A 1,153,433-nucleotide genomic window follows, 5' to 3' on the forward strand; every position below is an offset into this window, starting at 1 on the left:
TGTGCACGGGGGAGCGCCTGTGAGATGGGAGGACCACGCTCAGGCCAGTTCTTGTCTACTTTCCTCCTAGCTTGAGGCTCCTGCTGTTCGCTCGGTTCCTGAGATTCTGGGAGGCTCGCCTCTCTGCCTCTCTTCTCTCCATAGCCTCTCTAGGGTTATGAACCAGGCCACAGCTTCTGGTTTTTATGTGAGGCACGGCGAGCTGAATTCAGACACCCAGCATTGCACAGCGGGCACTTTACCACCGAGCCACCTCCCAGCCCTTGTGTCTTATGTGGGCGTTTTACACACCTGTCACCGATGCGCGTGTCCACACGGAGGAACGAGGCTGTTCAGAAGGAGCGTGCATGGGTGCGTGGCTCTCGTGGACGCCACCGAGGTGCTCCACTGACCCAGACGCCTAGCAGGGCCCATGTCTTCTGAGCTCACGCCTCGTGCTTGTCCAATTCACCTTGTCACGCAGGAGGGTGTGCAGGGGCGGGCAGCGGGTCGCCTTGTCTTGATCTATGCTTCTGGATGGCTGTGGACGGATACTTCCATGTGACCGTGGGTCACAGCCTTTTGTTATACTCTGTTAGATGCCTGGTATGGCCTTGTTGATTTATGGATCATCGTCTCTCAACATCAGTCTTTTCTTCTCTTTTTAAAATTATTTTTATTTATTTCTTTGAGAGAGAGGAAGAGACAGATAAAGAGAATGGGCCCCCCAGGGCCTCCAGCTGCTGCAAAGTCCAGACTCACGTGTCCTCTTGTGTATCTGGCTTATGTGGGTCCTAGGGAATCAAACCTTGGTCCTTTGGTTTTGCAAGCAAGTGCTTTAACCGCTAAGCCATCTATCTCTCTAGCCCAAAATAGTCCTGTTATTGTTGAAATGACTTCCCTCACTCTGGGGCTTGCCTTTTTCTTTTTTTCTTTTTATAACTAGAAATTACATGTTTATGTATATGTGTGTGTGTGCATGTGTGTAGTATTGTGCTATGGCATGTGTGTGTGTGTGTGTGTGTGTGTGTGTGTGTGTGTGTGTGTATGTGTGTTACTATTTTGAATGTAACTCAATTCATTTACCTCTCAGAGGTGGCTTCCCTCCACGAGGTGGCCACAGTCCCTTTCCACAGCGTCTGAACTTATCTAAATACCACAGGATATGGACCCTTTTGCCTTTGGCTCCTTGTGTGTGTTGAGGGAATTCACCCACGCCATGTGTGTTTGTATTTCAGCTCAGTTCTTCATCTATCTCTTCATGGTCCTGTTTGAGGAATGCTATCTAGCTCAATAACATGAGAGTACTCTAGACTTTCTCCTAAACACCTTATTATGTATCTTTATGTTGAGATATAAACTCTTCCTGGGGTTTTCATTGTGTATTATGCAAAGTAAGGATATTTCATTTCTATTCCACCCTGTGCCATGTACTGAAAAGACCATCTTTTCCATACTGCAACATAGTGCCACCTTTGTCCTTAAACAACTCATTTTTCTATATTGAGTTTCTTAAATTTTTACTTTTTTGTCTTTTTAAATTTTTTTTTACTTTTATTTAGTTATTTGAGAGAGAGAATGAGTCAGAGGAAGAAAGAGAGAGAGAGAGAGAAAATGGTCATACCAGGGCCTTCATTCACTGCAAACAAACTCCAGACATGAGCCACCTTGTGCATCTAGCTTACATGGGTCCTGGGGAATCAAACCAAGGTCCTTTGGCTTTGCAGGCAAGCACCTTAAATGCTAAGCCATCTCTCCAGCCCTGTATTGAGCTTTTTATGATAATCTTATGACTTCACGTTGGGCCACATCCCCAGCTCTCCTTGAGTTGCAGGCTGGATGCATCTGCTTAAACTATAGCCTCTGAGAAAAAGCTGGGTGCAGAAGTTAACTTTTAAAATCTTTGTTTTAGTGAGAATTCTCACTTATCTTTGCCCAGCACTTTCTTTTCTCGATCTGGCGTTGTGTATCTAACTTATTGAGGAATGGGGTTCTGGAAATGCTGCTTAACATGGGAATAGAACTGTGACCCCAGGACCCTGTCTTAGGACCATCCCTGGTGCTGCGTACCACAGTGGCATGGCTTTGCTCACCTTCACTGTTGCTGGGCAAGCAGCTGTTGTCACGAGGAAACAATTTCTGCAAAAACAAATGCATCATGCAGAACTGAAGCTGCTGAAAGGCCATGTGTCGGTCACACTCGTCCTTCAGACCTGGGCGCTGGTTGCACACACCTTTAATCCCAGCACTGTGGAGGCAGAGGTGAGGAGGATCACTGCGAGCTCAAAGCCAGCCTGGAACTACAAAATCAGTTCTAGATCAGTCTGGGTAGAGTGAGACCCTGCCTCAAAAACTCGCAAAAAAAAAACAAACCTCACATATATCATGGAAAGGAAGATCATTGTATATGTATGTGTGTGTGTGTGTGTGTGTGTGTGTGTGTGTGTGTGTATGCATGTATGTATTCCAAACCTGTCAACCAACAGGAGCATAACCCAAAGGACACCCCTAGCCAATGACCCCCCTTGTGGGCTCCTCATAAAGAAGCTTCAGGCAACCCTGGCGTCCCTGAGCGTCCCTTTGGTGGTGCGTCCTAACGTTCACTATTGCTTTGCTCTTAGTAAAGATTCTTGCTGCTTCACCACTGTGTGTGTGTGGCCTTTTCTTCACTTCTTTGAGTAAGACACCAAGATTCCAGAAATAGCCAGTGACTCCAGGTAACACGTGCCACATGCCAGCTCCCCACGGCGCATTTCGAGAACCAGTCAGCCTCGGAGGCTGGCAATGGAGGCGTGGCTTTTCCAGGAGCTTCGTCAGCATTCCCCGTGGGCTTGGCAGGGGCTTGCTGAGCATACTAGGTGTGCACACAGGTGTGGTGACTTGGGAAACGGTCCACTCTCCACATCCACATGGTGCCTGGCCTACAACAGCCCCATTGACCGTGGTTCAGCTTTCCGAGGGTGTGACGTGTACCCGCATGTAGTGGTTTGAATGTAAAATGTCCTCATGGCTTTCTTTGCAATTAAGCCTGGGCCTTAATCCCCAGCTGGGGGAGCCTTTGTGAAGGGAAGCCTTGCTGTGAGGGGTGTGTTGCTGGGTCCGTGGGGTGTTCTAACCCAGCCCCTCTTGCTGCAGCGAGCTCATTCTCCCCCCTGCTGAGATGTGGAGACGGGACACCTGGCTGGCGGCTCCCGCACCACCCCACGCACACACCCTCGATGAAGCGTCCCCTTGAAACTGTGCCCAGGAATGATACCCTTCCTTCCATCTACGGCTTCTGGTCGGGTTCGACCCAGCGGGGAGAAGGTGGCAGAGGGAAACTGCTCCGCTGTGCAACCATTCTGTTTGCCCCTTTCAGTGCAGCACTGGGTACATGGCATGAGATGGTCAACTGTCTTATTTGAAAAGAGCCATGTTAGGTGATTTTGCCCAGCTATAGACTAAGGTAAGTGTTCCGAGCTTGTTTAAGCTTGCAAACATGAGCTATAATGCAGGTTGGGTGGGTAGCATGCATTTTTGACTTACAATATTTCCACTTTACAAGGCCCTGGTTGTATGTGACCCCACTGTAGTTGAGCCTCATTTCTTTCCCACCTCAGTCCTTTCTAACCATGTGTCCTCTCTGCACCTTATGGAAGAGACCGCTGCTGTTGATCTTTTACAGAGGAAGGACCAGCTCTTAGAGAAGAAAACATACCTTGGTCAAGGTCACCCTGAGGGGGAGCAGCACATGCAGGTCTGCAAGCTGGCTGTGAGCAGACCCACTTGACTCACGGCCTGAAGGCTCTGGCCCCCGAGAGTCAGCCCCCCCTCCACCCCTGGATTCCTGGGGTTGGGATCTGTTTCTCAGTCTTCCATCTGCTGGCTCCACCGGCTTTGGCCAGATGGTGACGTCAGCTCCGGCGGGGCTCATTGTCTTCTGGAAGGGTGCAGAGAGGCCTGTCGTGGGAGTCACAGAAGCAATACTGTGGGGCACATGGGGGCTGTGGGTGGGGCTGGAAGTTCAGAGATGGGCGATCCCTAGAGATACACACGGTGGCACCACAGCCACACAGTGCTCCAGACGGGAAATGAAGGCCGGGTCACCTCTGATGCATCGAAGGCCCAGGGGCTGACTTCAACAGGCAGACATGGGATTAGGAAGCCAGGTGCAGGCAGTTATCTTCTCATTGCAGGGACAAAATGTGGGACCAGAAACATCTTATGGAAGGGAATGGTTTAAACAGGAGTGACGTTTGAGGGGCAGTCTCCCCTTGACAAGGAAAGCGTGTGCAGAGCAGCAAGCCAGCGTCACACCGCAGCACAGGAAGCAGAGGGCAGCAGGCAGAACACACGAGCTTTCGGGCAACATTTTATAATAAACCATCACACCGGGTGTCCAGAGGTGCCATCACCAGATGATGCTGTCTGGTGTCACTGAGGTAGAGAGTCTGAGTCCCGCTGTCTCAGTGGCCCTGGATAAGCTGGGCTTTGCCTGCAGAGCAGCCAGCCAGCTCCCACCAGGGACAAACAGCCCCAGCCTTCCAGCTGTGCAGGCTCACAAGGCTCAGGGGCCACCATGGAACTGCTGCGTTCACTGTCCCCTCCAAAACTCCTGCTGAAGTGCTGTCACCTTTGGGACCTTAGGTGGTGATGAGGTCACAGGGACCGTGAATGAGGAAAAGAGGAAGGTTGCCACCGGGGTTGCGAGCTTCTTATGAAACTGTGAGCTCAGCAGCGGGCTGCTCTCTGACCGGAACCGTGACCCAGCACGAGGGCCCTCTTCCTATGCCCTCTTCCTGTGCCCTCTTCCTATGCCCTCTTCCTGTGCCCTCTTCCTGTGCCCTCTTCCTATGCCCTCTTCCTGTGCCCTCTTCCTGTGCCCTCTTCCTATGCCCTCTTCCTGTGCCCTCGTCCTGTGCCCTCTTCCTATGCCCTCTTCCTATGCCCTCTTCCTGTGCCCTCTTCCTGTGCCCTCTTCCTATGCCCTCTTCCTGTGCCAGTGCCCTGTGCTCAGACTTCCCGGGCTGCAGAGCTTTCAGAATCAGACTTCCGGGCTGGGGAGATGGCTTGAGCCTGAGTACTAGGGTTAGGACCCCCAGACACCACATAAAATCCAGATGCCATGGTGGGCTCCCATAATCCCAGAATGAGAGGTTGAGAAGGGAGAATTTTCTGGAAGCTCATGAATAGCCAGCCTGTTGCAGCAGCAAGCAACGTGGAGAGAAATGAGGCAGAAGGCAAGGATCAGTACCGGTTGACCTCAGGCCTCCACAATGCTCCACGGTGTGGGCACTCACACTCACACACGTGGACACGCACGCACATACACATCACACACACCCCAAAAGTAAATGAAAATTAAAAAAGAGAAATTCATTTGTCTATGAATTTCCCTGTCGCTGGCAGTCTATTATAGTACAAAATGGAGGAACACAAGCGACACTATTTTATCTGCATATCCCAGGACCTTCAAAATCCACCTTCCAGGGGCTGGGACTGTGGCTCAGTTGGCAGAGGGTTTGCCTAGCATGCATGGGGTCGTAGGTTCAAGCCCCAGCACCCCATAAACTAGGTGTGGTGGTGCATGTCTGCAATCCCATCCCTCAGGGGGTAGACACAGGAAGATTAGAAATTCGAGGTCATTTCAGCTAATAGCAAGTTCAAGGCCAGCAGGGGCTTCGTGAGAACCTATTTCAAAGACCAAAGGGCTAGTGAGATGGCCCAGTGGTTGCAGTGGTTTGATTCAGGTGTTTTCCATAAACTGAGGCGTTCTGACTGCTAGGTTCCCAGCTGATGGATATTTGAGAATTAACGATTCCTGGAGGCAGTGTATTGTTGGGGGCGGGCCTTATAGGTGTTACAGCCAGTTTCCCCATGCCAGTGTTTGGCACACTCTTCTACTGCTATTGTCCACCTTATGTTGGCCAGGGGGTGATGTCCACCCTGCTCTTGTCGTCATTTCCCTGCCATCATGGAGCTTCCCCTCAAGCCTGTAACCCAAATTAAACCTCTTTTTTCCCATAATCTGCTGTTGGTTGGGTGATTTCTACCAGCAATGTGAACCTGACTGCAACAATAAAGTAGTACCGAGGAGTGGGGTTGCTGCTAGACACCTGACTGTGTGGCTTTGGCCTTTTGGAGCTGATTTTCAAGAGGAATGTGGGAGGATTTGAAACCTTGGCCTAAGAGATGCCTTGCAGTGCCGTAAGTACAGCTTGATGGACTATGCTGGTCAGGGTTGAAAGACCTGAATGCAGTAAGAACTATGGACTGTGAGGTTTGGCTTATGAGGGTGAGATAGAGCTTTGCTTGGACTGGGCTAGCAGTTTATGTGAGAAGATTGTTGTTATGCCCATGTCCTGAGAAGTTGTGCAGGGTTGCTTTGCATAGAAATGAACTGATGTGAGCAGAAGGATATGGCACACACACACAAAAATCTTTGGGTGAACTGCTGCCTGTTCAGCTGCGATTGAGAGATTACAACCTTTGAGACTGGGCCAGCTGACCTGCACTGGGGCAACAGAAAGAATGCCGATTCTTTTGAAGGGGACTGAGTGCTTAAGGAGTGTCCTGTTCTTCAAAGTCTGCTTTATTTCCCCCCTGGATTAACAAATTGGCACCATACCTGGTATTGTGGAGTATAAGAAATGCAGGAAAGAAAGGGTCATTGAGTTTGCAACACACAGTCTTGTGTTTTGGAAATTGCCATGTGCAGTGTGAAGCAGGTTTATTGGATGCCTCCATGGAGACCCTATGGGGCCATGAGTATGAACCATGGATTACAGTGGAGACCCAGTGGAAATGCCGGGACCACGAGATGACTGCTAAGGAAAGCTGCTGGCCCTGATGAAGTTTTCCAGGACTGTGAGTAGCCTAGCTGGCGGGGGGAGGGGGTGTGTGGAATTGGAATACCAGAGACTTATTGCTGGTTAGAATTATTGGACTTGGAGATTTGTCACTGGCTAGAATTGTTGGACTTGAAGTTACAGACTTTGATGTTTGCTCTGGTTGTTTTAAATCTTGTATTGGTTGAATATTTCTTTGCTATGCCCAGTGCCATCTTCTGCAGTATGAGTATTTATTTCGCCATTATGGGTTTTTTTTTGAGGTTATTTTTTGATATTGTGGCTCAGTTAAAAGATCTTGGACTATGGGGATGTTTGAATATCATTGGGATTGATAAAAATTATGGGGACTTTTAAAGTTGGACTGAATGTATCATATTTTACATCAGTATGGGTATCATTTTATGGGGGCCATGGGCGGAATGTGGTGGTTTGATTCAGGTGTCCACTATAAACTCAGGTGTTCTGAATGCTAGGTTCCCAGCTGATGGAGATTTGAGAATTAATGCTTTCTGGAGGCAGTGTGTTGTTGGGGATGGGCTTACGGGTTTTGTAGCCATTTTCCTCATGCCAGTGTTTGGCACACTCTCCTGTTGCTATGGTCCATCTTATGTTGGCCAGGGGGTGATGTCCACCCTCTGCTCATGTTGTCATTTCCCCAGCCATCATGGAGCTTCCCCTCAAGCCTGTAAGCCAAAATAAGCCTCCCTTTCCCACAAGCTGCTCCTGGTTGGGTGATTTCTACCAGCAATGCGAACCCGACTGCAATAGTGGTTAAAGGTTCTGCTTGTAAAGACTGCTAGCAAGGACTGGATTCCCCAACACCCTCATGAAGTTGGGCACAAAAAGTGACGCACGGATCTGATGTTGGTTTACAGCAACAAGAGACCCTGGCATACAGAGAGAGGGAGAGGGAGAGGGAGAGAGAGAGAGGTGCAAATAATAAATAAAGTAAAACCAAAAAAACTTCAAAGTCCACCTTCTGGGACTCATGGTGGGGATCCAGGAGTCTGGGAGGCACTACCTGGAAAATTGTCATGTATTTCGTATTCGCTTAAACCTGTGGACTCACCATCCGTTGATCAAATGGCTGACTACCAAAAGTTTACATTGGTTCAAGTCAGTAAGAATCCCAGTACTGGGAGGAAGCTATGGAGACATGGCAGATGGACAGGAGCTGAAATGGCACTGTGGGAGCCCCTACGCCCAAGGGCATGTGGCTTAGACCCTGCAGTGACCCTGCAGAGCCAGCTTCGTCCTCTTGCTGACCCAGCCGCACACCTTCTGCGCTGGAGCAGGCCCGAATCTGATGGACCCTGAGCCCGGGACTGTGCTTGCCGTCACCACAGCAGGCCTGCCCCATCTTCCTCAGGATCCAGGCCTGGCCTGCCAGGCCCCTGGCCCCTGCCTGCACATCCTCCTCCAGGGCCTGCCTCTGGCTGTGTCAGCTAGCAGCCTGGGTTAGGGTCATCTGCCTTCATTACTGAAGGTCTGGACAGGGCCAGCGGCCAGGGCCTGTGTGACAGAGCACAGGGAGGACTTATGGGAAGAAAGGCTGGCTCACCGGGCGGGGTGGCGCACGCCTTTAATCCCAGCACTCGGGAGGCAGAGGTAGGAGGATTGCTGTGAGTTCGAGGCCACCCTGAGACTCCATAGTGAATTCCAGGTCAGTCTGGGCCAGAGTGAGACCCTAACTCGAAAAACCAAAAAAAAAAAAAAAAGAAAGAAAGAAAGAAAGAAAGAAAGAAAGACAAAGGGCAGGCTCCTTTGGTCTCACCTTGCACTGTTCTTAGACACTGGTGCAATTATTGTGCGTTCGTTTATAACCTACTGAGCATTAACAGCACCTCACAGAGAGGCGCCCAGATGACACCTGGTTTAATCAGTGATTTAGCTTACGTTTTTTCCACCTGGGCTCTGGTTCCAAATCCAGACATGGCCCATGGGCAGGAACGGCAGCTCTCCACCCCTTCGCCCAGCGTTGACACACAATTTCTTACATTATGCCCATTATTACCCATAATGAATGGAGGGCCTGTGGCTCTCCAGCCCAGACATAGTTGAGGATGTCAGGATCACCTGGGTGTTGATGACTTAATTTTCTCAGAAACTACTGCATCACCTGTCATCGCCCAGGAAAATGAGAAGCACAGGCCTCTGCCTACTAGGGCGGTCACTTCTAATTTGGGGTGGGCAGGTACAGGGGGCGTGTCGGGATCAGGCTGGATCAATGTGAGGGACAGACAGTGAGGAAGACTGCTAAAGGCTGACCAGAAATCTGGTTAAAATTCTCCTTGCCAGAGCATGGTGGGACCCCCAGCTGTGCCCCCCCCCCCCGTGGGCAAAGAGCCTTTCTGGGCCACTTGCTGATCAGTGAATGTCCATTTGCTCAATAGGGCCACGGGGTGCTGGGCAGCAGGGCAGAGCTTGAAGCCGGAGCACTCAGTAGCGCATAGACAAGGCTCCTCTTGAGGATGGCTCCCTCCTTTGTAGCGGGGAGAGAAGCCAGCTTAGCCTGGGACGTGGCCTGCCTGGGGTCTGTGTTAACCTGAGCTAAAGGCATCCAGATGTGCCCGCTGGGTCGCAAGGTTCTTACCTCAGGCTTGTGCTGGCGGGTGGCAAGTGGTCAGGTCTGCCCTGGAGCCTGCGGCCTGGGGGGCCAGGCTGAAGTTTGCTGTGGCAAGAGGTGCTGGCTGTGGCTGTGGCCCTGTGACCACTCTCAGTGCTGTGTCCATTGTTTCATCCTAGCGAGAGGCTGAAAGCCTTCATGCCATAAGCACTCCGGTGACAGTTCCAGGTGAAACAGAGTTACAAGCATGCCTTGGTCCCCCAACACACACAGGGAACTAAAACTACTTGCAAAAGCTCAGGACATGTGGTCATCTACAGGAAATCAGGCAGGACAGTGCTCGGGAGAACTCCAGCACATGTCATGGGTAACAGACAGCTTCAGGTCGCTGAGATGGACTTCCAGACCAGGCACAGTGATGGAGGAAGGGGTTTATTGAAGCTTACAGATCCAGGGGAAGATCCATTGGCAGAAGAAGCTGGCCTGCCTTCACAGGTCCAAGCAGAGACAGAGAAGCACAAGCCAAAAGCCAAAAGCCAAAAGCAAAACCACACAGCACACTTCAGGAGCTCCAGATGGAAGTGGACATTTTGCATATCCTTAGATTGAAATCTCAAACCCACCACCACACCTTAAGATCCACCCAGTAACACCTCCTCCAGCCTGGTGGCTGCATATGCAAACTACAAACTAATAAAACACTGAATATATTGAGGGCCATCTATTCAAACTACCGCGTTGGGTTTAATAGGGTGCAGACGGAGACAAAAGCTCAGGGCTCATGGTGCTGAACATTGCGCCCCTGTTTTCTCCTCGTATCCCCTTCTCTTGTTTTCTGGGGGATAACAAACAGCAACCATTTTCTCAGGTTTCAAGCAAAAAAGCCTGTGTGACTAGCAGTCCCAAGCAATTTCATTATAGTGACAGTGTGATGTATGAAGGCAGCTACACAGAATTCTTCCTAACACAACAAAATAATCAGGTGCCCCAGGGCCTGGCAGAGGGAGGCTGGCTTCCATGGCTTGGTGGCTCCCAGCAAGGGAGTATTTTAAGACAGGTGTAAAGAATATTGCAGTTGTCAAAGTGAACAAGAGTGAGACAGATCCCCATGTAACAACATTTCTGGGGGTAGGAGACGGAGCACGGATGTACAGTATTGGAAAGGGCGAAGGACATCTGACAGGGAAGGACTTAACTCTGTAAAAGCTCTAGATAATTCATTTCTTGACAGAAGATCCTCAATTTACTATGGCGTCATGTCTGGATAAACCCATTGTAAACCAAAAATAGCATAAGTTGAAATGCATTTAATATATCCACTCTACCAAATGCAGAAGTTCAGCCCAGACCACCTTAAACAGGCCCAGCTGGGCAGTGCTATCTGATACAAAGCCTGTTCTATGGTAGAGCATTGGAACTGAATGTACTGACTGAGACCCATATGGTCTCTGTGTTAGTATCTCACTTGTTTCCCCTCAGGATCCAGAACTGCTACTACTGCCAAGCATCTCGGGGGGAGGGGGCAGTGTCATGATCTCCAGACCAGGGTAGCAGCTGGAGGCCCTGGCACACCCATTTTCTTCTATCTCTCTCTCTCTTTCTCCATCCCTCCATCTCTCCTTGCAAATAAATAAATAAAAATAATGGAATAGGTGATGTGATCTTATTTATAGGGCATAATAGACTTTAGGGAACACTATGAGAAAATACAACGGATTATATTTGGAGGAGGGGAGCCATGTTCTTCATGCTTGGAACAGGGAGGATAGGGAGGTAAGGAAAGTGGTTTTGGAGAGGAGGTGTGGGGAGGAGGGAGACAGTGGATGAGATCCTCTAGAGTTAAGTGGACTTGTCTGGGGAGTGGATCTAAGCAGACTGATTTCTCCTTACTGTTCTGAAAAGATTTCTACTTAGGCAATGGTTAGTCTCTGTTGCTCTGATACTGATGGGGAAACGAGCAGAAATAGTATTCAAACACAAATACCTTCTGCCCTGGCTGAAGGACATCTAGAGGGTCTTGGGATGGCAGGAAGGTGGGGTCCATGCAGGACTGGTTTGGACTGCTTCACACATGATTGTAGCAGAGAGGATCATGGGATAGTGCATGCTCAGAAAACAGAACATGATCTAGGGATGTCAGTCACATATATCAGGCAATAAAAGGGCCACCTCTGTGTTCCTGAACCCAAACTGAACTGGTAACATTGAACTTGAAGTTAGACTAAAAGGTGGAACCCTCAAGAGGACCTTAGGTGGAGCACCCGAATCAAAGGGCCCTGGAGAGGGTGAGATGAAACCTAACCTCAAATTTCTCCTGTTTCTCTTTCTTCTTTGTCTTTTTCTTTTCCCTTGGCTCTGGCCTACAATTCCCTGTACCAGGACGTGGTCTATATCCACAATGAGCTCTTGATCAGAGAGACCTACTTGATCTCCCAAAAGAAACAAGACAGCCTTCTGTCAGAGCACTTGATTACCCACCAGAGGTTAATGGTAAGACCCTACTGCTGAAGACACTATACACTGTTGGCACAGACCATGGAGAGATCTGGTTGGAACCCAGAAGTGAGCGAGTCCCCAGACAGCCCCTCCAGTGCTGGAAGGCGCCCCATGAGCTACCAGGGAAAGTGGCCAACATCCATCCAAGCAACTCAAAGTCTAAGCGACTGAGAAGCAAACAACCTGACTTGATGCTCACACAAGTGCAATAGTGGCATACAGCTGTGGTGGGTAACCAACTGCTCTTGGATTGGCTAACAGATCTGCTTAGTGGAAGCCACATCTGGAACTGGGAAACAAGTCAGAATCATATTCAGATAATGATTCTGCTTACCATTGTCAAGCTCCCACTAACCTTAGACTATAAGAGGGTCTACATCCTTTTAATTCACTCTGAATTAATAATGGTTAATCCATTTAACTGGTGCTGACTTCATTCTCCATTGGAGAATTTGAGGGGACAAATGCCCCAGTGCACTACACCCTGGCCCCAGCTGAAACCACAGAGGAACTGGGGAAATGAGCAAGACTGCTGATTTCTTGATGAATCTGACATCAGCACAAGGGTGAAGGAGATAGACAGTGAGGACATCAACACCTACCAAACCAGAGATCCAGAAGCTTCTAAGTGCCCATCACTGAAGTAGACTTAAAATTCTCCCAGCATGGCTCAGAGAATTTTTTTTATTTTTTTGTTTGTTTATTTTTATTTATTTGAAAGCAACAGAGAGAGAAAGAAAGAGGCAGAGAGCAAGAAAGAGAATGGGTGTGCCAGGGCTTCCAGCCACTGCAAATGAACTCCAGACACGTGTGCCCCCTTGTGCATCTGGCTAATGTGGGTCCTGAGGAATTGAGCCTTGAACTGGGGTCCTTAGGCTTCACAGGCAAGCGCTAAGCCATCTCTTAAGCCCAGCTCAGAGAATTTTGCAGAAGAGGGGGTAGAAAGATTGTTAGACCCCCAAGTTGGGACATTTTGCACATTTTCCCTCCCCCTGTAATGCATGACCTGCAATCATTCCCAGTGAGGAAGGCCTCTTCAGAAAAGGGGCATGGAGGAGGGAGAGGATGGTACCAAATGTGATATTTACATTCTAAATATGTCCGTATCCAATAAAGAATGAAAAAAGGGCCACCTCATCTGAGAATGCCTCTCAGGGGGGAGGGGGATTGAATGTAAAATTTCCCCTGGCCTGGTGTGTTAGTGATTAATTCCTGCCCTCGATCCCCAGCTAGTGGATCTACCTTTGGGAGGTGGAGCCTTGGAGGAGGAGGTATGGACCTTGAACTTTATTTGTCCAGCCCCAATGGGTGTTCATAACTCACTCTTGCTGTTCTTCCATTTTGATTAAAAAAAAAAAAAAAGACATGACACCCAGCGGTCTGCTCTGCCCTGCTCCCCCACGATGGAACTTCCTCTCGGGTAGAAGCCAGAATTGAACCCTTTTCTTCCATAGCTGCTCCTGCTCTGGTGTTTTGTCCTGGTAATGAGAAGGTAACTGCTGCCATCTCCCATCCCTTTGTAAATAAAAGTCCCTGGGCCTGAAACGTGGGCTTTGGAGCCGCGGGCCGGCTGGGCTGGCTCCCACTCCCTGAAACCTGCTTTCACTTTCACTAGCAATGTAAAAACCCATGCTTCCCAATGTGTGTGTGTGTGTGTGTGTGTGTGTGTGTGTGTGTGTGTGTGAGTGTGTGTGACTTGCTCATTTCTTTGCTTATGAGGCAAAGACTGGACTATTCATCATGCCAGATGCCCGAGACTCCTATGGCAATGGCTTGGCCTGGCTCTTCTCTCAGTGAGAACAAAGTGACAAGGAACTCAGCAGTTGCTACTCCCTGCCTTAGTGCCCAGGTTCTACTCTGGGCCGTCTAGTATCTGCACTCTTTGGGTGGGCTGGGGATTACTTATCTTCTCTACAGATACCGACATTTCAGATAGACCTTCCAGCCTTCTTTACGGTCACATGCCCAGGCTCTGCCAATAGGGCTGCCTGCCGCGATTCCCAGGAGAAGCCTCTGGGATGCCGGGGCCAGGGATGTGGGACTCAGGACATTGAGCTCAGGGTTGATGGGATGCAGGGAAGGCTGGGGCTCATGGGTGTGGGGACTCAGGATGTTGGGGCTCACTTACAATAGGTCTCAGAGGTACTGGGGCTCAGGGGTGTGGGAACTTGGACTGCTGAGGCTCAGGAAAGCTGAAGCAGAGGGAAGACTGGACCAAGGGATGCTGGAGCCTATGGCATCTGGGGATCAGTGGCCTCTTGTATTTGAGACAGGCAAGAGCCAGCCCTATCTCTCACTCTGGTGACAAGGACATGGAGGCTCACACAAACTCTGCCACATGTGGCAAACATGTTAGCAAATAGCACAAACCACGGATGCACCCCGGCTCTCGCCTTCTGCAGACCTCCACCTCATCTTCTCTGTGGAGAATAGCCAAGTCGGACCTGAGAAGAGCCCAGACCTTGTCCCTGCTCAGTGACCACAGTCCTCCCTCCCTTTCTGAGCTGTGTCCTGTCTGCATGCGTGGATGGAGTGGTGCCTTCTGGTGGTGTGATGGGACAGAAATAAAACACAAATCACTGACCAGCATTTCCCACGCTAATGGATCTTTCTCCAGTATTCTTTCACCAAAATTAGAAGGATTTGTCATTTTCTTCCTGTGCTTGCAACTGTCATTAACTGCTCCATCAAGGCATGCACAATGCCCACCGGAACAATCTGGAAGTATTGGCTTACATGTCTTAGGAGTGTTTAGGGAATGATTTTCATTTCTGTGCATCACACTGGGCACCAGGCAGGCCTCAGGTAAGGCAGTTGGCACACATTCTCCTCCACTTCCTGAAGTAAGGGCCTGGGAGCCGCATGGGGGGTGAGTGGCTCACCCAGGATGAGGCCATGGGCGGCAGAGCCAGGGTGAGCTGGGACCCCCTTCCCTGGGTTGTGCTGTCTCGGGGTCTTCACTGGTAAGGTTACTGCAATCAGCCAGAAGGCCAGAGGCCCTGGGCTTTGAATGTTATGTGTGTCTGAGAAAGCTCAAGGCGAGACTGAGGAAGCCACTGACGAGTCATGAATTCTCTCTTATCTATCTTTTACATCGTCAAGGGTGTGGTTCTTCCTGCGGTGCACAAGGTCAGACCAGGACTTGGGCACGCTGACGAGTGCCCTGCCACTGAACCGCACCCCAGCAAGGGCGCCGCTGGGACGCAGCACCGTGCTTAATGACAAAAAGCTGGACCAGGGCCCGAGGAGATGGCTTAGTAGGGGAAATGCCTGCTGAGCAAGCATGAGGACCTGAGTTCAATCCCTCTTGCCCACATATGATGCCAGATGTGGTGGCAAATGCCTGTAATCTCAGCACCGGGAGACAGAGATTACCCGAGGCCATCTAACTCGGTGAGCTCCGGTTTCAGCGAGAGACCTTGTCGCAAAGAACACAGTGGAAAGTGGATGGGGCAGACCCGTGACCGTGACCTCTAGCCTCCACATGGACCATTTACATACCTATGTGCACACACACACATGCACCTACACACACACTAACATGCAAACACACACATACAAGAAAAAGGTAGAATTCCCATGACAGAAATGAGACAACGATGCTTCTTTGTCACTCCAATTACATGCTGTTGCTCTGGAGGTCAGAGCTGTCTTAGTTCGTTTTGTGCTGCTGTGACAGGATACTGCAGGCTGGTTAGGTTATAATAAACATAGCTTTATTTCTCACGGCTGTGGAAATGGATTGTGGGTCCTTATGTGGCAAGGGTCTTCTCTTAACACAGTAGAAAGGCCAAGAGAGGGGGAAACAAAGCAGAGCTAAGCTCCTCCTTGGATACGGAGCCCACTTTGTGATAGCAGCAGCGATGTCCCCACGACCTGTCACTTATTAGAGGGACCACATCTTACCAATATTGCTCTTCTGACCATGTTTCTACCATGTGAACTTTGGAAAATACATTCAACATGGGATAAGTCAACACAGTTATTAAATAGAAACACATTAAGAATATGAACTTGATTATAATTTGGAGGTTAGATGGCTGTACCATGAGAAAATTCAAGATGATCCACCCCCAACAACCAAACATCAAGAGAATTCGAGAAGGCATCAGGGGGCTGGAGAGATGGCTAAGCAGTTAAGACTGTTGACTGCAAAGCGTAATGACCCAGGTTCGATTCCCCAGGACCCATGTAAGCCAGATGCACATGGTGGGTGTTGCAGTCCGGTTTGCATTGCTGGTAAAAATTGCCCAACCAAAAGCAGCTTGTGAGAAAAAGAGGTTTATTTTGGCTTACAGGCTTGAGGGGAAGCTCCATGATGGCAGGGAAAACAATGGCATGAGCAGAAGGTAGACAATAGCAACAGGAGAGTGTGCCAAACACTGGCAAGGGGAAACTGGCCACAACACCCATAAGCCCGCCCCCAACAATACCCTGCTTCCAGGAGGTGTTAATTCCCAAGTCTCCATCAGCTGGGAACCTAGCATTCAGAACACCTGAGTTGATGGGGGACACCTGAATCAGACCACCACAGTGGCTCATGCAGCTGAAGTTCATTTGCAGTGGCTAGAGGCCCTAGGGTGCCCATTCTCTCTCTCTCTCTCAAATAAATAACTAAACACTGTTCAAAACAAAAGAAGGCAGCCAGGCTGGAGAGATGGCTTAGCAGTTAAGACACTTGCCTGTGAAGCCCAAGGACCCAGGCTCAGTTCCCCAGGACCCACATAAGCCAGATTCATAAGGTGGCTCATGCATCTGGAGTTCGTTTGCAGTGGCTAGAGATCCTGGTCTGCCCATTTCTCTCTCTCTCTCTCTCTCTCTCTCAGATAAATCAATCAATCATCAATAAAATATTTTAAAAAGAAAGCATCAGGCTACAAGATCATAATGTAGAATCAATAGCTTTTATGGACCAAACACAACCTGCTTGGTGGAAGAAATGACAACCTAAAATTCAAAGTGATGAGAGATAAGTACAATGAGGAATTTATAAGATATATATAAGAAGTGCCTTTAGATAACCCAAAGGGTACAAAAGACACTTCAGATGGGATCTGGTGCATCCAGGGTGGTATGCCTGTAGACACAAGCCACTTCAGTGAGCAGAAAGCTGCATGTAGCCTTGGGCCTGAAGATGTGCCCTCCACAGGCACCTCTGCAGGACACACGTTTACTGCCTGAGCTGCAGAGCTGATGTCACATGCTGCTCCTCAGAGCTTGCTCTTGCATATGGCGCTGTCTCACCAAGACCACTCTCTCCCCAAGGACAGCCCCTCACCAATGGATGATCAACCAAGGGCACAAAAACACTGCCCAAGTGGGCAGTCTGAAGGGCCTGGCCAGGCTCATAGACCCAAATTAGCTGAGGTCTTTCCCACACTTCTCTGCAGTTCACCCATGCTCTCTGATTCCCTGTTGCCCTCAAAGAAGTGGGCCCCAGGAGAACACCTTAATAAACTTCCACATACAAATCTCCATGGGGTCTATTTCATGGGGAACTGGATACCATGAGGCATCATTTCCCCCCAATATAATTTATAAAGTTAATCCCAATAACCATAATGACTTAAACTTGGGGTTGGATTAATACAGGGAGGTAGGCAAGATTTTTATTATTATTATTATTTGAGAGCAACAGACAGACACAGAAAGAAAGAGGCAGAGAGAGAGAGAGAGAGAGAGAGAGAGAGAGAGAGAGAGAGAGAGAGCCAGGACCTCCAGCCACTACAAACGAACTCCAGACAGGTGAGCCCCCTTATGCATCTGGCTAACATGGGTCCTGGGGAATCAAGCCTTGAACCGGGGTCCTTAGGCTTCACAGCCAAGTGCTTACCCGCTAAGCCAGCTCTCCAGCCCAGTAGGCAAGATTTTATACAGCAGACATGACATAAAGCCAAGGCTTCCATGTTAACTCAAGCCTGGAGTTATATGAAGAGAACATAACAGGGCATTCAGAAATAGGGCTGATGTCATAAAGCAATGCACCGTAGCAAACAGGCGGGAAACGGATCCTTCACTGGATCGCTGTGAGACACTCTAGCTGTCTGTCTCCGCATACCGGGTCACCCCATATCAATCTCCAGGCTACGATGACCACGCTTTGTTTCTCACAGGGGCTGTGGGTGAGAAGCTCACCGATGACTTCGATGGGTGGCTGTGGCTTGAGGTGCCTCATGAGTCACGCTTGTGCCTAGGGCCTCAACTGTTTATGGGCTAGAGAATCAGCTTCTGAGGTGCTCTCTGGCACATATACCCAGTCCATGTGCTGCTGCTGGCCTCCTGGCCAAGTGACTGCTTCTCAGGGTACCCGAACACTAACCCTGACCCCTAACCTAACCCTACTGGAGGGTTTGCAGGTCACTGCTTCTTGTGTGCGTTCAGATTTCTACCCAAAGAACAGCGGCTCAGTGCCAGTCACCCTCCCACAGCCCCTGCAGTCCCCGGGCGATGCGCAGGCGGGGAGGCATCCCTGTGCAGCCAGCAGGGGATGCTCAAGATGCTAGATCAGAGTCCTGCGTCCCCAAGGACACAGGGGCTCTAAAGGACAGGATCTGTTTTAGTCGCCACTGCAAACTTTTAACAAGGCAAAGGAAGTCAGAGAACTGAAATATTCATGGGAACACTTCTTTAAATGCCCGGAGGAACGATAACAACCCCCACTGGCTTCCTGGCATGCTTACTAAGATAAAAAATGTTAATATATGCATGTTTTCCACAAAACGGAAGGGGATGTGACTCCTTTTCTTATCCTCACTTTTCCATGGCGGATGCACATGCCACACTGCCCATCAGCACTCACTTTTGCCAGGCTTTACCCTCAGGGCATGCTGGGCAGGGGTGGTGGGGCGAGGCACAGAGCCCGCGAAGCTTCAGCCCCGCCCAACCCAGGCAGCTCCTCTTCCAGCTGCTGCTCCGCCAGGCTTCCATGAACTTTTAGTTAGCTTAATTGTTTTCATTGCTATTTTATTTTGGGAACATAACTAAAATTAATTTTTAAAAGCTTAGTAGTATTTGAAAACATTTTTATTCATTCATTTATTTGAGAGAGAGTGGCATCTAGAGAGGAGTATGGGTACGCCAGGGCCTCCTGCCACTGTCAATGAGCCCCAGAACTTGCACCCCATTCTGGCTTTACAGGCCCAGGGTAATCGAGCCCTGGGCCATTGGGTTTTGCAAGCAAGTGCCCTTAACCACTGAACCATCTCTCCAGCCCCATAGTAGTATTTTTTAAAAATATTTTTGTACATTTTTATTTATTTATTTGAGAGTTGCAGACAGAGAAAGAGGCAGATAGAGAAAGAGAGAATTGATGCGCCAGGGCCTCCAGCCACTGCAAATAAACTCCAGATGCATGCGCCCTCTTGTGCATCTGGCTAACGTGATGTGGGTCCTGGGGAATCAAGCCTCGAACCGGGGTCTTTAGGCTTCATAGGCAAGTGCTTAACTGCTAAGCCATCTGTCCAGCCCCCTTCGTAGTATTTTTAAAGTCATAATGTAACCAGCCCCTATTTGATGAATATTTAAATTGTTTCTACTTTATTAAATTGGAATTATTAAATCTAAAAATTATTTAAATATTTAAATGTATCATAAATTATTGAGTTATAATCTGATCTTGTGTGTCGGTGCACATGTGTGGGTACACATGTGTGGGTATGCAGGTGTGGATGCACATGTGTGGGTACGTGGGTGTGGATACATGTGTGTAGGCTAAAGAACAACATCAGGCATCATCATTCCTCAGGAATGTCATCCACCTTTGTGTGAGATTGTCTCTCACTGGCCTGGAACTTACCAAGCAGGTAAGAGGAGAGGAGCTGGTGAGGGAGCTCTGGGCTCTCCTCTCTGTCTCTGCTCTCCAGCACAGGGTTGCAGTGCACACCGCCATGGGTCTCTGTCTTTTCACATGTTTTTTTAAAATTTTCTTTTGTTTACTTATTTACTTGAGAGAGAGAGAGAGAGAGAGAGAAAGTGGGCCCACTAGGGCCTCCAGCCACTGCAAAGGAACTCCAGATGTATGTGCCACCTTTTGTAGCTGACTTACATAGGTACTGGGGAATTGAACCTGGGTCCTTAATCTTCACAGGCAAGCACTTAACTGCTAAGCCATCTCTCCAGCCCTCACATGGGTTTTTAATCCACAGCCAGGTGTGGGCCAAGGATCTGGGGGAATCACAGGTGATCATGGAATGGCGATCAGATCAGCCAAACCCTGCCGTGGAGCCGGCACCTCTCTAACCCAGAGCTCTGTGTTCAGCCTGACAAGGAGTCCCTTTTCCGCATATATTAGTGCGTCCTAAAAGTCACAGTGGCTGCATCTTCCTGCCGTGGCTTGAGCTGCTGTGAAAGACTACCACAGCAGCCGGGCGTGGTGGCGCCCGCCTTTAATCCCACCACTCAGGAGGCAGAGGTAGGAGGATCATCATGAGTTTGAGGCCACTCTGAGACTACATAGTGAATTCCATGTCAGTATGGGCTACAGCGAGACCCTAACCTAGAAAGAAAGAAAGAAAGAAAGAAAGAAAGAAAGAAAGAAAGAAAGAAAGAAAGAAAGAAAGAAGGAAAGAAAGAAGGAAAGAAAGGGAGGGAGGGAGGGAAGTAGGAAAGAAAGAAAGAAAGAAAGAAGGAAGGAAGGAAGGAAGGAAGGAAGGAAGGAAGGAGAGAAAGGAAGAAAGAAAATAAAGAAAAAGAATCCCATAGACTGGACGACAGCATGAGCAGAAACGTATGTCTCTCCCAGCTTTGGAGGTTGGTCATCTAGCACTGAGGGCCTCCATGCTGCCAAGCAAGGGCTGAAATCACCCTTACAATGGTCCACTCTGCAAACCAACCTTAATCCCTCTTTCATGTTCTTAAATACCCCGCCTCCCTACCGCAGTGCAGCGGCTCCAGCCTCCAGCACCTGGACACACCCAGATCATCACAGTGCTCTTAAGCCTGCAAGTTCCTCTTACGGTCTTCCTTGCGTGGTGGGTTTCTTTATCTTCAGTGTTTGGGGCAGACGCGGAATGCTGAATACAACACAGGTTACCAGGTCATTGCATCACAGGTCAAGGTCCTGGCGCCGAGTCTGATTCTGGGTCTCATACAGTCCCACAACTTGCAGGGACTCCGTTCTGCATGCTTCTGTCGCAGGAGACTCGTTCACTAGGATTAATGGACTGTGCGGAGAATGGGGCGCCTGGTGAACATTTGGCCTTGTACCACATACTCCTCTCCTGGCCAGTTTGCTCTGAGCCCTTCCTTGTGGTGGTGGTGTGTGGGGGGTACGGGTGAGCTGACCTTGTTAGTATGGGGAAGTCAGGACAAGGGGATATCATGGGGTCATAGGAGAGAAGTCCCTTCACAAATGGGCCTTGAACTAGTGTGCTGGTTTTTGAGGCAGCCTAGCTTTGGGGCTCAGAGAGCTGGGGAAAGGCCAGCTCATCAGTGTCCCCCATCAGCAAGCATGCGCTCTCTTACTCTCAGGGCGTATATTGACCTCCGGACACAAATGCTCCATGTGAGACCGGCCAGCGCCAGCTGATGTGTGCAGGAGATTCTGAGCTGCGAGAGCCACGGAAGTCAGACAAGGCAGCAAGAAGCTGCCCGGTGGCTTTCCACACTGAGAATCGTTTACCTGTGGCTCCCTCTGAAGCCAGAGGCATCGGTATGCCTCAGGTGACAAGCCTCCTTCCTTCTAGACCAGCCTTTGCTTGTCCACACAGTGCCACTCTGTCGACGAGCCAGAACCTGGCTGCTGCTATGAAACAGTGAGGGACAGCAATGCTCCCCAGGGGTGGCTTCGACTTAGTGGACACATAACTTGGGTGGATCCCTTTGTCCTGTATCTCTGTAGACAGCCCAGCCGTAAGGTCTAGATGGGAATCTTCAAAGGCAGCCGGGGGGAGGGAGGCAGAGTTCCCTACTGCACCTGGCTCCACCAGTGACTCAGGAAACAGGGTGTCCAGGAAGGGCCCAGTTGCATGTGGTCCTAAAGCTCCTCCTGACCCTGCCGTGATGACCACCATACACAGGAATGTCAGGGAAGCCATGCCGGTGACGTGGTTCCTCACCATGGCCATTGAGTTGAAGCCATCCCTGGCCTCCTGCCTGCCAGGCCTTGCCCCACCCCCACCCCTGCGCTGATGGAGGGCAGCACCTTCTCCCTGCTCAGTCCCAGCACATTCCCAGGAGAGTTGTAATTGCTCCCTTAGGATTGAGCAGTAACTCCTAGAAATGTCACAGAGTCCTGGATAGGCGAAGGAATAAATGATATTGTCACTTATAATCCAGAGGTGAGAGAAGTTTGTTAGTCTCCAGGGGAAAGCAAAAATAGACTGGTCTCATGGTGGGCTGAAGAGGAGCAGACAGCCGACTCCCACACCTCGGCACCTGCTGACTGGGTGAAGAACCATGTCTACGCCAACCCCAAGGCTGAGGGCGGCTGGGCGCTGTGCCCCAAGGGCCAGCAGTGTCCCCCTGTGTTTTCTGAAGGAAGGTCAGGCATCATCAACAGACAGAGTTGGTCACACCCTCTGGTAACCACAGTGCCAGGTGCTGCCCATTGGTAGCTCCTCTATGCTACCTCTGCAGGAGAGTTCCCCCTTGCACAGAAATGGCCCATTCTTGCTCCCTCTTAAAAAAAATGGAACTGGAGAGACGGCTTAGTGGTTAAGGCACTTGCCTGCAAACCCTAAGGACCCAGGTTCAATTCCCCAGGACCCATGTAAGCCAGATGCACAAGGTGGTGCATGCATCTGATGTTAATTTGCAGCAATAGAGGCCCTGGCACACCCATTTTTTTTTTCCTCTCTATCTCTCATTCTGCCTGTTTCTGTCTCAAATAAATAAATAAATAAATTTTTAAACAAATTAAAAAATATTTAAAATATATGTGTGGGCTGGAGAGATTGCTCAGCAGTTAAGGTACTTCTCTACAAAGACTAATGACCTGGGTTCTATTCCCTAGAACCCACATAAAGCCAGATGCACAAAGTGGTGCAGGCATCTAGAGTTCATTTGCAGCGGCTGGAGGCCCTGGCGTACTAATTCCTTTTGTTTGTCTCTATTCTCTCTCTGCTTGTCTGAAAGTGCCTCTTTTAAGAACTATCCCTTCTCCATGAGGGACACTGAAGAGGACCCAGAAATAGAAAGCCATTCTGGGTTTGTGGGTTGGAAGAACCCCCCCTTGTTAAAATGTTCATGTTATTCTCAGCAATCTAGAGATTCAGTGCGAGCCCCATTGCCGCACCCCGTGCTCAGTAGAAGTCTAGAGGAAAGCAGATCAGTGTGCTGGATCGACTTCTGCAGTCCCACGCTTACTTCAAGACTGCTCACAAGAGCCAAGGTATGGAGTCAACCCATGTCTAAATAAGGAAAATATGATGAATATGTACAAGGAATATCACCAGGGCATTAAAGAGGAATGGGGTCCTGCCATGTGTAGAAACACAAGCGGGGCTGGAGAGTGTTGTGTTGACTGAAGGACGCCTGGCCCAGAAAGACAAACACCACACACCTTTACTCATTCATGGAAGCTAAATGAATTGGTGGCATAGATTTCGAGAATGTAATTTCATACAGGCTTGGAAATGTAGGCAAGAGGGAAGATGGAGAGAGCTTGTAATTGGGAACAAAATAGGTAGGACTAGAGGTTCTCATGTGAGCATCCCAAATGTATAGGGTGACCCTGTGGTGGATTCTGACATAGCTAAAAAATCATATTCCCAACACAGAGTCTGCTTGAGAGGATGGACATGCTAACTACCCTGGGGACATCACCACACATTTATATCTGTGGTGAGAGGACGCAGGGTGGGCTGGGGAGATGGCTCAGCTGATGAAAGTGCTTTCAGTGCAAGTATGATAGCCTGAGTTCACACACCCAGCACCCACGTAAGCCAGAAGCAGTAGCACACCCATCGCTAATCCCGGAGGGTCATGGCAACAAGGAGGGTGGACACAGGAGACCCCTCAGAAGCTTGTAGGCCAGCTAGCCAGTGTGCACGCAGCTGAGAACAACCGGAGACCCTGCCTCTGAATAGCTGTAAGGAGAGGACCAGCACCGAGGTCGTCCTCTGACCACCTCACTCTCACCACGACACATGTGAGGACCAGCACCGAGGTCGTCCTCTGACCACCTCACTCTCACCACGACACACGTGAGGACCAGCACCGAGGTCGTCCTCTGACCACCTCACTCTCACCACAACACATGTGAGGACCGGCACCGAGGTCGTCCTCTGACCACCTCACTTTCACCATGACATATATGAGGCTGTACTCACACACATGTACACACAAAAACTAAATTAAAAAAAAAAAGAAGGGCTGGTGGGATGGCTTAGCAGTTAAAGCTCTTGCCTATAAAGCCAAAGGACCGTGGTTTGATTCCCCAGGACCCATGTAAGCCAGATGCACAACGGGGCATATGCATCTGGAGTTTGTGTACAGCTGCTGGAGGCCCTGGCATGCCCATTCTCTCTCTCTCTCTTTCTCTCTCTCTTATATCTCTCTACTTGAAAATAAATAAATAATATTTACAAAAGAAATGTTGTAGTAGAATGAAATATACCGACGGCCTGAAGAACTATAAGAAATGTTGGCATCCCCCCATTGTGGGCCTGAAGGGCCGTACTGAGTGGGTTAAGTGGAGAGAGCCATTGCGCAGCCTGCACGAGGTACACAGCGTCTCTCCCTGCCCCGGGGCTGCCCTTCCTCCCACTGCTTCCTCAAACAGCTCCTGGGACGGCAAGGGGCCTGAGTTGAGCTGCGCCAGGAGTAGGAACTATGGCAAGAAGTGGCCCCGCTAAGTCCTGCTCCCTCCCACACTCACCTACTCCTCAGACGGCAGACTCCCTCAGGAACACTCCTTAAACCCGACGTACAGCCTCCAAATGGTTTCTTAAATGTCATCTTACACCCGTGTACAAATGCTGCCAGGGAGCGTTCCCTCCTGCCCAGCCCCCACAGGTAGCCTCCCCTCTAGCAAGAGGGAGGGTGGCGGTGGGGGAGCGGGACATGGTGACATTGTTGGTTCACGATGCGCCTTCCAGGCTGACTGCTGCTCGGGGCTCACACGCCAGTGTGTCTCAGCTGGATGTTTATGGGAAGTGTCACAAGGCTCTTTTTTCTCCTTGTAATGCTTGGGTCCAGGCAAGCACGAGATTTGGGGCTGGCAAGTTGCTCTTTGCAGTAAAAATGCATGTTCTGTGCCTTACATAAGGCATCAGGGAGAGCAGCTGCACCCCTTGAATATTTATGGTCTCACAGCTTCTTCTATTAATAATGCATGGCGCACAGTCATGTCTGCCCGTCACCAGGACTGCATGACAAGGAGAGGGACAGAGGACATCCCCTCCCCCTTGCCCTGGAAGTCCCTGGACCTGGAGCAGACAGATGGGCACCACATGCCTTGCTTGGATCACCCTGTGAAAGATAATAAAACACACTTTGCTGGAATTTTCTGTAACAAACCTTGATTACTTTAATAAACCACAGGGGGAAACCATCAGGAAACAAACATGACTTTTCCAGCTGGACTTCAAAGAGGAACGTTGGGTTTCTTTTGTCATTATTGGGACAACGGTTGTTGCTGGTCTATTGGAAAGACATTAGAAAGCTCCTTGTCTATCAAAGTTAGCTTTGGCCCCAGCTCACTTAGCTTTCAAGATTACAAACACTTCTGTTTCTGACTGAAATTCTATTCATGTCACAAGTACCAGGAAATAGAAAAAAGTGAAAATAAGAAGTCACCTGTTGAGATAAGCACCATTCTGTGTTGCGTGTGTTTTCACATGTGTGTGTTCATGTGTGTGTGGACATGTATGCAGAGGCAGTGGACAGCTTCATGTCATCCCTCAGAGACACATTCACGTGTCTTTGAGACAATCCTCCATCCCCGACCCTCCCACTGCATGGATTACAAGTATGTATCACCATGCTCTTTATTTCATGTGGGGGTAGAACCCATGTTCTCCTGCCTGCAGGAGCCTGGGATGAGACCTGTAGAAAGGGTAGCTGCCCACGGGAACTGGGGGAGGGGCTCTGGCAAGCTGGGGTGAAGGCTGAAGTAGGATTGTAGCAACCATGCCAGTGTCTTTGAAGAAGTGGGCGAGGTGTGGGGACCAGCTCCTGCCACCAGATGCAGATACACCCCTGTGAGGACACCCACCGCTCCACCTTCTGCAGCCTCTCACCAGAGCCTCCGTGGGTGAAGCAGAAGTGTCTGAGGGTCTCCGCTCCAGCCAGCCTGGGCTCCATGAAACCTTGTCCCAGACAAAGCAACAGGCAACTCTGTCAGAGGGGCTGGCTCAGCAGTTAAAGGTGCTTGCTTAAAAGCCTGATGGCTTGGGTTCAATTCCCCGATACCCACATCAAACCAGATGCACAAAGTGGCACATGCATCTGGAGTTTGTTTGCAGGGGCAAGAGGCCTTGGCACACTCCCCTCTTTCCCTCTCCTTACAAAGAAATAAATAAAATATTTTTTCAAGGAAGGGCCCTTTGGAAGCTGGGCCTTATGCAGCAGTGTGCATACTGCTTGGTGAAGAGACGATGGGAACAAGAGGCGCTGCTTGGGCCCTGGCCTGACCCGAGCAGAGCACTTCCTATTGCCAAGAGCTGGTTCCACGCTGCAGGACTCAGCTGAAAGGCTTTGGTTTGGCACCAGGTCCAGGGTTCTAATCCTGGATCTGAATTTAGTAACTGGGAAAGTGACTTAATTTTTATAAGATTCAGATGACTTAATGTTAATCTCTACAATATCTCAGAGGGGTGTTAGGACTAAACGTGGGTCAATGTCAAGGTTCTCGGCACACTGTCCTGTAGATAGGTAGTGTTTAATAATTAAGGGTGGTTGCTCCCAGCTCAGCATGACCCCTGGCACTGAGGGGAGCTGCTCTCTAATTGGGTGCCCTGAACTTCCTGCTTTCAAGTCCAGACACACTGACCCAGCAAGCCACTGGCTCAAATTCTGCTGGAGAGACTATGATGGATGGAGTTGTGGGCTTTAACGTTGAAACTGTAAAGAAGGTATGATGGTTAATTTTCATTATCAACAGCCCTGGCTTTGTATCTAAGAGATACACTTCAGTGTGTCTGTGTGGGTGTTTCCAGAGAGGATTGGCTGAGAAGGGAAGACCCGAGCCAAACAGGACAGCACCACCGCACAAGCTCGAGTGCAGACATTCCAAGGAGCGAAGGGGAAGGCTGGCCGAGCGTCAGCCTCTCACTCTTCACTTCTTTGTCTTCACAGTTGTGAACACGCAGCCTCACATTCCCGCTGCCACTGCCCAGCAGCTCCCAGTGTCTTTCCCACTATGATAGACTGTAGCCTCAAATATGAGGCAAAATGTATCCCTCCTCCCCCACCCGTTAAGCTGCTTCTTGTTAGATACTTAATCACAACAATGACAAAGAAACTGCAAGAAGGCAAGTCCTTTCAGAAGGACTTCAGCAGAGACAGACTAGCTGGGGCAGAGCCATGGAGACCCGCAATTCCTGATGGCACCCCCCCACACCGTGCCCACAGCAGTGGAGCACATCAACAGGGGTCCACCTCCTGGGCACTGGTGCATGATGAGGACAGGAGGGGTATTCCCGAGGGCACCTTGCAGATGCTAGCAAAACAAGCAAACATCACAGACGCAGCTCAGCAGCAAGTCAGAGCTTCACTGCTGATGTAGAGGCCCCAGGGGAGCAGAAGCAAGGGCTCTGCTGGCCTAGCATGGGGCAGAGGTGGGGCCACCACCCCCACCTCCCTCCACTCACCAGCCCCTGACGAGCCGTCGGTCCTGGGAGGGCTGTGGGCTCCATCTTTTCTGGACAGAAGAACTGTATGGCATCGTACCCCGTGGGCTCCATGGTGGTGATCTGCGCATCATGGATCCAGGACAGCCAGCCTGGAGACAGAAGTGCTCCTCCTATGAGGAGGTGATAGACAACACCACGCTCATGTCAAGAGAGAGTTCCGTGGGGCAGGAAGACGTAGAAGCAGAGGACGGGAGGAGTGCTGTGGACACTGTCTTCAGACACAAAGAGGCCATTGCATTCATGACCTCACAGTGGCTGTGTTACCTGCACAGTACTGAGCCCATCAACACGTCATCATGGGTGGTGGAGGAGGGCAAAATATCACATCAAAGTAAAGAGAAACTAGTTGTAAAGAAGGTGGTCAGTAGATGCTGGGTGAAGAATAAGAGAGGACAATGGGAGGAGATTATGATCAAAACACATTATATACCTCTATGAAAATTGTCAATAAAAATGTTTCAGGCCAGGTATGGTGGCATATTCCTTTAATGTCAGCACTCGGGAGGCTGAGTTAGGAGAATCACCGTGAGTTTGAGGCCAGCCTGGGTGAGCGTGAGACCTTGCTTCAAGCCCCTTACTCCAAAAGAAGAGAGAGAGAGAGAGAGAAAAAAAAGAGTAAGTTTTATGAAATAATCCAGTGTCAAAATAAGGAACATCTACTCCCTTCTCACTAGCATGCAGGGCATCACACGACCCTTCGGGGGTCATCCAGAGAGCAGCCTGTAGTGTGGCGGCTACAGGGAGATCAGAACAGTTGCCTAGGCAGGGTGTGCAGAACTGCAGGTGGGGTCCTACTCACCACACAGAAGACTGAGGGGACGTGCGGGCCACCCCTAAGCCTCTGTGTGATGAAGATGGCCCTCCCTGGTGGCAAGAGACGTGGGCTGCAGTTCATGATACTCACCTCTGTGGATGACTGATGTGCATTGCTAACGTGACAGCACATTAGCTGGCAGGAGAAAAGGAAAGCATCCCACTGGTATTTCAATTGCCTGAAAGAGGTACAAACTCAACCAACACTTACATCTTGTTGTTATCAACATATCTCTGTATTGAGATGGAAGCAAAATGCTTCATTAATTTCCACTTATTCATGCTTACACACCAAGTGCTTTCTGCCCTGGGTAACATAGGCAGAGTGTTTATGTCGTGTGTGATTTAAATGCTGTCTTGGAGATGTTAAATTCATCCTGAAGGGAAATGATAGCATACTGATTCATGATATAAAAGTAAATGGGGGCTGGAGAGATGGCTTAGCGGTTAAGCGCTTGCCTGTGAAGCCTAAGAACCCCGGTTCGAGGCTCGGTTCCCCAGGTCCCGCGTTAGCCAGATGCACAAGGGGGCGCACGCGTCTGGAGTTCGTTTGCAGTGGCTGGAAGCCCTGGCGTGCCCATTCTCTCTCCCTCTATCTGTCTTTCTCTCTGTGTCTGTCGCTCTCAAATAAATAAATTAATTAATTAAAAAAAGGTAATGGGAAGAAGCCGGATGTGGTGGCACATGCCTTTATTCCCAGCACTCGTGAGGCAGAGGTAGGAAGATCGCCATGAGTTCAAGGCCACCCTGAGACTACATGGTGAATTCCAGGTCAGCCTATGCTAGAGTGAAAACATACATGAAAAACAAAAAAAATAAAAATAAAAATAAAAATAAAATGTATAGAAAGGCTGAGTGATGTTTCGGTGGGTAAAGGCAAGGTCTGAGTGTCCATTCCCAAGACCAGTGGAAATACCAGGCACGGAGGTGAGCTCACAGAACCCAGCAGAGACAGGGGTTCCCTAGTATTCAATGTGGAAATACCAGGCACGGAGGTGAGCTCACAGAACCCAGCAGAGACAGGGGTTCCCTAGTATTCACTGTGGAAATGCCAGGCACGGTGGTGAGCTCACAGAACCCAGCAGAGACAGGGGTTCCCTAGTATTCACTGTGGAAATGCCAGGCACGGTGGTGAGCTCACAGAACCCAGCAGAGACAGGGGTTCCCTAGTATTCACTGTGGAAATGCCAGGCATGGTGGTGAGCTCACAGAACCCAGCAGAGACAGGGGGTCCCTAGTATTCACTGTGGAAATGCCAAGCATGGTCGTGAGCTCACAGAACCCAGCAGAGACAGGGGGTCCCTAGTATTCACTGTGGAAATGCCAGGCACGGAGGTGAGCTCACAGAACCCAGCAGAGACAGGGGTTCTCTAGTATTTGCTGAGGAAATGCCAGCCATGGTGGTGAGCTCTCAGAACCCAGCAGAGACAGGGGGTCCCTAGTATTCACTGTGGAAATGCCAGGCACGGAGGTGAGCTCACAGAACCCAGCAGAGACAGGGGTCCCTAGTATTCACTGTGGAAATGCCAGGCATGGTGGTGAGCTCACAGAACCCAGCAGAGACAGGGGGTCCCTAGTATTTACTGTGGAAATGCCAGGCACGGTGGTGAGCTCACAGAACCCAGCAGAGACAAGGGTTCCCCTAGCATTCACTGTGGAAATGCCAGGCACGGTGGTGAGCTCACAGAACCCAGCAGAGACAGGGGTTCCCTAGCATTCACTGTGGAAATGCCAGGCACGGTGGTGAACTCACAGAACCCAGCAGAGACAGGGGTCCCTAGTATTCACTGTGGAAATGCCAGGCATGGTGGTGAGCTCACAGAACCCAGCAGAGACAGGGCTTCCCTACATTCACTGTTTCATTAGTATGGCAGAGTCAGTGGGCTTTAGGTCCAGCAAGAGACTTGGTCTCAGTAAACTCAGTAAAGGTTGGGTAAGGTGGTGCACTCAGGAGGCAGAGGTAGAAGGATTTCCATGAGTTCAAGGACATCCTGAGACTATATAATGAATTCCAGGTCAGCCTGGACTAGAGCAAGACCCTATCTCAGGATACCAAAATAATAATAATAATCATAATTTGAAGAGTGATTGAAAAAAAAATCCGAGGGCTGGAGAGATGGCTTAGCAGTTAAGCACTTGCCTGTGAAGCCTAAGGACCCCAGTTCAAGGCTTGGTTCCCCAGGTCCCACGTTAGCCAGATGCACAAGGGGGCGCATGCGTCTGGAGTTCGTTTGCAGAGGCTGGAAGCCCTGGCGTGCCCATTCTCTCTCTCTCCCTCTATCTGTCTTTGTCTCTGTGTCTGTCGCTCTCAAATAAATTAAAAATTAAAAAAAAAATCAAAAAAAAATCCGACATTCTCTGGCCTCCACATGCACAAGCCCTGACACATAGACACATATATACACGACACACACGCACACACACACACAAAGAAAACAAAGAAATCTTCTCAAATATCCTATTTGGAAATTCTAATTGATATAATTTATTATGTACAATATAATACAGGTATATTTTGTCTTATAAATCAGAGAGTATTATAATATACAGTTTTTAATTTATGCATCCAAACGATTAGGGACACAGAAGACAACAGGGAACTTTCTTGCTCAGGATCTTTTGAGAATATGGCCAAGAATTTTTATTTAAATTGAGATGATAAGAGTGAAGTCACCATGTAGTGTTAGAAACATGGTGGAGTTCAGAATCCTTTGGGGTGGTGTCAATGAAATAAAATAACTAGTGTGAGTGTTTATCACAGAACTCCATGGCCACTCACCAGTAGCTGCTAAGGGGGAACAGAGGAGAACCGATCACGAGCAGATTTGGCCTTGTTCCTCAAACTTGTCACACGAAGGGCTCCTGACTGAAGGGAGAAGACAGTGCAGGCCTGTCAGCGTTCACATCATCACGACTGGGGGAGGGGCTCATGAGGCCCCCTCCCCCCTTGGGAGCTATATTGGCAGCTCGTGGTCACTGGGTTTCTTCAGTGGTGGGGCCACTGATACGTCACCCATGCTCCAGCAAATCACACCCACCCGTGCTCCCAGCAGCCTTGCTTAACTCAGCAGTCACACACACATGACAGGACAGCGGAGATTATTTGGGAAAGGAAGGGTACGTAGGAGAGGGAGAGGAATAAAGGAAGGTAATAAGGGGTAAATATGAGCAACATATTATATACATGTATGTATAAACTGTCATAAAAATTAAAAGAAAAAGGTACAGTAGTTACGGGTTAGAATATTTTTCAAGCATTGTTTTCACAGGATTCAAAACTCAAAAATAAAAAAAAATCCTCTGCTAATCTCTCCGTCGTGGTCAAGGTGAAAGCCCTTAGTCAAATAATGACCAAAACCATGTCACACAGGACAGCTACAGATGTGCGAACTCTTCCTTCCTGGAGACAAGGTCTCCCGCTCCCTTCCCATCCTGGCTCAGACTGAGCCCCTGTGGTAGCAGGTGTGACCATTCCCAAGCAGTACGGCAGGAGAGGGGTCCCAGGATAGTGGAGAGCGTCGCCTTTATTAAAGTCAAAGTCAAAACTCTGAGGGTGAAGTAGTCTGCTTCTAGGCAGCCGAGGGGTGACTGACGATCTCTGCAGTAAGCTGATCGCCTCCCACTCTGAGGGCCAGCAATGGCTCTTCCATAGTTGTAAAAAGCATCCCCATTGCAGATCACTGTGTTTTAAAGTATTGATGATTTTGCTTGTTTTAGGATTTTTCTGGAGACCAGCATCCCGAGATGCTGTCATAATTCCTCCGGTCCCAAGGTTCCTGGGGATGAAACAGATCATCCTCACTTCTTGGGAGAAGTCTGCACATGGTTCTGGAAGATGATCAGCTGCTCTTTCCTCAAATTCTTCGACAATAGTTCTCAAAGCTCTGTAGTTTTACCTCTGGAGGTGTGGGTGCACCCAGGGTTTTCTATGATCGTAAAAACACCGTGGGTCATTGAATCATCTTGCCTCACCAGTGACACTGCCCATTTGACCAAGGCTACATACATCTGGCCCTGTGCCTTTCTCATGACTTACCAGTCTTGTCTCCTAGTCAGCGTTCACACAGCAGCCAAACAGCAGTTACCAAATAACTGGTGTTGCAGTCAGGTGCCCATGGGGTGCCTTTGTCTGCCGATGAAGCTTCATGGCTGTCACTGACCTCTGCTTTCATGATCCAAGCACAAAGCTTTGCTCCCAGAAACATCGGAAGGAATTTCAAACCCATAAAACTTATAGCAAATAAACAAGTTGACATAGTCTATGAAATTACTTTTCTATATTTGCAAACGGCTCCTTCCAAATGGAAGGAGGGTTCATTTAGCCCACTCCAAGTGTGGGGCTGACTTTGGGAGTAAACTAGCTAGCTGGAATGCTTGCCTCTCATACTGCTGCAAATATGTAGTTTCCAGGAGCAAAATTCTTAAAGCCAGGAGTCACTATTCTCACAGGTGGGGCTGTGAACTTGTTCAGAACAATATTTTGTGTTCAAACATTAGGAAGCACCTATCAGGAATGGGCCACTTACATCCCACATGTGTAGATGGCAACATCATGTCACATGTCAATAGGCTAGACACCCCGCTTGGCCCTATGTTATAAGACAGGGTACACTATGAAAATGAAGGCTACCCTAGATGTTTTGGGGGTGTCTCATTATGTAACTCAGATTGGCCTTGAACCTGCTATGTGGCTCTGGCTGGCTTCAAACTCGCCATCCTCCTGCCTCCGCGTCCCCAGAGCTTGGATTCCAGGTGGGCAGCAGGTGCCATGCCCGACACTAAGTCTTATAGTTCTCTCGCCCTCTCTCCACCTGCCTGCATAGTTTCACCCTGTCCATACACCTCTCGCCTGCCTTGTTGGGCTTCTCTGGGACAAGGCGATGGCCACGCTGTAGTGGAGTTGAGGAAGGAACGGACACTTAGACCAAGCCTGTGGCTGCTGGTGCCGTGAGGGGGAGAAGACAACTTGGCACCTGAGCCCCAGGGCGTCTGGTGAAGACGTTGTCTCGCCCCCAATCACAGAAGCGTGGTGAGCTGAGCCCTGGGATGAGCGAGGAGCCCTTGCAGGATAGATCTGTCGGCACGGCCGCTGGGCGGGCTGTGCCAGCTCGTGAGACTGGATGGTCCTCTGAGCTGCGGGAGGAGCTCCATCTCAGCCCGGCCTCTCCTCAATGCTGCCTGGAAAAGAAGTTCTTGAAGGCGCTGCTGTAGTTCTTGTTGAAGGCCGTGTAGATGAGGGGGTTGAAGAAAGAGTTGGAGTAGCCGAGCCAGAGGAAAATGCTCTCCCACACGGCAGGGATGTCCCAGGAGCAGAGGGGACTGACAAGCTCAGTGACGAAGAAGGGGATCCAGCAGAGAACGAACACCCCGATGAGGATGCCCACCATGAGGGCCGCTCTCTGCTCCTTCTGCTCCCGCCACGTGTCCCCTTCGGTCTGGAAAGTGACGGTGGCATGACGGACCGTGAACACCATCTGGGGCTGAGGTACCGTGTCCTTCACCTGCGAAGCACAAACAGACACTCCGTGAGGAGCCGGCTCTCCACTCCTGCCAGGCGTAGGCCAGGCTGAACCCAGATATGGATGGACCTGAACCCCACATAGCCCCTCCAAGGGGAAGTGCTGGATCTGGAGCAGGAGCCAGACAGACTATGGGCTCTAGAAATGACAAGCAAATGCTCCTGGCCAGGGAGTTACAGGTCAGGAAGTTAATGCTCCTGTTTTGCTAAGTGGACACGATATGTCCATCAAATTGTCCTCTAAATGTCTTTAACACCCACAGATAAGTGCTGCCATCAGCTTGGGTCAGAGAAGCAACTTTTAAAAACATGTATTTATTTGCTTAAGCATATGAGAGAGAGACAGATAGAAAAAGAGAGAATGGGTGCCCCAGGGCCTCCAGCCACTGCAAATAAATCCCAGACTCATGCATCACATTGTGCACCAGCTTTATGTGTGTCCTGGGAATCAAACCTGAGTCCTTTGGCTTTAGAGGCAAGGGCTGAGTATTCTCTCCAGTCGAAGAAGCAACTTTTATTTTTTTGAGGTAGCGTCTCACTCTAGCCCAGGCTGACCTGGAATTCACTATGGAGTCTCAGGGCGGCCTCGAACTCACGGTGATCCTTCTACTTCAGCCTCCTGAGTGCTTGGATTAAAGGCATGTGCCACCATGCCCAGCTTCCCAAGAAGCAACTTTTTTTCTTTTTTTTTTATTAAAATATTTTTTGTTCATTTTTTATTTATTTGAGAGTGACAGACACAGGGAGAAAGACAGATAGAGGGAGAGAGAGAGGATGGGCGCGCCAGGGCTTCCAGCCACTGCAAATGAACTCCAGACGCGTGCGCCCCTTGTGCATCTGGCTAACGTGGGACCTGGGGAACCGAGCCTCGAACAGGGGTCCTTAGGCTTCATAGGCAAGCGCTTAACCGCTAAGCCATCTCTCCAGCCCAGAAGCAACTTTTCGCAGTGAGCAGTGGTTAACTACAGAGACTCCTAACTGGTCCAAGTGCTGGGAATGAGGGATGGCCGAGTGTGAGGCCACATATACAGAACGAATCGGTAGCGCCCCCAGGCTCAGAACAGAGGGTGGGAAGATGCGTGAGTATACACACATGTAGGTGAGGAAGAATGCCATCTGTGGAGCACCCCTGATCTCACAGCACTTGTAATTGCTGGCACAGGACCTGCACAAGATCAAGCCTGCCAAAATCCTGCTGTGGAGGGAAGACCCGAGGGCCTCGCCCTCCCTGAGTCCTGAGAGGCGGATAGCAGTAGCTAAAGGGCAGCGACGCTCATGAGCCCCACCTTCACCTAGTTACTGCAAGGAGAGCAAGAGGGCTCTTCAGTCTGCGGCCCCTGGTAAGGAGCCATGTTCCTGTAAACAGCCCTTCGCCTAGCACTCTCTGGGCACCACTAATCAAATTCATTTAGTCACAGGCTAGAGAGATGGCTTAGCAGTTAAGGCATGTGCCTGTGAAGCCAAAGGACCTCCATTCGATTCTCCAGGACCCACGTAAACCAGACATACAAGGTGGCGCATGTATTATGAATTCATTTGCAGTGGCTGGAAGCGCTGGTGGGCCCATTCTCTCTCTCTCTGTCTCTCTCTTTCTGTAACTCTTTGCCTCTCTCAAATAAATAAATAAAAATTAAAAAATATTTTTAAGAAATTCACTTCTTCATGAAAGAAGATAAAAAGAAAGAAAGGAAGGAAGGAAGGAAGGAAGGAAGGAAGAAAGAAAGAAAGAAAGAGGGCAAGAAAGAAACAGAAAAAGTCATGAAAGTAAAGGGGGGACTGGTTGGGAAGAGGGAGCCGAGAACATGAAAATGTCATGAATCCCATTGTTACGGACAATCAATACATGCTAATTAAATGCATATGTATATTAAAAATATTTTATTCTTATTTATTTGAGAGAGAGAAAGAAAGAGAAAGGGAGTGAGAGAGAGAGAGAGTGCATGCATGCCCGCCTGGGCCTCCAACCATTGCAAATGAACTCCAGACGCATGCACCACCTTGTGCATCTGGCTTATGTGGGTCCTGGGGAGTCAAACAGAAGTCCTTTGGCTTGCAAGCAAGCACCTTTACCAGTAAGCCATCTCTCCGGCCCCTGTATATATGTATATTTTTAAAAGCAAGATAATGGCATGGCTGCCTGAATCTTGGAGAAGGGAGGGAAGCAGGAGCACACAGACAGAGTGAGGCGCGGGGGCTGCTGGTGTCTGCTCAGCAGAGGGGATGGCAGAACAAAGCAGGTCAGGGAGCGTGGGGATTGGGGGTAAAGTGTGCATGACAGGTGTGCCTTAGTTCATGAGGGGTTACCTCTTAATAAGCTCATTGAGAACTGAAAATACCATGTTGAAAATGCATTTACCGCATCTGCCCTGCCACACGTGCCACCCAGCCACAGCTCACTTGTAGAGGGTGACTCCCCTCTGCTGAGCCGAGGGCCACTGGAAGGTGCAGCTCGCGGGCCTGCCCAGTGTCGTCAGAGAGGACCTGCCGAAAATTATAGCTGGGGAGGAAAATCAAAATTCAAGACTGGGCTGGAGGGGTGGCTTAGCAGTTAACGCATTTGCCTGCAAAGCCAAAGGACCCAGGTTCAATTCCCCAGGACCCACGTTGGCCAGATGCACAAGGGGTGCAAGTGTCTGGAGTTCGTTTTTAGTCACTAGAAGCCCTGGCATGCCCATTCTGTCTCTCTCTCTTTCTCCCTCCCTCTCTCTCCCCACTTTCCCTGTCAAACAAATAAATAAAAATAAAATAAAATATTTAAAAAAAATTCAAAAGTGCGCTTTCTACTAAACGTGTGTTCCCTTCACTCCATGGTGAGTCAAAGCCCAAGTCAGGGACTGCATCAAAGGTGGTGTGGTTGGATAGTCTGCTTGGTGTCACAGATACAGAGAAAACAGAGGAGAACCAGGATCCAACAGGCCCGACCTGGCTCAGGGGACGCAGCAGAAGAGAGGGCGGAAAGATTGTCAGAGTCACACAGTGCATAGGAATATCCTTAGGCCCAGTCCCCCAATACCCCACAGGGGCTGAATGAGGCCTTCATGACCCCACAGTGAAGACCATAACCCCTAACTATGAAGGAAGTTTGTTTGTCTTTGCATGTGTATGCATGTTCATGTGTATGGGGTGCATGCACATGTGTGTGGGGTGTATGTACACATGTGTGGCGGCCAGGGACACCTGAGGTGTCATCTTCAGAAGCACCATCCACTTCTTTTCCAGAGGGTCTGCATCTCTCGTTGGCCTGGAGCTCACCAATTAGGCTACACTGACTGGCCAAAGGCCCCAGAGACCCACCTGTCTCCACCTCCCCAGGGCTGGGAGCCACCTCACTAGACTTTTACGTTGGTCCTGGGGACGGAACTCAGGTTCTGGTGCAAAGCAAGCACTGTCTCCACAGAGCTCTCTCCTCAGTCCTGAAGAAGTTTTGATGGGTGGATGGACTACATTAGAAAATCAATCCACCTGACCTCACCCTGGACAGCAAAGGGCCCGGCAGCCGTCACTGGTAGGAAAGACGCCCTCAGCATCACTCCTACAGGCTCCGGCATCCCGCGCCCCCACCACCTGTTGAAAGGAGAAGCGCTGGGCTTGTCCTCAAGCAGCATGCATGTGACCTGCTGGGAGCAAGACCGGGCCAGCCATTCTAACCAGCTCAGTCCACCCAGGTGTCCCAAAGCTGCATCTGCCAGGGGAGACACAAGGAACTAGCTTATCTGACCGAGGTGGGAACCGGAACACCATGGCCAGCACTGCGTGGTAACTGTGTGGATCATTAGATGTGTGCAGTCATCTCATTGTCCAGTACTTGGAAATCAGTGAAACGTTGACTGCTATATAACTCAAAAGAAGATGAATTTTAAGGGGAATAGTCCAGAATTATAGCACAAACTAGGATGTAGAAGTTCCACTGCTACCCCCTCCCCCCCGGTCAGAGTCAGAACTACCTGTTTGGACTCATTAAAACATATCTGGGAATGCATTTCAAGTGATTTATTTGTTAAAATGCAAGTATGGTACTTAGCTGAATTTTCAGCAATAAGAAAACAGAAAAACCAAGTAATTTCCCAAGGAAAACTCAATCTCAAAACGACACGAGGGAGAGCACTTTCCCTCGTGTCCAAAGATGGTGATGAAAAAGAATTGTGTCTGGGCTCTTTATTCCTCAGGATGTCTGCTTCCCTCCTGGCACTTTTCATGGCTGACACCGGGCTGCGGGGACACGGGGGGCAGTGGGGTCGCTGACAGTGCCAGGAACACGGGTGTGCTTTGCAGCAGGAATTCTCTGTAGCTTAGTCGCAGAGCTCTGTGTTTCCCAGCAAAGCTTTTGTCTGTCTACTTGTGTTTTTCTTTGTTTTTTATTTTTGGTTTATTTTCATTTATTATTTCAGAGCGACAGATAGGAAGAGGCAGAGACAGAGTGGGGGGGGGGGGAGAGAATGGGCACGCCAGGGCTTCCAGCCATTGCAAACGAACTCCCCCTTGTGCATCTGGCTAACGTGGGTCCTGGGGAATTGAACCTCAAACCGGGGTCCTTAGGCTTCATAGGCAAGCGTTTAACCGCTAAGCCATCTCTCCAGCCCAGTGTTTCTGTTTGTTTTACCTCCATTTTGGGTCCACTTTCACTTCCACACTTGGGTCACTTTCCTGGGCCATCTGTTGTGCTCCATTGCACACCACCTCACTGGTCGGAGCAAGGGGGTTTGAGGGAAGAGCTACCTGGGCGCCTACAGGGTCTAGGTGGTTTGAGAACGTCAGGACTGTCTGCCCACTCTGGCTTCTTTTTTTTTTTTTTTATTTTTAAAATTTTTATTTATTTATTTGAGAGTGACAGACACAGAGAGAAAGACAGAGAGAGGGAGAGAGAGAGAATGGGCGCGCCAGGGCTTCCAGCCTCTGCAAACGAACTCCAGACGCATGTGCCCCCTTGTGCATCTGGCTAACATGGGACCTGGGGAACCGAGCCTTGAACCGGGGTTCTTAGGCTTCACAGGCAAGCGCTTAACCGCTAAGCCATCTCTCCAGCCCCACTCTGGCTTCTTGACCTAAGGGCTCCTCTGTTCTCAGTCCTTGGAAAAGGAACCACTGAGTAGCCCGTCTTAACTACCACTGAATGCGCTCCTTAGCCTGACTCACAGAAAGAGAGGGAATAGGGGCAAGTAAGTGAGCATTTTGGCCAAAAGAAATGCATTTGAAACACATTGCTCACAATTTGAGCCTCACAGAAAGTTCCTAAGTTTGTATTTAACCTCTTCTCTCTCATTTTTCCAAAAATACTGGCCCGTTGATTGCGGGCTCCCCACAAATGGGCTTGTTCTTACCAGGCAGCGCCACCTCCTCATTAATGCCACCCGTAGTCAGCTCGTGCCCATGGCACTGCTGAAGAAGAGGACACAGGCTGTTCCTCGGAAGCGTGTGCTCAGGGGACTTGCAGGATGGACCGGCTATGGCTTGAGCACAAGGTGTGTCACGTGGGCCAGAGAGCGCGCTCAGGATGTTCAAGCCAGAGACGGACTTATGGGCTAGGGGACAGCTGCGGAGATGACAATGAGAACGTTCCCAAGCTGAGGAGAGGCTCAGCGGGCAAAGGCTCATGCTCAGGCACGAGGGCCTGCGTGTGGACCCCGGGGCCCGGCGTAAGTCCAGACTCCATGGCAGGGGTCTGCAGTCCCTGCCCTCCTGTGGCAGAATAGGAAGTGGAGACAGAGCAACCTCTAGAAGCCTGGGCCAGCTGGCCTGGTGGGCCCAGCGACAAGACTGGTGTGTCCAGCGGGCAAGACTGCCTCAAGCAAGATAGAGGCTCAGGACCAACAGCCTGAGGCTGTCCTCTCACCTCCACCTGTGAACTTTTACACACACACACACACACACACACACACACACACGTTTTTAAAATGTTACCACAAACTTAGGGAAAGCCTGGCTGTTCTGTAGCTATGGTAACAAAAAGGCCTGTCAGTTGTTGAGAGCTCTTAAACTCATCAAGGACACTGCGGTTCTGGGAATGCACACTTACAAACCGGCCAGTCCCCATCCTGCCCTCCCCGCTGACAGCCAGCCAGCCAATCAGCATCATACCTCACCTGCAGCCAGCCAATCAGGTCAGAATCAAGCGGGCATCTGCCCAAGTACCCAGTCGGCAAGTGATGTCAGCTCCCTGCTCCTCTGAGCGACCTCCAGCCCCCCTGGTCTCCCCAGAGCTGAGCCACCCCCGCCTCTGCCCCTGGGTGGCTGAGTGACACGGAGGCTTTCTCTTACTGCCCAGGCCATAAAATCAGCTTCTCTTTTTGTCTCAGCCTCGGTTTTACGCCCCTCAGCAGAGAATCCACCCTAGCATTGCAGCATCAGGACACGCTACTGGCACCCCAACTCCACGTGGATTCTGGCTGGACCTGTGGGGTCTTGCTAATCAAGGTTATTTTGTTATCCTAGGTTTGTAACCAAGGCGCCCGTGCACCGCGTCACTACAGGGAGGTCGTTATGTCACGTCACTAGAGCTCTGATTAGGACACTTACCATTAGGGAACCGGTTAGTCCTTTGCTCAAGGCTGTGGCCCTCGACAGCCCACACAATCCACTGGAGCTTGTCTTGATTTTCCTGTGGTTTGTCTGTATGTTCAAAACCCGCATAAGGCATTCATTCATCCTGAAATGCATTTTCCTGACTACCACGAAAGGACTCATTTTCCAAGGCACAGGATCAGCTCAGGATGCTTCCAATCCAATGCCAGTCAGGCTGGGGATTAGCTCTGGTGTGAGGACCAACTTGTGAAAACGCGGCTGACCAACACTCGGCTTTGGGAAAAGCCTTGCCAAACTGAGGAGAGCCTCCTGTGCTGTTGATTTGTGAAAACGTGCCGCTGTGGCCAGCTTCTTTTCTAGAGCCATGACAGTTGCTTAGGATGTGAAATGTCTCTCACATGCTCACCTGTTTGGACACCTGGTCCCCAGTTAGTGATCCGTGGTTTTGGAGGTTGTGGCGCCTGTAGGAGGTGGGTCATGGGGGTGGCCCCGTTTATGGTGCCATTGTCTATTTCCTCATCTACGAAGCTGTAAGAAGCAGCAGCCACATGTTCCTGCCACCACTATCCCCTCCCCGCCACGAGGGGTCACAGTCCTTGAAATCACGAGCCACATGGCATCTGTGCAGCGTCGTGTCACGGTGACGAGACAGTAACTAACACAAGCAGTATGTGTGGTCACCTCGTAGCCAAGCTGCTTGTTTGTGAACTTGAGACTGCTTCTGTGCACAGCTTGTTCACAGCCTCAGAGGCAGCTTCCGGGCTCTCACAGGCGCCACCTCTCCTGCAGGGACTTACTTTCTGTCCCCTGATGTCCCTGACATTATCACCCTAACTCCCACACTGTTCTTCACAAATGCCCTCCATTCTGTGGCTTCCTTCTCCACATAATGAAGACAAACCACAATCAATAAATTAACATTGTTAAGAGGCGCTAGGACAATTAGGAGACCAGCAAGCAGTCAACAGTCAGCTTCCGTAACTGACGCCCAGAGGCCTCGCGGTGAAATTCTCTGTCTCAAAGGTGTTGTCACCCTCCCAAGCCTGTCCCCTCTGTCTCCGTCTCTGACAACTTTGTCTGCCTGCCTAAATGAGTTGTTCTTTCTTCAAGGTTTGTTCTGAGAAACACTCACATATCGTAAAGTTGTCACACATAAAGTCAGCTCTATAAGATGTAAAGTTGAGGCTGGGAAGACAGCTCAGCAGTTAAAGTTGCTTGCAAAGTCTGCCATCCCTCCGCCATGGTTTAATCACCCAACCCACAAAAAGCCAGATGCACAAAGTAACACGTGAATCTGGAGTTCGTTTGCAGTGGCAGGAGGCCCTGGCACATTCTCTCTCTCCCTCTCTCTTTTTCATAAACAAATAAAATATTTAAAGTAAGTAAGTTATCTGAAAGGTAAATTGGTTTGCAATAGGTTTGTTTGGCGGGGGCTGCTCTTCCAAGGTAGGGTCTCTCTATAGCCCAGGCTGACCTGGAACTCACCCAGTTGCCTCAGGCTGGTGTTGAACTTAAAGTGTTCCTCCTACCTCAGCCTCCCTAAAAGCTGAAATTAAAGGTTTGCAATAAAGGCAAAGATTTTTATTTGTTTTTGCATTGTTCGCTTGGTTGGTTTTTTGAGGTAGAATCTTGCTCTAGCTCAGGCTGACCTGGAATTCACTGTGTATTCTCAGAGTGGCCTCAAACTCAAAGCAATCTTCCTACCTCTGCCTCTCAAGTGCTGGGATTAAAGGCAGGTGCTGCCATGCCCAGCCAAGGATTTTGTTTTTATGTGGGTTGGGGGGGGGGCGGGTCTTGTGTAACCCCAGCTAACCCAAAACACATTATATAGCCAACTTCTGATTCTTCCACATCCTCCTCCCGAGTCCCGGAATTACAGGTGTGCACACACCGCCTTGTCCACTTTATGTGGTACTGGGGATCAAACCCAGAGCTTTGCACCTGTCAGCAAACCCTGCCAACTGGACGATGTTCCCAGCCTAACACATACTTCTTAAATGGACAAAATCATGTGAAGCAACGTTCAATCTCCCTCTCTCTCTCACTTTCATTTTGGGCTTAGTGCTGGAGATACATGCCAGGGACCTGCACGCTCCAGGCACACGTTCCACCACTGGGTTACACCTCACCCTCAGCACACAAGCACAGCAGCAGATCACAACTTCCTCTCCAGGACACCTGACAACCCAGGTGGAAACCTGGACGGCCCTCAATGACGCCTCTGTAAGCTTTGGCTGAATGAGAAGCAGGAGAGAGAGGACTGAAAACGTAACGCTTCCACGAAGTCTCTGCTCCAGGGATGCATCAGTCCACTCAACAGCCACCAGAGTGAAAGCTAGACAACAGCTGCTCACACAGAGGGCATCAGTCAACATGCTCCTCATTGGCCCAGGCCTTGACTCCCACACCTACTGCGGCTGGTTTCTTGTTGCCGGGACAAAGCGCCAGACCAGAAGCAGCTTATGGAAGGAAAGGCCAGTGCTGAGGGGAGTTTCCATGGCAGCAGAGGAAGCGTGGTAGGAGCAGGAGGCTGGCTCTCATCCTCATGCACCAGTGGCAGAGAGGAAGCAGCAAGCGGGAGCAGCTAGCATGGCAAGTGCCCACCCCAGTGTGACACACCTCCTTCAAGGCTCTGTTGCCCAAAGACCCCCCAGCTGGAGGTAAGCATGAAGCTTATCACAAATGCATGGGGCTTAGGAGGGACACTTTGCATCCAAACCACCACAACACTGCTCATCAGGGCATTTAAGATGATCACACCAGGCTGGAGCAATGTTTCCATGGGGAAAGTGCTCACCACATAAGCATGAAGACTTGAGTTCCATCACCAGGACTCACATAAAATGCCAGGCATAATGACCATGTCATAATCCCAGTGGGGAGGCTGAGACAGGGAATCCCTAGGGATCACTGGCTAGCTTGTCTCAGTGAATTCTGCGTTCATGTGAGAGACTTTGTCTTAAGGAATAAGGTGTAGGGCTGGAGAGATGGTTTAGCAGTTAAGGCACTTGCCTGCAAAGCCTAAGGACCCATGTTCGACTCTCTAAATCCTACGTAAGCCGGATGCACAAAGGTGAGGCAAGCACAAGGTTGCACATGCCCACTAGGTGGTGCAAGTGTCTGGAATTTGATTGCAGTGGCTGAGGCCCTGGCATCTTATTCTCTCTCTCTGTTTTTCTCTTGTGTGCGCTCACTCTTGCTAAAATAAAAATAATAAAAAAGAATCAGAAGTAAAGTAACTAAAGAGGAAAGTTGACATGAACCTCTGGTGTCCGTGTGTATGTGCACCTGCACATGTAAACACATGCATGAGAACATACACGCACGCATACCACAGACAAGCCCCCTACACATGAACACATACATACACACATGCATGCCACAGACAAGTTCACACACACAAACACATGCATGCACACACACATACCACAGACAAGTACACACACACACATGAACACATACATACATTCATACATGCATACCACACACCCCAAAACACACCCACCAAGGTGAATAATCTGCCCTGCTCAGGGTGGTGGAGACTGCCCTGCCAGGACGCTGTCCCTCACTCCTTCAGTCTTGTGAGACATTCGCTTCTCCTTCTGGTTTTTGATTCTGGTCTTTAGTAGTGGTTGGTCTATCCTGTGTCTCTAGTTTCCATCTTTGTGTCTGACACAGCCTAGGGCCGCAGTAAAAGTCAGAATAACACCCGGCAGAGAACAGAGCTCCCGGGAGAAGCGTCATGTTTTCACTAGGTAACACAGTCAGCTGGTGACGGCATCATATTTAGAAGCTTTGACACCCACTGTCAGGAAGCTTGGTTTGTAATTAACTCTTCGACATAGCATAAGGGCAGAAGTAGAGGTGGTCGCATGTTTTATGCAGAGCCCTGGGTCATGTAGAGGCCTTGCAAAGCCAAGGCACCCACTTTCAAAGCAATCAGGCAAAGAGCGGGGCGGGGGGGGGGTAAGGGAGGGAGAGGAACATGTGTGCACATGCATGCGCAGAGATGCCACATGCTTTGCCCCTGCTGTCTTGAGGTGACAGCAGCTTCATCCTTTCACATGAAGCCCTGAGACATAGAACTGTGTGTGCAGCGTGGCTCATGAGCCATGTTTGCCTGGGTGGGCATCTTGGCACTGGAGGCCCCTGAAGGTGGTCAGTCCTCTTGCCCTTGGCTGGGGCCTGGCTGGATGCACAGGAGGAATAGGACAGAGCTCTGGGCACTAGAGGGTCAGTTGTAATATGCTTAGCCATGAGCACTTCTTGATCAGTTTAGAAGTCAAATAGACCAGAGTTCCCAAAATTCAGTCCTGTGGAATTTTGATCCAAGTGGTTTCTTGTTGTGGGGTCCACACCATCCTGCGCTTGTCCCGTAACACCCCGATCTCCATGCACAGGTGCCATAGCAAACCACCCACTGCTCTTAGTGGAGGGAATTCATGCCTGGTACTGAAAAAACTCATCAAAAGCCTATAGTTGGGGCTGGAAGGATAGCTTAGCGGTTAAGGCATTTGCCTGCAAAGCCAAAGGACCCAGGTTCAATTCCCAGGACCCATGTTAGCCAGATGCACAAGGGGGTGCATGAGTCTGGAGTTTGTTTGCAGTGGCTGGAGGCCCTGGTGTGCCCATTCTCTCTCTCTCTCCTCCCTTGTTATCTGTCAAATAAATAAATAAATAAAAATAAAATATTCTTTAAAAAAAGACTATTGTTGGGAAGGTCATAAGCCCTAGGGGGGAAGCTATGACTACTGCTGTTTGGCTAAATGGATATTCTATGCCCAACACATTGCCTTCTAAATATTTAGGTTAAGCACATATGTCGCTCTCACTTTCGGTTAGAGAAGCTTCTCTTTTCAGATAGTGGTGACCATTAAGGAGACTCAAAATTCATTAAAGTGCCGAGAAGTGATGGTTGAGTGCTCCACACTAAATGAAACAACTCTCTCTCACCCTCCACGGCTCAGGGATCGTTGTGGTCTTTAGGGGTAAAGATCATTCTTTATCCTTTTACCTTCTATACCATGCCCATACAATGGACTCAGTACCTAATTAAACTTACTGTGCTGTGTCAGAGCCAGAGGCAGGTCACAGGGGCTGTCAATATCAGATCGAATTTCAGTAGGTGAGTGAGGGCTGCACTGTCCACGCACAGTGGATCACCTTTCCTGTAGGTTCAGAGAAGTGAATCATGGAGGCAGATCATTAAGAGTTAAGGAAAGGCAGGAGAGTTTGGGGGGTGGGGAGGAGAAAGGAGACTTCCTGTGGGACTGGCCACCTTGCACTGAATTCTGGGTGTAGGGAGATTAATTTCCTCCTGCAGGGTTTCTCATGATCAAGAAATCAGACCTTAGCCACTCCTGTGACCTGATGGGGCCCTGGGAACAGACCCAGGAAGTAGCGCCACGAGGAAGCGGACACAGACAACAAAACTCAAGTGCCCAGACTGCAGTAAACAGCACCTTTAATTATACATGGAGGGTGGTAGAGCGACAGCAACCTAGGAGGTTAGGTGGTATGCAAAAGCAGTCGCTGTCATTTGCAAAGGAAGAAATGGCCTGCAATCAAACACAAGCCTGCTGTCGAGATGTGAGCCAAGTCTCCTATCAAGCATCTGTCTACCTTCCTCTGCCTCGCCCCGGCACTCCCATCACCAGTGCAGAAAGCCGAGGGCTTCTCTTATACCTCCCTGTAGCCATCCTGCATCCCAAGACACCAGCTTCTCCCGAAGCTCTTTTTAAAGAACATTTTATTTACTTATTGGAGAGAGTGTGAGAGACTGAGAATGAAAAAGAGAAAGAGAGAGAGAAAGGGGTGGGGGGAGTTCCAGGGCCTCTAAGCACTGCAAACGAACTCCAGATGTCTGAGCCACTTTCTGCACCTGGTTTATCCTGGGTACCAGAGAGTCAAATCTGGACCAGCAGACTTTGCCAGCAAGAGCCCCGAACCACTGAGCAATCTCTCAAGCCCTTCTCCAGAAATTCTAAGGAGTGTGGTTTATCCACAGGTTTTCGGCCAAAGGGGATTCTGACAACATGGCTCAAAGTGCTTATTTCCATGTCAGGAGACCTAGGACATGGGCAGCTCTAAGGTCCCGGAACCTGGAGCAAAGGGAAGCTCTGGTGCCCAGTCCTCCGCTCAGTCCGCCCCTCCCCAAGGCAAACAGTCCCACTTTCTACACCTGGGGGCAGTGTGCTGGGGATGAAGCCTTCACACACACAATAGAGTGCTTTTTTTAAGTGCTCACTGTAGCACCCACCTCCACAACTTCGGGGACGGGGGAGACGCTGTTGGTCTTCCGGGAGCCCAGGCGGAACTTGGAGGCCTTGTAGATCTTCCAATAGACGAAGAGCACCACGCAGAGCGGCAGGTAGAAGGCGCCCACGGTGGAGAAGACGGCGTAGGAGGGTTCGCGGCTGACCTGACACACCTCGCGGCGCTCGGAGTACGTCTCCCCCCAGCCGAAGAGCAGCGGGGCGAGCGAGATGACGGCCGACAGCGCCCAGGTGAGCGCGATCATCACGTTGGAGACGCGCCTGCGGGCGCGGAGCGTGTACTCCAGGTGGCGGGTGATGGACCAGTATCGGTCCAGGGCGATAGCCGTCACGTTCCAGATGCTGGCGGTGCAGCAGAGCACGTCACACGCGATCCACAGCTGGCACAGCCGGCGGCCCAGCTGCCAGCGGCGCCCAGACATCTCGTGCACCAGGCTCAGTGGCATGACCAGCGCGGCCACCAGCACGTCCGAGGTGGCCATAGACGCCACCAGGTTGTGCGGCACGCGGTGGAAGGTGCGCACCCTGAAGATGGTCGCCAGCACCAGCAGGTTCCAGGCGAACGTGGCGGCCACCAAGAAGCCCAGCAGGGTCAGGACTAACACGCCGAAGACCGAGGGCAGGGGCCGGCTGGGGCGCGGGTCTTCTGCGCCCTGGCTAAGGTTGGGCTCCAAAGAAGACGGAGTGGAGAGGGAAAGGGCGGTCAAGTTCGCAGGTGAATCCATCGCTGGCCCAGGACACCCGCCCGGGGCGCGGGCACAATGGTGCTCAGGACTCAAGGCGGCCACCACCGAGCTGGAGCCTGTGAATGTGGCCCCAGGCTCCAGCCAGCGAGCGTCCAGGAGGAAAGGAGAGCTCTGGGCTACCAGCCGCGCAGTCCGGAGTCCTTAGAAGTTAGGAGGGCGGAGAGTCAAGGGATCAAGACTCGCAGCGAGGACTCGCCTGAGCTGTCACTCGCCCGGGGGGGTCCTCACCTCGCCAGAGACCGCTGTTTGGTCGCTCGCAGCGAAGCATCTTCCGGGTCGGCCCGTGGGTACCGGGAGCCGGCTGGTGCGTCAGAGCAGTGGCGGGTCCAGGCGAGCTCCCTGCCCGCCCCTCTCTGGCCGCAGCTCAGTGATGGGGATGCCAAACAGACACCTGCTTTCTGGGTGATCACCTTCCCCCCGGCCCGTTCTCTCCGCACCCTGTCTGGGGCTACAGCTCCCGAGAGGCACCTTGGCGCACCCACCCGGACCTGCCTTATTGAATTGGGGATCCAGCGCTACGTAAGGCGTCAGCTGATAAGGCCTCTCTCCACCCCCGGCTCCGAGCTGCTCGCGCTCTCCTCCCCGCGGGGATCCCAGCGCACCCGCCTGCTCGGCGCTGTCCACGGTGCTGCCGCCTCCCCCGCGCGCCGCGTGGTGCTGTCCACGGTCCTGTCGCTCCCCCTGCAACCGGGGAACCCTCGCTTGGCGCAAGTTGTCCAATGCACTTGCTTGCGTCTCTCCTCTAGCACCCGCGCCACCTCCGGAGGTGGTCTGGAGACCCCGAGCCGTGTCTCGGCTTCCCATGGGTACTGTGCTCTGAGTATAAGTGCCCTAGGGTCTCGAGAGATTGTTCTCCAAAGATTTCAGAACATCATTGCTTCCTGCCTACGCGCCATGCACGGGCCTGCCTTAAAGGTCGTCTTCCTCAGTGGAGAAAAGAGGATGGCCGTTTCTGCCGTTCCCAGAGAAACCTGAGCCATGGAGCGCAGATGCCGCTTTCCTCGGACCAGAACGAGGCTGCGCGGTGTAAACTTGTTCCTGAGAAGGCAACGCTGGATGCACATCCTCACAGAACCCCTGTGTCACTGGAAAAACAGAATTATTGACACCCCGCAGCACACACATAAACAGTCTGCACACAGGCAGGCGTGAAGAAAACATCCAAGGATTCGACCCAGAAGTTCTGGTTTTGATGTCAGTGCTGGAGTTGGGCCCGAGGGCCTTGTGCATGCTCAGCAAAGTGCTCCACCCCTGAGCTATGCCCCAGCCCCAGAAGCTATGACTTAAAACGTCCCACAAAGGGACACATGATCTAGTATGATAAGCCAAACTAGGGGGATGGTATGATAGAAAGGAAAGTGGGTGGCAGTCAACATGTTTCCAGCACAGTTGTCTTGAAATACTGCATGTCAACAATAACTCTGGCCAGAAGCTTGTTTACTATTTGAAAATGATAATATGATCAAATTACAGTATATTCTCAATAAAAAATGTTTAAAAATGAGGACTTTATTTACAGTCATTTTTTTTCTTTCTTTATTCCTCCTCATCCTCCTTCTTCTTTTTGAGTAAGGCCTAGCTATAGTCCAGGCTGACCTAGAATTGACTATGTAGTCTCAGACTGGCTTTGAACTCACAGTGATGCTCCTACCTCAGCCTCCCAAGTTCTGGGATTAAAGGCATGCATCACAACACCTGGCTACAGTCATCTTTTTTAACAGTGTAAAAAAGAAGCAAGACAGAATGCATTGAAACAGAGATGTGGTGGCACACACCTTTAATCCTAGCACTGGGGAGGTGAAGGAAGGTCACCATGAATTTGAGGCCAGCCTGGGCCACAGAGAGACCCTGCCTTGAAGAAAGGGGGAGTGGAGGATGGTTCAGTAGTCAAAGGCACTGCTTGCAAAGCCCGGCAACCTGGGTTCACTTCCCAAGTACCCAAGTGAAGCCATATGCATAAAGTGGTGTATGCATCTGGAGTCCATTTGTAGTGGCAATAGGTTTTTTGGTGTGTCCGTTTTTATTCTCTCTCTTGCCTTGAAAATAAATAAAAATATATTTTTTGAAAAAGAAATAAAGCAGAAATTCCCTCCCTGGGGCCCAGTGGAAAGAGAATCAGAAGAAAGCTTAGTGTAAATATTATTAATTAAATCCGGGGCTGGATGTGGATGCAGCTCAGCTGCCATAGCACTTGCCTAGCATGTACGAAACCCTAGGTTCCATCTACAGCCCTTCATAAGTATGGTATGTTGGCCTGTGCCTGTAATTCCAACACTTGGGAAGAAGAGACAGGAGCGCAGATGCCGCTCACGGTCACCCTTGGCTACTTAGGGCTAAAAGACCCCATGTCTTCTGTGAGCAGTGTTGCTGGGCATGGCTCTAACTGGGGACAGACACGCTTACTTGGAGCACATCCTGTTATAGGGGCCATGGAGTCACTTGGACTGAGATGTGAGCTTTGAGCCCTTTTCATGAAAAAAAAAATCCCTAAGCAATCCTGCATTGACTTTCCATGGCTCCATGACCTGGGTTACATAATGGTGAGCTGTGTGCCTGGCAGGTGAGCCTGTTGCGTGTGTCCACACTGACCTTGGGAGATGCCATGAGCTCTGACTACAATCCGCACTGGTGCTGCATGACACATCCCACTGAAGACGTGCTCGAACGCGCAGTAATTGGCCTAGGAGGGGAGTATGGCGGTTAATGTTGCCAACCTGACAGAACATGAATCACCTAGGAGCTAAATCTAGGGGCATGCTTGAAGGGAGTTTCTAGATTAGGATAAGTGATGTGGGAAGACCCACACTAACTGTATGTGGCACCACCCGTGGGCTGGCATCCTGGACTGAGCTAAAGAGGAAAAAGCAAGCTGTGCATAAAGATTCACCTCTCTTGTTTCCTATGGACTGTGAGCCACCTCCCACGCCTGCTCTATGCTTTCCCCACCATGACAGACTTAAATAAACCCTCCCTTCAAGTTGCTTCTTGCCAGGTATTGGATCACAACAACAAGGAAAGCGATACACGGATCAAGTTGACTATAACTAAGAATATTTTGGGAAACTTGTATTAGCTTTTCATTGCTCTGACAAAAACATGAAGGAAACTATTTGAAACAAGTAAAGATGCATTATGGGTCATGACTCCCGAGGGCTACCTCACAGCTGGCTGTCTTCGCTCTATTGTTTTAGGCTTGTGCTGGCACAGGAATTCCTCTCAGAAGTGCATGATGGATCAAAGCTGCTCATTTCGTGGTGGCCAGGAAGCAGAGACACACAACAGGAAGGGACTGAGGCCAAGGCATGCCTGTCAAAGGTGCTTTCCCAGTCACCCATTTCTTCCAATGGGACCCCATCTTCCACAGCACCACCATATCCCAAAAGTCTATTCACATGTTGAGTTCATCAGTGGATTAAGTCACTGACTAGGTCAGAACCTTCTTGACCTGACTTTCTCTGGAGACACCTAGCTACACACAGGTGTGCTCACTAATACCGTAGGCAGATCTCAAGGCAATAGTTGTCAGTCAACCATCACAAATATCAGGAATCTGGATAGAATGCTCCAGAAGGCAAGATGGAATGAAGTCTTTCAAGAGAAACAAATTCTGATCAGACGTTCTCTTAGTCATTTATAGACATAGATGACAGATCTGAACATTGCAGTTACTTGAACCTGAACCCAACTGTAGTTGAAAAAGTACAAAATTCCTACTTATCATAAAACACTCAAAAATGGCAACATTGGTACTATAATTTCTTTCCAAAATATTTTATTTTTAAAAATTTACTTGAGAGAGAGAGAGAGAATGGGTCTACTAGGGCCTCCAGCCACTAGAAACAAACTCAAGATGTACACTCCACCTTGTACATGTGGCTTTCATGGGTCATGGGGAATCAAACCTGAGTCCTTCAGCTTTGCAGGCAAGTGCCTTTACCACTAAGCAATCTGTCCAGTCCTTTGTGTTTATTTTTAATTTTTTATTGATAACTTCCATAATTATAGATAATAGACCATGATAATTCCCTCTCTCCACTTACCCCTTTGCAACTCCACTTTCTGTCATATCCTCTCATATCTTTTCAATTAGTCTCTTTTATTTTGATGTCATCATCTTTTCCTCCGATTATGATGATCTTGAGTAGGTAGTGCAAGGCACTGTGAGGTCATGGATATTGAGGCCATGCTGTGTCTGGAAGAGCACACTGTAAGGAGTCCTACCCTTCCTTTGACTCATATGTTCTTTCTGCCATCTTTTCTGCAGTGGACCTTAAGCCTTGGAAGGTGTGATAGAGATGTTCCAGTGATGAGTAAGTACTCTTCTGTCACATCTTCTCAGTGCTATGGTGCCTTTGGAGTCATCCCAAGATCACTGCCATCTGAAAAGAGAAGGTTCTCTAAGCAAAAGTGAGAGTAGCATTAATATATGGGTATGGATGTTAGGAGAAGTGCTTACTGGGCAGTTTGGTGAGAATAATATATACATTTAGCAAGATAGCAGCAGGCATTATATCCTTAGGGCTCATTACCTCCCCAGTCATAGGTTTTCAGTACCAAGCATGTATTCCCTCCTGTGGAGCAGGCCTCCAGTCCAATTACAGAGTGGTTGGTTTACCCCACAACAGACATACCACTATTGCCCCCATTGTCTCATTTGGCCTGGCTGGCAAAACTTAAGGCTTGTAATGTACACTGTTTATTTCCACTGATGACTTCTCTCTCTCCCATAGAGCTGCAAGCAGTGTAGCTTTTTCCAGCTTTCTGTCAGTTGGTCTACAGGGAAGAGGTTTTCAGCTCAGCTTGATTTCACAGTGACTTTGCAGCCCAAGCATGTGCAATCTTCAGCAATAAGGTCCCTTTGCATTTCTTTTTATCTCCATAACACAGCCACAGGCATGTCTCTACTAATTAACCACTTTTTATGTTTTCTGTAAAACTTGCTTCTTTCATACTCCAGGTCTCTGGCACTAGGCCAGGGCTCTGAGCTCTGAGACTTAACAATAATAAGACTAGTCCAAGATAAGGCATATAAGTTACACCTACAATCAGGTCCAGACTTTGGGAGAGATTCCCCTGGGCCCACACTGGCATGAAAATAAACGGACTCTCCACTCAGTCTCTGGTACCAGTTCTGTAAGCCTCAGTTTCCCATACCAGCTTGGTGCAGTGGATGGGAAGCTCGTGTGCGCTCTGAGCCCACGGAGCAGGCTGGCCTCTGGTGCCAGTGGTGTGCAGAGCTCAGCTGTATCCAGGAGCAGCCCGAGGACGCCTTGTGACAGCACAAAACCACAGTGTCATCCCAAAAGACTGCAGTACAGGACATGACCGGTGCCGAGGTTTGTCACAGCGCAGGACATAGCCTTGGGCATGAAATTCCCTTACCTCAATTTCTATCTCAGTGTCTTAAGAGCTGAGTGCCTCACATCAGCTAAGAACAAGCATGCTGGTAACAACACACATACAATGCTGACAAATCGATACTTTTTATTTTCAAAGGATTCAAAGAAACAAGCAGAAGGGATTTTCAACCCCTCCCTCACTGCCTTCCACACACTTGTTGCCAGCTTGAGACCACTGCCTATATTGCTCTCTGGTCCAAGGAAGAAGATAGGGCCACACGGGCTTGGTTAGTGTGCACATACAGCGGGGTCAGGACCCCCCACTCCAAGCAGTCTTGCGTCCGTAAACTGCTTGCTACATTAGGTTAGCTTGGTCTACTTGCTGGAGCCTGCTCTCAAGCTTTCCCCCACCACGCCTTCCTGAATATGCGGAGCTGTTCTCAGACCGCCTGAGCCAGTTGAACTGTCTGAGCTGTAGACAACTCATTAGGTGGAATAATTATCTCTTCCGGTCAGAAATCTTGGCTGACTTTCATAAATATTTGCTGAAAGAAAGAAAATCTTTTCAAACATCATCTTTCATTAGGGGGAGACATTTGCTTTATTTATTCATTTATTTTTGGCTATCTGTGAGCAGAAAGACAGTATGGGCGCTCTAGGGACTCTGGCCACTGCAAACAAACTCCAGGTACATGTGCCGCTTTGTGTATCTGGCTTTATGTGGATACTTGGGCCCAGAACCCAAACCACAGGCTTTGCAGGCAACCACTGAGCCACCTAGGTTCATGCTGTGGTAAATAACCCCTATCTATGCTCATGCAAACAACTCTAATTACAATCCGTGGGTCACAGAAGAAGACATTAAAGCAGAAATGGGACTAATTGAGAAGGAGCTCAGCGGGAGGGTGCAGGGAGGGAGAAAAAGAAGGCAATGGGAAGAGATTGTGATCAAAATGCATGATATGCACGTATAAAACTGTCAATAAATAAAGATACTAAGGTTTAGAGAGACTATCAGATTAAGTGGAAGAAAAAGGAGGAAGTACAGAGAGCTCCTGCCATGAGGGCGAGAGGGTAGAGTCAAAAAACACAAATTTCACAGGCTGCCTCATAGAGGTGGGTCTGAGACTCTCGGCTCTTAGCCGGCTCCTTGGGGCTCCTTTGCACTTTCAAGTGCACATTGAATATTAACCTTGTTTGAAATCCGTCCTCCGGGTCCTACTTCTTGAACGCTCTCACTAGCACCCCACACGGCTGCTATTGGTGACTACAAAAGGAGTTTGTGTAAACAATGAATAATCTGACTCAAAACTAGGCTTCAGCGCTGGTCTGCGCTCAGAGCAGCTCTCTGGGTCCCATCTCCCCTGGGCCCAAGGCCTCCAAGAGGTGCCCCAAGTTTGCAATATTATGCAAATAAGGAGACAATCTTTCCTTTATCATCTCCTCCCTTGTATAGTTGGCATGCTCACCGTCTATCACAAATTTCCAGGGGAAAGTTGGAAATCTGTCTTTACTTAATCACAGTCCAATTGATAATCAACCTCTTATATTATTATCAAAAAATTTCCAGGTGTGGTGGTGCATGCCTTTAATCCCAGCACTCAGGAGGCAGGGGTAGGAGGATCGCCGCGAGTTCAGGGCCACCCTGAGACTACATAGTGAATTCCAGGTCAGCCTGGGCTAGAGTGTGACCCTACCTCAAACAACAACAAAAAGATGATTCTGTTATTATCCTTCGCCTTCCCTCCAAAAAAGTAAATAAATTTAAAAGGAATTTTTAAGTCTTTCTTCTATAAACTACTTGGCTACTAACTGTCAAGATAAGCAAGGGTGTTTAAGTGGTAACATCATAATATACAATTAGTTTAATCTTCCTGTGAGAACCTCAGAGTGAAACAGTTAGTCTAATGAAGGCAAAAACATTATAAATGAATAGATATTGCTGTTGAAGGCTTATAGCAAGAAGATTGGAAAATGTCCCCTGGTGGACAACATGGGATAACTCCCACCATTGTTGCCCAGATAGCAGCCTCAGTGAGCAGAGGACTGCTTGACTTACACACTAGAAACAAACCAGGGCTGGAGGGATGGCTTAGCGGTTAAGGCACTTGCCTGCAAAGCCTAAAGACCCAGGTTCAATTCCCCAGTACCCAGATGCACAAGGTGGTGCATGCATCTGGAGTTCGTTTGCAGTGGCTGGAGGCCCTCGTGTGCCCATTCTCTCTCTTTCTCTCTTCCTCCCTCTGCCTGTTTCTCGCAAATAAATAAATAGTAAATTAGAAACAAACTAAACATGGGCAGTCACTTAATTTAATGGGGAGTTTCAACCCCCCCCCCCCATTACCAACCTGAGCTACTTCTCCAGCTGATGGAGGGTCCAGGTGCCCAAGGAAGGGACCTACCACACAGGTGCCCCAGGTACATTTGGAGAAATAGTCTCCAGCCTTCTCAAAGAATGACTGGCTCCTAACTGTGCACCCAGACCTTTTGAGAGCTGCTGGACACAGCTTGAATAGGTATTAGCAGTCAGGGACCCACAGTAGCCTAAATCTGGAGAAGTGACCATTGGAATCAGTTAATGAGTACATTCTGGTCTAGGTCCACTCCTGACGGTGCAACAGGCCAGTGGAGTTCCCTACCAGGGCCATGCCTCCCCACAGACTGGTCTAGGTCCACTCCTGAAGGTGCACAAGGCCAGTGGAGTCCCCCACCATGGCCATGTCTCCCTGCAGCCTGGTCTAGGTCCACTCCTGAGGGTGCACCAAGCCAGTGGAGTCCCCCACCACGGCCATGTCTCCTGTTCCCATCGACATCACTGGAATACGCATTGTGAATATTGGCAGAGCCCACACTGGTGCTGTGGCCTGTGGTGTAAGAGCTATCGAAATCAGGAAGGACAAGAGAATTTTCTAGGACTGCCCCTCCTGCACTACCACCAGAAGCCACGAAGAAAAATAACAGCCAGAGCGATAGTGTGCCCAGGGGAGTCTGGGGGAAGATGGCAGGAACTCCTGCCTCCCTGTTTTATCCACACTAATTCATGACAATAATCTCTTGGATGGAGACAAGTGAGTGATCTACCGTGAACTATCCAAGTGTCAGCCACAGCTGTGCCCGAAAGAAATAACACTGGAGCGAATTAGCACCGTGTGCTCCAGCCACTGAGCTGGCCGCTCACTTCTTTTGCACTTCTCTCAGAAAGAGGATGAAAGCCAGTCACATGCCGGGGCAGACACGGGCCAGCGTGCTTGTCCTTGCTGCGCCCACTTGCCTCCCTCTGTCTCAGGGCATCTGAAGAGCGCAGCTCATGGGGTCGAGTGGGCTCTACCGGCCCCTTGCACTGGTCTGCTTCTGCCACGCACAGCAGTAAGGTCCTGGTAGCTTTGCTCACCATGTTAACAAGTGCACAGATGGTGAAAAGGTGGTGTCGCGTACACCTGCACACGGACTGCCGCAGTGGCAATAAACTGGTGAGCGCCTCAGGCTTCCCCCAGCGCCACTGTCACTCCCCAGTGTCCTTGAGGATGCAAGCGAGTTACTGATCACACTCAATCGTGGCCTTTGAGTGTCCATCCTTTCAGTGCTCTGTAACAAACTGAAAGTGCATAAAACATGTCCGATACTGAAAATGTTGCAGAAAGGGGTTTATGCAATGCTATATGTTTTGAGCTCAACTAGAAGCCTCTTCAATGAAACATGGTTTTTCACTTGAAAGATCTATGGACATATAAACTGTCACTCAACACTTGGCTATCTGGCCGACGTTTTCTTTAAAACGGGTGAAGTGAGCCTTTTAAGGAAAACAGCTGCCAATATTTATCGTCCACAACAAAATTTGAGCTTGCCCATGGAAACTATAAGTTTGGAATATCATAATCCACCCTGCAAGGCTGATGACTTCCACACCCTGAATAAGGACCTGGGTGCTAAGGTTGGTGGTGGGGCTGCAAAGAATGTAGGAGGCAGAGGGAGATTCGTGACCTCACAGTGGCTGTTACCTGCGCAGCATTGGGCTCCTTAACACTCCAGCATGTGGGGTGGGGGAGGGGACTAGTTGTAAGGCAGAAGGGGCTCAGTGGACGGGGAGTGGGATCAAGAAGAAGGTAATAAGAGGGGGTAAGATAAAAACACATACACGTGTGAAAATTGTCACTAAAAAGGGTCTTGAAAATTTATATGTATTTATTCGAGAGAGGGTATGTGTATGGACATGCCAGGGCCTCTAGCCACTGCAAATGAATCCAGACACATGTGCCACTTTGGGCATCTGGGCTTACGTGCGCACTGAGGGCTGTCATGTTTTACAAGCAAGCACCTTCAGCGGAGAAGCTAGCTCCCCACCTCCCAGAAAGTTTCCTTAATTAATTTTATTTGTATATATTAGAGGAGTGCTCCAGGATTTCTTGCCACTGCAAATAAACCCCGGATGCATGTGCCACTTCGTGTCTGGTTTTACATGGGTGGTGTGGAACTGAAGCCAAGTCAATAAGGCTTTGCAAGCAAATGTCTTTAACTATCTCCCCAGCCCCTCAATAATTTTTTTTAATTTTTTTGGTTATTTTTATTTATTTATTTGAGAGTGACAGAGAGAGAAAGAGGCAGAGAGAGAGAGAGAGAGAATGGGCATGCCAGGGCCTCCAGTCACTGCAAACAAACTCCAGATGCATGCGCCCCCTTGTGCATCTGGCTAACATGGGTCCAGGGGAATCGAGCCTCAAACAGGGGTCCTTAGGTTTCATAGGCAAGCGCTTAACTGCTAAGCCACCTCTCCAGCCCCTCAATATTTTTTTTAAATTTTTTATTTATTTATTTGAGAGAGACAGACACAGAGAGAAAGACAGATAGAGGGAGAGAGAGAGAATAGGCACGCCAGGGCTTCCAGCCTCTGCAAACGAACTCCAGACGCATGCGCCCCCTTGTGCATCTGGCTAACGTGGGACCTGGGGAACCAAGCCTCGAACCGGGGTCCTTAGGCTTCACAGGCAAGCGCTTAACCGCTAAACCATCTCTCCAGCCCTCCCTCAATAATTTTTTAAATGTGGTTTTTAGCCTGCTGTGGAGGCAGAGGTAGGAGGATTGCTGTGAGTTTGAGTCCAGCCTGGGACTACAGAGTGAGTTCCAGGCCAGCCTAGGCTAGAGTGAGATTCTACCTAGAAAAAATTAAAAGGGGCTGGAAAGGTGGGCCCGTGGTTAAAGGGGGTTGTTTGCAAAGTCTAATGGCCTGCATTCAACTTCGCAGTAACCATACAAAGTCAGATACACAAAGTGGTGACCATGTCTGGAGTTTCTTTGAAATGGCAAGAGGCCAGCCTAATCCTCCCATTCACCCCATTCACAATCTCTCTTTCTCTCTCTCCTTGCAAATAAATCAATAAAAATATTTTAAAGTGATTTTTTGAAATTGCATTATGAAATGTCTCAACAGCTGAATAATTCAGTGACCTAGTACCATCCAAATGAGCAGGACATGATGTTACACAGTCCTGAATGGTCCTGAGGACCTTGGCTCCGACTAAACTGTGCTTCGGGCTTCCCTGGGTCCTCTGCTTGCAGATGGACTGTCTTGGGACTGCTCAGACTGTAGGACTGCAGCAACTCAAGTCTCCTGATAAATCACCTCCCCTCTGCCTCTCATTAATCTGTCCTACTGATTTCCTGTCTCTGGAGAACTGGCGGAAGGCAGGAAAGGGCTCAACCTGAGGGCCTGGCTCTGACTGGCGAGGGCAGGAAAGGGCTCACCAGGAGACAGCGCTGAGGTAGGGCGCTGGCTCTGATTGGTAGAGGGTGGGAAAGGGTTCTGATGGCTTCTTTGTGCCCAGGAAACCCACTGCTTGACCCCCTTAGCTGAGCCTGTAATGAAAAAAGTTTCCACATGGGTTGTTTTTCTTTCTTTTTATAAACAGCAATTAAAGAGTGGCAGTCTAGGTGCTGGCACACAGTGGTGCCATCTGCAACAGAAAATGCCAGTTGAATAGAGGGTTGGGTGTCCCTGGCTCTAGAGACGAACACCTGAGCACAGGGAACAAAATGAAACCAGGCCCAGCTGGTTGATTTCACACCTTGATTTCCAACTGTGGCCTCCATAATTGTGAGAGAATAGACTTCTGTTGTATTAATTGGATACAGCCATGCTGGAAATCTAAGGCATGATTGTAGCAGAAATTGGCAGCCTGACGGGATGGTGGGCTGTTCTCTTAAATATGCAAACACCCTTTTGAGACCATGCTCTGCCGTGGCACCATTGCTGTCTGTGGAGCAAATCCAGAAGCCAAGAGCCTTGTCATGGGACCCTGCCATCAACTACTCTGTGTGGATCTGGGAACAGCCAATGAAAGCAAGGTGGCTGTGTTTCCTGCCCTTTCAGATTACCATCCGGAGAAGCTGTCCTTGTCCATGCAACTTTAGCCTCTGCGGGTCTGGAAGGAATGAAGTTCCCAACAGAAGTCCTAGCAAACACTCATTCACTTTGGACTGCTCATCCCAAGACAGGCAGGCAGGGCAGGAGTCCTCAATCTCACAGGTAGCTGGCCACGGGAAGGTGGTAGGCTACCGTGGTATGGTGCCTCCGGTGGCTCAGAGAAGGACGATTCAGCAACGAGATGATCCATTGGCATGTCGTGGCTTTGCAGGATATAAGCAGGTAGTGTAGCAGCCCTGTCCTAAACGGGCCAGAAAGCAGCAGGCCAGCCCTGCAGGGCTGCAGATCCAACCCAGTGGGGGATCCTGACACCGAAGTGCACATCCAAGGGTAGAAGAATAGGGACAAGCAGCGAGGAAAGGAGACGATGAGTATTCATAATGTCCCTGAGAACAGCTGGACAGCGAAGGCTTGTCCACCACCATAACCCTGCACGCTCTCTCTCTTTGACTTCTCCAGCCTCATGCATCGTGTGCTCTTGCACAAATGTCCTGCCTTGCCACAGGCCCAAGAGCAATGGAGCGCTATGGCTGATGACCACTGGTGGAAGACATGACTAGAATCCAGCAGGAGCAGGCTGGGCCTGTAGCTCAGGAGTACAGTTTTGGCCTAGAAGCCACCTCAGAGTCCAGAGGCAGAGAGTGGCAAAGAGCTTACTTAGCACGTGTAAGGCCCTAGGGTCCATCCCCAGTGCTGGAGGAATGAATGAATGAAGGAATGTCTCCATGAAACCAAGGAAGAACAGAACCCTGGGTGAGAAAGACTTGCAAAATAGAGTAGATTTGGGTATCATAAATGGACTTTCAGGTCTTCTCCTCTGCCTTATCCTACCTTCCCTAGAGGTTAGGCATTGCCTGGTGAAGGCTCACAGGTTCCCTCTTGGGGAACTGAGCACCCCCAGAAAACTGTCCATGTGGGCTATCCCAGTGAATGACCTGCCTCCACGGTGCCTGGTGATGTGCGATGCAGGGTCTCAGCCCCCTTACCTCAACACGGAACACTTCTGAGAGGCCGTTGGAGGATGGGCCCAAGCCCCAGTTACAGGCGCGGGTTAACCAGGCTTCACTTTCTAGCTCGGCTCACGTCTCTTCCTTAAAGGCTCATCTCCCAGGCACATTCCCAGTAAAACTTGCCGCGATGCTCTGCTCCAGAATCCATTTCCAATCTAAGACAGTGCTCCAGTTCAGGTCATGAAAGGGTTATTGAAACGAGGGTCCTGAGCCAGGGGTTGGCCTAGAGCTTGCATGCTCCAGGTCTCAGATTCAATCTCCAGCACTATAAGAAAAAGTGGGTGCCAACACCCATCACAGCATTTGGTGAACACACGCACACTAAAACAAACAAAGCCCAAAGCCCGTGATAATTAACTTTCTGAAGAAGAAAATTCTGATAGCTGTTTTGCTATTGGATAATGTTGGACAATACTTTTGAGATAAGATCATTTGATGAATCCAACATGAGAAGAGCCAAACAATTTTATTTGTTTGAAATTTCCTGCAGTGTCAGGAAACAAATATGAACCCCCAAATTGCTATGGCACTTGTGAGATGAAACTATTATCTTGGAAACCTTGGCAAGTATCCTTCACTCTTGGAACAGGTACCAAAGCCCCTGTGGGCATTAGTTTGCTCTTTCCCATCACATTCCTTCGGCATCTGAACATGAAGTCACCGCCATGCAGGAGGGGGGCTGTGAGGGTCACGGTGCTTTTACCTGCTGCTGACCGGGGGGCGGGGTCCCACTCTGTAGCCCAGGCTAGCATGGCACTCTCTCAAGCTTGGGGCAGTCTTTCTGTCTCAGCCTTCCAAGGCTGGGTGATTACAGGTTACACCATGTCCACTTCCCATGGCTGATTCTTTAAGCGGGTCAATTAGCTGTCTCAGTGGTTTGTCAGGTGTGTTTTAGAATGTGTGTGTGTGTGTGTGTGTGTGTGTGTGTGTGTGTGTGTGTTATCTCAGAAATAGGGGTGGAGAGAGAGAGAGAGAAAATGAGACTCGTGCCAAGGTCTCACCACTGCAAATGAAATTCTACTTGGTCAGGGTGAATGATCTTTTTGATATACTCTTGTATTCTGTTTGCCAATATTTTGTTGAGAATTTTTGCATCTATGTTCATGAGGGAGATTGGTCTGTAATTTTCTTTTTTTGTTCTATCTTTGCCTGGTTTTGGTATCAGGGTGATGCTGGCCTCATAGAAGGAGTTTGGTAGGATTCCTTCTTTTTCTATTTCCTGGAAAAGCTTAAGAAGCAATGGTGTTAGCTCTTCCTTAAAAGTCTGGTAAAATTCAGCAGTGAATCCATCCGGGCCTGGGCTTTTTTTAGTTGGGAGATTATTGATAACTGCTCGGATCTCCATGTTTGTTATAGGTCTATTTAAGTGATTAATCTCATTTTGATTTAATTTAGGTAGGTCATATAGATCAAGGAAATCATCCATTTCTTTCAGATTTTCATACTTTGTGGAGTATATGCTTTTATAGTATGTCCCTATAATTTTTTGAATTTCTCTGGAATCTGTTGTGATGTTACCTTGTTCATCTCTGATTTTATTAATTTGTGTCTCTTCTCTCTTTCTTTTGGTCAGATTTGCTAAAGGTTTATCAATCTTGTTTATCCTTTCAAAGAACCAACTCTTTGTTTCATTAATTCTTTGGATTGTTCTTTTTGTTTCTATTTCATTAATTTCTGCCCTAATCTTTATTATTTCTTCCCGTCTACTACTTTTTGGTTTGCCTTGTTCTTCTTTTTCCAAGGCTTTAAGGCGAAGCATTAGGTCGTTTACTTGCGACCTTTCTAATTTCTTAATATAGGCACTTAAGGATATAAATTTACCTCTTAGAACTGCCTTCATTGTGTCCCAGAGATTTTGGTATGTTGTGTTCTCATTATCATTTGACTCTATAAATTTTTTGATTTCCTTTTTGATTTCTTCATTGACCCACTCATCATTTAGTAGTGTATTGTTTAGTTTCCATGATTTTGTGTATGCTCTATAGCTTTTCTTGCTACTGATTTGTAGTTTAATTCCATTGTGGTCAGATAGAATGCAAGGAATTATTTCAATTTTCCTGAATTTGTTAAGATTTGCTTTGTGTCCTAATATATGGTCTATTTTAGAGAATGTTCCATGTGCTGCTGAAAAGAATGTATATTCTGCAGCCTTTGGATGAAATGTCCTGTATATATCTGTTAGGTCCATTCCTTCTATGACCTCATTTAGTCCAGATGCCTCTCTGTTTATTCTTTCCCTGGATGACCTGTCAATTGATGAGAGTGGGGTGTTAAAGTCACCCACCACCACCGTGTTTGGTGTTATCTGTGACCTTAGTTCTAATAGTGTTTGTTTGACGAATTTGGGAGCCCCCATGTTAGGTGCATATATGTTTAGGATTGTAATGTCCTCCTGTTGGAGTGTGCCCTTAATCAATATAAAGTGACCTTCCTTATCTCTTTTGACTAACTTCGGACTAAAGTCCACCCTGTCTGATATTAGGATAGCAACCCCTGCTTGTTTTCTAGGCCCATTTGCTTGAAACACCGTCTTCCAACCTTTCACCCTAAGATAATGTCTATCCTTTGTAGAAAGGTGAGTTTCTTGAAGACAACAAATTGTAGGATCCTGCTTTTTAACCCAGTCTGCAAATCTATGTCTTTTCGTTGGGGCATTGAGACCGTTGATATTAAGAGATATTATTGAAAGGTGTGTATTTATGTTTGCCATTTGTGTGTGTGTGTGTGTGTTACTTGTTCTACCTGTGCTCTCTTCTGTTAACTGGTATTTGAGTATGGCTGGTTTTTTCTAGGTTCCTTATATGTGTGCTTTTCCTTTTGTTCAGCATGGAGGATTCTATCAAGTATTTTCTGTAGAGCTGGTTTTGTCTTCAGATATTCCTTTAACCTGCTTTTGTCATGGAATGTCTTTATTTCTCCATCTATTTGGATGGATAACTTTGCAGGATAAAGTAACCTTGGTTGACAGTTGTTATCTTTCAGAACTTGGAATATATCACTCCAGGCCCTTCTGGCTTTAAAAGTTTGTGTTGAATAATCTGCTGTAATCCTGATGGGCTTGCTTTTGTAGGTAACTTGATTTTTCTCTCTAACTGCTTTCAATATTTTTTCTTTGGTTTGTGTGTTTGGAAGTTTGAGTATAATGTGGCGAGGAGAGTTTCTTTCTGGGTTTTGTCTGGCTGGGGTTCTAAAGGCTTCCTGTATCTGTATTGGCACCTCTTTCCCAATTTGGGGAAAATTTTCCTCTATGATTTTGTTGAAGATGCCTACTATGCCTCTGGAGTGGAGTTCTTCTCCTTCTACTATGCCCTGAATTCTTATATTGGATCTTTTCATAGTGTCCCGAATATCTTGAAATTCCCACTCATACTTTTCTATAAGTTTGTCTTTCTCTTTGTTGGACTGCATTAGGTCTGCCACCTGATCTTCTAGCTTAGATATTCTGTCCTCTCCCTCATCCATCCTACTGGTGAGATTTTCTACAGAGTTTTTTATTTCATTAACTGTGTTCTTCATTGCTAGTAATTCTGACTGGTTTTCTTTATTATTTCTATTTCTCTATTTATGTCTTGTATTGCCTTCTTTATTTCATTAAATTGGTGTCCTGCCTCTTCTTTGATTCCTTTGATTTCCTCTTTGATTTCTTCTTTGATTGTTTTCATGTGTTCTTTGACCTCTTTGAACATATTTATAATTATTCTTTTGAACTCTTTCTCAGGCATTTCCTCTAACTCTTTCTCACTGGAGGACATTTCTGATGCATTAATACTTTTAGGTAGATTTATATCGTCTTGCTTTTTAGTGTTTCTTGTGTTATAATGTATATATTTTTGCATCTTGGATTAAGTTAATGCTTGGATTTTCTAGCTAGCTGTGTATTCTTAGCTGTATCAATTGATTTGATGTAATATATTTTCAGGGTAGGACCTTAAGGTATTAGGTGTGGCTCTTAAGACTCTCAGAGTATCTACAAAGATGTTCTTAGGGGTTGAGTTTCCCTGCTATAGGAGTATTCAAGCAGGCTGAGTGGAATAATATACTGGTAGATTCTAAAATTTAACTAAACACTGTACCCATTCCATCAAAAACAGCCCCGAGTATGTATGCAAGAGTAGTTATTATAATGACCAGATCCTCTATCAACAAAGAGGTTTAGATTTCTGGTCTGTTGAGGTATCCAAGTCAGCTTGTGACCAAGTGAGACCCTTCCCTGGTACAATCCCAGTTACCTTGGGTGATTGTGGTCTCAGTCAAGTTGCTGCCTGGGTCGTCGGGCTGCTGTTCTGATTTCTGGAACTGGGCACTTGCTTTTCCTATGGGGCAAACTGAGCCGCTGCTGCCGCCTCTGCAGCTGTTGTAGCTGCCACCCCCGGAGCCCCCACTGCTGCTGAAGCTGCCGTTGCCGTGTCCACCGCTGCTGCTCACCCCGAAGCCGCTGCTGCGGGATCTGCCACCGCTGCCACTCCTGGGTCCGCTGCTGCTGGGGCCACTGGTACCAGTGCTGGAGCCGCTGACGTTGCTGCCGAATTCTGCTCCTGCTTGGATCCCGCTGTCAGCCCAAGTTGGCGTGGCCGGTCCCGGGCCGCTGCTGTGTTCGCTGGAGCTGGGTTCAGGCGGCGGGGGAGGGGAGGGAGCCGCGGCTGCTCTGGTTGTATCGTTTCTCCACGTGTGCTTTTACCTCGCGGTCTGCTCCTCCCTCCGTTGCTCGCTGCCGCTCTCCCCTCACGTTTCCCGAGTTGCGGAGAGCACGGTGTGAGGGGAAAATCCCGCACCTGGCTTGTCCTGCGGCTCGAGCCGAGAGTCCGGCGGTTTTCTGCCGCTCCGCGGTTGCGGCGGGTAGCCGAGCCGCCCCAGAGCCGCTGTTCCCGCCTGTGCAGGCTCTGGATGCTCTATAACTCTTCCACTTCTCTGCTGCCGCCTCAACTTCCTATACACCTCACTTTTTAGTAAAAGTGTGTATTTTGCTGAGTTTTTTTTGGTCTTTCCCCCCCCTAGGCTGCTTTGGCGTGGTACCTACGCCGCCATCTTAACCGGAAGTGCAAATGAAATTCTAGACACATGCACCTCTTTGTGCATCTGGCTTGACATGGGTACTCAAACCTGGGCCTACAGGCTGTGCAAAAAATTGCCCTTAACCATGCATTCCATATTATTTCTTCTCTTTTCCCACCTTCATCTCTTCCTCCTCTTCCTCCCTTCTAAACTTAAAGGTTGAATAGAGTTAGAGACACAGCCGGGTGTGATGGCCCATGTCTTTAATCCCAGCACTCAGAGGCAGAGCTAGGAGGATCACCATGCGTTCAAGGCCACCCTGAGACTACACAGTGAATTCCAGGTCAGCCTGGACTAGAGTGACACTCTACCTTGAACAAAAAAAAAAGAAAAGAAAAGAAAAAGAGAGACAATTAGACACTTATTGCCTTTCCTGCTTCTTTGTTGCCATATTATATTTTGTCTGTAATATACAGAATTATTTTGTGAATAATAAATCCACATTTATTGGCATTTTTCAAGAGAATGTTTTGGAAAAAACTGAGAAAGTATGCTTATTGAAAAGAATCAGAAAATACAAGAAGTTCTGGCTTATATAAAAATGCTTCAGTTTAAAATTTTCTTTGGGACGTCAGTCTTCTTTTAAGCTTGGAGACTGGCTATGTGTAGTTTCTTTCCCTGGGAAGGGATTAGCTTTGGGAACCTTTTCACAGTGGCGGATGATAACCAGCAGCCCTTATGGATAGAGCACGGTGAGCCCAGACAGTCCGTGTGGTGGGCACTCCACGGACGGGTTTGGCATTCCTGACTGAGCACACCCTGTGCTCATGCTGCCCATCAGGCTGACTCGCTGCCTCAGGACTCTGAGCTTCAGTGATGTCACTAGATCCCCATGTGTCATGGGGAGGTCTCCAGCTTCCTTTGGTCTCAACCACAGGGGCAGTCTTAGTTCAAAAAGTGACTTTTTGAAAGTATTTATTTCTTTTTCTGTGACAAGTTCCTGTGCAGCCCAGTCTGGCTCTGAACTCACAAAGTAGCCACAGCTCTCCTTGAGAAACTCCTGATTCTCCTATATGCACTTCCTGAGTTCTGGGATCACAGGCATGTACTGCCATGCCTGGCTAGAAAACCTCTTTTAAAAATAGCTGGAGAGATGGCTTAACAGTTAAAATGCTTGCTTGAAAAGCATAAGGACCCAGGTTTGATCCCCCAGTACGCATGTAAGGCAGATGCATAAGGTGGTGCATGTTTGTTTGCAGTGGCTAGAGGCCTTGGTGTGCCCATTCTCTGTCTGTCTATCAAATCAATAAATAAAATATATAATTTTTAAAACAGCATTTTAGGGGCTGGAGAAATGGCTTAGCAGTTAAGTGCTTGCCTGTGAAGCCTAAGGACACTGGTTCAAGGCTCGATTCCCCAGGACCCACGTTAGCCAGATGCACAAAGGGGCACATGCATCTGGAGTTTGTTTGCAGTGGCTGGAGGCCCTGGTGCACCCAATCTCTCTCTCTCTCTCTGTCTGACACTTTCAAATAAATAAATAAATAAATAAAACAAAAATAGCATTTTAGGGCTGGAGAGATGGCTTGGCAGTTAAAGCACTTGCATGTGAAGTCTAAAGACCCAGGTTTTATTCCTAAGAACCCACGTAAGCCAGATGCACATGGTGCCACATGCATTTGGAGTCCACAGTGACTGGGAGCCCTGTGTGCCCATTCTCATTCTCTCTTTCAGTAAATAAATAAATAGTTTTAAATAAAAACTAGCATTTAAAAACCTCTTTTAAAAGTAACTGTGGGGGCTGGAGAGATGACTCAGCAGTTAAAGGTGCTTGCCTGCAAAGAGTGGTAGCTGGTTTGATTCTCCAGTACCCACATAAAACTAGATGCACAAAGTGGTGCAGGCATCTGGAGTTTGTTGTGGCAGGAGGTCCTGGTATACTCATATTCTCTCTCTCTCTCTCTCTCTCTCTCTCTCTCTCTCTCACACACACACACACACACACACACACACACACACACACACTGTCTCAAATAAATAACAAACAAATAATATTTTTAAAAGTAGCAGTAGGGAGCCAGGTGTGGTAGCACATCCATTTGATTTTGGGAGCACTTGGGAGGCAGAGATAGGAGGATCTCCATGAGTTCAAGTCCAGCCTGGGACTGCAAAGTAAGCGCCAGGTCAGCCTGGGCTAGAGTGCGATCCTGTCTCAAAAAAAGAAAGTAGTAGCCAAGGAAAGCATTAGGGTGTGTGACAGTTTGTGGGACCAGAGCTGTTTCCAGGTACTAAACCCATCTGACTTTTTGAAGAGATCCTCAAACTTAAGTATCTAAGTGTGCACGGGGCAGGCTCTTCAATATAGCTCCTCTTTGTGGAGCAAAGGACATGCGGTCTTGAGAATGTCTGGAAGCCTACAACAACAACATTCCCTAGAAGAAAGCTGGCATGTCCTCCAGGCTGGAAGCTACCCCAGAGGTCTCACCCACCCCAAATCTGTGCCCCTCTCCTCCTGGCCTCACCACTGCAAATAAAATCAAAGGACTGAGGGTGGGGATGCTGCTTGAGGTGATCATTGCCTAGCACGCACAAGGCCCTGGGTTCAAGCTCGAACTGGAAGAAGATGAAGGGTCAGATCCAGCCTCACCTGGACCACACACAGGCTGAGAGAGTTGCGAGGACCACCTGGCAGGCTTCTGCCGGGGGAGAAGAGGCTGTAGGGTTGGCTTGGAAGGAAATGGATGAAAATAGAGAAGGAAGAGCGCTCGGATGTGGCACTCGTCAGGACACAGGACTCACTGCCCTGGCAAGGAAGCCGGGGGACCTCTGTTGCTAGGGCAGTGATTACAAGACTGGGGACGGTGATGGTGACATGGCTGTGGAAATCCTGAGCTGCATGGCAGGTGACAGAGGAACAGATGAAAGGCTGAGTGAACGGGCTACAGAGACAGCTCAGATGCTAAAAAGGCTTGACCAGAGTTCAGTCTACAGCCCATATTAAAAAAAAATCTAGGAATCTAGGTGTGGTGGCGCATGCCTTTAATCCCAGCACTCTATTGAGGCAGAGGTAGGAGGATTGCCGTGAGGTCGAGGCCATCCTGAGACTACCCAGTGAATTCCATGTCAGCCTGAGCTAGAGTGAGACCCTACCTCAAAAAACAAATTCCGAGTATGGTGCCATATGCCTGTAGTCCTGGAGCTGAGGAGGCCAAGTCAGGCAGACGCTGGAGCTCACTGGCCAGCCAGGCTGGATTAAGTGAGTTCCGGGCCAGGTTACTCTTTCTCAGAAAAGGTGGACAGCACCTGAGGAACAACACCTGAGGTTAGCCACTGGCTTCCACATGCATCTGTATACACACACACACACACACACACACACACACACACACAGAGAGAGAGAGAGAGAGAGAGAGAGAGAGAGAGAGAGAGAGAGAGAGCAAGCAAGCTGAGTAAAAAGGGTTTTCTGGACTAGAAATTGCTGGGTATTGAATGTACCCTTCAAAAATTGATGTGTTGAGCACCTCATCCCCAAATTGCTACACGGATGGTGTTTGGAAGTGGCCCTCTGGGAGGTGAGTGGGGCTAGATGAGGTGGCGCGGGTGAAGGCCTCATGACGGCACCGTGAGGAGAAGAGAGGCTGGGCGTGAGGCTCCGAGGCAGAATGCTTCCCTAGCATGTGTAAAGCCCTGGGTTCAGTCCCCAGCCCTTAGAGAAAGAGGAGGAGGGACCTGAACTGGCTTGCTTGTTCTTTTTTATGTTTTTGTATGTGGCGTGTGTATGTGTGTGTGTGTGTGTGAGAGAGAGAGAGAGAGAGAGAGAGAGAGAGAGATCCTCACCAGAACACCACCCATACCCACTTCTTTTTGAGACAGACTCTTTCATTGGCCTGGAGCCTTGCAGTGGCTAGACTGCCTGGCTAGTGATCCCAGAGACCCGCCTACCTCTGCCTCCTCAGCACTAGGATTGCAAGTGCGTGCCACCATGGTCAGAAGTTTTACATGGTTCTGGGGATCAAACTCAGGTCCCCATGTTTGAAAGGCAAGCACTTTACCCACTGGGCTCTCCTCAGCCCATATTCTCTTTTTCCGATTGTGTGGGACCCTCACATGCTGTGGCATAGCAAGAAAGCCCTCTCTTCTTCATGGACTAGGCAGTCTTGGTGTTGTGTCATAGAAACAGAAGAGTAACTAAGGCAGACGCACAGTGTCCACAGCCAGAGGATTCCAAGGACTGTTTCCATGACGGAGCATCACCCTCAAGGGGCCATCAGGGGTGAACTGGTGAGAAGCCCAATGGAAGATCTCCCCTGAGGCCAGGAATGATTGAGGCACACTGCGGAATGTGGCTTACACACGTTCACCCAGTTGAGGAAGGCAGCAGCCGGAGCTCACAGTGACAGCAAGGACCAAGGAGGTGTGATGTAGGCTGCTTGACCCCTGGGCAATGAGGAACAAAACAGGGAGAGACAATCAGCTAGGGACAGCCGAATCTCGACAAGCCAAATCAGAAGCACCTAGGCGGGAGGCCCAGAGGCTGAGGATCATCAGCTGAGCTGGAGCCGCTGGCTGAAGCGAAGCCCAGGTGCTGGGAGCAGGGCCCTGCAACGTGCATGGAGCCCCTCACCTTGTCCTGTGCCAGAGGAGTGTGAGCCACCACACCTGGCTCTTCTGAGCTGCAGTTAGAGAGCTCGGAGAGCTCTGCCAGGGTGTTGTTCAGAGATGGACAGGGAGCAGAAAGTAAAACTGACCTGGACTCCCCAGATAAACTGAAATCACAGGCCACGGAGAAGAACTTAGCTGGGGAAGAGAGATATCAATGAGGTTTAATTACAGCCTCTCAGCTGGTGGCTACCCGCTCTTTGGATCTCCAGAAAGGAAATAAAGAAATGCACTAATGAGGTGTCTTAAAATAGAAAGCATTATAGAGCTCGTGGGCAGAGATTCAACCCAAACTGCCACAGTGGGATTCCAAAGCTACCCTCCCATTTCCTGGTTTTCCCACAGGGCCTTTGGATTGGGGAGTAGGCTGGGTTTCTTTGAAGAGGCTCCCTAAAATGTGACTATCCACGATCTTCCTTCAGCCAGGCATAGTTACGCTTGCCTGTAATCCTAGCACTTGGGAGGATGAGGCAGGAGGATTACCACAAGTTTAAGGCCAGCCAGGGCTACAAAAATAAAATCTCAAATAACTACAACAAATATCTTCCTCAGGGGCTGGAGAGATGGCTCAGTGGTTAAAGGTACTCGCTTGCAAAGCCTGAAGGCCTGGGCTGTATTCCCCAGTACCCACATAGAGTCAGATGCACAATGTGTCTGGAGTTAGTTTGCAGGGGAACTAGGCTCTGGAGCACACATTATCATTTTTTCTCTCACTACTTGCAAGTAAATAAAATTATTTTTAAAAATCTTCTTCAGAGTCTAGACCCCTCTAGACTCTGCCAAGAAGGTCCCTTCTGTATATTGTCCAAGCTATCCATCCTTGAGAATTCTTATAGTTGATAACCCTCAATACCATGTTGTAAAGTTCATGTCTTCTTCCTTCCTTTTAGTTTACTCTTTAAATCTTATTACCTTTGTGTCTGTGTCCAAGGTAGAGTATTTGCTTCATCAGGTAAGAGGTTTATGTTTTCATTTTGTCAATATTTGAATTCCTCTGTATCTAGAAAAATCCATGGCTTATACCATAAAATAAAAAAGTGAGTAAAGTTAAAAAAAAAAAAAAACAACTTCTTCAGTTCTTGTTAGGGGAGACTGCAATCCTTTGTCAGGGCTCAAGAAGACACACGATCCTGTGCCCAGGAGTCCCTGGTTGTGGGCTACCAGGTTGGCACCCAGCTCCAACTTCAACTGTGCTGGACAGTTCTCTGCAGATAGTGGCAGTGCTCCCTGCTGTCCCCAAATCCTGGGAGACCTACCTCACTGCACACAGAATCCTGACCAGAAGTGGGGTGGGGCTGAAGTGGACGCTGCTGGGGCAGACATGGACCAGTGGGTGTAAGAGTCAGTAAACGAAGGTCTCTGCCAGGCAGTCTCTAGGCACCTGACAGCGGACAGAAACCTGCTTGTCCCCGGTGGTGGCTAGCTCAAATGAGTGCAGTTCACTGGCACGTGCTTCTAGGCACCTCCCTCTCTCTGCCTGTGTACCCATTTCTGGTACAGAACTGAACACCAACTTCACAATATTCCCAGTGTTCCTATTCTGCTGTCTTACTCGTTTGTTGATATCGGGATCCAGACGGGTCCATGTTCCGTTTGGTACATGAGACTTTAGTCCAGGGCTCCTCAGCCCTCAGTTTTCATTCCTGCTTACTGATGAGTTGGCCACTTGCTCCTCAACTTCAAAAAGCATCCAAATCACCTAAGACACGTTTAAAATGCACATTGTGCTTGAGCCCGCTGCTCCCATGGGACATCTCTGCTGCCCTCCACAGATTCCAAAGACCCTCCTTTTTTCATTTCAAATCAATATTTCTTTTATAACAAACTTTTACTGACAACCTCCATTCATATGCACAATGTACGCTGATCACAATTACCTCCCACCATCCTCTTTTCTCTCCCTCCATTGTTCTCCCTCCACTGAATGCTTTCTCCTTTCCAACTAGTTTCCCTTCAATGTTGATATAATCATTTTCCCTCTCGTTATGAAGGCCTTGTGTAGGTGGAGTCAGCCGCTGTGTCATGAGTATGAAGGCCACGTTGTGTCTGGAAGACAGCATTGCGAGGCACTCCTCCCCTTCCTTCGGCTCTTATGCTCCTTCCTCCACCTCTTTTGCAATGGTCCCTGAGCCTCAGAGGGTGGGTAGAGATGTCTCTAGTGCGGAACACTCCACTGTCAGCTCTTCTCAGCACTTTGATGAGTTTTGGGTCCAGTTTTGGGATGCTATCACCTACTTTTATATCCAGGTTGATCCTTTCCAAGTCTCTGTTCTCCTAACACAGGGGAGTGCAGTATTTCAGTTCATGCAGCCAGCCTATCACCTCAGACCATCATTTCTTTGTGCTGGAAAATTCAAAATCCCCATTTAACTTGTTGGTTCTTCCTCCTTGGAACCTTTTGGTGACTCGTTTTTCTCCAGCAGGAATCCACATTTCTTTGTCTGTCTCATCAGCCTATCAGGAACCCCCATATACATTCAAAGGAAAGAACCCATTCACCCCATTTGTTACGTAATTTATATCCTCAGGGGGTCTAAGAAAGGCCCTCACCCTCCTCCGCTCACCATGCCGTCATCTGCTGGGGATCCCAACTTGGGAGCTTTCTGTTTTACCTTCTTTTCTAGAATAAAACCTTGCCTAGCTAGCCCTCCCACCGCGTCTGCATTCATTGTTCTTTAGTGGTCACAAGACAGGAGCTCAAGAGAAACTGGTAACACTTCTTTGAGATGAACTCTTTAGTGTCTTCACACAAAGCAGAACATGTGGTGCGTGTCTTTCTGTGTTAATGCAAAAACACAACTCTCAAAGAGAATTAGAAATAGTTTATCCTGGGGCCCAGGAAGATGGATTCAGGTTACTCCGTATACCACGTTCCTTGATGTGGATTAGGAGCGAGGTAGCTTTTTCTAGTAGGTAGTCAGCGAGGGACTGGCCTATAGAAACAGGCTCTCCCTAAAATAAATTTCATAACTTCTTTTTAAATGTAATTTATTTATTTGAGAGAGAAAGGAAGATAGAGAATGGGTAAACCAGGGCCTCTAGCTACTGCAAATGAACTCCAGATGCATGTGCCACCTTGTACATCTGGCTTATGTGGATACTAGAGAATTGAGGAGACTTCCGGTTAAGATGGCGGCGTAGGTACCACGCCAAAACAGCCTGGGGGGGGAAGACCAAAAAAAACTCAGCAAAATACACACTTTTACTAAAAAGTGAGGTGTATAGGAAGTTGAGGCGGCAGCGGAGAAGTAGAAGAGTTCCAGAGCATCCAGAGCCTGCACAGGCGGGAACAGCGGCTCTGGGCCGCTCGGCTACCCGCCGCAACCGCGGAGCGGCAGAAAACCGCCGGACTCTCGGCTCGAGCCGCAGGACAAGCCAGGTGCGGGATTTTCCCCTCACACCGCGCTCTCCGCAACTCGGGAAACGTGAGGGGAGAGCGGCAGCGAGCAACGGAGGGAGGAGCAGACCGCGAAGTAAAAGCACACGTGGAGAAACGATACAACCAGAACAGCGCGGCTCCCTCCCCTCCCCTGCCGCCTGAACCCAGCTCCAGCGAACACAGCAGCGGCCCGGGACCCGGCCACGCCAACTTGGGCTGACGGCGGGACCCAAGCAGGAGCAGAATTTGGCAGCAACTTCAGCGGCTCCAGCACCGGTACCAGTGGCCCCAGCAGCAGCGGACCCAGGAGCGGCAGCAGTGACAGATCCCGCAGCAGCGGCTTCGGGGTGAGCAGCAGCAGTGGACACGGCAACGGCAGCTTCAGCAGCGGTGGGGGCTCCGGGGGTGGCGCCTACAACAGCTGCAGAGGCGGCGGCAGCGGCTCAGTTTGCCCCGTAGGAAAAGCAAGTGCCCAGCTCCAGAAATCAGAACAGCAGCCCGACGACCCAGGCAGCAACTTGACTGAGACCACAATCACCCAAGAGGTCAAAGAACACATGAAAACAATCAAAGAAGAAATCAAAGAGGAAATCAAAGAGGAAATCAAAGGAATCAAAGAAGAGGCAGGACACCAATTTAATGAAATAAAGAAGGCAATACAAGACATAAATAGAGAAATAGAAATAATAAACAAAAACCAGTCAGAATTACTAGCAATGAAGAACACAGTTAATGAAATAAAAAACTCTGTAGAAAATCTCACCAGTAGGATGGATGAGGGAGAAGACAGAATATCTAAGCTAGAAGATCAGGTGGCAGACCTAATGCAGTCCAACAAAGAGAAAGACAAACTTATAGAAAAGTATGAGTGGGAATTTCAAGATATTCGGGACACTATGAAAAGATCCAATATAAGAATTCAGGGCATAGTAGAAGGAGAATTGAACCTGAGTCCTTAGGCTTCATAGGCCTTAACTGCTAAGCCATCTCCAGCCCTCTCAAAACTTCTTATTCTCTGAGTCCATGTTTTTTCAAGTTTTTGATAACTTGGGCAAAGACCAAAGGTTTAGAGTTCATGAGCCTGAGGGATCTCCTGCATCATTATGGAAACTTTTTCAAATTTATTTTTATTAGATATGGACATAATTAGTATGTAAACAACACATGTTGGTGCCATCATTTCTCTCATCTCTGCCCCTTTCTGAAGAGTCCCCAGGGACTTGACCTGTATCCCCAACAAGGAAGGCCCATTCACCTCTGGTGAGTAATCAAGTGCTCTGACAGAAGGCTGTCTTATTTGTTTTGGGAAACCTTGTAGGACTCTCTGATCAACAGCCCATTGTGGATGTCTCATTATGGAAATTTAATCCCTCCCAGATCTCCAGTCCTGCAACATTCTCACAATGGGATAACCATTTCATAAAGTTTTTATAATAACAGAACAAATAAATGAAATTGGACTTGACAAACACATTGGTAGAACATCAGGCAGGTCATTTACAGCAATCAGGGGGATCTCCGCTCCAGGCCTCAGGTGCCCTCTGATGACATTCTTTGCCTTTGAGTTGATGGGAGCTAGGGTCTGTCACAAAAGACTTTACCTAACAGTCCCAAGGATGTTGGTCACACAGAGGTGGACAGTGAATAGCCATTAAGGAGGCTTGAGATTCTTTGGCTTTGGACCTGCAACCCCAGCTCCCCAAGCTCAGAGTTCTATCAGTTAACCTGGTGGGATTTTTTTTTTTTTTTTTTGAGGTAGGGTCTTGCTCTGGTCCAGGCTGACCTAGAATTCACTCTGTAGTCTCAAGGTCTCAGGGTGGCCTCGAACTCATGGCGACCCTCCTACCTCTGCCTCCCAAGTGCTAGAACTAAAGGCGTGCACCAACACGCCCAGCTAACCTTGTGGAATCTTTAACCCATGTGCCACTTTTCTGGCATCTTCACCTTACATGTGCCTGACTTAGTTCACTAACACAAAAACTTTTAGTTCTGTCCACACTGCTATGAGTGAAAGAATTATATTATTTATTTATTCTGGTTTTTTTGAGGTAGGGTCTCACTGTAGCCCAGGCTGACCTGGAATTCACTATGTAGTCTCAGGCTGACCTTGAACTCACAGTAATCCTTTTACCTAGTTCTCCTGAGTGCTGGGATTAAAGGTCTGGAACACCGTTTGCAGAGGCTGGAAGCCCTGGTGCGCCCATTCTCTCTGTTTCCCTCTGTCTTTCTCTCTGTGTCTGTCGCTCTCAAATAAATAAATAATTAATTAATTAAAAAAAAAGGTCTGGAACACCTTACCTGGCTAAGAATTTGATTGTTTTAATGATTGAGTGATATTTTATTGTGTATACAAGCCAAAATTTTCCTTATCTATTGTTACTAGGGAATCAGGACTCCTTTGCTCAGACTCTCTTGGATAAAAGAATTTAAAATGGTCTCAGCGAACCTCAAGGGCCATTTCATTAGATCTGGGAAAGAAAAAAAAACACAGCGCAGGCAAGTGATAAGTCTTGGCAGCTGCCAGAGGGAGATGAATAAAAAGAAGAGAAAAAGTCATGCTTTTTGAATTAGAGATGAGTCTATGAGCAACCTCTTGGATGTGTGTGGGGAGTGGGGAATGAGGCAGGTGGATGGGTGGGTAAGGGATATTTAGAGAAAGAGTGAGGATGACCAGAATGTTGAGCAAGCTTGCTTGCTTGTGCTTGGCCACTCTCTGAGGAAGCAATAGGAAAGGGGGAAAGAGGGCTGGAGAGATTGCTTAATGGTTAGGACGCTTGCCTGCGAAGCCTAAGGACCCATGTTTGACTCTCCAGATCCCACATAAGCCAGACATACAAGGTGACACTTGCCAAGGTGATGATGTGTCTGGCGTTTAATTGCAGGGGCTGGAGGTTCTCTCGCTTGCTCACTCTCTCTCATAAAGGAAGAGGGAAAGAAAAACTTAACACCTGAAACGTTTTTTGTGTTGAAATCAGAAAAGTAGGCGGCCTCAGTAGAGAGTATCTACAAGTAACTGCAGCAAGGGACAGGCTTCTACATGGACTGATATAGATGATAAATATTCTTGCCATCTCAGCAGCATATCTTCAGGTACATAAGCTATCCTTCCTGAAAAGTAATCCCCTGACTGGGAGATTGGCAGGCCCAGTTGGACTAACTTCTTTTTTTTTTTTTCTTTTGATTTTTCAAAATATTTATTGACTTATTGGCAAGGGGAGAGAGAAAGAGAAAGTGTAGATGTACGAAGGCCTCTTGCCATTGCAAACCAACTCCAGACACTTGAGTCACTTTGTGCATCTGCCTTTACATGGGTCCTGAGGAACTGAACTTGGGCCACTAGCCTTTGGAAGCAAATGCCTTTTACTGCTGAACCATCTCCTCTGCCCAATCAGTATTTATTTATTCATTTTTCTTCCTTGTTATAAATGTGTTCATAAAAATGGTTATCAAATGTTAAAATACGTCCCTTTTGTAATAAAAATGGTTTTCTTTAATTCTTGCCACAAATGTCCCTACAATCTACATATCTATCATGATAGATGTTGGATGTTTTTAGCTTTTTTTTTTTTAAGATTACTGAATTTTTTCCATGAACTTCCCTAAAGAGGCATTTATATGTTATATCCTGTGAACAAATTTCACTAGACTTTATTCATTTTCACCTGTGCTGTGCTAATAAGTCTCAAATTAAACAGCTCCATCAAGTCTCAGCAGCTGGCACTGTCCCCCACTGAGGATCACAAACTGAAAAATGATTATTTGGGGAGGCTTCATAATTATACTAAAATGAAAATCTTGGCAGCCAGGAGATACATATTTTTCAAGATTTGAGAGAAAATTTAATGAAAGTGCCACGAATACATTACTTAGGATCATAGTTTGCAGTTAATATGAGGTCCCTTTTCTCTGTGGACTTCAAAGTCTTGACTAATTAATTAGTCTAATTCCCTTGTCTTCGTGATGGTCAAGCATTCGAATAGACCTCTGGAGGCCAGAGCCGGCCAGAGAAGTATAGAGCGCTGTGCATGGGCCTCCTGGCTGGGCAGGTGGGGACACCTGCTGGGTGTTCGTCTTTGATTATTTTATTTGCTAGTTTATGACCTTGGAAGCCTCAACCCAGTTAGTGAGCACATGCCCGCAGGCTAAGTGTGGTCCACTGCCTTGTTTCTTTACGAAAAGTTTTACTGGACCACAGCCGCGCTCATTTGCATAATTTTGTCATGACTGGTGTCATCTGAGATGGCAGAGTCGAGAAGTCACAACAGAGACTGCCTGGACCACAAACACTTAACTGTTTTCTGTCTGTTCCTTTAAAAACAACTCTTGGCCTCTGCCCTAACCTCTGTCAAGTGACTTCACCACGTAAAACAAAGTGTACTGATAAGAGCAAAGCATTAGCAGACATCAGCTTTTTATTTGTTTAAAAATGATTCCCTGTGATGAGGCCTTGAAACTGAAGTGCTGTGAAGACGGCTCAGCAGGTGTGAGTGCGAGCCCACATGCATGCAGGCGTGGTGGTGCCAAGTCGTAATTCCAGCACTGGGGGGCCGGACACAGGAGGATCTCGGGGGCTCAAGGCCCTCCAGTCTAGTCTACTTGGCGAGCTAAACCAGCCAAGAGTCCCTGTCTCATAAAGTACCTGCAGAGTGACACGCAAGGTTGCCTTTGGTTCCACACGTGTGCCCGTATATGTGCAGACACCCACATGTGCACTGACAAAGTGCGCCAACTCATTCCTTAAATATTTGCTCCTCGTATGTGCATCACGCCAGCCTTGGCTGTCCTGGCTTGGCTAAGCATCTTGGACCCACGCGCAGGCTCCCCCGTCGGATCTGTTTACGCTTGTGTATAACCACAAGAGGGGCCCACGCAGTCGCAAGGCATCAGGGACGTGTCATAAAACAGGGCCTCTGTGCGAGGCCGGAGGGCGAGGTGACAAAGCCAGCACGGCGAGGGCTGGGGGTCAGTGGAGCCGTGCGCTCTGCTGGGCTGTGTAAAGTGCGGCAGGGAGGAGCGCCTGGGGCGGGGACCGAAAGCGGCAGGAGACGTGCGTTCTCCCGGGGCCGGGTGGGGAGAAACCACTGGAAGGTCTGGAACCGGAGCTCTGGATACTAGCTGACACCCCAGAAGGAGTGGAAGTACCCTGGGCAGTGTGAACTGAACAGGACACCATTTCTACACAAAATTAACGAAGAGACCACTTTCTACTGCCCCAGTTTCACCTGTAAATTTTTTTTAAAGATTTTATTTTTATTTATTTATTTATTAGAGACAGAGGGAGAGAGAAACAGAGACAGAAAGAGTAAGTGAGAATGGGCACACCAGGGCCTCTGGCCTCTGTAAACGAACTCCGGATGCATGTGCCACCATGTGCATCTGGCTTATGTGGGACCTGAAGAATCAAACCTGGGTCCTTAGGCTTCGCAGGCATCTGCCTTAACTGCTAAGCCATCTCTCCAGCCCTGTAAAAAAAAATTTTTTTTTTTTTTGAGGTAGGGTCTGGCTCTAGCGCAAGATGACCTGGAATTCATTATATAGTCCCAGGCTGGCCTCAAACTCACAATCCTCCTTCCTCTGCCTTCCACATGCTGGCATTAAAGGCCTTTGCCACTCTGCTGGTGGCATTTGTGATTTTTTGGTAGAGAACTGAAGCAGACGCTGCTCTTTAGGAAATGTGCTCGGCTGCTGCGGCTGCTTCCTTCACGACTCTTTCTGAAGGCTTTTCACCTGGGTTCTCGTACTTGCCACCCATGGCACCCTCTCCCAGTGGGGCAGGGGTGAACTCCCAGGCCCGCTGTCCTCCAGGTTCCTGGCCAGGCCTCTCTCAGCGGCTCTTCCTTCGGAAATGGGTGCTCTTCTCCAACTCCCTCTAGCCTCCCCTCCTCAGGGAGGACCACCCAAGATACCGTCCAAAGTTCCTCTTACTTTGGACTCCCCTGCCTCATATTACTACAGCATGAGCATTTGACACGCTGCCGGTCATAGGTCCCAAACAGCATCGCCCAGCTATGCGCATTGTGCCCACATCCTCCGGTAAATGTTTGACAGTGGATTCTCTACTATCAGACACTCCATTTTACTAAACACGTAAGGTTTGCGTTTATAGTTGTGAACAGGCCTCTGATCATTAGGTGTTCCCTATGTTTCCCTGAGGTAGAGGGGAAGCCTCTGCCTGCCCAGCACTGGCTGCTCCAGCCTTTCTTCCAGGGCAAGGAGGAAGAGAAGACAAATCTGGCCACTCTGCAGATGCCGCCTCATGTCTGTCCTCTAAACACGCCGCTGCACTGGAGCATGGTTGTCCACCAAGGCTTCATATGCAGTCACACGCGACCGGCAGTCACAGGTGGGTTGGACCGCCGCCAGCCATACAGACACTGCACTTGCTGCAACACTATGTTCTGCCAGATGTTGTCTACTTGGTCCACTGACGAATTTGAGGAAAAACTACATATGGTATGATGCAATATTTACATAACAGACAAGTGACTAGATGTCAAGCTCAGAAACTCATTTACTTTTTAAAAAATATTTTATTTGCGAGGAGAGAGAGAAAGGGAGAGGAGGGGAGAAGAGGAGAGGATAGAGGAACCATTGTCTCTTGCCATCACAAATGAACTCCAGATGCCTGCACCACTTTGTGCATCTAGCATGATATGTGTCCTGGGGAATTCTGGGCCATCAGGCTTTGTGTGCAAGTGCCTTTAACTGCTGAGCCATCTCTCCAGCCTGAAATATTTTATTTATTTGAGAGATTGAGAAAGAGAGAGAGAGAGCAGTGGGGGAAGGAGGCAATGCATATGGGCATACCAGAGCCTCTTGCTACTGGAGACTCCCAAAGTTTGTACCATTTTGTACAACTGTCTTTCCATGTGTTGCAGTCCGGTTCGCATTGCTGGTAGAAATCACCCAACCAAGAGCAGCTTCTGGGAAAAAAGAGGTTTATTTTGGCTTACAGGCTCGAGGGGAAGCTCCATGATGGCAGGGGGAAATGATGGCATGAGCAGAGGGTGGACATCAACCCCTGGCCAACATAAGGTGGACAATAGCAATAGGAGAGTGTGCCAAACACTGGCATGGGGAAACTGGCTATAACACCCATAAGCCCGCCCCCTGCAATACACTCCAGGAGGCATTAATTCCCAAACCTCCATCAGCTGGGAACCTAGCTTCAGAACCCCTAAATTTATGGGTGACACCTGAATCAAACCACCACACCATGTGTACTGTGAATTGAACCTGGGCCATCAGGCTTTGCAAGCAAGCGCCTTTACCTGTGGAGCCATCTCCAGCCCTCTCATTTTCGTTACAAACACTTATGCCGTTCCATGCTTTGTGGCGCCTCTGTCCATGACTGTGGTCACAACTGCGGGCTGCTCCTCCCACCCTTGGGCTCCCCAGTCAGGCTGGCCCTGCCTCTTGAGGTCCCTGTGAGACTGGGCTGTAGACACAGAGTTGTTTCCTGCAATGCAAACGTCTAGGTTCTACGATTTCCTTTACCTTTAAATGAAGGACATACTCACTGAATTCCATCTTGTTAGTAACAACTGCGCCCTACTCCAAGTTTTTATAGACGCTGCACTTCAAAACAAATAGGAAGCAGCCTCTGCCTGTATCATGTTTCACCTCAAATTCCCTTTCATTTGCCATAGGCCGGATACTGATCCTAAAACAATGAGTGTAGGCATTGGCAAAATTCCCTCTTGTCATAAGCTTTCCAATTATTGAAAATGAAACAATTCCCTACAGAGAAGAAATCATTAAATATATAGTAAATAATGAGGTTAATTAATTTAACCCTTCTAATTAGGAAACTAATTAAATCAGAAAATTAAAATTGACACAAGACATTAAAATTAGGAAGTCCTGAATTTCGATCAAACAATTGTCTCTCCCACTCCACCCACTTTAGAAGAGTCTGTATTAGGTCCAGGAGCCAGAAATCAGTGGACTATTTTCACCTTAAATAGTAAACTACCCATAGCACAAATATTAGTCTTCAAGAGTTTATCAATCTTCTGCTTTATATATGAATTAAACCTTTCTCTTTTTAAGATGTTTAAAGATTGAATAAGTCCAAAATGATGAGTTTAATTCACACTGCTATTCACTGTGGCCATGAGTGAATCACTTAAATTCTCTGGGCCTCGCTTTTCTGAAATTCGAGAGTATTGTAAAAAAACATTTGAAGGTTGGAGAAATGGCTGTGGTGGTCAAGTGCTTGCCACACAGCATGAAGACTTGAGTTTGGATCCAGCACCCATGTAAATGTACAGACCTGGAATCCCAACCCTGAGGAGGCAGAGGCAGGGGACCCTTGGGACTCCCTGGTTAGCTGGTCCAGCTGAGTTGGTTACCTAGTGTGGTGGTTTGATTCAGGTGTTCCCCATAAACTTGGGTGTTCTGAATGCTAGGTTCCCAGCTGATGGAGATTTTGGAATTAATGTCTCCTGGAGGCAGTGTATTGTTGGGGACAGGCTTATGGGTGTTATAGCTAGTTTCTTCTTGCCAGTGTTTGGCACACTCTCCCCTTTCTTTTGTTCACCCAATATTGGCCAGGAGATGATGTCCACCCTCTGCTCATGTCATCATTTTCCCCTGCCATCATGGAGCTTCCCCTCGAGCCTGTAAGCTAAAATAAACCTCGTTTACCCACAAGCTGCTCTTGGTTGGGTGATTTCTATCAGCAATGCGAACCTGACTGCAACATATGGCATGAATAGGCCTGGGCTCCCTTTCCCTGGCTCCTGGTTCTCCCACACCCACTTCCCTTGCTTTGCTGGATTGTGTGTGTGCAGCAAGGCAGCAAGAACGGAGGAGATGACCCACCCCTTGCACATCAGCCAGGGCCCATGTGAAACCACAGGGGAATTAGTGAACTGAGCGAGAGCGCTGCTTCCATGGTGAGCCTGACAACCAGGGCCAGGGTGATGGAGACAGACACTGAGGACACTCAAAGCATACCTAAGCAGACATCCAGAAGCTGGGCTGGAGAGGTTGCTTAGTGGCTAAGGCACTTTCCTGAAAAGCCAAAGGACCTAGGTTTGATTCCCCAGGACCCACAAGCCAGATGCACAAGATGGTGCATGTGTCTGGACTTCACTTGCAGTGGCTGGATGCCCTGGTGTGCCCCTTCTTTATTCTTCTGTCTCTCTCAAATAAATAAATAAAAATAAAATATTTAGGAATCCTGAAGGTGCTGAGAGCTCAACGCTAAAGGAGACTTAAAACACATCCGTCGCAGCTCTGGGACTTTTGCATAAGAGGCACCGAGTGGAAGTGTCTAGAGGTACTGTCCTCCCGCCCCTTCAATGACTGACCAATACTCTCACAGCCCATCACCTGACAAATTTTTACACAACTGGTATATAGAATTATTGTATTAGTTATCTTTCTTGTTGCTGACACAAAAAAATCTGACAAAAACCAGTTTGCAGGAGAAAGGGTTTATTTCAGTTCAAGGTTACAGTCCATCTGGTAGGAAAGGCCTGGTGGCAGGAGCTTAAAGCAGCTGACCTTATTCAGTCCAGTGAGGAAGCAGAGATAAATGCTGCTGCTCAGCCAGCTCTTTTTATACAGTCCAGGAACCCAGCCCATGGGATGGTGAATCTCAAAGTGAAGGGTAATCTTCCCACCTCAATTAACCTAGTCAAGATAATCCCTCACGCACGCGCACGTGTGCGTGTCTGTGTATGTATAAACCTCGGGTAGGTTAGCCTCTGCTAACATTATATGCATCCTGGTTAGCAGAGGCTAACTTATTCTAGGTAATCTCTCACAGGTGATGAGCTCCTATCAGGTTGACAATCAACTTGGTGGTTTCTATCTGTGATGGTTAAGTTCCACTGTCAACTTAATCTGATTAGGAATCTACAGACATTCCTCTTCAGTGGTGGGTTTCTGAGGTGGCTTCCAGGACTCCCCCAGAGTGGGCGGCCCTCTTGGTGGTGGGCTACCTGTAAGGGAGCCCTGGGAGGAGACCGTCCCTGCTTGCTGTCTGCTGCCCTTGCCTGTACATACATCTATCCTGTCTGGCTGTCCTTCCTCAGCTTTGGAACCAAATTTCCTCAGCCTTCCAACACGGACTGAAGACCAGAGGGAAGCGATCAGTGCTGGACTGGGACTGCTGAGGCATCCAGCCACATGGACTGACTGAGCAGCTACTAGGTTCTTTGACTCTCAAGCTTGCAGACAGCTAATCCCGATCAATTCCCTGTTTAGTACAATTCATTCTGTCAGCTCTGTTTCCCTAGAACCCTAATAAACCATCACGTTGTACACATTTACTGATAATAAATCATAATTAAAAATTTCAACTCTTTTTTAGGGTTCTGGAGATTTGAATATAAGGCCATAAACATGCTGAGCAAGTGCTCTTCCACACAGCTACATTCCCAGCCCTTTGACATATCTATTAGGTATATAATTTTACCAATAATTAAACTGAAAGGAAATGTGTGTATTAATGAGATGTATTTTCACATCAGTAATTAAGCAGCTGAATATTTGTATATGGAGCACCTTAAACTTCTTTTAAATTTTTTACTTATTTGAGAGGGAGACAGACAGACAACGGGCACGTCAAGGCCTCCAGCCACTGCAAATGAACTCCAGACACTGTGCCACCTTGTGCATCTGGCTTACATGGGTCCTGGGGAATGGAACCTGGGTCCTTTACCTTTGCCAGAAAGTGCCTTAACCACTAAGCCATTTATCTCTCCAGCCCTCAACTTTTTTTCATTGTTGATATATGTTTGTTTGCTTTTCGAGGCAGAGTTCGGGTTAGCAACAGACTGACTTGGAACTCACACTACAGCTCAGGCTAGCCTTAAACTCATGGCAATCCCCTATCTCAGCCTCCTGAGTATTAGGGTTATAGGCATGCACCACCACACTTAGTTGAAATTTTACTTTAATTAATTGACTGATTAGACAGGGTCTCATGTAGCCCCTGCTGGCCTGGAACTCTAAGTAGCCAAGAATAACCTTGAACTTCTAATTGTCCTGCCTCCACCTCTCCAATGATGGGATTACAGGCGTGCACCATTACCCCAGGTTCATACAATGCTGGGGATCAAATTCAGGCTTCATGCATACTAGGCAAGAGCTGCACCAACCGAGCTACATCCCCAGTGCTGGTATTGTGATTTCATAGTCATTAACTGAGAACTCTGCTGCACTAAATGTGTGGTACAAAATGGCAGAAGTATATTTAGGGACATATTAGAAATAGTTGCAAATTCTATCCTAATTTCAAACCAAAATTCATCTCTTTTTCTGAGTGTATGTGTGAAACTCAAACAGCATTTTTTTAAACATTGTGTGTGTGTATGGGGGGGTGTGTGCACTGCTGTGTCTACTGTCTTCCTCGGTCACGCTCCACCTTTTGTTGAGGCAGGTTCTCTCACTGAACCTAGAGCTCACCGATTTAGCTAGAGTAGGCAGTCAGCAAGCTCTGGGGATCCTCCCGTCTCCACCTCCCCGCTGCAGGGATTACAGGCAGGCACCGTCACAAGCACCTCACATGGGTGCGGGAGAGCTCTGCTCAGGACCTCCTGCTTGTGCAGCAACCACGGACCCACAGAGGCATCGCCCCAGCTCTCCAAAAAGAATTTTACAGTCAAAACATTATAATATAATGCACTTCAAAGATGGTATGAATTTAATATGTGCATACTGAGTAACCTAAATTCTTTGTTTTCCACAATTAAATCATGCTCTTCTAAGAGCAGAAAGCATACATACAGGAGGAACACAGATTCATAATGTAAAGTCTTGAATCTGTGCTGAGTTGCTTCAGACAAGCTTTGTCGGTGACTGCTGCGGTGTGTGCAGTGGCAAGATGTTCAGAACTGAGGCTGTGGTGAAGGTGTGTCATGCAGCACGGGCGCGCCAGGACACACACCTTGGATTTATTATGCATTTGGGTTTGACCTAATTATTGGTCATTGCATGTTCAGAAACTTTTTACTGCTGTCAAAATTTTCTTGACTCCTTGATGGGCCCAGGACCAGCAGTCTAATGTCTATAAATTCATACTGATGATCGTACCTAACTGTAAGGTGTGTGTAGCCAAACTGAAACCACCACATATGAATCCAAATGCATTTGTAAAAAGCCACTGAAAACACTTGTTGGGAAAAAATACTTCAGTGTGATAAGAGGATGATAGGGGTGAAAAAGACCAAAATACATTATATACGTGCATGACAATTTCAAACATGAAAATAAAATTTAAAAAGATAGCTGGAGGATAGAGGCTTAGTGGTTAAGGTGCTTGCCTACAAAGCCTAAGGACTCGGGTTCAATTCCCCACTATTCACATAAGCCAGATGCACAAGATGGCACATATATCTGGAGTTCATTTCCAGTGGCTAGGGGTCCTGGGATGCCCATTCTCTACTTGCTTCTTTCCCTCTCTCAAGTAAATAAATACAACATTAATAAAAATATAGCTGGGCATGGTGGTGCAGGACTTTAATCCCAGCACTGGGGAGGCTGAGGAAGGGAAGATCACTGAATTTCAAGCCAACATGGTCTACAGAGTGCATTCCAGGCTAGCTTGAGCTAGAGTGGGACCTTCCTTCAAAAGAACCAATAAATAAATATCTAAACAACTGCCTTAGGCTTTTGTTGGTCTGTTTGAGTTAAATACTCCCAGCATTAACTTACCTTTTCAAGATTTTTACTTACTTGCACTATGTGTATATGGATGGGTACACCAGGGCCTCTTGCCCACAGCAAACACATGGCAGATTCTTTGGCTTTGCAGGCAGGTGCCCTAACCACTAAGCCATGTCTCCAGCCCTCATTTTAAAAAATAAAAATTTATTTATTTGACAGAGAAAGATGCGGGGGGCGGGGGGAGAGTGGGGGAGAATGGGTGCCCCAGGGCCTCCAGCCACTGCAAATGAACTCTAGATGTGTGCACACCCTGTGCATCTGGCTAACGTGGGTCCTGGGCAATCAAACCAGGGTCCTTTGGCTTTGCAGGCCAGTGCCTAACTGCTCACCAATCTCTGTAGCCCTTCATATAGTTTTTTCACATATTTTTATTTGGGGCTGGAGGGATGGCTGAGCAGTTAAGGCACTTGGCCTGCAAAGCCAAAGGACCCTGGTTTGATTGCCCAGGACCCATGTTAGCCAGATGCACATGATGGCACATGCATCTGTTCACTTGCAGTTGCTAGAAGCCCTGGCCTGCCCCTCTGTGTCTCTTTCTGTCTCTGTTCACAAATAAAAATACTTAACAACAACAACAAAAAAACTACATAAAAAGTGAGTTGACATTTGTCTTTAGGACCTATTTTTAGACTTCCTCCAAGCATCTATGATCCAAATGAAATCCTCATGAAGACGTCTTTTCATGAACTGGCCACACAGTGGTTTGTGGCTGAGACACTGCAGAGCTTGGTGATTGTGCCTCCAGGCCCCACTGGTGCTGGGGCAGGAAGACCCACACGTGGCCTTGCACGGGACACACAGGGAATATTAAATTCTCACAGGGGGGTGGTATAGTAGCTTTGCTTGCCCGCCACTTGCAGGCAGGGTCACATTGTGGCCCAAGCCTACCTCAAACTCTATAGGCCTAGACTGGCCTTGAACTCAGTGTTCCTCTTAGCCTGCAGGGACTACAGAACATTTCCTTACTCTTACAATTTGCATTATTGAAGTAGGGTAAGATGACCCTGCTGAATGTTACAAATTGCTTTCCTTTTTAATTTTTTTTTTCAAAGAAGGATCTTCCTAGCTCAGCCTTCTCCCAAGCCCCCACCTGCCAGAGGGATAAAGATCAAGTTGAAATTTGCAAGGCTTTTAATATAGTGACATATTTAGGGCCATCCCACCCATGCTGAACTCCAATCTTGTCTAAAGTGACATGCTTAGTTTGTTTGTGTCTAACCAAGCAAAGGTCTAGGCCACTTCATTCAAGCCAAGTTACGAACTCTACATATGGACATTTTGACTTTGAACATTAAGTGGGATAATGGCCAAGACTGTATGTATGTGTGTGTGTATGTATGTGTATGTATATGTATGTATATGTGTGTGTGTGTGTATATATATATACACACACACACACATATATATATGAAATTTTATTATTTTTTTTTTTAGGTCTCATAGCTCAGGCTCTGTAGTACCAGGCTGGCCTCAAACTCACTACAATCCTACCCCAGCTTCCTGAATGCTGGGATCAAAGGTGTCCACCATCACATCTGGCCTGCCTAAAGATTTCTGACTACAGAGCAATGTTATACAAATCTCATATGGTAGTCTTGGTTATTTATTTAGGCAAGTGCTCACAATGCTTTTGCTTTTTATTTTTTTTTCCTAGGTAGGGTCTCAGTCTAGCCCAGGCTGACCTGGAATTCATTATGGTGTGTCAGGGTGGCCTCGAAGTCATGGCAATCCTCCTACCTCTGCCTCCCAAATGCTGAGATTAAAGCCTTGCGCCACCACGCGCGGCAATTTTTTTTTTTTTTTGGTTCTGTTTTGTCTTTTCAAGTTAGGGTCTGCCCAGGCTAGCCTTGAACTCATGGTGATCCTCCTACCTCTGTCTCCCAAGTGCTGGGACAAAAGGTGTGTGCGACCACGCCCAGCTGCATTTTCTATATGTAAATGAAATTTGATAGATGGTTTTAGGTCTTAAACACACACACAAATATTACAATGAGAAAATGTGCAGGTTATCCGAATGTGCGGGTGGGAAGATGGCTCAGAAGTTAAAGGCTCTTGCGTGCAAAGCCTGCCACTGGGGGTTCAGCTCCCCAGCGCCCACATAAACCTGCATGTAGAGTGGAACCAGGAGAATCTCAAGGCAGGTTAGCTAGTCTTTGCAGTCTGGGAGTTCGTGTGCGGCAGGAGAACTGCCTCAAAGGTGGAATTCAGACGCTGAAGTTGTCTTCTGACCTCCACAGGCGAGTCGTGGCTGGCAACCCCTCTCCTAGCATTCAAACGATTAAAAAATGGGGGGGGGGGAGGGGAGATAGCTCAGCAGTTAAAGGCGCCTACTTGCAAAGCCTGCCAAGCCGGGGTTCAATTCCCCCAGCACCCAAGGAAAGGCAGATGGACAACGTGGTCCATGTACCTGGAGCTCTCTCGCGCGCTCGAGCACGAGCCAAAAAAAAAAAAAAAAAATCTCCAAAACACAATTTAGCAACAAGAACCATCCGCACGTGTCGTTCGTTTTCGCCCCAACACGGGGCTGCTCCGTCCGCGGGCCAGCTGAAACAGTCAAAGCTGTGTCCCCGACCGCCACGGGCAGCGCGCGTTTCCGTCCCCGTCGGCAGCCACGGCCGCAGCCCATGCCGGCGCGGGGACTGGGCGGATGGCGACCTGGCCTCGGGGCAAACGCTTCACCGCGGGGTCGGGCGGTCTTCACTTTCCCTAACCAGCTCCAGCCAGGCTTCCTTCCGGGCTCGGATCCGACGGGCGGGCACGTGGAGGCCGCCCGCTCCCCGAAGCCTCGGCGCGCTGGAGCTCGCCTCCGGGGCCCCGGAACCCCGCCGCGGGCTAGGCCCCGACCTCGCGCGCGCTGCCCCGGGCGCGGCGTCACCGGGTCCCGCACGCACGCACGCACTCGGCCGCCCGTCAGCCGGGACTCGCGTGAGGCTCCGCCCCTCTATGCGCACGCGCCGCCGGGCGGCCGCGGGGGCTGACGGGAGTCTGGCCCCGCCCCCGACTTCCGGACTGGCCCATTGAGGCCGCGCGGGGGAGGACGGCTTTCCCCGCGCGCTCGGAATTCCCCCACGGCGGGGAGACGCGGGTTCGGGGACTCCATTGGCCGGGGCGGCCTGGCGGGGTTCCTGTGCCCTCGAAGACTCTGGTCGCGGCGCAGGCGCTGAGCGGTGCGGAGTCCGTGCGACCCCCAGGGAGCTCCCCCCCGAAGTCCCGGCGCGGTGGTGCGTCCTCCAGGGCGCGCGCGGCTCCCGCGCTTGGGGCGCTCGGCCGGGCGGGGGGCGGCGGGCCGGGAGCGGCTGTGAATTCTCCGCGCCGGTCCCGGGCCGCGCGGTGGCGGGGGAGGGAAGGCGGGCCGGCGGTTGACGGGCGGCCGAAGGGCTCCGGCCTCGGCTGGGTCCCGGGGACGACGGAGGGCTGGACGCCTCCGCTCCGCCACGATCATGTCGGACCCGGCTCGCGAAGTTCCCCAGGACATGTTCCGCGAGGTCAAGTTCTACGCGGTGGGCGACCTCGACCCGCAGGTACCGCCCCGCGCGCGGACGGGCCGCCGGCGCCCTCGACTCCCGTCCCCGTCCGCAGCGCGGCTGCGCGCTCGGGCGCAGGACAGCGGGCAGGCCTTGGCCGCGGGGGAGGGCGCCCCACGCCGGGCACCCCCCGTCGAGCCCGGCCCCGGTCCCTTCCTGGGCTCCCGGGCTGGATCCCGTCGCGGCCGTGCCGCCCTGGGCGCCTCTCGTGCCACTTCCCGGGAGCGCATCCTCTCCCGCCCGGCTCGGCCGTGCCGGAGTGGGCTGGAGTGCACGGGTCCGAGCCGTGCAGACAGGCGGTGGGGACTCGCGAGTCCTGGCGGGGAGCTCACCCACGGCGCCGGGCGCCGCGGGGACTGCGACTGCCTCCGCCTGGGTTGGCCACGCCGTCCTGTGCGGACCGAGTGCCCGCTGCACACCAGCCCCTGCCTGCCTTTCACAGCGAGCCTGCCTTCAGTCCTTCACTTTGACTGATGTGGGTGAATTGAACGGTAGGTGTGGAAAATGGCCAGGTGACACCGTCGGGGAGCAGTGAACTTGCTCACGCCCGAGGACATTATGGATTTTCCTAAGTAATGCGTGCGTAATGTTCGGCCTGATATTACTCCGTGTTGCACACTGCATTTTGTCTTCGTGCTACTCCGTGGAGCAGTCCTCAAAACATTTCCTTTCTTAGAACTGTGCCGTTGTGTTGTGCTGGGGGCCTGTCCCAGCACCCAGTGCAGAGGACAGAGTGAGGTAAATTGGGTCCTGTAGAAGCAGGGACGGTCTTGGCCTTCCAGAGGCTTGTACTTGTATCTTGATAACATAACCCCTGGGTCCTTTTTCTATTGTGATTTGGGTGCTCTGAGACACCTTTCGTTGAAGAGTTAAACAGGTGCTGGACCCACAGTGATCAAATAAATGAGTGCATAGAACTGTGTGAGAGTGGCATTTTCCAGCGTTGGTAATCAGTCTTATCAGTATCTTCTAAAAGCTTCGAGCTGGAGCGTCCATTCTGTGAATGTAGTAAATTCGAGTTTGGGAAGGACACAGTGTGAACGCCTACTACAGGTTACCCATTGGATCAGGTACCCAGAGGTCGGAGACAAGTGGGCCTGAGTGCTGAGGAATTTGTGCTACAGGCTGTGAGAAGTGGAAGGAAACACATCTCTCCCATGGTGGGTGTTGAGTCTTGACTTAAGCAGGCTTTGATGGTGAGAGATTATTTTCCTTCATGTAGAATATAGGTGCTAGGAATTGAAGGCACTTGCATATAGTTGGTATGCATCAGGATGGTCACTGGGTGGAGCGGCAGGGTGAATCTGGTGTTCATGTTCTTGTAGTGGTTTGTCGGGAAAGGCTGGGCTGCAGGAAGCAGCAGAGCTATTCAAAGTGAGAAAGTGCTGATGGACAGGTGAGACAGAAGCAGAGGTGCTGTGGCAGAGCGAAGGCCAGGGGAGGTCTTGCTGCTCACACAGGTGAGCCTGTGGAGTGAGGCTGCGGCAGGAGATGTGGATGTGCGGAGTTAAAGATGGCTTGGGTTCCAGGGAGGAAAGAAGGGTGAGAAAGCTCATGGCTGGTGGCCATACATTTCCCATGTGTTAGAAATACTTACTCTGCTCTAGCTCCGTTGACTGATGGCCAACATACTGTTCTAAAAAGGATTCCACCTTGTGGGCAGTTTGGGGAGCATGTCACTTTCATACTTGGTGACCACCTCTTAGCTGTTTCTGACCTTGCCCTTTCCTGTTGCGTTATTCTCATACTGCTCTTAGCCACTCGCACCTGTCCCTGAAGTGTCTTCAGTGTTTGTCCTCCAGGTCACTGCCCATGCTGTGCCCTCCTTGGCTCAGAGCTTTGTCTGCCATCTGTGTAACAGCTGGGAACCATCATGGAACATCCAGGTTCTCCCCTAGCCATAACCGGAGGCCTCTCACCAGATATCACGTGGCACCAAACTGTAGCCCGGGCAGTGCCCCTACCCTCTGCTTCCATCTCATCCTCGGGGAGCTGTCAGCAGTTCTGTCTTGCCTTTACTCTTGCGGCTGCAGTCCTTCTAGTTCCTTCCTGGCCGGTTCTGTCACATGTTCTTCTCATGGCTGCTGACACTCCGTTAGCTTGGTGACCTGCTTTTTTCACCTGGGTGGTCACAGTTGTGTCTGAACTGATTTGTCTCTGGGCTCACGGCCACCTTCTGGATCTCTACACTGAAGGCCGTCTTCCCGTAGCTCTGCCCTGTGTGATTCCCATGAGTGGAGGACAGACGACGGTACCCGTGCTTTGGCTCTGACTGCACACCTCCCCCAGTGCATACTTTTGCTCCTCTGACACCTGCAAACCACCAGGATTCTACTTGATCTCTTCTTTCTCTGATGTCATGGAACTATTTGTCCCCAAGCCTGAAGGTTGGAGGCCCAGGACAAGGCCCCTGTAGAGCCCCATCTCAGCAGAGCCACTCCTGTGCCCTGCTCTTTCCTGCCCTGAGGACAACAGATGGCTAGTGGTAGTTGGCTCACAGAACCTCCCTGAGTTGGTTAGTGAATCAAGCTTTGCTGTTTGTTGTTTTTTTAACTTAAAGATTTTTCTTTATTTTTATTTATTTGAGAGAGAGAAAGGCAGAGAGGGCGAGAGAGAATGGGTGTGCCAGGGCCTCCAGCCACTGCAAATGAACTCCAGATACATGTGCCCCCTTGTGCATCTGGCTAACGTGGGTCCTGGGGAATCGAACCTGGGTTCTTTGGCTTTGCAGGCAAATACCTTAACCACTAAGCCATCTCTCCAGCCCAGCTTTGCTGGTTTTTATTGTTCCTGACCATCTTATTGTCATTGTTATTCAGAGCGTAAGGCTTTTAGCTCTCTAGGGTATGTGGTGTGTTTTCATTAAAAATTTCCATTATTTCCTATCATTTATATGACTAAGGAAAGCAATACAGTGTTTTGAGTTTTAATTCGTGTTTTTGCTTTATTTTTTTTTAGGTCATTCAGCTCCTTAAGGCTGGAGAAGCCAAGGAAGTGTCTTACAGCGCCCTGGCCTCACACATAATTTCTGAGGATGGAGACAATCCAGAGGTGGGAGAGGCGCGGGAGGTCTTTGACTTACCTGTCGTAAAGGTCAGTAGACTGCTCAATCCCGCACTCTGGCATTGTGCATTGCATCTGGAGAGGAGGCCCTGGCCTCCAGCGTCCCAGGACGTTGCTTAAACATTGTGGGGAGAGTTGCCAGAGAATCAGTGCACTTAGACATTTCATTTGCCTGCCTTAGCTTTGGGCCTTGCGGCTCCATTACAGCATGGCATGGGTTTTGTGCCCATCGTTTTGGGTCAGGTGTTGCACTTGCCGTGGGGGCTCCCATGCTCTTACTTCCCACAGCCTAGGAAACTGTCCTATGAAGTGGCCTGCTGCCTTGGCAGGTGTTTGCCCTGTTGTGGGAACATGTATCTGAGTCCAGGAGCTGGCGGCTTTCTCTCCTATGGCCCTTGGCTCAGCTGGACTCCGGGAAGGAGGCTTGTGTCCGTCACTTAGCTACCATGACAAAGGTCCAATGAGCATGAGTCACTCACTGTCCACCTGCTGGCCTTCTGGACTGTTCTGGGGGGCTTCAGCTGGTGGGTAAGCTGCTCAGATTTTGGGGCTCTGCATATGGTACTGCTCTGTGTCCATGGTGGCCAACAGTGCTGCTGGATGTGTGGTCAAATAGCATTTCTGGTCAGCTTCTGTGTTAGATGTTTCATATAGTACTGCTGTTTCCCCCCCTTGTGATATTAAGTGCTTTGACTTAAAAAAAAAAAAAAAGCTATATTCAGTTTTTCATGTTCTTTTGGGGTTAGGGTTGGGGAAATTGTGTGGGAGTCAGCTTGGGGTACTGAGGAGCTGGCTGGCTGTTAGAAGTGACACTGCCCAGTGCAGGGGTCTGTAAAGTGTTGCAGGCTTGCAGACCTGAGTTTGGAAGTCAGCCTGAAGGTGGATCTTCCTCAGGAGTCAGGAGGAAGTCCTGGTCCCACACTCATGGGGCTGCTGAGCCCAAGATGAGTGATTTGTGATGGTGAGCCCGCTGACCACTCTTGTGCACCCATACCTGCCCCGGGCTCGCTCTGGCTCTGCAGGTAGGTGGCTAGCAGTTTCCTGGGTGCTTCACCTGCTGCCCCCTGTGAGCCACGCAGTCCCCATCCTGCTCTGGTCCCTGCCCCTCCTGCAGGCTGGCTTCGTCCCAGACGGAAGCCTGGAGCTGCTGCAGCATCTGTGGCTGTGTGTCTCTTGCACATGTCGCAGGGGAAGGTTAACCGTGGTGGCATGTTAGGGCATAGGTCACCATTTCCAGGCCACTTTCAGTAGAGTGTCTTCAACTTATGTGACTCCAAACCTTTTGGGAATACATATTTTGTGGTACCCCATTAGTGTCCTGAAATGAGATTCATGTGTCAGGTAGCTTATGGCAGAGCCGGGCATGGTAGTGCATGCCTTTAATGCCAGCACTTGGGAGGCTAGGCAGAAGGATCACTATGAATCTGAGGTCAGCCAAGAGCTCCAGAGTGAGTCCCAGGTCAGCCTGGGCTAGAGTGAGACTTGCCTGGGGCCAGGGGAGCATGCGGCCGGGGCTGAGGACGTGGCTGAGTTAGTGGTAGATGGTGCTGAATATGCGGGAGTGAGTCTGCAGAACAAGCTGATCCCCAGGTGAAGATGGAAGGAGTGGTAGGAGGACGAGAGCAAGGAGGAAGTCCTTGGGACAACCACGTGTGCTGACACCACCATGTGCTGGTGTCTGGGCGTGAGTGACCATTCCGTGACCATGCGGAGTGCTTCATGGCCACAGGTGGAGCTGCTCTTGCATATGCCACAAGGACACAGAAATACCTGTGAGCTGCTCCTTGTTGCCATGGTGCCAGCTGTGTCCTCATCCCACTTTGGCTGTGCTCCTTGAACACGTGCCCCTGCTCCTGTACCAGCATCTTCATTCCTCATGTTCTCATTGGCTGGAGACAGCTAAAGGAAGGGCCGAGCTGTCTTACAGTTAAGTCTTGAGGGTTACATTCGATTATGATGGGGCAGGCCTGGTGGAGAACCTGGGAGGCCCAGCTGGCCGCCCTGCAGCCGTAGTCATGAAGTGTAGGAAATGGAGCCCAGCCACAAACCCTTAGAGCCCTGTCCTTCAGCAAGCTCCACGCCCAAAGGTTCACTACCTGCCCAGACAGCGCCACCAGCTGGCGAGCGAGTTCAAGCTGCAGGAGCCCCTGAGGACATCCATAGACACCAGAGCATCCGGGTCCTCTGTTCTGGTGGCCGCCCCTGTGTGTGAGGACTGCCATGTGCCCTTCCAGCTGACTGCAGTGGGGTTACTCAGGGCCGGTTTGCTCTTTCTGTCTGAACCTGGACCTGTCCTGTTGGCTGTGCTGCAGGGGTGGGCAGAGTGCAGACAGCAGAAGGCTGAGACCAGCCTCCCGTGGGGCACATCCCTTGGTCTGTACTTGGATGTTAAATCTGCACATTTTACAAGTGGTGCCTTCTTATATCTAGTAACACTTCATCCACCATGTATATTAATTGAATTTTACAGTGCTTAAACTTGAATTTTAAGCACCAAAACTTGTTCTTATTTTTTAAAAAGTATTTTTATTTTTTATATTTATTTGAGAGAGAGAGAGAGAGAGAGAGAGAGAGAGAGAGAGAATGGGCACTCCAGGGCCTCCAGCCTCTGCAAACAAACAGCAGATGCAAGTGCCACCTTATGCATCTGGCTTACATGGGTCCTGGGGAATCGAACCTGAGTTTTTTGGCTTTGCGGGCAAGCATCTTAACCGCTCAACCATCCCTCCAGCCCTTGTTTGTACTTTTGAAGACATTTACCTGTTTCCTTATTTGGTGTGTGTGCAGTGCCATGTTGTCCAGCACCTGCAGATCCAAACTCAAGTTCCTGGCTGCACGGCAGGCCCTTTATCCTCTGAACCATCTCCCCAGCCCAAACTTTTAACATAGGCTTTTATAGGAACATTTTTGAGGGCTGTCTTCGCTACAGATTGAGTTTTAGTCCAGCCTGGACTGTGCATGGCCCTATCTCAGCAAAGGAAATCAGTGGCTGGGAGATGGCTCAGCAGCTAAAGGCGCTTGCTTGCAGAGCCCAGTGGCCAAGGTTCCATCCCTTGTACCTCCATCAGGCCAGATTCACAAAGTGGTGCATATGCCTGGAGTTCATTGATAGCTGCAAGGGGCCCTGCTGTGTCCATATTCTCTCTCTCTCTCTGATGTAAATGAAAAAATTCTTAAAAGCAAACAAAAAGTATACGATGTCATTTTAAAAGTGATTTAGTGTGCACTTCCGAAGCTCTTTGAAGGTGTGCTTGAAAAAGAGCAGCACTGAGCAGGAGGTATGAGGGCCAGAGCCTGCATCTCGCTCACTGCATGCCCTGGCTCCTGGCACCATCATTTTTTTTTGGACATCATTTTTTTTTATTTTTTTTTTTTAATTTTTACTTATTTGAGAGAGAGAGAGAGAGAGAGAGGGAGAGAGAGAAAGAAGCAGGTAGAGAGAGAGAGAGAATGGGCGCGCCAGGGCCTGCAGCCACTGCAAACGGAACTCCAGACGCGTGCGCCCCCTTGTGCATCTGGCTAACGTGGGACCTGGGGAATCGAGCCTCGAACCAGGATCCTCAGGCTTCACAGGCAAGCATTTAACCGCTAAGCCACTCCAGCCCCCCTGGCACCATCTTTGCACACTGTAGTTGGGAGGTGAGGAGTGAGTGTGTGAGCATGCTTTGTTTGGCTGAGCTTCTCAAGTCAGCTGTTAACCTGGGACGTTACTATATTTTTAGGTTGTAATTTCTATCTTTCTGTCTTTTTTTTTTTTTTCTTTTTGAGGTAGGGTCTTGCTCTTGCCTAGGCTGACCTGGAATTCACTTTGTAGTCTCAGGCTGGCCTCGAACCCACAGCAGTCTACCTCAACCTCCCGAGTGCTGGAATTATAGATTATAATTTTTTGAAGTAGAACTGTTGGAATAATGTGATAACTTTAATTTTAGAAGTTAAATATAGAAATACTGAGATTTTCTAAGAATATAAAGTACTAGAAAGTGGTAATTCATGTGCATTTGGAAATCACCAGGTTACTAAGTGGGTAGAAGTAATTAAAAAAATATTTCTATTTATTTACTTGCAAGCAGAGAGAAAGAATGAGAACGGGCATGCCAGGACCTTTTGCTGCAGCAGACAATGCATGCACTACTGTGTGCATCTACTGGGAATCAAACCCAGTCTAGCAGGCTTTGCCTTTAACCACTGCGCCATCTGCCCAGCCCCAGAAAGTTTTTATGGTGCATAAATATTGTGTCTCCTCAGCTTTATTATTATTATTATCTTACAAAGATCTTGGGCTAGAGCGATGGCTCAGCAGTTAAGGCACTTGCCTGCAGTGCCTAACGATGTGGTTCGAGTCATCAGTATCATCAGGACCCATGTAAAGCCAGACGCTCAAAAAGGTACATGCTGCCTCTGGAGTTCGCAGTGGCCAGAGGCCCTAGTGTACCCGGTCTCTCTCTCAAATAGAATACATGTTAAAGAAAGATCTTGTGAGTCTGGACTGGGTAGAACTATGGGTACAAGGAGAGGACAGTGTGAGGGTGATGACCCCGTGGGGCTGTGGTGGTGGGCGGCTGCGGGGCAGCTTCTCCCTTTGTCTGAGGTCAGGGATGTGTGGGAAGGTGATATGCGCGTCAGGAGTGAGGTCAGGGATGTGTGGGAAGGTGATATGCGCGTCAGGACTGTTATCAACATGGTAGGGTCTGCCCTGGAGGTGGTCTTGGCTTGGGCGCTGACTGCTGGCCCCCTCCTGATCTCCTGCCACAGGCACTTGTTTCCAGTAGGCTGCAGAACAGTCTTTGCTTTCTCAAGGCAGCACTAGGGAAATCATGAATCGTGATAACAAATTGTGAGTGGTTTTTGATTTGAGTCAATCTTTTCTTTTTCAGCCTTCCTGGGTGACTCTGTCGGTGCAGTGTGGAGCCCTCCTGCCGTATCCTTTTGTGGGTTGAGGGATGGGGACAACTGTGAGTTTAAGATTGAAGTGACAGGCCGGGCGTGGTGGCACCTTTACCTAGCACTTGGGAGGCAGAGGTAGAAGAATAGCCATGAGTTCAAGGCCACGCTGAGATTACAGAGTGAGTTCCAGGTCAGCCTGGACTAGAGCGAGACCCTACCTCAAAACAACAAAAAAGGTTGAAGTGGCAGGTACATGAAGAACTGGACTTAGAATGAGGGCCGGCCGCTCGCTCTGCATATTCTGTCCCTGCTGTTCTCTATCCTGTATGAAATGGCGCCAGACCGCCGTGATTGGCGGCTCTGGCCCTGGCCAGGGTCTGGAGGCAAGTTCTAGCTAGCTCTCTTCAGCTTTCATGACGTCTAGCTAGAAGAATCATTTTAGAACCCTAAGTCTGAGACAAGTCATGAATGAGTCGAGGAGCAGTGTGGAGCAGAGGACATGTGCCTCATGTTCCAGCAAGCATCTTTGTAGTTGCATCCGCTGGGAGGTGTATTAATACCATCTGTCCTCTCAGTACTTGCTATGGGTGCTGACAAGGGCCTGATCCTGGGGCTGGGGGTGTAGCTTAGTGGGTAGAGTGCACAGCATGCATGAAGCCCTGGGTGCCGTCTCCAGCACCGTGTCAGCTGGGTGTAATGGTGCCTGCTGGTAGTCCCAGGACTCCGATGGCGGAGGGCGGAGGAGCAGGCCAGTCTCAGCTAGCTGTATGAGACTCTGTCTCAAAAAAAAAAAAAAAAACCTTGAGTTCTTGGAGAGCCTTTGCCATGGGCGTGTTGGACTGCCCAGGTCCTGAGGTCTTGGTGTCAGGACTGAGGTGTTCCTCAGGCTTGCTGCTAGGCCTGACTGCTCTGGTCAGCCTGCAAGGGCGAAGCTTCGCTGTGAGTGAGCCTGATTCTGGAGCTCCCTATACGAATATCCAGTGCTGTTCAGTAACAATAGTGATGCTTAGGCCCAGGTACGGGGTTATTCACCTGCGTCTTTCAGCAGCCATACCAGGCAGGTACTATGGGCGTGCTGACTTCTGGTGACTCTGCCAACTGAAGGGTGTGGCCCCAGTGAGGTGCTGCTGGGGACCTGGTCTGCAGGAGTGCCCTTGGAGTGTAGAGAGCAGTAGCAGCGCAGACTTGAAGTTCTAGTTCTCACCCAGAGTCTGAGAGTTGAAGGTCAGCGCTGTGTTCTCGGTGAGCAGGGTGGGCAGGCAGGCATTTCCAAAGGCGAGTTCCTGCTTTGAGCCATCTGCACATCCCACCAGACTTCCTAAGAAGCCTAAAAATCCAGACGGGCACCCCCAAGACCAGCACTGAGTTGATGTCTCCCCAGTGTTTAGAAGAAGGAAATCCCTAAGTTGGGGTCGTAGGTGGTGACAGCTTGTGTAGTAGACTGGAAGACGACATCAAGTCTGCAGTTCCTCGTGGTCTAGGAGGGCTCATAGGGAACACTGGTGAGGGCTTCCCTTGCACTCCAGTCTCTTCACCCACCTACCTCACTAGGTACTCTTTCCTCTTGTAGGGAAAGAGGACTTCTTAAACCCATTCTGACTGGACACAGGTGGTTGGAAACCAGTGTCTGCTGGGCAGACTGAAGGTCAGGTCCGCAGGATCTGCCTCTGCCTATCTTGGTGGACGCAGAGCAGTCTTCAGGCTGGCCTGCTCGCCTGGGTAGTGGAAGCAGAGCAGTCCTCAAGTCTGACTCTGACGAGCTTTTAGAGCAGCTCTTGACCTAGGGAGGACATTGGGGTCATATTTTAGCACATGCTTCCACAGATGGGAGCCTGGGGCTCCTCCTTGTCCTTCCTGAGCTCACACGATGGTGCTCAAGCCATAGGCAGGCCCTCCTAGGAAGTTGTCCCTTACAGTAGAACGGTCACCTTGGTGCAGTCATAGTAAAGTGAAGGTGTTGCACATGCTTTATCAGTGTGTGTACCAATGTATACATTCACGTGTGTTTGTATATGTGTATGTAGTTAGCTTTTGGGACGTCAGAATGTTTCCCTATGAATGTATCATGTCTATTTTATTTATGACACAGTGTTAGTGGCAGATGTATTTTAAGATGTCTTCCAGTGAAATTTGCTCCCTCCCTTCCCTACTGCCCACTGCTGATGACGTGTCCACTCTGCGGTCTTTGGCCATCATCAGTTCGCCTCACGTTTCCAAATTAACAGTGTGAGTGGGAGGGCGGGCAGAGACCACCCATGGCGAGCGGGTGTCGTAGAGTACAGGCTGCACGAATCGTTTTCATTGCAATCTTAATAACTATGAACAGAGTCAATGGTTTTTCTCCAGAGTCTTGTCAGATTTTTTTTGGGATCACTGCCTGCCTTTCTCAGGTAAGCATGGTGGTTATGAACAGCCACTCTGAGTTTTCATACGGTGGGATCTGTAACGTATCTCTTGACCAGCTTCCTAGAGTCCTTGTGCTAAGGGATGTGATGGGACTTCTGGCACACTTAGGGTTTCTGAATATTTTCTTTCTAACTTAAAGAAATTAGAGCTTTGAAACTTGGACATGAAAAACATTTCAAATGAAATTTAAAGATGACATGGAGAATTCATGTAGAACTAGTCTAAAGAATTTTCCTAGTAATTTGGCTTTTCATATAGATCAATAAGAAAATGTCAAGGCCTTAGCAAATACCCTAAGATGTGAATTTGCAACTTAGAAAGCGGCATTACTTATGTATGTCAACACATTCGGCAGACTGCTGATTGGGACACAGACACTTTGTTAGCGTGGAGGTGAGGAGGCTTGCCCCGTGCTGGTCGGGACACTGGAGACGGCTGCGCTTGCTGGCGGCGGCACCTGCCCGGTGCTTTCCTGGAAGACGAGAGCAGCGCGAGGAGCCATGCAGCATTCGCTCCGTTTCCCTGTGGTGCTCCTGGCTCAAATGCTTAGAAGTCATGCCTTATACAATAGTTCAGCTATGTAGCTGGTTTTGAATTATGTTTTATGAAAATGTATAAAGACATGGAAGGGACATGTTTGAGGTAGGAATTGCTGGATGTAACATACACCGTTACAGCAACCAAGCAGGGGAAACTATCTGAAGAGGGTACCAAAATGTTCATATAATGGTAAATTCAGCAGTGTGAGGAGTGAATATTAATTAGTCTTTGAGTGTATTTGGTCTTCATCCCAACTAAGACAAGCTGAAGCTGTGGTAATACCTAATCTAACATCCGCTTGATACTGTTTGAACGCTGCTACCATTAGATTCAGTGACTTGCTGGAATCATTGCTGAGCCCTGAGAAACACAGTGTGCCAGCTGTCTGCCGAGCGGTCCCCAGCAGTCCCATTGCCCACCTTGGGTAAATACAGGTCCTTTAGTGCCCAGAGTGGTATGTCTGAGGAGGCATCTTTCCCTCCTCTTTCTGAGAAAGGGTCAGAGCAAGGTACTGAGGAGCTGGAAAGGCCTTGCAGTAGGTCAGGGGACCAGGGAGTGCTGGGTTGCCATTGTTAGGTTGTTGGCCAGACTTAACCTTTAACTCATGATGGTACCAGTCTGAGTGTGAGCCTCCTTTGTCCAGGAATGAGTAAGTAAGCGTGTCCTAGTCATTCTTCCCTCTTCTGTTCTTGCTTTATCAATCTGCTGTAGAGCTTTAAAACAACGTTGTCTCCTTTCATTTTTTCTGTTATTTAATTTTTTTAGTGTTTTTTTTTCTACATATATATTTATTTACATGAAGACGTTGTTTAAAAGTTGGCTAAAATGAAACCTTTAAATGCTAGCTGCCATGGTTATATGTAATTTTTATTGTTTCCCATATACCTCTTTGTATGTTCCAAATTTGTAATAAGCATGCCACCAAAAATTTTTTAATTATGACATTTTATCACTATTGCTACTTATACATAAGCATGGTGTACTTTGGCTACAATATTACTTGTCACTTAATTATTCCAAACACCTGTTGGACTTCTGGGTCGCATAGGCTTAGCCTTCTCTAGAAGGGGTTCTCATTTGGTGAGAACAGTAAGGGGAAGGTGGCCTTGCTAAGCTGGATGTGGTAATGTGTGGCTTAGCAGACATGACTTGGGGAACTGAGAAAACCTAATGTGAATATAATTGTAGGGTTTTGAATTAGGTAATTAGATGCCAGTAAGTGTTCACATGAGTTGAGCACTAAGAACACTGAGTCCTAGAGCTTGTGGCTGCCTTTCCAGCGGCTGGCAGACATGCGCAGCGCACCCAGTGGGTTGTGGCTCTTACGTTATGCTGTGTGTAAGAGAAGCCAGAGAGCCCAGATGTGAGTGTGGCTTTAGGAAAGTGGGTGCTGGTCCAGCTTGAGGGGGGCCGGCAAGCCTTCATAGTGGGTTTAGAGGACAGGGTTGACTGGAGGGTGTTCCACATGAGTAGCTGAAGGAGAGATGGGCTGCTGTGGAGACCGCCAGTCAAAGGGGCTTTAGAACCATAGCAGTGTGCTGAGGACAGGGGGAAAGTTAGGTTATGTTGTCAGACAGGAGAGGCCAAGAAAACTAGATGTGAGTGGGCTTGGGAAAGAAGCTCCTAGGGTGCTTTCTTATAACCTGTTCTTCCATATTTAATTGGAAAACTTGGCAACTGGGCCAGGCGTGATGGCACAGGCTCTCAATCCCAGGCAGAGGTAAGATTGTTGTGAGTTCGAGGCTATCCTGTCATTGAGTGAGTTCCAGGTCAGCCTGGGCCTTGAGACCCTACCTTGAAAACAAACAAAACCCAAACAGAAAACTTGGAAACCAAAAAGCAGACAAGGTTAAGGCTGCTTGTGGTTGCTCTAGGTGAAACTGGCCCAGGAGCTGTGAGTATGACAAGTCAGAGTGCAGATTAGAATTCTGAATCAGCGCTGGGGTGTGGAGGGATTGCTCAGAGGTTCAGGGCGCTTGTTTGCAAAGCCTGCGCTCGCGTTGGGTTCCCACGTAAAGCCAGATGCACAAAGTAGTGTCTGCATCTTGAGTTGTTTGCAGCAGCCAGGGGCCCTGTCTTTCTCATTCCTCATAAATAAGTATTTAAAACATATTTTTGAACCAATGGAGTATTGTGAAGAGCGGGGTTCTGTGTTTGTAAACACAGCATGGATCTTACCAACAGAAGGGACCCAAAGGTCCCCAGGACCCGTGGTAAGTGCTGTGGTGCAGTCACAAGGCAGCATTGGTGGGTCTGTGCCAGTTTCCTGGTGGCTGCTGGTGCCGAAGTCCTGAACAAGCTTGGGAAGTGCCACGTGGGGGTGGGGGTGGCAGCGACGGTAAAGCAGAGTGGGGGGTTCATAAGCTGTCCAGACGCAGACACTTGGTGTGAGGAGATTCTCATTAGAGTGTAGGACACAAGCTGGACAGACATAGCTATAGAGATGGAGAGCAGAAAGCTTGGGCGTGAGTGGAAGGTGCTGTAGGACCAGGGTGTCACATTAGAAGCCGAAGGGAAAGTCAGCTTGGTCAGTTTGCCCGTTGCTGGGAGACAGCCCCTTTCCAGGCTGTGCAGCAGATGGCCATCTGTGATCGTGTGTCTTCCCACAGTTCCTGTTTTGTGACCAGGAGCAGGAGGGGGCAAAGGACGGGTGAACCAGAATTCTGACTGACCAGCTTGGTGAGCGCACAGTCAGGACCAGATTCTGTCTGTGAAGAGTCAGCCCTGGGGCATGGTGAATACCCATGAAGAAGCAACTAGATGAGGGAGCGGGGCCTGGTAGGAATCTGTGTTCTTGGACGTGAGACAGCGTCACTGATGTGCTCCAGGAGGGGCTGGGGACAGCAACAGAGCCCTGCTTGCCAGCCTTGAAAGGAAAAGCTGGCCTCTTCCCAAGCCGGGGAGTGAGCATGTTCACTAAGAAAACTTTGTCAGAACAGCCAGGTCTTTTGCAGTATTCACTGCACACACGTATTTATATAAAATTCCCAGTCCATCATGGGTAGGAGAGGGAGCTCAGAACAGTTGTTTATATAGGACTAGGGAGGAGTGCTTGAAGAAACCTGGCCGTGTTGGAGAAGAGCACCTGAGAGACCTGAGAGGCCTAGGCGGCGACTCTGGGTAAGAGTGCAGACTGCAGTCGTGAGGACCTGAGATCCATCCCCGGTCCTGGCATCAAAAGCCAGGCCTGGAACCCAGTGCTGAGAAGGGCAGAGACAGACAGATTGCTGGGGCTCCCTGCTCAGCCAGTCTGCTTGTAAAGCGGGAGGCTCCATGTTTAGTGAGGCACTGTGTCCCAGGCAAAAAGGGAGGAGTGGCGGAGGACACCTGACGTTATCTGGCTTCTGCACAGGTACACATATGTGCACACGGACATGTGTATGCCACACACGTCACACAACCTCATGTTCTATATAGTGCATTGTGGTTGAGGTGTTGATTGGGTTTAGAGCCATGTTAACAAACAAGTGCCGAGTGCAGCTAAGGGTTTCTGGTTCTGCACATCCATACTAAGTGTTCCCCTGCCGTGGGAGCAGAGCAGAGCGGCCCGTGTTCATTGTGATGTACCTTTTCCCTCAGTGTACAGGACAAGCTAGACTAGGACAGACTTGTGAGCAAAAGCTCTCTCATGCCAATTGCAAGTGTAGGCCAGCAGCAGGAGGGAGTGGTCGCCATGGTTAGTCTCAGCCTCGCTTAAAGAGTACCGATAGATTCTGCATTGCTTCAGGAATGCCCGTGTGCACGTGCCCTCCCAGGCAGGCTGTCTTTTGGTTGGTGGTTCTCAGTGACCTGTCCTCCTGTCATGGTGCTGATACTGGCTGGAGCTCTGTAGGCGTCTACTAGAGCTCTCCCAGGGATAGGGAGGGAAGGAACTGGTGCCAGGAGAAATTGGAAAGTACAGGGGTGTCTGCCTTCTGATACTGTCGAGGCCCAGCCTCTGTACACATGTGGGGTGGGGTACAGCAGAGGCTGGGGTCTACTGGGGAGCCTGGCCGTTTGGTGTCAGTCATGGCTTGACTGCCTGCCCCATGCTTTGTGCCGTACTACTTCTGTGAAAGATGAAGAAGCCAGGACTTATCTCTTACATGCAAACACATTCCTTTTATTTATAACTTTTTTGTTCATTTTTATTTATTTATTAGATAGTGACAGAGAGAGAGAGAGGCAGATAGAGAGAGAGAGAGAGAGAGAGAGAGAGTGGGTGCACCAGGGCCTCCATTCACTGCAAACAAACTCCAGATGCATGTGCCCCCTGTGCATCTGGCTAACGTGGGTCCTGGGGAATTGAGCCTTGAACCGGGATCCTTAGGCTCCACAGGCAAAGGGCTTAACCGCGAAGCCATCTCTCCAGCCCCACATTCTTTTTTTAAAAATGTATTTATTTTTTGAGAGAGACACAGAGTGAGTGTACGGGCCCACTAGGGCACCCTGCCCATGCAAACAGACTCCAAATGCGTGTGCTGCGTTGTGCACCTAGCTTTACATGGTGTGGTGGTTTGATGAGAGCATCAGGTGCCCCATAAATTTATGTGTTCAGAATGCTCGGTTCCCAGCTGATGGAAATTTGGGAATTAAAGCCTTCTGGAGGCAGTGCATTGTTGGGGACGGACTTATGGGTGTCATAAGTGCCCCCTTACCAGTGTTTGGTACAGTCTTCTGTTGCTGTTGTCCACCTTATGTTGGCCAGGGGGTTACGTCCACCGTCTGCTCATGACATTGTTTTCCCCTGCCATCATCGAGCTTCCCCCTCGAGACTGTAAGCCAAAATAAGCCTTTTTATTCCCAAAAGCTGCTCTTGGTTGGGTGATTTCTGCCAGCAGTGCAAACCTGACTGCAACACATGGGTAGTAGAGAATTAAACCCAAGCCAGCAGGTTCTGCAAGCAAGCACTAAACTGCTGAGCAACCTCCCAGTCTTTTTTTTTTTTTTTTGTTCATTTTTTATTTATTTATTTGAGAGCGACAGACACAGAGAGAAAGACAGATAGAGAGAGAGAGAGAATGGGCGCGCCAGGGCTTCCAGCCTCTGCAAACGAACTCCAGGCGCGTGCGCCCCCTTGTGCATCTGGCTAACGTGGGACCTGGGGAATCGAGCCTCGAACCGGGGTCCTTAGGCTTCACAGGCAAGCGCTTAACCGCTAAGCCATCTCTCCAGCCCCCTCCCAGTCTTTTTTTAGAAAATTATTTTTATTTATTTGAGACCAGAAAGAGAGGAAGAATGAACAGGCATGGTAGGGCCTCCTGCTGGCAGAAGTTTAACTCGAGATACATGTGTCACTTTGTGCATCTGGCTTGATGTAGGTGCTGGGGACTGAAGAAGATTGAGAAAGATGACTTTAGGAGGTGACTTTTGGAGGTGATTTTGGGAGATGACTCTAGGAAATGACTTTGAAAAGAAGAGCATTTCTCTTCATTTAAAATGCTATTGAAACTTCGGAAGATACAGAGCGTATGGAGTATATGTTTCTTCACAGAGTTCATGACTATCTGTATTAGCTGCCGCCTCTTGCTGTTGCTGACACAAGGAGTGAGCTTTCGGGTCTCTGCATTGATGAAGGGTTGCAGTAGAGGTTTTCCCAGCTCACCAAAGCTATTTACTGGGGACATAGGGTTGACCCCAGCTCTTGAGGGTGCCCTTTCCACTTTAGCACAGTGACCTGGCAGATGCATGACCACAGCACGGGCCAAGTATGTGCTGTGCACCGGGGTTTCTGCAGAAGTAAGCAGGCCAAGCCTTCTCGATGTGGCACGATGGTGACAGTTTGTCCAAGTTAGGATTTATACTTCACTTCTAATAACGAAAGTCAGTCATTGGGCTCCACTCTCGTCCTCTACCTCAATCTGAACCGAGTGCCGCAGGGAGGCTTCCAGGTGAAGCGGCCTCGGCCTGCCTGCTCTTAGGACGTGTGGCATTGAGTTCCGGATGAAAGCATCAGAAGGGGTATTCCTTTCCCTGCAGAGCAGAGTGCAGAATAACATAGGTTTGTAAAAGAGTTGAGAGTAGATGTAGAAGGTTAGATTGCAGGCAAGCCATACACTGGCATTTTAAAAAAATGATGTGTTGCTTCTCTGTATTTTTTTAAAAAGTCAACATGAGACAAATTCAGGGTTCTTCAGTATCCCAAGTCCTTAACTGCTAACAAATTTATCCAGAAAAAATTTCCTTATCTCTATTAACTTAGAGTTAGGCTCATGTCATCAGCTTTCTTCAGTGTTTTCTTTGCTAAATACTAATGTTTTACCTTCTTAGAAGTTAATTTTGACTTTCCAGAGGCCCTACCTCAGAGGGACTGTAGGCAGTGCATGTGGAGTTGGCCTCAGACACACCTGTTTAGTGCCAGCACCTCCCATTCCCAGCTGTCACTTGGCTTGGGGTAGCAAGTCGTGTGTTCCGTGGCTGTGGCCAGGGAGAGTGCAGAGCACTTGGCACAGTGCCTCACACATAGGTTGCTGGCACTGAATGGCCACAGTTGACTACTGTGGTTCCAGTGAGCCCATTGGCTAGCACAGCTCTTTTCTGGAGTCTGCTCTGCCCAGATTCCAAACATGAAAGTGCTTCCTTCTCTACTTGCCTGAGGGTGTTTTTTGTTGTTTGTTAAATGCTGACCGTGTCTCCCTTTCTCTTTTTATCTTTTAGCTAGGAGCTGTTCCTGGTAAGGAAGGCCTTGTATGACGGTGCTGGTGTACTTGCACCCTTTTAGAAATGGAGACTGGATCAGAATATCAGTTTTTTCTGTCCTTGATTTTCCTGTCATTTTGTTGTAGACTGAATAGTCCCCCAGTCAGTCTTTGGGACACAGATGCGATTAATTTTGGGGGGTGGTGCCCAGGACCCAACCCAGGGCCTTACGCTTGCTAGCCAAGTGCTCGGTCATGGAGCTTTGTCCCTCTCTGCTGTAAATAATTGTTAGTCACCTGTGGACAAGACAAGAGATTATAACATTATTGATGACAGGGATAAGGCTAAATGTGTCTCTTATTTTTTCCACTAATATCCCTAGGCTCTTTTGATCGACTAGGGCGAGCAGAGTTGCTGTCACTCTGTTGTGACGTAGGTTGGCTGCGTGGTAAACGCCGTGTTTCTGGTTTTGTCAGGTATCGTCCGAAGATAGAAGTGCCCTGTGGGCTTTGGTCACGTTCCACGGGGGCAGCTGCCAGCTGAGTCTCAATAAGAAGTGCACACACCTGATTGTCCCGGAGCCGAAGGGGGTAAGCCTCACCTGCGCCTTGCCTGAAGGCCTCTTGTTTTACTTAACTTTGTATCCCAGGCTGAGCTCCAGTTATGTAGTGCAGGATGGTCTTGAACTCAGTTCTGTGGGCGTGCGCATGCATGGGCACATGTCCTTGTAGCAGCCCGAGAACAAGCTTGGGTGTCTTTCCTCAGGCGACTGCTGTCTTGAGACAGGGTCTGCCCTTGGCCTGGGGCTCACCCAGCAGGCTGGACCTTGGAGTGGGGGAGCGCCCAGGGCCCTTTGTCTCTGCCTCCCCGTTGTGGGGCTGCAGGCCTGAAACGCCACGCCCGGCTTTTTATGTGGATTCTGGGGAGTCAAACTCTTATCCCTCCGTGCTTGTAAGGTGAGTACTATGTCTTTTGAGCTATCTTCCCCGCCTGAGAGGATGACCTTGAACTTCTCATCTTCCTGCCTCCACCTCAAGCTCTGGGACTGGGAGCAGGCATGCCCCGTGTCTGTGTGGCTGGACATTGGAGCTGGGAACTTACTTACGCATGGTAGGCAAGCCCCGCCAGCTGAGATGCATCCGCATCTTTAAAGAGCCCTTTTTCAGTGACGAGATTCTGCTCATGAAAGCTGGTTGTATTGGTGTGTGTCATTCATATCTAGACTTACTCCATACCATGAGAAGGCAATAAGTTACAGAATGGGCCAGATCTGACTTCTAATCACAGTCACTTGTGCTTGTTATATGGGAAAATAAAGTCTTTCTAGTTGTTTAGAATTCCCTGTCATTTTTTTCTACTAGTGAAAAAAAATTTAATTTAATTTTACATCCAATCAGAATTCTTTAAAATTTATTTATTCATTTATGTGCTGGGGATTAATATCCAGGGCCTGGTATATGCTAGGTGTGTGCTTTACCACTGAGCTGCACCCTAGCACCCCCTCATAATGTTTTAGAATACTTGTATCAGGTATAATTATAAACATGTACTTGTTAATACTCTGATAGATTCCCTTACTAATTGAGAGTACAATAGTATGCTGCTCTTGCTCAGTGCAAGGCCTCGTCTCTAAGCCCTGGTGAGATCTGGGGGGCCTAGACTTGTCAAGTGGCTCCTGGCCTCCTTGGAGAAGCGCTTGTCTACCTCTTCTGAGGCCTGCTTCCAGGCAGTGGTCTTTGGAAGGAGTTCCGTGTGCGGCTTATGCTGCCGAAGTTAGAGAAGTATTCTCTGTGGAGCACCATTCCTCTCTGCCAGCATGCTCCTTTGAACTTGGAGGATCAAGTACACTCATGTGGCTATCAGCCTCCACTCATTTCTTTACAGTGTTTTGACCTCAGTTCACATTGTCATCAATCGTATTCCGTCACCCGGGTTCACTGAGTCAAAATGCACAACGGAGTGCATGACCGGAGCTGGGGAGACACTGTGTGGAAGGCTGGGCACAGGCCTTGTCTGGCCACAGACGCTTTGAAACAGGCTGGTGATTCCTGCCACAGCTTGCCTCTTCTTCTGAAGGCTCCTGAGCACGAGCCTTGCAAGTGAGCCAGGAGCCATGTGCTGTGCTGTAATTGGGACTGAGGCGGCTTTAAGTCCTCAGTCAACACAGTCAGCCATATGTGTGTCTGGCATAGGCCCTGTGACTAAGTGACCACAGTGCAGGAGTCACAGCCCTTTACAGTGACTGAGGGCCAGTTGTACATTATTCAGACACAAATTGTGAAGCCAAATAGGAATGAATTTAATCATTTTATAAATCATGAGTATTGAGTAGAGACTACACATAAAATTCAGGGCTGTTAAGTCTTTTAATGAGTACGTAGAAAAAAATTGTATAAATGGCATAGTGAGGTAAGTTTCAGTTTAAATTGAGAAGAATGGAATAATTTTATAACTTAACATTAACAGAAATAATGGGTGACTATTAATTATTGGAGGGCTGGCCCATGATATCTTGCAGGCCTCCTGGCATAAATGTTCTCACCTTGGGCAAATTCAAGCCACTTTCCCAATATCCCCAGAGGTGAACTTGGGAAGAGAAATGTGGCTGCTATGGCCTTGACCCTTGGCTTGCATTGTGATCCCAAGGTCCCTGACACTCAACAAGACACTCAACAAGTATTTTCAGAATTGAGGATTTCAAATAGGTTTCTTTGCCTAGGCAAAAACATGTAAGCTTTGCTATTAAATGAAGTAAAAATTGTCAGAAACATCCTGAGTGAAGTTTGCTAATGCAGTGGCACCATGTAGATGTGCAAAAAGAATGAACTGTAACTTGTAAACTTGTAGGACCCCTGTGGCAGTCATGAGCCCTTACCCTAGCCTGACCTATCTCAAGGCCTCCATCTGACGGGGATGTGGGTTTTTCCTGTGTCCCCTTGAAAGCCTCTTCCCACAGTGCATAACTCCAGGATTTGATGACATTGATGGCTTTATCAAGTGTGTGTTTTTGCTTTACTCTCAGGAGAAATACGAGTGTGCTGTGAAGAGAGCGAGTATTAAGATAGTGACTCCTGACTGGGTCCTGGACTGTGTGTCTGAGAAGAGCAGAAAGGATGAAGTGTTTTATCATCCTCGCCTAATCATCTATGAGGAGGAAGAGGAGGAGGAGGAGGAGGAGGAAGAAGAGGTTGAAATTGAGGATCAGGACTCACAGAATGAGGGCAGCACAGAGGAGAAGTCGAGTCCTGCCAGCTCCCAGGACGGCTCTCCTGCTAACCAGCAGTTCTCACCTAAACCCAGCACAGAGCCATCCAAAGGAGAATTGATGTTTGATGATTCTTCAGACTCGTCACCTGAAAAGCAGGAGCGAAACTTGAACTGGACCCCCGCTGAAGTCCCGCCGCTGTCCACGGTGAAGCGCAGGCTGCCTCAGGGCAAGGAGCCGGGCCTCATTAACTTGTGTGCCAATGTCCCACCTGTCCCAGGAAACGTTCTGCCTCCTGATGTCCGCAGTAACTTAATGGCTTCTGGGCAGAATCTCCAGGGTTCTGAGCGGCCAGAAATGATAGCTGCTTGGAGTCCAGCTGTGCGGACGTTGAGAAATATCACCAACAGTGCTGACATTCAGCAGATTAGCCGACCGGCGAACGTTGCGCACGTAAGTGTACATGCAAGCTGCGAGAGTGTGGGTTTCACGCCTCCTTCAGTATGTGGTTTCTGCTTTAGACCTATTACTTGCCGCACGTTGGCATGTGAAAGTACTTATTTCTGAATAGCTGTTTTAAGCCCCATGTGTGGGAATTGCCTGAAGATGTGTTGCTCACATCCACTTGAAGTGGACGCAGGGAAACTGAAGACACCCTGGGTGTGACAAGAAAGTGTTCGGGGTCGTTGCACATTTTGCTGGATATGACCGTGGAATGGCTTTAAGAAGCCCCCAGTGGTGAAAGATGCTTAGGAAACCTTGTCCCGTGGCTTGAGCAGCAAGTACTGACAGCCTGTGGGTTTTGAGGGGATGGTGTCCTTTTGATAGGAGGCGACAAACTGGTGGCATGCGAGGTGGGCTGAGAAGGGATCACTGGGGAGTCCGAGGAGACTTTGAAATACTGCTTCAGAGCTTGGGAAGACAGTGCTGCTTGGCACGGCCAGCATGTGGTGACCACGGCTTCGATGGTGGTGAGAGAATAAGAGGGGCCAGCTGGAGCCGTGTGAGCTGTTAGTGCCTCTAGCAGTGGTGGAAGGGGAAGCAGCTTAAGAAAGGGTTCCTCCCTCCTGCACTGCTTCCTGTGTTGATGAGATGTTGCAGCTGACGGCCACCGGCTGTCGTGGCAGAAATGGTCTTTGCTGCTCCCTCGTGGCTGCCTAGAACAGGTTTGGTCTGGTCCTAGTCTCTCCTGCCTCTTCATGCAGGTGGAACGAGCGGCTGCGTGCTTAGATCTAGGGATCTTTACGCCTGTTTGTTTGAAATGGAAATAAGTGACGGCGTAGGGGCCAGGCTGTTTTATTTCAACGCTGCCTTCCTTCCGGAGACCCTGGCTCCATGATACAGCTGGTTGAGCAACAGTGAGGGACGGGGTGGGTCCCTTGTGTGTGTGTGGTAGGGTGCGTTTCAAGAATTTGCCAGCACCGTTGAGAACAGAGCATGCCTAGCTAATGTGGCACTTAAAGAAGCATGGTGCAGTTTTGTCTCTGATGTCACATGCTCCGCACAGGGCAGGCTGCTGTGAGGGTGGGAGGGGCTGTGCCGGGCTTACGCTACCTTCTGAGCTGCTCCTGTGTTTGGCGTGAGTTCCTGGCTTTGGTCACCCTGGGGCTTTCTCTAGTATGTGTAGAACGAAGCAGAAGATGGCTCCAGCTGTGGAAAGGTTTGGGGTGAGGCTGTCAGATGCCATGTCTACCTGTCTTTCCCCAGAGCATTCCTTGGTCAGGGGCAGGTGGGAAGCTGAGGGTGGAGGATGGCCATGGAGACATGCCACACCCCTCCAGGAGCCCCACCCCAGCTCCCAAGGACTGAGGCCTGCCTCCCATTTTGTTTCTTTTCTGCCTGTCTTTCTGTAACAGCAGCCCTGTGAGCCTGCATCTGTCAACTTGAATTCATTCACATAGTCCATTATCATTATAGCTTCAAACTTCGGTGTTTTCAAAATGGGAATTAATTTACTTGCTCTCTTGATGTTGGGGATACAAAGTTAATACATGAGGGAAATGTAATATTGCTTTGAAGTTTCCAGGCATTTAGTTGCTCTGTTTGGCTGAATACTGATCACGTGATGTGCTGTTAGTGTCTTGATTGGGAGATGATGATCCTGTTAGGAGCTGTTGACATACCGGCCCTCACTTGTTTTCTAGATCTTACAGTCCCTTTCAGCACCCACGAAAAATCTAGAGCAGCAGGTGCCACACGGCCAGCAGGGACATGCCAATGCCAGTGCCGTGCTGTTCAGCCAGGTGAAGGGCACAGCAGAGACGCACGTGCTGCAGCAGCACCGCCCCCCCCCAGCAGCTGCCTCCGCAGCGCCCGGCCCTGCACCTCCAGCCCCAGCAGATGACGCAGCCGCAGCCGCTCCCCCGGCAGCCCTACCCCCAGCAGCCGTCACACCCGTTCCCGCAGCAGCAGCCAGTCCACCCGCATCAGTTTTCTCAGCACCAGCTCCAGTTTCCACAGCAACAGTTGCACCCTCAGCAGCAGCTGCAGCCGTTCCAGCAGCAGCATGCCCTGCAGCAACAGTTGCACCAGCTGCAACAGCACCAGCTGCAGCAACAGCAGCAGCAGCAGTTAGCACAGCTGCAGCAGCAGCAGCAACACAACCTGCTTCAGCAGCAGCAGCAGCAGCAGCTCCAGCGCCTCCAGCAGCAGCAGCAGCAGCACTTGAGCCAGACGCCCCAGCAGCTCCAGCACCAGGCTCCGCCCCAGCAGCTCCAGCACCAGGCTCCGCCCCAGCAGCTCCAGCACCAGGCTCCGCCCCAGCAGCTCCAGCACCAGGCTCCGCCCCAGCAGCTCCAGCACCAGGCTCCGCCCCAGCAGCTCCAGCACCAGGCTCCGCCCCAGCAGCTCCAGCACCAGACTCTGCCCCAGCAGCTCCAGCATCAGGCTCCGCCCCAGCAGCCCCCACAGCCCCAGCAGCTTTTTGGACACGACCCAGCAGTGGAGAGTTAGTAGCCGGGTTCTTTCTGCTGTCGGGAGTCTGCTTGCATCATGCTTTTGAGGGTGTGGTGGGGATTCATGTTGAGTACTCAGCTGCGAAACTGAGTGTGAATCTTCTGTCCAACAGCTAGCACAGTTAGAATGGGATAAGTGAACGTTTTTCTGAGGCAAGGTCTCACTCTTGCCAAGCTGACCCGGAAATCACTCTGTAGCCCCAATCTGGCCTTGAACTCTTGGCAGTCCTCCTACCTCAGCCTTCCATGTGCTGGATTAAAGGCGTGCACCACCATACCTGCCTCAAGTTATACTTTATCTTTAATGATGTTTTTATATAGTAGCAACATTCCACATGTACTCAAATTACTTGTGCATACCCTATGACTAAGAGTGACTAATTTACATTCAAAATGAACTTGTCAAAATGCACTTTTATTACTGTCCATGCGTATTTATGGAGTTGTAATCTCCTCTCGTGTAACTCTATTCCAGTTCCAGAAGAAGGCTTCTTGCTAGGATGTGTGTTTGCAATTGCGGACTATCCAGAGCAGATGTCGGATAAGCAGCAGCTGGCCACCTGGAAAAGGGTGAGCTCTGTGTGGAAGCAGGGAACTGTGTGAGTGAGGCTGGACCTTGGTGCTCACCCAGCCCCATTTGCCAGGGTGCCTCTGTGTGCCCTGAGCACGACAGTGCTGCAGTGATTGATGTTCCCTGGAATGGTGGGCTTCAGTCATTCAGCCTGAAGGTACTTTAAGCACTGATATCTCTATGAGTGAAGGACGTGGTGTGCTTGGGTGTTTGGTGATCTGGGACGGCAGTGGTCCACCCATTTGAGACATTCTGATTCTTCAAAAGCATACGTTAGAGAATCCAGGATCTCTGGGCAGCAAGGCCCTCTAGGTTAGCTAGTGTGGCTGGAATGGCAGTCCATCATCCACCCATTTGCTCAGTCATTATTTCCTTAAATATGATTTTGCATGAGGCCTTTAAAGAAAAGGAAAAGTAATGCTTTTTCTTGCAAGAATGCCACAAATCAAAACTGAGTTTTAAAAACCTTTTGTTGACAGTTTTTGTACATGTACATAATATATTTTGATCCTAATCCTTTTTTTTCCTTTGGTCCTCCCCCCACCCCCTTACTGAACACTTTCTAACCAGCTTCTCTTCTATGTTGGTGTCATTTTTTTACCTGTCTTCCATCCTCTGTTACAACATGTTGATGGGCCTCTCACTAATTTTCAGGTAATGACACCTGCTGTGAGGTCATGAACGCCAGCTGCCTCATGTCCAAAGACAGCATTCCCAAGCACTCTTTCATCCTTTGGCTACTAAATTCTTTTAAAATATTTTTTATATATTTCCAACACACACACACAGAGAATGAGCACGAGCATGCCAGGTTTTTTACCACTGCACATAAACTCCAGACGCATGACCCACTTTATGCATCTGGCTTTATATGGGTACGGGGGAATCAAACTGGGGTCGTCAGGTTTTGCAAACAAGTGCCTTTAACCTCTGAGACACATCTCCAGTCTGGCTTCAGCTTACATTGTTTCTGCCACATTTAATGCTGAGCACTTGTCACTTCTCAGCACTTTGAATCACCCCACTGCTATCTTCAAAAAGAACTTTCTTTGACCAAAAATGAGTGCAATACTAATCCATGGGCATAAACATAACTATATAGATGACAATTTGATGGGCATCACCTCTCCATTTAGCAAAAAGCAGTAGTAGGTTCCCCCACTAGAGCCTATGACATTCCTAGCCATGAGCTTTTTACTAGGTTTTCCATACCAGGCATGAGTTTTCTCCTGTGGAGCAGGCCTAAGATCCGATCAGAAAGCAGTTGGTTACTCCATAACAGACGTGCCACTGTTCCACTTGTGGGCGTGTGTGATCTGTTGGGCAGTTGTGTACTTTCATAGGCCCTGCTCCTCAAAAATGCCGATGTCTTTTCTCCCCAGCAGTCCACATAGTGCTTTCCAGTGCTGTGGCAGCTAGGCGGCAGGGAGAAGCTTCTAGCTTGTTTTTAGGTTAATTTCTGAGTGTCTTGGAACAAAGCACGTGGAGTCTGCAGCAACACTGTCTTACCTGATGCTTCTGCTGGGCAGCCAAGAGCATTGCAGTGGTTTTGAGGTCACCAGGGGTTCTTCCCGGTCAACAACTCCGGGGGAGGTATCCTACCCCTGGCACTGGGATTTTCCTGTGACAACCTATGGCTTTTGGGCAGTGGTACCCACTCCAGTAGGTTCTCTGGGGTGGGTATAAGTAGGTATTGAACACCTAGTGCTTCAGTACAAGCATTCCTGGGGCTCCACTGCTGGCAGGTGCCAGGCATGCTGTAGGACTGCAGTGCTGAAGCCACAGTGGTCAGGCAGGCTGGTACACAGACAGGCTGGTGGCAGGAGGTATGGTGCTGTGGGAGAGGAAGGCCCAGGACACTGTGGGCAGTGAAGAAGGGACATAAGCCTGTCAGGTTGGGGGGCGGTATTAGTGTGGAAGAGGTGATCCCAAGACTGCATGTTAAAGGGTAAGGACGGGAATGGGGGGGATTATGGGGGGAGAGCAACTTAGGCAGAGGCACCCTTGGAGAACTGTGGGGGACTTCTGGCAAGTCCAGCCCTGTGCGGGTTCCATCAGGCAGTAAAGCAGGGGACAAAGGCTGACATGTCTGCTGAGACCGTCTTCATATTCTGTGTTCATGGAATTTGGACTTTCCTCTAAAGCTATATAGAAAAAGAAACTGAGGGAGCTTCAGGTCCACGTTGTGTGGTAAACTGTCGACTTTGAGGGACCAGGACTGGTGACTGGCACACCAGAGAGCATGACTGAGCCAGGGCAGGGTAGAGGGAGCTAGCGTGATAACCACAACAGCATAAATGTAACATTTTAGGATGTGACCTTTAGAAACCTTAAAACTTAGAACAAGATCCGGTGTGGTGGTGGCACATGGCTTTAATCCCAGCACTCAGGAGACAGAGGTAGATAGATTGCTTGTGAGTTCAAGGCCAGCCTGAGCTAGCATGAGACCTTACTCCCCAAACAAACAAAATCTAACACAAGAACTACAGGATTATGAAACAGTTAAGTTTTGTTGTTTTTGTTTTTTTTTTAAGTTGTACCCCAAGCTGGGCTTGAACACCTGATCTTCTGATTCTACCTCTTCAGCAATTTTTTACCTGTTGGCTCTTATTTTTACTATTTTGAGACAGGACCTTTATTCCAGGCTGGTCTCATACCCACCATGTTTGGAGAATGACTCTCACTCCTGCTCCTCCCACCTTCCTTCCTGAGTGGTGATTGCAGGACGCGCATGGCTGTGTCTGGTTTACGCCATGTTGGGGGTTGAACCCATTGTTTCATGTTGCTAAGCAGGCACTGGACCAACTGAGCCACATTCCCTGACCTTGAAGTTTGACTTCTTAAAGTTCGGTTCAAATTAAGAATTAGTCCAAGAGGTGCATGAGGGAAGGAAGCTACTAGTGTGCTTCTTAAGGGACGGGGCTCCAGTCAGGGACACAGCACCTGAGGAGAACTGCATCACAGCACTGAGGAAGAGCTCGTAACGCCAAGCGCCTGTAACTCTCCACTCGAGGGACACAGTTGACTAGGCAGGTGGGGCTGTGGAGTAAAGACCTGCCCGAACATCTAGTGCCAAAATGCTCACTCACCCTTAGTAGCCCAGGGAGTTCCTCAGGTGAGAGTGAGGGAGCCCCAAGTAGATGTGGGAGTCGTATAAAGGGTGATCGGGCTAGGAACCAGTCAGAACATCCTGGTGGGGAGAGACTGTCCTGTGATGGTTTCTGTTGCCCCGAGGCCTTGCAGCTTGAAACAAGAGCCTTCTCACTTCCCTCTTGGGGAAGAGTCCTGAAGGGGCTGGGGCTGCTGTGACTCAGCTGTCACCTGTGACCTGGTGAGGAGGCTTGGGATCCTGCACGTGGCAAGTCCTCACCTCACTCTCCAACTGTTTGAGAGGCCGTAGCATAGCACCTGCCTTCTTCCTCAGTGAATGGCCAAGACCAGGAGCAGAGAGGAAGCCCGTCTCCTGGTGGGGCGTGTGGTCTCTTTGTGGCTTGCACTAGTATGAGTGAGTGATTGTGAGCTGCTGTGCCTGCACGCTTCTGTGAAGATTGTAGGACTGAAACTGGGAAAGGGTCTGACAGTTTAGAAGACAGCAGGTGTGAGGTGGGATGAGGCTTTGTTGCACTGGTGAGCTGAAGCTTGTTCAGGGAAAGAGCATTTAGTCTTAGGGTGCCATGGGAAGCCATGTAGCTACTCCAGGGAGGCGACTCTGGCTGCCTGGGTTCTTAGTGCGAGGACGCCCTCAGGCCCAGGGAAACAATGGCAGGCCAACCAGAGTAGCCCTGCCACGCACAGCCCATTGGGCCAAAATTCCAGTAATCCTGACAGGGAGATGCCCAGGTGTAGTGGCGAATGCTGTGTTCGTTCTTTCTTCCTGGAAATAGACAGGGGTACAGTTGGTTTTCATGTCATGGTGCCAGGTGGAAAGTGCCCAATGATTGCCATCACGTGTCTTCTGTGGCGAAATAAGCTGTGTGAACACATTCTTTTAATAGTGGTCTTATTTAAATTACAATTCTGTTATAGCGTAATGAAACTGATGATGGTTTTGCTGGGTCTTTTCTATAGATAATCCAGGCTCATGGTGGCACCGTGGACCCCACGTTCACAAGCCGATGCACACACCTTCTCTGTGAGAGCCAAGTCAGTAGTGTGTACGCACAGGTAAGGAGCGCGCCAGCAGCAGGCGTCCTCTTCACGTGTAGCCTCAGCACCCAGTGCTCGGTGTTTGTGGAGAGAACTTCTCCCTGCACACATAGGAAAGTTTCTCCTTGCCAGTTTGCGTCCAGTCTTAGGAGAGCTTTCTGTGGATTGTGTTTGAGCAGTGAAGAAAGAACAAGGAATTCTAGGTAGAGGTGGGGAAAGGGCAGGCTCTCGCAGGCACTCTCAAGTCACTCTGAGGAAAGGGATTTGGCACCATTAAGTGGCTGTGCATACCAGGGTCCTGAAAACAAATCCCGAATAGAGCGCTAAGAAGCCCTGGCCCCTGAGCCAACCCCCAGTGTCACCTTGTGTTCCTCCTGAAGCTTTTGGTCTCTTTCATAAAAGTGCTTTTGTGAACAGACACCTGTGAGTGTGTGCCAGCAAATGAAGGTGTAGCATAGACACGTACCTGAGCTGCTTCCTGTGTAACTAAGGTAGATGGTGTGTGTGTAGCTGCTCTGTGTGGTCCTGTGTTGTTACCAGGGACCTTCACTCTCTGAGCTCATCACACTCTCAGCTGATGGGTTTTTACACATTTGCTGATAGTCAGGTTAGGTGACATGGAGCCAACTACACTGCTGTGATTTAGTAGTGAGTTGTGTACACGAGGTGGTGACATTCTCATGGGTGTCCAGACAGGTTGCATTGTCCATCCCAGTTCATATTATTTCTGGAGCTAACAACCCTGTCTTACGTTGCCAGGCGATACGGGAAAGAAAGAGGTGTGTCACTGCTCACTGGCTCAACGCAGTCCTGAAAAAGAAGAAGATGGTGCCACCTCACCGCGCCCTCCACTTCCCAGTGGCCTTCCCGCCAGGGGGCAAGCCCTGCTCACAGCATGTGAGGCCCGTCCTCTGTTCTGTTGTCCCCTTTTGGGAAATGCCCGCACGTTGTCTGGCCGTCTCCAGCACCACCCCGCCTCAGCCTTTTTGTGTGCCGTGGCCCGCTTGCGAAGTACCTGCATAGGAGATTGCCCTCTTGCTGATGCCGTTTAAATCTTAAAATGAGTTAGGTGTCTTGCCCCAAAGGCTCACTTGTGGGCAGAGCTTGGGTCAATTGTGCTCAGTAAGCAGAGTGCCCAACTGGCTGTGCTCGTGCTTACCACGCAGCTCCTGGGCCGCTCTTTCCTGCCTTCGGGAGCTTGTGCCCGCTGTGTGCCCGCGCCGGCTCCGCGCCTCACCTCGCCGGCTTACTGCTCGGAAAGTCCTCTGCTGTCCCAAATGCCAAAGGAGTCTTGAAACGGTGCATGTGAAGTCACTAGAGGCCAGGGAAGGTATATTTTAGTTTTTGTTTTTACATTTTATTTGCTCTTTTCTCCATAGATTATCTCTCTGACTGGATTTGTGGATACTGACAGAGATGAGCTGAAGTTAATGGCGTGCTTGGCAGGTGCCAAATACACGGGGTACCTGTGCCGCAGCAACACGGTCCTCATCTGCAAAGAGTAAGTTGGGCTCTGGGGCCATTTCCAGCCCTCACCTTACCCAGCCTGGGTGACGGCCTTTGTCTTCCAAGGCCCTCTTTAGCTGAGGCAGGCTTTAGACTCTGCACAGCCTGCTCTTAGACTCTTTTGCCTCTGCCTCTCAAGCGCTGGCGTCACAGGCGTGCACCTCCAGGCCTGGCAAGGGTTCCTTTTAGGTTTTTTTTTAAATGGTTTCTATATGCGTGGGAACACACATGTGGAGGCTGTAGGATAACCCCAGGGTGTTGTTCCTCACCTTCTGCCCTGTTTGAACATCTCTCTTGCTGCTGGAAGGCCAGTCTTCTCTCGGGCACCTGAGCTTTGAGATTCCTCCCGTCTACCAGTGCCACAGGCTTCATGTCTGAGTTCACATATGTGCTGGGGATCCAAACTCAGGTTGCCAAGTGCCTTTAACTGCCAAGCCATTTCCCCAGTCCCCAAACTTTGTTTCTTTTCTAAAAAATTATTTTTAATATTTTATTTATTTGCAAGTAGAGAGAGATAGACAAAATGGGTACACCAGGGCCTCTAGCCAGTGCACACGAACTCCAGATGCATGTGCCACTTTGTGCATCTGGCTGTATGTGGGTACCGGGGAATTGAACCTGGTTGTTAGGTTTTGCAAGCAGGTGCCTTAACTACGAGCCCTGCCTCTGGCCCCAACCTTTGTTTCTTAATGTATCATAATTTTGCTGTAGAAATTTAAGTGTAAAAGTCAGAGTCTATCTGTTTAGAGAATGGCAGTGGGGCTGGAGATCCCTAGTACCCACATAAAGCTAGATATACAAAAGTGGCGTGTGCATCTGGAGTATGTTTGCAGTGTCAAGTGGTGCTGGCGCCCATATTCTCTCTCTCTGCATGCAAATAAATAAAAATTAAGAAAAAGGTAATAACAGTGACATCCACAGTGGTGTCAGCAACAGCACTGCCAGGCATTTTAGGGAGTGATGCCTATGGGTTAGGGGAGTGTGAATTCATGGATTTAGGTACCAACCACTGGAAAGAAAATGTTGGGCTAGTCGGCGGTATCCTGGTTGAGTAGAAGCCCTGAAGCCAGGGATTACTGGCCAGTTTCCTAAAGCACATCTGCCACTTGTATTAGGAGTCAATTTTTTTTTTTTGACTTGCTTTTGTTAAAAATAAGTTTAAGGGAGTAGGATGGGACTAACAATAAATTTTCTCAAAAACAGACCTAGTGGTTTAAAGTACGAGAAGGCCAAGGAGTGGCGGATCCCGTGTGTGAACGCTCAGTGGCTGGGGGACATCCTTCTGGGGAACTTGGAGGCCCTGCGGCAGGTCCAGTATAGTCGCTACACTGCCTTCGACCTGCAGGATCCATTTGCGCCCACCCAGCACCTTGTGTCAAGTCTCTTAGGTGAGTGACGAGAACTGTCAGGACACACACGGCTTGGCTTTAGAGGTCTTGCTGCATTGTGTTCATTCTGTAGTTCCCGTCTGCACACCTCCTACCTTCTCCCCATGCTCTCTGCATTCTTGTGGGTTTGGTATGTGAGCCTGCATCTCACAGGCTCTTAGAGCTGGGTGGAGCACGTGAATGCCTTCTCTCTCTGTCCTGACCCTGGGGAACAGCCACCCCTTGTAGAGACAATGAGGTATCACTGTCCTGTTTTGATGACTCACTGCTTCACCCCAGACATTGCTGTGCCTCCTGGGGTTGGCCCTTTTCTAGAGAGGAACCATCCCCAGGGAAGATAGTGCAAGGTTGGGCATAATTCTGTGTTCTCAACTGAACATCATTCAGTTGCCTTAGAATCCTGTGTGATTCTGAGTGGCTTTGCTGTCCCACTTTAGTCTTGCTCTGTGGCCCTGTGCTGTCCTTGTGGGACTGCCCCCAGCTCTGGAGCCATTGCAGAAGGGTCCAGTCTAAGTATCTGGCCTCAGTCCACCCTGCCCCATAGCAGGAACTAGCTGCTCCCTTCCTCCAGGCCCTACCTACTTGTCATTCCTGTTGGCCACCTCTTGTCATTACTAGTATCTTGGGGACAAGACTGATTCCCTGGACTGGTCAGTCACTGCCTTCTAGAAACATCACACAGCAGAGCACACACCTGTGGTTTACTTGTGGCACTTGAGCCTGGACCTGTCCCTTCCTTGCCTCACCTGAGACCAGCCTCAGAACCAAAACTTAGGACTGGCGCCTGCCTGCAAAACTCTGTGCACTAAACCCTCGTCTGGGCCTCTTGGCCCTGGAGAGGCTCTGCAGGACCTGGCCTCTCTGAACAGCAAGTAACCAAAACATAATGTCTCTTTCAGATGCGTGGAGGGTCCCAGTGAAGGTGTCAGCAGAGTTGTTGATGGTAAGCCAGATCGACCCCTCTTTGTGGCTGTGACTGTGTTTCTACATTTCAACAGAGACCCCTCTGTAAATTTGTTTCTCTGTCATTAGTGAAGCCCTGGTACATGAAAGCTGTGTCATGAAGTGTGGTGCGCACTTTGGCTGTCCCCTTAACTATTGGGCTGGTTGCTAGTCATCCCCATGTGAGCCTGTGAGGAGCACTGTTCCCAAGAGTGGTTGATTTCTGGATTCAGGACCTGGAGAGCAGAGTGGGGGGAGAAGACTGCTGGTTTTCACACAACAGTTAGCTGGCAGGAACTTGGAGCCGCTGGAAGCAGCAGAGCTGGAGCCCTGCAGGCCTTGCTGTTCTTAGGAGAATGGTCTCCTAGGGTCTTTGGTGGGAGTCTTTAAAGGTAGACTGTTTTGGACGTTTGAGTGCCATGATTTGTTAGTTAACCTGAATGTACAGCCTCTCTTAGTGGTGGGCCATGTATGTTCCAGCCTCAGTGTCGGATGGGGAGAGCGCTCCTTCCTTTCACTGCCTTCACTTCTGCATTCAGGGCCTCTTTTCCCTGTTGAGGGTCTCCCTTCTTAGCTGTAACTCATCACTGCGAGAACAGCCTTCCTTTGATAGTTGGTCAAGAGCATTGTGACGTGTGGCTTAGGACTGCGTACATTATTACAAATATACTAACTTGTATGTATTTAATTTGTTTTAAAATTTTTATTTATTTGCAAGGAGGAGGAGAGAGAATGAATATGGGCATGCCAGGACCACTAGCCATTGCAAACATATTGTAGATGCATGTGCCACTTTGTGCATCTGGCTTTACGTGGTACTGAGGAATTGAACCTGGGTCATTAGCCTTTATAGTCAAGTGCCTTAGCTGCTGAACCATCTCTCCATCCCCTTAAATTTCTTTTTTTTTAAATTTTTGTTTTTTTGTGACAGTTTATCAAGTAGGTTCAGGTTGGCTTTGAACTTGCTGTGTAGCCAAGGATGACCTTGAACTTCTGGTTCCCCTCCCTGTATCTTCCAAGTGCTCGGGTTACAGATGTGCACCACCATGCTTGGCTTTAACTTGTATTTATTAAAAATCCATACCCAGTCATTTTGTGTATGCCTATAGTCCCAGCTACTCAGGAGGCTGAGGTAGGAATTCTCTGGAGCCCAAGCTTTTGAGGCCAGTCTGGGCAGCATGGCAAGACCTACACTGGATTTTGTGAGCCGGTTTGTTTCTGTCAGGCATGGGGTGATTCCGGGATTTGTGCTGGAATGAGAGTCTTTGGGGGTGGGTGTATGAGCAGAGCGCCAGCACCCACTCCTGGTCTTGAGGAAGCCATCTTGCCCTCTTGTTCCCAGTGGAACCAGTCATTGTGGTCCTGCTGACGCACAGGCAGAGGCCAGTGTCCTCCCTTGTGTGCCGAGGACGTTTGAGGAGAGTAGCCATCAGAGCATTTCCTCCCACACCAACTGGCTGGAGTTGCTGAGGCTCTGCAGACTGGTCTCTCCGGGTCCCCACTCCTCATAAATGATAAATGTGGGCTCTGAAAGCAGGAGGGAGCAGTGGTCTTCTTCATAGCTGGTGCTGGGTGAACCGCACGCCTTGCTGCCGTGTGTGGCTCTCGGCCTGTGTGCTGCAGCCAATAGCGTCCTCGCACTAGTCCCGGTTCGGAGCAGCTTAGAACCGGACTAGCTAATGAAGCTCCCGCACGCTAGCCTTGCATTTTGCCTCTGCACTGCCTCCCCGGCCCTCTGCCTTTCCTTGTCTTACCAAGTTGTTCAGGCTGGCCTTGAACTCACTCTGTAAGCCCAGGTAGACCTTGAGCTTCTGTCTCAACTCCCGAGTAGCTGCGGCACTTCTGCCTCCGAACAAGGGCTGGAGCAGGTTGTGGTGAGCTGATGGGAAGTGTGGGCCTCAGCACCTCACCTTGATCTGAATGTCGAGGTGTCTTGTGACACCTTGGGCTGGTGTCTGTGTGAGGACGCCTTGTTCGGAGACGTAGTGGTGCTGGCACCCTCTGCATTCTGAGCCGGAACTCAGGAAGGAAAGACGGAGTCGGGGTTACGGCTGCGTGTATAATGTGACCTGAGGAAAGGAGACAAAGGCATGGAAGTAATCCTAACCGAGGATTTGGGGACTGGAGAACGGGTGGGGAAGGGAGGTTCTCCCTGGAGAATATTAATTCTTCTGATCCATGAACATGGGAGATCTTCCATTGTAGTCTCAATTTCTTTTTTAGTGTTTTGTTTTTTTTTAAATTATTTAAAGAGGCAGATAGGGAGGCGGGAAGAGAATGGGCACACCAGTGCCTCCAGCTACTGCAAATGAATTTCAGATGTATGTGCCACCATGTGTATCTGGCTTATGTGGTACTGGGGAATTGAACCTAGGTCCTTACACTGCACAGCCAAGTGCCTTAACCACTAAACCTCTAAGCTATCTTTCCAGCCCTAGTGTTTTTTTATTTTATTTTATTTATTTATTTTATTATTTGTTTGCAAGGAGAAAAAAATAGAATGGGGGCACCAGGGCTTCTTGCCACTGCCAATGAACTCCAGAGCTATGCCCCACTTTATGCCTCTGGCTTGTTGTGGGGGCTGTGTCCCAGCCTCCTTCAGTGCTTTCAGCTATATAGAGGTCTCTCACTTCCGTAGCTGGGGTTGTTCTACAGTGGCCTGCTCTCTGCTTTCTCAGGTGTCAGTCAATGGCATCTTAGAGGGAATGAGCCGGGAAGGGGGGTACACGCTCTTGAGTCTAGCACTCAAGAGGCACAGGGAGGAGGATCACCACTGTGAGTTTGAGGCCAGCCTGGACTACAGAATGGTGGGCTCCATCGAGGACAGCTTGGGCTAGAATGAGGCCCTGCTTAAATAAAAGAAAAACAAAAACAGCAAAGTAAACACCCAAGAGTGAGACCATTTCTTGGACTCGGTGTGTGGGTCACTGGTGTGTAAGAACCTGAGCCTGGCTGTGTTCACAGGCATGTGTCTAGGCTTGAGATCCTGGGGAGTAAGGTTCCTTGTTGGGTTCGGAGGTGTGATTGACGGCTAACCTCACTGATTTGATTGAAGTAAATCATCTTTAATGACAGGGTGTCAGATTGCCTCCCAAACTGAAGCCGAATGAAGTGGCCAGCATCCAGCCTTCCTCTAAAAGGGCCAGGTATGTCGTGTTGTTCATGTTCTTAAACTTGGTTCTTTCACATAGCTCTTTCACACAGTTATTTTTAAGAATTTTCTAGTGAACAGGAAAATCTTTTTAGTGAAAAAAAGCCTTTTTCTTTTAAGTATTTTCATTTATTTATTTGCAAGCAGAAAGAGAGCATGAGAGTGTGGGAGAAAGAGAATGGGTACTTAGCTGCGAGTAGTGGTCTTTATAAGCATGACCTAAATGCCTCTCCAGCAGTGTCAGATGAGGTCTTTGGGAGCTAACTTTGTGTCACATAATTGGTAGAAAGAAGGTTTATAAAAGCTCCCACATTTTTCTTTGGAGAATAAAGCCTGCACGCTTGGCAGTCAGAACTGCGTGCACTGCTGCTCTCTTGCCTACTTCACGTACACAGTGTGTCCCTGTCCCTTGCCATTTGTCGTACAGAATCGAGGATCTGCCGCCTCCCACCAAGAAGCTGACGCCAGAGCTGACTCCGTTTGTGCTTTTCACTGGCTTTGAGCCTGTCCAGGTCCAGCAGTACGTTAAGGTGAAGTTTTAGTCTTCTGTAAGGGCTTTCAGCAACGCTCCTCTCCGCATACATTTACTGCAGGCCAGCCACTAACTAGCATCCAACCGGGAACAAAGCGGTCATTCCTGCCCACGTTTGTAGTAAGACCCAGTCAGAGAGAACCCTGCTTTGCTCGGGGCTGTCTCATTATTTGCACTGGTTTTCTTGCTATGAAAGCATGGCTCAGGTGCAGGGACCTTTACAAAGCTCTTTCAGCGTCATGTGTACAGACACCCGGCTTTGAAAGGTGCTGGGCCTCTTCAGGTTCTAGAATGAGTTCAGAACAGCACAGGCTCATGGGAAAGTTTGTTACTGATGTTTGGTTTTGGTGGAGAAGGGTGATGAAGACATCGGCTGACCTAAATGAGGTTGGAGTCACAGATTCCCACTTTTTTTAAAGGAAACAAAAAGGTTTTAATGGCACAATCCCAATTTTTTTTTTAGCTTTAACATGAGCACAGCTGTTACAGTATCTTTATTTTGTGTGCTGACGCATGAAAGAGAGTGTGTGTGCATGCGTGCATGTAGAGGCCAGGAAACTGTCCCTCCACCCTCCACCCCCCCTCCCCCCGCATGTCTCCCTCAGGAACATCACCTTCTTCGGTTAGACCAGGTCTCTGATTGGCCTGTGGCTCATACGTTAGGCTGTACTGGCTAACCAGAGAGATCCAGGGATCCTTTTGTCTTCTCCTTGCTGGCACTGGGATTGCAGGTGCCTGCTGCCATACCTGGCATTGTTATGTGGGTGCTGAGAATTCACAGTCAGGTCTTCACTCTTGCAAGGCAAGCACTTGAGCTACTGAGCTGTTTCCCCAGCCCTGAGAGATCTTTTACTTGTACTCATGTCTCAGGCTTTTTTCATGTCTCAGGCTTTTTTTAATGTGCAAATGGTACTTCCATGTCCTTTTGTAGAATTCATTTTCACTTGGAGAGTCTGGGCATGCTCACTGTGTACAGTGACCCCTCAGCATTCTGGGTCATTGTATTTATTCACTGTGTTTGCTGTCAGTGTGTAACATTGCTGCAGACACATCCATCTGCCCACCATTGTGTTTTCTTGCTCAGCTTTTCCTGTCACAGCACTGGGCTGGGCACTTTTGTACTCACTCACGTGCATGTATCTGGTCTGTTTGTGGCTCCAGAAGCTCTACATCCTGGGTGGGGAGGTCGCCGAGTCCACGCCGAAGTGCACACACCTCATCGCCAGCAAGGTGACGCGCACTGTGAAGTTCCTGACGGCCATCTCCGTGGTGAGGCACGTTGTGACTCCAGAGTGGTTGGAGGAGTGCTTCAAGTGTCAGAAGTTCATCGGTGGGTAGCAGCGGCGCTGCAGTGCTTTCCACACACATAAGCCATTGGGCTCTTTCCGGGAGCCGCCCGTGTACATCCAGCTAAGTCTTTTTAACTTCCTGGCAATTACTAAGGTTTATTTGATTTCACATTACAAGATTCCTTTGATTGGTATCTTTGCATGTTGCAGTGAAGTTTAAAGGTTTAGGTAATTTCAGTGTTATCAGGGAGAAAACAAGCTGTGTATTTGGCAGATAGCTTCAGGTTCGCTGAGATGAACTTCCAGACCAGGCACAATTAGGAGGAAGAGGTTTACGGAAGCTTACAGATCCAGGGGAAGTTCCACAATGGCACAAGAAGCTGGCCTGCCTACACAGGACCAAACACAGAGAGAGAAGCCAAAAGCCACATCACATAGCACACTTCAGGAACTCCAGGCAGAAGTAGGCACTTTGCGTATCTTTAGATTAGAATGTCAAACCCACCACCACACGTTAGGGCTGGGTCTAGGCTCCACCCAGTGACACCTCCGCTAGCCAGGTGGCTACAGATACAGACTACAAGGTAATTAAATGCCGAGTATACTGGGGCCATCTATTCAACCTGCCACACTGTCCTTCCTTGTGTGGTCTTGTTAGTGTATTTCATTTGGGAGTCTGACTTAAAAAGATAATTTCCATAGTGCTGTAGCATCTAAGACATGGTCACTTCGGTGCCGACAGCTCACTTATGAGGGAGGAGTGCTGCCTGCTCATGTTGAGGTCCCTCCGTCAATCAGGGCCAGTGTTTCTAGAGCCCAGTGTGGAGAGGGCATCTCCTTAGATTTCTCGATACACAGAGGGCAGGGATATAGCCCGGTGATGGTGTGCTTGCCTAGCATGCACAAGGCCTCTGTTCATCCCTAGCACTGAAGAAAGATGGGTGGATGGATGGATGGACAGACTGAAATGTTTTTAGAACCTTGGTTAATACAGAATAATTATAAGTGATTTTTTCCAGAGAAACTACATGGAGCGAGGCAGACTTGTATGTACTTGTGAATCTCTGGCAGCTCTGTCATCCATGTTTCCAGAGCTGGTGTTCTCAGGTCACCACATAGGCCAGGAATCTTGGACCTCCCCAAATATATCCTGGGTCCCCATGTGGCCCCTTGTTCTGGGTAGGGCAGGGAACAGGGCCCTGTAGCTAAGCCACTCTTCTCAGACTGTTGGTTGATCTTTGTGCCCTGGCCACATTGTCCCAAAACTGCCCTGCACTCCTTGCTTATCAGTTTATAAAAGGAAGTCCACATTTGATGGGCATTTGGATTGATGGCTTTCTTTTCTTTATTACACGGTCAGTGTCTGGGGTGTGGAACTCGGATCTACTATCCACAGAACAGTTCATAGTGTAACCTCCAAATTCCAGGTTTCTTCCAGTAATGTTTCTGGCTTATGTGAGTCTGTTTAGGGATGTCTGGATTCACTGCACAGTTGGGCAAGTGTCCAGAATCCCCCTTCCCCCAAGAGGAGGCCCCTTGTAGCAAACAGCGTGTACATCTGGGTCAGTCATCCACAGTTGAACATGCGGAGCTCGGCCTGGCATTGTGCATTCACTAGGTCTCGGCAGATGTTACATCGTTTCAGAGCCCTGTACAGTAGCTGAACTGCCCTAGAGACCGCTAATCCCAGCTGCTTTAAATGCCCTCCCGACCAAGGCCTGCTCGCTGCTGGTCCTCTACTGGCTCCAGGTTCCCTGTTGTCCAGCATGTTCTGTGGCAGCAGTGCATGCGATGAAGTCTCTGGACTGGTCGCTTCCCTTGGCTCCGCAGGGCGCTTGCGGCCTGCCCTCGTCTCTTTCCTTGGCGAACAGCCATCTCTCCTTAGCCTTCGCCTCCCTAAGGACACCTTGTGTCTGCTAGACTTTGGCAGTTACTGGTAAAGCTTCTGTAAACATCTGCATACTGTAGACTTTTAAGTGGACATTTTCAAGTTTTATAGCTGTCAGGGAGCGAAATTACAGGATTATATGGTAGGAATGTGTGGAGTTTTGTGAGAACTCTGTAGACTCTTGTCCAGGGGCCATACCATTCTGCTTTCCTGCCAGCACTTGCTCCTGTCGGTTGAGTGGGGGGTCTTGTTGCTTCAGGTTGTATTTTCCTGGTGACACTCAATGCCAAGTGTTTTTGTGTGTGCTTCTGTCTTCTGTAAGGTGCTTAGGTCTTAAGCCCATTTTCTATATTGTCTTCTTGTCCTTGAGTTTAAAGAGCTGTTTGTGTGTTTGGATAGCAGGCCTCTCAGGCACAGCAACCTTCCAGGGAGGGAGCCTTGGTGGGTGGGGTTGGGTTCCTCCCATGGTGGTCTCCTGCTTGCTTTCTTCTCCATGGAGAAGTGAGTAATGTTCAATTGTCAGCCCTCTGACCACTTACTCTTACATGCGTACCCGAGGACGTATTTCAGCTTGTTAAAGAGACTTCTCAGGAAGATAGCTGACCTAGCTTACTGATAACAGAGCTTACCCGATGCTATGTTGAGTATTTCTTTTCCTTACATGACCCATCTACCATTTTAAGGAATTTTAAAACCAGTTTGGCTTCTTAAAAAAATTTTATTAGCATTTTCCATGATTATAAGAAAAATCCCATGGTAAATGCCCTCCCCCCCACACACCAGTTTGGCTTTTTGATGGGGCGTATTCCTGAGTTCCGTGCTTGTGCTCAGCTGGTGTGTATGTTGCGCTCCCATTATCAACGGGCTTAGTCTCTGCTTATGTGAGCAGCTCAGATGCAGCCCACAGGTCACAGCACCTGGTAGAGGCCCCTGGGGCAGCACTTGCTGACTCCTTTCTCTGCCATACATGGCACTGCCTTCTTGGCAGTCCCTCACTAGCTCTTCACAGGCCTGTCAGCCTTCATTTTTACCCTGGAAATAGGTATTTCATGTGAGATAGTACTTTATTGTTTGTTAAATTTTTTTAATTTACATGTTTATGGTGTGTGTGTGTGTGTGTGTGTGCGCATGTGTGTATATGAGTGAGTGTGCTAGTCTGTTGCTGCTGCAAATGAATAATGTCAGATGCTTGCACCACTGTTTGAATCCAGCTGCATTTGGATGGTTGGGAACTGAACTTGGCTGGCAGGCTTTGCAAGCAAGTGCAAGTGTCTACTGCTTAGCGTCTCCAGCCTATTGTTGCTCATTTTAATTTCTCCAATCTTTACATATTCTTGTTTTCTTCCTTGTGAAAAAAGCTGACAAATTTCTTCTCTGTAGGTAGACTTTTTTTTTATTTTTAAAACTTATTTATTTGAGAGAGAGAGGGAATGGGCATGCCAAGGCCTCCCGTTACTGCAGACAAACTTCAGACACATGCACCTTGTGCGTCTGGCTTGTATGGGTCCTGGGAACCCAGCATATGTACATCCTGGGTCTTTTGGCTTCACTGGCAAGTACCTTAACCCTTGAGTCATTTCTCCAGCCCCTGATTTTGTATTTTTAAAAAATGAAGACACATTTCAGGTTTCTATAGTGATGTGGTTGTTCAGGACCAAAGATTTTTGCAAACCCTGGCCCATGAGGCAGGAGTAGTTTGCGCATCTCTAAATCATTGTGCTCAAAAGGTCAGGAGGTGCAGCAAGAGTAACATGGCTCACAAACCTAGAATACACACCCTCTGCCTCCGGGCCTGAAGCACGGCTGTAGGGTCCTGTGTCCTGCGCTGGTAGAGGGCTTGCCGAGCTCTCGGCGTGGTGGTGGCTGTGCCGGGGGAGAGAGCAGGCACGTTCTTAGGATGAGGAAACATTTGTAGAGAAGGGAGGGTTGTGTTCTCTGATTTTGACAAATTGCACATTTCTTAAACAGTTGTTCTGAAAACAAAACAAGTCTCTTAGAAATTCTCACAGGTCTTCAGAATCAATGGCTGCATGCTTGCTTTATTTTCTGAGCTGAGGGTTGAGTGTCCAATTGCATACTTAGGGATGAGCTGATAAATCTGACGAGTCCACAAGATTACTCTCCAGCTGGCTCTCATGTCCCTTGGGACTGGGCCGGGGAGTTGGTCCACATCAATACTCTTGGCAGTAGTAGCTTGAAGCTGGTCATGGGAGAGCTGAAACTCCTAGCCAAGGCAGTGTGGGCTGGGAGGGCTTGTGAGCGCCCCAAGCTGTGGGTTGACGGTGCAGAATTGGAGGGCAGGGTTGCACAGTGAACCATACCTATTCCTCTGGCAAAATACTCTCGACATAGATGGAGGTCGTTTTCGCAGGATATTAAGATGATTTCTGACAGACTCTATGGAAAGAGAGTGAGTTCATCAGTGAGTGAAAAGGAGAGCTCTCAGCAAAGCTTTCTCAAAGGAGCTCACAACTGGCACAGGAGAAAGACCGTCTGTCTTTTGTTTTCAGGGGGAAGTACGTGAAATGTGAAGTTGTCCAGGCTAGGTGTAACCATGAGTTGTATGTTCCACCAAGTGGGGGCGCTCTTCCTCCTGCCAGGGTGTGTCCACCTGCCCTCCTCAGAGCATACGTGTCCTCTTTTCCAGATGAGCAGAACTATGTGCTCCGAGACGCCGAGGCAGAAGTGCTTTTCTCTTTCAGTCTGGAAGAGTCCCTGAAGCGGGCACGCGCGTCTCCCCTCTTCAAGGTGTGTTGGGGAGCAGCCCGGTCCAGGTGGATAGGGTCACTGGACTCCGCCTTGCAGCGCTCTTCCTGCAGAAGAATGTGACACACATCTAAGGAACACACCTCATTATTGTGATGAAAACATTGGTACAAAGAACTAGTAAGGAGATGTGTTGAGATAAAGGATCCAAACAGTATGTCTGAATAATTTAGTTGCTAAGACATTTATGTTCATTTTTCTGCTTTTAACCTCTGGAGGACCCTGCTTGTACTATTGTCAGAAAATGTGTTTCTACTGGAGAAGACACTTGGAAAAATATTAATTGAATGCTATATGAATAATTCAGAAGTATAGATTTTTAAATATTTGTTAGATAAGAGGCTTGGAACAGTTGGGAAGTGTTTTTTTTTTTTTTTTTTTTTTTTTTGCACCAAAGAGCTAAGTAAATCAATACAGATAATCTGTTCTTTGAACTTCTGACAGAGCCCGTCTAGGAATTAGAAATGATTTGGAATACTAAGTTACAGTGCATTTCACTTAAACTGGAAATAGTCTGACTTTTAATTACTGAAGGCCACACTTCACATCGAGGGCTTCATTACTCCTCATGTACAGTTTAGGCCACTCCATGTGGATCACTGGTGAGAACAGTGCACTCATAATTCTAGGAAATTAGACATTTTCTCAAAAATCTCAGGATAGGGTTTTATGAAAAGTTAAAAACTCTAAAAGTTAAAAACACTTTAAAAGTACCATATATGTATGTTTTTGTTTTACTTTTAGGCAAAATATTTTTACATCACCCCTGGCATCTGCCCGAGCCTTTCAACGATGAAAGCCATTGTGGAGTGTGCAGGAGGAAAAGTGTTAGCTAAGCAGCCGTCCTTCCGGAAGCTCTTGGAACACAAGCAGAATAAGGTGGGCTAAGGAGGGCAAGCTGCTGAATCACTGACGTGACACAGCTTCCTTTTCACTCACTGATGAACTCGCTCTCTTTCCATAGAGTCTGTCAGAAATCATCTTAATATCCTGTGAAAACGACCTCCATTTATGTCGAGAGTATTTTGCCAGAGGAATAGGTATGGTTTCTGTTCTTGTGGTGTGGTAGCCTGTGTCAGCCTGCGTGTTTTCACACTGAGGCGTGGGTGTGTCAGCCCGCATGTGCTCTCACACTGGCGTGGGTGTGTCAGCCTGCACGTGCTCTCACCCCGAGCCGCTTCCGCATCCTGATGGCTCTGCTTGTTCCTCAGATGTTCACAACGCGGAGTTTGTCCTGACGGGGGTGCTCACGCAGACACTGGACTACGAATCATATCCTTTGAGACGAGTGGCTGTGCTGGGCGGAGGGTGGAAGCGCACGTAGCTGGATGAGGGCTGCCTGGACCTTTCCTGGCTCGCCACATCCCTTCCTGTTAGAGATCTGCCTCAGCAGGTGACAGAACGGGTCTGGCTTGTGTAGGTGTTCAGGGATTTGACGGGCAACACCGAGAATGTGCGCAGAAGTGACTGCCATGCAGACACGTTTCTTTTTATGAGCTCCTTTGGAGTTCATGGTTTTCAAGGTGAGAGGTAGCTGTGTGCAGTCTGTAGCAGAGCATGAGACGGAGAAGCGTCTTGGTGAGTCCCTCGCCGACGTGGCCGTGCTAAGCCTTCACCTTGCTGCCTCACCACAGGTGTCTGAAGGTCTCCCCAGCAGGGGAGAAGCACAGCTGGCAGCTGATGATTGTCCTTGCTAGAAATCTCAACCCGTTTTTGGAGATGTAGATTTTATTTATTTATTTGTTTGTTTTTATTTTTGAGACAATCTCATCTATAGCTCGTGATGGCTTGCGCTCACTAAGTAGGCAGGGTGGCTTGAAACTCATGGTGATCCTCCTGCTGGTATTAAAGGCGTGTGCCGCCACCCCAGCTTGTCAATCTGTTCTTTTTACATTTCTGTTCAGAAGAAAGAGTTGCTTTATGAGGTAATTGGTGACCTGTGGCATGAGCTCCAGGGCTTCTGTGCGTACCTACCTCAGAGTTGCCCAGAAGTGATTGCTGAGGGTTGCAGCTCTTGGCTTTGTTCCTGGGCCTTGGGGACTTGACCCCTCAGGGACGTGCACTGGTCGAGCTTGTGGAGAGGTGACTGCAGTTCTGCCTGTGCTCAGGCCCCGGTGTGGTGGATCCCTTGGCAGAATCAGCAAGCTGCAGTGCTGCCTCCACGCAGCGACCAGGTGTTGGGCCCAGAGCCCCGTGTGCACAGGGTGCATGCTCCAGAGGACCCTCGGTCTGGAGGGCGGCACGACCTGCCAGCTTGGATGAGTGGGGAGGGGCTGTGGCCTCTTACAGATGCAGCATAAGACTGCCCAACTCACCGGGGCCTGGCTTAGTGGTATTCTTCTGCTTTGTGTTTGAGAACGTTTTCCTCAACAAGCCCACATATAAATTTAACTGACAGCCTCTTGCGTCCTGGGAGCCCAGGGTCAGCTGCCGGCAGCTCGCACCCAGGCTTCCTGCAGGCGCGCTTGTTTTCCAGCTCTGCCTTGGGAAGAGATGTTCAAGCAGGAAAACTGAATACAATACTGCATCTTATTAAGATGTGTGATCTTATTGTGAGGAAACATAAATTATGTTTTGTATTATATAACTTTATGAGCCCACGTTAGGTCTTCTGACTAATTTACCAGGTTTTTAAATGTTTTCAGAAAACTGGGATTTCAGATACAAATAAAGTGATGTAAATAAAGACCTTGCTATCTAAATTATGGATGTTAAAGATTTGAAATGTTTTGTACTTTGATTATTTTTGTTTCTTACACTCTTTTCTTTTATATTGATACCTTGTTGGCATTTAAATAAATGTACTTTTGAACTTAGACTCAAAGCGTGAGTCTTTGTGGTTCCCTAGTCTTGGCTTACCTTAGATGATTCTCATCAAATTGGATCACATTTTAAGGAATGTCAAGGTAGAGTGTTTTCAAAGTAAATTTTCCCTGTGGAAACAGTGTTGGGGAGACAGCTGTTCTTCACCAGTGTGATAAGTGGCCCCCAGACAGAGGTGGCTGGAAGTGCTTGGCTGTCGTTTCACAGGCCCCAAGCGGCCAGAGCTGGAGATGCCAATGAGCCTGGGCCCATGCCACTTCCGCACAGTACCCGTCCTCCACTGACATCCTGTGGGGACCCCATTGCACCTCACGCCACAGCAGTGACAGCGCACCTCCAGCTGTGAGGCTCACCACGTCGTCTCATGTTCAGCTTCATTCATGCCCATTTTCTGGGTAACTTCTGACCCGTGGCAGTTTCTTGGGGGCCTCATGAACATGCACCTTCTTCTACTCTGTGTGCTTTTTCCACAGGCATTTTCCGTGGGACTGCCCACACGCTCCCAGCGTAGCTCCCTCGGCTGTGCTCAGCGCTGGCCCAGAGTGTGGTGCCTGCTCCTAAGCCCATGTGTGTGTCCCACTGGTGCAGGTGTCACTGTGACCCACGGAAACGGGAAGTGCATATGAGTTTCAGGCTCTGGGACCTAAGTGTCCCATGTCATCCTGTGACTGAGCTTTTAAGAAAGCGGACGGAGACTAAGCAGCCTTTCTGAGTGAGTCACACACCTGTCGTTTGTGCCAGAGACAGAGTGTATTTAACCAGCACATCATGAGTATGACTGGCTTGACTAATGTTTCTATTAGTGTTTTCTTCAGAAGTTGCCTGGAAGTGGTCATTCTCAACTCTGGGAGCTTCTGAGTGAGCTGGCTTGCATGGCTATTGAGCACTGATCTGGCTTAGAGGGAGTGGCAGAGTCTCCCAGGAATGATAACAAGTAGATACTGCCTGGAAATTGATTCGATAAGAAACAGCTTGTGTAAGAAATGGGGACCTTTCATTTTTTCTCACTGCTTCCTCCCCTCCCCTGATGAATTCTACCTGAAGTATCAGCCACAGATGATGAGGAATTTTAGTAGCCATAACATTTTTGAAATTTCAATAATTCCTTCATAATTAGTACATCTAAAATACGCTTCAGTCACACAGCATCTCTATTTTGAAAATAAGAGGACCTGGAGGGATGGCTTAGCAGTTAAGGCACTCGCAAAGCCAAAGGACCCAGGTTCGATTCCCCAGGACCCATGTAAGCCAGATGCACAAGGGGGCGCCTGCATCTGGAGTTGGTTTGCAGCATCTGGAGGCCTTGGTGAACCCAATATCTTTCTCTGCCTCTTTCTGCCAAGTGTGTGTGTGTGTGTGTGTGTGTGTGTGTGTGTGTGTGTATAAATAGTAAAAAATCTATATATATATATACACACACACACACACACACATACAAGGCAAATCAGAGATGAGCAGGGTGGTACATGCAAGTAGCCCTAGCAATAGAAACAGGTCACACAAGTTCAAAGCCAACCTGGTATAGACACATAGTTCTAGATTACTCAGAGATGCATAGGGAAACTACCTGAAAAAATAAAATGAAGGCTGAAGAGATGACTCAATAGTTAAGGCACTTGCCTGCAAAGCCTAAAGACCCAGGTTCTATTCCCCAGTACCCCTGTAAAGCCGGGTGCACAAGGTGGCGCATGTGTGAGGAGTTCGTTTGCAGTGGCTAGAGGCTCTGGAGCGCCCATTCTCTATCTGCCTCTTTCTCAAATATTTTCTTTCTCTCTTTTTTTTTTGTTTCATTTTTTTTTTTATTTATTTGAAAGTGACAGACAGAGAAAGAGGTAGAGAGAGAGAGAGAGAGAGAGAGAATGGGCGCGCCAGGGCTTCCAGCCACTGCAGACGAACTCCAGACGCAGGTGCCCCCTTGTGCATCTGGCTAACTTGGGTCCTGGGGAACCGAGCCTCGAACCGGGATCCTTAGGCTTCACAGGCAAGTGCTTAACCGCTAAGCCATCTGTCCAGCCCTCAGATGTTTTCAAAAAGGAAAAAAATAATACAATGAGAATGCTGAGATCCTTTTTTAAAATTTAGTTGTGTGAATGACACCGAGACGAGCGTGTGGGGATCCGTTCCTCAGCCTCACCGCTCCTGAGACGGGATCTTCTCTCCCATTCTTGGCTGCACTCGCCCTGTGCTCCCGAGCTTGCAAGAAGTTCTGTCTCCACCTTCCATCTTGCCATCAGTGTGCTGGGATGACAAGTCCATCACAGTTTCTGGCTTTTTCCATGGTGTCTGAAGATGGAACTCAGATGCTCAGGGTTGAATGGCAAATGAAGCTGTCTTCCAGCCCCAAATAACCTGTTCCCTCCCCACACACACACACTTTTTTTTTATTGACAACTTCCATGATTGTAAACAATATCCCATGGTAACTCTCTCCCTCCCCCCACTTTCCCCTTTGGAACTCCACTCTCCATCATATCCCCTCTCCCGCTCAATCAGTGCTCAATAGCCATGCAAGCCAGCTCACTCAGAAGCTCCCAGAGTTGAGAAGATGGTCTGTGTAGGTAGTTTCAGACGCTGTGAGATATAGATATCCAGGCCATTTTGTGTCTGGAGGGAGCACATTGTAAGGAGTCCTACCCTTCCTTTGGCTCTTACATTCTTTAAATCACCTCTTCCGCAATGGACCCTGAGCCGTGGAAGGTGTGATAGAGATATTGCAGTGCTGAGCGCTCCTCTGTCATTTCTCAGTACCATGATGCCTTCTGATTTATCCCAAGGTCACTGCCACAAGATACCCTTTTTTGGGGGGGGTTTTCGAGGTAGGGTCTCACTCTGGCCCAGACTGACCTGGAATTCACTATGGAGTCTCAGGGTGGCCTTGAACTCATGGCGATCCTCCTACCTCTGCTTCCCAAGTGCTGGGATTAATGGCATGCGCCACCACGCCTGGCAAGATACCCATTTTTAAGATTAGTTAAGACTCTAAAATCTAGTGTGTATTTTATACTTTGTACACAAATTCTAATTTCATTGGAAATATTTGATTTGCATTAGATTTCATAGTTGGAAAAAGTAGATTTATATATCCAGATAATTTAAAACCTAGTTAGGTATTTCTGATAATTGAATTAATTTTTTCATTGTTTTTATTTACTGACAGGAGTGGGGGGTTGGCCCGCACCAGGGCATCTTGCTACAAATGAACTCTAGATATGTGTACAATTGTGCATGTGGCTTTATGTGGGAAATAGGGAATTGGACACTGGCCAGTAGGCTTTGTAAGCAAATGCCTTTAGGTGCTGAGCCTTCTTTTCAGTCCCCAAGTATTGAAAGTTAATTTTAATTAAAAAAAAATTAAGTGTCTTGCTTGTACCTGGCACATGTCTAGCGCCCAGTGACAAACCACTTCAAGGTCCTCAGCTTTAACTGCACCTGCAAAACCCCTGTGCCACCAAGACTATGTAGCAGTCATTGGTTCCATGGCATAGGACTGGACATCCCCAGGGGTCATTCTGTACCCCCACCCCCAGATGCCTAGGTGTGGCGGCATTACTACAGCACAGGGCAGGCGCTTTCTGGGTGCCTGCCCACCTTAAGACCACCAGGAGCAAGGTTTGCCATCCAGAAGCTACAAAAGCAAGAGTTTTGGGTTCATCACAGGAATGGTGCCCTGCACCTTCCAAGACAAGGATGGCACCTGCGCCCAATGTGACTCTGTCCTCAAGCCTAAGTCACACATCCTGCTCTGAGATCTGTTTCACTGTCCTGTCAGCAAGGGGACTTTCCACACACTCCTGCCAAGTTCCCTGCCCGTGGCAGCTATAGCTGTGACTACACCACTTCCCACTTCTGCTCCCCAAGTACCAAACCATGTCAGTGCTCCTTCATGCTGGGAGGGAGGAAAGATGGACGCGTTGAGTATGAGAATGGAGATGTGGGAGAGCCGGTCCGAAGAGCAGGAACGAGGGCGCAGGAGAGCAACGACTGGTGACGTGTGCATGTGTGGGGGGTTCAAATACTGGACAGTAAAGGCTTCAGTCTTTTGCTAGCTACAGGCTCTCTCACAGCTAGCCTGCTCTGCTACTGTAGGGGGCACATTGCCACAGTTACTGAGCTGGACTCAAATACAACTGTTTATGGCCTGTGAAGCCTAAGGATCTGGGTTCAGTTCCCCAGTAGCCACGTGAAGCCAGTTGTACAAGGTGGTGCATGCATCTGGAATTTGCATTAGCTGGAGGACCTGTCATCCATTTTAAAAACTTTTTAGTGGGCATGGTGGTGGATGCTTTAAATTTTTTAAAATCTTTTATTAGTTTGAGAGAGATTTAGAAATAGGTAGAGAGTGCGAGAATGGTCACACCAGTGGCCTCAAGCCACTGCAAACAAACTCCAGATGTGTGTGCCCTCTAGTGCATGTGGCTTACGTGGGTCCTGGGGAGTCGAACCTGGGTACTTTGGCTTTGCAGGCAAGCACCTTAACTGCTAAGCCATCTCTCCAGCCCTGGTGCATGCTTTTAATCCCAGCATTTGGGAGTCTGACGTAGGAGAATAGCTGTGAATCTGAGGTCAGTCAGAGACTACATAGTGAATTCCAGGTCAATCTGGGCTACAGAAAGGCCTTACCTCCAAAAACCAAAACAATAATATATGAAATCAAAACTTTTACTTACAAAAGTAGTTGGTGGGCCAGAGTTGGCCATGCAATGTAGTCTTTGAATCCCTGAGAGAAACAGGTGTGTGCTGTGTTTTCATCCATTCTTCATTAAGTATAGGGTTCATACATCATAGAGGGATGGCTTTGTGATTTAGCACCACACCCGCGTAGTCCCCCTCCCCCACTCCATTAGAGACCCCATGGTGCTGGGGTTATAAGGAAAGTTGAAGAGAGACAATGGACTCACTGCAATAGGAAGAAACCGTTTGTCACAGACATGATAAACGGTGAGGGACAGACCTCTGAACGGGCGAGCGGCTCTGCGCCTCACCAGAGCTGAGGTGAAGCTTGTCATCACAGATCAAAGGAGCCGGGCCGGGCGGGTGGCTTCTGAGGTATTTTGTGAGAAGTGGTGCGGGGAGCATGGGTTCTGAGGTGTAACGCCCTAGAAGTTTCAGTGTGGTTAGGGGTCGTTTGTGGGTCAGGATATGGATTGATCAGTCCTCTGTGATTTGTGGGTGGCTTACGTCAATGTTTTACTTGGGTCAGAGGAGAGTCCTTCAGGGATGAGCATCCAGCCAAACTCAGTCTGATGGGAGGAAGGGGTTTATTTCAGCTTACAGACCCAGGGCACGGCAGAAGAAGCTGGCCCCTTTCACAGAGCCAAGCAGAGAGAAATTACCACCAGCCAGCAAACCCCACAAAGCAGTAAACGGGGTCCCTCCTCCTGAGCTCAAACCTCCACACCTTTGGGCTGGAATCAAATCCACCCCCTACACACACTTACGGGCAGGATCCACCCGCAGTGACACCTCCTCCAGCCAGGTGGCTGCAGAACCAAGGTACAAGTTTAACAAAACACCGGAGTCTATGGGAGACATTCGTTTAAACTTCCACACCCCCCAAGCCAAGAAAGCATTGCCAGGGGCAGAAACTGCCTGTGCGCGCCCTTCACTGCCCTTCTCCCGTGAGGCGTTCTGTAGAACATCAGCTTTTATCGTAGGATTGGTCTCTGTTTTGACTTTGTGTGGATTCACCGTGCTTCTGCACCACATGGCGCTGGTGGGCCTGACCCGCGTGGTCCCTTGTCCCCAGTCATCTTAGTGCGTCACTGCGTAACTATGAGCCTTGCTTTTCTTCCATTCTCATGTGGGACATGCACGTCGTCTCCAGCTGAACTACTTACTGCACGTCCTCTGGTAATGTTGGGAGAACTGTTGAGACAGATGAGATTATATACTGTATATTCATCACGAAATTTTCTGTGTTACTGTGATTTTCTGTTGGGGAGCCCTCCTCATACTCCCCACTAGTTCCCTAGACACAGTTCTTTCAGGTCTTTGGACTTTTAGGCTTTGTCGTCTGATTTACTGCTTCTGTCCAGTGAGTCCAGCATCTGGATTTCCTGTGGGTCAGTCTACTGACCACACTTCCATCTGTGGACAGGCCACACTTCCTGCTTCCCAGAGTGTCTTACAAACTGTGAGGTGAAACTGCAGGCTTCACCTAATCCAGCAACAGAGATGAAAGTTGCCCCGCTTGTGCCAGCGGCTGCTGGGCCAGAGGGGTACAGGGCTGGAAGGGTGCTGGGCTGCGGTGCTCTGGGCTGGGGGTGCTGGGCTGCGGTGTGACCGGTTGGCGGCGTGCTCAGGATGAGCGCTCTCGGTCCAAGCCTTCTAAGTGTTTCCTGCTCCCAGTGGCTCACCAGAGGTGTGCTTGTAGTTTATGTGGGTGCTTGGGATTGAGAGGAGATTGGGAAGAAATAGCCTAGCCTTCTAATTTCAGGAAGAATTAATGCAAGTAGCTGGCGATTTAGGAAACAGTTCTTGCCTAGTGGAAGCTGAACACTTCTCTTTCCTTTGAACAGCTCACCAGGAGCTAACTGTGCCTTCAGCCCCACCGTGGTCCACGAAGCTCCCCGCGTTAAGCGGATGGCGCTGGGTTTGTAGCCCAGTGTTCTGGGGACCCTCTCCTTCCTCCTCCAGCACCCACACCTCCCTCACCACATTCCACAGCCTTCACTACCTCCCAGGGCCAGAGTTGCAAACAGTTTCTCTCTGAACCTTGCTTCCCCATTGTTCCGCTCACTCCCTGGCCTCGCTCACTGCTGGACACAGAGGCCGCTCTGCCATGTCTGCTGCCTGCCAAGGCCTCCCACTCATGTCCCCATGTCCCTGATCTCTTGGGTTTCCTGCCACAGCGTTAGCCCGGCTGCTGCCGGAGAGGCGATCTTACCTTTCTCCGGTGCAGCGTGAGCACAGGTTCCAGGGCACAACTGGGTCTGGGCGTACCTCGGTGGCCAGGCAGCCCACAGCCGCTGGGGAATGCTGGGTGAGGGGGGTATGGAGCACAGGCCTCAGGACGCACCCCAGCTCTCCGTGTTGTATCTACACCTGAGCCAGAGGCACGTCCCTTGGGGCCCTCCGTGGACACGAGCTTGTTTAAGACCCTGTCCCCGTGTCTCGCTCCGGAGGGTTGTTTCCGAGTCCCTGACGATGCTGCTGTAGCCCACGCTTGTCTTCTCTCAGAGGCCGCGCGGGCCGGGGGTGGCTTCCATGTCATGCTGGCAGAGGGGCCTCCCACATGGGCTTCTGGAGGCCAGGTGTCCTTGCACCCAGGTCTCAGTGATTCAGTCCCCTTGGCCAGCATGTGGCCTTTGCTGCCACCTGCTGGCAGATCTCAGAGACAGGCTGGTAGGGGGCTGGAGCGCGACAGCCTTGCTGGACAGCTCCCCGAGTCAGGACTCCAATCTGGGCATTGCTGACCAGCCCCGGGTATGCTCTGCCCGCTGCCTGTGCAGCCTGGCCCGAGGTTCTTGCCCTGCCCACCCGTGCTTCTGATTGTAGGCTCTCCAGGCCCCATGTCCAACCATTTCCTTTTCCACTGGAACCCAAAAGGTTCTGAGTGACCTGTCGAGGTCAGAGTTGGGTTCCTGAGTCACCAAGAAAAAGCAGCCCCAGAACCTGTGTTCCTAGACTTTCAGAAGAAATGAGTTGACAGGAAGGTGAGCGGCAGTGCCAGGAAATGCCCATGTGAGCTCTACTGGGTGTTGTGGGCAGAGACGGTCTGCCCGCCTGGGTCTGTGTCCATCAGTGTGGTGGTAGGTGGCATCTGGGCTCTGCCGTGTTGACCTGTTTTGTTCATCGGTATCAGTCTGTGACCCTTGCAGGACAGAGGCCTGGACCTGGGGCCTCCTTGCCTCCACTCTGAGGACAGGCCACTAAGTCCTGACTGTCCCCTCTCGCAGTGCAGAGCACCAGGGACATCAGGTGGTTGCTGGGCTCTGCTAGCCACCTCCCAGGGGAGGGAGCAGAGTGGGTCCCACTGACCACAACCACCTCTGGAGCCTACCCGGCCAGCTCGAGCCTGTGCTGGGCATTGTCCTGCCAGATCGCTGGGACCCAGACCCTGTCATGGTCCCCGTCCCTCCTCAAGACCACAGCTTTACCCACCTGGTCTAGGGACCAAGAAGGGAGGCGGGCAAAGGAAATGGGCTCCTCCCTGAGTGAGGGTCCACAATGGCAGGGCCACATTGGTTTCCCCCTTTCAGGTCCAGGGCGTGGCGGTCACCAGCCCCTCACATGTGCCAGGCAAGCTCTCAGCTGGCCCACACTGTCGAGAGCTGTATGTTGTGCTGCGACTGCTTTTGTGGGAAGGCTTTCGGAGAGCCACTGGCATCGGCACAGCCGTGTCTACCTCCGCAGCGGGACACAGCCCGTCTTTACTTCCTCATTACAGGTTGTTGGTGCTAGCCTGACCTTGCACACACTGCGTGCAGAGCAGCGGACCTCAGCTTCCTCATTCCTGTATAGCCTGGCCACCCCCCACCCCCAATCCCAGGAATTTTTCCCATGTTTGATATGAAGCCTTCTTGGTTTTACATATAAACAGTGCTGGTTAGCTGGGCCTGCAGTGACTCCAGCAGAGCCTGCAGACCACCCGATCCCAGTTTTTATTACTTCTGTCTGTCTATCTTTCTTTTTCCTCTTATTATTTTATTTTTATTTATTAGAGACAGAGAGACAGATGAGAGAGAGAGAGAGAGAGAGAGAGAGAGAGAGAGAGAAATGGGTGTGCCAGGGCCTCTAGCCACTGCAAAATCTCCATACACATGTGCCACCATGTGTATCTGGCTTACATAGGATCTGGAAAATTGAACCTGTGTCCTTAGGCTTTGCAGGCAAATACCTTAACTGCTAAGCCATCTCTGCAGCCCTGTCTTTGTTTCTTTCTAGGCCTTGAGTCACCCTGGCAGGTCATGGTCTTGAGGGTCATGGCACCACACCATGTTCAACATGAGAGTCCTTACTTGGATTGCACCCCAGCCCCCTCTGGCCCTGTGCCTGCCCTGAGTTGGCCTCCACCCATCTAATTACCTCTGCAGTTGAACTCCAGGGTCCCTCTGGGCCAACAATCTCTTGTGACTCTCACCACAGTAAAATGGCCTGATGCCTGTCAGGCCCCATGGAACCCTCCTCCTCTGCCTCTTTCTTCCTTTCCAGATGAAGCATTATTGTGCCCGAGGGGAAAAGAACTTGTATCACACTGCTACCAACTGCTCAGTGTACCCGTGTCCACTCTGGGCCAAGGGCATGCCCAGCATTCTGGGTATCCTGGTCTCAGCTGTGCAGGGCAGGGACCAGGCCTCCTGTGTCTAGAGAGCTGTGACCGTCCTTTACAGAGGAGGAGCATAGGCACTTCTACACCACACACAGACTTCCACTGGGCTTCATGGGGGTCTTTCCCTCAAACACTCACCGAAACACTCACCCCCAGCCCACTGAGCCTTCCATTGTGCCATGTGAAGTCTGGGTCTCCATACAACCCAGGGAAGCCCAAGGAAAGAGGGAAAATCAGGTTGGCAAAAACAGGGAAATGCATTGCTGAAGACTCCACATGCTCAGGCTGCAGGTCACTAAGAACCCTGCTGGAGCTGAGCTGAAACCTCCTCCTTGTAGACCAGCTGACAGAAAGCAGGAGAAAACCACGCTGCATGCAGTTCAATGGGAGAGAGAGAAATCACCAGTGGATATAACGCAACAGTGAACACTGCAAACCTTAAATTTGGCCATCCAGGCCAAATGAGCCAATGGGTGCAATAGTGGCACATCTGTTACAGGAGAAACCAACTGCTCTCTAATGGGACTGGAGGCCCACTCCATGGGAGGGAATACATGCCTGATACTTAAAACCCTACGGGGGAAGTCATGAGCCCTAGGGGTGTAATGCCTGCTGGTATCTGGTTAAATGCACATATTATGCTCACCAAACAGCCCAGTAAGCACTTCTCTCAATGTTCACGCACATACGTTAAGGCTACTCTCACTTTTGATTAGAGGAGGTTCTCTTTTCAGATGGTGGTGACCTTGGGATGACTCAAAAGGTACCATAGTGCTGAGAAGAGGTGACTGAGGAGTGCTTACCACTGAAACATCTCTACCACATCTCTATCATGCTTTCCAAGGCCCAAGGTCCAGTACAGAAGAGGTGGTGGAAAGAATGTAAGAGCCGAAGGAAGGGTAGGACTCCTTACAATGGACTCTTCCAGACACAAAATGGCCCGGATATCCATGACTTCATAGTGCCTGACACACTATCTACACAAGACCATCATAATAGGAGGAAAAGGTGATGACATCAAAATAAAAGAGACTGATGGAGAGGAGGTGGTGACGTGATGGAGAGTGGAGTTGTGCAGGGCCAGTGGAGGGGAGGGAGTATCATGGTTTATTGTCTATAATTACAGTAGCTGTCAATAATAAAAAACTTTAAAAATAGGGAAATGTCTGTTCTGGTCATCTACCCCCAAGAGGTCTGGGATATGGTTGTGTGGCCCATGGAGGGAGGTGGGCAGGATGGACAGATGGCCTCTCTGGTGCTCATGGCCTCAGAGGGTTGAGGCATCAGGAGTCTGTGTCATGCAGGCCAGCTGGGACCCTGGCCTGGGAGACCCCCAGTGCCTCCTAGGGTTTGGGCAGTTTCCTGATTCTGGGTTGGGGGCATAACATCTCAGCATGTCTCTTCTGACCCCACGCCACCTCTAGTCTTCTTGCTTTCCCAAGTTCTTAGACATTAATTTTCACTGAGTCCTCACCCCAGCCTAGTGGCCATTAAGGTGCATAACATGTCTAGGTTTCTCAAGAGAGCTACAGAGATGCTCGGGGCATAACAGGAACCCGAGGACTGGGTGGGCTGGAGAGCCAGGCCCCTATCCATTGACGCCTCCCTTACAGCCCTGATAACCGCATTCTTCTCTGCTGTCCTCCCTGAGGCCATCATACCCCAAGGAGCTTACACTGGGACAGGCAACCTGTCCCAAGGGCCTGGGCAGGAGACCCAGGGTAGGGAGGCAGAGACTCAGCCCCGCCCCCAGCCTTCCTCCTGGTCAGAGCTGTCTGCACAGCTGTGGGACTCTGTCCTGTTGTGGAGGGTTGTCAAAAGATGTTTGTATCAGTTGACAAGCTCAAAACTCGGTGTCTTCAATAGCAGAAACAAACATGCTAATCTACTGCTAGGGATCCAGGCCCACTGTCCTGCTGGCCTTCCTGGGGCGAGGAACTGCCTGTGTCCTTTGCTGAGGAGGCCACAGGTCATGTTGCTGCTCTCAAACACCAGGACAGGGTGGACACTATGGAAGGACTCCTCTGTAGTGTGGGGCTCTATGTCTCTCCACCCCCACTCCTGCCACGGGAGCTCTGCCCACCACGGAGGGGCCAGCTGAAATGCTGCAGGTCCTCCTGCAGCCCAAAGGTGATGCCAGCCTCACTGTGCCCACCGTGCTCCGTGCTCTTGTGAAGTTTACTGCAGGCAGGGGCATAGCTGGACACCTTGGCTCGGGACAATGGTGAACGACGGGTGGTTTTTGGCGTGAGAGACTTTCTGTTGTTTGATGAGGTCCTCAAGGCAGTCTTCTTGCTCCTGGCCCTGGCTGGATGAGGATGAGACACGCAGCATGCAGCAGACGGCGCACAGGACATTGGTTCAGAGGTGTGTGGAGAGTTCATTCCGGCCAGGGTAACACGAGTGAGCAAGCACAGCACACATCCCGGGGGGCTGAGCTGTGGAGTGCCGGAGGGGGTGACCTTGAGAGAACACGACTTGGCTGCACATTGACACAGGACAGGGCTGGCGTCTCTGGCTCCGACACTGTCAGCAGCCCTCAGTGCAGCGCCGGCACTGTGAGATTCCATTATCTGATACAGGCCTGTCCTGCTTGTCATTAAGCTGCATTGGGCCATTTTCTAAAATGGAATGTGAAGGCCTTTGCTGGCACGCATGACCATGGCTGACACAGGAGAAACTGTGTTTAGAGGCTGAGCCAGGACCTGGGGCCACAGGGACGTACAAAGGCTTGCAGGGAACTATCACGTCTTTCCCTGGAGGGAGGTTCTCTGCACCTCTGAAGGACTGTCACTCGGGCAGTCCTCTCCTCTGGTGTCTTAGGACCAAGCCAAGGAATCCGCTGGGGCCCATGAGGGACCATTCATTCATACCTAGTGTCCTCTCTGGGGCTCAGGGGCTAGAGTAACCTATGGCCATTCAAGAGTAGCTCAAGCGCTTGCCAGCTCAGAAGGATGGGCACTGTCAGCCCGGATTGAGGAGGCAGGTGTCTGCTGGGTTCCCATGTGATGTCACCTTGGGCTCAAGGTCTCTCGGGCCTCTGTTGAAGCTGTCCTAAAGTCCCCTGGAACTGCCCCACTCCAGGTCAAGCTCCCCATGCAGCTCCAGGTCAAGTTCACCTGCAGCTCCAGGTCAAATTCCCCTGCAGCTCCAGGTCAAGTTCACCTGCAGCTCCAGGTCAAATTCCCCTGCAGCTCCAGGTCAAATTCCCCTGCAGCTCCAGGTCAAGTTCACCTGCAGCTCCAGGTCAAGTTCACCTGCGGCTCCAGGTCAAGTTCACCTGCAGCTCCAGGTCAAATTCCCCTGCAGCTCCAGGTCAAGTTCCCCTGCAGCTCCAGGTCAAGTTCACCTGCAGCTCCAGGTCAAATTCCCCTGCAGCTCCAGGTCAAATTCCCCTGCAGCTCCAGGTCAAGTTCACCTGCAGCTCCAGGTCAAGTTCCCCTGCAGCTCCAGGTCAAGTTCACCTGCAGCTCCAGGTCAAGTTCACCTGCAGCTCCAGGTCAAGTTCACCTGCAGCTCCAGGTCAAGTTCACCTGCAGCTCCAGGTCAAATTCCCCTGCAGCTCCAGGTCAAGTTCACCTGCGGCTCCAGGTCAAGTTCACCTGCGGCTCCAGGTCAAGTTCACCTGCGGCTCCAGGTCAAGTTCACCTGCGGCTCCAGGTCAAGTTCCCCCTGTGGCTCCAGGTCAAGTTCCCCCTGCGGCTCCAGGTCAAGTTCACCTGCGGCTCCAGGTCAAGCTCCCCCTGCAGCTCCAGGCTGCCTGCAGCTTTGCCAACTGCGGACTGGACGACTCCATTTCACTCGAGACTGAGAGAAAACAGAGACTGGGAAGATACATAGATAGGTAGACACATAGATAGATAGATGATAGATAGATAGATGATAGATAGATAGATAGATAGATAGATGATTGATACACAGATATATAGACACATAGATAGAGACAGAGGCAGAGTGATAGGAAGGATAAAAGAGAGTGACAGAAGAAAGCTGAGAGAAGAGATGAAACAGGAGAGAGGGTAAGAGAAAGAAAGGCAGAGAGAAAGGTGAGAGAGGAGGGAAGGGGTTAGAGAGGAGAAGAGCAGCAAGGAGAGAGAGTGTGAGGGAAAGACCAGGAGCCACAGCTCCTCTAGCCTTCTCTGAGTGTGACCTTTCAGCCCCAGTCCCCTGTGTAGGACACCACAGTGTGAGCCCCCATGTGGGAGGGTCACCACAGTGTGAGCACTACTGTGGGAGGGGATACCACAGTGTGAGCACCAGCGTGGGAGGAACACCATGGTGTGAATTCCAGTGTGGGAGGAACACCATAGTATGTGGGGGGGATGCCATGTGGAGGGCACCACAGTGTGAGCACTGGAGATGTTAGGAAACTTCTTGAAGGCAGACAGCACAAGGCTGGCTGGGAAACCTGGGTGCCGAGGTTCAGGCTCAGTGGCTGGCCAGGCAGGCAGGCAGGGGAAGCGCTCCAAACCTGGCTCCCTGGGGCAGCAGGGAGGGAGCCTGTGCCAGGAGATGATGCAGCCTGGCTGAGAAGGGCAGGACCACCCATGAACAGCAGCATCAGGCCTGGGACCCCAGCAGCACAGCTGGTGTAGGGGCCACACATGAGTATCATCGGGACAGCTCCACGGGTGACATGGAACTTGGGGAGCACACAGCCGCTGAGACAGGCCTGCGGCCTTGAATGCCCTGGTCTTGGCTAGGCAGGCGGAGCAGTGGGCTGGGAACCTCTCTGTCCGTCTCTACCGCCTCCACCTGACAGACACTGGGCTCTCCTGCCCAGTGTACAAGGACTCTTGGGCTTCGGACCTGAGGCTCTTCAAGGGAGGCCCCTTTCTGGGTGGGTGCGTTGCCCATGCCACCATAGCCTTGGCTTAAATGCTTCCTTCTCAGGGGTTCCGCAAACAGCTCCCAGCATGCTGCCCCTTCGCATGTTTATCCTGCTCTGCACATCTCATCTGGGGGATCCAGTTCACCCAAGTCTCCTGTGGGCTCACCCCTTCTCTCCCAGGTTCCCTATAGACTCTGGATTCTGGGGGCTGCTGTGCACCTTCCATGGCATGCTTGACACACTTGCTGGTTGCAGGAACAGCTGCTGTCAAGGACGCTGGGACTTCCTGAGTCTTCCCACAGGTGTCCCAGGAATCTCTCTTTGTATCCCAGACTGGGGACGACAGGATGTTAACAAGTGACATGCAGATTATGCAGGATCCAGTTCATTCTTACAGCAGCCACACTGTTGGGTTTTATAATCCCAGCTCCACAGTTAAGGAGACAGACCCAAAGTCTCTAGGTAATTTCGCCAAGTCCCGTCATCCAGAAGACAGAGAGCAAGTTGGGCTCTGAGCAGAGGTCAGCTTTAGGCACCACTTGTTTACTATTTTTCAATTTTTTTTTCAAGGTAGTGTCTCACTCTAGCCCAGGCTGACCTGGAATTCACTATGTAGTCTCAGGGTGGCCTTGCACTCACAGCGATCCTCCTACCTCTACCTCCCAAGCGCTGGGGTTAAAGGTGTGCACCACCACACCCGGCTCTATTTTTCAATTTTTTAAAATTTTTAATTGACAACTTTTATACTTTGTTAAAATTTATTTATTTGAGAACAATAGACAGAGAGAAAGAGGGAGATAGAGAGGAAGAATGGGTGTGCCAGGGCTTCCAGCCACTGCAGACGAACTCCAGACGCATGCACCCCCTTGTGCATCTGGCTAACGTGGGTCCTGGGGATTACGAGCCTCGAACCGGGGTCCTTAGGCTTCACAGGCAAGCGCTACCGCTAAGCCATCTCTCCAGCCCAACAACTTCTATATTTATAGATAATAAACCATGATATTTCCCTCCCCTCCCCATTTCTCCTTCACAACTCCGCCCTCCATCATATCCCCTCCCTCTCTCCATTGGTCTGTCTTTTATTTTGATGCCATCATCTTTTTCTCCTATTATGAGGTCTTGTGAAGGTATTACTAGGTACTGCAAGGTCATGGATATCGAGGGCAATTCTGTCTGGACAGTTGCATTGTAAGGAGTGGTGCCCTTCCTTTGGCTCTTACATTCTTTCCATCACCTCTTCTGCAATGGACCCTGAGCCTTAGAGGGTGTGATAGAGATGTTTCAGTGCTGGACACTCCTCCATCACTTCTTCTCAACACTATGTTGCCCTTTGGGTCATCCCAGTGGTCACTCCCATCTGAACAGAGAAGCTTCTCTAACCAAGAGTGAGATTAGCATTAATAAATGAATATGAACATTAAGTGTAGTGCTTTCAGGACAGTTTGGTGACAATAATATATGTATTTAGCCATAAAGAGCAGGTTTTATACCCCTAAGGCACATGACCTCCCCTGCCATAGGCTTTTGATTAGGTTTTCAGTACTAGGCATGTATTCCCTCCCATAGAGCGGGCCTTCAGTCCAATTAGAGAGCAGTTGGTTTTCTACAGAGCAGACATGCCGCTATTGTATGCGTCCAGGAATTTGGCCTGTCTGGTCAAACTTGAGGCTTCCAGTGTCCACTGTTTTCACCACTGATGACTTCTGTCTCCCATAGGCTGCATGCAGTGCAGCTTTTTCCAGCTTTCAGTTGGCTGGTCTACAGGGAGAAGGTTTTTTCAGCTCAGCACCAGCTTGTTTTTTCAGTGATCTTGCTACCCACACTGTGAAGTTTTCAGCAATAGGGTCTTACAATCTGTTACTAGTGGGAAACCAGGGGCCTTGGCAATAGCCTGTAATATTTTGGAGGCAACAGGGACCTCCCTGGCCAACAATTCACTAGAAGGTATCCCATCCCTGGCATTGAAAATTTTCTAGAATAATCTATGGCTTCTGGATGTGCCTTTGTCCAAAGAAGTAGGTTTTCCTATGTTTTATTCAGAATATCTTGAATTTTGATTGACCCTCCCCCACCCTTATCTTACTCAATCTCTTCCCAGGCCTCACTTAGGCCATTCTACTCCCTGTGATCTGTTCTTCTGCTTACATATATACAATGCCATCCCCTAAAGTCCTTCCTTCTCCTCCCTCCCTAATAGCCTTATTCCAGCTTACTGGCCTCTGCTACCGATTTTTTGGTTCCAGCTCATACACAAGTCTAAACATTTTTAGCTAGGATCCACATAGACAGAGAACATGCAATATTTGGCTTTCTGGGTCTGGGTTACTTCACTTAGTATAATCTTTTACAGATCTATCCATTTCTCAGAAAATTTCATAATTTCATTTTTCTTTACCACTACATAGGACTCCATTGTGTAAATGTTCATCTTTATTATCCATTCACCTATTGAGGGACATCTAGGCTGGTTCCATTTCCTAGCTATTGTGAATAGAGCAGCAGTAAACATGGTTGTGCAAGTGTCTCTAAGGTAGTGAGAAGAGTATTAGGATAATTGCCCAGGAGTGCTATAGCTGAGTCACATGGTAAATCTATTTTTAGAATCTCAAGAACCTCTACACTACATTTCCATAATAGCTGTACCAGATTACATTACTAGGCCCATTTGCTTGAAATACCATTTTCCATCCTTTCATCCTAAGGCCGTGTCTATCTTTTATTGAGAGATGAGTTTCCCAAAGGCAACAAATGGCAGGATCCTGCCTTTCAATCCAGTCTGCAAGCCTGTGACTTTTGGTTGGTGCGTTGATGCCATTGTCATTAAGAGATATTATTTAAAGGTATGCATTTCTTCTCTCCATTCTTCTTGGTTTGTAGTGCTTCCTGTTTTCCCTTTACTTGCCTGTTTTAACTGTTATTTGGGTATGGTTTATTTTTACTATTTCCTCATGTGTGTGTTTTGCTTTCTCTTCAGAGTGAAGGATTCCTTCAAGTATTTTCTGTAAAGCTGGCTTAGTTGTCACAAATTCCTTTAGCCTATTTTTGTTGTGGAATATCTTTATTTCTCTATCAATTTGGATAGATAGCTTTGCAGGATAAAGTAACCTTGGTTGATATTTGTTATCTTTTAGAACTTAGAATATATCATCCCAAGCCCTTCTGGCTATACCCTGAATTCTTATGTTTGATCTTTTCATAGTGTCCTAGATAGCTTGAAATCCCCAATCATATCTTTCTATTAGCTTGTATTAGCTTTGTATTTTATCTGTATCAGATCTGCCACCTGGTCTTCTGGTTTAGATATTCTACTGGTGAGACTTTCCACAGAGTTTTTTTTTTTTTTTTTAATTTGATTGACTGTGTTTTTCAGAGGTAGAATTTTTGCCTTTTTTTTTTTTTCCTTCAGTATTTCTATTTCCTTACTCATGTCTTGTAAAGACCTCCTTATTTCATTAACCCGGTTTCTTGTGTGCTCTTGGAATTACCTCAGGAGTTTGTTTTCTTTAATTTCTTTGTTTTCTTCTTTGATTCCTTTGATTTCTTTGAGTATAGATAAAAAAATCATTTTTTATTGAAATCTTTGTCAGACATTTCATCTAAAACAGTTGCATTGGGGGCTATTTCTGATGGATTTATAATTTTTGGTGTGAGTGTACTGTCTTGATTCTTTGTATTTCTTATATTATAATGTTACAATTTTTGCATCCTGAGTTGATTTGATGTTTGGGTGTTCTAATAATCTGCAGTGCTTTTAGATTTGGAAGTCCAGCTTTATTTACCTTCAGAGTAGGAGTTTAAGGTGCCAAGTGTAGCTCTTGTCCTCCAGCTGCAGAAGTGATCCCAGGTGCTGAGTTTTCCTGTATTCAAGTGCTCTAGTGGGCTAGTGGAGAAATTTACTGGAAAATTCTAAACGTTTTTTTTTTAAATTTTTTTTGATCATTTTTTATTTATTTATTTGAGAGCGATAGTCATAGAGAGAAAGACAGATAGAAGGAGAGAGAGAATGGGCACGCCAGGGCTTCCAGCCACTGCAAACGAACTCCAGACGCGTGCGCCCCCTTGTGCATCTGGCTAACGTGGGACCTGGGGAACCGAGCCTCGAACCGGGGTCCTTAGGCTTCACAGGCAAGCGCTTAACCGCTAAGCCATCTCTCCAGCCCGAAAATTCTAAACTTTAAGTGAGCAATATACACATTCAATAAATATCAGCACAGAGTATGCAAGTGTGGCCCTGAAACAAACAGACAACCTTATAAATACACAATCCCTAAGGGTGTGTATTGCTCTACACCCTTAATCCTTCAGCTGCGAATTTGAGATTTCTGTTCTGAATTGGGTTCCAGGTCAGCCTGGATCTGAATCAGACCCTGCACCCAATATTGACAGAAGCAAAAGACAAAGACCCTATGAATCTGAAAGCATCAAAGGCAACAATAGTCAACCCCCAAATACAGCTTATTTGAGAATGGTAAAGCCATTCATGAATATGTAACCTGTAACCTGCCCTGACATGGAAAGAGAGATCAGCAGTTCCAGTGCAGGCCTGTGTACCTGCTTTTTTGTCTGTTAGCCTCGTTACCTTTTGGTGTGCTTTCAAATCCCTTCAATGCTGAATACCTACCTCAATCCCTCCATGTTGTGCTGTGGAGCTGGTATTCTGATCAGCTGTGCTGGGTGTCCTGCTGATGGGGGCTGAATGTGTTCTCCATAGGGTCGTGGTTCTGATGGTTGGGGGATGGGAAAGCGCAGGAAGCCTGGAGTTGTACTGGAACTGCTCAGCTGGTCCCGCCTGTGGCCCTTTCAGCAGCTCCTTTGCGGATATCTGCTGTCTCCCCTTCAGGTTTCTTGACTTTGCAAGGAGGCTGATGAGTTGGAAAATCCCCTTGTTTGGTCTCTGCTCCTGCAGCTTGGTGCCAGGCAGGAGGTGCTGGGTGGGTGCATGAATCACGTGCATCAGGCCATCAGTGCCTCTGTGGGATTCTGGCCATTTTCTTCCTTTCTGGTGGATCTTGGTCTCTCCTGCTTCTCCACTGAGGCTAATTAAAACCTATACACCTTCATGTTTCAGAAGAAGACTGTATTTTGCTATGGTTTTGCTTAAGCCCCTCACTAGGCTAGTTTGGCATGGCTCCTATGCCACCTTCCTACCAAGAAGCCCATCAGTGGTTTACTTTTAAAGAGCCGTTTTCTTCCCACTAACTCCACACACTGAGTTTCTCATCTGCTTTTTCCTCACAGTACAACCCGAACCCAAAAGCCTCAGGTCATGCCCCATACAGGGGGCAAGAAATACTTGACCTTTTGCACCTGAACCTGTATTCTCAAGGCCACAACACCTATCATTGCCTTCCACCCCTTATTATATGAACTTTCCCCTGGCACAGGTCTCTTGCCCCCTACTCCTGTCCCTGCCAACCTTAGTACATGAAAAGAAAAGGCAGCGTGAGGTGTCCTGAATATGATATTCTGCCTTTCTGTCCTACTTCATGCAGGGTAGACTTATAGTCTTACACAAGTTCTGTTGTTTCCATGAGTGGTCTATTGGGCTCGCTGTACACCTGTAGCTGTGGAGAGACAGAGACCAGTGTGAGCGTGAGATGACTCAGGGTCTTAGGGATGACCTCTTGTCTGTGTCTCTGATTCAGATGAGTCAGACAGGAATCCCTGGAGGCACTTTTGGATGATGCTGGTCCCAGAGGCCCCAGGCAGCGTGAGGTGTCATGAGCCCACTGTGATGTTCACAGACACCACAGTTCCATCAGTCTGCCCGCCTCATAGTAGTCAAGTCGGGGATACCTTGTGTCCAGGGGAAAGGCAGTGGAGACCCAGCATGGCTGTTGCAGTCCGGTCTGCATTGCTGGTAGAAATCACCCAACCAAGAGCAGCTTCTGGGAAAAAGAGATTTATTTTGGCTCTACAGGCTCGAGGGGAAGCTCCATGATGGCAGGGGAAAACGATGGCATGAGCAGAGGGTGGACATCACCCCCTGGCCAACAGAAGGTGGACCACAGCAACAGGAGGGTGTGCCAAACACTGGCAAGGGAAACTGGTTTTAATACCCATAAGCCGGCCCCCAACAATACACTCCCTCCAGGAGGCGTTAATTCCCAAATCTCCATCAGCTGGGAACCTAGCATTCAGAACACCTAAGTTTATGGGGGACACCTGAATCAAACCACCACAGTGGCTGAGCGGTGAACTAGGGTTACTGCTTTCTCCCTTAGTTAGAAAGGAAAGAACCTGTTGTAGTCAGCTCCACAGTGCTGGCATGAACTTCCCAACAGACATAGCTTATGAGAAGAAGGACTTACTTCAGGCTTCCAGATCCAGGGGAGGTTCCGTCAATGCTGGAAGAAGCTGGCTGTCTTTCACAGATCCAAGCAGAGTAAAGCAGCCAGCAAACACGAAAAGGCAGCAAGCAAGCACCCAGCCAGAGCTGAAACCTCCCTGCACACCGTTGGGCTGGAATTCAGACAGTGAACACCCACTTGCAGCGCGAGTCCACCTGCTCGGGGCGGAAGCCAGAACCTCAGTTTTAAGGAAACGCCCGAGCCTATGGGGCCATACGTTCAAATTACCACAGAGCCCATGCCCCCGAGCACTCTCCATGCCCCTCCACCAGAGGCTGCCCTGGACGCTGCCCTGGCGTGACAGTGACAGGCACGGATAAGCTTGCTCTGCATCGCACAGAGCCACATGGGCGGGGCAGTGGGCTGACTGGCATGCCAAGACAGGCTCTGGTCGCAACCGAGGGGAAACCCCAAGGCTGGAATGTGTGGGTGTGCGGTGCAGGTGGGGTTCCAATGTCTCATTCTTCGGAGTGAAAAAGATGTTCTTGGAGTGTCTGGGAAGGATGGGGCAGAGAGAGAGAGAGAGAGAGAGAGAGAGAGAGAGAGAGAGAGAGAAGAAGGAGGAGGAGGAGGAGGAGGAGGAGGAGGAGGAGGGGGAGGAGGAGAAGGAGGAGAAGAAAAGAGAGAAGAGAAGAGAGAAGAGAAGGGGATAGATAGATAAATATATAGATAGACAGCCAGACAGACAGACAGACAGACAGTCAGTCAGACAGAAAGACAGACAGACAGATAGATGATAGATAGACTGACTTGAAGCCCTGTAGGGAGACAAGTCCTCCTGATCAGAACCACCAGAGGAGCTGCAGATGTCCCAGACCTGCAGGGGGAGCAGCTGCCACTGGTCGATAGGGACAGAATGTGGAGTCCGCTGGTCAGAGGGGTCAGGCGAGAGTCCAAGGGAGGAACTGGCCTGAGAGACATAGCCGTAAGGAAATGGAAGAGAACCAAGAAGCCCACAGTCTACCAGTTCTAGCCCAGCGACCATGTCTGAGTGCAGAATTGGCCTTACGGCTTTCCAGCAGGCATGAGGATGGTGCCCTGGCACATCTGTCCCACTACAGTGGACACTGGGAGAACAGACGTTTGAGAGTGAGGAAAGAAAGAGCCTGCATGCCTTCTGGGCACATGTGACTGGAGGCAGAGCCGGGCCAGGGTAGCTGAGACACGAGGTAGAGCCTGTAACAGCCGAGGCTCCCAGGAGGAGTGAATTGGAGTGACGGCAAGGAGTCACAGCTAAGGGGTCGTAAGGCCAAGGCTGGCTTGGCTCCAGCCCTGAAAGCAAGGGCTGTCGGGACAATCCCTTCTCCCTCATTTTCTGTCTTTTTAGGGCTGTCTGTCTTCAGTTCTGATGGGTCTTCCCCTATGAGTGGATTCTAATGAGTGTATTTTCTTTCATCCTTTACTTTTCCAGCCTGTGAGGTAGAAATGCCCAGCAGCCATCACTTACATGCACCAGGGAAGCTGTTCACAATTTCTACCTTTGGTGTGTGGTTTGAGTCTGAAATGTGGGTCCTTGTTCTCAGTTCCATCCTCTCAACCCTCAAAGGATGGAAGACCAGTAGGAAGCCCGTTACTCTGACTGTACCATTAAAAAAAACCAGAAACTATTTTACTTATTGGTTTGCAAGGAGAGAGAGAGAGAGGATGAATAGGGTGTGCATCCCGACTGTGGGGCTGATGCTGCAGAGGCCGGGCTCGACTTCCTGGTGGGAGCTGCAGATGTGGGTGGGAGTTGACATTGAATTACGGTCTGCCATCGTGTGTTTGCTCATTCGGGTTCTCACCAGGCTCGCTGGCTCTTTCTGTGACCACCTCGTGAGCTCACAGCGTGAGGACCAAGGGGGCCGCTGGCTCTGTCCTTCAGGCCTCTCATCACACCAGGGTTTTTGGTACTATTTTAATCTCTCTGTGTATATGTGTGTGAGACTTTGGGCATCTGGCTATATGTGCATACTGGGGAATCATACCCAGGCGACAGGCTCTGCAAAAAAGCACCTTCAAGTACTTGGCCATCTCCCCAGCCACACAACAGGATTTTTTTAAAAAAAAAAAAGAATTATTTTATTTTTGACAGACATAAGGAGCAAGAACGAGAGAGAGGGAGAACGGGTGCCTTAAGGCTTTTCAGCTGCTGTCACTCTACTGCTGAACTCTAGTCGCGTGCGCCCCCTTGTGAGCCTGCGCAACACTGCACGCTTGTGTCCCTGCCTCTGGCTTCCTGGGACCTGGCGATTCAAACGTGTGTTCTTAGGCTTCGCAGGCAAGCACCTTAACCTCTAAGCCATCTCTCCAGCCCACACCAAGCTTTTAAACAGGGGCTTCCTGATGAAAACCAGTCCCTTAATAAACTGATGTTCCTGGAGCCACAGGTCAGGCAGGAGAGGGGGAGGGATGCGTTTTCAGCCTGAGGGTGCAGAGTTCCTCCGTGCATGCCTCTGGGCACACGATGGCCTGTGCCCTGAGCAGGACCATGAGGCACACCACGGGTAGTGGCTGCAGTCCTTGTCTTGGGTGCTGAGGGTTTTGTAAACGCTTCAGGAGTCCCATAGCTACCCAGTTGGAAGTTACAATTAGAACTCACGTAGCCCAGGTTGACCTTGAACCGCTGGACCCTCCTGCCTCTGCCTTCCCGGTGCTGGTGCTCCAGGTAGGCACCACCAGACCCGATTTTGCAGTGTTGGGAGCAGAGCTCAGGAGCACGCATGCTACGTAAGATAAGCACTCGGTCCACCAAGCCCTACCAGCACATTCAAAAGACAAATTTAAAACTTGTTTGCTTCTAGCTTGGACCTACCAAGGAAGGCCTACTAGACTTCACACCACTGGCAAGGAGACAGACGGCTGCTGGTTGGCATGGTCTCCATAACGGCATTCTGGAGCGGAGGGGGGGGGATGGTCTTCCGAACGGGGATGGAGATATCCTGGGAGTGGCCAGTGCCTACTCTCAGCACTTTCTATCTTGTCATCCTATCTCTGGCATGTGCCCAAGTTGTAAAACGCACCTTCCTGTGTGAAACTTTAGCTCCTGAGCACGCACCAGGCTCTTCCCAGGACACACTGGGTCAGCAAAGGTGGGACTAGAGCTAGCTTCTTTCTTGGCTGGGGCTGAGGGTGACAGTGATGGGGCAGCTCCCATGGTCTCCATGGCCTCGGCTCTTTAAAGATCTCCTTAGTCTTGATTGTCAGAGGTGACCAGTGCAGCTGGCCCTGCGTAGGTGGCAGGGCTCACCTTTGTCTTAGAGACAGAGGGTCTCAGGATGGGGGTATTATGCCGTCAAGCCCTGGCTCTTGGGGTGGTGCCTCGTTTACACCAGCCTATTGAACTCACAAAAAAAGCGTACGGGTGAATTTCAACAGACATACACTTTGTCTGAAGTTTTCTAGTTGGCAATGCTATGGCCATCAAGCCCTTAGTTATTCTGTCTCCACCGACAGACCTGTTTCTTCCGCTGTGAACACAGCTGACTAGTGTTAACTTTCCAAAATACTCTCAAGGCACCTGCTACCTTACGGCTTTCATCTTCCTCCCGCTCCTCCTCCATCTCCCCTCCTCCTCCCTCTTTCCTTTCTCCTCCGCCTCCTCCTGTTCTTCTTCTGGTTTATTCCACGCTGGCCTCACAATTACTGAGTAGCCCAAACTGGCCTGAACTCCTGCTCCTCCAGCCTCCTCCTCCCACATGCTGGAATGCCAGGTGGAGCCACCACACCCAGCCCCAAGGTGGGCATTTCACCTGACATACATGGGGCTCCCATACTTTGTTTGGGGAGTCCAGTGAGTGCTTTAAACATGTCCCAAAGCCATGCCCACTTTCTAAGGTGAGGGAGCAGAGCAGAAGCAAGAAAAGATGAATCCAAGTGGTAAAATAATGTTTTATTCATGGGTGACAAGCGCTACCATGCCACGCCCCACAGCCTCTAAGTCTTGCAGCCAGAGCTGGCTTCCCTTTTCAGACCTCCTTGTCTTTGCCACTGCCATTGCCAAGCCTGGTGAAGTAGCTAGACAATGATAGGGTGGCATTTAGATCAGTCCTGGCTGTCAGCTCACGGATCCCTTCACGGATGGTGATGCGTCACCTGTAAAATTCTGGGACAAAGATCTACCGGATCTACCAAGAACCAACGTTCAAAGTCGTGTGGATGGAACCAAAGCCCCCAAACACCAAAGAGCGACATGGACACATCTCCTCTGCAGACAGGGTATCGAGGACACCCCAGCAAGACTGGAAGCTGGAGAAATCAGTATTGACATTCAGGTTGTCAACAAGTCTGAAAGGAAATGACAATAATTGATATATTTCAAACTAGCACTTGTGGAGGGGCCAGACCAGCCAGAGAGGTGTCTGCATGCAAGCCCGGTACAAGGTTAGCGCTGGGGGTTTGGGGGGGGGATGCACAAATGGCAGACACACATTCCTGGTTTTTTTATATACAATGCAATGAAATATACACTGGCAACAGTGGCTGCACATCTGGTCAGCATGTATCTTACAGCTAACAGGACCGCATCAACTCCACTGCTGTCAAAGGAGGGAGGCACCACCTCCCGGGCTAGAGGGGACATGTGTGCCCCCCACGTCACCCCACACAATGCTGGAATCACCCAACTGATTGAGGGGTGGAACCAACACATCGTCTTACGATTCTGAACCAAATGCCACCTGAAAAGACAATTGATCCAGGAGAAAGGGGGTGGCTCCAGGACACATGTGTCCTTGCCCAGCTCAGTGGAGAAAGGTTTCCTGGTGTGGTTTCTGTGAGAGCTGCTGGGGATGCCCTCACTCACACCCTCAGCGTCTGACATGCCTCTACCACTTCTGACACGGCGCTGGCCAGACAGCAGCTGCTCCCATTCAATAAAGCACAATGTGGAAAGCAAAGCAAAGAAAGAGATACCGAAAGGAGAGAGAAAACAGCAAAACAACCCCACGAGCAGACACGATGGCGCATCCGGTTAAAACCATAGAAAAATACAAAGAAAGTCTACGAGGTTAACCACTGGCAGCTACAGTCATACTCTGCACACAAAGAGGTTCTGGGGATACAGATGGGAAGTATGGACTCTCCTAAGCACAGAGGGGAGCCAGCCGTGTATGAACACGTGCAGCTGAGACCACCGTGCTGCGCTCGTCCCCACGGCACAGGAGATGCCACAGGACGCACCGCCATGAGTGTGGGCACGGTGAGCGAACACACGGGGTGGGTCTCGGTGCTACGGAGAGAAAGCTTCAATTTAAGGGCTGGTTTTCTTGGGTTCCAAGTGGGCCCTCACTGCCATCTGTCTTTCACTTTGCCCCCTGGGGGAGAGACATGGAATGTGCCAGTCACTGGGGGCCAGGAGGAGGTGATGCTGCTGAGGCGGGGTTGTGCCAGGCTGTGTGGTCTCCACTGGGGAAGGAGCATGTCCCCCCCGACACCAGATGGCCTTCAGAACGGAGACCCACATGGTGGAAGGTCAGCACCTCCACCCCACCTGCCCGTGGAGGGAGAAAGTGGCGGGGAGGTTCCTCAGTTGCATATTGTTGTAGAAGGAGCCACGTCTGTGCTTCGGGCTGGAATGTGGTTAGTCCTCCTCCTCGTCCTCTTTCGCTGTGGCCGTCGGTAGCTTGTCCTGAATCCTGAAACATTCCACGAAGAAGTTGATGATGGAGCGGTACAGGTGCTGTTTGAGGGCGGCGCTGTGGAAGTAGTGACTGTCGTCTGGGTAGATCTGTGAGGGAGGAAGGGAGACGTGACTCACCCCCAGCTCACCCTCCCGAGGGGTGACGACATGCGACAACCCAGGACCCGTGCAGGTCTGAGTGAACTTCCCAGCCATTGGAGCCCTAGGGTAAGTGATATGACCTTTGGGGAGCTCAGGGCCCCCTATTCCTGAAACCCTAGGAGTCCTCAAAATCAGGCCAGTCTCCCAAGGGCCGGTGCTGCTCCTGGACGTCTCTCCCTTGCTAAGGGCAGTGGACACTCAGCAAGAATGGGCTGGGTAAGTCAGAAACACCTCTGTCTACATCTGCTTGTCTTATTCTACTTATTTTTAAAGATTTGTTTAATTAGTTTTTGATTAAAAGTGTGCACACACACACGTGTGTGCATGTGTGTTGGGGGGGCATGTGCCAGTCTTGTAAATCACACCAACAGCCGAGTAGGGTAGGGCGTCTGTCTTCTTGTGTCTCCTGGGCGCTCAGCTAGAGCTGGTCACGGTTACACACTGTCTGAGTATCTGTGAGGACAGTGCTATGCTGGCATGCGTGGTCCCAGGTGGGTCCCTTCCATGGGCACAGGTGTGGAGCTGGCATTGCCTACACTGTCAGCACTCAGTACACATCCGGGCATGGCCTCACAGCATATGGGAGCTGTGTCCTAATTGACCAGGGACTATCATGTGTGTGAAGTACATTTGATGGTGCCAGGGCAACTGTGAGTTTATTAGGCTCTGAGCATTTTTCCCATTAAAGCAGGGACATAATATAACCGGACCATGCCATTCATCAGCCCTCAGGCCCAACCTTCCTGACCTATCCCCGCCCCCACGTGGCCACCCACAGGCTACTGAATGCTGGAGACGGGCAAATGGCTGTCAGAGCCAGTTGGGCTCCCTCTGAGAGAGCCAGGGTGACCACTGAGTCCCCATTTATCTGGACTTGAAAAGAGAATGAGGTGATGAGTGCTTTATCAAAGGAAGTAGAGGACAACAAGGAAAAGGAAGAAGCCTCCAGAATCATCCCTGTGCATTGCTGGGAAGTGAGCAGCTGGTGCCTGTGAGGACTGGCTGTGGATGTGGTTCACGGGCAGGGCAGTGCCCAGTCACTGCCACAGATGGTGATGGTATGTTAGCCACAGGTGCTGTTGTCAGCTAGCAAGAGAAGGTTCAGGTCCTGGGGTGCCAGCTCTCCCCACTGCCTCCACTTGGCACTGCTGGGGCCTAGCTCACAGTGCAGAGGTGCACGGGGCGGGGCACAGGGTGCCAATGGGCTGGCGCAGTTCTTCAGGATTTTAGCCATGGCCTGCGTGCAGAGCTGAGCTGCCACCAGACTGAGGACTTGTCTGAAGTACCTGGCTTGCACAGACAGCCCAAGCTCTGGCGTGTGCACGGCACGAGGCTTGCTGGACCCCACTCAGGTGTGTCTCCAGGACCCCCACGACAAAGGCCCTGCCTGCCCCGCACACGCTCCGCATACCTGTAGGCTGTAGTTGGCCTTCCCCTTAATGAGCTGCGTGATGAGCTCTGCTGTGTGCTGGAAATGAATTTTTTCTGTGGAGGAAAACAGAGGCGGGCGTCAAAACCGGGGCTGGGGAGATGGCTTACGGCAGAGGGCTTGTGGGTTGGGTATAAGCCCTGGAACCCACATGGAACGCCAGGTGTGGGGTGTGCGCCCCGGAGCCCAGCGTTGGGGAGGTAGAGACCGAGACTCTCTGCCGCAATCTGGCCAGCTACTGTGAATCAACTGTTGAGCTCTAGGCCAAGGCAGAGACTGAGAGTAAGGTGGACAGCCGTCGGGGAGGACACCTACTGCTGACCTCTGGACAGACACGCGTGCTTATGCCCACACACATAAGCGTGCATACCACACACACATGCCCATGCCCACACACATAGAGGGGCACACACCAACACACGCACAAGCACACACACACACAGGGGCCTCAGCCAGCGGGAAGGTGTCTCCGGCACTCACCATCAGCTGTGGCGTGGATGATGAGGAACTGCTGGCCCTCCAGCGCGGACACTCGGTGCGCCACCTTGGTCATCTGCATGCATGGGGCAAGGGGGCGGGGTTAGCTGCAGAGAGGGTTGGGGTGTGGAAAACCTGACAGAGAGAGGATGAGGGAAGCAGACACCAGGCCCCGGGAGAACTGGTCTGGGCTGCTAATATCATGCACAAGGCGGCAAGCCTCGGCCACCCTTCCCTTGCTCACACCGGCACCTTTGTGGGGGAACGGGGTGAGAAGAGGGAGAAAGCAGGAGATTTTCCAGCTACATCTGGCCGCAGAATGCCATCTTGTCACTGGGTGGCACTGAAACCTGCTTAGTTTCTCTGGCCAAGCAGAAGTCTCAACTTCGACGGCAGAGCTCTGCTGGACCACGCAGCACTGGCCATCCACGTGTGCACACTGGTGACATGCTGCGTGTGACACCCTGAGTCAGCAGAATGGCTGGGATGGAGCCAGGACTACCTTGTCCCCAGTCCCCAGCTCCCCTTCCCACAAGGAACCCAGTCTCATGGTGGGGAGCAGGAGCTAGAGCCAGCAGCTCCAAGGACAGACTCCACCACCCACAGCTTCTCAGCTCTCTCCCTCAGAAAGCAAACTCCAACATGGAAACAGACAGAACCAATGATGCGTCGTTAGCCAATTTTATAGTCTGGTGGGAGGAGGACTCCAGCGTTTTGGGGAGGGAGGGGACTAGGCCCTGGGGAGGTGGGCGTGGCTTGGAGGGACTAGAAGGGTGGGAAGAAGAGAGTGACCCCCACCACGCTCCCTGACGTGCGACACCTACCTCGTATGCTCTGTTGTCCAGCCCATGCAGGCCCAGGTACCTTTCCGAAAAGGCAGACGCTGGACAGAAGCAGAGAGAGGGGTCAGTTCTGGTCCTCTAGCCCCTGGAGGGTCAGAGTCCAGACGGAAAGGGATGGTTTGGAGCATTGGGTCCACCTTGGGCCCTGGCATAACAAGCACGGAGTTTTTAAAGCCATCCCCTACATCTCCTGGGCTGTGGCGTGGGGCGATACTCAGTGTATGTCAGTCTTTGTGGATGGCTTTTCAACAGAACAGTGAAACCAGAACCCAGTAACCCAGGCAAGTGGGATCCCACATAAACAGCTGACCTCTGGCTGTGCTTTCACTTACAGGAAAGGGCGGGCATCAGAAGAGAGGCAGCCGCATCTGGGCTTACTTGTTTTGTGTGGGGGGTCAAGGCCGTTATGTATTTGCTGCCTCTGCAAATGCTCTGCTGATGTTGATGATGATCTACCAGGAGAGTCAGGGATGGGGGCACTTTGCCAGAGCCACGGGGCTTCTGTGGAATCCTTTGTGAGTGAGCTGGTGGAGGACGAGATCCCCTAATTGTGTTGTGCAGTATTAATACACAGGTGGGCTGGGGCTGTCACTCAGTGCCTGGCATGCTTGAGGGCCTGGGCTCCACACTCAGTACCACAAAAGAAGAAAAAGAAGAGGAGGAAGGATAGGGGAGGGGAGGAGGGCATTCATGGGAGACACGGGCCAATTTATTTATGCTTGAACCAGGTAAATTTAGAATAGCATGATTAAGGAATTAAGAAAGTCTAACTGAATTTGAATAATCCAATCACGCCACATATCTTCCCACGGAGAGTTAAGGCTGCCTCCTTTCTCATCAGCACCACACCTGGCTCACCCTCCCTGGCCCTCCTCCCCACACGGTGCCCCACACAGAGGCAGGGCAGCCTGGCCCCTGTGCCTGCATGCGACCCTTCTGCCTGTGCAGCTTTTCTGAACCCACCCCGTATGAGCTGGCTGCCCATGCTCATGCCGCCCTTAGATTTTGTGAGGTGATTGGTGAGTATTAGTGGACTAACCACCCGCCCTCAAATGAATGAGACTCTCTTCTTCCTGCCCCAGTGTGCACTGGGATGCCTGAAGTTAGGATCACAGGTGCCAGTGGGGGAGGTGGGGTCATGCTGTGGGGCTCAACCTTCGTTCTTATCAAGGTCATTACCGTAGAGTTTGAAGTCGGTTATGGGAGACAGCGCCGAGCCACAGGTGAAAGTCTGACCTTGGTTTTCAATCTTGGCTGGGAGAATGTAAGTGCTCAGGTACCCACCATAGTCCTGGGGAGACGTGAGAGAGAAAGAAAGGAAGCCGGGATTGGTCAGCAGGACCAGCCTCATGCCAAGGGAGGCTGTACACTACAGTAAGCACATGTTTTCATGTTGTCTCTAATTTGACTTTAAATTTCTTAGACAGTGCAAAGCAAATGCCTTCCCAGTTCCCTTTTTTTGTGACACCATCTCCAATCACTTAAAAATTTTTTAAAAATGTTCTATTTATTTATGAGAATGAGCAAATGAATGAGAGAGAGAGGCAGTACACATACACACACACACACACACACACACACGCACACATATGAAGAGAGAGAGAGAGAGAGAGAGAGAGAGAGAGCAAGCACGCCAGGGCCTCCAGTCACTGCAAATGAACTCCAGACACATGTGTCCCTTTGTGCATCTGTACACATAGGTCCTGAGGAGTTGAGCCTGGGTCCTTTGGCATTTTAGGAAACCACCTAGGCGGCTGGGCTCTCTCTCCAGTTCCCGTTTCCAATCTTTAAATGAGTGTGCGAAAGACATGAAAATTAGGCCACTTCCTAGGTCACTGTGGGAGGAAGCCTGGCATGTGCTGTTCGGCCTATGTGTCTGCGAAGCCTCCCTCCCACGGCCTCCTCTGCAGGCAGGACCTGTCCCTTGGAGGGTTATGAGGGCGGCTGGAGGGCAACCCCGAGGGGGAGAGAACAGGCCTGTGTGGTGTCTGGCTCAGGACTTCATGAGCTGCTCAGTGTGCCCCACGAGGAGCCCACCTCAGCACGCATTCCTAGCTCATCCCATCCTCTGTGGGGCTCCTTCAGAGCTGCTCGGCTTAGTACTGCAGCCTGCCGAGAGGGTCAAGGGTCACAGGACAGAGGTGATGCTCCGCTGAGCAAGGCTGGCAGAAGAGACACAAAGGCTCCAGAGAACGGGGCGGTGAAGTGCGGCTGCGGAGGGGTGTGCCAGTGAGCCTGCTTTGAGTGTGAGGAGACGTGTACGTGTGCATGTACCCATGACGTGTGAGCATGCATGAGCCTGTGTACTGAGTGGGAACCTCATGTGTATGTGCATATGTGACTGTACATGTGACTGTATATGTGAGCATGTGTACATGACCACATGTGCATGGATGTGTGAGCATGTGTCTGGCAACATGGATGTGTGCATGTGAAGATATGTGTGTGTGAGCCCATAGACCTGTGAGGCTGTGCGTGAGTATAAGTGAAGGTAAACATATATGAGTACATAAGTGTGCAGCAGCCTCTGTTCCACATACACAGGGGACATATCTGGGAGCTGTGTCCTGTGTCCTCTGACCTGAGACTACGGGTTGTCCCTGCAGACAACCTTGGCCTTGCATTAAGTCCCTAAGACCGATTAGGAAAAATGCATTATAAACAAAAATGGAGCTTCCCCTCGAGTCTGTAAGCCAAAATAAACCCCCTTTTCCCACAAGCTGCTCTTGGTTGGGTGATTTCTGCCAGCAATGCAAACCTGATGCAACAGTAAGTTTTGTATGGCGAAGTGGGATCATTGCTGCTAGAAACCTGACTGTGTGGCTTTGGCCTTTTGGAGCTGATTTTCAAGAGGAATGTGGGAGGATTTGAAACCTTGGCCTAAGAAATGCCTTGCGCCTTGCAGAGCTGTAAGTACAGCTTGATGGACGATTCTGGTCAGAGTTGAAAGACCTGAATGCAGCAAGAACTATGGACTGTGAGGTTTGGCTTACAAGGGAGAGAAAGAGCTTTGCCTGGACTGGGCTAGAAGCAGTTTGTGTGAGAAGCTTGCTGTTATGCCCGTGTCTTGACAACTTGTGCAGGGTTGCAGTGCACAGAAATAGACTAGTGTGAGCAGAGGGATATGGCACAGAAACAATGAGATCTTCGCGCTGAAACTTCTGCCCAGTCAGCTGCAGTTGTGAGAGATCACAACCTCTGAGAATGGGCTGGCTGGTCTGCACTGGGACAACTGGGAGAGTACCGATGGTTCAACAGGGGCCTGAATGCCACAGGAGTGTTCCAGTCTTCAAACTCGGCTTCACTCCTCCCTGGATCACTAAGTTGGCACACCACTTGGTATTATGGATTATAAAAAATGCAAGAGGGCTAGAGAGATGGCTTAGCAGTTAAGCGCTTGCCTATGAAGCCTAAAGACCCCGGTTCAAGGCTTGATCCCCCAGGACCCACGTTAACCAGATGCACAAGGGGGCGCATGCGTCTGGAGTTTGTTTGCAGTGGCTGGAAGCCCTGGCATGCCCATTCTCTCTCTCTCTCCTTCCTTCTCTGTCTGTCACTCTCAAATAAATAAATAATAAACAGAAACATGCAACAAAGAGAGGATCATTGAATTTGCAACACGGTTTTGTAGTCTGGAAACAGTCATGGGCAGTGTGAACAGGCTTGTTGGGTTATCTGCATGGAGGCCCAGGGGAGCCATGAGGATGAGCCATGGGTTGCAGTAGAGGCCCAATGGAGATGCCAGGACTATGGGGTGGCTGCCAAGGAGAGCTGCTGTGGCACTGGTTAAAGTTTTCCAGGACTGTGACTAGCCTAGCTGGGGGTAGAACTGGAGCTCCAGAGACTTGTTGCTGGTTAGAATTATCAAACTTGGAGACTTGTCACTGACTAGAGTAGTTGTTGGACTTGGAGCTATAGAGTTTGATGTTTGCCCTGGTTGTTTTAAATCTTGTATTGGTTGAATATTTCTTTGCTATGCCCAATGCCATCTTTTGCAGAGTGAATTTTTATTCTATGTCATTATTATTATTTTTATATTTTTGTGTTATGGCTCAGTTCAAAGACCTTGGACTATGGGGATGTTTGAACATCATTGGGATTGATAAAAACTATGGGGACTTTTAAAGTTGGACAGAATGCATTATATTTCATATCATGTATGGTTATCACTTATGGGGGTCAGGGAGTGTGGTGGTTTGATTCATAGGTGTCTCTGGTAAACTTAGATATTCTGAATGCTAGGTTCCCAGCTGATGGAGATTTGGGAATTAACACCTCCTGGAGGCAGTGTATTGCTGGGGGCAGGTTTGTGGGTGTTATAGCCAGTTTCCTCTTGCCAGTGTTTGGCACACTCCTCTGTTGCTATTGTCCACCTGATGTTGGCCAGGGGGGGATGTCCACCCTCTGCTCATGCCATCCTTTCCCCCTGCCATCATGGAGCTTCCCCTCTAGTCTGAGAAACAAAATAAACCCCTTTTTCTCACAAGCTGCTCTTGGTCGGATGTTTTCTGCTAGCAATGCGAACCTGACTGCAACACTCACCACACCTGGAGCTCACTGATTTGTCTAGACCAGCTAACCAGCAAGCCCCGGCAAGTCCTGTCTCTACCTCCTCCGCGCTAGGGTTGCAGATCTGTGCCGTCACACCAGGTTTTTCATGGCACGAGGATTCAAACTTAAGTCCTTACGCCTGCACAGTGGGTACCTTACCAACGTGAGCCATCATCCCTCCAGGCCTCTCTGCTGGTTGACTCCCCCCGCCCCCCACAGTAGACGATCTGCCTCAGAAGCTCAGAAGGAGGCTGGTGAGGATGGCACAGCTCCGTGCCCCAGGGCGCCGGCCCAGGCAGGAGACAACCGCATAGACTCACCTTCCCGAACACAGCCACCCGCGTCCTGTCGATGTATTGCTCCTTCAGCATGGCCCTGCGGGGCAGAGCGGAGAGGACTGAGTGCCTGGGGGGGGGGTCTTCTTTGCCCCCCTCGGTCCACAGCTGTCCCCACTGTGGGCATGAAAACTCCCTACTACACTTTTCTTTTGTGTGTATGTGTGGGCATGTGGTGTGGCGGCCAGCCTCTTAAAACTTGACAGGATCAACTTGACAGGAATTAGAATCACCAGGAAAAAAAATCTCTGGGCATGTCTGTGAGGGATTGTCTAGACTGGTTAGCTGAGGTGGGTAGACACACCTAACGGTGGTGTTGCCATTCCACGGGCTGGTGTCTTGCACTGTATGAAAAGGAGAAATGGGGCTGAATATGCAACATTCCTCTCTCTTGGCTTCCTGCTCCTGGCCCGCTCTCCACCCCATGACAGACTCTATCCTCTGGAACTGTGAGCCAAAATAAACTCTTCCCTTCCTGAGCTGCTTCTGGTTTGGTATTTTATCTCTGTGGTGAGAAAGTAACTGATGCAGGTGCTGTGTGCATGTGTGTTTGGATGCATGTAAGGTGTTCACGGGTGTGCATGGGTGCCTGTGCTCACGGCAGAGGGCGATGCTGGGTGTCTTCCTCCAGCTTCCTTAGTTACTTAGTTACTTGATTAGGCTGGTCTAGCTAGCCCCTGCAATTCCCTATCTCTGCCTCTGGAGTACTGGGGCTACAGATGGGCTGCCATGCCCACCTGGCACTTATGTGGGTACCGGGGACTTGAACTCTGATCCTTGTGCTTGGGCACTTGGGCAGCAAGCACTTTACCCACCGAGCCATCTCCCCATCCCTGAAAACCCTCTTCATATACAAAGACGCTCTGGAGCTTGAAACATTGTTGATCACGGCTGCTATTATTTAGTCCCTGGGTGCTCACATTCAGAATGGGCAGAGCCTGGCACTGCCTCTGGGGTACTTCCTGGTGCATCATGCTGCTCAAATAACAAACGTCAGCTTACAACAGCAGGAGCACCTGGGAGACCCAGTCTCTTGGGGAGATAAGGCCTCTTGGGGAGACCTGGCCCTTTGGGGAGACCTGGTCCCTTGAGGAGACCTGACCCGTCGGGAAGACCTGGTCCCTTGGGGAGACCTAGCCCTTGGGGAGACCCAGCCACTTGGGAAGACATGGTCCCTTGGGGAGACCTGGTCCCTTGGGCCCTCTTGCTTGGCTCCTTTGCTTTTGTAAGCACCCTTCCCTGAGTGTTGTCCTCAGGAAACTCAGGCCTGTCCACAGTGATGGGCAGTGTGGCCTGGTAGGCTCCAGGACAAAATGCTCAGGTGGAGGAAGTTGGGAGGTAGTGTTGGGGACCAGATAGCTTTTGGGAGCTAGTGTGATGCACTGGCCTCACCGCAGGACTTCCTAGGAAAGCCAGCCTGCATTCTGACAGCTCCAAGTCAGAACACGGACACTGGTGCCCAACATCATCTGATGCCTGTGTGGCACGTCCCCTGTTTGGGAAGCCCCTCCCTGCCTTCCCCACAGTGGCCCAGCCTGGCCAGTCTGTCTCACCGCACGGCCTCCATCTGGTCCTTCTCCTCCAGGGAGCCGAGCCGCCTTCGCACTTCCTGCAGGAGCTTGGTTCCTTGGAAGCCGCTGCCTCGGCCATCACACTTCACCACCACTGCTCCATGGCTGCTCACCAGCACCGTCTCCCAGGTCACCTCAAACTTCTCAGCCACGCTCTGGCTCCCTGGGGTGCCGTCCCTGGAGTAGACAACAGCAGAATGTCTGAGAGGACTTCCCCTCACCCGGTGTCCCTGTGCCCTCGGCAGCACTAGGCTCTGCTGCACAGGGAGGGCAAGCCGGGCATCGTGGGACCCGAGAACTCTTGGGCATCAGGCTCATCTCCTATCATAGGCACTGTAAGGACACGTCTGTGGTGAGGGAAACCTCAAAAGATTCCCCAGCCCTGTGTGTGTGTGTGTGTGTGTGTGTGTGTGCGTGTGCACGCGCATGTGTGCAGAAACCAAGACACAACCTTGAGTGCCATTCTTTAGGCACCCATTGTTTATTTACTTAGGCTGTTCTAGGTAGAGTCTCACTCTGGCCCAGGCTGACCTAGAATTCACTAAGTAGTCTCAGGTTGGCCTCGAATTCACGGTGATCCTCCTACCTCTGCCTCCCAAGTGCTGGGATTAAAGGCGACGCAGGGTCTCTCACTGGCCTGGACCCCCTGGGCACCTTTACATGGATACTGAGGAGTTGAAGTAGGCTGGACTGGTTGGTCAGTGAGCCCCAGGGATCTGCCTCCCCAGTTCTGGGATCACAAGGGTGTGACACCACTTTTTCTTTCTTTTTTTTTTTTCTTTTTTTTTTTTTTTAGTATCTAAGTCACATTTCACATTTTTTTTTTTTTTTGAGGTATTGTCTCACTCTTGCCCAAGCTGACCTGGAAACCTGGAATTCACTATGTAGTCTCAGGGCAGCCTTGAACTCATGGCGATCCTCCTACCTCTGCCTCCTGAGTGCTGGGATCACAAGCATGTGCCACCAAATCTGCTATTTTTTTTTATTTTTTAGTTTTTAAAAATTTCAACATGGGTTCTATGGATTGAATTCAGGTCCTGATGCCTGTGAGACACTTTTCTGGCTAAGCAGTCTCCCCAGACCTCTCCAACCTTTCTTTTGCTGTGTGCTTCTAACATGGTGAGGGCCTTTCCTAGACCCTGGGTTCCAAACCTCAGCCTGCCTCTCCGTTTCTGTTGCATGGGCACCAAAGATGTGGAGGCTCCTCCAGTAACGTCCTGGTTTGGAAACCCTCTTGCAGTTAAGTTGGCAGAGCAGCTCTCAGGCTGTGGTGACGGCCTTCCTCCCGTGTCCCTCCTGGCATGGGGGCAGCGCTCCCTCCACTTGAAACTGCCCTCGCAGGAGAGGGGGAGCAGAGCTCTACCCTTCATTTTCCGTGCGGGGTTACCTCCCTGTGACTTAGAAAGCATCTCAGTGGAGAATTTGCGCCACTGACAATGGCCTGTGCTATGGACACTCCAAGCACAAGGCACGCTGCTGAGGGCTGGGGAGGCCCTCCCTTCCTGCCAGCGCCGGCCTGCGCTCCCGGATGCTCTGCCAGCCGTCACTGCATGATCCCGGGCGCCTGACTTGAGAAGCAGAGCCCTGCAGTAGGGGGCAAGTCACAGAGCTCGACGCCCCTCACCTCTGGGGGTCTTCAGGAGCTACCCATACACCTGCCCTTTCCTGACAGGCCAGTCAGAGCTGAGTTTGAACAGCATTTCTCTCCTGTTGATCCTGTCTTACTAATTTACTACTCATTTATTCATGTGTGCATGGGCATGCCAAGGCTGCTTGCTTCTGGAAACAACTGCCAGATGCTTGTGCTACTTTTTGCGTCTGGCTCTACGTAGGTGCTGGGGGACTGAACCCAGGCCGGCAGGCTTTGCAAGCAAACACCTTTAAGCACTGAGCCATCTCCCCAGTCTCCTGCTTATCTTTCCTTCAGGCTTCCTAAGAAAGAGGCAGCGGGAGCTGGAGAGATGGCTTAGCAGTTAAGCACTTGCCTGTGAAGCCTAAGGACCCCGGTTCCAGGCTCAATTCCCCAGGACCCACGTTAGCCAGATGCACAAGGGGTCACATGTGTCTGGAGTTCATTTGCAGTGGCTGGAGGCCTTGGTGCGCCCATTTTCTCTCTGCCTCTTTCTCTGTGTCTGTCCCTCTCAAATAAATAAATAAAAATGAATAAAAAAAATTTAAAAAAAGAGGCAGCGGTACTTACACCACCAGGAGCAAGGGATAGTGGGTCGTGTCGGTGAATGTGGCTGGCTTCAGGATCTGCATTGGCAAGTCTGGAAAGAGACAGAACACACCGGGTCAGGGACTGTGGGACCAGGAGGGGGCCCAGCATGGACCCTGGTTCTGTGTCTGTGTTCCTGTGGAGGCTGTGGGCAGGGAAGGCAGGGATGGGAAGTCCTCAGAGGGAACTTCTTCGGCCTGCATCTTAGTGACTGTCTGCTGCAGTCCTTGGGCAGGTTACCAGCTTCCCTGAGGTGGCCTCTGGCCCGCCTCTCACGTGACAGTCCATTAACCTGTGGGTTAGAGGTCCCCTCGGCACTTATTGGTGGCACAATTCTTCATGGGGCCCATCAGGCTGCTTACTGCAGGCAGTGACTGAGGGCTGGGTTGGCCACTTACTGAGGTTGGGTATTTGGGAGCAACGGTTTCAGGAAGAGAAGGGGACCGAGGGCTGGAGGCTGAGCTGGGGGCATGGTGAGAGCCCACAGGGCACCTCCCTGCCATGCCAAGTGGCCTTTCCCATTTGTGTCTACAGTTTCAAACTAGGCAGGCTTGACTTCGCTGGAGCCACGAGGAGGAGGTCGTGGGGAGGGAGTTAGGACAACACCGCCATTCCTGCGGTCATCGGGTCTTGCTGTTGGAGACATGAGAGTGTGTGGGTGCGCATGTGTACATGTGCATGTGTGGGAGAGTAAAAACCGAGTCTTCGGAGGTTGCCCCCCCCCAAGTTGTGTTCACCTCACCCAGAACAAGCCATCTTGTCCACATGAGAAATTGTTTACTGACATTAACTACAACCCTGATTACCAAAGGCACAGCAATTAAATTGGAATTAGTGGTTTCCCGCACAACGCTGAACAGTCTCCCTCCAAGCCTGGGCAGCCTCCCTCTGACACTGCTTCTCATTACTGATTGATAATGGCTTGTAAATTGGATCTGTGGCCCAGGGCCTGGCAGAGAGGCAGGCACTGGAGAGCATCATGGAAATATCCATAAAACATGGTGGGGCTGCATTCTGCACCCAGTGCCCTACAGCAGACCTACGGAAGTACTGCCTGGGGAAAGAGCTCTCTTCAGGGAGCCTTCCGGAAAACCATCCTGCCCACTGCCTACTTAAAATGCACACAGGTCAGGGGTCAATCCCTGGGCTTTCTGCTCCCAGAGGGCTGGCTTCCCATGTTAGTTCTGGGGCAGACTGCTGTACCCTCTCCTGCCACGGTGCCCAAGTTTCCTCAAGTAGAGCAATGCTGGAGGCCCCTGGAGGCAGGGCTGGGAGGCTGGAGTTGCTCTTACAGCCCTTCTCGCCTTTCCCGCCTTTCCCGAAGCAAGGGAGTGACTCCAGTCTCCAGACTTTGTGCTCACAGCAGCGAGAAGTGCAGCGAGGAGGCGGGGGCTGGTGAGACCATGCGGAAAAGGACTTGCTGGGAGGGGAGCTGGCATCCAGCCCCAGGGCCCAGGGCAGGGGGCAGGTACAGTACAAAATAGACGCTCCCAGCCTTGGTTCTTGCTCTCCTTAGTTCTTCCTCCTCCCTGAGACCTCTCCCTGCTTGTTTCCTTCCTTTATCCCCTCTCCTCAGAGCTGCCACAGGGGGCAGCTCTGGACTGGTGATGGGGAGAGGGACTTGAATCGCTGCACATCCTATTTCCAGATGCCTGTGACCTGCAGAGATGGACAGGACGCTCTGTAGGACAGCAGGGACAACATGCCTTCCAGTGGGCTAGACAAGTTCCAACAGCGTGACATCACTTGGCTGTACAGGGACCCCAGGTGTTCTGGTGAATGGGCTGGAGATGGGCTACAGGGGCAGTTGGTGACACACTGGTGGCATCTTGCCCAGGGTCCCCAGGTAGAGAGTCCACACAGCCACCTTGCAGGATGCTTCTTTTTGCCTAAGTTTATGCTCTGATGGTTCCTATGGCAACTGGAAGCTTACTAGGGTGGGGAGCCTGTGTTCACCTTATGTTCCAGTCCAGGGACCCACGGCTTGGCATTCCCATGCCTCTTTTGTGTACCCTGCCATTTGCGTCGCCTTCCAGCATGCTCTGCGTGCACCCTCTGCATCATCACAGGGCAGCCTTGCTTCCTTCCGTCAGAAGGACTTAGCCTGCAAGTAGCCCCTTCTCCAGGATGATGAGCGCAAGGGTTTCTGCTAATGCTCCAGGGCCATCAGTCTTGGTGACAAGTTCCTGTCCCCCTCAATAAGGCAGGCAGATGGAAACCTTCCAGAGATGGTGGGGGAAGGTGTCTCTGAGGCATGGAGCCCCACTTGCCCCTTCAGCATAGTCTTGGAATCTTGCCCTGAGCATGGCTCCCCTCTCTACTCCAAGCAGAGCTTGGGCAGTGGCTTGAACCAGGCTGAGTTCTCCCAGGAGGGGTGGCATGCTGGTGACCTCAGAGATGCTGGCGGGGGGATGTGAATGAAGGACTCAGGGCAGCTTTGAGGTTTGGAGATCTAAGTACTTTGCATCAAGCAGAAAAGATACATAGGTGCAGGGGAACCTGAAAAGGGAGTGGGCATTTGACACTGGGGTTCCCTAAGGTGAAGACCAGGGGACAGATTGGACTCCAGGGCTGGCAAGGTTAAACCTGGAGCCACATATGTGGAGGTGGTGAGAGCTGCTTGCTGTAGCTGCAAGCTATTTCCAGATAAGAACTTGGGGTGTCAGAGGGGAATAAGCTCTTCTGCAACGTTCCCTGAACCTTGTAGGGCACGACAGAGACGTCTCATTTCGTGTTGAGCTCTCAACAGCCTTTGATGAGTTTTCTCCTCAGTGTCTACCACCCTCGCTAGACGCCTCTGACTGGCATGAGTATTCTTTCTGCCACCTCCTGTGCGAGGCTCCCTGAGGCCTGGCAGGTGTAGTAGGATGGAATATGACCAAGTCTCAATACATTCACACACTAAAAGTCTCAGTTACAATATTTAACAAAACATGTGCAGAGATTGAAGTTTGAGAGAAAGAGGGAAGACAGCAGTGACAGGTGCTACATGGGCTGTGGAAAGGTCTCACAATGCATTTCTCCAGTTGCAAGGATGCCACCCGTCAGCCCATGGCCAGCATCTGGAGGCTGAGCACAGAAGACGTTGCAGGGCATAGAGGGGTCTTCACAGGGGAAGGTGTTCCCAGGTCGTGTCAGGACATGTTCAGCAGAGAAGAGGCAGGGAGGCACCTGCATGGGACCAGACTCTCCTGCTCTCATGGTTGCTAGCAGGTTCATGGTGGTATCAGAGCACATGCTATGCTATGCTTTTAAGCATTTTTATTTACTCATTATATATATATATATATATATATATATATATGTATATATTTGGTACATTGATATATCTAAATATATATATTCAAGAGAGAGAAAAAGGGGGGAGAGAGAGAATGGGAACACCAGAGCCTCCAGCCACTACAAGCAAACTCCAAATGCATGTGGCCCCTTGAGTATCTGGCTTACATGGGTCCTGGGGAATCAAAAGGGGGTCCTCTGGCTTTGCAGGCAAATGCCTACCTCTAACTCATCTTCTTCAGCCCTATTTTTATTCAATCTTATTTCTTGCGTGTAGGATGTATGCACTGGTGTATATTGGTGTGTGTGTGTGTGTGCACATGAGCATGTGGGCACATGGAGGCTGGAGGATGCTCTGAGGAGTTGCCCTCGGGACCAGGAGCACTTCCCCCTCTGAAGACAGGGTCTCGTTGGCCTGGTACTCCCTGATTAGGCTAGGCTGGCTCACCAGCAATCTCGTCTCTACCTCTACATTCTGGGATTACAGGGCTGTGCTGCCACCCTTGGCATTTTATGTGGGTCCCAGTGATTGAACTCACGTCCTTGTGCTTGTGAGACAAGCACTCTACCACTGAGCTATCTCCCTAGCCTGCTGCTGGACTTTCAAAAGGCAGAAGAGCAGCACTTACTGTAATCATCGACCTCGATTCTCCGGTACTCGATCTTAGGCATCTGCCGGTCACTGACGGCCTTCTGGACGTGCTCATTTGTTTCCAGGTCAAAGAGTTCTATGGGAGAAACACAGACACGTTGGATTCCGTCATCATTTACTGACAGCATGTGAGGTGAGGGTCTTATGCACAACCCACACTGGTTCTCATATCAGTCCTCCGGGTCACCAGCATTTCCCCCCCCCTGTTGTGCTGAGCAAGAAGCTGAGACACCAACAGCTCACTCAAGACGCACGGCAGGGAGCCTTGTCTCAGGCAGGGACGCGGCTCCGTCGCCTGCCCTCCCCGCGCACGGCTGTCCCGGGGCGTTCCGCACGTGTGTGCACAGGTCTCGGCGTGACCCTTCCCCAGAGTGCCAGTGTGAGGCCAGTGCTGGGTGGCTCTGAGACGTGGGTGCTGTGCGTTCTCCTGTCCTCCTGGATCTAACAGCCCACACGTTCCCCTGTCACGGGTCGCTCCTGTTTTCTTGACTTGAGGACATGGCCATCCTATGTTACTTCACCATCTCATATGGAAAAAAGCTCATGGGACTTCCTTTTCCTTTCTCATGGTGCTGTCTCTCTGTGTGTGTGTATGGGGAGGATGTGCACACGGAGGTTAGAGGACAATGTGGATGTCAGTTTTTGGAGGCCAGGGCTCTAGTGGTTTGCAGTCATGTGCAGCAGACTGGCTGGTTCGCGTGCTTGGGGGGACTCTCTTATCTCTGCCTTGTACCCTCACCACACGTGTGCTGGGATCACAGACACTCACGCAACCCATCCAGCCTTATGTGGGCTCTGGGGAGCCAACTCAGGTCGCCACACTTGCGCAGCACGTGCTTTTATCCGTCGACCCACCTTCCCAGCCAATCCTTTCTCACTTAAGCCTGCGCCTGGGGTCGACGTCTGATCTGGTATAAGAGGAAGGTCTGTCTTCCAGACACCCTCCTTGTAGCTTGTCCACCTCCTTAGTAAGATGCGTAATGTCTTAAAGAGTGAGCTAACGTGGTGGTGCTTGGATGACCTCTGCCCCAGACAGGCCCCACCCTTACAGCCTACAGGTGTGTTTGTCAAAGGCTCCACAGGTTAATTTATGCCTCATAACAAGGAGGCTGCTGTCACACGTGTTTTTATCTGTGGAGAGTGACAGCATCACATGACATTCTTGTAGAGGGACGGGGGAGAGCAGCGGAGGGTTCCCGTGCACTGATGCGCCGAGCAGTGGACATGATCGGCAAGTTGCCGGAGGACACTGAGCTCCTTCCACTCTGACCTGTAGACAGTAGCCTTGGTTCCACCTGAGTGTGTCCCTGTTCCTCACCTGGCTCTGGCGCTACTGCTCTCAGAGCAGGTTAAAGAAACGAAACAGGACAGAGAGGCTCCAGGTGCCTCAGAAAGCCAACCATCTTGGAGGCCTCAGAGTTCAAGAGCCATATGCCAATCTCTGTTCCACAGTAAAGCCAACGACATAACCCATGGCAAAGTTCACTAACTTGACTGAAGTTCTGGTGTTTGAGAGACTAGTGGCACATGTGAGTTAATATTCAAGGGCTGCTGAGGTTATGAGCCAGTTCACTGATAACCCCAGATCCATGCTTAGTGTAAGAGACCAGGGCACAGACCATCTAAAGTCTTGGCTCACTAGGGGTCTGTCATGACTATAGGAAAGCCTGTCCTTGTCACCACTCTGCCCGCCTGTGTGATGGACCCAGATAGAGAGTAGGGATGGGACCTGGGGTGTGCCAATGGGGGTCAGCTGCAAAAAACAGGACCTCACAGAGATCAACCAAATTACAGCAAGGATGAGTGCATTGCTTTCCATGTGCTTTGGCCTCCAGGGGTTATGGGGAGTTCAGCTGGGGAGATGGGCAGGTGCCAGGGCCAATTTGGACCAGCAGGCTTCAGAATGAAACACAATTGGCTAGACTGCTCAGATCTCACAGCAGCCGGTTCTGGTATCACGCAGCACCTCAGCTGCTGCCCGGGAAGGAGAGCTTTCACACTGAGTGCCAGGGCGATTTGCTGCCTACAGAACTAGGCTTGCCCAGAGTCAGTGTGGACATCCTTGCCGCCGAACACCCACTACCCATGCCTGGTCTGGGAATTCTGGCTCCAGGGGGGCGGGGGAAGCAGTTCTAATGGCTCACTGATGGCACAGGCTGCCTTTGAAAAGCTCCCTCCTCTCTGTGGAAATCCCACCCTTCACAGAAGAGCACCAAAGCAACAGACTATTAAATTTAGTTAAATATTAGATTTCTCATTTAATGACTGCCCACACAGCCGGGTTTATCAGCAGAGAACTGGTGGTCTCACAGGGGAGTTGAGTTAAGCCCTTTTATTTGTTCCCCTAATTGCATTCAAAGAGGGCAGGAGCTCAGAGGAGGAATAAGAAAAGATCGGTGTGTTCCCAAAGGACTCTGCCTTTGACTTCAGGGCAGTGGGGACCTCCAGTCTACAGCACACACATGGCCACTCCTTAATTAAATGTGAGCCCCTCTAATATTTGGTGGAATTAGCTATTATCAGATCTGGACACAGTGAGCCCACAGAGACGGATGCTGGCTCACAAGGTCGCTCCCCTGGCTGTGTGGCCAGCATCCTGTTCCCAAGCTTCCACATGGCCTTGGGGCTCTAGGCCATCAGTAGAAGCTAAGTTCTGGAAACCTGGTGGGCTAGCAGCACTGGAAACAACAGGAAACCGAAGCACAGGGGACAGGGGCTGTCTGGTTTCCATAGCCCTGCAGGCCGGCATGCTGGGCAGGGGTGTGTGGGAGCCTCTCCGGCATCTCTCTCGCGCGCTGGGCCCTCCTGCCCAGGCAGTCTGGGCTTTCCTCCTGCGGCCTTCCCCACTACTTCCCCGTGCACCTCCCCTCCCGTGCTCACTCATCACAGTGAAGCCTGTCTGCTCGCCCAGCACTGCATCCCTCGGGCTACCCGAGGACTGGACCTGGGCCCAAACAGCACAACTTTTAGGCCTGCCCACTTCAGCTGGCCCTCCCTTTGCTCTGAACCCTCGTGGTAGTTGGAATGAATGCATGTCTCCATAGCCTGAGGTGGTTTTGGTTAAGCTTGCCACTTGAGTCTCCAGCAGGCGGTGACCTGCTGCAGAAGTTGTCACTGGGGTAGATCTTGTAGTCCAGCCCCAAGGTGTGCTCAGAACAGTTTGAGCTCTGGCTGTTCCTGCTTGCTGGCTGTGCTATGGTCCATGGAAGCGAGGCCGCTTCTCCCACCAGTGACGGTGTTCCCCTGGATCCTCTAAGCCTGCAGCAAACCCTTTCTTCCCATAAGCTGCCTCTGGCCAGGCGTGTGTCCACTGGTCTGAGAACGTGAAGGTAACTGCAACCACCCTGCAGGTTTCCTTGTTGCAAGCAGTGTGACGCTTTGTGACGCAGCTGTGGCAACTGCTCGTTGTGTCGCATCCTCTCTCTTGGCTCCTCTCTGGGTTTTGATACTGAAGGCAGGAGTTAAGTGGTACTGAATACAGTGTGTGTAGGGTCGTGCTGGGCACCTTGGTGGTGGCCTGATGAGTGTTTTGCACACCCAAGGTCACTATGGTCCAGTGGAGGGCAGGCCTATTGTGCCAACCTGCAGCTGCTCTGGGGACCCTGAGAATTACCTGCACGAGGTGATACACATGGCGCTCCTCTGAGCCTCCCTGTAGATGTTCCTGATGGAGTGGGCACCTAGTACCTGGCTCACTCTCCACTTGGCATCAGACACATGCCACCAAAGACACCATGCTGAGGCCTCAGAGCCGGTGGTCAGCCCTCACAGAAGGTTGCCGGGTGTGTACTTGGGGGCCAGGCAGACTTCACAGCCACACGGACACATGGACGGCTGAGTGGAGCTGGTCTCCAGGCTTCCGCTCCACGCATATCTGCTGGCAAGTGCTGCTCCTTGCCGTGCGTGCCTTCCATATCCTTCTGTCATGGCCCCTCATACACCTTGGCTGGGCCACGCCTTTGAGTCTCTCATCTTCTTTGGGGACCCTTGCAAGTAGGTGGTCTCCTCATCAAGGACTAGGGACCACTGAGTCTGGGTTGACTGAGACAAGCCCTGGTGATGGGCAAGGACCCTTTGGAGGCACCATGGGCTTGTGGTCTTCAGTCCCTCTTGGAGTCACACTTGAAGGTGAATGGGTCAGCAGTTTTTGGCATGTAGTCTGGAAGGGTTCAGATGCAGAGTTAGCAGAAGAACTTGTTCCATTCATTTATGTGAACGCCTGTGGTGAAAACAGCCAATGGAACAGCCACGGCAGACACACAAGGATAGGCACGTGGACTCTGACACGACTTAGTCTGGAAACTTTGATGTATGCCCATTTGTACATGAACGAGTGTCACTGAGATAAACCATTGTCTTTTATGTATCCAACAGCTCTCCAAGTGTGTGGTGTGTTCCAGATATTTCAATGGGGACAACTGATAATCAAAGGAATGACGGCGTTTGGTCACAGGAACCGTAAAAACAACACTGAAAAGATTTTCCGGCATGCAGGACACCGGGACAGAGTCCTGAGGTTTGCACTGGAATGTCAGTATCTGTTTAAGGAAAGGAAAGATGAGAACTTTTTGTTCCAAAAATGTTTAGTGGAGTGAACTCGCCATGAGGCTTAGGTGCTGTGATAGCCTTGTGTGCGGCACGGAGCCTCATCCTACGTGGCCTTCCCCTTTCCGGGGATGGCACTGCTGGAATTCTTCCCACGCCCGGGTGGCTGGACTCCCCAGGCACCATGGGAGCAGACTTTGGTCTCCGTTATAATTACAGTCTTAGGGGCTGGAGAGATGGCTTAGCGGTTAAGGCCTTTGCCTGCAAAGCCAAAGGATCCCAGTTCGACTCTCCAGGACCCATGTAAGACAGATGCACAAGGGGGCGCATGCATCTGGAGCTTGTATGCAGTGGCTGGAGGTCCTGGCATGCCCATTCAACCTCTCTCTCAAATAAATAAATAAATACATAAATAAAATATATTTAATTACACTCTTAAGGAAACAGCCTTTACATAATTCAGTCACATCTGGGACCACCCCACCTGCTCTGTAGATAGAATCTGCTAAAGGGGGGAAGATCAAGCACTCATTTTCAGGGGAGATTTTTGGTTCCTGAGGATGGGGTGGGGAGAAACAACAGAGCACTCTGCAACAGTAATTCCCACTTCCCCAGCAGGGCTGCATTCAGATAGAACGATGAGCCCGTTTGCCTGCCCGGTGGCCTCTGTCTCCTCTGCTGCAGATCTAGGATGCTGGGTCCTGCTAGGCAAGGCCTCTCGTTCACTGAGAAAGCGCCCATCCCTGGATTCACTCGCCCCCACCCTGCTGCATTAGCCCAGCACAGCTCCGGGGAAGGCACAGAGGTAGTGGCCCCCCTCAGGAGCGCTGCACCCCTGCCTCAGCGCCGTGACGCACAGACACCACAGTACACTGGAACAGGTGCAGTGTGCCACTGGCCACGGAGACCGCTTCTGTGTCCTGGATCCTGGGGTCTTGGTGGCTCAACAGACAGAGCTGTGGGCTGAGTATTCCTCACTGAAATGCCAGGGATGAGAAGAACTTCAAAGTTACCATGTCTTATGGAGTTTGGAATATTTTCATGTACCATGGGATATTATGGTATGGGGCCCAAGTCTGAGCACTGAATTCCTTCTTGCTTCATGGACTCCTCACACCTCAGCCTGAATTTTTATTTTATTTATTTATTTGAGAGCAACAGACAATGAGGGAGGGAGGAAGAGAGAGAGAGAGAAAGAGATGGAGAGAATGGGCACACCAGGGCCTCCAGCCACTGCAAACAAACTCCAGACATGTATGCCCCCTTGTGCATCTGGCTGACGTGGGTCCTGGGGAATCGAGCCTTGAACCAGAGTCCTTAGGCTTCACAGGCAAGCACTTAACTGCTAAGCCATCTCTCCAGCCCAATTTTTTTTTTTTTGAGGCAGGCTCAACAGACTGGCCTTTTTATGTGACAGAGAGAGATAGAGAGAGAGACTGAGAGAGAGAGAGAGAGAGAGAGAGAGAGAGAGAGGCACAGAGAGAAAGAGAATGGGCATGCCAGGGCCTCCAGCCACCGCAACTGAACTCCAGAGGCACGCGCCCCCTTATGTGCATGTGCGACCTTGTGCACTTGCATAACTGTGCGTCTGGCTTATGTGAGATCCTGGAGAGTCAAACATGAATCCTTAGGGTTCTCAGGCAAGCATCTTAACCACCAGGCCATCTCCCCAGCCCATAATTTTTTATTAAGAATATACTTTGTATAGACCCATCATGTGTTGGCGCCATTATTTCCCTCCTCCCTGCTCCCAGTCCACTGAGCGCCCTCCTCAGTGGGATTGCTGGCGTTCCCCATGGGTCGTGGGTTATGAGCTGTGGGAGCAGCGGACAGTCATTGGTGGGAGGCGGTGTCTCTGGGTATGCCCTCCCAACCTGCGGCTCTTACAATCTCGCTGCCCCCTCTTCCACAAAACTCCCTGAGCTGTGACGGGTGTGTTTCAAGTCTATTTCAGTGATAAACCCTCAGGGGCTTCTAGATTAGCCTGGAGATAATTTCAGACAATATTGTCAGAACTTCATTTTGACATGTAAGGTCAGGAGTGGAAGTTTTCAAATGTTAACAGGTTGGTGGTCAAAAGAGTTTCAGATTTTAAAATTTTTTTGGGGGGAGTTGAGGTAGGGTCTTTTTCTAGCTCAGGCTGACCTGGAATTCACTCTGTAGTCTCAGGGTGGCCTCAAACTCATGACAATCCTCCTACCTCTACCTCTCGAGCACTGGGATTAAAGGTGTGTGCCACCACAGCCAGCTAAAGATTCCTAATTTTTATTTTATTTTTTACTTAGGAGAGAGAGAGAGAGAGAGAGAGAGAGAGAGAGAGAGAGAGAGAGAGAGAGAGAATGGGCACGCCAGGCCCTTTAGCCTCTGCCAGCCAACTCTAGATGCAGGGGCTTCCTTGTGTGCCTGTGCGACAGTATGCAATTACATCGTTGTGCGTCTGGCTTAAGTGAGACCTGAGATTTGAACATGAGTTCTCAGGCTTCACAGGCAAGTGCCTTGACTGCTAAGCTGTCTCTTTAGCCAAAAGTTTCAGATTTGGGGTTTGGGATTTTTGGTTTTGGGGTGCTCAGCCTGTGGAGCTGGAGCCACAGTGCTTGAGCTTGCAGACCTCCCACTCCTTGGGCAACCCACCTCAGGCCCATGCATGCCTCCATTTTCCTAAGCAACAAATGGACCTAGCGACAGCCCCTGCCTCACACTGTGCTGAGATAGAAGTCCTGAAGCCATTCAAGTATTCCAGACAACCCTGCCCCCAGCCCGGCCCGCCACACGCGCTCATGGCTGCCGGCTGTGCTGCTGCTGCCCCTGTGTGAGACAGATCCATGCAGACAGTCTGAAGCACGGGCACAGAGCGCCTAACTGCCGCGTGCGACGCTGCTGGCTTCTCTGCGGGCCTCTCGCTGCAGAGCCGAGAGGGACGAGAGGAGGCAGTGGAGGTGGACTGTTTCCCTGCACTTGCTTTCACTCCTGAAAACTTTCCCACAGCCTTCTCAATCACGAAAGAGCACAACTGAGGGAGGGGGTCCAGGTCCTGAGTTGGGTCTCCAGAATCCACGTAAAACAACAGTGGGCATGGTGGTGTCTGTAGCCCACAACTCCGGTTCTGGGAAGGGGACGTGGAGATTAAGTAGATCCCTGGGTCTCAGTAGCCAGCACAGTTTCTGGCCCAATGAGAGACCCTGTCTCAAAAAGGCGGGTGACACTTGAGGAGTGACACCAGCGCTGCCCCTGACTTTCACAGGCACACGCGGCACCAACACACAGGCGCACCGCGTGCCACTGCTCTGGGCCCCACACAGGCCGGCTCGCGGGCTCTGCCTCCCGCTCGAGCAGCACATCCTCTGCCTGCAGCCGACCTTTCACCAGCGCTGCCAGAGGCTTTCAGGAGGCTGTGACTGTGCCACAGACGAGAAGCTGCTGCCCAGAGCTGAGGGATGGGGATGACAGGCACCTGTGGCCTCACCCGGGACTCAGGAATTTGACAGACAAAAGTGCAAACAGCAATTTGTTCAAGGCTGTGCTGTCAGCTGGGCATTGGAGGGCTATGGTGTATTGCTAGAGGTCAGCGGCCGCACCCCAGGTTACGCACACTGGAAGAAAGCCACCGGCTCCCACAGATGGCACAGTGTCAGTCCCAACGTTTCACTAGGGCCCTCCCTTCCAGGTAGACCAGAAGTCTGCCGTGGGAGACTGGAGGCCACGAGAATCCGACTGCAGCAGGCTGGTACCCAGGGCCCAAAGCTTTGGGATTCTGCTCAGATAGTGGTGTATAAGGCAGCAGCATCCACGTGCTTGTGAACGACGCTCCTCCTGAGCCCGAGTGAACTCTGGCACCCACACATGTCGTGTTTGAGTGGCGCTGCGCCCTCTAGACTACCTGCTGGCCCTGGCTTCCTGCCACTTTCCCCAAGCCTGTCTTGCCTTCCCCCTTCTCTCCCACTCTTCTAAACATAGTTTTATTTTTATTTATTTATTTGAGAGAAAGAGAGGGAGAGAGAGAAAGAGAGTGACCTAGGGCCTCCAGCCACTGCAAATAAACCCCAGATACATGTGCCCCCTAGTGCATCAGGCTGATGTGGGTTGTGGGGAATTGAACCAAGGTCCTTTGGCTTTGCAGGCAAGTGCCTTAACTACTATGCCCTCTCTCTAGCCCCCTCTCCCACTCTTTTTAGAAACGACTTTCCTACTTTCTCCTCCCATTGATGTTGGTAGCGCTTGAACAGTCAGAATTCTGGGAGAAGTAATGTCCTAGCTGTCAGGATTATTACAAAGTAAGCCTTGCTTTCCTTGCCTGGGAAAAGCGGAGGACCTGCCCGCCCTGCCGTTCCTGTGCAGCTGCTGTGAGGAGGAGGACAGCCAACTGTCAGGCATCATCTTGTATCGTAAGCTTTTGTTTGCTTTTTGCCATGTGTATGGGTGTTTATATGTGTACAAGCACGTGCATGTGTATGTACAATGCATGCATGTGTGTGCACATGTGCATGTATGTTTGGAGGCCAGAGGTCAATATCAAGATGTTTTCCTTAATCATTGCCCACTTTGTTTTCCAGACAGGGTCTCTTGCTGAACCTAGAGGTCACCAACTCAGCTTTCCCATTCCTACCTCCCCAGTGCTGGGGTGATGGGTGCACATCACCATACCCAGCATCTTATGAGGTTCCTGGGGATCTGAGTTCAGGCCCACATGCTTGCACAGCAAGTACTCTACCCACTGAGCTATCTCCCCAGCTCCCCACTCTCAACATGTTTTTCACAAGGTCTTGTGATATTGTCTAGACTAGCTCTGAACTCCTCTGCCTCACAAATGCTGGGATTATAGGTGTGCCACAAGGTTCTCACAAGTTTATTAAAATATAGGTTTGGCAGGGCATGGTAGAGCACTCCCTTAATCCCATGCTAGGAAGAGCGAGGTAGGAAGATTGCTGTGAGTTCAAAGTCAGCCTGAGACTCCATAGTGAATTCCAGGTCAGTCTGGGCTAGAGTTAGGCCAGCTCAAAAATAAAACAACAACAAAAAAAAAAACAGACAAAAATATAGGTTCACTGTCTCTGCTCCAAGGGTCTGTTCCTCAGCTGACACTACAGGGGCAAACAGACCCCAAGAGACAGGGAGTGTGGACTGTGCTCATGGGGTCAAGCTCTCATCCTTTGTAACAAAGTGTGTTCTTGGGACAGGGCCTTCCTATGGATACCAGAATTGGCTGGAACGCAAGATCCCCCATCTCACCTTTCCAAGTGCTGGGAACACAGGCAGGCACTATTATGCCCAGCCCCTCCTTTTGATGTCCTATACAGAATCTTAGCTTTTAAAATGCAGAACCCAGGCCTCCAGACTTCCTGTCCCCCACTAGCAACACTCACCCCTGTGCACCTTGTGATACTGGGGCCTCTTGTCTCCTCTGGCCCTCTGGTCATTCTGGAGAAAGCCTGTGTGGTTTGCACAAAGGAAGCTCTGGGTGCTTGGCTCAGACCAAAGAGGCATGCGCACAAGGGCCACTCCTGTCTGGGATGCAAGGCAGCCTGCGGCCTCCTTTCCTCACTCCCTTTCCTCACAGTGCTGGCAATGGCCGCAGTCACTCACATCTGAGCTTCCTTCTTCCCAGACACTCAGCTAACCCTGTAGCCTGGAGCACTGACTAGTGGAAGTGAGGTAGGCGGTTTCTGGGTCTCCTTACAAAGACATCTCACATAGTCTTCCCACTGTCTTTCTTTCCTGGAGTTCTCGAGGGCAAAGGTGATGAGATGTCACATCCAGAGGTGCCCAGGAGTGTGGAAAAGGACTTGGTGTGCACCAAAGAGAAGCCACGTGTTGTGAGTTATGTTTACACAAGATGTTAAAGTTACAGCTCTTGGCACCCGTGAATGTGGCCTTCATCTTTACAGAGGGCGTGGTGATCAAGTTCTGATGTCAACTTGATCAGATTAGTAATCACGAGACACACCTGGAGGGAAGGTCTGTGAAGTTGTTTCCAGAAAGAAGCCACTGTGGGAGGAAGTCCTCCCTTCAGAGTGGGGGCTCTGCTGGCGGTGGACCATGTTTAAAGCGTTTTCACCTGGCTGCTGGTGAGTGCTTTTCACTGGCTGCCTCTGCTCTTCACTTTTGTGTGCCTCTAACCCTGTTTCGGCTATCCTTCGAGGACCCTGGAAGAAGTTTCCTCAGCTTTCCAATGTGGACTGAAGACCAGGCGCTCTCCAGGAATTTCCTCCAAGCCTGCAGGGCCAGACTGGGACCACTGGGAAATTCAGCCTTGTGGACAGAGCAGCTGCCGTGTTCTTCAACCCTCAGGCCTCCAGACAGCTACGGGTGGACAGCCAGCTCGCCTCCTGTAAGCGAATCCGATAAACGCCCTCTGTAACACAGACTGGTTCTGTTCCCCTAGAGTCCCTTGACCAAACAGATTGGGCCACTAGAGTGAGTCTGAATCCAGAACCACAGGGTCTTTATGAAAAGGGGAACCAGAGACATACAGAGGGTGCCACACAGAGGTGGAGGGGGGAACGCAGGTGAGACGTCTGGAAGCCAAGGAGCACCAGGACCTCCAGAAACCTACAGCAGGGACACGAGGCCAATGACAAGTCTCCCTGGCCGAGGCCGCAGTCACAGACACTCCGGAATGCTGCTTAAGCCGCCTGCACAGTAGTGTGGCATCCTGGGAAGCGCACCTACCGACCTCCTGAGAGGCTGGTGACAATTCCAGGGCAAGCGAGTTGAAATGAAAGACATTTCTCAGAATTCTTTGCAGCTAAGTCTGAACCTAGGTCCAAGCTGTGTTGAATACAGAATGGATGGAAACTTCTGGAGAGTTGTGGGAGGCCAGTACAGCAAGAGGGGGTCTCGGTGACAGGACACCTGGCCTCAACCTAATCTCTACAGTGAAGCCTACAGTGAAAGACACAGCCTGAGGAGACATACTGGTGATGACAGGGACCCAATGTAGCCTCTGAACATCACAGGACAAAAAGAGTCTCTAGGAAGTAGAGTGACCATGAGTGTCTAAGGACAGGGTGGTTGCAATGGTTGTTTTCTGTTGTTAACATTCCTTTTGGTCAGGTGTAGAAGATCATTTCCAGGACGAATTGCCTGAAGGAGAAATTCCTTCCTTCAGAGTGGTGGCCTTCCCAGGTTTGGGCTACTTGTGATGAAGCTCTGAGAGAAAACACTCTGCCTGGCTGCCTGGCTGCCTGGCTGCCTGGCTGCCTGGCTGCCTGGCTGCCTGGCTGCCTGGCTGCTGGCTGGGGAGCACTTTCCCTTGCATGTGCATGTCCTTCATCAGCATTGGAACCAAGTTTCCTCAGCCTTCCAACATGCCCGGAAGACCAGCTGCTCTTCAGAAAGCCTTCAGTGCTGGATTGGGACTGCGGAGGCATCCAGCCCCACGGACTGCGTAGCCACTGCGTTCCTTGACTCTGAGGCCTTCAGACAGCTAATTTAATAAATTCCCTTTTACTACAATTCATGCTGTCTGCTTGACTCCTCTACAGCCTCTAGTAATGCAGAGGAGGGCCTTTAGGAAGCGGCATGAGTAGCCACTGTCTCATTTTCTTTCAGCTCTTCCAGGTGCAGCTGACATCAGGGTCTCTGGGTTTTCCAAGGTCAATGACCCATGAGCCCCACCCATAGGCACGAGTCCACAGGAAGGGTTTTGGCATTGCACAGGCAGGTGGGAAAAGCGGGTGTTCAGGAGGTCTTCTTCCCCCCTCCCCCCCCCAACTACAGGTCTGATATAAAAGTTTGTCAACAGGGGCTGGAGAGATGCTTAGCTGTTAAGCACTTGCCTGTGAAGCCTGAGAACCCTGGCTTGAGGCTCAATTCCCCAGGACCCAAGTAAGCCAGATGCACAAGGTGGTGCATGCATCTGGAGTTCGTTTGCAGTGGCTGGAGGCCTTGGCGCGCCCATTTTCTCTTTCTCTCTCTGCCTCTTTCTCTGTTACTCTCAAATAAATGAATAAAAATAAACAAAAAGAAATTAAAAAGTTTGTCAACAACAACAACAAAAAAAACTCTTGGACTGGAGAGATGGCTTAGCCGTTAAGGCACTTGCCTGTGAAACCTGAAGATCTATGTTTGACTCCTTAGATCCCGCGTAAGCCAGATGCAGAAAGGTGAGGCAAGTGCACAGTTGCACATGCGCACTGGGGGGCACAATCATCTGGAGTTTGATTTCAGTGGCTGAGGGCCTGGCATGCCAATTCTCTCTCTCTCTCTCTCTCTCTCTCTCTCTGTCTTTCTTGAAAAATAAAATAAAAAAGACTACTGTTCTCTTGGAGGATGATCATGACTAACACAGCCATTCCTTCTCCAGGCTAACATAGTGGTGTGGGTTGACATCCTGAAAGAACCCTGAACCCTCTATTCACTGACCACAGGGTGTGCACCGTCAAGGTGACATACTTCAAAGTTTGCAGAAGGAACACCAAGAGACCTTGACATACAACAGGTACATAAAGGAAGTGTGCTCAAAGGAATTCTGCCTATATTGGGTCCACATTGTCCAGCTTTCTGCTAACAGAGCTTTGAAGACGTGATGGGGACGGCCCCTTCACTGGCTCAGGGACCGCTAGCAGGGACTCTATCATTTCATCTGAGAACAGAGCACTGACATTTCCAACCAACCTCAGCCTGTGTTCAGGAGACGGCATGTCTTCCACTTGTCCTCTCTGTGCCACGGAGTCACAGTCACTGTGGTGGTAAATCTCTGGTTGTGGAGGTTTAGAATCACCAAGGAAACAAGTCTCTGGTGGTGTCTGCTGAGGGGTTTTCTGGATTAGATTAGATGGCCTGCTCTGTCAGCCCTCTGTGACGGGCTCTTGGACCGCATGCAAAGGAGCGAGCTGGCTATGCACCAGCACGACCACTCTCTGCTTCCCCACTGTAGAAGGCATGTGACCGGCCGCCTCAAGATCCTGCCACCATGTCCTTCCTGCTACGATGGACCGTCACCTGGCGCTGTAAGTGGAAATAACCCCTTCCTCCCTTATATTCACTTTGGTCAGGTGTTTTGTTGTAGCAGCAACAAGTGAACTGAGACTGTCACAAAAGTGACGCCCAAACTGCCACTAGTAACACGCTTCCTAGGGGATTCCTTTATTTTTGGAATACGACTGTGGGACCTGGAGGACAAGGCAGGTCTCAAGTCTGCGCATACTCATTGCATCTGCACAGCTGGGCAGCCAGCAGGGGAAAAGAAGTAGTTGTTTATCCCCTCGCTTTAAGTATCCACACCTGCAAGGAACAACGGCTGTGAGGCAGCACAGGGGGCTCCCCTGCTCCCCTGCTCCCCTGCAGCATGGCAGCCCCCTGGGGCTCCAGGCACCCCTGGCACTGTCCACGCTGCTGCTCAGATCTCTCCAGCCCGCTGGCCAGGATGAATGCCCTCCAAAGGCTGGCTTGTGGCCACCTATGGTCACTGCCCACTGCTGATGCTGCGTGGGCTCCACGTCCGGTGACAGCGGCCGCGTGCCGTGCTCGTGCCGAGTACCCTGTGGTCAATGTGCTCTCCCACCCAGCTCTCCCCAAGGCTGGCCCTGCTCACTGTTCGATCGGGTTTCTCTTCCAGAAGTCCACCCTCCCATTGGTGGCCACAGTGTTGGGGTCCCCCAAGCATTTGGCAGAAGCCCCAGACCTGCAGCAGTGTGGCCACTGGTGGCTAGGCTGCAGAAACCAAGAAGAAGCAGTCAGTCTTCCAAGCCAGCCCCAGGCCCCCGTCCAGCCCTGACCAGCCCTGGCACTCGAGGCACCAGGCTGGAGCTCTGCCCACCCGCCCACCCCGCTTTTCCAACGAGACAGGCTGTAGCAAGCAACGGGCACCTGCAGGGGCTGCAGAGAGCTCCCTCCTCTGCCACCTAACCCTGTGATCATTCCTTACGCCAAGAGAAAATAAACTCCAAATGGCCACCCCCCAATATATATCCAGAACTTCTAGGGTATTTATGACTGCCCTTTCTGGTGGGCAGCCGGTCAGTCCTTGTGTGGACTTTCTTCCAAAGCTTTGACCCCTCTCATTTTCCCTAAGTGAAATGAGTGAGATCACTCCTCAGTGACGTACTGTATTGCACATATCTTAGACCCAGGCCTCGCCTCCTTTGTTGTCCTTACACCTGAGCCTTGGAGCCAGGAGGCAGTGTGGGAGCACAGCGATTCCTAGAGAAGAAGTCACAGGGCGGAAGATTGTAAGAGCCACAGACTGGGCAGGAACACCCTGAGGCACGGTTCCCTGATATCCCGTAGGGGTAGTGTGAGTTCTAAGTCAGCCTGACCTAGTGAGACCCTGCCTCAAAAGAAAAAAAAAAAAAAAGCCGGGCTGGTGGCACACGCCTTTAATCCCAGCACTTGTCGGAGGCAGAGGTAGGAGGATCACCATGAGTTCAAGGCCACCCTGAGACAACATAGTGAATTCTAGGTCAGCCTGGGCTAGAGTGAGACCCTACCTTGAAAAACTGTGGTGGTGTGATTCAGGTGTCCCCCATAAACTCAGGTGCTCTGAATGCTAGGTTCCCAGCTAATGGAGATTTGGGGAATTAACGCCCCCTGGAGGCAGTGTATTGTTGGGGGTGGGCTTATGGATGTTATAGCCAGTGTCCCCTGGCCAGAGTTTGGCATAGTCTCCTGTTGCTGTTGTTCATTTGATGTTGGCCAGAAGGTGATGTCCACCCTCTGCTCATGCCATTGTTTTCCCTGCCATCAGGGAGCTTCCCCTTGAGCCTGTAAGCCAAAATAAACCATTTTTCCCCCCACAAGCTGCTCTTGGTCAGGTGATTTCTACCAGCAGTGAGAACCTGACTGCAACAGTGACCATAGCACCTACTTTGAGAGGATGTGCTTGACAGCCTTCTGCTGGCTGTGACCCTTTCTGCTTTTTATTTATTTTTATTTTAATCTCTCTTTCCAAACACACACACACACAGTTATACACTATTGTCTCCTAGCCCCAACTCCTGAGGGGGCCCTCCTCAGTGGGGGTCCGGTAGTCACTGTGGGGTCATGAAGGCCTCTAGCTGCTGATCCTCCTACCTCAGCCCCGTCAACCATTTCCCATCAGTCTGTGCCACCACAACCGGCATTCTTCATGATTCTCTTAATATTGAGCAAATGTTAAAAAGGAAGAGCACACATATTCTTACTTGGGAAGCACACTCGAGGTTCTGTCCAGTCCAGCAGGGTGTACACACCAACATGACTCAGAGAGAGCTGCCACTGGGGTGTCGCTGGGGGTATCTTTGGGGGTGTCACTGGGGGTATCTTTGGGGGTGTCACTAGGGATGTCACTGGGTGGGAGCTGTTTATCAGCTTTCTCCCAGCTGGCTGCTCACTGGAGTGGGCAGACAGCAGTGGTGGGGGAGGGTGTGCTTCCAGAATTCTTAGGAGACACTGACCCATCCCCCAACCTCCTATGTGAGATTGCGGGTGAGGCCAAGCGGGCAGGGGTGCCTTCCCACCCTGCTCTCACCCTGGCCAGGGGTAGCAGCAGAAACACGTCCTGTCACCACAGCGGAGCACCGTCTCGGCATCTGTCCTGGACCTCATGACCACCCTCTGGCTTGCTCTCCTTTGCCTTAAACAATCCTATCATTGATTCATTTGTAACTTTATAATTACTAATGCTGGATTTTTGAGTTTCTAAACATTAGTTCATGGCTAGTCAGACCATCATGGTTCCAGGTGATCTAAAAGCCATCCCTTTAAGTACATCTGTTTTACCCACTTTCAGATTTTAACCATAAACTATCCATAGGCTTGACTTTCTTCCAAGGGGAAGGGTTACCGGCTGTGTGGTCTCGGTGGGAGGCCTGGGGGCACCAGGGCAGTGGATGGACAGGGCTTCCTGAGGTCTGGAGAGAGTGTAGGCCACGGGGAGGGGCCAGAGGTGACTTTTCTTTTCTTCTCAGTTCTGTCACCCTGCACACCCACCCTTTTCAACCCTTCCCATACACGCACGGTGCATGTGGCAGCCTACACGGAGGTCCTGCCCAGTGAAGACGGAAGTGCCCTCTGAGCTCTTTCAGGGACCCTTGGAAGCTCTGTCTCTCCAGTGGGTCAGACTCCTCACAATCCCCTTTGACTGGACCTTGACCTTGGCCCCTGCCTTGTCTTACTAAATATCCCATCTGGCTAGCGTAGCAAGGACGTCCTGATCACCCCTGGCTTCTGATGAAGTCCTCATCCCCACTCTTGAGGTGAGTGCTCGTGGCAAGAGTCCATCAGGTCAGCTTAGCAAGAATCCCCTGGGGCAGATGCCTCCTCTTAGTGATCTTCCCTCCACCCTTCGCTCCCCAGCTGACCTAGTTGCATTTGTCATTGAATGGCATCTTCCCCGCTGCATCAAGGACTGGAAGCAAGCCTCCTCTACTCTCTCACTGCCACCCTGCAGTTCCACGAATGTCAAGTCCCCACCCACCATGGCATAGCCCAGACCTACAGGCAGGCCGAGAAGCCTTGGAGCCCTCAGGGAGGCTCTCTCCCAGGGCGACTTTGGGGGAGGAGTCACGACCCGTACTGGCCAGTTGTCTAAGTCCAGCACTCACAAGGACACCGTGACCCTCAGCTTGGGAACCTGGCCCGCACTTCCTGGCTGTTTTGTACTGGCACTGTGGTGAGCAGGGCGTGACTGGTGCCCGGGCCCTGGGTGGGGCACGGGGCTGGATGGTCTCATAACCCGAGGGTCCTCTCCCGAGGCTCAGGGAGATTTCGGACGGCGGCGGCACTTACTTCTCTTATCCGTGGTGTTGTGCACGGTCACCGTGGGCACCCCAGGGCCTGGATGGGGAGAGCCGAGGGAAAGGAAGAGAAACAGGTCATTAGTTCCACTGAGAACAGAAAAAGAAAATGCTTTCTCTGCAACATGTAGTCCAGCTGGGTCTGGAGACCCACACAGCCAGGCCAGTTACCGCAGACACAGTTCGCAAAGATGGCGGCTCCGCCCAAGGCAGTTGATGTCATGCCAGTGCAAATGCCAGGTGCGCTCTGCAGAAGCGGCACCTTGGACTTGACCCTCTTCCAGGTTGCTCTTGCCTTCTGATGATTTTTGTGGTTGGTTGTTTGGTTTTCTGAAGCAGGGTCTCACTCTAGCTCAGGCTGACCTGGAATTCACTGTGTATTCTCAGGATGGCCTCGAACTCATGGAGATCCTCCTACCTCTGCCTTAGTGCTGGGATTAAAGGCGTTTGCCACCACACCCGGCCCTTCTGATGCTTTTTTAAAAAAGTCTTTTAAAGAATATTAAAAAAATATTTTATTTATTTGAGAGACAGAGGAAGAAGGAGGGAGAGAGAGAGAATGGGCGCGCCAGGGCCTCCAGCCACTGCAAACAAACTCCAGATGCGTGCACCCCCTTGTGTATCTGGCTAATGTGGGTCCTGGGGAATTGAACCAGGGTCCTTTGGCTTTGCAGGCAAACACCTTAACCACTAAGCCATCTCTCCAGCCCCTTGATGCTTTCACTGTGCTGGAGGCAGAGACTGGAGCTCTTGTTAGGCAGAGAACTTAAGGTGCTTTCTAAGTTTTTCTTCATGTGCATTACGAGGGATTGAACCCAGGGCCCTGCACGAGGCTCATGCTCTGTCACTGAGCTACGTCCCCAGCGCTTTATTTCTGTTCAGAGACAGACTCTTCTCATTAAGTTGCCCAGGCTGGCCTTGAACTTTAGATCCTCCTGCATACGTAGTGCATTTTTGACTTTCTGTTACCTTATTGGAACGGAACCCCACACCCCACGGAGGAGGAGGAGCAGTCATATGCATGCCTAGATCGTTGTCATGGCACAACCCATCACTTTAACAAAGCGTTGCATTCAGGCTAGAACCCCATAACCTCATACACCGAATACCACGACGTTTTCCTGGACTCTGGATAAATTACCCAGGCCTTGGACTTGAGGAGTTTTGCCAGTGTTTGCCCGACCTCTGAAGGAAGGCACCCGCCTCTGCTCTCCTGTGACACTTTGCGAACACCCTAGCGGGGAGGGGGTGTTTGCAGGCAGGAAGTTGTGCGGTTCTCCCCTCAGGCCTTTCGGCTTGGCGCCTTGCAGCGCTGTGGCTCCTGCTCAGCCGCTGCTGAAGGCTCATTTCTCCACTGCCTTCACCGAAGGGGGGACCCAGGATGAGGAAAGGACTTTCTCAGTTATTTTATGTCTGTGCACACACCTTTAGGTGGTGATGTGAGCCTTTTATTTGACGTGAGTGCATGTGTATGTGTGACACGCATGTGTGTGGGCATACATATGTAGGGGCAGGTGGCTGCCCCTGCCCACATTTGGCTTCAGGTTGGGGACTCTGCGCAGAGAGGATGGGACCTCAGAGCTGTATGACACATATCCTTGGGCATAACAATGGAGTTTCACGTTCGTGGGGTCATCACCAAACTCCCTGCATTCTCCCTGGGCCTGTGACAGAGGCTGAGCTATGAGCAGGGCTCTGCTGTGGAGCCCGTCCTGGTCCACTGACCTCCTGCCCAGCTTCAGAGGAGACACCCTTGTCCAGCTCCAGAGAAGCTGCTGCCTGTCAACAAGCGAGATGGGACAGACTCCGCCAGGGCGCGCTGAGAGGCCCTGGCTAGACTACGGGCACAGGCGGCGGTCCTGTCAGGGCAGGGAGTGAGCCCAGAGCACACTCAAGGTCCAGGAGTGCCTCCCTTCTCTAGCATACGTCAGTTATGCAAACAGTGAGGCGCATGGTGACAGTATCACGCGTGCATATAATGCTTGATCAGTCACTCCTCTACTACCTTTTTGTTGTTGTTTTTTTCAAGGGAGGGTCAGGCTGACCTGGAATTCACTGTGTATTCTCAGGGTGGCCTTGAACTCACAGCAATCTCCTACCTTTGTCTCCCAGTGCTGGGATTAAAGGTGGGCATTGCTACACTAGATAATTTTTTTTTCCCTGAGGTAGGGTCTCACTCTAGCTCAGGCATACTTGGAATTCACTATGTAATATCAGGGTGGCCTTGAACACATAGCGATCCTCCTACCTCTACCTCTGCCTCTCAAGTTCTGGGATTAAAGGTGTGCACCACTAGACCCAGTTTTTTCTCTCTGATTTTTTTTTTTTAAATCACATATGTGGAGGCCAGAGGGAGACACTGGCCATCCTCTATCACTCCTCTGCTCTATTTCTCACAGACAGAGTTTCTCACTGAACTTGGACCTCCCCATTATTTTGGTTTGAATGGCTAACCAGGGGCCACCAGCGATCCTCCCGTCTCTGCCCTCCACCAGTGCTGGGATTGTGGGTATGTGTACGGCTGTGTCTGGATTTCTACGTGCATTCTCCAGACTGAACTCAGGTGTTGGTGATTGCGTAGCAAGCCCTCTTACACACTGAGCCATCTCCCCAGCCCCAAGCAGTACTTCCAGTTGCTAATTCCGATCTTCCCTACTCAGGGTGGAGTGGTATCTGCGTTTGTGCCTCCTGAAGACACAGTGCTTCCTGAAGGAGAGGTAAGCGCTGACTGTAGTGCTGAATTATTGAGGCAAGCTAAGCTTCCTGGTTCTGGGCTCCATTTCCCCTGGGAGCCCTTGTAGAAGAGCAGAGCAGTTATTGAGAGATAAAGAGCTTACATCTACTTTCCACGTACATTTCAGGGTGAGCAAATTTGCAAACAGGGCATTCCTACACTCTTATTAATAATGTAAACAATTATTATTTATTTAGTGCCTACTATGTAAAAGGCTCTCTGCTAGATGTTTCATATGAATAATTTCTAATCCAGCCTTCACAGCGGTTCTGCAAGGCAGAAGCTTCTGGTGGTATTTTACAGATGAGAAAACACAGTTGTAAGAGCGTTACGCCTTTGTCTGGCCCGTGCAGTGAGAGCTCTGTAGGAACTGAACTAGACCTTCTCACTTTCTAATTCAGGAATGTGATATGTGCTTCCAAAAACATTCAAATACTAAAGAAAGGGACTAAGTGACAGCCAGAAAACGAAGAGACCCATTTCGGGGGGTGAAGGGATGGCTCAGCAGTTAAAAGCACTTGATTGCAAAGCCTGATGTCCTGGGTTCCATTCCCCAGGACCCATGTAAAGCCAGAGGCACAAAGTGGACCATGCATCTGGAGTTGATTTGCAGTGGCAAGAGGCCCTGGTGTGCTCATTCACTCTCTCTCTTTCTCCCTTTCAAATAAATAAATGAAAAGGACAAGATCTAATTACTGGTGAGGCTGTGGAGAAAAGGGAGCCTTTGAACACTGTTGGTGAGACTGTAACACCATGAAGGTTCCCTAACAAACTACAGGTAGAACTGTGACCTGACCCAGGTATCCAGAGGAAGTGGCACCAGGCTGTTGCGAAGCTGTACTCCGTGTTCACTATAGCGCCCTTCCCAGGGCATGTACAGAAGCCTTGCAACGTCCTGCCCTGAAGGAGCAGACCAAGAAGACCAAGAATAGCAGAATTCTATTCACCCTTCAGGTCCCTGGCATTTCCTTTTTTTTTAAAATATTTTTTTAAAATTTTTATTTATTTATTTATTTATTTATTTGAGAGAGACAGACACAGAGAGAAAGACAGATAGAGGGAGAGAGAGAATGGGCGCGCCAGGGCTTCCAGCCTCTGCAAACGAACTCCAGACGCATGCGCCCCCTTGTGCATCTGGCTAACGTGGGACCTGGGGAACTGAGCCTCGAACCGGGGTCCTTAGGCTTCACAGGCAAGTGCTTAACCACTAAGCCATCTCTCCAGCCCCCCTGGCATTTCCTTATGGATGCTCTGGGAGAACTGATCATTCAATGAAGCAGGCACAGCACGATCTCACCTATGGATGCAGAAAAGTTGGGTGTCTAGTTCCCAGGACCTTCGGGAGGAGGTTCAGGTCAAAGAATGAACACTTCCGCTAGACACACAGGAGGAATCTGTTCAAGAGACCTACTGTATGACATGGTGACTACATTAACAGCAATGCATTGTGTTCTTGCAAATTGCTAAATAAAGCCACCACCTATAGCATAACACAGCATGCCTGAAGGTAACATATTTGATACACTCTTGTTTTTAAAAAAATTTAGTTTATTTTTATTTATTTATTTGAGAGCAACAGACAAAGAAAGAGGGAGAGACAGAATGGGCACGCCAGGGCCTCTAGCCACTGCAAACGAATTCCAGATGCATGCACAACCTTGTGCATCTGGTTTATGCAGGTCCTGGGGAATTGAGCCTCGAACCGGGATCCTTAGGCTTCACAGGCAGGCACTTAACTGCTAAGCCATCTCTCCAGTGCCTGATACACTCTTAATATCTATTCTTTATTATTATTTCTATATCTATTCTTGGTCCCATTTAAATTGTATTGTTGCCAATTTTTATGCCACTTGGGGCATTAGCTCTTTACCACACTGCTATAGATTTTTCTCCTGCGTTTTCGAAAGTGCCGCCAGACTGAAGCCCTTGGCCTTGGCTGTGTGCCCCTCTACCTGCCTACTTACAGGGAGTGAGCATGGACGGCCCAGTGCTTGCAGAACAGACTAATGGCTAACAGGTGGATGGCCTTTGAAGTATGTACTTTGCTATGGCATATCAAGGTAGCAATTTTTAAATGTTTTTGTTTATTTTGACTTATTTGAGAGTGACACACACACACACACACACACACACACACAGAGAGAGAGAGAGAGAGAGAGAGAGGCAGATATATAGAGAGAATGGGCATGCCAGGGCCTCCCGCCACTGCAAACCGAACTCCATATGTGTGCACCCCCTTGTGCATCTGGCTAATGTGGGTCCTGGGAAATCGAGCCTCAAACTGGGGTCCTCAGGCTTCACAGGCAAGTGCTTAACCGCTAAGCTGTCTCTCCAGCCCAAGGTAGCAATTTTAAATGAGGCTGAGGAGAGGTCTCCTGAGACCTGTTTTTGGAAATAATTTAGGTCACTGTGGCTCTGTGCCTCTGACATTCTAAATGCCAAATACTCTCTGATCTGAAGGGAGTTCTTCCTGGGAGCCACGTGACAACTGAGCCACTGTCACTGTGGTTTTACTCCTTTCCTTCCTTCCTGACTTCAAAGTCACTACATAGCTGAGGATGACTTTCAACTTCCGGTCCTCCCAAGTGCTGGATTAGAGGCATGCTCCATGACGTCTGGGATTATGCAGTGCTGGGGGTGGAAACAGGGCTTCATATTCATAAGGCGAGCTTTTGACCAACTGAACTGCACTCCCAGCTCCAGCATACTTCATTTTTGAAGGCGTGTATATGCGTGCGTGCGTGCGTGCATGCGTGCGTGCATGTGTGTGTGTGTGTGTGGTGGCCAGAGGGAAACCTTGGACATTATCCCCAGGAACGGCATTCACCTTCCTTGAAACAGCGTCTCTCATTGGCCTGGGCTTGCCAATTGGTTTGACTGGCTGGCCAGCAAGTCTTAGGAATCCTCCTATCTCTACCTCCCCAGCGCTGGGATCACATGTGTGCACTAAGGTGCCTGGCATTCTGCAAGAGTTGTAGAGACTGAACTCAGGTCCTGAGGCTTGTGTGGTAAGCCTTTACCCACTGAGCCATTCACCATGCTACCCCAGTGTATTGCTTTAGACCAGTCAGGATCATCACCAATAAGACGACCCAGGGAGGACAATGGGCAAGTGTGATGGCCACCCTGGAGGAGCCTCCTGCATCCTCTGATTCCAGGTTCCAGACTGTACATCAGCCTTTGTTGTTGTGACCGAATTCCCAAGGAAACAACCCCGGGGAGGTTTACCAGGGCCCCGGTTTCAACCATGATCATTTTCTCTGTTGCTTTGGGTCGTGTTGAGGAAGAATGTCACGGTGGGGGCATGTGGTGGAGCGGATCGGCTCACGTCATGGTGGGCACTCGTGTGCGAGATAGGAAGAAAGTGAATAGAGTTCGACAGAGGAAGAGGAGAGAAGAGAGAGACCAGGGATGGCTCTACCCGTCCAGGCACATCCCCAGTGACCTGCTGCCTCTAAGTAGGTCCCCACCTCCTCTTGGTGCACTAAGCTGTAACCCATCAGCAGGTTAATCTATTGATGAGAACATTGCCCCATGGTCCATTCGCTGCTCAGATGCTCATCAGTTGGAAACCAAGCGCTTGTCACATGCACTTTTTATTGGTGGGGGCTACGACACGTGCAAACCTTAACGTGGTCCAAGATCAGTTCCCTTTAGAGGAGGCACGTACCCTGGCTCTAGGGCCATTTGGGTCTCGGTGCCCAGTTCTCTGCTGTCTGTGTGAATGACAGCAACACCCACCTACTTGTAGATTTCTATGGTGGCTGGGCTGCTGAAATCCACAGACAATTTAGGAAACCATGCAATCAAAAATGAGTTTCTGGGATGGAGAGATGGCTTAGCAGTTAAGTGCTTGCCTGTGAAGCCTAAGGACCCTGGTTCAAGGCTCGATTTCCCAGGTCCCACACAAGGGGGCACATGCATCTGGAGTTCATTTGCAGTGGTTGAAGGCCCTGGTATGCCCACTCTCTCTTGCTCTCTCTCTCTGTCTGCCACTCTCAAATAAATAAATAAAAATAAACAAAAAATTAAAAAAATGAGATTCCTCTCAAGAATAAAAACAAGCAGAAGAACCCTCGGCTGCAGACAGCGTTTGGGGCTTGGGGTCCCCTGGCCAGACCTGGGCTGGTATTTACCCAAAATTTCTGTAAGGGATGATGGGACAACTAAATAGCATGCATAAGTTCGTGGGGGAGTCAGTAACATATATAGGGGAACACTAAACCATCTTTTTAATGGGTCACTGTTTATCTTACTATTTTGCAATAATTTTACAGGATTTTTTTTTTCTATTTTTCGAGGCAGGGTCTCTCCCTAGCCCATTATGACCTGGAATTTCCTGTGTAGCCTCAGGGTGGCCTTGAACTCACAGGGAGCCTCCTACCTCTAGCACCAAGTGCTGGGATTAAAGGTGTACTCTACCAAGCCTGGCTTGTGTAGGTTTTTTTTTTTTTTTTCTTTTCCGAGGTAGGGTCTCACGCTGGTCCAGGCTGACCTGGAATTAACTCTGTACTCTCAGGGTGGCCTTGAACTCATGGCGATCCTCCTACCTCTGCCTCCCGAGTGCTGGGATTAAAGGCGTGCGCCACCATGCCCGGCTTGTGTAGGGTTTTATAACATAACAACGTGTGTGTATGTTTGCGTGTGTATGGGTGCCCATGTGTGTGGAGGCCAGAGGACAGCCCTGAGACAAGGTCTCTCCCAGGCTTAAACATTGTCAATTAGGCTAGACTGCCTGACTAGGGAGCCCAGGGAGCCCTCCTGCCTCTGCCTTCTCAGGGCTGGGATTACTGGTGTGTACCCCCATTCCTGTCATTTTACGTGGGTGCTAGGGATTCTGGGTCCTCATGCTTGGGAGGCAAGTGCTGTTGTAGTTACCCTCTCATTGCTGGAAAGTTACAACAACAACAATAAACCAACAACCTGAGCAGAAGCATCTTAGGGAGGACAGGGTTCACTCACGCGTCCACTCCCGGGGGAGCTTTACCACGGCAGAGGAAGCTGGCTCACAGCATCACGTATCCACGGCACACGCGGAACAGCCAGCGCTCAGGGTGGCTCTGCACACCCAGGAGGCTGCACTCCAGATCTGGCCTCAGTGACACACCACCTCCCGCAGGGCTCTGCCTGCTGGGGCCTAAGCAAGAAGCTCCATCAAGACTACCTGAGACTATGGGCACGTACGTTTACATTCAAACCACCACAGGGGCCTTGCTAACTGAGCAACCTTCCATCCCCTTAGGCTTAGCTTATTAAACAACTAGCATGCTGCCACGGGTGATGCTGTAAGTGTTGGTGGTGAGTGTCCCTCACGACCTCTGGCTTTCAATGCTTGCTCTCCAGCTGGTGAGGCTACTTCGGGAGGCTGCCTGGTACAAGCAGGGAACTAGAGGTGGGCCTTTGGCAGTGATACCTGGCGCTGGCTGTTTCCTGGCTGCATGTGTGAACAGTCTGCTAAGCACTCACCTGCCCTGGGCCAAGCTGCTCCATGCCTTACCAGCTGTGACGGTGTGAAACCCTCAGACACTGAGGGCCAAGACCAGTCTTTCCTCCCTTACGGTGTTTCTATCAGGTGTTTTGATCACAGTGATGTAAAAGTACAGTGGGGGCTGGAGAGGTGGCTTAGCGGGAAAGGCGCTTGCCTGCAAAGCCCAAGGACCCGTGTTCAACTCTCCAGATCCCTCATAAGCCAGATGCACAAAAGTGAGGCAAGTGCAAGGTTTCACATGCCCACCGGGTGATGCAGGCTTGTGGAGTTTGATTTCAGTGGCTGAGGCCCTGGCATGCCAATTCTCTCCCCTCCCTCCAAAATAAAAAAATGAAAAAAAGTACATTAGAATTTATCACCAAACTTTTAAATTAGTCTTTACTTTCCCCTCTTTTCCTAAGTGGCACACCTAGTCAGAATCTTCGTTAAGGTAGGTTTTACACGAGAGGACTTTGTCACTTTGCCATGTTGCCCATTTAGTCACTCTATTTCCTATGCACAGATTGCTATGGTTCCAACTTGGACAACCTTTCTTTGTACTCAAAGGTGGTCAGAATCCTACAGGACTTCCCTTAACTACTGCTTTTCCCACAACCAATTCTTCAGCTTACACACATGGGCTGTCAGGGCTGGGAGACGGCTCAGAGGGTACGAACAACACAAGTATGCAGGTCTGGAAGGGCCTGGGCTTGATCCCCAGGATCCCCAGAAAAGTCAGGCATAGTCACACGTGCCCATCACTCCATTCCTGTGAGGAGCGGACATAGGAGACCTGCTGGGGCCTGATGGTCGGTCACCCCGTCTGACTGAAAGCAGCAGCTCTAGGTTCAACGAGAGACTTCATATTGAGGAAACAAAGTGGAACAGTAAGAGGGGACAGCTGATACCCTCCTCCGGCCTCTGCATGCATGCACCTTCACGGAGTGCACACACCTGCATAGACACACGTGCACACGCTCTGCGGAGCAGGCCCACCCTGACCTGCGTCTGAGACTTCCATGGCCAGGACCTCCCTGCGGGATGCAAGCTGGCCACTGGCATTGGGAAGCTGGGGCAGGCGGTGCTCCTGCGCTGAGAGGCTCCGTCCTCCGCTGGGGACAGGCAGGGAGGGGAAGGCAGGGGGAAACAGGATGTCAGCTCTCCTCCCTAAGCCCACCCTTCCAGTGCTGTATGCTTTAATCAGCGGGTACGTCTGACGTGGGCTGGCAGAAAATTAAACTTCACTGTAAAGTCCTCTGCCAATCAGGCCAAATCCTCACTATCTGGTTCTACGTGTGTGCAGCATTGTGTGTATACTACTAAGCTCACATGAGCAAGCATGTGAACATGCATGTGTAGATGTGAGCATGTGTCCTGTGAGTGCCTCCGTCCCACGCTCACATTCCTCAAGTCTGCAGCAAGTCAGCCTGTCTTGAGGTGGACGCACCTCAGCTCAAGCAGGAAGCAGGCGCGTGTCAAAGCAGAAGCAGGGCTACCTACCAAGAGCAGCAGGAGCCTCGCTAAGCCTTTGCTCTCAAAGACACAATTGCACCCGACCTTCAAAAACTTTAGTGACAGATCTTATTTTGACTCATGTTCAATATCTGAGTTCCAAATTGATATCTTCCTGAAAGGGAAAATAAGCGGATAGATTTGTAACCGACAGGGAGTGGCAGTTTTTGTGGCTGATAGAAACCCCACGGACAGAGAGGGCCCAAGATTCAGGTTACATTAAATGGAAGTCTTGAGTCACATAGCAGACTGGCAAGCAGAAGATCTGTGTTTCTGGTTTACAGCATCGCTGGTTTGTACCTGCATGCCTGGGTGGAGGAATGCGGCAGTTACAGATGGAAAAGGGAGTGATTACAAAGACACAACCCCTGAAAGAAAACAGCCACCAGCATAAATAAATAAAAGGAGTTCATGGAGACGAGGACGCTTGTCTTCCTCTCATCTACATCCCCGGAGGATGCTGTGTGACAGATAATTTCCACTGCCGCTAACCTCCTCATATGTAAACAATGGGGACTCACACCTCCCAGGCAACCCCACACGCTCCCAGTGCTGATGAATGGTTTCCAGGAGCAGCTGCACGCAGGCGAGGGAGGAAGGCTCTGGCCGGGCGAGATAATTGGCACAGGCCCCGCTGCGCATAGACTCCAATCTCTTTATTTGCCGGCTCATGAATTATGTATGTCTGATACATAAAGTGTATACATCCAGGTGATATTATCATACTAATAAACAGGGAGCTCGCCAGCGACCAGAACGACTGCGGATAATTAAAATATTTGTTCCAAAGACAGTATTTCCTAGTCAACACTGTAGACGTCTTTTGTTGCTGTCTGATTTTGAAACCTTGTTATCTCTGACATCAAACCTGGGATTTAGCTCCCCGCCTGTGCCCCACAGCATTCAGTTTTACTTCAATCCAATTTTCTGTCCAAGGAACTTGAAAGTGATTTGATTTCCCAGGCAGAGGGTGGACGGCTCTGTTCGGCGGGGGCCGCCGAGGCGGCGGGTCGTTTTACACGTGCACCAGCCATGGAAGGCAGCCCAACACTGCTCGGCCTGGTCACGTCTAGCCTCTTGCTCCAGAAATTACTGGGACTCTTGAGGCACATGGCAGGCATTTTAGGAAAAGAAACCTTCCTGATGTCAACCCTAGTGAAGTTTTAATTTGTGTTTGTGCTCGTGTGTATAAGGGCAGGTGTGTGCATGTGTGCAGGTCAGAGGACAACCTCGGGTGTCTGTCCTCACCATCCAGCTCGCCTGAGGCAGGGTCTCTCTTTATCTCTGACCCTGGCTGTGGGCTTCCAGGTGACTCTCCTGACTCGGTTTCCTGCTTGCTGTAGACAGATGCACTGGAGATGCCTGCCACAGTGTCTGGCTTGTACGTGGGCTCTGGAGATCCAAACTCAGAGACCTACGCTTGCGCTGCAAGCCTTCTATCTACTGAGCCATTTATCCAGCCAAAGTGTTAACTTTTAAATAAATAGTTTTTATTTATGTATTTGCAAGCAGAGAGGGATAGAGAGACAGACAGAATGGGCACACTGAGGTCTCCAGCCACTGCAAATGAACTCCAGATGCATGTACCACTTTGTGCATCTGGTTTTATGTGGGTCCTGGGGAACTGAACTTGGGTCCTTAGGCACGTAAAAGAAAGTTAACTGCTGAGTCATCTCTCCAGCCCCAACTTTTTTTTTATTAAGTAGAAAGTTGTACAGATACATCATAGGTTATACCATAATTTCCCTCCTCCCTGTCCCCATTGTGCTAAGGACCCTCCTCAGGGGGATTGCTGGAATGATAGCATCAGTCAGTCATCATGGGGTGGGGCAGTGCCTCTGGACATTCCCTTCCACTCTTTGGCGCTTACATTTTTTAAAATATATTTTATTTGTTTATTTCGTTGAGAGAAAGAGAATGGGTGCATCAGGGTCTCCAGCCACTGCAAATGAACTCCAGACACATGTACCCCCTTGTGCATCTGGCTTATGTGGGTCCTGGGGAACTGAACTTGGGTCCTTAGGCTTTGTAAGCCTAAAGTGTGAGGTGTGAGGTCAGTTTTTATGTGAGGTGTGGGGTTAGTTTTTATGTGGGGTGTGAGGTCATCTTTTATAAGGTGTGAGATCAGCTTTTATGTGAGGTGTGAGGTCATCCTTTATGTGAGGTGTGAGGTCAGCTTTCATGTGAGGTCTGAGATCAGCTTTCATGTGAGGTATGGGGTCAGCTTTTATGTGAGGTGTGAGGTCAGCTTTTATGTGAGTTGTGGGGTCAGCTTTTATGTGGGGTGTGGGGTCAGTTTTTATGTGGGGTGTGGAGTCAGCTTTTATGTGAGGTGTGAGGTTAGTTTTTATGTGAGGTGTGGGGTGTGGAGTCATTCTCCTGTACTGGGTCTGGACCGACAAATGCTTTATCCATTAAGACATTGCTTGCCGTCATTTTTTGTTTATTTATTTTATTTATTTATTTGAGAGTGACAGACAGAGAGAGAAAGAGGCAGATAGAGAGAATGGGCACACCAGGGCTTCCAGCCTCTGCAAACAAACTCCAGGCGCATGTGCACCCTTGTGCATCTGGCTAACGTGGGTCCTGGGCAATCGAGCCTCGAACCAGGGTCCTCAGGCTTCACAGGCAAGCGCTTAACCGCTAAGCCATCTCCCCAGTCCTTGCCGTCATTTTTAATTTTTGGTGTTTTTTTTTTTTTGTGTGTGTGTGTCTTAGACAGTGTCTCATGAAGCTCAGGCTGTCCTTGAACTCAATTTGTTGCTGAAGATTAGCCTGAGCTGTTTCTCCTCTCTCCACTTCTCAAGCACTGGGATTACAGAGGGACGTTCCAGTGACATTGTCAAATGCTTCTCACAGAATTCAAAGTTTGAAGGGGGATACTTCGTTTTATTAGGAAAAGTCCTACAAGAGGCACAAGCTCTTTGGTTTGTTCCTTCAGTGGTCCAGGCTGGAATGCAGACTCTTTTGGTGCCCTTTTCAAAGGCTACTGGTGTCACCCGGACTGTTACATGCTGATGACACTGATCACAGTCTGCCACACTGTGATCCCAGAGGCTGACTTGCAATTGTCAATCAAAGCAATTGTTTCTTTTTCTTTTTTTTTTTAAATTTTTTATTTATTTATTTGAGAGCGATAGACACAGAGAGAAAGACAGATAGAGGGAGAGAGAGAGAATGGGCACGCCAGGGCTTCCAGCCTCTGCAAACGAACTCCAGACACGTGTGCCCCCTTGTGCATCTGGCTAACGTGGGACCTGGGGAACCGAGCCTCGAACCGGGGTCCTTAGGCTTCACAGGCAAGCGTTTAACCGCTAAGCCATCTCTCCAGCCTGCAATTGTTTCTTAATTGAATTCTGAGTGATAAATATATTTATGTTCCATGTTTCCAGCAACTTTTGGAATTTAGTAATCTCATTTAACTTTGGTTTTCTTTCTTTCTTTCTTTCTTTTTTTTTTTTTTGAGGTAGTGTCTCACTCTAGTCTAGGCTGACCTGAGAATTCACTCTGTATTCTCAGGGTGGCCACGAACTCATGGCAGTCCTCTTCCCTTGTCTTCTGAGTGCTGGGATTAGTGGCGTGAGCCACCATACCTGGGGTTCTTTCTGTTTTTTGAGATAGTGCCTTATGCTGTAGCCTATTGCTGACCTCACCATGTAGCCCAGGCTAGACTCAAGTTTACAGCAATCCTACCTCAGCCTTCTGCATGCTGGGATTAGAGACACGAGGCATGAGACGTGATTCTTGGATAAGGCTACTGTATTTTCTAAACCTTGTATCCTATGAAGATGCCTGGTGACTCAGCAGTAAGTCATTGGTTGACAGTTGCTGGCTAAATGAAGGAGTACATGAGTCATGAGGATATGCATTCCCCAGCAAATGGTGTGCCTGGCAAAGCCAGCTCCTGGCAAAGCCAGCTCCTGGCAAAGCTGGCTTGGAGGCTGTGAATAGGGTCTTCATGAACTCTGTAGCTGCACATGTCCTGCTTAGTGGTCAGCTTCATTTCTTTTCTCTTCCTTTTTCTTTTCTTTTCTTCTCTCCTTTCCTTTTCTTTTTTTCTTTCCTTTCCTTCCTTTCTCTCTCTTTCTTTCCCTCCTTCCCTTCCTTCCTTCCTTTCTTTTTCTCAGCACCTTTTGTAGGACTTTATTTATTACTTTTTTTTTAATTTGAGGGGACGGGGAAGAGGCAGATAGAGAGAGAATGGGCATGCCAGGGCCTCCAGCCACTGCAAACGAACTCTAGAAGCATGTGCCATGTTGTGCATCTGGCTTATGAGGATCCTGGGGAATTGAACTTGGGTCCTTAGGTTTTGCAGGCAAGTACCTTAACCATTAAGCAATTTATTTTTGTTTTTTAATTTAATTTAATTTAATTTTTTGGTTCTTCGACGTTCACTCTAGTCCAGGCTGACTTGGAATTCACTATGTAGTCTCAGCCTTGAATTCACGGTGACCCTCCTACCTCTGCCTCCTGAGTGCTGGGATTAAAAGCGTGCGCCACCATGTCTGGCTTGCTTTTTCTTTTTGTAGTTATGAACTTTCCTGCCTGAGCATATCGTGTGTTGATGAAGCATGGAAGACCTGGTGAGTACCTTGGTGCTGAGGTGTTGTAAGTCAGACCGGAAGATAACCTGCCTCCATCAAGCATGCTCCATGCAAAGGGCTGTGCGTTCCTCCCGAGTGTGGACGTAGTGATCACGTCAGAACTCCGGAACTTGTGAGCAGTAGCCTCTGCGTGGAAAGGCGGGCTCGGCGCCCTGACAGGACACACTCACTTGCATACACCGGCTTGGGTGAGTGAGGAAGTCAGGCTCTGAGGACTCACAGGTGGACGCTGGGAGACGTGGGAGTTCGTTGCTCTTAGGGCTGACCGGATCTCGACCTGGGGCTTCAGCAAGTGATAGAACCCAGGCCCATGGCGGCCAGCCAAGCTTGAGGCTGCTTCCTCGGGGACCCCCGGCTGCAGCATTCACTTTGTGAGTTCCCCGGCTTTCCCCCCTCCCCAGCAGTGTGCTGTCTGTCGGGTGGCTCCAGGCCTTCTCCTCTGGGAGTGTAGCAGGGATCCCGCCTGCCACCTGCTCAGAGTGTGCAGAGGCATGGCCTCTCTCTCAGTGTCCAGGTGGGGACACACGTACTTACAGTACAAAGGACGACTAGGTGGCCTGACTCCTGCAGTGTCCTGCACTAAGAGGCAACAACTAGAGATCCAAGTCCTTTTCCTTTTGCCCTCAAGGCAACAGAGAGAGACCAGTGGCATCATTATGAAAGCAGCCTGCTCTCCCCTCTCTTCGCCCATGCCGGACGCCTTACGAAGTGTTCTCAGCTGTGCCTGCAGAAAGTCTCCCGTCTCCATGGTTACACCCTTGCACGGCCGTGTTTCTCCTGCGTGAGCGTTCCTACACATTCTGACCATGGTCCTCTTCTGTTTAGGACGTGGGTCACGTTGCAGTCAGGTTCACATTGCTGGTAGAAAACACCTGACCAAGAGCAGCTTGTGGGGAAAAAAGAGTTTATTTTGGCTTACAGACTTGAGGAGAAGCTCCATGATGGCAGGGGAAAATGATGGCATGAGCAGACGGTGGACATCACCCCCTGGCCAGCATCAGATAGACAACATCAACAGGACAGTGTGCCAAACACTGGCAAGAGGAAGCTGGCTATAACACCCATAAGCCCACCCCAACAATACACTGCCTCCAGGAGGTGTTAAGTCCCAAATTGCCATCAGCTGGGAACCTAGCATTGAGAACACCTAAGTTTATGGGAGACGCCTGAATCAAACCACCACAGGTTGTTTTCAGGATTTATGGATAGGGTCAGTGAACATGCTGGCATGAAACACGAGAACTTCTCAGCTCTACGTCACGGCTGTGGCCCTCAGCCACGTGGATCCACACTTCTGTGCAGGGCTTTACTTGCGCCTGTTCTTCCTCCCCACTCTCCTGAAAACCCTTCCCAGTGCCTTCAGCATCCAGCCCAAGGCCACCTCTGCGAGGTTCCTCTGCGCCCTGCTCAGCCTGTGGTCACAAGGATCGCATCCCCCATGATAGGAGCACTGTGTGCTATGCATTCATTCTCCATGCACCCTGCATGTAACACTCGTGCTCACTGGGCGCCATGCATTGCTCATGCTTGTGGTGGTGTTCTGAGTGGCTTATATGCAGTAACTTCTGAGGTGTGACTGGGAAATTGCGTCCCGTTGGCTCATGTGCTTGGATGCCCGTTCCCCAGCTGCTAGTGCTGTTCAGGAAGGATGTGGAGCCTTTAAGAGACGAAGCTTTCTGGAGCAAGTTGGCCACTGGGAATGGGTCTTGAGGGTTTATAAGACTGGTCTCACTTCCTGTTTGTTCTCTGCTTCTTTATTTTATTTCATTATTATTATTTTTTTTTGAGAGAGAGAGAGAGAGAGAGAGAGAGAGAGAATTGGCATACCAGAGCCTCAGCCACTGCAATCAAACTCTAGATGCTTCCGCCACCTAGTGGGCATATGCAACCTTGCACTTGCCTCACCTTCATGCTAAGGTGGGATCTGGAGGGATGAACGTGGGTCCTTAGGCTTCGCAGCAAAGTGCCTTAACCACTGAGCAATCTCTCCAGCCCTGTTCTCTGCTTTGGTACTGGATGGAATGCGACCAGCCAACCTACTGCTCCTGCCACCATGCCTTCCTGCCCTCATCACATCTGCTGCAAATAGAATCCAACATCCTCAGAGACACTGGTAATATGCATATACAGTTTCTGTTTTCAAGGCAGGCTCTCATTCTAGCCCAGGCTAACCTGGAATTCACTATGTAATCTCAGGGTCTCCTCCCGCTCATGGTGATCCTCCTACCTCTGCCTCCCGAGTGCTGGGATTTAATGCGTGTATCACCACGCCCTGCCTGTGTGTGTGTGTGTGTGTGTGTGTGTGTGTGTATGAAACTGAGGAAACCTAAGGTGTCTTGGGGGAATAGGGTTAGACAAGTTCTTCCTTTCTAGTCCTATGGAATGGGATGGCAGGAAAAGGGAAACCGAAGCAGTTGCTGGGTCTTAGCTAATCACTGTTGTATGAGACCTCACCAAAACTGGGGTGGGGAGGGAAAGAAGTGAGCAGGAAGAGGTGTGTGTCCACGTGAGTGTGCAGGCATGTGCATGCTTGTGCACAGATGTGCCTGCGCTAGTCCAGGGCTATTCTTTAAGTTTATCCTTCAGTTGTTTTCCCATTGTTAAGATCTCTACTTTACAATTTCCTACTCATTTCTGTCACATGAGTGAGCAATTAAGAATCATTTAAACAAAGGCAGTGATGTCTAACACCACAATGAGATATTTCATAACACACCCATGGATGCTCTGTGGAGAGGAAGGAGAAGCAGAATTTGAACAGCCACACAAGTGACAATTATAATTAATTTTCTCCTGCTTTAATAGCCATGTTGTTGGAGTGTGACAGAACAGATGTTCGCTCTCAAATGCCAGCCTCCCCACAGCCCCACACAATAGTCTGCTAGGGAGAGGCTCAGCGCCCATGTGGGCTGGGCTGGGAGCGGGTGGGCTAGGCCTGTGTGCATAGCGGGAGTTCCCTATGGAAAGCAGAGGAGAGGGGTCAGCCAGTGGCAGAACAAGGGGCACCACACAAAAAGCCATCAGGCCAGAGGTGCTCCCAATAGTGTTCTCAAGACACTGGGCCCAGGGGGACTTTGTGCATTGTAATAAGGACGCTCAGGAGAACATTCCAGAAGGCTGCCTTATGCCTGAGGTGATCGTGACACTGTCCTTTGCTGGGATGTAAATATCTTCATGGACACAGGACCTCTGCCCACTTTCAGCTGCATTCATAGGCACATGAGGTGACAGGTGTTGACGCCTTCAGCTGGCTGACTTAAACTGATATTCTAGAGACCACAAGAGCAGTTCTAATGTTTGGAAAGTTAAGTAGAAAACCAGCCCTGAAAGCCAGGAGGTGGCACTTGGCGCCTCTCTCACACGCCATGCGACACCTTCCCTGCTTGGACGTGGGGAGGCCCACAGGGTGGGCGCTGCTGCCTCTGAGGGCTGGTGGCCAGGGCCTCCAGTTCTGTCTCTCTCACAGAGTCCGAAACTGTGTGTTTTGAGATTTGTTGTTTCATGTTTCTGGCTTAAAACAAGTTTCTTCAGAGCAAACCTCTTGTCAGAGAAGAGGCTCAGATGGCTGAGGAGGGCTCCGAATGGCAAGGCTCCTGAGATGGCGCCTGCTTGCAGACCCCCAGGCGGCATGACGCAAACCACGGAGATGTATTGGCTCACAGCCTGGAGACCAGAAGTTCAAGACGGTGGCCACTGCCCGCCACACTTCCTCTGACACTCATGGACTTCTGTCTCTCTCCTTCTGATGGTGGTCATTTTCCTGACGGGCACGTGAAGCCCTTCCGCCTCTGCCTTCATTGTCCCCAGCATCTCTGTCCATGGATTACTGTCCCTACTTTAGTTATGAGGAAACCAGTCATGCCGTGGGATGAACCACTTTGCCCCAGGAGGCTCTCGTGTCGTCACATCTGCAGCCACCCTGTCCCGAAGGGTCCTACTCTGAAGGCCGGGGCCGCCTCTCCAGCAGGGTTTGGAGTCACACAACCCTCACCTGAGCAGGTCTGCTTTGGCGTCCCACCGGCCCTGTTGCTCTGAAGTGCCGGAGTCCTGAACTCTCAGCAGCTGTGGTTATCCACAGGAGACCTGCGCAGGACTAGGTTCACTGGTGTTCCGTCACGGAGGAGGGGTTCACGAGGCCCACCCCTCCCTGAGCTTTCCCCGACAGTGAAGAGCTGTAGGGAGCGGCTCACATGGGCCTTCCCCTCTTGAGGAGACGTGGTCGATGGTTGCTGGGAGACAGCCACCCATAAATTGCCCATGCTTCTGTAAGGAATGCCAGTTAAGCTCACTGGTTCATCAAGATACACTTGGGTGGCAGCATTTCTTTGTTTCTTTCATTAGTGCCCTCTCTGGGGTGAGTAGAAGTTTGTTCATGTTTACTCAGAGAAAGTTCCCACAATACATTCCTATCCCAGTCCCTGAACCTTCCCAAACATATCTTTTTTTTAAATTAAATTTATTTATTTGAGAGAGAGAGGGAGAGGGAGGGAGAGAGAGGAAGAGAGAGAATGGGTGTGGCAGGACCTCTAGCCACTGTAAACGAACTCCAGACACATGTACCACCTTGCGCATTTGGGGCATGGAACCAAGGTCCTTTGACTTTGCAAGCAAATGCCTTAACTGCTAAGCTATCTCTCCAGCCTGACAATTTTAATTTTTATGTTTATATGTATTTATCTGTGGGAAATAGAGAATAAATATGAATGATAATGGGCATACCAGTGTCTTTTACCACTGTAAATGAATTCCAGATATATGTGCCACTTTGTACTGTGAAAATTGAGGCTGGGCTGGTGGTAAGCTTTGCAAGCAAGCACATTTAACCATTGAGACCTATCTCCAATCATTTTCTTTTTCTTTTTTTTTTTTTTTTTTGGTTTTTTGAGGTAGGGTCTCACTCTGGTCCAGGCTGACCTGGAATTAACTCTGTAGTCTCAGGGTGGCCTCGAACTCATGGTGATGCTCCTACCTCTGCCTCCCGAGTGCTGGGATTAAAGGCATGCGCCACCACGCCCGGGTTACAATTTTCTTTTTTTAATATTTATTTTATTAGAGAGAGAAAGAGGCAAATAGAGAATGGGTGTGCCCAGGCCTCCAGTCACTGCAAATGAACTTCAGATGCACATGCCACTTTATACATCTGGCCTGCATGGGTATTGGGGAACTGAACCTGGGTCCTTAGGCTTCACAGGCAAGTGTCTTAACTACTAAGCCATCTCTCCAGCCCCAATCATACCTTACTTAGGCTAAATTTTAGGATACACTTTGAGGCTAATGACATATAGCAGGGCAGCCACCACCAGCAGACTGGCCTGTCCCCAGTGCTCATGTCCCTGCCCACGAGACTCCCCTCAGACCGGAGAACAGCTCCAAGCGGTGTGAAGAAAGTCGAGCTCAAGCCCTGGGCCTGGAAGTCATGGCCACTTCTGTGATGGCGAGTGCAGCTTCACTTCTCAGCCCTCTATGTCACCACACTGGGGCGGTTGGACCATAAACCCCAGTGGGTAGTGCTTGGTCCTTCTCTTCACAGATGTGCAGCCTGGTCTCTGAGCTTCGTCCTGGAGTATGAGTGTGAACAGCAGTGGTGGCCAGATGAAGCGCACTTTCTCTGGAGCTCTTGCCCCGTCAGAACAAGCCCCTGGGAGGTGTTCCCTGTGGGTGAGGCTTGTGCTGCTTCCGCGGAGGTCTGGGGAGATGAGGACTGAGCCGCGCCTCAGGCCAGGAGAGGCGGGGCCGCCAGCGCAGTCTAAAGCTTGCCGGAACAGCGCGTCTCCCAATCTAGTTTTCTGTTGCCGTTGCTTTTTACGCAAGTACATTTTACATTTATTTATGTATATGTGTGTGTGTGTACATGTTCATATGTATAGGATTCATGTGTATATGTGTAACCATGGAGGCCAGAGGTTGATGTCAGGTGAATTTCTCAATCACTTTTTTTTGTTTGCTTTTTCAAGGCAGGGTCTCCCCCTAGCTCAGGCTGACCTGGAATTCACTCTGCAGTCTCACGGCCTCAAACTCACAGCGATCCTCCCACCTCTACCTCCTGAGTGCTGGGATTAAAGGTGTGCCCAGCTCTCAATCACTTTTTACTCTTTTTTTTTTTGAGGCAAGCCTAACAGACTGTCCTTTTTTTGAGAGAGAGATTGAGAGAGAGAGAGAGAGAGAGAGAGAGAGAGAGAGAGAGAGAGTCAGGCAGTGTACAAGTGTCTCCAGTCACTGCAACTGAACTTCAGACGCCTGTGCTCCCTTGTGTGCACGTGTGACATTGCGTGCTTACTTCACTGTGTGCCTGGCTTGCATGGGACCTGGCTAGTTGAATATGAGTCCTTAGGCGTCACAGGCAAGTGCTTTAATGGCTAAGCCATCTCTCCAGCCCTTTACTCTTACTTTTGAGGCAAGGTCTCTCACTGAACATGTGACTCACCAATTCAGCTAGACCAGCTAGCCAGCAGGTCTTGGGGGCCTTCCTGTCTCCACTTCCCAGTGCTGGGGTTAAAGGCCGTCATTGCTTTCATGTGGTGCTAGGGATCAGAACTCCAGTCCTCACACTTGGGCAGGAAGGCTTTACCCTCTGAGCCGCTGCCTGGGACTCGCGCCTCGTTTTTCTTCATGTTGGTTTCCACTGTGAACCCATGCTGACTCACTGGGAAGTGGGTGCTCTGAGGACACACATCCCACTGCTCCAGCATGAACACGAGCCGTGTCCTACACTGCCATCCATACCCAGACCCACTGACTGCAGGGGCCGCTCACCCAGGAAGGAAAAGTCCTATGTCCACACAGACCTTCCCTGCCCACCAGGAACTTTGGCCATTTTACTCTGAAACGTCAAAGCCATGGTTAACTGATGGTTGAGGAAACGTAAGTTGCCATCAGAAATAAGGAATAAGCTTCCCCTTTACTATAGGACATAGGTAGAGTGACCTATGGTCACTTGGAGGCAATAAGTCAGAGTTGGGGGTTCACAGACCATAGTATCATCACCAAATCACCTCATCAAGTCACCACCACCCCATCATCATCATCCTCGCCATCACCACCACCACTGTTATCACCATTACCACCACCACCACCACCGTTATCATTACCATTATCAGGAACAACAACATCAAAACCAGCATCCTCATCACCATCAACATCATCAAAATCACCACCAGCAGGCTGGAGAGATGGCTTAGCGGTGAAGGTGCCTGTCTGCAAAGCCTAAGGACTAGTGTTCAACCCTCCAGGTCCCACGTCAGCCAGATGCACAAGGTGATGCAAGTGCGCAAGGCCGCACATGCTCACAGAATGGTGCAGGTGTCTGGAGTCCAGCTGTACTGGCTGGAGGCCCTGGGGTGCCAGTTCTCTCTCATTAAAAAAAATCACCACCACTGCCCTCACCGTCAGCAGCATTAACAATGACGGGCCTTGCTGTAAGTCTATAGGTCATAAACCATGTGCACTTCATCACAACCCTCAGAAGGGGTGATATTTATTCTTCCAGATTTACAGATGAGATGGGTCAGCGAAGGCACGAGGTGGTCACTTCCCCTTGTTTCCTTCTCCTCAGTGATGGGCCCACCTGCTCCTCTATCTGCTTCTTGCCAGTAACCAAACACCCCCTTCTGAGCCCTCTAGAGCTACTTACGTCACTTGTCACACAATGCGTTATGTTCCACCCCTGCGTGCTCCTGCTGGCTCCTCCTCAGAAGTAAGTTCCCGGGGCCAGGGTCCCTGTGCCCTTCACCCTTCTGAGCTGTTCACGGATCCTCAGAGCCAATGGCTGTGTGCAGCCAGCATCCACCACGCACGTGAGACAGCCCGTCCTGGGCAGAGGTTCGGGGGACACCCTGGTGTCCAGTGTGGTCTGCTTCACTGGTACCTAGCTTTGCTCCTTCTTCTAGACCCTGGGCTGCCCGAGAAGAGGCCCCCTCTGTGTCACTCATGTGTGACCAGCATCAACCTGGTGTCTGCCAAACACTGGGCATCGTGAGAGGGCCTCCTCAAAGCCAGGCCTCAGTTTTCCATGCGCCTAGGAGCCAGACATTGTCCTGGGGCTGGGTGCAGACATGAGGAAGCCCTAGGCACTGGGAAATCAGGATCTCCACGGACCCCCAGTGTGTGTGTGTGTGTGTGTGTGTGTGTGTGTGTGTGTGTGTGTGTGTGTGTGTGGTGGGCTGTCCAGAGAGGACCAATGTGCAGGGCTGCAGCGCCCTCTTGTGCCCAGGCTGCACTCAGCACCCTGGGGTGTGTGGGAGATTTTCACAAGGGTGTTTTCATGGTGTATGCTAGATAGCCCTTGGGTCCCTGCCGTGCGCAAGGCTGGGGAGAGCCTGACTCTACAGCACGCTCTGCCCCGCTAGCTGCGTGCACTGCGTCAGATGGCCTCGTCTGTGACGTGGGGGTGGCTTGTCTCCTGGGGATTCGCAAAGAAGTCCCGGGCCCAGTTGCCAGCACTCCGTATTTGCTGGGTCAGCCCTGTGGGCTACGGAAGGAGGGGCCCCACCGCCAGCCCTGCAGGTGCCTGTCCCAGCACTTACGCGTGGGGCGTCAGGTCTCTTGGGGTCCCCTCCCACCCGAGCCCCTCCAAGGCAGTGTCTTGCCCTCTGTCCTACCTCAGCTCCCAGCTCATCGCCTGAGCAGCACGGATGGGTGAGGGGAGGGCCATGGTCAGCGTGGGGGAGAGCTAGCTGGCAGCTGGCAGAGCGGCCTCTCCCTGGAAGCGTAGCCCTGCACTGAGCCGTACACCGGGCACGACTTCACTTTTTCAGAGAGGTGGGTTTCCTTTTCCATGATAAGTTATTTCATGTGAATTTAATTTGCGGTAATGAATACATGCTTTCAGCTTACTGAAAGAAATATCAGTATGTAAAACTAGCAGGACACATGGCTGTCTTTAAAGGAGGGGACAGGAGCTCAGCTGATAACACACAGGACCAGAGGCCGGACGAGGCTCTGATCTGCAGGGAAACATGGTGGTGATCATGTGTTAAGAGGCGTTGTCATTCGAAGAAAAGCCTGATTAAGACAACAAAGTATTTCATTCACACTAACCAGGAAAGACTCACTGAACTGTGGTAAGTCTTATTTAATAGACATTTTAGAAAAAGAAACAATGGCTTCAGCACTATCTGCTGAAATTGCTTCCTGCTGAAAGGAAAGTCCCCATCCAGCTAAAGACTTTGGGATGGAGCTGTTGAGAAAGAGAACTGAGGGGGGAGGAAAGGAAAAGGAGGAAAAGAAATGGATGGGAAGAAAAGAGAGGGTACATGAGGGAAAGGGGAAAGAGAAGGAAAGAAGGAAGGAAGGAAGGAAGGAAGGGGAAAAGAATGGAGGGGAGAGAAAATAAGAAAGAAGGTAAAGATGAAGAAGGGCTGACTTTAAATTTTAACATGCGATGGACACCTTTAAGTGTGTCTGAGAGGGGATGGGTTATAGTGGGCTTTAAAAAATATTTATTTATTTATTTGACAGAAAGAGGGAGAGAGAGAGAATGGGTGCGCCAGGGCCTCCAGCCACTGCAAATGAACTCCAGACACATGCGCCACCTTGTGCATCTGACAAACATGAGTCCTGGGGAATCGAACCTGAGTCCTTTGGCTTTGCAGGCAAAAGCCTTTACCACTAAGCCATACCCCCAACCCAATAGTGTGGCTTTTATATCTCTATAATAGCTGATAAAAGTAGTATCCATTATCATTTCAGGGTTTTAAGAGCTAGCTCAATTGGTAAAGTGTTTGCCTTGTAAGCATAAGGACCTGAGCTTGATCCCAGAATCCACATGAAAAGGCCAGACAGGGCTGGGAAGATGGCTCGGTAACGACCTGGGTTCAATTCCACAGTTTCCACATAAAGTCAGACGCGCAAAGCGGCACATGAGTCTTGAGTTCGTTTGTAGTGGCTAGAGGCCCTGGCATGTCCATTCTCTCTCTCTTCTCTCTGTTTCTCTCTGCTTTCCCAAACAAACAAACAAGCAAGCAAACAAACAACTGTGCCAGGCATGGTGGTGTGTGTTTGTAATGCCAGCACTGGGGAGATGGAGACAGGAGGATCCTTGGGGTTCACTGGCCTTCCAGTCTAAGAGCTTCAGGCCAATGAGAGACCCTGTCCTAATACAGTGACTGGCAACCAAGGAATAATATCTAAGTGTATCCTCTGTCGCCCACATGCATGCCCCCCGCCACAGGAACACCCCTGACATGCACACCTTATGGAAGTACACACCATCGTTCCGAATGGAACCAAGTAACACAGGCATCAAACTTCTTGTCCCCATAGTTATGCCCACGCGGTGATGTCTAAAACAACGTCTGTGACTGGTGGTCGTGGGGTCTTCCTATTACTATCCATTTGGCTCAGTGTGGACTTAGAGTGCTGAGCTATGAAGTGAATGGCTTTCAAAATGTACTTAGAGGGCTGGAGGACAGCTTAGAGGTTGAGGTTAAGGCACTTGCCTGTGAAGCTTAAGAACCCATGTTGACTCTCCAAATCCCACATAAGCCAGACACACAAGGTAACACATGCAATTGCAGTGGCTGGAGGCCCTGGCACAACAATTCTCTCCCTCTCCCCACTTTCTTTTCTCTCTCTCTCTCTCTCTCTCATAAAAAAGGTACTTAGAGCTCTAGGTGGTCACTCAGCAACTACTGACACTTCCTTAGGGGAGGAAAACACGTAGTGGGAGGGAAAGCAGCTGACGCTTAACCAGACGCCCCTGCTGGGCTTGTTCGAATGTGAGCCCATGGGGCCCTGTGCCTCATGCCCGTTGGAGGAAAGCTGCTGTCCCACAGGGGCCCTCTGCTGTGGAAAGTTGCTTCATAAGACTCTTGTCCTTCCCTAGTTCATCTTCCAAGCCTCTCCCCTCTCCTCTAGATTCATTCTGTTCCTAGGGTGACTGTAGCATGTGACTGTTCTGTACCTGATTTTTAAAAAAATATTATTTAATTAAATAATAGTTTATTTAAGAAAGAGAGACATAAAGAGGCAGATAGAAAGAATGGGTACGCCATGGCCTCTGGCCACTGCAAACAAACTACAGTTGCACGTGCCACCTTGTGCAACTGGCTTACATGGGTATTGGGGAATCAAACCTGGATCGCCTTTACTGCTAAGCCATCTCTGCAGCCCTATACTTGATTTTTCACATCATTGCACTACACAAGTTTCAGCCTCATCCTTGAAAGGTGCTTAGAAAACTTCTGGGTGCTGATGAGGGATGGACACCCTATTCCTTGTGAGACCCTGAAAATCCCCTAAGTAATGAGCCTGGAGCCCTGGCCCTTTATCAATAATGATCACAGAACACCAGCTCACAAAATAATCACCCACAACCCTGACCCATCAAATAATGACTGAAGAATTTCACCTCTGTGACCAGATAACGGGAAGGTATCAAGAACATGGGTCCAGGGTGTTGGGATTGCCACAGCAAATCAGTATCCTTACCAGGAAGCACTTTTTAATGTGGGGCACTGACCAGAAAGACACAGCTCCTGTAATTTCTAGAAGGGAAAACACTGGGACATGAAGACAGATACTGTCTCTAGAGCTACGTTCTTGCGGCCTAATTTCACCCTCGTGATTCACTATTTCAATATGAATCTCTCAATACTGACACAAGTGGTGGACACCACTCTTCTACGGTCCTCAGCATCCCTGATGAGCTCAAGGTCAGCTCGAGTCACTCCCAGTCTTTACGGCTTTCTACCTGATGCCCATCAAACCAACAGATCTTCTGAATATAGAAGCATGACCTTGACCTTAGTTTTCTGCCATTTCCTTAGAGCACCTTGGACTAGCTTTTATTTTTTTTGTCCCTTCTTGTACTAGGTGCCAATGCACAGAATTTCAGTCATCAGCTACTGTACTGGCCAGAGCAAAATGAGCAGAATGATGTCACAGAGTGGTGGCCAGCTAGTGCACTGAGCAGGACACGGGTGGAGAGCACGGTGCTGCAGAGCGCCTGCTCGGTGGTTGGGCCCTGACTCTACGTCAACTTTCTGCGCTCCTGGGATACAGCGTTCAACGATCTGTGCATCTGGAGTGATGAGGTGGGGCCGTGGTGTCACCCGTCCCTGTTGGCATGGCTCTCCTCCTCAGTGGACCGGAGACCAGGCTGGTGACTGTGTCTCGGAGGTTACAGATACACCAGTGAGAGGCAAAGAAGGGGTCTGTGGAGCGCCATAGGCACCAGGAAGCATTCGCGACTGCTGTAGCTTGTCTCAAAGTTCTTGATCATTGAAGCTAATTGGTAAGAGGCTGTGACTTGGACCAACATCCCCCAATTCACAACTTGCACATTTTCTGTTCATCAAGATGGTCTTAGCAAATGTCATACTTGTCTCGACACTCACAACATGTCACCTTGATGCCTTGCCTGTGGAACATGGCTTCCCACTCCAGTTGAATGCTGGCCGTACCTCGCGATGGGGCAAGGGTAGAAAGCCTTGACCACCAGCCTCAAGGGCTCCACATTTTTCATTTTCTATCCTCCTCTTGCCTAGTGTCTCCTATCAGCCCAGGATCTTGTGACAAAATCGATTGAAAACAGGGAAGAAGGACTGGGAAAACAGTCATCTTTGGATGAGTAGATGGGAATGTCAGAGCGCAGGAAGCTTCCCAAATATGTTGTGCCAATCAAGTGGCCCTCAAAATATTTACACACGTGCCCATTGATTACTGATCCTCTCACTTTGGGTCAGAGAAGCTGCTCCTTTGGAAATATGGTGACTGCTGGGGAGATTCAAAACTCGTCAAAGTAAAAAGCAGTGGCAGTTGAGTGTTCAGCCCTGAAGGGGGCATCTCTAGCATACCCCCCCCCCCCAAGGCTCAGGGAACGCTGTGGAGGAGGTGGCAGAAATAATATGCGAGACACAAGATGGGAAGGAGTGCTTTGGAACGTTGTCTTCTGGATATGAAGTGGCTGTTACATTCATGACTTCATAGCAGTTGTCATTTACATAAGACCTGTATGGTATTGGACCCATCAACATGCCATCATGGATGGTGGAAAAGGGCCAAAAAAGACATTAAAATAGAAGAGGGGTGAGTTGGAAAGAAGGGGTTCAGTGGAAGAGGGATGGGGGACAAATGAAAGTAACATGAGGGGATTATGATCAAGATGCAATATGTATATGTATGAAAGTTGTCAATAAAAGAGTTGTTTAAAAAAGAAGATGGGGGCTGAAGAGATGTCTTAGCGGTGAAGGCACTTGACTGCAAAGCTCAAGGACCCAGGCTGGATTGCTTAGGACCCACGTAAGCCAGATGCACAAGGTGGAGCATGCTTTCTGGAGTTTGTTTGCAGCTGCTGGAGGTCCTAGCACACCCACTCTCCCCCTCAAATAAAAATAAAATAAAATATTAAAAAAATAAGATGGGGGCTGGGGAGATAGCTCAACGGTTAAAGCACTTGCCTACAAAGCCCAAGGACTGAGGTTTAATTCCAAAGTGCCCTCATAAAGCCAGAGGCACTAGGTGGCACATGTGCCTGGAATTCGTTTGCAGTGGCTGGCATACCCATTCTCTTTCTATTTCTACTTCTTTCTCTCCTAAATAAAATATTAAATAAATTAACCCAATAAAATATCAAATTTAAATAAAATATTTAAAAAAGAAGATGGCTGAAAAAAAAAAAAAGCACCTCATTGAACCAGAGGCATTGAGAAAGTCTTCCCAGGCTCCTTCTGTGACTGCACATGGCCTTGCTTGTCACTGAGGTCGAATTTCCCTGTGACTTCTTCCATCTGTCCAGCTGCTACAGCAGAGCCAGCAGATAGGTGGCACAAGCCACAGATCCTTATTTCCCAGGGTGCTGGAAGCAGGAGAGGCTGTCGTCCCAGCTTGTCTCCCTGCGGCAGGAGGCGGTGGGCTCCACACCCTTTCTCCACGAGTGTCTCTTCTTGTGCTCCTGCCTCCACACGCACGCGTGGCCCCCGGTACTCTCCTGTCCAGGAGGGTCCAGGATCACAGTGTCCAGATCCCTGCAGATGCTGTCCCCAGGACCCTGGGGAGGAGATGGCAAGGGGGGTGGCTGTCGCTCAGAGCTGTGGCCACCCAAGTGCAGCTTCCCTGCTTTGACGGCTGTTCACCCCGCAAGCTCCATGGCCCGCCTCCTGACGGGCAACGTGGAAGGCGACAGCCTGGGGAGCAGGCTGGGACTCACCCCACCTTGGCCACGGAGCCCCACGGCCCACGCCAGCTCAGGCTCCTGGTCTCAGCTGCCCTTGCCCTGCCCAATGTTCCAGATCTCAGAGCTGTGAAACATCACCACTTCTGTTCCTCACACACTTGACTTAGCCAAGTGTGCCACTGATGTCTGTCTTTGTTTTTCACCCTCGGTGTGATCACTCACATTTACTTTTCAAACTTCTTCGTGGTTCCTGACAGTTGGCTCCGTCCCCAGGGGTCCAGTGGTACCATGCACCTCTCATTTCCGTATTTCTTCTACCGTTCAGTGCCGGGGACGTCCCTGTGCACAAAACCACTTCAGGAAGCAGAGGGTGCTCCCTCCAACCAAGAGCACAGTCCGGCGGGGGTTTCCAGGCAAAGCAATGGGGAACAGGAAGGCCCGTCGCACCCACGGTAAGAGCAGCAGGAGCGAGAGGAATGGATGGTTCCTCAGACAGAAGGCATCGTTTACTTCTCATGGACATCAGGCCATGGCCTCTCTTCTCGTGGAGGGTACACCATCACTGCGTTCTAGGGCATCACACCAGCCTAGTGACGGGGATGGTGCCCACCACAGGGGTGAGAAGTTCTTTGCCATGGAGGTGTTGTCTGAGGAGCAGGGACTCGCGGGTGCGCGGCTGAGGCCTGGCCTTGCTTAGGAAGAGGCTGCCATCTTCTGAAGCAGTCTTGAAACTCCCGCTAGAGACGTCAGCCTGCCTCAGTGCCCCTCCCTGTCCTTGGTACACACAGCCTCCAAGGGAATGGCTCCGGATGTCGGGGAGAGTGAACAGATGTTCACACAAGCACACTGGCAGTGCTCCAAGGAGCCTCAAGCCTCGTTTTAAACATCCTCTTGGACAAATCTAAACTTTAAAAGGGCAGCCAAGGTTAATGCCTCAGAAACTCGGCGTGAGGGCTCTCCAGAGGGCCAGGCGGCTCACAGCACCAGAGCATTCGGTTAGGAATTTACTGCCGGGAAGGGAAGACACCCCGTGTGCTCAAAGCTGATGATGCTTTTGTCATGACACAGGATATTTATTATTTTTCTAGGTCTAGGCGCACTCACAGTTTACCATGAGTTACTAGAAGTAACTGGACGCAAGCAGTGTCTGGAAGTCCCACATTGGGTCAGGATTTAGACCCATACTTTTTAAGTTCAGCCAAGACCCAGCCATGGGCCTTCCAGGCCATTTCCTCTCCACTCTGAATGGATGGCTGGTTCAATGTCCTATGCCCTGGACACGCTTGGTCACCTGTGGGACGCTAACCTACTAGCTTGTGCCTGGGACCCAGGGATTCTAGTGAGCTTGGTGAGGTCTGAGAATGCCCACTCACACCCAGGAGGCATGCGCTTGGCTCACGCATGACACTGACCGTCTCCAGCCACAGCCCTGACTGCTGTATCCTGAGTTGGTTGTTTTGTCACTGGTTACCAAAGTCCTGATGGCAGCCACCATCGCCACTATAGAGACGCAGACATCCGGTGCTCCCTGAGTGATCACGATGTGTTAGGCATGCAGAGAATCCCTTCACATGCCTTATTACCATAATCCTCACAACAGCCTCCTGACAGGGGCTCGACTAGACCCCGCCCCCATCCTGGTATTTGTAATGGGGTCCTGAGCATTTAGGACGGTTAGCCCCCGTCACTGAGATAGTAAGTTTTGGAGCCCAGAGCTAAGCAGGTCTGTCCAGTGTATCCTCCTTAGTGCTCCATTACTGTGACCCCGTCTCTCTCGAGTGTGATGGCTGCCTGGTGCTGGGGACACAGGCTCCCAATGATGGTTTGGTAATAGGAGGAACAGTAATCAGGATGGAGTCATTTCAAGCAGGGTAAGAACATTTTATCTTAATTCAGCGTGAGAAAGCATGTCTGAAACTGATTGCTAGGTCTGTGGCTGAGCGCTAACTGGGCTTCCTCAGGCACAACCCAACATGGAGTGGTAGAGGGTGGAGGTCCCCAAGCACGGTGGGTCTGTCCACACCGATTGTCCTTTCTTACCCAGAACAGGAAGTGAGAGCAAAAGTCCTACCCTTGGCTACAGGAGAAAAGTGCAATTTTGAAAACATAAATCAGTGTCATTGTAAAACAGTGTGGGTCCCATTTTCCCAGCAACATTTAGATTTTCTTAGAAACAGGATTGGTCGAGTCCTTTGAGGACTGTGAAGGGCAATAAGTCATGTTTTTAGGATGCAGTTTAAAGAGAAAACACGAGATTCTGTAGACAGGCCGTGGCTCTGACATCAGGTTCTATAGTCTATCTTCTGGTGCCATACCTCCCTTGACCTCAGTGACCTCCTGTGACACGTGGTCCCTCTCTGAGATGATTCCTCTCTTGACCTCAGTGTCTCCTGTGACACGTGGTCCCTCTCTGAGATGATCCCTCCCTTGACCTCAGTGACCTCCTGTGACACATGGTCCCTCTCTGCAGTGATCCTTCCCTTGACCTCAGTGTCTCCTGTGATACATATTCACTTTGCAGTGATCTCAGAAGATCCAGATCCTTGAGACTTCTTTGGTTAAGACCATATTTATAACTCACCTTCTTATGGGTTCATACTTTATCTCTTCATAAGGTAAAAATGCAAAAATCTTCATTGCAACCAACATGAGACCCACCCAACTCTCTTGTGTATTCTGACTGAAGTGAATAAAAAATTTTTATGTTTGGGAGAAATTAATGATTTAGGTAACAGGTGCATGGGTTTGTTTTCTGCAACTTTGTATAAGCTCGATTCTTGCTATGCAAGAAGAATTGACCTTGATATTGTATTAGTTTTCTAGATAGCCCAAGTTCATCCCCGTGTAAGAGAACTCCCCCATATGGCTCACAGATGCTATTCTTTCATGGACTGTGGAAGATAACCAGCTTAGCAAGGAGACACCTCATGCTATGTAGATGAGGAGTGACTACGCTCCTGCCTCTCGAGCAGTGGCCCTGGCCGCACGTCTCACCACGGTCAGCTGCAATCCCACCGTGCCGGCCCCGCCCGCCCCCAGTGCTCCTGCCTGTGCACCTCAGCATACCGCAGTCCTGTGGGGTGACGGGGCTCACCTTCACACTGGAGGGTGAAGAAGTCCGAGTTGTGGCTGAAGGAAGCGCTGAAGTAGGTACAGTTCTCCACCAAGTCACAGGACAGGCACTGCCTGTTGAAGGTGCCCACCGTGTTGGCACTGTGAAAGCAAAGAGCACAACAGAGGTGAGGGTGCATGAGCAGAGGGCAGGTCCCTAACGCTCTCACGACTGGCACCCCTCCTGTGAAGCTGCCCAGTAGACCCTGGTGCTAATCTCCCCTCCATCTTCCCACAGCAATCCCTAACTCCAGTTCCCAGAAGCCCTCTGAATGTACACTTCCCTCCCACTCTGGAGACCTCTCAGCCCTTCTGCTCCTGAATGGTGGCTGCCTGGCTGTCCATGGGGTGGCATGCAGGGTGAGACCAGGATGTGGTTGTGCATCGTGTAGCCATGGGTGCTATGACCTTAGATGGTGGTGGATACTATTACCAACTGTGGATGTGGGTACCATTACCCAGTATGTCCTGGCACTATCCCTGGGTTGGTCATGCTATTACTTAGAAGGGTCATGGGAATATCACCTAGCACAGCCATGGGTACTATTACTTAGTATAATCATGGGGATACCACCTAGTGCAGCTATGGGTGCTATCACTTAGTATCACCCAGTATGGTAATGATACCATATGTGTTTGTGGGCACCATCACATAGTTCAATCATAGCACTATCACTTGGCATGGTCACAGTATTCCAATGTGTGGTCATGGGTGCTATCCAGTGCTGTTGTGGTACCATCACCCACTGTGGTCATGGGTGACCCTAGATATGGTCTCTCTCCAGGATTTGGAGCATGCCCCCTATATGGCACCTTCTTTGAGATCATGGACTTAAGACCGGGTGGCAAGTGCTCAGCTGACCTCTTCTCCCCTTGGCTACTGTTTGATTCCCAATCTAGGTGACTCCCCAAGAAAATACTTGGACATATGAGCAAGGAAAGGCTGGTTTGTCACCAAGAGGAGAAAATAAGTGCAGGGGTTGGGGATCCATCTGACAAAAGCAGAGAAAGGACACAAGGCCTTTTTCTGGTGACCTCAGTACTTGGTTATTTTTCTCCAGGCAAGACAGCTTCTCAGCTTTCCCTGATGCCCCCTGTCTAATGACAGTGGTGGCTCTGCCAGGCCAGGAGGGTGCTGAGTGCAGGGCACCCAGGTTACCTGTAGAGCTGGCGTCTCCGTGGCAGATCCTCTGTGCTCAGGAAGTAGCTGCCAGGAGAAAGCACACAGGGTTAGCTCCTCTGGGCACGCCTGCAAACCACCGCCAATGCTGCTCTGCCCAGAGCTCATGCCCAGAGCATGACGGGCGGTGGGGCACACCTGTGCACACACTTGGCTTGAGGTGTGTCCTGCACTGACCCTGGCCTCAGTGACCTTGGTGGGGATGGTGAGGAAGCCCATCTGTATTCAGGGGTGGGCACCAGATCTGTACCCACCTGGAGGACAGGGACCCTGGAAGACTGCTTATGAGCCATGAATATAGCCCGGCCTGCAGAATGCGCATCCGCTGATTTTCCCCTGACAGCCAGTGCTACTGTGGTCTGTGAGGCTGGGCCTCATCGGGTGCTGTGCCAGCTTGGCTTCCCCGTCTGGAGGGTGCCCAGCTTCTTCTGTTACCTATGAGCAACTGGGAGGAAGCTTAACTTCTCGTGTCTTGGCTTGACATTTTTCTTTTTTCTTCTTCTTCTTTTTTTTTAATGTGTGCATCTGTATGTGTGTTTGTTTGTTTGAGCATGTGTCTATGTGAGTTTGGGTGTGTGTATATGAGGTTAGAGGTGTGTGTATGAGTGTGTATATACGTGAGTTTGTGTGTGTCCATGTGCATGTGTATGTGAGTTTGGGTGTGCATGTTCAGATGTATGTAAGTTTACGGGTGTGTGTGTGACTTTGGGGGTGTGTGTGCATGTGTATGTGAGTTTAGGGGGCTGTTATGTGTGTGAGCTTGGGGGTGTGTGAGCTTGGAGGTGTGTGTGTGTGAGCTTGGAGGTGTGTGTGGGGGCTTGGGCATGTGTGCCATGATGCATGTGCGGAGGTCAGAGGACAACCCTGGTGTCGCTCTTCACACCCCGACTGGTTTGAAGCCGGGCTCTTTTCTGTTCATCGCTGTCTGTTCCCCAGGCCAGCTGGCTGGTGAGCCCCCTGAAGTCCCCTACTCCACCGCCCGTCTCGCCATCGCGAGAGCTGCAGTGAGAGGCTGGCTACAGCATCCAGTTCTTACATGGGCACTGGGGACCCAGATCCACCAACGCTCTAGCCTGCCGAGCCTCTTTGAAGAATGGGAATTGTCCCTGTCCCCACACAGAACCTTGTGTTCAACACAGTAATGCTGAGGACACCTTCAGCACGTGCCTAGGGCTAGCAGAAGTGGGCCCACAATGCCCGCTCAGCAACGTGCCACCTCCCAGGCCCGGGCAAGCTTTGCTCCGTCACGGTGCCATGCAGCCAAGTCGGGAGCAAGCGACACCATCTGGCAGGGACAAGGAGGTCCCTGTCCCGTGTTCTCTGGTCTATGAGCTAACGTGACCGCCCTGCAGGACATGGCCCTGGCTCTCACTCACATCTTATTCCGCTTCTCATCGTAGGACAGGATCTTGGTCACATCCCAGTCCCCGGAGGTGATGGACTGGATGTTGTCATTGCTGCTGTTGGGCTGAAATACAGAGAAGCTGTGAGGAAGGGATGGCTGGGCTTTACCTCCCACTTGTCAGCCTTAGGCCGGCCATAGCACGGTGACATATGCGTACCATCCCCCATATCCTGTCAGGCTGGCTTCCACCCAGGGTCCCCTTCTCTGGGTGCAAGCAACGGAAGTGCCATGCGGCCCTCCACCCCATCTCAGCTCCTTTGAACAAGCACCCATGCGAAGAGCCTGGGCATGGGCATGACGGGGCTTTGATATCTGTGAATCCCGTGAGTGGACTCTTCTGTCTAAGCGTCTAGAAGGAAGGCAAGTGCCAATGTGAAGAAAGAATGCAGGAAAGTAGTTGGGCTGGGACATGCTTCGTGCCACCCTCTGTCATTCATTCCCTCTAGTCCTCGCTGTCCTTGCTGGGACGGTTGGCAGTGTGGTACCGACTACCGCTCAGTTCCCGCGCAATTGCCCCATGCCCCCCCGAGTGTAGCGTTGTTACAAGACCCAGTCATGGGAGAAGAGGGTCACGGGGTCATGGCTGGTCACCCTTCTGGAGCCAAGCTGGGGGTGCTGAGGTGGGGCTGTTCTAGGCAGCAGGTACCCTGGGGCGAGTGGGGGAGCAGACGGAGCTCAACACGTGGGGCTGCAGACACACCAGTGGGTGTGGGGTCGACAGAAGACTGGCCGCGACTCTGCTTGGAGCCTCTGCCCTCGGACAGATGCCACACTGCCCCCCCCGGAAACCCAGCTATGAGCATCTGCATCCTGGGCACTGTGGGCCCTGGGGAGCAGTGGGCAGGCTCACGGCCTGAGGCCAGCACCCACAGCAGTATCTGTACGGAGTGCTGGGGTTTACCTGTGACGATGACACCGTGATGTGGTAGAACTTCCCTCGTCCCCCCTGCGGGATGGCTCTGACAAAGAAGAACTTCCGGCCATCCTTGGAGAACACAGGCTCTTCATTCTGCAGACAAGGTCAACAAAAAGCTGCAGTGGGTTGGGAAGAGGGAGAAAGTGCACCCTTGGGTGCAGTTTCTTTGTAATTTCTAATGAGAAGCAGTTGAGAAGGTGAGTGCTGTGGGTGTGTGGGGGGGTTTGTTTTCCTTGAGGAATCATGAGTCATGTGTTCAGTTTTCCAAAAGCCAAGGGAGAATATTGCATCAGGGACCAGTCTGGGCCCAGGCAAGAGCAAGGCAGCACAGTGTGCAAAGACCACTGAAAACATAGACCGGGCACACGCCGAGCACACCCAAGGACGGGCCGAGCTCTGGACGTCGGGGGCCTCAGTCTGGGCAGAGCCAGATAATAAGGTCGTCCTCGGTGTGCGAAGTCCAGTGAAAAGACAAGTTCCTGCTCAAGCCTGAGAAGTGCAGTGGCCTCCATGGCTGCCACAGAACCTCTGCTCACCACGGAGCTGCCACGGTGGCCTTTGTCATAGATGCTAGGTGAAGCGCGAGTCAGAATGCGGGCTCAGTTCTGTCTTCTTCCAATCCGTCTTTCATTCTTTTCTTCTAATAAAATCTATCTCACACCGAGTAGCCCACCAAGGAGACATGGAGCCGGCCGCATCTGTTCTAACAGGCAGACCAGAGGAAAGACCCTGGCCAGGGCCCCTCTCTCATCAGGGAGAAGCACTGCGCAGCCCACAGAGACGGTCATCTCTCCCTGGCGACACCGCCAGTGTTCTCAGGCTTCTCCAGGGCTCCAGGCAGGATTTAAAGTGGGGGGGGGTGCACTGTGGCCATCCTCTCTACTTGACCCTCCCCCACAAGCTGGCCAGGCAGCCAGTCCCTGCAGGGCTGCCTGAGGGGCAGCAAGGGACTGATGTCATAGCATTTCCACCTCTCTAAAGCTCAAACCTGGAACCTTCCATCTATGCACACAATTAGCTGGCTACAATATACATATATATACATACACACACATATGTGTGTATGTACATGTATGTGTGTGTGTATATATGAATATATATATGTCTATGCACATACCCCTCTGGAGTGATTTAGGAGCTCTTACTAATGTGTAGAGCTGAGAACCAGCGGTAAACAAGCCCCAGCTGGTACAGAGAGAACTCATTTCCCTTTAGGGAATGAGTGCAGGCAAATGTGATATGCCCAGAGAAATAAACTAACATGTGATTAAAATGACATTTAATCTTCATGAATATTTGCAATAAAATGAAACCTTTAATCTTCAAATATTGATTTTTCTATTTAGAGTTGAAGCATGGTATTTAGAAGGACAGAGAGTGGAAAGACCAGGCGTTAATTTGGCTTTCTCGATGAACCTCTGTTTGCCCACTGCAGGATGGACAAGGCAATGTTCTCCCAGTTTTCTGGGGGAAATGTTTGCACTTTGGACAGAGATTAAAAGTATTCTGATTAATTCTGGCCAGAAGCTCAGGGGTGCTAATGAGGCGGCCTCAGCATCAGACACGGCCTTTCCACTGTGCAACCCTTTCACAAGGCACCAAGGAAGATACCCATGACTCTTCAAACATCTTGTAGATGCTCCTTTTTCACATAGTGAATAGATACTTCTAATGTTTTTTTTTGTTTGTTTGTTTTTTTGAGGTAGGGTCTCACTCTAGCCCAGGCTGACCTGGAACTCACTACGTAGTCTCAGGGTGGTCTTGAACTCACGGTGATTCTCCCACCTCTGCCTCCCAAGTGCTGGGACTAAAGGCGTGAGCCACCATGCCCAGCTTACTTTTAATGTTTATTATTATTAACATCATGTGTCATACGGGTACATCATATGCTGGTACCCTCTTTTCCCTCCCACGTAGTGAACAGATTTCTAGTGACAAAACATGAGGCTTGTTGACTTGGGAACCAGGACTTGAATCCTGCAAATATGATACACATAGAGAAATAAACTAACATGTAACTAAAATGGCACTTCATTTTGTTTGATTTGGGGAGACATTTCCAGTCTGCCTGGCATGAGGCCCCGCTCCACGCGCAGGCCTGTGAGGACGGCCTCCTTTAGGCCAGTGGCACGTCCGCTTGTCCTGCCCAGAACACGTCTGTCTCCCACCACTCCTGCGCCTTCTTCTTATCCAGTGCTCCGCCCAAAGCTCGGAACCACAAAACCAACAAGCTGCTTTAAGAAGGAAGATAGCCAGAAACTGGCCCACTGGGCTGACCTCAAGCAAGCCACAGCGGTGGGTTCTATACCCAAGAGCCCCAGGGCTGGAGGACCAGTGCAGAAGCATGCCAGGATTTGTAACTCAAGGTTCTATATCCAAACGCACTGGGACCATAGGGCCCTCATGGAATGACGCCGGGGGTCTGCACTCAGGGTTCCATATCTAAAGGCTCTGGGGTGGAGGGCCCTCAAGGGCGCACACCAGCCAACTTTCCAGGCCTGACATCAGTGATGGGTGTGTGCGTGGGCAGTAGGGATTCACGATTCACGATTTCTTTAGACTGTTCCTAGAGGAGCGAGCTTTTGGTGGAAGTTCTTTCCCTATGGTTCTCAGGGCATGTCTGTGGGGTTCAGACTGAGACCCTGGGAAGGAGATGGGGGAGCAGAGTAGGATGAACCCCAGACAGGCAGACGGCTGCAGCGCCCCTGTGCCACTGGCACCGGGCAGCAGAGAAGCCAGTCAATTAGAGCCGACAGGGTTCTCCGAAACCTGCAGGACTTCCCTGGCCGTGCGGATGAAGGCTGCTGAGACACGGGACGGTGGGCAGGCCGAAGGAATGCGCTTTAGTGTGTCTGTCTGCAAGATGCCCACAGCCTCTAATGAGAATCACCCCGGCCCTGAAAAGGCAGCCAGCGGCTTTGGAGTGGCCGATGGCAGGCCTAATTTTTGGTAAGCTTCTAAGTTGGCCTCTCAGGACACCATAGTATCGTGAGGGCTGCTGAAGGGCTGCTGATGTTGAAAGTCAGGTGCATTATGCCTTTGGGGGGAAAGGACGTCATCAGAAGCTGTTTGAAATTATGTTTCTCTGGAGACCAGAGTCCCAGACCAGTCTGCAGGTGGTCTGTCTCCTGGTGGCTCGTCACTGCAGTCGGCACAAAGCACATCTGTCCTATGATACAGGAGGGGCTGGGGCAACTGGGCAGCCTGAAGAAGCCGCAGGCTTGCTATACTTAGCGTCAGAGGACATTTTGCCAGAAGAACCTGGTTTCAGAGTCCCATGGAGGTTGTCCATCCTGTGTCTGGGCTGGCGGTCCTCTCATAGCGGTGAGAGATACGTTCATAAAATATAGAAACATCAGCATATGTCTTTTAGTTTCTTTCAAGTTGCCACAGGACAGAATTGCTTCTTAAAGCTCTCATGGTCTGTGTCCTTCATTCCTTGATGGACAACCAGCTTGCTGTCTTGTCCAGGCTTCTGAGCAGTGCCTCAGGGACCATGGGTGTGCAAAGGTCACTGCGGCCTTCTGCTTTCGTTTGGACACAAGCCCGGTGCTGGGGCTGTGGGGTCACATGGTGGCTCTGTTTTCAGGTGTCTGAGGAACTGTCATGCTATTTTCATGATTATGTTCCTATCAACTGTGTGAGAGGGTTTCCTCTTGTCTTCACACTTTCTCCAATACACATCTTTTTTAAAAATTTATTTATGAGAGAGAGAGTGAGTGAGAGAGAGAGTGAGCTTTGGTGTCCCAAGGCCTCTAGCCACTGCAACCAAACTCCAGATGCATGTGCAACTTTGCACATACCCAACATGTATCTCTTGTCTATTTAATTTTTTTCTTTTATTTATATATATATAGAGAGAATGAGTGCCCCAGAGCCTTTAGCTGCTGGGAATGAACTCCAGACATGTGCGCCCCCTTGTGTGCATGTACAACATTGCACGCTTGTGTCACTGCATCTGGCTTACATGGGACCTTGAGATTTGAACACCAAGTCCTTAGGCTTCACAGGCAAGTGCCTCAACCACTAAGCTATCTCTCCGGCCCTCGTTTGTATTTTTTGTTTTGTTTTGTTTTTGTTTTTTGAGGTAGGGTCTCATTCTGGCCCAGGCTGACCTGGAATTTACTATGTAGTTTCAGGGTGGCCTTGAACTCATGGAGATCCTCCTACCTCTGCCTCCCGAGTGCTGGGATTAAAGGAGTGCATCACCATGCCTGGCTCCTCCTTTGTATTTTTGATAGTGGTTTTTCCACCAGCTGTGAGATGATATCTCACTGTGATCTCACTTTGCATTTCTCTGATGATATGTGACACTCAAAGCAGTTTTCAGATGTCTGTTGGCCATTTGAATATCTTCCTTTGAAAACTGTCTATTTAGACTTTCTGCGCATTTATAAATAGTTGCATATTTTCTTAAAGCTGACTTCTCTGTTCCACACCTATTTAGGTGTTAGCCCTTTGTCTCATGTGAGTTTTGCAAATGGTCTTTTGATCTTGGGCCGTCTCTTCACCCTGGGGTTGTTTCCTTGTCTCTGCAGCAGCTTCTATTTCATGCAAGGTCATTTATCTATTTTATTGCTTTTATTTTCAAGTTCATCTCCCAAAACAAAACTCACCACCAGGACTAACATCATAGAGCTTCCCCCAATGTTTTCTTCCAGTAGTTCTATAGTTTCAGGTCTTTTGTTTAAGTTTTGAGATGTTGTTTTAAAGTGGCATGAGATAAGAATCATCCTTCTTGCATATGCATCTTCGATTACCTCAACACCAGCTTTTCAAGAGACTGTGCACGTGTCCTTTTTGCTAGTGCGCTCCTGACACACTCATTACAGATGATTTATTCTGGGCTTTCTCTCTGCTGAGTCTGCCCATGCATCACTACCATGCTGCCTTGCTTCCGGGGCTTTGTAGCCCACCTGAAGACAGGACGCGTGGCGCCTCCAGCTCATTCTCTGTGTGGGACACAGCTTTGGCTAGTCAGGACCTTTTGTGGTTTCCCAGGCATTCTTAGCGCTTTTTCCTTCCTCTGTGAAAAGTACCATTGGAATGTAGGCAGGGATTGTGTAGAGTCTGTATACTACCTTGGATCGTAGGGGCATTTTCACAATTCTGATTCTTCCAACCCGTGAACACAGGACGTCTTTATGTCTGTGTCTTCCGTTTCCTTCATCAGTATTTTATGGTTTTTCAGTTAACACATCTTTCATCGCTCTGGTTAAATTCATTCCCAAGTATCTGAATTATTTTTGTAGCTTTGAAAATAAGATTTCCTTGATTCTTTTTGGATAACTTTTTTGCTGGTACATAGATCTTTGTATGTTGATTTTTTTTTTTTTTTTGCAATTTCTTTAACTTTATTACCCCTAACAGTTTTGGTAGTCTTTAGGATTTACTATATATAAGGTCTTCTGAAATCAGGAACAATTTAATTTCTTCCTTTCCAATTTGGGTGCCTTTAATTTTTTTTTTTCTTGCTTTGGTTGGCTAGGACTCCCAGTGTTATGTGGAACAAAAGCTGTGAGAATGGTAGAGGGAAAGCTCACCACGTTTTACAGTTTGTTATGGCATGTTATGGTATGTTAGAGCATGTTAGCTGTGGACTTACGTGTGGACATGACTGTTATAACTTTCAAAATTTAGAGAGTCTATCATGCTGCCAGATATGATCCTTAAATTGAGGTTGAACACAGGCAATATGGATAATGGATTTGAAGGTGAGAATTTTGTAAGAGGAATATCAGAATGTCGCTTTTGGGACGGATGCTTACGTGCTGGTCCAGGTGATATGAAGAACTCTCACCATGCCCCTAACTCAGTGTGCCTGAGTTTTCACTCTTTCTTTTAAAAAAATTATTTATTTATTTATTTGACAGAGGGAAAGGGGGGGGGATGGGCATGCCAGGGTCTCCAGCCACTGCAAATGAACTCCAGATGTATGTGCTACCTTGTGCATCTGGCTAACGTGGCTCCTGGGAAATCAAACCTGGATCCTTTGGCTTTGCAGGCAAACACCTTAACTGCTAAGCCATCCCTCACTCGAGCCCCTAGCTTTCACTCTTTCTTGATGACCTCTTGGCTTGGACCTGCCACGCTTGCTTGAACGAAGGGAAACACAGCAACCCCCCCCCCCCCCCAGCCATTCCCTTGTGGACAAAGTTGCCTTAAAGCAGAGCAAGGCTATTCTTGAAGTCAACAGTGCGCATGTGGGAGGCTGACACCCGGAGGTGAGCTAATTCCACAGATAAGGTCTGCATAGCTTTTAGGGGGTTAGAATGTTCTTGGAGGCCACTGGTTTGTTTTCCATAAGTGGAATCTGCCACATCAAAAACATATCTGTGTCTCTCTGCCATGTCCTTTTTCTCTCTTACTGTGTTGGGGATGGAACTTAGACCCTTGTGCATGCTAAGCAAGCGCACTGCCTCTGAGCTATGGCCTGACCTGCAACACAGTAACTGAGATCTAAATCTGGTTTAATTCTTCCTGTAAGATTTGAGGTAGATTTTTTTGTTCCCCTTGGGAGGAATGAGAAAGATGTAAGCTTCCTGAACTTCACCTGTTTTGTTTCTTATACAAAAGAGTGAAATAAGACAAAAGAATTGACAAGTAATATCAGTATTAAGAGTTTTTTTTTGTGTGTACGTTAATGAAAACATGACTGTATCACAAGACATCTTGGCTAGGTTTCTCCTGATTTCTGTTAATTGATTTTCTGCAGTGCTGGTAATTAAGCTGGAGCACCATGCATGCTAGAGAGTGCTCTCCCACTGGGCTACACCCCTGCCCCCATCTCCTTTCAGTGTCCAGCCCCTAGGGCTGTGGACGAGAAATTCCAGGGATGGTTCTGGATTCCGCTGGATTCTGGATGCCACTTCGTGGCATCCACTTCAGAGGGTACAACTTTCAAACTATTCCTACGTAGGGCACAACCACATTTAAAACCACCCCCGTACGGGCCACTTTCGTTCTCCTTTACCACTGTAGATACACCTAAGGTACTGAGATTGCTCCATAGAACTTAGGTCTTTCCAAACACTGTCCCATGGAGCAGGGATTTCCAAATTCTCTTCCTAGGAACTCGGCCTCTGTGGTACTGCCTTGCGGGCTCCTGTGAGGATGTGAAGAGTCAGGTGTGCGACCCCTGCCCAATCACAACAGCCACACACACTTAAATGACCCCAGAGCAATCCCGAATGCCTTCACTAGAGAAGTCACAAAAACCCCAACTCCCTCTTGCATTGTGGGTGAGCAGCGTATCAGGACTGGTGCGTGGACTCACCTGTCTGTGGAGCCAAGCCTCGCTTTCATCCTCGTGTTTCTGAAACAGAATCAGAGCGTTAGGTAAGGTGGGGTTTCCTTTCCACTGTGTGGAGAACAAGCTAACTTCGCCCACACAGCAGCTGTGCACACACAGGGCAGCCGTGGTGGCTCGCACAGAGTGCAAGTAACCCCTGCCCATCTCCTTGTCTCTTATTATGACCCTGTTGCAGTCTGGTTCACATTGCTGGCAGAAATTACCTGCCAAGAGCAGCTTGTGGGGGGAAAAAAAAGGGTTACTTTGGCTTATAGACTTGAGGGGACACTCCATGATGGCAGGGGAAAATAATGGCATGAGCAGAGGGTGGACATCACCTCCTGGACAACATCAGCAGGAGAGTATGCCAAACACTGGCAAGGGGAAACTGGCTACAACACCCAAAGCCCACCTCCAACAATGCACCGCTTCCAGGGGGTGTTAATTCCCAAATCTCCTCCAGCTGGGAATTTAGCATTCAGAACACCTGAGTTGATTGGGGACACCTGAAGCAAACCACCACAGACCCTGAGCTGAGCACAAGAGTCCTTGAGCAAGAAGGCCACTGTCCCTCACAAGGACAATCTATGGCAGGGAGTAGTATCCACTTGTCAAGCACAGAGGCTCGGCGTGTATCTGCTAGGTGGTCACCAGGGCAAGCTTGTGACCCCTGCAAGGCAAGCCCCGGAGGCTGCACTGTCTCAGCACTGGTGCGTGCACATGCGGACACCAGGTCAGAATTTCAGTTTTAACTCTAAGCCACGATTCTGGTGTCCAAACCTCTTTCAAAGGGGAAAGAAGGTGTGCATGGAAGCAGGTCTCCAGAGCTGTGTGCAAAGGTACACGGACAGAACAAAAACAGCTCCAAATACCTGGAGACAGCTGCCCACACGGACACTGCCGTCCGAGGTGCCAGGGCTCGGTGCTAGTGCTGGGTGGATGGTAGCCTGGGGGGGAGGGGTGGTGACTGCTTTTTAGCCTGTGGTGGGCATGCACAAGGCATGATGTGGTTGGTGGTAAGCAGTGCCCAGCTGGCCAGTCAGTAGTCCTGCCTGCCTGCCTTCCTTCTCTGCCCCTCTTGACAAGCCTGTCAGTCACCAGGATCTGCTTCAAGTGAAGTCACAGTAACAAAACAACAACAGGGCTGGGGAGATGGCTTAGTGGTTAAGGCACCTGCCTGTGAAGCCTAAGGACCCACGTTCTACTCTCCAGATCCCATGTTAGCCAGACACACAAAGATGAGGCAAGTGCAAGGTTGCACATGCCCACTAGGTGGCACAGATGTCTGGAGCTCTATTTCAGTGGCTGAGGCCCCGGTGTGCCAATTCTCTCTCTCTCTAAAAAAAATAATAATAATAAAGAAAACAACGACAAGAACAAACCCCTAACAAACTCAAGGAACTAGACGGACCAGGTCTGCCTGAGGACATCTGTAGCACCAGCAGCTCTTCGTGGGCCCTGTGGCGGGGGCTGCAGAGCACAGCCCACAATCTCAGTCAATGTGTCCAGGCAAGCCTTGTTATTCTTGGTGGATAAATAGAAACTGGTAAAAACTGAGGTTCTGGAAGAGCTTCCTGAGGTGTTGGTTGATTTTTCAAAGTTCAACACGAGGTGATCTGCTTCTTAGGGCTATCACCCGGCAGTGTGAGGGCACGCTGCAAGGTGGAGGGTGAGCCTGCTGCTCTGGCAGGGGGGCAGGGCGCCCCGGGCTGCCGTTGTGCTCCTAGACACAACGCGGACACCTCTGGACCTGCCCCCCACGGGGTGGGAACGCCTGGCGTCGGGGCAGTGGAGGGAAGCTGCAGGAATGGGACATGCTGGGCGCAGCGCCTGCCCCTCTAGAGAATCAGAGAATGATGGCACTCTACCCAGCATGGCAGTGGCCGGGGTCCAGGGACACCAAAGGTGCAGGGGTCAGAGCTACGGATTGACGCTGCCGCCCATGAAGGGTTCTCACGGCAGTACCTGACTTGTCCACCAGATGGCACCAACACCGGACTCTGGACACTGTCAGTCACCAGCCGCAGCTAAGCAAGCGCTTTGGCTTTCCCCAAGTGCTTTGTGTTTTCAAGACTGGACATTACCTCAGATGCCCACTGTCATCCATTTACCCCACGCCTGGCCCGTACCTTGGTGCAGACCCCCGTGGTAGCATCACAGAGGGTCAGGATGGACACGTTCTGTGCCCGGTTCAGCCAGGTGACAGCGACCTTTGTGCTGGTGGCCCACTTCACCATGGTGATGTAGTATTCCCTGAAAATATGAAAATGACAGAGTCAGCAGGGCCAGTGGGCACCAGGAGCAGGTCACCCCTGGTCCTGGACACGGAGGCTGCAGTTGGCATGTGTCGGTGACAAAATGCGTCTGCAGGGCTCTGAAATGGTGTTCATTAAGAAAGCACGTGAGTGCGGAGTTGCCGCGGGAAGCTGAGCATTTGCACACAGAAGTCTGAGCCCTTTGGCTGTCACCGTCACCTGTCAGAATGAGACCGCCCCAACCACATGCACCCCAAAGGGGCTGTATTGGAGCTGCCCTGTGGGTTTTGTGGTTACATGCCCTGGCCAGTGGAGTTCTATGGACCTGAGCTTCACATCACAGTCCAAGCCAAATGCATAACTCCACGAAACTGGGGCTGTGGGTGGTCAAAAGGGAAGGGCTAAGCAGGAGTGGGAGGAAGGTGCTGTGAGGGAGACGTGGGGCTGTGGCAGGGGTTCCCCAGAGAGCTGAAGTGTGCAGAGTCTAGGGTTGGGCGCCTTTGTGGTTTAAACCTAATGTGTCCTCTGTGGATTAATAAGCTTGAAGACTTGGTTATCCCTAGTTGGTGGTGCTGTTTGGGAAGGTCACAGAACCTTTGGAAGGTGGAGTTGTGCTGGAAGAAGTGGGTCACTGTAGGTGAGCCTTGAGGGATTTTATAACCCAGGAGTCCCACTTCTGGTCTGCTCTCTACTTCCTGGCTGTGGATGCGATGTGAGAAGCACCCTTTCCTTCCTTAGGCTTTTTTAGGTCAGGTGTAGACACAGAGCAAGAAAACTAAGGAGTACAGGGGCATTCATACTCTCTTATTTCCCTTTTCCTTAAGGACACAACAACCAGGAACCTCTTCCAGCGAATAAGGAAATTTGCTCTGGCCCTGCACATCCTGTGAACCTGGTTGGGCCTCTTAAAAGTCCTGTGTCTGATTTAGCCCAAACATAAAAATACCACCATATTTTCAGCCACCAGGTATTAACATGAGGATGTTCAGAAGTCTGGTGATTAAGTCTGTCAGCCAGAGCCTCCAGAAATTAGATTTCCCCACTCCACCTTTAAGAAGAAGACTAAGAAGCAGAAAACGTCAAGAAAACAAGTGCCCCAAATAAGTATCTTCAGGCGCCTTCCCAGAATATTCTAGAAGCTAGTGAGCACACATTCAATCACCTACCCCATCTTTATCTATAATGAGATCTGCTGTTTAGAGTGATTATGCTGTGGTCTTACAAGATCTTTCATCACTGAAGATTGTGGCACACTCATCAGATAATCCCTAGCAAGCTGTTCATGGGCTCACTATGTCCAGCAATTGTTTTTCCATAGAAAGGATTGAATGCCCAGGTCTATGAGCAAGGTCTGTAGTCATCAGAAAATTAAACTACTGCCTGTCTCCCACTCCCCACGTGTACCTGTGAATCATGAAAACGTGATCAACTGCACATAGCAAATAGGGTGAGCACACAGCTTCCAAGCCAACGGCCTCTGACCTTCACCTGGCATGGGTGAGGGGGGACCAAGAGCTGCCTCGCAGTCCTGGGGAACACAGAGAGGATGGCTGGGGAGGTGAACCCCACATCTGTATGCAAAGAGGAGGCGCTTTCACACACACCCAGCTTTCATGATCTCAACCTTCTCTGTTCGGTGGCTGTGGAGCCACACAGCCACATGCGCCTGCCGCCAGCAACGCAGCCTGTGTGCGAGACAAGGGGACAAAGCAGGCGCTGGCATTCACCCTGCGCCTCGCTCTGTGGAGGCGGCCCACGCTCCTCGTCAACAGCCTCGTGCAGGCCAGATCTAACTACACGTTATCCTCAGCTGTCATGTTCCTGCTTTATTACGTGAAATCTTATAATGGGAGATAAGCTGACGAGTGCAACCTTGTCTTTCTGGTAACATGCTCTTCTGTGGTTCTGCTGGGAGGAACCACTGAGGAGCGTCCTCTGGTGTGCACTTCAGGTGTCATGGGCTGGCCGTGTGTGTGTGGGGGGTGACAGCCCTTGAATGGCTCATGGAAACGCTTTATTCTTCACGTGTGCTAATAAAAAGAAAAATAGAAGAGCCCCTGCTTCATGAAGCCTTTCTGAGGCAGATGTCCTCAGTAGGGTAATCAGAGAGTTCCAACTTCCTCCTGCAAAGAGGCTCTGTATGGGAAAGAGCGGAGCACGTGGGTTAAAGGAATTTTGCACATCTCAGAGACCACAGCTCAAACATTCCACCGGAACGTGCTTAGGTGTTTGAGTTATGGTCCCTGGAACCCACATGTCCACTGCTCCTAATGCAAATTATGCAAGAAAACTAGATAAAAATGCGGGGCCCTGTTTTGTAGAATATAAACGTTTGCTAGACTTGAAAATGATGAAAAAGAAAACGTAGCACCTAACACCCGCGAAGACATGAAAACAATGATATCTGTCAATGAGGCATAGAAACAGAAGAGGCTTCTGCTCTAGAAGAATAAGCCCGGCAAGTTCCCACTACTGTGGTGTGGTCAGGAAGAACTGTCTTTATTTCATCGAGGCTTCATGAGGGCAGGGACCACACTGAAGTCCCTCACATCTATGGAGCATGATGCACAGTGCTTTAAATATGCCGAATACTCAATATTTGGTAAAAGAATGAACATAATTCTGTGACAAAGACCAATGAGCAATTTGGGGGGACATATAATAAAATAATTTTAAGAAGAAATCTATAAAAATAGTCAAGACAGTTTTAAAATGGAAGAATAAGGGAATGGGATTTGTAGAAGTTGCTAATACTCTCACACCACCATAAAGCCACATGACCATACTGATGTAATGATCAGTAATTTGTTCACTAATGGGTATACAGGCTCCAAACACAATAGTTTATGTTAAAAAAGGCTAAAATTGGGATTTAGTATCTAATAAGTTCAAGTTATGGGGAAAGGAAGACACAATAAATGGTGTTGGGAAATGACCTAGTGACCTTAAAAATGGTATTTCTAGAAAAACAATTCAAAGGAGAATTAATCAGTTGATCACAATAGTTTCTGTGTATGTGTGTGTGTGTCTGGGGGGAAATGAGTGACTATTACTTTCTATACTTCACATGTTAATTTTTAAATAAGAGAAGGATTATGAAGAATGCATCAGAAGATTCCAGTCTAAGTTATTGGGTAGAATACTTTCACTTTTCTCTCCAGACATAGAATTTTAATAGTACCCAAGGAATTAAACAGGTATATATCTAAAACAATCAAGACAATAGCAGAAAGTCAGATTTCAATACATTCCTGCAATTCTACAGGGGTCGAGAGCAAAGAGTGAGTGTGGTAGGAAGCAGCATCTTAAAACACCTTCAAAGCTGAAAACCACCAAGGGAATTCTGAATTCTGGGAGCCAGAAACCCGAGTATCCTTTCAAAGCCTATGGCTGAGGTAAGTGGCAAATGAAAAGAAAACCTATGCTTAGGGGCTGAAGAAATGGCTTAGTGGTTAAAGCATTTGCTTGCGAAGCTAAGGACCCTGGTTTGATTCTCCAGGATGCAAGTAAGCCAGGTGCACAAGGGGGCACATGCGTCTGGCGTTTGTTTGCAATGGCTGGAGACCCTGGTGCACCCATTCTCTCTCTCTCTCTCTTTCTCTCTCTCTGTGTGTCTCCATCTTTCTCTCAAATTTAAATAAATCAAATATACTTTTTTTTTTATTTTTTATTTATTTATTTGAGAGCAACAGACACAGAGAGAAAGACAGATAGAGGGAGAGAGAGAGAATGGGCGCGCCAGGGCTTCCAGCCTCTGCAAACGAACTCCAGACGCGTGCGCCCCCTTGTGCATCTGGCTAACGTGGGACCTGGGGAACTGAGCCTCGAACCGGGGTCCATAGGCTTCACAGGCGAGCGCTTAACCGCTAAGCCATCTCTCCAGCCCCAAATATACTTTTTAAAAAGAAAAGAAATCCCATGCTTAGATATAGTGCTACAAAATCCGGAAAGTATCAGATGACATCAGCCTATCAGTGAAAGCTCCAAGGCCAGAGGCAGCACCATACCCCTAACCCTGAGAGATGGTAATTTTCAAACATCCTGTTGTAGTTGCCTTCTCACTGCTGGGAAAAATACCTGACCAGAAGCGCCGATGAGAGGAAAGGGTTCTTTTCAACTTCTGTGTCCCCAGGGAAGCTTCCTCATGGTGGAAGAAGATGACTCCCTTCATCACATATCCATAGTGCAGAGACAGCGCCGGCACCAGCAAGCATGAGCTGACTCTGAACACACAGGAGTGGAGTCAAGATCCACCCCTAGCGACACATCTCATAAACTCTACCTACGGCTAACATTTTAAAATAAATAGAAGAAAAAGGAGACATGTTTATATTCAAGAGAGTTTCCTTCCTGCACTCCTTCCCTAGGAAAGAACCCCGAGGATGTGTGCTGGCTAGAAATGGGAGTCAATCAAGGGCAGGATGACATATGACCTGGGCCCAGGTGTTTCAACTGAGGGTGGTGTGGGGAAGCCGCAGGATGGCACTGGTGTGCGCTGTGAGGAGTAACAAGTGGAGGTGCAGTAGCCCTAAGTGTACTCAGAGAGCAAAGCAACAGACTCTCTGCTATGATCTATGAGAGAGAGAGCGAGAGCATACAAATATGGCAACATCAAACATCTCACATCAATAATGAAAATAGCCAAGTGCAATGGCACACACCTGTAACCCCAGCACTCAGGTGACAGAGGCAGGAGGATCAGGAGTTCAAAGGTATCCTTGGCTGTATAGTGAGTTTGGAGCTAGCTTGGCCTGGGGTATATGACACCCTGTTTGCTTTATCTTTTTAAACAAAATAAATAATTAAAATGAAAATGGAAACTCCATGGGATCCAAAAAGTGAAGCAAAGAATATAACATGGCACTGCTTAGGTCTAATATGAAAAATAATTACTAGTTACAATAAAATGAATGTTCCTTATTGGTTTTAATGAGCCAGTAGGAAGGTCATGAGAGTTAGGAGCAGTTACAGAACAGGGTCAACACGGTTGGCCTCTGCCTGAGAGCAGACCCACGGCAGGCCTGCCCACTCCCCAGACCCCATTCTCTGGAAAGGCTGCTGGGTGGTGGGAATGGGGGAAGGACTTACAGATGGGTTAGGGGTCCACATACACATTTTAGAAATCGGGGAGGTAACAATTTCTGGGTATCCACCCAACCAGCTATGCAAGATATGCCTGCTGCTGCAATAGTGGCATAACTGTTATAGGGATAACCCACTGTTCTCTGATGGCATCTGAGGCCCACTTCATGGGAGGGAATTAATTCCTGGTACTGGAAACTTCATCAAAAGCCAACAGCTGGGAAGTCACAGGCCCCAGGAGGGAAGTAACTACTGCTGTTTGGATAAATGGATATGTTGTACCCCATCAGATTGTCCTCTAGATACCTAGATATGCATGTTTTTGCTTGTATATCAGTGTAATTTCACCTTTGGTCAGAGAAACTTTTATTTATTTATTTATTTTTTGCATCAGTGACTATGGTGGTGGGGGATTCAAAACTCATCAGTGCTGGGAACAAGTGACTGCTGGGTGTTCGTGCTACATGAGACATCTCTATCACACCCTCCAGGACTCGGAGAACACTGCAGAGGAGGGCACAGAGAGGAGGTAAGAGCCAAGAGGAAAGGGGTGCTCCAGAGCACTGTCTGGAAAACACAGAGTGGCCGGTACCCCATGACCTCAAGTGGCTGCTGCTACCCCCACAAGGCCTGAATAATACCGAGCGCCCCAGCATTTCATCATGGATGATGGGGGCAAAAGCCGTCAGAACAGAAGAGGACACCTGTGAAAAGCAAGGTGTTCAGTGGAAGGACGGACTTAAAAGTGGAGGCAAAAGAGGTAATGAGGGGGGTTATCATCAAATCACATAATGTTCATGGTGAAAGTTGTCAACAAAAAGTCAACCGGGCTGGAGAGATGGCTTAGTGGTTAAGCGCTTGCCTGTGAAGCCTAAGGACCCCGGTTCGAGGCTCCGTTCCCCAGGTCCCATGTTAGCCAGATGCACAAGGGGGCGCATGCGTCTGGAGTTCGTTTGCAGTGGCTGGAAGCCCTGGCGCGCCCATTCTCTCTCTCTCCCTCTATCTGTCTTTCTCTCTGTGTCTGTCGCTCTCAAATAAATAAAATAATTAAAAAAATTAAAAAAAGTCAACCAAGCAAAATAAAATGGAAGAAAGAGAATTCCCATGTATAGTTAATACAGCAGACAATGATGTGTGAGAACATTATAAAAGTAACAAATTGAGAAAACAAATCTACAAAGGATAGAGCAAACAGAGAAGTGAGCATACTGGATTCTTGAATGAAAGATAATAACAGCAGATATCATGGATATGCATGCTATTTAGTGACAAGACAGCACCTATGAAGAAGCAGTGGCAACGGCAAAAGGCTGTCTCCATGCTGGGGTGCGATGTCTCTGAGAGGAGGGGCTGAGTCTTTCGCTATGCCCTCTCTGTATTGTTTTGTTTTTAAGGAGTATTTGATACTAAAGTTAAATTAACAACATCAAGTAGCTACACGGAGCTGCAGAGCCCTGTGGTAACCGGAAGAGCATCTGCCTTGAGGACCCGTGCTCTACCTGTGCTCTGTGTTCTGGCCACAGCGCGTTGCTAAAGCTCCCCAGAAACCAACTAATATAATACTTAAAGCAAAGGGGAAAGGGGGGCATATAAGGCACAGAACACTTAAGAGTTAGCGATATTCAGCAGTCATTGAAAATCACCAAAGATCACCAAAGCAGGAAGATGCTCTGGCGGCAGCAGCAGACAGAGATGCTAAGCACATTCAAGTGTGCGTCTCTGTACCCACCTCTGCCCGACTAAACACCCGGGATGAGAAAGCGTGTTGGTAGGCAGATCGGGTGTTTGAGAACAAGAGAAGCTCAAGAGCAGTTTTAAGGGGTGGGGGACACAGGGCAGGACCCAGAATGACCGTCCAGGAAGTCAGAGTAGGAACCAGTGCTCAGCATTATAGCTAGATAGTGGGCCGAGAATGAGAAAGCGGCTACCGCGTGCTGCTCTCTCACAAGAGCACGTCAGTGGCTGGCGAGATAGCCCCGTGGGTGAGGTGCTTGCTGCCTGAGCATGAGGGTCTGAAATTCGAGCCCCACACTCAGGCAACAAAAAGTGGGGCCGAGTAGTACACACCTGTAACCCCAGTGCCAGGGAGATGGAGACAGGAGCAGCCCTGGGGCTTACTGGCCACACAGTCTAGTGTAACTGGTGAGCTTCAGGCCACTGGGAGACCTTATCTCAAAAAAAAAAAAAAAAAAGTAAATAGGGCTGGAGAGATGGCTTAGTGGTTAAGCGCTCACCCGTGAAGCCTAAGGAGCCCGGTTTGAGGCTCGATTCCGCAGGTCCCACGTTAGCCAGATGCACAGGGGGTGCATGTGTCTGGAGTTCGTTTGCAGTGGCTGGAAGCCCTGGCGCGCCCATTGTCTCTCTCTCTCTCCCTCTTCCTCTCTCTGTCTGTCGCTCTCAAATAAATAAATAAAAATAAAAAATTTAAAAATGATGAGATCTTTTAAAATAAAAATAAGTAAATAAATAAACAAGTGGACAGCTCTTGAGGAATGACAGCTAAAGTTGTCCTCTGGCCTCCACACAGAGGCATGCATGTAGCTGTGTGCACACATGTGTGCCCCTGCATGAACGTGAACACGCATACACATGTGTGCACACACAGAAGAGAACATGGAACTGATATTATAGGCAACTGGCTCCTTGGAGCAAAGCTGCTGAGGGTCTTGATGGCACCTGAGGGTATCTGCGCAGACGCGACGCGCGGGCGCAGGGGCTGGAGGAGGCAGGTGAGCGCGGCCGCTGACTTCGGAGCGGGGAGGACTGACTGGGAAGAGAGCGGGCTCTGCCGGGGGGCGCGTGGGAGGAGCGCTCGGGAGAGCACGGCTTGGCAGGGGCACTTTACGGCCTCTCCTGGCTCGCCAGCCGAAGGTGCCTGCAAGTCAGCACAGGAGCGCCTGCTGGTGAACAGCGTATGAATTTTTTATCAGCCCACTTGTTTGCCATAAAATATTAACGGAGCATTGTCTCTTTCACAGGGATTAATGTGCCATGTCACTTCTTGGTATTCCAGATTCTGGCAAAGGGTCTGACAGCCTTGTGGCAATAAAGGGCTGAGGGAACAAAGCCTGTTTGTCTAGTGAAATGAAGAGCCTGCAATTAACTCTGGCATTTTTAAAGCAACGTGTACGCCGTGGATCAAGCTGGGACGACGCATGCTGCGAGAGGGAAGTGCTTGAAAGGCCGTGCTCGGGCCGGGCGGCTCTGAGTGAACTGAAACGACACGAGCGCAAGGGGCGTGAGGAAGGCCCGGCCCGCCCGCGCCGCCCCTGCACCAAGCCGCCGAGTAACAGCGTCCTCAGGCAGAAGGCGCTGAAGGAGATGTGCACGCGATACCACGGCTTTAAGACAGGTGACTTCACGTCAGCGAGGACCAGGAAAGGACCACCCACCTTCCCTTTCCTCCCAGCACAGCGGCTGACTTTGGTACACACACGTCTTGGGGACTTTGGGATCAAATCAGTTCCGTGCTTTGATCGTGAAAGGATCTACTGAAGAGAGGAGTCGAGTTCATCTCACAGGGGCCCTTCTCTCTCGCCCTAGTCTCATGTTTTCAGAGTCTGTTTATTTGTGATTTACACTGTCTGTCCATCCATCTATGTATTCCTTTACCTACTCACCTATCCATCACCCACTTATTATCATTCAGTATCCACCCATCCACACACTTGTCTCTCCTAATCCATTCATTACCTATCCTCCATCCATCTTCCATCTGTCTTCCACTCATCCATCCATCCATCCATCCTCTATCCATTCATGCATGAATCCATCTCCCTCTGGTTATCCATGGTCATCCATCCATCCTCCCATCCACCCACCCATTCCTCTCACCATCCACCCACCCACTCACCCATCCATTCCTCTCACCCATCCACCCACCCACTCATCCATCCATTCCTCTCACCATCTACCCACCCACTCACCCATCCATTCCTCTCACCCATCCACCCACCCACTCACCCATCCATTCCTCTCACCATCTACCCACCCACTCACCCATCCATCCGTTGTCCATCTATCCACTTGGCCCCCATGTACTTGAGCAGTCCCCTGTCTATGCAGCAGGGTGAGTCCTGTGCTGGGTGAACTGCAGCATCCCATGAATGTGTATTGGGCGCTTCCTGTGTGTCCTTGTAGCCCCTTCACTTGACCACTCTGCTCTGTGCTGGGGTGGGAACCTGCTGTATGATAGCATCAGCAAGCTCTGGCTGCCCCAAAGGGGCACTGGCAGGACGCTGAAGGGAGGGAAGAAAGAGGGTGGGTATTTATTTCTGGGGCTTCCTCTCATAGCCTTTGTCAACCCAAGGTCTCAGTTCATTGGTGGCTTGTCTACATGGCTCTGTCCTGGTGATCCAGTTACTCGACCTTAACGCGTTAGGCCTAAGCTGACAGTAGGGACCCAGGTCCTGGGAACTGAAGTCTCTTAGGGAGCTGCTGCCCGACTCACTTCCTTCTGTAAGCAGAACCTTTGTAAATATTATGGAATGAAACCAATTTGAGGCTTATCTTTCCCTGCTGAATCCCGAGCTGATAGCAGAGATTGAGAGATCACCTGGCCATGGCTGCGCCTTCCAACAGGAAGATTCACCCAAGGAGATGTCAGCTCTTGAAGGCAGGCACTCACAGCAGTTTTTAAATGCCAGGCCAGTTCTGGGCCCTGTGGATTACGAGCCAGAACCCAGTCCCTCCTTTTACATTGAAGAACACACTGTGTTCTGAGGCATGGGCAGCTCCCTGAGAGGGCCTCACTGACGCCCAGCCTGGCGCCAACTCCGTGACAACAGCATACTGCGAAGGAAAGCACCTTCGTATGTTTGGCCACACTGAGCAAGGCCTGGTAGGTTTGGGGAGGTGAGAGTGGTGGGTGGAAGGGTGAGTGACAGAGGGTTTAGCCACCATGGGAGTTTGTCTTTGCTTCTTAAAGTAGAGAAGCCATAGACCTGGAACAGGGGTTACTGACCGCCTGGGGCTTAGAGGCTACTGCTCCAGCTGTTGTTTGAGGGTCGGGGGCAGGGAGGCAGAAGAGCGGCAGCTGGGTGGTGGTGCTGGGCCGGGGGTGGGTTGTGGAGGAGCAGAGCCCTGAGCAGGCACGGGGCCCCTTCCGGGAATGGCTGGCCAGCAGGGTGGATGTTCAAGAGGAAGGTGGAGTCCCCCGGACTGTGATGTGGAAGGGCTATGGGGCTGAGGGCAGGAAGGAGAGAGAACCCATTCTGAGTTGCTAGGACTGTCCAGTTTGAGATGCTATTTAGAAGCTGTCAGAGGCTCTATTCAGATGTTGTAAGAGGCAACTGAGTCCTGAGAACATGGTTTTCTTCCTGCACTGTGCTTGGCTGGCTTATTCAACTCTGCTGGGATATAACTCTACCATAGAGTCTGCTGGGTAGACCAGATGACCCCAGTGGGAGCCCAGCAAGCCCACCCTATGTCGCCTTGCTGAACTGCCTATGTACACTCGGCATCTCAATGACCACCCAACTGGTTTGAACGTCTGCCTGGCTCCCTTATCAAGTATGGAGTTCAAAGAAATCTTAGACTCATATCTACTGTCTGGCCTAAGAATCATGATCTGACTGCTTAATTGACAAAACCTCATGAAGATGCAGGCCAGCCAGTCAGCTACATGAACCCGAACTTCTGAAATAGGTCAGGAAGTCATGAACGTGAGAGTTGTGGCCTGCGGAGACTCTCACAGCCAGCAGACAGGATGACGGCATGAGCCTGGCCTGCCCTGCCTTCCTTCCCTGCTTCCATAGTCACCCACGAGAGTGCACACTTCTACTGCTGCCATCTGTCTCCATTCTACACGCGAGCAAACAAGCAGTGTCCAAGACCACAGGGGCAGAATTAGAGCCCAGGCGGAAACTCTGCTCTATACCTGGGGTTCTCCGTCCACCTGTGGAGACCGATCTGATTGCTCAGCTGGGGGTGGATGTGGAGGGCGCTCCTGGCAGCTCATGGGTAGAGAGCAGAACTGGCCTTCTGTAATGCACAGGGACAGCCCATGGCTAGAGTCATCAGGCTACAAATACCATCAGTGCTGAGACCGCACAACTCTGGCCTAAGTCATGACACTGTCTCCTCCAGGCAGGTGACGCTGTCTTTCACATACTTTCATGGTTCTTCTCCTGCCAACAATGGTTTATTTGCCTGTGATAATTTTATCAAGGACTCCCCCTCTGCATGGTAACTCCATGTTTTATTCACCATTAAATCCTCAGTGACCAGCTGAATGTCAGGCAACAACCATCAAGTCTCTGAGCTCATCCCAAGAAAACCTGAAGGCCATGTGACTGAGAGGCAGCAGGAATTGCGCCATGTGCGTGTCACAGATTTGTACTGCTTACGGAGCATGGCGCCACATGTGGCTTAAGAAGTGCCGCTCTCTCTCTCTCTCTCTCTCTCTCTCTCTCGCTATCTGCCTCTTTCTCTGTCTTGATCTTTCTCTCTCTCTCAAATAAATAAATAAAATAAAAGGGCGGGGAGAGATGGCTTAGTGGTTAAGGCACTTGCCTGCAAAGCCTAAGGACTCAGGTTCGATTCCCCAGGACCCACATAAGCCAGATACATAAGGTGGCGCATGTATCTGGAGTTCATTTGCAGTGGCTGGAAGCCTTGGAATGCCTATTCTCTCTCTCTCTCTCCCCCTCTTCTCTCTCTATCTGCCTCTTTTTCTTGATCTTTTTCCCTCTCAAATAAATAAATAAAATATTTTAAAAAAATAAAAAAGGAGAAGAGCAAGGAGAACCCCAGCATTGGAACCTTAAGTCCTGACTAAAGCTAATTCCTCATTGTCCTTGAAGCTAATCATGCCTGTGGAAACAGCACTGCCAAATTGACTAAATGAGACTTTCAATTAGCTCAAACAGATGGCTGAAATTTTCCAGGTGACTTTCCATATTAACTCAGTGAGTGGGCTGGACGAGGCCCCAGGAGGCTTGGCAAGAGTGAGCTGTGAGGGAAACAGTGGAACATGGGGATCTTCAGGACAGAAGCTGAGGCAATGACCTGAACTGTGTTTTGTCACAATAAAAATATCATCACCACATCCATTAGATGCTCTCAACCAAGGCACAGTGAGGGTGGCCTTCCCACTAATGGGCATTAGGGTCCTGTTCTGGAAAGCTACCCGGATCTGGGCTCATGAACCCCTGAGGAGGACTTTGTCCTGTGCAATGAGGGAGAAGGCTCTTCCAGGGCAGGAAGACACAGGTAGAGGCCAGCCTTCACAGAGCCCTAGAATTCCAGTTCCCTCCCCCACAGACCATGGCATCGGGTCCACTGCAGGAAAGGGTTGGAAGACCCTTAGTAGATTCCTGCAAGGGCCTTGGTTGCTTGGGGCTGTGGGATGCAGACAGCAGAGGAAGTCACCCTACAGAGGACCCAGGCATCCCTCCCTGGACTGGACTTCATGGGGAGCCAGAACAGATCAGGCCCAGCTTCTGCCCTCTTAGAAGCTTCTGATAATGTGGAGTTTTAGGACCGAACCATGGAGATCTAAGCTAGATATATGACAACATTTGGATTAGGTATTTACTGAGCATCCAAATGAGCAATTCTTTGCCTAAACAGATGTTCACAGAATCATAGGGTCTTGGGTGAGTGGACCCTGGGATACTCTACTTCCCACTCCCAATATTGTCACCAGACAGGCACCGTGACCATGTGAGTTGACCAGAGTTGGAGTTATCCATCTCCAGACTGCTTGAATTTAAGAGCAATGGTAAGCTGGTGCTTAGCTCACTTCACTTAGATTTATCAAAAGAAAAAAATCTGGGCAGGAGAGATGGTTTAGCAGTTAAGGTGCTTGCCTGTGAAGTCTAAGGTCCAAGGTTCAATTCCCCAGGACCCATGTAAGCCAGATGCACAAGGTGATGCATGCATCTAGAGTTTGTTTGTACTGGCTGGAGGTGCTGGCACACCCATTCTATCTGCTTCTCTCTTTCTTCCTTCCTTTCTTTCTTCCTTCCTTTCTTTCTTCCTTCCTTCCTCCCTTCCTTCTTTCCTTCCTTTATCTCATTCTCTCTTTTCCAAATAAATAAATAAAAATTTTAACAAAAATATACCAAAAGCAGACATTGAGAGTAACATGTCAGTACCACTTTCCGTACGTCCTACTAAATATATGGCTGCTGCCCACTGGGGAGCAGTGGTTCTTGTCAGAGCACGGTTCACCAGCAGTGGCTGGAGCTATCAGTGACAGAAATCCTCTACAGCCCTGCTCTAAACATGTGGCATCGTGTACAGAAACCTGGCTCCAGGATATTCTTGGAAGGCCTGTGCCAGGTTGTTGTCACCTGGTACCTGCCGTGGAAGTCACCCTGCTGAGACAGAGGTTGACACATGGTGTCTCTGCCCTGGATATAAGGGAAGCACCATCAGCACTCACTGTCGGTGTTGCCCTCACCCCACAGCACCCTATCACACAGCAGCAGGGAGCCCCGAAGAGAGTACAGGGACTTCCTGGAGGTATGAGGCAGCGACCGATTCTGGGGACCACGTGAGCAACTTTCCTCTTTCTTCTTTTCTAGGGAGAAACCCACCTCATGCGTGGGTCATCGGGTGGCATCATCTCCAAGTCATGGGTGGGTCCGTTCAGGCCGATGACATGCAGGGAAATGCTGGGGTTCTCACTGCCAGCCTGCGAAGAGATGAGGACAGAGCTGTGCGTGAGTGAACACCCTGTGCCCAGAGCCCACCTCAGCTTTGCAGAGCCTTCCCTGGAGGACTCACAGGTAGGGCTCTAGAAAATCCGGAACTCCACGCTAAAGACAGGAATTTATGTTGGGCATGGATCAGTCGCACCTCCCCCTCTTTCTGGCCTAGCAGGAGCCAGGAGGAATGTGGCTGGCCTGATTTTCTCACTGTCTGCATTCCACATGAACCGTCAGCCCCACAGCAAGGCACAGGTCAGGGCTCAGAGCTCTGACTGCGCGGAGATGGGAAAGCAGCAAAAAGCCTCTGAGCTCTCTTGGCCAGAATTTGGGAGCAGTGGTCCCCGAGTTCACCGCACACTTAAGGGCCATTGCATCTAGGTGGTCACCTCCTACTATAAGAGAACTCCCATCAGAAACCGCTCCACCTCTGGGTGGCCTGATGAAGTTCAGCCAGCCACCAGCTGTAGTGTGTGCATGTGTGAGAAGCGGGGTGTGCGTGTGTGTTGGTGGGGGCTGTGGAGGTGTCAAGAACTTGTTCTCAGTTCTATGTGCTATGTTTAGCTGTTTCCAGCTGACCCTGGACAGTATGGAGACACAGTTAAATCCAATCAAGACTGGCTGGACAGAGTGAAGAGACTCTATCAGTGACAAGTGCATATGTGCAGACAGCTCAGAGGCCTCAAGAGAAAGGAGTCGAGGTTTGTGGCCTCAGGGGACTCACTTTTGCTCCTCCTCTCTGGGACACCCACAGACAATGGCTGCACTCTTCAAAGGCTATTGAAAGGGATCTGTGCCAGGTTTCATGAATGGAATGTGTCACCTTAAATCCGTATGCTAAAGCTCAAACCCTCAGTGGGATGGTATGTGGAAGTGAGTCCTTCAGGTGGAGCTCAGGGTTCGACGAGGCAAGGAAGGAGGGCCTGTGGTGGAGGAGTCAGCGTAGAGGAGACCAGAGTCTTTCACTGCACTGTGTGAAGAAGCAACGACCGTGGGCTGGGAATGCCACTGGTGGGTGGAATGCTCACCTAGCATGCATGAAGCCTGGACCCTACCCCGAGCACTACCTAAACCAGGTGTGGTAGACAGTCCTGTAATGCTAGCATTAGGCAGGTCGAGGCAGGAGGACCAGGAGTTCAAGACCAGGCTGGGCTACACAGCAAGCTGTAAGCCAGCCTGGGTTACACGAGACCATGTCTAAAAAACAAGTGGTGGCCGGAAGGCAGGAAGGCAGTATGCCACTCAGGAAGAGACTCCTCCCAGGGCCTGGAGCTTCGCCTCAGAAACCTCTTGCCTCAGAGCCAGGCTGGCTCTCTTGTGCCCCCTGGCAGAGGCGGGAGTGAGGCCGGCTGGGAGACTGTCACATCCACAGCCACTGGCCTTGCAGCAGTCTGGCGATGACAGCAGGCAGCAAGACAGCTCAGCTGGCTGTGTGCTTCAGGGGCGGCGTCCACGCTCCTGATACCAGCGCCGCCCAGTGAGCTGGCTGTGGGAGTCTCAGCATTAGGACCCCTCCCTGGGCCCAGGGGTCTGACAGAGGATCAAGGTTTGGACGAGCCCCATCCACTCTGTTGTCTGTGCTATTCCATTTTTTTTTCTCTTTCTCTTTTTTTTAAGGCAAGCCCACAGACAGGCCCTGTTTCTCTTATGTGAGAGAGAGCCAGAGACAGGGAGAGGATTGGCATGCCAGGGCCGCCAGCCACTGTAATCGAGCTCCAGATGCATGCACCACCTTGTGCGCATGTGCATCCTTGTGTGCTTGTATAACCTCGTGTGTCTGGCTTGCATTACGTGCAGCCTGGAGAGTCAAACATGGGTCCTTAGGCTTTGCAGGCAAGCGCCTTAACTGCTGAGCCCCCACTCGCTTTATGATCAGAACACGTCCATGTTCATCCACTCTGGCTGCTGTAACACAATGCTAGATGGCTGGCTCATAAACACCAGGAATATGGATCGCACAGCTCTGGTTCTGGGCGTCCAACTTCAAGGTGCTGGTGAGGGCTCATGCCTATGGGTGGAGCCTCCTCATGATGTGTTCATATGGCACGGATGGCAGATGTCTTCACATGGTAGGCACCCCACTCATGGCCTGATTGTCTTCCAAGGGCTCCTCTCTTAATGCCATCATCTTGCAGAGATGTCTCAACACAGGGATGTTGGGGGACACAGGCTTTCAGACCATAGCAATGACTACACATAGCATAGCTTTCCCCAGGTCCAGGGACCAGGAAAACCAAAATCCTGATCTCCCAGAAGCCACATCCTATAGACAGGAACAGGCAAACAAGCATGGCAGTATCTGGGTTTTGTCACCATGGGTAGAGACAATGTATTTAGTTTGTTTCCAGTGAATTTAGACAATTATTTAAAGTAAAGTAAACCTGCCAGCCAACGCGACTCAACAAAGATGGGACCTGAACACAATGTAACGAGGAATAATTAATCTTCCCCGTGTTTACTGCATAGCTCATAAACGCCTCTCGTTATTGCATCTTCCCAGAGTCGGGAGGAGCTCAGGAACGGTCGGTGCTTAGGTGAGCTGGCACTCTGCCTACCTTGGGGTAGTGGTAAGGCTTCGAAGTGGGGTAGATGGAGCCCGTGTAGGTTGGGAGCTCCATGACGGGGACGCGGGAGTCGTTGATAGTGGCGTAGGCGAGCCGCGTGCCATCTGGAGACCACCAGTGTGCTATGTGGGTCTTCAGAATCTCCTCTGTGAGAAAACAGAAGGGAAAACTGTGAGCTGAAGTGGACAGAGGGATGGAGGAGACAGAGGGGGCGGAGGGGCCAGTGCTGTGTGGCACTTGTGAGCTGGCCAGGGATGAGTGACCCCCAGGTCCTTGCTTCTGCTGCAACCTTCGAGCTCCTGGTGTCTCTGCTCCACCCCAGGCCTCAGTTATGTCTGGCACAGTAAAACCAAGATCAGCTGGACACAGGCTGACCACGTGAAAATGGGCTTTGAGCACAAATTTGAACACTGGGCCTAAAGAGTTCCTTTCTTGCATGTGTGTGCATGCGTGTGTGTGTGTGTGTGTGTGCAAGACTGTGAAGGCCAGAGGTCTATATTGAGTGTCGTCCTCAATCACTCTCAACCTTATTTTAAAAATATATTTTATTTATTTATTTATTTGAGAGAGAAAGAGAGAGAGAGAGAGAGAGAGAGAGAGAGAGAGAGAGAGAGAGAGAGAATGGGTGCATCAGGGCCTCCAGCCACTGCAAACACACTCCAGATGCATGTGTCCCCTGGTGCATATGGTTTACGTGGGTCCTGGGGAATGGAACCTAGGCCCTTTGGCTTTGCAGGCAAATGCCTTATCCACTAAACCATCCCTCCAGCCCCTCAACTTTATTTTGAGATGGATCTCTTTCTGAACCCAGAGCTCATGGATTCTATTAAACTCACGATCTGGAAAGTCCTGGCAATCCTCCTGTCTCCATCTCCCCAGTGGTAGGATTACAGGCACATGCCACCACACCCAGCCCTTTCTTGTTTCTTTTCTTTCTTTTTTTTTTCCATGCCCAGCTTTTACATGAATACTGGGGATCAAGCTCGGGTCTTCGCACTTCACCAGCACAGCCATCTCCCCAGCTTACTTTTTACGTTTTTTTAAAAATTTTTTTTTTTATTATTTATTTGAGATCGATAGACACAGAGAGAAAGACAGATAGAGAGAGAGAGAGAGAGAATTGGCGCGCCAGGGCCTCCAGCCTCTGCAAACGAACTCCAGACGCGTGTGCGCCCCCTTGTGCATCTGGCTGACTGTGGGACCTGGGGAACCGAGCCTCGAACCGGGGTCCTTAGGCTTCACAGGCAAGCGCTTAACCGCTAAGCCATCTCTTCAGCCCTTTACAACGTTTTTAACCTGGTGATTATGACTCTAATTATCTCATTCAATTTCTTATATTTTTATTACGGTCTTGATATTTTTACCAAGCCCCCCCCCCTTTTTGCTAATGAGTGCTTTTCAGTTGGAGTATTGTCCAGCTCTGGATTACCATTTTAATGGGACTTCACAAATAGCACCAGAGGGACCAGTTCTCACTGCAGCAGGAACATGCAGACTGAGAAGGCTCTGGAAGGTTCAGCCCCAAATAGCAGGGGTTCCTGCAGGGGAGGTGGGACCTGGACAAACCCACTCGCTCCTCCACCATAGTGGAGGAGGAAGGATATGTTCACAGGCTCCCACAAGACCCAATTTCAGTGCATGCCAGAAAAGCAAAGTGGGTCTGCCCTAGCAAGGACCGAGATGGGGGCAGGGGCGCACACTGCTCCGCAGAGCCCACAACATCTTGGTCCTTAGAGAGGAATAGTCGCCTCTATGTTTTTGATTCATTTATTTATTTAGAGGTCGTCTCACTCTAGCCCTGAGCTGGAATTCATGATGTAGTCTCAGGGTGGCCTTGAACTCTTGGCGATCTTCCTACCTGTCTCCCGAGTGCTGGGATTAAAGGCGTGCGCCACCACACAGTTTATTGCTGTTTTGAGTCAAGGTTTCACTAAGTAGCCCAGGCCAGCTTCAAACTCATGACCTAGCTTTCCTGAGTGCCCGAATCACAGGCGTATGTTAGCAATAAGGTACCATGTAGATTTGGGTTTTTGTTTTATTTTATTTTATTTTATTTTATTTTATTTTATTTTATTTTATTTTATTTTATTTTATTTTATTTTATTTTTCCTTTTGGTTTGTCAAGGTAGAGTATTTCTCTAGCCCAGGTTGATCTAGATAGCCTCGAACTGCTACCTCGGCTTCCCAGGGGATGAAAGGTGTTAGCCACTATGCCGGCTTATTTTGCTCTTTTTATTTTTTTTCAAGGTAGAGTCTCACTCTGGCCCAGGCTGACCTGGAATTCACTATGAAGTCTCAGGGTGGCCTTGAACTCACAGTGATCCTCCTACCTCTGCCTCCCCGAGTGCTGGGATTAAAGGTGTGTGCTGCCACACCCGGCTGTTTTTGAGACAGGGCTTTGCTGCTATGGTAGCCTTGAGCTGGAAATCCTCTGTGGACTACACCTCTCTGCTGGTGTAGAGGTGTACCCCATGTTGTAGGACCTCTACTGTGTTTCTCACAGAAGACACTGCCTCAGTGAAGCAGCAGGGCCTGGGAACCCGAGGGAACCCTGCACGGGCCTCTCTTGCAGTGCTAACAATCGCCCTCCCCCCATTGGCTTTTACAGCAACCGCCCCCCATGACCCAGCACAGCCACTCAGCCAAGCCCCACAGTGCCCCCCGAGGGGCCGGAGGGCCCGTGGAGAAGGGAGAAACACGGGTACAGTCAGCAGGAAACACTGGAAGTTGAAGTAGAGGTGGGAGTCACCACGTCAGTGGAAGGCATAATTAGTGCTGCTCTCTCCTTTGCTCAGAGAAGATTCTTTCTTGCAGATGGTGGTGACTCAAAACTCATCAAAGTGCTCAGAATAACTTACTTTCGAGCGATGAGCCCTAAATGAAACAGCTCTAGCGTGTTGTCTGAACCCCAAGGCTGGGCACATCGGATCAGGGAAGAGGGGTGGAGGAATGTAAGAGCCAGAGGCTGGCAGGAGTGCCTTGGAAGGCTGTCTTCGGGACATGAAGAGGCTGTGGTGTTCATGAGCTCACGGGAACCGCAGCTGGCCGCTTGAGGCCTGTGCGATACCGAGGCCAGCAAGGCTGGGGGAGGGAAACAAGGCACGGACGTACAAGAGGGCTACTTAGAAAGAAGACAGGGTTCAGTGGAAGAGGGATGGGAGGAAAAAAGTAACAGGAGGGGATTATGAGCAAATGTCATTCTTTCCACGTAGGAAAATTGTCAGTAAGAGTTTTAAAAGTTGTAACAAAAAAGTGGACAGCTGGGAAGATGGCTCAGTGGTTAAAGAGCTTACTGCTTCAGCACGAGGGTCCCTTGGGCCTGAAACTGCCCAGTTTGACCCCTAGACACCTACAGAGGGAGCTGAGCACGCTCATTCATCCCTAGCTGTCCCTGGTGGAGGAGGTGGAGAGACGCACGCTCCCTGACCCAACGCAGCTCGGGTTGAGGGACAGCCCTGTGAGCAACAAGACAGGGACACCCATCTTCTCTGGCCTCCCTACACACGTGCATGGGACATATGCATCTGTGTACACGTGCACATATACCACATATCACACACGCTACACCTCACACACTCTACTCCCCTTCCACAAAACAGGGAGTCCTAAGAGGATGCAACAGGGAGACCCAGGGCTGGGCCAGCAGATGGCGGGGCGAACTTCACCTCGTCTGTGGTGGTCCCCCTGCCGTTCTCAAAGGCACTTCCCAGCCCAGCTGGCCATGACCGTGGGAGGACTGATGGCATAGCAGTTCTCCCTTACACCCCCTGCTCCCTGTCCTGAGGCTGGGGTCGTGCTCACTGTCACTGTCCCACAACTCCTCCCTGTCCCCGGGGCACCTTCCAGTAGGCTTCTGAAGTGTGAGCAGACCCTGGCCGGCTGTGACAGAGTTGATGACTACAGACCTCAGCACTGGACTGGACACTCAGAGAGCACATGTCCAGGTCCCCACCCTGGCCCTAGGCATCTTATGCTGGAGCACAGGGCCAGCAGAGGGACCTCAAGGTCTAGGGCCTAGGGCCTAGGAGTCCCGGGTTAAGTCTGAACCTGCTGCTCGTTCTTGACTCCCTCCTGTGAAACGAGGAGTCTTGGTGCAGTGCTATGAGCCCAGAGCCCAGAGGTGCTGCCCAGCTCCGGGGGGGGGGGGGGGGCGGGGGAATGCTTCTGCTTCTAGGGCTCATCTCAGAGGTCTCTGACCTCTGAGTAGACAGGAGGACAGAGCGTGGGCCAAGCCGCAGAGCTTGTAATTTCCCAGTGTCTTCAGCAGCAGGGAAGGAAGGCGACTTTCAGGTTCATTTGGAGTGAGGTGATTCAGAAGCGACTTGGTGCAATCACAGGATCTGATGTTACTCACACAGCATGGTGCATAGCACGCCCTGCGCCGACCCCCACCCCCACACTCCCATGATCTGCTGGAAACGGAGGCACCGGTTGAATGCGACTTAGAGAAATTCCGCTCGAGCACTTTTACACTGCAGAGCCACACGGAAGGATCCAGGGGCAGTCGCTGCGGCCGAGCCAAGCAGAGCCTGTAGGGGGCAGCAGAGGGCCTCACGGCTTTCCCAGGATAGCAATTCAGAGCCAGCCAGCCCAGACAGACCCACAGAGGACAGACAAACGGCTGCACAAAGGGGGCAGAGAAGATGGACAGGGACGAGCAGAAACAGCAAGGCCCTAACGAGACAACTATCTACTTCCCCCTGCAACCCAGAGCAACCTGCCAAGGCCACAGGCTGCCAGTGCAGTGTCGACCAGGCCTCCTTCTTCCTCACCCGCTGGCAGCCCACTGCCACCCACACCTCTCTGGGAGCAGCTCACTTCCAGCCTGTCCCCCACGGGCAGAGGCAGAAAACGGGTGACTGGACGAAGCTGGGCTAAGAACGTCCTGTTTGTACCAAGTCCGTCAGCAAGTGGCAGGACACGTCCAGGGAGCCCACTTCGCCACTCAGAGCATTCTGGGGTCATCGAACCACTCTTGCATAATGCAGAAGGTGATGGATGCACCAAGTTGGAGCCCATTGAGTTCGGAGGTGACAAATGTGTGGGCGTCTGTCTGTGTGTGCGGAGGTGGGGCAGAGGTTAGTTCCTTTGAATTGCAAGGTGAGAGGGAAGCACAGAGAAAGGTATTCTGCCACTCCAAAGGGCTGGCCCCACACAGCTAGGACTGCATTATTTACTTCCCCCAAGTCATTTAACATATGGCTCTTTGGTGTTTGCTTTTAAATATTTTATTTATGCATTTATTTGAGAGGAGAGAGAGAGAGAGAGAGAGAGAGAGTGAGGTAGATAGATAGAGACTGAGAGAGAAAGAGAGAGAGAGAATGGGCATGTCAGGGCCTCTAGCCAACTGCAAAAAAACTCCAGACTCATGTGCCACCTTGTGCATCTGGTTTTCTGTGGGTTCTGGAGAATTGAACCTGGGTCCTTTGGCATTGCTGGTAAGCACCTTAACTGCTAAGCGAACTCTACAGCCCTTAAATTTTTTTTTCTGTATCTTTATTGCTCATTAAAGTGAATATTAAATATAAGAAGCTAAGGGAAAAGGCCAAGCAGATGAGACCCCGACATGGCAGCATCTTTATGAAGGTTGCCGTCCTGCAAACGCTGTTCCCAGCACCCCTCGCCCAATGGGGCAGCTGCTTAAATGCTGCGCATCAACTGTGCTGTAGGAGCAGAGGTTTGCAGGCAGAGGAGACAGCCCGGTTTCAGCAAGTGAATTAATTGCATGAACCCTTTGCTTAGAACAAAATGAATAGCTTGCCTTCCGGAGCAAGTATGACTAACTCAGGAAAACGGGAGGGCGTGTCTTTCCTTTACCTTCCCTCCTCTTGGGGACTGAAGGGAGGTACAACTCGGGGACACTGGTGAGAGAAGACTGCCTCTTTCTCGAGGATGCTCAAGGTGAACGTGCCGCTGGGCCCCAGGAGGATGGACTCACGGCCCTGCTTGTTGTCAGCGCTCCCCACCCGTGCAAACCGTCACAGGTGCGCAGCCGGTGGATGAACCCCTCTCGGTTTAGGGTGATAAAGGCCGAAGCCACATGGGGCACTCCTCCCAAGGACACTCTTCCCATCTCCAGGTCGCTCAGCAGCTACCATATTCATGCCGCTGTGGGGTGCAGGGTGAGTTACAGGTGAGTACGTGGTTCCAATGCAGGCCCTGTTCCAGGCAGGGTGGTTCAGTGTGCTGTGCGTGGGGAGGGCCGGGCTCCCGGCCGGGTAGCTGGTGTGAGATAGGAGGGAAGGGCCATTCTGGTTCCAAGAGACTGAAAGGGAACGAGAGATGTCCCGACATTGCGATGACCAGGCAGAACCTGGAGGGGCCGTCTCAGTGAAGGGTAGGGAAGGCAGAGTCACAGAAGCAGAGTCAGGGTGGGAAGTGTGGGGAGTGGAAGTGACACGAGTGGGCCAAGGGCCTGAGTGTCAGTAGGCCAGGAGGAATAGTCACCGGCGTGCCTCTGGTTAGCAACACATTTTAGGTGTGTGTAGTCTGTGGGCTGCATGAAGCCCAGGACAGCTACGACTGCAGATGGCAGCATCATGTTGCAAGGTCAAAGGTTTCAACATCCCTGGTACTTGAATACTGCTAAGAGAGATGAGATTTGAGATATTTTTCTCCCCATAAGCCACAGGGTGAGGTGACACATACATGTTCAGGAACCCTAGAGTGCAGACATACTTTACAAGAACATCTGGTGCACCATGAATACATACAAGCAATACAAACGACCTTCGCTTGTGAACTAAAAAACAATACACTCAGAAGCCGTATATTGTTACTAGAAAATTTCTAGTGCCAGGGATGGGATACCTTCCAGTGATTTGTTAGCCAGGAAGATCCCTGTTGCCCCCCAAAACATTACAGGCCACTGCCGAGGACCTTGGTTTCCCACCAGGAATAGATGGTAAGACCCTATTGCTGAAGACTCCCTGTACTTCAAGGTCGCTGAAAATTCCTGCTGGAATTGAGCTAAAAACTTCCTCCATGTAGACCAGCTGACAGAAAGCTGGAAAAAGCCATTCTGCATGCAGCTGAATGGGAGAGAGAGAAATCACCAGTGAAGATACTCAACAGTGGACACTGAAAGCCTTATATTTGGCCAGCCAGGGCAAATGAGCCATCAGGTACAATAGTGGCCCATCTGTTATGGGGGAAACCAATTGCCCTCTAATTTAACTGGAGGCTCACTCCATGGAAGGGAACGCGTCCCTGATACTGAAAACCTACAACAGGGGTAGTCATGAGCCCTAGGGCTGTAATATCTGCTGGTGTCTGCCTAAAAGTATATACTGTGCTCACCAAACTGCCCAGTAAGCACTTCTGTTAATGTTCATACCCATATATTAATGCTACTCTCACTTTTGGTTAGAGAACCTTGTCTTTTCAGATGGCAGTGACCTTGGGATGACTCAGAAGGCACCATGGTGCTGAGACGAAGTGATAGAGGAGTGCTCAGCACTGAAATATCTCTGTCACACTTTCCAAGGCTCAGGGTCCATTGCGGAAGAGGTGGCAGAAAGAATGTAAGAGCCAAAGGAAGGGTAGGACTCCTAACAATTCGCTCCTCCAGACACAAAATGGCCTGGCTATCCATGACCTCACAGTGCCTGACACTACCTACATAAGACCATCGTAATAGGAGGAAAAGATCACGGCATCAGAATAAAAGAGAGACTGATTGAGAGGGGGAGGGGATATGATGGAGAGTGGAGTTGCAAAGGGGAAAGTGGGAGGAGGGAATTACCACGGGATATTGTTTACAATTATAGAAGTTATCAATAAAAAAGAAAAAACACAAGGGCTGGAGCAATGGCCCAGTGGCTAAAGGCACTTGCCCGCAAGCCTGCTCGTCTGAGTTGGAGCCCCTGCATGGAAAGCCAGGTGCAGAGCGGAGTTGTGTCTGTGCCCCAGCATGCCCTCCACAGTGCAGACGCTGGTGAGCCGGCTAAACCAGAGCTCTCGAGACCCTGTCCCCGAGCGGAAGGAAAGGACCGACACCTTGAAGTTGTCCTCAGCCCTCCACACATGTGTTATGGTATGCATGCATCCTCCACCCCCGTACCACACATCAAACGTGCATGCGTGCAAATGTGCATGCGTGCACACACACACGCATGCACACCATGAAGCAATTTACCAGGAACAAACATTCTATTTGATTGAGTAATCATAGATTTTGGGGTTTGGTACACCCAACCTTAGTACTGTACGTAAAATATACTTTCAAATTTTACTCCAGAGGGGTGTACCTTCTTAAATAGAGAAATAATAAATAATAGGTTCTCCAGAACAGTTTATTTTTCTCCATGGGTTGAATTGTATCCCTTAAGCGAGATGTCTATACTCTTGCCTGTGTGTGGCCTTTGGTGGAAACGGGGTCACTGCTGAGTCATTGGTAAGTGAGGATAAGCTCATGTGGGAGTGGGGTGGGTCCTGAGTCCAGTATGACCTGTGTTCTAGAGGAGAGAAGGGGCGACAGGCACTCACGGAGAATGTTGCCGGGTGATGGCAGAGGTCGCAGTGACATGGCTGCAAGCCCACGTTAGCCTTTTTGAACAAAGACTGAGCTCTCAACTCGTACAAATCCCTGCGCTGCGCTGTGGGTGGGGGAGGGGGGGGACGAGTTAGAAGTAGTGAGAGGCAGCAGAAGGGCCACCACTAAGGATCCTGACGCACAGTGGCCGCTGCGAGCCCCTGTGGAAGCAGGGACGGGGGAAGGACGCCAGGGGGCTCTTAGAACAAGGCGGAATGGCCAAGCCTGGAAAGTGGCCCCACCACCTTCTTCTGGAGAAAGACTCATGAGATGGCGCTGAGGACACGGTCCCCAGAGCAAAGCCCCTTCTCAGTCCCTGCAAGGCTGGCATGGCACCTGCTGAGGGACAGGGTGTGTTCGTCACTGCCTTTCTTCCTGCTTTCTGCTGTTTGGAGCAGAAGCATGGAGGGAAACTTTCTTGTCCTCACAGATGACGGCCATGCTGTGGCCGGGACCTCGGGAGCGCACAGGATGGAAAAGATCTGGAGGTCAGTCCTTCCATCTGGACAGAATCAGCTCTTCAGCCAGCATGAGCCAGAGCGGGCGGTGTCAGTCCCAAGTGGAGGACAGAGCTGCCCCCAGGCCCAAACCAGCTCCACGGGGTTCCCCACCGGGGGTGGGGGTGTTTTCCATCTGCACAGCTCTGCAATGAGGAAGCTCACTGCCAAGGGACAGCCAAGGCCACGTGTCTGGGGAAGGATTGAGAAGAGGAGCTAAGCCAATAGGCTCCAGAAAAGGTCCCCGCACAGCAACAAGCGGTAGGGAATCGGGACTGGCCTCGGATTCCCTGGGTGGCTGGGTACAAGGGTTCCCAACCTGCAGACCAGGCCCAGCATTCGACTCCAGAGGAAGAAATCCCATGGCAGCTCAAGGGAGGAACAGATGTGGGACCAAAGGGAAGCAAGTAGTCTGGGGACTCGGTGACTCCCGGGCTCCTTTCTCTGAATAACCTGACGATGGCCTCCCCAGCCCTCACTGGCCTCAGTTTCTGGAGCGAGGCCATGTGAGGGTGGGAGACAGAGGCTCATCCTGACCGGCAGCAATTCCCGACTCGGGCCGTGCCGCCCATGGCCAACCACTGCCCTGAGCCCCTGCAGGCACCGCTAGTGTGACCCGTGGGGGTTAGGGGACACAGACGGCGGGTGTACACGCTTCCCCTTCCTTTCTCTGCACAGGAGCCATTTCTTAATGGCCGGAAGTCTCGCTCTGGCCTTCCAGATGCTCCAGTGGCTGTACAGGAGACCGGAGAGCTCGAAGGGCAGGCTTCGTCCAGCCCGCAGCGACCACTGCCCCAGGTCATTTCGCATCACAGACCAGCCTTAAGCCTACAGCACATTCTAAGTAGAAAACGTCAAGGAAAGGTGACACCTGAGCAGGAAGGCAGGTCCTCCCCATGTTCCCCTCTCTGTGTAGCCTTTCTGACACTTCTCTCTTGATCATTACGGTGGACACTTGAGAGAGCTTCCAGAGCACAGCGTCCTTGAGCCATTTCACAGGCCTCATGCCTGAACAGTTGAAGGGGTGTCCCATGGTTTCCTGCCTCTCCTTCCCTTGTTAATGTGTGAGTCTGCTCATATATTCATTCATTTGTGTGTCCACCAATTGACCCTCGAACAAGTTTAACAGACACCAGCTGAGGAGACTGAGGAAACATTATTTGGCTGGACATAGAGGAGAGTCAGATCTGAGAACTGGGTATGGCGGCCCATCCTTATAATCCCAGCCCTAAGGCAGGAGAATCCGGAGTACAAGGTCACCCTTGGCTACAAAACAAATTTGAGACCAGAAAAACTGATTCAAACTTCTTCTTTTTTTAAGGGGGGGGGGAGAGAGAAGGGAGGGATTAGCGCACCAGTGCCTCAGCCACTGAAATTGAACCCTAGATGCTTACACCGCCTAGTGGGCATGTGTGACCTTGTGCTTTGTGTTTGCCTCATCTTTGCTCCCCTGCGGGGGGGGGGGGCTGGGGCTTAAGTGGGATCTGGAGAGTAAAACATAGGTCCTTAGGCTTCACAGGCAAGTGCCTTAACCGCTAAGCCATCTCTCCAGCACTGAAATTCTTTCTTTGTTTTTTTTTTTTTGGTTTTTTGAGGTAGGGTCTCACTCTGGCTCAGACCTGTAATTCGCTATATAGTCTCCGGGTGGCCTCGAACTCTGGGCGATCCACCTACCTCTGCCTCCCAAGTGCTGGGATTAAAGGCGTGCACCACCACGCCCGGCTACTGAAGTTCTTTCTTTTAAAATGTGTGTGTGTATGTGTGAAATATATGTAGGTGTGCTTGTGTCATTTGAGGGTGGGTGTACGTGTACACAGTGCCTGTGTGGAGGTCAGACCATAGCCATGGGCAGTGATCCTTGCCTTCCATCTTATTTGAGGCAGAGTCTCTTGTTTTTCAGTGGGCCTGTGAGCTTCAGAGAGTCTCACATTTCTACCCCCATCCCACCATGAGCACAACCTGGCCTTATGTGGGCGTAGGGGAGCTAGCTACCCAGACCTTCACACTTGTGTGACCGTTGCTTTCTGCAGTCACTCAGGGTATGAGCGAAGGGCCATTAATGCACAAGTGGTCCTCACCAGGGAAGATAATCAAGTGATAATGAAACATGTGTGAAGATTAGCGGAGGAAGGGGGGTGCAGGCTCCTGCGGCGAGGTAAGTATGGCCTGTGGGCAGGCTGGGAGCAGGTGAGCTGGGGGCAGGAGGGCAAGATGGGTCCCTCTGTTCACGGCCTCAGCTCAAAGTCGTAACCCTCTATTCTTTTTCTAGAGAGTTTCCCACATTTTAAAAGCCCCCCCCCCCCAAGCGCCAAAAGCAGACATCTGTCAGAAGAATAACATTTGGAGCAAAGAATTCCATGAGAAACCCGCTGTACTTAGATTAATGGCTCCCACCTGCTTCCCACAGAGGCTGAACGCCATCCAGAGGGGAGAGGGGCCTGATGGGCTGAGAGGTGGGCCTCCAGCTGTGTCCCCCTCTCCAGGCTTCTGCTCTTCAATGTGAAACGAGGGGTTGGCGTGGGCCACTCTTCTCAACCTTACAGAAAAATTGCAGAGACTGCACTTTTGTGCAATTTCAAACACTCAACGGCTCTTTTAAGGCAATTTGTATTTAATTTATCACGGGGGAACCGCACTCATTTGTCAAGTATTAAATGTAATGTGATCTACCAGTTATTTGGTTCCCTATACTGAGTGTGGCCATGGACCTGGAGACTGAATGTGGCTCCTTACTGTCTCCCGACCTTGGGTTCTTGAGGTCCCTGACATCAAATGATTCCAAGATCTCCTTTTGGTCACTGCTAGAATGTCTGCTCCTGATGGGCAGTAACTGTATCAGTTACTTTCTCACTGCTGGGAGAAAATACTGATTTTAGGAAAGGACAGGGTTTATTTTGACTTAGGGCTTCAGGGGCAGTTCTATCCCAATAGGGAAAGCATGACAGGAGCAACCAGTCGGCGCCCCATCTCCACAGTGGCAGGCAGGAAGTGTAGAGAGGAGCATGCACGTGGCTGGGCTGCAACTCCTAAGGCCTCCCCCAGTGCCACACTTCCTTGAGCAAGCCTCCTCCTAAAGGTTCTTCAACCAGTGACACCGACTGAGGATTAAATATATTCAAATAAAAACGTGTGGAGGACACGTTACATGCAAATCACCACAGTATCACTTCCTGAGTTCTGGAATCAACCACCCACCGCAGTCTCCCAGGATGGGGTCCTAAGCATGATCTTTCACATCTGCAAGAGGCTCTGTTAGCAGGCAGAAGATGGTGGTGATCGTGTCCTGTCTTAGGGACAGGCACAGGGGATACAGAGGGCAGAGCGTGGCCGTGGTTGAGGACACACCATTCAGGCTCCTGCTCAGACACCTGCTCCCTGGGCTGGTCCTGGGAGCTCTCTGAGTCATTTTCTGGTCTGTGTCCCTTTGTCCCCCATAGGATGGAGGACAGAGGAAACCCACAAGGACTGATCATCCCAGCACCAGTGGGAGTCATTGTGAAAATGTTCGTCCTGCGCTCCTGGACCTCGCATGATAGTGGCTGTTGTCACATCCACAACGCTGGCACCGGCTGCTCAGGCAGGGAGGGGTGTGTTCCAGGGGAGGGCATAGGTGTTGGCTGTGATGGTTAAGAAACGCCTGGGGCACCAGTGAGGCACACCATTGGCGGTGTCTGTAGAGGTGTTTCTAGAGGGGATTATAACTGATGGGCAGGAGGGGTGGCTCACACCCTGCATGTGGGTGACGCCGTCCCGTGTGTCGAGGTTCAGGACTGACTTACAGGGAAAAGGAGAAAGCAGACGGCTGGCGTTCCTCTCCCCCGCTTGCTGCTGACCGTAGACACTCGCACGCCAGCTGCCTCCCGCCCCGCTGCCAGGCCTCCCTCCACGATGGAGCGCACCTCCTCAGACCCCGGTCAAAGTAAAACCCTTATGTCGCTAGTGTCGAGCATTTCGTCACAGCAACGGGAAAAGAAAGTAATACAGGAAATTAGCCTCAGGCGCGAGGCCACTACAGCTACGGTGGAAGGGCAGGTACACCTCAAGCTGGCAGAAGTTGGCAGCGTCCACATGGTGATGATGCCGGTGTGTAACCGCTGCCCCCCCCCCCCCAGTCATGAGACCATGCAGGTGTGCAAAAAGGTTCTGGAAAACTCTGAGAGGCTTTGGCATGAGACCGTGAAGGCGAGGACCGTGCTGCCAGGAGACTGTTGGGTGTTGGAGACGCCAGGGCTGTGGTATCCTGTTGAGGAAAGTTGCAGGTGCGGAGGGAGCTAGCCAGGAGCGGGCGCGCGTGCAGCCGGCGGCAGAGCGGCAGGGCGGGGCTGCCCAAGCCCCTGGCACCGGAGGGTTCAGGCCCCGCGTGCTGGATGTGGCGCTGCAAGATTTGGTGTTTGTGCTGCGGGGGCGCGGGGGGGTCTGCCTTGCTTGTTCCTCACCAGGCCCCATTCCCGTCTTTCTGAGTGAGAATAGTGATTCCATGGCTCTGTCTGTCAGAAGTCTGTAGGCTGTGCTTTGACTTTTTTTTTTTTTTTTTAACTTCATGAGGTTTATTTCTTTTTTTTTTCCACAATTTTTATTAACATTTTCCATGATTATAAAAAATATCCCATGGTAATACCTCCCCCCCCCCACCATGCTTTGACTTTTAAAGGGACTCACAGGACATTTCCTTGAGTCTCTGAAGAGATTTTGGACTTTTGAGCAATGTTTAAATGGTTAAGATTAGTTACCAGAATTTATTTATTTTGTATTTTTTTTTGAGGTAGGGTCTAACTGTAGCCCAGGCTGATCTGGAATTCATTCTGTATTCTCAGGGTGACCTGGAACTCACGGCGATCCTCCTACCTCTGCCTCCTGAATGCCACCATGCCTGACTAGTATTCATTTTTAATGGGCACTTCCCTATGAGCTGGGGTCCCAGATTGAGTGAAAAGGGACAAAAGGAGAAAATAAATTAAATATTAATATAAATATATAATAAATATTTATATAACAAGTATATAAATATTAAATATAAAAATATAAACTTATTTTATGTTTAAGGGCATTTTAAAAAGTACTTATTTATTTGCAGGGAGAGAGAGAGAGAAAGGGAGAGAGAGAGAAAGAATGACTGCCAATAAACTCCAGATGCATATGCCACTGTAGCAGATAGCTTCAAGTTCGCTGAGCTAAACTTCCAGACCAGGCAGAGTTATGGAGGAAGGGATTTATTGAAGCTTACAGATCCAGGGGAAGTTCCATAATGGCAGAAGAAGCTGGCCCTGCTTTCACAGGTCCATGAAGAGAGAGAGAAGCACAAGCCACAAGCCAATAGCAAAACCACACAGTACACTTCAGGAACTCCAGATGGAACTGGGCATTTTGCATATCCTTAGATTGAAATCTCAAACCCACCACCACACCTTAAGATCTGTCCAGTGACATCTCCTCCGGCCAGGTGACTGCAGATCCAAACTACAAACTAATAAAACATTGAATATATTGGGGGCCATCTATTCAAACTGCCACATTCTGCCCCTGGCCCCCAACAGATTTATAACCATCACACATTGTAAATTATACTCAGTTCAATTTCAAAGGTCTCCACAGTCTTGACCAATTTAAGATAGTAAGTCCTGTAAAATCAAACAAGTTAAATACTTCCAACATATAAAGGCACAGAGAAAACATTTTCAACTGGTATAATGCATAGCAAGGAGAGACTAAAACAATACAAACTCAATCACCATCAAGCATCAAACTTCTTCAGTTCAAGTTCAATATAACCAGAGACTGACAGTCTCCAGATTTCCTAATTCTGCCTCTCCAGCTGGGCAGAGCAGCCAGAGAACATTTCTATCCTAGGCCAACAGTGCGCTCTATGGTAGCACTTGCATAGTCCTGGTATATCCAAAACATCTTCAGGTCTTCATGCAAGCCAAGGTCAATCTTCCAAAGGCTCTTTCAGCCTATCAAGGCATCAGGCCCTGCCTCATGCCGCATCTCAACACGGCTCCTGGAACTGTGTGCAATTCACAACGATGTCTCTAATTTTTCATGCTTCCAGATGTGCAGGACACAGCCATATTCTTAATTCAGGGATGAAATATCATAACATTGAAAAGCAAGTTCCTTCTCCAGTCAACTCTTTCCAAAAAAGTTTGCATTTCTATGATAGTCTTTCCTGAGGCATCTTTACATTGTTTTAATGTGAAGCAGTTGGACCATCTTCCTTAATATTGCTAATGTGTTTGACAATAACAGGTTCAGTAGCCTAAGACCAGTCTCAGTGCCTGTAATTTTTAACTTGATTGAGGTTTTCCAACTTAAAAATATTAAATCTCTCAGTCCAATTATCTTTAGCCAAGCACATCAGTCCATTACAAATTTAACCTTGATCAAACTCTCTGGGCCTGGGCAGCAGGATGCAGCCAACCCTTATGTCAGTAGCCCAGTTCCAACAAAGTCCTCTGCAGTCTTTCCTTCCCCTTAGAAAGCTCATAAGCCAAGCCTTGAAGTTCAGTACTGTCTGCACCTAGCATTCAGAATAGTCCATAAAACTTGGCTTACCACTCCAGAAGGCATCTCTAACTGCAAGCACCAAGTCCATGCCTATTCCTCTAAAACAAAGGTTCCAAAAGATCAACAACCACATCATCAGGTTTATCTCAGCCCACTCTTTGGTACCAACTTCTGTAGCAGACAGCTTCAGGTTCACTGAGATGAACTTCCAGACCAGGCACAGTTATCGAGGAAGGAATTTATTGAAGCTTACAGATCCACAGGAAGTTCCAAAATGGCAGAAGAAGCTGGCCTGATTTCACAGGTCCAAGCAGAGAGAGAGAAGCACTAGCCTAAAAGCCAAAAGCCACAACACACTTCAGGAACTCCAGCTAGGCACACTTTGCGTATCTTTAGATTGAAATCTGAAACCCACCAGCACACTTTAAGATCCACCCAGTGACACTGCCTCCAGCCAGGCGGCTGCAGATGCAAACTACAAACTAATAAAACACTGAATATACTGGGGGGCCATCTATTCAAACCACCACAGCCACTTTCTGCATTTGGCTTTATGTGGGTACTAGGGAATCAAACCAGGTCCTTAGGCTTTGCAGGCAAGCACCTTAGCACTGAGCCATCTTCCCAGTCCAAGAGTGGGAATTCTGAAGTTGGACTGAATACATATTGTAGCTTGAGATGTTCATGAGCTTATGGTGGGAGCTGGGGTGGAAAATCATGGTCCTGTGCTTGGGGGCTGGGGAGAAGGCTCGGTGGATAAAGTGTTCACTGCTCAAGCCTCAGCACCTGAGTTTGGTCCTCAGACCTTAGGCAGGCTCCTTTCAGAAAGCTTTCTAAGAAGGTGAGACTAGAGCTGGAGACAGGAGGATTTCCTGGACGCTCTCAGCTCAAGCCACAGTGAAGAGAACAGCAGCAAAACAAGACTGAGAGAAACTGTACCTCAGGTGTGGCGGGATGATGAGCACAGACTGACATTGTCTTCTGACCTCCATACGTGAGGTATGGAACATGCATGTCTACACACACACACACACACACACACACGCACACACACTCATTCACAAACTGATGTGCTTGCGTGTCAAGCTGACAGTGGTGGCATTATGATTGTTTATTTATTTATTTTGAGAGAAGGAAAAAGGGAGAGAGAGAGAAGGAGGGAGAGAATGGGTGCGCCAGGGCCTCCAGCCACTGCAAACGAACTCCAGAAGCATGCGCCCCTTGTGCATCTGGCTAATTTGGATCCTGGGTAATCAAGCCTTCACAGGAAAGTGCTTAATTGCTAAGACATCTCTCCAGCCCTGGGCCTTATGGTTGTTAATCCTGACTGTTAACCTGGTTGGATTAAAACATCCCTCGGGAGTCACACCTTTGGGTGTATTTGTGAGGGTGTTTCCAAAGGGGATTAGCTGAGGGGATCAGACATGCTGTGAATGTGGGTGGCAATTCCCATATGAGCTGGAATCCCAATTGAGTCAAAGGGACAAAGGGGGAAGCCAGCTGAGCACCAGCACCCACTCTGTTTCTTGATTTATGGTCCCGCCACCTGGCCTCCTTGCCACAGTGGGCATGTCGGGGAAACCATGAGCCAGAATGAGCCATTCTTTCATTCACTTTCTGTTGTCGAGGACTTTGCCACAGCACTGAGAAAGGTAAAGAAGAGAGTAGGACAACATCTTTGGCCAGGAGTAAGAAAAGAGCCGCACTGTGGGCCAAAATACCAAATGGTCCTCCACACAGTTGGTCTTGGCAGCCACTGTAAAAAGACCCATTTTTTTGCATAATGATGTAGCCTTCACTCAGGGCAGCAAGGCCTGAATACTGCTGGTCCAATTTCAGCTCTGCACTGCCTCTGGAGGAGGGAGGACGGTGGGAGGGAGGACTGTGCAGGCAGAGATTCACTTCACACCCAGGAGACAGCAAAGAGCAGGCCTGCTCCTTGAGAAGCACGGCCCACAGAGGCGGGGCATTGTTGAGTGTGTGTGTGTGTGGGGGGGGCATGCCACACTCCACTGTGTTCTGAGGAGGACCATGGTGCTAAGTCAGATGTCACCATGGCTACCAGTCAGGTGAAGGACAGGAAGGAAAGTGGCCGGGGATCATCCCAGATGGGAGAGGGATAGAGGACTGGGATGTTAGCCCGTGGTGTAGATGGGCCTTCCTGACCTAGAGAGACTAGCTGTGCCATGTCCAGAAGCATGGCCTTGAGATTCAAGTTCCCACTGGCTGTGAGACCTTAATCAAGGAGCTTAGCCTGTTACTACCCACTTTCCTCATCTGTAAAACAAGAACAACAGAGCCCCTCACTGGGATGCTCTTCTGGGAGGTCTTTTAGTCACTGTCAAATGGTTCTGCTGATGCCCCTTCTCAGATGCTGGGAACTTCTATTCTGATCAGGGCACAACATGCTGGCCTGGGGAATGGGGAGAGAACAGCTACGGCGCCACTGAGCGCTGAGAGGAGCTGCAAGTGAAGATGAGCTCAGGGCCCAGTAGGCGCATAGGCAGGGTATCCCTGTAGAGCCCTGACCAGGGCCTGCAGAGCCTTTGATCACCACAGGGTGTCACTGCAGAGCCCCTGGCTAGCTCATGCTGTCCGAGGAAGAGGTGGAGGTGGAAGCTCACTGATTCTACCAGGGTCACAGCATGAGCCAATGAGCTCTGTGGTTTTTTTTTTTAATTTAATTTTTATGTTTATTTTATTTATTTGAGAGTGACAGACAGCGAAAGAAAGAGGCAGATAGATACAGAGAGAATGGGCGCTCCAGGGCCTCCAGCCACTGAAAATGACCTCCAGACGCGTGTGCCCCCTTGTGTGTCTGGATAACGTGGGTCCTGGGGAATCAAGCCTCAAACCAGGGTCCTTAGGCTTCACAGGCAAGCGCTTAACTGCTAAGCCATTTATCCAGCCCTTAATTTAATTTTTTAATTGACAACTTCTATACTTTCAGACCATAAACCATGATATTTCCCTCCCGTCCCCCATTTTCCCTTTCACAGTTCCACTCTCCATCATATTCCTTCCCTCTGTCCACTGGTCTCTCTTTTATTTTGATGTAATCATCTTTTTCTCTCTATTATGAGGGTCTTGTGGAGATATGGCTAGGCACCATGAGGTCATGGATATTAAGGCCAATTTCTGTCTGGGCAGTTGCATTGTAAAGAGTGGTGCCCTTCCTTTGGTTCTTACATTCTTCCCGCCACCTCTTCCGCAGTGGACCCTGAGCCTTGGAGGGTGGGGCACTACGGTTCTGATGTTCACTTAAAAAAAATTTAGAGAGAGAGAGAGAGACAGAGAAAGAGAGAATTGGTGGGCCAGGACCTTGGCTACTGCATTGAATTCCAGATGCTTGCGCCACCTAGTGGGCATGTGTGACTTTGCACTTGCCTCTCCTTTGTGCGCCTGGCTTATGTGGGACTTGGAGAGTTGAATATGAGTCCTTAGGCTTTGCAGGCAAGCACCCTAACCGTTAAGCCATCTCTCCAGCCCTTTATGCTCATTTTATGTCTGCTGCAAAAGTCACATCTCCTGTGTAACAACACAGCCCCAGCACGACCCCACAGCTCCAGTCCCCATATTACATTTATTTTTTACATGTTTATGGGTGGGTGATAGGCTTGCCTGTGGGTATATATGTTTGTATGTGTGTAGATGCACTTGTGTGGGAAGGCACATGGATATGGAGGCGTGTCGCATATCTTCCTGGACAGCTGTCCACCCTATCTGAGAGTCTCTCACTGGACACAGAACTCACTGATTCTGCTGCTCTAGCTAGCTGGGGGTCCCCTGTCTCCAGTTCTCGAGAGCTGAGATTGCAGGCTAGCCTCCTGACATCTACACAGACGCTGGGGGCCTGAACTCAAGTCCTCATGATTGTGTGGCAAGCAATTTATCTGCTGGTTCATCTCCCCAGCACCTCTTTAGCTCCTGATAATGCCGTCACTATCAACAATGACAGCTCAGAGAGGCCGGTGACACGAGGAAGGCACAGCTGGCCGAGACTGAGGATGAAGGAAGCACAGGCCAGCTTCTCCCAACACCCCCAGCCCCAAGAGCATCGCCGCTGCGCTGCTTTCAGCGTTGGCTTAAACCTCAGTTCTGAAGCCACTGCTTTCTTTCTTTCCTTCCTCTTACCAAAGTCTACGAGTGAAACATCCACATGGATGTGCCTGTGCGCATGTATAAGTTTGCCTACTGAACTCTCAGGAGACCTCACGAGTAGACAAACAGTGCCGGTAACGGCCACCTGGCAGCAGTGAGCGGCTGGCGAATACAGGCTGGCCCATTGCCCGCGCAGGTGCGCTCACTCATACCCACACAGCCATCCTAGCATGCACTGCTGGGGTCTTTGCTTTCTCCCATGAGGCAATGGGGGTCGAAATGGCCAAGCAGCAGCTGTGTGGCTCACTGGGCCAGGAAGTGATCTAATCCCTCTCTGTGGGAAGCCCTCAAGGGGGTGACAGCTGTTTCCTGACGTCCTGCCTCCTCACATCTCTTTCTTTTCTCTCCTGCCACTAGACCCAGACTCAGTGCCTGTGTGGCCCATGGGGACTTCTGGTCTCAACTCTCCTTCCAAGAAGCCCCTGCAAGGCCAGCTCTGGCGGCCAGGCAAGCGTGGAGGTAGCCACGCAGGACCGTCCCAGGACTGACTGAAGCTTGTCTAAATGCATCTCCTGAAAGGTGTAGCGTCTTGGGTAAAATGGATTACCATCCTGGAGCGACATTTATGATCCTTATAGTTGTATTTTCATTGTGGTATTTTGCTAAAGCTGACCATTCTCTTAATATTCTCCAGAAAGTAAGGCCCTGTTGCTGAAGACACCACATCCCTTGGTTGTAGAACATGGAGAAATCAAGTTGGAAATGAGCTAGAATCCCTTTCTCTGTGGGCCAGTTGTCAAAATTCTGGAAAGTACTTTGCAGGCTTCTGGTGGAGAAATGTCACCAACCAACAGTCTTAACCAACGATGGATCCTGCAAAATATAGAAGTGGCCAGACAGGCAAGATACATCAACTGGTACAAGAGTGGTATGTCAGTTACAGGGATAACCAACTGTCTTCTGACTGGATCTGAGGCCCATTACATGGGAGGGCATTCATGCTGGGCACTGAAAACTGAGTCAAAAGCCTGTAGCATGAAAGGTCACAGGCCCTAAATGGACATGTTGTGCCCACTAAGTCACCCTCTACATGATCATGTCTGTGCCCACAGGCAGTGCTGCTACATTTATTTGTTTATTATTATTATTTATGACAGAGAAAGAGAGAGAGAGGGAGGGAGAGAGAGAGAGAGGAACAGAGAATGGACATGCCAGGGCCTCTAGCCACTGAAAACAAACTCCAGATGCATGCACCACCTTGTGGTTAACGTGGGTCCTGGTGAATCAAACCGGGGTCCTTAGGCTTCGTGGGCAAATGCCTTAACCGCTAAGCCATTTCCCCAGCCCTGTTCTCATTTTTGGTTAGAGAAGCTTCCTATTGGTGACTACTGGGGAGTCTCAAGATTCATCAGGGTGAAGAGGAGTGATGGCTGAATGCTGTGCGCTAGCTGGGACATCTCTGCATGCCCAGCAGGGCCCAGGGGACATGGTGGAGGAGCTGCTCACACTGCCAGCCAGAGCAGCTTCTCTATGGAGACTTCAATAGACGCCCAAGAGACTCAAAACTCATCAAAGTGCTAAAAACATGTGGCTGCTCAGTGCTAAATCAGAAATCTCTGTCATGCTCTCCAAGACTTAGGGAACACTGTGGGAGAGGGATATAAAGAATATAAGAGCCACAGGATGGGGCAGGGTTCTGTCCCTGAGAAAGGAACTGATCTGTCCACGCAATCTCACAGTGGACGTCATCACCTTGACCAGGCCTGCATAATGCTGTACCTGTCAACCTTTTTTTTTGTTGTTGTTGTTTGTTTTGTTTTTCCAGATAGGGTCTTACTCTAGCCCAGGCTGACCTGGAATTCACTATGTAGCCTCAGGGTGGCCTTGAACTCACAGTGATCCTCCTACCTCTGCCTCCCGAGTGCTGGGGTTAAAGGCGTGCACTACCATGCCCGGCTTCTTTTCGTTTTTCGAGGTAGGGTTAGGTTCTAGCCCAGGCCGACCTGCAATCCACTATCTAGTCTCAGGCTGGCCTTGAACTCACAATGAGTGCTGGGATTAAATGCATGTGCTGTCACACCTGGCCTATCAATATTTTGACACAGAGGATGGTGGAGGACAAAAGGAACAGGACGTCAAAGCAGTAGGGCTGCTTGGACAGAGGAAGGGGCTCAGTGAAATGAGGACTGGGGGAACAAAAGACGGTCATGGGAAGGGTTACGATCGAATTACTGTCTGCCATGTATTAAAATTCTCAAATATATGTATCAGATAGTACAAAATATATTCACCAGAAAGTTAAAAAAGATGCGACTCTCAAATTAGAACTTTAATTGTATAATAACTCAGCCACCAGCCAGCCCAGTAGTATTTCTGAGGGCTTCGTACAAGCACTGGCTTTATTTTTGTTCTTTTCTGTAAGTTAGAAGTGTTTGCCACAAAGCAAAATTACAGCTTTCAGAGGACATGTGACATTTCTTTATAGTTTGTCTTTAGTGCTAAAATTATCTGATGTAAGATTTCCTTTTGTGACGCACTGCAGAAAAGCTTGTTAGAAAATATATTTTCAAAGAAAACCCTAACTGAGCAGAACTCACCTTTAATCAGGCAGAGATGCTCTGCATATTGGTGAACACTCCTTTAGCGTTATGGATATAAAAACAATGTGTATCAGACAGGAAATTGGGTTTCAAGACTTATTAGAAAGGAGGTTAATTAACTGCATTCTGTAAACGCTCTGGGAGCGGCTCCTCTGCCTGTCTTGACAGTGGCTTCTGGTTTCTCTGGCCAAAGATTGAGAGTTTGCTTTGGGCAGAGGCATGTCTGCGGATTCCAGGTGAGCGAAACGCTCTTCCTGCACCTCACACAACGACCTTAGTGACGCTGACAGCCACGGGGAGCTATCCCCACACTGCAGGGAGAACCGGCACGGACAGATCAGCAAGGCTGGGCACATCCTGGGCTCGGCTAAGCCGTTCCTGGCAGCCCCATCTCCACCCTCTGCCCTCCTTGAAGTTGGCTGGGGTTGCTGCCCTAGCTCCGAATGGACGTCGTTTCATGCTCATGAGGACGAGGGCCTGGCTCCAGACGGGCGTATTAGTGCACACCGGGTCCCAGCTGGGGAGTCCTCGTCAAGTCAAGTACAGGCTGTGGACATGATGGCGAGGCTGACTGTGGGGTGACAGTCTTTTTGTGCCCCACCACTCCTCTGTCAATGTCAGCAGTGCCTGCTCCTCAGGGCAGTCATCTGACAGCGAGAACAGACCGCCCTAATGCAGGGATGAGGCCTGTGGTAAGCCAACAGATGCCCACCTGGTCTTGATCTTATCCCCCATGCCCTCCACAGTCATGAAGTGAACAATGCAGTTGGGGCCCAGGTGCGTGTCGATGTCCCAGCCTGTGATATTAGAGGGCACTCACAGATGGCGTCCCACATGATACTCACTTAGGGCCACATCTTTTTTCTTAATTTTAAAAAATATATTTTATTTATTTGATACAGAGAGAGGCGGGGGCGGGGAATGGGCACACCAGGGCTTTCAGCCCCTGCAAATATGTGTGCGCCCCCTTGTGCATCTGGCTTAAGTGGGTCCTGGAGAATCAAACCAGGATCCTTTGGCTTTGCAGGCAAATGCTTTAACTGCTAAGCCATCTCTCCAGCCCTTCACGGCTGCATCTTAACATTAACACCCCAACAGTGGAATTTCACAGAAGCTGTTTAGAAGACAGAATGACAAGTCTGGACAGGACTGGAGGAGGGGAGGGGAGTATTTGGCTGAGAACATGGCACCCAGCCACCTCCAGTGAGTGGCATCACTATTGTGTAATGTCACCTTCCAAGCAGGCAGGAGACAGACCCAAACCCAGCACAGCCTGTGAGAGAGGGAGTTAGGGTCCTTCCGGGGAAGTGGCTGTGATGGTGGTGTGTGCTCTGCCTTCCACTGCCGAGGTGGTTGGGGGAAAAAAAATCACAGTACCCTGGGAAATCTGGGACCTAGAAAACGGCAAAGGCTGTAAATAACACGGCTGATAGATCTGCACTTGCGAATAAATGGCCTTGTTCTAAATACAGAGAATCTTATTTATTCCTGCTTGCATCTGCTGCCTCTTTCCTGCCACTAAATGTGCTATCCAAGGTGCCGAGAGCAGAATTTAATGGGGTTAAAAAAGAAATCAGCGAACGTCAAGCCAGAAGGCAAAGGGAGCTCTTACCTTGAAACTCGCAGCTCCCCGCTAATCAGGGCTGCGCTATTTGCATATTACACACTGCCAGCAATGCTCATTATCATCAGAGAGATCTGTGAGTTCCCACAAATCAGCTCCCCCAGCCTGGCGGCGACGGTCTGCTCTTGCACGTGCCAGCGCCGGCCACGAGGTGGCAGTGCACAGCCCTCTGGCCCTCGCGCTTCCATCCCAGTCTTGTAGCGCAGCTGCTCCCAGGGCTCCGGCCTCGATGCTCTTTCCGGTGAGTGGAGATCTCCAAGGTGCGGCTTTCCCTGGAGCAGCTGCTGCGGGGTGCTGTCACCACTGTGGAGGTCTGTATCAGCGCCTTTCTTGTTGCCGGGACAAAATTCCAACCCGGGAGGAGAGGGTGTACTTCAGGTCACAGCGTCCAGGGGGAGCAGCAGGGCAGGGGCGGGCATCTCAAGGCCACCCCTAGTGACACCTGCCTCGGGCAAGGCTCTGCCGCCTCCTCAATGGCCACCAGCTTGGCGATCATATGTTCAAACGCACGGGTCTGTGGGGGGCATTTAACATTCAGACAACCACAAGGTCCACGGTCTGGACAGTGTCTTCTTAGACTTTTACTTGCTTGTTTGCGTCATGGTCTCATGTACTCCAGGCTTTTTCCATCTCACTGATGTAGCTGAGGGTGACCTTGAACTTCTAACCCAACTTCCTTCGCTTCCCCGGAGCTGGGATTTTAGGCATGCACCTGAAGTGCAGCACTGGGGAAATGGAACCTAAGCTTTGTATATGCCAGGCAAGCACTCTACCAGCCGAGGCACACCCCAGCACCAGTGCCATCTTCTCTCACTTCTGTGCCACAAGGGAGAACCAAGAACCTGTGGACAGCTCGCTGCAGACCCACCTGCTGTACAGGCTCCTCGGCCCCATTCTACCTGGGGGATGGGGGTCTCCTGTGGAAGACAGCAATTCAAAACTCTAGCAATGCCAAAAGCAGCACTGCTTGAAGGGCATCTTGCCCTTTGGGCTGCTGAAGTTTTTGCCAGAGCAGGCATGGGAGCCCCTTAAGAAGTAAAGCGCACAGCCCTCCCTTTCGGACGTGTGCTTAGAGACCTCTCAGTCACACAGACATGCCAGTCCTGTGCCATGGGGATTGGAGGCAGCATGGGCCTCACGCTGGCACTGGGGAGCCACATCTAGCAGACAGCAAGCCCCATTACATGGCCTGCAGTTTCCCTGCCGGCTTTCTTTGGTCCCTGCACGGTGGCTTTTCAGATTCAATTGCACGCTACAAGAAGCAGAAGCAGGCATGGGAGACGGCAAACTCACATTCCCAACCCTGCGGACGGACGAGGTGCTAAGACCTGAGAGCAGTGAAGGGGTGAGGGCCTGCTGGGGGCCTCGGCTTCTACCTGCGCCGCTGCCAGGCGCAGCTACAGTGTGGGGCAGCCTCCCCTTCACCTCCGCCTCACTGTCTGAACCGCACAGGCGCCCGGGTCTTCTGCTCCTGCAGCCTCAGTGCAAGCAAGCAAGCTGCCGTTTGTCTGAGGCCTGGGCAGCCATGCGGCGTGCAGGGTGCTCCACTGGAGCCGAGGCCGGCAGCGAGGCCCGCTCGCTCTGTTTCTGCGTGTGTCCGGGAACAGTTCCCTCCTCCTTGCTGGGACAAAACACCCGGCCAGAAGCAGCTCATGGGAGTGAAGGGTTTATTTTAGGCTTACTTTTTTTTTTTTTTTTTTTTTTAGTTTTTAAAAATATTTTATTGTTATTTATTTCAGAGAGAGTTAAAGAAGCAGATAGAGGAGAGAGAGACACACACAGAGACAGAGAATGGGCACGCCAGAGCCTCCAGCCACTGCAAACAAATTCCAGATGCACGTGCCCCCTTGTGCATCTGGCTTATGTATGACCTGGGGAATCGAACCTGAGTCCTTTGGCTTTGCAGGCAAATGCCTTAATTGCTAATCCATCTCTCTAGCCCTACATACCAGTTTTAGACATAGAGTTTCTTAGCCACATTTAAATTTTACAAAGAACAATTAAACACTGAAAGTGATTCATTATAGATAACAAAGTAGGATAAAACCCATTAGTTATATTTTTTATTTTAGGCCAAGGACATCTTTTGCAAATAATCAAGATAATCCATAATATTCACCCATACCACAAAATAATACATACATAGTATTATTAGTGATTTTATTGCTAAACCACTTTTTCTGTCTTATGTTGCATTGAAACAAAATGTATTGTAACAAAAACTATGTCCTCAGTATGTATGTATGCATGCATGCATGTATGTATGTATGCATTTCGAAACAATCTCGTAGCCCTGGCTGGTTGGAACTCTGTATGTAGTCCAGGCTGGTATTGAACTCTCTAACTTGTGACAATCCTCAGCCTTCCAAAGTAGGGGGATGATGAATGTGTTCTAATTTATTACAAAAGGCGTCTACTTTTTCCTGTAGATTCAAGTATTGTTAAACAGGGAGCCCTTAGTGGCTGGACTGGCTAGATGTGCCACCTTTTCAGTTCCATGCCGTCTAACAGTGTCTTGTCCATACTGGGTGACTGTTACGTGGGAACCCTTATCTTCCTATCTCGCTAAATAAGAAAAGGCCTTGAGCCGGAGGTGGAGTTCTGTGTCAAGGGAAAGTGTCGTCATGGGGGAGGAAGTTGCTCAGTCATCACACATCCACGGGGGGCGGGCATCGAGAGCTCAAGCTGGGTCTGAACACGCGGAAGGCGACTCCTCAGCCTCAACGTTGGCCCCAGCAATGCACCTCCTCCGGCAAGGCTCCACCTCTCAAACGCTGCACCAGCTGGGGGCTAAGTAGGAAGCTTAATCACAAAAACTTTGGGCTATGGGGGGTGGTAGTTACATTCAAACCACCATCGTTCCTAAGTCCAGAGACCCTTAAGGTCCAATGCCAAGGCCTGGGAGAATTGGTGTCAGAGGCCAGAGCTGCTGGAAGTCTGGATGGAGCTCTGGGCCCCTGTGGGAGGAGGCAAGCCTTGCTCAGCACAGCTATGAAGCCCGGGTGCTGAGATGACATCAGCTTACCACACTTCCCCAGCCCTTTCATAAATCTCTAATTAGGAAAAGCTTATATTGAATCATAGACCTCAGATTGGAAGTTATATAATAAAAGATGGAGATCCTGGAAAAGTTGTTTGGCTAATATCTTGCGATAATAAAATTTGGAACAATTTTTTTTGAAGAATAGCTCTTGAATCAATAGCAGCTTACTTCCTTTCATTTCTGTCATCTTGACTGAGAGTACAGTATCTTGCCGAAAGTGTCTGAAGTGTTGGGGGTTCGCGCCGTGCGGTGAAGCGTGATGAGACTGCCTTGCCTCACATGAACTTCAGGGCAGGCGCAGGCGTTGCTGCGTCACTGTCACCCATGACGGCGCTGGAACCAGCAGCGGAGACTTGGAGACAATGAACGACAGGCTCTTGCCTGAGCGATGGACAGAAGTTGCTGCCCATGGTTCATCCTGGCTTCCCAGCTGCTTGACTGCTCCTTATGGGAAGGGGCCACGTCTTCATTCCTGTCACCTCCTTTCTTCCCCTCTCTTCAGCAAAGCGTCCACCTCTTGTCCCCTTCTCGTGGTCTCCTATCTAGTATCACATCCTATACCTGCTCTGCAGTTCTCTTGTTTAAGCACACGTAAACATTAAAGGTCAGGATCTGCGCAGGAGAGGGAACATGGGTTTTATCTTTCTGGGCCTAGGTTACCTCACTCAATATAATTCAGGAAGATTATTTAATGATGCGTGAGATGTGCATGAAATCAAATTTCATCCTCCATAAATAAGGCTTTATTTGAACATGGCCACACTATTTGTTGGCACGTAGTTAAGGCTACCTCTCACTGTGGGACAGAACTGAGTGGCAACAAAGACCTTCTCATTCGTGAAACCTGAGCTACATTTGCCCTGCCCTCCAGGAAACCACTCGCTCTCCCAAGTCAGAAGCTCTAGCCCCTGTACGGCCAGTCCGCCAGCCCGAGGCGCGCTCAGATGGGTGGCATGTAGGAGACGGCGGGACGCCGTGAGCGGCACAGGAGGGCTGCTCTCCGTGAGCTCAGGAAGACGGGAGGTGTCAGAGGATGGGTTGACGCTCACTGACAACGCACCACCTGCCCTTCGATTTCGGAGCTGTGGAATGAGAGACGCGATCACTGGAGATGGGGGGGGGGGCTCTCATGGGACTGAGGGGCAGGAGCGGAGCCAGGGCCACAGGGCAACTGACCAGTGGCAAGGAGGACCTTGATGGTGCTGCCTTAGTCTACCATGCGTATGGTGACCTGTGCAGAAAGCTAGAAACATGAAGCCATGTCTCCCTGTCCCTGGATCAGAGAAAGCAGGAGAGTGAGCCTTCTCCTTTTCATCCCACTCCTGGTCTCTGTGCAGTGCATCTCTACTGTACGACCCTCGGCTTCTTCTCTGTGCCTCCGTGAGCTAAAATTCCCCTGCTGTCACAGTGGACCAGTGGAAACTCTTCCAGTGGGGCACTAAGCCCCTGCTCAAGCCACGGCTCATCCACTCCACCCACGCCCCGCTGCCTGGCCCCTCAGAGGGCCGAGAGCTCGCTGAGCACCGCCTGCACCAGATATTTCCATTGTTACTTTTACTTCCACATCCCCCTGCTGATATCACAGATGCAGCCAATATGCCTTGACAAGTGCCCACTTTTTACCTGATCAAGAGGCATAGATTTTACTGAGTGAGTTACAGGAACTGTGGACCCCAAAAGAGAGCAGCTATGGGGCGTCAGCCAAAGACAAGTCTGTGTGTTTAGCTGAGTGGGTACCAGGAAGGGACAGAGACTTGGAGAGAGTTCAACACCGTGACTTCAGTCTCTCTGGCTGGCTCAGTTCTCACACACTTCTAAGTCATGGTATGGGTCGGGGCTTATAAGTGAAGAGAGCCTGGCAGTTCCCAAAACTAACAGAAGGTATTATCAAAGACTCAGAATGTTCCCGACTCCTGACAATGCTAGGCAAAAAAGGTGAACAGACTCCTATTTTATTCACGTGAGGAGGAGGAACCATGTGCGTCATATGACCTGGGCTTGGCATTCTCTGGGCAGCTTTGAGTGAGTCAGGCTAAGGATGTTTGAGCCCCAGTTCAGAGCATTCTGCATTCCACTGAAGACCTAACTCTTCCTAGCTGCCACAGGTGGGGAAGAGAGCCTCTCTGGACTGACAACTACAGGGTCACCTCCTCCTCATGCCCTCCAGCAACCTTCAGGGGACACATCAGAGTGAAGGCCATGACCACGTGACCTCGCTCAGGCCACTGTTGGTCAGGAATCACCTGTTTGGTCTCAGGTCAAGCAGAAGAGCTGATGCTGGGAACCGCTTGTCAAGGGTCATGTTGAACACTTTTCCTTCTCCATCCAGCTGGGCGACACTGCCCTGTCAAATCATGTCCCTGTCTGGCCCCAGTGGCATTGTACTCTGGACTAGTTAAGGATCAAAGTCATCCCCTGTGTCTTCCACCCCAAACCTGACCTTAAGTAGATGGAGTGACCACCCTCCAGGTCTCTTCCTCAGCTCCTGGCGTCACAGCCCTCCCAAGTTTCCAGGACGTGCTCTATGAGCAGCTGCTGGGCCCAGGCGGGACGCCGGGTTAAGGCTAGCCTCAGCGGTCAGACACGACCAGGGCCCAGGCTACGGAGGGCTCTCAGCAGCCTGAACCAACAGACAAATCTCGGGTCCCAGACCAGAGGAAGGCTCCTACCCCCATTCTCAGGGGTTGCAGCGAGCCTGGACCCCTGGACAAATCTCAGGCCCCGAGATCTACAGGAAGTAGGGCCACTCCCTCTCTCTCTCCCCCTATAGCTGGGGGTGTCTGGACGTCTTGATAAGATTTAGGCTTTGCCCATAACCCTGTGACCTTTGGCCAGTTGCCTGGGAAACTCCTTATATGGTATCAGCCAGCAGCCTTCACACAGCCATCCCCCTGTGACCCATACCCCATTCCTCTTCCCGCCACTCCCTATGTGCTGGAATGAACACCCCTGTATGCCAACCAGACACTGACAAGCAATCTTTGAACCCACCAATCCTCTTAGGACCCTCTTCCTGCTCTCTCTCTTTCTCAACTGCTTATAAAACCTCTGTCCCCTGACAAGTAAACGAGCTGTTCTCCGACACTGCCTCCCAGGTGTTTCTTTCCGTCACACTCATGGTCACCCAAGACCCTGCTCCACAGTTGCCTGGACACCTCCAGAGAGCGGGTGTGCAATGGCTCCCCTGAAGAACCAGGGGCCCACACACAACTTCTCAAGTTCATAGTCTCCTGGCCCCTTCTCATCCTTCCATACATGTTGGATGTACAAGGGGAGAGAGGTTATTCTCAGGTGACCCAAGCCATTGTTCTACAGGCCATGAGCCATGGGACGAGAGGGGCGTGTCTCCAGTCACCAGACTGGGTTGGGATACTGTATAGGGCTGTTCAGTGAAAGAGGAGTGGGTGACTTACTATTTAGCAGGAACATTTAAGGATATCAAATATTGTTTTTTAGAAAGCTCCGGAAAAAGGTCTGTGATGGACCCCGATAGTGCATGTACATAAGTATGACAGTGTGCTAACAGCATTTATCAGTAAAGAGCAGCAGGTGGACAATGCTACCAGTTCTGTCACAATGGCAACAAAATACAACCAGCTCTGTAATCATGGCAACAAAGTACCTTCATAAAAATTTGGAGAATTACAACACCATGTCCACATGCCCACACGTTGGCTGGGAGACTTGTGAAATTATTAAATCATTACATGGAGCAGGGATTCCTTCTAGAACCTCTTTCAGAGTCCTTATGACATCTAATTTCAGCTTATGGATTACCAGTTTCAGTAAAACTTAATGTGCAAGACTCTATCAGGTTGTCTTTATTCTTTGATTAAACTGTTATTCATCTGTTGTCCTATAGAACTCTATGACAATTGCCCAGAGGACTAACGATTTGTATTGTATGTTGTTGAAGCTAGCCGCTGGCCTCCACAGGACATGGGGTCTCTAGAGAGACACCCAGACAGACGGTGTGGAGCAGGCAGACAGCCCTGAGCTCGGGGTGAGGGCATGGGCCACTGCTTCCTCTGGACTTCTTGAGGAGGGTGGTCAGCGCTCACTGTGGGGCACCTCTGCTCAAAGGGTGTGGGTCCCCAGCAGCTCCCGTGGTCCCTCCTTCACCTCTCCCTCTGTCTCTAGTATTCTGCAATGTTCAATATATCTGAGATACATTTTGGGAAACAAAACAAATCAGTATGACATTTTGCTGCCCATGAGTCTGAAGCCTGACATATCCATTTCCTATGTACTATGGCTTAACTGCGCTCAGAACCAACACTTCCAGAGGTTTTTGGGTGTGTTCCCCCAACTCACACCAGCCCTCTGTCAAGGAAGAGCCTGGGTACAAAACAGTTAAGTCACCGATTACACAAAGACGATCTCAAAATTTATTCTCCCTGTTATTAAAAAAAAGGAATCAAGATTCCCCAGGGCTCCCAGGCTCCCCACTCCAGAAGTCCGAGCTCCAGCACATAGAACCTTCCAGAGAAAAACACTAAGCTGATTAAGCCGCCCCATCACTGAGATTGATTTAAAATATTTTGGGCTCTGTTAACGTACCTACACAATTTCTCTGTAAATGCCTTGAAGAAGAAAAGAATCCTTCCAATGGATTTGCTGAGGCAAAAGCTTAGCTTGAATGGCAGAGCAATGAATTTTTTATTTTATTAAGAAGATGCTGAAAAAGATGTTTTAAATCTCCTGGTTATGGATTTTTAAGGAGATGAGTGGCACAGCAACATGAGGCTCTGGCAGTCAGGCCACGCTCTCCTCTGCCAGGCCCCCGGGGCACTTGACTGGCACTGGCCTCCCGTGGAGCCCCAGGCCCGACAGTTTGTTTATACTGGAGCTCCTTGGCCACCTAGGAAACACTGCCTTGATGCCTCTCCTCTGTCTTTTTTTCTCTTAAACACTTTCTTCCCTTGCAATAAAAATAACAATGACAAATAGTCACAGCAAGAGTTAGTAGCCACATTCACTCTTAATGTACCAGGTTTTCTTTCTTAGTCGAAACCAAATCAGAACCCCAGGCGCTGTCCACCTATCACCGTGTGCTAAACACATTGGCACACATTCAGGTCACAATCTCATGTTATCCTTGGAAAACACAGAGGCTCCGATGAATTATCACAGCACGCCGACCTCTTGGAGCGGAAAGTGCTTCTCAAGGTCATGACTCTGGTCTAGGCCTTCTGTCAGGGTCTCTGATCCCACAGCCTTGACGGCAACCCACCCACGCCCAGAATGTAGCCCAAGCCACAGGGCACAAGGGGGCCTTTGGAACTCGCACCAGGGACCAACAGGACTCGGTTGTTCTGGGGAAAGGCTCCTTGGGTCTCTCCAAGGGCAGCAGGCACAGGACTGTGGAGCCCGGCTCTCAGACATCAAGCTGGCTGTGGGATGGTTGGGCACAGCAACAGACTCCTCTGGATGGAGTGGGGGACACCTCAGGCTGCCGTCCCGGGCTGGTTCTGTGAGAACAAGTGGCTCTCCAGTGCTCACACAGAGGGTGCTTCTTCCCTTGGGCTCTCTCAGGCTGGGTGCAGTGCACCATGTGACCACAAAGGCTCAAGGCTGATTCTCTTGGGGCGTGGAGGCCAGCGGGAACACCAGGGTCTTACAAGGGCTCTGAGCGCGGAGCAGGGCTGGGGCGAGCAGCCCGAGGGACAACCTCACCAGGGCGTTTGTCTGTTGGGAAACGGCTGCCTAGAAGCCAGGACTGTGTTGGTCAGGGCTGGGTGATTGGCTAGAAAGTGGCCCAGGAAGCTTTCTGGTGTGGTAGAAGTGCTGTATCCCCAGCTGCGGCTGTGCGGCACACATATCTGTCCAGTTGCGTTTGCAATCTGCCTCTCATGACTGCAAGTTGCACCTCCATGGGACATCAAGGGTAAATAGTACTCTACACAGAGCACTACCAGGTGCCAGGACTGTGCAACAGTACTCTGCTCAGAGAGCTGACAATTTCCAGGACTGAGCAACAGTACTCTGCTCAGAGAGCTGACAATTTCCAGGACTGAGCAACAGTACTCTGCTCAGAGAGCTGACAATTTCCAGGACTGAGCAACAGTACTCTACTCAGAGAGCTGACAATTTCCAGGACTGTGCAACAGTACTCTACTCAGAGAGCTGACAATTTCCAGGACTGAGCAACAGTACTCTGCTCAGAGAGCTGACAATTTCCAGGACTGTGCAACAGTACTCTACAGCTGACAGGTGCCAGGACTGTGCAACAGTACTCTGCTCAGAGAGCTGACAATTTCCAGGACTGCACAACAGTACTCTACAGCTGACAGGTGCCAGGACTGTGCAACAGTACTCTACTCAGAGAGCTGACAGGCGTCAGTACTGTGTAATAGTACTCTACTCAGAGAGCTGACAGGTGCCAGTACTGTGCAACAGTACTCTACTCAGAGAGCTGACAGGCGTCAGTACTGTGTAATAGTACTCTACGCAGAGAGCTGACAGGCGTCAGTACTGTGTAATAGTACTCTACGCAGAGAGCTGACAGGCGTCAGTACTGTGTAATAGTACTCTACGCAGAGAGCTGACAGGCGTCAGTACTGTGTAATAGTACTCTACGCAGAGAGCTGACAGGCGTCAGTACTGTGTAATAGTACTCTACTCAGAGAGCTGACAGGCGTCAGTACTGTGTAACAGTACTCTACTCAGAGAGCTGACAGGCGTCAGTACTGTGTAATAGTACTCTACTCAGAGAGCTGACAGGCGTCAGTACTGTGTAACAGTACTCTACGCAGAGAGCTGACAGGCGTCAGTACTGTGTAACAGTACTCTACGCAGAGAGCTGACAGGCGTCAGTACTGTGTAACAGTACTCTACGCAGAGAGCTGACAGGCGTCAGTACTGTGTAACAGTACTCTACTCAGAGAGCTGACAGGCGTCAGTACTGTGTAATAGTACTCTACTCAGAGAGCTGACAGGCGTCAGTACTGTGTAATAGTACTCTACGCAGAGAGCTGACAGGCGTCAGTACTGTGTAACAGTACTCTACGCAGAGAGCTGACAGGCGTCAGTACTGTGTAACAGTACTCTACGCAGAGAGCTGACAGGCGTCAGTACTGTGTAACAGTACTCTACGCAGAGAGCTGACAGGCGTCAGTACTGTGTAACAGTACTCTACGCAGAGAGCTGACAGGCGTCAGTACTGTGTAACAGTACTCTACGCAGAGAGCTGACAGGCGTCAGTACTGTGTAACAGTACTCTACGCAGAGAGCTGACAGGCGTCAGTACTGTGTAATAGTACTCTACTCAGAGAGCTGACAGGCGTCAGTACTGTGTAATAGTACTCTACTCAGAGAGCTGACAGGCGTCAGTACTGTGTAACAGTACTCTACTCAGAGAGCTGACAGGCGTCAGTACTGTGTAACAGTACTCTACTCAGAGAGCTGACAGGCGTCAGTACTGTATAATAGTACTCTACTCAGAGAGCTGACAGGCGTCAGTACTGTGCAACAGTACTCTACGCAGAAAGCTGACAGGCGTCAGTACTGTATAATAGTACTCTACTCAGAGAGCTGACAGGCGTCAGTACTGTGCAACAGTACTCTACGCAGAGAGCTGACAGGCGTCAGTACTGTGTAATAGTACTCTACTCAGAGAGCTACCACATACGGGGACTGTGTAATCGTACTCAATTAGGAGAGGTGCCAGGGGCCAGGTTAGTGTTCGTGTTCTCAGATTCAAATGTGGAAGTCTGAATCTTCCAGGTGACAGTGTTAGGAGAGGGGACTTGGGAAGAGGTACTGAATCATGGAGGTGAAGCCATCTCCAGTGTGATTATTACCTCTGAAGGAGATGCATTTCTGATCCTGCCCCGTGAGGAACCAGAAAGGGTCAGTGTACAGGTGGGGCAGGAATTCCTCACCAGGCATGGGTCTGCCCTCTGGCGTGTGCCTTGGCCTCCCATGCTTCACAGCTATAGATGCGGGTGGCAGTGTTGGAGCCTCCCTAGCTGTGGTACTTGGCTATGGTGGGCCCAGGCAGGTGGCAGGGTTGACATGGCAGATAGTGTACTGAGCCCTGCCTGGATCCTGGCACTTCTCCAGTGCTGGGATGAAGGTCGAATGAGCGTTCAGTGGATCACGAGCACTTCATGAGACCTTCATGCTCAGTTTCCTGGAGCTGGGACGGAAGTCCAGTGAGCACACCGGCCAGCCATGGGCTTTATCACTCAGACTTCAGTAGCTTGCTGATGGAGACAGGAGCGTCTTCCAGGTGAGGAGGAAACCAGCGGTGGGGCACGTCCAGCACAGCAGATGAGTTCCAAATACCCATCTCGCTGGCTTCTTGGGAAAGGCTTAGTTCACTTTCCCAACTGCTCCTCCAGGTGAAGCCAGGCCCCGGGACTCTTGGTGGGGGGTGGAGGGCCCCATGTGTGGCACCGGGCCTACTTCCTACTCAAGCCCCTTCTGCCCCTGTGGGAAGTGTAGAACCCCGTTCCTGAACAGAGTCCCCAGACCACCTTCTCAGACCCTCAAGAAACTGCAGTTCAGTTTAACGTATAGTCAGAGCCAAAACGAAGCCAGGAAGAAGCAGAAACCCAACCTAGCTGCACAGCAGTGAGCAGCAGAACTCAGCAATCCAGGCTCTGCCTGGCTATACACACACACGCGCATGCACATGCACACACGCACACACACACACACACACACACGCATATGCACGCACACTCACCCCACACCCCTTTCCTAACAAAGCCCTTAGAAACTTGGCACCTCCGCCTGCATGGAGCTGCATGCACACCCCACCCCAAACCACCTGCTGGCAACCCCTTGGTAATTCCCCTTTCGTGGTTAGTTTCTGCTCACGTCCCTGAACATATCCAGCAACTGGAGGCCTTAGCTGGTTTATGCATGTGCACTAATACACACTGTATCTTCTGAGTGAGCTTTTAGGGAGAAACCCTCTGCTTACCCCCTTATGCCTATGCATGACTGGGTGCACAGATGATTAAAATTAGACGCATCATGGGAGGCGACATGCTCAGTGAACAGGTCCCACATAGGCCAGGCCTGTCAATCCAAGCAGAACCGCTCACGCCTTGCCTGTAGCAGCCGGGTCTTCCTCCTGGCGGTCAGGAGAGGCTGCTGAGCACCAGTGCTGCTCAGGGCGCTGTAGCTCGAGTGCCCACTGCTCTTTGGCACTGTCTCTTGTACTATCTCTTTTTCTGTATTTTATTTTTATTTATTTGACAGAGAGAAAGGGGGGGGGGAGAGAATGGGTGCACCAGGGCCTCCAGCCACTGCAAATGAACTCCAGACGCATGCGCCCCCTTGTGCATCTGGCTAACGTGGGTCCTGGGGAATTGAACCTGGGTCCTTTGGTTTTGCAGGCAAACGCCGTAACCACTAAGCCATCCCTCCAGCCCTTGTACTATCTCTTTAAACACGAGGTTGTGCTACTTTGCTATTCATTGGCACTTTCTGGATCGTTTGAAAAAGATGCCAAGACCCTGGAAACGCCAGAGAAGACCACCAGCACCAGCAGCGACACATGCCCACACCTCACTGGGCCCCTCCCTGGCCGGTCTCACCTTCGTACAGCCAGTCGCTGAGGCCGTTGTAAATCACACCCTCCTTCCCAGTAGACACCACGCGGATCGCCTGCTTCCCGACATGTGCACAGTAGTAGATGTTGTTCTCGAAGATAAATATCTAATTTGGAAAGAGGAAGTAACAGTTTTAAGCAAGGAAGTGGGTTTAAATAGGGCGTTCTTAAATCACTGGAGGGTTTCCCCCCCTGCTGTGCTTCTTTGATTGACTGAAGGTGGGAACAGAACCCTGTGAGGCTGCCTCACTACAGCACCACCTGTGTTTATGGACCGATAGAGACCCCAACTCTGCAAACATCTCCCCATGTTATCATTGTTTATCCCTTTAACATCTGTTGTGGTTTGAACATGAAAGGTCCTCCACCGGCTTGGGTGTTTGGACACTTGCTCCCAGAGCAGTTTGGGAAGGACGGGACCTTTAGGAGGTGGCCCTTCCTGACTCTGGATGTGATGCGACCAGCCCGCTTCCCAGTCCTGAAACTGCGCCTTTTCCAACATGACAAGCCGTGACCCCTGTAACTGGAGGCCAAAACCAACTCTTCCTTCCTTAGACTTCTGCTTCTTGTCAGGTCCTTGGTCACAGCAACAAGTAGTCACTAAAGCAACATCCAAAACATGATGGGGACAATTTGTGGTCTGACACTTCTGGGTGCTTGAACATTGAGTTGGGTGGATATTTCCTCCCGGTGATAAAACTGTGAGCTGGGAAGATGGAGATCTGGGTTTATTTCTTTAGCATTTACAGGGCGTGGAGGGAAGAGTGACTGTCTATGCCAGTCACAGGTCTGGGTTGACAACTGATGGGCATCATGAACAAATGCTACCCTCCATCTGGTGAGGAGGTCAGATTACTCCTGGAGTGGAGGTGTGTGCGGGTCTGAGAAGCCAAGGGTGGTGACTCGGGCCTTGGGAAAGTCAGGATTCCTCACAGAGGAATGAAAAACAGATCCTTAACCATCTTAAGAACTTTTAAATGTGCAGCTTGCTGTCACTACGCACGTTTTCATCATCACACCATCATCCACAGAGTGGTGCCCGGCTGAGAGTCTGTTCCTGTGCAACAGGACGGCTGGCACCCTCCCAAGCCCTGGCGCCTGGCACTGCACCTTCTGTCTCTGCACCGTTCGCTCAGGGGCCCTCGCACAGACCGAGCCAGGCGTCATCTGTCCTGTGCCCGACTTACTTCACGCAGCACAATGTCCTGAACACTAACATTGCAGCGCACGTCAGAAATTTCCAGAAGGTGGTTTCTAGCTGAGACCTCAACAAGCTGGGTCAAGAAGGGACTGGAAGCTGGAATGTGGGATGAGAACCCAGAGAACCAGGGGAAAGTAGAGAAAACAAGGTCAAGGTCGCCTATGATTAGCAGCATGAAGGTCAGTTGAGGAGCTGTTTTCTGCGGGTCTGTGGGTGAGGAGTGCCAGTGGCCACAGGAAGCATCTGACAGAGGGTTGAGTAGGGGACAATAAGATCAGAGGGGTCCTCCTGATGATATGTCTAGCAGTGTGATAGTTTGAATAGATGGCCCTCAATATATTCAGTGTTCTATTAGTTTGTAGTTTTCATCTGCAGCCACCTGGCCGGGGGTGGTGTCACTGGGTGGATCTTAAGGTGTGGCGGTGGGTTTGAGATTTCAGGGTAAAGATCTGCACAGTGTGCCTAGCCAGAGCTCTTGAAGTGTGCTGTGTGGCTTTTGGCTTTTGGCTTGTGCCTCTCTCTTTCTGCTCAGTGCTATGAAGGCAGGCCCGCTTCTTCTGCCATTTATGGAACTTCCCTTGGATCTGTAAGCTTCAATAAATCCCTTCCTCCATAACTGTGCCTGGTCTGGAAGTTCATCTCAGAGAACCTGAAGCTGTCTGCAACACGCAGCTATGTGGCCAGGGAAGGGAGTGATAGTGGGTTGTGTGGGGGTGGGGTCCCTACAATCAGTGAGAATCTTGACCACTCAGCGGTAGGGAGACCTGCCGGAGGGCAGGTGGTGCCCTTGGCCATGAGGTTGATACGTGGATGGGGCAAGGTCATCTTCTGGGTATTCTCTGGAGCCCCTGGTGATAGTCAAAACTGGCAGAGGTGCAGTGCTGTGTTTGTTACCATTGCTATGACAAACGCCTGAGCAAAGGGCAACTTAGGGAGGAAGGGTTTATTTTGGCTTTTGGTTCAAGGTTTCAGTCCATTGTAGCAGGGGAGGCCTGGCAGCAGGGCAATGGGCAATGCCGCCCAGTCAGGAGGCAGGGGCGGGCGCTGCTGCTCATTCAGTTCTCTCCTTTTCGTCCTCTCAAGACTCCAGCCCACGGATGGTCCCACCCACACTTGGTGTGGATCTTCCCACCTCAGTTAATGAGATTTTGAAACCCCCTCACAGACAAGCCCAGGGATTTGTCTCCTAGGTAGTTCTCGATCCTGTCAAGTTGATAGTCACCCAGCACAAGTGCAGAATACCTGATGGGTGACTGCAATGGGCTTGTGGTCAGGGACTACCTGTATCTGTGGCACCCAGGCTCTGCTATTTCAGTCACCCCTGGTGTGTGACTGCAATGGACCTGCGGTCAGGGACTGGCTGTATCTGTGGGACCCAGGCTCTGCTATTTCAGTCACCCCTGGTGTGTGACTGCAATGGGCTTGTGGTCAGGGACTAGCTGTATTTGTGGAGCCTCTCACAGCATGAGTTAGCTTATACACGGAGCCACTGAGTTCTGCCCCCAAGCTTGTGACATCTGAAATGTCTACTTACCTTCTTCCAGTAGTCTACAATAACACACTGTTCAGAGAAACTAAGTTATTCAGGCCAAATCAGGAATAGAACCCATTTCTTTAAAAATTTGTTTTTAAGAAAAATTACTCCCAGTATCATCGTTGTAGTACCTTTGTGCTGCTGGGGGCAAGACATCTGACCAGAAGCAGCCGATGGGAGGACAGGGTTTGTTTTGGCTTACAATCTTGAGGGGTGTTCCATGATGGTGGGGGAAAGCATGGCATGATCTCTGTCACAGCATGTGGAGAACAGCAGCAAGAGAGTGAGCTGAACTAACACTTGTAGGCTAGGGGCAAACAGAGCTCAAGGTCCATTCCTGGCAACACATCTCCTCCATCAAGGCTCCACCTTCCCTATTGCCACTAGCTGGGGGCAAGCATTCTGAGCACATGAGTTTATGGGGATACCTAATCCAAAGTACTACAAACATTGAGTCTATTTTTTTTTTTTTTGCACAATGCAGAAATGACATAGATATTGAAGATTTTACATGTTTTTTGTGGTTCTGGGGATGGAGTTAGCCTAGAGCCTTGCACATGCTAGGCACTTTACTGCTTCTTATTTTGAGACAAGATCTTACTAAGTTACTCAAGCTGACCTTTTTTTAAAAAATATTTTTATTTATTTATTTGCAAGGGGGGAGAGAGAGAGAGAGAATATCACCAGGGCCTCCAGCTGCCACAAAGTCCAGATGCATGCGCCACTTTGTGCATCTGGTTTTACGTGGGTACTGGGGAATTGAACCCAGGTCATTAGGCTTTGCAGGCAAGCTATTTAACTACTAAGCAATCTTTCTAGCCCAGGCTGACCTTTTTAAAATATTTATTTATTTATGAGAGAGAGAGTGAATATCACCAGGGCCTCCAGCTGCCACAAAGTCCAGATGCATGCGCCACTTTGTGCATCTGGCTTTACATGGGTACTGGAGAATCAAACATAGTCCGTCAGGCTTTGCAAGCAAGTGCCTTTAAACACTGAGCATCTCTCTGGCCCATGAGGCTGACCTTGAACTCACTCTGTGGCACAGGCTGGTCTTACAGGCCTGTACCACCAGGCCCAGTGAATGTTTTATAATAAAAATAGGAAAAAAGGGCTGTTTCCCCTGATCATTGTCCCAGAACTATGGCTCTGAAAGCCTCAACTATTAGCTTGCTGCTCAGGCTTCCTGCCTCTGAAAGTACTCGTTTCAACCAGAAATGAGCTGGAAACATTCCAGAAGCAAGCATACACCCTAATTTAATTCCAGCAGCTGTTCTTATGGGTTTGCTGAAGGGTATGATGAACTCCTAAATTGGAGCTCCTTTTTATGCATCCTAAGCCTTCACTGCCTTTTTAAACCAAATGAGGCTGTAACCAATTAATATTTTGCATAAGTGCAATGAGAGATGTAAGTCCTTTTCCAGCTGGGATTTCTTTTCGATAGAATGAAAGAACACACTGGGGAGAGGAGTGTGTGGCCTGGAGGATGCCTCACATGGCCCACTCAGCACTGGGGTGACGTGTCAGGTAGCTTGTCCAGTGTTGCCTGCGGGCCGGTGGTACTGGGCACTGGAGAAGGGAATGCTGTAGCGCCTCACCTGGGGCAGCACCTTCAGGGCCTGGGGCTGGCTTTGCCTTCCTCAGCTGGCAGAGGGCTCTGGCCCCTGGGTTCTGAGAGTCTGACACCATCCCAGAAAGGGGTCTCCAACGCCTGGATGTAGGCACACACGTCTCTGTCTCTCTGTCCACCTCGGCTTCTCAGCCTTGGCCTGCTCTGCTCTTCATGCTGCCTGCCTTCTCCTGGAGCACCAGGCCTTCAAGGACCCAGGCCGCCTGACACACCCTGGTCGTTCTTGTCTGGGCCAAAGCTCTGTCATGTGCTGGTAAATCTTGCTCACTTTTGCCACCACTGAATCCAGTTTAACATCCTCATCTGGAACCCAAGGCCCTTTGTCACCAGGGTCTGTCTGCAGTGCTGGCTCCCTCCTTCCCGCAGACCTGACAAGGTGACAGCTGAGCCAGGTCTGTCACTGGCCTGCAGCAGCCCCCATTCACAATGACTGTCCAGTGTCTCCTGGCTCAGAGCACAGCACTGGATGCCACATGGTAAGCACGGGGGTGTGCTGTGCCCTCTGGACGCGTGACTGGCTTTTGTGCCCCTCGTTGGGTTCTTGATCTCTCAGTAGATGGCCCATTGCTGGTGGTACTATTTTCTTTGTACATTCTTTTCAGTTGAGGACTTTAATACATGAATATACTGTAATTTGATTGTTTTCCTGTCTCATTATCCTCTTTTGTACCCTCACCCTTATTCCATTAAGGTCCCCACTCTTTCCAAGTAGTCCTTTCTCAGTTTATTTATTTATTTATTTATTTTTTTGTTTTGTTTTTCAAGGCAGGGTCTCACTCTAGCTCAGGCTGACCTGGAATTGACTATGTAGTCTCAGAGTGGCTTTGAACTCATGGCGAGCCTCCTACCTCTGTCTCCCAAGTGCTGAGATTAAAGGCGTGTGCCACCACTCCTGGCTCCTTTCTCATTTTGATGTCTCATTCTTTTTGGCTTTCTCTCTCCTCCATATCAAAATGTTCATGGGCTCATGACCCCACAGTGGTCGCCAGTATCTCCATATGACTTTCACTGGTGGTGCTATTTTGAAAGGTTTTGGAAACTTAAGGAGGTGGGATTTGGCTGGAGGAAATAGGTGGGTCCCTGGAGGCGATCTCAAAGCAGGTGTGAAGAGAGAGCTGACAAAATAAAAGCTGCACAGCTCTGGCCTTGTCACGGAGGGAGCTCCGTCACTTGTTTTCTGCGGCGGCAGCTACGGCTTTGCCAGAGAGCCCCTGTGCCTGCGGTGGTGAGCACAGCCCTCCGGTGGGACCAAGGAGACTGATGCTTTAATCCCCGTCAGGCTAACTTACTGCCTCCTCCTCTTCAGCATCTGGCTCCTCTCCTCCGCTCTCTTCCTTCCTTTCGCTTTGCTCCCTTGTCCCTCCTCCTCCTCCTCCTCCCCCTCTTCCTCTTCTCCTCATTTTCTGACAGTTACGGCTCTACTATGAACTGTCCCCAGCTGGTGATGCTATTGGGAGGTTCTGGAAAATTAGGAGTTGGGACTTGGCTAAAGAAACAGGTCCCCGGGGGCAGGTCCCTGGGGTGTCTCATCCTGTACCCCTCCTCTCTGCTCCCGTCTGAATGAGGTGAAGAAGTGTCACCACGCACTTACACACTTGTAGGCTCACACACCCACATGCTGGCACCCTACGATGCTCTGCTCACTTGCACAGGGCCCAGTGACTGGGGACCGAAACCCCCGAGGCAAAGGAACAGAGTGAATCTTTCCTCCTCTAAGTTGACATTTGGTCACAGTGACCAGCACAATGCCCTGTGCCTTCAGCGTCACAGATAAGAACCTACTGCCAAGACCAGAGTCACAAACAGCCGCCCTGAGCTCTCCTTTATTTTTATAGACATAATCCATTCTAATTTTATTTGTGCTGTCTGAGCACTTTAAAATATTCTATAAGCATTCACTCTCACTTTTTAAGATAACTCTAGGAATGGGTACAACTGTATTTGCTTTAATATATTTTTATTTGTTGATTTAAGAGAGAAAGACAGAGAGGTGGGGTGAGAGAGACACTGTGGGTGTGCCAGGGCCTCCTGTCACCGCAGGTGAGCTCCAGACGTGTATGTCACTTTTGGCTTCATGTGGCTATTGGGGATTCGAACCTGTGCCAGAGTGTGGAGGATATGGATGCAGCTGAGCTCTTCCTTGTCCTCGTGTCTTGGTTTCTTTGAGTATGATCCCTTGTCATGCCCCGGCCCTGGGGCGCCATGACATTCTCACTCACACTGCCCTCGAGAACCTCCCACCTGCCAGATCCCGTCAGTCCAGACTCCTCCTCGCAGACGCCTGGTGTCTGTTCCGGCTCAGGGGCTGCCTGCCTGCTGTCAGGTTGGCCTGGGCGGGCATCTGCTGATGGGCTGAAGCTTCTCCTGGCTGCCACACCAGTGCCAAAGCAGAAGTCTTGCTAGAATGAGCTGTCACCGCTGGAGCCATCTGTCATTCTCAGCCCAGGTGACCACCTGCAATCCCCAGAGACCAGCGCGTCCTGCTTCAGAACCTGACCTTCCTTTGGCCTCCCAGAAAGCTCCTGGAAGTCTGTGGTCGGGTTTCCAAGGCATACGCCCAGGTGCCCCAAGGTCCAGATGTAATAGGAGAGTTTGCACTGTGTCCTCGTGTCCCAGAACCTTTGAGTGAGTGTGGGAGGGGACACGGGCTTTCTCAGGGAGACAGAGGACACTGCAGCCACATCCGCCTACAGACACTGGGATGCTTGGGGCGCACACAAATTGTTCCTGTGGTCCGTGATGGTTTCTCAGCAAGCTTTCAGCTTTTATGCGCTCAGGGGCCACCTGTTATGTTCCTTCAGTGTCTCAGTCCTTTTCCTCTAACCCTGACCCCATGAGCTTTGTGTAGAATAAGGCATACAGTTGACATTCTCTTAGTGGGCATGTGTGTGTTGGCACATGTGCGGGTTTATGTGCACAGGTGTGTTGGCACAGGTGTGGGTTTATGTGCACAGGTTGTTGGCACACACGTGTGGGTTTATGTGCACAGGTTGTTGGCACACGTGTGGGTTTATGTGCACAGGTTGTTGGCACACACGTGTGGGTTTATGTGCACAGGTTGTTGGCACACACATGTGGGTTTGTGTGCACAGGTTGTTGGCACACACGTGTGGGTTTTTGTGCACATGTTGTTGGCACACACGTGTGGGTTTATGTGCACAGGTTGTTGGCACACACACGTGGGTTTACGTGCACAGGTTGTTGGCACACACATGTGGGTTTATGTGCACAGGTTGTTGGCACACACGTGTGGGTTTATGTGCACAGGTTGTTGGCACACACATGTGGGTTTGTGTGCACAGGTTGTTGGCACACACGTGTGGGTTTTTGTGCACATGTTGTTGGCACACGGCGGGTTTGTGTGCACATGTGTGTTGGCACACACGTGTGGGTTTATGTGCACAGGTTGTTGGCACACATGTGTGGGTTTATGTGCACAGGTTGTTGGCACACACGTGTGGGTTTATGTGCACAGGTTGTTGGCACACACACGTGGGTTTATGTGCACAGGTTGTTGGCACACACGTGTGGGTTTATGTGCACATGTTGTTGGCACACGGCGGGTTTGTGTGCACAGGTGTGTTGGCACACACGTGTGGGTTTATGTGCACAGGTTGTTGGCACACACATGTGGGTTTATGTGTACATGTTGTTGGCACGCGGCGGGTTTGTGTGCACAGGTTGTTGGCGCATGTGTGAGGGATGGGAAGCTTCCTGGGGTCCTGTCCCATACAATGCATCCTGACGCCCCTCACCCCACAGAAAATCATGACTTTACAGATGGATGTAATGCAGATGGTCCTAAAAAATGATGTCCTGGACAGTCAACCCACAAGCTAACCCCCATTTACTGTCCCTGTAGAAGACATTGATTGACAAAAAACGGGAGGGAGACCTGAGCAGCCGGAGAAGTCACGGCCATTACTGCCTCCTGCACACCAAAACCAGAAAAGTGTTGGAGAGTAAAATTATCTGGCATTAGGTTTGTTCCACTGAAAAAATCACCTAATAATGCCATCAATGTTAGAATATAGGAAGCGACTTCAGAAGAGTGGGCATCAGAGAAGAAAGAGGAAGTCTTCGAGGAGAGGAAGTCTGAAAGGCCGGGGGACCTTCCGCACGGCACTGAAATAGACAGTGAGGATGATGGCCCAAGGGTGCGAGAGACAAGGGGGCGCCCAATCCCAAGTGTTGAAATTTTCTACTTAGTCTTAATTTAGGGATTGTATTCAAAGTACTTTAAAAATTATATATGCGTGTGTGTATATATGTATATATAAATAAAAATTATATATGTGTGTATATATGTATATATAGTTATATATACATATATAATTTATACATATTTATATATTATATATGTACATATATAATTTTTATTTATTTATTTGAGAGAGAGAAAGGGAGAGAAAGAGAAAGAATATGGGTGTGCCACAACCTCCAGCCACTGCAATAGAACTCCAGACACATGCACCCTCTTGTGAATCTGGCTTACATGGGAATTGAACGTGGGTCCTTTGGCTTTGCAGGCAAATGCCTTATCTGCTAAGCTATCTCTCCATCCCCAAAGTACTCTTTTTCAATTTTTTTCTAATTTATATTTATTTATTTATTATTAGAGACAGTGAGAGAGAGTGTGAATGGGCGCACCAGGGCCTCTAGCCACTGCAAAGGATCTCCAGACACCTGTACTAATGCGCATTTGGCTTATGTGGGACCTGAAGAGCCAAGCCTGGGTCCTTAAGCTTTGCAGACAAATGCCTTAACCACTAAGCCAAAATACTCTTGATATGAGCTCAACCATAGCATAATACAACTGGATGACCTTGAAAGCTAGCTTTGGCCACTGGGGAAAAGTAATCCACTTTTGTCATTGAGTAGCTCTGTGTATTTTGCACATGTGTGTAGTGTGTATGCATGTGGCTCTCTCTCTCTCTGTATGTGTGTAGACCAGATGCTGACATCTGGTGTCATCCTCCATTTCCTCTTTATTTCCTCTTTATTTCACGAGGCAGGGTCTTTCCCACAAGATGGACTTGAAACAACACATTGAGGGTAGTGTGGCAGGGAAGGAGGAGGCCGTGAACACAGTATCTTAGGTGCCCGCTGGAGTCACGGCACAGCGGGTGTCACTAGGAAGGAGGAGCAGGATGAGAAGGCCTGGAGGGGTCAGACTTGAACTCTGCTTGGCTGAAGGTGAGCTGCCTCTGAGACGCTCCACAGGCAGGCGAGACACCTAGCGATACAGTCACCCTCCCTAGAAGAAAGCCGCAGCGAGGGGCTGAGGAGATGGCCCAGCGGGTAAGAGTGCTTGCTGTGCAAGCATGAGGACCTGAGTTCAATTCCCGGCACCAATGCAAAAAACCCTGCCACAGAAATTTATGCCTGTAACCCCGGTGCTTGGGAGGACAGAGGCAGGAGGATCACGAGGGTTCATGGGCCAGCCACTCTAACTGAAATAAACAGAAGAGGGAACTTGTCTCAATGAAATAAGGCAGAAGAGCAGCAGAGGAGGACACTGGACATTGTCTTCCGGCCTCTGCACGTGGACTACTGTGCATGCACTCACAGACAGGGGCGAACACAAATGATTACACCCCCCCCACACACACTCACACACACACCCACACACCTGAAGAGCTGTGTTGCAAAGCAAAAGGTTCCTGAGGAACAGCGGACTTCTTGAACAGAGCAAGGCTGAGGGCAAAACCCAGCTGAGTGCCAATGTTTGTCTGGCAGGGGAAACATGGATGGCTTTGAGGCTTCAGTTGATATGGTGCCCAAACTGGCATTCCTCATAGCTGATCGGCGGCTGCTTGGAGGAATATTGAAGTTCAAAATTGTCTCCTAATTCAAGTACTTAAAATAGCCCGTCACGATCCCTCTTCAGCTCCCTCACCTCAGCAAACGTTCCGGTGACGGGGTGGGAAGCTGGGTGAGGGCGCTGTTCTGCTCTGGTTCTACAGGCTTCAAGGCAGAGCAGCAGTCCCGTTAGGAAACGGTATTGTGCAAGTCCTCATTCTGTAACCCCAGTAAACATCCCCACAGAGCTGTGCGAAGGATTCAAAGCCATCACTTGTCCCCCAGTTATCCCACCTCAAATTTCTCCTGGCCAGGCTCATCTCTTGCTGTTTCCTGAGTAAGTCTGCACATCTCCCCGTGGGCAAATGTTCACCCTCCTCTCTGCCCTGCACAAGGAGGGCAGGCATCTCTTCTCCTCTCTAAACCGAGTTAGCTTTGGCTGAGGCTCTGTGCTCTTTTCTGGCGCTTTCTACACACCTAGCAGTTGCTGCATCTATGAGGGTCCTCCCCTTGCACACCTGTGTGGGGTGCCTCCCTCTGCCACCTGGGTGGGAGTGCGCAGTGGCCGTGTGCCATGGACAGGGCGAGGCACCATCTTCAGCACAGTTAACTTACAGAAATCTCTCTCCTGCACATCTCCTTGGCATTGATTCTGAGTTTTACTCCCTCCCCTCACTATCAGGTGTCTTAAGACTTTCCATTATCCTCACAGCAGATGGTGGGGAACATGCCGGATTTCAGAAGTTTGAGCACATCCCTCTCTCCAAAATAAACATTGATGTTGAGCAGAGAAGTTACAATTCACCAAACAAATGGATAAGAAATCAGGAACAGAGTACATTTGCTGATTCTGTAAGGCTCAGAACATAGATGATGTCACTCTAAAAGACAAGATATAGCTGGGCGTGGTGGCGCAGGCCTTTAATCCCAGTTCTCAGGAGGCTGAGATAGAAGGATCACCATGAGTTCGAGGCCAGCCTGAGCTACAGAGCGACTTGCAGGTCAGCCTGCACCAGAATGAAATTCTGCCTCCACAAAGGAAAGACAGGTGGAGAGCCGCTCAGAAAGTCGTAACACCCACCGCAGTGAGTCTCCTTCTCAATGTCCTCTCCCATGCTGCTTAGTGAGAATGACTAAAACCAGGTTCACACCCCAGCTGCCAGGGGCTCAAGGCTGAGCAGCAAATTGAGACCAGCCCCTTGACTGCCAGGGACACCCTCCTAGTACCCTCCTGACTCCGGGTGCCTCTGAGGCTCCTGGCACGCAGGCTGGGTTACGTGGCTTGGAACATTTCCCTCCTGTAAAAACTAGAAAAGTAATGAAACTCCCCTAGCGCTCCATCAAACCCCAAGTTCCCTTTTCTCTGGCTTTGCTGACCTCAACATAATCTTCTATGGCACACCAACCTGCTCCTGGGACCCCGGAGCCCCTCTGCAGTAACGACTCTCATCATGCTCTCTGTATAACGACTCTCCTAGTAAAGCTTTGCTTCTCAAAGGGCATGTCGCCGCAGTGCCTCTTCTCGGACCACATTGCTCTGTCTCTCTAACACCCGTCAGTAAACACGTGTCCTTTCCATTAGTCTGTTTTAAAGTAAACACTTCAGGGTGAATGTGGTTCACACACTCAGTGTGGGACTGGGCTCTGAGACAGTTCAATTACCTGGAATTCTCCAAAGGAATGGGAGCTTTCATTGAATTTTCTTGGTGAATTTTCAGATGAAGAAGGAAATCTCTTCAATTTCAGTCTCTGTTAGGGACACATTTCCATATTTTTATTCTCTTTGATTCATTGAATTGGATGGGGTACATGGTATTGAATTTCTTATTAAAGTTATCAATGTAAAAATATCTTTTTACTGTTCATCAATAGTGGTGTAGTTTGGGGAAAAGGGTTTGGTTAAATATGTGTCCATTTATGTACTGAAAAGCTAGCATGTGAGTTAGCTGGGTTTTAACTAATGGAAGCTCTGATATTTTTTTTTTCCTGGGAATCTGAGAGCTAATACAACTTTCCGGTAATTCCGTGAGTAAAAATCAATGTGTGTGTGTGTGTGTGTGTGTGTGCGCACAAATGTTGCACTGGGGAGGACACAGGACAACTTCAGTGTTGGTCCTTGCCTTCCTCCTTGTTCTGGGGCAGGATCTGTGGTTGTAGCTGGCCTGAAAGCTTTGAGAGTCACCTGTTTATGCCTCTCTCCTCTCTGTGGGTGCACTGGGGTCACAAATGCTTGCACCACATGTCTGACTTTCTATAGGTTCTGGGGATCCCAGCATTGGTCATCAGTCATGCTCAGCAAGTGCTTTACCCACTGAACCAGCTCTGCCCTTAGTATTTCTTGTTCTAAACACTTAACTTTTTTTTATTGGAGAGAGAGAGAGAGAATGGGCACACCAGGGCCTCTAGGCGCTACAAACGAATTCCAGATGCATGCACCCACCTTGTGCATCCGGCTTATGTGGGTCCTATACAATTGAACCTGAGTCCTTTGGCCTTTGCAGGTAAGCATCTTAATGGCTAAGCCATGTCTCCAGCCCTACCCTAAGCATTTCTAAAACTGACAGAGTTGACAACAATAAAAGCACCTGCCACCTGTTCTGAGGCGGGTTATGGTATGCCTGAGGGACACCTAGCTGAAGAGGGCGCTCACTGCAGCAGGAACCAAGGAGGAGATAATTACTGTCTCTGGGTGCCATGTGGCTTTCACTCTAGGAAAATCAGGCCCAGAGAGAGAGATGCCGAGCAGCTCAGTGCTAGGCAAGAGCACGGCAGCGCAGCGAGGCTGGCTGGCGATGGAGAAAGAACACCGCGTGTGCTGGAGAGAACAGTCATGCTCCGAGGCTGCTGGCCACCCTGCCCTGCGCCACTCGCTCTTCCCTGTTTCTTCTCTCCCGCTACAGAAGAGAGCATGGATGGACCGCCTCTGAGGGGTGTCTTCCATCTACAGCGTTCCTGCATCCAAAAGGGCCAAGGGGACCTCCGCCAGCCCGGCTCAGGCTTAGCTCTGCCTTCCCTTCTCTGCTTGGCCTGCCCACCTCTCTTCATCCAGGCCACAAGGCTGCCCACAGGCCCGGGCTTGGCATAAAACGGCTACTGGGTTTGGATGGCTTCTTTGCTCATCTCCGCTTTACACTTGGGGTCACTTCCCTCTTTGATGACATGCATGATTTTCCTCCGCTTTCCGAATCTGTCCTGAAGTTCTTCCTAAGTTTCCCTACACAAGCTCCTAGATTCTCACTTCCCATGTGTTTATGACTCTATTCTAGCTTTTCTTCCTAGATCCCAATCTTTCTTAAATAAACCCCACGGCTTGTGATTTTTCACCTCAATAAACTTAATCATTCATAATTTAAAAAAAATGTCCCAAGGATATTTATACCAAGAAAAGACCTACAGCAAATTAATTATGCTGTTAACAGATCAATTGAGAAGGAGTGATTATAACAGCTCTTATCAGGGTGAAGACATATTCTCTCTAGACCAATTAAGAGCCTGGATAATCACACTTCCTGAGATTTCTTGAGTAGCCATTTTATAGTGACGTTCCTAAGCCCAGAAGTACCTCCAAGAGGCAGCGATGACCGGGCCCACCCTGTGTGCTTTGGCACTGTCCCATTCGTCAATCAAGCACAATTTTACTGACACTTCCTTAGTAGGTGAAGATTAAAGATCCCAGGACATGTCATGGAACTGTGTTTGTAGGGTGTGACAGGCCAGCTGGATAGGTATGGGAAGGGCTGTCACCCTTGGTTTGGTGTTCCTCAAGCAAACTGGGCAACCTGCACTCCGGGCTGGTGATCAAACACAGCTGCGCCTTGTCACTGGAGCATCACACACAAAGCACTGCCATCGGGACATTGGCACTCTGGCTCCAGTTCTTGCCTCAGCCAGCCTGTCTTGTGGAGGCCAAGGAGGGAGAGAGCCAGCAGTGGTCAGTGGCCAGGAGATGGCCAGTGTCGGTGGCTCCAGGTACATTCTGAGGAATGCTGACCAGCCAGGGTATTTCAACGTCTTGGTCTCTAAGTACCTATGAAAACCATCTCGGGTCCAGGTGGTTTCATCAACAAGCCATGCAATGGCAAGTTGGAATTCCTAGCTGAGGGCCAAGCTTCTAGATGCTAGTCTCCTGGGCATACTACTCAACACCTGGATACTTCTCTTGTTCCTGTGTCCTGGAAGCTGGGAAGGGTCGAATGCCAGCTCTCCTGGAGGCAAGCGTGATGTATGACACAGTGTCTGGATGCAGAGAACTGTGGGGCGGGCCTCAGTGTGTGTGTCTGAGGCAGGACTACTGCCTCATTACCAGGGAGGTTTTCATTATGCTAGTGGGTGAGGCTCTCTGGAAGTCGGCCCTTGGGTTCCTGAGATATAAGGCAGGCCCACTTCTTCAGGCAGAGCGCGGAAGCCTGTAGGAGAGGGACACTGGGTACCACTCTGCTGCAAATGGGCCTGTGCTACAGTCCTCACCCAGCTGACGCTGCGTGTGGACTCGCTGGGATGTGAGTGAGTGCTCAGTGGCCCACATGAGGCTCCTGTGAGGGCTTCAGGGAGGCCCACCCTCCATGGGTTCCTGCCAGGGGAACCACGATGAAGGAGTCAGCTGGGGTAAACGCACTACAGTGGTCAGCTTGCTAGAGGAACACATGGCCTGTGCACGGCCGTCATGGAGGAACCAGAGTCATTACACAGAGCAGTCGGTCCCCATGGTACCAAAGGGGAAGGAGGAAGGGCACACCGGATGCTTGGGAAAGCAAACTGGCTGGCCTGAGATTGGGTGACCATTCTTTCTGACTACGGAGGGGGAAACAGGATAGAAGCCTGGCTACTCTAACCAGAGATGTTTGTGACTGCGGAGTGAAAAGAGAAAAGTAAGACTGTCAACATTCCACAAATCACAGTCATATGAGATGACCTTCGAATAAACTCTGTTATGTTCGAGTCCCTCCTAGACATGGGCAGGTGGATATAACTCCAGTTTTTAATTAACCAGAGTCATACAGGTAGTTCATATTGGGAATTATCAGAAATGCTTTTCAATTTTGAGACAGGGTCTAGCTGTATTGCATAATCTGGCCTTTACTTTGTGATTCTCCTGTCTCAGTCTTCCAAGTTGGAACTATGCAGCATGCCAACAGGTCTGGCTCACTAAATATTCTCTGAGCTATGCCCTGTAGGAGTAATAACATAGTTTATTTAATTGCTTCTCTATTTTTGACTTTATTCTTCCTGCTTTTTAAAAACTACAATAAATGTTGTGCATGTCTTTATAGAGGAAGCCTTGCCTGTAACTTATCTCCCCCGGATAAATTTCTATAAATGGAAATCACAAATCACATTCATTGTGTTATAAAATTGTGGTGGAAGAACACGAGGCAGTAGATCAAAGAATTACAGAGTGTTGAGCGAGTGGATGTGCCTGTAGCCGCAACAGAAGGAGCTCTTTATCAAAGACTGAACAAAAACACTGCCTGGTGCCGGTACGTACGCATGTAGCGTTCTCTCCTGAGGGAGCACAGGCAGCAGAAAGCCGGACGATTTAGAGCAGGAGACCTCCTTGCATGAATTATGGGAAGAAAGCTTGCGCAGGGCGAGGGAAGGAAAACGGGCTAGCATACAAACCTACTGTGAGGTAGTGGGGAAGGGCCTTGGTGTTTTGCTGAGGTGAGCAGTGACTTCAAGTGAAATTTTGAAGTTTCAAAACACTCAGAAATAAGATTTGTGTGTGTGTGCGCATGTTCCTGTGCATTTGAGCCTGTGTGTATGTGTACGGAAGCCAGAGACTGACACTGGGTGTCCTTTTCAATCATGCTCCTCTTCCTTATTGTGGCAAGGTCTCTTACTGAACCCAGAGTTTCATAATTTTGCCAGTCTAGTGAACCAACTTGCTTTGGGGATCCCGTGTCTGACTCCTAAGAGCTGGGATTACAAGTGGGCTGCCATGACCCTATCCCAGGCATTTATGTGGGTGCTGGGATCCAAACTTAAGTCTTCATGCTTACATGACAAGCATATTACTGACTGAGTTACCTCCCCAACTCCAGAGAGACTTCAATTGTTCTCAAAAGAAAGAAAGGAAGAAAGAAAGAAAAGGAAGAAAGAAAAAAAAAATTTGAGGGTAATTATCCCAAATTGATCATTACAATGCATATTGTATAAATGTGCAGAAATATGATACACCCCATTAATATGTACACTTACGGTATAACAATTAAAATTATGAAGAAAATATACTGCTGGAAGTCAAGTGTAATTACCCATTGAGGGCCACCTCACAAGAACAGAAAGGTTGGCTACTCAAGAACTAAGCGTGTGATAATGTGTGTGTTCACATGCAAAGTCACAGGCCTTACCTAAGGAAGCCATCCTCACATATGGGAATCACTCAGTGTACAATTTCAGGACCTGAGCATGCGGTCTGTAGATTATATAGACACTTACCTCCTGTTCCCTGCATTCTCACCACTTTACTGTCCAGACAGGCCAGTGGCCTTCCATTGCTAGTTTGTAACACTAGCTGGGACAGCCAGTGTTGTTGGTGATGAGAGGTTTGAAAGCTTTGTGATTTTTTTCCAAATTCAATAGGATCACTGTCAATGCCATCACCACCAAGTGACCATCTTCACAGGGGCTAGGACATGGGCTAAACTTGAGATGCCAGATGTCATCTGATTTCTGCAATGACTCAAGTTCTGATCTATTCTCAGAATCAATAAGAATATGATTTCATTTCATGTGCTCATTATGTATCATTACTTCATATTTCAATAATAATTTAATCTCCTATCTCCCATCATTCCATAGCCTGAAATGCAGAACAATTGGAACTTATTTTTGAGTCTTGCCCAGGCAGCTGCAGGATATGATTGCCTGCAATTTGATCTGCCCACTCATAAAATACAGATAAGCACACTGGCTATGCTTTCCTCGTGATGTTATGGGAGGAAAAGGCGATGGTTTGTGAAAGAAACACTTGAAGCTAGCAATGCACATGCCAAGGGGATGCGGCGCCAGTGTCCTGGCATCTTCAGCCAATCACCCACAGCGCTGTTCTCACCAGAGCGCTTGCCATCTCCCCACTCCCCTTCTGTGCTTCCCTTCACACCTAGAGCCACGTATGTACAACACCGGACTTCCATGCCAGCAAACGAATAAAGTGCCTAACACCAGAGAACAGAGCTTACAGCCAAGAAAGAGAAGGGCTTGAGGTAGTCCAGTCACCCATGTGATCAGAGAGCAGCCATCCCTCTCCTTCCACAGCGCCACCCAGAATCAAGATGAAAAGTCCCAAAGCCACAACCAAGACTTTCTCACCAATACGGCCTTCCCACAGGGAAGGAAAATCTTCCTATTCAAAATCACCTCTCAGAGATCTCAGCACCCTCCCTGTTGTTCAGCTCACATTTTTTGCTTTTTAATTTTAGAGGGAGAGAGAGAGAAAGAGAGAGAATTGGCGCACCAGGCCTCAGCCACTGACATAGAACTCCAGATGCTTGCACCACCTAGTGGACTCGTGCGACTTTGCGCTTGCCTCACCTTTGTGTGTCTGGCTTACATGGGATCTGGAGAGTTGACCATGGGTCCTTAGGCTTCATAGGCAAGCTCCTCAAGCACTAAGCCATCCCTCCAGCCCTCAGAGAGAGTTTCATAGTTGATGACCTATATGTAACCCACCTAATGCTCCCGGGAGAAGGCAGGTGGCCACAGCAGTGGTCACTGCCAGCCCTAGGCACTGCCTTACGTTATACACTCCCTTCTCACGGTGTATCTCTGAGACTCAGGCACTGACCACTGAATGGCCTGGCCAGGCTCTGCATGTGCTGACAAAAATGCTGAGAAGAAACCTCCAAATGTCATAAAGACAGGTGAGAGAACACCCCACCCACCTCATTTAGGGGACAGTAGGTATGCTTAGAGAGTGGCCCTGAGCGGGGACCTGAATGTGGATGGGAAGAACATCCCGAGAAAGGGCCACACTCACTGAGGCCCTGGGCCAGTCAGGGGACACTCATCCAATCTGAGGGAAGAAGGAGGCTGAGCAGCCGAGTCAAATCAAGGGTGGGCATAGGACTGGGAAGGTGCACATGGCTGAGAAGGGTCTTAGAGCTGTCTTAGTGTCCCTGCGCCTTGAGAGCAGTGGGCAGCCCCTGAAGGACTGCGCGTGACCATGGCTGCTGGCAGTTCTAAGGGTGGGGGTGAGTTGTTTTCCATATCCACACTCCCTGGGTGGGGGAGCAGAGGGGGCGTGGATGAGGGGTACCAGTGGATGGCTTCCCACTGCTTCATGAGGTGCCTATTCTTCCTTCCTTCCTTCCTTCTTTCTTTTGTTCTTTTTCTTTTTCTTTTTTTTGAGGAAGGGTCTCTCTCTAGCCCAGGCTGACCTCAAACTCACAGTGATCCTTCTACCTCTGCCTCCTGAGTCCTGAGATTAAAGGCTACTCTCTTATTAAACACTAAAAGATGAATGGACCCCAAATTAAACAAGACAATTCATAAGAAAGATATCATGGGCATTTGTAGAAAATAATTCACTTAAATACATGCAAATTTAATCAACTATGGGATATAACTAATTATATGCTGATTTAAGTAGCGATGGAATTGAATTACAATAGGAAATTTTTTTTTAAATTATAGAATTAGCAAGATTTCTCTAGAATGAATTCATGCTCACCTGAGCTGGCGAGGGTGCAATCAGAGTGGATGATTAAACACAATTTGCAAATATACATTGAGAGACTTAAAAATGTTCATATTTCTTGACTCAGTAACTCTGCTTGAGGAGCATTTAGGTACACAGGTGTCTTCAGCCTGTCTTATGACACGAGTCAACGGGTACGGCTTAGCTGTCCACCGGGACACAGCAAGTCAGGTGCACGCTCGTCCAGTCAGTCGCATTACGTGACGGTTAGCATGATGTGTACAATAGCGTTTCGTTGTACAGAAGGGCGATTGTATCATACTCGGCAACATGGTTGGGCGAGGAAATTGTAGTTATCGGAAGCATAACGAGCCTTCGAAGCGGGGGAGAGCACAGGAAAACATCCGTAGCAGTGTGCGCCCTGGGCCTGCCGGTGCTGCACCAAGTGTCTCTATGGCTTTGGACTTTCCACCTTCTCCGTGTCATGGTGAATTTCCAAGGGGAAATGGACAACTGATAACATTTAATCAACTACCTAAAATGAGCCTGGCCTCTGCCTCGGGAATTGTGTGAGTGATGCCACTGCACCTGGGCCCCGTGGTCTGTCAGCAAGAGGGGAATGACCTGTACACAAGCTTTCCATGTTCTGTGGGTGCTGACAGAGCTCCAGAAGGTTCTTTTTCTCTCCAAGGTACGGTCTCACTATGGTCCAGGCTGACCTGGAAGTCACTGTGTAGTCTCAGAGTGGTCTTGAACTCACAGCAATCTTACAACCTCACGAGTGCTGGGATTAAAGGCGTGTGCCACCATGCCCGGTTCCATTCCAGAAGGTTCTGACCTGGGTGTCCGAGGAGCACGTGACATTCTTCCTTTGATGATTCCTCCCTTCCATTTCACATTTGATGCTATTCTCTTACCGCAGGCATCCGGCAGTCTCTAGGCCAACAGGCAGTCTTTCGCAAAAGCACTGAGTAATGTTCCAGGGAGGTACAGAGACACCAAACATGTTCAAGGCCCAGGCTAGGATGATTCTTCTTCCCCCACGAACATATGTCACCGTTCCCAAACAAACCTTCAGACGTCCCCACTTTGGTCCCCAGGAGGCAGCCTCGGTCAGCAGAACTGTTCTTTAACACTCAGTCTGAAGTTGTAGAAACCAGGTGGGGCTTCTACGGGACTGGGGCTGTGTCCCGCAGACTGACTTCTTTCTCTCCAAGTGTGTACATTACAGATATACTGGACTCAGCTCTAGACACACTGGGCTTGACTCCGGACGTGGGCCCAGAGTGCATTTGCAAGCACCTGGCTAAGAGAAATAAGCTCAGTGGAGGGAGGGAAGAAGGGAAGCCTGCCATGGTCATAGCCACAGGGATTATTAAATCTCCTCCAGCCAGGTGTCTGTGGAGCTGAGTGACCTAGATCCAAAGTCAGCTCCCCCATTGATGTGACAAGGATTTTAAGTGAGCCAAGAGCCTGAAGCTGACCTTCTGGTCCACTTGTCAACTTTGTGCGACTGGCGAGTGGCATCCTGTGCCCCCTCCCCCTTTTATTTCTGTACCAATGCATTATAAACCTACAAAGGCACCAGTAATTCAAACTTGCACTTTGTGACTGGAGGAGGACCCTGGAACTTTCTAGAACACTTGCATCCTCTAAGGGGAAGATGGCAGGATGTGACGTGGCCGGTGTTCTTGGGCCTGTCTCAGTCTTCTGCCCTGTCTCCACTTCCTCCTGAGTGAGGTTCACGCCTGTCTGTGGCTGCTGGGGAAGCTGCTGGCTGTGAGCTGCAGGTTCCCGCACTATCCTGGCTAGAGTAACACGCAGCAAGTTAGCATCAACGCCCGCCGTGGGGCGGCCCATGGTTCCATGTAGGAGGCTAAAAGGTGCTGGAAAGTTTGGTAGTTTTCCCAGTGAGACACTCAGTGGGTGGGAGATCTGGTTTGGGATCAGGTACCAATTCCAGATCTCTGTCCTTAGGGCAAGCTGCTCCTCCAACTCCACACCATCAATTCACTTCAGCCACTGTGGCATGGAGAAATGTCCTAGCGGGTCACCTCAGGAGTCAGGATACTCACAGGGATTTATTCATCACTTGTCAGTCAAATGGGGGCACATTTGCACGTGACAGGAAGCCTTCGGGGTACCTTCCAGGGCCAGCGGCTAGGCCCTGGCAGTGCCAGGCTGTGGTAAAGGAGTGCTTACTGTTCCCACCACTCTTCCTGCTTCACTCCATACCCGTCCTTGCCCGGTGCTGACACCACTTCTCAAGTCCCTGGGCCAGAGGTCTGCTGGGAGCCCTCTGCGTCCTCCAGGGACCTGGGCTGGCCCTGCAGACTCCTGTTTGCAGTGACGGCCAGTGGGCCTGCCTCCTCCAGACCCCCGCTGGGGAAGGAGAGGACAGGTCGGGATGAAGGGGTCTAGGTCATGTGTCTGAGTGTGCTGGCCTGGGCATGGCAGTCTCAGGCCTCTCCACTGGGACTCCCTTCACACCAATCGCCCAGCTCAGGGCCAGATACTTAGAGCCAGGCCAGCGTTCTCCTCTGGCCCTCAACCTCCCACCCCTGCCTGAGGGCTGCTCACCCCTGTTCTTCACTGCTCATGCTGCCCTCCTCTGTATGCCCACATCAGCTCTGCCTCCTGCTGAGCCTTCGGGAGCCTCCCACGGGAAATGTCTGTCACCACGTGAGGAGGTTTGCTCAGCTCCTCTGAACTGTGGCATGACTGAACCCTTCCACTGCCTTTCCTGGGGGAGGGGGAGAGTAAGACCCCCAGCCCTTGGCCTTCTCACGTCTCCGTGTCTGGTCCAGTGGGCTTCTCTTCTTATCTCCTTCGAGCCCGGTGTGCTGGGCTCACAGCATTGTTCTGATTCATTCAGGTTGTACGTCCCTGACCCTCAGCCCTCGGCAGGCCCGCTGAGCTACGCTTCCTCAGGATGGGGCACTGTGATCTGTGGATGACTGTGCACCCTGCTCAGACCCAGCTCATCCCAGGAGGCCCTGAACCACAGGGCTCCCTCCTGACTCCTCCCACTTCCCACATCTCCTCCCACTCGGTGCCTTCTACTGTCGCCCGTGCTCAGACATCACTCAGATATGACGGACACAGGGCCTGGTTTAAGGCAAACAGAAGGCCTACCTTTCGAAGTGTTGTCAAACATGTCAGAGCTCACTTCTCACTATTAGTACTATTTGGTGTGTGCACATGTGTGTGGGGTATATGTATGTGTGGTGTGCTCGTATGTGCATGCATGTCTGTGTATGTATGGACGCATGTACTTGCATGTGAGTTTAGAAGCCACAGGGTGACGTCACGTGTCCTCAGTCACTCTCCACCTGGCTTATTTTAGACCTGGTCGTTCACTGAATCCTTACTTGCTAGAAAGTGAGCCCCGGGGTTCTTCTGCCCCTGCCTCCTTCCCCAGCACTGGGCTTGCAGGTTGTGTGTCATCATATCTGGCACTTTATGTGGGTGCTAGGGGTCTGATCTTAGCATCATTGTCCCACTGAGCCATCTCTCCAGTCTTGGTGGAGCTCCCTTTATTGGCATTTTGGGAGCAGGTGAATGAATTTACTCAAGGTGAGACTTAGCAGGGATCACACGTGTGTGTATGTGTGTGTGCGTGTGTGTGTGTGTGTGTGTGTGTCTGTGCACATGAGCCTGGAGCAAGGGAGGAGGGGCTGTCTCCCATGACCTGGGATGCAAGGACAGGGAGGGGCTCTGAGTCCAGGGACTTGCCAGCAGGCTAAAGAGCTGAGTCTGCCTGCACTGTTCTGGTATTAGCAGAGCATCCTGGAAATGCCTCAGTTTCCCTGGGATGGTTGGCAACCCCTGGTGCATGTACTCTTGTAAAAGACAGGCCGTGAAGGCTCAGCAGTCCACCCTCATTATTGAATTATGGGTGGAAAACCCAGACAATACTGAAAATTATGATTCAGTGCATGGTGGTAGGGACTGAATGCGTCCTTTCCAAATCTGATCCCTAAGTGGACAGTGGCATGAGACAAGGCCTTGGGGAGGTGATGCGGTCATGCGGGCAGAGCCCTCATGAGCGGAGCTGGTGATCTTCTGAAAAAGACTCAGAGAACTCTCTGGACTCTTCTGACACATGAGGACACAGTGAGGAAAGAAAGACAGGAAACAGGTCCCTGGGCCACTTTCTATCTACCGAATCTACCAAGGCAGATTTGGACTTCCGGCCTCAGAACTTGTGCTCTGCAGTCTGTGGCGTTCTGTCCCAGCAGCAGGAAGGGGCTCAGGCACAGGCTGACACATCATGTCGGAATGTGCATGCGTGGTCATGTGGCACCAGCGTGTTTCAAGTTCCTGAGAGCCTCTCCAGGACCTTCTAGACTCACGAGTCATGTGACCATGACATGCCACAGGCTAGAGCTCTGGGCTAGGTTGTGAGGTAGGATGGGCATCTAGGAGACACCCTGGGGTGTCACAGATAGGGGATGGCAACCAGAACAGACTTCTCCTGCAGGGCTCAGTGCTCATGCGGTCAACAGATCCCGCAGCTTGGGGTGGGGGTAGCTGGGGTCAGGCCGCCGCTTGCTTGCGACACTGCTGGGCTGAATGAGACTGCCTCTGAGCTCAGCAGGGAGCACGTGGTGAAGCATTTTAATATGCAGCCAGCCTTCTGCTGTGAGCTTAGTAATTAGCACTTCTGGAAAATCAGCACACTCCAAAATCTAAGCAAAATGAAAATGCTAATTAATAAAGCAAAGTTTCAAACTCCTTCTAATAGCAGCAGCAGACATTCAAGCTGATAATATCACTTGGCGTGGGGAAAACGTGGCTTGGAGGGGATTTAATGGAATCACTGAGAGAAGGGTCTTTCTTCAGGGCCTCTTGAGCGCTCGCGTCCCTCATTAGAAAATAGAGCAATTTCAATCACGGCCCAATAGCTATGCTGTGATTCACATTCAATTAGAGGCTTTTGCCTTATAAAAATCCCTTTTAGGGAACCAAATTACCAACCTCTAATCCTTAAAAAGACTTCTACTGAGAGCGAACATCTTTGTCGGTGGGTAAGTGAAGAGGGAAGAGAGGGTTCTCACAGGGAGAAAGGGCTCTCAGCAGGCTCCGTGCTGGGTAAACAAGTCGGGCGTGTCTGGCTGGATCTGAAAGGCACAAATCGTGAGCAGGAAGCCAAGCTCTCCGCGATCTGGAGAAATGTCCTTCAGCGTCCTGCTGCTTGTTGACACCGAGGGCTTGGTAGATGCAGCAGATCAACCGAGCGCTTGCAGGGCAAACCCGCGGGCCTGAGTTCAACCTCCAGGACCCATGTGAAAAAGCCCGGGCTGGTGACACCCTCCCACAGTCCCAGAGCTGGGGAGATGGGGACAGGTGGATCCCTGGGGGCTCACCGGCCAGCTGGTCCAGCCTCCCTGGCGATCTCAGGCCAGTGAGAGGCCCTGTCTCAAAAAGGTGGTCTTTATATCTAAGGAGTTACATATCTCAGGCTGTCCTCTGGCCTTTACATGAACACACACATGTGCACTACAAGAAAGGCATGTTCAAAGATTCCCTTCCAGACACTGAGAAGTATTTCAGGATGCAAGGGTGTTGATTAAAAGAGAAGGTCGGCTCCCAAATGGGGACAGGAGGTCATGGTGGCTGCGGCAGTGTGATGTGTGAAGGTCTTCTTGACGCGATCACACTGCATTCTAATCACACACATTACCTCCCTGGACCCACCCGATAGGCAGGCAGCATCCAGATGTTAATCATGGCTCATTTTTATGGATGAGGAAATGGACGCAGAAGGTTCAAGTTTCAAAAGGCTAATGGTTTTGCTCCAAAGTTCACGTTTCTTCATTTTGTAATTTTCTCATCACTCGCACAAGAAATCAATCGGTCTCTGGCACGGATTCAATATTAGATTTCTTCTCCAACACCAGCGGCCACGAGAGGGAAGGAGCAGTTGCCAGGGGGGCTAACGCTGACCATACTTTGTAACACGTAATGGCTTATGGCAGCCCTGGAAAGTTTTGTCTTGTTTTGTTTTAACCCAGCTTGGAAATGAGACACGGAGGCCCCAGCGTTACACACGTCATCATCAAGACGTGTGCGCGGCAGGGCTCGGTTTCAGTTCATCTTGGCCAAATCCTCCTCCTGCAGCAGCACTTCCTAAAGCCTGGCTGCCACGAGCTGCCCTCGCGATCTCCTGCAGAACCCGGTGCTCCCAGGGTTGTGATTCTCTGCATGTCTCCAACCACGTCCTCTCTCTATGCCCACGAGTTTCTCTTCTCGGGGGTTTTCTGTGTCACTGCTGAAGGGAGAGCAGTGGCAAGCTTGCAATAAACAAAAAAAGTACAAATCTCAAACGTCAATGAGTGCTAATCCAGCGGGTGCCTGCTTGAGGCTCTGAGCTCCCGGGTTCTGAGGCCACAGCTCAGTGGCCCTGTCAGAACGGGACATCAGCAAGTGTAGGGCGATCCAGTCTGTCAAGACAGCTGGAAACAGGATGATTTCCTTCTCTGTGCCTTCGACTTCTGCAATTCTCTCCCACGTGACACCTAAAATCGTGTCCCTGACATGTTGAATGTTGCCTCCTTTGTTACACAACAATCAGGAACCCCACCTGTGCAGCTGGGGGAGTGTCACTCCCGGAGGTGTGTAAACTGCATCAGGACAGAGACAGAGCACACCATCGGCGGGCCAAGAAAGGTGTCTCTGCCTCAGGGGAAAAAAAAGTGCCTTTGAAGAAAGGAATCCCGAGCAATTTGCTAAGTCACAAGATCTCTGTGCTTAAACCATCTGAGGTAACCCCTGTTGGAGGTCACCATCACAGGACACTGGTGGCACGCAGGTGGTCCTAGAGGCAGGGCTTGCTTGGCACCCAGGGGCACTTGGTATGGCTGGAGGAAGGGGGCTGAGCCCGTTGCCATGAGTGATGAGATCAAAGCCGTGAACCCGCCTCTGCACAGGAGGCAGTTAAGATGGGTGTAAAGGCAGGCAGCCTTCACGGGTGCGATGAGAGGAGGGTCTTCCTGTGTGGGGACGAGTGACAGGAGAGGATGATCATCCCCGCAGATGGCAGCACACACCTCGTGACATCCCAGACCCACTCAGAATAAAACGGGGACAGATCCAAAGCAGAGCCAAAGAAAACTCACGATGCCCAAAATAGGAATGACCTTCCCTAGACCGAGGGCATGAGAAAAGCATGCAGAGACTTCACAGGAAATGCTGAGAACCCAAAGGCATGTCTCTCACAGTCACGTGCAAGGCCAGAGTGCCCCCTGCAGCATTCTCCTTAGGGTATGGCCTGGGTTTACCAAGGTTACTGGATTAAAAATTACAAATACGACAGGTCAAGCATATTGCATTAGCCAGCACCCACAAAATATAAAAGATATATTTGAAAAATAAAACTTATGTTATGCCACCAAAATTATCTAAGGAATGTACTGCAGAATAAATTTAGGCCAAAAATTTAGAAATAATTTATGGAAAAATGAGTAAGATGTTTGTAAAAGACATTTCTAAAACAGTAAGCAAACTGGAAACTGTGCCATGTATTCAGGGGTGCGTTAATCAGAATTTATAAATTCTCCCTTTATACACTTATATATAAATGTAATGCAGTACACACTGATTGCCTATGTGTTTTTAAAAGAACTGAATGAATTTATTCTAAATCATGTGTGTGCACTTGTGTGTCTGTGTGAACACATGTGTATATACTCACATATAGCACAGCCAAGATACTCTCAAGAACTACATGTTTAGGGGCTAGCATTAGTAAGAACCACAGTTATGATAAAACTATTGTAATTAAGAATGCTTTTTATTTTCATATATTTTTTGTTTGCACCATAGATAAAAGGTGGTCAGGGTGCTGTACCAGCTACCCTCTCATTGCCCCGACAACATCCTCCCCCCAGAATCAGCTTATGGAAGGAAAGGGTTTATTTCTGGCTCAACTGTTCTGAGGGGACGTTTCTACTAGGGCATGGAAAGCTTGGCAGGGGCAGACAGCCAGGGCATAAAGTCTTACCACCCCAGCAGAGGGGAAGCAGCTTGCTGCATGTGGCAAGTGGGGCTGGAGTATTACATCCTAAGGTTTATCCCCAGTAATCTACTTCTTCCAGAAGGCTCCACCTCCCAAGGGCTCCACAACCTGCCCAAATAGCACCACCAACTGAGGATTAAGCACCCAAACACAGGAGGCGAAGGGGAACACGTACATTCCAGTCACCACAGGCACAGTGTCTCTGACCCCTGATCAATGGCAGAGCAGCCACGCAGGTCAGTAAAGGAAGCAAGACTTAAAAAGATGGTCTAGCGCTTTGCTTTTCATTACTACATCTCTCCCTGTATGAGTGTGTGTGCCACGGTGTGTGTGGTCAGAGGAAAAGCCTGAGGTGCTGGTCTTCTCCTTCCACCTTGTTTGAGACAGGGTTTCTCTTGTTGTTTTGCCACGGGGGTGGGGGGAAGGATCCAGACTAGTGGGTTCAAGAGCTTTGGGATTTTCCTGACTCCCCTTCCCACTGCCGTAGTGCATGGAGATTACAGATATGCCTTCCACTGTGTGACCAGCTTTTCGGGGGTGCTGGAGATCCAAACGCTAGTTGGCAGGCTTGAGGAGCAAATGCCTTTAACCCCTGAGCCATCTCCGCAGCCTGACTTCTAGTGAGTGGCTCAGAGACAACTGTTGATTCTTGTGAAAAAAGAATTGTAAGTATACTTTACACCCAACAGCCAAGTCAATTTCAGAAAGATTAAGAACATGATTGTGAAAAATGAAATTGCAAAAATGCTAGAAGATAATAGGGGAGGAATATCTTTAGACCCCCGGGGGAGAAAGGGATTTGTGTAGGAAGATGGAAAATGCAAGCCATACGTGAATGCGCTTCACTGAAATCAGCATCTTTCAATAACAAAGTATATCCAAGTGAAATCGAGAGGGCAAGCTGTGACATGAGGAGATGGTATTGAAAGGGGCTTACTGAGGAAGAGCCAGGGCCCAAATTTATAAAGCAGTCATATGCACTCATAGGAAAGCGACCAGCCTCCCCAAAGAGAGCTGTCCTGAGAGACGGGAGCAGTGGTTTGTAGATGCAACATGGATGGGAAATGCACCTCTGGAGACATGTCCTCTCTCATTATCAATAAACCCATGCAGGGCAAAGTCACAGATACCGTCACGTGTACACTCTAGCAAGATGTCCCCAGCAACCCCACAAAGAGATTAGACAGCCTTGACCTGCGTGCCCACAGCTGGGAGAAGCGCATCGTGACCCTTCTGGGCAACCGTAACGAGACGGGGCGCATGGCCCCGGAGCTCACACGCGTGGCTCAGCGCGGGAGTCGAGTAGCAGGAATGTATATGCCCTATGGTAACAGCTCAATCAAGTTGAAATATGAACGCTAGGACATTCGGGGATTCATAAGCACACAGTAAAGCTCTTTTCACAAAGCACGGGGCAGTGCAGGTGGAGGAGAGACCAGAGTGGAGACGCTCAAGTACTGCAGGCTTAGGGCTGTTCTCCACCCATGCTGAGCACAAGGCAGATGAATGCTCATAGTTACCAATGTTTATCAAATAATTGTTTATGGTATAAAAGTACACCTGAAAATTAAAGAAAACTCAAATGAAAACGCTGAGGTGACTCCTAGAGAAGGGAACATGGCAACTGTCCTCTAGTGGGCTCCAAATGTGACCGTTAAGAGGACAAGTGAGTCAGCCTGCCCGGCCAGTGACCCAGTCTCTCCAGCACTCTGCACAGATTCAGGTGGGATTATCAGCCAGGTCCACGTTTCCTTTGCGTTTAGGAAGCCCCACAGGGCGTGTGCAGAGAGATGAGGGCATCGGATTAGTGACCGTGGAGGCCAGTCAGGAGGAGAGGACGATGGGGGGACTTGAGCACAGCATCATCACGTGTGCAGGACATGACTACCCCCAGACATGGACGCCCTGGCTTTGAGCTAAGCTGCTCTGGACAATGGGGCCTTGGGAGAGGCCCAGGCAGCAGCACTCAGGTTCCGGTGCCCATCACCTCACTCTGTGGCCTTCAGGGTTTTGTCTGCTTTTCTAATATTTGCTTTATCTTTGCTGGATGGAGAGTTTTTTTTAAATAATATTTTATTTATAATTTATTTGCAAGGATAGAGGGAGAGAGAATGGACTCAACAGGGCTTCTAACCATTGCAAACAAACTCCAGACTCGTGTGCCACTTTGTACATCTGGCTTTACATGGGCACTGGGGAATCAAACCCAGGCCATCAGGCTTTGCAAGCAAGTGCCTTTAGCCTCTGAGCCATCTCTCTAGCCTGGATGGAGCTTTTGTGTATACAAAAGAGACAATGTAGACACGACGCCCCACATGCTGACTGGGAGATCATAAGCCCCCAACCTAGGCCCACGGACACTTGTTGTTATGTTCCAACCTACCCAGCACACAGGGCCAGCTCGCTGTCTAAGATTTAGTACTTCTACTGGATCAGGCTACCATATAGTGAATTGTACCACATTTTATTGTTGACAGGGTTGAGGAGACAAAGACAGACCCAAATGACTAATTGCATAAAACATCCATCAGTATGGGCAATAGCCAATATCTTTCACCTAGGTTTAGAAAAATAAAATAGAAAAGGAAACATAATCTTGGGACACCGATCTTAACACTGAGTGGTGCCGACAGTGTGAGAGGATGTATGTAAACTGCGACATGGCCGGTGGCCTCTTGGAAGTGCCTTGGGGTCTGCGGAATAAGCACAGCAATTCTAACCATGGGGCGACTTCAGCTATAGCACTCGCCCTTGCTACAGGCCTGGGCGCTCAGAATGCCACCTCACTCAAGCTGATACTCAGACACTTTGCTGCTCATTAAAGAGGTCGCCCAGCTCTGGTTCTGCGCAGGGAACCAAACCAGGGATGCTCAAGGTGACCTCAGGCCAGAAGCACATGAGCTTGTGATTATCCTGATGAGCATGCCCGACCCTGGCCAAGTCAGGCAGACCTCTGGGCACTAGGCCAGAGGAAGGTTAGTTATGGAAGCTGCAATGAGCTGACTTAGCCTTTGCTAAGTAAGCCTTTGCTTTAGTTTAAACTGTCACTTGCCTTCATAAACCTTTTGTTTCAGTAAGTGTGGACCTGGTCGTGAATCCCCTGGTCAGTAACATTTCAGCGTTATTGGAAAAAAGGATTTACAGATCCTGTCGCTTCACTAGGAAATTACACATTTATCAGCGTGGCTCCTCATGCCACAGGAGGTGGGCAGTGGCCGAGCTGGTGCTGGCTGGGCTGGACCCACAGGTACAGGCCCACTAGTCAGCTATGGCTCACTAGGGCGGGGGGGGGGATGTGAATGCCATGGCACAGCAAGGTCGTTTATTAGTTTCATCAGCCTAGGAGAGATAGCTGACTCTTCCACTCACTGACTGATTTATCCTCTTGTTCTCTGGAGCATTTAGGTAGGGCGAAGTTGGAGTCCATCAAGTTTGCAGTGCACGGAAAATTTAGGAGGTAGAACTCTCTCAGCCAGCCCTCCGTGAACCTTGCTTTGCGGTGATTAGATGCAGAGGGAAAGAGAGGGCAATGGCTTTAGAGGACATTCTGACCACGCACTGCCATGACAATCGCATCTCCTGGCTAATTAAAAATATGAATTCACATGGCTCTGGAAAAATGAGCTGAGTGAAATAAATACATGTATATGCAATTATATTTATAAATTGGCAGGATACTAGGATGTGGCTGAGCAATAATAACTCATTTTTACATAGATAAGGTTATGTATGTTACAAATCATGGCTTAAGAGGGCAGGTCAGTTAACTTCCTCAAGAGATGAGAATGCATTTCACCTGGGGCAATATACTTTCACTGACTGTCCTTGTTCAACCTTCAAACGGGACAGTCGTTGTTCAACTGCTGTCAGTGCTCAGTAAGAGTTAACTTTGTTTTTCTGTGTATGTGTGTATGTTTGAGTCTGTGTGGATAAGTGGGAAAAGCATGCGTACGCCCATGGAAGTGAAAAGACAACCTCAGGTAGGTGTTGTTCCTCAGGAATGCCGGCCACTTTTTCCTATTTATTTTTATTTATTTTATTTTTTTTTATTTAGACGGAATCTCTCCTTAGTTTGGAACTTGACAATTAGATTAGTCTGGCTGGCCAGCAAGCTCCAGGGTCTGCCCGTCTCTGCCTTCCCAATGCTGGGATTTCAAGTGCATGCCACTGCGCATTGCATTTTTATGTGGGTCCTGGGAATTGAACTCAGGTCTCTATGCTTGCAAGGCAAATCCCTTACCAACTGAGCCATCTCCCCAGCCTGTAGCAGCCAACTTTGTACAGGGAACAGAGAAGGCATTAGCAAGAAGGGAGTTGTTCTAGGAGCTTAGATCTACTGAGGGAACAAAGAAAGCATTACCCAGAAAGGAGCTATACTCAGAGCATCGAGTCTGCTGAGGAAAGAGAAACTAAGTGAGATAGATGGCAACAGCACTGTGTGGTAAGTGTGCTGATAATGGTGATGGCACCACAATGGGTGACTGCTACAGGCAGGATCAGGAATGGGAGCCGAGAGAAATAGCAGGCTCAAGAGCCCTTAGCTGTAAAAGTATAGCAATCTGGGGAACCACAAATAGTCAATTACTGTTGGTCCTCAGCTTGGGAGGAAGTCCGCTGGGGAGCAGCAGTGATTTGGATGTGAAATGCCCCCCACAGCTGCATGGGTTTGACTGCTTGATCCTCAGTTGGTGGTGCTAGTTGGGAAGGTGGTGGGGTCATCAGGAGGTGGGGCTTTGCTGGGGAAAGTGTGTGACCTGGGGCGGGCCTTGGGCGGTTACTTTCCAGCTCTGTTCAGTGCTCATGTGCTTCTCTGCTTCCTCCCCACGGATGTGAAGGTGTGGTGCGGGCCGTCTGCTCCTGCCATGCTTTCTCCACCACAATGGGCACGTCCCCTCACACGTGTAAGCAGAAGCAAACTTGTTACTTCCATAATCTGCTCCTGGTTAGGGATTTTCTTCCAGTAGCAGAGGGCAACTGATACAGAAGGTCCGATAGCAGCTGTGAGTCGTGACTGCAAAGCATGCTAAGATGTCACAAAGTCTCCGCGATCAGGATTCCATTGTGAGAGATCACTTAGTTGTGGAGTGGAGAGCAGCCTGGAGTGTGAGAGATCACTTGGTTATGCAGTGAAGAGCAGTCTGGAGCCGGGATAGATCAGGGTACTTTTCAGGGCTCGAGGGGTGAGGCGGTAATGGGAAGGAGGATGGGCGTCAGTCACGTCAAGACATAGAGATCACAGCATTTGTTTTACCAGCAAGCTGGGGTGAGGGAGTATGCAAGCTTCTGGCCTGGGGCACTGAAGAGATGATGGTGCCTGCTTGAGTCGTGATTACTGACGGAAGAACTGCAGGCGCTACAGTGGGCTCAGTCGTGACTTCAGAGCAGTAGCAATTCTTTCTTTTAAATATATTTTTTTATATTTTTATTTATTTATTTGACAGAGAGAGAGAGAATGGGCACTCCAGGGCCTTCAGCTACTGCAAACAACTCTAGACATATGTACCACCTTGTGCATCTGGCTAATGTGGGTTCTGGGGAATCGAACCTAGGCCCTTTGGCTTTGCAGGCAAGCACCTTAACTGCTAAGCCGTCCCTCCAGCCTCAGAGCAGTTGCAGTTGTGACAGGGGCTCCTGAGAGGCCCAGGTGGAGAGGCATGGTACGAACCACACCTTCAGGGATGGGCCTGGGAGAGACTGAGGGTGCAGGTGCAGACGCCTGGCTCAGCTTACCAGCATACACAGCTCACTCTGTTTGAACGAGGACTCTCCAGGGAAGATAAAACAGAATGCCAACTATTCATGGCCAGGGAAATCATTATCATAAAACCCCCAAGTGTTCACATACACGTTTAAGATTCTACCTCAAAGAACAAGCAGAACTCAATGCGTTCACTTGCTCACTGTTCTTTAGAATGGAAGATGAACCAAATTTTAGTCAAAAAACATATATTGGAAGAAATAAAACTTGTCCTGCCACTGAGGTTGTCTCATTGTTTGTTCTAGATGGATAAGATACTGTGACCCTCATGAACCTTATGTCCCTGAGCAGTGATGTCCCAGGGCATCAGTGCAAAGACAGGCCCTTGACAGAAGTGAGGCAATGGGTACAGTAGATGCAATAACGGGGAAGAGCAGACAACCTGTTAGCGAGGAGCCCCGTGAAGCCCATGCCAAGGAAAAGGCGTGTAATTGACTTGGATGCTACAGAAATGTCTCTAAGAGTTCTTGCAGGTTTGGAAGCGAGCCAAGCATCCTTCATCCCATCCAGACCTGTCTGTCTGTTGTTTAGCCATCCCAGAAGTAATGCCCAGGCCTCACGTCCATGCTGGTCAGGTTGGCATCACTCTTGGTTCCAAAATAGAGGATAAGAGCAGCACGCAGATTCGCCAAAGACGTTCTTGTCACGGTGGGGCTGAAATTCCCTTGGAAATGCAACGAGTTTCTGACTTATTTTGACTGCTAGGTTCAGCTGGCCTGGCAGTTTCCAGATTCTTCTGGTCCTGACTCCCACTGCTACAGTGTTAGGATTATAGACACACCCATGACTGCGTGTCCAGTGGTGCCCTGTGTGCTTGGGAGGGAACTGGATTTGGCAGGCTTGAGGAGCAAGGCTTTCCCCCAAACTCACAACTTTGTTCTGAGACCTTTCACAGCACAGTAAACATTTCAAGAAAAAACAAAACAAAACAAAAAACACACGGGTTGAGAATCCAGCATTCCTTCCTTGCTCACAATCTGAGCTGCTGAGTTAATTAACCATCAGACAAGTTGTTAAATCTTAAATCTTTTAGGTAATAACATCAAGCTTTTCCAATTTCCATGAATTTTGGAAGTCATGTCCATAAATTTGACATTTAATCTTACTTTCCCTACAGGATGTCATTTATTTAACAAGTATTTGTTGAAAACCTATATTCTGCTCAATATGGAGCAGTGGGCTGTGGAAGATAGAAATGTAATGGAAAACATTCTTTGTCCTTGAATGGCTTACATTTGATCTGGGAAATAAAGTTATTGAAAAGTGAAAGTTGGGTAATAAAACAAAGCAGTGTAAAGTGAGGCGCTCTGAGGAGTGTGGCTGGCTGGGTCTCGGCTGCTGAGGGAGAGAAGGGCCTGACTCTACCTAGATGAGGGCACAGAGCCATTGCAGTGACATTTTCCTAATGTGAAACATTTTAGGGATTACTATGAGGTGGAGTTCCCTCTGCCCAAGTGGGAGAATTCTTAAAAGTCATCTAAAAAGTCCATTATGTACAGTTTAGAGAATTCTTAGCCGCACAGAGCAAGTCTACCTCTCACCCCAGCCACAGAAGCATTTCCAAACTTCCAGAACCTTCTTCCGCCCTGGCTGCAGATGCCACCAAGGCCACATGCTCGCTGCAAATGTCTGCAAAGGATATTTGAATTAATAACTGTCTTGTTCCATTATTTCAAGACTCTATCATTAAATGCATGTTTCCTTAATGCAGAGCTCTGGTTCTGCTTATAAATTCTTTTTGATAGATGAGCCTGGAATTCTCTAACCTAATATTGTAAGGCTGTTGTGGAGCTCCTGTCTAAATCTGATTCCTTAGTCAGTAATGCCGCCCTGGTCCAGCCACAATCACATTACTGATTCTCTGATGAGGATGAGAACATGGCTCCTTCCCTCAGACCAAGGTGAGCTGGGCTGGGTTCTGTGGAATGGGAACAGGAGTCACTCACATGGAGGGAGGTAACGCATGTTGGGTTCTGTCACCTCTATTCTTTTTTTTTTGTTTTGTTTTTGTTTTTTTGAGGTAGGGTCTCACTCTAGCTGAGGCTGACCTGGAATTCACTATGTAATCTCAGGTTGGCCTCGAACTCGACAATCCACCTACCTCTGCCTCCCCAGTGCTGGGATTAAAGGTGTGCGCCACCATGCCTGGCTCACCTCTATTCTTGATTTGATTTTTCTTTGACTCAAATGTGAGCTTCATTACCCTAATCACTTCTTCTCCTTCTTCTTCTTATTATTTGTGTGTGTGTGTGTGTGTGTGTGTGTGTGTGTGTGTGTGTGTGCGCACTTCTGTGGCCTTCCCTCTGCCTCTAGCCTCAGGGAAGCACCATTCTACTCTCTACTACCTGCAAGTGAGAGCACCTGGGACCCGTCCTTCTGTGCCTGGCTTTGTTCACTTAACCTAATGTCTTTCTGTTGACACAAATGACGAGGCTCCGTTCTTTTCCACAGCTGAGTGGTGCTCTATCATGCAGGCACACCATATTTTCTGTGTCCAGTCATTCTCCCCTGGACACCTAGGTTGGCAACCTTTCCTAGTGTGTTTAATGTTCAAATAAACACAAACTACAGATGTTTTGCACCATGCTGATTGCATTTCCATTAGCTATGTGCCGAGCAGTGGGAACTCTGGATCATGTGATAATTCTCTCTGATTCCTGAGGACCTACTGTTTTCTGTGATGATCATAATTTGCCCTCCCACCAACCGTGCGTGGTTCCCTTTCTCCACATGCTTACTCATACTTGATTTCTTCTGTGTTTTTGATGATAGCCTTTTTTTTTTTTTTCTGGAATGAGGTGATATCTAGCTGTTTTTTTTTGTGTGTGTATGTATGTGTGTAGCATATGTGGTGTGGTGTGTGCACATGTATGTGCAGATAAATGTGTCGCGTGGTTGTGCATTTGGCAGCCAGAGGACATCAGATATTCTCTCTCACTCAGCTGTGGGTTTCCTTGAGAAAGAGTTTCTCACTGAACCTGGAGATAGCACTTTTTTTTTTCTCTTTTTGGTTAAACTGGCTGACTAGTGTACTCTGGTCTCCCCTTCCCACAGAACCGGGATTAAAGGCATGTGCGGCCAGGCACAGCCTTTTACCTGGGTCCTGGGGAGTCACAGGCCTCTTAGCTCCTCACATGGTACGTGCAGTACTTTGCATGTGAACTGTCCCCTTAGTCTCAGTGTCTATGATTAAGTGTCAGACTCAGTCCCCAGCTGATGGACCCCTTGGGAGGCGGAGCCTCACAGGAGGAGGTGGCTTATTAGCTTAGCACTCCTGGGTGCTTGGCGCTAACTCAGACTGCTTGCTTCCTGCAGCTGCGGCAAGACGTGGCACCCCGGATGGTTCTGACAGGGCTTTCCTGCCATTTTGAAAGCCCTACAGAAACCCTTCCTCCCACAGGCCGCTTCCAGCAGGCGTGTCCCGGCCATTAGAGGGAAGCACTTTCCTCGCCGAGCCTCTCCCCAGCCCGCAGATCCAAGTCAGGACGGGCGCGCGATGGCTCCCGTGAGCCTCGAAGGATGATGCTTCACCCAGCAGCTTTTCTGTCAGCCCTGAGGGCAGTCCCAGCTTTCAGAAACCATCTCTGTGGGCAACAGCCCACCTTTGATTGTCTGTTCAGCGCCGGGTGTCTGGAGAAAGGGTTTCTGAGCCAAGCGAAGGAGCGATGTGTTGTGGGTATTTCTGCATATATGAATGAGTTTTCCCTTAGGTCCTTCTCCAGTACTCATAGGGCATGGTGAAGGTAAAACGTCTCCTCATGGGCTTCTGTTTATGGTTTTCTCTCCCTCTCTCCCCACTCCTCCATGTATTGTATAAAAAGAACGAAAGACAGGTGGGAATGTCTATGACAGAGACTTAGATTACTGGAGGAGAGTCTTCATCGTAGAAGGACACCACCTCTCAGCAGCAGGCACTGGGAATGTGAGGTCTCCTCCGCCTGGCACTGGGGAGCGGGGGCGGTTATTGTCCAAGGGGAGGGGGATGGGAGAGCATTGGCACGTGTGCAGGCGGCGGGCTTCTTTGACCTCCTGCATCCAGGTACCGGACTCCCCAGGTTTTAAGGATGGCAGGAGTAGTCTCCTTGGAGTCCCAGGTAGTTGGCAAACTCCTTCATTCATGAATTCTCCTTCGTGCTTTGAAGTTTTTGCTCCTCAGAAAACCAGCTGGTAGGAGAAAGAGCGTCTGGAGCCTTGTCCTAATTCTCTCAGTTCTTAAACTGTGACCGACCGCTTGGAAGCTGTGAGTCTACCACATCCACTCAGGGTAATTGCCAACACCCGGCTTATTTACTTGAGTGCAAGTGGGCATGGAAGTGACTTAGCCCCGCAGAGCAGCGAGGCACATCACACTGTGTTAACTGTGAAGGATGCCCTCGGTGAAGCCCGTAAATCACTCGCAAGCCACCTCCATCATTATTTGAGGATACAGAAGGCGAGTTCCATCCCCGTGATATTAATTTCTTGGCTACTGTCATGGACTTCAGTGCCCATGATAAATGTTTTTACAATGAATACCAAATTAACCCAAACTGATTAGCGTTTATAAGTTATTAATGGGATGTCACTTCAGTCTGGTCTTCACGCACGTGACATTTCATTAAACACTCTCCTCTTGCTGGAAAGATCAATCTTGTTCCCCTTGCTGGATTTGTCAACTTCAGGAAAAATGGTCCCTGCCCCTTGTTAGTGACTGGAGGCTCAAATAAGAGACAGTGTCCCGGAGGAACCATGGCGTGGGTGACGTTACTCCATGTCCTGGCTCTCACCTGCTGCCCAGGTGAGACACCTGGCCTGGGGAGGCTTTGGGGAGGGGCTGGGTAATGTGGCTCTGTGGGACTGGATGGTACGTCTCTCAGAGGCTGGTTATGGGACTCTTGGAGCTGGGTGATAAGGCTTTCAGGGGCTTGGGAACATGGATCCTGGGAGCTGTGACTTGGATCTCACGGACTGGGTGACGTGGCTAGCAGGAGAGATGAGCAGGAAAGCTCAGGGACACTGGCCCTCCAGGAGGAACATTCTCTCTCTCTTTCTCTCTCCCTCTAGGGGGGCCTCAGAACAGGACACTCATTGCCACCTGATGACACCTTTCCTCAAGGTACAAAGCTTGCTGGCTTACGTGGAGCTGCGGGCTTTGGAGTCCGCACTGACTCACAGTCCTTCTCACTCAGGGCGGAAGGTGCTCAGGCCCGGATGGTGACCCACCATCACACTGCCCTGGCACAGAGCCCTCTGGATGCCCACCAAGGTGCTGGCCTGCTCTGCTGAGGCCTTTGCAAGACAGCAGCCTCCCCTTGTCACAGACACTCAACTTCCAGTTGGTGGGATGTGTGTTTCTTCTCTTTACATCCGACTAAAGAGGAAAAAGCCGCAGTGGGGTGAAGCCATGGCCGATTGGGTATTCTTGATCCTACGTTCCGTGTCCATGCAGTGACCCCTTCAATGCAGGCTCTATCAGTCCCACTTTATGGATGAGGAAAGTGAGTCCTAGAGAGGTTTAGCTGTTACCTAAGTGGCAGAACCACGATCCAAGTCTGGTCCTTTGCACTCTAGTCCTTTTCTGAGCATCAACGCCTGCCAAACAGAACCAACACAGCATTTTCTTTTCCGGACTTGAGAAGGGTTCATGCTGACATGCACAGGACTTCCTCTAACGGCTCCAGATGAGACCCTTCAATGTTGCAGGCTGGCGAGGGGCTTGTGACAATCCCACGGGGGTTCCCAGCATGTCTTCTGGTTCCCAGTTCCTGCGGGCCCCCTCCATGCTCAGCGGCAGAAGCAGCAGTTCAAGTCCCCTGGGCCCTTGTACTTCACTTGGCCATGCTACTGGAAGCCGGCACTGTGCCCAGGCCTGCCCAGCCCCAGGGCTGCGGGGCTGTCACCTCGGACGACCTGGTGCTTTGAGACCCACCTTGTGTTGTTGACACTGTTCACGCGTGGACTTCAAGACTTTCAAGGGCTACTGACAACGTCCTCAAGGCAGCGCCCTGAAGGCCACGCCGAGCCGGGTGGGTGGGAAAGCCTGATTCAGCTCCATCGTCTGACTTCTTCACAGACCCAGGGCACAATGACTCAGCTTGCCATGTGGGAGGAGGATGGGCCTGTGGCACTCACGGGAGGGGTACAGTGAGGCCCTCGCCCCCTTCAGCTGCTGACAGGGCACAGGGAGGACAGCCCCAGGAGGACTCAGGGGCCGGAGAGCCACCTTTCCTGGTCATGGCCTGAGGCAGTGTGCCATCACTAAGGCAGGGAGGCTGCAGCCTGGTTACAGGAGCAGGAAGAGCACCTGGGCTGAGGGCAGAGAGCAGGTGGGGAAGGGAGCGCTATCAGGCCATGTGTGAGAACAGGGGACGGGCAAACCGTTGCTGCAGGTGACCCAGTGGAAGAGGCAGTTACCCTCATGGGGCAGTGGGACTTGCTGCCGGGCTGAGCTGGCTCATGGCCGTTGGATCAAGGGAGCAGCATGTGACTAAGAGTAGGTGGCTCATCCCAGGGCTGCGCTTTGGGTTTCAAAGTTTCGCTGAGACCCAAGGCTTCGAGGGCCTTGGCTAAAAACAAGAAAAATCACATATACAGAGCCAGCACCCATTTACGAAAGCTGCCGCTGTCGTGGAAGATTCTGCAGAGTGGATGGACATGGCTTTAGGGAAGGCTGGGAACCAGTTCTGGGGGGCCATGAGAGAGATCAAGGTGACAGGTAGTGGGCACAGTGGCTGAGGACTCCCAGGTTCACCAGCAAGTACGTCAGGGGTAAGAGGCCACTGAGTTCATCGGCAATGAGTCAGGGAACGGTCATTTCCTTGGGTTTCCAGAACTCAACAGGAACTTGGTAAAAATGAGTAAAAGCGTGATGGGAGCGTGGACACAGCAGAGCGGGTCTTCCCTGCAGATCGCTGACCAGCCACAGCAGCCACCGATGACAGCGTTCATCCCCGAGAGCTCTGCGGTGTGGGAGAACACTTGGCGATCCACGCTAGACTGTCCCAACACCTTGTCAGTAGAGCTCCCATTTCAGCTCCTCATATTGCACACAAACTGCTGTGAACGAGGGTGACATATTATCCTCCTGGCCCTCTCTAGGTGGGGTCTGAAGAGCTGTATAGCCGAGGCCCCTCCTCATGAAGTCGAGCTCAGTCCTCTGAGGCTGCTGAGCAGGCTTAACTGCATTCTTCTATTGCAAAACCGCCATCCTCTGGCGTCCCGGGCAGGCTGGCCTCTCACTGCCTGGCGGTCAGCAGTGAGCTTGCCCTCTTCTCTGCCACACAGCCTGGACTTTGGACTTCTCCCCTTGCCTCCTCCCTCCTTCCTGTGCTGTGCCCACCCGCTCCTTGGGGTGTGTAGTCTCAGAGGACGGCTCCTGCCAGTCCCAGCAGGCTTCCTCTTCATCCTTCACATCCTGGGCTGTTCAAGATTCCCCAGGGGACTTATTAAAGGCACTCATTTGTCACGATCATGCGAGCAAGCCGACCCAAGAGAGGCAGTCTCTTTGTTTCTGAGCACTCCTGCGGAGCCCAGCCCTGAATTCATAATGCTGTCTAACACGGCGAGGCGAGGCGGCCTCAGCAAAAATTTCCATAGTTCTTGCTTTCAAAGGAAAAAAATAGCCCTCAGCACCGTCATGCATGCTCCTCACGTGTACACGCTGACCTGCCGAGGGGCCCAGAGCCACGTAGACTCCAGGCCTGTGCGCCAAGAGCAAGGGAGGCCACCTCTCTCCCTCCAGGCCTGTTTGTTTACATTAAATCCCCCAGTGAAAACAGCTTTGAGGGAAAGAGAAGGCGAGTTGCAGGTGAGCAGAGACAAAACCTTGGTATGGAGGCCGGAGAGGAGCAAGGACACAGGTAGACAGGGCTCCTCTACCGAGGAGACACAGGAAGGGCGAGGGCCTGAGAAATCCCATTCTGCTCTCCGTCACCTTGTGTGCTGGCCGCTACTGATGGAGGAGAGGCGAGTGAGGGATGTGTGAACAGTTTGCACATGGCTTCACTTTGAACCCTACTCAATTCTAAATTGCTTTGCTCACTGCTAGGCTCAGTGAATGACATCATATTCTGAACCCTTGGCAAACATTTTGGAAAGTGTCTGTGAGCAAATGGAAGTGCTACAGTGGGCAGAGCTCACGCCTGGGCATGAAGGCTCTCCCTCCTGCGTATGGGCTTGCCCCTTCCTTCCTTCCTTCCTTCCTTCCTTCCTTCCTTCCTTCCTTCCTTCCTTCCTTCTTTCCTTCTTTCCTTCTTCCTTCCTGCCTTCTCTCCTCCCTCCTTCCCTCCCCCTCCCTCATTTCTTCCTTTCCCCTTCCTTTCTCCCTCTTTCCTCCCTCTCTTCTTCCTCCCTCCCTCCTTCCTCCATCCCTCCTTCTTTCCTTCCTCTTTCCATCCTTTCACCCGCCCTTCTTTCCTCTCTCCTTCCTTCCTTCCCTCCCTTCCTTTTTTTCTTTCTTTCCTTCCTCCCTTATTCCATCCATCCTTGCTCCCTTTCTCCCTCCCTCCTCCTTCTTCTTTACTTTCCTTCCTTCCTCCCTCCCTTCTGCCATCCCTCCTTTTCTTTCCTCCTCCCTCCCTGGCTCCTCTGTTTTTTTGACAGTCTCCACTTATTATGTAGCCCAGGCTGGCCTCACACTCACCACCATCCTCTAGCCTCATCCTCCGAAATGCTGCTATTATAGGCACAAGCTACCCTGCCCGGCCAGCCACTGCTCTCCTCTGATGGGTCACAGGACACTGGCCATGTGGGCGCATGTATTCCAGAAGGTGGGAACAGCGCTCTCCAAGGTGAGACTTGTCCACTGCAAACGGCACAGGTTGTGGGGAGAGGGAGCAAGAGTGGCTCCTGGTGCAGCCTCCTGGGCTGGCGGGGCTCAGAGCTGCAGGCAAGGCTCAGCCAATCTGTATGGTGGGCTCTGCACACTTCTGGAATGTTCTAGAAGATCCTCCACACAGCAGACTGCAGCTGGGCTCACTGCTCCCCAAGGGGAAGCAGTTGCTGCAGTGTGACTCATTATCATTAGAGGAGATTTACTTCAGGAGCAATATTTACTTTGAAAATCAAATGGGCCAGGAGGGGTTTGTTGCTTGCTGTCACTTAATAGATTAGTGTTTGCAAGGCCTGCTAGGGATGGCATCTTTCCTCTCCAGGCCCATGGGCTCAGGGAGTGACTATCACAGGGTTGGTGACCCTCAAGTCAGACTTCTGTTAGGTGAGGACACAGTCCCCTGACTTAGGGGTCAGGGCCGTCCAGATGGGTGTGTCAGAAGCAACCACATCAGTTTGTTTCTACCGTGCCCACAGCTACAGTGGTCTCTGTCAGTAGAAGGGAAGCAGTCGGGGCAGAGACCAGCCAGGACCACAAATCCCGACATTTGCCATCTGTCCCTTGCCAGAAGTTTGCTGATCTGCTCCAATGTAGAGCTGCAGTCTTCACTAGGAGTCAGAGTGACTACGAGGTCTAATAAGTCCCCGGTGTGAACGTGAGTGAAAAGCTCTAACATTAAACGAGCCCGTTAGCTCCCGGTACAAACCCCGAACGTTGGCAGTGAGTCTTTAACCGGACCCGAGGTCCTTGCAGTGGCGAGGACGCCGTGTCTCCCTTCCTGTTAGCGCTGTCCTAGCGTGCGTCCCGAGGTTCTGGCTGCTTACCTCCCTCGGATGATTTGATGCTTTAACAGAATATGCTAATGAGCTAATTAAGCAATTCATTTATGCATTTTTTCTACCTCAACAAATACTTAGCACCAGGCAATGTGCCAGGCTCTCTGGAGCACAAAGAGGCTCAAAGAGGACGAGGGGTGTCCATGCAAGGAGAGGAACGTACCTCCGCCCTACACGACAGTGCACTGACAGACAATCTCATGGCGAGATGTGAGACCCCTAGGAGGATACCTGATCAGGTAGGTGTGGGATGGAGAGGGGTATCCCAGACAAGTGACACCAGCTTCGTCTCTACGAAATTAAACGTAACTTCTGTGTCCCTCATCATTCCCCCTGCCGCCACGCACGACATGAGTATCACATCAGTGGTCCATGAGGCAGCAGTGGCTCTGGGCAGCGAAGGGGCTGAGCAGACAAGCTCACAGCCCCGCAGTCCTCTGCACACCGGGTGACTGCGCAGCGTGGCGCTCAGTCTTCTCCAGGGTCGGCCCGGCTGGATGGCCGGGCACACTGCTAGAAGCTCACTGCTAACTGCTACGCAACAAGGAGGTGGTGCCTAAGGCACAATGAGATCTCGGCTAGTGACCAAGTGCTGCTGTCCTTTACCAGTTGATAGTACAGAGGTCAGACGATGACCACTCTGTAAGACTGCAGCTTCCCATCCTCCTTCCTTGGTGGCGGGTAGGGCCTGGGTGCCAAGCTGGGTGCCCCAGGCTGCTCACTCATCAATAGGGGTGTAGTGACAACTTCCACAGAGTGATGTGATAAGTACTGGGACCTTCCTGACTAAATGAGTCAACTCTTAAGGTTTCAGTTGCATGACACTTGGGCATTCTAACATTCTACATGCTTCCATGAGCTGTAGGTGTTGGGGGGGGGCGGGGTTAACATGTGTGATGAAAGATGGCTTTGATCTCCTGTGTATGTGTGTGTGGGGGGAGGTTCAGGCTCCTTCTCCAGAGACAGCTCTCAGTTACCGCCCTTTATTTTGTTTGTGTGTGTGTGTGGTGTGTATGCACAAGCAATGCATGTGTGTGGTGTGCACATACACACGCATGTGGAGGCCAGAGGTCAATGTGTGCTGTTTTCTTCAGCTGCAATCTGTTGGGCACTGCCAAGCACAGGCTAGAGCCTTCAGGAGAGGGACCTGAGCTGCCAGGCATGGCTATGAACCCCCAGGCTACAGAAGGCCACTCCCTCTCCAATCCCAGCACACCTGAATTTAGGTTCTGCCCATAGCCCTGTGACCTTTGGCTAGTTGTCTAGGAAACTCCTTATCAGCCGTCACATAGCCCATCCTCCTGAGACCCTAGATCACCTGACCCCCCCCCCATTGCCTATGCGCTAAAGTGAATGTCCCCACATGCTAATATGCCGCAGAAATGAACTTGGTACATCCAATCGCTTAAGACCCTTCCCCCATCTTCAGATGCTTATAAACCCATTTCACTGACAATAAACTGGGAGAGCTGTTCAACTTTCTCCCTGGGTTCCTTCAGGGGGAACCACAGCTGGCGCTCGGGGCAAGAATCCAGGAACCCACAGCAATCCAGCTTCTTGTTTGAGGCAGGCTCTCTTGCTGAATCCAGCGCTCATGGCTTCCCCAGTCTAGCTAGCCATCTTGCCCGGGGACCTTCTGCCAACTGCTGGGATTACAGACATGCGCCACCACTCCTGGATCTTTATGTGAGGTCTAGGGATTTGAACTCAAATTCTCATGCTTGTGCAGCAAGTACTTTATCCATAGAGCCATCTCCCCAGTCTGATTTACTAACTTCCTCTTGCAACACTGATTTTGACCAGTTAGATGTATCCTTTAATTAGCAAGTTTATAGCATTAGGAGCTAATCAGGATAATTGCTAAAATACTTTTGTGTCCAATATTCTCCTGTTTCTTTGACTCAATCCAAGAAAATGGAATGAATGTGCAACTAAGAAAAGACAACTATGCCGTGGGGTTCCCCACAGCAGTGGACAGCTAGCCAATACCACCCATGCAAACGTTTTCCCTACAATCCTCTTCTGCGATTTGCTAACAAAGGAGAACTTTAAGATGCAGCTTTAGTTACTCTGCATGAAGACGAAGAGAAAAAGTAACTCAGATGTGGCCACCAAGCATGCAATCTGAAAACCAGGGTCTCTGTCTCCTAAAACAAAGCTAAGTGGGACTCATGGGAATTACCTGGTCACGTGGCTGTGACATCGATAATGTTGGCGGTCACACTATCTACACCCTTTCCTTAGTCAAGGAGTCGCTCATTACAGACTAACAGTGATCAGTTGGTTACAGTGTGTGCCGTGGGGACTCTTACCACTGAGCTGTTGACTGGGGGCCTTAAGTCACACCATGTCTGCCATTCACAGGGTTTAAATACCTCAGCTTTGCCAATTTGAATGGCAGTTCATGAAGACCTGTGATGTGAAATCACGAGGCTGGGCCAGCTCTGGGGATTCCGCATGTGGACACAGGGCACGGGCCTGGGTCCATAGTGGTTAACAAGTCTACGCTCTCCACAAGACCTCCAGGAAGGAGGGCGAGTTCTACAAGCAACGTGCAAGGACTTTGGGACACCCGTAACAGCACTCCACAGGCCTCGTCTTCTGAGTCCCCAGCAAACCTTGAGTCTCTGCAGGGCTGCAGGTGGATGCCACCACAAGGACGCCAGGTATGGGAACCAGAGCCCCTTAGTTATGTTTCAGATACGAAATTTCCACCAAAGCTCCCATGTTGCAGGTGGGTCAGGAGAATTCCCATGTCATCCCAGAACGATCCACTAGTGAATTCATAGCTGATGGGCTCTCAGGAGGGGGTGGGGGGCTGGAGGAGCCAGGCCATTGGGATCTTGCCTTTGAAGGGCGTGGCTTGTTTCCAGGCCCCCTTTTCTCTTTTGCTTTCAGGCTGCCATGCTGGCCACACCCTTCAACCTCTCCACAAGCCCAGAGGCAATGCAGCAGCTGCCCGTGGGCTGAAACCTCTTTAGTAGTGGGCCATTAAGCTGTTTACCAAGGTGCTTTGTTACAGTGATGGGGAATTGATGAATGCAATAGAAAATTCCAATTCTTTGAGAGTTTTCTATGCAAAAAGACATGGCCATTTTACATGCTCAGATACCCTGGTGCACTTATGCAAACACACACACACACACACACACACACACACACACACACACACCCCAATGTATGCTGAGAAACATTCAGCACAGACAATAGAAATGGGTGAGAGGCAAGGTGCACCCCTGATTGAACTGGGCTCGCTTACCAGCTGCTGGCCTTTAGGGCCCCACCCTGCATACTGAAGTTTGGCATTGCTGACTTCTGGTGGGTCCAGACTCTGAGGGTCCCTGAGGAAACAGACAGACAGACAAACAAAAACAAAGCAAAAGGTTGGGAATCAAGAACACACAATACTTCATTTTATCCTCCAGCTGCATCTTTCTCCTTTCAGAAGCCTGCCTCTTTGTTATTGAATAATATAGTCTCTGTCGGCCTCCACCAGATTTCTGCAGATGTGCATAATTTATGTGAAGCTGAAATAGGTCTATTGCTGCTTAACCCAAATGGTAAATATTCATCAAGAGAAAACTTGCAGAAAAGTCTATAGATCAGTTTTTTTTTCAATCAATTTTTAAAATATCCAGGACAGTCTCAAAATTAAAAATTGAGATGCACAGCCATATAGCAACTCACTTTCATAATTGATATCTTCATCATTGGCTCTCTTAGCAGACAACTTTTCTTCTCAATATAATACCAGTTCATTCTGACCTTCTGAAACCACTGTTCTTGGGACAGGTTGCATGCTTTGATGGATACAGAGGATGAGAAAGGGAGAGGGAGAGGGCAGAGAGGGAAGGGAAGTGGTAGAGACACAGGAGAGAGAAAGCGAGAGAGCGAGAGAAGGAAAGGGAAGGATGACTGGGAAGAAGGGAGACAGAACTTGAAAGATGTTTTTCCTATTAAACATCACTGATCATTTTCATTCTTAATTTATGACTATATAAAATATCATAACAAAATTCTACCTATGAGCTTGAATGTACTAATAAGTGATATTTAAAAAAATTAAACATAGAAACATCTGGAAAACTGTTACGATGCAAATAGTTTTGTGTATTTTACAGCTACTGTCGTCTCCCTAGTGAAGAGGGTTTGCTCTCACACTTCCTCTGGAGGCGCCATTCCACAGGCAAGATAGCCCGCGCATTCTGGGCGGCAGGATGGCGGGGGCACCCTGCCTTGATCCCTGCCCTGCTGCCTCAGACAGGGCTGTGGGGTGCTCATTCATCAGTAAAGGGAGACCACCTTGCATGGGCTTCACAAACAAAGGAGAGGAGGAAGAAGGAAGCGAGGAAAATCAGGCAGTGACGTGCGTGCGTGTGTGGGGCATGAACCGGCAGAACACCACGGAAGTCCCGCAGCAGTGCCTGGAAGACTGCAGGCAATGGGGCGGGCGGCCACGACCAGGGAGGCCTGTTGGAGGAGAAGACTTGGGGAGAGGGGGAGAGTGCACCAAGCCCCCGGGTGGGTAAGGCGAAACTCCTGGGTTTAGAGAAACCCAGGGATTTTGAGGACAGGAACAAGAGGAAGGAGTCAGCTGGAAGACATCCTGGAAGCTAGAAGACACAGGGGGGTGGGGAGGTCTGGACATATTAGGTCACAGCTGGGTTCTTAGCAAAGCCCAGAACCATGGCTATTGTTATTAATAATGGAACGTGTTTTGCAAAACTGCTAAAAAAGCAGTTTTTTGTTTTTAAAGGAAACATCCAGGCATGGTGGAGCATGTTTGCTTTTTAATTTTATTATTTATTAATTTGCAAGCAGAAAGAGAGAGAGAGGAGAGAGAGAGGAGAGAGAGACAGAGAGATAATCGGCACACCAGGACCTCTAGCCACTGCAAACAAACTCCAGATGCCTGTATTCCTTGTGCATCTGGCTTATGTGGGTCCTGGGAATTGAACCTGGGTACTTTGACTTTGTAGGAAAATGCCTTAACTGCTTAGCCATCTCTTCAGCCTCCCAAAAGTAGATTTTTGTAAAAGAATTTGCATCACTATTTAAAAAAAGCCATGTGAGGTGACGGATATATTAATTATCTTGAGTAATCAGTCTATCATGTATTTAAAACATTGTTTGTTCCTCGTGCATGTATATAATTATCATTTGTTAATTTAAGCCTGTCCTGAATCCGGTGGTACATTCGCACAGTGAAGTACATTGAGGCTGTGAGAACGAACAAGGCTGTCTATCTCGAGGAGTGACTCACAGTGGAGTGAGCATCAGGAAGCTCCAAGGAGGATGTGTAGGGTGGTAGCAGTCATGTCATACAGGACATAAGAAAACAGACACTCATCATGTCATTAGTGAAGACAGAGCAGGGAGGCTGAAACCCCAAACCAGCTTGGCTGAGCTTGGCCAGCCACAGGGATGGGTGGGGATGTGGATGGCGACACTTCTTGCAGTGAACTTTTTTGTGTAACTCCTAGACTACAATGGGATCTCATAGTCTCTTCACGCATGTCCCAAGCAAAGCAACTAAAACATCCAGTAGTGCCCAGGGAACCCGTAACCATGTAGGACTCTAACACTCAGCCGTGTGGAGGGCAGGGCAGCAGTGAGCTGCGTAATTATGCCCGGATCCTGGAACACTCACTTCCCTAAGACACCAACTGACCACAAAGGGATGATAGCAATTTGACAGTGGAGAGGTCAGCAGTGACATCCACATATGGTCCAGGAACAGATACATCAACCTAAGAGCCCTTTGGGACAGTGGCCACGGAGGGACACAGCATTACTTCTGTGGTATTTTGTACTCTCCTCCACTCATGAGAAAATGGTGGGAGGGCCCCATGCTGAGGGCACTTTACAACATTAGGGCCATTAGCTCCAAGACTTAACATGGTTCCAGGCAGTGAAAGGGCAATGAGGAATTCTGCAAATATTCAAATAAAGCCTGGAGTCACAGTAGTGATATTGCAGTGACGTCATTTTCTATGTTTTCTGTTTTGCTTCTTTTTGAGACAGGTCGGGTCTTACACCTGTGTGGTCCAGCCTGGCTTTGAACTTGTATTGGTCCTCCTGCTTTAGCCACCCGAGTGCTGAGATACAGGTGTGAGCTACCATATCCAGCTAATTTCCTATGTTTTTTATTAAGTAGAAACTTTCTATGGACACATCATGTGTTAGTACCATCATTTCCCTCCTCCCTGCCCCCATTTCACTGAGGGTCCTCCTCAGTAGGATTGCTGGTGTTCACCAGGGGGTCCTGGGTTATAAGACGTGACAGCAGCTGTCAGTCACTATGGGGGCACGGCAATACCCCTGGACACTCCCTCCTGTCCCGGCCAGCGGGGAGTTGAACAAGGACCCGAGGAGAAGCTAACCTGGGTGAGAAAAGGCAAACAGACACAAGGAGACCGTGCTAGATGTTTGTCAAGGCCTCAGAGTCTTTATTTTTTACACAGTGGTTATATAGGGGAAGAAAGAGTTGGGGAATAAGCTGGCTGATGTGATTTAGGGCTTTGGAATTGTCAGGAAACCTAGAAGGGATGTAATCAGGTGTTCATCTAATCTTGCCTCATCGGCTTAACATCCTGACTGCACCAGGCTTCATATCCTGACCATAAACTGGCCTTTTGCAAAAGATAAGATTCTGTAAGCAGTCTGCTGACCGGTTCCAGAAGTACCTAACAGAAGGCTGGATGGACCAGCTTTCTGAACAATGAGGCAGCTTATGAGCAGGCCCAGGAACAATGGAGAGTCTTTTGCCCTACGGCTCCCGACACCCTCCCGCCCTGTGCTCTTATGGTCTTTCTGCCCCTCTTCTGCAAAATCCTCAGAGCCTTGGTGAGTGTTATTTTAAGTCTACTTTAGTATTGAGTTTGCAGAAACTTCTAGATTTATGGGCTGGAGAGATGACTTAGAAATTAAGGCACTTGCCTGAAAAGCTTAAGGACCCAGGTTCGACTCCCCAGATCCCATCTAGACCTGATGCACAAGATGGTGCATGTGTCTGGAGTTTGTTTGCAGTGACTAGAGGCCCTGGCATGCCCATTCTCTCTCTCCCTCTACCCCAGTCCCTCTCTAACTCTCATAATGAAAATAAATATAAATAAAATGAAAAAAATATTAATTAAAGAAACTTCTGGATTTCTGCTTTAGTGTGTTTTGAGTATCATCTGTGTCCATCATCATCATCCTGGCACTGGTTGTCAGACTTGCCACGGAAGCAGTACTCTTTACATCCTGTCAGCTCCTCTGTGGCTTTACCTGGGTACTAGCTGGTATGTGAGGGGTGGTTCATCTCCTGGCAGAGAGCCGGCTATCTTTCCTTGTCTTGTTGATAGATTTTGGTTGTTCTCCATTTTCACTGCCTTCTGATTCCACCCCTTGACGAGTTTACCATCTTGACTAGAAGTCTTGATTTTTTTTTAATTTTCAAATTTTTGTATTTTTTATGTGTGTATGTGTGTGTGTGTGTGTGTGTGTGTGTGAGAGAGAGAGAGAGAGAGAGAGAGAGAGAGAGAGAGAGAGAGGGAGGGAATAAATTGGCATGCCAGGGCCTCCAGTCACTGCAATCAAACTCCAGGTGCATGTGCCATCTTTTGTGCATGTGCAACCTTGCCCACTTGGGTCACCTTTGTGCACCTGGCTTACATGGGGTCTGGAGAGTTAACCTGGGTCCTTCGGCTTTGCAGGCAAATGCCTTAACTGCTAAGCCATCTCTATAGCCCTTTACTTTCTAATTTTTTGATCATTACAATGAAGTTGTGAAGGATGAAAACATTAAGAGATGAGGTCTGAAAGGCTGAAGGAGCTCTGTGCTATTTTGGAAACTTTTCTTAAGTCAAAATTGTGCAGAGTAAAGTATTGAAAGACCAGGTTCACAGCTTCTATCTCGTTGGTCATAAGTACTGTTCTAGAAGGAATCAGAAGTAAATTTCCCTCCCAGCATACTGAGGTCAGGAAGGGCATGTGTTCTCTCCACCTCCCTCTCAGCAGGGCATTGGCTGAGTGTCGTCAGTCTTGAATCTGCTACCCTGGACCACATTCGTAAGTGTGGTGTGCCGTGGTGGCTGTGCAGTGCACGGTGCGCACGCCCCATGTGAGAGCCAAGCCTGGGTGGTCATGTGTTGCCACATGGGTGAGCAAACACTGCTAGAATCACCTCAGATTCAATCCAGATTTGATTTCGAGTTAAATTTTGGTCATTTTCATTCAGAAATGCTTTGCTGTCCTCAAAAATATTATGTATTTGTTTGTTTCTGAGGTAAGATCTCACTCTAGCCCTACCAACCTGCTGTCGCCCTGTAGCTTAGGCTGGCTTTAAACGCACACTGGTCTTCGTGCCTCAGCCTCTCCAGTGCTGGGTTGATGGATGTGAGCCGCATGACTGGCTTCCGTCCTCACATTTGAAAGATTCCCTCATACAGGCCCACAGTTTAAGAAGCTTTGCACTATAGCCAGTAGCAACAAGAAGGCCACAGAGTAGAGGTCACAGGGTGGAATCCCAGACCCAGGTCCTGGCATGCTGATCACGTGTCACACCTGAGTCTCTGATGCTTGTCTCCCTAAGAAGTGGAGAAATGGCTGCCATTGTCCCCAGAATATTATGAAGATTGTAAGGAGCCATGGATATGAACTCCAAGTCTCTATTCTCCACAGAGGGGATTCCCTCCTCTTTGCTAGTTAGTGAGTCTCTCCACTTTTCAAAGTATCAGCTAACCTCATGAATCCATGACCTCCAACGTGAGCTGTCAGCTGGAGTGGTAATCCACTTCAAAGGCACAAATGCTGGAGAGATGGCTCAGTGTTTGAGGCACTTGTCTGCCAAGCCTAACAACCCAAGTTTGGTTCCCCAGCACCCACAAAAAGGCAGATGCACAAGTGGCTCATGCATCTTGAGTATGTGTGCTGTGACGAGAGGCCCTGGTGTGCCCATCCTCTCATCTGTCTGTCTATCTGTCTCCCTCTGCCTGCAAATGAATAACTGTTTTAGAGGCACAAGGGAGTAAGCAGTAATACGGTGGGAAGAATTCCAGAAAGCTATAGACTCACTTCCAAATTTCACCACTAATGAACAAAGAGCTTTGGGCAGTAGAGTAGCTGTCCAAGCTGTTTCCTCATGCACATGTAATATGTACGTATAATATATACATATAATATGTATATGTAGTATGGGAATAATAGTGCTTTCCCAGCGCGGCTGCATTCGCTGATGCACAAGATGGGCTGGGCACCATGGAGCTCATCCACACAGACCATAGCATGGCTGTTGATAAACCAGCATGTGATTAGACCACACACTATAGTGTGTGTGTGTGTGTGTGTGTGTGTGTGTGTGTGCACGCACGTGTCCTTAGCCTTTCAATACTTACTTGGACTAATGTGTTGAGTACTGATAAAATGCTATTGCCATGAACATTATATTAAATTTGTTTAAAAGGCGAATCACTTGTCATATGCAGGGACAACTTTACTCTCTTGAGACTCAGAAACAAATGTCAGTGGCTGTATCCCTGAGAGGGGTGGAAAACTGGATTCTGGGTCTCAACTCCATCATCCACATTTGCTTTTGTGAAGTATTTATGCATTGGGGTTCAATGGTATCAGAATATTTTGCTTTCTAGTTTAAAGGGGGCTTTAGGGTGACATCCCCAGCATCCCCCCACCATAGGGGTCCTTGCTCAGTGGGCATTCCACGGTCTTCAACCTCTCTTCAGTTTCCACCAGATGGTGCTTCTCACAAGATTCTTTTCCATCCAGAATGACTAAGAGCCAAGACAACAATCTTTTTTTCTTTCTTTCCTTATTTCTTTCTTTCTCCTTCCTTCTTTCCTTTCTTCTTTCTTTCAACTATGGTTTATTGAGCACTCAAGCTTTGCAATAACAAGTCTTTAAAAAATATTTTATGTATTTATTTGCAAGCAGAGAGAGAGAGAGAGAGACGGACAGAATGGGTGCACCAGGGTTTCTAGGCATTGCAAATTAACTCCAGATACAAATGCCACTTTGTGCATCTGACTTTATGTGGTTACTGGGGAATTGAACCTGGATCATTAGGCTTTGTAGGCTAGGACCTTAACCACTGAGCAATCTTTTCAGCCCCTAACATGACTCTGTTAAACTCCTTTCTTCATAAACAAACTTACGGAAACAAGTCAAGAACAAGGAGCAAGAGGACTGGATAGAAACTGGAGGCAGAATGAAAACGAACCAGCTGGTTAGAAAGTTATAACGACTTAGACTCTTCACTTCTACCTTGTTTTCCCTCCTGGATGAACACAGATGGCATGGGCAGCATTTTGAGCTTGCTGAATTCTATTTATTTGATTTGATTTTTCAGTTATCACACTCATGGAATATATTAATGGGACCCAGTGCTATTCCCACACACGCCCACAGCCGCGCCGATCAGCTCCCTTCCTCTGCCCGTGGCGCTCCTTTCCCAGCATCTACTCACTGCTCGTCTACGTTCAGGCCAGGCCTGCTGTCTTCTTCCTAGCTTCTCCACGGATAGGACAGGCAGGACTTGTCTGTCAGTGTTCATCTGACTTCGTTCCCTTAACGTGATGTCACTCAGTACCACCCACGCTCCTGCAGCAGATCCAGGAACAGGATCTCATAGCTGCTACAGTTGAATGATATCTTACTGCATATACAGGCATTTGCTGTATCCATCCCTTCATTGACAGACATCACAGCTGTTGTGAGTAGTGTGCTCAGCCACCTCTCTGAGATGCTGAATTCAGTTCCTTTGGATCCATGCCCAGAAGTGTCCCCCATACTTCTTAAGTAAGTAGCCCAACCCAGGGGTCATTCCTGACCTGCCACCATGTCCAGGGCCAGCGAGAACTGTGGGGCTGAGATTGTTTCCTACAGGATTTGACTTCTATTAGTGAGATGGCTGAGTTTTGTCACCAAGCCTTCCAGTCCCCCTCCACCCCTACACCGGGCCTTGTTACTTCCTTTGGTGGAATCTTCTTCCCAGCAGCAATGCTGGCTTTTCTGCCCCCTCAGCCCCATCAACACACACTCAACAGTGGTTCCTGTGCCCAGGAGCCAAGCCACACTTTTAGCCCAGGGCCTTTCTTCCCAAGCGCGAGGGTCTCCAGGGCCGCACCATGGTGGTCCTGTGACAGCAGGTATGAGACTGAGCCCCTTGGTCTCCTGTGTCCCTGTCTCTGGTCGTAACACCATATTCAACCACGTTCATGAGGCAGATACCTGCTTCAGGCCTCTGAGCTGAAGCAGCCCAGCTGTGTACTGGGGATAAAATTGTTCCCCTCAGCCAGGGGTGGGCGTCCCTGCGAAGGTCCTGTCTTCCGTTACAGGAGAGTCCTGGGTTATTCTGAAATTCTCTCTGTCTCTCTGTCTCTCTCTCTCTCTCTCTCTCTCTCTCTGTGTGTGTGTGTGTGTGAGAGAGAGAGAGAGAGAGAGAGAGAGGGAGGGAGGGAGGATAAAGGCATGCAGTGACCTACTGATCTATTTTGGGCTTGTGGTGGCCCTTCCCTATTTTTCCTCCTTTCTTTTTATTCCTCCATTTATTCTAGAGAATGGTAGCAGGCTGTGTGATGAGCCATCTCAGGGTGGAGGTGGATTGGTTAAAAAAAAATGATTAAGGAAGAATAAGATGATCTGGACTTAGTATAGCTCTAAATAATCACACAATCCATTCTGAGTTTGCTTATTTGAGCAATAAACAAAACAAGACATAAATCATGTTAGATTCTGAAGAGTAAATTAGTGCCTGGTGAAGTTTATTCATTTATCTTCCTCAGCTAGTGTGAAGGATTGAAACGCTTCCCACAACAACAGCGTTTAAGGCGGGGGAGGTAAAAAATGAGTTGTTTTTCTGGCTCCAAACTTTATGACTAAAAATATTTTAAAAAGCCAGCATTTTCACTATCAAATAATGTGCCTTTTCTGCGTCTTTTCACATGTGCAGCATGGTGGGTGACACAAAAAGTCAATATAAATTCCTAGTCATAGGACAGTGCCCTTCATACTAGAGGCTTGGTGAAGGTTAGAACCATTAATACCCTAACCCATGCATAGCACCCAGGGAGCTGGACTACCTTTTTAAAAAAAAATTATTTATTTGAGAGAGTGAAATAGAAAGAGGGAGAGAGAGAGAGAGAGAGAGAGAGAGAGAGAGAGAGAGAGAGAGAGAGAAAGAGAGAGAATGGGCACGCCAGGGCCTCCAGCCACTGCAAACAAACTCGAGACGCATATGCCACCTTGTGCATCTGACTTACATGGGTCCTGGGTAATCAAACTTTGGTCCTTTGGCTTTGCAGACAAATGCCTTGACCACTAAGCCATCTCTCCAGCCCGTGGACTACCTTTACAATGCTTATCTTAAGGGATGCACTTAAGCTCCTGAGGTCAGGAATCACGTCACACCAGGGCTTCTCAGGGGGCCAGCAGCTGAGCACAGATCCCACTATTTGTTTACTTCCTTGTTTGTTTATTGAGTCAAGGTTTCATGTAGTTTAGATTGGGCACAAGCTCACTATGTAGCTAAGGATGACTTTGAACTCCTGATCTTCCTGCCTCCACCTCTAAAGTGTTGGGATTACAGGCATGCACTATCACGTCCAACTTCACTTGTGCTAGTTGTGTGCATGTATGCAGGTTCACATGCATGTGTGTGCATGTGTGCAGGTTCACATGCATGTGTGTGTATGTGCGTGTATGCTGGTAGTTAGCCATCAATTTCCAGGAAGTCTGTCTCCCACTTTCTGGGCCTGGGATTACAGGGGCATGCTGCAATGCCCACCTTCTACGGGGGTCCTGGGGATCCACACTCAGGTTCTCACACTTGCACAGCAATCACTTCACCCCCGGAGACATTTTCCCAATTCCTTGCTCTAATGATTTAAAGCGCTTCCCTATCTATTGTTCCAGAGTTCCTTCACCATGCAGGATCTAGTCACAGATGCGAGGCTGCTTTGGCTCACAGACACCCCTCTGAGAGGCCTCACACAGCTCACAAACTCTGGCATAGCCCTGAGGCGCCGCACACAGCAGAGACACTGACCACAAGATAAGAACTGACTGAAGTCTTAGGGCTGTCTCTAGGAAGGGGCTATCTAGAGTATCTGTCACCGTGTCACTGTGTCTCCAGGTCCAGTGCCCCTCAATCCATCCTTGTTAGAGGAAAAAAATGAGACAGGGTGGAGATGGGCCTGGTGGGTTGGTTGAATGGTGGGAGGATTAAGCTTGTTTGTCAATTTGACAGGATTTTGAATCACCATGGCAACAAGTCTCCATACAAGTCTGTGAGGGAGTTTCTTGATTAATTTTTCTTAGGCAGGGGGACCCATCCTGAATGTGAGTGGTGCAGCCCCAGAAGCGGTCTCCAGGGCTGCACAAGGAGCAATCGGGCTGAGCACTAGCCTTCCACATTTTGCTTCCTAACAGTAGACCAGACGTGACCAGGACAGCTGCTTTGTGCGCCAGTCTCCCTGTCTACCTACCATGAATAAAAGACCTCCAACTACAAGCAGAGCAAGCCCTTCCTTCTCTAAATTCTGTCCCTTCTCCATGCCTCCCTATCATGAGTAAAAGACCTCCAACTACAAGCAGAGCAAACCCTTCCTTCTCTAAATTCTGTCCCTTCTCCATGCCTCCCTATCATGAGTAAAAGACCTCCAACTACAAGCAGAGCAAGCCCTTCCTTCTCTAAATTGCTTTTGTCAGTGTATTTTGCTACAACAATGAGAAAACTAATCCAAATGGTGAAGTATATTTTGAGGGCAAGAAAATGTTCTGAGATGGAATGAGACAATGGTTGTACAACTCTGCAAATATTCTGTAAGTCACTGAGCTGCGTAATTTAAATGGGTAAATGAAGGGCATGAGAACTATATCACAAAGAAGCTAGGAAGGGGAGGAGGGGAGGGAGCCTGGGTGGAAGGGAAGGGCAGCTTATAGTGGAGGGAAGGTGCCCACCAAGCCCTTCCTACTCTCCATACCCTCCAAGTGACCTTGGGGCAACCTTCTGTGCTGAGAAAACACTTTCTGAGCTGGGTGGTCTGCTAGTCCCACTTAACAATCTGGCAGGAAACCATCTTAGGTGTCCAGCCTGAGGGGGCTGAGAGGACCCCCACGTCTGTCCTCCTGAATGTCTGGAGACCGCCTCCTCCTGTTACCCAGCTCATCCTGTTTGGTACCAAACCCCTGGATCAGTTGGGTCCTAAACATCTAGCTACTCTCCTCAAACCTTAGGCAAGAAGCCAGACCAGGGCAGAGTGACCCACAAGTTCTGGTTGCCCCTGAGGTTGGCCCACAGCCCCTGCTAAAGTCACTCCCTTCAGCTCAGGCTCCTGGGTCCCCTGGCAATGCTCAACCCTGGCCAGCATCATGAGAGCCGCAGCTTTGCATGCAGCGCCTTTTCCTGCCTGCCAGTCCATTCTCCGTGGTTCCCTTTCTCCTGGCCTTGCTTTTGGAGAGCAGCCATCTGCTCAGCATGATAAGAGCAGAGCATCCTGTCCCAGAGGATGCAGGGGCGCTCTGGGCCACTCTGCATTTGTCAGGCTCTCGAGAGGAGCAGAAACCACAGGCTGCTTCTACATTATAAAGCGGGTCTTATCATACTGGCTTTCACAATGCTGGCTGGGCAGTCCAAGAGTGTCTGTCTGTCCGCACTCTATAGCAGCCAAGAACCCTGCCTGTAGTTGCCCAGTCCCTGAGGCTGGACGCCCTAGCAATCCCAAAGTGTTGCTGAAGACCAGGAGGATTCCTAGGGAGAGCCACTGGCCTTCAGTCCAGGTTGGAAGGCTGAGGAAGCTGGGTTGTGACAGCCTCCAAGGATGGCAGCAACAGGGTAGACATGCTCACCAGCAGGCCGGCCAGCTGATGAGAGGCGCCATCCTCTCCCTTCAGATGGCTTTCTACATGGGATGCCAGGGCTACCCAATCTGGAGTCTGGTCTTCCCTCCAGTTAATCCTTCAGGAAATGCCTGCACAGACTGGCTTACAGGCAAGTCTCTTTTAGTCGATTACTGATTCGACCAACATAAACCATCACGCTGGGTACTGGGGCCTTCGGACTTCCCCAGTGAGGGTCATGCAAGCTATGCAGCCCTGGGCTTCACCTCTCTGAGCTGCCATCCTCTCCTGTGTGAGGTGGGGCTGTCCCCCACTGGTGGCTTTGAGGGCCGAAGGAGAGGTGGGCATGAACGCCCAGCCAGCGCCCAGACGCTGCAGCTGATGGAGAGTGGGGGAACAGCACTCAGGATTGACGGTCACGGCCCCTCCCAAAGGGGTGGCAGGTCTCAGTCAGCCCGACACACCAACCTGCCATTACGTCAGGAACCAAGTGCCCTTTGGAAAGTGGAGGGACAGTGGCTGGATGGATCCCGAACCCGGACGGCTGCCCTGCGAGCTTGGGCCTTCTCCTCGTGGGGTGAGACCTATGGATTTATCTCCCTTCTTGGAGGCTGACCTCACGCCCATGTAGGAGAAGCAAGTGTCCATCACTCCAAGGACTTCCTTGTCTGTCTGTGCATGATCACTGGGGAACAAGCCTGCTGGCACAGGCTTCTCTGAGTTGCACGTTGGGGGGAGACAGAGGTCTCTTCCCAGTGCAGGTCAGGAGCACAGAGTGTGTTCTAGACACAGGCAGGGAGCAGGTCATTAGGAAAAACACTGTCAATGTTGCCCTTGTAAAAGGATTCAAGGGGCTCCACTATTCCCTTGGGATCTCAGGGGAATGCTGTGGTAATGGGTGCTGGGTGCTGTCTGTGTCTCATGATGAACACAGGGCTCAGCTCTGAGCTACAACTGACAACCTCTCTCTCTCCCCCTCCCTCTCCCCCCCACCTCCGTGTGTGTGTGTGTGTGTGTGTGTGTGTGTGTGCGTGCGTGCGTGTGTGCAGGGAGGTGGTGCTGAGCTCTGCACGTCCTGCCATCAAGAGCTGCTACTGATGCTACATGAGGACATCAAGAAGGCCTTTTGAGGAATTGCCTTAAACCAGCTTAACAGTGTATATTGATTTGTTTAAAAAAAAAACCACAGTGATAATGAATTGGTCAGGAAAAATACAGAGGTGCTCTTTGCATAAAATTTCCCACAGCTCTGGTAGGAAACAGAACGTAATGAATTAGCAAGTGCAGCAGTGGTGGGCAGTCCAAGAGAAAAACACATATCTTTGGAGCAAAACTACTATGACCACGTGGCTAATTTGCAAACAGAGCCCAGGGACGGTGCTGTCCGCATGGCTAGCCTCCACCCTCCCCAACCTGGAGCTCTATATATCTGCTGGCCAATGGGTTTGAAACCCACTGGGGAGAAGCTGCTGGAAGATTTCTCCACCATTTCTGGGGACGGCACCCGCTCATTGCCTGCAGACCTTCCCCTTAGCCTTATGGCCATTTCTTGTGATTTCTAAGACACAGCTGAGACCTTTCCTATAGATCTGACAGAATTTAAGGGCTTAATATCAGACAACAGCCTGAAACAATTGTGCTACTGAAAGGGTGTATGAGGGGCCAGCAAAACCTTTCAGCACAGGGAAAAGTCGAGGCGCTTCCAGATGGAGCTGCAGAAGCCAAGGTGCCTTGATTTCCTCTGTGGCTGGAGGCCAGTCACAGCCCCCACCCTTTGCCCTGGCTATCACTTGCCAAGGCTGAGAGAGCAGGGCCACACGAGGATGAAGAACTCCACCAGAGCAGTCTGAAGAGATGGCTCTGTCCTTGCAGTGGGGCAGTGCCCAGCTCCCTGCGTGCTCACCCCTTTTCTGGCTCCTGCCTCCAGGAGGGCCTCATTTACTAGCTGCCTGCAGCTGCTCAGGGCTGAGTTGAGCCTGCAGCGGGCGAGGTGGGAAGCCTACTGTGGAAAGCAGAGCACAGACTTCCTGCACGTGGCAGGTAGCGGGCCACAGATAGAAGTCAGAGCCACGTGACTCCAGGATGACTGCCATGCTGAGAGAGCCAAATGGGACAGGTCGCTTAATTCATTCTCTGGTGACTGGTTTCTCCCACTGTACAGGACGTTCCTTGAGAACTAGAAATATTTCCTTCCTTTTCCCTTGGTACCCAGCACCTAGGCAGTTCTGATACACAGTGCAGCATTTGTACCTAGCGCAGCACTGACTAGTACCTACTGCAGAGATTCTACCCAGTGAAGTGCTGGTACCTAGTGTAATGTTGGTGCTGCGGTACTGGTACCTACCACAGACCTGGCACTTGGTAAGTATCAGTACAGGTGCCGCACGGGTACCTAGGAAGTTATCAGAGAGTATGCGAACAGCGTCCCGCGAGCTCCTCCTGGCACTTTAAAGACTGCACAGAAAGTTACTTCAGAGCAATGCTGTGGAAACTAGGAATTCACACAGACATACAAAACCTTGACCTTCATGTTAGTACATGGGATTTGGACTGCTAAAATTTGTGAATTCGCGCTTCTGGAAATGGTTAACTCAAAAGAGTTCCAGTCCTTCCCAGGACAGAAGCTGTGGCCAGAGTAAATTCTAGTGCGGACCTGGTGGCTCTTGGGCATCTGCAGCCCTGGGGTGCCCAGGGCTGAGTGGGTATCCTGGAGATGCAGAAAGCCGCAGCTTCCCGGCCACGATGTCATCTTCCGACTCCACGCTTTGGGGTTCTGTCCCTTGTGTTGGAACTGGGTCTTTCCAGTTGTTACTCTCACGGTTTAGCCCCGTGCATGCTCTGTATGGAATGTAGTACCAGAGATGCCTAAGGGCCAGACACAGGCTGGGCCAGGGACTGTGCAGTGCCCGGGGAGCCTGGGGGTCTGCCTGTCTTTCTCCTGTGGTGTCTCACAATGAGTGCATGGACAGCGAGGCAGGGAAGTCCCACAGTGCTCTCTTAAGTAAAGCTTCTTTCTGCCTTTGCCCCACCTGCCTGGAAACGCTGATGCGCAAAGATGGGCTTCTGCTGCCCAGCCATCTATGCGTGGCAGGTCTGTGCTCGTCTTTAAGCTCAAAGCAGCGGCCAGTGTATGGCCGGACTGCGGGTTCGCACACCCCTGGGTGTGAGGCTTCCTTTGAATATCCTTAGGAGGTTGGAGAGGGGCGATTCTTGAAAAAGAACATTTTCCTTAGCTATGTGGCCGAGAAGTGAAGTGTGCATTCAGCACAGAGGGCCTGAGGTCTTCTTCCTCATGCTGAGGCTTGGGAGGAAGTCCCATTCTGCTCCCAGATCCATCTCTTCTCTGGCCTCCCATTTTTAAGGTCCATAGAGGTCATTTGAGGGGACACAGGCAGCAGAATGTGGTTCCTGCAGGTCACACACTGTCACCCTGAGGCCCTAGGTGCCCATAGCGAAGGGAGGACCCACTGGAAGTACACATGCCAGCCAGGGCTTGTTCTCCCGCTGAGGACAGAAGCATGCCAGGGGCACGGTGAAGTCCGACAGTGCAGTGCCCGTGTGGAGGGTGGGGAGGAGCTTCAGTCCCATGGGGTGACCATTACCAAAGGGTGTGCAGAGTTCTACAGGGCACAGCTGCATTGGATAACACCTGGTGATTCTTTGTCAAACTAACCACATGTTCACTAAGCAACCCGGACATTCTCCTTCCAGGGAATTTACCCAAGAGAAAGGAAGACACGCCCATGTGCCAGCTCTTCTCAGCATGTTCGTTCCTAACAGCCCCAAACTGGAAGCAGTCAAATGTTAGTCAAATGTTGCAGAAAGATGTGTGCTGGTATCTGTGCAGCGGCCGCTCCTTAGCAGCGAGCCACAGAACCAGCTATGGCGCGGGACTCTCAGAGCCGTGACTCAGCGGCAGGTGCCAACCACACGTGACTGCACTCCACACACACGCTCCACAGAGGCACAAGGGGCGAGCTGTGGTGGCTCAGGCCTGTGATCTCAGACCCTGAGGGACCGACATGGGAGATTGCTGTGAGTTCAAGGTCAGCCTGCGCTACACAGCAAGTTCCAGGTCAGCTTCTGCTACAGAGTGACACTTTGTCTCAAAAAACAAACTAACAAAAAAACCGGGCTGCAGAGATGGTTCAAGGCCTGCAAAGCCTCACGGCCTGGGTTTGATTCCCCAGTGTGGTAGAAAAGAAGCTAAAAATTAAACTGATCCACTGAGCTACTGTAAGAGTTAAATAATGAGGTGCTAGACTTACATTTGTCAGCAGATGGAAAAATTCCCAAAAGAAAACTATCCAGAAAGGACCAAGTGGTCCTTTTTTTACAAAAAAAAGTTTAGGTTAAAACAATGTAAAATGGAATTTATTGTTAGGGTGTCCCGACGACAGAAATGATTAAATATACAAATTGCCGTATCTTGTTTGTTCACTAACCATTCCCTTTGGCTATAAAATAAAAATAAAACCTCAGCTCAAGGCCAGAGCTTCTTTAAAGAGTGATCTCAAGCTCTTTTGGCCACCGGGTAAATACACTCTTCTCCTTTCACTCATACTGGCATTAAGATGATCCTTCCAGAGAACTTCTGCAACTTCAACATCCACATAAAGCCAGACACACAAAAGGGCACATGCATCTGGAGTTCACTGGCATTGGCGGGAAGCTCTGGGATGTAGATTCTATCTCTCTCTGCTTGCAGATAAATAAATAAAATAAAAAAAAAAAACCCACCCCAAACCAATAAAAGACAACAGGGGAAGACAGAGGATGTGGTTGCTAGGGACAACCCTGAGGAGCAGAAGGCGGGTGTGGCATTCTGGGGCAATGCAAGCGTTCTTGGTGGTGGGGGGTTAATAATGTTGTCCATAAGTCACACTTACAGGACAATGCATCAGAAAGCGTGGACTCTATCATGGGGAATTGTGTCTATAATGGGGTGCCTGTAGTCTGCAGGTGCTCTTCCCTCCCTAGCCTCCCACCCTGTCCTCTAGACAGAACGCCCCTCCCACTATGCTGCAGTGCCCCCCACTTGGGCCAGACTGCCCCCCATGATGGTTCTTCAGCTGCGTCATCAGAATGAATAACACATGGGCATGCGTGAGTGTGTGACTGTATGCATGCGTGCGCGTAGCTGGTTCCCTGCTGGGGGCAGTCCGAAGCACTAAGAAGAGAGGCAGGCAGCTGTGATCTAAACAAAATACACCAGGGCTGGACATGGTAGCACACACCTTTAATCCCAGCACTTGGGAGGCAGAGGTAGGAGGATCACCATGAGTTCAAGGTCACCCTGAGACTACATAGTAAATTCCAGGTCAGCCTGGGCTAGAGTGAGACCCTACCATGAAAAACAAAAACGAAAACAAAATCAAACCAACAAACAAAAAAAATACCAGACAGAAAGCTGTGTGTGGCTGGCACTGGCCTGTCTCTAAAGCTGAACCACTTTAAACTGACCCCATGACTCCTCACACAAGAAAACAACCAGCCAAGAGGAGAAAACAATAACCAAAGCTTCACAGCTTTTGGCAAAGTGACTTGTAACACTGTGTTGTCCACAGCACGGATGCCCAAAGGCAAGACCGCAAACCTCTACATCTTTAAGGCGTCATCCCGCTAGAGGGAGCCTGCGGGAAAGGCCTTTCTGGGCAGTCCGGGAACAGGGTCAAAATGATGGGAGGCAGTGAAGTAAGGCCACAAAGTGCAGACTCGGGCCATCTCTGCAGCACAAAGCTGGGTCTGCGCCTGCAGGAGGTCGCTGGGGAAGCCCCAGAACAAGGCCCCTGGCACTGTTTCTGAGGCTGTTGAGAGGACCAGGAGCGGGTGCTCTGGGGAGTTCTGGTGGCGTGGTTTCAGAGGCAGTGTCTGTTTCTCAGCTCCCGCTGTGAATCTGGGTGTCACTTGACCACCCAGGGAGAGGTGTGTGGGGTCAATGTAGTGACCCAGCCCTGCCCCAAAGCCATGAGAATAGCTAAGATGACTAACCCTCCTCAGCCGCCTCCACATGGCTCTACTGCTTAAGCTGTCTCTTCCAGTGAGTGACCAACCCACCTACATGGCACCCCTCCATGCTGGGAAGGGGTGTGACAAGCAGCTTAGGATGAACACGGAGATCGATGAAGTGGCAAACCGTGAGTGTTCACCTAATCTCTAAAGGACCTGATGTCACCTGGACAAGCCAAAGACAAGTTGAGGACAGTGCCCAGCTCTACTGGAAAGGTGTCTGATGTTGGCTGGCTCTGCAGGTGGTAAAGGGTTTCGCCTGCAGAGAGTCTTCAGGTCTGTCACTCAAGGTGTGGACCGTGGGAAGGAGAGCACAACTTGCTGGACAGAAGCCTCCTAGCTAAAGCCACCATCTTGGCCAGAGCCCTGGTACAGAAGGCACAATCAGGCCCTCTCTCCTGGGGGCTGTGACATCCACTGATGGGATATATCAGGAGACAAACTCATATTGAAGTTAATTAATATAAATTCATATCGAAAGCATTCATTAATAGTTCTTTTTAAAATTTCTTTTTATAAATTATTTATTTATTTATTTTAGAGAGAGCAAGAGTGAGACAGAATTGGTGCACCAGAGTCTCAGCCACTGCAAGCGAATGCCACCTAGTGGGCATATGCGGCCTTGTGCTTGCCTCACCTTTGCGCTTATATGGGATCTGGAGAGCAGAACATGGGTCCTTAGGCTTTGCAGGTAAGAGCCTTAACTGCTAAATCATTTTCCAAGCCCCTTAATATTTCATTAGAAACTCACATCTACCAAACCATGCAGATTTAACATTGAGCTATTTCTTTCCCAAATAAAGGAAGTCATGGGAAGGGTGATTAGACTTGGCCATGCTCTAGAAGGTTCACATCAGCCATGTTGTATAGGGCTTTATTTAGATCAACACAGGCACTGAAATATACGCCCTCACTGTCCAACAGCGTTTTATGAACCTGAGTAGAGTTCCAACGTTAATGGTTTCATATGTGCAAAGTTGCTGTGTCCATAGAAGCAGTGATGTTCATGTAATTCCACTGGTGTATTGGCAAGTGGAGGATTGTTTCTGGGTCTATCTGATCTGAGAAAAAGAGAAGGAAGATAGCAGTGGGGAGAAGGGGGAGGAAGAAATAGCTATGCCACGTGCAGGTCCTCCTGTTAGAGAATGACCTGCCCATGGTTCTGAAAACCTGGGCATGCCAAAGGGCTGTAGATGTTCCCTCTTCAATGCCATTCTAAGAACATCTGTTTCTTCAGCTTGTTTTCATGCCAGCACGATAGGATAATCCAGTCAAGCCCACAACTGTGATGGCAGAGGCAGTGTCTGTGTGCACCGGGGGGCTCTGGAGACCATCTAGCAAGAGGAAATGCATTCAGCGGCAGAGAGCTGAGTCCCCAATGCTGTCCTTTCTCCATAACTTGCTTCCCTGGGTGTTTACTATGCACGAGGCTCGAATCAGACTCTACTCAGGCCACCAAAGTTCAATTAGAGGGGGTATAGGATATAAGTGCTCAAGTCACGCCTTCATTTTAGAAGAGACTGCCACTCACCCTCTATAGTCACAGTCCACACAGTGTCCAGTACACAATGGCATAGCACCAATCCCGCTTTCAAACTGAGTGTGGACTCATCGCCTTCCCTTTCCTCATCACACTCTGTAGATAAGCACGTCTTTCTTCTGGTCAGAGCATCACCTATGCCACTGGTGCCTCAAGCACATCCCAAAACCTACCTCGCCCCACTGAGAGCCAAGTGCACAACCAGTTCAGCCTGGCCTGGAACATCATACATTCCAACAAGCACTGGCTCATTGAAGAGGCCAAGTTCACTGAGGGCTTTACTGGGACTCCAACACCCCTTGCTGCCTCCAATCCACCTATTAGAACAAGCTGACAGGAAACTGACTCAGCCACCAGGCTCAGCTCAGGTCAGACTTTCCTCTTGTGATGCCCACTGCTCTTTCTCCAGAGTTAAGAAGAAAGATGTTTTGCTTAGATTTAAACCACTCATGGAGGCCCTGGATTACATGATACTAGTCAGAGTGTTACTCTTCAACAAGACTTTGAAGTTCTCAATGGTGCTGGGTGTGGTGGGAGCTCCCGCAACCAGCTCTTGAGAGGCTGAAGAAGGGCATGACAAGTCCACGGCCAGCCTGGGCTACACTGTGCTACCCTGTGGCCAAAATGAAAAACAAAACACCCCCTTCCAAGTTGCAGTATCTCAGCAAAGATAACTATTTTCCTCCCCCCCCCCCACGTCTGTGGAGGCAGACCACAGTGACAAAAACCTCATTGCACTATAGGCCAGCAAGAGATGCTATCTAACTGAGCATCAAGAGCTATGGCTAGCTGTGGATACAGGCACCTCTTTAAAGAGGGATATTGAAATCACCAAGCCTTACAATAGCTTGAGTATCAGGGAGCAAACCTCAGGTCAGTAAAAATTATTAAAGAGGATTTTATTACTGAAGAGTTCTATTATGCCTCTGCTTGTAACAGAAAGGATTTGGGCTGGCTGGAAAGTAAAGTCTGATAACATTCGAGACTACAAACATATATTGGGTACATATTACAACACTAAGAATGAGACACTCGGCGGGTAGGGAGGTGGCTCAGTGGGTAAAGTGTTTGCCTCACAAGCATTAAGACCTGAGTTTGGATCCCAGCACCCACATACAGCTGACTGTGTATGCTTTTATCAGTACCAGGGAAGCAGAGATAAGCAAATCCTTAGGGCCTGCTGACCACTAGTCCAGATGAATCAGTGAGGTCAATGTTCAGTGACTGACCAGCTCAAAAAAGCAGATGAATAGAAACTGAGGAAAATTTATGATATTGATCTCTGGTCTTCACACATACACTCACACACAGTCACTCACATGCATACAAACCTGCACAAACACATGCAAGCACTCCATACATGTACACAAATAAAGAAGCAAAATCTCTGCCATGCATTGGCACCGTAGATCTGCCAAGGATCTCACGAGGGTAGCACTGTTGCTATCACCTCTTAAAAAATGTGTAATCCAATATGTATGGGAGTTGAGCAATACTCTAGGTTACACAGTAGAAAGCCAGTGATATGAGGCTCAAACTCCAGGGCTCTGTGGCTGCAAAGCAGAAGCCCTCAATGCCTACATCTGCTGCTAGGCAGGCTCTGGGGGTACCTATATCCTAGTAAACAAAGGCTGTCGAATCCCAGCCTATGAAGGCAGGAAAGTCCTCCAGAAGGATCTATGACTCAGTTATGGATCTCCAGGGATGCAGAAGGTGACTTAAACACTCACCCCAATCCTAAATCAATGTGAGTTTTGCCCAATTAAGCTTGGTGCCTGAGCAAAGCTAGGGCAGCATTATCCATTTACTGTGTAGAGACCCTGCGCCTACCTCTCAGCCTCTCCTCTGTCATTGCTCTGAGCTGCTCAGATCCCAAATGCCAACACTACCTAATGAAGTGACATGTCCGATTTTCTTAAAATTGATTTCTGTTATATGGAAAGAGTTGATTTTCTTTACTTTGTGTAACTTTCACAATGGCCCTAATAGGAATTAGATTACACATAACACCCCCCGACATGCATACATTTCTAAAGGACTCAGACCAAATGAAAACTTAATTCAAGAAAAATGTCATGTCAGGAAAATATTAAGGTAGATGATTCTACAAAAAATCTTGTTTGAAAATACAGAATCAATCTTTAATAAAGAACACTGGGGTAGTTTCCATGGTGGAAGTTTGTCTTATTTGGTTGAAATCCTAATATCAAAGTTGTTAGTGAAACGTTTATGTTAAAAATAACCAGATTTATTTCTATTTAAGGTGAACAATTTGTATAAAGGACACATATCCCTTAGGAATATAATTCTTGAAAACAGGACAACTGAAAGTCAAAATAACCTACCCATAGGCATTAGACCCATGACTAAATGAAAGTTCAGCTCTTAGTTACCCCCTTGCTGTGGATTAAGAGGCCAAAACCATGTGAGCTAACTGCATGGAACAGAGACATGCAAGAGAGCTTAGGTGGAAGGACACATCCCCAAGTCTCTTTTACCATTTTGCAAAATTGAAGGTGTGGGTGTTTCAATCAGGTGTCTCCCTGAACTCATTTGTTTGATTGCTTGGTTCCCAGCTGGTGGCAATTTGGGAGGAGGAGCCTTGCTGGAGGAGGTGTGCTGTTGGGGCGGGCTCACGGCTGTGACTGTCAGCTTCCCCTTGCTGGAGCCTGGCTCACTTTACTGTTGTTCACCTGCTGTGACAAAAGTGATGCCCAGTCTGCTCATACCATGCCTTCCAGTGCCATCATTAAACACCCCCTTGAGTCTTTCTGCAAAAATAATAATTCCTCCCATCAGCTGATTTTGACCAGATGTTTCATCCCAGCAACGAGAAGGTGACTACAACAGAAGAAGATCAAATATAACTGACAGACACTTCCCTCTTGAAAACGGGATGGCCTTCAGCTCAAGTGCAGAGGAGGTAGTGGGAGGAAAGGCAGGAACTCATGGAAAGCAGACGGATTTGTGCCCACATGATTCTTTTTATTTTATAACTTTTTATTTATTTTCTTACTTATTTTGATTTTTTCTCTAGCCCAGGCTGACCGGGAATTACCTATTTCAGGGTGGTCCTGAACTCATGGCATTCCTCTGACCTCTGTTTCCCCAGTGCTGGGATTAAAGGTGTATGCACCATGCTCAGCATTTTATAACTTTTTCTGAAGGTTGCAATTTTGTAGAAACCCCAGGCTAAGGGTATGCTCATTTCAAACTGCTGTGCCATCAACACAGATGAGATTTTGACACCACTGGAACTTAGCTAACTGTTGAGCATTCCATCAATGATCTCACAGCAAAGCTGAAGATTTGGGGAGGTGGGCAGGGCCGTTTTGCCCACACTGGGTGGCTGAAGTGGGGACGGTGGGGGCCACTGACTTCAGCATGTACTAGAGGCGGTGACTGGAACAAGCATTGTGCCACACCTGCCAGTCCTAGATCCTGGATCCTCAAGAGAGAGGAAGTGCCACTCTATGAGACCCGCCCTTCACAGCTGCCAGGTTCCATGTCTACTGTTAAAGCTGATCTTCGTTTGAATGGATCCAAAGGCGGGGGGGGTGTGTGTGTGTGTGTGTGACCTCAGAAGCTTGGGCTTTGAACGTAGGCAGTCCCACAGGGACTCCAGCTCTCCTGTGTGCTGGCTGGGAGGTGCTGGGCAATGACTTAGCCTTTCTGGAATCTCACACAAATGTTGGCAAGGGAGCTGGAGAGATAGCTCAGTGGGTAAGAGCCCTTCTTGTGTAATCATGAGGGTCTGAGACCATCTGAGTTTGTAAACAGCTGGGCATAGCCGCACATGTCTGTAACCCCAGTCCTGTGGGGGAGCAGAGGCCACGGAATTGCTGGGGCTCATGGAAAAGGTAAGCTCTGGAATCAGTGAGAGACTCTTAGTCTCAACTTGGGGATGAATGATGGAAGGGGACACCAACCACGCCTCAGACATCCTCACACATGTGCATCAGGTGTACACATCTGCACACACACACGTACATGTTCGCATACACCTACACATGCTATACACATACATGTTTATCTTGAATGGTTGTAGTATCAAGAACTAGCCCGAGCAGCTGTCAGTGTAAGCCTCGCCTATGAAGGGACGGTGGCGAGACTGCAGGGGTCTCAACACAGAACGCGCTTAGGGGCTCCAGTTTCTTTAATTAAGTCTCGTGCCAAGTTCTCAAGTCTGTTTCTCCTAAATTATGAGTGATTTCCTTAAGTGTTGAAACAATATGTTACAATAAACTGCTAACAGGGCTTTGAGTTCTACAAATTCACAGAAGATGGGCTGAGACATCCACCATCTCTCACACGTTCTGTTGCTCTCAGAAGGGAGATAAACCTCAAGGCAAAATATTCCTGCACTTTAAAGATGTCTATTTGAAGAAAACAAACAGGATAATTTTTCTTCCCTGAACAACATCTAAGTTCCCATCTCCAATATGCTTCAAATAAAAAGCTTCATGGATCTGGGTGTGGTGGTGCATGCTTTGAATCCCAGCACTCGGGAGGAAGATGTAGGAGGATCACTTTGAGTTCAGGGTCACCCTGAAACTAAAGAGTGAGTTCCAGATCAGCCTAGGCTACCTCAAAAACAAAAACAAGAAAAGCTCCTACAGAGACTCGATTTTTACTCAGGTTGGTCACCTTCCATTTCATTGGTTTATTTAACAACTGTTCCAACATCCACTGTCAATCACACTTTGCTGTTTGTCTCCACACAAACACTTCTTTTTTGCATGAAAGCCAAATGAAATTATTTCCACTATGTTTGTTTTCTTAGGACATGTCCACTGTGGTGACTTGAATCAGATACCCTCCACAAACTCATGTATGTTGCATGCTTGGTCCCCAGTTGGTGGTAGTTTCAGTGGTTCAGGCTTGCTGGAAGAGGTATGTTGTGGTGACAGGCTGATGGTGATATAGCCAGAGCTCAGCCCACTCTCCTGCTGTGGCAGAGCCATCTAACCTCCCAACGGGTTGAGATGGATAATATAGAGGAAATGCGAGAGCCAGGTGGAGCTGGGACCAGATGTCTAGGGAAAATGAAAAGAGAAGCAGCGGCAGGAGGGGATAAGGTGGAGGGAGAAGCAGGATGAGCGGAGGAAGGAGAAAAGCGAAAAGGTCAAGTAGCCATGCCTGCTGGACTTTGCTGACTCTGAACTGATTCTTTTCTTTTCTTTTCCTTTTTCTCTTTCTTTCTTTCTTTCTTTTTTTTTTTTTTTTTGAGGTAGGGTCTCACTCTAGCCCAGGCAAACCTGGAATTCACTATGTAGTGTCAGGCTGACCTTGAACTCACGGCGATCCTCCTATCTCTGCCTCCCAAGTGCTGGGATTAAAGGCGTGCGCCACCATGCCCGGTTCTGTAACTGATTTTTAGTCTTATCTAAATCAAGGGCTTCAACCAACTCAAACTCCCGTCATTACTGCCTTTGGGGTCCAAGGGCAGGGCTACTAGTAATGCAGTGGGATGTGGCTGGGTGCGTCTTTCTAGAGCTGCACACTTACACGTCATGGCTGCCCATGTCTTTCCTTCCCATATGTGCTTGCTCATGGCCTCTAGATCATGTATTTTGAAAGAGCACATGGGCTCTGTAGAATAACCCACATTTTAAAGCAGTTCCTGATCTTCGGTGGGCGCTGAGACCTCACTCCCCAGCACACAGCTGCACCAGAAAAGACCACAGGGCACAAGCACACACCTCCTATCCCCACCCTGGAGCTTCTGGGTGGAGCTGGATCCCAGCTCCTGACCAAAGCTGATTTGTTTACCTTGACCCCTCTCCCAAGGCACTGTCACAGCAATGAATGTTCTGGCTTTGTTTTTGTGATGCCCGTGGGGCACTGAGGAAGACTGCCTTCCAGTTAGTACACAGGCAGGGGTCTGCCTGGGGTGCTGGGCTCCACCCATCATGCCCACGATAGGGCTGAGCTGAGGGTGGAGCCACGTCTTGTCCTAGAGAGCCACCGGCATGCCAGGACCTGCAGGAGGTGGGCGGGGGTGGGGGGCTGCTCTGGGGAAGAGACTTCTCAGATGGGCCAGCGGCTGGGCTCTAACCCTGGGACCCTCGGAGCAGTTATCTGAGGTAAAGCCACAGGGCTCCTCTCACAAGGTGCCCAGTCCTGCCTGAGGTCTGGGCAAGTACCCGTGTCCCATGCCTTGATTTGCTCTGCAGCTTTCCAATGGACAGAAGATCAAAGAACCCACTTACCCATGGGGAATTTTGCTCAGGACGTAGTATCCAGTGTAGGAATGTTGGTATATCTGCAAGAGAAAAGGCAAGAAGAAAACCTTCAGACAAAGGCTGTGACTGTTATTTTTCAAAACGCTGAATCTGACAAATGGTGGCCAGGCCACCAAGAGTGCCATCTGGAGCCCTGGAGGCAGGGTATTCATTGGCTCTGGATGTGGATTTGCATATCTTGTTTGCTTTCTTTTCTTATTACTTGCCAAGCTTTACCAGGCAGCCAGAGCTTGAGGTCATCTCCATGGCACACGACTTGTGATTAAGTTAGGAGCACAGTTTCCCGGCTGAACTCAACCCAGAGCTGATGAGGACGTGTAGCAAGACCTGTGAATCTTCTGGAGTGTGGTCAGGGGTCCCCCCAGAGCCTCCATGCTGGGCCTTCAGAGACAATGAGCAGGCGGCACCCAGGAGCCCATAACAGGACCTCAGTTCTGCCTCAGCCACTCCTCTGAGAGCTGAGTCTGGGCTCCCCGGCTCCTCCACATGCTGCTGCTACACAGCTTCTCCTGCTCTCCTCCCAAAGCCACCATGTCGTGTCACACTGTGCCCCTCGCTGCTCTGTAGGGAAATGTCGACCTCTATTTTTTAAAAAAAATTTTGTTCATTTTTATTTATTTATTTGAGAGTGACAGAGAGAGAAAGAGGCAGAGAGAGACAGAAAGAGAGAGACACAGAGAGAGAGAGAGAGAATGGGTGCACCAGGGCTTCCAGCCACTGTAAATGAACTCCAAACGTGTGCGCCCCCTTGTACATGTGGCTAACGTGGGTCCTGGGGAATCGAGCCTTGAACCGGGATCCTTAGGCTTCACAGGCAAGCGCTTAACCACTAAGCCATCTCTCCAGCCCGATCTGTATTTTTTAAAATTTTTATTAGCATTTTCCATGATTATAAAAAGAATCCCATGTCAATTCCCTCCCCCCCCCCCACACACACTTTCTCCTTTGAAATTCCATTCCCGATCTGTATTTTTTAAGATAAGAAGCCAAGGCACAACCAGAACAGCCCCACGCCCATTCAGTCCACAAGGACAGCTAGGACGTTCCCCACATCCGTGACGTGGTCATTGTTCTCAAGATAGATCTCTCTCTCTCTCCTCTTAATGGGAAGAAGTAGCCACTTTCCTCCCCAGGCTGACCAGACCTCAGTCTGTCCCATCCATATCCCAATGAGTTTCAACCAACTCGTGTGAAACACCTGTCTGTGTTTTTAGCCAAACCCTCTCCACTGTGGATCCTTGTAAATCCAGAGAATGTAACTCATCATGTTAAAACATTTTCTGGGGCTGGGGAGCTGGCTCCACTGGTAAAGAGACTGCCAGGCCAGAATGAGGACTGGAATTTAGATCCTTAGCACCCATAGTTTTGCCTTTCTACATGGGTGGTCTCTCTCCAAACTTACATTCTGAAAATTAAACACACTGCTTTCCTCCTCAAGAATTCTCTTTTACGTCCTTCCGTTTACCTGGCCTTTCTGTAGAAAAAGTTTGAATCAGTGCCAGCCATTCCCATTAGCTCCCCGAACCATGGGTTACCACATCTTGTTGAACATGTCTTTGTGCCATCTCCTGACCCATCTCCATCATTTCCTCCTCAGACGCCTGAGCACGCACACACTCTGGCTGGTCTGCAGCAGCCCTCTGCCTTCTTCCCACACCAGCGCCATCCGTTCCTGACAGTCACCACGGTGGTGAAGGAGGTAGCGGAGCAGGTACGGACGGGGCACAGCTACTGACTCACTGCTCCACACTAGGACCCGGGCTTGATCCTTGGCCTAGTCCTCACGAAGTAGGAGAGCAGGGCAGAGGACTTAACTTCCCAGAGCCTCAGTTTCCCTCTAGGTAAGAGAGAGGTGACAGACTTAACTTCTCAGAGCCTCAGTTTCCCTCTAGGTAAGAAGGGGTGAAGGACTTAACTTCTCAGAGCCTCAGTTTCCCTCGATGTAAGAGAGAGGTGACAGACTTAACTTCTCAGAGCCTCAATCTCCCTCTTTGTAAGACAGGGTAAAGGACTTAGCTTGTCAGAGCCTCAGTTTCTCTATGTAAGAAGGAGTGAGGGCTGTGCACAGTTTCTGAGGAGATGTAAATGATGAGGCAGGACCTCATAGTTTAGAGTGTGAGGAGGCTGTCTTCTGGGTACCAACACCAGCAGCCTCTCCTCTTCTGGGATCTGGAGGCAGGAACCCCGCAGGAATGCTGAGGTGAAGCTGCCCTCCCCCATCTGAGATGTGGTAGGAGTGATCAACATGGAGACCCCAAGCCCAGCACCTGGTCCGCTCCTATGCTCTGTTCGCTGCAGCACCCCAGAGACAGCACTGGTTAGAGGAGGGGTGGCCTGGAGTGGGGGGACCCAGCTCTGACGGTCTTCACGCCATCACCGCAGGAACCCCGCCATGGGGGAGCTCAGCTTTGGTATACATCCTGCACAGAGACTGCTGGTGAGACCTCCGCCTCCCTCTCTCCTTTATTCTCATGAGCTCAAAGACTGTCAGAAAGTATAGATGACTTAGCTTAAGGCTTTCCTGTGCCTGGTGAAAGAAATGATATGGTAACATGCCATGAACAGAGTAACACAGGAAAAAGACAGATAAAACAGAGGAAAACATAAGAGTTGGTTAACAAAAACAGAAAAATGCCACATGCAGGAGATATCAGGGACTGAGAGGGGAAACCTGAACAAAGAAGTAGGGCAATATTAACTCTAAAAAAATAAAGCTGGATTAAAAAAAATAAAGAAGCTGGACACCATTATTTTTCGTGGTTTTAAATGAAAAAATGAAGTATTGCCTTGAAAAGTTTATCTTCTCACAATTCTGAAGTGTCCTGGTATCAGACAGAAGTGAAATTCCATGCAGTGCTGGAGAAGGTGGCTCATCCACTCTCATTTCTGCTGGGAACTAATGCAACCATCATTGTCCAAGAAGGAAAGAAAGCAGAAGTCCCTCAGTGCACACCAGGGGGTGTTTGTGACACTTCATGACGTCACACCCTGCCAACATGCCTTTCGTGTCTTGAAAACCAACTGGGAAGTCAGAGAAGGTCCAATAGGTGCATTCTGTCCGCGGGGTTCCCCTCCTCTGATGAGAGGAGCGGTGGGTTTCCAGAATCACTGCCACAGAGGCCTGGCTCCGACACGTCCTTGCGCAGGGTGCGGGCCCGCGTTCTGCAGCTAGTCATGACCGCCACCCGCCAGCACGCAGAGATGCTCCTCCGGGAGAGCTGCTCTGGGGAGCAGCTGATGACAGGTGACACTCAGGGAGGGAAGAGGAATATGCTCCTGCTGATTCCTTCTGGAACCTTCTTAGAACAGTTACAGTAAATGAGCACAACCCCCACCCAGGCCAGAGCTCACCAGTTCCCAAGGCCTCTGTGGGAAGAAATGTCCAGCCACCCTCTCCCATCTGTCTGGTCCAGTTGGAGGCCCCACTTGAGCCTGAGATGGTGACCCAGTTGGCTGGAGCATGGAAACTGGCCGCCAGAGGCAGCTGGGTCACTCAGAAGTGCAATGCAGATGACCCAGAGGCGGAGGCTGCTGGGGCTGGAGGCTTTGACACATGGTGGGCTGAGTGTCTGCAGTAATTACGGGCAGCCCCGCTCTCGTTTGCCCCCGGGAAAGAGTGATGCTGGTGCACACATATGAGGCGATGGGTCAGACCAAAGCTGCCCGACACGAAAATGCTTTGACGGCTCCCATTACTACAAGTAAGGAAGCAGCTTGTTAGTGTGGAAAACGCAGGGCAGGAGGGCCTGAGCCAGAACACCATTACCATCTCTTCCTGATCAGAGATGCGGCAGTTTCTCGAGTCCCCAGGCTGCAGGATATCACCTGACACCTTCTCTCTTTAACCTCGTGGTTGGATGTACCTCGTGTCTAGCTGTTGGTGGGACTGGGCATCACCACCTACACCTTGGACCAAGGCGTCAAGCCTTTGCATGTCACATTGACAAGGTTCTGGCTGTGACAAGATTACCTATGTCCTCCCCACATGCAAAACCCCCACCTCTCCCTGTCAGGACGCTGTAGGAGTCAGTCTGCCCCATTTTCAGTCTCCCGTTCTACTCATGTCCTCCGCTAACCCAAAGACCAAGCGTTTTGTCAAGACTCCTCACTCCATGCCTGGTTTCTGTGCCGACTCCATTGCCAGGGTCCAGGGAACAGTGCGTCCTCCTGCTGCGCAGGTAGGTGGTGGTGGGTGAGTTACTCCTTCTGTGGCGACTCCTCCCTCACGCTCATGCCCACGCTCTGATGACTGTCCGGGCACATCTCCATACACTCCACCTGCTCATTCTGTACTATGTTCATAAAGCTGTGCCTTTTGTAGTGATTTAAAAGGATTTTTTTTCCTAAAGGATTCCCAAGTAGCTAGACAGATGTTGAAACAGTGAAATGTAAAGATGCTTTAGCCACAAGATTTACACAGTATACAGCCAACCTAGCATAACTTCGTCAACTATCCTCTGGGCTCTGGTCTGGACAGGATTCCAGTACATTCCCCAGAGGTTCATGCGCTGGAAGCTGGGTCCCCAGTGACATGGGATTGGGAGATGGGGGAGCCTTTCAGGGGTGGGGTTTAGGTCACTGTGGGACGGCTCTGAGAAGGGATTAATATAGTCCTTGTGGGGCCCCTGTCATTCATTTCCCACGCACACTCCACCCCAACGTATCTTCTGCGGTGAGGCTGTCTCCAGAGCTGGTAGAAGATAGCACAGTGAAGCTCCTTTCTTTACGAACTTCTTGGCCTCAGCTATTTTGCTATAGCAGTGGAAAACAGATTCACCCCCTGGCTGCATGCCCTTCCTTTCTCATGGTCTGAAACTTACAATACACACAAAGGCCAATATGCACACAGGTATAAAAGGTATGGATGACACACTGTTGTCACAGTCAAACCCACAAAAGTAATGGACACCTCCTTAGGATTTACTCTCCTCCTGGAATAACTGGCCTTTCACAAATCTTAGGGTGTTTTTTTTTTTTTGTTTTGTTTTCTTTTGGTTTGGTTTTTTGAGGTAGGGTCTCACTCTAGCTCAGGTTGACCTGGAATTTATTATGTAGTCTCAGGGTGACCTCAAACTCATGGTGATCTCCTACCTCTGCCTCCCGAGTACTGGGATTAAAGGCGTGCGCCACCATGTCCGGCTCACAAATCTTAGTTTTAATAGAGAAATGGTTATTTATTTATGTTTGATCTTGTACTCTCTACAAGTGCATATTTACAATGCCTTTTTCTGTCCTTCACACCCACCAGCCCTAATATTCAAGAAAATTCGTTTTTATGAATATGAAAAACTGTGTTTCATAAAAATTCCTTCTTTTGTGATCAATCCTTACTTGCTTTAGACAGTGGCAGAGGATGTTTCTTTCATCCACTGTTGCTGATGATGAGTTACTATTAGAAGATCTGTACATAAAACCAGCATAATTAAAGTGAGGGTGCATCTAAAGGAGGATCGTGTATTTCTGAGAAAACAGTTAAAATGTCCAGTATGACCCCAGTGATGTTTCCATCTCTTGCCTTGAAGAACATCGTTGGCATCCAGAAATGTCTGAGAATGTTTTAGTCATCTGTTCCAGTCTGCACTGGGACATTTCTAGTGCTGTGTCATATGTCTTCGATTCTTCTAGAAATAAATGAAGCCAGTTAAAGTGTGGCTGAAACAAGGGCAAAGGGAGTGATCCACGAGAAGTTCTCTCCTAACTTACTTTCCAGGACACTCACCCGTGTGCCCCGCCTTCTTCCCAGGCTGCTCACGTCTTGGCCCTGTCCTTGGCCAACCATTAGAAACAGGGATTTTTACTGAGCCTCGCAGCTGACTTCCCACCTCACTGCCTTTGTACTTTGTTGTTCTTCCAGAACTTTCTGCTGACTCATTCCTAATCTTCTCTGGGAAGACAACATTTTCTTCCGTCTTGCTTGACTGACTGTTTTACTTCTGTTTCCTGAATACACTGTCTGTAGAATAGGTCTTTTACAGAAGCAAGATGAAAATAAATAGAGCTTCCTTACATTGTGTAAGTTTTCAGAACTCACGAAATACCTTTCTGCATTCCTTAATTCCACCTTCATAATGCCCTTCTCAAGGCTAGCTTTTCCTGGCTTCATCTTTCAAATGAAGAAGTTGAGAATCAGAGATGCCAATCAGTTGGTATGGGTGGTGTGATGTGGAAGGAGAGAAGCATGTCTTTCATGTCTTTACACTGGCAATAAAGCTGTTCTCACGGTGCTGTGCTAGTGGGAGACAGCACCAAAGCTGGTCTCACTGCTTTTGCCATAGCTGAACTTCAAGGCACCATCCTTGAGGAAGAACAACTCAGAGGAGATCCACACCAGTGCCACCACTAGACTGTGGAGATGGGTCAGAGGAGATCCACACCAGTGCCATCACTAGACTATGGAGACGGGTCAGAGGACGTCCACACCAGTGCCACCACTAGACTATGGAGACGGGTCAGAGGAGGTCCACACCAGTGCCACCACTAGACTATGGAGACGGGTCAGAGGAGATCCACACCAGTGCCATCACTAGACAATGGAGACGGGTCAGAGGACGTCCACACCAGTGCCACCACTAGACTATGGAGACGGGTCAGAGGACGTCCACACCAGTGCCACCACTAGACTATGGAGACGGGTCAGAGGAGATCCACACCAGTGCCATCACTAGACTATGGAGACGGGTCAGAGGACGTCCACACCAGTGCCATCACTAGACTATGGAGACGGGTCAGAGGACGTCCACACCAGTGCCATCAATAGACTATGGAGACGGGTCAGAGGACGTCCACACCAGTGCCATCACTAGACTATGGAGACGGGTCAGAGGAGGTCCACACCAGTGCCACCACTAGACTATGGAGATGGGTCAGAGGAGATCCACACAAGTGCCACCACTAGACTATGGACACGGGTCAGAGGAGATCCACACCAGTGCCACCACTAGACTATGGAGACGGGTCAGAGGAGATCCACACCAGTGCCATCACTAGACTATGGAGACGGGTCAGAGGACGTCCACACCAGTGCCACCACTAGACTATGGAGACGGGTCAGAGGACGTCCACACCAGTGCCACCACTAGACTATGGAGACGGGTCAGAGGAGATCCACACCAGTGCCACCACTAGACTATGGAGACGGGTCAGAGGAGATCCACACCAGTGCCATCACTAGACTATGGAGACGGGTCAGAGGACGTCCACACCAGTGCCATCACTAGACTATGGAGACGGGTCAGAGGAGATCCACACCAGTGCCATCACTAGACTATGGAGACGGGTCAGAGGAGATCCACACCAGTGCCATCACTAGACTATGGAGATGGGTCAGAGGAGATCCACACCAGTGCCATCACTAGACTATGGAGATGGGTCAGAGGAGGTCCACACCAGTGCCATCACTAGACTATGGAGACGGGTCAGAGGAGATCCACACCAGTGCCACCACTAGACTATGGAGACGGGTCAGAGGACGTCCACACCAGTGCCACCACTAGACTATGGAGACGGGTCAGAGGACGTCCAAACCAGTGCCACCACTAGACTATGGAGACGGGTCAGAGGACGTCCACACCAGTGCCATCACTAGACTATGGAGACGGGTCAGAGGACGTCCACACCAGTGCCATCACTAGACTATGGAGACGGGTCAGAGGACGTCCACACCAGTGTTATCATTAGGCTATGGAGACGGGTCAGAGGACGTCCACACCAGTGCCATCACTAGACTATGGAGACGGGTCAGAGGAGATCCACACCAGTGCCATCACTAGACTATGGAGACGGGTCAGAGGAGATCCACACCAGTGCCATCACTAGACTATGGAGACGGGTCAGAGGACGTCCACACTAGTGCCATCACTAGACTATGGAGACGGGTCAGAGGACGTCCACACTAGTGCCATCACTAGACTATGGAGACGGGTCAGAGGACGTCCACACCAGTGTTATCACTAGACTATGGAGACGGGTCAGAGGACGTCCAAACCAGTGCCATCACTAGACTATGGAGACGGGTCAGAGGAGATCCACACCAGTGCCATCACTAGACTATGGAGACGGGTCAGAGGAGGTCCACACCAGTGCCATCACTAGACTATGGAGACGGGTCAGAGGAGGTCCACACCAAGCCATCACTAGACTATGGAGACGGGTCAGAGGAGATCCACACCAGTGCCATCACTAGACTATGGAGACGGGTCAGAGGACGTCCACACCAGTGCCACCACTAGACTATGGAGACGGGTCAGAGGACGTCCACACCAGTGCCACCACTAGACTATGGAGACGGGTCAGAGGAGGTCTACACCAGTGCCACCACTAGACTATGGAGATGGGTCAGAGGACGTCCACACCAGTGCCATCACTAGACTATGGAGACGGGTCAGAGGACGTCCACACCAGTGCCACCACTAGACTATGGAGACGGGTCAGAGGACGTCCAACCAGTGCCATCACTAGACTATGGAGACGGGTCAGAGGAGGTCCACACCAGTGCCACCACTAGACTATGGAGATGGGTCAGAGGAGATCCACACCAGTGCCATCACTAGACTATGGAGACGGGTCAGAGGAGATCCACACCAGTGCCACCACTAGACTATGGAGACGGGTCAGAGGAGATCCACACCAGTGCCATCACTAGACTATGGAGACGGGTCAGAGGAGGTCCACACCAGTGCCACCACTAGACTATGGAGACGGGTCAGAGGACGTCCACATCAGTGCCACCACTAGACTATGGAGACGGGTCAGAGGAGATCCACACCAGTGCCACCACTAGACTATGGAGACGGGTCAGAGGAGGTCCACACCAGTGCCACCACTAGACTATGGAGACGGGTCAGAGGACGTCCACACCAGTGCCATCACTAGACTATGGAGACGGGTCAGAGGAGATCCACACCAGTGCCATCACTAGACTATGGAGACGGGGCAGAGGAGATCCACACCAGTGCCATCACTAGACTATGGAGATGGGTCAGAGGAGATCCACACCAGTGCCATCACTAGACTATGGAGATGGGTCAGAGGAGGTCCACACCAGTGCCATCACTAGACTATGGAGACGGGTCAGAGGAGATCCACACCAGTGCCACCACTAGACTATGGAGACGGGTCAGAGGAGATCCACACCAGTGCCACCACTAGACTATGGAGACGGGTCAGAGGACGTCCACACCAGTGCCACCACTAGACTATGGAGACGGGTCAGAGGACGTCCACACTAGTGCCATCACTAGACTATGGAGACGGGTCAGAGGACGTCCACACTAGTGCCATCACTAGACTATGGAGACGGGTCAGAGGACGTCCACACCAGTGTTATCACTAGACTATGGAGACGGGTCAGAGGACGTCCAAACCAGTGCCATCACTAGACTATGGAGACGGGTCAGAGGAGATCCACACCAGTGCCATCACTAGACTATGGAGACAGGTCAGAGGAGATCCACACCAGTGCCATCACTAGACTATGGAGACGGGTCAGAGGACGTCCACACTAGTGCCATCACTAGACTATGGAGACGGGTCAGAGGACGTCCACACTAGTGCCATCACTAGACTATGGAGACGGGTCAGAGGACGTCCACACCAGTGTTATCACTAGACTATGGAGACGGGTCAGAGGACGTCCAAACCAGTGCCATCACTAGACTATGGAGACGGGTCAGAGGAGATCCACACCAGTGCCATCACTAGACTATGGAGACGGGTCAGAGGAGGTCCACACCAGTGCCATCACTAGACTATGGAGACGGGTCAGAGGAGGTCCATACCAAGCCATCACTAGACTATGGAGACGGGTCAGAGGAGATCCACACCAGTGCCATCACTAGACTATGGAGACGGGTCAGAGGACGTCCACACCAGTGCCACCACTAGACTATGGAGACGGGTCAGAGGACGTCCACACCAGTGCCACCACTAGACTATGGAGACGGGTCAGAGGAGATCCACACCAGTGCCACCACTAGACTATGGAGACGGGTCAGAGGACGTCCACACCAGTGCCATCACTAGACTATGGAGACGGGTCAGAGGACGTCCACACCAGTGCCATCACTAGACTATGGAGACGGGTCAGAGGACGTCCAACCAGTGCCATCACTAGACTATGGAGACGGGTCAGAGGAGGTCCACACCAGTGCCACCACTAGACTATGGAGATGGGTCAGAGGAGATCCACACAAGTGCCACCACTAGACTATGGAGACGGGTCAGAGGAGATCCACACCAGTGCCACCACTAGACTATGGAGACGGGTCAGAGGAGATCCACACCAGTGCCATCACTAGACTATGGAGACGGGTCAGAGGAGGTCCACACCAGTGCCACCACTAGACTATGGAGACGGGTCAGAGGACGTCCACACCAGTGCCACCACTAGACTATGGAGACGGGTCAGAGGAGATCCACACCAGTGCCACCACTAGACTATGGAGACGGGTCAGAGGAGATCCACACCAGTGCCACCACTAGACTATGGAGACGGGTCAGAGGACGTCCACACCAGTGCCATCACTAGACTATGGAGACGGGTCAGAGGAGATCCACACCAGTGCCATCACTAGACTATGGAGACGGGTCAGAGGAAGTCCACACCAGTGTCACCACTAGACTATGGAGATGGGTCAGAGGAGATCCACACCAGTGCCATCACTAGACTATGGAGATGGGTCAGAGGAGGTCCACACCAGTGCCATCACTAGACTATGGAGACGGGTCAGAGGAGATCCACACCAGTGCCACCACTAGACTATGGAGACGGGTCAGAGGACGTCCAAACCAGTGCCACCACTAGACTATGGAGACGGGTCAGAGGACGTCCAAACCAGTGCCACCACTAGACTATGGAGACGGGTCAGAGGACGTCCACACTAGTGCCATCACTAGACTATGGAGACGGGTCAGAGGACGTCCACACTAGTGCCATCACTAGACTATGGAGACGGGTCAGAGGACGTCCACACCAGTGTTATCACTAGACTATGGAGACGGGTCAGAGGACGTCCAAACCAGTGCCATCACTAGACTATGGAGACGGGTCAGAGGAGATCCACACCAGTGCCATCACTAGACTATGGAGACGGGTCAGAGGAGATCCACACCAGTGCCATCACTAGACTATGGAGACGGGTCAGAGGACGTCCACACTAGTGCCATCACTAGACTATGGAGACGGGTCAGAGGACGTCCACACTAGTGCCATCACTAGACTATGGAGACGGGTCAGAGGACGTCCACACCAGTGTTATCACTAGACTATGGAGACGGGTCAGAGGACGTCCAAACCAGTGCCATCACTAGACTATGGAGACGGGCCAGAGGAGATCCACACCAGTGTCATCACTAGACTATGGAGACGGGTCAGAGGAGGTCCACACCAGTGCCATCACTAGACTATGGAGACGGGTCATAGGAGGTCCATACCAAGCCATCACTAGACTATGGAGACGGGTCAGAGGACGTCCACACTAGTGCCATCACTAGACTATGGAGACGAGTCAGAGGACGTCCAAACCAGTGCCATCACTAGACTATGGAGACGGGTCAGAGGACGTCCACACCAGTGCCATCACTAGACTATGGAGACGGGTCAGAGGACGTCCAAACCAGTGCCATCACTAGACTATGGAGACGGGTCAGAGGACGTCCACACCAGTGCCATCACTAGACTATGGAGACGGGTCAGAGGAGGTCCACACCAGTGCCATCACTAGACTATGGAGACGGGTCAGAGGACGTCCACACCAGTGCCATCACTAGACTATGGAGACGGGTCAGAGGACGTCCAAACCAGTGCCACCAATAGACTATGGAGACGGGTCAGAGGACGTCCAAACCAGTGCCACCACTAGACTATGGAGACGGGTCAGAGGACGTCCACACCAGTGCCACCACTAGACTATGGAGACGGGTCAGAGGACGTCCACACCAGTGCCATCACTAGACTATGGAGACGGGTCAGAGGAGGTCCACACCAGTGCCACCACTAGACTATGGAGACGGGTCAGAGGACGTCCACACCAGTGTCATCACTAGACTATGGAGACGGGTCAGAGGACGTCCACACCAGTGTCATCACTAGACTATGGAGACGGGTCAGAGGAGATCCACACCAGTGCCACCACTAGACTATGGAGACGGGTCAGAGGACGTCCACACCAGTGCCACCACTAGACTATGGAGACGGGTCAGAGGACGTCCACACCAGTGTCATCACTAGACTATGGAGACGGGTCAGAGGACGTCCACACCAGTGTCATCACTAGACTGTGGAGATGGGTCAGAAGAGATCCACACAAGTGCCATCACTAGACTATTGAGACGGGTCAGAGGACGTCCACACCAGTGCCACCACTAGACTATGGAGATGGGTCAGAGGAGATCCACACCAGTGCCACCACTAGACTATGGAGACGGGTCAGAGGAGGTCCACACCAGTGCCATCACTAGACTATGGAGACGGGTCAGAGGACGTCCACACCAGTGCCATCACTAGACTATGGAGACGGGTCAGAGGACGTCCACACCAGTGTCATCACTAGACTATGGAGACAGGTCAGAGGAGATCCACACCAGTGCCATCACTAGACTATGGAGACGGGTCAGAGGACGTCCACACCAGTGCCACCACTAGGCTATGGAGACGGGTCAGAGGAGATTCACACCAGTGTCATCACTAGACTATGGAGACGGGTCAGAGGAGGTCCACACCAGTGCCATCACTAGACTATGGAGATGGGTCAGAGGAGATCCACACCAGTGCCATCACTAGACTATGGAGATGGGTCAGAGGACGTCCACACCAGTGTCACCACTAGACTATGGAGACGGGTCAGAGGACGTCCACACCAGTGCCACCACTAGACTATGGAGACGGGTCAGAGGAGATCCACACCAGTGCCACCACTAGACTATGGAGACGGGTCAGAGGAGATCCACACCAGTGTCATCACTAGACTATGGAGACTGGTCAGAGGACGTCCACACCAGTGTCACCACTAGACTATGGAGACGGGTCAGAGGACGTCCACACCAGTGTCATCACTAGACTATGGAGACGGGTCAGAGGAGATCCACACCAGTGTCATCACTAGACTATGGAGACTGCTCAGAGGACGTCCACACCAGTGTCACCACTAGACTATGGAGACGGGTCAGAGGACGTCCACACCAGTGTCATCACTAGACTATGGAGACGGGTCAGAGGACGTCCACACCAGTGTCACCACTAGACTATGGAGACGGGTCAGAGGACGTCCACACCAGTGCCATCACTAGACTATGGAGATGGGTCAGAGGACGTCCACACCAGTGCCATCACTAGACTATGGAGACGGGTCAGAGGACGTCCACACCAGTGCCATCACTAGACTATGGAGACGGGTCAGAGGACGTCCACACCAGTGCCACCACTAGACTATGGAGACGGGTCAGAGGAGATCCACACCAGTGCCATCACTAGACTATGGAGACGGGTCAGAGGAGATCCACACCAGTGCCATCACTAGACTATGGAGACGGGTCAGAGGAGATCCACACCAGTGCCATCACTAGACTATGGAGACGGGTCAGAGGAGATCCACACCAGTGCCATCACTAGACTATGGAGACGGGTCAGTGGACGTCCACACCAGTGCCATCACTATACTATGGAGACGGGTCAGAGGAGATCCACACCAGTGCCATCACTAGACTATGGAGACGGGTCAGAGGACGTCCACACCAGTGTCATCACTAGACTATGGAGACGGGTCAGAGGACGTCCACACCAGTGTCATCACTAGACTATGGAGACGGGTCAGAGGACGTCCACACCAGTGCCATCACTAGACTATGGAGACGAGTCAGAGGACGTCCACACCAGTGCCATCACTAGACTATGGAGACGGGTCAGAGGACGTCCACACCAGTGCCATCACTAGACTATGGAGATGGGTCAGAGGACGTCCACACCAGTGCCATCACTAGACTATGGAGACGGGTCAGAGGAGATCCACACCAGTGCCATCACTAGACTATGGAGACGGGTCAGAGGACGTCCAAACCAGTGCCATCACTAGACTATGGAGACGGGTCAGAGGAGATCCACACCAGTGCCATCACTAGACTATGGAGATGGGTCAGAGGAGATCCACACCAGTGCCATCACTAGACTATGGAGATGGGTCAGAGGAGATCCACACCAGTGCAATCACTAGACTATGGAGATGGGTCAGAGGAGGTCCACACCAGTGCCATCACTAGACTATGGAGACGGGTCAGAGGAGATCCACACCAGTGCCACCACTAGACTATGGAGACGGGTCAGAGGACGTCCAAACCAGTGCCACCACTAAACTATGGAGACGGGTCAGAGGACGTCCACACTAGTGCCATCACTAGACTATGGAGACGGGTCAGAGGACGTCCACACTAGTGCCATCACTAGACTATGGAGACGGGTCAGAGGACGTCCACACCAGTGTTATCACTAGACTATGGAGACGGGTCACAGGACGTCCAAACCAGTGCCATCACTAGACTATGGAGACGGGTCAGAGGAGATCCACACCAGTGCCATCACTAGACTATGGAGACGGGTCAGAGGAGATCCACACCAGTGCCATCACTAGACTATGGAGACGGGTCAGAGGACGTCCACACTAGTGCCATCACTAGACTATGGAGACGGGTCAGAGGACGTCCACACTAGTGCCATCACTAGACTATGGAGACGGGTCAGAGGACGTCCACACCAGTGTTATCACTAGACTATGGAGACGGGTCAGAGGACGTCCAAACCAGTGCCATCACTAGACTATGGAGACGGGTCAGAGGAGATCCACACCAGTGCCATCACTAGACTATGGAGACGGGTCAGAGGAGGTCCACACCAGTGCCATCACTAGACTATGGAGACGGGTCAGAGGAGGTCCAAACCAAGCCATCACTAGACTATGGAGACGGGTCAGAGGACGTCCACACTAGTGCCATCACTAGACTATGGAGACGGGTCAGAGGACGTCCAAACCAGGGCCATCACTAGACTATGGAGACGGGTCAGAGGACGTCCACACCAGTGCCATCACTAGACTATGGAGACGGGTCAGAGGACGTCCAAACCAGTGCCACCACTAGACTATGGAGACGGGTCAGAGGACGTCCACACCAGTGCCATCACTAGACTATGGAGACGGGTCAGAGGAGGTCCACACCAGTGCCATCACTAGACTATGGAGACGGGTCAGAGGACGTCCACACCAGTGCCATCACTAGACTATGGAGACGGGTCAGAGGAGATCCACACCAGTGCCACCACTAGACTATGGAGACGGGTCAGAGGACGTCCACACCAGTGTCATCACTAGACTGTGGAGATGGGTCAGAAGAGATCCACACAAGTGCCATCACTAGACTATTGAGACGGGTCAGTGGACGTCCACACCAGTGCCACCACTAGACTATGGAGATGGGTCAGAGGAGATCCACACCAGTGCCACCACTAGACTATGGAGACGGGTCAGAGGAGATCCACACCAGTGCCATCACTAGACTATGGAGACGGGTCAGAGGAGATCCACACCAGTGCCATCACTAGACTATGGAGACGGGTCAGAGGAGATCCACACCAGTGCCATCACTAGACTATGGAGACGGGTCAGAGGAGATCCACACCAGTGCCACCACTAGACTATGGAGACGGGTCAGAGGACGTCCACACCAGTGTCATCACTAGACTGTGGAGATGGGTCAGAAGAGATCCACACAAGTGCCATCACTAGACTATTGAGACGGGTCAGAGGACGTCCACACCAGTGCCACCACTAGACTATGGAGACGGGTCAGAGGAGATCCACACCAGTGCCACCACTAGACTATGGAGACGGGTCAGAGGAGATCCACACCAGTGCCATCACTAGACTATGGAGACGGGTCAGAGGAGATCCACACCAGTGCCATCACTAGACTATGGAGACGGGTCAGAGGAGATCCACACCAGTGCCATCACTAGACTGTCATCACTAGACTATGGAGACGGGTCAGTGGACGTCCACACCAGTGCCATCACTATACTATGGAGACGGGTCAGAGGAGATCCACACCAGTGCCATCACTAGACTATGGAGACGGGTCAGAGGACGTCCACACCAGTGTCATCACTAGACTATGGAGACGGGTCAGAGGACGTCCACACCAGTGTCATCACTAGACTATGGAGACGGGTCAGAGGACGTCCACACCAGTGCCATCACTAGACTATGGAGACGGGTCAGAGGAGATCCACACCAGTGCCATCACTAGACTATGGAGACGGGTCAGAGGACGTCCACACCAGTGCCATCACTAGACTATGGAGACGGGTCAGAGGACGTCCACACTAGTGCCATCACTAGACTATGGAGACGGGTCAGAGGACGTCCACACCAGTGTTATCACTAGACTATGGAGACGGGTCAGAGGACGTCCAAACCAGTGCCATCACTAGACTATGGAGACGGGCCAGAGGAGATCCACACCAGTGTCATCACTAGACTATGGAGACGGGTCAGAGGAGGTCCACACCAGTGCCATCACTAGACTATGGAGACGGGTCAGAGGAGGTCCATACCAAGCCATCACTAGACTATGGAGACGGGTCAGAGGACGTCCACACTAGTGCCATCACTAGACTATGGAGACGGGTCAGAGGACGTCCAAACCAGTGCCATCACTAGACTATGGAGACGGGTCAGAGGACGTCCACACCAGTGCCATCACTAGACTATGGAGACGGGTCAGAGGACGTCCACACCAGTGCCATCACTAGACTATGGAGACGGGTCAGAGGACGTCCACACCAGTGCCATCACTAGACTATGGAGACGGGTCAGAGGAGGTCCACACCAGTGCCATCACTAGACTATGGAGACGGGTCAGAGGACGTCCACACCAGTGCCATCACTAGATTATGGAGACGGGTCAGAGGACGTCCAAACCAGTGCCACCAATAGACTATGGAGACGGGTCAGAGGACGTCCAAACCAGTGCCACCACTAGACTATGGAGACGGGTCAGAGGACGTCCACACCAGTGCCACCACTAGACTATGGAGACGGGTCAGAGGACGTCCACACCAGTGCCACCACTAGACTATGGAGACGGGTCAGAGGACGTCCACACCAGTGCCACCACTAGACTATGGAGACGGGTCAGAGGAGGTCCACACCAGTGTCATCACTAGACTATGGAGACGGGTCAGAGGACGTCCACACCAGTGTCATCACTAGACTATGGAGACGGGTCAGAGGAGGTCCACACCAGTGCCACCACTAGACTATGGAGACGGGTCAGAGGAGGTCCACACCAGTGCCACCACTAGACTATGGAGACGGGTCAGAGGACGTCCACACCAGTGACATCACTAGACTATGGAGACGGGTCAGAGGACGTCCACACCAGTGTCATCACTAGACTGTGGAGATGGGTCAGAAGAGATCCACACAAGTGCCATCACTAGACTATTGAGACGGGTCAGAGGACGTCCACACCAGTGCCACCACTAGACTATGGAGATGGGTCAGAGGAGATCCACACCAGTGCCATCACTAGACTATGGAGACGGGACAGAAGAGATCCACACCAGTGCCATCACTAGACTATGGAGACGGGTCAGAGGACGTCCACACCAGTGCCACCACTAGACTATGGAGATGGGTCAGAGGGGATCCACACCAGTGCCACCACTAGACTATAGAGACGGGTCAGAGGAGGTCCACACCAGTGCCATCACTAGACTATGGAGACGGGTCAGAGGACGTCCACACCAGTGCCATCACTAGACTATGGAGACGGGTCAGAGGACGTCCACACCAGTGTCATCACTAGACTATGGAGACAGGTCAGAGGAGATCCACACCAGTGCCATCACTAGACTATGGAGACGGGTCAGAGGACGTCCACACCAGTGCCACCACTAGGCTATGGAGACGGGTCAGAGGAGATTCACACCAGTGCCATCACTAGACTATGGAGACGGGTCAGAGGAGATCCACACCAGTGCCATCACTAGACTATGGAGATGGGTCAGAGGAGATCCACACCAGTGCCATCACTAGACTATGGAGATGGGTCAGAGGACGTCCACACCAGTGTCACCACTAGACTATGGAGACGGGTCAGAGGACGTCCACACCAGTGCCTCCACTAGACTATGGAGACGGGTCAGAGGAGATCCACACCAGTGCCATCACTAGACTATGGAGACGGGTCAGAGGAGATCCACACCAGTGCCACCACTAGACTATGGAGATGGGTCAGAGGACGTCCACACCAGTGCCACCACTAGACTATGGAGACGGGTCAGAGGAGATCCACACCAGTGCCATCACTAGACTATGGAGATGGGTCAGAGGACGTCCACACCAGTGCCATCACTAGACTATGGAGACGGGTCAGAGGACGTCCACACCAGTGCCATCACTAGACTATGGAGACGGGTCAGAGGACGTCCACACCAGTGCCATCACTAGACTATGGAGATGGGTCAGAGGACGTCCACACCAGTGCCACCACTAGACTATGGAGACGGGTCAGAGGAGATCCACACCAGTGCCACCACTAGACTATGGAGACGGGTCAGAGGAGATCCACACCAGTGCCATCACTAGACTATGGAGACGGGTCAGAGGAGATCCACACCAGTGCCATCACTAGACTATGGAGACGGGTCAGAGGAGATCCACACCAGTGCCACCACTAGACTATGGAGACGGGTCAGAGGACGTCCACACCAGTGCCATCACTAGACTATGGAGACGGGTCAGAGGACGTCCACACCAGTGCCACCACTAGACTATGGAGATGGGTCAGAGGAGATCCACACCAGTGCCATCACTAGACTATGGAGACGGGTCAGAGGAGATCCACACCAGTGCCATCACTAGACTATGGAGACGGGTCAGAGGACGTCCACACCAGTGCCACCACTAGACTATGGAGATGGGTCAGAGGAGATCCACACCAGTGCCACCACTAGACTATGGAGACGGGTCAGAGGAGATCCACACCAGTGTCATCACTAGACTATGGAGACTGGTCAGAGGACGTCCACACCAGTGTCACCACTAGACTATGGAGACGGGTCAGAGGACGTCCACACCAGTGTCATCACTAGACTATGGAGACGGGTCAGAGGTCGTCCACACCAGTGTCACCACTAGACTATGGAGACGGGTCAGAGGACGTCCACAACCAGTGCCATCACTAGACTATGGAGATGGGTCAGAGGACGTCCACACCAGTGCCATCACTAGACTATGGAGACGGGGTCAGAGGACGTCCACACCAGTGTCATCACTAGACTATGGAGACGGGTCAGAGGACGTCCACACCATTGCCATCACTAGACTATGGAGACGGGTCAGAGGACGTCCACACCAGTGCCACCACTAGACTATGGAGACGGGTCAGAGGAGATCCACACCAGTGCCATCACTAGACTATGGAGACGGGTCAGAGGAGATCCACACCAGTGCCACCACTAGACTATGGAGATGGGTCAGAGGAGATCCACACCAGTGCCATCACTAGACTATGGAGACGGGTCAGAGGAGATCCACACCAGTGCCATCACTAGACTATGGAGACGGGTCAGAGGACGTCCACACCAGTGCCATCACTATACTATGGAGACGGGTCAGAGGAGATCCACACCAGTGCCATCACTAGACTATGGAGACGGGTCAGAGGACGTCCACACCAGTGTCATCACTAGACTATGGAGACGGGTCAGAGGACGTCCACACCAGTGTCATCACTAGACTATGGAGACGGGTCAGAGGACGTCCACACCAGTGCCATCACTAGACTATGGAGACGGGTCAGAGGACGTCCACACCAGTGCCATCACTAGACTATGGAGACGGGTCAGAGGACGTCCACACCAGTGCCATCACTAGACTATGGAGATGGGTCAGAGGACGTCCACACCAGTGCCATCACTAGACTATGGAGACGGGTCAGAGGAGATCCACACCAGTGCCATCACTAGACTATGGAGACGGGTCAGAGGACGTCCAAACCAGTGCCATCACTAGACTATGGAGACGGGTCAGAGGAGATCCACACCAGTGCCATCACTAGACTATGGAGACGGGGCAGAGGAGATCCACACCAGTGCCATCACTAGACTATGGAGATGGGTCAGAGGAGATCCACACCAGTGCCATCACTAGACTATGGAGATGGGTCAGAGGAGGTCCACACCAGTGCCATCACTAGACTATGGAGACGGGTCAGAGGAGTTCCACACCAGTGCCACCACTAGACTATGGAGACGGGTCAGAGGACGTCCAAACCAGTGCCACCACTAGACTATGGAGACGGGTCAGAGGACGTCCAAACCAGTGCCACCACTAGACTATGGAGACGGGTCAGAGGACGTCCACACTAGTGCCATCACTAGACTATGGAGACGGGTCAGAGGACGTCCACACTAGTGCCATCACTAGACTATGGAGACGGGTCAGAGGACGTCCACACCAGTGTTATCACTAGACTATGGAGACGGGTCAGAGGACGTCCAAACCAGTGCCATCACTAGACTATGGAGACGGGTCAGAGGAGATCCACACCAGTGCCATCACTAGACTATGGAGACGGGTCAGAGGAGATCCACACCAGTGCCATCACTAGACTATGGAGACGGGTCAGAGGACGTCCACACTAGTGCCATCACTAGACTATGGAGACGGGTCAGAGGACGTCCACACTAGTGCCATCACTAGACTATGGAGACGGGTCAGAGGACGTCCACACCAGTGTTATCACTAGACTATGGAGACGGGTCAGAGGACGTCCAAACCAGTGCCATCACTAGACTATGGAGACGGGTCAGAGGAGATCCACACCAGTGCCAAAACTAGACTATGGAGACGGGTCAGAGGAGGTCCACACCAGTGCCATCACTAGACTATGGAGACGGGTCAGAGGAGGTCCATACCAAGCCATCACTAGACTATGGAGACGGGTCAGAGGACGTCCACACTAGTGCCATCACTAGACTATGGAGACGGGTCAGAGGACGTCCAAACCAGTGCCATCACTAGACTATGGAGACGGGTCAGAGGACGTCCACACCAGTGCCATCACTAGACTATGGAGACGGGTCAGAGGACGTCCAAACCAGTGCCATCACTAGACTATGGAGACGGGTCAGAGGACGTCCACACCAGTGCCATCACTAGACTATGGAGACGGGTCAGAGGAGGTCCACACCAGTGCCATCACTAGACTATGGAGACGGGTCAGAGGACGTCCACACCAGTGCCATCACTAGACTATGGAGACGGGTCAGAGGAGATCCACACCAGTGCCACCACTAGACTATGGAGACGGGTCAGAGGACGTCCACACCAGTGTCATCACTAGACTGTGGAGATGGGTCAGAAGAGATCCACACAAGTGCCATCACTAGACTATTGAGACGGGTCAGAGGACGTCCACACCAGTGCCACCACTAGACTATGGAGATGGGTCAGAGGAGATCCACACCAGTGCCACCACTAGACTATGGAGATGGGTCAGAGGAGATCCACACCAGTGCCATCACTAGACTATGGAGACGGGTCAGAGGAGATCCACACCAGTGCCATCACTAGACTATGGAGACGGGTCAGAGGAGATCCACACCAGTGCCATCACTAGACTATGGAGACGGGTCAGAGGAGATCCACACCAGTGCCATCACTAGACTATGGAGACGGGTCAGTGGACGTCCACACCAGTGCCATCACTATACTATGGAGACGGGTCAGAGGAGATCCACACCAGTGCCATCACTAGACTATGGAGACGGGTCAGAGGAGGTCCACACCAGTGTCATCACTAGACTATGGAGACGGGTCAGAGGACGTCCACACCAGTGTCATCACTAGACTATGGAGACGGGTCAGAGGACGTCCACACCAGTGCCACCACTAGACTATGGAGACGGGTCAGAGGAGGTCCACACCAGTGCCATCACTAGACTATGGAGACGGGTCAGAGGACGTCCACACCAGTGCCATCACTAGACTATGGAGACGGGTCAGAGGACGTCCACACCAGTGCCATCACTAGACTATGGAGATGGGTCAGAGGACGTCCACACCAGTGCCATCACTAGACTATGGAGACGGGTCAGAGGACGTCCATACCAGTGCCATCACTAGACTATGGAGACGGGTCAGAGGACGTCCACACCAGTGTCATCACTAGACTATGGAGACGGGTCAGAGGAGATCCGCACCAGTGCCATCACTAGACTATGGAGACGGGTCAGAGGACGTCCAAACCAGTGCCATCACTAGACTATGGAGACGGGTCAGAGGACGTCCACACCAGTGTCATCACTAGACTATGGAGACGGGTCAGAGGACGTCCACACCATTGTCATCACTAGACTATGGAGACGGGTCAGAGGACGTCCACACCAGTGCCACCACTAGACTATGGAGATGGGTCAGAGGAGATCCACACCAGTGCCATCACTAGACTATGGAGACGGGTCAGAGGAGATCCACACCAGTGTCATCACTAGACTATGGAGACGGGTCAGAGGACGTCCAAACCAGTGCCATCACTAGACTATGGAGACGGCTCAGAGGACGTCCATACCAGTGCCATCACTAGACTATGGAGACGGGTCAGAGGACGTTCACACCAGTGTCATCACTAGACTATGGAGACGGGTCAGAGGACGTCCACACCAGTGTCATCACTAGACTATGGAGACGGGTCAGAGGACGTCCACACCAGTGTCATCACTAGACTGTGGAGATGGGTCAGAAGAGATCCACACAAGTGCCATCACTAGACTATTGAGACGGGTCAGAGGACGTCCACACCAGTGCCACCACTAGACTATGGAGATGGGTCAGAGGAGATCCACACCAGTGCCATCACTAGACTATGGAGACGGGACAGAAGAGATCCACACCAGTGCCATCACTAGACTATGGAGACGGGTCAGAGGACGTCCACACCAGTGCCACCACTAGACTATGGAGATGGGTCAGAGGACGTCCACACTAGTGCCATCACTAGACTATGGAGACGGGTCAGAGGACGTCCACACTAGTGCCATCACTAGACTATGGAGACGGGTCAGAGGACGTCCACACCAGTGTTATCACTAGACTATGGAGACGGGTCAGAGGACGTCCAAACCAGTGCCATCACTAGACTATGGAGACGGGTCAGAGGAGATCCACACCAGTGCCATCACTAGACTATGGAGACGGGTCAGAGGAGATCCACACCAGTGCCATCACTAGACTATGGAGACGGGTCAGAGGACGTCCACACTAGTGCCATCACTAGACTATGGAGACGGGTCAGAGGACGTCCACACTAGTGCCATCACTAGACTATGGAGACGGGTCAGAGGACGTCCACACCAGTGTTATCACTAGACTATGGAGACGGGTCAGAGGACGTCCAAACCAGTGCCATCACTAGACTATGGAGACGGGTCAGAGGAGATCCACACCAGTGCCATCACTAGACTATGGAGACGGGTCAGAGGAGGTCCACACCAGTGCCATCACTAGACTATGGAGACGGGTCAGAGGAGGTCCATACCAAGCCATCACTAGACTATGGAGACGGGTCAGAGGACGTCCACACTAGTGCCATCACTAGACTATGGAGACGGGTCAGAGGACGTCCAAACCAGTGCCATCACTAGACTATGGAGACGGGTCAGAGGACGTCCAAACCAGTGCCATCACTAGACTATGGAGACGGGTCAGAGGACGTCCAAACCAGTGCCATCACTAGACTATGGAGACGGGTCAGAGGACGTCCACACCAGTGCCATCACTAGACTATGGAGACAGGTCAGAGGAGGTCCACACCAGTGCCATCACTAGACTATGGAGACGGGTCAGAGGACGTCCACACCAGTGCCATCACTAGACTATGGAGACGGGTCAGAGGAGATCCACACCAGTGCCACCACTAGACTATGGAGACGGGTCAGAGGAGGTCCACACCAGTGTCCATCACTAGACTGTGGAGATGGGTCAGAAGAGATCCACACAAGTGCCATCACTAGACTATTGAGACGGGTCAGAGGACGTCCACACCAGTGCCACCACTAGACTATGGAGATGGGTCAGAGGAGATCCACACCAGTGCCACCACTAGACTATGGAGACGGGTCAGAGGAGATCCACACCAGTGCCATCACTAGACTATGGAGACGGGTCAGAGGAGATCCACACCAGTGCCATCACTAGACTATGGAGACGGGTCAGAGGAGATCCACACCAGTGCCATCACTAGACTATGGAGACGGGTCAGAGGAGATCCACACCAGTGCCATCACTAGACTATGGAGACGGGTCAGTGGACGTCCACACCAGTGTCATCACTATACTGTGGAGACGGGTCAGAGGAGATCCACACCAGTGCCATCACTAGACTATGGAGACGGGTCAGAGGACGTCCACACCAGTGTCATCACTAGACTATGGAGACGGGTCAGAGGACGTCCACACCAGTGTCATCACTAGACTATGGAGACGGGTCAGAGGACGTCCACACCAGTGCCATCACTAGACTATGGAGACGGGTCAGAGGACGTCCACACCAGTGCCATCACTAGACTATGGAGACGGGTCAGAGGACGTCCACACCAGTGCCATCACTAGACTATGGAGACGGGTCAGAGGACGTCCACACCAGTGCCACCACTAGACTATGGAGACTGGGTCAGAGGACGTCCACACCAGTGCCATCACTAGACTATGGAGACGGGTCAGAGGACGTCCACACCAGTGCCATCACTAGACTATGGAGACGGGTCAGAGGACGTCCACACCAGTGCCATCACTAGACTATGGAGACGGGTCAGAGGAGATCCACACCAGTGCCATCACTAGACTATGGAGACGGGTCAGAGGACGTCCACACCAGTGCCATCACTAGACTATGGAGACGGGTCAGAGGACGTCCACACCAGTGTCATCACTAGACTATGGAGACGGGTCAGAGGACGTCCACACCATTGTCATCACTAGACTATGGAGACGGGTCAGAGGACGTCCACACCAGTGCCACCACTAGACTATGGAGACGGGTCAGAGGAGATCCACACCAGTGCCATCACTAGACTATGGAGACGGGTCAGAGGAGATCCACACCAGTGTCATCACTAGACTATGGAGACGGGTCAGAGGACGTCCAAACCAGTGCCATCACTAGACTATGGAGACGGCTCAGAGGACGTCCGTACCAGTGCCATCACTAGACTATGGAGACGGGTCAGAGGACGTTCCACACCAGTGTCATCACTAGACTATGGAGACGGGTCAGAGGACGTCCACACCAGTGTCATCACTAGACTATGGAGACGGGTCAGAGGACGTCCACACCAGTGTCATCACTAGACTGTGGAGATGGGTCAGAAGAGATCCACACAAGTGCCATCACTAGACTATTGAGACGGGTCAGAGGACGTCCACACCAGTGCCACCACTAGACTATGGAGATGGGTCAGAGGAGATCCACACCAGTGCCATCACTAGACTATGGAGACGGGACAGAAGAGATCCACACCAGTGCCATCACTAGACTATGGAGACGGGTCAGAGGACGTCCACACCAGTGCCACCACTAGACTATGGAGATGGGTCAGAGGAGATCCACACCAGTGCCACCACTAGACTATGGAGACGGGTCAGAGGAGGTCCACACCAGTGCCATCACTAGACTATGGAGACGGGTCAGAGGACGTCCACACCAGTGCCATCACTAGACTATGGAGACGGGTCAGAGGACGTCCACACCAGTGCCATCACTAGACTATGGAGACGGGTCAGAGGAGATCCACACCAGTGCCATCACTAGACTATGGAGACGGGTCAGAGGACGTCCACACCAGTGCCACCACTAGACTATGGAGACGGGTCAGAGGAGATCCACACCAGTGCCACCACTAGACTATGGAGACGGGTCAGAGGAGATCCACACCAGTGCCATCACTAGACTATGGAGACGGGTCAGAGGAGATCCACACCAGTGCCATCACTAGACTATGGAGACGGGTCAGAGGACGTCCACACCAGTGCCACCACTAGACTATGGAGACGGGTCAGAGGACGTCCACACCAGTGCCATCACTAGACTATGGAGACGGGTCAGAGGAGATCCACACCAGTGCCACCACTAGACTATGGAGACGGGTCAGAGGAGGTCCACACCAGTGCCACCACTAGACTATGGAGACGGGTCAGAGGAGATCCACACCAGTGCCATCACTAGACTATGGAGACGGGTCAGAGGACGTCCACACCAGTGCCATCACTAGACTATGGAGACGGGTCAGAGGACGTCCACACCAGTGCCATCACTAGACTATGGAGACGGGTCAGAGGACGTCCACACCAGTGCCATCACTAGACTATGGAGACGGGTCAGAGGACGTCCACACCAGTGCCACCACTAGACTATGGAGACGGGTCAGAGGAGATCCACACCAGTGCCATCACTAGACTATGGAGACGGGTCAGAGGAGATCCACACCAGTGCCATCACTAGACTATGGAGACGGGTCAGAGGAGATCCACACCAGTGCCATCACTAGACTATGGAGACGGGTCAGAGGAGATCCACACCAGTGCCACCACTAGACTATGGAGACGGGTCAGAGGACGTCCACACCAGTGCCATCACTAGACTATGGAGACGGGTCAGAGGACGTCCACACCAGTGCCACCACTAGACTATGGAGATGGGTCAGAGGAGATCCACACCAGTGCCATCACTAGACTATGGAGACGGGTCAGAGGAGATCCACACCAGTGCCATCACTAGACTATGGAGACGGGTCAGAGGACGTCCACACCAGTGCCACCACTAGACTATGGAGATGGGTCAGAGGAGATCCACACCAGTGCCACCACTAGACTATGGAGACGGGTCAGAGGAGATCCACACCAGTGTCATCACTAGACTATGGAGACGGGTCAGAGGACGTCCACACCAGTGCCACCACTAGACTATGGAGACGGGTCAGAGGACGTCCACACCAGTGCCATCACTAGACTATGGAGACGGGTCAGAGGACGTCCACACCAGTGCCACCACTAGACTATGGAGACGGGTCAGAGGACGTCCACACCAGTGCCATCACTAGACTATGGAGATGGGTCAGAGGACGTCCACACCAGTGCCATCACTAGACTATGGAGACGGGTCAGAGGACGTCCACACCAGTGCCATCACTAGACTATGGAGACGGGTCAGAGGACGTCCACACCAGTGCCATCACTAGACTATGGAGACGGGTCAGAGGACGTCCACACCAGTGCCACCACTAGACTATGGAGACGGGTCAGAGGAGATCCACACCAGTGCCATCACTAGACTATGGAGACGGGTCAGAGGAGATCCACACCAGTGCCATCACTAGACTATGGAGACGGGTCAGAGGAGATCCACACCAGTGCCATCACTAGACTATGGAGACGGGTCAGAGGAGATCCACACCAGTGCCATCACTAGACTATGGAGACGGGTCAGTGGACGTCCACACCAGTGCCATCACTAGACTATGGAGACGGGTCAGAGGAGATCCACACCAGTGCCATCACTAGACTATGGAGACGGGTCAGAGGACGTCCACACCAGTGTCATCACTAGACTATGGAGACGGGTCAGAGGACGTCCACACCAGTGCCATCACTAGACTATGGAGACGGGTCAGAGGACGTCCACACCAGTGCCATCACTAGACTATGGAGACGGGTCAGAGGACGTCCACACCAGTGCCATCACTAGACTATGGAGACGGGTCAGAGGACGTCCACACCAGTGCCATCACTAGACTATGGAGATGGGTCAGAGGACGTCCACACCAGTGCCATCACTAGACTATGGAGACGGGTCAGAGGAGATCCACACCAGTGCCATCACTAGACTATGGAGACGGGTCAGAGGACGTCCACACCAGTGCCATCACTAGACTATGGAGACGGGTCAGAGGAGATCCACACCAGTGCCATCACTAGACTATGGAGACGGGTCAGAGGAGATCCACACCAGTGCCATCACTAGACTATGGAGATGGGTCAGAGGAGATCCACACCAGTGCCATCACTAGACTATGGAGATGGGTCAGAGGAGGTCCACACCAGTGCCATCACTAGACTATGGAGACGGGTCAGAGGAGATCCACACCAGTGCCACCACTAGACTATGGAGACGGGTCAGAGGACGTCCACACCAGTGCCATCACTAGACTATGGAGACGGGTCAGAGGACGTCCACACCAGTGCCACCACTAGACTATGGAGACGGGTCAGAGGACGTCCACACCAGTGCCATCACTAGACTATGGAGACGGGTCAGAGGACGTCCACACCAGTGCCATCACTAGACTATGGAGACGGGTCAGAGGACGTCCACACCAGTGCCATCACTAGACTATGGAGACGGGTCAGAGGACGTCCACACCAGTGCCATCACTAGACTATGGAGACGGGTCAGAGGAGATCCACACCAGTGCCATCACTAGACTATGGAGACGGGTCAGAGGAGATCCACACCAGTGCCATCACTAGACTATGGAGACGGGTCAGAGGACGTCCACACCAGTGCCATCACTAGACTATGGAGACGGGTCAGAGGACGTCCACACCTAGTGCCATCACTAGACTATGGAGACGGGTCAGAGGACGTCCACACCAGTGCATCACTAGACTATGGAGACGGGTCAGAGGACGTCCACACCAGTGCCATCACTAGACTATGGAGACGGGTCAGAGGAGATCCACACCAGTGCCATCACTAGACTATGGAGACGGGTCAGAGGAGGTCCACACCAGTGCCATCACTAGACTATGGAGACGGGTCAGAGGAGGTCCACACCAGTGCCATCACTAGACTATGGAGACGGGTCAGAGGACGTCCACACTAGTGCCATCACTAGACTATGGAGACGGGTCAGAGGACGTCCACACCAGTGCCATCACTAGACTATGGAGACGGGTCAGAGGACGTCCACACCAGTGCCATCACTAGACTATGGAGACGGGTCAGAGGACGTCCACACCAGTGCCATCACTAGACTATGGAGACGGGTCAGAGGACGTCCACACCAGTGCCATCACTAGACTATGGAGACGGGTCAGAGGAGGTCCACACCAGTGCCATCACTAGACTATGGAGACGGGTCAGAGGACGTCCACACCAGTGCCATCACTAGACTATGGAGACGGGTCAGAGGACGTCCACACCAGTGCCACCACTAGACTATGGAGACGGGTCAGAGGACGTCCACACCAGTGCCACCACTAGACTATGGAGACGGGTCAGAGGACGTCCACACCAGTGCCACCACTAGACTATGGAGACGGGTCAGAGGAGGTCCACACCAGTGCCACCACTAGACTATGGAGACGGGTCAGAGGACGTCCACACCAGTGCCACCACTAGACTATGGAGACGGGTCAGAGGACGTCCACACCAGTGCCATCACTAGACTATGGAGACGGGTCAGAGGACGTCCACACCAGTGCCATCACTAGACTATGGAGACGGGTCAGAGGAGATCCACACCAGTGCCACCACTAGACTATGGAGACGGGTCAGAGGACGTCCACACCAGTGCCACCACTAGACTATGGAGACGGGTCAGAGGACGTCCACACCAGTGTCATCACTAGACTATGGAGACGGGTCAGAGGACGTCCACACCAGTGTCATCACTAGACTGTGGAGATGGGTCAGAAGAGATCCACACAAGTGCCATCACTAGACTATGGAGACGGGTCAGAGGACGTCCACACCAGTGCCACCACTAGACTATGGAGATGGGTCAGATGAGATCCACACCAGTGCCATCACTAGACTATGGAGACGGGACAGAAGAGATCCACACCAGTGCCATCACTAGACTATGGAGACGGGTCAGAGGACGTCCACACCAGTGCCACCACTAGACTATGGAGATGGGTCAGAGGAGATCCACACCAGTGCCACCACTAGACTATGGAGACGGGTCAGAGGAGGTCCACACCAGTGCCATCACTAGACTATGGAGACGGGTCAGAGGACGTCCACACCAGTGCCATCACTAGACTATGGAGACGGGTCAGAGGACGTCCACACCAGTGCCATCACTAGACTATGGAGACAGGTCAGAGGAGATCCACACCAGTGCCATCACTAGACTATGGAGACGGGTCAGAGGACGTCCACACCAGTGCCACCACTAGGCTATGGAGACGGTCAGAGGAGATCACACCAGTGCCATCACTAGACTATGGAGACGGGTCAGAGGAGATCCACACCAGTGCCATCACTAGACTATGGAGATGGGTCAGAGGAGATCCACACCAGTGCCATCACTAGACTATGGAGATGGGTCAGAGGACGTCCACACCAGTGCCACCACTAGACTATGGAGACGGGTCAGAGGACGTCCACACCAGTGCCACCACTAGACTATGGAGACGGGTCAGAGGAGATCCACACCAGTGCCATCACTAGACTATGGAGACGGGTCAGAGGAGATCCACACCAGTGCCACCACTAGACTATGGAGATGGGTCAGAGGACGTCCACACCAGTGCCACCACTAGACTATGGAGACGGGTCAGAGGAGATCCACACCAGTGCCATCACTAGACTATGGAGATGGGTCAGAGGACGTCCACACCAGTGCCATCACTAGACTATGGAGACGGGTCAGAGGACGTCCACACCAGTGTCATCACTAGACTATGGAGACGGGTCAGAGGACGTCCACACCAGTGCCATCACTAGACTATGGAGATGGGTCAGAGGACGTCCACACCAGTGCCACCACTAGACTATGGAGACGGGTCAGAGGAGATCCACACCAGTGCCATCACTAGACTATGGAGACGGGTCAGAGGAGATCCACACCAGTGCCATCACTAGACTATGGAGACGGGTCAGAGGAGATCCACACCAGTGCCATCACTAGACTATGGAGACGGGTCAGAGGAGATCCACACCAGTGCCACCACTAGACTATGGAGACGGGTCAGAGGACGTCCACACCAGTGCCATCACTAGACTATGGAGACGGGTCAGAGGACGTCCACACCAGTGCCACCACTATACTATGGAGATGGGTCAGAGGAGATCCACACCAGTGCCATCACTAGACTATGGAGACGGGTCAGAAGAGATCCACACCAGTGCCATCACTAGACTATGGAGACGGGTCAGAGGACGTCCACACCAGTGCCACCACTAGACTATGGAGATGGGTCAGAGGAGATCCACACCAGTGCCACCACTAGACTATGGAGACGGGTCAGAGGAGATCCACACCAGTGTCATCACTAGACTATGGAGACTGGTCAGAGGACGTCCACACCAGTGTCACCACTAGACTATGGAGACGGGTCAGAGGACGTCCACACCAGTGTCATCACTAGACTATGGAGACGGGTCAGAGGACGTCCACACCAGTGTCACCACTAGACTATGGAGATGGGTCAGAGGACGTCCACACCAGTGCCATCACTAGACTATGGAGATGGGTCAGAGGACGTCCACACCAGTGCCATCACTAGACTATGGAGACGGGTCAGAGGACGTCCACACCAGTGTCATCACTAGACTATGGAGACGGGTCAGAGGACGTCCACACCAGTGCCATCACTAGACTATGGAGACGGGTCAGAGGACGTCCACACCAGTGCCACCACTAGACTATGGAGACGGGTCAGAGGAGATCCACACCAGTGCCATCACTAGACTATGGAGACGGGTCAGAGGAGATCCACACCAGTGCCATCACTAGACTATGGAGACGGGTCAGAGGAGATCCACACCAGTGCCATCACTAGACTATGGAGACGGGTCAGAGGAGATCCACACCAGTGCCATCACTAGACTATGGAGACGGGTCAGTGGACGTCCACACCAGTGCCATCACTATACTATGGAGACGGGCAGAGGAGATCCACACCAGTGCCATCACTAGACTATGGAGACGGGTCAGAGGACGTCCACACCAGTGTCATCACTAGACTATGGAGACGGGTCAGAGGACGTCCACACCAGTGTCATCACTAGACTATGGAGACGGGTCAGAGGACGTCCACACCAGTGCCATCACTAGACTATGGAGACGGGTCAGAGGACGTCCACACCAGTGCCATCACTAGACTATGGAGACGGGTCAGAGGACGTCCACACCAGTGCCATCACTAGACTATGGAGACGGGTCAGAGGACGTCCACACCAGTGCCATCACTAGACTATGGAGATGGGTCAGAGGACGTCCACACCAGTGCCATCACTAGACTATGGAGACGGGTCAGAGGACGTCCATACCAGTGCCATCACTAGACTATGGAGACGGGTCAGAGGACGTCCACACCAGTGTCATCACTAGACTATGGAGACGGGTCAGAGGAGATCCGCACCAGTGCCATCACTAGACTATGGAGACGGGTCAGAGGACGTCCAAACCAGTGCCATCACTAGACTATGGAGACGGGTCAGAGGACGTCCACACCAGTGTCATCACTAGACTATGGAGACGGGTCAGAGGACGTCCACACCAGTGTCATCACTAGACTATGGAGACGGGTCAGAGGACGTCCACACCAGTGCCACCACTAGACTATGGAGATGGGTCAGAGGAGATCCACACCAGTGCCATCACTAGACTATGGAGACGGGTCAGAGGAGATCCACACCAGTGTCATCACTAGACTATGGAGACGGGTCAGAGGACGTCCAAACCAGTGCCATCACTAGACTATGGAGACGGCTCAGAGGACGTCCATACCAGTGCCATCACTAGACTATGGAGACGGGTCAGAGGACGTTCACACCAGTGTCATCACTAGACTATGGAGACGGGTCAGAGGACGTCCACACCAGTGTCATCACTAGACTATGGAGACGGGTCAGAGGAGATCCGCACCAGTGCCATCACTAGACTATGGAGACGGGTCAGAGGAGATCCACACCAGTGTCATCACTAGACTATGGAGATGGGTCAGAGGACGTCCACACCAGTGTCATCACTAGACTACGGAGACGGGTGAGAGGACGTCCACACCAGTGCCACCACTAGACTATGGAGACGGGTCAGAGGATGTCCACACCAGTGCCACCACTAGACTATGGAGATGGGTCAGAGGATGTCCACACCAGTGCCATCACTAGACTATGGAGACGGGTCAGAGGAGGTCCACACCAGTGCCATCACTAGACTATGGAGATGGGTCAGAGGACGTCCACACCAGTGCCATCACTAGACTATGGAGACGGGTCAGAGGAGATCCACACCAGTGCCATCACTAGACTATGGAGACGGGTCAGAGGACGTCCATACCAGTGCCATCACTAGACTATGGAGACGGGTCAGAGGACGTCCACACCAGTGTCATCACTAGACTATGGAGACGGGTCAGAGGACGTCCACACCAGTGTCATCACTAGACTATGGAGACGGGTTAGAGGAGATCCACTCCAGTGTCATCACTAGACTACGGAGACGGGTCAGAGGACGTCCACACCAGTGCCACCACTAGACTATGGAGATGGGTCAGAGGACGTCCATACCAGTGCCATCACTAGACTATGGAGACGGGTCAGAGGAGGTCCACACCAGTGCCACCACTAGACTATGGAGACGGGTCAGAGGACGTCCACACCAGGGCCACCACTAGACTATGGAGACGGGTCAGAGGAGGTCCACACCAGTGCCATCACTAGACTATGGAGACGGGTCAGAGGAGATCCGCACCAGTGCCACCACTAGACTATGGAGACGGGTCAGAGGACGTCCACACCAGTGCCATCACTAGACTATGGAGACGGGTCAGAGGAGATCCACACCAGTGTCATCACTAGACTATGGAGACTGGTCAGAGGACGTCCACACCAGTGCCATCACTAGACTATGGAGACGGGTCAGAGGAGATCCACACCAGTGTCATCACTAGACTATGGAGACGGGTCAGAGGACGTCCACACCAGTGCCATCACTAGACTATGGAGATGGGTCAGAGGACGTCCACACCAGTGCCATCACTAGACTATGGAGACGGCTCAGAGGAGATCCACACCAGTGTTATCACTAGACTATGGAGACGGGTCAGAGGAGATCCACACCAGTGCCATCACTAGACTATGGAGATGGGTCAGAGGAGATCCACACCAGTGCCACCACTAGACTATGGAGACGGGTCAGAGGAGGTCCACACCAGTGCCATCACTAGACTATGGAGACGGGTCAGAGGACGTCCACACCAGTGTCATCACTAGACTATGGAGACAGGTCAGAGGAGGTCCACACCAGTGCCATCACTAGACTATGGAGACGGGTCAGAGGACGTCCACACCAGTGCCACCACTAGGCTATGGAGACGGGTCAGAGGAGATCCACACCAGTGTCATCACTAGACTATGGAGACGGGTCAGAGGACGTCCACACCAGTGTCATCACTAGACTATGGAGACAGGTCAGAGGAGGTCCACACCAGTGCCATCACTAGACTATGGAGACGAGTCAGAGGAGATCCACACCAGTGCCATCACTAGACTATGGAGACGGGTCAGAGGACGTCCACACCAGTGTCATCACTAGACTATGGAGACAGGTCAGAGGAGGTCCACACCAGTGCCATCACTAGACTATGGAGACGGGTCAGAGGACGTCCACACCAGTGCCACCACTAGGCTATGGAGACGGGTCAGAGGAGATCCACACCAGTGCCACCACTAGACTATGGAGACGGGTCAGAGGAGATCCACACCAGTGCCATCACTAGACTATGGAGATGGGTCTTATATTGGCAATGGAAATCATACATCAGAGGGTTGCTCAGATTCCTGATGAGGTTCAGGGGACAGCTTGAGAAGTAGACAGGACCCACAGTAGCTATGGAATCTCATTTTGCATTTCAGTATAATGATACACACAGAACTTTCCCAGTCTTTGTGTCAAGGAATCCTAAAGTGGAATATTCAAGAAGATGAAGAAGTAAAGAAGAGAGTGTATCAAGTGGTCAGGACATCTGTGAACCAGTTCTGGCTGTGTATGTATGTTTACATGCCCTGAGAGGTCACACCTGTGCTCACTGTCAGTTGTGTTTAGTGATGGAATTAGAATTATACATTTCTTTTCAGAAGGTATCCAAGAACTGTGGGCTGAACTGTGTCTCCACAACTCAGATGCTGAGGTTGTCACACCATCTTAGAGTCTGTCCTTCATTGAAAACAGTCTTTACAGAGGTGAGCAAAGAACTGTAAGTGAAGGTATAGAAATAGCATACGATGGAAAGAGTGTCTAATTACTGCCAGAGGCAATCATCACTGCCTTTACACAACTTCCACTGTTCAGAAGGTTCTAGAAACAGTGCCAAAGGAGAAGAGAACTCATTCACTGAAGATCCTTCGTGTTCACAGAGGGAAAAGCACACTGCCTCTACACCAAGGACTGTTCCTGAGCCCCTCACCTGACTGCTGTGGTATTTTCCTATCTCCCTGAAGTCTCCCTCACATCTTCTAGTTTTGAAGAAACATCTGAGGAGCCCAGCATGTTTGGCCCTGGAGGTGAATTTTAAACCAGCGCTAGGGATCAAGGGAGGCATGCGACATTCAGGTATCCCCTATGGGGTTCCAATGGAGTTGTCATTGCACTGGGCACTGGTCAGTTGGCAGGTCCCTTCTCCCTTCTGACTGAAGCCATTCTCGGTCAAGTTTACTTTCCTATGAAAAGGAATCAATGGGTGTCTTCCCTCTTCTGCCAATCAGTCGGTCTTCTGGCCTACTTATACTATGCAGTTTCTCTTCATTTTTCTCCCAAGTATGGTTTGATGCTTCTTGGGAGGAATTATGTGGTAGCAGGAAGCTGTTCTTTGTACTTACATACTAAAAAGTTAATGAAGTAACCAACAGTCTCTTACATTTACTAAGGCAGTTATCCACTGACCCATACATCTGTCCATCCAGCTTGCAGATACCCACTGAATTGTCCCAATAGGCAGGGACTATGTCAAGTTGGAAGGGGTGAGTCCCCAGAACCACAGGCTGCTAGGAGTGAAACAGCCCCAGGACTGGCTCCAGTTATGGTCAAGAGCTCTTACTCAAGGCTCTGCTCCTGGGCATCTGGAACATATCTTCCCACTGTTTGCCTATGTGGGGGCTCTGGAGGTAACTCAGAAGATGGAGAGAGAGTAGAGTAGCAGAAGCCTGCAATTCCCAACCAGTTTTCTCAAAGAAAAAGGGTTCACTGCCTGTGGGGTACAGGGGTGTCCTCTGGCTCTGGATGGGCCGAGTAGGTAGGTAAGCTAGCTCTGAAATGGTTAGCTAGGCAAACCTCCAGGTCTGGTCAGCTGGCAGGTCCCTTCTTTTTTAAGTTTTTATTTATTTATTTATTTGAGAGAGAGAGAGAGGAAGAGGCAGAGAGAAAGAATGGGTGTGCCAGGGACCCCAGCCACTGCAAACAAACTCTAGATACATGTGCCCCTTTGTGCATCTGGCTTACGTGGGTCCTGGGGAATCAAACAGGGGTCTTTAGGCTTTGTAGGTAAATGCCTTAACTGCTAAGCCATCTCTCCAAATCCTCCCTTCTAATTTTTTTAACTGAAGATACTCTGGGTCAAGTTTTCTTTCCCATAACAAGAATGAGGCTGGAGAGAGGGGTCAGACCTGCCTTCCTGGTGCTCCAGCCTCATGGTGGGGCTGTTGTGTTCTAAACAGAGCGCAGGCCTTCTGCACAAGCTCCAAGGCCTGGGGGGTGTGCTTTGGGGTTAAGCTGGAAGCCTTCTTAAAAGCCAGGCCATGCACAGTCTATCAGAGATGACACTACAGCGCAACAGAAGCTGGTCAACGCTCTGGTGTCGGGCGCCGAGGGCCGACTGCAGACACAGCTGATAGTAGCAGCCACATGCAGTCATTCCAAAAAGCAGTCCAATGACTCCCAACTTGAGCTCTGTTTTTTCTCTGCTAGGGGATATGGATTTCTAACTTGAAATAAATTTCTAAGAAGCTAAGTTATGGGACTTAAGCAGCTGCTTCCTTGGAGTGGGGAGGAATCCTTAACATTCCAGAATGTCACTTGGCTACCTCAAGTCACCACTGGTAAGGAGACGCCCGGTGTCATCTGTCTGTGCTCATCCCTCTCTTCCTGGCACAGAACCTTCTCATTTAGTTACTGGAACCCAGTTCCAGTAAAATGACAGGCTATGTTTGTCACATTTGCATGGAGGGATCCTCCTACAGCCTGGGGACCGGTAGGTACCCAAGAGTCAGACACAGGAGTATTTCCCACCCTGATTTTCACGTGCCAGCCCTTCCCCCCAAACTCAAAACTCTCCTCTGATGCATTTTGGATCCTACCCTCTTCCTGTGCAGGAATAAAGGGGGTTTTAGATCCTCCTTTAGACCCTAAGCCCACAGACGTGCATAGTTGTTTACAGCACAGTAGAGCCCTTTGTCCCTGCCGGTTATACACCCAGACTCCACTGGCTGCAGATAGAAAACATCTGATCAGGGCTGGAGAGATGGCTCAGCGGTTAAGCCCTTGCCTGTGAAGCCTAAGGTCCCCAGGTCCCACGTTAGCCAGAGGGGACACATGTGTCTGGAGTTTGTTTGCAGTGGCTGGAAGCCCCAGTGCACCCATTCTCTCTCTTTCTCTCTATCTGCCTCTTTCTCTCTCTCTCTCACTCTCAAATAAATAAATAAAAATGAACAAAAAAGGGCTGGAGAGATGGCTTAGCGGTTAAGCGCTTGCCTGTGAAGCCTAAGGACCCCAGTTTGAGGCTCGGTTCCCCAGGTCCCACGTTAGCCAGATGCACAAGGGGGCACACGCGTCCGTCTGGAGTTCGTTTGCAGAGGCTGGAAGCCCTGGCGCGCCCATTCTCTCCCTCTCCCTCTATCTGTCTTTCTCTCTGTGTCTGTCGCTCTCAAATAAATAAATAAATAATGAACAAAAAAATATTTTTAAAAAAATGAACAAAAAAATAAAAAAAGAGAAAACATCTGACCAAAGGTAGTGTGTCCTTCTCCTTGTTCCATAAACAACACAGCATCACAACAAAACCTTTACATCACACTGAGCATCAAAAGCAACTTAGATGTGACTTAAAAGTGTAAAGGAGGCCTTGCACACATTATCTGAGAATCTTTCACCATTTTATACTGAGGACTTCAGCTTCCAGGGATTTTGGTCTCCCAGGGATCCATAACTAATTCCCTGTTGACACCCTGGGACTATTGCATTCAACTCTGAAGAGACGCAGAGAGCTATAGAATCATTTTGGAAAAACGAAGCTTCTCGAGTCCTACTGGATGTTTGCTTTGGTTCTCTGGGGAAGAGCTGATAAATAACTTCCAAACAACAGCCGGGAGCTGGTGCAGGCTCATAAGCACTTGGAGCTAGGGAACTTCGTGGGAAATCAGTGTGGACTGACTGTCTGCAGAGGCACTTGATGAAGGCCTGAGGCCTCCAGATGGGCTGATGCTGGTCACAGGAGGAGGCCCCTGACCTGTGCAAGGCATGAGGCTCCCAAACCTAGGGCTCCAGGTAGACTGACGCTGGCCATGGGAGGGGGTGCCTGTGTGTGACACTCAGGGGTGGCCAGCTCTTCCATGAGTCTCTGGTAATACCACATAAGGGGCCTCTGGGTTGTCATACCTCGTGTCCCAGGGAACGGGCGGTCCATTACTTTTCACACATCTCCTGTGGAAGAAGCTGTCTTTACTTCTGAAACTGGGAGGTGCTGGGAATTGATGGAAGAGGTCTGGACTAGATCTGAGGGCTGAGACAGGGCGAGTCACTGTCCAGGGTCTGCCGAGTTCCCACTGGGGAAGGCGGAAACACTTTGCTTATGGACAATGGTGGTGTTACCTGGCAGTGTGACTATTTAATGCCACTAAATTAAACACTTATAGGTGGCCAAAAGGATAAATAACATGGATATATTTTCCCTGCAGAAAGTAGAGGGGAAACAGAAAATTTCTAAACTCAACATGTGATTAACAGTCACTTAGAAAAATTGAAATGCAGTCAGTCTATGATGGATGACAAATCCAAGAGGGAGGGAGCGTGTCAAGTGTGGAAGGAGGCAGAAGGAGGCAGGTATGTCAGTGCAAATTAGTGGACTCCACATCTTCCACTGTTAGTGACTGGTTTCACTGGCCACTCGCAGAATAGGTGTAAGTGCCATGGTCTGAGGGCCATTAAGAATTAGTCCCCATTCTCCTTGTGTTGCCGGTGAAAGCAGTCTTTGGTCCTTGTGTCTGGTCCTCAAACTGTTAGTGATAAAGGCAGGAATCTGGGCCTCCTGGTAGCTAACTCCATATGCCTGAGCACCAGATTCTCCCACAGAAGAACACTGAAAAGCCCCAGGAATTCATCTTTAAGTTCTGACATGCCCTGTGCAAAGGAGCCACAGGAGACCAGAGTCTAAAGCAAACCCTACTTCATGAAGCCCTTTGTATTACATCCCTTTTTGTTGTGACGCGTACCTGCCAGGATTAAGGTGAGGAAGGAAGTGTTATTTAAGCTCCCAGTTCAAGGGGCCTCAGTCCATCATGGTGGGAAAGGCATGAAGCCCTGGTCACACGGCACCCACGGCCAGGAAGCAGAGAGCAATGAATGCTGGGAGTCAGATCACTTTCTCCTTTCGGTACAGTTCAGGACCCCAGCCCAGGGAATGGTGCTTTCCATAGTCAGGGTGAGTCTTCCCACCTCAAGCGACCTAATCTAGAGAGTCCCTCAAAGACAGGCCCAGAGGTTTGTTTCCTGGAGAGTGAGAATCTGGCTGACAACCGGGATTAACCACCACGCCCACCTAGAGGGCTCCACGTGGGTCTGCCAAGCTGAGTTCACAGAAACGGGGAACCAAATGGTTAGTTTGTGCTCTGTAGCATCATTGGAAGACAGCAGCAAAGGACAAGCGCTGGCCGCCTTTCAGTCCTGGAGGGCCAGTCTCCCGTAAGCACCCAGGAGAGTGCTCTGGGCTCTCCTGCCTTCCTGTCACTTTGTTTTCTCATAAAAGCTCTCTGGGCACTTTGGATTAACATCCAAGGATGTTCAGTTAAATGCAGCATTAGCATTTCGTACTCACTCCCAGGGGATCGGCCTGCAGCCTCCAGTGACTGTTCAGCTGCTGACATTAATTTAAGCACAAACAATAAAGGCCCCGGATTGGGAGAAGCACAGATCCTAGGCAAAGGCAGGACAACTCCACCAGAGAGAAGGAAGCAGTGATCGAACCCAGTAATCCATCCAGGATTACAAAGCTCAGGAGGCTGACTCATGCGGAACAGGCTTCCCTGGCACCTGCGCTCTGCATGGAACAAAGGGACACCGACACGAATGTCAGAGAACACACATGCAGGATGGAAGACCTTCTCTCATCCTGTCATCTGAGGGGCAAAGCCTGCCACCAAGGGTTCAATTCCCCAGTATGTAAAGCCAGATGAACGTTTCACATGTGCCTGGAGCTCATTGCAGGAGGCCCTGGTGTTCCTGAATTCCTCTTTCCCTGCTAAATAAATGAATAAATAAGTAAATAAATTACAAAAGGCCCCGGGGAAGAACAGAGGTGGCTGTCTTCCACTGGCCCCAGCTTGGGGGTGTGGCTCTGGCCCCGCTGCACTCACCGTCTCATCATGGGGGAGGATGAATGCTAGAACGAGCTCCACAGCCTTCACAGGTGGGATAACAGGCTTGTCAAAAGCGTGGCTGAATTGGGGCCCCATACACCTGAGAAGGACGCGGAGCCCTAGACAGGGTGCTGCCAAGGTTGACTTCATGCCTGTCAGCAAACCCTCCTTCTGGCCATCACACCATCTATGGACGAGGACTGGCAGCCCTGTGACCCTTCACCCTTCACCCCTGCTTTGCAGTTAGTATAAATCACAGCAACAGGGCTGGAGGGATGGCTTAGTGGCTGAGGTGCTTGCCTGTAAAGCCTAAGGACTCAGGTTCGACTCTCCAGATCTCATGTAAGCCAGACACACAAAGGTGAAGCAAGCACAAAGGTTGCACATGCCCACTAGGTGGCGCAAGCATCCTGAGTTTGATTCAGTGGCTGAGGCCCTGGCACACCAATTCTCTCTCTCTCTCTCTCTCTCTCTTTCTTTCTCTTGCTCTCTGTAAAAATAAAGATTAAACAATTTAAGAATCAGAGCAACAATTTCCACTAAGAATCACTGAACTGTATAGACCGAATGTTTGTGTTTCCCCTAAAGCCCCATGTTGAAATGTCCCCACCCTGCCTCTGCCCTGTGGTGGCATTCATGGGGCGGCACCTGTGACAGGTGGTCAGGATGGTAAGAGATGTAAAGGTAGAGAGCCCTCATGACTGGCAGCGCCCCTCTCGTGACACAAGACAGCTTGCTTCCTCTTGACATGCTCTGCTGAGGAGGACGCATGCGAAGCCGAGTCGGGCTTGGGAGACGGCTCCATCAGTCAAGCGCTTGCCGGGCAATATGGGGACCTGAGGTTGGGCCCCAAGCACTGATAGAAAAGCCAGTCATAGTGCAGGGTGCCTCTCATCTCAGAGCTAGGAAGTAGAGACGGGGGTCTCTGGGGCAAGCTGATGAGCTACTATGGCTGAATCAGTGAGCTCCAGGCTCAGCTAGAGGCTGTCTCAGAAGATGAAGCGCAGTGATGGCGAGATGGCTCAGCAGTTGAGGCGCTTGCCTGCCTAACCTAATGATCCTGTTTCAGTTCCCCAGTACCCACATAAAGCCGCACGTACAAAGTGGCACATGCCTCTGGAGTCCATCTGCAGTGTTACCTGGTGTAACCCATTTTTTTCCTGTCCCTCTCTGCTTGTAAAAAAGTTTAAATATATTTTTAAAAAAGACGAAGTGGACAGCGATTGAAGAAGATACCTGACCTCTTCTACACACACACGCGTGCACACACACACACACATGCAGGCACATGTGAACCCACACACATATGAACATGCACACATACACACACACACACACACACACACACACACACAACAAAGAAAAGAAGTTGAGAGTCTGCAACACAAAACTGCCTATGCCGGCAGTTGACCTGGAATGTCCAGCCTGAGAAACTGTGAGTAATAAATTACTGTTGACTGTAAGCCTTGCAGCCTCTGAACTGTTGTTATAGAAACCAGACAGACTAATGCAGCTCCTATCAGACAGCTAAAATACCCACCAGTGACAACAGTGAGAGCTGGGGAGAATGCAGAGATGTACACGGAATGTGGACTATGGAAGAGCAGGTTGTTTAAGAACTTCCATGTGATGTGATCCTGAAACTAACATCATCCCCAGAAATGGAAACTTCCCCTTTCATGAGAGCTGCCCATGAATGATCACGAATGCCATTTGTGATGCCCCAGATGGGAAACCACCCAGCTGCCCTCTACAGGCAAAGGCTCTGCAGTTACCCACAGGCCTGGCTATTACTCAGCAATGTAAAATCAGGCATATATGTGACAATTTAGGTGGAAAACGGGATTATGTAAATGAGAAAAGGCCAATCAAAGTGTTACCTACTCCATGATCCTGTTCATGTAACATTCTTGAAATGACAAAATCATAGCGGTGGGCAACAGAGATGTGGTTGCCAGGATGAGGAGTGGAGGGTAGGCAGTGGCTGTGGCTACAAAGGAATATTGTTGAAATTCCTCATGACGGCCACTGGGCCCAGGCATGGTTACCTCATGATTCCACAACCATTAGACCTCGGCATGATTAATGCACGAATTACTATCCATGGTCATTAGACCCTGGCAGGGTTACTGTGTGAGCCCGGCTAGAATGTAGTAATGGATGTTATTTCATCCCAGGCAGGTGACCAGCCCTACTGTAGCACAGAAAACAAACTTGATTTCAACCTACTTAGGTTCAGATAGCTTTGAAAGACCTGAAGAAAAGACAACTCAGCATCAATTCATACAAAGGTGAGAGGTTGGGAGTTAGAAATTACAACTCAGTAAGAAAAATGTTACCACATAAACTGCTGAGATTCAAGCCAAGAAAGTGTGTGTCAGAGGGGCGAATAAGAACGAAAGGCCAGCATGTGCCCCAGGAAAGATAAATCATAACGGAACACCCTAGAAGTTTCTAGAGGACAAGGATACATGGATGATGTGCATGCACACATAACATATATATATATATATATATATATATGCTATATATATATATATATATATATATATATATATATATATGTCAGTATAATATTTGACATGTTACTAACATCAGATCTTAACGTCAAAGTCAAATGTTGGTCTCAGAAGCACATGCCATTGCAGGACCTGAAGAAAAGCTTCTCAGGTAAGTGGGTCACATTTGCTGCAAGAGGTGACAGACGCCTTGTCAGGAACCAGCACCTCCACCTGGCAGATCTCATCTCTCCTCTTCCCTGGTCTCTCCCCACACTGAGACACCCTATCTTTTTACCCCACATGACAGTGGTATGTTCACCACCTCAGGGTTTTTGATTATATTTTCTCACCTGAAATGCCTTCTGAATGACTTTTTTTGGCTGGGATTAATGCTGCGTCCTTGTTAGTGCACGCTAAGACTGTACTGTAGGAGAAGCTGTTGGGGACCGCATCACATGACGTGTGTTCACGTGCAGGTCTCCGCACATCCTAGGCAAGCCCTCTGCCCCCAGCTGCACTCCCTCCCCTACAGTGGTTCATACGGTCTCTAATGCACAGCAGTTGCTCTCAGAACCACAGTCTCCCACTTCCATTCTGAGGCCCGTGCACTCACGTACAGAGCAGGTACCCCTCTTCCAGCGGCCTGCACTGCAGAGGACAGGCCAGAGCTCCTTTGTTCCCCTCTCTCACTGTGCGCTTTGTCCCCGAGGAAATGCTGCGCACCCAGCACACCAACAAGATGATGACCGCTCATCAAAATCAAAGTGTGCAATGCCTGGCTTGCCTCCATGAGGCTCTATGTGATGCTGAAGATGAGAAGTGAATGGAGAGTGCTGCTTTGCAAAAGAACATACAAAGCAGTTACAGTTTCTGGACAGCTTGAGTGCAAAGAGAAACTGTATTAGTTACCTTTCTCATTGTGGTGACCAAATACCTTGCCAGAGGGAACGTACAGGAGGAAGGGTTTACTTAGGCTCACAGTTTGAGGGGATACAGCCCATCATGGTGGGGGAGGAATGGTGGCAGGAGCAGAAGGCAGACCATCACCTTACATCCATAGTCAGAAAGCAAGACGTCATGGCCATTGATGTTCAATGTGCTTTCTCCTTTTTATTCCCTCTGGAGCCTCAGACCATAGGATGGTGTCCACCATAGTGAGAACTGGTCTTCCCATATGAATTAACCTAATGTAGAGATGCTCTCCCAGACATACCCAGAGATTTGCATCCTAGGTGATTCCACATCTTGTCCAGTTGACAATATTAAGCCCCACAGTGACTGGAGGCTTTAAAGAAAGTGAAGACTGATTCCAGAAAAAGCAAGTATGTCTTATGTATACTAACAGAGATCCTGTAAAAGACCCCAGATATAAAGTGGGAGAAACTTGGGAAGTCCCAGCAGAGCAGCAGGAAGAGCAAAGAGACAGCCAGTGAGAGGAGATCTGCTAAGCGCCACCGTGTTCTGAATGTGGGCTTGTCCGTATTTATACATGTGTGACAGCTTGCACACACAGAGTATGTGGAAATGGATGTGTGGGCAAAAGTGTGTGTCCATGTGTGTGATACAAAAACACTGAGTGGGACAAAAACTACTTGAGAGTGGAGGAGAACATCTCCCATGACAAGTGTGTGCACACGAGTATGGTGGAATAACACTGAGGGTGACTGGAGGTGCTTGGAGTGGAAGAGAACATCTCCCATGACAAGTGTGTGCACACGTGTGTGGTGGAGAAATGCTGAGGGTGACTGGAGGTGCTTGAGAGTAGAGGAGAACATCTCCCATGACAAGTGTGTGCACACGTGTGTGGTGGAGAAATGCTGAGGGTGACTGGAGGTGCTTGAGAGTGGAGGAGAACATCTCACATGACAAGTGTGTGCACACGAGTGTGGTGGAATAACACTGAGGGTGACTGGAGATGCTTGATAGGGGAGGAGAACATCTCCCATGACAAGTGTGTGCACACGTGTGTGGTGGAGAAACGCTGAGGGTGACTGGAGGTGCTTGAGAGTGGAGGAGAACATCTCCCATGACAAGTGTGTGCACACGAGTGTGGTGGAGAAACGCTGAGGGTGACTGCAGGTGCTTGAGAGTGGAAGAGAACATCCCCCATGACAAGTGTGTGCACACGTGTGTGGTGGAGAAACGCTGAGGGTGACTGCAGGTGCTTGAGAGTGGAAGAGAACATCTCCCATGACAAGTGTGTGCACACGTGTGTGGTGGAATAACACTGAGGGTGACTGGAGGTGCTTGAGAGGGGAGGAGAACATCTCCCATGACAAGTGTGTGCACACGTGTGTGGTGGAATAACACTGAGGGTGACTGGAGGTGCTTGAGAGTGGAGAACATCTTCCATGACAAGTGTGTGCACACGAGTGTGGTGGAGAAACGCTGAGGGTGACTGCAGGTGCTTGAGAGTAGAGGAGAACATCTCCCATGACAAGTGTGTGCACACGTGTGTGGTGGAGAAACGCTGAGGGTGACTGGAGGTGCTTGAGATTGGAGAACATCTCCCATGACAAGTGTGTGCACACGTGTGTGGAGGAGAAACGATGAGGGTGACTGCAGGTGCTTGAGAGTGGAAGAGAACATCTTCTATGACAAGTGTGTGCACACGAGTGTGGTGGAGAAACGCTGAGGGTGACTGCAGGTGCTTGAGAGTAGAGGAGAACATCTCCCATGACAAGTGTGTGCACACGTGTGTGGAGGAGAAATGATGAGGGTGACTGCAGGTGCTTGAGAGTGGAAGAGAACATCTTCTATGACAAGTGTGTGCACACGAGTGTGGTGGAGAAACGCTGAGGGTGACTGCAGGTGCTTGAGAGTAGAGGAGAACATCTCCCATGACAAGTGTGTGCACACGTGTGTGGTGGAGAAACGCTGAGGGTGACTGCAGGTGCTTGAGAGTGTAGAACATCTCCCATGACAAGTGTGTGCACACATGTGTGACAGAGAAATGCTGAGGGTGACTGGAGGTGCTTGAGAGTGGAAGAGAACATCTCCCATGACAAGTGTGTGCACACGAGTGTGGTGGAGAAACGCTGAGGGTGACTGCAGGTGCTTGAGAGTGGAAGAGAACATCTCCCATGACAAGTCTGTGCACACGAGTGTGACGGAGAAACACTGAGGGTGACTGGAGGTGCTTGAGAGTGGAGAACATCTCCCATGACAAGTGTGTGCACACGAGTGTGGTGGAGAAACACTGAGGGTGACTGGAGGTGCTTGAGAGGGGAGGAGAACATCTCCCATGACAAGTGCAGAGCAGCAAACAGGCAGACAGAGAAGCAGGCAAGACCATGACCTTACAAGGAAACCTACCTGTCTACAAGGACATCCCTTGCTGAGCTGACCTGTGAGTGTGCATCCCAGATGCAACGATGTCTCTTTAACAACCACATTCTGTCAGAGGGCTTCAGGAAGGGGATCAGCATGTGGCAAAGCTCATTAGCAGAGATGGAGCAAAGAACAGACCGTGCTGGGTCCCTGCAGTGCTGCATGGAAGGAGTGAAGCAGTATGAAATTCCATGCAGCCTGAAGAAAGCAAATCTCCAGATGCCAGAAATGATGATCTGAGCTCCAGTCTCAGTCCTGGCACCTGAGGACATCAGGCCTGAGCTGGGGTCTGCAGCTGGTACCGAGGTTTCAGTGTCCTTGAGGGGATAGGACCGTTGCCACGGGCCTCCATGGTGCTAGGTGCTAAGAACATGGGCCTCTTAAAACAGAGCTGCGCAGGCGACTGCAAAGCCCGGAAGAGCTGCTGCAGCAAGTCATGAATACAGGCTGCTCTCACTGCAGTTTTCAGGTAAAGAAATTGTACATAATTGGGATTTTCAGAAACCTCCTTGTGTTATCAACTGTTGAGAAAGCATCCCAGCTTACCATGTTAAACTGACATTGTATAGAAATTAATAGCCATATCCAGAAGCATTAATCACTAATTAAAATTAATTAAAGTATTAATAATACAATAAAATTTTATTTTTTATTGATTTATTTATTTGAGAGAGTGAAAGAGAGAGAGAATGGGTGCGCCAGGGCCTCCAGCCACTGCAAACAAATTCCAGATGCATGCACCCCTTGTGCATCTGGCTAACGAGGGTCCTGAGGAATCAAACAGAGGTCTTTTGGCTTTGCAGGTAAATGCCTTAACCACTAAGCCATCTCTCCAGCCCTCAGAAGCATTAATCTTAATTTTTCCATTTGTACAGGGGTAACACACTGTTGTAAATCTGTCATGCCTTATTCACATGGGTTTGATTACAGAAGTGAACACACTATTCTCTAAATGATGAAAAGACAGAATGGAGCTAGTCAATTCTATGTACCTGGTGCTCGCTGGTGAGCATGATGGTTTGAGTCAAGTGAGTCAAGTGAGGGTCCTGGGCAGGAGTTTCTATGGGATGTGAGCATGCTACTATCCCAGGAAAGCAGACCCTGAGGCATCAACATGCAGATCCCTTTACTGGATCATGCACCCCTTTACTGGATCATGCATCCCTTTACTGGATCATGCGTCCCTTTACTGGATCATGCAGATCCCTTTAATGGACCATGCACCCCTTTACTTGATTATGTATCCCTTTACTGGATCATGCTGACTCCTTTACTGGATCATGCAGATTCCTTTGCTGGATAATGCAGGTCCTTTTACTGAATCATGCAGATGCATTTACTGGACCATGAAGATCCCTTTACTGAATCATGCAGATCCCTTTACTGGATCATGAATCCCTTTACTGGATCATTCTTGTAGGAAGTTTCATGGAAAGGCTAACCTCGCTTAGGAAGATCTTACAGCAGAAAAATTATAAACCACGAATAAGCAAAACACATGGAAGATGATTAAGAAAAGGATGTTCTTCCCTAAGTATTCTTTTTTAAAATTTTTTTTGTTCATTTTTTATTTATTTGAGAGCAACAGACATAGAGAGAAAGACAGATAGAGGGAGAGAGAGAGAGAATGGTCGCACCAGGGCTTCCAGCCTCTGCAAAGGAACTCCAGACGCGTGCGCCCCCTTGTGCATCTGGCTAATGTGGGAGTATTCTTAAATAACCAAACAGTATGTCTAGATATAGAAATGCTGAATTAAAAGCTTAATGGACCCTTTCATTATTCAACAACTCAAACACAACTGGACCAGCCAGTGAGCTGCAGTAGAGATTACAGCAGAATAAACAGTGTGAAACAGGAAGATGATGAGACAGACAGACATGAGTCGGTGAATAAGGTAAGGATCAAAGTCAGATATATATGGAAGGAATTGTAGGAGTGGAGAGTTAAGAAAGGCCTTTTCTTTGAACCAGGAGAACGAGAATAAGCGCTTGTTGAGACTTAGCACAGACTTCTCACGGTGAAGAACTAGGGCACAAGAGACCGACTCCTACATTCATAAACCTCAGTGAAGATGCCCATGAGCCTAAGAGCGACTGTGCGAAAGAAAAGAGGTTTTCTACAAAAGAACAAAAGTCAGATTCAGGCAGAATTACACTTTATAGAACTGGGAAAAGACTTCCGGAACAAAACCCCAGTAGCCCAGGAAATTAAATAAGCACTCAACCAATGGGATCTCATGAAGCTAAAAAGCTTTTGCACAGACAAACGTACCATAACTAGAGCTAAGAGATTCCTGAATGGGAGAAAATCTTTGCCAGCTATAACAATGACAGAAGCCTAATATCTAGAATCTACAAAGAACTCAAAAAACTAAACAATAAAAAAATCTAACAACCCATCCCATAAGTGGGGCAGAGAACTAAATAGGGAGTTCTCAAAGGAAGAATCACAAGTGGTTAACACACACTTAAGAAAATGTTCAACATCCCTAATCATTAAGGATATGCAAATCAAAACAACTATGAGACTCCATCTTACCCCAGTAAGGATAGCAAACATTAAAAATCAAATGAAAACAAGTGTTGGTGAGGCTGTGGAGAAATAGGAACCCTCATTCACTGTTGGTGGGAATGTAAGCTGGTACAACCACTGTGGAAATCAATTTGGAGACTCCTGAAAAGGATGACTATAGAATTACCAGCAGACCCTGTTTTTCCCTTTCTTGGTATTTACCATAAATGCTCCACATCTCAGTTTAGAAATATTTTCTCAACCATGTTTATAGCTGCTCAAATCATAATAGCTAAAATCTGGAATCAACCCAGGTACCCATCATTGGATGAATGGATAACCAAGATGTGGTATATCTACATGATGGAATTCTACTAAGCAGTATGAAAAAATGACACATTGAAATTTGTAGAAAAATGGTTGAACTTGGAACAGATCATTCTAAGTGAACTCACACAATCACAGAAACACAATCATCATATGATCTCACTCATCTGCAGTTCCTCACCTGGATCAGCCCAAGTTGCTGACATAACTGAATAGCATCTTGAGGCTTGGACAACAGGGAGGGCAGGGCTTGGGGGAAGGGGGAAGGCTGGGGGGGGGACACAAACTCTGAACCAAAATTGAACTGGTAGCATAGAATCCTATATCCTGGAAATGAGACTAAGAGGTGGAACCCTCAAACAAATCTTAGAGGAAGCATCTGAATCAAAGGGACCTGGAAAGAGTGAGACAAAACCTAACCTCAAATTTCTCCTGCTCCTCTTCTTCTCTGGCTTTTCCCCCCTTGGCACTGGCCTGTAATTCCCTATACCAAGATGTGGTCTATATTCACCATGGGTTGTTAATCAGAGAGACATACTACATCTCCCAAAACAAACACGACAGACTTCTGTCAGAGGTTAATGGTAAAATCCTACTGTTGAAAACACCAATCGCTGTTGGCATGGACAATGGAGAGACCTGATTGGAATCCAGAGGAGAGCCAGTCCTCAGATAATTAGCCCATCTAGTACTGGAAGGTGCTACATGAGTGACCAGGGGAAAGTGGCCAACATCTGTCCAAGCAACTCAAAGTCTAAGCAACTCAGAAGCAAACAGCCTGATGTGATACTCACACAAGTGCAATAGTGGCACACAGCCATGGTGGGTAACCAACTGCTCTTGGATTGGCTAACAGATCTGCTCAGTGGAAAGGAAACCATATCTGGAATTGGAAACAAGTTAGAGTCATATCCAGATAATGATTCTGCTTTCCATTATCAGGCTCCCACTAACCTTACACTATAAAAGTGTCTAAACCCTTATAATTCTCTAAATTAAGAGTGGTTATCCAATTTAACTGGGGATGACTTCATTCTCTGTTGGAGAATATGCTTCTCTTTTTCAGATGAGAACTGGACTTGCGCAGATAAACGGCCCAGTGCACACCACCCCGGCCCCAGCTGAAACTACAGAGGAATTGGGGAAATGAGCAAGAGTGCTGCTCTCTTAGTTAAGCTGATATCAGCACAACGGTGATGGAGAAAGATACTGAGGGCACTCAACACCTACCAAACCAGACATCTAGATACTCCTAAGTGCCCATTACTGAAGTAGACTTAAAATGCTCCCAGCGTGGCTCAGGGAACTTTGTGGAGGAGGGAGCGGAAAGATTGTTAGAGCCACAAGTTGGGACATTTTGCACAGAGACATTGCCTCTCCCCCATAACTGACTGCTGCCCCCATAATGCATGACCCACAATCCCCACGGGGTTGGCCTGCATCTCCAATGAGGGAGGCCTCTTCAGAAAAGGGGCAGGGAGGAGGGAAAGGATGGTACCACATGTGATGTTTACATACAAAATATATCCATATCTAAAAAATAAAAAATGAAAAAAATTAAAAAGAAATATTCTGGTAAATAAAACTTGAAATAGGCCATTCCCAGCATATCAGAGCTACCGTGTTAAAAGATGTTCTCCACATAAGCCTTATGTTGTGGCACATGTCTGCTATCCTAACATGCAGGAGACTGAGGCAGGAGCATCACTTGAACCTGGGAGTTCGAGACCAATCTGGGCAACACAGCAAGACTCTGTCTCTAAACAAACAAAAAAATAAATAAGTAAGAAATTAAGAAAAGAAGTTCTTTAGGGGAAAAATTATATGTGGAAATTTCTTTTCATAAAAGGCTTAAAAATTAAGAAATGAGTGGGTACAAGAGGCTTCATCTCTCCTTTAAAGCTAGTTGATTTTCTACTTTAAAAATAATGTCAATACACATTGCTGAGGACACTGTATGCTTAGTCTGCAGTCTCTGAGGGATGAAGCTGGAGCTGAGCTGGAAGCCTCTTCTCTGTTGACTAGCTGTCAGGGTGCCCACTGGGGGACACAAGTCACCAATTGTCTTAACCCATAGCAGACCCTTTCAGCTTTACACCTTGGCCGTCAGGGCAAACATACCAACAATGTAATGAAAGCCTGTCTATTATGGGGGAAGCCAGCTGCTCTCTGATTGAACGTGAGGTCTTAAGGTCTTCTCTACAGGAAGGAATTCCTGCCTGGTACTGAAACCTAATCAAAAGCCAGTGGCTGTGGAGACCATAAACCTTGGGGGGGACCTACTACTGATGTCTGGCTGAATGGATATATTATGCCCACCAAACTGCCAACTAAATACTTGCATTTATGCCCATATATTAAGGCTAATTTGGGTTAGAGAAGTTTCTTTTTTCAGATGGTGGTGATCACTGGGGTGACTCAAAAGTGACAGAGGAGTGTTCTTCTCTAAATGAGACATCTCTATCACATGCTCCAAGGCTCAGGGTCCATTGCAGAAAAGGTGGTGGATGAATATAGGAGCCACAGGAAGGGGAGGAGTGCTTTTCAATACCGCTTTCCAGACAGTAAGGGTTGTGGTGTTCATGAGCTCACAGTGGCTAACACTGCCTACACAAGACCTGCATGATAGAAGAGGAAAAGTGACAACATCAAAATATGACAGAGGTTACTTGGAATGAAGGGATTCAGTGAAAGGAGGAATCAAGGGGTGGAGGAAACGGGGGTTGTGGGAGGGGGTTATGATAATGGTATATTGCCTTTATGTTGGAGGCTGTCAATAAAAAGTCTTTAAAAATGCCAATATATTACATGAACTAAGCATGTGTAGAAATGAAGTATGTGGGAAGATATCTGAAATGACAGGGACAGCACACACAGTGGTATGAGGCTTTTCTGCCTCACACTGAACATGAACTATGAAAAAGATATCTGCTATAAGTAGAAAGATCACTGAAAAATCGACAAAAGCCTTGCTACGAATCCAACAGTGGAAGGAAAACAGAATGCCAACAAAATCAAGCAATCAGAAGAAGACAGGAAAGACAGACAGGAAGCCAGATGAGACGCGAGAGGACACTCGCAGAAAAGGGCCGGTCTAAGCCAAACCCTGAAGGCTAAGGGTCAGTCGGAGCTGAGCAAACCCTTCCCGGGAAGGGACCCACCATCCATTCCTGGAGGCTGCAGGCTATACCGCCTCTGGTTGTGCAAGAACAGCCTCGAAACAACATGTGCCAAAGCTTTCAATGCTCTTCAGTAACGTTTCATTACAGAAGCAGCCACTGAGCTGAAATGGGCTCTGTAACCACCGATTGCAGATGCTTTGTGTAAATCTCCTGTTTAAAAGCAGAGGCTGCCAAAAATTAAAAACAAACAAACAAACAAAAAACATGATTGAACAATGTGCATACTTCTTTTTAAATTTCTTTTTTATAAAAGAGAGAGAGAGAGAGAGAATGAATTGGTGTGCTAGGGCATTAGCCACTGCAAACATACTCCAGATGCATGTGCCACCTTGTGCATCTGGCTTGTGTGGGTTCTAGAGAGTCAAACCTGGGTCCTTAAGCTTTGACTTAACTGCTAAGCCATCTCTCCATCCCCCTTCTTTTATTTCTTAAGTTTTAATTACTTATTCACGTGTGTGTGTGTGTGTGTGTGTGTGCGTGTGTGTGTGTGTGTGTACTTGCACATGCATGCATATGGGCATCCCAGAGTCTGTTGTCCACTGCAAAGAAATACTTACCTGCCTTTGGTGGCTGAAGAATTGAATGTGGGTCAGCAGGCTTTTCAAACAAGCACCTTTAATGGCCTAGCCATCTCTAGACCCAGAAAAATACCCCCCCCCCCCCGGTAGCGTCTCACTCTAGTCCAGGCTGACCTGGAATTCACTACGCAGTCTCAGGGTGCCATGAACTCACGGCGATCCTCCTACCTCTCTCTCGAGTGCTGGGATTAGAGGCATGCACCACCATGCCTGGCTTAGAAAAAATACTTAAATTTCAACATGGGGAAAGGTTACAAGGATGAAAAGTTACACAATGAGAAGACTCGCAGAGAGTTGCAAAAGCTGGCCTGTCAAATTGCTGTAAGGCAAAGAGCGTTCGCAGAGCGTTCACACTGCAGGGGCGGCTCGTAGCCATGTGAGGCAGGACCGATTCATCAGAATCACAAGTGCCCCACGCAGATGTATGTGAGCTCCAACAGTTCCCGGGCAAACATGGACAGCCAGCTATCCTACCACAGAAGGGAACATCAATACTTCTCTGCAACTAGTGGAAATAAACACACAATACAGAGAACACATCATCAAGTGTACAGGAGACATGAGCAAAACGCCTCATGACATTCAGTCACCGGCCACATCAGAAGGCACACCCGTGGGCCTCGCAGACCACTCACCAGGGAGACCGCATGTGTGAGGTCTGAGGGCTTTGAGTGATACTGTCTAGACCGACATGGGTGCCACACCTGTGACAACCCCAGTCCCAGGGAGGCCGAGGTGAGCGGATTGTGAGCTTGAGGCCAGCCTGGGTTATGTGGAGTCCCAGGCCAGCTGGGGCTACAAAGAGACAAAGTAATAAATGATTGAATAAATAAATGAATAAATAAATAAAGGCCTCCGCATTCTTTCATAAATGTGAAATATTTCATGATTACACAATGAAATCCTTTAAAATAGGATATTTAGAGAAAACATCTGCAAACTGTGGCCACGGAGCCAAACTCATCTCACGGTGTTTCTATAAATAAAATTTAATTGGCAAACTTCATAAATTCTCTTAACTTAGGAAAAGCCCCATAAACCTTGAAAATGGATGGATCTTGGTTCGAACTCTGTCTTCCCTACCTATCAGCTGAGTGTCTTTGAGCATTCAGTTGTACTTCTCTGAGCCTCGGATCTTCATCCTTAAAGCTGAGACGAGCTGGCAGCTTCCACAAAAGGCTCTTTGTGAGGATGAAACAAGGTGATAAATGTATTCATCGTGGTGTGGGGCTCTGTGTCACACCTACGAACGGTTCAATATGGTGCCGGGTATGTGTCCCATGCTCAGATGCACAGTTATAATTTTATGAGCTTGTCTGCTGGACAGGATGGCGATGACATAAAAGGAATGTAAGTCTGTAAAGCCCAAGTTTCCCAGCGCTGCTAGTGGGCAGGGACGAGGCCTGTGCGCAGGTGGCCATGGTCAGGGCCGCCTTCCCTGTCAAGACTGTTTCATACATAAAACCTTTGACCTGTGGAGGCCGGGGTGGAAGCAGTACAACAACCCCAACCCGAGGAGTTGCTAAGAGTACGTGCAGCCTGATCATCTTGCTGCGTGTGTCCACAGTGAAGGGAGAGTCTGGGGACAGCCACAGAGGCTGTGGATAAGAGAGAGGCCCTGTTGTGAGAGGAGACAGATGTAGGTTCGAGGCTGCACTCTGCTCTCCAGGATCACTCAGTTCCTAGGCCGCCTTCCATCACTTATAAAATCAGTCTCCTGGTTCTCTCTTGTCAACTTTTTGCGGTGATTTTGTGAAATTGAAGACGCACATGACAGGTGAGCACTTGAACAGAGGGACAGATCTGACAGTGTGGAGCCAGAGCCCGTCCTGCAGCTGGTGCGGCCCCCAGAAGCCGGAGGTGGGACCTCCGGGCCACACAGACTCACAAGCTTCCATCTGCGGGACAGTCACTTGCCCTGGGCTGTGCACAGTGGCTGGAGAGGGCTGAGATCCTTAACAGACATCAACATCCTCTCTCGGTTCCTCTGCATGGGGAAGCCAGTGACAGAAGACGCGTGTGCACCAGACTGGTCACCTGAGTCTAGCTCTGCCCTTGGGGAGCACACTGTGCTGGGACAGGGTCACCTCTAAGGGGGTGCTCCCAGGGCACCTCTGCCACAAAACTCCTCTCCTTTCAAGGCTGACAGGAAAGGTTGGTTCTGAGCACAGCAGGTCCTGGCTTCCTGATAGGCTTCCTAACACGAGCACATGGAAGCTTCTGGAAGATGAATGGCATGCCACAAAGAAACAAAGCAATGGCCCTGCAGACTTCTGGGGCTGGGGCGACACTGAGTGGTAGACCTTTGCCATGTAGGCGTGAGGACCTGAGTTCCACCCTCAGCACCCATGCAAAACCCGGGCATGGTGGCGATTGCGTCTAATGCCAGCCCTGAGGAGGCAGAGACAGAAGGATCACTGGAGCTCATCAGCCAGCCAATCTAGTCTAAATTGTGAGCTCCAGATTCAACCGACATGATGTTGAATGATTAAGGAAGACACCCAATATTGATCTCTGACCTCCACATGCACATGCGCGCACGCACACACACACACACACACACACACACACACACACACAGAGAAGAGACGTAGGCAGACACGCATGCGGCCATGCCAGCCTTCTGCCAGTCACTGGGCAGCACGGCACGCAGGCTAGGAGGTCGGTGCAGTAGCTGGGCTCCCATCCTGCGTCACGAAGAGCTATCTGGGCTGGTTTAGCTGTGAGGGTGTGTCCGACTGTTCTGGGGGAGATGGCGGCCCTTTGTCCATCAGAGTGGCTGGAGGTGTTTGTGAGGGGGTTAATCCTGTGCGCCAGTGTCGTTCTGCGGGGATCCGTGGCACCTGCATGTGCGGGCTGGCAGGCGAGCGTGGGCCCTGGCCTGTTGCCTGCCTTTCGGTGTTGTGTGCCGCACAGTCCCCGACGCCCCCCGCAGCGCCTGCATTCTTTGCCTCACAAACGCCAGTGTGGGACTACTGCTATCAGAAGATGTCTCACGCCTTCTGGAGAGGGCTTTACCTCATGCGCTACTTGATTGTGTATGAAAATAAGGTCATGACGTTTAAGTGTGCTTGTGGATTGCAAGCATATATTCATATATCAACAACCTGTTAATTTGGTCCCGATTTTGGTAAGCAAACATCTCACAGTTGTTTTAACAGGCATCCAAACAGCACTTACCGAATCTATTCTTTTGTTTTTCTCTTAACTTTTTTTTTTTTTTTTCTTCTGAGGTAGGGTCTTGCTGTAGCTCAGGCTGGCCTGGGATTCACTATGTGTTCTCAGTGTGGCCTCGAATTCACAGCGATCCTTCAACTTCTGCTTCCTGAGTACTGAGATTCAAAGTGTGCTTCACCACACCCACCCTCTTCAGTATTTCTATGAAAGAAATTCTGTCTTCCAAGAAAAAAGGAGCCCTCGGCCCCAGGGCCTGTGCATGGAGACGAGTCGTGGGGCAGGCCTGGTCCAGGGTGGCTGCTGTCCTTGCACAAGGGAAGATCTGAACCCAGAGCCACTACGTGACAACAACAGCAGAAGTCAGGCGCATGTGCCAAGGAATGTCAAGGACCGCCGCCACCACAGGACGTCCCAGAGCAGGCTGGGACAAGTGCTCAGGTGAGCCTCAGAAGGTAGCCTTGCTCTCTCACTGTGGGGTATCTTCATCTCCTCCCCCAAGCGTCAGTGTAGGAACACATAGGTTCCTGGCCTGAGGCCCAGCCTCTTGTCCTGCCCTCCACTCTGCCCCAGGATACCAGCACCTGCTCTTTCTTCCCTGCTCAGAGAATCTGCTGATCTCAGATAGTCACCTTGCAAAGATACTAGCCAATGATTCATCAATAACTTCATGAATGTTTTATTCATACCCTTCCTTCTATTTCATACTTCAGAATTTCCTAAAATAAAACAAATGGACCAATAAATACAATTACTGGTGCTCCCAGACTACTGAGGAGATAAACTTCTAACGTCGCAAACAGACTGGACGCTGTTGTTCTCCTGGGGTGTGTAGACTTGCCTCATCCGCCTGTGGGTGAAAACCCTCAGCTGGCACACAGACACTGATCATGATTGGCTCTCCTTCTAAGACAGCTCTTCAGGGCTGGCGCCAATTCTTTTATTATTCACGTGCAAGAGGTGCTTCATTGTGACATTTTCACACACATATATGATGCTTTGATGGTATTTACTCCCCCATTACTGGTGTTTATCTTCCACCTCCTCCCATTAGGCAAGTTTCTAGTCCCGATTTCCATCTATCATCTATCTATCTATCTATTTATCTATCTATCTATTTATCTATCATCTATTCTCTCTAGATCCCATAAACTGAACAGTTTTCAAATAAATAGCTAAAAATGGCCAGTAAATACATAAAAGTGTTCAACATCTTTAACAATCAGAGAAATTCACATTTTAGCTCAGGCCTGCAATCCCAGCTGCACAGGAGGTTAAGGAAGGAGGACTATAAATTTAAATCCTGCCTGGGTAACAGAGGTGAGCTCAAGGCCAGCTGGGCAAGTTAATGAGACTGTCTCAAATCAGAAGTAAAAAGAAGGCTGAGGATGGAGCTCGGTGTCAGCGTGCTTGCCTAGAATATGCAAGGTCTTGGGTCTGATCCTGAGTACTACAGAAGTAAATAACAACGACAGCAACAGTGAAAGATCCTACTAGGACAATCCATCTTTCAGAATGGCCATTCCGTGAAAGAAAACAAGAGATGTGGGAGAGGCAGGACGGGAAGCCAGTCCATGTCACACAGATCAGCAACGGCAACAGTACAGCCAGGGTGAGGAACCGCAGCGTCCATCAGGTATGAGTGCTCTGGCCTCACGCCTGATTCCTGCCCCTGCCCGGGACCCCTATCTGCCCAGCTCATAGGCTTTCAAGTCTCTCTCTACACATGCCTCATCCAGAAACAAGGACAAGGCCTGATGTCTACAGTCAAGTTCTGGTCTAGGTTACATGGTCACTTTGTGCGAGACCCACAGATCACCTCATCCAATCCTGTGGTTTGAAAACTCACTCCAAGCTCTGCACCTATAGCATCCTGTGCATTCAGTGCTATAGTAGGTTCTAGGGGCAAGGGAGCAGGGGACTGACTGCAAAGCCAGGGAGGTGCATTATTCTAGGATGCTTGAACCTGGACACCTGATGTGTTGACAAGGAAGTGAAGTACAGTATATATGGTTGGAGGTTAAAGAACCAATGTGGTCCAAACACTGTAGCTACATGTGCCACCAACAGCATCTGCCCATAGCTGGCCTGAAGGAAGGGAGACAATTACTGTTCTAGTTATGGTGGACTATGGATGGTTCCCCTGAATCTCTTACAGAAATCACATCACACTGTACTGAATTAAGGGACGGGATGGGACAGAACTCTAAGAGGCAAGTAGGCTCTGCCTTCATGAACAGACCCATCCATTTATGCCATTAGTCAGTGAGTTCTCCCCAGAATGGGTCTGCTATAAAAACCAGTCTGCACAAGGCACCCCTACCTCCCCTGTCTATCACCAAGTGATGCTCTGTGCTGCCAAGAATTCTGCCAGCAAGAAGGTCATTGCCTGATGCATCCATTTAATTTAATCCAGAACCACCCTCTGGTATTTATGATAACCCAGCATGTGGTATTGCATCATTAAACACAGAAAATACCAAGACACTGCCTAAGGTAAACAGACTAGTTTTTCTATCCATCCATTATTTAACATACAAGGTGGGGCAGGAAATTTAAGGAGACATATTCTATGCCTTCAAGGAACCAGAGTTTAAGCCAAAGTATGTCTCCTCCATGATCTGTCACAGAGAGGAGGGAATGGTTTTAGTGCATGGTGCCCTAAGGAAGCTGGCTTCTGTGGTCAGTCCTCACAATGGACACATTTCCACTCATCACCACTTGGCTGTCCTTCCTAGTGCAGTCCACTCATGAGAGCCATCTAGACTAGGAGCCCACAGGAATATCATGACGAATCCTTTGGTTTAAAGAGAATCGAGATCACCGCCTTGCAAGGGAAGGGACTCATGATCACTTCTGGACCCTCTCCCAGCTGTTGGAATCAACAGCACAACTTCTGTTTGAGAAGACCTCCTGCAGGCTGCAGGCCATGTGCATCATGTGCCTGGGAAGCTGCTAAGTACTAGACTGTTCTCAAAGGTTTTATGCTGACTATGTAAGTATGCTCGAGGGGGAAAAATGCTGTCTGTCTCACTAGATGAGTCACTTGCATGTATGACTTAGGTCCAGGGTGAACAGCAGGGGGGGTGTTCTGTTTTGTCTGAGCTCTGAACTCCTTCCACATATGCAGAGCAGCCCATATTCCTGTGGACCGGCTTGCAGCTACTTCTTCTCCGCAGGGCACATGAGGGAGGGGCACAGGGGCAGAAGGTCGTTGCTGGAGGCACACAGTCACTTCCCTTAATTATACACACATCCATGGCAAGCATTTGGTGTTTATGGAGGACATGGGACTTGGTTTGGTTTTCCTCCTAGGCACATCTGGGAGTTCTGCATGACCAGCTTTCCAGAGCAACACTGCTGGTCCAACAACCCCGTGAACCCCAAAGCACAATGATTAAACAGCACCACATTTCTGAAATAAGATCCCACATGTATTTCTCTGTAGAGATTCATGCCAAAGAAAGTCCGTGACCATAAAAAGGTAGCTTCTTGCACCTACAATGATTGGCATTGCAGAAGGCAGGATTATTCAGCAAGGTGTTCTGTTCTCTCCTGCTTGTGACTGGAGTCATGCCAGTCTGGAGCCATTGGTCTCTGATTCCAGCAGTGCTGTGTGGAAACGCAGTGCTGATGGAGAGGTATGGATGGATCTGCATGTGGCGACAGCTGCCTCATGCCCTCACAGATGTGCCTCACATGCTTCCTCATGTGCTCACAGCTTCACAGTCTGCATAGGCGTGGAGAAGGCAAACTGTACACCCAGCTCCTCCCCATGCCAGTCTTGTGGTTTCACTCTTGGCTTGCTTTCAATCCACTGGGTTCACTGGAGAACAGTAGAGGAGGGCTGTTCTTTGTCCTCCCAGCACTCTTTGGTCATCTCACCAAGAAAGCTTTCTCAGGAAGGAACAGTGTTGCCCCCACACTGAGCAGGGTCCCCCTCTGGTGCTCATTTGTGAAATTGTGCTTAGGGTGATCTGCAAGGAATAACAGTGACCCTGTGTGTGTCACAATCTACATCCTAAAGATGGAGCCCTCAGCTTCACCCTGGTAGCTGGTCTGGAGCATCCACAGTGCAGCTTCTCTGAGGGCCACTCAGCCCAGCACCAAAGAAGGGCATCACTGTCCCTCCACCCAACGCCCATTCCTTGCTCCCATCTCCGCTTCCTTGCAACCCCCTGGAAAGGCCACTCCTGCCCAGCCTCCCTGTGGCGGCCCTGCTTTGTCTTGTTTGCCTGAGGTATCGTCTCCCTGTAGGACACACGTATTACAACCCATTCATGCATAGACAGTCTCTTCCTGGTAGGTTTGTGGTTTCTGAGGAGAAGGGCTTGGACTGTTTTGGCCACTGAGGCATTCCTTTTTTCCACTAGAGCGCTGAGCACACATCAGGAGCGGGTGACCGCCGTGGGATGCAACGTGTGGACTGGGGGGTCAGGAGCGAGGCAGCAGGCTGACACTGGCTCTCACCGCGAGTTACTTCTGACAAGGCTTTAAACCACCATTTCTCCTGTCGTCTGCCAGCCCGTTCTCTGCCCAAGTCAACAAGGGATGTTCAGGGAGTGACGTCTGCCCTGGTTCAGCTACACAGGGCCCCGATTCTAGCCTCCACTGCCTAGGACTCCAGCGGGAACCAGCCATGTGCCATCAAGCCTGTGAGCTCTCCGCAGGTAGTGGTAGGGGTCAGTGCAGCGTGGCAGTGCCATTCTGTGCAAATTCCAATCCAACTCTGCACCTGGACCTCCTGCCAAGCTCTGGTTTTGTTTGCTTGTCAAAGATAGAGTCCCTGTATGCTATCTAGCTAGCCTCAAACTCCGGATTCTCCTGCCTCAGCTTCCCACACGCTGAGATGACAGCTGTGGCCGCTGTACTCAGTCTGTGACGTCACCATCAGCCCGGGACCCATGGTATTCCAATGTCAGCTCTCCAGACCCTCCCCCACCAAGTGTCCCTGTGCTCTCAGCACTGGGGCCCTGGCTCCTGCTCCTTGAACAGTCCTCTGTGCCCACGCATGGACTGTGTGCAATATGTCCCTGGCAGTATGGCCTCTTCCCTGAGGACACATAGCCAGAGCCTGCAGCTGCTGGTGGGTTTGCCAGCTGGGCCTTCTCTGCTGCAGCCTGCCCAAGGCGGTTGTATTTAGATGACAGAAATGCTACTACAGGCCTGGAGGTACAGCATAGCCATTAAGGCACTTGTCTGCAAAGCCAAAGGACCCGGTTTCCATCCCCAGGACCCACATGAGCCAGATGCACAAGGGGGTGCACGCGTCTGTAGCAGCTAGAGGCTTTGACACACCCATTCTCTCCCTCTCCCCCCACCCTCTCTCTATCTTTATGTCTCTATCTATCTACCTATCATCTAGCTATCATCTATATATCATCTATCTGATCTACCTCTATGTACCTCTTTCACTATCTCTCTCATAAATAAATAAATACATATTAAGAAAAAAAGAATTTCTACTTCAATAGCTATGCTTCTTCTGGACAGTCACTCCCAGCATGCAGTGGGGCATATGCTAACGCCCCCCAATCTGAGGAGCCCTGCATCTTTTGTCCTCTTCCAGACTTCTAGTTATTTCCAAGGAGAGGCTACAAAGAAACCATGCAGTCGGTGGCACTCCTCTGACCACCACCGTCATCACCCCCACGGGCGGGCCAGCCAGGCCAGCACGGTGACAAGGGAGGTTGTCACCTTGTGCTCATTACTGGGGCCTCATGATCCTCGATCTGTCATCTGGCCGCCACCTCACCTTTGCCACCACTTCCATCACTTGCCACAGTCGGGGCTAAATCTATCCCTTGACTTAGCTTTTCTTTGTTGTGTGCACATGCGTGTTTGGAGTGAGCATGCGTGTGTGTACTCATATATGCAGAGGCCAGAGGGTGGTGTCTTCCTCATTCACTCTCCAGTGACATGGTCACCCTCTTAAACCCAAAGCTCACTGACCCAGCTAGTCTGGCCAGCCAGCTGGACCTAGGGATACCCCATCTCTCCTCCCTAAGTGCTGGGATTACAAGAGGGATGCCATACACACCTGACACGTTAAGTGGGTGCCAGGATCTGAACTTTTGTCCTAATCCTTGTGCAGCAAGCACTTTACCCACTGAGCCATCTCCCCAGCTCCTCAACTCAATTTTAAAATCTCTAGAAATAGCTCCTTTCTGGTGCCAAAACTTGCCTGAAGATCGTGTCAGCATAAGAGTGGAGGGGAACCAAAGGGGCATGTTGCCGCCCTTCAGATTCCAGTCGTGGCCTCAAGACCCCTCCTCGGAACTCTCTGAGGCGCGGCATTTGAATCACGGGGATAACCTGACTGTTAAGAGCAAAGTACCAAGATGCTTGAAGGAAAGCATGACTCATCACGTTTCCTAGTCTAAACTCAAGCTGCTTGAAGGGAGGCATGACTCATCACGTTTCCTAGTCTAAACTTGTTCACTCCTCTGCCACATCACAGGGCCCAGTGTTGCTCTGTTTACATTCCTGGTTGTCCACTCTGGTCCTTGACCACGTGTCCTATGTCATTCTGGCCTGAGACATAGCGAGCAGTAAGTAAATATATCTAAACGGAATCTTTTCTTTCTTTTTGATTAAAAAGCATGATGCCTGTAGTATTGGTAGACAGAAGCATGCTTGCCCAGCTTAGCTCTGGCTTTCCAAATGCAGACACAATGCAGTGCACACCTTCTGCCTGGGTAAGTGTGAGTGATGTGAGAAGAGGCGCTGCTGACACACTGGGAATGACACCCAAATGTAAGAGGATTAGTGACATGGACACAGGCTGTGGGGAAGACAGGCAGGTGCTTCTTGGCGAATGAAGATAGGTTTGGGATGGTGAGTTAGCTTGTCTGTGCTCTAGGGGAATCTGAAGTCCCGAGCCACTCTTCCTATGATATAGCCTGCTCTTTCGTGCGAGTGATATCCCCTCTGCAGGATCGCCACTATTGTCTTTATGTGTCTTTTTAAAAATCTTGTTATTTATTTATAAGCAGAGAGAGATACAGAGAAGACACAGAGAGAGAACCAGGGCCTCCAGCTGTTGCAAACGAACTCCAGATGCATGCAGTATCTTGGGCATCTGGCTTTATGTGAGTACTGGGGAATCAAACCTGAACTGTTAGGCTTTGCAGGCACACCGTAACTGCTGATCCATCTCTCCAGCCCTGCCTTATGTGTCTTATTTAATGATACCTGGGGAACCAAAGTGCCTCACTTTTCCCAGTCAGGTGGACGGGGGGGGGAGTGTTAGGAAACAAGACCCTCCCTGGCTCTCTTGGCACAGCCTCTCTCATAGAGGTGAAATCCAAACTTCATTTCCTATGAGAAGCTGAGAGCATTAGATCAAAGGAGGTGAGGGTCACACGTGGCATGACCATGCATGCCCCACACACTGATTAACTCAGCTAATTACTTCAGTCATTACCTCAGATATGGCACAGGGTCATTCTAAGGTAAGCCAGCAGCCAGGGTTCTGGGAAGTGACCCGGAACACTGCTCTGCTGCATAAAGGAAGGAGCAGGCCAGTCGGAGAGTGGCCTCTCGCGTGCGCGCCCCCGGGGAGCCCTGCGGCAGAGTGCCTTTGGCCCTGTCCGGTGGCTGTGCCCCCTATATGATGCTTACAAGTGGTTGTGTGAGTTCAAGTTAATTACAGTCAAATAAAATTACAAATCAAGCCCTAGTGGCATCAGCTGAATGCCAAGTGCTCCGCAGCCCTGTGTGGGCACTGCCCACCATTGTCCACAGTGCACTGAAGGACCTTCCTTCTCAGGGAAAGTTTCCGGGGACACCGTGGCCTTACAGCTGGGACAACACCCAGCACATGGGCGGTTTTACAAAGCAGAATTAAAAGAGTTAAAAAAGAGCCTGGAAGCCGTGTGTGGCCTCAGGCGGTCAGGCTCGGCGCAAGCGCGTCTGCCTGCAGCATGCAGCGCCCTCAGTGACCTGAACACCTGCAACTGCAGCCCCCAGGTTCTGAGTCTGTGACTCCCAGACTGTCTTAGAGTCATCACATGGAAAAGTGCACATTTCTGATGAGAGGAGGGAAGAGAGGGAGAGTTTGCACATGTGCAGCAAGCAGTACAATGACAAGATAAAACTCAGAGAGAACCAGCAAACTGAAGAATAGCACGCCAATCTGACAGTGAGGAGGAAGCTCATACAGCAGGTTTCAGTGACCAGATCCTGCCAGCCTCCCTCAGCAGCCCTGTGAGGGCCCCTCTCCCTGGGTGGCCACACCTCTGTGGTGCCTACTGATGGCACAGTATGGAGAGAATCATTTTCCTCAGGCTCGGCAAGGGCCTGTCTGGGCTCCAGCATACGATGCCTGTACCACTGTGGGCTGCAAGTGTTGTGAGGGCTGGCTCTGCAGTTCTCTGGCCTGAGGTGGCCTGTAAACATCTCTGTTATCATCCGGTAACGCGAATGTCCCTGGATAGCCTAAATGCCACGCCCAAGCCCTGGTCTTGTTGTGGCTGCAAGTGAGCATCGCCCGCTGCAGGGGCGCGTGGGAATGTGTAGAGCCTGAACCCTCGGCAGCCCTGCCTCGAGCCCCAGCGCCGCTTCCTCGTAGAGAGCGTGGCCTTTCTATGTGATAAGCAGCGACCTCGTGTTGCTCCTCCTGGCTGCTGACAGAGGCTGAGCCAAGCAGCAGGGAGAGAGGAGAGACGTCATGGAAGAAAATGTCCCTGAGCAAAAAATCGGCTATAATCTTGATCTTACTGGTAGGAAGACATGCCAACTTTAACTCTTGGGGGCCATTTGTTTTTAATTTTTATTTATTTATCAGAGAGAGTGAATGGGCACACAAGGGCCTCTAGCCACTGCAAATGAACTCCAGACACATGTGGTACCTTGTGCTTCAGGTTTATGCGGGTCCTGGGGAATCAAATCTGGGTTCTTTAGCTTTGCAATCAAGTGCCTTTAATGCTAAGCCATCTCTCCAGGCCCACTCATTTGTTTTTACATAGTAATATTACTATGTGGCCCAGGGTGGCCTTAAAATCTGGGTTTCCCTGCCTCAGCCTCCTGAGCACACAGATTACAGACCAGCAGCACCATGCCCAGCAACCCTGACTTTTTGAACCTTCCCTTCCTCATGTGAAGAGTGGGAAGTGCATGTTAGAATGGTCCATATCTGTTCTGTGATGCTGTTTCCCTAAGGACACGGGAGGCTGGGGGCTCCATGGGATAGTCCAAGTTCAATTTACGCGTTCAGAGCCCAGGAGTGCTGGCTCAACTTCAGGTGTGTGACTCTTAGAGCCAGTCCAAGCAGCACCACTATGACCCGCGACACCTAGGGATGCACAGGAAAGGAAGCCATAGCCAGTCCGTGGACTTGTGGACCGTAACGACATGAAGGGGAATGAAGAGAAGGGAATGTGCTCCAACTCCCGGGAAAGCCCACCACTGCGGCTACGTTCAGGTCCTTGCAGGTGGGCACAGGGAACCTTGGTCAGACTAGATCAGTAAATGGTGCCCACGGTTGACAATGAGAGTTCCAGCAGGCTGAACGCAGCCTGTGGCATGCAGGTGTTCATGGCGGAGCTTGACTGGTAAACACAGACTCCATGTGGGCCGTCCGTCAAGACCTGGGGCACTCCTCTCCCTTCCGACGGGATGCAGGCCACGGCGCTGCCGGAACCTCTCCTCCCGGCTGTCTCTCCCTTGCTCTTGCCAGTGCCTGTGGTGTTCACTTCTCATCTGCTCCCTCAGCATCTACTGGTGACTAAGGACAAAGAGAAACAGGGACAGTTCCTGGTCTTGAGAACCACGCCACTGGATGGACACTGAGCTTGACACTGGAACTTTGCCAAAAACCACTGACAAGGGCTGGAGGGATTGCTCAGTGGTTAGGGTGTTTGCCTGCAGAGCCAAAGGACGACCCAGGCTCGATTTCCCAGGACCCTCGTTAGCCAGATGCACAAGGGGGCGCATGCGTCTGGAGTTCATCTGCAGTGGCTGGAGGCCCTGGCATCGCCCATTCTCTTTCTCTCTCTGTCAAGTAAATATATATATATATATATATTTATTATATATGTGTGTATATATATATATATATTATATATTATATATATATATATATATATATATACACACATATATATACACACATATATAATAAAAATATTTTTAAAAAACACTGACAGAGGAATTAAGTTTCTCCCTGAGCAGCTGCACAGCTCGTCAAGCTGGGAGTGTCCAGGAGAAGGGCCCGGCCAGAATCCGTCACAAGGGCTGTGGGCCCTGACTCGTGCTCCTGGTCAGAAAGGCGCACAGCTCTTAAAGCTCACAGGCCTGCACACAGACACGAGCTACAAGCGTTAAAGGACAAGGGCACCAGGAAGGTGGCTCCGCGGTTAAAAATCTTGTCTGCAGGGCCTGCCAGGTTCAATTCCAAAGCCATTCACATAAACCAGATGCAAAAAGTGCCGCAAGTGTCTGGTGTTTGTTTATAGCAGCAAGAGGCCTTGCACCGCTCTCCCCTGCTCCACCAAATACATAATAAATAAATAGTTTGTACAAAGAGGAGGAAGTGATTCAGCTTTGTACTGTTTGGTATAAACACATGCTTCTAATTTGAAAGCAAGGAACACTGTCCCGGTGGTGGGCAGCCATTCTAACGATGGCCTAGCAGCTGGCAGTCTGCTTTTGGATGCATATTGAGTTGCGGAACTTTCCAGATCACCGGCAAAGCATTCCCCAGTCTCCATCACATTAAAGGCCTCCTTAGGGTGAAGGGTGATGAAATCTAGCTCCATAGAGCAGACCTCTTATCTTCACGGTGTATCCAAGGGGAAGTGGAGACAGGACGCTTTCTAGGACTTAACTGCCTAGACCTTGTAGCTAAACTGGTGAGCTGCGCGTCCAGTGTGAAACCATTTCAAGAAACAAAACAATAAGGTGAAGAGTGATTACGGGAGACACCTGACACGGGCCTCCACACACATGTGCACACTCAGGTACCCACACATACGAACACATATAAACACATGCACACCACACACGGCACACACATGAAACAAAATGAAAAGGTAAGAGGAGGGGAAGGCAATGGCAGTCTTGTGACCTCAAAGCAGAAAAAGGAGTCCTGGGGGACAGGGAGACCAGGACAAAGGAGGGCAGGTGGGAGGACAAAGTATAGTGACACTTACGTATGAAAATGTCACAGTAAAGCCCATTGCTTTGCGTGTTAACTTAAAAAATAATGTTAAAATTGAAATAAAAGATTTCTTCTCTCTCTGTCTCTCTCAGAGCCTGTATGTCACAGCACATGTGTGGAGGTCAGAGGATAACCTTGAGGTGTGGACTCTTCCCTCTTATCATGCGACAGGGTGTCTCACCGCTTGCCACTGTGAAGGCCACACGAGCGTCTGGATTCTCCTGATTGCACTTCCCACTGCTACAGGCACGTTGGGATCACTGATGCTTGGGCTTCTTGCTTTTGGCTTTACGCGGGTTCTGGGGATGTGAAGTCTGGTCACCAGGCTTGCCCAGCAGCACTTCTAACCACAAGGTCACCTCCCCAGGGCTTGCTCATCTTTTGATAACTGACCAGCAGCTGTGGCGGCAGGCAACAGTCTTTGGAATGTTCCCAGCTGAGGGCATCTGGGGGCAGTGCCAGCATGGGCTATGAACAAATGCTTCTCCAGGTCTCTTTTCTCTTATTTTAATTTAATTTAATTTTTAATTTTTGAGAGAGATAGAAAGAGAGAGAAAATGGGCACAGCAGGGCCTGGCAGTCACTGTGAACAAAGTCCAGACACTTGTGCCCCCTTGTGTGCATGTGTGACATTGCGTGTTTGCGTCGCTGTGCATCTGGCTTATGTGGGACCTGCAGATTCAAACATGCATTCTTAGGTTTCGTACACAAGCTCATTAACCACTAAGCCATCTCTCCAGCAGTCTTTTCATTTATATATATATATTTTTAATATATATATAGAGAGAGACCTTTGCCTCCTGTCTCTTGCTGCCAGTACACTCCAGATACATGTGCCACTTTGTGCACTGGCTTTACATGGGTAATGAGAAATCAAACTGGGCCAGCAGAGTTTACAAGCAAGTGCCTCTATCCGCTGAGCCACGCCAGCTCCTCCTCAGTGTCGTCGCTGCACTCACCACGCTCATTTGAAAGAATGACCATTTTCCGGTATATAATTCCTTAATTACACAGCAGCTGGCAGGGCTGTTGGAAGGGTAACTGAAAACTCCTCTCCAGCCCCACCGCAGCGAGACAAAACTGAGAAACTCCCTTTGCACACGTGTGCACGTGTGTGTGCGTGCGTGCAAGGGAAGGTGACAAGGAAGACGACGCCTATCCAGTGGTACGCATGGGTTGTGCAGTCGACGCTTCAAGAGGCCCAAGGGGGCGCGTGGCTTAAGGATTGCTCAAGCAGTTTATCACCAGGCTCGCTCATTCCTGCAGATCCGGGAACCGCAGCAGCCGCGCCCGTCGCTCACTGAGCTGTCTGTCGCCGCACAGCCTGCCAGGACGCTGCCGAGGGCCGCAATGCTCACATCACAGCGCGTCCTGCAACAAGGCTCTGGGACCACGCCGCCCGTAAGGTGAAGCATGCCTGCTGGGAACTGCAGACTGGCTGCATCCGGAAGGCACCACACTCCAGGCGCTTCCTGTACAGTGCTGGCAGGACCAGCGAGATGTCACAACTACAGCTTCCTAGGCTGGAGGGAGATGGCGCAGTGGTTAAGGCTCTGGCCTGCAAATCCTAAGACCCGGGTTTGCTTCCCTAGTACCCACATAAAACCAGATGCACAATGTGGTGCATGGAACTGGACTCCATTTGCAGTGGCTGGAGGCCCTGGTCTGCCTATACTCTCTGTTTCTGTCTCTCTCTATCTCTCTGTGTGTATCTATATCTCTTTGCTTGCAAATAAATAAATATTTTAAAAAATACAGTTTCAGCCGGGCGTGGTGGCGCATGCCTTTAATCCCAGCATTCGAGAGGCAGAGGTAGGAAGATCACTGTGAGTTCGAGGCTACCCTGAGACTCCATAGTGAATTCCAGGTCAGCTGGGCTAGTGTGAGATCCTACCTTGAAAAACAAACAAACAAACAAAAAAACACACAAGAAAGAAAGAAAAAAAAATACCGTTTCATAATTTAGGAACTAGTGGGCAACTCCGTAACTTCGTGGAAATCTGCCGCTGTTACAGGCCTCATTCTGGATGCCTCAAGGAAAAGCAGGAACGTGTGCCAGCCTGTTTCTGGAAGAAGTCTCTAACGTCACCTGTGCCAAGCTGGCGACATGTGTGGTATGACATTGGTAATGCTGGAGAAGGCCCCTTTTGTGTGTGTGTGGGGGGGTGCATGTGTGTACACATGTTCGTATGCCTTTTATGTGTGGGGGATGCATGTGTGTACACATGTTCATATGCCTTTTGTGTGTGGGGGATGCATGTGTGTACACATGTTCATATGTCCTTTGTGTGTGTGGGGGGGGTGCATGTGTGTACACATGTTCATATTCCTTTTGTGTGGGCTGGTGTAGTCCATTCATTTGAGCCATAGCATGACGCGGGGTGTCGACCTCAGCAGCTCTCCACCTCCTTCTGTGACAGAGTCTCTCACTGAATTGGGAGCAGCTTGCGCTAGATCATCTGGCCAGTGAGCCTCCCATCTGCGCCTCCGCACTGCTGAGACAGTGCGTGAACGCTGTGCGTGGCTTCAGCATGGGTGCCAGGGTGTGAACTCAGGGCCCCAGGTTTGCAAAGCAGGCACTTGAATGACCGCCCATCTCCCAGCCCCAGAGGAAGGTGCTTTAGCTTAATGTTCAACCATTTCCTTAAGGGGAAGGGAAGGGGTGCTCCTAACTCACAATGACTAGTTTTCATAGCTTTCAGGGCTCTAAAAATGCACCTGCCACAAACTGTAAATAATGACCTATGGCACAGGAATCCAACCCAGTTCTGGCTTCCCCCCATAGCTTGATCCGTAGTAGTCAGCTTTGAGTCTCTGCACATAATTGGTGTTCACACCCTGGCCCGCCACAGTCTCTCAAAGGTCGTCTCTAGGAAGAGCCGCGACATGTGCTGTAGGTAAAGCGTCACTTCTCTCAGTGGCCACTTCTCTCCCCATTTGCGTGTCGTCGTTTCTTTCAGTTCCAGCTACCCAGACTCCCCTGGCAGGTCTGGGTGGTGCAGAGCCGCTCTGGGAGCTTCTGCTCCTCAGGGATGACTATTCTTACATTTTCACAGCCGCGGCCTGGATGCAGGTGCGGCCACGCTGGCTGCGTTATCCCTGCTGTTCCTGGACATGCCCGGGCCCAGGCGCCCCGTCCCTTTGCTGTCCCCTGCTTCACAAGCTCCGGCCCTCAGGAGCACTCCTTCGTGCCCAGCCTCTTCCGGCAACGCCCTTCCTTGGCACTCTTTCTGCTGTCATCTTCCACGTCCCAAAGAGCTTGAGGATGAAATGGGGTTCTTCTTGACCGTCTGCTTGTGGACCCCGAGGTCTCTAAGTCTCCCCTCTCCCATAAAGCGCATCTGAGTGCTCCTCCGGCCATGCCCCACACTCCTGGGACAGCTCGCCATCGCTGCTAGCTCCTCGACCCCTCCCAGGGATTTGGCCCACTGACAGCCACTAACCCGCTGATCACTACCCAGAGCCCCCCCGGCTTTGCCACCCACATGGCAGGTGATTCCCTATGGTCTTCGGTGACACATACCCTCATCTCGTGGTTTTCAAGTCACTTTCTGGGCCTGGGAGACAACATGCATGGTCTCTCCACGGGGAGGTGGCCGCTCGAATGTGCGGCACAAGAAAGGCAGTACACTCGTCCGGCTGGCCTTCTCTAGAAACTACCACTGTCAAGAAAACCACCCAGCCTCCACTTAGGAGGCTGCTCGGTCATCAGAGGCCACTGTCCCCTTCTTTCTCGGACTGTTTGTTTTCTGGCACTCTGGGCTGCTTCTCCATCAGCACTTCCAACCTGTGGACTCGTCTCAAAGTCAGCGGGAGAAATAAAACAATGTGTGGGAAGAAACAATGGCCTTCCACCCTTAAGCTTACAAAGATGGAGAGTCTAAACTTTTCCACTTGTCTCTGCTTTATAGTTTGGGCCAACCCCTCACTCTAATTACGCGTATGCTCTTTCTCTGATTCCCACATCTGCCACATTGGTGCACCGACCACCTCTCGAGCTGCTGCCGGCGGGCTTACTCTGAACTCAGGGTGGCCATGCGTGCGGCCCTCTCACCACCCTCTTTTCTCCTGACTCGCCTAGTCTCTCCTGTGGCCTCTGCTCTCTCACTTATGTCTCCATGGAGCCTCGCCATTTGTCCTCTTAACTCCCCTGGAAACACGTGGTGGATGGCCTGGGGGCTCCTCCTAGGCCTCCCCACATAAGCTCCTAGATTTTGCTTTCCATGTGTTTGCAGCTTTATCCTAATTTCTCTCTAAAAAGCCTTAGTTTCTCTCAAGTTCATGTGTTTGCCTCTTTACCCTAGTTTCCCTCAAGTCCACTTGCTTTCAGCTTTCTTCCAGCTTTCCCCTAGAGACCCTCAATCCCTCTTCAGCTTTGATACTTTCCCTCTTCAGTGAAGCACATGGCAGATGTCACGTGTGTTTTCTAAGCTCTCTACATATACATCTAGGTTCCTCTACCTTCATGTGCTTACAGCTCTGTTCTAGTCCTTTTCTATGAACTACACAATGTTTCCACATGAGAGTGTGCTTCCTACTTCCCACGTGCTTAGCCTCCCTTCCTAGACTCCAGTCTCCCTTAAATAAACCCCTCCATTTGTGATTTTCCCCTTAATAAACTTAATAATTCATAATTTTTCTTGAGTCCGTATTTATTGTCTTTATTCAAGGTAGGATAGAACCCAAAACTTGGGGCTCATAAATTCTCCTTCTGAACCCCAAATCTTACATCAGAGAGGTTCCTCAAAAAAACCTGAAGATAAGACATCTACAGGACTCAGCTGCCAGATGTGTGTCTGAAGGACTCAGAGCCCACATGCCACAGAGGTACCTGCACATCCATGCTTATTGCTGCACCACTCACAACAGCCAGGCACTGAACCCGCCTCGATGTCCATCGACAGATCAATGCATAAAAAATGCAATCTAAATCCACAGTGAATTTTATTCAGCCAGAAAAACAAAACAAAACGAAAACAAAACATGAAATCGTGGTATTTGCAGGAAATGGATGGAACTGGCAATCATGTTAAGAATAAGCCAGGCACGAAGGACAGCTGCCACAGGTTTTCTCTCACACGCTGATCCTAGTTTTGAATTTTTATGCCTACGGATCTACGTGCCCATGGCTCTGCTCATGGTCATCTGCACTGTACAAAGCACACTGTGCTCCGAGGAGGCCCCCACGCACTACCTACACTCGCCCCTCCCACACAGAAGTGGAGACAGGCAAGGGGTCCTTCAACTTCCTGCTCTGCCACCAGCATCTGTTTATCCCACTGCAAGCAAAACTAAGATGACAGCATGTCTGTGCATTGGGCTGAACACCAGCACAGGAAAAAAAAAAGAAAGCCATTTTCTGTATCTCTCAGAAGGACAAATGCCTGGGGCTATGCAAGCCTCCCATCAATTTCCGGAGCTCCTGTGCCAATGCCTGCAGGCAGCGCCTGCTGGAGGTGACACTGGGTCTGCATCCCAATGTCACCTTACAAACTACCACCTGTGCCTACGCCAACAAAGGATTTGATGACCTCCACAGCTGGCCAGTGGTGGCAACATCAGCTGCAAACGCAAAAACCATGGAAGACAAAAAAGACATTATTAGAACAGCGTCACTTCAAAAGTCCTCCACGGCCACAGTCCAAGGGCAGGTGGGCAAGCCCAGCCCTTCTTCCATGCCTGGGCTGCCCGAACTGGGGGAACCTTGAGGTATCACTGTGCACTCTCATCTGTGAGCCCTCAACCTCGCCCAGCCCCACCTCGTCACAGCAGGAGCAGCACCGCCCCCCCAGGAGACCCTGAAGGGCCAGACGGCTTCTTTGCCTCCACGGCCGCTCCGTTGTCTCAGCGGCTCCTAGCAATACAGGCTGAGGAATGTGGAATGGAACTTCTCTATCCCCTGCAAACTTAGAAGAAACAAGAAGCTTTCTCAGTTCTTTGAATTTCTGGAGCCTGTCCCCTCACTGCTTTTTCTCTCTCTGGCTTCAGAGCTCCCATGCCCAGCCTTGGCATGGAGCCCCAGCGCTGCCATGAAGTCTTACTCCCACGAGGGTGTGCCAGCTCGGCGGTCTCCCAAGCCCGCCCACTCCCCTATTGCTCTCAGTGGCACCTGCCAATCCTTACCCTTGTTTTCGATGCTTTCTGGTTTTTAGTATACAATGTAGAAAACTCTCTTAAGAAAATCAGAGTGAAGTCATCTACACAAACTTATTACTAAATTTTAGATTTTATAAGTAATAATAAAATTGGTTTTTCACTTGGCTTCCCAAGAGAATCATGGTAATACTGTATGTCTGTGAGTTGATGTAGCATCTTTATTCTACCAAGTTTGAATCTATAACTATAAGAAAGCAATATGGAGACCACAGTCCATTAAGATCTGGGCAAGAGTTTCTTACACTACTGGCTAAGGCATCTTCTTACACTGTTCATTTAATTTGCATGAAATCCCAGCAAATTGGTTGTCACACTGTACCCACATCACTAATGAACAACTTCCTTTGTCCAGTTCTGTGATAACTGACCACACCCAGGTCATCCAGGTGCCCATGCTGGACTCACATCTCCTTGCCTCTCTGACTCTTTGGAACTTTGGAGGCCGTGTCCTGAAGAAGTGCTCCCCATGCTGTCCAGGTGGGCATGGTACAGCCTTTCAGCAGACACACGTTAGGCGCTGGGAACGTGGAGGGCTAGGCGGTCGTGGACAGGCTCCAGTGGGCGGGGTTAGCCTCTGCCCTGGCTTCAGTGACCTGTCCCTGGATTTCCAGCCCTGCGCAGTCCCTGCTCCTTATGACACACTGATCCTGGCCACTAGTTTCTCAAGGATGGAGTGTGGCAAGACAAGAGTGTGTGGCCTGTGACAAGAAGTCATGAATACTGATGTCCACTGCATGGAAGCTCTGTTGGGCTTTCTTATTTTTTAATTTATAGATTTTTGTATTGTATAAATTCAACAAATAAACAATGATATGACAAAGACAGGCATGATAAAGATTTTAGTTTGTTTTTAAGTGAATGCTTATTTAGAATAAAATGCTACTTTTCTAAATATAGAATTGGACCCCAATAAAAGAATTTAATAAAATAAGGCACAATGTTTAATAAGGCAAAATTTATAGGGGGTTATAAGGTTGATACAAGATCACATTTTTTTTTTTTATGTCCTGAGGGAGGAGGAAGGAACTTCCAGAACTAAAACAGCTTAAACACTATTTTTTTACATATGTTTCTTAAAGATTTATTTTTTTTTAATTTTTTTTTTATATTTTTGGCTTTTCGAGGTAGGGTCTCACGCTAGCTTAGGCTGACTTGGAATTCACTATGTAATCTCGGGGTGGCCTTGAACTTATGGTGATCCTCCTACCTCTGCCTCCTGAGTGCTGGGATTGAAGGCGTGTGCCACCACGCTCAGATCTAAAGACTTATTTTTATTTATTTATTTATTAGAGACAGAGAGAATGAGAATGGGTGTGCCAGGGCCTCTAGCCATTGCAAATGAACTCCAGACACATGTACCACCTTGTGCATCTGGCTTACGTGGGATCTGGAGAATTGAACCTGGGTTCTTAGGCTTTGCAGGCATGTGCCTTAATTGCTAAGTCATCTCTCCAGCCCTAAACAGTGTTTTTAGAATATTTGCTAGCATAGTATAATATGTAAATTTGATATAGTAAACTAGATTTTTTCCAGAAAACAAACTTTGTTATTGAATCATATTTCAGAATTACATTTTTGCTATTTTAAATTATGTATATATCCATACAGAGATTCCTAATTCCAAGACTGAAAATATAGAATTTTAAGAAATTGGATCATAAAAAATTTGACCAAAGTAAAAGTAACATATATTTTCAGCATTCTTTGTTGCTACTTTGAAGTCCCCAACATTATAAAGTTAAAATGTTAGTTCTTTTAGAAGTTTCTCCCATACTTTTGTTTTACATGAATATATCAGTTAGCTTTTTGTTTGTTTGTTTGTTTGTTTGCTGCTTGGAGGGGAAAAAAACCACTGTGCTAACGCAGAAACCACAGAAAATAGCTGCTGTTTGCTTCGAGCTGATAAGTGTGAACTGATTTATTGCATAGCAGCCAGGGAAACTAACCAGGTAGGTTGACAGGCATCAACCAATTCTCATGATGACTGACTGGGATTCCATTTACTTGGAAAAGAAATTCTTGTGGCTAGAAGAGTAGTCTTGTTCATTAGCTTTTTTAAAAATTAATTAATTAATTTATTTATTTGAGAGAGAGAAAGAGAGAAAATTGGCATGCCAGGACCTCTAGCTACTGAAAATGAAATTCCAGACACATATACTACCATGTGCATCTGGCTTACATGGGTTCTGGGTAACTGAACCTGGATCTCTAGGCTTCACAGGCAAGTGCCTTAACCGCTAAGCCGTCTCTCCAGCCCTAAGCATTTTCTTTTTTGAGATATTGTCTTGCTATGTAACCCAGATTGGCTTCAAATTCATGATCCTCCTGCCTCAGCCTCCTGAGAACTGGTATTACCGGTGTCTCCCACCATGCTTATTCTAGAACTTTGTACGAGTGTGAAGATGTGACCCCCAGCTGAAGCCCTCCCTACTGCTGACTCCTCTCGCGTGCGGGATACTCGGTGAACTTCAAGGGTTACACTGGCCCGGAAGTCCTTACCACACCCGTCACACTTGCATGGCTTCCCTCCTGCTGGATTCTTGGGTGGGGTTGAAGCTTTGAGGACTGACTGAAGCCCTTCCCTCACGTTTTACATCTGAACTGTTATTATCTTCTTTATACACTGAAGTCAGTGTTGGACATTCACGGGCTATTTTCAGGAAACAGTACCTAAGGAAAATATTTTCCAGATACAGTTTTCCTTTCCTTCTTGAAAGCTACATGGCATATTAATATTTTGAAACAATCTAAGATATTGCCATAAAATTACCGCCTCCTCCCAAAAGAGTTTTGGAAATGCCTGGCACTAGTCAGTCATTTCTCAGGATGAAGGAACACAGCTACCTAATTAAACACATTTGTTTTAAGGCAGTTTTTACATATTGGTAGTATGATTTTTCAAACTAAGAATTAAAAGCAAATTACTATTCTCCCAACACTAGCTTAGTTCTGAGAGAACTCTCTCGGAAGTATACATTAAGAAATGATACACAGTGTTATCTATAAAACAAGACTAATGTAACAAACATCAGCTCTGTGGGACAGGAATGATCTTGTGGGAAGGAATGAGATGGTAGAAATAAATATACTTTAAAATTGGTGCCTCATGCATAGAAACAAGATACTGCTCAATATTTCTCACATCCCAAGTATACTGGTTACATATGCATAGATATTTTATGCCTGGGAAAATGGAAATCCACAACTGGCTTTATTCTTTCTCAAATCTATTTGATAACTGACATTTTACTACTTCATGATGATTTTCAAGACAGTCTCACGTAGCCCGCACTGACCCTGAACTCACTGTGAGTACAGGAGAGACTAGCTCTGCCATGCCTACCTTTTAATACCCTGTAAGGTAAATTTTGGAGCTGCCAATAAAATACAGGGCTGACTTAATTAATATGAACAAATTGGGGAATGTTGAAGGATACTACTCAAGCCACAGCCTCAGTAATGTTAGAAGGCTTTAGTATGCTAATTAGCCCATCCCCAACCTTTGAGAACAGGCCTGGCTGGGCTGGGGGCTCTCCTTTCAACTGCAGAATGTGCGCCTCTCTCTGGAGGAGTCCCAAGAAGGAGGCGCTATGAGCGTCAGGTAGACGATGTTGTCACAAACGTTTGTTTGGCACCAAATCGATGCACATGTCCCCTGCTGGGACCTGAGAAGTGGGGTAGACAAGAGCGGAAAAGGCCTGTTCCCCTTCTCCCATGGAGAGCAAACACAGGCAAATGAAACTAGCTTATGTCAAACAGTGGGAGGAAAATACCACACTGTGGCTGGCGTGAGTAAATGGAAGGAAGAGACACCCAGAAAATGTGACAGAAACTAAACCCGACATCTCCTTCAACTCTATCCACACTCTCAAAGCTCCAAGAGATACAGTGAATTGCTCTCACACAAAGTAAGTCCACGGAGTGGAATGTGCTTGAGACCCTCCCGGGCACTGTCCCTGTACCCAAGCCTTGGGGAGGAACAGTCGAGAGAAAGAGGAGTAGAGATGCAGGGACTCGGGCCATAGCGCAGCGTCTTAGAACAGTGATGACGCGGGGCCTTCACGCCGCGCGGCAAGCCAGGCCCGAGCCCTGTATCTGGGATGAGAGGCAAGGCGCAGGAGAACCGCCGCAGGCTCAGGCCACACAGCTGTGAGCATCAGAACTCATACGTGAACCCAGAGCTGTTGGCCTCTCGGTCCACTGTCTTGGGGGGAGCAGCAGGAGAAGTAGGTGGAAGGAGGGAGTTGTCCTCATACAATCTGTGACATCTGGGCTTTTTAAATGGTGACCCAAGGTGCTGAAGTCTTATTGCAAATGAAACATTTACTCACGCAAATCAAAGGCATTCAGGGATTTGATGGGGGTTTGCACATGTTTATGACAAGAAAAAGTTGGGTTGCTTCATATGAACAAGATACAGTACCTGCCTTTGAATACACAAATAAGATTTGCATAGATTTAAAGAGAAGATTCTAGCTTCCTTACAAATACATGGGAATTATATACTAAAATACACACTGTGGATCCCTTCATGGATATCATAAGCTTCAAGATATCCTGCAGTAAGGAACTATTAAGTTTTCTTATATTAGATTTCTCAGATCTATTTGAGCATGGGTATACTTTTATGTCTTTAGAAGAATACATAGGGATAGTATAAGCACTATTAATGAATTAATATTATTAGAGAATTGTAATTTCGATGTCCATTTACCCTCTTTATTTATTTACTGGATTGTCAAGGTAGTCTCACTCTAGTCCAGGCTGACCTGCAATTCACTATGTCGTCTCAGAGTGGCCTTGAACTCATGATGATCCTTCTACCTCTGCCTCCTAAGTGTTGGGATTAAAGGCGTGTACCACCATACCTGGCTGCACCCTCTTATTAATAACTGCTAGCTATGGCTTAGAGAGAGTCTCAGTATGTTCCACCACCACATATTTACAGATCTAGACGTTTCCCTGGAAACCTACCTTCTTTTCTAAGATCATTTACAACTTGCACGGTTCTGCTAACACTTCACTCCAGATGGATGTGCTGAGTCCACACTCGCCCCCTGCTGCGTTTTCTGAAGAAGAGCCAATCCTGCCTACACGCCACGGATAGTAACTGCTCGGCCCTGGAAACTGCTGGGGACGATTTCTGTGCCAGTTAGAAGGGTCGGCACCTATAGATTTTTCATTTCAAACACTTTAATAATTTTCATAGTTCTGTAAGTCCATTCCAAATCTCCTGTACTTTTTTCTTTCACTGAGAAAACAAATCAGTCTTGGTTTTACTCCAAAGTTCAAAAAAGAAAAAATGCTGCAGAAGGCAAGGATTGCATGAAGGTCCTGTTAACAGGTAGTCATCTACTGGCCAAAGACCAGAGCTAGCAGAATGATCCCTATCAAAATGAGCACTGGCTGCTGTGGGATTCCTGTGCTGTCCTTTCAAAGAGAGCCCTGGGAGAGAGGAGTGAAGCCAGTGGTCGACCCTCCCAGGCACAGACCGACCCACAGAACCCAAGGCAGCAGTGCTTCTCTGTGAACACGCAGCCTACATAAAACCTCTTCTAGAACGTTACGAGGCTTCTGGGAGCAGGGTACCCAGTCCCTCACAGCACGCTGGGTCTCACTGTGGGCTGCCCCAGGGCTCAACTCTCCTCTAGCAGGCCAGTCCTCAGGAGCAACAGTCTTCAGTCCTTCCAGTGCCAGTGGTCTCTGACTCGGCCTGGGGATGGCCTTGGGAGGTGGTGAGGGAGCTGAGATGCGCATGGTCCCTGCACCATGCCTCGGGGCTGAAACTCAAGAGGCCCGTACGTCTGAGAACTGTAAATGAAGACCGTGCCAAGGTAAAATGTCTCCGTGTTTACCAGCTACTCCTGATTGCATCACTACAGGTGCCCAAAGGTCCCAAGACATTTGGAGGGGAAAACTTTTAGACAAGAGACATGCAAAGAAATAGACAAATGGACAACTGAACATAGAGTTTCGGAGGTCTGTATTTGGAAGAGTAAGATTGATTGAAATCTCCAACAGCCTTTCCTCAGACCAGACTCTCCACAGAGCCCACAGGGCTGACCTGTGAGGCCGGGCACCCCTCCGAGGGCCGCAGGAGAACTAGCGACCTGTGAACTGGCGCGCCCAGGGAACTGAAGGTGCCAAGCCTCGGGAGGTTTGCAGATCCTCAAACCTACTGTGAGATTTGTACTGAAAATTTTCAGCTAACTTTTATGAGTAGCTCAAAATAGATAAAGAGCTAAAATTTGGGAGGTATGAAATGAAAGTAACAGCCCAGCCTTTACTAGGACACGAGTATGACCAGGGAGTGACCAGGGGCTCTTTCAGTTGAGACGGAGTCTGGTGGCTGTGTTTTGTTCTTTGGCTAAAATTGAAAATTTGGTTGAAAAAAAAAAAAGGGAAAAATACATGGAAGGGTCAGATAAGACTCCATAGAGTTTCCATCTTCCAAGAGCATCCTGGGAAACATCTCCAAAATGAGGGCTTGTTTTCCTGCCAAGGATGTTTTTATTCCAATCCTGTCTCCTAGGTGGCAGTATGGCACACAAGAGACCGTCTCTGACTTGTTCAGGACTCTACCAGATTTGTGAGAATTAAGATTTCAGAAAAACACAGAGGTATCAGAACAAAGAAACCCCCTCCGTTGTAGACAGAAGAGGGTGAACTCACCGGTTCCACGTTATAGGAGAAAAGTGCATATTCTTTATCTGGAGATATTTCATATCGGATGGCTCTTAAGGATTCCTGGAGGAAAAGGGGGTGGGGGAGGAAAGCCTGTTAAAATGGTATCTGTACCAACGCAGGGACCTGTGGCAAAGCTGCCCCAGCTGGGCAATTCTCACAACCTGCTAAGTAAGTCAGCAGGCAGCAAGCCAGTTAACGTTAAATGTGGCTCTGCTGCCCGTCAGCTGACTGGTGCTTGGGCCACTGAGGCTTTCCAAAGTTTGTTTTGTGTTTCAAGTTTCAACAGACAATCCTGACTGTGTCTACCAAAGTAAATTAAGTAAGAATAAAAGCAGAGCTGGAGACATGGTTTAGTGGGTAAGTTGCTTGCTTGCAAAGCCAAAGGAACCAGGTTCGATTGTCCAGGATCCACGTAACCCAGATGCACAGGGTGCTGTTTGTGTCTGGAGTTTGTTTTCAGCTGCTGGAGGCCCTGGTGTGCCCATATTCTCTATCTCTGCCTCTCTCTCTCTCTTTCTCAAATAAATAAAAATAAAATAATAGCAAAAGAAGGATTAAAAACAATAACCTTTTCCTGTAAGACTCCCAAACTGCCAATGTTTAAGTCCCTTTTCCCTTTCATTCTCATTCTAGAGGTGGATCTGAGAGTCAAGTGAAATCACATTTTATACATCATTCTAAAACTTGTATTTTCACCGTCGTGGGTGTGGGTATCTGTCAGCATATAATGACTCACGCAGTTTTAGTTTTTGCTGTATTTCTTCATAGCACACCAGTCACTGTAGATGAACAAATTCACCCACCATGACATGTAAGATACTGGGTTTCAGGGTTGTATAAACCAGTCTGTGGGCCGAGCAAGACATGCTGGCGAGCAATGCAGGCTGCCAGCTCGCCCTCTGACTGCCCACACAGTCCGGACTAGTTCCCCTTCCAGGAGTTTAGGTTTTGCCACGAGAGACCCAGCCACCATCAGAGCGCCTGCTGGCTGCGCTGGCCTGCTGGCTGCCACTGCTGCCCAGTCGGTCCACGGCACGTGGGTGTTTCCTACCTGGGGGACACTAGTCAGAGCTTTCTGTGTAACTGTACCTGGGCTCTGGGCCAGAAAGGGCAAGATGCCTGAGGCACAGTCTTTGTTCTCCACACCAACCTTGTCGCCTACGGGGCAGAGGGCTTAACAGCACATGATGTGTCAGGTGAAAAGTAACGTGAGATGAGTGAAAATCAACCACGGGAACAAAGGTTAGCTAGCCACTGACGTTTACCGGAACAAGTAAACATCAGAGAAGAGCAACGTCAAAAGTTTAATCTCCACAAGTCCTGGACGGCTGGGGGCTCCTGTTGCTCTTGACTTTGGAACAGTTCTAATGACAGTTGTCACACTGTGCCCCTTTCTGTGAAGAATCAAGATTAACTCATTTGCAGAGACTGGGATAAAATTCAAATTCTCTGTCTAATGACATAAAATCAAAGGGGGTTGTAAATTAGAGAAACAAAAAATGCTTTTTTATTTAAATGTTATCTTAGTGATTGAAATAAGTAATTAACATAAGTAAATTAGTAGTGAACACAAGAGACAGAGTGAGGAAAGAAGCAAAAGGAAAAAAGGGAAAAAAAAGAGAAGCAGCGAGGAAAAGAGAAAGCGTTTTAATGAGCTTGTTTTCCCTACCCAAGGTTTCCAGGGATATGCGCAGACTTCCATATTCATCATAGGAGAACGTCTCATCTCTCTGAATCATGAGGCTAAAACCTTAAGAACCTGATTAAAATGACTGAATAACAGCAATGAACCAGTAGCTGTGGACACCACACTGGACAGTAATACCCGGAACTTGACCTCCGGTGAGGTGAGCGGTTCTGACCATGCTGGTTTCCTTCCTGACCTCCTCAATGCACGTTGTGGACTGCAGCCTGCATACATCACTGTAGTCGTCCGCGGATTTCACATCATGTTGTAAATATCTTTTGTGTACCTTCGTGGTGGTATTTAATGGCTCCATCATATTCCATCGTTTTCATTATCTTCTTGGGTTCAGGCATTTTTGTCACTGTGGGCCACACTGCATCACCACACTCCTTAGATTGTTTACTAGTGAAAATTTCCCAGGTGACCCAGAGTGCATACACATTTCTACTTCTCTTAAAGTCTGTCGTCGTGCTGTCGCTTGCACACCTGGCACAATCAGAATGACACGAGAGTGAACGGCGATCTGTCTTCCCACTTCTTATCGCTTCCGGTGTTGTCGGTGAAGAGGCCGATAGCTGTGCGCCCCACGGTGTGGGTGGGGCACAGCTGTCTCCTCCGACGCAGCGCGCACGGTAAGGCCATCACGGTGCTGAGCGAGGTGGCCAGGGCTCTCTCTGTGGACACTCCCAGGCTCCTTACTTAAGAGGAGCTTGGATATCAAAATATCCCAGCATCTATCCCAGCTGTAGACCTCTAAGTTTCAAGCAAAGGCCGATGACCTCAACCTTCTAAGACTGTTTGTTCTACAAGAACTGCAGGGAAGGTGATTGCCAGAGGAATTTCAGCCCCTTTGAAATATAGCTAATTAAATTCAGCAAAATGTGGAAGCCTATCTTAAGCGGACTTCTACTAGAAAAGAAGGGAGCAGAAAAGAAGGGAGGGAGGTCAGTCTGCTCCATAGAGAAAGGTGGAGTCACAGACTGCCTAGGAAGTGGGCAGTTACTGGCTTAATATCCAGATGCCCCGCTGGGTCATGTGACTTGTTAAGAGTGGCTCATTTTCCAGGGAGAAATGCTGTATGATGCTACCAAGGCCTTCCTGTAATCTGTTCATTTTCTCAGACTCAAATACAGACTCTTGAGGGGAAGCTTGGAAGTGTATAGATATCGTGCACCACTTAAAAGTGTTTAGACAGGAATCGTTTCTGCCACTGGAGACTCGATTAGGGATGACTTTTGTTTGGAAGGCGCTATCTAGAAAAAGCCCACCCTGTGAGGGCAGCATTCAGCCCCAGTCGACATTGGCTCCTATTGCCAGCGACCTCAACTGCTTCAAGTTGGGGTGGCACGTCCTCCCAGCTGTCCATCCTGGGAAAGAGCCAGTCAGCACATGCTGAGGAAGAGGCCTGAGGCAAAGGCGACCATCTCTATGAATGGACGCTTGTTACTGGCCGGCGAAAGAGCATGAGTTGTGGACATTTGGAGATTCTCCTGACCACAGAATTCAGCTTCTTTTTCATTCCTCCGCTTATCTCTGATTGCTCTGTAGAACAACTCAAAACTACAGTTGGCCTCACAGGGGCTTCAGGGTATCTCCATCATTTCAACAAGCTCAAATGTCTGCGATTCAGACGAGACGAGCCTCCATGACTGGTCACCTGTCATCAAATGGCTTTCGTAGGCTCATGTGTTTGAACACTTGGTCACAGTTTGGGAAGGTTGTGGGACCAGGTGGAGCCTTGCTAGAGAAACTGTGTCACTGGGGCAGGTCTTAGGGCCCTAGACTCTGCTTCCTGTGGTCCACAGAGGTGCGAACAAACAGCAGTGGCCAGCTCCTGGCACCAGAGCCATCTCTGCCATGGTTTCGAATTGTGAACTGAAAAAAATGTGTTTTTTTTTTCTTCCTCCCTTAAGTTACTTCTTATCAGGTATTTGGTCGCAGCGATGAGAAAAGTAACGGCTGAAGATGGTATCCCAAGCTTCTTATTTCCTCAGATCCCTGTCGCCCTGCAGATGGCAGATAATGGCACAGACTCCATCCTGCCTCATGCCCTCACACAGTGTGTTCAGCTACAGTACCACAGGGGCTCACGGACGACCCCCCTTCTTCAACTGGGAGACAGAGAAGTTGAAGGACCAACATTGGAAAGGACCGAGGGCCACAGAGAAAACTAAACCCACAGGTTTCCCAGACACACTGTGACGACAGTTGATGAGGCTTCCTTATGCTATCTTCCTTAGTTGCTCTCCTTCTTACTTTTAAAAAATATTTTTATTTACTTATTTATTTATTTGCAAGCAGAAAGAGAGAGGAGTGATATAGAGGAAGTAGGCATGTCAGAGCCTCCTGCCACTGCAAATGAACTCCAGATGCCGTTTTGTGCATCTGGCTTTATATGGGTGCCAGGGAATTAACCTCCTGACCATCAGGCTTTGTAAGCAAATGCCTTTAACCACCAATTGTATCTCCAGCTCCCATTGCAATTTTTTGATACCTGAACTTGAAACACTGATTCAGCTAGCCAGTAAGACTCAGGGACACTCTGTCTGCACCTCCTCAGAGCTGGGGTTACAGGCATGCCCCACCGACACACACAGCTGACTTTGTCCTGGGTGCTGGAGCATCATGGATTCGGGTCTTGCATGGGCAGCAAGCACTTTCTCACTGAACCATCTCCCCAGCCAACATGCAGAGACTAAAAACGAGGTTGAGCAAGTTCTCTGAAAATATTTTGTGGGCTTTATTACAATTGTTCTGAAAATGTGTTCTGTAAATGTGCCTTAGGACTGGCACTCTCAATTATATGTGATATGCAACACTTGCTTCCAACACCTGCGGAGGACTTTCCAGGATGCTGAAAGAAAGTACGCTTCCATCTTATTAAATTAGCGTGGCTTAAATTTCATATTATCCTCAGCTGCTCAGTGGGAACATCATGCATTTACCGCTTCTCCTTGGCTATGTGGAAAGTTGAAACTTAAAAGTCATTTTCTGCTTTATTGACTTGCAGGGGAAAAAAAAAAAAAACCACGAAATTACCTGGCCATTAAACAGAGTACTCACAATTTTCTTGCCTTCTATCAGCACTGTAGAATGATTTGTTTCAACGTTCCGCAGGATGACGTTCCCTTGCCGCTCCCGGTAGATGAATTCTTTATCTATAAGACAGCAAGCAGGAAAGAAACAGGAGCTGTCAGAAACTCACTGCAGCTTCTGATGGACATGTGTGTGAAACAAATGGAATAGTTACGGGAGAAAATTATACAGCTTTTCATCAAAGGGTCCTTTAAGTCCCACACACAGGATAAGCTCTGCTCCATGTGGCTTCCTACCATGGTCACCTGCGAGCTTTCATGGCTGGATGGGACAGAAAGCCCAACATGTATGTGCAGTCTGGGATGTGAGGGTCTTTCCTGGACAGGACACATGGGGGGGAGGTGCAGAGCGGATGAACTCAGCGACCACAGGGGAGAAGGCTGTTGGTAGTAAGGGGCAGTCCCGGACGGGAGACTCTGCAGTGGTGCGTGTGAGCCACATGGTGCCCACAGTGGCATCCTGCAGCCCAGCCTCCATCGTGCCCACGAGCACCTCTGTGACTCTTGGCGAGTTCCCTCTTCCCACTGCCATGAATATCTTTTGAATCTGTGTATCAGCTGCCACCACTCTGCTGTATTTCATAAAACCAAACACCATCCGGTTATCTCCTTGGAAAATCAGCAGTAAATCACACACTATGTAGCACACACGAGGGTGCAAGCCCGTGTACGTGCCATGGATGAGTGGGCACCATTCCTGGGGTAGGGGCGTGATCAGAGTGGGGAGGCAGGGCACCCCATGGACAGGAGGAAAAATGTCCACGTTTCGAGTGAAGGTGTAAGAGGGAGCCAGTGTGATGTTAACAGAGTTTTATACTAAAGACTTGATCACACTGCAAAGCACTGGGCAGACTGGGTTAATTCAAAGGCTAGGTTACCATGATTCAAACCTGTGTAGATTTTGTGAGGAAAAAAAAGTACTGTTTACTCACATTTTTTTAATCATCTGCATAGTTTTATATTAATCCTCTGTATGTATTATATAAATTATACTTGGGAATTGAGTGCTAAGGTTTCTAGTTGATTCTCAGGCAAAATATTTTTCTTCACTGTCCCAACAATGCTTCAAGTAGGAATCAAGTAAGTCATACATTTGCGCTTTAGCAAACATGCCAAGAAACTGTTTGGGTGTCATCTCACCGGAGTGGCCCTTCCTTCCACAACACATTCTCAGTTCTCTGCTTTACACGGTACTTAGTTTATCTGTTCCACATTAAAGCGGAAAGAAAAAAAGGCTACCACTTAACTCTCTCCCACCTATCTCCTTGCATTCTCTAGCTCTCACAGTGGGGGACAATTGAGGGCCGCACCTACCCACAGAGGATTATATTTATTGCTGCAAACCCTTCTACTAAGTCCCAAGGCCCCTGCTCCTACCTCAGCCCTTTCAGTACCAACCATGCCGGATGTGATGAGACCTGAAGACTGTGCAGTGGTTGATGTGCATGAGATATCTGCTTACATTACAAAGTAAAGCCTGGAACCACTGGTGTAGCAGACAGCTTCAGGTTCACTGAGATGAACTTCCAGACCAGGCACAGGTATGGAGGAAGGGATATTTACTGAAGCTTACAGATCCAGGGGAAGTTCCATAATGGCAGAAAAAGCTGGCCTGCTTTTACAGGGCCACACAACACACAGAGAGGCACAAGCCTAAAAGCCAAAAGTCATAGCACACTCAGGAACTCCAGCTAGGCACACTTTGCATATCTTTAGATTGAAATCTGAAACCCACCACCACACCTTAAGATCTACCCAGTGACACTGCCTCCAGCCAGGTTGCTGCAGATGCAAACTACAAACTAATAAAACACTGAATATACTGGGGGCCATCTATTCAAACCACCACAACTTGTGAGTGAAAACTCTGGGATTCTGTTTCACTCCAGCCTCATCTCTTTAAAAAATTATTTATTTATTTGAGACAGAGAGAGAGAGAGCAAGAGAGAGAGTGAGTGTGCCAGGGCTTCCAGCCACTGTAAACAAACTCCAGATGCATGCGCCCCCTTGTGCATCTGGCTTATGTGGGTCCTGGAGAATTGAACAGGGATCCTTTGGCTTTGCAGGCAAATGCCTTAACTGGTAAGCTATCTCTCCAGCTTCCTCTTTTGATTAACAGTTTTATCACATTTCCTAAAGGACATGTTGTTTAGTTTTGCCTTTTTTCTTCAGTGTTGGGAATCAAAGCCAGGGACTCCCCACCCTCTACCACTGGACTCTTCCCTGTCCGATTCTGTCTGCACCGAAGCCTAATAATACGATGCCTGAAGCAGGCGGTCCTCAGAGACTTCTGTCACATTCCTAAGGCCCATCGCTATTGTCCTGAGCGCTGCCATCACTGAGGTCCATCATGATATCTGTCCTTGCTGGGTAGTTATTACACACACTCTACCTCGGAAGCCCTTCCTTATGTCACTGAGGATAAATGTGTAAGTGTTCTTCTCACGTGGGTGTGGAGGAATTGGAGGTGCTAAGTCCTAGTGTGTGAGGGTGATTAACAGACAAGTTATTTCTGAAGGTGGTATCAGTGGTGTGTAACCCTTCCCAACATTCACACCTCCCCAAAGTGGCTACATCCCAGCGATGATTAGCCCCAATACAGAGGGTGCCAAATGGAACCTTTCTGACTTTGATTGTTTTATGCATCTCTTACTATTTTAATTTCTTATTTTGTGAAATTTCTGGATCATTAATTTTACTTATATTTTTCCATTGTACTGATTTTATCCTAGTGGATTTTCTTCCCTGCATGTACACATGAGTATGGTGTGTGTGCTGTGTGGATGTGCTCATGCATAATCATATGTGTTGGGGTATATGCATATACAGGTGCACACACACGTGTTTGCACTTTTCCCAGTTCCCTAGTGACTGCTACATGCTAAATTAAATTTTTGTTAATTTTATGATGTAAATACATTTTCCTAGTTGAGCCTTTTCTTTTCATTTCCTTATAGAACTTTTTGATGTGTAATTTTAAAAATATTTTGCTTTTTTTGTCAAGTTTTTAAAGATTTATTTTTATTTTTTATTTATTAGAGACAGAGAGGGAGAGAGAGAGATAGAGAGTGAGAATGGGCACACCAGGGCTTCTAGCCACTGTAAACAAACTGCTGATGCATGCACCACCATGTGCATCTGGCTTACATGGTACCTGGAGAATTGAACCAGGGTCCTTAGGCTTCACAGGCAAATGCCTTAACCACTAAGCCATCTCTCCAGTCCAGATTTTATTTTTAAATACAAAAATTTAGTCTCTCTTCCAGCACAAGGGTCAAGGTGATAAGACAATGAGGACATTCAACACCTCCCACACCAGCAACCCAGAGGCTCCTAAGAGGCCATCACTGAAGTAGACTTTAAACACACCCAGCATGGCTCAGGGAATTTTGTGGAAGAGGAGGCAGAAAGATCGTTAGAGCCACAAGCTGGGATATTATGCACAGAGACGCTGCCTCTTCCCCATAACCAATGGCTACCCCCACAATGCATGACCCACAATCCCCATGGGGATGACTTGCATCCCCAATGAGGAGGGTCCCTTTGGGAAAGCCAGGGATGAGGGAAAGGATGGTACCAGCACGTGTTGTTTACATACTAAGTATGTCCATAACTAATTAAAATAAATTTTTTTTTAAATATTTTTTGTTCATTTTTTATTTATTTATTTTAGAGCAACAGACACAGAGAGAAAGACAGATAGAGAGAGAGAGTGGGCGCGCCAGGGCTTCCAGCCACTGCAAACGAACTCCAGACGCGTGCGCCCCCTTGTGCATCTGGCTAACGTGGGACCTGGGGAACTGATCCTCGAACCGGGGTCCATAGGCTTCATAGGTGAGCGCTTAACCGCTAAGCCATCTCTCCAGCCCAAAATAAATTTTTAAAAAATTCAAAACTTTAACTTTTATTGTTATTGGTATTCTATGCATGTTTTCTGAACAGTTTTGTTTACTTCTTTCAAAAATAAGATTAGTTTACTTGAAAATGCCTCATGCATATGGCCAGAGGCTGGAGTCTAGCATTGATTGTTTACACGTGTATCTACCTGCTTCAGGACACTCTGGGAAGGTCACCATTCTCTTAGTCATGAGCATTGTGACCCCAAAAGTCTCATCAGTATCATTTGCACTCATGGGGTTTTTAAGGTAGGTGCTGATGAGATGTTGAGCACCACAATGGGAATTTACGCCTTTTTACAATGAACCTGGCTGCCTGGAGGGTTTGGTATCTTACTGCCCCTTGACGCTTCTTGGAACTTTGGTGGTTGCTTGTCCGTGTTAGTTTCAGCCTAAATTCGAAAGAATTCTGGGAAACAGATTGAGTTGTATTAAAGGAAAAGGTCATTGTGGAGGAAATTTGACAGTTTTACAATACTGACTTTCTTCTGGGGGCTTGGTCTACATTTCTACTTACCTAACATATCTTGATATCTTTCTATGGATTTTTTTTTGTTTGTTTTTCTACTGATAGATACCATGGAAACAGAAGCTAGTAAGAACATAACAGAAGATGGGCAGACCTGACTTTCTTTCCTTTACAGTGTCTCATTCAGTCTGCCTGTGCCCCAGACAATAGCTGGTCAGTTTTCTGTCACTAGACATGTTAAAAAAAAAAAAAAAAAAGGATCATATACTCTTGGTGTCCTGTGCTGACCTGGGCTGGCTACCCATGGTGCTGTGTGCTGACGTCTCGCAGCAGTACATTGACACTGGTGTGCTTCAGGACAGACAGACCTGGGCTTCCACGCGTCACGCTCACACGCTGGGGTCTCTCTGGCCCGCTGCGGGTTTGACTATTATGAACAATGCTGTGAACACCCATGTTCAAGTTTTTGTGTGGATGTGTGTTTTCACGTCTCTTGAGTAAATATTAGAGCTTGACACTGCTAGGCTCACATCCAGCTTTCTAGGAAACTGCCAAAAGCTTTGGCACACCAGAGCAGCTGTGCTCTTTTGCACTCCCAGCAGCAAGTGTGCAAGAGGTGCACGCCCCGGGCCCCCTTGCCGGGGCTGAGCCAGGCAGTCTGCAGGGCGCGTGGTGCAGCTCTTGGAGGCTTTAATGTTCACTTGCATGGAGTTTGGGAATTCCAAGTATATGAACTTTTTGTTGACAATTCTCACACATGTACTTGATGTATTTTGGCCATAATCCCTTCCCATCACCTTCTCACAAGCTCTACCCATCCCCTTTCCCAGCAGCCTTTCTCTCTAGCGAATCCTCTCCAGCTTTGGGGCCTTTTCCTTGCCCTCCTCCCCAACTAAGGCAGAGTTGATGTCCCCAGCGCTGCACATGGCTCGGCAGGGATTACCTCACAGTACACAGACTTTGTTTTATTTTATTTTTTAAATTTTTATTAGCATTTTCCATGATTATAAAAAAATCCCATGTTAATTCCCTCCCTCCCTCCACACTTTTCCCTTTGAAATTCCATTCTCCATCATATTTCCTCCCCATCTCAATCATTCTACTTACATATATTCAATATCAACCTATTAAGTACCCTCCTCCCTTCCAGACTTTGTTTGAAACACCACTCGCTGTATCATCTGCAAAACTTCTTTGCATTTTGTACTACTGTAAATGCCATTTAATTGCTACCTAATTATTGTTTCTACTGCATAAAAATAAAACTAATGCTGATTACTGCAGTTCGACTCCATGCACTTTGAGCTCCAGTCCACTTAAAGAAGTGGCTCCCAAGAGGGCTTCGGTCACGGAGGCAGGATCTGTTTCCATCTCTGCTTGGGTTTTAGCATGTGCAGCTGGGCCTCAGGCGCAGCGCGACACGGAGGCAGCCTGCTCTGGACAGTTGCATGTGGTGAAGGACGCCGGAAAACAGAGCACCAAAAGCAGCAGTGGACGAGCAACGAGACTTCAGCAGTGAAGACCTCGTTTCCCTATCTTAGCGGCAGGTGTTTGCACTGAGGTCGCAGCAGTTGTCTTAGAGGTTAACTATGTGTGCATGCCATTCGGATACCCCAGCTCACAAAGAGCTGTGACAAACCATTTCTCCTACGACAGAACTCCGCCAAGTTTTCAGTTCCGTAACCACTCGTAGGCCCTGGTTGCAGCTGTTGGGTATACCGTATCAACAGACTTTACCCGTCCCTCAAAACAGCACTGTCAGCTTGTTAACTGCGCAGTGTAGTTTATAAAGAAGTTAAAAGGGAACAGTCATGAATATAGAGCTGCCTTGCACCTTTACTCAGTATTTGTCATTAATGAGGTTGTCTGTTCTTTCTAAGGGATGGTGAGTGCCATCTTCTTGTTTCTTGAGAACTACTCAGAATGTCTGGTTGTGTCTCTCTGCTGACAACATGTTCGTTTCACTTTACCTTATCTGAATATCTTCACTGGACCTTTAGTTTTGAAGGATTATCTGGGTATAAATTTCCAGGTTGGTAGCTTTCTAGTTTCCCTTTTAGCATTTTGATATTTTACTCTACTCTCTTCTGGCTAACATGGTCCCTAAAGAGAAACAGACACTGCTTGAGCAGTTATATGCTGGAGTTAATGTCACTTTCTTTAGCTGGTTTTCTGGTTTATCAGTCACCTCCAGTCTTCAAAAGACCTAACATAATAACCATCAGGCCAGGCTCTCGTGAGAGTGTTGTGTCTGATGGTCATTGAGCAGCGGGTGCTGCAAACGCCTGTCTTTAATCATTCTAGCCACTGGTTTGCCAACCATTTTGTTTCAATTCCTTAACCCAACTCCTCTACTTCTGCTGTCCCAATCCTGCATATGTTGGTGCATTTGTTACCATCTCTCAGGACTCTTCTGCTTTCACTTCAAACAATTAGCTTCTCTTCATTCACCTTGGATACTTTCTCCTCAACTGTCTGTCACCAAGTCAGCCCATTCCTTTGTCATGGTTACCCAATGATCAATAGCATCACCGCCAAATCTTCAACGTTGAATCTTATAGTTTTCTATGCATCATTTCTCAGTTGGTTTCTCTATAACTTCTATGTTCTGCTGAGATGTCCCATTCTCTGCCAGGATTTTCATCCATTGTTTATGTAAATTCATCCAAGACTATTATGTTTGTCAGTTCCTAAATCTGTTTCATTTCAGGTCAAAGTTGCTTAATCTTCTCTCATACTGGGGTGTGTTCCCTTTCCTCAGTGCCTGGTACATGGAATCTCTCTTTGCATTTTGTCATGACTGTCCAGTGAGCCCCTTTCTTCTGCTAGGCTCAGCGGCAACTGTTTGCATGGTAGGAGACGCACCCAGTGGCTTAAAGTTTTGGTTCCATTTCTGTGTGCTCCAGAGTGCCAGGATTATCCATTCATGTGAACTCCATGGAGGTCAGGATTGTCCATTCATGTGTCCTCCACAGGGGTCAGGCATGTGTCCATTCCTATGGGCTCTACAGAGGTCAGGCATGTCCGCTCGTGTGTGCTACACAGAAGTCAGGCATGCCCATGCCTGTGTGCTCCACAGGGTCAGCACTGTCCATTCCTGCTTCTCCAAGAGGGGTCAGGCATGCGGAGATCATGACTCGAGATCCTTCCTTGCAACTCTCATTTGCCTGCCCACGCTTTCTTTTGCCAACTCTTTAACCATTACTCCCTTATAGCCCTGGCACTCCCGCTAGGCTCGCCCACCATCCATTTTTTCACAGTAGATAAAGTTATTGCTTCTTAAATTTTTTTAAATTGTCTCTTTGGGAGAAATGAATTTGATCAAATTATTCATCCTGACATTCACTCAGAGTCCATCCTATTCTTGCCAGGGTCCCTCTTCCTGTTTTAAGGTTGTGACATTCCCTAGAAGCAGACTGAACATGCCATACCTTTCCCACCTGTGGCCTTCCTCACACCCTGCCTCTGTTGGCATGCAATTCCACTCACTTACTTGCCTCACACTTACCCTGGCACACATGGTACACACCTCGCTCACCTGCCTCACACTCATTGAAGCATGCCAGTGCTGTGTGTGTTTCAGCACCAAAGCACACAAGGCCACGCTTTATTGCTTTTCCAGCACCTGGCAAAGTGAGCAGAGTGACAGGTGTGTGAAATTGGCTGTTAAATCGATGCATGATGATTTGAACAAATCAGTACAGTCACAAATCTGATTCACCAAATATCCACCTTCCGTGTGAAAGGACCCAAAGAACAGTCGTGGGGAGTAACAGCTCGCAATGTAGGAGGCGTGTCAGAGGTGGAGCGGGAGGAAGCAGGGATGGATGTGGCGTTTTCCAAATTACACCCTGTGTGTCTCTTCATGGGATGCATTTACAGTATCTCAACCCTGTAATTGTGATGCGGGAAGATGCTATGCATGGCAGTACATCTGAATAACATGGGGACAGGGAGATACAGGGGAAGCCATGCAGTTGGAGGTCCCCAGAACAGACTCTGAGACTTTCAGGAAGACTGTCAAATAGAAGCTTAGGACACTAAAACTGCTGGCTATTTATCACAGCCCAACACTCAGTCCTCTGCCCTGAATGGAGATCATTAATATAATGCAACCCTCTAAAGATAAAAAAAAATAACATTAAAGAAATCAAGATAAATGACATTGGTAGCTACTATAAGGAAGATGATTACTTCTCATTTTGTTTCCTCAAACTGTTGTATAAAAATATATAACAGGGCTGGAGGGATAGCTCAGCAGTTAATTACCTGTAAAGCCAAATAACCCTGGTTGGATTCCCCAGGACCCACGTAAGCCAGATGCACAAGGTGGTGCATGTGTCTGGAGTTCGTTTGCAGTGGCTAGAGGCCCTGGCACACCCATTCTCTCTCTCTCTCTCAAATAAATTTTTTTAAAACTTAAAAATATATAACTGATCATTTTTCTGTGTCTTCTCAGAAGAAGTAAGATTCTAGGTATTTACTCAGAAAAGAGCCATCAACTGGTTTCATATCCTTTCCTCTGAATTAAGCCACATTCTGTCTGTAAGTGGCCGGCCCGGGGCTGTGACTGGTGGCGGTGGACAGCACAGCGCCTCCAGAGGTCAGCAGCATGGCTGAGCCTCCAAGGCCAAGCATCGGTGCTTGGAGCATCCGCGAGGACACAGCTGTGAAGGACTCGAGCTCCACACCGTGTACACACCCCAAACTTGAACTGATATTCACACAACTTACTTATTTGGCCACAATTTCTGATCTGGTAGGTGAAAGGGGAACTCACGCACAGTTGCCTCTTTCCTAAAGGAACCGCATCACAGAGCAACCAAATGTGGACAAGGGCGGCTTCAGCTACAGAAACACCTTCGTTATGCAGAACCGTGGGCAGAGTTATATCACCGCACTCCGTAGTCCTGAGCTGGAAGCCTGAGCAGCAGTGGCTGCAAACGACATGAAGTCACACTCACAGTCTGCATGAAGTGCCACTCAAGGCGGAATGCAACACTGAACTGTAACACGGGCTGAGAAGAGGTGGGATTGCAAGAGTAAATAAACACAAATGCAACCAGCTTACTAGACCCAATTATTAGAAATTACAAGAATTATATAAGGCAGAGGAACATTTTAACCAACACACAAGAATGCAAACAGGAGACTTAGAAATAGCCAAGGAAATGAGCCAGTTTTTCCAATAATGATATTCATGTGACAGGTGGAAATCAAAATACTAATAGAATAATTAATGTTATAAAAAACTGTTTTTCAGTCAGGTGTGGTGGTGCACACCTTCAATCCTAGCACTTGGGAGGCAGAGGTAGGAGGATCACCATGAGTTCGAGGCCACCATGATGCTACATAGTGAATTCCAGGTCAGTCCAAACTAGAGTGAGACCCTACCTCAAAAAACCAAAACCAAAACAAACAAAAAACTGCTTAGCAAAGTAGTGTGAGGGTTACGTCTTTTGTTAAAGAAGATATGTCTTTCTCTTTTATAAAGTTGAGTTGTCTCTCGTGACATGTATATGGCCAACATGACATAATGTCTAGGATTTGCTCCAGGCAGCACAGAGGTGGAGAAAAAGTCTCACATACAGCCATAACAAGATTTCTCTTCAGAACACACACTGAAGTCAGTGATAGATACTTAGGGCTTTATTTAATATTCTTTCTGAATTTAAATTTAACCTGTCCCATTTATTTTATTTTATTCATTTATTTATTTTCTGAGGTAGGGTTTCATTCCAGCCCAGGCTGACTCGGAATTCACTATGTAATCTCAAACTGAACTCAAACTCATGGCAATCCTCCTACCTCTGCCTGCCGAGTGCTGGGATTAAAGGAGTGTGTTACCACGCCCTGTTTAACCTCTCCCTCTTATTGATAATTTTCAAACATGTATATAATGTGTTTTGGTTCACTGTCCCTTATCAATACATCTGGTTGTCTTCGTGCCCTGGCCCTTTCCCCGGAGCCTCTCTTCATGATTAACCCATCTTTTATGTTGATATCTTTTAAAAACTTTTGTCCCTGCTCCACTGCCCAACTTGAAAAGTTTAAAACTGAAAACTGATTTTCAAGTTCAATAGGGTTTAATTTTTTGCTTGTGTATGCATGTGTATTGTGTGTATATGTATGTGGGTGTGTTATGTATATGTCTGTGGTGTGTGTATGTGTGCGTGTACAGGTGCAATGTCAGGTGTCTTTCTCCATTGCTTCTCCACTTTAATTAAGGACACAGGGACTCTCATGTGAACCCAAAGACCTACAATTTGGTTACTTTAGGCAGCCAACTTGCCCTGGGAATCTCCTGTCTCTGCATTCTGAGAGCAGGCTGGCCTCCACACCCGCTCAGCATCTACCTGGGTGCTGGCCGTGTAAAGTCAGGTACTCAAGCTTGCAGTGAAAGTTCTCTACTCACTGAGGCATCTCCCTAGCTCCATGTTTTTATAATAAACGATAAAGCTGGATTGGAAATAAACCCATGTGGCTTTATCCTCTCGATTTATCTCATGTTGAATGTCTGGCCAGCAGTTTGCCTGACATTTTAGTTGTAAGAATCAGTGACCATATTTTTATCATAAGTCTCCTGTGATGGCTGGGTAACAGTCTCCTGTGATGACTGTGATGACAGTGTCTTATGATGACTGCATAACAGTCCCTGGTGATGACTGAGTAACAGTCCTCTGTTATGACTGGGTAGCCAACTTAAATTCCTTCCAGAGTCAGAGCTGGGGCTAGGAAATTGGAGGCAGCACTGACAGTGTTTGATCCGCATGAAACCACGTTGCCTACAGCATGTTCCTAAACAGACAGCCTTGCAGGATGGACCACCTGTGAGCCACCAATGATATGACGAGTGGAGAACAGGGACAATACAATTCCCAGTGTTCTCAGGAGGGTTGTGCCACAGGAAGGCTGTGTCTGTAGGAGCCGGCACCAGTGTAACCCAAAGACCAACATGGCCACAGTCTTCTATTCCACTTGTTCCTAGTAAGACTGATCTTTCATCTAAACAAGGGCCCTTGACAAGGGTCCCGATGCTTTCGTTATGACAAAGCCTTGGGAGGCTGGCTAATCAATCTGTTCACTTGGAAACTAATTTCTATATCGGCTGGGGATCCTAGCAAACTTACAGCCCATGGCTGGAAAAGTAAAATCTGAGATTTCTGACCACTCTGAGAACTTCCTAAGGGAAGCTACCATTCCTGTGACTCTACTACAGTTGGAAGAGGGAACAGGAACTTCACATCCGCTGTCTTAACAGACAGGCAATCCTGATTCTACTGTACGTTTCTCTCCTGATCACATGGGGCTTTCTCCTGGGTCCTCCTTCTGTGCTCCTAAGTGCAAACCTTCATTTCAAGAGAGAAGGAAATGTCACTGGTTTCTCTTTCAGATTTTATGTGTCACCTCTTCTACTTTTAGCATCTCACACAGAAAAGAATGGTTAGGGATTGCTCTTCCATTGTAGATTATTTAGAGGGATTGAGCCAAGTGCTCATTACAACACTGACCTGAGACATTAGACAAACAGAAAAAGATGCACATGTTTGTTCCCCAGGGAATGTGGCTTCTCTCTGCAGCATGAACAGCCCAATGAGACACTCCTTCAGATACCTGTAGTTAGGAAGTAGATTACAAAATGCTATGTATCTTCAAAAGATAAGACTTTCTACGTATTTGAAATTGACCTTCAAACATGCTGCTCCTAGTGGCACAGAAACTTGTGAAAGTGAAATGTTGTCAAAGTAGGTTGGAGAGGTGGCTTAGCAGATAAGACATTTGCCTATGAAGCTTAAAGACCCAGGTTCGATTCCCCAGAACCCACATAAGCCACATCCACAAGGTGGTGCATGCACGCATGGTCATGCAAGTGCACAAGGTGGTGCACATGTCTACAGTTCAATTACAATGGCTAAAGGCCCTGGTGCACCAATTCTCTCTCTTGCTCACTATTGCTTTCTTTCTTTCTCTCTCTCTCTCTCTCTCTCTCTCTCTCTCTGTCCCATAAAAAAATTGTTACAGTGCTGAGAAGTGATATTTTGAGTCCTCACAACTAAATGAGGCCTCCTTTTCACATCTGCGAGGTAAGAGAACATTAGGGGAGGCCAAAGAAAGTAATATGAAGGGATTATAATCAAAATGCATTTCATATGTGCATGAAAATTTTCAGTAGAAAGGTTTTTTTTAGTAAAATGAGAGTGCAAAAGCTGTCAGAATATCAACTTTTCTAAACTTGGCAATTAAACAGTGATTTTTTCCAGCAATCCAAGGAACTCATATCCCAAATAATAAAAGTAATAGAAGTAAGATTTTAGCACTTAAAATTATTTTATTATTTTGGTTTTTATTTTCTTTTAATTTATTTTTTTAATTTTTGTAGCCAGTGAATACATTCAAGTTGGTAGCATTGTTAGCCTCCTTCCTACCCTCCTTCCTCCACTGGGACACTCCTTGTTGGGGTATATGGGTTGTGCATTGTGGGCTTAGCCTTTAGTTTTGGGTAGAAGGAAATGTCTCTGTGTGTCATGACCCAATATGTGGCTCTGACATTCTTTCCATCCCCTCTTCTGCAAATTTCCCTGAGCCATTTTGGGTTCATATTAGGTCTGCTTCTGTGTTGAGATCTTGGGTGCCTTTGTGTTTTGTTTTTTGAGGTAGGGTCTCGCTTTAGCCCAGGATGACCTGGAATTCACTATGTAGTCTCAGGGTGCCCTCAAACTTACAGCGATCCTCCTACCTCAGCCTCCCAAGTGCTGGGATTAAAGGCATGTGCCACCACACCTGGCTTTATTTTGGTTTTTCAAGGAAGGTTTTCACTCTAGCCCAGGCTGACCTGGACTTCACTATGTAATCTCAGGGTGGCCTCAAACTCATGGCAATCCACCTATCTCTGCCCCTTTAGTGCTGGGATTAAAGGTATGCACCACCATGCCTGGATTTTATTTTATTACATTATTTATTTGAGAGAGAAATAGAAAGAAAGAGGTAGAGAGAAAGAAAGTGAGAAAGAGCGAGAGCATGCCAGGGCCTTTAGCCGCTGCAAATGAACTCCAGATGCATGCGCCCCCTTGTGTGCATGTGTAACATTACATGCTTGTGCCACTGTGCATCTGGCTTATGTGGGACCTAGAGATTCCAACAGATTTCTTAGGGCAAGTGCCTTACCCACTAAGCCACCTCTCCAGCCAAGCTTTTGGCATTTTAAATTGTATTACTTCTGTTTGCTTCTCCTTGGCTCCATGGAAGATTTAAATACCTAATGTCTCCCAAATGCAGGTATAAGAAACATCAGTAGTCTTGAAGCTTCTAGAGGGGGAACAGCAGCCTGACTGCCCCACAGAGCCTGGGACTGGATGATGGTCATTGCATGACCTCCACACTGCTCCTCACAGAGCATCTTTATTTGGGCTGACTCACTGCCTATGGCCTTCCCTAGGAAGCTCGCTGAAAATAGCCAGTGGCATGAGAAATACCATGGGAATTTCTGAGAATGGTGATAGCAGCAGAAGTAACAAGGTGTTTCAAAATATACCAAGAAGGGAGACTCAGGGAATGACAGACCCATGAGAGCTTGGAGAACACTGAACACATTACAACGGATCTCCAAGGCCAGCTGACATGCACAGGGCGGTATCTGTGTCCAAGAAAGGTCCTCGAGGTGCCTTCACCATTGGATGAGGTGGAGACGGAGAAAACAGAAAAGAAGTACCACTGCAGAGTTGTAAAATGCATGTTCCAACGCGAATGCAGCACTTGGAAAAACCTGGGAGACTTATGCATGTGTGCATGTGTGTATGCGTGTGGTGTACACACGCGTGTAGGTGCACACACATAGGGAGGTCAGAGGATAATGCCAAGTCGCTTCCTCTAACACTCTTCTGCATGCTTTCTTGAGATACAGTCTCTCTCTGAACCCAGGGCTGCAGTTTTCACAAGCCTCAGGATTTTTCCAGTCTCTGATTCTCAAACTGGAGTTAAAGGCCTGTGTGGCCATGCCCAACTGTTTAGGTAGTGCTGGGGAATAGAACTCAAATGATCTCAGACCCTCTCAACTTGCATGAGTACTTTTAACCACAGATCCATTAATCTAATCTGGGTCAAAGTATTTAAAGACACTTCTAATTATTATATGGTCACTAAGCTAAAATATATGACTTGTGTAAAGAAGAAAAGTATGGCAAAGTCAAAGAATAAATAGCAACTAATAAACTGGTGGTATATCTTTGAATAATAAAAAAATGAAGAAGCATAGACATTGGGCATACCAGAAAAAAAAAAAACCCTTTACATTAGCTTTTATAAATGTCAAAAGACCTAGAAGCACTGTTGAAATGTATGAGACCTATGCCTGATCAAATAAATTATCAATAAAGATATACAGATCATTGTTTAAAAAGCCAAATAGAAATTCTGATGTTGAAAATTATAGCAAATGACACCTGACTTAGCAAAAGAAAGAAGCACTGGGCATAATCATGTGGTGGGATTATTCAGTCTATGAAACAAAGCAAAGAATCAAAGCTTCAGCGATCTGTGGAACCTGATCAAGTGTGTCAACATCCTCATGACAGGAATCCCCTAGGGGAAATGAGATAGGCAAGAGGGGATGAAATACCTGAAGAAATAAAGGATAAGGACTTTCAAAATTTGTTGGAAAACAGAGAACTACCCAATGAAGGAACTCAACAAATTCTGAGTACAATAAGTTAAAAGAGATCATGCACATTGTTATCAAACTATAAAAGAAACTGAACCTTGGGAACTGGGAGGAAGACCTGAAAGTGACAGGTACACAGGAGCCTCAACACCACAAACTGCAGATTTCTCATCACAGACCACGGAGCGCTTCTGATATCGGGGTGGCAATTAAAATGCCAAGAAAGATTATAAACCAAGAATTAGATCTGGCCAAGTGATCCTTCATAAAAGTAGGGCACTGTCACATAAAAACTCAATTCATTGTTGGAAACCAGTCCCAGTAAGAAATAGCAGAACAGGCTGAGGAGATTCCTCCATGGATAAAGGACCAGTACCTGGTCTGGATGCTCAGGCCCTGTAAGGTGAGAACATGCGATGGGCTTCTGTAACCTCATTGACAAGAGAAATCTCCAGGCCAATGAGAGACCCTGCTTCAAACAACGTGGAAGGTGATCTCCACATTATCCACTGATCTCTATGTGCATGTCATGCCATATCATGCCTGCACTCACACACACAGGCACACATGATCTCCACATGCATGCTGTGTCATGTCATGTCTGCACTCACACACACAAACATTCACACACATATGCACACATGATCTGCACATGCATGTTGTCCCATGTCATGTCTGCACTTACACACATGATCATTCACATACATGCACATATGATCTCCACATACATGCTTTTCCATGTTATGCCCACACAAACACACATGATCATTCACACACACACACACACACACACACACACACACTAAAATAAATAGGAAGGTAGATACACAAAAGACATAACATTGGCATCAAAAGAAAACCATAGGCTAATCTGTCTCATGAGAACAGCTACAAAAATCCCCAATATATCATTAATAAATCAAACCCATAAGCCTAAAGAAATTTAGGCACCATAACCAAGTAGAATTTATCCTCAAAGTACAAGGTTGGCTTAAAACAGGAGAGCAGTCGGTGCGATGCGCTGTATCATGGAATGCATGAGGTGCTATAGGAAGAGCAGGCTAGGGAGACGCCAGGTTTAAAGGCACCTGGGTGTCCTGAGGGCTCATGAGCAGCACAGGTAAAAAGCAAGGAAGTCTGTACAAAGCACAGACTTTGGTGTGTGTGCGTTGTGACAAACACACACCCTCACTCTCATAAAGGCGGACATGGAGGACTCGTGTGGGCATGTGGGAGCGCTGTCGTCCCCCTGGGTTTCCTGTGATACACATCTACTCTCTGATAAAACGTTACTTAAAACGTCTCACAGGATGGATGCAGGCAATGGATCCTCAGGCCCAGGGAGGGCCACAGAGAGCCTTCCAGCTCCGGGGTCCCTCGGTCTGGGGCAGACTCTGATGAGAGCAGGGCAGAGACAAGGACAGGTGCCCACAGCGGGGAGACACGCTGCAGCGCCAGTTCCTCCGTTACAGCTGTGAACAGTTCTTCGTGCAATTCTCCCAGTACTCCCCGAGGAGCTTTCTCTTCCAAAGGGCAGTCTCTCAATACGTCCCTCTGACTACCCTGGCAAGGTGCCCGCGCACTCTGTGACACATCACTGACCACAAACTACAAGTTCAAAAGCATCCAGCTTTAATAGAGCTCCATGACAAAGTGAGAAAAGACAAAAAAAATCTGTATTTTCCACTTTCTCTACTTGTATCTTTTTTTGTAACTAAAAGTTACCTAATTTGTTATTTTTAGTTAAGGAAGGCTATTTTGAGAGTTAGTATTAATTTTCACTTTGAGAACTGTGGTCCCTAGCTTTGGGGCTGTAATGATCTGCTGGACAAAAAAAGAAGTATGAGATAAGAGTAATTTTTCACGAAAATTAGGTTCTATCTGTTGATTCCTGACTTACCTCTCTGTGCATGCATGTCTCTCTCCAGTCACACCTAAGCACATTTTTGAAAATAATTATCGAAGCTCTCAGCTTTGGCAGAAGTCAGAGTTCTTGCTCAAATGATGATGTCTCACATTAATGTTATTATAAATGACAGGCTGCTAAATTTATACCCAGAGTCACATTATATATTAATAAGTGATTTAATAGATCAGTGACCCAGAAATCATATGCAAAGTTGATAATCCATATAGTATCTGTCTTAATGATTGTTTGCTTAACATATACAATCTATACATCTTCAGCAGGGTCATAAATCTTTTTAAATACGGGTCTTTTAATCAATCCCCCCAGCCAGTCTAAAAATAGCAACTGTTGTCACCGACAAGTGTCTCCTTGCCCACAAGAGGGCACTGTCTCACAAAATGCTCCAGGGTCCCCTGATGGTGTTGAGAAACACATTTCTGAATTTATCAACCTAATAAGCAGAGACGGCTTAGCCAAAATAATATCTTCTTATCTACGTTGTTTGTTAAAATAAGCAGAGTACGTGGAGGCTGACACTTCAGGACAATTACACGTACAAGTGCGTGGTTTTCATCTTAAATGCCATGCCCGTGGAAGGCTGGAAGGACTCGGAGTGCTCCGGTCGGATCCGTTCTTGCTTCTGCTTTGAACAGACACTTGGCGCCTCCAGAGTTCAAAGTCAAATCTGTGTTCTCTGGGGACAGACCTCAGTGGCCAAGGGTGTGTGTCCCCCAGGTGCTTTCTGCCCAGGGGCAGCATCTCGGCTTACACCACGGTGTGATGGGAAGTGCACTGTGTATGAAGAGATGCCGTCTGGGGTCAGGGGTGGTGGCACAGGCCTGTCACCCCAGCTACCCAGGAGGCTTAGGCAGGAAGACCGAGGGTTCAAGTCCAGCCTGAGCTAAAGTATAAATGCAAGGTCAGCCTGGACATTGTAGTAAGACTCTGTAGCAAAGAAGGCTGGAGATACAGCTCAATGGTAGAGTGTTTGCCTAACATGGTCAAGACCCTGGGTTAAATAAGAAAAGAAAGAAAGGAAGGGAGAGAGAAAAGAAGAAGGGAAGGAAAGGGAGAGAAGAGGGAAGAAGAAAGGAATGAAGATAGAGAGGGAGTGAGGAAGGGGGGAAGGAAGAGAGGGGTGGAGGGAGGATGGGAGGAAGGAGCTGATGACTGGGAGGCAGTGCGGAGACAGTAAGGCCTGGGCCAGGAGTCCTGTGATCTGTCCACAGTGCGCCCTTTCTGCTCCCTTCTGACCACCCGATCTGCGTCTAGAAGACGCTCAGTGCACAGCTGTTAAGTAGACAACACTGCAGCGTAAGGACACCGTTGCATCAGAAGTCCCTGCTGCGCCCTTTGGCTGACAGTCCACAGTCCCATAATCCTAGGCTGGACATGCAGTCAAGGTTGGCTTCAGCCTGCTGTTCTCAATATCATCCTTGCCAGAGAGGAGTCGGTGGGAGGGGTGATCACAGGGACCCCAGAGTCACACACAGAATCTCTGGTATGGCAGCCATCTCCTGCTAATGACACAGGGGCCTCGAAAGTCAACTGGCAGGTTCCTGGTTGTGAGCACCAAAACCTAAATGGCTCTTGAACTGCAAGAGAATGTCCCAAAAGCCTGCCACAGGGCCCACTTGCATGGGCTGTGAGTCTCTTTTCCAGCTGCTACTGATGCTTTTGTCATTGAAGGGACAACTGGTACAATGCACAACTTTTCTATGGATAGACTGACCCCCACCCCCCACCCGAGTTCTGAAGAAACTTGCCTACACATGGAAATTACATACACACACACACACACACACACACACACACACACACATACACTTATATATATATGTAGGGGGGAGGCAAGCATGAGCTCCTCAACTGCTCCTAGGCCTGCTGGCTTGCTGGGGGTGGGCTCACAGACTCGATGCTCAGACACACTCACAGCTATGATTCATGACCGTGAGCGCACCAAGCCAAACTGTGGAAGGGCAGAAGCACGCAGGGAGGCAGGAGCAGAAGGAACCCATGGCCCTCTTCGCGAGTCACACAGGATGCACTTAAGCCCCAACGCGTTATACGACACAGGTAAACTCTGCCTCCCAGACTTAATGCCCATGTTTTCTCTGTAAGCTGGTCACACCAGGCATGCAGCCATGCACCCAGCAAGTGCCCAAGTGCTGCTAGACTGCGGGCAAGCAGGTGGCGGTGTTCACCACAAGGCAGTGTAGACACAGACAACTGCCAATCAACTAGCAGGGGAATGGCCTGCAGTCAGACGCGGGTGAGGCCCACACAGCTGTGGGAACAGACCAAAAACACCGAATCACACACTGTAAAACAGACAACAAAGTGACATGTGTCATGTGATTTTTTTTTTTAAAAAACACTTATTGGTCATGCGTGTTTCTTTCTTTGTGGATTGTCTGCTAATTTTGTTAGCTCACTTGGTGATTTGCTGTTTTATTATTTTTTGTGCATTTATTTTTTGCAGTTCCTTATAAATTCTGAATATCAGCTCCATATCTGAACTATCACTAGTAAAGATTCTTCCAAATTGTATGCTGTTAACTTTGCTGATGGTTTGTTTTGCTGTGCAGAAACTTTTAAATTTTTTTTTAAAATTTTTGTTTAATTTTTATTTATTTGAGAGTGACAGAGAGCGAGAGAGAGAGAAAGAGAGAGAGAGGAAGGGAGAGAATGGGTGCACCAGTGTTTCCAGCCACTGCAAACGAACTCCAGATGTGTGCGCCCCCTTGTGCATTTGGCTAACATGGGTCCTGGGGAATCGAGCCTCGAACTTGGGTCCTTAGGCTTCACAGGCAAGCGCTTAACCGCTAAGCCATCTCTCCAGCCCTGTTATGTGATTTTTTAAAACTATTTTATTTTTATTTATTTATTTGAGAGAGAGAGAGAGAATGAGTGCGCCAGGGCCTCCAGCCACTGCAAATGAACTCCAGACATGTGAGCCCCCTTGTGCATCTGGCTAATGTGTGTCCTGGGGAGTCGAACCTGGGTCCTTTGGCTTTGCAGGCAAATGCCTTAACCACTAAGCCATCCGTCCAGCCCTGTTATGTGCTTTTTTGAGTGTATATGTGATATGTGTGCGTGTGACGTGTTTATGTATATATTCGGGTGCACACATCAGCGCGTGTGCACCGAGGCACAAGAAGGTAGCTGGTTGCCTTACTCACCAGTCCTCCACCTTACTTCTCTGAGATAGGCTCTCTCACTGAACCAGGAGTGCTCTGTTTTTCAACTAGACTGGCTGACCAGAGAGGTCCAGGGGCCCTCCGGTCATCACCCACCCCGAGGTTACAGGTGTGTGCATGGCCACGACTACCTTTCCCATGAGCGCTGGCGGTCATGAGCGCTCTTCCCCAGCCGGCCCTCTCCCCAGCCCAGCAAGTGAGTGTGGTGAAAACAGTGCATCCCACCTGACCCCATCTATGGGAAGGACCTGGGAGAGAGAAAGCTTATGGGTTGATAGGCACCAAATCGTAAGCCAGGGAAGTCATAGGAAGATTTTATATGTTCTCTGAGTGGAATGTGGGTTAAATGCTAAAAGCACCCAAAATACTTTAGAGATGACCAGATATATGTTTTTATTTTCAAAGAGACATCAAAGAAGCCTTCTTTCCTGTTCCGCAGGGCAGTTTGGAGTGCTAACAGGTGGGCACTGGACCCTGTGGGCTTGCTCGCGGCCCTCCTGGACAGTAAGGACAGTGCAGGGGTCCACAGCTGTGGACGGCCCTTCCCTTTTCTAAATCACAATGGGATGGAGGACTCCAGTGCTCAGTGAGCTCAACCTCCCTGTTGGGTCTGTTCCCAGCGCTCAGGGGACGAGACTGCTGTAGAGCTGCCATCCCAGAAAAGTGCAAAACTCAGCCAGGGGACGCACATGCTCTTTCACCACATGGTGACACTCATGTGGTAAAATTCTGGAGCCCTTCGGCTCACACAGCCCTCTTTCGGGCCATGCTAGACACACTAAATGAACCTTAATAGCTTTCATGTTCATAACATCCTCAACCTGCTTTTCAAAATTAATTCATTTATTTTAGACAAGGTATTTGCAGGCTTGGGTTTTGAGGGGAAACGTTCTATTTAGAACATTTAAAAGGCCCATTTCAACCGGGCATAATGACACACACCTTTAATTCTAACATGCAGGAGGCGGAGGTAGGTGGATCACTGTGAGTTTGAGGCCAGCCTAAGACTACCTAGTGTGTTCCCGGTTAGCTTAAGCTAGAGTGAGATCCTATCTCAGAAAAAATAATAAAGAGAAGGACCCATTTACCTTTGTATTTTTCCTGAAATCAATTAAGTCTGTCAGTGTTTATTCCAGAGAGAGGGAAAAAATCTTAACAGATCATGGGTATCTCATTAAAAAATTAAGATATGTAATGTTTCTGAAATTGCCAACTCCTAAGAGATCCTTTTCCTTGAAATCTGAGGCGATGCCTTCAGATTGCTTGTTACAGAGTGTGCTCTGAGCTGGGCTGGTGAGTTGGGCTCTTTCTCCTGCAGCAGGTGTGTTTCTGATGCTAATTAGCCAGGCCCCCAAGCCCAGCTCCTGGGATCTCTGCTCCACGGGACGCTGTAGAGCACTGACTCATTTCTTTGTTTTGTCCTACCTCCTGCACCAAGCTTTTCTTATACAGACCTCAGCAGCCCGGCTGGAGTCCTAGCATATTTGAGGGGCCACCTTGCATAAGTCATTCTATTTGTCCTACTGAGTCCTCAGAGAAATTTGCCAAGAGGAAGCTGGTGGTGGAGACATTAGCACATGCCCTTTTCCAGCCTGTATTAGTCACTTTCTCATGGCTGTGAACAAATACCTGACCAGAAGTAATGTGAGGGAGGCAGGATTTACTCTGGCTCACACTTCAGGCATGGTGGGGGAGGCACGGCAGCAAGTGTGAGGCAGCTGGTCACACTTCATCCACAGCCAGGAATCAGCACTTAGGAAGTAGGGCTGAGCTGTCAATCCTCATGGGCCACCCCCAGTGACTCACCCTCAGCTCCTCCAGCAAGACTCCACCTAAAGTTTCCACAACCTTCAGGAAGTGACGCCACCCACTGGGGCCCAAGTGTACAAACCCATGAGCTTATGAGGGACATTTCACAGTCAAAGCACCACACAGTGCTGATCTACAGTGTACCACCCTGACCACTCCAGGAAAGAAGACCCATCTCACCGCTCAGGAGCCAGAGTGGCCCTGCTTCACTAAATAACACAATTATATTTTAATTATAAACATACTAAATAACACAACTGTAGATTATATATGCATATAATCTGGAAGTGAACAAATGTATATAAAAGATAAAATATATGAACAGATAAAGAGGTACTTCTACTGACTACTTATCAAGTAACAAACAGTACCTCTTTTAATTTTTTTTGTTTATTTTTACTTATTTATTTGAGAGTGACAGACAGAGGGAGAGGGAGAGAGAGGGAGAGAGAGAGGGGGAGAATGGGCAGGCCAGAGATTCCAGCCACTGCAAACGAACTCCAGACGCGTGCGCCCCCTTGTGCATCTGGCTGAAGTGGGTCCTGGGGAATCGGGCCTCGAACCAGGTCCTTAGGCTTCACAGGCAAGCACTTAATCACTAAACCATCTCTCCAGCCCACAAACAGTATTTCTTTTAATGAAGATCCAGTAACAATTTTCACCCCAGATTTCATGGTCTCATCTTCCATGGTGAGGATTGGGCAGGACTCCATTGGACACCCCTCCTGGTCCCTCGCTATCCCGCCTTCTGCTGTTCTGAGGACAAGTGTAGCAGCTCCACACTGGACAAGATCCACCACGCAGATCCACAGTGCATACAGACAGGAGCAGAGCTCCCTGTGTGCACCTGTACACTGGGGTTTAGGAACCACATTCTGGGGTTGGAAAGATGGCTCAGCAGTCAAAGGCACTTGCTTGCTGACTAGGATCCCCAGAATCCACATAAAGCTGGACGCAAAGTGACACATATGTCTGGCACTCATTTGCAGTGGCAAGAGACACTGGCATCACTCACCCCCCAACACACATGTTGCCTGATTAATATGTGATTTTTTAATGAAAAAATAATAAAGCCCATTACATAGGGGCTGGGGAGATTGTTCAGTGGGTAAAGAGGTTACCACATAAAAATGAGGGCCTGAGTTCAAGCACCACAAGCCTCGTACCAATGCCAGGCACGGTGGCTCGTCCTTATAATCCTAGCCCTGGCGAGGTGGTGGCAGCGGGACCCTTGGGGGTCACCAGCCAACCAGACTATTCTACCTGGTGAGCTCCAGACCTGCCTCAAAAACGTGTGCAGTGTTTCTGAATATAACACCGGAGTTGTTCTCTGGTCTCTCCGCACACATGCACACGCCCCTGCACACACATAAACATGCACCTGCACATACACACATACGTATAAACTTTTAAACATATGGCACAGTTCAAAAAAGGCCAAATAAACAGGCAAATTAGTATAAATGAACGATTCCAGGTATCTCAGAGCAGTGTGTTCTATCATGTCAACTATTTTATCTCCTAGCATTCAAGGTAAACATAAAGGCAATTCAATTTCAGAGTAAAATCTGGATGTCTCACTTCTGTGAGGTACATATTTAAAGTAAACTATGGGCATTAATCTCCAGCTGCGCACATCAATTTAAGTACAATTTCCTCAGAAGCCTTTCCTGGGCACATGTGCCAGGGCCCCCAGGATCACTGAGCTTTGGGAAGATGCTGGTCTGTGTTTACAGATGGCAACATGGCCCCCAGGGAGTTTGAACTTCACATCAGCCTTTGTCCCCATGTGTGATCCTCATCCAGCACAGCTCCTGCCCTAAGGTCATGCTTGACGGGAGCACCAAGAGGTCCTGGAGGGCGGGAAGTGTGGGCCTCCAGAACTCAGCTCGGCTTCATGCTGGTTCCTGCGGCTCCTCACCCTCAGGGAATGAATTTTTTGACTGATCTTGTACTAAACTGTGCTTTCTTTGTTTATTTGCCCCTGTAGAAGACATAATCTGCTGATGAAATCTTGGATTTAGCATGAGATGGAGACACGGAGTCTTTGTTGGGAAAATGGAGGCTCCAGGGATGTGACTTTCCAGGCCTTTACTCTGGGTCACATCACAGTGGGCCAGACTTAAATCGCACGGCTGCACGGAGGGAGAGGGACAGGAGGCGCTCTGCTCTGAATCAAGGCGCCACCTCCTCGTGGCGGGTGTGGGGTCCGCATCAGTTTCAGAGGCAGACACATCTCAGTTACTAAACTGGCCATGAGCCCTGGCAACATTCACTGACCTTGAGTTTCAGCTTCCTCGTGTGTAGTATGGAGAAACCGCCACCTATGAAGAACCAGTTCATGTACGTGAAGTAGCTGGCATGTTATCTTGCCAGAAGTGGGAGGAGGAAGGAGAGGAGGCGGGGAGCCCATGTGGGGACAGGGAGGAAGACACTGGAGAGGCGAAGAGCAGAAAGCCTCCTTCGGATGGTCCAAACCCTCTAGGAATTTCATTTCCCTGAAGGTCCTATTGAATCAGCATATGTCTTGGGCAGGGTGCCATCTCCCTCTCTTCCTCTTCCTTCTTTTCTTCCCCTTCCTCCTGACTCTTCCTCATCCCCTCCCTCCTCCTTCTCCCCGTCTCTTCCTCTCTCCCTCCCTCCCTTCAAATATTTACGAAGCAAATGAAAGGTACTTAAAATATCACTTTAGCTATTTACAATGTTTTGCGCAACTAGACCCATGGAGAACTTTGTCTCTGTTGGCACCACTATGGAATCTTTGAATGCCGGGGTTGGAAACAAAACATTTAGAGATAAAGTTACTACCCCAGAAAGAAACTGGTAAGGATATACACTAGTGGATTTTAAGGGCTATGAGCAAGCAAGAAAAGGCGCTTGCGAAATCTGTTTAGAAGTTCCAAGTTACAGCCCTCTTTCTTATGCCAGGGACGTCCCATCCCGCCACACCTAGAGTAAGGTCACATCATCAGTCAGCAATGCTGGCACAGACCTGGAGTAAGCCCATGAAACTTTGACAGGGCCTTGTTTTCCTGCCCCACATTTTCATTCAATTCGTCATGTATTGACATCAGGTGGATGGGAGTGTTGGTAGAGTTACTATCCTTTTAATTTATGCACAGTTTTGGCTCAAAAGAGTCACTGGCTGAGGACTAGACAGACCAGAGCCCCAGCAGCAGAGGAAAGTGGAAGTCAGAGGCAATGGATTTACTTGAAACTCAAAATGCAATGGAAATGCCTTTCAGCTCTGGCTGTGTTGTGTCTTTTCTTAAGCATTTCATGACATCTTCTAGACCTGTCTTGGGACATGAGTAGTCATGAAGAAAGGCTTGCAATAGCTTCAAAGAGGGGTCCAGGGGACACCAACATGGCCATTGTTCCTGATGTCCATTGGCCAGTAAAATTAGCGGTTCTCATTGTATTTTCTATCTGCTTGCTTTTTGGCTCACCCTGAATTATTAGGAGCGTTCAACCTCACATTAAGTTTTTGAAACCCATAATTTTGCTTAAGGATAAACATCAGCATTTTGTGTTCAGTAAAATGTGTGAAGTCATTGAGAAGAAAGTTGGACACAAAGCATGCCATGAAAATTGGTACTTTTTTACTATAGTGGTGACCTTCTTATTACTAGGACAAAACACCAGACCTGATCAGTTTATGGAAGGAAAGGGGTTTATTTAAGGCTTATGATTTCAATGGGAGTTCTCTTCATGGTGGGAAAAGCATGCCAGGCCTGAGCAGGAGGCCTGGGTCACATCTGCACATCGCAGGAAGGAAGTAGTCTGAGTCCTAGGCTTGGAGTTAGGTTCGACTTCCCCAAAGCCCACCCTCAATGATACACCTCCTATAGCAAGGCTTCACCCCTCAAAGGCTCTATCCCTCTCCTAATTGTCACCATCTAGGGACCAAGTATTCAAAGCACAGGAGCCTAGAGGGGGCATTTCAGTTAAGCCACCACAGTTGGCTTCAACTTGCCCTCCCTCTGACTGCAGCCCTAAGGGTGCACCTTCCAGTAGCGCATACCCTGACCACAGCGCTGCACGGTGTTCACAGCTGCCCATACCACAGGCACGTCATTGAGACTGACGGCATCCTCAGGAATGGGCCCCTTCCCAGTTGAGTTCCGAGGCTTCATTCCTACTCCCTGTAATCACCTGTAGTACTTCCCCGGGCGAGAATGAAGAGTAAAGGGTGGCACACAGAAACTTGCCAATCACAATTCCCGACTTAGAACCCACGGGCCCCACAGCTACTAGAGATGCACAGAACACGTATAGCAAAGTGTTAGACTCTAAACAAAAGGCAAACTCACACATGTCATCCAAAACAAAAAATTATTCGGCACTGCTCCCTAGGGGTTTGCTCTGCAGACCACAGCTGCATTCGTGACAGCATTCGGTGCTCAGAGGGGGTTTGGGCAGGGGACCAGAAGCTAACATAAAAATAGTCAAATAGCAGAAAGAAGTAAATCACGTGTAGTGTAGAAAGCAAAGCCTATATTCCACCAGGCTGTTTTTGAGCCTTCAGGAGACCATGGGGGTCTGCTGACACACATATCCCTTATTTTTGGTACTTGTGTTGTGACCTCCAGTATGCCAGCCTTGGAGAAAACCAGCAACAAGCCCAAAGACAGAGTTCCTTGGACTAGGCCAATTTATACCGAGGAAAAGGCTGATGAGAAGGAAGGAGGGAGAAACACCAAGCGTGTGTGTCGTGGAGGGAATGCGCCCTTCAAAGACACTCCCGGATTCTCACTGCCCGACACACCTCCCAAGCACGCTTGTCTGTATTTAGTCAAGCAAACTCTCCAGTGAGCTTTGGGCCAGACTGCAGAGCTCAGGAGGCCTTTGCAGAGTTAGTCAGACAGAACGGTCATAAACAGTATGTGTTCACCAGCCTTCCATCACTGTGACAGACACTCGAGACTGATCAGGCATAAATAGGCTTATCTTGGCCCATTGTGTCAGAGGTTTTAGTGCACAGCTTTAGGTTCCTAGAGGTGGGGGTCAGGGTGGGTCACAGTATAGCAAGGTGGAAGGTACGGCAGAGCAGAACTGGTCACCTCATGGCCAGAACATGACCAGAAAGGAAAAGGGAGGGGCTGAAGCCCCACTTTCCCCTTCAGAGGCATGCCCACCAGGGTCAAGGAGATGTCTGTGAGTCCCATCTCTTACAGGCTTGACAACCTCCCAGTAGCACTAAAGGATTGCAACAGAACCTTGAACACATGGGCCTTTGGGGGATGTGTATCCAAACCAAGGCAGATGAGCTCTGCAATTCACGAGCTGTGTGGCCCAGGGCAAGTGCCTTAACCTCGCCCAGTCTGTGTATTCTGAGCCTCAAGATAGGGTTTACTAGAAGCACACCACCACTTTCAGCCTCTGAGGTGGTTTCTACTTGCTACGTCCAACAACATGGCTGAGAGAAGTTACGCGAAATACCTCACTTGCTATTCCTTTGTGCAAAGGGAAGTGATCAGAGATATGGATCTCCAGGTAAATGACTTCACTTGTGTTTTCTGTGTTTCCATGCTAGAATGAGAACCAGGGCTTCCCTCATGCTGGGCCAGGGCTCTACCCTGGGCTATCCTCATAGCTCTTGTTATTCAGAGACCTGGTTTGCAGACAAGCTACACAGCCCTGACTGGTCTCCAACTCGTGCTCCTCCTGCCTCCACCACCCAAGTGCTGAGACTAAGTGTGCCATCCTGATGGTGCTCAGCAGACACGGGAGGCCACACTTAAGACCGGGTGCAAAGAGCATTCGCAGGCTTCTTTATGCTCCCTCGTGAGGCATGGAAATAGGGTCACAGCATCACTGCACATGCACAGAGTGTGGCTGGGGAGTTGGCTCCGTGGGCAAGACCACTTTCTGGGCAAGCGTGGTAACCTGATTTCGATTCCCAGTGCCCATGCAAGAAGCTGAGCATGGCCCTTCCTGTAGGGAGCCTCAGTAATAAAGGAGCAGAGGGCCACTGGGACGACCTGGTCAACCAGTCTAATCCAACCAACCAACCAACCAACAAACCAACCAACAAACAAACAGAACCAGGGTCCTCAGAGTCAGCGAAGTAAGGTAGAAGAGTGGTGTGGCGTGACACCCAGTGTCTTCCTCTCATCTCCACCCCGTGTGCATGGGGTGCACACGTCTACACATACATGTACACAACACATACTCAGACCATATAGCGATTAGAAACAGAAGAAACGTGCAGAGAATCTCTTACGGTGCCAAGAGTTACAAGGACTCAAGAGGTTGGCACTGAGTTGCCCTGAGGCCTCTTCCATGGAGATGCGCCCACCTTGCTTGCTGACTTAGTCTTTCAGCAAAGTGTATGGGGATTTGATTATTGGCCAGAAAACCTGGCCTATGAGTGAAATATAATTAGGACAATGCATTTAAGGCTCCCAGGAAGACACTGTCAAAAGCAAGACAGGGCTGGAGACAGACGCCTGACCTGGAAGGCAGGTGAACTTCAGGTAGAAGCCTGACTGCCTCAGGGCACTGTACTCAATTACGGAGGGACCACGTGACTTTCTTATTAATTAAGGAGGTGATCCACAGTTGTAGAGATGTCAATGATAATTAATTGGGCTCCAGCAGGCTGCTGTTGTTAAGAACCACGTGGGATAATTTAATTGAGACAATAAACGGTAACAGTGAGGGTCACCATGTGAAGGATGTGAGTCCCTAATTAATGGGTTTTCCTAGTGTACTTTTCAAGGACCACTCTAGAAAGAGGACCCAGTGGCATCTCATCTTTGGGTGAAATAGTTGCAGGATATTGAGGTTTGCCTGAGTTCTCAGATGCTTACTTTGGGGAAAACTAAAATCCACTGGCACTGAGTGTCACTGTCTGTGGGCTGCAGGTAAGGTGATGCTTCTGTTGGGCGGAAGGACCCCTGCTCTCCATGCAGATGGTGCCTTGCACAGTGATGGGTATCCCCACATTTCCTGCCTGTGGCCCAATCTTGTTCATCTCTTTCACTGAGTAGGAAAATCTGAGGATCATGGGTATGGTTGGGGTCCTCATGAAATCCCTACAGACCCTCAGTGCTCTTGAGCTAACCATTTCATGCCCTGAGAAATGTTTCTACCTCGCGGGAGGAGGGAAACAACACCCAGATAGCACATGAGACACCTTCTCAAGGAAAAATACATATACTTAGGCATGCACGTCTATATATATATACACAAACATATATGCACATGCTTATCAAAAAATCTTTTGTAATGTAATTTTTTAAAAGAAGTTAGCTGTGGGGCTGAGGAGGTAACTTGGTGGGCTACAGCGCTTGCTATACAAGCATGAGGACCAGAGTGTCACTCCCAGCACCATCTAGATGCTGAGCATGGCTGCGCATGCCATAACAGCAGCCCTGGGCAGGACGGGGTCAGGAGGGTTGCTAGGGCTCCCTGGTCAGCCAGTCTAGCTAAAAAATGGTGAGCTCCAGGTCAGTGAGAGATTGTGTCTCAGGAAAATGGGTACAAGGATGATAGAGGATACGCTGTGACTTCCTCTGAACTACATGTGCACGTGTACACACAGGATAAACAGATACACACGCACACGCATACCCCTCCATATGCTCAAACACACACAAAACACATACTACACAGACATATAAAAAAAAAGTCAGATAGCTGGGTGTGGCGGCACATGACTTTAATCCGAGCAGAGGTAGGAAGATCACTGTGAGATTGAGACCAACCTGGGACTGCAGAGGGAGTGCCAGGTCAGCCTGGGCTCGAGTGAGACCCTACCTGGGAAAAAACACATGTCAGCCAGAGATGACAGTATTCGAGACAGAAGTTGTATTTAAATTTCTTATAGGAGCGACACATGCTAAGGATAAAGTCAGAGTCAGGTCATGTCCCTCTGCTGGCAGAAAGTCGGCCCAGATGGGTTAGCAGAGCGCCTACATCCATTACGCTGTGCTGTGGTGCAGGATGTGGACCCTCAGGCAGGAGACCATGAGCTCCCCTGATGTAGACGAGCTCAGCTGGCCAGTTCCACGCTGAGATGCCCTCTGGCTGTCACTGCAGGGAACGGGGTACACAGGCTGCTGACCAGAGAGCCGCCCAGGCTGCAGCCTGACAGAAGTTGAAAGTCACAGAGGCCCAGGCAATTGATTCTGGTCTGGGGAGTCCAAATATGTACTGTGGATCATAAAGGAAAATGAGGGTGGGGTCTAGCTCAGTTGGTAGAGGGCTTGCCCACCACACACAGAGCTCCTGGGTTCCATCCCTAGCGCCACATAACCCGGGCGTCGTAGCTCATGTTTGTAATCTCAGCACTTGGGAGGTGGCAGAAGTTCAAAGTTAACCTCAGCTACACAGGGAGCTTAATTCCAGACTGGATTGGATACCCTCTCTCAAAAAGAATAAAAAGTGAATGGGACTGTGTGGCCAGAGGAGCGCTGATTTCAAGTGTTTTCAGAAAACGATAAAGCAGTGCTGAAGAGCTGCTCAGTGGATAAGAAACTTGCCACAGAAGTGTGAGGACTGGGAGTTGGATCTGAACCCACAGAAGCGCAGGCACAGGCGGGTGTGGCAGCTGATCTGTCATCTCAGCACCCAGGTGGTGCAGACCGGAAATGCCGGTGCAAGCTGGCCTGCGAGGCCAGCAGAATTGGTGAACTCCAGGCTCAAGGGTGAGACCCTGCCTCAGTGGATACGGTGGAGTTGTGGTCAAGGAAGACCCCTACACAGGAGCCTTCCCTCTCACACACACGTGTACCTGCAGCTCATACAACCACATGCAAACCATTCATACAGACATCTGCAAAACAGAGAGAGGAAACAGAGGTAGTAGATACAGCAGCTATCCAAGAGTCTTGGTGGCCAGGGGTGAGCTGGCAGGGGTCGTGGAGCGGAAAGGAAGCAGGCAGTCCTAAGAGGTGACGAGGGAAGGAAACCTGGGCGGGGGGTTATGCTGAGGCAGGAGCACCTGCGGTCTCTAAAGCTCGCTGGGTAACTGTGAAAAGGTGACTCAATTTATAGTGTCTGAAGTAACGACACTCCCCCCTTTTGGAGTACTGAGGAGCACGTGCAGCCACGAGGCAGTCCGGCGGCGCTGAGGTGATCTCCACTGCCGTAGCTGTTTGCGCCGCCGCTGGCACGCACCTCAGTTAGTGTCTCTCGCATTGTCCCCGTCGGAATCCGTGGAAACGTTCCACAGGAAGCTCTGGAGGAGGCCGTGCAGGGGCGATAGCTCACACAGGAGGAGTGCGAACGTCGCGTCAGGGAGGAGCTAAAACAATCGGACGGCGTGTGCGAGAGCGCCCGGGAGCTCTGCAGTGGACAGGTGTGACTGCACCCGACAGTGGGGCACACTCACCTCCCGAGGTTCTCGTCCCTGGAGGAAAGTGAGATCTTGAAGATGACAAGACAGGAAGTAAGTGCGGAGCTTTCTCCATCTTGGCCTCAACTACAAGCTCACTTCAGGGGCATTGTAAACACGAATGGGTCGGCGGTGAGCTTTTGTTTGCCTGTTGGCTCAAGAGGCCATGATGAACACAAGGTCCCTTGGAACCTGTCCTTCCTGGGCCCTTCCCTGAGGGCACTGTGCCCTGGGACAAGGCTGTCACAGTGGGTCACATCTAGGGAACTCCTTCATTTTCTCTCATTCTGAAAACTTGCAGCTCTGATTGAAGACTGGTCTCCATGGGAAAATGGGAATATCCCGAGCCATTATAAACCCGAGTTTCCCCTTTGTCTGAACCCCACAGATTTATTTTAAAACCCGTCTGGTTTCTCACAATAACAAGGAAGGCGAGGACACAGCACATTTGGAGATGAAATTACTTTGAGCCCTATGCACCAACGTCAATTTTATCTTCTCAGGCACACACCTTTCCAGTACCAGCCAGCTGATATTTTCCTACATCCAAAGGAAGCAACTTCCTTCAACTTTACAGTCTCTCCAAGCCTGTGTCATGAGATGTAGAGGGCTCCTGTCAACAAGTGGTGGGGTTCCTGGGAATGCGTGTGGACACACACAATTATTTAAAAAGAATGCTGGGCATGGTGGTACATATGTGCCTTTAATTCCAGCACTTGGGAGGCAGAGGTAGGAGGGTTGCCATAAGTTCGAGGCCACTCTTTACATAGTGAATTCCAGGTCAGCCTGGGCTAGAGTGAGACCTTAGACCTTGAAAAAAAAACCCAAATAAATAAATAAAAATAAAAAGAATGGATGGAAGAGAAGGGAGGAGGCAGGCTCTTTGTAAATGTTTCTACCCTCTTTCTGGAATTAGGTTTTCCCATCCTGAGCCAGGGTTAGTAAGAGACACATCGATAGATAGTCAGGTTACTGGAGCTAAAGGTAACAAAAATGGCAGAATTTCCTGTCAGCTGATAGCAGGGAACTGCAGAAAACACACTTTTTTTCCCTTTTCTCTTTTCATGATTTTGGGTTTGGGTAGTGTCAAGAATTCAGACTTGGAGACACCTAGTAAGGTTACATGTATAAAGACAATGGGACATTGGGCGGCTTGGGGAGAGGTCAAGTCTGGCATATGCATTTAATGGGGGAACACTGAATATCCAAGGACTGTAAGTATGCATGGAGGGCACAGCGTGGGATTGGGGCCGCCACTGGGAGCAGAGAGGGGGAGAGGAGCACCGTCAACAGGCACAGGCCCCTGGGAACGTGTGTCCAGAGACAGAGCAGTCACTTCTGGCGCAAGCCACTGTCAGAAAAATGAGAGATGACCCTTGCATTGAGCAACCCTGAGGTTACCTGTGGCTCTGGCAAGAGGATGCTTGGGAGCTTGGGAGAGAAGGCTTATCAGGATGGTTCAGAGGAAAGGAGGGCAGAGGGCTGATGACACTGGATGGATAGCTGCCCCAAGCTGACAGGGGACAGAGAGGCCAGGCAGGACTTGGTGTGCTGTGGACTTGGTAAGGCGTACGGGCAGGTGTTGAAAGGGAGAGGATGATGACACATTTGCATGACAATCAGAATAATTGGAGACACAGGAAAAGATTCAGGGGAGAAAGAATTTCACTGCAGTTCTTCGCACACGAGTGAAGGGCTTTCACCTGTCCTTTCTCTGGGTTGTGTGCAGACCAGAGGCAGATCAGTGGTGGCCACAAGCAGGGGGGAGGAGCAAATGTTGCTCCTCTCCCCTCATCAGTCTACTTGAGGAGGATGCAAGAGATGTGGAAGGGGAGGAAAGAGGGGGAGGTTTGAAAGTACCCATCACCTAGGACTGGGGGAGAGTGATGGGTCCCCAGGAATGAGCAGTAATCATTCCACCAATTTATATCATAGAACCCCAGAATGATACGGAATGGGGTCCCAAGGGCTGAGTGGGTAAGTGTGGCTATTGTAACGGGCTTAAGAAGTCATTCAGTGGAGCAAGTGCAGCGAGGGACCACACACACACACACACACACACACACACACACACACACACACACACGACACTAAGGCTGCCTCAATGCCCAGGTGAAGCTCACTTCCAGGTCGGCAGGAAGAGCCCCACTTTGCCTCTGTTCTGGAGTCCTTGGGCCTTCCCCACATGCGCAGCACCCCGCTCTCATTTCTCCTCAGGTTTCACTCACCGCTTTTCTCCCGATACCTATCTCCTGCTTTCCTTTGTAAATAAACGAATCTTGGGGTCAGAAATTGATACTGCACTCAAGGTAGAGGACAAAAAAAGTGACAGATCTGAGGAGGAGATAAAAGGACTCACTGCTAATTGATTTTTTTGAGGGTTTGGGAAGCATGAGAAGCATCGCAGAGAGTCTGACAACAAAACTCCCGAGGACACTGTCACAATGGGGCGAGCCGCACGGGAGGCGGGGTCGCTGCTGAGCCACCTCATGCCGCTGGCCCGCTCTGCAACTGCAACTCTGGACCTCCTCACCAGAACCAGCCTTCACCAGAAAGGTTGTCTGAACTAACGGTTCATTTTCTAGTGCGTTTCACTGAAGTGCAGACTTAAGGCAAACTGCAGATGTAGCAGGAGGGCTGGATGAGCAGACATTGGCACCTTGCTCCCAGGAAGGTGCATTTGGGATTTCAGACCCTCTTAAAGGAAAGTCACTATACAGGGGAACCAAAAGAGTATGAATGTGTCACCATCTGCACCCAATTCGATTTTGTTTTGTTCTTTAAGATAGCTCCCAAACTAGAACACTCGGTTAGGTCCAGTTTATCATGAAAAGGAAGGTGAATTTCCCGCATCTGCATACCAGCTCTGTATTTGACCACGACAGAGGGAAGGGACCTGGGTCCAGGGACGATCAGGACCATGGAAAAGGCAGCTTGGCGCAGCTGCAAAAGGCCCTGTTGCTTAGCAACATGTCTCATCTCCCCATGAGGACTAAGGTCTTGAGGGAGGTGACATGACCACAGTAGACTCATTTCCCAGGAAGTTGAGGCAAGGTTACACACAGTAAGAGCCGGGTTCACCAGATGCACCAGTTCCTACAGATGACAGCCAGCCAGAACTCCATGTGTCTGCAGATCCTCACAGCCACCAGGACAACAAGAGGACAAACTACCACACCCGGGCCAGGGAGAAGGGGCAGGAGAGCAGACGGCTTTCCAAGCTCCCCAAGGACCGTGGACTCACCACTTATCCACTTCGCCTCGGGGTCATGGATCTTGAAATCTTCACTGAAAAGATCTTCCACGCTCACCTTCTTCTTCTGAGACAGACTTGTATCTTCCGCTGGATAAAAAGGAGCAAAAACAGTTCAATGCATGCTGCCTGGATAAGAGACCACAAGACACACTGTTCGACAGTCAGAAATAGCATATAGGGTGAAACATAGTCTCTAGAAATTATGAATGGTGGATGAAAGAAAGCCAGTCTTGTTTCTGCTCTCTAATTATCAGATTATGGAAAAGGAGATCTGGATTCTGTACAATAGTCCCATTCCCTCCTCTTACACACTTGTAATGCACAAATGTTCTTCTCTCTTAGACACAGACGTGAATAACTGTTTCACTTGGTTTATGAAGAAGGCTGGAATGACCAAGAAACTGGGCACTTCTGCCACAGCTGGGCCCCATGGCACTGTACCCCAAAGCATTCATTAGGCAATCCTCGAATATTCTGGGAAGTATGCGGGATCCTGGGAGTTAGTTCCAAGGCATATGAAAAGTCATCCCTTACTTACCCTGCACAAGTGACAATACTGCGTATTCTCTGGCTGTCTTTGGGTTGTTGAGGATTGGCTCTTATTCAGAAAGGATGATACACCCCCAAATTGTTGTTGCTCAGATGAGCAGCCTGGCCATGCCCCATCCTGACCTCCATGTCTGGAAGCACCCTACAGATGCTCAGGTGGGCACTGGACTGACACCCACCCTGAGAGAGTATTCAGTTAATGGCCACACTGAGGGAGGCTTGAAAGTCTGCTGGCTTTTATCCTATTCCAGAGGCTAAAGCACCTGGGTTTTCAGCTCTCTCTCTCTCTCAGAAGAGGCAGTCTCCATTAGAGATGCAAAATCCACTTAGCTGCTGTGGAGAGACACGGGGTGCTCCAGGGGGAGCACACAGGCTAGCCATTGAATCAGCCACTGAGAAAGTATCTGAAACTGACCATTTCTGGTTGGTGTATCATCTACCTAGTCCTTCTGCTCTTAAGTTGCAAATGACAAAAAACATCACATTTTCTTTAAAAGTTTTTGTTTATTGTTTTTATTTATGTATTTGAGAGTGACAGACAGAGAAAGAGGCAGGTAGAGAGAGAGAGAATGGGCGCGCCAGGGCCTCCAGCCACTGCAGACGAACTCCAGATGCATGCGCCTCCTTATCCACCTGGCTAACGTGGGTCCTGGGAATTGAGCCTTGAACTGGGGTCCTTTGGCTTCACAGGCAAGCACTTAACCACTAAGCCATCTCTCCAGCTCATTTTCTTGAAGACGTGGGTCCTCCTCTCACCAGCTGGTACTGTGCCATGAGGCAGGATGACCTCAGTGCGCTCCAAGGCCTTATGGCTGTGGACGCCTGCTTGGTAGTTTGTGGTGCTAGGGATGGGAGCCAGGGTGGCACCTGGCAGCCAAGCTCTACCACGGAGCCCTTCAGACCACTGTGTGACACTGCTTCTTACGTCTAGTCTAACGTCCTGTCTCTTCGGTGTGCGGCTGTTGAAGCAGCTCTGGGCCATCAGTGTGCTTGCGCTCGGCCGCTCCATTAGCCTCTTTTAGCGGTCTGTTGCCAAGTGAGTGGTGGGTTTAGGACATAGCAAGAACCTTTGCAGGGACTGCATGATGAGGAGAGGAATAATCTCTGAGTAAAGCCCTCAAGGCTTCTTTGAGATTCAGCCCAGCTACAGGTTTTTATCCCCACAGTGATAAGCTCTCTTCTAGCTTCTTGGGATGTTCCAGGTTACGGAGATCAATGAGAAAACCCATGTCCCTTTGGCCTTCACACTGGCCTGTCCATCTAACCATCCACCTCTCTTTTATTACACCAATAAGACACTCTGGCCCTTTCTGATCTCTGTCAGGATTTGTGCATTGGCTTGGTTCTTGAGTGCTGAATGGGATTAATATGCATGGACGTCTTCTATATTTTTTTAAGTTATTTGCAGAGAGTGATAGAAGAGAGACAGAGATAATGGGTACACCAAGGTCTCCAGCCACTGCAAACAAACGCCACGTGCATACGCCACTTTGTGCATCTGGCTTTACATGGGTACTGGGGGAGCTGAACCTGGGTCCTTAGGCTTTGCAGGCCTTAACCACTGAGCCATCTCTTCAGCTCCGAAAAGTCTTTCAAAATTGCAGAGTGAGGGCTGAAGAGATGGCTCAGTGGTTAAGGTGCATGCCTGAAAAACCTAAGGACCCGGGTTCAGTTCTCCAGGTCCCACATAAGCCAGATTCACATGGTGGTGCATGCGTCTGGAGTTCTTGCAGTTGCCAGAAGTCCGAGCACGCCTACTCTCATTCTATCTCTCCCCGCTCTGTCTCTGATAAAGAAATAAATAAAAACAAAATCTCTAAACTTGTAGGATGGACTGATTCAGGGTGACCTTACAGTGAGGCATGACCTTATCTGGAGCAATCCCAGGCAATGAACATGGGTAGACCCAACCCCAGCCCGCCCTCTAATTGCTCTCTGTCTGTCTCTCAAAGAAACCTGGACAAAGACACGGCCTCGCCCATGATGCACTCGGTGTAAAAAGCAGATGATAAATAAGAATTTTAAACATCACCAGACACTGACCTAATATAGTTACTTGATATTCTTATGTCTAATACTGTTAGGCTGGGACTTGCTACTTAGGAAGTCCAAAGCTTTCTGCAACGCTCAGCAGCATATGGCTAGAAAAAAAATCATGTTAAACTTAAATTTCACCAGATTAACCCTCACATCGTAAGGATGATTCCAGCTCCCAGTTAACCCTCACTGTGTAAAGATGATTTTAGCTCTGCATTTTGAGTCGCTCACATGCCAAATAAGAAAAGAATATAAGACCCACAACTAAAGAAGCCATGGAAATAAAAGAGGGAAAGGCAGTTGATCAAGTTGATCTTTTTTTCATTTCCTAAATGTGTTTTATTTGAAAAATTGTGAGCTTATTTGATTTTTAATGACATTTTAAAAAGTATTTTAATTTTTTGACAACTTTATACATGCACATAATGTCTTTATTGTGTTAACCCCTATCCTCTCTTGTCCCCTTCCCAGTCCTGCTGAGCCCCTTATTGTTCCTACCAGATCCCTCTCCCTCTTCTCTTTCCATGTCTTTTTTGTGACATCCTGAGTTTAATCAGGGCTGTTTACACAAACATGGGAGGGGAGTCATGAGCAACTTAGCCAGTGACAGCGCCACTAAAGAAAATGACTCGCCTCCTCAGAAACCGTTAACTGCCCTTAACTCCTCAGAGCCGCTGAACTCTCATGAATTCCTCCCCATCCAAGATAAGGTGTAGTCAGGCCAGATCCCGGCTCAGTGACGTGTGGCCTCATGAGCGCGCTGGCCACGCCACGTCTGGAAGGCAGAATCCCACAGCACTCCTCCCCCGCACCGAGCGTACATTCTTTCTGCTCCCTCTGCTGCCACACTCCCCAAGCCGTGGAGGGGAGTATATGTTCTGTCGAAGGCTGAGCACTCAACAGACACTGGTTCTCAGCATCGTGACCAGTGATGAGGGCAGTGTGTTGCCCACAGCCACAAGAAACCTCCGAGACCAACGCTGGGAGCAGCATTCATGTAGGAGGTTTGGATATAGTGACCGATCGAGGGAGAACTATTGTGAGCGATCCACACGCACACACAACATAAAATTTTCCATTCGAGGTCTTAAAAAGGTCAGGTTCCACTTTGTCAGGAAGTAGCTCTGCCCCTGCAGACACTCCCTGCTTCCTCTTAGGACTGCGATGACTCTCTGGCAAAGCTGTTGAATACAGTAACTTATAGCTTGATTTGCTGCCCACATTGTTCAAGGTGGTGATGGACATGAGTGACTGACGTGTCCTGTGAACCACATTTAGCCTGGTTGAAAGGCCTTCCAAACAGGAGATAGTTCATAAACCCCTGAGAACCCCCGTCAGCGAATGGCGGAGGACAACGGCAGTGGCGTAAGAGCAGCCTTCTTGTCCTTACTCTCACGGAGACCATGGAATAGGAACGAGGGATGAATTCTTGGGAGGTTTTCTTAAGGCAAAAACAAAAGAAAATCTGCGCCGAGATAAAGGGGATAAAAGAACACCCAGGCTGGGAAGGAAAGCAGGGGTGAGAGGTTGCTCATGGAGGTAGTATCCTTGGGAAATTGTATTTCGGGATTGGCGAGGCAGGCAGCACGAGCAGAAAAGTAGCTGGAGATAGAGGGAGATGCTTTCATATTTAATATGTTGAAATTCGGCTAGAAAATGGTCACTTGTGGGCCCCTTTCAAACCTGGCATACAGTCACGCGTATCTAAGATTTAACAGCTCTCCTGTCAGAGCTGTTGCCAATGACTACCGCTCAGGGCTGCCCTCCAGCTGCCCTCCTCCTCATCTCTGCTTTTGGAATCCTACCTTGGCTGTGCAGCCACCTCCCTCCCCCGAGGTCTCCCAGCCCTCACCTTTGCTTCCGCGTTTCCATCTGTGCGTGGGGCGGGGGGGCACCAGTCTGAAGCAGGCGTGCCAGCCTGGTTGGACCATAAGTGCTCTGCATCAGTGCCGTTGGCACCACTGTTTCAGCATCTCTGACCTGCTTTTCATACTGTCCTTAACTTTAAAGTAAGTATATTTGAATGTGATAGTTTGTGTCAGTGCAAAAGACACAGCTCTCACCTCAAAGGAGAAAGAGAGAGTTTATTCTGGAGCCAACTATGAGTGGCTGTGGCCTGAGAACACAGATTTAGGTGATCCCAATTCTATATTCCAGTGTGTTAACCATTTCATGAAGGTTTAACAGTTCCAGAACAAAAGAAAGTCATAAATCAAGGCACTTTTCAAACACACTGGCTGACCATCAGGTAGGTGGGTTACAGCAAAGCAGGGAAGTCTCCACCACGGGCCTCAGATGTTGTCTGGTGACATTCTTAGCCCTTGGGTTGGTGGAAGCTGGTGGTGTCAGTACATCCCAAAATGGTCACACCTGATCAACTGATAGTCACACGGGAGGTCAGACACAGAGGGAGGCAACAATGGCTATTGAGGGGCTATTGGTAGCCCAAGGTAGTTTGGTTCTGACTTGCAACGTGTTCCATCTATCTGTGATCACAGAGTTTTAACAGCCTCTTTACCCTTGCTGGAAATAGGTTCAGCAGACGCAGTCCTTTTCTGGGAGCTTTGCTTCACATTTGAATGTTTGTCCCCCCAATAGACTCCGGTGTTTTCTTAAAGCTAATAACTTGGATTTCTAGCTGCCTGGCTGGCAGTGTTGCTGGAGGCAGGTCTGATTTCTAGTCCAAAGGTATGCGAAGAGGTCCAGCTCTGCCTGGCCCTGCTGTTCATGCTGCCCATCTGTGTTTGCATTTATGAATGGGACCTGGCTTCTTCCACCCTCACGAAACTTCCCCGCATCTGTAAGCCCGAAACACATCCCATTCCTGCTATGAGCTCTGTCTGTTTGGAAGTCCATCCCAGCAACGTGGAACTGTCTACAACATTGAATTTTTAAAATTCCGAAGTAGCGTTTTCAACTTCATCTATTCTGCTTTTATATTTTCAGGCTTCTTTATCACAACAATTCTTTTTTTTTTTTTTACTCTTTGTTTTTAAAAAAAAATCTTTAAAAAAATTCTCTAAGGGGCTAGAGAGATGGCTTAGCAGTTAATGTGCTTGCATGCAAAGCCTAGGAAGCCAGGTTCAATTTCCCAGTACCCATGAAAACCAGATACACATGGTGGTGCATGCGTGTGGTGTTTGTTTGTAGTGGCCTGAGGCCCTGGAACACTCTTCCTCTCCCTACCTTCCTCTCTCTATCTTAAACAAATAAGTGAAAAATAATCTTTAAAAAAATTCTTTAAAAACAACACCTAAGATGGGGCCTGGGGAGATGGCTCAGCCAGGAAAGTGCTTGCTGTGCAAACATGAGGGCCCAAGTTCAGATCCCACACTCATGGAAAAGGCAGGCACGGCAGTGGACCCCTGTACTGGGAGGTGGAGAGAGAGGATCTCTGGGAAATAGCTCGTCCAGCCAAATCCGCGAGCTCAGGGTGCATACACACACACTGAAAGGGGGAACAGAAGGGTTTTCTAAGCCTGTTAGTTTGCTCTAACTTGAATAACCACACAGCATACCCGGTCCAGCGCCAATCTCGTTAGCCCACCATGTGTCGGGCCTGAGGCCGAAGGAAGGAGGTATAGGTCAGTAATAAGGGGAGTTGCTCAGGTACATCCCTTTCCTAAGATGTCTGGTGAACATTTAAATAGTTGTTAAGTAGTAAAACAATTGAAAAACATTTGGTACACCTTCTCCAGTGATTTTAAAACAAGAGACAGGGCTGGAGAGATGGCTCGGCGGTTAAGGTGCTTGTCAGCAAAGCCTAAGGACCTTGTTCAGTTCCCTCGCACTCACATAAAGCCAGGTGCACGAGGTGGCACATGGGTCTGGAGTTGGTTCACTGCAGTACCTGGTACACCCTTTCTTCCTCTCTCTACCTGCCTCTTTTTCTCTCTGTAGCAAATAAACAAATAAATATGAACAAACAAACAAACAACAAGCACTGGAAATAAACCCCAGGACAGGCTATATCAGTGTCTGTGGCACGGGGGCCCCGGGGCCTCGCCTCTGCTGACAGCCCAGGGCAGGACAACCTGCCCAGACCAGTGAGGGGCCTGAGAGGCTCTGCTTTAACTGCTGCAGCATCTTCAGGGGGCAGTGAACCTGCCCTTCTTCTAATCCTCATGGAGTAGGGTGGCAGGAATGCCACTTGCAGGAAGAAACACCCAAGGGACTGGGGGGTGAAATGATCTCTCCAAAGACATGCCGCACATGCTAAGGACTCCGTTTCCAAAGCACAAAGGAGACCAAACCTCTGATGGGCCGGGGATACACAGACTCCTATACTGACACTCAGCATAGAAACTGCCCTGATTTAGAACAAGGCTTTAGGCTATTTCTACACAAGTTGATAAAAGTTTTGCTCCCTTAGGCATACTTGGGAAGAGCAAGGAGACGAGACATGGTGCACACTGGTCCTGCTGGCACTGAGAAGGTGGAGGAGAGAGGGGAAGTGTTACAGGGCGCTGCTGAAGTTGAGGAAGAGTCCTTGAACCTCAAACCCTGGGTTTGTGTTGTATTTAACCTAAGAAGTGGACAAATCAAACAAGGATAATTATTAGATTATTTTATTTATTTATGGAAGTACAAAACCAAGGTAACAAAAGTGGAAACGCCCATGTGGTTTGACAGTACGTGTGGTGGGCCTGGAAGAAAGTGAAAGGAGATTTAGACAGAGGAAGAGAAAAGAAAGAAAAGAAAGCAAGCAGCTGGGGAAGTGGCTTAGCAGTTAAAGTGTTTTCCTGCAAAGCCTAAGGACCCCTGTTCAATTCCCCGGGACCCATGTAAGCTAGATACACAAGGAGGCACATGCGTTTGGGGTTTTTTCCATGGCTGGAGACCCTGGCGCGCCCATTCTCTCTGCCCCTTCCTCTCTACCTCTCTCAAATAAATGAATAAAATATTCTTTAAAAAGAAAAGAAAGTACAGAGAGCCCCTGCCATGGAGGGCAGGAGGAGGTAGAGAGGGGTCAAAAGGGTTCCCCCCTCCTGGAGGCTCAGGAGTGACAAATGGACAGCCAAAAAGAGAGCCTTGCGCCTGGTAAGGATCCATTTACAGCCTTACAGTGGGGAGCTGCGCCTTGCGGCTCGGGTGAGCCAGAGTGAGGGCTCATCGGTCTGGGCTAGGGGAGGCTCAAGAAGAGGCCAGCCATGAAGCAACTGACCACAACTCAGGATCAGATTTCAGTTCTGGGAAAGGGGACTCCCTCCCAGGGAGGGGCTCAGGTTGTTCATGGAAAAACACAGGTGCAGGGAACTCCTTTAAGTAATGAGAAAAGAAGTTAGCTTTTTTTTTTTTTATCTCTAGCAAGGTGGAGATTGGGAGGACATTCCTACCTTCAGTTTGGGGTCCAGTCACACTAAACTACCTAACAAATCTACCCGACTCCCTCTGAGAAGGAGGAGGAGGAGAAGCAGGAAGAGTCATAGTGAATCAAAGAGCCGCTCCATTTGCAACATTTGCACAAGGCATCATTCAAGAATCCAATGGCATCATTCAACAAGCAAGCACAGCCCGTGACATTAAGGGTGAGATGAAAAGGTTCTGTGAGCACCCGAAGCATCAAGTCTGCGCCATGCAGTGCGCGCTGACTGGGCACTGGACAGGCACCACTGGCCCTCAGTAGACTTCTCTTTCAAGTACCAGAAGGGCAGCCAGTGATGCCTCTGTGTGCTGCTCCTATTTCCTCAGAAAGAAGTTTGCTACATGCCATAGCATCCATACAGCAGAAGCCGTGAGATGTGAATCAAGGTGACAGGGACTCTGGGGATTTCTGACCTAGATCTGAGGGTGGCTGTCTAGCTGCCACAGGCTATGCACTGATGGAGGCTTTGCTGGGGACCAAGAAGCAGAGTCACCCAGAGACAGCAGCAGAGGCGCAGCAGGTCGGGGACAATGTTTTCCTTTTATCCAGTGAGATCTACCGCAAGATACATCAGAATCTATTCTTCTGGAGAATGGCTCTGGAATATCCCAAGAACTAAATAAATATAAGCAGGACAAGAATGAAAGTAAACCGCTGCATTTGAGAATAGTAGAGAAGCTGAAAAACCAAAGCAAACAAAAAATCCCCTGTCCGATACAGTTCTGACTCATTCACCACTGATCATGCCTTCTTTTCTCCCACTTGCCTCCAAGTGTGCTCCACACAAGGTTGGCTTTTTCCTCCTCCTTTTAGGAGAGGAACAGTGACTTGATCTGCACCCTTCTTGTTTTAAGAAAGGAATTGCAACCTCATCTTTCCAGAGCCTGATACATAGGAGATGTTCCACTGATTTCTTTGGAATGAAGAAAGCAATTGTCTTTACAACCTGCCCTTTGCTTTTATTTTTACTCATCTTTCTGCAACAGACTTTCAGCATTGCTGACCTCTGTGGTTTGCAGTCATGTACAAAGTGACAATACTCCCACAGGTACTGATTTACCCTATAAGCTTTTCTCTTGAAGTTCACATCTTCAAAACCACCTCGAAAATTGAGAGCACAATATCTGAGTTGGTCGCACTGTGCTCCTCTCCTGAGATGCTGGCCACCATTCATCAGCCTGGTTTCACACGTTCCATCAAACAAGAACATCTGGTCTGGGTCTGTCCAGATTTCAGAATCCAGGACATCAGAGGAATGCAGCCCCTAGCTGCATCCTCTTCTGCGTGCCAAAATGAAAAGGTTGGAATTTCATTGTGCCTGCCTCACTCTGATCCTTTGGTGAGTCACCACCACGGAACACCCACAACTTTGCCCTGGGATCGGCACACACTACAGGTTGATCTAGTCCCTGCCCAGCCTTCCCACAAATTTGCCCTGTGATCTGTGCACACTACAGGTTGATCTAGTCCTGCTCAGCCGTCCCACTAATTTGCCCTGTGATCTGCACACACTACAGGTTGCTCTAGTCCCTGCCCAGCCTTCCCACAAATTTGCCCTGTGATCTGTGCACACTACAGGTTGATCTAGTCCCTGCCCAGCCATCCCACAAATTTGCCCTGTGATCTGTGCACACTACAGGTTGAGGAAGCTTATCAAGATGAGCCACTCTTCCAAAGGGCCCAGGAATTTTAGTGCAGTCACTGAATTGTGCAGTCTCTCCTGATATAAGCTTAGAACACTCCACCTCCAAAACAAGCCCTGATAATCATTAGCAGTCAGTCCCCATTCCCACCATTCTCCCTCAGCCCTAGAAAACACCTGCAGTGTGCGTCTGTACCCATGCTTGTTCTAGATGGTTCATAGACGTGGGAAGTGTGAGTCTGTACCCATGCTTGTTCTAGATGGTTCACAGACGTGGGATCAGGCACAGCTGGGGAGAGAAGGGCGGACTCCAGTTCCTAGAACCCCTGAAGCGTGCTGGGAGCATGGTACATGCCTGCTATCCCAGCACTGGGGAGCAAAAACAAGAGGATGCCTGGGGGGCTCATGGGGCAGACAGCCTAATTGGTTAGCTCCAGACCAATGGATGGCCCTCCTAAGAATGAGCCCAAACCCTTTGCATGCATATGTACACGTTTGCACCTTCATGCACACACACACACATGCATATACACATCCACACACATCCACCTTCATACACGCATGCCCACGCACACACACGTGCACTCACACATGCACCTTCACACACACGTGCCCCCACCCCGCACACCACACAGGTAAAATAGAAACAGCGTCAGGCAGTGTGTGCTCTTTGGTGGCTGAGTCATTCCACCTCGGCCTCATGCTTCCAAGCACGTCTGCTGTAGTGAGCACAGCCGTACTAGCACCTCGTTCCTCCTCCTCCTCCTGTCTGCCTTCCCCTTCTTCTCCTTTACACGTGTGTGCAGTGGGGTGGTGTGTGGGCACAGAGTGTAGCCGCACGTGCATCCTGTGTGCAGAGAGGACGTCCGGTGTCCCCCTCCCTCGCTCACCCGCGTGCTTTCTGGAGGTGACCTCTTGCTTGTCATTGAGCTGGCAGCCTTTGGGAGCCCGAGACTCTTCCATCTCTGCTCCCCACGAGCCTGGGGTAACGGGTATGTGCATTCACGGGGTGCTGGGGATCAATCAGAGGCCCTCAGGATTGTGTGAGAAGCACTCACCTTGAGCCACCCTCCAGCCCCAGCTTTGCTCCTTCTGTCCAGAGCTAATGGCGCTGACAACTCAGGATGAGCTTCCTGGCCACTTTCCACCCTCCATCTTTATGGATGGGTTTTGAATTTGAGTGGACATTGTGATGTTCTGAGACCATGAGCCTTGGGATGCAGTGAGTGTGCTCTATAGGTAAGATGGGTGTCAATCTTCAGGGGAAAGAAGGCAGTCTAGATCAGTGCCCAAGGCCACCATAGATGCCCATGGGCACTGCTTTTATGGAATGGGGGTCCCTTCCACAACTTACACATTGGAACCCTCAACCCCAAGGAGACTCTATTTGGAGATATGGCCTTTTAGGAAGAAATTATAGCCGAACCTTCCTCTGGTAGAAGGGAGCCCGTCTTTGCCTTTCTGTGTGCAAGAACTTGTGTACACAGAGTGACACGTGAAGACACACCTACGAGAAGGCCCCGCTGGAAGACAAGCCTGTGCCCTCGAACTTGGACCCGCAGCCTCATGAACCTGGAGGAAAGGAAGCCATGTCATCTAACCCACCCTCCTGTGTTTTGTGGCTAATGCAAAGAGGCAAACTATCTACAAACAGATGCTGTGTTTTGTAACCTTCCTAACTTATTTGCATGATCCGTTAGCAGATCCTACACAAGCATTCATCTTGTCTATAATAGAGTTCCTCTTCTTCATGTCAAGTAAGAACAACTCGACAGAGGCACCTCTTGATGGGTTTAAGAAATTAAACCTGTTCACCAACTGAACACTCGAAGACGAATCATTCAGTGACACATTACAGCCTTTCCTCTGTATTGCTTCATGCACATTTCCAACTTCTACAACAGAAATATTTAAGTACAAAATTGTGCATGTTATTTATGTTTTGCATTTAACAAGGTGAGAGAAGAGACTTCAGGCACTTTTCCACAGCTGAGAGAAAGACAGGGGGGTGGAGTGTGGATGGTGGAGGGCACATTTTTGGCATGTCAATTTACCAAGTGGCAAGAGATACATTTAAGATCAAAGGAACTAGGAATTTATACATAGAAACACTTGTACTTATTGTTATGAAATCAATTTGCAGGGGACCTAAAATAATGTCAAGCAGTTTACAACTCAGGGTGAAGAGAGAAAAGGGGATGTGAATGAGGCACATGTTCACATTCAAGGTTGGCCATCTGTGGACTCTGATCAGTAAACAAGATACTAAGAAATACAGGAATGAACCCTGGAAGAACAGAAATCAGACATGGTGAAAAGTGATGAAATCTAGGAGCTGGGGTGTGGAACTGGCAATAGGACGAACAGATTGCTATTCTGAGTTTTGTTAGTTCACACAATGTATGTTCTATTTATTTTTCTATCCATGCATATCGCCTAAACAGCGAATGCTAACACAGTCACAGTATGACCATAAGCATGTACTTGTGCCCAGACTCAGAGCCTGAGCCAGAGTGTGACAGAGTGGCAAACGAAAGCAGGCTGGCTGGACTTCTAAGGACTGTGTGGGTGTCGGGTGGCCTGGCTTGAGAGGTGTGCAGAACTCCTGACAGAGAGGCGGGTGGGTTTTCGCCCCGCATACCAGTGCCAGGCAGAAAATGCCACACACATCGAAGGGTGCCTTGGTTCTGCAAACAGTCATCTGTCCTATGAAGCTCACATTTTGAACCTGAATTTTGCTGGCTTCATCAGTTCATCTCTATTGAATTTGCCTGTCACTGCTACTTGAGTACCGATGACAAGGGGCTCATTGTCTGCTGAACATATATCAGTAAAGTGGTAATAAGAATAACCCGGGGGCTGGAGAGATGGGTTAGCAGTTAAGGAGTTTGCCTGAAAAACCAAAGGACCTTAATTCAATTCCCCAGGACCCATGTAAGCCAGATACACAAGGTGGTGCATGGGTCTGGAGTTCATTTGCAGTGGCTGGAGGCCCTGGAGCACCCATTCTCTCTCCCTCCTTCTTTGTCTCTGCTTCTTTCTTTCTCCCCCCGCCCCTCTCTCAAATAAATAAATAAAAACAAAACATAACAAACCAGCGTGGCCAGTGCTGTTGATAGCGGCTGCCTTTCCTTCTCAAACTTGAGAGACTATCAATATTCACACTAAGGGGACTACATTCCCATTGTTTTCTCAGTGGCAAAGATGAACGAGAACCATGGTTCCCAGGAAATAGGTGGCCCCAGAGACCGAGGACAGAAGCCAGGAGGTGACTCCGAAAGTGAGGTGGAGGAAGAGCAGAAAGACAGGCTCGGTAGGTGGGCTTCCGTTCCTGCCCCAAGCCCGCCTCTCTCTAGCCCAGGCCTTCCCCCAGCCCACAAGTCTGACTGCTTGCAGGACCGACCGCCTAGCATGGCCTCAGGGACCTGCTTTCTCTGGTGTTGGTGTCCTACTATGTGCTCACAGAGCAGCACAGTGTGGGTCTCAATGGACCACAGCACTGTGCTCTTGGGGTCCTCATTGCTCCTCATGTCTTCCAAAGCTGCCAGTGATTGCTGGCTTGAGGTGGCATCACTCATGTCTCTGCTTCCTGGGCCATTTCTTCTTCTGTCTAAGTCAAATCTCGCTCTGTCAAGGCACTTAAGAGCCTGCCAGATAATTCAAGGTAACCTCCTTCTCAGGATGTCTCATGTGACCACAAAACACATGTCCCCTTCACCATAGGAAGTCCTTTACCATGGATGCCAGGGATCTGATCGTGGGAATCTCTGGTGGGGCGTTGTTTATCCGGCCATAGCTACTCTTCCAAGACGTCCTTCCACTCGCAAACAGCCACCGCTTCCAGAGTCGTGACTGAGTACACAACTCTCAGTCAGTAACTGAGTGGGAAAATGAGACGCAAAGAGCCTGATGAGGGGAAAGCGGGTGAGGAAGACCCACTGTCCTTCTGTCGCTTGGGCCATTTCTAGCAACTCTAATTCCTTACTTAAAAATTCAGAACACAGGACTCATTTGGACAGTACTAAGACTGGAGAAACGTGCCACGGCGACCTGACGACTGCAGGTCACTGTGCTCACACAGATGCCGTCCGTGATCAGCGCTTTAAGTAGGGCTGCGGGGAGTCTGCCTCCAAAGGAAGTGCAGCCCACTTGAGCCTGGAGCCTTCTCCTGTTCATCCATCTGGACTGTCCTTCTCCAGTTCTCTGACTTCATGCACAATAGATCTCTACGTCACTGTTCCTGTCCCTGATGTTCTTCTGGTGACAACTTACACTTCTTTTTAATTTTTTTCTGGTTTATCTTTATTTATTTATTTATTAGAGAAAGAGTGAGTGAGTGAGAATGGGCATGCCAGCACCTCTAGCCACTGCAAACAAACTCCAGAAGCATATGCCACCATGTGCATCTGGCTTAAGTGGGACCTGGAGAATAGAACCTTAGGCTTTGCAGGCAAGCACCTTTACTGCTAAGCCATCTCTCCAGCCCCACAACTTACACTTCTGAGCAGCTGTCTTTTGTTTCTGACCCCACCAGGCTGTTCATTGCAACAGCAGCTTGTGTCTTCCTCAGGGCCTTGGAGCACTTTGTCCTGAACGTTCTCAATACGTGTTTGAGACCTGCCAAGAGGTTGTCTTCTAAATGATGTGACAGACCACAGAGAAAGCAGGGTGCTTGGAAGATGGACTCTCTTTCATGAGTCATGTATGCAAGTGCACCTTCAAAATGGGATGGATAATGGAGCAATGCCCACAAAGTGCCTTTTACAGATATACATGAAGCTGCCTCCACTTATCATCTCACTGCACCCCTGAATAAGATGCCTCTAGCATCATCCTGTAGGAAAACAGCCCTTAGCACACGGGATCCTTAAGTGAGCAAGATGCACCTAACAGTTCTTCTGGAATTAACAAGGAGTCAAAACACTTAGGCTAAGATGCTTCCAGAGGCCCACTGCTACTGAAGCATGCAATTCACTTTAAGGATAGTCGTAGCTGGATCAACCAGTCTTCTCAAATTTGCTTCAGTTGAAAGAAGGATCCGAACTCACTGCTCACGTTCAAGGAATGTAGGCCACACGTCTTGCTGGGGTGGCAGACACTGAGGGCTACCTCCTTTGCGCTCATCCCTCTGACCTCTAACAGCCTTTCCAGCTAGTTCCCAGGGGTTGGCGGCATAGAAAATGAGCTCTCCTGGCTCGTTCCAGGGACACCTCTTCCTCTGTGATGGAGCAAGATGTGCCACTCAAGTGTTACCACACTGTTCTGATGCCCGCCCTGGCTGCTGACCCCAGGCTTCCTGTGTCTGGCAAACATGCTCTCCATGGCTTGGGATGACCGACTCCCCTCTGGGGCTTCCTCCTGTGTCTGCCGGCTCTCTCAGCATCTTCAGTTGCTCCTTGTTCCACGAAGCCCTTCATGAATGGGTCATGTCTTCCCGAGTCTCTCCCAGTGTCTGGACTGCCTGTAACACTCACAGCACTGGGTCTTGTGACCACCAAGGACTGCACTGCAGGCAGAACAAGGTGAAGAGCATAGCAGCGACCCATGAGCTGGGTAAGCGCCCCTGGCCCTGTCAGGACCACCACCCTTCCTGAGACTGTGCTGAGCACCTCAAGTCACAAACGTTTACTGTGGCAAAGGCAAAGAACGTACGCCGGGGCCAGTTTGGGACGCAGCGCCTTGTTCTCCCAGGCAGGTGAGGAGCTCGTTCTTGCAGCTGCAGGTCATAAAACCCTGCTGGCCAACTTACTTCTCAGGAAACATCTGATTTGCCGCAAAGTAACACAGCAAGTAGTCTTGTGGGAAGATAACTTACGCTAAGCTAACAGTTAAGAATGAATGAGCCTTTACAAGCTGAAGGAAGAAAGCACCAGTAGGTCAAAGCCTGGGGCTTCTGTCCTCTGAGATAGTGCCCACTGGTTCCCCCACTTTCAAATTAGCCAAAGAGTTCATTGTGTTTAGTTAAACCGAGCCACCCCGCTGCAGGACCTTTGGACCCTGCTGGGCAGGTTAACAGCTGTGAGGAGAGATCATGGGATCCAGAGACACAGCCACAGATGCTCCAGTGCAAAGGACCCACACCAGTGGCCCACGTGAGCACACCACTTACACGACACACTGAGCCAAGAAACCAGACATCCACACTTACATGCTGTTCATGCGCACACATAGTGCATGGCTAAATATTTACTACGTGAATGTAGGACGTAGTGCATGACTAAATGTTTACTACGTAAATGTAGGAAGCATAAACACTTAGCATCTATTCTGTAAGGAACTGGATTACCCTTGAAGAGACTTGTGCTGAGAAACGACCCCTGGGCATCCTCGGGGGTGCTGACTACATGTTTTTTTTTGGTGAGTGCCAATCATACGATCATATTCAGTTTGAAAGTCCATCCAGCAAAGTAATTTTCTTACATATTCATGTAAATATTTTATATAATTTGGACATTGTATACACATGTTATTCTTCAATTAAAAGTTCTAATATAATTTATACCAGAATTTTAAAAGACAACCTGGGACTTAGGTTCAGATGTTATACTTACAATAGCGAGAACATTTCAGTAGAATCAACTCAGATATTACATTCCTGAATAAAACACTAATGGGTCTTCAACTCTGATAACCTGTCTGTGGCCTGGCCCTGAAGTTGGCCTGTGGGAGGACATTCAGGGGTCCCTGGCTTTTAGTCACAGGCCACATAAGTGTGTTCACTGATTTTTCTACAAGCCATTGCCCATCTTTGCTGCTGAAGTCCATTCCCGGCAATGGTCAAGGGCGTTCTAATGCCAGTACCATCCTGAAAGCCTTTAGTCCCCTCAGCACAGTCAATTTCATCCCAATGCAAGAAGTGCAGCTGCCCAAAACAGGCCCCACCATGCACGACAGATTCCAGACACGTGTTTAATACCAGACAATGAAAGTGGCAAAACTGGAAGACACATTTTCATTTGGGATGACTCTGTAGCTGAATACCTTAAGTGCCTTTTTTGATTTTTAAGATGTAAACTGTGTATAACTGGTGACAATTAGACTGGATTACATAACAAAGAACCTTGAGGTAGAAAGCTGATGTCAACCTCTGACTTCCACAAACATGTGCATATACACACATGCACACCCCATACATGCTTATCCACATATATACATACAACCTGCATGCACACACATGCAAAAATATTTTTATCAAAATGGACGTGATGCAGGAGGAAGCCTGCTGCCTAAGGAATGTGCCTAAGACCCCTTCTTTATGTCACCTTTTCCCTTTTCATGGGCCCCTTTCTCGTTTCATGACCTCTACTCAAACTCACTGTGACGTAAGTATGCATATAGAAAATGAGCTGCGAGGGTCTGCATATGAGAAAGAACAGGCACGGTCTGCCTCTTCAGCCTGGATCACCTCATGTAACACATGTTCCAGTTCCATCTATTTTCTTGCAAATTTCACAATTACATTTTCCTTTATGCTTTTCCTTTGTGTATATGAGCTGCCTTTTCACTATGTACTGGTTTCTGGTTCGACATCTCAGCTTACTCTGTTCCCTTGCCATTGTGCATAGAGCAACAATAAACGGAGGCACAAGTATTTCTCTGCTAGGACATGCGGTTCTTTGGGTATACGATCAGGAATGGCCGAGCTGGGCCATGTGGTGGCTTCATTTTCAAGGTTTTGAGAAACCTCCACACTGATTTCTACAGCAGCTGCACCAATTCACACTCCAACCAACAGTGAATAAGGGCTCCTCTATGTTAATTGGCTTTTGATTAATTGGCAGTTGATTTTGAGGGAGTGTTTAGTTTCTGCAGGTTTTTATATATTCTAAATACTAATGTCCTACCCAATGTGTAACTGGCAAAGATTTTCTCCCATTCTTTGCGCAAATGTTCACTCCGGTGACAGTTGCCTTTGCTGTGCGGAAACTTCTTTAACTTCGTGTGATCTCGTGTGTTCATTCTTATGCCTGTTTCTTGTGCTATTGGGATTCTAATCTGGACACTCTTACCTGTGCCAATCCTAAAGCATTTACTCTGCTTTCCTCAAGAAGTTCCAGTGCTTCGGTTTTAAAATTAAGGTCTTTATTCCACCTTGAATTGATTTTTGTGCTGGAGCTAATTTCATTCTTCTGCAGATGTATGTCTAGTTTTGTGAGCACCATTCATTGCATAGGCTGTCTATGTCTTCTAATAGGTTTTTTTTTTTTTTCTCTCAAATTTGCTTTGGCTGTTCTGATACCTTTGTATTGCTGTAAAAATTTCAAAACCAGCTTATAACTTCTTAAATAAAGGCAGCTGGAATTGAAGTGGATCTTGATATCAATTTGAAAAATATAGTCATGTTAACAATATTATATCTTCCAACTCATTTACATGAGTTTCCTTCTATGAACTTGGGTGTTCAATTATTTCAGTTTTGTAAATATCAGTGTACCAGACTTATATTTCTTTTGTTAAATTTATTCTTAAACATCCTGCTATTCTTATTCTTTTATAATTAATGTAAATAGAATTATTTTCATAATTTGAGGTTTGGACTTTTGCATATTGGTCTTCTATCTTCCATCCTGCTGGATTCATTTAATGCTTTTAAGAATTTCTGTGGATTCCTCATGATTATATATACATAACACACATATGTAATTTATAAGTTATGCTTTCTATGAATGGAGACAGTTTTATGCCTATCTGTTTGTTCCTGCTCTTACCTAAGTGGCCTGTATAAATCTCCAATATCATGTTCAAAGAGACACAGTGAAAGTGAACAACGTGCCATGAGTGTTGCCTTAGAGAGGCAGTGACTTGTTATCTTTGTTTTTAATATGTTATTTTTATTCATTTATTTATTTGATGGAGAAAGATAGGGAGAGGGAGGGACGAAGGGAGGGAGAGAGAGACTGAATGGAATGGGTGGGCCAGGGCTTCCAGGCACTGCAAACGAACTCGACACATGCGACCCTTTGTGCATCTGGTTAATGTGGGTCCTGGGCAATAAAACCTGGGTCCTTTAGCTTTGCAGGCAAACACCTTAACCACTAAGCCATTCCTCCAGCCCTGATTTGTTATCTTACCATTAGTTAAGTGTGATGCTGGCCATGGAAGCCTGCAGAGACGCTCACTGTTTTTTTTTAATTTTTAATTTTATTTTTTATTTATTTATTTGAGAAAGAGATACAGAAATAGGCAGGAGGAGAGGAGAGAGAGGATGGGGGGAAGGGAGGGAGAGAGGGAGAGAAAGAGAGAGAGAGAGGGAGGGGGAGAATGAGTGCTCCAGGGCCTCCAGCCATTGCAAACGAACTCCAGATGCATGAGCCCCCTTGCACATCTGGCTTACGTGGTTCCTGGGTAGTCAAACCTGGGTCCTTTGTCTTTGCAGGCAAGTGCCTTAACTGCTAAGCCATCTCTCCAGTCTTTTTTAAAAAATATTTTTAGTTTTATTTATTTATTTGAGAGAGAGATATACAGAAATAGGCAGGTACAGAGAGAGAGAGAGAATGGGGATGCTCGCTCTTTACTTGGTTTAGTGTTTCTAGCTTATGAATGGTTTATCATGAAAAGACTCTTGGATTTTGCTAAATACCCAGTCTGTGTCCTGGGATAAATCCCACTGGTCATGCTACATAATATTTTATATATGTCTAGTTTCAGTTTACTGCTATTTTATAGATAATTTGGGGATCTATATTGCTCTATGCCTTTCTTTCTTCCCTCCTTCCTTCCTTTCTTTCTTTTGGGTAGTATCTACTACACTAAATAACCATACCATATTTCCACTTAAATCTTGGGCTAATGGTTTAAGTGTGCGTTATAAGTTGTCTGCCTACTGTATCTATTGATTTCTTTTCTTTCACTGTCTGAGTTTTCCATCTTAGCATCCATTACTGCGCAGTCTGCTTAGTAAGGACTGGAACTTTGCTATTTTGCCCACATATATGGGCATGTAATGTAACTGTGACAATGGATGGACCAGGCACACACTGCTCTCTATGGTGCTTGTGCTGTCCTGGGGTGTCCTCCACATGATTGTTCTAAAGACAAAGCTCCCTGGTGGGATCACTAGCCCCTCCATGCCATGAGGCTGTGACACATCCCGTCTTATCCATGCATTTCTTTATCATGGACCACCCTGTCCTCTAAGATCTCAAGGACTTCATCTTGGGCCACTCCACTCAACACGTAGGTAACAGAATTTGCTGCAGGGTTTGGTTGAAGATTCCAGAGATCCCCTGAGAGGTTCCTGACATGACTTTATATTTCATTGGCATTACCTGATGAGTACCTTGCCCTTAGCTCTCACTCAATATACATTGCCATAATAGTTTCACTCAACCTTCATGTAATACCCAGAAATAATCTGAGGTATATAACAGTATAATATCACCATCTTTAAACTTACTGAGCATGAACATGCAATTGTTCATTTAATGTATGCCAACCATTATGAGAAGTCAATAAGTGCACCAAGAAAAATTAACTTGATTTTCCCCTGAATGTATATTGTGTAACTTTTGAAGGTGCAATGAGAATCAGAATCTGCCAAGCACAAGTTCTAGAATCAATAGTTATTGAGGAAAAACTACACTCTTCCTACTGTTAGCAACTGGCTTACCTGGCGTCAGCAGGATGACCGAGGTGACAATCAGGGAGCAGATGACCAGAATGACCAGCAGAGCGATTGCGATTCCTTTCCAGTTTCTCTGCGGAGGATTACTCCCCACCAGCTCCTGAGATCAAGCAGACAAAGAGGAGCCCCGTGAGTGAGTCAGGAAGAATAGCAAGAAGCCAGCAGTGGTCACTGAAAGCAAGCACAGCACAGTGGCAGAGGCGCCCCTGCTCTCGAGACTGCCACCAGGGCTTTTCTGAGCCTTTCCGCCAGCAGTGCCCAAAGACCCACTCTGTGTTCCTCTCCCCATGCCAGGACGATGCTCTGAGTCCACAATGCAGCTGGTACGATGCCATGCATCTAGCTCTGCGTAAATGCAGTGCTGCACCTCCTGGTAAACCAGACTTCAACCTAGGGCGACCATGGAACTTTGTCATAAGTGCTTTTCATCCCCACAAGGTCTCCACAGAATCAAACAGAGGTATGATGAAATTGTCCAGACTAAGAGTCTTTTCTTTTTAAAATATTTTATTTTTATTTATTTATTTGACAGAGAAAGAGGGAGGGAGAGAAAGAGAAGGAGAGAGAGACAGAGAAAGAGAGAGAGAGAATGAGCGTACTAGGGCATCCAGCCACTGCAAACGAACTCCAGACGTGTGCACTCCCTTGTGCATCTGGCTAACATGGGTCCTGGAGAATCCAACCTGGGTCCTTTGGCTTTGCAGGCAAACCCCTTGGCCACTAAGCCATCCCTCCAGCTCCCAAAGTCTTTTCTTGTCTTCTTCTTTCTTGACATCTATGTTGCTGAGTTTCATCATGAACTGCCAGGTTTAAGTACTTAGCAAATATGTGCCAATGTCTACCAACTTCAGTGAGTAACTTCTAATCACCATGTCCCCTACAGCTCCATGAACAAGCTTTCACAATTCCTAAGGACTCTTTCCCGGGTAGCTCACCTGCCCATCTCTCTTCTAGGCTTGACCACCTAACTTGGAACCATACATGCATTGTAAGAAATGCAGAAGGAGTGCTATATCTGGAAGCATCACTGAAGGATGCTAGGAATTTAATCAGGTTTATGGGGTCCTGGAGGCCAAAATTTCAATTTCTTTTAAATTAGGGTGATCATATACTTCATCATCCCCACTGGGATTCCTGGAGCAAAAGGGGTGGAACTGAGGGGAATATAAGCAGCGCACATAACAGTTACAACTCTTCACAGGACTAGTTGTCCTTTGGCAAAACATCTAGGAAAACCTATTAATGACAATGAGTTTCTGATACCATGATTTTGTACAGTATAACAAGCGTGACTGTGGAGGACTCAGATGGATCCTTTCAACTGACTAAACAGATAGCAAGCTATGTTTAACAAGTTATTTGACTTAAAATTAGTATTATTAATTCTATGAGAGAAAACCTGGTCAGAATAGATCTGAGAATGTCGTTACATATAATGCCTGCTATTACACTTCACATTAGCCAAACCAAACTGAGATAGAGTAGAGAGGTCGCCAAAGCAGGTATGAAATATTTAATTTATTCACAATGGGATGCACTTGGAAAGTACTGGATTGTGAAAGCAATGTTCCGTTAATCAAGGGCCATGCTTGGCCCAAATACACCACAGTATGATATATAGGTCAAGGCTAAATGTAGGCATAGCTAATGACACAGTTTGTCTAGAGTGATGTCAGATGATGAAGGTGTCTGTAGATTATGTCATGTGAGGTGAGGTTGAAGGAAGTGTCTATGTCCTGTGAGGTGATGTTGAAAAGAGTGTTTATGTCACAGTGTGAGCTGAGGCTGAAGGAAGTGACTGTCATGTGAGGTGAAGATGAAGGGAGTGTTTATGTCACAGTGTGAGGCGAGGCTGAAGGGAGTGACCATGTTGTGGGTGGTGAGGCTGAAGGAAGTGTCTGTCATGTGAGGTGAAGTTGAAGGGATTGTCTGTTTTGGAGAGATGAGGCTGAAGGAAGCGATTAATTTTTTTTTTTTTTTTTTGAGGTAGGCTGGCCTGGAATTCACTCCGTAGTCTCAGGGTGGCCTTGAACTCACTGTGAACCTCCCATCTCTGCCTCCCAAGTGCTGAGATTAAAGGCGTGCACCACCAAGCCCTGGAAGTGATTATTTTACCAAAGCCATATAGAGCTTCCAACGAGAGTGAAGAACAGTCATGTGACAGACGGAACTCAGTTCAGTGCAGCTTTAGACAACAGAGTGAGACCCCGGTGGGAACCCACAGAGGCAGAATAACATGGTAGTAAAACATCAGACATTAACACTGCCCAACAGTGGATGGACTGCTTCCTTAGGAAACTGACAGGATGGGGTACAGGGTGAGGGACGCGGCTTTTCAGGTATGAGTGGAAATGGATGACCTTGAATTTGCTAACACAGATAGATGGTGGAAGAAAGGATGCATGGCCGGAGGTTTCTACTGGAGATGGAGAAATGGGATCCAGGACACTTCATTTCTCTATAACCAATGACCCAGAGAAAGATTCTGTGTTGAAACCAATTCAGTACGTGTGACTGAATGGAAGCATGAGCAATAAGACAACCCATGTCCCCCTCAAGTGAAGCGGTTCTGGGTCACGGCACCACTGCTTGAGTACAGATGGGTCACACCATACTTCTCTGTGCATTCTTGAATTTTAAAAGCGGGGTAATTTTATGACAAGATGAGACATTCTTTATGAAATCACATTTTCATTTTCCGAGTTTCATTTTCAGACCTGAGGTAATTTTAATTTACTCCACCTAACACTATAGCAATAATAGTGGAAAACAGGTTGAAAAGAGAAAAATGAGAAACAATCTTGCTAATCTAACAAATGAAAAACGTTCACCTTTTCGGTGTTTCTCTGTGTTGTGGGTACATATATTTGTCTGTTTTGTTTTTAACATGGGCATAACTAAAATGTAGCTTTTACGTTAGAACAATGATTAATATTTGCTCTTTTAAATGGATCCTTAAGTTCAGAAGTTTTTTTTTCTTTTGCAGCACTTCAGCTGTTAAAAGATTTGTGCAAAACTCGCCAGACTTCCCATGAAGGGTGAAGGGAGTCAGTAGATCATCCCCCAACACACTGACTTTTGATGGCACATTTCTTAGTTGTCAGAATGGTAAAAATGAGGCTACAATATACTCCACGTTTTGCTTTTAAGTACTGCGTGCTCTTTGAAGAATACATTTTGAATCCATACCTCCATTCATTCATCCATCCACCATGTATTTTTCTAGGACTTACTCTCGGTGAGTCCTGGATACAGCACTGAATAACGCAGATAGTGACATGTTATTAACTCTAACTGAATAGCTTTCATTTTTCCAACCTTCCTCTCTTGGGGTTACAAATAATAAGCAGAGAGACCTACTAAGAGAAGGCGCTGAGAACAGAAGGTCAGAGCAATGAACTTCTTGCCTAAAGCAAGGTGGGAGTGGGCCCAGCCAGTGTCCTTGGAGCATAATTGAAGGAAGCGTGTGGGCTGACAACAGAGAGACAACCATGTAGTGTTGAGAGCAGAGGGTCACTCAGTGGTGAGGATGCATGCACTTTAGTGTGGAGGTTGGCAAGAAGCCAGAGTGGAGAATTGTGAGGGTGAGGTGACTGAGCCCATAGAGCCAGGGTGAGACCTCTGGCTGGAAGTTTATGTGCAGCAGCGTGGGAATCTGTCTCCCACTCAGAAAGATCAAAAAGCCAGGGCAAGGCAAGGAGAGGGTGAGGGGGAACATCCCAGGCAGCAGCAGTACAGGGGGGACTTTCGGCCTTGTAAGAAAGTTAGTCAACAGTGTGACTCCGTGTAGGGTATGATGGATCTAGTCTCAGGACACATTTGTGAGTCACTTTTGTCTTTCAAGTCTTCTCTGAAGCTCTTGACCTCATCTCAAGAAAAAATACCCTGCACATGTTACAGGACAACTGTCCTTCTCTGTCCGCATGCCAAAGCTAAGCTCATCCTGTGTTTGCTTCCATTTCACTGCTCCCGGAGCAAGCCCCTGCCTCCAGCCAGCCTTGCCTCACCATCCCACAGCCTCTTCCTGGAAATCTTCACTCTCACCTCACCAGGCAGGCCAGCCTGTGTTCTTCAGTAGCTGACGTTTTAGGACGCCCCATTTGCTGTCACATGTATTATTCTTTCATTCGGGCACAATGAATAGGCTGCCAATGCTCTGCCGTGGCATGACTGCATTATTAAATCACACATTTAACACTTGTATCACCACCAGACTGGCAACTTATTAAGGACCCAGTTGTGGTCAAGGTCCCAAGGTCTGATGCAGAAGTTGGGACGTCACAATGTACAAAAGCTGTGTGCTAAACACAGAAACGAATGGGCGAAATCTGTATTAGAAGCAACTTTTCCCAGGTTGGTACGTCTGGCAGAGAAACACCTGAATAGCACAAAATGCCAAGGGGTAATACAAGCCCAGCTGCATTAGCTCACATCAGGCCGAACTTACTAATGTAAGTTCCTAAGTAGCAATCATCCTAAAATGTGGAATGCAAACTTCAGAAATGCAGACCCCTGGCCCCTGTGGCATCACCATTGCTTACACTTGTGTGTGTGTGAAGGCCAGAGGACAATCTTGGGTGATAATCCTCAGGAACCCATCTCTCATTGGCCTGGAGCTTGCTAATTAGAGCTTCCCAGAACTAGATGCAAGTATGCATCGCCATGCCCAGCATTTTTGGGAGTTTTTATGTGGGTTCTGGGGATTAAGTTTGGGTCCTCATGTTTCCAAGGCTAGCACTTTACCCAGCTGTGCTTATTAAGTTTAACTCAGGCAGTAACAAAAACAACACCAATCTACCTTTTCCTAAATGGCTGGACTATTCTAAGAATAGAATTCAACTTCACAGAGTATTTCATGGAAGAAGCCCAGATTAAAATAACAATTAAGGACACCACAGGGCGCTGGGAGCTGATTCATTTCTCCCAGGGACACCACGTGTTCACAACAGGGAACACATCTGTGCTTTCTCCTCTGTTAAAATCTGACCTATCTCTCCTGGTCCAGGCATCATGTCTCTGACCAGTCCTCTTCGCCTTCCTCTTCCAGCGCTGTCCCTGTAAGGAGGACTACAGATTTGATGGACACTGAAACATGGAGATGCTCTTCAAGCTTGGGGAAATGGAGCTGTGCGAGTGGGTCCTCGGAGGAGCCATCAGCTTGGGCTGAGCAGGGAATGGAGTTAAGAGTGCACTGTAACTCGTGAACAAGGAAAACAGCTATGGCCTTGCTGTCACAGCTAACTAATGGGTCAGCAACATCTGACCCATAACAGAGGAAGAACTCAGAAGAGCATTACATCTCCTAGGCTGTGTAAAGAAAGTGAAGGCAGAAGAATTACCCCGCTGCTTTTGCTTACTTCATGCTGCACTCTGGTCTCTAAACAGGAGAGTCAGGGTTGTAACTTTTGCAGGGTCCCTAGAGGGAGGGCAGGGCAGGCACAACTCCTAAGTCATAAGTCCATGCTACAATGATGTACTCCGCTAGGATCACAAACAGCGTGCACGTCCAGGTACGCATATATGACATGCATGTGGCCCAGAATGACCACACAGCCTCACACAGCTAAAGGGACAGCAGGGGCAATGGCTGGCAGAGCAGAAGGAAGCGCTCGCAGCCTCTCCGTGGCAGAGACCCTCAGCTGAGGGGTCTGTCGGGAGGGAGGTGGCAGGTGGCAGGTGGCAGGTGGCAGGTGCACTGCGGGACTTCAGCCCTGGCATGGGAAGGGCCTTGCTGCTCACGACTGGACAGCTGGTGGTTCCAAGCTTTATCTCCCATAGCTGAAGGCACAGAGGTCAACCAGATGGTCCTCTCACCAGGGAAGCGGTGAATTCATGTGACTCTTTTCCTCACAATAATCTGTCTTTCCACCAACCTTCACATCCTATCAGGCAGCTTTTGGAAGCACGTGAGGACCACAAGACTTCCTGGATCCCCAAATGGAAAAGGCGAGGGTGGGGACTTTCTAGGATATAGACAGCCACAAGTTTAGTCAATTGATAGTTTTTAACCTTTTTTTTTTTTTTTTTTCAGAGGCAGCTAGCTGGGCTGCACAGGGAGGTTACAATGGGAAGACATTTCCCATATTGGTGGTGGGCAGGTCCTCACATAAGTCAACATGGCCGTAGAAGTCCTTCCACCAAGGTCCTCCCCTTCCATAACTGTCACTTCGAGTTGTGTGGGTACTTTTGTTAGTCGTGAGTGTGAAGAATGGTGAGGGGCGAGGCCATGACATGACAGTGGGTGGGCTAAGCAGCCATCAGTGAGGGACTGATGTGTGAGTCGGGGGTGGGGTCCTGTCTTCCACAAAGCCTCTGTTGAGCTGGGGTTGAGCAGCTCAACTCTGGAGGCTGGAAGTTCATCTCAGAGAAAGAAGAAGAGAAGTGGATACTCCCCAGCACCCTCCAGGAGCTGGCCCCTCTCCTGACCGCACTCCTCCTTCATCTGTGATCATAATGGATGCCCCACACCCACGGTGGCCCAGGGCTCTCCACCACTCACCCTATGCATGCCTTATGGACAGACTGGTCTCACTTAGCCTTGCTCATATAAATTTGGAAGCTTCTAAAATTGCCTGGTTTATATAGCATGACTTCTCATGACTGCCTGAGGGCAGAGACCTGACAATATCTGTCCTCATTACTAAGGCAGCTGTCTATCTCCACTCAGTGCCTGGCCCGTGGCCCAGTAACACTACGGTCAGAGAATGAGCTCTGGCTCTACTAACCCTTCCACAGAAAAACAAAAATTAAAGCTGGCAGATTACTGCCTCCAACAACTCTCAAAATTTCATCTTGAGTATTTTTCCCCTACATATACAAACACCAGGCTCAAGTTATTTTGGGCTGCAAGCATAATTGGCTATGCCTGGCAGGTTCTCTTATGAACAGATTCCAGAAGTAAGTTATTCTTCCCTCCAGAATGTAGTCTAATTAGGATCTCTTTTTATGAGAGAGAGAGAGAGAGAGTGTGTGTGTGTGTGTGTGTGTGTGTGTGTGTGTGTGCAGGTGCATAAGCATGTGTGTGCAGGTGTAGATTCATATTCACACATGTGCAGGCGCCTGTGTATGTGTGTTTATGTGTGGTGTCAGAGGTCAACCTTGGGCATCTTTCTTCAGAAATGCTGTCCACCATTGTTTCTGTGACAGTGTCTCTCACTGGCCAGGAGTTCACTAATAATTCAGCTAGATTGGCTGGCCAGAGAACTCCAGGGACCTGCCAGGGTACCTCTCTCCAGTGCTGAGATGACAAGTGTGTGCCATTCTAGCTGGCATTTTCACATGGGTTCTGGGGGCTAGCTAGCTCCCTGCTCTTCCTTGGATCTATTTTGATACCTTGTTGAAAGGTGTCAGACTGTCTATCCTAAAGACTGATCATCTCAGAAGTTTCACATGGTAGCAAACCCAAGAGATGCCCTCTACCCCCCATGTAAAAGGGCTGCAGAAGTCACTGGAAAAGCTTACAGATGAGCAAGACAGTCTTCCCCACTCCTGGAGGTATTAATTGTGTCTTAACCTTTCCACAATGGCCATCTTCTCCATGAACACCAAAATCCACAGGTGATTTTAAGATGAATTCCTACAGTGGGCATTTTTGATAAAGTTAACATGTCAGTTCCCAATGTCCAAAATGCTAACAGACTCCCAATAAGCACTATTATTGACAACTGACAATCAAAGGCAAGAAACACTAGCAATTCAACAGCAGACCAAAATCACCGAGGCTCAACTTCAGGATAGGAAGTGGGAACTGGAAGCAAGGAAGGCAGTGATGCAACCTGCCTTCCTAGGCAATTATTTTCCCCCTCGTGTATACCCATTCATACCTGTCACTTTCTGGAAAGCTCTTACTTAAGCCAGCTGGAGTTGGTTTTGAGTTGAGGACACAGAAGAGAACGCTGGAAGTAAGACCAGCAACTGCCGGGTGGTGCTGGTTCCACCTTGGAGTGAATTTTGTGCCCACTGAGCACATGCTCTCCTACAGGCAGGCTCTCACCAAGCCTCAGATGCCTCATGAGGAACGCAATAGTCCGCTTGGCTTGTAATTTTAAAACAACTGACTGACCAAGTTATTTATTTTTTTTATGAGACAGATTGAGAGAGAGAGAGGAGAGAATTGGTGTGCAGGAGCTTCCACCCACTGCGCGTGAACTCCAGATTCACGCGCCATCTTGTGCACTTGTGGGACTTTGCACAATGTGTCGCCTTGTGCATCTGGCTAATGTGGGATCTGGAGAGTTGAACATGGGTCCTTAGGCTTCACAGGCAAGCATCTTAACAGCTAAGCCATCTCTCTGGCCCTGACTTATCATTTTCTGTGGAAAGATTAGCTATTCTAGGCTTATAAGTCATTTTTTTCTAAGGAAACAATGGGTAGAGTTTAGCAAACTGCCATAGGTCCTCAAGAGTCCCACTGTCCCATCCACCCCCATTGTGACAAGCTCTTTCCTCCACTGTTACACAGAGGAAGCCAGTCCAAGCAGAAGCAAAAGGTAGCCCCAGCCCAGCTCAGTAGCACACTGAGGTAACCCAGCAGTGCTCAGGACACTGAGGAGATCAAGCAGTTCTCAGAACACTGACGAGATACAGCAGTTCTCAGAACACTGAGGAGATACAGCGGTTCTCAGGACACCGAGGAGAATTATTTATACCGAACATCTAAATGCCCTCTCCAATGTTAATCCTGTCTTGCTGGGCAGGCTATCACAGTCCCAGGTTCCCCAGTCCCCAGTTCTGGGGTTCAGAGATCCTGGTGGTCTGCTTTGTCACCACAGTGGTATATTCCACAGTTGAAATGCCATGCAACAGTGACAGACCCATGCACAGTGTGGTGGGTCTAGCATGACATGCATGGTGTGGGCAAGCCACACAAACAGAACTTTAAGTGGAATGGGTCAGGCACTTCAGAACTCACCGTGAATGGGTCCATTTACATGAAGCTTCCACATGGACAAGCTCTACTCCAAGTAGGACTTCCCACTGGAGTTGGTGAAGACACGGAGGAATGGTCTTCACAGACCCAGGATGTGTGCATGATGCAGGGTGAGGGAAATGCCACAGGAAAGGGGACGTCTCAGTCCAGCACTTCAGGGACACTGCCTCTCTCCTGCCCCTTCACTGGCTAGAGTTGTAATGAGCTGCAGTTCCCCACGGAAGACAAGCTCAGTGCTTGCCCATCCCGCGGCTCCATGCTGTACTAGCGCCATAAGAACAAAGGTTAGCCTTGTGAGGTGGGCTCCAGGGTGTGAGGTCATGTGATGACCATGCTATGAATCACAGAGACACTTCCCACCCGGTGACCAGGAGCAGGAGGATTCACAAGTCATCTGAATGCCCTGGTGAGGAGATAGTGGGCAGCAATCTCATGCTGCTTGGGAGGTGAAAACATGGAGGTGCTCGTTTTTACCTGGGACAGGGAAGGGCTCACGAAGGAAGTAAAATTTAGCTAGGTGAGCTGGGGTTGGTTTCCCACGCAAATGATAAGCAGTGTCGTGGAAAAGCCTGGTGCTGGCTGTGACTGGACACAGTGCCCATCCAGATGAGGTGTCGGAGACGGAGCCTGGGAAACAGGCTCAGACAAGAACAGTTTGGTTGTCAATGTCATATGCTTTATATTTCATCTAAAATCCAATGGGAAACGAGCAAAGATTCAGGAAGCCTTCCCTCAAAATTCTAGGACTTGGTCATCACTTAATTATTCACAGTGTTTATTGACATCAGAAATTTGCACAGAAAATTCTGGAGCTTTTCCTACTGTGCTATAAAGTGTGTGCCACGGTGAACTCAAAGTCCTAAAATTCAAAATGTTCACACAGCAACTATAAAAATTATTGGGAGAAAATAAATGGCAGAAACCGGGCCACAGAATCTCCCATTACACAGCTCCATTCTGTTCTGTTCTATTGTCTTGATGCCATTTCTTTCTAATATTTATTATCTGGGAAAAGCTCGGACATAAATTTCTTTTATGTATCATGGACCATTTACTGTAAGTAGAAGGTAGCAACAAATTACAAAATCAATGGCTCGTCCATCTTGGGTGGTAAAACGGCCTAATCGTTGTGTTTCCATATTCAGGAGGACAACAGATGAGTGTAAAATGGCAAGAACATGTTTTAGGTAACATTCATAACTGACACATGTCTGCCACTAATCACACAGGGAACCTGTTGAACCCACCATATCCCTATTTCCCTTTTACTGGCTCATTGACTCCATCTGCGTTATCAGTGGCTCTTATCCTTGCTGGTACTAAGAGCACGAAATAATATTTAGGTGTAGGAAAGACTTAGGCACACAGGATGTGCAGCCTTATGGGTGACGAAGTGGTTGTGCGGGGACGGATCTCCTGAGGGAAACTGGAGGACCAGCCTGGGCAGCAAGACGCAAGCTCTCTCCACCAGTCACATTCACCTGTCTTTTTCTTTTTCCTCTGCTTCCCTGTCTCTGTTTCTCTCAACACCCACCTGCCATTCTTTTTCTCACCCAGCAGCAACTCTGAGGATCTCATGACCTTCCAAATGGACTTCCCCTCCTGGCTCAGTTGTCACCATCGTGAAAGAACAATAAACAAGCCCCTTCCAAGTGCAGGCAGGCGCTGGTCAGAAACAGTCAAGAGAGCCAGGCATTCAGAGTCATTGTTCCTATCATTTATGGGACAGGCCCCTCTGCAGGTCAGAAGACAAAAGCACTGCGCAGAAAATGCAGGTGATCTACCGAGTGTGCCACAAGGGTGCAGGGCAGCAGCTAAGTACAGAAGGGGAAGAGATGAAGTCAGAAGTAGAGTGAAATTCAACAGGCACTGAAGAAAATGAAAGGGAATGATGACACTTAATGGGTGGTCAACTTGGCAGGATCTGGAATCACCTAGGAGACAAACCTCTGGACACATCTGTGATGGATTTTCTGGACTGGGTTAGTTGTGGTGGGGAGACCCACCCTGACCATGGGTAGCACCATTCTAGAGCTGGACTTAATAAAAAAGGAAAGATGAGCAACAGTCTTTATTTCTTTTTGTTTCCTGACCATAGAATGAATGTGACCAGCTGCCCATGTTCCTGCCACCATGCCCTTCCCAGACATGATGGTCTGTAATCTTGAGCTGTCACTTGCAATAAACCCTTCCTCTCTTGGTTGCTTATAAAGTATTTTGTTGTAGCAATTAGGAAAGTGACTCACACAGGATGTTAGCCACAGGGCAGACCCACACCCATAGGAGAGAGGGAAGAGGTGGAGATGGGAAGAGAGAGAATGGAAGAACTGGGGATCCAGAGAGGAGGGAAGGAAGAGGTGGAAAATTCGCCCAACTTGGCCTCTCATCTTGCTGGCTTCCAGCTTTTTATGTGGCATCTGGACTCAAACTTGAGCCTGGCACCTGTGTCAGGGAGATGGCAGCAGACCTGAGGACACTCAAAACTCACCGAAGCAGAAACGCAGAAGTTGCTGAGAGCTGAGCACTAAGGTAGACGTACGACACCCCTGCCACGGCTCAGGGCACATTGTGGAAGAGGGGGCATGAAGACCGTTGAGAGCCACAGAGCGGGAAGGGGCATCCAGAGGCATTGGCCCCCAGTGACTGCTGCTCTCATAACTCATGACCCATAATTCCATGGTGAATACTAGTGATCCTATTGAGGGGAGCCCTCAGTGGAATAAGGGGAGAAGAGGAGGAGAATGGGACCAACATGTGATTTGTCCGTACAACAAAGTTTCTAATTAATAAAAATTGAAACAAAAACAAAACTAAATAACAACAAAGTCTTGGGTCTCAGGCTTGAGCGGGAGCAGTTTTCCACTGAGCCGCCTCCCCAGACCTGCGGTAGCCTCGCAAGAGTAGGTGTCTGTGTGACGCCTCCCACTTGATTTCTGCTGGGTGAGGAAAGGGTTTTCTGCAGGTCAAGAGGAAAAAGGTGAGTTACTGCGACCTGTACAACCACATGGAGGTGGTATTTTGAACAGGAAATTCAGAAGGGTCCTCTTTTCCTTCCATTTTATGAGTCCATTCTAAGCCATTGTATGATCCAATGTTCTACCTCAGTTTTAACAAGTTTAAGGACACCTTTCTGTTGTGTGTAAATGGCTTTGCTTTATTTATTTATGTATTTATGAGAGAGTAAGAGAGAGATGGAGAGAGAGACAGTGAGAGAGAGAGAGAGCGAGCTCCAGGCTTCCTGACACTATAAATATACTCCAGATGCAGAAGCCACTTTGTGCATCAGACTTTACCTGGGAACTGGGGAACTGAATCTAGGCCTCCAGGCAAGCAGGCCTTGTAGGCAAGCACCAGTGAATGCTGAGCTATCCCTCTAATCTTGGCTTTGTTTAAAAAACAAAACAAAACAGGGCCTGGAGGGATGACTTAGCTATTAAGGAATTTGTCTGCAAAGCCAAAGGACCCAGGTTCAATTCCCCATGGAAGCCAGATGCACAAGGGGGCACACACATCTGGAGTTTGTTTACAGTGGCTGGAGGCCCTGGCACACCCATTCTCTCTCTCTTTCTCCCTCCCTCTTTCTCTGTCAAATTAATAAATTAAAATAAATTATTAAAAAATAAACACAACACAGTTTATGGTACTTTAAGGAAACCTAACAGCAAACAGCATGTACATGCAAAAAGAAAGCAGACATGTCTTTGACCTCTGACCCTATAAGAGATGAAAGGAACTCACAGGAGCCTCAAGTCAGACAGTGATTACGTTATTGGAGCCTTGGACCTATGAAGAAAGAATGAGGTAATCAGTGTACTTATCTGGAGGAAAAAAATGGGCCAGAGCAGAGCATAACTAATGACTTCATGTATAATGCTTTCATAATAAAGGGTTTTGGACAAAAGAAGTGAGAAGCAGATATTCCCCAGCATGGAAGGAAAAGAAATATAAATATTACATGTTCTCTCTTATATGTAGAACCTGTCTATCTACACACACACACACACACACACACACACACACACACACACGTATATGTATATATATAGATATAGATAGATAGATATAGGTATATAGATATGTGTGTGTGTTTATATACACTTATGTATGTCATGAATCAAGAATGGGGACTACTTGGGGGAGGGAGCCCATCAATGAGAATGTGGTGGCCATATGAGTAAAATACAATGACATACATGTATGAAAATGTCATAAAGGAACTTATTTCCTACACTTAGTAACTTAATTCTTTAATCACAGAAAAATGAAACCGTAGCGTTATCTGAGCTATCTTCAAGAGGGTGAATCATGGAGCAGAATTTGTTAATACACAAGCCAACTCAGTCCATGAACTTCACTGGAATTAAGTGCTTAGGCTAGCCTAACTTAACATCATCACTGACTAGCCCAGAAGACAGTATGCTACTATCATTCTGGCTCTCCGTCTCTTGGAATGGCGGACTAATTTACTCAGGGTGCAGTCTCACTGACCCCCGCATTCCTTCAAGGGAAGAGGAGGGTGAGAGGCTAAGAACCAGTCCAAGCTGGAGCTGGTTTCCAGCCTGAGCCGGGAACGAGTCCAGGTGCAGATGGGCCTGACTAGGCGCTGCGGGCACCGAGTAGGGGCAGCGGGAGACCATCCCGGGTAGTTGCCAGACACCAGAGAGGGGTCTTAAGTATCACCCCAAGGCAGTGAGTGGCAGACAAAGACAATTGGAGCCTGGCATTTGTTCTGATAACAGAGGCTCTCTGAGGATGAGCACTGGGGCTGGCCAACTTGGCATGTTCCTCAGCAGTCCCCTGGGGCAGGGGCACTGGCCCAAGGTGGGTAGGAGTAGGGGGAGGTGGCAGGGTTGGGCTTACTGCAGGGCCCTGAGCGGAGCTTGCCTGTGCTGGATTAGGTGACTCAAAGCAAGAGCCCCAGCAGGTGAGCCGGCTGACGACCCGCGGCTCTTACCAGGCACCTCAGCAGGTGCCCTCAGGGCACCTTGTAGGCATGGACTGTGGTCTCTTCCCTCCTCTCACCTCTTACCTCTACATGAACAAATCATGCCTGCCCCTCACAGCTCATGCCAAGTATTCCTGGCACTGCCCAGCCAACCAGCATCCCAGGCTGCAGTGATTCGCACTAGGGTTTCCCATCCTTTCCCTGGTGCCGCATCGTCTGTGCATCTGCCACGCAGTCACCGGCGCCTCTCCTCTCTCCCGAGTGAGCGACGCAAGCCAGCCAGCACACGAGTGTGGGCACCACTGCTACCCAGCTTCATGACCTGTTGCGCATTTGATGTGTGGTCCTTGTTGCCTGAGCAAGAGAGATTCCGCTTGACTTGAAGAAAGCTACTGTCAGGTAAGCGCAGGGCAGAGAGCCATGTCCCTGCAGTGGTCTCGCCCACTGGCTGCTGAGTGACCGTGCACTAAGCTAGCTGACACCTAGGTTTCTTAACCTGTACCTGGCAAGGCCCCCTGCAAGGCTGAGCAGAACGTAAGGAAGTATCTAGAGCGATACAAGGCACAGTCAGCAGGTTGGGCTACTGGAGCACGACCATGCGTCACTACAGCAGCGGGCGCACAAGCGCTGCACTGGTGTGGAAGCCTTGAGCTCTGGCTGTCTGCGTCTCCCTTCAGTTGCACATGGGGACCCTGGCAGGCCAGCAGTGGTGGAAGGAGGTGGGGTGCTCAGGGAGATGACGAAGGTGAACCCCTATAAACGGGAACGATCACCTCTGAGGAGAAATGAGAGTGGGCTTCTGTCGGTTCCCCTGTGGGAACAGAGCAAACAACCACCTTTGGGTCCGGAGGGGCACCTCTGCCTGGCCCGGCCCCGGTTCCCAACGTCCGGCTGTGAGGACTCAATGTCTGCAGGAGAAGCTGCATGGGGTGCAGACTTCTGCTCTCGCGGCCAGCCTGCCTGAGGAGAAACGTTAACGCGAATGTGAACACAGGCACTCTGCTCAGAGCCTCCCCGTGAGCCCATCCCAGTAAGCTCATCCAATGACACCGTGTGGCCCACTCCCGGGCAAAGCACAGAGCTGAGACACAGACACTAACGGCCCTAATGGATTGACAGTCCGTAATGGCCCAGGGCTGAGAGAGACAGAAGCAGTTTAGGCTCTGTAGGGTGGACAGGCCTCAGCTCCAGGACAGCAGCTGGCACTCTGAGGCCTGGGGCCGGGAAGAGGAGGGAGCCGCCATCTAGCCTGGTGACGTGACAGGTTTGAGTGGCTCCGTTTCAGAATGTCAGGAAGGGTGCAGGTGGCCCAGCAAGCGCAGAGCCCACAGTGCCATCTAATACCAAGTCTGAGGACATGCCCTGTAGCCCTGTCAGGTTGGTCAGCCCACATCTGCTGCTGGGTTTCTGCGTCTCTCCCATTTTATCCCTATAACGTACATTCCCGTCACAGCACAGAGTGACGAGTTTGCCTCCATGTCCCACTAGGATTCTTTTTAAAAATATTTTATTTTTATTTATTTTCAAGAGAGAGAGAGAGAGAGAAAGAGCATGTCAAGGCCTCCAGCCATTGCAGACGAACTCCAGATGCATGTGCCTCCTTGTGCATCTGGCTAACATGGGTCCTGGGGAATCAAACCTGGGTCCTTTGGCTTGGCAGGCAAATGCCTTAACCGCTAAGCCCTCCCTCCGCCCCCACTGGATTTCTCGATGTAGTGCTGTACACCTGTCCTCTAAGGAAGGACCGTGCTTTGTGGAAGCATAGGCCAGGGTTGGACAACCACATCATTTAAGAGAGAAAGGCCATGGCCGAGTGTCTCTGTAGACACCTGTGCTTCCTTCCAAGAAGAGTTAGCATGAGAGGCTGGGCATCAGGCATCAGAAGACAAGGATCCAGGCCAGCCTCCCCTCCCTGGCTGCCTGGCTCCATTGCCTGGGAAGTGGCTGTAACTGCTGCTTCTGGCCAGCTCAAAAGGAACACAGAACTCAGAGTGAAACAAGGGTTAGATGGATTATACTGATTTTCTAGTTGAGAAACTGAAGCTCAGAGAAGTTAAGGACTGCCCCAAGATAACAGTGACGGAAAGAGCCCACAGGGTCCTGGGGTCCAACGCTAGTGGCTTCCCGGCTGCATCACCTGGGGAAGCAGGCATTTCAGAAAATCCCTTCTCAATGTGAACAGACATGGTTCCCCTGAATTCTTCCCTCACTCACTGTAAAGTGCCAGGTTCCTGCTCAGTGCTTGACATTAGGGGTCGACTTTCCGAATAAGTAACAACTGAGGCTGACATTCCCTCCTCCAGAAGCCAGTGATTCACAGAGAGCTCTGAAGGATCCGTGAGTCCCGTTTCCAGCGCGGTCCTTGGCCAGACGCTGCCTGTCAGGTGCATCTCACCTCATCCACACGTGGAGCACAGCTGCCACGACTTCTTTCATTGGCCACGATGCTAATAAGAGGTTCAAACTGCTGATGATTTAGATGAAAAGATACAGCGACTGACTCAGAACTTCCACACTACTCTTGCCAAAGGACAGATTTATAATATAATTTGCTGGCCAGGCAACGTGATGCAACTCAGTTCTTTTAGGAGTTAGTTTTAGAGTTAGCCCTTCCTGGCTGGCCCAGGTACTCACATTGTGAATGGGTGCCTGCTACCCAAAGGCCACTATGACTGTCATTGTCGTCACAAGGGTCACTAGAAAGGGGTCTCCTTTCTGGAACAGCTGAGGACTGAAGCTCAAGTCTTTTAGTTTATTTTTTTATTGGTATATATTCATTGTACATAGCACTGAGCTTTTAAAACACTAAACAAGATGCACTTCTTTCTAATTTTTTCCATGAGTGACAGAGACAATGATCCCTGTGTCTACCTCAACATCATGTACTTAGGTAAAGAAAGTTAAGAAAGTGTAATTATCCTATAACATTTCTGATGGCATTAAGATATTGGTGACCTTCTTTAGCCCTTTACATGAACGAAGGCCCTGATCAGTTTGTTTTTCTTACTAAAACAAACCATTTGACATTGAACTGTGAGTAAAGAACATCACTGGAGGAAGCAGTCATTTTGACAATAGAAAATCATGAACGAACACACTGAATTTCCTGTCTAGGAAACAAATAATGCCCTTGGAATTTCAAGTTCCATGATCCATTCAAATTCACTTTTCTGAATAATCATGGCTCGATTTTATTGAAGAACACCAAATTACTCATTTAGATGATGTTTTTGCAAAGTCACCACTTCTGTGCTTTATGTCATTCCCACATGTGGCTTCAGCTGTGACCAGGTAGAGCGACAAGTCCTTAACTCTGCAACATCACTCATTTGCTTGGGTGAGATAGTCAAGGTTGGTCCTTCCCATCACACCAAGCACACATGCTGCCAGGATCTCCGAACCGTCACCTCCCAGGAGCTGTCACCCTGCCAGGTCAGTATGGAATAAAATGAATGTGGGACTTTGCACAGTCCTCCTCCATCACACAGCCGCAAACCCCTGAAATCCAGTCCCATCACAGTCTGTATCACAGAATAGCAAACCCCTCTGATCCAGTCCCATCACACTGTCTCCATCATAGAACTGCAAATGCCTCAGATGTCATCTCCTCACATTGTTTCCATGACAGAACTGCAAGCCCCTCTCAGGTCCAGTCCCTTCACACTCACTGATATAGCTCACAGACTCTCACACAACTATTTCATTAGCCCCATAAATAACCAAACAATTGTGCCGAACCAGTTCTCCTTTGATCGTAGGACCCAGCAGGGCTGTAACTGCTCAATTTTCCATTCGCCGTTCACTAGCACTGCAACAAAACAAATGTTGTGTCATACTGTACCTTCATGTTACAAAACTCATGGCTTGAGGAGCCCTGTCCTGTTCAACTTCATGCGAGACAGAGCACCAGAGCCACACAACTACCCCCGTGACCAGCTGGGCGTGCTAACACGGACAACCAAGTCTAAAGCACACTTCCACACTCTGTCTTTCATAGTACCAGGAGAGTATCGTCTAATCCTAAAATAACCTCCACGTTTTTCATAGCAAAACCCCAGCTTTTAGCACTCTCACATTCAAACTTATTGTCAATCTAAATTGTTAGATTTACCTAAAGTCACACACTGGTCAGGTGGGGTGCACTAGTCTCTCCCCAGATCCGGCTTGCACTTACAAACATCTACCTGACGCACCTGATGACTATAGCTCGGAACTCGTTGAGAGAGGGGTCCTTTCTTAGGCAAACGAGGAAGAAGCATTTTCCCTTGTTGGAAACAGACTATTTGCTTCCCAAGGATGTCCCATTCTAATTCTCAATACCCAGAGATGCACAACACTGCACAGAAAAGGAAATTAAGGCGCGTGCAGAACTGATGTTCCTAGTCAGTAGGCCTTAAAACAGAAATTGTCCTGCTTTATACAGTGGGCCCAGTGTGGTCGCAAGCCTTAGCTGTCGAAGAGCAAGGTGATGGGCTCAGATCTCCATCGCCATGGGAATGCTGAGTGGCTGCAGCAGCCCCGAAAGTCCAGCGTTGGGGAGGTGGAGCCAGAGGATCCCTCAGGCAAGCTGGCTAGCTAGGCCGGTCAGATCAGTGAGCCCTGAGTTCATATGAGAGAACCTTGTCAACCAACAAGATGGAAAACGATTAAGAAGACACCCAACATCAATCACTGGTCTCTACACTTACACATGCAGACCCACATGTATGCAAATATGCACATAGACAGGCACCTACGACACACACACACACACACACACACACACACACACACACACACAAAAGACACAGATAAGAACTGCTCTAAATAAAGAGAAACTGGGCATGGTGATGCATGCTTTAATCCCAGCACTCAGGAGGCTTAGTTAGGAGGATCACCTTGAGTTTGAGGCTACCCTAAGACTACATAGTGAATTCTAGGCCAGGCTGGGCTAGAGTGAGACCACACCTCAAAAACCCAACCAATTAAATAAATAAGTAAATAAACAAATGAAGATATAACTAACAAGGAAGGAGCCATTCGTCAAGGACTTGTGGGTAGCACTGGAAGCTGGGAAAACCCGAGGAAAGCACATGAGCCCTGGGCACCCTGACTCCAGCCAAGGAAAACCCACCTCAGACCTGTGAGCTTCAAAGGGTAGGAAAATGAAGTGGGCTGTTTTTCGTAAGGGCACCCATGGAATACAAAATGAATGTGTCACTTATCCGGCTTCATGTGGACAACCTCCCCTGTTACTGGAGCACAGCCCTCGCCTGTTCAGACCTGAAAGAGGGAGTCGGTCTCTACGCTCCGTCAGTGTGGAGCGCCCTGCGCCGCAGACACCTGAGCCCAATCTTTCCACAGGTGTCGGGATGGAGCAGAGCAGTGCCGCACATTACTTTAACCGTCTGTGGAGGAATCATGAAAAAACTTCATATATGGGCTACACAGACAGGAAAAGCAGTGATTATATATTTTTTTTCCTATGGAGAGAACACCAAGTAGAAACTCATGAAAGTAATTCAGTGACCAGGAGTTCAGGCCCTGTGGAAGAGACTGTCGCTGTTTCCTTCACCCTGTTCACGGCCAATTCTAGCTCTCATTTTTTCCACTACAGGAGGTATTTCTGTGCAGTGTAGAAAGTTTGGAAAATCTGATCAGTATCAGTGAATGACTAGGATGGTTTTTTAAAAAATATTTTTATATTGTATTTATTTAATTGAGAGAGAAAGAGGTAGAGAATGGGAGAGAGAGAATGGGCACGCCAGGGCCTCTAGTTCACTGCAGATGAACTCCAGATGCATGCACCCCCTTGTGCATCTGGCTCATGAGGGTCCTGGAGAATCAAACCAGGATCCTTTGGCTTTGCAGTCAAACACCCTAACTGCTAAGCCACCTCTCCAGCCCTTATACTTGACTTTTGAAGAAAAAGGAACTCACCCTCAACAATTTGTCCTTTATTATTCCTTTTTTCAAATTTGGCTTTAAAACAATGGAACTGAAATCCTTAGCCATGCAAGAAAAAAATGAATTTGTAAAAGTGATTAAGGGAAGCATCTCTATTTTTCAATCATTAGTCCGCAGACATGCCTCTTGCTAATAAAACTGATCTCTGACAGCATAGTTGGTTGTATTACTTTTTTTTTTCTATATTCTGTTTTTTGAGATGGCAAAATTACTCACTAACAAGGAATGGCATGTGACACTGGCTGAACTCTCACTGGCTTCCTCAGAGCTGTGCCATTGTCACTCCAATGACAAAAGACTGTGGACAAACCTGAATGAAGGATTCTTTTATGAAGATTATCACTAAAGCTTTGCACTATTTTATGTTTTTTGGACTATTTTGTGTTTTTTGTTTCTGGGGGAGTGGGGTCCCTGACACACCTCATTAGTACTTAATCAATACCTGCCACTGACATTATTTTCATTAACCCACAGCATTTTAGCAAAAGTCTGGGCTTGGTTCTAACCCAGCAGATATGAAAGCTGCAGCCCTCCTACTTCCTGAGCTCAAACACAAGACACCCCTTTTCTAGATGGGGCCACAGTGCCAAGGGAATGACTTTATAGTCAATCGCATATTCCTTAGGAAATTGTCTTTTGAGGATCAAGCTAATCACAGATTTCAGGGAGATAATGTTAAAGGTAGAGTTTCTTGTGAGGTCTGTTATCTGGGCAGCTCCCTCAGGAACTCTTAGGCAAAGCCTTATTGGCAGGCAACACATCCAACACCACTGTCCCAGCCTTCCTTCCCCCTCTCCTCTCATTTATTATCTTGCTGCATGGTGTCCCTTAAACATTGTCATTTTCCTTTCACAAAATCTACTACTTTCCAGAAAAGAATTCCTAAAGTCCAACTCTAAGTTGGCAAGTGGATCAAAAATTGATTAAAAATCTATTGTAAGCAATTTGTTTTTCTGGACACAGATTAATAAAACATAGCCTTTGCCATTCAAGTTATTTAGTCATCCAAAATGAACTTTAATCAGCAGTATCAACAGAATAAACAGATTCAATGTAGGCGAGATGGGGGAGTGTACTGTGGACCCTTCCCATGAAAGAAGCCAGGCATATCACCATGATGGCCTCAGCATCATGGAGGAGCCTTCAGCCCTAACCAGGCTTCAGATGATCAGGCCCCGATGACATCAGACTGCCCCCTCCCACGAGACACACATCGGAACTGACAGCTGTCCTTAGTGTAGGCTCCAAGGAGGAGCGCTGGGTATGACTTGTCCCGTAACACAGTCACATGGACCAGAACACTTGCACGGCAAGCAGAGGAGGTGACACAGGAGACTGTGATGGAAGAGAGCCTGACTTCCAGTGCTCACAGCGAGCAGAGGAGGTGACGCAGGAGACTGTGATGGAAGAGAGCAAGGTCATGCATATGATTCCATCACACAGGAAACGGGCACCCTGAAGACTAATCAAGGAGACCAAGCCAAGGGGGGTCTGTGAAGGGATGTTGACAAGCATATGGGTGAATAATGTGTTCTTGTGTGTGTGTGTGTGTGTTCATGTGTGAGGGTGTGTATGGAAATGAGTGCAAATGTGTGTAAAGACCAGAGGTTGACATCTTCAGTCACTCGCCATCTTAATTTGAGACAAACCCTCTCACTGAACCCAGAGCTCACTGATTCCGTGAGACTAGAAAGCCCCAGGGAACTTTTTGTCTCTGTCTCCCAAGTGCTGGGATTAAAAGCACACCTTGCTACGCATGGCATTTTATGTGGGTGCTGGGGATTTGAACTTAGGTTCTCATGGTTTGTGACAAGCATTTTCCCCATTGCCCCAGCCACACGAATGCGTCTCCTGATGGGAAGGCCCCTCTCATCCCAGAGCAAATGAGTAGCATTAGCTTGTGTCATGACATTCATAAGCTACACTCATATTAGCCTGCGTTCTCTACTGGGAGCAATGGAAGCCAATATTCTAGGGAGGGACCCAAAGGGCAAAGGTATCAAGTGGGCTCTGGTGGGAAGTTATTGCACCGTGGAGGGTGGAGGGTGCCAAGCCGAGATATTAGCATTTTCTCCTCCATAAATGTGACAAGCACGAGAGCCACACGTTTCATCTATGTTCAATGACATCTTGTCTTAGGCTTCTGTAGTAACAAAACCCTGAAGGAGTGTGCTTTAAAAGCTCACTGGGATTGTTGACATGACCTTGAGTGACTCCCGGGAGGACTCAGGCTGCTCACACTTGACTCACTGCAGGCATTACAGGAGGGAGGGGCATCTGCATATCCCTCACCTGCCCCGAGACTCGTCGTTCTCATGTGCGACTTCTCAATTAATTTAAAGAATCAGCTACTGAACATTGAAAATTATTTTTTTTTAATTTGAGACTGAGAAAGGAAGAGGGAGAGAGAGAGAGAGAGAGAAAGAGAAAGGGCACGCCATGGCCTCCAGCCACTGTCAACAAACTCCAGATGCCTGCGCCCCCTTCTGTATGTGTATCGGGTTTATCATTATTTTTTTTAAATTTTTGTTTGTTTATTTATTTATTTCAGAGCCACAGAGAGTAGAGAGGGGGAGAGTGAGAGACAGAGAGAGAGGGAGAGAATGGGCACGCCAGAGCTTCCAGCCTCTGTAAACGAACTCCAGATGCGTGCGCCCCCTTGTGCATCTGGTTAACATGGGTCCTGGGGAATTGAGCCTCGAACCGGAGTCCTTAGGCTTCACAGGCAAGCGTTTAACCGCTAAGCCATCTCTCCAGCCCTTTATCATTATTTTTAATGAAAGGTTGCACTCTTGGGATCTCTCCCCTGCCCACTTCTGCTGAGGGTCTTCCTCAGTGGGCTCACTGTGAGAAGCAAGAGGCTGAGGCTAACTGAATGTTTTTTGAGACATAGTCTCACTCTGTATTCCAGACTGGCCTGGAACTCACTGTGGCCTCAAACTCACATCAATCCTCCTGCCTCAGCTCCTGAGTGCTGGGAAATAGTCATGAGACACCACGTCTGGCTTATTCAAACTTTTTCCTCAGAGTTTTGAGACAGGGACTTGCTTTGTAGTCAGGTCGGTGTTGCAATTGCAGCAACCCTCCTCCTCAGTGTCCTGAGTGCTGGGATTACAGACATGCGCCCCCAGCCTGGTGATGTGTGTGTATGTGTTGCACACTTGTGTGTAGGCATACTTCTATGTGCGTGGGTGCATGTGCGTGGGGATATATATTTGTCTGTGGAACTAAAAGGTCAACATCAGGGGTCTTCCTCCAATTGCTCTCCTCTTTATGAATTTTGAGACCAGCTCTCCCATTGAGCCTGGAACTCACTCACTGGAGGAAACTAGCCAGCAAGCCTCAGGGATGCTCCTGTCTCCATCCTCTTGGCACGGGGATTACAAGGACAGATCATTATGCCCAGAACTTTTATGTGGGTATTGCAGGTTCAACTTCAAGTCCTCAGGCTTACATGGCAAGCACTTGACCGACCCATGGAGCCATCTCCCCAGCCTGTACCTGGATTACTTATTTAACTTTAAAGTCCAATGATAAATGAAGAAAAGATTTCCAGCATGGGCTGGCCCACTGTTTAGAACTCTTACTTATAAAACATTTTGTGGTTTTAATATAAAAACAAATGTCCCAAATTTGGCTTGGATCAAATGGATTCAAATGCTGTTCATAATTTCACATCAGGACATAAAAATAAATAAAATAAAAATTAAAAGCACTGAACAAACATGACCATCAAACACCTGTGACATACCAGCTATACTGTACCTCAGGATTAGGGGTTCAGTGTGGGTTACCTTGTAATCAAAGACCCCCTGCAACAGGCATCAGCTCCCTACAACTTGCTGGTGACCCCTGAGCTGGGCCCTTGTCTCAAAGAAGAAGCTGGAGAGTGGCAGGAAAACAAGCCCAGCATCTGGGCTCCACACCCACAACCACACATACATACTCATTCACATACAAGTCAACACACACACACATGTGCACTTTGCACATATGCCAGAAGATGTCTTTATGGACTCCCGACCCTTTCCCCCTTGTGCACACAGTGACAATGGGCCTCCCATGCAGCAGAGGACAGACAGGCGTCCTTGGCAGACACTGCATCTGCCTTGACTTTTGAATTCTGGGCTCTGAAATGGTGAGAACAAAGACCTGAGAGTTAGAAGCCTTCCTGTGGGTGTGATTCATTAGCAAAACAAAGACACTTAAGGCAATCTGAGCACAAGAACTCACCAAGCTTTCCAGAAAGAGAAGAGAATGAGGCCTGGGCTATACCAAACTGAACACCAAGAGCTTCATTTGACCTCAGAAGCTAAGCAGGACTGGGTTTAGCTAGGATCTGGAATAGGGGAGTAGGAAAGCTGGCTCTGTACCCAAGCTTAATGTTCCAGGAGTTTATGGACCAGACCATCCCCCCTAAAGCCATGGAGGTACAGTTGTTCCACACAAGTAGTGGATCAGGCTCCCCAACATGGAGAATGACCTGCAGACAACACTGGGTAACACATCGGGAAGCCCGTTTCAGCCAAGGGAAGAGGCACACACAGATGTCTTCATGTGTACATCTGGCTTTGGGCTCTGTGGTGGACTTTCTGGGTGGAGTGTGTACCCCACACCCAGGAAGCCCCTCCAGCAACACCCTGCAGGGATGTAAGGTCTAGCTCCTGACAGGGAGGACAGGAGCAGTGAGCTGGACAGGCATGTAAGAGTGCTACCACATCTCAGCTAAACTCCAAGATGCTTTTCTTTAAAAAGTCACTTGAGTCTTAATAAGAAAGGTAGTGAGGAATGTCTTCTGTGACCTTGAAGGGAATACCCAGTCCTGGAAGTCTCGAATTTGACGGGGATCTTGCACAACGTTGGGCTGGGAACATCCTGAGATCAAAACTCCTGCTGGCAAGCCCCGTAGATGTCTCAATACCTAACTCAGCCTCAAACCTTGTTGCCTGCACACATTTATTTCTTTGTAAAGAGAAGGAATGGCAACAATCAGCATGTTTTCCCATGTGTGAAACAGTGCTTATAATGCCCTTCAATCTAGCAAATGAGTCAGGCTCTCAGGGAAAACACCAAACTTAATCTTTCTTTTTTTTTTTTTTTTAAAGGAAAGAAACAAAATTGCACTCTCTGGGACCTTAATGCTTATTAGTAATAGAATTAAAAATCTATCACATTAGTAATGTGGGATCCATTTGGCTCTTAGTGTCCATTGATTAAAGATACTTAAGTGAAAATAAATGTTTGGTTATTTAGTTATAATCAGCTCCTTTTCTACCTGCCATCACAGATCTACATGCGACCAGGAAGATATAAGGAAAGAGCAGCACATTCCAATGTCTAATACCTAAGGATAGCATACTGTTGAATACGTCTTCACAGAGCCAAAAATCATACCAGAATCGCATCCACTTTGTGGATGAAAAGTATGCCTAACCAAAGACTGGATCTGAAGTGGTTGCTTCTTAAGCAGGTGTTGAGGCCAGCTTGCCCTTGCTTGTCAGCAGAACCCGACGAGACGAGAATTCCCCTGGTGTCCTTCCTGCTTCCTCCTCAGACCAGGGTGCACGCTTCTACCCTATCCCCTTCAGCCCCTCTCCAACTGCCGTAACGAGATGAGGCAAACCGTGCTGTCTGTCCACACGAATACTCAGGACAAGGTCCTGTCATGGGTTCTTTCCATACAGGCTCTTGTCCCCTTCTCAGGGTAGCTTTGCAAAGACACAGGACATCAAAGTACAAGATGTCTGAATTGCTTTCACCAGGTGATATGCAGCCTTCCTTTGCTTGCCTGGTGAGTAGGAATAGAACAGAAGACCTCGGTTGGGCTGAAATGTGATCGTCTCATATACTCTCCCTGATGATGTGAAAGAGGCAAAGCCTTGCACAGTGAGAACCTTGGAGCGTGACCCAGGGAGGAGTCCAACTTTCTGCTGGCATCATCCCAGAGCCTTGGCATGTTGTTCACAGTACAGCAAAGGCGCCACAGAGCTTGGTTTGTACACATCACTCTCAGATAAGGGAGCCAGCACGCTCTGCTAGGCTCCAGCACAGAACACAGCCTTGTGTATCTTGTGTACCAGATGTGAAGTAGTGGGGTCATGTCCAAGAAGACCCAGGAACAACCCAAAAGTGGCCCCCATGACCAAAACTTCATACATATAGTATGAACCTTCACGTTATATCTCACAAGATCACTGATAGACTAAAGCAAAACATTCTTATGGTGCCTTCTGGAATGGTGTGTGGTGAACAGAGCTCTACACAGCCTTTGTTTCACCCACGTGGAGCTGCCCATCTACAGCTGTGGTCCTGTCCTTCATTCCCGGCGCCCCTCACTCTGTGGGTCAGTGCTCTATCACTTGGAGCCCGCAGAGCCCAGGAGGCGCAGCCTTTCCCTACTCCATCTTCCTCACTTTCACCATCTGCATTTTCATACTTTCTCCTTCCAGTCCTCCCAGAAAACACTGCTATTTTTATTTTATTTTAATTTTTTTGCTTATTTTCGTTTATTTGAGAGTAACAGACAGAGAGAGAAAGAGGCAGAGAGAGAGAGGAGAGTGGGCGCTTCTAGCCACTGCAAAAGAACTCCAGAAGCGTGCGCCCCCTTGTGCCTCTGGCTAACGTGGGTCCTGGGGAATCGAGCCTCAAACCGGGGTCCTTAGGCTTCACAGGCAAGCGCTTAACCGCTAAGCCATCTCTCCAGCCCTTTTTTCTGTTCTTTAAAAAAAATTTTTTTTTTTGTTTAAACACTGCTAATTTTAAAGTGATGACAAGTAAGTGGAAAGGGGCTCATGGAGGAATATGTAATACTTTTCTAGTGACAGAAATAATGTCTTTATTCTCATTTGTAGCTAGAAGGAGAAACAAGCAAAAAAAAAAAAAACAGTACATGCATGCCACAAAATGTTATTTATACTGAACATCTTCACCTTGTATTAGATCATATCTATGCAAAAACAAACCTTGGGGCTTCCACTTAATATGTTTTCTTTTTTCCTCAGATCCTGGCTAGAGTACTTGCAGTGAGCACCACCTGAACTGTGGTGAGAGACAGTCTACTTATCTGTGAGCTATGGTAATGGCAGGGATGGCTTTGAAAATTAAATGAAGCTGGGCGAGATGGCACATGTCTTTACTGCCAGCACTCGGGAGGCAGAGGTAGGAGAATTGCCATGAGTTCGAGGCCACCCTGAGATTACAGAGTGATTTCCAGGTCAGCTTGAGCTAGGGTGAGACCCTACCTCAAAAAAGCAAAAAAAAAAAAACAAAAAAAAAACAAAAAAAAACACAAAAGAAAAAAAGAAAGAAAATTAAATGAAAGATGCATATACACACGCATGGGAATGCCAGTGGAGAAGCTCTTACCTGACAGGGTTGTGACCAGATGTGTTTGGGATTTTGGACACTTGGATTTTAGAATAGTTGCCTATACATCACAAGATAACTTGGGGGTTTGACCCATTATATAATGACAAAATTCATTTATTTTTTATACAGATGGAGAGTGAAGGCAATTTCATACAGCATGTTTAGTGTGCCTACAACCTGTTGTCGCATAGGATAGTTGTGGGGTTTTCCATTTGTGGTATTGTTTGAGTGCTGACAAAGTTTCCCATGTTAAAGTATTTTGGACTATGGATTCTTGGGTTAGAGATGTGCAATCTGTGTTTACATATATGCACAAATGTGGATATGCATGTATGTGTGCACACACAGGACCATGTGTGCTTGGCACATGGGTACAAAAATACACACTTGTTATTAAACCTAAAATGAGGGATTACCTTCACTACTTAACAACACTTTGGGTTAGAGATGTGCAATCTGTGTTTACATATATGCACAAATGTGGATGTGCATGTATGTGTGCACACACAGGACCATGTGTGCTTGGCACATGGGTACAAAAATACACACTTGTTATTAAACCTAAAGTGAGGGATTACCTTCACTACTTAACAACACTTTGGGTTAGAGATGTGCAATCTGTGTTTACATATATGCACAAATGTGGATGTGCATGTATGTGTGCACACACAGGACCATGTGTGCTTGGCACATGGGTACAAAAATACACACTTGTTATTAAACCTAAAGTGAGGGATTACCTTCACTACTTACCAACACTACCATAGTTCTACTGGTGCAGAACTTGGGGTATCAGGTCTATACAAAATATCATTTATTTAGGATGAGCCTCTAGAAGTAGGTTTCGGGGTTGAGAATATGCACATGACTGCATACTCCTGTGATGGATATTCAGGCCCTCTCCAAACGCTCAATGACATCCTGGTCAAGCACTGAGTAAGATAAAACATCCATTGATTCAATAAGCAAAATATATCCTTTTGGTCTCAATTCAACTTCCCTGGGTTGCTGGGCAGCTGGGCGCTCTGATGTCTGGGGCCATCTACATTTCCTCTCTCATCTCTTTGTATCTGGGACTTTCATGAATTTGGTCTTTGTAATTTTCTTCTCATCGATTGATGTGAGCTCTGGGGTAGCTCAAAGATAGCAATCCTTTCTCCTGCTTGCTGTAAACATTTTCCCCTGGCTCTTTTATTAATTTGTATTTTTTGATTTTTCCATTTGGTATTTTAACGAGTCCATATTTTTGTCTTTCTGTCTCCTTTAGCGATCTTTCCTTGTGGCCACTTTTATTGCTTTTCAGCACAAAGTCTTTCTCAGTGTGCTTGGCCTCCGACCATCATTCTTCTGACTTAGTGTTTTTTGTTTTGTTTTGTTTTTTCCTGTGTGGCAGTTGCTATCCTTTGCAGAGGGGAGGGATGGAAAATTAGACAGTGGCTTCAATCATTTCCCACCTGAAGCTGAGCAAGAGGAGCCATGCCTCAGTTGCAGTCAAAAGTCCAGCCCTGTGTGCCATGCCAAACCCTTCAAGAAACCCCTGATAAGCCAGGCGTGGTGGCACACGCCTTTAATCCCAGCACTTGGGAGGCAGAGGTAGGAGGATCGCCGTGAGTACAAGGCCACCCTGAGACTACAGAGTTAATTCCAGGTCAGCCTGGACCAGAGTGAGACCATACCTCAAAAAAAAAAAAAAAAAAAAGAAACCCCTGATAGGCTCGCTTCAGGGGCACGCATGTAAGGAAGGACTGCAGCACTCTAGGAGCAAATTCCCCAGCTGTGCTTTGATTGGCATGTGTATAGTATGCATGGTGTTGTGTGTGTGGTGTGTGTAGGTGTGTGTGCTATGTGCACACATATGGAGGGTAGAGGAGAGTGTCAGGAGTCCTTCTCCCTGGCTTCTCTCTGTTATTTCCTCGACAGAGTCACTCACTGAACCTGAAGTGGCTGTTTCCAGTCAGATTGGCCCACCATTCAGTCCTGGCCATTCTCAGGTCTCCAGCTGCCACAGGACTGGGCTCACAGGCATGCTTAGCCACGCTTGGCTTTTCCCATTGTGCTTTGAGAAATAAGATGGACTTCTTCTAAGCAAGAGGCAACGGTGAGTGTGAGTGTCCTGCGACCATGGATCTGTGAGGAAGGCAGCCCCAGATGACAAAGAACTTCCTGTGAAGAGCAGGGGCGCAGAGCTACAGCCAGATAAAACTCAGCCCTTACTGGTCTACAGGACAAAGAATCAAAACACTAGTGAGGTGGCAGGCGCTGGGGCCCGGGTGCTGCGTGTTCTGCACATGGCTGGTGGCCCTGCACCCTGGGCACAGACTGTCCTCACAGAGGCCCCTGCTCTGCAGCCTCCCTCACAGCCCAGCCCCTTGGCATGCCTCAGACATGTTCAGGGGTGGTCTTTCCTTGTCACCTCCTGAAGGTAACACTGAAAAGTATCACAGGACTGCTCTGGCTTTGTAAGCCTGGGTTTCCTGGACAGGCTGTGTGTGACCTTCTGCAGCCGATGGGAGCAGGGCAGGCTCGGGCAGGGGAGGAGAGCCACTCCGCTCAGAGGCAGCGCTGGAGCCCCGCCGCTCCTTTCTCCTCAGCCCTTCCAGTTTTCCTCCATCCTCATATCTCATGAGGTGCCTGCTGCAGTGCCAGCCTCCTGAGTTCCTTCCCTCTGAACTTCTCCAGGGCTCCGCCTGGTCTCTGAGAATTGGATTTGGTCCCGTGGGCAGCTGGGGGTACCCTCTCCTTGGGACGTCTGAAGAAGTGGTGGCTCACGGCATTGGCGTCCTCCTTCAACTGTGAGTGAGGGGTGCCCACGCCACAGGCCCTCAGCAGAACCCTGGTGCCAGGCTGGGCATTACTGCAGCACGTGCTGGAAGACTTAGATCCACATGGAGTGTTGGCATTAGCCAAGGCACCAGGGCAGGATGGAAGTTTCTGAATGTGTATGGCAGGCGATCCTGTAAAGGTCCCTGTGACCAGCCAGCAGCACGTGGGCCTTACACTAGGTAACCAAGACCAGCAATGCTGGAACTGTGGACAGATGTCCATCCTGAGCTCATCTGAACGAGATTCAGGTGACTCTATGGTGTCTGCCCTTTTCCACTCACATCCCATCCAAATCTTCCTGACTACTGGAGGATCTTCTCATTCAGCTACGTTCCCTTACCAACAATGCTGCTAAAAACCCATCACTGGGGCTGGGGAGATGGCTTAGCGGTTAAGCGCTTGCCTGTGAAGCCTAAGGATCCTGGTTTGAGGTTCGATTCCCCAGGATCCACGTTAGCCAGATGCACAAGGGGGCACACGCATCTGGAGTTTGTTTGCAGTGGCTGGAGGCCCTGGCACAGCCATTCTCTCTCTCTATCTGCCTTTTTCTCTATCTCTGTCACTCTCAAATAAATAAATAGTATAACAAAAAAAATTAAAAAGCCATCACTGGGTGGGTCAGTGGCTACCCCTCTTCCATCTCCAAGCTTTGCACCCTACCTGTCTCTGGCACCCACAACTTTGCTCAGTATCAAGGCTTCCTGAGGAGCTCTGGGATGCTGAGGAAAAGATCCTGGCTTTAGTTTCCAAAACTGCATTATTTAAAATTGTCTCCATTTTCTATCCAATATCTTTGACTGTTCTCTTTTGACAAAAGGCTCAGTACAACTTGAACACTGTTTCCAAGAGGGCTGGCCAGCACCATTCTTTGGAATGGTGTGCAATCATCTCACACAGTATTAAATGCTTGATAAATGTTTTCGCTAGGAATTAAGAGAGAAGATAGGAAAAAGGCAATTACCATTGAGTAATTCATTGTCCTTTCCAGTTTTAATGAAAGACTGACTGCACCATGAAAAATTACCATTTTTACATAGCATAGTTATATTTTCAAAATAATCGCCTGTAAACTCATTTCTTTAAAGACGCACTGTGTGTGTAAGCATGTGCATGTGTGTTTGTGTATGAATCCTCGTTCACCTATTTGTGACAGATTTTATTCTACAGCACACCCATGCACATACTGAAGGAAGATTTTTGGCTGGATAGCATGCTTCTCAGAGGGCTCCAAAGAGACAAAGAATATGGTCAGCCACAGGTGTGGCAGGTGGACTCTGGCAGCCCCATTGTCACCTCCTGACCTTCATAGCCTGTGTTTCTCCTATTCCACCTGCCTTGTGACAAATAGGACACAGTAATCACTTTAAGATGATGAAGCTATAAAACAAACCATGGCTTCTCTTTCCCTGGTCACCCTCACTCTGGGCCCCTCGCTCAGGAGAAGCCAGCTGCCTTCAGTTTAGGATTCCCTCTAGGAAAACAGTAGCTGTTAGACATCAAGTCATAAGCCAAAGGCAGGATGGGTGGGGTTGAGGGATGTCCTCCAAGTGTGACATCCATACTGCATCCTGACCTGCACTGGCTGCTGAGAATCTCTGATTAGAGGTCAGTTCTTGGGATATGGAACATGGGCAGCTCTTAGAATAGCAGATATCTCAGCCACAGCTGGGCTCAGTCCTCCCTGGTACACACCCACCAGGAAGTGCTACTGATCCCCATGTACACCCACCAGGAAGTGCTACTGACCCCAGTGCACACCCACCAGGAAGTGTTACTGATCCCATGCACACCCACCAGGAAGTACTACTGGTTCTGGTGCACACCCACCAGGAAGTGCTACTGATCCCAGTACACACCCACCAGGAAGTGCTACTGAGCCTGGTGCACACCCACCAGGAAGTACTACTGATCCCAGTGCACACACACCAGGAAGTGCTACTGATCCCATGCACACCCAGCAGGAAGTGCTACTGATCCCGGTGCACACACACTAGGAAGTACTACTGATCCTGGTGCACACCCACCAGGAAGTGCTACTGATCCCATGCACACCCACCATGAGTTCTGCTGATCCCGTGCACACCCGCCAAGAAGTGCTACAGATCCCGGTGCACACCACCAGGAAGTGCTACTGATCCTGGTGCACACCCACCATAAGGTCTGCTGATCCCGTGCACACCCACCAAGAAGTGCTACAGATCCTGGTGCACACCCACCAGGAAGTGCTACTGATCCCAGTACACACCCACCAGGAAGTGCTACTGAGCCTGTGCACACCCACCAGGAAGTGCTACTGTTCCCATGCACACCACCAGGAAGTGCTACTGATCCCAGTGCACACCCAGCAGGAAGTGTTACTGATCCTGGTGCACACCCACCAGGAAGTACTACTGATCCTGGTGCACACCCACCAGGAAGTGCTACTGATCCCAGTGCACACCCACCAGGAAGTGCTACGGAGCCTGGTGCACACCCACCAGGAAATGCTACTGATCCCAGTGCACACCCATCAAGAAGTACTACCGATCCTGTTGCACACCCACCAGGAAGTGCTGCTGATCCTGGTGCACATCCACCAGGAAGAGTCACTAGTTGTTCATAGAGCCCTTGGCTGCTGGTGTTAGGTTACAATGAAACATAAAATAAGATCTGAAACTGAACTGGGAGCTGCCAGGCTCAGTGAGCAATGGCTCCATCCCCCTCACTCCCTCTGTGGCTAGCTCAATGCCCTCAAGCTACAGCATGATGTCCAGGGAACTGGAGACTCAGGACTGGCTATCATTTCACATCTGAGCTAACTTCCTTAGCGTGGAAATGAACCCAGGAATCAGGGCACCCAGCAGCTTATCACTCTAGAAGTCTGTTTGGTTTTTATGTGTGCATGCTCATGTGTATTCAGGGTACAGTTATGTAATTTGTGTGAGCATGTGTGTGCACATGTGGAGGCCAGTGTACAGTCTTGAGGCCTGTTCCTCAGGTACAGTCTATTCTTCTTTTCTTTCCTTTCTCTTTCTCTCCCTGTCTTTCTTCCCTTCCTTCCCTCCCTCTCTCCCATTCCATTCCCTCCCACCCTTCCTTCCTCCTTTCCTCTCTTTCTCCTCTCCCTCTTTCTTTCCTTCTTTCTTTCTTTCTTTCTTTATTGGAGATAGAGTCTTTCTCAATGGCATGGTGCTCACTAAGTAGGCTAGGTTGACTGGTCAGCATTTCTCTGGGATCGTCCCACCCATCTCCAGGACTGAGATTATAGGTACATGTTGCCATGCCTGGCAAGTCTTTCAGCATGAGTTCTGGGGATCAAATTTAGCCCCCCCCCCTGCTTTCAAGGGAAGCACTCTATCCACTGAGATGTCTCATAACCCTAGATATGTGTTTTCTCCAAGTGCTGGGACTGAAAGCATATGCCCTCTATGGATGTGGTCGAGGAAGGGACTCTGAGAAATGTGCTCTCTGACAACCCATAGACCATCCAGCACAGAACACTCCTAGAGAAGTTGCCTTTTCTACCCAGTTCCTTGCAAAACACGGACAACCTAACAGGAGACAAGGTGAGTCCTTGTGCAAATCAACCCACATCAGAAAGTTTTATACAAATATATATATATATATTTGTATAAAATATATATATATATTTGTATAAAATATATATATATATTTTTGTACACAAGTTCTCCTTTCACTTATACAAGTGGACAAGGCGTGCTTGATCCCCCGGGGAGCACCCTCGACACTCCTGCATGTAGGACTGGTGCTTCACCCAGCAGCAGCATTCAGCTGCAACCACAACACAGACGCACAACTGAAGCTCTGGTCCCCCGTCACTCTTACTCTGGGCACCCAGTAGAGCTCCATCCCCGTGGGGGAGCCCCAAGATTACAGAGCCTTTGCCTGAGAGATGCTCTGGGTGTCTAGGTAAAGATCCACATGGGCTAATGAAAGAAAAGTCAACCTGAGATGTGCGGAGTCTTCTCTTGTTGCCAAAGCATCTCAACTGAACAGGCCAGAGGCAGAGAACGGTAGTAGGAAAGAGTTGGTCCGTGCTAGTCACTTCCTCCCCCCATCCCTGGCTCTCCTCCCCCACACAAGCAACCATCGCTCCTCCCAGACCACTTCTGTGCAGAGAAAGATGCACTTTTCACGGCGACACAAACTGTTCTTTACCTAGAGCCTAACCTCAGCCTTTATAAATTGCTCGAGATAAGGACTGCCTTTGAGGACGGCAGCGAGAGTATACATAGCCCAACACCTGGCTTCCGCGTTGGGGCTGCCCCAGTCCTAGTGCGCCCGCCCTGCTGCATCTCCCCAGCATGGTGTGAAGGCTGTCTTCATAAAGTGGTAGTGGAGTCTGAAAACTTGCATGCGTTAATCAGTGTAACTGGAGAGGCACAGAGAAGCTCACAGGGGTCAGCAGGTGTCGGCACTGTGGAGCCGCTTTGCCACGTGGCTGTACTGGAATGCGAAGACCACAGTTAAATGGATGGCTAACACAAGCAGTGCCAGGGGCTACTGGGCAGCTGGGGGCACCGTCTCCTGGGGAGAGCACCCTCGCACCTCCTTCAAAGTGGAGAGGTGGCAAAACAGCAGAGCTTTTCCCAAGGTTCCACCCTGCAAACTGTTCTGTTTAAAACACTGGTTGCAAGCTTGAGGACCTAGAGCTACGTGGAGACCCCCCGGGAATCAAGGGCTGTTCCACACAGCAGAGGCCGCGGCTGCTGCCCACAGGCACAGCACATACCTGCAGCTGCTGCTCCCTCCTCCATGTCCCCAGGTGAAAAGTAAACACATACATTAGGGTTCCTCTGAAACCCTGTCACTTCCACACTTTTGCCAGCATTTGAGCAGTTCTCCCTCAGAAGAGAATGAATCTTGGTATTAACAGCCTGCGGTGGTGGCATCTGAATTATTATGGGCCATTCACTTGTAATTTCTTCCTCTGAAATCTCATCATATATATATGGGGAATATTTTATTCTATAATGCAGATGCTACTTCATAGCAAGGATATTAGTTTGGAAGGAATTATTCTCTAGCAATGTGATGATTCTAGAATTCTCTCCCCTTTTCTAATGAAATTTATGGATGAAAAATTAAAACCAAAACTAGATTCTTAAGTTCTTTTCTCAATTAGATTGTCCTTTTCATTACTGTAAGAAGCAGAGTAAACTTTAACATCATACAAATTTTTCACAATTCTATGCTGTTATTTTGGTACTCATTGCTAAATAGTCATGAAAAAGCCATCATAAGTGAGAAGCTGAGGCAGGAAGATGGAAAGTCTGAGGCCAGTCTGAGATACAGGGTAAAATCCTATCTCATAAAACCAAGGGCTACGTTGTAAGCTTAATGGCAGAGTACTTGCTTAACATGCACAATGCCCTGGTTTGATTGCCAACATGTTAAAAAAAAAAAAAAAAAAAAACCAAAGTGCTGTACTTACATTTTCAAAACCTTGGATGATCTTGTGTTAGATGGGGAGCTCAAACACTAAATGTTGTACAAAGAGGACCTGAGTGCCATCGCTAGTGCCCATCGACAAAGGTGGGGTGTGGTAAATGAACCCATAACCCCAGCCTGGGAGGCAGAGGCAGGAGGATCCCTCAGACCTGCAGGCCGCCCAATCTAGCTTAATTGGTGAACTCCAGGCCAATGAGAGACCTGTCTCAAAGAAAGTGGGTGGTATCCTGAAAAACGACACCTGAGGTTGCCCTCTGGCTTCGACATGGTAGGTGTACATATGTGTTTGTGTCCATACAGTCAAACACACACATACACATACACACATATATATACACAAAAGCAAATGATACAAAAGGTAAGAGCCATTTTCTTCCTATTTCATATATAGTCATTTGTTAGTATTATTTGCCTCTACAAAAAAAAAAGAACATTGTGTGTGTGTGTGTGTGTGTGTGTGTGTGTGTTATAGCAAGACCTGGAAATTCCTTGTCATGAGAAAAATTAAGGAAATGAAGGTAACGTTGTAGGCACATTTCAATGTGAGCAGAGGACATTTTTCTGGCTCAGGAGGACAGCTGCTGGTCAATTACTCTCTGAAGTTGCAGCAAGTTGGAGTGTTGTTCCTCCCCCATGCTCTCTCCCTTCACACCACCCTGTCAGAATAAGGGCCCCTTCCACATTGGCTTAGCATTCACGGAGCAGAGTCAGGGGTTGGACAGAACACCTCTGAGCCTCATCAGCACCGGTGATGCAATGTCTGCCTCGCCACCTAGTGCTGAGGGTATAGTGAATGTATGATGTCAGTCATGGCACTGCGCATCTTGAGAGCACACCTTAGAGCTACTTTTTTATTTGTAAGCAGAGGAAGAGTGAAGAGAGACAGGCAGAGAAAGAATGGCTGCACCAGTGCCTCCATCCACAGCGAAGGAACCCCGGATGCCTGTGCCACTCTGGCTCCACATGGGCATGGGGGGATTGAACCGGGGTCATGGTGCTTTGCAGACAAGTGTCTTAACCACTGGGCAATCTCTCCAGTCAAGAACTATCATTTTTAAATGTTCTGCTATGTCAGTGACTGGAGGGTTTTTAAATGAAGTCAACTCAAAAACACCAATTTGTAAGTATATCCACAGTCAAAGTTATATGAAACTTCTGAAAGACAATCACTGTAATAATCTCAATTGATGTGGAGATAGAATTTGACATAATTCAGCATGCTTTCATGATAAAAGCTTTCAACAAAATAGAACTAGAAGGAAACCTCTTCAAAGAAAAAAAAATCCATATGTGAAAAGCCCACAGTGACCATCTTTCTCAAGGGTGAAAGACGAAAATCTCTTCGCTTCAGATCAAAAGCAAGCAGGACGCCTGCCTTCTCCACATCTCTATTCAACACAGGCCTAATGTTCCAGACAGAGAAATTAGATGAAGGCATAATTTTCCTTTGCAAAGGCCTCCACTCTGGAGAGAAAAAGTAAAATGATTTCCGTCTATACATGATATAACCTTAAATGGAGAAAACTATAAAGACGCCACTAAAAATAAAACCTGTCAGCAAAGGTAGGAGAATTCAGGCAGAGCCGCTGTGCTTCAACTGGCTCATGATGATTGGCCTGAAAAGTCAACGACACACACAACCACGTTCTCCAAAGAATCAAAAAGAATAAAACACGGGAATGTGCAACAGTGGTAAAAGGCCGATGAAATGAAAACAATAAGCGATGCCCACAGGAGACAAGCAAATAGTGACACAGCCCATGTTCATGGATTAGACTTGTGAAGATCTCAGTGCATCCCTCCAAGGTTCCCACGTGGAAAACTACTCCACAATACGACGATATTAAGAGACAGGACCTTTGAAACAACTAGAACATCAGTAAGATCATGAGTAAGTCCTTTAGTTTTGTTTTGTTTTTTTTTGAGGTAGGGTCTCAGTCTGGCCCAGGCTGACCTGGAATTCACTATGCAGTCTCAGGGTGGCCTTAAACTTATGGTGATCCTCCTACCTCTGCCTCCTGAGTGCTGGGATTAAAGGCGTGAAGTCCTTTTTTTTAAAAAAAAAAATATTTATTTGAAGCTGGACGTGGTACTGCACGCCTTAATCCCAGCATTAGGGAGGCAGCAGTGGGTGGACTGCTGTGAGTCCAAGGCCATCCTGAGAGTACATAGTGAATGTCACGTCATGCTGGGTTAGAGAGCAAGACCCTATCTGAAAAAACCAACTCCCCCAAATTATGTGGGTGTGTGTGCACGCACAGAGCCACTGCACATGAGCTCCTCCTAGTGCATGTGCCACTGTTTGCATTGGGCTTTACATGGGTGCTGGGGAATTGAACCTGAGCTGGTAGGCTTTGCAAGCAAATTGAACCACTGAGCCTATCACCCAGCTTCCATGGTCTTCTTTTAAAAAATACATTATTTTTATTTATTTATTTGAGAAAGGGAAAGAGGGAGAGGGAAGATGGAGAGGGGGAGGGAGGGAGGGAGAGAGAGAATGGGCACGCCAGGGCCTCCAGCCACTGCAAATGAAGTAAGATACTAAGATGCATGCGACCCCTTGTGCATCTGGTTTATGTGAGGCCTGGGAAATCGAGCCTCAAACCAGGGTCCTTAGGCTTCACAGGCAAACACTTAACTGCTAAGTCATCTCTCCAGGCCATTTTTTTTTTTTTTTTTTTTTTTTTTTTGAGGGAGGCTCAACAGACCGGCCTTTTTTATGTGGGTCCTGGAAAATTGAACGAAGGTCCTTTGGTTTCACAGGCAAGCACCTTAACCGCTAAGTCATCTCTCTAGCCCTATTTTGTCTTTTTGAGACAGAGTCTCATGTAGCCCAGACTGCCTTAAACTTTGTGCCTAAGCATGTCCTTTATTTTTAAATATATTAATTAATTAATTAATTAATTAATTTGAGACAGAGAGAGAAAGAGGTAGACAGAGAGAGAGAGAGAGAAAGAGAGGGAGTGAAAATGGGTGTGCCAGGACCTCTAGCCACTGCATACAAACTCCAGATGCATGTGCCACTTTGTGCATCTGGCTTTACATGGGTCCTAGAGAATAGAACCTGGGTCCTTTGGCTGTGCCAGAAAACACTGCAACCACTAAGCCATTTCCCCAACCCTGATATTTCCTTTTCAATGAATTAATTTGTACATGTGTGCACACCAGGGCCTCTTGCCACTGCAAACAAATGCTTGTGTCCTGACATGGACGGCTCAGGAATTGAACCTGGCAATGCAGGCTTTGCAGGCAAGTGCTTTTAACCACTGAACCATCTTCCCAGTCTTGTGTTTTCAGGACATGAGAGAGGCTCATGGGAGTTAATTCACCCAACCCATCATGTGAGGACACAGAAAGAGGGCACCATCTGTACAATGCCCTCTGCTCCCTGGTATTTTGTTTGCCTTGGGTTTCACGCCTCCAGAATAGCTATTGAGAGCCCTGCTGCTTAGAAACCCTCCTCCCTACTACAGCCATCTGCCTGGGGAAGGACCCTTCTCAAAGTGATCATAAGACCCAATGCAAGCTTCATCAGAATGCCAAGCATGTCTTCTGCTGAAACAGAAAAGCCTATCCTTAAATTCATATGGGCCTCAAGGGGCCCTGAGTAGCTCAATTTTTTAAAAAGAAGAAGGCTGGGAACTCACATTTCCCGATTTTAAAACTTGCTAAAAAGCTTTGACAGCAAAACACTGGCCAAAGTATAATGACAGACATTTGGAAGAATTGGATAGAACAGTCAGGCCAGAAATAAGGCCTCATAGTAACATCCATGAGAGCTTAGAAGATACCATGACCTTTCCATGTGGAAAGATCAGTCTTTAAAAAAAATGTGTGCTGAGAAAACTGGATTTCCATATATGCAGAAGATGAAGTTGGAATCTTACCTCACACAGAATATAAAATATTTGCCCAAAATACAACAAAGTCCTAAATGAAAGATCTCTGAGTCTACGACTGTTGGAGGAAAACAGGTAGAAGCTCACAGCATTCGCTTTGACAGCTGTGCCTTGTATAGAGGCAGCACAAAGGAACAAAAGGAAAACAGACAAACTGCACTTCATAACATACGTTAAGTTTTCATTAAAGGCATTAACAGCAGAGTAAAAGGGCCATGCACTGGGGAACTCTGAGCACATAATATATATATGATGGTGGGCTAGCACTCAAAATACATGAGGAGATACAATTCTACAGCAAAAACACACAGCCCAGTTTGGAAGCTGGGCAATGAATGTGAACCACCATCTGTCCTGGGGAGACACGAGAGGCCCATAAGCAGACAACAGGGTGTTCACGATCACCATCTACTGTGAAGACACATAGCCAGACACAATAAGAGCTCTGCCCATGACGGTGGCCATTGGAAAGCAAACCAGCACAGGAACGGTGAGGTATGGTGGCTTCTCACAAAGTAAAAATAGAAGTACGAGATGATTCAGCCCTGGAAGCAGGGACTTGAGGGGAGAGTGGTGCACCCATGCTCATAGGCAGCATGATGGGCAAGAACAAAAATGTAGCTGCCAACCCAGTGGCCATCTTGGGATGAATGGGTAAGGAAAATGTGACTTCATACGTAAGGGGATATGTTCAGATTTAAGATGAACTTTTTAAGAACTCCTGACACATGCTATCACATAGATGAGCCCTGAAGGTATCAAGCCACAACCAATGAGCTAGTCCAAAAAGACAGAGCTGTCTTACTCCATCTCCACCAGGTATTTAGAGCAGTCAGAAGCACAGACAGAAAAAGGAAGGTGAGGGCTTGGGGAAGGAGTGCACGGGAGTGACTGTTTAATGGGCATAGTTTTTCTGCCTAAAACCATGAAGAATGGGACAGAGGTGATGTCTACACAGCACTGTGAATGCATTTGAACCTATGAATAGCACCATTTAAATTGTAAGTGATTGTAGATTTTACGTTATGTATTTTGCCACAATTTAAAAAAAATCACAATAAACAAGACTTGTGGAAATGGCTCAGCAATTAAAGGCGCTTGCTTGTAAAGCTTGCTGGCCTGAGTCTGATTCCCTAGTACCTGTATAAAGCCAGATGGACGAGGTGGTACACGCATCTAGAGTTCATTTGCAGTGGCAAGAGGCCCTGTTGTGCCTATACTCTTTCTTGCTTTCTCTCAAATAAATAAATAAAAATATTTTAAAAAATAAAATGGTTAAAAAAGTAATTAAGAGCTTGACATGGTGGTGCATGCCTTTTATCCCAGAACTTGGCAGGCAGAGGTAGTAGGATCACCCTGAGCTTGAGGTTGCCCTGAGACTGCACAATGAATCCCAGGTCACCCTGAGCTAGAGTCAAACCTTACCTTGAAAAACCAAAAGAAAAAAAAAAAGTAGTTAAAGTAACCCAAAGTTCTTAGGTATGAAAGGAGAAATCCAAAATGTGAGTTTCCTGTAGATAGGACACTTCCCTGTCACCTGCTCTCCCCTCCAGTCTCAAGTTCTAGAACATCAGGGCTGACAATAATTTTAACCAACTATTTTACTAAATGCTGCCTGGGTAACCCATCCATCAGGGGCTAGTCTGTTTGCTTTTGTTTTCCTCACACAGATAATATGGTCTACATGTCTTTATCTGTTTGTACTCGAATCTTCCACAGCTGTCTCCACAGAAATGGAACTATTAGATTATAATTATGTTCTCTTTGGGGCAGTTAAAGCTTATTTTTTTTCTTAGATCGATCAAGTCTGATTAGGTCTCCTAGCCATTGAGACTTTTGGTCCATGCTTAATTTCTAATTGTCAACAAGATTTAGAATCACTATGGAAACAAATTTTTAGGAATAACTTTGAGGGAATTTCTAGACTGGGTTAATTAAGGTGAGAAGACCCACCCTAACTGTGGGTGGCACCATTGTATGGGCTGGAGTCTTGGGCTGTATAAAAAAGGAGAAAGCAAGCGGAGTACCTGCATTTATTATTATTTTGTGTGTGTGTGTGTGATGTGACAGGCTGTTTTGTGCTCCTGCCAACATGCCTACCCCACCACGAAGGACTGTACCCTCAAACTGAGCCAAAACAGACCTGCCATCCTTAAGTTGCTTTTGCCAGGTGTTTGGTCACAGCATCAAGAAAGTAATTAACACAGTCTCTAAGGACTCTACGTGGTCCTCTGCACTGCTCTTTCCTAAATTGGTTAATCCAGATGTGTGGAAACTAGAAAACAGCAGATATATCAGGGGAAGAAAGAGTTTATGATTTTAAAAATTTAAATTCAAATTCAATGCAGTAAGTTACTCTTATCCATATATATATGTATACATATATATGTAATACATATATATAATACATATATACATAAAATACATACATGTATGTGTGTGTGTGTGTTGCACATCTATTTTCTTCTGCTACACAGTGGAGAGCTTGCTTTCATCTCTTCTGTTCTAAGGATCCACTGTGGGGGGCCAGCCCCTGGCCACCTATATTCTCACAAAACCAATGCCTTGGCCATGGACTTCTGGGAGGCCCTCTGCCTTGGAACTCTGCAAATTATCTGTAATTCCTTCTTCCTCCGATTCTTTAATTCTGTGCAGTTACAACCTTGGGCCTCCCGGGGCTTCTCTAATCCAAATACAGTGAGACATCAATTAACCAGAATGCTCTGGGAAGGAGTACTGTGGTTAATTTAATTTTCTAATTAACTGAGGACTCACCACACATACTGCTTAGCTCAACTCTGCTGAAAGTCTCTCTTCAACACATGCACTCAACACCTGAGGCCTCACCACACTCCACACGTGAGGCCTCACCATACCCAACACGTGAGGCTTCACCGCACTCAACACACGAGGCCTCACCTCACCCAACACACGAGGCCTCACCTCACCCAACACACGAGGCCTCACCTCACCCAACACACGAGGCCTCACCTCACCCAACACACGAGGCCTCACCTCACCCAACACACGAGGCCTCACCTCACCCAACACACGAGGCCTCACCTCACCCAACACACGAGGCCTCACTTCACCCAACACACGAGGCCTCACCACAGCCAACACACGAGGCCTCACCTCACCCAACACACGAGGCCTCACCTCACTCAACAAAAGCTCTTCTTACATTGTTGATTACAGTGCCACTGTGTAAAAATGAGGTCAAACTGTGTCAATGTGGCTTTTGAAATAACTGCCCTTCCTACTTCAAAGCTTGGGCATATAATCCTTTTGGAAAGAATACGATTGCCACACACGAAAGTGATCATGTGAGTTTCGATTAAATTGATTTATATGAGACTAAACTCGCCAAGTGCATTTTGGGAGATGTCAAAATGCAAGGAAAATCAGTCTGTACTATTGTCTGTCTTTGAGATGTTATCTATCTCATAAACTTGAAAATAAAACCCCATTCTTAAATTTCTGAATATTTAGGCACTAAAGGAAAGAATCATAAAAAACTCTAAAATATATTACTGCTTGGCACAAGCTCCAAGCCATAAAAGTCTAATTTTCCAAAACAAAACAAAGAGCTAGGATAATAGTCAAAGTTTACTTCATCAAACTATCTGAATGCAGAGGGTTTTTTTTTTTTTCCACCATAAAAGAGAATTTAAGACAAAGTTTCTTGGACTTGTGAGCACATGTCAACCTGGCAAAATCATCTTATTTTTATTGTTTTGGAGTGAGGCAAGAATATGTGTGTGAGTGCATGTGAGGAGCCACCAAGGGTCTTCCTCAATCGCTTTCTAGCGGGTTGCTTATGCTAGGGGCTACTGTTGATCCAGGGGCTCACTGACTCGGCTGGTCTCAAGAGCCAGCTTGCCCTGGGAATTCTCTCTCTGCTTCCCAAGCTCTGGGATTACAGGCATGTGCCACCACACCCAGCATTTTACATGGGCACTGGGATCCAGTCTCAGGTCATGTCTGCATGACAAGTCCTTTACCCACTGAGCCACCGCCTCAGCCCCTTTTATTCATTTTAACTTTCTATTTGTCTCCTGAAGTGAAACCCGTCTGAACAAGGCACAAGGAACCTTGTAAGAGGCGACCCCAGCCATGAACGCCCTTATCTAACAGCCATGCAGACCCCAGGCAGTGCGGCAGGCCTCCAGGTCACGCCATGTGACCTTCAGAGTGCCCCCTCTTTCCCCAGCTGCTCTAGAGTTGCTGATATCAGCAAGAGCACACTCCTAAATCATTGATTGGCATCTCCACACAAATTAGATCCGTGAGGTGAGGGTGGTGTGAACTTTGTGGGGGCTGAACACCCAGCACAGGGGTGGTGATCCATCACTGTGAACGACAGTTTCCCAAACCAGCTTAATCCACAGCAGGTTTACTGCTTGGAAGGCTTTCAAGTGCTCAAGGGACAGAAATAGGCTTTTGGAATGTCATTTGCAGGACAGAGTATATTCGAGCAGGAAATAAATCACCAAGAAATAAGACATACCCTTTGACAAATGGAATACTCTATTAGATTACCTTGGTCCTCCAATTTTAACGTCACTTAAATGGCAACAGATAGATGTTTTCTTCACCTGGAGTCAGCTTTCCATCACGGATACCAATTGCAAACCTGTGTTTTCCCTTGGAGACTGGCCCCCCTCCACCCAAGAACCCCTGGCTCGACCATGTTAAGTGACGGTGTCCCACCGCCCAGCCTGTTTCAGGCTCTCGATGACACGTGCTGGACGCAGTGGGTTGGCTCAGGAGCGTCTTCAGAGAGTACTTGGTAGAATAAAGGGCACTTCCTCTACCCAAGCCTGTACTTTCCCCCGAACAATGTGGGGGCCTGGTTTCGTGGGCTTTGCCTTGACAAGGCTTGAGTCCCAGGGTTTCTGGAGACAGATGCCCAGGCAGCTTCTGTTTTATGTGCATCAAGTACCTCATCCGTTTGATGATCACCTACATTTGGGAACAAGTGGAGTGGATAACTCCTAAAGTCATTCCAGAAAAAAACCTCCACCTTTAGACATGATGAGACAAAGCTTAGAGAATAGCTCAGCTTGTCAACTCATTCATTCAACAAACATTTTGAGAGCTACCTTCACACTACACATGCTTCTAGGTGGCCAGCATTACACTGAACCAAGGGAGAGAGTGGTATTCCCACCCCGAGGAGCTAAGCTCTGCGGGTGTGTGTGGCCTCCAAACATCAGTAGGTGGTGAAGTAAAGCCATGGCACAGCAAGGAGGCGGCAAACGTGTGGCGCAGAAGGCCACACGCGCACTCGTGGGCTTCTGGTGACAGTGGGAAAGCACATGAAAAAAGCTTATGTGGAAGGGCCAGCGTTATGGGGTGTCCTTGGGGTGGGCACTGTGGTGCTGGCTGAGATGTTTGAGTGTTTCTGAAGGAGTGGGATATGATAAGGTGGGGCTGACCAGGGCATGTCCCTGGTCCCTGTAACAAGATTTATAGCAGGGATGCATGACAGTAAAAGCTAGCCGCACAGAAAGGGGGGTGAGGTGACTATACACCCTCCCTAGAAGGTAGGGGTGCTCCCCTTACCCACAGACTGTTCTCCAGCCTTGGCTGGCTGCTCTCTTGCAGGACGCTGTCCTCACCAATCACAAGGCTGCAAGGCACTCTTCTGGGTTCTGCGAGCGTCCTACCTCATCCATCGCTTACTGGGATGCAACTTAAGAACCAGGTGGACTGATTTCCTTCCTTCCTGGGCTTTTAGCTTCCTTGGGGCAAAGAGTGTGGGCAACTCTGGAACCCAGCATGTAAGACACAGGCTACTGACGCTGGCTGGGACGAGCCGTGCCTTCTCTTGCCTGGTCATGAAGGAGCCAGGTCACCTTCAGAGTGAGTTCAAAGAGCAAGACTGGCCTGTTTCTAGAATGCTGCTGCTGCTGCTGGAGCCTGTCCCAATTCCTTCTGCCCTCCTCCGTATGTTGCTTGTGTTCCCAGGACCCTCTTCCAGGTCTCAGGTGCCCCACCCCACTGGTATTTGTCCTCTCTCCCCACAGTGGCTCCGTGTCCTTGCTGGCTCTGCTCAGACACCCTTCCCACCCAGTTCAGCTGTCCTCTGCTATGTCCTTCACTGTGGCCCGGCTCCGTGCACTGCCACTTCTGGGCTCACTCACAGAGGGTTCTGTCAAAGCAGCTACAGTCAGAATACAGGAGCTCCATGGATACCAAGCTGTAGCCACTGACACTGTCTCTCCTCTGCCTGTGTCTCTTATGCTGAACTAACCCACCTCTGTGTGTTACAGTCATCCAACCAAAACCCTGGGACCTTTAAGTTGTGGAAGGTAACTGCCCTTTTGGTTGGCTTCAAGGGCCTTGACACTCCTGCTCTTATCTATACAAAGTTTCAAGGCCCAAATAAGGCCATCGTTGCTACGTTGGCCCAGTATCTGCTCCCTGGGTAAGAAAGATGACTAGCACAGGAAACAGAGCTTGTGCCATTCCTAGTTGGCAGGGGCACTGGAGACCCCAGGGCATCACAAATCATTGCAATGAGGGAAGGTCTTTCTCCCTCCCTCTCCCTCTCTCTCTCTCTCTCTCTCTCTCTCTCTCTCTCTCTCTCTCTCTCACACACACACACACACACACACACACACACACACACACACATCCAGTTAGTACTGAATGGATTTGGTTTCTAAAGGGACATGGGCTATCCTCAACTGTTTCAGACTTGGCCTGTAACCCAGAAATACCACAAGCATGTCACACAAAATACACATGTACACTGTCATGACATCCACTTCAGAGCTTAGGGAAGTGGCGTGGTCTTTCCTGTCACACCAGGAAAGGGAGTAGTGTGAACAGTCAACCGCACATCAGTTAGCCAGGCCCCTCAGCCTCGAGACCATGTGACAGCCGCAGAGGCTGACAAGGGGACACTGGCCTGACAGCATGACTGCCACGGACACACCTTGAGTCTCTTCAGGCAAGGACCAGCTGTGTGGGAGAGCGACACTGCGCGGTCACCACCCCCAGGGATAGTGACAGGAGGTTCGGGCTTCTTCCTGCATGGCTTCTTGCATTCTCTAAGTGCATCCCTCCATCTCCTTACCATCGCCCCAAAGGCCTGGAGAGCTGCAGAACCCGCCCCCCCCATGAGCTCTGCTTCTGAGCCGTACCCCAGGGCACCACACAGCAGGCTTCTCAATTTCTCTCTGGATGCTCCCTGGCACCAGAATAGGTGTTACCTGCATCTGATTCCCCACATTCCCATGAATACAGCAGCACACAAGTTCCACCCCTTGGTGCAAGGTACTGCCCCAGACTGGTGGAGCGGAGCAGTGAGGGTGCTGGCATGCAGCCTGTGGCAGGCAGCTGGTTCACCTGAACTTCACAGCAGCCCACCTGGAGGGTCTTCTCTGTCACTAGGATTAAAGGGCTTTCTCAAACGTGCGGCCACGGGGTGGCAAGCCTGCCTTAACAGCTCTGCCTCCTCTCCCCATAGCCTGACGCGTCTCCTGCACAGCAGTGCTGTGTATGACCATGTGTGTGATTGTGGTGGAGTGCGGTCTTCACAATGGAAGGCATGTAGCTGGGTGTTCAATGGCAATAAAAAAATAACAGCCTGGAAATAGGAGCCAAAGTCTTGCATAGAAATTCTGCCACAGTTTTCCATTTCTTGGCAAGAAGCCTCAGTTAACTCACTCCTGCGGTTCTGTGTTTTTCGCTAGAAGATGGATGATAATTCAGAGCCAGGGAGGGAGTTCATGCGGAGAAGGACTGTGACGGCTCCCATGGGCCCCAGGAGCTGATCTCTTCATCTCCCATGATGTGCCTGTCTTCCTCTCTCCTCTGTCTCACTGCCCCCAGAGAGTCCACTCCCACCCTCCCTCTCTTCTCCCTCTCTTCCTCCAGAGTCTTTCTAACCCTGCCAGGTCAGCATCCTTCAGCCAGTTCCCTTCTGAGAGCTCGGGCCTCAAGAGGCCAGGCTGGCTCTTTGTGCCATCTGATCTTAAGTTCTTGAAGATCCTCCGTGATTGAGGCCTTCACGTCCTGTTTCGGGAAGTAAACGACGCCCATCCCGAGGGGCAGGGATGCCATGCTTTGTCATCTGAGGGCACGTACTGCTTTACCAAGACCTGAATTTGAGCCAGGTGTGGTGGCACACGCCTTTAATCTCAGCCGACGTAGAAGTATCACTAGGAGTTCGAGGCCAGCCTGCGACTACAAAGTGAATTCCAGGTCAGCCTGGGCTACCAGCCAGACCTACCTCAGAAAACCAAGCTAAAAGAATTTTTAAAAGTACAAAGGCCCGAAGTTGAATCCCGCTTTCATGTACCCATGCCCTCATTCAGCTCTGTGGCCTTGACTGTGACAACGGTGCCCCTGTCAGAGAGGAACACAGGCAAGCTGGAAGGCTGAGCTAAGACACAGTGCGTCCAAAAGCTGGAGTGACAGCCCCCTTATCTCCTGCGGTGACTGGGCCTCAGGCAGAAGTCAGACAGTATTCATGGAAGCCCTTCCGTGATCTCAGAGAAGGGCATTACTTTGAGTAATTAATTCACTTACACACTTTCACACTGCTGAGTCATAAATCAGTTAGAGGGAAGCCAGCCCTGCCATATCTTTTCATGTAATTATTGGTGGTGCACACTTACCTCTTAATATTAAAATTGACTAAAAGTCATTATGTTTTACGCACAGGAATAATGAACATGTCCTGTCCAGTGACGCACAGCAGATGTTTCACTCTTAAATAATGTGCTAACAAGAGACCTGAACAAAAATGCACGTCTCGCCATTAGTTGGGGAGCTAAAGAAAGCTGCCGCGGTGGGTGTAGGATGTGAGGTGGGGGTGGAGAACAGCGCTTTGTGATGCAGGGCTCGGCTCAGAGAGCAAGTGGCCAGCGCGGGAGCTGACCCAGTGTTTGCTTGCCTACCTAGCCTGCGTCAGCCAGAGCCAGAGCTGAGCATTTCCTAATTGCTTGCAGCCCTATGTTAGTCACAGCTGGCGTCACAGTCACCCTGCCACCAAGATCACATTGAAGTATTGGATCAGACAAGCTTAAGTCATTCTCCCTGCTACGATTTAGCAAGTTCAGTTTGGGTTCTGATGCGTGTGGGTGCATGTGGAGCAGAGGTTGACATCTGGATCTTTCTTCCCACCCACCCCAAGGACAGAAAGCTAGGAGGGAACATGAATTCCAGGAATCTCATGGCGAGTTTGTCCAAAAGCTGGTGAAGCAGAAATGGAATGTGGCGATGACCCAGGCTCACAAAGGAGTAATCACGCCTAGCCACCATCCCCACTCCCACTGGCTCCAACACGGACGTCCACTGGTGCCATGCTTCCTGCCTGGTGACACTGTGCCAAGAGGAGAAGAGGAAAAGTCCAAGTATTCACTCCTGCTCACACTGCAAAAGAGCAATGGCACACGCCCATCCCAAAGAAGGGGGCTGGAGAGACACGTCCAGGTTCCAGGACCTGGCTGTCCCCGCCCCACCGTCATACTCACTTCACCCAGAGGTCTCACCTGTCCCACACTGCTGCTTGGAAGACCAGCAGAGCACCAGAGAAGCAGATGGACAGGTCAATGACCACCTGATGGCATGGCCACGCATCAGCACTTTATACTCATTTCCTCACCCTCTCTATATACAAATACACATACATTCAAACACACACACTCCTCTTCGTTTGCATGTGTATGTTGTGTGGTGTGTGAGCATGGGTTTATATTTGTGAGGGTGTGCATGGAGACCAGAGGTTGACATCAGTTTCTTCCCCTTCTTCTTCATCTCCTTCTCTTATTATTATTTTAGAGAGAGAGAGAATGGTTGCACCAGGCCCTCAGCCACTAAAGTCGAACTACAGATGCTTGCACCACCTAGTGGGCACGTGTGAACTTGCATTTGCCTTACCTTTGTGCATCTGGCTTAGGTGGGATCTGGAGAGTCAAACATGGGTCCTTAGGTTTTGCAGGCAAGTGCCTTAGCTGATAAGCCATCTCTCCAGCCCCGGTGTCTTTTCTGATCACCCTCCACCTTGTTAACTGACACAGGATCTCCACTTGAATCTGGGCTGGCTGATTCAGTTAGTGTAAATCCAGTCATGAGGAAGGAATCAGATCAAGGCAGACCATAGCCCTTTACTCATGGGATGGCCTAGAGTCTTAAAACAGAAAACAATGTTGTGTATGAAAAGATGAACCAAATAAGAAGTGGCAAGGTGGAGAGAATAATAAACTAGCCAGTTTGCCTAGGGCATCTCTATCTCCACCACCCCTTTGCTGGGGTGACAGGTAGGGCACCATGCCCACCCAGAATTCACATGGATACCATGCCAGGGATTCAAGCTCAGGTACTCACACCAGCAAGGGAAGCAATTTATCCATCTTCTCAGCACCTACTCTTTTGTCAAATAAGTGTTCTGCCCAAATACCTCAGTATATATTCTCCCTGTCATGACCTCCTTCTCTGTCACACCTTAACCTCACCTCTATGTGTCATATCTCATCTGACTCAGTTCACAGGGCCAAGCAGCCCTAACCCACATTTCCCCATTTTCCTCTGCTAGATACAGACACAGATAATCTACATAGGTCTCCATCTGTTTCAAATCAAGGAATCAATCAAGGTTGACGCTGGCATGTCAATATGTCTACATTATATCTTGGATTAAATTTATTCTCTGGGGGCTAGAGGAATGTCTTAGCAGTTAAGGTGCTTTTATATGAAGCCAAAGGACCCAGGTTCAATTCCCCAGGGCTCACATAAGCTAGATGCACAAGGGGGCACATGCATCTGGAGTTTGTTTGCAGTGGCTGGAGGCCCTGGCATGCCCATTCTCTCTCTCCCTCTCTTTGTCCCTCTTTCTCTCAGTCAAATAAATACATAAAGAAACATATTTAAAAATAAAATTATTCACTCAATTTGCCACTTCTGACCCGGTTTACCTTTACATACATGACATGACATTATTTTGTGTTTTGTTTAAGAATCTAGGCCAGCTCCTAGGTAAAGGCCTGTGGTCTGGCTTGGTCTGATTCCTTCCTCATGACTGGATTTACACATTTCTGGAACAATGCTGACATACATAGTGGTGTGCATTGCCGGTGGCCTCTTGCTGAGATATGGATATTCTGTCTCAGTGTTGGCAATGTTGAAGTTGACCATCTGGTTCATTTGTGGCCACTTGGTTGTTCTATCAGAAAGAAAAATTTCTTTTCTTAATTAATAAGAAAATGTAAAATGATAAGACACTGTGGTTATCGTCTCTAAACCACCCGCCAGTGGTTTCTGAGTACTCACTGGGAAGTTTTGGTTGGGTGACCTATGGAATTGCAAAACCCAGTTTTCTAACAGCATCATCTTTTTGGTCTACAGGGATTCAAACCCTGTGTTAAGGAAAGTTTCCCTCTACATACCTCAGGTTATGTGAGGGAAACTGAAAGTCTAGGTGCAAAATGACTGCTCTACCCAGGGAAGCTTTTTGTCCTCTGTGTCTCCATGACTTTTGACAAGGCCACCTCTTCGCACTGGACTGCTGGCCTGACATAACCTGCACCCTCACCTGATGGCGCTGAGTTGCTGACCCCTCGTGTGCTGCTGTTAGGAAGCGAGCCTGTGGGAAGGAGCCTCGCAAGTGAGATGAGAATCTAGCAGCGTCCTCCTGGCCCACGGGTTACAGCTTGGGGCTGGCTTATGGCTCTGAGAGGTGGTGGCCATGTGGGCTCTAGTGATGAAGGGAGTGTGGAGAGGAGCCTGCTTGGGCAAGTAGGTCACTGAGGGCTTGTCCATACGGAGTAGAACCAGGTTCCTCGTTCTCTCTGTTCTTTCTGGCTGCGACGAAGTGAGGAGCTTCTAACCCCCGTGCCTATTTGCATCGTGTTTCTGCCATGCCACAGGCCTAGAGGCCATGGATCCAAGAAGCCATGGACCAAGATAAACGTTTTCGATTTCAAACTTCTGTGTTCAGATGTGTTGTCACAGCAGCAAAAAGCTGATACAACACTTTAGTTACAAGACCCAGGATGGCCTTATCTTCCCTATTTTCTTTTCCCTCTCTTTTCCATGTGAGGAGACAGCAAAAAGACATCTGCACAAGAACTGGAAAGGTCCTCCTCCCTGAAAGCAGATAATCTTGATCCTGAATGCATACTATCCACACCTGGAAGAAACTAATTTTCTCAATTGTTTAGTATTCAAGGCATCGAGTCCACAATAATTTATTATAAAAACTAAGCTATGATTGTTTTTCAAGAGGGTTTTAAATTTGCCTTGTGTGTGTGTGTGTGTATACGTGTTCGTATGTATGTGTGTATATATATATATATGTATATATATATATATATATATTACATATACATGTTCATATGTGTGTGAGTGCGTGCGTGTGTGTGTGTGTGTGTGTGTGTGTGTGTGTGTGTGTAGGCCAGAGGTCAATGGCAGGGTCTCTTCTGTTGTTCTCTACCTGGTTCTTTGAGACAGGGTCTTACGGGTAGAGGAATTGGCTACAGATCCCAGGAGTTTCCTGTGTCTGCCTCCCCAGCGCTGGGATTGCAGATCATGGTGCTATGCTCCCATCTTTTACTGTCGGGCATGAGCTCCGGGCTTCTGTGTCTGGCTCTCATGCTTTCACAGCAAGCCCTTTACCCATGGAGCCACTGCCAGCCCCAAGATGTCCGCTTTTCTACCACCAGTCACAAGCCTGAGGTCTATTGGTTGATCTGGATGTCCATGCAGGTGCTCACGTGTGATCCATAAATAAGAACCATGAGTTTAGGAGTTACATGGAAGAGCAGGAAGAGCCCAGGCAGTGTGTTTGGTTGTTACCTCACGCGAGTTACTACCTGAAAGAAAATCACTCTCGGAAAATGCAGCTGAGACACCCTTCCTCAGCGTTGTGAGAAGAGTCAAGCCATGCGAGAAAACCACACAGAGCTCAAAGCACAGGACCCACCACTTTTTGTTGTTACTTATTTCATGTTATTATTGTTAATTTGTTCCTCTTGACACTAAAATCATTTGCTGTACAACCCTCCTAAAACAATAGAAGGGGTCCCTTCTGAGGTAACACATACAATATCACTGCCAGTTTTCAGCAGGAAAAGGCTGGAACCTGACTGTTTCCACTGTACCATACAAAGGGAAAAACCCTCCAGTTAGAGCCAAATTACAGCATGGACGCTAATGCAGAGGATTACGGCCAGCTGCACGGATTCTTTGACTTAATGAGACCCAAGCTGCAAACTATTAACCAGAGAGATTAGCTTTACACACCAGTGAGTAGACAGACCTGCTCCAGGGAGAGCCTGTGCTCATATCCCGGACTGCCACTGCCAGGAGGGGCCACTGCGTGTCAGGAGATTAATGCAATTTCTCCTACAGGGCTGGTTGAATGCTTTCTGTGTGCAGCTTACATATTCATGGACACTGTTATATGCGTTTTTAGCAGGGACGTGAACTTTTAAAATCCCTTAAGACCCTGGTCTTGATCCGTTGAGAAAAATAACCTTCTTCTCGTTTTTGCCCACATGGTAATTACTGAGAGACTGTGTGTCTAAATATTAGAAATAGCTGTTGAGACTTCCGGTTAAGATGGCGGCGTAGGTACCACGCCAAAACAGCCTGGGGGGGGAAGACCAAAAAAAACTCAGCAAAATACACACTTTTACTAAAAAGTGAGGTGTATAGGAAGTTGAGGCGGCAGCGGAGAAGTGGAAGAGTTATAGAGCATCCAGAGCCTGCACAGCCGGGAACAGCGGCTCCGGGGCGGCTCAGCTACCCGCCGCAACCGCGGAGCGGCAGAAAACCGCCGGACTCTTGGCTCGAGCCGCAGGACAAGCCAGGTGCGGGATTTTCCCCTCACACCGCACTCTCCGCAACTCGGGAAACGTGAGGGGAGAACGGCAGCGAGCAACGGAGGGAGGAGCAGACCGCGAGGTAAAAGCACACGATACAACCAGAACAGCCGCGGCTCCCTCCCCTCCCCTGCCGCCTGAACCCAGCTCCAGCGAACACAGCAGCAGCCCGGGACCCGGCCACGCCAACTTGGGCTGACGGCGGGACCCAAGCAGGAGCAGAATCTGGCAGCAACTTCAGCGGCTCCAGCACCGGTACCAGTGGCCCCAGCAGCAGCGGACCCAGGAGAGCAGCGGCTTCGGGGTGAGCAGCAGCGGTGGACACGACAACGGCAGCTTCAGCAGTGGTGGGGGCTCCGGCGGTGGCACCTACAACAGCTGCAGAGGCTCAGTTTGCCCCGTAGGAAAAGCAAGTGCCCAGCTCCAGAAATCAGAACAGCAGCCCGACGACCCAGGCAGCAACTTGACTGAGACCACAATCACCCAAGGTAACTGGGATTGCACCAGGGAAGGGTCTCACCTGGTCACAAGCTGACTTGGATACCTCAACAGACCAGAAATCTAAACCTCTTTGTTGATAGAGGATCTGATCATTATAATAACTACTCCTGCATACATACTCGGGGCTGTTTTTGATGGAATGGGTACAGTGTTTAGCTAAATTTTAGAATCTACCAGTATATTATTCCACTCAGCCTGCTTGAATACTCCTATAGCAGGGAAACTCAACCCCTAAGAACATCTTTGTAGATACTCTGAGAGTCTTAAGAGCCACACCTAATACCTTAAGGTCCTACCCTGAAAATATTTTACACCAAATCAATTGATACAGCTAAGAATACACAGCTAGCTAGAAAATCCAAGCATTAATTTAATCCAAGATGCAAAAATATATACATTATAACACAAGAAACACTAAAAAGCAAGACGATATAAATCCACCTAAAAGTATTAATGCATCAGAAATGTCCTCCAGTGAGAAAGAGTTAGAGGAAATGCCTGAGAAAGAGTTCAAAAGAATAATTATAAATATGTTCAAAGAGGTCAAAGAACACATGAAAACAATCAAAGAAGAAATCAAAGAGGAAATCAAAGAGGAAATCAAAGGAATCAAAGAAGAGGCAGGACACCAATTTAATGAAATAAAGAAGGCAATACAAGACATAAATAGAGAAATAGAAATAATAAAGAAAAACCAGTCAGAATTACTAGCAATGAAGAATACAGTTAATGAAATAAAAAACTATGTAGAAAATCTCACCAGTAGGATGGATGAGGGAGAGGACAGAATATCTAAGCTAGAAGATCAGGTGGCAGACCTAATGCAGTCCAACAAAGAGAAAGACAAACTTATAGAAAAGTATGAGTGGGAATTTCAAGATATTCGGGACACTATGAAAAGATCCAATATAAAAATTCAGGGCATAGTAGAAGGAGAAGAATTCCACTCCAGAGGCATAGTAGGCATCTTCAACAAAATCATAGAGGAAAATTTTCCCCAAATTGGGAAAGAGGTGCCAATACAGATACAGGAAGCCTTTAGAACCCCAGCCAGACAAAACCCAGAAAGAAACTCTCCTCGCCACATTATACTCAAACTTCCAAACACACAAACCAAAGAAAAAATATTGAAAGCAGTTAGAGAGAAAAATCAAGTTACCTACAAAAGCAAGCCCATCAGGATTACAGCAGATTATTCAACACAAACTTTTAAAGCCAGAAGGGCCTGGAGTGATATATTCCAAGTTCTGAAAGATAACAACTGTCAACCAAGGTTACTTTATCCTGCAAAGTTATCCATCCAAATAGATGGAGAAATAAAGACATTCCATGACAAAAGCAGGTTAAAGGAATATCTGAAGACAAAACCAGCTCTACAGAAAATACTTGATAGAATCCTCCATGCTGAACAAAAGGAAAAGCACACATATAAGGAACCTAGAAAAAACCAGCCATATTCAAATACCAGTTAACAGAAGAGAGCACAGGTAGAACCAGTAACACACACACACACACACACAAATGGCAAACATAAATACACACCTTTCAATAATATCTCTTAATATCAACGGTCTCAATGCCCCAACGAAAAGACATAGATTTGCAGACTGGGTTAAAAAGCAGGATCCTACAATTTGTTGTCTTCAAGAAACTCACCTTTCTACAAAGGATAGACATTATCTTAGGGTGAAAGGTTGGAAGACGGTGTTTCAAGCAAATGGGCCTAGAAAACAAGCAGGGGTTGCTATCCTAATATCAGACAGGGTGGACTTTAGTCCGAAGTTAGTCAAAAAAGATAAGGAAGGTCACTTTATATTGATTAAGGGCACACTCCAACAGGAGGACATTACAATCCTAAACATATATGCACCTAACATGGGGGCTCCCAAATTCGTCAAACAAACACTATTAGAACTAAGGTCACAGATAACACCAAACACGGTGGTGGTGGGTGACTTTAACACCCCACTCTCATCAATTGACAGGTCATCCAGGGAAAGAATAAACAGAGAGGCATCTGGACTAAATGAGGTCATAGAAGATATGGACCTAACAGATATATACAGGACATTTCATCCAAAGGCTGCAGAATATACATTCTTTTCAGCAGCACATGGAACATTCTCTAAAATAGACCATATATTAGGACACAAAGCAAATCTTAACAAATTCAGGAAAATTGAAATAATTCCTTGCATTCTATCTGACCACAATGGAATTAAACTACAAATCAGTAGCAAGAAAGGCTATAGAGCATACACAAAATCATGGAAGCTAAACAATACACTACTAAATGATGAGTGGGTCAATGAAGAAATCAAAAAGGAAATCAAAAAATTTATAGAGTCAAATGATAATGAGAACACAACATACCAAAATCTCTGGGACACAATGAAGGCAGTTCTAAGAGGTAAATTTATAGCCTTAAGTGCCTATATTAAGAAATTAGAAAGGTCGCAAGTAAACGACCTAATGCTTCGCCTTAAAGCCTTGGAAAAAGAAGAACAAGGCAAACCAAAAAGTAGTAGACGGGAAGAAATAATAAAGATTAGGGCAGAAATTAATGAAATAGAAACAAAAAGAACAATCCAAAGAATTAATGAAACAAAGAGTTGGTTCTTTGAAAGGATAAACAAGATTGATAAACCCTTAGCAAATCTGACCAAAAGAAAGAGAGAAGAGACACAAATTAATAAAATCAGAGATGAACAAGGTAACATCACAACAGATTCCAGAGAAATTCAAAAAATTATAGGGACATACTATAAAAGCATATACTCCACAAAGTATGAAAATCTGAAAGAAATGGATGATTTCCTTGATCTATATGACCTACCTAAATTAAATCAAAATGAGATTAATCACTTAAATAGACCTATAACAAACATGGAGATCCGAGCAGTTATCAATAATCTCCCAACTAAAAAAAGCCCAGGCCCGGATGGATTCACTGCTGAATTTTACCAGACTTTTAAGGAAGAGCTAACACCATTGCTTCTTAAGCTTTTCCAGGAAATAGAAAAAGAAGGAATCCTACCAAACTCCTTCTATGAGGCCAGCATCACCCTGATACCAAAACCAGGCAAAGATAGAACAAAAAAAGAAAATTACAGACCAATCTCCCTCATGAACATAGATGCAAAAATTCTCAACAAAATATTGGCAAACAGAATACAAGAGTATATCAAAAAGATCATTCACCCTGACCAAGTAGGCTTTATCCCAGAGATGCAGGGATGGTTCAACATACGCAAATCTATAAATGTAATACATTACATAAATGGGTTGAAGGACAAAAATCACATGATCATCTCATTAGATGCAGAGAAAGCATTTGACAAAATCCAACATCCCTTCATGATAAAAGTCCTACAGAGACTGGGAATAGAAGGAACATATCTCAATATAATAAAGGCTATTTATGACAAGCCTACAGCCAACATATTACTAAATGGGGAAAAACTGGAAGCTTTTCCACTAAAATCAGGAACAAGACAAGGGTGTCCACTGTCTCCACTTCTATTTAATATAGTTTTGGAAGTCTTAGCCATAGCAATAAGGCAAGAGACACACATAAAAGGGATACAAATTGGAAAGGAAGAAATCAAGTTATCATTATTTGCAGATGACATGATTCTATACATAAAGGACCCTAAAGACTCTACTAGCAAGCTGTTAGAGCTAATCAAAACCTACAGCAATGTAGCAGGATACAAAATAAATACACAGAAATCAGTAGCCTTCATATATGCTAACAACAAACACACAGAGGATGAAATCAGAGAATCACTCCCATTCACAATTGCATCAAAAAAAATAAAATACCTTGGAATAAACCTAACTAAGGAAGTAAAGAATCTATACAATGAGAACTTTAAGACACTCAAGCGAGAAATTGCAGAAGACACTAGAAAGTGGAGAAACATCCCTTGTTCCTGGCTTGGAAGAATCAATATCGTGAAAATGGCAATCTTACCTAAAGCTATCTACACATTTAATGCAATCCCTATCAAAATTCCAAAGGCTTTCTTCATGGAAATAGAAAAAACAATCCAAAAATTCATTTGGAATCATAAAAAACCTCGAATATCTAAAATAATACTGAGCAACAAAAAAGAGGCTGGTGGTATCACCATACCTGATTTTAACCTATACTACAGAGCCATAGTAACAAAAACAGCATGGTACTGGCACAAAAACAGACATGTAGATCAGTGGAACAGAATAGAGGACCCAGATGTAAGCCCAAGTAGCTATAGCCACCTGATATTCGATAAAAATGCCAAAAATACTCATTGGAGAAGAGACAGCCTCTTCAGCAAATGGTGTTTTGAAAACTGGATAAATATCTGCAGAAGGATGAAAATAGATTCTTCTCTCTCGCCATGCACAAGAATTAAGTCCAAATGGATTAAAGACCTTAACATCAGACCGGAAACTTTGAAACTGCTAGAGGAAAAAGTAGGGGAAACCCTCCAACATATTGGTCTTGGCAAAGACTTTCTAAATACAACCCCAATTGCTCAGGCAATAAAACCACAGATTAACCACTGGGACCTAATGAAATTACAAAGATTTTGCACCGCAAAGGACACAGTGAAAAAAGCAAAGAGGCAACCTACAGAATGGGAAAAAATCTTCGCCAGCTATATATCTGATAAAGGATTAATATCTAGGATATACAAAGAACTCAAAAAGTTAACTAATAAGGAATCAAACAGGCCAATCAAAAAATGGGCTAAGGAGCTAAATAGAGAGTTCTCAAAGGAAGAAATACGAATGGCATATAAGCACCTAAAAAAATGTTCTACGTCACTAGTCATCAGGGAAATGCAGATTAAAACTACATTGAGATTCCATCTCACTCCTGTCAGATTGGCCACCATCATGAAAACAAATGATCATAAATGTTGGCGGGGATGTGGAAAAAAAGGAACCCTTCTGCACTGCTGGTGGGAATGCAATCTGGTCCAGCCATTGTGGAAAACAGTGTGGAGGTTCCTAAAGCAGCTAGAGATTGATCTACCATATGACCCAGCTATAGCACTCCTAGGCATATATCCAAAGGATTCATCTCATTTCCTTAGAAGTACATGCTCAACCATGTTTATTGCTGCTCAATTTATAATAGCTGGGAAATGGAACCAGCCTAGATGTCCCTCAACAGATGAGTGGATAATGAAGATGTGGTACATTTATACAATGGAGTTCTACTCAGCGGTAAAGAAAAATGAAGTTATGAAATTTGCAGAAAAATGGATGGACCTGGAAAGTATTATACTAAGTCAGGTAACCCAGGCCCAGAAAGCCAAGCGCCACATGTTCTCCCTCATATGGGGATCCTAGCTACAGATGACTGGGCTTCTGTGTGAGAATGAAAATACTTAGTAGCAGAGGCCAGTAAGCTGAAAAGGAGACATAAAGGGTGGAGAAAGGAAGGGAGGAGGATACTTAATAGGTTGATATTGTATATATGTAATTACAATGATTGTAATGGGGAGGTAATATGATTGAGAATGGAATTTCAAACGGGAAAGTGTGGGGGTGGGGAGGGAGGGAATTACCATGGGATATATTTTATAATCATGGAAAATGTTAATAAAAATTTAAAAAAAAAAAAAAAAAAGAAATAGCTGTTGAAACACAGTGGAGGGAATCAGGTTTGGAGGCTGGTGTTTTACTTGTTAGTTTGCCCTCATGTTACAGAATTACTATGAAAAGTACTTTTAAAATAGGAACTATTTAGAGCTATCACCAGTGGGCTGTACCTTCACGGCACACTTAAGTTTGGTCAGTTGTTAGTGCCAGTAATGGCCACATCTGCTCGGGCCCATGGTTCACTGGCCTCTAACTACTGAGCATCATCTCCCCATGTCCAGCTAACTGCCCATTGCTTCTGGATTCTTGAAGGTGCCCAGAGAGCTAAAAAGCTGCTTAGGCAGCTGCAGAGACGGCTCAGCAGGGAAAGTGCTTCTTGCATAAGCATAACCCACCTAAAAGCCAGGCATGGTGGTATACACTTGTAATCCCAGTGCTGGGGAGGTGGAAATAGGAGGATCCCCCTAGGGAAAGATGCCTTTCTAGTCTAACCAAATCAGCAAGGGCCAGGTTCAGTGAGAAACACTGTCTCAAAAGTAAGGTGGAGGGGCTGGAGAGATGGCTCAGTGGTTAAGACACTTGCCTGCAAAGCCAAAGGATCCCAGTTCGATTCCAGGACCCATGTAAGCCAGATGCATAAGGGGGTGCATGCCTCTGGGGCTCGTTTACAGTGGCTGGAGGTCCTGGTGCACCCATTCTCTCTCTCTCTCAAATAAATAAATAAAATATATTTAAAAATAAGGGGAAAAGCAACTAAAGAAAACACCTGATGTTGACCTTTGGTCTCCTCATGAATACATACACATTCATGACACCATCCACATAGGCATGCATTTGAACATTCATACATACACACACACACACACACACACATACACACATGTGAAGGTACTTGGCCTTTCCCACTCTCACTCTCCGTTGATCAGAAGCAAGATATGTTGTAAATGTAGGAGAAATCACTGAGAAGATGAGGGCCTAGAGAAGTGGCCAGAGTCACTTGAGAATAAAGGGTCTTAGTCTGATCAGGTTACCGTAGCAAAACTCCAATGACCAACTGCCTTAAACAGCAGTAAGTTTTTCAAGATCAAAGTTCTGTCAGATTCTAGTCCATAAGGGTCCCTGTAGCTGTGGATGGCAACTTTATCAACTGGTCATCACACTTCAGAGAGAGGTAAGGCAGGTCTCTGGTATCTCATCTTAAAGGAACACAATTCGCACCATACAGTGACTTTATCTAACCCTAATCACCTCCCTAAAGACCCACTTCCAAACACATTGGGCTAGGCCTTCAGTGAAGAATGCTAGGGTTCACAAACATCTAACCCAGGAAAAGACTCATACAGAAGTGAGGTGAATCCAGGTCAAGTGATAAAGGACACGACCTCATGTCTTTCCATGTCCCACCCATTTTTATTTCCATGACCTCTGCTCTACTCACATTGTGGCACTGTAGCCTTCACACCATTGCTGTGTGCTGTTCATTCCATGGCACTGTGCTGTTCACACTGTAGCAATGTACTAGTCACACCATGGCACTGTACTATTCACACCATGGCACCACACAGTTCACACCATAGCACTGTACCATTCACACCATGACACTGTACTATTCACACTGTGGCACTGTGCCATTCACTCTGTAGCAGTGTACTGTCTTCCCCAGGCATGTGCCAGGTTTACTGTTATTTGAGGGAACCAGAGTTCACTCCTCCTCTGACAGAATCTCCCAGCACTCTCCAGAGCTCACTCTGTCATTTCACGCCAGTTCTCACTCAATGCCTCCTCCTCAGAGAGGCTTCTCTCCAGAACTGCATCCTCTCCTCCCAACATTCTTGCCACTGGTTGATGTTTTTCCAGAGCCCCTCACAGGGCCTGAACATGGGGCTCTTGTTTACAAGTGCACTTGCTTTCTAACCCACCAGGAACAAGTCTGCGATGGCCAATAATGTGCCCCAGCATCTGGTATTAAGTATGAATAGACACTCGTGGAAAGAATTAGTTCAAACTACAATGTCAGCTTCTTTTCTGAAGTGAGAAAGCAGGAGACGAGAGGCCACGGTAGCTGCATAGAACAAGGGCTGGGGTGCCCTGGGTGACCTGCCCCGTCCATGGAGTCACGTGGTGATGGCCACAGAGAAGGTGACAGGAAAACTTGTTATCTAAAATGGCTCAAAACAACCCTGACAACGACAGCTACTCTAGGCAGTTTTTAGTGAGCAAGCCTCTACCACTTACAAACTAGATCCTTTGTTCCACAGGGCAATACTACTGGCATTTACTATAATTGCCTGAATTTCATAAGCATTACACTAAAGAGGTCAAGTTAACCTCCCCAAGGTAACCCAGCTGGTAGTCATAAAACTAGTGGCCAACTGGCATCTGTTTGATCTATGGTTTCTTTTGGTGCCTCAAGAGGAGCTCACAGGGTTAGTCATGTTTCTGAAAGCACAGAGTCCCCTGAGTAAAGATGGGCTCATTTCCAGAATGTTTGTGCATAAGGCAATCAGTTAAAAATCATCACTTTCAGCCCAAAGAAGAGAGGAAATCATGACACAGACTGCAACATGAGTGAACCTTGGGGACACTGTGCTCTGTGAACGGAGCCAAACACTGAAGAACAGACTCTGCAGGATTCCACTTACACAAAGTCAAGTACACAGAGACGAAAGCCAGATGCTAGGTGCTAGGGCTGGGGAGGGAGGTGGTGAGCCCCTGTTTACTGGGGATAGAGTAACATTTTAGTGAGCCAGAGAGATTCTGGGGTACATGTTTTGACAACTGCAGCACACTGTGAAGATGTTCAGTGCCTGGAACTGCACATCCACAAATAGCCATCACGATAGATTTTGTATTATATGTGTTTACCATGATCAAAATTATTTAATTAAGCACATGCAAAAATTATGGAAACAATTTAAGATTTTCCTAAAAATACCACATGGGTACAGGTTTAATGAAAATTGTGTTTATTTATAATAACAGGAAGTTGTGTGGGGGGAGACATCACTGGCATGTATGATATGTGCCAGATCCCACTTGCCTGTGATGGTACCCTCAACATGACCTTACAACGTTAATGGATGGTCTCTCCTTACATGATGCAGTGCAGTTCTGTACTGTCGTAAGTAATTTAATCAAGGCAGTGAATCAGGTTAAAGGGTTATTTTTACATGTTCCGGAAGGCTGGTCTTCACAGAAAGATGAAGCTCAGTAGGAAGAGGAGGGCGCAAGCTCTGCTCCTTGGTATGCAAACTCACTCCCTTCACATGAACAACTGACTAGGGCCAAGTTTATCCATCACATCAAAATCACTTTTTTTTCTGCTCATATTTAGAATAAAGAAAAAGAGAAGGATGAGACTGTGAAATAAAATGAAATAAATAGATGGTTTAGTGAAACAGGAGGAGGGGAGAAGATTGGAGATGAGTGTGCTGGGGAAATTGTTAACTGTATTGTGAGTGTCAAACATAGACAGGAAAGGTTGAGGAGGCGTGAACTCTGTCTTTAAGATCATCCTCAGAGACCCTTCAAGTGAGGAAAAGAGAACTCCACCTCCAGGTCCAGTCCTAGCTGATCCTTAAGATGAAGAGAAGGGAAAGCCACCCCAGGCGGCCCTTACAATCCATCCTACTTGGTTCTATCTGGAAAGGCCCAGCAGGGGCAGGAGGGCAGGTGGTATGTAGCACACGTCTCTGAGAGACACTCCTTGGCGGTGGCCTGGGACTCAGGCACACGTGGCTGTGCCTCACAAACAGAACAAGCACAGCCAGAGCACCTCCTCAGAGCTTTTGTCTTCTAGCGCCAGCGGTTTCCTTTCTAGGGTTAGCTGTCCCCCTTGGCTTCTGCTTGCAAATTAAATTCTGACCACATCAACTAATGTGTTAGTAGCAACTCTTTTCTATTCCCCCAGAAGTAACTTTTTAAAAGTATCTGTACACATTTATAGCATCTTGGTTCCACCTCTCAAGAATTCAAGCAACAAAAGCCATCATCTGATCGTCCTCGGAGCGGGAGAGTGGGGATGAAGCCTTGTCTCTCCTGGGCATTCAGGTCAGTGTGAAACGGGCAGTTCTGGAGAGCAGGAATGGCTGACCTTCTTCTGCCTTCCTCTCAGAAGTCTTATGGTCGACAATAAGCCCATTTTAAAGCATTGAGGCAGACGCCCAAGTTGCTTTGAAGATGCTCTCATGTGGGTCTGTAGTTAGGGAGCAGACAGTCTTCAAAATCTAGGAAACTTGACATGATACCGACCCGACAATTTCAAAGCATCCCAGCGTCTGCTGGGAAGGGCCTGAGCACATCGCGAACTGGTTGCTTTGATTCTGACTTGCCACCGTCTCTTCTGTTCAGACCTCCTTCCACCTCAAGGGCGCTCTCCATGCATTTGGGGCTCCTGTTCATATAGGAGCGCACTTGTCCTTCTCTTGGACGGGTGCTCTGTCCAGTTAAAGCCTGCCTGGAAAAGGGCTCACACTTCATCCACACAACATGCGGGGAGGGGATGTATCATCACTCTGAGCCGCTGCAGAATGGACTGCCCCACATTTTTAAGACGTGAGGGATACCACAGTAGTGCGAACTTAGAAAAGGCAAATTTAAGTTGACAAAGTATTTGAAGAGCAGAATAGTAAGCTTTGCCTGCTGGTGCAAGCCTGTCATCCTGTCTACTCTATTTGGAAGCTAACGTAGAAGAATTGGAAATTCCATGCTACATAGCAAGTTCAATGTCAGCCTGGGAAACTTAGGAAGACCCAGTTTCCAAAACAAAAACAAACAAACAAAAAACCTAAAAATTTTAACAGAATACAAAAGGCTACAGCTGTAGCTCTGTGGTGGACCACTTACCTAGTGTGGGGAGGGGTGGGTTCAGACCCCACTATTTCTATAAAAAAGACCAAAGAAGTGCCATGCCATTTACCAATCGCTCATTGGCTGGCTACTGGCTTTATCTGGCCCCCAAATCCAATCTGGGTAGTGTGGAGAAGAACAAAATTGTTGTCTGGGTTGGCTGGCAAACAAGGAACTCCGTCTGTTAGGCCCATTTAATATCCACAAAAGGAAAGATGCCCCTTCCCCAGACTCTTCAGTTTCTAAGACTCCTACCAGGGTGAACTGCATTTAGCTGCCACTTGGTCCATGACTCCCCTCTGGGTGATCACAACCATACCACTGGGCACCTCTCTGAGAAGTCAGGGAAGCTGGGGAGACGGACTGTGAAATTCCACCAGGAAATTCAGGTTGGGGTAGAGTCTGTCAAAGGAAGAGGACAGTGTGAAGCTCAGTGCTGGGCAGGAACAGTGGCCCTGGGAGATGGGAACACAGAGGACAGTGGCAGCCAGCCAGAAGCTTCCAACATGTCATGGGCTGACTCAAGTAACAGTTGACATGAAATCAGCCTTAACTTTTAGGCATTGAAGTAAAGGAAGCAAACTGCTCCATCAATGGTTAAGGCCGAATTGACTGGCTTCTAGGGCTGATTGGCCCTGTGCAGATACAAGTCTTGCAGTTAAATACAGTGAATGGGGTGTCCTCATACTGACTAGAAGTGGTGTGAAATGTCTCCCCTAACCTTAGCTGTTTGTGCTTAAGCCTCCTACTCAACACACAGCTGGCGGAGCCTTTGGGAAGTGGGGTCTGCTGGAGGACATGTACACTGGAAGGAGACCTTGCGGCGTATTAGACCTGCCCTACTAGGTGTTCAGAGATAGCTCAGCTTTGCTACTTCTTCCCAGCTGCTGTGAAAGACGCGATGCCCAGCCTCTGCTCTGCCATGTTTTTCCTGCTGTGATAAAGCATTCCCTTGAGTCTGTAAGCGAATATAAACCCTTTCTTACAATTAACTGCTTCTGGTCAAGTGACTAGTCCCAGCAAAAAGATATGTGATACAGGCAGTACCTTCCCAGTGGTTAGCTTTGAGAGGAAACCGCTTGCAGCTTGTGCTGACACAGATGCTGAGCCCCATCTAAAGCTGCTGGGCTCTGATTTGGGATAGAACTTCTGAGAATTGTACTTTGAGCAAGGCCCCAAGAGAGCCTGTTGGGGCTGGTCCAGCATCAGGCTTGGAGTGCTCAGCCTGGGTGTGCCCCACGGAGGCTGAACCCGAGTCTCACTACTCTCTTTGCTCTGGATCTGTAAACCAGGCAGAAGACAGCACTTCCCTAACTCGATGCTTATATTTTGGCTGTGAGACAGTTTTAATGTATACTATTGTCCAGTAGAATGTAACCTATTCCAAGTCAGTGGTATAAAATCCACATCATTCTTCCATCTATCTCAAATACACATTAGCAACCTGCTCCTGCCAAGTGCCCTGCTTCTGCTCCACCTCACTAAGTCTCCTCTCAGACATTTCTTTATAAATGAGCTTCTAGCAATCATCTGGGGGAATGTTAAGACAACAAAACTCCAAGAGGAGACTTTTGGCTTTGAGGCACAGTGAAATAGTGTTTCAGAGCACACGAGCTTGCACCAAGTGTCACGAGAATTTGACAAGTTTGGCAAGATCCCTTCTTTTTATATTTTATGGAAAAGTTTAAGTGTTGGTGTTACTTCTTCTGTGAAGGTCTGGTAAAGTTCACCAATGAATCCATCTGGGCCTGGACTTCTTTTCGTTGGGAGATTTTTGATAACTTCTTGTATCTCCATACTTGTTATAGGTCTATCAAAGTGGTTAATCTCATCTTGATTTAATTTATGTAGGTCATATAAATCAAGGAAGTCATCAAAATCAAGGAAATCATCCATTTCTTTCAGATTTTCAATCTTAGTGGAGTATATGTTCTTATAGAATATTCCTATGATTTTTTAAATTTCTCTGGTATCTGTTGTGATGGTGCCTTTTTCATCTCTAATTTTATTAATTTGTGTCTATTCTCTCTTTCTTTTGGTAAGACTTATCAATCTTGGTTTATCAATCTTGGTTATCCTTTCAAAGAACCAACTCTTTGTTTCATTGGTTCTTTGGATTTATTTTTTGTTTCTATTTTGTTAATTTCTACCCTAATCTTTAATATTTCTTCCCATCTACTGATTTTCAGTTTGCCTTGTTCTTTTTTTCCCAAGGCTTTAAGGTGAAGCATTAAGTTGTTTACTTGCAACCTTTCTAATTTATTAATATATGCACTTTAAGATATAAGTTGCCCTCTTAGGACTGCCTTCATTGTATCCCAAAGGTTTTGGTATGTTGTGTTCTCATTATCATTTGACTCCATAAATTATTTTGATTTCCTTCTTGATTTCTTCATTGACCCATTTATCATTTAGTAGTGTATTGTTTAATTTCCATGATTTTGTGTATACTCTGCAGCTTTTCTTGCTATTGATTTGTAGTTTGATTGCATTGTGAACAGATAAAGTGCAAAGAATTATTTCAATTTTCCTGTATTTGTTAAGATTTGCTTTGTGTCCTAATATATGGTCTATTTTAGAGAATGTTGTATGGGCTGCTGAAAAGAATGTGTATTCTGCAGCATTTGGATGAAATGTCCTGTATATATCTGTTGGGTCCACTTGTTCTATGACCTTCTTTAATCCAGATGCATCTCTGTTTATTGTTTTCCCGGCATGACCTGTCAGTTGATGAGAGTGGGGTGATGAAGTCACCCACTACATGACAGGTTCATGTTTTCAAATAACTATAAAGATCTAAGCACAAAAGCCTGTTTTCAGAGTCACTTGAGAACACTTGAAATAAGAGAATTTTTTTTTTTTTCAATTTGGCTAGTTGCACACTCCAAAATTACATTAACTCTACAACTGATGTGTTTTTTTCTTCCCATCATGTCATGGCTCAGTGTCAATGTCAACAAAGATGAGAACAGCTACCTGTGGCCCATGAGGGGACCATGAAATGTGATGGGTCCCTAAGTTAGGGGACTTCCAGGAACCTGCTCTCACATCTGTACTGGCCTGTCACCTTGAAGCAGTTCCTGACAAGCATCGCTGTTAAGGCACTGACTGTGTGAGTTCTCATGTCAGCTTCTCCTGCCGACCCGAGTCATCCACATTGCACCTATGCTCTGGAACACACACACACACACACACACACACACACACACACACACACACACACAAAACTTCTCTGGTGCAGCAGCGACAATCTTGACAACACATTTTCTTCTGCTGAGGACAAGAGTGTCTCCAAGACAAAACAACACAACTAGAGAATTTTCCACATATGTTCACTTTCCTTGTCATCTGACAGTCATGCTGCAATTCTGTTACTAAGCATTTGGTACGCGAATTCTCAAGGAATTTTTAGTTCTTCATACACAAGACCATGTGAAGACTTAGGGCTGGCTCAGCATGGTGGTTCAGGTCTGTCATCACAGTCCTTGGAAAGCTGACCTGTGGTCCTTTCAGAATGGACTCTGGCAGCTCCATGGCCTTCCACTGGGGTCAAGTTTGAAGGAGTTGTATGGATTCCTTTGGAATGGGAGATGAAGGATGAACTATTGTTTCCACAATGAGGCCCAAGTGTGGCTTGTGCTGTGAGTATGCTTAGCAAGTATGCGTCTGTCCTAAGAGACAGTGAGACTGAGTGTGGGATGGGGGCACGGTGACAAGAGCCCAAGGGACTTCTCAAGATGTGCGGAACTTGTTGTGACAACAAACCTTACTTGCTGATGCTGTGCTGGGTGTGATCTGTTTGTTTTATGTCAAGTGACAGGTTTGCTTTTACAAGTTGGGCTCTTAAGGAAGAAAGTGACTCGATAGAGAGAACAGTATCTGAGGCACACAGACTCTGGTTTTCCAGCCGAGGGCAGAGCCACCCCTGCCACATTCCCTCCTGTTACAGCTCCCAGGTCACCAGCAGTTAAATAGAACTGTTTTTTGTTCCTTTTTTAAGATTTATTTTATTTGAGAGAGGAGAGAGAGAGAGAGAGAGAGAGAGAGAGAGAGAGAGAGAGAGAGAGAGAGAGAGAGAGAGGGAGTGCCGGGACCTGCAGCCACTGCATACAAAATCCAGACCTATGTGCCACCACGTGCATCTGGCTTAAGTGGGTCCTGGGTAATCAAATCTGGGTCCTTTGCCTTGTTAGGCAAGTGTCTTAACCACTAAGCTATTTCTCCAGCCCTAGAACTGGCTTTTGAAAGGCAGGTAAATAAACACCTGGTAACATTGCAGAATAGCAGCACCAAGTCTCCAAAGGCAGATCAGACACAAGAAAGCTACAAAGTAAAAAGCGCACTGAGCACACTGAAATCAACATGAGACTCCACTATGAAGTAGATCAAATTACAATAAGGGGAGATGGCACAGTGGGTAAAATGCCTGCCAAGTGCACATAACGATCTCTAGCACCCCATGAAAGCCAGGCATGGTGGGGCCTGCTTGTCATCCCAGCCCCGGGGAGCTGGAAACAGGACGATCACTAGAGTGTGCAGCCCAACGTGTGAGCATTCAGTTCAGTATGTGAACCTTTGGCCCCCACTGTGCACGTGCACACGCCTGCACACTTACATGCACCCACATACACATGAAGGGTGACACTTATCCCTAGCCATTCTTGTTGCTTCAGCTCAGCCACCCCCCCCCCCCACATTCTATCACGTAAACAGAGGACCCTGGATTCACAGCGTAACCTTTCACCTCACCCTGGCCTTCAGAGCAGAAATGAGGAGCAAAGGTGCAGGCCTCACACCAGAGGAGGTGGGAACGAGGCATCACTTGGCATGCCATTGCTACGAAAGCAGGTGTTAGAACTTGCAGGGGCAACTTGCACTCCACCAGACAATGCTACCGGGCGGCACACTCGATCCTCCCACCACAGAGTGCTACTGAGATCTTATCACACGCATGCTTGCCAGCCGAGGAATCCTGGGCACCACGAAGGCAGATCCAGAGAGCCCTGGAGGACGATGAGTGCCCGGCAGGAGAGGGGGCTGCTGGTGTTCTGCAGCCCCTCCTAACTCACACCTTACCATCCAGGGTTCGTTCTTCCTGAGACATCATCATCAAATCACATGCGGGTCTTTCAGAAAACAGCTCATCGCTATATCTAGTCAACTTAAAACAAGGCATTCGTTCTCTCCTGCGCTTTTGGGTCTTTCATAAAGAACAGAGTCCACAAATACACAATTTAAAGAAATTGGCTGAAAAGCACTGAGTTGAAGGAGTCTCAGCGCTGTTAATACATCAACATTTCATATCCACCATTCTGTTCAAATCTATTCTGGGGCATTCTTTTTTTGATTTTGTGAATCTTCTCTATTTCTTTTCCAAGTGCATGTTTGCTTGTATGAGCGTGACTGTGTGTTTGCCTGTGTGAGCATACCTCTCTGTGTGTGTGTGTGTGTGCACACACGCGTGAGCCATGGCACGTACGAAGACAGGTCAGAAGACAGCCTTTCAGGTCGATCCTGAGGCAGAGTTTCATGCTCTGGATCTGCTCTCTGTTGTTCCTTGCTCAGCACACTTTGAGCTTGCAGAAACTTCTGGTTCCACCTCCCATCTCACTGTCAGCATCAGCTTAGAGTACTGGAATTAGAGAAACCCACCACAGCTTCTGGATTTTTCCACGGGCACTGAAGACGTAATTCAGGTACTCCAGCTTGAGCAAGCAGTGCTTTATCTGCCAAGCCATCACTCCAGCCTGGGGATTGTCTCTTTCTGAAAGAGCCATCACCTTATTCTGGCTTGGCTTCAGGCCAGCCCCTGCTGGGGAATACATTGTTCTGCACCTGCTGAAGACAAGAGCCTAAGGGAGGTCACAAAAGAGTCCAAAGGACAAGTGGGATCAAAGTGAAGAAAAAAGTGGGAACTTTGAGAACTTAAGGCAGACTTATGGTCAACAGGTGCCTGCATTTCAAGACAAGCAGGCAGGCAGTTGTCCCAGGAGAAAAGGTCATGCAGGGCACCCTGGGCACCTGGGTGATGATAAATGAATAAGCAGAGATAACTTAGCAAAGGATTCCTACTGCCAAATGGCGCCTTGTAAAGAGATGCACGACAGCTGAAATTTCTGAAGACTGAACAGCTCATCACAGGCATGGCAGGATGTGCTGAGATGTGCCCAATGTGTGAATCTTACATACCAAGAGCAAAACATCACTCAGAAAAACAAGCTCACGTTTCCTCTGTAGGCAGCTCATCCATGGCCAGCATCACTATTACCTGCCTAGGCAAAGCACATGGCCTCTGGCCTGCCCACGTCTTCCAATGTCCCCGGGTTCCACACACAGATCTCTGCTCTCCAAGAAGGCACCTCTGAGCAACCACGATTCAGCCACCACAGCACTGACTTATTTGAGCACATGTCTGAGCATAGGCACCCACCAATGACAAGGTTAGGAATGTAGGATCAGCAGCAGGGTTTCATAGGGTCAAGCACGAGATGTTGTAGCATTGAATACACCGAGGCTAATTTTTCCAGAAAACAGTTCCTAAAATCCAGCACTCAACAAATGTTACCTTCAATTAATGTGATTGATAGCTACAGTGGAAGAGCTTATGCATGAGCAATTTTGGTTGTTTTCAAGAAATAGTGTTTTGGTGTAAGCCAGACATGCACATGGTGGCCCACACATCTGGAGTTCATTTGCAGTGGCTAGGGGCCCTGGTGCACCCATTCTCTCTCTCTCTTATAAATAAATCAGTAAAGAAGAAATAATGTTTTGGTATATTTGAGTGCAAGATGCACTCATGCCCTTGGTAATGAAAGCAATATTTGTCTGTGTCATATCTTATTCTGAGTGGCTGCTGCCATTTTAGGAGACTCTGATTTTAAGCTGTCCTCCGCCACAGCCTGAATGTTTAAGCAAGCACTATTCTGACTTTGCAACACCGAGCTCTGCTCATTGGTCCTGTCCCTACTTTGGACTTCCAGTGCGCATGTACTCATCCATTCTCTCCACCAATGCTTCTAAAAGGTTCTCATGCCGGGCATCGTTCTGAGAGATTGAACTGCCTTGATGGAAATAAATAAATGACAGAACAGCAATGTCCTGTTTGCCTGTTAGTGGGGGAGATAGACACTTCATGGTAAGTCCAAGGGCATGGGTTCTAGGAAGACTGAGGTAGGAGGATCGAGAGATGGTTCATTTGGTAATGTGAGTGAAATGTCAGGCGTGTGGTATGTGTCTATAATCCCAGAACTGGTGGAATCCCAGGCTTCACTGGCTAGCCAGTCCAGCTTAATTGGTAACTTCCAGACCAACGTAAACCTAAACTCAAAGGAGATGGATGGCACTCCTAAAGATTACACCCTGTTGTCCCCTGGCCTTCACACAGATGCACACACATAAACACACAATATACAATAAAATTAACAATGGAGAGATGGCTCCTCAGTTAAGAGCACTTCCTGTGCAAGCATGAAAACCCGAGGAGGCTGGAAAGGCCACTTGAGTTTGACCTCCCAGAGCCACATAAAGAGCTGGGTGTGGCCACATACATCAGTGACTCCAGCCCTGAGAAGAGCAGAGACCAGAGAGACACCAGAGCTCGTGACAAGGCAGGAAACTCCAGGGTCAGTAAAAGACTCTGGCTCAGGGCTGTAGAGATGGCTTAGTGGTTAAGGGGCTTGCCTGTGACGCCTAAAGACCCATGTTTGACTCTCCAGATGCACAACGTGATGCAAGTGTGCAAGGTCACACATGCATAAAAGATGGCTCATTCACCTGGAGTTCAATTGTAGTGGCTAGAGACCCTGTCATGCCAATTCTCTTTCCCTTTTTCTCTCTCATAAAAAAGAGATTCTGGCTTAATTAAGAATAGGTGTAAGAGTGACTGAGAGGGACACCCAACATTCCCCTCTAGACACCTCAAGCAAGCACACCCCACCGCAGGCAAACTCATTGGGCACATACATGTACGTACACTGCAGTCCCCACCACATTACACACACATGCGCGTGTGCGCACGCAGACAATGACAACAGAAACCCTAGTATTTAAAGAAGCACAAGATAGGGAGGGGTCTCTGGAGAGTGTGTATGGGGAGCAGGTTGTTAGAAAAGATGTTACAAAGGAGACACCCCACTCCCTAAGCTTCCCTTCACTGCCATTTGCATCAGGCTGCAAGCCCCACGTGCCCCAGGGTTGGGGAGAGGGCTTTCTGCACACCTCCAACCCGCGCCCAGCAGCCACAGCTGACTTCAGGCGTGGACTGCTCACCAAAGACATGCCTTGATGAGGCTGCACAGCAGCCAAGCAGCACGCTGAAGCCGACGCCGGACTGCCCTACAGACACAAATGCCCACAGCCTCCGTGTCTCCTTCCGAATCTTTCATCTCTCCAGTGACGTCTACTGGGGTGAGCAGTGCACTCCCTGAGATTAGAAGCTGCAGGAACTATCTCTAACGAGTTCTCTACTAAAACAGGTGCTGCTGTAGCACTGTGGAATTAATATCCTTAGTCACGTGCCAAGCATACTCAGTAGGAAATGTGACTTTCTACAGGTGCAAAATAGTCGAGTCTGTGCAGCCCCTCTAGCAGGGGTCTCCCTCCCCACACTGCAGGTGTCAGTCCAGTCACAGTCAGTGGCTGGCTTTCCCATCTGCACCTTTCCTTGCTGCTCCCTGGCTTCCTTGGCAACACATAACATGCACCTCCATTATTATAACTCACACACATGCACACACACAACACACACACCTATATGCACATAGACACACATGCACACATGTGACACCAAAACTTCACTGATGGTTTCCAAACTGATATAGAGAGACGAGTCTTCGTGACGTACAGAGGATCAAGCCCTAGAACACAAGTGAGTTCTGCAGCGTTACAGGGACGCATCAAAGTCATAATTCCCCATGGATACAGGTATCTTGTCCCTTGTTCCATGGTCCCAACGTACACTGCGCCACTCCTAGCCAGCCAGCTCAAATTCCTCGTGAGGGCTGGAGAGATGGCCCAGCCATTAAAGGAACTGGCAAAGCCTACAGGCCCACGTTCAATTCTCTAGTACCCATCTAAAGATAGATGCACAAAGTGGCCCATGGAATTTGTTTTCAGAGGCAGGAGGCCGTGGCCTATCAATATTAATACAAAAAGAACCTTCAAGAGTGAACTGACTTACCGCCAAATACTGGTAGGAGCAAGGGAAGTTAAGGGGGAACGAAGATGTGCTGTGGTCTGATGGTCATAAAAGTTAAGTCCACATCCATAACTAACCCACCCAGAGCTGTTCCAGAGGCACGGGTCCAGGTGCCGGAGATGGACTTGCGCCCTCAGAAACAGCTCCACCAGAGCCACTACTGAAGAACAACAAGGGAGCACTTAGGATAAAGGTGTCTTTTCCAAAACTGCGTGGCAGTTCCAGTCCCTCCTACAATTCTCTGGAAATGGAATATTTTCTGAGCAGGTAATGTGAATCTAATGGCTCTGCTCCCAATGGCCCCAAGCCTGAATGCCTGACAGAGAAAAGACGTTTATTTTCTGCCACTTCCAAGAGAGGATATTAAAAAAAAACAGCATTTATTGACCTTACCACAGCCTTTGATGCAATTAACAGCAATTTGGCTAGAATAAAACTGCGTGCAATTGACCTTACTTCATTAGTTTGAAGATTATTTTACAAATGGAGAGAAAAGTGCTGTAATTTAACAGATGAACTACAAGAGCTGATTAAATGAATCTTATTTCATTTCCGACAAATGCAGAGTACTGTCTAAAGATAATGCATTAATGGAAGAGGCAATATACATGTTTGGTTTGAGATCAAAGAGACCAATTTGTGGTTTTACCTTTTAATTTTAGATGAATTTCTTTTGTAGCCTTTTGTCTTTTTTCCTAAGTTCAGATATTGGTCATCCCTATTCACTTGAAATATTTGAAGAGAATGCCAAAAGACAGTAACAGAACTCTTTCATTTTAATACTGATTTATCTACTAAATAAAAACTTTGGGTAAAAAAAAAATCTTTCCAATAAAGTTTTCGTTTCTTCAAATAGCTACAGTATAATGTAAAAATTGTCTAGAAAGTAAGATGACATTTGTTACAAAGTTCAAACTACTAATGTCGCTGTTTCAAATCTCAACAAAGCTTGCTAATTATCTTCCAGTGCTACGTTCCTCCCTTGTAGATCTTGTGTTCAGTTTATTATTTATCACATGTGCTCTGGATTTACACTAATTCAGCGGCCCTCTCCTCTCTCCACCTCCCTCCTTGCTGTAGGTGGGCTTAGGATCACAACCCAGGCTTCCGTGTCTGGATGCACATGCGTGCTGGGGACACAAGCTGAGGTGGTTACACTTGCACAGCAGCGCTCTTACCACCTGAGCCATCTCCCATCCCGCAGTTCCCTTCAACTCCCTAGGCTCTCATGGAAGTGGTAACCCTCCACGCATCAGTTTACGAAGCCAGAGCTCTTCGAGCAACTCGGCAGAAACTCCAGGTCCTCACACACATTGGGCCACAGACAGACAAGTAACTGATGGTGGGCTCACGTGGGCCTACGTACTATGAGGGCAGGGGAAAGATCCACATTTTATTTTTACATTGTAACAAAAAGTGAGTTTACAAAATCCATTCAAGAACACGGTTTGAAGAATGGACTAACAAAATGTGAAGTCAATTTTAAATTCAAGTTTGCGTCTCCATCAAACTAACATAAAAATATAAAATACATAGGAATAACATGGGAAAAAGTGAAAAATCAAAAAATAAAACATGTATATTAGCATAATCAACCTCCCAAATACTTTAAAATCAACCTCCACAAAGATGGGCAAGAACTCTCCCCACACAGAGAAATTAAAGACCTCTCTCCATTCAGGGAAATTAAAGACCCAAATAAATGAGGAGTGTGTTTCAATAATGGTGTACAAATTTGTTGTAAACTTGTAAATTCTTCCCAATATCTTATTTTCTAAGCTTTGTGTTAATGACACACATCCAATTCTATCATCTACAGTGGAGAGACAGCTTCATGTGCTCTCTGTGTGTGGATGTGTGTGGTTTGGAAAGACAAATCTGGAATTCTTATGAAAATCTAAGCTCAAGTAAAGGCAATCGTAAAGATAACATGTAAAGCAGCCAAAAGGACATGAAGGGCCAGTCATGTAAGTTGTGACTTCAGTCTGGTATAAACAAATCACCCAAGAAACATATATGGTCAAATGCAGGGCCATCTCTTGCCGACTTCTCACTAAGATGCCCAAGGAGTATATTCTGATGCATGAGGCTAAAATAAATAAATCACGACTTCTACCTCACACTGTGCTCAAAAGTACATCGGATTCATCATATATCTAAATCCTGAAGGGAAAATAACAAAGATCACAGAAAATAACAAAGAAAAATATTTTCCTGACCTCGAGCATTTCACCAAAGGATAATGAACAGAATATACGAAACAAAAAGCAAAGATTAACAAATTAAACATCCTTCATATTTGAAAGTTCCTGTGATGAAAAGACATTGTGAAGAATTTTGGGGGAAGAGATAAGCTACAAAGAAGATATGTGCAATCATATTTCTGGCAAAGGTCTTATATCAAGCATGGATAAATAACTGTTATAGATCAAAGAGTGTGGGGCAGGGAAAAACCATCTACAGTAATTAAAAATAAAACAAGGAAAATAAACATGAGTAGATTCTTATCTGAAAGGACCAATGAGCATCTGAAAGGTTCCTTATCTCATTAGCCACCGCATCACTACAAGTGGCAATGGCCAGATTCCGCACACGTCTCCAGAATGGCATAACACCACCACCAACCCTCCAAACTGTTTCACTGGGAGTGCTGGCGAGGAAAGTACGTGAAGAAAGTGGCACTCTCCTCGTGGCTGCTGGGCACGCCCATTAGAACAGCTACAGCCAGCCTCCTGTCTCTGGATCCTGGGCTCAGCTCTGCACATGGAATTACTCTGCACAGTTGAACCTGTGATGGGCCATCTATCCTAAACACCGCATGAGCAAGTTTTGCTCCTCCCACAGGCACGGGCTTGGCACAAGTTCTCTGCACAGAGACAGGGTTCCCCACACACAAGCACTAAGCTAAACACGTAGCAAGTCAATGATGGGCTGGATGAGCCCCACTCTCCCAGACTGCAGCAGAAAGTCTCCTCGGACCTTAAAGGGCAGACTCAGTGGGAAAGAAAACTCGATGTCAGAATGCATTTTCTGCTAATAAAAAAAAAGATTTTCCTTGAGATGGCCTGGTGGCAATGTGTGTCCCATGAAGGGACAAGATGTGAAGGCAATGTGTGTCCCTCAGAAGGGATCCAGAGCCTGTGTGTGACATGTGTCCCATGAGCCAGGCACCTGTATGTCATTTCCATAAGCAATGAGTCATGCCCCAGTGGAACCTGACCTCAGGCTTCTCAGCCTTGATCAGCATTAGCGCCAACACTTTCTCCCAGTACAGGAGGCCTACAGTGGTTTGGAGCAGGAAACCAGTGGCTATTCGGCTAGAGGACAATTCTAGTAGGGAAGATGCCAGCTATGAAAGCTCATAGTCAGATCAGACCCGGAGCTCATCAGTCCACTCCAGCTCATCAGTCCACTCCATGGGATAAATATAGAGGAAATTTTCTCAATTCCTCCTTCTTTCCCTGAACTTTCAGGGATCGTCCCCAATGAGGAGATAGTGGCAAGCTACTCAACACTGAAATCAAGTTGTGTGCTCCCCTCTCCCAAGGCCTGGGGTTGATACTCGGTTCCCATGCACTGACCACCTCCACTTGGGTGCAGGGAATCTTTCCTCCTATTCCAGCTTAACAAACTCAAAGTCAAGGGGAACATCTTGTTACAAGAAAGTAAAAGCAGCTCCATGGTGAAGGGAAAAGAACTTCACGGACTGCTTCCCCCGGAGGATTAGCAGACCAGTCTCTATGCTGCTCTGTCAGGTGCTTTTAACCAGTGACCTGCGGGTCACCTCCAGCTCAGGACAGCTATGAATATGGCTGTGTTAGCTACATGTCTCCTTGCTGTGACAAAGTACCTGACACAAGTAACTTAAAGAAGGAAAGTTTACTGTGGTTTAAAAGGGTACCTGCACGTGACATGTGGGAAGATCTATAGTGAGGGTGGGGGTATCCTCCCACCTCAATTAACCTAGACTAGAAAATCCCTCATAGACATGTCCACAGATTTGTTTCCATGGTGACTCTAAATCTTGTCAAATTGACAACAAAGATGAACTGTCACAGTGGCTCAACACAGCATTAAAAAAAAAAAAGTAACTTAATTACAAGGCTCTAAATGTGGACTTTGTAGATGACAACGGATCATGTCACAATGTCAAAAAGCTGGACACACTGAGTGCTTCCCCTTCTCACACAAGGACCCTGAAGCCGAGCTCTGAAGTTCCTGGTAATGCTGGCTCCCCCATGGCCAAGGCCACAGGGGATGCTGGGAGCTTCTCATTGCCGGACAATATACTGTTTATGTTTTGACATGGGAATGAGTGGAGATACAAAGCTGCTCAGTCCTCTGGTTTATAAAGCAAATAGTACCTACAAACAACCAAATTAAAGCTCCCCAAATCAGTCCACACTCATGGAAACTTCCATGGACAAAGGCAAGAGCTCAGGCAGCTGCACTGTGGACGTGTGCCTCTCCAGCCCTGGAATTCTGCCCCCATCAGCCTGTGAGATCGGACCCATATGAGAGGAAGGCAGCACCTGGACCCCAGTACCCAAGACCCGCTAGGTCATGGGGTGGACTGTGGAGCAGCCTAACTGGAGGCCTCTGTCCACACCACCACGCTCACCTTACAGCAGGCTAGACCTACAGCTCCAGATTGGGCCTCCCTCTAGGCCCCAGCAGGGTGAGAGTATATGTGGCACCCTCTGCTTGCAAGTGTGACAGGCCAGGCATCACTGCAGCGTAGCTAGCTTTCCCTGGGGACTGGGCACACGGCTCTGGATCCCTTCTGAGCTGGACTCCCAGGATGGAACTCATGACTGTGTGAAATCCTGATTAGCCTTCTCCTTTCTGACTTGTCCTGTACTTAGCATGGCCTTGTACCTGTGGTTGCCCAGTAGGCGGGGGGAGAGCCAGGATGGCTTCTGCCCTATAGGCAAAGTGGCAGAGCTCACAGCACAGGTAAGGGAGGAGAAATGTCTGGGGCCCCGAGAGTAGGAGGTGTTCTTCCTTTCCTGGAACAGGAGCAAGCTGAGGCCATTATCTGGGTCACTTCATGTGCTACCTGGGTGGAGGAGTCAGTCTGGTCTAACAGGAACCTACCTGCTGGAGACGGTGCTTGTCTGGGGAGCCAAAGCACACACTTGTGATTGCACAGCTGTGTAAGTAAATGGCAACTGTACTATGGAGAACTTAGAGAAGGGGACACTGAGGCAATCGGAGTGGAAGCTGGGGATCTAACCCAGGTTAGTGGGATGTAATTCAAAGTGGTGGGGTTTCCTGACCCATAGCTCAGGAGTGCACTCTGAGAGGATTACACCCGATTACACATTACACATTTGGCTGCATTGAGGGGAATCCCTTACCAATGCCTGACTCAACTGGGTTCTTCCTCTCAGAAGTGACTAGTAACAAAAGCAAGAACTCATTATGAGATGAAGCAGAGTTTATTATTTGGTGACAGGAAATGGAGAAGCCAAGAGAATAGCTCATAGATCAGTTCCCCATCCACACGTGTGTGCACACATACACACACATGTGTGGAGGCCAGAGGACAACCTCTGGTGCTGTTTCTCAGGTGCTGCCCACCTTTTTTGAGGCAAGGTCTTTCCCTGACCTGGAACTTTCCAAGTAGGCTAGAGTGACAAGGTCAACCAGCCCCAGAGAACCAACCACCTGTCTCCACACTCCCCGGCACTGGAGTTACAAATGTGCACAGGCACACCCAGCTTTTCTTAAACATGTGTCCTTGGAATTGAACTCAAGTCTTCATGCTTTCAAGGCAAGACCTTAACAGACTGAGCTATCTCCTCAGCCCTCAGGCTGAGAGTCCTTTTAAATATAAGGGGAGAAAGGGACAGCCCATGATCATGAAGTAAGATTCGGGACAGTCAGATGTATCCCAGGAGGACATAACCAGCCTGGACTGCCAGTGGCAAAGATACCCTAGAGGAGACACTGACCTAAAACAACATGGAGGGTGTGTGACCAAGGGGCTGACAGAAATGTGACCTGGATCAAGAATGTTCAGTGAAAACTAATTTTAAGGAGGAAATAAGGTAGGAAAGTAGGAGGCATCCTCTCCTCTCTTCATATGTCTTCTCGCCTTACATCTTCTGAAAATATTTCTTCTGCTCAATATATCTGCTTGTCAAGAGCTGAATGCAATTCTCAGATCTCTGACCCCCCCAAAAATGCCCATATTAAAAAAAAAACATGAATAAGTCTCAGTCCTTGTTTTATTCCATACTTCCAGGATGCAACAGAAATTCTGACTGTGACCTTGACTGACACAGGTTTTTTCCCAGCACTCGGGTTTTGGGGAGGAAGACGTACACAGGTCTGCTGGAGCATGTAGCCATATAAGGCATCGCTGGGCTGAACACGTTGGCTCTGCAATTCCAGCTGCAAGTCACACATGCTGGACATGTCATCAGAAGGTCGCTACTTTCCAAAAACTGTATCTTTCTTAACAATCTCCTGGAGACATGCCATGAACATAATTCCACCTCGCCACAGTGCTGGCAGCCCCCAGCCAAGCATTCCGAGCCCACAGTAAGGCAGCCGTGTCTGTGGAGCACATGTGTGCCTTTGGCTGAAAACTCTGGTGTTGTTCCACTCGGACACAAAATGTCAACAGCATAAAAGCCCCAGGCCACCTTCTCCCCTTGACCTTGGTCCCATGGTGGTTGTTGGTCAGGATGCCACTGAGTACTGCTCAGAGTCTCCTGTGCCCTCTCTCTCTGCCAATGGCGAAGATGGCACCATGGGGCATTTTCTCCTACACTGAGCTAAAGACCTGACAGAGTCAGGACATATTCAACATCTGTTTACCAAATGATAGAGATTTCCAAAGCCCTGAACAACCTAAGAAGAAGAAGACAAGAAAGAGGATAGGGAGGGAGAATGTGGAGAGAGAGAAGGCAAAGAAGGAGGAAGAAGAGGAGGAGAAAGGGAAGGAGGCAAAAACCCAGGTCCTGAATCGCCCATGATCTCGTGAGGACTAACTAGCCACATGTCTTAAACTTGCCCCACTGCCTCTGTGTAGCCCCCAAGTCATTCAGTCACGTGGCAGAAGAAGCAGTGAGGAGGGTTCCAGAAGTGAGGAAGTAACTATTAAGAAGGAGGACTCTAGGGCAGCTGGCAAAAGGCAATGATTCCAGAAGCTCCGACCTTCATGTTTACCAGATGATGAAGTGCATTGTTGCCCTCTTGACTCTCCACTCCGCAGCCTTAGAAGTACTGCTGGAAGTCAGTACTTCGGAGAGACTCCCATTCTTCCAGATCCTGACACCACTCAAGAGAACAGAGACAACAAATGGGCATGGGTCCAGACCCGAAAGTCTTCATGGGATGAAGATGTGAAGCAAGACTCTCACCCCCCACAGTCCACAAGACCCGAGTGATTCTCATGAGCTCTGGGTTGGTCTGCCACCCTGTCCTCTAATTAGCTGTTTCAGCAGGTACATTTCACCAGGCTCAGAGAGCCAAGTGTGGTGATAATGGAAGACAGTGGGCACAAGCCCAGGTGTGGCAAGTAGAGTTTCTGATTGAATTAAGACTTTCATGTCTTCATGGGTTTTGATTAAAACCTGCAATGCATTTTAAAAGCAATATTTCAGTCCAATTATTTATAAGCATATTGAACTATGGATAGGTCTGACATTTAAGTAAGAAAAATCTCCCAGTTTCAAAAATAGCATCCTGTGACTTTCATGTTGCTTAAAAATTTAATACAAGCTTCTTTGACTCCCAGAGGCTTAGAAAGGGCGATGACTGCACTGGAGGCTCTGGATATGTCGGCCGGGTCTCCTTTTGCAATCAGATATCCTGGGAGAAGGTGTTCTTGGAGGCTCAGACAATCTCAATCCATGGCCTTCTCCAAAACTGGACAAGGCCACTGAGCCAGCACTCCTCCTACCTAACAAACAGCTCTGGGTTTCCAAAGTAACCACCCAGTCCATCCAACCCCTTCTCCCCGGGGGCTTAATTTCATGCAGATTGGTCAACCACAGTGCCAGGATATACTGGGAAGAGGGTTGGTTCACTCCAATGGTTGGTTGCCAGTTAGAGGCGGAGCCATGGGGAAACAGAACACTGCTTGGTCATGCACACCCCACTTTTGTTAACATGTTTCCCCTTCTAACAGGCTCATGGCCTACCGACACCTGTTACCACTGTCAGTCAGGCACCCATTCTTCCAGCATTGTCCTGGGTTTGGCAGGATTTGAATGGGACTAAATGAAAATGGTAATTTATTTCTAGCAGTGTTCTTGCAGAACAGATAGGCATGTTTATATGTATACAGAGTAAACACCAAAACACTAATTAGGTAAATTCAGTTCTCCCTTTAATCAGACTTCCAGGTAATTAGCTGTCAGCTAAGATAAATTATAGTTTATTCCATTTTTATACCATGCTTTGGTCAAATAAAGATTATGCTTTAATGGCCAGATTGCATTGCTAATTTTTTATACATCTGAAAGGATTTGCAAACGTTATCACTGGAATCTTTTAATGTTCTGAAAACTAATTTCGGTCTAAGACGCCATTCTTTATACAAACAGTAGCATTCAAGACCAGGAAATATTGGTTTGAGCTTTTCCACTGACTACACAATCACTCACACCTTAAAACCCAAAATCCAAAGTTCCCAGTCTATGTGATGCGCATTCAAGTCACCAATACCAGTAGGATAATGTGGAACCAAACAAACACATCTCTGTCCTTTCTGGGACTGAGGCTGGGACAGGAGCAATGTGGCCAAGGTCACTGGGCTTAATCAATGGAAACAGTCCAATATGCAAGGATAATGTATGAGTGAGAAAGTGGGCGTGGGCAAGGCACGCAGGTGTAACTGGGGTTTGCTGGAGTGGGAGGTGGATCTTGCATTATCTTGGGCACATCAATTTGTGGAGGAAAGAGGCACAGCAGGGAAACGAGCAAGAGGGATTTTACTAGAGGTGAAAGTTTACTGAGATTAGTCTATGTGCAGTGACTTCTAACCCAAGAGTCAATATTAAACGTACTGTGGCCTTTACACGTGCCCCAGAGTCATTTGTTATTTTGCACTCAAACAAATGACCACAAATGCACTAAAAGCCTTTAAAAGTGACTCTTGGGGTGAAGGAGATGACTCAGGCAAGAGCATTCACCCCACAATGGTCTGAGAGGGCTTTTAATCACCCACGTTTTATTCCCCAGCACCCTTGTAAAAACCTGAGCATAGGCATGTGCACAAGCCCAGTGCTCAGAGGAAAGTAGAAACAGGAGAATCACTGGGGCTTGCTGACAAAAAATAGCAGCTGCTGGTGCACAGGAGACTGTCTCAGGGAGGAAAACAGCTGGCATGTCCTCTCTCTGGCCTCTGCATGTGCGCGTGTGGGCTGCACACATCTGCACATCACACACGTACTACCTCTCCTGCCACACCACACACACTACACGCACTGAGAAAGTGACTTGCCACACACATGGATATTAGTGGGAACTTGGTGCTCTGGGCAACATAACTAATGACTACCTAAGACACTCACACAGCGCCCCCTTGCCTTGTCTCCACTTATGCTGTGCGCAAAGACCCAGGTGCGATGCCCTGTGCCCTGTGGACCTGGCCCCTTCAGAAGGACGGCGATGGACTCTATTTAGAGATGCCCTCACCGTCAGGAAACACAGAGGGGCTTGCAGGCAAGACATGATGTCATGCATATGCTTATCCAGTGTGCTAGGCCCAGCCTGAAGGACAACAAGGCTGAACAGGAGAATGACAGCATGTCCCAGGAAGAACTGTGACAATCTTCTCAGCCACTCCTAAAGCTCAAGCTTGAGAGAGTCACCTCTGCCGGCATAGCTGCAGATCCTGCAGAGCACGTGTTACCCCCTGAATATGTGTGGTGGAGTCAGGAGAGACGGGGAGTAAGGGCAGGGCCTTCATGATGTCGTCAGAGCCCTTCCTTGCCAGAGACCACATCTGCTAGCACCCTGCCCTTGACGTCCTGCATGTAGAGCTATGAGAAGTTCATTTCTGTTGCTGTGGTACCCATTCCACAGTACCTCCTATGTACACCCAGACTGTCCAAGGATGGGAGTACAGATGTCAGACAGGATGCTTTGTCAGTTTTGTTTCTTACATCCTGAAATTAAGTACTTTAGACATGTTCTTGCTTTCAGCCCCTGCCGTAGCCATTTGGGCTGCCAGTCCCCTTGTACAAATGCAGACAAGGTGATGAAGTAGGGTGGAGCAAGTAGCCCAAGCGCCCACAGCCATGGGATCCAGACACTGGGGTGCAGCTCAGACTGTCACCACCATGTGCATTGTCAGCTGGAAATGAGACTCATTTCCAAACCTTTCCCTCACAGGGAACTGACCCCTGGGGTCTCCGTGTATCATTCTCATTGACAGAAGGGGGCTAATGGGCATAAGTGTGTGTGCGTGCGTGCGTGGGGTGGAGTGCAGGCATGCCAGACAACAGTGGGTGTGGCATTTTATAGGGCATTGCACGTTACTGTGCATGACGGCATGAAGGGAGAGAAAGGCTGTGCAGAGAACAGAGCAGTGCCCTCCCGCAGACAGTTCACTAGTCTGTCTCTGCCACGTCATGGAGGGGCCGAAGGTGGAGCATGTAACATGTCTATGAAACCTCCCCTGCAGGGGACAGGTTTCCCGATACATGTGACAATAACCATGCCTATGCAATGATGGGACTTCAGGCTTGAGGTCGAGGTGAGATGTGCCTCAGCTCAGAGAACTCAACGCTGAAGGAGACTGAAGGAGACTTACAACCCAGCCTTCAAGGCTCAGGAACACTGCAGAAGGGAGAGCAGAAATGGAATGGAAGTCTAACCCTATGGGAACATGACCATTTTGCAATATGCTATAGGTTAGGGTTCTCAATCAAAAAGGTCAACAGTGGGCTGGAAAGATGGCTTAGTGGTTAAGCGCTTGCCTGTGAAGCCTAAGGATCTGGGTTCGAGGCTCAATTCCCCAGAACCCATGTTAACCAGATGTACAAGTGGGGGCACGCGTCTGGAGTTCGTTTGCAGTGGCTGGAGGCCCTGGAGCACCCATTCTCTCTCTCTCTCTCTCTCTCTCTCTGCCTCTTTCTCTCTCTATCATTCTCAAATATATAAATAAACAAAAAAAATTTTTTTAAAGTCAACAGTGATCAGCTGTCACTTCAGCACTGCAGAGGTGACCCTTGCACTTGTAGAGATGCAGACAGAGGCACACATGCCTTGAGACACATCTTAATGTGGAAGTGCTCATGAGCGGTTTGACAGGGACAGGCTACCCCTTCTGAGCCTTGGTTCTGCAGAACAGGATGGTACCACGATGAAAAGAGGCCCTGCCTAACCGTGCTACACCACACACCTTCTTCCCGCAGCATTCAAACTTGTTTCCCTTTAGCAATTTGAAGACACAAGTAATGTCCTCAGCTCAAGAATCCAGCTCTTCCCACTTACAAAGTGGTGTAAACTGGATGCTCCAAACAACAGAACCTATACCAGTGCCAATACAGGCCCTTGATGTCCTCCGGTCAGCTTAGCTCCTTTAGGAAACAAGTGGTTGGTTTCCTGTGATAAACAGAGGTCATTTCAGGGTCCAGCTCCCCCAGCCCAGAGTCCAGCCCTGCCGCTCTGCTCTCAGCCCCAGCAGCGGCACTGTGTCCTTCACTTCTAAGGCGTGGACACGACAGTGCTGTCACTCAGCCCTCACACAGACAAGGGACAACTTGACCAGGATCATTTATAGCTCCCCTAAATCACAATAGAGCCCCAAAGTTCTGCAGGAAGGAACGGTGCCCAAGGGTGTCAGATGTTCCCATCAATATCTGGAGAAGAAATATTGACTGCTATGTCCACTCAGTAGATGGACATAGTTTTGCCCGTAGGAGTCATGGCAGTGAGGAATCTTCCGCTACTCCAGAGCCTCCTGATGTGAGGTGACTGAGGTCAGAGCCACTACAGCTCGCCTTCTGCTCTCCCATCAGGGGCATCTACCCTTCCTTCATCAGCTCCACCAACTGACCATCAACTACACCCCTTTCTAGAAGCAAGCTGTGCCAACATGCTCTCCCCTTTATGTCAAGAACCCTGATGGTTCCTTTCTGAGAAGACCCATCCCCAAAGGTCTCAGCACACTTGCCTATCCAGTTGTCAACCTGTGTGAATGACAGGCCACTCACTGCCATCCAGAGCTCCACTCCGCCAGCTCCCCCAGCCAAGAGGATGCCACTCTCTGCATGGAAACGCTCCTTTTGAGATGCCTGGGGAGAGGGTTTTCTCAGTGAAGTTCTTGCTGTGTGAGCATGAGGATCAAACTCATCTGAATCTGCAGCATGATGTAAAAGCAGGGTGCAGTGGAATGCCTGTAACCCCGGTGCTGGAGATGGGGAGGCAGGAGGACCCCTGGGGTGACGGACTCAGAGCTCCAGGTTCCATGAGGCATGGTCTCGAAGGGCAAGGTGAGAAGCCATCAAGGAACACACTTGGTGTTTACCTCCAGCCTCCACCCACATGTACGTGCATGCGCAGCACACACACACACACACACACACACACACACACAGAACACACACGGAGAACATGCTCCTTGCCTGCTCCTGCCTATGTCGCCTTCTCAAATCCACACTTGCTCTCACCTAGCTATATTGTAAAGCCAGGCAACCAAACAATGGTCAATTTATGGAAGGTCTGCAAGGCCTCCAGTACAGAAAACTTTTCTCCCTTTTCATTTTATATTAGCACATACTAATCCTATAAAATAACTGTTATCTTAAGTGTCATCAAGAAAAGTCTCTCTCTTGCATGCTCTGTCTCTCACATACACAACTAACATTCTATATGAGGCTTTGAATAACAACATGTTGTCTACTTTGCTATGAACATGTTTCTTCCCCTTCCAGGAAAGAATTAAGACTTCCCACTCACATGGGTCTTTTTAACTTTTTTGGTGGAAGATGTTAAGCAATGAAGTTGGGAGTGGTCCCTCCCTACCCCACCTATCTCTGTCTTTTCTCATCAGACTTATGGATTCTGACTCTAGGCGTCATCTCCAGCCCTCAGTGAGAGAGAACAGAGACTTACTCTCCGCGTGGACACAGGCAGGAGAGAAGGCGGGAGCAGGGAGTGCTGCTTCCTGTGGTTGACAGTGCCAAGGGAAAGAGAAGACACCCCCAGGTCACACAGAGACACCTTCACTTCTAATCCCACTGTTTGGGAACTCCAGTTTGCATCATTTACATGTATTTTTAGTGTTTTTTGAAATGGTTAAAGGCGGCGAGACTGACTTACTAAATTTTGGGCTGCGTAATACTATTTAAGTGTGATGCACGGCAGTAAGAAACTGGCTTCAGAAACAAGTTTCTGTGATGACATCCTTGAAACCAGTCATTGGAGAATGTGATTTATAGGCTGATATAACAGAAATGCAATTTACTTCTTACACGTTGAAAGAAGTCCAAACATCATGAGGAAAGGAGGTCTCAAGGAATACATTTTATAACCATGTCCACAGCCTCTAAGAGCACAGCCTGATTCCTGCAGCGACCTCAAGCTGGTGGCTTAAACCACCCCAGCCTCACAGCTCTTGAGTGGTAAGGTGGGGGAACAGGCAGGCCACAGTGGGAATGATGTATGCAAAACACAGCTTGCAAAAACTGGGGTAGACCACATGGTAAACACCTGTCGGCCAGTGTTACTATCACTAACGAGTTAGTGCCCAATTCCTACCACACTAATGGAAGTATTTCTTAAATATATTTCTAGGGCAAAAGACCCTCAAGAAATACCACTGGGGTCTCCAATTTTTCAAAGCACTCCAACATGGAGCTGGGAAGACGGTTCCATCACTAAATCTCTTGCCTTATATAAATGTAAGGGCCTGAGTTCCTCACTGCCCTGGTACAATGCCAGGCATGGTAACACGGACATCTCTGTTCCAGCCAATGAGAGGTGGAGGTGACTACCAAGATTGTGCGGGTCTTCTCACACAAACACATTCATACCTGCACACACAGGCTGCCCCTCCCCAAACGTGCATGCACACACCCATGCAGAAATAAATCACACTAGCATAGGACTGCATTAAAATCAGAGGGATGGATTAGCCATCATCACCTGTGAACCAGAACACCTGAATGCAGGTCAGGAGATTTGAGGCCTTTCTGCAAGATGGCTGCCTGGCAAGTCAGAAACTGAGAGAAAGAGAAGAGACGCCACGAAACTGCTGATCGGCAACTCTTCCAGTGCTGGCTCGTGGCAGAAGTTCACATGGCCGAATGGGGGGGAGGGGCACACAGAGAGAATCATTGAGCTTTTTGCTTCTCTCTACTTACAACAGATTAATTAAAAGCTGCAGCATGTCCTGTTATAACTGCAGGCTTCCCGTTGGACCTTTGGCAGTTCAAACTTGACCAACAAAGATGGCCCTAAAGGACAGCCCTTGTTCATGGTCCCAGAGCCACATCCGGAGCCCTGAAATCTACCAACCGCATCCCAGCAGGGCAGTCAGAACAGGTGTGTCCTAAGGAACAACATGCCACTTTTACACCACAGCCAGCCTCCTCTTCTAACTCACCAGCCGGAGCTCCTGACACACTGCGATGAGAAAGCTGAGAAATGTGAGCTGAATTAACCATTCACCAGATGGGGATCGGGTGTCAGATGACTGATTTGCATAAGACAGTACAAATCGTCATCCAGTTCCAATGGGCTTTCACAGAGCATGCCTCTGTGTGTGTGCGTGTGTGTGTGTGTGTGTGTGTGTGTGTGTGTGTGTGTGTGTGTATGGGGGAAAGGGGCTTCCTGTTTTGTGTGCCTTTTGGGAAAGACCACTTAGCAAACATTAACTCCACCAAGTGGGCTGCAAACTCCCTCCTTGTGGGGACAGGCAGGCAGCCACAGCCTCCCCCACGCCACTGTATTGAAAACAAAACACCATGAACCCTTGCGTCTCTCCACTTTCACTCCTTTCCCCATAAATTCTGAACGAACTGCATTTGAGATGTGGGGCACGTGCGGCCTCGTACGCCTGAAGGAAGCACGAGAGTCACGTGTTTTATTCAATCCCATTTTTCCACAGGCCGTGCCTGGTTATTATGTGCGGGGCCACTGAGGACCGGCCCCACGCAACCCCAAAGCTAAGCGCCCTATTTAAAAGGAAACAAAGACTCTGGCCCGCTCCCAGCCAGTCTAGCGCAAGTTAGGAATCTGGGGGTTTAGTAACTTCAGGCAGACAAGTGGCTTTGGGAGGAAGAGAAGATGCCAAAGGGGAAAAGGATGGATGCTGGGCCTGGCAGCAGCCACGGACGCCGGCCATTGGCTTGCAGGTCATGTTCAGAGGAGACAGAAGGGCATGGATAGAGGTGCCAGATTCCTGGGTAAGTGTGAAAGAGGATGCTGTGGGAAGGGGTTATCTGGCTAGAGTCAATGGTGGGTCTGTGCCCGAATCAGCCCCAAGGCGGGCAGCTGACAGTGCAGGACTGCTACCAGCACCTTTCTGATGCTGACAGGAAACAGACCAAGGACCGCAAGCACTCTCACGGGGCATCCCGAGAGACAGGTGCAGACAGCACTGCCCAGAGGAAGGGGCAGGACACCCGCCCGGCTGAGCTTCCCACGTTCCCTTCCTGTGCGTTTCACGTTCTCAATCTTTCACCATCATTGGCGAGCTAGGCTGGGGTTTTTCTCCTCTCTCTCTCTTTCACTTTTACAAGGTTCTAGTGTGCCCCAAGAATTTCCTCTCCTATTAGGGTGCTGTCAGGCAACAACACTCCTGCCCCATTCAGGAGCGGCTGCTTTGGGGGCTAGCCAGGGTCTCAGAGAGCTATGCCTGGCTGGACACAGCTTCGACTCGTGAAAGGACAATTCTACCTGAAGCAGACTGTGCTCGTGGAGCCCATCGAAATCCAATAAGCTGCTACGAGACTTGTCACTCGCCATTGCATCATCTTGACAAAAATTCCTGCCTCAGAAGGAAGTCACCACACCAGGGCGGAGCTTCAGCCCCACATCATGCGGAAAAGGTCTCCACACACAAGACAAGTCCACGCAGAGGAGACGCCCTCAGTGGGGTGCCTCCCAGCGGCACCCTGTAAGGTGGGTCCACTGTACAACAGGTTAGCTACATGTAACACAATCTTGGGGACAACATACTGCAGTCCTCAAGTAACAGGTCCTGCAGGGGTACCTTGGGAAGCCCACAAGCTGGTCCCCTCTTAGGGGCTTCCTGGCTGGTATTGGTCTCTTTCACTACACCAGGGTGGACACCTCACCTTTCACTCAGATATGGTTTCCTGCTACCCCAAAGTACAGGGTGATGAGACTTGCCTGGGGGTAGGAAAAGGGGTCTCCACTGTCTGTGCGGGTCAAGAGATACACAGAGGGTGCCCCTGACTCTGTCAGGACTCTGAAGTGATGGAAGCATCCATCCACATTCCAGCTGGCCACAGAGTGTGGCGGGGATATGTTTACCGTGTGGCACATTGAGCCAGTTGTGCTGAATTTGAAAATAAGCTTTCTAAAACTTTAGATTCTGGGCACACACCTCACTCCTTATGGAATTGGTATATTTTTCACCTGCTACAATATGAAAAGCAATCAATGATTTGCTTTTAAAGCCTTTATTTGGATGATTTTGCCTTTTTTTATTTGTTTTGAGACAGTGTCTCCCTCCATAGACCAGGCTGGTTTCAAACATATTATCCTTCTGCCTCTGCCTCCCAGTGCTGGAATTATAGGCATGTGCCACCAAGCACAGCTATGAACTATCGTTTATACTTAGCATATAATCATTGTACATAGTCCTGGACTTCATGAGGAGATTTTCACATAAGTATATAATACACTGGCCATGTTTCCCAATGCCCTGCTCGACCCCCTTTCCTCGCCCGCTCCCTTTAACCCCCGTTCTCCTACAGCCAATTTTGCTCCGAATCACATATTACACATACAAACATGATTTCATGTACCCATGTAAACTCTAGGGTCCAAAAATAAGTAAAAACGTGACATTTGTGTTTCTGAGTTTCACTTAATTCTCTTAATATTATTGTCTCCAGTTGTATCTGTATCTGCAAAATATGATTATCTTGCTGCATAAACTTTTACCAAGGAGATGTAAATATGTAAGTATGTAAGTATGTAAATATGTACTCACTCCAGATAGGGCATGAAGAACAGACCATAGTAAAGATTACACCAAAGGGCTGGAGATATGTCTTAGCAGTTAAGGTGTTGGCCTGCAAAGCCAAAGGTCCTTGGTTCGAAACCCCAGGACCCACATCAGCCAGATACAGAAGGTGGCACATGCCTCTGGAGTTCATTTGCAGTGGCTAGAGGCCCTGGCATGCCCATTCTCTTTCTCTCTCTCTCTGTCTCTCTCTTTGCCTCTTACTCTCTCACTGTCTCAAATATTTTTTTTTGAAAGATTACACCAAAGTACTAGGCTTCCTTACAGAAGTTTGGGTGAACCTCCAAAACTGTATCAATGAAAAGTCTCACCCCAGAATAGACAGAGACCTTCCCACAGCTGCACAGATACAGCCCCCCTTCCGTCAACCTTCTACGTCAATGTACTGGGCACCTCCTGAGACCACACACTGAGGCAGAATGACAGGCGTGGATGCAGGGGAGGGAGTGGGTGGGATCACAGGTGAGGGTCTGGCGACCCTCCCCACGCCCACCTATGAGGGACCATCAAAAGGCTGATCTTGAGGCTCTCTTGTGAGTCATCATAGCTGCTGTGCAGAAAATCATGATGGTTATTATGCTCAGAGGACAGCGTTCTATAACATTCGCTCTTCTTTATGGCAGAACAAAATCCCACTGTGTATATATACACATCGCCCTTTCTTTATCAACCCCTGTGTTGACAGACACCTAGGCTGATTCCACAACATAGCTACCTTGTATAGTGCCACCATCAACACTGGCCTGCAGGTCTCTGAGATATGTTGACTTAGAGACTTCCAGGTAAATATCCAGGAGTGGGCTAGCTTAGTTGGATTTATTTTGACTTGATGTTTTCTGGAAGAATGGAACTGCCTGGGGAGAGGCTAGAGGCAGTCCCATGCAGATGTGTGACTTCCCCCTAGCCGGGTGGTGGCTTGTGTCAAGAAGGGTCCTGTCCATGGGAGAGAACAGGGCCCGACCTCCACGGCACACTTAAATCCCTGTCCCTGGTTTGCAATCCTACAACAGTTAGCTTAGCTTCCCAGCTCAGGGATCAGAGACCAGCAGTGACCCTTCCAGACCTGGGATACTGGGAAGGGGGAGTGTGTCCCTGCCTGCTCGACAGCACAGCACATCCACACAAGAATGAGGCCTGCCCCCTGCAGCCTGCCCATGCCACCTCCTGCTGCCCAGGAGCCTTTGCTGCTGCCTGCTGGGGAGGTGGGCAGAACGAGTCCTGCTGCCGCAGTTGGTCGCACTCTGTGTGTGGGCACCCACCCCCAACGCAAGCTTCCCCGCATTCACCTCTTGCCACCTCCTCACCTCTTTGCCTCTGTGAAGACCCCACCCAGCTCTTTTCTGTGACCCTCGCCTGCCTCGTCTGGCCTGTAGCGAAGTTCTCCCCAACTCTGAGTGACCATGGAATTTGATTGACCTTCGGGGCTCATTGTGGACTCTATCTGGGCTTCTACCCACAAGAGGGAATGGCCGTTGCATTCAGCAACTGCGGGGGATCCTGAGGACCTAGCTTATGAAAGGCTAGGGCGATCAGTGCTGCAGGCCACCCACCCGGACAGCCTTGCCACTGCTCCCACTGCCCCTTCCCGAAGGCTGTGGCACTTACTGCCTCTGTCATCTGGCCCCCTCTTGTCACTGAGGCAAGCCGTGGGAAGAGCCCTCCAGGAAGAACCCAGGATTTGCATGGTTGGTGGGATCCAAACCGCACATTTGCATATTACCCACATTTTACCTACCGAGCCATCTCTCCAGCCTCTCGCTCTCTTTTCTGCGGGTATGCAGGCATGGCTCTCCACCAGAACCCTGGAGGCTGAAGGACACACCCTGTCCCACAGAGCACCAGACCAATGACCCATCCCACCATGAACATGACATCTGATTGATATGTCTACAGGTGAGTTTCCACAAACAGCTGTGAGAATCCAAGACAGAACTTAAGGCATGAGCACCTCCAGGAAGCCTCCTTTGTTACCAAAGCACTGTGACCTTCAGGAAGCAGTGTGGGCGCCAGCTATGTGGTGGCCACAATGTCAGTGCACTGCCCTTGGCCTGGGGTGTCCAGGTCTGATTTACTGTCCCCCTCCCCGGAGTGATTCTGTATTGTCCATCACTACAGTGACTGTTTATTAAGATGTGAAACCTTTCCCTCCGTGGCATGGCTTGGATTTTGAGTGTCATAGTTTATGGCTGATATTCGAACATTGTTTATAAGCTAATAGCGTGTAGGATGTCCAACAAATCATCTTAATGGTCCCTTACAACCAGTAAGTGACAAAAATATCAATATCTGTTAGGTGAAATGATAAGTACTCAGTTCAAGTGTGGCAACGGCCATTTTGATCTCTGTTAAAGAACCCTTACTTGACATGCCAAGGAGGGGAGCGCTGCTCCTTGCCCCTTGCACTCATGAGGACAAGCCATCTCAAGAGGGTAACAATATCTACAGCTTGCATGAGGGGCGGTGATGGTCGCTGTTGAACAGCCAAAGTGTGGCTCACCCGTGCCGCCGCCTGTCCACAGGCCCTTGCCCTGCCTCTACGTACGGCCTCACAGACCCGCATGGGCCTGGGCTCTGTGGCAGTTTATATTGATTGTCAACTTGGCAGTGCCCAGAACCCCAGGTGAGGGAGTATCTTGATTAGGATAATTAAGGAGAGGAGATCTGCCCTAACTGTGGCCTGCGCCATCCACGGGCTGGGGTCCTGCACTGTGCACAAAGGAGAGCGCCGCGGGCAGCCGCGTTCATCACCATCGATGGCGCTGAATGCGACCAGCTGCCTCAGGCTCAGGCCGCCATGCCCTCCGCCCATGGATGTAACCTGGGGCTGTAAGTGAAAATAAACACTCCTCCCTTAAGCTGAAACCTGCCAAGGTGCTTTTCCCCAGTCACCAGAAGCTGACGGGTACAGATTCTCCCCGCTAGTATCACAAACCGTGAAAAGCAGTCTACTGCGGCCGCCTCCTCCTTCCCAGGCAAAGCGCTCAACTGGGAACAGCACACGAGAGGAAAGTTTGGACTTCGGCTCTCGGTCCCGAGGGGACGCTTCACGATGGCAGGGGCAGCCTGGCACGAGTCGAGCCGGGGAAAACAGCAGCAGGAGAGAGACCCCGGCTCCAGTTAAGGGGCAGCTGGCTCTGAGACCCCTAAGCCCGCCTCCAAGAACACACCTCCTCCAGCAAGGCTCTACTTTCCAAACTGCCATCCGCTGGGGACCAAGCGTCAGAACACATGGGTTTGTGGGGCCATCTGTTTCAAACCACCACCGCAGTCCCTGTGGTCTTAGAGACAGGCAAGCACGGGTGGAAATAAGGCCTGAAGAAACCTCAGCGTAACTGGAGGGCCTCTGGGACACTGGCGGGCTCAGCACAACGACATGGCCCTCGTGTGGCCATGCTGCAGACGGGCTCTCGTTTTGGCAGCGGTCTCCTCTGATGTTGACTGAGAAGCCACCACGCTGCAGGTCTCACACAGTGAGGACAGCGTGGTCTTTTCCTCTAGTCAGTGAGTAGCTGGGCTGGGATTCAATTCACGGCCAGAATCCACTCTCTTACAACCTCTCATTACACACACTTTACTAAAGAAGTCTATGTTGCAGACAACAGGGTCAAGAGTTTTACCAGACATCCAGGGGTCTGGACCAGGTCTGTTGACGAAACCACCACCATATAGGCAACTTTACTGCCCCCTGACCTTAATGTAAGCTGTTCTCAGGCTCTCAAACATTGCCCCCCCACCCTCAAAAATGTACTACAAAGAAGTGGTAGAGAATTGACGATGCTTCTGTTTTCATTCACTCCCCTCTCTGTCCCCACACCGTGCCACACTAAACTGACGCTGTTGACCTACGGATATCTATTACAGAGCCTCACCTGCTCCTCCGTCATACCTGGTGATAGGCACTCTCGTGTGTCCTGCTGAGTGGGGCTCATTGAGCTGCCCGTCCTTCCATCGTAAGCAGACACATGGAGGAAGGAGCTGAGGAAACAGGACGGTAGCAGAAGGAGGTGTGCATGTGGACACAGAGAAGGTCAAAGGGCTTGCTCCCCTGAGCTGCCTGTGGAAGGACGGATGCCCTCCAAGGTCACAGAGTACCTGGTCCTGACACGCTGCCCTGCTGTATGAGTAATGCTGGTGGGCGACTGAACAGACATGGGCGAGGAGTTCAAGCTATCAGCAAACTTCCTGAGATACCCACCTTCAGTATGAGGAGACCACCAGACTAAGGCTGGGGCCGGGCTACAGAAGCAGCACTGCCCCCCACGGTGCGGTGAGAGAGCCCTCTCGCTCTGAGAATGGCCACCCACCACACACAGAGCACACACTGGTTCCCAGGGCCCAAGGGGTCCGAGAAGGCATGTGGAACATCTAGTGCCATTTTTGCCCATCATTTGCTTATTTTCCATATTTCTACGTTTCCACTGAGGTGGGACAAAAAGCCACCCACAGTTCAAGAAGGTGTTCGAGGTGCAAGCTGGCAAAGGTAAACTGAGGCTCTGTAGTGAAAGGAAAGGCTGCAGATATCCTATCCAAGTGTAGAACCAACTCACGGTCTGAAGGAAAGACAGCAGCTGTAAGTCTAAATAGCATGTCCCAAAGAAAGGTGCTTACTGCCCATCCCCCCAAGTCATCATGACACATTAGAAAAGGTATTTGGCTCCCCATCCCCCATATCAAAATGCTGAGTCACTATGAACATTTGAATAGGATGCTTGCCCACCCCCCACATCAAAACGCTGAGTCATTGTGACATATTTGGATAAAATGTGAAATGGACAAAGGGGAGGAAATGTCATCTATTGATAACTAGAGACAATCTGACAAAAAAATGGACTTATCTCCTCGGTCTTTCCTCTGGGTGTTGACACGTTTTTGTCTCTTTAGTTACCCAACTGTTAAGGGAGACCACCTTGCCCATTAGGACTTGAAATAAAGCTAGAGTTTGCTTCCTGGCCCAGCAGCTGTAGACAGAAAGCCTGACCCTCCTTCTGGTGGTACTTGGAAGATGGACTGGCTTCAGGGCAAGAGGGTTGCTGATGTGGACGCAACTCTGTGGTGTCCACTCCCCCGAGCAGGGGTGCTCTGCCACTGAGATGAGCAAGCCCCCACTAACACCTGGGGCAGGATCTCGGTGCGCCCCCAGTGGGCATTCCTTTGTCCCTCCCACAATCAACTCATTCTTCCTCACACCCCCCGCCCCCCCCCCCCAGTAGCGTTTGCACAGCTCACTGTGAACTAGCCTGTAGCACTACAGTGCACACTGTGGACAGAAGTCGCCTTCCCGCCCACCCAACCCTAAGCCCGGTCACCTTTGAGTCACAGATGAAGCCTGTAAAGGGAGCATCCCCTTGCAACTCTAGATGACCCTCAAGGAGTGGGTGCGGGATTGGTCCTTTCTTGGCCTTGTCCTGCTCAGGTCCTCCTGAGGGTTCTAATCTAATTAACCACCACTGAGATCACAGGGCCCCTTAGTCCCTGAGTTCTTTGAGGTCTTTACCAAATACTCAGCCTGAGGGTGGTCTCGGGGTTCCTGAACTTGCTGCTGATGAAAGAAGTGAGAATAGTCTTGGAAACTTCCCAACACTGTCATCAGACACTGGGGTACTAGGAGCAGAGATAGCCTCCAAAAGGGTGAGCCAAAATAAACCTTTCCTCCATTTAAAGTCTATTGTTTGGAGCATTTTGTTACAGTAACTGAAAGCTGAGCTGTGGGAAGCATCCCTGGAGGAGTCATCAGGAGACACACGACTCTGTATACTAACACCAAAAGAGAATCTTGGCATTTTTTTTTACCCCTTCTCTGCTAGTGTTCATAAAAGTAACAAACAGCAGTTGGTTATTCCATATTTACAATTCTTTTGGAAGATAAGGCTTTGAAAATGTAACCGTGACCAGAACAATTTAAGAAGGCAGAGCTCAGAGTGGAATGACAAGAGGAAATCAACACCTCACCTCACAGCATTTGCTCTACTGAGTCTTAAAAATGATGGCTTAGCCGTTAAGGCGTTTGCCTGCAAAGCCAAAAGATCCCAGTTTGATTTTCCAGGACCCACGTAAGCCAGATGCACAAGGGGGCACATGCATCTGGAATTCTTTTGCAATGACTGGAGACCCTGGCACACCCATTCTCTCTCTCTCTATCAAATAAATAAATTAATAAAATACATTAAAATGGTATTAGGATGCACTGTGGAAATAGTTAACCAAATGTAATTTCCAATTATACCACACCACATTAAGGAATATGAATTTGGCTAACTTCGGTTTCTGTTCCAGTATTTTCCAAAGGCCTGAGGATTCCCAAAGGGCTTGCCCAGGATTCTTCATAAGCAGTGTAGTCATGAGGATGGACCTTCATAATTAACATTATATCAAGTCAGATATTACATTAATTGCAAAGTACCAGGCTGAATGTTGGTTTAGAGCCCAGATTCTTGAGTTTAATGAGGAAGGTCTGTTTTTCTGTTTTTCTTTGTGAAAATTGGAATTTTCACACAGATCTAGAACAATCTTCATATGCCCAGTTCATCTTCCAACAAAGAGAAACTGTCGATTTCACCAATACTCTTGTACAGCAAACAACATATGTACCGTAGAGATTAACCAACCTTCTCTCCCATTTTTTGGCAGCCAATATCTTCAGAGTTGTCAGAGAGAGAAATCAATGCCTTAAACCATCTAAATACAGCCTGGGACTTGGGCTTTGAGGCTGTCTGAAGCACTAATCTATAGCACTAGCTGCTCATGATTTAAGCACAGAATTATAGGAGAGCAACTGTCAGTACACTGCTATATTGGCAAGACCAGTCTAGAGGTAATAAAATGGGGAACTTTTTCTAGGAATTGATGGGAAATGAATGTTTTTGCCTTTCACATTAAAGACTGCTTGGAAATCAAGCATCAATGTCCAATAACATTCAATTAAACAGAAACAGGAATGTGTATAATTCCTCAGAGTCAAACTTGTCATCTTTCTCGAAACTAAGTTTGTTAAATAAAATTAAATAGCTCTTCTGTAAAGACCCCAGAAAATAAGGAAAAACAAACGTGCTTGAGGTAGAAGTGCTTATAGCGCCAACGAGAAGCAGCTGCAATGATTCCGTGGAGGCACAGAGCGTGAGTCAGAGCAGACAGGGTGGCTGTAACCACACGTCACATCAGACATTCCTCCTGTAGCAAGGAGCAGCTGTCTCTGGGGCGAGGCCATGTCCACCCAGGCCAGCAATTCCACAATGTCCAAGACCTAGTTACACATCTCCCTTCCCAGGCAAGAATTTCCTGCCTTTCCAATTATAGAACTGCTTAAGTCAGCCAGGGACACCAGAAGGGTGGCACACGTGGAAAAGTGCCAATGCACACTCTTAAAAACATATTTGAGACAAATTATTCATGGAACTTGACAATGGAAGACTTCATTTTGTTTTGTTCACTGCCAATTTGACATGATTTACAATCACCATGGAAACAAATCTCTGGGCATGCCTGCGAGGGATTTTCTAGATTGTGTTAAATGAAATGGGAAGACCCATCCTAAACGTGAGTGGCATCATTCTGTGGGTTGGAGTCCTGGGCTGAATGAAAGAGAGAGAGCTCCTGAGCACCGGCGTTGTCACCGTTTCTTTACTGAGCACTGAACGTGAGCAGCTGCCTCTGTCTCGTGCTGCCTTGCCTTCACCGCTGTGACGGATTGCAACTTCCAACTGTGAGCCTAGAAACACCCTTCCTCCTTAAGCTGCTTTTGTCACATTAAGGCATTTTGTCACAGCAACAAGAAGATTCTCCAGAACCCACAGCAACACATCTTTCCTTCACAGCCCTCACGTGGTCTAGAGCTTCAGGGTGAGCACTCGGGCAGCCGCTTGGACAAATCGTCATGGAAGACGCACATGGGACATGCACAGACATACAAGAGGCCCCAAGCTCTGCCAGCCACAGCAGCCCTGTGGGTCAGCAGCACCCACCTCGCGTGGGCACTGGCTAGAAGCAGAGCGCCTCAATTCTCCGAAGAATCTTCATCTCCACACTATCTCCAGCTAGTGGTCTGAACGTAGGATAAGACACACTAAGAACACATTTTTGATTCCTTCCTGGGGTTCTTTCTGTGATTGTGGCCACAGAGTCTAGCAATAGTGAAAACGTGAAAGGGTAGTGCAATTATTCCCTTACCACGTGTGGGCAAGCAAACTGGCACACTGTAATTTAAAAACCTGGGCTCTGCTAGGCACAGACATAGCAGGGGAGTATGGGGAAAGTCAAAGAGCATATTTGTAAGGACTTTGACAAAGGTCCCTTAGTCCCTAGCTGTTAGTTCCACACACAACTCTACTTAACTCACAACTGTGCTAATGACCATACAGCATGTGACACTGTCCACCTTGAGATGACAAGCACGGAGTACCCTGGGTCTTCTGCAGATTGCTGAGACCCAAATGCATGTCAGCCTGATGTATTTTCCCCTGTGGATGGCTTCCAGAGCTGGGTTTTCATGGCCCATCAGCAACCCTCTCCGGTTCCATTTCCCATAAAATTAGCTTCCTCAAATTGAGTAGTGCCCTCCTGGATGAAGTGAGGATTCAAGGGCTAAGAAAATCAAAGGGCTGAGAAGCTCAAGAACAAATGTGAGCTCTTCCTTTGCTCTACATTCTTCTGGTCTACCAGTTGTCCATCTTCCCAGGAGTGCAATTCCAGGAAGATCCCTAAGGCTTTCTAAAGACCTCTGATATTTTGCAAGCAGATGGGGCACAGAGAAATATCAGCTTCACAATGCTTTCCCAGAAGCCCCACAGAGGCTCTTTGTGCAAAGTCTACATCCAGTGAGTGGATGAGAGAGGGGTGATGCTTCAAAATCAACCCTGTACCTGCCAGCTCCACATAATATTCAGTCCTGAGATAGATAACTTGGTATAGGTTTTCATTGGTTAAGGTGGAGAGAGGGGGTACTAAGAAACATGAAAGGGGAGAAAAATACTGCAGAAATAGCATAGGCACTCAAAATTGGAAATAGCCATGGTATATAGGGCAATGACACCAGCATCAAGTGGGATGACTTGGTGGTACCATCCAGGATGCCCAGGTCTGGTGTGACTCAATGTTAAGTATGCCAACAATATTTGTAAGGTCTTGAGGGAAGGCCACAGTGGAGCTACTGGTTATCACTAAGTCCAGGGTGGGAAGAAATCGCATGGCCACTCTGCCTGTCTGCAGGCTTTCAGCCACAGCTTCCATTTCCAAAGAGGATATTGAAGTTCAGTGAGTACATTGATTTGTCCAAGGTCACATAGCACATTCTGGTAGAACAAGGGCTACTAACATGGCAGAATGCTGACCCCAGGATCCCTCCTGCTTTCTAGACAGAGACTGAGAAGTAAATCAACCCATTGTTCCTAAGAGATTCACTTTTTCACATTTCAGAGTGAACTCATGGTCTCCACGTCTCATTCCTGCTTTAATATTTTATGATTCCTTGATACTGATCCGAAATCGATAGGATTCCCTGGCTTCCCCTGCTGTTTTACATCGTGCCAAGCAGATCAGCAAAGTGTGTTCTCAGAACTGCATCTACACAAAATTAATTGTTTCCCATCTTCACTGCTCCCTATTTTCTATTTAATTTTACATACTTGAGATGTCCCTGTAGTTGGATAAGAATTCCTCCCACATCCCTCTTTCCAAGAGAGTTCACAGCTCCACCTGTGGGATTTTACCTTGTGGCATCATCACAAGTGTTTTTCAGCTTGTTCTTGTTTCTATCGCCTTGTGAGATGGGCCATTTTCTGGGAGGTAACACAGCTAAAGCAAGGTCAGCTCCTACTAATGCTGGCCCCACGTGACGCTGAGACAGGACACGCTCCGATGCTGACCACTGAGACACAGTGGAGGAAGGTGGAGAGGGGGCCCAACCAGTTCTTCCTCTTCTTTAGTCTCTGGCAACTGTAATGCCAGGGATCCTCAGGCTGGGATCCATCTAGGAAGCTGGCCCTAGAAGAATCTTCCCTAAAGGCATCCATGTCAGGAATAGCTCATGGTGATATAGATTTCCATGGATGGCAATGAAGAAGTGCAATAGTGCAGGCTAACAACATTCCTTAGGCAAGTTATCAACCACCAGGCTTAGAATAGATGCAGTTTTGCATTGCTGTCTTGGCCAAGCCATTTAGCCAGCACAAAACAGACAGTAAAGAAACAAGGTTGTAACAGAGGAAGAGAGGCACGCATTGTTGCTTTTGTTTCTTTCCCGTCCCACTACACAAGGACATGGTGGCAGAATGGCAATCACATTTTTCATTTGTGACAGACTTTTACAAGAGGTTGAGTAAAGTTTTGTTATTTTCTACTAAGGAGTAAAGTCAACACTCCACCAGAGATAAACGGAAATCTATATAGATTTCAAATTACACTACACGAAGATTTCATCTTAATCTTCTATCCTGTGGCTATTTTTAGATAGTAATTGTTCATTAATATAAATCTCAAGTCAGGACAATTGTCACAAACTAAGACTACCCTAAACAAATTGGTATGCATGGCCACTCTACCTATAAAACACTTGGCACTGTTTTTTGCCCACAGCATCCCAGTACTTTTCTTTCATCTTTCATCCCAAGCCTTTCCTCCTTTTGTTTTGCTTGAGACAGTGTCTCACTATGTAGCCTTGCTGGGCCTGGAACTCTGTATGTAAAGCAGACTGGCCTTGAACTTGTATCAATCCTCCTGCTTCTGCTAAGATTGCAGGTGTGTGTCACCATGTCCAACTTCTAAACATTGACTCACGTGTGGTGGGGCGGTATGGACGCACATGTAGTGTAGTGTACGTGCACACGTGTGTGCATGCTTGTGGAGGCCAGAGGTTGACATTGTGCATCCTCCTCTATGGTTCCCACCTTATTCTTCAAGACGTCATCTCACAGTGAACCTAGTTCTCTGGGGCTGGCTCGACTTGTGGACCAGCACCTCCCAGGGATCCCCCTATCTCTGCCTTCCCAGCAGATTACAGGCACATGCTCCCACACCTGGCACTTTTACATGGCTTCTGGGGAGCCAAACTCAGGTCTTCATGCTTATATGGCAAACTTGCCCATCCCTGCTTTCATCATTAATTCTCAACATTGTCTGGAAGTCTAAATACACTTTATTTTCAGAGACATCCACATTCATAGACACCAGTGATTATCCAAGTAATTGCAATCTGACACCAAGAAAAGTGTTCAGACTGTTCCACAGAAAAGCAGACACGAGTTTGTGTGCCCTCTCTCTCTCCCTCTCTCTCTTTCTCTCTCTCTGTTAGTCTCTCTACACCCTCTGTCTCCCATGATACTGTGAACTTCTTGGAAGCAGGAATGCCAGAACATGCAATTTTGTATTTTCAATGATGTCCACATGCCTTTGACATGCCAGATACTGTCTATAGGGCAAGAGAAAGAGGCCAGACACCTTCCTTCCTCGTGCCTCTCCTGTAGGAACCAGAACATCGAATTGCCCACATGCCATAGGAAATAAATATATGAATTAATGCTGAACAACAAAATACTCCCCAGGGGGAAAAATGATGCTGGTGGGGAAAAAAAGTGATGGTGCTGCTTCTTTGCAGCAGCTGCAAACAACATGGGAACTACGGTAGTAGCCTGAAAGGGTTCAGCGGCATTTCTCTATTTACTGGCCAAAATGCCAGTGGTATGGTGTGAATATGTCCCCCAGAGGCCCCACGTTGGAAACTCAACCTTCAGTGTAGTGGTGTAGGCAGAAAAGGTTGGACCTTTAAAAGGTCATGGACACGCTTAAGGTGGGAGGTCCGCAGGGGGTGGGATTCCTGATGGAAGTTGCATTGGCTGTCCCCCTTGTCCATCTTGCCCTTCCACCTCCCACAAAGGGAGGGAACCCCAAGATTAGGGCTGTCATTTCAGGAGATGACACACTCAAGAGCTACTGGAAACAAATCTATCTCCTTTACAAATCACCTGGTCCTGGGCATCCTGTTACAGAAACATTGATCGACTGAATGGAGCAGGCAGAATTCATATTTGTTGTTATTTGTTTGTTTCTTGAGACAGGGTCTAATGGAGCCCAGGCAGGCTATGAATTCACTATGTATCAGAGAATGGCTTTGAACTTCTGATCGTCCTGCCTCCATCACTCGAGTGCTAGGATCACAAGACAATGTGTGCCGCCACACCTGGTTCATATGGTGCTGGGGATCAAATCCACAGCTCAGTGTATCCTAGGCAAGAATGCTACCAGTCAAGCTACATCCCAGTCAGCCCCAGGGTTCATTCACATTCTTGACAAATACACACACTGTGCAAACATGAGCCTCGGGGATCCAGATGGGGTCTCTCCTGACAGCAACAGAAAGCGGCTCATATGCTGGTGTCTGGTGGAGTTCTCAGGTCTCTCACGATGTCTTCTGAGGTGGTGGGTTTGATTCTACAACAATTACATCTGTACCTCTGCTTGCAAAGCATTAAAATGTGAGCTTGCACTTTCATCTTCCAGGGATAAATTAATGCCATGGTGGCACCATGACAGTATGGTGCATGCCAACCATCCTGGCTGCTGGGAGCTGTGGCCAGAGGATCACATATGGATAGTAGAAAAACGAACACACTTAATAACCTCCAGAGACAGGGCCACATCACGTCTCTGGATAGGGACTTGGTCCATGGATGGTAACTTCCACATGATCAGTGGCTGGGAAGTGGGTGTCCCAGGCTACAGGCACAAGGTCACACATACATCACAGCTTCCGGTTTCTTTCGCTCCCTACAGTCGTTTCATTAGCGGTCCTTAGAGAGTTAGTTGATAAATTTTTGTGAAATCTCAAGGATATGAGATATTTTGGCTCTATTTTTCCTTGAGGCATGGGAGGAAGGTCACACATGTCTGAGGCAGTCTTCATGAGTAAAATGCAGGCTTATATAAGAAAAATAACTTCAAATCTATTCTTTTCAATAAAAGTGTCAGGCTTAAGGTTCAATTAAAATGATGCATGCCTGTTACTTGGCAGTTGATAACAATAAAAGCTCCAAATAGGTAAGACAGTGAAGTAAGAGAGAGGCATGATTTTTATTTGTTATTTGAATCTATTAAAAACATGCCCTTGGTACACAGACCCAAGAATGTGTGTGACAGGAGACAGAACTGTCTTCCCTCTGATTATTAGTCATGCTTATTGAACACTGACAGTCTTGGCGTAGTATTCAATGGATCATGAGAATATCACCAAATCTTTAGTTTCTGGTTAGAATAAAGCAAACACAAGTAACCACTTCACTCTCTGAATCATTAACGCCAACACCTGATCAAGACATATGGCTCTGTCTCCTTAGGAACAGGGTTTCTGTCTCACGAATGAGACTCCAGGTAAGCTCTGGTGATTTAATATGATTTTTTCTGATCATGTGTAGAAACCTGGTGCAGCGATGATGATTGAGGGCCCTGTTTCTGTTTCTAACAAAGGCATAAAAGGATTCGTGTGGGAAGCAGAGGCTCAAGTCGATGGGCATGCTGAAGAGCACCCTGAATGCTCTTACCAGGCCCTGAGCCCCTCCTGGGAAAAACGGCTGTTGTCTTGGTTACTCTGTCGTTGCTGGATCATATACCTGGCAGGAAGCAGGTTAGAAGAGAAAGGGCATGTTTTGGCTTACAGTTCGGGGGGCCCAGCCCATCACGTAGCTAGAACATTGCATCCATGGTCAGGAAACGGAGAGTAAACAGAAAGTGGGGTGGGCAGATAAGCTATGCTGCTACACCTCAAAGCCCAGGCCACCTACTGACTCTCACTTCCTCCACAAGGCTCCACCTCTTAAAGGTCCTGCAACAACAGTGACACCATCTGGGGACCATGAGCCCATGGAGGACGTTGCATGTTCAAACCCCAACGACCAGGATACAGCTGGGAGCCGGTGGCCGGTGGTAGGAATGAAGTGAATAAACCTATTGGAACACTGATGCCACTGTTTAAAGGCCACTTGGATCCTGGCAGGCTGTCACCCTGGGCTCCCCCTCTCTGCCCATGGAAGAGGAGGTGATGGGCCCCACCTCAAGTGTGTGTGAGGTCCAGATGACTTCCTGGCTGTGTCCTGGCTGGTGGAGCTGTTTGTCCGGCCAGCTGGCACCATGCTTTCCACATCGTCCTAAAGTCTAGGGACATTCATAAGAACCATCACCTGCCTCAGTGAAAGAAATGCCATCAGAGCTCAGTGGTTAAGATGCTTGCCTGTGAAGTCTAAGGACCCCAGTTCAAGTCCCCAGAACCCAGTTAAGCCCGATGCACAAGATGGCATGTGAACGTGGAGTTCATTTATAGTGTGTGCCCAGTGAACAGTGTGCCTATTCTGTACCCCACCTCTCATTAATAAATAAATACAAATAAAATATTCAAAGAGATCAACTTGAACATATCCCACTGGTTCAGTCTTCTAGAAACAGCCTCCATTGTAACTTGTTTTCTGAATATGTCATGTTCATACGCTTTAAAAAAAAAAAGAAAAAAGGAGAAATGCCCATCCATCGGACCAGAAAATACCCATGGAACTGATATGGAGTCTAGCAGCTTGTGATGGGCAAAAGGTGGTCCAGATAAATAAAGCAGAAGGGGGCTGGGGTGACACCTGAAAGAATCTTGGGGGAAAGTCATGTCCCTGGGGTAAGAGGACAGGAGAGAGGTGAGACCTTGTTCTGACATGGGACAATGGGAAGTGAAGAGAAGGAGCCAGGCCCCTAACAGTGGCACTACCCTTGTCTGTGCTGAAGGACACATGTGCAGAGAGAACAGTCCATAGCAGAGCCCGTGAGAAAACACAACTGTTGGCATGTTGTGTGGAACGAGGTCAGGCTGAGCACTGGTGTGCTGGGGAGGGATGGGTTTCTACGAGCAGAGAGCTCTTCTCAAGCACCTCAGTGCACCTGGGGATGGCTGAGGAAAGGAGAGCTGGGCACAAGTTCTCATGGCAAGTAGAGCTGAACAGGAAGATGTCTCTTAATGGGAAACATGTGTGCTGTGTCTTCTGGGGACTCCCCCAGCTCTACCTTCTATTCATGACTCTGTCTCACTGAATCAATAGTCCAAGTGCTCAGTTTCCCCTCTGTCCTCATTCCTAGCTGTAAATGGAAAATGTACAAGAGCCAGGCATGGCGGCACATGACTTCAATCCTTGCACTTGGGAGGCTGAGGTAGGAGGGTTGCTGTGAGTTTGAGACCAGCTTGGGCTACGAAGTGAGTTACAGGTCAGCCTCAGCTACAGTGAGCCCCTGCCTTGAAGAAAACTTTAAAAAAGTCACGCTAATTAAATAATTACACCAATTATGCACATTATTCTATTAGGGCTGGGGAGATGGCTCAGCATTTAAGGGTGAATGTTTGGAAAACGTGTGTGTGTGTGTGTGTGTGTGTGTGTGTGTGTGAGAGAGAGAGAGAGAGAGAGAGAGGGAGAGAGAGAGAGACAGAGAGAGAGAGAGAGAGATAGAGATATGCTGGTATATGCCTGTATTATCACACCAGTACATCTTGTCCAACTACATCCATACCAAACATAACAGACCTTTGTGTGATAACATCAAATTGCTTTTGCCATTTCAAAGTTTGACCAGCTCAGATTACAAATAATATATATATCACAAACTTAAAGGTATGAGAAGAAAGAGCCTTAGAAATATTTACAAAATACTACAGGACAGCAAGCCCAACCCTCTTCCCAGAGTCCCAATGTCAGAGAGGACAGAAAGGAGCCGGCCTGAGTGCTGAGAACACGTCAGGCCAGGCTGATCGCAACAAGGGTGAGGCTGCTTCTGGAACTCTCCAGCAGAAAAGACACTTCCACTGGCATGCAGGAGAGATGGCACATGGGCAGACGTGACTTCATGGCCTGGGCAGGGAAACCCAGCACGCCATGGAAGTGAGATGCTGGTAGAAATGAACACACGCATTCCATGTGACCTCACAAAGTCATCTGTCCACAAACCTGCAGCTCACTCCAAAATGGAGCCCAGTGCCCGTGGGGTGGGCCTCACGCCTGCACACACTTGCTTTCAGTGCAGCCCTCAGTGCCCACAGCCTTAGTGCAAAGGGGATTTTCTTCCTTTCGTTAGTATCTATCTCAGAATTTTAGCTTTAGGGAAACTGCTCATTTAGAGAACTCAAACTCCAAGGAGTCCCATTAAAGCCACAGTGAAAAGGCAAATCTTGAATAGGAAGCTGTTATCTTCACAGTGTTATCACGGAGCTTACAACACCATGCATGGCCACACCACGCCAGCCTTCTCAAGACGTGCATGGAATGAGGCTCTTGTGGACTGAATTTTCTTCATTACTGCATTCGTTTTTCCTGAGAAGGGCTTATGGGCCCATTCCTCTCTGCAAGCAGGCTGCTCTGCCGTGAGCCCAACAGGAGAAGGCACAGGCAGCCATGCCACCCCCGCATGCACGTTATTCCAGCTCAGACACAACCTCCACATGGTATCTGAGGTGAGTGTTGCACATAGCTTTCAAGAACTTGCCGACCACAGTCATGGGCACAAATACATGTCCCTGACATATGCCCACTCAACTATCGTGAGTGCGGTTTAGGTTCCAAACATCTCAAAGACAAGGACTAGTGGGTTTCCTATCTGTGAAGCCATCTTGTATACAACACTTCTAAGATCAGATGAATCAGCTCTGGGGTGTTCTGCCAATGAAGAGGCCTGCTTAGATGGAGGCGCTTCTCCTCAATGCCATGCTGCTGTGGCTCTGGGGAGCTGCTCCAAACTTCCCCTCCCACAGAGCTCGTTCGCTGAGGTGGAGCTCAGGTCTCGAGCCGCTTGGGCTTTTCACTATAGCTGAACATGGCAGGGGATGGGTGATTCAATGTGATTATCTTCATGGCACAGAGGATCACCAAGTAGAAATTTTAGAACCCAGGAAAGGGTCCTCCTGCTGTCACTGAGCCTTCTGCAGACACTGAACCAACACAGAGCTCAACAGGAGGAATAAACACCGAGGGAGACACACCCTTTGTCTTCCCTACACTTCCCATGGAGAGCTTCCCCCAAGTATATACGTGAGCTGCCCTGTACTGATCCTCATAGAATGGGGGCCGTCGCATCTCCTCCCTAAGGCCATCTCCCGTTCTGACCTCCACTACTGCCCAGCGAGCATGAGGAGGGGCCACAGTGATTCCCAGGCCTCCCTGGCCTCCTCCCTTCCATCTGGGCTATGCTCCTCCCAGGGCGTGGATGAGATTAGGAAGGCTCTAGGATGCAAGGAAAGAAATGTCCAGTCGTGGGTGGAAGCTAATCCATGAACAAGTGCAAATTCCATCAGTGCAGAGATGCCAGGCACACAGCCAGAGCTGCCTCGACATTAATATCCTATTTTCCACAGGGTTCTTTGTGCCTCAATGCCTGCTGAACACCTGGTAGAGTTCTGATGTTAAGGAAGACTACCTTTCGCTCAGGAAGTGTTCAGTGAATATTTAGAAGTGAAAAATGATATTACCTTTCCTGAAACTCTAGAAAATGACTACATTGACCAAGGCAAGTCTCAGGAGTAACACAACCAGCTAATTTCTTTCTCCATTAGATGAACTTTAAATGCAATTTCTGCTTCCTGAAGGAGCTCCTTCATTTAGCTGTAGAACTGAGGATACTGGAAGGGCGAGATGCCAACCATGGTACAGAGACTCCAACAGAAATCTAGACGTGAGCCATGCACGGACACCAGATGCCTGAATTACATTCAGTCTGAACTGAAGACACCTGCAGGCATAAAACACCTTCAGGCTTTCAAAAAACTCAGCATGAAAAAAATGCAAAGTTCTTCATCAGTATTTTTTATGTGGGCTAGACAGATAGCTTAGAGGCTAAACTGATCGCCTGCAAAGCCTAAGGATCCATGTTCTGCTCTCCAGATCCCACATAAGCCAGACACACAAGGGTGAGGCAAGTGCAAAGCCACATATGCCCACTAGGTGGAGCAAACATCTGGCTTTCAATTTCAGTGGCTGAGATGCTCTCTCTTTCTCTCTCTCTCTCTCTCCTCTCTCTCTCTCTCCCTCTCGCTCTCCTTCTCTCTCTCATAAAAGAATTTTTATGCCAGAATAAGACTTTTTTGTTTTGCTTTTGTTTGTTAAGATAGAGTCTTACTCTAGGCCAGGCTGACCTGGAATTCACCGTGTGTGTGTGTGTGTGTGTGTGTGTGTGTGTGTGTGTGTGTGTATGTGTGTATGTATGTATGTATGTAGTCTCAGGCCAGCCTCAAACTCACATCCATCCTCCTACCTCTGCCATCTGAGTGCTAGGATTAAAGGTGTGTAACACTGCGCCTGGCTCTAAGATTTCTTTATATATTGGGTTAGATAAATTATATTAGAAAATTAATTCCATTTGTCTATTTTTAATTTTTAATATAGTAATTAACATTTTGGAGCAAAGATTTTGCAGCTTGTGTTGCATGTACTTGTGTTAGCATATATTTATGAGACACTGGGGTCTTACAATCTAAAGCAATATTATCACCCAACTGTAAATGTAAAATTATAATGAAAGGGGCTGGGGAGATGTCAGTCATGAGCACAAGACCCTGAGTCTGGAATCCCAGCTCTTGCATAAACCTGGGTATGATGTTGCACACCTGTAATCCCAGGGCTAAAAGGACAGAGGCAGGAAGATCCCCAGGGCTTGCTGGCCAACTTGGCTAGCCAAACCCATGAGCTCTGGGTTCAATGACAGAGCCTGACATGAAGAATAAGGTGGAGAGTGATAGAAGACGACACTGACGCTGTCCTCCAGGCACACGCTCCTAAGTGCTCAAAAACATGAATACACACAGGCACACAGACCACACACAAATAAGGAAAAGTAAATTCTGTAAGAGAAAAAAAAGTCCTTAAAAACTACTATACTTATGTATTTGAGACAGAGAGGAAGAGAGAGAGAGAGAGAGAGAGAGAGAGAAAGAGAGAGAGAATGAGCATGCCAGGGCCTCTTGCCACTGCAAATGATCACCAAACACATGTGCCACATTGTCCATTGGGTTTTATGTGGGTACTGGGGAACCAAAGCCAGGCTGGTAGGCTTTGCAAACAAGTGCATTTAACCACTGAGCCATATCCCCAGTCCAAAAATGAGAAGTTTTAACCTTCACTTTAGAAATAAAACTTTTACCAGCTTCAGAGAAAATGATGTGAGAGAGGAAAAGGTATTTTGTTTTAAGACCAACATAGTTTACATGTGCATGTGGAATAGATAATCACTGGGTAAAATCGTTGCTTTATCAAGTCAGTCCAGCTGTTGGGAGGAGGTCAGGAGGTGCGGGCTCCAGGGACTGGAGGCAGGTATCCCACCATCGCTGTCCCCACCTCGGATGTCTCCGGTGCCCGTGGACCTTGGCACCCTCACAGCACATCTCCGCACTGACCAATAACCAAAGCAGGTGCGGGGAGGCTGGGGGTCCCAAGGGCACGCACAGCAACCCTCGTCAGCCCCCTCACGCCGCACCGACGGCGAACACACTCCTCCTGCACAGTCACACACAGCAGCCTAGTTCTCTTCTAACAAACAACGTGCATGCCTACGGCCAGGGAGAAAAGGCATCGTATGGTTACTGTAGTCTACTTACTGAGCCCAATGACGCATCTAAAGTAGCATTAATCGGCCTCTCTGTTCCCACCTTGCTGGCAGAACGTCCCCTGTCAGCCATCTCTGGACTGCGGTATCTTCCATGCTGGATAAATATCAGCCAAGGGACTTGCCTTTCCAAGCAGTATGCTGAGTACAAAGGGTTTTCTAAGGACCTTGGGGGGGATGATGTTGGTGTCTTGGGCAATGGCGGGCTGACGGGATGTGGTGGGAACCAGGCGCCATGGGCTGATGGAGAAGCAAGTGATTTGTGGCATGTTTTTGTCCCAACATTGCTCTCATTATCTTTAAATTGATTAACTCTCTTTACGGGATAACACAAGAAAGTTGCTGGCATTCTAATCCTCGTAAGGGTGAGCTAGCAAGAGACAAACCGTCCATCCACACTGCTAACAACTCTCTCACATGTCTAACAGGAATTCACTGTCTGGAAATAGCTTCGGTGCCGTCAAACAAATGACTGTGGCCAGAAGCGCGGGTTTCCCCAAAAGACAAGGCGTCTGGACATTTTTAAATCCAATGTCTATCGAAATTCTCTATGATCTCTGAAAATTCAAGTCATTGGATCCCAAAGCTACTAAGGAATTAAAAAAGTATTTTAGGTCTCTTTCATGAAATGGAGTTTTTTTTTTTTTAATTATTTATTTATTTATTTGAGAGCGACAGACACAGAGAGAAAGACAGATAGAGGGAGAGAGAGAGAATGGGCGCGCCAGGGCTTCCAGCCTCTGCAAACGAACTCCAGACGCGTGCGCCCCCTTGTGCATATGGCTAACGTGGGACCTGGGGAACCGAGCCTCGAACCGGGGTCCTTAGGCTTCACAGGCAAGCGCTTAACCGCTAAGCCATCTCTCCAGCCCATGAAATGGAGGTTTGAGTGGAAAACACGCACTTGTATTTCCATGCCTCAGCATTCAATTTCTGAGGACATTTACTGCACACCGTGGTGGGTTCCCAGATGCAGAACCAGCTTCCTGTGCCCTGTGAACTTTGTTGTCCTTAGTGTTTTTATTTTTATGTTTTTGTTGTTTATTTTTATTTATTTGAGAGTGACAGAGAGAGAAAGAGGCAGAGAGAGAGAATGGGCATGCCAGGGCCTCTAGCCACTGCAAATGAACTCCAGACACGTGTGCCCCTTGTGCATCTGGCTAACGTGGGACCTGGGGAACCGAGCCTCGAACCGGGGTCCTTAGGCCTCACAGGCAAGCGCTTAACTGCTAAGCCATCTCTCAGGCCCATGGTATTTTTAATTATAAATAAATATGTTTATTTATTTATTTGAGAGGGAGAGATAGAGAGATAAAGTATGGGCACAACAGGGCCTCCAGCCACTGTAAACAAACTCCAGATGCACCAGCCACTTTGTTCATGGCTTTATGTAATACTGGGGAATCAAACCAGGACCAGCAGGCTTTGTAAGCAAGTGCCTTTAACCGATGAGCCACCACTCCAGCCTGCTTTAATGTTTTTCTTAAACTCAGCCACAATTTGTTACTTTGATTACAACTTATCCATTGAAGCAAAGACAGCACAATTACATAAGTTACATAATTCAGAATTTCTCTGTGGAGACAGTTCCAAATAAAAATGAACTAGTACACAGTTCTAATCGCTGTGCTGGAGATATGGCTCTATGGATATACGGCTGGCCTCTGATTAAGTACAGCCCTGAGTACCTCAGTTCTGATCCCCAGGTCCCATGTAAACAGCAGCTGTGGCGGTAGAGAGGAGAATTTCCTGGAGGCTTGCTAGTGGAGTGGAAAGATCCTGCCTCAAGAGAGGTTAACAAGGACCCGGACATTGTCCTCTGACCTCTACCCACTTGCTGTGGTACATGTGCACTCCTCCACACACATCCATAAAACGCATTAGGGAAGTGATTCCTTTAACATAGTTTTAATCATATGTCCATTCATTGCAGCGGCCAGAATTCTTCAGGATTTAAACTTGGAAACCTGGCCCTATTATGAGTCTTTACTATGTGTGAAGCAAGCACACTGTCCTGCATCCAAGGCTGTCTTTCCCTGCTTCTCTACTTCTGGACGCCAGCTGCATCACAAGAAACTAAGAGGAGCAAGCATCTCAAAGGCAAACGCATCGCTGACGCCCAGTACTCCACACCTGAGCTTCAACGAAGTACCCTGACATGGCCGGCCGGCTGCACACTTGCAGGGAGTTGAGTCAACAGCTACTGACTTCGTTTCTCCAACTGAAGCTGACTGCTTGTCTGATGTCAAGCACAACAGAAGAGAAGAAAAAGCAGACACACCGTCCAGGAAGGGAGCTTTGTTTCCAGCCAGCAGCCTCCCCTGCAGGGACACTGCGCTGTGGCTCAGCTCAATCATGGCGTACGGCCTTCTGTTTTTCCACACACCGTCACATCACAGTGACCACGTTGTAACCCCACTGGGGTCTAACTTCAGGCCTGTGTGACTCTCAAGCTGGTTTTAGCGGGATGCCCACCCACTGCTGAGGCTCACAAGCCAGCTTTCACTCATTCCTTTCTTTCTTTGTAAGGAAGCGCATCACCTGGAGTCTGTCCCCTTGCCACCCACAATCCTCCTTGAAGCTGCCTCCCCTTGTTAAAAAAAATACAAGGCTCCCCAAATGCGCTTCTGTAGAGAACGACTGGGGAAATGGTCCCAGAATGCTTCACCCCCGACCCTGGGTCTGCTTGAGTTCTCGCTAACATATTGGCACGTCTTCCCCACCTAGGGTTCGAAGACCAGCCCAGATGTTCACATCTGCTTCTTTCACTATAAGAGGAGATGGCAAAATGGCTCCTGTTTACCAACTAAACCTCTTCATGAAGACTCTTGGTTATGTTTTGTGTCAACTTGATCTGTTTAGGAATCCACAGCTATTCCTCATAAGTGAGTCTCTGAGGTTGCTTTCAAAAAGGATTAACTAAAGGAGAAAGTCCTTACTCCAGGGTGAGCCATTTCCCCAGAGAGGGCAGGCCCTCTCAGAAGAAAGGATCCCCTCGCCCACCTGGCTACAGGTGCTGCTTGCTGCTTTACAGCATGGAATGAAGACCAGTGTGGGCTGAAGAGCAGCGTGGACTGAGAGCAGTGTGGACTGAAGAACAGCAGCTCTCCAGGATGCCTCCAGGCCTTCAGTGCCAGATTGGGACTGCTGAGGCATCCGTCCTTGTGTGAACTGAGCAGCTACCGGGTGCCTTAACTCTCAGGCCTACAAACTGCTATTGTTAGACTGATGTAAGCTAATGCAATAAATTACCTTTTAAAACAATTCTTTCTATTGGTTCTGTTCCTCTAGAGAAGCCTGGCTAACACAGACTGTGGGGCCAGGGGTACATCTGGCTTAACAGCAACCACCATGGGCTTTGCTGAGGGACATTGTTCACTCTTGCGGGTCTCCATTCACCTTCAGCTCACGTCCTGGCTCATCTGCACGGCTGTCACCTGAGAGGACGGTCACAGTACTACGGAGTGCGCACGGCTTGGCGTCGTGGAAGAGTGGCCGATGCTTCAGCAGTAGAGAGGTGGTTTGGGTGCAAGGAGTATGGGCTGTGGTGGTTCGAATGTAAAACGTCCCTCATGGCCTCAAGTGTCCACGGTTGAACTTCCCACTTGGTTCCCAGCTGATGTAGCCTTTGGGAGGTGGAGCCTTGTTGGAGGAGGCAAGTTATTGGGGGCGGGCCTGGGGTTGACAGTCCAGCCCCCCTGTGTGTTGGGAGCGCGCTCTGTGTGGAGAGGTGACTCCTCGGCTGCCTGCCCTGCCAGGCTCTCACCACCAGCGTGAAGCTTCCCCTTGCACGTGTAAGCCTGAAACAAGCCCTTTTCCTGCCGTGAGCTGCTCCCAGTTGAGTGTGATGTCCAGCAACAGGAAGGAACTGCTCCATGAACGGCGTGCTGGGAAAGGAAAGGCAGCCATAATGCTCCCAAGCATCAGGGAAACCAAGAGGAATTAGCGACTTGGGGAGCTGCTGATCCTATCGGGCTCTAGACATCTGCAGCAGCTGAGGACGCGGTCAGAGCCCCGGGACCCTTCACCGCAGAGGTCAGACAGGAAGATGCCACATGCCCAACCATGGACTCACCACGCACACACCTGGGAGGGCGAGGCCGGCCTTGTGCACTCCGTGCTTGGTGAGGCCAGCATGGTGAGGAACGGGACTCTTCTGTGTCCTCCAGGGGCTCCTAGCTGGGTCAGAAGTGGTACAGAAACACCATGGGAAAGGCTTGGAATCTTCGAAGCATAGAGCTCTTCCCCAGACTCCTCTTGCTGAGGGAGAGCACAGGCTGACGGCAGGCGCTTCTTCATGCCTGGTTAGGAAGGGCCTGTCTGCCCCCCACCCACGCCAGCCTAAGCTGCGGCCACACAGGGACACAAATGCACAGGGCCTGAATTTTTCCTGTCATTGAGCCCAGGAAACAGAAGATAATAGCTTTATCTCAGGGCTGGGGACATGCCCAGTTGGTTAAGTGTTTACCTTTTTAGCATAAGGACATGAGTTTGATCCCCCAGAACCCACATAAAAATGCCAGGCATGGCAATATGTGCCTGTCATCCTAGCACTGGGGAGGAAGAGACAGGAGGATCCCTGGGACTGGCTGGCCAGCCAGTCCAGGCTGATTGGTCACCAACTAAACCTCTATGTGCTGCTTGCTGAGACCTGTTTTTAAAAGAAAAGGTGGATGGTGTTTCTAAGGAATGACACCTGAGGGTGTTCTTTGGTATCTGCATGCACACACCTACCCACAAATACGTGTATTCACATGCACACAAGCACGTACACACATCAAAAAAAATAAACATGTAATCTTAGCCTGATTACATTAACCACCCTCAGTATGCATTATCATAACTTTCCTTCTTCCTCTAGCTAAGTTGCATCCCTTTAACTTTTTTGTCACCAAGCATGATGCATAGATCCCTTATCTACTGCTTTTGGGGGTCTCTTACCTATTTCTTCATGGCCATTTTTCCAACCTCACCCCCCCCCCATGTTCTGTACTCCTGCTGGACCTAGCACAGCACCCAGAGGTGATGGCTGCCTGGCTACGTCCTTCCAGAGCTGTGGCTCTGAGGATTTTTCTTCTGGTGTGGCTTACAGCTGTGCTGTCTTCAGGACAAGGGGCATGGAGACAGAAGGACATGCAGCCTGGCATTTGCACACAGAGAGGAGGGATGGAAAGACTACAGGATGCTTCTGGTCAGCAGGCCAGTGGCTTCTGTCAGGTCCTCGAGAGGACCTGCAGTCCACTGATTCATAGCCTGCCTACTTTTGGTTATTATAAGTATTAAGGTGTTTAAACACCTGAAACTCTACTGTGCCCGTCCAGGACTGGTGCAGGATTCTGGAGCTCCTCTTCCTTTCTCTACACCCCTACCTTCTCACACCTATGTCATACCTACTACTTGAGAGGTCTCTCAAGAGGAAGGAAATTGAAAATTACCTCCTGATACCCCAAAGCAAACCTAGCCTGTCAGTGGCTGCTTACCTTAGAATAAGGGGAGGAAAGCCGTCATTCCATATCCCTGCTCTCTTTGTTTCAGAAGCAGCTCATTATAGAAGTAATTATTTGACTATGAGATGTGGTCATGCATCCCCCACATGCACTCAGGGCTGGTGCCATGAAGAAAATAACAGCTGTGCCTACCCAGGAGCTGTGGAGCTGGAGCGCACACCTGTTCCTCGATGACGACGAGACGGCGTGTGCGTGTGCAGCTGGAGAACCCCGGGTCTCACCCCCACTAGCCAAGCACCCGTCACAGCTCCGCCCAGACGCAGGGCGGGCTTGTTCGGCCAGTGGGGCTGCTGAAGCCCTTTCTTTCCTTTGCGGCTCACAGCCGATACCGTGACTTTCCTCACCCACTCAGCCTCACTAAGCGTTGCTTCCTCCTGCGGGAATTACACAGCTGGGCCAGATTTGCCACCCGTGGACACCAGAGAAGGGCTCTCCCCTCCTTCTGACAGGCTTGGTTTCTGTTACTAAGTCAGAGGCTGGAGTCTCTGGGCCAGATGGTACTGAAGACGTTTCAATGTCCATCTTATCGGACCCTCCACATCAGAGTGACCTGTAAGCACTTGCCTGATACTCAACACTAGAAGACCCACCCAGATAACGCCCACCATGTCTGTCAACACGTGCGGTACACACTTGCACAAGTGCAGTGGACCCTCCAGGCCAACTTGTGCCACATCTATTCTGTCCCCTGGTGCAAAGCACTACCATTTTTAGGACCTATCAGACCAGAGTCTTGCAAGGCCCTCGGAGTGGTGGAAGAGCTATGGTCAGCATCAGGCATGCCACACCACACACAGGCATTGCCTCTCCTTCCCTAAAGAGAGCTCGGGCAAGGCAAAGTCAAAAGCGCCTCCCTCCCAGCCCTTGTCACAGAGACAGGTGAAATTAATGAAACACAGGACAGGGATTTGAGAAATTCAGGTTTCTCTCATGATTCCTAATGATAAAGTAGACTTTTATTTCCACCTGCCACAGACTGTCTGATGCAGTATTAGAGAAACACACTGTTTGTTTATCAAAGGCAGAGTCAGAAATCCTAATTGCCATGACTTTTCCTAAAGACATCTTTGTCACATTATTTCAAGAATTATTAAATGCACATATGCACACAAACATAGAAATACACATACATGTCATAATGCCCTAACATACCTTGTTCCCTCTAAGTGTATGTGAATTTCTGAAACCACAAACCTTTTCAGAGACTCACAGGATGTGGCTTACATGTGCACTTCCAACCATCAAGAGGAGTGAGTCCCAGGGCAGCCTGGGCTACAGAGTGAGACTCTGTCTCAAAATAAACAACTCTAGAAACTCCCAGTGCTTTTCCACCCGCGACACACTTGATGAGGTAACCAAGCTGACAAGTGACATCTCCGTGTCCAAGTCACTCCTACAGACCCATGAACCCCAAGATTCTGTTCTCAGTCATGATCAGCTGACAAGTGACATATCTGCATCCAAGTCACTCCTACAGACCCATGAACCCCAAGATTCTGTTCTCTGTCAGGGTCAGCTGACAAGTGACATATCTACGTCCAAGTCACTCCAACAGACCCACAAACCCCAAGATTCTGTTCTCAGTCATGATCAGCTGACAAGTGACATCTCCGTGTCCAAGTCACTCCTACAGACCCACGAACCCCAAGATTCTGTTCTCAGTCAGGGTCAGCTGATAAGTGACATATCTGCATCCAAGTCACTCCTACAGACCCATGAACCCCAAGATTCTGTTCTCAGTCAGGGTCAGCTGATAAGTGACATCTCTGTGTCCAAATCACTCCTACAGACCCACGAACCCCAAGATTCTGTTCTCAGTCAGGGTCAGCTGACAAGTGACATCTCCGCGTCCAAGTCGCTCCTACAGACCCATGAACCCCAAGATTCTGTTCTCAGTCAGGGTCAGCTGACAAGTGACATATCTGCATCCAAGTCACTCCTACAGACCTACGAACCCCAAGATTCTGTTCTCAGTCAGGGTCAGCTGACAAGTGACATCTACTCCCCAGTCCTTCTTACCTAGAGCCTTACATGGTACATAGGGTGTAATTTAGCTTCTGTGAGAGTGGCCACTGCAGTCCCCGAGGCCACGGACACTGTGAATTCTGAAGGGCCTCCTCTTATATTGTGACTCCACCACAGGTCCATATGCCCTGTTCATACAGAACTGTGTTTCTCTGAATGTTTGGCAACCTCCTTTTCATCCTTATACCCTCTAAATGTGGATTCCTCACACTGCCTTTTCAATTAGCATGGTTACAGAAAATGTTTAACTCTCTGGACACTGGAGAGATGGCTTAGCAGTTAAGGAATTTGCCTGTGCAGCCTATGAACCCAGGTTTGACTCCCCAGAACCTTTGTAAGCCTCATGCACAAAGTGATGCATGTGCACAAGGCCACACATGTGCATAAAGTGGCACACATGTCTGGAGTTAGACTGCAGTGGCTAGAGGCCCTGGTGTGCCAATTATCTCTCTCTCTCACTTTCATAATTTCTTTAAAGATTAACTCTCATGGTAGCCAAAGCCAGATCACCTCTTGTTACTGAATCATGCCAGTCTAAAAAGAAACAAGACGAAGTATGACAATCACAGAGCAGGAACATCAGAGGTGGCTACCCTCTGTGTACCCCTATGAGGTACCCAACTCCCTCAGAAGGCCAAGCTCTCATTGTAGTGTGCTCATTGTAGCCATTGTGTTGTTTTTAAACTTCTGTCAATTTCCAAAAGACCTGAGTATTGACATTATTAAAAATGTTTAGATAAATAATTTAATATCAGTCAATGCCATGTTCTGAGACCAACACATTAGTAAGCCAGCAGTCACTCCAGGGCTATCTGGGCTTGACTGCTTCCAGAAAGTAAAAGCCACAACTAAAAGCAAGAATGAACACATCACATAAAAATGACCAGAAGATCTCTGGGCACAAGGAAGTTAATGCTTTGTTATGTCTCAACATATAGCCAAATATCCAAACTGTCAACAGAATGGCCAGTGTGGTGGTTTGATTCAGGTGTCCCCCATAAACTTAGGCGTTCTGAATGCTGGGTTCTCAGCTGATGGAAAGTTGAGAATTAATGACTTCTGGAGGCAGTGTATTGTTGGGGGAAGGCTTATGGGTGTTATTAACAGCTTCCCCTTGTTAGTGTTTGGCACAGTATCCTGTTTCTATTGTCTACCTTATGTTGGCCAGGGAGTGTTGTCCACCCTCTGCTCATTCCCCTGCCATTGTGGAGCTTCTCCTCAAGCCTGTAAGCCAAATTAAACCTCTTTTTCCCACAAGCTTCTCTTGGTTGGGTGATTTCTACCAGCAATGTGAACCTGACTGCAACAGTAAAGTGGTACCAGGAGTGGGGTTGCTGCTAGACACCTGACTATGTGGCCTCGGCCTTTTGGAGCTGATTTTCAAGAGGAATGTAGAAGGATTTGAAACCTTGGCCTAAGAGATGCCTTGCAGTTCTGTGATGGACTATTCTGGTCAGAGCTACAAGACCTGAATGCAGTAAGAACTATGGACTGTGAGGTTTAGCTTATGAGGGTGAGAAAGAGCTTTGCTTGGTCTGGGCTAGCAGTTTTTGTGAGAAGCTTGCCGTTATGCCCATGTCCTGAGAAGTTGTGCATGGTTGCTTTGTGTAGAAATGAATTGGTGTGAGCAGGGGGATGTGGATTGGGAAAATAAAATAAAATCTTTGGCCTAAACTGCTGCCCCTTCACCTGAAAATTGTTTGAGACATTACAACCATTGATATTTGGCTAGTTGATCGGCACTGGAAAACAGGAAGAATGTAGACTCTTTAGAAGGGGCCTGAGTGCTGATGTAATGTCCTGTTCTTCAGTTTGCTTTGTTCCCCCCTGGATTAAAAATTGGCACCCTACCTGGTATTGTGGAGTATAAGAAATGCAGAAAAGAGAGAGTCCTCGAGTTTGCAACACAGTCTTGTGTTTTGGAAATGGCCATGGGCAGTTTGAAGCATGTTTGCTGGATGCCTGCATGGAGACCCGTGGGGCCATGAGGATGAAAGCTGGATTGCCGCGGAGACCCAGTGGAGATGCAGGGAACACGAGATGGCCGCCAAGGAGAGCTGCCGGCCCCAGTGAAGTTTTCCAGGACTGTAAGTAGCCTAGCTGGAGGATAGAATTGGAATACCAGAGGCTTGTTGCTGGTTAGAATTATGGGACTTGACGATTTGTCACTAGGTAGAGTAGTTGGACTTGAACCTACAGAGTTTGATATTTGCCTTATTTTAAATCTTATATTGGCTGAATATTTCTTTGCTATGTCCAATGTGAATGTTTATTCTGTGCCATTATGGGTTTTTTGAGGTTATGTTTTGGTATTATGGCTGAGTTATAAGATCTTGGACTATGGGGATGTATGACCATCATTAGGATTGATAAAAACTATGGGGACTTTAAAGTTGGATTAATGCATTGCATGTTACATCATGTCTAGTTATCAGTTTACTGGGGCCAGGGGCAGAGTGTGGTGGTTTGATTCAGGTGTTCCCCCATAAACTTAGGTGTTCTGAATGCTAGGTTCCCAGCTAAGAATTAATGCCTTCTGGATGCAGTGTATTGTTGGGGGCAGGCTTATGCTTATTATAAACAGTTTCCCTTTGACAGTGTTTGGCACACTCTCCTGTCGCTATTGTCCACCTCATGTTGGCCAGGGGGTGATGTCCACCCTCTGCTCATGGCATCATTTTTCCCTGCCATTGTAGCACTTCCACTCAAGCCTGTAAGCCAAAATAAATCTTTTTTTCCCACAAGGTGCTCTTGCTTAGGTGATTTCTACCAGCAATGTGAACATGACTGCCACAGCATATTCCACAGAAGAGGCCATGTGACAATCTTTCCAGGGAAGCTATATGCACATGCTCCAGGACTCCTGAGCACGAGGAGGGAGCTGAAGCATGGAGCACACCTATGAGAGCTCTAGGACTGTGGACTGTGACACCTAAAGGCCATGTGTGTGTGCGTGTGTGCGTGTGCGCGTGTGTGCGCGCGCGCATGACTCTATGTTTCTGCGTGCACACCCTCACACAAGTCCATGCATTGCTCATTTGCTACACTATGACCCCTGTGCAGTAGCTGAGGAAAGATAATGTAAGGCTCATTGGAAAGTTCCAGAATGAATCTTTCTGTTTCTCATCTTCAATAGCTTTAGTGATTAGTATTTTCCAATTGTAAGTCATTTGAAATGAAGATAGCATATGTTAAAAGGAATCTGTTCTTTTTAAACTTTAAGTGGAAAAATTCTTTAATTTAGTTCTCTAAGGCAGATTTTAGTCTTCTTGTGAGAACACACTAAATTTGAACCAAACTACCCTCAGCCTTTCCTGTCTCCTCCACTCAGCCTCCCTCTGTTAAAAGAGAAAACAATGTGGAGCCAGTTTTTACCAGGAGGTCTTGGCCCTTCCTAAGAGCCTCTCAGACAGGGTGAAATCAACCCACTCGTGTTAACACACATGCTGCGTCCAAACACATGTGGGCTGATGATACTTTTAAAAAGAGATTACTAAAGGCTGGGACAATGGCTCAGAGGGTAAAATGCTTGCTATGCAAGCATGATGACCTGAGTTCTGATCCCCATCCCCACATAAAAGCCGGGTGTGGTGGTACACTGGGGAGGTAGACACAGGAGTGTCCTCACGACTCAGTGACTAAGTAGTCTAGCCACAACTGTGAACTCCAGATTCAGTGAGAGACTTTATCTCAAAAACATGTGTGAAACTTGTCAGTAAACAGTTTAAAAAACAAAAACAAAGCTGGGCATAGTGGCGCCCGCCTTTAATCTCAGCACCCAGGAGGCAGTGGTAGGAGGATCACAGTGAGTTCGAGGCCACCCTGAGATTACCTAGTGAATTCCAGGTCAGCCTGGTCTAGAGTGAGACCCTGCCTCAAAAAACAAAACAAAACAAAAACAACATTGTGAAAGAGTGATGGATGAAGACACCTGATGCACACACATGTACCCACACATATGTGCAACCATACACATATGAATATGCATATACACACATGCCTATCACACACACGTACATACAGCAATATGATTTCCATATCTCCAAAGAGAAAGAGCAATAATGCTCTAAGCAAAACTTCTCCCTTTTATTCAACATATTCACAGAATCTTTTGAAAAATGAAACAAAACTCTAATCAACTCTTTCCATGTACCTATTTATTTTAAAAGCTTTTAGCAAATTAGAAAAACATCAATCACTATTTTAAGATACGGAAACTAATTGTACATACCATCCCCCCTTTTATTATTTGGTGATAATTCTTAGCAAAGTATTTCTCCCTGTCCCCACCTCAGCCAACATGCCTGGCTCCCAAGGGCCAAGGCAGGAGGAGCGGCAGACCCGCGCGTGGGGACTAACTTGCCACACTGAGAAGGGTTGCCGGCTGCAGTGACCACACACTCTCTGTGCAAGCTGGAAGCCTGCTTCAGGCTGTCCTAAGCCAGGACATCACATTCATGACACCCAGTGTGAGTGTGCAAGGTCCCTGTCCCTAAAACATACCCAAACAGCCCCCAAGGCATACCAGCAGCCAGGCCACAAACAGGACCAGCCCTCTCCCAGGCAAACAGAACAGACTTCTCTCCACATTGCCATGGGTCGCCACCGACCCGTCGCATCCACGCAAACAAAGCTGAAGTGAGTCACTGGGGAGCACAGAGATCTCTGCAGTCTCAGAGCAAGGGGCAGGGCTAATACTCCTAGAAAACCATACAGACTGCAGGGACAAGCAGTGTTAGCTCTCCCCGACGTCCTTCTGTTGGGCCAGTCAAGACTGTTAACCTATGAAGAAGCACGCACATGTGTGCATGCATATCAGTGTGCACATGCATGTCTATGTGAGCGTGTGTGTGTACCGTGTACGATGAGAGACCTTTGTCCTACATCCATTGCGCTTTCCTTCTCCTCACCCACGCCTGACACATCCTCTGTGAACTTCATGGGGTGAGCTCTGTGACTTTCCTTTGGGTCAAGAAGATGCCACTTGAGATTGGGAGAAAGAATTTCCCATTTGCATGGGACAAAGACAGTGGTCCCTAGAGCCAAGGATGCCTTTGGTTCACACCAGTGTTCATCTTCTATGACATATGTTACCAGGATGAAAAGGTTGAAATAATCAAGCTAATTGCTTATGCACCCTCCACACCCCACACCCCGATGAGCCATCACTACCCTTCCAAACACTGTACAGAAGCCAGGCAAGTTCTGCATAATGTAGGTTGGACTTTCAGCACCTGATCCCTGGGTTAGAGCTATGAATAGCAACGTGTTCTCTGTATAATTATGACCTCCACCCAGAAATGCTTCCCGACCCCTAGCTCAAGCCACAAGCCCAGTAAGCATTTATGTTATGCCTAGTGGGGAAGCGGTAAAAGAAGGAGTTAGTTATCAGATGCTAATTTTTTGGTTGGAAATATTTCTCTATCGAGCAGATATCCTGTGGAAGTTTTCTGAGGAGGGCTTGCCTGCTCTGAGCCTGTCAAGCTGTGCTGAACATTAGCCCTTACCCAAATGCTCACACTGAATAAGAATTTTTCAGACTTCCAGATTTACAAAATCTTCCTCCCAGAAGGAACAAACCCACGTTTGAGTTCTCTAGAAGATAATAATCATAATAAGATGGTCTCAATAGAAAAACGAACTCTGGGGAGATGGTTCTCCCAGATGGAGCTCACTAAATGCAGATTCAGATTGTCTCCATGTGTTCTCTGAATAGTTGAAGGGATTCTGTCACAAGGTCCCAGGTCATTGGCTTACCCGAACTCTGGAGAGGTCTCCTTCCTTTGCCCTCACCCTACCAAGAGCAACCTAAGGGCAATGGGAGGGAAGCAGCGTGTGCTGTTGATTTAGGGACTCAGCACCAACTGCAGAGCCAAGCTGGCTCCCAGGGTCGGTCTGCCTCAGACACCTGAGGTCAATGGAGCAGCCATGGGCAGACCTGACCGACCCTGTATGCGGGGAGCTACTGTGTCCACAAGACAGAAGGAAGCATTCCTGCCACTTCTTCTCCATTCCCCAGCGGGCCAGCGGGTGGGCCTTCCTGCATGGGCCAGCCCCTCTTCTGTTGGGACTGTAGGCAGGCCTAGCCATCCTCTAAGCCCTGCAGCTCCAGCCTCTCCCCAGCCTGCTCACCTGCCTCCTCACAGTACATCTTTTCGCTAGTAGTTTGCTCTCCCTGGCCCCGGGGGTCGCAGCCTAGCCCTGCCTCCTGACGCTTCCTCCAAGGATGAGGACAGGGGCCAGGGGGCATGGCAAGCAAGGTCCTTCGCCAGGCGTACTTGCTTGGGACTTGTCAGAGTCACAGCTAAGCCCTCTTGAAGGGTGAGAATCAGAACCCTCCCGTGCCACTCATTTCCTTTTCCGCTATGCCCTTCCTCCTCCAAATTACAAAGTAGTCCAAAGCTTTGCAACTAACACGGGTTAAATGAGGCACAGAGAGGTGGGGGGGGGGGAAGGAGAGGCCTTTGCCCAAAGGCGAAGTGCACCTTGCCAGGGGCTCTATGGCTCTGGGTTATTAATAAAGCCAGGGTACCCTTTAAAAAAGAGAAAGAGCTGCCCCCCCACCATACACAGGCAAGCATTGAGAGAGCCAGTTTTATTCTCTCTCTGTGTCTCTTTCCCTCCCTCTCCTGCCTGTCTCCTCTCCCTTGCACACCCATGCACACGCGGGCACCCCGGCAGCATTACCTGGTCCTGCTGCTGCACGGCTTTGCCCGAGGCGCTGGGCTCCTTGGCGGTGGTCATGGTCTGTCCGGGGCGCTCGCCCCGTCCGGGGCGGGGGGCGGTTGGGGCCTGAGGGTGAGTTTGGAGCCACGAGAGTCTGGAGGGTGGTGAGGAGGAAGAGTGCAATTCTAGTCCATACTTCCGAAACCGCCAGGCTCGGGGGCCGGGGCGGGGCGGGGGAGGGAGTGGAAGAGCAAGGCCAGTTGGCTGTTTGCATGCAAAGGCAGAGAGAGGGAAGACGCTGCTGCTCGGCGGGGCTTCTCCAATTAGCAGCAGCCTCTGCAATCGCCACAGAAACAATAACTGCTTAGCAACCGGCAACTGGCGGCTGGGTGCAGGAAGGGGCCCGGGAGATGCGCGCTGCTCCCCGCCGCCTCCCGGCCGCCCGCGCACGGCGCATGCTCGGGCCGCGCTCAGCCCGGCTGGGGCCGGGGCCGGGGCCGGGGCCGCGGGGACGCTCGCCACGCACCGCGCACTGGTCTGTCGCCGCGTCCGCCACGCGTCCTGTCCCGGCCCCCGCGTACCCGTGCCCCAGCCAGCACCCCGCAGCAGTGCTGGCCAGACAGCTCCACCTGGGCACGGGGCACAGGAGGGGCGCACAGTCTGGAGATACGTTAATTTATTTATTTTTCCAGCTGCAACGTGCAGGATGCATTTGAGAGGCAGGGGTCTGTGGGGCAGCCCAGAGGCAGGCAGCCTTTCCGTTTGCCCACCAGCAGGTTTTGCAGGAATGTGCACTAGGGGAACCTTGACCTTTGTTTTCCTTACAAAAAGGGTTCCACCTTTAGAGTAGAAGGATCTATTTTCCCACCAGGACGTGGGGTGGGGGAGGGAGAGAAGCAGGAGAGCCAGCTGTGTGATTCCCTCAGTGGTCACAGGCTGCCTGATGCATCCTGAAACCCAGAAGAAATCCAGGCAGGAGGTGATGGCCTGGGACCCAGCCAGATGCGGGGTCCTTGGTGCTGCACCCGCCAGATGTTCCTGCTGACCGACCCTACTTGCTGCAAATGAGGACTGCACTGGTGCATAAAGGAAAATGCATGGGAACTCCCGGGGGGTGGCAGGATGACCCTGTAGTTTGCAGGCGGGAATGACTTAAGACCCTACAGGCCCATGCCAGAAGCTTTCCGCAGGCGGCCCTGCTCCTGTGGCTAACTCTGTGAGCCCTTCTCCTGCGCCCGGTCTCTAGTTCTCTCTCCACCCACCCAGCTCCTGACCACAGGTAGTCACCAGCAGGAGAGAGCTCAGCCATCTGAACACCAGATTAATGCTCACTGATAACTATTATCAGCAATCAGTCCAGGACTGAGATTGATTATTCTGCTCTTGGCAGAGTTTCTTTCCAATTAACAGATGTTCCTTCCAGAGTTCAGGCCCTTTCCCAAGGTCCCCAAGCCCAGTCACTTTGTGGAAATGAGCAACCTGACAAAACCCAAGCCATTGGTCCCTTTTTGGATGTGATGGGCGAACCCCAGTCCTAGCCGACGACCTGCTGAACCCCGCCACAGCTTGCATTGCATTTTGCCGCCCCAGCTGTTTCCTTCTACTTCCCACTGGGGCCATGAGCTCTGGTGCAGAGCCGCTAGCTTGCACAGCGTGGCCAAGAGGACAAGAGAGAAAAGGCTTGGAAAACTTGCTACCTGAGGAAGGTTTTCCTTTGTAATCATTTGGTTCAGTGGCCCTGCAGGGGAACAGAACTGGCTGTCCTGTCCTTCAGGACTGGCTACCAGCAGTGTGTACATGCCTATATACTCTACCGTCATGGTCCTGCCCACCAAGGTGCTTGGGCCCTAAGTCATGACTGATGTTGATAAAGGGAGACACCAAGCTCTGTATCCAGGGCAAACTCTCAGGGGCTTCACCATACAGTCCTGTGCTCAGTGCCAAGTGGAAACCTGTCATTGAGGTCCAACAGCAAAGCAGACAGAGCCTGAGAATGGAAGGGCAGGGTGAGGGAATGGGCACTGGGCCCTCACGCTTCAAAACACAGGTGCCCCCTGAAGACCTCAGTCACCAGGCGAATCCTCTGCCTCTGCCTCAAACCTCAAAATTGCTCTCACTGCAGAGATTGCTCCCCGACCTAAGAGCTCAGCAAGGCCCAATCCCAAGCCTCCAGACCATACTCTCACCAAGGGTTCACTGCTACCATCTGAGGCTGTGAGCTGGAGTGCAAGCATGAGGATGGCAGTGGAACAATGGGTGCATGCATGAGAGCTGAGGTCAGCCCACTGTCCCCAGAGGGTGGTCTCCAGATGCCGCGCGGCAGGGTAGTATAGGACACCTTTCGGTCACTTCCCGTTTTACTTCTCAGTAAAGAGCTCTAAATATCATTTTTACATCTGAATCAAATACGGACATAATACACAATTCGCAGACGCTTGTAAGGTTACACAGGACACTTCAAAGGAATGCCGCTGGCCCAGACCCCATGGAAGCTGGCCAGGTCCCGCCTCCGGGCTCCCTGCACTCACCCACCAGCTCTGACATCAAGATCCCTTCAGTGGAAAAGTGTGGGGGTGACTAGTGGGGGCCGGGCTGCTCAGAACTTTTCTGTGGGATTTTCTGGCACCAGGTCCCCAACTTCTCTGCACTTGATTTCAGGGTGAAAGTGCGAGAAATCCTGCAGTACAGCATGCCGTGGGCTAAACTTAGGCCAAACACGGGGCAATTATTGCCCCCGTAGGAGGGTTCTAAATAGCTTTAAGGAAGCCAAGGGCAGAGTGGCGGTTGGCAGAGGGTGGGGAAGGGGACTGGGGAGCTGCTAATTAGCAGGCATAATGACTCAACTTGGCAAGATGAATAAGTTCTGAGATTTGCTGTACTACACGGAGCCTAGCGATGACAATGCTGTGCCATGCACTTAGAAACATCTTAGCAGGGTGGATCCCCTAAGCACTCTTGCCACATCTCAGAAGTACTCAGTACCTCTTTGAAGGACATGCACTGTGCTTAAGTTTATCCTCTGGAGCTCAAGGTGTTTGCCGTTGACTGTCAGTGCAGAGAGGACCTTGGCCAGAGGCCAGAGCTACATAGCCCTGTGCTTCATGACCACTGTCACCTAAAGGTCCTCCTCCAGAGATGGTAACTGGAAAATAGAAGGTGTGCCCAGTCCTAAGCTGTGCAGACCAAAGAGAAAGAAAGAAAAGGACTCAAAGAACTTGTCATGTGCCTAGTAGCGAATGGAAGCGTTGACATACCCAGTTAGTTGATTAGTGTCCTATACACACACACACACACACACACACACACACACACACACACTACACACAATCTCTCTTTCTTTCTGCTTTTTTTTGTTTGTTTGTTTGTTTTGGGTTTGTTTTTTTTTTTTTTGGTTTTTGGAAGTAGGATTTCACTCTAGCTCAGGCAGACCTGGAATTCACTATGGAGTCTCAGGGTGGCCTCAAACTCAAAGTGATCCTCCTACCTCTGCCTCTCGAGTGCTGGGATTAAAGGTGTGCGCCACCACACCTGGCACTATTTCTCTCTTTTAAACTTTTTATTTTATTATACTTGAGAGAAAGAGAGAAACAGGCAGAGAGAGAGAGAGAAAGAGAGAGAGAGAGAGAGAGAATGAGCGGGCATGGTTGTGGTAGGGCCTTTAGCCATTGTATCCGAACTCCAGGTGTATGTGCCACCTTGTGTATGTCAATTACATGGGTCCTGGGTAATCGAACCCAGGTCCTTTGGCTTTGCAGACAAGCACTTAACCAGTAGCAATCCCTCTGGTCTGCCCCCACCAGCCCATGCACACACTCATCTTAGGTCTTTGAAAGCACGGCTCATGTGTCTGGACATGAGTCTGGCTCCAGATTTGTCAAAGGAGAGTAAGGCTCCTTGGCCAAGACTGAGCCCCCAGCTCTGCTAAGAGGCAGGCAGCTGAAGGTCTTGCAAAGACTGGATCCCCAGGTGGGTCCCTCCCTGATGTCAGGGAGGCCCAGTGTGATGTGGCCCAGGCCCTTTTGGGGGAAATTTGTGCTGGGCTTAACCCCCACCCCGCTGTGAGTCTGACCACTTTCTATTCTGTGAGGAAAAAACCAGAGAAGCTAGTAAACACATTTAGCACGGTCTGAGCAGGCTGTACACAGTGCTTCTGAGCATGGGTGCCAGGCTATACACAGTGCTCTCTGGGCATGAGTGCCAGGCTGTATACAGTGAGCTCTGGGCATGGGTGCCAGTCTGTACACAGTATTCTCTGGGCATGGGTACCCGGCTATACACAGTGCTCTCTGAGCATGGGTGCCAGGCTGTACACAGTGAACTCTGGGCATGGGCACCAGAGCCAGCAAGGCCATCTTACTCACTCCCCAACCCTATGGGCATGTTTTGTTTGTTTGTTTGAGATCCCTACAGCCAGCATTCCTGACAAGATTCACAGAGGCACATGAATGAGGCTTGTTCATGGACCCGCGGGCTGGGATTCCTCGGAAGCTTGTTCACCTTACCCCAGAGCCAAGCTGCTATGAGAGCTGCCTGGAGCATCACTTCAGCAGAAAGTGTTTACCATGCACTCTCTGGGTGCAGATGGCAAAACCCCCACAAGGAGGCTGGCTGCTGACTTACCGCACTGAGGTAGCAATCCACATGTGCTTAGTGTGGGATCTGTGAAGATTTTCAGATTTTAATAATCACCATTTGCAAAAAAAAAAAAAACAAAAAAAAACACTACTTCAAATGTTTAGTTTACTGAAAATGAAATGACTGAGGAGTGGCAAGTTATAATTACATCAGCAGTCCTGATGGGATGCGAAAAAGAAGTGGAGGGCTGGAGGGATGATTTAGCAGTTAAGGCACTTGCCTGAAAAGCCAATGGACCCAGGTTCAATTCCCCAGCACCCACATAAAGCCCGATGCACAAAGTGGCGCATGCACCTGAAGTCCACTTGCAGCGGCTGGAGGTCCTGGTGGGCCCTTTGTTCTGTCTGTCTTCCCTCTCTCTCTCTGCTTGCAGATAAGTAAAAATAAATGTATATTTTTAATATATATTTTTAGTAGGGTCTTTCTAGACCAGGCTGACCTGGAATTCACAATGTAGTCTCAGGGTGGCATCAAACTCACAGTCATCCTCCTACCTCTGCCTCCCAAGCGCTGGCATTGAAGGCATGTGCCCCTATGCCCAGCTAATGAAAGTATTCCTCAAAAAGAAGCTAAAACAGTTTCCTCTCATACACACACTCTATAAACATTGAAATTTACTGAGGGGATTGTAGTTAAGTTTCCTTCCCCTCCCCTAGGCCCATGTACCCTCTGGTGACCTAGTTGGACATCCTCTGGGACAACCTCAGTGAGCAGCGCTTCCCCGCACGTGGAGGCCGGCCTGGGTTGGTTTGGGTTTTACCTGGAGAGCCTCCCTCATTAAATGCAAGATCTCTGGGAATTCCTTCGTCTCTGCACATGTGGATGAGGAGGAGCTACTATGGAGCACACTGTTGGCCTGGGATGGAAATGTTCCCTGCTACTCTGCCCAGCTGGAGGGGTGGAATTGGAAAATCTGGAGACTGCCAGTCTCTGGTTATACTGAACTTGAACTGCAGAAGCTAGATGTTTGTTTGATGGTGGCTGAGTTTGCATTGTTTCCGTCTCTCCTTGCTATGCTTTATGCAAGCGGAAAATGTTTACGCTATGCCTTTATATGTTGGAAGTATTTAACTTGTTTGATTTTACAGGACTCACAGTTAAGAGATGATCTTAAATCTCATATGAATCTTGGGACTTTGGAACAATCTTAAGTTGGTCAAGACTACGGGAAACTTTGAAATTGGACTGAAAGCGATTTGCAACATGTAATGGTTTTGAATCTATTGGGGACCAGGGGCAGAATGTAGTAGTTTGGATAGGTGTCCCCAATTTATTCAGTGTTTTATTACTCTGTACTTTGCATTTGCAGCCACCTGGCTGGAGGAAGTATCACTGGGTGGATCTTAGGTTCCAGCCCATAGGTGTGGTAGTAGGTTTGAGATTCCAGTCTAAAGATATGCAAAGTGCCTGAGTTCCTTCTGGAGCTCCTGAGGAGTGCTGTGTGGCTTATGGCTCTTAGGCTTGTGCTTCTCTCTCTCTGCTTGGTCCTGTGAAGGCAGGCCAGCTTCTTCTGCCATTATGGAACTTCCCCTGCATCTGTAAGCTTCTGTGTCTGGTCTGGTAGCTCAGCTCAGGGATCTGAAGCTGCCAACTATAGCCTTCCTTCTTCAAGCTGTTTCTTGTCAGGTATTTGGGAGCAGCAATGAGAAAGTAACTAATGAACTGGTACACCTCTTGAAATAGAAGTGGGACAAGGCTATCTGTGTTTTGCTTCATTTTCAAATCAGTTCTCTATTTTTTGTAGGTATGTGTGCATACCACATATACACATATTTCACAAATGTCTCCACAGCCCATCTGTGCAGACTTCATGTTCTCCTGGGCATACACACTGTTGCTTCCCCACAACAGACACCAACCTCACCTTGCTTCCTCTCAACCAGGAGCAGCCAGCTCTCGGGGCAAGGACGAAAAGGAAAGAAAGGAAAGAGAGGAAAGAAGAAGGGGTGGCTCTTGCTTAGGCCACTGAAGATCATGTGCTCTGAACTCCACATCTCCAAATCAAAGTTTCCTTCCCTGGACATGAGGGCAGAGAAATTCAATATAAAATGGATGCAGTCTTCCTTCAATAGCCAGCATGATCCACCACTTGTCCTGTCCTCTATGGACCCCACATAGCCCTTGGAAGGTGCCACTTTAATTCTTAATTTGCAGATAAGATAGGCTGAAGAGGGAATGGGTTGTCTGCCAGACCCCCACCGGCATGGTCTGACAGAGACCCTCATGCATCCCATCTCTACACCCTGCCCTCTCTGCCAGCACTACACTCTTTAGATTAAGTGTTCCCAAAATTACACGCAGCTCAAGAACTCTATTTGTGGGTCTAGGCAGATAACCGAAGGTTCATCAGTTTTCCTTCCATGTGCTTCTGTCCAACTATGAGAGAGGACCAGCTATAACAAGAATGGTGTGATACTTGGAAAACCTCCTTTTACAATTCTTGTGTTTCAGCCTGAGTTTGTCCATGTTCTTCTTCGTTTCCTGCTTGGCCTTAAACGAGCTCGCCCCTTTGAACACGCTGCCAGGCAAGGGTGCACTGGCTCCCAGGTGGGGCTGCACACAGTGTCAGTCAGAAGTGGTGTTCCTTTTCGGGTGCCTCACGCTGCTGATGACCTTGGTCATGACAGCATAGCAGATGCCTTGCTTACAATTTTAATGACTTCGGTTGAAATTTCTGGGGCTCTTCAATCAACACTGGCTTGGGGCCAGCTACAAGCTATCACATTGTTTAGGAGGACACAGGCCAGACCATGGGGGTGGCTCAGCTGTCTCTACTGCCATACTGGGCTTAATGACATTTCAGAAAAGATGTATCCAAGATGCCTTGGGACACATCCTGCAGATTGATCCCTCCTCTCCTGGTTTTGCAAATGCTCTGCTCAGTTGCAAGATCTTGGATGACCCCTGGAGTTTGGCACTTGGAAAGGGGTTGGTAAGCCTGTGTGCACCCCATGTAAAAGTACATCTTAGATAACACATAGTAAATTTGTTTTCAAATTTCAAGCGTGTAATTTTATAATAAAATATATTAATAATCATGAACAAACAAAAAAATTTTCAAAGAAGGACCAGTCAACACAATTCTAACTGTGCAACTTTGCCAAATACATCTGGCTTGGTTTTGGGATTGGTAGAAGTGAAAAGTATAAATGGTACTCACTTGAGCAAAAACAAACAAACAAACCTGGAGATACATGACTCGGGTGTGTAGACTTAACATTTCTTCAGGAAGGTAGGACCAAAGCAGAAGAAATCACGGCTTCACATCTTCCCACCAGCTGCACACCCAAGCCCCGTGCTCTGGTGAAGCTCCCACCATCCTCTAGTGGCCCCTCTGAATGCCACCTTCCACCCTTGGCCAACGAAGGTATTCATGTGCCTCACTGTTTCCCATCATGCAATTCACATTCCCTGCCGTGTCACTGTTTACCACACTGCTGGAATTCCTGACCTCGCTTGGAATTCCTCCTTCACAGGGTGTGGAAAGGAGAACACAGTAGGTCAGTTGAAGGGAAGAGTGTTGATGTTGGAGTGGTTCCCCACTGCAAATCCCAGGTTCCCTCACCTGCTGGCTATGGGAAAGCTCTGGAGCCCAGGCTTCTGCTGCTGGGAAGGCAGAGCAGTGGACAGCTCAGAGAATGCCACGGGGGTAAGATGAGATGAATGACGTCAACCCCTGACAGAGCAGGGCCCCAGGAGATGTCCAAGTGGACATCAGTCATCAGGACGCAGCAATAGGAAACACCAGAACCATGGGTGTCCCAGGGGGCGGGCATCTGTAAAGGATTTCCCCTGGCCTCGGGTCGAGAGACACGAGTATTGGGATACGAAACACCAGGAGAGGCCATACCAGTGTCTGCACCTGCTCAGCAGAGAAAGTCCGAGAGAACTGCAAGGCAGAGTCCTCAGAAGACCTGTGGGGGCCCATGAGGGCACAATTTACAGGTGACAGGGAGAAAGGAGAGAGAGAAATTGGAACTGGGTGTTATTGGCTTGGCTGCTCCTGGAGAGGGGACAGGAAGTCAGCAGTAAGAAAATGGAGGCCGGAATGGCCAGGCCAGACATTTGCACGCTGTGCCACAGAAGCCTTCTCACATGCTATTGACAGGAAGGGGCAGCTGTGGAGAACGAGCCCTCCAGCCCTCAGCCCAGGTGCCTCCACTCTTACCTCCTTCACATGAGTCCTAGATCATCAGAACCAAGGGCTCCGGAGCTCAAACCATCAGGGAGTCACCACGCCCCACACTACAGACCACCACATCTGAAAGGCTGGGAAGGGCGTAGCAGTGATCACAGAGGGAAGAAAATGCCTTACATGTTGGACATCAAAGTTTGAATCTATGAGAAAGCTACGTTTCATCAATTTGTACAGCAAGCATATAAGTTAAATATGCCAGGACTTTTCACCATCTCTCTTGCTGAAAATTGGGCCTCAGTGAAAGGCTTCACAAATGAGAGCCCAGCCTTTCCAGTTAAAAAATGACTGTGTCCTGGGCTGGAGGGATTGCTTAATGGTTAACGCTTTTGCCTGCAAAGCCAAAGAATCTAGGTTTGTTTCCCCAGGACCCACGTTACCCAGATGCTCAAGAGGGCACACGCATCTGGAGATCGTTTGCAGTGGCTGGAGGCCCTGGTGTGCCCATTCTCTCTCTCCCTCTTTCTCTGTCAAATAAATAAATAAAATATTTAAAAATGGACTATGTTCTAATGAAGTGACAAATGTCATATGAAGTGGGTAGCATGCCAGTCAGCTTTCTCTTACTGTGACAAAATACTTGAGATAACCAAATTACAAAGGGTCAATAAAGGCTTATTTGGCTCATAGCTTGGAGGTTTCAATCACAAGCCATTGGCCCCATTGCTTTTGGGATTCTGGAAACATAGCATGGTGGAGGCATGTGGTAGAGTTCATCTCACGACCAGGAATGAGAGGCAGGGGGGAAGAGAAGGGTTATGATCTTCTTCAAGGGCTCATCCCCAGTGACTCAAGACCCCATCTCTTATGGGTTCTACAACCTTCCAGTTACCCAAGCTGGAGACAAGTCGTTAGCATACGGGACTTTGGGGGACATTTTAGACCCAAACTATGTACCTGATGCGGGTTGGCTCACATGATGAAGGAGCTTGCTCACAAGGGGCATGCATCTTCTCGGCATATAATTGGAAACTGCTAGCCGTAAAATGTCATAAGCAGAACTGCCATTTGGAAATGGCCCATCTCAAAGTGTGGAAAACAGACTGAGGAAGAGAGCCCAGTTTGAGCAGTTTGGGGAGCAGTCCAAACAAGAAGTAACAAGCAAACTGGTAGGGACCAAGAAAAAGAAGACTCTATGAACAGCATCATCAAATGATCAAGAGGGCACCGTGAAGTGTCTGTCCAATTTCTTGGGACAAATTTCACTGTAGCAACTGACATTACTCAGGAAAGTCCTGCACAAGGTCTGCCAATATTAGAAACATTTGTCACTCATTTTTACCTTTTGTGTGCACTTTCTTCTGGTCCCTCACTGTGCCCATGGGAGAGAGAATAAGCAGTTTTATCACCATGGTACTGCGCAGCAGTGACCACACCTCATTTCATTTTTCAAGCCACATCTGGCCATCACCCCAGCACTGTGCTTTCTTCTGCCATTGTCTCTCGCCCCAAGGGCTCCTAGATATGTTATTTAAATTCCTAGTCAGCCTCACTTGAGTAGTGATCCTGGCTAAGAAGTCATACATTAGGATTTGGTGTTCACATTTCTATCATCTGGCCCCAGGGCAGGCTAAGGGGCATTGACAAATATGGATAGAAATTACAAGTTTGCTCTCTGGAGATGTGCATCCAGAATGGCCCAGCCTGTGTACGAATGTGCACTCTGCCTGGATGTGACTGAGGACCTGGGGAACTGAGCTGTCGCAGGTGCCCCACAAGCCATAGGTAAATGCTGGGCTCAGGTAGGAAGGACTCTTCATAACTAAGTGGGTCCCCTGGAACCTGTGATGGCCCAGAATCCTGCCCTGGGGATCTGTTCACCCCCAGCTAAGAAGTGTGGCCCATTTGCCTGACATACTGCTTTGAGGAGTATGTTCTACTTCAGTGGTTTCTGCATTCGTCCTCCACTGGCGCTGCGCTTTCTGAAGTCTGTCCTCCTTTCAGCCTCCCCTGAAGTCCTGCTCCACTCAGCATCTCCCCCTTTGTTCCCCGATTCTGCTTTGTTTCTTATCCGCCCTGAAACGCCTCTGTCTGCCACTCTGCCGGTGTCCCTCACCATGGTCTGCACTCCCAACACCTTCCATTCTTTGAACTTAACTGGGACAAAGGACAGTTAGTCCATTTCAGAGTGACCAAGCCTGGCAACGTGCTCTGTTTTTAAAATAGACTATTCCAGAGGTTGGTATTTGTGTCATTTGCTTGCCCGTGGTTGTCCTGTTCTATGTGTAACTGTCCCTGTCATTACATCCTATCTTTGTGCAACCCGATCTCTTGAAATTTCAAGATATGCCAACTGAACAAGCACAAGAATCCGTGTCTGGTTTGTGTCTGGCATGCAGTGGTTTCTCACTAAATATCGGTGGTGTGCACTGTCCTGGAGCCTTGAGTTCCTGACACTGGAAACAAGTAATACTGGGAGGGAAATCATACAGATAAGATTTCCCTGCACACACCGCAGTGCCCCGTGTAGATGACAGCTTACAAAGGGCTTTACACAAGATGGCTGTTCAAAGCTGCCTGAATAAGTGACGAGGCATAAGTCACCTCTCCTCCCCTCAGGAAGGACTGTTGACCATGACAGGTGTTACAGAGAGGCTGTGCTTCTGGCCTAAGGTCACACAGTGACTAGCAGAACAAGGATTTTGAGTTCTGCCCAGAGTCCTCTGGACACTGCTGCCCTCCTACCAGTAGAAGGCTTTGGTGGCCTCTGCCTCTCCCACACAGCAGTGAGGAGCGTGACAGGGGGACCCACTTCTCTTAGCGGGGGCAGGGGGGAGTAGGCACAGCTTCACACTGCAGGTCCAGCACCCAGATCTTTTCACCTGGCCCTGACTGTAGGCCTGCCCTCTGAGGCCCCGTCCTCTGCTGCGGGCACCCCTTTTTTCGGTCACACAGCAGAAGCCGAGCTCGTGTGCACCAAAAGTGAAGGAGGAAGGAATTCCCGCATCACTACAGGAGGCAGTGTCCCAGAAGCAAATTCTAGAAGCCAGAGACATGCTGTCAGTGCTCTGCGGAGCTGAGTTCAAGGAGCTCCGTGGACTTGCACGAGAACTGGGTCTCCTCAGCCCTGCCTGGTGGCTGGCTCACCCCTCAGGGTCTCTAGGTAAAGATGCACTACTCTCCTCTGAGAAAGAGAAGCTTCTGCCCTCTTCGACCACACCCGTTTTCTTGTGGAAGAAAGCCTTTTCTGGGGCGGTGCCGAGGTTGTGGCGACGTCTGCAGGCGCCTTCGCAGTGGGTCCTGCCCGTCACCTTCACTCTGCTCTGTTAGAGACGCAGACCCCAGAATGCCGCGTGATACTGACATCCCTGCAGGACGCAGACCTCGCCTCCTCCTCCCAGCTCCTGGCCTGCTTTTCCCATCCTGCCAGTTACTCTGGTTGAACCGGGGAAGCTAGAAAACGCGTTCCCATCTGGTGGACTCAGGGCAGGTAGAGGTAGCTCGCGGAAGTGTGGTGAGCTGTGGTCTCAGCCACCCACAACCAGAGACAAATGTCGTTGTGACTCGTTCCTCCCCTGCTCAAGCACCCAGCCATCCCTCAGTGCTGGGCTTGTTCTCCTTATCACTGAGATGGAAACTCGACGCCAGTGCAGAGGATGAGGTCTGGCATGAGGTTTGTCCAGCTGCACAAAGGTGTGGTATTTACTTAAATCTGTGATACCAAATGCTCACTTACAAATTCTGCTCTAGCAAGAACTCACCAACCCAGGAAAAACCAATCTATTTTTAAAGATATATGCTGAAGCAGGAGTATCTACTGAGGCAAGATCGCCGACCCAGACAGGACCATCATCTACCATCGACCATCTACCAGGCAGGATCTTTGCCTGGAAGCTTGAACCAAGATAGTCAGTGGTCCCTAAGTTTGTTTCCTTTCCTTCTGGGATCATTTCCCACATTGTCTCGCAGTCACACAGGCCAAGGAAACGCACCACACAGTCCTTCCTTCCAGCTGACACCATGTGAAGCTTCAGGCTTCCTCAGAAGACAAATGCTGTCCGTTTGCATTCATGACTGGAAGTGAGGAAACCCAAGGAGCAGAGCTAGGCTGGGGTCCAGCTGAATTACAGCCTCAGAAGTCCAGCCAGAGTGGGGGTAGAGCTGGCCAGACCCCATGGCCTCAGTGAAGAGCAGTTGGCTGGGTAGGGTTCCAGGGCCTGGACTTAAGTCAGCCGTCCACACACTCAGTCACTGAGGAACCTTGCCTGAAAACGCAGTCCTTTGCTGGATGAAGGGCCGTTCCTCACCAGGACATAGCATGGACAACGGGGCCTGCTTGAGCTGCCCGCTGCATTCTCTAACAGCCCGCGATGGCCTGCGGCACTGTGGCTGAGTCCCCAGGCTCTATGTCCATCCTGAGTGTGAGGCAGCACAGCCCATGAATTAAGCATCACAAAACTAATCCCCAGACGATGATGCTGAGCCTCACGGAGATGACTGCCTGTGGCTGTGGGAGGAGCTGAGGCCGACTCCAGACCAAATCCCTCTCTCTTGGTGAGCCCCCTTCCCACTTCGTTAGCTGTAAGAGCTCTCCTCAGCTCACTAGCTTGGTTTCTGGGCCCTATCCTCTCGTCGCATGTTCTGTTATAGTCCGAATATGAAATGTCCCTTGCAGGCTCATGAGTTTGAACACGTGACTTGATCCCGGAAGTGCCACTGTGTGAGGAGGTTGTGGAACCTTTAGATCACAGGACCTGGTTGGAGGAAGTGGATCGTTTCAGTGGGGACTTTGGAGTTTCTAGTCAGTCCCACTTCTTGTCTTCATCTGTTTCCTCATCTTTGGAGGTGTGAGCAAGCAGCTTCACACTTCTGCCACCAGGCCTTCCCTGCCATAAGGGGTTGATTGCACCTCAAACCATGAACCCAAATAAATCCTCTCTTCCATAAGTTGCTTTGGTCAGGCATTCAGATACAGGAAGGAGGAAAGGGCAGAATACCATTTATAAGCTAGGAAACACCATACTGGCAAAATGCATGTGTACTGAAAAGGAAGAAGCAGCAAAAAACAATGTTGAGGAATTTGTTCTATTTCCTTAGAGTTGTACTTTTAGTATGGCAGGAAATCACGGGTGATAAATGGTTCTGAGAAGGTAAGGATAAACCAGTTTATAGACATGGTCCCTCATCCCTCTTATCACCAGTCAACTTGTCAGGTTTCAGAACAACCACGGTCTTCCTGCACAAGACTAGAGCATCACCTCTCTACAGACGCCCCTGCCTGTGTCCCAAATACTGTGACTTCACATGCACTTGATACATCCACAGTGGCTGAAAGCCATTTTGAAGTTAAAACAGGATCACCTCATCACGGTGACATCTATAATCTTTTTTCTCAAAGAAACCCCCACAAAACCCTATCATGAATCTCTCAATTTATAATACTCTGTATGTTCTCTGTTTAAAAAATAATTATTTCCCCATGGAAACTAAAACTATAGCTCTGGTTTTGTGATCTAATAAAATCTGCTGTGTTAGTGAACATTTGGTGGCAGTGAGTGTATTCTTATCACTGTGTAGCCATCACCCGGATACTCAGAACATTCCCATCACCCCAAATACATTCATCTCCCCCAGGTTCCTGATGACCTCTAATCTCCCTTTGGTCTCTAGAAATCTGCTGATTCTAGGTATTTCCTACAACTGGAGTCATGCAATATAGATCCTTTCCTTTTGGGAGTTTTTCATTCAGCACAATGTCTTCAAGGTCCATGCATGGAGTAACACGTCTCAGAACTGCCTTTTGTTTTTATAGCTTAATGATATTCTCTTTGATGGTGGATTTTCCACCTCTTGCCGTTTGTTAAGAATGCTCCACTGAACATCACTTGTTACTAACACAGCTTCTTCTCAAGTCTTTTGGGTTCTTGAACATCTGCAAGTTGTTTCATAATTCTGGAAGTATCTAGGGACCTTTATGGTATTGGGCATATAAATCAACAAACATCCACCTCACAGTCTGTTGGTATTTATTTATTACTCGGCATGTGTGTGTATTTGTGCATGTGCCACTGGGCTCGTGTGGAGATTGGAAGACAACTTCTTAGTCAGTTTTCCCTTCCCACTTCGTTTGAGGCAGGGCCTCTCATCATTCATTGCTCCTCCCTTAGTGAACTTTTGAGAAATTTTCCTGTCTCCACCTCTCTTCTCACCATGTAGGCACAATGGGATTACAGACAACCATCACAGCTTCTGGCTTTATGTAGGGCCTGGGGATGTGAACTTGGGCCTCAGTTGTGCAGCAATTGCTGTACCCACTGAACCATCTCTCAAGCCTCTTTCTCACAGTCCTTGGGTCTAAGAGTTGGTCCAGAAAGCTGAAGACCCAACAGGTTCCTCCTGCTCTGTCGTGACCAAGGCCATTGCTCTGCAACATCATCTATCCAGCAGGGAAGTAATTCCTGCTGGGCTCACTTGCTCTGCAAGGCAGGAAGTGAGACAGCATTTGGAAAATAGCCCAAGAAGCACAGAGACAACAACGTTGGAACTATTTCCACCCTGCGTCTTCAAAGAGGATGATCATGATGAGGAATGAAATAGGGGCAGGTGTGCTCTGGGTCACATACATGCACCTGTACACGTGTGAACCCACACAAAGATTACACAGCCCCCAAGGCCAGGGTTCTGGGTGGGTGCCAGTTACAGCTTAGTGCCTCCCAGCAGCGATCCAGGCAAGTCGGCAGAGGGTGCAGTGAACAGACGGGGTTACCAGGACCAATGGCAGCAGACAAAAAAGGGCAGTGGCCCCAGTCCAGGGAAGGCTTCCTCTGGCAATCAATGGAGGGGCATTATTCCAAGGTGCAGGGGGAACTGGAGTCAGGGTGGCAAGTGTCCTGGCCCTGAAGATACTGCTCTATAGACTGGCATGAGAATCCGAGCATGTTCTGAATTTGGGCTGATCTTATTCCTGCCCAGGGGTGTTCCAGGATCTTCTGGATGTGGCTCCTAACTGTCAGTCTCTCTGTCATTGGAAACCTTGCTCTCAATCAATCATTCCTTTGCAGTGACTTTTAAACCCTCTTGCAGACCACTCCATATTGATCTGGCCAGGCACACACAAGACTTTTCTTGTTGCTTTCCTTTTGCAGTGAGAGGCTGGGTGAAGCACCAGCTTCTGACTCATTTGAAAACCCCTTTCAAATAATCCACATGTTGGTAACTGGAAGGAAACCGGGGCAGGCAGGAGGCACGGTCCCCTGCGCATCCAGTCTGCAGCAAGAGCTGCGCCTGAGGCAAGGGGCGCGCTTCCCACCACAGGCGCAGCTCCCCAGGGGGCTGTGGACAACAGTGCGAAAGAAAGACCCGACAAGGAGGAATCGGGGTTCTGAAACTTCCCATGGGAGGAGGCAACTCAACGTGAGGTGTGGCTACCCCTGAGCTGTTACCCTCACATGCCACTTAGGAAAGTCCCCACACAGACCACCAAGGAGGCGCGCGTGGCAGACAGCCGCAGGAGGGCTCCGAGGAAGAGTGATGTTGGGCTGGACAACTGAGGGACAGTTACCTGCCACCACCATGGAGTGCTGCCCTCTTTATGGGGGCCACACCTAGATGGGGCCAAGACAAAATGTCATATCCTGGGCTGAGCAGTTGGCTCAGTGATATAGCCCGCGTTGCCCAAGCCTGAGTCCCCACAAGCTTCTGTAATCCCAGCGTGTTGCTGGCCAGATGCGATGGGAGGTGGGGACTGGAGGCCATCAGGGAAGCACAGCACAGAGCAGCCGCAGTGACACGTCGAGAAGGAAGCCCTGCTCCAGTGAGGCAGATGGGAGACCCGCTGCGAAGTGGTCCTGTGACCTCCACACGCACACCGTGGCACACGCGCGTGAGCAGATCAAAGAAGGCCATGTCGTAAGTGTTTGTGACACGCCAAGCCTGCCCCAGCTCTGCAGCACATCATCACATCACCCCACGACTGTCTGTTTAGTGGGGTGTGCGTGTGGCAGGGTGACCCCCTTATTTGCCAGCTGAGGAGGGTTAAGGTGTAGCAAGGGAGCCACTGAGATAAAGTGTTGTCAGTGTCTCTAATTAACTGGCCCCTCCTACTTCTACTGCCCTTCCAGGCTGGATGCTAAGCTTGACAAGGAACTCTTCAGGTGGGGACAAGGATGCCTTGTGCTTTCTCACCACGTGCCAGGCGGCATTGGCTATGCCAGTAAAGGTTCCAAGTCCTAAATCAGTGACAAGATACGTAAAAAAAGCCACGGGTATAAGTGCCAAGGCCAAATCTACATGGGTGGCCCACTTGCAAGCAGGTCTGGCCAAATCAGTGCATGATTCTGGAGCCCACGCACTGAGACACCAGGTGCATGGGGATGCCACTTAGCATGATAGCCCAAGATGTCTTTGCACCTCATTATGCACCATCATTGTGGGTGAGTCTGTAGAAATGATTTCTAATTATCTCGTCAAAGGTTAGGGAACTTTACAATGAGATGTTGCTGTTATATTGTGCACTAGCTTTGGGTCTTTACACCGATGGCAACAAGGAAGATAAGAAATAGGAATATGGCTCGTAAGAGTGCTGGTGTTAGCCTGGCATGGTGGCGCATGCATTTAATTTCAGCACTCAGGAGGTCTGAGGTAGGAGGATCTCCCTGAGTTCAAGGTCAGCCTGAGACTACATGGTGAATTCCAGTTCAGCCTGGGCTAGAACAAGAACCTACCTCGAAAAATCAAAAGAAAAAAAATGCTGGGATTGAGCCCACAGAGAGGCCATAATATGAAGGAATAAGAAAAGAAGGAGCTGGTATACAAGGCCTCAAGTTCTTTCCTCATGTGTTTGTTATCAAGAAGCAGAAAAACTTAATATTGCACCTGGGCAACTCACGCCTTTTTCACATTAGCTTTAGTCAAGTTTCTTCATCTGCCTCTATTACTTGTTGGCAAAATTGTACTCACCTCTGGGTGTCTGTGAGGGCAACCCTGGATTTCAGACGGAGCTCTGTCCCAATAAACTCATCACCAGCTAATAAGATGGTTAGCTAAAACATGCAGTGCACTGCACGGAATCTCCTGGCGTGAGCTGCACGGTGCTTATGGAGCAGGAGCTGCCTGTCTTCATGATCGGGGCTGCCTGGGAGCTGTGGCTGCCGTGGTGTCCGACATCAGAGACAGCCTGCCTGTGATGCTTCCTCGGGAAAGTTCCACATGCACAATCCAGAGGATGGTTTCTGCTGAGTGCTGGCCGTCTGGGCTCAGTGGTGAATCAGGCGATACCTATGCTGGGCCACCGACGTCAGGGTCCACCTACACTTGTTAGGTGCTCAGGATGGGGTGCGGCATGAGTCAGTGTCGACCCCGACATCGCACTACTGGATAGGGTCGTTGATGTAACAGGGACAGGAAAACACAGATACCGTGGTTTTTCCCAGGAATGATGTTTTAGTCTGAAAATATGTTTTCAGAGTGGAAATGAACACACTCACTATGAATGTTAATTAAATCCCAACGTAAATGGAATTAGCTGCTAATTAACTATTAATAGTCACAGTTGCAGCCATCATCTATAAATAGCTACAATGAGACCAAGTTCAGTGCTGGATAATCTGCCCCATCCCAGCAACAAATCGGAATATCCCCAGTGTTTTCTGATTTAAAACAACAACAGCAAACAAACCAGCAACAACAACAAGACCGTGCACAAGGGGGAGGAAGGCTCACAAAATGACAGGCCTGGCTCACAGAATCGTCCTTGAGGCTGCACTGCCTGAATGCAGTCTGAGGGATAAAACTTGTTTAATGCTTACCGTTATTAAATGTTAAGTTTTCACTGAAAAGGGGCCTTGATGATTACACTCTACACTTATCGGGAGTTAGGTAATGTCCTAAGCTCTGGGTAGGATGTAATCAGTATAATTCAAAAATAGCCACACACTAAGCTCATCTCAGTGGGGAAAGACATGGTGTGCTGTGGGCTTGGGGGCAGCTTCCTGCCAGCATCGGCCCTCTGCAGTCCCAGGACGTGGCTTCGTATCTAAGGCTGTGTCCAGTGAGAACGAAATGACCCGAAAGCTAGATCAAATCACAGGCATGCTGCATAATCTTTATGCAGGCAGCGTGTCAGCACAGCGGGGTGCCAAGCCACAGCCCATGCAGTCCTTCCTGTCTCAGGGGGCATGCCAGCTTCACTTCCCAGGAGTTAAAGTCGCCTTCAAACTGGGCCAAAATTCCCTTGGATCACAAAACCGGTCAGAGAATTCTATGAACACATACACACCACTCATGTTTTGAACACTACCCCAAATCACCATGACATTCACCATACCTGCCTTCAGTTGACTTGTAGTTTATGCACTCTACTCACTCACGTGTATGCAAGAAACACATATATACACACGGATGGCATAGGTGCACATGACACACACACAGGCATCATATGTATTGTTTCCTTATAAAAACTGATTTAACATGGCTGAATATATTCAGCAGCGCAATGGATGTATTCAAACACATCCTGGCACGTTACCGGAGGCAGTATTAGTCAAACCAGAACACTTTGTAGGTAAAGCTTTTGAAAGTGAAGACGTACATTTGGATATGTTCGGGAACGACTGCTAAGAAGTCATGTTCCTTTATGCAGAAAGGATCTTACCTGCACACAAGGCATAGGCTGTGTGCCGTATTCACGGTAACAGCGGTCCACTTACATCCGGGTGACACCGGGTTGCAACAGCGAACAGAGTGCCACCCCCACCCCCTGCCACCACAGCCCTTGTTCCTGCCTCGGCTTCTGTCAGGCTGCTTGTGGAAACAAAGTGATAAGAAAGTCAAAAATAAATAAATGAAGAAAGAAAGAAAGAAGGTGCCGGATCCTGCAGCAGCAAGGGAAAGCCATTTAGCACGTTTTGAAGTGTGAAGTGCCTTGAGTTGGATATTCTCACCGAGTCAGCGCACTGTGGTCATGAGCGCTCAATGCATGTAGCGTGGTCAGGTCGCTAGTCAGACCTGCTCAGCCTCCCCTTCTGGGTATCTAGATGGAACGTGAGCCTATCTGCCTCCTTCAGGGACTCCAGGGGTTGCCGGATTCAGCCTCCTGGGGTCTGCCCTGTGTTTACCAACAGTTGAGCCACAGCTCAGTGAGAAAATCACACTGGCCTTGCACACTCCTGCCCAGCCACTCAGCCTGGGTCAGAGGACGCATAGTGCCCCTGCATTGTGTGCTGGCAAGGCTGGTGCCCACTTGCACAGGCACGGAGACTCATATGTTGGACCAGAGCACAGCCTTAGTTGCCTAAGCACACAAGTCTCTCCTCTACCTTTAAAAACTTCACTTCCTGAACCAAAACTTCACTTCCTAAACCAAAACAAAACTGAGCTTCCCGGGCTCATGCCGCCTTCTGCTCGAGTGTGAATGATTGTGACCCTGGCCTGAGCCCTCTGTGGTGGGCATTTGCTGGCAGATGCAGGGTCTTCATGACTCACGGAGCCCACTCCTGAGGGTCTGCTGACTCATTGCAAAGCATTTGTAATGTGGTGCCAATGCGCAGGTAGTCCTGACGCCACTCACAGAGATGCACCGGGTGGAAAATGTTTGTCCCTGGTTCTTAGGTCCTCACTGAGGACAATTCAGGTGACACTCTGCTTTCCTGGGTCATCTCCACTGGAAACAAGAGTCTTTTCCGTGGTATGATTAGGACCACATTTTTCTCATTTTGTGCTTTTTGTGGTATTACGCTGTTGAAAATGGCCCCTGCATTCTTACTCTCTGCTGATGGGAGTGCAAACTGGACAGCACAGAATTCAGTGTGGAGGCTGCTGAGAAAGCTGAAAATCAAACTACTGCATGACCCCGCTATGCCACTCCTGGGCATATACCCAAAGGGCTCTGAATCCTACCACCGGGAGACTTTCTCGTCCCTGTTCATTACTGCTCTAGTCACGTGTAGGAAATGGAATCAATCTGGATGTCCATCCACTGACGAATGGATAATGGAACCATACTTCAAATACACAAAGGAGCTGTAAAGAAAAATGAAGTCATGAAATTTTCAGGAAAATGGGTGGAATTGGAAAAAATAAACTAAGTGACGTAACCGGAGCCCAGAAAGACAAAAATCTCATGCCCTCTCTCATATGTGGGCCCTGGCTCTTGCTGCTTATATACGTGGTGAAGGGGATGAGACTGAGTATGGGAATGGTTGCAGGTAGGAGGCCGTGAGAGAGAGGGGGACAAGAGATGGTGAGGTGGGAAAGATAAAAAGGGAACATGGATCACAAAAGCAGGAAGGAGACTATGTTGGAGGGGACACAATGGGGAAAGGAAATAAAAATTTTCTCTGAAAATGAAACTTAATTCTTTGTATACACAATACAAAAGTAAATTTAAAAAATGAATGAAAAGCCACAGGAAGGGGAGGAATGCTTTGCAATCCTGTCTTCCAGACACAAAATAGCCATAGTATTATGACCTCACAGTGGCTGGCACTGCCGACACAAGACCTGCGTAATAGGAGGATGAAACGATGGCATCAAATCAAAAGGGAGACTAGTTGGAAAGAAGAAAGGATTTGGTGGATAGAGGTTTAGGAGGGGAAAAGAAGAATGTGGAAGGGGATTATGGTCATTTAACTGTCTGTGTGTAGGGATGTTGTCAACAAAAATTAAAGTTAAAATGCATCTGCAAAACAAAAGAAGAAAGAAAACAGCCGCTGAGCTGTCTGAAGTGTGATCTGGGGATCCTCAGCATAGGAAAACCCTGGTGTGAGCACAAGGAATGTGAACATCTGGTGTTCCCAGCGTGAGCTGTCGTGTGGTTGGCTGTGGGCGCGACACTAACGAATAAACTGCAAAAATCAGTAAAGGGCTGGAGAGATGGCGTAGCAGTTAAGCGCTTGCCTGTGAAGCCTAAGGACCCCGGTTCGAGGCTCGGTTCCCCAGGACCCACGTTAGCCAGATGCACAAGGGGGCGCACGCGTCTGGAGTTCATTTGCAGAGACTGGAAGCCCTGGCGCGCCCATTCTCTCTCTCTCCCTCTATCTGTCTTTCTCTCTGTGTCTGTCACTCTCAAATAAATAAATAAAATTAAAAAAAAAAAATCAGTAAAGTCTCTTTACACAGAAACCTGTGTTTGCAAAGGTTGCCTATTGATCTGCTAATAAAAACGGTGTGGCAGAGATCTTAGGGAACATAGCAGTGTCTTTCTCTGGGAGCACTGGCGTAGTGAACATTCAGTGGTTCATCATTCCTGGAAGCTACGTGCTGTTGAACGGCTGAGAGTGGCGGAAATCCTTGTGCTTCCATGGCTGCCTAGTCTTCTGTCCGCCCCTCAAGGGGTAGCGGAGGCTTTATTGTACCAGTGCTCTTCATTCAGGCATTGGGGCAACACTCACCAAGTTTGATTGTTCAACTCTCCGCCCCGATTCTGTCCTCCTTCCTTCCTTCTTTCTTTCCTTCCTTCCTCCCTTCCTTCTCTTTCTCCTTCTCTCCATCCTTCCTTTATGCCTTCTTTTCTTGTTTTAATGGTGCATAAGCATGCATTAAGTGTGTTGTATATACATGTGTGAGTACACATGTGTTTGCCCCATGAATAAGTGTGTGAGGCCAGAGGCAGGAGCCTCTGTCCCTTTTCTGCCTTACTTCCCTGAGACAGTGTCTCCCAGGGAACCTGGAACTCTCCATGCTTTAGCTGGAATGGCTGACTAGGGAGCCCGAGAGATCCTCCGTCTCTTCTCTCCTTGGCACAGGGGCTACAGGCATGCCCAGTCATCTCTGGCATTTTATGTGGGTACTGGGGACAGACTCAGGAGGGTGACTGCAGAGGACATACAACATTAACCTCTGGCCTCCACTTACATGTCCACATATGTATGAACACACGTGCACACATGCACGCACACACATGCCCTACCTCAAATATGGTCAAACTCACTGATGAACTTAAAGCTATGACTGTGATAAGGGCGAACGTTGCCTGCATCCTGTTGCCGAGGGAGGGTGGCTTGCTGGGAGGCAGCTGCGACACACTGGGTTTCGGTTATTCACTCCCACCCCCGTCCACATATCCCGCCCTCATCTTCCCTGATCCTCGTCCTCAGTCTAAAGTTCTTTGCCTTGTCTCAGGAGCTCTCCCTTCTCTGTGCTCTTCTGTACAATAAATTGTTGGATTTCATGCAGCTAGTCTGGGAGGAGCCTAGACAAAGATGTGTAGAGTCACATTACTGGGAAGCTCCATTGCACTGGGCGCAAACCCGTACAAATGAGAAGATGCTGGGGACGATGGCGGGTGCGGGAGGGCAGCAGCGCGTGTTTGTGACAGAGGGCTGTGCACACAGCAGGAACGTTCTGGCACATTCTGAAAGGTGAGTGCACCTGTGAGGGAAATGGCAAGAGACTATGGGGAGAGCAAACTGAGGTGGTGAGTTTGCTGCAGTACTTGTGAGCTGCCCAAAGTCCGGGACTTGGAAAGGGGATGTCCTGTGACCTTCGTGTGGCAGAACCCTCCCCACACCTGAGGGCAGAATGGGTTTCAGGACTCAGTGCGGGGGAGGAGACCTCTGCCGAGTGGGTTGGAGGTAGCCTGTGGCTATTTCTCTGTGACCAATGGTGGCCTAAGGACCAGTCCTTGCCCTCAACACTTCCTCAGACTCCGAGCACTGTCCCTGGATCCTCTGGACTCTCCTGTTCAAATGCCTTTAAATTCTCATGCACGTTTCCCCTCAACACTCTTGGTTGCACAAGATCTCCACACTGCCCACCTACTTGGGTTTGTTCTAACAGACGCTGAATAGGATATTTACTATAACTTCATTCTATCTTCATTTTCTTTCTTTTTTTCTGAGGTAGGGTCTCACTCTGGCTCAGGCTGACCTGGAATTAACTATGTAGTCTCAGTTGGCCTCGAACTCATGGCAATCCTCCTACCTCTGCCTCCCTAGTGCTGGGATTAAAGGCGTGTGCCACCACGCCCAGCTCTCTATCATTATTTTCAATATAAGTACCTAAAGCAGTTTCATTCTCTGTGCTTAATATTCCACCCAGAGAACACGAGAAACTATATTATATATAATATTTTGTGATAAATTATTTGTCTTCCTTCTCTGTTTATGTTTGGACCAGCACATTATATATTCATAATGTGCTGCACACATGTCTACCACTTCATACACTTATCATTTCTTGATGGTGAGGACATGTGAAATCTTCCTGTAGCTATTTTGAAACATTCAGTGCAATACTGTTAATAAGTCCTCCCACCTTACAGTAAGACACTAAGACATGCTCCTCTACAAATTCTAACTTGGCACTCTAATGACCTTGCTCTCTTTCCCGAACTCTGCTGAACCCCTGGAGACGATCTTTCTACTCCGAACTGCTATGTCAGAGCCCCTGGAGAGCACCTTTCTACTCCTAACTCTTACATCAGCTTCCTCTCTGAGTGTTCCCTTGTAGCAATTTGTGTGTGTGTGTGTGTGTGTGTGTGTGTGTGTGTGTGTGTGTGTGTGGTGTGCACCTAGCTAATTTTGAGACAAATGAGAAAGCTCCACCTTGCTCTAGGAGCGAGATGAGCACCTTTAGAGCACAATTTATGCTCCGGACACCCTCACTGTTAATGCTCAATGTCTTTTGTAAGCATCTCTTTCCACGTTATTTTTTTCTTCAGATAAACTGAGGCACTGGCGCTGGAGTGGTCCGGCTCCTTGGCAGTCACTGGTCTCGGTCCTGGTGCCCTGGCTGCCTTGCAAAAAAGGACTGTCAGGCAAACAGCCTCCCTTCTGTCAGCACTGGCTGTTTTGACTCTCCACGGACACCTTGAGGAAACTATACAACTACCCCAGCTACTTGCTGCTGAGGTACAACTCGGGCTTCTGAACTTACTCATGACAGTTTCTAACAGCCCGAGTCAGATGTTTTGCCCTTACAAGCCGTGGTGAGTCTAACTGACTCTCCATGCTTTCCCACCCACAAGAGCGGCCCAGCAAGAAGACCCATGACCGAGCCAAACAGCAGCCTTCATGCTCAAGGCGGCGGCTGCTGTGATTGGTCCAAGTGCAGCTCCTCATTTACATGAAAGACTGTGCCATGATGGGGCAAACTCATTCTTCATTTGCAGGCATGTCTGCTCTGATTGGCACAAAGAGTGGTTTCTGGTTACATAAGAAGGCAGCTGCTGAGTTCCTTTGGAGAGCTGGGTAGGAGGAACCCTGTGCCCTGTGCTGCTTGCCCTGGTGTTACAACATCGGGCCCAATACAAATGTTCCCGTCAGCTTCGTCATTAGCAGAGCGCCTGAGCTGGCAAGATGGAGCTGAGGACAAGGACCAAGGCGGCAGCAGGAGAGGCGGCAGCTGACCAGGTCCAGACGGTGGCTGGGAAGAAGTGCCAGGGGTCTGAGGAGAAGGCTGTGAAGTGAGGCTGCACAAAGGTGATGCCGAGGGACTGGGGAGATGACGTACTTGCCGCCCAAGTGTGAGGACCTGAGCTTAGATGCCCAGGCCCACATAAAGCCAGATGCTATCGCACGAGCACAGGTCATCCCAGCGTGACTATGGCAAGATGGGAGGTGGCGACGGGAGCATCCTGAAGCTCATGGGTCAGCTAGACCGAAAAACAGAGCAGTGAGTGAGAGATGCTCCCTCACACAAGGCGGAAGGTGAGGACTGGTCCAGAAGTTGTCCTCTGATTCCCACATGTGCCATCTCTCTCTCTCTCTCTCTCTCTCTCTCTCTCTCTCTCTCTCTCTCTCTCTCTCTTTCTCTCTCTCTCTCTCTCTCACACACACACACCACACACACACGAGGTTGAACATGCTGTGGGGAGTGGTCATTGGGAGAGAGTGTCAGATGACAAGCCTTGGGGCCTTGGATCCTGACACCTCCAGCCTGACAGCTATGACACTTGTTGCTACAGGCTAAGTGTCCTGGCATGAGAGGCCTGGAAGAGCTCAAGGATCGTGACAGATTCCACCTACTGCTGCTTCCTGCTGGTAGCTGCTCCGGTCACTGTCACCAGAAGCTGAGATCACAAAAGCCTCAAGCAACAGTGCTGTTGATGGCGAAGGCCTGGAGCGCCAAGCCACCAGCCTGAAAGCGTAAACCCACAAGTCCCTGGCTTCCAAAGGGTCTGGAGCTGGATGCCCCTGGGTTTCCCAATCCAGCTCCTTGGCCTTGGGCACTTGACTGGGGTTGCCAGCAGCAGACCAGTTTCTCTCTGCCCACCCATGGCTCCTATCCAAGTAGAGCTACAAGACACAACCAGCTGATGGGTAACAATTTCACTCAACATGATGTCCTCCAGGTTAATCCAAGTTGCTGCAAATGACACAATTCATTCTCTTTATGGCTTTAAAAAAATGATTTTCCCTCAGCATCTTGACATCACTGAATACTGCAAAGCACATTCCAAATTGGACGAGTGAAACATATGGGCCCAGTACCCCACCCTGACCTCTAAGGGACACTCAGGCGGTCAGTGCGGCACTGATGAAGCCATCTTCATGTGCTATCTGCCCTGCAGTGGGCAGAACGCTTCCCTTTTGGATTAATGGCATTCTCAATTTCACTAATAAAGCCCATGAAACTGACGTCACGGCCATCCCCAAAAGGCCATACGAGGTGACAGAGGTGTGCCCTTATCATCTGCTGTAATGCGCTAGGCAGGCATGCTTCACACTTTGATGGCTTTTCCATCTTGTTAAGAGTACCCATCAGGAGGCTGTCCTGCCAAGAACAGTGCAGGGTAGGGCAGAACTGTGTGACACCTGCTTCCACAGGGGACACAATCACTCATGCAGCCTAGGTCCATGGTGCTGCGTGAGCACTGGAAAGTCACTAAATCAGGTACAAGTCCATTCTCTCTCAGTCACTTTACTCATTGCTGTGATCAAAAGCCTGACGCATAAGGAAGGGAAGGGTTTATTCTTGTTTACAGTTTCAAGAAGATACATCCTGTCCTGGCCAGGAAGGCAGCGACACAGGGAATAGAGGCAGGCTGGTCACACTGCATCCAGAGTCAGGAAGCAGAGAGAGAGCAGGGAGTGGAGCTAGGCTATAAAACCAAAAGGCCCACCCTCAGTGACCCACTTCCTCCAGCAAAGTTCCAGCACCTACAGGTTTCCAATCTGCAATGCCAGCTGGGGACCACGTGTTCAAAGACATGAGCCGGTGGGGGACCTTTCGTAGTCAATTTACACCACCATCTAACCACGAGGGACAGAAACAAATTGTTCCAGGAAACGGGGGAGTTTTGAGGACTTTTACTTCAAAACCACATACTGGCTGCTTAACTTAGTTTTGGCTAGACTAGATCCAAGCATTGTTATCGTGAGTCTGTCTTCTCTCAGGCGGGAAACCCTGGAGCTACAGACACTTGAGGGGCAACAGAAGCCTACTCTCTTCCCTCCTTTATTTCCTTTCCTTCAGGGACTCTGAATTCACTCTTAGATCAACATTATCAGGAAGACTTTTCTCTCCCTGCATGTAAGTAGCATCCTGACTCCCCAGGTCAGCCTTGATTTTTGGCTTTCTCAGTGACACTCACACCAGTGTAGGGAAGGGCATGTGCAGCAGCTAATCTTGCCAATTTGCCAGAATTTAGGATCACTACAGAAACAGGCACGTGGGCACGCCTCTGAAGGAGTTTCTGGATTAAGTTCATTGACGTGGGGAGATCAACTCCAACTGTAGGTAGCACAATTTCATGGGCTGGGGTCCTAGATAAAAATAAGAGAGGGGACCGAATATCAGCATCCTTCTATCGTTCTTTACTCTGTGTTTGGACTGTAGACACAGGTGACCAGCTGGCTCATTCTCCTCCCACCATACCTTCCCCCCGTGATGGAGTGCAACTTCAAACTATGGGCCAAATTAAACCTTTCCTTCCTTAAGTTACTACTCTTGTCAGGCATTTTGACACAGCAGTGAGAAAGTGATGGACACAAAGGCTCTGTTTTAGGAGGCTCATGCGGCCCCCTGAGCCGATGCTCTCCTTGCCAACAGACAATTGCATCTTCAAGGACAAGATTAAGGCCCTTTTGTCACTGGACACATGCTGAGGGTCTCCCATCCATGGCAAGATCTTCTCAGCCTTTCTGACCCAACACTGGCTGCTGTGGTAAAGGTAGTTCCCCAGCCTGACAGGATGAGTCTCCTTGGCTCTCTCCCTGCCCACACCTGCTGTCAACAGGGTTCCCTACTTACAGCAACTCAATTGCTTGTACCAACACATGAACTCTTGGTTTCGTCTTCTCCCAGTTTTTCCACCTGAGGAAGAAGCAACTCTCAAACCACCTGTGTGATCTGACTGACGCTTAGATGAGGTATCACAGAATCCTCAGATGCCATAGAAACAGACTCTGTGGATTGGGCTTCTGCGTGAGAAGGAAAATACTTAGTAGAAGAGGCCAGTAAGTTAAAAAGGAGACATAAAGGGAAGAGAAAGGAAGGGAGGAGGGGACTTAATAGGTTTATATTGTATATATGTAAGTACAGTGATTGTGATGGGGAGGTAATATGATGGAGAATGGCATTTCAAAGGGGAAAGTGTCGGGGGGAGGGAGGGAATTACCATGGGATATTTTTTTATAATCATGGAAAATGTTAATAAAATTTTAAAAATTAAAAAAAAGAAAGAAACATACTCTGTGGATACAAGCCCCTTCCCAGAGATGACTCCTTGAGCTTATAAGTTTGAACTCCCTCCCCCTGAATAATGAACATGCACAGGATTCTCATGTAGAATAACACAGACAGCTGTGGGCCCAGATTCTTCCAGATAAACAGCAGCCCATGTGCAGTGGATTTGATCACAGCTATCATTGCTCCAGGATGTCATTGTTTTTTACATAATTTAACAGCCCCCTTTTCATTTTGGACAGAAAGTTTTTCAATGAAAGACAAGTTGACCCTCACAAGATCAGACCTTCTATGGGTACTAAAGTTGGCTTTCCTTGGGCTATGGGATTGAACACCTTGGCCTTGGAATTAGGATAAGAGTCTGTCCTGGAATGCAGTTCCCCAGCAGGGACTCCTGGAGTGCAGACACTTATGGTCTCATTTACCCAGAGAAAAAGCCACCACCCACTCTTCAGAAGCACTCCGGTCCTGTCTCTCCTCTGGGCTCAGAGCAAGCCTTGCCTTTGAAGGCTGGGGCTTAGTGTCTCCTCTCAGGGAAAGCCACCCTGAGCTGCTGGATGCAAACAGATCTCCCATTCCAGCCATCCAGATATCTCATCTGTGCTCCAGCAGTCCTGTGTGGGCCGCTTCATTTCATGTCCCCAGCCAACTGGAGATGACGGATCCCCACACCCTGGACTGCTCTGGATATGGTACTGCTGCGGCATTGTTACCTGCATCCAGCATAGACTCTGCTCTGGTTGTCTTCAGATAAGTAGTTTTTTTTTTTTCTTTTCCTCCTGTGCATTCAAAATTGTTTCCCGATGAAATCAGTTCATAAATAGTCAAATCCAAATGTTCCAAATTAATGCAAGAATTTTCTCATGCATGGAAACCTGCTACAATCAGATTGATAATCCTTACCCATGTTGCAAAATTAGATGGCAACATTTGTTTTTGGACTTGATAACAACATGATTAAGTACACAGATGGCCACATACCATAGTAAACGCTGAACACTAACAGAGTGAGAGCCTGACTACATCCCTCTCAACATGCTAAATTTAATCTTCCTCCTTTAATTTGAAGAAAAGTGAGCAAAAGCTAATCAGAAAAAGAAGCATAAAATGAAGGGTTTTGTGATTGGCCTAGAGTTTAAACATGTCCAAATAATAGCCATGGGAATCATCATTCTTCTCACTTGCTTATTGGATGTTTCCTTTGTATTAGCCTCCTTATTTATGTGGACAAGAGCAGAAAGTCATTTTATGTGTGTATGTATGAACATGACATATATAAGCATGTTGCCTCTCTTATTACTTACACTTTATTTGTTGTTTATTTATGGTACAATGATGGTTAATATCATGTTTGAATAAACTAACTAAAAGTTACAACATAATTGTCCACAACTATACCTCAAAACCTTGACTTTTGTGAGTAAAATTACATGATACATTTCAATAAACTATTCTAATTTAATTAATTTATTAGAGAAAGAGAGAGAGACAGAGAGAGATTAAGCATTCCAGGGCCTTCAGACACTGAAAACTAACTCCAGATACATGTGCCACCTTGTAATCTGGCTCGCATGGGTCCTGGGTGGACAAACTTGGGTCCTTGGACTTTGCAGGCAAGTGCCTTTGCTACTAATCCATCTCTCCCACTCCCAATAAAATGCTCTAATCCAACTTATGTTTCTTATCAGATGGTATACCAAGGAATCAAATGGCACAAACCAAGTTGTGATGTGTCATGTGAAGACTTTTTGCCAGTTAACTGAGAAGGTAATGCCACTTTTCATGTCTAAGAGACTTTGTTCAAGTTGTCATAAATACTGTCACCCACCATAATCTTTCCTACGTCATCATTGCCATCTTCACCCTATTGACTCTCCCATCATTATCATTACCATCACTCTTATCCTCATCTGTAGACACATTATCACCATCATCCTAACCACTATAACCATCACCATGTCCATACTTATTCTAACCATCATCTCCAAAAACCATGTCCATACTCACCCTAACCACCATCTCTATCACCATGCCCATCCTCACATTATCCACCATCACCATGTCCATCCTCACACTAACCACCATCTCCATCACCATTTCCATCCTCATCCTAACCACCATTTCCATCACAATGTCCATTGTCACCCTAACTACCATCACCATGCTCAACCTCATCCTAACCACCATCACCATCACCATGTCCATCCTCATCCAAACCACCAACTCCATCACCATATCCATCCTCACCTTAACCAACATCTCCATCACCATGTCCATCCTCACCCTGACCACCATCTCCATCACCATATCCATCCTCACTCTAACCAATATCTTGATCACCATGTCCATCCTCACACTAACCACCATCTCCATCACCATGTCCATCCTCACCCTAACCACCATCTCCATCACCATGTCCATTCTCCCTCTAATCACCATCTCCATCACCACTTCCTTCATAATCATCAGCCCCATCCTCCTCACCACTATCATAATCATCACCATCATCATCATAATCACTCTCATGTCTGTCATCTCCTTCCTTGCAATAGTCTGTACCGTCATCATTACCATCATCACTACCATCATGACATCATCACCATCATTATCATTTTATCATTATCATACATTGCCACCACCATCAACACAGTCAGTGCTAACACCACTGTCACCGTCACCATCACCGTCTTCACCACTGAGAACATCACCACTATTGCTATCACTGTCATTGTATTACCATCATCATCTTCATCACAGCTACCTTCTCACTCTATACCAAATACTAGCCTAAACTTTTCACAAATATAAGTTCAAACTTCACAATAACTCTGCCAGACAGATGTTATTATTTCCCAACTTTCAAGAGGCTGAGAGAAATAGATTACTTGTCCTAAGGAACATATGCTTAATGGTAAACAAGTATTACATGCACATGTTTTTGTGACTAAAGCTGATGTTCTCATCTCCAGGGGGACAGAAGCAGTTGTATGTGCTTCTTTGTCTCCCCATAGAGTATGTCGGAGTCTGAAACTTTGCTGTGAGTTTTGCACCTGTCATATTTTGGTTTGGACATCCTAGGGTCTTTCATTAGTAAATGCATCATGCATAATGAGATACTTGAACTCCAGGTAAGTGTATGTAAATAAAATGCGCATGCATGCTCCTTGGAGAGGCTACTTTGTGATACAACATATCCTTAGAGTTCTGAATCAAAGAGCAGGGACATGGGGAACCATACATAGCTATGCATGTTGTTTGCTTTAAAGTGTACCACTTCCATACAAAAATCTACAGTTAAAGTACACCACAGGGCTTGGTCGAGTCAAATGCAAGCTGAGAGGCATTGTAGAAACAAATGGCAACATCGGCGTGTGGGGCTAAGTATAGGACCCAGGGTGAGGGTGCTTGCCCTCTTCCATTCTCCCTCCCTGCAAAGAAGAAAAAGAAGGAACAGGGATGGGCTGGAGAGACGGCTTAGCGGTTAAGCGCTTGCCTGTGAAGCCTAAGGACCCCGGTTCGAGGCACAGTTCCCCAGGTCCCACGTTAGCCAGATGCACAAGGGGGCGCACGCGTCTGGAGTTCGTTTGCAGAGGCTGGAAGCCCTGGCGCGCCCATTCTCTCTCTCTCCCTCTATCTGTCCTTCTCTCTGTGTCTGTCACTCTCAAATAAATAAATTTAAAAAAAAAAAAGAAGAAACAGGGAAAGGAAAAGGAAGCAACACCGACAGCTTAAAGGTGTGCAGGCAGGAATGAATGATGCACCTGCTTTTCATGCAAACCTCTTGGTGGACATGTTGTGGGTCTCACGTCTCAGTGTCTATTTCCATCCAATATGCTAGCACTGCAAGCTTGTGGGAGGCTGATCTCACACCTGCTGTTTAGGCACTGATCATCAAGCCCCCTAAACAGCTACAGAATTAAAAATCGCTCATGCATAAACAGAACCTAATCTGTTCTAATCACCTTTCTAATCTTGTTCTGAAAGGTGAAGAATTCGCTCTGGGAAGAACAAACATCCCAGTTTGCTCCTGGGCGGTCCTTTGTGCCTTTCAGGACATCATGCCTTGCGCGTCGCAGTTTCTGCGGAATCCCTGCCCCTCTGTCCTCCCAGTCTCTTCTGTCCTGTGCCTTCGAGAAAGAAGAGAGGTGGTCTTTTCATGCTGCTGGTTATTAGTGTCAGGATTATTCTTAAACAACCTTCTTTCCTAGCTGACCCTTTCCCATTGAGAACAGATTTCTCTCTCTCTCCCTCCCTCCCTCCCTCTCTCTCTCTCTCTCTCTCTCTCTCTCTCCCTCTCTCTCTCTCTGTGGCAGATATGGTATAGTGGGTGCAGACCAGAGGAGAATGCTGTTTATCTTCCCTCTTCCCTCTATCACTCATCCACGTGTTTTCCTGAGGTGGAGTTTTCATTCACTGATTCTGAAGCCTGCTATTGTCTTGAGCCCCAGTGATTCTCCAGTCTCTGTTTCCCCCACAGGCCTGGGGTTTACAGATGCTTATGTTCATGTGCAGCCGTTCATGTGAGTGTTGGGAAGTCTGAATTCAGAGGGTCTCAGGCCACCTTGTGCTTGTGTCAGAAACACTTTTCCTGCTGAGCCACCTTTTAGCTGGAGAACTGAGGCTTTTACAGATCTGAAAGTATCACCATATCAGTAATGTGGTTAATCCAGGCTATATCCCTCCAAATCAGTGAGCGGAGCCTCAGACTACACTAAGAAGAGATTTTCCCCACACTGGATACTTAGTCAAACAGCAGCTTTCATAAGCCACTGTTTCTCTATGCAGCACTGACTGATAGCCAAGCTCAGTGGGTGAAGCCCACAGGTAAACCAGAGGTCTGTCTGGAGAAGTGGCTGCGCCACTCACTGAAGGTGCTGAGTCGCAAGTAAGGAAAGCCGCTTCCCCCTGTGCAGACAGCACCTTGTTCCCAGGGTGCCTCTGGCAGGTTTCATGTCAGCCTGGCGTACAGTCTTCCCAACTGTTTCAGGGACATTTCAAACAGAGCTCTTGTTTCTCCCTCTCGGTGTCAAATCCACTTGTGCTCCTTTGCTAGGGTCACTATACATGGGCCACAGATTGGATGGTTTACATGTCAGAAGTCTGTTTCTCCACAGCCCTGGAGGATGCAGTCCAAGATCAAGGTCCGTGGGGCACTGGATCCCTCAGCCCTTGGCTAGTAGAGGGTGCTTTCTGTGTCCTCACGTGGTCATCACCCTGAAGGACACTCCTGGTGCCGTATTGTGTGTCCAAATTTATGCTTCTTATCAGGTCACCGGCCATATTGGATGTGGCCCATGCTAACCGCCTCACTGACCTGATTACCTCCTTAACGCCCAGTGCTGGTCCTTCAGTGATACGAGCAGTCTGTTCAGACTTTGACACCTTGTTGGGGTGGGGGCACACTCTTACCTCAGTGGTCCACAGTAGTGGCTTGGCTTCTGGCAGCTTCTGAGGGAGGAGTGAGACTTAAGCTAACCTCAGTTTCCATTTTCTTGCACATACCACACCCAATCTGTTAGCAAGTTCTGAACTTCAAACGACCAGATAGCTCTTCTCTCTCTTCCTGTCTTATTCCCTTCCCCTCCTCCTCCATCTCCCCTTCCTCAGCCACATTCACATCTAGTGCCCGGCCTGGTCCCAGCTCCCCCACCTTCCACATAGCTGGTCTCGGTGACTTCCCCTTAAAGTTGCAGAGTCTGTCTATATAGAACTGAAGTGAAGTTTTCCAGCATGTCGGCCAGATGATGCCCTGCTCCTGCTCAGTGGCCCTTGGAGCTTACGTCTATTGGGTATCACCTCATAGCATTCTCCCACCCTCCTCTCCACCACATGCACTTGGGGTCACCTGCAGAATCCCACCATCTTGTTTTGCGTGCATGTGTGGAAGCGCTTGTCACAGTGCGTGTTTAGTGGTCAGAGGACAACCCCTGGCCCTTGTTTGAGACAGGATTTCTCTTGTTTGCCTTGAAGAATGTCAGGCTAGCTGGCCCGTGAGCACCAGGATTCTCTCGAACCAACCTGCCACTGCTCTAGGTGCCCTGGCATTACAGACACACAGGGCACCACGTGCAGTCTTGTGGGTGCTGAGGATCTGAGCTCTGGTGGGCAGGCTTGAGCATCAAGGATCTGTAATCGTGGGAGCCACGACCTCAGTTCACACTTCTACCACTGCCCGTGTGTGATGACTTCTGTGTTTGGGAACAGCTTTGCTGGACGTGTCCCGCTCCTTGGCCTCCTCAGCCTCCAAATGTTGATTGTTGGGAAGAGACTTTCCTGGCCACTCTCCAAAATGACCATCATCTCCCAGGAGCTGATCCTTCCCTCTTCCCTCCGTTGCCTCGCTTGACCGCTGAGTCCTTGTTCTGGAAGCCGACGTGTGTCTGTGTCCTTGCTTGGTTTTCCATCATCTGTCCCTCTGGGTTGAGAGCCCCAGGGCAGATGTGGGTGGGGACTCTGGGGGACACACAGACAGAACCTCAAGAATATCCCTGCACAAGAACCCCGGCTTGACTGCGGGCCGCTTGCGCGTGAGGGTCTTGGGCCGGGCTCAGCCCCAGTCTGTGCTGCAAACTTACCTGAGGCCCAAACCGTGAAGCCGGCCTCTGCTCCGCATCACCGCTCACGGCACGAGGCAGCCACGCTGGCCCCGCTCCCACCAGCTTCTCGCTGTCCTGAGCAGTATCCTCTCCTTCCCTGCCACTCTTGTTCTCCTCACACTTATCTCCGGTCTCAAATCTTACAATTCCTCCAGAATCGTCTCCTTTTAGAAAATGTTCGACTGCCCTCCTTACTCAAACCTCTCATCCCCAAACAACCTTGGCAGTTCGCCATTTCTTCTTTGCTATATTTTAAGCTATTTTTATTTATATGCGTGTGTGTGTGTGTGTGTGTGAGAGAGAGAGAGAGAGAGAGAGAGAGAGAGAGAGAGAGAGAGAGAGAGAGAATTGGCACGCCAGGGCTTAGCTGCTGCAAACTTCAAATGTGTGCACCACCTGTGTGCATGCGCCACCTTGTGCATCTGGCTTGTGCTCTGGGGAGTCCAAGCTGGGTCCTTAGGCTTTGCAGGCAAGTGCCTTAAATGCTAAGCCATCTCTCCAGCCCTGCCTACATTTCACTCTGTGAGCTTTGCCCGAGGACGGCTGAGGTGCCTCAGATCCATTCAAATGCTTGCAATGAAGGCACAGCTTTGTTTCAAGACTATGGGTGACTTAGAGAAAGAACTGAGCCAAACCTTAATTTTATATTTACTTTATGTGTAATTTTGTCTGGTGGAGAGGCTGGGTGAGTTTAGAACATGCCACACATCAGCAGGCAGGACTGGGGGGCTGCCTCGGGTCTGTTTGCATGCATGTGCACGCGCACCACCCCCCATCAAGCACCGCCTGCCCCCAGGCTAGATCGCGCTATCCCACGTGGGCTCAGATCTCAGCCGTCGTCCCCACTTACCCTCCCAAGCTATAACTCTAGCCCCAAGCTGACTCCGTCTTCTGTCAGGCTACCCCAGTGTTCATGTATTTCCTAACCAGGTAGCACGTGCGACACTCTGTGAGGGTCCTTACCCAGGCTCCTGCTGTTGTCTTATCTGTCACTGAAGAAACATTTCACTGTTTTGTTGGGGCTTCATGTCCCTAGTCCCACTGCAGTTTCCTTCGCGTGTCTTCGTGCATGTGGTGATTTTTGAGGCGCACACACGTTTTAACAAGAATGTGTCCCTGTCCCAGGTGCCTCCAGGGAACTGGCAGCTTCCGGCCCTGCTTCATGATTATACCCTCATGGAGGCAGAACTTCAATACGACTGCTTTCATGGGCACTGTCCATTCCCACACATGTGTTGCTTTTGTGTTTCTTGTGGACCATAATAAACACAGAAGCAGAGCCGCCCGAATCAGCAGTAAGGCAAAGGCATTCCTGTAACACAGACCAGCTCCTTGCCCTGGCTCTCTGGCACCGCTCAAGTTTGATCAGGAACCGGCTTTGTGACTGGGTAGAGAGCATCAGTCTTGCCAAGTGTTATGCTTCAGATGGATTTGCAGAAAACGGGTTGTTTTGAGAATGAAACACAGTACACGTCAAAGCAACTCAGTATCTGACTGGTATAATGAATTCCACTAAAATGCCGTCTGAGCTTACTTGGAAGTCAGTGGCTATTCGCATTGTGGAAGAGTGGGGCAGCTGCTGACTGCTCCCTTCCTCCTTTCCCCTTTCCCACCCACCCACATTCGAGGTTCCATCTGCTTCCTGATAATGTCTCTAATTTCCAGTGATACCTTTGGCTTCCCAGCCTTTTGAGTGCTGCATCAGGCCATGGCAACCAGAAATGATGTCAAGTGGTTTGCCCTTTGATATTTGTCCTCGGAGCAGAGGAGAGGAAATGCTAAGACCCAGGCAAACAGACAGGCCGAGTCGGAGACCTCTTCCAGCCAAGGGCAGCCAAACAAGGTCACTGTAGCTCTGACATTTCCTCTGACAAATTACACAAAGCACAGCATTGGCCCACATGTGCCCCTCTTCCTCAAATGTTAAAATCATTGCCATGTAGCTTACTTGGCAGCCTTCTCCATTTGTCTGGACATTGATTTTCAGTGTTCTACGCGGGAGATCCAGGTTCAGAGGGAAGATGGATGCCCGCAAGAAGCCAGTGGTCAGAGGATAAGGTGAGTGGAGGTCCCAGTGCAATAGACAAGACGTTGCCCACGTGCGTCCCGCTAAAGACCCAAGCGGAAGAGTTCATTCTCTCGCTCTCAAGCCACACATTTCGTCAGTGCACTTGACCTCTCTGAAGTGAGTCTGAGAGGCGCTGGTAATTCCAGGCTGGAACGCTTCCTGACACCTGCACAGACTTCAGGCTCACACTTGACACAGACAAGTGCAGACACGACCCCATGTGAGAGGAGCTACTTGACTTTAACACGCGTCAGTCACAGTAACCTGCTGACAATCTGCTCTTTTGCAGGCACAGCTGTACAAGATGCTTGACCACAAACCACCAGCAGAGCCTGGGATCTCTCTCTCTCTCTCTCTGAATCTCTCTGTGCATGTATGCAAGGGGAAGCTTCACAATGGCACAGGAAAGCACGGCATGAGCAGAGGCTGGATGTCACCTCTACCACAGAGGGTGGAAAACAGTGGCAAGAGAATGAGCCAAGCTCCGACAAGGGGAAGCTGACTATACTAACACCCTCAAGCCCGCCTCCAACCACACGCCTCCTTCAGCCAGATTCTACTTCCCAGATTGCCATCAGCTAGGGACCAAACATTCAAAACACAAGAGATCATGGGAGACGTCTGATTCAAACCACCACAATGTGTGTGTGTGTGTGTGTGTGTGTGTGTGCATGTGTGTGGATATGGAGGTCAAGGACAACCTCAGGTGTTGTTCCTCAGGTATTGTCCACTCTTTTTGAGACGAGGTCTCTCATTGACCTGGAGCACACCAATTAAGCTGGACTGGTTGGCCAGTGAGCCTCAGGGATCCAACTGTCTCTACCTCCCCAGCACTGGGATTGTAAGTATGTGCCACCATACCTGGATTTTATTTTTTAAGTGTGGGTTCGGGGGAATCGAGGTCCTCATGCTTCCAAGGCAAGCATTTTACCAACTGAGCATCTCCCCAGCACTGGGTGGGTTTCTTACATTGGGACATGCCCTGAGATAGTAGAAAATGAATTTAACAGCCAGACAAGAAAGAGCCTAAATAAGAAAACCCAAGCTCCAGACAGATACAAGTTACAGTGGGGGAGACATGGACATGTGGATGAGCTCTCATTCAGAAGTCATTCAAGGGCTGCAAAGATGGCTCAGAGGTTAAGGAATTTGCCTATAAAGCTCAACGACCCAGGTTCAATTCTCAAGTCCCCACACAAAGCCAGATATACAAAGGGGTGCCTGCACCCAGAATTCATTTGCAGCTGCTGAAGGCCCCAGCAACCATTCCCTGCCCCCTCTTTACTTGTGAATAAATAAATAAGCATATTTAAAGAAATCATTCAAGACCTTCAGCCCAAGTTTCATACAGATATAGCTCACAATGTGGAAGCAACAGTCGTGTGGGTGATCTCTCATTCAAAAGCCATGTCAGACCTTCAGAGTAAGTGTGTTTCCAAAGATCCTGCCTCCTTTCTCTCCTTTTTCTTTTCTTTTTCATTAAGTAGAGGCTTTGTATGGACTTATCATATGTTGGTGCCATCATTTCCCTCCTTCCTGCCCCCACCCCACTGAGGCCCTCCTTAGTGGGACTGCCAGTGATCACCGTGGAGTTGCGGATTACAAGGTGTGAGAGTGGCAGTCAGTCATTGCGGGGCGAGGGCGACATCTCAGGGGTACTCCCTCCCACCCCGGCTCTCACGTCCTTTCCGCCCCTCTTCCGCAAGACTCCTTGAGCCCTGGTTTCTGTTCAATCACAGGGGCGAATGGTTTTCTACTATGACTTCCAGCTCTGGTCTGTTCTTTGGTGCGATGAAAGCAGCGCTGCCCAGGAGCCAGGGGGTGTTTGACTCACGCAGGGGCCCTGCACCGTGTGCTGAGGCAGCGGATCAATACTTTGCACAGCACAGTTCATGAAACCTTTTTACTAATCAAGATAAATTATAACCACTGTTGGACTTTTTAAAAACCTAGTCCAATAATTTACTCCAGAAATTGGGTGCCATAATTCATCAGGAAACAATTTCTCTTCTGGTCGTCAGAATTTAATCATGCCATGTTAGTATCCACAGCAGAATATGTCTTTTCTTTGTCAGTTCTCAGATTCCAAACCAGTAACAGTTTCTCTTGACCCTTAAACAACACTACAGATTCTGCAGCCTTTCATGCTTTTGAATGTATGTGTGCATCCCCAGCGAGGAGGGCCTCTTCAGAAGAGGGGCAGGGAGGAGGGAAAGGATGGTCCCAACATGTGTTGTTTACATACCCAATATGTCCATATCTAATAAAACATGTTGCTTAAATTAAAAAAAAGTCTCTCTGTGTGTGTGTGTGTGTGAAAGAGAGAAAAAGAGAGGGGGAGAGAGAGAAAGAGAGGAGAGATACCCACATGTAAATGGGCATGGGCGTGCCACACTGTTCATTTGGAGATAGAGAACAACCTTGGGAGCTTGGCCTCTCCTTCCACCTTGTCTGAGATGATCACCACCAGGAGGCCCAGATTAGCTGGCCCATGACCTACAGGGTTTTCCTGCCCTGCCTCCCATTATATAGGCATGTTGGCATTACAGACATGGTGCCACCTTTCATTCAGCTTTATGTGGGTTCTGAAGATCCAAATGCCAGTCGACAGGCTGGTGGGGCAAGCCCCTTTAGCCACTGAGCAATCTCCCCCAGCCCTCAACTTTCATGTTTCTTGCAGCAAAAATGCATGCATTCATCTTGTGGAATCTGCTACAGGGTAGGCGACACTAGCTGTCTTCAGCTTGCATGTGCTGCAGATGCGAGGTTCAGAGGTGTGAACGAATCAATACAGCAGGAATCAGTGGGTGCAAGCCAGGTCTTCAGTCTCATTTCACGGTCGTGGTCATGTGAGGTGTTTGCTATGCAAGGTTGTCTGTGAGGGTCAGGCACCGCAAAACCAAAGAGCTTTCGGGGTGGCACTGACATTCTGGAAGCATCTAGGTTCTGTCCTAGGATGGGATTGACCAGCCAAGTACGACTCAGGGATGGCAGCTGAAGATAAAAGACAGAGAGAGAGGGAGGAAAGGGACAAGGCGCTGCTCTCAGAAGGTGGAGATAATGAGAGGTGATAAGGCGAGGCGCCATGGCCCTGTGCAGACCAGCCTGGTGCCCAGAGCAGGTGCCCACTCCCTCCCAGCTGTCTGTTGCAGGAGATCTGGCCCCAGCACTCGCTCTGAGAGCTGCCCCTCTGCAGTGCCACGGTGGGGATTCGCTCTCTCCATCTCACATTTCACTGACTTGCTCACCATACTTCTGGGCATAATTCATCTAAGCCTTCTGCCTTGACAACCCTCAGAGAGTGCTAATTGTCGGACTATCTGCTCTGGCATAATCATAAAACCTTTTAACATTGCACAGTGCCTCTAGGAAATGGATTTCCGTTTCTAGAATGTGACCTTCAGCAGCTCTTCTTGCCTGGCATGCAAGGCAAGCCACACTGCCTCAGCACACCTCATCCATCACCACTGCCCACCGTGCCCCTCTGCGCCTGGCAGCAAGCTGCCCCGAGAGAGCTCCTCCTGCAGGTCTTTGCTCCTTTGTCAGTCTTCTGCCTTACCTTTTCTCTGTCCGCCTGGCTATCTTAACCACTCTCATCTACCTTAGACTTGCAGTTACCTGTTTTCCGCAATCAAATATTCCTCGGGCCTGCACCTTCCTCATTAGCTTTCAGCATCCTGGTGCCTCTCCCTTTGGATCTTTCTACAGAACCTCACCACACACTCTTTCCAGCTCAGGCTCATTAAAATGTGATGTCTGTTCCTCCACTCGACAAAGCTTTTAGTTTCAATGCATTGGAAATGTGACTATTTGCCTTCTCTTCCTGCTCTTGACTTGAGTCTTTGGACCAGGCTTCAGCACTTTTGCACGCCATTTGGGGCCCTGGCTCCATCCTCGCTAGAAGCCTCATTAGGTCTCCTCCCTTATACACCCGAGGTGCATGTGTCCTTTTGCATTTCTTGGGAGCTCAGACATTTCTACAAAATTCAGAAAGGGCTGTGACAACTGACATTACTTACGGGATTAGAAGTCACAAATCAACCTGTTAAGCCCATCTTTAATTATACCTACAATATATATGGTCACAATGAGATTCTTTGGAGTTTAAAAAAATATTTAGGCTCTCCTCCATCTCACTTCCCTAACACCACTAGCACCTGCCCACCCCAGGATTCTATCTCTCTACTTTTATGTGGGTTTATTTTTGTAGTGGTAAAATGCAGACAGCAACTTAAAAGAAATCTTCAAGATAAGTTGGAGCAAAGACATGAAAAATAGGAGCCATATCTTCAGTGGGAGATATCTGGGGACACTAAACATAGCCCAAGGCAAAGATTGTTATCTTCTCCTCTTATCCTCTCTAAACCACAACTTCATCATCTAGAGCAAGAGGCTAATGATAGCAAATGTGAAGTGAGTGTCAGTAATGAGGGGCTGGAGAGATGGCTTAGTGGTTAAGCACTTGCCTATGAAGCCTAAGGACTTAGGTTTGAGACTCGATTCCCCAGGACTCACATAAACCAGATGCACAAGGTGGCACATGCATCTGGAGTTCGTTAGCAGTGGCTGGAGGCCCTGATGTGCCCATTCTCTCTCTCTCTCTCTGTCTGTCTGTATGTCACTCCCAAATAAATTCAAATAAACAAAAAATTACACAACAGTAATGAATGCATGTGATGATATTTTAAAATACCGGGAACATTGTCCCTCATTGTAGAAGCATTTATCATCATCGCTGACATCACCAGTTCTGTTTTGTTGCTACAGTATACTCATTTATTCATATATACTTCTATAACATTGAAATGTCTTCTTTGAAAATTGTGATGCCTGAAATAATCCCTGAGGAAATCCCTCCTAACTTTCAGATGATATGGGAAGGCCAGACTTGAAGGAGTGTGAGGTCAGTAAGCATCATCTTAGCTGTGGTCCAGCTGCAATGGACTTCAGGCTCCTGCCCACTGCACCTGCAAAGCTCATTTGTCCTAGAAGTGGATCACAAGTCACCTATTAGCATGGAAGTATGAGGGGCTCGCGACACCCTCCCCTGACTGACCCTCTCTGTGGAAGCTGACCTGTGGCTTCTTTTCATAACCATCTCATCGGAAAAGAAGTCTGAAATGATTCCTGTTGTCTTGGCAGAGAACGGTGACTCAGAAACCAGTGCCCAGAGCTCTCAGTTGTTCCTCTACATGCCATGCATTTTAAATTTGGATGCATTTGCAAACTGCTAAGGTCATTAAAAATATATTTAATTTAATTTATTTATTTGAGAGAGAGAGAAATAGGAAGAGAGAGAGAATGGACATGCCAGGGCCTCCAGCTGATGTAAATGAACTCCAAACGCATGTGCTCCCTTGCACATCTGGCTTACATGGGTCCTGGGGATCAAACTGGGTCCTTTGGCTTTGCAGGAAAGCACCTTAACCACTGAGCCGTCCCTGAAGCCCTGACAAGGTCATTTCAATAATGTCTCCAGACAGCTCTGCACCCCAGGCTCTACTACTTTTCTCTCTGCTTTCTCACAATCTGTCTTCTTGGTAGAGATTTAAGATACTTTTATCCCAATGTACGTTTAATTTTAATTTTAGCTGCTAATGGCCCTCTTAAGCTAACAATAAGCTTCTAAGTCAGTTACTCTGTTGCCTGTCCCATGGGTTAAGGGTTTTACATCATGCGGGGACAAAGCATCTCCACAGCAGTTACGACAGTAGTGTCGGCTGTCAGCTGACTGAGCTGGGGGAGAAATCCCCTTTGGCTTGAGGCCAGCGAGTCTCACTTTTCAAGCTACTTTAGGCATTCTCCAGGCTCACATCTACATGTTCCTTGCAACTTTTAAACTCTGTCATAATCCATAAAAGCTAATGTATGCCATAATTTCATAACACAGTAGCAGCTGGTCAGAAACAGCTCCAGTGACTCTTTCATATGCTTTGGTAGGAACAGTGTGTATATATGGAGCAGGCGGTTAGATGGCAATGCTTGGGACCAGTCTCTCAGTGACAGGAAATAAGATACTATATTGGAGTTGGAGGGATGGTTTAGCAGTTAAGGTACAGGCCTGAAAAACCTAAGGACTAAGTTTGACTCCCCAGATCCCACGTAAGCCAGGCACACAGGTGATGCAAGTGCAAGGTCTCACATGCACACGAGGTGGGGCACGCATCTGGAGTTCAATGACAGTGGCTGGAGGCCCTGGCCCATCAATTCTCTTTCTCTCTCGCTCTTGCTCTCATAAAAAATGAAAAGGCTAGTCTGTTGGTGTTCCCTCAAAAAAAAAAAAAATACATTGTCTGCAGACAGCTTAAAACATTAATAGATGTGACGAAGAGTCAGTGTTTTGTGTTGACACCCTACTTGGCAATATTAAAGGATGTGAGTGTTGGGCTTCCTTCCCGGGCAGCATCCAGCCCAGCCTTGCTTCAACGCATTACCAGATGGGATTACACCAAAGATTAGCTTTATCTTAACTGTGCCATTGCCTTTTTTAACACATGCAACAACGTGGAGCCCTGACCCTAACATCGGCTGTAGCCCGTAGGATCTAGTAAATAGGCATCTTCATTTTTACCCAAGAATATGCCCGACCCTTGCTGGGATAAGGCGAGGCTAGAAAGTAAATGGCTCTGGGATGTGTCCACCTGCTCCCTTGGTGGTGGCAAACCCCTTCTGATGACTCCCCTTCCACCTCGGCTACCATAGGTTCCCGCTGATAAGCAACAGCACTGTGGAGGAAGTCAGGCTCCTTCCTTACTCATCAACACACCTGTGTGATGGGTGCCATGTTCAAATTAAGAAAACGAGGCGCAGACAGGTCATACACTTTCTGTCAGGCCACTGCTTGGTGAGGCTTGTCTGTAGATAGGAAACATATCACCTCCCATATTGTATCTCAAACCTGCAATGTCCAGTCATCTAATTAGCTACTTATTATTTTGAAACAAGGTTTCACTCTGTAGCCCAGGCTGGCCTGCAGCTCACTAGACAGCTTAAGTTAACCTCAGATTCACAAAGATCCTCCTGCCTCAGCTTTACAAGTGCTTGGGCCACCATGCTTAGTTTTCAATGCTGTTTTTTAAAATTATTTTTTAAAATTTACTTATTTCAATGATAGAGAGAGAGAGAGAGAAAGAGTTAGAAAGAAAGAAAAATTGGACATGCTGGGGCCTCCAGCCACTGCCAATGAACTCCAGATGCATGTGCCACCTTGCGCATCTGGCTTGCATGGGTCCTGGGGAATCAAGTTTGGGTCCTTTGGCTTTGCAGGCAAGTGCCTTAACCACTAAGCCATCCCTCCAGCCACCGGTGCTGTTTTCGAACTGTCCATATTTGGAGGGGCAGAAGTGATGGGCAAGTGGGCATGTTTCCAGGCAATGTCTCCCCCAGCCTCTGCACACGACTTTGCAGCCAGCCTCTGGCACTTTTTTCTCCGTTGCCATCTCTCCAGCAGCTTCCTTTGTCCTGACAGACTTCTTTCAGTCAAGAGCCTAATTCTTCTTCTTGCCTTGTAAAAGCCACCAGGGAAGGCTGCATTTAGAGATAGACATGCTGGTTTTTTTTTCTATTAAATAAAGCTGCCTAAATTCATCTTTGGGAAAGGCATTTCTTTCTAACCAGGTAAAAGCACCTTTTTCATAGCTCCCACACAAGATCAGAAAAGGGAAGGAAATCCATCTGCCTATTCCATGAAGTCACAGGCAGAACACCGCCCCCCCCCCCCCGCCAGATCCCCTTTCACAGGCTTGTGACATTGACTTCTCCATCTCCGCAGGCCATCAGTGGCTTGCACAGGCACACCCACCATCTCCCAGGGGAGCAGGGCAGGAGGCAGCACCGGGGTGGCCGGGCAGCCTGTGTGGCCATCAGAGGAAATGGGAACTGAGAGGTAAGGTCTGGCGTAGGAAACAAGGCCAGGTCTGAGATGGAGCTTGAGCACTCACAAACCTTTTGAAGTCTCGAGCAAAGTCCAGTGCATTTGTGTATGCTAATGAGCAAATGTGTCCTGGACAGTCTGCAGTGCTAAGACCACTGAGACCCAGGGCAGCAGACCAACCCCTGGGTCCTGCGCTGTGCTCTCCTTCCTGTCTCCGAGATATACTCAAGCAAAGCCTTGAAACCCCAAAGTGTGGTCCCGGAGGAGGAGTGGCATTTGATTTTTGATGTACTGGAGGGGAAGGAAGGCTGTCCTTGCAGTGTCCCCTGCTGTGACTAATGCTCAGTCCACCATTGCCAGGTTGGCCTTCAAGAACTTTTGGATTATCCCAAGGCTCACAGTTTCTCTGTGACTACTGGGGTAAAGCCTGACCTGAAGTGGCAAACCAGCACATGCCGTCTGTACCGTGGAAGTGGCATGTTCCACCGCCCCTGTGCTACTTCCTTACCCTTTATTTCTGATCATTTTTACAGAATTTATGTCACAGATGGTGATCACAATCAGCTTGACTGTGAGTGGTCAACACTTGCGGTTCCCTAGATTCCTGTGAGTCTTCCGCAGCCTAATTCATAGCTACACTCCAAGAGCTGGGCAGCCCAGGCTTACAGGCCATAGGTGGAAAAAAAGAAATGCACACTTACACATGTCCGCTTCCCCTCTCTCTTTCCCTGTTCTGTGTGGCTGTCTGCTTCCTGGTCTGTGGTCATGTGACCAGGCTCCACCACATCCACCTGCCACTGAGTGGCCCTCCCTGCCACATGGGCTGAAGTCCTCTGAAACTGTGAGCCAAAACAGATTTTAGCTGCCTTAAGCAGGTGAGGACACAACTAAAATAATTTAAGATAGAAATGAATTTAAGAAGCACCAATTCTTATGTTGAATCTTCTCATTTGGACAAATGTTCTGAATTTTTTGGCAGGTTTTAAATTTTTATTTAATATTTCCTTCTCTAGAGTTACCTGGGGTCATTTACATGTTTATCTAACTTCTTGAAGAAGAAATCCATCTAACTGTGTTTTATTTTATTTTATCTTCCCACAGTATAAATGTTGAGATCTGCACAACTCTCCCCAGGCATCAGTCTCTCTACCTCCCCAAAGCTACAGTGTCGTCTATCTATCATTTAACAGCTGATCCTCCTGTCTCAGGCTCCAAGTGCTTAGATTATAGATATGAGCCACTGAGACAGTTTATGCGTGACAAGGCTCAGAAAGTAAAAGAAAGGAGTGTCCTTGACACTGTGTAGAAAGACTGCTTTTGTTTTTCCTTATCTCTTCTCCACTAACATTCCACTAGAGGAGAATGAGTGCCTCTGGCTTGTCTCTTCCTTCGTTACAAGAAAAAAGAATGCCAAGGAATCACTCCCTTCCCAAGACCTACTGACATCTAGACACCTGGCATCAGGGGTGTAGTGAACAGCCATTCCCTCATCAGTAGAGTACCTTAAAAGCCCCCCCAATATGGAGCTCTAGGCATGCTTTCCCATTTCTAAAATCCCCACCCCTGCCCCGTTGTGGGCAGGAGCACTGTATTATTTCCTCCTCTAACACTCTACCTCTATAATATCTATTATAAAATTTTACTAAAATCTATAAGTCTTTCTCTGCTATGTGGGTTTCATTCATCGACATTCACAAGACAAGAGCTCAGAAAGCCACAGTTAGTGGTGGTAGTGCCGACCATTATGCTACAGCACCTTAGCTCCTGAGGTCCTGCCCACCCTAGTGCTGAGAAGGGCGCCAAGGCCCTCAAAGACACCCCCAAGTTCCCATGTGACCACACTCTTGACATAGAGAAAATATGTCCATCATATGTTGGCCTTGAGTTGTAAATGGGTCGCTCAGGTCACGGTGACAGATCATGCACCTTTATCTTCCCGGGTATCATGCTTAACTTTCCAGCTGCCTACTGAGGGAGTACTGTGATTATCTCCAGTTACTGAGGGAGGGCTGTGAGCATCTATCAGCACTTACTGAGGGAGGACTGTAATCATCGATCTGTAGTTACTGAGGGAGGACTGTGAGCATTGATCTGCATTTACTGAGGGAGGACTGAGAGCATCGATCTGCAGTTACTGAGGGAGGACTGTAATCATCGATCTGTAGTTACTGAGGGAGGACTGTGAGCATTGATCTGCATTTACGGAGGGAGGACTAAGAGCATCGATCTGCAGTTACAAAGGGAGGACTGTGAGCATCGATCTGCAGTTACTGAGGGAGGACTGAGAGCATCGATCTGCAGTTACTGAGGGAGGACTGTAATCATCGATCTGTAGTTACTGAGGGAGGACTGAGAGCATCGATCTGCATTTACTGAGGGAGGACTGCGAGCATCGATCTGCATTTACTGAGGGAGGACTGAGAGCATCAATCTGCAGTTACTGAGGGAGGACTGAGAGCATCGTTCTGCAGTTACTGAGGGAGGACTGTGGGCATCTATCAGCACTTACTGAGGGAGGACTGTAATCATCGATCTGCAGTTACTGAGGGAGGACTGAGAGCATCGATCTGCAGAAACTGAGGGAGGACGGAGAGCATCGATCTGCATTTACTGAGGGAGGACTAAGAGCACCAATCTGCAGTTACTGAGGGAGGACTGTGAGCATTGAACTGCAGTTACTGAGGGAGGACTGAGAGCATCGATCTGCAGAAACTGAGGGAGGACTGAGAGCATCGATCTGCAGTTACTGAGGGAGGACTGTGAGCATTGAACTGCAGTTACTGAGGGAGGACTGAGAGCATCGATCTGCAGTGACTGAGGGAGGACTGAGAGCATCGATCTGCAGTCACTGAGGGAGGACTGAGAGCATCGATCTGCATTTACTGAGGGAGGACTGAGAGCATCGATCTGTAGTTACTGAGGGAGGACTGAGAGCATCGATCTGCATTTACTGAGGGAGGACTGAGAGCATCGATCTGCAGTTACTGAGGGAGGACTGTGGGCATCTATCAGAACTTACTGAGGGAGGACTGTGAGCATCGATCTGCAGTTACTGAGGGAGGACTGTGGGCATCTATCAGCACTTACTGAGGGAGGACTGTAATCATCGATCTGTAGTTACTGAGGGAGGACTGAGAGCATCGATCTGCATTTACTGAGGGAGGACAGAGAGCATTGAACTGCAGTTACTAAGAGAGGAATGTAATCATCGATCTGTAGTTACTAAGGGAGGACTGTGAGCATCGATCTGCAGTTACTGAGGGAGGACTGTGAGCATCAATCTGCAGTCACTGAGGGAGGACTGAGAGCATCGATCTGCAGATACTGAGTGAGGACTATGAGCATCGATCTGCAGTTACTGAGGGAGCACTGTGAGCATCGATCTGCAGATACTGAGGGTGCAATGCGAGCACCTCCAGCTTCTTGTATCTTAGTTCTGCCATATTTGTGCCATGTATGCTGGAACATGAGGGTGTGAGGGAGGACCACAGCTCTGTTACACGTGGGTGTACACGGTGACATGAGGGTGTGAGGGAGGACCACAGCTCTGTTACACGTGGGTGTACATGGCGACATGAGGGTGTGAGGGAGGACCACAGCTCTGTTATACCTGGGTGTACATGGTGACATGAGGGTGTGAGGGAGGACCACAGCTCTGTTACACGTGGGTGTACATGGTGACATGAGGGTGTGAGGGAGGACCACAGCTCTGTTACACGTGGGTGTACATGGTGACATGAGGGTGTGAGGGAGGACCACTGCTCTGTTATACGTGGGTGTACACGGCGACATGAGGGTGTGAGGGAGGACCACAGCTCTGTTCTATGTGGGTGTACACGGCGACATGAGGGTGTGAGGGAGGACCACAGCTCTGTTACACGTGGGTGTACACGGCGACATGAGGGTGTGAGGGAGGACCACTGCTCTGTTAAACGTGGGTGTACATGGCGACATGAGGGTGTGAGGGAGGACCACTGCTCTGTTATATGTGGGTGTACATGGCGACATGAGGGTGTGCGGGAGGACCACAGCTCTGTTACACGTGGGTGTACACGGGGACATGAGTGTGTGAGGGAGGACCACAGCTCTGTTCCACGTGGGTGTACACGGTGACATGAGGGTGTGAGGGAGGACACCAGCTCTGTTACACGTGGGTGTACACGGCGACATGAGGGTGTGAGGGAGGACCACTGCTCTGTTACACGTCGGTGTACACGGCGACATGAGGGTGTGAGGGAGGACCACTGCTCTGTTACACATGGGTGTACACGGCGACATGAGGGTGTGAGGGAGGACCACTGCTCTGTTAAACGTGGGTGTACATGGCGACATGAGGGTGTGAGGGAGGACCACTGCTCTGTTATATGTGGGTGTACACGGGGACATGAGTGTGTGAGGGAGGACCACAGCTCTGTTACACGTGGGTGTACACGGGGACATGAGGGTGTGAGGGAGGACCACAGCTCTGTTACACGTGGGTGTACACGGTGACATGAGGGTGTGTGGGAGGACCACAGCTCTGTTACACGTGGGTGTACACGGCGACATGAGGGTGTGAGGGAGGACCACAGCTCTGTTACACGTGGGTGTACACGGGGACATGAGGGTATGAGGGAGGACCACAGCTCTGTTATACGTGGGTGTACACGGGGACATGAGTGTGTGAGGGAGGACCACAGCTCTGTTACACGTGGGTGTACACGGGGACATGAGGGTGTGAGGGAGGACCACAGCTCTGTTACACGTGGGTGTACATGGTGACATGAGGGTGTGAGGGAGGACCACAGCTCTGTTACACGTGGGTGTACATGGCGACATGAGGGTGTGAGGGAGGACATTAAGCTCTGTTACAAGACAGTGTATACTGGGATGTGGAGTACTGGACAGAAGACCCAAATGACTGCTTTCTTGGACTTTGACATAGATGTTTCCACTAAGCAGAAAATTTGTTTTTTGCGCACTCCGATCTGAAAACCTGAGGTCATTTCCACTTGTGTTTCCCTTCTGTGAATATCAAGTTTCAGCTCATGTGAAAGTCATCTAGCTTTGGAAGAAGAAGTCTATTGCTGTGAGGACACCTGACGGTGCTTTCCCAGGAAGGAGATAGTGCCGCTGCACCTCTAAGAGTGAGTGTGATGAACCTGTAAGACTGAGCACAACTATGATACATAAAGCAATACAGGAAGGGTTGCTTGTGTTGGAAGAAATAAGTATGCCATCTTTCCAATTGGGTAAAAGCCAATTCATTTTCACAAGTTTGTTGAATTTCCTCCAGCTTACACTGTCCTCACCACACTATCTAGAGACATACTCAGCCCAGCTACTTGAAAATATGTTTATCTTTGAACCCCACAAGTATTACATGATATTGATGTGCTTTATTATAATGGGGGAAGTTTGATTAAAATGTTTTTCAGTGATACAATGTTGCAAGATGAAATGAAGTGATAATAGAGTGAGTTGCCTTAGGGTCCCAATGTTGAGGTCTTTAATATCACACCCCTCAACCCAAAGGTTCATTTGTTCCTAGCCTTGGGAGTTCCCAAAACTTGATGTGTATTCAAGACCTAAAAACTGGTCTTTCTTTATTTTCATGCATGTGTGCATATGCCACACGTGTGGTGTTGAGTGTGCATGTGGAGGCCAAAGGTTGATGTTGAGTGTCTTCCACAATTACTGTCCACCTTAGTTATCTATTGTTTTGAGATAAGCTCTCATGAAACTTAGAGCTCACCAATTGAGCTAGATGAGCTAGCTAGCCCGTCTGCCCAGGGACCCTTCTGCCTCCCCAGATCTGGGATTACAGGTGTTCATGAACACACCTGGCTCCCGTACGTGCGTTCTGAAGGTTGGCACCTGCTCCTCACGTTTGTGCATCACACGCTCTACCACTGAGACATCACCCTAGCCCCCAGTGCTGTCCATCTCTACTGAATCAAATGGTCAGGTCTCACTGCAGCCATGCGTGACAGGTAAAGACCGCAGTTGGACAGCTGGCACTGGCTGTGTCCTGGGAGACCGCCGAAGGGCCACTGTAGTCCCAGGAGAGCACCAGAAGCTTCATTTTAGCCATTAGCTGTTGATGAAATGGAGTTGAGTTGGGCCCTTTGGCTACGAGGGTTGGGCTGTGTCCTCAAACTGTAAATATGACAGAATAGTTATAGGCACCCTGTCAGCCAGTACCATCAAACACCTCTACCATGGGTGACAGTGTTAGAGTGCAGCAGGAGATGGGCATTTTCCAACATGCTGGTGTCTCACCCTCTGCCACCACACATGGCCTGGCATGGGAGCCTGAGGGCTCGGGGTCATTTTACCCTCCTGCTCCCACTGCAAGGACATGCGCTCAGAAGGCAAAGCGCCATGTTCCGCATTCAGCTACAACAGCATGCTCACTCAGGCCGAGCTGAGCAAGCGAGCAAAGAGGGTGTTGTCCTCGCTGCCCAACGTGTGTGGCTAAGCAGCCTCTCTACACAGGGCTCAGAGGCAGCCCTGAGTATCCCCACCATGGCTAGAGTTACACCATCATTACATACAGACAGCTACAACAGGAACAAAAATACCAGACAGCGAGTCTATTCCTTTTATCACCCACAACAAAATGAACACTCGATGGGATTCTGAGACCTTTCTACCACAGCAAAATATGTGCATGTAAAAGGTAAAATTCAATACTCTGACTCTAGAAAGATGGTTTTGGGGGCAGCACTGTTTTTTTTTTTTCTTTTCTGGAAAGCACAGGGCCTCGTCCACATGAGACATGAGGTGCCCTCTAACAGGTGGCCTCCGGGAAATAACATCATGTGCAGTCCCAGGCAAGAATGGGTAAGAGCCCATTTAAAATCGGTTTCCTCAGCCTGAGGGGAAAAGTCAGGCTAGCACTCCAGCTTATCTCTGTACCAGTAGGACACCCACCAAGAGGCTCAGCTTATCTTCCAGACACGGCAGCTCTTTTCCGTGGCTGCAGTGACTGAGGTGGCGATGGCTTTGTGCTATGCGAATTAAAGAGGTGAATCTGAGTTGCTTAGTGTCTGGTTCGTTCCTGGCACTGGAGATGGGTTTGGGGTTCCAATATGGGCTCTGCTCCTTACCAGGCATGTGATAGCGAGCTCATGCCTTGATTTGGTTTCCCATTGAGTCACAGCAGTGAATGCAGCGACGTCTTATCAGGCTGCCTTGAGGCCTGAAGAGCACACTCTGGTTTGGCTAGCACAGGACTGACCTTCTGAGTGCTCGCCAGGATCAGCAAGTACACTGTCAGCTTTTTTTCCGGGCTCTGTCACATGGTAAAGAAGAGAAACTTCATATTCTTTCTGAGTCACAGAGGTTTCATCGTAACTCTATCTCGTCAGTATGTCTCAATATTACTTCAGGATCCTGAGTTCAGGCCTTTGGAAAAGTGTAGATCTTCATATTTGATAAGAAAATGGTATTCTTAGGCTCAGCTGACAAACAGCTTGAATATGATAACGGAGCAAATGAAACGCTATTTATAATCCCAAATATCAAAATGTTCCCCAGAGAGACAAGATCAATATTGCAACTCCGATCTTCTCCCTCGCTGGCAGATGGTGCTATTAAAAATACCAGATAATGCGCAGCGTCTCTGGTGAGGAAAGGGCGCTCAGACATCTACGCTGTCTTGGTGAGATCCGAGGTTTCCTCTGCGGGGGAGAGTCAGTGTGGGGATGATTCGGGTTCTGTGTCAGCCATGAGCTCCGGGCAGGTGGATGCGCAGACACCCCTTCTCCTGTACTTCCGGTCAGCCGCTCTCTCTGACAGGAACTATAGCCTGGGCCATCCTGATCTGGATGCTGTCATCTCCTCCTAAGCAAGCACCAGCTCTGCACACTGATGGGCTTCTCGCTGAGACGGGAATTGAGAGCCTGAGCACTTAAGAGCGGAACAGACCCTAGAGAGGTTGACTGGGCCAAGGGGACACTGATGTCTACTTCAGGAGTTGAAAGGAAGGAAGGAAAGAGAGAAAAGAAGAAAAGAGAAGGGAAAGTAAAGGAAAAGAGAAAATAAAAAAGAAAGAAGATAGTTGCTCTCTTGAAGTGGTATAGTTCGCTCTCTCAGGATCTCTACTCCCACCAACTTGTGATCTCACTATCACACCAAGATCCCAAGGAAGCTGCTAATTGGTCCTTGGCAACCATTAGACCTGGTGTCTCACAGCTGGCCAAGTGTAGGGCAGGTTGAAAGTTACAGGGGAGGCCCTCCCCCACTTCCAGCTGCTGTGGGAAGTCCTGCCACGAGTGTCAGATTGGGTCTGCGGTACTGTCTCCCCCTCCCTCCTACGAGTGACATTTTACATCATTAGCTGTCATTTATCCATCAGTGGAGAAGAAGCAGAGCGTTACCAGTGCAGCGTAGAGGGAGAGCAGGAGGCTGCTAGGTATTGGGGGGAGGCGTGCAACAAAGGCAGTCAAGCTCTGTGTGGGGCTCAGGGTCTCCCCAGGTACCTGTTACCTTACGTGCTCCTAGCCTTTCAACCTGAAAACTGGGCAGTTCCAGCGCAGAGAGGTGCCATGGTCAAACTAGCCTATGTGGAAAGGGCCTGTGTTCACTGGCTTTTTAAGTGGGTAGGTTTCATACATGTACATAGTGTACTTTGGTGTAAGTCCCACCTGTTGCTGTCTCTTCTCCCCCTCTCCTCCCCGCTTCTACCGAACCCCTTCTTTCCAACTGGTCCCTTTTCTATACTGCTGTCCTTGTCCCTCCTCCACCACTCAGGAAAGAACATCAACGGAGCCAGCATTGTGAAGGTCTGATGCAGGCAATGACGGGCCGTGAGTCCAATGGCCACTTCTCGACCACAAGAAGGCAGTCCCCCTGTGGGGAGGCACTCCTCCCACACCTCTGGCTCTTGCATTCTTTCTGCCGACTCTTTTGCAACACTAGAAAGAGGCCTTTTAAAGTGGACTATAAGAAGGTAAGGCTTTTTCATGTTTGGGGATAAAAAGGTAAGGCGTCTCACTACAGTACAGATGAGCCCTCAGAACAGACACTCAGTGCAGACGCCAGACAGAGAGCTAGCGACATTCTCTATGCTTCCATAACGCTGCCATGGCCTGTCAGCAGTGGCTAGCACCTGGGCAGGTATGGCACAGGGGCTACCAACCAGTCCACTATCTTTTGGGAGTGATGAAAATGTTTTTAAATGGACTGTTGTGATGGCTGCATCAGTCTGTGAATATGAAAGAAGGAAGGAGGGAAGGAAGGAAGGAAGGGAAAAAGGAAGGGCAGAAAGAAGAAAGGAAGGAAGAAAGGAAGGAAAGAAGGGAGGGAGGGAGGAAGGAAGGAAGGAAGGGAGGAAGGAAGGAAGGAAGAAAGGAAGGAAGGAAAGAAGTAAGTAAGGAAGGAAGGAAGGGAAGAAAAGGTGGTGGGTAGAATAGAGTTCCAAGTGATTGGCCCTTAGGCATGTGAGGGGCAGATCATACAACCCACTGCACTCATTTCTGTGAAGGATGACCACACCGTCCACTGTGCCCACCCTGTGAGGGATGGACCACACCACCCACTGCATTCATCCTTTGTGTTGGCATGAGACCAGCTCACCCCAAGCATCCAATCCTCACAGCAGATCCAGAGACATTTAGTCATAAACAGGGTGGGCATGGGCTGCAGGTACAGGATGGTCCTATGGTCTATTGGAAGGCTCAGGTAACAGAACTTCAGCCTATGTGGGTGTGAGTTATATGAGTCACAGCCTGTCCACTTTTGTTCTTCCTCCCCACAGCCTCTGACCAGGGATGTCTGCCTGTGGGGACCTCAGACTTCTAATAAGTCATAAGTAGAACAAAGAATTGTTTTAAAATAAATTTCTTGGGCTGGAGAGATGGATTAGTGGTTAAGGCACTTGCTTTCAAAGCCTAAGGACCCAGGTTTGATTCCCCAATACCCACATAAGCCAGTGTAAGGTGGCGTATGCATCTGGACTTTATTTGCAGTGGCTAGTGGCCTTGCCACGCCCATTCTCTCTCTCTGTCTCTCTCTTCCTCTTTCTCTCTCTCTCAAATAAATAAATAATTTTTAAAAAGAATTTCCTTATGACTTATTATCAGTAAATGTTTATTTGTACACCTATGTTACTAACTATATGCTATTTATGTATCATAATTTATTATTTATATTAATATTCTTCATATTATATATCATTTACTACATCCTACTTTATATATATTATGTGCTTACTATCATATCCTGGGGTTGCATAAGTAGAAAAGTTAAGGAGTTCTGCCTTCATATACACATGCTGTTTCCCTCTGGGCATGTGTCTGTATCTGAACTCCCTCTTTTCATGTGCATATATGTGGGTGGGGGTTAACAGCATGTGTGTGTTCATGTATGTATAGGCCACAGAACCACTTCAGGTGTCATTCCTTGGGTGCCATCCATCTTTGTGCAGACAGGAGCTCACAATGGGGTGGACTGGTTGAGCAGCGAGCCCCGGGAACACTCCTGTCGCCGCTGCCCTGGCACTGGGTTGCAGAGGTGCTCTTCCGGGCCTGGCGTTCTATGTAGGTCCGTGGGACAAAACTCGGGCATCATGTTTTCAAGGTGAGCACTCTCCCTACTGAGCATCTCCCTGCCCTGAAATTCCTCTTTCTATAAGGACAGACCCATAGAGAGGCCTGCACTGTGCAAGCATGACTGCTGAGCTGGCTACAAATCCCCGTCAGCCACTGACACCAGCACTCAGGACCTCACCGTGTACACAGCCCCCCTCATGCCGGCTGCTAAGCCCCCAGTTCTCAAGTGCATAAATTCCATGGCCACCAGTGCTCTGGCTTCCAAACTTCATCACTGCAGAGATGGATATGTTGTCACTGCATGAGCAAGCGGATGGATGCTTCCAGAAGCCGCCTCCCTTCCAGCTGCCCATGACTATAACTGCATCCTAGACCCGAACTTGCCAGCAAAAGTGCCACTCTCTCTGTTCTGCTTCTTCTCAAACAAGAATTTCTGCATTTGACTCTTTCAGGCAGCCTCTCCCCAGCTGGCCAGACCTGCTATCTGTACAGATCCTCCTTCTCCAGACTCTGTCCAAGTGAGATAATTTTAACCTCATTTCTCTCTTCAAAACAGAGCAACTGGCAAGGATTTATTTTCGTCACCAGTAGCAGCGTTAGTAGCTTGTAATATAAATAGTGAGAGGGGCTTGAGAGCTTCCTGGCAGCTTTCGAATTCTGTGCTCTCCACTGCCTCTCTTCGGCCTCTCCTTGCCATCCCAGGTCCTTCTGCGCTGCGTGTGACGGCTCTCAGCTCAGGCCGCTGGCTCCTGCCTGCCTTCCTAGGGGTGGGCAGCAGCAAGGTCCCAACAGCGATACGGACAGAGGAGGAGATGTACATATCCTACATGAGCTGGGCAAGTGTGACGCACGAAGCTGCTACAGGGCACAAAGGATATATTAACATGTCCTTGCTGCATAGGTACTGATACCAGACAGTTCAGCCCTTTGTTCTGTGTGTGTGTGTTGCATGGGTGTACATGTTCACATGTCTGTGGACACAAATATATGAGTGTGCACGTGGAAGCCAGAGGTTGGTGTTATCTATATTCCTTGATGACTGTTGACCTCACTGAGGCATGGTCTCTCACCTGAGCCCAGAGCTGTTGCAGCTGGTCTAGCCAGCCAGCTTGCCCCAGAGACCTCACCCCTGTCTCTGCCTCTCAAGCACCGGGGCTCCGTCTGCGTCTATGTGGTGCTGCAGATCTGAGCTCCGGGCCTCACGCTTGCACGGCAAGTGTTCTATCCACTGACCTCTCCCCAGTCCCACTCATCCTTTAATGGAGGCACACTTGTCCTCCAGGTCTCCCTCCCTCCGTAACACTCACAGCGTACAGGACAGGGACCCATCCAGCCGGGGTGACTATCAAGCCACTCCCAGGCCTGCAGCGGCACAGCTACTGCGCTTTCATCAGGGTGGTAGCCGCGTGCTCTGCAGGGATGAGGGGCCAGCCTCAAGCCCCACCTGAGTGATTTTGCTGTCAGGACATAATCTTTCCAGCGCAGTCTACCTGCACAGACTTCAACGTGTGTCTGCCTTAGAGTTTGTTTCTGGCTCCGGCATTTGCTTGAATGCTCCGAGCTGTGAGCCTCAGCCTGGGTTCTTCAGACCCCGGCCAATGAAGAGCCAGCACTGTCCCTTGGGTCATGACTTGCTCAGCATCTGCCCACAGACTTCACCCCTCCGTGTTTGTTCCATCCTCCTCCCATCTTGGTTTCTTTCCATTGGTCCTGAGGTTAGTGTCTGTCCGTCTGTACTACACTGTGAGTCTGAACCACGTGCAGGGAGGGTGGTGGGTCCCACCAGGGGCCATCCCGCAGCTTTGTGATGGGGTTATGGGAGCACTGTGAACAGCCTCCCCACCCCACCCAGCCTCTTGATTACAGCATTTCACGTTCCTCAGTGAGCTGTGAACAAGAGAGCTGGGCTATCCCCACACTGACACACCAGTGAGAGCAGCTCCGAATAAAACAACTCTGTCACAGAAGGCTTCGTGGAATGTTTGCATCACAATCTTGCTTCAAACCTTTCCGGAATCCCGTGCTGCCCAGGGAGATGGTCTATGTTTGCAGAGACCCACTGCTGAGGTCCCTGGCTTCTGAATGGACCCATCAGGACCTCAGCAACATGGGACCCAGGGCTGGAGCTGTCCTCTGGCCTCAGTCCCATGTCTCCAGGACTACGGGTCTGGCCTTGCCTCCTATTCCACAGGGTAACTGGCCATGGAGCTTGGCTCTCCTGATGTGAGGTCCTGTGTGGTAATCGGATGTCCACTGAGCTTTGAGCTGAACTCTGCCGGGACAGCACCTGCCCATCCTGTTCCTAGCTCTGGGGCACTGCGCAGGCGTCTACTTTGGAGTGTTACCGTCTTCTGTCTTGCTGGGTAGGAGCCATGCAGTGCTGCCTCCCGTGACTCCTCATTGGTGCCCTGGTATTCATACTCCTAGACAGCCTCCTCTCTGCTCTTTCACACACACAGACACCCAAGTCCAACTGTTCTGACACATGCACCACGGTTCTAAACTTCCAGGCTGATGAGAGGAGAATATGTCACACTCTGGCCGCCCTGGTGTGCTCACACACACTTCCAAGTGCGCCAAGCTGTGCATCTCAAGGTCTGGTCTTGTGTGACCCTCCCTCACTGCCCAGCGTCCTGGACCATCTCTTATGTCCATGGAAGGGCAGAGACAGTAACCTGGGATATGGCAGGCTACCTCTTTCTGAGCCAAGGATACTGCTCCCTAGACAGGATTCTCTGCAACTTGCGCAAACCTCAGAGACTAATGCATGACTCCATTCAGAGCAGGGAGGAGGGAGACACCAATGCTTCAAGTTAAAAGAGGGTAAAGAGTAGTGGAACAGTCTGCTGGGCAGGAAGAATCGGTTACGAGGAACAGTGCTCTAGTTCTGCCTCTTAAGATGTTTACAAAGTTGGCATCAATTATCGGAAATCGTCAGTGGCTGTTGGGGAGGTGGCTCTGGGTCACAGCTCCTGCCAAACAAGCGCGAGTCCTAGAGTTAGGGTCCCCAGCACTCATGTGCATGCCTGGTGGGCACAGCACCCCTTTGGTAATCCCAGCATTCAGTAGGCAGAGACAAGGGATTTTCATGGCAAGCTGTGGGTTCAAGCGAGAGGCCCTGTGTCAGGAAACGAGGTGGAGAGCCATTGACCCAGATGTCAACCTCTGGCCTCCATAATACCTGCACACAGGTTCACATGCACCATTTTATATGGTGTTATTTTTTCTTCACAGACATAACATGATGCCATCATTGCATCATGCAACAGAATGTTTTGGGCTGCTAGCCATGGAAACCATGAAAAGAAAAGGAATGATACAAAGACAGCCACATCTGTGGCCATGGTAATGGAGCTCATCCCATTCCCTAATGGATAGAGGATTAAAGGTCCCAAGATCCTTACCTAGGATTCCGGCTGTTATCCCTTCCTGCCCTCTCCCAAGCTGTAAGTCTATGGAGATGCTAAATCATACAGGAAGTACAATGTTAACCGGAAGGGGACATCTATGATGCAAATTCCATGAGCAAGCCATCTAGGATGGGGTGGGCCTTTGTGGCGATGCGGCTGTCTTTGAATAACCGACACTTGTATGAGTGACCCTCACCGAACTCTGCAAGTAGCCCTTACTTGTTGTTGCGCTATTACACTTAGATATAGCGGTGCTCTTGTCTGTCCTCCAAGCCCTGCAGAGGGTGAGTAGATGTATGTTTGCATCTCCCTAGGGAAAAAAGGTCCATGCAACAACCACTTACACAAATGCACCCATACATGTGAATAGGCATGCATAGATGCAGGCATACTGTGAGCATGCACACACACACACACACACACACACACACACACACAGAACACACACACATTGACAATGGTCCTGTTTGAACTGAAGGGCTGCACAAAGTATTTCCTACCCGGTAGTGTACAAACACACACCATTTTATGCACACTGAGGCACAGTGTGTATTGGTGTGACTCAGTGCTAACCCATGTTTGTTCCTGCTCCGTAGGAATCGGTCTGCACGTTAGCAGAGCCTGGCTCTCAGCACCCACTCAGGAAATGTTCTCAAATGGCAAAAGGACACGAATGAGGCAATTTTCACCTTCATCATGGACTGTCTTCCAGTGAGGAGGCTAGAGAGGCACCCAGGACTGAGTGGGGGATGTGGAGGGACAGCCTTCACTGTTCCTGGCCACTGCTTCAGAGAGGGAGGCTGGGCAGCCCCTCCACCAGTGTGAGGCTCCAGCTCCCAATCGTAATCTGTGATGGTTACATCCCAAGGCCCAGGTCCCAGGTAGGAATCACATCATGTATGTTCCTGTCAGGGTGAGTAAGTCTCAGCCATGGGAAGAGAGAAGGCCTGGAAACCCACCTCACGGGGGGCTAGCGCCCCTACCTCCTAGCATGACAGCTGCATCTTCTCCACCTGGGTAAGAGGCAAGACAGCTTTCTGGTGGGCGGCCTTTGCAAAGCAAGCCTGCTTCTGGAGAAAGGGGTCAGAGCAAGCCAGCTCCTCTTGCTTCCTCACAGGATTTTGACCGTCATGAAAGAGGACACCAGAGCAGCACGGGGGATTTGGGTGTGGGGTGGGCTCAGAGCAGGGGAGGGAGGGACAAGACCAGCTGCTTTTCACATTCCATGCTTAGTTCTCAACCTAGCAACCTGTATTGTTCAATTTATTAGCTAAGGCACTTTTAGGCTATACACAGCATGATTCAAATATAGTGTCTTATTATTAAAATCATGGTTAATGTCAATCCCAGATCTTCTTCGGCCCTAAATTGTGAACTGGGTACAGTATCATGAGGATCCTACTACATGGTGGGGCACACACGTGCCCAGCTCTTGCCTCCAGTCTTCCTTGCAAGCAACCCCATCTGCACTAGACAAGAATCTCCAATATTTACCACTCAGAGTAAACAATGACTTACTTGAAACTACTTTTATTCCTATTTGATAATGAAACACTGGTCTACTTTACATAGCAACCAAGCTAAAATTGACTAATTAAAGCAAGGCATTTGGTAGCTGGGAGTGCTAAGAGAAGATCGAGGCCACATCTGCAGGGTGTGGTCTCAGCTTGGCATCTTTCATAGGCGACAGAAGTCACTCTATAAAATGAGCTTAAGATTCAGCTTGGAGTACACATTGGGAATTACTGGGCTCCAGAAACCAATCTGAGAGTTATTGATCTGAGGATTCCATTGGATTATTAGTTCCATTAGGCTTGGGCTGTGGAGTTTATGATGAGAGCTTTTAAATCTGCTGTCCCTAGTGGGATCAGAGAAAAGTAATCCCTGTCAGTAATTCTGGAGGGGCGATGGCTCAGTATTATGATTTAGCATTCACTTACTTTTCTCCTGCAATTTCTAAGCAGGTTAAGGGAACCACACCTGTGGTGAATGGGAGTTCTGAAACCTGTGACCCAAGGTGCCTTACAGCTGCCCGGGCCGTGCTGCCTCTGCCCGCTGGTGCAGGGCAGCCAACAGCATGCGCGGCACCACCTGCTCGCCGTACACAGAGTGGCCCAGGGCACTGTCCAGTCTGAGGCCTCCTGCCTCACCCACTCTGCACCCCGAGCGTCATCAGTAAAAAACGCACTGCGAAATCCAGGCTGACGACCAGAAGCAGGGCTGAAGGGAAGAGGATACACAGCACCCTAAGCTGCATGGTGGTCGGAACAGACAACGTGAGCTCTGCTCTCCCAACACATACCTCGGTGCACGGCTGGATATGTGTGTTGCGGTGTGACAGTTCTTTGGGTCTTTCTCTGGACGCTCCATGCTGTCTGGGTCTTTCTCTGGACGCTCCATGCTGCCTGGGTATCAGCTCCTTCCTCCCCTGTCCCAGTCCCCACTCACTCGCCTTCTGAGTAATCCTCATGCTTCAAGTGTATAGAACCAGCCAGTACTTGCCTGTGGGCCTGACGCCCCACTCAGCGCAGCACCCCTAGTTTCACGTGTGCTGTAACACAGGCCAGCACCTCCTTGTTAAAGTCTGAGTAGTGTTCCATTACCTCCACGGCACAGGGAGCGTCTATATCCAGGCTGTGTGAGCAGTGGGTTAGTGTGAACACACGTGAACACAGCACGGAATGCTTCCACAGCTCAGCTGCCATGGGAGTGTGAATGCATGGGAACACAGCTGTATCTTTGAGGTCCTGATTCAGGTCCCTTGGATACATACCCACAAATGGAATTGCTGGGTCACATGGTAGTTCTAGTCTTAAGTATTTTAGGAAAACAGGTATGTGGGGGTCTATATCTACATCTAACCATTTTTTTTTTTTTGAGGAGTTGGGAATGGAGCCCAAGGCTTCCTGTTTGCAGCTAAGTGTTCCACCACTGAGCCATACCCCAGACCTTGTACCCCTGACTGTATACCAAGTCCTCGGAAAACAAACACTCCTGTAATTTTATGTTTTTCAGGTTATTCTCACAAGACATCTGAATACACTTTTTAAACTTCAAAATCATTCATTTGCGTGCGCGCGTGTGCATGTGCATGCATGCCTGTCACAAAGTGTGTAGAGGCCAGAGAACAACTCTGAGGTTCCGCCGTCTTCTTCAAGACAGGCTCTCTTGCCTCTGGGAACTGAACCGTCTAGCTGGCCCGTGAACTTGACATTCTCCTGGCTCTCCCTCCCACCATCACTGGCCCGTTGGGATCACAGACGTACGTGCCACTGTGCTTCTGGCTTTAACTGGGTGTTGGGTAACTGAATTTGGGCAGGCAGGATCTGCAAGCAAGCAGCCCTTTAACCACTGAGCCATCTCCCCAGTCCCTATTTTTTTTTTTCTTAAAAGCAAGAGATGAAAAATGTGAGGGAACTTCATGCCTAGCAAACCATACGAGAGATTCTCTGTTGCATGCATATTGTTTTGACCCCCATCCCTTGATGCCCATCAGTTCTGATGCCAAGGTAAGTGAGGCGAGTGCCTACAAGGCAGATAAAGAAACACGGGGAGCAATGTTTCTGCTGGGGTGGGGCGGGCAGATCGAACAATGAACATCTGTTCCAAGACCCGTGGCTCATTTCTTTTACCCCAACTCCACTGGCTGCGTGCGGCCTGGTGGGGTTAGAGAGGACACGTAAGTCTTGGAAATTTGTGTTGTGCTTTGGAAAAGGCACTCGGTTGGGCTTGCTGGGAGGATGAAAGATGACAGACAGCAGAAGAAAAGTTTAGAGACCACAATGGGTGTGAACACGCGGTGGATTGTGGGAATAGTAGGTAAAAAGAAGCAAAGGTAGCGTGCTGGGCAGGAGCCACACCTCAGACTCTCCCGCAGCCTCCCTGTCTCTGTCATCCCTGAATCAAGCAGAGTAATGACTCTTCACTTTTCCCTTAACTAATCTAGGGAAAATTAAATTAGATTTTCAGTTAACCATGAATTAATATACCTTTTTAAATAATGCAAATATGTTATATTTAAGCTAGGGATGCTATAATGTGACCATTATCTCTGAAAAGGGCTGGGCTCACTTCCAATATGGCTTGCCTGCTCCATTTCTGATTCAGTGTATTTCAGTAACAATTCTCAGGTGCCCTCCCATGGCCAGCTTTGCTGGGGTGCAGAGGAGACCCTAAACCTGGGAGAACAATGAAGCCGTTATCAGAGCCATCGTAGTAAGGTTTTCAATCATTAATCCACCTTCTAGTGAGATAGTTTATGAGAAAGTCTAAGCCACTGAGCCATAGGATTGAAAAGGTCATAGTATAAGCTGTTCTTGACAAAAGTAATAAAGGCAGAAAGTTACTGGGGTAGGTGAGGGCAGTGCATGCCTCTGCTGTGGGCTGACACGGGACCCAAAATCCTTGCGGAACTTTAATAACTAGTGTGACAGTATTAAGAGATAAGGTCTTTATTTATTTTTAAACTTTTAAAATTTTTATTTGAGAAAAAGAGGAGACAGAAAAGGAAGAGAATGGGCATGCCAGGGCCTCCTGTCTCTGCAAACGAACTCCATATGCATGGGTCATCTTGTGGCTTGACCTGGGTACTGGGGATTTGAACCTGGGCCTTTAGGCTTTACAAACAAACACCATTAACCTCTAAGCTATCTCTCTACAGAGAAATAAATACTCTGCGACCTTGTAAATGTTCTAGAGGGAGTGGGTTTTTGTTTTCCACTTGTCTACCCTGTGAGTACACGGTGTCCCTCCACTACTGTGGCTGCAACAAGACACCATTTGGGAACCACATGACGTTCATCACCAGAATCAGCTAGATCCTGGACATCAGCCTCCAGAACTTGAAAACTAACATTATATCCTTCATCTAGACCCAACTATTTTATTGTAGTAGCTTACATAGACCAAGATAAGCCAGGGCCATGTCCCCACATGCACCACCTATCAAATGCTTTTCAAATTTGGGTTGCATTTGAGGTCCTTTGACCTATCTACTAACAACCTGGAGTTCATCTGCTTAGGACTAAGCATGAGGCAGCAGAAGGAAGTAGTGTCCCAAACCTTCAAAGCCACTACTGCCAATCTTGCCCATTCTGGCTTCACTCTGTAGGGCGTGTCAGCTGTACATTCCGAAGGACTTGTGAACAATTAGTAGTTCCAGGCTCCTCAGTCCATCTTTGGTACTATAACAAAATACCTGAAACTGGTAACAGTATCAAGAACAGAAACACTTGTTTCCTCAAAGTTCTTGGGGCTAGATCAAGATCAAGACTCCAGTGGGTTCACTCTCTGTTGACAACTGTGGCCTATTTCTTAGCTGGAACATTCTCACTGTGTCCTCCCATGGTGGAGAGTAGAAGGGGAGAGAAGGACAGGGCAGTTCCCAGGGCAGAGAAACAAGACTTAACCACAGCCCAAAGACGCCGCCTCATCGTACTATCACATTGGGGTTGACATTTCTATCGGTGGATTTTGGAGAGGCACGTTCATTCAAACTATCACATGAGTCTAAGTTGTGGGGATCTAGCTCTTGCATACTGATGGGTAGAAGCCTTGACCGTGGACAGTCGTAACTGTTCCCAGCAGAATTAAAGAATGGCACAAGATTGGGCTGGAGAGAAGGCAGTGGCTGGAAGTCCTGGCACACCCATTATCTCTATCTGCTTCTCTCTCTCAATAACTAACTAAACTTTAAAAATTAAAACAAAAGAATGACACAAGATGGTTAGGCATCCCTTGCTTAAAAACTAGGCAAGTAGACCATCACAGGTTAGAAAGATTTCCCCAGGGGTGCTGTGAGTCTAAACAAAACACGCTCAATGCGTCGCATTCAATGATCAGGAACGTCCTTTCTCAATGACCGGGAAGTCCTGCCTTCCTTCCTCAGGAAGGCCGGGTAAGTAGAGAGTTCATGTTCGTCTGTGAACACGAGGCTTTCTAGAGGCACAGTTAATGAAGGGATAGGGCAGAGAACCAGGGGGCTGTCTATTTGTTGGAAACGTCTTCACTTCTCCACTGCCTGAGCAATAGGTTTGATAGTGGAGTTTTTCCTTTGTGTGCACTAAGCCTGGGACCCCACACTCAGACCAGGTGGCTTCACCTCTGCGCCTGGGATGAGGTCGGGAAGGTGACAGACAAAGGGTTACATAACGTCCACTGTCAGCTGGACTGGACTTGGAATCGCCCAAGGCACAGCTGGGGGTGTGTCTACGGGGGGGGGGTCTAGACATGTTTAATCGAGGCAGGAAGACTCACTCTGAATGTGGACAGCAACATTCTATGGTCTGGGGTCCAAAACTGAATAAAAAGGGAGAAATGAAAATGAAAAGTGACCAACAACTTCCTATGCAGACAGTGTGAACAGCCAGCTCACAGTTCACACTCTCACCATCATGCCTTCCCACTGGGCCTCCAACCATGATGGACTGTATCTTCTCAAACACAATAACCAAATAACCAAAATAACTTCTTTTTTCAGGTATGATGTCACGCCAAGACAGCCACTACCAGAATTTTGCATTGAACTATCAGAACTTTAACAAGCTGCTTTTTAAAAAAAATTTTCATTGTTCCACTGTGTCTTAGCACTTTGCATGAAGGAATAAATTTTAGGAAGCAACTACTTGTAACTGTTAAAATTTAGAGCCACAAAGGTTCTTTAGAATATACTGTTCCCTACATAGGCCCATTCTGAGAAGCATACTGATGTGCCTCTCTTCAATATGCACTGAAATGCCAGTTCCCGATGCCCTTTAGTCAAATCACTCATTCATGAAATTCTAACACTTGTATTTTTTTTAAATAATTCTTTAATTTTGCTTGATCTGTTGAGAATTACAGATGACCCCATATATTTAAGGTACATATGCTTACATTTTTAGCCCTGCTGTTTAATATAAAAGTGATTTATAATTCTAGACCGGCACAGAGATTGTGTGGTATGCATGGAGCACTTCCAGATGAGCTGAAATGTGGCTTCAGAGCATGAGTTATATGCCCACATGTAAACAGGAAGATGGGGACAATGATGAATCATCTTCTACCATCTCTTAGTACAAAACTGCAGACTATATAATTTAAAACTTACTTTACTGCCAGCAATACGCATATAATGCGATCATACACAAGAGCCCATCAAATACATTAGGAAACAAAAGCTATATTAAGGATTCTTGCAACACCGAGAAAGCCCATGAATTATTCACACACCCAAGCATTAGGCCAACCTAAAGGTGAGTATGCACACAGTGTACTTAATCCTGAAGAAAACTGATGAATTGACTGAATAATTTGATTTAATATCCGCATAATATTTCAGTTCCTTTGGAGGATAAAGTTCCTCTCTTGCATCTCCAAAGGAAATCTGTAAGCCGGCGCAATTTGGGGTGATAGTAATTCCTGTGAGACCATGGGGAGCACCCAGGGTGGGAATGAGGAACCAGGAATTTGGCCGTCTTGTCTTCTGTCTGTGATAGGCAGGTGGCCACTGACTGAGCACCCAGATGGCTCTCCACTCACTCAGCATCATTTGCGAACCCATCTTGGGCCATGGGCAGCTGACAGTACTGGGCATACTGGATGAAATGCAAGGCTGGGGTGCTTTACCATTTCTTGATTTACTTGGCTTCTGTGTGAAATATCAATTACATGTAGGATGCAGAGAAATAAACCCAGCACCCAGTGGGCTGCAGTGGAGTGAGAACGCATGATGAGCGGGCAGGAGCTGCCCATCACGCTGTGCCCCAGGATGGACCACCACAGTGCCTGCCGTGCGCCTGCGGGGCCCAGACCTCAGCGTTGCTTCTTTCTCTGCAGTCACAGTGAGGCTCCTTGTCTTTCTTACCCATGAACTGGGCAGAAAGAAATGAATGGGGGGGATTCAATGGCACCCTGCAGGGTAGAGCAGGGCTGAGGAGGGGCTGGGCTCATGCCAGGCTGACAGCCATCTGCATATGAGTAAGGGAGAGCAGGCAGTCAATGTATTCTTTAAAAAGTAATAGAGGCCACAGAGATGACTCAGTAAAGGAAGCATTTGCCCTGCAGGCTTGGGACACCTGCACGTGGATCCCCAGCACCGACATGAAGACATGAAGCTGGGTGCGGTCGAAGGCGTCTGTCTTCTCAGCAGGTCCGTGGTAGGAAGGAAGAGGAGAAGGAGCCCACAGACTAGCCAGCCTGGCAAACTGAGTAGAAAATAAGAAGAAACCTTGCCTCCAACAAGATGGAAGGCAATGACTGACACCCAAGGTCGTCCTCTGACCTCCACATGTGTGCAACGGCACACACCCATGCACACATATGCGTCATACATGCAAGTAAAGAAATAAAAATCAATACAAAAGCAAGACAATATGCCTACTTGTAGCTCTTTGGCTTCAATTTTATCTTATTTTTCATTAGAAAATCTAATTTGGTAAGAACACCTTGCAGCTCTTGAATTCTGGAAATGATTATCATGTGTGTACATGAAGTCCTCTCGCCCAGTATGCAGTGACATCTCAGAGATGCAGCGTTTGTAGTTGACAAGGCTCCTAGTTCTGTAAGGTGGAGCTTCTGCTCTCTCCTTCCGTCTTTAGGCCATGTGTGTAAAGTACGTCATGAGTGGTCAATCCCGTGCAGACCAGCCCTGGACAGTCCCATGACCCATGACTGCTCAATGCGCTTGCGAACTCAGTCTGGGAGAAGATTAAGCTTTTGGAGGTTAAGCTCTTGTTAAAGGGTCTGTGCCAACTGGGTGACCATTCCCCTGTCACCTGCTCACCTTGGTGTCTTTGCCAAGAGGAATGTTTATGGAAAACTTAAGGTTTTTAAAATTTTAAGTGCCATTTCTTTAATGTGGGAAGTTTGTTAAAATGTGTAGAGAGGACTGGAGAGATGGCGTAGCAGTTAAGTGCTTGCCTGTGAAGCCTAAGGACCCCGGTTCGAGGCTTGGTTCCCCAGGTCCCACGTTAGGCAGATGCACAAAGGGGCGCACGCGTCTGGAGTTCGTTTGCAGAGGCTGGAAGCCCTGGCGCGCCCATTCTCTCCCTCTCCCTCTACCTGTCTTTCTCTCTGTGTCTGTCGCTCTCAAATAAATAAATAAATTAATTAATAAAAAAAATGTGTAGAGATTGTTTAAAGCTTGGCAAGTTTAGTGTTTCACTCAGGTTTTGTGGGAAGTGGAAAGGCCTGAGTGCAGAGGTCCGGTTCTCATGAGCAGGGTCTCAGGGTCTCACAGGTCCAGCAGATGCCTGAGCCCTTCCCCTTCTCTCTCACGTGCAGGTTTCGGTATAACGGCCACATTAGCAGCAAGTGCAAGGCTCTGGGCTTGGAGGGTTCTGGAACTTGGAGACAACATCAACCACCTGAACGCTACCAAATATCAACAAAGCCTTGAAACCTGCTTTCATGGCTCTCATGGCAGCAGATAGACGTTCCCTCAGGGGGCTTAGTGTCTGAGGTCTCAGTGTTGGAGGCCTCTACACCTCAGGTCTTAGCGCCTGAGGTCTCAGTATTTGGAGGTCTCTGCACCTTGGGTCTTAGGGCCTGAGGTCTCAGCATTTGGGGGTCTCTGCACCTGATGTCTTAACACCTGAGGTCTCATTATTTGGAGGGGGAGAGTCTCTGCACCTGGAGTTCTCTGAATGCAGCGTCCCAGCACCTTGTGGAAAGCTGGTACCCACTCCCTGAGTAGCAAGAAGAGGGCTAAACTACCTGCTGCTCTAGACCTTGAACATGGAATCCAAGTCCCTTTCAGTGCCCCTTTCATGCCCTTCAGCACAGACTCCTGTCCTCTGCCCCAGTGTGGTGCCTTTGCAGGCTCTGCCCAGTCCTTGGGTCCACAGAGAACCTGGCCCTCTCTTCCTCATCGCCTGTCCTTCCCAGACCTGATTTGGAATTTTGCCCAGCACCGGTCTTGAATCTGGATTCTGAAACAGAGATCTGTGCACATTGCTTCTCCAGAGGCCTCCGTAGGAGACAGACCAGCAGCTGCCCAAAGCCGTGGGCAGGGAGGATCGTCGGCAAAGGATGCGTTGCAGGAGGAACTTCCTGTCTGTTTCCAAGCTTTAACTTTCATGTCCTCCTCCTCCTCCTAGTTGGCTGGGGACCTTCTGGCTCCTGTTCGTTGGTGCCAGGAAGCTTGGGCTTCTCCTGCCAATCAAGCACCCAGAGAGAACCTGACTGGGGCTTGTCCTTATATAACCTCAAACTTGTGGTTCCTGGCAGAGCAAGGGAACAAGAGTACCAGGTCACACAGCCATGGACTGGCCCAGGTCTGCTGCCCCGGCTGCCTCCTAAAAGATAGCAGGTCCCTGAAATGGCCCACCTGACCGTGTATGCTGACTGGTTGAAGAAATCTACTTCATGCTCAGAGAATTCCCACCACCAGGACCTTCCCTGACCTCACTTGGCCGGGGAGACTCAGTAGCCAGGCAGGGAGCACAGTGACCTAGACACCCCTAAGGCTACAGGCCAGGGTCGTTGTGTGAGGTGCGGATGAACTCTGAAGCTCTCACTCGTGTCCATGCAGATTCCATGTGCGTGGCAGGAAGAAAGCAGGGCTTCCAAAGGCTTCCTTGACACGCTGGGATGGGATGCAGTCCACAGACCATTTCATTGAGGAGCAAGGCTGGGAGTTCAAAGAGGCAAGGCCAGTCTCTCTAGATGTTATCATGCGCAAGTCTGCATCTTCCTTTTGCTTCAGAGCTCCAAGCGTCACCAGCCCTCAGGGGCTTTGTGTTTCCTAAGACCTGTCACCCAGAGGCTCATCTGAATCACTGGAGAAGGAAGAAATCAGGAACCTCCAAAGACCCTCTTACAGCTCGCTCCCCTCCGTGTTCCCGCTGAAAGAGGACCCTTCAGCCTGCGATCTCAGGGTGCTGCCGGGAAAGCCTCTGCCTTCCCACAGGACCCCCATCCTCAGCCGAATCCCGCGTCCGTCCTTCCCGCGAAGAAATTACACTGCTCTCCTCTGAGTCGGTGAAGGAGCCCAGCAGCCAACGCGTGGGGCTTCAGATTGGAGTGGGGCACATGTCAGTCACTAGGGAGTTTTGTATCCTAATTCCTAAAAGTGCCACATGCCAAGCCCAGCTGTGGAGATAGACACAAATGTCACCTACAGATGGGCAGGGCTAACTTCGGGTCTGGGCAGTTGTGTCTGTGTGGAGAGGCTGGTGTAATGTTTCTCTGCTGCCTAGACCCCCACACAGATGGGCCATAGAGCTAAGGAAGGGTTTTTTTTTTGGGGGGGGGGTGATGCTTCTCTGTCACATGTGAACACATGTCAGATAGAGGGATGAAAAGAACAGGCCTGAGATGTCCATTTGGGATCTGCAGGCGTGGCTTCTTGTCTGTCCAATTTCAAGGTCACCAGTGGAGCCAAGCACGGGATTCTCCGTGTTCGCATTGCACTCTGGACACTTGCTTCCCACGGCAGCTCCTCACAGGACACTCACTGAGGCAGGGGAGAATCTACAGAGGCCGCGACAGCTTGGGAACATGAGCTTTGACTCAAAGAAAGGAACAGTGACACGCAGCCCCCATCCACCGGCCATGCCCACGGGAACCTGCCATGTGGTTTCTGATTATATATGCCTATTTCCACTCAGTCACTCTAGAGTGAAAGTAACAATTTCCTACTTGCAAAGTCTATTTCCCTGATACGCAATACCCTGATCCTTATCACAGCGTCTGGAGTCACGCTTCGCAGCACTGAGGGCGCCAGTAGGGCCGGTCTTGACATTGCAACAGCTCTCCCCTCTCACCATGGCAACAAATCACTCTCAGAAGGCAACCGGGTTCTGACTGATGCTTGGTCTTGCCCTTCTCATCCCCTGGCAGCCTGTTTTCATGCTTCGCTCAGCGTGAGCTTTGCAAAGTGGCTTCTCGAGTCTTCTTCTTGTCCTGGGCCTGGACTGGTCCTTGGACATCAGCCCAGAGATGTCTCCTGCACAAGGTCCCTCAACGTCAAGCTCCTGGGCCACCAGCCTCCCGCCTCATGCTCTGCCCCTGTATCAGAGTTCTAGCCATCTTGTGTGACAGCAGCTGCCACCAGTCCCCTTCCGAGTTGGCTAGGACCTACCTTCAAGGACAAGGAATTTTCCTTGTGACACCATAGTAGGTCCTTAATAAATAATCTTTCCTCTGAGTCAATGAATAGAACATTCACTTCTATTCAGTTCTCCCCATAGGAGCTCAGGAAACACGTGTTGCTTGACTGACCCGCCCCCCAGGGAATGGAGCGGCATCTCCTTGATGTCCAGGCTGCGGCCCTACAAAGGGGTCACAGGGCACCAGAGCCACCAGCTCACGCCCTGGGTTGCTCTGATGATGGAGGCAGAGTTGCTCAAGATGGCGTCCCCAGCATCAGCTATTTTAAGCAAACAGAGTTCCTGTTTTGTAAATCTCAAAGTCCTATTTGTTTTCCATTGACCCCCCCACCAAGAATCCCTACAAGCTGGATGTCTATATGTCCTTATGGAATATTTCAATATTATGGGCAATGCAGTAAGCATTTTTCCCTGAGGTATAAGGAGCAGTAAAGGGGCTGAAGAGATGGCTCAGCAATTAAGGTACTTGCTGCACAGCCTAAGACCTGATTCCCCGGTAGCCACATAAAGCCAGATGCACAAGGTGGCGTATGTGTCTAGGGTCTGATAGAGACCCTGGTGTACCCATTCTCTGTCTATCTTTCATTTTCTCTTTCACTCTCAAATAAATAAAAAATGTTTTTTTTTTTTAAGAAGTAGAAAAAAAAGAGAAATGAAAATGCCTAGGGAGACTGTGTGAAAATTGGAAAGTCAGTGTCTTCTGGAGCATGTGGCTGTGGGAATACAGTAAGGCTCATTAAAACTCTCTGACAGAAGTTGTCTCCCTGGAGAAGAGGCAGTTGCTGAAGCAGGGGTGATTTCATTCTTGGATATTCGCCGCTTGCTGGCCATATGTCATAGCCACGTTACCAGGCTGCCTGCCTTCGTCATATGAAAGGCAGGGAGAAAAAGACCCAGTCACCCCAGACTCTCCTTGTGGAGGAACTGACAATGTGCCAAGCCCACCTGAGGAACTCGGTGCATGGTATTCCTTCTTAGCAGTTCCACATAAATTCATAATCAGAGGGTGTTTGCTTCAGTATAAAGGGTAATAGGATGAGCCAACCTCAGTCCCCCAGCAGGGACCTTGAGGGAGTGGGTGAGAAGACTCAGGAGTTTTTGACTCCATGACAGACAGAGACTGGTGTCTATGGAAGGTAGCCACAGCCAACAGAGAGCCACAGTGGTCATTAGAGAGAGCCAGGGCCCCTCACTAGAAGGTGGAAGTTGCCTAGCTTCTCCTTCTTCTTAGGGGGTGGGAAGAGGATAAAATGGAGCCCTTGGAGCTACCTGCTTCAGAGAAGAGAAGAGAAGGAGGAAGAGGGAAGGAGGAGAGAAGAGGAGAGAAGAGGAGAGGAGGAGAGGACAGGAGAGGGAGGAGACTCAGGGGTCCTAGCAGACGTATGCAGTTGACGGGGAGATTTAGCACCGCTGTTCCTCCTGCCGTGTGGAGTTCGCTGTACCTGGTAGGGCCATTCTCCGTCCCCAGCCAAGCCGCACTGGCCACTTTGCTGCATGCTATCAGCTCTATTCTAGGGAATCCTAAGCTTGGGTTAGCTCTGGAAGAAAAGGGGCCAGGCTTCTGCACGATGCTGCTTCTCCAAGACCACCTACACTGAATGAGAAAAGGTGCCAACAGGAGGGTCTGGGGACATGCAGAGTGATGAGTCCCTACAGGTCACTGGCTTGCGACGGGCTGAACACAAATGGACCCTGGTGTGGGCAACGGGTTAGACCCACCCATGGTTTACTAGCTGCAGGGCCTGTTTCATCATGTGCAAAATGAGAGTATACATATCATGGAAGATCAATTTAGGTTGAAACTGGATAAACTGGCAGCAGTACCCATGGTCCTTAATGACTGTGGCCAATGTGTTTGGCACAGTTGCCATTATAATGGCTTCTGGTCTCTCATAGATGATTGGCTTAAAAAAAGAAAAGAAACTAAATTCAGGATATCCATCTGTCTCCTGGATGATTGCAGCCTCCCCTCCCCCAGCCCACCTCTCAGGTCTCCATCCTCCCTTTCCTCCTCCAACGCCTCTGCTCACTTGCTCAGGGACAGTCCTGGGGCCTGAAGAGTCCTCAACTGTTCCATGTGGTCTGGGTTTCACTGACTGTCTTTTCCAGTGATCAGAAAACAGCTCGAGTATTGTGAAAATAACTTCACTGCACAAAATACAATTTGGGCCTTTTTTTTTTTTTTTTTTTTTTTTTTTTTGAGGCACGCTTAACAGACTGGCCTTCCTTCCTTTCTTTTTTTTTTTTTTTTCTTTTTGGTTTTTCAAGGTAGGGTCTCACTCTGGTTCAGGCTGACCTGGAATTCACTTTGTAATCTCAGGGTGGCCTCCAACTCACAGCGATCCTCCTACCTCTGCCACCCGAGTGCTGGGATTAAAGGTGTGCACCACCATGCCCGGCCAGACTGGCCTTTCTTTTTATGTGTGTGTGTGTGTGTGTATGTGTGTGTGTGAGAGAGAGGGATCAAACTCCGGATGCACGTGCCACCTTGTGCACATGTGCAACCATGTGTACTTGAGTCACTTTGTGCATCTGGTTTACATGGGACCTGGAGAGTCAAGCATGAGTCCTCAGGCTTTGCAGGCAAGTGCCTTAACTGTTAAGCCATCCCTCTAGCCCTTGGGCTTTATTTTGAGTCCTTCACAGATGTTAGCCCATGGAATCCTCCAACACCAGCATATGGCACCATTTTTTGCACACGTGCATGCATGTTCATATGTGTACTGATACACACATGTGTGAAAGTAGATACATGTGTGTGCATATGTGTGCAGGGAAGAGGACAGCCTTGGGTTCATTCCTCAGGAGTGCCATCCATCCATCTTCTTTGAGACAGGGTCTCTTTGGCCTGGAGCTTACCGTTATTCTAGACTGACTGGCCAGAGAGCCCCAGGGATTCACTGTCTCTGCACCCTCACCTGGCTTTAGGATTATAAGCATGTGCTACCATGCACAGCTTTTATGTGGGGTCTGGGGATTCAAACTCAGGTCCTCATGCTTGCAAGGCAAACACTTTGCCAAGTGGGCCATCTCCTCAGCCCTGTCAATCAGCAGGTTATGAAGCAGAAGCCAGCGTTTTCTGCAGCAGCCTTCTCTCCTCTGGCCCAATGTTCTGTAAGAGAACACTGGCTACCGTGTCTACCACCCGGAGAGACGGGTTTGCTCACAGAACAGAACATGAAAACATTCCTATCCTGGAAGCTGCTCGGGTCATGGCATCGACCGGAGCTACCTGTACAAGCTGAACTGGGTGGCAAGGTAGACTTCTGAAAGCAGGTTAGACAGCCTGCGTGCGACCTCCCCAGAGTAGGGCCAGAAGGGAGTGTCTAGGATTGGTGCTTCCCAAGACTGATTTCTAGACAGTTTCTTTGGACTAATACCCCCTCCTCTCTGTCTTTTTGGTTTACAGGAATAATGTTTCCATTATGTGTTATTTCAGTCAAAGCAGAGATATTGAAGTTGGAAGCTGGAGGTATATCCAGGCATCTTGCCCTCTCTTATTAGAGCCTCTTCTTAGAAGGAATGCTGCATTAGAGATGGGCCCACTGGGGTCTAGTGCACATCTGCTGGTGTTTCCTATTTGTGGCCAGGAGTCAAGGCCATCTGACCACCTCATCCATCCCTTGGCAAGAGAGAAATGAGCAGTGGTATTCTAACAGTCCTATCCTAGAAGCCAAGGCGGCCAGGAGCTGGGCTGGGATGACCCGCTCACACTGCCGATTCCCGACCTCGCCTTCTGCAGGCCATCAAGAAGCCAAAAGCTCTCTGAACCCATTGTGGGGAAAGCGGATCATAGCTCACACTGGTTTGCAGCTGGGCTTCCCCATCTGAATAGATTGCTTTATGAGACGGAAAGCAAGCACAGCTGCTCCCACTGAGTCCTTTCTGTGGGCTCTGAGCATGGGCTTCCTTTTCAACCTCACAGGCGCACAGGGTCCCAGAACTCCTGGTGTTGTCGTGCTGGAGATCCAAGCAAGGGCGCACAGGCAAGTGCCTTTCCCGGAGCTCAGCCCCATGTAGGAGGTTTTAACCTCCTAGAAATCACCACCCACTCACTAAACTCCCTGGCTAAAGAGATGGAAACGAAGAGAAGCATAGACCCAAGGCTGAGTCTTGCAAATCAAAGTGGCCTTAACATAAGCCTCTTAGGGCTGGAGAGATGGCTTAGCGGTTAAGTGCTTGCCTGTGAAGCCTAAGGACCCCGGTTCGAGGCTCGGTTCCCCAGGTCCCACGTTAGCCAGATGCACAAGGGGGCGCATGCGTCTGGAGCTCGTTTACAGAGGCTGGAAGCCCTGGCGCGCCCATTCTCTCTCTCCCTCTATCTGTCTTTCTCTCTGTGTCTGTCGCTCTCAAATAAATAAATAAATAAATAAACTATGGGGACTTTTAAAGTTTAAAAAAAAAAAACATAAGCCTCTTGGAGGGCCTTTTGTAAATAGTGGACCTCATGGGGCAGAAAGAGGAGAAAGGGATATGTTCTCACAGGCTGGGGGTCCACTGGACACCCTGACAAGTGTTTTCCATGGCTGAGATAACTTGTTTGTTTGTTTGTTTTTGAGGTAGAATCGCTCCCTAGCCAAGGCTTACCTGGAACTTACTCTGTAGTTCGAGGTTGCCCTCAGACTCATGGTGATCCTCCTGTCTCTGCCTCCAAGTGTTGGGATTAAAGGCCTGCGCCACTACGCCCAGCCTGAGACAACTTTTGCATGAAGCAGATCATGCTTCATGCAAGTCTACTGGGTTTCTCTAGGGGCCCCATGCACATCTGCCCTCACAGCCTGTGTCAGGGGAATTTCCGGAAGTCAGGTGAAGGAGAGGATGTTTATTTACATGGTGGATTGACGCCTGGATCTTTCTGTAATGGGGTCAGCACTGAACTCAAGTTTGGTAGGGATTTTATAGCATAAGCAAGCATGATTGCAATAGTACATGACATTTGAGTGAGCCGGTTCTAAAAATTTACAAAAAATATAATAGTTTGGCAAACTAAAATTAAAATGGGGTTTAAGTGGCAATTAAAGTTAAACCTGTAATAAATTGCAAAAATGTGGTAAGGGTGGCCTCTCTAGTCACCCCTCATTATTTTCGTATCGTATCTTTGGGGCTTTCCACTGTTCAAGTTTTTCTCGGCATATTTCTGCAGCCACTACAAGACATCCACCCTGCCCCATGCCCTCACTGGAGCAGGCAGGCCATTTCATTTAGTTCCCATGGGTCATAGGGAATCTCCCAATTTTCACCCATACCAGGCACTTTCCTAATACTTTTTGGAAAATAAATCACTGTTGTAGAATGTTCTTATTCAGCCCCAAATGAATTTTATTTTACTGTTAGGTTTCCACATCTTTCATCTTAAATGGTGAATACCCAGGACATCCTTGATGGCGGATGGACATGCATATGCTTCTCTGATATTTAACAGTCTGCTGGGCTTGGATGAATTATTTAGGCAAGGAACGGAACTAGAAAGTCTACATATTTAATGCATTCTAAATTCTAAGCTGAAGGGAGCAAGTGGGAGGGAGAAAATGACATTTTGGTGAGACAGAAGTTTAGACTCAGGCTGTCCCATTTCTTCTTCTGTTCCAGGAGTTGACTTTTTAATGGCCCCAAATAAAAACTTATTTCCCCAACCGTGTTATCTGATGTGTCGCCTCAAACTGTGATCATTTCACAGTGGGCTCCTGATGCACAATAGCCAATTAAACTGAGCATTTAACCTTTGTGCAAAGCACTTTGTGTTATTTTGTTGGGGAATCAAGCTTTTAAATTCAGCCATTCAATTCTTCCAGTTACGTAAGTACCTAGAGTTGTGATAAATAGCACGTGGCACGTTCTGGGCACGTTGAGTCATCTGGGCTATGAGGAGGCTGGAAGGGTTATCTGGGGCTCTCCAAACACTGAGGGGACTCAACATACCAAAAAACACAGCCAGTGGGTCTTTGTAGAGCTCAGCCGCATTTTTCAGCCAAGGAAATGCCTTAATGCTGCATTACTTCTTTCCTTTCAAGGATAGTAGAATGTGGGTGGCGTATGAGTGTGTGTTTTACAGATGTGTGTGCCTCATGCAAATGCGCATTTAGTCCTGTTTATGTGGGTGCTGGGGAATCAAACTGTGGGTGAATCAGGCCCTCTCAGTCTCCCATGCTTGTATGACCAACCCCCTTACCTGCTGAACCATCACCCCGCTCCCGGCTTCATTTTTCCTAGCCGACTCTTGCATAGTAATAATGTTGAAGGTCTCATTTCTGGGCCTGTAAATGTTGTGAGGATTCCCACAGTTTAAAGAGAGACTGATTGAGACAGGGAGGGGATATGATGGAGAATGGAGTTTCAAAGGGGAAAGTGGGGGGGAACGGAATTACTATGGGATGTTGTTTATAATTATGGAAGTTGTCAATAAAAAAGTTGTTAAAAAATAAAAAAAAATTATAAAACAAACAAAACAGTTTTTGATAGATATTACATGCTCATAAGACCAGGGTTTCTTTACTCCCTGTGTGACTGCCAGGAATGAGGATTTCTTTGGCATGCTAATAAATATTTATAAAAAGTTAATGGCATAATCTTATTTTCTTTTTTAAATAATGAAGAGCAATAACCAATGCTCTTTTCTGGGCTATTCCATGGAATAAGAAATAAAGTGACTTGTAGGAAATATTCATTTATATGTAAAAATTGACGACATATGTTCTTAAAAATTAGATACTACTTTTAAAAAGGAATTTTTTTCTTAGAATTCTCATACAAGAAAAGATCATCAAGGTTCTATTTCTTCTTTTCTAAACTGAGAGAAAGCATATCTGAACCACCATTCTGGCTCTAACTTCATGCAGGCGCATGTAGGTTCATGCACAAGTGTTTGTGCTTGAATGCTATTGTAACTCCGTCAGCTCAGCACAATTTAGTACCAACTACAGACTACTGTCATGGTGCTGGGGGTGACCTAGTGGGTAAAGCACTTGCTTGCAAGCCTCAGGACCAGACTTCGGCTACCCAGCCCCCACATAAGTGCCAGACAGGTGTTCTGTCAGGTTCTTAACCCCAGTAGTAGTTGGGAAGCAGAGATAGGGGATCTCTGAGCCAAACCAGCTGGCTAGACTGGCTGATGCATGAGCTCTGGGTTCAGCGAGAGCCCAGGTTCAAAAAGCAAGGTGGAGGGTGATTGGGGACAATGCCCAACATTAATATCTGCCTTACACACACATGTGCACACATCCTGTGGTGATTTGATTCAGGTGTCCCCCATAAACTTAGGTGTTCTGAATGCTAGGTTCCCAGCTGATGGAGAGATTTGGGAATTAATGCCTCCTGGAGGGAGTGTATTTTTGGGGGTGGACTTATGGGCTTTATAGCCAGTTTCCCCATGCCAGTGTTTGGCACACTCTCCTGTTGCTGTGGTCTACCTTATGTTGTCCAGGGGGTGATGTCCACCCTCTGCTCATGCCATCATTTTCCTCTGCTATCGTGGAGCTTCCCCTTGAGCCTGTAAGCCAAAATAAATCTCTTTTTCCCAGAAGCTGCTCTTGGTTGGGTGATTTCTACCAGCAATACGAACCAGACTGCAACACATGCCTTACACACACACATGCACACACACCTGCACACAACTCACCCCAAACACACATACACACGAAATAACTGTGATGTAGAGTTTTGGGGTGTGCGGTTTGGACAATAAAGGGATAGAGCAGCCTCAGAAGACAAAGTCACACAGACTAGGAGCCCCGAGATGAGCTTGGCTGTGTGAGGCTTGGAGCCACGCTCATGAGGTGTCTGACTGAGCGCTCTTGGTGTCCAGTAGCATCCCTCCAGTGGATATCTGGTGTTACTGTCACGGCTGTCTAGGAGAGAGCACAGTGGTGCTTGGACAATGGGAGCCATTCAAGCATAGCACGGATCCACTGGGTACAGATGGAACTGAGCCGTAGTTCTGAAAGATGACACCATGGGACCTGATCTGTGCTGTTTCTTACCAGTTCACATGGATATTCAGTCATCTCAATAGATGAAGCTTCACTTTTAAAAATGGAAAAGCAGGACTGGAGTGATGGCTGAGTGGTTAAGGTGCTGGCTTATAAAGCCTGATGACCAGGTTTGATTCCCAGTATCCATTTAAAGTCAGATGCCGAAAGTGGTGCATGCATCTGGAGTTGTTTTGCAGTAGCTAGAGTCCTTGGTGTACCCATTCTCTCTCTCTGCTTGCAATCAAACAAAATATTTCTATAAAATGGAAAAGTAAATGGGTGTTGTTCTGAAGAATCATGGCATAAGCACTTGGAGGTACATAATGTCCCATTTAGTGAAGGATCAGGAGCTGTGCCTCAGTGGCCCTGGGGAACGGTGCTTATGAAAGTAGGAAGAGTGAAGTGGGCCCTAGGCAAAGGCGTCATCCAACACTGAGAGAGAGGATGGAGCTGGACACAGGAGAGGGCAGCCCTATGCTGTAAGTAATTTGTGTGTGTTTATCATGTGTATATATATGATAAACAAACCTCCAAGGCTAGGCTACAGAGCTGGTTAGTAACCCAGCTCAATCCAAATTCCTGTTCAGCTGATGCTTCCAGACACAGTATGGATTCTCTCACAGAACAAGCAACAGCAAGAAAGAAAACACGTCCTCCATTCCACCCTGACCTGGAGCTAATGCGAGAATGCCAATGACTACACAGAACTTCATCTGCCCATGCAAAGCTGTGCTGGCATGTCTGGTGGTGCCCCTTCCAAGGAGCCACCTCAGGGTTTCTCCTTTGCTCACACCAGGAGGGCTGTGCTAATGATGGGAGGTAACTCTCCTTACATTAAGAAGCCCCTAAGAGGGGTTGGAGAGATGGTTTAGTGGTTAAGCGTTTGCCTGTGAAGCCTAAGGACCCCGGTTGTAGGTTCCATTCCCCAGGACCCACGTAAGCCAGATGCACAAATTGACGCATGCCTCTGGAGTTTATTTGCAGTAGCTAGGGGCCCTGGTGCACCCATTCTCTCTCTCTCCCTCTTTCTCTGTCTGTCTCTCTCAAATAAATGAATTTAAAAAATAAATAAAGAAACTCCTAGGAGCTGAGGTAGGAGGATTGCCAAAAGTTTTAGACTAGCCTGGTTTACATAAGGAGTTTCAGATCAGCTTGGGCTGCTGTATGAGACCCTGTCCCACAGAGCAAATGAGGGCTGTAGATGTGCCTCAGGTGGGAAACTGCTTGCTTGATAGGAACAAAGTCCTAGACTTAATCCCCATCATCACGTAAAACCACACACGGTGCACACCTATCTTCCTAGCACTGGGGTGGTAGAGGCAAGAGGAGCAGCGGTCCAAGGGCCTCCTGAGCTGCCATGTGAGACCCCGCCTCAGAAACCAAACCAAAGGAAGCTGAGCGTGGTGGCGCACACCTTTAATCTCAGCACTTGGGAGGCAGAGGTAAGAGGACTGCTGTGAGTTTGAGGCCAGCCTGGGACTACATAGTGAATTCCAGGTCAGTCTGAGCTACAGCGAAATCCTATCTCCAAAAACCAAACACAAAACAAACAAAAAAACCCAGAGAAACAGCAAAGGACTCCCCCACGTCAGTATATTACCAACCCTATTCGGCTTCACTCTGGCACACGCAGACAGCTCCCATTCTGTTACAGGCTGGGAAATGGGCCAGGGTCCTAGGTGCTTACCTACAGTTGTATGGAGGAGATGATACCCCATGACTCCATGCACAGGTCAGCCACAGGAATCCCCCAGTGGGAAGCAGCTCGGTGTATGGCTGGTGCATGTTTGGTTCCTTCAGCTTTCTGGGGCGTGTCACCCATGGGGGAAGAAGATGCTGTGGTGAGGGTGTCTGGCCGTTCCATGTGTGACAACGACAATGTGCCCCTTTTCCTGGGCTTCACACACAACTGTCCCCATGGCAGGGCCCGGGGCAGGGGATGGCGGTGCAGGCCAGCGCATCAAGAGAAAGGCAGCTGTGTGGCCGAGGGAAAATTATAGGATGGGTGTGTGTGGAGAATGCACACTTTCCCCGGCTCCAGAAGCGAAGCCACCCACTGAATATCTTCCAGCCTTGGATTTCAAGCCCAGGAGACAACAATGTTCACATGACAGGGCTGCTGAGCAGGTTCGGAGGCGGACCAAGGACCCGTGATGACACGGCCGTAGTCTCTACCTTCAGTCACCATCAACGCTGCCCCAGGGGTAACATGGCTGCATGTGTGGAGCCCAATCCTCCCCCCTCAGGACCGTGAGCTGAGAGAAGCCGCTTTTCTACTGGGATTTGGTGACAACAGTGACTCGAGTGACCCACAAAGCGCAGCCCTTGTCCCCAGAGGTTGCCGTCAGCTGTGGGTAGCACGTGCACAAGTGCACTGCTGGAAAAGACAGCAGGCAGAGGAGAAATCACACAGCAGGAGCCGCAAGGAATTCAGAGAACGCAGGAACACAGCAGGACAGACTGGGGTGTGGCGACAGGGCCCAGCAGTCAAGGCATGAGGCCAGGCCATCCCTGCTGCTTTGGCATGGTGACTGGTGATCACAACTTTGCTTCCCCAAATTCAATCTCACTCAACCTCTTGTTGTTTCCACAACCACATGTGACTCCCCCGCAGATGATACTCAGGCTGCTGGAGTCCCTTAAACATAGGCGAAGTGGGCTGGGAAGATGGCTCAGTCAGGAAAGTTCTTGCTGGTCAAACATGGGGGCCCAAGTTGAATCCTCAGAACCCATGTTGAAAAGAAAACAAAACATGCTTATAGCCCTAGTGCTGGAGCAGTGGGGAGGAGGAGGCGGGTGGATCCTGGAGCTCACTGACCACACTAGACAAGTTCCAATCCAGTGAACTATAAAGTCTCAATATACAGTGGTGGCTGCAGAAGAACACCTGACACCTGAGACAGTCCTCCGGACACCACACGCACACACACAGACACGTGCACACGCACACACACACGCACAAAATTGGAAAGAAAACTGAGAACATGAGAACTGAAAATCCCACCAGGGGCCAATTTGCTCTCCCTGCTGTGCATGGAGACTGTAGCATGGCATGTGTGCCCCAGGGCAGCAAAGCCACCCCGCCTGCGTGCTAGGCAAAGAGCTCAGCGAGGAAAACATCACAGTGCAGACACGCGAAGGCTCGTCCATGCTACGTGGGACTTTGGGCCCGGACAGGCAGGGGCCTGGGCCTCTGCAGGTCCCTGGCCAGGTCGCTGGCAAGAGCAGCAACTGCTGGAGACATTCCAAATGTAAGAGCGATTGAGGAAGACAGCTGATGTCAACTTCCCTCCACGTGCACACGCGCATATACATGAGCACGTACGACCCCCCCCCCCGCCACACACACATACACAGACCAAAAATAAATTTTTTCTCCTCCCAGAGGCCCATGATGCCATCAGACAGTGTGACTTCTGACATCTGCCTTTGGGGAGGGGACCATCACCAGTCCTGCTGGTAGAATGAGACACCAGGTTCCCCAGGAGGCAGGTGATCTGTGTCCCTGTCCTCTTCCCTCCTAATGGTGGGGCCTCCAGGTGAATGTAGTTAGGCTCAATTAGGTCAGAATATGAACTTCAAAGCAATGACGTTCTAAATTAACTGCTTAGTGACATAATCCATATTAATTGAACATTATTGATTCTTATTCTGAGCAAATGGACATCTTGGCATGGAAATATAGATGTGCCAAAGGTCTTCATTACAGTACCTCATTTTCAATGGGTAAAGCTGACTGAATTGGGTCAGCAGGTGCTGCCCACCACTGTTCTTGCTCACGAAATCCAAGAGCCGGGAGGAGAACATAGGCGGGTTTCCAAGCTGGGCTATCTTCCGCTTGCAAAAGCACTGACTGGAAATGCTCTGTGATGATCAGATATGGTGGGGGAAGGAAGATCGCTGAGCGCGTGCGAGGGAGGGGGGCACAGCCGCTCCCAGTGTCTCCACAGCTCTGTGTTTGGTCTTGGAAACACCGCAGAGCACTGGGTAACAGAAATGCATGCAACCTGGCCGGTCCATCAAGTTCAAGAGCATAAAGAAGTTAGATGTCAAGTCCACAAAGCTGAAGTTCTGGAAGGAAGACAAATATGGAGGGGCTGAACCCCAAGCATGGCCTCCTTCCACCTGCTGCTGCTGACTGAATGCCCGAATGAGACAGGGCAGTTCAAAGAGCAAGGTGTGTGTGGGGGGGTGTATCTTCACTCGTGATTCGGGAAGGCTGACGGCATGGGGCCACCTGGTGGCGAAGGTCCACGGTCCACTGTGGAAAGCGGAAGAGGAACAGGAAGAGGCAGCTCAGAGCTCAAGGGTCTGGCTCGTCTTCACCTTCAACCTGACCAGCTTTGGAATCTCCTCGGAGACTGGAGATTAATAAAACAAACCTTTGCCCAAGACTCTGAGAAGGTTATGAGGGGAACAATCCACTCTAAATAAGGAAGCTACCATGCCTTGTGCTGGAGCCCCCTCCCCCAGACTAAAGGGAGGGAGGGGAAAGTCACTCGCCAGCTGAGCCAGCATTGCCCGTCAGCTTCCTGTCAGACCGGAGGTGAAGGGTTTCATCTACCACCTTCTCTCACTGTCATGGTGTTCTGGGAGCTAATGGCCATGGGCTAAACCATCTGAAGCTATGATCCAAAATGTCCCTCCTCCTTTAGGTCGCTAGTGTCAGACATTTTGTCACAGTAATGCAAAGGTCATTAACATGGTAAGCGTGATGGTGGGTGGCCCACTGACTGAAACGAATCCAGTCCCGTGACCAGGAGACTCACGCCTTTGGTGAGGCTCAGGGAGAGCTTTGCCTCCACAACAGACAGGCTCCCCTAGGTCCCACCGTCCACAGTGCCACCAGGAAGAATTCAGCTTCAATGGGATGTCCTGGGGATAAGCCCCATCCAAGCCAAAACAAAGTCCCAAACTCAGGCAGTTAGAGATGAACGACAAGAACACTGCGCTGGCATCTGGTGGGGAGGGGAATCAAGACTCAAAGCTAGGCAGGTGGAGAGACAAGGGATGATTTGAGATACAGCCAAATTAATGTAAGGAGTGTGTTTCACGGGCATGGTGGGTAACGACGGGAACAGGACGGATGAGCCCCAGATGAAATCCTTGAATAGCCATCCTCAGGAGTTCTGCGAACAGACACTTCCCTACTCCTCTAGAGGGCGGGGCTGTCCTGGAGGCAGAGGGAGCCTGGTACTCTGGAAAGAGGCTGGGAGGTACTTCCCACATGTGAAATGTCTTCATAATAAATAAATAAATCTTCATAAAGACAACACTGAGTAAGGTTTGAAAGGCACTCCACGAGGTTCGGGTGAGCAGGAGTAAACAGAAGCTCACTCAGTGCACACAAACTCATTACTGAGTTCTTGAGTGCTCTCGATCTAAGCAGGTGCTCTCCTCACAGCAGATCCAGGCTCCTGCTCTGGCAACGCTCCATCACCACCTTGCTGGGACTGCAGTCAGGGAGGAAACTGCGCTGGCCCCACCCAGTGATGGACATGACATTCAGGACAGAAATTAGTGCTGCAAAGTCAGGCACTGCTGAGAATACCAGAGATACTTTCCTGCCTGAGGCGAGCACGCAGGCACCGACCAGAGAGACCAGAAGCCAGGCTGGCGGTGGGGGGCACACCCTTGCACACTGTGGGAAGGGATGTGGCATGTGAAGGAATGAGGTGGGGGAGAGGAGCCCAGGGACCTGCTGAGAAGCAAGGGGTGGGGCACAGAGACGGCTGGCATCATCTAGGATTGCAGGACCTGATGGAGAGTTCTGATAACAAAAAGAGGAGTGACATCGGAGAATCATCTTTAAGTAACAATGTCATCTAGCAATGATGTGGGTGATGAACCTGTGTTAGGTAGAGCTGGAGGGATCATTTAAATTACAACTACAGCCTGGAGGAAAGTCCTCTGGTCTCTTTTCCTGTTTCTGGCATTAGTGTCCTCCACATCCGGTAGTGTGGTTCTTTTAATATGTATGTGTGTATGTATGTATGTATGTATGTGTGTGTGTGTGCATATATATATGTGTGTGGGGGGGTATGTATGTGAAGGATGGGTGTGGAGTGTATTAGGGCCTCTTGCTGCTGCAAAACTGCAGGTGCGTGTGCCACGTTTTCCATCCGGCTTTACATGGGCAATGGGAAATTGAACCCAGACAGTCAGGCTTTGCAAGCAAGTGTCTAACCAGAGTCATCTCTCCAGTCTCTTGTATTTATTTGTAGGGAGACAAAGAGAGAGAGAGGGAGGGAGGGAGAGAGAGAGAGTATGGGTAAGCCAGGGTCCCTTTCCACTGCAAATGAATTATAGGTACATGAGCTGCTTTGTGCATCTGGCCTTATGGGGGTCCTGGAGAGCCGAACCTGAGCCAGCAGCCTTTGAAAGCAAGCACCTTTAACCACTGAGCAATGTCCCCAGCCAGACTTCCCAACATGGACATTGACTTCCAAAAGTGAGAGGCCAGCATGGCTGATGCAATGGCAAACTGCCTGTGTGGAGCCCACGTTGTCCATGCCATGGCCTGCAGGCTGATGTGGTGGCACACATTCCTGCAATCTGGCTTACAAAGCTCCCTGGAATTGGATATTGCAGTGTGACTTTGGGAGCTACTTGTATCAATACAGACATGTGTTGCATAGAAAATGAAATCTTGTCAAGGCAGGATTTTGGAACAATCAGATATGCATAGACAAAAAGTGAACTTCATACAATATACAGAAATTATTGCATAATGCACTTAAAGTCATGAAAGTTCTAGAAGAAGGAATAGGAGGAAAAATTGATGATCATCTGCAAGATGTGTTGCAAAACACATGTATGTGAGGAAACCTACCGGTGAGGTAGCCATCAACACGATGAACAGCATCGTCAGGATAGGTGCCTATGTTCAGTGCCTGCCTAGTGCATTGGTTTCTGGATGCCAACGCTCATGGCTCGTACACTTTATGACATAATAGTTTATTTGGTGCCAGTTATCTCTCAACACAGCTGTCCACAGGAAAAGTACCCTGCACAGGGGCCACAACAGTGTCGTTTTGAGTCTCATGATGATGCCCTTTGTTTTACAAGCTGGCGTCTAGGATATTGTGTCTCTTTGCCTGGTTCCTATAATAGACATCTACATGCTGATGTTCTAAAAAAATGGTGTGTTGATTTTTCAAGCCATACCAACAGTAATAGCACCTGGACTAGAGGGAAAAAAAGGAACTTAGATATATTAGAGCTATGCGCAGTTTTTCTCAGAGGTTTAGCAACCACTTGGGGATAAACTTTTTCTAGACTTCATCAGATCCAATTCAAATTGGGCACAATGGCTTTCTTTAGAACAAAAGTTTCTATTTGTAATGGGTTATGTTTATTATCAATTTGACAGGCCTTAGAAGCCCCTTGGAACTGAGTTTCTTGGCAAGCCTGGGAGAGATACTCCAGATTAGGACAGCCTTGGGGCAGACCTGGGAGGAAGTATCTTGGTTGGTTTCCCTGAGGGGAGTATACACATGGCTGCTGTGGGTGACACCATCCGGTGAGGTTGGATCCTGGACTGCGTAAGGAGGAGAGAGCTGGCGGAGCAGCAGCATTCTTTTTCCCTCTCCTCCTGACTCTGGCTGCAATGTGACCAGCCAGCCTTCTTCTTCTGCCGCCATCTGTTTCCCACCACGGTGTGATGTATCCTATGAAAACTGTAAGGCAGAATAAAGCCCTTTCTTCCTTAAGCTGCCTCTTTACTTCCTTATGTCACACATCAAGGACTAAAATAACCAGCACACTATTTTTGTATGTGTGTGTGACCACATGCACTCTTAGGATGTCAGAAAACTTACAGATCTACTTTGCACTAGAGGCCTGCCTACATCTCAGAGGTAACACAGAGCAGGGGGCATTTTGGATGCTGAGATCCTCATAAATCCTTTGACCAGGGAGAAACAATGTTGCTTGACACTTGTTTTCATATTGCTGCATGATCCTGAGCTTGTTACTACAGTAACACACCTCTGTCCTCTTCCTTCACAGAACTTGTCACTGTGGCTTTCAGACACAGCGAGATGTCATTTGTGTGAGACCACCAAAGAAAAGAATAAAGAGCCTGAAGTTATCCTATATTCAAACTCCAACCAAACCTTCTAAACATGTAGCATGTGGGTTCTGGGGGACCCAAGCCATTCTGGACACAGCTGTCCTGCCTGATCACTTTAGGCCCTCTGCTTGCTTCCTTCAGTGGAGAACCTCTGTTTATCAAGAAGTCATTCACTTGTATATACTTCAGCCAAAACTTGGCTTTTCCATGTAAACAAATGTCAAAGTCTTACTTCTCCAAAAATAAAGTGTTAGCATAATTTTAAAAAGGGGGAAAGATGATGGAGAGCATGTAAGATCAGATGGGGAGCAGGTGGAGCAGAGGGGGAGCAGGTGGAGCAGATGAGGAGCAGGTGGAGCAGAGGGGAAGAAAGGGGAGGAGACTGGGAGAAAATGAAGAACAGCATACAGAACATGACATCTCTTGTGCTCATGAACTCTATCTCCTCCTTTTTATGAAACCCCCTCTGGAATTTCTTGCATGCACGTGGGTTAAGCCCATACAGGTAGTGCTCACGAACAGATGACAGACAACAGAGGCTCTTATGTCACCTCCCTCCATGATCTCAACCTGCTATTGAAACATGCACGTAAGTAGCCAGGAAGCAAGTCTGTGGTGGAGAGGGCGAGACACACTGGATTCCTTCACAGAAACTCATGGAAGAAACTTGGAGCTTCCTGGATGACTATGCCTGTATAAGAAAATCGATGGCGAACTGTTACTGAATACATCTTCGCACCTATATTTACTGCTTGAAAATTTCCACGTGCCAGTTCACCAGCCTCCAGTCTCTCCTGGCTGTGCAGGGGTCCCTCCCCACCTGACCTAGGTCCCCTTCTGCCCCACATCTTTATCTCATACTTCAAAAGCCCCTTCACTAGATGCAAGGATTATTGTTCTTGTCTGCATGATTCTACAACATTCCTTATCTTCTTTCCATGAGCCCCACTATCCAGTGTTTGTTTAATCCATGTGGAGAATTTAAACTCATTATTTAATGATCTAACTCAAACATCTTGTCTACGACCATAGTACCCCAAGTGTGCCTGATCTCATTGGAAATATCTCATCTTTGTGGCATTCCTCATCTCTGTCTTCCAAGAAAAAATAATCACTCTGCTTGGATATTATAAGAGGACTTACCATCCCTATTTCTTCCTGATGCTTTTCATCTCTTAGCTAGTTGGTTTTTAAAATATTTTATTTTTATTCATTTATTTACTTGACAGAATAGAAGAGAGAGAGAGAATGGACTCTCCAGGGCCTCCAGACACTGCAAACAAACTCTAGATCCATGTGCCTTCTTGTGAATCTGGCTAACGTGGGTCTTGGGGAATTAAACTTGGGTCCTTTGGCTTGCAGGCAAGTGCCTTAACCCCTAAGCCATCCCTGCAGCCCCCTTTTGTTTTAAATGCTGATGGCCTGGGTCTGGCTATAAGTACCATGAGTATCGATCTATCAATTATGTAGCTTTCTATCTATATTCCTCCAATTATCCATCTACCTCTGTCATTTATCATCTATTATCGATTTATCAGTTCTTCATCCACCATCTATGATGGTGAATCTTCACTGTCAGCTTGACTGGATTTAGTTGACAAACCTCTGGCTGTGTCTACCAGGTTGTAGCCACAGAGGGATGGCGCACTCTGAATGCTGATGGCACCATGTCAGAGGTTGGAGAATAACAAGAAGTAGAAAGCAGGCGAGCAGCAGCTTTCATCTCTCTCTGCTTCTTTTTTTATTTTATTTATTTATTTATTTGAGAGCGACAGACACAGAGAGAAAGACAGATAGAGGGAGAGAGAGAATGGGAGCGCCAGGGCTTCCAGCCTCTGCAAACAAACTCCAGACGTGTGCACCCCCTTGTGCATCTGGCTAACGTGGGTCCTGGGGAACCGAGCCTCGAACCGGAGTCCTTAGGCTTCACAGGCAAGCGCTTAACTGCTAAGCCATCGCTCCAGCCCTCTCTCTGCTTCTTGACTACGCATGAAATGTAACCAGCGCTCTCGCACTCCTACGCCATGCCCTTCCTACCACGGTGGCCACAAGCCGTGAGTGCGAACGAGCTCTTCTGTCCTGTAGTTTCCTTCTGTCTAGAATTTTATTACAGCAGTGACACGGTGACTCCTTATCTACCTGCAAACATCAGCCCATCAATCTACCTATTACCTATCATCTATGTCTATCATCTGTCATTTTTCTGTGGCTCTGTCCAAATTCCTAGTGTGGGGCCTATTCAAACTTAGTATCTCTAGCTGGCTAAAGAACTCAAATGTGTGTGATATGAAGTAGTGACTAGCATTCGTAAGTGTCTGCAGGAGTGAATCGGGGGATTCTAGGGGTGGGACACATTTATTATGCATAGGTGCTCTCATCAAGTAGAAAACCTATATTTTCCTGAGAAATCAACAATGCTTTCAGGAGAAAACTCGTTTGTAAATAAAAGTATGTGATCATTGCTCTGCTGTATTCTGTTTCAACGTTAAAATCTTTGTCCAAACAAGGCACCCTGCACCGTGAGACTCCTTTAGACCAGCTTTGCCTCACTCTCGGCACTCCTTCAAGGGAAGACAGGGAGAAGCCAGGCTCGTACTAAGACAGACTCCACTGACTGTGGTCGCTGACAGGAAGAGGTTAAAAACACTTTTCTATTTTTAATGCTTTTTCCATAGTGGATGAATTACAATGTAGACATGTTCTCTCTTTCTAGGTCAAAGAGCATCTTAAATTCAAGGATGGATAACCAAGCCCATGTAATGTCCACGTGCATGGGCAAGTCCCCAGGACTACCTGAGGTTAAACTCCCCAGGGGAGCAGGGCAGAGCGGGACATAAACATGGGGAAAGGATCTTTGTTCTGATGCTTCGGATGTTCTCAGCTAGTGACATCATGTTACTGTCAGTGGCCAGGAAGACCAGCGGCAGTGGGACTTACTGCATCTTTACCTGATTCAAGATTCAATAGTAAGTGTTAATGTAGACACCTGGGTGTAAGCTAGCTTCATTCATTCATTCCTCCACCCATCCACTCCTCCCCTCAACAGGGATCTACTGAACATACCCCCTCCACTCACGTGCATCAGCTGAAGACTGAATGTGGCTCAGCGCCCACAGGAGAAGAGAAGCCACAGTAATGTTTGTGGAGGCTGTATGTGTGATCATATTTTTTTCCTCACAAAATCTGATGGGCTAAACCTTCATCACTATTTTATAGATAGGGCACTAAGACAGCAACTGAGAACTACCCATGATGACAAGTAAGTCTGCCAGCCTTCAGAAGCAGGCTCTGGCTCACGGTCAAGGGTAAGCGTCAGTCTCCCCACTAAGGTTTCAAAAACCATGCTTCTAAAATTATTTTTAAACATTTTGGTTTATTTTTGTATATAGATTTGAGAGCGACAGGCAGAGAGAGAAAGGGGCAGAGAAAGAAAGAGAGAAAATGGGTACACCAGGGCCCCAGCTACTGCAAACGAACTCCAGATGTATGTGCCACTTTATGCATTTGGCTTCCTCGAGTTCTGGGAAATAGAGACTCAAACTGGGGTCCCTAGGCTTCACATTCAAGCACTTAGCCATTAAGCCCTCTGTTCAGCCCCTAAAACTCTTAATTGTATGTTGAAGTCCACATATACCTTCCTTTTGGGTGCATGTATATATGTGCATGCATGGCCAGAGAACAACCCTGAGAATCATTTGTTTTTTAATATTTTATTTTTATTTATTTATTTTTATTTGACAGAGAAAGAGGGAGAGAGAGAGAAAAAAATGGGCATGACAGGGCCTCTAGCCACTACAAATAAATTCTGGATGCGTGTGCCCCCTTGTGTATCTGGCTAATGTGGGTCCTGGGGAATTGAATCTGGATCCTTTGGCTTTGCAGGCAAGCACCTTAACCGCTAAGTCATCTGGGTGTCAGTTATGTCAGGTGCTATCCACATCTGTTTTTGAGACAGGGCCTCTCACTTGCCTGGAGCTCACCTACTAGGCTAAAGAAAGGCTGGAATGTGAGCCCCCAAAGATCCGCCTGCCTTCACTTCCCCACCATTGAAGTTATAAGTGCATGCCAACACATCCTGTGTTGTAGTTACCTTCAAGTTGCTGGGGACAAGGCACCTGACCAAAATCAGCTAGTGGGAGGAACGTTGTTTATTTTGCCTTACAGTCTGACATGAGCAGAGACTGGACATCTCCTCTGCCACAGCAGGTGGGAAACAGCAGCAGGAGAGTAAGCCAAACCCTGGCAAGGGGGGGTGGCTATAACACCCCTAAGCCCACCCTCAACAACACACCTTCTCTAGCAAAGCTCAGCCACAAATTACCACAGCTCAGGATCAAACAGTCTGAACAGATGAGTTAATGGTGCGGGGGAAGGGCTCTGATCCAAACCACCAACACAGCTATGTTATTTTTCTGTTCATGGGGGGAAACACATCCCTGATACTGAAAACTTAAAACAGGGGTAGTCATGAGCCCTAGGGGTGTAACATCTGCTGATATCTGGAAAAATGTATATATTATGCTTATCAAACTGGCCAGTAAGCACTTCTCTTATAATTTATACCCTTATATTAACACTACTCTCACTTTGGGTAGAGAATCTTCTTTTCAGATGGCAGTGACTTTGGGATGACCCAGAAGGTATCATAGTGCTGGAAAGAAGTGACTGGAGTACTGAGTAACATCTCGATCACACCTTCCAAGGCTCAGGGTCTAATGTGGAAGAGGTGGTGGGAAGAATGTAAGAGCCAAAGGAAGGGTAGGACTCTTTACAATGTGCTCCCTCCAGACATAAAATGGCCTGGATATCCATGACCTCACAGTGCCTGACACTACCCACACAAGAACATCATAAGAGGAGGAAAAGACCATGACATCAAAATAAAAGAGACTGATTGAGATGGGGAGGGGATAGGATGGAGAATGGAATTTCAAAGGGGAAAGTGGGGAGGGAGGAAGAGTATTACCATGGGATACTTTTTATAATCACGGAAAATGCTAATAAAAATTGAGAAAAAAATAAAAAGTTTATTAATTATGAACTTTACTGTATGAACATACTAAGTGTTGGTTATATTTCTATCAGGTTATACTCATATCCCTTCCTCCTACCCCCATTCTACTGAGGGCCCTCCTCATTGGGACTATAAGTATTCACTGTGGGGTCATGAACTCACCAGTCAGCCTCTGTGGGGGAGGTGGGGGAGGATGGACATGCCTCAGGATAGTCCTTTCCATTCTGTGGCTCTTACAGTCTCCTGACCCCTTTTGTATTGCTCCCTCAGCCTTAGTGGGAGTGTAATTTTCTTTTAATGTGGGCCCTGGGGATCAAACTCAGGCCCTCATGTTTGCAAGGGAAGCCCTTTAGCGACTGAGCCATCTCCTCAGACATCACACACCTTTCTAACTAGTGACTAGTCTCTGGTAACCTTTACAGAGGATGGTCAGTGATGAAGGTCTTAGACTCTCAATTTATTCAATGCCTCCCCTATCTCACCTATCAATGGGACAGCTGCACACCCCCCAAGTCCTAAGCTTGTTCTTGGAGCTCTGCCATTAGTAGCTTTTTGGTTACCGGCTACCAAGAGAACCATCAGAAAGTGTATATGTCATGTAGTAACTTCCCCCTATGAAATATTTACAATGTTTTCTTTAAAATTGTCTGATAATAGGCTATTCTGTTTTCTTACATGGAATCTCAGGAAAGCAAGAGAAACATCTAAAAAGCTAAAAGATTCTGTTGGTTAGATATATTTCCCATGATAAACCTAGGCCATACTGCATTTTCTTTAAGAAGTAACTGCTCTGGCCAGAGCACAGGGTAGATATTTGGATGTTTTCTAGATCTCTGGGAAAAAAATAGTTTTGGTTTTTTCTTTTTTTTAACTTGGGTATTTCTTTTTGGCCATTAGAGAGGCTCATTCAACTATGCAATCAATAGCAACCCGAAGACTGACTGGTTCACAGGGGAAGAAAAACTCTTTAAGGCAAACCACATCGCCACTGAGTTCCCGAACATACTTACGGGAAAAAAAAAGACAGAGCCTGAAGTCAATGTGTGTGGAAGGACTGTGACCGGCACAAAATCTTGCTGCTCATCATTCCCAAAGGACATGTGACCTTCAAAACCACCTCCAGGAGCTACTGTGCACTTCTCTGCAGTCCTGGCACAGTTGGAAGAGCCTGGGTGTTATTGTGAACTCTCTTGCCACCTGGCACGCTGGTTTCCAATGACAGGAAGGGGGAGAGGAGCGGAGCATTGTAACTCACCTGGGGTCCCCTGCGGCATCGCAGAGACTTTTTGGCAAGCCCACCTTGTCAGCTATACCTGTGATAGGTTAGTGGAAGCCCATTCTACATAGACTTTTTTAATCTGGAAAGAGGAGGGCTCCTCCCTGCCCTCAGTTCTCCATCTCTCAACATTAGCCCAACACTAGAGCCTTAGAGGCATGAAAGATTTATTAACCTCCAGCTCCTAATGTGCACAGATAAAGAGACAAATTAATACTTTTCAAGTGTTGGTTAAAAAGAAACTCAGAACTTTCTCCAAAGGGGTAGTGCTCAAAGCCAGTTAATGAGCTGATTACCAGACATCAACACAACTGTCTTCAATGGGTTGAGTCACAGAGATTTCAAGACATAAAACTGTTGGAATGACCCACATTTTGCTTCTTTTATTCTTCATTCAGAGCTGAAAGCGGTTGATTTGGTTTGTGTGAAAAGACACACACTGGGATAAAAGCCAGACTACAAAGGAGAGATTCAAGCACAAAGATCACTGCCTAGTGCCAGAGCTGGTGGCGGAGAGGGGAGGGTTGCACCTAAGCCATGGTATCATTCCCTCCATTGCCTTGGCAGGCAGACTACAGGTGGTCATGTTTCCTTCCTTACAGGGCATTACAGCCAGCTCCAAGCTGCCAGCCCAAAGCAGAGTCTGCACTAGGCAGAGACCCTGCCCCCTGAGCTGGCCAGCAAGCTGCCTGGGGAGGTATTACCAGTGAGATACCTACTGTGTGCCAGCTGTGCTCCTAGCTGCTGCAGAGGTGTTGCCAATGTACTATCTTCACCCGAGATGTTCTGTGGCAGTATTACAACTTCCATTCACACAGCAAGACCATTGGGTTCAGACAGAGTAAAACCTTCCTGCCTCAGAATCCAGGTTCCAATTCTAATTTGTTACAGTGTTGATTCATTTTTCTACCAGATTACACCAGTAAATTGGCAGTCTGGAAAGAGATTTTAGTCCCTTCTCAGATTAACATGCTTAAAATGGGTTTCCCTATCTCTCAACTACCTGAAGAAAATGCCAGGGTACACAGGCATTTAGAGAAAGCTAGTTTAAAGCAGTGAAAAAGATTCTCTAGACTGATCAATTAGAACTCAATGATTGTGGAGAGCTGCAATATTACAGTTCAACAGTGAAACTGTCTTGAGTTTTCTTTAGCCCCCTCAATAGCCATTCATTGCCCACCTCTACAAAAACATCTGTCCTTGTGATTGTCAGGCAAATCCCTTTGGGGTGAATAAAGGGGCAACCAGCTTCTACCCACACAGAAGGTGAAGAATGGCATCAGACAGCATCTGAGGCCTAGAGCAGTTTCCACCGGAGCACGTTAAACATGCCTTCACTTATGACGTTCTTTGTTCTGTCTCTGGAAAAACTCAATAAATCCATATTCACATGGCATTTGAGGCAACCTGAATCTGTGTTCCTGAACCGTGGTCACTCATATTGGGCTCCGGAATAAACTATTTCCTTTGAGCTGCACAAATGTCCATCAGGCCACAGGGAAGGGGACGGAGGTTCTCAGAGAGGAAGCAACTTCTCCTCTTCCCCCAGCCACTGAGAGGCAAAGGAGCAACTGGAGCCCGTGACTAAGACTAAGTTTCCTTCCTCTCCCCAGTGGAGTCTCCATGGAAGCCATTGAACATGAGGTGAACCGGGCCAAGGAGAATTGACAATTTTGTCATGGGAGCTGCTTCTAGCTACCCAGGGTAAGTGTCAGGTTGGCAAGTGTTTTCAATAGATTGTTGTGTCATTACTATGTCTAGTTTGTTTGTGGCAATGTGTAAATGTGTTTGCTTATTCAAAGGCACAGAGACATGCTGAACTTCCTTGTCAACACTTGGTGCTCTCAGACAGGCGCAGGAGGTTATGCGCTTAGCCGACAACCTCAAGCTCTCTCGAGAAGTGTAAGCATCATAAGGTGGTTTGAATGTAAAATGTTCTCTTTGAATCCTCCATCCCCAGCTTGTGGAGCTGTTTGGGAAGGTTGTGGAACTCATAAGAGGTGGAGCCTTGCTGGAGAAGGTGAGTCACTGAGGGCGGCCTTGTGTTCCATTGTCCAGCCCCACTTACTGTTCTCTCTGCTGCCTCTGCCAACATGACTGTGCCTTCCTGATCTGGCCTGCCATGCCTTACCCGCCATGACTGACCCTCTCCCCTCTGAAACGTTAGCCCCGAAAAATACTCCTGCCTTCCCTCAGCTGCTCTGTCAGACATTTGTTTGAAGCAATGATAAAGCAACTAATGCCCATAAGGGAAAAATCCTGACTGCCTTTTATTTTTATTTTATTTTATTTTTTGGTTTTTTTTGAAGTAGGGTCTCACTCTATCCCAGGTTGACCTGGAATTCACTATGGAGTCTCAGAGTGGCCTCGAACTCACAGCAATCCTCCTACCTCTGCCTCCTGGTGCTAGGATTAAAAGTATGTGCCACCACGCATACTTCTGATTGCCTTTTAAGTGAGCACTTGGGGAATTTAGAAGTCCTCCAACTGTGAAATTGTGAGGCATATTCTAAAGCCTAGAAAAGTGTGTACCCCAGGAACACCAGTCTTAGATATCCCTGAAATATACAATTACTACTCATATACCTCTCACCCCCTAAAACACTGTAAATTCAGTAAATGTAAGGATTATGGGCCAGAGAGATGGTTCAATGAGTAAAGTGTTTGCCACAATCCCTAGCACCCATGTAAAAGCTGAGTGTGGCAGTACATGCCCATAATTACATTGCTAGGGACTGAAGGTAGGAGGATCCTTTTGCTCACAAGCTATTCAGTCTAACCTACTTGGTGAGTTACAGACTATCAAGAGTCCCTATACCAAAATACAAGGTGGAGGGCTAGTGAGATGTCTCAGTGGCTAATCAGTGACTAAGAAAGTTGCTGTGAAAGCTTGATGGCCCTGAGACCACTTGAGTTTATATCCCTAGCACTCACTAACGTAAATAGCTGGGCAAGGCCAGGTGCATGTGAAACTTCAGTCCTGAAGGAGGCAGAAACTGGAAAATGACTAGGGCTAACTACTGAAAGAAAGATGAAAACAGTGTATTTCTGGGTTGAGTGAGAGACTCAGTTTCAAGGGAACAGGCTGATGAACAAAAGAGAAGGATGCTTGATATTCTTCTCTGGTCTCCACACACATGCACCCAGAGTACACACATCTACACACACACACACACATTATATCCCGTATCATTCCACACACACCCTACACACACTAACATATGTGCATGTGTGTCCCCCAAATATATATGTAAGGTGGAGAGTGATTGAGGAAGACACCTGACCTAGACCTCTGGTATACACACAGCACACGTTCACATGCATAAAAACGTGCACCCACAACACATAAACATGCATACACATGCATTTGTCACAAACACTCACACACAATAAGGACAATCCATACTTAGGATCTGGGTGGATCTAGGATAGACATATTTGGGGAAAAGTATCATTTTCACTTCTTTATCCCTTCGAAACTTCACTTGGGAAGGAAAATGCCACATGAGGGAATAGACTCTTCAGGTGGCCACTGAATGCTTAGTCCATATGGCAGATACTCAAGGCCTTTAGCTTGGCAGATCTCCTTGGGAATGAAATTATTTCTGTTATCATCCCATCATCATCTGAGGTCACCAAAGGAAGTGTCCCAGCTGCATCCTGTTTGGTATAGTGCTTTGATGTTGGGAAATAACCATTAGAACCTTAGCAGGGAGGGATGGAGCCAGGTGAGTCCTTCAGATGGCATGGCTACCCTTCACTCTGGCTGCCCATTAGAATGGCAAGGGTAGCATTAAGCTATAGACAAGGAGTTCTGAAGCTCTTCCCATTGCACTTTGATTTAAATGACATGGGGAAGAGCTTGGGAATCAAAAATTAGGGAGAAATGGTTTCTTGGGAGACCACATTAACCTAACAGCATGCAGAGTCATGCTGATTTGATCTACACACTCTCCTTTCCTGTGAGAAAACTGAAGCACAGGGAGGTAAACTGACCATTTCAGACAAAGCCATGGGCAAGATGGGACTGAAATAAGGTTTCCTGCCTCTTGTGAATTGCCTGCCATACCCCACTACCTTTTATGGTTGGCATCACTGTTTGATGTCTAAGTTTGGGCCATCACAAATCATCACACATGATAGTATGCACACTGTAACACTGGATCCACTCTCCCAGCATGTAGACATCTACTGTCTAGTACATGTTGAGTCAAATAGCCTCACGTCACATCTAATAACCGGTTTTACAGGTTTTCTAGTGAAACCAAGTCATTATTTTGCTCTTGTACCTGCAATCTAAACAGCACAGCCACTAAAACATAGATTCTAAAATATTCTTATTTTTAGCTATTGCAGGTAGTAGAAGAGACCTGAGCTTGTCTAAACCACCTTCCTCTTGCTCTTATTCACTGCCAATAAAAATTAGGCCTGACATAGACCTGTAATCTCAGTTCTTGAGAATCTGAGGTAGGTGGATCATGAGTACCAGGCCAAGCCAGCCCCAACTACATAGCAAGTCCCTGTCCGAAAACACTAAAATTTACAAAAAAGAAAAAAAAATGTGAGCAAATATAAGTGGCTAAAGTCATGGGATATCTGCCACTGTTTTATTTTCTTGCTTGTTTGTATGTATGTAGGAGCACATATGTGTGGGTGCATGTAAACACATGTGCATGTGGAAGCCAAAGGACAACCTTGGGTGTCATCCTCAGGTGGGCTGTCTACTTCCTTTGAAAGAGGCTCTCTCATTGCCAGTGGGCAAGTCACAGCACTGAAAGTTCCATGTGGCCCAAACCCAGAATAGGAACTGGCTCAGAGAGAGACAGACAGACAGACGAAGGGAGCCAGAGGAGGCTGCTTCTGCTTTGGCGAATGAGTGAGGTGCTCCCTTGCCAATCTGCCATTAAGATGTTTCCACCTCCTTTATTTGGCATTGCTTTCTAATCTACCTCTAATTTCTTTCAAAAGTTATTCATACTAGCCTGGAGTTGTTATCATAAAACTACCATTGAAAAGGGAATGAATAGTGTAGAGCTGAGACAACAGAGTAATTATATTACCCATCTACATTTCCTAAATAATCAAGGAATTCCTCAGACTCTGTGGAATGTGCTCCACTACCTGGACTGTATTGTTGGCTGATGAAACCCTGGACCTCGTTCTAGAGCTACCCTGAGTCTCTTTGGTTGGGCACAGGCCAGACCTGTTCAAGGTTACTTTATAGTTCTAGACTAGTGACCTGGCATGCTGTGACACTGTGCACCAGGAAGGGCACCCCTCCCCGGGGGTGTGGGGGCTGGGGTCTTCCTCTAAAACTCAGCTAACGGGAAGGTCTTAGTGTGGGTGCAAAGGTGTTTTCAGAGGGTTTCCATAGGCTCATGTCTAAATTGACTTTAAGCCTGTGAAGGAGGAGATATAAAGTAAGCCAGCCCATCGTTCACCAGCAGAGTTGGAGCGCCTAGTCCATCCACGTCCCACCTGTGCCACTAAGGAAAACACTCAGAGTCCAGAGGCAGGTCTAAGCATGCAAGCGACCTCTAGCAGCTAGCAAGTGTGGCTAGAGAAATTTCATCAGACTTCTCCAGTCACTGTCTGGACAGATGTCTGGTGAATTTAGAGCAGAGATTAATCTGTTTTCCATGTTGTCCAGATTAAATCTCAGAGCTTGGTGGGACGCTCCCCCCGCCCCAACTTTATCCATAGGAAGAAGGGCACAAAACAACTGCTGATAGCCGAGACTAATACTGTGGTCCATGCAACGATGTCATCCATCCGCAGCCCAGAGCCGTGCAGGCTTCTTCTTGAAATTCTGAATTTGGATCCATTGCTTAGGTGTAACATCTTCCTAGCAGCCTGAAAGGAAACCACTCATGCACCCCACATACGCATGCTCTAATTTGAGAAGAAGATCTCTGCTTATGAAGTAATTTAAAGATTACTGGCAGCCACATCATCAGGATGAGCCGAAAGACATAGACATCATGGCTTAAAATGCAATTAATGAAACACACCTGGACCTCTGGGCCCTTCAACGCACCTGAACTTCCAGGCCCTTAGTGAATACCCTTGCATCCCCACATCCTTCTAGACAATTGGGAAGACAAAGCAGAAAGGGAAGCAATTCACGTGCTGTAAGAAGGTGCCTGACACACTCACTGCTTGCCATTGATTCACCACTAAAGTGGTTGTTCCCGAGCAGGGCGCCAATGCTAACATCAAAAACCATCACAGAATCATAACACGTTCCCAGGAGATGAAAGTGTCCCTTCACAATGAGTCCAGAGTCACCCTTTCCTTCCCATCCCCCTGAACACTCATGGAACCTGATCTGGCATTGACATTGGCACGGAGTACCCAGTCCCGACAGGAAAGAATCCTTTACTTGAGCTTCCGAGTCCTGCCTCTGACAATGGAAAATGAGGGGTGATTTCTGTACAGCCTTGCTGTTCTGCGAGGAGAGGTGAGATTCCAGAGGTTGCCTGCCTCTGGGGTGCTTGCTGCTGATCACACAGTACTGTGGAGTGGTCTCTGGTGCCCAGTCCACATGTGTAGGGTGTGTGATGGCAGTTACTGTAGTATCTCCTAACGCTTTCTGCATTCTCAGCTTCCTTCTGGTCGGACAGGGCTCCCTGTCTGAGAATGCACCTGTTCATTTCATGTTCAGGACACCGCTCTTCGCCCTCACATACACCAGACACTGACAGCTGTTCCCAGAGGCCAGATTCATAACATGCTGCCTGGGGTAAAGGATACCTGGGGAGGGGCAGGAAATATGGCAATCCAGTACTCTGTGGCTCACAGGCTAATAATGCCTTTCCCAGAAAACTTTTGCTCTGAGTAAATATCACAGCTGAGCCAGCCGCTGATTGCATCTGCCACAGATTAGTTAAAATTAAATCCTAACCCCTTGGAAAAGCATCAGCTAGAACTGGCTCAGTCTCCCAGTGGGAGTTTTGTCTGCAAATGCAACACCTCACATCACTTCTCACCATGCAGGTTAGACCTCTCCCCCTAGAAATTCAACTTTTTTTTTTTTCGAATAAATTGATTCATGTCCTTTTACTCACCCTCCAAAATTGTTTGAATCTGCTCACTCCGGGCAGTCTGGAAGTGTTCATCCCTGCCGGTGGCAGGCAAGGCGTGCCCTGCAGCTTCCACCACGTCTAGTTTAGAGTGAGTGATGCCCAGGACTCTCACAGCAGGGACACTCCCTGGCTTTTACTGCTGCTTACCAACAGCCACAGAGTTCCTTTGCAGCGAGCACAAGGCAGCCAATAGCGGAACAGGACAGTGCCAGCCTCTGGGGACCACAGGAAGCGGAGATGCCCTACTGCAGGCTGAGTCTCTGACCTACACAGTGGGATCCGACTCTGGAGACTGGGGAATTCCTAAATGCTCCTGCCTTCTTCCTGGAGATCACATTCTGCTCCGAGGAAGACAAGACACCAGAATGTGTCTCGGCTCAAAACAGCCCAGTGGTCCCCGTGCTTTGGGTTGGCCCTGCTTCTTTTGGGGGTCCCACCACGGGTAGGGATGTGTCTGGCATTCCAAGAGACAGGACTTTCTGTCCATGTTTTCTGAGAAAGACTGACTGATGACCACTAAATTTGGCTGTTCATAGAAATAAGGACATCACCACTGTGCACGTACACAGAAAAGGGACAGGCATTTCTGAGAGAATGAGCAGCATTCAGGACACTGGGGAGCAAGTCTACACGCACACCTCCTCCAAGAGCTCCGTGCGTGTCAACGACGAGGAGCACTGCCGCAGAACCCACCTGCAGCACCTCACACCCCCTCCTGTGGCCATCCCAAGGTCCCAAGTTCACTGCCCCATGGATTTTGAACCCCATCTTCATGCCCGACTCTGCAGTAGACTCTGAACGTACACAAGAGCCAGGAGGAAGCCCGTTCGGCACCTAGGGTGTCACAGTCCTATGTTGTGGTGACTTGGATCATTTTGCTGTCCCTTCCACAGGCCGGTGAGATCCTCAAGGTCAGAGACCACTATGGACTTCCTAGTCCTGACTCAGAAACTCAGAGTCTGGTCTGTGTGAGAGCCACACAGGTGTTCAGCTGTTCAGGAAGGTCGGGGAGGGGAAGAAGCAACAGACAGATAGTGAATGCTGGTCTATCTGTGTGCACCTCCTCAGGCAGGAGGAAGAGCTCCCCTGGGGGGTGTCTGCCTTTATCCAGGGCTCAGGAAGTGGAAGACAAGGTGGCAATTAGCTCACATGGAAGACCGGGAGCCTCGCCTGTGCTGGCATACGTCAGGGCATGTCGGTGCTGAGGAATACTTCCGTGGTTCATACGGAAGCAGTGCGTGGACACCTTTTGTTTTGGGGCTTTCTCATTACAGACTTGCCAGTGCAGTGAAAGCCACATGCTAACGCATGAGTTAAAGCCCAGAGCCCGTGTTACAAAGTCAGTGTATTCGTGTTTGGGTTGCAGGCTTTTGCCATTGAAAAGCTAAGGATGCAGAGGCGAGCAGATCTCTGGGGCTGTCTGGCCAGCCACTGGATCCTATTTGGTGAGCTCTAGGCTTGGGAGAGAGCTTATCTCAAAGAAAGGAAGATAAAGGCTGGGAAGATTGCTCAGTGATTAAAGGCACTGGCTTGAAAAACCTACTGGCCTAGGTTCGATTCCCCAAAACGCACATAAAAGCCAGACCACAAAGTGGTCAACACACCTGGAGTTCATTTGCAGTGACAAGAGGCCGTGGCACACCTCTTTTCTCTCTCTCCCTATTGTAAACAAATAAATAAATAAATAATTTTAAAAAGAAGTTTATTTAAAAAGTGACTAGGGAGATGGCTCAACAGTTAAAAGTGCTTGCCTCCAAAGCAGCCAGCCCAGGTTTAATTGTCCAGTATTTATGTAAAGCCAGATGGGCAAAATGGCACATGCATCTGGAGTTTGTTTTAAAAAACAAGAAAACAGTGGATGGTACTTGAGGAAGAAGGACGGAAGGAAGGAAAGAAGTACAAAAGGAAGAAAATGAAACAGAAGTGAGGAGTGACAGACTCAGAGAGCCAGGAGGTTGGGCACTCAGGTGGACAGATGGCAACATGCTTATGCAAACGCCAACAGACTGTTTTGGGGATGTGACCTCACCTGCTTTTTAGTCAGTCTCTTGGGCCTTGGGAAGAGAAAGCATGGGGAAAAGTGCGTCTTTAAACTCCAGGACGCCTGCACAAGGAGCACAGGGAGCCACCAGCAGGGAAACAGGACGCCCAGGAGAAAAGCATGACAGCCAAGTAACTGCTCCTGAGAACACGGTCGGACGAGCCACACCCCTGCTGGCCCTGAGAGCGAGGCTACAAATGTCCTCAGGTAAAGGCGTGCACTGGGCTGCAGGGGCCCGAGGGATGCAGGGTAGCCATCTCCAACCGGACTGGGAAGCGGTGGGCAGCTGGCTGGTCTCTCTCCTGGAGATCCTGCCACTGTCATCTTGGGGTGCAAATCCTGCTGGGCACCACGCACCTCCCGTGGGCATGTGTTACTTTATCATTCTGGGCCAACTGGGTGGAACTGTGTGGCCGAGTCCCTGTGCTGGGGAAAGTGTCAGGCCACCATTGTGATGAGCCTTGAGCTCTTGCTCTGACGCTGTGAAGCGGTGCAGGGTGGAGTGCCCTGCAAATCAAAATGACCGAGAGGAAGGACAGAGAAGCCTTTCTTCTTTGAGACTTTGCAATCTTGGAGCTATCTCACCCCTTCATGAAGTCACTTCCCTACCTAAGCCATAAGTCACAAGTCACTAGCCCCCAAATGAGTTACAACGTGCAATGGTATTTTGAAATGTCCTAAGGAGAAAATGGCGTGTTCTTCTGAATACAGGCAGGATCACCCTTCCCTAGCCCTGACACAGTTCAAGGCCACGGGGAGAACGGGGTTCAGGTGAACTTTTCACTCAGGCCACACCCCTTTCCACAGTAAACAAACTCACCATGGAAGCTGGCACTTTCCATCACTGGTACAAATGAGCAGCCTGGGCTCTGTGAACTCAGCTGACTGAAGACCACAGGAGACAAGATCTCCATTCAAGGCCATCACGGTCACTACCTGATTGGCTCCCTGCAATTAGGCCTGTCATTCTGGAAATAGGGATGTCTGATGTAAGTCCGCAGAGCTCTGGGAAGCTTCTGGCTCCCAACCAGGTCCTGGAAGGAGGTACAATTTGGATGGCGTGGCATGGGGTGGGTATACGTTTTAGTGCTTCTCCAATTATGCTGTGACTGGACAGCTACATGCCCTTCTTATCTGAAAGACAGAGCATTAGTTCAGATGATGAGAAAACCAAGATAAAGAAATGGTCATAATCTTATGAGCCTGAAGCTTTCCTGGAACTCAAAGGCACTCATAGCAGCTTTCAGGGGCTGGGCCCTCATGGTTGGGAACTGACGTCCATGTCTCTTTTGCCTATTGATCATGGTAATACAACAATGAGGGAGAGCAGACTCGGGGCCCTTAGCTCCCACTTAAGAGAATCGCAAGTTAAGCAACATTGAGGATGTACAGAAGTCAGGACTGCAGGCCAAATTATGCACAGCCGAGGGATTTGGACTGGAAGCTTTCTAAGCCCTTCCCCATAAACTCTTGTAACTAAAACCTACGGGTGAGGACCAAGAAAAGCTGATGAATAGTTAATGGTGGCTGATAAAAAAAATGTGAACTAGGGCTGGAGAGATGGCTTAGCGGTTAAGCGCTTGCCTGTGAAGCCTAAGGACCCCGGTTCGAGGCTCGGTTCCCCAGGTCCCACGTTAGCCAGATGCACAAGGGGGTGCACACATCTGGAGTTCATTTGCAGAGGCTGGAAGCCCTGGCGCGCCCATTCTCTCTCTCTCCCTCTATCTGTCTTTCTCTCTGTGTCTGTAGCTCTCAAATAAATAAATAAAATTTTAAAAAAAAATGTGAAGTAGGATTTATATGTGGGGAAGGAGGTATAGTGGATTTACAACCCCAGAAAGAGAAAAACTGGGCATCAAAAGAAAGTTAGTCACTGGAAATGTGGGTAACAAAATGTAAATTCCTGACACTTCATCATGTAATACTTTTTCTTTAGAAAGCAGTTTCTTTTTTTATGCTTTGGTTTTTACTAACCATGCCACTTAAAACAGCGGGACATTCATCGATACAAGGGAAGAAGAATGCTTTTAAAAATCTTAAAACATTAACATGACCTCAAATGGTCTATTAACTAGCCATGTTTTTAAATGTAGGTTCTTTCCAATATATTAATCTAAAGCATCCTTGTGAAATTTCATGCTGTTTTAGGAGATTGCTGACAACAAAGATTTATAATACCATCTATTGTTTACATTGCATAAAATAACATTATGATTTATCGATTCTTAGCTCAATGCCAGGATTTCTGCCTTACTTCAATGGGATAAGGTGTTTTTGCTCCAAGTGATCACCGAGTGGTGTGAGATGCCACAGGGAGGGAGATCACACTACAAAGTCACAAGCCTGGATGTCCTGTCAGACGCTGACGAGGGACGTGACGGGAAGTCAGAGCAGCTTCCCCCGACTCCGTGTTAGTGGCTCTTGGGCTGACACAGGCCCGGAGTGAGCCTGATGCCCAGCCGGGCTTGAGTGCGGTGGAGGGGGGTGGCCCTTCCTGCTGCTGGCCTGGTGCGCATTTCAGGGAGAACACTGGTGTGGTCACGGTCATCTGGTGTGCACAAGGACTGAGTCTGAGGTTTAGCTCTAGACACTCGATACCCAGCCCTTGGGTTTCTGACATAAGCAAGCTCCCGGGCCGCATGCTTTCCGGTGCTCCATGGGCCGCCTGTGATGCTCTTCCCATGCACGTAGCCTTTACACGCACAGGCAGCAATGCCACTTGGACTGTACCCTTTTCCTATGTTCTGCATGTGACTCAGGGCTGCATAAAATACCATCGTATTTCCTTGTTTTTATCAGAGCAATTTTGGCCAGTTGACAGGAAGCCTGACTTCATGCCATTGGGCACCCCAGGCCTGCTGAGGTGCCACAGGTCCAGAACTCAGAGTAGGGCTTCTCGCCACTTGGCATGGATGCAGTAGTCCTTTCGGTCTGTGTCACTCCTTCAGGGGTGGTAGCCCTGCTTTCTCTGGGCCACCCTGGTGGACAGAACTCTTTGGAGGGCCCAAACCCCAAACTCCGGAAATGCTCAGCTATCCCCTGGTCCTGGAAGGCATGCCAGCTTCTCCCCTTTGCTCTGTCTGGTGATAAATTCCTTTTTACTCCTCCAAAGACTCCCTTCCCCCACCATTGTCCCCAAAGCACCTCTGATATAAACTGCAGACACCTGTCCCAGAATCAGGACGTTTACCCAAGGAACAAGAATTACTCAGATTATTAAACCTAGTGTTAACTTAAGCTGTCATTCCAGGATCCTCCCACAGTTGTAGCCACCTTCCATGGGCTGCGTCTATCAGTGTCTACCCGCTGACTACTCACGTTTCCCTTTCAGATTACTAACAGGTCCTCAACTAAAACTAGTGCCTGGCAGGGTTTCCTTTCCCACGACTTACCAAAGCAATAATGTGATTGCAAGTGAAGGGAAAAAAAAGCCTTTTTTCCCCCTAACGTCCTGTGGTTTTGTCTCTGTGGGCTGAAAACAGGAGCCAAAATACGGCACTCTAACAGCGTGTGGTGGTCCTGAGGCCGCGGCTGTTTCAGAGTTTGTTCCACAATGGCCTCCTTGCTTCCTGAGCAAATGGGGATGCTAAGCTCTTGCTAGTAATTGCAGGATGTTGTCTATATAAAGGTTTGTCTTCAAGTTAGCAGTGACCTTGTGTTCCTCAGAGCTCATTGAGCAGAGCTGTGCAAATCCTACTTTCTGCAAAGATCTGGGCGCAAGTTTTCTGGTCTATTCTGCCCTCAAGCACTTGCTTGGTGGAAGCATGTGCACTGCTCCGTGACGGGAAGGCTGGATTCGTGAACAGGGCTCTGGCCTGGGACTTGGGGGCCATGTGGTCCTGTCTTGGCTGTGACAGTGAGTGTGGCTGGCGCATGCTCACCTCACCTCTCTGGCCTCATTCTTCTCTCCCATCAAGTGCAGGGATGACCATGATTTCTACAGTGTCCGTGGGGCATACTGAGCCCACCATGAACCTCCATCAAAGCTGCCCACGACTGCTATGCCTCAGTTAGGTACCCTCTTTCCCTGCAATACCTGAGTTCCAGTGGGATGCCATCTTTGCCGGGCATCTTAAAGTTGGGTAAGATGAGGGGTCTTCTCCCCAAACCCTCCTAGACGGTTCATCTCAGAGAGGACTCTTTTGACGAGTGTAGAAAGGAACAACATCCCGATTCTGGGGTACACTATCAGCATTACATATTCCAGGGTCCCATCAGGCTTACCCTGGTACGTAGTCCTTGACCAGGCCTCAGGCACCTCTGCCACCGCCATCAGCTCCACATCCTCCCATGCTTCCGGCCTCTTCCTGACCACTTCCTCACTGGAAAATCACACCTGCGATTTTGCTGTCATCATTTCTTTCTCCAAGACTTGCTCTTAAACGACACAACTCCTCCCAGCTTTGCCATCTACCTCGTGTCGGGAAGGAGGTCTTGATGGGGTTGCTTATCTGTGGCCTCGCTGCCCTTCCTAACGGCCTTCTTCCCATAACCTACCCATCCTGAGCCACGTGTTGCTACCTCCCCATTTTTCACATGTGCTGTGGAGACACTCTGGACATGTTCATCATTCTGGGACAGAAAATGATTTCCACTGGCTGATTTGAAGGGCCCCAAATGGACAAAATGTATGTCTGGAAGACTCAGATCAGTTTCATCTGCGAGGTTCTTTATTATTATTATTTTAAATTTATTTCTTTTTTGACAAGCTGGTTCCATAACTGTAAACAATATCCCATGGTATTTCCCTCCCTTCCCCCACTTTCCCTTTGAAACTTCATTCTTCATCATATTCCCTCCCCCTCTCAATCAGTCTCTATTTTATTTTGATGTCATGATCTTTTCCTCCTATTATGAGGGTCTTGTGTAGGGAGTGTCACGCACTGTGAGGTCATGGATATCCAGGTCATTTTGTGTCTGGGGGGAGCATGTTGTAAGGAGCCCTAACCCTTTCCTTTGGTTCTTACATTCTTTCTGCAACCTCTTCCTCAATGGACCCTGAGCCTTGGAAGGTGTAACAGAGATATTGCAGTGCTGAGCACTCCTCTGAAAGGTTCTTAAAGGGCAGTGAGGCATACCAGAGAATGTCATGAGTGTCCCCAAAGCCTGGCAAGCAGGGAGGCTATTGGAGGGGATTGGGAATTCCTCCCCAACCCGCCAGCCAGGGAAGCTGGAGAGAGTGTTGTGTTGCGAGACCCTCTGCTTTGGGATGTACCAGACAAAGGTTGGCTATTTGCAGCATCCCATCCTTGTGGTGCTTCACAGATATTCCTGATCATTATGTATGGTCGCTGTGAGTACACACGAGTTCAAAGACATGCACAGACACAGACGTCCATGCAGACACGTGGCTATGCAGACACACAAGCTCACCCATGCACTCTGAACAAGCGCCACAATCACAGACAAGTGTCCCCTTGGCCCAGCACCTGATGAGCTTTGTCTTCTCCCCTTAGTGTCTCAGAGCTGGCCTGGCCACACTGAGGTCAGGATCCACTGGGTCTCACACTGCTGTGTAAGTGCACTGGGGCACAGCAGGGGCGTGCAAGGGTTGATCTCTAGAACTGCCAGGCATTTGCCACAAAGGCATATCCCCACCCATCCATGCAGCATGGGACTTGGTCTGTGGGGCGGCCTGCAGTCCTCCACACCTGAAATCTACTCCAGAGGCACAAATCCTTCCCAAACAGCCCCTTGTTCCGAGCACTGAATTCCAGCTCATGTTTTCAGTTTATTCCCTTGGTAAGGCTTCTGAGAAGAACCGGTTACTTATTTCTGGAAAGAGAGTACACTTCAGCCTATTCCAGGGACACAGACGAAGGCTACCATGGCTGGGTGCCCTGCACGTGACAGCACTGCTCAGAAAAGGATCTGCACACATGTGCTCTTAGGCCAGTGACAGCCAGAGAGTGGTGGACGCCCTGGCTTCCTGTTCCCACAGCAAAGTGATACATCTGGGGGATCAAGACAATCTCCACTTATTAAAGCTCAGAGTTGCCTGACTCCAGTAGAAGGAGATGGACCTCTTCTCGGGGTTTCATGTCTTTCAGCAGGATCTGTGGAAGAACCTACTTTTACTCATCCTGGTGGCAGGAGGCAGAACTTTCTGGGGTCTTTTTACATCAAGCTGAGACTTCCCATCAGCTCATAGCCACGCCCACCTATAGCAGTCTCTCTCTCTCTCTCTCTCTCTCTCTCTCTCTCTCTCTTCAGAAAGGACAAACTCATTCAAGACCTAACATCCTTGTCTTCTGTCACTGCTGTGAGCCAGAGCCCAGCCCTTATTGCCAGGGATCCCCAAGGCCACTTGAATTATGAGCTTGGGTCCTATCTAATGCCTTCCTGACTCCTAGGACCTAGGCTTAGTTAGGCAACATGAGCCTTGCCCCTCCTTGAAAAACCTACTACAAAAGTAGTAATTCTCTTTGTTCCCTGGGACTGATGGCTGGATCTCCCTGGATAGGATTTGCAAAGTCCCTTCAGCAGTAGGCATATAGACTCACAGGTCTGATGCCAAGGGACAAAGGCCTCAGGAGCTAAAATTCTGCCTACTACAGTGGGTCAGTGACACCATTTTTGTGTGATGGGCATTGCTAAGTATTAAAAATAATTCAACCATAAACTATTTTAACTGGAAAGTGACTCTATGTTATATGATATTAAAAATAAATAAAAAATAAATTAATGAGGTTTTGCCCTGTTGAGCATTGGTTCATCAGAGAGACTTCCCACAGGCCAAGACATAGTGTTTAGTTATAATTTCAGAGGTCAGGAGTCTGAATGAGCCCTCTGAAACTTTCTAAATAATTCATCTCCATGCTTGTTTTGGCCGACAGGAAGTGCAAAGATGTCAGTATGTGGATGAAAGCCCTCTGGGGTATGGATGTCAGTGCCCTGTCCTCCTCAGCGCCCACGGCAGTGCTGCCTGCCTCATTCCTGCTTTTGAGGATCAAGCCCCACTCATTTGCAATCCGGTCACCCCCAGTTTCGGCCTCACTGAATTGATTATGAAGCAGTGGACTGGAGAACGGATTACGGAGCTGGGGACAGAGCCTTAGGTTAATTTTCCCAGCACCACCAAGAAATAGAAATAGGATGGATTATACAAGAGAGGCACAGAGACAGGAAAGAGAAGAAGAATACTCAGGAGGAACTGTAGAAAGGAGTCACGGCGAGATAACGAGAGAGGGAGGGCCAGGGAAACGCTCAGGGCTGAAGTGCTTACCTCACAAGTACGCGGACATGAGCTGACCCTCAGACCTCACGTAAGGACACTGCGCATCACAGCGCACATGGGTCATCCAGGCCTGGGGAGGTGGAGCCAGGACCATCCCCTGGGGCTTGCTGGCCATGTTCAGTGAGAGCCCCTGTCTCAAAGAAAGGTGGACTGTGTTTCTCATGATGGACACTTCGGGATGATTTCTGGTTTCCATACACACACGCACACAGGTGTACCCCAACACACAAACATAAACATACGTAGAAAATTTAAAAAAAGAGGGAAGGGGCTAGAGAGATGGCTTAGTGGTCAATGTGCTTGCCTATGAAACCTAAGAACCAGGGTCAATTCCCCAGTACCCATGTTAGACAGATGAACGAGGTGGTGCATGCATGTGGAGTTTGTTTGCAGCGACCAGAGGCCCTGGGAGTACCCATTCTCTTTCTCTTTCTCTCTCTCATAAATGAATAAATAAATATTTTTTAAAGAAATTGAATGCATCCTTCACTACAAACAGATCAGTGGGTTTGCTTCTCCCAACCACTTCAAGTTAGTGTCCTTACTGCTTCCATTCCCATGGCAGAAATGAAACCTCAGAAAAGTAAGAAACTTATCCAGACACCAGCTGTTTTGTATTATCCAAAGCAGCATGATTTAAAGACAAATCATAAGTGATTTGTCATCTTCTCACCCAGCAAAAATATCAACAGAAAAGGGAAATTGATGCACACTTTTTAATTCATGTATGACAAGAGAGATGGTTGAGAGGCATGTGTGAGAAAGCTGGCACCTTAAATAGCAAACCCATGTCCCTAAGAAAAGCCACAAAGGTCCTCAGGAAGCACTTGTGGGCGGAGCCTGAGCAGTTAGATGTGTGTGTGTGCACGTGTGTGTGTGTGTGTGTCTTCTGCAGGACACCTGTCCACCATGACCATGGGCAGCAGGACCACAACCATGGACGCAGCTCAACTACATGCCAAACCTGAACAGGTAGGGCATTTGCATGGGCAATGCTGAGTCTTAGGAAGACATGCTACTTTCTCTGGGTTGCCATTCCTGGGCGGGGTGGGGAGGAGCCCAGAGGACGCTGAACCTGCATTTGGCTCACAAGAACTCTGCTCTGAGGCTGGGGAAATGGCTTAGTGGTCAAGGCATTTGCCTGCTGAGGACCCTAGTTCTATTCCCCAGGACCCATGTAAGCCAGATACACAAGGGAGCGCATGCGTCTGGAGTTCATTTGCAGTGGCTAGAAGCCCTGGCATGCTCATTCTCTCTTTCTCTCTGCCTGTTCCTCTCTCTCTTTCTTTCTCTCGCAGAAAAATAAAGAAATAAAATACTTTTTTAGAAAAAGAATTCTGCTCTGTCTCTATGTGGATGTGGACTTCCAGATAGAGGTGGGAAGCTTAGAAAGCCAGGTATTAACTCAGAGTCACACAGCTGGTCAGTGGTGCAAAGAAACGTAAGTGATAGAAAACATGGACAACAGAATAAAAGGGGGTAGGAGGTGCCCAGGACGATGAAGGTGGGGACAGCGATGGGAGGAAGGACAAAGCCACTGCAAGAGCATCAGGCGGCTCAGCACAGAGGGCACCACACAGACATGAGGAGGGTGCTGAAGGACCAGCTTTCTGTGAGCCACCGTTGACCTGTAAGGCAGGCACACATGGGGAATAGCCTGGGAACACAGGATCCCCCTTGGTTTGGGCATGAGCACACCTCTTTCTTGCAATGCACCTAAGCAACCTGTTGGTGATCTGGCTCCCCCTACACGCATCAGATTGCAGCTGTTCCTAATTTAAACAATGAAACTGTCTCCCCGTGGTGGTTTGAGTGTGGGGTGTCTCCCACAGCCTCGTGTGTTTGTGACTCAGCCTCATACTCACTCCTCAGCTGGTGAAGTCCTTAGGAGGTGGAACCTTTCTGGAGGAGATGTGTCATTAGGGGGCAGACCTTGGGGTTTATTAGTCAGACCTACTGGGGGTTCAGAGCTTGCTCGCTCCTGATGTCTCCTCCCAGATGCTGTAACAAGTTGTGATACCCAGCCATCGCTCTGCCAGGTTTTGCCATCGTGATGAAACTTCCTCTGGAGACTATAAGTGGAAATAAAGCCCTTTTCTTCCCTAAGCCACTCGGGCCAGGTGCTTTGTCCCAGCAACGAGACAGTGACTGTGGCACTCCCCTGGGCAACTCCTCGGCAATGCTGTTTCATTTGAGCACCTTTCAGGATATATCCAGGATCAGGAGAAGGGGAGATGCACTGGCCAGACTGGTTCTGAGTGCATGTGCAACAGGGCAGACTGGGTCAGTTCTCTGAGTGAACATTGAATCCCAACTTGCCTGTCTTATGCCTAGTCACGGAGATGTGAAAATCAGAGGCGTCAAGAGAAGAGACATGCTCATTAGAGAAAAGCTATCATTATCCAAGCCTGTCAATCAAAACAGGTAAGCACCCAAACCGCATCCCTTGTTAGCCGGCTTCCCTTCCCCTTGACCCAGAAAGAAGAGCAACCACTGCGGCCTGGCGTACTTTCTCACCAAGGGGCCCACTGTTCCTCTTGGCAGTTTATCCAAATTTGCACTTTTGCTATGCTCTTAATAAAAGTTCCTTGCTGCTTCAGTTTTCTTTCTTTGTGTGTGTGTGTGTGTGTGTGCATGTGTTCATCTTTCTCAATTCTTTCCATAAAATGCCAAAAAAAACTAGAAATACCCAGACACCAGGCCCAACACCTGGTCCTGCTCCAGGGGCTTCCATCCCTTGTAGAGGAGCCAGGGCCGATAACAAGCGCTTCCCTTGTTGCCCTTATGAGAAGAAGCTAACAGCCTCTCACAGGCCCCAATCTATAAATCTCCACTCCTTAAAGTCAGAGATGATGCTTCATGTCCTTCCCACCCACCCAGCCAGAAACTAATACAAATACTCATAAGGCTATTGGTATTGGGACACATTAACCAATACTTCAACAAGGCCCCGAAACACGCTATCTGACAGAATTCCTCAGAAGGAAACTAACATAACTAGAATTTAACCCATCAGGAAAGCCACTTGCCCCCACCATTAAATAATGAGGAAAGGTGAAGACACACTCTTTCTTTACCACACTGCCTTTCATGTCATGGATTTTTACTGAACACAACAGATTTCTTGGTGAGGTCATATGGGTAAATAATGTTTCTTAGTACAGTTTCTGGCCAGGGGTCTCAGAATATGGAGGGAAAACCGATCCCATGGACGTGCACTGATACCCTGGAGTGGATGGAGTGCAGCCTTCGTTCAGTGGAAGAGATGCATTTTGTGTGTTTTTGAAGCAAGGTCTTACAGGGTAGCCTATGTTGGCCTGGAACTCACTTTTGTAGCCCAGACTGGACTCTCTCAGAAGTTGTCATACCAGCTCAGTGGGAAGTTTGCGTTCAGGAAGAGGACACATTTCTGCCTTAGGCCAAGGACTACAGTCCCGCGGTTGGAGACATGTGATGTCGTTGGCCATGCTGTGATGACAAGGGAAGCTCAGCTCTTATCCTCTGCAGCAGAAGCCCGTTTTGGATGGAGCATGAAGACATGTAGCCTCCTATAAGCCACCTTCTCCACCTCAGGTGACCCAGCAGCACCTTAGCTAGGAAGGGTGGGTTTTGGCTGGAAGCTGGAGGGGCAAATTCTATCATGTCGGGGAGGGAAAGGAATGGTGGCAGGACTGGGAGGTGACTGATCACATCACATCCACACCAGGAAGCAGAAAAGGAAGAGGAAGTGAGGCCGGGCTCTGACATCTCCAGGTACATTCCAGCAAAGCTCTACCTCTCAAAGGTACCCCAACCTTCCCAAACCATGGCCTCCTGGCTGGGGACTGAGTGTCCAGACGCATGAGCTTGTGGAGGACATTTCACATTCGGACACAAGCCGATTAGGAGCCCTGCTTTCCAGTCAAGGACACTGGCACGCAGAGAAAGGAAGGCCACACGGTTGGCAGCTATGCACACGGGGGCGTGAGCACGGGGTCCTGAATCAGACTCAGAGTTAGCCCGGTCCTGCCTCAGTGGAACTGGAGGCCAACAAGCCTGCCGTACGCGTTGCTGCACTCACAGGGAGGCGTGGCTGCCCCTGCCCGCCATGACGGCTCCTGCCTCACTCACTTCCAGCCATTGGGTGGCCCAGTGGCTCGGGGCTCTCAGGCCAGCCTCTTCCTCCTGACTCCAAGACAGCATGGGGAGGTTGGCAGGAGCATCTCAACAGGCCAATCACATTCTCACAGTTTGCTGGGGCTGAGGGAAAGGAGTCATCTCCTTCGCTACTCAGACTTGGAGGACATGGCTCTCAGACAGTGAGTGGCCCTCTCCTTTCTCTGAGAGGAGAGGCCATCAGAGGGAGTAATGGACAGGAGGGGCAGGCCTCAGCTGTACCCCAGGCCCTGCTCAGTAACTCTTAGCAACAATCTCTCCCTGGCCTCCTTCTCTTATTTATTTATTTATTTATTTATTTATTTATTTATTTATTTAGAGAGAGAGAGAGAGAGAGAGAGAGAGAGAGAATATTGACATGCTAGGGCCTCCAACCACTGCTATTGAACTCCAGATGCATGTGCTACCTTGTGTGCCTGCGTGACCTTGTGCGTCTGGCTTATTGGCTTCTGGGGGGTCCTTGGGCTTTGCAGGCAAGCGCCTTAACCATTAAGCCATCTCTCCAGCCCTGCTTCTCTCTTTTCTTTGCCTCCTGCATCTTTTGGCTAAAGTCACCTCTGGTTTAACATCCTCACATGCTGCGTACACATGGCTGATGAACAACCATTTCATCATCTGAACGTGGGAACAATCACATTTACTTCACCAGAAAGTGGTGATTTTTTTTTTTTTTGGTGACTTTTTTTTAAGTAGGGCATACTATACTTGCAAGGCGTTTAGTGTGAATAATGACCCCTGATAGTGGCATTATTTAGAAATGGGGGTCTGGAGAGATGGCTCAGAGTCTAAAGCATGTGGTGTGTGAGCACGAGAACTGGGGTTCAGACTCTCAGCACCCACGTGAAATGATGAGTGTGGTGATGTGTGCCTTTAATCCCAGAGCTGGGGTGGGGGGGGCGCTGAGACCGGATATTCCAGGGATCACTGATAGTTAGTCTGGATGAACTGGTGACATCTGAGTTCAGTGAGAAATCATGTCTCAGAGAACAAGTTGGAGGCTGACTGATAGAGACATCTGATATCCACCGACCTCTGGTCAATACATATGTGTGTACACATTTGCACACACATACACATATGTAAAATAGAAAGCGATGACTTTCCCATTGTTCTGATGAGTCATTGTAAGTGCCCTCACCTGACCAGTCCTTATGTCACCGGATGCAATGACATCAAGCTAGATCAGATTTATGAGCTAGCAGAATGGGATGATGGGCCATTTTCAATATAGATAAGCACCTCACATAATTGAGTTCATAGGATTTACAAGCAAGGGGCACTGAGTACACAGCTGGTTACTCTAAGGTCTCCGGCTATCAAGGCCCTAAGTTAGAAATAAAATCCCTCATGTCTTTGGAATACAGACACAGAGCCAAGGTCAGCAAACGAGAAAACTCAGGGTAGGGAATAGATTAGGACTTCAGAAAGATGGCACCTCGACCAGTGCCCAGCATGGGGAGAGAAAGAGGGGCACCAGCTCAGGGAGCATCAACGTCACTGCTTTGTGTGCTCATGGGCACGCGACGCCATTCTTTCCCCTGGGCTGTGTCTAACCTTGAAGATCAAAAATAAACTGCCTCCCGTTCGCCCTTTAGAGTCTCCGGGTCTCTTTACTAAGAGAGGGGTCCTGTTCACAAGCTCCGAGTAAGAGACGTCAAAGACCCCCAGAGGGCCATGGCAAGCTTGCTGTTGGGTGACCCATGCCCAGTCCTGCTAGGAAGCCTGTGTTTTGCGGGGAACATGTGGCTTATTACTGCTTCTGCCCTCGTTTAGAAAGCCAGGCTGCAACTGTCCCTCCTCAGAGAAAGGTGACCTGTGGTCAGAACTGCACGCGGTGCGCTTCCTCCGCCGTCTCCCCAGCATTGCTGAGGTGGATCAATGAGGGCCGTGTCTGTCTGTCTCTACGCTGTAGATCAGGACATCTGGCCGGGAGGAAACGACTCGTTTATTTTATTGATCCCAAGCATCTTCCTAGGGCTGGAATGATAACAAGGCCCCCGGGCTCTTCCCTCTCCATTCTACCTGGGCTCCTGGGGTCTCAGGCTCAGGACCCTGATCTCCTTTTCTGTGGATTCCACGGCATCTGGAGCAGGGAAGGCTATAATTGCAATGGCAGCTCCTTGCATGCAGACGGCCTCCCTGGTCTCATCATCAGCCACCTGCCAGCCCTGGCACCTGCCTCCGCCTCGCCTGACTCTAGAGAAACACACTTGCTTGCTGCTGGAGGCTCCAGATGAGCCAGGAAGCCCCTGGCAGCAGGGTCAGGAGAAAAGCTGCCCAAAGAGGCGCAAGACAGGCCTTCTGTTGTGGGTGAGACTCAAGTGGCATGTGCCGTGGGTAGACTGCACCTGTCCGCAGCCCAGCGAGTCAGCCCAGGCTTCACCCGCAGCCAGCCTGATCTTAGTCCAAACGTGTATGTCTAAAGCCTCGTTCACCTCCAGCACACATCTAATCCCATGTGGGCCTCAGTTTACTCTTCTAACCCTAGGGAGCAAAGTAAGTATGTAGCAGGCACTTAGTAGGGATCAAATAAAATTATGCTTAGTGGTCTACAGGATTTAAGATGATGACCAAGTCACCCTGTGAACTGGAAATCTAGATTCTTCTAGCCAAGTATACACACAATTGATGTTGAAGGGTCTGCATGGAGAGGGGTGGCTCAGAGGTCTCTTGAAGACAGTCATGAAGCCCCTGAGGGTCCCAACACTCAAGAGCTTACATCTGTCCTGCACACAGCTGATCCCCCCAGAAGGCACCTGTCAGGAGGAGCCAGTGGGATGCTTGTGTGTGTTGGGGGGGGGGGAGTCACATTAGGAGGCGGAAGAATTCCCGCACATTGTGTGGGTTCCTCAAGTCTCAAGATAGGGCTTAAAATATGAAAGCACATTCAACTATCATGCCTTAGGCAAGATGCATTGACTTGGCAAGGAAGCTTAGAAATGGAAATGCCAACTTAACACATTGTGAGCAAAGCTCTGCTCAAAACCCACGGGGCACCCATAGCCCTGTGTTTAGCTTAGCATGAATTTGAGCTGTGTTCTAGAAAATACCACTTGGTGTGCCACTTGCCAGTTTTACTCTGCAGCTCATCTCTGAGGTCCAGAAGGGTCTCTTTAACATACTTGATTCTCACTCGCCTGTCACTCCTGTGTGACATATACACCAGGCCTGCTGCCCTGGGCTCTCTGCCTGTTTATCGCCCAGCACGGCCAAGTGAGGGTGAGAGCTTGGGCTCCTGAGCACTGGTTCCCTGAAGCTCCACAGTGAGAACTGGAGGTGCAAGGACTAAGCTTCCCCTCACCAGCCAACACACACACACACACACACACACACACACACACACACCTAAAACTTAGCTATGAAGTTTTGCACACACCCCCCAGATCATCAGTGGATTTGAACAGATACTCTTTTTAAAATTATTCATTTGAAAGTGTGTGTGTGTGAGAGAGAGAGAGTGGGGGGATGGGTACCCCAGGGCCTTTAGCCACTGCAAGTGAACTCCAGACACATGCGCCCCCTTGAGCCACATGTGCGACATTGCCCACTGCATCACTGTGTGTGGGTTATGTGGGTCTTGGAGATTTGAACATAAGTTCTTAGGCTTTGCAGGCAAGTGCCTTAACCACTAAGCCATCTCTCCAGCCCTTGAACAGATTCTTAAAAGATGCTGGTTAGTGTGAGGAAGGGCCAGGTTCCCCAACAGGAAAGCAGGGAGATGCTGACTTTCCACTAGTCAGTAAGAGTCATTCTTATCTCATGTGTGGGAGGAGGACAATGGGAAACACGTGCTTGCAGTTGCATCAGGCCCTGCTAGTGACTGGGCCCCAGGGGACGTCACAGGCTCTGTGAGGGGATGGTGCCTCTCCTGGGCTAGTGGCACACTTTCTCCTCCTGGGCCAGTGGGTTGGAACCTCTGGCAGACAATCTGCTGTTCTTCCAGGTTCCACAAGAGATCATAGATGGGAGCAAGGGAATAAGTCATGCTGAGAAGGTTTGCCATGAATTCTGATACAGGAATCGGTGTTCTCTGCCAACACATTGATAAAATATAGGAATTTGTCTGCACCGCGAGCCAAGAGATAGAGTGCCCAACTGTCAGGGTCACACAAATCTACCACTGAGTCAGTGCCCTCCAGGATCTTATCTTAGGAACTCAAAGAGCTGAAATTCACAGACCAGAGGTTGAGGCTTATTAGATTACGCATAGAACTTAAAGCACACAAGAGAAGGAAAGTGGAGAGTACGGAGAACTCCTTCCCAGGAGAAGGCAGGCGTGGGGTAAAGCTCATCTAGAGACCCAGACTGGAGATTGTGTAGGTTCTGAATGTGGGCTGAGCTAACCAGCTACAATGCCAGGTTCAGGCTTAATCCTTCCAGGAATCTTAACTCTAGGAAAGGTGAACTCCTTTTTAGAAAGGGACTCAGGCTGAGTTTATGGAGAAACAGATCTAGGGAACTCCTTTGGGAGCAGAAGATATGAAGAAGCCAGATTTTTTGACGCCCTCTAGCAAAGTAGAGTCTACAAGGGCAGGCTCAGGGAACTGCCTGCTCCTATTTCAGGCATGGCTATTCCTGCTAGTTTCCTTTGCTGAGACTTGGAATCACTTGCCTATTTGGGGGACCAAGGACACGCGGGTGCCTGTGGATATCAGCCAGATTCCTTTCTCTCCACACGTCGTAATACATGGATTATTCTGTGGCTCCATCTTTGCTGTTGAGCTCATCGTGAGAAACAGTCAAGGGAGTGAAGAAGAGAGGGAGGAGAGGCACACAGGATCGACTTTGGAGCTAACATAACATACAGAAGGTACAGGACAGGTTGACGGGCCAGGTGGCATGCATGAGAGTGAAAAGTGTGACCAAAAAGGCAGAAGAGACAAGCTGGGGGTGGGAACGCCCTGCCCACTATCCTACTGTGAAGTGTCCTGGGAGGTCAAGAGGATCTTCCACCCATTCCCACAGCGCCCCTTGCTGTGACAGGGAACACTTGGACACACTCCATCCGGTCCTCACTGCACGCGGTGAGCCAGACGAGGCCGGCGTCAGCTGCGTGAGAACAGCACAACAGAGATGAGCGAAGGCCGCAGGAGGCACTGAGATGGGCTTCTTCTTAGGGGAAAGGTCTGATGCTGGGGAGGGAGTTAGCATCACATGGAAGCAGGGCTCCGGAGCTGAGACTCTGGAGCCAAAGAACACGGGAGTGCAATCCTTACTGCTATGGAATTTAGGAAAGGAGGAAGTTCCACGGCACACACCCAGCCTGCATGCCAGGAGCCTTGGAGGAAGGCTCCAGATAGGGCCCAAGGCTGTAACTCAAGTGGCTTTGAAGACCTTAGTAAGAGGGGGGCTCATCTTGCCTTTTCCCTTAGCATATCAGACAGCTTCCAGGTCGCTAAGATGAACTTCCAGACCAGGAACAGTCATGGGGGAAGGGGTTTATTGAAGCTTAGAGATCCAGGGGAAGCTCTGTAATGGCAGAAGAAGCTGGCCTGCCTTCACAGGTCCAAGAGAGAAAGAAGCCCCAAGCCAATGGCCCCCAAAGCCACATCACACAGCACACTCAGGAATTCCAGGTAGAACTGAAGCACTTTGCATATCTTTAGATTGGAATTCCAAATCCACTATCACACCTTAGGGCTAGATCTTAAGATTAAATTCACCCAGTGACACCTCCTCCAGCCAGGTGGCTGGAAATCCAAGAAGTTCTAATAATCCTGGATCTACTGGGCAGTATCTATTCAAACTACCGCCCTTAGCTGTGAGACTGCTGCAGGTGGACATGGTTAACTCCTGATGGAGGGTCTGCATCTGGTCTACAGGTGGGCATGGTTAACTCCTGATGGAGGGTCTGCATCTGGTCTACAGGTGGGCATGGTTAATTCCTGATGGGGGGGGGCTGCATCTGGTCTACAGGTGGACATGGTTAACTCCTGATGGAGGGTCTGCATCTGGTCTACAGGTGGGCATGGTTAACTCCTGATGGAGGGTCTGCATCTGGTCTACAGGTGGGCATGGTTAACTCCTGATGGAGGGTCTGCATCTGGTCTACAGGTGGACATGGTTAACTCCTGATAGAGGGTCTGCATCTGGTCTACAGGTGGGCATGGTTAACTCCTGATGGAGGGTCTGCATCTGGTCTACAGGTGGGCATGGTTAACTCCTGATGGAGGGTCTGCATCTGGTCTACAGGTGGGCATGGTTAACTCCTGATGGAGGGTCTGCATCTGGTCTACAGGTGGGCATGGTTAACTCCTGATGGGGGGGGGGGGGCTGCATCTGGTCTACAGGTGGACATGGTTAACTCCTGATGGAGGGTCTGCATCTGGTCTACAGGTGGGCATGGTTAACTCCTGATGGAGGGTCTGCATCTGGTCTACAGGTGGACATGATTAACTCCTGATAGAGGGTCTGCATCTGGTCTACAGGTGGGCATGGTTAACTCCTGATGGAGGGGGCTGCATCTGGTCTACAGGTGGGCATGGTTAACTCCTGATGGAGGGTCTGCATCTGGTCTACAGGTGGGCATGGTTAACTCCTGATGGAGGGTCTGCATCTGGTCTACAGGTGGGCATGGTTAACTCCTAATGGAGGGTCTGCATCTGGTCTACAGGTGGGCTTGGTTAACTCCTAATGGAGGGTTCCACATCTGGTCTCCTAAGGTGGCAGCATGTATGGTCTATCGGTCTGGCCCTGGATAGCGCCTGCTGATGAGTTCTGGCTCTGTATATACTGGTCTAGTGAGGAAATGGCCAGATGAAGTAGACAAGAAGAGGAAAGACACAGAAGAAATAGGATGGCATGCAGGGACTTTCCGAGGGGAAATAGCTGCAGCTGTCAGCCCAGATGTGGGACGTCTGGACCTCTGTCCTGACCTTGCCACTCCTCCTCTGGGAATGATGCCTCCCCATTCTTTGCCAGCTGCTCCTGTGCTGGGATGTGCTCTGCCCCTCAGGACCAGGTTCTGCAGGATGGCAGGAACTGACGGCCAAAGTCCACTCTCTTTTGGTGAGAACAATGTCCTCTGTGCTGCAGCCAGGTGGGGCAGTTACTCAGCTGAGACAGCACAGTCCAAGCCATTCTCACTCTCCAGATGAGATGCTTGCTTCCTACCCACATGGGTCAGATGCGGGTCTTTTGTCAATTGCACACCAAGTGCTCCACTGGGCAGTTCCAGATGCGCTAGGTGTCCAGCACATTCTGCATGTGCACCCTGATGCTAATTCACAGGTGGGGAGCTTCTGCAGAACTGCCTCGTGTCACCTTGGCTTTTCCCATGTGCCCCTCCTCCTACAGCCCTCCTTCCCTCCCAGCATGCTCTGCTCCACCTAGGCTTGAGTCTGCAGCCTCATTCGGATACAGCTCTGACTCCCGGGCACCCAGGGGGAGCTGCTATGTGAAGCTCTTTTGATTGACAAGCTTAAAACCTAGAATGAAAGAAGTGTCAGTCTGGGGGAGTCTAACAATGCCACCTACTCAAGCTGTAATTAGGGGAAGAGGAAGCCAGATCCCAGTCAGGAGGGGAAGCTCCTTCAAGTCCTGCCGAGTTTATTGTGTGGGAGATGCATCTGCAGGAGAGAGACTGATAAAACAGCAGCAAAATTCCGACCAGAGAAGCCGCTGGAGAGGTAAGAGTTCTCTGCCTGGATGACAGGACTACAGTTTCCAGATGCAATTATGATCAGAAGTACAAGTGTCCCCTTTCTGAGGAATCAAATACCAACTTCATTAAAATTATCAAAAAAAGGCCAATTAAAAGCATTCTACATCTAATGGTCCTATGCACATACAACTGCACACATGACACTTCCTAGCAGCTCCTGTCATGAATATACATAGACCCCAAAGTGGGAACCGTCCAAATGTCTATCACGCAGGAGTGACAAAGCCACATGCTGGGGCTCTACGACGGAGCCACCTTAGTGACACAGAGCAGCAGTCCGTGAGTCCACGTCCATGCCACGGCCGGGGCAGGGCAGGAGGCACAGCGGAGAGAAGCTGGTGAAAAGATGGCCGCGGCGGCGAGGGGGCGGGCTGTGGCTGGCTGCAGGACGTCCGTGCACGCTGGTCATGTTGGAAGAGTGCTTTGCGTGGATGCTTCCGCAACTCAGAATAAAGCAAAAGCCACGGGAGCTGGGGAGACAGCTCAGCAGCTAAGAGCACGTGCCACGTAAGTACAAGAGCCCGAGACCTCCCGAGTCTGACCCACAGCACTTACATATAAGGGTGGGAACGGCCATGCCTGCCTGTGACCCCCCGGGCCAGCGGGAAGCAGAGTCAGCAGGTTCCTTGGGGCTCACTGCCTGGGCAGCAAGCCTGCCTGAAAGTCACACCTCCAGGCTCCCAGAGAGACTCCGTGTCAAGGAAACACTTCAGAAGTGTCTCGCCCCTCTGAAGACACCTTGAGAACCAGAGAGGCCGAGGAGGGGCGTGCCCTCCTTGTTGAACCACGTCCAAGTCCAAGTGTGACCGTCTTGCACGCTCGCCCTAACTGAGCCCCAGCACTGGCCACAGGCCTTCCTCAGGTCAGAAAGGACCGGCGAGGCCACCAGCTGTGCTTTGGGGACAGCCAGGCACAGCAGGGGACATGTCCAGGTGGAAACCCTGGTTCAGATGCCCCTCCGGGTGGTGCTTTCTGGTCTGAAAGGGGCAGGGGAGAAGCAGGGACTGCTGGATGGCCTTGCGAGGGCGCCTGGCCAAAGAGCCCTTCAGTGGAGTCATGCAGTTTGAGTCACCCAGACCCCTGACCCGCATTCCACACCTCTGCCCTCGGTGTGAGTACCACAGAGGCTTTGTCACGGGCACGTGGGCTACATTGGCCAGGAGCATCCCAAGGGCTGGAACTGTCCATAAGTGGGCAGGACCGCCATGGAGGACCCAATCTGGAAAGGTGTTTCCGACCAAACTCTTGGCTGGCCCCTAATATCCAAAACGGCACCTTCTTTGGTAGGCACTATGGCGTTCACGGAGCACAGGCCGTCAGAGGAAACAGCGCAGAAGGTCTGGTGGACTGTGTGCCTTTGGAGCCAAGTGTGGGCAAAGCTTAGTGCTGCGGGTGGGGTGCTGGGAGCCACCAGTGTCACGAGACTCACCACCCTCCCTTCTTCCCGGGCTGAAAATACAGGGTGTCTAACCCTGGAGCCCCGCCACTCCTCTGAGATTCCAGGAATGTGGACATGAAGTGGCTCCTACATCCCCTCCCAGGATGACACTCCTCATCTGGGTTTCCCTTATAGTATATTCTGCCAGTCAAAGCCATGGCTCACCAATCCCTTGGGTGAGACAGGTACCCAGATAGGTACCGGACTAGGGAGCCCACTGTATTTTCACGGTGGATTTCTCATATCCCGCCTCCTTCACGGTGCCCTCTGCAAGCCAAGATAGCCAATGAGGTAGCTCTGGAAAATTCTATTTAGTCTCTTCTTGTGGAGGAAATATTCTCAAAAGAAAAGTCCCAGACTGAAGGTAAAATGTACAAAAACACAGTGACCGCATTTCTTCTTAGTGCCAGACTGGCAGCAAACCTTCCTGTGGGAGTCATGTCACCATAAGACCTCAGAACCCCACAGACACAACTTCTCTGGCAATTGCTTCGCAGATTCAATTTCAAAGGTTTACTGGGTCCATTTTGCTAATAATAATAACAAACATCAAATGAGCAATACTATTAAAATAACAAGGCTTGTTAAAATGTTTCCATGTGGGAAGCAGGTGTAGTTGGTCCAGTGTGTGAGGAGCAAATTACATACCCCCTTTCTAAATATTAGCTCCTCTTCATCACAGAACTTCCCCAATAACACTTAGGATGAATATCCCTGCAGCTTTGAAAAATGTTTTCCTCCTCTCTGTTATCTTTTCTGCATCTCTCCACCCATCCATCCTCTTCCAAAAACCCAAAGCGTGGTCAAGACTTGGACACAGGCTGGAGATGTAGCTCAGCAGTTAACGTACTTGCCTGAAAAGCCTAAGGATGTGGGTTCAATTCCCCATAACCCATGTAAAGCCAGATGCACAAAGTGACACATGCATTTGAAGTATGTTTGCACCAGCAAGAGCCCCTGGTGTACCCATATTTCTGTTCACTCAGGCTTGCTCTCTCTCTGTACCTCTCTGCTTACAAGTAAACAAATAAAATTATAAAAGGACTTGAATACATCTTTTGTATAACTTGTGTCTTTTCTTGCAGAGATGTGAATCAACTTCTGTTCAGCCCAGGTAGGACACCAATGACAGATCAAAGAAATGGTGCCCCCTGAGTCTCCTTTGTGGACCAGGAAATTTTACTTTCAGACACATAGATAGAATCAAAGGCAGCTGCATTACCCAGAAGCCCACCCCAGGACGAGTGACCACTCAAAAGCTGCATTCCTTGAGCTCCTTCCATAACTTACGGGCAGCTCAGCTGGCTGGAGAGCCTGTTCTGTCCGAAAATTATCACTGCTTGTAGAACTCTGAAGAGGGGCTTTGTGATTCTTGTAAGTTTCAGAGCTATTGACACTTGCAGTTTTGTTTACTTCCTGAGCCTTGTAACCCTGCCATGTGTGGGGGCAGTGAGCCTCTCCCTGGTGAGCAGCTGGAACCCTCAAGAGGTTTGAAACTTACAGTCTTATTTGCACACTGGCCAGCACCCCCCGCCCCCGCCTCACTGTGGGTATCACTCCTCACCCCACACGGGTCCAGCTCAGGCTGGAGGCCTGATGCAGCTGTTTCACCAGATGGAGCTGCACCGGGAGGGGAGGCCTCTCACTGTCATTCCCGCTCCTGTAGCCGTAAGGCAGGGGAGGACTGGGTCAGTGAGCCTGGCGCCAAGCGTCCTGGCCAGTTCCTGCCATGGTCGTAGGGGCCTTCGGAGAGTCCTGCTGCACTGGCCAAGCTGGAGGGAGCGGCAGGCCTCAGAGCAAGCAGTGTCCAGACAGAATGCAGGGCTAGAGGTCGAGGTGTCTGGTTATGAAGGTTTTGCACATTGCTTGTGCAATGTTGCTGTCCCTGAGGACTGTGGGCTATGAGGGAATGTCCGCCCAAGGAAGAGGCCATAAGCCTGTCTTTGGACCGGGCTGATGAGTTCACTGTTCCACGTTTCACTGCTGCCTGCCTCTCAGAGCAGGAACCCTGTGCGTGTGGACCTTAGAAAAGCCACAGAGGCTATTGTGGGCTTGCAGTAAGGGATGATGGGGGAAGTGTTTTGGAAACATTTTAAATTTCTGCCCTAAAAATAGCACATGCCTTTTAATGACATTTGAGATATTTTGAAATAAATTAAATACCACTGCCTCACAAACTTAGGGCCCATGTAGTAATTCACGTCTGTCGTCACCTGAGATGGGTGCAGTGAGGCCTGGCTGCACCCAGCGTGGCACCTGCATGGGAAAGTCACTGCCCGCAACCCGCTGGTAACTTCCAAGGTAGCTAACATTGTCACTCCATCTCAAGAGGATGAGTGTGACAGGCGAGTGTTGCAGGGGTAGAGTCTGGCCCCATACACCTGACTTGCCCTCAAAGGATGCTGCTGACTCCGCCTGATCATGCCTGGGGCCGGAGCACAAGTTATCCACGTACAAAGGGGATGAGGAGTCCTTCGGTCTGTCTGTCATGAGGTCATTTGCTGTACCCAGACATGGACAGGCCTGGCCGGCATGAGAAAACTAGGCATGAGACCTTCCAAGTCACTAGTTTGCCCAACACTCATCTGAAAGAGAGGCCCCTGCCATGCTCCTTTGGCCTAAGTGCCCATCATGAAGGCCTGTGGGAGCCTGTGTGTGGTGTGGCATTGCTCCTAGATGTGCAGAAGCCACACAGGAAAGGTGTGATCGGGTGTGTCCGGTATATGATGAGACTTAGTTTATTTAGATAGCCTACTCTTGGGCTGGAGAGATGGCTTAGTGGTTAAGGCACTTCTCTGCAAAGCCAAAGGACCCAGGTTCGATTCCCCAGGACGCATGTAAGCCAGATGCACAAGGTGACGTGTGTGTCTGGAGTTTGTTTGCAATGACTGGAGGTCCCTGCACATCCATTCTCTTTCTCTATATCTGCCTCTTTCTCTCTCTCTCAAATATTTAAGCCAACATATTTTAATAGAGTTGGTAATTTTTTTTAAAAAATAAGAAAGAAAATGCATTTTGAAAAAAAAAGAAAGCGTGCACTTGAGCTGCACAGTCTGTTTCCGTCTTCGTTGTTGGAAGTGTGAATGCGCTTCATGTGTCTGAAACACGAAATGCAGAAGTGAACCAAGGCAAAAGCACAACCTCACCCAATCCGCACGTTAGGAATTGGTGACATAGACAGGAGGAGGAAGGACAGTAGGAGAGATCGAGAGACAGACTGACAGGGAGATGGTTACTCTCTGGTCGTCAACTTGACAGAATTTAGAATCACCATGGAAGAAAACCTCTTGGCATGTTTGTCAGGGACTCTTCTAGGTCGATTAACTGATGAGTTAATCAGCCGAGGTGGCCAGACCTATCCTGAGGCGGTGTGGGTGGCACCACCCGGAAAGCGGGGTTCTTGAGGAAAGCTGGCTGAGCAGCAGCAGCATCTCCGCTCCGCGGCCTCAGCCCTGGGCTCGGGGTGACTGGTGTGGCTCTGCCACCGTGCCTTCCCTCCACGATGGATTGTGATCTGGAACTCTAAGCTCAAATAAGCCCTTCCTCCCTTAAGCTGACTTCTGCCAACTGCTTAACTCAGTAGCAAGACAGTAACTGACACACAGAGAGACAGAAGACACACAGACAGAAACAGAGAGAGATGGGGAAAGAGAGAAGAGAAGGAGGAGGGTGAAGAGACAAAGAAGTGAAGAAAAAGAGAGATCGAGATATTCACATGCAGAGGACCCCATGAGCCAGGTGTGAAGGGGAGAGGGCCTGAGACGGCTCGTGTTGATCCACAGCCTCAGTAAAAGGTCTGTAACCTTCTTCCTGTTTGCATTAGAGCAGAAACAGGAGAATCACTGGGGTTTCTGGTAACCCAGTCTAAACAAAAATGACAGGTTCAATGACACAGTGGAAGAGTGATACCACAGGATTCCAGATGTTCTCCTCTGGCCTCTGCATGTGCACAGACATGGTACTCATACCCCACACCACACACTACACCACATACGCTACACATGCATGCACAATAAACATAGCACAGCACTGAGGGGCAATTGGAACACTTTCTTATGCGGCCGGTGAGAATATAAATTGTTATGACCTTTCTAAAACAATTTTCCAACACACATCAATGCATTAAAAAATATATAGCTCTGACTTAGCAATTCTATTTCGGAAAATCTTACCCTAAGGAAATTACCTGATGAATGTGGGAAGCTGAGCGCAGAAGGACAGTTCTAGAACTGTGGTAATGCAGACAAGCCAGGGATGAGCTCTATCACAGCAGAGCCTGAGATGGGAAGGGCAGGATGGCATTCAGAAGACCAACCTACGGTGAGTGATGCGCAAACATGCCCCATGTGATTCACGTCTTTTCAATGCAGCAGGCAACACAACAAAGTAATGTCATTTTCAAAGGAAAAAAAAAAAAACACTTTGCCTGAATAAGCAGATACAATGTAGATAAATGTCGATCTGAAGATACCAGAGACCTAGAACATCACAGAAAGAAAACTGGACACAGTATTAACAGTAATCATCCTTCCAGTGTTTAGATTACAGGTCACTTGTTTTTCTTTTGCTGTTTGTTTATTTCAATTCACTTACTAATTGGAAGTTTTCTGTTTGTCTTCATGAAACATCTAGCTATTACTTAAAAACAAAACGTTAAGTTGCTTCAAAGCCACAGAGGAGTTGGGGAAATGAACAAGAGTGCTGCTCTCTTAGTTAAGCTGACATCAGCACAAGGGTGAAGGAGAAAGACACTGAGGACACTCAACACCCACCGAAGCAGACATCTAGAGGCTCCTATGTGCCCATCACTGAAGTAGACTTAAAAGGCTCTCAGCATGGCTCAGGGAATCTTGCAAAAGAGGGGGTAGAAAGATTGTTAGAGCCACAAGTTGGGACATTTTTCAGAGACATTGCCTCTCCCCTATAACTGACTGTCGCCCCCATAATGCATGACCCACAGTCCCCATGGGGTTGACCTGCATGCCCAATGAGGAAGGCCTCTTCAGAAGAGGGGCAGGGAGGAGGGAAAGGATGGTACCAACATGTGATGTTTACATACAGAATATGTCCATCTCTAATAAAAAAATAAAGAAATGAAAATTAAAAAAATAAAATAAAAAACTTAACCGAGTGGTAAGTTTATGCTCCCCCCAAGTTCCTTCCATGTGAGGTGACAAGGGCATGGTGAACAACCCCTGAGCTGTCAGAAGCCCACAGCCAACTCTTAACACAGGAAGCTAGTGTCTATGGCTTTTGATTCCATTTCTGCATATGTTTGGGGGAACAGGTCAGTATTCATTGTAGACCTGCACATTGGATGATGTTTTCAGTTTACAAAGCCAAATCTCAAACCAAATAAAATATCCAACGGCAGCCAATCTCCAGCTTCTTATTTGATACTGAGGACTTGTGCTGATCTCAGTTAAGTTCAAACACCCTCCACTGGTGATGTGTATTTAAACTACTTCCTCTAGCGCTTACTTAAGCCACTTAACAAAGTATGAATGTGACGAATGAAGGACGAAGTCATCAACAATTTATAATGTAGCCATCTTGTTGCCTGCTGTCCTGGGACTTGAGGACCTATCTGAAACCACAAATGAGATAGGGATTGTGGACAGGTGATGGACAGCTTGTTGACTGTATGAATGTGAGCACGTCCCCTCTGCCTTCTCTTTCTGGGGCTTTGAGTATGGTCTCCATAGTTCCTGCCACAACCAAAGAGCAGGTGCATGCCACAGGGCACTAAGGGATCCTGCATGCCCACAGCGTGGGCCTGTGGCAAAGCACGCTCACACGCTGTAATGGTTTGATTCAGGTGTCCCCCATAAACTTAGGTGTTCTGAATGCTAGGTTCCCAGCTGATGGAGATTTGGGAATTAATGCCTCCTGGAGGGAGTGTATTGTTGGGGGCGGGCTTAGGGCTGTTATAGCCAGTTTCTCCGTGCCAGTGTTTGGCACACTCTCCTGTTGCTGTGGTCCACCTTATGTTGGCCAGGGGGTGATGTCCACCCTCAGCTCATGTCATCATTTTCCTCTGCCATCGTGGAGCTTCCCCTCGAGCCTGTAAGCCAAAATAAATCTCTTTTTCCCAGAAGCTGCTCTTGGTTGGGTGATTTCTACCAGCAATGCAAACCGGACTGCAACACAGTCTCACACACTCATCGATGGCTCTGCCTCTTCTCTCCACCACACCTTTGTCAATCCCTCAGTGTACCGAACTCAAAGCTGCCAAGACCTTGGGCCCCTCCCTTCGCTCAGGACACTGAGCAAGAGCCTGTTGAGGAGCTATTTTCACGACAAGAGCACGTGCCATTTGCTTTGAGTGGATTTCGACAAAAACCCATACTAGGTGTGAATGCGAACACCTCTCTCGGTGAGCGGGTGTGCAGGGGTGATGTCTACAATGGAGCCCACAGAGGTCCCGCAAGAGCTGCAGAAGAGAGGGATGCGCTGAAAAGCACACTCAAGGGTAGAAGGAATGTGGAAGCCAGCACCGCGGTGTGTCTGCATCATCAGGGATGAGTCCACACAATCGGCAGTATCCGCTCTCAGTGGCACGATGGAGGCTATGCTAGGCAATGGGTCCACAGTGAGCAACCACAGCTGGCGTTATGCAGAAGCTCAGAGTAGGCAGGCAGAGGCCTCACTGTCTCCCCCGTAAAATGACAGGACTCATCCTGAGGAGGGACAAGGACAGTCAAAAAGCACATATGGTGTTTTATAGCAAGCTGCCCTTTCTCCACAGCAAGGGCTAGGGGGATCCTAATTTGCCAGAGGGCAACAAACTAACTGCACCACTGGGGAAAAAAAAAATCAACTCCATCGTGGCTCTCTGAAATCGAGTGTCTTTCCATGCAGGTGCTCAGTCAGTGGTGGCCCAAAAATCTGGCACTCCCCAGAACGTCAGGTGTGTCTCTGGATGACCCCAGACTTTTCATCTCAGAGGTGACACACTTGTGTGGCTTGCTGGACTCGGCAGGTGTGTGCGTTCAATTGCAGCAAAGACCCGGCTCAGGAGTGGCCACCAGCTGGCTCTGGGATCAACAGAACATTTATAGACATCTGCCCTAAAAGGACTCTTAGATCTATTTATGGGGTCAGTACTGAATTTGCCACACAGAAGCCAAGCAACATCATAAACAAGCATTGTAGCTAAGGATGAACTGATTACCTACTTCAAAACGTCTTTGCAGTAATTCTCCAGTCGTTGTGGGGAGTCAAGTATCATGACAAGAAGTGAGCATGTTTGTTTTTCTTTATATTTTGAGTGATTCTAAAATGCTATGGATTCCAATCATGCTATCAGGTTATGATCCTTTGAAACAACACAAGAGTTCATTTTGTCTTTCTTTTAAAACACCAGAATGTGATCATAACCTGATAGCATGATTGGAATCCGTATCTGCTGCCCAGATAGCTTGCCATTTTGGCGCATCCCTGTCAGGTTCAAAGCTTGGGTTGCCCTCTCTGCAGAGCTGAGCTTTTCAGCTGAACTCTTCTTGAGGAACATTCGTTTCCACACCAGTCTACGTCAGAGTTACCTGCCCAGCCCTGACATCCCTCAGCTTCGAGCACCTGGAGCTTCTCCAAGAGAACAACTCGGCCTCAATGCCATCACCGAGCCTTCCCTCCAGTCTTCTATTTCCATCCAGTTGGATTAAGTGTCTACTTTACATAAGTAGGACGGATTCCTTCTGGAGAAGTGCGTTTATTGGCACCACGCGCTTGAAACATTTTGGCTCTGTCGCATAAAAATGCCTTGATTGGTGTGTCTGTAGGTTTTTAATGAACTTTTAGTGAGGAGGCAAAGAAGAAAGGCCATTTATTTTTTGTTCATACAATTCTTCCTGTGCAAAGACAAGGAACCTACTGGGAGCAGAATCCAGGCTGGAAGTGTGGACCTCTGCTCCCCCTTCTCTCTGAGAGACACTGGGCCCCGACACACAGATCCCCGTTACATCTGCCGTCACAACACCCGAGCCTCCGTGCACTCCTGTAAAGTGACGCCAGGGTGACTGGACGCTTTGCCTGCACTGGTTTCATGTCCCTGATGATCACAGTGATTTCTAATTTACTTTTTAATTATTATTTATTTGCAAGCAGAGAGAGAGAGAGAGAGAGAGAGAGAAAGCGAGAGAGGGAGAGAGGGAGAGAGGGAGAGAGGGAGAGGAGTCAGGGTCTGTTGCCACTGCATATGAACTCTAGCTGCATGTGCCATTTTGCTACTTTCACATGGGCACTGTGGAGTCAGACCCGGGCCACCAGGCTTCATAAGGAAGCACCTAGCCACCTGTCCAGCCCTCAGACTTAAATCACTAACCACGTTCCACGTGACACGGCTGGGTAGTTGCCTCGCGAGATGAGAAGAAGTGCTCGTGGAGCCGGTGGTCCTAAGCGCGCCCCTTCCACAGTGAGGTGTGTGTGAACCCAGGGCTTGGGCCCTTTCCAACTTGGGTAATTACTTTCCATTCAATCACCACCCCCGCTGCCTCGTCTTCCGCACTGCTCTCCTGTGTCAGATGCCCTGCACGGAGCCTTGGCAATGCCCCCACACCAGCAGCCAGCTCTCTGCAGTCACCTTCGATCTGTGTATTTCTCACTGCGCCCGCACCTTTGCAGATTTCAGTCCTACACAGAAATGCCCCCTTTCATCCCCAGAAAACCTATTGCTCACACTCAGTGTTTGAGGGCAGAAGTCTCCCCAGACCCATGGTCTCCACCTCCCTCTCCAGCCTTTCTGCCTTCTAAAGATGTTGAAGGTCCAGGCCGTGTGTGCAGAAGCCCCTTTCACTGCCGGCACACTATGCCATGGCCGGGGTATGTGGAAGGCAGTGATCAGACTTGGACATCACCAAGATTCCTTACTGTAAGATTGTCCGCTGTTATGACAATGTGACGTTGGCACTGTAACCCCGCAGCAGAAGATGCGAGAACTCCGATGCTTTTGAAAATGGAAGGCATGTACTGTGAAAGCAGTGGAGAGAGGGAAGGAGGATTCAGGCTGAGAGAGGAACAAGTTCCATCAGAGATGTCATGCATGAAGGAATTGTGCAGCAGGAAGGGAAGAGGTCACCCCAAACCAGACAGGTCACAGGCAGATCAACTGAACAGAAAGGGTTGGCATAAAAGAAACCTGACTGACAGCCCTCGAGGCACGGGGACAGCTTTCCAGTCATCTCTCCGCCCTGGTAGACAATGAGAGGAACTACCAAGGTCTAGACAGAGACTTGAGGTCCATGAGGATGTCTCCCTACGATTCTTTTCTAAGGTCCTGAAGTGTCTTAGGTTCACCTGGGACAAGCAGGGTCCTATGACCATGTCTGCCCACAGGTTTGTGGCATTCCCACTGAGCACACAGTTCTGGGAGCGCACTACACCATGATATTTAGGGATGGATTTTTATAGACCCCACTCACCTTTGAATAACCTTATATTTGCATCCATTTTTAAAGTCTTCTACCATTAGACATGTTTGTTAACTGATATTTTCCAGAACCTTCTGCTTATAAGTGGTTGAACTGATCTAAATGTTTTTTTATTTTTTAAGAAAATTATTTATTAAACAGAGAAGGAGAGAGAGAGAGAGGCACATAGAAAGGGAGACACTGGGCATACCAGGGCTTCTGCCCACTGCAAATGAACTCTAGATGCCTGTGCCACCTTGTACATCTAGCTTTATGTGAGTACTGGGGAATTGAACCATGGTCCTTTGGATTTGCCTGTAAGTGCCTTAGCTGATAAGCCATCTCTGTAGTTCATAAATCCTTTTTTATAAGGCCCTATATTTCTGGTATTAGCATTCTTGTGATACCGTATTCAAGAAAACTGTCTTTGAGGAGGGGTGACCGAGTTTCACAGTTGAGGCAGGGTGCTAGATCTGAAGTGTCTGAGTCACCAGGAAGAGCTCACTGGAGCATTTGGAAAGGATTTTAGGAAAATTCATGAGCAGGAAAATGTCCTGGCATCAGAGTACCACACTACTGTCTTCCCCTTTCCACCTGAGCACCTCTGCAAAGCTCTGGGGAACTTCGTAACAAGCCAGCATCGAGCACAGCGTTGGGCTAGAGAAATCACTACGCCTGCTAGGCTTACACAATGTTCTCTTATAAACAATGCATGTTGAAAACACCCCAAGGCCGTCATGAAATTTAATTACACCTCCCAAGGAGAGCGCCCGCCCTGCGATTCGTCCATTCAGTTGGGCACAGCAGTGAGCACCACAGAAGGCCGCCCGGCCAGTGCAAGCTCCCCTGGTTCTGCCATCCGAGTGCCCGCCATCTACCAGGGGAACATCCACTGCCGTCAAATAGCCATGCTTCCATGTAAGTGCCACGGGGGCGGGGGGCGGGGGGCGGGGGGCGGGATGCGGGTCTTCAAGAAAGCACAACGCAAGCGGGGACCTGGAGGAGGACTCGGCCTAATGGGAATACAGGAGAAACCAAATCTCAGGACACAGTGCCCTCAAGTTGTTGGGAGGTGAGGAATCCAGTGTCCCAAGAATCTGAGCGACCGTGCAGGTGACATGGTACACAAAAGTGCAGGTGACATGGTACACAAGTGCAGGTGACATCGTACACAAAAGTGCAGGCTCATGGGAAATGTGTGCCTCGAGGCAGAGGGCCTCTGAGGAAGTGAGGGCCCACAGGAGGTGTGGGCTCACTGTGAGTGTGGGTTCACAGGAAGTGCATATTTAGAGGCAGTGGGGGCTCACAGTAAGTGTATCCTTACAGGAAGTATGAGCTGGCAGGAATTATGTTCTAATAGGAAGTGTGTACACACAAGTGTGGGCTCACAGGCAATGTGTACTCTCGGAAAGTGTGTGTTCACAGAATCACACAAGAGGAAGACCAAAGAGACCTTGCAGGGTCCAGAGCAGGCAAGACTGAAAGAAGAGATCAGATATACACCGCTGGAATCTGCCCATGCCTCACTGTGGGGAGTGTCAGCTCTGCGGAGCCCGGATGTGAGCTAGAACGGATCAGAAACCAGCCACACTAGATCCTCACTGACACAAGAGAGCACAGTCAGCCTGTTTTCTCTGCATCTCCTCCTTCCCTGATACCTGCTCACTGCCTCCCTAGGCAAGTATTTGTCCATGAACAAATGTGATAGCACTACAATAAAAAATAAAAAATAACTGGCCAGGAGCCATGAACACAAGATCATAGTTCTGGAAAATTCTAGCCTAAAATTTTGACTCTTCCCTGTAATGTCCAAGTTTGAAAGGCAGATCTCAGCCCAGAAAGGGAAGTGATGCCCAGTGGACCAGTGGAGAAGAAGTGTCAGCTTAGGTTGTATACACATCATTGTTGTTCCCCAAGGGACAGGTAAACCTTCTCACATCAAGTCATAAGGGATCAGTCTACTGAAAGAGAAATTGTTTCAAAATTCAAAAGTGCACTGGGTGGCCATGCTGAGCCATGTAAAATGGAATCTGCCTTTTTGAACTCACAGGCGTGGCTTCCCGAGGCTGGCTTGGGAGCTCCTGTGAGTCTAACCACACGAGCAGGCTGTGAGCAGAGGTGTGGAGCTAATTAGCAGTGGCCACAGGAGGCAGGTGGAACTCAGGACGAGGCGTATGGACCTGTGTCTAGCTTTGTGCTGTCTCCCGCACTCCCTACCTGGGATCACGCCAAGTCTGCCGAGAGAGAATGAGTCACCTGGCTAATATAGTAAAAGATCAAGAATGCCCCGCAGGGCCAAAGACCTGCTGAAAATAACTGACTCTTCTGGATACAGTGGGCACCTGCCCTCCATTTCTCCTATGGAACGCACAATTTCTCTTTCATCTGGCCTTTGATAAATTCCAAATTGTTCAACAACTATGGGGCCATGAATTTGCAGGAGAAAAGACTCCTGTGTTCCCAAGGTGGAATGGTGCCTTCTGCCGGACTGCTGTCTCCCTGTGTCCATCAAAGGAGCCTCTCACGTCTCCCTGGCTGGTGGCCTTGGAGGAAGGGTCTCCTGCCCTGCATCCAGCTTCCTGGAAGTCTCTTTACATGTAACTGAGGGCTGCTTATGGAAGAGACCTTCAGAGCCACCGAGCCACTGTGTGCCTGGTCTCATTCCAGGGATGCTGCACGGGGCAGATCTGGGAAGGGTGGCGACGGGACAGCAGCAGAAAGGGGCACACAGTCACATGGCTATGCGCCGTTGATGACCTTCGGGATTATATCTGACCTCACTGAACCCTCATTTCTATGAGGTAGGACAAAATGGCTCTTTTTCAAGAGTAGATAAAATTCCATTTTAGGATGGTGACAGGGTGATTCACTTTCTACTTCCTCTTCCCTCCCTAAGTGAATTTTCCAATCTGTAGGTTCCCTTGGTGAGCTTCTTGGGATGCATGCAGTCCTGGCCCTGCCCAGTGCCTTCAGCCTTGTTTAAGCTGACCCATCATGAATTCCCAGTGAGAGGGTTTCCCTCATTCAGTAATAGCCCAGCTCCTACTGGGACCATGAGTCCTCCAGTTCTGGAACGCCTCATTCATGTGAAGTCTGTGTTTCCTCCTCTTTCTGTACTTTTCCCTTAAATAAACTTTTCTCAGGCTGGAGAGATGGCTTAGTGGATAAGGCACGTGTTTGCAAAGCCAAAGGACCCATATTCAATTCCTCAGGACCCTCGTAAGCCAGATGCATATGTTGTTGCATGTGTCTGGAGTTCGTTTGCAGCGGCTAGAGGCCCTGAAGTGCCCATTCCCTCTGTTTGTCTGTCTCTCTCTGCTTCTTTCTCTCAGTCTCAAATAAATAAATAAAAATAAAATATTGACAAAAATAAAATAAACTTTTCTCTTTAAAAAAGATTCCATTTTAAAGGCAATAATGATACAATCCTGTCCTGGGCTAACTTTTGAACACATATGTCTGTCTGTTATGTATCTGAGTACTATTATGATTGTTCTTTCTCACCCTTTCCTCCATTTCCTGCCTGTTTGTTTCCTGGGACTTTATAGACCAAGGAAAGGCAGACGCTTGAAGACCATACAGAGGGTACCAGCAGCACAGGGTGGGTAGAGAGGGGGTGCATTACTCGCACAGAAGGGTGGCACCAAGCCAGTGGGAGTTGGCTAGGAGTTTCAGCTCTGGCCTGCCAGAGAATTGTGAGCAAGGAATTCTGGGAAGTGAATAACAGCCAGAGGGCCAAGGCTGTCTACAGAACCTGCAGCTCATGTGTGAGCGTGCTGAGGAAGCTGGGTGGCTGGGCCCCGTGGCGCAGGGTGCTCTGTTCCCTTGGCTGCCACTGCACAGACAGCGGAACACAGTGAAGATGTGAGAGGGCTCTGCGGCAGAGGTCCAGATGTGGCAGCCGGAGGAAGGGGAGGTGGGCTGTGATAGGACTCTTGTGATGGATGGAAATAAGGCAGGAGAGCATCCACAGGCCCAGGGAGGACAACGGCAAGGAGGAGGGAGACGGTGCAGTGGCGACGGGAGCGCAGGACGATCCGGGGAAGGGGTAGCCGGGTAGGAAGGGCAGCGCGGCTTGCAGCCTCAGCTGGGAGGAAGGTATCCCAGCTCTGGTGATTCAGCCAAGCCGAGTACAGGGCCCTGTGCAATCACCACAGCAAGTCACTCGTTTCCTTTTAAGACATCAAAAACCTCACTTGATTTCTACAGCCTATATTTAACAAGCTGAGGGGAATGCTCGGCCAGATCGATACTAAGCCTGCAGTAAACCCAGTGGATCAATCAGCTGTCCAGCCACACTTTCTCTCGAACAGGGCCTGATGGAGGTCTGAATGTGGTGATTTCTGTCTCAGCACAACTGCAGCCAGCTAGAGTGCATGAAGCCCTAGCTCTCACCTAGGGCAGGTATGGGGAGAAGCGCATAAGGTCTCACTCTAAGCTGCACTACTTGGCCAATCTTCCTTCATGAGGTTTACACTTTGTTAGGAGGAAAACAAAAAAGAAATGTGTGAATATCAAAACATATAAATGAAAGATCCAATTTTCTTTCATATGTTCAGGTTAGTGTTTGACTTTTCAGAGGAACCCACAATTTATGAACTGATCTCGTTTCTACTATAATTAGAATTTATATGAAGTTTCGTATTTACCCATTTCTCCTTGGGTTTCCTTGCATTATCCATGTATAAGCCAGAGTCCACAGGGCAACTTTCAAGATGTTTTTATCTTTATATTGTCTTCATTTACATAATAAACAGCTTCATATTTCAGCCCTGTAGACCTGTATTAGCTCTTGAAGCTATAATTAGTAAGAGAAAAGACCCTTACTATCTAATTATTGATCTAATCAAACATCCTGCTAATTTCATATTCTACAAATAAGATTCTGGTCATTTCCTGGTATGCATTATAACTGCAGGTGCAAGGGCAGGTCACAGCTGAGGGAGGTGACCTGCTGCCAATGGAGCCTTCCTGCTCTGGCAGCAAGGACCACAGACGTGAAGGCCGTGTGGCCTCCCTGAGTAGCTCCAGGCACACATGTCCCAGGGGTAAAGACCTTTGAGATGGGCCAGTCCAGTGTTCCCCAGAAGCTCCAGCGCATGGTCAGTCAGCATGGATACTCCTTGGACGTCAGGTGTCATACCCATGTACATGTCATGTCACACCCCCTCTGAGGACCTTGGGGGTGTTCACATCAGCTTAAAACAGGATCTGAGTCTTATAGTACATTGCTGAATTTAAATGTGTGGAATCCAGATTTCCACAAACTTATGCCATCGTTTTCCTCCGCTTGATAGCTTTGCACATCCTGTGGAAGTGGTGGGAAGCAAAGTCCTCATGCTGAGTCCCCCTACATGTACCCGTGAGACACAGGAAGTTGCGATATCATCAGAGTGCTCACACAGGACCCTGGCTCCCACTCTCGCTCTGCCACGCATCCGCTTACTTATCACAACCCACTGCCTTGACTGTATTCTCGCTGACTCGCTACCACTGACACAGAATGACTTCTCTTAGCAGAGCTGGGGAGATGGCACAGTAGGTTATACTAATGTATTGTGCACCAGCAAGAGAACCCGAGTTCAGATCCCCAGCACCCCTATAAAAGCCTGGGGTGCTTGTGTATAATCCCAACACTGGAGGAGGCAGAGACAGGAGTATCCCTAGGGATTGCCAGTCAGCTAGTCAAGCTGAATTGTCAACCCCGTGCTTCAAGGAGGGATCCTGGGTCAGATCGATTAGGCAGAGGTGACCTCTGGCATCATGTGCATGCACACACATATGAGCATGCATACTACATGCACACACATACAAAAACATTCAGACACGTTCCAAAGGGAACTGAAGCCCCCGCCCAAGGCCCTTCCTGTGATCCATCTGATCTCCTTGTTGCCCTTGTGCGGCCTCTGCTCGCTTCCCTCCACCGTGCTGTGAGACGGCAGACTCCAGCGTGATGCTCCTATTGGACACTACCACCGTGACCAGAGGGAGAGAGGGTCTTTCTGTTTTCTCCCCTGACACTTCACCCCCGCCCCCTGTGAGATCTGAGACACAGCCGTCAGAGCCGAGACTGGCTCTCAGGTACAACGCAGTGAGTGAAAGCCACTTGGGCTTCAAATATACAATAAGAGAAAACAAGGTGCTCTGGGATTCTCCCCGAGGCATTCGGATCTCCTGTGCCGCAGGATAGGTCTACGTGGCACCGTGTAATATAAGGTCCCCTACGTTTACGGGCTCTACCAGACAATCAGACTTTGCTCCCACAAATGTTCCATGAAGTCCGGGCCCTCTGGATTGAACAAACACGCCATGGCCCCAGGAAGAACTCTCTCACGCTTTCCCTGACATATCTATCTCCTGCCATCAGCTCTTCCCCCAGCCTCAGCTCTGATGAGAGCCATGGAGAAGAAAGCCGGGCCACCTCCCCCTGTCAGTTCAAGTCTTGTCTTCAACCATGAGCCCTTCCCTGAGCTGAACCTCCGACCACGCCTGGCTCAGGACCCCCATTGAGGGAAGCCCCGTGAGCAGTGGAAGCCCAGCTACACCTCTGGCCCCGCCAGCTGGCCATTGATCTGATTCCAGTCACTGGTTGACGCTGGTGATGAATCCCAGGGGACAGACGGAAGCGCGGGTTCTGCGAGGTCCGCCAGCTCCGTAACCTTTCCTCACCCGATGTGCTCTGGCAGTGACCACCTTCACGGCCCAGCGGGACAAGGTGGTGATGTGTGGGGCAGAAGGCATTGCCCAGGAGGTTTTCAGGGTGGTACTGGATTCATGATGAAGGTACGATGTCCTCAACGAGTAAGAGAAGGGACAGCCACCTGTCACCGCTGGTCTCCACTCCCGCTCGGGATGGGAGAGTCCTGCTTTCTACATAAGATTCGTGAAATTGAATCCAGGCACAGTGGCCTGTCGTGTGTTGGCAAAATAACCCACACTGTGTGAACAGACAGCTCTGTAGCTGCACGTTCGGGCTCAGCGAGACCAGTACCAACAATCGGGTTTGGGACCCTGATAAGTGGCCTTCACCTCACGGTCCCGAGGCGTGGCTGCCATCGATGGGTCTAGTGGATATCCCAGGCCCACCGGGCCCCAGGTGAGTCCAGGGACTCCTGGCTAGAGGAAAGTCATGTGTTAGAGTAAACTTCAGGGGTGCGGCCAATCTCTAGGAAGTCAGGAGCGTCAGCTCCGCTGCGGGACGTGAAGGTGGCACTGTGCCAGGCCTGTGCTGCTGTGGTCCCTCTGCGGCACAATCCCAGGGCTTCTTTACTGCTCTCTCCTCTACTGCGTTCTCAGTGGGTCTCAGTTTTACTCTTGAGCAGAAGGGAGTCACAATCTCACCCACGCGGGGCAACTCAGCCTACCCAACCCGACAAGAGCACGTGCTGCTGGCTTGACCCCGCTGCCACGGTCTGCCCTTGTGGCACATCCTGAAAGCAGAAGCTGTGCCCACAGCAGTCCTCACAAAGAGCCTGACTGGGTGTGGCGGGTGACAGGAATCTACATCTATTGCACAGGGAGGCCTGCTGGAGGATGCTTCCCCAACCTGAGTAAAACCCACCCACTGGGTGAGTATGTCTGCATGGAAGAGCTGTTTGTGGTGCTGAGCACGGAACCCTTGATTTCATGTATGCCAGGCAAGGCAAGAACCGGCAATGAGCTCCACCCCATCCCTCTAATTATTTTTCCTGCATCAGACATAAATGTGGTCTCTTCTTGGCAGGAGAAATCATGTCATTTTTTAAAAAATATATTTATTTTTATTTATTTCTTTGAGAGCGACAGACAGACAAAGAGGTAGATAGAGAATGGGCTTGCCAGGGCCTTCAGCCACTGCGAATGGATTCCAGACTCATGTGCCCCCTTGTACATCTGGCTAATGTGGTCCTGGGGAATCGAGCCTTGAACTGGGGTCCTCAGGCTTCACAGGAATTGCTTAACTGCTAAGCCATCTCTCCAGCCCTTGCGTCATATTTTGATATCCCTTTACTCCTGGCAAGTGTTTTCTTAAAACGTCCACAGTAATCATTGGAATCAGTTTGTGTTTGATTTCAAGATGCTAATCTAATTACTTTAAAGCAATATAACTTAGTTCCAAGAGTCCAAATTCTATCAGTTGGAGTTGATATAATTATAAAAGGAAGGTTCTGTGTAAGCACTCACCGTATCAAAGGCATTAGGAAGAGGTTAGTGGGATTTCCACAGCAAGTAAGAAGGGATGCGACCACCTAAAGAAATCACTTCTGATCTAATTCTGTGACCCGGGTCTCGGAATCCCCCTGGAGCTTCAGAGGGATGACAGCCCAGACCACTTTAGAGAGAATCGCTCCAGACAGCCTGGGTTTGGAAGTGACAAACACCAAGATGAGTAGAAAATGGGGATGTGTTTATTCAAGTGACAGCATCGTTCAGGGGAACATAACTAGTGCGTGGGAAGCAATCCGGGCTTGGCCTCCCAGCGGCTAAGCCGCGTGCTCATGGTCGCTCGCCCCATGAGTGGCAGGTACATTGGTCACTCGCTCTCTTAGGAGCCCAGGCTTATTTTCTATAACAGACAAAAAGCGTATGTAGGGTCAATTCAGGATCACATGGCGCATCGTGGGTTTCCTCTTCTTCATTGATTGTAAACTGGTCTTCTTCTGGCCTGTGTTTCGTTGGCTCCAGATCTAAGGACCTGGGACTCTGCAGTCACGGCACATTTCCCCTCCTCGCCACATTGATTAGTGCAAAGCAAAGAGATGCGTGTGCACTTGGGACATCAGGGACAACACACCAGAGTGATGTGTGATGGGAATAACCATTCCTAGGCATTTTCTTAAAGCTGTTGGCTCCTGTAGGTAATTACCTTCCAACCACCATCCTCAAGGAGCCCAAGAGAAGTGAGCCCTGTTTATGAAACTGTGTCCTTCCTTCCATAGCTTGATGTGCCCACTTCTAAATGGTATCGAATGGGAAATAAGAGAAGTGATATTTTATTCAAAGAGCATAGTCTCGGGTGTACATTTGCAGTAATTGCAGGAATTGTGTGAATGGCAATCAGGTGCCTAGTCTCTGAGATGGCAGGGTGTTTTGGGATAAACTGTGCTTACATTTGAGTTGAGAATCCGTGACTAGGCATCAGGGCAGGCAACCTGCATTGGGTTTGTGTCAGTGTGGACAGAGCCCAGCCAGAGCACCTACACTAGATGCTCGTGCTTTGCGGATTCTGACAGACCCCCCTCAGCCCCGCTGACAGAGCAGACGGCCCCTTTCAGTGCTCACAGGACCTTCCCCAGCAGGGACCGCGTCCTCAACCACCAAGCAATATTAATAAACTTAGAAAGACTGAAATCTGTTCAAACACTGTATCACTTTTGATCACCATCGAGTGAATCCAGAAATCAACAGTGGATTGTGAACTGAAAAATACAGAGGTATCTGGAAATCAAGCAATGCCTTCATAAATAACCAAAGAATTGAAGAGAAAATCATGAGAGAAGTAAAAAAAAAAAATGCTTTATGCTGAATGAGAACAAAAACATACTACACCAAAACTTAGGGGATTCTGTGAGGCAGTCCTTGGAGGGGAAACTATAGCCATGTTATATTGCAAATGAAGATCTCAAATCAATAATGTGTCATCCACCTTAATAAACCGGCAAAAGGAGCGCAAACCCACCCCAAAGCTAGGAAACAATAACTGGTGTGGAATGAAGTAAAAGAACATATTGACAGTCAGCAACATTGGCAAGTCCTTCTGCCAGCCTTTAGTGATTGCTCCGGATGGGCATTCAATTGCAGGATGCTTCCCCCAAACATCCCCCTTGAAAAATTAAAAAAAAAAAAAAAACACTGTTCTTTTTCAATATTATTTATTTTGAGACAAGGTTGCATGTAGGCAACGCTGGCCTTGACCTTGACCTTGACCTTGCTATGTACCTCAGGATAACTTTGAACTTCTTGTCCTCCTGCCTACCCCTCCCACGTGGTGGGATCACAAGTGTATTCCGCCACACTGGGTTTTACGCAGTTCTGGGATTAGGCCCATATTTTTCTGTGTGTGGTAGGCAAGCACACAAGAAACTGAGTTTCATACCCATCCTTGACACCACTGTTCTTTATTCACAGTGCTTACAATCAGCTGTGTATCGGGGTTCAATAGCTATTTTGCTACTCTTGTAAATCATAAACCTTTTATTGATGATGATTTTCCAGTGTTATATTCCAGTCGTTCATTGGGCAGGAAGGGTGATGGAGACAGGAGAAGTCAGAACGTAGAAAAGCAATGTCATAAAGAGTTTCACTCAAATTTTTGTGTGGTATAAAACCAGCGTCTCTCTCCTGGTAATACACCATCGTTCAAATCTAGGACTAAGATTATACTGGCCCTAAGTATAACCCACCACAGGGGTTGAGGTTCCTCACTTGCAGGAGACTCTGGTGAGATCACAGGCATATCTGTGGGCAGGGAGGTGAGGGTGCATCCAGAGAGGATTAACTAAGGGAGAAAAGTCGCCCTCCCAGCGGGTGGCCCAGATATGAAGATGTCCTAGACAAAGCAGCGTCACCTGCCTGCCTTCCCTTCTTCCTGAGTCTGTGTCTCCACTGCTGCTGTGAACACCAGCTCCGGCTTCTTTGGCCTTCCAACATGGGCTCCATAGGAGATTCTCTCTAGATATCTCCCAGGCCTTCAGTGCCAGGCTGGGACTGCTGAGGCATCCAGCCATGTGTACAGAGCAGCAACTGGGTGCCCAGCTTCTCTAGCATGTAGATGCTAGTGTTGAACTACCCAGCCCCTATCATGTCAGCAGCCTATAAACTCTTTTTAATTATATATGTACATATTATACCATATGGTTATACATATATCATATACATTCCGTTGGTTCTGTTCCCATCGTGGAGGGGAAACCCTCCATATAGGCCTTGGGCTTCCTGCACACTCCATGAAGAACCCTATCCTGAAAAGGATAAAGGAAGATCCAGGCTTTACCTCAAGCCTCACACTTTAGCCTGTGGTGAGCTGAGAGCCAGCAGCACACAGCGCCATGGCTGATGGGTAATGCTGCCTCTCTTCCTCCCCCCCAGTGCTGAGTTGGCATGTATGAACATGCTAGGCTCAGATCCCACAGCAGTGCCCAGCATGTAGCCCACACTGAACACCCAGACGCTGTGGACAGTCAGGACAACTGGATGGTCTCTGCAGCCACATAGACCGTGGCAGCCGACCAGGCACAGATGGAAACATTTCTCCTCTGAGAAGCAGCAGTGGTTGTGCTGACGCAGACGGTGGGGCCCTGGCTTCCCACTGCTGCCGGGGCCTAGAAGTCCATCGGTGGCAGGGCTGGGCCTCAGGCCTCTAATACTCTCACTGAGTGAGAAGCAGAGACAACGTATTTAAGGTCCTCCTTCGTAGTAAGACAACACTCCTCGTGAACTTGGACAGTTCACTGGGGAATAAACTCTGGGCATCCGTGTCGTCCTGCTCCCTGCTTCTTCTATCTCAGCATCTGAATAAAGCTTGGCTTCTATGCGTGTGCAGGACGTTGGACTTAGATAAGCCACTTTCAGGGTCTTACATAGCCTATTGTCATATTCCAGTGGTATAGATAGTGCATTCTCTCTCATGCAGATAGCAAAAGCAAGAGTCAGGGAGTTTGTGCCAGTTACTGGAGGTAACTCTGCTGGTACCCGCACAAGGTGCTCCATAAAGGCCGAGTTAACCAACGGTAAGTGAGATTTGCCATGGAATTAGAATGTCCCTGGGATTTACTGAGCACTTGGTCTGCTCAGGACTTGGCTAAGCCAGATTCTGTGTACAGCACCTTGCTTTCACCTGAGAAAAATGGTCTGAGCTCTTCTTTTAGGAACTGGAATCATGTAGGCTATCTAAGGCAATAGGAACATCTCAGTTTTCTACATATTACACCCTGTCACCTGAGAACACAGAAACTTCTCCATGTATCAGGATTATTTATTTATTTATTTATTTATTGCTTCTTTATTTTGAATAAATGTTCTGGTGAGGACCTGTGGTACTTGGTAAGGGTAAAAGCCATTGTGATATTCCTAATATTTCAAATTTTAGATAAATAATGAGTGGTGTTGAGAATACACAACAGAAAGAGGACAGCCTCTCACACCATGTGGAATAAGGAACCCAACTTGGATGTTACAGCTTACATCAGAGTACAGAAGGAAGACACACCTAGCGCTTGAAATTGTGAACCTGTTAGAAGAAGGCGCAGCAGAATGGCTTGGGACATTGGCATGGACAATGATTTCCTGCATTCAGCACTAAAAGCACAGGCAAGCATTCATCAGTGGGGCTGTGTTGAACTAACAAGTTTCTGTGTGGTGAAGGAAATGGTCAGCAGAATGGAGAGAGGGAAAACACACACACACACACACACACACGCACACAGACACACACACACTGACTGTGAGAAGATGTTTGTAAGCCTTGGATCTGATAGGGGTCAATATCCAGAAATCCTAAGGAATGGCCATAACCAAACAGCCAAGGAACAAGTAGTGCAGTTGAACAATGGCCAAAGGCTTCAACAACTGTCTCCAAAGATCTACAGGTGGCCAAGAAGTGACAATTAAGATCACAGCGCGGTAGCGCCTTACACCAGTTGGCACAGTTATTATACATGAGAAATGGTAACAGAAGTTGGCAGAGATGTGGAAGAGAGCCCCTGCGGGTGGCTGGTGGGGTGTTGCACGGGGCCCCGGCTGAGAGAAGTGTGGAGGCTCCTCGCACACTGCAGAACACACCCAGTAATCACACGCGCTAGCACAACTGTAAGTGGAATGTTGACGCACAAGTACCAAGGCTACAGACATCAAGAGCGTCTGTCCTCGTGTCCATGGCAGCCAGTATGTGGCAGCAGCCTCATGTCAATTAACAAGAGGAGCAAACACAGAGAAGGTGGCACATGTGTACCACATCATGACATCCAGCCTTAATAGGGAAGGAACTCCTGCCATACACGAGAAGACGACTGAGCCTTGAGGGCTTGGGTCAGGTGAGGTAAGCGAGTCCCAGAAAAACACACAGCATGTGACGCCACTTGCATGAGGCTACCCAGACAGTCAACTTCATAACCATGGACACTAGAATGGCAGTTGCAGTGGACTGGGGATGAAAATGGGGTTGCTATCCGGTGGTGCCAAGCTGCGGTCATTCCAGATGACTGAGCTCTGTAGAAAGGCTCCACCACACTGGGCTTGGAGTGAACCAGACCATGGTGGCCATTCAGACATGTGTGAAGAAAAAAGACCTCATGTTCAATCTCCTGCCACAAAATAAAGAAAGAAGGAAGGAAGACATGAGGAAGGAAAGAAAGAAGGAAAGAACAGTACCACGTTTCCCATCTCAATGCCTGTGCAGAGCATCCTTCGATCTACTGTAGATTTTTTGCTAAAAGGCACCCTGGACTTCATTCTCCCATGATTGATGATGCAATATACGATGTAAACACAAAGTATTTTGATCTCTCTCTCTCTCTCTAACAGAAAGTCCTCATGGTGCTTGATTGGAATTGTGATATAAATGTTGATGACAATTTCTCCAGGGCTCCTGATATCATGTCCCATGTGCAGTGAACATGACCTGATGCTGAATTCCCTTGACATCAAAGTTGCTGGACACTTTAATCACCCCATCTCTCTGGCCTTCCCAGTCTGTGTCATGTATTACAGCCAATAAGCTAAGAGAAGTTTCTGGAATTCAAGGAGAAATCAGAAAGTGTGAGTCCACTACCAAGTCCCTGAATTTTGGCTGTAATAAGATATGAATTTCTGGCCAAGTTTGAAAACTTAAACATAAATGTGTTCCACTATTTTTCTGTTGAGGAAAAGAATCAGGCCTTATGTGTCAATGTATTTGGACTTTGTGAAACATCATCCTCAATTACGGAGCCTGCCTGCACAACAGCACAGCATGAGCCTGCCACTTAGTGAGCCGTCCATCACAAGCCTGCCCGCGGACCCCTTCTGTTCATTACATGGGACTTCATATCCCAGTATGAAGAGAGGAAGCAGACGTGAAGAGACATCTAATTCCATCAGCTTACACCAGGCCTGCACACAAAGGGGGAAAAATCCCTGCCTGTTTATATTTTATTATCCCCTCTAGCACTACCCAGACAAGAAAATAACTGAAATAAACATTTTCCATTAGCCAGTGGCATAAATCATGATTCTTTCTGACAGGCCCCTCAACAAGACACACACCTGTGACAATCCCGGTGGCTGTGGCCATTAAGTGCCTATTGATCGCTTGGCATGTTTGGAAGTGTTGCCATGGCTCTTTTCGTGTGATCGTTATGACCTCCTTAGAAGGCAGACACAACTATTATCCTACGCTGTAGCTGAGGAGAGAGGGGGAGGTCAGCGTCAAGGGGACAAGGGGAGGAGCCAGTCGCGGCTCAGGCCCTCATACAGGTTCATTCCCAGGTGCTGAGCCTCGCTGCAGGCAGGAGGGAGCCCAGCTCAGAACTGACACTCTCCATCAGCAGTGATGGCGTTGCAGACGACAAGGAAAGCGACTGGAGCTGGGGAGGCGGCCAGTGAGCGAAAGCCTTGCCACTCAAACGTGGGCGCCCGGGGGAGACCGCCAGAGCCCACGTCACAGTGCTGCCCCCGGGCTGTGTCCTTGCAGGAGCCGCACTGGGGACGCAGAGATGGGGCTCCACTCACTAGACTGTCCGGCCTACTTGGTGGGGTCCAGGACAATCATAAACTGTCTCAATGGAGGCGGCAGCATTCCTGATGATAACATGCAACCTTTCCTCTTGGCATACACACACATGTACACACACATGCATGCACACCTGCACCCACATGCATCTGCACACACGCATGCATGCACAGTCTCCCCACACATGCACCCACTCACCCATGAACACACACCACACACATACACACACATGAACACATTTTTTAAAAAGGGAAAAAATTAACCTTAACAGGAAGTCTGCCCCTCCAGCCAAGCACAGCCCGGGCACACGTGCAAACATTGCTTTGCTCACTCAGACGCGTCCCTTTCCGTACTTGACTCTGAGCCCTTGTTCGCATGGGCTAGACCTCCTTTGGTCCGTGGCGCACTGCAAATCTGTTTTTCATGTTTTCCTGCCTCAAATGCATCCTCCTCTCACCCTCCCCCCATCCTCGATTCTTTACCCCAAAACTTCCCAGCCCGCACCGAGTCCTCTCTTCCTCTCTTCTCCCGCACCCAGTGCAGCAGCCCACACTGTACAGAGATCTAACTTTGAGAAGAACAGTACTTTCCAGATCCTGTCCTGAAGGCTTGATCCGTCCGTCCTGTGATCTTCACACCATGGAGAACCCCTGGCCGTTCCCTGACCCTGCTTTCTCTTCTCCCTGGCCTCTTGGGGGATAAAGCGACAAGCCACTCAACAACTGCACCCGTCAAACAGCCAGTTAAAATCAAGCAGTGGTCAATAATGAAGCAAAGTATTAAGAGCTGTGCTCTGGACATAAGATGTGTTCTGCCTCCCACCCCATCAGGGTTTCATTCAGCCTTTCCCACCTTCTCCCCATGTTGGTCCCAAAGTGTCTAAGGTTTCTGGCCTGTGGGCCTGCCCTTCACCATGAAGACACTGAGCTCTACAGACTTCACACAGCTCTCCATGCCGCCAGAGTGTACCCCATTGGGGCTTCCTTCTTTGAGTCTCTAGACCGTCATCTAGACAGGTGATGGCAGGTGGCCAATAAACAGTTAATTCGATAAGTCATTCCTTTGCTCTTTTCCTCTCAGGACGAAGAGTGTCCCCCCTGAGACTGGCATATATCTACAAGAAAATCTTAGTAGGCAGCGTAGGGCCTGTGGATGTAGTTCAGTAGTAGAGTGCTTGTTTAGCATGCACGAGGTCCTGGGTTCAAATACCAGTAAAACACACACACACCCCAAATCATTTCAAGTAATGCCACTGAATCATTTCTTTTAAAAATTACTTTAGGGCTGGAGATATGGCTTAATGGTTAAGGTGCTTCCGCTGTGAAACCTAAAGACCCAGATTTGATTCCCTAGGACCCATGTAAGCCAGATTCACAGGTGGGTCTGGAGTTCGTTTGCAGTAGCTGGAGACCCTGATACACCCATTCTCTGTCTGCGTCTCTCTCTGCCTCACTCAAATAAATAAACTTAAACAATTTTTTAAAAAATTTCTGTAAACTGTCATGAAAAGTAGACGACATTGAATACAAGAAATTTTGATATACTCATTCAGATTTTGATAACCGTTACTCACTTTCTCATATTTACAATTTAAAACATTTCAAGCAAATGCAAAAAGACACTTTGTCTCTAAACATTTCAATATGCACCTTAAAAAGCAAATGTGGGTGGTGGGTGACTGTAGGATAGAGACTCCAAGTTTTAGTTATTTTTCTCTGCAATTACTTATGACAATTTTAACACATTTAGCATCATCTCCTTCTTACTGAAAATAGCTGTACATTCATTTGTACGAATGATGGCTGAACTTAGCCCACATGCTATCCTTAGTACTGACACGTGTCACCTTGGAATGTTCTACCTACCATCTCTGAAGCTCAACACACCCTTCTTTATATAAGCACTTCTGACGCCTTGACCCACCTGTCAGGAGGTAAAGGGTGGAGCATAATTCCATTTTCTACTGAATGATCATCCTACATATTGGTGTGAGTGAGTATGTGTGTGTGTGTTCAAGGCAGAAGTGGCATGTGTATACACGTGTGTTCATATATGTATAATGTGAGCAGGCACATGGAGGTTAGAAGAGAACACTGGGTGTACTCTTCTATTGATCTTTTATTTATTTTTATTTATTTATTTGAGAAAGAGGCAGAGAAAAAGAGAGAGAGTGAAAGAAAGAATACGGGTGCGTCAGGGCCTCTAGCCACTGCAAACGAACTCAGACGCATGTGCTGCAACGCGTACCTGGCTTACGTGGGTCCTGGAGAATTGAACCAGGGTCCTTTGGCTTTGCAGGAAAGCACCTTCACTGGTAAATCATCTCTCCAGCACCTCTACTACTGCTTTTACACCTTATTTCCCTGAGACGGAGTCTCTCACTGAACCTGGAGTTCCCCATTTTTCAATTAACTTGACTGACCAGTGAGCCCCAGCAACCGCCTGTTTCCAATCTCCTCAGCACTGGAAAGTACAGGCATGTGTGGCCATTTCCAGATTTTTTTCACGGATTCTGGGGATTAGCCTCACTTCCTCAGGCCTGCACAGCCAGCATTCTCGCCACTCACATTCTTACCTGCTGAGCCATCTCCCTAGCCCCGTCACCCCAATTCTTGGTGTGGTGTTCTGAACGAATTATCCATAGGCTCAGAGCATCGTCGTGCAAAACCCCAATCTCCAGGGCCTCTGAGAAATCTCTGTATGTGTCCCATGTCCCAGGGTACCCAATGCGTTCATGGCTGACCATGGGTAGCAGTCCAAAATAGCTCTGAAGTATGAAGAGAGGCTTCGTCCCCATCAGTGCACACACCATGTGTGGAAGCAGGGCCGCCGCGGCACAGCACCTGACAGTGACGAAGTTCTGTGGGGAGAGCTCATCAGCCCTCTCAGCCAAGCATCATGCGCATCCAATTTTCTATCCACTGACAAATGAGTTTCATCAAATATGACCAGATTGTCCAAGAAGCAAAATTTCTCAAGATCTAGACCAAAAAAAAATGTCATGAAGCTTCACCCCTTCCCCTCCAAACAAGGAGCTGTCCCTAAGTACCCTTCAGACACAAGTGATGTGTCTCCGTGCCGAGGGGGACATCCAGGTGGCTGAGACAAGTGGATGTGTCTCTGTGCCAAGAGTGGGCGCAGGTGTGTGAGGCACGGTGCAGTGATGGGCAGATGGTGCAGGGGCGATAAGGCAGGGACGTGATGGTGAACAGAGCAGCGAGCACCCGGGGGGAAACCTGCGCAGAAACTCCCCAAGCTCAGGAGGGGCGTACATGACATCTGAACCCGCGTGCTCTGGCTGTGCATGTCCTTCCTTTGAGAACCCCTTCATCTTAATTTGTTGTGGGGGTGTCTTTCCTCAAGGAAGTCTAGATGTTCTACAGAAACTTACTTCTGCAAGGATGGTGGATGTGACACAGTCGTTTCCTGTGATGACAGGACTGTGGTAGAAGGAGGTGAGGAGGGAGGGCTGATGAGTAGACTGCACCCCTGTCAGGTGACACTGGCCAGAGGCCAGCAGGCAGAACCTCCACTCTGTCATCCTCACTCAGTCTCTGCCACAGTGTCCTGAGCTGCCCATTTGGGGGCAGAAGTTAAAAGTCTAACTGGACAACTTGTGCCCTTGGAGGCTGATGGGTGAGGAAGTGGATGCTACGGGGCTGGCCTCGGGTTTGGGTCAGGTGGTGCACACTAAGCCGAGTACACACTGGACCACAATGCCAGCTCATCTCGCCTTCCATGAGCGTCTGCAGATGGCTCACATGGTGTGGAAAACATGAGAGGGAAACAATGATTGAAATGCTAGAAAAAAAGGAGTATGTGGGATGATGAGGAGAGATTTACCTGATGGGGAAGAGAGGTCATCCTCTTGCTGTGTTTCCATACTGTTAATGTGCACACATAGATCTCTCCCAAGAAAGACACTCAAATGGAGTGGGATGTTTTTCACACTCCCACCAGGGAGACAACACGAGGGCAAGTCAACATACATACATGGAAAAAACCAAGCGACCATCAGACAGTTGAATCTGTGGCTAGATGAGCGGTTTCCATGGAAACAAGATCAGGTGCAGAGGGAGAGCTTTATGGACACCGAGCTCCGTGTGAGGGACCCAAAGTGTGGGAGCCTCAGATTCCTGACAATCTGTGACTCTGGGAATAACTTCCCCTCGGAGGTCTGAGTGGGAAGAAAGACACCGACGGCGTGGGGGGGGGGGCAGGAAACAGGAAGCCGGCGTTCACGAGGGAAGGCGTGTGTCAGTAAGACGAGTAGGAGCAAAGACATCAGGCTCCCTTCATACAGCTCCCCAGCAACGTCCTGCTGTGCCATTCAAGAGGGTTCCTTTCTCTTCGTGCGTGCATATGCGTGTGGTGCTTGTGCGTGTGTGCCTAGATGCGTGTGCACATGCATGTGAAGACCTGAGGCTGATGTCAGGCTTCTTATTCTTTGACCCAGACAGGGCCTCTCGCGATTAGCCAGGGAGCCTCTGCAATCCTCCTGCGTCCATCTGGCCAGCGCTGGAACTACAGGTAGATGCCTCAAAATGTAACATTTAATGTGGGTTTCCTGGGATCTGAACCCCAAGAATCGTGCTTGAGCAATAAGCTTCTTACCCACTGAGCCATCTCTCTATCCTGTAGAAGTATTTTTGTTGGCACGTGTCATGGTCTTGTTGCAGAGTTAGACACGGTGAGCCCCTCTGCCACCCGGCGTGCCATCCATCCGTTTGCAGTCTCCACCCTAAAGGCCTGGCTTTGCTTAGCTCTTCTCATTGCTTGGAGTTGGATGGAGGAAGGAAAGATGTCAGAGGGACAGAGGTGGAGAGGGAAGAGAATAAAAATAATAATGAAACTGTGAGTCTGAGCTCCTGCTAGGTGGGAACATGGTACGGCAGGCCGTCACTGCAGGGAAAATGGTGTAGATGATGTTAAATGCTAAATGTTAAATGCAGGGCTGTGTGGGGGTGACACTGGATGTAGGTCAAACGCGTTACTTGAATGTGAATGCTCGGGGGTAGGTGTGGCATCCCCTCTTTGAGGCAGCAGGGGTGGGCGGCAGGCACTCTCAACTAAGCAGCTGGGAGGAAGAGGCCTGAAGATGAAAGGCAGAAGGCAGAGAGACGGGCAATGGGCGAGGAATGGGCCAAGTAGGGTGCATCAGGTACTTTCTGTCTAGGATCAGAATCAGCTTGAGGGGAAATTAGTCAGGAGAGGGCCCACAAGACGGGGTGAAGAAGATGTGGCACCACGGCCTTCTCCAGTAGAACTGGAATCCAGCGTGGGTTCCAGTCAGCTCTCTGTCACCCCCATCCAGCTGCTTCTTATCACTTCCTGAGCCCAGACCAAGCAGCTCTCTCAGGCTCATGTTGGCCTGGGAGCAAAGCCCACCACCGTGAGATTATAACTAGAACCTGACTAGGTGCGCAAAGCTTCCCGTGGGCTTCGCTCCTGTCCTGAACTTCCAGGTCTCTGCTCTGGTAAGGCCCCTGCATCTCAGCCCCGCTGAGGGTGACCCTGACCTCTACTCCCATGTAGCCTCCCTCTCTCCTTCTGCCTTCCACGTGGCAGGAGCTCTCCGTATTTTTACCTCTTTCCTTCTCTTAATCTAATGAAGTCTCTCTAAGTTGTACCCTCTGTTCTATGGGTTTAGTCCTTTAAAGTCATAGGACAAGGATCCAGTACCATAATCTTATTGACTCTTTGGCATTTGGCAGGAGCCCCCAAACTCCCACAATAAGCTTATAGAAGGAAAAAGATTGAATTAACCTTACAGTTCCAGAAAATGTTGTTCCTGGTGGGGAAAGCAAGGCAGGAAGAGGAAGCCCATGTCACCATGCCTTCACGTCAGCAGGGAAGTAGAGAGAGAGGAAGACCAACAAGGCTGGACGAGAACCCCAAGGCCCACCCCAGTAACAAACTCTCTCTGGCCAGGCACTACCTCCTAAAGGTTCCCATAACCCTTCACAACAGTGGTGCCAGTCCCATAGATTCATACAGGTGGGCAGGCATGGGGCCGCTCCCTCCCCCAGCCTGGAGCACCTGGACATCCTGATACGACATAGATTTCACTTTCCCAGAGCCCTGTGACCTCTTGCCACTTGTCAGCATGTCCCTATATGTTGATGAGGCATCAGCCAGCGGCCTTCTGACAGCCAATCCCCCTGCAACCCACACCCCATACCTTCTCCTGGCCCTGCTTAGACCAGGGGACCTTGTCCTGCTCACCCATGACGTCACTACATGCTAATTAGGCATCAGCAGGACCTTTGTACTAACCAATCCCCTTATGACCCGTACGAACCTCATCCCACTCGTTCACAAAAGCTTATCAACCCATTCCCCTGACAAATAAGCGAGCTGTTCTCTGATGCTGTCTCCTGGGTGTTGTTTTCTTTCTCGTCGCACTCATGTCCACTCAAGACCCTGCTCCACAGTTGCCTGGATGCCCCCAGGGAGCCAGTGTGCAGTGGCCCCCTGAGGAGCCAGGGACCACACTCCACTGACTCATTTCACAAGATTTACAGTGTTTGCTCTGTGCAAATCTGGGCTCCTGTGTCGCCCCTCTGTCAAGTGTGTCATCCTGGCAGAACAAGCGTGGCGTGACCGCAAAGCAACCCAGAGCCAACACAGCTCCGGCTCCTGCCAGACCAGCGTGAGGCATCGCGAGAGGGCAGGAGCATCGCCCCAGTTCGCACAGAGATGTGGAAGTGGGTGTTTCCTCTGCCACCGTCACCAAAGGTGGAGGATGTTGTGTGCCTGCTGGAGCTCAGGGGCAGACTGGCATGGAGCCTTGGGTGCTGGGGAGCCACAGGAGCAGTTCACACTGACTGGCAGGACCAGCTGTCAGGAATGGAGCCCTCCTTAGAAAACCTGCCTCCAGCATGGCACAGTGCCTGCCCGAGCTTCAACCTTGCCTCAGCCTCGATCCCCACCCCTTGTTCTCAGGCGGCTCCCTCTAGGGCGCTATGGTACTTGATTCAAGCAGAAACAGATGCTGAAGCCAATAGGTGAAAACTAAAGGTGCAAAACACTTCCTCAGAGGGGAATGGGCAGGCAAGTGCATTCACCCAAACTAGGGTGACAAACTGCAGAAAACAAGCCTCAGTGAAAGCCTTACACCAGGACCAAGATAGGTAATGTCCTGATTTCTGGACCAAGATTTCATGTGGAGGTCACAAGGATTTCCAGGTTTCTATACGTGAAGTGAGAGGGTTCCAGAGATCCCACTAAGTGTAGCCCTGTTTCCCTCCACCCCACTAGGCTGTACTTAGCTCTTCCAGGCACCTAGGGGCTTTCTAATAACCACTACTGGACTGCACACAATTGAATTCTGGCTAGAATACAGACTGGATAAGGCTCCCCACTAATATGGAAAAGACTTGGGATTGCAATTTAAGTGAAGGATGAATGAAAGCCAAGGATTGGGTTGTGTTTGCTCTGCCCATCTGTCAGAGGATCCAGCAGCCTCGGCAGCTCACTTTGTCCCTTTGCTTCTCTTCTTAAATTTGTATCTCCTTCTGTGTGTCTGTACATGCTTGTTCGTGATGTGTGTACATGCTGTGCATCTGTGTGCTCATATGCAGATTGGCATATTTAGAGGGGGGTGTGCATGGATGCGCGTACATGTGACTACTAGGGGCCAACACCCTCATCTCTTTCCACCTATTCTCCACTGATTTCGATAGACCAGCATCAAGACCAGGTCGTCCCTCCCTCCTCCCCAGCACTGGGGTTACAGACATGTGTCACCTCGCCTGGCTTTGGCATTGCTGCTGTCGATGCCAATGCGGGTCCTTGGGCTCGCAGGGCCAGTACTTTACCCCGGGAGGCATCGCCCAGCCCTGAGAAGACCCTTAGGGGAGTACAGTTGAGCAAATCCATGTGATTAGAAAATGACAGAATCAAGATTTGGGCTAATTACACCTGCTTCTTCACATGAGCCCATCCTGCCTGTGCGGACAGAATCTTCGCTGTGGCATCCATGGCTTTGGTCATCCGTCTATCTGAACACCGAGAAGAAAAGTCACAACTCCCGCACATCACATTCCACTCTTTAAGCAGTCTGGCAGAAATGTTAGCTTTCCGGGGAGCCACAGCCCACTCTTCACATCCCTTCAGGCCAAGTTCCGCTCTCGGGAGCCCTGCTTGAGAAACGCAGGCCTGCTTCCTGAGCTGTTGCAGGGCATTTGCTCTTGCTGCCCAGCCCTGGTCTTTCAGCCGCCGCTCATGCTCACTCCCAGGGGCTTTCGGCACGGGGGCCGATGCACCTGCACACTGTCTGAGTCCGGGGCTCGGCAGCGGCAGGGCTGCTCTGCTCCGTGCGGCCAGCCCTGCACTCAGGGACCATGAGTAGCCGTCGGACACTGGGATGTGGTTGGTGCCTGAGGAACACCATCAAACCTTACATTCAATTGCATGGAATTTAAAAAGCCATGAGTGGTGGCTGGCCCTTGTAGACACACAGACGTGGACCTCCCCAGAAAGGCTGTAGGTTCTGTACTTGGATGTATCAATGTGAGCACCATGAATGTTTTTTCTCACATGTGCACCGTGGTTCTGAGCACAGCAAAGGGATCCTCCTTCCTCAACATTTACTCCCAACCTTGCTCTCTCTCTCACGGTCCCCTCCCCCACCCTGCTCCCTCTCACCAGACTCTCTCTAACCCTGTGGCAGCAAGCATTCTCCACTGTGGGAAGCCACAGGTTCAATCTCTCTATGTAAAACTGCAGTCTCTCTCACTGATACACCGTTTACACTCTGAAGAATCATCCTGTGACTCAGAATAAGGCAAGCACACCCTGGAGTTCGGTGCTGACACCTTTCTCAAGGACACAGATGTGACACAATCTATATGTAATCCCTGATGCTCAAGTCCATCCCAGGTAGGATCCCTTCCAGTAGCAGGTTTGCACTGGCCTCTATATTGATGAAATCACCTAACAGGTACTTGGCTGTATCAAAGTGAGTACCGTGAATGTTTTCTCTTACGTGTGCACCATGGCCCTGAGCCCAGCAATGCAGGAGGCTCTGTATTTATAGGCTGAACCAAACATACAACCATGGATTAATTTTTTTTTAATTAATTCTGCAGCCCAACATGATGGCTCACACCTATAATCCTAGCATTTTGGAGGTGGAGGCAGGAGGATCAAGAGTTCAATGTCCTGAGGCATATGACCTGTTCTAGGACAACTAAGCCTATGGGAGACCCAGTGCCAACACACACACACACACACACACAAAAAAAAAAAAACAAAAAAAACAAAAAAAAAACAAGCAAGCAAAATAAAGTCTATAATGAAAAAGAAAAAATAAATATATATATTTATTCACATTTTCCCTTTGTGATCATTTTGCCCTTGTGATAGCTAATGTTTACATAGCATTTCTACTGCATTAGGCACTATAAGTAATTAAGAGATGATTAAAAATACACCAGGGTATGGGTACAAGTCATATGAAAATACTTATTTTATTTAAAGGACCCGGGCATTTGAGACACCTGGTTCCCATTGGTCCCAGAGCTAGTGCCCTGGGACATGGACCCCAAATGCATGACTGTCTCATGTATTTGATGAAAAAGAGATGCTGAAAAGGAGCATAAAGTCCTTGCCATCTGGTTGGCAGGATGACAGAAGTCATAAAGGCCAACAGAGAGCTGTGAGAAGGGAGAGAGGGGAGGGGAGAGGAGGGCAAAAGGGGAGGAAGGGCAGGGGAGGGAGGAGAAGAAAGGAAGGGAAAGGAAGGGAAGGGAAAGAGAGGAAAAGGAAAGGAGTTGTAGCCAGGAATCAACAACCAGAGATGGACCAGCCATGGTCCATCAGAATCTCCATACTTTGGGCTTTTTTTGTTTATCTTATTTTAGTTTATTATTTATTTGAGAGCGACACACAGAGAGATGAAGAGGCAGAGAGAAAGAATGGACATGCCAGGGCCTCCAGCCACTGCAAATGAACTAAGATGCATACGCCCCCTTGTGCATCTGGCTTACGTGGGTCCTGGGGAATTGAGCCTTGAACCAGGGTCCTTAGGCTTCACAGGCAAGCACTTAACCACTAATCCATCTCTCCTGTTGCTGTGATTCCCCATGTCCTAGCTCTGAGAAGATGCAAGGCCAGCAGAGAGATACTTAGAGGAATGCTCAGAGCCCATCTGCCTCAGTGGGTGGGCTATTTCTTCTTTAAGGAGAGTAGCCATGGCCCTGACCTTTACAGAAGGAGAGACTCAGGTTGCCACAGCAGCCCGGGATCCTAGAGAGATGGGCAAACTCATGTGCACCCTCACCTATTCACCCTAGCCAGTGACCACGCGCACACTGCAGCATCCCCCGAGGATGAGGGCTCGTCCCTTATGCTCTGCCAAGGTCTGAGGAAGCCAACAGACCAGCACTCGTGAGGGGCATCCTCTCATGGCCATGGCAAGGGCCCCAGTCAGCTTGAGGAGATCAACCCTGAACATGAGCCGACCTGACAGCAGATCCTGAGGGCCCGGGCGGGCGAGGACTGGCAGGAAGTCCAGGGGTGCAAGGAGAAGGGCAGCTCACAGAGAGCACCTCGTGTGGACCTGACACTGCGCGCCGTATGGGGTGGCCTTGGTGACCGTGTTATTGTTTTCATGTGGCTTCCTGGACGCTGGCCTAGAAGCCCAGCCACGTGACCCCAGAGCCTTGATTTTGTCTCCGTCATGCACACTCAGCTGGATGCACTGTTTTGACTCCATTCACAGAGTCTCTCCTCTGTCACCTCTGGTACGGAAGAACATCACGTCTTCCTTACCACGGAACTGCTGTGAGGTCCAGCGAAGAGGACAGGTAAGGACGCGAGGTAAAGCTCGGCAACACAAGCAGGTGCAGTCCACCCATTGCTAACCCGTCACTAATGGTTATTAAGGCTGCTGCTGCTGGGGTTTCCTGTGATCGTCTCCCATGTGCATATAGTGCATACAGATCATCCTGCCTCCTATTCCTCTCTCAGCATCCGTCAATCACTATTTCTCTCAAGTCAATATTTTTAAAAAGCCCCGCAAGTGAGAACGTCTGGTACCTGCCATTCTGTGTCCAGCGTCTCTCCTTTAACACAGTGCACAGAGCCCTTAGGTTTTGGTCCTCTTGCAGCAAACAGCCGGATTTCATTCTGGTGCACGTACCAGTAATGCTGCGACGCACACATGCGTCACGCTTCCACCCGCTGGTGGCGCCTATGCTAACTCCGTGTCTTGGCTCTTGCTGCAATAAACACGGATATGCAGGTATCTCGTTATGCTGGTTTCACTTTCTTGGCTACATACCTAGAAGCATGAAGGCTGACTAGTGCAGTAGGTCTATTTTCAGTTTTTCAAGGCAGCTGTCCTGCATAACAGCTATAATAATACTCACTTACACAATGCATGAGCTCCTTTTTCTCCACATACTCACTAGCATTTGTTATTTTTTCTTTGTTTTACACAGATCATCTTATAAAATTTTTATTTATTTCAGAAAAAGAAACAGTGGGAGAGAGAGAGAGAGGGAGGGAGAGAGGGGGGAGGGAGGGAGGGAGGGAGAGAGAGAGAAAGAGAGAGAGAGAGAGACAGAATGGGCACATCAGGGCCTCCAACCACTGCAAACAAACTCCAGACACATGTGCCACCTTGTGCACCTTGCTTATGTGAGTCCTGGAGAATCGAGCCTGGATCCTTTGGCTTTGCAGGCAGACACCTTAACTACTAAGCAATCCCTCCAACCCTTTTTACTTTTTTTTTCTTTTGCTATTAGCCATTTAAACTGGGGTTTAGAGGCTATCTCGTAGTTTTTCCCTCCCTCTCCCTGATGGCTAGTGATATTGAATGTTTTGCAACCATGTTGTTCCTTATATATTCAGCCAGCGATGGTCGAAGCAGGACTAGGCAACTCTTTAGGAGGCTTGATTCTCACTTCTGCCCTCTCCCTAGAAGGGGAAGCCCATTACTCTCTGGGATGTTGTTTACATGCACTAAGTAATGCGTATATATGGAAAGGTCCTAAGAGGACTGCAGTTCTCCAAGTAGACCCCACAGTCCAAAAGTCTCTGATGTTTTCCAGGGAAAGGTCATGACTACATTTCTAATGTGAAGCTATAATAAGATGGCCCCATGAGAGCTTCCTCTAAAAATGACCTTAAGATCCATTCTGTATGCCAAATCTCCCCAGGGCATATAGTATACAACCTTATTAGCTAACACCAGGAGCCATCGCTTTCTGTACAGAACCAGAAGACAGAGAAACATGGTCCTTCTATATTGCAAGGAACATTCAAAAGATCAGGCATGTGTCTAAAGAAAGAATCTAGCACATGTTCATTGCAGAAAATGTGACATTACCGCTTGGGTCTTGCCCTATCCTGACTTTCGCTCCTGTGCCAAATAATTCCAAAACAGACCATGACCCAAGGCGCACCTCTGCTAGAAGCCTTAGCTGACTGCTCTACTCTCTGCCCTGCTGAGTAATCTCTCCATTGGCTGCTGATGGCACAGGTGGCGGGAAGGGGGACAAACATATCAGTGACCACAGGAGCAGCATATGTCTGGTGACTTGACAGCCTTATGTATAGCTTAGCCATTATCAAAAGTGTTCCAGAACCCAGGGCAACAATTGGGCGGTGTCATGGCATGAGTCTGAAAATGTCCCACCTTGATTCATGTGTTTGAACACTCAGTCTCCGTCTGGTGACTCTATTTTGTGGAAGCCAGGTGATGAAAGTAGGTTACTGGGGGGGGGGGGGAAGGGAATGCTTTGAAGGTGTTAACCCAGCCCTGTTTTCCATCCCGTCCCTCTACTCCCTGAGTCACCAAGAAGTGAGGAGCCCCTAACCACGGACCTACTCCTGCTACCATGCCGTCCCTGCCCCCATGGATGGAAGCAGGGCCGGGAACCAGTCCTCCCTCCTTTAAGTCACTTTTGCCAGGTATTTTGTCACAGCCATGAGAGAGATAAAGAACCCACATGGATGCTGTGGGCACCACGCCAGGCACTGACCAGGGCAGAATCACAAGTTCCTGAGGTTGCTGAAGACACATTCTGCCTTGCCCCGTGGGCCTCAGGAGATGGGACTCAGTGTTGCTGCTGCTGTCCATCCTACCCCTCCACAGTCTGGACCTGAGTAGTCAAGCAAGGTCTTTGCAATGCTAAATGGCCTCAGCCTCCACACCCAGACCGCCACCATCCTCTCCGGTCCTCCTCTTTCATTTTGCAATGCACAAGCCCAGCTACTAATGCTGAGCGCCACTTATCTTCAGCGGTTGTAAGACCTCAGCATGGAGGGGCACCTCATGAACAGCTCTGGAGATGCAGCCTCCAAAGTTTTAAATGAGGGAAGGAAAGAAGACACAACCCCCCCATCCCTCCCTGTAGGAGTCCAAGGCCACTTTCTGCTAATCACAGGAGGTCTCATACTGCCGCTCTATTCACCTGGCAACTGGCTCCAACAGACTGGGACTGGCCAGTTAGCATCATGCCTCAGCGCTGGCTCAGGTGTTTATTTCCATCATGCTTCTCAACTAACGACACTTCACTGGACGCCGCAAAGTGGAAGAAGAAATGCCTTACACACAGGCACGCTTACCTGACCCTTGGACACATGGCTACATTTAGTAGGCGCCTGGGAGCAAGACCAGTGTGACAGGGGGTGGCTCCATGTCTCCTCGCGGTGACCGCATCCCACCTCGCTCCTCTGCACCAATTACTTCCTCCTGTCTTTGGGTGGCAGCTTCCTTGCTGGCCCCACCCACCTGTAGGATCCTGTGGCTTCAGATCCCTGACTCCAAGCTTGTTGGTGCCTTTGTAAAACTTTCATGGAACAATGCTGATTCGGGGTGCATTTTGTCCACGCCCGTGAGCTCTGACTGCTGGTCAGTGCCCACCTGCAGCTTCCCTCAGGCTGCAATACAGGTGCTAGTTCAGGGACCAATCATGTGACTGTGTGGTGTGCTGGGCTACAAAGGCAGGTGAGAGAGGTGGAACAGCCATCCAGGGAACCCTGAACGCTGGTCAGGGGGTCAGGAAGCCTGTCCACAGGGTGGGGATTGGGACTCGGACTCTAGGAGAACCCTTGTCTCATGATCCTGGGCCCATGTGACTGGCTTCTGGAGCCAGCAGCTCCCCACCCACTGAGCAGAACGCTTGCCATCCAGACAGGGCATCCTCCTCCTTCACCCCCTCTCACCCTTGAGCACTGCGGACACCCCCTTCTGCTGCCTCTCCTCTCCTTGCAGGGAAAAAGCCAGGCTCCACCTGCCAGGCCGCTGTGATGAGCCTCGTTGGGTTACTCAAGGCTAATTTCACCCTGACGGCGCTGGCTCTTCATTTGTTCAGCATTCAATTTTCCTCAAGGGCTCTCAGGGTCCAACACTTGGGAGCAGAGGGCACACATAGCGGGAAACAGGTATTCAGCTTCAGATTGTCAAACACCAGCTTGGAAACAGCTCCTCACAACCCCTTGCCCTGCTCCGAGGAGTGCCCTGTGCCAGGGGCAGGGCACTTTTACGGGCAAGGAGCCCCAGTGGTGTGAATTTCAAAACAGAAAACCTTTTAAAATATCAACAATCCTTTGGAAGAAAAATAAAATGCAGTCTCTTCTATAAATCATTTAGGGTACATTTCTTTCTCCCAAATTAAATTCTGAACCAGGTGGCTCTCTCCCATTGCAAACCTTTCTGAGCACTTCCCTGTGTCATGTGAATACAAGGTTGCCATGGCAACCACTCATTATTTTTCAGGAGTTGGTTACATATTTTAACAACAAAAAAGTCTCTAAATCTTTTCAGGCTCCAGATAGTCTCCATTTACATCTATAGTACCTGCTAATTCTCCAGCACTTGGACCTAGGAGTCTAAAGACGCCTAACCAACCACACGTGTGTCACTAAATGTGCACTGGGGACTAGTTCAGTGGCTTGACATTACGATCGCAGGTTTATCATCTCTAAGGGACTTTGCAGTTTGCTCTGTTCTCGGGTGTAAAAACGGGGTCTGTGAGTGTGGGGTGTGCGCATGTGTGCCATAGTTTAAATAAGTGATTGATTCTGATTCGGTTTTTAAGCACTGTTTCCTCGTGCACTTATCACTTGGTGGTCAATGCACTAGATTTCCCAAAAGAATCACATGAACAGGTGACAATATCTCCTGCCTTCAGCGCACTTCACGTCTTTGCACAAAAAAAATGGGTTGAATTAGAAGGCCACAGTACAGACAGAGGATATTCAGGTCACAGTACAGAGAGGGGATATGCAGGTCCCACGACAGAGAGAGGATATGCAGGTCACATTTCAGAGAGGGGATATGCAGATCCCAGGACAGAGAGGGGATATGCAGGTCCCAGGACAGAGAGGGGATATGCAGGTCCCAGGACAGAGAGGGGATATGCAGGTAACTGGACAGAGAGGGGATATGCAGGTCCCAGGACAGAGAGGGGATATGCAGGTCACAGTACAGAGAGGGGATATGCAGGTCCCAGGACAGAGAGGGGATATGCAGGTCCCAGGACAGAGAGGGGATATGCAGGTCCCAGGACAGAGAGGGGATATGCAGGTCCCAGGACAGAGAGGGGATATGCAGGTCCCAGGACAGAGAGGGGATATGCAGGTCCCAAGACAGAGAGGGGATACACAGGTCCCAGGACAGAGAGGGGATATGCAGGTAACTGGACAGAGAGGGGATATTCAGGTCACCATACAGAATGAGGATATGCAGGTCCCAGGAACGAGAGGGGATATGCATGCCACATTTTCAGAGAGGGGATATGCAGGTCCCTTGCATGGCTCCTTCACAGGTGCTTCATGAGAGGTTCGGTAAGAAGGATGAAGTGGTCCCCGCTGGAGGTTCGGAACCCAGTAGGAGCTTGTGTGGTGGTGGAGGGAGCTCCAGCCTGGGGTGCTGTGGCTGTCATTCTCTATCCTCTCTGGGGTGTGCTGCAAAGGTAAGGCTTTTTATGTTTGTTACAGTGAGTAAGGCTTGCTGGCATTCAGGGACACTGAGCATTGTTTGATGGGAGAGCAGTTTCTGAGGGGCCCAGGGCAGCCTCCAAACTCTGTAGGCTTGCTGGAACAAAGCCCCATCATGATAAGCTACTGCTACTGTGGCATATAACAATGTAGGCGCTCCAAGATGAGCCAGGTACCCAGGCACCGAGAGCCTTGGGACACAGGCCTTCCAGACAGCAGGGCTCTGCAACCTTGCAGCCTCTAACTCTCAGGGCCTCCAGACAACGCAGCCACCAGAACCAGAAACTCCACTCGTTTCCTTTCTGCCTGGTGCGTTCTGTGAACCACTGGATGCACCTCCACAGCCCAGTGCTGCCGCAACATCCTTTCTCGTCTCCTGATGTTTCAAAGGCCTTAGTCTTCATTCCCTAAGGTAAGCAAAAGGAAGCTAATTTTCTACTCCTTCCATCTAGGTGGGTAAGTGTCTGCTGATTTATGATAAACCTTAACCTTAGGCCAATTTCCCAGATAAAAGTTGGCATTTTAAGTGATTTAACCTTTCTTTCTCTACTTTTCCTAGAGCTTTCAGTGGGTGCTATAAATATGATTCACCAGTGGGGCGGGGATACTGGACGGTGCTGGGCCAGGGCGTGGCTCTAGCAAGAGCCCAGTCCACTGGTCTGCGTAGTCTGTCTCTGCTCAGGACCGGGTGCCGAAATCAACCTCAGCAAAGCCTAGGAATGCGTGTGATCTCTGGTAGACGCACCTGGCTTCCTCAGCCCTCTGGGTTAGTCTTGGTCTGTTCACTTGCGGGGGGCTCACCCTTACCGTAACTGTGTCATTAACACTTGTGGAGGTACCCCCCTGCTACTCTCTCATCTCCCCACCAGAGGACGCCTGTTGGAACGTGGCCTCTGCTTCCTCCAGTGCATTGTTAGATGGGCACTTGGAGGCATTTTGTAAACACCCCTCACATCCCATTTTCTGGCACCTACTACTTTTATTTAGGATCAGTTTGTTAAATTTTACAGGGGAAAAAAAAATCTACTGGATTTATTTTGGAGAGGCCATGACCCTGTGATGTCATGTATTTGGCATGGAGGAAGGTGCAGGGAGCAATGACCTGACAATGGCCGTGCATGAACGCTCATGGCTGGGAAACCCACGCCTTCCATGCGCACATCCAGGGGTCTTGTCACTAATAGGGTCCCCCTAGACGAGGGGCAGCAGAGATGGGAACATTCAGTTAGCGTGGCCAGGAGGGCTGGGCCTCTGCCCAGGGCTTTTGTTGGTGATAACACCAAGGAGGAGGAGGTTCCATCCCCAAGCGCGCCTCAGCACCACCTCGGGACCCCCGAGGCCGCACGCTGCTCGAAGCCCTCCCCCCTGTGCCGGCTCCCCACGGGGATCGTCCCCTCTACCTACAGGGAAGTCGCTCCCCCCCACCCTACCCCCCTCCGCGGCGGCAGGGCCCAGCAAACAATCTCGGCAGTAAACTCCGCCCTCTGCTGGCCAGGCTCGCAAAGTGCACAACCGGCTCCCCGCTCGGATGTGAGCATGGACCAGGCGGGCAGGCGGGTGGACACTGCCCGCTACCATAGAGACAATGCTTTCTGGCTTTAGACCACCAATTTTTCTGTTTTCAAAGAAGGATGGGGTTCTATAGCATATTTTTCAATTTCATTTTTCCTTGAAGAAAACCCATTGGAGTTGGAAAAAGAGGAAACTCTTTCGCCTCATTAATTTTGCTTTAGTTAATGATAAAGTATGCTCTTCTGTAGAGAGTAGAACACAGAGTAACCTTCTTGAGAGTCCTGATGGGTCCCAGAACAGAAGCAGTACCTCCGGCTGGGGGCCACACTTGTGGGGTTGCCAGGGTAGGAAGGAAGTTGAGGTGGGGCATGGTCACACACACCTTTAATCCCAGCACCTGGGAGGCAGAGGTAGGAGGATCACTGAGAGTTTGAGGCCACCATGAGACTACATAATGAATTTCCGGTCAGCCTGGGTTAGATCAACAAACAAAGAAATAAATAATAAAAGTTGGAAGGAATGTGTCGCCAAACAACATGAGCTGGCCACAGAGTCCACAGAATGGTTCAGAGGCTAGCCCTGGTCAGGTGTGGCTTGTGAAAATTTAGTTACTCAGGCCACCTGCAACAGAAATAGCAATACAATTTGGTCTCCCTGGCAGTTACACAGCTCATGCACGTGGGCGTGCACACACACACACACACACACACACACACACACACACAGAAAAGGTCCTGGAGAATTTTGACGTGCCTGTGGGATCAGTTTTATGACGAGCCAGTAAGTAGATTCCATACCATGGAATCTTCAGCTATGACTCTGACAACTGAGTTTCTTTTTGTGGATGTCACATTGAATGCATGTCAAATTGAACCCAAAAGTCTCAAAGAAAATAGCCAAGTCTACCTTCCCAATAAAATCTGTCCTACTATCTAGTTGCACATGCATTGGGATCTCAAGAAATCTTTTCAAATTTCAGCTGGTGATTCTTATTCACGCCCGCCATGAAAACACAGCTAGTAATGCCTGTGATCACATTGGGGCCACCTTGGCTGCCAACACTGACTGCCCTCAAAGGTCACATGAAGGGGCACTGGCTGCTTTGACATTGCCTGTCTGGCATGGACCCGATACCAACCCTTGACGCTGATGGAAGCATCTTTCCTCACTTGCTTTCCTTGCAGTCGGATCTTTAAATACCAAGAGTTTGAGGTCACCCTGAGACTACATAGTGAATTCCAGGTCAGCCTGAGCTAGATTGAGACCCTATCTCAGAAAACCACAAATATAAAAGTAGAATAAAATAAATAAAAAACAACTGCAATGCCTGTATCACCAAGCTCACCACACGCACCAGACTTCTATGATGGTCCATCTCTAGCACACCCTGACAGCTCCCCTATGATGGTCCTCCTCTAGTACACCCTGACAGCTCCCCTATGATGGTCCTTCTCTAGTACACCCTGACAGCTCCCTATGATGGTCCATCTAGTACACCCTGACAGCTCCCTATGATGGTCCATCTAGTACACCCTGACAGCTCCCCTATGATGGTCCTTCTAGTAAACCCTGACAGCTCCCCTATGATGCTCCTTCTCTAGTACACCCTGACAGCTCCCTATGATGGTCCATCTAGTACACCCTGACAGCTCTCCTATGATGGTCCTTCTCTAGTACACCCTGACAGCTCCCTATGATGGTCCATCTAGTACACCCTGACAGCTCCCCTATGATGGTCCATCTAGTACACCCTGACAGCTCCCTATGATGGTCCATCTAGTACACCCTGACAGCTCTCCTATGATATTCCTTCTCTAGTACACCCTGACAGCTCCCTATGATGGTCCTTCTCTAGTACACCCTGACAGCTCCCCTATGATGCTCCTTCTCTAGTACACCCTGACAGCTCCCTATGATGGTCCTTCTCTAGTACACCCTGAGAGCTCCCCTATGATGGTCCATCTAGTACACCCTGACAGCTCCCTATGATGGTCCTTCTCTAGTACACCCTGACAGCTCTCCTATGATGGTCCTTCTCTAGTACACCCTGACAGCTCCCCTATGATGGTCCATCTAGTACACCCTGACAGCTCCCCTATGATGGTCCTTCTCTAGTACACCCTGACAGCTCCCTATGATGGTCCATCTAGTACACCCTGACAGCTCCCCTATGATGGTCCTTCTCTAGTACACCCTGACAGCTCCCCTATGATGCTCCTTCTCTAGTACACCCTGACAGCTCCCTATGATGGTCCATCTAGTACACCCTGACAGCTCCCCTATGATGGTCCATCTAGTACACCCTGACAGCTCCCTATGATGGTCCTTCTCTAGTACACCCTGACAGCTCCCTATGATGGTCCTTCTCTAGTACACCCTGACAGCTCCCTATGATGGTCCTTCTCTAGTACACCCTGACTGCCCCCTATGATGGTCCTTCTCTAGTACACCCTGACAGCTCCCTATGATGGTCCATCTAGTACACCCTGACAGCTCTCCTATGATGGTCCTTCTCTAGTACACCCTGACAGCTCCCTATGATGGTCCATCTAGTACACCATGACAGCTCCCTATGATGGTCCTTCTCTAGTACAGCTCCCTATGATGGTCCATCTAGTACACCCTGACAGCTTTCCTATGATGGTCCTTCTCTAGTACACCCTGACAGCTCTCCTATGATGGTCCTTCTCTAGTACACCCTGACAGCTCCCCTATGATGGTCCTTCTCTAGTACACCCTGACAGCTCCCCTATGATGCTCCTTCTCTAGTACACCCTGACAGCTCTCCTATGATGGTCCTCCTCTAGTACACCCTGACAGCTCCCTATGATGGTCCATCTAGTACACCCTGACAGCTCCCTATGATGGTCCATATAGTACACCCTGACAGCTCCCTATGATGGTCCATCTAGTACACCCTGACAGCTCCCTATGATGGTCCATCTAGTACACCCTGACAGCTCCCTATGATGGTCCTTTTCCAGTACACCCTGACAGCTCCCCTATGATGGTCCATCTAGTACACCCTGACAGCTCCCTATGATGGTCCTTTTCTAGTACACCCTGACAGCTCCCTATGATGGTCCTTCTCTAGTACACCCTGACAGCTCCCCTATGATGCTCCTTCTCTAGTACACCCTGACAGCTCCCTATGATGGTCCATCTAGTACACCCTGACAGCTCCCCTATGATGGTCCATCTAGTACACCCTGACAGCTCCCCTATGATGGTCCTTCTCTAGTACACCCTGACAGCTCCCTATGATGGTCCTTCTCTAGTACACCCTGACAGCTCCCCTATGATGGTCCTCCTCTAGTACACCCTGACAGCTCCCCTATGATGCTCCTTCTCTAGTACACCCTGACAGCTCCCCTATGATGCTCCTTCTCTAGTACACCCTGACAGCTCCCCTATGATGCTCCTTCTCTAGTACACCCTGACAGCTCCCCTATGATGGTCCTCCTCTAGTACACCCTGACAGCTCCCCTATGATGGTCCATCTAGTACACCCTGACAGCTCCCCTATGATGGTCCATCTAGTACACCCTGACAGCTCCCTATGATGGTCCATCTAGTACACCCTGACAGCTCTCCTATGATGCTCCTTCTCTAGTACACCCTGACAGCTCCCCTATGATGGTCCTTCTCTAGTACACCCTGACAGCTCCCCTATGATGCTCCTTCTCTAGTACACCCTGACAGCTCCCCTATGATGCTCCTTCTCTAGTACACCCTGACAGCTCCTCTATTGTGGTCCATCTTTGGTACACCCTGAGAGCTCCTCTATGAAGGTCCTTCTCTAGTACTTACAGCACCCCGCAGTCCTTCCCTAAGGCTCTAATTCCATGTCCACTAACCCAACACTACATTCCTTTAGTTTCTGTCAGCCTCCAGAAAACCCTTCACACTCACCCCTTTTCTCAGAATTCAGGAGAATGGAGCTGAGAAACAGAACCCACCCAGAGGGAAGTGGCTTTGGATGAGAATTTTCTCTTCTGTTGGCTACTTCTGTTAGTAGGCTACAGAACCCTCCAGCAAGATCTTTAGTCTTTCTCTCCAGACTGCCACCCTCCACCCAGCCAAATACTGTGCTCTGCTCTCCAGGGGGAAATCAGATGAATAAAACAAGGAAGGTGGACAAAAATGCTACAGAGCGCTTCGCACATGTCTCACATGTCTGCTCCAAATGCGCCTATGACTTCCTCTCACCTTGAACAGAATGTCATCCACTGTCATATGGAGCCCTTGCAACACCCGAGGGATTCCGTTCTCAGCACTCCACCTATATGTACTGTGCTTTGTGCCCTGCACCCATTGAGCTGCCTTTGAAGGGGCTGTAGCCCCAACTGTCGGTTAATCCCTCCCTCCTCCAGCTACCTAATCCTTCATGAGGCACTCAGGCTCTCAGAGAACTCTCTCTGCCACCCTTGAGACAGAACTGAGTGCCTCTTCTCTGCTCAGAGGAGGCCCTTTGCACATGATCAGGTAATGGCAGGATAAGGCAGTGTGCTCAACTTGAAGCAATCTCATGTGTAAGTACCACAGCAAAGGCCCAGCAACCACACGGAGATGTACACATGACTGCTTTCATGCCAAATGGATGTGTCAGCATGTCTTCTATGATGCTGAAATGGTAATTTCCCATCTTGATGCTCCAACCCCACAGAATCCAGTATTGGAGTGAATAGACACATGTGATGCATGTTTAAAATGGATACAGAAGCCGGGCGTGGTGGCGCACGCCTTTAATCCCAGCACTTGGGAGGCAGAGGTAGGAGGATCGCCATGAGTTCAAGGCCACCCTGAGACTACAGAGTTAATTCCAGGTCAGCCTGGACCAGAGTGAGACCCTACCTCAAAAAACCAAAAAAAAAAAAAAAAAAAATGGATACAGAAAAAACTTAAAATTCAGTTCCACATTTCCACTGTTCATCAGATATATGTGGCCAGTGGTCACCAAACTGAACACTGCAAACTAGAAAACTTTTATCATCAAAGAAAGCTCTACTGAAGCTGGGTGTGGTGGTGCACACCTTTAATCTCAGCACTCAGGAGGCAGAGGTAGGAGGATTGCCATGAGTTTGAGGCCACCCTGAGACTCCATAGTGAATTCCAGGTCAGCTTAGGCTACAGTGAGACCCTACCTTGAAAAACAAAACAAACAAACAAAAAGCTCTATTGGACTGGCCATTCTGGAATTCTGAACCCCATCCGCGACAGGCCCACCCACCATGGCTGACAACAGTGACATGCTTGGGAGAGTCGGCATGCCCAGACACCAGCCCTGCACAGGGCTCTACTTAGTGAGAGTTTCTGGCACAACTAGGAGGCAGTGCCCACTGTGGATCCACACTGCAGGAGGCAGCAGCCAGGATGGGGGCCACTGGAGTGACAGCATTGGCCCCTGCCCCGCCATCACCACACAGCTCTACCTATTCAGCACAGAGTTCAAAGGGCGTGCACCCGGCTCGGCTGTGGAGGAGGTGCTGAGGAAACTGGGTGGGGAGCTTGAGACTTGGGTCTGGCCCTGCAGAAGACAGGTAGCCGTCAACGGATTGAAGGACCCAGTGGTCATCACATTGCTAATGTCCTACCTCTGCAGAACCTTACATGACTTCATGGAGAAACATGGTGTGAAGGAGCAAGACACACTCGGGTGTTTGGGAACCATGTGCAGTTACCAACATGGCGGAGTTGCCCGGCCTGACCCAGGAATGGGCAGCCAAGCCGAGTTGTTTGTCTTCACAGAGATTTTAATGAAACCAAGAGGGAGCACTTTAGGCTCATAACAAGAAGAGGCTGGAAAAGTGCCTTATTAGAGCTGTATTAATAGGCCCTGGTGAAAACAGAGCCCCAAATGGGAAATCCTCTCTGTGTTTCGTAAAGGTGATGCCTTATTTCTGGGATGGGACTGGAACAAAGATATGCCGTTCCCCATCCTGAGCTCGAGGGCCCGGGGCTGCACGCCGCTAGCCCACTCTCGCCTCCCTCTCTTCCCATGGCGCCTCCCCTCACCACGCAGCTCAGGGCTGTCACTTCTCCTAGGGTCTACTAATTCTCAGGTCTGCCTTCCTAGACAGAGCCCCTCTTCCCTAGATTGCATGACCTCAGGTGTTTCTCGTGTCTCTGGCGTCCGTCCCTGGAGCCTTCCATAAGCTTGCCATTTAGCATTAGCACTCACCGTTACGATGTTCTTTCCGCACCTTCTTGGTTAGTGTCCTACACTGACTTCCTTCTCATGGGCTCTGAGACCAGATGGCAACTTCCTGAAGCTGCCCAGGAGATCACCACATGGCTGGCCTCTGGCTACGCTATATCTCCCATGAAAGCCTTCTCCAGTGTGCAAGGCCAACTGGCCCCTGGCTACCCAGCCACTGGGAGACGTGTAAACCTCCCTGGGACACCAGCGCTGAGTCAGGAGCCACTCCAGCTTCTGCACTTGTCCACCGCTGCACAGGCCACTGAGCTCACCATTGGCCAATGGGACAGTCGCCCCACACTCCTGCGGGTGGCCGTCCTCAGTTCTCAGGCCTCACACCTCACTGGGGCTGCATCCGGCCTGGTCCTCTCTTCATAAAGCACCACCAGTTGGGACACAGCTATGCCTACTTGTTTGTGGCTCGTTTGCAGCACAGAGCAGAGCTATGGTCCATGATTTCTCTCCTGGCTCTTTCGAGGAAGAGTACATCAGTCCTCAGACCAGACTGGCCTGCAAGTCCGTTTACTTCTAGCATGACTACTTTTATTAGTTTTGCTTTGTTTCATATATGCACATGTATACATGCACACAATGCATGTTGATAACCCCCACTCACCACTTCTCTTCCCGTTTCTCCTCCAACTAGACCCTTCTTCCCTTTCGATTCCCCTCCTACGTCTATGTTTGTGTGTATTTGGACACACTGGTTTAAAAAAGAAGCACACGCATAACCTCGGATTGAAGATTTCCTCCTGGAGAATGGGCAGTCCTCAGGGGCACGGCGTAATGGGCACATGAATCATCTTTCTACTTTTCTCTCTGGGAGGGGGCTTCCTTGTCTACATGGAGATATTGGCATGCTCAGTCACGCACAGAAAACCCCACGGTTTTTATTGAAGACTGCCTGTCTGGGGTGGTTTGAATCCGATGCCCCAAATAAACTCATGGGCCCTGAATGTAGCTGGTGGCAGCTTGGGAGGTGGAGCCTCGCTGGAGGTGTGCCACTGGGGGCGACCTTGGGGTGGAGCAGCCCCTACCTCGCCAGTGTTCTTTGGCTCACCCTCCTGCGGCTGTTTTCCACCTGCTGTGGCCGAGGGGACGTCCAGCCTCTGCTCATGCCACGCTGTCCCCTACCATCACGGAGCTCTCCCTGAGCCTGGAAGCCAGAATGAACCCTTTCCTCTCATCAGCTGCTTTTGGGTGGGTGCTTTGTCCCAGCAACGAGAAGAGACCTACAACACCGTTTATAAAGCACAGGACGGAGGCACATTTAAATAATCCAGGAAATGTTTGTCTTTCATCAGCGACGTCTACACCTTAAACATGTTGACACATTTCTGGTTCCAGCTGGGGGTGCTGGGTGAGGAAAGGGATGTTTCAGGGAACATGCTCGTGTGTGAATTTACTGCTTGGCACAGAGTCCTAGGAGTGTTGACGGCTGTCCCATGTCCCCCTACCTCGAAGTGAACATGACCTTGAAGCCAAGTCGTCTTGGAGAATGATTAGCCACGTTCCAGGAATGGAAAGGGGCAGAGGGCCCATGGGCGCACTAGAAAGGTCAAGGCAGGGAGACAGGAAGAGCCTGGCATGCTGGCGGGGGTGCAGGAAGGGAGGTGCCACAGCCACAGGCTGGATGGCTGGGCTGATGCTTGTCGCAGAGCCCAACGGCGTGCAGAAGTGGGTCGCTTTGGAAAGCACACGTGTGGCAGCAGCATATCCCTCGAGGCGCTCACTTAGCCATCTGACAGGCTGGACAAACAGAGCAGGGAGGGTAATGTTACTTTTAATGGCTTGTGACATTTTACATTTTTGTCCCTCTTTCCCAACGAAATTTCCCTCTCATTGCTTGTCCCCAAACACGATTTCATCCACTATCTAGGAAGGAACCGGTAGCCCCGAGAGACTAGGCTGCTGCTCTGTGAAAGGACAAACTTAAAAATAGCCTCCTTTCTATTAACTTGGACCCAGCATGAAATGAAGCATCTGGGAAGGAAACACTGAATAATGGAGAAATGTCAGCGGCCTGTGGGTGCCCTGTGAGGAAGCCTGGCAGCGCTTCCTGCTCCGTCTTCCTCAGGTGCAGCTCGGGATGAATTATTCATGCCGCCATTCCCTGTTCCGGACTGCTTGTGGTGTGAACTGGTGACCAAATGCAGAGGTGGGAGGCAGACACAGGTGCTAGGTCACATGGAGACCCCTGAGGGCCACCACAGGCCTGCCCTCGGGGGCTCAGGCTGGTGAAGAGGAAGAGGAGGACCAAGTCTGTGCCCTCTGAGGCGGGATCAGCCCATCCTGGGCAGTGCCCGCAGACACTGGGAGTGTGTCAGGGACACTTGAAGCTGAGACTGCGGGACGACAGTGATTTGCAGGAATAAGGACCATAAAAGCACTTCCCTGCCCTGAAAGCTTCCAGCAAAATGGCAGAGTTTGCTGCAAGGGAAAGGGCATACATAGTGTTTCTCCACAAAGATATTTCACAGCCACGTATCAACAATGGAGCGCAACGCGCTGTCCTCCTGGGCCCGGATTATGTCACTTAGCACACGTTCACAAGCTCCGCACGTTGCTGCAAATGGAAGGATTTTCTTCTTTTGTGAATGAGAAATAGTTCCTGATATACTCCCTTGACCGCTCACTCATGGACACCAAGTCTTGGCTCTTAATGGTGTTGCAAACAATTTGGAGTGCAGGTGACAAAGTGGATGTCAAAGAAGTCCAGAAGAGCTGGTGAAATGGCCAAGCCCTTAAGGTGTTTGCCTGCAAAGTCTAAATATCCCAGTTAGATTCCCCAGCACCCACGTAAGCCAGATCCATAAGGGGGCGCATGCATCTGCAGTCTGTTTGCAGTGGCTAAAGGCCCATTCTCTCTTTGTTTCTCTCTCTCTCTCAAATAAATAAATAAAATATTAAATAAAAGAAATCCAGAAGAATGTAGATCCCTAGAGCTAGCCCATACCTGTCCCTCAGGTCATGACCTTATTTGGGAAGAGAACCCTCACAAGTGCAGAGGTCATCTGGCAGTAAGGGGAAGGGGACACCAGTCTGAAGCGATTGAGTGCTTACAGGAGGAAGGGATGAAGCCAGAGGGTGAAGACAGCCAGAAGGGTTCAAGAGTAAAGGCTTGGAGGGTGCTGACAAAAGACCTGGGTGACTGGGTCCACCAGAAGTTTGAAGCGACAGGGTCAACAGACCCGGTTCACACCTTGGTTTTGAACTTTCAGCCTCTCAAACTGTGAGACAAATCTGAGTTCTTTAAGGCCAATGAGTTTTGAAGTTTAGTTTCAGGAGCCCTAGGAAGATATCCAGGTAGGGAGCTAGAAAAGATTGTCATCACTGAAACTCACACAGATATGGGAGAAATCTTGCCATACATAAATCAGCTCAGTGTCCTGATGTGCACTGTGAAACTCACTTAAAGCCATTAAGACAAACTTGAAGAAATTACTGCTTCACAAACCTTTTGACCAGGAAATCCTTTCTGTAAAAGCACAGATTGTCAGAGGACATCTTGGAAAATGACCTGTCATTTCCCCTAAGCTCTGTGTTAACAAGGACCCAATCTCATGCTGAAGGAACTATAAAGCTGACAGCTAAGTATATACACACATTACTGCTGCCCATGAATGAGAGAGAATTGGGCTCTTCATAATTGTATTTTTAAGTGAAATCTTATATTGCACTCATTGGCGTAGTTTATTTGAACCCTATGATGTGTGCACAGGCCGGGGCTGGCGCCATCAAGACTAGGAAGAATGCCAGTCGTTGATGACTAAGCCAGTCAGATGTGCTCCAACTCCTCGTGGGTCCAGCAGTGAGTTGGGAAGTGCACATATCTAAGGGAAGGTGAGAGCCATGCGAGCTTCTCCACAAAGGGACAGGCTTTCCTGACTCTGGCTTGCTGCTCTGGAAACTCAAAATTTGCTTGGCGGTTGCACTGGGCCAGTTAGACAAGCTTTTCTCATCCTCCCTGACTGTCCCTCTGCCCTGAAATGGATGTCCCTCTTCCTAAGAGCTGGTGACCATGGTGTCATCTGGCCATCCCAGGTTTCAGGGTGCCGTTCTCCTGCCCTGCCACTGCACATCAGCACCAGGGAGGTGTGTGGTCACAGGTCAGCTGAGAACCTGTGGCGTCCCCACTTCAGGCAGCAGATGCGGACTGCAGGAATGCACAACCTCCAACACCATCCAGCAAGACTCCCTTGCAGAGCAGTTTTCACCATGATGACTTAAGTTTATTTGTTTTGTTTTGTTTTTGAGGCAAGCCCAACAGACAGGACATTTTTATGTGCATGCACGAGAGATGACAGAGAGAGAGAGGGGGAGAGAGAGAGAATATGAATTAGCAAGCCAGGGCCTCCAACCATTGCAACCGAACTGCTGATGCATGTGCCACCTTGTGCACATGGGCCACCTTGCATCACCTTGTGAATCTGGCTTATGTGAGAGTCGAACATGGATCCTTAGGTTTCACAGCATCTTAACTGCTAAGCCATCTTACGAGTCCCCTGATGACTTTTGAGATGGTAGAAAGCATTCAGCAAGGGCATCCCAGCCCTGGAGAGGCAGAGACAGGAAGATCCTTAGGACTCACTGGTCAGCCAATCTTACCCAGCTGGTGAGCTATAGGCCTGTGAGAGACTCTGTCTCAAAACATAAATGTCATTCCTGAAGGATGATACCTAAGGTTGCTTTCAGGCCTCTACATGCATGTGCATGCATCACACGTGCACACATACATTTTTGTTATTATTATTATTATTTTATTTTAGAAAGACAGAGAGAGAGAGAAGGAGAGAGAGAGAATTGACACACCAGGTCCTCAGCCACTGAAATCAAACTCCAGATGCTTGCGACATCTAGTGGGCATGTATGACCTTGTGCTTGCCTCACCTTTGTGCATCTGGCTTACATAGAATCTGGAGAGTCGAGCATGGGTCCTTAGGCTTTGCAGGCAAACGCCTTAACCACTAAGCCATCTCTCCAGTCCCTTTGTTGTTGGTTTTTCGGTTTTTTTTTTTTTTTTTTTTTTTTTGGTTTTTTGAAGTAGGGTCTCACTCTAGCCCAGGCTGACCTGGAATTCACTATGTAGTCTCAGGGTGGCCTCGAACTCATGGTGATCCTCCTACCTCTGCCTACCAAGTGCTGGGATTAAAGGCGTGCACCACCACACCCGGCCCCAGTCCCCAATTTTTTTTTTAAAAGGAAACATTCAAAAGTCTCAATGAACACAATTTTTTTTTCCTTTGGGGGCAGCTTATGCTGGTCCATTTTGTTCTTCTCTTCTCTGACACACTGCCTGAAGAGCAAGCCTAAGGCCCAGTGACAGAGGGTACCACAGCACAGTCCCTGGCTGTCTGCACCTCAGTGCTGTGCCCTGGCCTTGGGAAAGCAACTGGGCTGCACCCTCTGTTAGGGCACCAGCATGAGGCAAAGGAGGGGTCCCTCCTCATCTCTGAGGACTGAGGAGCAGAGGTTGGGTGAGTGCCAGGGACTTGGGGGCTGACAAACCACAGAATTTGATTTCCCACAGTTCTGCAGTCTGGGTGCTGAGGACAGCGATGGTATGGCCTGGCTCCTTAGACATCCATCTTCCAGGGTGCAGACTGCTAGCTTACAAATATATCCTACAAGGTGGATAAAAATCCTGCAAGATCTTCTAGGTCTTTTATAAGTGTATTGCCCCCATGTTAGGCTCCATCCTGAGAGCCTAATTATCTTCCAAATACACTATACAATACTGAGGGATATGATATAAACATATGAAAACAGAGGAGAAGGTCTGGGGATATGGTTTAATGGTTAAGGCATTTGTCTGAGAAGCCTAAGGACCCAAGTTCAATTTACCAGAACCCACATGAGCCAGATGCACAAGGTGGCGCATGCATCTGCAGTTTGTATGCAGTGGTTAAGGCCCTGGCATGCCACTTCTCTCTCTCCCTTATAAAAACATAAAAGAAAATAGAGGAGGAGAGATCATTCGGCCTACTGGGGTCCCCATGGCTCCTCGACAAGACCTAACAGGAATGGTGTTGTGTACAAAGCTGTGCCCAGTAAACCTGGACTGGAGGCCATTTTGGGGTCCACAAGCCACTGGCTGGCTGTCTCATAACCAAGCCACTCAATTAACTTACATATGTATAGCAGACAGCTTCAGGTGCTCTGAGATAAACTTGCAGACCAGGCACAGTTATGGAGGAAGGGATTTCTTGAAGCTTAGAGATCCAGGGGAAGTTCTGTAATGGCAGAAGAAGCTGGCCTGCCTTCACACGTCCAAGCAGAGAGAGAAAAACCCCAAGCCCAAAGCCACACCACACAGCACACTTCAAGAACTCCTGGCACTTTGCTTATCTTTAGATTGGAATTTCAAACCCATCACCACACCGTAGGGCTGGACCCTAACATCTACCCAGTAATACTGCCTCCAGCCAGGTGGTGCAGATGCAAATTACAAAATAATAAAACACTGAATATATTGGAGGCCATCTATTCAAACTACCACTGTATGGAATTATGTCAACATGTAGGACAGTTAAATCATCATGCATGCATGCCCACAGGGGCCTGTGGCGTTATTAGCCCCAAGACAGCATAGCCAAGCAGCCACACCATGCTCTGTCCTCCTAGCAACAACTGAGTCTGATCAAAGGGATGGTAAGATAGGACTGTATCAGTTTGTGACATGCCAAGTACATTCTAAGTGCCTTATACTCTTCAACTTAACCTCCACAATAAACTAGGGAGAATGCCACCATAACTACTTCCCACTTGATATGTATGAAATCTGCGATCCCTCAGACAGTTAAGCCACACTTTATACTTGTGAACACTGATGTCCTCAGTTAAGTCATACTTTATACTTGTGAACGCTGAGACCCCTCAGACAGTTAAGTCACACTTTATAATTGTGAACGCTGATGTCCTCAGACAGTTAAGTCACACTTTATACTTGTGAAGGCTGAGATCCTCAGATGGGTAAGTCACACTTTATGCTTGCGAACGTTGAGGTCCTCAGACAGTTTAGCGGAGATGGAAATTGAGGTAAGGAAATTTAGAAGCCACCGCCCCTAAGGTCATGTCCAGTACTGTAATAGACTTTTATATTGGTTATGTCCTGTATCATACAGACTTTTGTTCTGGTTCAGCCTAACTCTGTAGTCTTTTCACTGTTTCAAAGCCTTGATCTGCATTGCATCTCCCATCCTGTCCTGTAAACCATCCTGTGCTTCTTTATAATAAATGCAGGCAGCTGTCTGCTCACTAACTTTTTTTCTGTTTCTGTAAAACTTGGCGATCACATACTCAAGGTCTCTCGCAAGGCCAGGGCACTGAGCTCTGAGAATGAACGGCAACAATAATAATAGTAATCCAAGGTAGGGTTTATAAACTCTGAACCACACCAATAAGCAGGGTCCAGGCTTTGTAAGAGATTCCCTTGGGCCCACAGGATGTGAAAAATAAGCATCCTGATTCTCCGCTCAGCCTCTGTTGCCAGTTCTGTGTGCCTTAGTGTCCTGTAACAAAGACACATTTTAAGATCAAACAACTAGCAAGTGGTAGAGAGTGAAATCTGAACGCAGGTGCCTGAGTCTGGCCCAGGCACCATCATTGTGTTGTCCTGTCTCCCCATGTAGGTGTAGAAGGACCTTTGTGAGCCAGCCAAAAACAATGCCCAGCTTTTGCATGCTATAATAATGGTATTAGGCACAGGACTGATTGAATTCCACATACAATTCTTTTATACAGTGTAACAAGACCATCTCATTACACAGCCCTTACTGAATAACGTGGCTGTTACTCCGACAGAGCTCATTTAATACTCAATCCTTTCTTCATTTGCAATTGTGTGTTCAAGTAAAATACTTCAAAAGCACAGCCTTTGTTTAAAGCTAAGGGGAGCTGATGCTGTGAACACTATGCCTGCTCTGGTGGCTCCCCCGGGAGCGCAGGACTCACAGTATTTATTTTAAAAGTCTAGGACTGTAAGGCCTAGCCTGGGATCTGGCTGTTGGGTGCTGGTTTAAGCAGTCATGACCAGTTTCTCTGGCACTAAAAGGAACTGTTCTCACAAAGACAGAGCTTGCTCCTCTCTCTGCCAAGGAAGTTTCCTGTCAGATTCTACTGGGTGCACACAGGTCATCCGTGAGCTGAGGCCAGCCATCCATTCCCCCTGAGGCTCCCCTCTAGACCCCACCTCAAGTGCTTACGGTCTCTCTCCCTCCTTGTCTTCCAGCCCAGCCGACCTCCCTGCAGTTTGATGGTCTAGCCCACCCTGGGTGTGCCGGTGACTCACAGAGGGGACAGAAGTAACACCTCACACTGAACTTCAACTGCCAGGTCCTTGCTGAGCTCCTCGGGGACGTAAGGAGGGGACAGCAGAGGGTCAGCTCTGCTGATGGCCTGAAGCTCAGGAACTATGCAAGGGCGCCCAGGCACATCCAGCCCAGGGTCTATCCAGGATGTCTGTCAGTGGTACCCAGTGGCTTTTCTGATGTCCCGCGGACACATCTTCCCTGCACCGGAAGTGGCGGGCGAACTTAGGCACAGCAACTCATTCTCAGTCCTGGCTCTGCAAGAGGAGAGCAGGAAGTGTGTTCACAGGAGGCTCCTGGTCCTAACTGTCTGGAGGGGGGCGGGGCTTTGGCAGCTGAAGTCCAGGGGTCAGAAAATTACCCAAGACCATACACCTTGTGCCCTGCTGGTTCATCTTTCCCTGACTGTGCATACTAAGGCAGACCTTCTTGAACTTCATCGACACAACCCCTTTTTGCCCAAGAACTTTTTTTAATACAACCCCAGAAATATACTTAGATAAAACAGGCAGACAAATCAGACATTTGTAATAATAGACAATAAATCCGTATTCTTTACAGATGACTTTGCCCTTTGTTACAGACGAAAGCAAACTGGCACACTAAGGAGATGGTTGTGCTTGTCTGTTTTTACATAAAGCACTATGTCCTGAGTGGACACGTGATAGATGCTGTAGGACAAAGGCCATTTGCAGTCTCTCCCGCGGCTGACAGAAGGGCTGGCTGTACGACCTCAAGTGTGAGAACATCTCTTCACACACATTCAGAAGCATGATTAAGGCTGTTGCAGAAACTGCTGGAAATTCTGTCCTAATTCCAATTCAAAACTCAATGAATGATTTTTTCTTTAAATGAAACTCAAGTCGGCACATCAAACAAAAAAAATAAAATAAAATCAAAGATTCTATCACAATACGAGCCAAAGATACACTACCGTGGGACTTCTATGCTGAAGAATAATGATGGCAGAAAATTATGAAAACCTTTTGTTGTCCATATATACTTTTTGTTTTTGTCCATATTTTTTTTGAGGTAGGGTCTCTCTCTAGCTCAGGCTGACCTGGAATTCACTATGGAGTCTCAGGGTGGCCTCGAACTCAAGGCCTCCTACCTCTGCCCTCAGAGTGCTGGGATTAAAGGCGTGTGCCACCACGCCCAGCTTTGTTCATAATTTTTTATAAGAGCAGAAAACTTTGTGTCCATAGTTTAAAAACAAAACAAAACACTTCATAGAGTATAGTAGTCTGGGATTGGGGCCCAGGAGTTTCCGGCTGCGTTTGTTGGCGTTGCATGGCAAGGCGGCGTGAGTGGTACAAACTGAACACGTGGTGCCATCAGGCCCACGGCCACAGCGACATCATCTCACGCCACACAGGAGAATGCTGCTGGAAGCCCCTCAATTGCCTGCACATTCGGTCCTGAATTAACATCTGGTGCTTGCACACTCAGAAACCACTTGCTAATGACGTATTCTTCACCCTACATGGGGTTGCAACCCCCAGCTTAATAATCTGAGCCCTGGAGCACACATCCTCAATGGATCCAGAGCCACTCACGCTTCGTAGAGCGCCTTCGGAGAGGACACACAGCCCGTCCACAAGGCTCCAGTGACCCGCTCAGCACAGAGCCAGAAATTTCCTGAATTCACACTCCAGCTGTTAAAATGTCCCGGTACAGCGAGATATGAACACAGAAACACCTGAACCTTGCCCAGCACTCCGGCCACATCCAGAAACAGCAAACCGAGCTGCAAACCTGCACTTCGCAGATTTTCATTGCTGTGGTTGGACACTGCCCAGGGGCATTCGTCCATTATTCTGCAGAGGTGAGGCAGAGATCTGAGCGCCTGCTCCCTCCTGCCTTCCAGACAGCTCTGACTGCATTATCATAGAAATGCAGGCTACAGACAGCTAGAGAGCCTCGGGCAGTTTCTGCTAGATTACGGAATCCAGGAACTTTTTTGTTGTTGTTTCTGGCAGAAACTCTGCATTTTGTTCTGGGAATTTTAGTTTTGTTCTAATGATACAAGCTTCAGAAATACTGTGATTTGACTTCTTACCTTCCAAGGAAAGAAATGATCACAGAATCGTAGAAAAAGAAACGGTGATCTTTTTTTCAATCAAAATGAGAGGTAGGTAATACAACATTACACTCAAAACAAACTGTGCACTGCTGCTTAGACGAGCGTATCAGTGATTGACAAATTCCTCTACGTATGTCCTATGTCCTGCAACTTCCTCTCTGCATGAACTAACCCTGAAATTTCTTCTGTGCATGTCCTGCATCCCACAACTTCCTCTCTGCATGTTCTAATCCTGCAATTTCCTCTATATATGTCCTTGTCCTACAACTTCCTCTCTGCATGAACTAATCCTGCAATTTCCTCTATGTATGTTCTGCATCCTACAACTTCCTCTATGTATGTCCTGTGTCCTGAAACTTCCTTTATGCCCCATGTCCTGCAACTTCCTCTACGTCCTATATTCTCTCTGTGCTAACCACAAAAAAGTCAACAAAATAGTCATACGCAGAATATTTGCGTTCATATTTTTTAAGTTCACTAAGTCAATAAAAGTTAATTATTGCACATTGTGAACTAATGCTACAAATATCAGTACTGTTGTTTTCCTGTGGCTTCGTTTTAAAAAATATTTTATTTTGATTTATTGATTGATTTGACAGAGAAAGAGAAAGAGAGAGAGAGAATGCGTGCACCAGGGTCCCCAGCCACTGCAAAAAAAAAAAAAAAAAAATCTCCAGACACATGCGCCACCTTTGCATCTGGCTAACGTGTGTGTGTCCTGGGGAATTGAACCTTGGTCCTTTGGCTTTGCAGGCCATCCCTTCAGCCCCCCTGTTCCTGTGGCTTCTTGGTGTGCTCATCTTGGGGCTGTTCACTTGGGTGAGGGAGAGAGTGTGTGATCCTAAGGAAAAGCACCTGCAGCCTCAGACAAAGTTCAGTCTTCACTTGCTATTCCAACAGCTAAGGCAAACATGGCACAGCTCAGAGGTATAGCACCAGCCTAGCTATGCAGCTTGAGATTTGGGGTTCAATCCCTACCACAGAATAAATAAAACACACCCTCAAACAACAATAACACCCTTGGAAAACAGGGCTAAGAGCCGTTGGGATTATTCAGCTAGATGTGACCAGAGGTGTGTTAGGAATGGTGCCATCAATGACGCATTCATTCCGTGAGCACCAACTGAGCGCTGTTGAAGACTCGGACACTGTGTGGTAACCAAACAGCCGATGCTTTTTGATTCACCAATATTCTGACAGGGGAAGCAATGAAAGTAGGCGTGAGAGATCACCCGGTAATGTGTTGGGGGGTGAATACTGTGGTAAGAAAAAAAGCAAAGGAAAGCAGGGCAAAGTGCTGGGAGTGACCAGAGAGATGAACTGCACGTGTCTCTAGGGCACTGGGGTAGAATGCACACAGAAAGTGACCTCAGAGGAAAACTCAAGTCACAGGGGCTGGGACCAGTCAGGTGGATACAGATGTGTGTAGACATGGTGGACGCCTTGATACCAGTGGTCTCTGTGTGTTTCTGGGTCCTTAGTGCTTTACTCAAAGTATTGGAAAAGACCCCCACAAAAAAGTAAAGTGGCGGGGAACTTTATTAAGAACAAAGGGACCCAGAGGGGCAAAGGGTCATACACGTGGGAAAATATTCAAGGGCAGAGGAATGTTACCCCAGGTCTCTTATTTATTTATTTTGGTGCATGTGTGTAGAGTGTGTGTGTGTGTGTGTGTGTGTGTGTGTGTGTGTGTACATGCACTCTGAGTCTAGAAGAGAACATGGGGCATCACATTCTGTCACTTCTGCACTGTTTCCCTGAGGTGCAAATGCTCTCTGAACCCAGCGCTGCCAGTTTTGGGCAGACATATTGACCACCCAGCCCCAGAGCTTCTCATCTCCACCCCTGGCAGGACTGGGCTCACAGGCACGCATGGCGGGCCCAGCTTTGCAAGTAGGTGCTTGGAGTTGAATTCCAGCCCCTCAGGTTCCCGTGCTTGTGCTTTCTCCTGCTTAGCCATCTCCAGACCCGAGGCTCCTTTATAAAGAGCCCACAAGATGGAAGCGTCAGTCGCCAGGGTGTAGTTTGGGTGGCGCTCTGGATTGAGTGACAAGTTTTGATTATATAAGCTTCCCATGATGTGTCTGATTTTAATCCCATGTATGACTAGTTATGCATATGCACACGATGGTAAGTGGGGGGTGTCTCCTTAAAACTCACTTGGAGGTCATAGCTTGCTTTGCTGTACCTGCACCCAAAACCAGTCCAGGCTGGACAGCTCCTGCTGTTCAGATCCTGGATATATCCGAAAATTGATTAATTCATTCATTACTTTGGCATGCTAGTGCCTGCAGCCACTGCAAATGAACTCCTGACACATGCACCACCTTGTGCAGCTGGCTTACGTGGGTCCTGGGGAATCGAACCTGGGTCCTTAGGTTTTGCAGGCAAGTGTCTTACCACCAAGCCCTCCCTCCAGCCCAAGAACCTCTTCAAGTAGATGGATATTGCTAACAAATAATGGCATGTGTAGAGGAGGGGAAACTTGCTCATCATTAGGAATGGGTTGACATCAGATGGTGCAGGTGGGCTCCCAGGATCCCAACAGGTTTCTAGGCACATTGTTTAGGAAAGGCAAGTGCTATTTTCCAAGCCAAGTGGGGTCCTGGGCAGCTCCTGCCAGAGTCGATGGAAAGGGGCTGATGGGAGAGAGCTCTGCAAAGACTGATGTGTTCAGGGGGACACATCAGGCCTTTAGGTTTCTAGAGGAACTCTACCCTCTTCCCCGAGTGAAGAGAGGTGGCCTTGCAGGTGACAGATGGACTTGCTCAGCGTGGGGACTCCCGAAGAGCAAGTGTCTGCAGGAAACAGACTTTGGACTAGACTTGGACAAGGAAAATACACGTCCTAGACAGGGAAGGGAAAATGCTTTCCCTACTTGAGCAGGAAAATGCTTGTCAAGAAGGGGACTGTGTGAGGTTCTTTTACAGAGGGCTGGGAATGGTGCTTGAGGCTTCTCCCACTGCCAGGCGTTTGGGATCAGCCCCTGCAATGTACAGCCATGGGAAGTAAGCCTTGCTTCTCCTGAGCAGAGCAGCAGGCTGATGCGGGAGGTCACCGAGAATGCCAGTGCCCATGTCTGGACTCTGCTCAGGCACAGCCTGCGGACACAAAAGCTTCTCTGACTGATACCATCTCACCGGAGCCAGGAGATGGCGAGGAGGAGGCCTGGATCATTCGGCATTCAGTGATTCAGTGAGGCCAGCTGCCCACACCAAAGCCAGGGACCCGCAGCCCAGCTGCTCCGTTTCTATAGAAACAGCGCCCCAGGCTTCTGCACCGTTCCCTCCCGCCTTCAATAGATAACTGGTCAGAAGCAAAATTGGGGCCTAATTTCCTATTCACTGGACAATCCAAAATTCTGGAAGGAAAGAAATGAAATCCATGCCACCTCTTCCCTCTGCAGAATGGACATTAAAGGTCGGCAGCAGGACGCTAAGCCAAGAAGAGGGCGCGGCCGAAGGGCAGTGCTCCTCTGCGCTGCCTGTTTAGACGAAGCCTCGGCTCCTGACCGTCGGCTGACCTGCTCACAGCCCTGGCCGGAACCCGGGCCGTGGGCAGGCACGCACGAGAACTTGATCTCCACCACACCAGGAACCTTCCACCTCAGGAGCCTCGGTGAGGCCTTCTGGCTCTAGGCCGTGGCTCAGGACCCCGAGGCCACATTCCCACCATGTCCCCTACAGGCAACAGACATCCCACAGGCGTCCATGCTGCCTCTTCCTCACGACTGACCACCCAGATGCCTGCGCCCCTCCTGCCACTTGCCCACTTCCAGGGCCCAGCCAACGAGCCTCTGCCACCCTCCCAGCGGGATGATCCTGCTCAGTGTCTTGCTGAACTGCGAGGAATGACTGAGACGCAAGGGAGATGTCTCCCCCAAAGCTCAGAGAAGCTTGACTCAATGTCAGCCATCCCATGGGGAGCGCGAACCGGCAGAGTAAGCGCCGCTCAGCACTTCCCTGTGAGGCACCGTGCAGCGAGAGGTCGGGCAAAACCCCCAATTCCCACAGCATGCACTGAGGCCTCTTGCACCCTAGATAGTAGCTTCAGTTCCCACACACATATCTTCGGGGGACAAGGGAGAGTGGGGAAGGGCTCTTCCCAGAGTCTGTCCAGCCTGGAGACTAGCAGGGGGAGAGAGAGTGGTCAGGGGCTCTGGAGATCGGGAGGGGCACACACAGGACACCGCGGCGGCACGGGTTTCAGGGCTGGAAAGGCAGCTCCTTCTCAGAAGCCAGGAGAGCAACGACCCAGGACAGAAGCTACAGGACGGGACGTGTCACTTCTGATGTCCTGGGTGAGACCACCAGGAGGCAACTCTGAAAGTTGATGGAAACACCCCAGTAAGAATTTTTAAAGGGGTTTCTTGTTTCTGTTGATGGATTGTTATAAATATTAATGGGATTTTGGACTGCATATGAAGGCTTTGAAGGCACTTTGGAAAATTGGGTATTTGGAAGGAAATGCTTACTGAGCCTGGGAGCTATTGATTTCCTTTTGTGCTCCTTCACCTGTGATCTATGCTTGGGCCTCCAGCCTAGCCCTCGCCAAGGTCTCTGACTCCTCACCACTGCCTTCCTCCATGCCTGTTCTGATGTCATCTCAACTTTATTACTGCATATATTACACAGATAATATACAGTGAATATATAAAGTTAGACACACACACACATATCATAAAATGCACACCTGAGGGCAGATGCACACGTGACATACATAACATAGAGTGGATATGAGGTTGTGCACATATATTATGTACACAACATAGAATAGATATGAATTTAGATGCAAACACTATATAGATATGTAACGTGGATACATGTGGTTAAACATATATGTGTTTAATATAGCGAGGTTATGTTAGGTTAGATGTCTATGCTGTGTATATAACACAGGTTGGAGATGAGATTACTTGCATACATTGTACACGTGACATACAGTGGAGGTAGGAGGAGACTATACCGAGGAGGATGTTGCTACATGAAGCTCCTGTGTTAGCCTCCTAAGTTGATTTTTTTTCTATAAACTTTTCAACAGAAATAAAGAGCATGAGATAGGAAAAAAAACTAGTCTGCTTTCTATTTTTTGAGGCCAGTGCCTACGTCCTTTATCTCACTTTTGTAAATCATAATCATGATATTAAAATTGACCTAAACTTACCTAAGATAAAAGCTGATGCTGACATAAAATCTGACCACTACCGAAGATTAAAAATTGATTTTTAGAGTGACTTTGATGATCTGGAAAGCCCTAAGGTTTCATGTGGATGAAAATAAATGTGTATGTATGTGTGTGCATTTTTTTGGTCTCCACTAGACTTATAGTTAGAATGGCTCTCTTGCCTTCCAAAGGTCGGCAGGTTGTAAACATGCAGGGCTGACAGAAATCAGTTTCTGTTCATTCACTGACAGGTAAATGCTGCTTCTGGACCTAAGAAGTATCCGATTTGTCAACATAGGATTTCTGCTCCTTCATGTGTTGCTACGAGGCCTTTCTCACTGCTGTCCTTCCCCGAGGCCTGCTGCCTGTTCTGTCCGCCACGACAAAGGTCCTGGCCCCGCTGGAAAGTAGAATGGCCTTCCAGCCACCACACATGGAGAGCCACCTGCACATGAGGCCGTGGGCATTTCTGGTTTCCTTGTAATATTTGAGGGTGTCACTTCATAGTCACCATGCTGGTAGAAGTGAACATTTACCACTCCAGAGGTGAATGAATACTGATGGAACTAGAAAATACTGGGCCATTTAAATTGGGAAAAAGAAAACTACTGTAGAGACAGATCAAAGCTTTACCCCAGAATGGCAAAACTGCAGGCTTGCTTCTCCCCCTTGGGAAAATATAATATCCAGAACCAAAATATTTAGACGCTGTTTTACAACACCCATACACTTCCAACTCACTGACATGATTAGCTACCAATTTGATTACAGTACAGCAGAGCACACTGAAAAGAAAACAAGAGTGAGAAAACTCCAGAAAGCCACATGGTTTGTCTGACATCATCTATGCAATTGTTCAGTAGTCTGCTCATTTGTAAAATCAGAGGCTATCAGTCTTGAATTTTTCCTACTCAGACAATGTTCAAAATGCTCCATCACTTTCAAGATAAATGTTTCAAAAGTCATTAATGAGGAAGGATAAGTAGGTTTCATATGTCTATAAAGCAAAGGCACCGTGCTTGAAATGGGAGAACATCATGCGGTGACATGTGGGTCCTCTACATCCTTAACATTCAATTTATTAACCAGAATTTAATTTTCAAAGGATTGAGGTGATTATTCTTTTTACGAGCAACGCTATGTGAAAGGATCGATACCACATGTTGAGGGAAGCGCCTCTCCTGCACTTGATGAATGCATTGTTATCGAAAGATAATTAAAAGGAGCAGCTCGTATACAGTCACCATGCACATCTTACTCAGCAGCTGCTGCCAGTTGCTTTCAAAAATTAAACTCATTAATCACTATGACTCTAAAGAATAAGAAGCTTTAGGTAAGAAATTTAAAAGTTCTAATTTTTTTATTTTATTGATTTATTTGCAAGAGAGAGAGAGAAAGAGAGCGTGCATACCATAGGGTTTTTGTTTGTTTGTTTGTTTGTTTTTGCCACTGCAAATGAAAACAAGGTCCCTGTGGCACTTCGTGCATCTGGCTTTACATGGGTGCTGGGAAATGGAATCTGTGCCGTCAGGCTTTGCAAGCAAGCGCCTTTAACCACAAACCATTTCCTCAGCCCTAAAAGTTCTTTATTTTTATTTATTTTAGAGGGGGCAGGTAGAGACAGAGAGAGTATAGGTGTGCCAGGACCTCTAGCCACTGCAAATGAACTCCAGATGCATGCACCACCATGCAGGTACTGGGAACAGAACCTGGGTCCTTAAGTGTTGCAGGCAAGCTCCTTAACTGCTAAGCCATTTCTCCAGTCCAAAGTTCTGCTTTCTATTTTTTATTTTAAAGACAAAAATATATCCAGAGTCAACATTTAGAAATTCTCATGGAGAAATGAACTAATTCCAATCTCACAAATATAGTATGTTATTCTAATTCTCTAGACTGCTTGCCATCTGAGTGTAACATATATGTTTTGGAAATGCATGTCCTAACAGCAATAAAAAATAACATACCATGGAAATTTAGTTTTCATGCATACCTGAAAGTCCCTTTACTGCCAAGACACAGCTCAGGTCCATTGGGAAGGCACACACTCCTGGGTCACAAACACATCTTTTTGGCTGGCTTTACAGGGTAATGTTAACATGTTGAAATTTGCTTGCTGGAATTTACAGTTGACCACTGACCCACCTAGTAACCAGCCAATTCAGCTTGTCCTTATTGGTTTTTCAAGGTGCAAACTGTTTCCTTGCTATGGTTTTCCTCCCTGGTCAAGGGCGCTCTGGAGGAGAACCGAGTCACACAGTACAGTGGAAAAGCCCCAGGAGCAGCGTCCAACTGGGGCGTCTCTCAGGCTGCTCAGGGGTCACTCAGCTGCCCCTGCCTCCCCGTATCTAACCACGTCACTTTCCTGTCAGAAGGTAAGGAGAACTTGGAGTAATCGTGTTATTAATATAGCATGACTTCAGGAAATCTTCACTGACATAGAATTAGATCAAAAAGTTAATTGATTATTCACTGTACCCCAGCATTCACTCTGAGACATTTTTCTAAAATATTTTATTTATTTATTTGAGAGACAGACTGAGAGAGAGAGAGGCTGATAGAGTGAGAGAGAAGATGGGTGCACCAGGGCCTCTAGCCACTGCAAATGAACTCCAGATGCAGGCGCCACTTTGTGCATTTGGCTTTACATGGGTCCTAAGGAACTGAACTCAAGTCCTTAGGCTTTGCAGGCAAGCACCTTAGCCACTGAGCCATCTCTCCAGCCCCTCACTCTGAGACTTTCCTAGGTAGCAAACCCTTTGTGTGTGCTAAGTACATTCTGAAGTTAAAAGGCTTCGCTTCTCAGATAATCAGCTTTTGTGTTTAACTGTGAGCTATGAGGCAACATTGTTCAGAAACCAACTCATCTGGTGGAAGATTTCGAGATACAAGGAAGAAACCAGGATGGGGATGTGATCACGTGCTCCAGAAGGGTGCTCACGTGAAGCTCCAGAAGAAGCCAGTGACACATTCATGTGGATATTTGTCACACTTACAAGAACTGTCTACTGGGCAGTTGACATCTGCTACCAAAGCTTGGAAAAGCAATCAAGATGGTTATCCCCAAAGTCCCTGCAATGTTGAATTACCCCATTCTGCAAAATGTGGAGCAAATTATCTTCGGGAGCAATGTTCAGAGAAGCACAGCACGGGAACAGCCAACTCTTACACTGGGTCCTTTGTCAAAGGCAGACAATTCACCTTAGAAAAGAAGCTGGAAAAGAAAGCAAGGAATACCGGAGGTCTGAACCATAACGGCAGGAGAATGGAATGTTTTACCAAAAGACTCAAAGGCCAAGTCCAGAGAGGAAAAGAGGAAAGAAAAGAAAGAGGAGGCGAAGAGGCAGGAGAGGAACTTGAATGCACACAGTATCCTAAATGGCATGAGGTAGAAAACCCAAGGAGCAGAGTGGTGTCACCAAGAGCAAAGCTTTGATGACGTGACAGAGGGGAACTCAGACGGGACATTCCATCAGGTGACTGGCGGGACACGGGACATCCTGTGTGGCAGGTCCGTACCAAGAACAGCGCACGATGTAAATCTACATCCAAGTTCAATGAGGAAAAGAGGGTTCATGGCCATAGAGTGGGCCTCGTAGCGGCCCCTGGCATAGCAGAGTCAGCATGGCAGGGTAGTGGGTGGACCCCTGAGGCCCACACAGTCCACAGGGCCGGCCTGGCAGGCACTACTGGTAGAGAGAACAAGGGGCATTGAAACTCTGTGCCTCCTTGGCCACGGCCACAAATGACCCCATGACGCCTCATATCCATTCTGGGGTGACTTTTTTTTAGGCATCATCCAAATACGCGTTCTGGGAGCAAAAAGGTAGCTGAAAAGTCGGGAAGAAGGCTCCGTTGGTGAAGGGTTTGCCTCATAAGCGTAAGGACTCAAGTTCAGTTACCAGCACGCATATCAACTGATGGGTTACAGAATGTGGGGTGTAGCGGGGCATGTCCAAAATCCAGTTCTAGGGAGAAAGGAGGAGCAATGCAGCTCATTACCAGCTAGTCGACCTGAACTGGTAAGCTCCAAGGCCAGTGAGACATCTTGTCTCAGAAACCCAATGGACAGTGACTGAGGAGGACATCTGATGTCACCCTCTGGCCTCCGTGGGCATGTACACACATGTGCCCCCATGTGCAAACATTCTGACACGCAAGCACACCACACATGCATATACATATGCCAATAGAAACAAGGAGAGAGCAGAGGGATGCTGGGGGTGACCAGGAGAATGAGCAGCACATGTCACTAGGGCACAGGGATAAAGTGTGTGCACAGAAAAAGTGACCTCAGAGACAGACTCAAGTCCCAGGGATGGGGCAGTCAGGATAGTAAAAGAAAATGTGACATTAAATTTTAAAAATCACTTAAGGGCTGAAGAAAATGCTAGCAGTTAAGGTGCTTGCTTGCAAAGCCTAAAGAGCCAGGTTCGATTCCCCAGTACATAACGCCTGATGCACAAGATGGCACATGCATCTGGAGTTCATTTGTAGCAGCTAGAGGCCCTGGTGGGCCCATTCTCTCTCTCTCTCTCTCTCTCTCTCTCTCTCTCTCTCACACACACACACACACACACATACACTTGGTCATATAAATAAAATATATTTGAAAAATCACTTAAATAGGAGGGAAAAAGCAATAGAGTATATGGACATCTTTGTGGAGGCAAACTATTTAAGAAACCCATAATAAAAATTCACATGTCCCAAAGACACATTAACAGGATGTTTATATGGTGCCACTGAGCGATCAAGGCAGAGGAAAAGAAGGTGAGATGGAGGCTAAAATCATACACCATGAGGTACTCAGACCCACTGGGATGATTGACATCATGGGAAGTAACTTGTCTCTCAACCTCTGCTTTGGCCAATGTGCTATTTTAAAATCCTACTGTAACCAAATTTGTGCTGTTAGGAAATCACATGTCAACACAAATGCAGGAAACAGAAAAGCACTGTTAAACACACCCTTAACACAATGACCACAATGGCAGTACGTGAACCCTCCAACGCTGGCAAGAAACTGGCAAGAAATGTTCTAGGAGAGACCCGACCAAGGTTAACAGTTTAAAGTGGCCCACAGTTAATTCCAACTGGAACTTACTAAATTCCATGAAAAGTCACTTCAGCAACATTTTCTTTCATAGTCAACTTATTTTCAAATCTACACGATGAATTTTAAACAAAAATGGCTATTGATTCCTCATAGGAGTTGACGGAATAATTGAATTTATGTTTAAAAAAATCTGAAAATGTATGAGGAAACAGATTTAAAAGCCCAAGAGCCTCAGGCTTTGTTTCTACTTCAAAGTCAGACTCTGTGGATTAGAGGTGCCCCACCCATAGGGGCTCTGAGGTGGTCACAGGGTCAGACTCCATGGTTACAAGTGCAGTGTCTGAACTGGGCAATGTCTTAAGAGTTCAACCTATGTTTCATTTTTTCTATGTAGACTTTGCTCGACTGTATCTGGGTGAATCTTAATAGATCGCCTTACATTTTATATCCTTTCTGGTCACACATAGGCATGCGTATTTATGTTCAGATACTGACTCCGTGAATCACACCTATTTTCTCCTTTACTGGTCCCAAGGACAAGATGCCCATAGCCCGGTGTGTTCTGAAGGCATGTCCCCCACCATCACCTTGGTTCTCTGTGTTCACTCCTTGGCCAACAGGCCACAGAAGAGCAATATCGTCACCAGTCCTGCACCGGGACTGCCCAAGCAAGAGAGATGGAGAGCTCCTGGAAGCAAGCCACACAGGCTCGTCTAACCTGCAGCCCATCAGTGAAGTGGCCCAGAAAGCTGCGCATGTTGCCCAATGTGAAACTGCGAATGGACTTCAAACTTTGTGAGATAGCTTGTGACTTCTTAAAGCTCACTGCACTTTGTAGATGACAATGCTCCTGAGTGGAGAGAGAGCTTCAGCATGCGGGGCTGCTCTCACTATCAACCCACCCCCGCCCCGGCTTCCCAAGGACCCAATAGAAAGGGAACTTTCAATTTTTGCTCCAAAATTTCTCAGCAGTGCAGTATAGGTGACCCTAAGACTTATACATTTTCAGCTTTGCATGTGGTTATCAATATGGTTATGGAGGGGTGCTGGAGAGATAGCTTAGTAGTTAAGGTGCTTGCCTACAAAGCCTAAGGACCCAGGTTCAATTCCCCAGAACCAACGTAAGCCATATGCACAAGCTGACACATGCATCCGGGGTTCAGTTGCAGTGGCTAAAGGGCCTTGCTCTATCTCTCACTCCCATAAATAAATAAATAAATAAAATATTTTAAAAGGTGGCTACTGGAGATCACCAAGCCTGATAAAACCTGGGGTCTAAAAGTGTAGTTTTCAAATTCATTGCCTTTACCAGGTACCTCTTCACTTTAAATGGAAAGAAATGGCCTGTTTAATGTGTGTATCTACCTCTGGGTAAAGTTTTGGACATCCTTTTGACAATTTTGAATAAATTTTCTAAGAAAAGTGGTTTTAAAAAATCAAGGCTACATTTAGCCCGTACCATTGGTTTAGCTATTTTACACTTAGGTAACCTTTACTGTGCATCTGAAGTCTCAGCCAGTGTTACGGGATACAACAGACGTGGCTGCTGCGGGAACGACGTGACCACCTCGTCTGTCCTGTGGTCAGAGCAGCTACCAACCTACAAAGTTAGCATGAATCCCACGCAGAGCATAGTCTCATCACCTACAACCCTCGTGATAAACCCCCTGGCTTCTTACCCTATCACTCTGCTACCTCACAGAAAATATGTAAGATATGTTTTTGCAAGTGTACATCTATTATGACCAGATAAAGTACACAAAATATGCATTGATACAATATGTACACACACTAGAACAGCGCCTGCACACATGCGTGTGCACACGTGCATGCACACCCTCACACCTGGCACACGCACACTCCTCTGTATTTTTCAGAAAACAAACATCGATCTGAGGATGCAGGGGCTGCTGGAGACGCTGCTGGGTGCTCTGCCAGTGGAAATCACGCTGTTGATACACCACGCTGTGCTCCCAGCTGCATACCTTTGCTTATCTGAAAAGCAATTCTAGACTCCTTTCAAACTGAAAAGAAGAAAATGCACGCTCCAAGCCAAGACTTAAAAAACAAAGCCAACATAAAAATACAAAGGGGGAAAAAAAGAAAAGAAAAGAAAACCAATGGGTGGAGACTGGCGCTGTCCAGCCCTGCCTGCCCTTTCGGCTAGCGACACCTAGAGCCCATTGGGAAGAGAAGGCTCACTTTGAAACCTCAATTTCAAGGCTTCAAGTCAGATTTCAGGCAAAGGGGGAAAAAGTGCAGCTTTTCTGTCTGCAATGCAGCTTGGTTTTCTCCCCCAAGACCCTTCATAACAGAATTCACTAGAATTCTTCACAAAGAAACTTTCCCTAAAAATTCCAGTTTCTCGTAGCAGATGTCCTTTCCTTCAGACTGGGCCCCGGAGTTTAGAGGTGTGCAGATCTTTGGCGTCTGCATCTAACCAGCGGAGTGTGGGGTGACGCCAGAGGCGAAGAAAGCCTGGTGGGAGGCCTGGCGGGTTGTGTGGCTCAGGGTGTGAACCACACATACAATTCTCACCTCTGTGAAACAAGCCTCACCATCAACAGCACAGCTGGTCACCACCACAGCCCACCTGGCTGTCTCTGGAAGAGCTGACAGTTGAGGGCCGTCCCAGAGAAGCCACTTCACCTACACACACACACACACACACACACACACACACACACACACACCTCTTGCTCCAAAGAAAGAGCAACCTACAAAGCAGTGTGTTCCAATTGCCCACGGGTCTCGTGGCCACGCCTCCTGTGGAGTTCAGAGAGGCCCTGCAAGGACGTGGGTGATGGCAGAACTCGGCTCCCAAGGGACCCAGGAAACTCCTCAACCCCACACACCTGCTGCTCCCTGAAGGCTGCACGGGCCCAGCCACACCTGGCTGCCTGGGATCTCACAGGGGTAGTCTTTCTCCCCCCATCCCCGCCAAGAACAGAAGGTTTTAGAGAAAAGCGACACTCCCCTCCCTGGAAGTCCTAAAAATGAACCCCAGTGAAGCGCTGCACTAGTGAAGTGATGGTTCAATGCAGCCCTGTCTGCAGCCGCTGGTACCCCGCGGGAGTCTTGGGTTACTAGGGAGATATGCAGATCCAGCTTATCTCTTTGGATGCTAGACTTGCAGCCAGAAGGGTGGGCATCTTCCAGGGAGAACTTCGAGGGAGCAGGCAAGAGTCAAGGTGGAGAGGCTGGCCCAGGGATCTCTGGTAACACTGCGCCTAGCGCCTCTCAGGGCAAACTGCTGGGCCTGGGCCTGGGGCAAGGGGCTGGGTTCCAAAGCTAGGACTTCTAACTTTATTCTGAAAACCAAACTAAACAAAACATTACAACCACAATCACTGAAGGTGGGGGCGAGCCTGGAGACAGCAAAAAGGTATTTGCGTCACGGGGCACAGTGCGGAGGCTAGGAGGGAGAGCTTGGGCGCATCCCAGTGACAGGTGGATGGAGGAGAACCTGGACTGGATGTTCCCTGAGCTTTAAGACGGACAATAAATAAATATAAACCGCGATCAACTCGTAAGCACGGAAGGTCTAAATCCGTCCTTGGGAGCCACAGCAGGCTGCGGTTACAGGAAGACGTCCACGCCGACTGCACACCCCAGCAGCGCAGCCCTCCCGAGCCCCGTTCGCTCCAGACACCAACTCCCGGCCGCCGCCACCAGAGACCAGCTCGGGACGGCGGTGACCGAGATCCCGGGGCCCAGGAGAGTGTTTGTGGGCGCCGGGGAGGAGGGAAGGGGGGAGGAGGGCACCCGAGGCCCGCGGCTCGGCCGAAGCCCCCCACCCACGCCCACGATGCTCTTACGTCCTCGTCGTCACCGTCGCTCCGCGCCTGGTACTGGAACCTGGGCCGGCCGCCCGCGCCGCCGCCGCCGCCGCCGCCGCCGCGCTCCCGGGGCGCCGCCGCCTGCGCCCTCGGCCCGAGGGTCTTGGCGCCGCCGTCCTCCTCGGGCCCCTGGCCACCCAGGAGGCGGCTGGCCTCCGGGGGCGCCGGGAAGGAGCGCGAGGTGTTGATCTTGCCCGTGAACCTCTGGTACAGCGAAGCCATCGGCCGCCGCGCGCGCTCTCGCCAGCCAGCTCGGGTGCTCCTTTAATCTCTCTCTCTCTCTCTCCCTCTCGCCTTCTCTTGGCTTCCCGCGCCCCTCCCCCTCCAGATGGAAAGAAAGAGAGAAGGAGAAAGGAGGCGGTGGGAAGACAGGCGAGCCCGCGGCGGCTCCTCCGCGCCGCGCGCCACTCGCAAGTCGCCGCCGGGCGACTCCGCCGGGCTCAGCCTCCTCCGCCCCCTCCCCGCGGCCGAGCGGGGCTCCAAGGGTGCGCTCGCCTTCTCGGCCTGCTCTCTCTATTTCTTTCTTTCTTTTTTTTTTTAAACTCCTTGCCACCGCTACGTTTAGTCTTACGGAAGAGATGGAAGGAAGGGAAAGAACCAAACACACGTCAAGAGAGGGATGCGCTTAGGCCCCAGAATTTGGCAATGCCTAGAGATGGGCGCACAGCCAGGCGAACCCCCAGGTCTCCGCCGAGGCCCCCCGCGGACTCCTCCTTCACTTTTCCGGCGAGGCTGGGGCTCTCGGCCTATGGGGGGACAGGTGGCGTCTGTGGAGGGGGCTGGGGCGCATGCAGGGTGCGCGGCGGGTCGTGGGTGCAGGACACGGTTGGGGGCGCTCCTGGCCCCGCGGTAGACGCGACGAGAGCGAGGGGTCTCCCCACGGCGGAGGTGGAACCGAGGGGTCCACCGTGTGTGGCTGATCTGTGCGCCTACCACTCCCAGGGGCTCCCTCGGGCTTTTCTTGTTCCCGCTTTGGCTAACTTGAAACAGCACCCGAAGACCCCTAGGAGGTTCGGACGCGAATAGGGCTGCGGGGCACCGGAGGCGCTGGGTGGGTGTGGGGGGCTGGTCTGTACGCAGGGGACTCGGGAGGGAGACGTGGGCTTCTGGTGGGCACACCTCCCGAGGTGCGCGGTTTCGCAAACATCTTCAGGATCACCGCCCGTCCCGGCAAGGACGGGAGCGCGAGCGGCCCGAGCTGGGCTGGAGGAGGCCTAGGGCCGGCCTGTGTGAGGCTCCCAACTCCAGCCTCCTCCTCTGTGGCACCTGGGCAGGCTGAGGCGCCTGGGATGCCAGCAACTTTCTCAAACCTTGCTCCGCCCCGAGCCCCCCACGGAGAGGTAGTGAAAGGGGCGCGTGACCCCCAAGGAGGCGCGCCTTTCCAGTCTTGCGGGGACTCTCTGCGGCGCAGTCAGGCGTGCTCCGGCGCCCCTGCGTGGAAGGACGCGCGCACTGCGCCTGGTTCTTTCCCTCCCTCCCTGCCTCCAGGAGCCTCGTCTTTCTTGAGCCTCTGGCTGCTCCTGGTCTTGGCTTTCCCTACCGTCCATTCCTCGTGGGGACCCTTCGCCCTCTGCTCCAGTCCTCTTTGAATAGGATGTGCCATCTCATCGTGAACGCCAGTGCGCAAGGCCTGAAACTGGAATGTGTGGGAACATATACCTGTCCCCTCCCAACCTTGAGGCCTGGAAGACCCAGTGGCTCTTCCTGTGGATTTCAGAGTCCTAGACCAGGCGGGGGGCACCACCCCCTTCCTTAGTCCTCTTGGCATCTCCTGGCATGCTGGTCCAAGACCCGAACGAGTCCTGCCGGGACCTCAGCTGTACGGAGGACCAGGAAGGAGACCCGCGGAGCTGAGAACTGATGATCATCACTTCCGCCTTCCCCCTCCCAAGCCCTCCAAGCAGAAGCCAGCTTCCATCTCATCTAAATTATGCCAGGCCAGGTCCACCCTCTGTTCCTCAGCCATTTCCCTCCATGAAGAAACTGTCATGAAAGTGCTCTAGAAACATCCACCCCTCGGCTGGGCAGATTGGCCAGTAGTTAAAGGCGATTGCATGCAAAGCTTGACGAACTGGGTTCAAATCCCCAGTACCCATGTAAAGCCAGATGCACAAAGTGACACATGCACCTGGATTTCATATGCAGTGGCAGGATACACCCATTCATATTCTGTCTCTCTGTCCCTCCCCCTCTCTCCAGAAGGCATCATGGTGCTGGAAAGAAGTGACAGGATTGCTCAGCACTGAAACATCTCTATCCTTCCAAGGCTCAGGGTCCATTGTGGAAGAGGGGGTGGAAAATGTAAGAGCCAATGGACTCCTTACAACGTGCTCCCCCCACACACACACAAAATGTCCTGGATGTCCATGACCTCACAGTGCCTGACACTACCTACACAAGACCGTCATCATAGGAGGAAAAGATCATCACATCAAAATAAAAGAGAGACTGATTGAGAGGGGGAGGGGATATGATGGAGAATGGAAAGTGGGGGGGGGGAAGAGGGCATTACAATGGGATATTGTTTACAATCATGGAAGTTGTTAATTAAAAAAAGTTGAAAAGAATATATTTTTAAAACTCTCCCCTTACAGCAAGTGTACACACAAATTAAACCACCATTCCTATAGCTCCATGGCTCACTGAATGAGAGACACAGCCCAGAGAGTCTGGGGTGGAAGAGCTTCACACATCCCGTGGCACCCTTAAGACCCAGGAACAATTCTAAGGGCGCAGGGCGAAATTAAGAGCCATCTTGGTTTACGTGAACAGCCCATTGACCCCAGCTGTGCTTGGAAGGAAGACACTCCCGCCTAGCAGCCCTGGAAGCAAACTCCTCGTGTTCACATTTCCTGAGCTGGACTTCCTGCCATCTCTGATGCTGTTTGGGTCTTGATTAGTGTACGTGAAACATAGATGGATAGTTTATACAACAATAAGATTTGTCACTGCCATCTGAAAGCGGAAGCTTCTCTAACCAAAAGTGAGTGCAGCATTAATGTATGGGCATAAGCATAGGTATGGTGGGCATAACAACCCCATGTAGCCAAACCACAGAAATATATTCTTCCCATGGGCTTATGCTCTTCCCAGCCATAGGTTTTCAGTATGGAACATAAGCTCCCTCCCACGGAGAATTCCCTCCCATGGAGCAGGCCTCAAATCTAACGGAAAGCACTACAGACACGCCATCATTGCTCTGGTGGACACATCTTGCCTGCAGGTCATCTGTACTTTGTAGGGTTCACCTTTCTCTTCCAGCAGCACATGGCACCTTCCAGCAGCACAGCCTCATTTCAGATGACTGCTGGAGTGGGGAAACGCAAAACCTTTTTTTTGTCAAGGTGCTGCGAAGAAGTGACAGTTGGGTGGCCAGCGCTAAATGAGATATCTCTATCAAACCCTCCAGTGGCTCAGGGACTCTAGGTGGAAAGAACGTAAGAGCCCAAGGATGGGTGAGTGCTCTGGAATGCTGTCTTCCAGACACAAAGAGGTCATTGCATTCATGACCTCACAGTGATTTTGGTTACCTACACAAGACCCACACAATATTGGGCAAATCAATAGGTTGTTGTGGATGATGAAGGAGGGCAAATAAATAAAATAAAAGTGGTAATAGTAGGAAAGAAGAGGATTCAGCGGAGTGGGATGGAAGTGGGCAAGAAAGGGTGGCAGGACGGGATTATATGAATGCTTAAATAAAATTTTAACTTTAATTATAAAATAAGATTCCATACAATACTAATACATGTGACCCAAATGTAGCAATTCTATAGATTCTACTACACAATGCCTCGCAGACAGGTGCCTGGTAACAATCATAGGTTGAAAAACTGCTTCTGCCCAATGACAAATTCAACATTACCCTGATGTAGAAGCCCCGGGCCTTGCTTGGAAAACTCACTTTCTCTAGTGAGCCTGTAGGTATTCAAGTTATAATGAGATCAAAGTTTACAGTCTGGCTAAATTGCTCTGAATTTGTATGTCATTTCTATTTTAAGTTTATTTGTAAAGTCAAAAACTATAAATCTCAAACTATCAGGGAAAGAGTTATAGTAAAATAAAAAAGTCTAGTTGGGCGTGGTGGCGCACACCTTTAATCCCAGCACTTGGGAGGCAGAGGTAGGAGGATCACTGTGAGTTCAAGGCCAGCCTGAGCCTACATAGTAAATTCCACGTCATCCTGGGCTAGAGTGAGACACTACCTCTAAAAAACAAAATAAATAAATAATAATTCTCTAGAGGAGCAAATCTGAAAGTGAAGCAGGAGAGATGGAGGGAGGGGAGGAAGGAAGGAAAGAGCCAGAGCCCAGCAGGGTAGGGTCAGGTGTGAAAGGAAATAGAAGGTTGAGGACCAGAGTGAGAGCAGCCTGTGTAAAAGACATACCTCAGTGCACTCTGGGTAGAGGCTATGAACTGAGTTACACACTTAGCCGGCTGGGAAGATGGCTCAGTAGTTAAATATGCTTGCTTGCAAAGCCTGCCAGCCAGGGTTCAATTTCCAAATCACCCCCATAAACTGGACACACAAGTGGTGCAAGTGCCTGGTGTGTGTGTGCAGCGGCAAGAGGTGCGCCTGCACACACACACACACGCGTGCGCACACATACACATACACAAATAAAAATTAATAAAAAAATAATTTGGCTACTTTTTTTCCCACTTTGCACAATAAGCAAAATGTTCCCAGCACGTTTATTTTTATATGTGTGTGCTTATGTTTCGGTAGGCGCACATGTGTGAAACATGCATGTTGCATGTGTGTGAGTGTGCGGGCCAGAGGACAAGCGTGGCACTCATTCCTCAGGAGCACTGTTCTTTTTGTTTTTGAGAGGAGGGTCTCTCATTGCTTGGAGTTCGATAGGGTACACTGGCTGGTCCATAAGCACCAAGGAGCCTTCTGTCTGCGTGTCCAGGGTGCTGGGTTCCAGGCACCCTCCACCATGCCTGGCGTTCTCGCGCGGGTCCTGAGGGTGAAACTCGGGTTCCCATGGCCCATAGGCAAGCACCTCTCCTAGCTGGGTCCTAAGGGATGTGTGAGATGGTGAAGATGGACATGTTTCTGAAGTCCGCCGAGACAGCGTAAGCAGCTGGCTAGATATGGTGCTCATCATACGTAATTCACTAAACTCTTGCCTCTAAACCCCCACCAAGGAAGGAAGAAGATGTCCTGAGGAGCAATAAGAGACAAAGGCACTTCAGTCTAGGTGAGTATGTCAGGCAGAAAGGCCAGCACTACCCTGCACTCTACTTGGCGTCCAACATTTTATTTGGGGAAAAGAAAAAAAATAAAATAAAATAAAATAAAATAAAAAACTTTTACAACCCAGGAAAAAATTGAGGTAAAACTTTTTGACTAGAAGGATAAGCCTGAAGATTAAACTGTGTTGGAATAGGTGAAGAAAGTCAGTTTGAGAATACTTGGTAGACTATTTCACGTGAAGATGATGACTCCTCAAGACGACTAAACAAAACAGTGTCCCCGCCCATTGTTCTTTCTAGTTTCTCACGATTGCCTCTCCTTCCATATGAAGGAAAGACGCTGCGTACTCTCCCTGGAACCAGTTTACTAGCACATATGGTGAGTCACTGAACCCAGCAGGTGCTGCACGAGATGGTGGTGTCATTTTCAAACTGACAATAAGGGGGACTTCGTGGTCCATCATTCTGACTTAGTACCAAGACCTTCAAAGTCAAGAGCTATGCTTTAATCTCCCAGTCACACCCGGCTCTGCACGCTAGCCCTGACATTGTTAAACTGCCCTAAAAACTGCGTGTTTTTTACACACAGTTCAAAACACGTACACAACCCACTAGAGTCACAGACATGTGGGAAACTGGCACAAGTGTTCAAATCTGTGGCTGGGTAAGATTAGCAGCCATTGATTCAACCAAACGCTGGTGTCAACATTGCTCAGATGGTTTCCCCTCAGCCCCATGAAGGGCTGTCCCCACCTCCGCATATCCCCTCTGGGTCTCCACCTCTCCCCTCTGTGGTCCACCATAACCCACTTCCTCTTTTTATCCCATTTCCTTTCTTTACTTTCTTCCTTCTTTCTTTTCCCTTCCTATGTATACATGCATACATAAATGCATACATACATATAATTTCATTATATCTACACATGCATATTCTCTAAAAACTTCATATTGCCTGAATAGCTATAAAATTTCTATTTTCTTATAATATCAATGCCTCAGAAGTCAGCCAGGTAATGGCTTCTCCTAGAAAAGGATTCACTTCTGTGGTTGCATATTTGCTGTTTACGTGACGATGCATCCCTAAAACTTGGGAGTTTGAGAGTGTGCATTGTGGCAGAGTCTGAGGTTCTTCTCTCCCTGGAGATCGTCCAAACACATCATGGGGTCTCTGATCTATCCCTTCACCGGTCTCTCCAGGTTGGATTTGACTGGCTCTGAGTTCTGCTATTGAAATGCCCTAAGTTGCCTGCAGCTCAGACCACACACTTCCTGGGCCCCTGAGAATGAGTTAAATCTGCTTCCTTTAATTTCGAAGAGACATGAAGGGGCCTCTGCACTTTGGTGCTTTCAGTTTTCCCTGGGGGGAGGCAATGGCAGTGACATGGAGGAGAGCAGGCTCCTGCATGTCCTCTCTGGGCTCCTCTCTAGGGTCCACTGACAGCATCCCAAAGGTCTGCATCCGGTAGTCCTGCTTGAGTATGGCTAGCTGTAGCAGGGTGAGCGACTTGGGCATTAGCATAGGTTCAGACTGACCCTGGGGCCGTCTGCATCAGGCCACTCTAGGACTCTCAGGCTTCGGTGTGGACAGGAGAAAGGAGAGCTGAGCCGATTCATAAGATCCCACCGTGCATGCCACACTTTGCGACAGGCTGAAGGGATGTTATGCAGAGTGGAAAAACCTTACTTCATTGAAGTGACTGTGGCCTCAAAGAAAGGATGCATGCCAAGGAAGGGCTGTAGGACTAAGGCCAGGGAGGGCTAAGAGGGCGCGGGATGCCACCTTACCTGAAAAGGTAAAGCTGGTCTGCCACAGACAACAAGATCAGCCCAGCAAGGTGGCCTCCGTCCAAGCCCAGGGCGTGCTCGGATCTCTTCGTCAACAACACGTGGCTCGAGGAGGACAGAAGGAGGCTGGATTTCCCTCATCAGCCAAGAAAGGCTGAGAGGCTTCGAGGACACAGCCAGATGCCACATCTCTATGGGTCAGGCTTCAATATATGCAGGCTGCTTCTGGGAAAGCCACTTGACCAAATTTGAAAAGGTCTTCTAAGAATGTCCCAGTCACAGGTGGTGGCCCAGGCCTGCGTTACCAGCACTTGGGAAGTAGAAGCAACATCTTGAGTTTAAGGCTATCCTGGGAGATTATCTACCTCTCTCTTTCTCTCTCTCAAGACTGTTTCACAATAATAATAGTTACCTTTCCCTTTTTAACCCGTGTAAAAACTGTCCCAACCAAGTTAATTCCTTGGAGTTGGGCACTGTCTGGGGAAAACATCATTGTAAATAATCAGCCAGTGGCCAAGGCCCAAGCAGAAAGCAAGCAGGCACCATGGGCAGAAGTGCACACTGGCCACGTGCCGATGGCAGAAGTCCCGGACATGTAGCCGCAGTCTGAGCTTCCCAAACTTCCAAGACCACAGTCCAGTTGAACGCGCATGACCTCACCACAAGGGCCCTGTGATTCATCTTAGGTGTAAGCTATAACTTCCCTATTCAAGGCCACGGCAGTTTGGCTCACTCCTCACTAGCATCAAGGACACATCCCTTACCTGACCCACTGACTTTGACCCCGTGCCTGACATCAGAGTGGAGATGGATGGGCACAATGTAGGCAGAACCTTGGCAGGTACGTGCAGTTCCAGCTGGCTTCTGCACTCTGGAAATGTGCCCTCAGGAAATATGCCCTAGATAGCCACTGCCACTTTGGCCTGAACCCAGGGTAGACCCACTAAGCCACAGTTCATCAGTGGGAATCTGGGTCTTTGGATACATGATTGTTGTATTGACCACAGCATTTGCAGGTGATCTGCTATAAAGCCTGTTAGATCATTAGGCAGCGGAGGCAAACCCAGGCCCATGTGTGAGTCAGGGTGGAGCCTCGCCGTGTCTCCCTTCCTTGTTCGCGGCGTGCCTGCTGCTCTGCTGTGTCCTCGTCGTCCTGGGTTCTATGGAAGGAGGGACAAGCTGGACTGCTCCTACACTGGCACAGATTCCAGTCACAGCCCCGGGAGAGTCACTGCCGCTGTGGGTGACCAGACGGATGTCGGTGACCTCTGGTGAAGAGACGCAGCGTTTTCCACTTCTGGCTCATTTTGGTGCATTTGCAGCTCTGCTAGTTTTATCAGACAAGGCCTGCCCGCAACCGTCGGAGCCTGCTGCGCCCGTCCAAGGCCCGGCTTGTTAGGGCAGGAACGCTGGGCGCCGTCGCCTCCTAGGCAGGGCGTTGAGCTGAGCTCCTCCTGGACCAGCAGGGTAAGGTTTCTCTGGGGACAGGTGAGGAAGAGGAATTCTGCCTGGCCTATGGAAACTGAGCCCTAGGGCGAGGAGCCAGAAGCCTGAGCGATAACCAGCTCTCTGTGTGAGGTGTGCACAATTAAGGCCTAAAGACAAAGGGTACTGAGGCCACCAAAGCCCCTTGAAAGACTCCTCTGATGCCCCCCTTTCCCAGTGCATGGCTCATTCTTTCAGAGCACTGACAAGGGTTTCCCCAGAGGGGATGAGGTTTTATGAATGCAAAAAGAAAGCTCCTTCCTTCCTGGAACAAGGCTTATCTTAGCAGTTTCTTCAGAGTCACAGAGGACACATCTGGATGATGCTTTCTTCCCCCTTTGGCCTATTGCTAATGACCAGCTCAGGAAGAAGGCCATGGCCATGGGGCTGGAGAGATGGCTTAGCGGTTAAGCGCTTGCCTGTGAAGCCTAAGGACTCCAGTTTGAGGTTCGATTCCCCAGGACCCACGTTAGCCAGATGCACAAGGGGTGCACGTGTCTGGAATTTGTTTGAAATGGCTGGAGGCCCTGGCATGTCCATTCTCTCTCTCTCTCTCTCTACCTCTTTCTCTCTCTGTCTGTCACTCTCAAATAAATAAACGAAAAATTAAAAAAAAATTAAAAAAGAAGACCGTGGCCAAAAAAGAATTGTCCACTATGGTGCAAGGTCAGACAGCAGAGCTCAGAGACACTCTGACATTGTTCCTTAGCAAAGAGCTGCTCCGGTCTTGACAGAATATATGCAATTTGGCAGCAGAACTCTGTGGACCAAGTAGGGTGGGGGAACTGACTTTCAGAAACCAATTCCATTAAAATCCCTCAGTGCCTCTGCCTTGGACTCATTGCTTATTTAATGCAATAAAAATACCTGTTCTTAATTAAAAATCAATAAAGTTAATAAACATTTAAGTTGAAAACTGACTTTTATGAACTTAATTTTCCTGAACCTACTCCTTTAAAGCACATTAAAATGTTCATTATAAAATCCATTTTATTTTATTTTTTACCATCACTTAAGATTTCCTCCAAATCCCCATAGAATATCTGGACAGAGTAGAAAATGGGTTGGGTTGCTCAGGGAAGTTTGCAGAAGAGGAGGCAGAAAGATTGCTAGAGCCACAAGTTGGGACATTTTGCACAGAGACATTGCCTCTCCCCCATAACTGACAGCTGCCCCCATAATGCATGACCCACAATCCCCATGGGTTTGACCTTTGTTCCCAATGAGGAAGATCTCTTCAGAAAAGGGGCAGGGAGAAGAGATAGGATGGTGCCAACATGTGTTGTTTACATACGAAATATGTCCATATCTAATAAAACTAAATTTTAAAAATGGGCTGGTATCATTTGGCTTCCCTTGATTTTGAACACATTGTGTGTCTCGCAGCACATGGCCACCATTAAAAGTTAAAAAACATCCATGTGCACTAGACAGAGTCAAAGGAGAGTGCCAGGTGCAGCCCTGGTCACCCATCTATGTCCTCAGCCTCAGGAACAAACACAAGAGATGTCCATCCAGAGTCCGACTCTGGACTGTACGTGGGTGTGTCTGACAGACGAGACAGTGGACTCTCGTTAATGAAAACAGATCACATTAAGAGCCATAAAACTGTAATGAGCTTGCCCGTTCGCTTCTCGTGGGTAATTCAATTCCTGCAGACTGTAAGACCATCAACTCCACTCTACTCAGTGCTGAATGATTTTCTTTGTGTAAAGGTTAAAATAGGTTTGTCTATACAACTAATTGCATTTCAAATCATAGTAATCTGGAACTCAGGAAAGTAATTCCCCTTACAATTACTTATATTTATATTTTGCTTGACAGGTAAACAGAAATTGCCTGTTGGCTAAATAAATCCATTAGTTCTATAAACCTGCAATTTGAACAGCTCTTTGCCTCGTTCAACAACACAAGCTTTGACTTTCAGCTACAATAGGGTAAGGTGGGCCCCATGTGTTTCCTAGGTTGTGCTTGAGTCCCTGATAGGCCCCATTACCTCAGCCCTCTGCAATGCACCCACAATCACTGCCATTACATCTCTTTATAGCCCAATAATACCCGAATTGCATCACTTATACAGAGCTTTTTCCATCTCCACGGGGAAAGTTGGATAAATTAATGCTTTCAAAGGACTTTGAAGGATGTCTCAGCCTCTCTGAAGCAGAAGAGGAAGTTGAATAAGGCTTTAGTTACACCCGCCTTTCAGAATTCTTTCTTTTATTTCTTTCGGGGCTGAGATACCATCCACAGTCAAGTTCACCTCCAAATGAGATGGAAATGGCTGGTTGTGACCTCCAAGAATGCTGGGTTTCCGAATTGAGAGAGTCAAATCCATAAGTCTCTTTCTTGAGTAGGCAATTTCCTTGAATAACATAAAATTATCAGATACAAAATATGCAGTGGGAGAGAGTACAGAAATCAAGGGTTTTCTAAGATGAAGCACAGGACTTTGAAATGCTGTCTGGTTATGCCCCAGGCCTTCAGGTGGCACAAGCCCACAACCACGGGTCCTGTCACAGGAAGCTGGAGCAGACACTAGCCTAACATTTTAGCCACTGACTCCATCTCTATTATATTAAGCCAACCAAAAACCAATGTGAATGTGAGGCTCTGATGCCACAGGCAGCTACTGGTCCTTGGGACAGCAGCCTGCTTGGATTTCTCCAGGTGATAAAAACCTGCCGATCAGGACAATGGCACTCAACTGCAGAGTATCCTGTGGGTAGGCCACACTCCACCTGCCATTTCTATTCTGACTTGAGTGGAAAGATCCAGTCTCCTAAGCCAATTCGCGTAGCTACAGGAGGAGACAGGGAGAAAGTGACTCACACTCTTCTCTCTGCTACTGATGTCCTTGATCTTTGAGAAAATAAATCCATCACCAAGTTCAATGCAATTCTAGCTCTCGGATCCTCTTGGGGAAACCTTTATGTTGCTAGCCTTTGCCAGTCACTGACTTGTAACTTCTGGTTCACAGAAAGCATCTTGTGTCCACTTTCCTCCTTGGAATTGGTCAGACTTAATGTCTTAAGGCTTGGCAGTGAGTTCTATCAAGACCCCTCCTCTTATTTTTCCTCCACTGAACAGTAATGCTGGGTGGATAGTGCACGGGTGCTCAGGAAAAGCACTTTATACATTTATAGCTGTATAGCCCCGTGGCCCTAAAGAGGTTCCTAAGAGGTCACCTTTGACCTGGTGTCAGGAAAGCTGGTTAGAACTCAGGACATCAATGCCACTGTGGGTGAAGCTGCAAAGCGGCAGCATTGAATGGTGGGGCCAGCGAACAGCAGGCCACACACGTGCAATCGGGATGAGGACCAAGAGAATGGAAAAGCCTCTGGCCCAGATAAATACATGTGGAATTTTCCGCTCAGCATATCTGAGAAGAAACCAATTTTGTAGCATGCACATACACTTAATACTGTTTCACAAAGAAGTTGCATTTTGGAATTCCACATGAGAGAGACAACACAGTTCGATGCTTAAGGCCTTTACCTTGGATGTGGATTTTGTCCCAATGTGACGGTCCAGTTCCGCTGTCCACTGGATCAGATCAGAAGTCAAGTTAGACTCAAGTAAGAAAGACTCAAGGTTCATCTGTGAGCGTTCCCAAGGAGGATGCATCTGAGGGAGCACAGGCCTTTCTAGTGGTGGACTATGCACAACCAAGGAGCTCCAGGGGACACTGACCCTTTTGCCTGGCTGCCTAAGCTACGCCCTGGCTGCTACCCTTTGTGGGCCTGGGAAGCCAGCTCCCTCGGCCTTCCAGCATGCACCGAAGACCAGCAGCTCTGCAGGCCCCCTGTACCAGACTGGGTCGACTCAGGCCTCCAGCCATGAGGACTGAGCCGCCAGGTTCTTCAGCGTGCCAGCGTGCAGGCAGCTGTTCTTTGGACTGCCCAGTGGTGATTATATCAGATAATCCAGTAGCTCCCTTAATACTAACATCATCCTACTGGTTCTGTTTCTCCAGAGGTCGCTGACTAAAGCACACGTTGTTCGCATTTGCTGGCCCTGTGTGCGGGAAAGGGGCAGCCACGAGGCAGATTCCACGACCACACAGTCTGTTTCAGTGACCCCACGGTGTGGGACAAGGCAAGCGGAATGACAGGCCCGTGGGACGGGCTCCCTGTGTCCTGAAGGCCGTCTTGGTGGTTCAGACTCCTGTTCTCTGCTGTAGGCTTTCTCCCAGAGGAGGAAAGCAAGGCGGGGAAGAGCAGGGAACCCCCCTCACCTCCCCTGGGTTTCTCACTCCTTTCTTCCGGTGCTTCTCTTCCCACCTTACCCACCAACAGCCTCCCGTTGCGGCCCCTCTCCCCTTTTCATGTGGACGACCCTTGGATAAATCCAATCAACTGCATACACAAAAGGAGCAAGAATAGAAGGCAGAGGTAAAAAATCAAGAGTCTTGTAAAAGCACGGGTTCTCTCTCCAGGAGCACCATGTGGGCTGGATGTGGCCACCTGAGGGCGCTGTGGGCGTTCAGAAAGGCAAGCTCACTCAGACTTGGAGCCCTGACTGCCCTTCATTCTGACAGCCCATGCCTGTGTCCAATTCATGGCTTGGACAGTCACAAGGCAGTGAGAAGACTTCTCTTTCCTGTGAAAAGAAAGACCGCTGGCCTACAAATGTTTGCCATGCTGTCAGAAATGCTAAATTCAAGTCATGAAATGAGCCTCGATTTGCTTTCTTGTTTACTGAAGAGTCAAATGTTCCAAGAGGAGGGGGAGGGCCGATTGCCTTAATTGGCCCTCATCATGAGTATTATATAATTGGGTACAAGTGCAAAGAACGTGTGCATCAGAGGAGCTCAAGGTCACTTTTGGTCTTGTTTCATCCTCTGGGCCATTGGTGGGTGGACTGAAGGAAGCACGGGGAAGCGAGGTGGCCACTGGAGAAGTTGGTGGTGGACCTGGTTTAAAACGGGCCCTACTGAGCCTGGACTGGATTATTACCCCATCACTTCCTTCTTACAGAATTAAAAAAAGCAAATCTTGGGCTGGAGATATGGTTAAGGAGCTTGCGTGTGAAATCTAAGGGCCCAGGTTCAATTCCCCAGCACCCACGTAAGCCAGATATACAAGGTGGCACAGGCATCTGGAGTTCACTTGCAGTGCCTGGAAACCCTGGTGCATACGTTCTCTCTTTCTGTCTGCCTCTTCCTCTCTGTTTAGCCCTCTCTCCCCAATAAATGAGAAGCAAATCCCAAGGGAAGAGATTGTCCCCCGCCCCCTGAGAGCTGACAGAGCGCTAACATCCTGAGACAATGGAAACTGTGTTCAGGACCTGGGAGAGCGGCCGTGCTGCCAATGTTAAGAAGGTGTCAGAGACTTGGGCTCCTACCGGAATCTTTCTGAGTGCAATCCGGCGCTGCAAAACCCCTAGGAGTCTCCCTTGAGCTTGTCTGTCATTGCGATGAGTCATTCCATAGCACATGGCAGAAAGCTGTGAGACTGAATTTCCAAGTGGCACAATCACTATCCTAGTCCTGTTTCAAAGCCAAGCTCAAAAATGGATTTGAGGGCTGAGGCATTGGCTCTGTGGATAAGTGCACTTGTTGTGAAAGCTTGAGAACCTGAGACCAGCTGTTGTGCAAGCATAAGAGCCCCAAGACCACCTGTTGTGCAAAGCACAAGGGCCCCCACACCACCTGTTGTGCAAGCATGAAGGTCTGACACCACCTGAATCCCATCCCACATAAAACAGCTGGCCATGTCCACACACATCTGTATCTCTAGTTCTGTAGTGATGGACTTGAAAGAATCAACTGGGAGGAGAATCTCTGGGGCTTGTTGACAAAGAAAGGAAAATAAACATCAGCTTTGGGCTGAGTGAGAAACCCATCTCAAGGAGACAGGAGGAGGAGTACAACGAGAAGGGCAGTCAGCGTTGTCCTCTGTCCTCCACACATGTGCACATACAGTGCACACACCTGCACACTCATGTGCATTCACCACACACCCCTTACGTCACACGCCACACCCACACACATCACACACATGCGTGTCAAAATGACTCTGAGAAGTCTTCTGAGATGTTCGTTTTTGTTTGAAGAATTCAGAGACTCGCTCCTTCTTTGTTATGCAGCACTTGCTCATTTAGTCACTGAGCACACATTCCTGCCCACTTCCCCGGCCATTCAGACCCTATAGTTTTCTAAGAAGAACCATGATTAGCTAAAGGTCAGACCAGGAACACGGACGAGAAGAGGCTTCATTAGAGACGTGCTTAAGTATCTCCTGACATCTCTCTCTGAGGCAATGGGGAAAATAACATGCTCTGGAGCCCACATGGGCCTGAGACAGCAGCTAGAGGAAAAGGCTCTCCTCCCATAGCAATGCCCTAGGGCGCTGGCCATGAAATCATTATATGATCTGAGAGCCAGGCTCCCTGGGAAGAAGATAGCTGCTGGCCCCATACTGTTCCTGACCAGTGACTGTCACAGGGCTTGGGACCCTATATATAGCTAAGCTCATCAATACTGGTTAAATGACTTTTGAAATCTGCACCAACCCCAGCCAAGCCATGGAGGTGAGCCTGTGCTCACCTCCAACAAAAGAGATGCTGAAGCCAGTTAGAATGTCTCTGAAGACACCACTGTATTTTATATGGGGATTTTCTGTCTACTAATACCCTTGACCCTCAATTTGAATGCAAAGACAGACATCTTTCAGATCAGCATGTGTTACCACGTGGGGTTTGCCACAGGGCTCTGAGCCACCAAGGAAAGATACCGAAAGCACATGCTGGGGTGGGGGGGTGACGCAGATGCCCCCGTGCATCCCAGCAGCCTGCAGGAAAGAATGAGCCCTCTGTCCAGAGCACACTTCATGGAATGAACAGAGAGAGGGCTTTCATTTGGGGTTTAAAAAGATATTTTACTGGTAAGGCCATTTGTCTCTAAGAGGCCAATAAAAATGTATCTTACAGAAACTAGCATTGAGCGATGTTGTTATTACAGAAAGTCCCTCCTGTGGTTTATCTTTCCAGAACAGATTAATGTGGCAATAGAAAGGCAGAAAAATATGTTTTCTACATTTTGGAGTTATTTTGTATAAGTGTATAAATACATAAACATAAACAACCAGGGGGCATATTTGCTATGAAATTAGCATGTTATTTTGAAAACTACCTGGAGACTGTCATACTGTCTTGTGTGTGTTCTTCTCGTGATGGGAGGTTGGCATGCAGCTGCCTCCCGGGAATGAGGCATTGAATGTTACATTACTTATTCATTCATTTTTCGTCGACAAAGCTATCTTAATGACTAAGAGTTGTTTTTGCTCCAGCATCAGCAGGTCCTTAAATCACACTATAAACATTTGCTCCGCGCACCCTCTGTGAGCTCCACTGAAGACAGTTCCTGCCATCCAGGACCACAAGGTCGGCCCACAGGTGGTGCTGGCAGACTTCCCTGTTGCTGATGCGCCACCAGAGGTCCTGTGACTGCTGGAAGACAGTGGCAGGGAGAGCCAATGCACAGACTGCAACCTGTGCCCCAGTGCGCCTTCCATGCCAGACTCAGCTGCCTCCTCTCCGCTTTCTGAGAAGGCTCTCTTCATCACCAAGCCCAGAGCTGCGCTTGTCTGGACTTTTGCAATTTGCATGGTTTTTCACTGAATGAAGGATTTTCCAATGTCTGCCTCAAGATTCATGTATCTCAAATCAACCTTGAGCTGGAAAGGCGACTAAGAAAGATTCCAGGATTGACATACAAGCTGAGTCTTGATATCCTTCAGCCTTGGGTACAATTTCTACTGGGGCCGCAGACATCTGGGCACCCCTACCACAATGCGCCAGTCGGGGTTTGGACCCACAGACTCTCAGCCTCTCCCTGGAATGTACACCATGGATAAGTGCTGCAACATAGCGTGTGACACTTTTCTGTCACCCTGCTCTCTCACTACACACACTTCATCTTCCCTGCACACAAAAGCACTGTCGTTGACCACGGATAGAACAGACTGCTCAGAAATCCTTTATCTGAGGGGGAGCCATTGTGCTTGAGCAGTAAGACATTTTGGGGGTATGAGGGCTATTGGCTCTCTGTTTCTAGTCTTTTATCTTGAAGAAAGAACAAATGATAGTGATGGCATGAGGTGCGGAAGCATCATCCAAGCCTGGGCTGCTGCTACATGTCAGTTGTCGCCCGACCCAGTCACCAGATGTGCTCACCGAGGGCAGAATACAAATCCCAACGCAGATCCTCAAACCTGCGTCAAGCAAGACATCTGTAGTCCAGTCCCCTTAGCTTTTACCACTGCGGCAAACAGAGATTGCACAAACTTTGGAAGATGGTCAACATGATGTTCACTTTTACACACAGAGAGAAAAAGAGAAAGAGAGAGAGAGAGAGAGATCTGCTAGTTATTCCCCAGTCTCTTGGAGTCATGCCATCACAGTCCTATCTCGAAATGTAGCCAGTGAGTTCATGCTTACATAGAAGCCACAGTCTTCCTTAAATACTTTGGGTTCAACAGGATCTCTAACAGCAGAAGCATTGCCCTCCTGTTGTTGTCAATACACAATTGCACTGAAGGTGTGAACAGGGCACATGGGTCACGAGCCCTTGCCCCGTGGAAATGATCAACAGATGTAATCTTAGGGTGAGTTGAGATTTTACAACTTCCAGTCTGTTGCCTTTACTAAAATGTTGACTTTTCTGACACTTTCTTGTCTCTCCTGTAGCCTTTCTAGATGTGTTTAGGTGGATAGATGTCTTTCTGGATGAGAGCTCGGTATGAGGTGACTTCATCAGTCCATGCAGATGGAATCCACACAGGAAGCTGGCTGTCTTAATCCTCTAGTCTACCACCTCTACAAGTAATCCCTGACAGAAAAAAGGAAAAAAAAAAAAAAAAGATTTTTGGTACTCTGGTGTGGGACAGAAAGAAAACCAAAGTGAGTTGGTGTAATGGGGAAGACACACATCTGGTTTGTTCACTATCTGAAAGGAAGGAAAGGAATCACGTGATTTAGCATAAAAAGCCTATGTCATATCATACTGTAGTATTATTGCTACCTACGGAAGGTGATGGATTTTGGGGTGTGGCTCACTCACATTCACTGATTCTCACAACTACAAGGGTATGTGCTTCATGACCACACTGTCACTGTCTTCTGGTGGGGGCCTTTGATGTGTCCAACAGAGCTAATGACCAGCTTGGGAGCCGCTTCTCCCCACAGGAAGAGCAAAGACAGCTAAGGAAAGAGACATCTGCAAAACCCTTTAAGGTTGAAAACCCTTAGGGCACAAGGCTGTTTCGAAGTTCAGGGGTGTTCAGGACCGGGTGATAGATGCTATGGAGAGAGCCAGACGCTGGCCACTCTGGAAGCCCAGTCTTCTCACCTTGGACAGACGGGAGATGACAAATTCAATGACTAGAATGGGTCAAATAAGGGGATGGGTTCGCTCATTTAATTTCTGTTATCAGTTGTATCTTTATGAGGAAAAGAAACAAAACAAAAAGAAACCACGATGACCCCTGGAGAAAGTCAAGGACAGAAGAGAAGAGAGAGAATCGGAAATACTGGTGACATGAACGACGTGGTGCGTCAGCAGTGAGGGGTGGTGCGTTGAGCCGCACAGCAGGTGACGTGTCCTTCGCTGCTTCCACGGTTCCAGATCCCTTGAGCAGGTCATGCCGTCATGCACACAGGTGAGCAATCCACAGGCATAGCAAGGGAGAGGAGGCTTAGGTGGTGAGTGCATGTCGTGCTTGCTGTACCGCAAAATAGTAGCAGTTAAAGCAGGGAAGCACTGCACAGTGGGGCCACACATGTGAAGTCTCGAAGCCACGCAGCCTGACTCGGGTGAAAGGTAGCTGAGGGGCTGGGAAGATGACTCAGCAGTTAATGGCACTTGTTTGAAAAGTCTGCTGACTGGAGTTTCATTCCCAAGCCATCCACACAAGCCAGACACAAAAAGTGGTGTATGCATCTAGCATTTGTTTGGAGTGGCAAGAAACCCTGATGTGTACACACACACACACACACACACACACACACACACACACACACAAATTAATAATTTCTTTTAAGTTGGCTGTTGAATCACTGATCTCAACAGAAACACACCTACATAGGCTTGCACACAGACACACACAGGAAGGAAGTGAGGCACCATGAATTTGCTCAGAACCCCAGCTGCAGGGAAGGAGCATTGCTAACTGTGGTGTGCAGAGAGGCATAAATGCGCAGTGAAGGTGGCATGAACTCCGCTTTCCCCGCCTGTGTGACCTTGAACAAGCCCTCACATTCCTGGGACTTGAGTCCCCTCAGCTATCTATCCAGCACGTTGGGACAACTGGACGCATGAGGGTCATGCTCACGGCCTTGAGAAATATGCCATCAGGAGCACGGCACCTCTTTTCTGTGAAAGGATTTGACCAGGTGTATATCAATATTTAGATAAAAATAATGGAAGGTACAGTTTGGATGAAGGAAACCATTCAGTTTAGCAGTAGCTATGGGATGAACATTTGCATAAAACAGCTGTTTTGTGCACCATAATTTGATATATACACACACACCACGACTACAATTGTAGAGTCTCATTACTCACACCAAGCATCCTCAAGAACTTTCCACCCATGTCACCGTGATGATGTTATGCTCTTGTCTCTCCAAACGTAACACCTTTGGTGGTTTGATTCAGGTGTCTCCCACAAATTTAAGAGTTCTGAATGCTAGGTACCCAGCTGGTATAGATTTGAGAATTAACGCCTCCTGGAGGCAGTGCATTATTGGGGGCGGACTTATGGCTGTTAAAGCCAGCTTCCTCTTGGCAGTGTTTAGCACACTCTCCTGTTGCTATTGTTCATCTGATGTTGACCCGGAGGTGATGTTCACCTTCTGCTTATGCCATCATTTTCCCCTGCCATCATGGAGCCTCTCCTTGAATCTGTAAGCCAATATAAACCCTTTTTCCCCACAAGCTGCTCTTGGTTGGGTGTTTTCTGCTTGCAATGTGAACCTGACTGCAACAATACCTATAAATGTACTCATTCATCAATTCCCATCATAATTCAGAGGGACCAGCCCAGAAGCTAGACCATATGAGGATGAGGTAGATGGGTTGTTTGTTAGAAATATCGTTCATTCTTGTTTGCATGGGATGGGTGTCAAGCAAGAACTAAGAAGCATGGATCTTGTCAGTACTTCAGAAAATTGGTTTTAAAATTTTTAGCTATTTATTTGCAGGGAAAGAGAGAGAGAATAGAATGGGTACACCAGGGCCTCTAGCTGCTGCATATGAATTCCAGATGCATGTGTCACTTTGTGTATCTGGCTTTACATGGGTACCGGGGAATCAAACTCAGGTCGTTAGACTTTGCAGGCAGATGCTTTAACCACTGAGCAATCTCTGCAGTCCCCGCTGCTGCGTTTTGTTCAGGCATGAACCTTTTATGTTCCATGAAACAAACCAACCAAGGACCGCAGGCCACTGCTGGCGTAACATGTGAAATAATTCACGGTGGCAAACAAGTGTTCTGAGACCCACAGAGTTAGAGGGGCTAGAAGGTTACCTGTTCATGGGGAATCTGACTGTGAGGTGGAGATGAAGGATGATCAGCCCTCAGCCAGGTTATGAGGCCCTTACAGGCAGGAGTCCTTTCTTACACTGAATTTCAATAAGAATATTGACGAGGCAACAGACCTTGGAGATGATTTGCCTCAACCTCCTTCAGAGACAAGAACAGAGTGTCAAAGGTCAGAGATTTCACTCCAGTTGAATCCCAAGGCAGAGGGACAAAACATAGAATAAAAGAATGGCAGAAAGCTAGACAGAAAGCACTTTTATATTAAAAAAAAAGGCGCATCTGCATGTGCATTCTGGAGGCAGAAAGAATGACAGACTCAGGGTATCCATATAAATAGACTTCATAAGAGCTGCAGAGATAGTTCAGTAGTGAAAGCGGTCACCTGCAAAGCCTAATGACCCTGGTTCGATTCCCCAGTACCCATGTAAAGCCAGATGCATAAAGTGGCATACAGATCTGGAGTTCATTTGCAGTGACTATAGGCCTTGGCATTAATATTCCTCCCCCCCCTGCTTGTAAATAAATGAATAAGTAAAAATATTTAAAAAGACTTCATAAGGGATCTCAGATGCAACACAGCAATCTCCATGGCAGGGTGAGCGCCTTCCAGGCAGAAACCCTCCTCTAGAGTCCATGGCCATTGTCTGTGGGTTCTCTGGACAAAATACTTACCAAGTCCCTTAAATAACAGAGGGGAAGCCTCACCTCACAGGGACTATTAAGGTTCACTGTGGTTGTCCGTATTGCTCCGTGGCTTGGGAAGGCTCTGGGGACACAGGACTGCATGAGGCTTTAAAGAACAAAGCATTGAATTATCTCACATTTCAGTGTAAGTGGTTGGTGTGGGGGGATACAATTTTGAAGAGAAAGGGGGAAAGAGAAACCAAGTTAAACATTTCTTTAGAGAAAGGGATTCAGAGCCTTATTTTTTTTTCTATTTAGACGAAAAATTAACACCTCGAATAATCTGTTGAAGCCTACAATTCCTTTTCTCAAAATCTTCTTTTTAAATGTATGAAATAAGATATATCATATAACCAAGTAAATGGATTAGTTTGAAACATAGTCACGAATCCACAAAATAAGATAGCTACATTGCTTCATTAATAATTCATAAAGTCATATATAAAAACCTAGGCAAGTTAAAGTAATTTTTAAGTATCAATACACTGTCTGTTTCGTTCAGATGAGGTAATGATATTTCACTGTGGGGTTGTCTGACAAGGAAACATGCTATCATGATGTATACAGAAAGCACCTTCTCAGTACCAGGACAAAGCACCCCCCGGAAAGCAGCTCATGGGAGGCGTACAGTTCTGGGGGCGTGCTCCGTCACGGCAGGAGAGAGTGTTGCACCAGCAGGAAAAAGGCCAAGTCTGTGCGGAAGAAGTCCCAGTGCAGGGCTGGAAGCCGGGCTGACAAGCCTCGGGGACCATCCGCAGTAACATACCTTCCCAGCAAGGCTCCACCTCCCAACTCACCACCATTTGGGGACCAAATTCAAAAACACCCAAGGCTGGCTAAATGTATATACTATGCTTATCAAACTGCCCAATAAGCACGTCTCTTAATGTTCATACCCTTATATTAATGCTACTCTCACTTTTGGTGGAGAATCTTCTCTTTTCAGATGGCAGTGACCTTGGGACAACTCAGAAGGCATCTTGGTGCTGGGAAGAAGGGACAGGAATGTGCAGTACTGCAATATCTCTATTACACCTTCCAAGGCTCAGGGTCTATTGTGGAAGAGGTGGTGGAAAGAATGTAAGAGCCAAAGGGAGGGCAGGACTCCTTACAACGTGCTCCCCCAAGACACAAAATGGCCTGGATATCCATGACCTCACAGAGCCTGACACTACCTACACAAGACCATCATAATAAGAGGAAAAAGATCAGGACATCAAAATAAGAGAGACTGATTGAGAGGGGGAGGGGATATGATGGAGAAGGAGTTTCAAAGGGGAAAGTGGGGGGAGGGAGGGTATTACCATGGGATATTTTTTATAATCATGGAAGTTGTTAATAATAAAACAATTGAAGAAAAAATATATTAAAAAGAAAAAATACAAAATACAAAATAAAAAAAACACCCAAGTCTATGGGGGATGTCTCATACAAAACTTTACAACACATACCTGATTCTGACATTTTCTTTTTGTGGCTTTAGGAACAGGAAAGCAAAAGCAATGCAGATTTGTTTTGTGTGCTTTATAAGGAAGAGACAGTCTGGTCTACAGAAATAATTCTCCCTCCCAAGGCTCTGGGCTGAATCCCAGTGGTGGCTCATGCTACTTAAAGCAATGTGCTGGGTGACTGTTGGGTATGGGATTTTCATGGGTCATCCCAGGGACTTGAATGTCTACCTATACTCCAAAAGCCTTGAAACAAGTGTGGAGCCAACAGTGCTAAGACTTCGAGCCCAGAGTGAGATAAACTGTATTTAAATCCTCCACAACTGTCACTGTGATATGAAGATTCCCATGACTGGTATTGTTCACAAGTGTTGTCAACACTACTATTGTTTTTGCCCACAGGCATGTGGAGGGAGAGCTATGTTTAGACATCCGTGAAGACAATTACACTTTTTCCCTTTAATCAGGGTCATAAACCCATGACCGATGCTTCGTGTTTCCCTCGTCTGAGATGAGAAAAGACAACAGTCTATGTTGGCAGATGGGCCTCACTGGATGGTAAGATGCAGAAATATAAGGAGTGAAGGGCAGTATCCAATTTGGATTCCCATGATCCATTGGATAAATCCCATTCCACACATGCATATGGTGTCTTTGTGAATGGAGCCCTGGGATGGGAGGAAGTAACAGCATTGCTCGTGGGGCAGGATGTACAGGAGAAGGGCAATGGCAAACACAAAGCCACGAGCCCGTGCTGGTTGGGCTGCTGGCTGAGGCTGAGGGAAGCACAGACCAGATGGACGCCCCCACACATTGTCCTCAAAGACAACAGGGAGGCCACGCAAGGGCTGGAATGGTTTTGTTTCCATGTCCACCAGTATGGGGACATTCAGGCCAGGTGGGTGGTAGCTTGAATGGTGTTTCATTAAATTGACTTTGTCAACTTCAGTCCCAGCAGGGAGACTCCTCTGTGTCACTGGGGTGAATCTGAATCCCAATGCAAAGGCATGCAGACAGAAATGAGCTCTGGAGGGGGTGTGCCTGCTGCTTTGTGGGGTTTGCTGGCTGGTGGTGGTCTCTCTCTGCTTGGATCTGTGAAAGGGGGCCAGCTTCTTCTGCCATTCATGGAACGTCCCCTGGATCTGTAAGCTTGAAATAAATGCCTTCCTCACATAACAGCGTTTGGTTGGATGCTCCTCCCGGCAATGTGGAGCTGTCCACTGCGAGGCAGGGTGATGGAAGAGCGAAGCGGTGCATGGTGAACTTCGGTGTCTAGCTGAGCAGTGAGGGGCAAGGTCACCGGATGGCACAGAGCCTTTCAGTGAGAAGGATGGGCATCAGGATAGAAATTTAACTGGGTTTCAGGAAATGGTGAAGCTGTGAGAATGCTTAAAAAGTGAGCTCTGGGCTCAAGTCATTAGCTTAGGGCCTGTTGGGAAGCAGGATCAGGATGTGTTTACTTTAGATTCACAGGTACGCGCACTGTGCCCACACAAGCACGTACACCTGACAAACTTTGTGCCCGGGACAAATAGCTTGTGAATGTGAAGAGAAAGGCACTGTCTCTTCTGATATGCTGTGGTTAGAGCTGAAATTAATTGATCAATGTCGGAGGAAATCAGCACAATGGAAGAAGCAGAAAGACCCTGCCACAGTTAAAATGAAAGTCACAGCCTTCAAGGAGGGCAAAAGCCCACGGTTGTGTCCGAGGGCTCTCCCCGCAGCCAGGGCTCACCGCCGTCTCTCTGTGGACTCTCACTCTGCTCCACTGGGTGCAGGAGCTGGCCAGCATTGACCACGCAGCCCCCCGCCTCCTGATTCAGCTCCCCCGACCTTCCACACAGGGCTCGTCAAATGCAGAAGGCAAGAGCGGGGAGGAACAGTCGTGTTCACATTGCTGCTATAATAAGTAAGACCCAGAGAACTAAGAAGCTAATAATACGCCAAAATATCCAGAAACAATATTAGTGACACAAAAATTCAGCAACAATTATTAGTTAAATAAGGGTTTTCAAAAATTCTTTCCCTACCTCCTGATGGTAGAAAGCATGAAGCAGCGGTATAGGAAGAATTATTCGCCAATATTCCCTATTGAACTTGCATGTTTAAAAGGGACTAATGCCATGTTTAATTTCCTTTAGAGCCCCCTCATCATAATTAAATTTCGAAGCTTTTATGGCTAATCTCCTTTGTATTATTTCTGCAAGCCACACAAAGAAACAGCACAGACCCTGCTGTGAAGACAGAGGCTGGATGCTGGACCTACTGAGCTGTCCTTGTGTTTCTGGGATTCTGATTTTACATTGATTTTGTTCACATGGACTCCATAGAGGCAGACCATTTGTTTATAATATGTCACAATTAAAAGAAATCTAAAAATGAAATATCGCTAAATGCATTAATCAGCAGACAGAATAATAATAACATCAGACAGGCTCAAGGGTTAGTTTCTGTGAAGTTCTCGGTATACAGTCGTGTGCCGCCCAGGGGTCCTGTGTGAGGAGCGGGGTCCTCAGAGTGGTGCCGGGAGAGATAGCGGGACTTATAAGGGGCAGAGCCTGGGGCAAGGCTGCTGCCCTGGGGAGGGGCAGATGGACTGGAGGATCTTGGGAGCTTGGATGATGCTCACAGGACTGTCACTGTTGCAGAAAGAAGCCCTTTCCCTTCTCATCTCTCCATGGGATCTCTGTCTCACACACCAACCCACCACACTGCTAGCCTCTTCCAGAAGGTCTTCCCCAGAGCCAAGCAGACAGGTGCCACACCCTGAGCCTACCAGAACCCTGACCCAAATAAACCTCTTATCGAGTACTTCATGACAGCAATGGGAAATAGACAATTAAGTTTTGTTATCGTGAGCCATGCTCACGCAATTCCCTGATGATATGGAGAAAGGATTAAAATACTTAGTTTCCTTTGCTCACACCCAGATAAAATAAATGTGCCAACAACACTTGAACAAGTGATGTCTAAGGATCACCACTGTCACAAATAGAGGGAAGCATGATATGGATCATGTGGTCATAAAAGGGTTCATTCTGTGGAGACCCCCCCAGGCTCAAACTCGGTGTCCAGCAGGCTTTCTTCTCCCTCCAGGTCTTTGTTCTAGTCTCGGCACCATCGCCAAGGTCCTAAAACAGCCTGTGTCTCAGATTCATCAGTCCATGTAGGGCCTGTAAAGCTTTCTTTCCCAAGCTGTCTCTACACACACATGTGATACCTTATAGCACACAAACAGCTTGGAATCAGAAACAGGAGGTATACGAGGCAGATCTTGGAGAGCCAGGGTGAGCTTCCTGGCTCCCTTTCCAGTAAATTCTCTCCCTAAGCCACAGAAGTTCACCAGATCCTTGGTGCCCAGCACTGCCACTGAGTTTGGCTAGGTAAGTAGGCACGTGGGCTTACATGGCTGACCCCTTTCACTCCCACAATCCCAGAACCAGTCATTCAACATAGATCACACCTTTAGGGTAAACGAAGGTGGCACAAGGTGTCAGGCAGACAAAAAAGGAAAACTAAATGTTGTTATTGGGTAGAATATTCCAACAACTGAGAGATAATTCCAATATTTCAGCCAAGGGCTGGTCAGGAACACATAGTAAGGTGTAGGATTTGAGCAACACATCCTGGTGAGTCAGCTGTGTGTTCAGCATCCATTTCCTTTCCATGGTTCAAGGCTTTCAAACTCTTGCGAATACATTCTGCTCTAAGAAATGTAATTTATATAGCAACCAGCAAACACATAACACACACACCCTACATGACAAGCCACTGAAATATAAACATTCATTCTATAAGCTACTATCCACTGGGTGCAGTTTTTATTGAATTTTGTTTTCTTAAGCTACACATGATCTGAGAAATTAATTCCATGACCTTCTAATGTGTCACAGCCTACATTATGAAAAACAACTATGTAAGGAAGTTAAAACATTTAAAGTGCTAAGCAGCTCTAAGCTCTTATTTTCAGAAAGGGCAGACACAGTCATGACTACGTGGGATGTGGGATTGTTCATCGTGACTTCTGACAAGAGAACACTGCACCGATAACAAATGACAGGGCAACTGCTGAGTGCCTCTAAGCCATGCAAACACAGCCTACAGCGGCTGCCTTCTGGTCTCGCTCCTCACACGAACAGACTCACTCCTCAGGCCCTCTCCCCGCAGGGCCATTTCTTGGGTGCTCAGCTTACTCCAAACATTAAGACTCAGGTGCTCATGTCCCTTCTCAGAAGCAGTTAAGAGAACTACGGGACTGAGACCAGTGGACCCAGGGCCTGGTCCACAAGTGTGATGGCTACAGCACCATGCACATGCTGGGTGGGTGTGGTGGCCCCCCAGAAGTCCCAACACGGGGGGAGGCTGAAATAAGTGATCTCTTTGACAAACCGCATAGCTAAACTACCTGAATCAGTGAGCTCTGGGCTCAACTGAGAAACCTTGCCTGAATTAATAAAGTAGGGAGAGATCAAGGAAAATACCTGAGGTCAACTTCTGGCTTCCACATATGTAAGGATGCCACACTCCCTGCATATCCATGTTCCCCCCCCACACACACACATGCATGCACACCATACATACACACGCAAAGGAAAAATGAGAGAGAAACAGTCAGACAATGTAGTTCATAGTGTCAAATTCTGGGAAGTCATCAGTCATCAGAAACATTAAGGTCGAATGCACCTGTGATGGACAATCTCTGGCATTGTGACTGGATTTAGACTCCCACGGAAGACTCCCCTGGGGGGTTGTTTCTGGAGTGGTTTAACTGAAGAGGGAAGACATACCCTGAATGGGGGTTGCACCTTCTCATGGACTTGGGCTCCAGACTGAATAAAGGGACAAAGGAGAAAGCCAACTACGGTTCAGCACTCCTCACTCTCTGTTTCTTGAGGATGCAATATGACTAGCTGCCTCCTTCCTTGCACCGTAATGGACTGTACCATGAAACTGAGAGCCAAAATAAATCCTGCCTTACATGTCAAAGCTCTTATGAAATAAACTCTTTTGTACTATTTCACCAAGCCACAAGAGGACACAGAAGAACAGTGTCCGGTGAATAAGAAACTGCATGTGCTGAGCTGGCCTGAGGCTCCTGCTCTGGCTTTGCCAGCTGTCTTGTCACAGGACCAATGAAATCACAAAGACATGGAATCAAGGCTGCTCCAAGACCCTCCTCCTTCCCTAGCAGAGCGCCCTGTGGAGACCAGTGAGCCTCTGGTGTCAGAGATCTGGAAAATATGGAGTCTCGGTTCCTCAAGCCTTCCTGCCTTATTCTGTGGAGTGCTCTTGCTGGATGGCGTGACCCCAAAGGACTCCAGGTCACGCCCTATAAACAGTGGTTGAAAACCCTGGTATGACAAAATACAGGCCCGGAGCTCCTAACAATGTCTTCCAAGGAACAACCATGGGGACCGTCCTTCCTAGGAAAAAGACCCATCTCCACTGTGGAGGTGGAAATCACACAGGGCAGTCAGCTCACACTCCCACACCAGAGCTGCGCTATGAAATCCTGAGGAGCCAGGTCCAGGGGTTCCCTCAGGCAGGGAGGCCATGGCAGGGTCTATGCAGGGAGGTCTGCTCCACAACACCTTGAAGACAGCACATCACACAGAGAGCCACGCTGACTCATCCCAAGGAAGTTGTTATCTTTTGTGTGGAAGGAAGTGTGTCCAGAGCACAGGCATGAAGGAAAAACATGAAATTGATCAACTAATAAATCTGTTACATTTCCAACAAGCCAGGCTTAAAGTACGCATGGCAATTTATTCAATTACCATCAATCTTCCTGCAATGATTTGTGGGTGACAAGAAAAGTAATGCACATGAAAGTGGTGTTGATGCCTATGACACTAGGTATAAAGACATCTACTCTCCCAACTGAGTCTGGCTGCTAACACTGCCTGTGGATTGATGGCTGGTCTATGTGCCTGGCTTGGTCTTTTAATTCAAATGATAAACACCACATTTGCTCTCATAATTCCTTCTCACTCCCACTTTTTTAAGAGACATTTTACTGCTGAGAAGGGAATGGGGCTCTCTCCACGCATAACATCTTCCCTTGGCAGCTTCATGAACAGAAGTTCTAGAAGCTTCTACAATGTAAGAGAATTAAAGGTCACAGGTAAGTGTTCACAAGTAGAACTCAACTCTCACTCAGTAGCTGCAGGTAACAGGTCTTGACAGTCCCACCTTCCACTAACGCAGATAGAGAGAGAAGGGGAAGAATGGGTGCACCAGGGCTACCAGTAACTACAAATGAATTCCAGACACACACATCACCTTGTGCATCTGGCTTATGTGGGTCCTGGAGAATCAATCCAGCCTGGGTTCTTAGGCTTCACAGGCAAGTGCCATAACCACTAAAGTATTTCTTCAGCCTCCAAATTTATTTTTTTATCAGAGACAAATCTTTTGACGTTAGTTTCTGTTCTTTTGAGTTATTAAAAAACAATTAGGGCTGGAGGGATGGCTTAGTGGTTATGGTGTTTGCCTGCAAAGCCAAAGGACCCAGGTTTGATTTCCCAGGACCCACAATAGCCAGATACACAAGAGGGCACACACATCTGGAGTTTGTTTGCAGTGGCTGGAGGCCCTGGCATGCCCATTCTCTTTCCCTTTCTCTCTCTCTCTCTCTCTCCCTGTTAAATGAATGATAAAATATTTTTAAAAATTAAAAACGATAATTATAAATATTCTGGAGGAGAGTAGGATTTCATACTTCCACAATGTTATTAAAAACCTACAAGCTGGGTTGGAGAGATGGTTCAGTGGTTAAAGCATTTGCCTGCACAGCTAAGGACTGCAGTTTAATCCCCCAGTACACATGTGAAGCCAGAATCACAAAATAGTTTGTTTGCAGCAGCTAGATGTCCTGGCACATGAGCCTTCATTCTCTCTTTCTTATACATACATACAGAGGTTGGGGGTGGGGGAAGAGAAGAGAAGAGAAGGGAAGAGAAGAGAAGAGAAGAGAAGAGAAGAGAAGAGAAGAGAAGAGAAGAGAAGAGAAGAGAAGAGAAGAGTGAGAGCAAGTAGCTATTAGTCCACAGGGCTAGCTACAAGGATGGAAGCTCATGATGGGAAGCATGGCATTCTTTCTTTTTTTCTTTTCCTTGTTTTTGTTTTTATTTTTACTTATTTTTTTCAAGGTAGGGTCTCACTGTAGTCCGGGCTGACCTGGCTCTCAGTTTGTAATCCCAGGCTGGCCTTGAACTCACAGCGATCCTCCCACTTCTGCCTCCCCAGTGCTGGGGTTAGGGGTGAGCACCATCAAGCCTGGCTTGCATTCCTCTTTTCAAAGATAAAATCTCTGTTTCCACCTCATCACATTTTCTCTTTGCCTTAGCTTGTTTGTTCTGCATGGTGATCCTGTTTTCCCACCTCTCCCTTTCTGCCTATTGGCTCATCTCTCCTTCCCTTCCCCACCTCCGTCCCCACCCCCTCCACTTTCCAAGGAAGCATGGTGATAGCCATCTCCATATTGCTTGGGTTTTCAGCATCTCATTTTCCACATCCAAGCATCTTTTTCCAAATTATTTTTCTAAAGAAGGAACATTCTCCTGTTAAGTAGTGGAATCAGGGCTGGAGGGATGGCTTACCCGTTAAGGTGTTTGCCTGCAAGGCCAAAGGACCCAGGTTCAATTCCCCATGACCTACGTTAGCCAGATGCTCAAGGGGGCATATGTGTTTGGAGTTTGTCTGCAGTGGCTGGAGACCCTGGCATGCCCATTCTCTCATTCTCTACCTCTGTCTCTGTCAAATAAATCAATAAATAAAAAATTGAAGTAGAATTAGTGTCATCATGGAGTTACTAGGCTGTCACCCTTCACCCCCTTCACCTTGTACAGCCATGCTGAAAGCTCATTCTTGATTATTCCCCCTGTAAAAATTCTGTCAGGAGACTTAGGTAGCTCTAGGATTCCTCTTACAGAGCCTAATTCCTGTCCTCTTAGATCTGAGCCCTTACTGACCTTTAGATTTAATTGGATGCTCAGATCTCTGACTATGTCTGCAAGGCTGTCTCTGGAAGAAGGCTGACATTTGAATTGAACGACAAGGAAAAAGACCACCCTTGTGGGGGAGCACCATCCTTGTTGGGTAGTGCTCTCCAGTGCCTTGGTACATGGGCAGACAGACTCAGAGATAGGAGGTTTAGGGCAGCAGAAGCTCCAGAGACGAGTTTCCACATCATGTAAGAGTAATACACATTGCCAATTGAATATGGGATCATCTAAGACAGACACTTCCGGGGGTGCTTGCGAATGTGCTTCCAGAGAGCTTTACCTGAGGAGGGAAGACTGACGCCCACCAGTTATCACATGGCCCTGGTTGTTACACAGGTCCCTATGTTCCTCTGTGTGAGATGTTTTCTCCTCCAGGCTGTCTCTCCTCTTCAGTGTCGGGTGCATTCTCACAAACGCGAGGTATGTTCTGATTGGACTGTGAATCCCTGCAGAAGGACTCAGAGCAGTCCCCGTCACGCATCACCTCAGTGGGAGGAGGTAACCTACCACGGGCCTGTGCCTTCAGTTCTTGGAATCTCGTCTTCCACCACAGCTATGTCTCTGCCTTCTACCACGTGTATCCCTCTCTTAGAGCCTTGTCTCTCATCTCCTGCCACGGTCCTTAGACATTCCCCAGAAGCCTCATGCTCCTCTGCCTGTCTGCTGCCCGAGGCATCTCCACTGTGAGCATCTCGCCCACCACAAGGCGATGAGAGACGACAAAGTAACTTCTCTTGCAGGGCTCTGGATGTCGGCCATGCAGGGAAAAACAACACGAGAGGACGCTCGCCGACACGATCAGAACACAGTGAGGGAAGCGAGGATAAGACGAGCCTGAGTCACTGCTGGAGGAGCTGCCTCTGCCTGACTGGCTGTGGCCCCGGCTTCTCCTTTCCTGTCTGCAGCTGCGGAGTGAAGGGTTAGCAGGGCTCCGTCACGGGCCGGCTTCCCGTCTGGGGCCTCTCTTCGCCCTTCCTCCCCTTATCCTTCCCCTTCCTTCTCCTCATCTGCCCCTACCCCATTCCACACGCGGAACATCAGCTCTCCATGAACCATCTCAACAAAGTCTGGATTTGGAGAGAAAACTGAAAGTGTGCATACACAGAATTCAGAACACAAGCAGATCAAACCACAAGTTCGCCCCGCACCTTGACATCTTAGATAGCGGAGCTGCTGCGTGAGGGTCACGTGTGCGTGGGTGCGTGCGTGTGCGTGCGTGTGTGCTTAGCTCTGACACCCGGACTGTCACTTGCACAAGCACTTCCGAGACGGGGCTGGGCACCCGTGCATCGCTGGTGTGAGATCCGCAGGGCTGCGGCACCTGCAGGAAGTGGGAGAGCAGGCTGCGGAGACCCTTATTTTGAACTCACACCAGAGCCTTCATGTGGCCAAGCAGAAGGCTGAATTTAGTGGAGTATCAGCCATTGTTGCCGTGAACTTGCCAGAGTATCAAGCCAATGCCACCCCGGCCATGGCACGTGAGAAAGTTTCTGTGAGGGGAAACCGGGACTGAGGAAGAGCTGGCCTGGTCCCTATTTGAGTCACTACATCAGTAGCGACCGTCTCCTCAGAGCCTGAGACAGCCACGTGTACGTTCTTTAACGCTTGTGTCACTCTGGTGAGGTGCAAAGTGGGCGGAGGAAATGGCTGAGGCAGTACTTAATGTTTGACCGAGGCTGGGGAGAGCAGCGAGGGGAGCCAGGCTGTAGCCAGGATGTTTGTTTTCCTCTTAGAAACATTAATTAATTTTTCACAAAATTAAATTCAGAAAAGATAATGAACTCTTAATAATATGGGGCAGGCTAGGAATGGACGGCCACAGAAGATTTGTAGGCAGGACACACCAGGCTTGTTAAAAAATGGTGACACTTTTTTCTTGGCCAATGATTAATATTAAATGGCTGCACCACAGATAACAAACATGGGGGAGGCTTGCATTATTCATGTGGGTGTGGAATCTTTTTAAATTGTTTTCTCTACACACTCTATTTGTTTTTCATTTTTCCATACTTCCTCCTTCGAACCCACATCAAGGGCTGAACTTGAAGCTTTGAAGACAAGGAGAAATGTGAAAATGGAGAAGTTATGCCACGGTAGTGAAAATGCCATTATGAACTCTGCCATCCCGCAGGATCCCTCTTAATTAAGAACAAACAGGATGGGGAGGAGGAGCTCTGGGTCTGAGCTGCAGGAAGGCCCAATCCACAGTCTGCTCATGCAAATGAGCTCATTGCTCTGCTTTTAATGAGTCAAGTTCACCTTGATTTCCTTGGAGCAACAAACACAGCCTTTAATACCTCTGTCACCCTCTGCCCCTAGCAGGGGACTAGCTTGGAAGGTTCTCCTGAGCAATGTCATGGCAACCACAGTTCTGAAAGCCCAGACAAGCTGGGTCATGAGCTTGGAAAGCTTTTTCTCTTCCCAGCGCAGGGCCAGCGCCCATCCTCAGTTCCTGGGCTCCAGGCAGGGCTGGCTTGGCTCCTTTAGGAGAACAATATAGCGAGCGTCTAGGGGAAACTGCAGAGTGAGTGAAACTCTACAAAGGAGAAGCAGTCCTTGACCCTGTGAAACATTCCTTCTCAGTACTGGCTTTTCACACGACGTCAGAGGCCGTTCCTCATGCCCCTACGGAGTTTGGATCACTGAGTGTCTGCAAGGAGACAGGCACCAGGCTGCACTCAGAGGCACTGCAATAAACTAGGTAGCGGTGTTCACAGCCAGGGCCAAACGGAAGCCATCTCTAAAGGGACACTTGAATCAGCTCACGACAGCTAGAAAAGAAGTTCCAAGAGGAAGGCTCATGGGGTTACTAGCAAGACTGAGCATGGAGGCCACTTCCAGGGACAGGGCAGAAAGCGTGAAATGGGAGTCATCACTGGGGACAGGACAGAGCTGAGAAAAGAAAGCGGGTGTGAGCGCCTGCTTCTTGACACTGGGGGGCGGGGAGACAGAGCGGTCGAGGGACTGGACTGGGAGTGGCGAGTGCGCAAGGACGGAGCCCGGCCATGTCACGCACATTGCTGGGAAGTGGGGTGACATGAGGACAGGGTGGACTGAGGGAAAGACCACCCTTCGGGAAGTGCTTACTCTCACGGTCCACCAGGACAAGCTTGCCCCTGGAGAACAGTTTCTGATGTGCTTCAAGTGTCTCGATGAAGAATCAGAGTGCTGTGGACACGTGCTCCGGGCCCCAGTGATCCGAAGGGAGGTTTTTTTTGGTCTCACTACACAGAGGTTGAAAAGCAGGGTATGAAGAACTGGAAAATACAAGCAGCAGAGCAGGGACTTAGGCTGTCTTCTCAGAACAGTGAGGTAGGGAAATAGCGTAGCTACGGCTAAAGGGAAAGTTGGCCTGGAGCTAGCATAAATTATAGAAATGGGTGAGGTGACTCGCTGCTCCGCCGTCTAGTGTCTTTGTGCTAGGTTAAAAACTCCACCTGGGGCTGAGGAGGTGGCGTAGCCAGTAAAAGTGCTTGCTGGGTAAGGGTACGTTCGGATCCCCAGCACCCACCTACATGCCAGGAAGAGGTGGTAGCCTGTCATAATGCCTGCGCTTGGGGGGTAGGGAAAGGAAATCCCCGGGTAAGCAGACTGGACGTGCTCTGGACGCAAGTGAGAGACTGTCAATTAAGATGGGGAGCAGCAGACAGCCAGTGGGTGCCCTTCACCCTCTCCTCTCCTTGCAGTCAGATTCAGATAAGATCAAGTCTCAGCTTTCCTTATTTAAAGCCAAAAGATAGATGAAGTATTCGAAAGGGACTGGGAGACAGTTTACATGTTGAACCTTTTGTAGCCCCAGTGAATTTCTTAAGTGAATGGAGCAAGACAGCAAGATCCGGACATGGAGCAGTGAGAAGATGAAGACAGATGAGGGGAGGTGCTCTACATCACCTCTCTGGGAGATCTACTCTCCAGAGACGCCGGCCTCTGCTTGTGCGCACAGAGTGAGGATGCCAGTGTGTTTCTAGCCTCCAGCTCCTCACCTGGAAGCATGTGCGAGGCCCATTCCACTTCCTGCTTTAAACAGATTGGAGTATTTTATAATGAGATCTATCTGTCTGTCTGTCTGTCTGTCTACCTATCTGTCTATCTTTAAACTAGGAGGAAGACTTAAAGTTGTTTAAGCCTGAGGGTTTTTTTTAAAATAAATATTTGTTCATTTTTTATTTATTTATTTGAGAGTGACAGACACAGAGAGAAAGACAGAGGGAGAGAGAGAGAATGGGCGCGCCAGGGCTTCCAGCCTCTGCAAACGAACTCTAGACGCGTGCGCCCCCTTGTGCATCTGGCTAACGTGGGAACCGGGGTCCTTAGGCTTCACAGGCAAGTGCTTAACTGCTAAGCTATCTCTCCAGCCCAGCCTGAGGGTTTTGCAGCTCATAAATGCTAAAGTTTGGTTCTGTGGGTTGGGAAGATGGCTCAGTAAAGGCATTGCTTGCACAGCCTACTGACCTGGGTTCAATTCCCAAACCATCCACCTAAGCCAGGTTCAAACAGTGCAACAGCACCCACTCCTGTACCTCCTTGCTGGTCCTCTGACACTAGAAATGTTTGCTTCCTTGACCTCATTATTTTTTTTTGCTATGAAACCAGAACAAGATAGACCTCAGGCTCTCCAGCACAGGTTAGACCTCAGGCTGTCCAGCACAGGTTAGATCTCGGGGTCTCTCCAGCACTGACATTCTATTATTTATCTCATGAAAGCACTTAACAAATTGTTTACATTGACTTGATGGGAAAGAATTTGTTTAAAAACTTGCTTTTTTGTTTGATGGCTTAGTTACCAGCCCCAACTATTGCTTCCAAACAGGTATATGCTTTAAGTGAGAAAAGTCAATACCTAAATCATCTGTCTCACCTTTGGATAACACTCAGTGAAAGGGTAAATAAATTTTGACCGTTTCTGAGCTTTTAAAGTTCATGAACTGAGACTTATTTTCTTAGGCTTCACAGCCCACCTAAAAAATGAGTTTATTTTATTTTATTTTTTTATTTTTATGTCTTATTGAGATACACTTAGGTTTTAGCCACCTACTGCGCTAGGAATGATGTGGAGGCAGAGCTCGGTGCTGGTCCTCAACACCACACATCAAGCAGTGGAACACCCCATGGGGACACCAGCGAGGAGCAGGATTTCGTCGCAATGTGAAGCCTGAGTAAGCACTGTCCCCTGCTAGACAGCAGAACCGGCATCTACCCCACAGGACTCCCCGAGGCGACAGGACGCCCACAGGGGAGAGGCACGGCCGAGGTGAGGCGTCAGAGCTCCCCCGCTTTTAAGCGGTTAGACGCCGTTCTGTTCGTAGCCCCAGGAAGCATGCCGGATGAGCTGAGGGAAAATGTCAAGGACAGAGGTGTGACACCCCTCATTCATCCTGACCCCCACAGCCTCCTCCACGGTGCCCTGAGACCGCACACAGCCCCCTTCGTGGCACACCGGGACCGGCGCTGTCGCTTCTGCGGCACTTCATGCCACTGCTGACCCCACCTCAGCGCTCACCGGCTCTGACTGGGACAGGAGCCAGATGAGCCAGCACTGGAAATGCCAAGTAAACAAACTCGAGTGCAGTTCTTCAAGGATTCTTGCCAGGAAGCAAATGGAACTGGGCACAAGCCTGGCGCGCAAACCTGTTCTTAGCAGGATTCCAACCCAGTCACACAGTTGGAGTTCATAAAAATTTCCAAACTCTGGGCCACTTCAGTGACCTCAGTGTAAATTTACCCCAGCCCAGCATCCTTCACTCATCACTGATAGAAGTAAAACCCTGTTCTAACAAAATAAAGTTAAGGCCCTTTCTGCAGTTCAATGTGTAGTTCTGATTGGAGTGAATAAAGTAGAAAAGTAGACACTGACTGAGACCTTCAGACCCCACAATGAATACCAATAACCCCACTAAAGGGGACCCTCAGTGAAATGAGGATGGGAGATAGGGAATATAAGAGTATAACCTTTAGAAAAATAAAATTTAAAATTACATTATGGGGCTGCAGAGATGGCTTAGCAGTAAAGGTGCATGCTTGAGAAGCCTAAGGACCCAGGTTCAATTCTCCAGGTCCCACACAAGCCAGATGCACATGGTGGAATTAGCGAGCCAGGGTCTCTAGCCACTGAAGTCCAACTTCAGATGTGTGTGCCACCTTGGGTGCATGCACCACCTTATACACTTGTGTCACCTTGTGTGTCTGGCTTATGTGAGACCTGGGGAGTCAAACATGGGTCCTTAGGCTTTGAAGGCAAGTGCCTTAACCACTAAGCCATCTCTCCAACCTGTGACATAATTTTAAAATGAATTTATCTACTTATTTATAAGACAAGTATGTGGTCCAAATTTAAAAGGGGGCGGTTAAGTGCTTGCCTGTGAAGCCTAAGGACCCCGGTTCGAGGCTCGGTTCCCCAGGTCCCACGTTAGCCAGATGCATAAGGGGGTGCACGCATCTGGAGTTCGTTTGCAGTGGCTGGAAGCCCTGGCACGCCCATTCTCTCTCTCTCCCTCTATCTGTCTTTCTCCCTGTGTCTGTCACTCTCAAATAAATAAATAAATAAATAAATAAATAAAAATGAACAAAAAGGGACAAAATACATTAATTCTGGGGGATGGATATTGGCTTTGAACTTGTGATCAGCCTCCCAAATGCTGGGATTACAGGTTTACACAACCGCACCCAATTTCAGCATAATAATTACAGAAATTCTGTTTCCTTTATATGCCAGTTTGTTCCTCAGTGGCTTACCAATCTTACAAGCTTATAATAAAATCTTCCAAAAATACCATCTGTATCACAAACATAAGACTGTGAAGTGTTACTTTCAAAATGTAACAGTATGCAGTTGACCATTTTTATATGTGGGCCTTGCTGGCCTATAAAAGTTAATTGCTAGTATTCACTTGATATTTTTAATAAATTTTCTTTGGTTTTTCCTTTAAAAAAAAAAGAAAATTAAATTTAAGAAAGAAAGAAAAGTAGATGTTGAAAAGAAAATCTAATTTCAGGTTTTATCTTCTGGTCTTGAATGGAACACAATATTGATATGCAGGTAGCGGGGCTCATTAATTCCCAAGGAACCATACGATACAGCGGGCAGTGGACATGATGGTAAATAAATGATTCTAGTTTCGTTGATGACTTTGGCTCTGACCTCTGTTATTTCAGATGTGCCTACGCAGCAACAAGGGGCAGGGTGTCTCCTGGACTGTGTGGATCTTGCAGTGAGCCAGGACCTGCCAGACTTCAGCTGACTTCTCTACCTATAAACTGCCTGGCTGATGTCGCAGATGAAAGTCTCACGTCCATGTTTGCCGGGGTGGAGTCCTGCAATATGTTTTGGAATGTACGAAGCACACACAGGCCTTGGAGGAGAAGCTAAGCTGATATGAATTCTTATTTGGAGGTTTTAGATGGGATGCAAAATAAATAAATAAATAAGCAAACAAACAACATTTTTTTCAGTTGAGCTGCATCTGCCTCCTCAGAGGCAGGTGCATCTCCAGCAGGAAAAGTGAAGCGCCGAGCACGTGTGAGAGGGAAAGCACTCGGTTCCTCCCCAGCTGCTCCTCTAGCCTGGGCGTTGCAGCCCAGGAGCTTCCTGAATTAGACTGCATGGAACCTGCTAAGGTGACTTCAGGCAGGTGAGGTTGGCTGTCAGTTTCCTTACATAAGGTAGGTAAGTTGGATGAGATGCTTAATTATAAAATTCTAAGCCAGGCGTGGTGACACACGCCTTTAATCCCAGCCCTTGGAAGGCATAAGTAGGGGATGGCTGTGAGTTCGAGGCCACCCTTAGGCGACGTAGTGAATTACAGGCCAGCCTGAGCTAGAGTGAGACCCTACCTCAAAAAAACAAATAAAATAAAAATAAATCTAGCTTTCTTTTTCAGCATGTGCATGTGTGGATGGCATGTTATGAGTGCGTGTTTGCACATGTGTGGGCACACATGTGCACATGGGCAACTGTATGCATGGGTGTGGAGCTCAGAGGTTAATGCTGAGCGTCATCCTCCCTCCACTGTCTGCTTATTTACTAAGACAGCGCCTACTGTCTTACCCATTCAGCTTGTCTGCACAGCCAGCTTGCTGCAGGGAAGTTCTGTCTCTGTCTTCTGAACGCTGGGATTATAGGGTGGTTGGGGGAGGTTCCATGCTCACCCAGCGTTTGCATGGGTGCTGAATATTCAGACTCAGGCCCCCACACTTGTGTGGCAAGTGCTTTGCTGAACCAGGCTGTGGCATTCTACAAGTGTCTGCATAGCTGGTTTCATAAGATCAGGTGTCTCCATGCTTGGGTGGGGCTGCTTTGCATTGGTGGGCTCCGGGCCCAGCAGAACAGTCAAGTGAAGAGTTCTCTTCCCTCTAGGAGGACAGCAGGAAGCTGTGAGCCGGGGCTGGGTCATCTGGGAGGAACCTCAGCATTCTCAGGCTGGGGTTGGGATCCTGTCTTTTATCTTATCAGCAAGAGACTGGCCAGACAGGACTCAAGATTGCTTCCCACACACCCGAGAGAAGGGTCAGGAATGACCACATGGGCCTGAGCGCCCACTTCATCCTCTGGGAGTCTCGGCTGGTGAAGGTCATCAGGCCAAGGTCAGTGCTGGCTTAGCCTGCTTGCCTTCCAAAGGCCAGAGCTCACAGTGGGAAGCCTCAGCTGCTGGTCCAGCACAAGCCACGAGATGCCCTCCTGCCATATGGTCTTGACAGGTGGCAGCTCTCTGGGCATGCTGGGGGCTCTGGACTCCCAGGGGAACTGGCCTCCGCTGAGCTCAACTGAACAAACACTACCAGTACAGAGAGAAAGTTAACGGGAGAAGAAATGCAGTGCCTTAGACTCCCTCTCCCCCCAGGCCCTTGGCTTCACATATAGTTCTCATCTGCGTGGTAAAGGCAGGGGAAACTTGCTCCAAAATTAGTAAAGTGTGTGTCAAGGAGGAAATCACAGGAGGGGCTCTCTCCACCTGGAGGTGGAGAGTAGCTAACTGTTAAAGGTCCTCCTGTGTATTACACAAGATATCTTAAGAAAAGCTATAGCTGGGCTGGAGAGAAGGCTTAGCGGTTAAGGCGCATGCCTGTGAGGCCTAAGCACCCAGGTTCGCTTCTCCAGGTCCCACATAAGCCAGATGCACAATGGTGGCACAAGCATCTGGAGTTGGTGTGCAGTGGCTAGAGGCCCTGGCACGCCCATTCTCTCTCACTTTCTCTCTCTCTCTCTCTCTCTCTCTCTCTCCTCTCTGTCTTAAATAAATAAATACATGAAAATAAAATCTTTAGGAAAGCTATAGCTACTGGCTTGAGAATGATAGTCTCTCTCTCTCTCTCATACACACACACACACACAGAGAGAGAGGGAGGGAGAGAGAGAGAGAGAGAGAGAGAGAGAGAGAGAGAGAGAGAGAGAGGCTGTAATTCTGATTGTGTGATAATGGACGCAAGGGCAGGAACACGGAAAGGTCCAAAGACACCTTCAGATAGGTACCCAGGGATCCACCAGCTAGCATCCCACTAGTCTTGAAGGAGCACACATGTTTGAGTTCAGCTGTTGAGATCCCGGAAGTGCTGGCTAAGACAACAAGCTGTGGGCTCCCCGAGTAACACACCAAGAAACAGTGCGACCTCCAGCAAGTGTGAACTTCAATATGGGGTTCCTCATCTGTTCACAAAAGACAAGGCCCACCTAGTTCTCTCGCAGGGTTTCATAGGACAGGACAAGAGAAGCAACTGGAGGCTCTTGCCATACCTCTTCATCTGTCGAAGTTTAGATGCTGGAGCCTGAGCCCTCCTGGAAGCCCTGGCCAGTCTCCAAGGCTGGGACCTAGTGCACACATCTCAAAGATCCTGGCTGGTTTTGAGCATAGCAGGCTTTGTACACCATTACCACATATCTTAAATCACTCTCCAAAGAAAAAGGCACTCAGATGGGAATATGAGAGGACCTCACAAGAAGCCCCCCACACGTCAATCTGAGGGCAGAGCCTTAGGGGCATAGCCAAATGGGAAATGCTGTTCCCCTGGAGACTCCACCACGGCATCAGGGGCCCCGCACAGTCAGTCTCAGGGTACACACAGTGGTGCTGAGGCCGGGGCAGGCAGTGCCCTACACGTGCAGGACACAGGGACTGAGCAGGGTCTGCAGTCACTTCCGAAACCTGCAGGAACTTGGGAAGCACTGACCTCCCTCCAGTGAGCATCTGGAATGAGACTGAAACCCAGCCCCCATCAGGGACAGAGCCTCATGGAGCAAGGCCAGGCTGTCCAACCTCTGATACCAGAATAAAATATCCTCAAAGCCAACTTGTAACTGGTTGTATTTGGGGTGATCCCTCAGAATGGATATGAGAAAGCTGACCTTTCACAGCCCCAGCAATAGGTCACTACTTATGATGACTCGTATAGTTTCTCTCTGAAAGAGAGAGAGAGAAAGCCTTTCTACTTGCAATTCCATATCCACAGATTAGAAATACTGAGAAAAAGTGTGTCTGTGCCAAACATGTACAGAGTTTAGTCTTGTCATCATTCCATAAACAACACAACATAGGAGCTGTTAACAGTGAATTTTTATATTGCATTAGGTATTATAATATAGACATGATGTCAAACACGTGAGGAAATCAGTAGGTTACATGCAACTATGATGCTATTTTGTAGGAGGGTGTATTAGTTACTTTTCTTGTGGCTGTGACAAAATACCAGACATAAACAGCTTGAGGAAGTAAAGGTTTGTTGGGGGAGCCATGGCAGCAGGAGCGTGACGCGACATGACGTGTACAGTCAGGAAGCAGAATGAGATGACCGCTGGCACTTACCTCACCTGCTTCTTACAGAGCCCCGGAAATGCTGCTGCCCACAGCCGGGGCGGGCTTTCCCTCCTCAATGAACTCAATCTAGAAATTCCCTCACAGACATGCTTAGAGGTTTGTTTCCATGGTGATTCTAAATCCCATCAAACTGACAAGATTAACCTTCATGGAGGGTCTTGAGTTTCTGGGGGTCCTGGATCCAATTGCTCACAGCTTCCAAAGGATGACAACCTCACACAATCCTCACACTGCCACAGGCTGTAAGCACAGTTAGAACCCCAGATTTCTGGTGAGGAATTGGGGCACAGGGAGGTTAAATAATGTAGGCACCATCTCAGCATAACCAGGGGGAGTGGGTGCTGGGATTCACCTCTGCCATGAGCCACCAGAGCCTGCCCCCAGGTCTGCAGGCTGGTTATGCAAGCTTTGCTTTGTCACCGGAAGGGACCATGACTTGTTGACCCTCTTTGAGATTTCAAAGGCAGCTGAATTTAGCACATGAGCTCACTTATGGACACTTAGAAACAATATGGAATGGTCCATGGAGAGCAGAACCCAGAGTGAAACCTACTTTGGCTTCCAGTCACTTAATTTCTGCTCCAGCCACAGTGGGAGCTGTCCTGAGTCCTGGGGACAGGGTGGTTCTGCCTGCCGCCTCGGTGAGGTAGCTGCCAGCTACTTGTACTTACCCACCAGTGTGGGGGCAGGTAAGGTCTCAGCCACAGCCCCTCTCCCAGCTGCTTCTACCATGTGCCACATACCAGCCAGGAACCCGGGAGCTGACCCTTAGGTTACCTACCTGTCAGGACCCTGGGAGTTGACCCTTAGCATCACACACCTGTCAGGACTCTGGACACTGACCCTTAGCCTTACACTTTCTGGACACTGACCCTTAGCCTTACACACCTGTCAGGACCCTGGGGGCTGACCTTAGCACCACACACCTGTCAGGACCCTGGGCACTGACCCTCAGCACCACACAGCTGTCAGGACCCTGGGCACTGACCCTCAGCACCACACACCTGTCAGGACCCTGGGGGCTGACCCTTAGCCTCACACACCTGTCAGGACCCTGGGCACTGACCCTCAGCACCACACAGCTGTCAGGACCCTGGGGGCTGACCCTTAGCCTCACACACCTGTCAGGACCCTGGGCACTGACCCTCAGCACCACACACCTGTCAGGACCCTGGGGGCTGACCCTTAGCCTCACACACCTGTCAGGACCCTGGGCACTGACCCTCAGCACCACACAGCTGTCAGGACCCTGGGCACTGACCCTCAGCCTCCTCTCCCACCAGCAGGTGCTCCCCAAGGTCTGGCTCCCTGCTGCCTTGCAGTTACTAGTGGCTCATCTATGAGCAACTGCCACCCCACCTCGGCCCTGGCACATGCCCTGTCTGCTGCACCCCGCTGGGACCAAGTGAGTGGGAGTCCAGCGAGGTACTGGGTGAGCTTCCCGCCAGGTTCCGCCCCGGCCTGCGTCTGGACCCCCATTCCTCAGAAGCACATGCGCACAGCTACGCAATAAGAAGATAAGGTAAGGGGGTCCAAAGACAGCTTCATCCACTTCTCTCCTTCAAGCCAGTAGTGCGCTAGCTCCCGCACCACCTCCTCAGCTGCCTACCTGCTGCGCCCTCCAGCTTCCTCCTGAGCTCTCTTCTTCCACCTCTCCAGCCTCCCCCACCCCCAAAGCCCATTCCCGATGAACTATTAAGGCTAATGATTTCCTATATGCTCTTCCTCCCAAGGCAACTTCTTTTCATGTTCTTCATAGTGGGTTGCTGGGATTTAACCTTAAGGACTAATCTGCCTTTTGTCTGTCACACCCCACCAGAGCTAATGGAATCAGTGGAGGCAGGCTCCCTGGTGAGGCCAGGCACGTGACTGCTCAGAGCAGCCCGAGTAGAGCCAGTCTACTTCTCAGCCAGCCCAGTGAAGTGACAGTCTGACCACACTGTCTTTAAATTACTTCCTTTCCTGTGGTAGGAACTGAGAAGAAAAATCTCACCTTCATAATCCCAGCTCGGGAAGGCTAAGGGAGGGGGATCGCTGTGAGTTTCAGGTCAGCCTGAGCTTCAGAATGAGTTCCAGTGCAAACTGGGCTATAGTAAGACCCTGTGTCAAAAAATAAAATAAATTAAAACCCAAAGCCGAGGCCTGAAAAAGAGGTTTTTCCTGCCAATCTCAGAGTCTCCCAATTCCCCACCAATGGATACACTTGGGGAATGAGAACTTGCCTGTGTTTAACACTACTTTTAATAGGCCATGAAATAAAGTTCTTTTTTTTTTTATAACCCTGATTGTACCTTCATCCTCCAAGCCATGAGCACACAGAAAAAGCAGAAGGTAATGGCATCTTGTAACAAAACAGACTATGCTGAGCCTCTTTGAGGCCATTAGCAACTATTACCAGAGACAAACGTGCACGGCTCGTGGATGAAGGGAAATGCGCCTCGTGTACACACTGGCTGTACGTGTATTTCTAAAATGCAGCACAGTGGCAGCCTTCTGCTCTGGTGATATCTGCACAAAGTTCTCCTGTAAGCGATCATCACATGAGCCCTCCAGACCTGCTAGGCGAGACTGAAAACCTCAGAGAGGCCAGAAGGCATGGCCTCTACTTGGTGGGGCTTTGAGTGCTGTAGACAGATCCTCTATTTAAGAGTAATCTGCAGTGAAGGAGAACAGTTTATCACTGTTTCCTCAGATCAAAGTTCAGCCAGGCCAACGCCACAGAAAACTCACGGGCATAGACTCTCTTCTGCACTCAAGCCCAATTCTCTGCTCTTGGGCTGTGGGTGTGAACTAACAAAGAAGCCAGCAGCTTCTCCCAACACAGTGACTGCCCATTTGATTGCAGTTACAAGGTTCTTAGCACAGTCGCTGACACCACTCCGTGTCCTGTGTTCCCAGGAGCCAGCAGGTACTGCTAAGTGAACAGTGTGCAATGATGGTGCAGTGGTTTACGTTACAGGACGTTAGCAACGCACCCCACACTGAGGGCTGGGAGATGGCTCCATCAGTAAAATACATACCCACGTGGACGCTGGGCAGGAGCGGCAAGCAGCCTGTCTATAGTCCCAGTGATGCAGAGGCAGAGACGTGGTCCCGAGTGCAAGCTGGCTGGTGAGATGAGCCTAACTAGCAAGCTGTGGGCTCAAGTGAGAGACCCCACCCTGATAAATGGGAGAGGCGCATCTCAAGTATCTGGCTTACACACACACATACACACAGATTCCAAAAATGAAAGCTCTCTACCCATCCATCAATCTTAACTTCAGCGAGTGTGAGAAAGCCCACAATGACGGTGGGCAAAGGCAGTCACGGATGACGTTCCACACATGCCTCCCCTGCAGCCACCACACTGATGGCCTGCTGGTCCTATTCAGGGACCAGGGAGTCGGTTACGGGTATCATTGAGAGCCCTAGTGCAGTCCGAGTGTGGCAATTGTCAGTCATGTCTCAGAACTTCAATATGGCATTCCCTTTAGCCACAGTCTACCAGGCAATTTTGTGGTAGTCTGAACCCAATGTCCCCCATACACTCATGTGTCCTGAATGCTTGCTCCCCAGGTGGTGACAATTTGGGATGTGGAGCCTTGATGGAGAACATGTATCACTGGTGGCAGACCATGAAGTTCCTTCGCTTCCAGTTTGTAAGTGCTAGCTTGGCTCACACTCCTGCTGCATTTCTACCTAGCGAGTCATGGAGGTGATGTCCAGCCTCTGCTCAGGCCACGCTGTCCCCTGACATCATGGAGCAGCTGCCCCTTGAGTCTGTACACCAAGCTAAATCCTTCCCTTCCATCAGCTGCTTCTGGTCTGGTGTTTGTCCCAGCAAAAAGGATGTAACTACAACAAATGTAGTTTCTTCCATGTGGGGATATTTCTACGTGTCTTGGCCAAGTGACTTGCTCAGAACCAAGGGAGGGACAGGTTCCGTGACCTGAGACCAGGACTCCTAAGACCTTGCTTGCATCTTCTTGTCACCTGGCATTTCTGCTGTGGACACAACAGAGCCACTTCTAGGTCCAAGAAGAAGAGGAAGACAGACATGATGCCTGCTGCCTCAGCTAAGGTACCCAGGCAGGCCCCACCTGAACCAGGGCGTGAGCAGGTCAGGCCAAGTGCGCAGCCAAGGGTGCACTTCTTGTTGCTCAACACTCACACATCCTTCTTCAAATCTTGCTATCTGGGGCACGCCATGAGCAAGCATTCATAAGCTCTCAGCAGTCATCTGGATGACAGCCATGCTGCTGGGCTGCTTGGTTAGGAGTCGTCTACCACCACAGAGTTCACGCTCACCACCGGGTTGTTCCACATGGGGTAGGATGACTGTCATTGGTGGCTTACTGATTAAGTCATGTGAAGACCTTGGCATTCACACCTCATTCACACCTCCTATGGGGTTGAAGAAGACATTCTTTATGAAGGAGACAACGTTCTTCTGTGTTCTCAAATTTTCACCAAGGAGTCTCCAAGATGAAGGGAGAAATGCTCCAGAGCATCCCTGATGGCTTATAAGATATATGGACCATTTGCAAAGCTGTGGGAATGTAGAGGAAGGCACAGTGGGAGTGAAGGGCAAATTCTCAGGCCCCAGGGGGGACGGGACTATGAGGTCAGTAGAGGTGCCCCACACTCTGACCCATCCACTCTCTCCTCGCTGGGCCTCTTCTTTGGGTTGGCTGTGTCACTCTATGCCTGACATGCTAAGTGACGTATGGGCATAGCATAGCATAGTGGTATCTTGGAGCCTAATATCACAGGTGATACGGCAATGCGGTTCAGCACCAGCCACCCAATCTAGCCTGCTTGTTGCAAGACATGGGGTAAACCACTCAAATGTAGCCTCTAGCTGTAGGGCTCTCATTTGGATTGCAGGCGTGACCCCTGCAGAAGGCGACCTCTCACAAATATGAAAATATTTATTGTGACTCCTCGTCCTCTTTGCCAAACTCTTCCTATTACAGATAAAGTCATGGAAACTCAAATACCTCCTTGTGGCAGTCTAGACGTCAAGTGTCCCCACAGCCTCCCAGGCTTGTGCGTAAGTCTCATGCTCAGTGCCCATATTGGGAGGTGGAGCCGTGCTGGAGGAGAGAAGACCTTGAAGTATGTTAGCCTGGCTTGCCAGTGCTGGCTGGCTCACTTTTGTTTCCTACTACCTTCCAGTTGCTGTGACAGAACGTAATGCCTGGCTCTGCTCTGCTGTGCCATGATGAAATATCCCCTCGAAACTGTGTGCTGAAGCAAACTTTTTCTTTCTACGTGCTGCTTTTGGTCAGGAGTTTTGTCTCAGCAACTAGAGAAGGTAAGTGTAATACTCTTGGATCATTATCCAGGCCCTTGTGAGGTCAGGATTGCAGCCTGTGTTGTCCAGCTGGCTGGGCTAGAGTCAAGGGCCAGGTCCCTGGGGTATCTGTAGGAGTGACCACTCACCTACTAGGGAGCAGGGAGGAAGGTGCTCAGGCTGCTCTCCGGGACATCTCTGCATCAGGGAGAGCATCTGAAGGGCCTCTTAGACACTGACTCCTTGGCGTTCACAGCCAGTAGGGAGGCATGACTTTTCTATGCAGACGGCTCATGATCAGCACAGGCTCTGCCTACTTGCTGGCTTTGGCTCACAGTTTCCTTTACTTGGGGGAAAAAAAAACCAGTCCTGCAGCTCATTATTTGAAATGAAAGTGTCAAAATATTTTGTGTCTCTGGCACCGAGCTGAGATTCTCTAGTAATTTTCCTCACTGGCTCTGACAAGCATAAACTATATTTGTACTCAAAGGAAATGTTCTCTCACCCAGAACCTCCCCATTTCCCCACCCACTTAAGTCTCAAAGGCTAAACGTGTAACGGAAACGGCACAAGGCAAGTTTCTTGGTCTTTCTCTCCCAGATATCTCCCAGACATGTTCTACTACTGAGCAGTCTGGGTTTGTGTAATGTCCATCAATCTCATTTCTCCAGGCAAACAGAAATTAAGGAACAACAATGGCAGAATACAACCAAACTATACAAATGTCCCTTGCCTCCAGGGGGCCATTCTTCATCATGCCCCTGCACTCCGCAAATGCTCTCTTAAACATGCCACAGATTTCAACAGATGCTCTACCAACCCACAAAAGTAAGGAGCCACTGGGCCCCCGAGGTTCAGCACAGCCCGTAGGCATGGCAAGGAAAGGCCTGGGAAGACAGTTCATAGAGCACCGCAGAGAACCAGGTTCCTACCTATGGTGACTGCGGGGACAGACCCAGTGAGCTCAGGGAATTAATTCTGCATCTACTGATTTGTCCAAAGTCAGCCAACACCTCTCTTTTAGGATAAAAATGCTGATCCTATTTGAGAAAGTCACTGCACACCACAGAACTGTGCAGCTTGGACCCAGGGATCACATGACACATGGTGTCCTAGGCTCACGGCAAGGTAGGTCACACTGCTTGCCCTGCACTGGAGGACATGTGGACTACCACCACAGCTGCAGGGCATGCATGGCCTGAGCTCTCCACAGCGAGGCTGAGTCATCACACACATTCGGTAACTTAGGAGTCGCATGGAGGAGACTCAATGCCCACCCTGACAGCTCCCCGAAAGTTTTTAAGTGAATGAGCAAAAGATAATGCCTGTTCTTTCTTTCAGAGGCACAACTGACGTGGAAGGGATTCTATTTACTAATAAACTACTACAAGCTTGATGGAAAGTAAGTTAAGTGAAGCCAAAGCTTTGCGGGTAACAGGAAGAGAAAGGACGACTCACCAGACAAGCGTCACCAAGCTCCCTCGTTACTAAGGTCTGGACTAGAAAGAAGGGTACAAGCACATAGCCATCTGTTAGTTAGAGTGTTGGTACCAGGGCATCACTGCATGTGAGGGTTTGGAATGATGCCTCCTCTCCCAACTTTCACCATCTAATGATCTGATGTAGACCAACTTTACAAAATGGCACCTGGTCCTTGAAACAGCAAATGCTTCACGTAAATAAACCATATTTGATTGATCACTCAAGCACACAACTTTCAGCTAGCTCTTGTGCATTTGGTTAAATAGCTTGGCAACTTGTCCATACAGTCAAATGCAATGCGTTCTTCCTTTCCCTTCCCTCCAAGCTTACGACGGCCTTTGTGTAGCAGAACTGAGACCCGTAACTACATCTTGGTCTCACTTTGCTCAACTGGCTCTGTTATTCCTTCTACCTCCCACCTTGGGTGGCTCTGGGGGAGGGGCCGCATGCCCAGCATGGAATATTTGAGAGAGAGAGAGAATGGGCATACCAGGGCCTCCAGCCAATGCAAATGAACTCCAGATGCTTGTGCCCCCTTGTGCATCTAGCTTATGCGGGTCCTGGAAGAGTCGAACCGGGATCCTTTGGCTTTGCAGGCAAACGCCTCAACCACTATGCCATCCCTCCAGTCCTGGTCTCATACTCTCTATAAGCACTCCCCACCTCTGCCTGTCGTTTCCTTTGTTTTTCTCCTTAGCACTCATCACTCCCTGGCAGGTGCTTACTTGTATCTTCTCTTATCCCATTAGCAAGTAAGTGCTGTGGGGTACCCCAGCATCACTGAGCTAGTGAAGGCCTAGGCACTGCTGCTGCTGCTGCTGGGCGAGTGAGAAACGCTCTCGCTTTAGCTGCTGGTCAGCCGCCTGGTTTTCGTGATGCCTCAGATAAGGAGAGAGCTGGACGTGAGCAAGACCAGCTCGTTAGAATACAAAGCAGGTGTGCGAGCCTTGCTTCCTGGAATAAAAAGGCCTTTGGTTTGGGAAGCAAGCTGGGAGCCAGAGAGCGAGCCTGATGTGATTTCCAGGCGAGGAGGAGCTTAGGTGAGGTGCTCACTAAACACGTGCTCAGTGAGACTGTCTTATATACGCGATATCCTCAATTATGTACTTTACTGTATGAACAGGTTGCATGTTAGTCCCATTGCCCTCATGCCGTCTGCTTTCCCTTCCTCTGGTGACTTTAGTGAAGGCTAGTTTGTCACACAGAGGCTGCCCTTCTGTCCATCCACACAGGACAAGCCCTGGCCCCAGCCCTGGGCCTGCTCTCCACAGCCATGCAGGGGCAGTGTGTAAGGAGGTATGGTGTTCTGACACCCGGGCACGGTCCCCGGGCTGCCCAGTGGACAGCCTGGCATGATGACAGGTATGAGGGAACAGACTTTCACACTCTGTCAATCCAAAGAGAATACTGCTCTCCCTAAAGGCCGCCTTGATCATTTATTTCATCCACCTGCCATGGCTGAGTGCCCCACACGCACCCCAAAACTCAGTGGTCATAAACCATACAGAGGGAATCAGTGCCTTCGTTTTTATTTAGGACAACTGTTTTTCTGGAAATGACATCATATTAGAATATTGTCCATTTTGAACATCTGCTTTATATTTGTGGCACTGAGTCACCTTGTGTCCTTTGTAATTTGCAAACATTATATATTGCGGGCTATTGTGAACGGTGACAACACAAAAGTCATTCCAAAGTCTCCAAAGATCTGGCCTGAGAAGACTGCCAAAGGAAGCAAGTCTGGAGGTGCCACCATCGGGGACACAGCTGATGTACTTTTCCAGCCGTCCTCTCCCTGCAAACCATTTCTCCTGCTTGATGGTGGTGAGGCATCCACATGTGTGAGCCCATTTCTCCACACTGCTCTGTGGGCTGCCTTTGGGTGGCTGAGGAGGGCCGTGGCTGTGAGATGTATTTGGGTGACTGAGGAGGGCTGTGGCTGTGGGATGTGTTTGGGTGACTGAGGAGGGCCGTGGCTGTGTTTGGATAACTGAGGAGGGCCATGTCTGCCTGGGTTGGGACGTAGAAGAAAGTGATCCTGAGGCAGGCTCCATACCCACTGTGCTAAGATAGGGGACTGGCCAAGAACATTTGAGCAATAGTAATTTCTCAAAATTACTCAAACATAGTGCTTTTTTTCCATCCTAAGTAAATTAATTATTTTTGAGCCAATAATGCTAAGTGAAATAGAAACAGACACTTGCTTCTTTCCAGTAGGAAAGGGTCTCCCCTCTTCATGAATTGTGGTTACCAGCAGGGTGTTCTTTGAACTTGACCTGACAGGTCCAATACTCCATGCCACATGGCCCAGGGCTAAATGTGAACCTACCCATAGCAACAGATGCCACAGCCTCAGGGGTGCCAAAAAAATGCAGTCGACATTGGTTCACTGTAGCATGTGGCACAAGCCCAGCCTTGGTGCCATGTTGCCTGGGAGACGAGCTCAGGCCTCTGCCACACTCTGTGGTGTTAAGTGATGGGCAAGTCAGCGGGCGCCCTGGAGGACAGCATCGGCCATGCTTGCCTAAGCCTGTGCTGGTCATAGGCTCCCAGAGAAAATGGACCACCTGGCTCCGAATGGAAGCAGGAGACTGGGAAGAGTGACTGCCATGCCTCTCTGGTTGTGCTTGCAAAGACCTGGAGTCACATTTAATTACTGCGGTCAGCACATACTGTATGAAGCTTTTGTAAGGGTATGCTCCTGGGCACAGCTTCCACGAACTGGCTGTTTCCCACCGTATTTGATATCTTCATTGCTTTTTTCTTTGAAGAACCCAGGAGAGGAGTTGTTCTGCCTAACTTCACCAGGTGGTTCCCTGAGCACTCCTCCAGGGCTTTCCCTCCTCCTGACACGGCTTTCTGGAGGCTTTGAGGTCAAACGGTGGCTCCCTTCCAGCACGGCCCTGACCAGTCCTGAGCTGTGTGCATCAACCCTGAGACAGGTTTTCAGATTCTGGTGTATCCTTCAGGCCAATCCTCTCCACTATTCATGTATATATTTCAAGAAGGCATTCTTGAAGCTTCTGAAAATGTGTGGGAAAGAAGCATGAAATAAACAGAGAGAACTAATGCTGGGTTATATTTTTCCTGAGGGGTACCAAGTGCTAATGCTGGGGTGCCAAGAGCTGGTGAGAATAAATTAAACTCCAAACTGTTTGAAAACCAGTGAAGTGGAACCTGTCTATGGGAATATTTTGTGAACAGGACAGTTTCAGTTTTCCATAGGCACTAAAAGATGTAAATCAATTTCAGATTTCTATCAGTGTTCCTTTCCACGAGAAAGAAAATGACCTCCTGACTAATCAGAATGTTCATCAAATTCAAGTTTTAGAAGAAACTTTTAAATGTTATTCATTTAGTTGAAAGCTGAGAAAGAGGGAGAGAGAGAGATAATTGATACTCCAGGGACTCTTGCCACTGAAAGCCAATTCCAGACGCATGTGCCACATTACATTACGGGAGTGCTGGAGAATTGAACCTGGGCTGATAAGCTTTGCGAACAGGTGCTTTTAACTGCTGAGCCATCTCCCCAGCCTGGAATTTTTAATATGAAGAAACAAAACACCAGAAGGATAAGTTTAAATCTCTGACTAAAAACAAGCCTCCTGGTTGGTGTTCAGGAATCATTACAGGTGCAGCCAAATCCCTCAAGCTGTGCGTTTCTCACAAGCCCGACCTGCTCCTGCTGCTAGAATGGAAGGTTCTCTCCAGACTCCACTCATCAGGACATGGAAGTTACCTCAGCAACACTGGAAATAGCCAACAAACTTAATGATGCCCACAAAAATGAGTTTCAAGCTCCCTTGGAAACTTCAGACCAATCAGATACCACATACTTTATTATTCCCTGACTTTTACAGCTGCAATTTTACTGAAAAAATGACCGGACTAGCCTCATGGCACTGTGCTGATGTTACATGAGGTAGTTTAAGAGAGGAACTGCCTTCTTAAAAATACAAACGCCACAGCCAGGTGTGGTGGTGCACACCTTTAATTCCAACAATCAGGAGGCAGAGGTAGGAGGATCACCATGAGTTCGAGGCCACCCTGAGAGTACATAGAGAATTCCAGGTCAGCCTGAGCTAAAGTGAGACCCTACCTCAAAAAAACATACATACATACATATGCCACTTTTATTCCCTCACTGTGACTTTGTTCCTTTGAGTGTTTAGAGACACAATGTACTATAATGATACACAAGCTGGGAACTGGCGGCCTGGATTGGAACTCATATCACTCATCCCAAAGAGGTAACTTTACGTCACTTACTAAAGCCAAGTGTGGGGGTGATTATCTCTATGCGTTTTCCCAACCTCACGCTGTAGCAGTGCGCCCTGTCCATGAGTTTGCCTCCAGCGCTTTAGTTATCATGCTCAGCCATGGCTATAAAATAGTCGATGGAAAATTCCAGAAACAAACAGTTCACGGGTTTTATTAATTTTTGTTAGTTTGGATTTTTGAGACAAAGCTTCAGTGTAGCTCAGGTTGGCCTTGAAATTATTACGTAGATGAGAATGCCCTTGGGATGTTGATCCTCCTGCCTGCACATTCCAGGTGATGCGGTTGCAGGCATGGACCACCGTGCTCTGCATTCATAAGCTTTGAATAAGCTGCACTACAGTAGACTGCTATAGTTATAAGTTATTATTAATTATTTTTAGTCCCTTATATACTGAACTCTACCATACATGCACATGTAAATGAATGAATATACCTGTAAGCAACTTCAGTATTATCTATGGTTTCATTGTGTATCTTGGATTTCCTCCCAGGGATAAAGAGACCTTGTTTACACTACAATTCCACTACATTGACCCAATAGTTCTGATGCCAGTCTCTTCAGATTGGAAGAAAGTGTTCTGACTAGGCATTTCATTTAGCCAACAGTTACCACAAGAGTCACAATCAATGCCTTAGTAAAGACTGGACCCAACTAGGGTACAGAGGGACTTCCTGCATACAAGATGTAATGGTTGACTACAAAACATGGGCTACTAACTCACCAAGGTGGCTTAGAAACATTGCAGGGGAGTGCTGTAGCTTGAATATGAAATATTTCCAGAGACCCATATTTTGAATACATGGTCTTCAGCTGGTACCACTGTTTTCAGCAGTTGTGGAAGCCATTGCAGAAGAGGCCTAACTGAGGAAATAAGTTACCCGGAAAGTGACTGAAGATTAAACCTGGTCCCCAGTCCGTTAACCCTCTCTCTGCTTCCTGTCTGAATTGATAGAAAGCTTCTCCCGCACCTCACGCTGCTGCTGCCATGACACCCTATCCAAGTACATGGCACCAAGACGCTATGGACTGAACCTTTCAAAACCACGAGCCAGAACAAATGCTCCGCGTCTGTCTGTGTCAGGGAACTGGTAACAGTGACAAAAGAAACTAGTGCAGAAACCTCGGGAAGATGACACACTGATCACCCTTCCTTTAAGGCAAAGGTGATATTAGGACCGGAACGCATATGAAGTTTCCTTTTCAGCCTCCATCGCCCATCACATCAAACACGCACATGACATGGGCGGCAAGGAGCATGAAGAGGGAAGCATGCTCACTCTTCAGCATCATCACTGGGAGCTAGACAGTGACCTGCTGTGGTTTGTCAGGACCTGCCGTGATGGCTGCATCCCCAAGTATACCTTAGGGAGTCATGAGTACAACTGTAACTGGGAGGTAAAACTTTCTAAGGCTGTCTGGGCCCTGGATAGATCACTCCCACATGACAGAGGACTTTTCTTTCCCCTCCCTTCCTTCCTTCCTTCTTTCTTTTTTTTTCCTTCCTTCCTTCCTTCCTTCCTTCCTTCCTTCCTTCCTTCTTCCTTCCTTCTTCCTTCCTTCCTTCCTTCCTTCCTTCCTTCCTTCCTTCCTTCCTTCCTTCCTTCCTTCCTTCTTTCTTTCTTCTCTTCTCTCTCTTCTTCTCTCTTCTTCTCTTCTCTCTCTTCTTTCTTTCTTTCTTTCTTTCTTTCTTCCTACCACAGCAAAGTTTAAAGGAAGAGGTCAAAGTCAGTCTAATGGTATGCTTGTTAAGATGAAGGAATAGCCTTACTGCTAGAGGCATTACCTCAGTAGACACTTACTAATCCCCTCACTAAATTAGAAGTTCTGGAACCCTACTATGTTACAAGCCCTGCTTTAAGCACTGCCTTAGAAATGACACCAACAAAGGCAAATCTAGCATGTTTTAAAACCCCGTGGCTATGTGGGTAAATCAGGATCAGGTGCCATTTATGACATTTCACATTCAAGAAAGGGATAAGAGAAATGCTTCCTATACGTGTGTGTGTGTGTGTGTGTGTGTGTGTGTGTGTGATCCCTAATTAAAAAACAAATGAAATTAAGCAACAGATATTTTTTTTAAAAAATCATACAACATGATCAAGTTTAGTTCATTCCAGGAATGCAAGTATGATTCAACATATGCAAAATAATAACTGTATTATGTCATATAAATGGATTCAGGGGTAGAAGTCACAAATTTTACCAATATATGCAGAAACTTCTTTGACAAAATTCAATCTTACCACAGGATAAAAGCCTTTAATAAACTAGAAAAAAAGAAGCATAGCTTAACTTTATAAAGACTATATGTGACAGACTATATAGCAACAATATAGTAAGTGGGTAAAAATGAGAGCAATTTCTCTTAAAACAGGAGCAAGCCAAAGACATCAGTTCCCTTCACTCTTTTTCAGTTGAAAACTGAGAGTAATAAAGCTAACTAACTAACTAACTAGATAGGATACAAGTAAGAAAGGAAGCAGTCAAATTATCCATCGTTTTAGATAATGACTTCTTATACCTACGGGACTTTGCAACTTCACTTATGGAAAAGTAGTAGGATATAAAATCAACATTCAAGAACCAATAGTTTTTCTGTATTTAAGCAACACATTTGCTGAGAAAAAAATAGTATATCAATCCCATTTATGATAGCCTTAAATATACCTAGGAATAAGCCTAACTTAAAATGTAAAAAAAAAAAAAAAAAAGAAAGAAATCCTTAGAAGGTGGACAGACATTCCATGTTCATGGATCAGCTTAATTAAAAGACCTGCACAACTGGAAAGATGGCTTAGCACTTAAGGCACTTGCCTGTAAAGCAAAAGGACCAGGTTCGATTTCCCAGGACGCATGTAAGCTAGATGCACAAGCAGGCACAGGTGTCTGGAGTTTGTTTACAGTGGCTAGAGACCCTGGTATGCTCATTTTCTCTCTCTTCCTCCCTCTTTTGTTTTCCTTTCTCTCTGTCTTTGAAATAAATACATAGAAAGTAAAAAAGGATACTTAAAAAAAAGACATGTTAAGAGACTTTGAAATACCCAAAGTAACCCTGCGCAAAAAGGTGCCATTGGAATCATCACACTACCAGATTTTAAAATTACACTATAGAGCCATGGTAACCAAAATAGCACCAGGTACAAAACAGACATGCTGTCCAGTGGCACAGAATAGAAAATCCAGAAATAAACCCATACAGCTACAACCATGTGATTTTCAATAGAGGTGCCAAAAACATGGAGAAAAGACAGTCTTCTTAAAAAGTGTTGATGGGAAAACTGTATATTCACATGCAGAAGATTGAAACTTAGTTCTGCCTCTCACCATGGACAAATTTCAAAGCAAAGTGGATCAACAACCTTCTTCTAAGATATGAAATTATGAAACTATTAGAGTTAAACATGGGGGAAACACTTTAAGATCTGGGGATAGGCAAGAGCTTACTGAATAAGGATCCATAGGTCAGGAAATGATAACAGGAATTGACAAATAAAATCACTTAAATTACAAAGCCTTTTAAAAGAATACAAAGCTTTTGTACAAAAAAATTACAAGAGTAAATGACAGAAAATCTTTGAAGCTATTCACTTGACCAGGAATTATATTTACAATATAAAAAGCTGAATAAAATTAAACAACTAAGAGCAAATAATTCAATCAATAAATGGACAAATGAACTCCACAGACATTGTTCAAATGAAGGCATACAAATGACTAACAAACACATGAAGAAGTGTCCAACTTCTTTACCCAGAATGGAAATGAAAATAAAAAGCTACACTGAGAGGGCTAGAGAGATGGTTAAACAGATAAGGCAATTGCCTGCAAAGCCTAACAACCTGGGTTCAATTCCCCAGTATCTATACAAAGGCAGTTGCACAAAGTGGCACATGCATGTGGAGCTCATTTACAGGGGTAGATGCCCTGCCAAGGCCATTCTCCCTCTCTCTTTGTCTCTCTTCTCTCTCTTTCTCTCTCTCTCATTGCAATAAAAGAAAGGAAGGAAGGAAGGAAGGAAGGAAGGAAGGAAAGAAGGAAGGAAGGAAGGACAGGACTTTTAAAAGCTACACTGAGACTCCAGCTCAGCCCAGTTGGGATCGTTATTATCAATAAAACCAAAAAGACTTGAAAGGATACAGAGGAAGGAACCCTTATGTATTACTGCTGGGAATATTAATTAGTATAGTAAATAAGGAAATCAGTATAGAGCTTCCCCCCACGAATAAACTAAAAAGAGAACTATAGTACAATCCAGTTATATGGCCTGGGGTATATATCCAAAGGAATCAAAGACTGCTACAGACATATCTGCTCATCTATATTTTTGGAGACACTAGTCACAATGACAGTGATGAAATACATGTCCATTGACAGATGAATGGGTAAAGATAACATGGCCTATATAAATGAGGCAATATTTATTAATTAATGTTAATTAAGAAGAACAGAATAATGTTTATCATAGTTAATAAATAATCTAGATTTAGAAAGACAAGAATCACATGCTTCCTCATGTATATAATCTATAAAAAACATCATGAAATAGAGGGAAACAGAAAGAGGATCAGCAGGAGGAAAGACAGATGAACAACAGGGAAAGTAAATACCATTTCACACCTGATATGCATGTACAGAAGTCATAACTAAAACCACTATTTTGTAAAAATTTATACATATTAATAAAAAGTGTCAAAGGCAGACAACTGAAAATATAGAGAACTTTTTAAAAATCCAATGTTGAGATAGGCATTAACCCACACACACTTCACTTTTTAACCACAGAAATATTATAACATACTGTAATATTGTGTCATTAACATTACTAAAAGCTTATGGAGAAATTCTTACTTTCTTCTAAGAATGGAAGTCATTTAATTCGGGAAAATGAAAATAGGAAATGAAGAGGTTTCCCCCTACTTTCCATTGTATAAAGGAAGCACCATGTCAAACGATCACTCCAGAGTAAATATACATATTTTAAAAGTCACTGATCCCATAATGAAACAGGCAGGAAAGAGACACTGTAATGTTTACCAAAAAAAAAAAAAAAAAAAAAGTCTGTCAGCCATATTCTTGCCCAAACCAGGATAACCCCTTTCTTCCTGTGCCACCATCCATTCATTCTGCCACCAACCACAGTGAGCTGCTTGCAGGACTGCCTCCCTTCCTCCTCCCCTTGTCCCCTCTCTTCCTCCTGCCCTTACTCCTCCCCCTCTCTATGTTTTTATTCCTGATTTTATTCAGTTTTTGAAACAGGGGCTGGGTTGTACAGTCCTGGCATTCTCTAACCCATGCCTCACCCTCTCTGGTACCGGGAGGCTGCCCTGCGTCACTGTGCCCGGCCAGCATCCAGCATCTGGCTTTTTCTTGAGCATTGGTATCCTAACCCCTTGACCTTCCTTCTCCATCTCTCTAGGGAACCTGGTGTCCTCCTGCCACAAGGACTAGGGGTGCCATTGTGCACTGCCAGTGGCTTTGTATCCTCGTACCAACAGTTTAACAAGTCAGAGAGGAAATACCTTTGGGTCATTTCTGCAAGTGGAGGTGCTATGGCATGAATGTGAAATGTTCCTGACCGGCTCACAGCTGTGAACAGTGGCTCTGGGGCTGGCAATGCTGTGTGGAACTATCGTGGGACTTTTGGGACGTGGGACCTAGTAGTCACACTGAGACCCACAGGAGCCAGTCCCTCCATCATGCTTTCCCTGCCACAAAACTAGGATTCAAAATAAATCCTTCCTCCCCTAAGTTCCTTCTTATATCTGGTCTTGAGAGTAGTAATTAAGGGAGGGACCCCCAAACAGGAATCTACCATCATGTTTTCAAGGCTGATGCGCTTGGCCGTCTCTCCTCACAAGCTTTTCTTCACTGTGCTCTTGTGCTGAGACTGGGCAGGGACCCACCTCTCCCAGGGGCCTCAGGCTGCACCGCCAGAGGTATCAGTGAGAGGGGGGCTCCTATGCCCCTGCAGACAGCACCTCAAGAGGCCGTGGGGAAGCCTGCCTCTCGGAGCATGTGGGTGGCTCAAAGGCAGGTGAGGAGGGCAGCTATTCTCGGAAGCCACCCTTCATTTTCTAAGCAATAACATCTGGTACTAAAAGCAAAAGCTACTTCCTAGTGCACATCCCCACACCAATCACCTCCCATTTTATGAAGTACATTTTGGAAGTGATCACAACTCTCTGGGCAAAGAAGAAAAAGTGATGAAAGAAGTGCCCTTTTTAGCACTTAAGATGTTCTCTCTGAACAAAAGGTTGGCTTCTTTTGAGTGGTCACTGCAGGTGCACTGGGGTCATGGCCACATTGGGCAGCACAATGAGACGCATACAAGGGAAAGAAATGAAGCTAAGGTTGGGGCTGCATGAAGCTGGGATTTGCTGGATGTGAGGCTTCCCTGGCTATGTGGCACAGCTCTGCATGCGTGTTTAGAGGCTCTGCAGTGGTGATCTGGGGTCCAATACTGTTGTCCCCAGTCTATCTCCCCATCAACAACTCAAGGGAAAACTTCGAGTCCCCTGGCATCCCACAGTATTTATCATTGCTACCATTGCACAAGTGTCTACAATGGTGACTAACCATGTTTTCATCATCTCACACTAAGGGTTCCTCCTGCGGTGACCCCTTACTGTGTTTTCACCTTGACAAGACAAAGTTAAGCACAGTCCCGTCCACTGGTTCTGGAGGGGCAGCCAAGCCAGGAGGACCTCTCTGACTTCTACATTTCTAGATACTAAATCTATCTATCTATCTATCTATCTATCTATCTATCTATCTATCTATCTATCTATCTATCTATCTGTGTGTATATGTATGTATGTATGTATGTGTGTGGTGTGTGTGTGTATCTTTGTAGATACTTGCTATCTATCTATCTATCTATCTGTCTATCTATCTATCATACATTTATCTGCCATCTATCAATGGACCCATCAATCCATCTCTCACCCTCCCACTGAGCCATGAGTTACACTGTCCCATAACTCTCACTCCCAGCTCTCCCTATACTTACACACATTGGCACACTCATTCTCCCTTACACTCACACATTCCACTGGGAGGTATTCTCGTACCTGAGCAGTGCCCTCCTGGCCCCTCGCCTGGAGGTCATTTGCACCCCATCTATTGGCTTTCTCCCCAGTAGGCCCTCTCTGGAAGGGCAAAGGAAGGGCACACTCAAAATGCACACCAGTTACCTCCCACAGAATGCTGAGCTTAGTTTTCTGCGCCAAGAAATCTCTGTTTAATGAATTGAGCGATTCATCTCCCACCACTCACCACTCGTGCCGCCCGCCTCTCCTCCCTGCATCACACCCTGCACCTTCCGCCGACTCCTGGCTTATAGATCTTGGGAAAGCAGTGCAATCTCTAGAGTAATTTGGAGTTCATGGAACTGTGTTCCCGGAATTCAGTTACTCCTTGGACTCTGCACTGGAGTCTTCACAATTCCTCCTTCTCCCCCAAGGTCCTCCATGCACGTTGGGGAGCTCTTGCTCCGCCAGGCTGCCCACCCTGATGTGCCAGTGAGGACAGAGCTGTAGCTAGCCCATTTCCCACTCTCTGCTGCTGAGAGCACCCAGAGCCTTCCTTGCCAGCGGGGCTAGGAGAAAACTGCTCTCCCCACCTGCTCAGCTCCCTGGGTTGGATTCACCTTTGAGAGAAAAGAGTGGGTGAGGTCAGAACTCTGAAGATCAACAAAATGACGCAGACATCAATAATTCTCATTCCACACTGTCCACTCTCCCCTCCCCATGTCGCACACATGCATGCACACACCTTACCAGCACGGCAGGGTGACCAAAGGATGCAGTGGTATCCACTTTCTGGTGGGTCGCCACCAGGAGAGACATCGTGACCATTCCCATCCACACCTCAGCAGTATGCAGACCCCCGGAGCTCTGCCTTGGCCACTCCAGCCCCGTCAGCCTGCCTGGCCAGGAAGTAGAGCCAGAGCCGCCAACTTCTTGTCATGCCGGGTGTGATACATTGCCCTTCCGTGCCCTCCCTCCCTGCTTCATCCAGGGGAAGCGGGGAGAGGGGAACAACCACCTACCATTACCTTCCACTAAGAAAATCCCATCAGCTCTGGGAATCTCCAGGGACACAGGGTAATTAGAGAGTGGCTGTGAGCACCCCTACCTAGGTTTGGGGATTCGATTCCAAGGAGGCTCAGGGCCCCATGTCAGCCTGTCTCCCCCTCCCTCTATAGAGCTCAGATGTGACCAATTCCACCCTGGCCCGTGACAAGGCGTCCCGCAGATTCATGCTGCCTCCTCGCTCCTCGTAAATTAGATCTGCTCCCCAGATGAAGGGCCCTGGGCTTGGAAGAAGGATGCCATTTTATTTATGCTGCACTTACACACCTGCATACTGAACTCTATATTTAAATCAGACAACAAATCAATGGTTCCAAGGGGGAACAGATGGAAGGAGCCTGTGTGTCCTCCCAGCAAGGTGCTGCTGGCCCAGCAGTTACCGCTCTCCTGGCTGAGGTCAGCCCCCACCACTCTGCCCAGGAGCTGCTGCCATGGAGCCCTCTGCATCAGGGTCTGAGGTATCAGGGAGTGATTTCCTGTGGGAATTCAATAACACTGATGTTTAAGGCAAGAGAGCAGTGGTCTGACCTTGTTTCTCGTCCTGCATGTTGATGGAATGTGGGAATCACCAAGAAGGTTTATCTCTGCAGACCTCACTGGCCACCTCCTCCCGTGTCCCCAGAGAGAATAAGATACCAAAGAGCTCTGGCCTAAGACTGTGGGAACTGGAGCTACTGTGGGAAGATTTCCCAAACCTGTCCTAGTCACCAAAGGAGTCTGGCTGCAAGTGATTCGAGGTAATGATGGGATCTGAGCTGTGGCTACTGGTAGCAGAGCTGGCTGTGGTGTAGTGCAGAAATGGAACACCTTGACAAACCATGGTGTCTGCAATCTACTTTTCGTTATGGGGACCTCTTTCTCCCTGTGAGGGAGCCAGCACAGTATCATCACCATACCCACAAACAATAGAAAACAGCTCAAGAGATCAAAAAATCTGTTTATTTTCTAAATAGTCCATGCCTGCCTAAATTCTAACAAGTTAAGCCTCATCTAACAAACCGTTCTGCAAACTCATTCTATATATAGCTTTTTAGAAAGCTTCATTGAAATGAACTGATTCAACTTGGATTTTGGGGGTTCCCACTGGTGGCCCTTACAATATCAAAATCTCCTGCTCTGGGGCTACAGAGATGACTCAATGTGTAAGGCACTTGCCTCACAACCCTGAGACCCGAGAGTGAGTCCTCGGCACCCACAAGGAATGCCCAGCTCAGTGGTGTGTGCCTGAGGCAGACAGGGAACAGGCAGGAGGCGCCCTGCAGCTTGCTGGCTAGCTGCTCTTCCTGAAGCGGGGAGCTCTGTATTTGGTGACAGAGCATGTCTGAAAAAGTAAGGTGGAGAGCAATTGAGGAAGACCTTCAGTGTTGATTTCTGACCTTCACTTGCATGCACACCTAGACATACGTACACATGCTCATATGCACGCGCACACACACACACACACACACACAGAGAGAGAGAGAGAGAGAGAGAGAGAGAGAGAGAGAGAGAGAGAGAGAACATCAACAACAGCCAAAACCCTCCAACCACATGAAGTCACCAACCACTGGATCATTTTTCCTCCTAATGAGACTCAATGGTGTTTCCTAATGATGTTTAAATGACCTATACAATTTTATGTATTTTATTTTTATGTATTTTAAGTGTTTCTCAAAGAATCTGTAGGATTTGCGACCAAAGTTCATCCCTGCTTTCTGCTGAGGCCCAGTGTCAGCACTGCAACCTCTCACTAACCTCAGCACACAACCCCCACGGTCCCAGCCCCATATCAAGGCTCCTGGCCACCTGCCCCTGCACAGCTGACTATCGACTGAGGCCTTCCAAGCCTGCACTGGGGCAAGAAAGTGACCTCTCTCTCTTTTCTTTAAGCCATTCCTTTCCAGACCTGTGAGACCTAAGCCAGTACCTCTCTGGATCCTATCTTAGTTAAAAAACAATACATGTCCATTTCAGGGCCTGGAGAGATGAGATGAACAGTTATTGGAATGACTTCAAAGGAAATCATAAAGAATTAGGAAGGTAACGTACTTCTCCACTTAGATGAGTAGGTAAAAGGCACTAAGAATTTCTGAAGAAATGATTGTATGGAATAAGTTTAAGGGCGATTTTCCACAGGAAGTCTTTCTCTCAAAGAATAGAAAATGCATTATCTATTTTCTGTTCCCACTGAGGACTGAGAAGGAAAAGGGTTTGATCTGCATGTTAGCCGAAGGGACCTCGGACAGACATCAGAATGTGCGATCAGTGGACTCAAGAGGATTCCACTCCCTTTGGAGAATTGAATAAAACATAATGGTTGAGCATTCCTAGCTTCAAATCTAAAACTTTTGGGGTACTGAAAATTTGAAATTCTGTTTCATACACAAATTATTTAAAATAGTATATAAGATTGCTCTTGAGGTCTGTATAGACTGCATGTGAACAAGAAGTCCATGCTTATACATGGGTCCCAGGCCAAGGCATTTCACCATGTACATGCAGAACCTCTGATATTTGTACAACAAATCTCAATCCAAAATTCTTGTGGTCCCAGGTGATCTGGATCACAGATTCTCAGCCTGTGTAGGACAACTGGTCCACCTGTATCCGCCTCTGAGATTATTTACATGTCTAGAAGTGAAAGATGGCTGGAAACTAGGTTGTTTGGAACTTTTTTTTTTCTCAAAGGTTGTTACTCACAGGGCAATTATAGATGTGACATAAAAGACTTTCTTTCTCATATCCGGGGTTTTACGTTCATAGATATTATTCCAGAACCTCAATGTCATCTGCCATTGAGAGACAGATTAAAAGTGCATATTTTCCCTCCCACCCCAAGTTGTCAAATGCAGTGTGTAAGAACTTTATTTGTGATCTAAGATGTTATGGAGTCCCTTCTCTTTTGCTTTCGCCAACAGCGAGCTGAGGAAATAACAGGACAAGGCCTAGCTGATCCTCTCCTGGGACACCAAGGCTGGACAGGCACAACCTGCCCTCGCTGACCTGGAAGCCGTGGTGGAAGGGTGAAGCAGGCTCCTGGAACGCACTCACCCTTCTCTCAAGGAGACCCAGGGGCAGTTGCACACAGCACTTCCTCCATGAAGGAGGGCCTTGAAGCGGTGGGCACAGCGGAGGGGGAGACGGCCATCAGCCTCAGCGGTGGGCCCTTGGGTTTCTCCTCCATAGCTGCTTCCCTGCCTGGAACCACACCTTGTGGCAGTGTCCCCAACACGTGGGTGTTGGCAGTCCACCTCTGTGGTGAGTTGACCCGAGCAATGGAAGCACAGCACACCTAGTGCACGTGGGGATGGAAGCGCTTCCATGGCAGGGTGTCAGCACCAGGGGACAGGGGACGCGAAGCAGGAAAGAGAGCCAGCGCAGAGACGCTGCGGAGAGGCACATCCGAGCCCTTCGGTCAAGCTCTGTGGGAAGGCCAGGAGCCTGTGGTGGTGAGCAAGTTGCGCTGGAAGCCGGGAGCCCCACAGGGTCTGGTGGGTGGCCACCAGCTCTCAGCTCCCGAAGTCCTTCTGAGTAAGCCTCACCTGACAGTGTTTCCAGGTCCAGGAACCAAATCCCCAGAGCCCTTCTCCCACTCAATTAAATGATTAAAGTCTTCCTTTTATGGTCTTTGGTGCTGTTTTATGAATGCTAGATGGCTGTGTTTTTCATCATGGTTACATAGTCTTCTTTTTCATCAAAACTGTTGCTCTCCCCACCTGACTAAACACCATGTGGTTCACGTTCACCTAAACAGAAGAGTTCTTAAAGCCAAAGTTCGTGTCACTTGTAACAGAAGATATTTTGCATCACTCTTTGGTCTCAGGGTGGCCTTGAACTCATAGCAATCTTCCTACCTCTGCCTCCTGAGTACTGGGATTAAAGGTGTGCACCAACACGCCCGGCACATTATTAGTTTTTAATTATATGAATATACTTTTATGAAAATTCCTTCACAGTGATTTTTAGGTTCCCACAGGGACAACACTAAAGTGTCATGTGAACCCAACCATATGACAGCAGACTACAGCGGCCCTGAGAGCATGTTATGCAGCCAGCATGATATAGGCCAGGCTGGTATTTGAACAACCTTTCCTGACTGCTGCCCACTACAGCAATGTCCTCACGAGGTTTTCTAAGGCCGGCCCTATGACTGCAATTCAGCACATGAGAACCCTTGGGCTTTAGCATTCCTTCCTCCTCCTCACTCTCCTCCCCTCTCCTCGGGACTTGGCTTCATTCTCTCACTAAAAACTGTCCAGAGATCTCAGTTGTTCATATGTACAGCACACCTGCCCTTCAGCCTTCCACACTCTCATGTAGAATAGACTGATATGCCCTGCACTGGAGATAATGATAATATCACCAAGAGTGCTAGCAATGACCCTCGCTAAACATGTTCCATGTGCTTGGCTGGAAGGTATGTACGCTTATTCTCCTCAGTTTATAAATTTATGAAGAGGCTGAGGCTCAGAGAGGCGTGTGTCACTCTCACAGGGCAGCTGGAGCCATCACTTGATGTGTTGGCGTCAAAGCCTCCACTGGGTCTCCTTCTGAAGACCTGTGATGCAGACTTAACGAAAACCGTGACCTTGATTTATACTCCATGTCCCTCCATGTTGGTACTGAGCCAAATTAGAAAACTGTTAGCTTGACTAAGGCCTTACAGGGACATTTTAGGTCCACCTTCCTTTGCCAAGTAAAGAAACAGAACTGTTACTGCAGTTTTTTGAGAAAATGTACTATGTTTTCTTTCTCAGTTCAAGCTGCCATATTCCCTATAGACCCCATTGCAATGAGGTTTGCATTACTGGCAGAAATCACCCAACCAAGAGCAGCTTTTGGGGATAAGGAGGTTTATTTTGTCTTATAGACTCGAGGGGAAGCTCCACGATAGAAGGGGAAAACGATGCCATGAACAGAGGGTGGACATCATCCCCTCACCGACATAACTTAAAAAATAGCAACAGGAGAGTGTGCCAAACACTGGCAAGGGGAAACTAGCTGTAACACCTACAAACTGGGCCCCAACAATACACGGCCACTAGGAGGCGTTAATTCCCCAATCTCTATCAGCTGGGAACGTGGCATTCAGAACACCTGAGTTTATGGGGGACACCTGCATCAAACCACCACAGACCATAACAACAAGACTTCACTCTGTGGCTTGCAGGACCTCTGAGCAAGGGAACCCCATTTTTCTCGAAAGATAACCATTTGGTAAAACATTTCTAATGGAGAATCTAGAAAGTCTCTACAGGGATGAGTTTCCAGGCACTGGGAGGAGCGCTTTTTGTGTGTGGCCCATTTCCAGTGCTCTGACCTCAAAGCTCAGCTGGACTCACAAAAATATGTGAAGTGCCCTCTCATTTTCTCCTTTTTTTGTATTTGATATTGCCTACATTACATTTTTAAAATTTGGAAGTACAGCCAAATTCCCTGTCCTGGCAAGCTTAAGAGGTCCTTACATACCTGGATTTTATGGAAAGTCATGGCTACCACGATTCATGCTACTCAGGGAGAATACCTTGCAGGTCTGAAGTGCTTGCTAAACAGCCATGAACCCTGAGCTAATTGAGCAATAATTTAAAAGATATAAAAGTATGAACCCACATGTGTTGGGTGGGGGCTAGAAAGGATCAGCTGTGTCTCCAACAATCGTCACAGTCACTTAGCTGGCAGGTGGGGAGGGAGCCTGCAAGCAGGGCCCCGCTCAGTGGAAGCAGAGCAGCTGTGCCCGTGAACGTGTGCCCGCCTTAGAACAACAGCACCAACCACTGTGCCCTGGATTACGAGCGCCAACCATCAGCGCTCAACATGAGACCAGTTGTAAAACGAAGGGTAGAATGTTCACGCCCTGCCCCTGGCACTCAGAGCACAGCCCAGGAGTTAGTGGGCCTTGGGCATAGCAGAGAAGGGTGAGGAGAAGAGGCTGAGGGCAGAATCTCACCAACTCTGCTGAGGACGATCCGTGTGCACGGCCCTGGGCATGAGCTTCTCTGCGCCCGCATCTGCTCCACATTCACACTCCCAGACGTCACCACCCTCAGTCGAGAAGTGGTTGAGCCCAAGCATTGCGGCACAGATTATTAATTACTGCACTAGGCAGGCTGTGGTGGGAGGATCACCATGAGTTCAAGGCCAGCCTGAACTACAGAGTTATTTCCAAGTCAGCCTCCGCTAGAACAAGAACCTTCCTCAAACAAAAAACAAACAAACAAAATGGTGGTAGACAACAGCTACTCTAGGCTCTTTAAGAAGATCATAGATGAGGAAATAATGGGATAAAAACATTCCTTTTGCCAGGTGTGGTGGCGCATGCTTTTAATCCCAGCACTTAGGGGGGCAGAAGTAGTAGGATGAGTTCAAGACCAGTGTAAGACTACATAGTGAATTCTAGGCCAGCCTGGGCTAGAGCAAGACACTATGTTGAAAAAACAGAAACAAAATTTCCTTTCCTTGGGAGCTGAAATTCTTGTGAAAACATGAAACCCAAGGTTGTGTTTCCCGGCACATGGGGCATATGAAGTACTCAGGGTGTCCGTGTCGCTACGGTGACCACACTGGTGCACGTGCACGCTCCCCACTAAGGTCTCCCTGACACCCAAGCATGGCAAAGGATGGACTCACAGACTGACTTAACCTTCAAGCAGATTTAAGTTCTCCGTGATGCATCAGGAAACAGAACTTGCAAGAAGAATGTCACAGGAATTCCTTTCCGGTGCTGCCCGCGGCACCCCAGAGTCCTGTCCAGACCTCCGCTCTCAGCTGAGCCATGCTGGAAGTCTGGCGGCTCTGGTGAGGCAGGCCCCGCCGTGGCTCAGTCTTCCAATGCTGGCTCTGCTCATGCCACACCTCACAGTCCCACCGCATAGCTGGATTCTGCAGGTGACTGATACTGCCCTTGATTTCAGTGAGGGATAAAAACAATTCCAATAGTTCGACCCTATAAAAAGAATGACTTCTTAAATGGAATACAAATCATTGCAAAGGAAAGAAACCGATTTATTGTCATTTTTTGCCCAGCTTGATCATTATTATATTTTTTCCATTAAAAAAAATTTTATTAGCATTTTCCATGATTATAAAAAAATCCCATGTTAATTCCCTCGCCCCCCACACTTTCTCCTTTGAAATTCCATTCTCCATTATATTACCTCCCCATCTCAGTCATTGTACTTACATATATACAATTATTATTTTTTTTTTACTTTCGAAACATATATTTCCTAATTTTTCCTAAAAGTAAACCTTTACCCAACAGCACATTTCTAAAGCCATCAAAACACATTAAGTCCTTTTTTTACTTAGAAATAGATTTCACTATCTTGCCTGGGGAGATGCGTCAGCGGGACAAGTGCTCATCACACAAGCGTGCGGACCTGAGTTTGGACCATCAGCAGTCACGGGAGTCAGGTGTGGTGGCACTTGCTTTGTATCTTAGTGCTGGGAGGAAGAGTACGGAGGGTCCCTGCCGCTTGAAGAGTAACTCATCTAGCAAAATAGGGAAGCTCCGGTTCCACAGAAGACCCTGCCTCAAAAACAAGATGGAGAATGACAGAGGAAGACATCTTGTGTCAACCTCCCCCCTACATGCACACACATTGCGCATGCACACAGGCGACCGTGGACATACACACATGTGATGCTACTTGCCTGCAGAAAGCCCAGAGTGTCCCCACTTGCTTTATCTGAGGATTTCCAGCTCTAGGAGGTCGAGAGAGGGCGCCCACCCCACACGGGGAACACGGGTAGGATAAGGAGGCTCCTAGACAGCAAACGCTCGGATCCAATCCATGTGACGAGCCTGCTGCAGTTCACTGTCCACTACCAAGTGGACTCACTGGCGAGCGCTTCCCACAGTCCTGAACACCATCAGCTTCCATTCCCCAGCAGCCACCCTGCAGATTGAGATCAAACCCAACCAACGGCTTTACAGCTCCTCAGAGCAATCCCAAGCTGTCTGAAGACACCAGGAGGCATGCTTTCCTAGGTCACACTGCTTAAGCTAGTTTGAACACACTACAGTTTGGGTGGCCTTCTCGGCACCAGAGTCACCTGACAGGAGCTAGCCCACAGGTTGTAATGTGCATGTGTGTGTGAGGTCTGTGTGCAGCTCTCATGAATCTCAGATGCAGAGTCTGAGCCAGTCCCTCCGAAATAACTGAACATCCCATTTCCCTAAATCGATCTGAGGCGAGTCTGAGGACCAAGGTTTCCCCTTCTGACCTCATTCATAGCTTGCCAGTCCTGGCCTTTCCTCCTTTTAGAGAGAGTTGGCTTCTGGAAGTTTCTGTCTCAGGTGTGGTCATAAGATGGAGTTCAGATTTCAAGTGTGTCCAGAGTGTGATTTTGCTTCTGGCCATGATGGGTGATGAACCTGCCTTTGAGCTTCCTCCAGAGCACGCTGTGCAGCGGAGCAAACCCTGAGCAGTGGGAGACAACAGCTCAGCTCACAGGATGCTTCTGGGCTGCGGTGTAGAGTGGGGAGCCACATCAAAGCTGGAGGGCAGATCCTCTCGGACAGCTTCAGTAACCTACACACCTGGAATGTACAGAGCAAGGGACTGAAGGGGAGCTCCAGGCAAATCCAGATGCTGTAAGGAATCTTCAGTCCAATATGTGCATGTGTACAAAGTGCACGGAGTCAGGACAAAATCTAGGTAGTCACATGTCACGGCTGTGCGATGCATGAAAGGGGATAGATGAGGAGAAATGCTGGCAATTTCTGCACCCAAGGAGCTCTCATACTGCTCACATATGATTATACAAACAGAGCTCACTAGGTTAAGACACATTTTTTTTTTTTACAAAAACCAGGCAGGGCACCTCACCCCTTACTCCCTGCCCCCTCCCCACCCCGTCCATTTCTAGACATCATTGTTCTGGTAGTTCTCATCAATACTATATGGCAGGGAAAAAAAAGTAAGGAAAGCTAGAATTAAATAATTCCACATAAAACCATCCTCTCTGGGCGGGGGAGGGCTCGGCGGGTAAAGTGTCTGCCGTGCACGTATGAGGACCTGGTTCAGATCCTCGGCACTCACATGACAGGGCAGACATGGAAGCGGGCCCCTGGGGTCCTGGCCTTGGGGGGAGGTGCAGTCAGGAGGGTCCCTGGAGCTCGCTGGTTAGCCAGTCTAGTCTAACTGATGGCCTCCAAAACCAATGATAGACCACCTTAAACTGGAGTAGATGAGGTTTCAAAGGATAACACCTGAGGCCATCCTCTGACCTACACACAAGCACACACACACACGCACACACGCACACGCACACACACATGCACATGCACTGTAAACCAAAGAAGACGAGAAAATCTCTGTAGAAAATTCTTAAGAGTCTATGGAAAATCTATGACAAGTAATGAATCAGTTTAGCAAGGTTTTAGAATAAAAGATCAATACATTAAAATTATTACCACTATATGCTAACAATAAGAAGTATAAAGTTTGAAATTTTCATATGCATGTTATCGAAAATATTAGCTAAGTGTTAGCCTTTGAAAAATGTGCAACATTGATACACCAAGAACTACAACACTGTAGAGCGTACTCCACAAAAACCTACTGAAGATCTATACATGCAAATGTGCCCAACCTTACCAACATATCAATTCAAAAAGTGACTTAAGTATTCAGCAAAACCCCAATCAAAGTTCTAATTGAATTTTCTAGAAATTGATAAACGCATTCTGTAATTTATTGAAAAATGTGTAGTTGAATATACCCAAAACCATTGTAAAGAGGAAGAAACTCTTTAACACTTAAGCTAATTAAGACAGTGAAGGAGTATTCTAAAGATAGTCATACAGAGCAAGAGAACAGAACAGTTTAAAAACCGATGAACACATTAGTAGTCCAAGCATCTTTGACAGAAGAGCAAGCCAAGGAAACTTACAGGAAATGATCACCTTTCAGAATACCCCACTTAAAGAGCAACAGAGACATTCTCTCACGGAACATCTTACTGCTTAAAGACTTTATGTGAACTACATTACAGAACTAAATGGAAGATTTGAGTAAAGTAATATTTCCAAAATCAAATAGGAAAAAGCCACAATAACCAGGAATACACAAGCCAAAATCACAGACAAAAAAAAAAAGAGAACTTAACTCTCCAAAGGACAATATCAAGAATGTTAAAAAGCAAAATGATGCTGAGCCTGTAGTGAACAGTGATGTGTGTGTGCATGTGTGTGTGTCTGTGTGTGTGTGTGTGTACGTATACTTGGAAATCTTAAAATTCAATAAGAACCCAATAGTAACTTGAAAAAGGATTTGCACAATCTTTGGCAAAAGAAGTTCCAGATGGCAAATACATACACACAAAACATCCAACACCATTAGTCATCATTTGCAAGTTTCTCACCGAGTTAAACATGTTGATATGAGCAACAATTCCACCCTAGTTATTTTTATAACACATTCAAGTTATGAACACAGAATGACCTGCACTCAATGTATTCAAATCGGAAAACAGCCCAGACACCCAATAGACAGCAAACAGAACAACAGCACGTGCTGCGTCCAACCAATGGCATCTGCCTGAGTACTGAAAAAGATCAAACTGCAGACAGAGGGAGGGGCCCTGATGAGCTTTGAAAGCTGGATACTAAGAGAAAGGCTGGGGCAAAGTGTGATTCCACACAGACGGCCTCTAGAACTGGTCTATCTGTATCTAACGTTATCTAGGAATAACAGGCAGACCAATGACTCCCAAGGGTAAGGCAGGGACTGTCTGCAGGGATAAAATATTTGATGTCATAACTGTGATAAGGGTTACTTAAGCATACATCTTTCAAAGCACACTGTGTTGCACCCTTCAAATGGAGAATTTTAATGAATGCAAATTATACCTCAGTAAAAATAACACAAAATGGATATAGGAAAAATGAGACACAGAGAGAGAGACAGACAGACAGACAGACTAGGGACTTCCCATGTAATGACAGAAGAACATCTCAGAGGAAGTGTTAGTCACCAGGGTGCCATGACATTAGGGTGCTTTCTGTCAAAGTTTTGATGAGTAAGATGTCATTTAATGGATTTATCCCCAGGACATGAAGCATATGTGAAATCCAAGTGGCAGTAACACTAATAGAGCCCACAGGCAAAGGAATTAATGAATGGAAGTGACTGGCCCGAGCACTCAGCACAATGTCCCTCACTGAGAGAAGTGTAGCTGCACAGTGACATCAGCGGATCCACTGAAGAAGATCCTCAGCTAGGGTGTTCATCAGACTCAGCAGTGCGGACAATGACAAAAAAGACCAAAGCTGTTTATAGAGCTCTGGAAATCAGCCAACATCCTGTCAAAGCTGGAGAGAATTTACTTTAGAAAACTGGGGGTATCCGGCCAGGACAGAGCGCTCTATGCCCTTTGATTTGTCCCACTTAGCCTTCCCCTCCAGCTGGGGCAGGTTAAAGATAGTTACCATCTGCTCCGGCGGTTCCATTGCCATTGCATACCCTGGAGAAGAGGGAAGGTGTCGGTACTCAGCTTGCACATGAATCTACATGTCAGCACCACTCATGATAATGCAAAGATGGAAAGGATCTGAATGTCACACCTGATGAACAGATAACGTATAGCCCGTCCAGACAGTGGAATGATTCGGTCACACAGCAGGGAGAGACACATGATATGGCACATGTCAGGGCAGAGAGACAGCCAAAGGGGACACACTGTATGACTGTGGATATGGAAGGTATGCAACAGTCAAGTCGTAGAAGCAGAGTGGCTTACAAGGGCTGAGGCAGGAGGAATAGGGCTTGAATGGCAGTAAATGGACATTTCTTATTCATAGTTCAGGTGCCATAACTCTGTGAGTATACTAAAAACATGACCTGAACACCTTAAAATGTAAATTTGAAGGTTTTATGGACTATATACTAATAAAATAATGGAAAACATATTATCTCCACAAGTACAATGACATATATTCTATAGTAAGCTACTATTTAGCACATCAAACGTGTTAGAACTATTTCCTTGGGGATGGGCACTAGAAGATGGCTCAGTCAGTCAAATGTTTGTTTTGCCCCAGACACTATAAAAATGCTGGGCATAGTGGCACACCCCTGTAATCCCAGACCTGTGGAGGGGAAGTGGAGATAGAAGGCTTTCTAGGACTCACTGGCCAGTCGATTTAGCCTAATTTGTAAACTCCAAGTCAGTGAGAGATCACATGTCAAAAAGAGATGGAGAGGGCTGGAGAGATTGCTCAGTAGTTATTACACTTGCCTGCAAATCCTAAACACCCAGGCTCAATTTCCCAGTACCCAGATAAAGCCAGATGCACAAAGTGATGCATGCATCTGAAGTTTGCAGCAGCTAGAGGCCCTGGTGAACCCATTTTCTCTCTCTCTCTTTTTTTTTTTTTTTGTCTTTCTCTTCCTCCCTCTTTCTCTGCTAGCAAACAAATAAAAAATATTTTTAAAAATAAGCAGATGGTGTTTCTAATGAATGAAACCTAAGGTTGTCCTCTGGCCTCCAAACACAGGCACAGACACATGCACTCTCACCCCACATGAGCACGTGCGCGCGCACGCGCACACACACACACACATTAAGAAAACGACAAGGATCACCTTGGGGCAGGGGAAAGGACCTGGAAAAGAAGGGAACAGAAGAAGATGAGGCCCTATGCTGGCAACCTGAAATCAGAACTGTGAAATGTTTAAAAATTTCTCCAGAGCAGCCTTGATTTAAGTATGTCTTGGGGTCCCTGGCTTCTCACCTCTTCTGTTGAAGGATAGACATATGCATGTCTGGATTCTGAGCCTTCTGATGCTGGCCCTGAGGCCATCCAGCAGGACAGTTCTACTTGTGAATGAATTTCAATATTCTTAGAGAGCCTCCTTCTAACTCTAGGGACACTAACAAACACACCCTTGCTCATCTTGCTGCTCAAAAGAAAACAAGATTTAGCCTCATTAGGGGCACCCACAATAAGCTGAGTAACCTAGTTATTTAACGATGCCCTGTATGTCTATCACTGATAGATAACACCATCTGTGATTCCTGCTCCCAAGCCTTAACCACCCTGGACTTGTGTCTGTTTATAGCCTATTAAAGACAGTCTCACTACACACACCACTCATTCCATAAAGTACAAACACCTGCATATTGCTCTCAAGGCTCACAACAGGAAGTCACAGAGAGACCTGAGTGTTAAGTTGCTCATATTTGGTACTAAGGTTGGAAGACAGCCCTGTAACACATGAGCCAGGGAAGGACTCCCAATAGCTAGCTGATGCCTTAGTCATGAAAATCAATTGACAATAAAACTATCTGTCCCCACTTATCACCACTGTCACTGCAGAAAGTAGTGTAACATTCTGTGTTGCATTGGCTATAACCTGCTCTTTGTGGGCTATTTGCTGATCAAGCTGAAGTCAGATGCTCCTGTCAAACACTCTCTCCTCTTCCTGACAAGACTCCTTGGAATGATAGAGTTCAAAAATGGAGACATCTCCTTAGGAGAAGCTGAGACCTAAGTACCATAGTATGGCAAGTTTATCAAGGACAGTAAATGTCAACACTAGAACACAGACCCAAATATGAGACCATCATGTTATGAAGGTATTATGAGCCTAACATGTGATGGATGCCTAACAATAAATTTAAATGCCCCTACACATTGAAGGCTAATCTCTTGTGGTCCATTCTGAGCCAGGCATATATTACATAAAAGACACCTTTCATTTCCTCTACTTCTTATAAGAATCACATTTTTTTTTTACACAACCATTGCAAAGTCACCACAGAGGAAAGATCAACACAGAATAGTAGAACCCTGTGTGACTTCTTTCTTTCTCTGGAACAAGAGGTCAGGGCAGTACTGAGGCAACTGAGGGTCAAGATGGGGGTGGGGAGAGCCAAGAGGATAAGATGAAGGACAGGGCTCTCTCTCTTTCTGTTTCAATCCTGACAGTCATGATAATAGCTTCTCCCAAAAGGTCTCATAAACAAATGTGCCATGATCTACATATAAGGCCATTCCCACATACTTACAGCTGCCTCAGCATGAATTCCATGGTGCTGTCACTGAAGACACCTTGAGAGAAACCCACCTACGTGGGGCTTTCCTTTCAATACTCTCACAACAGAACCCATCCCCAACACACACACACCTGAGAAGCATTCCCACACCCCCAGAGGCACACCTTCATGCTCTTCTTGGGTTCCATACTCTCCTTCATCCTCCACAGCCAATCTGTCATGAAACCAGGGAATTCCCTTTTACACAATCCCTTTAGACATACCTTTTCTTTAAAGATCTAAGCAAACCATAGGGTCTGAACCCCCCCCCCCACACACACACACACACACACACACACACACACACACATTTCTGGCATAGTTTTCTAACATAGAATTTAACCATCAGTTGGTTTCTATGTATCGTCAGAAAACTGGAATTAATACCAGCACAATTTGAAAGTAGGTGACGATTTTGGACAAAAATAATCAAGTTTCCAGATTAATCCCATAGTAGGGGCTTCTGTTGCCTCTCACAGCGACAACAATACTCTAGAAATGGTGCACAGGAAACCCATGCGCTATCTTCAGAAACTGATAAAACTAAGCCTCCCATATCCCAGGCCATGGAGGATGCTACTTCCGGATACATGACTTCATTCTTGGTGACCATGTGGATATGGCCCAAGGAAGGACCAAAGTGTAGATGTGGGAAAACTAGAGAAATAACCAAGCATTTAAATGCTAACACAGTAATAGACATAGTAAACTTGTAACCAACGTTAGAAGGTGAACTAATGCAAGCATTAGTGAGCATATGCTCTAGGTTGTTTTAGAAAGCACGTGTGATGAGATGACCTGAAGGAGAGTTGTGTTTACAGACCAGGTAGTGCTGGCTAGAAGATAACACATTGTACTACACAAGGAAATTACTAGAGCAGAAATTATTAATAGCCTTGTCATGATTAACCAAAATCCTAACTCTATAAACAACCAAATACAAGAAAAATTACCAAAGAAGAAATGCAGAGAATCTGGACCTAGGCTAGTCTCCTAGGATGTGCTGAAGACCCTTAGCTGGCCTCCCACACATGGAATCCTTGAAAGGGAGCACTGCACCAGCTTGTGGAGCTAGAGATTCAGTCTATCGCCTTTTCTTGGGATATCCATGAGGACACTAAGACCCCCAAGTGTTCAAATTGACTTTTAAGCTTCAACAACATTTGCATTTCCTTGGTTTGAAAGCTATTAGAATTTGAATATGAAATGTTCCTCATAGCCCAAGTGTGTTTCAACACATGGTCCCCAGCTGGTGGTACTATTTTGGGAAGTTGAGAAACCTTCTGGGATATGGGTCTTCATTGGAGATAGCCTTGAAAGTAATGCCACTCCTGATTCTGGTCCAGTGTCCTCTGCTTCCCAGCCAGCCCAGATGTGTGGAGCAGCAGCCACATGTCCCCACCTCTGAACAGAGCCACGGCAGCCACCATGCTTTCTGCACCATGGTGAATGAAACTATGAACCAAAGCAAACCTCTCCTCTCTTAAGAAGTTTCTGTCAGGGGTGACATTAGAAGAATGACTAGCCTAGGAGCCAGTGCTCCCACATCCCACAAGGAAATCCTGGCACTCAGTGAGCAAGCCCATCACAGAGCCTTGTGTGCCAGTGGGTAGTGAGTGCTGGGATGGTATTTTCAAAAACATCAAAAAAGAGGCAAGTATAAAATACATTTTCCAGAAGCATTTATCATATCCACGAGGAACTCTAAAGTTCCATGAAGCTTACACAGCAGTGGGCAATCTCAGCATATCCTCACTCATAGACTTGGCTGAAAGGGCCTGGCACAACCTCTTGCAAGACATGTGCTGTGATGAGGAATTTTCTGGGTACCATGACCCAGCAAGTAGCCTCCTGAGTCAGGCGCCATGTCCAGCTGAAGCAAGAGGCACTGAGGACCAGAGAGGGAAGTGGCACATTCTTGCTGACTCAGGCTTTCAGTTGCATGCCTCTTGCTTGTGCCTGAAACCTCTAAGGAGGAGGTAGGTGCGCCACACTAAGACCTGACAGCACCCTGCCAGGCATCCTGCTCCTGGAAGGTGTTCCAAACACAAAGGGGCAGTGACGTTCATCTCTATTTGGGTCATGCCCTCACCCCAGGCATTACTCTGTTTCTTCTTTCCTCCTCTCTGTTCTTGTCTTCTTCTCTCTTATGCTCACACTGCCCTCCCTTTGGTTCACATTTTACATGTTTCCAGATAGCATATTCCTTAAAATAAGAAATGGAGTTAAGGTTTTTGTCTGTGGGTTTTTAATAACTGTGATCAAGGGTGGTGCAAACAATCCCACAGAATGCAAAGGGACAGTTAGTTCATTCTGAGTAAGAGGGTGAAAATAGTCCCCCAAATCAAGGTAACATATGAACTGGGCCTTGAAGGGTGATTGGGAGCACACACATTTAGAGATGAATGAAGAACATCTGAAGAGGTCAAGATGGACAATGGAAGAAAAATGAGAGATTTCATGTTATATTCCAAAAGCTGCTGGTAGCCTGACATTGCTAACATGAAAGGAACTTGTGGGTTGGAAAAACAGTGTTTGAAGGTTATTCATATGGTTCTGGATTGTTCTGTCTGGTTTTATGTGAATACTGTTGACCAAGACAGAACATATAGGAAGCAGAGTTCAGAAGGACAAAGCATGTGTTACACCATGGCACGCTGAGTGTGACGTCTCAATGGATGCCACTTGGAGAGCTTGCTAGGAAGTACATCAAGCATGCATAAGGACTGGGGACTGGACACAGACTGCGTGGGTGGTTATGGACGAGACCAAAGGGGAGATGAAACCATTCATTGACCACATGACATGATGCGACATTCGGTGACTAATAGCAGTGAGAAAGCAAAAGCCAGAAGCACTGGTGAGTGGGAAATGTTGCGGCAAGGAAGAAGTACTGAGGAAGAGAACACTGAATGCTGCACACACACAAAAAGCAGGAGTCTATTGTCATGGCAACAAAGGAAAGCCAGACTTCAAAAAGGGGCTGGTCATTAGCAACAGATTGTATAGAAAATACTAAGTAAGATGAGAATTTGAAATGGGTCATGGGATTGAAAAGAACCATTTCACATGGCTAATCTTCAAGACTATTGTGTAGAGGAAGACATTTATCATCAGCACATCTTCTGCCTCTGCCAGATCCTTCCCCTGGAGACCTCAGCATCTATCTACTGTTCAAGCTCTGTTACATCAGTTTTCTTTTTGCGCTCTCTCTCTCTCCCTCTCTCTCTCTCTTTCTCTCTCTCTCTCTCTGTGTGTGTGTGTGTGTGTGTGTGTGTGTGTGTGTGTGTGTGTGTATGATCGTGCATACGTGGGCATGTAAGGGTAGGAAGGTGCCACATGCCCTTGTGAGCACATGTGTATGGAGGCTACAGGTTGACATATGGTCTTCTTCAGTTACTCTCCTCTGTATTCTTGGAGACAAGGTATCCTGCTGCATCTATAACTCATAGATTTTGCTAAACTAGCTAACCAGAAAGCCCTGGGAATTTCCTGTCTCTACCCCATTAATGTTGGAATTACAGGTGCATGCCACCGGGCTTGGCATATTACATGCTGGGGACCCAAACTCAGGTCCTCATGCCTGCACAGAAAGCACTCTACTTACTGAACCATCTCCTCCACTTTACAATATGGTCTTCTGTTGTGCTGTCTCCAGAATGCTGGAAGCTGAAGCATTGTAACGTCTTTTGGCTTAGCTGCACACCTGTCCTCTGTGTGGTCTCTGCTCACAGTTAGTACTTGAATCCTACCATGTCTCAACTACTCTGGCCACATAAAAGCTGCCCTTGGACAGATGATAAAGACAAAGGAAATTAAGAGTTTCTAAAGCACCCCCCCCCCGAAAAAGGATGTGCTGCTGAAAGGCATGTGTGTTCATAGCTTTCTGGTTTCCAGCACAGGTTTAGCCTGGTGAGGTGAGCTTCTTTCTGGAACATGAGGGAAAAAAAGACCTACATACATTCCAGAGCTCATTGTTCTCAGCAGTGCAGCACATCTGCTTCTCTTCCCTTCCTGCATAATCTCTGTTTATCCTCAGATGCCTTAAAAATAGCTCAGAGCAATTTTCAAAGACTAATAGTCATTAAAGGAGGTGTTAGGAATTATCACATCTATGGAAACTCATAGTGCTGTGTGATTTTCCTACTAGCTCATTAACATGCCCACCAGTCACCACGGGAGTAGAGATCCCTTAACAGTGTCCTTCCGGAAGGCTTCAAAACAACTCACCCTTTGAGCAGCCATCTGTGAGCACTAGGATTTTTCTGAAGGGATACTGACAAGGCAATGGTGCAATCTCAGATCACCCAGCGACATACTGCAGGTAGATAATAAACATGGGTCCCCTACATGGCTCGCAGGCACCTAAAGAAAACACCCACCCACACATTCTTCCCTGAGAATGAACACTCAGGCTGCTAAGCTGGGCTCTGGTCCAACAAATGACTATTAAGCTTAGTGAAGAAAACACTACATCTCTTTCCTGTGACAAAATCCAGTTCAGAATTACTCATCAGCTTCCACTTCCCCCACTTATCTACCTTCATGGATCTCTTGTGATAATGTAAAGAGCAAATTCCCATTTTATCCTGTGAGAACATTTCTTGACTCAATTGGCATGGGATGCTAACAGATGTGACCAATTTACTTTTGATAAACTAAAGCTATGCTTCAAAGTATAAGAAGATGTGTATGTAAGGAAGTTGGCCTCCCCACAGCATGGTACCAGCAATCTGAGCCCTGAGTACGATCACACACCCCATTTGCTAGAATTTGCTCCCAAGAGCTTTCTGACAATTTTCACAAACAAAAAACCTATCTTCAAAGCATCAACCTCCGCCCTGATTTCTGAAGTGATTCAAGAGACTGTCTCAGGATTCTAAAAAAGATACACAATATTGGTTTCGTGATGGCTGCATTATGGTGACAGCTAAGGTGTACAGCACTCATATAGATAATTATTCATAGTGATTGTAAATGAAAAGCTTTTTTTTTTTTTTTTTTTTTTTTTTACTATTTTTTAACCTCATATGGACTTTGTGGTAGTTTGAATGGATGTCCCCCATAGACTCAGGTATTTTAGATTAAGCTTCCTACTTAAGTCTAAAACAGCCTGCTGGCAGAGGTATGTCACTGGAGGCAGAAATTGAGTTCAGCCGACTGGGTTTGGAAAGAGCCACTTTGAGCTCTGACTGCCAGTGCTTGCTGGTGCTGGTCTTCCTCTTTCTGCTGGGGATGCTGGAGGGAGCCAGCTTCTTTGTTTGTGATGGTCCTTCCCCTGGATTCCATAACCCTGAAATAAACCCCATCCTCCCATAAGCTGCTTCTGGACAGATGTTTGTCCCATCAATGAAAAGGCAACTATGGCAGACTTTGTAGCAGAATATACAAATTGAGTGTCCCTGATCTTAAAAAGCTGAATGCTCTGGTATCTGAACATACTGAGTGTAGATATGACCCTACAAATACAAATTTTTGCTCCATACAAGCTTGTTTCATGCCTAAAATTATTTAAAATACTATCTAAAATTGCTTTATGTCTACCTGTAAAATGTGCATGTGAAACATAAATGAATTTCATGTTCAGACTTGCTTCCCATCCCCAGATCAGTTCATTGTATGTATGTACACATTTCACATTCAGAAACAGAAGTGGTACTGCATCTGTGAATAGGTCAGAAAACATTCAGGAACAAGTACTATCAGGGTTCCAGCTCAACACACTACCTTCAAAATACTTATCATGGGGCTGTGAGATGGTCCAGCACTTAAAGAATCTTGCTTGCAAAGTCAGTTCAGGTTCTTTTACCCAGTTCTTACATAAAGCCAGATGCACAAAGTGATGCATGCCTCTGGAGTTCACTTGGGGCACCCATTCTTTCACTCTCTCTGCTTGCAATGCATGTATGTATGCATATGTATATGTATATATACACAAAACCAAAATAAGAAAAGATGAGAGAACAATGTATATTTCCATTTAGGGTTGATGGCATTATAAATTGGGACTACTACTTTACAATGTGATTTGCCTATTTTCTTTCAATGTATGTCACATACTCTGCTTTCTGTTTCTTAGAACTTCTAGAGACACACAAAATACTTATGTCCTGGAAATAATAGGAGCAGATGTTTATATCACTTGTGGGTCAAAACAAAACTTGAATGTTGCTTGTCTGTCTATCAATGGGGATTTGAATTTATCAACTATCATAAACCCATACTGCAGAAGGGTATGCAAGAGCTTTAAAGGATGAGGTGGTGAATTCAAACCAAAGTCAGCACACAGACATAACCAGACCACATTGTTGGGTGATACACATACCAAGGAAAAAAATGCAACAAGAAGTTATATAACAAAAAGATCATAATTGGGCTGGAGAGATGACTTAGCGGTTAAGCGCTTGCCTGTGAAGCCTAAGGACCCTGGTTCGAGGCTCGGTTCCCCAGGTCCCACGTTAGCCAGATGCACAAGGGGGCGCATGCATCGCATCTGGAGTTCGTTTGCAGAGGCTGGAAGCCCTGGCGCGCCCATTCTATCTCCCTCTATCTGTCTTTCTCTCTGTGTCTGTCGCTCTCAAATAAATAAATAAAATTTTTTTTAAAAATTTTTTTTGTTGTTCATTTTTATTTATTGAGAGTGACAGAGAGAGAGAGAGAGGTAGAGAGATAGAGAGAGAATGGGCACGCCAGGGCTTCTAGCCACTGCAAACGAACTCCAGATGCGTGCGCCCCCTTATGCATCTGGCTAACGTGGGTCCTGGGGAATCGAGCCTCGAACCGGGGTCCTTAGGCTTCACAGGCAAGCGCTTAACCGCTAAGCCATCTCTCCAGCCCAAATAAAAAATTTTAAAAAGATCATAATTATATATATTCATAGATTTTAAGTATATTGGTGTGTGTACCTATGTGTACATCTATAAACATGTACATATTTATATATGTACACACAAATGTGAGTACCATATACACATATACACTAGTCATTTACACATCAAAGCACATTCTACCTAGGGAAGGAGCAGGGATAAAGGCTATGGGGTGATGAGACAGAGCTCAGCCTTATGTGCAGCTTGTTAAAAATTTATGAAGATAATGAATTAGGGTGTTTCTTATATAGTATAACTAAAAGTACAAACACCCATGAGGAACACAGTTATCTTTGTTTCATGCTGAATGGTCACTCCTGGGAAAAGCAACTCATAGAAGCTAAGGGAGGGGTCAAAAGGAAATTAAGTAATTATATTATAAAAGCCCACACACAGGCTGAAGAGATGTCTCAAAAGTTAAGGTTGCTTGCGTGAGAAGCCTGAGGATCCAGGTTCAATTCCCTAGTACTCACGTAAGCTAGATGTAGTGTGTGCCTCTAGAGTTCTTTGCTGTGGCTAGAGGCCCCGGTATCCTAATCCCACCTGCCTCTCTCTCTCTCTGCATCAAATAAGTGAATTACCCTACACACAGTGCGTTCCTATCAGCACGCACACAGCGTCAAAGACCTTCAAGGAATCTCTCCCGATCTATTTGACTTTGAGTCCCAGGATAGCTTTCAGCCAGACACCCATGCAGTACTCAACACCAACAATGCCAAGAAGTTCACTGGGCACACACAGTTTCAGGTCTCAAACAGGATGAGGGAGGACAGGCCATAGAACAGGTGATAGCTTAAAACAACAGAGGAGAAAACACTGTACGGTTATATCTAAAGTGTGATTTGTAGTGGGCGTGGACGTGAATCTCACCACAATCAGGTCTCCTGATGCGGACACGGAGCTGCCAGTGGGGTCTGTGCAGTTCTGTCGCAGTGGGGATTAGTTAGGAGTAAAAGCTCTCAGTCCAGCCCCTCTCCTCAGGACAGCGCTGCAGAAATGACACCTTGACTCCCACAGAACGCAAGGGCACTGGGTGTGAGGCACCCTTTGAGCACTGATGGCTCCAATCACTGGTGAGAACCAGGACATTCAAGGTTCACTTAGGAACCCTAAACAACAACAGGGTGCACCACAGAAACAAGGCCCTGAGGAAAGCACCGTGAACTGAAGGCAGAAGCTCACGCCCACTGGTCACACCCCAGGGCTAAATGAGCAATGTGGCCATTGGTCTCTGTGGCTGCGTCGGCACTGGGAGCGTCCTCCAGAACCACAGAGTGCAGGCGCGGGCCGAGGCCCACTGGTGGAATGTGTGAAATTAACTTTTGTCACCAGACATCTTTCCTCAGAGTTGTTCTGCTCTCTGGGTCCCAGGGAGCGTGTGGCAGAGCTGTGGACCACCTGGCCATCGGAGGGCTCAGAGAGGGATTTCTGAGAGTTCTTTAAGTGCATGCAGAGGCACTGAGCTGAGAGCCTGCAGAGTCAGGGCCACGCCACCCACCCCAGGAAATGCTACAGTTGGAGAGGTGATGAACCTATCCTATCCCAGGCTAGATGGCATCAATCTAGGCTTCGTGAGGTCCCTCTTCGTTGAGGTCTGTCTAATGTCATACTTCCCAGATGCGAACAGTCACAAGGACAGCCCTTCACTCCTGCCTGCTTTATAGGCCCAGGCGAAGGATCCCTGTTGACGGCAGGAATGAAGGGCCCACAATGTGAGCCACACAACCATCGGTGCCTCCCCCTCTGTGATGGCAGATTTAACCACTAGAGTTCAGAGGGAAGCCAGCCGGCATGTAGCCTCAGCAATCACACTTCCTAGGTTCAAATCCCTCTCTGCACTCTGGAGACAGGCACAAGCTTCCATCTCCTCCCTCCCTCTTATCCTCCACCATGTTATAAGACAATAAAAAAGAACATGGACTCTAGGAAAGATGTACACTCATCGCCCTCTCCTATGTTATGATGTATTCCACACAAGATTGTTTCCATGTGAAACATCGAAATTCCTACCCAGATGACTCCTGTTCTTGAGAGAACTTGGAAAGACAGGTATCTGCTGAAAGTGGGCAGTCGTCATAAATTATTATAACCCAAATGCCAGCTCTACCTCAAGCTTTTTTTTGGTGGGGGAGAAGTGGGATTCCTTGTGACCTATAGACATAGCTGAGACTCACATACTACTAAAGAAAAGGAACAGTGTGTGTGATGAAAAGATACATATGATTTGGGGCATATATGTTCACGTGGTGTGTGTGTGTATTCATATAAGTTTAGAGATCAGAGATCAACATCAGGTTGTTTCTTTTTTAATATTTCATTTACTTATTTATTTGAGAGAGAGAGAGAGACAGAGAGGAAGAGAGAAAGAGAGAATGGGTGCGCCAGGGCCTCCAGCCACTGCAAATAAACTCCAGACACATGTGCCCCCTTGTGAATCTGGATTACTTGGGTCCTGGGGAATTGAACCTAAGCCCTTAGACTGTGCAAGCAAAAGCCTTAACCGCTAAGCCATCTCTCCAGCCCCGGGTTGTTTCTTAATCACTTGCCATCTTTCTATTTTTGAGACAGGGTCTCTCACTGAACCTGGAGATCACTGATCCCGCGGACCTCACTAGCCAGCAAGCTTTAGGGATTCTCCTGCCTCGGCCTTCACAGTACTGGGATTCTGTGCATGGCACTGTGTCCAGCTTTGACATGGGTGCTGGGCAGCCACACTCGGGTGCTTGCATGGTGACACCTGGCCAACACTCACGTCTTCAGTCACCAAATATGAATATGCTCTTCCAGACGTCCTTTCTTTGCTGGACAGAGTTGAGAGTCCCTCAAAGGCATTCACAAGCCCTGGTTACTGCCCACCACCCCACCAGACCCTTTCTGGGCACGAGGATCAGGAACAAATGTGGTCTGTATGGAAAACCACATTGACATTCTTACAGGAATCCCTTTGAGGAAGGCATTTTTGATTAAACATTTTATTTGATTCCCATGTACTTTAAAGAATTAAAGTCATGATTTGAATCTCAACAAGTCTCACCCAGTAACATAAATGATATATCAATGGCCTGATAGCTTTAAACAGGCATTCAATCTTTCTGCGTCTGATTTCCAATCCCCAGTACAGTGGGAATGTGACTCTCTAAGCCCTGACTATAGTAGGGTGGTTATGTATGGTGGGGATGGGAACCTCTGAGCCACGACTATAGAATCTGTATGTGTATCTAAGCCATGACTATAGAATCTGTATGTGTATCTAAGCCGTTGGTACAGAATCTGTATATGTATCTAAGCCGTGGCTATAGAATCTGCATGTGTATCTAAGCCACGGCTATAGAATCTGTATGTGTATCTAAGCCGTGACTATAGGGTCCACATAGGTGGCAGCTAACCAGACATACCAGAACCAGTAGAAATCATTCGCCACTAGTTCAATCATTCCCCGTGAGAGAAGAACCAAGACCAGCCCTTGTAGTTAAGAGAAGCACACTCCACTACCATCCAGGAGAACAAGCTCCCCACAGCGACAGAACCCTCCACTGGTGATGAGATGCATTCAGGAAGGTTTGTTTTGTTCATTTGTTCCTGGGGGGAAAGCACTCAAGGGAGATTTTAAGAACACGTTTAATCGACAATGTTTACAACGTATACGATGGATTTATCCATGTGTTCGGATCATATTCCCCTCCTTGTACCTGTCGCAGCTCCCCTCTTTGTTACCACTGAACCACTTCATCCCAACTAACCTCTCTTCTACTTTGATGCCATTTTTTGCCCTCCTACACAATATTTTTTTAATATATGCTTAGTGCTAAAATGGTAAGAAAGGAACAACCCAAAACAAATGTGGAAGAAGACTGTCACCAGCCATTTTCCTGGATGTCCAGGATGACTGATGATATAACTGTTCAAAGGGACAGCATGCTACCCGGGAAGGCGTGGGAGGGCGGGCGTGAGTCCTGCAGCCTGGGTCCAGATATGGAGGGAGAGCACAGCACAGGACATCCCCCGTCCCCTCCTCCCTTGTATGAGTCAATGCAAAGCTTCCCCATCATCAGCATCTTGCTCACAAACAGAAACAAGCTCAGGTACTTGAGAAAAACAGTCTCTGTCGCTCCTTTCTCACTCCCTGTCTCCCTCTCTCCTTCCCTCCCTCTGCCCCTCTCCCCTTTCATTTTCCCTCTCCCTCTCTCTGCGTGCTGTGTTAGTGGCCCTGGGAGCAGCTTTTTCCTCGGAGAATGTTCTCCACTCACCACCCGGGCTTCTGCGCTGCTCATACATTGGCTTCGCTGAGTCACCACAGAGAGTGGATGTGCAAAAGGGATCTTCATCTTATCTTCACCTACTGACCTCGGGCACTTTTGACTTTCTGTCCTGCTTAACACATCCCTTCATACATTCACTCCTCTTGCTTCCCGCCCTGCCTTCTCTGCTCCCTGCCCCTACCCATCCTGTGGGGCCTGTCTACCCACTGCCTACCTCCTGACTGTGTGCCAGGGAATCAGCATTCTACCCTCTCGAGTCCCTCTGGAATCCCACACTCCCATCGCCACAGAGGCAGCATGACCCTAACTCGATCTTCAGCTTCAACCACTTTCCCAGGTCCACACGTACACAGCCAGCTGGCTCAGTGCTGGCACCACCCCCAATGTGTCTGTTTTGATCCCACATGCTCACATCTGAATTTCTATCGCCTCTGTCCTCACCTCTTCCCGTTAGCTTGCCCCAGGGAGTGAGCTAGGCACACACCCAAGTATCACAGACCCAAGGCTCATCTCCCAGAAATCTCTCTGGAAGACACTTTGATTGTGGCTGACACCAAGCAGTTGCTGTCTTTTCTTCTGCTGGGCTGTGGATGAAACATCTCCATAACCTTTCTTTTCCCAGCTTAAGTTCCCAGCTTAAGACACCTGTCTGCTCTTTCTACAAGGAACTGCACTCCATGGACGGAGTGCGCCATCACCCGTAAGGCCCTGCAGGGGATACCCGAGGACGGTTATCGTCCGACTTCTGCTCCTGGCTCCACCCCGACAGCCACTTCCATGCAATGTGCCCCGCTGAGTGAGCCTCTGCTGCAGGCGCAGGGTTTCTGAAGTCCCTGACGTGCCTGCTAGAGCCCTTCCCATCACACCTACGCCTCACCAACTCCTACTCAGCCTCCATGCCTCAGAATTAGTTTCAATTTCTTTATTATTATTTTTTTATTGTGAGAGAAGACAGAGAGAGAGAGAGAGAATTGGTTGCCACAGCCTCAACCACTACAATCAAACTCCACACGTTTGCACCACCTAGTGGGCATGTGCAACCTTGTGCTTGCCTCACCTTTGTGTGTCTGGTTTACATGGGATCTGGAGAGTAGAACATGCGTCCTTAGGCTCCACATGCAAGTGCCTTAACTGCTAATCCATCTCCCCAGCCCAGTTCCAATTTCTTAAACAGTCTTCTTCCACACAGGCCCTCTGCCTTGACTGCAGAGAAACACAGGGGTGCTTTACTTTGGGCAGCTCCGGGTACACTCTGAGCACAAGCCTAGCGATTCTCTCTTTATGCATGCGTGTGTGTGTGTGTATGTGTGTGTTTGTGTGTGTGATAGAGGGTCTTACACTAAACCTACCTCTTACCAAGTCAGCTGGATTACAGCCTGAGGGATGCCCTTCTCTGATTCTCTAGTACTGAGATGAGAGGCATGCATCGCCACAACTAGAATTCCATATGAGTGCTGGAGACCCAAACTCTGCTCTTCTTGCTTGAATGACAAGCACTTCACTGAGCCATCTCCCTGGCCCCAAGAATGTGGATAATAATCACTGTTCCCCTGCCTGTCCTACCACTGCAATACAAGCTTTGTTTTCTCCCCAGTACCATGCTGGTCCAAGGTAGGAAAACCTTCAGGACATGTAGATGGCTGAACCATACTCAGCCCCTGAGACAGAGCAGCTGCTGATCCTCCAGCATCTAAGGAAACTTTGGCCACTCTCATCAGCTGGCCACTCTGCTTTGAGACCGCTCTTTGTTCTTGCAAAGCACATTACAGCTTGATATTCACAGGTGCCTCCTACTGTACTAACATAGTAAAGTGAGGCTCTCCTGATGAGAGGAAAATTAGGTTTATAAGTAAGACACAGACCTCATTTGGGGTATTGTACCCAGAGCTAAAATTACAAAGAACTCTGACATTTAGGTGGTAAAAAAAAAAAAAAAAATCAGCAGCTTGCTTTTAAGAGTGAGAGGGATGGAATACATGTGCCATAAAAATAGAGGAATACAATATAGGAATGTCTTGGCAGAATCAGCCAGGGAGGGTCAAGAGCAACAGGGATGGAGTGCAGGAGGGGCAGATTACAGCCAAGTGTAATGACACATAGGTATGAAGATGCCACGATAAAATCCAGTACTCTATATGACATCTTAAAATGAATTTAAAAAGCAGAGGAGCTGCAGAGTTTGCTGGGTGGTTCAATACAGTTGCTGTCCAACCCTGAGGACCATGAAGCAAGTGTGAGTACCTGAGCCTGGATCCCAGAACTCACGTGAAGCCAGACAGTGCATGAGGGTCTGAGTCCCAGCGCATCAGCTGCAAGAAGGGAGACAGAGGAATCTCCTATGTTAGCAATGGTGAACTCTGAGAGATCCTGCCTCAAACAATGTGGGAGGTGAAGACTGACACCCTGAGCTGTCCCCTAACCTCCACACACATGTCCCCTAACCTCCACACATGTCTCCTAACCTCCACACACATGTCCCCCAACCTCCACACACGTCTCCTAACCTCCACATACATGTCCCCTAACCTCCACACACATGTCCCCTAACCTCCACACACACGTCCCCTAACCTCCACATACATGTCCCCTAACCTCCACATACATGTCCCCTAACCTCCACACACATGTCCCCTAACCTCCACATACATGTCCCCTAACCTCCACACACATGCTGTGCCGTGTGTGTGCTCACAGTCACACATATCACACCTGTAGCAATGAATTAGTTAATTAATCAAGAAAACCACCTGCTTGCTCACTGTTCCAGTCTCCTGCCCATTGTTGGGACAAAATCCCTGACCGGAAGCGTGCTGTGGAGGAAAGGGTCACCTTGTCCTACAGCTTCGAGGGGGAGCTCCGTGCCGGCAGAAGAAGCACGCAGAGCAGGCAGCCAAGCGTCACATCGTTACACAGCAGGAAACAAGGAGAAAATCGTCTGGGTGAGCTGCTCTACACACCCAGTCAGCTTGACTAACGAACCCCAAGTTCTCCCCTAGCAACACACCTCCTCCAGCAAGGCGCTGCCTCCCAAAGGCTGCACCAGCTGAGGACTGAATGCGAGGTTTCATCACAAACACTTGAGGTCATGTGGACATTTCCATTCAAACGTCCACAATCACTTTGGAGATGAGATGCAACCAAATCCATGATTCCTCTGATGGTTTTCCCTCCTCCTCCTCTCAGGGATGAACATCTAGCAGCATGATCTGGGAAAGATTTCTCCAGCAGGTTCTGAAAGCAGACCCAACTCCCAGACCATGGAAGTCCCCTCAGTGAGTGGTAAAGGACGCACCTGAGATGGAGGGAGGCAGGTGACTGCAAGGCGGTGGGGGCTGGATGCAGCTGGGCGGTCCACTGCACTACTGGGCACAATGGACTGAGAACTGTGCTCCTAACCATCTGGGCCACTGTGTTCGTACCAACGAAGGGCCATGTTCATAGTTTAATCTCCACTACCACCCTTCCGAGGCTCCCATTACTGTGCCATGGCATGCACGGGCAGCTCCTTGCTGCAGCAGGTCTCTTTGTGCACACATCTGGCCTCAGCCCACTTGCTGCCTGGGGAGAAGTCTGAGGTTAGCATCAGATCATCATGAATGCAGGCTTTGGAAGCATGATTCAAAATTACTCTCAAGTTTATTTATTTTGCATTTACACTTAAAATGTGGGGGGATGGGCCTTGGGTGATGCCTCTACAGGTATGAGCGAGCCGAGCAATCATGAGAGCCTGAGTTCAACACCCAGGTGACGAAGCTGGCGGCCGTGAGGTCACAAACAGCCTGGTTTCTACCAGGCTCAGAAATGGGTTCTGCGCTGCAGTCTCATAACTCAGTGAACTTTCTAAAGCACGCAGTCACTCCGCTCCAGAAAGGCCTCCAAGCCCTGCGTGACTTGAGGCCTCGGCCCTTCCATCCTCCTTGTGCTGCATCCTGTGGGAGGCAGGCAAGAGACTCTGGCATGCTGGTCAGCCAGTCCGACTACGGAGAAACTCCACTTTCAGAGAGAGACTTTGTCTCAAGGAAACAAAGTAGAAAAGCAATAAAGTGTGGTACCCAACCTTCTCCTCTGACCTCATGCAGTCACAAACTGCACTGCATATGCCAAGCAATTTCAGTCTGTGCCAGTCATCTCTCAGCAGTGAGGCCACAGCCTCACAGGAGGCAGGACCTCTAACACTTCATCCAGATTTTTCTCCCAAGGTGGCCACGCGCATCCAATCATACTGCATTTGGGAATATGATTAACTGGTAGCAAACCATTACTTTTTACTGTTCCCTTTCGATGCAAACGGAGGTTTGGGAAAGACCCGTGTGATATGCAGGTCAAGCGCACAAGACAATGTGAGACCACAAAACCACTTGCCACTGCTCCCCCAGACCTTTGTGGACCATTCCAGTTACTACTTAGCCTGTCTCCTCCACACATATTGGCTGAGTAGAGAACCTTTGGAGAAACATATCTGAACGTTTTTTAATTTATTTATCGGCATAAATGAGATCTTTAGGCAGACTTCAGAAGAGAGCTATGATGAGTGAGAAAGAAGAGAGAAGGGCTCCCTGTTCATATCTCCACTGGCATCCCACTATCAACCCTGTGCCCGATAGTTGCAGACAAGACGATCTTGCCTATCATTCCATTTTTCTAGCATTTTAGTTTCTCTGTTCTCTTTCTTCCCTCAGAAAATGCCCATTATCTCTCTACCTCCACTGCCTCCATTTCAGCCTAAGCAGCCATGTCCTCTTGGGCCAGGTGAGTGGCATCCTCCCACTTCCAGCTTCCATCCACTTATTCAGAGCAGAGTAACTGCAGCTCCCAAGCCAACTATAACTGTCTGGGGGCCACAAGGGAACTAGGGCGGTGGGCCTGTGCCGTTAGCAAGTCACAGGGGAAGGAGCCAGACGGACTCGGAGTAAACGAGCAAGCTCGCAGAAGAGGACCGTCAGAGGGCGTGCAGCGTGGCTGAGAGTCACGGCCCAGAGTAAACATCTGCCGGGTAAGGATGGACTGAGCTTCGACTGCGATGGGGAGAGGACCGCTCCACAGTGTGCTGGGGGGCAGCCAGGAGGAGGAACAGACATGAGGTAACAACCAACCAGGAAGAGAAATGGCTTCTGCTGTGCAGTGTCACAACTGAGTGAGCTTTCTAAACCAAGCCATCACTCCACTCCACTCCAAGGAGGCCTCCCAGCCCTGTGTGACTTCCTTGTGACTCTGTGGCCCCCTGCCCACATTACTTGGCCGAGCATCTAAGGCCCTCCTAGCCCTCCTTACCACAGGACCCCAATGTGCACTCCATTCCCCAGCGTCCCCTCCCTCACAGGATGCCTCACTTTCCCTCACAGCCCAGTCCCCACTTCACAGGAACAGGGCCAGGCCCGTATCGCCCTCTGCATTCCTCTGTGTGTTCAAGTGGCTAAAACAATCCTCCTCCAGGGTTGAGAGAGCACACGGGTACATGCACACCTTTGTTCACATGAGGTCATGCCAACTGGCAGCGTTCCAAGGCGTGGTCAGTGGGAGCTGCCAGGTCAAGTGGGCAGACGGCCCAGGCCAGAGTGTGGGAACCCTTAGAGGAGACACGGCTGCCTCGCGCAGCCCCCCATCTACGGTTGATTCGGCCTGGCTTCCCTTGCAGGCGTGGGTGGCTTCTCTGGGATGTCACTTGGACACTCTGTGGTCACAGCAGATGCTCATTGGCCTAGGTGGGAGGCTCCAGCTAGTACAGGTGGGCGGGGCTGAGGGGCAGGGAAGGAAGGCCTCGGTTTCGGGCTGGGCTAAAGGTCCTCACTGTTCCAGATTCCCTTTTGTGCCCAGATGTGTCTTACATGTGAACACAGGGACTGGAGATGGTAAACACAAGTTCTCCATCACGTGTTTAATAAACACGGCTTGCTTATGGGGAAGCAAACTTGCTTTTTATAAACTCTGAAGCTGGCAGCACATTTTCTGGCAATCATCTATGAAAAACTTCCCTTCGCCTTGTTCATTCACACTGCAGCGGGCGCTGAATGGAGCCCAGCGTGCGACTTCCCTGGTGCTGTTGCTGACTGACACACGCGTGGAAAGGGAAGGAAAGCCAGGGTGTGCTGGAGGAGGCCTGGAGGAGGCTGCTGTCCTGCCCTCCCAGTGTGAGTGAGGAAACACCGCAGAGGATGAGGAGATGTGACCATAGTTGAAGGTCCTCGAGGGGCCCTGACATGGGTCTGAAATCTCCAAGGCTCATCATACCTAGAGACCATCAGATGTCTCTTTTCAGGACATGAGAGGCCTAGAGGGTTATTCTGCTTCCACAGTTCCTTCTAGCTTCAGGAAAGCCACACATTGGCCTTTAAAGCCATTTCTTTGGAACTTCGGGGTTTTGTATTTAAGAAGTCCTGATGCACCAGAGTAGTTACCTGTAGGTTCCTAGAAACCCTCTGACTAAAGCTCCACTAGGGATATGCAGTCGCTGGGGACCAGATCTTATAAAACCAAAGTGTCACAGTGGAGAGAAAGGCAAATGGAAGGGGGAAGAGAAACAAGAGCCGAAGCCAAGGAAGGCTAAACTCTCAGGCTCCTGGACAGGAGCAGGGGCCAGCCCTACCTCTAAGTGAAGGGCTCGCCGACCACTCGTAAAGGTCAGCTCTGAGTGGGGTGCTGCTCAGCACCCAGCGGCTCACCCATCGTGTTCACCATAATTACCGAGCAGGAGCCGAGAGCTGCCACGAGAGATGAGAAGGGCTGGTGAGGGCAGCAGACAGAGCCAGAACCATCTGCAATCACAGGCGATGGGTTCCACGAGCTCAGGCACACTCGTGGGCACCCACGGATCCCAGCTCTAAGGTGCATGGAGTCCCTGGGGATCAAGGGCTCCATGCATGTCTTTTCTTGGGCAGCTGAGCTTTATTTTCATTTCCTCATGTCACAAAAAGCCCCTGTCATCCTCAGCAGAGTTTCCTAGCATCAACTAACAGGCAAAGTGTGTGTATTTTAAGAAGTCCTGAATGTCATAGAAAAGTCTGGGGATTTTTGAGGTTTGGAGGTGCTTAAATCAGGAGCCCCGGAGGACTGGGGAAGCAGGGACGTCGGACCCGCCAGGGCAGCGGCGCGCACGTGGTAGCGAATGGGAAGAGGTGCGGCTGAAGCGCCGACGGGCTCTGCAGCGGCTGGAGGCTGGCCGCTCTGGGAAGCTGGCCCCAACCCAGCTCCAGCTAGTGCCTCCCACGGGAGTTTGAAGCTACTACAGCCAAGATTCCGTGGAGGTGATTACTGTCCCACTTCCCTTCATCCTCTGCCACGTGTGAGATGTTAAGGCCTCAAGAGCTGGCGGTGACTGAGCTTCCCAGGAGGAGAATAGCGGGAGGGAGAAGTCACAGAGAGATACAGACAGACAGACAGACAGAGGGAGAGAGAGAGAGAGAACAAGAGAGCAGGAGAGAGGGGAGAGAGAGAAGGCAGAGAGGAGAATTTGATTCCACCTTAGCATGTTCCAGAAAGGCTTCAGACTACTCCTCCACATCAGGACTAGGGTTCCTCTTCCGGATTAGATTACATTTTTCATCTTGCCACATACCTGACCACATCTGGTCACAGGAAAGGAATTTAAGGAAGTCTGCCTTGAAGGCACACCGAGAGCCAGGCTCTGGGAGGGACTACCATCAATGAAGTCCCTCCTTCTCTTCCAGCCTCCCTGCACAGAGCACTCACTCCTGCGACGCCTCCTGGGTGCTCCAGAGCACTGCCCAGCAGGCCGTGGGATCCAGGCATGGGCTGCAGCGGACCCTCGCCACCCCAGGGGGAGCTCTTGTTGCCCTTACCGAAGAGGCTCCGAAGCTCTCTCGTTTCTGCTATTAAAGGCCCTGGAGCCAGAGGCTGACATGCTGGTTTAGAGAAAAGGCCCTGCCCATGGGTGGCAAGGCTGTAGCATTCTGGTTTCTGTAATCCTGGTCCACAGCATGCTGTGCTCCACACCTCCTGTGCCCCCTCAAAACATCCAACTGCCACGAGGAACCTGACCCAGCGCACACTTCCCTAAATGCCACAGAACCTTCACTGTAGGGCCAGCATCTTGTGGGAAACACTCAAGGCGTGAGGTCAGCGCAGTAGTTATTCTTGCTCTGTCCACAGCTCCCTGTCTAGGATGGGAATGTTCTTAGTGAAGCTGTGTCGGTCCTAGAAAGCAGACTGTGTACCTTCAGCCCTGTCTAGATATGTCTCCTGGCTGCGGAAACCCTGACTGTTTTCTCCAGGCGATGGATCTGTGAGCAGCATCTGGTGGAAAGATGCCACATGCCTTGTCTGGAAGCTACACGGGTTTCAGAAAAACAGACAGATCTATGTTTACTGGGGTTTGAGCAATGAGACAATGGACCACACTAAGTGACATCCAGGGAAATAACCTATTAGGACAGACGAGGCAGCCATCTTCTCAGAAGCCCAGGGATAGATCAGCATTCACCTGAGGCATTCACAGGGCTGCAGCCAAACCAGTGGAGCCCAGAGCCATTTAAGAGGCTCTGGGGGAAATGTATACAATAGTATAGCTTAATGTTGGGGGGGAGGAGTTCCTCCACTCCTGCCTGCTGTGAGTAGCAATGAATGAACAGGGGACAAATTACCTCACCCCTCTGACACATTAGTTCCCAAGCATGAAATTAGGAATGACCCCGCACAACCTCCAAATGGTCACATAACTAGAGAATCCTTATAGTTCATCTTAAGTCAACAGCTGAAACTCTATTCTTTTAAAAAAAATATTTTATTTTTATTTATTTATTTGATAGAGAGAAAGAGGGGGAGGGGACAGAGAGAGAGAATGGGCACACCAGGGCCTCCAGCCACTGTGAATGAACTCCAGACACATGAACCACTTTGTGCATCTGGCTAACATGAATCCTGGGGAATCAAACCTTGGTCCTTTGGCTTTGCAGGCAAATGCCCTAACCACTAAGCCATCCCTCCAGCCCTGAAACTCTATTCTTGCTTGAGCAGTGACCTGCTCTGTCAAATGATAAAGTTACTGCTCCCTACAGCTGTGTCACTCACACGAAGCCTCAACAGTTAGGGAAGGCCCGTGCCCTTCATTCTCACCAATGCTATACTCATAGTGCAGTGTGGTAGACTAAGCCCATGTCAGTATTGAAGCAGAGCAACTGAGTGGCTCTCTCTAGTTCCTTCTGAGGGCCTTCTGCGTTCCACACTGAGGAACTGTGGGCAGCCATCTTCCTGTAAGCGGGGTCGAAGAGGTAGGCAGAGGGAGAGGTCATTGTTAGCATTGCCTGTGATAAGGGCAGCCTTCTTTACTCTCTTCTTTTGTAAAAATATTTTTATTTATCTCCTTGAAAGAGAGAGAAAGAGGCAAACAGAAAGTGAATAAGAATGAGCAAGGGCTTCCTGCCACTGCAAACAAACTCCAGATACATGGGCCCTTTAGGGCACCTGGCTTTATGTGGGCAGTGGGGAACTAAACCCGGACCCTCTGGCCTTGCACGGAAGTGCCTTTAGCTGCTGAGCCATCACTCCAGCCCTGTCCACTCTCTTTTTGATGGTGTTCCCTATGAGTCAAGAACCAAAGACTGTTTGTCCTATGGTGGTGTGCTCTCATGTGATCAGCCTGCTTTCTGGGTTCCTCCTGCAGTTACTTTCTCATTGCTGAGACAAAGTTCCTGACCAAAAGCAGCTGGTGGTAGGAAATCAGTTTATTCTGGCTTGTGGTCTTGAGGGGAAACCTCACAATGGCAGGGGAAAGATGGTAGAGTGGTAGACTGAAAAGCACCTCCTTGTCCACACCAGGTGGACAACAGCAGCAGAAGAGTGGACCAAGCTGCAGCAGAGGAGAGCTGGCTGCAACCCCCACAAGCCTGCCCCCAACAGCACTCCTCCTCCAGCATGGCTCCACCTCCCAAAATGCCATCAGCCGGGGATCAAGCAGTCAGGATACACGCACTTGTGGGGGACACCTAGTTCAAACCACCACAGTTCCCAAGCATCTTTCAGTCCTCTGCAAGCTGTCACGCAGGTCTCTTCCCAGGAGAACGCACAAGCGTGCACAGCCTTCACCACAGTGCACGCTCCGTGACAGCAGGGAAGTTTGCACAGCCATGTGCTTCCAGAGCTGTCTCTTGCGCTGGAGTGAGCGTTCCCTACGAAGAATAATTCTGTGTTGCTCCTCTTCTCCTCTCCACGAGTCCAGCACAGAACATGACGGACTCAAGTGAAAGCCATAGAAATGAAGGAGGTCATACAAAGAAGCCCACTGCGGGGGGGGGCTCTCTCGGTTTAGAATGACTTTGTCCCTGTGTCTCACTCGTCACAGACACCCTCACTTACCTATGCACCCCTGTCACAACCATAATGTCAGACTAATCTCAGAGTTTGCTTACGCAACCTCTGGTGTCAGCACCAGCCTGCGGAGTCCAGGGAGCTCTGGGCCATGTGCTTTGGTCACAGCTATGGCCTGGGCCAGGTACTTAACAAACGTCTGGTGAACCAAACACAAGAAAACGTCTTGGCAGTCAGAAGAGAAAGTGCACCCTGTTGCAACTCGTTGCTTGCACTTCACAGACTCAGAGGAGTCTCTAGAACACAGTGCCCACTGGGTTGATATTTGCCAGTAATTATGAGCCTCACTGTATATAGTCATGACTAATGGAATATGTCTAATGGGACTGGTGGTGATTGCAATGTACTTACTCTGAGTCCCTGAGAAGTCAGAATAACATTATCAAAAATGACATCACTCAACCTTTCATGACTATTTTTATTCTGATTGTGGAGAATTACAGTGAAAGCCCAGAAAAATGAATTTCATTTCTTGAGTGTGAGGATACTTTATATTAGACCACACAAATGAATTAATATCTACTTTCATGTCGGCATTGATGGATGTCAAAAAAGGAAGAGTTTTTGTGTCTACAGCCTAGGAATTTTTAATGAAAAGCTTTGGTTGGTCAAACTGACAGTTTGACCACTACCACACTGCTAATAGTCAATAACATGCCCAGTATCCTGCACACTCAACAGTGTGACGGCCTGGTCGACCCTGTACAGCCCACTGCCCTTAAAAACAGGTGTTCAGTGTATGAGGGATTTGAACCTTCTCTGCTTCGCTTTTTCCTCGAGGGATATGAATGAAGAGTAGCAAGCGTTGCAGGGAAGGGAGGAGGTGGTGTGGGGCAACTGAGCTCAGTGGAGACGGCACGGTCTCATGGGGCTGAACGTCGAGAACTTTAGCCAGCAGAAGTGCTTGTGCATGCCATGAGCACATTAGCAACCCTGGGTCACACTGCCCCCCTCAGCTCATCCATCAGGCTTTTTCTAGCATCTGCTCACCTACTGACAGAAGATCCTCATGGTTTCTCTGAGACAAAATATCATTTTCTTTGCTTTGTTCCCTTTGAGACTTGGGAGCTTGTCTCTATACCAGAAATACCCATTTATCCTAAAAAGATGTGAATCTCTGCGCTGCACTAAGCTGTTGTGTGCTAAGTCCGCCTGACTCCTTTGCACTTTTAGCTGACCCAGTGCCAGAGCTTTGGTACAAAGCAGGGCATTCCTAACCCTTGGGATCTGGACAGCTTAGCTGCTCATCCGGGGCAGATGTATGAATAGAATGAAGACAAGTCAGAAAGGCGGTAACAGTGATAGCCAGGCACAGGTACCGCGGAGACACGTTCCTCGGGAGCTACAATGTTCTCTATTCAGGGAAGTGATCAGAATCTGCGGTTTCTCCTCTGATACAGTGACCCTCCCACATTAAAGATGTACCCAGCGAGTCACCCCTGCTACCCACTTCAAGTGCCCATCGCTAAACACAAGAACCAGGACATCCTGTGTGGCACCATCACATTCTGGACTCCACGTCACGCTTTCTCTTAGCACAATAAGATGTTTTTAAGCAAAGCTGTGTTACCTTCACTTTGCTGGGACCAAAGACCTGACCAAAAGCACCTGATGGGAGGAAGGGTTTATTTTGGCTTATACTCTCGAGGGGAATCTCCATCATCGCAGAGAAATGATGGTAGAGCAGAGGCTGGATATCACTTCTTGCACAGCCACCGGCAGGAAGCAGCAAGAACAAGCAAAACTCTGGCAAGGGGGAGCTCTCAGTCTATCACACCCCAAAAGCCCGTACCCAGTATGGCATCAAGACTCCACCTCCCAAACTGCCACTGGCTGGAGACCAAGCACTAAAAACACATGAAGCTATGGAGGTTACCTCATTCAAACTCCCATGGTAATTTCACCAGACTTAAGCAAGGTGGTATATTCCCACCCTAGCCAATGCTGTCGCCATCCTCGGGACAGCTCAGAAACCTCTCCTGCTCAGTCCTCATGGCAGTAACCGTGGAAACCTTTCTCCCTAGAGAAAAATCACAGTAATGGACATCAAAGGCAATGCTGAAGGTGGACGCAAGTGGCAAGGAACACTGAAGAATGAGGTGTCCTGAACAAACTGGCTGGTACTACGCCTTCATTTCAATCATGCAGAGGGCATCAGCTCTGCCCTTACATAATGAACTTAACACTTTGTGGCAATCACTGGCCATCGCATTGCCCATGCCTTGTCCTTCTTACTCACAGACATGAGCAGCTGCAGGTGCCTAGGGCTCTTCAGACCTCTCTCTGCCTGCCCCACAGTGTCCTTAGAATTCCAGACACGAGAACTTTTCTTATACAGGGGCCCGTCTCCAGCCCCCACTGACCCACAGGCCGGATCTAAGGACCTACATATCTGTGCCCCCATGTCTCCTCCCACCATACTCTGCCCAGGACCCAGTTTCAAGTCAACCCCTTCATAGCTTCCAAGTGTCCTTCCCAGTGAACCAGATTCTTTTGCATGGCATACTACCATGGACTGGAACCAGAGACACATCCTCTCAGGGCTCCATGGGCATAGTGGTGCCATATGCCATTTACTGAACATTTCATCGGCATAACTCAGTCCTGGAGCCTCGTCCAGCTCTGTGAAGCTGAGGACACTGTCCATCTATGCACCACAATCAAAGAGAGGCATGGGGAATACTCCATGGTTACCCTCATGTCTGTCTGGGCTTCCTATCCTGGGCTTGCCCTGGCCACTGCAGCCCATGGCTTATACACAAGTACCCAGGACATCAGGGAAAGCTCACCACATGCTGTGAGGTGATGTCTTCTAGTCTGCAGTCTGCTTGTCTTACTAGATACCCAGATCTTAACTCTGCTGATATACTGGGAGATACAACTTAACACCCCAGAACACTTGTGAGACCCATATACATTCTAGGATGTGCTCCAAACCCAGAGTTTGGTGTGAACAGGGAGAATGTCTACCTTCCCATACAGCCACAGTGCCTAGCCAGGAGTTGAACCAAGAGTATTGGATGAAATTCTAATTCTTGGGAATAATGAGGAAATAAGTAACATTTCAGACTAACTATTTGACCAACTCCCTCCATTTGATAATGATGATAAGGCTCTTCTGAGTTACGCATCTCTGTGATCAAGGTCCTGGCACAATCAACTTAAGGAAGGATGTGTTTGAGCTTGTGGTTTCAGAGTTGCCAGTCTGTCATGGCAAGGCAAACATGGAGGAGTGGGGAGCAGCTCATGTGAGGGACGAGGAAGCAGAGAAAGGGCTCCACGCTGGAAGCTTCGTTAGCCTTCCTTATCTCCCCATGGAGTACTGTCATACGCATTCAGCACTTTCTCCCTCACTTGACCTTCTCAGGGGCTCCCTCACTGTGACCCCATGTGCCCTGGAGCCATACTATGCGTGGGACCCAATATCAAGGCAACCTCTTTGGTGTTTCTGAGTGCTGACCCTAAGCGTATCTACCCAAGGAACCAGGTTCCCACCGTGGCCGGCACATTCCTTTTGTAAGGTCACCAGGGCATAGTGCCACAGTCTCCTGGGTGATTCTTTTCATCAAGCTGGTTATTAAGAGTTACCACTGCAGGATGACACAGCTTAAGACCCAGCTCCAGCTCTGACCTCAGGTAGCGAGTGGCAGCTGGGTATCAGAAGGTGACATGTGGGCAGAGGACCCCATGAGTCTTCACAAAGCCCCTTTCTCCTAGAAGCCGACGTCAGATGAATGAATGAATGAAAAGAGGCACGGTGACAAAGGCCACAGCTGGGGCCTCCTGTGCATTGCTACCTGAGCCTCAGTTTCCCCAGTCATAGAGGGGCCAGTGCCACGTGCCCAGGGACAAGATGACACGTGACAAGCAAGAAACCACAGCCGTGCATGCACGCATGCCACTGCGTCATTCGCTGAGTATCCAAAGGGATGAGCAGGGCTGCCCGGGGTGAGGCCCCTCTGGACAACGGCGGGATGGATTCCCTGCAGTGGACTGGGGAGAGCAGGCCAGGCAGAAGACAAGTACAGCACTGAAGGGTTCGACTCCGGGACACTCTGTGAGGCCACCAGAGAAGGTCACCCTGGTCTCGGCTGAGGGAGAGAGCGGCTGCATATATCTGCACGTGCCCCTCTTTGCTCACTTGTGCCACGACCCTTCATTTTCTTCTGCCAGGTATGACCTGTCCTCTCCCAGGCCCAGGGTGCCTGTCCCCTCTGTCTGACCATTACTTCTTCTCTCCACACTCTACCAGTCACCTGTCTGCAAATCCCAGTGAGTGATGAGTCTGTCTGTCTGTCTGTCATGGTGCTGTCAAATTTCCACAACACCCACTGGGAGTGACAGTCTCAGCCTATGTCTGGGTTAATGATCCTCGATGCTCACCTGAATCGGCAATACCCACCCGTCAGATGGCCCAGGGGCCTGGTGGGCTACTGCACTTCACTGTTGAGGACGATTTTCATTTCCATCCACAGGATGGGCACTGTAGAGGGGTATACTGCCATGCCTTCCCTGTGCCTGGGGCGGGCAGCATTTGGCGCCATCATCTGCTGACCAGTGTCTGTCCTAGAGGACATTTTCTGACTCACAGAGGGCCTCCTGCTGCCCTGGCTTACTACAGCACCTGAATGTGTCCTGCTTCCTCGTTTCCCAGCAATGATGTCCGCACACCCAGTGAGGAGGCCTGGAAGGCCCCACATTGAGGTGGCAACCATGAGCACACGTGCACGGGAGCAAGGTGGCTCAGGACAGGGAAGTCCCTGGGTCTTTCCCTGCACCTTTCATAATGAGCACCGTAGAGTGGCTCAAATTTAGGGAAAACCTCTTCCAAAAATATTTACACTTCATTTTGATGAGGTTCCCCCTGAAATGCAGAGGCCACTATGAAGCAGTGGTTGCACACCTTCAGCCTCCTCTCTCCTCTCCCATCTACTCCAGACAAGATGAGCACACCAAGGGCCTAACGGAAAGAACAGAAGGAAACAGTTCTCAGAGCACCAGCATCCATTCTTCCTGAGCGCTATGACAACAAGGCGGACAGTGACCCCATGACCAAGAGAGAACCTCCAGCTCTCGTCCTCCTCTGCTTGGGTGAGATGTGGCCTTCATCACGCTCCCCCCACAACCATTCCAGCAGTGGTGCCCTTCTAGGCATTCGACAGAGATTCTGAAAGTTAACGGGCACCACTCCAGTGTTTGGCTCCCCAGTCTTCTGCCTGTAAAGTTCAGCTTTGTAGATGACTCAGTCGTTTCTGATGTTGCTGCCCAGTTCTGAGATGCCCCAGGCATTGGCCATGCACAGACAAATGACAGCGTCTGGGCATGACTTGGCAAACAAAGTAGTGGCCTGACTTGCCCTGTGGGACTCAACCCAAGCTGCAACATGGTTTAGGTTATGTGGGGCATGATAGAGGAGTGTTTGTCCTTGGAAGAAACCAAAAGGAAAGAGGGCTTGGTTCTGACTGCTATATTCCTATATGGGGTATTTTTGTAGGTGGGTGTGAGAGAGAGAAGGAGGGATTACAAGAGATACACATAGAGACAGGGAGAAACAGAAAGAGAGACAGAGAGAGGAGGAATGTAGATACACTGAGGATGCGTTAACCAAAGGCAAGAACAGGGCAGAGGAGAGAAGTAAGCCTGAAAGGCTCATACTCTCATTTCCTGTTCTCTTATTAAGTGCCCCAGTGTGACTGGCACAATGCCAGGTACATGGTGAGTCATCAGAAGAAATTAATTTATTTAAGATGGCAGAAGCATTCGTGGCGTCGATAAACACACACAATGCTTCTGTCTTGTTTCTGTAAGCTAGTTATTGTAAACGTAATTGAATTTTCAGCACAGAAAAAGGTTTACCAATGTAGACAGGGCTAGAGGGCCAGTGTCCATACAGAGTGCCCTGTCCCTGCCAGACAGAGCCTGCACACAACAGATGGCATGTGTAGCCACCATTTTTATGGGCTCGGAGGACATTAAGCAAAATGTGATTTTAGAAGTCATCACAGAAAAATTCTAGTTCACAGTTAGGAAATTGAGGGTAATTACAGAGACAAAGAAAGTAACAGCACGGCCAGGAGATTGTTCAGTGCACAAAGGGCTTGCTGCCCAAGCATGAGAGCCTGAGCTTGGATCCCCTGAACCTGTGGAAGCAAGAGCCAGGCACTGTGGGAAGTGTTGGTGAAATCTAGCGCACCTATGGCAGGATAGGAAGTAGATTCAGATTGTCCTGCATGGGCTAGCTAGCCAGAGAACGCAGCAGTGAACAATGTGTGGGGATGCACACCTTTAATCCCAGTGCTCAGGAGGCTGCAGGAGGAGGAGCTGCATGAGTTCAAGGCCAGCGTGGACTACAGAGTGAGTCTCAGGTCAGCCTGGGCTATGATGAGACCTACCTCAAACAACAAGAGCAAAAGCACAGGAGTAAGGTGGAAGGGAGGCAGCAACCCTTGAAGTTGTCCTCTGAGCTCCATGCATGTGCCAGCACTCCCCCACGTGAACAAATGCACACGTACATCTCTCAACACACACACACACACACACACACACACACACACACACACACACCAATACAAAGGAGATCTTGGATCAAAAATAAGAAACCGGGTAGGGAGCCCTGTGCAGGGTTTATCAGGTCACAAGGACTTGATGCTTCATGCTATCCATCTTTTTCTTGGTTTGAGGTGATCCTGAGGGCCAGGCCAGTTCGATGAGCTACTACCTTCCTGCACCCTGACACTCAGTCACTCAGTGTCCCCTTTCTTGTCACACGTGAGGAAGGGGAAGACAAAGTAGCCTCCTGTCTTCAGCCATTTTGCTGTTTCTTCGTGTTCGTTGGCAAAAGAAAGCTCTATCAATCAGAAGATACTTGCCCTCTGAGGACGTGGGTGGGCAGTAACTCACATAAGCAAAATGATAAATCAAAGTCTAACAGCAACAAGCACAAAATAAACTAGGCTTGGCCTTGCCTTTTATAGCCCCCATTTTTGTCATCTCTAATTGACCGAGAAATCTCTTCCCTGTTTCTGATGAGAGAGCAAATGAGATGGGGTCCGGGGGGGAAGGAGTGGTTTTCTCAGAAGTTATTCGGGGTCCATAAATTAACCAGCATCCAGGAACTACTGTCTGTATTCAGAGAATGATCATTTGATTGGGCACTGAAAATGAAGTGAAGTCACAAAAAGTGGGAAACAACTGGATTTTCAGCACTTTGATTTTCCATGTACATTATAAGCATATGTAAGAGGCTGCCAGAACATAAGGCTTAGCCGTGAGACAAGTTCACAATCAACTTACTAGAATTCAATAGCTGTCGGAGAACAAAATCATTTGTAAAAGAGTCTGGGTACCTGGGGTAGGACATAGCAGCGCTCCCAGACAGACTTCCTTCGACAGCTCTACGCCCCGGCTGAGGCTGATACAATAATGAATTTAAATAGGCATTTTTTTAACCCCCATGAAATACTTCAGTTTTTTCCTTCTGTGATGAAGGATATTTTTCTTCCTAGGACATCTACATGAAGAAAGAAAACTTGCATTTATAAGCAAAGAGCTTGAAATAATGGCAAAGCTTACCACAGTTACCATCATGGTAACACTGTCACAGCTTCCAAGAGAATGATGGGCCCAGGAGGTGCTGGTACTTTCTCCTGGAGAATGCTTGGGTAAACTGTTTTTCTTTCTAAAGTGGCCAATCTGGGACTGGGGTATTGCTCAATAGTTCAAGGTGCTTGCTTGCACAGCCTGCCCACCCAGGTTTGATTCCCCAGTGCCCAAGTAAAAACCAGATGCACAAAGTGGCGCATGTGTTTGGAATTTGTTGGGAGTGCCATGGTGCATCTCTCTCTCTCTCTCTCTCTCTCTCTCCTTGCATATAAATAAATAAAAATCCATATCTTGGGTTAGAAAGATGTTTCCGTGTTTCAGTGCATTCCCTGCACAAGCATGAGGCCTGAAGAGTAAAAACCGTACAGCTTGAATCTTCAGACTGCATGCAAATAGAGCGTGGCCGTGTACGCATCTAACTGTAGCCGTGCAAAGGGGAGAGGAGACCAGGAACTCACCCAGGCTCATGAAACCAAACCAAACAAACAGAAATGAAAACAAAGAATGGAAGAGAAGGAAGTAGGGAAAGGAAAGGAAAAGAAAGGAGGGAAAGGAAAGGAAAGGAAGAAAAAAACGCACACATACACACAGCAAGCTTGGGTATCAGTAACGGAGACTCTGGCTCGAGTCAGGATGAGAAGGGGACCTGGTTCTGCTCTGGCCACCAGAGGTGAACACATGGGGCACTTCAAGGGCAACACATGTGCACACATCTCACACACACACACACACACACACACACACACACACAGAGACACACACACACACACACACAAGCAACCCCTCCAACCCCCCAGCGTTTTGAAGATCCTTAGTTCGGGAGTGAGTGCCCAGGTAGCTGCTGACATCTTGGAGCTCTAGCTTGATGAACCTGTGCTGAGTTTCCATGCCCACTGGCCCAGTGGGAGAACTGTGAGTGTGCAGTTGTGACTACAATTATCTGAGACTGCCTTAGAGGCCAACCGGGATATGTGTGTGCAAGGGAACATCCTTCCTACAGAAGACCTCACCTTGATGTGGCACACAGCCAGTCCTCGTTGCTCTGTTGCTGTTCCAAGCTGTCTTTGGAATTTCTTTTGGGCGGGGGGATTGTTCTGAGCAGCATCAAAAGAAATGAGTGGCTCTGTTCTCAAAGGAGCCACGCATGATTAGCAGAAGCGAAGTCATGACGAGTAAATGGTTTCCAAGTCGAGCTTAGCCCAGTTGCCACCACCCACAGGCCCTTGATTTCTGCAGTCACAGTACGTATTCAAGACCGTGGGTGTGGAGCCCAGCCCGGGTCCCGCAGCACTCCTCAAGCACAAGCCTTCTCCCGGTTGTCTACTCCACAGCTGTGATCTGGCCGTGACAGAGGACGTCCCGAGACCATCAGGTAGGCTGCTAAGGTTTTACACTTTAGAAAGTCTACTATCTGACAGATTTTCACTACACAATGCATTGTTTCTAGATAGAGTACTCATGTTACACATAATGTCAGTAGCCTGATTAATCCATACACAACTCTACACAATTTCAAAACACTATACTATGTATGGTCAATGTATATACGTTTTGTCCATTAAAAATAAAATATCAACAAAAGCTTCTGTGATGGGAGGAACAAATAAGGCAATGGAGGGAATTATGATCAAAACACATTATGTGCTTATATGAAAACTGTCAATAACAAAGTGTAAAAAAGAAAAGAAGGAAAAAGAGTAAATAGTGAAGACTTTTAGGACCAAATCCTTCAGAGGCCACTAGGGACGGTGGTGGCTGAGCACAGAAGTCGTGTCGCCTTCCTGCAAAGGCTGCCTCACCAGTGACTACTGAGTCCTCCCTTGGGGGCTGCAGGGACCTGATCAGCATGTCCTTAGTGGCTCTGGGGTAGGGGCCAGGAGGCCTTCTGGGTGACTGGCTTCTGAGAAAGGGGCAATGTGAGGACAGGGTCGGTGTCACTCCACAGGGTGTCTTCACAGGGTGGACGCTGACAGCGGACCCTGCTGTCAGTCCATGTTGGAGCCAACAGGAATCGCAGAGCTTTCTTTCCCTTGAATTTGTTTGCACTCAACTAGCAGGTAGCCAAGTCCAGTTTCTCCACACTCTTCCTACGTCCCAGGCTCTGGACCAGACTGATGAATTAGGAGGAGAATTCAGGGACAGGAATTTTCCTGTTAATATTTCCAAACAACCCCATCTAGCTGTGCTCTTCACAAATGTTCTTTGGCTTTCGGCGTGCCAAAATAAAATTCAATCTCTGGCTTACAATTATGGGAAATGATCAGATAATTCACCACAATAAGTAACAGAAATGACTAATGCGCTTGGGAAAACATACCCTTTTGGACATTCACATATATTCTAACTCAAACAGAAATATAGCAAAAAAACAAAAAAAAAATGCTTTGTGTTTGTTGGCCATGATAGAACACCGAGAGCAGATGCAGTGAGGGCGGCCTCTCTCCTTGGGGCAGTGGGAAACACCTTAATGTCTTTGTCCACATTCATGTGCAAATATGTTCTCAAGAGCCTAGCCATCCTTAGTATCTTCCCCGGAACCCGTCTCTTCTCTACCTGTGATCCTGGCCTTCCTCTCATCTTTGGAAGGCTTTAGACACCATGTATTTGCTGATGGCTCCTTAAAGGATCCCCCAACCTCCATGTCATCAAATAAATTACAATTAAAACAGAAATTCAGCAAAAGAAATGATTTTGCGGGGGGGGGGGGGGGATGGGAGCATATGTCCATGGACCGGATCACCACTTATATACCCATATCCATGTGCCAGCTGCCCGTCGGTTTTCACTGTCATCTTTACCAAGTCAGTGGACAGTCCTGTCCTTCCTGCCAACCCTCAGTTGGACTTCCACAGTCCTCTGCCTACACCATCTGAGACACCCAGCTCCCTGAAGAAGAAACCCAACAGTATGGTAGCCACTTATTCTCCAGGCCTCCATTTCTATTCACACACGTCTCACCATGTTTGCTTGGCTCTGGCTCTTGACCTCCAACATACCAGGAAACTTTGCTCCTGTCTCCTAGATTGACTTCTCCTTCTGCATGCACTACTGTTCACTTGGATATCCTGCCTCACTTCCAGACCCTTCCAATTAGATGTTTTACTTCGAGAGAGAGAAAGAATTGGTGCACCAAGGCCTAGGCCACTGCAATCGAACTCCAGAAGCTTGCACCACCTTGTGGGCATGTGCGACCTTGCACTTGCCTCACCTTTGTGCATCTGACTTATGTGGGATCTGGAGAGTTGAACATAGGTCCTCAGGCTTCACAGGCAAGCTCCTTAACCACTAAGCCATCTCTCCATCTTCTAATTAGGTTTCTATACGTAAGTATAAAAGGGCTGGGAAAGGAATGCTGTGACATTCAAGTGGGGCTGAAGCTGGGTGCATACCCCAGTGGTGCAGTGTTTGCTTGAGATGTACATCTCTGGGCTACAAACCAAGAGCTCTACATAATAATAATAATAATAATAATAATAATAATAATAATAATAATAAGGTCTGCTGTGGACTGAATGTTTCTGTCTTCTTGCCTTCTTCCCTGTGTTGAATCTCTAAGCACCTATGTGAAGTTTTAAGCAGTGCAGTCACTGGAGGTGGTTAGGTCATGAGGGAGGAGCCCTTGGCAAGGGGTAGAAAAAATGGCAGATGAAGCTCGCAGGAGTTGTAAGCTCCTCCCACCACGTGAGGACCAGTGTAAAGAAACCATGTGTGCATCAGGAAGCAGGGCTTTCATCCTCCACAGCTATGACAAATAATTCCCCCTTGTTTTTAAGTTACCCAGCCTATACCATTTTGTTATACAGTCCACTCAGAACAAGTAAAAAGACTTTCTATTCAGATTATAACATTTTCTATGTTCTCTGTATTTTCTACATCACCCATGGTAACTGTATTTGGGAAGCCAATCCCTTTTCAGGTAACACAAGGTGCGCTTGCTCACACATACACATTCAGCAATGTACCTGGTCACAACTGCAGGGCATCCAGCATGCCCAGGGGATCTTGTGACAGAAGAGAAATGGAATTCATGATCTTTCTCAAATCAAGTGTGCCCGTGTGAATAAATATGAACTAAAAGACATCCACCTAATTACAAAGGTGGCTTAGAAGTATTGTGTATTTCCAGCATAGTTCTACTTGTGAAATACTTATATAGGGCAAATGTGTGATTTGAGTTTCACAGTAAATGCTTTAAGTAAAATATGGGATCCTTTATCCTATAAAGGTACCTATCCAGAAAACATACTAAAAATATGTGCTGTTTTTCACAGATCTGCTTTTCTAGTGGTCCTAGGGGCAGCTATTCAGCAGAATGGTTCACATGGAGGAATCCTCAGCCACACGTGGTTTTTCCCACCCCATCCATGTAACAGGAAGTTTCTGTGACACAGCCACATCCTTTGGTTCTTTGCACCTTCTGCACAGAGGGACCAAGGAGGCAAAACACATGGCCAGCTTGTCTATATTTCATTTGTCCTTTGATCAAGTAATGATTACTTAACCCTAACCTCCCATAAAACCTCACTTTCAACATCTGAACCACCTAACACACACACACACACACACAGGAGAAGAACCTTCACCTTAAGTGACAGAGACATGAAAATGACAACCCCCACACATACACATGTGGGGAATTTACATCATCCCATTCCTCTTGACTCAGGGATTCTCTATGTAGAAGTTGGGCTGTTTTCCTCCCTGGTTTCTATAGGATAGAGAGTGTGATTAGAACCACTCTGCAATAGAATTTCCCAAGTGCATCAGGTGATTCCAACTCTGAAGTGATTTATTTAAGCACTCAAGATGAACAAGCTCAGACACAGAAACTGGTGAGTGATGGAGGACAGGCAGTGTGGATTATGTCAGAGCTGAGCAGCTGTGAGTCAGGACTGTGGATGTCAAAAACCTTAGATTCGTGGCTGGACTCCAGGATGCTCTGCCTATTACCGTTGAATGAACCCGTTGGATGAAATGGTGGCTGGTACTATGGGGGTGCTCTGCATATTTCTGTTGAATAAACTGATTTTTGGAGAGATAGCATGGAGACAAACACTATGAGAAAGTGATCTCGCACAGGCGAGACCCAGGAGCAGTGGCCACTGTTTCCTGCTGTGGCCAGTGATGCATTGCTTCATAATGCCTTCCTGCTGTGTTACATTCTCATTGCGTTGTGCCTGGAAAGACACAAGGCAATGGGAATAAATATCCCACCACCTTAGTGATGGCACATTTTAGAGTTGTATGATCAGAGGCTCACAGAACAGAAGGGATTTCTGGAGACACAGGGCCAGGATAGATCGTCCACCACACTGGTCTTCCAGCCCTAATCAGAACCTAGGACTTCACTCAGCAGGTCCTGAGCCTGTGTTCTAGGAAATCCTCCCTCTGCATCAGAAATCTCTATGGGACCTCCTAGAAGGGGAGAATGCCAGCCTTAAGGAGAAGGGGATCCAGCTCCCTCTGCATCAGAAATCTCAATGAGACCTCCTAGAACGAAAGAATGCCAGCCTTAAGAAGTGGAGCCAGCTCACTCTGCATCAGAAATCTCAATGAGACCTAGAATGAGAGAACGCCGGCCTTCAGGAGAAGGGGAGGCTTGATAACAATGTTAATCATCATCATAATCACCAACACCAATGAGCACTCTTAAACTTCCCCAGATTTTGGGTAAATCCTACTGTTATTTCATCTTATATGCATGAAGGAAATAAGACAAAAACATTATTACGTACCCATAGGTTAACTAGACCAGAGTTATCCAGCAAATAAATGATTATCTATCACCTTATATGTTTAACCAGCAACTGATGAGTCAAGGGTTTAGTGCTATTTAAACAGCAGGATCAAGTCAGCATGTAATTCTAAATGCTACCCTTTCACACTTTTATCCACTGTTTACGGATTCTATAGGAAATTTCTGATGACTAACTGAGAATTCTGAGTAAGAAATAACCAGGGGTTGTTCCCTCACATAAATAAAGGGCGGGGCTCCTTATTCCATGAACAAGACTCTCTGAACACCTAAACTTTCAGTGCGGTGCAGATGACAAAATAGACTGAGCATTTGGGAACCACTAATGTCAGAAAATATTATGGGTTAGACAAGTGTGCCTCAGGCCTACGTGTCAAAACTTTAGTCACTGGCCCTGTCGCATTATTGGGAGGTGGAGGAACATTTAAGAGGTGGTACTCAGTGGGAGGAACTTAGGTCATTGGAGCATACCTTTAAGAGGTGGGGCCCAGAGGGAGGAAGTTGGGTCACTGGGACATACTTTTGAAGGGGATATTGTGATTATCTCACTTATTTCATCTCTTTCTCTTTGTTTTCTGGCAGCCTTGAGGTGAGCAGATTCCTCCAAGGCACACAGTCCGTATGATGCACTTTTCCTCAGACCCCCTAGCAATGGGCCACATACTTCCAAACATGGGGCCACAAGAAGTTTTTCTCCTTCTAAGTTATCTCAGGTGTTTGTTACAGCAACAACCAGCTGGCTTGGGATCCTGGGAATAGCCAGGCCTTGGGTTTCCCATTCTTGACTGTACTCTGAAGACTGGGCTCCAGACGCAGCGTGAGCCCTGGGGGCTGGCTAGAGCCCACCATCTACCCACCCGTGGCCATGCAGGCCAGCACTTTTCTCCCCAGGACAGGATGTTCTGCCGTGGCAAATATCCTTCTTCAGTATTTTTGTCAGATCTGAGAGACCAGCGAGTACTGATAGGGAAAATGACTTCCACTTGAAATACGACATGGCATTATTTGTCAGAGAGACTGTGGTCTTACAAACACAAACTTACATAGGCAACACGTAGGTATGTAGCGTTGCACTTGTGGTACGAGAGGCTGAGATAGGGACACAGTCTGTGCGGGGGCTGGCGTGTTCCCACCTCGTGCTGTGTTGAATGTAAAATGCTCCCCCACAGCCTCATGCGTGTGTGATTAGGCTCATACTTAGCCTCCGAGGTGCAGCCTCCCTGGGGGTGGGCCTTGGGATCCTGTAATGCAGCCACGCTAACTCACTCTTGCGGCTTCCGCTCTGATGATGTAACAAGATGTGACGTGCAGCTGTCTGTCCTGCCATGCTTTTCTACCACGATGGAACTTCCCGAAGTCAGCCCTCCCCTCCCACGAGCTGCTTCCGGCTGGGTGTTTTGTTCCAGCAAGAGAAGATACCACCACACCCACCAGCTGAGTCTTCAGCCACTGCAGGCTCTGTTCTCCCCTAGATCCTCGTGGAAACCAGATGTCAGTGAAGCAGACCGACGCGGCGTCGAGCTGCCGGACCTGACATGTAAAGCCTCCGCAGCCCTTCCTCCCAGCCTCGTGCTCCAAGGCGGCCAGCAGGGACAGGCCCTGGCCTGACTTTGCATCTCACATTCTTGGGTCTACAGAAGGCATGAGCGTTTGGTTAGGGCAGGCTCCTCATAGATCCATGTCCTCCCCTGGCAGATGGGATGGAGCTGCTGGAATTCAGATGTAGACCTGTGGGTACAGGAGGAGTGGGAGGTAGGATACCCTAATCACTCTGCAAACCACAGGGGCATGTCCTGACATAGCATCTGCTTTCAGGGGCCATTATGTCCTGTTCAGTTGTTAATAATGCAGAATACTTTAATTCTCTGATGTTGCTCATTATGTACAGTGCTCATGGGAGATGGAAACAATTGACTTACTTAAGCTGTGAACAACAAGTCCTCTCTCTCTAAGACAAGGAAACTTGCCTTGACAAGCCCCTCACACATGAACTGGATCAATGGTCTCTAACTTGTGTGTGTTATGCAATGTATGCATTTTTATTCCATTGTATTGTGTATGTCTTAAGAAAAATTTTAACCCTTTCCTGGAACAAAGTGTCAATATAAAAATTAATATAAACAAAGGGTCCCAAAAGTCTCCCAGTGAAGGAGGCTATTATCAGGCAGGGTGGGCAGGGTTCATGCTCTTACAACATGCAGCTCTTTAGTCCTGGAGGCTCATGGGAGAGGAGACTTACTTCTTGTTCTGGCCCAGTGTCCATTGTGTGTGAGCAGTTCTGTCATATATCTTCCTTACTCAGGAGCATAGACTGATCTGGTACCTTGGAAAAGGGAGCCAAGCTAGCTCGCAACACTTGCTCATCACTCCCTCCTATGCTTTCTCGGAAGACACAAACCACAGGGCAACCTCGAATTATGAAAGAGGAAGGTAATTTCCCACATGTCCTTCTGGAGCGTGTGCCTGAGAGCCATTGTTAGAACTTCCTCAACCCTGGGTTTCCTTTTTTAGGGTGTGTGTATGTACATCTTTCTGTGTGAACATGGGTTTATGTGTGCTATGATGCACATAAGAGGTCAGAGGGCAAATTTGGGTTGCCTTTTACCTTGTTTGAGGCAAGATCTCTTGTTACTCCAGGTTGCATTTACCATGCTAGCTGGCCATTGAGCTTCTGAGCAATTCTCCCATCGCCATCTCCCTTCTACCATAGGTGCACTGGGATTACGGATGCTAAATTATAGAACCATCTCTACCTCCCTTCTAGTCAGAGGAGCACTGGGATTACAGATGATAACTTATAGAATCAGGCTTTTTAAAAATTTTTTTGTTCATTTTTTTATTTATTTAGTTGAGAGCGAGAGAGAGAGAGAGGAAGAGAGAGAGAGAGAGAGAGGGAATGGGTGCGCCAGGGCCTCCAGCCACTGCAAACGAACTCTAGACGCATACTCCCCTTGTGCATCTGGCTAACGTGGGTTCTGGGGAATCAAGCCTTGAACCGGGGTCCTTAGGCTTCACAGGCAAGCGCTTAACCACTAAGCCATCTCTCCAGCCCAGAATCAGGCTTTTATGTGGGTTCTGGAGATTCAAACTCTGATTCACATACTTGTACAGAAAATGTCACACTTAGCCACTTCCCGCTCAGCCTTCAATTGTTTGTCCAGAAAGTCACTAGTTAATGTTTAGCATGAGATTTAACAATGTCCACATAAGGCTGACTACATAAATTGTACATGAGCTAAAGATGCAGCAGCTGCAAATCCCTTTCTGCTTGGAATGATGACCTTCCGGTACACTTCTTCCAGTGCCCTGTCTTCACTTTCCTAACTTCTCTTCTCCCCCTGTTTTCTCTTCTTTATATCCCTCCTTTTTTCCTTTTAAACCATTACTACTAGTGAGTGGGACAAGACAGGTGCATTCCCAAAAGGCCTCTCCACATCCTAACACTTGGAGTAACCAGCCAGTAGCTTTCTGGCTGAACACGCAGGGAACCGACCTTTGCTTCCAAGACACCCAGTATGTGAGTCATCTTCCAGCATATGACAAAACACCAAGACAACACATTTATTAAGAGGAAAGTTGACTTTGGCTAAAAGATGTGGAGGCCCTGGTCCTTGACTGGTTGGCTCAATGCTTTGGGTCTGAGGCAGGGTGGCAATTCATGGCAGAGTGGGTGATAGGTAAGCTACTCCCCTCATACCAGGAAGAAAAGGAGGATGTGGCAGGAGCAGGAGTCCCTCAACCCAAGGTCTGAAGATGTTCCTATAGGCCCCACTTCTTCAAAGCTCCTCCAATTCCAACAGCACCATGTGGGGACCTTGAACACATGGGACACTGGGGAACACTGCACAATGAAACTACAGTACCTAGTGACATGTCTACAGTCTACAGTCACTCCCCCTCTCAGCTTCCCCCGGAGAATCCAGTTACCAGCAACTGCAGAAGGTCAGCTGGGCTGTTCTTCATGGGAAACAGGTCTCCAACAGCCCCACGGATGCGGATCTCCTTCCTACGGCCTAACTTGCTTTCATGTGAGACACATTTGTGCCATCCTTGCTGTAGCTAAGCCTGGCCTTGGGCTCAGGCCACCTCTGGCACACTGTCACTGTTGGTGAGAATGTCCCCTCTGCCAGTCAGAGGCTCTGCTCTCTGAGCAGGGGCTAAAGCACACTTGCAGTTTAGTTAGGGCGTAACGAGCACACACACACTAAAGAGACACCCCAGTCTGCTCAGGCAAACAACCCTCCTGCTCCCTGGCCAGCTTCACACTGACCTCCACAAAGAAACAACCCAACTACAAAGCCACCCACAAGACCTGTCTGGTCTGCGAGATCTCAGGTACATGGAGCTGGCTCATAAATCTCACTGAGCAGGCTGGAGAGATGGCTTAGCAGTTAAGGTGTTTGCCTGCGAAGCCAAAGGATCCAGGCTTGATTCCCCAGGACCCACGTACAAGGGGGCCATGCATCTGGAGTTCGTTTGCAGTGGTTGGAGACCCTGGCATGCCCATTCTCTCTGTCTGTTTCTCTTCTATATCTCAATCTCTCACTGCTTACAAATAAATACATAAATTTTTTTTAAAATCTCATTAAGTGATGTCATTGATGACTTAGGCAGTTACAGCTTTGGCTGGCATTATTTCTTAAAAGTATTTGGCATGTTAGACTCACTTGTTCTGTGTGCTCATAAAACAGAGCAATTAGAGGGAAGTTCGGCACTTCGCAAAAGATGTTTAATAGAGATATTCTAAATGCGCCATGTCCTTAAAGGTATTTCCTCTCCAGTGTGATTCTCAGTAATTGGATTTGCAGGTAGCCTTGGGGTGCAGCAGTGATGTTGAGGGATATCCAACCACAGACACCCAGGCCCCAGCAAGAAGCCCTGGCAATGGCAGTAGAAACACAATTGTAAGAAATTGAGAGGACGCCTCTCTGACGCCAGCTGTGAGTGGCTGCAGGGAGCTGAGAAGCTCCCAGGTGTCTGACGTGGCAAGCGGGCACGGGGGCCGCCCCCCACCTGCCCCACATGCCAGCCTTCACCCTGCAAGAGCAGACAGACCAGCACCACCGTCACGGACTGGCTTTGCTGGCCCTTCCCAAGCTGAGGGCCGCCTCAGCCCAGTGGCCTTGCATGTTTATATACATTTTATTTTTCTTGCTTCTCATCAGCCCAGTGAGGGGAGGGCTGGGCTGAAACTTCAGAAATTTAGTGCCCCTCCCTAGCAGAGAATGTTGCCTTCTGTAAATAAAAGCCTTCTACCTCAGATTATGTTTCTTTTAATAAAGTGCATCTTCTTTCTCTCTCCATGCATAAATTATCTTTCGTGATTTGTTAAATTGGGATTTCTGTCATTAAAACACACTTTCGCTCCACAACTTCGGCAGAGTTGGAGTTTATTATAGAATCACATGTGAGCAGAAAGGTGGGCAGGCGAGGCTGTGGAGAAACCTTGCTGCCTCCAGACTGCTGCTGCCTTTCGCCTTCCCTGGCCTCATCACGGCGAGCACCCACCTGAAAGGGAAGGTGAGATAGCAAGTGCAGCCATCTCTCCCCAGGTGAGTGCAGAGGAGGACCCTAGGCAAGCCCGCCATGCACCTGGCGGACCCAGGGTCCTCTCACAAGATTCTTGCCAACTACCCACCATTCCCGAGCCAGAACCGCAGAGACCCACGAGTGGCTTAGCAGTTATTTTCAAGCCGTGAGCTCTGACCACTGCCCTGCGTCAGGGGAGATCTCCCCCACCAGCCCCACTGCCGAGTAGCTCCGATCTCACCACTGAGCACTCCTTGGCTGTATCAGGATCTATAGGGTCTTCTTGCCTGCCCAGAGATGACATTAGTCACTGCTATTCTGAACATGCACATCTTCCTTGGCCTTAGGAAGAAATAGCCAAAGGATTAATACGACCCATCACTCAGGTGCCAGCAGAGACAGCACTGGCCTGTAATCAAGGGAGGTGATGAATCTTCAGAGATCATTCAGTTATTCTTCATGGTCTTCCTGGTGTCAGCCTCCATAGGAGCAACTCACTCTGAGGTCACATGGTAGAAACCAAGAAGTCACCAATATTTATGAATCTGTTTTCTGCCCCCCGCCCCGAAAGTGCTCTCAGACTCAGTAGTTATGGGAATAATGTACTGTCAGGGCGGTTAATGGACCAGCTCAGCTCGTGAGGGCCAAGCAAGACTCTATTTGCTTAAATTTAACAACCAATCCAACGTATATAGATCTTGTATCACTAACCCTTCCAGAACAAGAGTAATCACCATAAAAAACTACAAAAATCTGATCATATATAAATCTGGAATTTTCTAAATGCTATGTCTATGATTTGAATATTGAGAAGATCAAATCATTTTAGAGAGGCCCTTGAAATATTTTCTTTTCTTTGCCCATCACCAGAAAGTTAAAAAAAAAAATCAATTTGCACTTTGTCTGGAACTTAAACCTGACGCTGGAGTTTGAATATCAAAACAGTTGCCCACTGTAAGCACGCACTCAGGGGGGATGTCTGTGTCTGCCCAGGGGGTGGGCTTAATCAGATTTCTGTATGAAGGCACTCTCCTTCCCTGTTTTCCTGGGGTCTCCAGGTCTCTTCAGGCCTCACGAAGGAAAGCTAAGTGTCTGGGAGGCAGAGAAGTGAAGCATCTCACGCAAAACGCCTCCATGCCTTCCAGCATAAAGGGCCCCCGTGGGCAGGGCAGGGGCGTCAGGATAGTCATGTGAGCCTGGCCTCCATCCACAGGTAAAGCACACAGGTAAAACACGGTTCTGCAAGTTGAGAACCACAGTGAATCAGTTTAGAGCTTTGCGTAATGTGAGAAGGAGGGCATCTCTCCTTCCAGACCTTCCTCCAAGAATACCTTTGCCTATTCAATCTGGAAGCCCCTTGACTTATCCCAGGAGCAGAGACCCGTGATGGCGGAGGGGGGCGACTTGCATTACGTGGCCACATCACGCTCATCAGCCACTGCCCTGTGCGGCCTTGGCACGTGAGTGCGGCTCACAGAGGCAACACCAGCCTCATTTAGCTATGGCTACTAATCACATGTAACATGTTGGGGTACTCGCCTCCGAGGGCATCTTTAGCTAGGACTAGCTTGCAGCTGTAATACCATTATTCATCTGACTCACCACAAAAAAAATGTAGAACATGCCATTAGAGCCCTTCACGAAGGCCCGTGTACAGCAGGAAGTCAGCAGCTGACAGCAGGCAGGCGATGGTCTCCTGGTCCTCTTGGACCTCCCACCACCGGTATCTGTGTCCCAAACCCCAGTGTCCAGTGCCAGCTCTGACTTGTCTTCCCTTCATGGTGACCTCATTCCCTTGGGGTTACTGTCCTCAAAGCTTTCCAGAAGAACTTGCCTCACCTTCACGGCACATTCTGAGCCTTTCAGTCCCTACTGATTTCAACCTGTGGGTAGACGAAAGGAGCTCTGAGGAGCGAATGGAAGCAGCGGGAGACACTTTCTGCAGAGGTACAGCCACTGGTAGGAGCCCTGCGCTCTGGTAAGTGGTCTCCTGGCCCTGCCCATGCAGGCCACCCTAGTGAAATTCAGAGGGTCACACCCACACACGGAAACAGGAAGACAGAACTGCAGAAGAGGGAGTTGCTGGGAAGAAGATGTTCACCAGAAGGGAGACAAGAAGGGGTTAAAGAGAAGATAATAGGAAGGGACTACGATCAAAATGCATTACGTATCTGCATCAAATCATAGGCAGTAAAATAAGAATGAAAACCAGAAGGTCTTGCATAAGCCATCGTTCATCTAAACATCAGTACGCTATCACCACACACTCAAAGCACTCTCGGGAGCATGCGATCCTGGGCCCGCCACACAGGGAGGGACACCTGTGCTTCAGGAAGGGGGCTGGAAACCATCACCAGCTTCTTTCTTCTCACACATCCCTCAGATGCCAGAAAATGGGTCAAAAGCATGACTGTCTCCACTACCTTGCAGAATAGTCACTTCAGACAGGTCTTTAGGATGCCTGGAAGGTTCCGGTTACTTTTTACAGGAAGGCCGTACATTTCGCATTATGTGAAGCTGAAATGATGGAGTCTGGTCTACAGCTTTCAGGCCAATTTTGGTGAATTCTCCTTGACACATTTTTCCAGCCATGTACAAGAATAAGTGTATTCCTTTTAGAAGAATGCTCCTGTAAAACAGAAAACTTTCCACTGCTGAATAGCAAATCATTTTTGGAAATTTAGGCCCAAAGGAAGCAATTTTAGCCGGTTGATATCATGGGATTTTAAGTCATGAATGAAAACAAGGGTCAAGACCCAGTTACTGAGGAGTGTGAGAGAGACACAAGAGGATCCACCACAGCACAAGTGAACGTGACCTGGTGCTGGGCCCACAGCTCAGTGCCTCACACTTGACTTTCCCATATTAGAGAGGTTTCTCAGGTGTTCCGCTGACCTGGGAGAAGAGACACAAAGACTGTCTCTGGAGCTGACTGTCTTCGTCTGAAGGAGGAGATGATTTTTCAAGATGAACCCTTAAAATGACCCTACAAGTTTTTTTTTTTTTCCACTAGCAGTAATGGCAATATAACCATAAATATGTGCAGATTCACTGAGCGTTGTACCATTAAAGATTTCAAAAATGCACGTGTGGTCAGGAGTAGGCCCTCCTTCCTTCTAGAGAACAAAGCACCTTTATGCTTCAGGAAAGGAAGCAAAACGGGGAGTTCAGGGCTCAGGAACTGATGGACAGCTCTCCAACTTCCCAGGTATTCACACAGTGACGTGGGCAGCTAATGTCGAACCTCGTAAGAAAGCCCATGCCTCCAGTGTGTACCTCTCCTTATGAATGTTTGCTCCTGCCAGTGAGAGCCTTCCAGGTCTGGGTGGGCCCCCAAACTGGTCAGAACAGTCAATCGTGTTTCAGTCTTGGAGCACAGGGACAACGAGATCCTTTTCAGCACTTTAAAATGTTTCTTGGTTGTACAATATAAACTGCAACAATGCTCCTGAGATTTAGATACAGTCATTTTGTACCTTGCAGAGAGATGCTAATGGGAGATCAGACTGGTGTGAATTAGGCAAAAAAATAAAAAAGAGTCATACTTGTGCTGATAAAAATGTCCCCATGGGACCAAAGAGCACATGGAGAGAGAAGGAAAGGTCAGTAAAAGTGAGCACTTGGAAGTTGGGCGTGGTGGTACACGCCTTTAATCCCAGCACTCGGGAGGCAGAAGTAGGAGAACTGTTGTGCGTTCGAGGCCACCCTGAGACTATATAGTGAATTCCAAGATTCCAGGCCAGCCTAAGCTATAGTGAGACCCTACCTCAAAAAAACAAAACAAAATAGCAACAACAACAACAAAAGAGTGACCACCTGTAGAAGCAATGGGAAATATCCCCTCGCTGTGACAATTTCCAGTTTTGAGACTATTTAATGTAGCTTGCAATGCAAGAAGGCAGTGATCCTGGGTTTAAAGAATTACTCTTACCCTGTAGGTTAAATCAAATAGTGGATATGTGAAGAGTACAAAGAGGAATAATGTCTGACTATAACCTACGATTTCAAGACAGAGGTGGATCCTGACTCCCAAATACAGCTCTGCATGGAGAAACCTTTGCACACACAGTTATTATGGAGAGTGGGCCAGGAATTCAAGGCTGTGTTCAAAACCTAGGCTGAAGTTGGTCACACTCAACTCTTTTCAGACTCTTCAAGCTGTTTTTCTCAAGACTGAGCAACTGCAAAAGTCTGATAGGAGAGTGAGTGGGGCACCACAGAAATCGTCTGGTCAGGGGGTGCCCAAAACTTCCAGCTGCCACCCCTGCAAAATGCACGTGTGTGAATCCAATCTGGAAAGTTTAATTTCTCCCCCTTAAAAAGAACTCGAGTAAACTCCTTAGAGAAAATTGTCTTTGAGAAATTTCAATATACAGAAGATTGCCCTCATTTTGATACTTTTCTTTTCTTTTTCAACCTCACCCTATTATTCTCAACAGCCCACTTCTGTGCCTCCATCGCTTTCCTCTTACAAATAGCTCTGTAGGAAATGGTGCAATTTTTAGTATCTCTAAATCCTTCTAAGCACCAAATTCAAAGAGCTATTTTGGCAGCTGAAATGTAATAGGGAAGAAAATTTTGGACGTAGGCAGGGAGGACGCGGCAGTGGGCAGAGGCCCTTCAAGTGCAGTGTGCCTCCAGGAGCGCCTGGCTCGGAGCCCTGCTCCCTGGCCTTCTTCATGGCCTCCTCTGCTGGCCTTGTGCCGCGTCCTCCTGGGTCCTCACGCCATTCACATCCGCACCGCCTGCCCACTTTGTCTGACTGTGTGTGCAGCTGTGTGCCAGTAATTTCTGCTCCAGGAGAAGAAGGATTAGAGCAATTACAGACCACAATTTCAAAACTCAGAAAGCTACAATCTCACTTTAGAGCCTCATAATTTGGGCCCTGAACTTTTTTTTGTTCTGGTTGTGAACGTATAGATGCTATTATAAAGCCACTGATAACTGTGCTTATTCTACTTAGTATACATAATGTTTTATAGGGAAATACGTGTATGGGAGGAGTCTAAGATGCCACTGAGGTGTTATGTAATATATAATGAAACTGAGGAGGTTTCCTAAACTCTAAAGTTGTTAGGTTCCTGATTTCACCCATAGTTTTCAGACGAATGCTTCAGGCTTCATACCAGTACTGGCCACTGAGCACACAGCACTAAGCTTAGTATTCCAAGTGCTTAGTGGACCTCTCTGTACAGGGTCTTCTACAGTGGAGAGGTCATGACAGAACATTATTTAAAACGAGGCATCAAAACGTGATACTGCAAACCCTGAATTGATGGCCATAATTCAATACCCTATGGATTCTCTTTAATATTCTGTGTATATGAGAGACATTTCTTGTGACCTTGATTGTAGGACATTACATGTCATGAGCCAAGGCTTACTGACCCAAGTGTCACTTTGTTTCCACCATGACATTATCAATGATCTTGTCACGCCACACACCCGTGTTCCCAGTTTGTCTGTTCTCCACCTTACAGCCACCTCCCGTCTAAACTGAGGAGGAGGCACCCAAAGACCTTCGTCATAAAAATCCCACCGCCCAACATGGACTGGGCCCAGGCCCAATGAGACAAGTGTCGCAATGAGCACCAGCTGGGTCACGAGGTGGACAGCATCCCACATGACGCCCAGGAGCATGCTGACATGTCAGTGTGGACGGTGGTCACAGTCAATTCAATAGATCACAGGATATCAAGAAAAGCACACTGTTAGCAAGTGTCTCATGAGGTGCTGTGACAACAAGGTTTAATGGAGCGTGTGAAGAATGATTTGAGGTTCCAGAAACAAAAAGAGCCAACTTCTGGGGGAAAAGAGCCCAAGTCAAAGGAGCAGGAGGTTCAGAGGAGTAAACCTGAACAGGTCCTGTGAGCGCCAGGGAGTGCAGCAGGGCCGAGAGGAGAAAACAGGCCTTCCTTGCAGAAAGACGCTGTCACGGTGGTCAGAAGCACGCATTTTACCAAGCATGGTGGAAAAAAAAGGCAAGTCAAGTGACCTAACTGTGTCTACAAAGATCTTTCTGGAAGCCATGCAGACCATGAGATGTCACTGTATACTGTATATTCTAGAAGAGAAAGACAGTGCTCTTCTCACGGGAGGGAGCAGCGTGCACACTGTACATTCTAGAAGAGAAGGAGAGTGCTCATCCCACTGGAGGGGGCAGTGTGCACACTGTACATTCTAGAAGAGAAGGAGAGTGCTCATCCCACTGGAGGGGGCAGTGTGCACACTGTACATTCTAGAAGAGAAGCAGAGTGCTGATCCCACTGGAGGGGGCAGTGTGCACACTGTACATTCTAGAAGAGAAGGAGAGTGCTCATCACACTGGAGGGGGCAGTGTGCACACTGTACATTCTAGAAGAGAAGGAGAGTGCTCATCACACTGGAGGGGGCAGCGTGCACACTGTATATTCTAGTAAGAGAAGGACAGTGTTCATCCCACTGGAGGGGGCAGTGTGCACACTGTTCATTCTAGAAGAGGAGAGTGCTCATCACCCTGGAGGGGGCAGTGTGTACACTGTACATTCTAGAAGAGGAGAGTGCTCGTCACCCTGGAGGGGGCAGTGTGCACACTGTACATTCTAGAAGAGGAGAGTGCTCGTCACCCTGGAGGGGGCAGTGTGCACACTGTACATTCTAGAAGAGAAGGAGAGTGCTCATCCCACTGGAGGAGGCAGTGTGCACACTGTACATTCTAGAAGAGGAGAGTGCTCATCCCACTGGAGGAGGCAGTGTGCACACTGTACATTCTAGAAGAGAAGGAGAGTGCTCATCACACTGGAGGGGGCAGTGTGCACACTGTACATTCTAGAAGAGAAGGAGAGTGCTCGTCCCACTGGAGGGGGCAGTGTGCACACTGTACATTCTAGAAGAGAAGGAGAGTGCTCATCCCACTGGAGGGGGCAGTGTGCACACTGTACATTCTAGAAGAGAAGGAGAGTGCTCATCCCACTGGAGGGGGCAGTGTGCACAGTGTATATTCTAGAAGAGAAGGAGAGTGCTCATCCCACTGGAGGAGGCAGTGTGCACACTGTACATTCTAGAAGAGGAGAGTGCTCATCCCACTGGAGGGGGCAGTGTGCACACTGTACATTCTAGAAGAGAAGGAGAGTGCTCATCCCACTGGAGGGGGCAGTGTGCACACTGTACATTCTAGAAGAGGAGAGTGCTCATCCCTCTGGAGGGGGCAGTGTGCACAGTGCATATTCCAGAAGAGAAGGAGAGTGCTCATCCCACTGGAGGGGGCAGTGTGCACAGTGTATATTCTAGAAGAGAAGGAGAGTGCTCATCCCACTGGAGGGGGCAGTGTGCACACTGTACATTCTAGAAGAGGAGAGTGCTCATCCCACTGGAGGGGGCAGTGTGCACACTGTACATTCTAGAAGAGAAGGAGAGTGCTCGTCCCACTGGAGGGGGCAGTGTGCACAGTGTATATTCCAGAAGAGAAGGAGAGTGTTCATCCCACTGGAGGGGGCTTTGTGCACACTGTATATTCTAGAAGAGAAGGAGAGTGCTCATCCCACTGGAGGGGGCAGTGTGCACACTGTACATTCTAGAAGAGAAGGAGAGTGCTCATCACACTGGAGGGGGCAGTGTGCACACTGTACATTCTAGAAGAGAAGGAGAGTGCTCATCACACTGGAGGGGGCTGTGTGCACAGTGTATATTCCAGAAGAGAAGGAGAGTGCTCATCACACTGGAGGGGGCAGTGTGCACACTGTACATTCTAGAAGAGAAGGAGAGTGCTCATCACACTGGAGGGGGCAGTGTGCACTCTGTACATTCTATAAGAGAAGGAGAGTGTTCATCCCACTGGAGGGGGCAGTGTGCACACTGTATATTCTAGAAGAGAAGGAGAGTGTTCATCCCACTGGAGGGGGCAGTGTGCACACTGTATATTCTAGAAGTGATGGTGATTTGTTCTCTTGAGAATCCCAACATACCCCCTATATCCTCTATAAATGATAGGTCACACACAATCTATGGGAAACCACATTTAGATGAAACAATAGCATCTTACATATATTTCTTGATGTTTTCAGTAACACATGTATACGACTTTTGCACTGTGTGTGTGTGTTTAGTTTCTGTTTCTGTGCTCATTTTTATATGCATCCATGCTGGCCTGGAACTCGGATTCTCCTGCTCCTGCCAATCCTCCCATGTGGTAGGGTTCTAGGCATACATCCCCATGCCAGACTTTTCAAGTTGTTTCTATGTAACCATTCATATTTTCCTTCACACATAAAAAAAAATTGGATCAGTGAGTCATTCATCTTATCACATTCACAGGGGATCCTGTAATCCTTACAGATGGCAGGTATTGGGTTCGTTTGACATATGCTGAATTGATGAAGAAAAATACATCTGAAATACTTGCAAAAGGAGCCATGCACCACACAGTCTTCCTATACTCCACTCTGTCCCCCTTTGACTGTAGGAATGGTCTGTTCACTACTGCCTTCACACACTGGAGTTTTCTGATAGGGTGCTCTCTATATTTTGCTCTTCATATCACTAAATAAGAAGCATTCAAATAGGAATCCCAGAGTCTCTGTTTACAGTGTTTGGCTCTTATCTAGCTGTGGTCTGAATTTTCTGTTTATGACCCACCTTTATCTTTTAAATGAAAATGATTCTTTTATCCTCAGTGGGCCACTTCTCAGCCCTTACTGGCACATGTTACTAGAAACATGGATTTCTAGATTAGACACTTCCATAATTCCTTAGGAGTCCAACTCCCAGCAAAGAGCAAGAGTCCAGACATCTTGCACAAGTGATCTGTGAATTTTATAATCCACATTTAGGATTTTGCACTCTTGCACATGTCAATCCCTAACTTATTTTAGTTCTGTGTGTGCATGTATGTATGTGTGCACGTGTGTGCACATGTGGGCTCTTCTTGGGCACATGTGAGGCCAGAGGAGAACACCGGGTTTCCTCCTCTATCTTTTATCGATCTTATTTCCTTGAGAAAGAGTCTCTCACAAAATCTGGAGATCGACATTTGGGTGGGGGGCTGTAATGGCTGACTCGCCAGCCCCATGATCCTCCTTTCTTTGCCCCTCTCAGCGCTGGGATTACAGACACGTGTGGCCATGTCCGGCTATTTACGTGGCTGCTGGGGACTGAACTCAGGACCTCGGGCTAGTACAGCAAGCGCTCTTACCCCCCAGCCATCTCCCTAGACCTATTTCCTCATTTAAAAGGAATGCATCCATGTGTGTCATCTTGCCTCTACGAACCTAAAACCTGCCAGGCTCATATTTAAGCCAGGGGAATGGATCTTGCTGGAGTGCCCTGGAGAAGCCTGCTGCTCTCACTGAGAGCTGCGTGTAAGGCTCAGCATGCCCCGTGCCTTGTCATGCGGTGGCCAGGGCTTTCCACAGAAACAGAACTGGTAGAGTTTGTGTGTGCCTGCAGTTCAGTACGAGGAAGGGAGCTGACCAGACCATGCAGACTGAGAAGAGCCCACTTTGTCCAGCAAGGCCAGTGGCATCAGCTGCAGAATTCCTCAGTGGACATTCTATCCAGGGCTTCCATGTACCGCATGAGACCTGCCCACACTAGGAAGGCCTATGCGCTCTGCTCAGAATTCAATAATTTAAACTTTGTTTCATCCAACACTACCCTGCATATACATCCTGCCTGCTGACTGGTGCCTGTCCAGGCCTAAGTGGCTAAAACTTGACATAGGAAACGAACCATCACGCCTGTGATGAGCACCCCTGACTTCAGACAATCTTGCCAGACACAACCATCCTGACTTTTCTGTCGTTCTGCTGCCACTCTTCTGGGTGTGTGCCAATCTGCGTGCTCCTGTTTACCCACAGTGCCCATAACTGTGGTCTCACTAGCCCACGGGCATCATAGTGTTTACTTTGTGAGGGCTTGTTTCTGTGCAGGTAATGGGATTCAATGTTAATTTAGGAAAAGCCTACAATATTTTCCTTACAACTGTTTATATTTGTTCATAAAAGCTGGGTTTATAAGCCCTTTAGGTGTCTTAAAATAAATCCATTAATAAAGAAAAATGCAGAGTCTGGGGAGATTGCTCAGATGGTAAGGGCACTGGCTGTGCAAGCATGAGGACCAGAGGTCAATCCTCAGCCAGGCTAGAAGGGTGGCTCTGCAGTTAAGGCACTCACCTGCAAAGCCACGGACCCAGGTTCAGTTCCCCAGGAAGCACGTAAGCCAGGTGCACAGGGTGGCACATGCTTCTGAAGTTCATTTTCAGCAGCTGAATGCCCTGGCACACTCATTCTCTCTCTTCCTCTCTCTCATAAGTAAAATTAAAATTAAAATAAATTAGCCCCATGTGGTGGCACGTGCCTTTTAAAAAAAGAAAAATATCCAGGCAATGCTGAACATGCCTATAACCCCAGGGCTATGAGAGGCCATGACAGGAGGGTCAGTGGGGCGCCCCGGTCAGCTGATCTAACAAAAAAAAACAAACGGAAAGGCCGTGAGGGGGCTGAAGAGATGACTTGGTGGTTAAGGCACTTCCCTGCTAAGCCTAATGACCTGGATCTGATTCGCCAGTACCCATGTAAAACCAAGTGCATAAATCTGGAGTCTGTTTGCAGAGGCTAGAGGACCTGGTGTATTCATTCTCTCCCTATCTCCCTCACTCTTCTCTTAAAAATATTTTTAAGATTAAAATTAGAATTAAAAAACAGTGAGCTCCAGGTTCAGTAACAGAGCCTATCTCGGAGAAATAAGGTGGAAGAGTGGAAGAGAAGGACATCGGACACCTTCCTCTGGCCTCCACATGTGTGACTACTGGGCACTGAGTCTGCACGCACGCACGCACGCACAGAAGAAGGGAAATGCAGACGTACACCTCTACCAGCGCCTTACTTAGCCCACTCTGGCTCTCATCTTTCGAACATCCCACCACCTCTGCGTGCCTCTCTTGGAAAGGTTTATGGCATTCGGCCTCAGCATCTATTCACAACCCATCCATCTCCACTCTGCAGCTGTGACGCCCACCCCCACAGGTGGACCTCCACTTGCTCCACACCTCCCATTGCCAGCACCTAACAGGCAGGTCTGTACACCTGCTCGAATGCGTCTCTGTGACTTTCCTCAGTGAAGAATCTCCTCTCACAGCACTAACAAACTGAAGGTGCCCAACTTTCCCTTGACATTCCATTTCAGTTCTTCTCTTTCCAAAGTCTAGGCTATTTCCTCCTCTCCTGGATGAAATATTTTTAATTATGACACTTCCACATTGCCTTGGATTGACAGCTTAAGGGAAACATCGTTGTCATCTGTCACATCTCTCACCGAGATGTGAGCCTCAAAACTGGTAAAAACGGCCAAACCAAGCCTACAGCGCCTATGTGGGGCAGCCAGGCGCACCCACGTCTAGGACCACTGCAGCAGAGCCTCCATCTTGTTACAAGAGGCACCATCAGTTGCACACGGCGTTTCACACACTAAACAGCAAGCCCACAATGCACAGGCTGACCTGTGACCCCTGGCTTCTCAGGGTCTGCATATGGGATGCCCAGGGCACAGTGCATGCATGCCAAGGGAGGGAGATTCAAGTGTTCTTACAGCCACACCAGTGCCTTTTAGTGAATCCCAGCTCTTGGAATTCCATCTGCCTTCTCTGCCTGTGCATAGGCTGATGGCCACATGATGAACAGCCTCATGGTCCTAAGCGTAAGAAGCTGAGAGACACCACAGGAGAGGCTGAGGTGAATGTCATTTCAGCCCCCTGGCTGGGAGACCTCTTGCCAAGACCCAAGAGACCATACTCAGCATGTGTGATGACGTGTGTGGATCCTGACCATACTCAGCATGTGTGATGACGTGTGTGGATCCTGGCCACCCTGGGGCCACTGCACATCGGTTTCCCAGGGGCATCCAGGCGACAGTGGAGCGGGGTCTTGAGCAGCTGTGGGTGCAATGGGAAGAAACACCCAGGAGACTGTGTCAAAGGACAGCTCATTTATTTGTCAGGGGAATGGGTTTACAAGCATTTGTGAGAGACTGGGAAGAGGTACAGGTCATAAAGGGATTGGTTAGTATGATGGCGCTGCTGATGCCTAATTAGCATGTAGTGACATCACAGGTGAGTGGGAAAAGGTCACATGGTCTATGTAGTGGCAGGAAAAGGTACAGGGTACAGGTCATGGGGTTAGGGTTAGGGTAGGTTTCGCCAGGCAAGCAGCAAAAGGTCATAAGGCTCTGGGAAAAGTGAAACCTAAGTTTTATTATGATGTCCAGGCACCCCTGGCTGGGGGGAGGGAGCAGACTCATTCCTGCTAGTCTCAAGGCAAGATTATTGGGGTCCAGGCTGCTGCAACCCCCGGGGTCTGGGTCCCTTAGTCATGCCCTCCACCATGCCCAAAAATGATGGACCACTTTAGTAGGTAACACAAAGCTCTCTCCTGAAGTCCTCCCCCCACATTGCAGGAGATGAGCAGACATGGACCTCTGGGGTGCAGAAAGGGCTGAGTATTAACAGTGGCAGCAGCAACAGCCCTTAATCTGGGGGCCACATTCATTCAGCTAGTCCAGTGCTAGTGTGGAGAAAGGAGACAGAATGGAAGACATGTGAGGGCCAGCTGACCTGAAGGCAGGTCAACTTCCAAACACTGCTATGTTGCTACAGGTCAACATGGCATCAGAAAGACGTCATGGAGGGATTCCTTCCTACACATCAAAGCGTGCCGTCTTGATCTGGGACACCCTTCCCTGGACCTGGAAGTTGACATTCATAAGGGCTGAGTGAGAGTTGTCTCCCTTGTCCAAGACAGCTCTGGGCAGTCTTCTTCCTTGAGGCTCATCAGAACATGAAGACATCCCTGTGTCCAGAGCCCTCGTGGAAGGGGCTGCGGTTGGTGTGAAGAAAAACGTGAAGGGCTTCCCTGCTGCCACATGTCATTATGGGATGAATAACTGCTGGGGCTGTCAAGATCCTCAATAGCCTGGCTTTGGGCTCACTCTTTCCCTTTGCCCTAGACTCTATGTTCTCTCTACCAGGCTCCTGAAGCTTCCAATCCAGGACACGAACATCCCCTCCCCAAGTGCCCTGCTGAGCTGTGGTCTTGCTCTTAAAGTCCTGGAAGAGGGGATGGTGCCACCAAGTTCTGAGGACCCATTTTCCACAAATCATGCTCAGTGTCTATAGGCCTGGGTGTCCACGGTGCCCTCAGTATTACAAACGTAACTCATATGAATGTTCTGCTTTGTGAGGAGAAATTAAAATTTAATTTAAAAAAAGAGTCTTAGGCACTGGAGAGATGGCTCAGTGTGTAAAGCACTTGCCACACTCTTAAACATAAACACACACACACACACACACACACACACACACACACACACACACACACAGTACAAAGTCTCGGGTTGATGAGCTAGCTTAGTTGATATAGTGCCTGCCTTGCAAGCATGATGACCTGAATTTGATTCCCAGAACCTATGCTTAAAAATAAAGATTGCCCAGTGGTTTAGAAACTTGTCTGTAAAGTCTAAAGACTCTGGTTTGATGCCCCAGTACCCACGAAAATCCAGATGCACAATGTGGTGCATGCATTTGAATTTCGTTTGCAGTAGCTGGAGGCCCTGGAATGCTCATTATCTCTCTCTCTTTCTCTCTCTCTTTCTTTGTTTGTAAATAAATAAACAAAATATTTAAAGGAACACAACTTTAAAAAAAAAATCTTGGCATGAGGTACACATGTGTAATCTCAATGATGCAGAAGTGGAGACAAGCAGATCATTGGCGCTCACTGGCCATCAGGCCAATAAGAGACCCTGTTTCAAAAAAGGGGGTCTGTAGAGATGGCTTAGTGGCTGATGTGCTTGCCTGTGAAGCCTAAGAACCTTCTGTTCAAATCTCCAGGTCCCACATAGCCAGATGCAGTGATGCAAGTATGCAATGTCACAGATGCACACAAGGGGGCGCACACATCTGGAGTTCATTCACAGCAGCTGAAAGACCCCCATTTTCTCCCTCTTTCTTTCTCTCTTTCTCTGCCTCTTCTCTTTCTCTCAAAAAATAAAAAAAATGGGATAACATCCTGAGGATGACACATGAGATTGTCCTCCAGTCTCCGCACACATCCACACACACGCATGCACGCACATCTGCACACGCACGTGTACCTGTGCACACAAACATGCATACACCCTCACAGAACTGAAGTAGAGGAATGGTGTCCCTCTCTCCCTTTCTTGGAAGATTTGCCTTTCAGATCCCGGTGTCACCCAAGGACCAGGTCACAGTAGGATAATCCATGTCATCAAATTGTTGTCAAGCCCTCTCACTTATGAACTAGTTTCTTTTTATCTTGAAAACATGCAGCTGCAAAAGAAAGCTTGAACGTGCCCTCACTCAGCATTTTTGCCATGATTAAACCATAATACTGCACATACCTCCCCTTTTTATGTTTAATATTAAGGAACTCAAGAAAGAATAAAGAAAAATATAATGGTTTATATAGTCAGCAATGATTCCAAAATACTATGCATGTGACAAGACCCTGTGGTCATATCTGCACAATAACAGTTGGAAGAGTTTCAAATGGGATCTGGTAAGAACTCGATACATCAGCTTAAAACCCAGCAAGAGGAGTTTGTTTCTGACACTAGATCTAAAGACATGATTCTACTTCTGTACTTTGGGTTGTCAATATCCCTCAAAGGCCCAGGCACTGAAGGCTTGCCTGTGTGGCTATTGGGAGGTCAGGAGACCATTGGGAAGTAGGCCTAGGGAAAGGAAGTTAGATATTGTAAATGTGCCTTTGAAGGTGATGTTAGGACCATGGACCATTCTTTCTTCTCTCACTTTGCTTCCTGGCCACCATGAGTTGAGCAGCTTTGCCCCAACATGTGTTCCTCACCCACCTCATTCCATGATACCCGATGCCACCAGAGTCAATCCAATGGGGCCAAATGAAAATGGACTTGACAATTCTGAAGCCAGAAGCCAAAATAATCCTTTCTCCCTTATAAGTTATATCTCTGATATATTTTGTCATGGCTATGAAAGGCTGACTGGCATACCTACTGCAAAAAGAGACCACTCCAGGAGTTTCCTCAGTTGGTCTGGGTGGGTGACATCTTCAAGACCAGAGGAAAGGTCTCCATTATCATCAGATAACCAATTGTAATGTTCCATTTCTTTTCACCTTCTTCTTTGCTACCCAGTGGGAAATTTCTCCCCTCTAACTGTAATGAAAAAATCCAGCAGAGTTCATCCTAGGGAATTTATCACCATGGAAAGTTCCACGCCTGGTGGTATAGTTTCAGGGTGGTCCTGAAACATCTCTAAGCAGTTTGAATATTTTGGGTCCCATAAAAGCTCTGGAAATACATTAACTCTCATTAGCATTGTTAATGTAACTGGGAGTTCTGAGATTTTCTTTCATGAGAGCATTTTAACATTATCTGTAACTCATACGCACTGATGAAGGGGAGAAGAAAAGGTTTGGCGCTGGCTCCAGATGGGGAGTCAAAACTGCAGGAATTAACCTTTGCTAGAGATCTCACACAGTGAACTCTAAATAAACCTTACATAAAATATCAAATTCTCCCTTAACAATCCAACTGAAAAATGAAAGATGTATCTTTGACCCTAATTCTACCCACATAAGCACTTTTCAGGGAATCAAATTTAAAATGGGATAGCTGCCCTAAGTAAGTAGGATTGTTTGGAGGGCCATCTCTCAGACCTCCCTGCTACCACAGATAAGTTTAAAAGTAAAAGAATCATGAGTCATAACATTATCATAATTAAAATAAGATTTTTTCCTACCTTAAGATAAAAGAAGTGATACCTTCCCTCTACACACATGTGCACATGGGCATGCGTGTGCAAGCACACACACACCCCTTCCTCTTGAATACTTTTTTTTGTTTGTTCTTTTTTTTTTTTTTTTTTTGAGGTAGGGTCTCACTCTAGCCCAGGCTGACCTGGAATTCACTCTGTAGTCTCAGGGTGGCCTTGAACTGACGGGGATCCTCCTACCTCTGCCTCCCGAGTTAATTCTTTTCTCTGTTCTTTATGAGTGTGTGGCCGTGAGGTCTCCCAATGGCCTGGGCTCCTCAACACCTCAGCCAGGGCAGCTGGTACACTGCCAACCATCATTCCCATGATGGTTCTAAAAACGTCACCACTTCTACTGGGGATACTATGTAAATGGTTCTTTACATAATAGTTTAATTTTACATATATACATATCTATATCTATCTATCTATCTATAATATATATATTGAAATGGAATCTCATGTAGCTTTGGCTGGCCTTGAACTCAAGGTTCGACTCGTACTCCTGATCCTCTCCCCTGCTGAGGTAACGGACATTTGTCACCAAGCTCATTTTTCACAGTGGTGGGGATTGAACCCGGGCCTTCCTTTGTGCTAGGCAAGCTCTCTATTCACTGAGCTACATCCCTAGCCATAATTTTACCTGGAGCTTTTTAAAAATTTTATTATAATGCAGCCATACATTCTATGTTCTGGTTAGGCTGCCTTCCTGCTTAACTTCGTATCTGACATGTTGTCTCCGTGTTTTGTTTCCCATGGTTTTGAATGTGAAGTCGTTCATTTGTGCTACCGCCCAGCCTTCTACTACATAAAGACACCCACGTGTTTACACACCCTGCTGGTGATGGGTGTTCTGTTACTTGGTACCAGTTCAAGATTGCTATGCACAAATCTGCTTCCAGGATTCTTATACATCTTTTGGGGACATATCTGCCTGAATTTTTCATGGGAGACACCCAGAAGTCCAAAGGGTCTGCGTAAGATAAGTGGGTCCTTTGCCTCAGCAGCTAGTGTGAGATGACTTCAAAGTTGTAATTGCTCTGATTATGACAGGGTTATCCCTGTGAGACATGTGTGTCAAAATTAATGCTTAAAATCATTTTCAACTTTTTTTTAAAGTATTATTTATTTCTTTATTTATTTATTTGAGAGCGACACAGAGAGAAAGACAGATAGAGGGAGAGAGAGAGAGTGGGCGTGTCAGGGCTTCCAGCCTCTGCAAACGAACTCCAGACGCGTGCGCCCCCTTGTGCATCTGGCTAACGTGGGACCTGGGGAACTGAGCCTCGAACCGGGGTCCTTAGGCTTCACAGGCAAGCGCTTAACCGCTAAGCCATCTCTCCAGCCCCATTTTCAACTTTTCATTGGGTGTTTGCTCATTATGATTTCCATTTCTCTGGCTATCTTATGTAGTTGAGTTTCTTAATGTAATTTTGTAATGATACATCAACCCAGGGCAATATTCTGTGGACTGGGCTGATGCTGCAAGCACAGAGCTGTTCTTCTCTAGTGTTCCAGTGTTTTCTACAGGTAAATGGATGGGTCCTCCCAACAGAACTTTCTCCAGGTCTCATCAAAGAGCAGGTAGGTGTGATAGCAAATCCTCATTGTCAACCTGACCAGGTTTGGAGACAGAGCTGTGAGCATCTCTATGAGGATGTTTCCAGAGAGACTGACCTGAGGAGAGGAGACTCACCCTGATCCCTCACCCTCATCCCACGGGATAGCATCCCAGACTGAATAAAAACGGCACAGGAAGCGAGCTGAGCACCAGCATTCACCTCTCTGCTTCTTGATTACAGACGCGATGTGACCAGATGCCTCATGCTCCCGCTGCCATCACCAGGGCCACTACCTCTGCCTTCAGTGCCATGGTGAGTTGTATCCCCTCAAACTGGGAGACAAAATAGGTCCCACCTTCCTCCGCAGCTTTTGTCCCTTGTCACATCACCACAGCAGGTGTCTATTTCTTGCTACTGCTTGGGGCTGGGGGAGTTCCTTTCTCTTCCCGCTAAAAGACCCTGATGAGCAGAAGGTGTCAACAGTGGCAGGTGTGTCCCTGCCTTCACAAAGAGGCTGATGCTAGAAGGACAGAGCTGCCCTTCACTGTCTCTCCCTATCCTCCAGGCTCCCAGTGCCCTTCTCTATGTGACAGGAAAGCAACGAATTTCTAAAGAGTAGATCATAGGCTGCAAGAACATGGCCCAGAACCTGGATCCCTCAGCTCTTCAGCCTCAAAAACGTCTGTCTTACCAACCAACTGGTTGTTCTGAAGAGACAATGTATGTGAAACTGTTTCAGACTATAAGCACTAATGAATGCAGGTTATTAATATAATTCACTTTGATTTTAAATCATGGGATCTTGGGCTGGAGAGATGGCTTAGCAGTTAAGGTGCTTGCCTGTGAATACTGAGGATGCAGGTTCCATTCCCCAGTATCCATGTAAGCCAGATGCACAAGGTGGTGCATGCATCTGGAATTCATTTGCAGTGGCTAGAGGCCCTGGCACACACATTCTCTCTGTGTCTGTCTGTCTGTCTCTCTCTCTCTCAAAAATAAATAAATAAATAAAATATATTTTAAAAAAACACAGGATATTTGAAATGTATTTACAGTTAACACAATCTTAAGAATAGCAAAACCATCTTTTTATAATGTTTTCTCAAGATTTTACTTAGTATCCTGAACAGAAATTTTGGGGGACAACCATACTGAGATTAGCATTTAATCATACAATCTTTGAGGTTGATTTTCTGTTATATATAATTATAGGTGATATATATATGCATATGTGGATATGTTTTTAAAATATTTTTATTTTATTTTATTTATTAGAGAGAGAGAAAGAGGCAGATAGAGAGAATGGGTACATCAGGGCCTTTAGCAACTGCAAGAAAATTCCAGATGCATGTGTCACCTTGTGCATCTGGGTTATGCGGGTCCTGGGGAATCAAACCCAGGTCCTTGGGCTTTGCAGGAAAGATCTTCTACCCATGGGTATGTTTTTTTGAGACAGGGCCCCCTTTAGTCCAGGATAGCCTTGAAATCACTATGTAGCCAAGGATGACTTGAACTCCTGATCCTCCTGCATCTACCTCCTCAGGGCTGGGATTACAGGTAAGCCACTACTGCAGGTTTATTGAGTGCTGGGTGGAATTCAGGGTCTCATGCACACTAGGCAAGTGCTCTACCAACTGCGCTACATCCACAGTTCCCAGATAATATTCTTAAATGTGATAAGTTATCTTTTGCCTTTGCACAGAAAAGCTAGTCCACAACAAAATCACTTTGGAAGAACGCAAGAATCTTGGTTTTTACATTTGAAGGCTATCATTTCTTATTTCACCAGAATATAGAATATGAAGGCATAGAAAAATGAATGTGCCCCAAGGCAACACCAACCCCGGAAGTTCCATGATTGGGCCAAAGTTTTGTAACACGAGCTTGTTGGTTCAGTTTCCTTGAGTTCATCGCTGGATGGTTTACAGTGGGAGTTTTACTACATGCTGTTCACATATAACAAGAATCATAAAATGAGAAGCATTTGTAGCTCTACGAGTTGTAAAAGGGCTCCTAACCTGGTCAGGAGGGTCAGGGACAATGAGAAGGGCAGCTTCCCTGCCAACGAAACAGTAGTGAAGATGGAGTGGCCCACCCAAGGGTTTGTCTCCCCTGTACCATGCCCACAGACCTCAGCCACTGCAGCTGGTACACTGCCAACCAGCCTCACAGCCAGCCCTGCAAGCCAGCAGCACCCTTTGATTTTCACAGATGAGTAACATTCAACTGGAAAAGGAACAACCTTGGCACCCCTGTCTTATCGCGATGCCACTATTTTTATATGATAGCTGGAAAGTCATGCAATCAATGCAATGGAGTGCATTGCAGCTCTTCCCCAACCAATCTGAGCTGGCCCAGAAGAGCTACACCACGGACATGCAGGTGGGCATCATGTGTGGAGTGAGAATGGAGGGCTGTGTGCGCACGTGCACACACACACACACACACACAAACCGAGCCCTGCTGAGCCACAGCTATGGAGGAGCTGCCCTGGACTGAGTGACTTACTGGGACACATATGTGTGCCATCTATTTTCGCCACCTTCAAACAGTGGCATGTGAGAAGACAACCTGATGAGTGAGAGATGCCATGTACGTTGGCACAGAGGAGACTAGAGGCCAGTGGAGTCAGTTCTGCTGGGGACAGCAGCATCCTCAGCATGTCCTAAGAGAAGACTGAGGTGACCTCAGGCACAGTCTTGTCACATCCCACAATTTACAGGGGAAGCTGAAGTCAAAGAGATGCCTACAGAAGCCAGTCACAGACAGAAAGTTCCAGAACCTCTCTTGCTGGCCCCACTGTTCATAGCATTCCCATTTGTTCCATTTGACTTGAAATGAATTTTCAGGAGGACCACAGACAAGTACAAAGTCATGGAGAGAAGGACGGCTCGTTTCCAGGCGCAGAGAAGAGACTGACAGAACAGCTGAGTCTTCGAATGTTCTCGTTTTCCCATTCCCAGCTGCAACCTAAGGCAGAGACACCTCAAGTCATACTAGCAGAAAGAACCCTGAAAATTTTCACCATAAAGGAATGTTAAATGTTTGAGGAGCTGGCTATGTTTAACTTAACTTAAATATTACACAAGATATACACATATAGAAATATTAAAGGATACCCTATTTATGTGTCCAAGTTTAAATTTTGATGCATCATCTAAGATAAATGAATAAAATGCCTCAGTCCCTTTCTCAGTATTGATCCCAGGGCTGCCTCCGTACAGTTCCTTCATTTCTCCTTATTCTGTCTTCTTTCTTTTCTTTCTTTCTTTCTTTCTTTCTTTCTTTCTTTCTTTCTTTCTTTCTTTCTTTCTTTCTTCCTCCACGGATTCTGCTTCCTCCACAACCCTGAAGCCAGGCATTATTGTACATTTTCCAAAAGGTCCCCATCAATATTTTGATTATTTCCTGAAGCCTTGATAGTAAGACTTATCTAAGACATTAGCTCTCACTCAGTGTTTCTAGATATTGTTAGCAGAGAGGGAGAGAAGCACCATTAACCCTGTGGATGCCTGACTGCAGTGTAGGCAACTGGTTCGTAATCCCTGTGCGTGCTGTGTTAGGGAAAGGCGGAGTTGGGAGGCCCTGAGTGGAGAAGGGCATGGGGCAGAAAACCTCCTTTCTCAGTCAGTGTATCTCAACTTGCCAGACTTCAAAAGCCCCTGGATTTCTTCCTGATAGTTCTATAATCCAGCCATACTTAAACCCACTGCCCAGGGTGAGTTTCCAGAACCTCTTCATCATGATTGAAAGATTTTCTCCCATTCTCCCTCAGGGACACAAGCCCGCTCAAAAGATCATCCCGTGCTTGTAGCTCAGCAAGTATGCAGGACTTAAATGTCTGGGGCATGCGCTCAAGCTCCTAAACATGATCTTGTTAATCAAATATTACAGCCATCTGTAATCACAAGAGCTCACAAACTTCTCTTATATTATGTAGTTTATTTTAAACTACTAAAAGGATAACATTTGCCTAGAGTAAATTAATCAACCTCTCTAGACGAACTAGGGAGGAAGGTCAAAGCTGTTTAGCCCCTTACCTGGCATAGGCTTCTACTTTATATGAGAATGGGCAAGCATTCTGCTGGGGTGCACTCCCAGGTAACCTGATTGGTTGAAACTTTTCCTAAAGGAATGGTATCAAGTGAAGGAACTCTTCTTGAAGGAATGAAATACTCAAGTGAAAGCCCAAGCTTTTCTTCAGCATTCAGGAAAGATTGTCTATGTGCCCAGCTAGCAGAAGCCCCCAGCATCACTTTTGCATGTATTTTACTGCTGGTTAACGTGTATTAACGTCTTCCTCTTCTTAGGAAACCATGTGACATAGTGTCTAACGTCCAGCCCATTCTCCTGTGCAGACAGAGGCAATCTTTATTTGAAGAGAATCACTCATGGCGTGGAAGATTTTAGGAAGGGATGCTTGGAGCTTGGAAGTAGAAACATATAGACCCATGTCCCATAACCCAGGCATAGGGGCAGACTCTGAGAAACATGGAGCCTTTGGGGTAGTGATTGAAATCCATTTTCAGAAGGCAAATTCCTTGCAAATGCCATACTAAAATGCTTACATTTATAGCCAGCACCAGGAGCGTTATGCCACTACATCATAAGAAACAGCAGGAGGGCCAGAGAGCTGGCTCAGTGGGTAAAGTGTTCGTTGCATAAGCATGAGTCCCTCAGTTCAGATCCCCAGTGCCCGTGTAAAGTGCCAGGTGTGGTGGTATGTGCCTGTAACTGCCTCTGGTGAGGTGGAGACAGGAGGATCTCTGACTTGCTAGTAGAGCTGAATCAGTGAATTCTGGATTCAATTAGACACCATGTCACCACAAAGAAGGTGGAAAATGATTGGGAAAAATACCTGACGTCAACCTCTGGTCTCCACAAGTACATACATGTACATACATGCACACCATCCCCATACACATGTGCCCACGTGCATATGAGCAGGCCTACACACATACAACACAGAGAGAGAGAGAGAGAGAGAGAGAGAGAGAAGAAGGAGGAGGAGGAGGAAGAAGAGAAGCCAGAAGAACAACAGAAGAAAGAGGAAAGGAAAGGGAGGAGGAAGAGGAAAAGAATGGAGTTATCAAGCACTCTGCGATATGGAAGCATTCCCAGTAAAGGCTACGCCCCAAAATTTCATCTTTCTGCATGGAGGGTGTTTCCCAGGAGGACATCAGGGCAGAAGGCAGAGTTCCACAGGACCCCATAACTTCTTCTCTGCAAGCCTCAAAGAGCCTATCCCATTCCCTGCACAAGGTCCGTTGCAGGAATGGCAGCCTGCCTGCGCAATGCTGCCTGGGAAGCGCTTGGGCAGCCCGCAGATCACCTTGGACAGCTCTGATGCTGTCATCTCACCATAGGAATGGAAGGTGGAACTTCTGAGAGCTGTGAGGCTCCTGCCGTCACACGTCGTCAACTTGGCTCCAAAACCTATAGCTTTCCCGGGCAGGGGATATGCCCGCTGCAGCTTCAGGAAAGACTGCATTCAGTCAGCAGATTCCTCCAGCAGGTGGTCACCCGTTAACCACAGGCTTCATAAGAATTCCAGGGACTTGTAGGCCTGTCTCCTGTGTCCACTCCCTTAGTGCTCTCTGCTAGAGTCCTGGGTGCGAAAGGCATGCCCACACCTAGGTCAACTGCCACATACTCGAGGAATCACCAGTCAGAAATAAATAACTAAGGCAACGTGTGGGGAGTGGAATGCATATCCAGAGGCCATAGGCACAGATTTTCAACCTAAGCTGTGACACGGGCAGGGCAAGCCTGACTGGCAGCCTGTCTGCGGAGGCGGCATTGAAAGTGACAGTCAGACCCCAGACTTCTGCTCTGAACCAACCTTTAGCAAGCAACTCAGTGTCAGGGAAAAGCTCATGTGGACAGACAAGGGAGACTTAGCATAGGACAATATCCTTCAGATATTTAACTTTTCTACTGCTCCTGGAACTTACTACCAGAGGAGACAGCTCTGAAAATAGGTAGAATATCAACAAATGGGCAACAAGGGGACACTGGGCTGAAAGTGCACATCAGGACCCTGTTTCAAATGGAGATTTTATGTAACTACTAAGGTTTTCAGAATCACTTTTGATCCATGAGAATGGAAAATCTTGATTTCTTTCTCAGTGAATTACATAGCAGATCGAATAATAATTAGTCTGTGAGTTCTCAGAATATTAAAAGTTTATGAAATAGACTTTTCTTCAGAATTCAAAGAGAAGCTGTGACTGGACTCCTCTTTTGGCATTTCTTAATAGTCATCCCTAAACACGAAGCAAGGCCATTGGGTAGAAAAATGCACATATTCCTTTCGTGATCACCCAACTATAATCAAAAACAAACTTCAAAAGTGAGGCATGGAGAACAAAAAGCATATCAACGTTTGGTCAGCATGGATTTTAAACGAATCAGTGTGGTACGGACAGGGCAAACCTGGATGTGCCGGTCCTGTACTTGCAAGGCTTCCTGTGACACAGGGTCTGCAAGCCCGAGACAGCCAGGCGGACACGTGCTGGAGAAGGCTGGCTGAGGAAACGTGTCACATGCATGCCCGTAACTGGATCTGACAACCACTGGGCAGGGTCAAGCCCACTCCTGCCTCTCTCTCCATGGCCACTGCAGCACCACGCTGGAGCAAGAGCAGCTCTGAGCATGCAGAAGGCAGTCGTGACTTGTCTGTCTCTGGTGGGGCTCTGGAGCCCTGGACACAGCATGAGACAGTCTGCCACACACGTAGCCACTCACCTGACGGAGCCAGGCACAGACTACCCAGTCCTCGTGGTGAATGTTACGCATCACCTGAATTCCAGTCAAGCGGGGAGCGCCAAGCGCTGCCTGCCACCCAATCCAGAAGCGACTGCACTGCGCAAGTCTTCCAACGTGGCGGTGAAAACAGAGACCAACATGCCCCACACTCACCGGGCAAGTGTGGAATCGTCACACACTTAAGTCACGCAGATTGGGTCAGGTACAAAATTTTCTAAGTCATAGGCCAGACTGCAGACTCTTATTTACCCACTTAAGAACTGGCAGACAACCTGAAAGCAGAATAAGTTCACATCTCAATTTGCTCTTGGCCCAACAGAGGAGTGCTAGAATGCTGCTGGCCACAGACTTCTCTGGGCTCAGTTCAGTGTGCTCTGAAGACATTTGCTGATGTTAGCCACGGGGCAGAGCACACAGCGAGCCTCACGTGGGCCACCTGGATGCAAAGCACAAGTGAGGCATGCGGTCAACCATCCTCTCGTGCTTCAGAGGGGACAGAAGACTTTAAAAGCATTTGATTAAAAACGCAAATTAGCGATGTTGCTGTGTCACATAGAGCACAAGTACTTATTTGATAACAGTCGTTGACAACACTAGTGACCGCGTACTCATCTGGATTCTTACCTTTAGGTACAGTCACAAATGTGCAGGTTTTCCTGGTACATGATATAGAAAGGAATTATGGCTGTGGGTGGACATTGCACTGTGAGTATACTTCACCCTGCTTAGACCAAAAAAAAAATTACGCCCAATGGCAGTGGCTAAAGCAAAGGTGGAAGAAATTGGAACAAATGTATTTCCACAAACAACTAAGCCAGACAAAGATCTCCAGACAGAACAGGCTCCTGAATGCAGGCTGGTGCCATGGGGGGCGTCTTCCATGGAGTTCCTGCACCCAAAGCTCCGAGTTGAGCACAGCACGAGGTGTGCGCACGTTAATTCCACAGGTTCCTCTGAACCCGGCAACAGGTGCCTTGCTGTGGGTGTGGTTAAACCAGCTGGGAATTTTTTTTCAATCAAAACAAATCTCATTTCTTGTCTTTCTGTTTAAAGGGGGACCTCAAAATGGGCCACTAACTAGCTCTCTCTACCCCTGTCTTCCTCTCGCGTGCCCCACACCCACCCCACCCCTGTAAACAACTGCAAGCACTGTCTGGTCGAAGGCTTCCATTTCCTGCTGGCCCTTCCAAAGTAGCACAGCGATCAGGCTTCTTATCCCTGCGCCACGCCAAAAGTAACAGCCACCAGGTAAGGGCAGGGGCCCTATCCCACACCAGCACCTCCAGGGGCAGGACATCACCCAAGTAAACACGCTCACGATTTCTACCCGACAAGATGGCAACCTTCCTGTGCAGCCGATTCCTGCACTCTGACCCCTGCACCCTTGTCCCAGGCCACCGGCACCCTCAGCGGAGCCACCCACCAGAGCCACAAGTCAGCGCACCAATAAGGTCCTACACTGGATCCTCAAGTTATTAAAGTTACCCACGCCAAGATGCCCCTTGGCCTGCAGTCCTGGGCCTCACAGGGCATCTCAGAGGCTTTCCCGACACTGTCACCCTGGAGGAGCACGTGTCCTCATCCCTCTCCCCGGCACAACCTCTGTAAGCAGCAGCCTTTCCCAAACCCCTTGGACAGCCTTGGGCGCAGTTCAGGGCAGAGCAACCTGCACGACCCAGTGGACCAAGGCTGTAAACCCCAACAGTTCTCTCACCCGCTCCTCACCCCAGACTGGCACCCAGTGACCAGCACAGGCACTTCCTTGGCTGAAGATAAGATCTCTTCATGTGCCCAGAGCAAACCTGAGGGGTCTGCTTGGAACTCCCACCCCCCAGCTGCCGCGCTGCCTGCACCCCAAGACACAAAGCCTCATGCCCAGAACACAACAGCTGGGGAAAAGACACCAAGTTCCCATTCGCAAATACACGCCAGACCCTCTGGGCCAGGCACTGCCGCCTCTGTGGGTCCTGATGGGAAGTCAGAAGGTACTTCCACTCGGAGGACCAACTGGGTCCACGTCATTCACTCCCGGGGAATGGGAATTCAGGACTCAAGAGGTCTGCCCTCCCACCGCTGCTCCCTGTGCTCGCCCATGCGGTCGGTCGGGCCATCGGGCGCACTCACCATCATGTTGCCTTGCATTTTCGCGGTCTTGATCATCGCCTTTTCCTTCATCTTGCCCCAAGTCCGAACCTGACTTCTGGTCCAGAGAAGAATAAGTTAATCCATTGTCCTGATGAGGACCAAAGTGGAGTCTGGACTGGGTGGGGATGGCGTTTTGAAGCGAAAAAACACACACACAAAACAAAAACAACAGAACAATTCTCCGTGGTCCTGGCTCTCCCACCTCCGCTGTCGCTGCCGCTCTGGGCTCCGCGGCGGATCGCCCCGCAGCCCACGGTGTCCAGCCGCCTCCGGCGAAGGGGATCTGCAGTCCGTCCGGGCGCTGGGGGCGCGGCTCGCAGCACAAAGCGGGGAGCCGGGCCGCGGAGGGCGGAAGAGGCTGCGAGCCTAGCAGACAGCGTGCGTGTCCCCGAGCCAGCCGTCAACACCCGGTGCGAGCGAACGAGCGACAGCGGCGCGGCGCGGCCCGCGCGGGGCGCACTCGGGACACTGGGCGGGGACCTGGGCTCGGGCTCCGCCGTCACTGCGCCGGGGCGGGGACCGGCTGGGCAGCGACGCCTCGGGCGCGTGCGGGTCCACGCGCGCGTGCGGGGCTCGGCCTGAGCGCGGCAGGACCGCGAGGGAAGCCCGTGGAGCGGCCGCTCCGAGACGTCCCTCCCGGCTCGATCGACGCCCCTGGGCCGAGGGGACAGAGGCGCGGCGCACGCGCGTGGGCGCTCACAGCAGGGCCACGGCGATCTCCGCTCGTGGGAAGCCCGCGCGCCCCCGCCGCGACCCCCGGGGCCGAGCGCGGGGAGGGTGAGCGCCGGGAAGCTGGCCGCGGAGCCCGGGGAGGGAGGCGGGAGGAGCCGGCGCGGCGGCTCGTCGACAGACACCGCGCTCTGCGCTCCCCCGTAGGGGACACACGCCCCGGGTCCGCCTGGCAGAGCGCTGGCCGGGGGCGCCGCGCCCGATGCCCCCGCCGGCTCGCGCTTCCCACGACGCTGCCCTCGGCCTCCGCCCAGCCGCGGATCCTTTGTTCCTCCGCTCGCTCCTCCAGCCCAGGGACTGGGTCCCACCGCCGCCCGCGGGGGCAGCGCCCAGGACTCTGCCAGCGAAGGCTCAGGAGCCCCTCGCCGACGTCCCCTGACCCCCGCCCACAAGTGGCCAACCCTGGGTTCCCTGTGACCGCCACTGGGATCTTTCACAACGGCGGGTCGGCTCCGTGGGCTACGTGGAGACGCGCGCGCCCGAGATCTCGTGTGCGGACGCCTGGAAGATTCTGGCACAGACTGACCCAGGCCGCTTAGAACACCAGATGTGGACCTTCCTCGGCCCATGGGCGATCCGGGCTTGAACTCACGCGTGTGGCGGGGCGTGGAAGCGCGCGCCCTCGCCTGCCAGGGAGGGGCAATGGCAGGAGCGGACCTGGTAGGACTTGGGAAACCTTTCTATTCTTCTTTTTTCACATTCATTAAAGATCTTCCCTGGGAAAAACAAACTGAGGCCAGTTTCGAACTGAAGCACATGGTGCCGTGCCGACACTGTTAAATATTGTATGTGGATAATATACACAGAGCGCAGTAGATACTGTAGGACATGGATCAGCAGTTGGGGGATGTGCACGCTCACGCGCGCACTAACTAAAGACTTGGTGGGGCCAAAGCTTGGAGAGTAAGTGTTAATGTGCAGTGGAAGCTGGTGATGCCTCAGCCAGTAAAATGTGTTCCGTGCAGGCGTGCGTTTGGAGAGCCATCCAGAAAACACCTGACATCAACCTCTGACCTCCGCATACGTGCACACACTCCATACACACATGCAAAAATAAATAAATAAATAAAAGTATTGTGGACTGCCTAGAAAGTGGTGAGCACAGTTGTTCTGAAAACACTTTCTTCTGTTTTAGCTGCTATAACAAAATGTACTAGGTGTGTGACTTATAAATGAGAGGTTTATTTCCCACGGTGTCAGAGACCAGGATGAAGGTCCCTCGGGTCTCCTGTGTGATGAGTGGTCTTCTCCAGGTCCCACGTAAGACCTCTGGGCTGTCCTCCCATCCTTAGTGCAGAAGAGGCTCTGCAAGGTCTCTGTAAGGGGTCAAATCCCAGTTTTGAGGGTTCTTCTTGTGACCTCACCACATTCTGAAGGTCCCGTTGCCTTATCCCATGTTGGGACTTAGCATATGAATTTGGGGTGGTCACAAACATTAGACCATAAGGATCCTAGGAAGGAACACCTGAGCCCTGTGATCTCCAAAAACCCAGCCAGGACCCACAGAAGACAATGCCACCTATAGTGTGTTTTAAGCAGAGTTGAAGTGGTTCCTTTGCTTCTTTCTTGGAGTTAGCATGAATGCCTCTGGAGTCTGCCTCTGTCCCCCACCCCCAGAACAGGACAGAAGGCCACGCTGCCCCCATGCATCTCCAGCAGTGGGCCTTAAGCTGCTCCCCCACCTGCTTTTCCACCCCTCCCCACATGATAGGGGAGGGGAGGGGAATCAAGGCAATGAGATATTTCTCATTTTGTTGTGTTTATAGCTTACTTTAAATTATCTCTGGAAATGCAAAGTGGAATAATATAGACTAAATCGTTATGTTAAAAAAATAAATAACTCTAGTTAGGAGACTGAACATTCTCCCCTAATAGTCCCCAGCCATGAGCCCCTGCTGCCTACGATCCGTGTGTACAGTCTTGTGCCCTCGTGCCCTTTTCAAGAGCCTTCAGAAAGACCAGGCTCAGAGGCAGGCTTCAAGAGGGTCGCTGAAGGGAAAAAATGAATGAGAACAAGCAGGTTCTGAGATCAGTGTTCTGCCTTATTCCCTCCATGAAACTCATCTGCTTCAGCCACTGCCTCGAGGGATGCGTTGAGAAAGGCAGTGAGGGTACACAGGACTCCCCGAGAAAGAAGATGCAGGAAGAGACAGTCTTACAGGGGGATCGCTCTGAGTTTTCATACTGGTTTTAGATAATACATTTTACGAGAAAACTAGACAGGAAAAGAAATGGCCTTCAGAACCTCTCTTCCCAACCCCTTGCAAAGTGGCATGTTTCTGCACTGTTGCATTCATAAGCAAGGATTCTGTTTTGACCCCTTCTCAGTCTATCTCCTGTTGCTAGAACTAAACATCACCGAGCACTAATAAAAAGAACTTATGAAGCATTCTTACTCAGCCCATGATGGAAGTTAGGAAGTTCAGGATCCAGTGGTTATGCCTGACGGGGACTCTTCTAGTCCACAGTGGTGTAAGACTTCACATGGCGAGCCAGATTCAGCAGGCTGGCCTTGCCTTCCCTTCCTTTTCACCTATGCCACCATTTGGACCACCCTCAGGACCTCTCCTGATTACCTCCCAAAGTTCCCACCTGGTCCCAGCTTGCAGCACTCCCCGGCAGGATTCACTCCGAGTGTGCGCTTTGGTTGTGAGGCTCAAGCCTCAGCAGACACAGGGAGGCTCTTCTTCATTCTCAGACAGTGGCTCTCCTTTGTCTAGTTCTGATATTCCTGTTCTCTTCATAACCTGCAAGAACAGCGCATGTAGCTCATGAGTTTTACCGTAGCCTCTGTGGTTTGAGCCTAGAGAACATGCAGCATTTTACATATTTGTGAGGCACTTTGCTTGGCATCAACACGGGCATCTGTTGAGCTCTGGCAGGCTCCCTCCAGACCAGCAATAGTGCAGCCATGAGTGTGTCTAAACTTCGGTTCCATCCTTAATTTATGAATTTTTGCTGGTGCTGCCTGCCTGATTGAAGTGGCTTTGATTGATGTTGAGGCTCTTGGTAAAATGCTCAGTTTCACATTTGAGATCAGGTGATATTCACAATGCAGACACAGAGCTCATTGTATCAGTGCTTTCTTCTTCTTAATTGTTTCTCCAAGTTTAACAGGAATATTTACCTGAGTGCTTTGGTTACTTTTCTTCCATTGCTGAAGCCCCCACTGACCCCACCGACGGGCTTACGGTTTGAGGAAAGCACAGTCCATCAACATGGGAAATGCATGGTGGCCGGAAAGCGATGCTGCCTGCCCCATCTCAGGGGACTAGGAGCAGAGGCGGGGCAGGAGGTTGGGTGAGCTGAAACCCCCAGGGACCCACTTCCACCAGCTAAAACTCCCTAAAGGCTCTACAACCCGCCCAAAGCAGGACTACCCACACGACCACGAGCTGGAGACCAAGCCCACGACCTGTGAGGGGCATTTGACATCTGAACCATCACCCTGGGAGAGGGAAGAAACCCTGACAGGTGAAAGTCCCCATTTCTCAAACAGAAAGTCAAAGCACCACAAGGAAGGGACGTGGCTATTCTTGTCACACACTACGTTTTTGCAGATTAATTCATTACTGATTTTCTTTACAATGAGACCTTTCCTATTGTATTGAAAACATCATCCAGTCTAGATAATTTAACTAACTCATGAATTTTCAGGAAGTTATCTTCTGGAAAAAAAATGATATTGATTAGCAGTTACTTTACCAAATGCACACGTAAGCTGATAACAGTTTGGAAAAGCATAGGGAAAATTGTCTTTTATCCTCTTCCAACCCATTCAGAAGTTGGAAAAAATTAACTTAGTATATGATGTGATGTTAATGAGATATTATGGAGTTGTTGTTGGAGCACTGTCCCAGCCTGAGAGTTTATTGTCCAGTGGGATACATCCAATTAGTAATATTTATTACAATAACGGCGCAAGTGTGATTCAGGGAAATAAATGAGAGTATTAGTATGCAGTTGAGTAAATAGCAGAAAGAAAAGTAAAAAACTAGAGTGACAGCTGAAATTCATCTCTTGGGACACATATAAGTCATGCCACTGGGGACATGGAGCCACAAGAAGGCAGTAAATAAAGAGAGTATTGACTGATTGATTGATTACTTACTTATTTGAGAGACAGAGATAGAAAATGGGCCCTGCAGAACCTCTCGTCTTTGCAAACAAACAATCGACACATGTGCTACTTTGTACATCTGGCTTTACATGGGTACTTGAGGATCAAACCTCGGCTGGCATGCTTTGTAAGAAAGCACCTTTAACCACTGAACAATCTCCCCAGCCCAAGAAGGGCTTCATGAGTTATAAATACAGAGATGTGGGGACAGGTGGCAGAGCTCAGGGAGGAAGGAAACAGGAGGACCAAAACCTGGAGTTAGTCCTGTGCATCCTTCCCAATAGGGATTTCAAAACCAAATCCAAGTCCGCCGGGGAGGGGGCAGCCATATCCATGCCGAAAGAGTGGCATGGCATCTCTCTGGTCCACCCTCCCACTGTGACAGCGAAAAGAAGTTGCGGGCATCTTGACAGGTAACAGGGAGGAGAGTCAAGGCAGCGGCGGCTCACCCATATGTGGTGAGCCCGGGGCTGCCTTCCCTCACACCTGACATGCTTCTCCATTGTACTTCACAACCCTATGTTGCTATCTCAGTAGGCAACAAATGGGATATTTAACATCACCTCAGTGACAATGCAACCTTAGCATGGCTTTGTTGGCCATTTATTTAGCCATCCTTTTTATAACTGGAATAACACTTTTAATAACTTACCACATTTGTCTATCTTACACTAAACTTAAGAGGGTGCTGCCACGCGTTCCCCTGCATTTTTGTGCCCTGGTTAACTTGACTGGCAAGCAGGAGGTGAAGGGGCCTTGCTTCCCTGACAAAGGAGCGGTGAAGGAAGGGTTGGCTGAGTGGCCACATCTCTTCTCTTCTATGAGACTTTCATTAAGAACTGACATGAGGACAGTTTTAAACAATGTCTTTCGAAAGCCTAGGAGCTTTGTTCTACTGATGTAATTGGACTGGAGAAACTCAGATTGTAGTCACAAATGACATTTCAATTTTCTTTAAAAAATAATTATTTTGAGAGAAAAAGAGACAGAGAGAGAGAGAGACACACACTCAGAGAGAGAGGCAGAGAGAGAGAGAGAGAAAGAAGAGTGAGGGGGCGGTGCACCAGGGCTTCCAGCAACAGCAAACGAAACCCAGACGCTTGTGCCTCCTTGTGCATCTGGCTTATGTGGGCACTGGTGGGAATTGAACTAGGGTCTTTGGGTTTTGTAGGCAAGCACCTTAACCACTAAGCTATCTCTCCAGCCCAACCCTTCAGATTTTAACAGACTGTTAACCCGGGTATGACTCAGTTTGCCAGAGTAAGGTAAATATCAGAAATATGACTTACATTAATCTGTTTCCAACCTTCCTCACCTAATGGAGTCATTTCCTAGGTCCACTAAAATCACAAACTTTTCAGGAAAAGATCCTGCTGACTGAGTTCTTTGGACGGGCGATTCTCTTTCAGGCAGTGGGATTTGCAGCACCCAGCACACAGGAGTGGAGCTCGGGGTCTCCTTGCTCTCCTCAGCTCTGAATATGAGGAAGGGTGTTCTGCGCCTTCATGATTGGTAAGAACAAGAGAGAGAACCTGAGGGTTGGGTATGTAACACAGGCCTGAGTTTGAGCTTCAGAAACCACAAAATAAAATAGCCAGGTGTGTTGGCACGTGCTTATAATCCTAGTGCTAGGAAGGCAGGGAAGGGTGAATCCCTGGGGCCCTGTGGCCAGCCTGTGTGTCCAGATGGTGAGTTCTAGACACTGCACCTTCTTGAGAGAGTGTAATAAGTATGGAATCATAGACCACTGAGGAAATCTTTATACAGAAAAGTACTGTCATAGAAAAGCTTTGTTGTTTCTTAAGAAACTTGTGGAAGCATAAGCAGCTAAGCACATCAGAATACTCCTATCTGTAGGCAATGAGAATATTTTGTTAATGTTTATTTATTTATTTTCAGAAACAGAGAGAGAGAGGCAGATAGAGAAGGAGAGAGAGAAAAAAAATGGGCATACCAGGACCTCCAGCCACTGCAAACAATGCATGCACCACCTTGTGCAGGCTTACATGTATACTAGGGAATCGAACCTGGGTCCTTAGGCTTTGCAGGTAAACACATTAACCACCAAGCCATCCCTCCAGCCAGGCACTGAGAATATTTTAATGTATATATCAATTTAATAGAATTGAAGGAGCAGGCTGTACATTCAGAATCCTTGCATCTTTGATAGAGAAGCAGGAGCCAAACACTTGTAAGCTGAAGCTAGTGGACATGGGAAATAAATTCTGGCAAAGAGGGATTTTAATTTGTTTATAATAAAACTGGTATGTGCCAAACAGACTTGGTAAATACAAAGACATAAAATTTTTCAAAAACTGTATTACATTCTATTAATTTCCTATCTTTTTGAAAGAAATATACATATAATTTTGACCCATTTATCAATCATGTTCCACCTTATGGGAAAACTGATGAAGAATACTTATAAATGTGTCTCAAAGAATCTTTCTTAAAGCATCTTGCACTTGAAGTTGTAATTTTAAGAAATCTCGCAATAAGAGGATTTTTTTTTATTTATCTATTTGAGAGAGACAGACACAGAGAGAAAGGCAGAGAGAGAGAGAGAGAGAGAGAGAGAGAGAGAGAGAGAGAGAGAATGGGCGCGCCGGAGCTTCCAGCCACCGAGTACGAACTCCAGACGCGTGCGCCCCCTTGTGCATCTGGCTAACGTGGGTCCTGGGGAACCAAGCCTCGAACCGGGGTCCTTAGGCTTCACAGGCAAGCACTTAACTGCTAAGCCATCTCTCCAGCCCATAAGAGGATTTTTAAAAAGGGGATATCAACAAGTTAATCCATAAATTAGTACTACTAAGCTAGAACACAAAAAGGTTTTAACTACTCAATATAAGCAATTAATTAAGAGAGAGTCATGGAGAGAGAAATGTGTGTTTCAACAGCTTTTAAAGGCATTTTGGAATCTGGAAAATGTGGGCTGTGGTTTCAAGCTCATTGCCATCTTTGGCATCCCTTTCACCTCAGCTCCCCACAACCTTGATGTGGTTCCTTGAGCATAGCCCATGTGGCCTTCTTCCCAATTCTGCCACTGCTCAGACCAAGGGGGGGGGGGCAGTCTTCACTCTTTCCTGTACCATTCCCTTCATCTCTTACCTCTCTACCTACAGCCACTTTTTCCTCCCTGATGTATTCATTCACAAGCATCTAATAGAGAAATGGTGTGAGAATATTTGAGGTAAAATGAATTTCATGTGTGGATTACAGAGATCAGGTTTGATACAAAGGGTGTGCAATGCCAATGTGACTGCAACATAGAGATTAAAAGATGATAGGGTTTGGTGGATAGTTCGAGGTGGGAGAGAAGGGAGAAAAAGGGGAGGACAAAGGGAGGAAGAGAGGGGGAAAGGGAAGAGGAAGAAAACAAAGAAGGAAGAATAGGAGGAGGGAAGAAAGGAATGAAGGCAAAAAGAGGAAGGAGAGGAAGAAGAATGGAAAAGAAATGAAGAGAAAATCTTGCTGTTAGACAAGAGGCTTAAGGAAGCGTCAAAGGCTGGAAGCCAGCACCTCTCCAAGGTCCTGAAAATTTGTGTCCTTCTAAATTGGAAAGCCAGAGAAGGGCTTTTGCTGGGACATGTTCAGAGCTACATGTGAGGCCACCTTGGATGCAGGTTCTCTGGGTTCTTCCAGATGTACCCACTCTTGCTGGCACTATCAGCTACATGGGTGTAGGCAGTCCTACTCATCAGGGGCAGAAAATTCAGAATGTGGGGTTCCATGTGGGGAACAATCTCTAGCTCTCTACTCTAGTGAGAAGTCCCCAGGAGCTCCTCCTTGACAGTGTGGGATTTCAGGGAACTAACCATCTGTAGGCCCCATGTCTGTTCAGACACTCTCCTTCCAACTGCCATGGATAAATGAGATAACAACAGCCTGACATTCTCCACCCGTCTTTCCTTCCATCTTCTCCCATTCATGACCAGTCAAGTCGGCTGTTCCCGAGGAATTAGGCAATGCACCTCCTTCAGATGCTCTTGAGAGAGGTCTGGAACCCTTGCCCACCACTGGAAGGTCAGCATCCTACCGTGCCCTTTGCTCAGGAAGGACTTACTCATCCTCTCATACTTCCGTTATTCACATAATGAAAGTTGCCTATGACAATATATAATTGTCTATAATAAACCTATCACAAATTCACAGAATTCTTTGTAATCCAATTGTGTCATGTGCTACATGTGAAAACTGCACATCTAATGGCGTTTCTTGTTTTTTCTTTAATTAATTAACTAATTTGTAATGAGAGACAGAGGTAGCAAGAGTGGGTACATGAGGGCCTCCAGCCACTACAGATTAGCTCTTGATACATGTGTTACTTTGTGCATCTGGTTTTACTTGGGCACCAGAAAATTGAACCCAGTTAGTTAGGCTTTGTAGGCAAGCTCCTTAACCACTGAGTGATCTCTTCAGCCCTCTACTGGTATTTCTGATTAGGACATTTTAGACCTCTGGAACTAGTTTTGAAGCCATGTAAGAGTAGGGTTGCTGTTTCACATTTCATTTTAAACTGGGTGTATTCGTTACTTTCTCATTGCTGGGACAAGACACCTGACAAAAGCAATACAAGAAAGGTATGGTTCATTTTGGCTCACAGCTTGAAGTTATGGCCCATCGTGGTGGGAAAGTGTGGTGGCAGGAACTTAAGGCAGCTGGTCATGTTGTGTCAACGATTAAGAAGCAGAGAGCAACGGATGCTGATGCTCACCTCCTTTTCTTCTTTTATTCATTCCCAGCCCATGGAAAGGGGTCTCCCATGGCTAAGGGCAGTCTTCCACCTCAACCCATTCAGAGGCATCCCAGAGATTAGCCGAGTCTAGGTTATCCCTCACAGGCATGCCTAGCTCCTCCTTTTCTAGGTGACTCTATGTCTCGTCGTGAAGATAAACAATATAAGGGCTGGAGAGATGGCTTAGCAGTTAAGCGCCTGCCTGTGAAGCCAAAGGACCCCGGTTCAAGGCTCGGTTCCCCAGGTCCCGCGTTAGCCAGATGCACAAGGGGGCACACGCGTCTGGAGTTCATTTGCAGAGGCTGAAAGCCCTGGCGCACCCATTCTCTCTCTCCCTCTATCTGTCTTTCGCCTAAGGACCCCAGTTTGAGGGTTGGTTCCCCAGGTCCCACGTTAGCCAGATGCACAAGGGGGCACACACGTCTGGAGTTCATTTGCAGAGGCTGGAAGCCCTGGCACGCCCATTCTCTCTCTCCCTCTATCTGTCTTTCTCTCTGTGTCTGTTGCTCTAGAAAAAAAAAGAAGAAGAAGAAGAAGAAGAAGAAACAATATAAACCTGCACTCTAAGTATGCCTCAAATGAATGAACATATTTTTCTATGCCACAAATATCTAGCTACAGAGTTCTGATAGGGCGAGATACAAGTGCAGTTATATTGATTCCATATACAAGTCCTTCACACATATTTCAAAACAGGATTAAATAAACACACTTCATTCACAAGAAGAGAAAGGCACAGGCATGACTGCCACGCCCAAGAGCACTGGTCCTAGGTCATTTATGAACTCTTGCTCTGCCCATTAGGAGCTCTGAGGCCTAGCTTCTTAGCTCAGCTAACCTCAGTGGATGCGTCCTTGAGGCTGGTTGTATTTCCCGTCTCATTGTTTAGACAAAACACCCAACCAAAAGCAGCTGATGGGAGGAAAGTTTGCATTTTGGCTTATGATCTTCTACAGTATGCAGACAATCACAGGAGGGGAATGAGCTGAGCTCTGGAAAGGAGGAGCTGACAATAACACCCCTAAACCTACTCCCAACAACACACCTCCTCCAGCAAGCATCCACCTCCCAAATTGCCAACAGCTGGGGACCATGCATCCAAAACACACAAGTTTACTGGGGACATCTGATTCAGCCCAGCAAAGGGCTCAAACTGACTTGTAAATGCGTAAATGTAAAAGCCTCAAATACATGAATCCGCCAACATACATTATCCATCATTTTAAAATGTAAACAAATATATAATTTGCTAAATCAGTGAGAATTAGATGAAGCTGACAACCAGAGGCATATGAGATAAAAATTACAACTCAATATTTTGGTAATAATTTTAAAGTATGTAAATAAAAAAAAGTATGTGTGCTAATTCTCACCTTCACTGTGATACACATTTAGAGAAAGTAAATGAGCTTTTTGCTCCTACTGCCACAGCCCCAAGCAGCACTCACCAAGCTGGGAGCGTGGCTCTGCGGGGTACACGGTTGTAATCAGAATGCAGCACCTGACATCGCCATTGTCTGATGTCCCTGCGTGATTGTGAAAATGCAGATATATGTGTCACACATTGATCCCACAAATCTAGGACTTTATTCTGTACAAACACTAACAGCTGATGGGGGGAAAAAAAAAACCCAGCTCATGAAGATACTCAGAGAAAAAATCTTGCTCTTCAGGGGCAAAACATTACAGATGGAAATGTTATGGGTCCATCAAGATGAGAATCAAGGGCAAATTAGGGAAATAAGGCAGCATGAGGTCTGCAGACTGGACCACATTAGTAGCTTTAATGGGGACATTTGCGAGACTAGTTTGGCAAGGATAAAAGTGGGGGAAAGGATTTCATTACTACAGCCTAGGCTGGTGGTGGTCTCTGCGGTAGACAGAGCCCTGCTTTGACGTAGTGAGGTGCTCCACAGTGCTGACCTTCGTAACAGTGGAATCAAAAAACTAAGTAACAGAGAAATCAAATGGATGGCTTCTGAGCAAAATTATGAACATGTGATGTGTTTAATTGACAACTTGAAAGGACCAAAGCCCTCTACTGGTATTTCTGATTAGGACATTTTAGACCTCTGGAACTAGTTTTGAAGCCATGTAAGAGTAGGGTTGCTGTTTCACATTTCATTTTAAACTGGGTGTATTCGTTACTTTCTCATTGCTGGGACAAGACACCTGACAAAAGCAATACAAGAAAGGTATGGTTCATTTTGGCTCACAGCTTGAAGTTATGGCCCATCGTGGTGGGAAAGTGTGGTGGCAGGAACTTAAGGCAGCTGGTCATGTTGTGTCAACGATTAAGAAGCAGAGAGCAACGGATGCTGATGCTCACCTCCTTTTCTTCTTTTATTCATTCCCAGCCCATGGAAAGGGGTCTCCCATGGCTAAGGGCAGTCTTCCACCTCAACCCATTCAGAGGCATCCCAGAGATTAGCCGAGTCTAGGTTATCCCTCACAGGCATGCCTAGCTCCTCCTTTTCTAGGTGACTCTATGTCTCGTCGTGAAGATAAACAATATAAGGGCTGGAGAGATGGCTTAGCAGTTAAGCGCCTGCCTGTGAAGCCAAAGGACCCCGGTTCAAGGCTCGGTTCCCCAGGTCCCGCGTTAGCCAGATGCACAAGGGGGCACACGCGTCTGGAGTTCATTTGCAGAGGCTGAAAGCCCTGGCGCACCCATTCTCTCTCTCTCCCTCTATCTGTCTTTCGCCTAAGGACCCCAGTTTGAGGGTTGGTTCCCCAGGTCCCACGTTAGCCAGATGCACAAGGGGGCACACACGTCTGGAGTTCATTTGCAGAGGCTGGAAGCCCTGGCACGCCCATTCTCTCTCTCCCTCTATCTGTCTTTCTCTCTGTGTCTGTTGCTCTAGAAAAAAAAAGAAGAAGAAGAAGAAGAAGAAGAAACAATATAAACCTGCACTCTAAGTATGCCTCAAATGAATGAACATATTTTTCTATGCCACAAATATCTAGCTACAGAGTTCTGATAGGGCGAGATACAAGTGCAGTTATATTGATTCCATATACAAGTCCTTCACACATATTTCAAAACAGGATTAAATAAACACACTTCATTCACAAGAAGAGAAAGGCACAGGCATGACTGCCACGCCCAAGAGCACTGGTCCTAGGTCATTTATGAACTCTTGCTCTGCCCATTAGGAGCTCTGAGGCCTAGCTTCTTAGCTCAGCTAACCTCAGTGGATGCGTCCTTGAGGCTGGTTGTATTTCCCGTCTCATTGTTTAGACAAAACACCCAACCAAAAGCAGCTGATGGGAGGAAAGTTTGCATTTTGGCTTATGATCTTCTACAGTATGCAGACAATCACAGGAGGGGAATGAGCTGAGCTCTGGAAAGGAGGAGCTGACAATAACACCCCTAAACCTACTCCCAACAACACACCTCCTCCAGCAAGCATCCACCTCCCAAATTGCCAACAGCTGGGGACCATGCATCCAAAACACACAAGTTTACTGGGGACATCTGATTCAGCCCAGCAAAGGGCTCAAACTGACTTGTAAATGCGTAAATGTAAAAGCCTCAAATACATGAATCCGCCAACATACATTATCCATCATTTTAAAATGTAAACAAATATATAATTTGCTAAATCAGTGAGAATTAGATGAAGCTGACAACCAGAGGCATATGAGATAAAAATTACAACTCAATATTTTGGTAATAATTTTAAAGTATGTAAATAAAAAAAAGTATGTGTGCTAATTCTCACCTTCACTGTGATACACATTTAGAGAAAGTAAATGAGCTTTTTGCTCCTACTGCCACAGCCCCAAGCAGCACTCACCAAGCTGGGAGCGTGGCTCTGCGGGGTACACGGTTGTAATCAGAATGCAGCACCTGACATCGCCATTGTCTGATGTCCCTGCGTGATTGTGAAAATGCAGATATATGTGTCACACATTGATCCCACAAATCTAGGACTTTATTCTGTACAAACACTAACAGCTGATGGGGGGAAAAAAAAACCCAGCTCATGAAGATACTCAGAGAAAAAATCTTGCTCTTCAGGGGCAAAACATTACAGATGGAAATGTTATGGGTCCATCAAGATGAGAATCAAGGGCAAATTAGGGAAATAAGGCAGCATGAGGTCTGCAGACTGGACCACATTAGTAGCTTTAATGGGGACATTTGCGAGACTAGTTTGGCAAGGATAAAAGTGGGGGAAAGGATTTCATTACTACAGCCTAGGCTGGTGGTGGTCTCTGCGGTAGACAGAGCCCTGCTTTGACGTGACACAGTGAGGTGCATCCACAGTGCTGACCTCAGACCAGTCGTAACAGTGGAAGTCAGAAAAACTAAGCCACAGAGAAATGACCCAAAGCCAAATGGATGTCTTCTGAGCAAAATTATGAAGGGTCATGTGATGTGTTTAATTGACTGTCAACTTGAAAGGACCTAGAAGCCCCTGTGAGGGATTATGTGGATTATCAGGTTAGCCTCTGGGCCTGCCTGTGAGGGATTATCTTGGTTAGGTTAATTAAGGTGGGAAGACTCTCCTCCACTGTGGGTGGCACCTTCCATGTCCTGGGGTCCTGGGCTATGTAACAAGGACCACTTTATGAGCAGCAGCATCCAGCACCCTCAACTCCCTCCCTGCCCTGCCGATGCGATGATATGACGCTGGCTTCCTATTCCTACCATGTTTTCTCCACCATGAGGGTCTCTACCCTCGGGAACTATAAGTCTAAGTAAATCTTTTTCTGTCTGAAAATTGTTTCTAGCCAGCTATTTTGTCCCAGCACCAAGAAAGTAACTTATACAGACCATTTTAGAAATTAACAAAAGGAGCAGCAATCAGGTGACAATACCACAAACAGGGAAAAGAAGTTAAGAGCCCCCCACCCCGTTTGCATTCTGAAAGTCAAAGCTGTGGTTTCCTACCAAGAAGAACATCAGGGGCTGGAGGGATGGCTGAGCACTTAAGGCACTTGCCTGAAAAGCCTAAGGACCCAGGTTTGATTCCCTAAAGTCCACACGGTGGCACATGCATCTGGAGCTCATTTTTACTGCTAGAAGCCCTGGCACACACATATTCTCTCTCTCTCTCTTAAATAAATAAATAAGAAGAGCATCCGCACACCATCAAAAACCTCCTGTCAGGATCTGGACAAGAACAAAACAAACCCCCGCGCTCCCTATCATCGCCATCGGTTATCACCCTGGGTTGCAGCCCTGCCTTCTCCCACCAGCAATGCTCCATCCTCTCCCTGCTGCTCCCTCTGCTGTCCTTTCTTCTCCCAGCCTGCATTCATGATGGGACGCGTGGATGTGAACACCGTATACAAGTCAGTACAGTTGCTAAACATCATTGCTACAGTTGTGAAACAACTAAGTTTTTTATGGTTTACTCTCATGTATCACTTTGTCTTGTGTAGAACATCTCAGCAAGATAACCCTGACTGTGGACGAGGTCAGGGCCGGCAGGTTCTGCAGCATTTAGAGCCAGACTGGAGGTGGACAGATGTCTTCATTCTCACATGCCTGCATTCTTTTTACTGAACTGAGATTCCACAGGCACATAAAAGAGTGAAAACCTGAAATAACACCAGTCAGTGACCATCCACCTCAGCAATCAAGAATAAATCTTGTACATTTAGTGATGCAAGCCTCACTGTATATATATAGATGGAACAGTGTATGTACCACACATATGTTTTGAAAACCATAGAATAAGTCTCATTTTTAAACTTAAAGTGCATTAAGCTTAAGGCCACTGTGATCTTCCATATTGAATTGTCACTATAAAAACGTCAGAAGACAGCAAGGAAAGCAAGTAGAGAAACCAGAGTCTTGTCCGTTTCTTGTGGACATGGAGAACAGTGCAGCTGCTGCAGGAGACAGCTCCACGGAACGTGACAGCGGACTATGCCGTGGTACCGACCAAAGAAGAACGAGCACACATGAACACAAAAACTGAGCAGTGTCGTAAATTATAGGAAAAGAGGAGAAATGATCCAAATGTCCAAGTGGAAAACAAATTGTGTAAGGAAATGTATTTAGAGGGCTAGAGAGATGGCTTAGTGGTTGAGGTGCTTACCTGCAAAGCCAAAGGACCCAGGTTCAACACCCCAGGATCCATGTAAGCCATATGCACAAGATGGCACATGCATCTAGAGTCTCTTTCAAATAAATAAATAATATTTTTTAAAAGAAAGTGTTTACAGTCTACCATGAAATATTATTCAGCCATTGAAAGGAAGAGCACACTGGCTGGTACAGGCCACCACACAAATGGAACTCTAGACATACTGCACCCTAAGGGAAAGAGGACTCTCACTGGGATGTGCCCTTGTATGGCTTATATTGATCGTCAACTGACAGGACCTGGAATTATCTTTGAGGTATTACAGAGATTGTTGTCCTCTGTGCACATGTTTGAGGATTTTCTTGACTGTTCAATAGAGGTGCCCACCTTAATTTAAGACCCGCCCTAACTGTGGGCAGCACCCTTCCATGGGTTGGGATCTTGGGCTCTGTAACAAGGAGAGAGCTGGCTGATCACCAGCATTCATCCCTCTCTGTTTCCTTCCTGGGAGTCGAATATGGTCCTCTGCCCCAAACTCCTGTCGCCATGCCCTTCCCACCATGATGGACTGTCACGTGGAACTGAAAGCCAAAGTAAACCCTTCTTTCCCTCAGCAGGGCAGGCATTTTGCTTCAGCAGTGAGAAGGTAACTCACACACTCACACAAGTTTACAGGATGACATTTCTGTGAAATGTACAGAACACAGAATCGATGGGGAATGAATGAACACCATGGAGGACTGAGAACTAGCTGGGGGCTGAATAAAATTTCTCTTTGACAGACAAATTCCTCTGAAACTACAATCTATTCGTGGATGTGCATCCCTGCCAGCAACACAGCACTGAATTGCTCATCTTAGATGGGTGACTATCATGCTGGAATGAGGCTACCTCAATGTATGTAGATATCCAAGTGTAAATGGTGAAGGGTCCTAGAAGCAGCCTACCCTGAGAAAGCTTTTAAGTTCTTGCTGCACTTTAAAGAGCCCATGATTGGAAATCAAAGGCAATGCATGATGGGTAGAGTAAATAAAGAAAATAAGAGATGCCAGTTGCCTCCAAAGATTGCCCAGCAAATGCATATTTCTATGTTTTAAGTGGAAATAAAACGTTTAAGATAGATCATTTAAATAACATTATTTAAAATAAATGCATCTTCTCAGATGTAGATTTTCCTGTAAATGGTATGCTCATAATACTTGCCAGTTTTTCCCATTGTCTATTTCTTTTCATATGTATTGATTTATATGATTTTCTTTATTTTACATTAATAAAACTGACCTTTGGGTGCTTTAAATAATGTATTATTCATTTGCTATTTAACTCTAGCTTTCTTTAATTATATAACTTGTTATAAATGTACTTCAAATATTGCACTATATGAAAATCAACTTTTGTAGAGATAACTTAAGAAAATTAAGAAATAAGAAAGCAGGATCAAGACCACCACGGCCAACTTCCTTTCCCTTTGAAAATACAAGCAGCACCTCAGTTTGTATGTCGTTTTATTTAGCAAAAAAAGTTGGAGTACTGTCAGGATGATTTTAGGCTTTGTTTAGGTGCGGGGTTCAGTCCCTGAGAACATAATAAAACAAAGCCAAACCCAGAGGCTCTGCTGAGGCAGGTGGGACCAAGGAGCTGGTTCTCACTGCTGGAGCCAGGCACGTCTGAGGCGAGGGCCAAGCCACCCATCCTCTGGAGCTGAGTTCCCGAGGGTGGAACCTAGCATCCCACTGGATACTGTAGTCTCTGTTGTCTTACTTTAAGTTGACAAGTAACACTTCTCAATGCTAGGATAAAATGTGTGACTAAAACAAATCAGTTTAAAGGTGGATTTATTTGGGCATACGGCCCAAGTTTACAGTCCATCATGGAGGGAAGGCGAGGCAGCAGGATCTTGAACAGGGCTGGTCACGTTCCATTCCACAGTGAGGAGGCAGAGAGCAGAGTTCTGCTGCGGACCAGCTCTCTCCTTCTGTGCAGTCACTCGGGGTTCCAGCCCACGGAGGCGGTGCTCTCCACATAGCTCAGGAGGGTTTTCCCGCCTCAATTAACCTCATCACGATGTCCGTTATAGGCCCACCCAGAGGCCAACCTAATTTCTCTAGCCCCTCACAGGTGATTCTAAGTCCTGTTGCGTGTCAATCAGTGGAAGCCATCACAAGGGATAGCTGCACAACTTTATTGGTTTGGTGGAGGTTGCGTTTCCATGCCATGCTCATTGTGGGCGGATGGATACTGACAGCTTTTGGGTGGCTCCTGTGTCTTGGCTTTTGTGACGAGTGCTGCCCCAGACCTTGGGGCACAGAAGTCTCCAACAGGCGGACTGCCAGCTCCTTTGGAGACATACAGGGGTGGGATTTCTGGATCCTGGACCATAGAGAACTTTCGTGTGTAGCTTTTGAGGTGCCTCTGCAATGTTTTCTAAGTGTGGGTGCCAGCAGTGTGGGCATCTCAGACATCCTCACCAACATTGCTACCATCCTGATATTCAGAGTGGCCATTTTATATTTTGTTTTTTGTTTTTTCGAGGTAGGGTCTCACTCTAGCCCAGGCAGACCTGGAATTCACTATAGAGTCTCAGGGTGGCCTCGAACTCATGGCAATCCTCCTACCTCTGCCTCCCGAGTGCTGGGATTAAAGGCGTGCACCACCACGCCCAGCTCAGAGTGGCCATTTTAGAAGATGTGATCTCATATCTCATTTTGGTCAACTTTGTATTTCTCTGTTAAATTAGAGGTGCTGGTCATTTTTACTTACACATTTTAGTCATTTGCATATCTTCTGTTAAGAAATGTCTATTAAAATTCTGTTTGCACAGGTTACTAATTACCACTTTATTATATTTAGTCCTTGGCTAAATCTATGTGACTTAGAAAGTGAGGTTACCCAGACAGTTTTCATTTTAGGAGTTTAAATTGCTTTCAATATTTTTTTCCAGCAGAGACTCTATTTTTAAACATAAAAATTAAAATGGGCTCATGGTTCACGATAACTACTACTGTTGATAATGTTAATCCTGCTGCCTTAAGTTTATAAAAGCCCTTTCTCATAATATGTAAAGTTAATTAGCCTAGAAGTTCTAATTGTCTAAACATGACTTAAAAGGAGGCATTATCCATGAGGGCTGCTGAGGCGCGTTTGGCACGTGGTAGGACAGCCTCGGAGAGCATGATTTCCACTTCTGCCGGGAGTATTATAAAACACCATTCTGAAACACCTGCTCCTCCACTAAGCACCTTGGTGATGCTTTTAAAATTAACATAGCTTGCGTAATTAAAACAGGGGAAAACTAGGCACCAAGGATTAATTTATCTGCCCCACTTAGTTTGTGTACTGTGTTGGTGTGCCTATATGGCAAAGTGTAGATATTAACTGTGCTCACTGGCCAGCCCAGGAAGGTGAGGTCGAGTACACTATAAATAGTTTGGAAGCCATGGAAACAATTCTATTGTTCTGACTTGAAGGATAACAGGAAGTGCCTGTGGCAGGAGGCAGGAAGTATGCTCACTCTGGAGGAAGTAGTAGAGGGACATGTTTTAAAGGCACAGGCAAACTTTTGGAAAGATCCAGGTATAGCTCAGTACTCAGGACTTGTCACTAGGTTTTTATGTTTGTCGTATGCCCGAAAGAGATACCAGAGGTGATTGGCCACCAGAACATTTAGTCATGGGCACCTGGCTGAATGTGAGGCTAGGGTTGCCTCACTCCCCTTTCTCCCTCTAAGGGCTGCCAGGGCCTTATTGCCCCAAATTAGGACCCAGGGTCCATGCTGCCCAGACTACCAAGGCTCAGAGCAAAAGGGAGAGGCACCAGAGCGTCAAAGACTTACTCTCCAGTGTCAAAGTATTGACATTTAAATCTTCAAGAGCCATTCATGTAGTGGTCCACTTTAGCGATGGCAATACACTAAGATGGGGGCATGACCTTTGCTGTACTGGGTCCTGGGATAAGAGCCCTAAGGTGTGTATTAAAATGATAGAAGAAGTGAAAACCTTAACCTGATAACCATGATAAAGGCATTGCCCTGAGCAGTCTTCGTAATGAACTTATTTAACCTTAGCAACAACCCTATGCAATGATATCTTAGCCCGTTTTTCTGTTACTGGAACAAAACATTTGAGAGTAGGTCATGTGTAATGAAAATAAATTTATTTCCTATTACTACTGGACAGCCTTATCTGTTGCAGGCCTCTTGCTAACTCGTAAAAGATGGCAGAACGGTGGCAGGGTAACTGGGAGCTCACGGAGCGCAGAAGCTTCCTGTCTTGTACATCTGCTTACCCTGAGACACTGAGAGCTTTAACACACTGGGGGAAAGGAAGAGTTAATCCCTCTTAGCAACCTAATCCCCACTTAAACACCTCTCCAAGCCCTGTCTCAATGTCAATCGGATTCCAAGGGCAGTTTCAGATGGACAAAACTAGGTGTTATTATCTCCATACTACACAGACAGAGATCTGCAGGACGGAGGGACATGGCTTGTGGCAACATCAGAACTGAGATGCTGTGAGACTGCCTAAGAGATCAGGCATAGATTTTCATTCCCACTGTACCTGTTTGCTTGCATGGCCCAGTCTAGACAACCACCTCCCACAGAGCTCTCAGTTTTCCACCATTTCTTGTTGCCATGGGGCAATGGGACACACCATGTCCCCTCTTGCCTCTGCCTGAGTGAGGTTTGGAATGTGATTCCTGTCTGAGTTTGTGCAGAGGTCCAAGCCCCGTGAGTCCTTGTCCTTTTCTCCCATTTCTGTGAGCTCAAATTCCTGGTTCTAGCCCACCACTAGCCTACCTCAGGCCTTTTCCTGTAGGCCCAAACATCCATATGGTATGAAGAAAGCATTAGCGAACAAAGGAATTCATTTTTTAATGTTTTATGCATTTATTCCCATTTTGTAGGCCACATTCCCAGTTTAAAGAGCCAGCCTAATGGCTCAGTGCTGAAGGCATATGCTCTGCCCGCAGAATGCAGCTCTGTAGTTATGGGTTTCTGCGTGACAGAGCGGCCTGGGGTATAAATACCATCTCTCTGCATTCCCCCAGCACAGCAAACTGTCACCACACAGCTGAGGCTGCCTTAATTGTCACAGATAATGGTAATCAGAGATTGCCTCTGTTAATTCCACCATATCCAGCCACATTCTCCCCCTTCCAGGGAATCCTGCATATGGGAAGGGAATAAAAATCTCGTCTTCATTAAATATCTCTGTGTAAGGCACTGGGGATAAAAGATCTACAAATCAACTGCATGTGAATGAGATCCATGCACATGACTCACACAGAATCACTCACAGGCTTCCCAAGGAATAAAGGATTGTAGAAATGCTAACACCCTGGTTGAGTGATCAGCTGAAGCCTTCTGGGTGGTATCAAGGGCAGAATTACAGTTAAGCCAAGAACCAGAGACCATAGCCTTGGGCTAGCTCTAAACATGCCCCTAGAGAAACGACACTGTTACCAGCAACTCTGATTTGTCCTTGATACACTGAAGATGGTTTCCCATCGTGTTACTGCAACAGGACCAATGTCCTGGGGTAACCTTCCCAGAGCCAGGGAACCTGAGCTTTGCTTCTGGTGAGTGACCCCCCCTCCCTTGCTGTCTCCCTAGACACTCAGCACAGTGACTACACATCTGCAGTTAAGAGTGCATTCCAACTCAGCTCAGTCTTGTCCTGTTGATGACATAGAAGACTGTCATTTTCAAGCAAGAAGGACAAGGGACTGGACAGAGCAAGAGCCCATAACTCAAGTTGGCTAGCAGTGTGTCCCACAGTCTTTAGAAGATATATGTGAATGACCAATTAAAATGAGTGTACCAAGCAGATCAGTAAATAAATAATGCTAAAAAAAACACACATTAACACAACTTTGGATCTAATGACACTTGAACCGACTGAGAAGTCAGTTTATAGAATTCAGCACAATTAATTTACTTCTTCAACCTGCTTTTCATGTATGCAAAGGGCAACGAAACACTGACCACATTCAAGTTACCAGAAAATTCACGTGCATTCTACTTAATGAGCTGTTCTTATTGTAATGGGACATGAAATACATCAGGCAAATCATACATCACAACACCCCATGAGCACATGTCTGTAGAAGTGTTCGAGGTATGAGCTTATGCGCTGAGAACCATAGCGAGTCCAGCTGTTACATTTATTTTGCACTCGCTGAGGTTTTGTGGGCGTCCTAATAAGGCACTGACAGTGGATGCAGCACCAAAGAAAAACCCCGTCCTCAAGGACTTAGCATTCCAAACGTGTCCCCAACATTCTCCAGTACAAGAATCGTGGCTCTGTTCCAAAGCCACACGCCAGGAAACTGTGCACAGAGGCTGGACTGAGAAGACATTTTGCATCTGGTAGAAATAACTCCTTTCTGACAGAATTTTAGATTTTGTGTTGAGCTCAGCACTTTAAATGTTGACCATAGCAAATGGCATCAGTAATTTCATATACAGGTAGAAAAAGAATTTCTGAGACCCTTGGAAGCAAAATTGGAATTACATCTAATAGTTTCTACATAACTACCAAACATTCTATTCAACCTGATTTTGAAAGTGGAGATGATTTTAAAATTTAAAGTGGAAGTTCTAGTGTAGTCAAGAACTTCCCCTCTCATAAACGAAAAAAGATACTACCTCAGGACATGCATTTTATAATGATCACCAAGATTTTATATTCTTGCAGACAAAATCAAAAGCAATGAATTAGGCAATGGAAATCTGGGCCACCACTTAAAGCATTTGTTACACAAGTGTGTGGACTGGGATTTGGATCCCCAGAACCCAGGTAACCCTGGGCACAGTAGTGTGCATCTGGAACCCCACAGCTGCTATGGCAACATGGGAGGCGGGGACAGGGGGATCCCTGAAACATGTCTGTCCAGCTGGCTTGATACATGTAGTGTCAACAACCAGAAGTCCTTAAGAAGTGAGGCATGACATACACTTGGTGAGCATTTCCTCTGACCTCCCACATGCACCACGGCGTGGGCGTCCCCAGTGCTCACCCGCTCACACACAAACACACAATAGAAAACTCAAAACTTGTCTCAGTGCTTTGAACTAAGAATTTCTGGTACTTTCAATGAAAGAAAGCCTGCCTCCACACACCGAGAGATGTGTGGGCTGGAGTGTTGGGCTGGAGGCCACCACGGGTCTGAGACACGGGTGCTGTCACTCTGAAGGACTTTCACATCCCCTTCGCTCGGGTAAAGGCACAGAAGCCCTTGTTTATCTTGAAAGTATGAATCAAATGATTGTAAATGGTGCCATGTTAGCTAACCACAATCAGTTACTAGGATGATTTAGAAAAGGGGTCCCTTGTGAATGGGACATGAGACAGAGGCAGGTGTGTTTGATGCTGTGTTGAGACATCAGTGACAGGCACAAGGCACTGCACCCGTAGATCAAACACAGGGCCACAGCAAAGGCTCCTCCTCAGTCCAATCCCACCTTGGACTAGGAATGCCTTTGTTCCTATCCAGTGCCTATGATGTGTGCTATATTTCCATTAGTAACATTGAAAATTAAAGTTTCTGGCTGGGCACGGTGGCACACACCTTTAATCCTAGCACTCAGGAAGCAGAGGTAGGATGATTTCTGTGAGTTCAAGGCCACCCTGAGACTACATAGTGAATTCCAGATCAGCCTGGGCTACAGTGAGGTTTGACCTAAGAAGAAGAAGAGAAGGAAGAGGAGGAGGAGGAGGGAAGAGGAGGAGGAGGAGGGAAGAGGAGGAAGAGGCAAAGAAAAAGAAGTGGAAGAAGGAGGAGGAGGAGAAAATTAGAGTTTGTAAGACGTCAATGACAGAGTAAGAACCTGTGGACATCGTCTCCTGTGTTAAAGTGATGAAAAAGCTGACAAAATGATGACAATCAAGTATTCAGAAATGCAGAAACAAGCCAATAAATGGAAATAAGTAGGTAAATTCAAAAATGGGTGTGTTAGGGATGCAGTAACAACACATCTTAGCTCATGAGGCTCAAGGGATAAACACTGATTTACAGAGTTCTGTTTTAATATTAATAAAGTAGCTTATATCAGATGACCCTTGTAAACTCAGAGCATTTTCAAAACCAAACAATCTCACAGTTATCAACAGATCCTGAGATTAGATCTGAGCTGTCCAGGAAAGGAGAGAGTCGTTCCACGTGTGATCCAGGGCCAGTCAACTCTGCCCCAGTGGATCTCCACATCCATGCTGCTGGTAGTTGGGAGGAAGGCAGAAAGTCACGGCACTCATCTTTAATTGACCTGTGACCTGTGGGTACACTGAGAGACCCCCGTTTCTCCAGATAAGTGACCGCTAGAGCGCTGGGAAGGCGGACACCACGTGCAATTGCTGTATGTAAGCAGGAAGACAGAATTTAAACTTTAACTCCTTCCATAGTAGAACGGCTCGGGCTCAGCAAACACTTCAGAGTGTCTATTAAAATTCTGGAATTAATGCAAGAGGTTCGCAATAGTAAAGTAAAAAGCCAAACCGTCTTAAGTCCTAGGTGACCAGCCTGGAGGTACGTGCCTGCTGAAGCCAAGGTTAGTAATCCTCAGATGGCCAGAGCCACAGTCATCACGACCGAGAGCAGCACACACATTACGACGCACGCAGAGCCACGGACAAGACTGCGCACGCTCGAGGGGACACAAGCCAACAGAGACACGCTCAGATCACCAGCATGCTGTAAGATTCAGCCAAAACTGACACATGACAATTACGCCTATGATCAAGGGCTGGAAGAGAGAATGGGCTCTGAGTGAACAAATGGGTAATCCCTCCCAAGGAATCTACTCTGTGAAAGGAACCAAACGGAGGTTTCATGCCTGCGGCTAGGTGGATTTTTTTTTTAAAGGAATCACACAATGTTTTCAACCCCATACTGGACATATTTGGAGAAACAATCTATGGACTTGACAAAAATCAACAGTACTTGTCTAGTCAGCCAAACAGAAAGTGGGTGGGGTGGAGAGGGTTGCAAACCGGAGAGACAAGACCCAGGTTGAACTCTGGGGCAAAAGCAAGCGGCAGAATGAAGACTCAGCTGGAGAGGCACGCGAAGGCAGAAGAAAGTGTGAAGCAAACAAACTTTCACCAAGGGGGAGAAGAGCTGAAGGCGATGTTTCCCAGCAGGACACATGACCAAGTACGCATGGTCAGTGTGAGTTTGTCAGTTACTGGTACCTCTGAGAGAGTGAGAGGCAGGGTAGGCTGGACAATACATTGCATAGATCAGGACAGGACTTGTATCCAAAGAATTCTCACAAACCCATGGCAGAAAGAAATGCCCCTACCCACTGTGGTAATTTGAATTGATGTACCTCAATAGACTCAAATGTTTTATCAAAGCTGTAACTTAGATTTCCAGCCACCTGGCTGAAAGAGGTGGCGCTGTGGCTGGATCCTGGGCTCCAGCTCTAAGGTGTTACTGGGGCCGGGGGTCTGTTTCCAGCCTGAAGACATGCAGGGTGCTTGAGCTCTGCCTGGGGTTTCCTGCTGTGGCCTTGGTGCTTGCTTGCTTTTGGTGGAGTGCTGGGGGTCTCCCTCTGCACGGATCTGTGAAAGGGGGCCAGCATCTTCTGCCATGATGGAGCCTCCCCTGGATCTGTAAGCCTGAAATAAACCCCTTCCTCCCATAAACCGTGTCTGGTTGCAGGTTTGTTCCAGGACAAGCCCCCCCCCCCACCCAAGGACAGACTGGTAGATGCAATTGAATAGCAAAGAATGAATGTGATAAGAAAATAAGGAAGGGAGGAGAAGACAGGGCTTCACATGACAGGTTACCTGGGAAAGAACTGAAACCCTTTGAAGTCGCAAATTAAAACTGCAAACACTGAATGTGATGGAGATGAGAACGTGTGAACCTCCTCTAGGGCTGAGCTAATGAGAGGTAATTTGGGAAGACACTGGGCAAAACAGCATCTGGTTCGACACATACCATCCTCTGAGTAAGGATTCTGCTTTTATGTATGTTTTTTAAGGAGAAAGGAAATACCAGGTGTCTTGCTAAAGCTTGAAACAGTTGTAATAATTGAGACAAGTAAAGTGAATGTGTTGCTAATCCAGGGCAATGACGGGAGTGTGTCTGGGGCAACGGGCATGTTAGTTAGAGCTAAGAAAGCCCTCATCTTTGCATCAAGTAAGAAACTGACTATGTTATAACTTATTATTTAACTATGCATAAAACATGTCTATTATTGCCTCCGAAGAACAGAAATATAGCATCTTAATGTTATACCACTGGAAGAAAGAAAAATGGTTTGGTGTTGTACTCCAAGAGAAAGCACAACACAAGAGGAAAAGCTGAGCTGAGACAGCAGCCACATGCAAACCCCCAGGACAAGGAACGAGCAACCCAGCAAGAACTGTCATCCTGGCTGATGGTGAAACCAAAAGATGAAGACAGTCACCATTCAGGCAGAACCGAAGCCCTTCCATGCTGTAGGCGGGCAGATCTAACACCAAGGGAGAAGGGCGGAAGGAGCGAGGTTATGTGATCCACCTATTGAGAGAAAGCTATACAGTGTGCCACCATCTCACAAGAGTCTATGGCAATGTGCTCATTAGTGTTCTGTGGTGGGACAACATACGGGAAGGTACTATACTTCTTTAAAACAATAACATAAAATAGGTTCATGAAACAAGGGGCGGAGGAACTGCTGTGATTCATAAACTCTGTCTGTGGCCAAAGAGAACATGTCATATATCTATAAGTCTACTTGTACAAATAATACATCATCTATTACATTGATAAATATACCCAGAGAATCCATCTGTTTAAATCAAATTCTTCTTAAAATTTACAAGTACTAAATTATCTTCCTTGTGATGAACTGCCAACTTTTTAAATCCAAAATGGAAATTAAACACTTCATTTTTATTATGCTTTATTCCTTGACTGGCAAAAGTTTCATAGAAACATTAAAGGATGTGTCAATTCATCTAAAACTGAGATCTGAAAACTGAAATCAACCCTTCATTCCGTGAACTGCTTCTTATCAGATATTTGGTCAGAGCAACAGTAAGGTAATGTACCACCTCAACACATATCCTTTGTTTGTGAATTTTTATTTTGTTTATTGGCAACTTCCATAACTGTAAACAATATCCCATGGTAATCCTCCCCACTTTCTCCTTCATATCCCCTCCCCCTCTCAATCGGTCTCTCTTTTATTTTAATGTCATGATCTTTTCCTCCTGTTATAATGGCCTTGTGTAGGTAGTGGCAGGCACTGTGAGGTCATGGATATCCAGGACATTTTTCCAACACAAATTCTTTATGGTCCATCAGCTTAGACTATTCTTTGTATTTTCAAGTTTTGAAAAATATCAGATGAAAAGAATATTTCTCTGTTACATGAAGTGATTCATAACTGTCCTCATGGTGTCCATCAGTCACTAGGACTGATGGGAAGAAGGCTTTCAGTCTCCCATGCATGCTCTCTGGGCTTGGCTTGGGGTTCAAGGATCCAGTTGGATAGTTGTGCAGGTACCCGTGGCTAACATCCCCGGAAACTTTATGAAAATGATTCCTAGACACCTGACATATAGTAATAGGAAGGGCATGTGTGGGTGAGTGGAAGAATCAATTTTAATTCGTCCAAAGGAACATTTTATTGAAGTCCTGGAGATTCTCAAACTAATAATATTGGTGGAAAAAAATGACTTTGTGAATTTTTGGAGATTTGAATGCTATACAAACATTTTACATGCCCAAATTTTCTTCCTACATATGGGTTTCCGAACTTAAATTCTTCTCTCAGTGGCAGCTACGAACATAAAGAACAATTTGTCATATGATAAATGTGGATTTCCAATCAGCCAGAGGAGGAAAATTATTGCTGCTTTGGACACCTTTATGATAACTTGCTAACCGTTTGGAAGAAAATCAAGGTCTCTGCCTTACTCCTTATTGTAAGGTGACTTCCAGATGACTTGCAGACAGAAGTATAAACAGTAAAGTCATGGAGGGTATGAGGTGAGTAAGATACAAGCTTATACAACTGCTAGCTAGGGAGGCAGTTCTAAATATCACTAGACCAGTAAGTACCACAAAGGGAAATGCTGAATCAAAACCGAAATCTTCTGTGCTTCAGAAAGAAAAAGAGAAAAGGGGCTGGAGAGATGGCGCTTGCCTGTGAAGCCTAAGGACCCCGTTCGAGGCTCGATTCCCCAGGACCCACGTTAGCCAGATGTACAAGGGGGCACAGGCGTCTGGAACTCGTTTTCAGTGGCTGGAAGCCCTGGCGTGCCCATTCTCTCTCTCTCTCACTCTTTCTCTGTCGCTCTCAAATAAATAAACAACAACAAACAAAAAAAAATTTAAAAAAGAAAAAGAGAAAAGGAAAAATCTACAGAGCATCTAATAACAATAAGAATATTGAGTTAGGGCTGGAGAGATGGCTTAGCAGTTAAAGCATTTGCCTGCAAAGCCTAATGACCCAAGGTTGATTACCCTGTGCCCACATAAGGCCAGATGCATAAGGAGTTTATTTATAGCAGCTGGAAACCCTGACATGTCCATTCTGTGTATCTTTCTTCTCTCTCTGCATGCAAATAAACAAAAATATTGAAGTATAGGTCTTATGTGCTAATTATTGTTACTGATATTATTATTATTTTAGTTTTTTGAGGTAGGGTCTCACTCTAGTTCAGGCTGACCTGGAACTCACTAGGTACTCTCAGGGTGGCCTCAAACTCACAGCGATCCTCCTACCTCTGCCTCCCAAGTGCTGGGATTAAAATTGTGTGCCATCACAACCGTGATGTGCAATTATTGATCAATAATATTAGCTGAACATTTGGCAAATAAATAATGATAAATTTGTACGCATTGTATGGCAATACATGACATAAAGAAAGAAAATGTAAATGAGACTCATAAAGAGACATTTCTCAAAGTAACATTAAATCTTTTTTATTTTTTATATTTTTATTATATAATTTTTTGTTGACAACTTCCATGATTGTAAAAAATATCCCATTGTAACGCCCACCCTCCTCCCACTTTCCCCTTTGAAACTCCACTCTCCGTCATATCTCCTGTCCCTCCCAATCAGTCTCTCTTTTATTTTGATGTCATGATCTTTTCTTCCTATTATTTATGATGGTCTTGTGTAGGTAGTGTCAGGCACTGTGCGGTCATGGATATCCAGGCCATTTTGTGTCTGGAGAAGCACGTTGTAAGGAGTGGTATCTTTCCTTTGGCTCTTACATTCTTTCTGCCACCTCTTCCACAATGGACCCTGAGCCTTGGAAGGTGTGACAGAGATATTTCAGTGCTGAGCACTCCTCTGTTACTTCTTCTCAGCACCATGATGCCTTCTAAGTCATCCCAAGGCCACTGCCATCTGAAAAGAGAAGGTTCTCTAACCAAAAGTGAGAGTAGCATTAATACATGGGTATGAACATTAAGAGAAGTGCTTATTGGGCAGTTTGGTGAGCACAGTATATACACTTATCCAGACATCAGCAGATGTTACAACCCCAGGGCTCATGACTACCCGATCCGAGTTTTCAGTTTCAGGGATGTATTCCCTCCCATGGAGCGGGCCTCCAGTCCAATGAGAGAGCAGTTAGTTTCCACCATGACAGATATGCCACTATTGCACCCGTTGGCTCATTTGGCCTGGCTGGCCAAATATAAGGCTTGCAGTGTCCACTACTGATTATCTTCACTGGTGATTTCTCTCTCTCCCATTGAACTGCATGCAGCATGGCTTTCTCTAGCTTTCTGTCAGCTGGTCTACATAGAGGAGGTTTTCAGCTCAGTTCTAGCAGAATTTCTCAGTAGCCTTGCAGCCCAAGTATATGGAGTCTTTAGCAACAGGGTCTTACCATCTACTCCTGGTGGGAAACCAAGGGCCTCAGCGATGGCCTGCAATGTTCTGGGAGCATCAGGGACCTCCCTGGCCAACAACTCACAGGAATATATCCCATTCTGGCACTGAAAACCTTATAGTAACAATCTATGGCTCCTGAGTGTTCCATTGTCCAAAAAAGTAGGTTTCCATTTGACTTATTTATATCCACTTAGATTTTGATTAGCTCTCCCTCCACCTTTCCTTTACTCAGTCTCTTTCCCTGACCTCACTTGGGCCTTTTCACCCCCATTAATTGTTCTTCTACTCACATATACACAATACCATCCTATTAAGTCCCCCCTCCCTTTCTATTCCCTTTATATCTCCTTTCTAGCTTACTGGCCTCTGCTACTGAGTTTTCTTCCTACTCTCACAGAAGTCCAATGATTTGTATCTAGGATCCACATATGAGAGGGAATATGTGATGTTTGGCACTTTTTAAAAAAATATTTATTTGATTAAGAAACAGAGAGAGAGAGTAGGCATGTCAGGGCCGCTGGCTGTTGCATTTGAACTCCAGATTCATGAGCCATTTTAATATCTGGTTTTATGTGGGTACGAATCAAACTTGGGCTATCAGCCTTTGCAAGAAGGGCCTTTAGGCCAACACTATAGCCTCATTAAATCATTATGATTTTGGGCCAGGCTTAGTGGAATTTCTGTTTATTGTTTCTTGGACTGTAAACTTTTGACCTTACCTGGAGAGGAGGTTTGCAGTATAGATGGAAACACTTAGATAAGGATAACTGGCATTGTTGATTAGAAGCCATAGGCTTGTGGTAGAAACGCTTGTTTCCATCTGATCATTTTTCACAACACTGTGGTGTCATTTGTGCTTTATTTGCATTGGTTTGTCCACGAAGGGTAAAAAGAAGACACACCATGGATTAGTGAAGCACACAGTAGGGGTGCAGACAGGAAAACGCGCGGCAGTTGGTATCAGAAAGTTCTTTGGCGAGGCGAGCATACCATGTGGAAAGCAAGGGCACATTCTGAATGACGGCCGCTCTCTCCCTGGAGGGGTTGAAGCAGCGCTGCTCGCCCTGGCCGCCGCTCAGTTCAGTATTCCGACCAATTTCCCTCAGCCCACTTTCTCAAACATCCTTTGTTTATGGCAAGTGCTTAAGACGTGTCTCTTTCAGCTGACTCTAGTTACTTTAAGATTTATGTACTTGTGTAGAATATACAAGTGAAATGTGAAAAGACTCTAAACTATGGGCAAAAGCAATTTGGCATGAGCAGTTCTTGCAAACTCATTTGACTCCAACCCATGTGTTGTCTAATGGGACACAAATCTTCCCAATAATGTAGAGATATCCTTCAATTTGCACTTGGAGAATTTAATTCAATGCCTCATTCAACTCAAGAAAAATGAGTTTGAGCAACTCAGATCTGGCCCTTGGAATGGGGACGAGAAGGGAAGTGGGCTGTCAACCAGACAAGACAGCTGAGACATCGAAACAAGGACCTCGGTTATTTGGAACACCCATCTTGTGTGAATTAAAACCCCCATGTTGAACCTTCTGAAGGTCACACATACACGTGATAAAATTAGTGATGCTGGCCGGGAGAAATGGCTTAGCAGTTAAGGCATTTGCCTGCAAAGTCAAAGGACCTCAGTTTGATTCCCCAGGACCCACATAAGCCAGATGCACAAGGTGGCACATGCATGTGGAGTTTGTTTGCAGAGGCTGGAGGCCCTGGCACACCCATATTCTCTCTCTCTCTCTCTCTCTCTCTCTCTCTCTCTCTCTCTTGCTCTCTTGCTCTCTCAAATAAATAAATAAAATTTTAAAAATTTAGTGATGCTTTAATTTTCAAAGAAATGTGTCATTCTGTGGAAGTGATATTATATAAAGTATCTGAATACTGGAAATTCACTTGTCCAAAGTATTGTGTGTCATTTTAAGTCGTGCCTATGCAGACAGTAAACAACTGGGCTGATGGTTTTACCTTCCTCCACCCTGTCTGGGGCTCAGCCTACACAGCCTGCTGAGGAGGGTCCATGTTGGGGTTCTCCGCTCTGTGAAGAGCTGGCTGGATTTTCTCTTCCCACGAGGTTGTTTGTACACTGATGCCCCATAGGTATCCTTTCACTCACAGCAGGTACTGGTCAAGTTTGCTGCTCAGTCATGCTTCTGGCTTCTTGTTTGACAGGCTGGGCTCTAAAGAGAAGTGCTCAGAGCTTCACCTCCTGTGAGACGTGGGCTGCGGGGGCATGTATGTTATCGCAGGAGGCAGTTTTGTCTTGCCTCGGCTCTCGTGATGAGCGTCACTGCTTCCTAGGCAGAATTGTCAGCTGTCTTTCCACATGAATTGAGTGACGCATTCAATTCTGGTAGGAGTCTCTTAGAACTAAGAAGTGGGGTGATTTCACAGCTGGTGTCCCCCATGTCTACACCACTTGTGGCTGTGCATCTCAGAGCCTGCCCTTTTGCAGTTCAGAGCAATCATTTCTAAGTCAGTTTCATACCCTAACAGCCAGGGGGCCAAAGCTTTACTTTAATGAGTGTTGTCATGTTTACGGATAAAGTGTCAAGAGCAGAAACAAAAAAGCAAGAAAACATTTTCATTCCACCCTTAAGAAATTTCCTCTGTGATATCCAATTTCACGCATGTATTACAAATTATAGGGTGACGTATATGAGTTGCTTTAAGAAATGTAAGAATTAGAATTTTTACTCCATGAATCACAATTTTTTTTTTTTTTTTTTTTTTTTTGGTTTTTCGAGGTAGGGTCTCACTCTGGTCCAGGCTGACCTGGAATTAACTCTGTAGTCTTAGGGTGGCCTTGAACTCATGGCGATCCTCCTACCTCTGCCTCCCAAGTGCTGGGATTAAAGGCGTGCGCCACCACATCTGGCTTGAATCACAAATTTTAATTCACTTATCTTAGTTCTGTGATTGACCACTAGAGACTCAAGTACATGAAGACCTTTGTCTATCTCCACTCTTTCTTGGGCTTGTTGGGCAAAGCATTTCTTTTATGATATTTTTATTCAGTTGCTAATGGGAAGCAGTGAGATTATTGAAGTCCTATATGCTTGCAACACTTTCAATGAGGTGAGCTGAGATAGAATATGCTGTTAAGTTTTTGAAGTAGTCTCCATTGAAACTGGCATTCTTTGTGAGTTTTGACCCATGTACACTGTCAACACTGTTAGTTTCTCAGGCAGTCCAGCAGTTTTTCATTAGGAAGCGGGATCATGGCCATTGCGGGACAAGGAGAAGGGCACGTGTCAGGGAGCTTAGAGGAATCATCTTTGTCAGTGTGGATGTCTTCTAACCATTAGTAGCCCTCAAAGTCTAGATCTCAGGAGCAGCTCAATGACATCACCATGGATTCTGTAGTGCACATGTTCACCTCAGAATCAGGTCTGGACCACCTGGGCCAGAAGAGCTCTGAAGGATAGGTTGGGAGGGCCTGGGATCTGTCCTCCACGTGGTTCTGTTGTTGCTAACATTGGAGAATCACCCGTCTCTTGTGTCATAATCATGGACTTCACTTTGAAAACTCAATCTGTGTCACTGTCAGTGTGATTTTTGTAGGAGAGAAGCCTCCACGTGTAGCTGTAACCAGAGAGAGGGCAATGAGCCTTCCCCATTGGGAGTCTCCTTAGCTCTGGGCTCTTCTGAGACTGGACTGGTGACAGGTGGGCAAGCTGGCCCTCAGAGTCGGCCTTCAAACACTGTAAGCTCAGCGGAACAGCTTGCCATCTTCATCTATCCTCTGCAAAGCCTCCAGCAAGCAATCACACCTTCAAGCCCTCAGCAAAGAGATAACGTTCCTCCACCACTCCCAGAGAGATGCCTAATGATAAAAGGCTTCTGCACCATGCTTTAACCTGTGAAGATTGCCAGATCAGTGACTATCTGCTAGTCAGTGTTACCAGTAAAGATGTTTTCTCTTCCATCATCTCCAAAGGGAAGCATGAAAGGGAACATTGGGTATCAAGGCAACTTGTCTTGGCTCAGCATGGAACCATATTGGCCAGCGTGATCTCGGCAGAGTGAGCACTCCCTGGGAACTCATCAGACCACTCTCCACCTTTGTGGCTGTGTCAGGAACTCTGGGGATGCATCCGCCAATCTATCTCAATGAACCACAGGAAGTGACTCTGGTGGAGAGTCTGGTGCTGAGCATAAATGTCACTTACCGGCTGTGACTTGCTCTGATGGTTTTCCAATTTCACGTGGCTGGTGGATTTCATCTAAAGTCGGAGCCATAACACTTCCTTCCTTCCTTTAGTTTAAGCTGAAGTGAATGTCATATGCCTGTTACACCAGCTTCAGAGGTGGCCTCTGGGGCTCCTGCTGGTGACCACTTCCTCACATGACTTTATTGAGAAGTTTCTCACCTTCTACACCCAGAGGCGAAGGTGTATGTGGCGCTGGCAGCCCCTGAGCACAGGCCACCGTGCCCTTGCTCGTAGCACCCCACACCTCCACACACTCGGGTGTCCCTTACTGCCCGGCACCCCACCACCTCGTAAGTTATTTATTTTAGCTGCACCTGATTCTAAGCAATAATGATAAACAAAATAATTCCCTTCCTTTCCACTTGAACCGATCAGGGCAGAGTTCCCCTCCACATCCATAATTGATTACAATTGGTCATCAACACATGTGGGTCCAGAGTGGTTGAAACAGAGGCGAGTACCACACAGATCGGAGAAAACCCAGCTGTCTGACAGGCTTCTCAACTCTTCCTCTGGTTGGAAAGGACAAATCTGTGCTCATCTGTGAATTCGCTATGTGCACAGCAGTGTTGGTACAATCCTCACACACAATGACACTGCTGAACCACAGTTCCCCTAACCAGAATGGGGGTTGGTGCTTAGTCTGAGTCCCTTTACCTTCAAGGGGAGTTTCACTTTGGCCCTGTTTATTTTACCCCTCGTGGTTTTGTGGTCATTGTTGCCTTTCTCTTCCTAAGCAGCCTCTTTTCTGAGATTCGACAGAGCCCGCCTGGGGCCCAGGCACTGAATTCTCACATGAGCTCAGGGCAGCGCGGTGACTTGCACATAGCAAGGAGCTAGGACAGTGGTCCTGTGGCTTAGCTTCAGTGGGTTTTGCTCTGAGTACAAATGATGTACATTGGTTTCCTGGAGGGCAGGCCTGGCAGACTGTAAATTTGAGAGTTAGACACACCTGACTCCAAATCCACTGTCTGCTCTTCATTAGCTACGTGACTTTGGGCTAGCCACCCAAGTCATCGGAGCCTCTTTCCTTATCCAAGCTGTGACTTAACATTGTCTGCCCTGCAGATCTGCAGCATCACCAAGTTCCATAGCAACAGTAAATAAACTCGTCAACTATCATGATATGTGAGGCACACAGTGGACAGTTAAAAATTGGCAGCTGTTGTTGGGACCACCCTGGGTGAAAAACAGAAAACCCTTTCTTTTTGCTTGCGTGTGGTCTTCACCGTGTACGGCCCCATGCGGCACCCTGTGCACTCACTGCGGTGGCCACAGCCGAGCAGCACGGGGGTCCCACTCGATCTGTTCTGCTGGATTTTGCTTGAGCCAGGGTCTCTTGCTGATCCCAGAGCTTGCTGTAATTTCGTGAGCTCCAGTGATTCTCAGGTTTTTGTCCCCTCTGGGCCTGGGGTTACAGATTCCCATGCCCATGTGTGTCCTGAGGGCTAAACTTGGGCTTCCTCAGGTCCTCTTGCTCCCACATAAAGGACTTTGGACCACTGAGCCATCTCTCCCACCCCAGAGAACCATTTTTAGCCAAGGGGATAGCAGGTACCATCCCACTATAATGATCAGGTTCTCTGCTTTGAGAAAGACAACACTTCAAACAGTCTTATTTTCCTTGAGATGGAATTCCATCTGGCTTCGTGGTTTTTGGAAGTCACTGGGGCCTGAATAGAAACCCAGTAAATCCTTGTCTCTGGGTGTCACTTTTTGGAGGCAGAGGTCTTCTTGTGGTGGAGTACTCTGTGGCTGAGAAGGGTTCCCGGAGGCTGGGCTGACGCACGGAGCTGCTGCACAGAAAACCCATAGCTTCTGCCTCTTAGCATCAGGGCTGAGTGCAATCCACTCACCTTTTATCCCAGTCTCAAGAGCGATTTTAACGAGAATCTGGGCTGAAGCTAAGATCTGCTCATAGGAGAGAGCTCTGCAACAACATGCTTACAACTAAACATCTCACCCTCTGCAGAGACGCTGCGATGCTATATGCTGGCCGATCCGAGGCCTGGCAGGTTGTGCCGAAGTGACGAGCACCTGTGCTTTATGAAACAGTGTGCAGAGACAACTCCACCATTTACAGGACTCAGTCCACTCACTGTTCTTCAGCAAACTTGGAAAGAAGGCCATTATTCTATTTTTTGCAGCAGAACACCTTCGTCTTGAAAACAGGAGCTGCTTCTATTAAAGGGAATGAGAAGAGGTGCATTATATAATGATCTTCAACCGGGATCCACTTTCTCTGGCTGTGTTATAATCAAAGCTTTGGATGCCAGTGTCTAAATGGCATGGTGACGTGTGGGTCTAGAATGTGCTATGCTTCCTTCTTACTCTAGCTTGGATGGATAAAGATTACATCTATTGTTGGTGCTGTTCTGGACTCTGGCATGACTGTTCCTGTCACATTAAGATCCTGAAACCAGCCCAAAGCCGCCTGGATGCTGGATGGTGTGCATAAGCCCAGAAGGCAGGTGAAGTGCCTTCTGTCTTTCCTGTGCAGAACAGCTGATCAGTGACATCCGAACTTTGCTTCGAAAGCAGTCAGTTTCTAGAACCTGATCTATATTTAGAACAGAAACTACAGAGAATAAACCAAGTCGGTTAAAGGAAGCCTGAATTTTTAATGTGTGGAACAAAAATCTATAGATCCTTTTTTTTTCCTCCACTCATATAGCTGCTGGTGGTGTAATTCTGAATTCCAGCAGAGGGCAAACTTAGTCTTTTGGCTTTCTAAGTGTTTGAACCACACCAGGAACACAGCCTTTATGTTTCCTATAACGGCTCACCACCGCTCAAAGCTACACAAGCATTAATCATGTCCGTGACTGAATCACCTGTCAAGCATCCTGAAAACTATGGGGAAAGACAGAGACCAGAGAAACGCCAGCGTCAAGCACACATTCCATTTCCATCACTATACCTGGACCGGTGAGCATCACACTGTGCTGCTATCTTTGTTTGTGATCCTCACAAGAACGAGGGGCACGATCACATCACTTAGGCCAGGAGAAAGAAGTCAAATTTGTAGATCTTCCCTTGATCCTAATGCCATGTCCAAAAGTGCCATAGGTTGACTGGGTTCTGTGTACAGTGCTTAAGTGTAGAATGGGAACGCAAATGTTACACCTTTATTTAACGACATGACTGAGCCTAAAGTTTATTTATTAAGGTGTGCATGTGTGTGTGGCATATGTGTCCTTGTACATGTGTAGGCACATGTGCACATATGTGTGCATGCGTATGGACACTAGAAGTGTATGTTGGGTGCCCACCTTAAGTGCACCTTATTTTGAGACAGTCTCCCATGGAACCCAGAGCACACTGACCGAGTAGTCACGCTAGGCAGCAAGCTCTGGGGGTCCTCTGCCTCTGCCTCTGCCTCCTGAGCACCGAGGTCACAGGCGTACACCACCATGTGAAGATTTTATGTGGGGCTGGGGATCCAAACTCAATCCTCCCCACTTGCACAATAAGCACTCTATTGACTGAGCCATCTTCCTGGGCCCCCAAACTTGAAGTTGTGCTTTGCATTGCATTTACTGTTTTAGGCAGATTTAGGTTCATTTGCCACATGGTGTCGATACGAGAAACCATCAGTACGTCCCACGTTGCTGGGATGACCACCCAAGCCAAGCACACTGGACGGGAGGCAGGGGTTCATTTCAAGCTCACGCACCCAGGGGAAGTTCCAGGTGGCAGAAGAAGCTGATGCCCTCCCACAGATACAAGCAGAAAGAAGAGCCACAGCAAGCAAATGCCAGCAAACACAAACCTGCTCTCTCACACCTCTGGGCTGGAATTCGATTTGCCCCAAAACACACCTTTGGAGTGGACCTAAGGATCCACCCCAGGGACACCTCTTCCAGCAAGGCAGCTGGCGTCCAAGTTGAAAGCTTAACAAACCCTCTATGAGGCCATACATTCCTAACCACCACAGAAGCGATACTTTTGTATTGCCCCAAACTGTTAACTGGATATCAGAGAATGTTACCACATGTGCTTCAGAATCTGAAGCCGCATTAAGTGCTGCTTGCTCACGAGACTAAAGCAGATCTCATGGCGCTGGACTTTAGAGTACTTTGGTGAAACATGGATGTAAGAAGGTGGGTCCTGGCCATTTGTTTGTCTGCAGAGTCACATGAGCTGACATGTGTGCAGTGTTCTGTGACCCCACAGGGGATGTGCAACCAGACTAATGCACCGTAAGGGACCCTAGGAGGCTCTTCCCTTTTCTGTGTTATTTGATCACAGAAGGAGCCAGGCGCAGGGGAGATAGCTCAGTGGGAAAAGTGCTTGCTTTGCAAGTATGAGGACCCACGTTTGATTCCCAGCATCCACGTAAAATGCTGGGTATGGTGGCATGTGCCTGTGGCCCCAGCACTGAGGAAGTAGAAACAGCAGGGTCCTTTAATTTACTGACCAGTCAGTTTCTGCCAGTGAGAGAGCCAGTAGAAGTGGACAATGTCTGAGGAATGACATGCAAGGTTGTCCTCTGGCCTCCACATGCATGTGCACACACGTGAACACACACAGCACATCACAAAAATAAATAAATAAAACCAAACCCAGGAAACACCCTCATTTTACATATAAATAAAATGTGACAGAGGCCACAGAGGCTCCAAAATCTAATCGCAAGAGAGTTAAGTATATTGATCAAGAGCTATAATAATATTGATATTATTAAGCCAGAAAGAAATTAATTTACCATTACTTTCCTCAATGTCTTTTTAATCTTCCAAAAGAAATGAAATATACACAACCATCATTACCCAACAAAGTGCATGTTCAAATTACAAGGACAACATTCAATGCTGTGCGAGGTTTAGATGTCTATGAAGCATAAAGGGTCAGGCATGTCTTCAAGAGTGTAAGACGAGGGCTGGAGAAATGGCCTAATATTAAGGCACTTGCCCACGAACCCTAAGGACCCACGTAAACCAGATGCACAAAGTGGCACATATGTCTGGAGTTCACTCGCAGTGGCTTGAGGCCCTGGCATGCCCATTCTCTCTCTCTTTCTCTCTCTCTCCCCCCTTTCTCTCTGTCTCAAATAAAAATAAGTGAATTAATTAATTTTTAAAAAAAAAAACGCAAGATGAACATTCCTGTGGTCCAGCTGGTAGAAGTCCATGAGTGCCAATGTGAGATGAGAATACTCAGGTAGATGCCAGTGTGCCGACATCTCAGTCATTAGCAGATTTAGTCAAGGCCCTGCATACCAAAGGACAAGAAGATGCCAGACTGGCAGCAGAGAGACCACAGAGTGGGATGGGGACAGGGATCATCTTCCTCATGGACTTGGGGTCATTTAAACCTCGAGCGTCTGCAGCTCGTGCTTGTGAGCATGCTGGAAGAGGACTGGCTTGTGGATGAGTCCGATGAGTGTTGGGTGATGATGGGCTAGCGACAGCACTGTCTACGCGATTATTTCTACACCAGTCCTGTTGACCTACATTGAACCCCTTTGCCACAAGGGTACACTTCCATGGAAGAACTTCCAACAATGTGAGGAGATTCATGAGAGGAGGCCATCAAACCAAATTTGTCACATGGCTGTGGAAGATGCCAACCACAGCCAGAGGAAGTATAAAGCCAACATCTCTAGCCACATTTTGAAGATGTCTGTTTCAGCAACAAGGAGCTGGCTATGGCACCGCCGAAGCAGGAGAGGTGAGCAGGGACCCACGTGTGTGGACATCTGCTTACGACCTCTCCTCGTGGTCTGCGCAACAGCCTGGTGCCCGTGCCCAACCCTCACCACGTCCATCCTCTTCCTGGTGAAGGAACAGGCCCAGCGGGCCCCGTGCGCTCCACTGCTGCTGGGCTATGTTGGGTGTCTGTCTGCGAGACGACCTGCATGATGTTTAGTGTGTTCACAGCATGCCTGCTCTGCGACATACCCATCTGCACATTGACTTTCATCTGTCTGATGCTCTCTTTGGCAGCCGCACTGTCTTTCATGCTGCGATGTCCATGCTTGGTAAGAGCAAACTGTGAAGACAGTGAACAGCGATGCGCTGCTCTCCGGAAGATGGCGGTGCCGCTTGGCAGGCCGCTCCAGCCGTCCTCTCACCCCCGTACTCAGATCCCGCAGGTAGTGTAAGCAGGGGACACAAGTAAGCCAAGAACGCATTTCCAAAAGTAAAACGCTACCTTTGGCCAAGGTGACACTATAGACAAATAGGCAGAAAGCACTCAAGGGACACATTTGTTCATTTCTCAACCTGGCATGTGCAGGCAGCACTGTATCTTCTTCTGCCTTGTCCAGAAAACAGAACCTGCTCCCTCCTCCCTGAACTCACTCCCCCCGGGGACTGGTGTGAAGTGCAAGGAGTCTTGGCCACATCTTGTTCCTCAGCACACACACCACCTCCACCCCTCCTTCTTCAGAGTCCTATGGGAACCCGGGGCCTCCTTTTAACTGCAGTTTCTTTCCTCTGCTACAGTTTAAATCCCATAAAGGCAAGATTGTTTCATATCTCTCCTCACATTACACTTAGCCCACACTCAACACAGAGCCAATCCCCAGTACCTCTTAGACTAACCAGTTGAATATTACACAGTTGGTAATATATAGTTCTTAGTCTAAGTCTAAGAACTGTCCCTTTTCTCTAATGTGATCCTTAAAAGTGTAGGAAGAGGGATAGAGAGATGACTTAGTGGTTAAGGCATTTGACTGCAAAGCCTAAGGACCCAGGTTGGATTCCCCAGTACCCATGGAAGCCAGATGCAAAAGGTGGCACATACATCTGGAGACTGTTTGCAGTGGCTAGAGGCCCTGGTGTGCCCATTCTCTCTCTCAAATTAATAAATTAATAAAATATATTTAAAAAACTAAAAGTGCAGGGCTGGAGAGATGGCTTAACAGTTAATATGCTTGCCTTGGAAGCCTAAGGACCCATGTTCAATTTTCCAGATCTCACACAAGCCAGAGACGCACAAAGGTGAGGCAAGCGCGAGGCCGCACATGCCCACTAGGGGACACAAGCGTCTGCACCACTTCTCTCTCTCTCCCAAAAATAAAAATAACTAAATAAATAAAAATGTAATGTTCAATCGAAACAACAATGCACTGGGTACTTATTGCATCAAATACATGCAGGGCAGCTTACTTTCAAAATGCTAATCCACCTTGTACTAAACACAAATAGAACATTCAGTATTTAATAAAATGATTTATTCATTCTCTCTTGCCTAATTGAGCCCTTGAGCGGATATATGTGAAATGCACTGTAAATGCTGTTCTCTCTGGGTGAGATGTTATTTAAGTCACGAGGACATTAGATTTAGAATGAGATAAAATGCAGGCCAAGACGGGCCTGTTTCATTCCATAGTCCCCTTCCCCAAATGGCTTCTCCTGGGCACCAGGACAGGAGGGGCTGTTGGGGGGACAAATTCTGAAGCAGCATGGGCAGAAAAGACTCTCAAGACCCTCAGCTCAGCCCTTTTGGCTGTGAGTTGACCCCTCTGGCTTCTGTTGGGGGGTTCATCAAGGAAAGCTTTCTACCAAAGGCAGGCTTCAGAAGTCCTGAAACTTGTGAAATTCTCAAGACTAGTGTAAGCCAGTGTTAATCAGTGGCATGGAATTATTCACACAGGCTAATTTCATGGGACAACAATTAGGTTGGAGTTCTTTGAGCAGGTTTTGCTGTGGTAAGAAATAGAAGCCAATGCGTGTTGGTTGGAAACTGTTGTAGCTCCTCCGAGAAGGGAGAGAGGCTCTCCTCCAGAGCTGTTTGCTTCGCGGTGGCTCTCTGCTAACAATTCACGGTGAACATCAATCCACTGCCACTCATGGTGAGCTAAATTAATATAATTGGAAAGGGTTTATATAATTTAATACACGATTAAAGCTGTAACTAGGAGACGAGTGCATTATTGTTGAGCCTAAATCTACTTTGCCTTGTTCCATTTCCGTGTCTGATAAACACATAATGAAATGGAGCTCACAGTTGATGTACAAGGTGGTGCCCAGCGTCTTATCTGCTGCACTTTCCATGGCTACCTGGGGGATGGCAGAGCCAGGAAAGGACCATGGCCCTGGAGCTGTAAGAGGTTTTCTGCTATTCACCCTGCAGGTTGCCCCCAAGAAAGTCCTGGCCCATACCTGCTCTTCTGCTCACTTGGCCCCTGTCCAGCAATATTCCAGCCAAGGTGTCCAGCTGTGCCCCCAAAGCCCGCTGCATGCCTGTCACATGGTGCAGCTTAATGACTAGGTATGGAATGAACATGCGGTGACGGAGTGTCCACTGGGATCGGGGAACATCAAATGTCCAAGGAGGGAGATGGTGGCTGGAGAGATGGTTAGCAGTTGAGGCACTTGCCTGTGAAGCCTGAGGACCCAGGTTGGATTCCCCAGGACGCACATAAGCTTGATGCACAAGGTGGTGCATGTATCTGGAGTTTGTTTGCAGTGGCTAGAGGCCCTGGCATGCCCATTCTCTCTCTCTCTTTGTCTGTCTGTCTGTCTGTCTGTCTGTCTCTCTCTCTCTCTCTCTCTCTCTCTCTAAAAAATAAAAATAAAAAAGGAGGGAGATGGAAGGCAGGACAGAAAGGAGGGCAGAAGCAGCGGCCCAAGGAGAGATGACTTTTGTTGTTTCATAATGCTTTGCTTTAGGTACACTGCTGTCACCCAAACTGCAAAATATTGCTCCGACCATCGCTCATAGCCTTCCATTCGTGTGGGTGTGTGCGTTTATGTATCCGCACACCTGTGTGCACGTGTGCTGTGTGCAGAGCACACGCTGAGGTCAGTTTTCTTCCTCCATCATTCTACAGCTTATTTATTGAGTCAGAGTCTCCTACTTGACACCACGGATCACTGACTCAGGTAATCTAGCCAGCCAGCTTGTCTCCACTGTCTAAGCACAGAGGTCGCAGGCCAGCTGCCACACTCACCCAGAAGCTATGTGGGCTCAGGGATCACAATGCAGGTCTTCATGCTTGTGTGCCAAGCACCTCACTGACTGGGCCATTTTCCCCAGCCCATAATTATTCCTTTTTGTACAGCCATGTGATCGTGACAATAGCTGACAAAAAGTAAACACACAGGTCTGGAGAGAGAGTGGCTAAGGTGCTTGCCTGCAAAGCCTAAGAACACATGTTCAAATCTCCAGGTCCCACATAGCCAGACACTCAGTGACACGAGTGTGCAATGTCACACATGTGCACAAGGGGGTGCTTGTGTCTAGAGTTTGTTTGCAGTGGCTGAAAGGCCCTGGCTTGCCCATTCTCTCTCTCTCTCCCTGTCTGTTTTTCAAAAATAAAATAATAATAAAGGTAACAAAAAAAGTAAACGTACAATCATAACATGTCCATATAACACCAGAAGGAGACATTTAATTCTAGAGTAAATGTATTCTGTGTTCTAGGGATCTTGTGTCAGAATTATCCCCAAATCCATGTTTCTATGGCTTTAATTCAGTTTAGTTTCAATGGTATTCACAACCAAGTCTTTTGAAAAGATTACCTGGCTTCAAGATCCTTTCTTGATGGCTTTCAGGTAGTGCATTTCAACTCTGAAAAGGACAAATGCTCATGATATTTTCTGCAAATTATACAGAAATGTTGAAACGATAAAGAAACTTGCAGCTTCCTCTGAGCTGTCAGCCTTGTTTTACAGAGTGACTGTATCACCTTCCAGAAATTTCCATGCATAGAAAAGCATATGCTCATAGATTATGCATTTCCATTTCCACACATGAATATATTCTCAAGTTACATATAATTCCTTCCTTAACTGAAGTTTTTATTCATATCACATGTATTGCTATATATAATACATTATCTGTTTTTCTTGTCAAACTTTTTGTTATGAAATAACTATGGATTGCCAGGAAATTGTAGTTATAGCCCAGAGAGGTCCCATTCATCTTCCCCAGCTTTCTCCAGTGGTTACGGTTCACATAATGCTGACAGCATATTTCAGTCAGAAGTCCAACTTTGGTACAGTGTGGGAGCTCAGCTATGCCACTGCATCCCAGTGGAGATTCCATTCCGGCCGTCATGATGGAGGCACAAGCTTTCGTTGCTTCCAAGCTATCTCCTGTTGCATCTTCACTGAGATCCTCTCCCTCTTTCTACCTCAGGGCACATGCTCCAGGATTCCTCTTAGGTTCTGTGTTTGGTGGGCCTCCCAAGACACTGCCCTGGCAGAAGTGGGGCACCCTCTCCCCACAAGGTTCTGCACTGAACAGTGAGGGAAAGCCTCTTGCTGTCGGATGAAGTGAGGCTAGACTTGCCTCCACACCTCCACTGCAATACCCTGGTGTGCAGCTACAGGAGGCTTTACTCCTCCTGTGTACTTTCCAGAGATACTCTGGGGGTAGGGACCTCACTATGTCCAAGTATCACTGACCCTCCTGATGTCCCACCAGCCTCTGCAGACACCCCAAGGTTGCATGGGAACTTTCTGTCCAGATGGAGGAAGAAGCCCAGATCTCCTTAAAAGCCTCCACAGTTGCCAGGGATAGGGATGGTCCTATAAATTTGCAAGGGTGCTGTTCCTCTCTTGACTCCACAGTATCCTAGTGATGTTTGGGCCTCACTTTAACCCAGCAATACTATGTGGCTGGCCTGTCTATGTTGCATGTACTGGCTACTGTATTTCTGGGCTGCCCTTCCCTAGACTCAGGCTAGAGAGAACATTTTATTTTTTTGTCACACACTAGGATGTCCTGTTATCTAGGTTCCATAACGCCTAGTCTGGGCAATGTGATGCCAAGAGAAAGCCTACAGGACCTCTGCTGAGTGCCTCATGGATTCAGCTGCTCTGTCTTCTCTCCTGTGGGCATCTGCCAGGCTTTGTCTTATAGCCCTCAGCACCCAGTGGGTGGCACACAGGGAGGAAGTCCACTCCATCCTTGCAGCAGCAGAAGCATTAACCAAAACATCTGTTGTACACATGTCAGCTACAGACCTGGAACTAAGTGGACCGAGGGGGCCAGAAAACAAGCAAGACCCAGCATGCCCTTCCTACGGGCCTCGTCTGACAGGGTGGGGAGGACACGAAACACGCCCAGAGGTGCACATGCGTGCACAGGCTCTGTGCAAATGCTCCCATCAGCCACACGGCTTGCTATGTGTTCTTCTGGGAACTTTAATAAATATAACCTGGCCTTTTCCAGACAAAGGCAAAACACAAACTAATTCGCCAGCAGGTGAAGGACGGCAGCAGATACCTTTTATATCTGACCAGCAGCAGTGGTGCACATTCAGAATCGGGCCAAGTGCGAGAAGACTGCAAACTCAACAGGTGCTGGCGAGGGTGCGGGAGAAAGGGGACCTTACACACTGCCGCGGGCCAAGCAAGTCAGCCCAGCCCCTGTGGCAATCAGCGTGGGGTCTCCCTATACAGCTGAGATGGAACTTCTATACAATCCAGCTGTACCACTTGTAGGGAGGTGCCCAGAGGCCTCTAAATCAGCATGTCACAGTGACACCTGCACATCCGTGTTTAATGCAGCACTCTTCATAACAACAACCAAGCTACAGGCTCAGCCTTGGTGCCTGTCAGAAGACGGATGGGTTGAGAAGATGTGGTGCACACAGTGTGGCATGAACACAATGTGGCACACACATCATGGAGGTCCATTCAGACATAAAGATGAACACAGTCATGTCACTTGTAGGAAATGCAACTGAAAATGGTCAAAGCAAGCAAATTAAGCCAAGCACATTCAGAGAAATATGATGTCTTCCCTCATTTGTAAACCTTAGACTTTACATAGATAAATAAAATCACATATTCATAAAAAGCCTGCAGGTAGAAGAAGCAAGACTGCCTCATGGAATGAATGAGAACAGTGGGCTGGAGGAGGTGAGAGAAAAGCGATGGTGGGATGAGTATGTCAATCATGACGTGCTTGTGAGGAAATGTTGAGAGGAAAGCCATGACTGTGCACGGTGAACACACGCCAGCAAAAAGTGCCTGGGGACAAAGAGCGAATGAATGAAGCATAGAGACCATGGCCAGTGGGAACAGTGTCAGCTGAGATGGGGTCAGGCAGCAAAGTCAGTCCAGGCAGGCTCACTGTACCCCAGTGCGTGCTCCCTGCAGCTGCGCAGGCTCCTCACCTCCAACAATGACTTCCCAACACCCATCACCCACCTCTTCAAACCCCATTTACGTTCTGAAGCATTTTATCACTTAAGACTGCCTGTACCTCAGCTTCCCAATCACATCACCATTCAGATGGGCAGTGTGAGGCCTGTCTGCAGTTCTCATTGCTGCCAGAAAAGGCTTATTACATCCTTGTAAGCAGACTGTCCAGGGCTAATGTTGACTTTGTAGGGTAGCAGCCATGTCACTCAACAACCAATGTGTCTTGGCAATGTCTTCTTGTGTGTGTGTTGTTTATTAATGAAAGTAATTTCACTTGACTGGGTGTCAGCTAAGGACCTGAGATTAAATGAACATGGGGACTAGGAAATGAGCAAGGCACGACACGCACTTTCTTATAAGGCATCGTCTGGTAGGACAGGGTGGGTAAGGAGAGGTAGAACCACTGAACATGCCCAGACTTGGCATATGTGTGTGTGCCAATACTTCCATCCACTGGTTCTCCCTGAGAATGTCTAGGGAAACTGGAGGGGGCAGTGAAGAGAGTTAGAATAGGGTCAGAGGGAGGGAGGCCCACTGTCTATAAATCAATAAGGCAGAGCCTTTACATACCATTAATATCACTCCCCAGATGGGCCCCTCAAATAGAAGAAAGTAGAACCATTTTCCTGCTGCACGAAAGTGTAAGTTACTGTCACATCCCTGAGTGAAGAGAAGAGCTGGGCAAACAATGAAAGGAAGGAAGGAATAGCAAGAAACTGGAAACCTCAGGATTTGGGGGAAAAAAAACACAGTAGCTGTAAACAAAACAAGACTGGGTTTAAAAGACTTCTCCCAGAAAAGGCTTCCCCAAGGCTATTCAACTAGGTAGTATGTGACTCAGGTCAAACCACTGCTGGCCTCTCACCTACATTCTCAACAGCCTCAAGCCAGTTGCCATCAACTGAGAGAAAGAGAGGCTGTGGTACCTGATGCATGGGGGCAGGATGGAAAAGGTGAGGGCAAGCCTAAAGATTAGATGCCTGCAGGAGAAACACTGAGGTCCCAGATGCCACATGCCACACGCATTTGATTCTGGTGCGATGCGTGTGCACATGTGTACTTAGTTACGCACGCGTTCATATTTGTGCATGCCTGCAGAGGCCAGACGAACCTCTATCTCTTTTCCACCTTACTTCTCCGAGACAGACTCGCTCACTGAACTTGAAGCTCATCATACGTCCGAGTAATGCTGTGTGAATGTGTGTTTGCGTGTGTGAGGCCTGGGGCAGAGGGTGAAATCAGGTGTCTCCTTCGGTCATTCTTCACCTTACTTATAGAGACAAGGTTTTTTTTTAAATTTTTATTTATTTATTTGAGAGCGACAGACACAGAGAGAGAAAGACAGATAGAGGGAGAGAGAGAGAATGGGCGCGCCAGGGCTTCCAGCCTCTGCAAACGAACTCCAGACGTGTGCACCCCCTTGTGCATCTGGCTAACGTGGGACCTGGGGAACCGAGCCTCGAACCGGGGTCCTTAGGCTTCACAGGCAAGTGCTTAACCGCTAAGCCATCTCTCCAGCCCGAGACAAGGTTTTTTGCTTGGACTCAGAGCTCACTGGTTTGGCTAGTCTAGCCAGCCAGCTTGCCCTGGGGACCAACCTCCAAGCCTCTCCCCACCTCATAGCTGGGGTTACAAGGGTTCCCAGCCATGCATGGTCTTGAGCAAGGCTCAAGTCTTTATATAAGGTCTCTTAACCACTGAGCAATCTCCCTTACATTTTTGAGGAAATTATTGCCAATAAACTCTCACCCTTTAACAAGGAAAGCTTCACAACAATGATGTCATGTGTAGAAACTGGGACATAAAATTTTCCAGCTACCAAACACCAATGTAAATTCCACCTACTTCTTTTTTTATATATTTTATTTATTTATTTGAGAGAGAACAGGAGAGGAGGGAAAGAGAGAGAGAGAATGGGTACACCAGGAACCCCAGCCACTGCAAAAGAACTCCAGACACGTGTGCCACCTTGTGCGTCTGGCTTACATGGGTCCTGGGGAATCAAACCTGGGTCCTTAGGCAAGTGTCTGAACCACTAAGCCATCTTTCCAGCCCCAATTCCACCTACTTCTAATGCGCTCCAGGGAGAAACTGGAAAAGGAGGTCCCACCGAGAGATGGGCCTACGATAAAGAAAAGCCAGGTGCGTGGGGGCTTGTCCTGGAAGAGGCGCTGTTTAATATCTTCTCACGCCTCATCAGAACCGGGAGGAATCAAGTTGTCAGGTTGGGGATCTTCAGGACTGTTATGAAAATGCAGAAGCAATCAGAGAGCCCTGATGGCAAAGCATCTTCTGAAAGTCCCTCTACTGTCACAGGGATGTGACAACAGCGAGAACTCAAAATATATAAATTGTCAAAATATAAAAATTGTAGGAAAGAAGGAAAACAGATCCTAACTATTCATGTCTCTTGCAATAGGGTCCCCATGCTCCCCTGTATTGTGCCCTGTCCCAATCCCCCGGAGATTACACTCTCCTGACTCTATGTACATGACATTCCAGGGTAGGTGAGCTTACAACATCAGACAGTGACCAACGGAGGCCAGTCTGGGGATTTTGTTCCGCGTCCATCAGCCTGAGGCCGAAGCACAGCACAGGAAGGCATTCAGCTGCCACACCTGCCCACCTGGGCCTCTGTCTCCTCCCTCGGGTCTCCTACCACTGTTGAGGTCAGGCAGAAGCCACAGGGCAGAGTTCCCTTGGGGAGCACTGGGAAGCTGGGGAGATGGGAGAATTTCTAGAAGTACAGGGGTCAGGCTCCTCACTGGGTCCAACTTCTCATGCAGAAGCCCCTCCATTTTCACACTCGGTACTGGAGATTTGAACCCAGGGCCATGTACCTGCTAGACAAGGGCTCCATCACTCAGCTACACTGCCTGCCCAGCCCGGGCCTCACTTCTCAAAAGCCTACCTGGGCTCTCACCCTTATTAAAGCAGCGAGGAGCCAAGCAGAGGTCAGAGCATTTGCATATGAATTTCACACGGTTTTGCTGAAATTCAAGTTGTCATTTCTGCAAAGGTGGTGAGCACCTTTCAGAAAGCGTGTGGCTGTGTGATTGAATTCAGAAAGGAGGCTGACTGCAAAGAGAATGAGGGGATTTCCGCCTGATTGCTAGGAATTATTAAGTTCCCTGAATATTTCATTTTCAAAAAACCTTTGACAAAGCACTTAAGAGAAGCTTTTCTGGAGATCAGGAGAAATACCAGGTTGAAGATACATTTTCCCTCAGTGCTGCTAAGATTGTGTTAAGCTCTTTTTGAAAGCCTGGCATTATTTAAGTGATACATAAAAGGTAATTTCTTTGAAATGTTAAGAGGGAAAAAAAAAGTGTGTAATCTATAAAGGAACACAACAATTTTTATCCTACTACTTGGAAATGTTTCTGGCTGGGCTCTTACAAAGGTATGTTTTGGTTAGGTCAGCTAAATTCATATGAGGTTGTATTAGGTATTTGAACCATCTTCATACTAAGGGGTGTTTTGCTTCCATAGAGCTGTGCAGGTCCTAGCTGCTCAGGCAATGCACTGACCCCATGGTGTGCAGGAAATAGCACCTGGGTATATGCGCCTTACCAGTCTCTGTGCTTGAGCAAACACTGTAGCATCTTCCCGAAACTTCCGTACAACTAAAGTGTTGCCTTCCCTCCCTCATTTCCCCTGAAAGCAGCTCACCTACTCGCTAAGTAGTAAAAGGGAGTGTGGGGGCCACATACGGGATATTTTCTGAGCACAAACTGATCACTGATCACGGATCCACTGGATGAAGGGACGGGAGACAGTAAGGGGCCCGGAAAGAGCGCTTAGCTGCAGAGCCGCTGGCAAGGCTTGCTGTGGTTCCACACTCACACTAACATCCACTCCCTTTGCAGCCAGCCTCTGTGCTTACTTCCAGTCCTGGCACTGCAGGCTATGCAAACACGGCCAGTGGAACAAAGATGCAGAAAGCAGGTCTGAAGGGATGGCTCAGCGGTTAAGGTGTTTGCCTACAAAGCTGAAGGACCCAGGTTCAATTCCCAGGACCCACGTTAGCCAGATGCACAAGGTGGCACATGCGTCTGGAGTTTGTTTGCAGTGGCTGGAGGTCCTGGCGCACCCGTTCTCTATCTCCCTCTTTCTCTGTCAAATAGATAAATAAATTAAATTAAAAGAACAACAACAAAAAAAAAAGATTCAGGAAGCAGGTCTGGGCTGAGTTACCATGAGGACCGAGGTCTTTAATGTGATTTGGGTGACACACGTATTATGGTGGCATTCATGTGCACAGGTGAGTTTGGGGCTTCTGGGGAGGGCAAGGGGGAAGAGAGTATCAAGGCTCTGGACTAGGCTGCAAGCTCGGGGGCATGGGGAAAAGGGAAGGGGGACAGGAGTCGAGGCTCTGGCTGGGATTACAGGACAGTGATAGGCCTAAGAGCAACTGCCACTACAGCTGCTGGCTTTATTCTACATCTCTGCGGACTCTACACCTCATGGTGAGCATGCGACTCATAGTAACAACAGTAGAGCCCGAACTGAAGGAGGTCTGCCGGCCATCGCCTGTGAGGTTCAGCAATCCATGGGGGATGGGCGACATGGGCTGGGAGCAGAGGGCAATACACCAAGAACACAACACTTAACACCAGACATCAAAATGCCTTCATATGTCTCAATAGAAAACATGAAGTTTACACAGTCAGTCTGTGACCTTGTGAGGATACTGCAAAGTACGCCTGAGGGTGGCTCGCCACTTGCTCTCACTGCTCATGGCACAGAGGGTACCACGTCACCTTTCCCTAGTGGAGGGTCTCTAAGGACACATTAGCAAGCCACAACGGAAAGTCAGCAGATTGGTGAGTCCAACTTCAGGATGCATCCCGCCCCAGCTCAGCATTCTCTAAGCCCCTCCCGCCAGGTCCTGGGTTTTCTAAAGCAGAGAAGAATGCCCTGGCCCCACTAATTCATGTAATAATATGCCACACATCAGGGAAATCTGCACTTTAGAAGAGGGCAGCTAAGAGGGTGCAAGTAGGTTGGGGCTATGGCTGTGCAAGCATGAGGCCCTGGATTTGAGACCCAAACCCACATGCAAACGCAGGCACTGTGACCCCAGCACTGAGGATGGAGACAGAGGATTGCTGGGACTCACTGGTTAGCCGGGTTCACAGGAAAATGGTGAGCAGCTACCAAAAACACAGTGGAAGAGGGAGACAGAAAACAATGTAAGAGCCACAGGGAGGAAAGGTGTGTTCGAAGGCCTTGTCCGCTTGCCCCTCCCCATACCCAGACTGACTGGGGCATTCACGCCCCCACAGTGAATACCACTCACCCCACTAAGGAGGGCCCTCAGGGAATGGGTGCAGGGAAGAGGGTACATAAGACTATAACCCAACGGGATTATGACAAATATGTAATATGTTCAAATGGTGATAAAAATAATGTTTAAATAGTGAGCTACAGGTTGAGATACTGTCTCCAGGACACAAGAGCGAAGAGCCACTAAGGAGGCACCCGGTAGCATCTTCCAACTCCCATATGCATATTATTGAGCCTCATGTGTCTGCATACACATCTGTACACACATGAACTCACCACCCACACATACACACACTAAATATTAACATGTATACATACATACATAGCATGACCCAACCTAATAAGATGACATTAATCAGAACATCACACACAGTGAGGAACTACTGGACACCTTGGCCTCAGCCTAGCAGGAGATCCTTGGATTAGGCAGCTAACACTGGCTGTCAACTTCCTGATTATAATTCACAGTCCCAGGTGTTCCTGACTCATCAGTAGGAAATGACTTCACAGAGGGTGGGGGGCCTCTCTTCCCTGGGGACGTCCTCCCGACCACAGTGTGAGTGACGGCCCAGGTGGTGTCAGGCCAGACCCTGTCCAGAGCAGAGTCTCATGCCCCAGCACTGATGCAGCACAGGCTGACTGGGTGTTGAGAAACATTTTTAATATGATAGCTCAGCACAAGGTCACCTGGGGCATGAAAGACACGTTTATATCATGTGATTCGTGCCCAGACTCGAGGCAATTTTGGACCTCTGAGTTGTTGATGCTCAGTTAGATTTTAAACTTGCAATGAAATGGACAAAGTGAAGTGATTAGGACTTGGGATTTCAGCATCACCATCAGGGGCTCCAAGAACATGCCACAGGACAGATATCCCAGTGCTTGTTAAGGTGAGGACGCAGGCACTGGATGATTTTGAGAGGAAAATAGATGAAAATAAAGGAATACTGAGAGAAAAATTCAGATCTTCTAACTTAAATTTCTGTTGTTTCAGAATTAAACAGTAGTCAGGTGTGGTCATTTGATTCAGGTGTTCCCCATAAACTTAGGTGTGCTCAATGCTGGGTTCCCAGCTGATGGAGATTTGGGAATTAACACATCCTGGAGGGAGTGTATTGTTGGGGGCGGGCTTATGGGTGTCATAGCCAGTGTCCCCTTGCCAGTGTTTGGCACACTCTCGTGTTCTGTTGTCTACCTTATGTGTGCCACAGGATGACGTCCACCCTCTGCTCATGCCATCCTTTTCCCCTGCCATCATGGAGCTTCCCCTTGAGCTTGCAAACCAAAATAAACATCTTTTTCCCACAAGCTGATTTTGGTTGGGTGATTTCTACCAGCAATGCAAACTGACGGCAACAGTAAAGTGGTACTGAGTAGTGGGATTGGTGCTAAACACATGACTGTGTGGCTTTGGCCTTTTGGAGCTGATTTTCAAGAGGAATGTGGAAGACTTTGAAACCTCGGCTTAAGAGATGCCTTGCAGTGCTGTAAGTACAGCTTGATGGACTATTCTGGTCAGAGTTGAAAGACATGAATGCAGTAAGAACTATGGACTGTGAGGTTTGGCTTATGAGGGTGAGAAAGAGCTTGGCTGGATTGGGCTAACAGTTTGTGTGAGAAGCTTGCTCTTGTGCCCGTGTCCTGAGAAGTTGTGCAGGGTTGCTCTACATAGACATGAACTGGTGTGAGCAGAGATATGACACAGAAAAAAAAAATGAAATCTTTGGATGAATTTCTGCCTTGTCAGCTGCAATTGAGAATTTACAACCTTTGAGATTGGGCCAGCTGACCTGCACTGGGGCAACAGGAAGAATGTAGACTCTTTTGAAGGGGTCTGAGTACTCAAGGAGTGTCCTGTTCTTCAAAGTCTGCTTTATTCCCCGTGGATTAACAAATTGGCACCTCACCTGGTATTGTGGAGTATAAGAAATGCAGGAAAGAGGGGGTCATTGAGTTTGCAACACGGTCTTGTGTTTTGGAAATGGCGATGGGCAATGTGAAGCAGGTTTGCTGGATGCCTGCATGGAGACCCCATGGGGCCGTGAGGATGAACCGTGGATTGCAGTGGAGATGCTGGGACCACGAGATGGCTGACAAGGAGCTGCTGGCCCTGATGATGTGTTCCAAGACTGTGTGGAGCCTCGCTGGGGGTCAGAACTGGACTTCAGAGACTTGTTGCTGGTTAGAGTTATGGAACTTAGAAACTTGTCACTGGCTAGAGTTGTTGGACTTGGAGCTACAGAGTTTGGGGCTTGCCCTGTTTAAATCACGTATTGCTTGAATATTTCTTTGCTATGCCCAGTGTCATCTTTTGCAGTGTCATTGTTTATCCTGTGTCATTATGGATTTTTTGAGGTTTTTTTTTTTGGTATTATGGCTCAGTTAAAAGATCTTGAACTATAGGGATGTGTGAACATCATTGGAATTAATAAAAACCATGGGGAATTTTAAAGTTGGATGAATGCATTATATTTTATATCATGTATGGTTATCAGTTTATGGGAGCCAAGGGTGGAATGCGGTGCTTTGATTCAGGTGACCCCCATAAACTTAGGTGTAGTGAATGCTAGATCCTCAGCTGATGGAGGTTTGGGAATTAACATCTCCTGGAGGGAGTGTATTGTTGGGGGCGGGCTTATGGGTATTATAGCCAGTTTCCCCTTGCCAGTGTTTGGCACACTCTCCTGTTGCTATTGTCCACCTTATGTCGGCCAGGGGGTGATGTCCACCCTCTGTTCATGCCATCATTTTCCCTACCATCATGGAGCCTCCCCTCAAGCCTGTAAGCCAAAATAAATCTCTTTTTCCCACAAGCTGCTCTTGGTTGGGTGATTTCTACCAGCAATGTGAACCTGACTGCAACATTAGGCAAACAGGTCTTCCAACTTCCTAGTTCACATTTGAAAAAATATAAATATATATATACATATATACATATATGTGTGTGTGTATGTATGTGTATATATATGCATAATATATACATATATGCATATGTGTATAATATATGCATATATGTATATATACATAAACACACTTATTTATACAAAATATACATAAACATACACACATATGTAGCTATCCTTTGGATCTGGATTGTTCCCCAGAGGTCCATGGATAAAAGATTTGGCCCCCGGCCCACTGTGCTTTTGGGAAGTAGTGGAGCCTTTAGGAGATGGGGCTACCAGGAGGAAGTGAGGTCCCTGGGCTGTGTCCTGGGGCGACACGGGTCTCTCTCCTTACCTCTCCCACCACGTGGCAGCCATCTTTTGTCACAGGTCTCCCTGTAACATAGGGTCCACTGTAAATCCTAAGCAACTGTGCACAGAAACCTCTCAAAATGTAAGCTAAAGTAAACCTCTCTCCTCTTAGATTGCTTGATCTCAGGTATTTTGTCACATTGATGGAAATCTGACTAACATGCTCACACACACATTTCCTCCTACCTCCTCCTATCACCTCGTATGCCAAGAGCATCCCATTCTCACTTCTAATACATGTGGGCACATCAAATCTCCATGACAGCCTTTATTCACAGTCAAGGGGATGTTGTCCTTTCTACTTTTTTGTGGGGGAGGGGTTTGAAGTAGCATCTCCCACTAGCCCAGGCTGACCTGGAATTTACTGTGTAATCTCAGGCTGGCCTCCAACTCACAGCAATCCTCCTACTCAGCCTCATAAGTGCTGGGATTAAAGGTGTGCGCCACCACACCAGGCTCCTTTCCATTCTTTATTCCCCTGTTCCTTTCCACCTTCTCTCAGGAACTAGGTCGATTTTCGCCCACACACAACAGTATAACAAAGAGAAACAGGCATTCCCGACAGGCACACAGGCTCCAATCCATAGCAGTTTAAATGGGGGCTAAAGAGAAAAGGTTTAGTTTCCATCTACTAAATAGGTGAAGAGAAACTAGGATCCATGCATAAAGACTGGGAAGTCAGAATCCTTACAACTCATCCTGTAACCAAAGGGTGTCACCCAAGGGCGTCATGTATCTCTCTCTCCTCCTTTCCAACGAGGAGCCCACATGTAGCTGAGAGGTGAGTCACACCCATAGGGTCCAGGAAGGCACTCACTAATACATGTGTGTGTATATAGCACACACACATACACATATACACTATTCTACAGTGTGCCCCTGAAAGCTAGAGACTCACAAGAGCTAGGGCTATAATTCAGTGTGAGTCTGATGGCCCGAGGGCCTAACAGCTGCTACTGGGGCTGGTCTGTGTGACCAGAGGAGATGAATTGAAGCGTCTCAGCCTAGGGAAATAGGAGCAAGCCCCTCCTTCCTCTGGGCTTCATTTTGCCCAGACCCTCAGTGGCTGCACAATGCTCACCCTCACAGGGGAATGATGCCTACTTTCTGGAGCACACAGATGGCAAGCTAATCTCATCTAGAAGCACACACAAGCTTAAAGCTGGGCACCCCATGACCCAGACACATCAACATATTAAATTAACTGTCACCACTGCCATTTCTAGAACACTGAGAAAATGCTCCAGGCTGGCCCAGAAATTAATGCCAGGGAATCTGTGGCTGTGTCTGGAACAAACCAGCACTGGGCAGAAGTGATAGAGGCACCTCGAGGTCTCACGGGTGCACAGGATGCTGCTGGCGGCAGATTTTCCGTGTGTGGAAGCTGGGCTGCACAGGATTTGGAACCACGGAGCGATGGGACCCTGAACCTGCTGACTAAGAGTGACAAAGGGGAGGCTAGAGGCCATGGAGAAGCCTTACTGGGACACACACGATGGATGAAAATGGCTCAAGAGGACAAGGGCAGAGGGCAGTGAAGTATTCAAGATTCTAGGTACCCGAAAACAGAGCCAGTGACATCCTCCAACTCATTAAACTCACTCTTTCCAGGGTCTATAGAATTAAAAAAAAACCAGGGGCTTCTAATTCAATGTTTAACACAACTTTCCAAATGCAAAACCTAGCTTCAGCTGTATAAATAAGAATTAAAATCTTCTTCCCTATGAATTTTCTGAGCAGGCTTGGGAATTGGAGGCAGCCCCATCCTAGAGATAAGGCTGGGTACAGTTGAGAGCATTGATAATTGAGCAGAGGGGAGTAATAACTTACGCTGGAAGAGGGGTAATCAGATGTCACGCTGCAGGCAGAATGTGAGCCAGCTTCAAAATCAGCCAGAAACCAGTATTTTTGTTTGTCTTTTCTTTCTTATCTTTGCCAGATTTTAGGATACACATAGGATACTTATGGGGAAATATTAACAGTGTGAGCCTCAATGCAATTTTGGCATGTTGACAAAACCACCTTCAATAAAGCCCGTGACTGATGCCATGTCTGATGCTCCATTAGCAAGACAAGGGCTTGCTGGCTTTGGCTGGGGTTTTCCACTGTGTCTTAAGCACACGCAGCCCTCTGTCACCCGTCACAGGTGACCACGCAGAGATGCCGGGATTAAAGGTAATGTGCAGAAATGGCATTTAGATTTAAATGTGTCCCTCTCCATAACCTGGGCTACTTTGGTTCCACAGTACATGTGACAGGTCGCATCTCTCTGAGCTTTAGCTCAATAAAATTCTACATCCAGCATGGCTGTCACACGATTATTTGATCTTGGGCAAGTCATTACACTAACCCCCACCCCCATTTTGAGAGATAGAAATCAATAATGGCCTTTCCTCCCTAAATGAATGTTTCTGAATATAAAGTGGCATTTTGGATATGTGGAGACTTTAGACGGAGAGAGATGAGTACTGGAAAAGAAGAGCTGGCTTAACTTCCAGGGGTACCATGGCCAGCCTAAGCACGGAGGCTGCCTGGAGGTTTGGCCTCTTTGAGGTTAGTGCCGACATTTTGGTTTATGCACCTTCTGGGAAGAGCCTTAAGGTTCTTCATGTCCTCCAAAGACGTTCAGCCATCCCTGACCTGAGCGGCCTTGTGGTTTCTTTCCTCTCTTCTCCTCTTCGTTTCCACAGACAAACCAACAAGGCTCCTGGGTTGCCCTCAGCAATGCCGAGGTGGGCCTGAGTGGGCCTCAGTGTCATCCCATACGGAAGCTCCCTCCTGTCCTCTCCCACATGGTCTCTCTCTGAGGACATTGCTTTCCAGAGGTCACAGCTGGACACAGGATGGGGTCCACACCGGTTGTCCCCTGTTCCTCAAAGCCACATGCCTGCTTCCTTTACCACGTGGTCTGTGGGACCAGGTCTGGCGAGGTCTAGAAGAGTCAGGTAAAGAGCAGGTGGGGGCGGGGAGACACCGTGGCCAGGGTGTCATGAGAGTCATTCTGAGTCGGCGGCGTTATTTCCTTGGTCCTTTTTCACGAATGACAGGCACGTTTCTCAATGTGGACACAAAAGATGCACCGTAGGGCTGGCGAGATGGCTCAGAGGGTAAAGCGCTTGCTGTACGGGATGGCCTTCTTCCCTGTGTCGTAAACGCTATGCACACGTGAGGGCCTGAGTGGACCACGAGCAGCGTATGAAATGCCAGGCCTGGCAGGGCGTGCGTGCCATCCCAGCACTGCAGGGGGAAGAGCAGCAGACTTCGGGTGCTCACTGGCTGGCCAGTCCAGCCTCCTCGGGAAGCTCTAGGCCAATGGGAGACCTTGCCCCACACAAAAAGGTGGGTTGTGCCTGACAGAAAAGACCAGGCCTTTGTCTGGTCTCCCAGGCATACATATGCACACACAGAAATGCACTCGATGATAAGGCATTTAACAAGAAAGAGCCTTGTACCCAAATGCCAAGGTCACTGATAGCCCAGGGGTTTTGTGACTCCAGAAAGTTCTGGTTCTTTGACCTCTGCCTGTCTTCTTGCCTTCACTGTCCACTTACACAAAAAGTCACAATATAAAAAATATTAAAAAATATAAATGTTTTTGTAAAAAATTGTAATATAAAAATATTTTATGGCTGGAAAGATCACTCAGTGGTTAGGGTGCTTGTCTACAAAGCATAATGACCCAGGTATGATTCTCCAGCACCCACATAAAGCCAGATACAAAGGTGGCGCATGCATCTGGAGTTTGTGTGCAGTGGCTGGAGGCCCTGACGTGCCCACCATCTCTGTCCTTCTCTCCTCTCTCTATTTCTCTCTGCCTGCAATCAAATAAATAAATAAATGTATTTTAAAAACATTTTATACAATTCATATGAGATTCCTGTTACTATCATTTTAGTCTGTGCGATAGAATTCATGATCAAACCGCATTGATGAATACATTCTTGCCTAAGTTGTTAAGTGTATAATTATTGAAGGAATAGGCTGTGATTCTCAGCAGTGCAGACACATTTCGTTCTCTTTGGCAATCACAGAAGGAAACACCCTCCTTGTGGGGAAGGAACATTTCACACACTTGTGCGCAGTGAGTTGAATGCACTCAAGTCAAACACAGCAGCTTCATGCAGGGGTGACATTTCACTGGCCACAAGGTGCCGAATGTGGTGACTGTGCCCGGCCCTCAGGACGGGTACCACCTCCAGGTGGGCAGCAGTGCAGACTTGCCCACGAGTTCCCTGGGGGGGTGGGCTCCATTGTGTGCAGCACAGAATCCTTGGCTGACATAAAGCAGACTCTCAATAAATGCACTTACTTTTATTTTTTAAGAATAGTTAGGAGCATGCCAACTCAAAGGGGGAAAAAAAAAAGCTTTTCTTAATATAGCCATATAATTATTTTCCTTATTGATAAAAGATTGGTGTCTGACTAGTTCTTTAAAATATATATTTAGGTACATCAAAATTTAGTTTGAAATACACTGAGGAAGTCTCAGTCAGAAATTGTGAATACATTCTACTAATAATGAAGTTAATTTCTATATATATATAGGAGTCACCTGCCTCCACCAGCACTTCTGGCCACAGCCAACAGCCACTGCTGGGTTTTCTTACTGCAAGAATGGAGTCCTGCCCTGCTCATGGCCATGGACCACCATGGAAGGAGACTCTCTCTCCACCCCAATCAGGTCTGATGAGTCCTGCTGTCCTTGCCAGTGACTATGGTATGAGACTGAGAAGACATCAATGTGAAAGAAAAAATTCTGTGAATCATGAATACTTTATGTTTTCCCTAAAACCTCTCTTTTCTGGGATTTTCTGGAGGACATAGAAAACCATGAACTTCTTCCCAGTAGATGTGTAAACCAAAACATACATGTTAAAATTCAGAGGGTTGTCCGGGGCTGAGATGTTTATTAAAAACAACATGGAGACAAGGGAGAAATGTGGGAATGCACAGGCCTCTGCAGCTCAGACAGCGTTGCATAAGGTGATGGGAAACGGCCCGTGAGGAGTGAGAGGGGCAAGGTCCAGAGCCACAGGCAGCCACTGAAACCATGGAACGGCACACTATCAATAAACCAGCTCATAAGAGGCAAAAAGAGGAAAAGGGACATACATCAGATGGACACAGTCCTCAGACTACTGAGTATGCCTAAGACGTGGCGGGAAGTTTGAGGGTACAGAGGTCACTCCACGTTTGAGCTCAGAACCCTCAGAACCTTGTCACTTCTGACATCGACTTCAAGTGTGGGCGCTGAACCCTCAACGCATGCAAGATAGACTTGCAGAGCTCATTCTTATTATATCCTACACATAATTACAGTTCATTACAGAATAAGCAATGAGAAAAAAAAATCTTAACCCAAGGAAGAGTTTTGCAAGGTTCTAAATATGAAGCAAACATTGTCCCCAGGAGACCTCTGGGGTCCCTTACACGGATACTATTGATTGCTTGATTGATTCAGTCATTAATGGCTCTCTGATCTCAGTCCTCAGATGGGCTGACAGCACATGGCCCGAAGGCCATACGTGATATTATTGTGTCTGGCACAAAGTATCGGGCATGGTCCCAGGGACCATACATATGCGTCTGTCACTCAGAGTTTCCCTTTGGCAGACACAAAAACTAGAGCTCTAATTTGGGCAAAACCAAATTCTTGAAGATACCACATTAAAACTGGCCCAGTCTAGTAAATGATTAATTTCAAATGCTAAATTTCGAGCATATGGCATTATAGGGAACAGAGGCCTCTTGTAATGTTAAGGTCACCAGGATACAACAACTCCAAAGGTCCATGTAGACATCTCATAGCTTCAGTCCATAAATCAAAGCCTGAGAACCCTTCATAGAGTGATTGACAAATCTGAATGTATCTACGGATCCCAACAATGGTCAGCACAAGTCAGCAGGGACAGAGTACTCCAGAGAAGCAGTGCCCCCACAGGACCTCCCTCCCTCCTTTCCAGCACAGACCACACCATGCCCTCCAGCAGTCAGGAGCACACATGGCCTGCCCAGCTGCCCATCAAATACTCCCTGGTGGATGGTTCTCTGTCCTTAAGAAAAGTCTCAGTAACATCAACATAATCCAAGTCACAAAGAGTGTGCAAATGGACTTTAATGGAGGTAAATTAGACAGCAATAACAACAGAAGGACCTCTGCAAAATATCCAGATAATAGGAAACTAAATGATGCCTCTTCAAACAATTGGTTTCCAAGAAGAAATCAAGACACTATGAAAGATTTTGAATGGAATGAAAATGAATTTATGACCTATTAACTTTGGGTAATCTTCTAAATCAGTTCTTAGAAGGAAATTCATTGCATCAAAGGACTAGATTAGGAACAAAAAAACCAATCACTTCAAATTTATCATCTTAGTTTCTATCTTAAGAAAGTAGAAGAATATAAACAAACTCTGTTTTACCTTCTCCATGCATGAGCCTGCAAACCTGACACAACTCATGGGAGAAATGGGATGTATTTCAGCCTTATAGATCCAGGAGAAGTTCCACAATGGCAGAAGAAGCCCAGTTTCACAGCTCCACAAAGAGAGAAAAACTACCCCCAGTGCCACAAGTAAGAGAAAGAGAACTGGCAGCCAAAGAGAAGCGAGCTGGAGCAGAGCTCATGTGCCCTGCACCGTGGGTGGAATTCAGATCTGCCCTGATAGCGGCCTCCTAGCAGGAGTCGGGCTGCTAGGGGCAGAAGCTGCAAACTCCATTTTTATAACATCTGAGTCGACTGAGGAACACAGATTCAAACTACCACATTATGCCCCTGGTCCCTAATAAGATTTAAGACCATCTCACATTGCAAACTGTATTCAGTCCAACTCCAGAGGTCTCCACCGTCTTTACCAACTTTAAGATTGTTCCAAAGTCCTAAGTATCATCTGAGATGTAAGACTGTCTCTTAAATGTAAGTCCAATAAAACCAAAACAAGTTATATACTTTCAACATATAATGGCATAGAGTAAACATTTTCGCTCCTATAAGGCATAACAAGTGTTATGCCCAGTTCTTGGCACCCCCAGTGTCCACCAAGGAGAACCAAACATGTATGCAAGGGCAAGAAGATTTATTTCTCTTCACCAACTTAGTGGGTCCGTACAAGAGCCCTGAGCAGCAGGGGGGCAGGATTTTATAGGGATTTGAACAAAGAAGTAGGGAATGGGTGCATGATTGGTTGATTTCTTAGGACATTGGTGGCAAGGTCGGCAGGCGGGAGCTAGGTAACTAAGAAACAAGCAGTAAATAACATTTGTATGTACTTTGAATGGCCGAGACAGGGAGGTAGGAGGGAGAAGTCTTTGGCTAGTCTCAGGTGTCCTGGGCAGGGGGCAGGGCAACTGCCCCTTTGTTTCTGTTTAAGCTGAAACTAGTAACTTAGGCCTAACCAGGGCAGCACTCCACTGAAGCCTGTCATGGCGTCATTTAGTTTCTGGGTCCTTCAACAAGGAGAGACTGGACCAATGCAAACTTAACAACCATTAGGCAAACATAAACACCTACAGTTAAAGTGTAATATCTACCACCAGCAACCACTGAAGAGTCTTTGGATTTTCCAATTCCACTCTTGTTGCTCGACTGAGCAGCCATGAAACATCCATTCTGAGCCAACAGCCTCCATGGAAGCCCTTGAACATTCCTGGTATGTCCAAAGCATCTTCAGGTCTCCATGCAAACCACTGCTCATCTTCTAATGGCTTCACTCACCTTTTTCATCAGGGTCATCACAGCCTGCCACACTTGTTGCATCTCATGATGGCTGCTGGAACCAGGTATACCTCAGGACCAATTCCATACATTTTTCGTGCCTCCAGAAACCAATGCCAGGTGTGTAGGACACAGCCATATTGTTACTTCAGTCACAAAGAAAATCCTGACCTTGAAGAGCAGATTTTCTTTTCAGTCATCTCCTCTCAACAGGATTTGCATGTCTACCATTCAGTCTTCTCTCAGGCATACTGCATACTTTCCATTGGGTCATCTTCCTTAAGATTGCTAATGTGTTTGACAATAGCAGCTTCAGTAACCTAAAACCAGTCTCTGTATCTGTAAATTTTAAACTTGTTTGAATTCCTCCAATTTCAGATCTTATATCTCTCAGTTCCATATCTTTAGCCAAGCACATCAGTCCATTACAAATTTAACCTTGAACAAACTCTGTAGGCGTAGGAAGCAGAATACAGCCAACCCTTATGTCAGTAGCTCAGTTCCAATAATGTTCTCTGTTGTCTTTCCTTCCCCTTTTAAAGTTCATAAGCAAAGCCCCCAAATGCAATTCTCTCTACACTTAGCATTTTAATCCTCTCACCAGAATAGTTCATAAAACTTGGCTTACCACCCTGGAAGGCATTTCAGTTGCAAATGCTAAGTCCAAGCCCAGTTCTCCTAAACAGAATCTCTAAAACACCAAAACCCATATGGTCACATTCACCATGCAGCAACAACCCACCCTCTGGTACCAATTTCTATAACGTTCAGCTCCACACTGCTGGGATGAAGTTTCAGTCCATACAGCTCATGGGAGGGAGGGATTTATCGTGGGCTTACAGACCCAGAAGATGTTCCGTGAAACTGGTCCTATTTCACAGATGCAAACAGAGAGAAAAACCACCAGCAGCACCCCAAGCAAGAGCAAAAAACAGTAGCGGCCAAACAGCAGGGAGCCCAGGCAAGCTCAAGCACTCTGCAGACCTTAGGCTGCGCTGCAGTCTGCCTCGCACTGTTGGCAGAAAACATCTGACCAAGAGCAGCTTGTGGGCAAAAAAGGCTTATGTCGACTTTCAGACTCAAGGGGAAGCTCCATGGTGGCAGGGGGAAATGGCAGCATAAGGAACCAATCAGGGTGACCAACACTAGCAAGAGGAAGCTGGCTATAATACCCATAAGCCTGCTCCCCACGATACACTGCCTCCAGGAGGCTTCAACTTCTAAATTGCCATCAGCTGGGAAGCCAGCGTTTTTTTTTTTATTCATTTGAGAGAGACAGACAGAGAGAGAAAGAGAGAGAATGGGCGCGCCAGGGCCTCCAGCCACTGCAAACGAACTCCAGACGCGTGTGACCCCTTGTGCATCTGGCTAATGTGGGTCCTGGGGAATTGAGCCTCGAACCGGGGTCCTTAGGCTTCACAGGCAAGCGCTTAACTGCTAAGCCATCTCTCCAGCCTGGAACCCGGAATTCTTAACACTTAAGTTTATGGGGGACATCTGAATCAAACCATCACATTCTGCCCCTGGTCCCCATAAACTGATCACCATCCATGATGTAAAATATACTTCATTCAGTCCTCATAGGCTTTTATCATATAAAAGACCACATAGTTTTTATCAATCCCAATGATTTTTCACATATTCCCATAGTCCAGATCTTTTAACTAACTCATAATACAAAAAAATACATAAAGGCACAAGATAAACATTTACACTACAAAATATGGCATTGGGAGAGCAAAGAAATATTCAAACAATACAAGATTTAAAACAATGGCAAACATCAAACTCTAGTTCCAATCCAACAAGTCTAGCCCATGACAACTCTCCAAGTCCAATAATTCTAACCAACAAGTCTCTGGAGTTCCAATTCTGCCCCTCCAGCTAGCCACTCACAGTCCTAGAAACTTTATCTAAGAGCTGGCAGCTCTCCTTGACAGCCATCTTATGGACCCAGCATCTCCACTGGGACTCCACTGCAACCCATGGTTCTTTCTCAAGGCTCCATTAGGTCTCCATGCAGGCATCCAGCAAACCTGCTTCACACTGCCCATAGCTGTTTCCAAAACACAAGACCATGCTACAAATTCAATGACCCTCTCTTTTCCACATTTCTCATATTCCAAAATAGCAGGTAGGGTGACAATCTGTTAATCTAGGGGATAATAAAGCTGACTTTGAAGAATTGGGCACTTTTTTAGCCAAAGAAGGATATAATAAAAGTTCAGAGTAGAAATAAAGAAAACAGACATTAGCAAACAGTAGACAAAGGAGATATGACCAAGGGCTAGTTCTTGGGGACCAAAAAATTAATAAAACACTATCCAAATTGATAGGAAAAAATATAAAAATACAACCAACAAATAGTATATTAGCACGGCCGGGTCACTTTGGCTTCTAGGAGTATTTAACAGATAACACAAATATTCAGAATAACTTCCAAAAATCTTTGTGACAATAAACTCAACAATTTTAATTGAAGACACATGAAATATACCACCAACTTTGAATGACATATGCCACAAAAATACACTAAGAAAATAGTCTGTTTCCTGAGCAGCCCCCCATCTGTTAGAGATACTGATTTTTGTGCTAAAACCCTGTACATGAAGAGAGTAAAGAAGGAGTGAAGAAAGAATTCAAGCTTCAGGGGCTCAGGAGTGAGCTCCGGCAAGCATTTAGAAATAGGCAGGCAGGCATGGCAGTATATACCCATCACCCAGCCCTTGGGAGCCTGAAGCTGGAAGATCATGAGTCCTAGGCTACATAGAAAGACCTTGTATTGGAAAAAGAAATGATATGCATTTTATATGCAAAGTCTCCTGGGAAAATATTTATGAAATTAAAAAGTCAAATGTTATTGGGTCAGGACACTTAATATTGTTACAGTGATACTTTTCCTAAATGTCTATAGCCTCAAACTAATCCCAAGTGAAATTCCAAAAGATAGTTTGACAGAAATTGATAAGCTGATCCTACAAGTCAATGGAAATGCAAATAAAAAGCATATAAAATAGAATCCATCAACATAGATGTGCCTCTTAATGATGCTGAGGTAAGAAAGACACAGGCAACAGAAGATTTCATACCACAGGACTCCAGTAATAATAATTTTATACGTGGGAGAGTATGTATGTGCCATGAAAATGTAAAGTAAATAATTATTATCACCACAGAAGTTAAAATAACAGATTTTTGTCTGGGGAAATAATCTTCAAATTACACTGTTTGAGTTGGGTACATGATATGGGCAAGGTCAGATGTTCTCGGTGAACAGAATCTCACATTGCTATTTATCCTGAAAATATACACACTCTACAATTTGAACTCACTTGGCCCAAATAGCTGATGGTCAAGGTTCTAGCACAATGCCTTTCCTTCCCTCCCTTTCTCCCTGCACTCTCTTTTTCCCTGCCCTTCTTCGCTCCCCTTTCTTTCTTCATTCTGTTTTTTCTGGTGGTGGGGATAGAACCCAGAGCCTCGTGTGGGCTAGGCAAGTGTCCTTCCCATGAGCTGCACTCAGGCTCTCCATGATGAGTTCAGTTACGTCATGAGAATAGCAGTGGCCATTGCTATAAGGACCTCGCCATGACTAAGCAAGAAAATGGGGGGAAGGGTGATTATTTGTTTCTTTATTTATTTTATGTGTGTGTCACATCAGCACATCCGTGTCTCAATATTCCAGGCTGTCACTTCAATCTACTGATCTGGATAGAAGCAGCTGGTCCTCAGGACAAAGAGAGGAGACCCGAGACCCTTTGCTGCATTGTCTAGATTTGTGGGGAACATGACTCCCATCTCTGTGTGAACTTTGGATGGAAGGATTCCCCCAGGTTAAGGTTTGTTTTATTCCAAGTTTACTAAACTTCATGACTTACCCCACACAGCCAGCACCACTGGGGAGTGGAATCTAAGTCATCCCTCTTCTACTCGACACTGTTCTGAGCACCCAGGGCTTTTAATGCAATGGTTCTTAGTGGGAGCAATACAGCCCCTAGTGGGAGGGTGTTAAAAACCTGCGGGGGTACTTTTGATTAGGGGTGCTACTGGTGTTTAGTAGACAGGGGAACATTCTATTCATGTTCTTCAATGCTAGGGTCATGTTACAAAACGGTCCCACAAGCTGACTTGCAAATGCTCCAGCAGTTCAAACATATTGTACGTAACATATTACTACTGTTAGTACATAGTCACCTGGAAATGTTTTATAAGAAGTTCCATAAATTATAAGCATTGGGCAAAATATTGTGGAGGAGTGCCTACATGAATTAAAGATACTCTCTTGAATAATAGAATAATTTGTTCATTTTGTACATCTGCTCAGTGCATCATAAAGCTTCCAATTCCAGACTTGGTAGAAAAGCGCCAAAATGAACGCGATGGGAGAACGTATGGATCTATTGAGCAAGGTTCATACTGAGTAGGCAGCGAGTCAGTCTCACAATTACCAGGATATACGTGGAAATCTGAGGCTCCTTATAGGAGACTTAAAACCAGATGCAATTCAGGTAGTGGAGCGATATGTACTCAAGAAGCTCAGTGGATTTCATTAATAAAGATGTTTTTTGTTTTTCAAAATTGCATTCTTTCCAGCTTATGCATTGAAATGATGATATGCCACAGAGCTCGCGACGTCTGTCCCTGTGATGGCTACACTGGGTTGAGGAGCAGCGAGACTGCAGCGTGTCAACTTCAGGGTGCGCATTAGCTACTGTTTTCGTTGCTGTGACAAAATTCCTGACAGAAGCAACTTAGGGAGGAAAGGGCTTCTTTCAGCTCCCAGGCTAAGGGAATAACCCATCACAGTGAGCCAGGCACGGTGTCAGGAGTGCGAGGTGACTGGTTACACGGGCACCCCCAGTCCAGAGGCAAAAAGAAGAATCCTGGTGCTCAGCTCACCGTCTCCTTTTTATTCAGCTTGAGACCCCAGCCCATGAGATGGTGCTGATCACAATCAGGGTGGGTTTCCCCACTGCAACTAACCTAATCTGGAAACTCCCTCACAAAATTTCCAGAGACTTGTCTCCTTGCTGTCTCCAGAGCCTGTCAATTTTTCATGTAATGTTAACCATCACAGGCTGCTAATGGTCCAATAATAGAATTTTAGTTCTCTGAAAAATAGCCACAAAAATGTTTTATTTTGTGGCTGCCCCTCCCCACTCCTCACACACAATCCCCAGGATCTCCACACGCATTTATTTCATATCTCACCTTTGGAGAATATTATGTTGATTTTTTACCAGGTTTTTTTTTTTTTTCCCTAAGGTCCAGAACGCTGAATTTGCACCTGGACTCTACATTCTATGAGTAAGTGCCTTATCAATGACATCTGCCACCAACACACCCCACACTATTATGCAGTCAACAGTGCTGATATTTGACTTGTAAAAAGCTTGAGGTCTGCTGTGACAACACTTCTTTTTTTTTTTTTTTTTTTAATTTTTTTATTTATTTATTACAGAGTGACAGACACAGAGAGAAAGACAGATAGAGGGAGAGAGAGAGAATGGGCATGCCAGGGCTTCCAGCCTCTGCAAACGAACTCCAGACGCGTGTGCCCCCTTGTGCATCTGGCTAACGTGGGACCTGGGGAACTGAGCCTCGAACCGGGGTCCTTAGGCTTCACAGGCAAGCGCTTAACCGCTAAGCCATCTCTCCAGCCCATGCTGTGACAACACTTCTTATTTCCTCTACAACAGTGTGTTATCTCCAAGTCAAAGAAGGTCATTATCTTCTCTCCCAGACCAGCACAAAGGATTCTCACTTGTGATTCATCACAGCCTGGGGTTTCTCTCCACTCCCTTTGCCCTGGGACATGGCCCCTTCCTCTGTCTGGCTGGAGAATACTACTGAGTGTCCCACTTCTTTCAAACATTGCTCTCTTGTCACAGGTGGGCATGCACACGGGGCCTCCACAGTGTGCCCAGGCGTGGCTGTGCCAGATCACCTTGTGGTGTACACACATTAATATCCTTTGGTTCATCTGCCACATGGGGGCCAGGAGACGACACTGACACTTGATTATGAAGAGGAGTAGTTGTATTCTCTGTGGATTTCATGTCAGGATCGTAAACGTCACGTTGCAAGTCACACTCTTTGTCTGACTCACTCTAAGACACCTTGGGGTGCCAGACGCCTATGAGTGGCACAAAGCACACTGCAGTGAGACCCAGAATCTCACCTTCACACGCACATCTGTGGATTGTCACCTTCGAAGCTGCCGAGAGCCCAGCAGGTGTAGTGTCTGCTGTAAGCGGCTCTGTTCTTGATAGCAGAGATTTCTCAAATGACAACTATTACCTTAGAGATTGCTTGTCTTTCTCTGAGGTGTTGTAGAGAATTCTGGGGTGACTCAGTGTGAACTGAATGCACACAGAAGCAGGTATAGGAATCTACAGCACTCAACGTCCCCGTAGTGGATCTACCCTGGCTCTGGGCTCTCTGTTCAGGCAGTGGTCACTCTGTGTGCATGTCATCAGTGTGGGCTGGGAGCTCCCATGTGCTGGGAGTCATTCTCCTCTGTGGCCAAGCCACTGGTAAGTGATGAGAGGGAATACAGTGAGACCAAGGGGACAATGGAGGATGAAGTGGTGTTATATACATACATACATTTTATATATATATATATATATATATATATATATATATATATATATATATATATATAATATCACACATATATGTCTATATGTATGAATATGTCAAAAATAAAAAAATAAATAAATTGAAAAAGAGAAGTAAAGAGGTTATGAGAGCCTGACATGAATATTCAAGAAGCCAACCAACAAACATGGTCACAGTTTACATTCAGTGGATGGCTGATTACAAAATAAATGCACCCAGGCCAATGCTGTCTTGGCAAATACATTTAATGGAGCATACAAATAGATAGAATATTGCATTATAAATAATGACAAAGACTTCAATGCTTAAATGTCACTCATTTGATTGTTTATCCCCATATGAATAAAATATCAAGTTCTGCTGAAGATACTTAGTACTTCCAGTTTTGGGTCCTTTCTCTAAGGAATGGATTTTAAGTCTCTTTATTTTCTTGTAATAGTTATGGAGGTTTTATTCAGCCTTTGATTTTGGTCAGATATATTAAGGCTTCTTTAAAATTATCTTATCCAAGGCTATCTTTTAAAAATCTTATACTAATTATCATAGGCAAATGCATAAAATTTGGATGCATCTCCTGCCATTCTAAACCTGCCTGTCCCCTGTAAACTTCAGCATTCAGTGGGGAGAAAAAAATCACAGTTCATTTTTTGGCATCCCATTAATAACGGATGTAGCTCTTTTCTATATCCCAAGTCCCATGTCCACTCAATGCAGACAATGATTTTTATGACCTTGATTGCTATTTTACTCTGCAGTTGTTTAAGGTTTAAGAGAAGTTATAGGCATATCTTCACCTGAATAAAGACATTTATCGCCATTCATCAACAGAACTAATTCTCTAAAAACAAGAACTAAAACTTTTTGGATTATCAATTGTCTACCCTTCAAACAATTTTACTTTTCTCCTGACGAGTGACTACAGGCCTGTGACAAAATGTTAATGAACAAGACAGAATCATGTGGCAGATAAAGATAATATTTTCAGCACTTTTACTATCATGCGTATGGTGGTTTGAATGTAGAATGTCTCCTGTAGCCTTAAGCCTCATACCTAATCCCTTGCTGGTGAAGCCTTGGGGGAAGTGCAGCTTTGCCGGGGTGGTGAGTCACTGGAGGTGGGCCTGGGGATTTTCCAGTCCAGCCCCCCTGTGGATGCTGGGAGATCCTATTCACTGCTCTTTCCCTCTCTGCCATTCATGTATGAAAATGTGAGCTGACAGGGATGGGATACCTTCCAGGGAGTTGTTGGCCAGGGAAGTCTCTGATGCCCCCAAAACATTATAGGCCATTGCCAAGGCCCTTGGTTTCCCACCAGAAATAGAGGGCAAGACCCTATTGCTGAAGACTCCACATGCTTGGGCTGCAAGGCCACTGAGAAATCCTGCTGGAACTGAGCTGATAACCTCCTCCATATAGACCAGCTGACAGAAAGCTGGAAGCAGCCATTCTGCATGCAGTTCAATGGGAGAAACAGAAATCACCAGTGAAGATACTCAACAGTGGACGCTGCAGGCCTTATATTTGGCCACCCAGGCCAAATTAGCCAACAGGCCAATAGTCACCCATCTGTTATGGGGGAAACCAACTGCCCTCTAGCTGGACTGGAGACCTGCTCCATTGGAGGGAATACATCCCTGATACTGAAAACTTAAAACAGGGGTAGTCATGAGCCCTAGGGGTGTAACATCTGCTGATGTCTGGATAAATGTATATACTATGATTATCAAACTGCCCAGCAAGTACTTCTCTTAATGTTTATACCCTTATATTAATACTACTCCCACTTTTGGTAGAGAACCTTCTCTTTTCAGGTGGCAGTGACCTTGGAATGACTCAGAAGGCATCATGGTGCTGGAAAGAAGTGACAGGAATGCTCAGCACTGCAATATCTCTATCACACCTTCCAAGGCTCAGGGTCTATTGCAGAAGAGGTGGCGGAAAGAATGTAAGAGCCAAAGGAAGGGTAGGACTCCTTACAACATGCCCCCTCCCAGACACAAAATGGCCTGGATATCCATGACCTCACAGTGCCTGATACTACCTATACAAGGTCATCATAATAGAAGGAAAAGATCATGACATCAAAACAAAAGAGAAACTGATTGAGGGGGGAGGGATATGATGGAGAATGGAGTTTCAAAGGGGAAAGTGGGGGTGAGGGAGGGAATTAACATGGGATATTTTTTACAATCATGGAGATTGTTAATAAAAAATAATTTTAAAAAACGGAAATATAAGCTGATCTTCCCCCCTCAAGATTAAACATCCCCTTAAAACTGTAAGTGGATCCCAACCCTGTCCTCCCATAAGATGCTTCTGGGTCGGCGGGGAGGGAGGGAATTACCATGGGATAATTTTTATAATCATGGAAAATGTTAATAATTTTTTTTTTTTTAAAAGATGCTTCTGGTTGTTGTTCTGCCCAGTTGTCGGCACCCCCAGTGACCACCAAGGAGAACCAAACCTGTATGCAAGGACAAGGAGCTTTAATTCGGGCTTAAGCTTGGTCTCTTGACTTCACCAACACAGTGGATCCGTACAAGAGCCCCGAGTAGTGGGAGGGCAGGGTTTTTATAGGGATTTGAACACAGAAGAAGGGGATGGGCGCATGATTGGTTGATTTAAACAGTCTACTCTTCTGGTTGGCTTAGGATTTTGGCGGGCAAAGTTGGCGGGCTGGGGCTATGGAAATTAAACTTATCTGTGACTACAGGAATGTATGGCATAATCAGTTTCCAGTAAGTGTTAAACCTCTCCTTACCGGAAGATAAAAACTTAGACCTTGCTGAGAAACAGAAACTTAGGCCTACTGAGGACTCTGAAGCCTGTCATGCATCCATCTGGTTCCTGAGTCCTTCAGTTGTGATATTTTGTCTTAGCAGCCAGAAAGTAAGTGGCACAGAGTGAGCCGGAGCTCCGATGCTCTGTCTGCTACAGCTCAGCTTCCTATAAGGTAATCACTCGTGGAAAACACACATTTTTGTTTCCAGGCTGATGAAGTGAGATGTGCCAAGCCGGCTGGTAACACGAGGGCAGATCTCAGAATACGCTGGTGACGCAGTGACCATGTGCGCTGATGTGCTTGGATTATAAGGGGCACTGCACATCCAGGGAGAGCCAGGACAACCACTTAACGCACTTACTGAGCACGGAGAGCCGTCTTGCATTCTCTGACACTTCACGGGCAGTGACCAGCACCTATGGAGACCTGTGCTGCAGCCGCTGTGTGCATCCTTACACAGACGAGGTGAGTTCTTGCCTCTAACCTAGGGTTGTGAGATAGATCCGTATTGCTACTTGTATCTGTGAAATGTTCTAGTGTGGGAGAAATACCACAGCGTATTGATCCAACCGACTCTGATGAATAGCAGTTGTTTTCACTTTGTGCTTATTTTCCAGCAATGTGAATTCACTGTACTGCCCTTGGTGCGCGTGCATGCCATTAGCCTCCTATCAGTGCACACAAGTGCCTCACGTCATTTAAGAGACTTAGGGAAATGGAAGGTAATAATGTGTGTTCTCAACTTCCATATCTTTATAGCTAATACACACTTTTCTGGCATGCCCCATAATATAGGCGGCTCTAGCTGAGAAATAGGCTTATCAGCCAGAAAGCCTGGGTGTCCAGCAACATGTCCAGCGTGCCCACACAGCACACTCTACTGGCTCCACCACTGGCTCTGGGTTCTGGATTCTCCACGGGTGAAGTTTAGTTTCACAAAGATAGGATTTTTTTTTCCTATTTTCTTTTTTTTTTGACAGCATCCATCCAAGACATGGGTATGGGCTTCTCCAGGAGGCACCTCTGGCCTCCACCCACACACATGCACTCACACTTGGACACACATGTACCTGCATGCATGAAAGTGCGTGCATACACACACACACACACACACACACACACACACACACACACACACGAGAATGATGTACTGTGTTGGGCCAGTTGCCCCTCTCTGCCTTGGCCCCTTCTTTTAAGGTAACCTTGAGCATATCTCTGGTATAAAGGGTGGCTAACATGGGGCCTGCAGGACAGAGAAGCAATCCACCTTAAAAGCACTCATAGAAAATTCACCTCCTGAATGTGGTTTCCTGCAAGGCAGTGAGATGCACAGAACGTTGCACACGTAAGCTTGCACTGCAGGTCATCTCTCTCCACATCTTGCCAGATTAAAAGCAAGATAGCAAAGCTCCCCCATGACCATCTTGCTCATGGCTTGCTGCGAAGTCCGCCTTTGCTCCCCGTGAACAACCTCCCCTGCAGCTCTGGGGAGTTAAGATCCAAGATTAATGAGGGATTTAAACAAATTGTTGGGCTATTTCTCATTTAGGATTGAAACATCAGGAAACAACGGACATGGTAGGCAGCTAATCCAGAGCCTGCAAGACTTCAGTCTGCACAGGAAAGATGAGGAATGGGCTCAGAAGTGACCCAGATGTTGCATGTCCTGCTTGCTCAGGTGATTCATTAGTCTGCATTCAAACCCCTCTTCTGAGACAGCCACAGCGCATGCCAAAGGATAAGGAATGTATAGGCCTCAGCAACGTCTCCCTGGCAAATGCTTTAAGAAAGAACTATAATAAATATGTCAGGAAATGCATTGTGACAATTACTTTCCTCCCTCCCTTCCTTCCTTCCTTCCTTCCTTCCTTCCTTCTTTCCCTCCCTCCCTCTTTTCCTCCCTCTCTCTGTGTCCTTTCTTTCTTTCATTTCTTGTTGCTTCCTTAGCAATTAGAAATAGTGTTTATTGGCTACTCTCTAAACCCAAAGTTGTGAGGAGACATTTCAAGCCCCACTCCCTGTATCATATCTGAGCAGAAACCCCAAAGGACTGGGAATCTATGTTCTGGGCACTTCCGAGTCTTTCCCATGTGAAGCCTAAGGAAAGACTGCTCCCTTACTTCTCCTCCTCCATGTTCTCGGGATCCAGTCTGAACACTTGTTTTCCCCAGGCCTTGCTCTGTCTTCCATCAATCATATTACTCACCTTGCCCCTGTGTCTTCTGGAATTTTTCTGAGATTCCAGGAACCCAAGGATGCTGACAGGTGCATAAGAAGTACACTGTGGGCTGGAGAGATGGCTTAGCGGTTAAGCGCTTGCCTGTGAAGTCTAAGGACCCTGGTTTGAGGCTCTATTCCCCAGGACCCACATTAGCCAGATGCATCTGGAGTTCGTTCGCAGTGGCTCGAGGCCCTGGTGTGCCCATTCTCTCTCTATCTGCTTCTTTCTCTCTGTGTCTGTCGCTCTCAAGTAAAAATAAAAACAAAAAATTTAAAAAAAGAAATACACTGTACACTGTGTGTATGTTCCTGGCACATATGGGGGAGACCTCTGGGGAATACCTAAGACAGCACACACTGAGGGGACCCTGAGCAGTGCCTAGGGCAGCACACACTCAACAGGAAGTGGCCCAATGCCAGAAGACAGCATAGGTAACCACGGGAACCCGTGTACCCATTGTTGCTGACCCAGCTCTCCTTTCCAAATAAGTGACACCAGAATTTCTGCCCGTGGTACAAGAGATTATTACCCACAAACGCTCACTAGTTCTCACACTGACCTGTCACTCACAGCACAAGCGTGGAGAGTTACTTAGCAGACACAGAGGGTCTTGATACTCAGCAGGCCAGAGGACCAAAAGCCACCTGGGGAGCTCTCTGTGGGTCACACAGAACCTCAGGCTCCAACCACAACTATTCATCTCTATTTTCATAAGAAAAGCCTGATAATATGAGGGTTTGGAAATCTTTGAGAAGCAGTGCAGAGAGGGGCTTGACTGAGTCATCGAAAATCCCCCTCATTCCTTATGCATGGCCACATAGCCATTAAAATAGTGAGGACCTGTCCCAAGATCCTTGGATGCCTGAAACCATGGGTAGTGAAGATTCCTGTATGCATTAAGGTTATCTTTTCCCTTTAAACTTTAATTTGTTAATTAAACACAGTGAGAGATCAATAAATAGGAATGATAAAGCTACAGCAGTTCTTGTGGCATCTGACTGTGGTCTCTTCCAAAACAGTAGTTTCTTGTACCTTCACCTTTTTTGTTGCGTGTGTGTGTGTGTGTGTGTGTGTGTGTGTGTGTGTGTGCACGCATATGCATACAGAGGCCAGAGGAGAGCATTAGGCACCCTCCTCCATCACTCACACGTGTGCGTCCTTGAGATAGAGTCTCTCACAGAAACCCAAGACACATGTGCTTTTCATCAGACTGGCTGAAGGATAAGCACGGCTGACTCTCCATCCCCTACAAGACTGGGGCTACAGGCATGCAAGGCCCTACCCAGTGGTTTACATGGGAGCCAGAGAACAAACCCAGTGAACTGGGCCCTGTCAGATGCTCATGCTCGCATAGCTCGTACCCACTAAGTCACCTCGCAGCCCGCTGAAGGAAGCACTTCATGGCTTCTCTCTGACAGATCTGACTTGTCAGCATCCATGTGTCTATGCTGTGGGACCACTATCCAGAACAAGTCCTGGGACGCTGCAGAGGCACATATGTGTCCTGGAGTTCATTTGTAGTGGCTAGAGGCCGTGACATGCTCTTTCTCTCCTCCCCTCTCTCTCAAATAAATAGATAGATTCAAATAAAGATTATCACTAATGGAAGGATAATCAAGTTTTTCAATCACTTCCTGTCTCAGTTCAAACAAGGCCCTAACAGCTACAAACCAGAAAAATGGCTGCAATGTCCCTATAGCTTCAAGTGACCTGTGTCATCATTAATAAAGCAAATGAAAGAAGGGCATGAAATTGGTTAACACACATTTATAATTATCCACCTGAGATTCAAGGGAATTTTCTAGAATCGCTGTCATTTTGGTGGAGCAGAATGGGTTAGATTGGGTCAAGATAAGGAAAACTGTCGGCTCCCCTCAGCATGGGTGTTGCAGTCCGGTTCGCATTGCTGGTAGAAATCACCCAAACTAGAGCAGCTTCTGGGAAAAAGAGGTTTATTTTGGCTTACAGGCTCGAGGGGAAGCTCCACGATGGCAGGGGGAAATGATGGCATGAGCAGAGGGTGGACATCACCCCCTGGCCAACATAAGATGGACCACAGCAACAGAAGGGTGTGCCAAACACTGGCATGGGGAAACTGGCTATAAAGCCCATAAGCCTGCCCCCAACAATACACTCCCTCCAGGAGGCATTACTTCCCAAATATCCATCAGCTGGGAACCTAGCATTCAGAACACCTAAGTTTCTGGGGGACACCTGAATCAAACCACCACAATGGGCAAATGATACAGCATTTTAGACCCATTCAGAGATATCCCTGGTGTGGTGGTATGATTCACATGTTCCCCATCAACTCAGATGTTCTGAATGCTAGGTTCCCAGCCAATGGAGAGTTGGGAATTAATGCCCCTGAAGGCAGTGTATTGTTGGGGGCGGGCTTTTGGGTGGTATAGCCAGTGTCCCCTTGCCACTGTTTGGTACACTCCCCTGTTGCTATTGTCCACCTGATGTTAGCAGGGGGTGATGTCCACCCTCTGCTCATGCCATTGTTTCTCCTGCCATCGTGCAGCTTTCTCTCGAGTCTGTAAGCCATAATAAACCTCTTTTTCCCCCACAAGCTGCTCTTGGTTGGGTGATTTCTACCAGCAATGTGAACCTGACTGCAACACCTGTGCTCTGGGGGGGGGGAGGGGCAGGTGCCAGAAAGTATAAGCAGAGCTGCCCTGGCCCCACCTGGTACAACGGATGTCAAGACGCTGAGCTTCACAGGCACATGTCAGTGAACTCATGGATGCCGTGTCAGTAACCACGACAGTGGGGGAAATGTGCCTCTTGTTGACTGAAGGTCCTCCCAAAAAGGTTTCATCTATTTCAAATAGGGCTGAATGGACAGACAGAACTCCTGTCATCACAGAGATAAAACACAGAAGATCAGAGCCAAATTACCTCAGGCTACCTTCGGTCCCTTAATAGCTATATGCCCACCTGTGTGTCTGACCTAACATCCTTGTGGCTATAATATCACAAGGTGAGACCTTTTTGTAATATGCAAACAACCACCGGCTTCCTCCCACCCAATGGCTAAGAATGTCATCCGCCCCTGAAGCCTATGGTGGAGATTCCCTGCTCTGCTGTAGCCACTTACCTGATGGTCAACCTGCCTATTTGACAAGCGCCTTGAGCTGTGAATTTCTTTTGTTCTGTAACTGTAAAACCCTCATGAAAGTATTTACACATTGAAACACTGAATTTGAGATATCCGAAATCTATGTTCCTGGGCCATGGTCACTCATATGTGGCTCCAGAATAAATGGTCTGTTGTCCCTTCTGAAGTGAGAACTGTGTGTTTATGTCAACATTCTCATGAACTAGAAATGGAGCAGATGCAGGGAGCAGCCACCAGCCATTGTAAAAGGAACAACATCCAATGGGACAGAGAACTAGCAGAGGAAGGTCGAGTCCATCACTCCCTATCTTGTACGACTCTCAAACAAATATTCCCCCACAATGTCCCCATGAGAAAGTGTCAGCTTGATGTATCTGTCATATCCACAGAGACTCACGTCCATGTGACACTGCACCTTTCTCTTCCTGACGTCTTTCTGGAACTCCAACATTAAGTGGGAAAATGAGAGGGATGAGGGAAGAGGGCGGGAAGGAGCTTGCTGGAAGGAGACGAGGAGCTCTGCCCGGCCACCTGCCTTCAGGCCCGGCACCAGCCCTCACTTCTGGAAGGAAGCCCAGCTCTGAGTGAGTGCTGAGAGTTAGCTACAGTGACCCGGACTGACCTGGCCATCTTAACTTCGCAAATCCCACTATTTAAAATACAAAGAGCCCAGGAAAGGGTATGGTGCCTTGATAAAGTCCTTAGTGCTATTTAGAACTAGCCAGTATTTGTTCTGAAGGAACTTTTAGAGAAACAATGCAGCTGTTTTATGAGGGTCCCATGAGTCTAAGATACTCAGTGTAACCCAGATGAATTCACTTATGGGTAGAGGCTAAGTCTAGTACTTAGTGAAACCAGCCAGATTCTTCACACACTTATATCATGTTTTCTTTCTTTTAAAATATTTTTATTTTTACTTATGTATTTGGGGGGGGGAGAAGATAGAAACAGAAAGAAAAAGAGATACAGAGAGACAGAGAGAAAGAGAATGGGTGCACCAGGGTCTCTAGCTGCTACAAATGAGCTCTAGACACATGAGCCACCTTGCAGGCAAGTGTCTTAATTGCTAAGCCGTCTCTATTCCCCCAACCTTTTTCATATTTTCTCAGGTAGAAACTTTGTATGGATACACCTGTGTTGGTACCATCATTCCCCTCCTCCCTGCCCTTACTCCACTTAGGCTTCTCCTTAATGAGATTTGCAGGTGTTCACCATGGAGCTCTGGGTTATAAGTTGTAAGAGCAGCATGAAGAAGGTCATTTGACTGCAAGAGAAAAACATCGATACTGATGGACACACTATGGAAATAAGCTACATTTTCTGAGCATCAGAGATGCCTCAGTTATTAGAAGTGCTTGCTAGCAAAGCCTAACAACCTGGGTTTGATTCCCCAGTACCCTGTAAATCCAGATGCACAAAGTATGCCCTGCAACTGGAGTGTGTTTGCAGTGGCAACAGCCTCTCACCTGCTCGGCAAGCCACCCTATTAATAATCTCATTTGTTTGCCAAAACCGGCTTTGATGCAACTATTCTGTGGTCTGCTTTCTGAACCCTATCTGGGGAGAGTAGACTTATACCAGAAGTGGCATATGGGGGGGGGGACAGAGAGGAGAAGAGGAGGGATGAGAATGAACTACAACAAAGGGTTAATTGAAAATGCCAGAATGAGTCTCTCTATGCCAACTAAAACACTTTCAATTAAAAAAATATCAAAGCAGCACTCTTGCTCATTTCCCATTTCCTCTATGGTGTCAGCTGGGGTCCTGGTGAAGTGTGATGGTCTGTTTCTCTCCCCAGATCCTGCTTCCTTCTGAAAAAGAGAAGTATATTCTCCACTGGAGAGAGTTCTGCTTTCTCAGTGAGCCAGATATCAGCACAACGGTGAAGGATAGACACTGAGGACACTCAACGCCTACGAACCAGAGATACAGAGGCTCCGAAGAGCCCAGCACTGAAGTAGACAAAACAAACCCAACGTGGCTCATGGAAATTTGTGGAAGAGGGGGGCAGTAAGGTTGTTAGAGTCACAAGTTGGAACATTATGCATAGAGACATCACCTTTTCCCCATAAATAACGACTGTCCCCTACAATGCATGACCCACAATCCCCATGGGGATGACCGGCATTCCCAGCCAGAAGGTCCCTCTGGAGGGGGAGCAGGAATGAAGGAAAGGATGGTACCAGCAGTACCAACATGTGCTGTTTACATACTGAGCATGTTCCTAACTAACAACAACAACAACAAACAAACAAACAAAAAAAACTCAATTGAGTTTAAAGCAGGAAAAAAAAAAATCAAAGGAAAGAGAAACATTTCTGAGGGAATCAGGAGATGCGAAATACATCACACACAGAGTTCCAGTGTAGATATCACCAGACTTTCCAGCAGAAATCCAACAGGGGAGGAGACCCATGGGATCACAGACTCAGAGTGCTGAAGAGAAAATCTGTGGCCAAGAGTTCTTTATCCAGATGCAGTGCTTCTGGAATAGGAAGAAATTCAGCTTTCCCAGACAGGCAGCAGCTAAGGGTATGCATTATCACTAGGCCCTCATAGCAAGAACTGCTAAAAGAAGTTCTTTCATCAAAAAAAAAAAAAAGACTCCTAATTAATAACCCGGCATGTAAGAGCCTGAGACTGGGTGGTATAAGCAATTCTAAGCAATGCACAGGATGTTCTAGGGCTGACACGCTGGTGTCTAACTTTATCCCCGGTGTATAATCTTATTAGTAACAGCACCAGCAAAGCTAAATTGTCAAGAGATACATACTGTAAATGATGCAAATTCAGACATCAGAAACAAAATATAGCTGGGTGTGGTGGCACATGCCTGTAATCCCAGCACTTGGGGGGATGGAGGCAGGTGGATCACCATGACTTCAAGGTCATCTTCAGCTACATAGTGAATTTAAAGCAAACCTAGGATTCCTGAGGCCTGTCTCAAAAAAAAATAATGATAATAATGACAAAATATGAAATATATAGAGATAGTAAAAGCGTCCAGTCAAGGTCCAGCCATTAGCAGATTGAAGAAAGGGCATTCTAAGTGTAATATATTTCTGCACAGTAGCAAAGAAGCAAAATCCATAGAAGGAAGACAATGGCAAGAAGACTGCAAGCCACAGAGAAGCATGTCACGAGGAGAGCAGCAAGAAAGGAGGGAAGGAAGGAAGGAACGGGGATCTATTAACAGCCAGAAGCCGGGCAGGCACAATGGCAGTAGCGCCTACCTCTCAAATTACCTCCCATGTAAATGATTAAATTACGGAGTGAGAAGACAACGAACTGAATATCCCTAATCATCTTCTCTTTTACACCTCATGCAGGATAATAGAATTCACAGGGCCATTTCAGTAGCAAATGAGTCATCCAGATAGAAAATTAATAATGAAACATCAGACTCAAACAACGCTGGACAAAGCAGGTCTGAGCCCTCAAGGACACTCCATTCATAGCTCCATATTCCTCTCAAATGCGCATAGGACGCTCTTCAAGGCAGGTCACATTTGGCCATAAGGTAAGGTCAGCTCCATTTTCTGGGCACCATGGTGTGAAGCTGGAGTTCCACAGCAGGAGGAGCTGCCCCGGATGATTTATGTTCACGGAGAAGAGAGGGCCGCATCCAGCATTCGCTGCAGCACGCTCCCAGCCGCCACGTAAGTGCTTCCAGTCGATGCTGAGGCACTCGTGGGCCGGACCGAGGAGCAGCACGCAGCCTTACGCAGGGAGCGCTGCCCTGTGCGGGTCACCTGCTCACCGCACCGCGCCCTGCTTGTGGAGGGAAAGGGTGACTGCTACCTTACAGCTTCAAGAGAAGCTGCCTCACGGCAGGAGCAGACAGGGGGTGTCACACGCCCACCTCAGTGGGGGAGCAGGGATGGACTGACACACCTCAGGGCCCATCCCCAGTGACACACCGCCTTCAGCAAGGCTCCACCTCCCAAAGGCTCCACCAGCTGGCGATACAGGCATGAGGCTTAATGACAACACTTGACGCCATGGGGCCACGTTACATTCAGACTATCACACGCATTGTTTGTGACACGGATGATCCTGAAGAACCGAACACTGCGGACAAAAGGCAGGCGTAGAGTCGTTGGCTCTCCCCTTGATGGGAAAGGCACACCGGCACAGCCCCAGCCGGCAGCAGGGAGCGGGGACTGGAGCCGCCGGGGCGGGGTAGCCACGAGCTACCACGAAGGCGCAATGTAGAACGTATGTGTTTGGATCTTTAAACCGATTACACAGTGTGCCTAAAAACTGAGCACTGTACCTTTCAATGCATTGCAAAGAGGGTAAATTTCAACTATTCTTGTCTTAAAAGCGTTAAATATTTGAGCTGAGAGGTATTTTAATCGGCTTGGTTTAATAACCCCGCACTGTATTATAAAATCACAGCGCCACTTAGTGCCCCACAAAGAAACACAATGGTAACGCATCAGTACATGACACAGCTGAACAAGTCAGAGGAAGCAACTACAGAAAACGCCGCACCTTGCTATTACAACTACAGTTTCCTTGAGCGCCCAGAGGCGCAGGTACCATTGAAAGGAGACACGTGTTATTTCTCTCAGCTGTGTGTATGGTGTGACGACAGGACATCGGTGAGAATATTCAGCGATGGGCCCCATCTCCTGCGTCAGCTCAAACATACCAGCCACTTTCTTCTCCAGCCAGCCACAGCCCTCGATTAGGACTTATTTGCTTTTAGCATCCCAGAGTGTGCTATTCTCTTGTTTCCTGTTTTTGCCCTTCTTCATTCGTTTCTTCGTACTTTACTCATCTTATTGGCGTATATGAGCTCTACATAACAATGGGTTTGTTTCATTGTGGTGTTTTCATACAGAAATCAAGTGTTTTGCCATGTTCAGCCCCCACTAGCCTCTGTCTTCCCTCCTACCTCCACTGATGCCCATCCTCTTCCCTGCTTGCCTCCCTTCTACCACCACGTCTTTATTTTTAAGTTAATTAACTTTAAAAAAATTAATATATTTATTTGAGAGGGGAGGCAGATAGAGAGAAAGAAAATGGGCACGTCAGGGCCTCCAGCCACTGAAAATGAACTCCAGACGCATGTGGCCCCTTGTGCATCTAGCTTTTGTGGGTGCTGGGGAATCAAATCAAACTGGAGTCCTCAGGTTTCACAGGCAACTGCCTTAACCACTAAGCCATTTCCCCAGCCCAATTAATGCACTTTTGATGACCCAGTTAGTATCAGTAGGGTTTCTACAGGATTATTTCCTATTTCATCTATACAGATCATAACTCACTAATAAAAGTAGTGGCTTCTTGGGTTCTGTTTGTTTGAATAGTAACTAAGGTGTTTAGCACCTATGTGATTCTCAGCACAGGGACAGGTTTGTGCAAGGAAGGATAGGTTGAATAAAAAATGCACTCACATGTGTTCAGGTTGAAACACTTTTGGAACTTACTAGCCTACAGTCACATAGTTCCTCCATTCCTCAGTCTAAAAACTAAAGGAAACAGTAGAAATAAGGGTATACGTGCCCAGGGCTGTGATGTACTCAGTGGTAGAGCCCTGAGTCCAATGCTCAGTACTACAAATACATAAATAATAACGCCTATATCAACAGACACCCTGTGAATTTGGGTTGGGAACATATATCACATTTTATTATGTTATATACTTCTTATATTGTTTAGTTCTATTTTACTGGGAAATTAGGATTTCTAAAGAGGAAAGGCATCAAAAGAGAAAGGGTGTACCAAAATATTTTCTCATCTTTCTCTGCTTTGGTAAAAACACCTAAGCAGGTAAAAGATTTAGCTTACTCCAAAAACAAGCATGCTTGAACAAGGGAGCATAGGAGATAACGAAAGTCAAGGCACAGGACATCATGCAGCAAAGAACAGTGACTCCCAAGGGAAGAGAAGAATCAGATGAGGCCTATGATTTCCTCAGCTTACGACCCTGCAGTGTTTCCAGGGAACAGAGAATGACAGCAACTAAGAAGAGCCCATTAAAAAGATGGTCTGAGGGTCAGGGGTGACAAAGCATCTATGGCTCCAAGCTAGAGGGCACCAAAGAGGGGAGAGCTCTGGAGACTGGCTTGTGGTCACCAGGAAGCAGCTCAGTACAGTGTGCGACACAGGAGCCAGCAAGACTGGGGAACTTGTTACCTGGAAGGACACGGGACAGGAAAGAGGACCTGTTCACCGTCTACAGGTTCAAGATCCTCGGACATCTGCGAGAGTGCACTGCTGTGTCTTATTTTCAGCTGTAGGGATGGTGGGCCCCAGGCGGAGAACATTATCCATTCCAGGTAATAAGCCTTAAAAGCAAAGGCTTAGGGCATCAGGCCACAGGCTGAGTAACCCTTATCCAAAATTCCTGGGGCTAGAAGTGTTTCAGATTTTTTTTTTTTTTGATTTTGGAATTTAGCAGGCTATATCCAGCATCTAAAAAAAAAAAACAAATGTGGGCTGGAGAGATGGCTTAGCGGTTAAGCGCTTGCCTGTGAAGCCTAAGGACGCCGGTTCAAGGCTCGGTTCCCCAGGTCCCACGTTAGCCAGATGCACAAGGGGGCGCACGCATCTGGAGTTCGTTTGCAGAGGCTGGAAGCTCTGGCACGCGCATTCCCTCTTTCTCCCTCTATCTGTCTTTCTCTCTGTGTCTGTCGCTCTCAAATAAATTAAAAAAAAAAAAAACCAAATGCATGGGAGTCTGAAACTTTTTGATTGTTGTAGTTATGCTCAAAAAGTTTCAGATTTTGGAGCGTATAGATTTTGTGATTTTTCTATTGAAAATTAAGGATGTTCAACATGTAATTCCAAGTAACCCAAGTTTCAGGTAAGCCCTGGAGTACATGTAGGATGATGATACCTCACCGCTGCAAGGACATCTCCTCAGCATCTGACATCCAGCCAGACTGTATCCTCAAGGCCGAGAGAGAAGACAATACAAACGTGGCCAGTGGGAAAGGAGGCTGGTCTACCGGAACAAGCCCAGAACTGACAGCTTTTCAAAATTAACAAACAAACTCCATCCATGCAAAGAGCTAAGTGAAAACATGGGCAATAGGAACAAGATCCAAACTGAAATGCTAGAGAGAAAAATAACACAGAAGATAAAAACGATCCCGGAAAGGACTAACAACAGGTTAGTCACGGTGCAAAGTCTCTCACTGCTGACCACAGAAGCCAGAAGTCAGCAGAGCCGAGCGAGTAAGAAACTCAAAGACATCCTGTTGACCTAGAGTTTTACAGCAAGTGAAAATATGCCTCCCAAATAAAAGCAAATCAAAGATACGCTCAGATAAACAAATCTCAAAAGAATTCAGAGCAGCAGAGCCCTGCTTAACATGCTAAAAAGAAACCACCAGACAAGAAATCTAACACCCAATGCAAGCATGGGTCTAGAGGGAGGTTTCAACAGAGGGGAGCGCCCACTCAGAAGACGTGTGGTCATTAGTTCCAGGAGATACATTTGGTTGTCACCAATGTGAAGTACCATTTAGTGGACAGGGTTCAGATTGCTAAACATGCCATAGGGTGCAGTAACTCTCTCCCTTCATACACGTCAGCAAATGTGGCCGAGTGAAGTATCAGTGTCAACAATTGAGAATTCCTCATCCACAGGTTGGAATGGAGAACAGTAGAAATGGTAACTACATCCTTAAACATCTACGGTGCTTTTCTTACAAGATAAAGTAGACTATGTAAATGAGAGATCTATTAATCTATCCAGATGTGAGGCAGAAGATCATTCTTTTTTAAATATTTTTATTAATTTGAGAGCAACAGAGTGTGGGGGGGGAGAAAGAGAATGGGTGCGCCAGGGCCTCCAGCCACTGCAAATGAACTCCAGATGCATGTGCCCCCTTCTGCATCTGGCTAACGTGGGTTCTGGGGAATCGAGCCTTGAACTAGGGTCCTTAGGCTTCACAGGCAAGCGTCTAACCACCAAGCCATCTCTCCAGGCCCCAGAGGAACATTCTTAACGTGGGTGAAAGTAAAGTAGATTCTAATGTAAAACTGGGAGGTAAAAAGAAATAGGCTGCTGTCAGGTTCATATGCTGGGAAGTGTGTGCTACAGTTTTGAAGGGGTACACTATAAACCCTAAAACAACTGCTACATTTGCAAAGAATAGGGTTATAGTCAGTGAACCTACAAGAGAGATAAAAAGATATCTAAGAAATGTCCCTAATTCAAACACAGGTAAAGAGGGTGAGGTTAATAAACAGATGAGACTAACAGCAAGGTGGTATGCTTAAGCAGAATACATATTTACATTAAATATAAATAGTATAAAATCTCAAACAATGACATAGATTATCAGACTGGGTTTATAAAAGCAACAACGTGCTGCCTATAGGAAGTATCCTTTAAATGCGTACACACAGGTGAGTTAAAGGTAAACTAATTTCATTTATTTATTTATTTTGACATGTATGAACATGTTTGTATGTACACACCAGGGTCTTTTGCAGCTGCCAGATGCATGTGCTACTTTGTATCCAACTTTACAGTTGTGTTCAGAAACTGAACCTAGGGCTGGAGAGATGGCTTAGCGGTTAAGCACTTGCCTGTGAAGCCTAAGGACCCCAGTTCGAGGCTCGGTTCCCCAGGTCCCACGTTAGCCAGATGCACAAGGGGGCGCACGCGTCTGGAGTTCGTTTGCAGAGGCTGGAAGCCCTGGCGCGCCCATTCTCTCTCTCTTCCTCTATCTGTCTTTCTCTCTGTGTCTGTCACTCTCAAATAAATAAATAAATAAAATTAAAAAAAAAAAGAAACTGAACCTAGACTGGCAGTTTTTACAAGCAAGTGTATTCAACCTTTGAGTCATCTCCCCACCACACAAGTGAGTTAAAAGTAAAAGAAGAATATACCATTGATACTAAGCAAAATAGTTGAGTGTCTAGACCAAATTGCAGTGAAAATAATATTCTACTGATGGTTGTTTTAGAATGACAAAATTATCTTCTTCCCACAAGGCACGGACACCCTAGACATTATACATGTAATTATATGGCATCACCAAAACAAAACAGTTGAATCATAGATTAATGAAATACAGGATAAATAGGCAAATTCACAATTACAAGTAAAGATTTCAATATCCCTCCTTCAATTTATTTAATAATTAGAAATATGGGACTGGATATATGGCTCAGCAATCAAATGAATGTGCTCGCAAAGCCTTATGGTCCAGGTCTGATTCTCTAGTACTCACATAGAGCCAGATGCACAACGTGGTGCATGTATCTGAAGTTCACTTGCAGTGGCAGGATGCTTGGTGCTCCCATTCTCTCTTCTCCCTCCCTCTCTTGGTCTCTCTCATGTCCAAATAAGTAAATAAATAAAAATATTTTAAATAAGCAGAAATATCATTTATAGAAATATAAATTACTCAAGCAGTACTATCAATTGACATGTGATTAACATTTTAAGACACATCAATGAAAAGCAGTTAAAAGCATAGTCTTCAAGTGCACATGGAATATGTATGTACCAAGATAGACTATATTAAATCTTAATATCTTATGAACTATGCAAGTCTCACAAAATTTCTTTTCTGACCATAAAGAAATTAAATTAGAAATAAAAAATAGCAAGATCTCTGGATATTTATAATTTTTTAGGAAACAAATAAATACTTCTATCTGACCAATGCATCAAAAAAGAAATATAAAGAGAAATTAGAAACTTTCTTGAACTGAAGTCAAGTGAAAACACAACCTACAAAACTTATTATTAACTCAATACTTAGTGGGGGATTAACAAATTAAATATACATATTGGATGAAAATATAGGCATAAATGAATAACCTCAGCTATACTATAAGAAAGTAGAAAATAGGACTGGAGAAATGACTCAGCAGTTAAGGCACTTGCCTGTAAAGCCTGACAAGCTATGCGTAATTACCCAGTACCCACGTAAAGCCAGACGCACAAAGAGGCGTATGACTCTGGGGCTCCCTTGCGGTGGTTGGGGCCCTGGGCATGCCCGTTCTCTCTGTCTCTCTTCTCTCTAACTCTCTCTCTCTGCTTGCAAATAAATAAATAAAAATATTAAAGAAAAAGAAAGTAGGAAATAATACTCATCTATACATTAAAATTACAACAGGAGTCAACAAGATAAGGGCAATAAAATCACAAGTTAATATTTGAGAAAGTCCATGACGTTAGTGCGAATGGCCGACATGGCATTTCACGCTTCTTTCTAGAAGTTTTTTTGTTTGACATTTATACATATGGCACATGTTTGAGGGAATATTTTCAGAAGTTGGGGAGTATGGGTCAAAATTATTTTTTCTTGCATGTAAATATCCATATTGCAAATTTATTTTCTTCAAAAGTTACCATGGAGAGAAATCCAAAATCAAGCTATGGATCAGGAAAATCCTGTTTCATATCATGTAACTGATAATTCATGAAGAAATTAATCCAATAGAAACTGAGCAGACTACTGAAGGATGTGCCAGAAATATTTATACTCCTCAGGAAAGACGTGTACATAGCAACCAAGCATGCGCACAGGTGGTTAACACCCTTAGCCACACACACAGAGAAAGTGCAACAAGATGTCACTAAATGCTCCATGCAATGCCTGCCAATATCCAAGGGTGGCCAAGGCTTTGGAGGGACTGCATGCTGCCCACACTTAGGTAATGTGCAAATTGTAAAACTACTGTTAAAAAATAGTTCTGCAGAGCTGGAGAGATGGCTTGGTGGTTAAAGGCCCTTTCTTGCAAAGTTCCAATGTCCTGGGTTTGATTCTCCAGTACCCACATAAAGCATAAAGTATCACGAAATCTGGAGTTCATTTGTAATTGGAAAAGGTGCTGGTGTGTCCGTACTCACTCTTCCTCTCTGTCTCAGGTCAGCCATTTACTTACCATATGACCCAGCTCTTCTACTCTGAAGTGAAGTGTCAGCTTCATCCTTAAAACATGTACATGAATGTTTCTAATAACTTTGTTGGTGGTATGCCCAGACATGAAGTGTTCAGACACCCATCAATGAGTAAACATATAGAAGTCCTGGTCTGGTGTACAATCACACACTACTTGCAACTGAGTTTCTTTTATAGTGCTGGGACTCTATCCTGGAACCTCCCTCCAGCTCCCACAGGTGCTCCACCATGCAGGTCCCCCCTCCCAGAGAAATTATGAATACAGACTTCCCCAACCCCCGTCACCCTCAGTAACAATCCTCTGAGCTGTCCACATGAAATCCCTGTGAGGGCTCAGCGAATCGCCAGCATTTATATATTGTGAAAAATATGCGTTCTGTCATTCACTGTTGGTGGGAATGCAGGATGATACAACCACTTTGGAAAGCAATATGGAGACTCCTGAAAAAGCTGACTATAGAAATACCAACAGACCCAGTTATACCGTTACTGGGCATGTACCCTAAAACCTTCAAACCAAAAGCCAGAGAGATTTGCTCAACCATGTTTGTAGCAGCTCAATTCGTAATAGCTAAAAGCTGGAATCAACCCAGATGCCCATCATTAGAAGAATGGATAACAAAGATGTGGTATATCTACACAATGGAATTCTATACAGCAGTAAGAAAAAATGACATAAAGAAATTTGAGGAAAAATGGTTGAACCTGGAACAGATCATTCTCAGCGAACTTACCCAATCACAGAAAAAAAATCGACACATAGTCTCACTCATCTGCAACACCTAACCTGAATTTGCCCAAGATGCCTTACATACCCAGCAAGTACCTCATGGACTAGACAATAAGATGGATGGGAGGGCGGGGAGGGAATCAAAGGGTGGAAAACAGTAATCCGGACCCAAACGGCAATGGTACCATAAAATTCTACTTCCTAAAAGACAGACCAAATGACTGAACCTTCACTAGTCCCTTACAGGAAACACCTGAACCACAAGACACTGGAGAGGGTAGGATCAAGATTGACCTAAATCTCCTACATCTTCCCTCCCTCCCTCTCCCCCTCTCCCCTCTATCTCTCTTCTCTCTAACTCTTGTATATTAGTTATCTTTTTCCTCAATTTCTTAGTGGACACTGACCTGTAACCCCCACTTCCAGCTTGGGCCTACAATCCACAATGAGCTTTTGATCAAAGAAACCTACAAGGTTTCCCAAAACAATGACAGACTTCTGTCAGAGTAATTGATGACCCACCAAAGGCCAGTGGTAAGACCCTATTGCTGAAGACTCCATACGCAGCTGACACGTAAAATGGAATGACATGGCTGGAAGCCAGGAGAGAGTCAGTCCCCAGACAGTCAGCGTGTCTAGTGCCAGAAGGCGCTACATAGGCGACTGGGGGAAGTGAACAAGATCTGTCCAAGCAACACATTGTTTAACCTAAGTAGCAACAATTAACCGGATGTGATACCCATACAAGTGCAATAGTGGTACACAGCCATGGTGAGGACTCAATTGCTCTTGATTTGGCTAACTGATCCACTCAGTGGTACTAGACCCTTAGCTGGAGCTGGGAAACAAGTCAGAACCATACCCAAACACAAGCCTACTCTACAATATCAAGCTACCATCAATTACGGGGTATAAGAGGGCCTACACCTATCAAACTGTCTATCAAAAAAGTAAGTGTTATCTCAATTTTCTGGGTGCTAACTCACTCTCCGTTGGAGAATCTGCTTCTCTTTTCCAGATAGATGCAGATCCTAAGAAGAGAGCTGCCCCAACATACCTCAGAAGGGGCCCAACTGAAACTAAGGACAACTGGCGAAATAAGCAAGGGTGATGTTTTCCTGTGAACTGGATACCAGCACAAAGGGGAAGGAGATCAACGCAGAGAAAAATCAACTCCTACCAAATCAGAGAGCCAGAGCCTCAGAGGCCCCCAACACCTCAGCACTGAAGCAGACCAAAAATGAACCCAACATGGCTCAGGGAAATCTTGCGGAAGAGGGGGCGGAAAGAATGTCAGAGTTACATGTTGGGTCATGATTTTCAGAGACATTTATCATACTAATAACTGGGGGCTAACTCCACAATGCACGACCCATTTTCAATAATAAGGAGGGTCTAATGGGAGGGGGTAGATCACAGATGAGCCTAAATAATGGTACCAAACTGCCTGTATTTACTGAAAAGAAAACTAATAAATTAAATTAAAAAAAAAAAATATGCGTTCTGCTGTGTAAACCAGGTGTGATTTTAACTCACATAGCCCTTCTGTCTTATGCTTTCTTAATATTGTTTGGAGAATTTTTATAGGAAAGAAAGATAAAATGTGGAATGAATGCACACGTTGTATCTCTGAAGTATGAAGACAACACAAAATCCCCAAGCTTTGTAAATGTGAAGACATAATGGGCACAGAATTATGGAATTCCATCTCTGACTAAACACAGGCTCCAAGCCCATAATCAGAGATCCTATCAGACTTGTAGAACTTGTGAACTCCCCTATAGTTTCTTCAGGAGGCATGAGGTGTGCGAAAATTAAAATAGTTTCTTCGTATCCACAGGGGATTCTTTCTGGAATCTCCAAATATAAGGATCAATGGCCACTCAAGTCCTGACCATGCCCATATTAAAATGGCACAGTAATTTCATATTATCTCTGCACCTCCTCCCATATACATTAAATCGTATTTGGATAACTTATACTATATTACACAGTATGCAATGCATGATCGCTTACAGAGGCAATAAGGACAAGAAAAATGTTTGAACATGTTCAGTACCAATGCAGTACTTTTTCAAATATTTCTGAGCCTTGAATCCCTAATTGTGGAGTTCAGGGAGGTTCAGCTTTTGACTTAAAAAAAATAACCCCACAAATAAAAGCAGAGGGAAAGCACTGCTCGTTGCTATTCCTGGAAGTCTAACTTATGCATGAACATGCATTCATTTTATGCATTTTACTCAGAAAAGAAGGACAATTAAAACTTTAAAAATCAATAAAATGTAAAATCAGAATAACATAAATAGATTTCCACTAATATACTGGAGGTCATTAAAGCAAGTCATGTTTTATGTATTGCATTAAAGTTTCCAAAATCCTTCAGGATGATTTAAGTCCTGAGTAGTAAAGAGAAGTCACATGAATTTATTTATATATCCTTTCCTATTTCTTCCAAAACTGACCAAACTAGTAAGCTTCCTGCTAGATCTGAAGAGCAAGGATGGGGGAGAAGCACAAGAAACAGATGTCCTTCTACCCCTGAGCCCTAGTGGAGTACCTTCAGGCTGCTCTGCAAGCTTTTTGCATCCAAGTGCACATGGGGTATAGCCCTTGACCTTGGACACCCATGGAAAAGGTAATCCACAAAACAGCCTGTTATGACAGAAGATGCCAAGATGGGAGATAGGTGTAGGGTATGACCTGGCTCCCTCACCGACTGGTTAGGTCTTGTTGAATCTCAGCTATATGAACTGAAGGGATTGGAAGAAATGACCTCTGAAGTTAGATTCTGTTTTCGTCTTTTAAACAGTCTCATGCAGCCAGAATGGCCTTAAACTATGTAGCCAAGGATGACTTTGAGCTTTGGATCTTCCTGCCTTCACTTCCCAAATGCTGGGATTATAGATATGAATTATCATACTTAGTGTATACAGTGCTGAGGATCAAACCCAGAGCTTTGTACATGCTAGGTGTGTTGGTTTGATTCAGGTGTCCCCCTTAAACTTAAGTGTTCTGAATGCTAGGTTCCCAGCTGATGGAGATTTGGGAATTAACACCTCCTGGAGGCAGTGGATTGTTGTGGGAGGGCTAATGGGGGTTACAGCCAGTTTCCCCTTGCCAGTGGTTGGCACACTCTCCTGTCACTCATCTGATGTTGTCCAGGAGTGATGTCCACCCTTTGCTTATGCCATTGTTTCCCCCTGCCGTCATGGAGCTTCCACTGGAGTCTATAAGAGTCTGTAAGTGAAAATAAACCTTTCTTCCCCTACAAGCGGCTCCTGATCAGGTGTTTTTTGCCAGCAATGCGAACCTGCCTGCAACACTAGGCAAACCCTCTGCCAACTCAGCTACACCCCCTCCAGGAATTCTGTTGTTACATACATGTTAGGGACTGAGAGTTTGCTAGCACAGGAGGAATTAGAAACAACACAGAAGGGGACAAGCCCCAGTGGTTAGGATCAGGGAAGCAGGAGATTCAGAAAGAAACACAGGTTCAGCAAAGGCGGGAACAGGTAGGAGGGTCTGACTCTGAAAGAAGGAGAGCATGCTGGGAAGTGCTCCCTGCAGCTGGGGGCTGTGATGGAGTCAGCTGTGCTCTGCTCATGTCCTGGAGCTGCTCAAAGTCTGACTTCCAATGGGTGAGGGAGGAGGGGCTGAGCCCTGTTCAGTGTCACAGCAGGAATCAGTCAGGAGCCAGCAGCCTTCCCTAGCTCCTCCCAGAATGTGGCATAATGTGAGTCAGCCCCTGATGTAATAATTTAGGGGCAGGGTTCCTGGAGACAGCAGGTGACTGAGTGGTGTCAGAAAGTGAAGGAGAGGTGAACTTTAAGCCATGGAAAGAGGAAGCTGTTGTTTCCAAAGTGTGGGTCTGCGTGTGTAGAAAGTGGTGAGATGCCCAGGAGTGTGGGTCTGCGTGTATAGAAAGTGGTGAGATGCCCAGGAGTGTGGGTCTGCGTGTATAGAAAGTGGTGAGATGCCCAGGAGTGTGGGTCTGCGTGTATAGAAAGTGGTGAGATGCCCAGGAGTGTGGGTCTGCGTGTATAGAAAGTGGTGAGATGCCCAGGAGTGTGGGTCTGCGTGTATAGAAAGTGGTGAGATGCCCAGGAGTGTGGGTCTGCGTGTATAGAAAGTGGTGAGATGCCCAGGAGTGTGGGTCTGCGTGTATAGAAAGTGGTGAGATGCCCAGGAGTGTGGGCAGGTGTGTAGGAAGAGGCTGTGACACTGGGGAGGGCAAGGCTTCCTGCACTCCAGTGAGAAGGTGCAGGGAAGAGGAGAAATGGGGACTATTGGGATGTTGGATGGGTTGACATCAAGACAGAGGAGGAAAACAAATGAATGCTTTTAGATTAAACAGGCTATGAATTTTAACTATTTGAGTTCAGGAGAATATAACATCAGGAAATGAAGGAGGAGGAAGTGAAAGAAGGAGAAATAGAGAAGAGAGAGTACAGGTAGGAAAGGAGAGATACTGGAGGAAGGAAGCCACCAGGCCAATGTTTTTATTGTTGTTGTTTGTTTGTTTGTTTGTTTTTCCTGGATATGATTTCAGGATACAGAGCAATACTAAGGTTGACCTAAAATTTACAGGAAGCCAAGGGTAAACTACTGAATTAAATTAGAATCTCAACATCACTCAGGTGAGGACTGCAATAGATGAGGGCTACAGAACTTGTGATGCTAAGCTTGGACATTGAGTTTACTAATGGAAAATACAGGTAGAGCTCCACACCGGTATTGGCTGAGGTATGCTCTTATCGATCACACCTTTGTATATAAAATAGAAAGGAAACCAATAAGTAGGCTCAGAAAGTGTGAGGAAGACTCCAAGTCTGTTAAACTGAAGAGGGAGCAGAGGGCAAAAGCATCTGCATCAGGCAGAGTCGGGGGGAATTCTCACGAGCCTCGCCACGTTAGGGGACTCTGCGTCCACAAGAAGCTCAGTCTCGCAGAACAAGGGGGAGAACTGAAGGGGAAGATACTCAGCTTGACCTCAACACACGCCTGCACACATACATAGACACATATGTACGCATGCACCATATACACATGAACACACACACACACACATGAGCAAAACCGCAAGCCCCCAAATTCTCTGTATAATTGTCTCCAAATTTCTGTGCACATTTACTGGGAAGGGAAATGATAAAAGAACAACATTTACATTTGGGTTACCTCTCGTCTAAATTATTCATGAGGACAAGCAACCAGCCATCAGAGAAACAAAAGGGAACCCAGAGTTTCCTCGCTGCTCATAATTCCAAGGATAAAATTCAAAATTACTCTACATAGGGAAATATGAAGGCGTACCTACTAAATGAGAAGATGCAGTCAACATAGAGCAATCCCAAGGTGACTCAGATGGTGGAATTATCAGGCAAGGGAGTTCTAAGAAGCTATTTTAATGAGGCCCATTAATTAAAGAAAAATTAGCATTGTGAATGAAAAAAAAAGACAGTAAATGCATCCCGGGAAATAACATGAAAGGATCAGAATGGAAAGTCCAGAATTTTCAAGAAGCATGTTCAATCTCTCTTTCTATCTGCCTCTCGTACAAATAAATACATAAATAAATAAATAAATAAATAAATAAATAAATAAATAATAAAATATTTTCTGGAAGCATGTGTGAAATAAATTTCTCAGCAGGCCAAATCCAGACTGGAGAAGAAAGAGGAGAGTCATTAAAAGTACAGACAGGGCAACAGAAACTAGGTCCAAAGCAGACGGAAAAGCAGTTTGAAATACAGGTGAGTCTCAGAGACCTACTGACCAATGCACAATGTGCAGCAGACATGTAATTGTCATCCTGGAGAAGAACGGCACCACAGGAGAAAGCTTTGAAGGGGCAACAGCTGGAAATCCCCAAATATGGTACATTGAAAGATTCCAGATGACCTTTGAACTCCCTGCAGGAGAAACATGTCACCTTGCTTGGGTGCACAGCAGCTGGGTACTGAAAACCAAGCACAGCGAGACACCTTGAAAACAGACAGAAAAACTGTTGGTCTGTGACCTAAAAGCTACGATGAATCCAGCGAGTTCACTTCTCAGGGGGAAACACTGAGGCCCAAACTCCGTGGACACCTTGACAATCCTGGAAGAGAAACAAAACTCCCACTACCAGAATCCTGAGAGAAGGAAAGAAACACGAAACATACATGGTCTTGCATCATTTCATGTGATACCTTCTGACTGATTCAAAACTCCTTCTGTGAATCCAGCTTCTTTTAAGTCACAGACAGAGGCTACACTGAGCCTGCAGATCTTACCTTTCCCACCTCATTGTCCCGGTGAAGACGAACAAGGAGCCAGTGAGGAGACTGAAAGCATTTCCCAAGGTACTGTCCCAGAGAAGGTCAGAAGCAGAGAGCCTAGCACTGCAGAAATGCTCCTTGTGGGTGATAGGAAGCAGCTTGGACAGGAAATAAATAAGAAGTAAATTTTGAGGAGAATTCATAGAGAAGAAAACCTGGAAAGGAAACAGCAGTGTTCTCATGATTCCCTAGTGGAAATGGCCCTGCGCACTAGGACACTGTCCCCAGTGATATTCACGATGGACTCCACAGCCATCGGGGGTACAGAGACGGGTTATCCTGACACATGGTGGTGACCAATGTCTGAACTTATCAGAGAGACATCAGCACAGCCTCCAGTAGTGCAGTCAAGATCGAAAACACATAGAGCTGGCAATTCTCCCCTGCTCCTTGGTGAAGAGACTTGGCCGAGGTTCATGCGGCAGAGAGCATCCTTTTGCTCTTGGGAGACGAGGGTGGGAAGGAACGTGGACTAAAGGAGACATGTTAAAGGTCCACCTTTATAAGCACCATGGTCCTTTGATCTCAGCTTCAGGCAACTGTTTCAGCTATGCCAACCTTAATGGCCAGGATTTCCACCCAGGCCTGCCCAGAGTCCCACTGGCAGTATGGGTAAGATGGGAAATTCACAAACTGGAGAACATGTTCTGAGATCAATTACAGTGACCATTCTTAGCAGACGTCAGATGGTGCATGTGTAGAATGATATAATTTTAAGAGCGAAAGGGCAAAATATTCTAAAAAAAAAAATTCTACAAAATGATCAAATCTGTAGAAAGAATGTAAGTTCTTGAGAATGTAATCTCCAGCAGGACAAAGATGGAGAAGCCCATGGCTAGACACATGCTCGTCCAACATGGAAGACCGAAGATAAGAGGGATCTTAAGAGCAAACAGAAAGGAAAACGGGCATAAAACATGAATGAGCACAGCATCAGACAGCTTGAAGAATTTTAGGTGAAAGGAGCTCTCAAATTATGTAAACAATGCAATCACCAATTTCTTTTACAAACACTTGCTCATTTTTTTTTTCTATATCACTGAGAACTTTGTCCATACTTGGCACAAAGACTTATCTTGTATTGAACGCTCACTGCATCAAAGCACATGTCCATGGGGACTTTTCCAGAGGGTTATAACATCATGCATATATTTACCTTGCCCAGATCTGAAGAGAACTGAAGCGGATCCCTTTCTTTCTGTTACTTCCTCTTCCTAAGGTCTGTGGAACACTACCACCTCTTTCACTGAAATGCCCCATCCCCAATGAATGTGCCATGCTGCCCATAGTCAGTGGGACCTACAGAAGCTCCGCCACCATTTTAGAGGAATCAAAAATAATCTATATAATATAATAAATAATAAGGCTTTTTAGAATATAAGCCACGGTGGAATGCCTTAAATTGAAGTCATCCATCCTCCTCAAATCTAGATGTTTGCAGTGAAGGGCCACCAGCTACCTCCCCCAGGCACATGAGCCCTCCTACACCCCTATGATGAAGGACCCTTAGAACTTGGACAGGGGCTGGAGAGATGGCCCAGTGGTTAAGGTGTTTGCCTGTGGAGCCTGACTATCCAGGTTCAATTTCCCAGTGCTCACATAAAGCAAGATGCACAGAATGGCGTATGCATCTGGAGTTGGTTTGCAGCGGCTACAGGCTCTGGCACATCCATTCTCCCCCCCCCCCCTTCTCCTTGCAAGTGAATAAGTGAAAGTATTAAAAAAAAAATACCTTGGACAGGGACACTATGATGTGCAGACTACTGACAGTTAATGGCACTTCTTTCAGAGATGGAGAACTGGCCATCTTTGACCTCATGCCTAAGAGAACACAGACAGTGCAAGGCAAGACTGAGGCAAGAAAATTCCATGCAAACCTCTGCTTGCTCTTCAGACTAAGGAAGAAAGAGACTCGCTGGGCTGGGCATCGTCTTCTGCTGGCTGGCTGACTGCTGCCTGTTCAGGACAGAATGGCTTCCCAGGCAAACTTGCACTTTTCCCTTCCTTCCTTCCTTCCTTCCTTCCTTCCTTCCTTCCTTCCTTCCTTCCTTCCTTCCTTCCTCTCTCTTTCTTTCTTTCTTTCTTTCCTTCTTTCTTTCCTTCTTTCTTTCTTTCTTTCTTTCTTTCTTTCTTTCTTTCTTTCTTTCTTTCTTTCTTTTTCTTTTTGAGGAAATACCAGCAGACTGACCTGACCTTTCTTTATGCAAGAGAGAGACAGAACTGGTACACCAGGGCCTCCAGCCATTGTAATCAAACTACAGCTGCGTGTGCCACCTTGTGCTCATGTGCGACCTTGTGTGCTTGCATCACCTTTTGTGTCCGGTTTACGTGGGACCTGGAGAGTTGAACATGAGTCCTTAGGCTTTTCAGGCAAGTGCCTTAACCGCTAAGCCATTTCGCCAGCCCAGACCTGTTATTTTCTATGAAACTCAAGATTGCTTGATTTTTCTCAGAAATTGATACCTGTTTCAAGTTGCCAGGAGCCAATAACCACTTAGGGGAAGCCATAAGATGAATCAGACTGTGGGCAGCGTCTCACTGTGAGCCCAGCCTCACCTATGGACCAGCCCTGGGCCAGTAAGTGCTCAGTAAGTACCAGTCACTGCATCCAGGACCAAGTCAGCACGACTCAGGTGTGACCACAGGATTCCAGGGAGAATATTTCTTCTATCCCATATGACCACAGGTCCAGGATCTTACTTCTTTGGAACAGCGGCTTCTGCCAGTAGCATGGTGCTGTCTGACTGCCATTTACCCTCTGTGGTTCTCAGCAAATGGCTGGTTGCCCCACATCTGGGAATAAAGAAGTTATTACAAAGACCCATTTTGTTTCTAGGTTCTGGGGCTTCCCCTTTGGGAGTGAACCTACTGATAAATACCCCATGTGTAGCGCAGGAGGACTGCTCAGCAGCTAAAGGTGCTTGCTTGTATACCCTGCCTGCCACACCAGCCTTGACTCCCCAGCACCCACATAAAACCAGATATACAAAGCCGTGCATGCATCTGGAGTTCATTTGCAGTGGCAAGAGACTCTGCATATAAATAAATAGATATAAAAAATAACACATTCACCTGGTTGAATCCCAGCACTGAGTAGCCACTGAAAAGACAAAATGTGCCCTAGAAAACCGTTTGTATGAGAACAAATCATCACGCACTGGCAAATTTAAGTCACGTTAGTAGTAAACGAATGACCTTAGACCAAGTGAGTCTGAGCAGGGCCACTTTCCTTTGAATTCACGGTGTTTCCTCCCTGGGACATCTTGGGATATCCAAGTAGCAGGTAATGTCCTCAGGTATCAGGTAAGAGGGGGAACAAACTTTGTCCAAACTTTTAATGCAATGAACTTACATTATTTAATTTCACATTTCATTTAAAAAAATACCCCACAGGATTTGTCTGGCACCATGGACAGTTGGCTACCATGTCCCTCTGCCCACTGCTCCTCATTCCCACCAGGTACCAGCCATCCTGCCTCCCTCCACTCTATCCTCCACCATTGTCATCTCGCTGCCACACCCTCAAGACAAACCGCACCTTCGGTGGGCTCTTCTCTGAGAAAAGGAATGGCCATTTGCTCTCCCTGCTAACATGTAGCCATAATCTCACCTTCAGCAATGAACAGCAGCCAGAAAAGGAAAGGCTGGCTTGACCACAACCGCACTGTGGAAAGCAAAGGCAACCCCGAAATTCTTACCTGGGTTCCGACTTCTTGGCACCTCGTGAGAGTTACACGTAGTGTTAAGTGAAGTATTGACTGATTACTGAATTAGTGTGGCCCTAGGGACATTCACAGATGAATGAGCCAATCCCCAGCCCTTGACTGTCTGAACTGTTGGTGTGTGTTCCAACGCTTCCCAGAAAGAGTCAATACCCCGCAGTCCAATTCTGCCAAAAAGGCACTCTACCACTGGAAACAAAGGCATTTTTAAAGGAAGTGATTGAATGATCTTCTGAACTCCACAGATGTCTCTATTGCAGAATCAACCATGAGTGAAACTTGATTATTATTTTATTTAAAATCTTATGTCAGCTGCTATGCATTAAAAAGATATTTCCTGTAGATATCAGTAAGGTAGACATGGCAGGTTCCTGCTCATGTCAGAGTTAATGAGAACAGACACGGAAGTGTGACTTACTGAGTCAAATCTTCCATCCTGACCTAAAGGGAGAAAAATGCTGGACTTGGTTCAGGTGAAAGACAAGTCCTCAGCCTTGTGTCCCACCTCTTACATAACACCAGCAAAGCATGACTTCCCTTATCCACTGAATGAGGCCAGTACCATCACCAGCCCCAGGCCAACACATTCCCCCCACACACCCCAACAAGCAGATATGAATGGGCACATTTTTTCTAAAATGCTAATAAGCATATGTGTGTAAAAACACACTACACACAGGGCAACAAGTACGGGATAAAGGCACACGGGGCAGATGCAAGATGCACAACAGATGGCCAGAATTCTCCTTGGGTCCATCGGAAAAGTAGCGTAAGACAATCTCACACAGGCAGGAAGCACACAGGCACACGTGCGCTGGCTCTTCCCCAGGGGTTCAGGCGAGCAATTTCCTGGCCATTCATTTCCTCCTATCTCAGGTGGGACAAAGTAATCGGGACCTCCAAGTAAGGCGGCTCAAGTGACTCAAGATGGGCGTGGGCGGAACCGCGAACCCAGAACCACAGGACCCCTACCTTAGCTCAAGGAAGCGGACCTTTCCAAACCTCGACCCTGTACACCGGCCGCTAGACACGCTCTGCTGGGACTCCTGGGGCCACTGCCCGTCTCCCTTTCCTGCACCTCACTAATTTCCTGGAAATAAGTCCAGCCACGCATGGGTCCATTAAAGTTAATGCAGCACGTGCCCGCCTGTGGCCCAGACAAGATCGCCTGTGGGAGCTCAGGCCAAGGGGTTCGCATCCCGGGTCCTGACCCTTTCCTTAGACCCCCCCCACCACCACACACACACCGCCTGAAGACTCCCCTTGGGGGGGCAAGGACCGACTCCTCTGGCCCCGGGCGCTCTGGCCATCCTCAGCAACACCAGCAGGTGCGCACACGCCTCCCCCTGGCTCTGGGCTGTGCACACCATGCAGTCCCACACCCCTGTGACCCCGCACGTGCGCTGTCCCCGGAGAAGGGCCCCTGGCTCAGCTCCAGGAGCCTCCAGGGTCTCCGCCTTCTGTCCAGACTCGCGCTCTAGCCCCCTCCGTCGCGGGTCCCTTACCTTGTGGCCTTTCCCCGGGGGACACCTGACGTTGTTGGAGGCTCCAGCTGTTTGATTCATGTCCGCGTGAAGTTGGGGATCCGGGATCCGATGCCTCTGAAACTTCCTGGGCGCCTGGAGGGCGGAGGCTCAGGTGCGCGCTTTGGGGGCTGGTGGGGGGAGATGCTCCGGGCTCCCAGGTCCGGGCCGTCTGTGCGCTGCGGGCTTCGGCGAGGATCGGCGTTCAGGGACCAGGAGATCCGCAGCCGGGAGCCCGAGCCGATGGAGCGGCTGCCCTGACCCCGGAGGGAGCCCCGGCCGGCGCCAGCGGCTCCGAGGGCGCGATGCCCAGGGCTGCCTTCCCGGGAAACAGTCCAGATCTCTGCAGCCCAGAAGCCCGAGCGAACCGGAGAGGACTCCGGGGAGGGCGGAGAGGCGGGAGCGGAGTGCGGATGTCACCGGCCCGAGGGGTGGGAGACTCGGCGACAGCCTGCGCGCGGCTCGGCTCGGCTCGCTCACGGCCTCGCGCCGCCGGGCAGAGCCAGCCTGCGAGGAGCCCCGGCGTGGGCACCGGGCTCGGGCTGCGGCTCTCCCGCCCCTGCACGGCCGCCCGCCGCGGCGCACTGCCCTCCCGCAGCGCCGGCCCCAGGGAGGCTCCGGGCGCCGAACCTCGGACCGGTCGGGAGGTGGCACGCGAGGTTCTGCCAGGAGCCGCCGCAGGCGAGGGCGAGGGCGAGGGGCGGAGGAGGAGCCCGGCGAGCCCGGGATCTGAGGCTCAGCCCCGTGCAATCCGCTGCCAGGCGAAGGGGCGCCCCGTCCGCTGCTGGCCAGGCGTGCGCGGGCGGACAGCAGTTTGACGCGGGCGCGGAAGGTGGGGAGGGCAGAGGCATCTACACTCTTGCGGAAGAAAAGGAAAAGTCCTTGCGGTCCCCTGCAGCTCTCTTTCCTTCCCCCGCCCTCCTCACGTTGGGAGCTGTGAAATCATGTCCAATTAGACAGCTTTTGGACACAGGTGAAGGCAGTAGTGACCCTTAGAGCATCGCAAGGACAAGGAACCAAGGGCTGGGCGTGGACCCAAGAGCACAGCGGCGTTCATGAGCAAAATGCTAAAGTTGTTATTATTATTATTATTATTATTATTATTATTATTATTATTGGTGGTCTAGAATATTCTTCCAGGTTCAGGTAATTGAGGTGGTCTATTGCAGAGTTTCTAATCTCCAACCCTTAGTTGGGTGCTGTGCAAAGTGCGGGAGGCGCTGGACTGTGCAGATGGCCTGAGATGTACTTCAACCTTCAGGAACTTGGGCTCAGTACCAACCACCCCCCCCCCACCACGCTGCCCCTTCAAGAGTGCAAAGGGAGCTCTCTTAGTTCTTTCCTCACTTGTTCATTGTCACTTCCTCACTGTGTCCAGTTCTAATCTAGAATAGTCCTCGTTTCCCAGGAAAAGGCCACGCCTTGGGTCGCCTTGGCCTTGGGCCAAATCAGGCTCGTGCAGTGGGCAAGGCCCGGCTGTGAGGCAGATGTTGGTTAGAACTTGGCTCGGCCATTGCCTGGTGGCCATCTTAGGGGAGATTGCCTCTCTCAGTAGTTTTGTACGTCTCTGGGTTGGAAGTCACACCGCTGCATGCTGAGTAAGTCAGGGAAGCTAGGAGTGGTGGCGTGAGGAACATCCCCAGGTTCTTAAATGGCAGGCGTTGGGATTGCCAGCTGTTGCAGATCAATGTCATGATCATTCACACACTGCTGCTCTGTTCCACTCCTTTCGTGCGCTGACCTGTGTCCTCATGTGTGGCTGTCAACCCAGCCCGCACACACTTACGCACGTTCTCTAGACTGCCAACTCTGTTACAGCAGGGGCACAAGGCTCGAGGGGACAGATACCAGTTCCCTCCTGGGACCCCCACCTTCCCTTCGTACTTGGAAGCCTGTACTGTTAACCAAGCTTGAAAGTTCACGCGGCCATGGCCAGGCCAAGAGGAGGCCTGTGTCGCATGATTTCATTTCACTTTCACGAAGATTAGAGGTAGTCAATTATATCTTAGGAAAACAACAAAAAAAGGGTTCTCCAAGACATGAAGATTTTATGCACAGTTTCCTAAAGTTGAGGATTCACTATCTCCCCCTTTGCTTCCCTTTTAATTCCCAGCTGCTTCCTCGTCCTGGTGTGATTCAAGAGTAAATTGACCAGGTCTGTCCTGATAGTGCACGCGTTTGCTTAGCTGATGCCCGCATTCCCATTCCCCTCCCAGGGCTGCTGCTGCCTCTTCCCAATAAATGACCCCTGAGAGCAATAACTATTTCCATTTTCCCACTGTAGATTGATCTCCCTTATTCTAGAATTTCATACAAATGAGATCACGCATCTTGAACTTCTTCACTGGATGCAATATTTATGAAATTTTTTATGTTTATGCAGATTTCGCCAGCTCATTCTTTTTATGGCTGAGTGGTCTGCTGTTCTGATGCACCATTGCTTATTTATCCTCTTGCTAATGACTACACATGCGAATCCTAGTTTTTTACTATTATCAATGAAGTTGCTCTGCCCATTTGTGTAAAAGGTTATCTTGTGAACATATGATTTCTTTTCCCGCTTATGAAATGCCAAGGGGTGGAAAGTGAGACTCCTGAAGTAGATTCAGGATCAGCTTCTTAAGGAATTTTGAATCATTTCTCAAAATGTGTCATTGAAAATTCTTTATTTATTTCAGTTGGCATTAAAAGATCAATTGAAAACATGGGATTTCAAACAAGGCAATTACATTCTCAGAATGCATCAGGGTCCAAGACCTAGGAACAGCTTTGCTTCGCTCTGTGCTTCAAGATCTGTCATGAAACAACATCAAAGACCACAGCCAGGACTGCCATACCCTGAGAGGGCTCTGCCAGGCAGGCCAGAGTCAAGTGCCCTCAGAAGCTGTGGCAGCTGTGGCTTTGCACTGAAGGCCTTGGTCCTTTGCTGAGGGCAAGGAGATGCTACCTTCATGTCCCTGCCTCTCTGGCCATATTTAGCAAGACAAGCACTTAAGAAGAGAGAGGAAAGAGGAGGAAGATAGAGGGAAAAGGGGAAGAAAGAATAAGAACAGAAGGAAGAAAAGAAAAGAAGGGGAGAACAGAGAAGAGTGAAAGGGAAAGCAAAAGGTGGAGGAGAAGGAAGAAGAGAGGAGCAGGGAAAAGAGAAGGAAAGAAGAGAAGAGGAGGAAGAGAAGGAAAGGATGAAGGGGAAAAAGGAGGGGAGAAGGAAGGAAAGAGGAGAAGGGGTAAAATTGTAGAATGAATCCAGGCATGGTGGCACATGTCTTTAATCCCAGCCCTTGGGAGGCAGAGGTAAGAGGATTTCTGTAAATTCAAGGCCAACCTGGAACTACAAAGTGAGTATCAGATCACCCCAGGCTAGAGTGAGACCCTACCTCAAAAAAAAAAAAAAAAAAAAAAGAGAGAGAGAGAGAGAAAGAAAGAAGGAAAGAAAAGGTGTGGGAAAGGAAAGAGGAGAAGAAAAGGATAAGCGGAGTGGGGGAAGAGGAGAGGAGTGTGAAGAGGGGAGGAGGAGAGAATATGGGAGGCATAGTCACTTATAGTCTAATCTTGAAAATGTAGAATGTGCTCCGATTAAGAAGTAATTACATGCATCTGAATGTTTGTATGTGGGGACAAACCATTCCAGATTCTTGGGAGCCATGTTAGTGGTAGGCTTTCCCTGCTATCCCTCTCCTTCAGTGCCCACCGTCCAATGTCTGACCCCATGGGGATACATTCCATCCTTTTCTAGCTTCCCCCAAGTCACACCAGCTGCTCCAGGTGTGAAGTTCTACCAGTCAGTTCCAGGGGTGAGCGAGAGAGGCTCCTCCGTGGTATAATTCCTAAAACACAGTCCTTTCTGTCTTAAGATAAATAAGGTGGTTCCCACACATTTAGCGATGGGACAGGTTTCGAGTATCGGCTCTCAGAAGTAAAAAGGGGACATGACATATTATGTGCTCCATTGTAGTTCTAGAACCTAGCAGCAAAGACTGGGGTTCCTGGCAGAGGATGGCAGTGCCCTCCAGGCTCTCACAGCAGAATGATGGCCCTGGATTTCCATGCTGCATTTCTGGATGGTTCCTGCACAGATCCCATGCCAAAGGCCTGAGGCGTGATGCTCACATCCCCAAAGAGGACCATCTCAGTACATTTGTCTGGCATTCATCCCCTGGGTGACCCATCTCTGCAATCCATGGATCACAGCATAATCTAACAATACAGCCATGGACTTGTGGATATTTATGTGGTACATCACCTTATCCTCCAGTGCTATTCATGGATTGTTTGCCAAAGTTGGCCCTTGGTCACTGGGTGAACTTAGGTACCATTCTCCTTCCTGTGTGTGTGGAACACTTCCTTGTCACAGGGTGATGCAGCCTCATCTTGCACATTTTTTGCCATTGTCATCCTCCGCTTCTCTGAGGAGCCCTGGTTCCTTTTGCCGGATGATAGCATTAGCAGCCAACATCTGGGATCCAGATGAGGTCATCACTAACAGAAGACTCGCTTCTGGCTCTCAGGATTCCAGAGGAGACAATGCTTCGGTGGAATGCGCATATATCTATGAATCTTTAGGTGTGCTGTGTAAGTAGGCAGAGCTTATTTCAGCTTATAGCACCAGGTTGCAGTCTGCCATGGAGGGAAGGTGTGGTGGCGGGCGTTGAGGCAGCTGGTCACAGTCAGCCCGCAGTGAGGACGCAGAGAGCCAGGAGTGCAGGTGCTCAGCTCACTTTCTCTTTTATCTATAGTCTGGAGCTCCAGTCCATGGAATCCTGCTGCCCACAGTGATGGTGGCTCCTCTGACCTCAGTGAACCTAATTAGAAAAACCCTCACAGACATGTGCCGTGATTATTTTCCATGATGATTCTAAATCCTGCCAAGCTGGCAACCAGAAATTAATCATCACAGATGTTTAACTGTCTGATGACTATTAAAGCAAATAAGGATGCATATAAATCCAATTCATTTGGTCATTCTGGCCTTTTCCCCTTGCATCTACAGATGCCTACTTCCATAATGAGCAACCTGGACTCTGGTACTCATGAACCACACTGAGTGTTCAAGCGCACCTGTGTGTTCCAGTGGTTATGAGCTAGGATGCAGTTTCCTATGACTCTGGCCTTGAACATAACTTAAGTACACTCAGCCTTGGTCAGCACTTCTCCCTCTCCTTCTGCAGGGTGGTTGTTTCCTATAGTTGTAATAATGTGAGATGGTTTCCTCAATTCTGCATTCACTGTAAGATACAGCCCTGGACCATGTGAGGTTTATGTGGTGGTTTGAATATAACATTTCCCAATAGCCGCAAGTGTTAAGCCTCCTTCTTGGACCCCAGCTGGAGATGGAGCCTTGCTGGAGGAGGCATGTCACAAGGGACAAGTCTTTGGGTTTTACTCCAGTCCACTGTGTAGTCCACTACCTCACTTCTACTCTTGTCTCTCTCTCTCCTCAAGCTCGTGTGTATGAGGACTTGGGCCTCAGCTAGTGGCACTATTTGGGAAGTCATGGAACCTTTGGGAGGTGGAGCCTTGACAGAGGAAGTGAGCAACTAGAGAAGGGCTTTGAAGTGTGATAGCCTGTTTCCACTTCATGATCTCTGCGTCCAGACTTTGGACAGCTTACCACACCTGCTTCTGTGCATCCATGCCCTTCCCAACATAATGAACTGTATAACCTGGAAGCGTAAGCCAGAATAAGCCCTTTTGTTGTTTAACCTGCTTCGTCAGGTATGGTCACTGCAGCGAGTACAGTAATGAACACACATTTGTCCCTGTAGGCTCTGTGACCCACAATGCAACCTGCCTTGATGGGAGTCTGATGCGAGTGTGAAAAGAATGTATAAAGCTATTCTGGGTGTGGTTTTCTGTCATTATTAAGCACATCAGTTTGATTGATAGTGCTGCCCAAGTCAGCTATGTCATTGCTGATTTTCTGTCTGCATGAGTTTTCAGTGACTGAAAGAACGTAGTGGTCAATTGGTGTGTTCTCTTATGAATTCCATCAGCTTCAGTATTGTGTGCTTCTGCTCTGCAGTTAGGGAGTAAACGCTGAGGACTGTTATGTCTTCCTGGGATGTTACCCCTTTTGCCATTATGTATATCAGTGGTTTCCCCTGAAATTGTTCATGTTCTGATAGGCTGTGATCAAGATTAAGATGGCTCCACTGGATATATAAAACAATGTGAAAATGACCTTCCATGAGCATGTCCTCCTGTAAGCCTGTCATCATGTGAGCCTGTCCTCCTCTGAGGATGTCCTCCTGTGAGCCGGTCCTCCTGTGAGGATGTCCTCCTGTGAGCTGGTCCTCCTGTGAGGATGTCCTCCTGTGAGCCGGTCCTCCTGTGAGGATGTCCTCCTGTGAGGATGCCCTCCTGTGAGGATGTCCTCCTGTGAGGATGTCCTCCTGTGAGGATGTCCTCTTGTGAGGATGTCCTCCTGTGAGCTGGTCCTCCTGTGAGGATGTCCTCCTGTGAGCCGGTCCTCCTGTGAGGATGTCCTCCTGTGAGGATGTCCTCCTGTGAGCCGGTCCTCCTGTGAGCCGGTCCTCCTGTGAGGATGTCCTCTTGTGAGGATGTCCTCCTGTGAGCCGGTCCTCCTGTGAGGATGTCCTCCTGTGAGGATGTCCTCCTGTGAGCCTGTCCTCCTGTGAGGATGTCCTCCTGTGAGGATGTCCTCCTGTGAGCCGGTCCTCCTGTGAGGATGTCCTCCTGTGAGGATGTCCTCCTGTGAGCCGGTCCTCCTGTGAGCCGGTCCTCCTGTGAGGATGTCCTCTTGTGAGGATGTCCTCCTGTGAGCCGGTCCTCCTGTGAGGATGTCCTCCTGTGAGGATGTCCTCCTGTGAGCCTGTCCTCCTGTGAGGATGTCCTCCTGTGAGGATGTCCTCCTGTGAGCCGGTCTCCTGTGAGCCGGTCCTCCTGTGAGGATGTCCTCTTGTGAGGATGTCCTCCTGTGAGCCGGTCCTCCTGTGAGGATGTCCTCTTGTGAGGATGTCCTCCTGTGAGCTGGTCTTCCTGTAAGGATGTCCTTCTGTGAGCCAGTCCTGTGAGCCTTTCCTCATGTCACTATGGCTGACATGTCTTGAGTTCCTTTCCTTTTGTCCTGTGTATTTCTCATGTTTCTTTTGTATTACATCTTGGATATTTGTCTGCTGTAAAAAGCCTGTCTTTAAATGTACTTTTTAAGGTGGTTGTAGATGTGGCTGGATGAGTATTGACTGTTTTGTTTGTTTTCTCTTTGTGTTCTTGTGTTCTCTTGTTTTAATTGAACATTTCGTGATTCTGCTTTTCATCTATCTTTGCCTTCATTGTAAAAAGTATTTTAATGGTAGCCGCAGAATTTCCAATCTACATTTTTTCCTATCTGTACATGTGGTGCACATATGTATGCGTCCAGGTGTGTGTGGCTGTATGGCACACGTATGTATGTAAGTGTGGAGTCAGAAGACAAGTTCAATTGTCATTCCTCAGGACTGCCATCCACCTTCTTGGGAGAACTGGCCTGGAGTTCACCAATTCGGATAGACCAGCTAGCCAGTGAGTTCCAGGCGTTGCAAGCATGCACCACCTCACCTGACACTTGGTGTGGGGGGGTCTGAGGATAGAAGTCAGGTGCTCGTGCTTGAGAGCGATGGTGGTTTGCTTCAGGTGTTTCCCATAAACTTAGGTGTTCGGAATGCTAAGTCCTCAGCTGATGGCAATTCGGACAATAACGCCTCCTGGAGGGTGTGTGTATCAGTCAGGGTTCTTTAGAGGAACAGAACTGACAGAAATAATTGTACTAAAAGGGAATTTATTGGATTAGCTTATGGCAATCCAACAATAGCAGTTTGCAGGCTGAAAGTCAAGGAACATGGTCTAGGAGGTTGGATGCCTGGGCAGTCCCAGTCGGCAAGGAAAACCTGGAGGCTTCCTGAAGATCTGCTGGTCTTCAGTCCACACTGAAGAACAACAGGCAGCACTGGCCGCCAGGTAGGAGGAGGGGCTACTTTGCTTCACAGAGCTTCTTTTGATACCCCCACAGAGGGGCCACCCACTCTGGGGGAAGGGCTCACCCTGGGGGAAGGATTCCAACTCTAGTTAATCCTTCCTGGAAGCAACCTGAGAGGCCCACTTATGAAGAATGTCTGTGGATTCCTAAACAAATCAAGTTGACACAAAACTTGACCATCAAGCAGTATCTTCTGTTTTTACTGATTTTGGGGTGACTGCTTCCCTGGAAACTTAAGTCTCTTCTTTCTTTCTTTCTTTCTTTCTTTCTTTCTTTCTTTCTTTCTTTCTTTCTTTCTTTCTTTCTTTCTTTCTTTGAGAGCGACAGGCACAGAGAGAAAGACAGATAGAGGGAGAGAGAGAATGGGCACGCCAGGGCTTCCAGCCTCTGCAAACAAACTCCAGACGTTTGCGCCCCCTTGTGCATCTGGCTAACGTGGGACCTGGGGAACCGAGCCTCGAACCGGGGTCCTTAGGCTTCACAGGCAAGCGCTTAACCGCTAAGCCATCTCTCCAGCCCTTAAGTCTCTTCTTGAGCCAAGAAATACCATTACCTTTCTGCTTATTCAGCTTTCCTTCTCTGAACTATAATGTATTCCCAGAGTTGACAACTATCACCATCATAACCATCAGCCAACGTTCACTTATTTGAATCACTCTCAAAGGAAACCTGCTACCCTTAGGAGCCTTCTCACCAGCCTCTGCCCCCTGCTGGCAGGTCTGAGAATCTACTCAGCCACTTTCTATGTTTGCATATTCCAACCATTTCTGTTTTCACTTTGTTCCATTGCATTTTATTATTATTAATGACAATTCCATAAATGCCAAACAGATGCCTTCTATGTCACTATGTTGGAATGAAAGCCATGCTTCTTGGTGTATTTTGGATTTTTTAAATTTTTGTTTATTTATTTATTTATTTTATTTGAAAGTGACAGAGAAAGAGGCAGACAGAAAGAGAGAGGGGGGGAGAGAGAGGGAGAGAATGGGTGCACCAGGGCCTCCAGCCACTGCAAACAAAGTCCAGATGTGTGCGCCCCCTTGTGCATCTGGCTAACGTGGGTCCTGGGGAATCAAACCTTGAACCAGGGTCCTTAGGCTTCACAGGCAAACACTTAACTGCTAAGCCATCTCTCCAGCCTGGTGTATTTTGTTTTTGATTTTAGGGTCTTCCAGGTTTTGTTTTACAATTCTTCCTTGATTGATGTCTTTTCTGTTATTCTATATCTCAAGCAGCAAGGAAAGCCCAAGTACACCCTCCCCATGGCAAGGGAATCTCTCCTTAGCTACAGAACCTAATCTATTCAGTGCATCTTCTGTTTCAGCACAATTGCAGACCACACTGTCACTAAACTCTGGCTGGCTCGTGATAACTAGTCTGCTTCCAGTGGGACACTGGACCCACTGCAGAAGTACTCTGTTACCACTGCCACAAATATTCTTAAGTAATTAATCGAAAAGTAAGAAAATGAAATATAGTGTGGCCAGATGAGTTGATAAATTGTGAAATTTGGCCTTAAAATTTGGAACTTGTGAATCTAATGGTCTTCATTAGCGATCATTTTTCAGGCCTGAATAAGCAACACCAAATCGCATCAGTGGCTCTTGAGTTACAGCCAACCTAGATCACCCATGGCCCAAGGAACAGGGAGCCTCGGAGCACAGCCTAGGGACGAGTCCTGCCATCACCTTCCTCTCCTTGCATGGACGTGGACATCACTGTGGAAAAGGTGAGCATGATCCATTTTTCAGCATGAGGTGTTTATTGACATCTTTCTGTTACCATTTTTTTTGCTTAAAATTTCTATCTGACAGTCTCAAGATCTCTAAGTAGAAACAAGACACACAAGTGCTGATGATCAATTTCATAGGAAATGTGGATATCTAAGGAGAGATTTGTATTTCTCCTAACTTGTTCCCACAAGTAAGCTTTAGAGTCAGCCCTATACCATCAGCACTGTGCTTCTGTGTTTTCCACAACCTTTTTGTGCCAATTCCATGTTTCTGGTAGGAATACTTAATGTTTCCACATCTCTCTGCTTTAGCACTCTACTTTTCCCACTAGGTGGTGCAGGCTGCTGAACACCAAAAGTGAACTTACATGTTGTGCATTACATTTTTATTGATTAAATATTCTCCCTATCTTTCAGAAGAATGAGGTGGCTGGAGTTAAATCCCCTCTGATACAAACTTATACCTAGCCTGCTCAGTACAGGGGGATGGATAGAAGGGACAAGTCTGTGGTACAAAAGAGCTGGCTGTCTCACATCTATCTCATTTAGATAGATCACCTCTCACCAATCTTGAAGCAGGACAAAGAGATCAGCATTCATAGCGATGGGGATTTTCTTGAATGAACACCCTCAATTGCCATGAATGTGTCATTAGCATGCTGGAATAGTCATCAAACACCTACTGAGCATTTAGAATGCTTATACACAGGCACATATATATTTTTTTTAATTTATTTATTTATTTGAGGGCAACAGACACAGAGAGAAAGACAGATAGAAGGAGAGAGAGAATGGGCGCACTAGGGCTTCCAGCCTCTGCAAACGAACTCCAGATGCGTGCGCCCCCTTGTGCATCTGGCTAACGTTGGACCTGGGGAACCGAGCCTCGAACCGGGGTCCTTAGGCTTCACAGGCAAGCGCTTAACCGCTAAGCCATCTCTCCAGCCCACAGGCACATATTTGTCACTCTGGAATCTAGGGAAATTCTGGAATGTTCCTCAATCCAGTAATGTCATGACCAAAGCTCCACTAATTGGGTACACAGGGTGAACAATTTGTGTTCTGTGGACCTGAAACTGGTGTGCATATACTTGCAGATACAAAATGTTCCCCTTGCAAGTCAATTCAGCTGTGCACATGGCCTTGCTAACCTTGGCCCCTCTCTGCTAGCATTAAAGATGCTCCCAACTGACTGTGTAGTAGCCCAAAATTGCCCTTGATGAATCATTCTACCAGTCAAACACTGTTCTTGTCAACCTGTTCCCCAGAACCTCATCTTCTTCTGGGGGATTCATATTACCTGTCCATGACCTGTCCCTAGAGCGTCCCATACTGGGTCCCCTGACCCTCAATGCAATGCTGACTACTTCTGAAACTTATCTGCCCTGAACCTTATTTCCTTAATTTCAGGCCCTTTTAAACCTTCTCAGATGACAATCTGACTGGTTGACTTTAAGATAATTTTTCTCAATGTTTGCCATAGAGAGACAGAAGAAAATCTACCAGAATCATGGTAGACAAGGAGAGGAATGGATATTAGCTTGTTGGATGCAAAAACAGAAGGCTCTCAGGGGTCTCTGCTGAAGGCATCACTGCGGGGTGGAGGCTTCGCAGCATTTTCACATGTTGGCATATCCACATGTGGCAAATTCTGGCTGTGATATCATTAGAAGGTCATTGTGGGTGACCTTGCAGCTGAATGGGAAGGCTTCCAGATGACCATCTGCAGCCCTCTCTCTAGCACTTGGCAGAGACTTGTTTTGTGCCCTGGCCAACTATTTCTAGGTCTATTAGCTTGACTTTTCCTTCAAGAAGGTAAGGTGGCTTGAGTCAGGTGACCCACATAAACTCACGTGACCTGAATGCTAGATCCCCAGGTGATGGCAATTTAGGGAATTGGAGTCTACTGAGGAAAGTGTGTTATTGGATCTGGGCTTATCATGTCATAGCCAGCTGCCCCGTGCCAGTGCTTGGCACAGTGTTCTGCAGCTGTTGTCCACCTGATGCTTGCCAAGAGGTAATGTCCACCCTCTGCATGTGCCACATTTTCCCTTGCCATCATGGAGTTTCCTTTCAAGTCTGTAAGCCAAAAATAAACCCTTTCCTCCCACAAGCTGCTTTTGGTGGAGTGCTTTGTGTCAGCAACATGAAGCTAACTCGAACAACGCCTTTGCCAGCAACCCTAGGTAACTAACCAATGGCCTTGTTACATAGATATCCCAACCCTGGGCCCGAGGGAAGATAACCTGGTGGGGTTGTTCTACCCTGTCTTTCTGAGTTCCCAGTGCCCACTGATTACCTGGCCAACAATACACCCTCTGCTGGTTTTTCTTGGCTTCTGTGGATCACATTTCAGACATAGGAAAGCCTGGCAGAACTTCACCCTGGGAGCATGGATCAGTAGCCGCCCCTGCCCATCTCGTGTTTTGCATGGGGTCCCATCACCCAGCTGGAAGAGTCTCCATCCTGGCCTGATCCCAGGAGATCTTAGGCTTAACTGATGGCCAACCATGGTATGAGGACTTCTTCCAGAACTTCCTCAGCTCTACGAGGTGCCCAGGTGTCTAGTCTTGCTCTTTCACTAGGATCCATTTTGTGCCATGGTCTGGTAACAGCCCAGGAGTCATGCTTCGTGAATACACAGGTATTCTCCCTGATCAAGCCGGCCTACATTTGTATTGTGTGGTGCGTGCTGACTCGAATCAGAAGTCCCCCATAAACTTATGCATTCTGAATGCTTGGGCTCCAGCTTTGGGCATTTTGTGAGGGGAACCTTGCCCGAGGAGGCATATTGCTGGGAGCAGGCTTAGGGGTGTTACAACCAGCTCCCCGCATGGCCAGAGTTCAGTTCCCTCTCCTGCTGCTGTCTTCTACCTCCTGTGGCAGATTGTGATGTCCACTGCTCATGCCATGTGTTGCCTGCTGTTTCGAAGCTTCCCCTTGTGAATGCAAGCTGAAATAAATCCTTGTCTCCTGCCAGTTGCTTCTGGCCAGAAGTTTGTCCCAGCAGTGAGGTGGTGCCGACAACATGGTGTCTGCTTCCTGAAGAAGGCGAAGGCGCGGTCGCACATCCCGTTCCCCACTTCCCCACGGCTCCTCTGCCATCATCGCCCCCCTCACCCACACCCTGAAGTGGTTCTTGATTTAGAGTATTTCCAGGGAGAACCCTGAACTCAGACACTTCAATTTATTTTATATTCATTTATTTGTTTATTTTTGGTTTTCTCAGGTAGGGTCTCACTCTAGTCCAGGCTGACCTAGAATTCACTATATAGTCTCAGGGTGGCCTTGAACTCATGATGATCCTCCTATCTCTACGTCAGACATTTTAGATTGTACAAACCAAGACCTACAGGTTTAGGTTAATTTTCTAATTTATGAAATCCTATGTTAGCCAGAAATAACTAGAAGGGGGAGATGGGACAGATCATATCACAGTTGGGTTTCATCTGAAAAATCTATTTGTTTCTCAGTGGAGACATAGACAGGGGTAGATTTTTTTTTTCCAATAAATATCATGACCTTAAATGTTATAGATTGAGGATCTGTGTTTTGAAAGGGATCATTGCAAGCAATATAAAATGATTTGAATTTGCAACTCAACAGGATTGTATGTGTGGTATGAGCACGTATGTGTGCAGTTGCTTATGTCCTGTGAGCATGCCCACACCCATCCACATATTTCTATGATAGGGAGACTATCACTGAACATGGGGCCACCGCTTTCATGCAAACTGGCTGACCAGCAACTCACCACAATGATCTGGTCTCTGCTCCCCAGAGGACTGAGGTTCAGGTAGGTGTGGCCATGCCCAGGAATTTCTTTGGGTGCTAGAGAGTCAGACACAGAGCATCAGCCCTATTAGGCTCTCATGCTTGCACAGCAAACACTCTTGCCCACTGAACCATCTCCTCAGTCCCTGCAACAGTGTTCTTAAGCCATGCTGTAAATTAGGGGTACTGATCCGATGGGTGTGCAACCTCTTTGCATTGTAACATCTGAATTGAGGTGTAGATGGGCAATACAGCTAACTAACTTACCTACATGTAACTGTTTTCAAAATATATTTAGAATCATCTATGAATGACATGGATAAATTATTATTTTATTAACCCAAATAACAATTGTATCCACTGTGTCTCCTCTCAGCACTGGTTCATCTTCTAATCCATAATATGACATGAATTTCTTTGGCATTTGCATAGGGGTACCACAGGAGTAAGAATTAGGGCTTGGATTTGGAATACCCTGCAAACGCTTACATGTTGGAGGCTTGACCCCCTCCCTCTCTACTGATGGAGCTACTTTAAGAGGTTCTGAAGTGGGTCCTGGCTAGAGGAAGTAGGTCACACGGGGGTATCTTCAGAGGATATTTCTCACCCTGGCCACTTCCTGTTTCTTATTTCTGCTTTCTGTCTACCATGAGATGAGTGGCTCTGATACACCACACTCTTTTCTTCCTCATCAGACCCAGAAACAATGGAGCCAACCAACCAGGGGCTGAAGACTGCATTTTTAAACCAAACTAGATATTCCTTCCTGTAAATTATTTCTCAGGCACTTTTCATGGTGATAAGAAGTTTGATTCACACTGAAAATTGGTAGCAGGATTGGGGTTGTTGTGACTTAGTGAGTGTGTGGTTCATGGGTCTATGGAACTGATTTCTAGGAAGAATTTGAGCAAAGTTTGGAGAATCAGACTAGAAAAAGGTTAGGGTGCTGTAAGCCATGCTTACTTGGGTGATTTGGGTTCTTGGAAGCCCAGAATAATGGTATGAATGCAGATAGTGAAGACTGCTCACAAGATTTCAAGTACTGTTACATTCTGCGAGAGATGTGTTATATTGTGTTCATGCCCTGAGACTTTGAGTGAGGCTGAAGTTAGAAGCCATGGGTTAATCTGGTGGAGGAAATTTCACTGTGATCCAGCATTCTGTAGCACGGATAGTGCTGGGCGATTTAGTCCCAAGTGTACACTGAGGATTGTGAGCAACAGATTAGAAAGATGTGAAAACTTTGCAATTCGGTCAGAAAATACGCATAGATAAAAGTCAGGGCCGAGAGAGTCGTGGCTGCTGGAGCTATTATACAGAAACCAGAGTGTTTGTACAGGACAGTGGGAAAGATCCAAGGGCACCTCAGGGATTTTCTGGATCCCACCCATGGCTGGGCCAATGGTATAATGGTATAAGGGTTCTAATTCATTTGGAAGCCTCGGCTTTGAGAACAGAGCTCTGACCTACACAGGGACACCTAGGAAAGTGTTTTCCCTTGCTCAGGTGCCAGGCATTCATAAGCCGATACAAATCTATCCAAATATGGTCTGAAGTGGGGCCAGCTGCCGCTTGAGCTGCTGGAAAACCCTGGCACTGTGAATATGCTGCTGCTTTTACAGAAATGCAAAATACGGAAGTTGCAGGGTCATGGAGACTTCCACTCCGATTCAAAGGAAGGCCGACGTAGACAGGGAACACGTGGCAGGACTGGAAACCTTGCAGGGAGGTCATGACAGAGCAATGACCAAGCTGTGAGTAATGCCACGACGCAGGGGCTGAGAAAGCTGGGGTTGCCTCAGGAAAGCCTCAAGATGTGAGGAAAGGCTCAGGTGAGAGCGGGGTTACGCTGATTTCAACCGGCAAGGCTGTACAGGTGGAGCTGCGCAAGCCCAGTACAGTTCACAATACCAAGGGCTGGGCAGACGCCTCGACTAATAAGGGCACTTGCTTGTGGTTCACTCTATGCCCGCACATGGCCCGTTGCAAGACATGGATCTACGCGATGTGAGGTCTGCTCTGGTGGGCTTCAGCCTGGCTCTGGCAAGATCCTTCCTTGCTGCTGTATTTCTTCCTATTGAAAATGGAACATTGTTCTGGATCTTGGAGCTATGTAACTCATTTTTATCTTTACCGGGGCTACAGCTAAGTTTGCCTTGAATGTCAGAGGAGTCTTTGGACTTGGACTCTTGAGCAATATTCCCCCTGTTGAGACTTTGAATTCTACTGGCTGTGGAATAAATGTATGTTGAGTTATGTGCTGCACAGGAACATCGGGGCATGGGGTGAAGTGGTGTGCCCTGGATCTGGAATGCTCCTGCTACAGGTGCTGCCTTAGGAGATGCTGATCACACTAGTGGTCACACTAGTGGGTGGACCTAGATGGAGGAAGGAGGTCACTGGAGCATGTCTGGGGGCTGCTTCTTACCTGGGCTGCTTCCTGTCTTTCTTGGCTGGTATGAGGTGAACAGCTCTGATCTACCACACCTTCCTAGAACCAGGAGCCAGTCAGTGACCATGGCTTTTCAACCTCAGAACCATGAACCAAGTCCACGTTTTCTTGTTGGAAGTGTTTCTCTGAAGCATTAATCACAGTGACAAGTCCCATGGACGTGGGAAGTTTTGGATAATGGTACTACGTGCTGCTTCCCTGACTGAAGTAAATCACGCTGGGCTGATACAATCTCCACCATCATTCAGTTGTCTCGGTCGGATTATATAGCACTGCTGAAAAATAAATAGGAGTCGATTATACAGCTCATCCTAGGTACCACATGGTTGTTTCTAAAACTCCATAAAGTTTCGCACAGCACAGCCCACACTCTGGTCTCTTACTCTCATAATGAGGTGTGAAGGCATGCCAGCTGAATTCAGCACAGTGGCACATTGACTGTCAACTCTCTCCTTACTGGACTTTCCTCATTTGCCCTCTCTTTATGCCCCAGTGTATGCCAATCAGTGTGCTCTTCTGCCAGCCCTATCCCACTTCCCTGTTCAGGACTCGGTTTCAGGCGGGCTGCCACCCCATGCAGAGCAGGCTGCTCCTCGGGGAGACCTGATGCTCCCGCAGAGCAGCTCCCAGCTGCCTTGTCATTCTGCTTCTACCAGACCAGCCCCACGGTTTACGCAGAGTTAACAGGGAAAATTCTCATAGCTGGCCCTGGGACCTCAAGCAAGGCTCTCTTACTCTGGCAAAAATGATCACGTTGATAAAAAGCAGGCCGAAAGGCTATCCTTTCAGGGATCATGTCTGCAGTCCATTACGAGAGAAGTCTCTCTGATGGTGGAGAGCACCAGAACCACGGGGAGGAGGCGTGGGCTGGCTCACGAGCGAGCAGGGCTGCTCTGCTGCGACTGCCCCTGGCCATTGGTAACCGTTCCTGCTCTAGTCCAGGGGAGCTGGAGGGAGAGGACCCAGTATGAGTGGCAAATTAATTCATTAATTAATTAGCAAGTAAATAAATAAAAAGCAGACGGAGCCCCTGCCTGTGAAGCTTAGTTAATCTCAGGGAAGATGGGCAGGGAAGGGCCCAGCGGCTGGTGGTTCTTAGCAGGAAGGAAGTGTGCCATTCGAATTCTCTAGAACCAATTTCACTCTCCATTCATATTGCCGAGTCAGCTTGAATAGCACATTTCTTATGCTTTACGAGCTCAGGCGTGAGCACTCAGGAGATCACGTGCTCTGCTGCGGTCTGGATTTTCTAATACTCGCCACCCTGTGGATTCCACAGCACCCAGTTAAATGATGCTCTTGTCCACAGAGAGAACACAGGGAAGCCTAATGCAGAACTGTCTGTCTGTAGGAGTGATGACAGCTCCGAAGACTCTGGAGGGGACAGGAGATTATTAATAGAACACAGCATGGTGACGCCGGCCATCACAGCCACCCAGTCTATTTTTGTGCGGCAGATGGGACTCTAGCCGTCACTTTGATTTGCCAGGGTGGGTCCAGGAACAACCATCTATGACTGACTACCTGTAAAATCAGCTTGAAAGTTCATGGAATGTGCCACTTGTCCAAGACTTACTTTTCTTTTTACATTTTAAAAGTTATATTTAATTATACTATAGTTATCTTTGATGTAAATAAAAGCAATGTCCCTATATATGATGAATAAAGTAGATTGTATGAAACAGGGCATCATGGGTTTTGCTATTTCCATGTTAGCATTGCTGGTACCCTAAGAGGGTCATCACAAAGTCCTAAAAGACTGAGCATCTTTGTTTGATTGCTGCTCTGTTTCATCCGAAAGAAAGCCTGATGATTATTTTTTAAATATTTTATTCATTTTTTATTTTTAATTTTATTATTTATTTGTAAGCAAAGAGAAAAGAGAGAGAGAAAGAGAACAGAATGGGTGTGCCCAAGCCTCTAACAGCTGCAAAGGAACTCCAGATGCATTTGTCAGTTTACACTCTGGATTTATATGGGTACCCAGGGCATTAGGCTTTGTAGGCAAGTGCCTTAAGTGCTAAACTTTCTCTCCAGTTCATTATTATTGTTTTGGCTACCTGAAAACCTCATTTTTCCTATATAATCTTTTCTTCTCCTTCTCCAAGAGCAGTGTGTGGGCAAACATTAAAGGATTTGATGGGCTTTTTTCTGCAGGTGTGGGTGTGCATATTACCTCCTACAAAAATGCACACATTTTAACCTGGCCTTACTGTTTTCCACATTTGAAAATGTAATTAGCCGTACCCTGGAACGCCTGGCATCAGCTCTCCCTGAAGCAGCAGACTTTGTGCATTGCGGCCACAGGGACACGGGAGAGCTAGGAGCATCTCTCAACTGCAGTTTTACAGAAGGGAAAAGACAGGAAGATAACATTAATGGGATGGGGAGCTAATGACAGCCACAAAACCGGTAGGAAAAGCAACATTCACCTTACCATTTCCACAGTTTGAGGTGTCTAGGTTTGGTAAATTGATTCAAAGTATCTCCACCTTTACTTTGCATATGAAAACACTTTAAAATCAGAGTTGTACATGAAAAACATTTCAATCAAAATTCCTGTAACAATGATGGAAGGCATGTCATCATAATGGCTGCCCAGTTGGCATTTGTGCTGTCAATGTTCATTAAATATACTCCTCCTATATGCTGAGCACTCCAAAGATGCCGCTTCTCTAGACAGGCCTGACGCTTGCAGTCACAGAGCTCTGACAGTTGTGGGTGAGGCATTAAAAGAACAAGCCAAGGGCTGGAGAGATGGCTTAGTGGTTACGGCGCTTGCCTGCAGAGCCAAAAGATCCAGGTTCAATTCACCGGGACCCATGTTAATCAGATGCACAAGGGGGCACACATGTCTGGAGATGGTTTGCAGTGGCTGAAAGCCCTGCAGTGCCCATCCTCTTTCTCTCTCTCTCTCTCTCTTTCTCTGTCAAATAAATAAATGAATAAAAATAAGATGTTTTAATAAAAAGAACAATCCAACAGATAAAATAGTAGTCACAGGTCACAATAGATGACAGGAGGAGCGTCACTGAACACTGAAGATACAGAGGGAGCTGTGTGCACCGCCATCCGGAAGGGGCCTCTGAATGACTACTGCAGTCTAGACCCCAGAGAGTCCTGCACAGGGCCCGTAAGGCATGAAAAGTTGGGCTATACCAGAGAGCTGGCCAGGAAGGCCAGCATGACGGTTAATGGGGGTTGTCAACTTGACACGGCTTCAGTCACCATGGAAATAAGCGCCTGGGCATGTCTAGGAAAGATCTTCTAGATGAGGTTGATTGAGGGCGGAGGGTTCACCCTAACTGTTGGCAGCATCTTCCCGTGGGTGGGCAGAGGTGGCTGGTCTGCACCAAAGGGAGAAGGCTGGCTTAGCAGCAGCATTTGCCACTGTGCTCTGTGACTGTGCGCTGAATGTGACCAGCTGCTTCATGCCTGTTGCCATGCCTTCCCCACTGTGGTGGCTGTATCCCTTACAAGTGTAAGCTAAAATAAACCTTCCCACCTAAAAGGTATTTTTGTCAGGTATTTGGTCACAGCAACAAGAAAGGTACGTGATGTGACCAGTGACATAAAAGCATTGCTAGGGGAGGAGAGACGCACCAGACTTCTGTCAGGGGGGCTCTGTGACTTCATGCTTGGACTTACGTCTGCTTTCAACACAGATCAAACAACATGAGGAGAAATCTAAGAGTGTAGCTGTTGTTTTTTTTTAACATGTGACACTTTAAAAAGTTTTTGTTTATTTTTATTTATTTATTTGAGAGCAACAACAGAGAGAGAGAGGAAGAGAGAGAGGAAATGGGCATGCCGGGGCCTCCAGACATTGCAAAGGAACTCCAGATGCATGTGTGCCACCTTGTGCATCTAGCTTATGTGGATCCTGGGGAATTGAGCCTTGAACTGGGTTCTTTAGGCTTCACAGGCAAGCACTTAACCACTAAGCCATCTCTCCAGCCCCGAAATGTAGCTGGTTTAAAGCAAGATGCACCAGCCTATAAGGATACCCGTGCACAAATTGGAGTTACAGAGTTTTAATTAGGACTCAAAGTAGCCAAAACGTGTGTGATTGCTGGCCGGTGGCTGGCAGTGGTATCCTGCGGTGTGGAGGGCGGGAGTGAGCAGTTGTGCAAAGGTCCCATTTTGCCCACCTATGTCCATCAACACCTGTGTGAGGCTGTGCAGTGGTCATCGGTACCCAGTCGGGTGTGTGCTTGGCCTAAGACCCAGCCAAGTAGGCTGAAGTAGCCAACTGCTTGTCACTGATAGAGGTTTTATCATTAACCTTGTGGCCAGTGAGAAACTTCCCAGGACTTTTTATTACTTAAAGAGAGGTCAGGGTTGGGAAATCTGCCCCTCTTCCCCAACTCCATCATTTCCTGACCAGTCCAGCACCTCCACCTCCAACTGGCATCAACAAGGAAGAACAAGGGGATGAGGCCGACTGGCCAGCATACTTCCCCATCCAAGTGTCCCTGGACCCAGCACGGAGATGAGCATGACACCCACCCTGCCCTCATGCTAATCCCAAGAGCACCCCCCCCATACACCTAAAAAAAAGGAGAAAATTGATATACTAGTCAAAATGTCCAAGGAATGATAAAATGTCGCTCTTGGGTTAGAGAGATGGCTAAGTGGCTAAGGCACTTGCCTGAAAAATCTAAGGACCCAGGATTAATCACCCAGTACCCATGTAAGCCAGATGCACAGGTGGCACACATGTCTGGAGTTCTTTTGCACTCTGGCTTGCCCAATCTCTCTCTCTCTCTTTTTTCTCTCTCTCTCTCACAAATAAAATACGTTTTAGAAGTCACTCTTTATTCCAAGAGGAAAATCCCATCACAAGTGAGAGGAGACCTTCAACCAGACCCAAGCTGAAGGTGGCTGAGCTGTTGGTCCTGTATAATAAGAATTTGACGATACACTCCAAAATGCTTGTGTAAGCAGTTATGTGTGCTCTTGAAACCATGAAAAGGTAGAAAAATCTCAGCAAACAGATGTTAGAATTTAAAAGCATGAAAATGGAACTTAAAAGTAAAACACAGCAAATAAACTCTATGGATGGGCTCAGCAGGACAGGGAGGTGACAGAGACCGAGTCCACGACCCTGACGTCGGGTCACACAGCTAACCGCATTAGCTAACGGACGTGGAAACGGCCGTGCAGTGGCGCCTCTAGTGCCACGTAGTGAGCTCACGTGGCGCCTCCGGGCGGCAGGTGCCAACACGCGCTGCTGCTCACGGAGGAGCTCAGCACGGACTGCAGATTTCTCGTTTCCAACCAGGGGCAGAAGAAGACAAAGCAATCAGGTGAACAAAGAGCAAAGATCCGTCAAGCTCAGACTGTGTGTCCTACAAGAAAGAAAGGGAAGTTGGTGGGCTGGAGAGATGGCTTAGCGGTTAAGCACTTGCCTGTAAAGCCTAAGGACCCCAGTTCGAGGCTCGGTTCCCCAGGTCCCACGTTAGCCAGATGCACAAGGGGTCGCACGCGTCTGGAGTTCATTTGCAGAGGCTGGAAGCCCTGGCGCACCCATTCTCTCTCTCTCCCTCTATCTGTCTTTCTCTCTGTGTCTGTCACTCTCAAATAAATAAATAAATTAAATTAAATAAAAAAAGAAAGGGAAGTTGGGCCTGGTGTGCCATAGGTCTAACCATAGCTGCTTAGTAGGCTGAGGCAGCTGGAAAGTGGGCTACAACGTGAGTTCAAGGCCAGCTTAAGCCTACATCTCAAAACAAAACAATGGAAAACAGAACCAGCGATACCCGAGCCATAGAATACTTTCCTAGCATGCACAAAGCCCCAAGTTCAATCCCAGGTAACACGCACATTAAAGGGGAATGAGGCATTGAACTGTGTGTGATATGATATGACATAGTTGTAGGATATTTGTTTTTCATGTGTTCAAGCTCCAGGATCACAAAAATAAAATAAAATACAGAAGAAGAAAAATTGATGAAAAGATGGGGAGTTTTTACATGTATTTTCCCCCTACGGGAAGTTTTCTAAACAGGAAGGAAATCATAACAAAATTTGCCTTCTATCTGCAGAAAAGGATGGTGGAATGGACGACATGCTGGGCACATAGAATAGAAGATTTGCTCCTCCTGGGCTTTGAAATCAGGTTTGGTTGTTCAGGCAAAAACTGTGATGTCACCTGATGTGAGGCTTGGTGCCCAGGAAAGATATGACCCAGTGCTGTTTCCAACATGAGGAGGGGCCAAGGGGGCCGCTCAGTGGTGCGGTGCTCGTCGTGCAGGCCCGAGGACCTGGGTTTGGGTCTGTGCCTCCATATAAAATGCCAGGCACAGTGGTGTGTGCTCAATGCCCCAGCACTGGGGAGGCAGACCGGAGGCTAGCTCAATCAAGAGACTCTGTCTAAGAAAATAAGGAAGAAGAGCAACTGAGAAAGATGCCTGGTGTTGACTACTGGTATTTACATGCACACATGTGTACATCCACACACATATGGACAGGCATACACCCCCCCACAACACACTATACATGCCTAACATGCAAATGACATAAAATAATATGTGAGAAGGTGTGGTGGTTTGATTCAGGTGTCCCCCAAAAACTTAGGTGTTCTGGATGCTAGGTTCCCCAGCTGATGGAAATTGGAAATTAAAGCCTCCTGGAGGCAGTGTATTGTTGGGGGCAGGCTTATGGGTGTTAAAGCCAGTTTCCCCTTGCCAGTGTTTGGCACATTCTCCTGTTGCTATTGTCCACCTTATGTTGGCCAGAGAGTGATGTCCACCCTGTGCTCATGCCATTGTTTTCCCTGCCATCACGGAGCCTACCCCTCAAGCCTGTAAGCCAAAGTAAACCTCTTTGTTTTCCCACAAGCTGCTCTTGGTTGGTTGATTTCTACCAGCAATGTGAACCTGACTGCAACAAAACCAAAAGTGGTACCGAGGAGTGGGATTGCTGCTAGACACCTGACTGTGTGGCTTTGACCTTTTGGAGCTGATTTTTGAGAGGAGTGTGGAAGGATTTGAAACCTTGGCCTAAGAGATGCTTTACAGTGCCATAAGTACAGCTTGATGGAATATTCTGGTCAGAGTTGAAAGATCTGAATGCAGTAAGAACTATGGACAGTGAGATTTGGCTTATGATGGTAAGAAAGAGTTTTGCTTGGACTGGGCTAGCAGTTTGTGTGAGAAGCTTGCTGTTATGCCCATGTCCTGAGAAGTTGTGCAGAGTTGCTTTGCATAGAAATGGACTAGTGTGAGCAGAGGGATATGGCACAGAAAGAAAAATCTTTGGGTGAACTGCTACCCATTCAGCTGCAATTGAGAAATTACAACCTTTGAGACTGGGCTAGCTGACCTGCGCTGGGGCAACAGGAAGAATCTAGACTCTTTTGAAGGGGCCTGAGTGCTCAAGGAGTGTCCTGTCCTTCAAAGTCTGCTTTGTTCCCCCCTGGATTAACAAATTAGCACCCTACCTGTTATCGTGGAGTATAAGAAGTGCTGGAAAGAGGGTCATTGAGTTTGCAATATGGTCTTGTGTTTTGGAAATGGCCATGGGCAGTGTGAAGCAGGTTTCCTGGTTGCCTGCATGGAGACCTGATGGGGCCATGAAGATGAACCATAGATTGCAGTGGAGAACCAGCGGAGATGCCGGGACCACGAGATGGCTGCTAAGGAAAGCTGCCCGTCCCAGTTGAAGTTTTCCAGGACTGTGAGTAGCCTAGCTGGAGGGGCGGAATTGAAACTCCAGAGACATTTTGCTGGTTTAGAGTTATCAGAATTGGAGATTTGTCACTGGCTAGAGTTGTTGAACTTGAAACTACAGAGTTTGATGTTTTCCCTGGTTGTTTTAAATCTTGTAATGGCTGAATATTTCTTTGCTAAGCCCAATGCCATCTTTTGAAATGTGAATGTTTATTCTGTGCAATTATGGTTTTTTCTGAGGGGGGCGGAGGGGTATGTTATGGTTGTTAAAAGACTGTGGGTTATGGGGATATATGAACAACATTGGAATTGATAAAAACTATGGGGACTTTTAAAATTGGATGAATGCATTCATTGCATTTTACATCTTGTATGGTTATCAGTTTATAGGGTCCAGGGGTGAAATGTAGTGATTTGATTCAGGTGTCCCCATAAACTTAGTTGTTCTGAATGCTAGTCTCCACAGCTGATGGCAGTTTGGAAATTAAAGCCTCAATTGAGGCAGTGTTATTGTTGGGGATGGGCTTGTGGGTGTTATAGCCAGTTTCCCCATGTCAGTGTTTGGCATACTCTGCTGTTGCTGTTGTCCACCTTATGTGGGCCAGGGAGTGATGTCCACCCTCTGCTCATGCCATCATTTTTCCTGCTATCATGGAGCTTCCCCCTGAGCCTGTAAGCCAAAATAAACCTCTTCTTTTGACACAAGCTGCTCTTGGTTGGGTGATTTCTGTATCAATGTGTACCCAATTGCCACAGCAGGGAAAAGCGGTCTGAGGGAAGAAGCCTGAGCACTCTACTCACGGCGGTAAAATGTCAGTGGCAGGGAGTTCACAAGCAGTGTCTGTAACCCTGATATCAGGAGCAGTGACTAGGGAAACTCTATGAAGACATATCTGAGATATAATATCAGCATATTGATCTGGGACGCTAAAGTATGTTCAAGTATTTATTTCTTTATTTCTGCTTCCTGTTCAGCTACTGAGAGATTACAACATTTGAGATTGGGCCAGCTGACCTGCCCTGGGGCAACAGGAAGAATGTAGTCTCTTTTAAAGGGGTCTGAGTGCTCAAGGAGTGTCCTGTTTTTCAAAGTCTACTTTATTCCCCCTGAATTCCCCCAGGAGCCAAGAAGAGAGCAAGAGGAAACTAAGGAAAAAAGCAAAGCAAGTAAGGAAACAAGAGAACAGCAGACTTAAGCCCTAAGACAATGCTCTCCTAAAAGATAACTGGTCTAAACATGCTATGTAGAAGAAAAAGTTTGGCAGTTGGATGAACACGGTGCTTACAACAAAAAGTCTGGGGGGAGGCAGGGATGGATAAATGGCTTAGGGGTTAAGGCACTTGCCTGCAAAGCCAAAGGACCTCAGTTCAATTCCCCAGGACCCAGTAATCCAGATGCACAAAGGGGGTGCATGTGTGTGGAGTGCATTTGCAGTGGTTGGAGGCCCTGGAGCGCCCATTCTCTCTCTCTGCCTGTGTCTTTATCTCTCTCTCTCAAGTAATTAAATAAAACTTTAAATAAAAATAAAATATTTTAATATATTTCATTTATTTATTTGAGAGAGAGATAATGATCATGCCAGGGCCTCCAGCCACTGCAAACAAACTCAAGTGTGCACCCCTTTGTGTATCTGGCTTACTTGGGTCCTGGGGAGCCGAACCAGGATCCTTTGTTTTGCAGGTAAATGTCTTAACCGCTAAGCCATCCCTCCAGTCCCAATAAAATAGTTTTTAAGAAAAGTCCAGGGGGAAGAGAGAGAACAGAACTTGGTATGCAAACACTGGAACTCTAAACCTGATGTTGAATGCTTCATGATTGCACACAGGCGAATCTTTAGGAGGTCCCAAGGATGCAAGGAGGGGAGGGTCCTGAAGGACTGCCTGCTTGAGGACACTGTGCCTGGGAAAGGGAGAAAGGGAAGAAGGGGAGAGCCATGGGTGTTCCGGTCTTCTTCTATGTATGATGTCCCTTCCTGTGGTGGTTTGAGTGTAAGCGTGTCTTCAGCGGCGGAGCACTGCTGGAGTTGGTTGTCACTGGGTGGGTCTTGAGTTCATTCCTGCTAGCCATGTGGTCATAGTCAGTCTGGGCTTGGTGGTGCTGGCTGTTTGGGCTGTCTCTGTGCCATGAATGTATAATGATGTGAGCCAGCTTCCTCCACCATGATGAAGCTTCCTTAGACACCTGTAAGCCTGAAATAAACCCTCTCCTCCCATGAGCTGCTTCTGGTCGGGTGCTTGTCCCAGCAGTACAAAGGTAACTGCAACGCTTCCATGAAAGAAAGAATCTAAAAAAGAAAAATACTCAACCTGGGCAAGTATTCTGTTCACTTATTTATTTATTTGAGAGTGACAGAGAGAGAGAGAGACAGAGAGAGAGAGAGAGAGAGAGAATGGGTGCGCCAGGACTTCCAGCTACTGCAAATGAACTCCAGATGCATGCGCCCCCTTGTGCCTGTGGCTAACATGGGTCCTGGAGAATTAAGCCTCGAACTGGGGTCCTTAGGCTTCATGGGCAAGCGCTTAACCACTAAGCCATCTTTCCAGTCCTCAACCTGGGCAAGTATTCTGGAGGTCACCTGCTAGCACCCACAAAACCCTCAACATATTTGAAGTAACTTATAATTAGGTGAAAAATTTTAAAAGAAATATTGGTTTACATATAGTCAAGTAGCTAATACGAAGCGTTTTGGCTTAATTGTATTATTTATTTATTTTAATATACCTTATTTCTTTATTTGAGAGAAAGAGGAAGAGAGAGAGGGAGAATAGGCATGTCAGAGCCTCCAGTCATCACAAACAAATTCCAGATGCATGCACCCCCTTGTGCATCTGACTTATGTGGCTCCTGGAGAATTGAACCAGAATCCTTTGGCTTTGCAGGCAAATGCCTTAACCACTAAGCCATCTCTCCAGTCCGTATTTCTTTTTTAATTGACAATAAGTATGTGTATTTATGGGATAGAATTTAAATGAGACCGAATGAACAAGGTGATAATATGATTCTAGGGATAGTAATTGCATTAGTCAGCTTCCTCCTCTGTGACAAATGAGCTGAGCATATCAATTGACAAGAAAGGGTGGTTGATTTCAGCTCATAATTTCAGAGCATTTCGTCCGTGGTTACTTGGCTCTGTGCTTTAGATATGTGGTGGCAGCTTGTGACAGAAGGCTAGCTACCTTGTTCATCAGGAAGCAAGGAGAGAGACTAAGGAAGGGACTGGGACTCTAACATCCCTCATTATGGTGCTCCCCCAAATACCTAAATTCCTCTCAGTAGGCTCCTAAAGGTTTCAATCCTGCTGAATAGTGCTATCAACTGGGGACCAAAGCTTCTGCTTGATAGGTTTGGGGGGACACTTTCAAATTCAAACCATGACAGTAATGTACAAGATGAAAATATTTATCTTTGCTTTTCCCAGTGCTAGGTTCATGGCCAAGTTCCCATAACAAGGGACAGAATACAAAGGATATACAGGCAAATTTATTTACTATAACTTTTTACCTGATATACAGCCTTCACAAATGAAAACACAGAGCAATGGGCAAGCATGCCAGGTTCGATGGCGTCCCAGCTAGTAGTGGAATAGCATGAGTAAAGAGAAAGTGTGGGCAGTGGGGGGAGGGGCTTACCACGTATTTGCACTCTGGTTCTCCTCCAAGGCCCTCCATCTTCAGAAATAAGAAGTTTTGTGTCCTCTCTGTGCAGGTGGGGTAGGCCACCTCTTCAGTGGCTTCTGTTTTCAGAGGGAGTAGGAAAAGAGAAGGTTTATTGTGATCTTCCTACTTCTGCTATCTCGTCAAATGTCAAGGTGGCATATTTCCTCATTATTTTTTGTTTGTTTGTTTTCAGCTAGGGTCTCCCTCTAGCCCAGGCATACCTGGAACTCACTCTGTAGTTCCAGGCTGGCCTTAAACTCATAACAATCCTCCTACCTCTGCCTACCAGATACTGGGATTAAAAGCATGTATCACCACACCAGCTAAGGTAGCACATTTTAGGGTAGCACGATTTGATTCCTACCATCAGGGCGTCCTTATTGGGAAATTATATTTTTAATCAACTTGACAGAAAATGTGAACTCGAAGTGTATTATGTTGACAGTAATATATTTTCTCATATTTCTTTGAATGAGTCCCACAGTAGCTGTTCATAGATGAAGTCTAGGTGTAGTTGATAACTCACTTTTTGTTCTTTTAATCAACTTGGTTGAGTGGGGGATCATTGTATTGTATTTCTGCTGTGAAATGAGAGCTACAGTCTCATTAATACACTGGTAATAAATGGAATCTGATGCTGCCTTATCTAACAATCTAGTTGTTGTTCTCCATGCTTAGAAAATATGCAAAAGTGGCAGTGATGAAGAAATCCCTGTTGGCAAACGCCTTCCCTTCTGCCTGCCTGTCCATACCCCTCTCCAGTTACATATTACTTCTTCCAGTTGTACACTCTGGGGTGGCATTCCATGAAGTCCCGTGAGCCCCGAATTATAGACTGATAAACCACTGCTCCTACAGAGCATAGAGGGTCAGGTGGCCAAGAACATGTGATCATCTTATTTTCATCAGTCAGTAAACCAATACATAGCCTACTCTCATGCGTGTTTCTGACTACTGAAGAGATTATGGAATACCACTTGTCCATTTGCTATCACTGACCTCACAGCACACTGTAGGGCATTCCCAGAAGAGCATAAAGAATGACGCTGGGTAGAGCGAGTGCAGAGTGGTTGAGATAGGTCATAGATGTACCAGGATGGAAGCTGAGGGGCTTTGAGCCCACGGTGCAGTTCCTAGAGCTCCCTGTGAAGGGTATGCCTTTCCTGCCATGACAAGTGGGGAAGGACACAGCACACTGTGGCTTCTGTGTCGGTGTCAGTGTCAGGATGAAGGACAACAGCCCTGTGACCAAGGAGGAGGCATTTCAGGATGCGATGCAGCAAGGCGACTGGAGAAGAGGGTTGGGGGGAAGAAAGCAGTGGGAGCCGGGCATGGTCATAACGTAGAGCCAAAGATTTTCTCTCTCAAATCCTAAGAATGTAATTTGAAATCCAGTCCAATTCTCAGCCTCCTGGACTCAGCTGCCCTTTCCTGAGGTGGAGGAGTTGTGCGGAAGTAGGCTGGGGCAGATCGTGGGTCTGGTTAACTCGCAAACATGTTACTATTCACGTGGTTGGATCATGTGGCTGGTGCTCAGAGGTCACTGCAGACCTACAGACAGAAGATCGCAAACAGGACATACAGGGATTGCGTTTGAAACAATAGTGGATGCCCCTTCCAAGGAGCGCGCGTCAGCCCTGTTGTCACTCCGTAAGAATGAAAATCTGGGCACGATCAGCACAGAAGAACTGGGGAACTCTTTCTATTTCTTGCTGCTGTAAACTAGTTCTTTACTCATTGACTGACAAGTAGTAGGCATTCATTAATAATTACTGGGTAAGGAATGGCATGTGTGGCCCATCCACCATGACCCCAGCAGTGTTAAAGAGAAGACAAAGATGGAGTCTTCCCCGTTTGTACTGCATTGGCTCGCTCTCACCTCTAGCTCTTCTAGTAAACTTAGTTGTCCTCACCTTCTGTTGCAGTCCGGTTCACATTGCTGGTAGAAATCACCCAACCAAGAGTAGCTTCCTGGAAAAAGATGTTTATTTTGGCTTACAGGCTCGAGGGGAAGCTTCACGATGGCAGGGGAAAACGATGGCATGAGCAGAGGGTGGACATCACCCCCTGGCCAACATAAGATGGACCACAGCAACAGAAGGGTGTGCCAAACACTGGAATAGGGAAATTGGCTATAAAGCCCATAAGCCCACCCCCAACAATACACTCCCTCCAGGAGGCATTAATTCCCAAATATCCATCAGCTGGGGACCTAGCATTCAGAACACCTAAGTTCATGGGGGACACCTGAATCAAACCACCACACTTCCTCAGAATTAACATCCAATTTTATTTCTGATTCCTCATTAAGATGGAGCTTGTATTTTTTTTTAAGTTTTAATACTATTTTTTATTATTAATTTAATTTATTAGTTTTCTTTTCAGCAAATACAGGCATTTTGGTACCATTGTTTAGGCTCATCCATGATATACCCCCTCCCATTGGACACTCCTTGTTGATGTAAATGGGTCGTGCATTGTGGAGTTAGCCCACAGTTATTGGTACGATAAATGTCTCTGCATATCATGACCCAACATGTGATTCTGACATTCTTTCCGTCCCCTCTTCCGCAAAATTTCCCTGAGCCATGTTGGATTCATTTCTGGTCTGCTTCAGTGCTGAGGTGTTGGGGGCTTCTGAGGCTCTGGCTCTCTGATTTGGTAGGAATCGATTTTTCTCTGTGTTGGTCTCCTTCCCCCTTGTGCTGGTATCTGGTTCATAGGAAAACATCACCCTTGCTTATTTCGCCAATTGTCCTTAGTTTCAGTTGGGCCCCTTTTGAGGTATAATGGGGCAGCTCTCTCCTTAGGATCTGCATCTATCTGAAAAAGAGAAGCAGATTCTCCAACGGAGAGTCAGTTAGCACCCAGAAAATTAAGATAACAATTACTTTTTTTTTTTTTAATTTTTTTTCATGTTTATTTATTTGAGAGTGACAGACAGAGAAAGAGGCAGAGAGAGAGAGAGAATGGGCGCGCCAGGGCCTCCAGCCACTGCAAACGAACTCCAGACGCGTGTGCCCCCTTGTGCATCTGGCTAACGTGGGTCCTGAGGAATTGAGCCTCGAACCAGGAACCTTAGGCTTCACAGGCAAGCGCTTAACCGCCAGGCCATCCCTCCAGCCCAACAATTACTTTTTTGATAGAGGGTTTGATTGGTGTAGGCCCTCTTGTACCCCATGATTGATGGTAGCTTGATATTGGAGAGTGGGCTTATGTTTGGGAATGGTTCTGACTTGTTTCCCAGCTCCAGCTATGGGTCTCGTACCACTGAGGGGATCAGTTAGCCAAATCAAGAGCAGTTGGTTCCCCACCATGGTTGTGTGCCACTATTGCACTTGTGTGGGCATCACATCAGGTTATTTGTTGCTAATTAGGTTAGACAATGAGTTGCTTGGACAGATATTGGTCATTTCCCCCAGTCGCCCGTGTAGCACCTTCTGGCACTAGACACGCTGACTGTCTAGGGACTGACTCTCTCCTGGCTTCCAGCCATGCCGTTCGATTTTGCCTATCAGCTGCATATGGAGTCTTCAGCAATAGGGTCTTACCACTGGCCTTTGGTGGGTCATCAAGTACTCTGACAGAAGTCTGTCATTGTTTTGGGAAACCTTGTGGGTTTCTCTGAGCAAAAGCTCATTGTGGATGGTAGCCCCAAGCTGGAAGTGGGGGTTACAGGTCAGTGCCCACTAAGAAATTGAGGAAAAACATAGCTAATATACAAGAGTTAGAGAGGAGAGAGAGAGAGGGGAGAGGGGGAGAGGGAGGGAGGGAAGATGTAGAAGATTTAGGTTAGTCTTGATCTTACCCTCTCCAGTGTCTTGTGGTTCAGGTGTTTCCTGTAAGGGTCTAGTGAAGGTTCAGCCATTTGGTCTGTCTTTTAAGAAGTAGAATTTTATGGTACCATTGCCGTTTGGGTCCAGATTACTGTTTTCCACACTTCGATGCCCTCCCTGCCCTCCCTATCCATCCTATTGTATAGTCCATGAGGTGCTTGCTGGGTATGTAAGGTATCTTGGGTAGATTCAGGTTAGGTGTTGTAGATGAGTGAGACTATGTGTCAATTTTTTTTCTGTGATTGGGAATCTACAAAGAACTCAAAAGCCTAAACAATAAAAGACAAATACCCCACTCACAAAATGGGGCACAGAGTTGAACAGGCAATACACAGAGGAAGATATACAAATGGCAAACACACACTTAAGAAAATGTTCATCATCCCTAATCATCAGAGAAATGCAAATTAAAACAACTATGAGATTCCACCTTACCCCAATAAGGATAGCCAACATCAAAAAATCAAATGAAAATAAATGCTGGCTAGGATGTGGAGAGGCAGGAAAACTCATTAACTGTTGGTGGGAATGTAGGATGGTACAACCACTTTGGAAAGCAATATGGAGACTCCTGAAAAAGCTGACTATAGAAATACCAACAGACCCAGTTATACCCTTACTGGTCATCTACCCTAAAACCTTCAAACCACAGGCCAGAGAGATTTGCTCAACCATGTTTGTAGCAGCTCAATTCATAATAGCTAAAAGCTGGAATCAACCCAGATGTCCATCATTAGAAGAATGGATAACAAAGATGTGGTATATTTACACAATGGAATTCTATACAGCAGTAAGAAAAAACGACACAAAGAAATTTGAGGAAAAATGGTTGAACCTGGAACAAATCATTCTCAGTGAGCTTGTAATTTTTTAATAAGATTTTCTTAAATTTCTGATGCTTTTAAAACAAAAATTAACTGCATTTTCCTTCCTACTTTACAAGACATATAATAATTTATTGATGAGTCAAATGTAAAGCAAGGATAAGATTATTTTAAATTTAATAGAAATGATATTTTACCAATTTTGTGAAAATATAACAATAAGTCCTTGAAAATCTGGTTGTTATAGATTTTTTTGTACATGACAAGGAATTAAGTGCTGCATTTCAAGTGAAATACTTTTAAAAATGTAAAGATTCACCATGTTTTATGTCAGATTAATTTTATAATGAAAAGGAAAAAAGGTTTATGGAATGTACTGATAATATAATGAGTAATTTCATTTAAAAAATTCATTTCTTTTTATTTATTTATTTGAGAGCAACAGACAGAGAGAGAAAGAGGCAGAGAGAGAGAAAGAGAGAGAATGGGTGCACCAAGGCCTCCAGCCACTGCTTCTCACTCTTCTGGCTCTTCTCCATGAAGTAAGTCCCATTCGGCCCACCTGGGTCTCCCCTTTCCTCTTGCCCCTTGGAGATTTTCAGATTGCTGCCATTTCCCCATGAAGAAGGGAGCTCTTTCTCTAAATCAGACCCATGACAGCACTGGTGGCATCAGAGAATCCAGGTGCCTCTGCCAACCATGTGAAGGTTTGACTTAGCTTCTTTCCCAGCAGTGCTGTGAGCTTTGTGGCGGCAAAGTAACGGTGAGCGCTTGGCATCTGTGGAAATGTGCCCAGTGAGCCCGACTGGGTTCAATGAGAGAAGCTCCTAGGCAGGGCAGGTACAGAGCTCTGGGGCTCTGCTGCAACCCTGGCCTCCCTGGTTTGACATTATCCATCAGATCAAAGTTACTCTCAGGTACTGGGTGTATTGCTATGCATGAGAGATATTGCTTTCTTAGTTTCTTTCTCTGCATGGTCCTTATTGTATCAAATGTTATTGATGTCAGTAGGTTGCTTCTGCACTCATCTGAATCTACTTATTAGTTCTAATGATTTTTTTTTTTTTTTTTTTTTTTGGTGGTGTCTTCAAGTTTTCCTAAGTGTAGAATCATGGCATCTTCAATCAGGGATCATCTGACGGTTTCTTCTTCAATTTGGATACCCTTTGACCCATCCCTTTGCCTAATTTCCCCTATTGTTTCCAATACTCCATGGCTTAAGCCGTTAAAGTGGTGTCGTTATTGCCCTCTTGGCCTTTGCCACTGGAGAAGAGATGGGGTCAGTGCGTCCTGTCGGATGTTGAGTTAAACTATGTTGCCTCCATGGAGTTGAGGCATGTCTCTGCTATATCAGCCTTGCTTAGCAATGGCCTTTATCAGAAAAGCCATTCATTTTATTGAGCATCTCTTCTGTACACTCTGAGATGGTTGGGGTCCTCGGTTCTGTTGACGTGGTGTGTTAAAGCCATCATCTTGTATAGGTTGACCCACCCTTACGTCCTTGGGGCAAATCCCACTTGATCATGGTGTACACTCTCTTCCGTGTGTCCTTGCTAGACTTCATCAAGGGAGTCTGCATTTGTTTCCATCACGATTATTGTCTGTGGCTTTCCTCCCTTCTTGTCCCTCTGTCTGGTTTGTATATTAGTAATTCTTGACTTAAGGAATAAGTTTGTTGGGGATTCCTCCTTTTAAGTTGTTGGAATATCTTTAGAATAATTTGTTTTATTTCTTTAAAAGTTTGGCGGAATTCAGCAATTAAGGCTTGGGTTTTTGTTTGGTAGATTTTCTTTATTGGTGATTTGATTTCATTACTCGGATTAACCTGTTTAGAATTTCTATCTCCACATTTCAAACTTAGTAGGTTATATGTGTCCAGAAATGTATCCATTTATTGCAGGTTTTGAAATTTGTTAACATCACAACAGTCCATAGTGACCCTTGTGTTTCTGTGATATTTGCACTAATGTCCTCATGTAAACCTCTGGTTTTAGTTATTTGCATCTGCTCTCTTATTTTTCTGGCTAGTTAGTTCTGCTAAGAGTTTGTTAATTTTAACTTAAAAAAAAAAAAAACTTTTTTCCTAGGGCTGGATAGATGGCTTGGTGGTTAAGGCACTTCCCTACAAAGCCTAACCACCTGAGTTCAATTTCCCAGTACCCACATAAAGCCAGATGCACGAAGTGTGACATATATCTGGAGTTTGTTTGCACTGGCCAGAGGCCCTGGCATTCATTTTCATTGTCCCTTTCTCCCTCTCTCTCTCCTTGCAAATAAATAAAAATATTTAAAAAGAACTTTTCTACACACACACATATAGGCAAATAAAATTGAATTTAAAAACATCTTCATACTGCTGACCTTCATCTCTCTGATCTTGTGCAATTGCTTTTTATTTTGTTTATTTCTGTTCTGTTTTTCTTTCTGTTTTATTTTTTTTCAAGCTCAAATTTAAGTCTGCAAATTGAAAGGCGACAAGTCTAAAGCATGAATATCACCACAGTATAGTGACATGCATACCATGACTTGTTGATTCTTTTTATCAAATGGAAAATACTGAAATTAATCAAGGCTTATGAAAAGCATCTGTGGACCACTGGGTATAGTGGCACATGCCTTTAATCCCAGTACTCAGGAGGCAGAAGTAGGAAGATCACTGTGAGTTCAAGGCCAGACTGAGACTACATAGTGAATTTCAGGTCAGCCGGGGCTACAGCAAGATCCTACCTTGAGAAGCAAAAAAAAAGAAAGAAAGAAAGAAAGAAAGATGAGAGTCCACTTTCCCAATAATATGCAGAAAAGGTGATAAGGTGATCAGGAAGAGAGAAATTTGCTCAAATGAAAAAAAGAAGAGCAAGTGTCAGAGAAGCCATCCATCATCAAAGGATGCCAGCTTTGTTTGCAGATGATGACTTTGGGGTATTCTACTGTTAAAAAGCACAAGCAGCCGGGCGTGGTGGCACACGCCTTTAATCCCAGCACTCGGGAGGCAGAGGTAGGAGGATTGCCATGAGTTCGAGGCCATCCTGAGACTCCATAGTGAATTCCAGGTCAGCCTGGGCTAGAGTGAGACCCTACCTCAAAAAACCAAAAAAAAAAAAAAAAAAAAAAAAAAAGCACAAGTATCAGGTCTTTATATGAAAACTGAAGGTAGAATGACCCATCTCACAAGGTCAGTGAGTGAAGGGTTACTTGCCCAGTTTGCCACCTGCCTTTGGACGGAGCATGATAATGTATAAAGACTATGCCTGTGTTAAGTGGCTCCCTTTAAACTTAGTTCAATACTAATGAACCATCTATATATTAATTTAAACAGTACATATGAAACAGTGCATTAACAAATGTCTGTCAAGGATGTGGGAATGTGCGCACAGATACGTGACTCTTGACTTTCCTTAGGGACAGTGGTCCAGCAATCAGTAATTCCCTGCAACTGTACAGGAGATCATTGCCATGTGCAATGAGAGTACTTTTAATTCAGCATGTCCATTTGGCTTAAAATCTTAATCGCTGGACACCTGTGTGGTGTCTATGTGTTACTAACAAAAGGAAATGAATTCCTCCTTCTCTCAAAGTCCTGTGGATTGCGGCATCAACCCATGTTTCTAAAGCCTCTCCTCACAGCAGCAGCTCTTTAGTTCTTTGAGGAATGTGGACATACCAGGCATTCATTACCCTGGGTCCCCAGGCACAATTTGATTCAGCTTATAATGCCAACAAAAATTTGGCTGGAGAGATGGCTAAGCAGTTAAGCCATTTGCCTACAAAGCCTAAGGGGCCCGGTTCAACTCTCCAGGACCCACATAAGCCAGATGTAAAAGGGGGCTCATGCATCTGGAGTTCATATGCAGTGGCTGGAGGCCCTGGCATGCCCATTCTCTCTCTCTGTCCTTCTTTCTCTCTCTCAAATAAATAAAAAAAATATATTTTAAAGAGTCCAAGACATATGAATCTAAAGTGCAGCAGTTCAGGCTTACTGGCTATCTTTCTCTGAAGACAATGTAGGGCCACTTGGAAGACGAAGGAATTTAAGAGGTCAGATCTGGACAGGTGCATAAGGAAGATGTCTCCTCTCGGGGAGACCACATTGTCATAGTGCACAAGAAATGTGACAGAAGATAACATAACATAACACATAACAGCACACAGTGTAGAGCTGACGGGGAGACTGCTAAGCCAACTTCTGTTTCCTGACTATCTCCTGGCGTCTTCTCAGCCTGTCGTAAAGCAGCGTCTGGCATCTTCAGAGCTAATATTTAAGTGAAATGCCAGCATATTAAAGCTTCCATGAACATCTAACGGCATTTTCAAAAGAACCTGACTACTCAGGTCTGGCTTGAGGCTAAGATCCCTCTCTCTCCATGAGGATTGCATTATGCATCCTTGGTCCTTGACAGATGAATTCTACAGTTTTCTATCGTTTAACTGAGTAGATCTATTCATTCACTCATTTTCTTACTTAACTTTGGTGGTAATAATATTGAACCTAGGACCTTGTACCCGCTGGGCAAGTGCTCTACCACTGAGCTACATGTCCGTCCTCTACCATGGAGTTTCATATCCGGTGCTTTACCACTGAGCTACATGCCCAGTGACCACTAAGCCACATGTCAAACTCCTCAGAGGCTGGGAACTACTGAACCCCAGCTGCAATGCTCACGTGTGTAACTTCGTAATCTGGAGCTGTAATAAACAGTGCAGCTGTATTTATCATCTAGGCTATTTTCCACATTGCATGAGGACAACTTTGAGAGGCACGCTGTCAATTAGGGTTAGTTATTAGTAATAATTGAAGCATCACTGCTCTACAGCCCTTGCTCGTCTGCAGACGTAGTGAGGCATACACCTGCCAGATGGAAGCTGCAGTTCAGTTCAGTCACTCTATTTTGCCTTCACTTTCCATCACGAGGCTTGTTGGGGTTGGGTTTTCCTCCAAGCACTTTCCTCAGTATCTCTGCCTCGGACTCGAGTTAGTAGGGTCCATAAAAGTCTGAGCCTGAGATCTTGAGAACTAATTTTAACACACTTGAATAGTCCCCACCAAATGTTCCTGACTCCAACATTTTTACTGGATATGTCCTAGCTAAGCCAGAGATAGCCTGTGACTCAAGATGAAAACCTGCCCCTTTCCTGTCCCCTTCACAGACATGAGGAGACATGGTCAGGGTTGAGTCCTGAGAGGGGAGCATCACTCCTTCCTGGGGACAATGCATATGAGGAGAGTGACCCGCAGGAGAATGGCAGGCGGAACCAGGGCGGTGCTTAGAGTGGTATAATTAACCAACTTTGATAGTGAAACTTTCATCCTCTGTGACAGTTAGGAAGGTAAGCACATATCAGTGAGATCCAGAATGACCTGGAAAGTGAATGCTCTGGAACCTATGGGATGAAGCCATTTTCTAGAGGCTGGTAGTTCCTCTCCTTTGAATAAGACATCTGACTTGAAGGTGACCCCGTGACTTTGATGAGTTGACTGATACATTAGTTAAGTAAATGATCAATTTAATTAATTAGTCAATCAGTTATTTATTGTGCGTCTGGGTACTGAACTCAAGACCCCAAGCATGCTAGACAAGTACTCAAGCACCGAGGTACACCCCCCGCCCGATAACCAAACTTGAGCCAAGTTGCTCACAGAATTCTCTAGATGAAATATATAATTATAGGCTATGTAGTGCCTAAGTTGTTGACTTTCACTTATCAATTTTCAAGAACATACATAGCTATAAAAAGGAAATGAATGCTTTGACAGTCATAGTGCCCAAAGCATACCCAAACTCTCTGTAGAATGTGTGTTTAATGGGAGGGAAACGCTCCTTCCTAAGGCAACAGTGCTTCCTAGGGCAATCAGAAACCTCCCCTGAGTTTTGTGGGGCAATTTCTTGATTTTACTTCATAGCGCCAAGCAGTATAAATATCAGTCTGTTATCAGTGATCACTTCTGGGTGGGTGCACAGCCAGTGCACAGTTTTAAAAGGATTCCACTTATTTATTTGAAAGAGAGAGGAAGAAGCAGATAGAGAGAGTGGGCACACCAGGGCATAAAGCTACTGCAAGCGAACTCCAGATGCATGCGCCACCTGGTGTATCTGGCTTACATGGGTACTGGGGAATTGAACCAGGGTCCTTAGGCTTCTTGTGTCAGAACCTTAACAGCTAAGCCATCTCTCCAGCCCCATTGCACGTTTAAAAAATTATATATTTATTTATTTGTAATGGGAGGATGGGTGCACCAGAGCCTCTTGCCACTGCAAACCAACTCCGGATGCATGTGTCACTTTATTCATCTGGCTTTATGTGGGCATCCAGGCCAGCAAACTTTGTAAGCAAGTGCCTTTAATGACTGAGCCGTCTTCCTAGCCAAGCGTGCTTTTTTTTTTTTCTTTTTGATGTGCTTAGCTTTGATATAAGCTCTAATGAGATTCTGTATTCTTTTCTTGAATCTGGAATTTTGAGACTGACCTGTTATTAGGACTGTTGTATATTCTTGGCTCTGTGTACTCGTCTGGTCAGTTGAATATAGATTCCTTACCTTAGGTCACTTGCCAACTCATTTCTAGAGCAAAAAGTCATGTTCACTGTAAAGAACCAGGGAACGCAAGGAATCCCAGACCTCTCCTTCCACCTTGAAATCCCGCAGAGAAGAGATGCCATTGGATAAGTAGCTCAGTGACCAGTAAGTCATTTTCAGTGATGTGAAGAGATGTGGAGTCCCTCCTCCAGAGTAGACATTACTCCAACCAGCCCATCTTCTTCCTAGGAAGGACAAGAGTGCGTGTGAGTGTGTAAGTCTAAACTTCACTTACCAGTCAAGAAATGTACTTTCTCTTCTGGGTGTTAAAGTGTGAATTTGAAATGTCTCCAATAGGTTTGTGGGTTTTAACAGCTGGTGGTACCTTTGGGAACTCTGTGGAACCTTTAGGAGACTGTCTTGCTAGAGGAAGTAGGTCACTGGGGGTGGGCCTTGGGGTTTTAAAGTGTGGTTCCACTTCCCATGCTCTCTCTGCTTTCCCAAGCCTTCCCGCCATGATGGGAAATTAAATACTTTCCCTCTTAAAGCTGCCTCTGATCTGGTATTTGATCACAGTGAGAATGAAGTACTAACATACAGGGTTACTGTAAAATTTACTTGCATGGAAAAGATTACAACAGTAGTTTGCTCAGGAAGATATAACATGTTGTAAATAGGATTTAGCTCATATCTACAAGTAGCAACCATCATAGCCCTAGTGTTTCTTACTAAGAAATGGTGTAGGGGTGGGGAGATGGCTTAGTGGTTAAAGTACTTGCCTGCAAAGCCAAAGGACTCAGGTTCAAATCTCCAAGACCCATGTAAGTCAGATGCACAATTCTCTCTCTGTCTCTCTCTTTCTCTCTCCTCCTTTCTCTGTCAAATAAATAAATGAAAATAAAATATTTTTAAAAAAGACATAACTTTTAAATCATATTAAAAAGAGAGCTGGACATGGTGGAACAGCATTCAGGAGGCAGAGGTAGGAAGATTGTTGTGAGTTCGAGGCCACCCTGAGACTACATAGTGAATTCCAGGTCAACCTGGGCTAGAGCAAGATCCTACCTCAGAAAACCAGAGAGAGAAAGAGAGAGGGGGAGAGAAGTGTCTGTTGGCTGCAGAACAGATAGAAGAGACTGAGAGCTCTGACCCGTGATCCCTGAGATGCGGGAAACCAGAGCCCCCGCCCCCCCCTGGAGGCCTTGCTCTTGTGCTGGAAGGTGAAGCATGGCTGAGCCACAGGCAGAAGGCCCAGGGCTCCAGCTCCCCAGCTCCAGGCATGAGTGTGTGCCTGACTGATACAAAGCTGAGGCTGCCATCCAGGTGAGACACCATGTTTGCCATCACTTGGAGCACAGGGGATGCCACCCCATGCTCCTGATGCTGAGGCAGGCAGGGATTGGTGTTGGCCAGCGGAGTGTCGGGATTGCCAATCTTCCCTTGCTAGTGCCCACTCCTGTCTTTAGGAACAGGCAGATTCACTATGTAGCACTATACAGCGGACATATGTGATGTTTCTTTTAACTTTTCATGGTTAACAGTTTGCTTTGAGGGGCTGGCGAGATGGCTTCGCAGTCAAGATGCATGCCTGTGAAGCCTAAGAACCCAGATTCGATATTCAGGTCCCACGTTATCCAGATGCACATGGTGGTGCATACGTCTGGAGTTCATTTGCAGTGGCCAGAGGCCTTGGTGTACCCATCCTCTCTCTCTTTTTCTCTCTCCCTCTCTGTCTCTAATAAATAAATAAATCTTTAAAAAATAAAAAGAGTTCGCTCTGAGTCTCAGGGGAATTTTTAAACCTTTAAGTTTTGAACTGTGTTGAAATTGTTATGGTTTGGTGCTCTTGAAGTTTGGCTCTTTGCTTTGTGAGACACCCATGAGTGTTTGGGAGTCGGGGTGGGGTAGCATGCCATGGTTTGAATCTTAAACTTCTCAGCAGACTCATATTTGGAACCCTGGTTTCACAAATAGGGCGCTGTTTGGGGAGGTTGTGGAGCCTTTGATCGGTTGTGTCAAGGTGGAACAGTGAGGTCACTGGAAGTTTTGAGGTTCGTTGCCTGCCTATAGTTCTGGGCTTGTTCTCTGCTTATGAACCTGCCATGGTATGAATAGCCTTGATATCAATGTCTTGCCAAAAGGACATAGCTGCTCCAGCACGTTTTCTACACTAGAATGGGTTGAAATCCCTTGGAAACTGTAAGCTAAAATACATTTCCTCTTCCTGAAGCTGTTGTTTTTCAAATATTTTCTTTATTTATTTTAGAGAGAGAGAATGGATGCTCCAGGGCCTCCACCCTCTGCAAACAAACTCCAGACACATGTGCCACCTTGTGCATCTGGCTTATGTGGGTGCTGGGGAATTGAACCTGGGTTCTTAGGTTTTGCAGGCAAGCACCTTAACCACTAAGCAATCTCTCCTGCCCCTCCCCCCAAGCTGCTTTTGTCAGGCTCTTTTCATCACCGGAATGTGAAGGTTACTAAGCAGACACCACGCTGCTTCAGGACCGGCCCCACCGCTCACCTTCCTGCACTGTATTCTCATGGCTTCCCCAGCCTTCCCTAGCTCCACATCCCCACCATTTGGTACCACAGGGATTTCCCTTGAAATTTATCATATTGAATCATTTCTTGGTGTCTGATGATTTGCCCATCACAATGACTCTACTCATTTTTTTTGCTATGAAAGTATTAATGTTTAGAACAGGTTGCTTTTTTTAAAAAAACTTCATTGAATAAATCGAAAGTCAGTATTGCCCAATACAACTTAATGTTGAAGTTAATTAGGAAGCTTTTACCAAACTAAGGCCTCTTTCTGATTCCAGAGTCTGGACGGACCTACCATCAGAGTTTGGGCAAGCAAACTGACTTCTCTAACTCTCAGATCTCCTTCTGTCAGAGAGCTGCTGTCCATCCCCCTGATCTCTGCCTACCAGTTGTCTAAAGAGCTGGAATACTCTTGCCCATGCCTTCCTCCTTCATTTCCTTCATTTTATTGCCCCAAGCATTTCCTTACCTAAAATATCATTCTTGCCACCTTGGCCACTGGGGCCTCCTCCGTGACACCAAGTCTACCCTATTGTTGTCCTTGGACTCCAACAGCTACTGTGCAACATTTTATAAGACACTATGCCATTAGTTTTTTTTTTTTTAAGAGAGAAAGGCATTCCTCTTTATTTTTATTTATTTATTTGACAGAGAAAGAGGGAAAGAGAAAGAGAGAGAGAGAATGAGTGCGCCAGGGCCTCCAGCCACTGCAAACAAACTCCAGACATGTGCATCTGGCTAACATGGGTCCTGGGGAATTGAACCTGGGTCATTTGGATTTGCAGGCAAACACCTTAACTGCTAAGCCATCCCTCCAGCCCAATTACCTTCTCTCTTGACCCACTGCTGGAATGAATGCTCCAAGATAGAGTCCCTTTGTGACTTCTTTTCAGTGCTGTGTGTCTACAGCGCATGTAAGCAAAGCACTGTCATACACTTCGCAGGGCCTTATTCCCATTTCATAAATGAAGTTTTATTGGAATGGTCCCTCAACTTACCCATATTGCTTATGGCTCCTTCACACTTTACTCACCTGTGATAGAGGCTGTCACGTGATTTGAACGATCTAAGATATTTATTATTTGGCATTTACATGAAAGCATGCCAACCTTTGGTGTGGAAAAGTTAGGGTTACATAGTCCAAGCTTACTTTGTACGTTGCCTTGCACCAAACGGCACTGGGAATGGTAAACCCTATGTGAATAAGTGGTGTCTTCCCCTTGGTACCTTCGTTGAGTGGAGAACGAGGGGAATGCTTAGAGAAAGGAAGGTTTGCCGCCCTCTCATCACCACGGCGCTTCTTTGTAAACCTCAACTCACAGCAATCAAAATATTCCCTCTCATCAGCAAGTGAAAGCAGCTTTTTTTTTTTTTTTTTGGTTTTAATACACTTTATTTTTAGACAACCTACATGATGATTTCACCTAAAAAATGCCTCCAATCCAATAAACCACAATCAAAATTTAAAAAAGAAAAAGTTCAAGTTGGCACCAGCCCTTCGTCTAAAGTCCTGGTGTTGGATGAATGAGAAGCAACAGCCTGTTACGTGACGGGAGAGGTCCAAACCATTGCCTGGTGTGTTACTGCGAAGATCCCACCCTCCCCCAAGGCCAGCACGAGCTGCCTACCGTGGTGACGCGCTTCCCCCGCTCCACCTGGGCTGCCCCGAGACAGCTGGAAAGCACAGGGTTCTCTGCCTCTGTGCGCACAAGTGCACACCTACAGAACAGACACGGACTGTTCAAGACCTGCCAGTGACCGGAGAAGAACTGGGTCTTTTGTTGTTGTCCCAGCCTGGGGCCTTTAATCCCAGCACTCAGGAGGCAGAGGTAGGAGGATCACTGTGAGTTCGAGGCCACCCTGAGACTACATAGTGAATCCAGGTCAGCCTGGGCTAGTGAGACCCTACCTCGAAAAACAAACAAGCACAACAAGATGAATTTCCCCAGGACAGGGAGGCCTCTAGCCACCCTTCTACTAAGATTTGGGGTCTGGATGATGGCTTCTTGGCAGCCTGAAGGGTTTTGCTGGAAGCTGGCCTCACCAGCAAGTGCCCTGACATTGATTTTTAAATTGTCCATTAGTTTATTCATAAGGGAACATTGCTACTTTGCCAAGGGCAAAATTGTGAAGTTGGAGGACTTTAACGGAACCCCAACTCTCCCCTCCTCCCTTGGCCTTCTCTGAGGTGCAGACCCTTCAGCTGATGTCTGAACACACTGCTCTCAAGTCACAACAAACTACAGCTGCAGAAGCGAGGGTGTGGAGGAAACGCAGGAGATTCAAACTGCACGATCAGAACTGAAATATAACTCTCTTTCTTTGGTACGTGTATGATGATGCGTATATGTGTGTGTGTGTTCTTCTGTGTGAACGTGGCTACATGCCTGCCACAGTGCATACGTGGAGGTCAGAGGAAAACTTGGGGTGTTGGTGGTACTCACTTGTTTGACACGGAGCCTCTCGTGGTTCACTGGCATATTTGCCAGGCTAGCTGGTCTGTGACCTCATGGGTGATTCTCCTGGTTTGCCCTCCTTCTTTCTGCGGGCACACTGGGATGGCAGGCATTTCAGCTCCAGCAGCTGGGGTCCCACCTCTGGTGCTCAGGCTTACTGGGCCTTATCCACCGAGCCATCGCTCAAGACAAATGGCAAACTGTAATAGAGCTTATGTGATTCATGCTAGGGGTATATATTCTAAGATGTCTGCACCAACTGTAATGTGCTTTAACATACTCAAAATCATGATTTCTGCATGTGTATGCATTTGTGGTGTGCATGAATATGTGTATGCATGTTCACATGTGAGTGGACATATGTTTATGTTTATTTACTTATTTGAGAACAACAGACAGAGAGAGAAAGAGGCAGAGAGAGAGAGAGAGAGAGAGAGAGAGAGAGAGAGAGAATGGGCACGCCAGGGCCTGCAGCCTCTGCAAACAAAATCCAGACGCGTGTGCCCCCTTGTGCATCTGGCTAACGTGGGTCCTGGAGAATCGAGCCTTGAACCGGGGTCCTTAGGCTTCACAGGCAAGTGCTTAACTGCTAAGCCATCTCTCCAGCCCCGGCTGGGTGATTTCTACCAGCAATGTGAACCTGATTGCAACAGAGGCCTAGCTCATCTAACTCTGAGTCTGTGTCTCTCGCGGAGCCCAGAGCTCACCGGGTTGGCTGGCCGGTCTCAGCCTCCCCAGCCCTGAGGTCCCAGGTGCGCACTGCCATGCCCAGCCTCGCAATGGGTGCAAACACCGCTCCTCACGCTTATGTGGAGAGTGCCTTGCTCAACGGGGAAGCTCCTTGGTCCCAGTCATGACTGGAATGGTGATGGGCCTATGGTGCTTATGCACCAGTGGCTGATGCCTGGATTTAGAAATGAAGCCAAAGGCAAATTTGAGCAAGGGCTTAAATGAAATATATGCATTTGCCCTGCATCCTTTCACGAATCCTCTTTACCCTCTGTTAAGTATGTCTTGGGCACTCTTGCCTGTGCCTGTTGTTAAAGGGCAACCTCAGGGCTGGCTCAGCTGGTAAGAATGCAAAAGCATGAGGGCCCGAGGGGGCCTTAAAAGGCCTGTGTTTAACCCCCAGCAGCCATGTCGAACAGCCAGGTATGGTCATGAGCATTTGTGACATCAGACCGACGGAGGAGCAGAGACAGGAGAATCACTGGAGCTCACTGATCAGCCAGTCTGACCAAACCCAGCAGCTCCGAGTCCAGCAAGAGACAGTCTCAAGGGAACGAAGCAGAAGAGCAACAGAGGACACCCAACATTTTCCCCTGGCCTTCACACATGTGTTCATGGGGCGTGCATCTGCACACACAAGAGTGTATGGCATATGCACACACACCACATGTGGTGGTTTGAATAGAATAAATGGACCCCAATATATTCAGTTGTTTGTTTATAGTTTGTATCTGCAGACACCTGGCTGGAGGAAGTATCACTGGGTGGATCTTAAGGTGTGGTGGTGGGCTTCAGATTTCAATCTAAAGATAGGCAAAGTGTGCCTAGCTGGAGTTCCAGAAGTGTGCTGTGGCTTTGGCTTTTTAGCTTGTGCTTCTCTCTCTGTCTGCTTGGGCCTGTGAAGGCAGGCCAGCTTCTTCTGCCATTATGGAACTTCCCCTCGACCTGTAAGCTTCAATAAATATCCCTTCCTCCATCACTGTGCCTGGTCTGGAAGTTCACCTCAGTGAACCTGAAGCTGTCTTCTATACCACACCACACATAGCTCATACATATGTAAGCACATAAGCCCGAAGGGGGGACATCTTACATTTCATCAATCGAACTATACAATAATTTGTTCTTCATGTAACATCACTCCCAAAGAGGAACACTTTAACCTGTAGGGTTGATCACAAGGAAGATCTTGCTGTCCCACCAGGGGTATTTTTGTATACATTGTATATAATGTAAAATTTTTCTTCCATTTGATCACTGAACTATATATAATTTTGACTTCATTTTCGAAGCTCAGCAACAGTAGCCCTGAACCACACCTTGAATCTAGACCCTGAAATCTTAGCACAGGCCCATTCTGCAGCTGCTTCTGCACATGGCCAGTGAGTAGATCTGCTGCTAAACTTAGCCGGGCCTCAGGAGATGGATGTAGAATTGCACACCTCACAGTTGATCTACTAGGCAGTGATTACGTGCCATGTGCAAAATCATTCACATGGGGCTGGAGAGATGGCTAAGACATTAAGGGATTTGCCTATAAAGCCAAAGGACTCTGGTTCGACTCTCCAAGACCCATGTTAGCCAGATGCACAAGGGGGCGCATACATCTGGGGTTTGTTTGCAGTGGTTAGAGGCCCTGGCTTGTTCATTCACTCTTTCTCTCTCTGTGTGTCAAATAAATAAATAAAATATACTTAAAAATAAAAAAAATCATTCACAGGGCACTATGAGAATTTATCCTTCACATTGCTAGGCTTGCTTGCATTTATGTGAATTTCTTACTAGGAAGTTGTGCTAATGAGGTATTGTATTGTTATTGTTGATAAAATAATTATGATACTTCACAGCCGCTCTGCATTTTTCTTTGTTCCCTGGCTTTTCCCGCACAGGAAAATTAAAGGAGCAAATTGCCACTTAGAGCTTTTCCACCTCTGCAGCAAAACACTACAGGAAAGCTTTAGCTCAGAATTACTGATGGAAAAGCATAACAGGTTATGAAGCTATGCAAATCCCAGGCCCCTGGAATAAGTGAGGTGAACATGTTGCCTTGTCAACTTACACACAGCCAGTGAAACTCAGCCATGAAGTTTGCAAAAACAATATGCTTAAATGTGAACAGAGAAATATTTCTAATGCTTTCCTTCTCCAAATCTAGATGCTTTTTGGAGTCAAGAATCACTAATAAATTTTCAGATTCATTTCATTTCCCAGTAGCCCTTTTTGTCTCCCGTCTTTATTGCTATAAGAACTCCCTCTCTGCACACAGTGGTTTGCTAGGCTCATGAACAGGTCCGTAAGATGTAAGAGAAGGCAAGATTGGAGATTCTAATTGACATCAGTTTCAGAGCTGAAATGAATAATCAAAGTATCCCAAATGTACAAGTTTTATAGAATGCAATGTCGGTATGCTCAGGGCTGGCTTCTAGACCTAACATTTCATGATTCTAATATAATTTTATAAAATAGTAATAAGAAGCAGAACACTGAGGGGCAGGGGATGTTGGTCACTTCTTTAGCCTGTCCAATGCCACAAAAATGCAGAAAGTTAGAGAAACAAAACTCATTTGATTAGCACGGTGGACCCTGAGAATCACTATATGTTTGGCTTTTGGATGACCTTAGGAAGGCAAACAAGGAAGGGGTATAGTCTGCCCTCCAGTGTGGCAAAGTAGACAAAGAGTAGTGAGTTTTCTGTAAAGCTGTGTGACAGATGCACTTGGCAATGGGTCTGAAACAAGATAGGAGCTCGGCAGGCATCCTCACAGGTGCAGGACTGGAGTCACAATGGCCCAGAGGGCATGACCAAGGAGACAGGACAGGCACTCTATTTAGAAAGGAGAACAGAATGACGGGTGCCCTAAGGCACATTAAAGGCAGCATTATTTAAATGGAAGTGGGATTATAGGGGGGGAACATATGTTCCTCATAGGAGCAGTCTGGGTATACGGAGCTGTGTGAGTATGAAATGCTGTGCTCTCATGCACCTGACATTTTCTATCAATCATCTGTCAGTCATCTATCTATCTATTTATCATTTATCTACTATCTACCTATCATATATCATCTATCAAATCTACCTGCTGTGGTTTGGATCTTGAGTTTCTTCTAAAGAATCCCATGTGAGAGCTCTGTTTCCTGGATAGCACCATGGTGGGCTAGAATCTCTTCAAGGTAGGGCCTAGAGGGAGGTACGATGGGGCCCTGGATGCTTTCTGTTTCTGCCTCTGTCTTCCCAGCCCTGAGGTGAGTGACTCTGCTCCACCACAGGGTTCCTCCATGGTGGGCCACCACAGGCCCAGTGCAATGGCTAGCCATGAACTGGATCTACTGAAACATGTAGCCAAAGAAAACCTTTCCTCTTTGTAAGTTGACTGCTGCAGCTATTTGTCATAGAGATGGAAACCTGATATATAAGATAGATAGATAGATAGATAGATAGATAGATAGATAGATAGATAGATAGATGATAAGTAGATAGATGATTGATAGATGATATATAGATGAAAGATGGATATATAGTAGATAGATATATGATAGATAATAGATGGATAGATATATAGATAGATGATAGATGGATAGATATATAGATATATAGATGATAGATAGATACATAGATAGAGAGATGTTAGATAGATAGATAACAATTGGATAGGTAGATAGATTGAATAGGGTAGATGCAGGATATCTATCTACCTATAACCATCTATGACCTTAACCAGAGACCTCGTGCAAGAGGGCACTAAGTGAAGACCTGACCTGATCTACAGGAAGTGCTCACTGGTACACAGAGAGCTATAACAAAATCCCAGGACAGATGAAGGCACTGGGAAGATCAGCTAAGGAGCCCTAAACTTTATCCTATCAACAACATTACTGAGGAAGAGTTACTGAGGAGACAGCCAGAGCTTTCTGGGGCTAAAGGATGGAGGATGGCTGTGAGTTCAAGGCCAGCCTGAGACTACATAGTGAATCCCAGGTCTGCCTGGGCTAGAGTAAGACCCTACCTCAAGAAAAAACAACAACAACAAAAAAAAAAAGAAAGTCCCATCTTTGGATAAAGGATGCTCAGATAATCTTGTGCAGAAGAAGTTGAAAGGACTCCAATACCTAGCTGTATAAAAACAAAACTGTACGCTAAGAGTCCACCTTCCAAAGGGTAGAAGAACCCTTGAGAATGCTCTAGTTCAGTGGCCGATGCCCCTGCATTCAAACCTCTATCATCATTTTGCTCTTAATCAAGCATCTTGTTGCATAAAAGGAAAACTCCCTAAAGAGAACAAGACATTCTCTGCAAAGGAATTACAACTCGGCAGAACTACGTTGTCGTTGGCACTGACAACGGCAAGAGGAAACCCCCACTGATAATATCAATTAATTTCAAGAGTGAGGACATCAGAACATTTAGTAAAAATGAAAGAAAACAAAGCAAAGATAGGAAAAAAATAACAGAGGGAATTAAACCCTAACTGGAAAAAAAATAACAGAGGGAATTAAACCCTAACTGAATGATGCTCAATGACAGGCAGGTGCAGGGCAGGGTACAGAGGGAACTCCAGAGGCTCAGGGGTGGCTTCCCCTGCTCAGGAAGTGCACTGGCTGCAGGAATGACATGAGTGATTTTGCCTTCTCGGTCAAACTCCACTCAGGCCTTGAACAGTGAGGAGCAGTGCGCAGGTAGGGAGAATCTGTAAACAATGAGGAGCAGAGAGCCAGCAAGGAGACCCTGCATTCCCACGTGCATCAGGGTGCAAAGGCGCTTCAAGAAAGCACACACACACCCAACAATTCCAAGAAGAGCTGTGGTGGAAAATGCTAAGCAAAGGAGATGCAGGCACTCAGACAATAACACAAAGTAATATGTGCACTGAAAACCCAGTGTCTGGGGCTGGGAACTGTCTGACAGTCAGGCAGGGTGATCATGAGTCTGGGATGTAAACATAGTTTGGAAAGATGTGTGTGCTGAGTCTTAGGGAGCCACCAGTGAGAGGGGAAGATCCCAATTAGGTAAAGGATGAAATGCAGTAAAGACACAAATGACCAAAGCAGACTGCACTCCTCCAAATCAGAAGCGACAGGAGCAGAGAGAAGGAATAGAGAAAAGATGGGCAACAAAGCGCAGAGGGTGACAAGCTAAACTCCAGCACATCAGTGACCACAGGCTAGCCAAAGCTCTCCCGTTAAAATGCATAAAACCTCAGTACACAGAAGACTCAAGAGTAGAACAGGAAAACGCACACTTTATGAACAAAACCAACTTTGTTAACCAATTATGCGTCAATAAAGTTGGAAAACTATTTTAGATTTTTTAAATAGATCCACCAGACAAATGCTAATAATTTTATTTCTATGAAAAGTGATTAAAACATATCTATATACAGCCACTGAAGCTATAAGCTATGCTGAACATTAGAGCAAGTACAAGGAGAGGATTGCTTTTGCGTGTGTACCTACGTGAAATATGCGTGCACGTGTGTATGAGTATGAAATATGTGAACACGTGTGTGTGGTTGTGTGGCAGCAGGAGATTGACGTCTGGTATCTTCTGTAGTCACCCTCTACCTTGGTTTTGTGACAGGCTCTCTGTGGACCTAGAGGTCATGGATTTGGCTAAAGTAGCTCGCCAGCAAGCTGCAGGGACCCTCCTGTGCCCACCTCCTCAGCACTGGGCAGACAGGCATGCACATGCCATGCTTTTACATGGGTGCTGGGAATTGAAATCAAGTCCTCATGCTGGCACAGCAGACACTTTGCTCACCAAGCCTGAGGAAATAAATTTTTATAGTAATATTTTATGGGAGAGAGAAAGAGAAAGAGAATTGGTGTGCCAGGGCCTCAGCCACTGCAATCACACTCCAGACCCGTGTGCCATCTTATGCACATGTGCGGACCTGCGCTTGCCCCACCTCTGTGCATCTGGCTAACGTGAGATCTGGAGAGTCAAGCATGGCTCCTTAGGCTTCGCAGGCAAGCGCCTTAACCACTGTGCCATCTCTCCAGCCTAGGGAAGAATTTTTAAATAAAGTAGTTACACATTGACGGATTGGTTCACTAAGGAGATGAGGCCGTTTTAAATGTTTCCACTAATTTGGGAACTTGGAGTTTAGTTTGCATAGCCATGCCCATATTCCACAAGGAGCTCGTTCTTCCAAGGAGACGAAGGGCAGGAAGGTGACAGCAGCGAGGGCAGACAGGGAGCCTGTGGTCGTGGTCTTCCTCTTTGGTGCACACGGACCGAGTGGAGGTACAGAAACCATGCCCTTGCTCCTGCCATCCAGGGGCTCGTCCTGGGAACGCTGGTCTGGGCGCAGCAGCCAGGGGACAGAGCCTCGAGTGTTCAGTACTCTGATCTGCGTCGGGAACTGAGCTGGTATCCGGACTTCTGAAGCACCGTTCCAGATTTCGTGTCGGCTCCTCCTGGAGTGGCTATGTCTCCAGAAACTCTCGGGCGTCTCAGAGCAGCACAGTGAAGGACGTGGCTAAGGCATTTGTGGGGGGGGGGGGGCAGGGATGCCACAGTCCTGGGGAAGAGCGAACTCATCTTGTCCCGGTGGAAGCCACTGAGCCCCCGGGCTGGCACATTACAGGAAGCCTTTCCAGAGGCGAGTCTCCTCCCCAGGCTCTGTGTTACAAGCAGAGTCTCTTGCCATCTGTGGACCCTCAAGGTTTACCACACTCACTCTCTTCAAGACATGCACTGGTGCCATCTCCCAGGTGGCCACCAGCAATTCCCCACTGGCTGTTTCAGGCTGTCCCATTCAGGCCCCTATGCCTCAAATCCTCACCACTTTTCTTCCTACATGTTCAAACACTGCAATTTTCAAAGCCAACGTCAACTTTCACCCTTTCCAGCAGCCCTCCTGCTGGGATCCATTCCTTCATAGAACCCACACCGCTCTGACTCAGCTTGTGGTGGCCCCTCCTGCTGCCTGAGCTGTCATCTGGGGTCTAGGATGCAGGGCAGGGTTCGTTGTGGCCTCCTTTATGTCACCCAAAGAGGGAACCTGGCTGATGGATTCACCGTGGGAGATGGAGACACTAAATGAATGAGACCGTATCTGTTGGATTCTTGCAGCTTAGAAATTCAATAATTTTGTGATGAAGGACCTGAATTTCAAAAGGGTAAGTTCTGAAACTGACTTTGAAATAATTTAAGACTATAGCTATTTCTTAAATTTTGTTATACCCAGTGAGTTATATGTGAAAATGATGGTCTGTTTATGCATTTCTCCCAGGCAGGGGCCGTTACTAACTTCATAAGGAAAGATTTGTTCCCAGTCTGCCTGAGTTCTGACTTGGTTTTCTAAGTCATCCTTGAGATCAGCTTTGAAGCCTCTTCTGTTAGTGATCTGGCTGTTCAATCACAGAGATGGAAGAAATCAGCAAACTATTTCTCTTCTTAGAAAAACAGTCATCACTGGCTTTCACTCACAAGAATCACCTTGGGGTAGCTGAGAAAAATATGGACATTTTGCCATAAAATACCAAATGCAGAACAAAATGTGGGATGTACATTAGATGAACAGAAGGAAGATGTGGCGAGGAGAATGTCTCTTAGCTGCTGCCTAACAGGGCTTCACAGGCATTGCTGTGTAAAATATAAATGAGCCACCAGAAGCTACCAATAGCCGGGGGCGTGGGGAGGAAAATGATGTCCACATCCCTGGCGGCCTTGTTGACAGATTAGACTCCTGGAGGAGGACTCACAGCACCATCCGCGTCTTCGGAGCTCGGGGGAAGTGCCACGCAAATCCGCAATGTCGTTTCAGTCCCCATGCACCTCTCTGAGCTGCTTCTAGGTGCAGGTGTCACCTGCAGCTCTGGACTCCACCGATGCCCAGTCAATTGTCGCAGGTACTGCAGAACCCAGCTAACTCTTTACCAATCACCTGTCTCCCTCCCTCCCTCTCTATCATCCGCCCACCCACCTCTAGCTAATCCTCTGTCTGGTCCCAAGCTTCCTGGAAGGGCTGGGGCCTTCTTAGTATTATGCCAATTATTTTGTGATGGAGGAAGGTAGCAATTCTGAGTTTCTGTCTTCTCCCTCCACAAACCTAGGGAGTAATAACTGGCTAATAAACACATTAAAGGGAGGCCTGTCAACTGCAGTTTATGACTCTCTTTTTACTCTATGACATTTCTTTCTTATTTACATAAGAAAAATTTTATTAACGTTGATGTAATCTACTCCTACCCCCTCCTTTGTCTGCCCTTCCCACCCCCTCCACTGAACCCCCTTTTCTTTTTTACTATTGCCTCTTCAACTTTAATGTCTGTTTTTCCTTCCTCCATCACCCACAACAACCGTTGATGGGCCCATCGTAAGTCAGGTCTTGTGCAGGTAACGAGAGCCGCTCTGAGGTCATGAATCCCACGACAACTTCGTTTCTGGAAGGCACTGTTACAGAGTGCTCTGCCTCAGCCTTTGGCTCTTACATTCTTTGCAACACATCTTCCATTATAGGCCCCGGCCCTGGAGGGTGTGCTAGGGAAGTCTCCTTCAGCGCTGAACACCCATCATCACTCCTTCTCAGCACGTTTCTCTTCTTAGAAAAACAGTCATTGCTGGCTTTCATTCACAAGAATCACCTTGGGGTAGCTGAGAAAAATGTGGACATTTTGCCATAAAACACCAAATGCAGAACAAAATGCGGGATGTGCCTTAGATGAACAGAAGGAAGATGTGGTGAGGAGAATGTCTCCTTCTAACAGGGCTTCACAGGCATTGCTGTGTAAAATATAAACGAGCCATCAGAAGCTACCAATAGCTGGGGGCATGTCTGAGTCTCCCAAGCACCTGACAAGATAAGTTTCTGTAGCCAAAAGTGAGAGCAGCACTAATCCGTGATCACAGATGTGTAGACGTATTTAGAGAAAAAATTAGTGGGCATAACATGCTGGTCTAGCCAAGCAATAGTGGTAGTTTCCCCTCTAGGGCTATGAGCTTAGCAACCATAAACTTTTGACCAGGTTTGCAAAGACAGGTATGAACTCCCTCCCATGGAGCAGGCCTCAAATACAACACAAGAGGGGTTTGTTACCTCCGTAACAGATGTGCCACCATTGCACCACTGACCACGCCTTGCATAAGTAGCCAGTGGTGTGGCTTGCACTGTCCAGTGCTGGTGAAGATCACCAGTGACTTTTCTCCCACCTCAGGCTGCACAGCACTTTCCTTTACTATGACAACTAGGCAGTAATAGGAGAGTCTTCCAACTCATCTCTAGCGTGACTTCTCAGTGTCCTGCCTCTGGAACATGAGGCATCTTCAGCAACAGGGTCTTACCACCTAGCTGTGGTGGGCAATCTCGAACATTGGCAATTGCCTGTATTGTTTAGGGACATCTGGAGCCTCCGTGACTAACAACTCACGGGAAGGTATCCCCTTCCTGTAACAACCTATGCCTTCTGGGTTCAGCCTTATCCATCCCCACAGGGTACTTCTGCTCTCTCTCTGTATTATGTAGATAGACATAGACAGATAGATATTTATTTAATTAGCTAACAAGAAAGTAGGTTTCCATATAGCTTATTCATGGCATCTTTAGTTTTGATTAATTCTCTTCCACCCATTCCTCTCCTCCAGCCCCATCTTCTGACCCCACTCAGACCGTTGTATGACATTTCTGAACTGGTGGCATTACTGTTGGGTGGGTGATGGAGTTCTTCATATATTTCTCTGAAACTCCATCATAGAGATCTTTCTGGACCTAGATAAGTACAGAGGACTTGCTACGAGAGGATGTGGGGAGAGTGCCTGACAAGATGCCCTAAGCCTTGAACTCTTGTCTTTACTGGGAGTGTCGTCTCATAAAAAGACCATGTTTCCCTTTATTTCTTGCCTGATTCTTGCTTTTCTTCCTCGTGCCTGCAGCCTTCAGAGTGAGACAGGTGCACCCCTGGGAAGCCTTGGTGGGACCCTTGACCACAGAACCAGGTGAGATGACTCAGAATCTATGCTCTCTGTATTCACATCCACACAGAGCCAAACAATATGACGCCTTCTCACCATGATGGCTCCATGAATCTACCTCACTCATCATTGGTCATTAGCTCCGCTTTGTGAGCCCTGCCTCACATCCTGACGTGTGTCCCTTAGGAGACCATGACTGTGTCAGTGTTGAGCAATGGCTGCTCCTGGCCTGGGCCTCACAGTCAGCCACACTGTGGACGAGAGTGAACCACAGTAACAGTGATCGGTATTCAATTAACTCACCAGAAAGAGTCCTCATTTCCTGTTCACCACATGCGGGAGAGTGATTTAACAGCTCAGAGGCAGTGTGTGGCCAGTGCGGTGACTAAAGTGAAGTCTCCACCTTCCATTTGCTTGGATCTTGCCATTCATGCATCCCAAGAGGACTTCATTCAGATGCAGATGCCAGGCTGCCACCACTGAGCTCACTTAAGAAGAAACTCAAAATTTCATTAAATTATTGTTTAGAGTTAGAAAAGTTAACATTTGCTTATTGTACCCATCACTACTGCACACAAAACTGCCTCCCGTTGAGATACAAAGAAAGCACACAGCTCTGGGTGTGGGAGACCTCGAGACAAGAGTTTAACCCTCAGTGCAGCCAACATACAGGGCTTCATAGCTGGATTTCTGAGGGCCTCTTTATTTAGCGATAATCCAGGAATAATGAATTTAGAGCTTAAATACACTGTAAGAATGTTCTCCTGATCATACAGCAAAGCTCTTCAGTGCAAACTAGACATAAGTTATTTGTAAATTTACTTGCTAGAAGATTTATGTTTTAGGATTATGCCCATTTTTATTATAATCAGGATTTACTAAACCAAAGTTTGTCTCAGATTATTAAATACCTGACTCTCCCACTGTGGTGGTTTGATTCAGGGGTCCCTCATAAACTCAGGTGTTCTGAATGCTAGGTTCCCAGGTGATGGGGTTTTGGGAATTAATATCTCCTGTAGGCAGTGTATTGTTGGGGGCGGGCTTATGGGTGTTATAGCCAGTGTCCCCTTGCCAGTGTTTGGCCCTCTCTCCAGTTCCTGTTGTCCACCTTGTGTTGGCCAGGGGGAGATGTCCACCCTCTGCTCATGCTTTCACTTTATCCTGCCACTGTGGATCTTCCCCTTGAGTCTGGGAGCCAAAATAAACCTTTTTTCCCCCCACAAGCTGCTCTTGGTTGGGTGATTTCTGCCAGCAACGTGAACCTGACTGCAAAAACCCGCCCAGTCTTTCATCTTTCCCGGTGTTTCTTTCCTTTATTTTTTATATACCTGATCCCTGCTATGTACTGTCACCTGTCTGGACACTTAAGACATGTCCTCACAGATCACAGGATGCCCGGAGGTCTGCGTCAGCTCCTAGTGGACATGCGACGCTGCTCTGGAATGTTGTGAGTAGTGTCCAGCAGTAGGAAGAACGGACCAGAGGAAACAAGAGTGGGAAGGAGCTGGGGTGAGCAGGTGTGAAGTCAGCTACAGGAGGATCTGGTCAGCAGGCTGGACTCACCCCCAGGAGCAAGGATGGGGGCTGGATGGGCGGCGTGCTCTGCATTCACAGGAAGCAGGGTGGGATCCCCCCGCCGTGTGAGGAGACAGCGCAGGAAGAGACACTCTTCTAGACTTCACAGGCATTCCTAGGGAAACTTTTGGTCTGGGTCCTCTGTTTCGCCTCACTGGTGTGTATGTCCGCTTTGGTTCCAACGCGGCATGTCTTGGGCACTATTGCTGTGTCGCAAACCTTGAGGTCAGGCTCTGTGGCACCTCCAGCTGTGCTCTTCCTCCTTGGGGCTGGCTGCTTCAGCCACTCCTGGTCTTTCATGTTTCCAGTGAATTCTTGGATTGTGTTTTTCCCCCCTCTAGTTTAACGAGGAACATTATAGAAATGTTGATGGGGATTTCATTACTTGGGGAATATAGACATTTACACAATATTAACTCTACAGTCCAAGAGCATGCGAGGTGTTTCCATTTATCTAGTACCATCCTTTTCTCCAGAGTCTTGAAGTTTTTATTGTATAGGTCTTTCATGACTTTGGCTAGGTTCATTTCTAAGAGCTTAGTTTTTTGAAGCTGTTGTGACTGGGATGTTTTCTTCTCTAAGAGTTCACTATTGGTGTATATGAGAGCTACTGGTTTTATGTGATAATTTTGTCTCCTATAACTTTACTGAAAGCGCTTATTAGATCATGGAGTTTTCTGGTATATCCTATAGAATCTTTTAAGTATGAAATCACGTCATGTCAGCTTAACTTGCTGCCAGTTTTTTTTTAATCTGAAAACTTGTAGCATTTTGATCATCATATTTTAAGGATAATCTTCTGAAAATTCACTCATCTCTAAGTGGAATGGCTTTATTAAAATAGTCTTTTAAATTCATTACTTTTCTACAAAGTATCCTTTGTTGCCCTAGCTTCCCGATCAGAATCATGATTGTTTCCTTGGTTGGCAGCATAGACAAATTGCTAGTTACTTGCCAGTGAGCACATTCTTGATGTCGTTGCTACCTGAGTACCTAGTAATGGCTCAGCTGAGGGATCAATGCTCATGGATGATTTGAAAAATGCATTCTGCATCCTTTCCTTCCTGTTTTATTTTCTTCATGACTGGCTGGCTCCGTGCTTTACAAAAGGTCTACAGCTTGCACCCTGCAGAGTCCCTGTATCTCTGAGATGGCCAACTGCATGCTATGGAGCCCTAGTGAGCCTTCTGTCCTGGGCTTGCTAATGATCCCATAAGATTCAGGTGCATCCGGAGTTTGTCGTTAGACAAAGTCATGTGTGATTTGGCCCATTACCTCCATAAGTGTGGGTTCTGCAGATAAGTCCTTAGTGCATTGACGATGGGAAGAGACATTCTAGACTTTGCCATGCTTCCTCATTGATAACTGTATGGCATTTCCTATGAATGCAACTGGGAACGTTTTAAAAAGCAAAATATGGACTGGACAAGTGGCTTAGAGATTAGGGCACATTCCTGAGAAGCCTAAAGACCCAGGTTCAATTCCCCACTCCCCATGTTAGCCAGATACACAAGGTGACACATGTGTCTGGAGTTCATTTACAGTGGCTGGAGGTCCTGGTGTGCCCATTCTCTCTATATATCTGTCTCTCTCTCTCTCTCTGTCTATCTGATTCTTTCTCTCTCCCTCTCTCAAATAAATACATTTTTAAAAAGCAAAATACATTAGAGTTAATTTTACATCTTCATCTTCTTTGCTGCCATACTAAAAAGTTATAATTCTAAATGGCTCTCCACTTCAACACTCCACCTCAGACCTTCTCCAATGTGCCGTCCTCTGTCTGTCATGCTCATGCCCCAGGGGATATGGAAGGGCGGTGGGAGAGGGCACTAAGATGGTAGATTCAGAGCATGGGGCCTGCCTAAGTCCTTAACTCCTGAATGACCCAAATGAGGTAAGGCAGGAAGAGTCTAAGAAATGTAATCCCACCTCTTAATAAAGAGACCGAAAGACTGAGCAGTGAAAACTATGGCAGCTCGTTTCCAATCTTGCCAGGTCACCTGCAGCCTAGAAAGAAAATGGCTTAGGCACAACTTGATCACCTTTATAGGCTTAAATGGCTAGGTCCCTTCCTCTCTTTTCCAGACCGTGGTATGGGTTTTCAAGGCATGGTCTCACTCTAGCCCAGACTGATCTGAAACTCACTATGTAGGTACTCAAGAGGTACCTTATTTCTCTGATAGCACCAGGTCTTATTATTGCCTTATATGCCAACAAAAGACTGTTTATGAGTTTAATTTCTCCCCAACATTCTACAACCTGTTTATTTTCGAAGCTTCACGTGCATGAGCTTTAGCACATCTATAGGCCATTGGGAAAGCTGAGTTGTTAATAATTTCCTATTTTAAACATCCAGTTTGGGGGTGAAGTAGCTTAGAGCCCTGGCAAACAGGTACCGGCAGAGGCCCAACGTCTCCAGTTTAACTGTACTCAGGCCTGGGCTGACTCTGGCATTTATGTCTTGAAAAAAATATGTTATGTTTTATTTCTCATAAGAAGGTGCAGGAGAGCTGGAGAGAAGGCTTAGCGGTTAAGCGCTTGCCTGTGAAGCCTAAGGACCTGGGTTTGAGGCTCCATTCTCCAGGACCCACATTAGCCAGATGCACAAGGGGGCGCATGCATCTGGAGTTCGTTTGCAGTGGCTGGAAGCCCTGGCGTGCCCATTCTCTCTCTCTCCATCTATCTGCTTCTTCCTCTCTCTGTCACTCTCAAATAAATAAACAAAAATGAACAAAAAAGAATTTTAAAAAGAAGGTGCAGGAGATGTGAGCAGAAAGAAAAGATACAGAAAGTGGAATGTGAACATTCTAGAACACATTAACACGATGAATGATTCACGGTCTCTATTCTGAAGCAACAAAATATTTTCTTTGCAGACTTGTCTCGTGTGGGCCACAAGGACCTTGGTGCCACACGTCACACTGAGAAGACAGGAGTCCTGGCACGCTGCCCTCCTGGAGGCTCGTTCTTATCGTTACGTTATTCCTGTGCTGGCAAACTGACTTTCCTCAGTCTTATTTTCTAAGACTTTTTTGTTCACTGATGAAAATATTACATTTCAAATAGCATTTGTGCTGACTTCAGTCTGTTCTTAGTACTTTGATCTGGGTTTCAATTTTCTTTCATTTATCTTCCTGCCAATTTTTATAAGAAATAATATTTTAGCTTGTTTATCCCCATTAAATGCATTAAAACATGAAAAACACAGCTTCCTTAGGAACTGCCCTATGTCTTCCTCTTCTTCCCTCCACTCCTCCATTTCTATTACTCCTTTCTCTTCCCTCCCCTTGCCTCCTCTTCCTACTCACTCTTTTTCTTTCCCTCCCCATTAAGTACCACACAAGCTCCGAGGGGTGGTATTTCTGGTATAGAGACAGCATGGCACAGAATTGTGAACCCCCAGACCCTTTTCCTTATATTTTGCTTTATAGTTCCATTGTAAAACAAAACGGAAAAGAGAAACAGCATGAGCAAAAGTTGGTGTTACTGAGAACTTCGTAAACACATTAGAATGTGAACGCCATTTCCTTTGACAAGGCTTCCCTGTGTGCTTGTAAATCCACTTTGAGGTTGATCTCCATGTGTGATGCAAGGTAGGGAGGCTGGAGCGGAGGCCCACAAACTCAGACCAAAGCTTTTGAAGAAGACAGAGGTAAACATATTTTTTTTCAAGGCAGGGTCTTACTCTAGCCCAGGTTGACTTGAAAATCATTCTGTAGCCCAGACTGGCATCAAACTCATTGCAATCTTCCTGACCCAGCCTCCGGAGTGTAAGGAATAAAGGTATATATCACCACACCTGACTAACATTAAGCATTTTAAAAAGAATGCATAGCCAGAGTTCCTTGCATGAAGAATAAAGGAGGTGCTTTCTAAGTCCTTTATTCTGTATTACTGCCCTGCCAGCTGTGGGGTTTCCTGGGCTCTGAGTTCTGCCAGCATTCCTGGGGCATCGGTCTTCTCAGAGGCCATTCACGGGCCATGTGAAATGTCTCTGGGGTCGTGGTGCAGGGCGGACGCTGTGCTTGGAGGGCACACAAGAGTTAAGCAGACAAGCAGGCATACCATGGAAACAGGGATGCGACACATGTCTGTGGTCAGGAAACTCACCAGCCACCTCTGAATGGAAAGCCACAGAGAGCTTCCCCACACCAGTGACGTGTTGTCAAACTGACCAGCAACTCTTCCACTTCACCTGAGCCCCAGCTGGAAGTGAGTGCCAGGAGTAAGACTCCATGGCGATGTTTCCCTTCCCGTGCCCTGCGTGCCCTGCCCCGAGGGGGGAGGGCTTCCTGGAATCAGAGGTAGTAGCCCTGTCTACAGGGCTTCCCACCGATGCTGCTCTCTCAAGAGGTCTTCAAGACGTATGACCGTGCTTTGCTAAATCTCCTTTTCATTTATGAAGAGCACTTCTCCACTGTCAGTGTTTTGTTGTTGTGTTGTTTGGTTTTTTGACGTAGGGTCTCACTGTAGCCCAGGCTGACCTGTAACTCACTATGTACTCTCAGGGTGGCCTCAAGATCATGATGATCCTCCTACCTCTACATCTCAAGTGCTGGGGTTAAAGGCATGCGCCACTATGCCCAGCTCTTTGTAACCTTATGTGAAACAAAGATGGTATTCCTTGAAACAATTTTGAGTTTTCCCTTTTGTATTTCTGTTTGTAATTAATCTCTCTTGCTTGCAGAATTCACTTGCCTCAGGTAGAATTTGGAGTGTTGCACTACATGGAGAGACAAACATATGTCCATTTCACCATTTCTATCTCCAGCAATTATTTATCTATGTATCACCTGTCTGCTATCTGTCTACCTCTTATCTATCCATAACCTACGGGTCTATCATTTATCTACCTACCCTTATATTTATCATTTATCTATCTTATTTATCATTTGCCCATCAATATTCTATCTTTCTATCATTTATCTTCTAGCTATCATCTATTTATCTATCTAACATCAACCATTCTATTGTCTACTTACCTCAGGGGCCTGTGTTGTAGCCTATGTAAGTCAACTGTCTAATAAGCAAAAAGTGAATACTGCACAAGACCTCTGTCTTCACTCTTTCTTACATCTTCAAGAAGAGTGAAGCCTCCCCAAAAGCAAGTGCCCCGTACGTGCTGAATGATACTGTTTGAGATGCGTCCTGGCTGGAAGAGGTATCATAGACGTCGGCTATCATTTTCGTGCTGTAAAGGGAAGGATGCGACAGATTGACCCTGGGAACCACGGGAGACCTGTGCTGAGGGTTGAGATGAAAAAGAACTCAAAACTTTGAAAGGAAAGATTATACTTGAAATCAAAGACGGATTTGACATATGTTGTTTTTTTTTTTTTTTTTTTTATTTTTTCAGAAGAGTTTCAGTGGCTATAGGAGTCTAGAAAAGTAGACATGGCTTACTAAGGGCAATACTGGAAAAGCAAAGTCTTCAAGAACTTCTTGTGAACATTAAAGCCCTACCAAGTCGTGATTTTAGTTGGTGCACAGAATCGTGGACCTCACATGACATTTGCATAGATACGTAGGTGTCACTGGACCTTGCTGATAGCCACCCTTCCACCACCTGCCCCCATACCTCCTCCCTTTGCCTCACTTTTCTTCTTTCTCCTCCCAAACAGTCTTCCTATTTTCATGTTACACACGCATGCACACAATTCTAGATCCCATCTGTGAGATGTTTTGCCTTTAGTCTCCTCTATAATCCTCTCCTTTTCTCCCTTCTCCCCTTTCTTTAGGTGTTTCTGTTTAATTTAACACTGATAAGAGCTGTAGGTGTCAATGTTTGGACATATAGCTAACTAGCTCAATATGGGCATTTTTAATATGTACCATAAAATCTGATCAGATATGTTTAATTTTGGAAAATTGCAATGTCAGTTGAACTGCTTAAGAAATTTAGACATTCTTGGGTTGTAGGGAGGGCTCAGCCATTAAATTAAGACAATCTCCAATAAGCTGCATGGGAATAGAATATGCATTCAATGAAACATGTTGATTCACAGCCAGAACTTGTTGCCATCCTACCTCCACAAACTGTCCTATCTACCACCAACATTTAACCTCCTAGAAATGCCAATCTTTATTTAACTTCAACTGTACACTTAGATACCAGCTGCCTTTGCAAACACGTAAGAAAACAATCATCTTATCATATATCTTAATAGTAAAAGTTGAATCAGTAAGTCAACAATATCTAGAAGTATAATACTTTTTTCAAGTTCGCCCTTTGATTTTCTTTCACATCTAGGAATTCTACTTGTATGTGGCTACAGATAACACCTTGAAAATTATTTTTCTCTTGCTTTTAACTTTGTAAAAAAAAAATTTCTTCCTGTGTTCCTGAACACTCCTGAAGGAGATGTATTGGAAGACCTGTGGGCCTTCAGGGGCTGTTGAAGTCAAGCTACCTTGTGGTGTGTGTGTGTGTGTGTGTGTGTGTGCGTGCGTGCGTGTGTGTACGCGCATGCACATATTCACATGATGGCAGAGGCAGGGGAGGAAGCTGGGCACCTGCTCCCCGTGATCCTTGTCAACCATGCTTTTCTGTGACATGTTCTCAATCTTATGTGACATCCAGCTTTGTGGGTACCTCTCAAGCAGGAATAACTTGACTGTCCTTGAAGAGAAGCTACAAGCAAGAGCCCTGAGATCCCATGGGATTCCATGGAGCTGATTCTGCTCAGAGCTTTCCTAGTCCACTTAACGTCCATCCAGATCAGTGGAGAGCGCCCTCTGCAGGCCTGTGCTGGGGACGCGCCTGGGTAGAGAAGGCCTGTAGGTGAAACTGCGCCCTGGTGGTGTTAATACTGTCACTGGGGAGGCTACACTGCCCTGAAAGTGCATCACACAGGAGTCCTGCTCTGCAAAACAGAGCCCTGATGCCACGTCAGAGCACGGCAGACACAGGGGCTAGAAAGCCAGGTCTGTTGTGTCTAGAGATAAGCTTCGTCCAGCAGGGGATCTGAGCTTGAGGACCCATCAGCCTCACCTGGACTGTCCTCGAGCGGAGCCGCACAGCAGTCCAGAGCCCTGAAAGCCACCCCTCCCTCCTCCCTATGTCCGCACACTGCTGTCACACCTGCACTGCACCCTCCTGACCAGTAGTACACAGGTCCAGTGTCACCTGGGCCATTCGCTTCTCAGCTCACTTGAAGCAAGGCAGGAGGCCAGACCCCTCTTCTTCATACCCGTGAGCAAGCACATGCGATGTAAGCATCCCATAAAACGGGGTCTCCAGTATGTAAAACCCAGGGAAAGCAAAAATTGAAACGTTCATGGCTAAGGATCAGAAGAAGTGTAATAAAACTTAATATTGATGGTATTGATGATCTGGAGTGCTTCTTGGTAGTACAAATGAGGCCCTGAGTTCACTTAGCACTGATCAGAAATAAAGGGAGGAAGGAGGGAAGGAAGGGAGGGAGAGATGAAGGGAGGGAGAGAGGGGAAGAGGGAGGGGGGGGAGGGAGGAAGGAGGGAAGGAGAGAGGGAAGAAGGGAGGGAGGAAGGAAGAAAGAAGGAAGGAAGGGAGGGAGTGAGGGAAGAAAGGAGGAAGAAAGGAGGAAGTTATTTGGTGATGGAATTAAATACTCTACAGTTTTCCCTACATTTTCTGCGATGTCAGCAGTGAGCATACACTGATTTGACAGTAGAAAATAAACGTGTCTAAAACGAGCAGGGGTGTTGGGCTCCTGGCAAAGTTCTAGACCCCATGTCCAGTCATGGTTATCCTCCATTTTATGCCTGGGCTCCACTTCTGAGTGTCTCAGCAAGGCAGGAATTCCTGGCTCAAATCTAGAAGATGGAGAATTGTCCCTGTGTGTGGATGTAGTTTGCAGTTTGGTGAAGAAGACTTTCGGCATGGAGGTGCTTTCTTGTTCAGGATTTTGGTTCCAGACTCCTGACCATCACCTCTGGCACTCACCTCCTTGCCATGGAGCTCACGACCTTTTGCCACCAGAAGTGCATGTCTGGGTGCACAGTGGCTTGAGGCCAGGCCTGGGCTGCAGCATCTCACCTAATAGGCTTTTGGTCATGTCTGTCTCCAGGCCTCATCCCTGACCTCTATGGATACAGCGTCTCAGTCCGCAGAAGCCAGGGTGACACTGCGACGTGTCAGACAAACCGGCCATTATAGTTCATCAGCCAGTCACACTGAAGGTTCCTAAGGGGCGGCAAGTGCTGGCGGCTCCCCACCTGCTCCCCGCCTGCAGCACTGCCCACGTGAGGCTGCCTTCAGGCCGAGCTGCGCTGGAGAATGCAGGAGTGGCCGACTTCCTTCTACCCGTCTGGTTCCTGACCCCTTCCCTTCCTCCCTCCCTCCCACCCTCCTTCCCTCCCTCCTGTCTTCCTTCTTCCATGTCAGTGCCCTGCACAGTATTCCATCCATGCCATCCAGCCCATGGTGGAGGGATATGGGCATGGCTGGTACCTGGCAAGAAGAGTGCCCTTCCAAGCTTTGGCATGAAGAGGGAGTGGAGCAGCGTGGGATCTGTAGAGCAGACGTAGCTGGCATGTCAGGTGAGCTTGCCACCACTGCAGAGTCATAAAGCCTCCACTCTCAGGACACCATAGTCGGCAGAACAGGGCAAAGCGTAATGAATGGTCTTTAGGGGTAGCTGAGGTGTGTGGTCTAGAGGGAGGGAAGGAGACCCCCCACGCATGGCACACAGGACCTCTGTACAAGTAGTACTGGAATCCATGCAATTCAATAGTGTTCTTTTCTTCTAGAATCATTTTGCACCAGAGATGAGCAAATTACATTGTGACTTATCAAAACAAAATTTTCCCATATGTATTCATACATTTCCCAGTCTTTGAAAGACACTGGTTTCGAGAAGGTGCTCACTGAGAAGCCAGCCTTTACCTTTCTGCCTGCTCCTCAGACAGGGGTCCCCCAACCTAGCCCAACCCTCTGCATGGCTGAGCTTGGCTTTCTGGGTGGGAAGCGAAGGGTGATTTGTTGTGGTAGCTGCTGCTGTTGTTTCGTTTTGAATGTTTTGTTTGCTGGGTGCTTTGGAGCTGAGGGTACAGAGTTGGGCACGGAGCTCAGTCTGACCTGGAACACATGGCAATCCTGCCAGCTCAGCTTCCCGAACATTGGGATTCCAGGCGTGCCCCACCATGCCCCGCTTTAAAGGGCGAGCTTTTGCGTCTTTCCCCTCAGTGCCGCCCACCAGAGAGGCAAGTCCCAGCTCTCTGAAGCTCCCCACAGTGACGGGGCTGCCACGGGCGTTTTTCTCTCCACCTGATTTTGGTGTCACATGGCCCTCTGAGGCTCACTGCCTTCGAAGTGTCCTGTGTACTTGCTTCAACTCCTGCCTCTTCTCCTTTGCTACATCGTCCATGGATCCTTCTTACTCTAAAACTCATGCTTACTTGCAGGTGCTGCGGAGAAGGCGAGGTGTAAACGTACGAATGTGAACACGCTTGGACAATGGTCACGTTCCCGGCTTTGGGGTGTTGGTTATGCTGCCACATTTAGCTTACAAACTCAGGAAAGTTACAAACCAGATTTATTTACAGTAGCCACTCATGGGGCGTGCGTGTGTGGCAGGTGAACAGGTGTTTTCTGTCTCTTCTTCCTCCCCTTCCTCCTCCTCCACACTCCCCAGGAGCCTCCATCCCAGCAGCCACTCCTCACTCGCCCTGGGTCCTCTCTCCACTGGGGGAGCACAGTGAGGGGGTCCTGGTGTGGGGATACTGCCTACGCCAGAATGACTTATTGCTCAGGGCAAACTACTTCCCAGTGCTCTGGGGACAGGCTGCTAAGGGCACCTGGAGGCCTGTTTCCCCACGTTGATCTGATGCACACAGTGTGTAGAATTGCTTAGGGGGGAGCACTGTGTGAAGGACGCTGTCTGTCACATCCGCCTTTCTGGGAAAATGTCCCATCATGTTCTACAGTCACCGAGGACAGCAAGAGCAGCATCTCTCGGGGTTCTTTTTACCTAAAAGGACTATCTAACTCTTTGTGTCTCTTAGCGTGCCAACTAATGAACTTATTTTTCTAAAAGACCTTATATTTTAATTATTGAAAAATGGTACTTATGGGCAATATAAATCAAGATTTATAAAATGTTAGTGGAATAACAATATTGGCATTTATTCTCTATAAAAACTTCAAACTTAGTTTAAATTTATAGCAACATGCATATTTATGGGGCACCTTGTGATATTTCTGTACATGTATGCATTGTATGATATTTAAATCAAGGTAAACATATCTACATATTCAAATACATATCATTTCTTGATGGTGAAAACATCCAAAATCCTTTCTTCTACCTTGTGGAAATGTAGGAATTATTAATATAGGAATATAGGAATTATTATTATCTATGGCCACCCTACTGTGAAAATAATAACACAAGAGCATTTCTTGCTCCTATATAATTATGACTTAATATCCTGTGATCAACATCTTTGTAGACCTCACTCCCCCATTCCCTTAAATATCTGGCAACCAGCATTGCATTCTCAGCTTCTCGAGGGATCCACATTTTATCTCACATTGCAGTAGTTTCCGCCCCCGTTCCTGGGATAGAATACCTGGCAGTAAGCAGTGAATGCTGGGATGATTTATTCGGGCTCACAGTTCAAGGGCACATACAGCCATCGGGGCTGGGAACGCGTGGCGGCAGGTGGGAGGCAGCTGGTCACGTTGCGCGTGCGTGCGGTCACAAGGCCCAGAGAGAAGTGCTGGTGCTCAGCTCACTGCCCTCTTTCCCTGCAGTCCACAGCGCCCCCCACACGCATGACTGCTCTCCACACCCCAGCCAACCTGATCGAGAAAGTGCCTCACAGACACACCCAAAGATCTGCTTTCATGGCGATTCTACATCCCATCCAACTGATAATTGAAATTAATCATGATGCAAGTGAATCCAGAAATGTGACAGATAGTAGAATTCATTGACAAAATGAACAAATACTTGATAGAAGAGTGCTCCCAAGAAACTAACAGGAGAAAACACTGGACATCGCGAGTGCAGACATGAAAGGCCTGTGAAGGAAGCAGTTGAACATCCAATGATAACCACTGCAGTGCCCAGATGGAAGAGCCACTAGCCAGGACCGAGGGCAGATTAGGCAGGACAGAGAAGCCAAGCAGAGCTGAAGACGGAACCTTGGTGTTTACCAATGCTCCAAGACACCAGGGCAGAGAACAGGCAGGGAAAGAAGAGAGGGCCGAAAAAGGTCAGAGAACTTTTAGTCCGCCTGGCATAGAGGTTGCTGACGCTGGAAGTACCAAGGAAATAATTCTGTGATAAATAATCCATGAGTAGAAATTACCAAAATTTGATTTTAAGTCTTGCAAAGCATCAGCTGCAGCTTCTTGGAGATCTGTAATCATGAGAAACAAGAAAACGTGTCCCGAGGCACTTGGAGCCAGCTCGATGTGGGGACAGGAGGTGTCACTCTGAAAGACAGCCGGAGGGACACGGGTGGGGAGCAAGCAAGCGTGGCCGGCCGCAGACTTAACACGGAGGCTGCTTGTCCAGAGCGCCACAGCGCGGCTGAGGGCTGGGACTCTGCAGCTGAGGAAGAGCAGGAGGGAGGCTTCAGAGGCAGGTCTTGTCACTGGACCTGACTGGCTGCCCACCACTTACGGTGCGCTCTCCCAGCAGGAAGGGCCTTCAGTGGGTTTTTGAAACCTATGACAACAAGCAGTGTGCGAAAGCCTGGGTGTGGTGGTTTGATTCAGGTGCCCCCCATAAACTCAGGTGTTCTGAATGCTAGGTTCCCAGCTGATGGCAATAGAAAATTAAAGCCTCCTGGAGGCAGTGTATTGTTGGGGGCGGGCTTATGGGTGTTATAGCCAGTGTCCCCATGCCAGTGTTTGGCACACTCTCCTGTTGCTATTGTCCACCTTATGTTGGCAAGGGGTGATGTCCACACTCTGCTCATGTCGTCATTTTTCCCTCCCATCATGGAGCTTCCCCCTTTAGCCTATAAGCCAAAATAAACCTCTTTTTCCCACAAGCTGCTCTTGGTTGGGTGATTTCTACCAGCAACGCGAACCTGACTGCAACAGCAAAGTGGTACCAAGGAGTGGGGTTGCTGCTAGATGCCTGACTGGGTGACTTTGGCCTTTTGGAGCTGATTTTCAAGAGGAATGTGGAAGGATTTGAAACCTTGGCCTAAGAGACGCCTGGCAGTGCATAAGTACAGCTTGATGGACTATGCTGGTCAGAGTTGAAAGACCTGAATGCAGTAAAGACTATGGACTGTGAGGTTTGGCTTATGATGGTAAGAAAGAGTTTTGCTAGGACTGGGCTAAAGGCAGTTTGTGAGAGTTTTGCTGTTATGCCCGTGTCCTGAGAAGTTGTGCAAAGTTGCTTTGTATAGAAATGGACTAGTGTGAGCAGAGGGATATGGCACAGAAAGAAAAATCTTTGGGTGAACTGCTACCCATTCAGCTGCAATTGAGAGATTACAACCTTTGAGACTGGGCTAGCTGACCTGCACTGGGGCAACAGGAAGAATGTAGACTTTTTTGAAGGGGCCTGAGTGCTCAAGGAGTGTCCTGCTCTTCAAAGTCTGCTTTGTTCCCCCCTGGATTAACAAATTGGCACCCTACCTGGTATTGTGGAGTGTAAGAAATGCAGGAAAGAGAGAGAGGGTCACTGAGTTTTCAACACAGTCCTGTGTTTTGGAAATGGCCATGGGCAGTGTGAGGCAGGTTTGCTGGATGCCTGCATAGAGACCTGATGGAGCTGTGAGGATGGGCCATGATTGCAGTGGAGACCCAGCGGAGATGCTGAGACCACAAGATGGGTGCTAAGGAAGGCTGCCAGCCTGGATGAACTTTTCCAGGACTGTGAGTAGCCTAGCTGGAGGGGCAGAATTAGAATACCAGAGACTTGTTGCTGGTTAGAATTATTGGACTTGGAGATTTGTCATTGGCTAGAGTTGTTGGACTTGGAGCTACAGAGTTTGATGTTTGCCCTGTTTAAGTCTTCAATTGGTTGAATGTTTCTTTGCAATGCCCAATGCAATCTTTTGCAGTGTGAATGTTTATTCTGTGCCATTATGTTTTTTTTTTTTTTTTTTTTTTTTTTTTGGTATTATGGCTCAGTTAAAAGACCTTGGACTATGGAGATGTATGAACATCATTGGGATTGATCAAAACTATGGGGACTTTTTAAAAAATTTTTATTTATTTATTTATTTGAGAGCGACAGACACAGAGAGAAAGACAGATAGAGGGGGAGAGAGAGAATGGGCGCGCCAGGGCTTCCAGCCTCTGCAAATGAACTCCAGATGCGTGCGCGCCCTTGTGCATCTGACTAACGTGGGACCTGGGGAACCGAGCCTTGAACTGGGGTCCTTAGACTTCACAGGCAAGCGCTTAACCGCTAAGGCCATCTCTTCAGCCCCTATGGGGACTTTTAAAGTCGGACTGAATGCATTGCGTTTTACATCATGTATGGGTATCAGTTTAGGGGGGCAGGGGCGGAATGTGGTGGTTTGACAGGAAAGGCAGAGTGGCAGGAGCTGAAGGCGGCTTGTCACATTGCAACCGCAGCCAGGAGGCGGAGAGCGCTGAATGCTGGTGCGCAAGCCGCTTTCTTCTTTTCATTCAGTCTGCACCTGAGCCCACAGTTAAGATAGGTCTGCCCACCTCAATTAGCCTAATCTAGAAACTCTCACAAACATGTCCAGGGACTTGCCTCCTAGGAGATTCTAGATCCCATCAAGTTGACAATATTAACTACCAAAGCAAGGTCACTGAATTAAACATAAATATATACAAACAATAGCCTGAGCCTGAGTGAGACCCTACCTTGAAAAACAAAAACAAACAAACAAACAAAAAAACCAAAAAAACCCACAAATATATACAAACAATAAAATTTTGAATGAAATGTTAAATCTTTAAAAGTAGAATCTAATGAATCATGCTTTTTTAAAGGAAATATGAAAAAAAAAAGATGCATACCTTTTATTGTTTTCCTCCAAAGAAACCTGTTGAAATCACAACCCTGGCACCTCACAATGGGATTATACCTGGAAAGAGGGTCTTTGCAGAGGTCCTGATGATAAACTGAGGTCACTGCTGCTTACGCAAGTCTAATGCGATTGGTGTTTTCATAACTGGGAAGTCTGTGCCCAGCCATGGCCCAGCACGCAGGAAGAACGCCATACGAACATGAGGGCAAACATCCCAGCGATGTGTCTGTGTGCCAGTGAGCCCCTAATGTTGACAGAAAGCTGCCAGAAGCCCGAGAGAGAGGTCTGCAGACGCCCATGCATGTTACAAGTATGAACCCCAGTGACATGACCTTATAGCTTCTAGAACTTCCCCTGCTGATGCAGTAGCAGGCAGGCTTCTGTCAAGACCTGCCAACCGCACATGTCGCTCAGTCATGTGTCAGCTATACCTCAACAAAGATGGTGAAAATGTAGGATATTAGCATTTAAATAAGACAGAGAGTACCAGAGATCTTCTTAAGACTACCAGAAGCTTCTGTATCTGACACCTTTTTTCTTATTTCTACGTCTCTACCTCAGTGTTCAGTCTCCTTAGATAAAAAATATCGTTTTTCTCCACGACTTCATCATCCTGTGCATTCTTGCTGCTTTCTCAAATGACTCTTCAATGGACCACTTCTACTCCGTCTTAGTGCTTCCTTAGTGCCCAGTATCTCTTTGCTAGGATGTCCCCTTTTAATTTAATTTAATTTTTTTCCTTATTAGTTATGACCATACTCAGTGTGTAAACAGCACATGTTGGTAGCATCGTTAGCCTCCTCCCTGTCCTACACCCTCTGAAGGGACCCTCCTCATTGGGGGTTTTAAGGATGACCCCTGTGGCTAGATATGCTCTGCACATTGCAAGAAAAATTACCTTTGTGTAAAACAGAAATGCTCAAATACTTCTCATGGTTTAGAGACAAATCCATGATGAAATGTCAGCTCTGCAACATAATTTATAAAATTCTTCAGAACATTGCCTCAGTCCACCTCTCTGCTTTCACCTTCCTCTCATTCCTTAAGCATTATTGCCCCTCACTAGGGAGGTAGGCTATTTTCTCACAATGTCACCTGTCGTGATACAGATGGACACTGTGGAGAAGTAAGGAGAGATCTTTTCTGGAACGATGACTCCAAGCCGTCACTTTTCTCTGATGGCACATGAAGTCACCTACTAACCCAAGAACATTCTACCTCTGTCTGTTAGGTTTGGCCCAATCAGAGCTAATGAAACCTTGTTTCAAAACTAATCTCCCTGGGCTGGGGAGATGGTTTGGTTGGTACAGTGCTCAGCACACAGACATGAAGGCCCGAGCTGGGACCCCTGGGATGCGTGAGCAAGCTGGGGGTGGTGGCTAGCACCTGTAAGCCTGGATCTTGGGAGGCAGAAACAGGAGAGTCCCTGGGATTTGCTGACTGAATAACCTAGCCGAATCAGTGAGCCCTTGGTGTGTGAGAAACCATGTCTCAAAAAATAACATGGATAGCTAGTGGAGAAGACACTTAACATAGACCTCTGGCTGCTCTATGCACAAACACACACACACAGGTGCATGTGTACCTGCACACACATGTCCACATACAAACTAATACTATGCACACACATACACACACACATGTACACGTACACAAAAGCTACACTGCTTGGAGGACATGCACAATTTCTTGAAACTGGACAGGCATGGTGTTGAAATCAGGTTCGCATTGCCACCAGAAAACACCTGACCAAGAGCAGCTTGGGGGCGGGGGAAGGTTTATTTTGGTTTACAGACTCAAGGGGAAGTTCTATGAGGCAAGGGAAAACAATGACATGAACACAGGCTGTACATCACCTCCTGGGCACCATCACATGGACAAAAACAACAGGAGAGTGTGCCAAACACTAGCAAGAGGACACTGGCTGTAACACTCCTAAGCCCGCCCCCCAACAATACACTGCCGCCAGGAGGCATTAACTCCCAAATCTCCATCAGCTGGGAACCTAGCATTCAGAACACCTGAGTTTATGGGGAACACCTGAATCAAACCTCCACACTTGGATACACATGTGCTGCGTGATTAGTGTTGGTCACAGGTTTTTATGTCATCCTCATACAGAAGCCCATGGATCGATTCCCTCAGAAGCAGAAAGGTGCTTGTGGTTACTACGGATTCTCCTGCCTCCATTAAACAGCTACATAAACATTTAAGCAGGTTTCTTAATGGTGCGGACATCTCCAAGCACAAGCCTCTGCTAAATCTATTGTGTGCACTCACCTGATATCCTTGCCTAGTAAAGGGGGAAAAAAGCGTTCCCTTCACTGCCTCGTGACAGCTTCACTGGTGTGCTATAGAGCTCAGCTTATAGGTATCACAGAGAAGCACATTATAGGCTCATCTACACTTTTCTGGAATGCAGGAGAAACGGGAAACTGATTTCCATGTTTGGGAAAAGCCACACAGTGCAATTCAAATGATGTAGCCATAATCAATCAGACACCTTATACTAACTATTTTAAATTTCTTTTCAATGTTTTTAACAAAAAATTTGTGTATCTTTATTTATTTATTTGAGAGTGACAGACAAAGAGAAAGAGGCAGAGAGAGAGAGAGAGAGAAAGAGAGAGAGAGAGCGAGAGAGAGAGAGTGAGAATGGGCACGCCAGGGCTTCCAGCCACTGCAAACAAACTCCAGACGCGTGCACCCCCTTGTGCATCTGGCTAACGTGGGTCCTGGGGAATTGAGCCTTGAACCGTGGTCCTTAGGCTTCACAGGCAAGCGCTTAACCACTAAGCCACCTCTTCAGCCCTCTTTTCAATGTTTTATTATATTGTGTAAGATTGAGACAGTACATGTGCAAATATGTATGAAGGTCAGAGAACAGCTCCCGGGTGGTGGGTCTCACTTTAGGCCTTTTCTTGAGCTAGTCTAACTGGTGCCAAAAGCTTTGGGATTCTCCTGTCTCTGCCTCTCATTGCCATAGGTGTTTGGGGATTATAGATGTGTGCACCACTTGGTGTCTAGCTTTACGTGGGTGCTGGGGATTTGAACTCTGGTATGCAAGCTTGAGGAGCAAGCATTTCTAACTGCTGAACCATCTCCCTAGCCTCTAAAATGGGCTCTTTTAAAAATATTTTTAACTTTTATTGATTTATTTGAGAAAGACATAAAGAGAGACAGAGATAAGGGGAGAGAGACAGAGAGAGAAAATGGGCATGTCAGGGCCTCCAGCCACTGCAAATGAACTCCAGACACATGTACTACCTTGTGCATCTGGCTTACATGGGTACTGGGGAATTGAACCTGGGTCCTTTGGCTTTGCAGGCAAGTGCCTTAATCACTAAGTCATCTCTCCAGCCCTAAAATAGACTTTTTAATGTAAGTCTCTCTACAACCAGTTTTAAAATTCATGCATTGGTTCAACACATATTCCCTGAGCACCTACCACTTGGAAGGAGCTACACAGCAATGCAGGGGCTTCCACATCTCGGGAGCAGCAGGCACGGAGAGGAGAGACATAGAAGGAAGGAAGTAGGGGCTTATCGAGGTGATTTCAGAGTGTAGATCTCCATGCAGAGACAGCCAAGTTGAGAGACAATGGTGGCATAGCTGGCAGGAAGAAATGGAAGGGGTGTTCCAAAAAGCTACAGGCTGAGATCAATAACCACACTTCCCATCATACATGTTATCCAACACACGCAATGGCCACGGACCTTTACACCCACAGTTGCTATTTGAAACCAGGAGACCTGAACCACAGTATGTATCCAACACATGCAATAAACAGGGATCTAGATACACAGTTACTATTCAGAACCAGGAGACCCTGAACCACAATGTATATCTAGTCCATAAAGTTACCAGGGATCTTAGATACACAGTTACTATTCAGAACCAGGAGACCTTGAAACACAGTGTATATCCAACACATAAAATTACCAGGGATCTTAGATACACAGTTACTATTCAGAACCAGGACCCTGAAACACAGGGTATGGAAATCTTAAGAAGCTTCTGTGTGTGTCAAAAGTGCCAGAGGAGGGCCTAGAGAGCTGACTTGGTGGTTAAGACATTTGCCCTGTGAAGCCAAAGGAGCCCAGGTTCATTCCCCAGGACCCCATGTAAGCCAGATTCACAAAGTGGTTTATGCATCTGAAGTTCATTTACAGATTTACAATGTTAGGAGGTCCTGGTGCACTCATTATCTCTCTCATAAATTATATATATATGTGTATACACACACACACACACACACACACACACACACACACACATATATATATATATAGTCATAGGAATATATATATATATATACATATATATATATATATGTGTGTGTATATATATATATATATATATATATATATATATATATATAATGTCATAGGAATTTTTGCTGAAGTCACCACCATTTCTCCCCTCAGGTCCACATCTTTCCCTGTTCCTGGCACACAAAGTCAGCTCCCAACAGCACTCAGAGGATTCTGCCAACTTTTCTACACAGGCAGCTTGTGACCCAGGATGACCACTCACTGGACATTAGCTAGGCTAGCTGCCCATGTTCCGAGCTAAGTTGACCGTGGGCTTGTGTCTCCATACCCATGCCCCCCCCACTCCACATGTCTCTCCTGAATAGCTGCCCCTGCAGGAAAAGACGGCATTCCACTTCAAAGCCTGGCTCGTGAGCGTCTGACATGCACCCTTCTTCCGCTGCAGCTCTAAGAGATGCAATTACCACATTCATTTAATTACACTCTCTAAAGTCTTTATTTTTATTTTATTTATTTATTTGAGAGCGACAGACAGACAGAGAAAGAGGCAGATAGATAGAGAATGGGCGTGCCAGGGCTTCCAGCCACTGCAAACGAATTCCAGACGCATGTGCCCCTTGTGCATCTGGCTAATGTGGGTCCTGGGGAATCGAGCCTCTAACCAGGGTCCTTAGGCTCCACAGGCAAGTGCTTAACTGCTAAGCCATCTCTCCAGCCCCTCTAAAATCTTTTTGATTTAATTTTTTTCATTTCAATTATCACAGTCCTCATCCCTTCCCTTGTAATTTTCTTGAATTATCCTGAAAGCTTTCCAGTAAGATTTCTGCTTGGAGACTTTCTACTCTAGGACCATTAATTCTTGTTAGCAGCAGAAATATAGGCATTGTGTAAGTTGTAAAAACATGACACATAAATGTACAAAAATAATTTATACCTCTGTCTCCAGCATCAGCCACTCCATCCATTCTTTCAAGTTTTTCCCAGTAAAAGACACAAATAATGTTATACAAAAATATTTTTTTAATTTTCACTGAATATATTATTAAATATACCTGAGCTTACAAGAAAATAAGGGATATCCCTAAGAAAAGAAAGTTAAAGGGAGTTGCTTGGGGATGCAGAGGACATAGGAAATTCACTGCTGGCTGTGAATGGATTCTTGGGTCAGGCTGATCCCTGACCAGCAAGTCCCAGAGCATCTGAACAAGGCACAGGGACCAGCAGCTGTTGATGAGTGAGGTTGGAGGGGAGTCACCAGAGCAAGGTCGTGAGGTCGACCTGGTCGAGGAAGGGAAGGTTTCCTGAGCTGACTCCCACCTTTTTTACCTCACTGCCTACCAAGGCAGAGGCCAATTCTGAGCTGACAGCCACCATTTTTACCACACTGGCTACCAACGCAGGGGCCAATTCTGAGCTGACACCCACCTTTTTTTTTTTTAACCTCACTGCCTACAAAGGCAGGGGCCAATTCTGAGCTGCTGGGGCTCACAACATTTGTCAGGGAGCATGGCAGTTAGGGTCCTATCAGACCACGTGCCTGTCCATTTCTCCCAGTCAGGAGTAAGAGAAATCTAAGAATCTTCGAAGGTAGAAATCAACTTGGAGGAGTCTACTGCATGGTTGGACTCAGGAGCTCTGTTCTGATGCTCACGGGCAAGCCTGTCCTTGAGGACCACTCACCAGGAGACACATGGCAGGCGATGGCAGGGCCGTGGGCCAGGCACTGAGGGCAAAAGTAGTGATGTCGCCACATTAAATAAAATAGTCGTCACAATGCAGAATTTCTTTCCTAACCTGTGAAAATGTCAAATATTAGAATTTACCTAAAGACTCGCTAAACCGACTGCACCATCTTTGTCAAAAACTGACAGGTCTAGGGCGATTGCTTAGTGGTTAATGCACTTGCCTATGAAACCTAAGGACCCATGCTCGACCCTCCACGTCCCACGTAAGATAGATGTACAAGATGACACAAGTATGTAAGGTGCCACATGTGCACAAGGGGGCACACACATCTGGAGTCCAGTTGCAGTGGTTGGAGGCCCTGGTGTGCCAATTATCTCTCTCTGTCTGCCTGCCTGCCTGTCTGTCTGTCTGTCTCTCTTTCTGTCTCCCTCCCTCTCATAAAAAAGGCCAGTCTGTTGGGCTTGCTTAAAAAAAAAAAAAAAAACTGATGGAAATAAGCAAAGACTTGATAAGGTCTTGTCAAACTTGACTGACTTGGCCGGATATGAAAAGCCACTGAAGGGTGCACGTTTTCTTCTTCAACTGCTCACAGACAAATTAAAGCTCCCCAGCTCAGCTTCAGATTGAAGCTGAGCTCATTGACAGGCTGAAATTTGAGCTGGGGGTGTGGCTCCACCTGTAGCGCCCTTGCCTAGCATGCAGGAGGCCCTCCACTCAAGGCCAGCACCGCATAGCCAAGCACAAAACCTGCAATCCCTGCCCTCAGGAGTAGAGGCAGGAGGATCAGACATTCAAGGTCACCCTCAGTTACCTACAGGGTTCGAGGCCAGACTGGAATACATGTGCCACTGTCTTAAAAAGAAAGATTGAAATCAAACAAAGTCACTTATTCATGTGGCAAAAAACATTAAAAAACATAAAATAAAATATGTAAGTAAGTATATGTATGTCCCTGACTCATGATGAATCTTATGATGTTTTTTTTAAAAAAGTATTTTGATAGTGTGAAACCAATACACGTTAGGCTGTGTTGGAAGTTTTATGTTTTAATTTTTGTCATGCTAGCTACGTGACTTCCATACTCTCTGGAGATCCTGGGCAGCAGCTGCAGCTCCACGTGGGCTGCGGGATCACGAGGGCATAGCGGCAACTGTCTCCACGTGCTGCGCATACAGGCTCAGTAGCTTAGGTGGATCCACTGCACTTTCAGTTATGGTATTTTCAGTTATAATATATTTTTGATATCTTCATGCTATGATACATCTATCAGGATGTAACCCTGTCATAAGTCAATTAGAATCTGTAATCTTCAATGTTTAATACTATGTTACACAGTCTAACATAACCCATTTTTAAAGGAAAATCATTGTGAATGCTAAAAGTATTTTTAGCAACAACACTGCATATTAAAGTTTGTGATCTGAATAAAATATGCAGCATTGGTTACATATAGTAGGAAAGAAGAAATGCTATAAACAACACTCAAAATATCCATCTAAAGAAATGATAGATGGCATGGTGGTACATGCTGTAAGTTCAAGACTAGTCTGGACTACATAGTGAGCTCCTAGCTCAAAGAGAGAGAGAGAGAGAGAGAGAGAGAGAGAGAGAGAGAGAGAGAGAGAGAGGGAGGGAGGGAGGGAGGGAGGGAGGGAGGGAGGGAGGGAGGGAGAGAGAGAGAGGGAGGGAGAGGCTGGAGAGATGGCTTAGAAGTTAAGACACTTGCCTATGAATCCTAAGGACCCCTGTTCATTTCCCCAGAATCCACATAAGCTAGATGTACATGATGGGGCATGTGTCTGAAGTTTGTTTGCAGTAGCTAGAGGCCCTGGCACTTCCATTCTCTCTTTCTCTCTAATAAATAAAAGTAAAGTATTTTTGAAAATTAAAAAAGAGATAAAAAAGAAAGAGAGGCAGGGAAGCAGAGAGGAGGAAAGGGAGAGAGGGATGGAGGGAGGGAAGAAGGAAATAGAACAGGGTTTGGGGGTTCAGGAAAGGTGCTTTAACTCCAAACTCTGAGTTTGTGTCAGTTTTTACCCGAAGTATTGAGATAAACCAGACTGAAAAGGATAATTACTAAATTATTACATTTATTCAGGGAAAAGGAAAAGAAAGTGCAGAGAGCTCCTGCCACGTGGAGGGCAGGAGGGAGAAGAGGGTACATGTGGGTCTGGGGTCAGGGAGGCTGACCAGGACCTGAAGTTCAGGAGAGATGAACATCCAGCAAAAGAGGAGCCTGCCCTCCTGGTAAACCTTACTGTGGCCAGCCTTACCTTTAGGCTCAGGTGAGCCAGAGCGATGGCTGGTTGGTTTGCTTTTGGCACTGGCTCAAGAAGGAAGATGCCAGCCATGATGCCAAGTTTTGGGTCTGAGCTTCACCAGTCTCAATGCCAGCATCAGATTTTAATTCTAGGAAAGGGGAACTCCCTCCCTGGAGGGGTTCATGTTGTTTATGGAAAAACAGATCTAGGGAACTCCTTTAGTCAAGCGACAAGGAGGATCGCTGTGAATTCAAGGCCTCCCTGAGACTATGTAGTGAATTTCAGGTCAGCCTGGGAAGGAAGAAAAGAAGGAAGACAGGGTTGAAGGAAGGAAGGGAGGAAAGTCATGATATGAAAAGTACACTAATTTCTATCTTTAATTTACATCAATATTTTGGACTTGCCTGTTTCACCTTCTGCCTCTGCTCACTGTACGTGGTCTGCAGTTCTCAGGAGTTGGTTTTCTCCCTCGTGCGCATGCGGGCTCTATGACAGACCCCTCTCCCTCCGGAGAGTCCCAGACTCCATCGGCATCCCCAGGGATGTAGCTGGAGGTCAAGGGTGGCTGGGCTCCTTTGGAGGAGATCAAGGCCAATTCTTCTTGGCCGATGGTTTCCTCCTCTTTCCAGAGGCTCCAGAGAACACGAGGGCACACACCTGAGACGAGAGGAGCCCAGTCACAGGAGTGCTGGCCTGTGACACTTTCATTGAAGAGTTAGGGAGCCCCATCTTTGTCTGGGGGAGGCAAAGGCTTAGTTCCACCTCATCTCCTGCTCCTGCACATCTCTTGTCTCTGGCTCTTACACCAGAGGCTGTGGATGTCCACACTGGGACAGGCCTGAGACCCTGGCTCCCCTCGGGATGTTCAGTTCTTTCCTTGGGCCACAGTAGACTTGTTTTTCTTGTGCTCTTTATAACAACTAGCTGTATAGTTAAAATATAAATAAAGAGTTTTTCTTAGGAGGTTTTCAATGTCAAGATATTTAGTTTATCATCTGGAATCAAACTTCCAGAATTTCCTTCAAAAAGGCAATCCAGATCTACCACTGCCACGTTTAAAGCTTGCGGAGGCCTGCAGGTCCCCACCCTTTTCAGAGTATCCTCGCTATTCCTCACTCTCCCCACCAGCATCTGCAGCCCCTGAGGGCTGCTGAGGCACATCTCACAGGCTGTCCTTGGGCCTCAGACATGCTCGTGTCAGGTCTTCGTGGGCAAGCTCCTCCCTGTGATAACCACTTAATGACAATTCTGACTGATCACTAAAAGTACTGCCACAATGATCCTTCCTGAGGCCTCTCCTCTCCCCTTCCTGAGGCTGACCAGTGTGCTGGGTGGGACTCACTCTCCTGGCTTGTCAGGGAGTGGAGAATATTGGTGGTTCTAGGTTCTGTTAAGTTGACCATCAAACAAACCAACATGGATGGCCAGACAGTCTAGAGAGAGACTCGGGAGCAATGAGAAGTATAACAGGAGACGCCCACTGGAACAAGCCCTTCTGGATGGTTTCTCCTGCTGCAGAACACGGTCTGCCATGGACTCTCACTGTTGCCTGATCTTGGTCCTCCTCTGTGACCCTCGGGGCTCTCCTCCTACAACTGTATATTCTCACTATTCTACACAGTGTATATGGATTCTTGTTGTAGTTCCCTTCTCGTCGCTGGCACCAAGCACCCAACCAAAAACAGCTCATAGGAGGAAAGGGCTTGTTTTGGCTTACAGTCTCAAGGGGAAGCTCCATGATGGCAGGGGATAGCATGGCATGAGCAGAGGCTGGACATCGCCTCTGCCACAGCAGGTGGGAAATAGCAATAGGAGAGTGAGCCAGATTCTAGCAAAGAGAAGCTGGCTATAGCACCACTAAGCTTCCCCCAGAAACACGCTTCCTCCAGCAAGGCATCACCTCCCAAATTACCCCCAGCTGGGGACCAAATGCGCTGAACACTTGAGTTTATTGGGGACATCTGATTCAAGCCACTGCAATTCCAATCTTTGTCCTACACCCGTGTGCTCTCTTGGATGGGTGTGTCTGCTGGGCGCACTGTTCTACAGAGCGAGGGTGTGTTCTGCACAAATGCTTTGTTCAGGGTGATGACGTGGCTTGAAGCATCTTTCTCTACACTCAGCCGAGGCTATTTCTAACTCTCTTGCAAGGTCCAGTTCAAGCCACTCAACCATCAATCAATTAAACAACCTATTTATAAATGTAAAGCACCCAAATGAATGGTTTTCATGCAACTACCTCAGATGGACATAACCCTCACTGATTACATTGCCAAATATACATTGGCATTTATACCAAATGTGCTCATGTATGCTATCATTTAATTATGAAAACTTCATTGTATGCACATATTGTGTATCAGTCACCTTCCTATGGGGTTGTCCTCCTATACTCTCTCTTCCTCACACCTGTCTCGCTGAGGGCCCACCTCATTGGGGTCATTGGTATTCATTGTGGGGTCATGAGTGGACTAATAAGTCTCTGGGGGAAGGACAAGCACAATGCCTCAGAATACACCTTTCCACCCTGTGGCTCTAACATTCTTCCACAATGTTCCCTCACCTTGGAGGGCATGTTGTATGTCTCCTTTAGTGTTGACATCTCTGTGTCCTCTGGTTTTCTGCTGCGATGAGTTCTGAGTCTCCCCTGTGTCTACCGCTATGTCCCTGGAGGAGGCTGTCAGGCCAGCAGTGAGAGCAGCACTCATATTTAATCCATCACTTCCTCTCCAGTGTTTCTTGGGCTTTGGCAGGTATGATAGAGATGATTCATCCGCTGGGCACTCAGCATTCTTTTCTTGTCATACTGATGGGTCTTGGGTTTCCCAGATATATGCAGCCACCTCTTTCAAAAAGAGAAGAAGAAGGAGGAGGAGGAAGAGGAGGAGGAGAAAGTCTTTAACCAATTGTGAGAACAGAATGGGTCAAAGGGAATAAACATAGACATTTTTTTTTATGGGCATATTCTCTCCTTTAAGCCAAAGAAGAGTGAAGTCTTGTCATACTTTTAATTCAATAGCTAACTTTTTGTTGTTGATGTTGGTTTTGAGGTATGGTTTCACTCTAACTCAGGCTTACCTGGAATTAACTATGTAGTCTCAGGGTGGCCTCGAACTCATGGTGATCCTCCTACCTCTGCCCCCCTCCCACTGCTGAGTGCTGGGATTAAAGGCGTGTGCCGCCATGCCCAGGCAATTGCTAACTATTTTTATACAGAGCCTATTGTAGTTTGAATGTGAACCATCCCCCACAGGCTCATGTGTTTGAACGTGTAGCTGTCGGCTGAGGGTGGGCCTTGAGGTGGAGCTGAGGCAGATGAAGCGGGTCACTGAGGGCATCGTGAGGTTTCTTAGCCCTGCCTTACTTCCTGTCTCCTCCCTCCTTCCTGCCCGCAGACACGTGCCACTGGCGGCCTCTGCTCCTGCTGCCACGCCTTCCTGCAACTGGTAGACTGCGTCCTCTTGAGCCATGAGCCAAAATAAAACCCTCTCCCCCCAGGTTCCTTCTTGGCAGGTGTTTGAACACAGCGAAGAGAAAAGTAACTACTGCACAGCCCAACTGAGGTCCAGTGGGAACAAGGAGGCCTCGCAGACAAGCAGCCAGTCCCAATCCGGCTTCACGTGGGAGAGCAAGCAGAGCCCGAGAGGCTCCGTGCTGGCTGTATTAGCGCTCTGTGTGTCGTTGCCAGCGCAGGGGTGGCGGCCGGTGTCTGGATTGGTTACAATAAGGACAGAAAGTGAAGTTTGTTCATGGCCAAACCCTGGACTCAAATGCTGAGAATGCAAATGCCCACCTTTGCTTACTTTAGGTTGGTTGAGCACTACTTAAGGACTGAACAGATAATTAATGCAAACAAAAGGAAATCATAACTTGAAAGCAATGTAACATCATAATTAACTCACCTCTGCAATGTCAACAGAGCCTTCCCCGCAAACAATAATGCCCCTCTGCACAGGGGGCATGCCTGCCAGGTCAGCCCACACTGTGGGTCAGGTCACGACATCAAGACATCTGTGCTGGGTGTTTTTCACTGAATTATGCTAACTTTAACAATCCTTCACAGTTCATTTGTTATGGAATTAGGATTAAAATATGAAATCCCATATACTTTTGTTTTTATAGGAGACTAATTCCTGATAAGGTTTGCATAATATTGAAATGCCCAAAGCCCTTCACAGAAGCCACAGATCAGGATAGCAATGATAACTCTGATTTCTCAGGGTTAGTCTTGTCTTTCTAATTACCTTGAAAATGCCTTGAGGACAGATATTAAGCTATAGTTTTATGTTAGATATCTTATATACAGAACTGGCACATCTCCCTAAAACAAGGAGGAACTTATGGGGTGTTTTTATGTCATGTTCACAGCACTTGAGTCGCTCAGACCTACAGCGTGGACCTGTGAGAATATAGAATAAAAAAAGACCAAAGTTGGATTGTTCTTGCAATTTACTCCTCAGCTGACCTTGAACCCTTGAGCCTTCAGTTTATTCATCCTTTGAGAGGAACGATGGCTCTGGGGCACAGTCTAGTAGCTAGAGTGTTCAAGACCTGAAATTGGGGTGTGTTATAAGACCCCTGAAACCGTTCTGATTTGGTGAGTTCAAAGGTGAGCAGCAGCAGGAAAGAAGTAAAAGAAAGACTTACATGTTCCTGAAGTGATCATTTACCCCATCCCAACCCGGCTGTATTCTCACTGTAGGTACCCACTTTCCCACTTCTTACTTGAAGGCCTTTATTTCCCCATAACTAAAGCTCTCTTTCTAAAACTGGAGAGATGACTTAGCAATTAAGGCTCTTGCTTGTGAAGCCTAAGGACCCAGGTTAAGATTCTTCAGATGCACAAGGTGGTGCATGTGTCTGGAATTCATTTGCAGTGGCTGGAGGCCCTAGCATGCCCAATTCTATCTCTGTGTCTATCTGTCCCCCTCTCTCCCTCTCTCTCAAATAAGTAAATAAATAAATATTTTTCATAAAGCTCTCCTTCCAGCTGGAGACATGGCTTAATGGTTAAGTGCTTGCCTGAGAAGCCTAAGGACCCCAGTTTGAGGCTCAATTCCCCAGGACCCACGTAAGCCAGATGTACAAGGTGGCACATGCATCTGGAGTTCTTTTGCAGTGGCTGGAGGCCCTGGTGCACCCATTCTCTCCCTCTCTCTCTCTCTCTCCCTCCCTCTCTCTGTAACTCTCAAATAAATAAATGAAAATAAACTTTTTTTTAAAAAAGCTCCCCTTCCATCAGAACCACTGCCTGATTTGCTCACCTCTAACGAAGTCCAGGGAATGAAGACATCTTTTGCTCATTATTCTAGAGGAGGGTTTCAGCTTAAAGGACTCCTTCAGGGAAAAAGGTCAGTTTTAATCCTGGGAAAGAGCTTGTTTGCAATGTTCTCAGCTGCAGGGCAAAGCAAGCCCTGGCTTTTGTACATGTGTGCTTTGGTAGATACTTGGAGGGACAATTTAACTTCCTCCTGATTCTTAATGGAATTCTTAATGGAATGTACTCTAAAACTGTCCAGAAATAAGAAAGCCTGTCAAACAGTGTGCCAGGACTAGCCTATGACATTGTCTCTGTGGTCAGATGATGTCCGACTTGTCACTGTGTAACGCTGAAATGGCCTGAGAAAGGACATAGGCCTCAGAGCCTCATTCCCAGTTCCTTCCAACCTACAAGGCCAGGCCCTGCCTCTTGCAAAGTTGCTGGCTCAGGGAAGCGTGTGCACTCCTCACAGCTGGAGCACAAGTCTTGTTAGGATTTCTCGGGGAACATGAACTTCTCCTTCCCTAGAAAATACCTATCTTTAAAAAAAAAATTATTTTTACTTTTTTATTTGAAAGAGAGAAAAAAAAAATAGACAGAGAGAGGGAGAATGGGCACACCAGGGCCTACATACAGCCACTGCAAACAAACTCCAGACGTATGTACCACCTTGTGCATCTGGCTTACATGGGTCCTGGGGAATCAAACCGAGGTCCTTTGGCTTTGCAGGCAAGTGCTTTAACCATTAAACCATCTCTCCAGCCTGAAAATAGCTATCTTTTATCCAGACATTTTTGTGGGCTTGGCTGTAGTCAGAGGTCGCACCGGGACCTCCTTGTGGGAGGAACTATTTCTCCAGCTGTGCCTCAGATGAGGAAAATACTCCTGGGCTTTGGGTCTCCTGAGCTCCTGCACTCTCTTGCCAGGAAGAGGGACTCAGGGAGGGATCAGGTGCTCAGTGGGCACAGAACATACAAAACCCCAAAGAACAAAGACTGGGAACCGAAGACCACTGGGAAACAGGGCCAGAGCCCACTTAGGGTCATCCTTTCGCCTTCGCTGCATGGGGGTGACCAGGACCACCGTGTGGTAGGCAGGCACTCTGACACTGAGCTATTTCCCAGCTCTAGAAACCCCTCTGAGGAAGCTTGGAAGAGGTTCTGGAGGCTACCCTAGGAAATCAGTTTTCAGTCAATTAAAGGAAAAAGTAAGATCCCCTTAGGAGGCCCTCCAGCTAAGACATGAGCTGTGAGCTGATGGATAATGTGGGAATCTGAGCATGAGCTCCTACTGTTGATTGAATGGAAAATGTCCCCCTTAGGTTATGTGTTTGAATATTGGGTCCCAAGCTGGTGGTGCTGTTTGGGAAGGTGGCGGGATGTGCCTGGGGCTGTCATGACGCACATCATCAGCTGCCCCTGCTCTGCGTCGATCTGAGATGATGTTCGCCAAGGGTCGTCTTGTCTTCTTTTAATTCTCTTAGTCCTAATTAAGGGGTTGAGGTAGGGTCTCACTCTATCCCAGGCTGACCTGGAATTCACTATGTATCCTCAGGGTGGCCTCAAACTCATGGCAATCCTTTCCCCTCTGCCTCCTGAGTGCTGGGATTAAAGGCATGCACCACCACGCCCGGCTCTTAGTCTGAATTTTTAAATGTGCAAACATTCCTGGGAGTAGAGAAGAGTGGGTGGCATCTTACCACGGGCTAGTCGACAGTGAACCAGAGGAAGCTTAGCCTTGTGGGAGAGGTGAGAAGAGAATAGTCACTGAGCAGTCTGAGGTCTAAAAAGGACTTCCTTCCTTGTCTCCCTTCACATGGGTCACCATTTGTGGAAGGACCCCAGGGAGGTTTTGGAGTGTGAAAGACAGAGGTCCCCTTAAGGTCCACATGGCATAGAGCAGGAAAGGAGACAAAGAGAATAAAGTATTGTTCAACAAAACAACTGTCAGGAGATCAATGCGTGATGCCATGCCATTCTAAAATCCATTCCATGAGTAATATGCAAGGGAAAAATATGCCCTTGGCAATTTCACTTTGCATTATTGTTTGCCCAGAAAGTAGCAAAATAAAATAAAATAAAATAAAAAGCACTAGCATGTGTTTTCCTTTTTCTCAGATAAGTCACTGAGAATAAAGATCTCTGTGCCTTGGTCCCACAAAGACTGTGTTCAGTGCAAAGGCAAAAAGACAATCTACTTTTTATGTTTTTTAGGCAAGCCCAAGAGACTGGCTGTTTTTTATTTTTTAATATGAGAGAGCAAGCGCTAGCAACAGAAGCTCCAAGCTATGGAGGCAATGCCTTTAACCATCTCTCCAGCCTAAGAAGACAGTATTTGAGCTGAGAAACTCCCACACGCTTCACCAGTTTCCACAGCCCCTGGAAACCACTGTTCCACGCTCCTCCACTTCCCACAGACTTGGACTATCTGGGAGTCACGGTGCTAAGTGAGGCCACAGCACAACTCTCCTCCTGGGCCTCACATGGTTAACGTAGTGTAGTGTCTTCCATCTTCATTCACGTTGTTGTAAGTGGCAGTATTTTCTTTAAGACAGAATAATATTCCACTGTACGACACAGTTTCGTGAGCCATCTATTCACCAGTGGGCACTTAGGTTGTCTTGGCTACTGTGAATGCGTGTGAGAGTGTGGATGTCCCATCAAGATCCTGTTGTAGCGGCTGAAAGGCCCTGGCATGTCTGTTCTCTCTCTTTCTCCTCTTCCTCTCTCTCTCTCTCTCTCTCTCTCTGTCTCTCTCTCTCTCAAAAAAAAAAAAAAAAGAAAAGAAAAGAAAAAAGATCCTTGATGTGTGAAAGGCTGGGGTAAAATCCTCTCGGCGGTTGGGATATGAAGTGTCCCCCGTAGGTTTACGTGTCCCCAGCTGGCAACGCTGTTCCATTCTCAGTAACCTATGCAGGCTCGCTTCCTCCAGGGAGGAGGAGGAGAACTCTCACACCCATCATGTGCCACCTGGGCAGATTTGTGCCACTTCCTTCAAAAGAATACAAAGATGAATAGGAGAAGGAGAAGAGTGACTTATAGCAAGGAAAACTAAAGGTCACATCCACGGTGACATCAGGCTGGTCCCAGAGCCCCCTGATGTGGCAGGAATCCTCACCCAGATTCACTACATATTTTCTAAGCAGGAGTAAAAACTAGGACAAACCCCAATAGAGACACTTCTGACAAAACGCCTGACCAGTGGTCACAGCCAAGCAGACCCTGTGAGACAGAACGGCTGGAGACAAGGCGCTCCCCTTGAGAGGGGCCTGGGCAAAGGGCGTGGGCAGCGCTAAGGACAGTTTGGAAAAGCAGGAAGCTCAGTAACGCATGGGCATCCCTCACGCACCACACTGGTCCTGAGGGCTTACATTGCTTGTCAACTTGACAGGGCCTAGGATTTCATGAAGGAGTGTTTAGGTTAAGTTAGCCTGGATATGACTGTGAGGAACTGTCTTGATTGGTTAATTGAGGCAGGATGACCTGAGTTAGTTGTGGGAGGCGCCCCTCCACCGCTGGGGTCCTGACTGTATGGGAAGGAGGGCTGGCTGAGCAGCAGCGTGTGCTGTCCCCACTTCCTCACTGTGATGAGGGGAGCAGTGCCTCGAGCTCCTGCTGCCTTCCGGGCCATGATGGACTAACCTGGAGCTGTAAGCTGAACAAACCCTTTCTCCCTTAAACTGATTTTTGCCAGGTATTTTTTCATAGCAATGCAAAGATATCTATCTAATGCACTAGCCCAGAGTATTAAAAAGAAAAGATGGGAAGTTGTATTTAGAATGTGTGAGAAACCTCTACCCTATTGTAAGCTTAACACTATTCTAATAGGAGCTGGGCATGGTGGTGCATGCCTTTAATCCCAGCACTCAGGAGGCAGAGGCGGGAGGATCGCCGTGAGTTCAAGGCCACCCTGAGACTGCACAGTGAATTCCAGGTCAGCCTGGGCTAGAGCAAGATCCTACCAAGAAAAACCAAACACAAAACAAAACAAAATCCTATTCTAATAGGGGCTAGAGAGATGGCTTAGCAGTTAAGGCACTCTTCGGCAAAGCCAAAGAACCGAGGCTTGATTCCCCAGTCCCTGTGTAACGCCAGATGCACAAAGTGGCACATGTGTCTGCAGTTCATTTGCAGTTGCTAGAGGGCTTGGTCCACCCATTCTCTCTCTCTCTCTATATATATATCTTCCTCTTTCTCTCTTAGAAGTAAGTAAGTAAATAAATAAAACTATTGTAATAGAAAAAGCTTATTTTAAAAAATATCAAATAGGAGCAGAGAAACAATATATGAACTTCTTAAGCCTTTCATACACCAAACAGATATTCAAGGTTTCTGGAAACTTCAAATTGATAACGATAAATCTTTACATAGTTACAAATCTTTAAAACCCTAAGTAAAGTACTACACTGTATCTCCGGTTTATAACGTTCTTCTCATGGCCATTCTTCACGATTTATTCTGCAGATTCATTGCAATATTAATCAGCACCAAGCAGAATTCTGTAGACTAGACAAAATACTTTCTAAATTCATATGGAAATGCAAATGACCTAGAATATCTAAAACATCTTCAAATAGAACAGGTTTAAGATGAAACCTTCCTGGTTTATAGATTTATTATAAGGCTCCTACAGCTTTTGAGAAATATTTCTAAAAAAAATAATACTCACCAGTGAAGTTCAAAAGAAACTCACTCATATGACCAACTGACTTTTGATAAAGATACAGAGATATGTAGTGAACATAGTTTGTTCCACAATTAACCTAGAACAGATTCCTATGCAATTGCAAAGGACAAACTTCTGTCCACACCTTACCTCAAAGACAAAAGGTGAACGTCTTTCCATATCTCATCTTACAGACAAAGGTGAACTTTTGTTCATACCTCACTTTACAGGCAAAAGGAATTCAAAGTACCTCATTTCTGAGTAAAAGACGACTTTTTAAGCTCTATAGGTAATAGGAAAGAGCAGTAGAGAGTGCAGCTGGGGCGTCTTTGCAGTGCCAGCAGAGGCTCACGGGAACGCCATGTGCCACGCTCTGCAGTGTAGATAAGGAAGCGCTGAGACAAGCAACAGAAAGCGTCCCAGGCCTTCTCCACCTGGTGCAGCTGAAGTCAAGGAAACTTTATTTGCAGAGCTACGAGGGCAGAAAGTGCACACAGGCCATCTGGTTTTCTTGGGACTTACAACTATTGTGGGCACAACCTCGTGCCCACCTCTCTGGGATTATCCTGCTACCCCTCAGTTGTTGAGAAAAGTGTTGCAATCAAATCCTGCCAGCCTGTTGTCAGTGGCACAGGGAGATGGGTATGTGACTGAGGTGATGCTAGCCCCCATTCACTTAATTGCCCAACATCTGTGGAGGTGTCATGCTCCGACACTTCAGGCCCGGGAGTGAGACAGACGCAAACATAATGGTCCCGCTCTGCCCCTCTGTTCCCTCAGCCTGGCAAACTAGCTAACGCTTGCGACTATTGCCGAATGTGAAAACCATGAAAAACATGTACCTAGAATATGAACTGTTATAGCAATTACTAAAACAAGTGATTTGAAATTAGTCTGGCACTGCACACTTGATATTTGCACTGTACTTAGCACATTTCTTTGCCAGCGTCCCAGAAAACGCTCTGTCCTTCGCGGAAGAGGTAGGAACAGCCACTTAAAGAGCGCAATTGAGGCTGGCAGTGGCCCAATGGGAGAGCGCCTCCTTAGTAAGCACAAGGCCCAGGGTTCAATCCCAGCACTGTGATGAAACAAAACAAAGTGGCGCATCAGATCATTGTGTGAGGGGCCGGGGACAAAGACACCACTACAGAAACCACTCATTACCCGAAACAATTGATCAGAGGGAGGAACGCTCCAAAACTGCTTCTGGGAGCTGAGAGGTACTGAGTGAACATAACTGGTGGGAGACACGCGTGTGCGCACCTTCACCTGGCATTGCACTTCCAGGTAGTGTCCTGAGAATCGTGTGTCCTTGTGGTGATTTGGGAGAACTCTAAGACTTGAAAGGATTGGGGAAGCTTTTTTATGTGTTTTAGTTTTACGTGTTTTAAGTGTGGCGCACTTTCACATAGGTATGCAACAGACAGTGATCACATATAATGATTACATAGCATATAGTGATTACATACAATAACTATATAATGTGCAGTGATCACATATGATGATTGTGTAACACACAGTGATCAAATATTATGATGGGATAATGTAGTGATCATATGCGAAGACTGGGTGACAGTGATCATATACGATGATTCTGTGACATATAGTGATCATACATGGTGATTATGTAACATATAGTGCACATGTATGATGATTACTTAACACATGTTGACCATATATGATGATTACTTAGTGTTCAGTGACGATATGTAATGATTATGTAACATACAGTGATCACAGGTATGGTGGTTATGTAACATGGTGAGCATATTCACCCTATCACCCTCCTGTACAGTCCTCCTAGTCCTGCGGACCCCCTTGCTCCTCCCCACTAGCTGGATTTCTATTTACACGTTTGATTGTTTTGTTTGTGCTGCATCTATCATTTTAAAGAATGCTTCCCCATGTTCCAGTAGTGGATGGCATGCGGAGAAATAAAACTCAGTCGCCATTATCTCCCAGTGCTGGAGCTCCGTGCATGTGAGGAATGTGAGTGTGTGTGAGTGTGTGTATCAATTGTGAGCACATGTGGGTGTGTATGTGTATGAGTGTATACACTGTCCTCTATACTATTCTTCCTGCTCACTGGTTGCCTCACAGCCCCACCTTCAGGCTTGGACACCTGATTATCACTTCTTGTACACCATGCATCCCTACCTATAAGCAGCCATGCAAGTAATATATGTGCTGAATGAGGGATGACTGGACTAAAGGAGGCAGCCACTCCTACAAACAGACGTTTAAATGTCCAGCTACTCTTAGAGTTAAGTTGGTAAAGAAGTGAATCCAGTGATGGTAATGACTTTGACTCTGAGAATGCCCATGGAGGCTTACACTCCTTAGCAGACATAGCAGCCCAAGAAGACTTCCCATTCTTTCACTTCAATGCATAGAACCCACCCTTACAGTTTGCAAACTTTAGCATATGCCTGCTGGATCAGGAACGGGCTAAGTGAAGTGGCAGTGTGGAGGTAAAGGCCCTTTCCTGAGCACCTTGGTGGAGAGAAGCAGCCAACTGATGCAGAAGGAAGCAGGCGGGAAGACCACCGAGGACATGGGAGGGAGGAAGGGAGGAAGCCGGCCTGGAAGATGCACGCTGCTCTCAGGTAGGGAGGAAGCCGGCCTGGGAAGATGCGCGCTGCTCTCAGGTGCGGGGATTTCCCATCACCAGATCCTCAAATAGGAGCACTGGAACTTACATGTGCACTGTCCATGTCGCATCCACGCAACCTCCCACCTCCCAATGGACGCAGGAGTGGTCTTCACAGGTTGGCTATTTGTGTTCAGTGCTATCATAATCGGGTGGAGGTAGTTGTCTCTTTCATATCCTGACATCTGCTCCTTGGATATGTACCCACAGGTGAGACTGACGGGCCAGAGGTTGTTGAAAATCACCAGAGGGTAATTCTGTTTGCGTGATGTGAGTGGGATGTGCATGCACGTGTATGGAAGCCTGTATGTGTTCATGGGCGTGTGTGCACATGCGTAGGGCATCCAGAGGTCGCTGTCTAGTGCCTTCCTCAATTGTTATCTACCTTATTTACTGAGGCAAGGTCTCACACTGAACTGAGAGCTCACCAGTTCAGCTAAACTAGGCATTTGGGAAGCTCTGGGGCTCGGTTCTCTGCTTGTCTGGTGCTGGGAAGACACATGTGCGCTGCCCAGCTTGATTGTACGTGAGTACTAGACGTCAAATTCAGGTCCTTGTGCTCAGGCCACAAGACCCGCCCCACTGAGCCATCTCTCCAGCCCCAGCTGGCATGTTTAGAAGAGCCTCCAAACTTGAAGCCACTGAATCACCCTGTGTCACCCCCGGAGTGACAAGGCTTCTAATTTTTCTGTATCTCAGTCATTCCTTTTGATATCTCAGTCATACACAATGGCATGCCAATGTTGACTTCTCATTTCTTTACAATTAGTTAGTTAAGCGGCTTTTTATATGTGTGTTGGCAACTAATGTTCTTCAGGGAAGTGTCTGTCTAAAACATACTGCATTACAGGAGTTCTTTAAAAATTTAGGAAAGCAACCCCTTATCAGATTGGTTTGCATTTTTTTTCTCTGCTGGTCATGTCCTTTGCTGTGGGAACAACGTTAGGTTTGCATGCTGTGGTTGTCTACCCTTTCTTTGGCCACCTGTTCTTTCTACCACATCTGTGAAGTCATTGTCAAAGCTGACTTCGGGAAGCCTTCCCCCTGTCTTCACTTAGAGTGGAGACATGTCTTCCTCAGCAGTGGAGTTACCTGGTGTTGGGCTCTGCATTGCTGCAAAGCTCCTGGTTACTGCCACAGTCTCGGTACCTTTTATGATCTGCTCATATTTCTTTGTACATTTTATGTTTCTAAGAAGTTCAACACTTTCCCCAGGTTTTCCAATCCATTTCCATATATGCGTGAAACACAATTTTCCATTAGCATTCCAGTGTATTATTATTCTTAGCAATCTTCTACAATTCATTTTATCCCTGTGACATGACTAATAATGTTTCCTCTCATTTCTGATTTTTGTTAATTTGAATCTTCACTCATTTCTTTTTAGTCTACTTAAAGGCTTATTAATTTTGTTGATATGTTCAAAAAGAGCAATTCTTAATTTTGATTTTCATTTCCCTGATGGCTAACTCTGTGGAACATTCTTTTTCATATATTTCTTGGGCACTTAGATTTCTTCATTTAAAAAGAGCTGATTCATTTCCAGTGCCAATTTGCTGATTGGATTATTTGCTCTTTCATGTTTTATCTTTGGAGACTCTATCTACATCTTAGAAACTAATCCCCTGTCAGATGAATATTTAACAAATGTGTTCTCATATTCTGTAGGCTGTATCCTCATGCTGTTGATCATTTCCTTTGCTATGCAGGAGTTTTTAAATTTAATGTTATCCTGTTTGCTGATTCCTTACTTTCTTTCTTGAGCCTCGATGTTTCTCTTCAGGCAGTCATTGCCTCTCTCTAAACCCTCAAGTGCTTCCCATGTATTTTCCTCATGTGTTTCAAACTTTCTTGTCTTGTATAAAAGTCTTTGATC

General features: G+C 48.3%; 3 protein-coding genes and 1 pseudogene across 5 annotated transcripts; 2 read left to right on the forward strand and 2 right to left on the reverse strand.

The window, feature by feature from the left end:
* Positions 1–31,068: 31,068 nt before the first annotated feature.
* On the reverse strand, positions 31,069–48,075 carry Htr5a (5-hydroxytryptamine receptor 5A). The gene is made up of 2 exons (XM_004669561.2): positions 46,775–48,075; positions 31,069–33,979 (listed from the first exon to the last, which is right to left on the reverse strand). Exons 1-2 carry the CDS (start codon positions 47,513–47,515, stop codon positions 33,647–33,649), a joined length of 1,074 nt encoding a protein of 357 aa, XP_004669618.2. The 5' UTR covers positions 47,516–48,075; the 3' UTR covers positions 31,069–33,646.
* A 41,311-nt stretch (positions 48,076–89,386) lies between these two features.
* Positions 89,387–134,138, forward strand: Paxip1 (PAX interacting protein 1). The gene is given in 22 exon segments (XM_045160750.1): positions 89,387–89,535; positions 92,497–92,631; positions 97,476–97,519; positions 99,812–99,875; positions 107,526–107,639; positions 110,072–110,707; positions 112,399–112,539; positions 112,541–113,201; positions 113,684–113,778; positions 117,848–117,943; positions 118,685–118,822; positions 119,305–119,426; positions 120,635–120,819; positions 121,719–121,762; positions 124,837–124,907; positions 125,340–125,442; positions 126,606–126,774; positions 131,269–131,369; positions 132,132–132,266; positions 132,352–132,427; positions 132,599–132,659; positions 133,767–134,138. Coding segments are annotated over 22 exon segments (3,288 nt in total). The 5' UTR covers positions 89,387–89,454; the 3' UTR covers positions 133,783–134,138.
* A 24,374-nt stretch (positions 134,139–158,512) lies between these two features.
* Dpp6 (dipeptidyl peptidase like 6) lies at positions 158,513–961,454 on the reverse strand. Of its 3 annotated transcripts, none has more exons than XM_045160238.1 (26): positions 961,150–961,454; positions 501,002–501,116; positions 480,788–480,886; positions 446,229–446,323; positions 441,464–441,538; positions 361,215–361,267; positions 335,878–335,959; positions 290,377–290,497; positions 253,915–254,069; positions 251,249–251,346; positions 237,498–237,621; positions 235,354–235,392; positions 228,063–228,170; positions 227,133–227,224; positions 225,736–225,783; positions 224,560–224,678; positions 193,028–193,075; positions 175,755–175,853; positions 171,829–171,898; positions 169,611–169,805; positions 168,043–168,097; positions 164,351–164,462; positions 163,154–163,212; positions 162,333–162,405; positions 161,835–161,908; positions 158,513–160,369 (listed from the first exon to the last, which is right to left on the reverse strand). In XM_045160238.1, exons 1-26 carry the CDS (start codon positions 961,198–961,200, stop codon positions 160,223–160,225), a joined length of 2,406 nt encoding a protein of 801 aa, XP_045016173.1. In that variant the 5' UTR covers positions 961,201–961,454; the 3' UTR covers positions 158,513–160,222. The 3 variants fall into 3 exon arrangements, with proteins under 3 accessions (XP_045016173.1, XP_045016171.1, XP_045016172.1); XM_045160236.1 differs by lacking the exon at positions 961,150–961,454 and adding an exon at positions 820,442–820,699; XM_045160237.1 differs by lacking the exon at positions 961,150–961,454 and adding an exon at positions 625,359–625,743.
* A 116,409-nt stretch (positions 961,455–1,077,863) lies between these two features.
* Positions 1,077,864–1,078,066, forward strand: LOC123464137 (annotated as a pseudogene).
* Positions 1,078,067–1,153,433: the final 75,367 nt, after the last annotated feature.

The sequence above is a fragment of the Jaculus jaculus genome, chromosome 10 (assembly GCF_020740685.1).
Source record: "Jaculus jaculus isolate mJacJac1 chromosome 10, mJacJac1.mat.Y.cur, whole genome shotgun sequence".
NCBI lineage: Eukaryota > Metazoa > Chordata > Mammalia > Rodentia > Dipodidae > Jaculus > Jaculus jaculus.

Excerpts from the sequence above, each read along its gene's own strand:
- Htr5a (XM_004669561.2), bottom strand. The coding sequence starts at position 47,515 with ATGGATTCACCTGCGAACTTGACCGCCCTTTCCCTCTCCACTCCGTCT. Across the intron at positions 33,980-46,774 it reads CCGTCCCCGAAGTTGTGGAG|GTGAAGGACACGGTACCTCA; the intron begins GTGGGTGCTACA and ends TGTGCTTCGCAG.
- Dpp6 (XM_045160236.1), bottom strand. The coding sequence starts at position 820,684 with ATGGCTTCGCTGTACCAGAGGTTCACGGGCAAGATCAACACCTCGCGC. Across the intron at positions 480,887-501,001 it reads GGTCATCCTGCTGACGCCAG|CGGAAGATACAAGTCTGTCT; the intron begins GTAAGCCAGTTG and ends CTTTTTATCCAG. Across the intron at positions 164,463-168,042 it reads GGGTGGCTGTGTTCGGGAAG|GACTATGGTGGGTACCTGAG; the intron begins GTGAGTCTATGC and ends ACGTCTCCCCAG.